The 1,029,052-nt window shown below is 42.9% G+C and overlaps 7 protein-coding genes, 1 long non-coding RNA gene and 1 pseudogene across 19 annotated transcripts in view; 3 read left to right on the forward strand and 6 right to left on the reverse strand.

The window, feature by feature from the left end:
* Positions 1-16,004: 16,004 nt before the first annotated feature.
* LOC125117327 (translation initiation factor IF-2-like) lies at positions 16,005-30,317 on the reverse strand. The gene is made up of 2 exons (XM_047763125.1): positions 29,240-30,317; positions 16,005-16,243 (listed from the first exon to the last, which is right to left on the reverse strand). Exons 1-2 carry the CDS (start codon positions 30,315-30,317, stop codon positions 16,005-16,007), a joined length of 1,317 nt encoding a protein of 438 aa, XP_047619081.1.
* On the forward strand, positions 29,823-60,771 carry KBTBD2 (kelch repeat and BTB domain containing 2). 2 transcript variants are annotated; one of them, XM_047763746.1, is made up of 4 exons: positions 29,823-29,962; positions 41,074-41,588; positions 54,248-54,413; positions 57,797-60,771. In XM_047763746.1, the coding sequence occupies exons 2-4, from the start codon at positions 41,419-41,421 to the stop codon at positions 59,330-59,332; spliced, it is 1,872 nt and encodes a 623-aa protein (XP_047619702.1). In that variant the 5' UTR covers positions 29,823-29,962; positions 41,074-41,418; the 3' UTR covers positions 59,333-60,771. The 2 variants fall into 2 exon arrangements, with proteins under 2 accessions (XP_047619702.1, XP_047619703.1); XM_047763747.1 differs by lacking the exon at positions 29,823-29,962 and adding an exon at positions 38,533-38,591.
* Positions 60,772-60,840: 69 nt separating this feature from the next.
* Positions 60,841-164,629, reverse strand: AVL9 (AVL9 cell migration associated). 2 transcript variants are annotated; one of them, XR_007132692.1, is made up of 17 exons: positions 164,321-164,629; positions 135,550-135,670; positions 132,998-133,083; positions 129,930-130,001; positions 128,219-128,308; positions 127,496-127,562; positions 126,478-126,518; positions 125,013-125,051; positions 121,032-121,101; positions 119,802-120,340; positions 110,515-110,649; positions 108,910-109,129; positions 104,489-104,606; positions 99,833-99,886; positions 99,249-99,337; positions 80,765-80,874; positions 60,841-62,685 (listed from the first exon to the last, which is right to left on the reverse strand). XR_007132692.1 is itself a non-coding variant. In XM_047763745.1 (16 exons), the coding sequence occupies exons 1-16, from the start codon at positions 164,411-164,413 to the stop codon at positions 92,651-92,653; spliced, it is 1,950 nt and encodes a 649-aa protein (XP_047619701.1). In that variant the 5' UTR covers positions 164,414-164,629; the 3' UTR covers positions 91,636-92,650. The 2 variants fall into 2 exon arrangements, 1 of the variants encoding a protein (XP_047619701.1); XM_047763745.1 differs by lacking the exons at positions 60,841-62,685; positions 80,765-80,874 and adding an exon at positions 91,636-92,766.
* Positions 164,630-177,818: 13,189 nt separating this feature from the next.
* Positions 177,819-181,289, forward strand: LSM5 (LSM5 homolog, U6 small nuclear RNA and mRNA degradation associated). Of its 2 annotated transcripts, XM_047763674.1 has the most exons (5): positions 177,819-177,909; positions 178,916-179,011; positions 179,846-179,873; positions 180,578-180,650; positions 181,030-181,289. In XM_047763674.1, the coding sequence occupies exons 1-5, from the start codon at positions 177,864-177,866 to the stop codon at positions 181,060-181,062; spliced, it is 276 nt and encodes a 91-aa protein (XP_047619630.1). In that variant the 5' UTR covers positions 177,819-177,863; the 3' UTR covers positions 181,063-181,289. The 2 variants fall into 2 exon arrangements, with proteins under 2 accessions (XP_047619630.1, XP_047619631.1); XM_047763675.1 differs by lacking the exon at positions 180,578-180,650.
* A 67,963-nt stretch (positions 181,290-249,252) lies between these two features.
* LOC125117807 (non-histone chromosomal protein HMG-14-like) lies at positions 249,253-249,560 on the reverse strand (annotated as a pseudogene).
* A 109,990-nt stretch (positions 249,561-359,550) lies between these two features.
* PDE1C (phosphodiesterase 1C) lies at positions 359,551-855,777 on the forward strand. 5 transcript variants are annotated; one of them, XM_047763086.1, is made up of 19 exons: positions 359,551-359,700; positions 445,139-445,189; positions 475,313-475,484; positions 741,629-741,742; positions 743,561-743,743; positions 744,716-744,782; positions 749,587-749,703; positions 751,899-752,039; positions 758,741-758,841; positions 761,580-761,708; positions 770,143-770,244; positions 770,810-770,930; positions 780,610-780,691; positions 783,989-784,109; positions 786,134-786,309; positions 794,810-795,043; positions 802,107-802,184; positions 838,322-838,390; positions 854,980-855,777. In XM_047763086.1, exons 1-19 carry the CDS (start codon positions 359,616-359,618, stop codon positions 855,147-855,149), a joined length of 2,313 nt encoding a protein of 770 aa, XP_047619042.1. In that variant the 5' UTR covers positions 359,551-359,615; the 3' UTR covers positions 855,150-855,777. The 5 variants fall into 5 exon arrangements, with proteins under 5 accessions (XP_047619042.1, XP_047619047.1, XP_047619043.1 ...); XM_047763087.1 differs by lacking the exon at positions 854,980-855,777 and adding an exon at positions 845,559-846,042 and having other exon boundaries at positions 359,554-359,700; XM_047763091.1 differs by lacking the exons at positions 838,322-838,390; positions 854,980-855,777 and adding an exon at positions 824,277-824,333 and having other exon boundaries at positions 359,553-359,700.
* Positions 855,778-860,213: 4,436 nt separating this feature from the next.
* LOC125117725 (uncharacterized) lies at positions 860,214-897,394 on the reverse strand. Of its 2 annotated transcripts, none has more exons than XR_007132701.1 (5): positions 895,764-897,394; positions 893,213-893,378; positions 892,448-892,560; positions 890,843-890,927; positions 860,214-860,340 (listed from the first exon to the last, which is right to left on the reverse strand). It is a non-coding gene; the product is annotated as an uncharacterized LOC125117725 (long non-coding RNA). The 2 variants fall into 2 exon arrangements; XR_007132702.1 differs by lacking the exon at positions 860,214-860,340 and adding an exon at positions 875,143-875,448.
* Positions 897,395-902,701: 5,307 nt separating this feature from the next.
* PPP1R17 (protein phosphatase 1 regulatory subunit 17) lies at positions 902,702-920,444 on the reverse strand. Of its 2 annotated transcripts, none has more exons than XM_047763845.1 (5): positions 919,702-920,444; positions 914,457-914,583; positions 911,520-911,672; positions 909,943-910,095; positions 902,702-903,460 (listed from the first exon to the last, which is right to left on the reverse strand). In XM_047763845.1, the coding sequence occupies exons 2-5, from the start codon at positions 914,536-914,538 to the stop codon at positions 903,381-903,383; spliced, it is 468 nt and encodes a 155-aa protein (XP_047619801.1). In that variant the 5' UTR covers positions 914,539-914,583; positions 919,702-920,444; the 3' UTR covers positions 902,702-903,380. The 2 variants fall into 2 exon arrangements, with proteins under 2 accessions (XP_047619801.1, XP_047619800.1); XM_047763844.1 differs by lacking the exon at positions 919,702-920,444 and adding an exon at positions 915,017-916,197.
* A 33,390-nt stretch (positions 920,445-953,834) lies between these two features.
* ITPRID1 (ITPR interacting domain containing 1) overlaps positions 953,835-1,029,052 on the reverse strand; it is a 106,307-nt gene continuing 31,089 nt past the window's right edge. For 2 of the 3 annotated variants that reach the window (XM_047763683.1, XM_047763682.1), the window contains exons 5-14: positions 1,020,024-1,020,075; positions 1,017,444-1,017,530; positions 1,015,246-1,015,448; positions 1,011,523-1,012,097; positions 1,006,430-1,006,487; positions 965,081-965,163; positions 963,090-964,400; positions 956,351-956,478; positions 955,477-955,588; positions 953,835-954,750 (exon numbers count right to left, since the gene is read on the reverse strand). In XM_047763683.1, coding sequence (XP_047619639.1) covers positions 954,463-954,750; positions 955,477-955,588; positions 956,351-956,478; positions 963,090-964,400; positions 965,081-965,163; positions 1,006,430-1,006,487; positions 1,011,523-1,012,097; positions 1,015,246-1,015,448; positions 1,017,444-1,017,530; positions 1,020,024-1,020,075 — 2,897 coding nt within the window. In that variant the 3' untranslated portion in view covers positions 953,835-954,462. The remainder of the gene's footprint in view (positions 954,751-955,476; positions 955,589-956,350; positions 956,479-963,089; positions 964,401-965,080; positions 965,164-1,006,429; positions 1,006,488-1,011,522; positions 1,012,098-1,015,245; positions 1,015,449-1,017,443; positions 1,017,531-1,020,023; positions 1,020,076-1,029,052) is intronic. The other variant, XM_047763684.1, reaches the window with a different exon arrangement.

A 1,029,052-nucleotide genomic window follows, 5' to 3' on the forward strand; every position in this document is an offset into this window, starting at 1 on the left:
CTCATCTCCATTTCCTTGCCTATATCTAAAAGAACAAGAAAAAGAACAAACTACCAAAGTGAGTAGAAGGAAATAAGTCCTAAAGATCAGCGCAGAAATAAATGAAATAGAGACTAAAAATAGAATCCTATAATAACAACAAAAAATCCTGTGTTTAACTCCCTTAGCACTTATTCTCATTGTCCCATATTTATTATTATTCTTAGAATAATTGGTTCAGGGAGTTCCTGTCGTGGCGCAGTGGTTAACGAATCTGACTAGGGACCATGAGGTTGTGGGTTCGATCCCTGGCCTTGCTCAGTGGGTTAAGGATCTGGCATTGCTGTGAGCTCTGGTGTAGGTTGTGGAGGCGGCTCGGATCCCTCATTGCTGTGGCTCTGGTGTAGGCCGGTGGCTACAACTTTGATTAAACCCCTAGCCTGGGAATCTCCATATGCCATAGGAGCGGCCCAAGAAATGGCAAAAGGACAAAAAAAAAAAAAAAGAAGAAGAATTGGTTCAGAAAAAATTGTAAGGATATAGGGATTACTGGGTCAGCTACCCACATCCCCAAATATATTCTCCACCTGTTGGCTAAGCACAGCCTACTTGAGAATTTCTGGCTTTGTCCTCCAGCTGAGGCAGCTCAGCAGGTTGGGATGGTGCCTGCAGCTGGGAGGGGGGTCTGTTCTCTGGTGAGCCAAAGTGCAGCCAGATGTTACTCACGAGCAAGAGTCCTTCCCTCTCCCCTAGGGCTTATTGCTGCTTTCGTCGTCGTCACTCAGGGCCCCAGAAACTCACTGTTCCCACTTCCCGCCTTTTTCCCTGGGGATTGGATTCCCCCCTCTTTGAAAAATAACCCATGTAGGAGTTCCTGCTGTGGCACGACAAGGTCTGGGGGGTCTTGGGAGCACTGGGATGCAGGTTCGGTTCCCAGCCCAGCACAGCAGGTTAAGGATCCCGGTGTTGCCACAGTTGTGGCTTAGGTCGAAACTGCAGCTCAGATCTGATCCCTGGCCAGGGAACTCCTGGCCGAGGGATGGCCAAAGAAAAAAAAAAAAAAAAAAAAAGGAATCACTCACGCAGGTCAGGCTGACTCCTTCTCCAACTCCTCTTTAGTAACTGCTAGTATTGGCTTTGGGAAATTTACCTCAATAACACAATTGGCTGGAGTAGTCCAGGACTTGTTCTTTCTGAAAACTCTAAGGCCAGTTAATTCAGCAATGCCTTTTACCCTTGGCTAGCTCAGCATGTAGCAAAAAATTCTCCTTACAGGAATTTTCCTATTCCTGTTGGTGTCCCATTCCTGATAAACATATTCTGTTACACAATGGAGGAATAGTATCAGTGATTCTGAAGTTTCTAGGGCATCAAGATCACCTGGAGTACTTGTTAAAACATTCCTGTGCCCTACTCCTGGTTTCAGAATTTCTGATTTACCAAATCTGGGATGGACAGAGGAATTTGCATTTCAAACAAGTTCCCAAATGATGCTGATGCTGTTGGTTTGGGGATCTGATTTGAAGAACTGTGGATTTAACTAATCTCTTGCTGAAGCCTTCCTCCACTTTCGGCTTTAACTGGAATCTCTCCATCCAGTGCAGCCCCTGCAAGCTAATTCCTGCCTGTTCTCCTTCGCTCCAGGCTTCTTTGTCTTCTCTTTCTGGCCTGTCATTTTGTGATCCATCATTTTAGTCTGTTATCTTCCTTGATCTGCCCAGCTTACCCCAAAGAACCTCAAACCAAACTCTTCCTCCTCTGTTCTAACTCCCAGACTGCTGAACCCATAAAGCTGATGGATGAAAAAAAAAAAATTTTTTTTGGTCTTTTTGGGGCCACACCCTCAGCATATGGAGGTTCCCAGGCTAGGGGTCTAATCAGAGCTGTAGCTGCCAACCTGCACCACAGCTCACCGCAGCGCCTGATCCTTAACCCACTGAGTGAGGCCAGGGATCAAACCCGCAACCTCATGGTTCCTAGTCAGATTCATTAACCACTAAGCCATGACGGGAACTCTGAATGAAAATTTTTTATCCTGGGAGTTCCCGTCATGGTGCAGTGGTTAACGAATCTGACTAGGAACCATGAGGTTGCGGGTTCGGTCCCTGCCCTTGCTCAGTGGGTTAACGATCCGGCGTTGCCGTGAGCTGTGGTGCAGGTTGCAGACACGGCTCGGATCCTGCGTTGCTGTGGCTCTGGCGTAGGCTGGTGGCTACAGCTCCGATTCGACCCCTAGCCTGGGGACCTCCATATGCCGCAGAAGCAGCCCAAAGAAATAGGAAAAAAAGACAAAAAAAAGAAAATTTTTTATCCTAAAATCTCTCCCCTCAGATTCAATACTCTCCACTGCTGTTCAGGAAGGCAAACAAGCCACCAGACTTCCCTTTACCAAGGTATCTTACCAGCCAGTCATCACAGTTGTGGTCAGCACATTTGTAAAACGGCCCCAAGCTTTTTTGCCCAAACTGGTCCTAACTGTTATTTTAAGAGATTTTTCTCCCATGATTACATTATAAGACAATTTGGTCCTTTCGAAGGGTGACTATTTGGGTGATTAGAACCAAATCAATGCATATTTTAAAACCAGAGGTTTTTCTGTTTGTTTGGTTGGTTTTTGTTGTTATTTTTGTTTTTTCCTGGTAGGTAGCAAAGAGGAAGTCAGATTCCAAGCTTAAGAAGGACTTACTGGGAGGTCCCATCTTGGCACAGTGGTTAATGAATCCAACTAGGAACCATGAGGTTGTGGGTTGGATCCCTGGCCTTGCTCAGTGGGTTAAGGATCTGGCATTTCCGTGAGCTGTGGTGTAGGTTGCAGACGCGGCTCGGATCCCACGTTTCTGTGGCTCTGGCGTAGGCTGGCAGCTACAGCTCCAATTAGACCCCTAGCCTGGGAACCTCCATATGCCGTGGGAGTGGCCCAAGAAATGGCAAAAAGACAAAAAAAAAAGGACTTGGACTTGGTGTGCTGCTGATGGCCTTAATTTAAAATGAAGGGGCCAGATGGCAAGGAATACGGCAGCTTCCACAAGGTGAAAGCCGTCACTCGCTGACAGCCAGGAAGGAAACGGGCACCTCAATCCTACACTCACTAGAAACTCAATTCTGCTAACATTTGCAATGACTCTGGACACGTATTCTTCTCCAGAGCCTGCGGGTAACAGCCTTGCCCTGCCCACACCGTATTTTGGTGTTATGAGGTGCTAAGCAGAGAACCCAGTCTTGATTACACAGGTTTCTGAGATAATAAATGTGTTTTTTATTTTTAATTAAAATCATCAACATTTTTTTAATCCCAGTTTTCAGTTTCCAGCAGAATTGAGCTGAAAATACAGATATTTGCCATATATTCTCTGTTATCCCTCTTCGCCACCATCAGTATCACAATGGTATGCTTATTACAATCAGTATCCTACCCTGGAAGTTCCCATCGTGGCTCAGCGGGTTAAGAACCCAACGTGGTGTCTGTGAGGATGCGGATTCAATCCCTGGCCTCGCTCAGTGGGTTACAAATCCAGCATTGCTGAAAGCTGTGGTGTGTGTTGATATGGCTCCGATGTGGCGTTGCTGTGGCTGTGGTGTAAACCAGCAGCTGCAGCTCCAATCTGACCCCCAGCCTGGGAACTTCCACGTGCCGCAGGTGCAGCTGTAAAAAGAAAAGAAAAGAAAAGAAATTTTTTTTTTTTTGTCATTTCTTGGGCCATTTCCGTGGCATATGGAGGTTCCCAGGCTAGGGGTCGAATCAGAGCTGTAGCCACCGGCCTACACCAGAGCCACAGCAACGCGGGATCTGAGCACGTCTGCAACCTGCACCACAGCTCACAGCAATGCTGGATCCTTAACCCACTGAGCAAGGCCAGGGATCAAACCCACAACCTCATGGTTCCTAGTCGGATTCGTTAACCACTGTGCCACGACAGGAACTCCCAGAGAAAAGAAATCTTACCCTGGTACTGGTTCCCACAGAAGTTTCTGCTCCAGTTAAGTTGTGACTCTGTATCTGTCCATCTGTCCAGTTTTCGAGTCAGTGGTTTGCCCTGTAACCTCAGTTCTCTGACCAATTTAAGATTTGATGATTAGTTTGTTCAGGTTTTTACTTGTTAGGTCAGGGTGAAGACTTCTAACCTCTTTACATGCCAGGCCAGAAACCAGAAGTTGATGGATATTGTTTGTTTGTTTGTTTGTTTTGCTTTTTAGGGCTGCACTGGTGACATATGGAGTTTCCCAGGCTAGGGGTCCAAGCTGAGTTACAGCTGCTGGCCACCACCACAGCCACAGCAACGTGGGATCCAAGCCATGTCTGCAGCCTACACCACAGCTCACAGCAACACCGGATCCTTAACCCACTGAGCAAGGCCAGGGATCAAATCTGCAACCTCATGGTTCCTAGTCGGATTCGCTTCAGCTGCGCCATGAGGGGAACTCTGATGGATACAGTTTAAGCCACTCTATTTGTGGTAATTAGCAACTGCCCTAATATCCGGAAGATTCTTGAGGACAGAGACCATTGTATTGTGTTTTCACCTTCTAATGCAATGCGTCATGCAGAGTGGTGTTCAGTAGGAACTTATTAGAAGTGTGGTCACATTTCAGTTAGAACATGATTTGGAAGTTGTGGTGGATGTGTGTTGTGCCCTTGTAAACTCCTAACCCCCATCCCTCAGCCAGGACCAAAGTATTTCCTCTCCCAACTGCTGGTTAACAGCCGATGGTTGCAAATAACTTCCCCTTTCCAGGGATTGTTCTTTCCTGCCTTCCTTCCTTCCTTCATGGCCTCACTCACGGCGTATGGAAGTTCTGAGGTCAGGGATTGAACCTGTGCCTCGGCAGCGACCCAAACCACTGCAGTCAGATTCTCAATCCATTGCACCACAGCAGAAACTCCAGATTGTTCTTTCTTTTTTTTTTTAAGGCCACACTCACGGCATATGGAGATTCCCAGGCTAGGGGTCTGAATGGAACTGTAGCTGCTGGTCTATACCACAGACACAGCAATGCTGGATCTGAGCCACATCTGCGACCTATACCACAGCTCATGGCAATACCAGATCCTTAACCCACTGAGCGAGGCCAGGGATCGAACCCATAACCTCATGGATGCTAGTCAAATTCATTTCTGCTGAGTCACGATGGGAACTCCACAGATTGTTCTTTCCTGAAGAATAGCTACCCTATCCAAGTCCATGCCTTGTTTCTAGGGACATCTTGCATCACAGTGACTGGTCCATGCAGGAGTATAAGTTGTGGCCTCTTGCCCCAGTTGGGACAGTTCTGCAGGGTTGTTACAGCTCATGAGCTCTCAGTGGGATTGGCCAGCACTTTGTTTTGATGACATCACAGCCAAAACTCCTCTCTCTGCTTCATCGTGCTTTCTTTGCCCCTTACAGATGCTGTTCCCTGAAGCACTCCCCATTAAATTACCTGCACCTAAAACGTCATCTTAGAGTCTGGTCCTAAGAAACTCAACCTGCCACAGAGGTACGATAGCCACTTGGGAGGGTGAAGGGTGGGTGTGGTCAGGAGCGTTCCTTCATTTTAGATTCCAATTTCCAAATTTATCCTTGACTTTCATTGATCCTTGAGGATAAAGGCAAGACTTGGGGAAGGATTACAGGACGGGAAAGTGTCATTGGTACTCTCTTCTTCCTGTCTTTGTGCTTCCTCTTCCATATATTGGCATTACCATCTTCCCACCTTCTAGGGTCGAACCCACAAGGCCGAATTTGTTAATCTAGCATGCTAACACTAAGCCATTCATTCACAAATACTTGGGTACATGTGATGGGCCAGGCTCTATACTCTTTCATGGGGATACAGCATCAGCTTCAATAATCATGGCCCTAAGGAATATACGACCTCCTTTGATGAGGGTAGGAACGTTACAGGTCTCATGTGTCACACAATGAAGTGGGCTATGAAAGTGGAAACACAAGTGGTACTGGAGCACATTATAAGTGTCACATAATCCAGTCTTGGTTGGGGATGGTGAAAGGTGTTTTCCTGGAATATCTAAACGACATCTTTAAGCAGGGGTTAGATAAAGCCTCAGGCCTCCTAAGACCAGCCTTGCTTCTCATCTGAAAAAATATAGTGCTTAAATCACTTTTTATTGTCTTCTTAATACATCTTGAGGGGCACTTGGTTAATATAGAGGAAGTTAAAGGACATTTTTCGATAGGACATTTTCATCACAGGGTAATGTAGTAGCAACACTGAGTGGACCCATCTGTGTGTATCAATATACTGTCCACAGAGCTTCCATCGTGGCTCAGTGGTAATGAGCTGGACTAGTATCCATGGAGACGCAGGTCTGATCCCTGGCCTGGCTCGGTGGGTTAAGGATCTGGCATTGCCGTGAGCTGCGGTGCAGGTCACAGACGACTTGGCTCAGATCTGGTGTTGCTGTAGCTGTGGCATAGGCTGGCAGCTACAGCTCTGATTCAACCCCTAGCCTGGGAGCTTCCATATGCCTCAAGTGCAGCCCTAAAAAGCAAAAAAAAAAAAAAAAAAAACAAAACCCCAAACCAAAACCAAAACAACTGTCCATACCATCACCCAGAGAGCCTTTCCTGGAGACACCCTGAACCTCTCACAACTTCCTTGCTCTTTCAAATAACCTTAGGAAAGCCTCCAGCCACATAAAAATCTTTTTGGCACATGGTCATAGACTTAACCAGTAATTACTTAACCAGTAATTCTGAGACGATTCATTCCGCAAATTGACTGTCTAGATCTTTGGTTCTGAGTATAAAGACCTTTGTTTGCCTAAAGCAAAGAACATAGGATTCCACAGCCTCCCCCACCCCACTGACACATGCATCAGTGGACCTGCTGCGTGCCTGGCCTCCGTTAATAAGCAGTGCGTCAGCACGCTCTCTATCTGCAGGGTAGTTCCTCTTTACGGGGAATGCTTAATCTTTTCACTCTGTCCTCAACTCCTCCATCCTTTTCTCCTTCTCTGAGGGCCCTAGAGATGCCAAGACAGAGTTATTCATGAACAACCCAATGCTACTAGTGCTAGGAGTGATGTGGCCATTTTGAGAGGGCAGAAGAATGTTTGAGAATCATACACTTTTGCAATTCAATTTATTTGCTGTTTTACAACTTATAATTCCCAAGGCTTTACAGTGTCACATTTTTCTTGTTTTCTTGGTATAATGCTTTAGTCAGTCAATCAAGAGAGATCATGTATGAGGATGCAATATTTAGCACTTCACTGTCACTGGAACTCAGCAGTTTTCTATAACAATGGAATACCGTCCCTTAAATCGATTGTGTAACAGATGCAAGATGTTATACAGAGAATCATTACCAATATCTTTAGTTTTATTTTTTATAATGATTTTTATTTTTTGCATTATAGCTGGTTTACAGTGTTCTGTCAATTTTCTACTGCGCAGTAAGGTAACCCAGTCACACATACATGTTTACATTCTTTTTTAAAATTTATTTTTATTATTTTTTATAAAAATGTCAATCGTTTTCATTTTTAGGATAAAGCCAAAGGTCTTGACATTTTGTACACTTTTTTTTTTTCTGCACCCATCACTTGCAGAAGTTCAGGGGTCAGGGATCGAAACCCATGACACAGTAGTAACAATACCAGATCCTTTACCTGCTGAGACAAGAGGGAACTCCTAAAAGTCTTAGGAATTCCTAAAGGTCTTGACACTTTGCCTCAGCTTAGTTATTGTTCTTCTCTTTTTGACCTTTGCAGGGCAGAAATGACTTTTAAGGGACAGTCAAGCCACTGCTCCAGGACTAGGGGTTGAAGTGATGCAGGGTTCCCCAATGCCAGGATTCGGTGTGAAAGGTAGCCCGTCATACTTCTGCCTCTTAAGGGGGACACTAAGCTTCCAATACCCAGGTCTAAGTTACACACTAAGAGTAAAACAACCAGGATAACTTTAAAAATCCCATATAACCCACAATATACTATCATTAACAGCATCAGGAATTAAGTGTGAAAACCAGCATCAAAATGATATACCACCAAACTGACTCTGATCTTGTAAGCTAGGGTCTTAGGTCTGTTACCCAGTTAGAATGTGCTGCCATTTGTCATCGCCCATAACCAGTGCTAGTTTTGGGGGGCAGAAGAGATGCTGAGTAGAAAGCCCCAAACAGGAGTTCGCATTGTGGCTCAGTGGTTAACGACTCCGACTAGGAACCATGAGGTTGCGGGCCAATCCCTGGCCTTGCTCAGTGGGTTAACGATCTGGCGTTGCCGTGAGCTGTGGTGTATGTTGCAGACGTGGCTCGGATCCTGCGTTGCTGTGGCTCTGGTGTAGGCCGGCGGCTATGGCTCCGATTCAACCCCTAGTCTGGGAACCTTCATATGCCACGAAAGCAGCCCAAGAAATGGCAAAAAGGCAAAAAAAAAAAAAAAACCCAAAGTCCAAAAAACAAATCAGAACACATCAAATCAGACACAGAGAGATACCAGCCTCTAAAGTTGCTGAGTATTTCCTGAACTTTGTAACATCTGCCTTGAATCTCTATTACTTTGAAAAGGACTTCGGTTTTTTTGGGTTTTTTTTTAGGGCTGCACTTACGACAAATGGAAGTTCCCAGGCTAGAGGATGAATTGGAGCAGCAGCTGCCGGGCTATGCCACAGCCACAGAAACACCAGATTCAAGCCACATCTGCAATCTACACTGCAGTTCCTGGCAATGCCAGATCCTTAACCCACTTAGCAAGGCCAGGGATTGAACCCACATCCTCATGGTTACTAGTTGGGCTCATTACCACTGAGCCAGGATGGGAACTCTGGACTTTGGTTTTCGATCTTTCACAGTTACCTGAGGGAAAAGGAGATTCATACATCAAATAATCCGAGTTGCACTAGAAGAGAACATAGGCAAAACATTCTTTGACATCAACCATACAAATGTTTTCTTAGGTCAGACTTCCGGCGACAGAAATAAAAGCAAAAATAAATCATGGGGACCTAATCAAACTAACAAGCTTTTGCACAGCAAAGGAAACCATTACAAAAACCCGAAAGACAACCTACAGAATGGGAGAAAATAGTTTCAAATGATGCAACTGACAAGGGCTTAATCTCTAAAATATACAAACAACTTCTATAACTCAATGGCAAAAAAAAAACCAACAACCCAAATGAAAAATGGGCAAAAGACCTGAATAAATATTTTTTCCAAAGAAAATGTACAGATGGCCAACAGGCACATGAAAAGATGCTCAACATCACTAATTATTAGAGAAATGCAAATCAAAAGTACTATGAGATACCACCCCACACCAGTCAGAATGGCCATCATTAATAAGTCCACAAATAGCAAGTGCTGGAGGGGGTGTGGAGAAAAGGATACCCTCCTGCATTGTTGGTGGGAATGTAAATTGGTACAACTGCTATGGTATGAAGGTACCTCAGAAAACCAAATCTAGAACTACCATATGATCCAGCAATCCCACTTTTGGGCATATCTGGACAAAACTTACTTGAAAAAGATACATGCACCTACGTGTTCATTGCAGCACTATTCACAATAGTCAAGACATGAAAACAACCTAAATGTCCATCGACAGATGAGTGGGTTAAGAAGATGTGGTATGTATACACAATGGAATACTACTCAGCCATAAAAAAGAACAAAATACCATTCGCAGCAACACGAATGGAACTAGACACTCATACCAAGTGAAGTAAGGAAGAGAACGACAAATACTACATGATATCATTTATAATTGGAATCTAATATATGGCACAAATGAACCTTTCCACAGAAAAGAAACTCATGCATTTGGAGAACAGACTTGTATTGCCAAGAGAGAGGAGGAGGGAGTGGGATGGACTGGGAGTCTAAATAGATGCAATAGATGCAAACTATTGCATTTGGAGTGGTAAGCAATGAGATCCTGCTGTATAGCACTGGGAACTATATCTAGTCACTTATGATGGAACATGATGGAGGATAATGTGAGAAAAAGAATGTATATAGATGTGAGACTTTTGCTGTACAGAAGAAACTGACAGAAAGAACACTGTAAACCAACTATAATGGAAAAAAAATCATTTAAAAATAATCCAAGTTGCTTTAAAAAAAAAAGGAAAAAAAAAATTAAAAACAGGTCTTTCAAGGAGTTCCCATCATGGCTTGGGAGTAACAAACCTGACTAGTATCCAGGAGACCTTGGGTTTGATCCCTGGCCCCACATCAGTGAGTTAAGGATCCGGTGTTGCCATGTGCTGTGGTGTAGGCCACAGACACAGCTCAGGTCTGGCATTGCTGTGGCTGTAGTGTAGGCCAGCCGCCACAGCTCCAATTTGACCCCTAGCCCGGGAACTTCCATATGCTGTGGGTGCGGGGGAAAAAAAAAATGACAGTACCTCAACCTTTAAGCAGAAGGGGTAGGCTTAAATATTTCTTCAGTCTAAAGCTTTGGGAGTTCCTGCTGTGGCGCAATGAGTTAAGGATCCAACGTTGTCTCTGTGACAACACAGGTTCAACCCCTGGCACAGCACAGTAGGTTAAGGATCTTCCGTTGCTGCAGCTGTGGCTCGAATTTGATCCTTGGCCCAGGAATTTCCATATGCTGTGGGCACAGCTGAAAAAGAAAAAAAAAAAAAAAAAAGGTTCTGGGGCTAAGACTGGAACTTATTTAAACTTCCCTGGGGCTCTTCTGCATCCATTCTTCACTTCACCCAGATGTAGAGCCCTCCCCACTGGTGTCAGCTGTGCCCCTAAGTCATAGCCTGGTCTAAACTCAAGCTTCAACCAGGTGTGAGTGGATGAGCCACTTGCACTCCTCCCACCCACAACCCACACAGAAAATCAAACAACTTCTCTTCCCAAGTTAACTCTTCTTAACTCATGTTACCATTTTTTTAAATGAACACAATTTCAAACTCTAGCTCCCCCCGCCCCCCGCTTTCTTTCTTTTTACAGTCGCACCTGCAGAGTATGGAAATTCCGGGCTTAGGGGCTGAATCGGACCTGCAGCTACTAGCCTACACCATAGCAACACTGGATTCTAGTAGCATCTTCAGCCTGTGCTGCAGCTTGCAGAAACCCCGGATACTTACCCACGGAGTGAGGGCAGGGATCTAACCAGCATCCTCATGGAAACAACATCAGGTCCTTAACCTGTTTTATAACCTCTGTTACAAAACAGAGGGATGATAGGTCTTTGGTTAAAAGCAGTGGGCCTGGAGTTCCCGTCGTGGCGCAGTGGTTAATGAATCCGACTAGGAATCATGAAGTTGCGGGTTCGGTCCCTGCCCTTGCTCAGTGGGTTAACGATCCGGCGTTGCCGTGAGCTGTGGTGTAGGTTGCAGACGTGGCTCAGATCCCGCGTTGCTGTGGCTCTGGTGTAGGCCGGTGGCTACAGCTCCGATTCAACCCCTAGCCTGGGAACCTCCATATGCCGTGGGAGCGGCCCAAAGAAATAGCAAAAAGACAAAAAATAATAATAATAATAAAATAAAATAAAAGCAGTGGGCCACAGGAACTGAGGAACAAGGAAGCCAGGGTACTCGTTGAGCACCACAGATATGGAAAATACAGACTTCCATTTGTGAAACCTAACAAGACAAGATGATAGTTAGCCACTGTGTCTCCTGGGGCCAGTCACACCTGTACAGCCACACTAGTTGTTAAAATATTGGGTTTTCTCCATGTCAGTTGATAACAGCCTTCAGGTCCTCCCTGGACATCTGCAGGAGTCAATCAGTGAAGGAGAAACGACTGGAACAGTGGGGCCTCCAGAACCCTTCTTCACACTTGAGCGGCACGAGAGTAAGCATCTGCTCACACTGGTTGGTTCCCAGGCCATCAGTTAGGAAGCGTAAGAATAGCACCCTCTTGGAGTTCTCACCCTGGCACAATGGCATCAGTGGCATCTCAGGAGCTCTGGGAGGCAGATTCAATCCCTGGCCTGGCACAGAGGGCTGAAGATTCAGCATTGCCACAGTCGTGGCTTAGGTCATAACTGCAGCTTGGATCTAATCCCTGGCCCTGAACTCCATGTTCCATGGGGCGGCCAAAAATGAAAAGGAAAAAAAAAAGAATAGCATCCCTACTTTGTAGCCTTTTAAAAGAGACCAAGCACATACCAGGCATAACTCAGGCTTGTCATGGCTACAAAAAGAATAATTAATTTCAGGCCTTGCAGAGCAAAATGAAAGCTCTTTGGATTTCAAATCCTTTCTAAACCTATGTATTCAGCACTATTCATTCACAACCACACACATACACACTCCTTCCCCTATTTCCACACTTTAGGGGTAATCACTGCAGAGTCGTCAATAATATCAGGTATGTTTCTCCCATATAAATATATTTTGGGGAAAGGCATTTGATTTTGTGAGACAGATTTGTACCACTGACAAAGGAAACTAAGACAAAAGTTTTACTAACTTTTAAGCAATAGTTACATTCAAATCAGTGTACACGAAGCAGTTTACCCAGTGTTGTGAGGTGGGTCTTATGAACTCAGTGTCACTGTTGAGGAATGTGTCAGTGTGCCTCTTATACCTGGCTTGATATCTCTGTATAAGCACATGCATGCAGGTATTTTCCTTTATGGAAAGAAAGGAAAGTGTCACCTTGCTTTTCAACAGGTTAGAAGCCAAAAGAAGGAAGTTCATGTAAATACAGAGACAGGTAATCTCAAAGCCAATCATGGAGCGTCAGCTTTGGAACTCTCGTTGAAACTATTGGAGAGTGGGCTCTTCTCTTGGATCATTAGCCAGAGAGTCATGACAGACCCTGTGCTGCTTTGAAATATTTGGTGACAGGCCAACGCAGGGGAAGTCAAGACCTAGAAATAGAGATAGACTGAAAAATGGATTACGTCCTTTGAGTCCTCATCTCGCCAGCCAGAGTGGCTTCATCTTGGAATTTCAGGTTACACAAAGCAATAAATCCTATAAATTTCTTTTTTCACTAAAGTCTGTGTTTTGTTGCAGCTGAACAACAACAAAAATACAAATTTTATTTCTACTCCCAGGACTCATTACTTTAACTATTCTCCTAAACCACAACTCTAAAGGACAAATCCTTAAGAGGAATGGTGTATGTAGGAAAACCACAAAGTTATAGCATTTCAACCTGTTAATTCAAAGAATGTTTCAGATATAGGATGAATTTCTTTCTTTCTTTCTTTCTTTCTTTTTTTTTTTAGGGCCACACCTGCAGCGTATGGAAGTTCCCAGGCTAGGGGTCAAGTCAGAGCTGTAGTGCTGGCCTATGCTATAGCCACAGCAAAGCCAGATCCGAGTCGTGTCTGTGACCTACACCACAGCTCACGGCAACGCTGGATCGTTAACCCATTGAGTGAGGCCAGGGATCGAACCTACGTCCTCATGGGTACTAGTCAGATTCGTTACCTCTGAACTCCCAGGCACAAGATGAATTTCTCTCAGAACTTCCCACTTTTTAAACTAAAGACTTTTCCTCACACAGTTTCTTTCTCTGCAGTATAGCATTTCAACATCTGTACTAATTAGGGGTCTGCAGGAAAATAGAGCCAATAAAACATTTATTTAATTAATTTAGTTAGTTAGTCTTTTTGTCTTTTGAGGGCTACACCCACAGCATATGGAGGTTCCCAGGCTAGGGGTCTAAGGAGCTACAGCTGCCAGCCTACACCACAGCCACAGCAACACCGGATCCGAGCCACATCTGTAACCTACACCACAGCTCACTGCAACACTGGATCCTCAACCCACTGAGCAAGGCCAGGGATCGAACCCACAACCTCGTGTTTCCCAGTCAGATTCATTTCCGCTGTGCCACAATGGGAACTCCCAACAAAGCATTTATATAGAGAGATTTCTTGAAGGAATTGGCTCACATGAAGATGCTAATCCATCATCTGCCAGGTAGAGACACAGTGAAGAATTGTAGGTCACAGGCCATAAGCTGGTACAACTCCCTCTTGCTCAGACGGACCACTACTGACCTGGGAACAGGGGCAGAAAAGCTCTCCTGATCACACCTAGTCTTCCTTGGGGGGGCACACTTGCAGCATGAGAAAATTCCTGGGCCAGGGATTAAACCCACACCGCAGCAGCAACCCAAGCCACTGCAGGGACACCATCAGGTCTTTAACCTGCAGTGTCAGAGAACTCTCACACCTAGTATTCTACTTGGGAAAGCTTCATAATATAAACAACATGCTTTGCCTACAGCAGGATACACAAAAGAGCAAGTTGAACATTATCTTTCCTACTGGGAGGTGTGAGAGGGGAGAATCACCCCATGGAGCCCCCTGCCTACCTAAGGCCCCTGCACCACCCCGCCCAAAGCCTCTGCCCACCATGGACTGAATGAAATAAATCCCAGATGTCTACCCGCCAAACGCCAAACATTTTCAAGTCTCACTTGTCAGTCTTCCTCCAAAGGACTTTTCTGATCTCACCGTAAGAGTTTGAACCTTAGGCCTGGAATTCCCTTGTAGTGCAGTGGGTTGAGGATCTGGTGGTGTCACTACAGCAACCCACGTTGCTGCTGTGGTGTGGGTTTGATCCCTGGCCCAGGAGCTTCCACACGCCGCAGGTGCAGCCAAAACAAAAACCAAAAGGAGCCTTTAGGACTTGTTGGAAAAATTATAGGGATGAGGAGCTCTAAGTTACCTCTGCCAAGAAGACTGCTCTCAGAGCATGAGGAGACTCTGGTTGGACTGCTGTGTGACCCTGGGCCAGTCACTGACTGGGAGCCTCAGTTCCCTCATATGGAAGCAAGGACAGCAACGCTGCCTCGCCCATGGCTTGTCAAATGCGAGAACCCATGTGTAGTATTCAGCAGAGTCACTGGCTTGAAGCTAGAATTCAAGTGTTTCCTGCGACCCTGGACTACAAACACTGCCCCACGGTGCTGCCACCATCTCTTTGGTGTCAGCACAGGGCGAGGAAGGGAGGCGTGGAAAAGGGGGTCAGAAAACCTTCAGGCTTTGGTTGACAGGGAGGGTCCCTAATCCCATTGAACCTCTGAGGATTCAGATTCCTTACCTGCCCCTGGAATGGAGAGTGGATTATAGGTGGCATTCTGGTACCAGGGACCCAGGAGAGGCTGCTGGGTCATGGGGGTCATGGGGGGGCACATGAAAGAAAGGTCTGGAGTTACTGCCCTCAAAAGTTTCGTTGTTTCCTGCAAAGTTCATTGTCCAGGCTGAAAAACAGGTAGGTGTTAGTAGTTAGGGAGGGACAGCCGCCCTCTGCCCTGTAAAGTTCTGTGAAGGAAGAAAGCCATGCTCAACCCCCATCAGAACTGTGAGCCTGGGTGGCAGGTCCCTGACCTCCTTCAGCTCATCCAGGGTGGGGATGCAGGATGCTGCCCTGTGTTACCACCAGGGCAGCAGTGCCCAGAGGCTGCTAGTGCAGAGCAAGTCTAGATGCCCCAGGCAGCAACATCTTGGGGACATGAGGCCTTGGAGGTGGAGGGGGGACCCAGTGCAGGAGGCCAAACTGGAAGGAGAACTTGAAACCGGGGCTGTACCGCCCTTCTCTGAAGGCTTCTCCATCCTGACCCTGCCTTCGCCCTGGGCTCGACCCTTTCTAATCCCAGAGTCCAGGCCCGGCGCTCCGCATCTCCTCACGCCCAGCTGTTCCTGCAACCCCCACTCCTGGCGCCCCACCCCACACAACCCACATTCCCATTCAGGACATGGACCTGCTCTAGCTTGACGTCTGAGCCTGGGAGGCCTCTGAGGTGGCGCACACCACCCTGGTAACATGTGAGCCAAATATGCAGGTGGCAAAGGCTGCGACTTTATTGTCATGCTGGGCCAGCCTGTGCTGCTTTTTCACCAGAAGCTGCTGAGGCCTGGTGGAGACAAGCAGTCCTCTGCACCCTCTTCTGGGTGAACCTGAGACCCCCCTTCTGCACATCCCTGTTGCATGGAGGCGCCCTGGCCTTCGCTTTTCTGGAGGACAGAGCCCTTCCTGTCCCCCTCAGCCTCCCGGACCGTCCCCTCCTCTGAGTGTGCAGTTGGGACAGGTCGTGGCTGCTCCTCTGAGCTCCTGGTCTCTTTCCATCCTCGGGCCTAGAGCCGCTGACGCTTAAGGAAGAGGAGAAGCAGAGAGGAAGGAGGCCAGCCTGGGCGGAGGACAGACAGCCCTGAGAGGAGGAAGGGGCACAGAGGTGGGATGAACACGTTTGCTGAAAGCTGGGGAGAGCAGCCTCTCGGGGGAAGGGGCTCCTGCAGGTGGGACGCCACTGGTGGGGAAGTGGAGGGACAGAAAGGCGCTGGCGTGTGTGCGTGGGTGATGGATGGGCATCTCGGAAGGGCCGCTGGCGCCTACAGAGGCGTGAGAGGAAGGAAAGCCACAGGACAGTGAATGGGAAGTAGTGAAGGGGCGTCCTGGCGTTGTAAGGAGGAGTTTGGCGTTTGAAAGGCAGGGATTGAGTTCTCTGTGTCTCGGGGATGGAGAGAATGGAAGATGTTCCTGGCAGTGGAGAGAGAGGGGTGTTATGTTGATCAGAGAGCAGCCAAGCCTGGGTCCGGTGCTTGGCCTTGGACAGAAGGAAGGCTTTGAGGGGGGAGGGAAATGGAGACCTGAAGGCAGAAATTTAAAAGCGTTAGCATCTGATGACCTTGTTATTACTATTTATTTCAAAGAGAGGCAGGAATAGGACTAACACTGTCTGCCATCCTGCCCCATGGAACGGGGAGAGCAGTCATCCTCAGACCTGCAGAGGGGCTCCTGGTAGAGCTGGCGCTGAGCTGGAGAGGGATTCAGTAACTTGTCCTGGCCCATCTGCAGCGCTTCATCAGCTGTTCAGTAATTTTCAGTCACTTGGGCGACACGATGGTTGGATGGATTGAGGACGGGTTTTGCCCGGCTGGTGGAAAGAGAAGTCTAGTGTTCAAGAAAGTTCAGCGTAATGGTGAGTAATTAAAGTAATACACCATGGCACATAATGTACACCTTGCATTTGTGTTACCCTGCATGTGAGTGCCTTCTTAAATTGTGTTCCCTGAGAGCCTCTCCTCACCCTAACTAGTAGCCTAGCATATAGTCAGGAAGAGAAAGTAGTGCCAGAGAGGGCTGATCAAATCGAAGCAAAAGTAATGGAGGTTTTGGAGTTCCCATTGTGGCTCAGCAGGTTAAGAACCCGACTAGTATCCATGAGGATGCAGGTTCGATTCCTGGCCTCTGCTCAGTGGGTTAAGGATCCAACATTGCTGCAAGCTGTGGCAAAGGTTGTGGATGTGACTTGGATCTGGCATTGCTGTGGCTGTGGCGTAGGTCCACAGCTGTAGCTCTGATTCGACCCCCTAGCCTGGAAACTTCCATATGCCACAGGTATGGCCCTAAAAAGACAAAAAAATAAAATAATTTTTTTTAAAAAAAAGTAACAGAGGTCTTTCATGAGAATAAAAGAGCTCGAGGAGGGCATTTGTGATCAGAATGGAAATCTGAAGTTTAGGATTTCAGAACTGGAGCAGTTCTAAGTTATACCAAGGTCCACAGGGTGGCTCTTGGCAGTGGTTTGCTGAAGTCCTGTGGTGTGAAAGGCATTGCTGCTGAGGAAAGAAAGAATCTGAGAGGATGGGGTTTGGGGTGCGTCACCCCCTCCTCTAGTTGTCAAACCCACGTTTGTGTGCCTGATGCACAGTGAGGCCAAACAAACAGAAACATCGGAATTTGAAGCAAAGAAAGATTTTTTTAGTGGGGAAGGCATCAATCTGGAAGATGGGAGGGAGACCTAGATTTGTCTCACATCCACCTTGCTGGCTGCCAGAGCACGAGGTTTTTAAAGGCAGCAAAGGTAGAGAGTCTTAGTGATTTCAGCTTCCTGATAAGACCTCACTTGTAGATTTCCTGGGTTGCTGTAACTGGGTTGCTGTCTTTGATCTGTATGTTCCCGCAGAGCAAACGAGTCAACGTGGTCTTGTGAACCCTTACTTCCTTCTCGTAGGGAGCAAAAGCGATTGATGGTTGTGGCATTTGATTATTAGAGCTTTTGTGATGGTTCTGGAGCTTCCGTTCTTAATTGACTCTCCTGGTGTCATCAACTTTAAGTCCATTTGTGGCCAGCTGGTTGAAATTACTGGACATTATGTCGATAGTTTGGGGTCAGAAACCAAAGCATTCGTTTAAGTTAACAATCCTGAGAAAAGATTATGTTGGAAAAGATTTTGCTTTTCTTCTGTGTTCCTTAACTTCCCTGGTTGGTATCTGTGTGAATCTGCTCTTTGGAATTCAGAGAAGATCTAGGAGACTCCAGCTTTTTTCTGCAAACAAGACATGGAGGGGACAGAGAGCTTTTGTACTTGGGAGGCCCCCACTGTGTCCTGCTTCATGTCACCTCCTTCACAATGTAGTCATTTAGAGGTTCCTTGTCTCAATGAATGAGGCAGAATGGTCAGCAAGGCGAGAGGTAGAAAATTGCAACATGTTTGTATCCATATTTGATGTTTTTCTTAAACAGAGTCTGGCCAATTATATAATATGCCGTCTCCCAAAGACTTGGATCTGCCACATGCTCGTGGCCATGTCTCAGTGCTGAGTGCCTGGAGAATGGGAGAGTGAAGAACCCGCTTATGAGGGCAGCTCAGGACAGGAGTGTTCTTGGGAGGGAACAAGCTCAGTGACTATTCAGTAAACAGGGTGAAGGATAGGGTGGCTTGTGTTTAGTCAAACAGAGCTTCCAGTTTGCATAGGTGAGAGGATTGGTAGGTAGGTGAGCAAGGAGAAGGACTGGAATGAAAATGTCCCAGAAATGCCAGCCAACTGGGAACTATGAGTTTGAGGCACTCCTGGAAGACACCAGAGGTGAAGCATAGAGTGGCACTATCCGATCCATAGATTCCAACTAGACCTCTGATGGAAGACTGTTTTTGTGCCAACTGAGGCATTTTGTGTTGGGTGGGGTGTCTGAGGTTAGATGATGGTTTGCTATTTTTGCTTTAGGGTTTAGCTAGTGGGAGTTCTCCCTGTGAGGCAATGTGTTAAGAATCTGACTGCAGTGGCTCTTGTCCCTACAGTGAAGGCTCGGGTTGATCCCCAGCCTGGCACAGTGGGTTAAATGATCCGACATTGCCATAGCTGCAGCATAGGTTACAGCTGCGGCTCAGATTCAGTCCCTGGTCTGGGAACTTCCAGTGCCCCCAGTGCAGTCTTTAAAAATAAATAAATAAGGGTTCCCTTTGTGGCTCAGTGGTTAATGAACCTGACTGGAATCCACGAGGACACAGGTTCAGTCCCTGGCCTGGTGTTGCCGTGAGCTGTGGTGCAGGCTGCAGATAAGGCTCAGATCTGGCATTGCTGTGGCTGTGGTGTAGGCCAGCAGCTATAGCTCTGATTCAACCCCTAGCCTGGGAACGTCTGTAAGCTGCAGGTGCAGCCCTAAAAAGCCCTATATATAAATAAATAAATAGAATTTTTAAAAAGCTCTAACTAGTGAACTATGTGTTCTCTGTTCAGGATTCCAAAAGAGTGTTATTATCATCATCTCTGCTTTAAGATGAGGACAGCTGAGACTCGGGGAGCTTGAAAAATTTGTCCATAATATTCAGTTGCAATCCTACCAGTTGGAAGGGGAATGGGGTAAGGCGTTTGGACTCCCAGATCCAGTGCCTTTTCTAAGTGTTTGAGTGGTCAGTGTCGCCCTCATTTTGACAGTTTGACAGACTTTGTCTCTCATTAAAGCAGTGGTTTCTGTTTTCCCCTCAATTGACATGCTGATTTCAGATAGATATTTAAACACAAGTGTAGGGATAGTCTTGCTTCCCACACCTAAAGAGCCTTGCTCGGCCTCACTGGTGATCCTTCATTCACTCATTCCATCCGCAAAATTGGAGTCTCTAGGATGGTACCAGTGCAGTTCTAGTCCTGAGGAAATAGCAGGGAAGAGAAGCAAAATTATAATTCTTAATTAGGAGTCTACATTTTTGTGATATTTGCAATGAGATGCCATTCATAACTATCACATCAGGGGAAAAAAATGTAATGAGTCTGATAAAACCAAGGGTTAAGGAGGAAGTGGAATGACAGGAATATGTATACATTGCTCATAAGAGTGTAAATTGGTAAAATCGCTTTGGAGAGAAATTTGAGAGTATCTGACAAAGTTGAAAAAGTATCATACTGCATGAACCAGCAATTCTACCTCTAGAAATACCCTAGAAAAAAAATCTTGCATCTACACACAAGGAGCCATATATTTAAAATGTTTGTTGTGGCGTTCCCATTGTGGCTCAGTGGTAATGAACCTGACTAATATCCATGAGGACACGGGTTCAATCCCTGGTTTCGCTCAGTGGGTTAAGGATCTGGCATTTCCATGAGCTGTGGTGTAAGTTGAAGATGAGGCTTGGATCCCACGTTGCTGTGGTTGTGGTGTAGGCTGGCAGTTGTAGCTCCCATTCGACCCCTGGCCTGGGAACTTCCATATGCCACGGGTGCAGCCCTAAAAAAAAAAAAAAGCGAAAAATAAATACAATGTTTGTTTCATTAGCATGATTCATAATATAAAAATAATTAAAAATCACCCAAATGTCCATGAAACAAGAGAATAGATAAATAAATTATAGTATAGATAGACTGTGGGGTACCACAGAGTAGTTAAATGAATGAACTAGAATCACTTCTGTGTCCATGATAAATCTTAAATATAAGGTTCTAATTTTTAATTTGTTTTAGGAATGTATTTTAGAGTTAACAGTTTTTCTTGCCATTGAGAATTATTCCTTTTATTTAAGTTACATTTTCTCATTGTGTTGGAGGTACATAGGAATACTGTTTATATTTACGTATTGATTTTATATTCCAGCAACTTTGCTGAACTATCTTTAGTTTCAATTTTTTGTGGACCTGACTATATTTTCTATGTGAACACTCAAATCATCTACAAATAATAGTAGTTTTATTTCATCCTTTTCATTGAATAGCTTCTCATTTCTCTTATTTGTCTTAATCTTCCAAAACCTTCAACACAGTATTCAATTTAGTGGATAGCACTGTCTTATACTTAATTTGTAATGATTCACCATAAAGAATTATTGTAAGTTATTTTTGAGATACTCTTTAGCAAGTTAGTAGGGTCTCTTTTATTCCAAATTAGCTGTAAAGTTTTAAAATTTTAGCAAATGGTCTTCCTGCATCTATTGAAATAATATTTTTTCTTCTTAATAAAGCAGATTCCTTAATAGATTTTTCTCTCCTTAAACAATCCTTGTGATCCTAGGATACACCCACCTAGGTCTTGATATATTTTAAAATACATTGCAGAATTCCATTTGCTGGTATTTTATTTAGAATTTTGGAATCTAAGATTATAAAGGGAATTGTTTTATCATTTTCAATTCTTTTTTTTTTTTTTTGTCTTTTTTGCTATTTCTTTGGGCCGCTCCTGCGGCATATGGAGGTTCCCAGGCTAGGGGTCCATTCGGAGCTGTAGACACCGGCCTACACCAGAGCCACAGCAACGCGGGATCCGAACCGAGTCTGCAACCTACACCACAGCTCACAGCAACGCCGGATCGTTAACCCACTGAGCAAGGGCAGGGACCGAACCCGCAACCTCATGGTTCCTAGTCGGATTCATTAACCACTGTGCCATGACGAGAACTCCTCATTTTCAATTCTTATATTGTCTTTTCTTGATTTCAAGATATCCTAGCCTCATAAAGTAAGCTAGATAACTTGCCATCATTTTCTGTTCTCTAGAGCAGTTTGCCATAAGACAAGAGTTATCTATTTTTTCCCTGCAGGTTTAGCAGACCTGCTTGGAAAGAGCATGTTGTTTATTTTGTTTGTATGTAGACTTGGCTACTGATGCAGTTAGAAAACATTAGAAAATGTTTCTAAGTCTGGCTTTTCCATTTCTTAATTTAGTTACAATGACTTGAATTTTTCCAGGAAATTTCCCTTTTTGTCTAAGTTTCCCAATTCATAGGTATAAAAATTTTCATAATTTTTTATTTTTTAAAGTGCTGGTTGAGGAATTCCCATCGTGGCTCAGTGGTTAACGAATTTGACTAGGGACCATGAGGTTATGGGTTCAATCCCTGGCCTCGCACAGAGGGTTAAGGATCCGGCGTTGCCATGGGCTGTGGTATAGGTCACAGATCTGGCTCGGATCCTGAGTTGCTGTGGCTGTGGCATAGGCCAGAGGCTACAGCTCCATTTAGACCCCTAGCCTGGGAAACTCCATGTGCCATGGAGAAAAGACAAAATAAAATAAAATAAAAAATAAAGTGCTGGTTGAGTTCCCACGTGGCTCAATGGGTTAAGAACCCAAGGTTGTGTCTGTGAGGATTCAGGTTTGATACCTGGCATCACTCAGTGGCCTAAGGATCCAACATGACAGTAAGCTGAAGCATAGATCACAGATGCACCTCAGATCCAGTGTTGCCGTGGCTGTGGGGTAGGCCTCAGCTGCAGCTCAGATTCATCCCCTAGCCTGGGAACTTCCAAATGCCATGGGTGAGGCCTTAAAAAAAAAGTTCTTGTGATATCTGTAAGTATATCCTCGTTTTGATTCTTTGTGTTCTTCATGTTCTATATTTTTTTATTTTTTATTCTTTTGTTTTTAGGGCAGCACTTTGACTCCTAGCCTGAGAACTTCCATATGCCACAGGTGCAGCCCTAAAAAGAAAAAAAGAAAAAGAAAATAATAAATTAGAAGTCTTCAGGGAGTTAACAATCTGGCATTGTCTGCAACAGCTCAGGTTGCTGCTGAGGCATGGGTTCAACCCCAAGCCCAGTGCAGTGGTTTAAGGATCCATCGTCACAGCTGTGATGTTGGTCAGATTTGATCCCTGGTCTGGGATCTTCCATATGCTGTGAATGTGGCCCAAATAAATAAATTAGAAAACTTCAAAAATTGAAAAGCAAAGAGGAAAAAAGGTTGAAAAACGCAGAACAAAATATTCAAAAACTGGGAACACTATAAAAGATGTTACATACACACAGTGGGAATACCAGCAGAGGAAGAAAGAGAAAAGAACAGAAGCAGTGCATGAAGCAACAATGACAAAATTTACCCCCCAATTAATGTCAAGCACCAAACCACAGATCCAGGAAGCTCAGAAAACACCAAGCATGATAAATACAAAACAGTGACAAAAAACAACAACAACAAAAACAAAACAAAACAAAACAAAAAAAAAACTACACCTAGGCATATCATTTTCTAACTACAGAAAATGCAAGCTAAAGAAAAAATTGCTGAAAAGAAGCCAAAGGAGAACACTTTTACCTGTAGGTGAGCAAAGCTAAGACTAACATCTGACTTTTTCTCAGAAACCATGCAAGCAAGAAGACAGTGGAATGAAATATTTAAAGTGTTGAGAGGTAAAAATACAACCCACCAACCTAGAAATCTGTAGCCTGTATAATTATCTTTCAAATGTGAAGGAGAAATAGACTTTCTCAAACAAAAATTGAGGGAATTTGTTGCCAGTAGAACTGCCTTGCAAAAAATGTGAAAAGACATTTTTAGAAGGAAAATTGTGTTGGTCAGAAACTCAGATCTATGTAAAGATCATTATAGAAGGACATGTGAAGGTAAAATAAAAACTTTATTTTTCTTAATTGATCTAACAAATAAAATTTACTCAAAATAATAATAGCACCAAGGTATTCACTTACGTATGCTATGTGTGTGTGTGTGTGTACATACACATATATATGCTTATGTGTGCTTAACTATAATTTAAGTGAATGATAGTAATGATAAGAGGAATGGGAAGTAGGAATTAGGAATATTTTGTTATTATAAGGTACACATAGTACTGGTGGAGTAGTATCCTGTTATTTTAAAGTGGACTTGGATTTGTTGTACATTGTACATAGCAATCTCTAGGGCAGCCACCGAAAAGGGTAAAAGCATATTTATAGCTGATATGCTAAGAAAAAGTAGAAAATATAATCATGTGAAATGGTCAGTGAGGGAGTTCCCATGTGGCTCAGCAGAAATGAACTCGACCAGTATCCCTGAGGATGCAGGTTTGATCCCTGGCCTCGCTAGTAGGTTAAGGATCCAGTGTTGCCATGAGCCATGGTGTAGGTTGCAGATGTAGCTCAGATCCCGTGTTGCTGTGGCTGTGGTGTAGGCCAGCAGCTGTAGCTCTGATTCAACCCCCAGCCTGGTAACTTCCATATGCCACACCGGTGGCCCTAAGAAGCAAAAAAAAAGTCATTGAAAACCACAAGAGGCAGAAAAGACTGGAAGACAAAAATAGGGACAAAAAACAAGGGCAGAAATAGAAAATAATAACATATATGTTAGATGTTAATTCAACTATATTGGAAATAAGTTTGACTCTCAAAGGTCTCAATGCACAAATTAAAAGCCATAGATTGAAAAAAATGGATCAAAAAATAAGACTATGTGTTGTCTACAAGAAACTGACTTTTTTTTTTCGCTGCACCAGCAGCATACAGAAGTCCCCAGAGCAAAGATCAAACCAGAGCAGTGACCCAAGCTGCTGAAGTGACAATGCCAGATCCTTAACTCACTGTGACACAAGGGAACTCCCAAGAAATTGACTTTAAATATAAAGACTAATAGGGGCTGAAAGTAAAAGCATGAAGAAAGATGTACTACAATAACACAGATCAAAAGAAAGTAGGAATAGCCATATTTATTTTAGACAGAGCAAATTTCAGAGCAAGAAAAGGGACCAGGGATAAAGAGGGGAATTTCATAATAATAAAAAAGGGTCAATTCTCCAAGAAGATATAATAATCCTTAACATGAATATGTGGAACAACAAAGTGTCAAATTAGATGAGGTAAAAACTGATAGAACTGCAAGGAGAAATAGATGAATCCACTATTGTAACTGGAGATTTCAACACCCCTCTATCAAAAATGAGCAAATCCAACAGATTTGTAGGGACACAGATGAATTGAACAACACCATAAAACACCTGGATAAAATGGACATCTATAGATTACCTTATCCAACAATAGCAGAATACACATGGAACAGTTACACTTAATAGTGAGAAACTTGAATCTTTCCCACTAATAACTGCTATAAGGCAAGAATTTTCCCTCTCACCACTGCTTTTCAACAGCATACTAGCAGGCTAACCAGTGAAATAAGAAAATAAATTAAAGCTATACTAATTGGAAAGGAGGAAATTGTCTAATGTTTGCAGAATACATGCTCTTCCATGTAGAAAGTCTGAAAGAATGGATATGAAAACTCATTGAGGGGTTCTTGCTGTGGCTCAGAGTATTAAGGACATTATGTTATCTCTGAGAGGATGCGGGTTTGATCCCTGGCCTCGCTCAGTGGGTTAAGCATCTGGCGTTGCCAAAAGCTGGAGTATAAGCCTCAGAAGGGGCTCAGATCTGGGCGTTGCCATGGCTGTGACGAAGGCCGATGGCTATGGCTCCAATTTGACCCCTGGCTTGGGAACTTCCATATGCCTCGGGTGAAGCCCTAAAAAGACAAAAAAATAAATTTAAAAAACTAAAATTTTTATGGAGAAGTTTAACTTAGAATAGTCCACTGAGGAGTTCCCATCATGGCTCAGTGGTTAACGAATCTGACTAGTATCCAAGAGGACGCAGGTTCGATCCCTGGCCTTGCTCATTTGGTTAAGGATCCGACATGGCCATGAGCTGTGGTGTAGGTGACAGAAGTGGCTCAGATCCTGCATTGCTATGGCTGTGGCGTAGGCCGGCAGCTAAAGCTCTGATTGGACCCCTAGCCTGGGAACCGCCATATGCTGTGGGTATGGCCCTAAAAAGGAAAAACAAAAACATAAAGAATAGTCCGCTGAGCAATGAAGGAGAACAATAAACAAAGTTAGAGAACTGATACTACCCAACTTAAAGATTTACTATAAAGGAGTTCCATCATGGCTCAGCAGTAACACTCCCAACTAGTATCCATAAAGGACTCCCTTACGCTGCCCTGTAATATCGAGGTTCATTTAAACTAGATTTTCTCCGTATTACTACAGGGAACCAAGATGGGGAGGATATGCAGCTAACCCTTGAACTACATGGGGGTTAAGGCTGCTGACCCTCCTCATATAACTTTACCGTGGGTCCTCCAGTGGGGTTCTGCATCTGCAAATTCAAACAACTGTGGATAGTGTATTGTCCTCCCTAAGAGGTGGCCTGGTAACGTCCTCCCCCAAATCCAAGATTTTTAAATAGGTTAAAATTAACATTAAGAATAGTTTGAGTTCCTGTCAAGACTTATGGGGTTAAGAACCTGACATATGGTCTGTGGATTTGGGTTCCATCCCTGGCCTTGCTCAGTGAGTTAAGGATCCGGCATTGCCGAAAGCTGTGCTATAGGTCTGCAGCTGAAGCTCCAATGTAACCCCTAGCCTAGAAATTTCCATATGCCACAGGTGCAACCATAAAAAGAGAAAAATTTTTAAAAAGTAGTTATTTTAATATCATAAAGGATTATGATTTATAGCATTTAAAAATGATTAAGCAAAGAGGACTCAACTTTACAAAATTTGTAGTTGCATCTTTATTTTCCTAGGAAATCATTGTTTTCTAGAATTGTGTTTAAAATGTAGTCGTAGAGTTCCCTGGCGGCCTAGTGGTTAAGGATCCAGCATTGTCACTGCTTAAATGCAATCCCTGACCGAGGAACTTCTGCATGCCACAGGAGTGGCCAAAAAAAAAAAAAAATGCTATCTGAGGAGGATACTTTTTCATGGTCATTAGCACTAATTGAAAGAAAATACCTTGTTACCTAAAATGGAATTTTTTTTTTGTCTTTTGAGGGCTGCACCCACAGCATATGGAAGTTCCCAGGCTAGGGATTAAATCAGAGCTGCAGCCGCTGGCCTACACCACAGCCACAGCAACTTGGGATCCAAGCTACGTCTGCAACCTACACCACAGCTCGTGGTAATCCACTGAGCAAGGCCAGGGATCAAACCCACATCATCATGGATACTCGTTGCGTTCGTTAACCTCTGAGCCACGATGGGAACTCCTAAAAGGGAATGTTTTAAACAGTATCATGTCCCCAGGTTGGGATATAGATCACATGGAAGCTACTATACATTGCAAAAAAGTTAGTGTAATTGCTAGAAAATACCAATTTATGATCTCTCTAAACTGGAAACTCTAATTGGCTGTGATTATTCCGCTTCCATGCTAAGAGGCAAAATCTGTAAAGAAGTCAAGGTGGCATTGATGTTCATAATGCCAAATACCCTACAGTTGTTCTACCACAGCAGCTGCAAGGAGTCAGCCTTCTCTGACCACAGCAGCCCCTGTTTTCTGATTGTTCCAATCCCCTCTGAGGCTTTATTTAAGGGATGGCAACTTTGAGAAAGGAAGGAATGGCAAACAAGTACAAATAATTGAGGATAAACTGTTCTTTCTCTGTTACGTAAAAACATCAAAAAAAAAAAAAGTCTTCTTTGAAACTCTAGAAACTTCAGCCTGACAGTCCTCAGTGTTTTAAATGTTAAAAAGGGATGCTTTCAGCATTAGCTAGCAGACTGCTATTTGACCCAATATCCATTCTGCATGCTTTACTTCTTTACCACCTTTCCTTAGAGCTTGGAAAAACTAAGTCCTTTCAGCTTTAGTTTGTCAAATTACAGTCCTAGAAAATGAGATATGTGAAAGTCTGGTGAGCTGAGGGTATGGGGTATTATCCTGGAAAAGCTTTTACTTTCCTGGGGAGGGGGGAAAAAAAAGTGGCTGAAGCCACTCCTTTTCCTATCTTCCTGCCTCGAACAACAGTGTAAAGGCTGAAATTGCTGCAACCATCTTGTAACCATGAGAGGAATGTCAAGAATCACAGAAATTGTGGCTCTGCTGTTCTTGAGTTGTTGAACCAAGGATAACTAACCGTCTGCAGAGAGATGACCAAAGAGACCACTGCAATAGAATCTTTTTTATTTGCAGCCAAATGTATTCCTAACTGGACAACTAGTAAAATGACAACTTTTAGTACTCTCTTTCATCCTTAAATTAGCTACTCTCTGTATAGTTACTGATACTACTATCTAATTACCCTAACTGGAAAACTGGGTCGTCCTTCACTTCTTATTTTCCCTCATTCTCTTAATCAAGTATTGTTTATTATATGTAGCTAGTTTCAAATCCATCTCTGCTTCACTATCCCTACTGCCACTACATTAGTTTGGACTCTTGGTCCATCTGTCTGGACTATTTGTTACAGCTTCCTAAAAGTATCCCCGCACTCAGTCCAGTATCTACCACACTTCACAGTCATTTTTCTAAAATCTTATCAAAATTCTAAATAGCTCTCAGTCCTCTACAGAACAAAACACAAGCTCTTACTATATTATTTGTTTCTGCCTTCTTTGTTTAGGCTTTGCATCTCCAGGATCCACTCTGGCACAGAGTAGGTGCTCAAGTGTTTGTTAAATGGATGACTGAATCTCCTGCATGGCTTCTTTGTTGTTAAATATCAAAAGACTTAAACATTTAATCAGACGAAGCAGAGTAAAAGCATACTGGACACTCAATAAAGATTTGTTAAATTGAGCTGGTTTCTAGACTCTACTGTAAAATCCTTTATCAGTAGTCCCAGATACACACATTTTGGTGTGTATTCAGTTGATTTAGTCTAGCTTAAAGAATCTCTTCAGTAACACATATGCACTTAGTTTATAATTAGTCATGGACATTCACCAGATTGGGCTTGTGCCAAGAATGGAAGTTAGGAGGGAGGATGAAGCCTATGCGGCCATTTCTGACAACTTTGATCCACGAATAACTTTTATCAAAAGAGAGAGTAAATCTACAACTTTCTGCCTGCTAGCAAGCAGTACCAAGTGGGGACCACAGCGTTCGGCTACTGCAAAGATCTCACATGTGAAGCTGAAGGCTCGGGTTTGGAGAGCAGGTAGCCACTGCATTGCAGCACAAACTCTCTGAAAGCTTTGCGTTCAGAGTCTCCCCTCCGCAGGCCAACGGTTCCCTCCCCAGGACTGCAGGCCCTTTGGGGTGTTGTTTTGCTTTTCCTTGGCCTTGAAACCAGGACGTGAAGCCTCTCTTGCTTCGATCAGGAAAACGGAACATGCTCTGCAAAGTGGAGGGCCTGTTTTGGAGATTAGGGGCTTAGGAGACAAAGCCTACTTAGCCAGCCGCCCAATTTCTCTTTCTTTCATGGTCTGATGTTTTTCAGTGCTCCTCATTCTCACTCTCTCACCCAGCCTGCAAATTTCTATATTTCAAGGGGGAAAAACAGGCATAAAGCTGTCTGTAGTTCCTAGCACTCAATTTATCGGGCCTCTCTGCGCCAGCGTAGCACCCCTGAACCCTCCACCGCCCGAACCCCCGCCCCCCTTGCGCCCCAGGCCGGCGGGTCTCACAGGCGACCCCTCGGCCGCGCACGCGCTCTCCGCGGGCTCTCCGCTGACCTTCCCCGGGAAACCCCTTCAAAAGCATTTCCCCGTCATTTCGCGCCTCCCCCGCCCTTCCTGCTCTTTCCGCTTCCTTCTCGCGCCTGCGCGGACCCAATTGTTTTGGCTTTCCGGTGGGATTCAGCAAAGGAAAAGGGCGGGGCGGCGTTGGGGGGGCGGGGGGCGTCTCCAGAACCCGGGAAACTGCAAAACTGACGTTTGTGCTGCTAGGCGCGCGCGGGCGGCGGAAAAGGAGACTTGGCAAAGGCTGGCCCACAGTCCGCTGTCCGCGCGTTCCCGGGCCTCGGAAGGGGCCCGCCGAGGGGAGCGAGAGCGCGCCGCAGGGGCGGGGCCGGAGCGGCGAGCCGGGCGTCTCGCGGCCCCGGGGCTGACGAGGCGGTGCGGGCGGCGCGGCTCCCGGGGGAGGAGTTTGGCGGTGGTCGGGCCCTTGGGAGCGTGCGGCGGCGCCTAGAGAGGACGCTGCTTTCCGCTCGGGACGGACCTGCCGAGGGAGGGCACGAGGGAAACCGGAAGGAAGAGAAGGCGGCGGCGCCAGCCTTCCTAGGCGGGAGGCGAGACCCCGGCCCTGGACGCCGCGGGAGGGCCACGCCCCCGCCGCCGCGCCCCAGGGGCCCAGTGTCTTCGGGGCCGCCAGCCGCACCGGATCCTTAACCTCGGGAGAGAGGGACTCGGGTGAGCAGGCGTCGTCAGTGCTGGGCCGGGGGGGAGCCCGGGACGACCTGTGGAGGAACTGGGGGAGGAGGGCCGCAGCGGGAGGGGGCTCGGCTCTTTGTGGCTCGCCGGGCGGGGGGCGGCGGCGGCGGCGGCATCTTTCAAACCCGAGACGCTTCCGCCACGGGCGGGGGAGGGGCGCGGGCGGCCGGCGCCTTGCTCCCCACCCCGCGGCGGCCCCTCTGCGGCCCGGCGTCCGGCCGGTGCGCCGCTCGCGGGGGCGTTTCCGGCCGCGGGTCTCCCGGGCGGCGCCCTGGCCCCGGCTGGCGCCCGCGCTGGCCCAAACCAAGCTGTTTCCCTTAACGACTCGCGACATGTTCGCGAGACGGTGGGCAGAAGGAGGGCAAGCCCTTCGCTCGCATGTTTTTCTTTCCCGGTACATCTGAAGTAACCAGGAGATGTTTAGATTAACAGAGGTCCCATTGTGATCTGCTCGTGATTTTTAAAAGACGGCAGAATCTGCCCTTTGAAACGGAAAATTGTGTGCGTGTTTACTTTAGACTGTGAAATCACTAACTTATTTGAACTCGACCACCCTGTCTCCCTATGAATTGAGAAACCTTGGAGTAGAAGAGTATCCGTTAGTTTGATGTAGTTATTTCGAGTTAACAGGTTTTGGTTTTTTTTTGTTTTTTTTTTTCCCCCCCTGGTTTATTAACCTAAGCTCTCTCTTGGGTACCTCAAAGGGAAAGGAATGTACAGTCTGCAGATTTCTAGAATTGTCCGATGCCACGATGGCCCCCACAAGTGAAACTAGAAAAACAGTTTAAAGTGGAAAATTAACTCTGAAAGTGTATGTGTGTGTGAAGTATCTGTCTTCCATATCAGCCTTAGAAAAACGTAGGGTACGGTACTGCTCTGGTCACGTGTTGTTGATACATGAATCTGTACGTCTGGCTCCCTGAGCGTTCTGGCGTTCGCAGACAACCTATCGGCAGTGTGGCCTGGTTAAAATTATATTTCCTTCTTTTGAAGCAATTAATTAACAGTGGGGTGTTTTTGTTTTTGTTTTTCCTCCTTCTTCTTTCTCTCCGTGTTGTGAATTTTTGCCTGTGTTTTAGTGGTATGGACTTCAACTATCGCAACTGTGTGTGACTTATTTTGGTTAAGCTTTGGTAACGGCTTTCTTCCTAACCTTTTTTTCAGAAGGGCTATTTGTGACGGAAAGAAAATCGAAAAAGTCAAACCAGTCAGTTGTTTGCTAGTCTTGATGATGTGAAATTTTGCTGATGTTCAGCTTAGTTCACTTTAATCTTTTGTTGGTCTAGTGCTCATTGAAGCCCCTTTAGTTTGGGCCCTGAAATTCTCTAGAGGTGGTTGTCCTCAGTAAACACTGCAGGACAATGGCACTTCGGTTGAGCATGCTTTATAGTTTATGCTTTTCCACATAGTGCTCTTTTCTCTACAGCCAGTTTTGTAGGATGCTATCACTGTTTTCTCTTTTTTGCTCTGGCAATAAGCATTACCATAAATGCGGTTGACTTTGGTTATTCACATAGCCTTTAAGGAGATGGGTGAGAATAATTCATAAAATGCAAACATTGTAAATAGGTTTAACGTGGATGGTAAATCCATGGAAGCTTGAATGCAGTCTTAAAAGCCAAAAGGTATTCTCAAAGATTTTACTTATTTATTTAGAAAATAATTGTTTTTCTCCTTGCCCACATTCCTACAACCAGGAAAAAGGATTGGTTTTGCTGTCATAAAAAATATGAATGAAAACGTCAAAATCCTTCATTATATGTTAGTCTTATTTTCAATTTTGTGGAGTTTGAATAGAGCAGATGATATTTAAATAACTCAGTATTATAAGTAACTAATTCAAGTAACTTTTTAAATATATGAAGATTACTCCTGGTTCTCTTGCCAAGAATTGTCAGTATCTGGATTCCTCTGTGTGAGAAGAAGGGATTATTGTAGGAGATTTGGAGAAAATATAACCATTTAATGAAATACGCTTTTTTAAATTCTCTTTTTTTCCTCAGCTCCACACCCATACCTCTAACAAGTGGTGATAACGTAGTGAGTTCCCTCATAGGCAACAGATTCTAAGTATTCCTCAGTTTACCTTTTTTTTTAAAGAAATTTCCGTTATCAATCATTAAGTGGCTAAGCTCTTAATGACCTCATGAGTATGTTTAATATCTGTGAAATATTTTCTTCTGCAGTGGTATTTGAAAAAAATCATTGATTTGGTGGTAAAGAAAATCCCATTGGAAAACTTTTGCTTCAGTCTGTATTTCTCCAGCTTTCTTAAGTCTGTTCAGAGCTGAGAGGAAAAAAGAAAAGTGATATCCAAAATAAAAGGACATACTACTCTCATGTAATTATTCTGTCACAGATGGTGTCTCCTTTATGGTCTTGTTTAATTTTTTAAAAGTGAGATAACTTATTAATCATAATGTACTACAGATGCTTGTTCTTGTGACCTGAATTTACTTAGGGTACTGAGCATAATTAACTTGATGGAACCGTGTTGTCTTTTCAGTATGATTAGGAAGGGAGAGCACAGGGGAATAGACCTAAGCCCTGAATTTGATTAGAGGAAGCTAAACTGAAGTTTATCAAACTTGATACATTCTTCAAAAGGCAAGATATTTGCTTTTTCATTGATGTTTGTCCCAACTCCAAAAAATTCTATTTGTGTAGTGGTTGACAATCAATCTGAAGATTAAGTGGTCTTCCAGACATTCTCAACTGTCAAAGGTTGTTTTGATAACTTGAAAGCTAACTATTTCTGGCACCAGTATTTTGTCCTCCATAAGGAGAAACCTGTCTTCTCATTGAAATGAAGAAAGGCTTGTTTTATGACTGGTGCCTTCCTGGCTATCATTTAGTTTTTCTGTGCAGACATCAGTCTTCTCAAGATTGGTCTCTGTTGAACTAGTTTGGTTCATGATTTGTACCATCAAAATCCTCCCTAAAATCTTTGAATAAATTTTTTTTAAATCTAAAATACCACTTAGCCACTCACCTAGGGTGAAAAGAGAACTGTTTTTCAGTGCTGAAACCTTGTAATTGGGACCCTTAGACCTATATAGGTGTGACGATTCAAAAAGTTCAGAAAGTGTTGCAAAAAGCTTGACCGGTGAGTGGGGTAAAAAAAAATTGCAAATATTTATGTAGTGCTATGTGTCAGTTACTGTTCCAAGTTCTTCATAGAACTCATTTAGTCCTAGAGTTCCCTGGTGGCTCAGCAGGTTAAGGAGCTGGCATTGTCACTGCTATAGCTTGGGTTCAATCCCTAGCCCGGGGATTTCCTTATGCCATGGGTGCAGCTAAAAAACAGCAACCACAAATCTTGTTTAATCCTAATCTATTGAGAAGAGTTGTATTTTTGTCCCCCATTTCACAGATAAGCATCCTACAACACAGAAAGTAAATAACTTATGAAAAAAAAATCACTAAGTTGCAAAATTGGGCATTCGATCCAAGTAATTTGGCTCCACAGTTCATGCTCTTAATTTTTTGGCAATACTTGACATTCAAAATGCCTTGAATTCATTCCAACAAAAGTTGTCTATCTTCTGTATTGACATTTTTAGCACTGGAAGATGCAGCATCACCTCAGTTAATAAGGTATAACTTGTGGAGTTCCTGTTGTGGCTCAGTGGGTTGAAGACCTGACGTTGTCTCTGTGAGGATATATACACGTTTGAGCCCTGGCCTCACTCAGTGGGTTAAGGATCTGGGATTGCAGGCTGAAGTATGGGTCGAAGATGAGGCTTGGATTTGGTGTTGCAGTGGTTGTGACATGGGCTGGCACTTGCAGCTCTGATTCGATGCCTAGCCTGGGAACTTCCACATGCCTCAGGTATGGCCATAAAAAGAGAAAACAATGATTTTTTTCTTTTGCTTTTTAGGGCCGCACCTGAGGCATATGAGGGTTCCCAGGCTAGGGGTCAAATCGGAGCTGTAGGTGTCAGCCTATGATACAGCCAAAGCAATGCCAGATCCAAGCCGCATCTGAACCTACACCACAGCCACACCAGATCCCAAGCCATGTCTGTGGCCTATAGCACAACTCACGGCAAGGCCAGACCCTTGACACACTGAGTGAGGCCAGGGATCAAACCCGAGTCCTCATGGATACTAGTCAGGTTTATTAACCGCTAAGCCACGACAGGAACTTGAATACTGCTATTTTACAGGAAAGAAAAGTGAGGTTTTCAGACAACCAGCTTCTGCAATATAGCTCACCCTTGGACAACGAAGGTGTTGGGGCACCAACCCTCCCAAGGCTAGAAAATCTGCGTGTATCTTATAGTCCTCTAAATTTGCACTGCCTCCATATCCACAGTTCCTCATCCATGGATTCAGCCAACTGCAGATCATATAGTACTATGGTATTTATCATCGAAAATATTGGACCTGTCTAGTTCAAACTCATGTTGTCAAGGGTCAACTGTACAAGTAATTCGAAAGTTGAATTTTTCTACATTTTTTATTTTATGATGAAAATGAAAAGCAGGTTAGCTCTGTGAAAATTTATAGTTGAGCATTGACTATTCAAACAAAGAAAAACTATTGAAATAGTTTTCCATAAGAGGTACTTCATATTTTTAGGTAGAATTGTATATATTGTTGAATTGCTGACTGATTTAATCCTCATGATCTTTTTCTTTCCTTTTTTTTTTTGGCTGCACCCATGGCATGTGGAAGTTCCCAGTCCAGGGATCAAGCCCTGGCCACAGCAGCGACCTGAGCTGCTGCAGTGACACGTAGGATCCTCAACCTGCTGTGCCACCAGAGAATTCCCTCGTGATCTTTTTTTTTTTTTTTTTGGTCTTTTTAGGGCCACACCTGTGGCATATAGTGGTTCCCAGGCTAGAAGTTGAATTGGAGCCGCAGCCAATGGCCTACACCACAGCCACAGCAAGGCCAGACAGATCCAAGCTCCATCTGCAACTTATGCTGCAGCTTATGGCAACTTCAGATCCTTAACCCACTGAGCAAGGCCAGGGATGGAATCCACGACCTCATGGATATTGATTGGGTCATTACTGCTGAGCCACCATGGGAACTTCAAGAATTATATTTAACTCAACTTGATTTCTTTCTTTCTTTATTTTTGTCTTTTCTAAGCCACACCCTCGGCATATGGAGGTTCCTAGGCTAGGAGGTGAATCAGAGCTGTAGCCGCCGGCCTACACCACAGCCACAGCCACGCCAGATCCGAGCTACGTCTGCAACCTACACCACAGCTCATGGCAATGGTGAGCTCTGCCCAGGGATCGAACCTGCAACCTCATGGTTCCTAGTCGGATTTGTTAACCACTGAGCCACTACAGGAACTCCTAACTCAACTTTAAAGCATAAAAATTTTTACTTCCTTTGCAACTGTTAGCATTGGGGACAAGCATCAACTGCCTTTTTTTGCTCAATTTACTTGTGCTGCACTTGTTCTTATAGTAAAGAGTGAAGTTCCTTGTGTTATGCTTCTGTCAAAAGTTTGGAAGTGAAAGATCAAAACATATTTCACTCATGTGCCTCTTTTTGCTTTTGAATTTGTTTAGAATAATTGGTTTTAAAAATACCATTTTTAGGAGTTCCTGTCGTGGTGCAGTGGTTAACAAATCCAACTAGGAACCGTTCGATCCCTGGCCTTGCTCAGTGGGTTAAAGGATCCGTCGTTGCTGTGAGCTGTGGTGTAGGTTGCAGCCTCATCTCGGATCCTGCATAGTTGTGGCTCTGGCACAGGCCAGTGGCTACAGCTCCGATTAGACCCCTAGCCTGGGAATCTCCATATGCCGAGGGAGTGGCCCTAGAAAAGGCAAAAAGACAAAAAATAAAATAAAAATAAAAATACCGTTTTTAAATGACAATTATGCTTTTGGTTGTAGTCTATAGTAAGAGTAAATGCACTTGGTGTACTGGAGCTCTAGTGCTTGGCAACACTCAGTCTGAGCACTTAGAGTACAATGACCAGCACGTAGTAAATATTCAAATATTTGTTGAATTAAATTTAAGTAGCCGTTAATTTTTAATAGAAAATTAAGTAAACAGTGCCATTGATACCTGAGAATTATTAAGTCTGAGGATGTTAACTTCTACAGACATTAGGGAGTTTGACTTTTTGGAGCTAGTTTTATTATTATTTTTTCTTTTTTAGGGCCACACCTAAGGCATATGGAAATTCCCAGGCTAGGGTCTAATCAGAGATACACCTGCCAGCCATAGCCACAGCCACCTGGGATGCGAGCTGTGTCTGCAACCTACGCCACAGGTCACGGCAACGCTGGATCCTTAACCCACTGAGCAGAGCCAGGGATCATGGATACTAGTCAGGTTGTTACCACTGAGCCCCAAGGGGGAACTCCTGGAGCTAATTTTAGATGTAATACAGGATAATACATGATACAATATATTAATTAAAAAGGGAAAATTTATAAAATGTGTCAAATTATTGGTTATTAAGTAATACAGTACAGGCTTTGTGGAATGTTTCAGTATTAGGATATTGATTTCAAAATTTGTTTTTAGGAGAGAAAGAATGTTGTTAAAGAAAATGTGTTGCAGGCATTGGTTGATCATTTTAAATTTTGCCACCTTTCACATTTTGAGCTAGTACATTTTGAAGTCTTATCTTCCCAGAGAAACAACGCTGAATTTTATTTTGAATTGTACTAGATACAGATCTGTTTAAATTAATAATACATTTTGAAGTCTTATCTTCCTAGAGAAACAACACTGAATTTTATTTTGCATTGTACTAGATACAGACCTGTTTAAGTGTACTTAAGATATCTGAATGACTTACTTTTTCTGCCTATTTTAATATTAAGATAGCTGAAATAAAAATTAACTTTATCAGGAAGAAAATGTATCCCAGATTACAAAGGAACAGGTGGGAATAGCAGTGTATAAAACAGAGACAATGAAGATTACATGAAGGTGGCTCACTGTGTAATTTTGTAAAAGCAGACCAGATTGGTTTTTTGTTTGTTTGCTTTTTAGGGCTGCACTCACAGAATATGGAAGTTCCCAGGTTAGGGGCCAAATTGGAGCTGCAGCTGCCTACACCACAGCTCACGGCAACACCAGATCCTTAATCCACTGAGCAAGGGCAGGGATCGAACCTGTGTCTTGATGAATACTAATTGGGTTTGTAACCCACTGAGCCACAATGGGAACTCCCAGACTAGATTGTTTTAATACAGTTTCGTGCATATAATACAAAGAAATCAAATCTAGTAGAACTTAGACATAACCCCCCAAAAGAGCTCAAAAAAGTCACTGCAGAAAAATCAGGGAGTTCCCGTCGTGGCGCAGTGGTTAATGAATCCGACTAGGAACCATGAGGTTGCGGGTTCGGTCCCTGCCCTTGCTCAGTGGGTTAACGATCCGGCGTTGCCGTGAGCTGTGGTGTAGGTTGCAGATGTGGCTCGGATCCTACGTTGCTGTGGTTCTGGTGTAGGCTGGGGGCTACAGCTCCGATAAGACCCCTAGCCTGAGACCCTCCATATGCCGTGGGAGCAGCCCAAAGAAATAGCAAAAAGACAAAAAAAAAAAAAAAGAAAAATCAGGTCATAGTATGAGGTTAAGTAAGTGACCAGAGTGAGCCTGTACAGTTAGCCTGCGAGGAATTCTGGAGTCTAGCAGTGTGATCTAAATCTATCCTGGCCCTGGCTGCTCGTTCCTGTCACCTGGTTTAAATATGGATGGGGATGATTTTGGGTCTACAGCCGGGGGTAGGACTTTCAGTCTATTAATACATGCGTTTCTGTAAAATAATTTAGAGGTAGAATTGATAGAATGAGATATTAAGCATTTACAGTATCAAATAATACATCGTCTATATACTTCACCTAAAATTCTGAAATTGAGAAAGTTCTTAAAATCAAGTAAAAAAATTTTTTTTTTTTTTTTTTGCGAATCTGACCTGAAGTAACATGAGACTATACATAGTATTGTTTTTCCTTTTTTTTTTTTTTAATATCCACACCTGAAGCATATGGAAGTTCCCAGACTAGGGGTCAAATCAGAGCTGCAGCTGAGGCCTATGCCTTGACCCCGACAACTCTACATCCCAGCCGCATCTGTGACTTATACTGTAGCTTGCAACAGGGCCAGAGATTCAACCCACAGTCACCAACACTATGTTGGTTCTTAACTTGCCGAGCCATGAGAGGAACTTTATACATAGTTCATATTTTTTTCACACTGTTCATAGTTCCCTCAGCGAATTCAATTATGGGGTCCTGCCCCAGACTTTTTGAAGAGTTTTGTAATTTATGACATGTACCACATTACCTCTTTAGAAAAATTCTAAATTCCAGAACATAGCCGGCTCTAAGAGTTTTGATTAAAGCTCTTGGGAGTTCCCGTCGTGGCGCAGTGGTTAACGAATCCGACTAGGAACCATGAGGTTGCGGGTTTGGTCCCTGCCCCTGCTCAGTGGGTTAACGATCCGGCGTTGCCGTGAGCTGTGGTGTAGGCTCGGATCCCGCGTTGCTGTGGCTCTGGCGTAGGCCGGTGGTTACAGCTCCGATTCAACCCCTAGCCTGGGAACCTCCATATGCCGCGGGAGCGGCCCAAGAAATAGCAACAACAACAACAACAACAAAAAGCTCTTGATTAAAGCTCGTAGGTATGTATTGACTTATCCTGCTATGTAAGAATGCTCCTTTTCCCACACCCTCACTAACACCGGGCTTTGCCACCTTGTTAATATGTGATAATAGCCAGTGATTTTAGATATTATTAGCCTTGGAGATTATAGTGGTAAATATAGATTTATAGTGTAACTTTCAGATCTGGAGGAGCAGAGTCACTTTAAATGACCCAAAGTCTCCTCCTTTGCACCTGTTAGCTACTTCCTTTTAGTTATTTGGCTGGAGATTTGACGGTCTGTATCAAGTTAGCAGTTCATGTAATAGTATAGTATGGCAGGAAGTTCAATGTGACTTTCTTTTTGATATATGGATGATGTTTTTGTGAGAAAAAGTGTTGGTGGTTCTTGTGATGGTCAAATATATTTATAGGTTTCATGTTGACAACACTTGACTTTCTAATTATGGAACTGAGAGTCATCGAATTAGAAAATAGGTGATAGTTTTTAACTAACAATTACTAGCATTCTGTATTCTCCCCACCCCTCACTGATTTATAATTCCTTTGTTACATGTTGTAAATACTGATTTCCAAATAACATTTTAAACTTAAACTAGCTGGAATTTCTTTTGATGAATGGTATGCAGTATCACTGAAGTCTAGGTGTTTTTTTTTTTCTTTCAAGTGGGTAGCAGTTATACCAACATTATTTATTGAAATAAACCAGTCTTTTGTGATAATCTGGGAAAAGAATCTGAAAGAGAATGGATGTGTACACATGTATAACTGAGTCACTTTGCTGTGCAGCAGAAATCACAACATTGTAAATCAACTATATTTCAATAAAACTTTAAAAAGTGAAAAAAAAAGCCATTCTTCTAATTTAAAATGCCTTGTTTATCACATCTAATGTCTTATTTTTTTCACTTGAGTGTATTGTATTTACTTATTTATTGCATTTACTTATTTTTGTTTACTTGAGTTTATTGTAAATTTGTAATACATTTTAATATTTGATAAGAATCTGGGAGGAAACTTCCCCTTCCTTTCCCTCAAATATCTTGGCAGTTGTTGTGAATTCTTTGAGATGAATCTTCTGCAGATTGGATTTGTATTATTAAATGTAAACATTTTGAGGACATTCATATTTGTATAATATGAAATCTTCCATGTAGGAATACATCTATTTTATTCATGTTTTATGTTTATGTTTTTTCAGTAAAATTGTATGTTCTTATAAAGATTTCTAGGAAGGAACCATTGTACAAAAAGATATATTTCTTTTTTTTTTTTGTCTTTTTGCCTTTTTCTAGGGCCGCTTCCGCAGCATGTGGAGATTCCCAGGCTAGGGGTCTAATCGGAGCCGTAGCCACCAGCCTACACCAGAGCCACAGCAACGCAGGATCCGAGCCGTGTCTGCAACCTACACCACAGCTCACCGCGACGCTGGATCCTTAACCCACTGAGCAAGGCCAGGGATTGAACCCGCACCTCATGGTTCCTAGTCGGATTCATTAACCACTGAGCCGCTGCAGAAACTCCAAAAAATATATATATATTTCATTTACTTCCTTTGAACTGCAAATTTTAAAAATATGGTTTAGGAGTTCCCATCGTGGCTCAGCGGAAACGAATCTGACTAGTATCCATGAGGACGCAGGTTCCATCCCTGGCCTCGCTCAGTGGGTTAACGATCTAGTGTTACTGTGGCTGTGGTATAGGCCAATTTGACCCCCAGCCTGGGAACCTCCATGTGCCACAGGTGCAGCCCGTAAAAATACACACACACACATTTTATATATACCTTAAAAAGATAAATATATGTAGTTTAGGGAGTTCCCTGGTGGCACAGTGGATTAAGGATCCAGCATTGTCACTGCTGTGGCTTGGGTTGTAGCTGTGGTGTGGTTCAGTCCCTGGCCCTGAAACTTCTGTATGCTGCGGGCACAGCCTCCCCCCCAAATATATATAGTTTGTACTTTGGAAATAAAAAAGTTGAATTTGTTTATCAATATAGGTTAAGTAATTTAAATATAAGACCTGTGTGACTAAATTTAAATTACATTCCCAAAATGACCATCTCTTTCCAAAAGAGTTTTCTCCTCTTAAATTACAGCCATGTCTTGCCACAGCAAGTTATGTAGGAGATGCAGCTTTGGTAGTAAATTATTTAAGTTATTTTTTTTTATTTTATAAATTTTATAAAATTTATAAATGTGTGCTTATTTATAAATAAGCTTCTTATTTATAAATGTGCTCCCTACTTTCTAGAATGTTTATATTTTGCATAAAAGGCAAAGGCTAACTTAAAACTACTAATGTTAATTTCTTCAGTCTGTTTTTTATTTTAAATCTAATAGATTTTTAAAATGTCCTTTTTCTCATGTTTCATTTTTATAATAATGTCTGAAGTTGAACTCCAAGTAAATATAATTCATATTTAAGACTGTCATTTTAAATGTTGCATTCTAAAAATGTTCTGGCCTAAATACTCTAACTTAACTTTCTTTTCTTTTCAGTTACTCCAGAGGATCTACAGAATGTAGGATGTTACCACAAAATCTACCTCATGTGTTATTCTCTTTTACTCATGAGCTGCACAGCAATTGCAAATTTGAGCAAGATATCTGCAGACTGTGTTGAAAAATTCTGAAGAACCTAATTAACACAGGATGACCTAGTCGTGATTCTAAGCCTATAACAAGATACTACTCATTAGTGAATGTGCCAGTCTTGGTTCTGAATGCTGCAGATAACAGCAAGCAGAGTTGTTCCTTTCTTTATTTCTGAAGCATTCACTTGACCTTTCATCAGTGAAACTGACTTTTCTAATCTGTTTGGGGAGATATTAATGGAATGCAGTCATGTCCACTCAAGACGAGAAGCAGATCAATACTGAATATGCTGTGTCTTTGTTGGAACAGTTAAAACTGTTTTATGAACAGCAGTTGTTTACTGACATAGTGTTAATTGTTGAGGGCACTGAATTCCCTTGTCATAAGATGGTTCTTGCAACATGTAGTTCTTATTTTAGGTAAGTACTTTAATCTTGATTAGGTTGTAATTTCAAGTGCAGGATGTTATCTTGTTTTAATCTTTTAATATGAATTCTTTTTAAACATTTAACTATTTGAAAAATTAGATGTCTTAATGTTTTGCTTAAATTTTCTATGTGGGTGATACTGTGCTTGCCAGATCACCACCTTGCATTTATCTGTAAGTAAGAGACAGGCAAAAGTTTTTTGCAAAAATTTAAATACAAGAAATTTGTTGAAATTAAGCTGTAGTTTTAATGATGGGGAGACAAAAAGATTCAGAATACTGTTTTTTCGTTAAAAGAAAAAGGAAAATGGGATAATTTTCATTTGCTCTTAAGATTTTAAAATATTAAATTTAGGAAACAGTCTTTATAAATTTAAGGGTTACAGTAGGTTTAATAATAACTTTTAGAGGATAACTGGTACTGTTAAAACATGTTAAGAACTTTCATTTTCTTGGCAAAAAATGAATTACTTTTCTCACTCTTGGTTATTATTACTATTTATGATATCCTTTTAGCCTTACCGTACCCCTTACCAGATATAAATAGTTAATAATTAATAACGTTGTTTTCTATGCCTCAGAATTTAGAAGCTGATTTAGTTGTTTGCTAATTACAAATGAATAAAGGAGTTCCCATAGTGGCTCAGAGGAAACAAATCTGGTTAGTAACCATGAGGTTGTGAGATCGATCCCTGACCTTGCTCAATGGGTTAAGGATCTGGTGTTGCTGTGAGCTGTGGTGTAGGTTGCACCTGTGGCTCGGATCTTGTGTGGCTGTGGCGTAGGCCAGTAGCTGTAGTTCCAATTTTGATCCCTAGGCTGGGAACTTCCATATGCAACAGGTGCTGCCCTAAAAAGCAAAAAAAAAAGATTACAAATAAATAAAGCTTAACTTATTTTTGTGATCTTTCGCAACCTTTCATCTTTTTAAGGTAGGTTTCTCTTTTGGGAGGAATAGAATTGAGGTGTAGAAATCCCTGTATTTGGTCTCTGCCTTAGGTTGAATTTTTACTTAATATTTGAAAGGGAGAGGGTGAATACAGATGAAATAAATGTGAACCAGTATATTCCTGGTCCGACTCTTGGCATAATTGTAGATCAGCAATGAAAGTTAATTTTGCTGTTCTTCAGTGGCAGCTGTAGATAGAACTTGACTTTTCAAGGCTAAGTTACATGAAGGTGTAGAAACTGCACATTCCTCAGTGTCACACATGTGGTGGTGATTATAGAAGCTAAGGCCCAAATGTCATTTGCCTTGCTGTGCAGATTTAGCTGTGGATTTTTCATGCAGTTTCAGACACTGATTTTCTTCTCTTGGAAAGCTTAGCATGTTTACAAACCTAGAGATTCTTAGATTTCAGACCTAGAAATTATGACTCAGTGGGTATGAGTTAGAGTTTTATTTGAGGGGGTGTTTTTTGTTTGCTTGGTTTGGTTTTGGTGGTGGTTGTTTGTTTTGGCTACACTTGTGGCATATGGAAGTTCTGATACCAGGGATCAGATGTGAGCTACAGAATTGGCAATGCCAGATCCTTAACCCGATGAGCCACCAGGGAACTCCCAGGGTTTGTATATTTAAAAGTGTCCCAGGGAGTTCCCACTGTGGCACAGCAGGTTAAGGATCTGGCCTTGTCTCTGAGGCAGCTCAGGGTGCTGCTGAAGCACTGGTTCAGTTCCTAGCCCAGGAACTTTCATATGCTGTGAGTGTGGCCAAAAAAAGAACTTCCTGTGATTGTGATGGTCAGGCTTTTTCTTTTTTTTTTCCTCTTGGATCTGTTGGCTTAATATATGGTGTTAGAAATTCAGGATTGTAGATTCAGTCAAAGCTGGGCCCATTAGTTCTCCTTTTTTACTGACTATTAATTATAAATTGATTATTATTGGCAAGAGCTTTATTCTTTAGTTGTGGATATTCAGATTGATAGTTGTAATCATAGAGTAGAAACTTTTCTGGTAATAACCTTAGCAGTCATCTTGCGTAACTTTTAAACTCAAGCAGAATTTTTTTCTACGTATTTTCTGAATTGTCTTTTTTTTTTTTTTTGAATTGTCATCTTTTTTTTTCACTTTTTTTAACTTAATGAATTTTATTATATTTATCGTTGTACAACCATAATCACAACACAATTTTGCTACATTTCCATCCCAAACCCCCAGCCCATCCCACTCCCCAGAACCTATCTCCTTTGGTAACCATAAGTTTTTCAAAGTCTGTGAGTCAGTTTCTGATCAGCAAAGAAGTTCATTGTATCCTTTTTTTAGATTGCACGTGTAAATGATAGCATATGATGCTTGTGTCTGTCTGATTAACTGTACTTAGCATGATAATTTCTAGATCCATCCATGTTGCTACAAATGCCATTATTTCATTCCTTTTTATGGCTGAGTAATATCCCATTGTGTATATGTACCACATCTTCTTTATCCACTCCTCTGTCAGTGGACATTTAGGTTGCTTCCGTGTCTTGGCTATTGTATATAGTGCTGCATTGAACATTGGGGTACATGTATCTTTTCAAGTCATGATTTTCTCTGGATAGATGCCCAGGAATGGGATTGCTGGATCAAATGGCAATTCTATTTTTAATTTTTTTGAGGAATCTGCATACTGTTTTCCATAGTGGTTGCACCAGAGTACATTCCCAGCTAGTCTAAGAGGGTTCCCTTTTTTCCACACCCTCTCCAACATATATTGTTAGCAGATTTTTCTGGCTGATGTAAGGTGGTACCTCATAGTAGTTTTGGTTTGCATTTCTCTAATGAGTGATGTTGAACATCTTTTCATGTGTTTTTTGGCCCTCTGTATGTCTTCTTTGGAGAATTGTCTGTTTAGATCTTCTGCCCATTTTTGATGGGGTTGTTGATTTTTTTGGTATTGAGCTGCAGGAGGTGTTTATGTATTTTGGAGGTGAATCCCTTGTCAGTTGCTTCATTTGCAAATATTTTCTCCCATTGTGTGCATTCTCGTTTTGTTTAGGGTTTCCTTTGCTGTGCAGAAACTTTAATTCCCATTTGTTTATTTTTGTTTTTATTGTCATTACTCTAGGAGGTGAATCTGAGAAGATATTTCTGTGGTTTATGTTAGAGAGTGTTTGGCCTCTGTTTTCCTTTAGGAGTTTTATAGTATCTGGTCTTATATGTTTAGGTCTTTTTAATCCATTTTGAGTTTATTTTTGTGTATGGTGTTAGGGAGTGTTCTAATTTTATTTTTTTACATGTAGCTGTCTAGTTTGCCCAGGGAAGGGACTGTCTTCTCCATTGTATATTCTTGCCTCCTTTGTCATGGATTAGTTGACTGTAGGTCTGTGGATTTAATTCTGGGCTTTCTATCCTATTCCACTGATCTATTTTTCTGTTTTTGTGCCAGTACCATACTGTTTTGGTGACTAGCTTTGTAGTATAGTCTGAAGTCAGGAACCCTGATTCCTCCAGCTCTGTTTTTCTTTCTTGGGATGGCTTTGGCTATTCTGGGTCTTTTGTGCTTCCAAACAAACTTTAAAATATTTTGTTCTAGTTCTGTGAAAAATGTCTTTGGTAATTTGATAGGGATTGCATTGAATCTGTAGATGGCCTTGGGCAGTATAGTCATTTTGATAATATTGATTCTTCCAAACTAAGAGCATGGTGTATCTTTCCATCTGTGTCATTTTTTCTTTCTTTCATCAGTTTTCAGAGTACAGGTCTTTTGTCTCTTTAGGTAAGTTTATTCCTAGGTATTTTATTCTTTTTGATACAATGGTAAATGGGATTGTTTCTCTAATTTCTCTTTCTGATCTTTCATTGTTAGTGTATAGAAATGTGGTCAATTTCTGTGTGTTAGTTTTGTATCCGGCAGCTTTACCAAATTTATCAATAAGCTCTAATAGTTTTCTGGTAGTGTCTTTAGGATTTTCTAGGTATAGTGTCATGTCATCTGCAAACAGTGGTAGTTTTACTTCTATACAATTTATATTCCTTTTATTTCTCTTTCTTTGATTGCCGTGGCTAGGATTTCAAAACTACGTTGAATGGTAGTGGTGAGAGTGGACATCCTTGTCTTGTTTCTCATCTTAGCAGGAATTCTTTCAGCTTTTCACCATTGAGAATGATGTTAGCTGTGGGTTTGTCATATATGGCCTTTATTATATTGAGGTAGGTTCCCTCTATGCCCACTTTCTGGAGAGTTTTTATGGGGTTTTGTTTTTGTTTTTTTTTATCAGAAATGAGTGTTGGATTTTTGTCAAAAGCTTTTTCTGCATCTATTGAGAGGATCATATGGTTTTTATTCTTCTGTTTGTTAATGTGGTGTATCACACTGATTGATTTGTGGATATTGAAAATTCCATGCATCCCTCAGATAAATCCCACTTGATCATAATGTGTGATTCCTTTAATGATTGCTGGATTCAGGTTGCTAGTATTTTGCTGAGGATTTTTGCATCTATGTTCATCAGTGATAATTGGCCTGTAATTTTCCTTTTTTTTTGTGGTAACTTTGGTTTTGCTGTCAGGGTGATGGTGGCCTCATAGAATGAGTTTAGGAGTGTTCCTTCCTCTGCAATTTTTTGGAATAGTTTCAGAAGGATAGATGTTAGCTCTTCTCTAAATGTTTGATAGAATTCTCCTGTGAAGCCATTTGGTCCAGGATTTTTGTTTCTTGGAAGTTTTCTAATCAGTTTCAATTTCAGTACTTGTGATTGGTCTGTTCATCTTTTCTTGTCTTCTTTATTTGTGGGGGGGGGTGGTCTTTTAGGGCCACACCCACGGCACACAGAGGTTCCCAGGCTAGGGGTTGAATTGGAGCTACAGCTGCTGGCCTACGCCACAGCCACAGCAATGCCAGATCTGAGCCACATCTGCAACCCACACCACAGCTCACAGCAACACCGGATCCTTAACCTACTGAACAAGGCCGGGAATTGAACCTTTGTCCACATGGATACTAGTCCGATTTCATTTCCACTGAGCCACAGTGGGAACTGTTCATCTTTTCTATTTGGTCTTGGTTTAGTTTTGGAAGGTTGTACTTTTCTAAGAATTTGTCCATTTCTTCTTGGTTGTCCATTTTATTGGCATGTAGTTGATTGTAGTAGTCCCTTATGATCCTTTGTATTTCTGTGATATCCATTATAACTTCCCCCTTTTCATTTCTAATTTTATTAATTTTCTTGATGAGTGTGGCTAAGGGTTTATCAACTTTGTTGATCATTTCAAAGAACCAGCTCTTAGTTTCATTGATCTTTTCAGTGGTTTTGTTTGTTTCTATTTCATTTATTTCTGCTGATGTTTATGATTTCTTTCCTTCTGCTAACTTTGGGTTTTGTCTCTTATCTCTAATTATTTTAGGTGTAAAGTTAGGTAGTTTATTTGAACTTTCTCTTGTTTCCTGAGGTAGACTTGTATTGCTATAAACATCCCTCTAAGAACTGTTTTTGCTGCATCCTGTAGGTTTTGGATTGTTGTGTCTTTATCATTTGCTTATACTTTTTTTTTGTCTTTTTTGCTATTTCTTGGGCCGCACCCACGACATATGGAGGCTCCCAGGCTAGGGGTCCAATCGGAGCTGTATCCCCCAGCCTACGCCAGAGCCATAGCAACTTGGGATCCGAGCCGCGTCTGCAACCTACACCACAGCTCACGGCAACGCCGGATCCTTAACCCACTCAGCAAGGGCAGGGACCGAACCCGCAACCTCATGGTTCCTAGTCGGATTCGTTAACCACTGCGCCACGATGGGAACTCCTGCTTATACTTATTTTTCAATTTCCTCTTTGATATCTTCAGTGATCCATTGGTTGTTTAGTTTCCATGTGTTTGTTTTTTGCAGGTTTTTTTCTTGTTGATTTCTGGTCGTATAGCATTGTCAAGAAGATACTTGATGTGATTTCATTTTTTCTTAAATTTATACCAAGGCTTGATTTGTGACCCAGAATGTGGTCTATCCTTGAGAATGTTCTGTGTTCACTTTGGAAGAATGTGTGTTCTGCTGCTTTGGGATGGAATGTTTTATAAATATCTATTAAGTCCATCTGGTCTAATGCATCATTTAAAGCCCGTGTTTCCTTGTTGATTTTTTGTTTGGGTATCTGTCCATTGCTGTAAGTGGGGTGTTAAAGTCCCCCACTATTATTGTGTTATTGTCAATTTCTCCTTTTAAGGTTGTTAGCAGTTTCCTTATATATTGAAGTGATCCTTTGTTGGGTTGGTGTATATTTACAATTGTATCTTCTTCTTGGGTTGATCCTTTGATCATTATGTAATATCTTTTGTCTCTTATAATATTCTTTATTTTAAGGCCTATTTTGTCTGATAGGAGTATTGCTACTCCAGGTTTTCTTTTGATTTCTGTTTGCATGGAATATTTTCTTCCATCCTCTTGCTTTCAATTTGTATGTGTCCCTAGAAGTGAAGTGGGTCTCTTGAAGACAACATATATATGAGTCTTGCTTTTGTATCCATTCAGCCCCTCTTTGTCTTTGGGTTGGGTCAGTTTAGTCCACCTACATTTAAGGTAATTATTGATATGTATATATTGTTGCCAATTTATTAACTGTTTTGGATTTTTGTTAGTCTCTTTTGTTCCCCAGTGGTTTGATGACTTTCTTTAGTGTTGTGTTTGAATTACTTTTTCTTGTATGTGTGTATCTATTGTAGATATTTGGTTTGCAGTTACCATGAAGTTTTGATGGTAGTAGTCTGTGTACATGAAGATTGTTTCAGGTTGTTGCTCTCTTAATTACAAGTGCATCTCCAGTGTCTTGCATTTGTATCCTCCTCTTCTCATGATTTCTGGTTTTGGTAGCATATTTGTGTGTGGATGATTTCCTACCTTTACTGTATGTACGCCTTTGCTGGTGAGCCTTGTCATTTGTAATATTTTTATTTCTAGTTGTGGCCTTTTCTTTTCCACCTAGAGAAGTTTCTTTAGTATTTGTTGTAAAGCTGGTTTAGTGGTGCTGAATTCTCTTAGCTCTTGCTTATCTGTAAAGCTCTTGATTTCTCCTTCAAATCTGAATGAGAGCCTTGCTGGGTAGAGTAATCTTGGTTGGAGGTGTTTTCCTTTCATTTCTTTAAGTATATCATGCCACTCCCTTCTGGCCTGCAGAGTTTTTGCTAAAAAAAATCTGCCGATAACCTTGTCAGTGTTCCCTTGTATGTTATTAGCTTATTTTCCCTCGTAGCTTTCAGTGTTTTCTCTTTGTCTTTAATTTTGATCATTTTGATTAATATGTGTCTCTGGGTGTTCCTCCTTGGGTTTATTTTATATGGTGCTCATTGTGCTTCCTGGATTTGAGTGAGTGATTCCTTCTCCAGTGTTAGGGAGGATTTTGGCTGTTATCTCTTCAAATATTTTCTATGGTGCTTTCTCTCGTCTTGTTCTGGCACCCACGTAATACAGATGTTGGTGGGTTTAACGTTGTCCCAGAGGTCTCTTAGACTGTCTTCATTACTTTTCAGTCTTTTTTCTCTTTTCTGTTCTGTCTCAGTGATTTCTGCTAGTCTGTCTTCCACCTCATTTATTTGTTCTTGTGCCTCCTGTACTCTTGCTTTTGGTTGCTTATAGTGAATTTTTTATTTCAGTTACTGTATTTTACATCTCTGCTTGCTTAATCCTTAAATCTTCTATTTGTTTGCTCAGTGTTTCTTATAATTTATCAATCTTTGCCTCCAGTTTATTTCCAAGATCTTGAGTCATCTTTACTATCAATCATTAGTCTAGTCTTTTTCATGGAGGTTGGTAATCTCCAGATCACTTACCTGTTTTTCTGGGGGTTTTTTTTGTTCCCTTATCTGAGTCATAATTTTTTGCCTTTCCATTTTGTATAGATTTTTGGTGTGGTCTCCTTTTTGCAGACTATAGGGTTGAAGCCTCTCTTGCTTCTGATGTCTGCCCCCCTTGTGGCCGAAGTTGGTATGGGGGCTTGCTGCAGACTTGCTGATGGGAAGGACTGCTGCCTGCCCACTGCTAAGTGGAGCTGATTCTTATCCCTGTGGTGGGTGGGGCTTTGTCACTGGGTGTGATTAGAGGGGGCTGTGTGCCTTGGGGGGGGGGGGCTTTAAGCAGCCAGTTTGCTGATGGGTGGGGCTGTGTTCCCACCCAGGTTATTGTTTGGCCTGGGGCTTCTCAGCCCTAATGGGCCAGATGGGTCCGATTTTTCCAAAACGGCCACCTCTAGAGGAGCTCATGCTGATGATTATTCCCAAGACCTTTGCTTCCATTGGTCCCCCACAATGAGCCAGTCACCCCGTTTTCCTGGGAGATCCTCCAAGAACTGTAGGCAGGTCTGACCCAGATTCCTATGCAGTCTCTGCTTTGCGTAGGGAGCCAGTGCACATGAAAGCCTGTGTGCACCTTTCAAGAGTAGAGTCTCCATTTTCCCCAGTCCTGTTGAGCTCTTACACACAAGCCCTGCTAGCCCTGAATGCCAAAGGCTCTGAGGGCTTCCCCTCCCAATGCCAGATCTCCAGGCGTGGGAACCTGATGTGGGGCTCAGAACTCTTACTCCCATGGGTGAGCCTCTGCAATATAGTTACTTTCCAGCCTGTGGGATGCCTACTGGGCATGTCTCTCAGCATGGCCTCCTTTTTGTCTTCTGGAATAGGATACCTTTTTTGACAGTTTGCAATCTATTTTGTTGAAGGTTGTTTCCCATTTGGTTGTAATTTTTGTTGCTTTTATTAGAGAAGGTGAGCTCTAGTCCTTCTGCTCCCCATCTTCTTTATCAGGAAGTAACACATGGGTTTATGGGTTAGCTGTCTTACCTTTTTTACTTCCACATTAAGTATTGTATTTTCCTTGTATAGATAATTTTCTAAACATGAGGTTATTATTTTATCTTTAACTGATTGGGTTGAAGTTGGTTCTCCCGAAGAGTAGTACATTTAAATACTTCATTAATGTTACAATCTTGAAAACAATACAGTCTTCTTTAGGCTGCTTATTATTTATCAGTAGCTAGTTCCTCTCTTTAGCATCCTTGGTCTTCTGTGAGGATATACTGTCCCTAAAGCAAATCAAATAATAAGAAGTAGAAATAATAGTAAGTAGAAAGAATAGTCCAATGCATGTTTGGGGCTAAATCTTCCCATCTTTTTTTTTTTTTTTTAAAGAGCCACACCCACAGTATATGGAGGTTTCCAGGCTAGGGGTCTAATCAGAGCTATTGCTGCTGAACTACACCAGAGCCACAGCAATGCCAAATCCAAGCCACGTCTGTGACCTACACCACAGCTCACAGCAGTGCTGGATCCTTAGCCCACTGAGCGAGGCCAGGGATCGAACTCACAACCCCATGGTTCCTAGTCAGATTCATTTCTGCTGCACCACAAAGGAAACTCCAAAAGTTTCCCATCTTTAAAATCCTGTATCTGGGCCAGTTTCATAATCCACAACACAAAAACACTTGTATGTCAATTCCCCCAATATATAAATTTTCTCTGGACTGGGTAGATGGTTGTTATTATATATTCCCATTATAATAACTTGAAATTTTTTCAAGTGTTCTTCAGCTGAATCCTTTCAGATTTGTAGATCTCAGTATCTTACATATAATGCTACTATCAGTCTTTACCATTAGAAATTTATTGTTAGAAATTTTTCCTTTTGAACTAGACACATTCTTCCTTTGTAGTGTGAGTTACCAATTCCATCCCACTAAGAGTCAACAGAACTTCTAAAATCAAAAGAGCCTCTGAAATAGTTTCTACGTCTTCGTTGTAACATATAGTTGATTTTAGACCTCAAATGAGAGGATTACTTGAGAATTACTCAACACCTCTTCCACAGTGGTAATTCAGCCTTTTAATCAGGATGGCTAAATTTTCCTAATCAGGTTCTTCAGGAAGCCTAGAGTTCCTTCATAGAAGTCTGTCATTCTGATGTCATAAACCATAGTCTAGAGTAAGTCATCTCAGGGTCATCTTTTCGTCTGTATAGTCAGCTGTTTCCTTACCCTGTTAACTCTTCCAGAGTTAATTACCTTCTGCTGAAGTAAACATAAAACCACATGACTCCTGAATCTTCCATTTTTACTCAGAGTTCTTGTAGTTCTTTGGCAGGTTGCTTTTGCTTATCTCCCACTCCTCCATGTCAAACAGGGGAATCCAGAAGCAATAGGTCTTTTTATTAGAGTTTCTTGTCATGTCTTGGATATTTTTCAAGAACACGTCCCATTCCATTACTTGGCTGGGATTATTTATTTTATGGCCATTCTGTATTCTTTGGGAGGACGTCATCAACCGACACGATTGATGTTGTTTTTGTCACTCTTCCACTCCCTAACTGCCTGAAGGTTTAGCCTCCGTTCCTAACCGCTCATCCTGAGCTACATGAGAAATTACGGGTGACTTTCTAATTGTTTTTGCAGTGTTTGTTACCCTCGTCTATACAGTGTCTGACACCCCACCTCTCTTGCTCTGAGCACTATTGTACTGGCCTGGTTGTTCTTGTTACTCTGATGAATCTTTCTCAATTTTCTGTCATTCTTTTTTCTTTTTTGTTCTAATTGAACTCTACCTTAGGTTGGTCATTGGGATTCTGGGTAGCTTTTTCTTTTAGATCTTTAGTCTCTCTCGGATAACTTGCTTGGCTTCAACACATGTCACTTTGTAGGTAAGTCACCATCTGCTGCATTAATGCCTGACCTTTACTGATCGTTGTATTATTTCCATTTGACACAGCTGTCCTTGCCTCAAATTAAATATATCCAAAATTTAGCTCACCTTTTTCACAGGATGAACTTTCTTCCTTGACCTTACAATTTTGTCTCAATGGTTAACAGTATTATTTCAGGCACTTACTTGAAAATAAACAGATAACTTTGATTCTTTCCTATCTGCTTTTCTATTTTAATTTCTTATGTTCAGAAAATCACCAGATTTTGTTTGTTCCTTGTAAAAGCTTTGTATCCATTTCTGCCACCCTGTCTCAGGTGGATCTTACTTCTGATGTAGATTATTGCAGTTTTCCTTTCTCCAGCCATTGGCCCTTGAGATAGGTCAGTACAGAGTGTTCATTTCAGAATACATTTTATTATGCAAATAAATCCATGCTCAGAACCCTTCCCCATTCTCCATTACATACAAGAAAACACTCAGACTCCTATGTTTGATTTTTTTTTTTTTTCCCTAGCCACACCCATGGCATATGGAAGTTCCTGGGCTAGGGGTCGAATTGGAGCTGCAGCTGAGGCCTCTAGCATAGCCATGGCAACACCACATCTGAGCCACATCTGCAAACTACACTGAAGCTTGTGGCACAACCAGATCCTTAACCCACTGAGTGAGGCCAGGGATTGAACCTACAGTCTCACAGAAACAACCTCAGGTCCTTAACCCACTGAACCATGATGGGAACGCCTGTGTCTGATTTAATTTAAAAGCCCCCTGTGATCTGACTGCCACGCATCTTTCCAGTGTCCTGCATGGGCCCTTATGTTCACCATTACCCTGGAAAAAAATAGTTCTTAGGTTCTATCCTGACTCACTGTTTTATCCATTTTAAAGCTGTCCTCATCTTCTTGACCTTGAGGTGCCCAGGCTAGTGAGTATTGTGATTCCGCCTTTTGTGATCACTACAGGGGTTTTCCCTCCTGTGCATGCAGTAATATTTTTTGCGTTTTTTATCTCTCCCATATATATAGGTATTTTACCTTGTATTCTCCACGGCTCTTATTGCCTTCCCAGTGTAGTTTCTTGTATATAATTTTTAGGAAACTGCCCTGCATATTTTTAGGAAATCATTCGAGTAAATAAAATTTTTTGGCTGTGCCCACAGCATGTGGAGGTTCCCAGGACAGGTATCAAACCCACACTCACACCACAGCAGTGACCCAAGCTGCTGCAGTGACAATGCCTGATCCTTAACCCTCTGCAACACAAGAGAATTCCAACATTTTTAGCAGCTTTTTTAAGCTCTAATTTGTATACCGTACAAGTAAATGAATTTTAGTTACTTAAAGAGCTGTACAACCATCTCTACAGTCTAACTTGACACATTTCTATCATCCGGTGCCCATTGATAGTCATTCACCTTCTTAACCACAGCCCTAAGTAACGTAACTGTTGATCTCCCTCTGTCTATATATTTGCTTTTTGGGGACATTTCATATTAATCAAACAGTATGTGGTCTTTTGTATCTGTTTTCTTTCACTGAGCATAAATATTTTTGAGGTTTGTGTTGTATATATCAATAGTTATAGAGTCATAGAGTCCCCTTTTTTTGTTGGGTTTTTTTTTTTTCCTCTCTTTTTTTTTCCTTTTTAGGGCCGTACCCACAGCATATGGAGGTTCCCAGGCTAGGGGTCGAATCGGAGCTGTAGCTGCTGGCCTGTCAACCCACAGAGCAAGGCCAGGGATTGAACCCACAACCTCATGGTTCCTAGTCAGATTCATTTCCACTGTGCCACAATGGGAACTCCAATAGAGAGTCCCTTTTTATTGCTGAATGGTGTTCCATTGTATGACCGTAAGGAGTAAATGGATTTTGAAGTTTTTCTCTCAGATGGCAGAGTGGAATAGTTTGGTAAATCTTTGTCATTGGATTACACTTTTCTGTTGTCTCCCTCAAAAACATTCCCTGTAGGTTGTCTTATCAGCAAATACCCTAAATAAATACCCCGTGTTGTCTGGGTTTTTTTAGCTCTACATTTGTTTCCCCTTTGCTGCTGTAGGGCCATGTTCATGAGTGGACTAAGTGAAAGCAAGCAGACACACGTGCACCTGAGGAATGTGGATGCGGCCACCTTACAGATAATAATAACGTACGCGTACACGGGTAACTTGGCAGTAAGTGACGGCACTGTAGAACAGCTCTATGAAACAGCTTGCTTCCTACAGGTAAGCAGGGTTTTCCTCTGTTAAATGCATTAACCGTGGTTTGATTTTTATTTTATTTTTCACCTCGCCTGCTTGTAAGCACAAGTGCCTGGGCCAGAGATCAAACCTATGCCACAGCTGTAACCAGAGCCACAGCATTGACAGCAAGGGGAAATCTGTGGTTTATTTTTTAAGAAACATTGTTTCGGAGTTCCTGTGGTGGTGGCACAGCAGAAATGAACCCAGCTAGGAACCATGAGGTTCCATCCTTCGCCTCACTCAGTGGGTTAAGGATCCAGCATTGCCGTGAGCTGTGGTGTAGGTTGCACACGTGGCTCAGATCCTGTGTTGCTGTGGCTCTGGTGCAGGCTGGCAGCTGCAGCTCTGATTGGACCCCAAGCCTGGGAACGTCCATATGCTGCGAGTGCAGCCGTAGAAAGCATTAAAAAAAAGAATACATTATACATTATATCTGTGTAATTTTATTGCATTTTTTATTTTTTTATTGCATACATTTTCCCTTTTTAAAACATGTAAGGGAGGAATTCCTGCTGTGGTGCCGCAGGTTAAGGATCTGATGTCACTGTAGTGGCTCAGGTTATTGCTGTGGCACAGGTTTGATCCCTGACCCAGGAACTTCTGAATGCCAAAAGCACAGCAAAAAAAAAAAAAAAAGAATATAATAATATTTTCTTCATTTTTTCCCCATTTTGGAATAACATGTGTTTCAGAAACAGGTTCTCCAAAGGGGAGAACCTTCAAACTAAAAGTTAAATTTTGGGAGCACAGTTCATGATGTATAGTAGGTACTTGATAAAAAGTGTGAATAAATATGAATGACACTGGTCAAACCAGTATCTGTATAAGTCTGGGAACCAGAGCGCGGTGTGTCCGTGTTGCAGTAGCTTTCTGACCCTTCCCCCGACCCCTGAAACTGCAGTGTCCCACTGTACCATAGTAGCTTCCTGGTATTTCAGAATCAAAGACATTCATATCCTAAATCCAAACTTGAGAGGGGAAATGCTTATTATAAGCACTGTCTTTCTATAGCTTACATGTTTTCATTACCTTTTTTAAAGCCAGGAACTAAAAGCAGACTTTTGGAATTGCCAAAAAAAAAACTACTGAGGAATTACAAGAAATCTGGATTCCAGAACACTGTTAAATAGTGACAGCTTTCTTAAAATTTTTCCTATCATGTTAGTGAAACCCAGGCTTGCCCAAATGTGGAAGGAGGATTCGGCTGCCCTGGCAAGCTTGGGAATGGGCCATTTAATGGCTTTCACTATTTACCACATGAAATGATGTTTTTATTTGTCAGATACTGTAAATACTTTATATAGGTTCTCATCAACTCTTTAAAGTAGTCATTTGTAAGGACGTCCCCATTTTACATAAGAGCAAGCTGTTTGTCTCATATTGTGCAAGTGCTGCCTGATCAATCCAGGTTTTGAATCTGAACATCCTGACTTTTTAACCACAAACTGCTTTTAGTTAATCACTTTGGCATTGAATTAATAGGTAGCACTTCCAGCTCAACTGAGATGTACTTTTCCTTCTTAAGAAAGAAAAAACAAGAGTTCCATTGGGGCTCAGCAGGTTAAGAACCGAACATAGTATCCATGAGGATGCAGGTTTGATCCCTGACCTTGCTCAGTGGGTTAAGGATCCATTGTTTCTGCAAGCTGTGGCATGGATTGTAGATGCAGCCTGGATCCTTCGCTGCTGTTGCCACCAGCTCCAATTCGACCCCTAGCCCAGGAACTTCCATATGCCACATTGGGTGCGGCTCTAAAAAAAAGGAAAAAAAAAATCTAGGAAACATAACTGCATGTGAATGTATTTATTGTTATTTTGATTGCCTTTCTTGCCTGTAGCAGTAAGATAACGAAGTAAGTATTGTTAGGCATGGTGTATGATTTTCTGGTTTTATGTGACTATCTTGTCTCTGTTGAGAAAACTAGATTCCAGCTTCTCAACAATAATCATTTCCTGTACTGATTTATTTACATTGTTTTTATTTGGTTCTCTCAGTTACACATTTTCTTGTTCTCCATTTTTTGATTGCCCCACGACATATGAAGTTCCTGGGCCAGGGATCAAAGCCAAGCTGCAGTTGTGACCTACACTGCAGCAGGTGTAGCAATGCCTTTAACCCACTGAGCCGGGCTGGGGATTGAACCTGCGTCCTGGTGCTATGGAGATGCCACTTGATCCCGTTGTCCCACAGTGGGAACTCCAGTTATACATTTTTTAAAGCCTAGAAAAGTACGTTAATGTGTATATTATGAATTTCATCTTACTTTTCCCTTAAGGCAATTTAGTTGGTTGGTTGGGTTTTTTTGCCTCACCCTTGAGGCACACAGAAGTTCCAGGGCCAGGGATCAAACCTATGCCACAGCAGTGACAATACCAGATTCTTAACTGGCTAAGCTACCAGGGAACTTGTGTTTAATTTTTGTTTTGCACTGGGCCAGGGATTGAACCCTCGCCTCCAAAACAACCCAAGACGCTACAGTCCGATTCTTTCTTTTTTCTTTTTTCTTTTTTCTTTTTTTAGCCACCCTGGGACATAATGGAGTTCCTAGGCTAGGGATCAGATCTGATCCACAGTTGCGACCTACACTGCAGCTGCTGCAACAACACTGGATCCTTTAACCCACTGTGCCTGGCCAGGGATGGAACCTGCATCCTGGCACTGCAGAGATGCCACCAGTTCTGTTGTGCCACGGTGGGAACTCCCTGTTTAGATTTTTAAGAGCTTATTTAATGTTATATTTTTGACTCCTAAATAGGGCAGTTAAATAGGCCACTTGATAGGAAAAAAAAATGCAAAAGTTTTATAATGTTATCATCACTGGAAGATGTTACCTCTTAGCTTAAACATGTTTATCTAAAAATAAAAACTACAGGGAGTTCTCACTATGGTGCAACAGGATTGGTGGCATCTTTGCAGCACCAGGACGCAGGTTCAGTCCCCGGCCTGGCACAGTAGGTTAAAGGATCCATTGTTGCATAGGTTGCAACTTGGGTTCGGATCTGATCCCTGTCCTGGGAACTCCATGTGCCATTGGGCAGCCAAAAGAAAGAAAAGAGGTAATAATTAAAAAATTCTAAAACTAGGGAGTTCCCGCTATAGCACAGCAGGTTAAGGATCCAGTATTGTCTGCCATGGTGCAGGTTTGATCCCCAAGTCCAGTGCAATGGGTTAAGGATCTGGCATTGCTGCAGCTGTGGAATAGATTCCATCTGTGGCTCAGATTCAGTCCCTGGCCCAGGAACTTCCATATGCCACAGCCTTAAAAAATTTTTTTTAAAAACTATAGTGTTTGTATTTTTATGTAACTTACAGTTATACTATTTGTCTGTCCTGCCTTTATCAGCCTTTTCTGTTTCCATTTTAGGTAGAAGATGTGTTACAACGTTGTCGAGAATATTTAATTAAAAAAATTAATGCAGAGAATTGTGTGCGATTGTTGAGTTTTGCTGATCTGTTCAGTTGTGAGGAATTAAAACAAAGTGCTAAAAGGATGGTGGAACACAAGTTCACTGCTGTGTATCACCAGGAAGCTTTCATGCAGCTGTCGCATGATTTACTGATAGACATTCTCAGTAGTGACAATTTAAATGTGGAAAAGGAGGAGACCGTTCGTGAAGCTGCTATGCTGTGGCTAGAGTACAACACGGAGTCCCGATCCCAGTATTTGTCTTCAGTTCTTAGCCAAATCAGAATTGATGCACTTTCAGAAGTAACGCAGAGAGCTTGGTTTCAAGGCCTGCCACCCAATGATAAGTCTGTAGTTGTTCAAGGTCTGTATAAGTCCATGCCCAAGTTTTTCAAACCAAGACTCGGAATGACTAAAGAGGAGATGATGATTTTCATTGAAGCATCTTCAGAAAATCCTTGTAGTCTTTACTCTTCTGTCTGTTACAGCCCTCAAGCAGAAAAAGTTTACAAGCTCTGCAGCCCACCAGCTGATTTACATAAGGTTGGGACCGTTGTAACGCCTGATAATGACATCTATATAGCAGGTGGTCAAGTTCCTCTGAAAAACACAAAAACAAATCACAGTAAAACAAGCAAACTTCAGACTGCCTTCAGAACTGTGAATTGCTTTTATTGGTTTGATGCACAGCAAAATACCTGGTTTCCAAAGACCCCAATGCTTTTTGTCCGCATAAAGCCATCTTTGGTTTGCTGCGAAGGCTATATCTATGCAATTGGAGGCGATAGCGTGGGTGGAGAACTTAACCGGAGGACTGTAGAAAGATACGACACGGAGAAGGATGAGTGGACAATGGTGAGCCCTTTGCCTTGTGCTTGGCAGTGGAGTGCAGCAGTTGTGGTTCATGACTGCATTTATGTGATGACACTGAACCTCATGTACTGTTATTTTCCAAGGTCTGATTCATGGGTAGAAATGGCCATGAGACAGACTAGCAGGTCTTTTGCTTCAGCTGCAGCTTTTGGTGATAAAATTTTCTATATTGGAGGGTTGCACATTGCTACCAATTCTGGCATAAGACTCCCCTCTGGTACTGTAGATGGGTCTTCAGTAACTGTGGAAATTTATGATGTGAATAAAAATGAGTGGAAAATGGCAGCCAACATCCCTGCTAAGAGGTACTCAGACCCTTGTGTTAGAGCTGTTGTGATCTCAAATTCTCTCTGTGTGTTTATGCGAGAAACCCACTTAAATGAGAGAGCTAAGTACGTCACTTACCAGTATGATCTGGAACTTGACCAGTGGTCACTGCGGCAGCATATATCCGAACGTGTACTGTGGGACTTAGGGAGAGATTTTCGATGCACTGTGGGGAAACTTTATCCATCCTGCCTTGAAGAATCTCCATGGAAACCACCAACTTACCTTTTTTCACCCGATGGAACAGAGGAGTTTGAACTGGATGGAGAAATGGTTGCACTGCCGCCTGTATAGTTAGGAGGCATTGAGGGAGTGCACACCTGATCTATTTGCTTTGTCATTTTCTTTGCTAAATAAGAGGCTATGAAAGGACTGAATATGAGTACATAAAAATCTATCTTTGATAAATTTTATTTTTATGCCCTACTTAATATTTGCATCAGTATAATATATATCAGTGAGTCTTACAGAAAAGATATGCTTCCATAATATGAAATAGATTATCCAATAATTGAGAAACTTTTATGTGTATCATGAGAGCATAAGAATCTGAATTATCTAACATTGTTAGCCCTGTGTATGTACAGTTCCAGAAGTTCACTTATTAAAGTAGTTTCCTGTTCCTAGTGTGGTATATCACAAATTGTGCTGAGGTTATTTTAGTATATGTATTTCATTCCCGTGCTTCTGTTCTGAAGTCCAGGAATACAGTTTTTCCAGTGTAGTTAATTGAGCTGCACTTAACACTAATGTCCATGTTGGTATAGATACGTTGTCTAAATCAGAGTTCCCATTGTGGTGCAGCAGAAACGAACCTGACTGGTATCCATGAGGATGCAGGTTCAATCCCTGGCCTCGATCAGTGGGTCAAGGATCTGGCGTTGCCGTGAGCTGTGGTGTAGGTCACAGACGTGGCTCAGATCCCTTGTTGCTGTGGCTGTGGTGTGGGCTGGCAGTTGTAGCTCCGATTCAACCCCTAGCCTGGGAATCTCCATATGCCGCAGGTGCGGCCCTAAAAAGCAAAAGAAATGTTGTCTAAATACTATACTATAGTTGAGGAAGATCTTCCACTTTATTGTTTTGCACAGGGAAAGTATGACTGCAGGATCAGTCTAACTATACTATTAGGTGCATGTATTCTCTTCTCACTAACTTATACTTGTCTATCTAGAATACAGGTCTTCCAACCAGCTGGTTATTTACCAGATGTGGAGTTAAGTTGCTGGGCTTGCAATAAGAATTGCTAGTCCCTCATTTTGCGGGTCTGTGTGGAGCTTTAATCAGTAAATGCCTCCACTTTCTGTATTACATTAACATTGGCTCATGCATATACCTACCTGCTGCTGTTGTATTTCTCCATCTTAAAAGATTTAGAGTGGGTTAACCAGGTCATTACATCTTAATTTAATAACAAGCATTACTGTAGAGTGATTGTGTATAGATACCTGTTAGCTGTCAGGGTGTGTTTTTTTTAACCTGTTGTGTGTGTGAGTGGGAGGTAGGATTAGAAAGGTGAACTGTTCAGGAATTCTCTGCACTAGCTGTGCAGGAGAGCAGATAACTAGTGCTGCTCTGGCATTAATCCCAGGAACCACTAGCAGTAGCGGGGCGCCGCCAACCTAACATGAGCACAGGTGCTTCATGACAAACATTACTCGCATGTTCAACTGCATAATGTTTTGGCACTGTATTTTGAATGACATTAATTTATTAAATAAATTGTATATATTCAATATCTGTTTTTCTTTTGTGATGGGAATGGTCAAATGTTGTGCTTTTAATTTTTCTGGGCCAGCTTAGTTTTTAAAGGTGATTTCTTCAAAATGTATGTATATTTGTCTGATTTGAGCCTTACCGTGTGAACATAAACTAACAGATCAGTGACAGTGCCTTTCAGCCCCAGTTGCATGTGACAGTCCTCTTGGTGCACTTTGGAAAGCTTGGGAAGATGCCCGAGCTTGATTCCAAAGTAAACCATAATCTCTGCTTTCTTCAAAGTACTACAGGCTATTCGTTTGTCCAGTCCCATTGAGAACCATTGGTTTAGACCTTCTTCTAAATACAAGGATTTGATTTTAGATGACCAGTCTTCCTAGAGCATTTTGTTGATCATGTTTACAAACCTTAACTGCCTCCTACTGCTTATTGAATGCAGTCCAAATTATACCTAGGCATGTTATTTTCAAATTATAGAAAATCAGAGATTAAAAAAAAATCTTGAAGCAAGGGAAAAAAATACTTACATAGGGAAGGTATACAGGAATTAAGATAAATATATCCAACTTCTCTTCAGAAACCAGACAAGAGTGGAATAAAATAAAAGTGTTTGAGTAAAAGTCTTACCACTGTAGAATTCTATGCCCTGGAAAACCATCCTTCTAAAGTAAAAGAGAAATAAAGACGTTCTTGGCAATATCCTAAACTCCTTTGCCTTGTTATCAGTTATTTTATAACTGTGTGGCAAAACCCGAATCTTAGATGAGTTCAGTTCCCTCTGCCTTTTCTAATTACAGTTGGGTTGCTGGCAACTGCTACGGAAAACTGCGTAATGCACAGGTTGATGCCCTTAGATAACTTGAGGTCACCATCCTCAACCAGTTTCTCAACACTAGCAACCTGTCCTTCATTCTTCAAAACAATTTGAAGCCTCCAGTCCTATAAACTCATCCATTCCCCAGTTGCTGTGAGCAGATTACTTCTGAACTATCCATTATCACATCTGTCTGCACCTGTATCCATTATAAGTTTTTCCTCTCCTGCTTAGAGAATCAAAGCATGAAAGATCTGTGTTAGAGATACTAGCCCTTCCAACCTTTCTACAATGTTTTCTCTGTGATTCTCCCAGCTCCCAAACTTGCTTGAGCACCAAGAGTCACATGGGGAACTTACAGATTCCTGGACCCTACCCGAACCTTAAATCTTAAGCAGTCCTCCCCAGCAGATTCTTACGTAGCCTTCTCATTCCTCCACTATCTCAGCTTCTCTAATTGGATCCATGCCTTTCTTTAAACATGACCAAACCTGTGCCACAGTGGTGACAACATGGAACCTTAACCTGCTGAGCCACCAGGAAACTCCTTCCAAAACAAAATTCTTAAAAATCTTTCCCGCAACCCCTTCTTCACAAACCCAGTTCCTTGTCTGAATTGTTTCTTGATGAACCACATCTCACTTTTACCACTGAACTCAAGTGAGACTAGTTTCTGCCACTATTCACCAAATTTGAACTTTGTTGTTTTTTTTTTTAAGCACAGAAGATGCTCTGTCTTATTTGACAATAATAGTATTGTATATTGCTAAACACTTTATTTGGAAGACTCCAAACGGGACTTGTGACACGCTCCTCTGGTTTTCGTTCTATATCTAGAACCTTAAGAGTCGCTGATTTTACCTCTAACCATCTCTGAAATCTTGGTCTTTTATTCACATGTTCCCTCAACAATACTGTTCACACCTTCACCTGAGAACCAGATGTGGATACTGTCTTAGCACAGGCTGCTGTGATAAAGTACCCATAGGTTGCTTAGAAACAGCAGAAATGTCTCACGGTTCTGGAGGCTGGAAGTTCAAGATCAGGGTGCCAACATGGTCAGGTTCTGATGCGGGCCCTCTTCTGGGTTGCAGAGTGCCAACTTTGTTTTATCCTCCTGTGGCAGAAAAAGACGTGGTAAGTTCTCTGGCCTGTCACGAGGTCATGAGCATCCCACCTCATGACCTCACCCAATACCATCATGTTGGGATTGGATTTCAACTTAGGAATTTGAGGGGAACACCAATAGTTTATAACGTCAATGTCTCAAGTTTATCACAAATTCACCACGTATTAAGATTCCCCCTACCCCTAGCTGACATCTGCTTCTGGTTCTCGTTCTATCAGTAATGGCACCGCCGTCCATCTTGTTGCTTAAGCCAGATTATGCAAGTTGGACTCTTCCCTCTACCTCAGCTCATAGTCTGTCAGCCTCCAGGCCTTGAGGCTCTCACATACCCCTTGAACCAGCACATGAATCTAGAGCCCCGATCATCTCTCACCTGGAGAATTTAATTTCCTGAACCTCTTTATACAAAAGCTTTATTGACCTTTAAGTCACACACCGTACAATTCAATGCTCTTTGTGTCACACAATTGCAGAACATTACATGACCCCCCAAACCCACACCCATTCTCATTTCCCCCCAAATGCTCTCTCTTGCAATCCTTTGCTCACACTTTCTCCACAATGCCATTGACTTAGCTTTTTAAAACAAATTTAATTTTATGCCTTGGTTTAGAACTTTTATTGTGCTTAGAATAAAATCCAAGTTCCTTTCCGATTTACAAGGCCTTTCGATTCTGGTCTCTGCTTACTTTACTGGCCTAAATTATACACTTCATGTAACTTCCTCCAAGAGGCTTTTAAAAAAACATTCTACTACCTTGAGATCCTTTTATTTACATTTCAATTGTATTCCATGTTGCCTAACGGTCAATTACCTTATACGTATTGTCTCCACTGCTGTGAGGGCAAGGGCTTTTGTCTATTTCTGTACCCGCTACATCTAATAATGCCTGGCACATAGAAGGAACACAGTGAAACCCATATAAAGGTGTTCATGGGTCACAAGGGGAATTTTAATTACAATAGAATCATTCAGACCACACCACTATTTTGGAATTGAAGTCATTCACATGGAGTATTTATGACACTATGGAAAAAGGAGATATATATATATATATATATATATACACACACACACATATATATATGTATTTTTTTTTGTATTTTTTGCTTTTCACTGCTGCACCCGCAGCATATGGAGGTTCCCAGGCTAGGAGTTGAATCTGAGCTACAGCTGCTGGCCTACACCACAGCCAAAGCAATGCAGGATCCAAGCCTTGTCTGCAACCTACACCACAGCTCACAGCAATGCCAGATCCTTAACCCACTGAGCAAGGCCAGGGATTGAACCCACAACCTCATGGTTCCTAGTTGGATTTGTTTCCGATGCACAACTACGGGAACTCCTGGAAGAAGGATGTGTCGGCAAATTAACATCAAATGGGCTGGCATTAAAAACACAAACTTTCCTTCCTGTCGTGGCTCAGCAGAAACGAAACTGACTAGTATCATGAGGATATAGGTTCGCTCCCTGGCCCCGCTCAGTGGGTTAAGCATCCGATGTTTCTGTGAGCTTGGTGTAGGTCCCAGACTCAGCTCATATCTGGTATTGCTGTGGCTGTGGTATAGACCAGCAGCTGTAGCTCCGATTCACCCCCTAGCCAGGGAACCTCCATATGCTGTGGGTGTGGTCCTAAAAAGACAGAAAAAAAAAAGAAAAAACCTATCCAACAATATAAAAGGATTTGACCAAATGGGCTTTTTTTTGTTTTTGTTATTTGCTTTTTAAGGCTGCACATGCAGCATATGAAAATTCCCAGGCTAAGGGTCAAATCGGAGCTGCAGCTGCCAGCTTAAACCACAGCCACAGCAACACCAGATCCGAGCCACATCTGCGACCTACACCACAGCTCACAGCAACACCAGATCCTTAACCCACTGAACAAGGCCAGGAATCGAACCCGCATCCTCAGGGATACCAGTTGGGTTTGTAACCCACTGAGCCACAATGGAAAGCCTGTGGGTTTAACATAATACACCATATTAACCGAATAAAGGAGGAAAATAACATGATCATTTCAATAGACACAGAAAAATGATTTGACAAAAATTCAAGGACCATTTGTGATAAAAGCTGCAAATCAAGAAGGAAATTTCCTCAACCTAATATAGAACATCTATGAAAAACCCACAGCTAATATATTAATGGTGAAAGACTGAAAACTTTCCCCCTACAATCAGGAGTTAGACAAGGTTGCCTGCTTTCATCACTTCTATTTGAAATTGTACTACTCAGGGCAAATAAGGCAACAAAAAGAAAATATATCTATATTAGAGTTTTAAAAGATAAAAAATCTCTTAGAACCTGATAACTTAGCAAGGTCATAGGACATAAGAGAAATATATAAAAATACAGTAATTGTATTTTTGGTATTATCAACCATAAAAATTCATTAACAACAAAAATATTTAGGAAGAAATTTAACAAAAGATGTGCAGGACCTGTAATCTGATAACTAAATATACAATGTTACTGAGAGAGAATGAAAAAGCCCTAAAGAGGAGTTACCGTCGTGGCTCAGTGGTTAAGGAATCCGACTAGGAACCATGAGGGCAGTTCAATCCCTGGCCTTGCTCAGTGGGTTAAGGATCCAGTGTTGCCATGAGCTGTGGTGTAGGTTGCAGACTCGGCTCGGATCCTGCGTTGCTGTGGCTCTGGTGTAGACCGGCAGCTGCAGCTCCGATTAGACCCCTAGCCTGGGAAACTCCATAGGCCACAGGAGTGGCCTTAGAAAAGGCAAAAAGACAAAAAACAAAACAAATAAACAAAAAAACCTAAAGAAATGGAGATAATAGATCGTGTTTAAAGGTTTGGAAAAATAAATTTTTGTCAAGATGACAATTCTCCCCGAATTGATCCATATAGTCCATGCAACCTCTATCAAAATGCTAATATCTTTTTTCATAGAAATTGATGCATTGAATTTAAATTTTACATAGAAAAGCGAAGGAAGATTTCCTGCTATGGCACAGTGGGTTAATGATCTGGTTTGTCTCTGTGGAGGTGCCAGTACAACGCAGTAGTTAAGGACCTGGCGTTGCTGCAGCTGTGGTGTAGGTCACATCTCTGGCTCAGTTTCCATCCCTGGCCTGGGAACTTCCATGTGCCGCAGGACCCACCAGAGACAAAACCGTTTTTATAAAATGAACAAAGTTGGGAGATTTACATCAATAAATTTCACATGTCTTTCTCGCTTTTTTTTTTTTTTTCCTCTTATTTGGATGCCCTATGGCATATGGAAGTTCCTGGGCCAGGGATCAGATCTGAGCCAGCAAACTGCACCAGATCCTTTAACCCACTGTGCTGGGCCAGGGATCAAACCTGCATCATGGTGCTGCAGAAATGCCACGGATGCCAGATTGCACCATAGGGCAAACCCCTCTAATTTTTACTCTGATAATGTGGTACTGCATAAGCCTATAGGTAAGTGCTTTACAATAGAATCCAGAAACAGATTCTCATGTCTACATGGTCTTTTTTTTTTTCTTTTCTTTTTTTGACAAAAATGCCTAGTGGTTCAACAGGGAAAGATAGTCTTTTCAACAAATGGTGCTTGAATAATTTTTCATACAAAAAATATACATATTTATAGAAGCACTAGAAGAAACATAGATTAATTTCTCTATAATTAGGGAATAGGGAACACTTTCCTGATAGTAGCTCAAATTCCAGAAGCAATAAAACAAAATACAAAAAAAAAAAAACTTGGAGTTCCCATTGTGGCACAGCAGAAATAAATCCCACTAGGAACCATGAGATTGCGGGTTCAATCCCTGGCCTCGCTCAGTGGGTTAAGGATCTGGTGTTGCCATGAGCTGTGGTGTAGGTCGCAGACATGGCTCAGATCTGGCGTGGCTGTGGCTGTGGCGTAGGCTGGCAGCTGTAGCTCTGCTTAGACCCCTAGCCTGGGAAACTCTGTATATCATGGGTGTGGCCCTAAAAAGCAAAAAATAAAATAAAATAAAATACAAAAACAAAAAACAAAAAAACCCAAAAAACAAAAAAACAAAACTTTTATAGAGCAAGACACCATGGGCAATAAAAAGACAAGTGACAAACAGGAAAAAAAAATTCCAAGTATTAGTATCTCTAATATTTTTAAAGAGATTTTCCAAATAAAAAGATCAAAAACTCTAAGAAATTGAGCTAGTAAGGTGAACAATAAACCCATATAAAAACATGCTTATCTAATTCATACTAAGAGAAACAGTAAAACCAACACTGAGATACTATATCTCATGTATTAAATTGGCAAAAATTCAAAAATTGGACATACCGTTGGAGAAACAGTCTGCTCGTGCATTGCTGATAGTCCTGCAAATTATTATGGTAGTTGTTGGAGATTTGTCCAATACTGGTTAAAGTACTAATCCTTTTGACCAGCAATCCTATACTAGGGGTCCTCTCCCAAAGATAAACTGGCAAAAATATATATATTTTTTGGCTCCACTTGCAGCATGTGGAAGTCCCAGGCTAGTTATCGATCCTGAGCCACTGCAGTGGCAAGGCCAGATACTTAACTTGCTGAGCCACAGTGGGAACGCCAAAAATACTTTTTAGGAGTTCCCACTGTGACTCAGAGGTAACAAACCCGACTAGTATCTATGAGGTTTTGAGTTCAATCCCTGGCCTCGCTCAACAGAATCTGCTGTTGCTGTGAGCTGTGGTGTAGGTTGCAGACACAGCTTGGATCCCGCCTTGCTGTGGCTGTGGTGTAGGCCGGCAGCTGCAGCTCTGATTTGACCCCTAGCCTAGGAACTTCCGTGTGCCAGGGGTGTAACCTTGAAAAGACCAAAAACAACAACAAAAAAAATTGTTTTAATTTAAAAAAAAATTTTTTAATGTATGAACAAGGCTTTCATCTCTTATCATAGTATTTGTACTAGCAAAAAGACCAGAAAACAATCCAAATGTCCATCAGTCCTTGGTTAAATCAGGATTGGTTAAATAATATCAGACCCATTTAGTAGATCTCCGGAATATTTCATTAAAGGGCAAAGTGGAGAAAAGTGTGTGTGTACAGTAAAATATATGTTTATAATATTTGCTTATGTATTTAAAGTAGAAAGAAATTATAAACATTTTTATTTTTATTTTTTAAAAATTAACTATTTATTCTGTCCGCACCCATGGCATACGTTAGTTCCTAGGCCAGGGGTGGAACCTGAGCCACAGCAGCAATGGTGAGCCACAGCAATGCCCTGAGCCAGATACTTAAGCAGCTGAGCCACCCAAAACTCCAATTATTAACATTTTTCAATGCTTAACTAGAGAGAGAGAAAGGAACCGAATGGTGGAGAATAATAAAATCTCCTTTGAATGTACCTTGTTTTTTAAATCTGACTTTGAAACTATGTAAATATTTTACATAATTATAAAGCAAAATTCAGGGAGTTCCTGTTGTGGCACAGAGGAAATGAATCTGACTAGTGTCCATGAGGATTCGGGTTCGATCCCTGGCCTCGCTCAGTGGGCTAAAGGATCTGGCATTGCCGTGAGCTGTGATGTAGGTTGCAAATAGAGCTCAGATCCCGCATTGCTGTGGCTGTGGCTGGCAGTTGTAGCTCTGATTCAGCCACTATCCTGGGAACTTCCTTGTGCTGCAGGTGCAGCCCTAAAAAGAAAAAAAAAAAAATTCAATTGTAAAATTTTAGGATGAATCTGGAGAATCTAAATTAGTATACAGGGGATGGCATAACCCAACAAAAAGGGACTTTTCATCAACTTAAAACAGTAATTTGTGTATCCCTGTCCCCTTAGTGGAAAAAAAACTCTAAGGAAGAAAGAAAAAAACTTTGTTTTAGTGGTAGTATTGGTATTAGCATTCTGAGACTGTTGTGTATATACTGTGTGTGGGTTAAAGCAAGTGAATAAATAATCTAAACTTTTATTACTAGAATCTTGTTAGAACTGGGATTGCCTTTCCAGGAGAAAGGAAAAATAGAAGAGGAGGAATTCCCGTTGTGGGTCAGGGGTAACAAATCCAACTAGTATCCAGAGGATGCAGGTTCAATCCCTGGCTTCGCTCACTGAGTTAAGGATATGACATTGCCTTGAGCTGTGGTGTAAGTTGCTGATGAGGCTTGGACCTGGTGTTGCTCTGGCTGTGGCTGTGGCTGGGAGCTACAGCTTTGATTCGACCCCTAGCCTGGGAACTTCCCTATGCCAATGGTGGGGCCCTAAAAAGACAAAAAAGAAAAAAAAAAAGGTGTTCTCGTTGTGGCTCAGCGGAAATGAATCTGACTAGCATCCATGAGGATGCAGGTTTGATCCCTGGCCTCACTAAGTGGGTTAAGGACCCATATGCTGTGGGTGAGGCGCTCAAGACAACATATTTATATATAGTAATTTGTGTGTATATATATGTGTGTGTATATGCACACACACACAGAAGAGGATAAATAAAACTCTGGGTTTGCAGCGAGTCTCTAAATAAACCTGCAATACATTTTATCTTTTTTTTTTTTTTTTGGCTTTTTAGGGCTGTGACATACGGAGGTTCCCAGGCTAGGGGTCAAATCAGAGCTACAGCTGCCAGCCACAGCCACAGCCACAAAGGATCCAGGCCGTGTCTGGGACCTACACCACAGCTCATGGCAACTCCAGATCCTCAACCCACTGAGCAAGGCCAGGATCAAACCTCATCCTCCTGGATGCTAGTCAGGTTTGTTACTGCTGAGCCGCCAGGGGAAGTCCAATACATTTTATCTTAAAAAACATATTTCCTCCTTCTTTGTATTGAATAGGCCTGGAAACAGTTACCACTCCTATGACAGTGAGCATCCTAGCCTCTGGATGGTAGTCTTAAAGTAGCATTTCCAGGAGTTCCCGTTGTGGCTCAGCATGTTATGAACCCAACTAGTATTCACGAGGATGCAGGTTTGATCCCTGTCCTCCCTCAGTGGGTTAAGGGTCTGGCGTTGCCAAGAGGTGTGGTGTACGTTGCAGATGCAGCTCAGATCTGGCGTTGCGGTGGCTGTGACATAGGCTGGTGGCTATGTCTCCAATTTGACTGCTAGTGTGTGAATTTCCATATGCTGGGGGTTTGGCCCTTAAAAAAAAAAAAAAAAAGGAAATTTAAATACTGACCTGACCTGCTACTTGATAATATGATCAGTTTGTTACATGAAAATTATTTTTTAGGAGTTCCTTGGTGGCTCAGTGTGTTAAGGATATGGTGGTGTCACTGCTGTGGCTCTGGTTACTTCTATGGCATGGGTTTGAAATTTCGGGAAATCTTGCATGCCTCGGGTGCAGCAAAAAAAAAATTTTGCAGGTGAAATATGATGCTGAAATTTGCTTTAAAAATAATACAGGAGTTCCCATCGTGGCTCAGTGGTTAACGATCCCGACTAGGATCCATGATGACGCAGGTTTGATCCCTGGCCTCGGTCAGTGGGTTAAGGATCCAGCATTGCCATGAGCTGTGGTGTAGCCTGGAGATGCATCTCGGATCCAGTGTGCCTGTGGCCGTGGTGTAGGCTGGCAGATGTAGCTCTTCAACCCCTAGCCTGGGAACCTCCATATGCTGTGGGTTTGGCCCTAAAAAGACAAAATAATAATAATAATACAGGATAGTTGGGAAATCATTATTTTGACTAAGGATTAAGTCAGGCAAGAATCATCAAGGGATGCTGTGATGATCTTAACACATGTCCACAAATTCTTTGCTTAGTCTCCCTTCAGAGCTGGAGCTTTAGGAGTTCCTGTGTGGCTCAGCAGAAACGAATCTGACTAGTATTCATGAGAACATAGGTTCAATCCCTGGCCTCACTCAGTGGATTAAGGACCCGATGTTGGGAGTTCCCATTGTCCCACAGTGGAAATGAATCTGACTAGTGTCCATGAGGATTTGAGTTCGATCCCTGGCCTTGCTCAGTGCGTTAAGAATCCAGCATTGCCGTGAGCTGTGGTGTAGGTCACATATGCGGCTCGGATCTGGCATTGCTATGACTGTGGTGTAGGCTGACAGCCATAGCTCTGACTGGACCCCTAGCCTGGGAACTTCCATATGCCACAGGTGCAGCCATAAAAAAAGACAAAAAAAAAAGTTTTGGAGATTTAAGGAGTTCCGGTTGTGGCTCAGGAGGTTAAAATTGGACTAGTATCCATGAGAAAGCAGGCTCAATCCCCAACCTCGATCAGTGGGTTAAGGATTCAGCATTGCTGCAAGCTGAGATGTAGGTCAAAGAGGCAGCTTGGATTTGGCGTTGCTGTTGCTGTGGTGTAGGCTGGCAACTACAGCTCTGATTTGACTCCTAGCCTGGGAGATTCCAAATGCCGCAGATGTGACCCTAAAAGAAAAAAAAGAAAAAGAATTTATTTTCCCCAAATGTCAATGTTATAAAAGAAAAAAGTTCTGGAAATGTTCCTGATCAAAAAAGACTGTCAACTAAATGCAACTGGAGCCTGTACCAGAGGGAAAAGAAACATGCTAAAGAACACAACTGACAAAACTGGAATACGAATGTTAGAGTGGATAAAGTTATTGAGTCAATATTCAACTGACTGAGGTTCATAATTTTACTATGGTATGTAAGAAAACATCCTTTTCTTTGCTTTTTTAGAGCTGCACCCATGGCATATGGAGGTTCCCAGACTAGGGGTCTAATCAGAGCTACAGCTGCTGGCCTATACCGAAGCCACAGCAACACCAGATCCGAGCCGCATCTGCAACCTACACCACAGCTCACAGCAAGGCCAGATCCTTATCCCACTGAGCAAAGCCAGGGATCGAACCAACAACCTCAGGATTCCTAGTCAGATTCGTTTCCGCTGTGCCACGATGGGAACTCCAGAAAACATCCTTATTCTCAGGAAATACACAATGAAGTATTTAAGCATAAAGGGCCACGATGTATTTAAGTTACCCTCGAATGGTTCAGAAAAAAAAGTGTTGGGGGAAAGGGAGGTTGAGAGAAAGAGAACCTACAAATAAAACAAATGGGATAAATACTTGTTTTTTTTTTTTTGGTCTTTTTTCTTTCTTTTTTTTTTTTTTGTCTTTTTGCCTTCTCTAGGGCTGCTCCTGCAGCATATGGAGGTTCCCAGGCTAGGGGTCAAACTGGAGCTGCAGCCACCAGCCTACACCAGAGCCACAGCAACGTGGGATCCGAGCCGCATCTGCAACCTACACCACAGCTCACAGCAACGCCAGATCCTTAACCCACTGAGAAAGGCCAGGGATCGAACCCGCAACCTCATGGTTCCTAGTCGGATTTGTTAACCACTGCGCCACGATGGGAACTCCAACACTTGCTTTTTTAGGGTTGTACCCATGGCATATGGAAGTTCCCAGGCTAGGAGTCGAAACAGAGCTACAGGTGCAGGTCTATGTCACAGCCATAGCAACACAGGATCTGAGCCACACCTGCGAACTACACCAGAGCTCACCGCAACGCCGGATCCTTAACCCACTGATCAAGGCCAGGGATTAAACCTGCATCTTCATGGTTACTAGTTGGATTTGTTCTCACTGTGCCACAATGGGAACCCCAAATGGAATAAATATTAATAATAGATAAAGGTAAAGGGTAATGTGTTTTTGTTTTTTTATTTTTTTTTACTATTTTCATTTTTGTAATTTATATGTATACTTGAAATTATTTCCAAATAAAAACTTTAACAAATAATAGTGCAAAAATATTGTATGGAGTGGAGGAAAATAAGTGAGGGTAAAGATGAGACAAGATTGACTGTAGGTTGGAGTTCCTGTCAGGGCGCAGTGGAAACGAATCTGACTAGCATCCATGAGGATGCGGGTACAATCCCTGGCCTTGCTCAGTGGGCTAAGGATCTAGCTTTGCCGTGAGCTGTGGTGTAGGTCACAGACACAGCCCGGACCTGGCATTGCTGTGGCTGCGGTGTAGGCCGGTGGCTGCAGCTCCGATTAGATCCCTAGCCTGGGAACCTCTGTACACCATGGGTGTGGCCCTAAAAAGCAACAACAACAACAATAAAACATTGACAAAGTTGATGATTACTGAAGCTGAGTAGTTTATTATACTCTTCCAAGTACTTTTATATATATTTGAAAATTTACATAATAAAGGACAGTAAACAACAAGGGGATTGAACTTGAGGATCCCCAATGCCTTTTCCAGCTGCATCGTTCAATGGTCTTTTTGAGTGTGGTAGGTTATACAGGATGCGAATTTGAGTTTTACCTTGGTTCAGGTATTTCCTCCAAAAACTGGGGATGATAATTTCTGCTAAGAGGATTATTAACTTTACCTTACCCATGTTAAAGTTGTTCAGCACATTTTCCAGCACATACCACTTGTTCAATATGGCAGTAACAACTGTTACTATTGGATGAACAAGTGGAATAGAAACGAACTTGCACTTGATGGCTGAGGGGTGGTAAGGAGCTAGACCTGCAAGCCCTGATCATTCCAGGCATGAGGACTAGGTTCACTCTGGGTGCTTCAGCAAGAACAACGTTCTTATGATTAATCAGGGGGACTCCTATGCGTTAAGAAGTACATATTTCTTTTTTCTTTTAACAGGATGTAACAGAGTCCTCTATTTACCAAAAACATCTTGTATAGAGCCCCCAGGAAAAATAGAAGACCAAAAATTAGGAAGTTTTTTTCCATTCTTAAGCAAAGGCTCTGTGGAATCAAGCCTGCATTTATTTATTTATTTATTTTGTCTTTTTGTCCTTTTTAGGGCCACACCCATGGCATGTGGAGGTTCCCAGGCCAGGGGTCTAATCGGAGCCACCACTGCCGGCCTACGCCAGAGCCACAGCAACACCAGATCTGAGCCGCATCTGCAATCTACACCATGGCTCATGGCAATGCCAGATCTTTAACTCACTGAGCGAGGCCAGGCATCGAACCCGCAACCTCATGGTTCCTAGTCGGATTTGTTTCTGCTGTACCACGATGGGAACTCTCCTGCATTTAAGTAAATTGTGGTGAAATACAGATAAAGTGTACCATCTCAAGTTCAGTGGCAAGAAGTACATTCAAATTGTTATGCAGCCATCACCACCAGCCATCCCCAGACCTCCTTTTATCTTGCAAATCTGAAACTGTATACCCACTGAACACTGACTCCCCATTCCTCCCTCCCCCTGCCTCCGCAGCCACCCTTCTAATGTCAGTCTCTCTAAGTCTGATTACTCTAGCTACCTCACACAAGGGCAATCACTGAGCTGTGCTTTTTGACTGGCATTTTTTGGCCACACCCGTGGCATGCGGAAGTTCCCAGGCCAGGGATCGAACCCACACCACAGCGGTGACAACAGCTGATCATAACAGCTAAGCTTTCGTTTCATTTCAAACCAGTTCCTTCATAGGCAATGCTACCCACATCTCTACTTGAAAGTTATTTCTTTTTTTGTTTTGTTTTGTTTTTGTCTTTTTAGGGCCACACCTTCGGCATACATAAGTTCCCAGGCTAGGGGTCCAGTTGGAGCCACATCTGCAACCTACACCTCAGCTCACGGCAATGCTGGATCCTTAATCATCGAACCCATGTCCTCGTGGATCCTAGTTGGGCTCGTTACCACGGAGCCACGACTGGAAGGAACCCTTTGAAAGTTATTTCTATTGGAGGGATTTGATCACAGACTTTGTTTTGGGCTTCGGATGCTGGGTGAGCATAGAGAACACGGAGTTTGGTCGAGTTCATGGGAAGGGCCAGTTTCTCTTCCGGAACGAAGTCTTCTTTGGCTTGAGAAGAGTCGTTTGCTCACGTGTGGCCCTGCCCATGCACCCCCACGCGATGGCACATCTTCCCTCTTTCCTAAAAGGTTACATAATTCTGCAGATCAGCATCGTGGGCTTTTGTCCCCGGACAGCCCTTTCTGGCACTGCTAGATTTCCAGATGAGAACTGTTTATTCTGGATCAGACTTCATCTGGTCAGCTTTAGTCTCTGGAGTATGGCGAGTTTTCCTTACCCTTGGCCTACTTTTCGTGGTATTAAAGATCCTTCTACAGTTTCGCCAAGCACTTTATAAGACAGAAATAGTTGAAAGCACGGCTCTCTTTTGCTCTCTCAGTTCCTGTGGCTGTTTCAGGGCGTCACATGGTGTTGTCTTGATAAGGGACACCCACAGAGGCAGGAGAGGAAGGTTTTGTTCACGTCATAATATAAATCAAGGGCCTACCATGTGCCAGCCTCCCTGTCCTCAGGGTTCATTACCAAACCAGAGAGTTACCCCCTCGCAGGAAGGATGGTGATGGAAACGAGTTCAGAGCCCAATGGGGGAGAAGAGGCCCTTAGTCCCAGGAGTCCCACGCAGTGTGCGCTCTCCCTCCCAGAGCCTGGATTCTGTGCCCTCTCCCAAGCCAGTCCATGGCTCAGAAGCAGAAAATGACCGGAGGGTTTTGAACCCATAAATCAACTCACTTTTCCATCTTATCACACACAGCTACAGGGGCAAACCTGAGAGAAGACACAGGAAGGAGGAAGAGGCAGCACAGGGAAGCAAGCTGGCCTCCTCCCTCCTCCGGCTGCGCCCCTATTCTGCATTTTCCTCTTTTCCACGTCACCAGGTTTCCACAGTGATGGTTCTCGTCGCTGTCATATGTGACAGCGAGCATCGTACTTGTTAATATGACCCTGAAAACATGGTAATCCAATCCTTCTCTGTCGGTTGTTCATTATAATGAAAAACACCGTGGCAAAGAACTCCCCATACATGGATTTTTTTTTCCTTTCTTTTGGATGATTTGCTTGATGGTAACTCTTAGGAGTGGAAAGCCCATCAGGCTTCATCAGGCTTGGGGGGATTAGGTCCATTTACGTTGAGTTAGATGCTCTCCTGATGAAGGTACAGGCTCATAACAATATTCATGCCTGTGTTTTGACCGTGCTGCCTTTTTTTTTTCTTTTCTTTTTTTTTTTTTTGGTCTTTTTGCCTTTTCTAGGGCCGCTCCCGCGGCATTTGGAGGTTCACAGGCTAGGGGTCTAATCGGAGCTGTAGCCACTGGCCTACACCAGAGCCACAGCAACGCAGGATCCAAGCTGCGTCTGCAAACTACACCATAGCTCATGGCAACGCCGGATCCTTAACCCACTGAGCAAGGCCAGGGATCGACCCACAACCTCACGGTTGCTAGTCGGATTTGTTAACCACTGTGCCACAATGGGAACTCCAGGTCTTTTTATCTTTTTAGGGCCGCCATGACAGGATCCGAGCCTTGTCTGCCACCTATGCCACAGCTCACGGCAACGCCGGATCCTTAACCCACTGAGCAAGGCCAGGGATCGAACCTGAAACTTCATGGTTTCTAGTGGGATTTCCACTGCGCCACGACGGGAAGTCCCAAGATGCACTTTTAAGAAGCATGGTCAAGGAGTTCCCGTCATGGCTCAGCAGTTAGGGAACCCGACTAGCATCCATGAGGTTGAGGGTTTGATCCTTGGCATGGATGTGGCTGTGGTGTAGGCTGGCGGCTACAGCTCTGATTGGACCCTTAGCCTGGGACCCTCCATATGCTGTGGGTGCAGCCCCAAAAGGACAAAAAATAAAATAAAGTGCATCTTGTTTAAAGCAGTGAAATAAGTGTTAGCTTAACATTCAAACACACTCAAAAAAAAAAAAAAAAAAAAAGGAATTCCACTGGAATGTGGGAACCCCACACAGAGCAGGAAGTGCGGTATCGTGGGGACCTGAGCAAGGAGGGAATAAAGGTCACGTGCAGAGGGAGGAGGCGTCCTCTTAGGTCTGAGCAGCCTCACGGCTTCTTTATCCAGAAGTTTGTTGGAGCAGTTTCCCCTCTAAGAGAAGATTTGAAAACCACCAATCCACCTCCTTGATTCAAAACAGAGGCCCAGAGACGGCTTTAACTCGCAGAAGGTGGCTCAGCACTCCAGGACTGCATTCTGCCTTCAGGCTTTGGGGTTCTCTGCACAGAAATCCTCTCCTAGGAAAGGAGGGAAACCGAGGAAGCCACTGGGAGCCTGAGGGAGGAGCCCTGAGGAGCCCCCGTGCCTCTCCAGCGTCTCCTCGCTCCTTCCCGTCTCCCCGCAACAGAGAGGGATGAGAAACTGGGTGGCAGAGGGTTCATTTTATGGTTATCCTGCGTACCTGACACATTGGATAACAATTCCTTTGAATCTTTTCAGTTGTTAATTTATAAAGAATTAAAAATGGTAGGAGTTCCTATTGTGGTCCAACAGGATCAGTGGTGTCTCTGGAGCGCTGGGACGCAGGATCGATCCCCAGCCTTGGCACAGAGGGTTGAGGAGCTGGCGTTGCTGCAGGGTAGGTCACAATTGTGGCCTGGATCGGATCCCTGGCCCGGGAACATTATATGCCATGGGGCAGCAAAAAAAAAGGTAAAAGCAAGCATGTCTTCAAAGCTAACTGAGGGGCAGACAGATCGAGAGTGAGCGCGCATAGAAATGTCACACTTTCCTTTTATACCCAATTCTGCTGTTCGTTTCTGTCAGCCCCTCCCTAGACCTGGAGAATCCACACCGCTTGCTTTATCCTCCTTTGATCAGCCCACGGATTGTGACCCTTCCCCTTCCAGTTACATAAACCTTCTTCCTTGTCCCCAAGTCACAAAACAGAAAACCGCACGTCTGTGCATGCATCCTGTTTACTGAGAAGTTGCAATGTCCCAGGCACTGTTCTAGTCTCTGACCACACAGCAGGGAATACATCAGAAAGAAATCCCTCCTCACGTTCCATGGCAGAAGGTGGACAATAAGCAAAAATGCATCATAACATGTTGTTCTGGGTTTTGTTTTTGTTTTTTGTTTTGGGCCCCTCCCCTGCCCTGCGGCATATGGAGTTCCTGGGCCAGGGATCAGATTCAAGCTGCAGTTGCGACCTGACCTCTGCCGCAGCTGTGGCAATACTGGATCCTTAAAAAATGTATTTTACGTGGACAATGTGATTTTAACTATGTATATGCCTATGTAACCATCTAGATCAAGTGACATAGTCATTTGGGTTTTTTTTTGCCATACCTGAGGCATGTGGAAATCCCGGGGCCCAAGAATGGAACCTGTGCTTCTGCAGTGATCTGAGCCGTCTTAGTAGCAATGCCAGATCCCACTGCACCACAAGACAACTCCTGAAATAGTTGATTTTAATCAATACTACGCTTGAAAGTGGATAAAGCAACTTTAGTCCCACAAGAAAACAACTTGATGTTTCTTCTCAAAATGATTTGTTCTGGAGTTCCCGTCGTGGCGCAGTGGTTAATGAATCCGACTAGGAACCATGAAGTTGCGGGTTCGGTCCCTGCCCTTGCTCAGTGGGTTAACGATCTGGCGTTGCCGTGAGCTGTGGTGTAGGTTGCAGACGCGGCTCGGATCCCGCATTGCTGTGGCTCTGGCGTAGGCTGGTGGCTGCAGCTCCAATTAGACCCCTAGCCTGGGAACTTCCATATGCCGCGGGAGCGGCCCAAGAAATAGCAACAACAACAACAACAACAAAGACAAAAAAAAAAAAAAAAGATTTGTTCTGTGAAGCTGCTATAAAGCATGCACTTGCCAACACTTCCCAGCTTACTCGGAGCAAAGATTTCATACTCGTACTGCTGGAGAGACAGCCACGTCCTCCAACATAAGATAACCCCTTACAGCTACTTCTTTTCCTTCCTATTCCTGCCACTAGGGATTCTCCCCCTCCTCACTCTCTTTTCCTTAATCCTTGTGTTCTCAGAAAGAGCCATCTCCTGTGGCTTGTATACTTCTCAGGTTCCTCTGGCTTAAGCATCCCCAGGGACTGTTCCCTCCCCTCTTCCCCCTGTATCATCGCTCCGCCCCTCTTGCTGGGCCTGGATTCACTGACCTGTTCCTCTCTTGTATCACAGACCCTAGGCACCCCTAGGGCAGACTGAAAAAAATCTGCTCTTTACTGCCTCTACTCATAATCTAACCGGTTTCACTGAAGGAGTCATGTGAATGCTGCCTCCTCCAGGAAGTCTTCTCTGATTGCCCCAGCTGAAATGACTCTCATGGCACTTTACTGGACCTCTCAAGACACTCATCATTTTCTTTATATCAAATTCTTTTTTTCTTTTTTGGCTGCCGCATGGCATATGGAGTTCCCAGGCCAGGGATCAAATCCCAGCCGGAGTTACGACCTATGCCATAGCTGTGGCAGGGCCAGGCCAGGGATCAAACCTGCATCCTGATGCTGCAGAGACACGGTCGATGCCATTGTGCCAGAATGGGAACTTCTCTTTATGTCAAATTTTAAAGTAGGTTCCCTCTTGTCTCCTGAACCCCGACCAGCGCCTTACCCACAGTTAGTGGTTTTGTGATAGAATTTTCACTTGCTCTTGCTGGGGCTGCACAGAGGGGAGCTATGTTTTTATTTTTTATTTTTGTCTTTTATTTTTTAGGGCTGAATCTGCTGCATGTGGACGTTCCCAGGCTAGGGGTCAAATTGAAGCTGCAGCCACAGCAACACTGGATCCGAGCTGCATCTTCGACCTATGCTGTAGCTTGTGGCAGTGCCAGAGCAAGGCCAGGGATCAAACCCGAATCCTCAGGGACACTGTGTTGGGTTCTTAACCCTCTAAGCCACAGCAGGAATTCCCATGGAGCTATGTTTTTAGCTGTCAGGTTGTTAGTTACCGCATTTTTCCGTGTGTTGTGAAGAGCATTTCTGTTCTCTAGTACCTTCTACCACACTTCGGTGCTTACCCTGGCTGGCTCTCCGACATGCAGGCTTTTATGAACTGAGACATGGCTCCCAGAACCATTCCGCATGTGCCCTAAGAATGATAGCAACATTGAAAACACAACCTGGTCTTCAAGGAGAAGAGTCACAGAATTTAACCTGCTAACTTAAAGTGAAACAAAAACCATGTTTTCCACCCAGAGGAGTAGTGACCAGTATCCTTCATTTCCAACGAGGGCTGAGAACAAACAGTTCTAAGCATCCGTTAAGCCCAGATGCTCCAAGGAGCGACATTAATGGCACACAGAATAAAGGCGTTTTTACACGTTTGAGTCTCAAAATGCAGGATCTATCATTACGGGAAAAACACACTTTTAAAGTTATAGCCTCTGTTAAGATTTTAAAATTTCAGTCCTGCTGGCCTTGTGGCTTTTAAAAAAGATGACCATAGGAGTTCCTGTATTGGCTCAGAAGTTAACAAACCCAACTAGCTTCCATGAGGACACGGTTCAATCTCTGGCCTCGCTCAGTTAAGGATCCAGTGTTGCTGTGAGTAGGTGTGGTGTGGTGTAGGTCGCAGACACGGTTTGGATCCTGCGTTGCTGTGGCTGTGATGTAGCTCCAATTACACATCCTGGGCTGGGAACCTCCATATGCCTCGGTGCAGCCCTAAAAAGACAAAGGACCATAAAGTGGGTGGTGACATGCAAAAAATACTCATTTATCTTCATCTGTTAAAACTTCACCTGGGGAGTTCCCGTCGTGGCTCAGTGGCTAACTAATACGACTAGGAACCATGAGGTTGTGGGTTCGATCCCTGGCCTTGCTCAGTAGGTTAAGGATCTGGCGTTGCCGTGAGCTGTGGTGTAGGTTGCAGACGCAGCTGGGATCCTGTGTTGCTGTGGCTGTGGCGTGGGCTGGCAGCTACAGCTCCGATTAGACCCCTAGCCTGGGAGCCTCCATATGCCGCAGGAGCAGCCCTAGAAAAGGCAAAAGACCAAAAAAAACAAAACAAACAAAAAAAACACTTCACCTGGGAATTTCCATTTCGAAGGCAGTTAGTGGGAGTGAATGATCTATTGAGGGCACTGAGGCTCTGGTGTCTAATGGATGATCTTGCACAAAGAACCGATTCAGGATTGCTACAGCCAAGGACGGTGCAGAGTTACTTCTGCCTCTGTGGCTTCTAGGAAGTGCCGCTGAGGGACTGTTTTCTGGGGCAGAGCCAGGGGACAGGTGGATTTTTTTTTTACTGTCCTACTTCAGGCTAACCATTCCTCAGAGCACATGGTTCATCTGGTAAAATTTATCAGAATAAAAACTGAATGGATTGACTATAAATTAAAGTCCAGATGTTAACTGCAGACAGACTTTTGAAGACACCAAGTACTTCCTGCTTGTAAACGACACGAAAGTTTAAGCATATCAACACGGTGGTGGTGGCACAGGTCTCTTGGGTCTTACCTTTGCCGAAATGATTAAGGCAGATGCTGCAGTGTCCTCCATGCTCTCTTGGCACCGCCCATGGTCACTTTAGAGCTGCTCTTGATTTGCAAGCCCTGCTAGGCTAACTGCTGGGGAAATCAAAGGAAAACACCACATTCTCAGCGTGACTGGTTTTGACCAAGGGGCTGGGTCATTTTTTTGCTCTGGGGCCTATTGTTTGGGGCGAATGGGATTTAAAGTAGGTAGAGAGCTGAGGGATTGGGCCATTGAGGAAAGGGAGGGGGGTGGTTGTTGAGTTCAGGGAAATGTCACTGATTTTATAGCTAAGGGCTTTGCAAATTCAGTGGTGCCAACCCAAGAGGAACTTTCCTTTTTTTTTTTTTTTTTGGTCTTTTTAGGGTCATACCTGAGGCATATGGAGGTTCCCAGACTAGGGGTCAAATTGGAGCTGTATCCACCGGCCTACGCCACAGCCACAGTCACTCAGGATCCAAGTTGCATCTGTGACCTATCCCACAGCTCATAGCAATGCCGGATCCTTAACCCACTGAGCAAGGCCAGGGATCAAACCTGCGCCCTCATGGGTCCAGATTTGTTTCCGCTGTGCCACGACAGGATCTCCCCTGAACTTTCTTAAATGCAACACCCAACCTGCCTCTTGCCCTTGGGGAGTCTTGCAAGGTTTTCCCCTGGCCTTTGAAATTGAGTCCACCCCCTGCCCCCACGCCAGGCTGGGAAGGGCTCTCTCTTCCTGGCCTGCCTTAACCACCAGCCTCCCCTCCCACCCATCTCTCTTGCCGTTTAGGTTCCGGCCACACCCAAGAACAGGTGCTACTTCCGAGTCTTTGCCTATGCTGTTCCCCTAGGTCCTGAAGCCCTGTCTATCTTACAGCCCCTTCCCCTAACCCCACCGTGCTCCTAAAACTATCACTCAGCCTTCATAGGAAGAGACATTTACTCATCTCTATTAGAAAATGGCTGGCTCAATTACAATTATTGAATATTATTTTAAAAAGACAAAAAAAAAATTGTTGGAGTTCCCATCATGGCACAGTGGACACGAATCTGACCAGGAACCATGAGGTTGTGGGTTCGATCCCTGGCCTCGCTCAGTGGGTTGGGGATCTGGCGTTGCCATGAGCCGTGGTGTAGGTCGCAGATGCAGCTCGGATCCCCAGTTGCTGTGGCTGTGGTGTGGGTGGCAGATGCGGCTCAGATCTGGCGTTGCTGTGGCTCTGGCATAGGCCAGCAGCTACAGCTCCAATTAGACCCCTAGTCTGGGAACCTCTGTATGCCGCAGGAGCAGCCCTAGAAAAGGCAAAAACAAACAAACAAACAAAAAAAACGCAGAAAGTGGCTGGCCACCATGCTGTACTCAAACACACCAGGACTGACCCTTCACTTGGCCTCTTAACCCTCTGTGGTAACTGCCCAGCAAGGGAAGCCTTGCTGTATATGTGGCATGTACTGTGTGTGTACACAGTAGGCACTCAAATACTTGACAGGAAAAAGGTGAGGTTTAAAATGCAGCATGAGGGACTTGGGTTAGTTGTAAGAGTGACTTCCCAGTGCAAGTAGCCAAAAATGGGCAAATCTGGGGTCTCTGAGGCCAGTGTGAGTCTCTGTTGCAGTGTTAAAAGTCCTCGGGGTTGGAGTTCCCGTCGTGGCGCAGTGGTTAACGAATCCAACTAGAAACCATGAGGTTGTGGGTTCGATACCTGCCCTTGCTCAGTGGGTTAACGATCCGGCGTTGCGGTGAGCTATGGTGTAGTTTGCAGACGCGGCTCGGATCCTGAGTTGCTGTGGCTCTGGCGTAGGCTGGCAGCTACAGCTCCGATTCGACCCCTAGCCTGGGAACCTCCATATGCCACGGGAGCGGCCCAAGAAATGGCAAAAAGACAAAAAAAAAAAAAAAAAGGGGAATGTCCTTGGGGCTTGGGGCTGCACAACACACTTCTGGACACACTGGACATTTATGCGATTGTTAGACTTGGAGAACATCAGCCCTTCAAAGTAGAAAAAAAACCAAAGGGTTCCTTCAACCATCTCCATAAATACACGCCGAGGCAGAGCTTTGCATAGGACTTACAACAAACTGAGAAAATATGGACAAATTAAATGAGTACAACTCAAAGGGTTATTTGATTTAAAAGAGTCTCCTTTACTCTGACTATATGCTCTTCCCATGTTTTGGTAGTAAAATGTCTTTGGGAGTTCCTGTTGTGGCTCAGCTCTGAGGATGCAGGTTCCACCCTTGGCCTCGTTCAGTGGGTTAAGGATCTGGTGTTGCAGCAAGCTGTGGTGTAGGTTGCGGATGTGGCTCAGGATCTGGTAATGCTGTGGCTGTGGCGGAGGCCTCAGCCGTAGCTCCGAGTCAATCCCTAGCTGGGGAACTTCCATATGCCATAGGTGTGGCTGTAAATAGGAAAAAAAAAAAAAAAAGACTTTGTATGAAGTGATAGTAATAAAGAGAAGGTAGTTTAGGCATTCCCATCGTGGCACAGTGGTTAACAACTCCAACTAGGAACCCTGAGGTTGCAGGTTCGATCCCTGGCCTTGCTCAGTGGGTTAAGGATCTGGTGTTGCCATGAGCTATGGTGTAGGTTGCAGATGTGGCTCGGATCCCGCATTGCTGTGGCTCTGGTGTAGGCCAGTGGCTAAAGCTCCGATCAGACGTCTAGCCTGGGAACCTCTATATGCCGCAGGAGCAGCCCTAGAAAAGGCAAAAAGACAAAAAAAAAAAAAAAAGAAGTGCCAAAACTTCCTAGCCATCCTGGGTGGAGGAAGGGGGTGGGGGTGGGGACAGGGGAAGAAAATTCAGGTGGATAAAGTCCTAAATGTGAAAGGCAAAACTGAGAAACTTCTGGATACCTACAGAGAATTTATGACCTTGCAGCAGAGAAGTTTCTCAAAAAAAAAAAACAAAAAAACAAAACAAACAAACAAAAAAACACACGGAAAGATAAATTTGACTATACTAAGAACTCTATTCATCAAAAGACCATAAAGGGAGCTGTCTTGTGGTGCAGTGGGTTAAAGATCCAGCCTTGTCACTGCACTGGCTTGGGTGACTGCTGCGGCTGGGCTCAATCCCTGGCCAAGCAACTTCCATGTGCCTTGGGTATGGCCAAAAACAAACAATCCAAAGAGACCATGAAAAATGAAGGCGGTGAGTTCCCCCTGTACTGCAGTGGGTTAACGATCCAGCTTGTCTCTGTGGCATTGCCATTTCAATCCCTGGCACAGTGGGTTTGGGGGTCTGGCAGTGCCACAGCTATGATATAGGCTGCATATGTGGCTCAGATTTGATCCCTGGCCCAGGAACTTCCATATGCTTTGGGTGTGGCCAACAAAAAAGAATAAAATAAGTCAGAATGAGATATTTGCAACACACATAGTTGATAAAGAAATAGTATCTAGAATATACTTCTCCCTCTCTATAGATAGATGTATACACACGCACACATACTCATAAAACTAAAATTCAAGCAAATAAATAGACAATTTAATGGAAAAACAGGTAAAAGACAAAGAGGCATTTCATAAAAGTGGAAATCTGAAGAGATTATTCAATAAATAAATTAAAAAGGACTCAATTTTAGGAGTTCCCTGGTGGCCTAGCAATTAAGGTTCTGGTGTTGTCACTGCTAAGGTGGGGGTTCGATCCCTGGTCTGGGAACTTCTGTAAGCCGCAAGGCAGGCCCTTCCCCCCCAAAAGTACTCAATTTTATTGGTACACAGGAAAATGCAAATTAAGACCCACAGTGAGATACCATTTCACACCCATCAAATCAGCAGAAATTTTTTTGTCTTGTTAGGGCCACACCCATAGCATACGGAAGTTCCTAGGCTTGGTTGCAAACCTCGTCTGCGACCTATGTCACAGCTCACAGCAATGCCAGATCCTTAACCCACTGAGCAAGGTTGGGGATGGAACCTTAGTCCTCGTGGGAAATATTCAGGTTCATTACCACCGAGCCACAAGGGGAACCCCCAGCAGAAATTTGATTTTCTGTGATCCTAGAGCACTGGAGACAGTGGGGAAGGATGCCCTGCTTGTAGGGAGTAAAATGGTATCACCCCTTTGAAAAACAAGTTGGCATTAACTAAAAAGATTGAAGATCTATGTGTTTCCGTGATTTCAATTTCACCCCCACATTTAAACCTTAGAGAAAACCTGCACAGGTGCACTAGGAGATGCATTCTAGAAGGGTCAGAGCAGCCTTGCTGTTCATATTAGCCTCAAACTGGGAGCAGCCAATGTTCACCCAGAGCAGTCTGGATGAACCATGGTGTAGGCATGCAGTGGAAGAGAAGGATCTCCTAAAACCAAAATTAAGCAGAAAAAGGCATGATAACAAACGGTGTGATTCCATTTATACAAGTCAAAAAACAGACCAAAAAAACAACTATGCTGTTTGGGATATGCACAATTAGAGGTAGAATTATAAAGAAATGATTATCTCATTTAAAAATGAGGTAAAGCATGATAATGCGAGAAAAAAGAATCTATACGTGTATGCGTGACTGGGTCACCTTGCTGTAGAGTAGAAAATTGACAGAACACTGTAAACCAGCTAGAATGGAAAAAATAAAAATCGTTATTAAAAAAATAAGTAAAATAAAAATGAGGTAAAGATCAGTGTACCAAATAGCTCTGTCTGGAGGAGCAAGGCCAGAGGCCAAACCTGCAACCTCATGGTTCCTAGTCGGATTCGCTTCCGCTATGCCACAATGGGAACTCCGTTATAGGTCTTTAAAGTTTATGTTGTGATGCAGCAGAAATGAATCGGACTAGTATCCATGAGGATGCCAGTTCAAAATAAAATAAAATAAAATAAACCATACACACACTCAAGACCCCGGTAAGGAATATTACCAGCACCTAAAAAGGTGCAGCCCAAGTCCCTCCCAGATCATAACTCTTCCTCCTCCAGAGCTGTTCGGTACTCTATTTTTACCTCATTTTTATTTATTTATTTTGAATAATTATTTTTATTGTTTCCATTATAGCTGGTTTACAGTGATCTGTCAATTTTCTACTGCACAGCCGAAGTTCTTAAACATACATGAAACCAGAATAGTCTACTGAACCCATGTCCTCATCTCCTGGTTTCAAGAGTGATCAATATTTTTTTTGGCTTTTAAATTTTTTTTTACTTTAGGGCCACACCCATGGTATATGGAAATTCCTAGGTTAGAGGTCAAATCAGAGCTACAGTTGCCGGCCCACACCACAGCCACGGCAACACAAGATCTGAGCCACGTCTGTGACCTATAGCACAGCCCAAGGCAATGCTGGATACTTTGAGTGGAGCTGGGGACCGAATGAACCTCCATCCTCAGGGTTAGTAGTTGGGTTCATAACTGCTGAGCCACAATAGGAACTCCAACAATGATCAGTATTTTATTAAGTGGTTTTTGTCATTTTCCCAGTCCCCATCAATAGCTATGTGCTCCAGGAATACAGCCAGGTCTGGTGAAGGATAAAAGATAATTTTTAAAAATACTTGAATCTGGAGTTCCCGTTGTGGCTCAGTGGTTAACGAATCCAACTAGGAACCATGAGGTTGGGAGGTCGATCCCTGGCCTTGCTCAGTGGGTTAAGGATCTGGCATTGCCGTGAGCTGTGGTGTAGGTTGCAGATGTGGCTCAGATCTGGCATTGTTGTGGCTACAGCTCCAATTAGACCCCTAGCCTGGGAACCTCCATATGCCACTGGCGAGGCCCTAGAAAAGACAAAAAACAAAAAACAAAAAAACCTGAATCTGAGTTTTGTATTCATGATCAAGAGCAAAGGGCACAACTGTCCGGCTCTCCTGCCCCAGACTCTCCCTGGCTTCTGACTCCACGGTCATGAGAAACATTATTACATGTGCTGGATGCCTAGACCTTAGACATCTCACTGGAGTGAGCGGGTCAGTCGTGTGACTGGAAGGTTGGCTGGGGATCTGTGACTGTGAACGTGGACAGTCCTGCACAGAGCACTTCCTAGCCCGGGATGAGCACAGGCAGAGGTGAGCCCTTCACAGCTGGCTCCATCCTCCTCCCCCTTCCAGATGTCGTCAGATACCGTACCTGCAACTCCCATCCCACCAGAATGAAGAGCAGGAAGCTGACCTGGGAGATCATCACCTCACCATGCAGAGCCTGAGGTGCAGCTGGAACAGGTCCTCAGAAAAAGGGAGATGTGGGTGGTGTCCTGAGTCTCCTTATCAGCTCCAGGTGGCAACGGTCCACGTTGTAAGAACACTGGTACCTTAAACTTAACCCTGCATTCAAGGAAGCACACTTTCACAGAGGCAAAGAAATCTGTCTCCTTCTGTGAAGCTGTTTTGCAAAACAGATGTCAGGAAACCACGGTACATGGAAATAGACATGAAAATGCTCTAGGAGGCCTCAGTGGAAACGTCAAGGCTATTTTGATGCTTACCAGTCCAGATGGGACAATGGGTTGCTGGGGACAATGTCCCATTCCCCTGGGGATTTCCATCAGTGAGCATGTAACAAGAGCTTATGACACAACCCACCTCTGTTTGGCTGTACTTTGTGCAGCCCTGGGCACTCAGCCTTCCAGAGAAAATAAGGGGCTCTTGCTGCAATTCCTTAGAAACTGAAGCAGCACCATAAGCAATTTCAAAACCAGAGTAAAATGAGCAGGGCATCCTCTAGCTTTGCTGGTTTCTTAATAAATGAAGCCGGCCCTCTTTCAGGGAAGGAAGGCCAGAAACCACACTCACAAGAAGGCTACCTCTAGAAAGACAGGCCAAGTACACTGTATGCAGGACAAACAGGATAATTTTATTTTATTTTCCCTAAAAATAAAGATACAGTACAAGTTTTACAATTCAGTATGATTAGACGTGATTTATAATTTTAACATTTTTAAAAAAACAAATGACAACAGAAATGAAGACCTCGTACAAATTATAAAACTACTAGAGCAAAGAGAAACTATCTTTCTGATCAAAACATATACCACAGCTAAGCATCCTTAGAAAACTTTCTAAGATTTCTAAGCTCAGTTTTCTTAGATAGCGTTTGTGGAAAGTTTTAACCTCAAGTATTTAAACTATTTCTGTAACTACTAAATGCCTTCACCAACTTGTTAATCAAATGCTTCCTAAACTTAGGAACCAGTGACCAAGTGGTCAGAAACACTTAAGTCTTGATCCTATTTTTCCAGCTATAAATTATTCATATTTCAAGAGAACAAAATACTTCCTAAGCACTTAAGTTTTCTAAAAACTTCAATTACCTTTTCTGGCTCAGTACCTCACTGAAATGTTCATATGTTCATATTGCACACACAAAAGAATTTGAGCAGCATACTATGTGAGTGGGAGACGCTGATGAAAAGTAAGTTTGAAGAAAGAAACCCCTAGGTTGTGTCCCATTTCCATGATTTAAATATATACTTTCTATATCTTTAATTAATATAAGTAAAAAGGTAATCTTTAGAACAGCACAGAAATACAAACGCATTAGAGTTTTACAAAATATATTCAACCCCTTAAACGTGCACAATCTTCTGATTCTGGAGCTGCCATACGAGGGAGCTAGTTTCTTCTCCTTCATATATGAAAGCATGAAGTCCTGTGTACAAAGTTATTTATATGAGGAGAATAAAGATCCACATTCCTGGTCTTTGTCCTTGACAAATACTTAGGGAAGGTTGGGAATTATGAAAAGACAATTCCAATGCTGTAAGTCCAAAGACTTGGAATGGAAAAAGTTCCTAGTGGCACCCTGCGCTACATGGAATGACGATCATCTTCCAGAAACTAAGGCTGCATCCTCCATCGTGTTTACAGGCTACCACAGAACTGCGTGCAAAGGCCACGAATGCCGTGCCACCTCTGCTCAAATGGTCAGAGCCTGCAACAGCTCCCTGATAAAATCACAGGCAACATTTACGGCTACCATCCTAACAGGCTACTCTCCCAAACTGCTGAAGCAGATAAAAGTTCCAGGGGTTCAGGATCAGTCCTCTGGCCCCTTACAGGGCTGGGTGCTCCTGAACTCATCACCAGGCCTCAGAGAAAAGGACTACTGGCTGTAACTTCCACAAAACAAACCTGCCTGCCAGGGAGATAAAGTTACAGCATTATCTGAAAACCAGCAGATGAAAAAAGCCTAACTTCTTGGTAAAAGAATTCTGGTTTTTTGGGCCTTTTTAGGGCTGCACCTGCAGCATATCGAAGTTTCCAGGCTATGGGCTGAATTGGAGTTCCAGTTGCCAGCCTACGCCATAGCCACAGCCAACATGGGATGCGAGCTGCATCTGTGACCTACACTGCAGCTCATGGCAATGCCAGATCCTCAACCCACTGAGCAAGGCCAGGGATCGAAGCTGCATCCTCATGGATACTAGTCGGGTTCATTACTGCTGAGTCACAACGGGAACTCCTGTAAAAGGATTCTTATAACCTGTATCGTATTAAATACTGCTCTCAAAACACTTTCATTTAGATTTTCAAAACCTTGTTTCTCAGCTTTGCAACTTTTCTTTCTTCCTAATTTGTTTTCTCATCACCTTTCTAGGTAGATTATTCAATGCTTAGTAAACAGGACTTGGAGAGCAAGGTGAGGTTGAGGAAATCATGTCATACGCTCTGATTTGCTGCCCAAGGATATTGCTGCTGTGCGTCTTAAAGCAAAAAGTAAAGAGGAATTGCTTCAGGGCCTGGGGGCTAGTACATCACTAATGCATTTACTTGGGGACAGACTATTCACAGCGCAAATGCAGAAGCAGAGTGACTCGGAGCCGCACTTTGACATGCACCTTTTTCTAGCCACCTCTTCCCGTCGGACACCCGGGCTAGCTCTAACCCTTTTTCTCTTACCTACGTCATCGTCATTGCAGTGCCCAGGAGGAATTAAAAGATGCCAGGGACTTCCCCAAACACTGTTTTTAAGTTGCCTGGGCAGGAGCGAGGTCTCCACCAAGCTCCCTAAGGCCTACTCACACACACAAGGTATCAGACAAAAGCTCTGAAGCTAGTGTGGGCAACCAAAGCCAACCTTTCCCAGGGTGGGTCCAAAGACAGCCAAACGGCTCACAGAGCCAGTGACCCGAGGGAAGCTGCTGCTTCAGGACTAGAACCCGGAATCCAAACCTGAAACACGTAGGCTCCCAGGACCAGGTGCCAGGCCTTCCACTGTGCCAGCTGCCTGGGGCCCCACCAACAACATCAGAGCCCACGCTCCCTGAAGATGCACACACCTCCCAGAACCTGAAGGAGATGTTATTACAGTTTTTGACCATTTCTTTGACAAAAGATTGATCTTCTGAGATACTCATTTTACGCTGAAAGCCCACTCTAAGTGTTGAGCTCTTAACTAGAAACATGAATAGAAAGATCAATTAAAGGTACGTATATATTGATATGGAGAGTAGGTGATATGAAAGCAAAGTTAAATCTCATGCAATTGTTTTTATTTCAGTGGGATTTCCAAACTGGACTGGTCTGCTTTGAACAGTGAGCAATGAAGGTTCACCCCAATCATACCAACTATACAAACTAAAGGATGAACCAGCAGCATGGCTGAACCCTCCCAGTGCTCTTAGCACCAACGCCCAGCGGTCGGAAGGTGACAACTGCACACCAATACACTATCACACTCTATCCCATAATGATGTGGCCTCACAAACAATGGGATATTAGAAGCAGTGCAACACTGATTAAAGTACCTTTTAAATTTTGTTTGGTACTACTTTTTTCTCTTCAAATAATATTTCCTGAGAAAGTTAACTTTCCTAGCAGAAGTGGAATTAATGGAATTCTCCCAATAAGCCCCTGAATTTATCAATGAATTCTTATTATACTCGAACAGAAGTATACTACTTTTAGATTTACAGGACTTGTGTTAAAACACAAATTGGGAAATTTATGGATATTTATGTCCGTGTTTCATTTCACATGCCATAGTAGTGCTTCCTATACAAACATTTCTTAGAGGATCAAATATAATCAAGCATCCTCCCTAATTAAGCTTCTTTTCTCAATACTCCTTATATCACCTGTAACTATATCTTCCAAGTAACCTTTATTACTAAAAAGTAGTCAGTCCCCTGTAACTAGTCCCTGAGAACACTCATCTAAAGTCCCCTCCAAAATCAAATGAGAGCCGAGCCTGTGTAAAAACGTGAGCATCAAAAATGAACCCAAGTGTGCTTCATGAAACATGACCGAAGTCAGGGCTGTAGTTTTTCCCCTTGCTTTTCTAAAAGTGAGCAGGGATGAGATTTCTATTTAATATTTACAGATCTTCTTGCTTTTCTCTCACAAATACTTTTAGAAGGGGGCAGAGACTGCTAACACGAGGCCTTTCCATCACAGGAAACAGGAAGGCCGGGTGCTTTGAAAAACTTTATGAAGAGTAAGATGAAGAAAAACCTGTAGGTCTGTAAACATCCAATGGAAAACCATTCAAAAGAAGAAATTGAAGGCACAAACTCTGGGTTAAAAAATGTGTGAAAAGACTGCAACGTGGAGCTCCTGCTATAGCACAACGGGATCGGTGGTATCTTGGGAGCACTAGGACATGGGTCTGTTCCCCAGCCCAGCACAGTGGGCTAAGGATCCGGGGTTGCCACAGCTGCAGCTTAGATCTCGACTGCGGCTTGGATCTGATCCCTGGCCAGGAGCTCCATGTGCTGTGGGATAGCCAAAAATGAACAAAACGAAACAAAAACAAAAAAATCCCTAAAGATTGCAATGTGACTAGAGTTGACAGAACTAACATCTAAGTCTTCCCCCCAACCTTCTTTTAGAGCCATACATGTGACATATGGAAGATCCCAGGCTAGGGGTCCAACCGGAGCTGCAGCTGCTGGCCTATGCCACAGCAACACGCGATCTGAGCCGAGCCTGCAACCTACACCAGAGCTCACAGCAATGTTGGATCCTTAACCCACTGAGCGAGGCAGGAATGGAACTCACATCCTCATGGATACTAGCTGGGTCCATAAACCACTGAGCCACAAAAGGAACTCCCAACCTAGGTCTTGCCCTAAATACACACTCTCGCTAAACTGCTAGAATAACCGCTGTAACCATCACTGAGTTATTTCTTTGCACGTCTACTCGAACAACTAGGAAGAAGAAAGCACAGGCACACTCCCGGACACCTCAAGACAAGTGCTTAGGATTGGGAAAGAAAAAACTAAAAACATGAAACAAAACAATCCAACCTCACTCCCTGCTGGCTCAGTGGGTTAGATCCAGTGCTGTCACTGCTGTGGTGTCGGTTTGATTCCCAGCTGCAGGCAAGGCCAAATAAAATCCAAAGAACCCTCCATCCACAGAACTACCACCTCTGACGTGCACATTTCCAGGAGGAAGTGAAGTGAAAAATGTGTTTTGTGGGTAGAAAACCCACATACAAAAGAGATCATCATATAACTCAGCAAAATATTAACAAAGGGGTGGATAAGATGGCCCATTAACTTTATACGCACATTATAGGGCCCACCTCAAAGAAATTAAAATAGTCATATAACTTATTTTTAGCACATATAAATTACAGTGACCATCTGGATATTCAAACAGCAACAATAGAACAAATTTTACACTGAGTAAAAAAACTTTTAAACAAAGGTATAACATCAGAACTCAAAATTCATTAGAAGGTCCACTGTGTTTTAATCAGGCTCAGACTGAAATAAAAGTAGTCAATATAAACCCCAACCTGGGAAGCCATCCCTGCTACGGCTGTGATTTCATCTTTTCCGCATCCCGAGACATTCATTTAGACAGAGGGCAACCGTTCATGTAAACAGTTTGACGTGTCGGTCCCCTGCTGTGGACCTGCGGCTGATGAAGAGGAAGAGGCTGGAACAGCAGACAGACAGGGAGCGCTCAAACCTAAGGAAGTGACAGCAGCTTCTGGGCAGCATGCTCAGGGCTTCCCATCGGGCAGTTCAGTGAGACTCTGCGGGGTAGAATTGGTAAAAGCAGAAAGCCACGAAGACATAGCTGTCTTTGCACTGGAAAAAGCTCCACCAACCGACTGGCCTGAATGGAAAGGAGGGAAAAAACAAAAGGAAAAATGTCTTCACTTCTGTTAAGATATGGTGAAAAACCAATGTTAATAATTTTTTTTCTTCCTTTTTAGGGCCACACCTGCAGCGTATGGAAGTTCCCAGGCTAGGGGTCGAAACAGAGCTACAGCTGCTGGCCTACGCCACAGCCCCAGCAATTCAGGATCCAAGCCACATCTGTGACCTACACCACAGCCCACAGCAACGCCGGATCCTTAACCCACTGAGTGAGGTCAGGGATCGAACCTGCAATTTCATGGTTACTAGTCGGATTCGCTTCCACGGCACCACGACGGGAACTCCAAAAAATAAATGTTAATGAACTGTAATACATCATGTTAATAGTTACCTTAACACCGTTTACCCACCTAGTTGTAAATAATCCTTAGTGTGGGGATGTACATAACAGGAACCTGGATAGCGTCTGGGTGTAGGAGCTTGCTCTCTTAAGTATTTTCAAACTCTATACCAAACTCCTTAATACCCACTGGGCCAGGCCCCTGGTTCTCAGCACTGGCTGTGCAGGAGAATGATGTGGAGAACTCAGTAAGTCTAATGTGCCCTCTGTAACCAAAATCCAGGTTGATAATTGAAAACCACCTACAGATGGAGGGAAGAGCAACTTTAGGGAAACTTGCTTTTGTCATCTAAAATGGCGTAGCATCAAATGAAGACACAGAAAGCTTTATGTGCCTGAGGTCTGTTTTGTTTTAAACAGTATTATCTCAAAAGCTGATGTTGGGAGTTCCTGCTGTGGTGCAGTGGGTTAAGAATCTGACTGACTTGCAGCAGCTTGGATTCCTGCAGAAATGCAAGTTTCATCCCTGGCCCAGCACAGTAAAGATCCGGCATTGCCACAGCTGCAGTGTAGGTCACAGCTGAGGCTCGGAATCAATCCCTGGCCCAGGAACTTCCATATGCCACGAGTGTGACCATTAAAAAAAAAAAAAAAGGTATGTATACATTTTTTGGTAAGTCTTTTTTTTTTGCTTTTTAGGGCCACACCTGAGGCATATGGAGGTTCCCAGGCTAGGGGTCAAACTGGAACTGTAGCTGCTGGCCTACACCACAGCCACAACAACACAGGATCCAGGCCACCTCTGCGACCTACACCACAGCTCACGGCAATGCCGGATCCCTAACCCATTGAGCAAGGCCAGGGATTGAACCCACATCCTCATGGATACCAGTTGGAATTGTTAACCACTGAGCTGCAACAGGAGTTCCCATTTTTTGGTAATTCTTGATGTTAAAGTGAAATTACTTGGGTCGAATCATATACTCCCATTATTTTTGGAGAGGGGAGTATAGGAGAAGAGAACAGGCCTTAGAATTTAGATCAATGACACTGCTAAACATTAACAACTGACATCATATGCCTATGATGAAGTGAATTTTTCCATCAAAAAATAAGAATTCAAAATGCAAAAGATGCATAATACTGGATGGAGATAAATGCTTATATAACAAACTCCATTCCCTTATAATAAGATGAGCCTGGTGACAGGGCTGTGTGCCCTGTGTCTGTTTTCCAACACGAATCTGTAGAGTAGTTCTCTCACCCTGTGTACTTCTGGGTGTACAGGACTTCAGAGCTTCGAGGACCCCGCATAGCAATCACCTACTTCCAGGGCTTCTGAATTATGTTCACTAAGAGTTGGTCAACCTCTCTCTGGAGCTAAGGAAGGTGATGGGTCCCATTTTTTTTTTTTTCCCCAATGGCCATGTCCATTAAAAGGGAAGTTCCAGGAGTTCCGATTGTGGCTCAGTGGAAACGAATATGACTAGCATCCATGAGGACACAGGTTTGATACCTGGCCTCACTCAATGGGTTAAAGATCTGGTGATGCTGTGGCTGTGGTGTAGGCCAGCAGCTGTAGCTCTGATTTGACCCCTAGCCTGGGAACCTCCATATGCCATGGGTGTGGTTCTAAAAAGACAAAAAAAGAGGAGGTTCCAACCAGGGATGGAATCCAAGCTGCAGCTGGGACCTATGCCACAGCAGCAGCAATGCTGGATCTTTTAACCCACTGTGCCAGGCTGGGGATCAAATCTGCACCTCCGCAGGAAATGGAGTTACAGAAGTTGGATGCTTTTTTGTTGCTGTTGCTGGATTTTTAAGGTTTTATTTGAAGTACAGTTGATTTACAGAGTTCCTGTTGTGGCTCAGTGGTTAACAAATCCGAATAGGAACCATGAGGTTGCAGGTTCGATCCCTGGCCTCACTCAGTGGGTTAGGGATCCAGTGTTGCCATGAGTTGTGGTGTAGGTTGCAGACACTGCTCGGATTCTGTATTGCTGTAACTGTGGTGTAGGCCAGCAGCTGTAGCTCTGATTTGACCCCTAGCCTGGGAAGCTCCATGTGCCACAAGTGCAGCCTTAGAAAAAACAAAAAGACAAAACAAAACAAAACAAAAACCCCAAAAAGAAGTACAGTTGATTTACAAGGTGGGATAACTTCTGTTGCACCACAAAGTGATTCAGTCCTACACATACACATACCCATCTCTTTCAGATTCTTCTTCCATACAGAGTACCACAGAATACTGGGTAGAGTTGGATTCTTAACCCACTGCACCACAGCAGGAACTCCTCCCATTTTAAATACTGCCACGATGAAGCAAATGTGGCAAAGCATAAATAACTGGTGAATCTGAGATAACTGGGAGTTCCGTGTACAGTGTTGTACAATTTCTTTTAAGTTTCAAATAATATAAAACTAAAAAAGTTAAACGTACAGAAAAAAGTAATGAGAAATTTCTTAAGAAAGGACATGGAATAATCTTCAAAATGTTTTAAGTGAGAAAAGCTAGGTATAGAAGGGTATACACAACAGCATGCTACCATTTGTCTGGCTTTGGTCTCAGGGAATACTGGGCTCCTTACATGAGCTGAGGAGTATTATCTCCTCCACTGCTTTCTTTTTTTTTTTTTTTGTCTTTGTGCCATAATTCTTGGGCCACTCCCGTGGCATATGGAGGTTCCCAGGGTCAAATCGGAGTTGTAGCCACTGGCCTACGCCACAGCCACAGCAACGTGGGGATCCGAGGTGCGTCTGCAACCTACACCACAGCTCAGGGCAACGCCGGATCGTTAACCCACTGAGCAAGGCCAGGGATCAAACCCGCAACCTCATGGGTTCCTAGTCAGATTCATTAACCACTGAGCCAGGACGGGAACTCCTCCTCCACTGCTTTCTGAAAGAGCATAATTAGTATAATTCCTTAAATGTTTAATAAATTCATAAGTGAAATCATCTGGGCCTGGATTAAATTAAAAACCCCGTAGCAATTTTAAATTTTTTAATTGAATTTATTTAATAGATATATGACTATTCAGATTTTCTTTTTCTTTGCTGTATCATTTTGGTAATTTGAGTCAAATGGTGTATGTAAAAAAGAATGTGCTTGGCAAGTAGGAAGAAGTTTAATCAATATTATCACTTACTCAGCTGTATCCAATAGAAACACAATGTGAGCTGCAATGAAAGTTGTACATATGATTTAGAATTTTCTACTAGCTACACTAAAAAAGATGAAAAAAGGAGTTCCTATTGTGGCTCACTGGGTTATAAACCTAATATCCATGAGGATGTGGGTTTGATCCCTGGCCTCCCTCAGTGAGTTAAAGGATCCAGTGTTGCCACAAACTATGGCGCAGGTCACAGATGTGGCTTGGATCTGGCATTCCTGTGGCTGTGGTGTAGGCCGATGGCTATGGCTCCAATTTGACCCATAACCTTGAAACCTCCATATGCTGCAGGTGTGGCCCTAAAAAAATAAAAAAATAGTTAAAAAAATTAAAAAGATAAAGAGAAGTAGAATTAATTTTTCGTTTTTGACCACCCAGAGACATACTGAAGTTCCTAGGCCAGAGATAGAATCTGAGCTGCAACCTACACCACAGGTGCAGCAACGCTGGATCCTAAACCCACTGTGCTGGGCCAGGGATTGAACTGGCACCTCCACAGAGACAGGCCTGATCACTAACCCACTGAGTCACAGAAGGAACGCCTGATCTTTATCACATGATACTACCTTCAAAGACAGCAGCTTCTAATGCCTGCTTTATTATTATATTATGGTTCTCAACATATAGACCAATGGAACAGAACAGAGAACCCAGATATAAACCCAGACACCTACAGTCAATTAATCTTCAACAAAGGAGGCAAGAATATAAAATGGGATACAGAGTCTTTTCAGCAAGTGGTCCTGGGAAAACTGGACAGCCACAGGTAAATCAATGAAACTGGAACACACCCTCACATCATGCACAAAAATAAACTCAAAATGGCTTAAAGACTTAAATATAAGACACAAACCATCAAACTCCAGAAGAGAACACAGGCAAAACATTCTCTTACATCAACCATACAAATGTTTTCTCAGGTCAATCTCCCAAGGCAACAGAAGTAAAAGCAAAAATAAACCAATGGGATCTAATCAAACTGACGAGCTTTTGCACAGCAAAGGAAACCATAACAAAAACAAAAAGACAACTTAGAGAATGGGAAGAAATAGTTTCAAATGATGCAACTGATGAGGGTTCAATCTCTAAAATAATGCACACAACTTATGCAATTCAACATCAAAAAAGCCAACAACCCAACTGAAAAATGGGGCAAAAGACCTGAATAGATATTTCTCCAAAGAAGATACAGACAGTCAACAAGCACATGAAAAAATGCTCAACATCTGTGATTTTTTTTTTTTTTTGGCTTTTTGCCATTTCTAGGGCCGCTTCCTGAGGCATATGGAGGTTCCCAGGCTAGGGGTCTAATTGGAGCTGTCATCGCTGGCCTATGCCAGAGCCACAGCAATGCAGGATCCAAGCCACGTCTGCGACCTACACCACAGCTCATGGCAACACTGGATCCTTAACCCACTGAGCAAGAGCAGGGACTGAACCTGCAACCTCATGGTTCCTAGTCAGATTCGTTAACCACTGCGCCATGACGGGAACTCTGTCAACATCCCTGATTATTAGAGAAATGCAAACCAAAACTAATATGAGGTACCACTCCAAGCCAGTCATAATGGCCATCATTAATAAGTCCACAAATAACAATTGCTGGAGAGGGTGTGGAGAAAAGGGAACCCTCCTTCACTGTTGGTGGGAATGTAAATTGGTACAACCACTATGGAAAACAGTAAGGAGATACCTTAGAAAACTATACACAGAACTACCATATGACCCAGCAATCCCACTCTTGGGATACAGCCAGACAAAACTTTTCTTGAAAAAGACACATACGCCCATAAGTTCACTGTAGCACTATTCACAATAGCCAAGACATGGAAATAACCTAAATGTCCATTGACAGATGAGTGGATTAAGATGATGTGGTATATACACACACACAAACACATATACACACAACAGAATACTATCCAGCCATAAAAAAGAACAAAATAGTGCCATTTGCAGCAACATGGATGGAACTAGAGATGCTCATACTAAGTGAAGTAAGAAAGAGAAAGACGAATACCACATGATATCACTTATATCTGAAATCTAATATACAACACAAATGCACCTTTCTACAGAAAAGAAACTCATGGACTTGGAGAATAGACTTGTGGTTGCCGAGGGGGAGGGGGGTGAGATGAATTTCAAATCTGGGATTAATAGATGCAAACAAACTTGCCTTTGAAATGGATAAGCAATGAGATCCCGCTGTATAGCACAGGGAATTGTATCTAGTCACTTATGATGGAATATGATGGAGGGTAATGTGAGAAAAAGAATGTATATGTGTATGTGTGACTGGGTCACTTTGCTGTTCAGCAGGAAATTGACAGAACACTGTAAACCAGCTATAATGAAAAAAATAAAAATCACTCCATGGGAGGTCCCTTCATGGTTCAGCAGTTAATGAACCCCACCAGGATCCAAGAGGGTGCAGGTTCAATCCCTAGCCTCGCTCAGCGGGTTAAGGATTCGGCAATGCCATGAGCTGTGGTGTAGGTCACAGACGCAGCCTGGATCTGGAGTTGCTGTGGCTGTGGCGTAGGCTGGCAGCTGTAGCTCTGATTTGACCCCTAGCCTGAGAACTTCCATATGCCGCAAGTGTAGCCCTAAAAAAAAGCAAAAAAAAAAAATCCACATAAAGTAAAAAAAAAAATATTATGGCTCTCAACTATTTATAAAGCACTGTGGGCAGCTCAGGGAATGGAGGGAAAACTCCAGAAGTTTGAATCCTGGTAAATAAACAGATATGACAAAAATTGCTCAATTCTGATATTATCTTGTGCTACAAGTTTTTTGTTTTGTTTTGTTTTTTTAATGAGTAAGACCAAAATTTAAACCAAAACTAAAAACCCTTATATTTGACCATCTTGCATTCTTATGGGATACACAGTTCTCTGCAAATCTGGTTTTATCAATGACATACTGAGAACAGAGAAGTGATGTGTTATGATTCAATTGGTTCCTGACTGAAACATGCCTTACCAACAGCTTTTCCTGTCTGTACGACATTCCGGCTTGTTGTGACCATGACGTTTCCAATTTTTTTGCCACGTTCACTGTTCTGAACAGAACTGAGTAAAGAAAATAAATGTTAAATACAATCAAAAAAACTCTGACACATGTATTAACTACCCTATAATCATGCTCCCCATCAGAATTATTGAGAAAACTTAAATTATTCATTGTTATGTATCAATTAATTTACTAACACTTTAAACATGTGAATTTTTAGACAATATTAAAAGAATATAGAGATAAGCCAAAAAGTGCAAGGACATCGGGATGGTATGTTTAATTCACCTGCGGTCATAATCTGCTAAAACTACTTCACTAGAATAAAAAGGGCAGAGCCTGTCTTATTAGTTCATACCATTCTCCATGAAACAGCAGTGTTTTCACTCTGAAACATACACACTGCTGAGCTAGAGAATGTTCTGCACATATTTGGTTACTATTTGAAGCACACAAATCTATGATGTGGAGAAAAACAAATCCCAATTAGCAATGAAACACATGGCACAAATTCAGACATGAGAATGTTCCTGGTATTTTCTCCAAATACTCACTGTGAGAATCTTAACTTCATGTCTGACACCGAATACTGGCCTTGGAAAGGGTGGCTGTAAAACAAAGTTTGAGTTTAGATTATGAGTACTGCACCAACGGAGCTGCAACACAGTTATCACAAGTATCAGGAAACGTCACAGCGATGACTCCGAACATGACTCAGGAAATGGGGCTTTGAGCACAGGTCTCAGTTACAGGAGCCTCTCTGACCTTATTTCCTGGCTTGTAAAACAGGTGTGATTTTTTCCTGGGTGGGGTTGGTTTGTGTTAGTGCTACCCTAATGTTCTGATTTATCTGGTCTTGGGTGGGGCCCAAGCACCCTCATCTTTTAAAAGCTCCTGGAATAGTCAGGATTAGAGTCATTGACTTAGGCCTGTGGTGGACTGTACCTAGATTCTGGCCATCTTATAAATGTGTACAATTAGTTATAGGAAGATTTGTGGACAGATCAGTAAAATCTGTACTTTCTATTTAGAAAAGTAACTCAAATGCAGGACTTAAAATTATACAAAAGAGAAAATAAATCAGGCAACTTGATCAAAGTTACACTATAAAACAAGGAGTCAATAAATATTCAAATTCTTTAGCTCTTACTCAGGGGTCTCTCTGTCAATGTCTAGCAAAGAAAGCGATCCTAGTGAAATTATAGCCAGCTTTAAAATATCAAAATATCAGAGTTCCCTTCGTGGCACAGTGGTTAACGAATCCAACTAGGAACCAGGAGGTTGCGGGTTCAATCCCTGGCCTTGCTCAGTGGGTTAAGGATCCGGTGTTGCCCTAAGCTGTGGTGTAGGTTGCAGACGCGGCTCAGATCCTGCATTTCTGTGGCTCTGGTGAAGGCTGGCGGCTACAGCTCCGATTTGACTCCTAGCCTGGGAACCTCCATATGCCACGGGAGTGGCCCAAGAAATGGCAAAAAGACAAATAAATAAATAAGTAAAATATCAAAATGTCCTTTATGGCTTTTCAAATGACAACAAAATTTCTTTATTGGCCATATTAAGTATAGGTAATAACCTCTCTTTTTCTGGATTCCTGAAGCACCAGTTTAAAGAAACGAGAAGATCAGTTAATCACTCTATTCCTGTAAAGGCCGTGTTCAAAGGAGGAAATGTGCCTGCTGCTTGTTAAGACAGAGGATGTGAGAAATAAATGTCTGTTATTCATAAGGCAAAACAACACAACAAACAAACAAGAAAGACAGGGGACTGCCTTCTCTGATCTCTAGGAGTTGAGGGAAGGGTATCGCAGATCTCAAATCCTGCATTTAGTTTTAAATATTTCTAGCTTATACCCCTGATGACAACTGAAGCTCATCATTTCTCATTTTTAATTTGATGAAAATACTGAAAACCTGCTGACTACCATATCTGCATAATTTCTCTACCTATTTTGTCTTGTCTTTCTCTTCAGTCTAAATACCTCAACTTATTTAGATCTTTTTTAAAGCACTGTTTTAAAATCCTTTGAAACACATTCCGGCTAATCCTCGCATGGACCTGCATTAAAATCTGCAGAACTGATTCAAATGAAAGGCGCTACAGCAGATAGAGAAACTGGGTAAGGATCTGACCAGGTCATCAGTCAGAGCACTGGGAGTGGGGGGACAGTGAGATGGGGTGGTCACCAGAGCAGAGGCCACCTCCGGGACCACCGCAGGGAAACAAACTCACATCCGCTTCTCTTTATCACTCTTTAGGACACAGACCTTGTGGTTAATGAGGGAGAAGAGTTTTGAACCCTTAGCCCTTTAAGACCATTAAAATGTTTCCCCCCTTTAATTCACTATATTTTAACCACATCCAAAGTGCAATATAAGTTTTTGCTACAGCCCAACATGAGGATTAAATTTGCTCAAACTGGTACTGAACCTAGCTATTTTTCTTTTTGTTTTTGTTTTTTCGGCTGCCCTGCAACATACGGAGTTTTCAGGCCAGGGATCAGATCTGAGCTGCAGTCAGGACCTAAGCCACAGCTGTGGCAACATCAGATTCTTAACCCACTGTGCCAGGCCAGGGATCGAACTAGTGTTCCAGTGCTCCCAAGATGCCATCCATCCTGTTGCACCACAGCAGGAACTCCTGTTTTTCTTTTTCTTGTCTTTTTGCCATTTTTAGGGCCGCTTCCTGTGGCATATAAAGGTTCCCAGGCCAGGGGTTGAATCGGAGCCGTAGCTGCTGGCCTACACCAAAGCCACAGCAACTTGGGATTCGAGCTGCGTCTGCAACCTACACCACAGCTCAAGGCAGCGCCAGATCCTTAACCCACTGAGCAAGGACAAGGATCGAACCTGGGACGTCATGGTTCCTAGTCAGATTCGTTAACCACTGAGCCACGACAGGAACTCCCTATTTTTCTTGATATATACGAAGTTTAGCAGACATGTTCTCCCAAATTCTGCTACACCACCACCCATCCTTACAGATGCTTCCAGAAATTACTGTGACATAAATTCCTGGATTTCGTGTGTTAGCATCACTTAAATCTCATTGTCCCCAGCTGAGTTAACTCTAGTTCCCAAATATTATGTTAGTACAAAGTCGATTTCCATTGGACTCTCATCAGAAGTTGAAAATACAAATGAAAACAAATGTTCAGGGAGTTTCCGTTGTAGCTCAGCAGTAAGGAGCCTGACTGGTATCCATGAGGATGAGGGTTTGATTCCTGGCCTCGCTCAGTGGGTTAAAGATCCAGCTGTAGTGTAGGCCAGCAACTACAGCTCCTATTTGACCCCTAGCCTGGGAACTTCCATATGCCATAGGTGTGGCCCTAAAAAGACAAAAAAAGAAAAAGAAAACAAATGTTCAGCGTACACCTGTATCATAAAAAAAAAAAAAAACAAAACAAAACTGTTTGGAGTTCCTGTTTTGGCTCTACAGGTTAAGAACTGGACTAGTATCCATGAGGATGTGGGTTCAATCCCTGGCCTCACTCAGTGGGTTAAGGATCCCGTACTGCTGCAAGCTGTGGCACAGGCTGCAAATGCAGCTTGGATATGGTATTGCTGTGGTATAGGTCTGCAGCTCCGATTTGATCCCTAGCCTGGGAACTTCCATATACCACAGCTATGACCCTAAAAAGACCCCCAACACACACATAAAATTGTTTTAAGGAGTCCTCTTGTGGCACGGTGGGTTAAGGATCTGGTGTTGTCACTGCAGCGGCTCAGGTTGCTACTGTCACGTGGGTTCAATTCCTGGCTAGGAAACTTCCACATGCCCAAGTGTGACCCCCACCCTGCACCTCCTAAAAAAAACATTTATTTATTTATTTATTTTGCTTTTTATGGCTGCACCCTTGGCATATGGAGGTTCCAAGGCTAGGGGTCAAATCGGAGCTACAGCTGCTGGCCTGCACCACAGCTCACAGCAACGCTGGATCCTTAACCCACTGAGCGAAGCCAGGGATCGAACTTGCAGAACCTGCCAAGCTTATGGTTCCTAGTAGGATTTGTTTCTTCTGTGCTATGATGGAAACGCCAAAAATCTTTTAATCTTTTAATTTAGAAATCAGCTCCTAGGATTTACACATTCTATAAACTGATCCCCTTGGACTCTCCCCCCTATTCACAAGAAGATGGTATTACTTCCTCCTCTTTTTTTTTGCTTTTTAGGGCCACATATGGGCATACGGAGCTTCCAAGGCTAGGGATCCAATCAGAGATACAGCTGCCAGCCTACGCCACAGCCACGCAGGATCACAGACACATCTGCGACCTACACCACAGCTCAGAGCAACGCCAGATATTAACCCACTGAGCGAGGTCAGGGATCGAACCCACAACCTCATGGCTACTAGCTGGATTGTTTCTGCTGTGCCATGATGGGAATTCCAAAGATAGTATTATTTCTTAATGGCCCTACTCCCCAGCACACTTAACTGCCTTTTACGTGGGATAAAGTCGTTGTCCAGTCAACAGCTGGTATTGCGATAGGTATTAAATTTTGCTGGATCTTAAGAATCTGATGTGCAAATTGCATTAGATTTAACTGCATTTCTAAGAGCTGAAATATTAACTTTAGTTGTTCACACTTTATGTTTTAAAATAACCTCTTAGAGTTCCCGTTGTGGTGCAGTGGTTAATGAATCCGACTAGGAACCATGAGGTTGCGGGTTCGGTCCCTGCCCTTGCTCAGTGGGTTAAGCGTTGCCGTGAGCTGTGGTGTAGGTCGCAGACGCGGCTCGGATCCCTTGTTGCTGTGGCTGTGGCGTAGGCCGGTGGCTACAGCTCCGATTCGACCCCTAGCCGCAGGAGTGGCCCAAGAAATGGCAAAAAGACAAATAATAATAATAATAAAACAAAATAACCTCTCCGTTTTAAGCAGTGGTGTTCTCTCAAGGCTCCTCCTTTGTTGACATGCCGCTGAGGCTGAGACCCGGGAAAAGGGAGCAAAGAGGTCACATCTCAACGATGGTGAAAGCTGGGAGAAATGCTAGTGCTTCCAAAATGCTTGTGCTTTGTGGGGAAGAAGTGTGAATAGGGAAGCAGTTTTCAGCTGCTTCTCTATACTTGGGAGCCTTTTATGAAAATCTACTTAAGATTCTTGAAGATATTCACAGTATCATCAGAATTAAAATAAGGGTTTCTGTATGTTGGAAAACAAAGGGGCAACAACCTTTACGCATTATATCAGCCTTCAGAGGACGTGCTTACTTTGGATTTATTTCTGCAAGTGCTGGATGCTTGTTGCTGTTCCAGACCCTGTAGTTGTGAGTGTTCTTCCAGGCCGTAACAAAGGTCGTCCCATAGTCCGATAACATCTTTTCATTATCTGTCAAGTAAATACGTGAAAGTTGAGTTGCACTGTAGCCAGTCAGGGAGTGAAGATTCACAACCAAAAAGGGTAAAGGAACGGCTTTATTCTCCCTGTCCCCCTGCTGTTTTAGGGAGACAGAATACGAGAGATCAGCGAACTTGGATCTATTTCCAGAAATCCTGTTAAGAAGCTATGTGACCTTTGGTAAGTCAATCACTTAGAATTTCATTTTTCTTACGGAAAAACAAGAAGGCTGAGCCAGACATTTTCTAAGGTTCCTTACAACCCCAAAATATTTCCACATTCTCCTTACCAAGGTAAAGAAGCACTTTATTTATTAAAAATTAACAGGATGGACAGTGGGTAAACATACTGATGTACACATATGGATGAAGTAGGCGATTAGGGTATCTTTTAGAGTATCTTTTAATCTTTTCACAAACATCATTTTTCTAAGAAAAGAGATTAGAAATAATATATTAGTTGTTTCTTTTTCTCTTTGTCTCACTATTTGATGAAACTCACGCTTAAGTTTCCATGCATTTCACTGTCAAAACATTTAAAATAACAAGGAGAATTTTCATATATTTAATGCTTAAAACTTTTTCGCTATATCGCTATCATGGGAAAGCTTCAAAATAGAGCATTTCTACTACTGGGTCGAATCGAAAAGGTCTGGAGAGGGAGTTCCCGTCGTAGCCCAGCGGTTAACGAATCCGACTAGGAACCATGAGGTTGCGGGTTTGGTCCCTGGCCTTGCTCAGTGGGTTAACGATCCGGCGTTGCCGTGAGCTGTGGTGTAGGTTGCAGACGCAGCTCGGATCCCGAGTTGCTGTGGCTCTGGCGTAGGCTGGGGGCTACAGCTCCGATTCGACCCCTAGCCTGGGAACCTCCATATGCCGAGGGAGCGGCCCAAGAAATGGCAAAAAGACCAAAAAAAAAAAAAAAAAAAGAAAAGGTCTGGAGAAACCTTTATTATTCCTATTATTTATTACTGCGATTGCTTCATACAGTAATTGCAAATTGCTTGCTTCGAAGGTGAAACATGTGACTTTTGTTGCTCTGAGAGGAAGAGAAGGACATACACAGTTCCATATGCAGCATGGGAAGTTCTTTTAAGACTTATTCTTCAATTGCCCCCTCTCACTTCCTCTATTTAGCATAGTTTTGGAAGTCCTAGCCACAGCAATCAGACAAGAGAGAAATAAAAGTTATCCAAATTGGAAGGGAAGAGTTAAAACTGTCATGTACAGGTGACATGATACTATATATAGAAAACACTAAAGACTCCACAGAAAATTACTAGAACTGATCAAACTGCACCCCCTCAAAATAAAATACTTAGGAATATTTCACAAGGAGGTGAAAGACATATGGTGAGAACAATAAAACATTAATAAAGGAAACTGAAGATGACTTAAGTAAATGGAAAGATACTCCACGCTTTTGGATTGGAAGAATTAATACTGTTAAAATGGTCATGCTACCCAAAACAATCTACAGATTTAATGCAATCCCCATCAAATTACCCATGACATTTTTCACAGAACTAAAACAATCCTAAAATGTATATGGAACCATAGAAGATACAAAAAGGCCAATGCAATCCTGAAGAAAAAGAACAAAGCCAGAAGGCATAACCCTCCCAGACTTTGGACAATATTACAAAGTTACAGTAACCAAAACAGCATGGTACTGGCACAGATATATGGATCAATGGAGAAGAGAGCCCAGAAATAAACTCAAAACACCTAAAGTCAACAAATCTTTGACAAATCAGGCAAGAATATAAATTGGGAAAAAGTCTCTTTAACAAGTGGTTTGAAAAGTTGGAGAGCCTCATGTAAATCAATGAAGACAGAATACACCCTCTCACCATGCACAAAAATAAACTCAAAATGGCTTTAAGACTTAAACACAAGACAGGACACCATAAAACTCTGAGAAGAGATCACAGGCAAAACATTCTCTGACACCAACTGTACAAATATTTACTTAGCTCAGTCTCCCAAGGCAATAGAAATAAAAACAAAACAAAACAAAAAAACCCAAATGGGACCTAATCAGACTGACAAGCTTTTGCACAGTAAAGGAAACCATAAATGGAACAAAAAACAACCTATAGGAAGGGAGAAAATATTTGCAAATGAAGTGAACTAACAAGAGCTTAGTTTCCAAAATATACGAAGAGCTCACACAACTCAACCCAAAAACCACCACAATCAAAAAATGGGCAGAAGACCTAAATAGACATTTCTTCAAAGAAGAAATACAAATAGCCAAAAGGCACACGAAAAACTGTTCAACATCTCTAATTATTACAGAAATGCAAATCAAAAGCACAATGAGGAGTCTCCCACAGCAAGAGAAATAAGAAAAAGTAAACAAATGGGACCTACCTAAACAAACTGACAAGCTTTTGCACAGCAAAGGAAACCATTAAAAAAAAAAAAAAAAAAAAAAAAAAAGGCAACCTACTGAATGGGAGAAAATAGTTGCAAATGATGCTGCATACAAGGGCCTCATCTCCAAAATATACAAGTAACTCATACAACTCAACAACAAAAAACCAAACAACCCAATTAAAAAATGGGTGGAAGACCCAAATAGACATTTCTTCAAAGAAGACATACAGATGACCAGGAGGCACATGAAAAAATGCTCAACATCACTATCATTAGAGAAACGCAAATCAAAACTACAATGAGGTACCACTGCACATAGGTCCGAATGGCCATCATTAATAAGTCTACAAAGGGAGTTCCCATTGTGACTCAGTGGTAATGACTACGACTAGTATTCACGAGGATGCCTTGCTCAGTGGATTAAAGATCCAGCACTACCGCGAGCTGTGGTGAAGGTCATAGACACAGCTTAGATCCCAGGTTGTTTGTCTATGGTGTAGGCTGGCAGTTGCAGCTCTGATTTCACCCCTAGCCTGGGAACTTCCATATGCCACATGAGCAGTCCTTCAAAGGAAAAAATACATACAAACAAACAAACAAAATAAGTCTACAAACAACAAATTCAGAAGAGGGTATGGTGAAAGGGAACTCTCTTACACTGGGGTTGGTGGGAATACATTGGTACAACCACTATGGAGAACAGTATAGAGGTTCCTCAGAAAACTAAGGCTAGAATTACCCTATGATCTAGCAATCCCACTTCAGACCATATATCCATACAAAACTGTAATTCAAAAAGACATATGCACCTGCTTGTTCTGAGCAGCACTAATCATAATAGCCAAGACATGGAAACAACCTAAATGTCCACTGAGAGAGGAATGAATTAATATGTGGTACATAAACACGATGGACTACTACTCAGCCATAAAAAAGAATGAAAAATGCCATTTGCAGCAACAGGGATATAAATTGAGATTATCCTACTATGAGAAGTAAATCAGAAAGACAAACATGATATCACTTGTATGTGGAATCTAAAATATGGCTCACTGCAGAGCTTCAGTTTTTCCTTGTGTATATTTTTTCTATGGGGAATGAGATAATTTTAATACAAGAGAGATTCTGTTTGCCTGATCCATTTTAACCGTTTAACAGGGAGAGTAGTTCTTAGAATGGGGAAATCTGAAGGTTTAATCATTCCAAATGTGATTTCCAATGATTTCTTTTCTTTCTTTTTTAATTTTTAGTGCTGTACCAGCAGCATATGCAAGTTCCCAGGCTAGGGGTCGAATTGGAGCTGTAGCTGCCAGCCAATACCACAGCCACAGCAACACCAGATCCGAGCCACACCTGCAACCTACACCACAGCTCAGAGCCACGCCCAATCCTTAACCTACTGAATGAACCAGGGGTCAAACCCTCGTCATGGATACTAGTCAGGTTCGTTACTGCTGAGCCAGGACAGGAACTCCAATGATTTCTATTTCTTTTTTTAATTTCTCTTTTCTCCCTTTACGTATCTTAAAAACATGTAAGCTGTATTTATAAATAGCACCATTATATACTTCCATATGGTGCAACACCAAGCAGCCACTTAAAAGTGACAAAGATCTGCATTTACTCTCTAGATACATGTTTCTGTTTCTCTTATAAAGAAAAGCTAAGTTTCAAAAAATAGGAAAAATGGGATCCATGTTTATGAAAGGACTACCAAAATACCACACAATTAAAATCCAAGACACCGGCATAGAAAAAGTCTAGAAGGATACAAAGGATTCAAAATGCTAACAGTAACTATTTCTGTATGTGAGAGTGACAGGTCATTTTTCTACAATAAAAGCTTATTTCTTATGCAACTCAAAACATCATGTAAGTGTTACAAAATGAGAAAGCAGCCTCAAGCTCCTTACCTAACTGCAGTGTGGCAGCCAGCAGCGCGTGGATGTAGACTGCAAACTGGGCTCGGATCCATTCGTCACCTCCCTCCCAGCCCGTGCCGTCGAGGAAGACATCATCCCGGTTCTCAGTCACATGTCGCACTAGGTAATCTGCGAACCTGAGGTCCGCAGTGGTGGGGTTCAGCAGCTTCCTGAGTTCTGGATCATGGATCTGGATCAGAGCTTCTTCTACCTAGAGGGTACCCAGGTATAAGTCAGAGTCTGGGCATTCACGCAGATATCCATGCCACACTTTAAAGAGTAACTACTGGGAACTTGAAGCTGGAAATAAAAAATATGAATAATAGCATTCTCAAATGGTGAGTCTATGAAAGAGACAAGTTTTTATACTGCAGTATTCTTTTACTATTGAAAAAATGCTCATTTTTCTTTTAAAAAATTTTTTATTATTAGGAGTTCCCGTCGTGGCACAGTGGTTAACGAATCCGACTAGAACTATGAGGTTGCGGGTTCGGTCCCTGCCCTTGCTCAGTGGGTTAACGATCCGGCGTTGCTGTGAGCTGTGGTGTAGGTTGCAGACGCGGCTCGGATCCTGCGTTCCTGTGGCTCTGGCGTAGGCCGGTGGCTACAGCTCCGATTCAACCCCTAGCCTGGGAACCTCCATATGCCAGGGGAGCGGCCCAGTTTAAAAAAAAAAAAAAGGTAGTTCGTGTTGATTATAAATATTTTGAAAAATATAGAAATGTACAGTAAAAATCACCTTTATCATATAATCAGGAATTAAAACAATCAATGTAATTCCTAAAAAATGTTCCTTTAATTACAGATACTTTGGAATATTTTTATTATGTAATACTTGATATATAAAGAAATATATGTAATTTATAGGTTAGTTTGGAAGTATAATAATAAAACAAATGCCCATGAACTCACCAACCAACTTCAGAACCAGAAAGGAACCAATAAGGCTGAGAAAACTATGATCCTCCCAATCTGTATCCTCCTGCCTTGGAAGGTATTTACGTATTTTTCTTCCTCAAAACTGGGATCTTAATACATATAGTTTTGAATTCCAGAATTTCCATTTATTATATTACAAACATTTCCCCAGGAAGCACACTGCGGTACTTTCTGTTAGGAACCATGAAAATCTTATGGTGGCTGAAATCAGCCCTCCACAATTGTAAAACTGAACAAATTATTTAAATTTCTTACACACTGATGAGATGGCAAGTACTTACCTCTAGCTCCTTTCTACTATGAGGAGCACATTAAACAGGCTAGAAGTATTTAAATTATTTAAACAATAAACACATTTTGATTGTGAGACTGTAGTAGGAACAGACTGCCTGGGTAGGAATCCTGGCTTATCCACTTGGCAGCTGTCTGACCTCTCTGTTCTTCAGCTTCTGCAGGTGTAATATGGACACTAACGACTCCTATCTCACCGGTTGTTATGAAAAGTAGATTGTTCGTATGCCTAAGGTGCTTAGGATGCCTGGCAAAGGAAGCAATTACTACTGCCACTAGTGTTACTACTATGCCCAAATTCTGTTTACTAAGAAAGGAAAACAGGGACGAGCCGTGTCAAGAACATGCACTTGTATGTAAACCTACTTCCACGATGGCATCACTGAGGTGCTTCTGTTGTCGAAAAAGGATGTTAGTAGCTCCAGCAACAAATCCCCGAACGGTGACATCAGAGAGAAGATGATGCTGCTGCAATGCCATATAAGGCAAACACAGATATCCCTACAAATTGTAAGAATAACACAACACATTAGAAAAGTAACGGACTAGCTCTCTAGGCTTGAAGAAAGACATGGCTAACAGTAGGAAAAGAAACTCCCAATCTTCCCCCACCCCTATGCCATCCCTAACACAGCTATCTTTGACTCACAATAATATTCCAATCATCACCACCATCATCATCGAAGGTTGTGACTGTATTATGTCCAGTTAATTGCCAACCTTCTCCATGAATGGTCAGATCTTGGCAAGGTGGTCTAACATAGTTGTCTTACCTGATCACTTTGTTCTCAGTTCAACCTAAAAGCCTCTACAGTGAACTAACAAACCGGATTTTTTTCATCTAGGAAACTAAGTATTAAGCCCATTAAAAAGTATGTTGTTCAGTAGGAAGCTGTGAGTTCTTCCAGTAAAATTTTAAAACACATGCATTTACACATAACCACCAAAGTACTATTGTGAGAATACCAAGGCACTACATAACAGCTGTTTTATTCTATTGTTAAAAATTATACAACAATATATTTGCTATTAAATGTTTAAAGCAAAAATGACACTGGCAGGAGGTGTGTATTTAATTTTCATTTAAATTGCACTGGAAAACACCACTACCCTGAAAGTTATGCTTTAACTGCCAAACCATTGCAGGGAATTAAGTTTATGAAAAGCAGCATATTTCCTAAAAATAAAGGTGATGACATCGGAACTATGATAAACTGAAGCAGGAAATGCAATTTCTGCTGAAAGATTCTAAATCAAAATAGATTTATAACAAGTGACACAATTTGTGTGTGAAGTCAGGAGGGCAGATTTACTGAACTCTTGAATTTGTTTTTAATCAAGTCTGATGACAGTTTCATTTATTTTTTTCGTCTTATTACCATAAAAACAAACATACACTGAACGATAGTTATCTGGACGACATCTTGTTCACATCATAAGATGAATTTCTCTGGGAGCAAGAGACGCCCCTTCTGCTACTTCATTTTCTTCACTGCATCTAGGATGCGCTTTGTACCCAACAGCTGGTTGTTAAATACTTAATACTTAGACTTCCAGTTCTAAGAGGGAAATTACACTGATACAATCTTGCCTCAGGAAAAAAAAATCTCCTTACACTTAAAGCAATTAGAGAAAGAATAAACAAAAACCAAATTTAGTAGAAGGAAGGTCAGAGTAGAAATAAATGAATTAAAGAAAAAGAAGACAACAGAGAAAAAAAATCAATGAAACTACAAGCTGGTTCTTCGAAAAGATAAAATTGATAAATCTTTAGCCAGACTCATCAAAAAAAAAAAAAAAAAAAGGAAGAAGTCTCAAACGAACAAAATTAGAAATGAAAAAGAAGTTACAACTAACACCATAGAAATACAAAGGAACGTAAGAGACTACTACCAACAACCATAAGCCACTAAAATGGAAACCTCGAAGAAATTCTTAGAAAGGTACAACCTTTCAAGACTGAACCAGGAAAAAATAGAACATATTAGCAAACCAGTCACAAGTACTGAAATTGAAAGTGTGATTTAAAAAAAAAAAAGAAAGACAGTGGGTTAAAGATCCGGCGTTGCCACGAGCTGTGGTGTGGGTCGAAAACGTGGCTCGGATCACGCGTTGCTGTGGCTCTGGCATAGGCTGGCGGCTACAGCTCTGATTGGCCCCCTAGCCTGGGAAACTCCATATGTCATGGGAGTGGCTCAAGAAAAGGCAAAAAGACAAATAAATAAAATGAAAGAAAGAAAGAAAGAATGAGAAACGAAACTGTGATTTTATTTTATTTTATTGTTTGTCTTTTTTCCCCCAGAGCTGCACCCATGACATATGGAGGTTCCCTGGCTAGGGGTCTAATTGGAGCTGTAGCCACCGGCCTACGCCACAGCCACAGCAACATGGGATCCGAGCCGCGTCTGCAACCCACATCATAGCTCATGGCAATGCTGGATCATTAACCCACTGAGCAAGGCCAGGGATTGAACCCGAAACCTCATGGTTCCTAGTCAGATTCATTAACCACTGAGCCACAATGGGAAGTCCCAAGAAACTGTGATTTAAAAACTGGAGTTCCTTGGTGGCTCAGTGGGTTAAGGATCTAGCATTATTACTGCTATGCCACGGGCTTGGCCAAAAATCAAAACCGAAAAAACCCTTCCAACAAACAAAAGTCCAGGACAAGACAGTTTCACAGGTGAATTCTTTCAAACAGAGAAGAGGTGACACCTCTCTTTCTGAAAATATTCCAAAGGAACACTCCCAAAGTCATCCTATGAGGCCACCATCACTCTGATACCAAAACCAGCCATCAAAGTTACCACAAACAAACAAACAAACAAATAAGAAAATTACAGCAAAAAAAATCACTGATAAGAGAAGACTTTCAAAAGTTGAAATATAGGTCTAGTAACCTGGTTTTTATCCTTCTGGACAATGTTTTCCTCCTTTTTTTTTCCCCACCTTTTTTTTTGGCCACACCCTTGGCACACGGACTTTCCCGGGCCAGGGATCAAACCCATTCCACAGCAGTGACCTAAGCCCCTGCACTGACACTGTCAGATCTTTATTTAACCTGCTGAACCACAAGAGAACTCCTCTCTTCTTTAAAAGGCCAACTATAGAAGCACCAAAAACAAATCCATGTCTAAGTATTAAGAAATACTTAGTACACAGTGCTTCTCAACCCACTCCCTCTTGTGACTAAAGGCAGAAAAAAAACCCTGCTCCTCATCCAGAATCACTTAAAAAGCTGGTTCAAGGCTCACATTCACACTTCACTTTGTGTGCTATGGGTTAAAAAAACAACAGACTCCCCTCTCCCCAACTCCCTGTTTCTAAACATAAGTAACACGGAGTTTCCGGTGGTCAAGAGGTTAGGATTTGGCACTTTCACCGCTGAGGCCTAGGCTCAATCCCCAGTCTGGGAACTGAGACCCCATGCGGAGCCACTGTAGGCCACACCCCCCAAAAGAAGTAAACATAAATAGCACAATATTGAAAGCTCTTTCAAACTTGATAGGGACCCCAGAATGCCATACCGTCCCAACTAGGGCTGAGAGTTCTTCATTTTTTAATTTTTTGCTTTTTAGGGCTACACCTGCAGCATAATGAAGTTCCCAGGCTAGGGGATGAATCAGAGCTGCGGCTGCTGGCCTAGCCAAGCCATAGCAACAGCAGATCCGAGCAGCATCTGCAACCTACACCACAGTTTGCAGCAATGCTGGATCCTTAAACCACTGAAGGCCAGGGATCCAACCTGTGTCCTCATGGTTGTAAGTCAGATTGTTTCCACTGAGCCATGACAGGAACTCCCAAGAGAGACTTTCTAATATAAATACTTTGGAATTTTTGGATAGTGAACCATGTAAAAGTATTACATATTTCAATTCTTAAAATTACTTCAAACAGTAGTTCAAAATAGCTTTAAAAACTTGCTATCGGGAGTTCCCGTGGTGGCTCAGTGGTTAACATATTCAACTAGGAACCACAAGGTTGCAGGTTCGATCCCTGACCTCCCTCATTGGGTTTAGGATCTGGTGTTGCCATGAGCTGTGGTGTAGGTCACAGACACAGCTCGGTTCCTGTGTTGCTGTGGTTGTGGTGTAGGCCAGCGGTTATAGCTCAAATTCAACCCCTAGCCTGGAAACCTCCATATGCTGCAGGTGCGGCCTTAGAAAAGACAAAAAGACACACACACAAAAACTTGCTACCATTACTTTCTTGAGAGTCCGTGCCCATGTGTGTGGAAGTTCCTGGGCCAGGGATCAAACCCAAGCCACAGGGGTAACAATACCAGATCCTCAATTGCTTAGCCTCAGGGAACTCCACTTCATTACTTTTTTCTTTTTTCTATTTTTTGCTTTTTTTAGGGCTGCAACTGCAGCATAAGGAAGTTGCAGGCTAGGGGTTGAATCAGAGCTGCAGCTGCCAGCTCATGGCAAGGCCGCATCTTTAACCCACTGAGCAAGGTCAGGGATCGAACCCACATCCCCATGGATACTAGTCTGATTTGCAATCCACTGAGCCACAACCGGAACTCCCCACATCATTACTTTTAAAGTGATCAATTTAGCCTAAGTATCTTTTTTTTTTTTTTTTTTTTTGCTTTTTAGGGTTGCACAGGAGGCATATGGAGATTCCCAGACTAGGGGCTGAATTGGAGCTACAGCTGCCGGCTTACACCAGAGCCACAGCAATGCAGGATCTGAGCCGCATCTGCAACCTACATCACAGCTCATGGCAAAGCCAGATCTTTAACCCACTGAGTGAGGCCAGGGATTGAACCTGAAACCTCATGGTTCCTAGTCGGATTGTTTCCGCTGCGCCACAACGGGAACTCCAATTTAGCCTAAATCTTTTAAAGGCCTTCAGTGTATGATGGCAGTAAGAGTCTGGGTCTCTGCACATAGAGCAGCCTCCAACCCCAAGCCCATTCATGGCTTTCCACTTTTCTAGAGTGCTTTAACTTCCATTATTTGCAGTTGCAGTATATAATGGTTAAAAAAAAGAAAAAAAATGATTCTGCACGCCTATGTTTATAGCAGCACCACTCATAATAGCCAGAATGTAGGAGCAACCCAGATGTCCACTGATGGTTAAACAGATAAACAAAATGTGGTATTTGTACATATAATGGAACTGTATTCGTCCTTAAGGAAATCCTGTCTTATGCTACAACATGGTTGAAACTTGACGACATTATATAATATAAAATAAACCAGTCACAAAAAGATACATAATTCCACTAATGTAGGTATCTTCAAGAAGTCAAGTTCATAGGAACAGAAAGAATGATGGGTGTCAAGGGCCACCGTAAAAGGAGAAGGGGAGTTGCGATTTAATGGGTACAAAGTTTCAGTCTTATGAGAAAGTTCTAGAGGTTTGTATGCCCCAGGGACAGACAGATACACCAATGAACCAACAACAAAGGGTCCCAAGATAGACTCTGTTCCTCAACCATACACAAAAATTAATTCCGGGTAGATAAAAACAAAAATGTGAAAGTCAAAACTACGAAGCTTTAAGTCCCACACACCAGTGACAACAAGGGAGACAACCAGAAGCTTTAACACAACTACTACACAAACGGAAATCCAAATGATTATCAAGAATATGAAACATCACTCAACCTCAATCGTGACTAATGAAAAAAAATGCAAACGAACAATGACAGGATATCACCAGGATGGCTACATATTAGGAAATCTGACAATAACAATTGCTGGCAAGAATGTGGAGCAATGGAAACTCTTATCCACTGCTGTGGAAATGGAAATCATTACAACCTTTTTAGAAAACAGTTTGGAATTGTTCTAGTAAAGCTAAAGATATCCATTCTCTATGTTCCAGTATTCTCACTTCTAGGACTGAATTCTTAAGAAACTCTTGCATGTACACAGACAAGATTCCTGAAAAAGAATTTATTATTCTTTTCGGGAATTATAAAGAAGCATTATTCATACGTAGTAGTCAGAAATTGGAAACAAAGATGTTCATCCACAGAAGTGACAAACTGAAGAATAGCCGCGACCAGAAAATACAGAGGAATGATGGTATGTAACTTCATATGAAATCGTGGATGAAACTAAAAGCAACTGACAGAACACTGTAAATCAACTACAATAAAAAAAATAAAAACAATGTTGAGAGAAAAAAAACCTGGTGCCACTTAAACAAAATTCATAAACATGCATCCATTACTTTTTTAGCTGTCCATCAAGTTATACGTAGGGTCCCTCACTCTGAATATGATAATCTGTAAGCAAGCAAACCACATATAAACTCAGAAGCACTTTAACACACGTGACAGAAAGAAATTTTGGTTTTCAACTACATATACTTTTAACTCTTTCATAAATTTATTGTTTCACTAAAAGTTAACAAGTTGAAATAAGAGGATTCCTTTTTTTTTTTTAGGGCCGCACCCGCAGCATATGGAGGTTCCCAGGCTAGGGGTCTAATAGGAGCTGTTGCCACCAGCCTACACACAGCCACAGCAATGCCAGATCCAAGCCGCATCTGTGACCTACACCACAGCTCTCAGCAACGCCGGATCCTTAACCCACTGAGTGAGGCCAGGGATCGAACCTGCAACTTCATGGTTCCTCACAAACCTCATGGTTCGTGGCTCAGTGGTTAACGAATCTGACTAGGAACCATGACGTTGTGGGTTCGATCCCTGACCTCACTCAGTGGGTTGGGGTCCGGTGTTGCCGTGAGCTGTGGTGTAGGTCGCAGAGTGGCCCAGATCCCGTATTGCTGTGGCTGTGGTGTAGGCCAGCAGCTACAGCTCTGATTAGACCCCTAGCCTGGGAACCTCCATATGCCGTGGATGCGGGCCTAGAAAAGATAAATAAATAAATAAAGTGGTCCAGTCAGCAGAGCATACGTATTACACAGGTACATTTTCTAATTTTCCTTTCTCCTTTGGTTCCTGGTTCCCTTCCCTCACCTCATGGTCCCCTCTCCTCTCCCTCAGCATCCTAGTTTCTTCCCTACATCCCTAAATCAGCTCTCGGGAGAAGTTCAGGCATAATTTTAGAATCTGGTGTCTATAGTTTTTATTTAATATGCCTCATCTCTAAGATTGACAAGAAATGCATTATCAATTTCAAGAACCAGAGAGAAGACTGGAACTCAATACCTGGGGAATCTTTCCAAACATAACTATTCATTAGGAAGAAATGTTTCCATTTATTCCCCTGCTGAGTCAGGGGACCACTCAGCTTAGTATTCTCTTCAAAGCTTGCCATCCCACTTCTGCAATATTGTCCAGGCATGCAAGTTTCTCTCCGGCATTTTTGTTTGTTTGTTTTTTGTTTAGGGCTGCACCTGCAGCATACGGAAGTTTCTAGGCGAGGGGTTGAATCGGGGCTGCAGATGTTGGCCTACACCACAGACACAGCAATGCTAGATCCAAGCTGTGTCTGCAACCTCCACTGTAGCTCATGGCAATACTGGATCCTTAATCCAATGAGTGGGGCCAGGGATCAAACCTGCAACCTCATGGATACTAGTCGGGTTCATTACCTGCTAAGTTACAACAGGAACTCCCTCTCTAGCTATTTTTGAAGTAATTTTCCAAGATTTTTTGCTAACCCCTTCCTCTGTACAAGCAGTTTAAGATCTTCAAGAGGAAAAAAAAAAAGCCTAAAGGCAGCTCTCCTATTTCATATTCCAAACTTACTGACATGAAAGAATCAGCAACTGCATTTGAAAGTGTGATTAAATGAGTTAGGTTTTAATCATTACATAATAAAACATAATACCCGAAAGAACAATGTTAAATTTATCATAATGGTGGTGGATAAGCCCATCATACATTCAGTACTGGCATAATGCACACTAAGAGAAGATTCTGCCCAACATAGTTTATTAACAGCACCACAAAACACATTTACACTGCTTTATTTAATTCAGCGATCTCACAAACAAAAACAAAAATCCCTCCCAAGTTCATCTCCCTCTTGATATCTCCACAATGATAAAAACTGGAGTGGGTGAGTAAGAGCTCCCAAAAGCATAGGTGGTCGGTTCACCCAAACGTGAGCTCGGAAGAGCCACAGTCTGTGGTTACCGACAACACTCAGTTGCTCTCCAGGCTCTTAAACCCCAGTTTTAAGACTGCATTTAAGATTGCATTTAGTTCAATCATGAAACCAATTAAGATAATTTCAGCATCCCCCAACAGGCCACAAAATGAACTAAGACAGCACTTCTGTTAACTATTCAGCAGTACTGACTTGGGGCAAGTAAAAGTGGATAAACCTAAAAATAATTTATTATATAGTGGCAAAGAAATACATGTTCCAGTCAATACTGCACATTTTCTTTTCCACATAAAGTTTTATTTCAGGCATAAAGCAAAGTATTTAGAGAAAAACATAAAACTTTTCTCTAGTTACTGGAAACATTTATCTGCCTTTCATGGCAAACTTCAAGACCACAGCACAGAGGTAAGAATTTAGAAATTAGTACAGGGCCTGGCACATAGGAAGGCAGTAATACATACTGACTGAAAATGAAATAGGATTTCTTTTCTTCTTCTCCATTTTGAAAAATATTTCATGAATGGCAATAAAGTATTTTTTCCTGAATAGGATAAAAAAAAAAAAATCCAGGAGTTCCCGTCTTGGCACAGTGGAAACGAATCTGACTAGGAACCATGAGGTTGCAGGTTCAATCCCTGGCCTCGCTCAATGGGTTGGGGATCCGGCGTTGCCGTGGCTGTGGTGTAGGCTGGTGGCTACAGCTCCGACTGGACCCCTAGCCTGCAAACCTCCATGTGCTGTAGGTGTGGCTGTAAAAATACAAAAAAAAAAAAAAAAAGATATCCTATAACATAAGAAACTCAATCAGGGAGTTCCCATTGTGGCTCAGTGGTAATGGACCCGACTAGTATCCATGAGGACAAGGGCTCAATCTCTGGCCTCAGTCAGTGGGTTACAAATCCAGCATTGCTGTGAACTGTGGGTTAGGTCGCAGATGTAAGCTCAGATCTAGCATTGCTGTGGCTGTGGCATAGGCTGGCAGCTGCAGCTCTGATTTGACCCTTAGCCTGGGAATTTCCATATGCTATGGGTACAGCCCTAAAAAAGACAAAAATAAAAAAAGATACTGAATCAAAGGTTCAATTGGACTGACTACGTTGTGTTTGTGACTTTAAAAAAATTATGGTGGGGGGATGAAAAAATTTACACATATGTTTTGAATGTGTTTTCATAAAAAGATTAAATAATAGTTTCTAGGGCAAGTTTACCAAACACTACACTGCATCTATGAGGGTACTAATACTTAAGTTAGCAATCCAGGCAACTTTTCTTATAATATTGTAACCTTTGGAATTGCAATAGTTTAGTATACATTCATTAAATACAATCAAGACTCTTATTTTTTCAAAGATAAACCTGGATAATTAAAAACAGACCAAATACAGTGATGGCTGAGTTCATAGTTTCCAAACTCTTTCCAATCAAAATCCCCTGAATTAATTCCCTTTAGCCTTACACTATGGTTATAGATGCCAGGGTACTACACATTTGGTATGTATTTTACAGTTTTCAAAAAAAATTTTCAGACTGAACATGTCTTCAAAGCCAAAAGTTAAATTCTACAAAGAGTCTGTCAGATCCTTAAGGGCCTTAACAAACGACACTAAGCCTTACCTTTGTGAAGATGGCCAAGGGCATGCCATACTGGTCCTCTTCCAAACCGGAAATTAGCCCTGGTATCAGGACCACTTGGCCTGTGTTAGCTTGAGGTTGTACAGTAATTGGAGGACTGTCTGAGGGCAAAGAGTCCTTTGGAAATGAGTTTGTCTGTTCTGACCCTGCTTGTTCTCTTTCTTTCAAGGAGGAATCCTCTAGGATGCTAGGATCCAAGGTCTCCCAGTCACTTTCTGAAGACTCTGGAGAGGGGCGAGAAGGAGGTTTCAAATACTGATTGGAATCACTGAGTTCCTGTCCTTCGCTGATGTCATCTTCTGCCCGGACCAAACATTCTTCAGTCTTGAAGGCAATGTCTCCTCCATGATTTCCAGTCACGATTTTCTTGAATGTTCCCAAGTTGGTGTTTGAAATGTCCGAAGCAGGCATGGAAACGAAATCGTCTGCAGGGGGATTATTTTCCTGAAGCCCAACATCTTCAGACATACTCTTTCGGGGTCTGTACTGAGAACAGTCCCTGAGGCCATGTTCAATCATGCCTAAAACATACAATATTGGAGAAGAGCTTGGCTTATGTCAAGAAGAGATGTATAGTCTGCTCTAAATAGTGGAACTGTTCTATAAAAATTTTAGTAAGCAATGCTTGCACAAACTTTAATTAAAAAAAAAAATCTCAGAAAAAAAGAGAAATTTATTGCTAAAGTGGATATGTCATTAAAATAGAACGGTAATCCTACACAGCTTGTTTCTGAAAATTTTTATCATTCAAAGGTCCAGTACAAGATTAAAAAGAGTAGAGCCCTTCTCTGTCTTCCCCCTCCCTGCGAGCCTGCCCATGCTTTCTTTGCACGTATTTTCCCTCTTAATAAATACTTCATTTGCCTCAGAGAGATAGACAGAGGAAGAAAGAAAAAAAAAAATCAAGCAAGAAAGAAATCAGAGTTCCCGTCGTGGCGCAGTGGAAATGAATCCAACTAGGAACCATAAGGTTGCAGGTTCGATCCCTGGCCTCGCTCAGTGGGTTAAGGATCCCATGTTGCCCTAAGCTGTGGTGTATGCTGCAGACACGGCTTGGATCCTCTGTTGCTGTGGCTCTGGCGTAGGCTAGCAGCAACAGCTCCGATTAGACCCCTAGCCTGGGAACCTCCATATGCCACAGGTGAGGCCCTAAAAGGACAAAAGACAGAAAGAAAGAAATCAAGAAAGAAAAAGAAACTGCTACCCTCTTACCTGGAAAAAGGGATAACACAGTCATCAGGGCACCCACCAGTTTATTCACTGGAGAAATATAAAAAAGAACCTGAAATGGATTCAATCAAAATTAAATTAGAAAATTCTGTAGTCCACAATGATTATTTATTTATTTATTTACTCTAATTTTTTTTTTTTTAATCTTTTTAGAGCCACACTCAAGGCATATGGCAGTTTACAGGCTAGGGGGCTGAATGTGAGCAGCAGCTGCTGGCCTATGCTACAGCCACAGCAAAATGGGATCTGAGCCACAGCTCACAGCAACACGGGATCCTTAACCTACTGACCAGGGCCAGGGATCGAACCCACATCCTCATGGATACTAGTCAGGTTCATTACCACTAAGCCACAAGGGGAACTCCACACAAAGATACCTTAAAAAAAGAAAAAAGGAGAGGATAAAACTCTTTTTTATGAAAGCATAACAGCTGACAAATAGAGAATTTATGATGGAAGCAGAAAGCCACTGAGCATCCACCACAGTTCAGGTAAAAATTACCAGAACGTGCTAAAACTATTGTGAAAGGTTGCTGGGTAACAGGATACTCGTGTAGCTTCAAATTTATCATCCCACAATTTACCTACCAGCTGCAAAGAGAAAACAAGTACCTAATGTGAAGAAACCTGGCAACCACCACCTTAATCAAAAGATCACACCTCACGTCACCAATACTAGTACAGTTATGGGCCTCCTGATGTGATTCCCAGAGGACACATCACCACCTGTAGAGTATTCTTGCCAAAAAAGTTTATTTATTTTTTTATTTTTGGTTGTGTCCATGGCATGCAGAAGTTCCCAGGCCAGCAACTGAGCCTGTGCCACAGCAGCAACCCAAGCTAGAGCAGTGACAAAGCTGGATTCTTAACCAACTGAGCCACCAGGGAACTCCTCAAAAAAGTTTAATCTGAAAAAAAAAAAAAAAAAAAAGGAGTTCCTGTCATGGCGCAGTGGTTAATAAATTTGACTAGGAACCATGAGGTTGCAGGTTTGATCCCTGGCCTCGCTCAATGGGTTAAGGATCCAGCGTTGCCATGAGCTGTGGTGTAGGTTGCAGACTCGGCTCGGATCCTGCGTTGCTGTGGCTGTGGCTGTGCCTGTGGCTGTGGCGTAGGCAGGCGGCGACAGCTCCTATTCGACCCCTAGCCTGGGAACTTCCATATGCAGCGGGAGCAGCCCTAGAAAAGGCGAAAAAAAAAGTTTAATCTGAAACTAGGCACAAGGAAACAATCACACAAATCAAATATTATAATGAAACTAATCTGGATTCTTAAAAAAAAGGAGGAAAGTCAATGTCATGAAAAACAAAGAAACAAAAAGAAAATGAGATCATGGAATTGTTTGAGATTAAAGGAAGCAGGGATGGCTCCTGATTAGTCTAAACCTGAGGTCAGCAAACTCTTCTATAGGTGGTAAGCAGATTGGGCCCTGGGTCCGAGTGGGCAGACCCTTGCTCTAAAATCCCTTATCGGAGGTCCCGTCGTGGCGCAGTGGTTAACGAATCCGACTAGGAACCGTGAGGTTTCGGGTTCGGTCCCTGGCCTTACTCAGTGGGTTAAAGATCTGGGGTTGCCGTGAGCGAGGCTCGGATCCTGCGTTGCTGTGGCTCTGGCGAAGGCCGGCGGCTACAGCTCTGATTCAACCCCTGGCCTGGGAACCTCCATATGCCACGGGAGCAGCCCAAGAAATGGCAAAAAGACAAAAAGTAAAGTAAAGTAGTAAAGTAAAGTACTCTGTACTCCAGAGAGTGGTCTGGAACCCAGGTTTTAAGTCAACTAGCACAGGCCATTTCTTTGGCAACAATTACTGGTTTAGGGTAGGTACGAGGCCTCATAGGCCCAAAAGAACTAAAGGCAAGAATTCTTCCTCGTCTTCACTTTTTTTTTTTTTTTTTTTTTTTTTGCTTTTTAGGGCCACACCCGCAGCATATGGAAGTTCCCAGGCTAGGGGTTGAATCAGAGCTGTAGCTGCTGGCCTACGCCACAGCCACAGCAACATTAGATCTGAGCTGCATCTGTGATCTAAACTACAGCTCAAGGCAACGGTGGAACTTTAACCCACTGAGCAACGCCAGGGATCGAACTTGCAATCTCATGGTTACGAGTCAGATTCATTTCTGCTGCACCGCAATGGGAACTCCAAGAACTATATTAAATGGTTTGGGAAGAAGTATTATCTGTCACCAGGTATAACTGAGGACGCTTACAGCCCAATTATTGCTGAGAGTCATCCTACACTACAAGGGAAATTAGGCTCAAGTTATAAAGTTAGCCCTATGGACAGCAGAGCAGAGGTGGGAAAAAAATCTATGTACTTAACTGTATTGTTGAACTAGTCAGTCAACCCACTCTAAAGTCTGAAGTGAGCCAATATGTTTCCTTTATTATTATTATTATTATTATTATTTTTGCCTGCACAGTGGCAGATGAAGTTCCTGGCCCGGGGACTGAATCTGAGCCGCAGCTGTGACCTACACCACAGCTACAGTAACACTGGATCCTTATCCCACTGTGCTGGGCCAGGGATTAAATCTCCCCCTCCATAGCAACCTAAGCCACTGCAGTTGGATTCTTACCCCACTGCACTAGAGAGGGAACCCCCTACATTTCCTTATTATTTAAGTCAGTTTACACTGAGTTTTCTATAATCCAATTATTCTATTCATAGGTCTATAAACAAAAGAAATGAAAGCAGGTACTCAAACAGATACTTGTGCACCAATGTTCCTAGCAGTGTTATTTACAATAGCCAAAAGGTGGACACAACCTGTGTCAATCAATAGATGAACAGGTAGATTCTGACTGATAATATCTGTTGAATGTGGCAGGTTTCCTGCTAAATTTGCTCATTGTTTGTTGCCTCTTTAATCACATAGTGAAATCCTGGATTGAGCTCGCAGGAGACATTCAAGAAATTCCAACATTAAACTAAAATAAAGAATATGTGTCTTTGCAAATGAATCGACTGACAAAGGATTAATCTCCAAAATTTATAAACACCTTCTGCATCTCCATACCAAAAAAACAAAAAACCCCATCAAAAAATGGGCAGAAGATCTAAACAGACAGTTCTCCAAAGAAGACATAGAGATGGCCGAGAAACACATGAAAAGATGTTCAACATCACTCATCATTAGAGAAATGCAAATCAAAACCATGATGAGGTACCACCTTACACCAGCCAGAATGGCCATCATCCAAAAGTCTACAAACAATAAGTGCTGGAGAGGGTGTGGAGAAAAAGGAACCCTAGTACACTGTTGGTGGGATTGTAAATTGGTGCAACCACGGTGGAAAACAGTGTGGAGATTCCTCAGAAAACTAAAAATAGAACTACCATTTGACCCAGCAATCCCACTCCTGGGCATCTATCCAGAGAAAACCACAACTCGCAAAGACACATGTACTCTGATGTTCAATAGCCAAGACATGGGAGCAACCTAAATGTCCATCGACAGAGGAATGGATCAAGAAGACGTGGTACATATACACAATGGAATATTACTCAGCCATTAAAAGGAATGAAATACCGGCATTTTTAGCAACATGGATGGACCTAGAAATTATCATGCTGAGTGAAGTCAGTCAGACAATGAGACATCAACATCAAATGCTTTCACTGACATGTGGAATCTGAAAAAGGATAGAGGGAACTTCTTTGTAGAACAGATACTGACTCACAGACTTTGAAAAACTTATGGTTTCCAAAGGAGACAGTTTGGGGGGTGGGGGGATGCGCTGGGTTTGTGGGATGGAAATCCTATAAAATCGGATTGTGACGATCGCTGTACAACTATAAATGTAACAAATTCACTGAATAATAATAAAAAAGAATATGTGCTAATTTAGCTGACTGCAATTTTGATAACCAAAAAGTCTTCATTTATACTTTGTCGTTAGTTTTTTATTTAGTACTTAAGAAATATCAATAAATATTAAATATTCTATCCATTCCAATCTCACCTTTTTTTCAAGAAGAATTAGTTTAAATAGGATTAAGACCTGAAGAAAGACAAAAAATATATTGTATTAAAATAAGAAACTCAAGCCATTTATTCCTTTGCCTCTCCCCCTCCTCTAAGGTAACCATGTTTCACTGAATGAATATTAAATAGTTATAATGCCTTTAAAAATACACTGAAATATTATCTGTGTCCTCTAAAAAACGTTGAGAACCACTTAAATTGCTAACAAATTGCACATTTTGGAAGAAGCTGTGCCACTTTTGCTTGAAATATGTGAAAGCTCCTTAAAGGGTATATACTCTTCATTTCTGGATGTCCAAGGGACATTCATAGAGCAGATACTGTATCTGTTAAGTGAACGATCAACACATGCTTTCTTTAGGAATAAAGATCAGAAGACATAAGTATAGGTATTTTACTGGAAAATGTTTCACTCGACATACAAAATACTCCGCAAGATTTAAAATAGGTTTCTTTCAAATGTGAGACACACACACACACACACACACACACACACACACACACACACACCCATGGAATACTACTCAGCCATAAAAAAGAATGGAATAATGCCATTTGAAGCAACACGGATGGATCTAGAGATTATCATACTAAGTGGAAGTCAGAAAGAGAAAGGCAAATATGTCACATACCATATACCATATGATATACGTAGAATCTAAAATACCAATGGGGAGTTTCCACTGTGGCTCCATAAGGAATCAGGTTCGATTCCTGGCCTCATTCAGTGGGTTAAGGATCTGGCATTGCCCTGAGCTGTGGTGTAGGTTGCAGACAAGGCTCGGATCCAGATCCATTGCTGTGGCCGTGGCACAGGCTGGCAGCTGCAGCTCCAATTCACCCTAGCCTGGGAACTTCCATATGCCATAGGCGTGGCCCTAAAAAGCAAAAAAATAAAATAAAATAACATATAACACAAATGAATTTGTCAGAAACAGACTCACAGATATAGAGAACAGACTTGTGGTTGCGGGGGAGTGATTTTTTTGTGGTGTGAGAGGGATGGATTAGGAGTTTGGGATTGGCAGACACAACCTATTATGTACAGAATTATACATAGGATGGATTAACAACGAGGTCCTACTGTATATCACAGGGAACAATATTCAATATCCAGTAATAAACCATAATGGAAAAGAAAAAATAAAATAAAACATGTTCCTTTCCACTGTAATCTCATGAGATGCGAAATTATAAAGACCATAGGAAAAAAGTATCCTATCCTACACAGAAATAAACAGACACTATTTGTACATTTTTAGAAATTTCTATCATGTAAGTACCACCAACACTTTCAACTTGGTATCATTATGACAGCTGTCTTTAGGAAAAACTAAAACGTGGCTATGCCACAATCTACATCACTCCACACAGTTCATGGAACTTGTCCAGTTAAATGAACGTAATCTTAGTACATTGTAAATTAAAAAAGGGTATCATACCTTGTGTCGAAAATGAAGCACAAGATCTCGAGGAGACAGACCTACAATGGTGAAAGAAAAAAAAGGTAATCTGTGACTACAACCTTCTGTTCTTGTCAGAGAAAGTTTGACCTCTTCAAAAGAAAGGCAGGTAAAAAGTAGGCACATGCAAATATTTAAGTATTTATGTAATTTTTGATTATGTACACATATAACCAGCATTTATTAGATACTGTTAATAGTTAAACCACACCATCTGATAAAACTTTCTATAATAATAGAAATGTTCTCAATTTGCACTGTTCAACGGAGTAGCCATATGTGGCCACTGAGCACCTGAAATATGGCAATTGTGACCAACAAACTGACCTGTAAATTTTATTTAATTTCTCTGAAAACTAATCTAGCTGTAGTCACACGTGGCTAGTGGCTACTGTTATGCAGCTCTAAAACTTCGTTTCTACAACCATCTTACAAATCACACAAGTTTAGAAATTATGAAGCTTGTACCGCAGTGGCAGTATGAGCTTGGTTTTTGGTCACCATCTCCACAGGATGTTATTTCTGAATCACACACAGTCTTCTCTGATCATTTGCCACAGAACAAGATAAATTAATTTAGAGAAAAGCATATTGGAGAATTTAGATCCCATATAGAAATGTAATTCTGATCATTAAGTTTTTTTTGTTTTGTTTTGTTTTTGTCTTTTTGCTATTTCTTGGGCCGCGCCCACAACATATGGAGGTTCCCAGGCTAGGGGTCGAATCGGAGCTGTGGCTGCCAGCCTACGCCAGAGCCACAGCAACGCAGGATCCGAGCCACGTCTGCGACCTACACCACAGCTCACGGCAACGCCGGATCATTAACCCACTGAGCAAGGGCAGGGATCGAACCCGCAACCTCATGGTTCCTAGTCGGATTCGTTAACCACTGCGCCACGACAGGAACTCCTGATCATGAAGTTTTAAGTGCAACTCAGCATGCCAAACAAAAAAAAAAATGAAAGCATTTCTTCTGACTCATAAAAAAGCTGCTTACCAAGATATACCTGGGATCCTTCTAAGGAAGTTCCTCCCAACGAACTATTCATATGTTCATAGAGCTCCTATAAGATATAGATTCAGTTTGGAACACTTTATTATCACTTTAGACACTGAATTAGAAATAAGATAATTGGGGGAAAATCGATTCTTTGAGTTTTGCCAGGCCGTAAATTCAGAAACAAGCAAAGTCTCTCTGAAACTCGGTCAGTTTCCAACTCCTTCCTCCTCCTCTTCTACCTTTTTTCCCTTTTCTTTTGGCTACAGTGTGCAACAGCTTGATTTGAGATCTTAGTTCGCAGACCAGGGATTATTGAATCTGGGCTGCAACAGGGAAAGCACCAAGTCCTAACCACTAGATCACCAAGGAACTCTTTTTTTTTTTTTTTCTTTTTAGGGCCGCAGGTGTGGCATATGCAAGTTCCCAGGCGAGGGTTGAATCGGAGCTACAGCTGCCACCTTGCAGCCACAGCCACGCGGGAAGTGAGCCGCATCTGTAACCTACAACACAGCTCACAGCAACACCAGATCCTTTAACCCACTGGGCAAGGCTAGGGATTGAACCCACATCCTCATGGACATTAACCCACTGAGCCACAATGGGAATTCCAAAGAGAAATGTCTTTCTTAAGATAATAAATGATTATCTCTCACAATATGAAAGATTTACTTGATTTAAGAATCTGTCTTTCAACACATCTATAAAGGGGTATAAAGTTACCTTTAGAATGGAAATTTGGGAAAAATCTTTCTCTTCAAAATATGCATGTGTAATGAGTTGAAGTTTCGCTTGAAGTAAGCCATAGAGAGGCTTCAAGAAAAAGAAAAATTACCATTAGTTTGATAGTAAAAAACAAACACCTACAACTTCACGTAACTCTGGGCACTTAACCATTTAAGTATAAACTCATTTTATTTTTATGTATATACTAAAATGCACTATGAACGACCAAACGTTTTTGTGTGAGCTAGCTCTCTCCACCCCCATGCCTGTTTTATCTGTCTGATCAATAATTCATTGATGTATATATATATATATTTTTTTGTCTTTTTGTCTTTTTTTGTTGTTGTTGTTGTTGCTATTTCTTGGGCTGCTCCCGCGGCATATGGAGGTTCCCAGGCTAGGGGTTGAATCGGAGCTGTAGCCACCGGCCTACGCCAGAGCCACCCACAGTAACGCGAGATCCCAGCCTCGTCTGCAACCTACACCACAGCTCACGGCAACGCCGGATTGTTAACCCACTGAGCAAGGGCAGGGACCGAACCCGCAACCTCATGGTTCCTAGTCGGATTCGTTAACCATTGCGCCACGACGGGAACTCCTGATGTATATTTTTTCAGGCTTCCTGTCTAGATACAGTGTATACAGAAATCAGATTAGCAATCTACCAATATTCTGATATTGGGGTCTTTTATAACCATTCCTTTTCTGAGATATTCTTGCCCTGTATTTAAAACTACTATCTTGGAAGAAGTATACTGATCTTCAAAAACTTACTGGTAAGGCCCACGGTATTAAGTTATTAATACTCAAGGCATTTTTATTTTATTTTATTTTATTTTATTTCAATTTTTTTTGCCTTTTTGCCTTTTCTAGGGCCGCTTGCGCAGCACATGGAGGCTAGGGGTCGAATCGGAGCTATAGATGCCGGCCTACACCACAGCCACAGCAATGCCAGATCTGAGCTGTGTCTGCAAACTACACCACAGCTCACGGCAGTGCCGGATCCTTAACGCACTGACTGAGGCCAGGGATCGAACCTGAAACCCCATGGTTCCTAGTCAGATTCGTTTCCACGGCGCCACGATGGGAACTCCAGTACAATTCTTGATGTCCTTTCCTTTCCTCAAACATTTAAGTTTTTAAAGAGCAAGTTACAGATATAATTTTTCACTGTAAAAGAGCCATGCACTTCTACAATAAAATAAAAACTGAGTACTTGTGATATTTTGAATTTTAGCAAAATATTATTTTGGTTTTGGCCACACCACAGCATGCACAAGTTCTAGGCCCAGGGATGGAACCCATACCTCAGCAGTAACCAGAGCCACAGCATTGACAATGGTGGATGTTTAACCTGCGGGCTGCCAGGGAACTCTGAATTTTAGTAAAATATCATTTATCCAGTGTTGACAACAAAACTAGATAAATGAAATATCTCATCACCTGCCTCATTTTAGTCAATTGTCAACCTCTTTCCCCAAAATTGATCTATTAGATCTCTCCCTCTTACACAATTTTGGGCAGAGGGGAAACGAGAGTAAACCTGCAGAGAGCAAGTAAAGAGCAAGAGGAGATGTAACATTAGTGGGAAGCCCCTAATTTTAACATATCATTGTTTTCATAAATCTCTCATTTTAATAATGCTTTATTCTCAAAAAGCTGTCAAGAGTATTTAACGAACATATTAACAGGTTATTTGGCCCCTTACCAGCTTGCTTAGAACACAGACACTTTTCTGAACAGTCTCTCTGGTGATATCTGCTTGCCGTACTTTCAATGCCTATTATAAACAAATACTGTTAGAAATATTTCATGGAAATATTAAAAATAATTTTTCCCCAACATAAATGCAATCAAACAGAAAAAATGTCTTGCATTTAGTTAATTTTTTTTTCTTTTTAGGGCTGCACCTGCAGCATATGGAAGTCCCCAGGCTAGGGCTCTAATAGGAGCTGCGACTACCAGACTATGCCACATCCACAGCCACACAGGATCCGAGCCATGTCTGTGACCTACACCACAGCTCACAGCAACCCTGGATCCTTAACCCACTGAGTGAGGACAGGGATCCAACCTGCAGCCTCCTGGATACTAGTTGGGTTCATTACCACTGAGCCACAATGGGAACTCCGCATTAATTAAAAGTTTATTGAGAATCTCAGAAGGTATTTATTGAAAAAGTGTCAGCCAGAGCATTTTGTGCCAGAATCTGGCAGGCAATGGGAATATAAGAATGAGAGGCGATCTCTATTCTCAAGGAGATTAATCTGGTGGCGGGTAATTATATGAAAATTGCCATATCTATAATGCAAATCAGTCATCCATGGCTCTGTTTTTTTGTTGTTGTTGCTTTTTTCTTTTTTCTTTTTTGGTCTTTTTAGGGCTGCACCCAAGGCATAAAGAAGTTCCCAGGCTAGGGGTCAAATCCAAGCTGTAACTGCCAGCCTAAACCACGCCCACAGCAATGCCAGGTCTGAGCCACATCTGTGACCTACACCACAGCTGACAGCAATGCTGGATCCCTAACCCAATGAGTGAGGCCAGGGATCGAACCTGCATCCTCATGGATACTAGTCAGATTCGTTTCCCCTGAGCCACAACAGCAACTCTGCTCTGGTTTTAAAATGGACACTCTTTTTAGAGACTATTTCTGGTTAGAAGGGAACAGTTTAACAGCTTGTTTCTCCAGAGACAGAAATATTGTCAGCAGTTTTTATTCAGCTGGTTATTTTATGCTGCTGGAGGCTATCCTGACCTGTATTGCAGCCCATCCTCTAGCCATAGCTTAAGATTCTGAGGGTGACCACATGAGATTTCTGCAGCTCTCCACTAGCAGAAAAGAAGACTTGACTTGATCAACTTTGGCTAAGGCTGTGAGGAAAGAACAACTCTTTCCCCTCTAGTGCCTGACATCTCCTTGGATCTGTCCTGACGACCATGGGGTTTCAGTGACTTTAACTAAGGACTGATGATTCGTTGGTAAATTAAGTGTAGAGCCTTTCCTCAATCTTTACCTTGACTGGATTCACCCAGCAGGCCCCACCTCTGTTCAAAGGGAATCAAAGGCTTTCTTCTAGGCCCTCTGATTTCTAATTTATCTGTCTGGTTATCAGATGAGGTGAGAAAAACTTGGAGAAATGGGCAATCCCATTATACTCTGGAGTGGGTCAGGCTCAGGAGGTAGGGAGAGGCCGTGTAAAATGCCACTTAAAGGCTATCTAGGAGTTCCTGTTGTGACTCAGCGGTTGTTGTTTTGCACCGCAACTGTGGCATATGAAAGTTCCCCAGCCAGGGGTTGAATCTGAGCCACAGCTGCAGCAATGCTAGATCCTTAACTGGCTGTGCCACAGCACGTATATGTTTTTAAAAAGAAAGAGAAAAAAAGGTCTCTAGGTAGTTCTGGTTAAAACCGTTGTTTTACCATAACAGACTCAAAAGTTTCTGTTCTGATCTCAAATTTACGATTACCAAAGGAAGACATGTTGGGGGCAGGGATAAATAGGAGGTTGGGATTAACATACACGATTATATAAAAAGAGATAAGTAACATGGACCACTGTATAGCACAGGAAAATCTACTCAATACTGTGTAACAACCTACACGAGGAAAGATCTGAAAAGGAATGGATATGTGTATACGTAACTAATGCACTTTGCTGTATACCTAAAACTAACATTGTAAGTCAATTATACTCCAATAAAATTAAGAAACACCACCAAAAAAACACATTGTTTCAGAGCAGTGGTTCAGTCTTGCCCACATATGAGAGTCACCTGGGGAGCTTTTACTACTCCTGATGCCCAGAACAATAAATCAGAGTCGGGTTGGGACCCAGTCACCCCTAGTATTTCAAGCTCCCCAGGTGATTCCAATGTGCAAATGAGGTTGAGAAGCTCTTACTACGGAGCATTAATGATTTAAGAGGAAAGATACTTTTACTCAGAAAAAGAGCAATCCCATCATGAAAAATTAAAGGAAGAAAAAAGCATCAGCAGCAAACTAGGAAAGGGGAAGTTACTCATCTTGGTTTACTTGAATTTATTAATTAGAGCTATTATAGTAAGTTAGGCATTAAGTAGGTAATTTAAGAATGATTAAAATCGTAGTTATAATTTTTTTTCTTTTTTGTCTTTTTAGGGCCACACTTGGTTCCCATGCTAGGGGTCAAATCAGATCTGTAGCTGCCAGCCTACACCATAGCCACAGTAACATGGGATCCTTAACCCACTGAAGTGAGGCCACGGATGGAACCTGCGTCCTCATAGATACTAGTCAGATTTATTTCCACTGAGCCATGACACAAAATCCTTAGTTACAGGTAATCAGGATAACTTGCATGTAGTTTGCAGCTACTGTAAATACTTTCCACTACTTTTAGAATGCTTCTTAAAAACAAACAAACAAAAATACAACACATTACCATTCCATTTTTCTAAGTTACATACCAAACATTAGAAAAAGAAAATCAAGGACACCATGAAATTTAAACACAGTATTTTGAAGACAATGGATAATTTAGGTGTCACTATCTAAAAACAATCCACAACACATAACACAACACAAATATAGTCAGTCACCAATATTAACTTAGAAAAACATTTATGTGAATAAGCCGGTACTACAGAAAACAGCTACATGGTTTATAAAAGTTTAAAACAACATCACAGGTATCACATGAAAAATAAAGACCATGCATTTTCCCAAATTGTACATCTTAAGTGGCCAACACTTAAAAGAATTTTTGAGTGTTTTGTTGTTCATTTTAACTGTCCTACCTTGGCTTCGATTTGTCGATAGCAAGAGATGCCATACACAGTGGCTCCATTTCCACTTCTGGGTGGCAAGTGAAAAAACACAGTATCTAAGAGATACACAGAAAAATGTAAATACCAAAGTGAATTACTTGTATTAAGAATAAACTCTGAGGAGTTCCCGTCGTGGCGCAGTGGTTAACAAATCTGACTAGGAACCATGAGGTTGCAGGTTTGGTCCCTGGCCTTGCTCAGTGGGTTAAGGATCCGGCGTTGCCGTGAGCTGTGGTGTAGGTTGCAGGCGCGGCTCGGATCCCGCGTTGCTGTGGCTCTGGCGTAGGCTGGTGGCTACAGCTCAACCCCTAGCCTGGGAACCTCCATATGCCGCGGGAGTGGCCCAAGAAATTGCAACAACAACAACAAAAGACAAAAAAAGAATAAACTCTGAAATTATCATAATGCAATCATTAAAACAAAAACAAAGATGCAACAGGGAATCCAGGTCACACATTTCTAGCGTCACAACGACTGTTTTCTTTTAGGGCCACATCATGACACATGGAAGTTTCTGGGCTAGGGGTCAAATCAGAGCTATAGCTGCTGGCCTATAGCACAGCCACAGCAACGCCAGATCCAAGCCGAGTCTGTGACCCACACCACAGCTCACAGCAACACCAGATCTTTAACACACTGAGCGAGGCCAGGGATCGAACCTGCCTTCTCATGGATACTTGTCAGGTTCATTTCCGCTGGGCCACAATGGGAACTCCACAACTACTGTTTTCTTAGAATTCCTCTCACCACCTTCCAGTTGTACGCTCATCACAAAAAGCCCAAGAGACTGAATTACAAGTCAAACTGAGACTATGGTAACTTTTTCTTCAGAAAACACTTTATTATACAGGATTATTCCAGATTAAAAGTAAGTAGAGAATCACACAAACCAAAGGCAACCCATAGATTTATATTAAATATATATATATATATATATATATTTGGCCATGCCCAAGGCAAGTAGAAGTTCCCGGGCCAGGGGATAGAACCCATGCCACAGCAACCACCTGAGCCGCTGCAATGACAATGCCAGGTATTTAACCTGCTATGTCACAAGAGAATGCCTTGAAAGACAACACATAAATTTTGCATAGATCTGAGAAATTCTTGGGACAACTGGGGAAATCTGAACAGAGATTAGATATTAGATGATATGGAATTACTGTTATATCTCTTAGCTGTGGTAACAGCCAGGCAGAGGTCATCCCGGGGAATGATCTTATTCTTAAGAGATACATGCTGAAGTATTTAAAGAGAAAGTGTCATGATGTTTGCAACTGACTTTCAAACAGTATAGGCAAAATTGTACACACACAAAGAAAATTTGTGGACTATTTGCAATACTATTCTTCCAAATTTTGTCTTTTTAAAAGCTTTCATGATAAAAAGTTTAAAGAAAGATTTATGAAGTTAAAAATACTGCATTTAGGGAGTTGTCTGGTCATGCAGTGAGTTAAGGATCCAGTATTATCACTGCAGCAGCTCAGGTCCCTGCTGTGGCTTAGGTTCAATCCCTGGCCCAGAAACTTCCCTATACTGTTGGCACAGCCAAAAACAAGACAAAACAAAAAACTGCAATTAAATTTTGTGTTAAACTGCACAGTAACACTGGCTTCATTTCATATGAAAATTAATGAATACTAAAAAACCAGGTAACTGAACCAAGGTCAACCTGGTGTTTTGGTAGAGCCTTTCATACCATGATAAAACATATTTCTTCATTAAGCCACTTAAACCACTCATTTACAGGGTGAGAGGAGACTCGGTACTAACATCACAGGATTGCTTTCCGAGGCTGTTAACATGCGCCCCACACAGGCAAGAACACTTTTAAGCAGAAAACCAGGGAGATGGCAATGCTCGGGGTGGAAAGGCAATCCGGCTGTTTCCAGGCGGGCGCTGGAGGACTAAGCTGGTAAAGTGTGTAGCTAGAGCCCCAGTCAATCTGCAGCTGACGAAGGTGAGCTCTTTTGTTGGTCTCTGAGTCCGAGGTTTAAATGCGAAAAGTGCTACCAGCTGCAGATGTCCTAACCTGGGTAATCACTTAGTTGACCAGGGCTCCTGGCAAAGGAGTGGCCAACGTTCACCAACCATTAGCAATAAAAGCCTGGCACTCCTCTGGAGAGCCTCCAGTGTATGACTAATTAGTCATCTCTAAACAAGCATTTACGTATTTAATGAATAACCACAAGGGGCCAAAGGTCGTTCATTACCAAAGTACTCAGAATCTTAAGATGTCTTGGCAAATTAAAAAAAAACTGGGAGTTCCCGCTGTAGCTCAGCCGTAACGAACCGAACTAGTATCTATGAGGATGTGGGTTCAAACCATAGCCTTGCTCAGTGGGTTAAAGATTCGGTGTTGCCGTGAGCTGTGGTGTAGGTCACAGACACAGCTCAGATCCCACGTGGCTGTGGCTGTGGCACAGGCCAGCAGCTGCAGCTCCAATTTGACCCCTAGGCCGGGGACTTCCTTATGCCACAGGTGCGGCCCTAAAAAACCCACTGTCTGTTTGTTTACCTACCTTCCTGGTAGTTGTGTGCGCCATCTGGCAAGGCAAGGAAGGGTAAATACTTCCATTCTTCAGGTAGAGTGTGACTGTCGTGTCCATCTCCTGGAATCAGGGGCGGGTAGGAGAATTCAACCTAAAAGGGTAAGGAATGTTAGACAAAAGGGTGTTGGTCAATGGCAGCATGACAGCCCGACAGGCGAAAGTGCTCTGAAACTCTGACAGACACAAATAAGGGTAAGCCACACTTGTTGATGCCGTGTGAATTATCAGCCAACCTATGGTATGTAAGAGGAAAAAGGAGGAAAAACTTGTAAGCCTTTTCCCTTTCTAGAGGTACTTCACGTCGATGTGCACATGAGGGTAGGGACAGAGGTGGTGGTGACTGAAGATGTACATGTGACAAGTATTATCAGATAGACGGTAACTGAAGACATGGAGCCCTGAGAAAAACCAACATTCCACTGAACTGAGGAGAGCCCAACAGTTGAGTCAAGGTCTAGATTTGCTTCCTATGAGCTGGGTCCCTTTCTTCCAATACTTGAAGCTTTGAGCTTCTGGTTTTGATAGGTTGTTGGGGGGTGAGTGGATATTAACTACCACTTTAGGTTATTTTTTCCCCAAGATTCAGAGTTGATCAATGAAAATTCAATGAAGTTTCTCCAATACTATGTCTTGCAGAAATAACTCTGGATAAGCCCCCAGTTTCTAACATTCCTCTTATCAATTAGTATTTTCCCTGTGCTTCTGTTTCTTATTTCAATGAGTGTTTTAGAGAGGAAGGCAGAATTAAATATTCAGGACTTGGGCGAACATAATGACTTAGAAGTTCTAGGTATCTTACATTTGTTTAATTTTCTTTCAAAGTATGTTAAAGCAGGAATCTGCACTGTATCAGTAATATATACATTAAAGTTGGAACAACATAAGAATAAGAATCACTTGGAGTTCCCATTGTGGTGCAGTGGTTAACGAATCCAACTAGGAACCATGAGGTTGTGGGTTCAATCCCTGGCCTCGCTCAGTGGGTTAAAGATCTGGCAATGCTGTAAGCTGTGGTGTAGGTCGCAGATGCGGCTCAGATCTGACGTTGCTGTGGCGCTGACGTAGGCTGGCAGCTGTAGCTCTGTTTGGACCCCTGGGCTGGGAACCTCCATATGCCACAGGTGCAGCCCTAAAAGGACAAAAGACAAAAAAAAAAAAAAAAAAAGGGATAAGAATCACTTTTAGGGAGTCCCACTGTGGCAAAGCAGAAATGAATCTGACTAGTATCCATGAGGACACGGGTTTGATCCCGGCCTCTCTCCGTGGGTGGGAGATCCAATGTTGCCACAAGCTGTGGTGTAGGCTGCATATGAGGCTCGGATTCCCAGTTGCTGTGGCTGTGGTATAGGCTGGCAGCTGCAGCTCCAATTTGACCTCTAGCCTGGGAACTTCCATATGCCAAGGGTGCAGCCCTAAAAAAAAAAAAAGCAAAAAAAATGATCAATTTTAGATTCCATCTTAAATGTGGAAAGAGATGGCTCATTTTCCCATATCTCAAGGGAATTCAAGATGCCACTAGTCACACAAGCACCAATTATAAAATGGCTTTTAAAATGATTATTTTTAGGAGTTCCTGTTGTGGTGCAGCAGAAACAAATCTGACTAGAATCCATGAGAATACAGGTTTGATCCCTGACCTCACTCAGTGGGTCGGGCAACGTGGGTCACCAGTGTTGTCATGAGCTATGATGCAGGTTAAAAACACAGCTCAGATCCCACATTGCTGTGGCTGTGGTGTAGACCAGCAGCTGTAGCTCCAATTCAATCCCTAGCCTGGGAACTTCCATATGCCACGGGTACAGCCCTGAGAGAAAAGAAAAAACAAAAAAAAAAGATTATTTTTAATAGGTGGTCTAGTTCCATATTGAAAATGTTTAAATTTCTCTGCTCAACTCCAAAGCAATCCACTTTTCAGTTTTAAAGAATTTTCAAAAGGTTTGGATAATGGAGTAAAACTTTTCTCCAAGAGATCAATTATTTAACATCGACTAACTGAAGGCGGGGTATAAATAATCTTAAGTCACATTTCACATTCCACTACGTATCTCTGATACAGGTTTATACACTAGTAATTCTTCAAAGAGCAAGGAAGGCAGTATGTGCCAAAGAAGGAGAGGCATAAACTCAAAGTCGCTGATATGAAGCTGGTAGTTACAGAGTTAAAAAAAATGCCCAACTCAGAATACTTGCTTTAATAGAAAAAAATTAATATTTATTAATATATTTATTAGTATTACTGTATATATTTTATTTTGCAAATACCAAAGACCAATACATACTACCTATAATCAGAAGTCTTGGTAATTATCACAAAATAATTTCTTTTGGGCAATCTCTAATTCTTATGCATAGATGTTTGTTTAAAAAGCACTTAGTGGAGTTCCCATCATGGCTCAGCAGTTAATGAATCTGACTAGTATCCATGAGGACACAGGTTCGATCCCTGGCCTTGCTCAGTGGGTTAAAGATCCGGTGTTGCCCTAAGCTGTGGCATAGGTTGCAGACGTGGCTTGAATCCCGCATTGCTGTGGCTGAGGTGGAGGCCGGTGGCGGCAGCGGCAGCTCCTATTTGACCACTTGCCTGGTAATCTCCATATGCTGTGGGTTTGGCCCTAAATAATGCAAAAAAAAAAAAAAAGAAGCACAGTATATAATAAACATGCTTTTATTTTTTTTTGGTCTTTTTGTCTTTTCTAGGGTTGCACCCGTGGCATACGGAGGTTCCCAGGCTAGGGGTCTAACTGGAGCTGTAGCTGCTGGTCTACGCCACAGCAATATGGGATCCGAGCCGCGTCTGTGATCTATACCACAGATCACGGCAAGGCCAGATCCTTAACCCACTGAACAAGGCCAGGGATTGAACCCGCAACCTCATGGTTCCTAGTTGGATTCATTAACCACTGAGCCACAACAGCAACTCCAAAACATGCTTTTAAATAAACATCAACATCATGGACTCAAATTCTCACAAGTACATCATGAAGTATGTTGTTCTACAGGATTCAAAAAGTTTGGAGTTCCCATCATGGCACAACGGAAACAAATTCAACTAGGAACCATGAGGTTGCGGGTTTGATCCCTGGCCTCACTCAGTGGGTTAAGGATCCGGCATTACCATGGGTTGTAGCATATGCAGGCCGGCAGCTGTAGCTCTGACTGGACCCCTAGCCTGGAAACCTCCATAAATTGTGGGTGCAGCCCTAAAAAACAAACAAAAAAAGCAACAAAAAAGTTTGCCAACTGAAAACCGTCACTTGCCAGAGATCCCCTGTGGAATGGCTGGTTACGGATCTGGTGTTGTCACTGCAGTGGCCTGGGTGGCTGCTGCGGCACATGTTTGATCCCTGGCCCACATGCCACAGGTGCAGCCAAAAAAAAAACCCCAAACCAAGCAAAACAAACAAAAAAAACTGTCACTTGCCATCTGCCTCTACGAAGGCACTAACCACAGCAGACCTTCGGGACACATTGAAAGAAGTTCAGGGCAGAGACTGGGAATGAGGCATTCCGTGCACTGGGAAAAACTGGCAGAACAGGCCTTCAGCTAAGTATTTTCAGATGATTCTATGAGCCCAATTTCTTGCATCTTCTCATATCTGGAAAAGCACTAAATCATTAATGGAGACATTTACTCCTCATGACCAGCATCAACCAACCTTCTGCCAAAATGCCTGCCTGGCTGTATATACACCTTTTCCATCAAAATCGTATATGTACCGACCGACCCCCCCAGCCCCACCTCTCTGGAGCAGTTCCTCAGAGATACCTGCGAGGCTGTCTCCAGGGCGAGAGTCCACATTTTGCCACCAATAAAACTTTAACTCACAACTCTCATGTTGTATTTTATTTTATTTTTTTTAGTCGACAGTTTTGGCAACCAACAAAAGGGATCTACAACAGATTCTTTTCCTTCGCCTCAACTCTACCAGGAGTTGGAACCTTGGTACCAGTAGAGGCCTCTTGTACCCGGCTGCCTCCCTGCAGAGTCCAGACGAATTCAGATGAGTCGCTCCCGGTTCTCAGATCTCCTGTATTGGTTAATAATCCTCAGTTGTATTTGCAGTGTATAACAAGTACCTGCCCCCCACCCCAGTTGAAACATATACTGGGGGGTGCCCACCCAGCTGAAAGGTATGAGGGCCTGACTGAAAGACACTGCAAAAGTAGGCTGAGTGTTGAGGTAAGAGGCTGATCTGATAACTTTCCCCAATCTGGCTGCCTTAATAAGACTTTGTTGGAAGCAAAGTGAAGATAGTACATAGGAGCTTTGCTCTGAAGAAGAGAGGCCAAGACTCCTCCCCAGTCAGTTGGGGTTTTCTCAGGCAAAAAAAAGGGAGTGATGGAGGCAGAGTCTTCATCCCATGCAGCATTTGTATAGGGAAACCCACCCATTCATTAAAAGACTGCTCATCCAAGGGTCGCATATAAGAACTGGCCATCCAGTGATCCGTGCACCCACCATGGTCTTAGACCACCAAAGGGAGAAACCGAGAGATGTAAGAGAGCTGAAGTGATACTAGGGTGATGCCCAGAGCAGTTAAGCTCACAAGTAGCACACTAGCCCACCACACAATTTTATCAGGAAAATTTATCTTTGACAAATTCAGCTTTAAAATGGGAAACAGGGAGTTCCCGTCGTGGTGCAGTGGTTAACGAATCCAACTAGGAACCATGAGGTTGCGGGTTCGGTCCCTGCCCTCGCTCAGTGGGTTAACGATCCGGCGTTGCCGTGAGCTGTGGTGTAGGTTGCAGACGCGGCTCGGATCCTGCGTTGCTGTGGCTCTGGCGTAGGCCGGTGGCTACAGCTCCGATTCGACCCCTAGCCTGGGAACCTCCATATGCCGAGGGAGCGGCCCAAGAAATAGCAAAAAGACAAAAAAAATAAATAAATAAATAAAAAATAAATAAAATGGGAAACAGGAGTTCCCACAGTGGCTCAGTGGAAACGAACCCAACTAGTATCCATGAATATGCAGGTCTGATCCCTGGCCTCCATCAGTAGGTTAAGGATCTGGCTTTGCGGTGGCTGTGGTGTAGGTCAGCAGCTGCAGCTCCAATTTGACCCCTAGCCGGGAACTTCCATATGCCAGGGGTGTGGCCCTAAAATTTAAAAATTAAAAACAAACAAACAAACAGGGTCTTTCAAACAGAAACCAGGACATCAGAAAGCCAGCGTCGAGTTCCCACTGTGGCACAGTGGGTTAAGAATACAACTGAAAAAGCTCCAGTTGCTGCAGAGATATAGGTTTGAGCCCTAACATAGTGGATTAAAGGATCCAGTGTTGCCACAGCTGCATCTGCAGCAAAGGTGGAAGCTGTGGCTTGGATTCAGTCCCTGGCCTGGAAACTTCCATGTGCCACAAGTGCAGCCATTTAAAAAAAAAAAAAAAAAAAAAAAAGCAAGCCAGCCTCCAACTAACACTCCAGTTAGGCTTCTGTACATACAAAACTTATGCTTATGAGTACTTAATTGGGAATTCAAGGCAATTTTGGCCCTGAAATGGATCTTACATTGCATATGCAGTTGTTGGTGAAAGCTGGCTTGATAAAACATCTTTTCAGAATTCTGACCCTGAGGGAACAAGTCCTTCTAGGAGTACCTGCTTTTCTTTCTCTGTGCCTTGAGGCCAGAGTTCTCAGAAATACTTCTCTTATCTAGACCATTTCAAATTCCTAAGACTGAGACTGAGACTGAGGGAGAAAATATGGAAAGAGGCCTTTTTTTTTTTTTTTAAGGGCAACCTGAGGCATACGAAGTTCACAGGCCAGGGGCCCAATCTGAGTTACACATGCAGGCCTGCTTCACAGCCACACCAATGGAGGTTCAAAGCCAAGTCTGAAACCTACACCACAGCTCACAGCAATGCCGGATCCTTAACCCACTGAGCAAGGCCAGAGATTGGACCCACAACCTCATGGTTACCACTCAGATTCATTTCCACTGTGCCACAATGGGAGCTACGGAAAGAGGCCTTTTTAAATGTAACTCAATTCAACTGTTATAAACTAGTGAGCCTTTTTTTTTTTTTTAATTGTAATACCTGATTCACGAATAAGATTAGAAAATGAAGCTATATGATCTCTGGCTGTGTCTTTAGGACTATGGGTGCATGTATGTCTTTGCCTTTGGATAGTAAAACAAAACAAAACAAAAAATTAATTTGTAAATGAGATCTACCTAATTAGCTTAAAGGAAATTAAGCACTTACATAAATATAAAGGAAACTGGGCAAAATGAAATATTCAGTGTTAAATTAATACCTGGTATTAAAGTTTGTTGATTTAATTAATATAGACTTTAAAGGTTTCTACAGGTCTTTAAAGTCATTAAGTATAATACCTTTGTTGTCCGTAGGTTTAACAGAATCAAAGATCTATCCACTTTAAATTTGTCAGCAAGAAAAATAACTTGGTATGATGAAATTTTTATAAAGTAAATTAAATATAAATGAGATAGGATCTTTTGGGCAAACTCTTTAGGAAATAATTGTTTTAGGAATGTCTATTTAAAAATAATCTCTCCTGGGAGTTCCCGTCGTGGCGCAGTGGTTAACGAATCCGACTAGGAACCATGAAGTTGCAGGTTCGATCCCTGCCCTTGCTCAGTGGGTTAACGATCCGGCGTTGCCATGAGCTGTGGTGTAGGTTGCAGACGCGGCTCGGATCCCGAGTTGCTGTGGCTCTGGCGTAGGCTGGCAGCTACAGCTCCGTTTAGACCCCTAGCCTGGGAAACTCCACATGCTGCGGGAGCGGCCCAAGAAATAGCAAAAAGACAAAAAAAAAAATCTCTCCTGTAGTTCCCATCATGGCTCAGGGGTTAAAGAACCTGACCAGCATCCATGAGGACTCGGGTTCGATCCTTGGCCTCACTCAGTGGGTTAAAGGATCCAGTGTTGTCATGAGCTGTGGTGTAGGTTGCAGATGTGGCTTGGATCCCGTGTTGCTGTGATTCTGGCGTAGGCCAGAGACTACAGCTCCGACTGGACCCCTAGCCTGGGAACCTTCCATATGGCACAGGCACAGCCCTAAAAAAAAGACAAAGGACAAAAAATAAATTTAAAAAAAGTTAAGAGTTGTGCTAAATTAAGGTAAATGATAGAAGTTTATTGAATAGCTAGGTCATCGCCAAATAAGATACTGAAAGTTTTTGTGGGGCTGTGGCATGTGCAAGTTCCCAGGCCAGGGACTGAACCCCCACCATGGCAGCAACCCAAGCCATTGCAGTGACAACAGATCCTTATTCCACTGCACCACAAGGAAACTCCTAAAGGATTAATTATTGAACATTGGTGTCCTTTTACAGAAAAACTAAAAATATTTAGGACAATTAATAAATGTTTGGTACCACACAGATATTTTTTATGAGAAAGTACATGCTTTTTAGAAGTTCTTTATTGGTATTTATGTTTGACAATCTACAGAATTCTAATGTAAAAGTTCACAATTGCTTGCTTACTGTTAGTTTTCACTAGCAGTTAAGGTTTTAAGAGTTTAGGATTTTAATTTAAATATGTCATTAAAGCTACTAGAAATAAGAAAACATTTCAGTCTATGTAGGAAAGCAGGATGTGTGTGTTCAGTAAAAGAAGATATGAGAAATGGAATTGCATTTTGTTAAGGGAAAAGAAAGTAGTTTTGTCCTAGAGCTAGTTGTTTCTAGATTGGGTTAAAAAGGGGGGGGGATAAACTAATATGGATACAGAAAATGATGAAACATTTTCTAATGTGGAACATGAACTCTGAGAAAGGAATTTTGTAGAAGTTCAGGACTGGCTAAGTTAGGAATAAATTTAGTTGACTAGATGAATTTTAAAAGTAAGCTAGTGCAGGAGTTCCTATTGTGTCTCAGCGGAAATGAATCAGACTATTGTTCATGAGGACACAGGCCTGGTCCCCAGCCTCACTCAGTGGGTTAAGGATCCAGCGTTGCTGTGAGCTGTGGTGTAGGTTGCAGACACAGCTTGGATCCCTTGTGGCTGTGACTGTGGTGTAGGCTGGCAGCTACAGCTCCAACTTGACCCCTAGCCTGGGAACCTCCATATGCCAAGGGTGCAGCCCTAAAAAGCAAAAAATAAAAAATAAGAAGTAAACTGATGCAAAACCTGAATTTGGTTTTTCTCTCTGTTAAGAAGTTAAGTTTTTTTAAAATGTTGAGATGCCTTCGGGAGTTCCTGTTGTGGCGCGGAGGAAACAAATCCGACTAGTATCCATTAGGATGTGGGTTCAATCCCTGGCCTTGCTCAGTGGGTCGGGGATCTGGCGTTGCCATGAGCTGTGGTGTAGGTCACAGACTTGGCTCAGATCCCCTTGCTGTGGCTGAGGTGTAAGCCAGCAGCTGGAGCTCCAATATGAGCCCTATCCTGGGAACTTCCATATGCCGTGGGTGCAGCCCTGAAAAGCGGGAAAAAAAAAAAAGTTGAGCTGCCTTTGATAATAAATTTTAAGTTTCTTCACCTTTTATTTTAATTTTTTTGTCTTTTTAGGGCTGTACCCACTGCATATGGAGGTTCCCAGGCTAGGGGTCCAATCGGAGCTGTAGCTGCTGGTCTACGCTACAGCTGAGGCAACACCAGAACCCGAGCCACATTTGCAACCCACACCACAGTTCATGGCAACGCTGGATCCTTAACCCATTGAGCAAGGCCAGGGATCGAACCCACAACCTCATGGTTCCCAGTCGGATTTGTTAACCAGTGAGCCACGATGGGAACTCCTCCTTTACCTTTTAAATGACCTGTTCTGTATTTGCCCTTGAAATCTTTTATTGTCACTTTGGTCACAGTAGCCTATGACTCTATCTGCCAAGTGTTTAAAAACCTTTTTGACATTTTTTTTGGACAAACTTTCCAAATCAAATTGTAATGACGTTTCTTTGACCTCTATTTAACTTTGGGCCCTTGAAACATCCTAAAGAAAGATATTAAACTAGGTTTATTTGGTATGTTAAATTACATGGGAAGTTTTGAATCTTAGTAAATCTTATATGGGTATATGTTATTAATATAGATATTCTAGAAATTACAGGGAATCTCTAAAACTCTGGTATGTGCTAGTAAAATCTTATTGGTCGTAATTCTAGCTATTGTCTTAAAATGTTGTATGTCACCGTACTGACCAACTTTCTTGTCGACTGCACTGCAATCAGGTTTTTTGTTTGTTTGTTTGTTTTTTTAATGGCCACACTCGTGGCATGTGGAAGTTCCTGGGCCAGGGGTCAAAACCGAAATGCTGCAGAGACAACCCTAGATCCTTAAACTACTGTGTCATAGCAGGAACTCCTAGAACCAGATCTTCTTAACTGTGTCTTCTTAAGTGTTGTGTTATTCATAGACGGTTACTGTTTTACTCTGATGCTCTTTGCAAAAATGCTTCCTCTTTAACAAAAGTCACAACAAGGACTTTTTAACAAGCAAGCATAGGTTTCTGATAACTTTCAGACCACCGTGCTAAAGTGGGAAAGAAATAAGAATTTTAGTGGAGGAGTTCCCGTCGTGGCTCAGTGGTTATCGAATCCAACTAGGAATCATGAGGTTGTGGGTTTGATTCCTGGCTTTGCTCAGTGGGTTACGGATCCAGCGTTGCCATGAGCTGTGGTGTAGGTCGCAGATGCAACTTGGATCTGGCGTTGCTGTGGCTCTGGCTCAGGCCAGCAGCAACAGCTCCGATTAGACCCCTAGCCTGGGAACCTCCATGTGCTGCAGGTGTGGCCCTTGAAAAGACCAAAAAAAAAAAAAAAAAGAATTTTAGTGGAAAACCTGATGGCTTCATAAAATTAATTAAAAGGTTTAGTTATACAGGACTGAGTGAACTAGTGAATATGGTTATAATTTTTATGGTTTGTCTGAAATATTACTGGCTTTTAATCTGTGTTTTCCAGATATAAGGTAAACCTTCCCCTCAAGCTAATTATGACTTATGACAGTTTGGTAAATTATACCTTTATAAGCAGAATTGAAATATCTTTTCTATCTAATCCCTCCAGATAGAGGTTCCCAACAGCTTTATCAGGCCACTTCCTAACAGGTGCAGGAATCTTAAGGTATTTTGGGGACCACCCAAAGCTATAGATATCAAAGGTAAAATCTATGACAAGGAATTGGTATGGCTTTCTTGGTCTTTTAAAAATTTAATCTGAGGCGTTACCATTGTGGCTCAGTGGTAACAAACCAAACTAGTATCCATGAGGAAGAACATGGGTTCAATCCCCAGCATTGCTGTGAGCTGTGGTGTAGGCCAGCAGTTACAGTTCCAATTCGACCCCTAGCCTGGGAACTTCCATATACCAAGGGTACAACCCTAAAAAGAAAATAATAATAATAATCTGAGATTCCTTATAAAATATACCACCAAAGTTGTTTTTTTTTTTTTTAATGGCCTCACTGCAGCATATTGAAGTTCCCAGGCCAGGGACTGAATCTGAGCCACAGTTGCAACCTATGCAGCTGTGGTAATACCAGATCCTTTAACCCACTGTGCTAGGCCAGGGATCAAATCCCAACTCTGCAGCGACCCTAGCCACTGCAGTCAGATTCTTAACCCACCGTACCAAGTGAGAACTCCCAAAGCCAATTTTTTTTTAAAAGAAGCCTATATGGTCAGTTCTCTTGTGGCACAGTGAAGAACTCTGGCATTGTCACTGCAGCAGCCTGGGTCTCTGCTGTGGTGTGGGTTTGATGCCTGGCCCAGGAATTTCCACTGCCAAAAAAATAAATAAATTCTAGTTTTGTTAATTGAGATCTATATTTACTGCCTAACTCACTTCCCAGACAGCTCCTTGCTTTTACATTATTGTAAAGTTTAAGTGAATTATTAAAAGGTCACTCTAAGCTTGTTTCTGAAACTTATCTCAGTAATCCATCTTTGGATAAAGATCAGATGCCCCATGACCTACAACCAGAAGGTTATGCACAGTGGAGAAGACATCATTTAAAGGACTATCTCTAACCCAGATGGAAGGACTTTTATTAGGTACTCTTAACTAGGTCAAAAGAGAACTGGCTCTTGGATTAATAGTTCAACTTCAAAAGGGCCCCTGCAGTGGACTGATCTATGGGGAAGAATGCCAACTTCAAAAATCACCTTAGAATAATGCTCAAACTACCAGACAAGGATGACAAGAAGATCCCCTCACCTGGACAATTAATACCTGGTATGACCCTTGCCATAAATACAAATTGTCTTATAGGGTCACTCAAGCTCAATCAGAAAAACAAGCAAAATTTGAGCCAAAGACTGTAACCTCCCTCATTTGTGGGCTGAAATCATATGGCTAACACCAAGCTATGATCATTTAATTTATTTTGGGAACAGTTAAAGCAAACTAAGGATAACCAGGCTAATACTACTGGAAATAGGGCTGGGTGCCTTATGAACAATACCAAGACAAGGATTGGTACAGCAGAGACTGAGTCAGACGGCCTGGGGATACACTGGGCCACAGTAACGGAAGTTCTTGGCTTATACTCTTACTTAGGACCTTACTAATATTACCAGCTATATTACTTATACTCTGTCTTTTACAAGACTGTTGTTTCTTATATTACCGAATGTGTGACTGGGCCCCTAATAAAATGATGATTAGGCGACCTGAAGCAGTTGACCAGATATCTAATTCTTTATGAGATCACTGATTGTAAAAGTGTAACTCTAGATATTGGAATAAGCAACAAGAGGGAATATTTTCTTGGACCATACAGACTAATTTAGTAAGACAGGTGGTCCTTGGAGTTCCTGTCATGGCTCAGTGGTTAACCAATCTGACTAGGAACCAAGAGGTTGCAGGTTAGATCCCTGGCCTTGCTCAGTGGGTTAAGGATCCGGCGTTGCCATGAGCTGTGGTGTAGGTCACAGACACGGCTCGGATCCTGAGCTGCTGTGGCCCTGGCATAGGCTGGCGGCTACAGCTCCAATTCGACCCCTGGCCTGGGAACCTCCATGTGCTGTGGGAGTGGCCCAAGGAAATGGCAAAAAGACCAAAAAAAAAAAAAAAAAAAGACAGGTGGTCCAGAGACTTTTGGCTACTGCTAATAAGGCCTAGTCCAATAACAGCACACTGAGTGGCCTATCAATGAAATCCTTGCCTGACCTAGGAATAAGCATTCCTAGCACCACAGGACAAAATGGTCATGAAATACTTCCCAAACCATGGTTAAATTTGAAGCTCTGCCAACTAAAAACTGTACTTACTATTTGCCTCTTCAAGGATTAGGTCACTAACCACTGCAGTTGCTGACCTTCAACACACACTGAAAGGAGTCCAGGGCAGAGATGAGGAATGAGGCACTCTCATTCCTGTCAAAAAAAAAATCCAACAAACAAAAAACTTGCAGAGGAGTCAACAGAGGAGAGCTGTGACACAGTGGGTTAATGATCTGGCTTGTCTCTGTGGGGGCCCTGGTCTGAACCCTGGCCCGGCGCAGTGGGTTAAGGATCTGCTGCAGCTGTGGTCAAAGCTCTGGCCAGATTTGACCCCTGGTGCAGGAACTTCCACATGCTGCAGGTGCAGCTGAAGAAGAAAACAACAACAACAACAACAAAAAACCCTGGCAGAACAGGCCTTCAGATAGTTAAACAACTTTTTCAGGAGATTTTATAAGCCGAGTAATTTCTTACATTTTCTCATATCTAGAAAAGCATTAAAATCATTAATGGAGACATCTACTCTTTGTGACCAGCAGCAACCCTCTGCCAAAATATGTGCTTGATTACATCACAAAATCACATAAACACAGTCCTCCTCTGCTCCTTCTCTGGAGCGGTTCCTCAGACAGAGCTGGCGAGGAGGCTGTCTCCTGGGCTACAGTCCTCATTTTGCCCCAAATAAAACAACTCACAAGCGCACGCTGTGTGTGTTTTTATTTGTTTGCCAAGTTTAATCTAGAAAATTCCAAAAAGATAGTACAATGCACAACCTCTTATTTAAACATGGAAATACAATTTGAAATAATGAAATTTTTACTCACATATTGAAAAACATGAAAAAGATGATCAATATGCTGTATTGATAACAGTACGGGGCTTGCCTGTGGGGCTGTAAATTGATATAACCGTTTGGATATTAGAGTTACCATGTGACCCAGCAATCTCACTCCAGGGCATATATCCAGACAAAACTCTAATTCAAAAAGATATTTTAGGGAAAAAAATAAAAATTATTAAAAATAATTTAAAAATTAAAAAAGGACACAGTGAACTTCTTTGCAGAATAGATAGTGACTCACAGACTGAAAATCATATGGTTTCCAAAGGAGACAAGTTGGGGGGTGGGGGAATGGGCTGGGGGTTTGGGATGGAAATGCTATAAAACTGGGTTGTGATGGTCATCGCACAACTATAAATGTAATAAAATTTATTGAGTAATTTAAAAAAAGATATATGCATTCCTATGTTCACAGCAGCACTATTTAAAATAGTCAAGACATGGAAGCCACCTAAATGTCCATCAAAAGAGGAATGGATAAAGAAGATGTACATATATACAATGGAATCTTACTCAGACATAAAAACAAATGAACTAACGCTATGCGCAGCAACATGTTTGGACCTAGAGATTACTGAAGTGAAGTTAGAAAATGACAAACATCATATGATATGACTTCTATATAGAATCTTCAAAAAGGATACAAATGAACTTATTTGCATAACAGAAAAAGACTTACAGACTTTGAAAACAAACTTATGGTTACCAAAGTGGACAACTAGGGGTGGGGATGGGGGCTGCGGGGTGGACTGGGGGTTTGGTATTGGCATATGCACACCGAGTTACAATGACTGGCCAACAGGGACCTGCTGTTTAGCACGGAGAACTCTACCCAATATTCTGTGATAATCCACGTGGGAAAAGAATCTAAAAGAGAACAGATTGCGTATATGCGCAACTGACTCACTTTGTTGTACAGCAGAAATTACCACAACTCTTTAAATCAACTATACTTCAACAAAACTTTAAAAAATGGAAAAAAAATAAAAAAACAAGGAAATGCAATTTGAAATAATAAAATTTCTACTCACATATTGAAAAACATGAAAAAGATAATTAATATTTTGTACTGATAAGAGTACTGGGCTTGCGTATAGGGCTGTAAATTGGTATAACAGTTTGGATGTTTATTTGGCAGTATTACCAAATCAATAATATATTTACTCTTTGACTCAGCAATTTCAGTTTTAGTAATTTAGCCCATGAATACATACAGATAGGTACAAAAATGTTCACATCCACGTGACTTATTGAAGTATAAAAATTGGAAAGCTAAATATTCATCAGAAGAGTGGTCAAATAAATTTTACTTCTATCCTGCTGTTAAAAAGAATGGTAGATGAAAAAAAAAAGGAAAAGAAAAACCCTCAAAAATGGTAGATTCACCGATAGACAGATGTAGATATAGATAAAGCAAGATGAATATGACATACTGAATACTAGGTAAAATAAGAGCCCTCCAGACTTGCCCATATCTCTTCTAATCCCTAGAATCTGTCAATTACCTTATAATGCAAAAGGGACATCATAGATAAGATTATCTCCAGATGGGGCTTATCTAAGAAGTCCCAATATAATCCCAGGGGTCTTTATGAGAGAAAGTCAAATAATTGAAGATGCTATGCTTCAAGACACAGTGAAGATGGAAGAAGGGTCCATGAGCTAAGGAATGTAGGAGAGCTCTAGAAGCTGGAAAAGGCAAGAAAATTCATTCTCCCCTAGAGCATCCTAAATAGATGGAGAGCTGCCAAAACCTGATTTTTAGCCCCCTGAAACCTATTTCAGATTTCTAACCTCCAGAACTCTAAAAAAATTTTTTTTTTTAATTTTGTGACCACACTCGGTTGGCATACAGAAATTCCCAGACCAGGGACTGAATCCAAGCTGCAGCTGTGACTAACAGATCTTTTAACCCACTACATTGGGCTGGGGGATCAAACCCACACCTCCAAAGTGACCTGAGCCACTGCAGTTGGATTCTTAACCCACTGTGCTACAGTGGAAACTCTCAGTTTGCGTTGCTTTAAGTAACTAAATTTGTTGTTACGGAAGCAATAGAAAAATTAATACATACTTTAAGTTTAAAAAGCTATCCTTTAACAGGTTTTTATCTCTGGAAAGGTGAATAGGGTTGGATATTGGAGATCAAAGAATATTCTTGTTAATTTGTATCCCCATTTTTTAAAAATTTTAAACTTATAGAAAAGTTGAAAGAATCTGAACAATCCTGTAACTTTCATCTATACTCACAAACTGCTAATTTTTTGGCTAGGTGTGCTTTATTTGTGTTGCCTATATATACAAACACATACACTTTTTCTAAACCACTTCACAGTAATTGAGGATGATATCATTTACTTTTAAGTAAACTGGTATTTATTTTTAAATGATTTTTTTTTAGAATTAACAAAGCCAAGAGAATCACAAGTAGGTCTTATCTTCTGAAGGAAATGCTATTTACATTCTGTCTTCTTGGAGGCAAAGGGAGATGGAGAAATCTACTTCCTTTTCTGATGATTTAGTTAACAAATTACCAATGGTCAGAATCTAATTAATATCTAATGCTATGTTGTTCAATATATCCTCCAAACTCCTGATCCTACTGAAGGAAGATCTGTTTTGGGTGACTCTAGTTAGAACTTAAAATGCAGTCAACTCATAAAATTGTTATAAATTTAAGTGTAGATACCACATATGCTCGAAGAATCCCATGGATAAAAATAAGGCGGCTTTAGACTAACTTGCGCCCATAGTATTTATAGCATCGCTTTTTTGGGAAAATGTATTCAAAATGTATTCACATTTCAAACAGCTAACTTTGGAGACAAAACTTTTTCGTAAATTGGACACTGCTGGAAACCTTCTAGAATTCTTTTCTTCTCCTGGTTTATTTGCTACCACAAATCTTTGCATTTGGAGACAGCTGAACTTGCTAATCAAGTCTGCAACAGTTTGCACAAACTCCTTTCTATGTCTAGACATATACAACAATTTTCAACAGCGTATACAGTGGTTTCATTATTTAATAAATCCTCCATTGTTAAACATTTTTACAGATTTTTTACATAATTATATTCTATTCAGTACACTTAAGTGTGGTGTAATATAAATTATATATTTATATTTGGTTTTTGTCCCGGGTCCTGATCCAAAGCTCCTAAAATCCTTGTAATTTCTGGAGTGATAGGAGCATCTTTTGTTGTTCCTAACAAAATGCTTTCAACCACATCTGGGTAACAACGCTAACAAAATGACTCCTGGTGGGGCTAACCGGCTCCAGGAAGGGGCCTGGTCAGCAGAAAGATCAAACCTTGAGGCTAGGAACTTTCAGCGCCATCCCTCAACCTCCAGGGCAGGGAGAAGGGCTGGAGACAGAGTCCAGTCATCAATGGCTAATGATTTAATCCATCATCATGCCTAAGTAATGAAATCTCCATAAAACCCCCAAAGGCTGGGATTCAGGGAGCTTGCTAGCAGTGAAGACACTGAGATGCCAGAAGGATGGCGTGCCTGGAGAGGGCATGAAAGTTCCACACCCCATCTTGCATATTTTGTCCTATGCATCTCTTCCACTTGGTTGTTCCAGAGTAGTATCCTTTAATAAACCAGTAAAGGTAAGCAGTGTTTTCCTAAACTTTGCAAGTTATTCCAGGAAATTTTAGAACTTGAATGGGAGGCACAGGAAGGGCCGAATTTGTAGCTAAGCTGGATAAAAATGCAGATAGCCTGGGGACCTGGGACTGGTTGGTGTCTAAAGTGAAGGCATCTTCTGGGACTGAACCCTTCAACTTGTGGAGTATGATGCTATCTCTGGGTAGTTAGCATAGATTAGGACTGAATTAAAGGACACCCAGTTGGTGATGGGGGGGGGGATGAAAACAACAAATTTCCCAATTAATGGGATTTATAAATCTTAAATTGTATATTCTTCATATTGAATACTGACTTAATATTCCACATGACCCCTTTTGAAATGTCCAAAATAATCCAAACCGACACACAATTCATGGCAGAGAAGCTTAAGAGGAATTCTCTTGGAGGTCACCTGAGACTCTTGAATGATACTCCATTGAATCAAAATGCAATTTAAATGATGCCAACAAAACTAAGCGGTACCACAGAAAGTTAGGACAGTCACAGTAGGTAGACTCACTGCAAAACTCCAGGGGGAGCCACTGCATTGCGGTCTCCATGAAGCACTCTCCCTGGAGCTGTGCTCTGCAGGGTCTATACACTGTACACCGCAGCCCTAAGCACACGTGAGAAATCACTGAGAAAAACCAAGGTAAATCCCCAGACATTAAAAAAGTTAGAATGACTTTCATCCAGTAGGGTTACTGTTTAGTAGTGAAAGTTCCCAGCCCAAAATCTAAGTTAAATCTGAGGATCAAAGATGGTACCTGGTAGGGCATTAACACAATGTGTGATAGATATACCAAATGCTTCCCAAAGGATAATAGTAAATCATGCACATTTCAAGAAGCATTTTTTTTTTTTTTTGTCTTTTTAGGGCCATACCCTCCGCATATGGAAGCTCCCAGGCTACGGGTCAAACTAGAGCTGTAGCTGCTGGCCTACACCACAGCCACAGCAACACATTGTCTGCAGTGTACACCACAGCTCACGGCAATGCCGGATCCTGAACCCACAGAGTCAAGCCAGGGACTGAACCCACATCCCTCATGGATACTAGTTGGGTTCCTTACTGCTGAACCACAACGGGAATTGCCTCCAGTAGCTCTTTTTTATTTCAACCAATATTCAAGTAGAAAGCTCTATTTTGATCTCAACTAGTAGAAATAATTTTCATACTTAAATAACTACAAAAGGGAAAAAGATGACAATGGCTGATTTCTAGTAAGTGAAAGTTGAATGAAGATGCTCTAATCACAAGCAATAAAAAGGTAAGTTTTCTAAATGCTAAATGAACTATGTAAGAAATGATATATGTTTCTCCTCCAGGAATGATAAAAATTACCACCCCTTTCCATAATTTAGGAGTCTAAATGGTGTCCTCTGGTCAGATTCCATTTACTACATCTCCAGAGGCAAAAGACTGAAAAAACAGCAATGAAAAACTACAAAAACAAAACAATAAACAGAGTGTCCTGGTATGAATTTGATGAACAAAGTACCCTTTGTTCATTTTCTAACCAGGCAATGTCCACTCCACTGAGAACCAAAGAAGCCACAATGCTAAACAGCACACAAATTAAACACATCCATGGCCCACAGATATTGCTACAATGGGGCTTCCCGGAAATTCTAAACCAGCTGCTGCACCTATTCGCTCCCTTTCTAGGTACCTAAGGGATTTTACTCCATTCACTCAGAAGCACAGCACATCTGTTTTCCTTCTCTTTTTTTTGGGGGGGGGGGGTTAACAGTCAAAAACACATTAGGCACCAAGGCTGTCATGACGTTTTTCACTTTAAAGGAAACCCTGGACCTAGAAGACATGTCTTCTCTAAGTTAATGTTCCCTCCCAAATTTCTTCAAGATTCATTAGAAAACAATGGCACTCCTGCTTATTGTTCTCTTACAAAGGTGGCAGAGTTGAAAGTATAAAGGGATATTAGGAATACTGTAAAGTTCCTCTAATGCAGGGGAGATAGGAAGAGGATTTATAAAAAACACACAGTGGAATGATGAAGACTGGTCTTTTGGATGAATGATATACGATATACGAAGATGATTATCAAAAATTATTTTCTTGCTGGAAAAAAATTAGGAACTTCCTAACAAATGATTTAAATCGATACAGTTTAGTGAATTCTACTCTAGCCATCTTTTTACACATCACTTTCTTTTTAATATTTCAATACCGAACTTGTATATGGCAAAAAAGATTCCTATTTCTGGCTGTGTACCATTTCCGCCAACCAGAGTCTAACAAATTACTAATATCACCCGTGAAATCTATGGGGACAGGAACAGTTTTCATGAACAGCCCTGAAGTGATTTCCTCATATATGAATACATAGTTAGCATACCTTGTGACAATGAGTTGAAGATAATACAAGTGCAGAGGGCCATATTTCAAACCTACCTGGACACCCAAACACAGTTTATTCAGAAGTCAGACTTCTGACAATTTAATTACCTAAAACACTGTGGACCAGGAATGAGTGAGAAAAACATCTACTGACCTAACCAACTATCATGAAGAAATCTTTAGATCTTCTTTCAAAACTCATGACCAAGTCATCTTATTTCATACACATTTCGTAAATGTACCCTCCCAGTCCTCGGATGACAAGAAGCAACATGTGACAAAGCAGAGAAGGGAAGCTGAAAACTACAATGTTATGTTTCTGGTGAAGACTGAGAAGTAACTGCCAACTGCTCCATCATCTCTGGCTCTCTGACTGGCCATCAAAAGTCCAGCTCAGTCAAAGTCATGTGAGAATCACTCTACGCTAAAATAAACCAAGAATGCCATAGGACAACAGGTGACGTGTATTATGAAAGCAGAATCATCCAGACTAACTTGTGTTCAGTATAAGAATATAAAAATCTATTTTAACAAGATTTACACACACACAAAAAAAAATGGCTTAAAATAAAGTCTCCACACTTAGAAAAATGGTGCAAAGTCACAAGGAAGTTCTTTGCAAAAAAAAAAAAAAAAAAAAAAAATCGGAATTCTACCTAAGTGTCTGAAAAGGAGACCAGTTAAATAAAGATTTCTACAAAGTATTATTTAGCTATTTTAAAATGCTATAATTCAATGCTTATCAAAGTTGAAGATATTAGTGTTACATAAAAAAGTCAGGTCAATGGAGTTCCCGTTGTGGAGTAGTGGTTAACAAATCTGACTAGGAACCATGAGGTTGTAGGTTCGATCCCTGGCCTTGCTCAGTGGGTTAAGGATCCGGCATTGCCATGAGCTTTGACGTTGCTATGGCTGTAGTGTAGGCCAGTGGCTACAGCTCCAATGTGACCCTAGCTTGGGAACCTTCATGTGCTGCGGGTGCGGCCCTAAAAAAGAAAAAAAAAAAAAAAAAGAACTGGAGGAATATTCATCAAGGTGTTAAGAGCAGATTTCTCTGAGATACAGGATTTTAATTTTTTTTTTAAATTTTACTGAAGTGTAGTTAATTTACAAGGTTGTGATAATTTCTGCTGTACAACAAAGTGACCAAACATACATATACACAATATCCACTCTCTCTCAGATGCTTTTCCCACACAGATTATCAAAGAATACTGAAGAGTTCTTAGGATATGGGATTTTAACTGCTAGTTGTCTTCTTTGCTACCTTTTCTCACTTTACTACAGTGAGTACCTATCACTTCTGAAAAGAAATGTCATTTTTAAAAATAGCTAAGATAAAATGTTTTTAAATTGTCAAAAATACATATTTAAATAACATCCTCTAAAAATATCCTAGAGACCCAGACACCTATGGTCAATTAAGCTTTGACAAAGGAGGCAAGAATATAAAACAGGATACAGTCTTTTTAGCAAGTGGTCCTGGGAAAACTGGACACCCACATGTAAATCAATGAAACTGGAACACACCCTCACACCATGCACAAAAATACACTCAAAATGGCTTAAAGACTTAAATGTAAGACACAAACCATCAAACTCCAAGAAGAGAAGATAGGCAAAACATTCTCTGACATCAACCTTACAAATATTTTCTCAGGTCAGTTTCCCAAGGTAATAGAAGTAAAAGCAAAAATAAACCAATGGGACCTAGTCAAATTGACAAGCTTTTGCACAGCAAAGGAAACCATAAAAAAAACCCCAAAAGACAACTTACGGAATGGGAGAACATAGTTTCTTTCTTTCTTTCTTTCTTTTTTTTTTTTTTGCCTTTTTGCCTTTTCTAGGGCTGTTCCCAAGGCATATGGAGGTTCCCAGGCTAGGGGTCAAATTGGAGCTGTAGCCGCTGTCCTACGCCAGAGCCACAACTCGGGATCCGAGCTGCGTCTGCGACCTACACCACAGCTCACGGCAATGCCAGATTGAACCTGCAACCTCATGGTTCCTAGTCAGATTAGTTAACCACTGTGCCAGGACAGGAACTCCTCGAGAACATAGTTTCAAACAATGCAACTGACAAGGGCTTGATCTCTAAAATATACAAACAACTTCTACAACTCAACAGCAAAAAAGCCAACAATCCAACTGAAAAAGGAGCAAAAGACCTGAAAGACATTTCTCCAAAGATAAACAGATGGCCAACAAGCACATGAAAAAATGCTCAACATCCCTGATTATTAGAGAAATGCAAATCGAAACTACCATGAGATACCACCTCATACCAGCCAGAATGGCCATCATTAGTAAGTCCACAAATAACAAATGTTGGAGAGGGTGAGGCAAAAAGTGAACCCTCCTGCACTGTTGATGGGAATGTAAATTGGTATAAACACTATGGAAAACAGTACAGAGGTACCTTAAAAAACCATACATAGAACTACCATATGACCCAGCAATCCCACTCTTGGGCATGTATCCGGACAAAACTTTCCTTGAAAAAGACACATGCCCCCACATGTTCACTGCACACTGTTCACAATAGCCAAGGCATGGAAACAACCTCAATGTCCATCAACAGATGATTGGATTAAGAAGATGTGGTATATATACACAATGGAATACTACACTCAGCCATAAAACAGAACAAAATAATGCCATTTGCAGCAACATGGATGGAACTAGAGACTCTCATACTAAGTGAAGTAATTCAGAAAAAGACAAATACCATATGATTTCACTTATATCTGGAATCAAATATATGGCACAAATGAACCTTTCCACAGAAAAGAAAATCATGGACATGGAGAACAGACTTGTGGTTGCCAAGAGGGAGGGGGAGGGGGGTGGGATTAACAGATGCAAACTATTGTCTTTGGAATGGATAAACAATAGGATCCTGCTATGGAGCACTGGGAACTATGTCTGGTCACTTGTGATGGAGCATGATAATGTGAGAAAAAAGAATGTATACATGTATGTGTGACTGGGTCACCTTACTATGCAGTAGAAAATTGACAGAAACTATAAATCAGCTGTAATGGAAAAAATAAAAATCATCATTAAAAAAATCCAAGAGAAAACAAGTTTTTTAATTTGATGGCATCTCAACCAAATATTATAATAGAATAGTCTTTCTCAAAATTAACAGGTAAGTAAAGACTCCTCTCCCTACATCTTCTATGTCTTCGCCTTCCCCTTGTATTGTCCATTCCCCACAGCTCAGGGCCATTCCACAGGCTCCCTTATCTGGCAATATCTGTGCTCAGCAAAAGATGGAAAACACCACTAAGAAGGAGATGGTTACCCATGACATGTAAACATTTTACTAGGGATCAAAGACTTAAAAGCCAAAGAATTTCGGCACTTACTGGCTACCTGGGGAGAATTATAAGAGGACAAGAGAATCTTCCTGATATTTCTACATTATTTCCATTACACAGGTTGATGCCCCCACCCTGCTTAGCTGTGATGTCAAGGCCTAAACTATTCCATTGCCATTAAGTATTAAATGTTACAGCCCTGGAAAGGTAGGGATTTTCATCATTTCAGCACAGAAAAAAAGCATGGCTAAAATCAGGAAAAACTTCCACCAAAATATTAAAGTTGAAGAAATTTAAAAAAAAAAAAAAAAGGTGAGTTTCCGTCGTGGCTCAGCGGAAACGAACCTGACTAGTATCCATGAGGATGTGGGTTCGATCCCTGGCTTCGCTCAGTGGGTTAAGGATCCAGCGTTGCCATGAGCTGTGGCATAGGTTGCAAACCCAGCTCAGGCACCACGCTGCTGTGGCTGTGGCTCTGGAGTAGGCCGGCCTGACCCCTAGCCTGGGTATGCCGAGAGTGCAGCCCTGAAAAGATGAAAAAAGAAAAAGAAAAAGAGAGAAAGAAAAGTGCTAGCTAGGGAGGGCCAGAAAAAGCAATCTTTGGAGCTTCCACTGTGGCGCAACGGGATGATTCCATTCCCAAATCTCCGGGCCAGCACAGTGGGTTAATGATCAGGCGTTGCCGGAGCTGCTCTGATCGGATCTCTCGCTTGGGAGCTCCACATGCAGCAAGGTGGCAAAAACGAAAAAATCTTCTTTCAGCAGTTTCTCTGAATAGCTTAAAACAAGCAAACAAAACGTTTATATATTATTCTTCCCTAACCTCTAACTCTCCAAAAATTTTGGTTTTTTCTGTTCCAAAGACCTACTTAGTCCAAGAATCACAAAAAAACACCTCCCCGATGTTTCTTCATTGTCACCACAGGATTCCATCAATAGCAGGTGCCAAAATGCATGCCTGTCAGCCAGCCTTCGTGACCAAAAACCTGAATGGGTCAGAGCTTGACACTACCACCCTAATATAAAGCTAAACCTTCCCTCTGCCATCATCCCCCAATCTCAATCCATCCCTCAATTTTCACTGCAGCATCCTGCTATTCACAGAGATTTTCCCATGATCAGTCGGCTCAGACCAACAGGAAAATACTGTTTTCTTCATTGCTTCTTGTTGCTGTTGGAACGAGTGTAAACATGCGTTCTAGTTCTTTCATAATTCTACTTTTTAAAGACATACAGTCTGGTAAAAAGAGTTTATTCAAGAAGTAAAACTACTAGCTATGTATGTAAAACCATGAACTCTATCAGAATGATCAAAATTCAAGCAATAATTCCAACTTTTTATGACAGCACTTTGGAAAGTAACAATTCCCTATTAATTGGAGTGTTTAAAAAAGTTCCAATCTGCCTACAAAAGAACAAAAAAGTTTATTTGATGTATATAAAATTATATTATTTTGCAAAAAATTTTGCTAATCTGACAAATATAGTTTATATATTTACTTCCACAAAGCAAAGAAGGAACAAACAAAACTCCAGAACACACAATCTGTAACATGCAAACTACTATAGACTACTACCTTGTGTCAGTGAATGCAGGTGAGTTTTTAAGGAAGAGTTCTTTGCTAAATGCTCAGTTTTTTAAGATTTCAGGGAAAGAGTTGGAATGCATAAATATTTCAAAACCATTTGAAATGTCACGGTACTACTTTAGCTCACTTAAAATGTTTTAAATATTAAGTATACCAATAAACTAGACTAATGACCACTAGAAACTAACATGGCATCTATAGAAGAATTCATTCTCAAATAAAAGTAAAAAAGCAATCAAGTGATAAAGTTAAGAGATGTTCATTTTAAGTCAAAGAATTTTTCATTTAAAATACATCCGAAATTGACAGAACATTGTAAATCAACTATAATAAAAAATTAAATTAAAATAAAATACATCTGAAGCCCTCAAAGATGCAAAACTGTAGGAAATACGATGAAGGAATGAACATCTACATGCTTGGTTTGAAGCTCTTCAACACAGATGGCTTTCACCTGACTCCTTTATCATAGCACTACAGAGCACCTTTTTAACAGAAGAGTCTACAAAGATTGAGTACATTCCCTGAGGTAATGTTATCACCTTCAAGCCAGCAACTGCTGAAAGGAGTTTTTTCTCAACAAAGGTTTTACTTCTGCTTACTTGCATCTAAGTATGATATTACAACCAAGTATGGGAATTTTCTCTATGAATAATCTCAGTGCGTGGAAAGAACGTGTGACCAAAATGACCTGCAGCATGGATGAGCAGTCTAAAAAGCACCCCCGAACAACCTGGAACAACCTGAAGTCACAGCCACAATTCAATGAGCCATGCACTTTTAATCCTTTACACCTGGACGTAAAATCTGAACATGGAGAAGGTGGCTGATTGATCCGCCCTGAAGAAATCTTACATAATTAGAAAATCTCAAACAGCAGTCTTTAGGAGTTCCCTCATGGCTCAGCGTGGTTAAAAAAACAAAAACAGGAGTTCCCGTCGTGGCGCAGTGGTTAGCGAATCCGACTAGGACCCATGAGGTTGCGGGTTCAGTCCCTGCCCTTGCTCAGTGGGTTAACGATCCGGCGTTGCTGTGAGCTGTGGTGTAGGTCGCAGACGCGGCTCGGATCCCGTGTTGCTGTGGCCCTGGTGTAGGCCGGTGGCTACAGCTCCAATTCGACCCCTAGCCTGGGAACCTCCATACGCCGAGGGAGCGGCCCTAGAAATAGCAAAAAGACAAAAAAAAAAAACAAAAACCCAAAAAACCGAAACAGCAGTCTGTAGAACAGACTTTTTGCCTAAGACTTAATGCATGTAATACCCGTACTTTATAAAACGTCAAATGTATTTGGATTTTGAAGGGTTAGGAAAGCAGAGCTGAAGGCAATCTAAAATCACTTGCAGAAGTGAAGAACATCTTTTAAGAACTAATGAAACACATATTGGAACTTTCAGTACACTTTCTTGATATTTTATGAAAGCTAAGACACAAAAAAGGAGAAAGTAGGGCAACCAATAATGAGAAATGCAGCTGAACAAACTATTTTCCCATCTTTTCCAACACTATTATACATCAATTGAATCCTATTCCAGCTAGATGAACCACCACGAGTTTACACAAATTATGTCTCCAGCAGAAGCTTATTTTTTTTTGAGGGCCACAGGTGCGGCATATGGAAGTTCCCAGGCTAGGGGTCGAATTGGAGCTACAGCTGCCCGCCTACACCACAGCCACAGCAACGAGGGATCCGAGCTGTGACCTACACCACAGCTCATGGCAACACTGGATCCTTGACCCAATGAGCGAAGCAAGGGATTAAACCCACATCTTCATGGGTACTAGTCAGGTTTGTTTCCACTGCGCCACAACAGGAACTCCTGAAAGGTTGTTTTTGACTGCACTAACCTGGCAACTTCGCATCAACCAGCTCTGTATGAGAGCCCTTTCATTCATTTGCTCTGTTGTCTGAGTGGAGTGGCCATGTCAGCAGCCCCTGGACACAATCTGTCAACCACACAGAAGGTGTCAAAGGTTTTTCAGATTATCAACTAGCCCAACCTTAACTGTCCTCTGAGTCCAGAGAAATTACAACCTGTCATCTCTCCAACTTCCATTAGAGGAGAAACAAAAAATAACGCAAAATTACTAGTAAACCAAAATTCTTCTCTGAGAAATGGTAATAGCTGTATTAAAATTTAAGTGTTTGACTCCTACAAAAGCCACAGAATACACACTAGTTCAATCTAAAAAATCACCTTTTTGCTCACGGCATTTTGACTTTGACAAGCTATAACAGATTTGTTAAAACCAGGTTCTTAGCTGCCATTTTCTGCTTTGAGAGGTAAGTATAATTTTAAAAAGCTGCTTTCAGTTAGCAAAAATAACCCATCCTAGGTTTCTCATCTTTCATTGCATTATGGCAGAATCTTCTGCGTTCTCTTCCATTCTATCAGTAACCCAGAGGTGAGCAGATACTCGACAGGTGCATATATTAAAAAATAATTGCCTGTCTCTGTGAATCACCTTGTGGATTTATATCCCTGAATACCTCCCACCCCATCAGACATTGCTGCAGCTGTGGGCGTGTGCAGCTATGTCTGTCCAGTTCTATACTGAGGTCTCTTTTCCAATGTCACAACAGCTTTTCCGAATAAAATCTGTTTTACCACTAACTACCTAAGTATGCTTAAGTCACTTAACCTTTCTGGGTTTCAGCTTATTCACCTGTATGCAAATGTAAGGAAAGAGGAGTAGGTGATCTCCAGGAATCCTTGCCAAGTCTAAAATTCTCATAAGAAATCTGGTAGAGGAAAAGGAGGTAGAGAAAAAAATTAAGCAATTTGGACTTCACGGAGCTGTGAAGCCAAGATGTTATCTAGATCTCCCGACTCCCACCCAGCTCAATGTTCATTTGACAAAACCAGTCACCTTTACCTCAGAAACCAAAAGCCAGACTAATGAAGAGAAAGGGAAAGGCACCCAGGGTGCTACTTCACCCCAGAGCATGTTGTTCGGTGTTCTTCAATCCCTAAGCAGCATTACATTTTGTTTCATAAAATAAATCATTTTTCCTGGGAACATAATTATATTACATTCACCAATAAAACAAGTAGAATACATAATAATTAATCTTGACTTCACATGATAGCAAAAATTAAAAGTTTTATTCTATTTCCTACTAGTATTTCCTCTTTTTTTTGTCATTGAATGTTCCATCCAGTTTGGTTGCGAAGTGGGCCTCACCTTTTACTTTATCCTCAGGCTCCTAAATGCCACGTGGCTCAGCGAAATGAACACACATGGTGCCAAGGCAATTCTAAGTCTGACTAGCAGCGTGACCTCAGTAAGATCATTTTACTTCCTCCAAGTTTCAGTTACTTCACCCATGTCCAAGGTAAGTTATAAAGTGACAACATCAGAGATGTGAAGTTTTGAAGTATTAAAAATCTAATGATGATGAACACTGTGTTAACATGCTGTGCTACAATAATCTCAAATACCTATTTTCTTACCTCTAAGTATAAGGCCACATTTAAAAAATTTAAATTCTACTGCTGCTGCTTGAACTTTTTTTTAAAAACCACACTGTATAATGCCACTTCCTCCTGGGTATCTTTCTATGCCACTTTTACCTGAGAGACAAGGAATACGATATATTTTGTTGTTGTTGTTGTTATTGTTGTTGCTATTTCTTGGGCCGCTCCCGAGGCATATGGAGGTTCCCAGGCTAGGGGTCGAATCGGAGCTGCAGCTGCCGGCCTACGCCAAAGCCACAGCAACGCGGGATCCGAGCCGCGTCTGCAACCTACACCACAGCTCACGGCAACGCCGGATCGTTAACCCACTGAGCAAGGGCAGGGACCGAACCCGCAACCTCATGGTTCCTAGTCGGATTCGTTAACCACTGCGCCACGACGGGAACTCCGGAATACGGAATATTTTAAAGTTAAGCAGTCTTTAAAATACACACAAACACAACTATCTTTTCACTCCTTTCATGACTCTTCTGTTATCCTCTAAGGAACTTAAATTTTGCCAGTAAAAGTCTTCTAAAATGCTCCTTTTCTGTGAAATGCAAGAAGCAAAATGCTACATTACCTAGTGGTAGCAATTAGTATTTTTAATACTTTAAGCCTTTCCAGGTACCGTTCACTAGCACATTATGACATCATTGCCTTCCAGTGTTTACTCTGATTAAATAATCCTGTTACTATCTTTGTTCTCTTGCCTTCAATATCTAGATTGCAAATGTCCTATTGTTCCGGTTCACCATTTCACTGAAAAAGCTTAAAAATGACCACGTTTTCACGTTTCTTTACTCAGCAAATACACTTTCACTGCAACTGAGCCGGAGAGTTCAATCTCTCACCCAAAGGCAAGATCTGGACACGATCAAGTAGCAAAATCCAGGCCCAAAGGGAAGGGGGGGCGGAGTCTACACCACCTTAACACGACGGGTTCTAGGGCTTCCACGGATAAACAAAGGAAGTTGATTTTCCCACGGCGACGTGTGTGCTTCAACCAACCTGAGGCACTCGTAGGGAAGCCCAGAGCTCATTACCTTGAAAGCGCAGCCCAAGTGCTCAATTTTTCTCAAGGATTCCACCACAGGTGGAGACCGATGAATGGGGAAGAGTGGGCCAACCTTCGATTCCTTCCTCCCTCCCACTCCACCCAAGAACTAAAGACCTACCAGCCACAACGTATCGACACACGGCTCCTGAGTTTTTCAGGGGCAGGAGAACGAAGTGGGGGTGGGGGTGGGCTTCAAGGTCGGGTGAGGAGTTGAAGAGGAGTCAAGTGCAGGGGCGAAGGGCCGAGGGGAACGCAGGGAGCTCTAAGCAGAGCGGAGGGAAGTGGGTGCAGGCGGCGCGCGAACGTCGGAACGGCCGGGGGCGGGCTCGAGCCCCTTCCTCACCTGGCAGCCCTTCTTGTGGTGAAAGCCGACCACCACGATGTGCAGTACGGGCCCCCGGGGGACGCCATCGCCCCCCCACCCGGCCTTCTCCATGGGCGGCCGCCGCAAGCCCGCAAGGCGACTTCAACCGCCGAGGGCGGCCAGCGGAGCGTCCCTGTGATTCCCCAGGAGGACGGCGAGCGGCAGGGCTCGGGTGTCAGCGCGGGCGCCGCATTAGAGCCGCGCAGGGGCTGAGGGGAGGCCGAGGCTCCCGCAGCTCCGCACCGCCCCCTCGGCCCCCGCCGCGCTTCCTTCATCCGCTTCCGCTGCTTCCGGGCTGTCACCTGATGCGGCGGCCGCCGCCGGCGAGGCGGGACTGAGCCGGGCCGGGGCGGGGCCTGGGGGCGGCGCTGGGGCTCCAGGAGGAGGTGCCGGGCGAGGGGCGGGGCCTGGCGGGGTTGCCCCGCACACCTGCCCCGGCCCTTCGTGCGCAGGTGCGACCTCTGCCCGCTTCCTCCTCCTCCTCCTCTGCCCTCGCTTTTTCCTCCTTGAAATCTCCGCCCCTCCCCACTTCTTTGCTCAGCTTTGCTTCTCTTTTTTGTTCTTTTCAGGGTATCTAATTCCTTCGCTTGCTTTCCTTCACCTCTCTGGCCTAGAGTCCCTCTACCTTTTAAATTTCGATAACACAGGCATATTTGTGCGGCTCTTTATCTGTGTATTCAAGCTTTAAGTTATTTGCTAATCCGGGGTTTCTCTTTTGCTTTGTTCTTGTTTTTTGGTTTTTGTTTTTTCCTTATTTAAATATTATGTATAGGAGTTTGAAAGCGATTTAAGGCCTGAAGCAAAATATCCTTAAAAATAAAAGAAATTTACAGGGAGAGCTATAAAATGATTATTCTAGTCCTGCTATTTTCAAAAACTCTATTTTCAGAGTTCCCATTGTGGATCAGTGGTAATGAACCCGACTAGTATCCATGAAGATGCGCGTTCACTTGCTCAGTGGGTTAAGGCTTTGCAGTGAGATGCGGTGTAGTTCGCAGATGCCAGTGGGATCCTGCCTATGCTGGCAGCTGCAGCTTGGATTTGACCCTAGCCTGGGAACTTTCATATGCCGTATGTACTGCAGTCCTACAAAATAAAAAATTAAAAATAAAAAAACACATTGTTTTCATTTTGTCTTTTTCTGGGTTTAGTACCCTAAACCCAGTTAACCCAAAATATATGGAGTCTTTTGGCACTAGGGTTTTTTATTTCCTTACTGACTGTACTAGTTCAATTTTCACTGGAAATACTAACAGATTGAACAAGGCAGTTTGGGAATTAGGTACCTGCTTCAAATAGAATTCACAATTTATTACAATAACTGGCTGGGATTACAAGTTGCACATCCCTTAGTTTAGACAACCCTAAAAACTGATATCTTCCATTTCTGGCCTTGAGACCTGCATTCTACTCTAAGTACAGATGAGAAAGACGGTACAGTCTTCTTATACTTTCTAAGATTCAGGAAAAGTGTTTAAATGCTAATAAAAATATCGAAGAAAATTTTCAAGATGTTGTACTATTTCTTTTAGGTATTACAAAATTCATGGCATTGGCTCAACTGCGTGTGAAACTATAATATTCCCTGTATACAGAATATGTTACTGTTTTCTTCCATCTGCCTTGACATTTTCTACAATTAGCCTAGCTAAAGTTAAAGTGAAATTGAACATCTTTTTAAGATATAAAGGCAGGGCATCTTAAGACTCTGTAGCTATAGTGAATGCCAATTGTTTAATTCATTGTACAGGAGACCCCAGTCATAGCTTTATAAAAAATCTGTGTCATATTGCATCCTGGTGCCTCCAAGATTAAATCATTTGTTCATAACCATTATGTTGCTTAAATGCTTAAAAATATGTCATTTAAAATAATGCTATAGGAGTCCTGCTATGGCGCCATCAGTGACATCTCTGCAGTGCTGGGACTCAGGTTAGATCCCCAGCTGAGCATAATGGGTTAAGGATCTGGCATCACCTCAGCTGTGGCTCAGATCTGACCACTGACCTGGAAACTCCACATGCCATGGGGTAGCCAAAAAAGAAAAAAAAATGCCGTAAACAAAGAAGATGTTACTGGGGAAATTGATAGATAAAGTAATCAGGGGGGTTTCCAGAATTTTTCCCATCTGTAATTACAGACTGGTCCTTTTAACAGTTTAGAATAGTACATTTTATATATTTTTTTTAATGGCCACACTCTTGCTATATGGAAGTTCCAAGGCCAGGGATTAAATGAGTCACAGCTGTGGCAGCACTAGCTCTTTTAATCCATTGTGCTGGGCTGGGAATCAAGCCCGTGCCTCCCCAGCAACTGGATTCTTAAACCACTGTGCCACAGTGGGCACCCCTACAATTGTTTTTAATGAGTTGTATTAATATAAAATAAATTTGATAGGGATGGAGTAGGATAGTTACACAGGTAATTGTGAAAGTCCCAATAGGGGACCGTAAATATAGAGGGAAGCCTAGGGAACTGTGGGAGGTCACTGTAAGTTAATAATCACTCAAGAAACCCATCAGAATGAAGCAGCCTTAACTATAAAACCAGAAATGAAAGCATGAGATAGGCCTCAGGTCTATTAAGTGAAAAGATAAAATGAGGCCTGCGTTCAAGTTCAGCAAGATAATGATCCTTAGGACCAAGGAGAGGAATTTAAGGGAAAGATGGCATTCCAAAGTAGGAGACCCTCATTATACAGAAACCTGAGATGACTGAACACGTTTTAGCATATATTACCATCCTTCTGCTGATCTGAATAATCGCCAGTCCTAGTTTGACCTCATAGGGTCAAATACTCTTCTTACTCATTGGGAAGAGGAACTAATGATGTAATCTGAAGTCTACTCAAAGGAAAAGAGGAAGGTGGTCTGGGAGTTCCTGTGGTAACTCAGTGGTAACAAACCCAACTAGTATCCAGGAGGATGCAGGTTCAATCCCTGGCCTTGCTCAGTGGGTTAAGGATCTATCGTTGCCGGGAGCTGTGATGTAGGTCCCATGTGTTGCTGTGGCTGTGGCGGACACCAGCAGCTACAGCTCTGGTTCGACCCCTAACCTGGTAATTTATATATGCTGCAGGTGCAGTCCTAAAGAGGAAAAAAAAAAAAAAAAACAGAAGAAGGCTGTCTTTCCCCTTTCCACTTGCTTGGATTATAAAAAACGTATCCCACCTAATCCTCGGGGCAGTTCTTCTTTGCCTGCCTGCTTGTATCTCTCACAAGCACCCTATTTTTTTTTTTTTTTTGGTCTTTTTAGGGCCGCACTCGCAGCATATGGTGGTTTCCAGGCTAGGGGTCAAATCGGAGCTGTAGCCACTGACCTACACCACGGTCACAGCATCACGAGATCCAAGCCATGTCTGCGACCTACACAACTCATGGCAATGCTGGATCCTTAACCCACGGAGCGAGGCCAGGGATTGAAACTGCAACCTCATGGATGCTAGTCAGATTTGTTTCCACTAAGCCACGATGGGAACTCTACAAGTGTCCCATCTTAATAAATCTTTCTTGCTCATCATCACTCTGTCTCTCGCTGAATTCCTTCTGTGCCAAGACACAAAAACGTGAACTTCAGTAAATCCAGACACCAGGTGATTGATTCTAATTAGAAAACTGTGGGTTCAAGTCCCAATCTGGCTTCTGGCTATATTCAAGTCCTAGCCAGTGGGTTCAAGTACCTGGATTTTGGCTAGGTTCAAGTCATAAGTGCTGCCAGTTTCAAATTCATTGACAACATATTGTCCTTAAGGACAAATATCTATTGAGAGAAAAATAGAAATTTCTCCCTTATTTGGAAGATTTTCTGGCATTTTTATGATGATATTCATAATCCAGGGAAAGAATTAAAAATGCTTTTTGCAGAGTTCCTGTTGTGGCACAGTGGAAACAATCTGACTAATATCCGTGAGGGTGCAGGTTCGATCCCTGGCCTCGCTACATGGGTCAGGGATCTGGCATTGCCATGAGCTGCGGTGTAGTTTGGCAGATGTGGCTTGGATCTGGCGTTGCTGTGACTGTGGCATAGGCCGGCAGCTGTAACTCTAATTTGACCCCTAGCCTGGGAACTTCCATATGCTGCTACATTGAAGAGTCTCTTTTAATTACATATAATTTATGATGAATTATATATTCTATGTTCTATCTGCTCTGTAATAAGACCTAATGGGAGAAAAACCCTTTAGACCTAGAGGTATGACATGTTTTCAAATTCATTAAAAATGAATTCTTATTCTGGAACTGGTCTGTTGTTTCTTTTTATGTCATGCTTTAGGAAAGAATTCAATAAAATAAAACCACCCCCTTCCTGCAATCCCCATTAACTGTGCTGTGTAAATGAATTATATCTCCTTTTCCAGAGTATAAAGAGACTTTCTTTACTCTTCATCAATAGTATTGAAGATTGCTAATGTAATTTTGCTCTTGTAATGGAAAACAAAGTATTGACTTTCTTAAAGCATATTTTTTCTGAATTTTAAACTCTATCAGATAGCAACAATGCCTTGAATTTGGTCCCTACTCATATCAGGATATGCTGAAAATAAAACAAGAATAGAAATCCAAAAAAAAGAAAAAAAACAGGAAAAGAAAAGGGTTTCACAAACAAATTTAGCATTACTTTGTCTTTAGAACATGTCAATATTAGGAGGTTGTTGATGGATATGAATGAAATAAAATGTGAATCAATTTAGAAAACATTATACCCTACAGTACACTTGGGACTGTGGTAGGCATACCACATTCAAAAAATTGCAAGCATGTGGGGGGGACAGTCCCCAGATGGAAAGAAACAGATAATAACTTTTGACATAAAAGAAACCACTTTAGGCCTAAGCCACTTTATGATCTAAGCCTGCCCATAAGGCTTGCCCTCAACAGGTCTCAGTAATAATGATTTTAGAAAAAAACAACAAAGGACTGTTATCAGACAAGAGAAGTAACAATAGCAAAGATAATAAATCAGTTTTAAAGACTCATAATTGTTTCAATAATAAAGATTAGCTAGAAGCACTTCCTTGAGCTGCTTTGCAGAATTTAAATCCTTCTCAAGCACCACATCACCGGGAACATAAGGGTTGATGATATTAACCTTTTCTGACCTTCATGCCTTCAATCAATTAAAGCTTTAACTCCATGGACCTTTGACCCAGTTCTACGCTGAATTTTCTGCTCACATCTCTTTTTCTTTTTTTTGTCTTTTCTAGGGCCGCACCCGCGGCATATGGAGGTTCCTGGGCTAGGGGTCTAATCAGAGCTGTAGCCGCCAGCCTACGCCAGAGCCACAGCAACACAGGATTGGAGCTGCGTCTGGGACCTGCACCACAGCTTGCAACAATGCTGGATCCTTAACCCACTGGGCGGGGCCGGGGATGGAACCCACAACCTCATGGTTCCTCGTCAGATTCCTTAACCGCTGAGCCACAACAGGAACTCCATCTGCTCACAACTCTTTATGAATATGCATGTACCCTTAACTTAAGACCTCCCCAATTTTGCTGTTTGGGGACGTACTCTTTTGGGAATGGTCCCAGATGTTACCCTTACTAACTGCGAGTATAAGTCCTTTCATCTCTAGATCTTTGGCTTGGTTGTGTCTTTTGTCTAGACACACACCAAGAGATAAACCCAGTTTTCCAGTAGCAAAACTGCTGCCTTAAAATAGCTTATGTTTTTATTATTTATTTATTTATATATTTTTTAGGGCCGCAGTTACGACATATGAAAATTCCCAGGCTAGGGGTCGAATTGGAGCTACACCTGCTGGCCTACACCACAGCTTGCAGCAATGCCAGATCCTAAACCTACTGAGCAGGGCCAGGGATCAAACCAACATCTTCATGGTAGTCAGGTTCGTTTCTTCTGAGCCACAACGGGAACTTCAGGTGGCTTATATTTTTAAAAGTAAAAATGTGGGAGTTCCAGCTGTGGTGTGGGGGTAGGTCACAGCAGTGGCTTGGATTCAATCCCTGGCCTGGGAAGTTTCATATGCCATGGGTGTGGCATAAAAGAAAAAACTAAAAAATACATAAATAAAAGTAAGATTGATGTGAAACCAGCTAGATGGCAATGCTAGCTTTTGTAGCACACACTTTACACCAAACATCATGTTAAATATTAGAAAACAAAAATAAGTTTCCGTTGTGGCTCGGTGGAAACGAACCCAACTAGTATCTATGAGGATGTAGGTTTAATCTCTAGCCTTGCTCGGTGGGTTAAGGATTTGGCATTGCCATGAGTGTGGTGTAGGTCACAGACACAGCTTGGATCCCGTGATGCTGTGACTGTGGTGTAGGCTGGCAGCTGCAGCTATGATCTGACCCCTAGCCGAGAACTTCCATATGCCTCAGGTGTGGCCCTAAAAAGAAAAAAAAAGAAACCCTAGTAGCTCATTTAATGAGAAAGTACTATGTGCCAGTCCTCTGCTAACTGCTTTTCATGGATTATATCATCTAATTTTCACATCAATTTTAATAGATACTATTATTCTTGTTCTTTCCAATGGGTAAATTGAGACCTACATTGAATAGCTTGCCCAAGGTCAAATACTAGAAAGAATTGTGATGGAGATGAGATTTGAATCACAGTGTTTTAACTTCAGCACTCGACTGTTTTCCAAAATTCTTGACTTTGAGGAACCCACAGTCTTTTACAGGAGTAGGGTGGGATGGGGTGGGATGCATATTAATTACCCCCTGGGTAGATAACCCTAAGAGAATGTTGCCAGGTACAAGTTTATGTGCTCTGATGCACAGTGAGGCCAAACAAACCTAAATGTCTCAGTTTGGAGAAGAGAAATGTTTATAGCAGGGCCAAGCAAGGAGAAAGGGTAGTTTGTGCCCCACCTCCCCCCCAAAAAAACCCTGACCTCTCTGATAGTCTTGGGGGAGAAGTTTTCTTTAGGCCACACCCATGGAATGTGGAAGTTCCTGGGCCAGGGATCCAACCCAGTGGCCTCAGACACACCAGTGACAATGCCAGGTCCTTAAGCAGCAGCTGAGCCACCAGGGAACTCTCTTAATTGTTTCTCAACCACTCCTCCCTTGTTTCTGCATCCCCTCCCTTCCCTGATTACAACTGTTTGAATCTGTCCTTTGGAACTCAGGGAAGGTTAAGGAAGTTAAATGACGCCTAATTCCAACCAACAAGAAACAAGACAGGGAAAGGCTATTATACACAGGAGGGCCCCACAGGGTCCCACTTAGTTTCAAGAACATATTGAGAGCTTTCTGAGAGCTATTTACATTGATGCAGGATAATAAGAAAGCCCAAGTTTGCAAGTCAGAGAAGCGTCATGGAAGTGGTCACATTTGAACTGGGTCTTGAAGGATGAATGGGACTTATCAGAACTCAGGGGCAGTATCCTAAATGCTGTAGTAAAATCATATAATCTCTATGTGTTAGAGGTAGAGTGGAATAGTTACACAGCAGGGAACCGTAGATGGAAAGGGAAAACTAGGGAACTTTGGGGAACCACTGTAAGTTAATAAACCAAAAGAACATCTTAGAATGAAACAGGCTTCCTTAACTATAAACCATAAATAAAAGCAAGAGATATGCCTCAGGTCATTAAGTGAAAGATAAAATGAGGCCTGCATTCATGTTCAGGAAGACAATGATTCTTAGCACCAAGGAGAGGAATTTAAGGGAAAGATGGCATTCCAAAGTAGGAGACCCTCAGAGTTCCCATTGTGGCTCAGTGGTTAATGAATCCGACTAGGAACCACGAGGTTGCAGGTTCGATCCCTGGCCTTGCTCAGTGGGTTAAAGATCCAGTGTTGCCGTGAGCTGTGGTGTGGGTTGCAGACTTGGCTTGGATCCCGCATTGCTGTGGCTGTGGTGTAGGCCAGTGGCTACAGCTCCAATTAGACCCCTAGCCTGGGAACCTCCATATGCTGTGGGAGTGGCCCTAGAAAAGGCAAAAAGACCAAAAAAAAAAAACCCAGAAAAACAAACAGAAAACAAAGTAGGAGACCCTCATTATGAGGCAGAATATTAACTCAGGTAGTCAGAGTAGGAGCATGGGCTTCATGCATTCTTTGATATGGCCATTGATGAACATTTGTGGCTTCAGGGCTCCAGGGAGTAACATCCCCACAGGCCTTGTTTACTGTAGGGAGTGTACCTTTGCTCAGATGGACATTAATCCCTAATCCCCTGTGACTCAGTTTAGGGGAAGAAAAGGGCAAAGAAACTATGAGACTTAAGGGACATTTCCACCCCTAGGACCCTATTAGACAAGGACTGATATAGGTAACTGAGCAAGGCCAATGGGAGAAGATCAGATCTCTCTGGACCCCACGTTGGTACCCCCCCAACTTTAAGGAATAAAAATCCCTATAGGACAATAAAGAAAGGGGGCTGTTCTCCAGCCTCCCAGCAATACCAGGAGCTATCTGCTTTCCTTTAACAAAAACTGCTTGCTTGCTGCCTGTGTGTTCGCGGAGTTCATTCTTCAGCTGTTATGAACAAGAACCCAGATTCTGGTAGGTATCATCTTTCCGGTATCAATTATATAGAAACCTGAGATGATTCAACATATTTTAGCATATATTACCATCCTTCTGCTGATTTGAATAAGTGCCATGACAGTCCTAGTTTGATCCAATAGGGTCAAATATTCTCTTACCTCATATTTGAAGGAAGAGCTAATGATATAAACCTGATGTTTACTCAAAGAATGAGGAAGAAGGCAGTCTTTTTACCCTTCCCCACTTTCCTTGAATTGTAAAACTATAGCACACCTAATCCTCAGGGCAGAGCCTTCTCACCCCCCTGCTTCTATCCCTCACAAGGCCTATCTTAATAAATCTATTTCTTGTCTATTTGTCTCTTGCTGAATTCCTTCCAAGCTGAGACACAAAGATCCTGAGCCTCAATAAGTCCAGACAAGCAATCAAGTGAGTGATTCTAATTAAAAAACCCCGTGGGTTCAAGTCCCAAACCGGATTTAGGCTGGGTTCGAGTCAGAGGTGTGTGGATTTCATAAGGACTGGCGTTGTTAAAGGAAAGCATTTAGAAAGGGGAGGGTCCTAGGCCAAACTCAGAGGAAGTATTTAAGATTTAAATTACCAGGATCCTTTGGGGCCTTCTGGGGCAGGACCTTCCAGACATCCTCTGCTTTAGCTCCTATCTGAAGTACCTAGATAACAGTATCTGCTGAACATTTCCCGAGTTGTTTTACTGTTTAGGAAACCCTGCCTCACCCCTCACTACCACTGAAAGGAATAGGTCAACTACTTGATGACCAGGAACACATAGCCATGCCTGGAGGCTAAGGACTTATGGAGCAAAAGGACTGACATTAACCCTTGTGACACTGCCCTGTTATCTCACTGTTAGCCAATTGGAGAATTGAACAGGAGCTGATCTCCTATCCTGTGACTCCATTCCCATACCTGGCCTTTAAAAATCCTTTGCTGGAGATCCCATGTGGCTCAGCTGGTTAAGGACCCGATGTAGTGGATGTAGTGTCCATGAGGATGCGGATTTGATTACTGGCCTCCCTTGTGTGTTAAGCATCCAATGTGGCTGGCCGGCTGCGGTGCAGGTTGCAGATGCAGTTCAGAGCTTTCGGCTTGGATCCTGTGTTGCTGTGGCTGTGGCATGGACCTCAGCTGCAGCTCTGATTCAACCTCTAGCCTGGGAACTTTCATATGATGCAGGTGAGTGAAGCCGTTAAAAAAAATAAATAAAAAAATCTTTGCTAAGGAGTTCCCTGGTGGCTCATGGCTCAGCTGATTAAGGATTCAGCATTGACACTGCTAGGGCTCAGGTCACTGCTGTGGTGCAGCAGGGTTTGATCCCTGGCCCAGGAACTTAACACATGCCACTGGTGTGGCCTAAATAAATACATAAGTAAAAATAAAAAATAAAAATGCTTTGGAGTTCCTGTCATGGCACAGAAGAAACGAATCCGACTAGGAACCATGAGTTTGCAGGTTTGATCCCTGGCCTCGCTCAGGGGGTTAAGGATCCGGTGTTGCTGTGAGCTGTGGTGTGGGCTGGCAGCTGCAGCTCCAATTTGGTCCCTAGCCTGAGAACTTCCATATGCCTTGGGTGCAGCCCTAAAAAGCAAAAAATAAAAAATAAAAAAAATTTTTTAAATGCTTTGCTGAAACCCTTGGGGGAGTTTGGGGTTTCAGGGGGGAGGGTGGCACACCGGTCTTGCAATAAGCCTTTCTCTGCTCCAAAATGTTTCTGTTTGTTTGTCCTCACTGTGTGTAGGGATCTCTAACAGCAAGAGATGTTCAGAGGAGAGTACATGCCAATTGCAAACAGTATTTCCTCTGCTTGGAATGCTGCTCCTGTCCCTGCCTTTTTTTTTTTTTGTCTTTTCCAGGGCCACACCAGTGGCATATGAAGGTTCCCAGGCTACGGTCTAATCAGTGCTGTATCTGCCGGGCCTACACCAGAGCCACAGCAGCACGGGACCCCAGCCATGTCTGCGACCTACACCACAGCTCAGGGCAACACCGGATCCTTAACCCACTTAGCGAGGCCAGGGATTGAACCCGCAACCTCATGGTTCCTAGTTGGATTCGTTAACCACTGTGCCATGACAGGAACTCCTACCCCCTTCTGATGGTCCAATATTTATTCATCTTCCAAGACTAGATTCCAATCAATTCCTTTGTGAAGCTTTACAAACTATGTAGCCAATGAGCAAATTATTTAACCTCTCTGAATATAAGGAACTTTATCTGAACACCTGTCTCAAAGGATAGTCATAAAGATTGGAAGTAAAGGAGTTCCCGTCGTGGCGCAGTGGTTAACGAATCCGACTAGCAACCACGAGGGTGTGGGTTCAATCCCTGGCCTTGCTCAGTGGGTTGAGGATCTGGCTTTGCCATGTGAGCTGTGGTGGAGTTTGCAGACACAGCTCAGATCCCGGGTTGCTGTGGCTGTGGCGTAGGCCAGTGGCTACAGCTCCGATTCGACCCCTAGCCTGGGAACCTCCATATGCTGTGAGAGCATCCCAAGAAATGGCAAAAAGACAAAAAGACAAAAAAAAAAGATTGGAAATAAGTTTGTTTTTTTTTTTCCTAGTACATTGTAGGTACTCAATATTTATGGAATGCAAAAAAAAAAAAAAAAAAAGAAAAAAAAGCCAGAATTGGCTTAGTATTTATTTAGAAGGAGGCAGAACCCTAGGGGGCCTCGAACCCCTAGGGGGCCTCAATCTAAAGGGCCCACTTATATTGGATTCTGAACCCTCTCACTGGTATTTGCCTTAAATCATACCCCCTTCTCTAGGATCCCTAAAGCTAAAAGAGGTCTTTTTGCTTTACACATTAAATTCTATGTACCTTGTATTTCTTTGGGGGGGCCACACCCTCGGACTATGGAGGTTCCCAGGCTAGGGGTCCAATCAAAGCTGTAGCCTCTGGCCTACCCCACAGCTCACAGCAACTTGGGATCCTTAACCCACCGGGCAAGGCTAGGGACAAAACTTACATCCTGGTAGATACTGGTCAGATTTGTTTCCGCTGAGCCACAATGGGAACTCCTGTCTTGCATTGTTTGAAAGTTGTCCATTTATCCTTTAGCTCCTGTAAGGACAGAAAATTTCATGGTTCTGTTCTTTATATTGTTTTATATTCAGCAAAATGCCAGAGACTGTGCAACTAAAAGTATTCAATGAATGAATGATGGGAGCTTTACAACCATTTGTTGTATGAATGAATGTTTTTCCTGGTTTCTCCTGCTTAGAGTCTTTAGCTTTAAGTTCCTCTGTTACAAACATAAAATAGACTAAGGCAGAGAATTTGTTTGCTTTCTCTTTTCAAAATAGAAGTGTAAAAAGTTCTTCCAGCGATATCATTGACATAGAGTGACATCTGGTGGTTGCCTGTCAGACAATGTGTTTGTGGAAGAAAGTGAATACAAAACGTCTGAAAGACACCTAGATACAAGATTAAGAGCAATGCATTTTAAAAAGTAGTAGAAAATAAAACATATTTTAAATCCCTCCTATCACAGAAAAGTTTCTTTCTTTTTTTTTTTTCTTTAAGGGCCGAACCCACAGCATAGAGAAGTTCCCAGGCTAGGGGTTGAATTGGAGCTGTAGCTGTGGCCTACCTACAGCCACAGCTACACAGTATCAGAGCCACCTGTGCGACCCACACCAGAGCTCAGAGCAAAGCCAGGTCCTTAATCCACTTATCAAGGCCAGGGATTGAACCCTTGTCCTCAAGGATACTAATCCAGTTCCTTACCTTTGAGCCACGAGGGGAACCCCCAGAAAAGTATTTCTTTAAAGCTAGCTATGGGTTTGCAAACTTTTTTTTCCTTTGGTCTTTTTAGGGCCGCACTCTGCAGTTTATGGAGGTTCCCAGGCTAGGGGATCAAATTGTAGCTGTAGCTTCTGGCCTAGGCCACAGCAAAGCAGATCCCAGCCACGTCTGAGACCTACAATCCCAGTTCATGACAACACCGGATCCTTAGCCCATTGTGAGGGGCCAGGGATCCAATCCCCTGTCCCCAGGTACTGGTAGGGTTCCTTACCACTGAGCCACAAAGGAAACTCCTACACTGAACCTTTAAAAGAAGGTAGGGGAGTTCCCGTGGTGGCTCAGTTGTTAAGGAATCCGACTAGGAACCATGAGGTTGCCTGTTCGATCCCTGGCCTCACTCAGTGGGTTAAGGATCTGGCGTTGCCTGAGCTGTGGTGTAGGTCACAGATGCGGCTTGGATCTGGCAGTTGCTGTGGCTCTGGCGTAGTCTGACAGCAACAGCTCCGATTAGACCCCTAGCCTGGGAACCTCCATATGCTGCAGGTGCAGCCCTAGAAAAGAAAAGAAAAAAAAAAAAAGGTAGGGAGTTCTCCTTTGTGGCTTAGAGGATTAAGAATCCAACTAGTATACCTGAGCATGTGTTGGATTCCTGGAGTCGTTCAGTGGATTAAGGATCCCCTTGTTGCTGCGAGCTGCGGCTCAAACCCACATTGCTGTGGCTGTGGCTAGGCCGGCAGCTGCAGCTCGATTTAACTCCTAGCTTGGGAACTTCCATGTATCTGCTTTGTGGCCTTAAAAAGAAAAAAAAAAGAAAAAAAAAAGCGGTAGATTCCTGTAAAAAAAAAGTTTTTGCTTTTGTTTTTTAACAAAAATTGCAACACAATAAAATCAGTGGCGGAAAAAGAAATATTTATGTTGGTCTTCAGAAGATCCTTGGTTGAAATGAAATATAACCCGGGGAAAATCAAACGACTCAAACGTTTCTATTTTGCAGTCTTCCAGGTTGAGGAATATTTTATTTATAAGGCAAGATATCTTTAATTTGTCTTGGAAACTTGGAGGGCAAAGTATCTGCTGAGACCGCAGAATGTTCAACGGACTGATGCATTCCCCCGGATCTCGCTGCGGAGGAAAGAAGTGACTCCGAGCGATTCACGTAGGACTGGCCCGATCGCACGCTCGGCCTCAGATTGGTCGAGCCTGGCCGGGCTAGGGGGAAAAAAGCGGAAGCGCGCTCTTTCAAACTCGCCTTCCCAACGTCGGTAGAGGCTGGCCACTTCCGGCGTAGCCATGGCGGCTAACGCTACGACTAACCCGTCGCAGCTGCTACCTCTAGGTAATCGTTGTCCTGTGGGGAGCTGGGGAGGGGAGCTGAAGGGTTGCGGGCCGAGGGCCAGCGCAGTCCTTGACTGAGTGTTAGAGAAATGTATCTGCCCAATTGTTTTCTTTATCCGCGGCTCTTTGGGCTCTAAGGCTCTGAGGCCTCAGGCCGCCCGCGTCTTTTCGGCGTGGAAGGGTTTTCTTGAGCCAGGACTTTCTGAGTTCTCACACCAAACCGTCACTGGAAAAGGTTCACACTTACTGAATGCGTCGTCGGCCTTTTTTGTTGTGAGTTCGCCTTTATAGTAGTGGATAGCAGTCCCATTCTTCTACTTGGCATTTAAAATCCCTAGGTTAGACCCTGTTGTCTGTCTGGCCCGTTATTGAGAGAGGTAGCGGGGTCTGGAATGAGCTTTAAAAGGGGACACTGGAAATTAGCTCTGGTTGTCATTCATTTATTCCACAAACAGTTTTTGCGCATCTGTAGACTAGACATCGTAACTTAGCTTCAGGTAGCATTCATGCCAGCGCAGGAGACAGGATGCCAGACAATTAAACATCATACCAAGTAACAATAATTCTGCTGAAGAGATATTCAAGCTGCTCTCAGAGAACAGAGGATAGCCTTCTTGGGGCTGGGGAAGACAGTTATGTCTTTTTCTAATATTTTGTATCTGAAGGGTAATTAAGTTAGTGGACGTGGCGGTAATTGGAAAGTTTTTTCCTTCATTGAACAAAAAAAAGTTTCTTTTTAGGCCCGCACCCGAGGCACATGGAGGTTCTCAGGCTAGGGGTCCATTTGGAACTGTAGCTGCTGGCCTTCGTTTCTGCTGCGCCACAACGGGAACTCCCGAGACCTGAAGTTTTTGAGTGAATCCTTTTCTTGGTTTATCTTTCACCATATGTAAGTAATAAGTGCCAGTAAGCACTCACATATTTCTTGAAGTAATGAATGGGCAAAATAATCTTTTTTTTCACCCCTCCCTCCACTTATTTTTCTTTTAAAAAACCTGTCTCTATAGAGCTTGTAGACAAGTGTATAGGATCAAGAATTCACATTGTGATGAAGAGTGATAAAGAGATTGTTGGCACGCTTCTCGGATTTGATGACTTTGTCAGTATCCTTTTAAAAAGTGGGGGTATGGGTTTTTCTTTGTTTTTTAATTAAAAAAAATTTTTTTATTATTATTTTTTATGTCTTTTCTAGGGCCGCTCCCACAGCATATGGAGGTTCCCAGGCTAGGGGTCGAATTGGAGCTGTAGCCACCGGCCTACACCAGAGTCACAGCAAAGCGAGATCCGAGCTGCATCTGAAACCTACACCACAGCTCAGGGGAACGCTGGATCCTTAACCCACTGAGCAAGGGCAGGGACTGAACCCGCAACGTCATGGTTCCTAGTCGGATTCGTTAACCACTGCGCCACGACGGGAACTCCATCTTCGGTTTTTTTTTTAAAAAGTAAGAGCTATAGTCAGTGCTTACTGATTATTATAATAAAAATTAATTTATTCTCATGGAATTCGTGGTAGTGTTTTAAGGGGTGTGTGTACCCCTACCAATCGCAAGCAATTTGAATTTGAGTCATTATGTTAAATGTTATTTTTTTATTTTTATTTTTTGCCCTTTTGCCTTTTCTAAGGCCGCACCTGTGGCATATGGAGGTTCTCAGACTAGGGGTCTGATCAGAGCTGTAGCTGCTGGGCTATGCCAGAGCTACAGCAATGATGTATCCAAGCCACATCTTCGACCTACACTGCAGCTCATGGCAACGCCAGATCCTTAACCCACTGAGCAAGGCCAGGGATTGAACCCGCAACCTCATGGTTCCTAGTTGGATTTGTTAACCACTGAGCCATGATGGGAACTCCCAATATTATAATTAAAACTGAACAAAGACAGAAGCCAGAGTAAATTTAACATGGTATATATTTTCTTAACACCAAATTTCAGATATGGTACTGGAAGATGTCACTGAATTGTGAGTAGTGTTAAAAATTAAAGAATTGGGCAGGGGGAATCTCTCTTTAAGGCAGTTGTAGCACTGTTGAGTCAGTAAAATGATGTATGAGAAAACATTGCCTGTTTGAATCACTGTAACATAGAAATTTTATGACTGAGGTTAGTAAAATTGGATTGTAGGATTATTACCTTAATTGTTAGGAAATTAGTGGAAACAAAGCTTTAAGGTAAAAGACACTAAAAGCAGTGAGGGATCTTAGGGCTCAGATCAAGAGTATTTAATACTTTGAATTGAATATAGAAAATGTAAATGATGGCTCAATTATATTAATTATAAAGATTGTGACCAGTAGCAGATCTGCTTTCAGAATTGAATTGATTACAGAATGGTATAATGGATAGGAAGCAGAAGCAAATGAATGGTTAAAAAAATGAGGATAGTAAACATTTTATTTCATATTTGATCTCCTAGGCAAGTTTTAGCTTTTTAAGTGAAGATCAGCCCTAGTGGATGTGGATCTTAGATGAGCCCGTCAACTCTATTCCCTGTGGGGAAGAATCACCCAATGGATAACTTTTGTCTCATGTGTTCATTTATATATAATAATTAGCCTTTTGGGGGAATCAAAATGTTGGCTTTGACAATCACTGTTTATCCTGACTTTTTGTTTTGTTTTAATTTTTTCTTTATTTTTATCCTGACTTTTTAAAAAATCTGTTTAGTGAAATCACACCAGAAGGAAGAAGAATTACTAAGTTAGATCAAATTTTGCTAAATGGAAATAATATAACAATGGTAAGATACAGTAAAGCTATTTTATTTAGATGTTAAGCCATTTTTATGGGGCAGGGATTACAGAACTAACTTGTCTAAATGCTTGTGGCCCAGTGGTACTTAAAATGGGAAAGGGATGCTGGTGGTCAGGGCTCTAAAGCTGTTAAAGATGACATTAGGCCTAAGATTAGTTTGTGATTATTAATCATTTATTTTACCAAGAGTCATTGTGGAGACATTAAGTATTGAGGGTGGTGGCATTGTAAAATAGCAGTGACTTGGAGAAAATGGGAATATGGAGGAGGAGCAAAGCGGTGTGGCTTTAGTCAATGGGGAGCTCTCAGTAGGGGTTTTTATATTGTGTAGTAGCGATGGTTTTAAGCTTTTTCCTTTTTTGCAGCTGGTTCCTGGAGGAGAAGGACCTGAAGTATGAATGGATTTCTTCACTTATGCTAGATTCTGTTTTGTCTTATGACAACAAAATGTAACTTTTTTTTAAACTTTTAATGAACATTTGGATTCTGTGAAGCCAAGTTTCCCGTTAAAGGGAAATGCTTTGAAGAGGCATTGTTAATGTCATTTTTTGTAAATTAATCATGATTATCTTGGGAAAAGAATAGTTTGTTCTTTGAAGACAAAAATAAAGGTGTTTTTGGTAAACTGTCATTTTATTCATTATACTGTAGTAGCTAGCGGAACAAAACTTGTTATTTTGTCAACTTGCTTTCCTATCATCTTATGTTTATTTGCTTCCTCACTTACACGACCATTTGATTTTTCAAACAAAAATTGTTCTAAACAAAGTGATGAGCTTTGATTTTGAACAGGTGTGTTTTAAAAAACCAGAAATGATTACTTACAAAATTCAGTTCAAACTTTGATGCCTTGAAATGAGGATTTTTCTACTGAACTCAAGTTGCATTAACTCCTATTAAAAACAGACAAAATATGGAGTTCCTGTTGTGACACAGCGGAAATGAATCCTACTGGGAACCATGAGGTTGTGGGTTCGATCCTTGGCCTTGCTCAGTGGGTTAAGGATCCGGTGTTGCTGTGAGCTGTGGTCTATGTTGCAGACACGGCTCAGATCCCGAGTTGCTGGGTCTATGGCATAGGCCGGCAGCTGTAACTCTGATTCCGCCCTTAACCTGGGAACCTCCATATGCCCCGGGTTTGGCCCTAAAAAAGCAAAAAAAACCACACAAAATACATGGATAATATATATACATTGTAGAAAAGTAATTAAAGTAAAAAGGAAAATATTAATCATACCTTTTAGACTTTCTCAGTATCCTCTCAGTACACATTTTACTTCTACAAAAATTTGCTCTTCCTGAATGCAGTTTTGTAGCCTCCACTTAAGACTTTTATTTTTTTAAGGGGTCAAATTGAAGTTGCAGCTGCCAGCCTACCACAGCAACGCCAGATCTGAGCCTTGTCAGCGATGTACACTGCAGCTCCAGGCAGTGTCAAATCCTTAACCCACTGAGTAAGGACAGGAATTGAAACCGAGTCCTCATGGATATTAGTTGGTTTGTCTACCACTAAGCTACAATGGGAACTCCCATTTAAAACTTTTTTTTGTCTTTTTAGGGCCTCACCTACAGCATATGGGGGTTCCCAGGTTAGGCAACGCTGGATCCAAGCCCCGTCTTCCACCTATACCACAGCTCATAGCAGCGATGGGTCCTTAATCCACTGAGGGAGGCGAGGGATCCAACCTGCGTCCTCATGCATACTAGTCAGATTCACGAGCCACGACGGGGACTCCCAAGACTTTTTTAACTTAAATTCTATGTCAAATATTTTGACATGAATATGTGCATAGTACTTCATTAAAAGGGTTTACCGTGACTTATTTAGCCTATTCTTTATGAATGGCCACAGTAGTCTAACTAAATCTTTATGCATTTTTGTTTTTCTTAGAATAAATCATAAATATATAAAGTCAAAAGGTAAGTTATTATCATGTTGCCAAGAAAAAGTTTGTGCCAGCCTACATATAGTTGTAGTTTTTCATAGTATGCATCACATATTTACCAGCATTGTCTCTGTTCTATCTTTTCTCTTTGCCATTGTGATAGGCAAAACCTGGTATGTTTAAATTTTTCTATTTTTATTTTTTGTCTTTTTGCCTTTTCTAGGGCTGCTCCCTTGGCATAGAGAGGTTCCCAGGCTAGGGGTCTAATCAGAGCTGTAGCTGCCTGCCTATGCCAGAACCACAGCCACGTGGGAATCCGAGCCGTGACAGGAACTCCTAAATTTTTAAAAATTAATTTGGGAGTTCTTGTTGTGGCGCAGCAGAAACAGATCCAACTAGGAACCATGAGGTTGTGGGTTCGATCCCTGACCTTGCTCAGTGGGTTAAGGATCTGGCATTACCGTGAGCTGTGCTGTGGGTTGCAGATGCGGCTCAGATCTGACGTGGCTATGGCATAGGGCAGCAGCTGTAGCTCCAATTCAACCCTTAGCCTCGGAATCTTCATATGTCTAGGGCGTGGCCCTAGAAAGCAAAAAGTAATAATAATAATAGTAATTTTGAACTCATTTGTATTTTGTGAATAAGGCTTTTGCTATTGAGATACTTCTCTTATTAATCTGTAGAAATTCTTTATAGGTTACATTTTTTTTTTGGCTATACCTGTAGTATGTGGAAGTTCCCAGGCCAGGGACTGAACTCATGCAACAGCTGTAACTAGAGCCACAGCAGTGACAGTACCAGATGCCTAACATGCTGAGTTGCTAGGGAACTCCCTTAATTATCTGACCATTCTCAGAGGCTTTGGGGACAAAATCTAAATTGTTTCCAGTGATCCCAAGAAAATAACCAAAGGAACAGTGGTTGGTTTTTGAGATGACTTCACTATGGCCTGTGCTCTGGTTTTTCAGAGTTAATGGTTAAGCCCAGTGGGTGAAAAGAACAAAAAGATGGGGGGAGTTCCCGTGTGGCTCTGTGGAAATGAAACTGATTAGCATCCATGAAGATACAGGTTCAATCCCCAGCCTTGCTCAGTGGGTTAAGGATCCAGTGTTGCCATGAGCTGTGGCGTAGGTCGCAGACTTGGCTTGGATCTGGCGTATCTGTGGCTGTGGCATAGGTCAGTGGCCACAGCTCTGATTCGACCCTTAGCCTGGGAACCTCCATGTGCCATGGGTGAGGCCCTAAAAAGTTAAAAAAAAAAAAAAAAAAGGAACAAAAAGATGGGGAATGTAAGGGCAGAATGCTTCTTTTCCACTTCTGGTGTTGTGTTTGTTTTTTTTTTCCTACGTGGAGTAAGATTAATTAGCATCATGCACCTGGCCTCTATCATTTTCCTTCTATTCCAGGAGACATTGAGTGAGTATCTAATAAAATATCAGAAGAGGGAAACTGGGCATGCTTACCTCAACTCCTTTTTCCTCTTTGGGTTGAGCTGCCTTCAGGGAACAGACGTTCTCTGCTCTTAACTGTAAGTTTTAGGAAGGTCTGCACGAGGACACGAAGTGGTGTGAGATTATCCAGCAGTTCCTGTAGTTTGATGGGTAAATCTGAATAATTCAGGAGTTCCATACTAAGAAGGTTACAACTACAGCCCACAGATACAAGCTACATCATCCACCTAACATCTGTCAATAATAAAAATATTTTTATCCCTGTCTGTTTGCCATTTCACCTTTTTTCTCCATTGGTTCACAACTCAGTCATGGGGGAGGCATGCTAATTGCTGGTTCCCTCAAAGACTCCAACCGCTCTCAAACTTTGCTGTACTCACACAACCTCCTTTGTGCTTGTCTCCATCAAATCTGTCCTCCACAGCCATTAGAACATTTGAGTGATTTATTAAATGCAGCATACTGTCATGTGACACTTTGGCTTTTAAATCCTTCAGCAGCTTAACCTCTATACAACAGAAACCCAAGTTCCTTAACAGGCTGCCATGAGGAAAACCTATTGAACTTGTCAACCACATCTAGGTCTTGGCTTAGTAACATAGAATTTGTGACACTGTTCCTTCCTGTTAAAAAAATTAATCAGTGGTCAATCTAAGGAAGAAATGGAAAAAACTTAATTGACCAACCTGAGAATTGTAACCCAGAAACGTTTCAGAAAGCTCTGGGGACTGTTTTGCCCATTAGATGTCAAAGGATCATTATACACATTTTTGAGACAAAAGTTACACATTAGATGACACTGACACTTTACACAATCCAGATGCACATACAAAGCAAGTATTGGGTCACCTGGACCTTTTACAAGATTAAGAAGGAAGGCTATCTCCTAGGGAGGTCTGGTTAGTGCAGAAGCATAATACACACTGAAAGGACAGAGAAAGCCCAGATGGGCAGAGAAAAAAATTTTTATCTAGGAGTTCCCGTTGTGGCCCAGCAGGTTTTGAACCTGATGTGGGTTCAATCCCTGACCTCAGTGGTTTAAGGATCTGGTGTTGGGGCAAGCTGCAGCACAGATTATGGATGCATTTGGATCTGGTGTTGCTATGGCTGTAGGCCTGCAGCTGTAGCATGGGAACTTCCATATGCTGTAGGTGTGGCAATAAAAAGGAAAAAAAAAGTATATTTAAAATTTTCTTTTCCTGCCATAAAATATGAATTTTAATCAATTTCCCCCTTTTGATTATTAACCTTTTGATAGAAAGCATTCGGATCAAATAATTGGTTTCTCAATGCCATAATAGTAGCTTACCTGCCCCACAGCTCACAGAAATGCCAGATCCTTAACCCACTGATCAAAGCCAGGAATCGAACCCACATCCTCATGGATACTAGTTGGGTTTGTTACCTCTGAGCCACAACAGGAACTCTGGTAATTCAGTTTTATGGGAACTCAAACAACATGATTAGGTAAAAGATTAGGGATTTCCTTATAATGCTGGCAGGTCTTATCTAGGGTAAGCTAGGCTAAGCTAGGTAAGGCCGGCTGGAGGATAGTGATTGCTGTGTATGTATCTTAGATTCCCTTGACACGGAGGCGTTTCCCATCGGTGCAGGCTAACTTAGTTTCTATTTGAGGCATCAGCTGGGTCACTGCTGAGGCCTCCATTTTGTGGGTGCCACTATGGGAAGTACTTTTGTCAAGAGTTACATAGGGATTTTTGAGAGCAGGATTTTTTTTTTTTTTTTTTAAATATGGAAGTTCCCAGGCTAGGGGTTGAATTGGAGCTTCAGCTATCATCCTACGCCACAGTCACAGAAACAAGGGATTGGGATCCAAGACACATCTGTGACCTATGGCACAGCTTGCCGAAATGCTAGATCCTTAACCCACTGAGTGAAGCCAGGGATTGAACCCTTATCCTCATGGATACTAGTCAGGTTCTTAACCTGCTAAGCCACGAAGGAACTCCCCCGAGAGCAGTTTTAACTTTATGCCTTTCTAGATTTCATTAGGTGTACCCTTATGCTCGTAGTTCTCCCTTCTAGTACTTAGCCCTGTGCCTGGCATAGTAACTATTGACTGGTTACTTCTATAAGAAGTAAGATTTTAAGTTGAATATTCCATATAACCTGAAAATAGTCTAGTTTCTCTTAAGACACATGCTCTTTTTTGGTGGGAGGAAATAGCAAGTTGGTTAGTAGTAGATAGAATGGAGATTTAACAACTCCTGAAGCAATTAGAGAAATAGCATTGAAATTTTCAAAGAAAAATGCAGTCTCTAACTATATAGCTTGTGTAGCAGAAATGAGCTCCTAACAGAAACAATTAATAAAAGGGCCCAAAATTATGCAAAGTACCGCATTATCTTTGGCTTTTCTCTTAAGAGATATATTAACCTGGTCTGACACCAACATGGGTGTTAAGGAAGATAACATTAATTTCATTTTTCTTTTGCAATTAAAAACAATTATACCTAAGTAAATTTAAGTGAAGAAAAAAGCTCCCTCCCTCAGGTATCCTTCCAGAGGTATCCTATTCTATAAAGCCATGTCTGTGTGTATAGAAATGTGTAAACACATGCACACAATCTCTTTTTCCCCATATACACAGTACAAGCACATAGAACGCACTATCTCATACTATACTGCACCTCTTTTTTTCTTGGAGAGTGTCACAAATCAGTCTTGGGATAATCAATGTATTTGACTGTTAGATAAATGATTTAACATTTCAACATTTATTAATATCTTTCTGATGCTAAAAGTGAGACACTTTAACTACACAAATTGAGAAAATTAAGCTGGGCCCAAGGAGAAAAAAACAAAATCCAGAAAATGAATAATCTGAACCCACCTTCTGTGTGTAGCATTTGGGGACTTCCCATTTCCAAGTTTTGGAGTTAAAGAATTTTATTTTTAGTTTTTTTTAGGGCTGCATCCATGGCATACGGAAGTTCTCAGGCTAGGGGGGTCAAATCAGAGTTACAGTTGCCGACCTAGGCCACAGCCATAGCAACGCAGGATCTGAGCCACATCTGCAACCTACACCTCAGCTCACAGCAACACCGGATCCCTGACCCACTGAGTGAGGCCAAGGATCAAACCTGCATCCTCAGGGATACTGGAGGATTCATTTCCATTGCACCATAATGGGAACTCCCACGATGGGAATTCCCAAGATAGAATTTTTAAACGAGCCACCATGCCTGATGCTTTCTTTCAGTAAAATTTCCTTAGGGAGACACTGTTAGAGGCACTGAAACACCTGAGATGTCCAGTCCTCCTGCTTCTTTTGCCACTACATTTTTTTAGGGCTGCACCTGTGGCATATAGAGGTTCCCAGGCTAGGGGTCAAATCAGAGCTGCACCTATTGGCCTACAGCACAGCCACAGCAATGCCAGATCCGAGCTGCATCTGTGACCTATGCTGTAACTCACTGAGCAAGGACCAGGGACTGAACCCACATCCTCATGGATGCTAGTTGGGTTCTTAACCTGCTAGGCCACAACAGGAACTCCTGCTACTACTTTTTAAAAAGAGGGTTGTGCCCATGATGCACTCACATTTAAAAGCCAGACCCATGCCATGTGTTGTATAGTCTGAAATGTGTCAGTCCTTGAAACTGAACATAATTACACCTAAAAGTAATGCGTTATATGTCAATTATATCTCAATTTGAAAATTTAAAATAAAAAAATTTGTAATCAGCATAAACATTCGGTGCTACTTTTCTACATTTGGTACCTGCAAGCCTTGTCCAAAAGTTCTGGCAGAGGGCTGCAAAGTGGAACTGAGTTGGGAGCACAGACAGGACTTGTATCCTCAGGGCCCTGGGGTCGAGAGCTCTGTTGGTGGAAGGGCAAGTGTGTTCCCACAGTCAGTCCTCTGCCGCTCCAGCAGCACTTCTTTACTGAGGGCCGCCTGGCCTCCAGGCACCGAGCAGGAGGCCTGCATCCCTGAGTCCAGCGAGGTCAGTGGGGTATAGAGGGCGGTCAGAGAGCTGAGGAGCAGGAGGCAGCCAGCCCGGCAGCCCACGCTGCTGGCAGCACGGGCCTGTGGGGAGGCTCCTGAATCAGAAGCTGCAGGGCACACGGGAGGGGGAGCCTCTGGGACAGAGCACCGTCAGCTCCCTCCTCTGCACCAGGCCCTGACCTCTGGCTTTGCCGCCCCAACCCCAGGCCCCTCTGCAGCCCCCATCCTTGTTAGATCACTCACCCCCATAGGCCTCTCAATATTGGGAGTTACTGTAGGTAAATTATCCACAACTGTAATGACAGTTTGGACCCATAATTAACTCATGGCTCCTCTTCCCTCACATTTTCTCTACACTCTTTTGCTTTCCCTTCTTTCAAAAAAAAAAAAAAAAATTTGGCCCAAGAAACCAAGTTGGCTTTTTTTTTTTTGGTGAATTTCAGTTCTACAACCCAGCATGCTGTGGTACAGCAATGTAGCATCAGTTTATTTATACAGCAACTCTGACTGCTGGCCACACTTATTAACTGTTTTACTTATATGACATGTTTGAGATTACAAAACACGACAGTGGCTCTCAAGGTATAATTTAGTGTGCTTTTATTATTCCAGGAAAACGTATTTAATTCTATGCCTTGCCTTACTCCCGAAAGCTTTTAAGTTAGCAGAAAACTTTCTGCCATCTTAGGATCTAATTTTTATAATCTAGGATTGGAATTTGGAGCTCAGATCAATTTAAACACTAGTAACTTTTCTCTAAGAACAGCTACCTTGTTTGGGAGGCATAGTTCTTCTAGTATAGTTACTGCTTTTTCTGTCAGTTATAATTTGTCCTTCTAGCTCGTCAGAGGTTAATTTATGATGACCTAGGGGTCTCCAGCCCATGAGAAAGCCAGGTGGTGCTGTGTTCTCTGACAGGTGGGAGGGAATTCCAGTGCTTTGCTGTAGAGCTTCCTTTTCTAGGAAGATGAGGCTAAGCCACAAGACGATACCAGATGTCCCAGGCAATGAACATGTCAGGGAATTTCTGGCCCACGCACCAACCAAAGGACTTTGCATGCCACTGGGGAAAGAAGTCAAAGTCATGCAGTGTGAGTGCAGACAAATTTCAAGCAACACCCCTTAACACACAGACACACACACAGACACACACAGACACACACACACACACACACACACACACACACACACACACACACACACACACACACACACACGATACAGAACACTGTTTACAAATGAGTTCACTTCTTTTAATTAACTTGTTCTCACCACAGCACTGTTAAAGTAAAGGCATGACCCCTATTCTGTAGATGAGGAAGTCGCCTTGCATATGCCAGTAAGTGTCCTCCGAGGTAAGAGGCAGAGCGGTGCTCTGACTCCAGGCTTCTTGCTTGGGGCAGTGGTCTTGCACAGGACCGTAGCTGCCTGGGAGAAGATGCTTCGGTGATATTCCTGTAACAGAAAGGATATTCCCTGTAGAAATGCCATGGGGAACAAGGGATGCATTGGAGGGCTGTCCCTTTGGGTCCTGACTCAGTCATGTCATGGTGGGAAGGTTTTATCCAGGTGACCTGAGAGGAGCTCCAGGCCACAGAGGGTGGGTCTGGAACAGGTAGAGCTCTGTGCAGACCCTCCACTGCACCAGAGCAGCAGCACCTCCAAGCCACATAAAGTGGCATTGGAGGAAGGGGTGCTGCTGCCTTTAAAGACATTTGTTTGGGAGTTCCCGTCGTGGAGCAGCAGAAAGGAATCCAACTAAGAACCATGAGGTTGCTGGTTCAATCCCTGGCCTTGCTCAGTGTGTTAAGGATCTGGCGTTGCCGTGAGCTGTGGTGTAGGTCGCAGACAGGCTTGGATCTGGGGTTGCTGTGGCTGTGGCATAGGCCAGCAGCTGTAGTTCCAATTAGACCCCTAGACTGGGAAATCTCCACATGCCCGAGACTGCAGCCCTAAAAAGACAAAGGACAAAAAAAATTTTTTCACAAAAAAGTTTGGTGGAGGAGTTCCGTAGTGGCTCAGTGATTAATGAACCGACTAGCATCCAAGAGGACATGAGGGCAATCCCTGCCCTTGCTCAGTGGGGTAAGGATCCAGCAATTCGTGAGCTGTGGTGTAGGCTGGCAGCTGTAGCTCTGATTCACCCCCTAGCCTGGGAACTTCCATGTGCTGTGGCTGCGGCCCTAAAAAGCAACAACAACTTCCAAATCAGTAAGCATTAATCAAATTCATGACAATAGCAGATTTAAGATATGACAATACCAAAACCTTTAAGTAGAAGGGGTAGGCTTATTTAATATGTCTACAGTCAAAAGGTCTTAGGGCTAAGAATGGAACTAATAATGAAGAAATCCTACAAATCCATGGATGCTTTTGCATCCAGGACCCAGTAGAGAATGGTCACAGACAACCAAATGGTCACTTACATTCCAATCATTTGTGGGAGGCTCTCCTGGACTCCAGGCCTTTCAGCCTGGCCATGGTGTGCTTGCTTCGGAGCCTGTCACCGCTGCTCTCACAGCCATCCTGTTGTTCCGACTGATACACCTCAGGGATGCGCTCATATCCACCATGAACTTGCAGCAGCTTGTACTTCTTTCTCGTGGGCCAGGCAATAAGCTGGGGAGGGAGAGCGCTCTCAGGGGGCACCCTGAGCATCCTCCCAGCCTTCTGATAAGACCTTCCTTTGGAAGCTGTCAGAGGGCTCTGCAGACTCACTTCTTCAAGGAGGCATTCGACCTCCTCCATTTCATCTTCACCTTCCTCTCCCAGCTCAGAGTCTCCTGAATCCTCAGGAATCACCATGTTCAAGGCAGCACTTTTCTTCAACAAACAGACTGTCTTAACATTTGAGAAGCTGCCCTGGTCTTCCAGCTTCCTGCCTCTCACAGTCTTTTTAATCTTTTCTCTTTAGACGCCTCCCCAGTCTCATCTTTCATGCGCTCTTCATCTGGACCTAATTTCCTATTCACGACTGGTTTTCTCCGTGATCTCTTGGTCTGGCAGCCTGGCAATGTCTCTTTCCCTCTGGAGGGCATCTGGTGGGGATACGTCTCTAGCTGTGACTCAAACCAACTCACACCATCCTGGATGCCCTCATCCGCTTCATTGAATTGGACCTCCCAGGTAGGGGAGACACTGTGCTCCTCAGAGTTATTCTCTTCCTCATCTTCATCTTCATCCTGGTTCCCACTCTCCATCTGCTCTGCATCCTTATTCATGTCGCACTGGATGCCCTCATCAACTGTGCTGAGCTGGGCCGACCAGGGAGGGGAGAAACCGTGGTCCTCATAGTTATTCTCTACCTCCTCTTCATACTCATCTTCATCCTGGTTCCCACTCTCCATCTGCTCAGCATCCTTATTCATGTCGCACTGGATGCCCTCATCAACTGTGCTGAGCTGGGCTGACCAGGGAGGGGAGAAACCGTGGTCCTCATAGTTATTCTCTACCTCCTCTTCATACTCATCTTCATCCTGGTTCCCACTCTCCATCTGCTCAGCATCCTTATTCATGTCGCACTGGATGCCCTCATCAACTGTGCTGAGCTGGGCCGACCAGGGAGGGGAGAAACCAAGCTCCTCATAGTTATTCTCTACCTCCTCTTCATACTCATCTTCATCCTGGTTCCCACTCTCCATCTGCTCAGCATCCTTATTCATGTCGCACTGGATGCCCTCATCAACTGTGCTGAGCTGGGCTGACCAGGGAGGGGAGAAACCGTGGTCCTCATAGTTATTCTTTACCTCCTCTTCATACTCATCTTCATCCTGGTTCCCACTCTCCTTCTGCTCTGCATCCTTTCTAATGTCGCACTGGATGCCCTCACTGACTCTGTACACAGTGGACGGAGGGGAGGAATGACATCTCTCACAGAGGCTATGAGATTCACCTCCAGAGGGCATTTGCTGGGGCTCTTCCTGGAGTTGTACACCCTCACCTACTTCACTTGGCAAGGGGGCAGGGGCAGACATTACAGGGGAATGAAAATAATACTCCTCAGAGCTATCAGAATAATTATCATCATCATCAGATTCAAAGGAGTCACTGTATCTCCACCATGGTCCCTTACTGCTTTCTGATGCAGACTCAGGGGATTGGCCAGATTGTGCAACACAGCACTGCTCCGTGTCACCCTGAGTGGTCCCATCTACTTTGTCGACCTGGGCCAACCAGGTAGGGGAGGGAACATGCCCCTCAGGGTAGCTACTGCTCTCTACCTCTTTCTTTTCACCTACATTCTCATGGGGGAATGTATCCGTAGGGTTACTGGTCACCCTTCCTATGTCATGGCTGTCCCCTTCTGAGGGCATGTCTTCATTTTCATTCAAGTTTTCATCCTGTTGAGGTTCAGTTTCTGTTTGTGTGTCTTTTGTTTTCATTCTTTCGCAGTGGCCACCGTATTGTGGTGCCATGCTATAAAACAGAGGGGCTATGGGTCTTTGGTTAAGAGCACTGGGCAATGGGGACTGAGGGACGAGGAAGCCAGGATACTCAATGAACACCATGGGACATGGGAAATACAGACTTCCATTTGTGAAACCTAGAAAGAGAAAGGGATGGTTAGCCATTTTGTCTCCTGCAGCCAGTCACAACATTCAGCCAGTGCACACCTGCAGAGACACAACTGTTCCAATCCACCAAAAGGACTATCACCTAGTCTTCTGTTACTTCTTCAGTTACCAAAGCAAGTGGCTTAAAAGTCTTCCCATTTTTAAATGAATAACTGCTAACTTTCTTAATCTGTCTCTCACATATCTCACAGGTCTATAGTCCATTTTGCTCCCAAAACAATCTTTCTGAATAATCCCCTGATTCTCACTTCAGTTGCACCATTTGAATGGTTTACCATTGGTTCATCAATATCCTGATGTTTATCAGGATAATGAAGAACAATGACCACACATTCATATCTATTTTCTCTGCATCATCTCATTAAGATGTAAGTGATAAAATAAGGACCTAGACATAGGTGGAGTCTTCCCTTTTCTGAAACATCCTCCTTTCCCTGCTACCAAACTGCTACCAGAGCCTAATCCTTTAAAAAAAGAGAATCCTGGGGTTCCGGCTGTGGCACAGTGAGTTAATGAGCCAGCTTGTCTCTGTGAAGGTGCTGGTTCAATCCCTGGCCTGGTACAGTGGATTAAGGATCAGAGTTGCTGCTGATGTGGCATAGGTCACATCTCCAGGGCTTGGATTTGATTCTTGGCCTGGGAACTTCTATATGCTGCTGAGGCAGCTGAAAAAATAGAGAATCTTGCCAACAGATAGATGGAACTTGAGGCATTTTGCTAAGAAAAATCAGTTGGAGAAAGGCAAATGCTGAACAATCTCTTAGGTAAAATCTGGAAAAAATAAAATCACAGAAACAGTAGTAGAATGGCAGTTAACAGGCACAGGGTGTGGAGAAATGGGGAAATGTTGGCCAATTCCAAAAAAAACCCTCAAAATCATCTTATATAGAAAACAAAGCTGGAGTTCTCATTGTGGCGCAGTGGTTAATGAATCCGACCAGGAACCATGAGGTTGCGGGTTCGGTCCCTGCCCTTGCTCAGTGGGTTAACGATCCGGCGTTGCCATGAGCTGTGGTGTAGGTTGCAGACGCGGCTCGGATCCTGCGTTGCTGTGGCTCTGGCGTAGGCCGGTGGCTACAGCTCCGATTAGACCCCTAGCCTGGGAACCTCCATATGCCGTGGGAGCGGCCCAAAGAAATAGAAAAAAAAAAAAAAAAGACAAAAAAAGAAAACAAAGCTGATGCAAAGATAAGTTAAGCAGTTACTGAAATCAGCCCCATTTATAAGAACATAATTAATCCCTTTATTTCAATCCTATAGCACTGTGTGTTGCATGTCAATATTTTACGGTGGTAGCTTTTCAGATTCTGGATATGTAAAATGCCTGGAAGTCACCTACTCCTAAAACAGTAAAAAGCTCTTGTACTGAACTCGTAGATCATTCACAGCAATGAAGTTACAGGGAAAAACTGCTACCTCCAATTCTGGAACAATCACAATTTACAAGAACACAAAACCTGCGGGGGATCAATCTGCACACAGCCAATCCAAAGTGCCTTCAATTCTGAAATTCCAGGTTTCAGAAGACAATTAATCCTATAATTTTTTTTCTCTGTAAAATCTTGTCAAATCTTATTCCTTCTCCCAGAATTGAGCCCTTTAATTCTCCTAAACCCCAACTGGAAGGGATAAATAATGTAAACCTTAAGGGTGTGGAAGAACCTGTTTTAAGACAGAATGTGAGTTTCTTCCTCTCAGAAACTTCCCAATCATTGTACTCAGACTCTTCCTCACATAATTTCAAAACAGCATTTCAAAATCAGTACTAATTAGGGAAACTCCAGAGACAGAACCAACATTCATAGAAAAGATTTCTTGAAGGAATTGGCCATGTGGAGGTGCTAGTCCTCCATCTACCAGATAGAGACACAGTGAAGAATTAATGGTAGGTCACAGGCCTTAAGCTGGTGCAGCTCCCTCTTGTTCAGCCTATGACTACTATTCAGCTGAACACAGTGATTAACAAATTCAAAAGCCTTCCTTATTACACCTAGTTTTCAAATAGGAGAAGTTGCATAATATAAACAACATGCTTCGCCTACAGCAGGATACGCAAAAGAGCAAGTTGAACATTATCTTTCTTACTGGGAGGTGTGAGAGGGGAGAATCACCCCATAGAGCCCCCTGCCTGCCTAAGGCCCCTGCACCACCCCGCCTAAAGCCTCTGCCCACCATGGACTGAATGAAATAAATCCCAGACATCTACCCACCAAACATTTTCTTTTTTCTTTCTTTTTTTTGGGGGGGGGTGTCTTTTTGTCTTTTTTACGGCTGAACCCATGGCATATATAGGTTCCCAGGCCAGGGGTCGAATCGGAGCTGTTGCTGCCGGCCTACGCCAGAACCACAGCAACGCGGGATCCGAGCCGCATCTGTGACCTACACCACAGCTCACGGCAACGCCAGATTCTTAACCCACTGAGCAAGGCCAGGGATCGAACCCACAACCTCATGGTTCCTAGTCAGATTCCACTGGGCCATGACAGGAACTCCCTCCAAACATTTTCAAGTCTCACTTGTCAGTCTTCCTCCAAAGGACTTTTCAGACCTCCCCATAAGAGCTTTTAGAACCTTTAGGCCTTGTAGAAGAAATTACAGGGACGAGGAGCTCTAAGGTACCTCTGCCAAGCAGCCTGCTCTCAGAGCATGAGGAGACTCTGGTTGGACTGCTGTGTGACCCTGGGCCAGTCACTGACTGGCAGCCTCAGTTCCCTCAATGCTACCTCGCCCATGGCTTGTTGTGGTCAAATGCGAGAACCCATGTGTAGTATTCAGCAGAGTCACTGGCATGAAGCTAGAATTCAAGTGTTTCCTGCGACCCTGGACTACAAACACTGCCCCACGGTGCTGCCACCACCTCTTTGGTGTCAGCACAGGGCGAGGAAGGGAGGCATGGAAAAAGGGGTCAGAAAACCTTCAGGCTTTGGTTGGCAGGGAGGGTCCCTAATCCCATTGAACCTCTTTGAGGATTCAGATTCCTTACCTGCCCCTGGAATGGAGAGTGGATTATAGGTGGGATTCTGGTGCCAGGGACCCAGGAGAGGCTGCTGGGTCACGGGGGGCACAGGAAAGAAAGGTCCGATGTTCCTGCCCTCACAAGTCTGGTTGTTTCCTGAAGAGTCCATCTTCCAGGCTGAAAAACAAAGGTTCGGAGTTAGGGAAGGGCAGCTGGACTCAACCCTGCAAAGTGCTGTGGAGGAAGAAAGCCATCCTGGTCCCCCAACACAACTGAAAAGCCTGGGTGGCAGGTCCCTTATCTTTTCTTTCAGCCACCCTGGGATGGGGACACGAGGTGCTGCCCTGTGTTCCGACCCAGGGAGCAGAGGCCCGGGCCCCCGTCGTGCTGAGCAAGTCTAGGCTCCCCAGGCAGCAGCACCTTGGGGATATGAGGCCCTGCAGGTGCGGGGCGACCCAGTGCCGGGCGCCAAGCACCAGGGGCCGCACTGCCGAGGGGGCTGAGGCCCAGGCTGCACCCGCTTCTCTGAGGCCTCTCCAGCCTACCCCTCAGCCTCTGTCCCAGGCCCAACCCCTCCTCAGACAGCGAATCCAGGCCCCGGGGTCTGTGCTTCTTCACGCCCCTCTCCCCTCAGGCCAGTCTGTTCTGAGCCACCCATCACCGCAACTCCCGTTCTCGACACCCACCTGCTCTACCTCGAAGTCGGGGACTGGGAGCCTCTGCGTGCAGCACTGGACGCCCTGCGCGGGACACCACCTCTCCACCTCGGAGACAAGAGAGCCTGTGGGTGGGGAGGCAGAGGCTCCAGCTTTTATCTGCTCCACGCGGAGGAAGCACCGCCTTTCTAGCAGGCCCCGCCCCGCCCCACCCTGCCACCCTGCGCAGGCGCCTTAGCCCATAGGTCAGGGGCGCCCAACAAAGGCTCTGGAAGAAACTGGTCCTTGACTTTTGGAGGGAAGCAGTCCTCTGCATCCTGCTCCCAGGTGAACCCTGAAGCACCCTGGCCTTGGCTCCTCTGAAGGACAGAGCCCTTCCTGGCCATCTCACTCTCCCGGACCGTTCCCTCCTCTGAGTGTGCAGTTGGGGCAGGTCGTGGCTGCTCCTCTGAGCTCCTGGTCTCTTTCCATCCTCGGGCCTAAAGCCGCTGACGCTTAAGGAAGAGGAGAAGCAGAGAGGAAGGAGGCCAGCCTGGGCGGAGGACAGACAGCCCTGAGAGGAGGAAGGGGCACAGAGGTGGGATGAACACGTTTGCTGAAAGCTGGGGAGAGCAGCCTCTCGGGGGAAGGGGCTCCTGCAGGTGGGACGCCACTGGCGGGGAAGTGGAGGGACAGAAAGGCGCTGGCGTGTGTGTGTGGGTGACGGATGGGCATCTCGGAAGGGCCGCTGGCGCCTACAGAGTGCTCTGTGCGTGAGAGGAAGGAAAGCCATAGGACAGTGAATGGGAGGTAGTGAAGGGGCGTCCTGGGGTTGTAAGGAGGAGTTTGGCTTTTGAAAGACAGGGATTGAGTTCTGTGTGTCTCTGGGATGGAGAGACAGGGAGACACGACTGATGTGGAGGGAGAGGGATGTCAGGACGACGGGAGAGAGGAGCCCAGCCTGGGTCCAGTGCTGGGCCTTGGACAGAAGGTCTGTGAGGTGGGAGGGAATTTAAGGTGGGAGGAGTGAAGGCAGGAGTTAAAGGGTACTAGCGTCTGATGACCTTGTTGTTACTATTTTCTCAGCCAAGAGAGGCAGGAATAGGAGTTCCTGTTGTGGCTCCGCAGTAACGAATCCGGACTGGTATCCATGAGGTTGTGGATCCACTCAGTAGGTTAAGGATCCGCCATTGCCCAGCTGCAGCTGAGGTGGAGACTGCAGCTAGACTCTGATCCCTGGCCAGGAAGTGAGAGCCTGGGTGGCAGGTCGCTTACCTTCTCTTCCAGCTCCTTGGGGGTGGGAACACAGGGTGCTGCCCTGTGTCACGGAGCAGGGGAGCAGAGGTCCAGGCCCCTGTTGTGCTGAGCAAGTCAAGGCTCCCCAGGCAGCAGCCCCTTGGGGATATGAGGCCTTGGAGACACGGGGCAACCCAGTGCCTGGCACCAAACACCAGGGGCCTCTTCTGGAGGCTGCACTGATGAGGGGACTGAGGCCCAGGCGGCATGCCCCTTCTCTGAGGCCTCTCCAGCCTGCCTCGCAACCTCTGCGCCAGGCCCAACCCCTCCTCGGTTTGGGAATCCAGGCCCAGGTCTCTGGGTCTCCTCACACCCCCCTCCCCACAAGCCAGTCTGTTCCCGAGCCCCACACTACACACAGGACCCGCATAACCTGCACGACCCGTACTCCCATTCTAGACCCGTACTTGCTCTACCTCGAAGTCTCTGGAGCCTCTGTGGTTGTGTACCAGGTGCGCTGGAAGAGTCTAAGAGACGGGAGAACAAATGGTTTCGGGAAAGGCTCCGGCCTTTATATAAGAGCTTTGGGGGCGGGGACAGGCCCTTGCTGTCTCTCATGCAGGCCCCGCCACCGCCCCGCCCTGCCACTCCCTGCCCCGCCCTGCCACTCCCTGCCCCGCCCTGCCACTCCCTGCCCCGCCCTGCCACTCCCTGCCCCGCCCTGCCACTCCCTGCCCCGCCCTGCCACTGCCTGCCCCGCCCTGCCACTGCCTGCCCCGCCCACCCACTCCCTGCCCCGCCCCGCCACTCCCTGCCCCGTCCTGCCCCGCCCACCGCACCCGCGCACGCGCCCTGTAGGAGCCCTCTGGCCAGGCACTCCCGCCAAAGGCCCTGGGAGAAGCTGGTCCTGAGATGGGTGGAGGGAAGCAGTCCTTTGCACCCTGCTCTAGGGTGAACCCTGGGGCGCCCTGGCTTAGGGTCTGACATCTCAGGGGAATGGGCTCCTGCAGGTGGGACGCCATTGGTGGGGAAAGTGGGGGGACAGACAGGCGCGGGAGTGTGTGTGTGGGTGACGGATGGGCAGCTAGGATGGGCAACTAGGAAGGGACGCTGGCACCTGCAGAGTGCTCTGCGTGTGAGAGGAAGGAAAGCCATAGGACAGTCGTGAAGGGGCGTCCTGGGGTTGTAAGGAGGAGTTTGGCTTTTGAAAAACAGGGATTGAGTTCTCTGAGTCTCCGGGATGGAGAGACAGGGAGACACAACTGATGTGGAGGGAGAGGGATGTCAGGACGACGGGAGAGAGGAGCCCAGCCTGGGTCCAGTGCTGGGCCTTGGACAGAAGGTCTGTGAGGTGGGAGGGAATTTAAGGTGGGAGGAGTGAAGGCAGGAGTTAAAGGGTACTAGCGTCTGATGACCTTGTTGTTACTATTTTCTCAGCCAAGAGAGGCAGGAATAGGAAGTTCTCTTGTGGCGCAGTGGGTTAAGGATCTAGCATTGTCACTGCAGTGGCTTGGGTCCCTGACGTGGCCCCGTTTCAGTCCCTGGCCTGGGACCTTTCATATGCTGGGGTGGCCGCCAAAAAAGCAAGCAAACAAAACTTCTTGGAAGCACAGAAAGCTTGAAATGATTGCATTACCAGGTAGAAATTGTGTGTGGCCAGCAATGGCAGTTGGTGGAACAGAATAAAGGGTTTTTTTTTTCCGCCCTAATGGACTGCCCGAGAGCTGGCCTGGTGACTTCTTGGCCTCACAACGGACCCCGTCTACTTCACTCTTTACCCCACCATCCTTAGCACTGGCTTCCTCCTTCAACCTGCCACGTTGTCCAAATGCTTGGTCCAAGCAGAAAGCAAAAGGAAGTCAAGGGAAACGGTGAGGAGGTGAAAGGGGGATTTGGGGAGCAGCCGGAAGGGAGCACAGCAGCTGCCCAGTCATCAGGGTTGTTCTTAGGACGTTGTACTAGACGGCAAACTGCAGCTTTGGATTCTATCTCCTTGGTTACCCCCCGGTGACAGGCAGTGTGGGAGCCCTTGCCTGTGAGCTGGGCGTGTTGCCACTTGGAATAAACTGGGATGCTGTGACTGAGAGTGGAGAATAGATGTTGATTGGGCAGGTCAGTAGCAGTGTCTGCTGTGATGCTTCAGCCATCGAAAGAGGCGGTATTCTCCCACTCCCTTTGCTCTGTATTGTCCCCAGTCATGCTCCTCCCTTCCCATCACAGGCAAGTTTCTTTACATAGGGCCGTAACCACTCAGCCTTGTCTGCTTTCTAGTCCTTCACTCAGTGCAAATTCAGATGTTGTTGCCATTAGACTCAGTCATCTCCCCTCACCGAGGAGCCTTGTGCATCACTTGTTGCTAACTGGCATGGGAACTTTTCAGTTCATATCACTAAACCTCATCTCCCAGGTACCAGGTATTTTGAGCAAAAAAAAAAAAAAAGCTTCAGCCTGTAAATTATTAAACAAATACAAATTTTCAATAGCAGTGATATAGAACTAAACTCTTTTATTTTTTATTTATTTATTTTTTTGTCTTTTTGTGTTTTCTTGAGCCGCTCCCACGGCATATGGAGGTTCCCAGGCTAGGGGTCTAATTGGAGCTGTAGCCGCCGGCCTATGCCAGAGCCACAGCAACATGGGACCCCAGCCGCGTCTGTCACCCACACCACAGCTCACGGCAATGCCAGATCCTTAACCCACTGAGCGAGGCCAGGGATCGAACCCGCAGCCTCATGGTTCCTAGTCGGAATCGTTAACCACTCTGCCACGATCGTTAACCTCCAAGAACTAAACTCTTTTAAAGATGAATAAAAAAATACACAACTGCGAGAGTGTTATGATCGAATTGTGTCCTTTTCAAATTCTTCTGTTGAAGTTCCCTGGTGGCCTAGTGGTTAAGGATTTGGCATTGTCACTGCTGTGGCCTGGGTTTGAGCTCTGGCCGGGGGAACCCCCCCCCTTAATCTTCCCCCATATACCCCCCCCAAAAAAGAGGGGGCTAATAAAAAGCTAAATTTGTAGGGAAAAAAAACCCTTCTATTAATTTCAAACCCCCAGGACCTCAGCCAGGGACTATATATGGAATTAGGGCTTTTAATGAGGAAATTAAGGTAAAACGAGATCATATGGTTGGCCTAATCCAGCATAACTTGTGGTTCTTTAAGAAAATGAGATTAAGGACACAGACATATGTAAGTACCAAGAAAGATCATGTATTGGAGATCTGCAAATCCTGGAGAAGCCTCAAGAAGGAACTAAACCTGCTGACACCTTGTAGGAGTTTCCATGGTGGCTCAGTGGTTAACAAACCCGACTAGCATCCATGAGGACTCAGGTTCCATCCCTGGCCTCCCTCAGTGGGTTAAGGATCCTGAGTTGCTGTGAGCTGTGGTGTAGGTCGCAGACGTGACTTGAGTCTGGCACTGCTGTGGCTGTGGTGTAGGCCAGCAGCTGCGGCTCCAATTCGACCATCAGCCTGGGAACCTCCATATGCTGTTGGTGCAGCCCTAAAAAAAAAAAAAAAAAAAAAAAAAAGACGAAAACAAACAAAAACATCCTAAACCTGCGGATGCCTTGAGCTTTTACTTGTAGACCAGAACTCTGAGAAAATAAAGTACTGTCATTTACCCACCTAATCTGTAGTATTTGGTGTGGCAGTTTTAGCAAACTAATGCAGAGGCAATGAAGAAAGAACAGGATGGTTTGCTGTTTTGAGTACCACAATAGGAAAAAGGAAACAACTTTTCTAACAACCAAATAAAGGCAGCATAATTTTTGCATTCTGGTATGAATGGCTTTCCTTTCCAATAAAAAGGAATATAATTGTCTCTTACATGATTTCTAAACATAAAATTTCTTCCTAATTCAAAATATATTTACTAGATCTCTTCCCCACTAAACCTGTTTTTCAATAAATGAAGCAATACCTCAAAATATATTTTTGTCAATTCCAGTGAATCAGTGTGTCAGAAGCATCAAAAACTTATACACTTCTTAAGAGAAGCAAGGCCTACAGTAGCCTGTTTTCTAAATATTTCTTTTTTTTCTTTCTTTCTTCTTCTTTTTTTTTTTTTTTTTTTGCCTTTTAGGGCCACACCTGTGGCATATGGAAGTTCCCAGGCTAGGGGTCTAATCGGAGCTACAGCTGCCGGCCTATGCCACAGCCACAGCAACAGCAGATCCAAGCTGCATCTGTGACCTACACCTGGGCTCATGTCAATGCTGGATCCTTAACCCACTGAGAGAGGCCAGGGATTGAACACGCAACCTCATGGTTCCTAGTCGGATTCATTTCTGCTGTGCCACAACAGTACCTCCTGCACTATACCTTTTAAAAGGGTGGATTTTAGGGTACATGAATTATATCTCAGTTCTTTAAGTGAAACCTATTTAATATCTGATTTAATCATGTCTAATGTAACCCTATAAGAAACACAAACTTTTCCATGAGCGACAGTCCAAGCTGTGGCTGCTGAAGTACCCTATCTTCACCCATGTATCAAATCCCTCTGTGATTAAGACTGAGCAGAAGAATTGGGGGAAGACTGGTGGACCTTTCATTTAAAAATGCTGAACTGGAGTTCCTGCCGTGGCGCAGTGGTTAACAAATCCGACTAGGAACCATGAGGTTGCGGGTTCGATCCCTGGCCTTGCTGGTTAAGGATCCAGCATTGCTGTGAGCTGTGGTGTAGGTCGCAGACTCAGCTTGGATCTGGCGTTGCTGTTGCTGTGGCGTAGGCCAGAGACTAAAGCTCCAATTAGTCCCCTAGCCTGGGAACCTCCATGTGCCATGGGTGCAGCCCTAGAAAAGGCAAAAAGACCAAAAAAAAAAAAAAAGCTGAACTTTGGTCTTTTAACTCACAAAGACAAGGGATATTAATTTTGGTTCTCAACTGTAATGGACTTTTAATATTTTTGGATTTTGATTTGCAAAGAGATTGAATTTTTGTACTTTGATGTCTCCTTGTAAACTTGGTAGTAGGAGAGGATAATATTTAAGTTTGGGCATCTCTCAAGTGGTTGGCATTTTTGCTTGGGGTCATAGTGCTCTGACACAGGGTAGACCATGGGCTGGGTATATGTTGAGGTGGGAAGTAAAATAAATTTTCACACTTGGAAATATAAAGTTTTTTTTTTTTTGTCTTTTTGCCTTTTCTAGGGCCGCTCCCGTGGCATATGGAGGTTCCCAGGCTAGGGGTCCAATCGGAGCTGTAGCCGCCGGCCTACACCACAGCTCACGGCAATGCCAGATCCTTAACCCACTGAGCAAGGCCAGGGATCGAACCCGCAACTTCATGGTTCCTAGTCGGATTTGTTAACCACTGAGCCACAACGGGAACTCCTGGAAATATAAAAGTCTTAAAATTGCCCTAGGAGTTCCCATTGTGGCTCAGCGTTTAACGAACTGGGCTAGTACCCATGAGGACTTAGGTTTGATCTCTGGCCTTGCTCAGTGGGTTAAAGATCTGGCATTGCCATGAGCTGTGGTCACAAATGTGGCTTGGATCCTACATTGTCGTGGCTGTGGTGTAGGCTGGCAGCTACAGCTCCAATTTGACCGCTAGCCTGGGAACCTCCATGTGCCCCGGATTCAGCCCTAAAAAGACCAAAAAAAAAAGAAAAAAAAATTGCCTTAATGTTTTTATTTTTTGGTCAGTGCTGGTGGCATGTGGGAAATTCACAGGGCAGGAATTGAACCCATGCCATAGCAGTGACAATGCTGGACCCTCAACCCGCTAAGCCACCAGGGAACTCCCTTAATTCATGTACCATTCTGACCATTCTCAGAGCCTGTTGGGGCAAAACTTAAACTGCTTCCAATGATCAAGAAAATACCCAAAGGAACAATGGTTGGATTTTGAGATGACTTAGACATAATTTCATGACAGGCTATGCTCTGGTTCTCCAGAGCTAATGGTTAAGTCCAGTGGGTGAAAAGAAAAGATGGGGAATGTAAGGGACAAATATATCTGAGGCAGGACAATCACCACTTTGTTCTGTTGAATTACAGTACTTTTTATTAAATAAAACTGAATTTATACAGAATTTTCGCCATCTAGTCACTCTCCACTCTAATTCCTGTTATAAAATTCTATAGGTTCAAGATTTCTACAGCACATTTGTCTCATTTCTCTACTTAGCCTGGATTAACCCCTTATCGCCTACGGGATACAAATCTGTAAGTGAAGAGAAACACGACCCGACTTCACCCCTTTCTTAGCCTTTCTCAGTTCCTCACAAGTCTCCCTTTGGCAGGATGGTCTCAACCTGAACCCTGCCCTGGCCGTCCACTTGAGCTCGTGCTACTGTCTCCACTCCCACTCCAAACTTCCTCCTATTTCTTCAAACCACAGATCCCAATTCTGTTAAAATTCTGTGCCCTCACATGGACCGTCCATTCCTAGCAATCGAGCTAGATCTACCTCCTCCTGACTGTCCCAGTCCAACTCCCCTTAGTGCCACCACCCAGCTCATCCAGCTCATCTTCTGCTAGAGCGCTCTTTCAGATTACACTGCAATTTCCTAGAACGAAAGAAGTCTAGAGCGGGGTTCTCTTCGCAAATCCCATGAATGTGGGCACCTACAACTTAAGTGAAAATACACTTTCAAAATGGAGAAATAGTGATTTATGACTTTGTATCCAGGACCCAGTAGAGAATGGTCACAGACAACCAAATAGGATATGAGCCCACTAGTCTCATTCCAATCATTTGTGGGAGGCTCTCCTGGACTCCAGGCCTTTCAGCCTGGCCATGGTGTGCTTGCTTCGGAGCCTGTCACCGCTGCTCTCACAGCCATCCTGTTGTTCCGACTGATACACCTCAGGGATGCGCTCATATCCACCATGAACTTGCAGCAGCTTGTACTTCTTTCTCGTGGGCCAGGCAATAAGCTGGGGAGGGAGAGCGCTCTCAGGGGGCACCCTGAGCATCCTCCCAGCCTTCTGATAAGACCTTCCTTTGGAAGCTGTCAGAGGGCTCTGCAGACTCACTTCTTCAAGGAGGCATTCGACCTCCTCCATTTCATCTTCACCTTCCTCTCCCAGCTCAGAGTCTCCTGAATCCTCAGGAATCACCATGTTCAAGGCAGCACTTTTCTTCAACAAACAGACTGTCTTAACATTTGAGAAGCTGCCCTGGTCTTCCAGCTTCCTGCCTCTCACAGTCTTTTTAATCTTTTCACTCCTTTTGAAGTTCTCTTTAGACGCCTCCCCAGTCTCATCTTTCATGCGCTCTTCATCTGGACCTAATTTCCTATTCACGACTGGTTTTCTCCGTGATCTCTTGGTCTGGCAGCCTGGCAATGTCTCTTTCCCTCTGGAGGGCATCTGGTGGGGATACGTCTCTAGCTGTGACTCAAACCAACTCACACCATCCTGGATGCCCTCATCCGCTTCATTGAATTGGACCTCCCAGGTAGGGGAGACACTGTGCTCCTCAGAGTTATTCTCTTCCTCATCTTCATCTTCATCCTGGTTCCCATTCTCCATCTGCTCTGCATCCTTATTCATGTCGCACTGGATGCCCTCATCAACTGTGCTGAGCTGGGCCGACCAGGGAGGGGAGAAACCGTGGTCCTCATAGTTATTCTCTACCTCCTCGTCATACTCATCTTCATCCTGGTTCCCACTCTCCATCTGCTCAGCATCCTTATTCATGTCGCACTGGATGCCCTCATCAACTGTGCTGAGCTGGGCCGACCAGGGAGGGGAGAAACCAAGCTCCTCATAGTTATTCTCTACCTCCTCTTCATACTCATCTTCATCCTGGTTCCCACTCTCCTTCTGCTCTGCATCCTTTCTAATGTCGCACTGGATGCCCTCACTGACTCTGTACACAGTGGACGGAGGGGAGGAATGACATCTCTCACAGAGGCTATGAGATTCACCTCCAGAGGGCATTTGCTGGGGCTCTTCCTGGAGTTGTACACCCTCACCTACTTCACTTGGCAAGGGGGCAGGGGCAGACATTACAGGGGAATGAAAATAATACTCCTCAGAGCTATCAGAATAATTATCATCATCATCAGATTCAAAGGAGTCACTGTATCTCCACCATGGTCCCTTACTGCTTTCTGATGCAGACTCAGGGGATTGGCCAGATTGTGCAACACAGCACTGCTCCGTGTCACCCTGAGTGGTCCCATCTACTTTGTCGACCTGGGCCAACCAGGTAGGGGAGGGAACATGCCCCTCAGGGTAGCTACTGCTCTCTACCTCTTTCTTTTCACCTACATTCTCATGGGGGAATGTATCCGTAGGGTTACTGGTCACCCTTCCTATGTCATGGCTGTCCCCTTCTGAGGGCATGTCTTCATTTTCATTCAAGTTTTCATCCTGTTGAGGTTCAGTTTCTGTTTGTGTGTCTTTTGTTTTCATTCTTTCGCAGTGGCCACCGTATTGTGGTGCCATGCTATAAAACAGAGGGGCTATGGGTCTTTGGTTAAGAGCACTGGGCAATGGGGACTGAGGGACGAGGAAGCCAGGATACTCAATGAACACCATGGGACATGGGAAATACAGACTTCCATTTGTGAAACCTAGAAAGAGAAAGGGATGGTTAGCCATTTTGTCTCCTGCAGCCAGTCACAACATTCAGCCAGTGCACACCTGCAGAGACACAACTGTTCCAATCCACCAAAAGGACTATCACCTAGTCTTCTGTTACTTCTTCAGTTACCAAAGCAAGTGGCTTAAAAGTCTTCCCATTTTTAAATGAATAACTGCTAACTTTCTTAATCTGTCTCTCACATATCTCACAGGTCTATAGTCCATTTTGCTCCCAAAACAATCTTTCTGAATAATCCCCTGATTCTCACTTCAGTTGCACCATTTGAATGGTTTACCATTGGTTCATCAATATCCTGATGTTTATCAGGATAATGAAGAACAATGACCACACATTCATATCTATTTTCTCTGCATCATCTCATTAAGATGTAAGTGATAAAATAAGGACCTAGACATAGGTGGAGTCTTCCCTTTTCTGAAACATCCTCCTTTCCCTGCTACCAAACTGCTACCAGAGCCTAATCCTTTAAAAAAAGAGAATCCTGGGGTTCCGGCTGTGGCACAGTGAGTTAATGAGCCAGCTTGTCTCTGTGAAGGTGCTGGTTCAATCCCTGGCCTGGTACAGTGGATTAAGGATCAGAGTTGCTGCTGATGTGGCATAGGTCACATCTCCAGGGCTTGGATTTGATTCTTGGCCTGGGAACTTCTATATGCTGCTGAGGCAGCTGAAAAAATAGAGAATCTTGCCAACAGATAGATGGAACTTGAGGCATTTTGCTAAGAAAAATCAGTTGGAGAAAGGCAAATGCTGAACAATCTCTTAGGTAAAATCTGGAAAAAATAAAATCACAGAAACAGTAGTAGAATGGCAGTTAACAGGCACAGGGTGTGGAGAAATGGGGAAATGTTGGCCAATTCCAAAAAAACCCTCAAAATCATCTTATATAGAAAACAAAGCTGGAGTTCTCATTGTGGCGCAGTGGTTAATGAATCCGACCAGGAACCATGAGGTTGCGGGTTCGGTCCCTGCCCTTGCTCAGTGGGTTAACGATCCGGCGTTGCCATGAGCTGTGGTGTAGGTTGCAGACGCGGCTCGGATCCTGCGTTGCTGTGGCTCTGGCGTAGGCCGGTGGCTACAGCTCCGATTAGACCCCTAGCCTGGGAACCTCCATATGCCGTGGGAGCGGCCCAAAGAAATAGAAAAAAAAAAAAAAAAGACAAAAAAAAGAAAACAAAGCTGATGCAAAGATAAGTTAAGCAGTTACTGAAATCAGCCCCATTTATAAGAACATAATTAATCCCTTTATTTCAATCCTATAGCACTGTGTGTTGCATGTCAATATTTTACGGTGGTAGCTTTTCAGATTCTGGATATGTAAAATGCCTGGAAGTCACCTACTCCTAAAACAGTAAAAAGCTCTTGTACTGAACTCGTAGATCATTCACAGCAATGAAGTTACAGGGAAAAACTGCTACCTCCAATTCTGGAACAATCACAATTTACAAGAACACAAAACCTGCGGGGGATCAATCTGCACACAGCCAATCCAAAGTGCCTTCAATTCTGAAATTCCAGGTTTCAGAAGACAATTAATCCTATAATTTTTTTTCTCTGTAAAATCTTGTCAAATCTTATTCCTTCTCCCAGAATTGAGCCCTTTAATTCTCCTAAACCCCAACTGGAAGGGATAAATAATGTAAACCTTAAGGGTGTGGAAGAACCTGTTTTAAGACAGAATGTGAGTTTCTTCCTCTCAGAAACTTCCCAATCATTGTACTCAGACTCTTCCTCACATAATTTCAAAACAGCATTTCAAAATCAGTACTAATTAGGGAAACTCCAGAGACAGAACCAACATTCATAGAAAAGATTTCTTGAAGGAATTGGCCATGTGGAGGTGCTAGTCCTCCATCTACCAGATAGAGACACAGTGAAGAATTAATGGTAGGTCACAGGCCTTAAGCTGGTGCAGCTCCCTCTTGTTCAGCCTATGACTACTATTCAGCTGAACACAGTGATTAACAAATTCAAAAGCCTTCCTTATTACACCTAGTTTTCAAATAGGAGAAGTTGCATAATATAAACAACATGCTTCGCCTACAGCAGGATACGCAAAAGAGCAAGTTGAACATTATCTTTCTTACTGGGAGGTGTGAGAGGGGAGAATCACCCCATAGAGCCCCCTGCCTGCCTAAGGCCCCTGCACCACCCCGCCTAAAGCCTCTGCCCACCATGGACTGAATGAAATAAATCCCAGACATCTACCCACCAAACATTTTCTTTTTTTCTTTCTTTTTTTTGGGGGGGGGTGTCTTTTTGTCTTTTTTACGGCTGAACCCATGGCATATATAGGTTCCCAGGCCAGGGGTCGAATCGGAGCTGTTGCTGCCGGCCTACGCCAGAACCACAGCAACGCGGGATCCGAGCCGCATCTGTGACCTACACCACAGCTCACGGCAACGCCAGATTCTTAACCCACTGAGCAAGGCCAGGGATCGAACCCACAACCTCATGGTTCCTAGTCAGATTCCACTGGGCCATGACAGGAACTCCCTCCAAACATTTTCAAGTCTCACTTGTCAGTCTTCCTCCAAAGGACTTTTCAGACCTCCCCATAAGAGCTTTTAGAACCTTTAGGCCTTGTAGAAGAAATTACAGGGACGAGGAGCTCTAAGGTACCTCTGCCAAGCAGCCTGCTCTCAGAGCATGAGGAGACTCTGGTTGGACTGCTGTGTGACCCTGGGCCAGTCACTGACTGGCAGCCTCAGTTCCCTCAATGCTACCTCGCCCATGGCTTGTTGTGGTCAAATGCGAGAACCCATGTGTAGTATTCAGCAGAGTCACTGGCATGAAGCTAGAATTCAAGTGTTTCCTGCGACCCTGGACTACAAACACTGCCCCACGGTGCTGCCACCACCTCTTTGGTGTCAGCACAGGGCGAGGAAGGGAGGCATGGAAAAAGGGGTCAGAAAACCTTCAGGCTTTGGTTGGCAGGGAGGGTCCCTAATCCCATTGAACCTCTTTGAGGATTCAGATTCCTTACCTGCCCCTGGAATGGAGAGTGGATTATAGGTGGGATTCTGGTGCCAGGGACCCAGGAGAGGCTGCTGGGTCACGGGGGGCACAGGAAAGAAAGGTCCGATGTTCCTGCCCTCACAAGTCTGGTTGTTTCCTGAAGAGTCCATCTTCCAGGCTGAAAAACAAAGGTTCGGAGTTAGGGAAGGGCAGCTGGACTCAACCCTGCAAAGTGCTGTGGAGGAAGAAAGCCATCCTGGTCCCCCAACACAACTGAAAAGCCTGGGTGGCAGGTCCCTTATCTTTTCTTTCAGCCACCCTGGGATGGGGACACGAGGTGCTGCCCTGTGTTCCGACCCAGGGAGCAGAGGCCCGGGCCCCCGTCGTGCTGAGCAAGTCTAGGCTCCCCAGGCAGCAGCACCTTGGGGATATGAGGCCCTGCAGGTGCGGGGCGACCCAGTGCCGGGCGCCAAGCACCAGGGGCCGCACTGCCGAGGGGGCTGAGGCCCAGGCTGCACCCGCTTCTCTGAGGCCTCTCCAGCCTACCCCTCAGCCTCTGTCCCAGGCCCAACCCCTCCTCAGACAGCGAATCCAGGCCCCGGGGTCTGTGCTTCTTCACGCCCCTCTCCCCTCAGGCCAGTCTGTTCTGAGCCACCCATCACCGCAACTCCCGTTCTCGACACCCACCTGCTCTACCTCGAAGTCGGGGACTGGGAGCCTCTGCGTGCAGCACTGGACGCCCTGCGCGGGACACCACCTCTCCACCTCGGAGACAAGAGAGCCTGTGGGTGGGGAGGCAGAGGCTCCAGCTTTTATCTGCTCCACGCGGAGGAAGCACCGCCTTTCTAGCAGGCCCCGCCCCGCCCCACCCTGCCACCCTGCGCAGGCGCCTTAGCCCATAGGTCAGGGGCGCCCAACAAAGGCTCTGGAAGAAACTGGTCCTTGACTTTTGGAGGGAAGCAGTCCTCTGCATCCTGCTCCCAGGTGAACCCTGAAGCACCCTGGCCTTGGCTCCTCTGAAGGACAGAGCCCTTCCTGGCCATCTCACTCTCCCGGACCGTTCCCTCCTCTGAGTGTGCAGTTGGGGCAGGTCGTGGCTGCTCCTCTGAGCTCCCTGGTCTCTTTCCATCCTCGGGCCTAAAGCCGCTGACGCTTAAGGAAGAGGAGAAGCAGAGAGGAAGGAGGCCAGCCTGGGCGGAGGACAGACAGCCCTGAGAGGAGGAAGGGGCACAGAGGTGGGATGAACACGTTTGCTGAAAGCTGGGGAGAGCAGCCTCTCGGGGAAGGGGCTCCTGCAGGTGGGACGCCACTGGCGGGGAAGTGGAGGGACAGAAAGGCGCTGGCGTGTGTGTGTGGGTGACGGATGGGCATCTCGGAAGGGCCGCTGGCGCCTACAGAGTGCTCTGTGCGTGAGAGGAAGGAAGGCCACAGGACAGTGAATGGGAGGTAGTGAAGGGGCGTCCTGGGGTTGTAAGGAGGAGTTTGGCTTTTGAAAGACAGGGATTGAGTTCTGTGTGTCTCTGGGATGGAGAGACAGGGAGACACGACTGATGTGGAGGGAGAGGGATGTCAGGACGACGGGAGAGAGGAGCCCAGCCTGGGTCCAGTGCTGGGCCTTGGACAGAAGGTCTGTGAGGTGGGAGGGAATTTAAGGTGGGAGGAGTGAAGGCAGGAGTTAAAGGGTACTAGCGTCTGATGACCTTGTTGTTACTATTTTCTCAGCCAAGAGAGGCAGGAATAGGAGTTCCTGTTGTGGCTCCGCAGTAACGAATCCGGACTGGTATCCATGAGGTTGTGGATCCACTCAGTAGGTTAAGGATCCGCCATTGCCCAGCTGCAGCTGAGGTGGAGACTGCAGCTAGACTCTGATCCCTGGCCAGGAAGTGAGAGCCTGGGTGGCAGGTCGCTTACCTTCTCTTCCAGCTCCTTGGGGGTGGGAACACAGGGTGCTGCCCTGTGTCACGGAGCAGGGGAGCAGAGGTCCAGGCCCCTGTTGTGCTGAGCAAGTCAAGGCTCCCCAGGCAGCAGCCCCTTGGGGATATGAGGCCTTGGAGACACGGGGCAACCCAGTGCCTGGCACCAAACACCAGGGGCCTCTTCTGGAGGCTGCACTGATGAGGGGACTGAGGCCCAGGCGGCATGCCCCTTCTCTGAGGCCTCTCCAGCCTGCCTCGCAACCTCTGCGCCAGGCCCAACCCCTCCTCGGTTTGGGAATCCAGGCCCAGGTCTCTGGGTCTCCTCACAACCCCCCTCCCCACAAGCCAGTCTGTTCCCGAGCCCCACACTACACACAGGACCCGCATAACCTGCACGACCCGTACTCCCATTCTAGACCCGTACTTGCTCTACCTCGAAGTCTCTGGAGCCTCTGTGGTTGTGTACCAGGTGCGCTGGAAGAGTCTAAGAGACGGGAGAACAAATGGTTTCGGGAAAGGCTCCGGCCTTTATATAAGAGCTTTGGGGGCGGGGACAGGCCCTTGCTGTCTCTCATGCAGGCCCCGCCACCGCCGCCGCCCTGCCACTCCTGCCCCGCCTGCCACTCCCTGCCCGCCCTGCCACTCCCTGCCCCGCCCTGCCACTCCCTGCCCCGCCCTGCCACTGCCTGCCCCGCCCTGCCACTGCCTGCCCGCCCACCCACTCCCTGCCCCGCCCCGCCACTCCCTGCCCCGTCCTGCCCCGCCCACCGCACCCGCGCACGCGCCCTGTAGGAGCCCTCTGGCCAGGCACTCCCGCCAAAGGCCCTGGGAGAAGCTGGTCCTGAGATGGGTGGAGGGAAGCAGTCCTTTGCACCCTGCTCTAGGGTGAAACCCTGGGGCGCCCTGGCTTAGGGTCTGACATCTCAGGGGAATGGGCTCCTGCAGGTGGGACGCCATTGGTGGGGAAAGTGGGGGGACAGACAGGCGCGGGAGTGTGTGTGTGGGTGACGGATGGGCAGCTAGGATGGGCAACTAGGAAGGGACGCTGGCACCTGCAGAGTGCTCTGCGTGTGAGAGGAAGGAAAGCCATAGACAGTCGGTGAAGGGGCGTCCTGGGGTTGTAAGGAGGAGTTTGGCTTTTGAAAAACAGGGATTGAGTTCTCTGAGTCTCCGGGATGGAGAGACAGGGAGACACAACTGATGTGGAGGGAGAGGGATGTCAGGACGACGGGAGAGAGGAGCCCAGCCTGGGTCCAGTGCTGGGCCTTGGACAGAAGGTCTGTGAGGTGGGAGGGAATTTAAGGTGGGAGGAGTGAAGGCAGGAGTTAAAGGGTACTAGCGTCTGATGACCTTGTTGTTACTATTTTCTCAGCCAAGAGAGGCAGGAATAGGAAGTTCTCTTGTGGCGCAGTGGGTTAAGGATCTAGCATTGTCACTGCAGTGGCTTGGGTCCCTGACGTGGCCCCGTTTCAGTCCCTGGCCTGGGACCTTTCATATGCTGGGGTGGCCGCCAAAAAAGCAAGCAAACAAAACTTCTTGGAAGCACAGAAAGCTTGAAATGATTGCATTACCAGGTAGAAATTGTGTGTGGCCAGCAATGGCAGTTGGTGGAACAGAATAAAGGGTTTTTTTTTTTCCGCCCTAATGGACTGCCCGAGAGCTGGCCTGGTGACTTCTTGGCCTCACAACGGACCCCGTCTACTTCACTCTTTACCCCACCATCCTTAGCACTGGCTTCCTCCTTCAACCTGCCACGTTGTCCAAATGCTTGGTCCAAGCAGAAAGCAAAGGAAGTCAAGGGAAACGGTGAGGAGGTGAAAGGGGGATTTGGGGAGCAGCCGGAAGGGAGCACAGCAGCTGCCCAGTCATCAGGGTTGTTCTTAGGACGTTGTACTAGACGGCAAACTGCAGCTTTGGATTCTATCTCCTTGGTTACCCCCCGGTGACAGGCAGTGTGGGAGCCCTTGCCTGTGAGCTGGGCGTGTTGCCACTTGGAATAAACTGGGATGCTGTGACTGAGAGTGGAGAATAGATGTTGATTGGGCAGGTCAGTAGCAGTGTCTGCTGTGATGCTTCAGCCATCGAAAGAGGCGGTATTCTCCCACTCCCTTTGCTCTGTATTGTCCCCAGTCATGCTCCTCCCTTCCCATCACAGGCAAGTTTCTTTACATAGGGCCGTAACCACTCAGCCTTGTCTGCTTTCTAGTCCTTCACTCAGTGCAAATTCAGATGTTGTTGCCATTAGACTCAGTCATCTCCCCTCACCGAGGAGCCTTGTGCATCACTTGTTGCTAACTGGCATGGGAACTTTTCAGTTCATATCACTACAACCTCATCTCCCAGGTACCAGGTATTTTGAGCAAAAAAAAAAAAAAGCTTCAGCCTGTAAATTATTAAACAAATACAAATTTTCAATAGCAGTGATATAGAACTAAACTCTTTTATTTTTTATTTATTTATTTTTTGTCTTTTGTGTTTTCTTGAGCCGCTCCCACGGCATATGGAGGTTCCCAGGCTAGGGGTCTAATTGGAGCTGTAGCCGCCGGCCTATGCCAGAGCCACAGCAACATGGGACCCCAGCCGCGTCTGTCACCCACACCACAGCTCACGGCAATGCCAGATCCTTAACCCACTGAGCGAGGCCAGGGATCGAACCCGCAGCCTCATGTTCCTAGTCGGAATCGTTAACCACTCTGCCACGATCGTTAACCTCCAAGAACTAAACTCTTTTAAAGATGAATAAAAAAATACACAACTGCGAGAGTGTTATGATCGAATTGTGTCCTTTTCAAATTCTTCTGTTGAAGTTCCCTGGTGGCCTAGTGGTTAGGATTTGGCATTGTCACTGCTGTGGCCTGGGTTTGAGCTCTGGCCGGGGGAACCCCCCCCCTTAATCTCCCCCCATATACCCCCCCAAAAAGAGGGGGCTAATAAAAAGCTAAATTTGTAGGGAAAAAAAACCCTTCTATTAATTTCAAACCCCCAGGACCTCAGCCAGGGACTATATATGGAATTAGGGCTTTTAATGAGGAAATTAAGGTAAAACGAGATCATATGGTTGGCCTAATCCAGCATAACTTGTGGTTCTTTAAGAAAATGAGATTAAGGACACAGACATATGTAAGTACCAAGAAAGATCATGTATTGGAGATCTGCAAATCCTGGAGAAGCCTCAAGAAGGAACTAAACCTGCTGACACCTTGTAGGAGTTTCCATGGTGGCTCAGTGGTTAACAAACCCGACTAGCATCCATGAGGACTCAGGTTCCATCCCTGGCCTCCCTCAGTGGGTTAAGGATCCTGAGTTGCTGTGAGCTGTGGTGTAGGTCGCAGACGTGACTTGAGTCTGGCACTGCTGTGGCTGTGGTGTAGGCCAGCAGCTGCGGCTCCAATTCGACCATCAGCCTGGGAACCTCCATATGCTGTTGGTGCAGCCCTAAAAAAAAAAAAAAAAAAAAAAAAAAAGACGAAAACAAACAAAAACATCCTAAACCTGCGGATGCCTTGAGCTTTTACTTGTAGACCAGAACTCTGAGAAAATAAAGTACTGTCATTTACCCACCTAATCTGTAGTATTTGGTGTGGCAGTTTTAGCAAACTAATGCAGAGGCAATGAAGAAAGAACAGGATGGTTTGCTGTTTTGAGTACCACAATAGGAAAAGGAAACAACTTTTCTAACAACCAAATAAAGGCAGCATAATTTTTGCATTCTGGTATGAATGGCTTTCCTTTCCAATAAAAAGGAATATAATTGTCTCTTACATGATTTCTAAACATAAAATTTCTTCCTAATTCAAAATATATTTACTAGATCTCTTCCCCACTAAACCTGTTTTTCAATAAATGAAGCAATACCTCAAAATATATTTTTGTCAATTCCAGTGAATCAGTGTGTCAGAAGCATCAAAAACTTATACACTTCTTAAGAGAAGCAAGGCCTACAGTAGCCTGTTTTCTAAATATTTCTTTTTTTTCTTTCTTTCTTCTTCTTCTTTTTTTTTTTTTTTTTTTTGCCTTTTAGGGCCACACCTGTGGCATATGGAAGTTCCCAGGCTAGGGGTCTAATCGGAGCTACAGCTGCCGGCCTATGCCACAGCCACAGCAACAGCAGATCCAAGCTGCATCTGTGACCTACACCTGGGCTCATGTCAATGCTGGATCCTTAACCCACTGAGAGAGGCCAGGGATTGAACACGCAACCTCATGGTTCCTAGTCGGATTCATTTCTGCTGTGCCACAACAGTACCTCCTGCACTATACCTTTTAAAAGGGTGGATTTTAGGGTACATGAATTATATCTCAGTTCTTTAAGTGAAACCTATTTAATATCTGATTTAATCATGTCTAATGTAACCCTATAAGAAACACAAACTTTTCCATGAGCGACAGTCCAAGCTGTGGCTGCTGAAGTACCCTATCTTCACCCATGTATCAAATCCCTCTGTGATTAAGACTGAGCAGAAGAATTGGGGGAAGACTGGTGGACCTTTCATTTAAAAATGCTGAACTGGAGTTCCTGCCGTGGCGCAGTGGTTAACAAATCCGACTAGGAACCATGAGGTTGCGGGTTCGATCCCTGGCCTTGCTGGTTAAGGATCCAGCATTGCTGTGAGCTGTGGTGTAGGTCGCAGACTCAGCTTGGATCTGGCGTTGCTGTTGCTGTGGCGTAGGCCAGAGACTAAAGCTCCAATTAGTCCCCTAGCCTGGGAACCTCCATGTGCCATGGGTGCAGCCCTAGAAAAGGCAAAAAGACCAAAAAAAAAAAAAAAGCTGAACTTTGGTCTTTTAACTCACAAAGACAAGGGATATTAATTTTGGTTCTCAACTGTAATGGACTTTTAATATTTTGGATTTTGATTTGCAAAGAGATTGAATTTTTGTACTTTGATGTCTCCTTGTAAACTTGGTAGTAGGAGAGGATAATATTTAAGTTTGGGCATCTCTCAAGTGGTTGGCATTTTTGCTTGGGGTCATAGTGCTCTGACACAGGGTAGACCATGGGCTGGGTATATGTTGAGGTGGGAAGTAAAATAAATTTTCACACTTGGAAATATAAAGTTTTTTTTTTTTTGTCTTTTTGCCTTTTCTAGGGCCGCTCCCATGGCATATGGAGGTTCCCAGGCTAGGGGTCCAATCGGAGCTGTAGCCGCCGGCCTACACCACAGCTCACGGCAATGCCAGATCCTTAACCCACTGAGCAAGGCCAGGGATCGAACCCGCAACTTCATGGTTCCTAGTCGGATTTGTTAACCACTGAGCCACAACGGGAACTCCTGGAAATATAAAAGTCTTAAAATTGCCCTAGGAGTTCCCATTGTGGCTCAGCGTTTAACGAACTGGGCTAGTACCCATGAGGACTTAGGTTTGATCTCTGGCCTTGCTCAGTGGGTTAAAGATCTGGCATTGCCATGAGCTGTGGTCACAAATGTGGCTTGGATCCTACATTGTCGTGGCTGTGGTGTAGGCTGGCAGCTACAGCTCCAATTTGACCGCTAGCCTGGGAACCTCCATGTGCCCCGGATTCAGCCCTAAAAAGACCAAAAAAAAAAAAAAAGAAAAAAAAAATTGCCTTAATGTTTTTATTTTTTGGTCAGTGCTGGTGGCATGTGGGAAATTCACAGGGCAGGAATTGAACCCATGCCATAGCAGTGACAATGCTGGACCCTCAACCCGCTAAGCCACCAGGGAACTCCCTTAATTCATGTACCATTCTGACCATTCTCAGAGCCTGTTGGGGCAAAACTTAAACTGCTTCCAATGATCAAGAAAATACCCAAAGGAACAATGGTTGGATTTTGAGATGACTTAGACATAATTTCATGACAGGCTATGCTCTGGTTCTCCAGAGCTAATGGTTAAGTCCAGTGGGTGAAAAGAAAAGATGGGGAATGTAAGGGACAAATATATCTGAGGCAGGACAATCACCACTTTGTTCTGTTGAATTACAGTACTTTTTATTAAATAAAACTGAATTTATACAGAATTTTCGCCATCTAGTCACTCTCCACTCTAATTCCTGTTATAAAATTCTATAGGTTCAAGATTTCTACAGCACATTTGTCTCATTTCTCTACTTAGCCTGGATTAACCCCTTATCGCCTACGGGATACAAATCTGTAAGTGAAGAGAAAACACGACCCGACTTCACCCCTTTCTTAGCCTTTCTCAGTTCCTCACAAGTCTCCCTTTGGCAGGATGGTCTCAACCTGAACCCTGCCCTGGCCGTCCACTTGAGCTCGTGCTACTGTCTCCACTCCCACTCCAAACTTCCTCCTATTTCTTCAAACCACAGATCCCAATTCTGTTAAAATTCTGTGCCCTCACATGGACCGTCCATTCCTAGCAATCGAGCTAGATCTACCTCCTCCTGACTGTCCCAGTCCAACTCCCCTTAGTGCCACCCCCCAGCTCATCCAGCTCATCTTCTGCTAGAGCGCTCTTTCAGATTACACTGCAATTTCCTAGAACGAAAGAAGTCTAGAGCGGGGTTCTCTTCGCAAATCCCATGAATGTGGGCACCTACAACTTAAGTGAAAATACACTTTCAAAATGGAGAAATAGTGATTTATGACTTTGTATCCAGGACCCAGTAGAGAATGGTCACAGACAACCAAATAGGATATGAGCCCACTAGTCTCATTCCAATCATTTGTGGGAGGCTCTCCTGGACTCCAGGCCTTTCAGCCTGGCCATGGTGTGCTTGCTTCGGAGCCTGTCACCGCTGCTCTCACAGCCATCCTGTTGTTCCGACTGATACACCTCAGGGATGCGCTCATATCCACCATGAACTTGCAGCAGCTTGTACTTCTTTCTCGTGGGCCAGGCAATAAGCTGGGGAGGGAGAGCGCTCTCAGGGGGCACCCTGAGCATCCTCCCAGCCTTCTGATAAGACCTTCCTTTGGAAGCTGTCAGAGGGCTCTGCAGACTCACTTCTTCAAGGAGGCATTCGACCTCCTCCATTTCATCTTCACCTTCCTCTCCCAGCTCAGAGTCTCCTGAATCCTCAGGAATCACCATGTTCAAGGCAGCACTTTTCTTCAACAAACAGACTGTCTTAACATTTGAGAAGCTGCCCTGGTCTTCCAGCTTCCTGCCTCTCACAGTCTTTTTAATCTTTTCACTCCTTTTGAAGTTCTCTTTAGACGCCTCCCCAGTCTCATCTTTCATGCGCTCTTCATCTGGACCTAATTTCCTATTCACGACTGGTTTTCTCCGTGATCTCTTGGTCTGGCAGCCTGGCAATGTCTCTTTCCCTCTGGAGGGCATCTGGTGGGGATACGTCTCTAGCTGTGACTCAAACCAACTCACACCATCCTGGATGCCCTCATCCGCTTCATTGAATTGGACCTCCCAGGTAGGGGAGACACTGTGCTCCTCAGAGTTATTCTCTTCCTCATCTTCATCTTCATCCTGGTTCCCACTCTCCATCTGCTCTGCATCCTTATTCATGTCGCACTGGATGCCCTCATCAACTGTGCTGAGCTGGGCCGACCAGGGAGGGGAGAAACCGTGGTCCTCATAGTTATTCTCTACCTCCTCTTCATACTCTTCATCCTGGTTCCCACTCTCCATCTGCTCTGCATCACACCGGATGCCCTCATTGACTTTATACAGCATGGGCGGTGGGAAGGAATAACGAGAACCCTTGGGGAGGCTATGAAGGTCACCTTCAGAGGGCATTTCCTGAGAGTATTGTTTGAGCTGTACACTCTCAGCTTCTTTGTTTAGCAGCGGGGAATGTGGGGACATTGTTGGGGAGGTAGAACCCCCCTCATAGAGGCTTTCATAATCATCATAATCATACTCATAGAGGTCCTCGTATTTCCACCACGGGCACACTGGTCCCTTTATACTGCTTTCTGATGCAGACTCAGGGGATTGGCCAGATTGTGCAACACAGCACTGCTCCGTGTCACCCTGAGTGGTCCCATCTACTTTGTCGACCTGGGCCAACCAGGTAGGTGAGGGAACATGCCCCTCAGGGTAGCTACTGCTCTCTACCTCTTTCTTTTCACCTACATTCTCATGGGAGAATGTATCCGTAGGGTTACTGGTCACCCTTCCTATGTCATGGCTGTCCCCTTCTGAGGGCATGTCTTCATTTTCATTCAAGTTTTCATCCTGTTGAGGTTCAGTTTCTGTTTGTGTGTCTTTTGTTTTCATTCTTTCGCAGTGGCCACCGTATTGTGGTGCCATGCTATAAAACAGAGGGGCTATGGGTCTTTGGTTAAGAGCACTGGGCAATGGGGACTGAGGGACGAGGAAGCCAGGATACTCAATGAACACCATGGGACATGGGAAATACAGACTTCCATTTGAGAAACCTAGAAAGAGAAAGGGATGGTTAGCCATTTTGTCTCCTGCAGCCAGTCACAACATTCAGCCAGTGCACACCTGCAGAGACACAACTGTTCCAATCCACCAAAAGGACTATCACCTAGTCTTTTTTTTTTTTTTTTTTTTAGTCTTTTTAGAGCCGTACCCATGGCACCCATGGCATATGGAGGTTCCCAGGCTAGGGGTCAAATCGAAGCTGTAGCTATTGGCTTACCCACCCACAGCAATGCCAGATCCTTAACCCACTGAGTGAGGCCAGGGATTGAACCTCTTTTCTCATGGATGCTAGTCAGATTCATTTCTGCTGAGCCACAATGGGAACTCCCCACCTAGTCTTCTGTTACCTCTTCAGCTACCAATGCAAACGACTTAAAAGTTTTCCCATTTTCTTGGTCTTTTTAGGGCTATACCCATGGCATATGGAGGTTCCCAGGCTAGGGGTCCAATTGGAGCTGTAGCCACCAGCCTACACCACAGCCACAGCTACACCAGATCCAAAGAGCCGTGTCTGTGACCTACACCACAGCTCATGGCAACACTGGATCCTTGGATGCTTAACTCACTGAGCGTGAGGCCAGGGATTGAACCTACATCCTCATGGATGCTAGTCAGATTCAATTCTGCTGAGCCATGATGGGAAGTCCCTTCCCCCTTCCCCCCTTTTATTTTATTTTATTTTATTTTATTTTGTCTCTTGTCCTCTTAGGACTGCACCTGGAGCATGCGGAGGTAGCCAGACTAGGGGTCTAATGGGAGCTGCAGCCAGAGCCACTGCAACACCAGATCTGAGCCGAGTCTGCGAACTACACCACAGCTCACAGCAGCAATGGATCCTTAACCCACTGAGCAAGGCCAGGGATTGAACCTGCAACCTCATGGTTCCTAGTTGGATTCATTTCTGCTGCGCCATGACAGGAACTTCCCCCATTTTTAAATGCAAACTACTAACAACTTTCTTAACCTGCCTCCCACACATCTCACAGGTCTATAATCCATTTTGCTCCCAGAACAATCTTTATTTTCTTTGTCTTTTTAGGGCCACACCCAGGGCACATGGAGGTTCCCAGGCTAGGGGTCAAATTGGAGCTGTAGCTGCTGGCCTACACTGCAGCCTCAGCAATGTCAGATCCAAGCCACATCTGCAACCTACACCACAGCTCACGGCAATAGATTCTTAATCCAATGGGCAACAGATTCTTAATCCAATGAGCGAGGTCAGGGATTTAACCTGTGTCCTCGAATCATAGATACTAGTCAGATTGTTTACAGGAACTCCAGAACATTCTTTCAGTACAATCCCCTGATCCTTACTCCAGTTGCAGTTGCGGGATTTAAATGGCTTATCATTGCCTGTCAGGATAATGAAGAACAACGACCACATTCCTAAGGATGGCAAAAAGCACCTCGGTTTTTAATCTATCTAGATTCTTCTATATCATCTTATTAAGATGTGGGTGATCCAATAAGGACCTGGCTGTAGGTGGGTTCCTCCACATAATGCAATGTCTTTTCCCTTTTCTGGAAGATCCATCCTTCTTCACAGCTACCAAAGCCTAATGAATTAAAAATGAGAATCCTGCCAACAGACCTTGGTATTTTGCTAAAAAAAAAACAGTTGGACAGAGAAAGGCAAATGCTGTACAGTATCTTATGTAAAAGCTAGAAAAAAATAAAATCGCAGAAACAGTAGAATGGCAGTTAACAGGCACAGGGTAAGGGGAAATTGGCAAATGTTGGCCAATTCCAAAAAACATCAAATCCAACTTATTGTGTAGAAGACAAAGCTGAGGCAAAGGGAAGTTAAAGAGTTACTGAAATCAGCTTATTTATAAGGACATAATTCATCCCTCTTTTTTTTTCCTTTTTTTTAGGGCTGCACCCACGGCATATGGAAGTTCCCAGGCGAGGGGTTGAATTGGCGCTGCAGCTGCTGGCCTCTGCAACATCCAGAGCAATGCCAGATCCTTAATCCCCTGATCAAGGCCAGGGATCGAACCTGCATCCTCATGGACACCAGTCAGATTGTTACCTCCGAGCTACGACGGGAACTCCCTTATCCCTCTATTTCATTCCTATAGTACTGTGTGCTGCCTGTCTTAATATTTTAAGGTGGCAGTCTTCCAGATACTGGATATATAAAATGCCTGGAAGTCACTCACTTCTAAAACAGTAAAAAGCTAATGTATCAGAACTCAGATCTTTCACAGTAGTGAGATTACAGGGAAAACTGCTACCCCCAATCCTGGTACAAACAAACACAACTTGTAAGAACACAAAACCTGTAGGGGACTGATCTGTATAGAGCCAAGCAGAAATTCCTTAAATCCTAAAATTACAGGTTTCTGAAGACAGTAAAGCCTATACATTTTTTTTCTGAGTAAAATTTGAGTCAGATCTTATCGAGAGGACAAATAATATAAACCTTAAAGGTATGGAAGAAATATAGCAACTCAGCCTGTGAATTCAAAGGTAGAAATTGTAGTTCACAGGCCATAAGCTGGCACAACTCCCTTTTGCTTAAGCTGTGTGTACTATTAGCTGAGAATATTGACTGATGATAAATTCAAAAGCTCTCCTTATTACACCTAGTTTTCTTTTTTTTTGTCTTTTGCCTTTTTTGTTGTTGTTGCTATTTCTTGGGCCGCTCCCACGGCATATGGAGGTTCCCAGGCTAGGGGCTGAATCGGAGCTGTAGCCACCGGCATACGCCAGAGCCACAGCAACGCAGGATCCGAGCCGCGTCTGCAACCTACACCACAGCTCACGGCAATGCTGGATCGTTAACCCACTGAGCAAGGGCAGGGATCGAACCCGCAACCTCATGGTTCCTAGTTGGATTCGTTAACCACTGCGCCACGACGGGAACTCCTACACCTAGTTTTCTACTTGGAAAGCATCATAATATAAACAACATGCTTCGCCTACAGCAGGATACACAAGGAGCAAGTTGAACATTATCTTCCTACTGGGAGGTGTGAGAGGGGGGAATCACCCCATAGAGCCCCCTGCCTGCCTAAGGCCCCTGCACCACCCCGCCTAAAGCCTCTGCCCACCATGGACTGAATGAAATAAATCCCAGACATCTACCCACCAAACATTTTCTTTTTTTCTTTTTCTTTTTTTTTGGGGGGGGTCTTTTTGTCTTTTTTACGGCTGAACCCATGGCATATATAGGTTCCCAGGCTAGGGGTCGAATCGGAGCTGTTGCTGCCGGCCTACGCCAGAACCACAGCAACGCGGGATCCGAGCCGCATCTGTGACCTACACCACAGCTCACGGCAACGCCAGATTCTTAACCCACTGAGCAAGGCCAGGGATCGAACCCACAACCTCATGGTTCCTAGTCAGATTCCACTGGGCCATGACAGGAACTCCCTCCAAACATTTTCAAGTCTCACTTGTCAGTCTTCCTCCAAAGGACTTTTCAGACCTCCCCATAAGAGCTTTTAGAACCTTTAGGCCTTGTAGAAGAAATTACAGGGACGAGGAGCTCTAAGGTACCTCTGCCAAGCAGCCTGCTCTCAGAGCATGAGGAGACTCTGGTTGGACTGCTGTGTGACCCTGGGCCAGTCACTGACTGGCAGCCTCAGTTCCCTCAATGCTACCTCGCCCATGGCTTGTTGTGGTCAAATGCGAGAACCCATGTGTAGTATTCAGCAGAGTCACTGGCATGAAGCTAGAATTCAAGTGTTTCCTGCGACCCTGGACTACAAACACTGCCCCACGGTGCTGCCACCATCTCTTTGGTGTCAGCACAGGGCGAGGAAGGGAGGCATGGAAAAAGGGGTCAGAAAACCTTCAGGCTTTGGTTGGCAGGGAGGGTCCCTAATCCCATTGAACCTCTTTGAGGATTCAGATTCCTTACCTGCCCCTGGAATGGAGAGTGGATTATAGGTGGGATTCTGGTGCCAGGGACCCAGGAGAGGCTGCTGGGTCACGGGGGGCACAGGAAAGAAAGGTCCGATGTTCCTGCCCTCACAAGTCTGGTTGTTTCCTGAAGAGTCCATCTTCCAGGCTGAAAAACAAAGGTTCGGAGTTAGGGAAGGGCAGCTGGACTCAACCCTGCAAAGTGCTGTGGAGGAAGAAAGCCATCCTGGTCCCCCATCACAACTGAAAAGCCTGGGTGGCAGGTCCCTTATCTTTTCTTTCAGCCACCCTGGGATGGGGACACGAGGTGCTGCCCTGTGTTCCGACCCAGGGAGCAGAGGCCCGGGCCCCCGTCGTGCTGAGCAAGTCTAGGCTCCCCAGGCAGCAGCACCTTGGGGATATGAGGCCCTGCAGGTGCGGGGCGACCCAGTGCCGGGCGCCAAGCACCAGGGGCCGCACTGCCGAGGGGGCTGAGGCCCAGGCTGCACCCGCTTCTCTGAGGCCTCTCCAGCCTGCCCCTCAGCCTCTGTCCCAGGCCCAACCCCTCCTCAGACAGCGAATCCAGGCCCCGGGGTCTGTGCTTCTTCACGCCCCTCTCCCCTCAGGCCAGTCTGTTCTGAGCCACCCATCACCGCAACTCCCGTTCTCGACACCCACCTGCTCTACCTCGAAGTCGGGGACTGGGAGCCTCTGCGTGCAGCACGACGCCCTGCGCGGACACCACCTCTCCACCTCGGAGACAAGAGAGCCTGTGGGTGGGGAGGCAGAGGCTCCAGCTTTTATCTGCTCCACGCGGAGGAAGCACCGCCTTTCTAGCAGGCCCCGCCCCGCCCCACCCTGCCACCCTGCGCAGGCGCCTTAGCCCATAGGTCAGGGGCGCCCAACAAAGGCTCTAGAAGAAACTGGTCCTTGACTTTTGGAGGGAAGCAGTCCTCTGCATCCTGCTCCCAGGTGAACCCTGAAGCACCCTGGCCTTGGCTCCTCTGAAGGACAGAGCCCTTCCTGGCCATCTCACTCTCCCGGACCGTTCCCTCCTCTGAGTGTGCAGTTGGGGCAGGTCGTGGCTGCTCCTCTGAGCTCCTGGTCTCTTTCCATCCTCGGGCCTAAAGCCGCTGACGCTTAAGGAAGAGGAGAAGCAGAGAGGAAGGAGGCCAGCCTGGGCGGAGGACAGACAGCCCTGAGAGGAGGAAGGGGCACAGAGGTGGGATGAACACGTTTGCTGAAAGCTGGGGAGAGCAGCCTCTCGGGGGAAGGGGCTCCTGCAGGTGGGACGCCACTGGCGGGGAAGTGGAGGGACAGAAAGGCGCTGGCGTGTGTGTGTGGGTGACGGATGGGCATCTCGGAAGGGCCGCTGGCGCCTACAGAGTGCTCTGTGCGTGAGAGGAAGGAAGGCCACAGGACAGTGAATGGGAGGTAGTGAAGGGGCGTCCTGGGGTTGTAAGGAGGAGTTTGGCTTTTGAAAGACAGGGATTGAGTTCTCTGAGTCTCGGGGATGGAGAGACAGGGAGACACGACTGATGTGGAGGGAGAGGGATGTCAGGACGACGGGAGAGAGGAGCCCAGCCTGGGTCCAGTGCTGGGCCTTGGACAGAAGGTCTGTGAGGTGGGAGGGAATTTAAGGTGGGAGGAGTGAAGGCAGGAGTTAAAGGGTACTAGCGTCTGATGACCTTGTTGTTACTATTTTCTCAGCCAAGAGAGGCAGGAATAGGAAGTTCTCTTGTGGCGCAGTGGGTTAAGGATCTAGCATTGTCACTGCAGTGGCTTGGGTCCCTGACGTGGCCCCGTTTCAGTCCCTGGCCTGGGACCTTTCATATGCTGGGGTGGCCGCCAAAAAAGCAAGCAAACAAAACTTCTTGGAAGCACAGAAAGCTTGAAATGATTGCATTACCAGGTAGAAATTGTGTGTGGCCAGCAATGGCAGTTGGTGGAACAGAATAAAGGGTTTTTTTTTTCCGCCCTAATGGACTGCCCGAGAGCTGGCCTGGTGACTTCTTGGCCTCACAACGGACCCCGTCTACTTCACTCTTTACCCCACCATCCTTAGCACTGGCTTCCTCCTTCAACCTGCCACGTTGTCCAAATGCTTGGTCCAAGCAGAAAGCAAAAGGAAGTCAAGGGAAACGGTGAGGAGGTGAAAGGGGGATTTGGGGAGCAGCCGGAAGGGAGCACAGCAGCTGCCCAGTCATCAGGGTTGTTCTTAGGACGTTGTACTAGACGGCAAACTGCAGCTTTGGATTCTATCTCCTTGGTTACCCCCCGGTGACAGGCAGTGTGGGAGCCCTTGCCTGTGAGCTGGGCGTGTTGCCACTTGGAATAAACTGGGATGCTGTGACTGAGAGTGGAGAATAGATGTTGATTGGGCAGGTCAGTAGCAGTGTCTGCTGTGATGCTTCAGCCATCGAAAGAGGCGGTATTCTCCCACTCCCTTTGCTCTGTATTGTCCCCAGTCATGCTCCTCCCTTCCCATTACAGGCAAGTTTCTTTCTTTCTTTCTTTTTTTTTTCAGTCTCTTTTGTCTTTTTAGGGCCATACCCATGGCATATGGAGGTTCCCAGGCTAGGGGTGTAATCGGAGCTGTAGCCGCCAGCCTACACCACAGCCACAGCAATGCCAGATCTGAGCTGCGTCTGTGACCTACACCAAAGCACACAGCATTGCCAAATCCTTGACCCATTGAGTGAGGCCAGGGATGGAACCAGCAACCTCGTGGTTCCTTGTTGGATTCTTTTCCACTGCGCCATAATGGGAACTCTGGCAAGTTTCTTTATAAAGGGCCATAACCACTCAGCCTTGTCTGCCTTCTATTCCTTTACTCAATGCAAATTCAGATGTTGTTGCCAATAGACTCAGTCATCTCCCCTCACCGAGGAGCCTTGTGCATCACTTGTTGCTAACTGGCATGGGAACTTTTCAGTTCATATCACTAAACCTCATCTCCCAGGTACCAGGTATTTTGAGCACTTTTCAAAAAAAGCTTAGACCTGTAAATTACTAAACAAATACAATTTTTATTTATTTATCCACCTGCAGCATATGGAAGTTCCCAGGCTAGGGGTTAAGTCAGAGCTGCAGCTGTGTACCTAAGCCACAGCACAACAATTCCAGGTCTGTCTGTGACCTCAGCATAGTTCATGGCAATTATGGATCCTTAACCCACAGGGATTGAACCCATGTCCTCATGAATTCTAGTTGGGTTGGTTACTGCTGAGCCACAATGGGACTCCAAACAAATATAAATTTTAAATAGCAATGATATAGAACTAAACTATTTTAAAGATGAATAAAAAAGTACAAAGCTGCAAAGAGTGTTATGGTTGAATTGTGTCCTTTAAAAATCCTTCTTTTGGGGTTCCCTGGTGGCCTACTGATTAAGGATCTGGCATTGTCACTGCTGTGGCTCAGATTTGACCCCTGCCCCTGGGAACCACTCCCCCGCCCAAAAAAAAGTGAAAAAAATTTGTGCTAATGAAAAGCTAAATTTGTTTAAAAAAAAATTCTGTTAATTTAAAACCCCCAGGACTTCAGACGGGGACTGTATTTGGAGTTTGGGCTTTTAATGAGGAAATTAAGGTAAAACAAGATCATCTCGTTTGTCTAATCCAGCATAACTAGTGGCCTTTCAAGAAAATGGGATTAAGGACCCAGACATGTGCAAGTACAAAGAAAAATCATGTATTGATGAACTGCAAACCTGGAGAAGCCACAAGAAGGAACTAAACTTACTGACACTTTGAACTTGGACTTGTAGACACCAGAACACTGAGAAAATAAATAACTACTGTTTACCCACCTAATCTATTTATAGTATTTGGTGTGGCAGTTTTAGCAAACTAATGCAGAGGACAATGAAGAAAGAGCAGGATAGTTTGTTGTTTTGTGTACCACAATAGGAAAAAGGAAATAACTTTTCTTTCTTTTTTCTTTTCTTTTTTTTTTTTTTTTTTGCTTTTTTAGGGCTGCACCCAAGGCATACGGAAGTTCCCAGTCTAGAGGTGGAATTGGAGCTACAGCTGCCGGACTAAACCACAGCCACAGCAACATCAGATCCAAGCCAAGTCTGAAACTACACCACAGCTCACAGCCATACTAGATTCTTAACCCACTGAGTGAGGCCAGGGATTGAACCCACATCCTTGTTGATACTACTCAGGTTCGTGACCACTGAGCCACAGGGGGAATTCCTGTACCTTATGTATTATTAATCTTTCATTAGCCTTCTACAACAAATCCTTCAATGAGGGCTTTTTGGAATTTTTAAAAAATAATATTGTAAAAATATGTTTTTATTTTTAAAGCCACACCCATAGCATGCAGAAGTTCCCAGGCCAGGGATCGAATATGTGCTACAGCAGTGAAAACAGCCAGTTCTTTAACCCACTGTGCCAGGGAATTCCTATTTTTGAATTTTGAGGTCTTTGGGGACTTTTGAACACCAACTAAGATGGTAAAATTGTTTAAGATGAGTGCCCTCTGAAATTTTAACAGTTTAGAAGTCTTTCCAAGTCAAAGGATCCATGGAGGTAGTTCCACCAGTATTTTGTCCTGGTAATGTAATTTTAGGGAAAAAAAATTTAAAACCTCTTACAACTCTTGTTTCCAGGGACCCAGGATGCTAACTGACATGGTTAGAACTCTTACCTTCTGGTGGCTTTCTCTAATTGCATGGGCAAAAATCAGTTTTGGAGTGCCAAAAGAACCCCCACTCTGGCTGTTTCAGAGCAGGATTTCCTTTAAATGCCAACTAAGTATTTGCAAGATCAGTTCTATAAGTGTTATTCATAAACCCAGCTGGTATCCCCATAGGTGGCTGTTGGACAGGAAGCTGTTTTGTTTGGCTTTTGCAGCACAATTTCCTGTAATCATAAGCATTTGGTAGTCTAAGTCAGATATGAGATATGATGTGAACAACTTCCTTTATTTTTTTCTTTTTCTTTTTTTGGGGGGTTTAGGGCCACAGGTGTGGCATATGGAAGTTCCCAGGCTAGGGGTCCTATTGAAGCTGCAGCTGTAGGTGTGCGCCACAGCTGCAGGAATGCCAAACCACATCTGTGACCTACACCACAGCTCAGGGCAATGCTGGATCCCCGACTCACTGAGCAAGGCCAGGGATTGAACTGGCATCCTCATGGATACTAGTTGGACTCATTTCCGCTGAGCCGCAGCGGGAGCTCCCTGATGTGAACAACTTTCTGAGGACAGTGTGGTGGATCACCTGCGTGCTGCTTCTGAGTATAGCTCCCCAAGGAGTTTCCCTTGGGTTGGTTTGACCCTTTTGCCTGTCTTGGTTTCTCCCTCTGAGAGTTTAAAACTAACTGCTGTGGGTGCTCTGAACACAAGATGAGCAGCGTCTGTCATGGTCCCCAGATGAGCAGTATTTACCAAATAGCCGTAGTGTGATTCCCTATGGGACCACTGTCTTTCATGAAGGTTGAGCCTCAGATGCTCCTACTAGGTGCTTGGTCACCTGAGGACACCTTGTGGCTGGAAGGAGCAAATACTCCCTGTTCTTAGGAGCGAAATAATTCAGTCTGTCATTTTATTAGTGAAAGGATTATTTAAAACATATAGCATCCTTCCCTCCCCCCCCTCAGTTTAAGCCAGATTGAACCAAAACCTGGCCACCAATATTTCCTTGGGCTCCTGCCCCGGTCCCCCTAGATCCCTGCCTAGGAAATGCACTGGTGCCCCTTCAGGCTCCAAGTCTCAAGTAAAAATTGCTCAAATAAAACCTAGGGTCATCACTTAAGAACAATGAAGGTCAGTTATCATGAGAACTCACCAGAACATCTGAGTAGTCCGAGAAGCTGGTGGGGCTCTTAGGGCCCCTACTGGCCCCAAACCCCAGTTCAGTGTAGACTCCAGGTGTCCTCTGCTGAGTGTCTGTGATACCCTGCTGGCCATGACATGCAAATGTCGACAACAGCAAAAATGCATCAATAGCCAATCTAAGAAAGAAGCAGAGGAAAATTTTACTCAAGACGACTTGAGGATTGGAGTTCCCATTGTGGCTCAGCAGGTTAAGAACCTAACACACGTGGGGCAATTACAACAGCCCAAGAAATCTCAAACAGTTCCAATACTAGTGAGTTTATAGTATACACTAAAAAATTTGTGGGTCATTTTATGTTACAGTCCTTGTCTTTGCTATTACTAATTCTACTCTGAATTAAAAAAATTTTTGAGGCATTCCTAGTTGTGGCTCAGCAGGTTATAAATCCGACTAGTATCCAAGAGGATATGGGTTTGATCCCTGGCCTTGCTCAGTGGATTACAGATCTGGCGTTGCCAGAAGCTGTGATGTAGGTTGCAGATGCGGCTTGGATCTGGTGTTGCCAAGGCTGTGATGTGGATGGCAGCTGCAGCTTCAATTCGACCCCTAGCCCGGGAATTTCCATATACTGTGACCATTAAAAAAAAAAGTGGATAAAGGTCTCACCTCTTCTTTGACTAAGACATAAAGATTCTAATAAGGAAGAGCGAATTTTATTGTTCTGGGTCAGTTTCAAGATTGAGAAATTACACCTAGTAAGAAAATAAAATCCGATTGGACTCCTAGCCTATGAACCTCCATATGCCTTGGGAGCAGCCCTAGGAAAGGCAGAAAGACAAAAAAAAAAAAAGAAAAGAAAAGAAAATATAATCCAATTCTAAATACTGAGTCCATGAAATATTGAAAGCAATGGTGATTAGGTGACTGACTATCTTAAGAGTTTGGCTGGATGGTCAATTGACCCTTAGAGCAGAGATGAATTTGTGCTCTGGCTGTTAAGGGGCAGAAGCTCAGGGTCCTGTGCCCTCTGAGTCCACTCACTGACATCTCTGGCACTTGATCTCAGATCAGCCTGATACTCAAATCCATGCTCTCTTTGCTCCAGTTAGATGGTCATTTGTCATGAAGCTGGAACAGAGAATGGCTGGAAAACAGACTGAATCTCCTTTATCCAAGTTTGACCCTGTCTAAATCTTTGGTTGGTAACTGTTTCATTCTTTTTTTTTTTTTTGTCTTTTTAGGGCCAAACTCACAGCATATGGAGGTTCCCAGGCTAGGGGTCTAATCAGAGCTACAGCTGCTGGCCTACACCACAGCCACAGCAACACAGGATCCGAGCCGAGTCTGTCACCTACACCACAGCTCGCAGCAACGCTGGATCCTTAACCGACTAAGCAAGGCCAGGGATTGAATCTGCAACCTCATGGTTCCTAGTTGGATTCCTTTCCACTGCGCCACAACAGGAACTCCAAACGTTTCGTTCTTGAACCTAGGAAGAAAAATCATTCATGGTATCCGTTGGTCACCAGAGGGCACTGTGGCCACTAAAGCCAAGGCAACTAGTGCTAAAGCCCAGGCTCTTTAGGGTGCTCACGCGGCACATGGAAGTTTCCCAGGCTAGGGGTGGAATGGGAGCTACAGCTGCCAGCCCACACCACAGCCACAGCAACGCTGGATCTGAACCTCAACTGCGACCTTCACCACAGATCATGGCCATGCTGGATCCCCGACCCACTGTGGGAGGCCAGGGATTGAACCCACATCCTTGTAGATACTAGTTGGATTCATTTCTGCTGCACTGTAAGGGGAACTCCCAGATCCTGCATTCCAATTCAGGTTCTGGTTTTCTGCTGTACCTACTTTGAGATCACAGCACAAGGGCAGATCAAGGGGTGAATCTATACTCTTTTACAATTATTTTTGAAAAGGAGGAATCTTTTTCTTCATATTTTCTACACAAGGTACTGTAAAAACTATTTCTAAATATATAATTTTGTGGCTAAAAACACGGGCTCTAGAATCAGATTCACCTGGACTCTAATTGCAATCAGTCCTTTATGGGTTGTGTGAGTTTAGCTGCCTACTTAATGTCTCTGGTTTCGATCCCTCATTTGTAAATTGGGAAAAATAAACTCCTTTTAGGGTTGTAAAAGCTAAGATAATATATGTAAAGCCTCCAGTATAGTAAATGCTCAATAAATGACACTTATTCTTACTACTATTTAAAGAGCCAACTTATTTTTAAAGATCAGCTTATTTTTATAGTTTTTCTGTCATAGCAATTCCATTTCAACAATTCAAGCTGTCACTTCGTCCACAACGTTTCCCTCCTAAATTGAGCCCTTAGCAGTTTTTGAATCTTTTACCACAAAGCTCAGTGCCTGGGCATAAGGGTTTAAGTGATTTGTTGAATTAAGTGGTATTGGGTAATAAGCTACCTTTTAAGATGAGCCTGTGAAAGTGGGCTTTATTGCTTGGAAAATGGCTGAACTTACAAAGCAATTAGCTTTAAGATTAGCAGAGGGAGTAAAACAAAGAGGCAGAGTGATTTCAAAATATGTTCATGGATAATGCAATTATTTATTGAGCAGCTGTTTTGTGCCTGCCCTCCGCAGGCTTACTACCTGGCTGGAAGACAGAGAGATCTCCCTCGCTGTGATACAGCCTGATGAATAGTTTGTTTTTGGAGCACGTGGAGAGAGAGGGGGTGGGAAGCTGGAATAGAGAGTGCTGCTGAAAACTGGACTTGTCTCAGAACTGAGCTCTGCCAACCGCTGGAGGGCTAAGGGATTCCCTTCTCTAAAGGATCTGTTTCTACTCTCTATTTACAATGAGGATGGGGAATCTCTTGGAGGCTGTAGGTTCTGACCTATTCATGCTTATCTGATGGCTTTGGAAGAGAGGGCCTACGTACAAAATCAGGTTGAAGGGAGGTCTTGGGATTTCATCACAGGGGAAGAAAGAGGCACAAATTGTGATGAACTGGCTTCAGAAAGAAGCATGAGGATCAGCAAGAAGTGAAGATCCCAGTAAAGCATGGTGACTGTGCTCAAACCAGTCCTAAGCCAGGCCCCAGGGGTGCATGTGCTTTGGAGGAAAGTGGTTGTCTAAGAGGATGCTAAGAGCCGTCTCCCCGAGCTGTGTATTCATTCAGGGCCTGACATTTTGCCTTGAGCACTTTGGTATCACTCGAATTAGCTCAGTCACACACAGGCAAAGCCAACTCAGAAAAAGGAATGAAAGAGACAATCAGGAAACCTGAGCTTGTCATCAAGTGGACGTGGTCGTGTAACCTTGAGCAAGTCACTCTTTTTTGGGGGACTTCAATTTTTTCATCCGTAAGACAGAAGTCGAATTGGATGTTTGGGTTCCCTTCCAGCACTCAGCTTTCCACATTTGGTTTTCTTCATCTCCATGGAAGAGAAAATCAGTCAAGGGCCTGAGGTCCAGATGGGAAAGAAGGGGGTGGTTGACCATAAGTGACAGGTCATGTCTTCAAAGCCCAGGCAGACTCATTCTTCCCTCCAACCATCAGCCACTCCATCACTGCCAGCTGTGGTGTGTCTGGAATCTATAGTATGTCGGTAGCCTTTGGGAACTTGGGGGCATGTTCCCACATCTGCAGATATTTCCCGTGACTTTTTGTCCTGTGGGAATCAAGTGGTTTTGGATACTGTGGCTTTGATGCTTCCTGTTCTCCATGCTGCCTCTTCCTTTTCTGTTCTGTTTCAATGAGAGTGAACTTGAACACCGTCACAGTGGAAACGACTGTTTTTTTTGGAGAGGAACCATGGTCTAGTGTAAAAGCTCTGTTACTTACAGGCTCAATGAGCTGAAGCAAGCCATGTATCCTCTTTAGGTCTTGATTTCCTTTTTTTTTTTTTTTGCTTATGGAAGCTCCTAGTCTAGGGATTGAATTGGGGCTGCAGCTGCTGGCCTATGCCATAGCCACAGCAAGGCAGAATCTGAAATTCGTCTATGACCTATACCACAGCTCAAGGTAACGCTGGATCCTTAACCCACTGAGGGAGGCCAGGGATTGAACCCTCATATTAATGGATACTAGTCGAGTTTATTACCATTGAGCCGTGATGGGAACTCTGGTTTCCTTATCTCTTAAACCAAGGCAAAAACTCATGCCTTTCCTGTTCCACATAGATATTCTGAAGATGCAGCAAACTCACAGATATGAAATTTAACTTGGCCAGCTTTCCATATTCCTGGGTCAGGGGTCAGACCTGTGTCACAGCAGGGACAATACCAGATTCCCAACCCACTGTGCCACAAGGGAACTCCCATGAGAGCCAATTCTGGATCCCTATTTGGGTTTTTGTTATTTGTGTTTTTTTTGGACCCCTATTCATTTATCATTGGATACCAGCTGCTAACATCCTGGTTGACTTTTGAATCTATACTCCACCACTTTCCAAAAAGGTCTGTGGCATCAACAAGAAGGCCTACAAAATAATTGATCACTGTGTTTCCTTAAAATAGAGAAATAACTAGAGTAGAAGTCATGACCATGGGGTGTGGTGAAGCAGAGATATGTGGGTCATGGGCTCACCTGTTCCCCCTAATCTCTGGGAAGGAGTCTCTTTACTTCCTTTTAAGTATTTCCCTTTGTCTTCTAATTGCTGCTTCTTGAGCCATGGGCCCCATTAACACTTCTTCATAGCAACCCTGTTATTTGTCATTGGGTTTAGCCAGTTTCATGGTCAACGTCTCATGGGGGTAGTAAGGAATGGGAAGGGCCTTCTTTTTCTCTCTGCTGAAGTGCCTGGAGAGCATCTCTCAGTGATTGCAGCTGGAAGTGTGATATTTCATTAGTGGAGAAAATTGAGTCAGACAGGAGGCAGTCTGTGCCAGCAAAAGGGTGAGAAAAGGCTGGGGGAAAGTGATATGCCTAGTGGGGCAATTTGGCCTAGGTTTTCTCCCAGATCCGGATTGGGTGTTCACATCACCACAGGTGGAGATGGCAGGAACTTCAGGAATTTTCCAAAGTGATTGAACCACAAATGAGCCCCCATGGACACCTGCTTTCTTCTATTCCACCCTTGCTTTATTTGGGAAAGTAAATGATGAGCCCCCTTGAGGTGAGGACCTCACCAATGAAGCCTCGACTCCTGTTGGCCTAGTGACTGGTACTGGGGGTGACACAAGCCTGCACTGAGACCTGTGGTCTCTCAGAGTGCACGATCCAGATGTGATGAGTTGGAAGGGAGCTTCAGTACCTCTGGGCCCAGTCCTGTACTTTTTGGAAGAGGAGATTGCCTTGACTTGCCTAAGGGGCTTAGGGGCTGAGCTGGAACCAGTGCTTCAGTCCTGGGCCCCTGGTTCAGAGCTCTTGGCTATGCCACTCTGTCTCCATGACTGGATGATGTCCTTTGGGTTACCCTGGATAAAACTACCCCCACTCTCCCAGAAGCTGGTCGAAATCGCTGGTGTCAGAGTGGCTCACTTCTCCATGGGTGTCTTAGAGGTGTGCATTCCCAGTTTATTCCAAAGTACTATTTCTTCCCTGAAGGTGCAGTATGCCGTGGAGTGATGGCTTATCTGCCTCCAGGATTCTGGTACCTTGGAAAAGGCTGACAACCAGCAGCAGGAGCCAAAGGGTGAACGGGGACCAAGAGAAGGGGCTTAGATGGGACAGGAGGCAGGAAGGAAAAGGGCCCAGAAAGGAATTTGAAGGAAATGTGGAGGTTCTAAGACTTGTTTGTTGTGTGACAAATTGGAAAAATTCCAAAATTCCATTTCTTTCTCAGGCCGCCTTTACCATTTCCCAATCTCTTTTCTTAGGCTAATTAAGATAAAACCAAAATATAATGCTAAAAACATCTTCATTCTTACAAAAAAAAAATCAACCTTGGGATTAAAATGTGCAAAAATCTCATACAGCTTTATATTAAAAAAAAAAAACAATCAAAAATGGGCAAAAGATCTAAACAGGAGTTCCTGTCATGGCTCAGTGGAAATGAATCTGACTAGGAACCATGAGGTTGCGGGTTCGATTCCTTGCCTTGTTCAGTGGGTTAAGGATCTGGCATTGCCATGAGCTGTGGTGTGGGCAGCTACAGCTCCGATTGGACCCCTACCCTGGGAACCTCCATATGCCGAGGGTGTGGCCCTAAAAAAAGACAAAAGACAACAACAAAAAAAATCTAAATATGCATTTCTCCAAAAAAGACAGACAGGTGGCCAAAAAGCACATGAAAATATGCTCAAACATCACTAATTATTAGAGAAATGCAAATCAAAATTACAATGAGGTATCAGCTCACACCAGGCAGAACGACCATTATCAAAAAGTCTATAAACAATAAATGTTGGAGAAGGTGTGTAAAAAAGGGAACCCTCCTACACTGTTACATTACACAGAGGAATGTAAATTGATGCAACCACTATGAAGAACAGTATGGAGGTTCCTTCAAAAACTAAAAATAGAACTATCATGTGATCCAGCAATCCCACTCCTGGGCATCTATCCCGAGAAAACCATAATTTGAAAAGACGCACGCATCCTATGTTCATTGCAGCACTATTTACAATAGCCAAGACATGGACGCAACCTAAATGTCCACAGAGGAATGGATAAAGAAGATGTATATTCCAATGCATATATATGTGCATTGGAATATTACTTAGCCATAAAAAGTATGAAATAATATCATCTGCAGCAACATAGAAGGACCTAGAGATTATCATACTGAGATCAGAGAAAGACAAATGTCATATGATATCAGTTATATGTAGAATCTAATAAAAATGATACAAAAGAACTTATTTATAAAATAGAAATAAACTCAGATTTTGAAATCAAACATGATTACATAGGGGAAACTGTGTGGGGGAGGGATAAATTAGGAGGATAGGAATAATACATACACACGACTCTATAAAATAGGTAACAAGAACCTGGGAGTTCCCGTTGTGGCTCAGTGGAAATGAACCTGACTGGTATCCATGAAGATGTGGGTTTGATCCCTGGTCCTGCTCAGTGGGTTAAGGATCCAGCGTTGCCATGAGCTGTGGTGTAGGTCACAGACACAGCTGGGATCCCTCGTTGCTGTGGCTGTGGTATAGCCCAGCAGCTGTAGCTCTGATCCCACCCCCCGCCTGGGAACTTCCATATGCTGCAGGCACAGCTTTGAAAAGGAAAAAAAAAAAAAAAAAAAGGAAACATCATTAATAACCCTGAAGCCCTTAGGGAAAAAGGAGAGGCAGATTCTGGTCAGGATCTCCACCACCCAAGCAGCCACTTGTGAATCAGCTGATAGAGCGGGTGGTTAGGAGATGTGTACTCCCCTCCAGCTCAAGTAGCCCTGCAGGGCGGGACAGGTGGGCACAGCTCTCCATGCATTGGCAGAGGATACAGGGGGTGTGGAGTAAACATCTTGCTCTTGGGGACTCGTCCTAGCCAAGTGATCTTGAGTAGGTGACATTTAGTGTGGTCCCTTTCTGCCCAAGCACGCTACTCCTCACAAAGACCCAGTGAGGTAGGATGTATTATTGTCGGCTGTATCAGTTATCATTCTCCAGAGAAACTGAACTAACATGAGATCTCTTTCCCTGTGTCTGTCTGTCTGTCTGTCTATCTCAAGGGATTGGCTTATGCAGCTGTTGAGGGCTGGCAAGTCTGTGGTCCATGGTGCAGGTCAGAAGGCTTGAGCAGGAGCCTGTGTTGCTGGAGGCAGAATTTCTCCTTCCTCTGAGAAACCTCAGTTTTGGCTGTCATGGCTATTCCCTTAACTGGATGTGACACACTTACAATATTGACTCTCCCTTGTTTTTTTTTTTTTTTTTGGCTTTTTGCTATTTCTTGGGCCGCTCCCGCGGCATATGGAGGTTCCCAGGCTAGGGGTCCAATTGGAGCCGTAGCCACCGGCCTACACCAGAGCCATAGCAACGCAGGATCCGAGCCGCGTCTGCAACCTACACCACAGCTCACGGCAACGCCGGATCGTTAACCCACTGAGCAAGGGCAGGGACTGAACCCTCAACCTCATGGTTCCTAGTCGGATTCGTTAACCACTGCGCCACGACGGGAACTCCTCTCCCTTGTTTAAAGTCAACTTCTGGAGTTCCCTTGTGGCACAGCGAGTTAAGGATCCGGCCTTGTCACTGCAGCAGCTTGATGTCACTGCTATGGCACAGGTTCGATTCTTGGCCCAGGAATCTCCGCATGCCATAGGTGCAACTGAAATTTTTTTTTTTAAAAGTCAGTTACTTGTAGCTGTTAATCACATCTACAAAAAATCGTCGTAGCAACACCTGGATTAGTGTTTGATTAAACAGGTGGGTGCTAAAGCCTAGCCGAGTTGACACAGAACTAACCAGCACCCCCCCTTTTACACATGAGCAAACCAAGGTGGAGAATTCATGCCCAAGGTCTGGGCTGGGATGGGACAGAGGTAGAATTTCAGTCCAGGCTCCTTAGCTGTGGCCTTCCCTGTTGTGCTGCTCCATGGCCTAACTGGTTGTAATTTCCTCAAGGGCCTGTGAGGCTAATACTGCCTGCCTCTTTCTACTCATAGGATTCCTGTACTTACTTATGTGCTTTAATTCAGTCTCATTCCAAATTGGATTCAAGAAAGTTCTGAGAAATCAACAAGTCAATTCCCGTAAAAGTATTTTGAAGAATAGGAAGGGAGGAGTTCCTGTCGTGGCTCAGTGGGTTAAGACTCTGACTAGTATCCATGAGGATTCGGTCTGATCCTTGGCCTAGTTCAGTGGGTTAAATATGCAGCGTTGCTGTGAGCTGCGGTGTAGGTTGCAGACATGGCTCAGATCTGGCGTTGCTGTAGCTGTGGCAAAGGCTGGCAGCTGTAGCTCCAATTCAACCCCTAGCCTGGGAACTTCCATATGCCACGGGTCCTGCCCTAAAACAAACAAACAAACAAAACAACAACAACAAAAAAAAGAAGGAAAAGAAAAAGGAAACCAATATTGTGCACCTGTGTATCCCAGACACAATGCTAGCATCTGCACCTTTGTAATCTAATACTCACAAAGTATGCAAATCCTCTATCCTTTGAGGTTCTTTGAGGGCCCTTGGTATCCTTGATACCTTTCACAGGGCTGGGAGTAGTGGAGACACCCATTAAATGCCTACGAATCAATGGAATTACTGCCCAGCAGTAAAACGTGAGACCAAGGTGATGGTGGCTAAGAGCTTCTTGAGGGGTGGGGGGTTGGCCAAGAATTTCCATGGGCTCCAATCTCTTCCAGGAGATGAAAGAATAATCCCAGCTCTTGTTGCCCTGGAGAGGGCAGGAGGAGTCCCCTCCAGACACTAGGGAAATCACCTGCCAGTGAACCTAATAAATGTATCCACTCCTTTGGTGCAACACACTTCCCAGGCTGGAAAATACTGCCACATACATCACCTGGACCCTTTAAAGTTTGCTCCTCCTGTAGGCAGCCTCTCCACCTAATAGGTACGGAATTCCTTTATTTTTTTTCCTCTCTCTCTTTTTTTTTTTTTTTTTTTTTTTTTGCTATTTCTTTGGGCCGCTCCCGCGGCATATGGAGGTTCCCAGGCTAGGGGTCGAATCGGAGCTTTAGCCACCGGCCTACGCCAGAGCCACAGCAACGCAGGATCCGAGCCGCGTCTGCGACCTACACCACAGCTCACGGCAACACCGGATCGTTAACCCACTGAGCAAGGGCAGGGACCGAACCCGCAACCTCATGGGTTCCTAGTCGGATTCGTTAACCACTGCGCCACGATGGGAACTCCCGGAATTCCTTTAATCCGCAGGCATGGAAACTTCCCTGGAGGGAGGTAACATGGATACGTTTCTGGTTTATTCTACATCAATCCCTCCTCATGGAAACCCAGAGCAGCAAAACAGCCCACATGCGAAGGGCATTGTGTTAAGTGGATGTATTTTAAGGAGTGGTTTAGCTGTAGGCAGTGCTTGGGTTCTATTTTAGTACTTGTAAAAGATATCCTAGCAAACAGTTTTATTTCACTCTTGGCTCTGGGACAACTGGGGCTTTCTGAAGTTCCCAAGAATTTAAACTTGGATCTTTTTTTTTTTTTTTAACTTAGATCTTTTGATCTAAGAGGAATGTTCTGAGAGGTGAAGAGGCACTGGCCTCTCTTCATGGGTTGGGAGGAAGGGTGTGAGGTTTTGGAGTCAACCATATTTGCTTTGAGCCTTGGCTGTGTGAATTATTAGACATTTGCGATGGAGTACATTACTTCCCTTTCCAGGTTTTAGTTTTCATTTATATGTATACATATATGTATGTGTACGTGTATGTGTGTGTGTGTGTGTGTATATATACACAGCATTGTATATGTATACACACAATTATGTACATAGTAGGGTTGCTGTGAGCATTATACGTATGGAATATGTATGGAACTTGGCCTATAGTAAGTACTTAGTATGTGTTGCGTCTTGTCTTTTCCAGAATCACTGCTGGGGGCTGGCCCAAGCCACCCCTCCTCGCTGCTGATTGATTCTAGAGGAAAGCTGCATAGAATGGACACCAGGAACATCTGAGAAGGGAGACTGTGTTTGAGGTGTGGGAGTTGAAGGGTCTGCTTGCAGACTGGTTTCTGGGAACTGTGGTGGATGCTGTCACACCCCCTGTAATATCCCCTTGGCCCACCCTGGAGGTCCCTTATGCCCTGGGCGGAGTTTCCATATCACATCAGTGACCTCCTACCTCAGGTACCTGATTCCTTCGGTTTAAAGGTGTCCTCTGGCCTAGTGAGCGTGCTGTGCTTCTCTTCCTCTGGACTTTATTGTGTGTGATAGGAGGCTGGCATCTGCTGTAGCGATCTCTTTGCCAGTCTGAAGATGAAGCCAAGACATGGAGGGGGTCAAAGAAATGGAGAGTCACCCTGTTTCTGATCTTCAAGTTTAATGGACCAATGCATTTCCTTATAATAGTTTAAGCTAATTTGGGTTGGAATTTTCTATTTTATTGTTTTTTTTTTTTTGCTGCTGGAAGTGTGCCAATGAATATAGAACTCTCATCCAATGAACCACAGGAATCATCTTGTTCAGATCAAGTCTCTGTATCCAGAATCTGCCATTCCTCTTCCATTTGGCCTATGTTTTCTTCTTTCTATTGGGATTAATCCCAGTAGATGGTATTCTTTTTTTTTTTTTTTTTGGTCTTTTTAGGGCTGCACCCCTGGCATATGGAAGTTCCCGGCTAGAGGTCAAATCAGAGCTACAACTGCCGACCTACACCACAGCCACAGCAAGGCAGGATCCAAGCCTCGTCTGTGACCTATACCATAGCTGATACATAACCTGCTGAGTGAGGCCAGGGATCGAACCTGCATCCTCATGGATCCTAGTCGAGTTTGTCACTGCTGAGCCACAATAGGAACTCCTAGATGGTATTCTTGTATCAATGCTTCTGACTCCACTTTTGCATGTGTTTGCAAAAAGTTCATGTTTACTCCAATTTTCATCAATAGAGTTCTATTACATCTTGTTTCCTCCAATATGTTTTGCAAATTGCTGAGGTCATTCTGTTTTTTGCTTTTCTGGGGGTGGCTCTTTTTTGCTTGGCTAAGAAGCACTCTCCATCTGATGCTTTGTCTGGTGCCTGTTCTCAACCTGAATAAACTTTCTCTGCTTTGCTGCTGTACTCTTTGGGACAAGAAAAGATGCTTTCTGATAGGGGTCTTGGCTGGGCACAGAATGGCATCCTACCCCATTGCATAACACTGACAATTCCTATAATGTGGTCTACATCCTCTCTGGCAGGTGTAGAACAAGCATGTCCCTGAACTCCAGGGCTCCTAGCACAGGGGCCACACGAACACACAGGCCTTTTCCATTTTAAAGGTTTGCCTGGTCATCGTAGGGAAGGAGCAGCCAAAGTAACACACGTGGGGAAATTACGATGGCCCAAGAAATCTCAAACAGTTCCAATACTAGAGAGTTTATAGTATACACTAAAATATTCGTGGGTCATTTTATGTTATGGTCCTTATCTTTGCTATTACTAATTCTACTCTGAATTAAAGTTGTTTTTTTTTTTTTTTTTTGAGGAGTTCCTGTTGTGGCTCAGCAGGTTATGAACCCGACTAGCATCCATGAGGATGTGGATTTGATCCCTGGTGTGGGTTAAGGATCCGGCCTTGTTACAAGCTGCAGTGTAGGCTGCAGAGACCCGGCTCGAATCCTGATTTGCTGTGGCTATGGTGTAGGCCGGCAGCTGCAGCTGTATGATTGTACCTCTAGCCTGGGAATTTCCATATGCCGCATGTGTGGCCCTAAAAAGTAAAAATAAATAAATTAATAAAATAAAAAAAGAAAGAAACATTTTTTGGACATTAGAACTCAGTAAAACATAGAAAAATGAGTATTAAAGCATTCACGCTCTGTTTTAAACCTTGAAACACATCTTTATGGTTTTAGAAGACAATGGACAGGGATAGAGGACCATTTGTTTTGTTTTTAACTGAACTCGTTTTGAATGATAAATGTCTGTGTTATTTTGTCCTGTGACAGGTAATTTTCACCTTTGTTCTTATGGTATTTTGAGGCCACAGTCATATAATGTAATTGTATATAATTTCCTTATGAAATATAGTCTCCTTTTGGAAATTCATAGTTTACATATTTCTGAGGTTTTCAAAGATAACTTCCTATTAAAACACTTTGAGGAGTTCCCTGGTGGTGCAGCAGGTTAAGAATTTAACCTGTCACTGCTGTGGCATGGGTTTGATCCCTGGTCCGGGAACTTCCACATGCCATGTGTATGGCCAAGAAAAAAAAAAGCACTTTGGGTACAAGCTTACATATTATAATAGTATTATGAACATTTGCGTAATTAACCCCCCACATTTTTTCTCCTTTAGGGCTGCACCAGCAGCGTTTGGAAGTTCCCAGGCGAGGGGTCAAATAGGAGCTGTAGCTGCCAGGATACACTACAGCCACAGCAATGCAGGATCCAAGCTGAGCTTGAGACCTACACCACAGCTCATGGTAATGCCGGCTCCTTAACCCACTGAACAAGGCCAGGGATGAAACCCATATCCTCATGGATACTAGCCAGGTTTCTAACCCGCTGAGACACACCAGGAACTCCCCCCTTTCTTCTTCTTCTTCCTTTTTTTTTGTCTTTTGCCCTTTTAGGGCTGCACCTGCAGCATATGGAGGTTCCCAGGCTAGGGGTCTAATCGGAGCTGCAGCCACTGGCCTACGCCAGAGCCACAGCAACGCGGGATCTGAGATGAGTCTGCAACATACACCACAGCTCACGGCAACACCGGATCGTTAACCCACTGAGCAAGGGCAGGGACTGAACCCTCAACCTCATGGTTCCTAGTTGGATTCATTAACCACTGCGCCACGACAGGAACTCCCGAATTGGAGCATCTTTGATGTACACCACAGCTCACTGCAACGCCAGATCCTTAACTCACTGAGCAAGGCCAGGGATTGAACCCACAACCTCATGGTTCTTAGCTGGATTTGTTTCTCCTGCTCCATGACGGGAACTCCACCCTCCCCTTCTTCTTAAGAATATCTTACTCCTTCTTTTTGGGGATTTCTTGGGAGTTTTTCTAATCAAGTGATCTCTGAGCTGAAGGAGCAAAGAGGCAGAGCAAAAAAAGCTGGGATCCACAGATTTTTTTTTTTTTTTTTTGCCTTCTAGGGTCGCTTCCTGCGGCATATGGAGTTTCCCAGGCTAAGGGACTAATCAGAGCTGTAGCCCCTGGCCTACGCCACAGCCACAGCCACAGCCACAGCAATGTGGGATCCAAGCCGTGTCTACGACCACCACAGCTCACGGCAATGCCGGATCCTTAACCCACTGAGCAAGGCCAGGTATTGAACCCTCAACCTCATGGTTCCTAGTCAGATTCGTTAACCACTTCTCCATGACGGGAACTCCAGGATCCACAGGAATTTATACAAGAATGTTCATAACAGCATTATCCATTATCCATAATTACCAAAAGATTGGAATAACGCAGATGTCCATCAATAGATGAACAGAAAAATACTGGTATATCCATACAATGGGATATTATTCATTAGAAGGAATGAAGTGCAGATATAGGCTACAGCATGGATGAACCTTGAAAACCTTATATGAATGAAAAGAAGCCAGGCACAAAAGGCAAACAATGCATGGTTTCTTTTGTGTGGTATATCCAGAATAGGCAAATCCATAGATTTGGAAAAACCCATAGAGACAGAGACATAAGCAGATTAGAGGTTATCAGGAATGAGGGTGGGGGAATGAGGAGTGCCTACTTAATGGGTATAAGGTATTTTTATGGGGTGATGAAAATGTTTTGATGCTAGAGAGCTGGTGGTTGCACAATGTGGTGAATATATTAAATACCACTGAACCGTGTACTTTAAAATGGTTAATTTATGCTGTATGGATCTCACCTTAAAAAAAACCCAAAAAAACCCAGCAGGGAAAGTTGAAAAAAAAATCTGAGTTCCTAGTTTTCCCAGTCCCATATTTTGAGTTGCCTCCTGGGAAGCATGTTGACCTGCAAGCTCACATTGTAAGGGATGTGGGGTGACTACCTGGCTTCGGGTGACTCATCTCCATTTATTAAGCAAATGGAAGCTTGAGAGCAGTGCATTTTGGGCAATTTGATGATTCCTTTAGGCAGTCTTAATGCTGAGCCCTGTGGGAAGAAAGAACTAGCAAGTGATTAGAGCAGAAGCAATTACTCTTGGAAAAGCATCATTAATTTCAAAAGTTCTCGTCCTGACTTATGTGGCTAAATGGAGACAAATTAGGATGCTGTCTAGAGGAGAGAAAGTGAAGTTGTTTCCCCCTCTTTAGGACAGGAGAGAACTTAAAAGTCATCTGTTCCAAGTAGTTAATTCTTCCTCTGGGTGGTGGTAGCAGAGAGTTTGGGGTGGATAGAAGATAGTCATATGAGGCTTGGGGTTGGTATCAATTCTGCTGCAAGCTGCTTCAGTTCTTTGTTCTTTGTTGTGTTGTCTCCTTGGTGATACAAAGAAGCTGTTCATATTTCCCACTCATGTCCGTTAAAGAATCTTTCTGGGGTCTAATTCGTAAGGTGGAAAGGGCAGGGGCCCATTCTCAGGAGACCTAGTTTCTAGGTCTGCTCTGGGATGTCTTTTGGGGGGCCTTCTGTTCAGTAAGGTAAATCAAAACAAAGCCAAGCAAGAGCATCTCCCAGGTCCTTGTATAGAAAGAGATCCCGAGCCACAGAGTCTTACTAACAAAGAGTTCCAGAGGTCCTGCTGTGGTGCAAAGGGTTCGACAATGTCTCCGGAGCAGCAGGGACTCTGGTTCTATCCCCTGCCTGCTGCAGTGGGTTAAGGATCTGGTATTGGTGCAGCTGTGGCATAGGTCACAACTCTGGCTCAGATTCAATTCCCTGCTCAGGAACTTTCATGTGCTGTGCAGCGGCCAAAAAAGAAACAACAACAACAACAAACTGAAACCCCACTCAGGATATAGAAACAAACCAAAACCAAAACCTCAAGGAATGCGATGAGAATTTGTCAAGATTACTGACCTGATTACCAGGACAGTAGTTGCTGTCTCTTTGAGGCTTAAAATAACACACATTGGGCAGATAGTATATACTAGGCTTTATACTATGTTCTTTTATAAAGATTGTTATCACTGAATGATAATTTAAGGTATTACCATCCCCACTTTACTAACGTCTACAGATATTGCAAAACAAGCCGCAAATCTTGTAACTAGCATTCAAATGTAGGTTTCGCCTCCAAATCCAGTGCTCTTTCCACGTCACGATATTGCTGATTTTCTTTGGGCGTTGACTTAGCAGCTGCACCTACGCTTTCTCTTCCCATGCCTCTTCCTTTCTAGCTCTAGAATAGGATCTTTATTCTTTCAAAGGAAAAAAACACACTCGGTCTCTAAAATTCTATGCCCCAATTTCATTTTATAGCCCCGAGTGATATGACTTCTGCCTCCATCTTTCCATCGAAACACTGTGCAGTTTTTAGAACATATGGGTATATGTAATGATTTTCTTACTGGAACTCTCCATGGCAGTTGCACTGTTGACCCCTAGCCTGCTTCCTCTGGTTGCCTGTCCTGGTCTTTCTGGATCCTCCTCCTTCTCTGAATGTTCACCCCTCAAGTCTCCGTTGAGGGTTCCTCTTGACTTGGAGTGTTGAACAGTGGAAATGTCTGTGCCCTGCAAGGAAAGCCCCCTCATCACGCACAGTGACTCAGTGGTTGGACATCCGTGTATGTCCCCAGATCTGGGTAGTTCACGATAAACGGTGCCACCCAAAGTACAATTCCCAGTCTAGACTGGGACCTTGTCTGTTTCTGGAATTCTCACTGCTTAGCCTATTCTTGGTGTAGAAAGAAGTATATGCTAAACAGATGGAAAGAATGATGGCTAGATTTCCAAAGAGAGAGTCCACACCACGCACAAGGCGAAGATGGTGCCCCGGAATGCGGTCAGAAGTGTTTGGGGCTTTTGTGGGTAATTATGAGGAACGCAGTATGGCTACAGCGTAGAGTGGAGGGCTGGAGGAGCTGCTGCTGCTGAGGCTGGAGAGTGTACAAACAATTGTCTAAGACTTTGAAATAGAAAAGGAGAACAAAGGAAAGAAAAGATTACTGCGTGCCTTATAGAATGCTGGGCATTGACTCACGCCCTCTTTGTTATTAGCTTGCTCTATAGCGGGTGCGCCTTTCCGTGCCTTTGACCTTTTCTACAACCGACAGCAGTGCACGATTCTTGCCTGCAGAAATGAAAATGAGCTTTGTCAGGTGGAGTTACAATTGATTCCCTGTTTCGGCCACCCCTCCCCACCCCCACCACATACACACACTGAAAGCATCCACTTTTGCATCTGTTAACACATTTGTTTCAGCATTCCTGAGTGCCTGCGTATGTGTCTGCTCTGTGGACACTTCTCTGAGGTGACTATTCACACCTTGTCACTTCCTCCTTCATGAGTGGGCTAAATAAAATCTTTGACATATGCTAACTTTATATTTGTATGAGTCATGATTTTAACTTTTATGAAAAATCATCTTTTAACAGAAAGTGGATGAGAGTTCTGTCCTGAAGGACCTTGAAACACTTTAGAGAGTTTAGGTTTTATACAATGTCAGAGGTTTTTGAAGCTGAAACAAGATGGGTTTAGATTTGTGGGGTTTTTGGAGATTCTCTTGTGGCTCAGCGGTAACAAACTCTGCTAGTATCCATGAGGGCTGGGATTCCATCCCTGGCCTCACTCAGTGGGATAAGGATACGGCATTGCCGTGAGCTGTGGTGTAGGTCTCAGGCTCAGCTTGGATCCTGCATTGCTGTGGCTGTGGTGAATGCTGGTAGCTACAGTTCCTATTTGACCCCTAGCCTGGAAACTTCCATATGCCACAGGTGTGGCCCTAAAGAGACAATTTAAAAATTTTGTGTTTTTTTAATTTCATTTTTAAAATTTTTTATGAAAAAAATCTTTTTTCGGAAGTTCCCGTTGTGGCGCAGCGGAAACGAATCTGCCTAGGAACCATGAGGTTGCAGGTTCAATCCCTGGCCTTGCTCAGTGGATTAAGGATCCGGTGTTGCCGTGAGCTGTAGTATAGGTCACAGATGCAGCTTGGATCTGGCATTGGTATGGCTGTGGTGTAGGCTGGCAGCTGTAGCTCCGAGTTGACCCCTGGCCTAGGAACTTCCACATGCCGCAGGTGCGGCCCTGAAAAGCAAAAAAAAAGTTTTTCTTTTTTGGTTGCCCTGAGGCACATGGAGTTCCCAGGCCAAAGAACCCATGCCACAGCTATGGCAGCACCGGATCCTTTAGCCCACTGTGCCAGGCCAGGGATCAAACCTATGCCTCTGTAGTGACCTGAGTTGCTGTAGCTGGATTCTTAACCTGCTGTACCACAGCAGGAACTCCCCAAGTCTTCTTAGTACATGTTCTAAAATCCCCTTTAACTCAGTTCTATCTGGTTATAGCACTGTTTCTGTTAACTCAGAATATTTAGCCCACAGGGTCTCTCATTGTCCTCTCTGGAAAGACAATTATGCTTCTCAGAGAGCTAAGTACAAAAACTGGTGCTTTAAGTGTGATAGACAATTTCTATGGGGCCCTGGTGAACCACTTGTGGAGTCTCCTTCCACACCAGCCCTGTGATGCTTTTGGCCAACGGGACACCAGCAGGCATGAGACAAGCAAAGGCTGGATACATGGTTGTATATTGGGGCTTGTCTTCTGGAACATTCTCATTGGAACCCAACTACCACAATTTATTTATTTATTTATCTTTTTTCTCCTACAATTTATTAAAGTCTAGGTTACCCAGTTGGAGAGAGGCCACATGGGAGGAGCTGGAGTTGGAGAGAGTACACATGAAAGAAGTCCAGGTAAAGGAGAACTGGGGTCCCTACCAGTTCCCAGGGGAATGAAAGCTGCATGAGTGACCCCAGACACAGTCTCCCACAGACCTTAAGAGAAATGATAAATTGTCATTGTTTTAAGCTGCTATGTTTTGTTGCATATGTGTGTGTGTATGCGTGTTCTTTCACAGAGCAATAGAAAATTGAAACAGGATGAGATGGCTTGCCTAGAGGGTAACCAGAAATGGAACATCTGAGCCCAGTTCACTCTTTGAAAAATTCTCAATCAGTGACCCCAGTGATTCTGTGCAACCACAATTTTTTAGTAAGATAGCGAGTATGTCCCCTTTGTGAGCTGTCTTAGCCTAAGCTCTCAGCTGACTAAAGTCAATTGTTCTTTGAAAGACGCATTTACTTTTTCTCCTGGTCTTCTGCCTGAATCTCATTGGAGGGAAAGTTCACACAGCGAGTCCTCGGGCACAGTTGGGATTCTAGAGGGATCCCAGTAATTGGCTGTCTCTGTAAGACAGATGCCTGTAAAACTGGTTTCACCATAGCAAGCTCTTGAGAGGTTTGGGAAATTGGGTCCATTTGTCTAATTATTCTTTATGTTTAACACACACACACACACAGAGAAGTTTGAACATGAAATTGGGGCTAATGAAAATAAGGTATGACAACTTGAAGTGACTTTGTTCTTGCTTTGGGTATATTTTTCATCTCACAGAGACAAGAATTTAAATGTAGAATGTAGCCACTCTTGGGTGACCTAAAAAACAACTACCTGTCTGAAAATATAACAATCAACATTCTCCTTGCAATGTCACCTATCAGAAATTACTCAGCTTAAAGTCCACCCTTTAACTCTTACTCTCCTACTCATCCTACTTATCAATATCTATAATATTCATTTTTTTGCTTTTTAGGGCTGCACCGTGGCATGTGGAGGTTATGCCTCCTCTCTTGTTTCTTCTGTCAGCAGGACAAATGGATTTGATTAATCAGGTATCGGGTTCTCGGGGGGGTATCGTGGGAGTGGGTAGGTTGGGAGTAGGAGATGGAGGCACTGCTGCTTGCCTAATCTTGTTAAGCCCAATTTTGGAGTTCCCCTCGTGGCTCAGTGGTCAACGAACCCGACTAGTGTCCATGAGGACGCAGGTTTGATCACTAGCCTCACTCAGTGGGTTAAGGATTCAACATTGCCCTGAGCTGTGGTGCAGGTCTCAGGCTCATCTTGGATCCTGAGATGCTATGACTGTGGTGCATGGTGGTGGCTACAGCTCAGATTTGACCCCTAGCCTGGGAACTGCCATATGCCTCAGCTATGACCCTACAAAGATGAAAAAAATACCCTGTTTTTTTTCTTTCATAACTGAGATTTTATTGGTTGTTTTGAGGATCAGTACACAGACATTTCAATTTACAAACAATTCTTAGCATACGTACTAAAAATCTAAAAAAAATCATATAGTTGTGATTCTTTTCTCAACAGTTATTCCAGTGACTTTACAGCTTAAAATTTGGAGGCATATTTTCCTTAACAGGATATCAAGTACCAATATCTTCAAATGTTGATATGCTGTTATATCATAACAGTTCAATATCATATACCCTACGTACTCAAATTTCAGTCTTTCACAGCACATTAACAAAATTACTAGGAAAACTGGACTACCACGACCAAAGGTGTTGCAGAGTGCACAAAATTCTGACAAGGAGAACCAAGGTCAAGGTCGGTCTGCTTTAGCAAACAGTTCTACCAAAAACAACACGGGAAGAGACGTAATTTCAAGTGTTCAAGACGTTAAATGCACAACTGATTCCAAATTGCCATTTAGTATGCTTTGTATTATAGGATATAAAAGCTCCCCCATCTATGAATGTTAAGCTGACACCCAAGACAATCAAAGCCTCCCACATTCAATATCCCACTACTTTCTGGTTATACCAAAAAATAAACAACCAGCAAATGACTTCACCGCTTAAAGAAAAAGCATTTACACTTAAAAAATTGGATGAGGTGGGATTCCCTCCTTCTTAAAAATGTTTCTAGAGCTACTAAAAAAGTTGCATTTACAAAATAGTTGATAAAACTGTTCCTCTGGATTGTACAAGGAGGGACGCAGGGACCACTGACAGGACTGGGCGTGTGGTGTTACTCAGACTTGGCTTCCTTCTCTCCTGCTTCATCAGAGGCTGGGCTCTCCTCGCTTTTGGTTTCTCCGTTTTCTGCAGGCGGATCGTCTTTCGTCTCTTGCTTGGTCCCTTCGGCCTGTTTTCCCTTTGCTCCCCTTTTTACTTTTGTTTGTGCTTTTTTGTCTGAAGCTTTATCCTTTCCTGCCGCCTTTTTTGGCTTCGTTTCCACTTTTGCTGGAGCCGGTGTAGCTGACAACCTCGCCGCCGATCTCCTCTTGGCTCCTTCTTCGCCGCCCGCTTGGCGGAGCTGACCTTCGTCTTGGGCATCGCGGCGGCGGGGCCGGCGCGTGCTGGTGCCTGCGGTCCGCGGTGCGCCCAGAGCCTTCGCGAAGCTGGGCTGCCTGGCTGCTGCCGCTCCTCCCGCCGCCGGAGCTGCTGGGACCCGCTAAAAAATATATTGTTTAAAAACAAACAAACAAAAAGGAGCCCGATTTTGTTTGGTTTGGGTGGCAGTTCTGCTGTGACTGTGAAGTAGGCTGGTGGCTACAGCTCTGATTCCACGCCTAGCCTAGGAATTTCCATGTGCCTCAGGTGTGGCCCTAAAAAGACAAAACAAACAAACAAACAAACAAAAAAACCAAACTGCTAAATTTGTTTGTTTGTTTGGGAGGCAATTCCCATCCTCTGGTGAGGAATCAGAATTGGCTCAAGCTAATCATGGGATTTCATTTCTCTTTGCTAGTGGTTTAGGGAACTGGGTATATGACCTGGTTCTGGCCAGTGAGCTGTAGGAAGTGACATTTGTCTGATGATTTCTGGGGCTATTTCTTCCCTAATCAAAGAGAAGTCTATCTTAGGAGAAGGCCCTTTCCCACCAGTTCTCTTCCTTTCTACTTGTGTGGTTATTGCGTGAAGAGGCGATGTTTGGAGCTTTGACAGCCAACCTGTGATCCTGAGAAGGCCAACACAGGTGCAGAAAAGCTGAACAAACTTGGAACCACCTATCTCCGGGTATTTTGTTAGGTGAGATAAACAAATACATTTGTCCTTACCTGCCCTGTAGCACAGGGAACTCGACCCAATATTCTGTGATAATCTGAAAAAGAATGGATGTGTGTATATGTATAACTGAATCACTCTGTTGTGCAGCAGAGATTATCACAGCATTGTAAATGAACTATAGTATAACTTTAAAAAATGAAAAAAACATGTGGCCAGGCAAGCCGCTGTTGGCCAGGTTTTCCTGTTACGTGCAGCTGATATAGTAACCCAAGTTTTTTCCTGACTTGTTCGCGGGGTAGATGAAGTTGGATGCTTCACTGACCTCACCTTGTGTGCAGAGTTGTACTTTCCAAGGTGCATCCCGAAGCAGCTGCAGAACTGAGGTAGTGCTCTGGGGTCATGCAGGGTTTGCTCTGGTTGCTAGGCAGCACTCCAGGGTCTAGTCCCCATAGAGCCTGCTCTCTCTCTCTCTCTCTCTCCTTCCTTTGCCCTTGTCTACACTCCCTCTCTCCCTCCTTCCTCCAAGAACTACCTTTGCTGGCTAGGGAAACAGCCCCCAGCTTGAACCCTAGAAGCAGCTCATGTTCCAATTGGACTTGGGTGTGTTCCACTTTGGCGTCTTCCTTTCAACCTAGACAAGGCTGCCGGAGCTCCCCAGAGCTCATGGGTATAGAGGCAGTGCTCCAGCTGCAGCCAGCTTGGTCATCTCTGAGGCTTGCTCTGTTGTTGTGTGACCTGCTTCTTCCTTTCTTCCACTTCATGCCCCACACTGTAAACTCTAGTACAAGTCCTGCTATAGCATTTACTAAAAGGGCAAGTCATTTTCCCTTTCTATAACACGGTTTCTATGTTACTGGATAATATATATATATATATATATATATATATATATATATTTTTTTTTTTTTTTGTCCTTTTTAGGGCTGCACCCAAGGCATATGGAGGTTCCCAGGCTAGGGGTCTCATTGGAGCTACAGCTGCCAGCCTATGCCAGAGCCACAGCAACGCGGGATCCAAGCCTCGTCTGTGACCTACACCACAGGTCATAGCAACGCCAGATCTTAACCCCCTGAGCGAGGTCAGGGATTGAACCCGAAACCTCATGGTTCCCAGTCGGATTCGTTAACCACTGAGCCACGACGGGAACTCCTGGATAATTATATTTGAATTTAACTGTTACTGTGGGGAGTGGAGGAAATGGAAATGGCCTGGTCTCAGTTGGGCATTGCTGCTTCTCCTGCTCTGACTTCCTGTTCTGGTCCGGCTGGGCACCTCTTGGCTGCTGGCACCCAGCCCCCTCTTCGTACAGCAGAACTGGTGACTCGTCCTTTGGTCGTCAGGCAGTGGTTTCATAGTCTGTTGTGACCCTAGTTCCATTCTGAATAAATAATCCTTTAGACAAACTGGCAAAAAAAGTTCTTCAAGAGTTTTCTGGTGGCTCAGCAGGTTAAGGATCCGGCATTGTCACTGCTGTGGCGCTCACCACTGCTGTGGTGCTGGTTGGATCTCTGGCCTGGGAACTTGCACTTGCTGTGGGTGTGGTAAAAAAAAAAAATCTTCGAGTATTAAAAAATAGACAAAAAAAGTAAATGTACACAGATCTAAAACAATTCTGTCATTTTCAAAATGCTGGGGATTTGATAAATGGTGGGAGTTTGACATAGCACAGTGGTTAAGAACATGCGTGGGTCTGAGTCAGAAAGACCTAGGTTTGAACCTGCATAAACTTGGACTGGTAGCTTAACCTTCCTGGACCTGTTTCCTTGTCCATAACATAGGATTAATCCTAACTTGACCTCTCTGTGTTATATATAGTTTGGGCATGACTATATAGTGACACTGTGCTAACAAGGGCTGATATTTACCATGGCTGGCATTTTATATAGAAAGTTCAATGGCAAATTTCTTATTATCTTCACTCATTTCACAGATGAAGTACGTGAAAAATAGATGAGAAAACCTCCCGACATCAGCCGGCTACTAATTGTGGAGTTGGGCATTGAATCTAGGATATTACCAGAAGCCCTGCTCTAAAGAATCTGCTTAAGTGCTGCTTTTAATATATCCACTGGCATATAGAAAATGCTTAAGAAAGGCTATTATTAATTATTAAGCACATTGTCTCAAGAATCATTAGATAAGTTTATTTAGAATTCCTAAAAATGCTCCAAAAAAGGTAAAGTAAGATTAATGCAAGTTAACAGATGCAAAGACACTGCAGAGTGTTAAAAATCAGTGTTAGTTCGTAACATAACTTGTAATCATATAGATTATTTTATTATCTATCTGTCTATTTTTATGGCTGCACCTGAGGAATATGGAAGTTCCCGGGCTAGAGGTTGAACTGGAGCTGGCCTACACCACAGCCATAGCAACACTGGATCTGAGCCGCATAAGACCTATGCCGCAGCTGAGTGAGGCCAGGGATTGAACCCACATCCTCATGGATACTAGTCAGGTTCTTCACCCACTGAGCCACAACGGGAACCTCATATAGATAATTTTAGAAGAGCCCCAATGTCCTGTGATCAGATATGACCTGCCAGCTTGTCCTTGTGTGTATCAGCTTGTTATAGCCTGTCGATCACCGTTTTTGCCTTCCTGCTGGGCCCCATTCATGTCCTTGATGAAGACTCCTGGACAGGCCCTGGGGACTCAGCTTCTCTGCCTGGTTTTTCTCTCTTCCAGGGTTGGGCACTGGGCCTGCCCCACAGTGGCCACATGTAATGTCCCTCCTAATTTTGTTCCACTTCTGAGTTTCTGATATAATGTGCATATGCACAAATCTTAGTTTGAGATTTTGAGAGGCAGTCTGGAATAAGTGATTTTATTATGTGTAATTCTTAACTACTTCCCAGGCATTAGCTCATTTGATTTTCACAATGAGACAGGTACTATTCTTAATTCTAATCTTTTTTTTTTTTTGCCTTTTCTACGGCCACTCCCGCGGCGTATGGAGATTCCCAGGCTAGGGGTCTAAATGGAGCGGGATCCGAGCCGTGTCTGCAACCTACACCACAGCTCACAGCAATGCCAGATCCTTAACCCCTGAGCAAGACCAGGGATCAAAACCGCAACCTCATGGTTCCTAGTTGGATTTGTTAACCACTGAGCCACGATGGGAACTCCCTTAATTCTAATCTTATTACAGATGTTAAAACTCTTTATTGAAATAGAAAAATCTAGCCAGAGTCATAGGTTTGATTCTAGCTTGTGCATGTGGTAGAAAAGGAAAGTGCCATCAATCTTTCCCTAGCTTAAAGAAAATTTACAAATATTTTTACTTTCCAGAAAACAGGTATTAATTTAAATATCATTATAAGGGCAACACATTATTAAAAAAGAAGATCAGATTTTAAGAGGTGAGAGTAAAATTACAGACTTTAAGAGGTGAAAATTTAGAAGACTTCTGGGTGATTTAGAAGACTTCTTTGTTAGAAAAACCATCTGCAAAAACAATTTGGTGACAGAGAGTCCTGGATGCTTTTCTGTAGATGCAGGAGAGACCTATCTCCTGGAGATTGTTCTCATCCGCAGGTAGGAAGACATTTCTTTTTCACCGCCAAGCCTGGCATTTTTCACTAGTTAGTACTTACAGAAACAAAGTCTGGCCTGAGAAACTCAGAACCAACAAGGACGAAAGGAAATCAGTTGAACAGGATTATTAACAAAAAGCATATGGGCAATGTGCTGAAAAATTTCATTCCCCCCTCCCCTCATCTAGCTCTATTTTTTTTTTTTTTGGCTTTTGTCTTTTTTGTCTTTTTGTCTGTTGTTGTTGTTGTTGCTATTTCTTGGGCTGCTCCCGCGGCATATGGAGATTCCCAGGCTAGGGGTTGAATCGGAGCTGTAGCCACCGGCCTACGCCAGAGCCACAGCAACACAGGATCCGAGTCGCATCTGCAACCTACACCACAGCTCACGGCAACGCCGGATCGTTAACCCACTGAGCAAGGGCAGGGACCGAACCCGCAACCTCATGGTTCCTAGTCGGATTCGTTAACCACTGCGCCACGACGGGAAGTCCTATTTTTTTTTTTTTTACCTTTTACTTATTAAAACATTTGTAAAGTGTTTAATTTTATTTTGTTTTATTATTTATTTACTTTTTTTTTTTTTTTAAAAGAGAGTCCCAGGCTAGGGGTTTAATCGGAGCTGTAGTGCTGGCCTATGCCAGAGTCATGCAGGATCCCCAACCCACTGAGGGAGGCCAGGGATCAAACCTGCGTCCCCATGGATGCTAGTCAAATTTGCTTCTGCTGAGCCACGAACTCCTATTTATTTTACTTTTTATTTTATTTTATTTTTTATTTTTGCGACTTTGCTTTTGGCCTGTCGTCTCTCAGCAGGCGGCAAGAGTCAGGGCCCAGGCTGGGGCTGCCCAGCTCAGCCAGCAGATCTATACAGTGTGTGCAGGGGTGCCCTTCGCACCTCCAGGGAAATAGGCTTTTGGGAATGTCTTCAAGTCAAGGACAAGGGTAGGCCCTGGTCCTGGGGGATTTGGGTGGGGCGGGGTCACGCCGCAGGGCTGGTGGGTTTCCTCTGTCAGGCATCGGCAGCAGTCAGAGGTCGAGAGACCAAGTGGGGGACAGGGGTCGGTTTCTGCAAGGGGGTCTCACCCCCAGGACCAGCACTCTCCATTGGAAGATCCTGGCTTTCTTGCCGCCCAGCGAGGCGGAGTTGAGTCGGAGACGAGATGAATTGTCGTGAGTGGACCGGACGCCGGTCACGTGGCTGCCGTGATGCCCGTACACCAGGGTAGGCGCCTTGGCGCCTGCGCACCGGCGCTGGAACACGTGCACGTCGCAGAAGTCGGTGGCCACCGCCACCGTGCTCTTTGTGGGAGCAGCGCAGGGAGTTGATGTCAAGTCCATAGGAGCCATCTGGCCACACGCCCTAGACAGTGGAAGCCAGCATGCAGGTGTAAATGGCCCACTCCTGGTCTCGGCTTTCACAGCACTTCCTCAGCAGCTTCCAGCTTCCAGTCAGGTCCCACTAAAGGATGTCATAGCCCCCGGAGTTGGACGTAAAGAAGCGCCCATCTTGGGACCAGTTAAGGTGAGTGATGTAGCTGCACACAGCAGACAAAGCGGCTGGACTCGGCAACATCTCTGGAACCTCCACTCTTCTTTTTCCTGCTCTGTGCCCCAGGATGTAGATGAAATACAGGAGACGCAGTTAAAGTTGAATTTGATTTTTACCAAACAAGCACTTTTATTTTTTTATTTTTATTTTTTTTCTGTTGTTGTTGTTGTTGTTGCTATTTCTTGGGCCGCTCCCGCGGCATATGGAGGTTCCCAGGCTAGGGGTTGAATCGGAGCTGCAGCCACCGGCCTACGCCAGAGCCACTGCAACGCGGGATCCGAGCCGCGTCTGCAACCTACACCACAGCTCACGGCAACGCCGGATCGTTAACCCACTGAGCAAGGGCAGGGACCGAACCCGCAACCTCATGGGTTCCTAGTCGGATTCGTTAACCACTGCGCCACGACGGGAACTCCGAAACAAGCACTTTTAAATTTTATTATTATTATTTAGGCCGCCCCTGCAGCACGTGGAATTCTTGGGCCATGGATTGAATCCTCCACACAGCAACCACCAGAGTTGCTGCAGTGATAATGCTGGATCCTTAGCCCACTGTGCCACAAGGGAACTCCCACAAATACCTTTTTAGTATATATTATGCAGTATTTGGGACATATTTATATTAGAAAGTTATTTGTCGTTTATTTGAAATTTAAATGTATCTGGGCTCCTGTATTTTTATTAAACTGGCGGCCCTATGTTGGGAGGTCGTCCTGTGTTTGCTGCATCAGTAGGCTTTTGTCCTCTGGCTTCCATTTGGGTTTGATCAGCGGGCGGCTCTGGTGGGAGGGGCCGAAAGAGGAGGAAGTGGAGTGTATTCTTCCCAGGCACACTGCAGATTGACTATGTCACCTAGACCACAGCTCTGGGGTTGGGTAGCTCCTTCCTCTTACTCTTTTAGGCCTTGGATTCGTACCAGTCCCCTGCCCTTGCTGATCCTGGCATACTTTGCTATCCCTTCTTGGTTTTTCTGTATTTTGTGCACACCTTTATAGATGAGACTCTTTATTCAACTTTTGTCAAACTATCCAGTTGGTGGGTGCCACCTGCTTCTTGTTGTACCCTAACTGATAAAAAAATGTCATGTTTCACAGCTAAGGAAGACAGTGTTATTATCTCTATGTTGCAGGTGAAAGCAGTCAGGGTCAGAGAAAGGTTAAGTACTTGCACAAGGTTTCAATGGTGTAAATGGTGAGAACTAGGTTGAAACCCAAATCTGTCTATTCCCAGATTGCTCCTGTGTTGTGCTTTCTTAATGAGTTTGAGGAAGCTTGAGGATAGATGTGCAGGACGGGTTGCATGAGCTTTACTGCTCATGCTTTTACACCAGCGTGCAGAGGCAGAGACAGAGTTCCTGGCGTGTATTTGGTGGTTCCATAAATGTCTGTGAGATTGAAGTGAATTTTAGTCTTTTGCATTTCAGAGACTAATATGCAAACAGACCGCATATGAAAATATACCTCTAACTTTATTTATTTTTTATTTTTATTTTTTTGTTGTTGCTATTTCTTGGGCCTCTCCCGCGGCATATGGAGGTTCCCAGGCTAGGGGTTGAATCGGAGCTGTAGCCACCGGCCTACGCCAGAGCCACAGCAACGCGGGATCCGAGCCGCGTCTGCAACCTACACCACAGCTCACGGCAACGCCAGATCGTTAACCCACTGAGCAAGGGCAGGGACGGAACCCGAAACCTCATGGTTCCTAGTCGGATTCGTTAACCACTGCGCCACGACGGGAACTCCTATACCTCTAACTTTAAATCGTTAGCAACCTGTCCAGAAAGCCAAACAACTTCTGTAGCCGTTGGCCCCAAATGGTCAAGACTTGATTGATAACTGACAGCTTCCTTAATTTTTGCCCCTACTTCCAACTTCAGACCAACTGGAGAAAGCAAAATATGCACCTTACCTAATTACTTTCTTTCTTTTTTTTTTTAATGATTTTTATTTTTTCATTATAGTTTTTCTTTTTTTAAAAAAATGTCTAATCACTTTCTAGTTAGCCCACCTGCAGCTTCCTATGCCAATAGCCTTCAGTCAGGGCACACTGAAGTCTTCCCTATTTTTTACTATAAAGTTTTTCCACTCCTCTGCCTGATTTTGCGTCTCTGCCAAAAAGTAAAGTGATGGTGTCTGACTCCTTTGCTAGATCGAGCTCTGAAAATAATAGCCTTTGGAGTAACTGCTTTGTTTAAAGAATTGAAATAGGAAGATTTGAATTATTTAATTAAATGCAGCAAACATTTGGTGCAAGTATGCCCAGTATATGCCAGGTGTTAGGCCATTCTCTGTTTCCTACTTAAAAAGAAAATGGTTGTTGTGACAATATTTACTTTAATACTTTTTTAAAAATTTTTTTAGGTCTTTTTTGCCTTTGCTAGGGCCGTTCCCACGGCATATGGAGGTTCCCAGGCTAGGGGTCAAATTGGAGCTGTAGCCGCCGGTCTATGCCAGAGCCACAGCTATGCAGGATCCGAGCCGCGTCTGCGACCTACACCATAGCTCAGGGCAACGCCGGATCCTTAACCCACTGAGCAAGGCCAGGGATCAAACCTGCAACCTCGTTGTTCCTAGTCGGATTCATTAACCACTGCTCCACGACGGGAACTCCCAGTTTAATACTTTTTAAAATTAAAATTTAATATTTTAATTAATAAATTTTACTATTTAATAATTTTATTACAATAACATTTGTATTTTTATATTTTATTGAGACATTCACACTGAGCTATTATTTATTAAATTGTTTTATAGTAAGATTTATCCTAATAAAATTATATGGGTAAGTACAAACCCCAAGTTGCTTGAAATCTTACCTACTTCTGGGTCTACAATAGAGGTCTCAATGCTAAATTTGTAAAAGAAACTAAATCCTAGAGATGATCATGGCCACTTTGTCTCAGAACATTTTTTTTTATAGTGATTTCTATTTTTTACATTTTAGCCGATTTACAGTGTTCTGACCATTTTCTGCTGCACAGCAAGGTGACCCAGTCACACATACATGTATACATTGTTTTTTCTCACATTATCATTCTCCATCACAAGTGACCAGACATAGTTTCCAGTGCTCTGCAGCAGGATCCCATTGCTTATCCATTCCAAAGGCTATAATTTGCATCTATTAACCCCAAATTCCCAGTCCCTCCTACTCCCTCTCCCTCCCTCTCGGCAACCACAAGTCTAGAACATTTTTTTTTATAAAGGGTCAGATAGTGAATATTTTGGCTTTGTGGGCCATTCAGTCACTGTCAAAGTAACTCAGATCTATAGAGTCGCAGAGCAAAAGCAACAATAGATAGTATGAGTGTTGGTCTGTTCCAGTACTAAAATTTTAATTATGAATCCCCAAAATTGAATTTCGTATACTTGTCAGCTGTCATGAACTATTCTTCTTTTTATTTTTTCCCAACAATTTAGAACATATAAAGACAGTCTCAGCTCACAGGCTGCATGAAAACAAACAACAGAGCAGATTTGGCTTGGAGGCCATTGTTTGCCTCATAACGTATAAATACATTGCATATCTTACTATGTAACAGCTGGGAATACAGAAGATATTAAGATTAGTCTTTGCTTTTCCTATGCATTTCTGCAATGATTTTATATGTCCTTGTATATGGTATATAGGATAAGGTATATGTCTTTTTATCTTGGCGAGGACAGTTTCCTACACACACACATCCCACATACAAATTTCATGTAAAAATGAAAGAATATTTTCACAAACATACATTTTATGTTATCTATAATTAAAAAATAACATCATAATGTTTTCTCTATCTTTGGCTTCCTTTAGAATTTTATTTCCTGTTTCTGTTTTAGACTCTGGCTCAGAACTGGGTGGGAGGGGACGAAATAGAATAATCAGCCGAGTCCATGCAGATGTCCTTTAAAGTCAGAGGGAATTACAGACATTAGGTTTCCTTTTCTAGCTTTATTTCCGACTACAGGGTAACAGCAATTGAGAGCAATTGAAGCACTCTTGCTAATAGCCTTTAGATTTCAATCATGGGATCTTTGGCAGAAATTCAACCACAGTAAAACCCATGGGGCCTTGCTGGGAAGTCAGTGGCATACCTCCCTCTCTCTCTCTCCTCTGTCTTTGACAGACACCCTAAATCTATCCCTGCACTCTTCCCTGCTCTGCCTTTGCATGGCTTCAGATTCCTGCTAATTAAACGCAGTGTGGCAGGCAGCCACGACCAATCAAACGCAGGCGCACTGAAAGAAACTAATTTGTCATGTGTGCAGTATTTCTGTCTCAGTCTTCACCTAATAAAGCTCCATTGTTGACATTTATCCCGTGAAGAATAGGTGAAGAAGCTGCTAAGGGAGATTCATGTGACTTTCAGATTTGGTCTTTTTACTTAGACCATGAACTCTCATGGGTTTTCTTTTTTTTTTTTTCCCCATTCTTCTTGCAAGTGGCTCAGTTTAATTTAACACCGCTGAGGCAAAACATGAAGTTACATAGCATAGAAATATATTAAAAAGTTCTTTATTTAGGCTCAAAGGTCTGAACCAAATGGAGAAAGTAGCTTCCACAAAACGAGTCCAAGGTTTTAGCAGATGACCTTCTCAGAACACACGGATGAAGTCCAGGGTCTCCTGGATTATAGGAAGGAATAGTTCCTAAGTATTTTATCCTGATTAGACCGCACTTGGATCGTGGTCCTAGGTCTTGGAATTCAACTTTAGGAAAAACATTGAACAACAAGTGGAGAGTATTAAACAGAGCACGCTGGAGGGGGATGAAGGGTCTGAGCAGCCTGTCATAAAGGGATGAGCTGACGAAGTGAACATTTGGCTTGAAAAAGAGAAGGTTGGTGGGAGCACAATAGCTGTCTTCATTAACTTACAATTTTGTCACCTAGAAGGAGGCACAAGTTGATTCTCTATTGGTCTGGGGAATTTGTTTGTTTCTTCCTTTAAATTATTGGATTGGAGTTCCCGTCATGGCGCAGTGGTTAACGAATCCAACTAGGAACCATGAGGTTTCGGGTTCGATCCCTGGCCTTGCTCAGTGGGTTAAGGATCCAGCGTGGTCATGAGCTGTGGTGTAGGTTGCAGACGCGGCTCGGATCCCATGTTGCTGTGGTCCTGGTGTAGGCCAGTGGTTACAGCTCCGATTAGACCCCTAGCCTGGGAACCTCCATATGCCGCGGGAGTGGCCCCAGAAAAGGCAAAAAGACCAAAAAAATAAAATAAAATAAAATAAAAAAATAAATTATTGTACTTAGGAGTTTCCTGGTGGCCTAGCAGGTTAAAGATCCTGTGTTGTTACTGCTGTGGTGCGGGTCTGATGCCTGGCCTGAGAACTTCCACATGCCATGGGCAGGGCTAAAGAAACTGGATTAAAAAATAGCGGTTAAATACACACAGCATAAAATTTACCATCTTAATCATTTATAAGTGTACGATTCAGTGGTGTTATATATATTCATTTTTTTGTGCAACCAATCTCCAGAACTTTTTTTAACCTTGTAAAACTGAAACTGTTCCCGCTAAACAATGCCCCATCTTTCCTTCCCTCACCTCCTGGCAACTACCATTCCACTTCCTGTTTCTATCAGTTTGACTACTCTCGGTATCTCATAAAAGTGAAATTATACAGCATTTGCCTTTTGTGACTGACTTGCTTCATTAGCATAATGTCCTCAAGATTCATCCATATGATAGCATGTGACAGAATTTCCTTCTTTTTAAAGACTGAATAATATTCTTCTGTCTGTGTTTGACATATTTTCTTTGTCCAGTCATCTGTTAATGTACCTTCGGGTTGCTTCTGCCTTTTGGTTATTGTGAATAATGCTGCTAGGAACATGGATGTACAAATATCTCTTTGAGGTACTGTCAGTTCCTTTGGGTACATATTCAGAAATTGTATAGCTGGATCACATAATAATTCTATGTTTAATTTTTTGAGGAATTGTCATACTCTTTTCAGGAACAGCTGTGTCATTTTACGTTCCTATCCACAGTGTGCAGGGTTCTAATTTTTCCACATCCTTGTCAATACATGGATGTATTTTAAAATACAATATTTTATTTTTTTGCTTTTTAGGGCCTTACCTGCTGCATATGGAGGTTCCCAGGCTAGGGGTCGAATCGGAGCTGCAGCTGTAGCCTGCACCATAGCCACAACAATGCGGGATCTGAGCTGAGTCTGTGACCTACACCACAGCTCACAGCAAAACTGGATCCTTAACCCAATGAGCAAGACCAGGGATCGAACCCGAAACCTCATGGATACTAGTTGGATTCGTTTTCACTGCACCATAACGGGAACTCCTATTTTTTTTTTTTTTTTGATAGCACCCATCCTAATGGGTGTGAGGTGACTATGGTGAGGAGCATTTCTTAACCTATAGGGAGCCCATGCTCTTTTTGAAAGCAAAGAAAAATCTCAAGCCCTTTAAAAATGTTATTTGAAATTTCAAAAGAAATTGAATATCTTTCCCCCAAGCAAACCTCAGAAATGGTAAACTTACTTTGCTTTCCTGATCACACAGATCCTAAAACTTCAGCAGGGAGACCTTCTTCCTCCCCACAATAAACTTTTCCACTAGAATATCTAGAGCAGGGGTTGGCAAGTGATAGTTCACGGGTCAAGTCTAGCCTGCTGCCTGCTTTTGTTCAGTCCTAAGCTAAAAAAGAGTTTTACATTCTTTTAAATGGTTGGGAAAAAAAAAACTAAGAGAAGAACAATATTTTGTGGCACGTGAAAATTTTATGACATTCAGACGTTAGTGTTGAATTCAGTTCTCAGGAGGGGCCGTGTGCTGGCTCAGGCTGAGTTGGGCCAAAGTTTGGAGGCCTGGAGGAAGGAAGAAAGCTTCGTCATGGTTTGGTTAATAAGCATTTTGTACAATTGATCACTGAGGACGAAACAGTTCAACTAATCATTGATGAGGCCAAGAATGAGAATTTGTAGCCCAGTGTCTATCTAGCCTTGTCATAGGAAAGCAGAGATACAGCCTTGATTGTTATCCCGATTGTTTGGGGAAGGTTTGTTTGTTTGTTTTTTGTTATAAGCTGCTTTCTAGGACACAAAAGGGATTTCTCTGCCTGCACTGTTTTCCAGGAGAACACAGGGCTCAGATAATAGTCAACATTGTCAGTGATCAACTTTTCAGGATCCAAAGTCCCTCAGTTGGTGACATTCTTGAAGGATGTTGATGGGTGACTGGATCTTTCCATTGGCCCTCAGTGCACACTCTGATGAGCACCCACTGGTGCTCCTGCCCTTGATGGAAGAGGTCAGAGGTCTGAAGGGGAAAAGCAGGGCATGAGAAGGAGCTCACCTACAGCTGGCACGTTCTCTAACGGCTTCTCTTACCAAGCTCTAGCTGACAATACTTGGCCTGTTTTTGTTGTTGTTGTTGTTTGTTTTTTAAAGAAATGAAAGTAGGAAAAGAAGACAGGGAAGATTATTTCTGTTTTCTAGGCTCATTTCTTCCCACTGACAGGAGAACTGGGAGAATCTGATTATCAACCAAACTCTTAGTCAACAACAAAACTCTTAGTTGAGCTGAGCCTCCCTCCTGGAGGAGGGTGTGTGTGTGTGTGTGTGTGTCCTGGGGAAAGGCTTGGGTCAGCCAGTGTGGCAGGGGGACTCTGAGGGCTTAGGGTAGCATCTCCTTTCCATCCTGTTCAGCAGTATTATGTTTATGTAGTTTCCCAGCCGGTACAGTCAGGTGGAGTCTGTCGCTCCTAAGTAGATCAGAACACCTCCTTTCTCACCTCCTTCCATTCCATGCCCACCTTTCCATTATTGCTAACAATGCCTAGGTCAGGTGTGCAGGAAAATCAAGACATGGTACATAGGAATAGGAAACGTCCGTCCAGGGAGCTCCCTTTCTAAAATGTCCTTTGCTCAGAGTGAGTATTTCCACTTGTCCATCAGGTGAGCAAGGGAAAAATGAAAAGCGCTTAAATATTATAAAGTTTAAACACTTTTCAATCCCAGGCTGTTCTCCCTGCTTCTAGATTCACATTAGGCATCACCACCTTCTCACTACAGTAGAGAAGGGATGGGGCCCACAGGGCTATGAATACGGTCCCTGGCTGCTCTGGCTTCCCTTCATGCTCCCGGCTCCAGGGCTGGCTGGCACCTGTCTCCCTGCTTTCCTGAGGAGAACTAGCAGTGTTTTCTCTCCTTGCACCTTACCTGCTGTCTCTGGCCTCAACTGCCTCAACTCCTCCCTCAGCAGGAAGCGTGGGAAGTGGAGGCACCCAGGGTGTGGATCGAGGGAAGAGGCAGGCTGGGGAAGGGTATTGCCAAGCCTTCCTTAGGGACAGCCAGGATGCAGGCAGGCCTCCCTGAGAAAGCACAGCCTGAAGAGTGGTGATGTAGGCCCTAGGAATAGGGAGAGGAAAACAAATGTAGGCTCCTCCTCCACCTCCTCCTGGAAACTCTCCATCCTCCCTGAAGATGGAAATGTGTAGGATGGAACAGGAAGGACGCCGCAGCCCTTTGGCCCCAGAGGAACCAAGTGCAGAAAGTAGAGCCCAAAGTGTGCCTCACTGAATGCCACGCCCCTTCCTCCCCCCATCCTCCAGGAAAGTCTCCTGACAGCCTCTGCACACCGACCCCTCCAGGTGTCCTCATCCACCCTAACTGTCAGACAGGCGCGGACACCGCCGAGTTCTCCTCGGTCTCCCCGGGGTGGGCACGCAGCCCTCCCTGTAGCTTCCTCCTCTACGGAGGAGCGGCTACAGCCGCGTCAGAGGCGGATCAGAGGTTGGGGGCGCTCCGGTGGCGCAAGGAGAGAGTAAACCTTTGGCAGCCAAGGGGTGTGGGTCCCACCGGGAGCTGTGGCCGCTCACCTGGGCCCAACCGACCGGGTCCTCTGAGATGGGCTCCGTCTCTTCGGCGCTGTCGCGGTCCCGCAGCACCGTGGTGCAGTTGGGCTCGTCGCCGCCGCCGCAGCCCGAGGCGCCACCGGCTGCTCCCGCAGCTCGCAAGGACCTATTCGCGCTCCCCAAGACCCAGAGGCTTGGACCAGGGCGTGGAGAGGCCGCCGCCCCGCCCGAAGCCTGGGAGGATCGTCGGGTAGCTCAGAGCCGGGCAGGGCGCGCTGCGTTAGGGAGTCCGGAGCTGTCCCCGGTGCTGAAGCTTGCGGGGAGTATGTCCCAGCCCCACTGGTCCGGAAGCCCCAGCGCCGGTAAGTCTCCTCTTTCGTAAGGATCGCGGGGAGCTGCTCCGTGGAGACTTCTGGGGCTCCTCTTTACCTTCACGGGGAGAAATGAAGGCTCTGTCTGCTAATAGGATTGCGCTTTTCTTGTCCTCTTACCCACAACTTGCCCATAATCTCTTGCCCATAAAACTTGTTTATTAGCTTTCAGAAGTTAAGACTCATTTCTGACTCATTTTAGTAAAGAGTTATTTCAGAAGGATCATCTTTCACAAGGGTTTAAACCGTAATTGGCAAGGCACTTTACACCGTAAGAACCCCTTTCCCAGTTTTGTACTGGTGTCGTTGGCACCACGGGGAGATGTCTTCCTGTTTTGGAAAGATGAGGAAAAAGGAGGTGCCCCTTTCTCCCAGGGGAGTTGGAAAAAGGCAGGAGATGCCTGCTTGTCCAAGACTTTATCCATGTGCGAAGAAAGAAACCAGTGTTTGAACTAGTCTCTGCTGAAGGGATTTTGGGGTGTGTGGTCGGAGGAAGACATTTTAAGGGTAGACAGTAGGGGAGAAGTGAAAAGAGCACAGATGATTTAGAGTCAGTGGTGGATCTGAGTTTCCATCTGCTGCTTTCATTGTGATCTTGGGCAGGATACTCTCCTTGTCCCTCAGTTTTAACATCTCTGCCACAGGGATGATGACTATATTTCTCACTGGTAACTGGAAAATCTAACCAGACACAGTGCATGCAGAAGTACTTTGAAACTGTCAAGTGCTGTGCAAATATTGAGTATTATGCCTGAACCAGATCTCTAAAACTCTTCAGTTGAAACTGAAGGGAACTGTGAAACTGTTCACTTTTTAATTTGAGATATTTAAAGGCTTCATTTCATAGGGTAGGTCCTGTTTTGTGTAAGTGCAAGGAAAAATCCTTACTTGGTACATGTAATTAAAAAAAAATCTCACTAGAAAAGATACTAAATACATCTAGCTGGCCTTTTGATCTCACATAAATCCCCGCTTCATCCCAAGTAAGGTTGTGATGCTCATAACTATTGTCTGTTGAGTTTTCAAGAAGGATTCAGTAGATTCAGTGGGCAATATTAGTTCTCCTAAAGAGAAAAAGCTGAGATTAGTGAAGAGGGGAATTGGCTCACACATTGACTCATGAGAAGGAAGGATACATATAACCGTATTCCCTTGAGAATTTTCTTTTAAAGTAGTGTGAGTTTATTACCTTTTATTTGTTCTGTTTCACTCAGACAACCTTTTAAAACAAAAATTAAAGATAGATGCACATTGTTTTTGCAAGGAGCGATTTATCATTATAAAATATGTTCATTTTTTCTATTCATAGGACATGTCTTTGTAGTATTAATGGAAACAGAACCAGATTTGGAGTCAGGATGCCTGGGTCCTGCTAAGTTCTGCCTCTCAGGGCAGGAGATCCATATTTCTTAAGCTTGTACTATTGGTTTTTTGTTTGTTTGCTTTCTTTTTTTTTAGGGCTGCACCTGCAGCATATGGAAGTTCCCAGGCTAGGGGTTGAATTGGAGCTGCAGCTGCTGGACTACACCACAGCCACAGCAACTGGGGAACCGAGCCGTGTCTACGACCTACACCACAGCTCAGGGCAATGCCGGACCCTTAACCCACTGAATGAGGCCAGGGGTCAAACCCGTATCCTCATGGATACTAGTCAGGTTTATAACCTGCTGAGCCACAATGGAAACTCCCCATCTGCTTTTTAAAAATGAGTACAAACTGAGAAGTGCCATCTCCTATACCATGAAACTTAAAGGAAATTATGGAGATAAAAATGGTTTGTAAACTATACGTAGTGTACAAATGTAAGATGTTATTAAAGTATCTGGAGGCTTGATATTTTCTAATGTGTAGGAAGCAAATTTTGTTTTTATGTAATCTTATAGTTCATCATAGTTACATTAGATGAAACATGGACTTCATTTGTGAAACTTATCAATATTAAGTTGTATGTATATCAGTTGAATTACAAACATATGTATCTATGGAAGAATATCACCCTATTTTTTTCTCATGCTTTTGATGATGTGGACAGAAGATTTGTATACTGCAGTTAATTCACACATTTATAAGTCCTGGAAATTAATTTCTAGGAATTTTCTTGAACTAATTTCTGTTCTGAGTTTGATGAATATACCTTGGAAATACTATTAACTTTAACTTTTTAATTGTGTGATGATTCTTTTTCCATTCCTTCCATTTTATGTCACAAAGAATATTTCAAATTAAAAATAACATTCTGAGCTTTATATCACCTAGGATACTTACACAAAGTCATTCAGTTTCTAGATTTTGTTCTTTAAAAAAGAGAATGGTGTTTGAGCTTAAATCTTTGAAATGTGTGGGTTTAGATAGCTGGAATTACAGATGAGGCTCAGTTATTATCATCTTTAAAAATGAGGTGAGTTGCCTTTATCTGGGAATCTGGGCGGTCTTTTGTTGAATTAGGTTGGATTTCTCCAGATATTGCATTAGAACAGCCCAGAACTTGTGAATCCAGGAGTGAAGTAGCTATGCTGCAAACTAAAACTTGTTCTCTGCAAACTAAAATGAATGTATACATATGTGCTATGTGCCAGATTTTATTTCATGAGATGGTGGGATATATCCTTTACTTATCATTTTATAGGTGAAGATATTAAAGCACAAAGGAGAAAGAAAGAAACTGGTCAACTAGTAAATGACAGCCAGGAGTTCCTGTCGTGGCACAGTGGTTAACGAATCCGACTAGGAACCATGAGGTTGTGGGTTTGATCCCTGGCCTTGCTCAGTGGCTTAAGGATCTGGCATTGCCGTGAGCTGTGGTGTAGGTTGCAGACGTGGCTCGGATCCCGAGCTGCTGTGTCTCTCGTGTAGGCCAGCAGCTACAGCTCCAATTAGATCCCTAGCCTGGGAACCTCCATATGCCGTGGGAGTGGCCCAAGAAATGGCAAAAAGACAAAAAAAAAAAAAAAGACAGCCAGAATTTAAGCCCAGGTAGTCTAGTTCTGGAACTACATTCTTTTTTTTTTTTTGGCTACGCCCATGGGCACGTGGAAGTTCCTGGGCCAGGGATCAAACTTGCACCACAGCAGCAACGTGAGCTGCTGCAGCAACAATGCCACATCCTTAACCCACTGCACCATGAGGAAACTCCTTGGAACTCTATTCTTCTCTACTGTTCTATACTACTTGTCTTAAGTGCTGTGGATTTATTTCCCATTTTTTAGTTCTTTAGTTTACTGGTATTTAGTAATATCCTTTGTTTATTTATTTATTTATTTATTTTTGTCTTTTTGTCTTTTTAGGGCTGCACCTACGGTATGGGGAGGTTCCCAGGCTAGGGTCTAATCAGAGCTGTAGCTGCTGGCCTATGCTACAGCCACAGCAATGCCAGATCCAAGCCGTGTCTGTGACCTACACCACAACTCACGGCAACGCCAAATCCTTAACCCACTGAGCAAGGCCAGGGATCGAACCCGCAACCTCATGGTTCCTAGTTGGATTCCTAGTTGGATTTGTTTCCGCTGAGCCATGATGGGAACTCCTTTGAAAGCTTTGGCTTGTCTAAGCTGTGGTCAGGGGAACCAAGGGAAAGGGCATTGGTCCTATTTCTCATCTACATTAGCGTCTCTGAGATTCATCTTCGTAAGGACAATGATGGTTTCCTACTCCTGTCTCATCGGACTGAGAGACAGTATGTTGGGAAGAGATGGTATCAAGATCTAGGGGGGCTTACCACGAGTGTTTTGTATGTGTGTTTATTTGGTTTTTAGAGCTTTAGGGCCCTACTCACTGGTAGAAAAGGAAGGAGCAGGTTGATTTATTTTCAATAAAGAGGTATCTCAGAGTAAACAAATACCCAAATAAAACAAACAGAAAATCTTCCACAGTTATCTATTGTGTAATAATCTATAGTAGATTATTTGAGGCTCCCAGCTTTTGTTAGAAATTCCTCTAGATGGGGAGACTTGATATTACTGGTTAGGGTGATTTTTGCTTAATAATGTGTGTATTAAAATTATTGTGGCTCTTTCAGTTTTCAATTGTTATCTCTCCTTTTCTTTCTTTCTTTCGTCCTGCTGTTTTCACATTTGGAAAAGGTGTATCCTGTAATAGCTGGATTCAAAGTGCAGCCAATATTTGTCAAATGGTCTTCTTGGAACATTGACTTGCTGAATTTCAGTGCCCCTTGGTTTCCATATAAGGCTTCTGTGACTCCTGATAAAGTTACCACTGTTGGGTGGAAAACTTTTTCTCCTATTCACAGTCTTGGGGGGCTGCAAATTAACCGACTCTGGCTTAATGGGAGAAAAGATAACGTATTAATAGTCACCTGAGGGAGTACTTAGTAATGAGTAACTAACTTGTCCAATAGCTAGAGGTAAAGATTTGTATACCATTTGAACAAAAAAGGAGGGGCTGTTTAGGGCCGATGGTATGGAAGGTTCTCTTGGGCCTTTTGATGCTAACGGATGGTTGAATTTTTGCACTTCCCAGCCCTAAGGGTCCATCTTTTCCTAATTTGGAAACTCCTTCAGAGGAGGAGGGCGGTCAGGGTCAAGGGCAGCTGTATTTTCAGGAGGCTCTGCTTGAGTTTAGATAATATTTCTTGCTCATCACGTTTTCAGTTTAAAGCAAACGTCATACCACTTTGGTGGGCTGATAATCCCTTTGCTACTGCTTTCCTCTAACTCAGTCCTCTCGGGTGTTAAGAACAGCAGTTTTCAAATTTTGGTGTTTATCTCAGTCACTTGGGGAGCTAATTTCAGAAGCCCGGGCTTGTGGGTATGGGATTGGGAGTGTTAGTTTCCCAGGTGGTTCTGTTACCATTAGTTTATGTATCACAGTCATCTGGAAGCTTTGCTGAAACAGACTCCAGGGCCCCATCTCCAGAGTTTCTGATGAGTAAGTCTGGCAGGCAACCTGAGAATCTGCATTTCTAGCAAGTTCCCAAATGCTGTTGATGCTGCTGGTCAAGGGATCACACTTTGAACACGACTGGTTCATGCATAGAACCACATAGAAGGAACACCACTCTTAGATGTGTTGTGTTAGCTATCATCGAGTTCTTGATTTGGGATCTTGACAGATGCTGTGGAGGAGAGACCCTGCATCCTAGGCAGCTTCACTGGCTCTGCTTCTCCGCTTCACCCGACCAGCCCCTTAGCAACCAGTATTGCCAATTTCTGAAATGACAGGATAGGAGTTCCTGTGTGGCTCAGTGGGTTAAGGATTCGGCATTGTCACTGTAGTGGCCCGGGGTTTGATCCCCGGCATGGGAACTTCCACATGTCGTGGGCATGGCCAAAAACAGACAAAACAGATAAAACGACAGGATAATTATGATTCCTTACCATTGATGCTTTTAATTGGGATGAAGTTTTTGGGAAATTTTTAGCTGAACTAAAAGGACTGACTAATGTAAAAGTAAAAGCAAGCTTCCATCATTTTCAAGGATCAGATGGTGGATAGTGATGCCATTATTGCTTCTAAGGTATGTCTCTGTTCTGAGTTAATTTAAACAGACACAAACAGCCTTCTAAAAGCTTAGATTAGTGACAGGTGATACTGATGAGAATGGATGTGTGATGGGTGAGCGCGGGACCACTGTGGATCTGGCATTACCCCAAATGCCCCCCATGCTCTTTCCCCCTGGGGAGACAAGCTGGGGTCCTAGTGCTCTATCGAGGCTGAAAATTCTCCGAACCATTTTCCTTTGATTCTCTTTCCTGGCAGTTACTTCAGTCATTGCTCCCAAAGCCAGTCTCAGCCTAGGGCAGAGTCGAGTAACCTGTTCAGCCCTGAGCCACCAGTGGTGTATTGGCTCCTGTTGGGTGGAGACCCTTGGGAAGGATGCTTCATATCCTCTGTATACAGCACATTGAAGCTTAGAAAACCCCTGTAGAGTCTTTTCATTATTTGATCTTCAGAATAATTTTCTGAGGTAGATGAGACAGGTGGCCTTACTGTTCCCCTTTAGGAAAGGAAGGAAATTTAAATCAATTTTTATTCATTATTGATGACGTGCTTTATCCTAGAGTACTTGCAGTTAGTTAGACTTTCAGGTGGCCCATTATTCATTCTTCCAGGAAGTGGGTGGCAGGAAAAGAGGCTCTGGAATCCTAATCCTCACCTCTGATACTTTCTGGCTACAGGAACTTACCTTCTCTGAGCCCATTTCCTCATTTGGGAAATGGAAATGGAGCTGGAAATGGTTGTGGACCTACCTAAACTAGCTAATTTATGTAAGGAACTTAGTTACGTGCCTTGGGACACGATAATCATTTAGGAGATAGCAGTTTTCTTTACAGATAAATAAACAGATCAGAGGGGTAGACTCTACCTGCATGGATGATGTATCTCTTTCCTGGAGTCCCACAGCCCATGGACTGGCCGAGCTCAGATAGAGATCTTTTGATTCCTAGTCCAGTTCTCCTTCTATGATATCATTTCTGTGGAAATAAAACAATAAGTGTAGTGAGAAAGGTAGGGAAGAGAAGGGTGTCAATCCAAAGAAAGATTGAAGGCAGAGGGGAGGAAAGCAAGAAAACACAAGTCAGTTCATTTGATGTTCGCGAGTTGAGGCCCTAGATCACCTGCTTCTGGGGTAAGGACGTAGATGCCAGATGCATATGTTACCCTTGGTGTTATGTTGCCTGTAATTTACTCACCCTGTTCAACCTAGACAGCGATGTATGTGTGTGTGTATGTGAGTTTTAAGCTGCCTTCTAGGGGTGGGTAGTCAACATGACACCCTATTCAGAAATACTTGATGAGAAGTGTAGTCCTACATTCTTCACCTGTTCCTCCAGCTGCTCCAACTATGTGATGTCTAATTGTGTTAAAGGCTTTTAAAATCCGCATAAAGGTAATTGGAAATATTTTTTTCATTGGTCACATCGAGTGATGTTTAAGATGTGCCAGTTGGCTTGAAATCTTGTTAGGAACTTCTGCCCTTGCATGAGCGAGGACTAGGAATCTGGTGACTCCAGTGATTGGTACCTGCCCGCCTGATGCCTTATGTCTACGTCTCTGATTTGCCTGGGAGATGAAGGATGACACTAGCTGATTAAATTGTGCTTATTGCTTAATAACAAGTTTTAAAAGGCAGTTCTTACATCAAAACAGCCATGTCAAAATGGTCGTCAGTACCACTGTCAAAATGTCAGAGTTAGCTTCACGGCGCAGCGGAGACAAATCTGATTAGAATCAGTGAGAATGCAGGTTCAATCCCCGGCCTTGCTCAGTGGGTTGGGAACCAGCGTTGCTGTGAGCTGTGGTGTAGTTCGAAGATGTGGCTTGGATCCTGCATTACTGTGGCAGTGGTGTAGGCTGGCAGCTACAGCTTGGATTTGACCCCAAGCCTGGGAACTTCCATATGCCGAGGGTGTGGCCCTAAAAAAAAAAAAAAAAAAAGTGCTGTCAAAATGTCACTGTTTCTAATGAACAGTTTGGTCTGTTTCTTTTCTTTTCTTTCTTTCTTTTTTTTTGGTCTTTTTAGGGCCGAACCTGTGGCATATGGAAGTTCCCAGGCTAAGGGGCTGAAATGAAACTCTAGCTGCCAGCCTACACCAGAGACACAACAATGCCAGATCCGAGCTGTGTCTGCAACCTACACCACAGCTCACAGCAACGCTGGATCCTTAACCCACTGTGTCCTCGTGGATCCTGGTCGGGTTCATTAGCACTGAGCCACAAGGGGAACTCCTGGTCTGTTTCTTAGGAGAGAGTAAAACACTTGGCCAAATCCCTCCAAGGTTACATTTTGAATTTCCTCATGGAGCTGGGCAGGGGATGGCCCCACATCTCTTTCCCTCCCAGACCACACACCGAGGGCAGGGACTTCCCAGGGGCCCTTCTCACCCTGCCCCAGAATAAATATCCAGGTCATTCCCAAGCATGCTCTGAGCCTCTGTATCCCAGAGGGAGGTCGGTCGGGAGGAGGGTTCTGGGAGGATCCTCTGATCTTAGATCAAAGAAACTCAGTATGTCCTCCCAGCTCGGCCCAGGCCCCTGTTTGCTATCAGCACCCATCAGCCCTGAGCGCCCTGATGGACTCCAGGGCTCCAGTGACAGGTACATTGGGTCTCATCTAAAGGCTTCGTGTGGAGAGGGGGTCCCACACCACATCCAGGCCCTCTGCCCTGCCGGGGGAGGGGCGGAGGCAAGCTCTCTGCCTACTGCCTGCCCACCCAGAATTTTCAGAATTCTCAGGTCCCTCCCCTAGGAAGCAGCCGTGGCCCAACCTGGGGAAAACTGTTCTCCTGCAGGGATTTCCACTCGCCATGTGGCCTTGGCGATGACGAGCCTGTAAGTCAGCCAGCAAGAGTTTTTGCTTTCCACTTTGTCACTTTTTCCACAGCCATACTAATTGTGGGCTCCCCAGGGAGGAGAAAAGGAGGCATCTGCTCTGTGCCCCAGCCCCTCTCCAGCCTCCAGCCTTTTGCTTTGTTATGATCAGTCCTGAGAGTCTGGCTCCACTGGGTTGGGAAAGGGGGAGATGGTGAGAGTGCCAGGTAAGCAGGGCTCCCAGACCACTTCCTGCACCCCACGTTGCTTGTCAAGCTGTTTCATAATAAAATGGCCCCCAATACAAGGTGAATCCTCCTTTTCCCCTTTGAGAAGATTCTTCCAAAAAGATTTTTTTTAGGAGTTTCCATCGTGGCTCAGTGGAAATGAATCTGACTAATATTCATGAGGACATAGGTTCGACCCTGGCCTTGCTCAGTAGGTTAAGGATCTGGCATTGCTGTGAGCTGTGGTGTAGGTCAAAGATGCAGCTCGGATCCCATGTTGCTGTGGCTGTGGTGTAGGCCATTGGCTACAGCTCCGATTAAACCTCTAGCCTGGGAACCTCCATATGCCATGGGTGTGGCCCTAAAAATACAAAAACAATTTAAAAAATAGTATACTTGAGGAGTTCCCTGGTGGCACAGTAGGTTAAGGACCTGGCATTGTCACTGCTATGTATTGGGTTCCTGCTCTGGCATGGATTTGATCCCTGTCTGCATACCATGGGTGTGGCCAAAAAAATTGCTTTTACTTGATCATACATACTTTGAGGGGACTAAGAAAAAAAAAATCACATTGGGATTTCCTGCTGTGGTGCAGTGGGGTCAGTGGTGTCTCTGCAGTGCTGGGACGCCTGTCCCTGGCTCGTCACAGTGCCTTAAGGATCTGGCATTACTGCAGCTGCAGCATAGGTTGCAACTATGGCTAAGATCTGATCCCTGACCTGGGAACTCCATGTGCTGCTGGGCGGCTGAAAAAGAAAAAAAAAAGTGCTTACTTTCAATATTTTGTTACTTTGTTATACCGATTTAAAAATCTCAGGTTGCAGAAAATACATTCCTTTTTCCACTCTTACATTTCATAAAACACTTATTTGTTTTCCTGAGGCCTGACTTCTTCAACAATGTAACAAAATACCTACATATTCGTTATGTGCCCAAACCACATTTGTTATTTAATCTTAGATGCGTTTTTATCTCTACTGTCATTGTCTTCACTAAAGCCCTTTCAGAGTCATCTGACAGTTTTCCAGAACACATCATCTTTGCCCGTGTCTAAGCTGTTCGTATGACAGCACTTTTGGAGTCTGTGAGTAATGCTGTCCCTGGAACTTTCAGAAGGAAGGCAGGGACTGATCAAAGTTTAGCTTTCAGCTGTTCACATTCACCTCACCTCCTCCTCCTTTTTTTTTTTTTTTCCCCCATCTTTTTAGGGCCACACTCATGGTGTATGGAAGTTCCTAGGCTAGGGGTCGAATCGGAGCTATAGCTGCTGGCCTACGCCACAGCCACAGCAACTCAGGAACCAAGCTGTGTCTGCACCCTACACCCCAGTTCACTGCAACGCCGGATCCTTAACCCACTGAGAGAGCCCAGGGGTCGAACTCGCGTCCTCATGGATACTAGTTGGATTCATTTCCACTGAGTCACAGTGGGAACTCCCTCCCACTCCTTTTTGAAGTCTGACTCCCAACCTGCTGTAAAAGAGAGACTTGAGAGCTCAAGTACGAGTGAGTCCTTTCTTGAAGCAGAACTTGGTGCAAAAGTGCATGTGCGCGCGCGTGCACACACACACACACACACACACACACTCTCTCTCTCCTTGTTCATCCTTTGGGTGTACATAGCATTGGTGAATCTTTACAGCTGGAAGGGACTAGATCATCTGGTAGCAGATGCTGACTTTTAGTATTTAATATGAGTTGAAAATGTCTTTATTATTTTTATAAAAAGAATACAAGCTTATTGAAAAGTGTCAAGCAATGTAGGATAGTGCAAGAATAAAGCAGTAACAGACTACCAGCCAAAGATAACCGCTGCTAAAATGTTAGGGGACATCCTTCCAAGTGTGTCTTTATGTGTTGTAATGTGCTGTTGCATTCTGTTGATTAATATTTTATTTAGGATTTTTGTATTGATATTCTTTTTTTTTTTTTGTCTTTTTACTATTTCTTTGGGCCGCTCCCGAGGCATATGGAGGTTCCCAGGCTAGGGGTCGAATTGGAGCTGTAGCCACCGGCCTACGCCAGAGCCACAGCAACGCAGGATCCGAGCCGAGTCTGCAACCTACACCACAGCTCACGGCAACGCCAGATCGTTAACCCACTGAGCAAGGGCAGGGATCGAACCCGCAACCTCATGGTTCCTAGTCGGATTCGTTAACCACTGCACCACGATGGGAACTCCTTGTATTGATATTCTTAAGTGAGAGTTGTCTTTAGTTTTTAGTGTATGTGAAATACCTATTAGGTTTTGATATCAATGTATATATATTCTCTTTATAAAAATAACTTAGTTTCGGAGTTCCCGTCGTGGCGCAGTGGTTAACGAATCCGACTAGGAACCATGAGGTTGCGGGTTCGGTCCCTGGCCTTGCTCAGTGGGTTAACGATCCGGCGTTGCCGTGAGCTGTGGTGTAGGTTGCAGACGCGGCTCGGATCCCGCGTTGCTGTGGCTCTGGCGTAGGCCGGTGGCTACAGCTCCGATTCGACCCCTAGCCTGGGAACCTCCATATGCCGCGGGAGCGGCCCAAGAAATAGCAACAACAACAACAACAACAACAACAACAACAACAAAAGACAAAAAACAAAACAAAACAAAACAAAAAAAATAACTTAGTTTCTTTTTCTGTCTAAACTCTAGATGGGTTTCAGATACTGCTCTTTGAAAGTGTATATAATTCTGATGGAAATCTTAGAGCTGGTGCTTTTTTTGAGGGGCAGTCTTTTGATAACTTCTCTTTCTTCTCCGGAAACTGGACCACTTAGATATTTTTGCTTTCTTCTGAGGAATCTTTGGGCAAATTGTATTGTTTTAAAAAAATTATCTATTCCATTTAGATTTTAATTAATTAATTAATTTTTTGCTTTTTAGGGCCTCATTCGCAGCATATAGAGATTCCCAGGCTAGGGGTCAAACTGGAGCTACAGTTGCCAGCCTACATCACAGCCACAGCAACACCAGATCCAAGCCGCATCTGTGACCTACACCACAGTTCACAGCAACACCGGATCCTTGCATCCTTAACCCACTGAACGAGGCCAGGGATCCAACCGGAAACCTCTTGATTCCTAGTCTGGCTTGTTTCCGCTGAGCCACGATGGGAACTCCCCATTTAGATTGTAAAATGTATGTATTTAGGGTTGAGTAGAGTTTTTATACATCTTTGAATTTTATTTAATGTTTGAGCAGGGCGGGCTCAGAATTCCCTCCCAATTAGTGGGCCGTGTACATGCCTCCATCACCCCAAGTTTCTGAATTCTAGATTCTTCAAGTTGTCCATTTCTTTCCTCCTCACGTTGTCACCTGCACATCACCCCATTAGATACTGCTCTGATTCCATCCTTTCCTAAAGTACCACCGACCCAGGACTGTGGGGTAGCTGTTTATGCAAGTTTTAGGTACAGAGGAGCTAGGTGACACTTGAGCTCAGCACAGCAAACCGCTTCAAATCGTACATTAACCGCCTCTGTTCTTTTCTTCCCATCATCTCTTGGCCTACCTCTTGCTGCTTGGCTCTTTCCTCCTTCCAGCCTCCTACCATCTTCCCATCCCTCAGAATTCTTCTTACCTATTTTGGAGAGTTTCCTAGTTCTCTTAGTCTTACTTCTCTGGTTGATGTGCTGGAGCTTATGTTTTTACAAGTAAATGCAATAAAATCCAGCAGTAATGGCCCCCTGGGATGATGAAATTCAGGTATATCACAACTGACAATTTCTCCCTCCCTCTGCCTGGCTAGATTTTATTTTATTTTTTATTTTTTATTATTTTTTGTCTCTTTTTTGCCTTTTCTTGGGCCGCTCCCGCAGCATATGGAGGTTCCCAGGCTAGGGGTCGAATCGGAGCTGTAGCTGCCGGCCTATGCCAGAGCCACAGCAATGTGGGATCCAAGCTGCATCTGCAAGCTACACCACAGCTCACAGCAATGCCGGATCCTTAACCCACTGAGCAAGGCCAGGGACCGAACCTGCAACCTCATGGTTCCTAGTCAGATTTGTTAACCATTGCGCCACGACGGGAACTCCTGGCTAGATTTTTAAATTCCAGTCTCTTATGGGGATGGGAGAGTGTCGTGGGATGCAGAAGTGACTCCCCTGTGATCTTGTGGATTTTCCTCAGTTAGTGGAAAGCATTCCTAACTCCTTGTCTAAGCCAAGAAATGTCCTCATCAAGATACCGTCTATCTTCCAGGGAGAAGGAGGCCACCGCCCTACCTTCTCTCGCTGGTCAGGTGCAGAGTCTGAGCCCTGTGTGATCCTGGCTTTCCCTCTCCTTCCCACCTGCACAGGGTTTTAGCTGGAAGTGTGTCCCCCTGCCTCCCTGTCTCAGCCAAGAAAAAAAACCAAGCAGCTTCAAGGAGCACCCCCACAGTCCCACACGCATACACATTTATACGGTAACTGGAAACTCTTCTGAAAAATACTGCTTTTCATTAACCTTGCAAAAATGCAACTTAAGCATTTCATGCAATTGAATTTTCTGGATTCCATTTTTTGCACATGGAGGGGTTTTATTGTAAACATCAATATGTTTTGCTGAACAAGAGAGAATCTACAGCCAGCTTTGAGTAGCAATATTTTCTTCATCATGTACAGAAATAGAGGCATCAGTGGCATCTTGAGCAAATTTGATATTCTCCTCCTTACTGTTCTCTCTACAGTCTGTGCCTGTGTGTAGTGTACTTGAGGATTTTACTTTTTTTTCCCCTCCCAACCAAGGAGCCTCTAGGAAGGTCTTTTTTCCTTCTCTTTCTTTTTTTTAGCCATGCCCATGGATGTGTAAGTTGCTGGGCAGGGATCAAACCCAGAGCCATAGCAGTCACCTGCACCACTGCAGTGACAATGCCAGATCCTTAACTGCTAGGCTATCAGGGAACTCCCCAGCAAACATCTTTGTATTTTTTATTTATTTATTTTTTAGTTTTTTTTTTGTCTTTTTGCCTTTTCTAGGACCGCTCCTGTGGCATATGGAGGTTCCCAGGCTAGGGTTCTAATCAGAGCTGTAGCCGCCGGCCTACACCAGAGCAACAGCAACGCGGGATCCAAGCCATGTCTGCGACCTACACCACAGCTCATGGCAATGCCGGATCCTTAACCCACTGGGCGAGGCCAGGGATCGAACTGGCAACCTCATGGTTCCTAGTCGGATTTGTTAACCACTGAGCCACGATGGAACTCCCAAACATCATTTTAGATGCAGAGCTGAGCTTGTGGGAAGTTCAGGGAATCTCTTGGAGGCTAAAGAAGTGGGCCTGCAGACCTCAGTAACCAGGGTTTAACCGCTGGTTAAACAAGGCCTGGACAGGAGACAAGGCCTCAGGCCTGAACTAATTAGTGTATTGGAACTGAAACCCCTGCATAAAGCTAGGGCCCTTGTGGAGGAATGTGCGAAAAGAAATTTTGCCTACTAGCAATAAGAAAAAAAATAATATGTTGTTTATTTTATCCTGGGTTTGAGCGAAGGGAAAAAAGTCCCTTTTAAGCCTTTATTTCTGCAGGTTTGCTGTTGCTTATGTTTGGGTTCCTGATTCACACTCCATGTATGCTCTGGGACATTATAAAAGAGACTGTATTAGCCAATATGTATGAAACACAAATATATACATTTGTATAACATACAGTAGCATACCAACTACTTGGGTTGGTAGTTCCTGAGTTCCACACAAAGAAAATTTAACACTTGCTGGTGAGCTATATCCCTAACTCAAGCCCCACAGTACTCCCAGAGATAAAGTCTTGCTGAAGTAAAGGCTCCAGTTGAAATTCTGAGTACAAACATACAAAGAAACAAGTCACCTTCAGCTGAGGTATCTTAAATAAGAAGCAATTTGCATGGAAATGTATTATAGTATGATCCCTTTTTTCTTTTTTCTTTTTACAGCTGCACCTGCGGCATATGGAAATTCCTAGGCCAGGGATCCAATCAAAGCTGCAGCTGCCAGCCTATGCCACAGCCATGGGAACATGGGATTTGAGCCCCATCTGTGACCTACGCTACAGTTTGCAGCAATGATAGATCCTTAATCCACTGAGCAAGACCAGGGATTCGAACCTGCATTCTCCTGAAGACTACATCCGGTTCTTAACTGGCTAAGCCACAATGGGGACTCCATATGATCCTATTTTTAAGAGAACAAACACTCTCATCTCTCACAGACACCTAGTCACATACCCCGCTTTCTTATATATAACTTTGCATATGATTAGATGAGCGGTAAGTACAAGATATGCATTGGTTGAAAACCGCAGGGATCTGGGATGTCTCCCTGTGTCCCTGTTTCAGCCAAGAAAAAACAAACAGCTCCAAGGAGCATCCCCGCCCCCTTGTTTATGGAGCACACGGGCACAAAGAATAGGTAGAATCATCAGTGCCAGTGGACAGAGAAATAACAGCTATTGAAAATTAAGTTAAACACTAATGTGAATGCCATAATTAACAGCCCCGTGTATTTATTCATGGCTATGCAGCAGGCACTTTCTAAATGCTTTACTTCTATAACAACCCTATGAGGTAGGGACCATCATGGCAATTCCCATTTTACCCATGAGAAAAGTGAAGCACGGAGAGTCCAGGAAACTTGCCCAAGGTCTCAGGTTCACGGCCCCCACTGGCGGAGACATGGTGGCGAGCCAGCAGTTCACTCCCCAGCCCAGGCACTTAATCATTGGGCTAATACATAGGTATGTATATGGAGGATTTGGTGTGATAGTGATGATTTTTGTGTTGGGGAAGGTAGCTTAAGTATTGAATTATTTTTATTGCAATTTCACTTTTCCTTCAATTTGCTACCTTTAAAATTAAAAAAAACCCAAAACCAACAAATGGGAAAAAGGGCATCTAGTGTCTCCCTCACCCCTAGTACCTAACATCATAACCGGTCCTAAATAAAAATGGTTACTGCATATGCTGTTGAATCTGGCAATGTAAATTGTTTTTTTTTTTTAAATTGCTCAATGAATTTATTACATTTATAGTTGTACAATGATCATCACAATCCAATTTTACAGGATTTCCATCGCACAACCCCAGCCCATCCCCCCACCCCCCAAACTGTCTCCTTTGGAAACCATAAGTTTTTCAAAGTCTGTGAGTCAGTATCTGTTCTGCAAAGAAGTTCATTGTGTCCTTTTTTCAGATTCCACATGTCAGTGAAAGCATTTGATGTTGATGTCTCATTGTCTGACTGACTTCACTTAGCGTGATAATTTCTAGGTCCATCCATGTTGCTAAAAATGCTGGTATTTTATTCCTTTTAATGGCTGAGTAATATTCCATTGTGTATATGTACCACATCTTCTTGATCCATTCCTCTGTCGTGTCAACATAAATTGTGATTTAGGGAGCTCCCTGCCAAAGTATAGAGGTATAAGAAGTGTTTATTGAATGGAGTCAAATTGAATCATGGAGTGCTTTCACGTCGATTGCAAATTGAAGAATGTCGAGCTGAGAAGGGCAAACTGAGCCAATGTTTATACAGATTTAGAGAGGACAGGGTGCCATTGTTGAAACCTTTATATTTCCTCACCTCGGGTTGCCTCTAATGATTAAAGTGAGGAGTGATTTTAGGGCTAGATTGCATTTATGATATGGCTTCTTTTTTTCTGAGTGTCTTCAAGCCTTAGAATACACTTCTCTGTGCCGGGCGGGAGCCAGTGTTGATTAATTCATAAGAGAGAAAGTGGTGAAGCAGGGGATTTAAATGCTGCAAGTTTAGAAATCAGGGAAAGGGCAAAGGGACATTAGAAATTTTGGGAAGTGGAAATCTGCATTGGAGAGAGGTGGGAAAAATGATGCCTTAAAGTCACACAGCTGTTCAGGAAGCATGGGACCCATCCAGGTCTTTAGGCTTATGGTCTTTCTTCCATACTTTGGAGTTTAAAAGATGTCAGTTTATTTTTTTATTATTATTTTTAAAAATTTTTTTATTTTCCCACTGTACAGCAAGGGGGTCAGGTTATCCTTACATGTATACATTACAATTACATTTTTTCCCCCCACCCTTTGTTCTGTTGCAACATGAGTATCTAAACAAAGTTCTCAATGCTATTCAGCAGGATCTCCTTGTATATCTATTCTAAGTTGTGTCTGATTAAGTCCAAGCTCCCGATCCCGCCCACTCCCTCTCCCTCCCATCAGGCGGCCACAAGTCTTTTCTCCAAGTCCATGATTTTCTTTTCTGAGGAGATGTTCATTTGTGCTGGATATTAGATTCCAGTTATAAGAGATATCATATGGTATTTGTCTTTGTCTTTCTGGCTCATTTCACTCAGTATGAGATTCTCTAGTTCCATCCATGTTGCTGCAAATGGCATTATGTCATTCTTTTTTATGGCTGAGTAGTATTCCATTGTGTATATATACCACCTCTTCCAAATCCAATCCTCTGTCGATGGACATTTGGGTTGTTTCCATGTCCTGGCTATTGTGAATAGTGCTGCAATGAACATGCGGGTGCATGTGTCTCTAGATGTCAGTTTATTAATTTAGTTGCTCTGGTACAGAATATTCATGCTCAGTGAATTCTCTCTTCCATGGAGAACTGAAATGCTTTCAGAAATTTGCACGATGGCCATGGCGTATGAGTAGAAGGAGCTGATGATCTTAAAGCCAGGAGTCATGAAGCTGGGATAGTCCCAGGCTTCTGCCTCCTTTCACGCGGGTCTCCAGGCCACAGGGATAAGGCAGGGCAGGGCGCATGTGCACACATTCTTGCCCACCCCACTCTAGCACTTTTTCCCTCAGACAGGGCCTGAAATGGTTAACTTTCTTTATACCCTTCTCCTTGTAACTCACCATGGCATCTTTCTGGGGACTCATCTGGGGGTTCAAAAATAACTGGTAACATTTATTGAGCTCAGGTGCTGGGTTCACACTTTACAAGTACTGTTTGTTTCTCTCTGTTTTGGTTGTAAAACAACAGAGGCTCGGAGAAGGTGTGTGTGGGAGGCAGTGGAGTGTGGTGGTCTGTCTTTTCTTTCTTTCTTTTTTTTTTTTGTCTTTTTAGGGCCGCGCCTGCAGCACATGGAGGTTCCCAGGCTAGGGGTCCAATCAGAGCTGTAGCCACTGGCCTACACCACATCCAGAGCCACACCAGATCCGAGCCATGTCTGCAATCTACACCACAGCTCACGGCAATGCCCTTAACCCCCTGAGCGAGGCCAGGCATCGAACCTTCTTCCTCGTGGATGCTATTCAGATTCATTTCTGCGGAGCCACGATGGGAAATCTGAGTGTGGTGGTCTGGAGTCAGAAATTTGGAGTCAGATAGGCATGGGTCTCGCTTGAGGCAGATGGCATCACTTTCCAATGTCTTGGTTTCCTGAGTTATTAAGTGGGGATAATAGTATCCTCATTGCATGACAAACATTAGGATAAATAGAAAATGTGTCAAAGTGCTTCGCAGACTGCCTGACACCTGGTAAAGCCCTGATAAATGAACGATGCTATTAGTACTTAAGCGTATGTGCTCAGAGTCACACACCAGCAAGTTGTTACTATCAGAATTTGAATGCAGGCCTGGTTCAAGCTGAAGCCTGCACTGGCCCCCACTCCTTTGAAACACTGCTGACTCCCTGACAAAGGCTAGTCACCTCTCTCAGAAGTGAGAAGGGCCACTTTAGCGGAGCTTGTCTGCTCAGCCTGGGAGCCTGAGGTAGCCTCTACTTCTGCTTCCGTAGACCAGATAGCCTGTGGGAGGGCTTGGCTTTGAACTCACAGTTCTTCCAAGTGAGGGGCATACACACCAGGGGAGCCCAAAGCAATCTGCTGGGTGCCATGTGAATACATTAGTGTCTTTTACTTCTGTTTGTTTCCTTATCTGATTTACATTTCTCCTGTATGAGTTTTATAGAGGCCATATTCTGTTAGGACAGTAGGGCACACCCATTATTTTTATAAATAAAATAAAATATATTGGGAGTGCATATCAGACTATTTTTATTGGTTTGCATGTACAGTCAAAACACTTCGGAGGTCACTAGATTCGGTAATGGTGCATCAGTTAGGTCCGATCTATGGCGATTTACCAAGAGTGCGCAAATGGGAAGCCATGCCTGCTGAGAGCTTGGATGGATGGAAAGTGGATACACTTTCCTCAAGAAACCACTTAGGCAAAGTGAAGGTGGTTTCTCAGAGTCTGGTTCAGGAGAGCGCAGGTCATCTGGGTGATTTTGGCTTTGGGAAGCCCGTGTGAAGGTGGGAGCTTACTCAGCAGTGACTGTTTCAGGGACGTGGAAGGGGACCTTCTGTACTGCGGCCCTGCAGATACAGATGCTGTCTGGCAGTGTGTTCATGGTCTCACTGTCTCAACATTTGTGGTTTCATTTCCACCCTCCAGCTGGAGTAATTTTCACATTCACTTGGAGCTATTCTGGGACAAACCTGTAGAATGTCAGAGCTTTATCACGTCTTATCTATCCGTCCCTCTGCTCATTCATCAAACCATCTTATTTTTTTAGTGCATTTTCAAGCAAGTTGCAGACATTGTAACACTTCCCCCAACTTCAATATACATATGAATTTTAATTATAGAGCCTTAGTGGTCTGTTTTGCTATCTGGCAGAACTAGACCCCCTCATGCATTTTTTTTAGATTTTCCCAGCTATTGCAAGGTTTTTTCTCCATATGACTATTAGTACCAATTTATTTAGCTTTATTTTTTTGTCTCCCTCCTCTCCCTCCCCCCCTTTTTTAGGGCCACATCCAGAGCCTACTGAAGTTCCCAGGCTAGGGGTCGAATTGAGCTGTAGCCACTGGCCTGCGTCACAGCCACAGCAACACGGGATCCCAGCTGTGCCTTTGATCTACACCACAGCAACGCCGGATTCTCAACCCCCTGAGTGAGGTCAGGGATCAAACCTGTGTCCTCATGGTATGATACCAGTCAGATTTGTTTCCACTGAGCCATGACAGGAACTCCCTATAGCTTTATTTTTAAAAAAGCCCGTTAGTTATTTTTATTGTGATTGCACTAATTTTTAAAATTAGAGAGTCATGAAAGTTATAACTTTTATAATTAATGTTTTAAATGATGTTTTGTTGTTCTACCTAAGGAGAAAGAGTGAAATTCCCATACATTGCACCTCCTTTGGTGCCTCTGTGCATCTCTCTGCTCATGCCTTTGCCTGTGGTTCCTTGTCCCTTCATCTTTCTAGGAAACTTGCATTTCTCTCTGTAAACTCGCCTTCTCTCAGAAGCCTTCCCTGAGTTTCCATAGCACATTGGCTCTCATAGCGCACTCTTCCCTATACCTGTTTTGATTGCTTTGCTTTTGACGTGGTGAGGTGAGGTGTATTACCTGTCTCTTCCTCCTTGAGGACTCTTTCCCCCATTGTATCACTAGCGTCTAGTACAGTTCCTGATACATAGGATGCACTAAAATATTTGTTGAATAAATGGTTGCAGGCCAATTTGCCACCTTTTTCATAGAGCAACCCTTCAGGTAGTTGGAGATTCCTATCACGGCTGCTTTTCAGCCTCCTTTTAATTAATTAATTTATTTTAAAGCTCTTTCTTTCCCCTGTGATATTCTTTCCAGATAATCCCTTACCATTTGAAGAAACTGTAACCAGAGAGTCATTTCACCGTTTTCCACAACCTTTGCATCACCAGCAGACCATGCACCTTAATTACCAACCCCAGGGGTCCCAATGGATGGCCAGACAACCCAGAAGCTTTTTGTGTACTTACTTCTCAACAATTAAATTTTCCACAGACGGCTTTGTACAATGACAGCTCTACATGATGTCATTTCTGAGTCATTAGTAACTTGCATTGTTTTTTTCTTATGGCAGCACCCATGGCATATGGAAATTCCCAGGCCAGGGATTGAATCCGAGCTGTGTTGCAGCTGTGGCAACGTGGGATCCTTCAACCCACTGCACTGAGCTGGGGATCAATCCTGTGTCCCTGCAGCGACCTGAGCTGCTGTAGTCAGATTCTTAACCCACTTTGCCACAGTGGGGACTTCTGAATTTTTTTCATCATTCTTTTTTCTTTTCTTTTTACGCCCAGGCTAGGGGTCGAACAGGAGCTGCCTCTGCCGGCCTTTGCCACAGCAATGTGGGATCCAAGCCTCATCTGTGACCTACACTGTAGCTTAGGGCAATGCTGGATCCTTACCCCACTGAGTGAGGCCAGGGATTGAACCTGCATCCTCACAGATATTAGTTGAGTTTGTAACCCTGAGCCATAATGGGAACTCCTCTTTTGTCATTCTTAAGCAAAGCATAACAGGTATGCATTTCCCATAAATATTGAACTGTTTGTAGTATTGGGAAAATATTTCATAAAACATGATTAGAGGAAGACATGAAAAGGTGTGAGTGTTAATGATCTGGTAACAGGAAGACAAAATATAGGATGTAAGTGCTGGCACCAATTCAGGCGAAATACTTGGCAGGAAATCTGAAGAGGCCTCCAAATTCAAGTGGCATAAGGTTATGTTTTTAAATTATGTGAAGGCCGGGCCTATACTTTCTAAAATGCTGGTATTTCAGGCTCCTAGTGGCTGACAGGCGTTTCCTGGGATTATTCAGGGAATAACTATTTAAGAGAATGCTTGATCCATCCTAGGAAAATGGCAGTAATTTACGATTGAAATAAAGGGCAATATTGTCCCTTTAAGTCATAGTTTTGTGGATTAATTTAAACAATGAAAACAATGAAATGATGGACCACAGAATTTTTTTTTAGATCTGTGAGCCTTAAATAAGGGAGTTCCCGTCGTGGCTCAGTGGTTAACGAATCCGACTAGGAACCATGAGGTTGCAGGTTCGGTCCCTGGCCTTGCTCAGTGGGTTAAGGATCTGGCGTTGCTGTGAACTGCGGTGTAGGTCACAGACGAGGCTTGGATCTGGCATTGCTGTGGCTCTGGTGTAGGCCGGTGGCTACAGCTCCGATTGGACCCCTAGCCTAGGAACCTCCGTGTGCCGGGTGCAGTCCTAGAAAAGGCAAAAAGACAAAAAAAAAAGATAGTAAATAAGTTAGAAGGAGAAGAAATCTGTAACATATTTTAGATACTTCTTCAGATTTTTTCAGATTTTCTATTTCTGCTTGAGTCAATTACAGTTACATTATATCTTTTTGGGAATTTGTTCACATCAGCTAACTTGCCTAATTTGTTGCCATAAAGTCGTTTATAGTAGTTCTTATAATTCTTTTTAATTATGTGAGATTGATAGTGATGACTTCTGTGTTATTCCCAATTTTAGTAATTTGAGTGATCCTTATTTTTTTCTTCTTCAGTCTAAATAAAGTTTTGCTAATTTTGTCGTTCTTTTGAAAGAACTGACTTTTGGTTTTATAGATTTTTTTCTCTTCTTTTTATATTTCATTGATTTCCCCCCCTCCCCCCCTTATCCATATTATTTCCCTCCTCTGCTTGCTTTGGACCTAGTTTATTTTTTTCTAGTTTTTTTAAGGCAGAAGCTTAGGTTATTGATTTAAGACCTTTCTTTTTTTCTAATATGTCCATTTGAAGTGATAAATTTCCCTCTAAGTGCTGCTTTGTCTTTATCCCCACAATTTTGATATGCTGTGTTTTTATTGATATTCAGCTTAAAAATATTTTCTTATTCTCCTTTTGATTTTGTCTTTGGTGTTTAGTTGTTTAGCTGTTTGGCTCTTTGTGTGGTGTTTAATTTCCAACTATTTGTGGATTTCCTATTGTTGATTTCGTATATAATTTCATGATGGTCAGAGAGTATACTTTATATATTTTAAATTATTTTACATTTATTGAGATTTGTTTATGCTCTAATGTATAGTGTATCCTGGAGAATATTCCAAGTGCACTCGAAGGAAGGCATCTCTGCTGTTGTCTGATGGAATTTGTTCTACAGATGTTGTTTAAGTCAAGTTGATTCAGAGTGTTGTTCAAATCTACTTGTTTTCTGATTTTATGTCGAGGTGGTCTAACCATCGTTGAGAGTGTTATTGAGTTCTCCTGCTACTATTGTTGAATTGTTGGTTTTTCCCTTGAAATCTGTTATTTTTTGCTTCCTGTGTATTGGGGATTCTTTTTTGTGCAATCTGACAATCTCTGTGTTGATTAGTGTACCTAACTGATTCACATTTAACATTATTATATGTATGGTTGGATTTATGTTTGATAGTTTGCTATTTGGTTTATAGATTTCTCATTTGTTTCTATATTTGTTTTTATGTTTACTATTTTATTTTATACTAAAGAGATTTTTTGAATGATCATTTTAATTCCTTTGGTTTTTTTTTTGTCTTTTTGCCATTTCTTGGGCCGCTCCCACAGCATATGGAGGTTCCCAGGCTAGGAGTCTAATCAGAGCTGTAGCCACCAGCCTACGCCAGTGCCACAGGAACGAGGGATCCGAGCTGCGTCTGCGACCTACACCACAACTCACGGCAATGCTGGATCGTTAACCCACTGAGCAAGGGCAGGGACTGAACCCGCAACCTCATGGTTCCTAGTCAGATTCGTTAACCACTGTGCCACGACAGGAACTCCTGACTTTTTTTTCTCTATAACTTTTTGAGTTATTTGTCAGTGGTTGCTCTAGGGCAGTATTTCTCAGCTTCTGCAGTATTGGCATTTTTGTTGTTGGAAGCTATCCTGTGCGCTGTAGGATGTTTAGCAGCACTTCTGGCTTCTTCCTGTCAGATGCTCCTAAGTTGTGACAACCAAAAATGTCTCCATCCATTGCTAAATGTCCTCTCGGGGGCAAAATCATTCCCAGTTGTGAACCATTACTCTAGATATTACACTATGCATCTTAATTTGTCATAGTGTACTTGATATTAGTATTAATTTAATTCCAGTATATATAAAAACTTAGCTCTGATATAGGTCCATTTCCTACCCCCACTTTGTCTTATATATGTTCAAAATCCAACAATATACAGTGTTATAATTCTTGGTTCATAGTATGTCTTTTACAAAAGTAAAGAGAAAAATATATTTATAGAATCTTTTGTTTTAACCTATATATTTAGCACTTCTGGACTCTTTATTTCTTCCTAAGGATTTGAGTTTCATTTTGAGTTGCAGCCTTGCTCCAATATAGCCAATTCATTAGGCTCAGAGACAGGATGACGAAAAAGTATTTTAAGAAAAACTTTGTGTTAGTTGGACCTGAACTGTAATCCTGTTTCATTGATGAGCCATGGAAACTTGGACAAGTTTTCTAACTTTTTTTTTTTTTGGTCTTTTTGTCTTTTAGGGCCATACCTGTGGCATATGGAGGCTCCCAGGCTAGGGGTCGAATTGGAGCTGTAGCTGCTGGCCTACACCACAGACACAGCAACGCCAGTTCCAAGCTGCGTCTGCAACCTACACCACAGGTCATGGCAACGCCAGATCCTTAACCCACTGAGCGAGACCAGGGATCAAACCGACATCCTCACTGATGCTAGTTGGGTTCGTTAACCACCAAGCCACAGCGGGAACTCCTTTCTAACATTTTTGAGGCTCATTTTGCTCATCCCTAAAAAGGAGATATTTTCATGATAATTTTAAAGATTAAATGGAAGGTGTTTTAGATGCTTAATTAATACGTTGTACTTAATGAATGTTAGTGTTGGTATCAGTTATTGACAGATACCCTCAAGGTGAGATGGATTAAGGGCTCGGAAAAATGGCAGAACAGTGTTTTCATTGTCAAAGCATTGTCTCTTAGGAGTGACATTACTTTGCCCGGGGCTTATGGGCTATGGTGGGAGTGGCAGTCAGGGAAGTTTTCACATAAGATATTAAGGCTTTGTAAGCTGGGGTTTGAGGCATGTTGGATCTTAATGACGGGTCAGTTTGGAATGGCAAAGAGCCAGGAACAGGTGGAACCAGGTCCAGATGACTGTTCTATAAAGTACGTCCTTGCCTCCAAACTACAGATTCCAATATTTGAGTGACTGGATCCATGCTTTTACTCATATCTAAGAAGCTCTGACCAGATAGGTGGTCTCTAGCTATAAGGAATTTCTGACAGTAATCTGATTCTCTGAGTCCCTCTGGTTTGGAATAGACACTGAGAGGCTAGGAGGAGTCCAGCAGAGGGTCTAGGCCCTGGCTGTATAGGCTACAGTTCAAAGCAAGGCTGCAGCCATTGGTTAAACTTAGAAACCACAAGCAGAAGCCTGAACACATGGACCAGGTGAATTCGATGTGGCTAATGAAGGCCAAGAGATCACATCAGCCTGAGCAGTGAGACTAATTCTAGTTTCAAATCAGAAGTGGAGATAGGATGCCAATGTACTGTCAGACTCGGTCAGGATGAGCTTATGAAGCAGGGGCTGACTGAGGAGGACACCTGTGATGGGCCTTGAGGATGAGAACGGGTGTTAAAAGGTGAGGGCGCATGTGGGAAGGGACTGTTGGCTAGAGACAAGAAATGTTCAGTATGTGTGAAGAACAGTAAGCAGGAGACTAGAAGACACATTGAGGGACACTGAGGACACTACTTGGGTAGTAAGATTTGAAAGTTCCCTTAAAACCCAGTGGTGAAAGACCTTGAATAGGGTGCTTAGATACTGGGAAGCCAGAGGAATTACTGAGGGGAAGAATGGACAACCTTTTATGTGTTTTAAGATTAACTAAGGAATAATTTGGTTATACTACTATTAGTCTAAGGATCCAATCATGCATATATACATAAATATATATTATATGTAGTGAATACAGTTTTGTTATAGTATTTATGAGAGTTTTTGAAAAATTAGAGACATCCAATTCCCCTTTCTAAGGATACGGTGGACTGGGTTAATTCCACCAGACTTTCCCCTTAAAACAACTAGAAATACTAGGCACAAAAATAATGATATGGCCAGGACTTTAAGACAGGAGTCAAGGAGAGATGGGCCCAACTATAGGCAGCTGACTGAGGTCTTCTCAGAAAACCCACTTTGAGAGAACAGCAGTGATGTCTGTGGACACCTCCAAGGTTGGGATTAGAGATGGATGGGGAAGGAGAAAAGGTGTAATCTGGGCTTCAAACGGAGGGAAAAAGAATGGGGGTGGGAGAAGGAAGTAACAATTATTGGCTAACTACTAAATATCAGGCACTATGCCAGTGTTTTACAAACATGGATCTTGTTTAATCATCGTAAACATACTGTGAGAAAGGTGTGATTATCTCCGTTGTACAGATGCCTAGAGCAGAACTGACCTGTTAAAGGTTGTGCATCCTGCTTTAGGAATGGCACATGTATGGTGGAGCCAGGAGTTGAGTGGAAGCTGTCTAATTTAGGGGCTTGTGCCTTTAAAAAAATACAGAGATCTTCTATTCTGATGTATAAGACAGCTGTGCTTTACTTATCTGGGTTGTTCCCAATTTAAAACATTTTGTCTTTTGGTCATCATAAGTATCCTCATACTTGATATACTCATATGCCCTGATTTTTAAAAATAGAATTGCGTGGGGGTCCACTCTTCTTGTTTACTCCTTGTTCCAGAATTATGACTGGAAGTTCATAATCTTATCTGCTAATGATAGATTTTTTTTCCATGGAATGACATCCATAGTGGTTATTTTTTATTTTTTGTCTTAAAAAGATGTGTGTCTGTTGCCCCTTCACAGAACAAACTGAACTGTGATAGGCTTTGTAATTTATATAGCTGATTTCATGTTACTGTCAAGCTTATGGTTCTGCTATACTTTGGACAGTTACAATTTTCTCTTCCTCTGAGGGCATTGGAACCTTATAGTCTCCTTTGAAAGAGACATGGTGATGTTCTCGCCCTGTTGCCATATTTCTGAGGGAATGCATCCAGTAAAAGCCAAATGCAAGCTAAAGGCACAGACAGAAGTATAAATGAAGATTTCAGACCTGTAAAGGACCTCAGAGCTCATCAAAATAACTCCATTTTTTTTTTAAATGAAGGCTTAGGGAGGAGAAGGTGCTTACACAAAATCATAAAGCTAATAAATAGTGGTACCAAAACAATGTTCCTGTAATTTCAATATAATGCTTTTCCCACCCTAGCCCAGAATAAAATGTGGTGGGAATAATTGGGCCTTTACTCTGCAGATATGACAGCCAGATTAGGAATAACAATTCCTAATTGTCATTTCTTAGATTCCAATTGACATTTCTTAGATTTTCTTTCTTCTTTTATTTTTATTTTTTGTCTTTTCTGGGGCCACACCCACAGCATATGGAGGTTCCCAGGCTAGGGGTCTAATTGGAGCTGTAGACGCTGGCCTATGCCACAGCCACAATGACGCAGGATCTGAGCCATGTCTGCAACCTACACCACAGCTCATAGCAGCACTGGATCCTTAACCCACTGAGCAAGGCCAGGGATAGAACCCGCAACCTCATGGTTCCTAGTCAGATTTGTTAACCACTGAGCCATGATGGGAACTCCTAGATTTTCTTTCATGCTAAATAAAATAATATTGGGAGAAAAAGGAAGATAGAACCCATAGAGCAAGAGAGAAGAGATGGCTCAAAGAAGGTGTTTCCCTGCTCTTTTCCAGGAGGAGGTTTATGCCACACGAAAGGGAGGTGATTATACAAATCACCTGGTGGGCCTAAATGGACCTGAAATTCACACATTCCATTCAGTTCCATCATTTTCAACTTCCATTGTTATGAGAGAAGTCAGCTGTCAGTCTAATGGTTGTTTGACTACAGATATTCTGCCTTTCATTTGTTTCCTTTTAAAGATTTTCTTTCTGTATTTAATGATTTGTCGTTTGAATGTGCAGTGTATTTGGTATGTTAAATTTTTTTTTATTCTGCTTGGAATTTATTGGTCATCCTGGGATCATTTTAAACTATTTTTTTTAAACTAAAGTTTGACTTGGGATTCTATTATCCCCACAGGTAGTGTAGATTCCAGCTCTGAATCCACGTGAGTAAAGCCTTGTGATGAAGAAATCTTTAGGGAGATTCCCCTCTTTTTTTCAGACTCTAACCAGAGTCAAGATCAAAACACTCAAGATTTCCACTGCTTACCTATACTGTGGGAAAGATCTTTTTTTTTTTTAAAAAAAAATTAGTTCATACCATTAAGGATGGTGCTTTTTGAGAGGTCCAGTCTTTTGGTGAGAGCTCTAACTCACCCTTTCACCCATTTTGGTCTGGGCTTTATTTCCTGTCCTCTCATGTGCATGAGGCCCATTAAAATCAGTCCCTAAGCCATTAGGGATTGACAGATTTCTCCAGAGAGAATGCCAGTTTTAGTACTTGCTCATCCCTCTGGATTTATGGTTTCTCATTGTTCCTAACCTCTGAGCATTTCTTTCACTTTCATGCCAGCTCAGCCATGTAAATGAAATGAGATTTAAAAAATGTTTTACTAACGTTTTAGTGTATCCTCTGCCAGGAGTCTTTTTTACCTTGGCTTCCAAGTCTGTCATATTGCTGAAAATGAAAGTCAAATTGCATGGTTGGTAATTGCTTTTATTGCTGTGCTTTAGGTGTCATATCCAAAAAATAATTGCCATGACCAATATCAGCAAGTTTCTTCCTTAATTTTCTTTTAGGAATTTTATGTATCAAGTCTTATGTTTAAGTCTTTAATTAATTTGAAGTTAATTTTGTGAGTATAAGCTAAGATCCAATTTAATTTTTCTGCTTGTGGTTATCCAGTTTCCCTATGCCATTTGTTGTTGAGACTGTTCTTTCCCCATGGAGTATTTGTGCACTCCTTGTCAAATATTAGTTGACCATATATTTGGGGCTTTCTCCTGTATTTCATGTTTCCCACACCTGCTCCTGTATGGGCTAACCTGACCTTCTGGGATTTTAAGTCCTGCCAAGGTTTTGTTGGTCCCCCGGGCGTATTACTGCATGTGACTTCAGCCTAGCTCCCTCTCTTCATTACCTGCCAGGCATTGTGCCAGACACCCTTCATAATCATCTATTTTATTTTTTCAAATACTCTATGAAGAAGATTGAGTTTGGATTTCAGTGGGCAGAAGCAAAGTCCCACGACTAGCGTCCCATGAGCCCCTGTGAGGGAGTGCTCTTCTTCCTGGAAGATCCTAACCATGCTTGCTTGTAGAGAGCCAAGAAGGGGAGTGCTACCAGCTGCCCACTTCCCACCCCATCACATTGGAAATACTTCAGAAACTGCCAGAAGGAAGGAAATTGCAGCTTTAGCCTCTTTGTTATTTCAGAGAGGAGAAAAAAATATATACCTGCTGATGGATCCCACTTATATGTCTGTGTTCTCAAACACTCTTCTGAACTATATATCTGTATATTCAACTGCTTACTTAATAGCTCTGCTTAGAGAATTTTTAAAGGAACCTCAGAAGAACAGTGTGTACAAAGATGGATTCATCTTCTCTCCCAAACTTGACTTCTCCTTCTAGGTTCCTATCTTGATGAATACCAGCTTGATTCACTCAGATGCTGCCAGGAACTGGAGCAATATCCCTGCCTTATTCTTCCCCAACAAATCCTGTAATATTCCATCTCTGCTCAGCTGTTTCTGTTCTATTCGCCACTTCCTCAGCCTGTTTCCTCACTATCACTTATCCAGCTGTTGTCCCTGCCTCCTTGGTCCTGCTCTCTTCCACTCTATTTATCAAAACTAGCTAGAGTGACTACTCTTAAACCTTGGTACTCAAAGTGTGGTCCATGGGCCAGCATCATTAAGCATCACCTGGAAGCTCATTAGAAATGCAGACTCTTAGGCCCCACCCCAGATCTGCTGAATCAGAATTTGTGTTTATAAAACCCCCAGATAATACCTAAGTACATTAGGATTTGAGAAGCATAGCTCTAAGATAAATATCTAATGATATCTCTGCCTTTTAAAAGCCCTTAAAGGCTTTCCACTGACCTCAAGAAAATCCACCCTTCTTAAGTGAGCCCATAATGCCCTTTAAGATATAGTCCCCATGGACCCAGGCAGGTTTGTCTCTTTTCTTGCTGCTGGTGACCTCTGGGCATCAATCACAGCTCTGCTCTCAGGTCTCTGACAGGGTGAACTCCGTGTCTTTTCTCCAGGATTTGCATGTGCTTTTCCCTCTGCCTGGAATATTCTTTGTCTACATCATTTCTTCCGCAAGGAAGCCTTTGTGACTTCCCCCATCTGATTTTGGTTTCCCTTCTCTGTGTTCCTGTAGCACTCTGTATTTCCCTTATCTTGCTAATTAATTCTTTTTCTAAAACTTCGTTGAATAGTATGTGTGCAGCACCTGTGTGCTGGTATGCAAGCTGCTGAGAGTACCCTGGATCGAAGATTCCGTTCTCACGTCCTTCTCCCCCTCTAGACTTGAAGCTCATTGTGGATGGAAACCATGTTTACTTATTCGCTTGTGATCCCGAGACCTAGCATGACACTTCGAACAAAGTGACACTCAATAAAAACTTGTTAAATGGATGGGAAGCCCCAAGTATACCGATGATGAGTATGGGATACAAAGACCTGTTTGGTGAATTAAGTGGGGGGTGTGTGACAAATTCCCCTTGCTCCCTTTAATCTGAGTGTGCTCAGGTCCAATCTCAGTCTTCTGGAGACTGGAAAACGGAGGCATTGGAACCGATGATCTCGTTTTAAAGATGCAGAAACCGAGGTTCAGAGAGGTTACAACTTGCCAAGGGTTACATTGATTATAAGAGTTGGAGCCAGGACTCAAAAGCTGGGAACTTTTTCCAGAGCCAGGACCTGTGTGAAGGTCAAGTTGGCCACTTCTGTCCTGAATGAATGAATGAGTGAATGAGTGCCAGCAGGCATCATTCTGATGATTATTTTAGTATATCAGGCGCTTCGTATTCAAAAAGCTAGCCATCTTGGAGTTCCTGCTGTGGTGCAGTGGGTTAATGATCTGACTTGTCTCTGTGGTATTGCCAGTTTGATCCCTGGCCTGGCACCATAGGTGAAGGATCTGGCATTGCCAAAGCTGTGGCATAGGTTGCAGGTGCACCTCAGATCTGGTCCCGGGCCCGGGAGCTTCTATATACCGTAGGTGCAGCCAAAAAGGGGAAAAAAAAAATAAAAGCCAACCATCTTTAACATAGATCAGTCCTTCCTAGTCTTTTCCATGGACAGCAGACTCCCCAAAGAGCCCTTCCTTTGGGCCCTGCTGTGTGGGATCTGAAGTCTCTTTGCCTCTCCATAGAATGCCAGATATATAAGAGATCTCATTAGAAGCTGGTTGGTTCCATTTTCTTTTCCTCAAGGCTCAGAGACACAGAATGACTGTTATCAAGGTAACACAGCAAATAAGGGGCAGAGCTGGGGCCCGGGCCTCGACTTTTGAGTAGTCAGTTCAGAGCTCTATCCACTGGACTTTGCTGCCTCATATGCAGTAGGTATTCAGGAAGTGCTTATTGATGGTCTTGCGATTGTTGCTCTCTGCTGGGAGCCTTTACAGGGTATGGAATGACTCAGCCTCAGTCAGGGACGAGTCCCCTGTGACTTTTAGTAAGCAAAAGAGAAGTTCACGTCTTGAGCTATGATTATCTGCTCAAATTCCTGCAATTAATGTCAAAGATAATAACTTGATTGTTATTATTAAATGTAAATGGGGATAGTCCTGAGATGCCCCAATGCAGCTGCCTGTTAATTTTGAACAGAGACATCCGCTGACTGAAGCCTTGCCTCATGACGTGTGTGTGTGTGTGTGTGTGTGTGTGTGTGTAAGAGAGAGAGAGGGAATGTAACACTCAGACAGCCAAGACAATATGTTTCAGAATTTTCTACCTGCTGTTGTCTTTGAGATGCACGAGTTGCAAGCAGCCATGCGCACAAGCTGGGAGAGGTTTCCTGGTGACAGCGAGGAGGTGTAGGGACAGCACAGGTGCTGGACTCAGACTGGGTTCATGTTCCCATCCTGGCCTTTGGCAAATTTTTTAAACTTTATAGATTTGTGAAGTGGTTGAATGCTGCCTATCTCACAGGATTACGTAAGGTGACATGTGGGAAGTGCTGTACGCAGTGCCGGGCACATTGCATGTGCCTTAGGCCTGGTTAGTGAACTGTGGCCTGGGGGCTGGTAAGGTTAGCTGGTAGGGGCTTGTGCACAGGCTTCTCCCCATGGACCAGTTTTGGACGCAGTTACTACTGGACCGCCTGCCGTGTTCCCGGAGGAGCGACTGCAGAGCAGCATGATGCTCCTGGGACGTGCCCTGTCCAGACAGCCAGATGGTCAGTGCCTGAAGGTCTCCTGACCTGTGGAGAACCAGAAGCCTTCTTGTCTCAGGACGGGGCCCTGCCAGGATCCTCTTCTGGAGGTGGGAATTCTGGACGTGTAAGCCAAGACAGAGATTTGAGACTCTTTTACCAAAAGGTAGGACAGAGATGAAGCTACCAGAATTGGGACCCAGCTGTCAGCAGCGTGGATCCCTGTGAGCAGAGCTGAGGCCAAGGTCAAGGCCAAGGCGGTGGATGGTAGGCGCAGGTAGGATGGAGCCTCATAAATTCCTCCAAGCTATACACTGAGCTCCTTAAGGGAAGTGCATTGTGTTTTATTTTATTTTTATTTTTAATTTTTTTTTTTGCTTTTTAGTGCTGCACCCATGACATCTGGAGGTTCCCAAGCTAGGAGTCGAATCCGGGTTACAGCCACCAGCTTACACCACAGCCACAGTCACATCAGATCTGAGCCGCGTCTACGACCTACACCACAGCTCATGGCAATGTTGGATCCTTAACCCACTGAGCGAGGCCAGGGATCGAACCTGGAACCTCATGGTTACTAGTGGGATTTGTATCTGCTTAGCCATGACGGGAACTCCTTTTTTTTTTTTTTTTTTTTTAGAAGGAGGGTGCTGGCCCCAGAGTGCCTGGTTTTCGAATCCTGTCATCTACTAGCTCTGTGATTTCGGGCGAGATAGACCATCTCTCTGTGCTTTAACTTCTGCTGTGGAATGGGAATGAGAATCATGTCCCTTGCTTTGTAGTCACTTTGGAGGATTAAATGAACTCATTTATGTAAAGCCTTCACGTCAGTGCTTGACATATAGCAGCACTTGATAGAGATGTAGAGGGTCGGAGTTCCTGTCGTGGCTCAGTGGTTAACGAATCCGACTAGGAACCATGAGGTTGCGGGTTCGATCCCTGGCCTTGCTCAGTGGGTTAAGGATCTGGCATTGCCGTGAGCTGTGGTGTAGGTTGCAGACGCAGCTCGGATCCTGCATTGCTGTGGCTGTGGTGTAGGCCGGTGGCTACAGCTCCAATTCGACCCCTAGCCTGGGAACCTCCATATGCCGTGGGAGCGGCCCAAGAAATGGCAAAAAGACAAAAAGACAAAAAAAAAGATGTAGAGGGTCTTCTAAACTGTGCCAGGCACTGTTGCCAGCTCCAGGAGGGTGGTGGGTGACCAAACAAATTCCTTCTTTTGTGGAGCTGGCGTTATTGCGGGGCGAGGCAGACAGAGAATCAACAGATACACAGGTATGTCTCTCCTGCTATGGGGTAACGGGCAAGGCAGGCTGAGCAGGACAGAAGGGAGGAGCTCTTTCGGAACAGTGGTCAGGGAAAGCCTCTCTGACTAGGAGGCTCGAAAAGAGGCCTGGGTAATTGAGAGAATTGTGAGGCTATCAGAGGAGAGGCGCTTTCCAGGCTGAAGAGAGAGGAGCGGGGGAGGCCTGAGGTGGAGCCATGCTTGGGCGTTCAGAGGCTGGTCAGGAGGCCAGAGGAAGTAGAGGGAGCCGGCTGGACAGTGGGGAGTGAGGTTGGAGAGATAATTGGGGCAGATGCACATAGACCCAGGGGAAGCCGCAGTGTCGATACTGGGTTTATCATAAGGGAGCTGGCAGGCCAGGGAGGGCAGGCAGAGGAGCAGTTCAGCTCTTTGTTTCCCCCGGGGGCTCATTGATAAACATCCTCTCTAGTTGCTGAGCGGAGAAAAGACTGGTGGGGTGGGGGAGTGGGGCAACCTTTGAAGCTATGGCCATAGTACAGGCCAGACAGAGAGGCGGCTTCGCCTAGAGAAAAAGCGGTGGGGTGTTAAGGCGTAGGCCCACTCTGTGTGTGTTTGGAAGGCCAAGTGGATGTGGAGTAAGAAAGAGCAGAACCAAGGAGGAGTCAACACCTTAGGTCCAAGCGAATGGAAAAATAGGGTTGCTCTTTCCTGTCCCCCTGGATGGGAAGAAGCCGGGGGAGGAGAAGGTGTTGAGGGGAAAACAGTCCTGCTCTGGATGCACCAAGCTTGAGGATACTATTGTAGGAGAAAATGTCCCGATAAAAAGGTAAAAAGGAGAGAGCCTGGCTGTGATGACTGAGCAAAGTCCAGCCAACTGCCCCTCCCCACCCCGCCCCCGTGCACCTGCTTCTGTAAACTTGCTTCCGCATCTGCTACCCTGCCTGACCTCACTCCGGTCCGCCCCGCGCAGACCCGGAAGAGCCAGCCCACAAAAGCCTTGTGAAACCCTTCCTCGGGGCTTAGACTCTGGAGAGCGATCTCCTCTGAGTCCACCGGCGTCATAAACCTGAGTTCTCCACCTCTCTGAGGGCTCGCTTGGTTTCTAGCCGGGGTAAAAGAGCTGGTACACTGCTGGGGCATGGTTAGCATGTATGTGGGCAGGTCCTCTGGGGAGTGAGACTAAATAGAGAACTCAGCCCTGGAGCACCCCAGAGCTGGAGGTCATTCCTCAAAGGAGGCAGGCAAGACGTGGCCAGTGAGGGGAAGGTACCAGCAGTGGGTGTCCGGAAGCCAGTGAGGCACGTGTTTCCAGACAAGGGTAGTGATCACAGGTGTCACAGGCTGCCAGAGGCTTAGTGAGGTGACGCTTGTGGTTGACTATGGATTTGGGACACAGAGTCATTGTTGAGGTTGATAAGGGCAGCGCCAGTGGAGTGGTAGGGATGAAAGCCCAACTGGGGCAGGTTCAAGAGAGGCTGGGAGGAGAGAAGAGGAGGCATTAATTATAGACACATTCTATGAGGAGTTTTATTATACAAGGGAGCAGAGAACTGGAGCAGTATCTGGAAGAGCGTGCAGTCAAGTGAGGGAGGGTTTTCTTTTATGATGGAAGAAATAACAGATTTGTATGCCGATGAGAATGATTCAGTAAAGAGAGGGACACTGATAATACAGGGGGCTGGAGCCACATCCTTGAGTAGACAACAGGGGGTGGGCCTTTGTGCTCTGGGGAGGGGCTGGCTTTAGACGATGCTCACACCCCAGTGGAGCCCTAGGTGCTGCTGGGTGTTTCTAGGGGGAGGGGCAGCAGTGGCATTGGGAGTCTTGCAGAGAATATTGGAAGGTTCATTCCAGGGGCCAATGTTAAGTTGTTTTTATAGCTTCAGATTTCTGATCGTAGGCATATAGTGAATTTGATGAACTTGTAACCAGAAAGCAGACAGGGCAGCCACTAATAGCAGCTGTAGGAAATTCTTGGCTTCTGAATTATGCAGTTGTCCATCAACAGCTCAGTTTAGGGTCTCAGGCAGCAGCGATTTGTCAGCTGTGTTTGCATTAAAATGGGTCAAAGAAAAACCCTCAGGAAAATTAATGAGATGCAGGTCCACCCTTGGGCTTATTTTTAGATATTCTATGCAACTCTTGTAAGGGTGGGATCTTGGGCTGCTGGATTTCAGTTATCACTGGGGATTGACAATCTAAGAAGATGGCCGTTCCAATAACAGCTCTCTGAAACTCATGGACAAACGTCTTTTTTTTTTATCCGAAGGCACAACTTTTTTTTTTCCCCCCCGGGGACTCTTGAGTTTCTATTTTCCAGCCTTAATTATGGCTTATAACCTTGCTGATGGACTGAGATAGGCTGTGGCATTGTCCTCAAACAGGGCATTTGGGGATTTTGCTGTGGCTGAGAGTCTCTCTCTCTCTATTGCCAACATCATTTCCATTTTTCTTTGTTATCGAGAAAGCCCAACTTTCCCTCTTTGTCTCTTTGCCTTGTCAAGTGCTTGCCTTGGTTGGTGCCTTGGATCCTTTGGTCCTTGGCTCAAGGGGTCTCCACTTGTGCTGTCCTAGGCTGTGCCCTGTTGTCTGGACTTGGGCTCTGTTTGTCCTACCTGCAGGTCTTCCCCTGTCTGGCTGCTGAGTTTCTGGCTGCCAGCCGCAAGCTCTGACTGGCAGAGGAATGGTGCCCCAGGCCCTACCTGAGCCCCGAGGAGGTCCACCTGGCTGTTTGAACCAGCCTCATTCTCATACTGATACCTGTCTGCTGGGTCAGGGCTATGGGACATGCCCTCCAGGGGCTGACATTACAGTGGGGAGACCAAACACAGGGAAGGGTCACCATCCTCCTCTCGGGGAACTGCAAGTCCTTCAGTGGAGCTGGAGCCGAAATGTGATGGCGCTGGAGCTGAAATGCGATGGCGCTGGAGTTGGGGAGGGAGGCTGGCCAGAGTTGGGACTTCATTCTGAGGACAGTGGGGAGCCATTGAAGTTGTAAGAGGTCAGTGACATGTCCGATTTGCATTTGAGATTTGCTTGTCTCCCTGGCTTCTGTTCTGCTGTTGCTGCTGCTTCAAGGAGAAGGAGGAGGAGCAGTAGCAGCAGCCCCAGCAGCATGGGTTGGGAGGGAGGCACAGGAAGGCTGGTGAGAGGCTTTGTTCATCTCTGCACCTGCCTGAGCCTGGGAGGTGGTGGAGGGGACGTGGGGGCAGGCATCAAAGAGGGTAAATGCACTAAGTTGGCAGGACTCCCAGCTCAGCTTTAGAACATGATGCCGCTAAAGTGACTCGCACAGATCTGATTCTTTTCCGCCCTCACACGAACCCCTTATTCTCCCAAACACAGGGGATTAGCAGTGGTGTGATTTTAAATGCTACTTCCCACTCCCAGAAATATTCTCTTTGTAGTGATTGGAGGAAGGGATTATCTTTCTTTGTGAACTCTTGTGTACCAGAAATTACAATCCCAGCCTAGGGGCCATTGAGACAAAAGCAAAGAGGAAACTTGTGGGTTTTTTTTCAGCTTTCCTTCCTCTGTTATTTTGTTTTGGTTGATGAGAGGCAGTAGAATATAGTTGGAGAGCACACATTTTATAACTAAATTGCCATTTATTGGTGACTCTGGTCAAGTGACTGAGCCTCCCCGTGCCTCAATTTCCCCAACTCTAAAACAAAGATGACAATAATAAACCTATATCATAATGTTACTGTGAAGGTTATATGAAATAATTCCTGTAAAGTATCTAGACTAGAGGTGGCCCATGGTAGGACTTAATAATCTAAGCTATTACTATTGGTGATTTGGAACATTTGAAGACCAGAGGGCGAGGATGAAATGCTTCTCAATGGCAAAGTGACTATAAACAGACTCACCCAAATAGTTCTTCCCCGTTGGGGTACCAAAGAGGCAGTGATGGGGGCCCATAAACTATTTTAAAATAGCTAATAGAAAGTGCACGTTGAAGTTCCCTGGTGGCCTAGCAGGATCTAGATGTCACTGCTGTGCCTTGGGTCACTGCTATGGTGTAGCTTGGGCCGCTGACCTGGGGAACTTCTGCATGCTGCCGGTTTGGCTGAAAAGAAAGAAAAGAAAGAAAGGAAGAAAGAAAGAAAGGAAGGAAGGAAGAAAGAAAGAAAAAGGAAGAAAGAGAAAGAAAAGAAAAAAAAAGAGAAAGTGCCCATTAATCCAAGGCAAGTATCACAGGCAAGCCAGCTGCTGTGCTCTGTGGTTATAATGGTGGTATGAACGGAGTGCTTGGAAACAGAGGGAGGGTGGAGGTGAGAAGGGAGGTTATCAGGCTCCCCAGCTCCTCCCCAGAGACTCAGCCTCGCACACTGTGACTCTTTGGACCATCTCTGGGCAGCTTCTACTTTGCTCAGCTATTGACTGTCCTGGGGTCATTGTCTAATCCTTTCCTGTTCATTTTTAGATTGATGGAGAGTAGAAAGGTAGAGGGAAAGGTGACTGCATCAAAGAACACAGTGAGGGAGTTCCCGAGGTGGCTCAGTGGTTAACAAATCTGACTAGGAACCATGAAGTTGCATGTTCAATCCCTGGCCTTGCTCAGTGGGTTACGGATCTGGTGTTGCTGTGAGCTGTGTGTAGGTTGCAGACGCGGCTCAGATCTGGTGTGGCTGTGGCTGTGGCGTAGGCCGGTGGCTACAGCTCCAATTTGACCCCTAGCCTGGGAACCTCCATATGCCCTAGGAGTGGCCCAAGAAATGGCAAAAAAACAAACAAAAAAAACAACAAAGAACACAGTGAGGGAGTTCCCTGGTGGTCTGGTGGTTAGGACTTGGTGCTTTCACTGTTGTGGCCTGGGTACAATCCCTGGTCTGGGAGCTGAGATCCCACATCAAGCCGCTGCATGCTGCAGTAAAAATACCACCCCCCCCAAAAAAAAAACAAAAAACAAAAAACCTCAAACCACAGTGATTCTTACCTGGGCCCATGAAGGGGTCCCCACACTAGGTGAATGGCCATAGGAGGATCTTTGAAAAGGGGAAGTCATATTTTTATGTTTATATAAGACACACGGGCTTAGGAGGTATGAGCAAAAGTTCGTTAGATGAGCTGCCGTAGAGGATGCCCCACAGAAAGAGATGGCCTGAAGGTTAGGGAGAGAGAAAGAACAGAGACCTCCCTGGCATGATGGAGCTACCAAAAGCAACAGCCTTCTCTTCTAGGGGTGCAGGGCTCTGTGGCTAAGATCGCCCCTGGCCCTCCCCCAAACACCAGCAGACAGGGGAGGGCAGATGCAAAGGTGTTGCATTTTATGAGAACTTGAAAAAACGTGATATAAAATATCAATAAAATTTTACTTTATGCATGGATTTAATATGAATCTCTCAAGTGTAAAAATCTATCAGGAATCACATAATATCAAAGCTGGCTGGCAGATGGAATCACCAGTAGTGTTTATGCTAAAACCACATGGCTGCATGAGTTTGGAGGTAAACAGAACTATCTGCCACTGTTTGTAAAGATTGGTTTTTAATTATTCAAGGTTTAAATTATATTGTCTTCAAAAATGCATTCATTACATAAAAAGCAATTGTTCTGTATTATCATGGTCTTTTTTCTTTCTTCTTTTTTTTTAATGTCTGCACTTGCAGCATATGGAATTTCCGTGACCTATGATATGACAATATTGGATCCTTAATCCACTGTGCCTGGCTGGGGATCAAACCCGCACCTCCGCAGTGACCAGAGCTGCTGCAGTTGCCACAGCAGAAACTCCTGTATTATCCTGGCCTTAATCTGATGGGAAAGAGGCTCAGGAAGTTGTGGCCCTGACCCAGGTCATAAAGCTGTAGCAGCAGCATAGGAGCTAGAATCTAAGCTGTGAGACTCTGATAGTAGGGCTTTTTGGAGAACATGCTACAGTTTTTCATCCTGGACACCATTGATGTTTTGGACTGGATTTTTTTTTTTTTAATTAAAAAAAATTTTTTTTGGGTCTTTTCTGGGGCCGCACCTGTGGCATATGGAGTGTCCCAGGCTAGGGGTCTAATCAGAGCAACACAGCAACACCATATCCGAGCCGCGTCTGTGACCTTCATCACAGCTCATGGCAATGCTGGATCCTTAACCCACTGAGTGAGGCCAGGGATGGAACCTGCAACCTCATGGTTCCCAGTCAGATTCGTTAACCACCGAGCCACGATGGGAACTCCTGGACTGGATTCTTTGTTGTAGGAGCTGTCCTGGGCATTGCAGGATGTTCAGCCGTATTTCTGGCATATATACCTGCTAGAAATACTGGTAGTACCCTCCCTCCCTACCCTGAGTCCCTTCAAGCCCTCCTCAAATTATCCTTTTTATTTCCTCTTTCCTGGCAAGACTCAGGAGGTACGAGAAATCTAGGCAGCCTGGTTCCTGGGCACTCAGTGGTTCTTGTCCAGTATCAGAAAAAACTCAGTTTTGCCTGGGCTTGCACAGAGCTGGGCACCATGTTTGGGAGATTGGCTGAGAGCCGGGATAAAACTGAGTTCCTGTAGTTTCAGGGATTCACAGCCTTTAAATACTCTCCTCAAAACCTTAGACAAAGTTTATCTTTTGAGCATCTGTTCTGATGACCATGGCTTCATACCAGAGCACTCCCAAAATTTGCAGTTTAGAATAACAGGCAGTCAGTAGGTCAGGAATTGGGGCAAAGACGTCAGGCATGATTTGTCTCTGCTGCACGACGTCCAAGGCCTCGGCTTAGAAGATGTGGAATCATCTGGAGGCTGGAATTATCTGGAAGCTCATTCACTCACATGTCTGAGACTTGGGTGGGGATGCCTGGAAGACTCAGGCAGCTTCTCCATGTGGCTTGGGCTTTCAGCGTGGCCGTGGCTCAGGATACCGAGTGTGACTGCCTCAGCAAACAATTGCCTTTTATCTAGTCCCGGAAGTTCAGGCCACGTCGTGGAGTAGAGGCAAATACCAAACTAAATTTATCTGTAACTGCAGGAGAATTTGGAGGAGGGATGGATGTGTGTAGGCTGGCTGATTGGAGATGACTTCCTGGAGGAGGTGGGGTATGAGCTGACTTTGCAGGATGGATAGGATTTGGATGGGCGCTGGGGAGGAAGGCAGGCATTCATGTAGAGGACACCGTGAGCAAAAGCTCTGCAATGGGAATGACATGGTTATGCTGGGACAGTGAGGAAATGGAGCTGAATGGAAAACAGAAGCAGTGATATGGGTTAAAAAAAAAATAATAACATTTGATAACAATCCCTTACATTTATACAAACAAAAACTTGTTTGGGGCTTGTAGAAGGAAAGACGACACTGTGTTTGGTGAGTTTGTTCTGGAGGGCGAGGGCAGCCCCTCCACCTGGTGTGGGGGTGTTTGTCAGGCTGTGGACTGTCATGGGCAGACTTTAACGGTGGACAGAGTAGGGCAGGGAGGAAGGAGAAAGACAATATAAGACAGGGGTTGTGCCAGGCACGTTCTCCTAGGAAGATAATGTGGCTCTCTGGTCACGAGTGCAAAGCCTGCTGTCGCCTGCTAGTGCCACTGCCTGTTCCATGGAAGCACCTTTGTGCAACTTAGAAAACTTGAAGATTTCTCTGGTGGCTCAGTGGGTTAATGGTGCGGCATTGTCACTGCTGGGGCTCGGGTTTGATCTCTGGCCTGAAAACTTCTGTATGCTGTGGGCGTGGCTAAAAAAAAAAAAAGAAAAAGAAAAATGAAAACTTTAGAATTGCCAATTAGACACAAAACACAATCTCAGGAGCACTGGAACTTGGGTCTGAAGATGCATGTCCTTCCCAATGAGCAGGATCAAAAGCCTCTGCAGACACATGCCAGCCTTACTTCCATCTTTTATCAGGAGTTCTTGCTGTGGCTCAGCAGGTTAAGAACCGCGCACAGTGTCTTGAAGATGCAGGTTTGATCCCTAGCCTCGCTCAGTGGGTTAAGGGATCTGGCCTTGCCCCAAGGTGTGGCGTAAGTCGCAGGTGTGGCTCGGCTCCCCTGTTGCTGTGGCTGTGGCATAAGCTGGCAGCTGCAGCTCCGACTCCACCCTTAGCCCTGGAACTTCCATATACCACAGGTGTGGCTCTAAAAAGAAAAAAAAATGCTGGTATGAGAGTTTCTAGAAGCGCTGACCAGGTAGAGAATCCGAAGTCCTGTTACTGTGACTTTGAAGTGTTTACTGATCTTAGAAGTTGCCTCCTAAGCTGGACACCCAGTATGGTCCACCTTATTCTCTTTGACTGCCTGTTTCCCAAGCCCTTCCCAGCATTTTCATCCCCCCAAGTCTACTACATCGAGTTTCCTCTTAAAATGTTTCTATTCTGAACTCAGTTCCCAAAGCAAACGACAGAAAGAAGGGAACGCATGTCCTGAAAGGTAGGTCAGCTCTCCATTCAGGCTTGTGTTTCATTTTACATTTTCTCAGGATTCCACATCGTTGAACCACATCACCGTCACCTCAAGATTTTGTGCGCAGATGATATGCTTAAAGGTAAAGATGGGTGTTTCTCAGACTAGGGTGTGTGTTTTGATCACTTCCTGTGAGTATGGCTGGCTTTCCCTTTTTCAGTCCGTAGAGGAATTGTCTCCTCTCTGAGGTATGGAAACGAGCCTGGAAACCATCATTCATTTGTAAAGAAAATGAGTTTCATATGTGAAAAAAAGATGTAATTAATTCAGTATAAATCTGAAAAATCAAGGCTGGAGTAGCTGAAGTCGTTCCTGGGTAGCCAGGGCATAGTAAATAACTAACAAGCCATCAGCTACTTCATAGGGTGAGGAAGGTGATTTGTCCCTTCAAAGGGATGCTCAACAAACTGTACATGGTACTTCTGTTGTGGAAAGAGGAGCTGGGATGGATCGTTACAGTATCTATGATGACGAAAGGACACTCCTGGATATGCCCATCCAAATTAGATTTAGGATACTTCAAAACATGTAGGGCTTCAATTCATGCGTGGCTGTGTATTCTAGCATTGTGGCTGCTGTTTTTGAAAATTTATTTTATTATTGCCTAAATAATAATATTAGGGGATCTCTCACCCAGAGCTCCCCCTCACTCTCTTGACTCAGAGCTCCCTCTCCCTTCCTCACCCTCACCCGGAGCTCCCCCACCCTCCTCACCCAGAGCTCTCTGGTCTGCTTTGAACAGCCCTTAGTCACTAAGGTTTTATTTCACTGAGTGAGCACTTGTCTCTTAATGTCTTCAATCTAAGGTCTTTGTCATTAACCAAATACAGAACTTTTTTTCTCTTTGCAATCCTAGTCAATGGGAAACAGTATGTTTCTAAGGAGCCGTTTTGGGGTTTTCACCAGTGGGCCAATGACTTGGGTGAGGATACCTCTGAGTTCCTGTAGTTCTAAGGCCTGAAGCTTGCCTGGAGCCTCGGGGATCCCCTGTTCCAGCATTCCATCCCTGCCCCCTGACAGACATCTATTCATTCTCTGATGGAACAGAATTTTTTCCATCGGAAATATTCTCTGTTTGCTTATTGTCTCTTCTGTACATGGGTCAGATCCTACGGTACAGTCATCTTTCAAGATGTTATCAATAGGTTTCTCCTCATTGAGAAACACCTCCCAGTGAAATGACAACTGATGGCCAAGTGATTATACTTTACACTCAAGCATATGGTGGCGGGGGACTTTGGAAAAAGTTGTGTCTTAGCTTAGATAGGGCCTTTGAGGAAAGCTATCTCCAATTTTGATAAAACCTCGAGGCTTCTTTGGAAGTCTGTTCCTCCCTCCCTCCCTTCTCCTCTCCCTTCCGTTCTTTCTTTCTCTCCGAAGCATGTGGATGTTCCTGGCCAGGGAGGAACCCGCCACAGCAGTGGCAACCCCGGACCCTTAACCCCTGGGCCAGCAGGAACTCCAGGAGATATCTTAGAAATAGGAGCAAGCTGCTAAAGGAACTCAGATGAGGGACCATTCATTCACTTAGGTGTGGAGAGGCAGGGAGAGCTAAGACAGGTAGTACTGTTTATCACAGAACTTGCTAGATGTTGAAACCTGGGGAGCAGTTGACTGGATTTGGTGGAGAAGCTGAAGCAAGGGAAGGCAACCGATGGGTGCAGATGCAAGGAGGGAAAGGGGACAGTACTGTGACATTCTAAGGAGTGAGGGCCATGATGCCTTCTCTTCATTTCAGTAGAAATCCTTTCACCTAGCGCGGTGCTGCAGTGCATGCCTGGGGCCTAACTTGCTCCTCCTGGGCGAGGTGGTGTGTTTCCTACTTAGCTTAAGTACGGGGTGAGGAATAAGGGAGGCTTGGCTTGCTTCAGGACTGAGATGACCCCAGTAATCTTGCCTCTTCAAAATGATACCAGCCCTGCCTTTCCCCCACCCCTCCTCACTCATCTGTGTCTTTATTTATTTATTTATTATTATTATTATTATTTTTGGTCTTTTTGCCATTTCTTGGGCCGCTCCCACAGCATATGGAGATTCCCAGGCTAAGGGTCGAATCGGAGCTGTAGCCACCGGCCTACGCCAGAGCCACAGCAACGCGGGATCCGAGCCGCGTCTTCGACCTATGCCATAGCTCACCGCAATGCCAGATCCTTAACCCACTGAGCAAGGCCAGGGATTGAACCCTCAACCTCATGGTTCTTAGTCGGATTCGTTAATCACTGCGCCACGAAGGGAACTCCTCATCTGTGTCTGTAAAGATCAAGCATTATTTGTCCTGTGCCATGGTCTGCCCCACTGTCCCGAGTTCCTCGGGGACAGGGACCTGCCCCATCCCACTCTGTGTCCTCAGCCACGGCCCAGGGCCTGGAGCACCACGGGGCTCAATAGAGGTAAACTGAACTGAGTAACATCGGATTCAGTCTGGGAACTTTCTGCCATGGCTAGAGAACCCCCAGGAGGTCACAGGTCACCGAAGGCTACCTTTGTGGAGGGACTTGGAAAGGGTCCTGGACCTTTGAGAGTGAATTTGAAGGGATCCCTGTCTGACCAGCTGGTTCATTGTTTCTTTGATTGTGTGACCCCCCCTGGTGGTTTTCTGTTGGAATAGCTTCTTCAAGGAGCTGTCATTGGCAGCTTTGTGTGGGAGAAAAGGATTGAGAATCCTGCCCCCCCCTTTTTTTTGGCTGCTCTCCTGGAATGCGGAAGTTCTCAGGCCAGGGACAACACTGGATCTATAAGGCCACCAGGGAACTCCCTGAGGATCCTTCTTTGGCATAAATTTAAACTGCAACTGGCAGGTCTTGGTCTTTTACTGCTCTTTCATGTAGGAGTGGCCAGTATGGGTGAGCTCACCTGCGTGTGCTGGGGCCATTGGATGGTGCAGCTGGGGTGGCCACGTACAGCTCCGTAGTAAGAACTTCACAGGTCACTGTTTTTTGTTTTTTTTTTAAGTCTACACATATTAGCAATTTTTATTTTTAATTAAGATTGAGATGACAGTAAGGAAAAGGAGTGATTAAGGAGTTTGTTCCTTCTTTCTTTGTGTTGTAAGGGGATGGAGAGAGTTAGCGATACTAGAAATGCCTCCTGGATCAGTCAGTTGGTGTTTGTTTTTCTCTGGCATAGGCATGACCTGTGGGAAGTTCGTTTTCGGTAGAAGTCAGACCATCAAGACCAGTTCATATTCGTAACCCATTTTGAAATGGAGAGGGGTGGTTTCCCCATTATAGGATTTCATAGCAACTTGTCTTTCCAGAATGCACCGATATTACTTATGACTTATTTTTTTTTCATAAAATGTATGCTGATTCAATGCCTGAGATTTATATTAAGGGAAAGAGCTGAAGACAGACCTGTTAGCTGACTTGCCTAGAAAATCACCCAGAAAAGAAAATTCTAGAGCCTTTCCCAGGGACAATTTTCACTTAGGTTCAGGATTCTTTTTTTTTTTTTTTTTGTCTTTTTGCTATTTCTTGGGCCGCTCCTGCGGCATATGGAGGTTCCCAGGCTAGAGGCTGAATCAGAGCTGTAGCCACCAGCCTACGCCAGAGCCACAGCAACGTGGGATCCGAGCCGCGTCTGCAACCTACACCACAGCTCACGGCAACGCCGGATCGTTAACCCACTGAGCAAGGGCAGGGACTGAACCCGCAACCTCATGGTTCCTAGTCGGATTCATTAACCACTGCGCCACGAGGGGAACTCCAGGTTCAGGATTCTAATAAAAAAAGGGACTATGAAAAACAGCTACCCTGAGTGCGATTAGTAAAAACAGAGCAAGAACCATCCTGAAATGTCAGGCATTAGTGATGGCCTTAAATAGCTTTTTTCATAATAGAGTTATATTTTTGACATGACATTTGCAAATGAGCTCTCAGCCCAGGATGGCTGCTTAAATCTCTTCCTCTGAACTATGATTTTTCTAATAGCAGACACTGACATACTGGGGATCCTTGTTGCCTGGCTTCCGACACAGTGACATATTTAGTATATTTTAGCCCTGGGATAAATCTTCTCTTTCCACTTGCCTGGACCCACTGCTCGTGTTCCTTGGCTCTCTGTGACCCATGGGCTCACAATGCATGGAACAGTGAAACATTTTCCTTCAGCAATCAGCACAATTTTAAAGATTTTAACAAGTTCTGATGAAGTTTCTATAAAAGGGGTTGCATGCCTCCCTGCTCTCCCAAATAGACTATGTGGAACAGAATTGGAACATTTGCTGGAATCCTTGGAAACCCGGTCACTGTGGGGGATGTATGCCTGGGATGGTCTTAGGGTTTAGTGACTGGCCCAGGCTGCATGCCCGTGACGTAATTGGCCCCACTTCATGAACTTTTGTTGCCTTTGTCTTTCTGTTCCTTCTGCTACTGTTTCACTAACATATTATTTATCTTTGTTATTGGTAGGACTCTTGACAGCAGTTTCTCTCTTTTGGTTTTCTCCCTTTAATCATCTGTGGGCCTGGATACAAGATAAGTGAACATTTAACAATGGTACATAAAATACGGAAAAGTGTGCACACAGGTTGGAGGATATGAGCTCTCCTATGTGCAAAATGCTTGAGTTTCCCTGTTCAGGAATTAGGGTATATCTTTTGACCATGATATGTTTTCTTCTTTTTTTTTTTCTTTCTTATTCCTTTTTTTTTTTTTTTTTTGTCTTTTTAGGGCTGCACCCACGCATATGGAAGTTCCCAGGCTAGGGGTCGAATCGGAGCTACAGCCGCTGGCCCACACCACAGCCACAGCAATGCAGGATCCGAGCCACGTCGGCAACCTACCCCACAGCTCATGGCAACGCTGGATCCTTAACCCACTGAGCAAGGCCAGGGATCAAACCCGAAACCTCATGGTTCCTAGTTGGATACGTTTCCACTTTGCCACGATGGGAACTCTCTTCCTTGTTCTTGTCTGTGTTCAGAATACTAGGTAGCTGTCACTGTCTTGATACATCATTTGCTGGCCTCCTAAGGAGTCCTCTTACCCCAGATGAGAAAATGAAGCCAGATCTATTGTCTCTAGAAGGTCACTGTTAAGATGCACACTGATGTTTGGGTTTAGGCAGAGAGGGGAGTCTTCACATGGGTAAAGTAACACTTATCGTGTGCCTGTTGTGTACCAGATAGTGTTGTAATCCTTTTCACAGCCTTCCCATTCTAAGCTATGGCAACCACCCCTTCTGATGTTCACTGGATAAAATTGATTTTGTTTGTTGTTGTTGTCTTTTTGCCATTTCTAGGGCTGCTCCCGTGGCATATGGAGGTTCCCAGGCTAGAGGTTGAATTGGAGCTGTAGCCGCTGGCCTACACCACAGCTCACGGCAATGCCAGATCCTTAACCCACTGAGCAAGGCCAGGGATCAAACCTGCAACCTCATGGTTCCTAGTCGGAGTCGTTAACCACTGCGCCATGACGGGAACTCCTAAAACTGATTTTGGACACAGTCCATTTCCCCTATAAAGTCGTTTGTAGTCATCAGACTCTGGATACTGATTTTCAGTTCAGTAACTGGTTGCCGCACATAGTCTACTCCCATGAGCACAGCAGCTCAGATGTTTTGATAAGATGTAACAGTCTGCCTTAGGGTTGGTCGGAATTAAGGATGCCCCTTTTGTGTGGGCAAGTGCATGTTTTTCTCTTGTTGCGTAATGAATTATCATAAACACAGCAGTTGAAAACAGCACACAGTTATTATTGCCTAGTTTTACTGCGTTGGGGGGCGAGGTTAGTCTAGCTCAGCTGGGTCCTCTGCTGGTGGTCTTGTGAGGCTGCAGTTAAGGTGTTGGCTGGACTGAGTGCATTTTCACCTGGAGAAGTATCTCCCTCTAAACTCATCCAGGGTAGGGGCAGAATTTGTATCCTCACACTGCTCTGTAGCTGAGGGCTCCAGCTTTTTGCTGGCTTTCAGCGGAAGACTGCCTTCAGATCCTAGAGGCCGCCCGCAGCTCCCTGCCATGTGAGTTTCCTCAACAGGGTGTCTTTCTTCATCAAGCCATCAGGGAGAATCCCTGGCACAGGGAGGGCCCGCTCCTGATTCAGACAGGCCCACCCTGGATAATCTCTCTTTTGAGGAACTCCTAAGCAACTGATCTGGAGCCTTAATAACATATGCAAAATAGCTTCACCTTTGTGATATTCTGTTGCCTAGAAGCAAGTCACAGAGCCCACCCACACTCAAGGGAAAGAGATTATACAGGGCAAAACCATGAAGGGGCAGGGAGCCCTATTAGCATTCTACGTACCACAATAAGATTGTTCTTGATTCTTTCTTATCCCAATATCACAGAAAGTGCAGGTTCCATAAAGACAGACTGACCAATAGCGTTCCACTCTTCCTTGGTTCCTTAAAAAAAAAAAAAAATCAATACATCAATACCATGTATTAGCTATACTGTTCTACCTCTTAGAAGGTCCAGGCATCATCAGTTCCCTGGGTGTGCACAGCCACAGGGCTAATAGTGTTTCCTTGGCCTTGGACTGAGGGGTCCTTATGCTGTGCAGCTGAGTCTGCTGGCCTGACCAGACCGCCTTACAAAAATCTGTGGGTCAGTTGTGGGAAATAGAAACGTGGACTTCAGATTCTTTTTTAAGCAACTTTATGGAGATATAATTTGCATATCATAAAATTCACCTATCTTAAGTGTACAGTTCAGAGAGCTTTAGCATGTTTATACATTAAATGAGCATCGCTATCCAATTTTGTTGGGTTTTTTTTGCCTTTTGTCTTCTTAGGGCCACACTCGCGGCAGAAGGAGGTTCCCAGGCTAGGGGTCAAGTCAGAGCTGCAGCTGCCGGCCTACACCACAGACACAGAAACGCGGGATCCAAGCTGCATCTGTGACCTTTACCACAGCTCACAGCAATGCCGGATCCCCAACTCACTGGGCCTGAGTGAGGGCCGGGATCAAACCTGAAACCTCATGGTTCCTAGTCGGATTTGTTTCCCTGCCCATGACGGGAACTCCCTCACAATCCAATTTTAAAGTGCTTTCATTATCCTGAAAGTTCCCTTGGGCCTTTTGAACTCAGTCTTTGCTCCCCCCCAACTCCGCCTCAGCCTCTGATAACCACGATCTACTCTCTGTCTCTATTGTTTTATCTTTTTGTTCCTAGAAATATTATATACATAGAATCACGTGGTTTTTGCTGTCAGCCCATTTTATCAAGTAGAATGGTGGCGAGGTTCGCCTGTTTTGCTACAGGTATCCCTACTTCATTCTTCTTTACTCTGACTTTCAGGTCTGGCTACATAGTTTATAGCCCGATGCAAAATGCAAATGCAAGGCCCCTTGTTCAAAAAGCAGGAAAAAGTGCCATTCATGGTGTGAAAGTATAAAGCTTTTCCTTTTCTTCAGAAGTCTCTTTTTCCACCTGCCATGGCGTTTTTTCATTTGCTCTTTGGTGTTGTGTTTAGCGTGGGGATACTTCCCATGGCGCACCATCTGAGCAAGGTTCTCCACGGCAGGGTGTCCTTTCCAACCAGCCGCTGGACCAGTGTGCTGTTCTTGGCTGGCGAGCAGATGTTGAGCCAGGCATCTGTCAACCACATGGGCCTATTTCTCCAACCTATGGTGACAGGTGACCCCCAAAGGTAGTGCAGCCTCTATGCTGGGATGCACTAGAAACCTAGATTTGGTGCATGTCCCATTGGAATTCACTTACCAAACACACATTCAAAGATAAACTTATTAAGAATTTCACGATGATGGAGTTCCCATCGTGGCTCAGCGGAAACGAATCTGACTCGTATCCATGAGGATGCAGGTTTGATCCCTGGCCTTGCTCATTGGGTTAAAGATCTGGCATTGCCGTGAGCTGTTGTGTAGGCCACAGATGTGGCACAGATCTGGCGTTGCTTCGGCTCTGGTGTGGGCTGGTGGCTACAGCTCCGATTTGACCTCTAGCCTGAGAACCTCCATATGCCACAGGGGCAGGCCTAAAAAGACAAAAAAAAAAAAAAAAGAAAGAAAAAGGAATTTCAAGATGATGACCATAGAGCATTAAACCCTATGTGTGGGGCCCTCTGAGTGTGGTCTGTGTAGTTCCACACTGGCTGCTTGCCCATGAAACTGGCCCACATTCCCTTATTTGATGAATCATGATGTTTATCCATTTGCAAAATGATGGACATTTAAGTTGTTTCTAGTTTTTTCTTTTAATTTAAAACTATTTATTTATTTATTTTTGGTCTTTTTGCCTTTTCTAGGGCCGCTCCCATGGCATATGGAGGTTCTAATTGGAGCTGTAGCCACCGGCCTATGCCAGAGTCACAGCAACGCGGGATCCAAGCCGAGTCTGCGACCTACACCACAGCTCACCGCAACGCCGGATCCTTAACCTACTTAGCGAGGCCAGGGACTGAACCTGAAACTTCATGGTTCCTAGTTGGATTCATTAACCAACGTGCCACGACAGGAACTCCTGTTTCTAGTTTTTGGTCATGGTGAACATTCATTCAGGAGAGTCTTCCTGTGGACATGTTCTCCTTCGTCTTGAGTGGATACCTAAGAGTGTAATCGCTGGGTCATATGGGAAGTGTGTGTTCAGCTTTTTGAGAAACTGTCAGATTGTTTTCCAAAGTGGCTGTGCCATTTTGTATCTCCCCTAGCAGTGTATGAGGGTTTCTTCAGATCCTCCCCAACTCCTACCATCTGTCTTTTTGAGTATTAGCCTTTCTGCTGGGGGGAGGGTTGTGATCGTATCTCATTATGGTTTGATTTGCATTTTTGCAATGACCAGTGATACTGAACATCTTTTCATGTATTTATTTGCTATCTATATATTTTCTTTGGTGAAGTATCTATTTAAATCCCCCCCCTTTTTTTTTTTTGCTTTTTAGGGCTGTAGGCGTGGCATATGGAGGTTCCCAGGCTAGGAGTCTAATCGGAGCTACAGTTGCCGGCCTATGCCAGAGCCACAGTGACGCCAGATCCAAGTGCGTCTGCAACCTATGCCACAGCTCAGGGCAACACTGGATCCTTGATCCCCTGAGTGAGGTTAGGGATTGTAGCTGCATCCTCACGGTTACTAGTCGGGTTCGTTTCTGCTGTGCCACAGTGGGATCTCCTGGCCAGTTTGTTTTAAAATTGGGTTGTTTGTTCTGTTATTAAATCGTAAGACTCAAAAAATGTTCTGGATACAAGTTGTTCTAGTTATGTGATTTTAAAATATTTTTTTTCCTGGGCTGTGACTTATCCTTTCATTTTCTTAATGGTATCTTTTGAACAGAAAACTTAAATTTTAGCGAAATCCAATTAATCAGAATTTTTTTTCTTTTATAGTCCATACTTTTAGTGACATTTGATTCTTTTTATTACCCTCTTTGGGGGAGAAGTTGGGGTCTGTAGTGAGACAATCACCACCTTTTTACTTGTTTTGAGGCATTGAGGGGTTGATTTATTTTGATTATGTTATAGAAATACACAGAGGAAAAAAAATGAACTTGACTTTTTATTTTTATTTTTTGTCTTTTTTAGGGCCACACCCACAGCACATGGAGGTTCCCAGACTAGGGGTCAAATTGGAGCTACACCTGCTGGCCTGCACCACAGCCAAAGCCATGTTGGATCCTTAACCCACTGAGCAAGGCTGGGGATCGAACCTGCAACCTCATGGTTCCTAGTCACATTCGTTTTGGCTGCGCCATGACGGGAACTCCTGAACAGGACTTTTTAGATGCACAGGCCTTTGTGGCCCACCTCCCCCACCCCCCACCCCACCCCTGTCCTCCTCCCCACTGCAGACGTGCTGCACGTGTCTGGGGAGAGGCTCATGGGGCAGCCTAGGAATGATGGAGAAGAGTCAGAGCCTGACAGCTCCACTCTCCGAATAAAAAGGGCAAACATCACATGGAAATTTCAGGGATCGTGGGATCCTTTGGCCTGTATGAGAGATTTTTCCAGAAGACCTGACCTCGTGATTATACTAGAAGGGGAGTGATTTGAGGCTGAAGCTCTAGTTCTTCTTTTTTTCTAAAGCTAAGCACACTCAAAGTGAATGATGAGCAGCAAACTTAGTTTTAGCTAAAACTGCACATGGGATGATAGAAGCAATAGTTGTAATATAAATGGTAGAGGCATTTGATGACTCAGGATGTTTTTATATAATTAATATCTTTCTGTTTGTTCAAAAAATATTTATCGAACACCTATTATGGTCCAGGCAGTGTTCTAGGCCCCATGGGCACCTAAAAAGGACAAAGCAGACAAAAATCCTTGCTGTGTGGAGTTTGCATTTCCAGGAGGGGGAGACAGACTTACATAAACAGTAAGGAAAATGATAAGGGTGTGACAGAAGTGACATGTTGTGGGAAAAAGTAGCAGAGGGTGGAGGACGCGGATGGAGATGTTGCCGATCACATCGGGTGGTTGGGGGAGACGTCCCTGGAGGGGTGCTCTTTGCGGTGAGAAAGTGATATCTGGGGAAAGAGCAAAGAAGGAGGCCCCAGGCAGTGCAGAGGCTGCTCCAAGACGATGGTGTGCCTGGCACGTCCAGTGCTGGGGTGGAGGTCAAGGTAGAAAAAGCGGGGAAGAGTGAAGCAGGAGACAAGTCAGAGAGGAGATGGGGCCAGATGATGACGACCTCAAAACCCATGAAGACGAGAGCTCTTACACAGCGAGGAGGACTAGAACACTTTGTTCGACTGTGACATCTAAGTTTCTCTTCCATTCATGTGTGTAACAGTTACATTTTCCTCCGATAAGTTCCCGAACAGCCCAAGGAATTTGGCATGTGATCGGATAGTAGTTAACTTTTAAAAATTGCAAATGATGCTGTGTGCATAATAAAAGATAGCCAGTGGATCTCAAATGTTATTACAGAGCCACCAGAAAGATGAAAACACTGGCCTATGTACAAACGAATGAAAGTTAAATATATAAATGCATCTTTTTTCTTTGAAATAGGTTTTTTTTTTTTTTTTTTGGTCTTTTTGCCATTTCTTGGGCCGCTCCTGTGGCACGTGGAGGTTCCCAGGCTAGGGGTCGAATCGGATCTGTAGCCGCCAGCCTACGCCAGAGCCACAGCAACTCGGGATCCGAGCCTCGTCTGCGACCTACACCACAGCTCACAGCAACACCGGATCCTTAACCCACTGAGCAAGGCCAGGGATCAAACTGGCAACCTCATGGTTCCTAGTCGGATTCGTTAACCACTGCGCCACGACAGGAACTCCTGAAATAGGTTTTAAATGGATTAATTAAAAATAGAGACTGTGGGAAATTACAAAAGCCAATTTAGTACAAAGCAGGCTATCAATGGGGAACTACAGTGTGATAACAGAGATTTAAAGAGGGACTCACCAGAATATGTAATTTATTGGATTTAAGTGTAAGATGCACATGAGATATTTTTACATATACCTGCGTAATAAGGAGGAATATGGACAGTGATTGAAACAGAATATCTCCTTGAGGCCTGGGGGAGAGAAGCACAGCACGGACATACTGGCTCCTTAGGGACTGGGCTGGGCCCACCACTGGTGGTTTGTGAATCCACTCACCATCTGTGAGAAAGTCGGTCTTTAAAAAAATTTTTTTGTTGTTGTTTTATTTTTATTTTTTTGTCTTTTTAGGGCTGAACCTGCGGCATGTGGAAGGTCCCGGGCTAGGGGTCAAATCAGAGCTGCAGCTGCTGGTCTATACCACGGGTCACGGCTACACCAGATGCTTAACCCACTGAGCAAGGTTAGGGATTGAACCCACATCCTCATGGACAATAGTTGGGTTCTTAACCTGTTGAGCCACCACAGGAAGTCTGGGAATCAGAGTCTTGCAGCCAGCTTTACAAGTCAGTTGGCTACATGACTCGTAGAAAATGTATGATCTCTGTGGCTTAGAACTCAAAAAAATAATCATTTAAATCGGAATGTTTCTCCACTGTGCTGTATATCCAAAGCTGACACAACATGGGGAATCAACTATACTTCAATTAAAAAAAAAGAAAGTTCTCCAATCTGAAACCAGACTTTTAAATATAAAGAAAATATCCTGTCTCAGTGGGAGTGGAGTAGACCCAGAAGTCGTCCTGGTGTAAACTGACCTGTTTCTGCCTTTCCTGGTGTGATTTTTGCACAGCTGCGGCAGAAACCCATTGTGGGTGCCCTCTGGTGGCAGGTTCAAGTTGCCGACGAGTGACTGGCATCCTGCAGTTAACCTACCAACTCCCTTCATGAGAAAGGCCTGTACCAACGCATCTTGTGTAAAACCTAGCATTTCCCTCTGTTGATGGTGCATATTCCAGAATTTAATAAAATTACTTGAATTCTAAGTTGGGCCTATAAATAAAAAAGCCATGGAACATTTCTGAACATTTGTGAATGTTAGTAAGAGCTAATCCTTTTGAGGTTCTAACTGTTCTAAGTGGTTCATGTTTATTAACTCATTTAAGCTGCACAATTAAGCTGCACAATTCTTGTTGTATGAGATGCTATTATAGTCCCACTTTACAGAAGGGGAAACGGGGCATAAAGAGGCCTCATTTGCACAAGGTCACATCACTAGGAAGTGGGAAAGCTGGGATCTACTCTCGGAAAGTCTTGTTCCAGATTCTGTGCTTTCAACTGCTGCAGCATGCTGTCACTTATGTACCTGGGTACACAGTTGATTTTGTACAGTGTCTTGTTCTCTGGCATTGACTATCCTTCTTCAAATATATTGCTTTTTAAAAGCAAAACAAGGTGAAATATTTTTATGTATTTGCATGCACACACATATATAAGATATATATTAAGTAAAATGTATCATTTAAAGACAGGTGGGGAAAAAGGAAGAATTATATATATGAGGCAAGATGAATACATGGCTTTGACTTTAAAAGTACTTGTGGTGTTTTTCTTTGTGTGTGGTGATACTGCCATTTATGAATTTAGGTTATTCTTTAGATTGGAATTGAAAATGTAAAGTTCCTTAGGTCTTAATCTCTGTTCGTCTAAACTTCTTGAGAACAGAATTAGGGTACATTTATCTCTGACTGCCAGGGGTGGGGACTCTGTCAATACTTACTGAATGATGAACAGTGAAATGAGTGAATAGATGTATCAACTAAGGAGTTCCTGCTGTGGTGCAGTGGGTTAAGAATCTGACTGCAGGGGCTTGCGTTGCCACGGAGGTGCAGGTTCAGTCCCAGGCTGGTGCAGCGGGTTAAAGGATCCCATGTTGCCAAAGCATAGGTTGCAGCTGTGGTTTGGCTATAGTCCTTGGCCTGGGAACCTCCATATGCTGCAGGTGTGGCCATAAAAAGAAAAAAAATTGGCTAAACTTGATTCAAAGTAATGAATATTCCTAATATTGACAGCAAAGGCTCATATGCTATTTATGATTCATCCCTTTCCTGACAACTTCATATACACTAACTCCATCCGTAGCAACCTTAGGGGCAGATGCTGTTATTACTCACCATTCTGTAGGTAAGGAAACTGAGGCACAAAGGTTAAATAAATTGTTCAAGCTGGTAAGTAGCAGAGCTAAGATTCAAACCAGAAAATTTGGCTCTGGAATCCATGAGCTCAAGCACCAGGCTGCAGTGGCTTCATGCAAACAGGCCTGAGCTGGCCTTGGCTATGAGTGTGTTTACAGAGTGGCAGGGGTACACACTGGGGGGCTTTTCCTGTGCTTAGTGCTTATATGGAAAACATATTAAGTATGGGCTCCCTTCAGCTTGGGGAACCTCAGACTTCACATGCCCTCCACCCCCAAACTGAACTCACCATGCCCTTCCCCAACCCCTAAACTCATCCCTGTTCTCTGTTCCCTGTCTCAGCAAGTGCAACAGTAGTTTGTTGTCTGGGCTTCCTTTCTCTAGGGCTGCCCCGTGCCATCCTTGCTCCAAAGAGCATGCCAGAGTAGTTAAAAAATAGACAATTTTTTTCTAGCAGTTTTAGGTTCACAGCAAAATTGAATATGACGTACAGAATGGGAATTCCCAGATACCCACATACCCAGCCTCCTGCATGCTCATCATCCCTCGCCAGAGGAGTGCGTTTGTTATAGCTGACAAAGCTATGTTGACATATTATTGCCCCAAATCCGTAGTTTACATTAGGGTTCACTCTTGGTGTTATACATCCTACAGGTTTGGACAAATCTATAATGACACATATATAGTTTCATGTCATCGCAGTAGCAAACAGAATAGTTTCATTGCCCTAAACACCCCCCCCCTCCCGTGCTCTGTTTATTATTCATCCCTCTTTCTCCTCTAACCCATAGCAGCTTTTTTTTTTTTAAACTGTGTCCACAGTTTTGCCTTTTCCAGAACATCATATAGTTGGAGTCGTATAGTATGTAGCCTTTTCAGATTGACTTCTTTCATTTTTTTTTTCGGCTTTTTAGGGCTGCCCCCATGGCAGATGGAGGTTCCCAGGCTAGGGGTCTAATCGGAGCTGCAGCTGCCAGCCTACAGCACAGCCACAGCCAAGTCAGATCTGAGCTGCATCTGTGACCTACACTGCAGCTCATGGCAATGCCGGATCCTTAACCCACTGAGTGAGGCCAGGAATCAAACCTTCGTCCTCATGGATGCTAGTCAGATTCATTTTTGCTGAGCCACGACGGGAACTCCCCTCATTTCTTTTGAGCACTAATACTCCAGTGTCTGATGGATCAGTTCATTTATCTGAGTGGTCTTTCAAGAACGCAAATCTGACTGTAGTTCTCTCTACTTGAAATCCTTTAATAGCTTCCCTGAGGATAAAAAATATACTCATTTGTATGTGTTCCAAAGTCTTCACAAAGATAGACTTGCATCCCACTCCAGTACCCCCTCCCCATGGTACTCTGTTCTCTGTCTCTAATGAACTTCTTTCTTTTCCTCATAGTGACATGTTTTCACTTACTTCAGGGCTTTGGCACATCTGTCCTCCCCTTGTTTCATACCCTCCCCCTCCCCGAGCTCTCTGTTCTCCTGTCCTGTCCATCTTCAGGGGGACGTCAGCATCCATGTAGGTGGTCCATTCAATATTCAGGACTGTCTGTCTTGACCTTATTTGGCCGCCCATTCTCAAAGTCATGGTCGATAACTGCCCACTTCCTAAATCTGGATCCAGCATCCTGCTCTCTGGTTCTTCCCTCCTTTGTCTCTAACTCACCCAGGCAAGTCCCAGACCGCAATGCAGACTTTATGTCTCACCCTGCCCACCTCCTCATACCCTCCTGTCCCTCTCTGTGCCACGTAGATGCCATGGCCTGGCATCGTAATCCTTCCCTTGGCAAAGTCCTACATGTAAGCCTCTTGCCTCGCTCCTTCCTCCATTGTCCTTGCCCAGAAAAAGGACACAACCTGCTTAAAGCTACGTTAAAGTCACTAACTCCGCACCTGCCCCCAAGCAGCTGTGCTCTGCTGGAGAAAAGACCATAACCATTGGTTTCCTGCATAAGACTGCAGATCCCAAATGGTGGCCCCATGGTTCCCCATGAACAGTTTTAATCCTGTGCATCTTCATCCTGCCAGCCTTGACCCTGCCTCCTCCTCCAGCTGTGGCTTCGTCTCTGTGTTTCTGTTCAAAGCTAAGAAGCTTGAGAAGTTGTGTCCTCCTTTGCTCTGCTTTCTCGCCTCCCCGTCTCTCTCTTCCCTATGCTTCCATCAGGCTCTGTAATTCTGTCAGTGAAAGGCCTTTAACAAATGACAGTGCCATATCTTGTCACATACAGTTCTGTCCTCATCTTATTCAACCTGTCAGTAAAATGGTCTACTTACTCTTTTTTTATTCTTCAAAACACATTAAAATTGTGGTAAAATACATAAAGCACAATTTACTGTCTTAACCTTGTGTCAGTGTCCAGTTCAGCAGCACTAAGTGCAGTCACAGTGTCGGGCAGCCAATCTCCAGGAATGTTTTCCTCTCGCAAAACTGAAACCCTGTGTGCATTAAACAACAACACCCCACTTCCCTCTCCCTCCAGCCGCTGGCAACCACCATTCTACTTTCTGTCTCTGTGATTTTGATTGTTTTAGGGACCAGTGTAAGTGGAGTCAGACAGTGTTTGTCCTTTTGTGACTGACGTATTTCACTTGGCATAATGTTCTCAAAGTTCATCCATGTGGTAGCATGGGACAGGATTTCCTTCCTTTTTTTTTTTTTTTTTTTTTTCTTTTCAGGGCTGCACACTTGGCATATGGAAGTTCCCAGGCTAGGGGTCAAATCGAAGCTACAGCTGCCGGTCTACACCACAGCCTCAGCAATGCCAGATCTGAGCTGCGTCTGTGACCTACACCATAGCTCATGGCAAGGCTGGATCCTTAACCCACGAGGGAGGCCGGGGATTAAACCCTCATCCTCATGGATACTTGTCGGGTTGTTTCCCATGAGCCACAGCGGGAACTCCCTCTTCCTTTGTAAGGCTATAAAAGAGTCCACTGTATGTAGATAGCATACATTATGCTATTATGAACATTATGCCAAGTGGAATACATCAGTCACAAAAGGACTATCTGTTGATGGTCACATAGATTGCCTCCAACTTTTGGCTGTTGTCAGTGAGGCTGCTGTGAACACGGATGTACACGTATCTGTCTCTGCTTTCAGTTCTTTGGAATATGTACCCAGAGGAGGAATTGATGAATCATATGGTAATTCTACATTTAATTTTTTTTTTCTGCCACAGCCTGCAGTGGATTGACATGGGATCTCAGTTCTCAGACCAGGGATTGAACCTGGGCTGCTGTGGTGAAGTGTTGAGTCCTAACCACTGAACCACCAGGGAACTCCCTATATTTAATCTTTTGATGAACCTCCAAAACCATTTTCCTTAGTGACTGCATCACTTTACATTCCCACCAATAGTGTACAGGAGTTCCAACTTCTCCACGTCCTCATACACACTTGTTATTTTCTTTCTTTCTTTTTTTAATAATTGCTGTCTTAATGAGTGTGAGTTGTTATCTTACAGTGGTTTTGATATTCATTTTTCTAATGATTAGTGATGTTGAGTATCTTTTCCTATGCTTGTTGGCCATCTGCGTATCTTTCTTGGAGAAATGTTTATTCTGGTCCTTTGCCTATTTTTTAATTGGGTTGATGGTTTTTGTTGTTGTCGTTGAGCTGTATGAGAGTTCATTATATATTCAGGGTCTTAACTCCTGTCAGATATATGATTTGCAGATATTTTCTCCTACTCTTTAGGTTGCCTCTCCATTCCTTTCATAGTGTCCTTTGACACACAGAAGTTTTAAATTTGGATATAGTTCAATTTATCTTTTTTTTTGTTGTTGCCCATGCTTTTGTTGTCATAGTTAAGAAATCATTGCCAAATCCAGTGTTAGGAAGCTTTCCCTCTATGTTTTCTTCTAGAGTTTATAGTTTTAGCCCATATGTCTATATTTTGGACCCACTTTAAGTTGATTTTGATACATGGTATAAAGATCCAAAATCTTTTTTTTTTTTTTTTTTGCATGTGGACATCCAGTTTTCCCAGCACCATCTGTTGGAAAGACTCCACTCCTTTGCTTCTGAAACACATTTTTTTTCTTAGTGCTCTGTGATTCTGCATGTTCCTGTTTTGCCTCTTATCTCAATGACTGTTCCTTCTCCAACTATTTGCTGGCTCCTCTTCTTGCTGACCTCCAAACATTGGATCTGTATAAGCTTAGTACTTGTCTCTTTCCCCTCTCTTCCCTCCCTCCCGCCCAGGTGACCTCATTCAATTCTGTGGCTTAAAATAGTGGCAACCCCCAGTTCTCTGTCTCCATCCCAGATCCTGTACTCCAGGCTCACATCCATTCAGATGTCTAACGTCACTCCATCAAAATCTGCTCATTCCTTGTTTCCAGCATCTCCCACTTTGCTGATCCTCCCCAAGAAAAAATAGGTATAGCAGTTATCATTTTTCAATATTATTTAAAGAATAAAGACATTTTATTAAAATGTAGTTGATTTTCAATGTGCCAATTTCTGCTGTACAGCAGTGACTCAGTCATACATACATTCACACACACATGTACATTCTTCTTTTTTTTTTTTTTTTTTGCCATTTCTAGGACTGCTCCCACGGCATATGGAGTTTCCCAGGCTAGGGGTCTAATTGGAGCTGTAGCCACCGACCTACGCTAGAGCCACAGAAACGTGGGATCCGAGCCGTGTCTGTGACCTACACCACAGCTCACGGCAACGCCGGATCCTTAACCCACTGAGCAAGGCCAGGGATTGAACCCGCAACCTCATGGTTCCTAGTCGGATTTGTTAACCACTGCGCCATGACAGGAATTCCATATGTATACATTCTTTTTAAAAAAATATTCCATCATAGTCTATCCTAGTAATCCAATAATCTTTTTTTTTTTTTTTAAATGCACAACTTTCCTTTTTTTTTCTTTCTTCTTTTTCTTTTTTACAAGCATACCTGTTTTTGTTTGTTTGTTTTTTAACGGCTGTACCTGTGGCATATAGAAGTTCCTGGGCCAGGGGTCGAATCACAGCTGTAGCTGCGGCCTGTGCCATAGCCATGGCAACACCGAATCCTTAAGCCACTGAGTCAGGCCAGGGGTGGAACCTGCATCTTCATAGAGAACAATGTCAGGTCCTTAAACTCTTGAGGCACAGTGGAACTTCTGCAGTAGTCATTTTTCAATAGCAACCTTTTTTTTTTTTTTTCAATTTTACTGCACTAGTTTGGATCTCCCAATTACCTGCTCTCATAGCACATACTCTTATCTACCAAAGCACTCATGGTATTAGTTTACTGCAATTATTTGTTTCTAGCAATTGACTGAATCCTGCGCTAGACTATCACCTCTAGGGGTGTGCCTGCTTTGTTTAAGATTGGACCCCCAGTGCTCAGCATATTGTCTGGCACACAGGAGGGGCTCAATAAATACCTTTTGATCAGACAAATGAATTACCTGGCAGTGGAGTATAAAGGGTTTATATGAGGAGTGAGTGAGGAGCCTGGAGTCAGGGGCTCTATTTAAGAATCTCTCTAAGTAAGAGGTAATACATATCCGAACTAAGAAGGTGGGGGTGGAAAGGAAGACATATATTTAAGAAACATGAAAGCTGAATTCATGGAACATAAACGCCTGGGCTTGGGGACGGATGGGTACCACAGGACTTGTGCAGAAATTATGCTTCAATGATATGGCTAGGGATTTGATAAACCATGCTCACCAGAGTTGTTTGTTGGAAATAATTTACTGAAACGCCATCAGCAAAAACTTTATTAGATAGTTTCCTACTTTCCTGTAGAGAATTTCTTCTTTTCTTTCTTTCTTTTTTTTTTTTTCTTTTTTTGGTCTTTTAAGGGCTGCACCTATGGCATATGGAGGTTCCCAGGCTAGGAGTCAGATCAGACTTGTAGCTGCTGGCCCACACCACAGCCACAGCAATGAGGGATCCGAGCCACATCTGCGACCTACACCGCAGCTCATGGCAACACCGGATCCTTAACCTGTTGAGTGAGGCCAGGGATTGAACTGCATCCTCACGGACACTAGTCAGATTCGTTTCTGCTGAGCCATGGCAGGAACTCCGAATCTCTTCTTTTCTACAGGCAGGTCCTGTATGAAGGCTGTATGAGAGATTTGGATGTTACAAGGGAAACTCCGTTTCCAAGAGCTAAGACACACTCCCCAAGTTACAGCCTATCTTCTAGGCCCAATCTTTGATCATCTGGTTTTAGAAGCTAGTCTGTGTTCTTTAGCTTTTTTTCTTTTTCTGTCACAGATGTGCACATTATCAGTTTAAGTTCAGACAACTCCCTGTTGAGAGAGTCCCTGATTCAAGCTTACATGGCAGTTCTCATTTTTGTGTCAACTGTAGTGAGGTTATGAGACTTACGTTTCTAATCACTATAGTGGCAGCCTGTCATTTCCCCATTTTCTACAGACTTATTTGACATAATAAGGGCAAGTGCAGTAAAATATTCAAATAAGCGCATAAACACTCTCTAATGGATACAAGTGGGGGTGCTGCTAAAATTGAACTATGAGCTGTGAGCTGGCATGATAGCTTAGACAGGTTGCTTGTTAAAAGAGACCCCCCCCCCATGCTGAGGGCACTTGTGTTAAGAAGGGCCCTGCTATAAAGGGGTTGTGAAGAAAATGGAACTCTACTTATATTTGGGGGAATTTGCAGGTAGTTCTAGACAATATCTTTAATGGGACTCTCCTGCTTCTATAAGAATCATTCCCTTTACTCGCTATGCTCATTTCTTTGATAGGAACTTGTTATGGGCCGAATTGTGCCCCTCCTAGAATTCATATGTTGAAGTCCTAACCCCCAGTTCTTTAGCATGTGACTGTGTTTGGAGATGAGGCATTTAAAGAAGTAATTAAGGGAGTTCCCATCGTGGCTCAGTGGTTAACAAATCCGAATCCGACTAGGAACCATGAGGTTGCGTATTCCATCCCTGGCCTCGCTCAATGGGTTAAGGATCCGGCGTTGCCGTGAGCTGTGGTGTAGGTCGCAGATGAGGCTCGGATCCTGTGTGGCTGTGGCTCTGGCGTAGGCCGGCAGCTACAGCTCCAATTAGACCCCTAGCCTGGGAACCTCCATATGCCGTGGGAGTGGCCCTAGAAAAGGCAAAAAGACAAAAAAAAAGAAGTAATTAAGGTAAAAGGAAGTCAGATGGGTGGGCCCCAATCCAATATGCTTCATAGGGAAGAGGAGACTGGGACACAGACACACAGAGGGGAAAACCATGTGAAGACACGGGGAGGAGACGGCTGTCTGTAAGCCAGAGAGAGAGGCCTCGGAAGACACCCATCCTGCCAACACCTTGACCTAGGACTTGCAGCCTCCAGAGCTGTTTGACAATTAATTTCTGCTGTTTAAGCCTCCTGGTCTGAGGGACTTGGTCATTGCTGCCCCAGCACACTCATACCGAGCTTTTGGACCAAATGCCACCAGCCTGGCTGAGCCCTCTTAGACACCCTCTTAGCTTCACTGGGTCCTCTGGGCCTTAGAGGGGGAGAAGCATCCCCGTAGGGTCCAAGCAGAAACGTGTGGTTGGATGACTCATCCGGGGTCACACACCCAGGTAGAGGCCAGATTGCAGACTAGAGCTCACTGTTCACCGCATAGCCCCCTTAAGAGATGTGGACATGTCAGTTCTTCAGTCTGTTTGATAAAATGCTGGATGAGGCATCACACCTTGAATATGTCCATGTAATCACTTGCAAACAGGTGCTGTCCTTCTTCAGATGACATGGTAGTTTTCATAAGTGTTTCACACGAATGGCCCCAAGGAAAGAAGTTGTGAGAGAGAGAGCAGTGGGAGGGGAGGGGAGAGGAGATTTTACAGACCTACGCATAGATCTCTGCCAAGACGTGAAAAATACCGAAAAAGTAAACATCAATTGCCATTTTTTAAAAGAAGAATATTTTCTTATGTCATTATAAAAGTAATAAATATTTATGGTGTAACATTTGCAAAAGACCAAAGCTTAAGGAAAGAAACATAGATCTCTCACAATCTGACTGTTCAAAGATAACTCCTGTGAACATTTGAATAGCTGTCTTTCCAAAATTTATTCTATGCCTACGTAAACATATGTATATATCATACAAATGAAATTACAGTGTATATGTACTACTTCATAGTCTCTGTTGTTTGTGTTTGGAAATATTTTATGGACATTCTCCCAGATCATCAAATATTATTCTTTGAAAATGCAACTTTTATTATGATTACTTTTTTTTTGCCTTTTTTTAGGGCCACACCCACGGCATATGGAAGTCCCCAGGCTAGGGTTGAATCAGAGCTGTAGCCACTGGCCTATGCCACAGCCACAGCAACATGGAATCTGAGCCGTGTCTGCGACCTACACCACAGCTCACGGCAACTCTGGATCTCTGCTCCATTGAGCAAGGCCAGGGATCGAACCCGCATCTTCATGGATTTTAGCCTGTTTCATTTCTGTTACACCACAATGGAAACTCCTGTCATTACATTTTTAATGTTCATTATACAAATGTGCCCTACTTTATTTCATTAATATCCTAGTATTCAATTAAAATAAGTTCATTTTATAATCAGAAATGTAGTCAAAATGTTAGTGGAATTATGTTAAAAAATAAAGGTCAGGAAAAATTTTTTTCTTTGTCTGTGCTCATGGCAGGGGTCAAATCTTTCCCACAGCAGTAACCAGAGCCATAGCAGTGACAATGCCAGATCCTTTACCTGCTGAGACACTAGAGAACTCCCAGAAAATTTTTTTTTAGTTTTTTATTTTTTCTATTATAGTTGATTTACATTGTTCTTTCAATTTCTGCTGTACAGCAAAGTGACCCAGTCATACACATATATACACATTCTTTTTCTCACGTTATCCTCCATCATGTTCTGAAAAAAATTCTTTTAAAGGACATATTATATATTTAGTTACCCCCAAATTAAGGACTTTTATTTAGATAGCTGCAGTTGTAGTTATTCTTTCTCAGTAATTGTGTATTGTCGCTGGAGGTAGTTTAGTTTTACTGGAAGAAATTTGCTTAAAATATGAAACTTGAGTGAATTTATTCTTATGACTCTTATTTTTGACCATCTTTTCATTGAATTATTAATTGGTGGCGTATTTTATTTTTAGGTTTTTTGTGTGTGTACCTGAAAACATGTCTGTTCCATGAACTCAAATTTAAGGTTCCAGTACTCTTCCTCCTTGTCTTTGCTTTTTTCTTTCTGACATGACAGGGCCTGGCATATTTTGAAACATTCTTTGGAAATGTCTATGAAGCAAGTTCAAAAGACATGAACTTTTGTCTTCGTTAAATTATGGAGAAAATAGAGAATTTTAATGTGTTTACTTTAAAATGAATAGAATTGCAAGAGAAACTCTCTGCTATGTTATTGCAACTGTCTAGCATTTGTTAAAGGGCTTAGTATGTGGCAGCCACTTTCCTGTAAATTATTTCATTTAATTCTCACTCTAGCCTCACAATTTTGGTAGTTTTTCCTCCATTTTATATGAGCAGAAACTGAGTCAAAGGGGTTGCATCACTGGTCCAGGGGCACACCGATACATGGTGGGCTCCAAAGCATGGGTTTTCTTTTTCATTACACGGTACAGTTTTTGGATGACCAGCACAGCTCCTCAGATCGCTTTTGGATTCTTTAATGGGCAGTCAGAGGCAAGGAGCAGGCACACACAGACTGGTTGTGATGGTTGAATAATCAGACTCATTTTGTGTGTGGTTATGGGACTCATTCCCACTGTTTGTCATCACACACCTACATTATGTACAGTAAGGGCCTTGTGGGTAGATGGGCATGTACCTATATGTACATGTACAAAAGCCTTCCCTGAAAGGGATGCACTGATGCCTTTGGAAACCTCCAAAATACAGCCCAGTCCTATAGCCAGAACACGAGTCGGCAGCCAAATGCTGTAATAACAGTACATCAAGGCCAAAAACTTGAGAAATGTTCAGAAAATTAATACCCCAAAATAAAATATTTTACTATTTATTACAATTTTAAAAAAATCCTCATTCTTTTAACGTGGTACTTGGCACTAATTGGCTATGACTTTGATTTACCTTGACTGTGCTTTTGGTTATTTATTGCAGCGTATCGCCTTTGCCTGTCATTGGCAAACCCTCTTCCTAGATGCTTTGAAGAGTACGTTTTTATTGATGTGTAACACAAATATGTTTCAACAGAGACAAATCACAAGGTATATAGGTTGAGTGATTTTTGTGAAATGGACTTGCCCGGGTAGCTGACACTCAGATTAAGAAAAGGAATATTAAAAAGAAACAGAAAAAGAAAAAGAATATTTTCAGCATCAGAGAAACCTCCTCATACCCAGTCTTAATTATCATCATGCCTCCCTCCCTGAAGGTTTCCACTGTCCTGACTTTTATCACCAGCTTTCTCTGTTTTTGAACTTCATATAAGTTAAATCATAGAAAATATACCGTACGTATTTGGTTTCATTTTTCAGCATTATTTTGTGAGATTCATCCAGGTTATTGCAACACTTGTTTATTCACTTTGATTTCTACACAGCATTCCTTTGTCTGAATGTGTCACAATTGATTTTAGCCATTTTCTCACAGTAGACTTTTGATTTCTGCTGAGTTTTTGGCTATTAGGAATAGTGCCCCTAAAAACATTCTCATACCTTATCTTCTGACACAAAGATATATTTCGTTGGATATGTGCCTAGGAGTAGATCGCTGGGTTATAGAGACATGTTTCAACTTTTGTAGATAACTGCCGAACGCTTTTTTCCAAAGTCGTCGTACTAATTTAAGTTCTCTTAATAATATATGCGAGATTTAGCTGCTCTGGATCTTTGCCAGCAATTGGTATTAGTCCTTTTCATTTTAGCCAGTAGGTGGGTAGGCTCATTAAGGTTTTATTCTGTGTTTCTCTAATAACCGAGGAAGTTGAGCACCGTTTCATATGTTTGTTGGCAATTGGGATATCCTTTTTTGTGAAATACCTGTTCAGATCTCTTGCCCATTTTCTTTCTTTTTTTTTTTCCTGTCTTTTTGTCTTTTCTAGGGCCGCACTTGCAGCATATGGAGGTTCCCAGGCTAGAGGTCCAATCAGAGCTGTAGCCTCCAGCCTATGCCACAGCCACAGCAACGCTGGATCCTTAACCCACTGAGCGAGGCCAGGGATTGAACACGCAACCTCATGGTTCCTAGTCGGATTCGTTAACCACTGTGCCACAACGGGAACTCCTCTTGCCCATTTTCTATTCGTTTAGTGTGTTTTTCTTACTGATTGTAGGAATTCTTTATATGTCTATCTCCCAGGTGGTGTAGTGGCTGGAGGCAGTGTGTAAGTCCTGGCATCCTGGAGGGTGTGGTATAGACGGAGGGGTGGGCTGTGGAGGTGGTGGGGCAGGAAGAACAGAAAGGGAAGTTGGGGCACTCGACTAAAACCCTGTTTGCCTCTCCTTTCAGCCCTGACATGGGAAAGGTATCTTAGGTAGTAGTACCTTTAGACCTTGGTAGCTCTGTGCTTCAGCAGGGGGGTAGGCTGGCGCCACCTCTTGGCCTATGAATCTGGGTGTTGAAGCCCTGTTGCCCGGGAATCCATACAGGATTCTAAACTCACAATGTCAGATGATCTTGTCCAGTCCCAAATTTGGGTGTTGCTTCCTCACCTCTTCTCCAAGTCCTCGCCTCTCCACTCCCATCAAGTACTGGCAATTCTACGTCCAAAATATGCATCCAGTCGAATCCCTCCACTTGTACCACCAGCATCTGGGTCAAGGCACATCACCCTTCCCCTAGGCCAATGAGAGGGCTTCCAGACGGACCTCCAGCTGCCACTGGGAACTGTTTTAAAACAGAAGTTGAACCCGTCCTTGGAGTTCTTTATTCTCCTGCTCTCATCCCTTATACCCTCTATTCCTTCCCTCATAGCTCTATCACAATTGGGAATTACATCTTTCTTTCTGCCTTTGTTTTCATACCTGTCTTTTCCATTGCCCTATTAATTCCATGAAGGGATCAGGCTTACTTTGTATGCCAGTGCGCCTTAATAGTTGTGGCACTCGAACGTGAGAGATTGAATTAACACCTCACGTCACATCTGAATCAAGTCCCCAGTGCCGCTTTCAGGTGGGCATCCGGCCTCTTCTGGATACTTCAAGGGATGGGAACTCTCACTACCTCTGAGGCCTCCTGTCCTTATTTGAAAGGAAAGCAACATACCTATCTTCAGTGTTTAAAGAGGAGGCAAAGTGTGGAAAGGGAAGGAAGGCTGAGGTCTTGGCAAGACCGGAAATGGGAAAATCATCCCAAGGCACCAATGTCCTTGCTTAATTGTTTAAGTTGGAAAACTCCTCTTAATTAGCAGATGAAGTTTTGGCTCTTGGCTCAAATTTCCCTCCCACCCATAATGTTACTAGCGAACATAGTACGCTTCTGTTCTTGGGGCAAAACAAGCTTGGGACAGGGGTTGATCCTGTCCCCGTGTCCTGCCTCTGACGTCTCCCCCTGGAACTGAGGGCCAGAGTGGAGCACATTTGGAGCCCCCTGGGGGCCCCACTCTTCTCTCGGTGGCCCAAGGTCATGGCAGGGAGATAGACATCCAGATGCATCCCCAGAAAGAGACCAGACTGCAGTTTGAAATTCCAGCTGTATTGAGGCTGTGTCCCCAGTGTTTAGCTAGTCTATTAAGTAGGAATCTAACCCTGTCATGATCTCAATTAATTTGACGCTTTCCCCAATTCCCTTTAGATGGCCTGCACTCAGTAGGGTGGGTTCATGAGCAATTTTAAATCCAACACAGGAACGGTCCTCCCTTGTATTCCCACAATTCACAGCCATGGTGAAATCTCTCTGTGTAGCTGAACAAGGCCTTGGACTCAGAAAGAGCTGGGTTCTAGCTTGATCCAGTCCCTTACCAAGTGGGGGCCCGGACATTCACTTACCTCCCTGAGCCTCAACATCATCTGTCAGATGGAGCTAATTCTTACCCTCGAGGCCATTGTGAAGATCAAGTAAGTTGTGGAAAGTATCCAGCACTGCGGCTAGTACAGGGCAGATGTCCTGCATGAGATCATTCTTTTTCTAAACAAAGTCCCTTGTCTTCTGGGAAAGATGGTCATGTATGGCTTCTGAATCTATTTGGTTTCCCTGGGAGCTACTGCCTTTAGTCTTTTTATTTTATTTTATTTTTTGGACTTTTTGCCTTTTTGCCATTTCTTGGGCTGCTCCTGTGGCACATGGAGGTTCCCAGGCTAGGGGTCGAATCAGAGCTATAGCTGCCAGCCTACACCACAGCCACAGCAATGCGGGATCTGAGCCGAATTTGCAACCTACAACACAGCTCAGGGCAACACCGGATCCTTCACCCACTGAGCAAGGCCAGGGATCGAACCCGAAACTTCATGGTTCCTAGTCAGATTCATTAACCACTGAGCCACGACGGGAACTCCTTTTTTTTTTTTTTTTTTTTTTAGGGCCACACCCAAAGCATATGGAGGTTCCCAGACTAGGAGACTAATCGGAGCTGTAGCCACCGGCCTACGCCAGAGCCACAGCAACGCCAGATCCAAGCCACACCTTCGACCTACACCACAGCTCACAGCAATGCAGGATCCTTAACCCACTGAGTGAGGCCAGGAATTGGACCCACAACCTCATGGTTCCTAGTTGAATCCATTTCTGCTGTGCCACGACGGGAACTCTACTACTACCTTTAGTCTTGATTCCAGAGCAGTATGTACAGAATTGCTGTACTGTGAGGTTACTGCCAGGCTCCTTTGTATCTGTGATGGGGAGACAAGGGCAGGGTGTGGAAGCCGATTGGAGCGAATGAGCTGGAAGGAGGCCCAAAGCCTGAAGCTTTTAATAATCTGTTTCCAGGTGATCCCTTCGTGGCGCACCGGAAACGAATCCCACAAGGAACCATGAGGTTGTGGGTTTCATCCCTGGCCTCGATCAGTGGGTTAAGGATCCGGCATTGCTGTGAGCTGTGGTGTAGGTCGCAGACGCAGCTCGGATCTGGTGTTGCTGTGGCTGTGGTGTAGGCTGGCAGCTACAGCTCTGATTTGACCCCTAGCCTGGGAACCTCCATAGGCCGCGGGTGTGGCCCTAAAAGGACAAAAGCCAAAAAAAAAAAAAAAAACCCAAAAAAACCCACAATCTATCTCCAGGTCATTCCCACCAGTTATGGGCATAGCGAACTTTAATCCCTTTCCACTCCCAGTGCTGGCCTGGGTCATTAGAATCCCCCCAATGGCTTACTTTATTCAGTTGTTCTAGACCTGGGCTCAGTGAGCCCTTTGAACAACACCGACAATAAAGGAAAAAAGAAAGAGCAAAGATTTGGAGGAGACCCACTGGCTCTTCCTGGGTAGCAGAAGTATGAATGCTTATTGTTTTTCTCATCCATTGCCTGCATTTTGTAAGTGATAATTTATTAGCATTATTATCAGAACCCCCACTTTTCTGAATTAAAATACTGGGCAAATTAAGTTAAATGCTGCTCTACCTCTGACGTAAGGGTGAACCTATGTAAAGTGGTCAGAACACAGAGCAGGAGGCCCAAGGCATCTCACAGTCGTCCATACTCCTCCGCTGAGAGGGAACACAAATGTCATTTCTGTTGCCGAGTATAAGGGACGTAGTCCATTGATAGTAGTTCCTCAGTGAACAGTGGCTAAGGTGATGGATGAATAGTGCTTCTCCTTTGATGATCTCAGGACATTTTGCTATATTTTCCTATAAGAATTGTCTGCTTAGCTTAGATCCCCCCACATAGGGATACTATTTTTTACATTAACCAGTTGATAGCAATTTATTGAGTTCCTATTATGCACCAGGTACTGGGTATGCAATAGTGACCAAGAGAGTCATGTCCTTGCTGCCATGGATCTCATAAGCTAGTGGAGAAGATAAGATGTGGTCAAGGAAATAAAGAAATAAGATATAGGAGTTCCCTGGTGGCCTAGTGGTTAAGGATCTGGCCTTGTCACTGCTGTGGCTTGGGTTGCTGCTGTGGCATGGGTTTGATCCCAGGTCTATAAATTTCCACATGCAGTGGGCACGGCCAAAAAAAGAGAAATAAGCTGTACAGATGTGTAGGTGCCGCAGGGGAAGTAAACCCATGATGGGGAAGTCAGGTAGGAGTTCCCACCTGGGGAAGTGACGTGTACCTTGAGATCTGAAGGATTAAAGCAAGAAGTTGGGGTGGGGGATGGGAGCAGGGTTGTGCTCCAGGCAGAGATGCTCAGGTGGGAGAGAGCTTGGCCTCTGCAAGGCTGGTGTGCCTGGAGCACAGTGAAAGACAGGGAGTGTGGTTGGGATGAGGAGTCAGACTGGTGGGTAGAAGCCAGAGCATGCAGGGACTTGGAGGCTGTGCTTATGCATTTGGATTTCTTCTGAGCATAGTGGGACCTTGCACTTTTTCTCGAAAACCAATTTTACCTGTATTTTTTTTTCCTTCTCTGTTTTTGGCAATTCTATCTTTCCAGTTGCTCAGGCCAAAAACTTTGGAGTTATTCTTGACTCCCTTTTTTCCCCCTCAGACCACACTGTCCCCACTGGAAAATCCAGCTGCCTCCTCCTGTAAATTATAGTAGAACCTCACCACTCCTCCCCATCTCTCCTCCTCCACCCTAACCCAAGCCACCTTCATCTGTAGTCCAAGGCTGCAGCCACTTCCCAGCAGTCTGGGTTAAGAATGCTGTCGGATTGTTTTCCTCTGTGGTCAAAACCTTCCAGTGTTTCCCCATCTCAGAATGAAAGCACACTGTCTTACCATCGTGCAGTCTGGTCCTTCCCTTGTTACCTCTCTGATCCTGAGTACAAAGCCCGTGGCTGAAATCCTGGAAGGGGAATCAGTGGCTCTAACCATTTTCTCATTCAGTCATTTCATCCACAAAGAGTTACTAAGAGCCTGCTATGTGCCAGACACTTTTCTGGGTGCTTGGGACATGCTGGTGACAAATCACACAAAAAGCCTCTGCTTCCTGGAACTTACATAGCAAATCAGTAAGTTCCATACTTTGTTAGAAGGAAATAAGTGTTGGGGAAAGAGTAGTCAGAGGAAGGAAAAATCTGGAGTCTTGGCTGGGGGGAGATGGTGGTTTTAAAGAAGGTGGCCTTGTTGAGAAGGTGGTATCTGAGCAAAGCCTTGTAGGAGCAGAGGGAATTAGCACTGCAGATGAGAGAGGTGACGGGGTCTTCGGGCAGCGGCCATACTGTAAGTGGAGCAATGGCTGCTCCCTCCAGGGTGATGCTGCCTGCAGCTGCCATGTTGTTTATGCTCCCCACTGCCAAGGGGTGGTCGTGGTGGTCCTGGTTAAGCCAAATAACTTGGGTCAGAACAATGAGCTCTCCATGTAGCTTGGATGACAGTATGCTTATCAGATCTGTACTTCCTTTAGAATCAGATTCCCAAGGTGGATTCTGAGCAGTAGTTCTCAAGAAAAAGATTCTGTGGGCAAAAGATTCTGTGTTCCACATTTATTAAGCTTATTTATTTGTGGAATCCTTTTTTAATGGAACTTGTAGCCAAATTCCATAGAACTACAATCTGTCGATGGAATTCCAAGATTCTATAGGCATACTGGAACCAACCAATCTGGAAAATTTGATTGGGTTCACACTGGGAGCAAAGTACTTGGAGGAGCTGAAAAACAAGGCCAGTTGGTAGGGTGACTGGGGTCTTTCAACCAGGAAAGTCTGGATAGTTATGAGATTAAAATGCTTGGAGATGGGGAGTTCTCTTGTGGTACAGAGAGCTAAGGATCTGGCATTGTCACTGCAGTAGCTTGGATTGCTGCTGTGGCGCGGGTTTGATCCCTGGCCCGGGAACTTCCACATGCCATGGCTTAAAAAAAAAAAAAAAAGGTTGGGGGTAGATCTAGGGTAAATAATCATTAATCAAACATTTATTCAGTGTTTCCCTTCTTATGGCGTGGTACGTGCTGAGAGATGGCACACTTTCTGTAAAGGACCAGATAGTAAGCATTTTAGGTTCTGTGGGCCATATGGTAGTGTGAAAGAAGCCATAGACATACGTTAATGAAGGAGTAGGGCTGTGTTACAATGAAACTTTGTTTATGGATACTGAGATTTGAATTTCATGTAATTTACACGTATCATAAAATATTATTTTTCTTTTGATATTTTTCCAGCTTTCAAAAGCTGTGAACACCATTCTTGGCTTGCATAGCCTGTAAAAGCAGGTGGTGGGCCAGATTTGGCCCGCTGGTTTGCCAACATCATATGCTACGTGTCTGCAGGAGCCCCCAGCCTAGTGGGAGACATCTGCATGCATAATTACAGTGTGTTGTGAAACGGGCTGTGGTAGAGCTCAGCGAGGATGCTCTGAGAGCCCAGAGGAGGAGCTGGGAGGGACTTGGATGGGTTAGGAGGCACTCTGAATTTTCCCCTTTATCTTCAAGACTTGGTTGGATGGTTCCTGACCAAACTCAAGTGTTTCCTATTCTGACAGGGCATCTCTTTCCCTCAGGTCCAGGTCCTGACTCTCAGTGCTCACCTTGAGTCTTCTTTCTGGTGCTCCTATTTCCTCCTGGTTCCCTGACTTGTTTCTGCAGCTTGTATCCCCATATTCCCCAGTTTACTTTGGGGACCTTATCTTTTGAGTCCTGTCCTGGCTGCTGCAGCCTTCTAGAGATTGAGCAGGCACTTGCTCCCTCCTGAGTACCCTCGGCCCCTCTCCCTCGGGGTGGTATTTCCCTCCCATCTCTGACATCCCCTGCAGGAGCTTGATACAGTGATGCCCTGGTGCCAGCTCCAGTCAGCTCATGAGACCCCAAGGTACATATCTCCTTCCAAATGAGCTCAGTGATGCCTGATTGGTAGCTTGAAACCTGCTATGGTGGAAATATTTACACCATAGAAATTGGCAAAGGACATCTACACATCAGAGCCATTACCGCCCTGGAGAACTGGTTTACCTCACAGCACTCTTCATACACCCAGGCAAAATTATTTTTTTTGAATATTACACAACTCTATTCATTGACTTATAGAATGATAAAGCTAGGAAAAATTTGGACTTAGCTATAATGTTAATTATTAAGCTGTTGAAAATGCCTGGAATACTTCCTGCCTTCTGTACCTTCCTGACACATTCCTATGGGGCTCTCCTGGTCTTCGTTGGTCCTCCTTCCTCCATGTGCTCAATCATATCACATTTTTTTTGTCTTTTTGCCTTTTCTAGGGTCGCTTCTGGCAGCATATGGAGGTTCCCAGGCTAGGGGTCAAATCAGAGCTTTAGCTGCCGGCCTACACCACAGCCACAGCAACGCCGGATCCGAGCCAAGTCTGCGACCTACACTACAGCTCACGGCAATGCTGAATCCTTAACCCACTGAGCAAGGCGAGGGATCGAACCTGCAACCTCATGGTTCCTAGTCGGGATTCGTTAAACACTGCACCACGATTGGAACTCCCATATCACACTTTTGTGTCATCTTCTGATTCCAGGTGTGTCTTTCATTCAACTGTGTGGAATGTGGGTCTGGAGATGCAGCTATAGAGTAATGATTAATCACCTGAGCTCGGCATTCCTGTGTGGCTCAGTGGTTAACAAACCTGACTAGTATCCATTAGGACGTGGGTTCAATCCCTGGCCTCCTTCAGTGGGTTAAGGATCCTGTGTTGCTGTGGCTGTGGTGTAGGCTGGCAGCTGCAGCTCCTATTTGACCCCTAGCTTGGAAACTTCCATATGTCGTGAGTGCAGCCCTAAAAAAAAAAAAAAAAAAAAAATCAAAATCACCTGAGCTCTAGAGCCAGGCTCCCTGGGTCCAAATTCTGGCTCTATTACTTATAATCTGAGTAACCCTGAGCAAGTTAATAAGTAACTCAGTTTATTTCATCTGTAGAATTGGGATAATATAGGACCTTCCTCCTAGAAGGCAAGGATTACATAATTTCATATCCACAAAAGCACTTAGAACCACATCTGCCTTTGGTAAGCATTGGTAATTCAGCTATTATTAATAATCATTTTGCTTTCAATTCCCATCTATTATCTGGCACATGTTGTGTGGCACATACTTAATACCTTTAATATATATGTTAAATGCTAAATCTATGAGCAAAAGTGCAAATTGAGGTGGAGAAGGGAGTGAGCCTCGTAGGCTGAAGGAAGGGGATCTGAACAACTGATTGAGGTTTGCACTAGGGCTCGAAGGGTTGCTTGAATGTGGATAGATGGGAGAGTTAATGGTTAATGCAGCTGACACTGCAAAAGGTAGGCCATTTGGTAAATATAGAAACTGAATGTGAAAAATAATTAGCATTAAGCTGATTTCATCTCAAGTTAGTAGCAGACCTGCTATCAAAATTCCATTTCTCTCCTCCCTAGTGTCTGCTGAGGTGTTACTAAGTGTTTTGCTTTAGGAATATAATAGGTTTTAATTATTGAATGATGCGCTTGAAGAGAAAGCAGGAAGAAGTCAGGAGGGCTCTGTCACCCTGCGGGGGGGGGGGGCATTGATTTTATGCATTCCGGAGAAATTAACATAATATGGTGACATTTCCACAGCATCCAAAGGTAATTTTTATAACGACCGAGAGCCTGTGACCCCTTGATTATTCCTGCTCTCGAATCCATTGTCACTTCACCTTTCGTGGATTGTTTTTCCTTTCAGAACTCTCCTGTGCTGTCTTCTGGCAAATCAAAGCCAAGCAAATAATGCCTGGCTCTGTCCCCTGATTGTGCTAGAAGAAAGGCTGGTTCCTCAAAGAAAGGAGTGGGATTAATTTTCTTAGGACTGGCGCAGTGATCGAGATTGACGTAATTCTTTTTGAGGTTTTTATTCCTTTGTCATTGAGCAGTTGTTCTTCAGCTGATAAGTAGATCAGAGCAAGGAGATGAGGCCGGCTGTAGATAAAGAATCAGGAGTGTTGTGAAACTGATCCTCAGCCCCCCTGCCCCTCCAAAATTCACAGCCTCTGCGGCAAGTCAGCTCTGGTTTGAATCAGGACTCTGTCATTTTGCAGGGAGCGATCTAGGGTCTGGGAGGCATCTTTTATTTTGAGCCTCACTCTTCTCTTCTCTAAGCAGGGATCATGACACCTGCCTGGCGTCAATGTAGGTTTCAGTGAGATGGAGCTCTGTGGTGACACCATGAGGCGGAGCCGGGGACTTAGTAGATGCTCAAGAAATGCTTCTTCCGTCACATTCCAAAGTTTCTTTCTTGAAGAAAGTGTTATACGAATGATGGGATTTTCCTTAGACATATGTATTCTTTTTTTTGTCTTTTGTCCTTTTAGGGCTGCACCCGCGGCATATGGAGGTTCCCAGTCTAGGGGTCTAATTAGAGATACACATGCCGGCCTACGCCAGAGCCACGGCAGTGCCAGATCCGAGCCACGTCTGCAACCTACATCACAGCTCACAGCAGTGCTGCATCCTTAACCCACTGAGCAAGGCCGGGAATCGAACCCGCAACCTCGTCATTCCTAGTCAGATTCGTTTCTGCCGCGCCACGACGGGAACTCCCCTTAGACATATTTAAATTGATAGGGATGTATGAAAATTAACATCCAGATGAAACATCTATTGTGTGAATGTGTACAGGACTATGGATGTACCTGTTTATGTGTGTTTGCTCTTGGAGGGCAGGCACGTACAAGTATGACACTATTTCTAGAATAGTTCCTTGCAGGCTACCTTCAGCACCACCTCTTTCTTCTCTTCCATTAAGAAAGCGAATCCAGGAGTTCCTGTTGTGGATCAGCAGGTTAAGAACCCGACACATTGTCTGCGAGGATGTGAGTTTGATCCCTGACGTCGCTCAGTGGGTTAAGGCTTCGGCATTGCTGCAGGCTGTGGTGTAGGTCGTAGATATAGCTCAGATCTGATATTGCTGTGGCTGTGGCATAGGCCTGCAGCTGCAGCTCCTATTTGACCCCTAGCCCAGGAACTTCCATATGCTGCAGGTGTGGCTGTAAAAAGAAAAAAAAAAAAAGAAAGAAAAGAAAAGAAAAGAAAAGAAAGCAAATCCATTAACCATGAGGAAATAGAAAGAAGTAACTGGTTGGAAAATGCATTGGACAAGAAAAACCCATTCAGTTCTTACAAAATTTGCTATTTGCGACATACATGATACCTGAAATTCATGACACAGAAACAATTGTCATTTTCAAAACATACTATACATTAGGTGGTGTCAGTGAAACTCAAACTTTTGTGAATTTTATAAAATGTCATTATAGACAAAGGTTTGGTGAGTCAATGATCTGTCAGCAGGCTGAAGATTCACTCTTTGTGCAATTATCATTTATTGAATTCACTTAAAATCACAAGCCGGTTGAATTTTGGACAGGACTCTGTGTCCAAGGCCATGGCATTCTGGATGGTCTTTTACCTACCCTGTTCATTTGGATCTGGGGATAATACAGTGTACAGTTGCGCTTTATTTATCTATGTTCAGGAAGCACAAAACTATACAAAACAGAGGAAATACCTTGTCATTATAAGATATGTGCAATTAAACCCATCCTAAGAAAAATTTCTCTAGGAGTATTTTCGCTTTAGAATGGGCGTCTTAACTTTTCAACCTTCATACCCAGAGGGGCGGCCGTGGGGAGGAAGAAAGTTCTCCAGACTATGTTCAGATCCTGACTTTGTCTCTTAATGAACCCCGTGAACTTGGGCATTTTACTCAGCCTCTCTGAGTTTGTTTTTCCACTTGAGAAATGGGAGTCATGCTTACTCACAGAGTTGTGGCACAGGACATTCTGTAGTGAAGTTTGTCCGAATTTTCTATTCCTGCCTCCTTTGGACCAGTGCTCTCAGGATGCAGGAATATTTGCCTCCTACAAAATGAGTTGTGGGGGATCATTCCAAAGGTCTGGAGGAGGCTCCTCTCACTTTCCCAACTGGTCCTTTTGCAGGGTTGGTTTGCCCATTGCCCAGATGGCTCCATCCCCCTTCACATGCTGGCTGGAGAGCTAGGAGTCAACAGCACTCAAGGGGGCAGATGCCATCACCTGGAGAGTGAGAAAAGAAAAGGGGCCCGTGACAGAGCAGCAGTGTTAACAGAGCAGAGGAAAGTTGGAAGGTCAGCCAGGAGGGAGCTGCGCATGGGAGTGCTGGAGGACCCAAAGTCGAGAGTGGAGGCAGCGGGACCTGTCGGCTGCATCAGACACCCCAGAGAGGTCCCTGAGGATGCGCCCCTCTGGCTGTCCTCAGGTGCCTGATAGGACATGTTTCTTTTCTTTGCTGATAGAGGCAGGAGCCAGGAGGACAGTGGTGGAAGAGGCATGGCCCAGCCCAGGGGAAACCGTGGAGAAACTTGAAGACGCAGGAGAGCAAGGTAAGCCCCACTGGACGCAACTGACTGGGCTCAGAATCCTTTAAACACTCTTCTGTCCTCTCCTCTTGCAGCAGCTTAAGGGAACACAGGAGTGACGAGTACTATCAGTTCCAGTGAAAAGATGGAAAAAACGGGACTTAGTGCTAATGCTTTGCTCAGCCATGGTGGAGCTGGGGTTTGAATCCAGCTCTCCTGAATCTCAGCCCTGAGCCATTCACACTGAACCGGCCGCATCTTTTGGGAGTTTCCTAAGCATTTCCCAGAGCAGCAGCGCAGCGCTTCGTGCAGAGATCTTGGCCGCACAGTAGGAAGAAGTCCTGCATCCTGGAGGATCTTGGCCATGCTCCAGGATGCAGGACTCCGCCAGTTTCTCTCTGCAGGAAAATATCTAAGCGAATGCGATCTGTCTTAACGCCCTCATGGTTAATCATTTCATGATTTCTAGCCATCACCACTGTGCCTGTGCTCACTCCCCTTCGCCCTGGTCCCTTCTGCCAGATTAGAGGGGGTCCCTTTGTCCTGGTGAGAAGAGATCACCCGGCAGCCCTTAAAAGGTGCTTGGAGTCCCGTCAACGCAAGGCGCTGCCTTGCGTTGTGGGGACAGCGGCCTGCCAGGCGAGAGCCTGTGTTTTCCAGAGGGAGGTTGTGTTTTCCAGGGGGAGGTTCCCGGTGCTGTGGGCTGCGGCAGTCTGGGGGATGTTGCACAGAGGGCTCCCAAGAGACTCGGGAAGGACTTTGTATCATACTCAGAAGGGCATTTGATTGGGATTCCTAGTGTTCCCACACTAGCGCTAGGCATGGGGTCCTCCAGTCTGTTGGATGTTGACAGTCATGGGGTCTCCTAGTGCCATTTTCCCTGCTATGCATGTGAAAATCAAGGTTTTTAAAGGAACTTAGAAGCGTTCAGCGTTTTTAAACAACTTTAGAAACTGTTGTGAAGCGTTGGAAATAACATGGGCTGTCAGAAGTTCTGGTGCCAGGACTGTGCCAAGTTGTGAAGGCAGCCTGTCGCTAGGAATGTCTGTAGTTACGCCGTCTCTGACACTGTCCCTTTATCTCTGACTTCTCGCCCTTCCGGGTTTACTACTGTGCAGAAGGGCCCTGATATGCATAAGGTGTGAAAACAGAGTAGCAGTGACACGATAGCAGCCGCTGCTATTTGTCAAGTGGTTACAGTGTGCTAGATGCGGCTCTGAGCACCTTTCTGTGCGAAGCCATTTAGTCCTCACGGTGGTCCTATGAGGAAACCGAGGGAGAGCCTAAGGGCGTACAGCCAGTTAGAGCAGCGCCAGGATTTGACCTTGGCAGGTCAGCCGCGGAACTTGTGCTGTTCATTGGGATGTTTTCTTGCATTAACATGAGTTGTGGATAGGATAAAAATGACATGAATATGGTTAGGGTGAAAATAACACCAACAGAGTTTACAAAAACCAAACCAAACCAAAACCCTATCACTTTTGCTCATGCCTTTTTATCACTCTTATCTCAAAAAAAAAAAAAAAAAAGAACTGGTGTCAATGTTACCTCCTCCAGGAAATTGTAGGCTGGACTAATGGCCTCCATGCTGGCTCCCCCCACCTCCTGGACTTCCCTCTGTCTGTACATCATGTTAGATGATTGTCTGTTCACTTGTGGGTTGGCCCATCTAGATGGGGAGCTGCCTGAAGGCAGGGATGATGAGCCAGAGTCTGGCAGGTAGATTTCGGAGCTTGGGTGCTGGGCCTCTGGGTACTCCTGACCTTTGTCCCCTTCCTCTCTTCCCTCCTACTCCTCTGAGGCAGCTGGCTCTCCCTCCCATCTTCCCAGGAGAGTCCTTGTTGAATGGTTTCTAGGGTCCATCTGGGTGTCCGGGAGGCAGTTCTCGAAGGGGCCGCTGACTTTGGGTGAGTCATCTTCATGATGCTTGGGGTTTTCTCACTTGCTTTTGTATAACAGGAAGCTGAATGTGGTCACTGCTGGGGGCCTGGCCAGTGTTGTGGATGGGAACCGGGACCACATGAGATGCTTGGGGGATGGGCTGGGGAAGAAGCCTCCTCTCCCAGGGATAGAAACCTCAAGGGCGGCTCAAGGGCACAGTTCTGTATTCCAGGTGGAGCACTGGAAAGAATAGGGCCTATGCTGTGGGCTCTAACTAGCAGCTGTCTCCTCCCTGTTTGTTTATTTCTTTGGACTTGATTAAAAGAGGAAGGTTGAAAAAGTCAGAGTGGGTGGAAAGGCCACTGAGTGGGAGTGTCTGGAACTGTATACCATCTGAGAAGATGGAGACAAGCAGCCGAGTTTCATAGACGGAGGCCTGGGGAGGAGTCAGATTGGTCCCCATTTAGATCTTTTATCCACCTTGCTGCAGCTGACTTCAGTTTCTTTCTTCCTTTCTCTCTTTCTCTCTTCCTTCCTTTCTCTCTTTCCTTCCATTTCCTTCTTTTTCTTCTTTCTTTCTTTTTCTTTTCTTTCTTTTCTTTCTTCTCTTCTTCTTTCCTTTCCTTTCTTTATTTCTCTTCTTTCTTTCTTTCTTTCTTCTTTCTTTCTCTCTCTCTCTCTCTCTCTCTCTCCCCCCCCCTCCTCTCATCTCCTCTCCTCTCTCTCTCTCTCCCTCTCCCTCTCCCTCTCTCTCTCTCCTGCACCTATGGCACATGGAAGTTCCCCTAATAGCCTACACCACAGCCACAGCAACAGGAGATCTGAGCCATTTCTGTGACCTACAACGCACCTCATGGCAACGCCAGGTCCTTAACCCACTGAGCAGGGCCAGGGATCGAACCTGCATCCTCATGGATACTATTCGGATTCGTTTCCGCTGAGCCACAACAGGAATTCCCTGACCTCGGTTTCTTAATCCCTGAAATGGGAATTGTTATGAGGGCTCTGATTCTGTAGGTGAAAGGGTCCAGCACAGCAGTTGAACTACAGAAGGGAACCTCAACAAATATGAGTTGAAAATGAGGATCCCTTGGCTCTTCTTACTTCTTTCACTATAATCACTGAATTAACACCTCATTTTTTACCCCCTTTCCCTTCTTATTATTTCGAGCATGTGGTCTTGATTTCAACAGTTCAGTTTTCTTTGTGATTTCCTTCAGTTGTCACACATTCTGAGTCAATCCCATAAATGTTTGCTGCGAGCAGGCTCTGTGTCAGTGACAATGCTTTGTGGCTTGGAGGATAGCTTCAGAATCAGGAGAATCAACTAAGTCAAGAGGCCATGCATGAAAAGAGGAAACCAAGTAGCTTCCATTCTCCCAAGTGCCTTTCGTTGGCTTGAGAAGCATTTTGTTAAAAATTCAGTTGCCAAATGTACGTGTGAGAATTTATCACAATGAAAAAAATACCTTTTGGTAACTTAAATACCTGACAAAAGCATCCCAGCATTAAATCATTAATACTCCCACCTGCTGCCAACTATAGCTGCTTTCTTTTATCATGATAATACAGACTGTCTGATTCTCCGGTAGAGTTTTTGGGCAGCAGCGTAATCAACATCTGGAGAAATCTACTTGTGATTTCAGTCATCTTGTCAATGTAGAGACTTTGTGCTTTCCCCACCTGTGAAGGTTGTTGTATTTCACGATCATAACTTAGAATTGCCATCACACTAGTCTGTAATCTATTTCTTTTGGTACCAACTTGCCTTATATTGTGAACATGCTAGTATTTTTTTTTTTTTAAGTACCAGTAAATACAGCGTCACATTACTGATGATGTGGTATCAGGACTTTTCCGTTAGATCCTGGTATGATGGAAGGATGAAATCCCTTCTGAGAAGAGGAGCCAAGGGTTTTTAGGCCATGAATATGAACGCTTTTTTACTCATTCAGTGGTCAAGATGGACTGTCTTATTTGTATCATGGAGACTGATAAGAACACTTCCTTGATTTAGAAGGTTAACATGTTAATTTCCATATTTCTTCCTCTTTTTTTTTTTTTTTTAGGGCTGCATGTGTGGCATATGGAAGTTCCCAGGCTAGGGGTTGAACTGGAGCTACAGCTGCCTGCCTACTCCACAGCCACAGCAATGCCAGATCTGAGCCATGCCTGAGACCTACACCACAGTTGCAGCAATGCTCAAACTCAATCCTTAACCCATTGAGTAAGGCCAGGGATCGAACCTGCGTCCTCACAGAGATGACGTTGAGTCCTTAACCTAACTGAGCCACGATGGGAACTCTGTACTTTAATATATTTTAAAATCATCACTTTTTTTTTGTCTTTTGTCTTTTTGTTGTTGTTGTTGTTGTTGCTGTTGCTATTTCTTGGGCCACTCCTGCAGCATATGGAGGTTCCCAGGCTAGGGGTCGAATCGGAGCTGTAGCCACCGGCCTACGCCAGAGCCACAGCAATGTGGGATCCGAGCCGCGTCTGCAACCTACACCACAGCTCACGGCAACGCTGGATCGTTAACCCACTGAGCAAGGGCAGGGACCGAACCCGCAACCTCATGGTTCCTAGTCGGATTCGTTAACCACTGCGCCACGACGGAAACTCCAATCATCACATTTTTAAAATATGAAAAATATAGGAAATAATATAGAGATCCATGTTTGTGTTGACAACTGACTTTTAAAATGTTTTTCTTCAAAAAAAAAAAAAAATGGAGTTCCCATGGTGGCGCAGTGGTTAACGAATCTGACTAGGAACCATGAGGTTGCAGGTTCAATCCCTGGCCTTGCTCAGTGGGTTAAGGGTCCGGCGTTGCCGTGAGATGTTGTGTAGGTCGCAGACACGGCTTGGATCCTGCGCTGCTGTGGCTCTGGCGTAGGCCAGCGGCTATAGCTGCGATTCGACCCCTAGTCTGGGAACCTCCATATGCCACAGGAGCGGCCCAAGGAATGGCAAAAAGACCAAAAAAAAAATAAAATAAAAATAAAATAAAATAAAAAAATAAATAAAATAAAATGTTTTTCTTGGAGTTCCCGTCGTGACTCAGTGGAAACGAATCTGACTAGCATCCATGAGGATGCAGGTTTAATCCCTGGCCTTGCTGAGTGGTTTAAAGATCCGGCATTGCTGTGAGCGGTGGTGTCGTTCGCAGACATGGCTCCGATCTGGCGTGGCTGTGGCTGTGGTGTAGATGGGCAGCTACAGCTCCGATTTGACCCTTAAAAAGACAAAAAAAAAATGTTTCTTTTTATTTCTAATTATGGGCATAGTAAAAAATTTGCAGGACACATAAAAGAAGAAACAAAATTCCACCAGGGTTCCTGGGTAGGAGGATAAGTCTGGGCTTGCTGCCTCTGGGAAGCCAAGTTACCTGTAATTCCAGCACCGGAATATAGTCAGTGTGCCCATTTTGGTGTGTTTCCTCCCTGGCTTTCTGAAGTGCATTTTTTCTATAGTTGTGGCTATATCGTATCATCATGGATCCTAGTCAGGTTCATGAAGCGCTGAGCCATGAAGGGAACTCCGGCTGCTCTTTTTTCTTAGTTTATCTTTTTTTTTTTTTTTTTTTTTTTGTCTTTTTGCCATTTCTAGGGCTGCTCCCACGGTATATGGAGGTTCCCAGGCTAGGGGTCTAATCGGAGCTGTAGCCGCCGGCCTACCACCAGAGCCACAGCAACATGGGATCCGAGCCGCGTCGTCGTGCAACCTACACCACGGCTCAGGGCAACGCCGGATCCTTAACCCACTGAGCAAGGCCAGGGATTGAACCTGCAACCTCATGGTTCCTAGTCGGATTCGTTAACCACTGAGCCACGACGGGAACTCCTCTTAGTTTATCTTTACTCTCACTAACTGTGATGTGACATTTTCTCCAAAACGCCAGCATCCTTATCATTATCATCAGCAGCAGGGGTCACATCTAGGGCACAAGGTGTGGGGTGTGTGTGTGTGTGTGTGTGTGTGTGTGTGTGTGTGTGTAGCCAGCTGTGTGTATCTGTGTGGGTGTGTGTTTGCTGGTAACAAGGGACATGTTTGATGTCCTGTTTGAAGTGGATCACAAGCTGGAACAAAGTCCTAGATGAGTTTAGCTGACAGTGAACAACAGATGGGGAGAGCATCTCTCTATTACAAGTCATTTCAGCACATCGTTGGACCCACTCTGCTGTCAGAAATCCCTTTCGAGCTGCCTGTCTGTTCTCTTTGGTTCCAGGGTTCTTGGTGCTCTGATGATTCTGTTGCCAAGGTTGCCACTGAGAGGAGTTACCTTCTCCAGGGATTTCAGAACCACAGTAGGAAGATTTTCTAACTAAATCTATCTCCATAATTCCATTCTTTGCCATTGGAGGGATTGAAATGAGATGCATGTGTGAAATACTTAGCATGGAGCCTGGCACATGGTGGCCGGACCCACGTTAGACCCCTAAGACATCATGCTCCTTTCCCTACGTCCAAGTGCAGACGTGTGCTTATTAACAGTTATCCGTGTGGGACCAGCTCCTGTGCAGGTTGTAACCTTGGCAGCTCTGTATTTACTCGAATCCCTTTTCCCCAGAGTCTCATCAAGCATCTTTGATATGACTAATTTTGCTGGTCTACTAAAGATTACTCACCAAATTTCTCCCTGTTATGCCCCTTGCCTCATAACATACTGACATTTTTGTATTTCTACATATTTATGTTTTCTAGTTACAGAAAGGAAAAAAAATCCTGTTATAGATGATGCAGTTTTTGACTACTAAATGAATTACACTTTCAGCTTGCTTTCTTGACTTTTTTTTTGTTTCCTTTATGTGCAAAATCTTTTACGTTTCATTAGATCCCTTTTTTTTTAAAATTTTCATTACTCTAGGAGGTGTCTCCAACAAGATATTGCTGCAATTTGTGTCTATTCTGCCTTTGTGTTCCTCTGAGTTTTATAGTAACTAGCCTTATGTTTAGGTCTTTAATCCATTTTGAGTTTAATTTTGTGTATGGTGTAAGAGAATGTTATAATTTCATTCTTTTACATGTAGTTGTCCAGTTTTTTGAGCACCATTTATTGAAGAGACTGTTGCATAGTCTTGCTTCCTTTTTTTTTAGAGCTGCACCCATGGCATATGGAGGTTCCCAGGCTAGGGGTTGAATTGGAGCTGCAGCTGCCAGCCTACGCCACAGCCACAGCAATGTCAGATCTGAGCTGTGTCTGTGACCTACACCACAGCTCATGGCAATGCTGTGTCCTTAACCCACTGAGTGAGGCCAGGGATCCAACCTGCAACCTTATGGGCCATGATGGGAACTCCTAATCTTGCCTCCTTTGTCGTAAATTAATTGACCATAAGTGTGTGGTTTATTTCCGGGCTTTCTATCCTGTTTCACTGATCTACATTTCTGTTTTTGTGCCATACCATACTGTTTTGATGACTGTAGTTTCGTAGTATAGGCTAAAGTCAGGGAGCCTGATTCCTCCAGCTTTGTTTTTCTTTTTCAAGATTTTGGCTTGCTTTCTAATGCCAGAGCTATGATGTACTACTAAAACTGTTTATACTCTTAAATCTTCTGTAAGTGATAATACTAACGTCAGACTGCGTGAAAAATAGGCTTTCTTTCTGGGGCAAAGCTTTAATTTACGTCATGGAGGAGAACTCAGGGGCTTTATTTGACTTAAGGTGGAAAGGTTACAGTTCTGATTTGGGGGCAGAATTTTCCCTCAGCCCTTGGCACGCAGGTATTCATTCTGTCTGCACCTGGTGAACTGGAATTTTGGTCAAAACAGTGGAGGAGATAGGGTTTCAAAGAACACATGTTTACCAAACTCACTTTTCTTTCCGGATTTCATTTCCTAGAACCCCTCTTGCAGTTTGGTGAGGCCATATGACTAATTTCTGGCTAATGGAATGTAGGAAGAGGGATGTGCTTTCTTCCAGGCTGTTGGAGGAGGTCATCAAGGAGCCGTGACCGCTGGTTGACCTGTGGCTGGACGCAGCAATTGGAGGCTCCTGATCCTTGGCTGCTTGCCTTCCCCGTGTTCAGAGCTTCTCCAAGGATACAGCCTTAAGATAGAAATGTAGTGTTGAGGCTCTCTGGATAGTATATGTGACTGAACCCTGTTAAGTCCTGTATCTAAATTTCTAAGAGGTAGCAGGTGTGTGCAGAAACTTACTCATCTCGCGGCCGCCCAAGACAAGTCTGGTAAGAAAATTCCCTTGTTTATTAAACTTGCTGCCCACCAGTCTGGAGTGGTCTGCCTCTTTCTTCAGTCTCTCCCTGTCCTCTGCATTTTGGGCTTTGTAATAAGCAAGAAGTAAGCCTTTATTGTGGCATCAGGCCACTGAGACTTTGGGTTTTTATTATAGAAATTAGCTCCACCAACTAATACAGGATACAGATAAATAATACAGATAAATATTAGTTCAATAAATATTAGTGCTTTTTTTTCTCTTGGTCCCCAGGAAGCACAGGATGTCAGAACCTTCTCAAGGTGGTCCGAACTGAGACGAGTTGATAGGGTATGTCTCAGGAAAGTCCTTGAGGAAAAGGAATCAGGCAGGAAAACCAAATACAGTGCCCGTGGCACATTGTGTGGTTTGCAGGGAAGACACAGCCTTGGAACATCATAGTGGAAACAGTTTGGAAATAGATCAGGAATGTTGGGATGAATGCTGCAAACTGGTTCTCGTCCTTGGCTTCTCACTAGAATAATCGGACCAATGCTTAGCCCCCAGTCCCATTCAAGACCAGTGAATCAGAATCTGTTCTGGCGATCCTTGATATCTGTATGATGGGCTGGTTCCACACACGAGTTCAGCATGCTGTTGTTGTTGAGAACCACTGCTGGCAACAGTATTGAAGCATCTGTGCCTCATCTTTCCTGGGCAGTAGGTCCTAATGTGAGGCATACTCGGATGACCCAAAGGGACCGAGATAATATGGCCTGCTAAATAAAAGCCAGAGATCAATGCAGCCAGAACAAATTATGGCTCAAATACCCCATTCCCCAAGACATCTGTAACTTTTTTTTTCCTGTACCAACACGGAAGGTCAGCCTGTGGGATTGCCATGGTGCTTTCGAGTTCCATTCCATATGTTCTTGGTGCTCTGATTGGGGGAATTTCCCTGAGTTCTGGAGCCCACAGTCCCCCTTCCATAGTTGTCATGAGTTGTGTTCATGCTCTCTTGCGGAACGCTGGAGCTTCATGTTTAGGAGGCTGGCTCGTATAGAGATGAAGGGGAAGGGGGTTAGTGGCCACTGTGGATAACCGAGCATAATGATAGCGATTGATAGCAGCGTATTATGCCTTTGAGGCTGTGGGCAAATTGAACAAAAGTCGGAGTTAAACTGAGCTTACATACCTGCTATGGTTTCAGGAAACCTTATCAAATCCAGTGTCATCTTATTAAAATAGCCCAAAGTATTAGTCTAAAGAAGAAGATTGAAAGGCTTTGCTGTAGGCAGAGGAAGTGCCAGCTCTAATTTGACTTTTCTTCTTTGGGAAACACTTTGTACTTTTGGAGGTCCATTTGGTGCTGTGACCAGTGTGCACCATTCATTCATTCAGTAACTTCTAATGGTGATTTATTTATTTATTTATTTATTTTTTGTCTTTTTGCCTTTTCTAGGGCCGCACCCATGGTATGTGGAGGTTCCCAGGCCAGGGGTCTAATTGGAGCTGTAGCCACCAGCCTACACCACAGTCACAGCAACATGGGATCTGAACCGTATCTGCGACCTGCACCACAATTCACGGCAACGCCGGATCCTTAACCCACTGAGCAAGGCCAGGGATTGAACTCGCAACCTCATGGTTCCTAGTCGGATTCGTTAACCACTGCGCCACGGTGGGAACTCCTCTAATGGTGATTTATATGTCAGGCATCATGCAAGGTGTCAAACAAGTGAATAAACATGGTCCCTGCTTTCAAAGGTCTTTTTGAAGGCACTTCCATTTATAACTTGTGCATTTATAAGGCCCTTCAAGGGAGGCCTGATTATGCCTGTTTTACAAGAGGAGAAAGTGAGACTCAGGACAATTAAGCCACTTGTCTGCAGTCACATATCTGGCAGCCCCTGTATTGTCACCCAGAGCTTCTGACTCAGGTTTAAGGGTCTCCCCAGGGAGAACAGCCAGTGGCTGCAGGAAGGTGGAGGGGAGAAAGCTGCTGGTCAAGGCTCACCTTTCCTTTCAGACTTACCAGGGAGGGAGTATTGAAAATTTCACTTCTTGAAATGTGAATTCAGGACGATTCTCATCATTCCATTATGGGGAGAAGTATATGAACTGAAAGGCAGATGAGGAAACTGAGGCAGCCAAGAGGGGTCCTCTGGAGTTGTCCAGTGCCCCAGGGTTGCTTGGGCCAGAACTGAAAGGCAGATGAGGAAACTGAGGCAGCCAAGAGGGGTCCTCTGGAGTTGTCCAGTGCCCCAGGGTTGCTTGGGCCAAGAAGCACCATCACATCCATGGAGAGAAACACCTTTGTGAGCCAAGAGCCAGCTCACCATGGACTGTCATCCTGGGCTGAGGGCTTCTTGAGCTCACGCCACTTTTCTCAAACTGTCCTTGGCATTCAGACCTTCCTTGTCGTGTCGAATATGGCCCCTACAGGGTCTCTTCTTTTGGGTCCTCTTAAGCTACGTCATGGCCACTAGGGTCCATTTCCCATCTTCTCCAGCTTCTTGTATTAGTCAGGGTTCCGCAGAGAAACAGAACCAATAGTTTGTCTGTCTGTCTGTCTGTCTATCTATGTATCTCTCTATCTCTCTATCTAACCTACCTATTTTATTTATCTCTCTTTCTTTCCAGAGAGTGCTAAGTTTAAGGATTTAGCTCATTTGGCAAGTCCAAAAATCTGCAGGGTGTGTTGACAGGCTGGAGACCCCGACAGCTGCAGTTTGAGGGCAGAGACTGTCTGTTGGGAGAATTCCTTCTTGCCAGGGGGCCTCGTCAGTCTTTTTTGCAGCGAGATCTTCAACTGATTGGATGAAGCTCACCCACAGTATGGAGGATAATCCGCTTTCCTCACAGTCCACTGATTGGAATGTTAATCTCATCCCGTGGAAAAAAATCCTCACCGAAACACCCAGAATATCTGACCATATAGCTGGGTACCCCGTGGCTTTGCCAAATCGACCCATAAAACGAGCCATCGACTCCCCCTGTTCCTCACATGCGCTCTCTAACCTGTCAAAGTGTGCATGAAAAATGAAACATCCATATGCCTGTTCTCTGGCTTGTTCGCTGCATCTGTAGTTAGAGGCTTCTTAATAAGAAGCCAGTCTGATTATATCAGGGTGACAGGTTCTGTCAAGACCCTGGCCCCATCCCGTGCTCTTACTCCTCCTGCTCTTACTTCAGGAGCTTCGTCTGGCCATCACATCTTGCTCTGCTACTGTTTCAGCAGCCGGAGATACAACAGGTGCCCCCGCATCTGCGGGTTCCACTTCCATGGGTCCCACCAACCATGGATTGAAAATATTTGAAAAAAAATGCCAGAAAGTTCCCCAAATCAGAATTTGAATTTGCCATACTCTAGCAACTATTTACATAACATTTGTATTGTATTCGGTATGATAGTATTTGAGAGATGATTTAGAGTATATGGGACCGTATGTCAGTTACATGCAAATGCGATGACATTTTATATAAGGGAATTCAGCACCTGAGGATTTGGGTATCTGAAGGGGTCCTGGAGCCAACTCCCATAGATGATTTATGCTAAAAATTTACCTCAAACTCTGGAGTTCCAGTTGTGGCTCTGTGGCTAACAAACCCAACTAGTATCCACGAGGGGGGTTCGATCCCTGGCCTTGCTCAGTGGGTTAAGGATCTCGCATTGCTGTGAGCTGTGGCGTAGGTCGCAGATGTGGCTTGGATCCTGCAATGCTGTGGCATAGGTCGCAGATGTGGCTTGGATCCTGCAATGCTGTGGCTGTGGTGTAGGCCAGCAGTTACAGCTCCGATTCGACCCCTCGCCTGGGAACCTCCATATGCTGTGCATGCAGCCCTCAAAAGACCAAAAAAAAAAAACCCAAAAAAACAAAAAACAAAAATTTACCTTAAGCTCATGTTCAAGGTAAATTTTTAACATACATTATCTCATTATAACTCACATATTCCCTGTCAGATAGGTATCTCCATCTTACAGAAGAAAAACAGATTCAGAGAGGCTGAGCAACTTGCTCAAAGTCACATGGATAGTGAATAGAGGAGCTTTTCATTTATTAGTTTTTGTTTTTTTGGCCACACCAGTGGCACGTGGAAGTTCCTGGGCCAGGGATTGAACCCACATCACAACAGTGACCTGAGCTGCTTCAGTGACACTGCCAGATCCTTAACCTACTGTGCCACAAGGGAACTCCTCATTTATTAGTTTTAAATGTTGTTAACTTATTTATTATGAGCTGGCTCCAGAGATAGAGGGTGAGTGGAGAGAGAGAACGACTGAGAAGTGACTGTCCTGCCCTGATCACATCCATTACCTCCTGGCTGTGCAGGGTTGTACGCACATCTGTGTTCACTCTTTAATTAATCAATTGTTCCGGCAAGAGCCCGCTCTGTGCCGGGTACTGTGTTGGGGCTGGGAGGGAAGACCTATCCTTGCTACCAGCAGCTCCATTCTTGTGGGATGACCAGCATGCAAACAAGCAGGGTGAGTCCAGTGTGATGGTTCAAGGGTGGAAATGAGGAATGGGGTCCAGGGAAGGCTTGCAGTGGAGTGTCCATCTCCCTCTAGAAAGAACAGGCAGGAAATGCTTCTGGAGGGACCTGGGACATCAGTGGAGACTTGAAGACTAAGAAGGAGGTCTCTAGGCAAACCAAGTGGGCTGAGAGGGAAGAATATTCTGGATTATAAAAAATAAATTTAAGACTGTCATTTTGGTCTCCCCACTCCTGCTGGAGAGTATCTGCAGTTCTCAAAATCTCCTCACTGCAAAGGCTATTGGAAAAGTCTCCCTAAATTCTTAGTGCAAGAAAGAAATTTAATTTACTTTAATTTTCTCCTGATGTTATGGGGAAAGCATTGGTCTGGGAGTCCCTCAGCTAATATTTTTTGAGACACAGTAGGAATTTTTGAGACACTGAAGGCGGGCACAAAAAAAAATAGTCACTTTCACAGACACTAATAATATGTAAACTTAGAAAAGAAGTTGAAAAATTGATGGAGGCCGTCCCTATTACAAAGAAAAATCACCTTACTGTGCACATAGAAGTCTGTAATTTCCACTAGGGCCTTCGAGGCATTTTTCTGGGAACTTTCTCTGACCCTCAAGTGTGTAGGCACTTTGCTTTTTATTCTCTCTGTTTATTTAGATGGTAGCTGCCATCCCTGGGCCTAATTAAATGAGAAAAAAAGAAAGAAAGAACAGGCTCTAGGGAAGCAATAAGATAGAAGCAAAATGAAACACAGAAGGGTGTCAGTGACAGCTGAAGAGTTGCTTACACAGATGTAGACTTTCTTTTTTTCTTTTTCTTTTTGTCTTTTGTCTTTTTTTTGAGGGCCACACCCATGGCATATGGAGGTTCCCAGGCTAGGGGTCTAATCGGAGCTGTAGCTGCCGGCCTACGCCACAGCCACAGCAACGCGGGATCCGAGCCGCGTCTGCAACCTACCTCACAGCTCACGGCAACGCTGGATCCTTAACCCACTGAGCAAGGCCAGGGATCAAACCCGCAACCTCATGGTTCCTAGTCGGGTTCGTTCCGCTGTGCCACCACGGGAACTCCATGATATAGACTTTCTAAGACTGCTCTCTTATTTGGAACCCCTGAATCCAGAGATTGTTTTGCAACTTTCTCTTCTTGTAAAGTCCTCAAAGGCAGGGATTGTTTTTTTAGTTAGCACAATGCCTAAATTGTGGCATGCAGTAATGTTAGTTTAATTTCTGTTTCTCTGTTTATTTTTTCTTTCTCTCTATCTCTTCTTGAAGGGAGCATGTTTGATGGTTTAGGTCAGACTCATGGTTGCAAGCAACAGAAGGATGGTTCCCAGGCTAGTATAAGGTCCTAGGGCATCTCATAAAATTTGGGAGAGCTGATTTTTAGGTACAGGCTGGAACTGGGCCTGGAATGTACTTCAGCTCTTACAATCCCTATTCCCAGCGAATGGACTCATTAGCCCTACTTGGATTATACCATATGCAGCCGGAAGAGCAAGGTTGCAGTTCAAAAACTTCATTGCCTGTCACCATTTCTGTGATTATGTGAATGCAGGGGGGTCCTCCCTAAAATTTGAAGTGGTTGTCAGTCCAGTGTGTGTCCCCAAGGGGGTATGAATAGTGCTTTCACTGGGGGGGCAATTTGGGTTTACAATTCTCGGGCTGCTGACTCTCGGGAGAATTCCAAGTAGTAGACAGTTTCCAATCTGAGAATGGCTGAAATGCATCAAGGTAGTGCTGAGGAGCGATCTTCCCTTTAGTATGATCAATAAAAAGTTATTTTCTTAGGAGTTCCTGTTGTGCCACAGTGGTTAACGAATCTGACTAGGAACCATGAGGTTGCGGGTTCCACCCCCGGCCTTGCTCAGTGGGTTAAGGATCGGGTGTGGCCCTGAGCTGTGAGGTAGGTTGCAGACGCGGCTCGGATCCCACGTTGCTGTGGCTGTGGCGTAGGCTGGTGGCAACAGCTCTAATTAGACCCCTAGCCTGGGAACCTCCATATGCCGTGGGAGTGGCCCTAGAAAAGGCAAAAAGACCAAAAAAAAAAAAAGAAAAAGAAAAATTATTTTCTTAGCTGACTTTTTGATAACATATGCTACCTACAGTTTCATCTTACTCTAAAGGTGTCAAAATCAATCAACAATAAGTATTTGCCATTTACACTCTTTCTCTTATATAGAATCAGTTATCAGTGCCTTCACAGGGAGTATCAAAGGACATGATATTAGCACCGAAGTCAGAGGATTATCCCGCCAGGTTTTTATTTTTCCTTATATATTTGTTCTATTTTGAAGGACATTATTTGATCCATAGCTATGAACTGATTTAGATACCAAGTTCAGTTCCTATTCTGCTTTCTTGGGATGAAATCAGGGGCATGCATTTTCTTGGGAGAAGTTAATTTTAACTTGGCTGATCACTTGGATCAAGCTATTATTATGTTTATTGTTTCTTTCCCTTTTTCTTTCATTCATTGCTGTACTTTCCTTGTTAGAATCCATTCCAGTAATTAAATACTGGGATTTTTTTTCAAACTTATTTTAAAGTAAGAACAATAAAACTAGGAAGTTATTCAAGCCTGGACAAGTAAAAGATATTTACTATAATCTAGGAGTTAACACACATTTTCTGTATTAGATAGCAAATATTTTTGTCTTTGCAGGCCATGGTCTCCGACACAACTACTCAACTTTGCCTTTGAAAGCAGCCATACACAATATGTAAATAAATGAGTATAGCTATGTTCCAGTAAAACTTTATTTGTAGACACTGAAATTTGAATTTCATATAGTTTTAACATGTCACAGGACATGTTCTTCTTTTGATTTTTTTTTTAATCACTTAAAAGTGTTAAAGCCATTCTTTGATTATTTATTTATTTATTTATTTTGTCTTTTTGTCTTTTTAGGGCCAAACCCGTGACATATGGAGGTTCCTAGGCTAGGGGTCTCATTGGAGCTGTAGCCGCTGGCCTACACCACAGCCATAGCAACACCAGATCTGAGCCGCGTCTGCGACCTACACCACAGCTCATGGCAATGCCAGATAGTTAAGCCACTGAGCAAGGCTGGGGATGGAACCACAACCTCATGGTTCCTAGTTGGATTTGTTAACCACTGCACCCCGACGGGAACTCCCCTGCAGGCATTCTTAAAGGAGCATTTCTGAAAGAGTAATAAGCAAAAACAATGCTTCTTTTGATCTTAGTCTTGAACTCATTCTTCCTTGCTTATGTAATGTCAGCATTGACTTCACTTGGTTTGGTGTAAGAGCCCCACACTGAGAAGGCTGCTTTAAGACTCTGCACTTGAAGCAGTGCATTCAGTGGTTCTGTAGGTGTGCAATCTCTAAAATCAGGGAGAGAGAATGATTCTGGGGAGAAGCAGTTTAAAAACAGTTCTAATTGTTCAGGCAAGTTATTTTTACCAGTCTTTGGGGGACATATAAATGATCACATTGTTATTATTTTTATAGATTATATTTCAAAAAGCTTTTCTGCTAAGAGCGATTAAATACCAAGTTTTAATTTCACTCCCTCAAGGAAAATTTTCTATTGCATTAGGATTTTTTTCTTGATAACTTGCCATAGGAGACTATTACTGACACAAAAGAAGGTATATGCTTCTGCTAAAGGTGGGACAAGCAAGGAAGTGAGAATAAGAAACTTTGGGGGGTTTATATTAAAAATAAGTTCTATATATTAAATATAAACATTTTACATATAAAGTAATGATAATAATAGCAAAAATGTATTATTGTTATGAAGAAGAATTTTCCACCATGTCCTCATAATGAAACTTGGGATTCGCCTGGTGATTGCAGTAACTAAATACCTGCTGCATGCCTAAGCTTTACTCTCACTTAATCCTCACTGTAAGATGAGGAAAGCAAGACTCAGGGAGGTCTAGCATCTTGTTCAAGGTCATTTAGCTCTGAAGGGGTGAAGCCAGATTTCAGACCCAAGTCTGTCTGTCTCTAGAGCCTTTTTTCACGCTTTCATGTTGTAACTGGTTCCAGGCTCAAGGAATGTCTCAGGGTTTGAAGCACCCCCTAATTCCCAAGCCTTAAGATGTGCCATTCTGTGTAACATGTGGTCTGTGACACCCGTTGCCTTTTGGATCAGGTAATCTTGCCATTGACCTGAGCAAAGTCTCAATGTGAGTGTGATTCTGGTCTTCTCAGAGAAAGTTCCAACTACATCTGACATTAAAAAAAATCCATTTCTCTAAAAACATACAGTAAATTGAAAAGGGGTCAGTTTCTGAGACATCATTAGTCTGGGTTCCACTGGGCTTGAAGGTTTTATGGGTTCATTGAAATTGCATGTAGAATACTGCACATGTGTGTATGTACACCCTTTTTTTGGGGAGAAGGGTTCTAATTTTATAGTCTGAAGTCATGTGAATCCAGTGCTCTCTAAACTCAGAACAAATTAGGAATATACCTGATTGACTCTGTTAACATTGACACGTGTTTGGTAATTGTGTCAAATTCCATCACAACAAATGAGGTTAAATTAAGCATAGTCCCCTAAGCATAGCACTGTCATTTCACATGTTACACTGGGTAGACTCCACCCAGGGACTCAAGCTCTGGTCTCCTTACATGAGCTCCGTGACCCGATTTGGAACAGTGCAACTGCAAATGCTTAGCAATGACTTGCTGGTTGGAGGGGATGATTTTCCCTACTCCAAACCTCACCTAACTCAGTCGTTTCAGGTACTGGAGTGGTTTGGTGTCATAAAGTTTTGAAACTCCTGTGTCCAAACGCTGTCACTCTATCTGTAGGATCTTAGTCAAACCCCTTTCGACCTCAGTTTCCTCTTTTATAAGGTTTGCTGTCAGATTGGTTAAATTATCTCCCACTTCCACAAATCCCAGGAATCTCTACTTGGCAACACACCTCCTAGGGTCTCTGTTGGGCAAAACCAAATTGGAAAGGAGCTCAGACAAGCCGTTGGAATGGATTAGAACTTGAACATCTTAGAGCCTCTGTGCGAAAGCCCTTAGCCACAAATGTGGGTTACTTTGATAAATATCTTCTGGTCAGACCCTGCTGAGAAGTAATCTTATCGGGGCTCCAGGCTAGTTAAGGGGACAGCTGCAGGGAGGAAGTGGGCGTGGCGATTTTCCCCGACTTCCTTGTTTGGAGCAAACTTTTGGCAGCATCTAAGCGGTTTAGATGTTTGCTTTTCCATCTGTTGATGTGCTTTTTGGAAGCTCTCCTGCCTGCCAGAGAAAACATCTAGAATAAGCACGACGCCAAATCTTAACCGTTCCCTTGGGTCCCCAAACCCCACCAGCCTCCAGAGAGAGGAGGGCGAAGCTGAGAGAGAAAACAGACGTGCCTGGAGCGCGCTGGCTTCAGAGGCTCCCAGGGAGTAGGGTGGCAAAGACAGGGATTTCAGCACCCACCTACCTACCCACCAGCCCGCGCGCACACACACACACACACACACACACACACGCACGCACGGGTGCGCGTCTCCTCCCTTTCTGAGCATTCTTCTTGTCGTATCTGGAACCTGGCCCTGGAGATGGGGCAGCTGCGAGGCTCGCTGGCTCCGCCGTGTGCCTAGCGCGTTCGTCGACTTCGCGGTCGCGGCGCTTGCAGCCGGCGCGCTCCGCTTTGCAGCGAGCGGCCGACCAGCGGGGACAGCGCGCGGCGCGCCGGGGGAGGGGACGCAGCCGAGCGCGGGGCTGTGCGCTCCGCCGCGGGGACCCCGGGACGCCGCCGGCCGAGCCATGACGGACGCCAGCAGCAGGAAAGAGGGCTTCAAAAAATGCCGGAGCGCCACTTTCAGCATCGATGGCTACAGCTTCACCATCGGTGAGAACTTTGCATCCTCTGTCCGACTCCTGGCTTGGGCAAACTCCGATTCTGGTGGCGGCGAGGGTCTTTTCTAGGCGAGGGGCGGGGGCGGCCAGGGTCAGGCTGGGCCGCGAGGCGCTCGCCAGGAGGGGAAACCCAGGGAGCTGCGACAGGGGCGGGAAAGTGGCAAGTGTGGCCGGGCCGCCGTGCCCAGCGCTCTCCCCGCGGCGCCCCTCCCGCCGCTGTAACCCAGCATCCCCCTGAAGCCAATTTTTAGGGTCACAGCTTTGTGAACTGTTCCATTTCCTCTCTGCGATTTTAGTCATGTAAGCCAGGAGAGGCGGGAGAGAGACAGGGATGGAGACAGAGAGATAGAGAGAGAGAGATGGAGGCAGAAATACCGGGAGAGGGATGTCAGAAAGCGACAAAGGCATGACAGACGCTAAGACAGAGACACAGAGAGAGAATGACAGAGCGACAGACATCCAGACAGAGACATTAATGGAAACATCTAGACACCAGCTCAGAAATACAAAGAAGGAGATACCAAGACAGAGACTAATTGAGAGACATGGGAGTGACAGTCATAGAGACAGTGACAGAAACAGGAGAGATGCAGAGGCTGAGAGAGACAGACACAGAGACAGATTCAGAGAGAGAGCGAAGGCTAGTTTCTACAAAAGTTGAAACAAGGAGGAAGGGACACTAGGAGAGAGAGAAAGAGGGGAAGGAGGAGGGAGGGAAAGAGAGGAAAGATAAAGCAGAAAAAGAGGGGGAGAGAGAGAGAAAAAGAAGAAGGGGGGGAGGAGGAAGAAGAAGAAGAAAGAAGAAGAAGATGATCCAGAGAGGGCTGTATCACATTACTAAAATATTCGAGAAAAATCTGTCTCCTGTCCTGGCCTCTGGGCTCCCAGTGGCTTTTGGTTGTCTTTGCTCCCCAAACCCTTTACCAAGAGGGGTATCAGAGAGGGCCGGGGTAGTATCTTCATGGCTATTAGAGGGAGAAGGACCGCAGGGCTGTCCTCTAGAAGTTGAATTTGAAGAGATCTGTTCTTGGGGCTCTTACTACTGGTTTCATGCTGTGTACTGTTTCAAATCGACTGGTCCATGATTGCCTCCTTCCTCATCTTTCCAGGAGATAGGCAAGGTCAGGGGGGCTCCTCTCTGGAATATCAGAGTTTGGAGAAGGGCAGGGAAGAGCCAGGTGCCAAGGGGGTGCTCCAATATTTCTGCTTCTGTGTGCTCAGGTCACTATGGCATTAAATCTGAACTTCACCCCAGAGCCTTTGAAAATGAGGGCTATGTTAATGTGCTTTTTGGAGGTGTAGCAGGAATTTGCCAGAGGCAAGCAGGGGCTGATGGAGAAGTCATCTCTGGACTACTTTTTTTTTTTTCTTTTGCCTTTTTAGAGCCACATCCGCAGCATAGGGAAGTTCCCAGGCTAGGGGTTGAATTGGAGCTATAGCTGCCTGCCTACACCACAGCCACAGCAATGCCAGATCTGACCCGAGTTGATGACCTACACTGAAGCTCATGGCCACGCTGGATCCTTAACCTACTGAATGAGGCCAGGGATTGAACCCCTGTCCTCCTGGATACTGGTCAGTTTGTTACCCCTGAGCCACAGCAGGAACTCCTGGACCGCTTTTGCTCCTTCTAGTGAGCAGAAATCTTGGGCCATGGACTGAATAAGTCACTTCCAGAATTAAGTCTAAACTCCTTTGCTGTTTCCCAAGGTTCTCCATTCTGGCTTGAACTTGACTTTCTTGCCTCAACTGTCACTTCAAACCTGTTTCTTTCACACACTCACGATCGCTTGCGTCTGCCCACATCCCACCTCTCAGAGCCTTTGTTCAGGCTGTTCCCTCAGCCAGGAGTGCCATTCCCCCAACTGTGCAATGAGAAATCTTGTCTATCCTAGCTCTCACTGGTCATCCTCTGCTCTCCTTCCCCATCAGAGAGCATTTCTCCCCCTGCATTCCTCTTAGCCTCCTAGTCCTCTGTGAGAGCTCACACCCAGCCTTGAATCACTGTTTTCTCAGCACCTTTTCGTTGTCTTCTTTGCATTACACACTTCTTAAGGCTGAGACTATGTCTAATTTGTCTTCCCCTCTAATGGTGATGGTAGGTGCTTGGGAATTTTTGTAGGGATGGATTGAATGTCGTCATGGTCAAAAGTGATTCATTAAAAGGTCATTGCCATGTTAATATTCGTTTTCTTGATTTTGGTGAGAAAGCTTCCAAAGGATTTTTAAGTTTTACTGGGCAGTTCCCTGTGAAATCTTAGCTTCCAAAATGTGTGGCGTCTAAAACCGACGTTTATAGTGTGGCCCACCCCACCTAACGCCTTCTCTCTTTTTGCTCGCATCCTCGCTAGAGGAAATTGTCTGGCCCATCGGTGTGGTTGGCTGGTCAGAAGGGACCTCAGAAGTGAGTGGGTGACTTCCGGGTGTGAGCGCTGCCAGCTTGTTTCTGATCTTTGGGTGTTTATTCATTCTCTCCTTTCCATCTGCCTCATCCTTCAATGAAAGCTTATTGAATTTTACTGTATTAAATGATACAATTTAGTACAATGCCTGCCACATGGCAAACATTCAATAAATGGTAATTGTTGTAATTATTCAGCGCCCTAAGCTAATATCATGGGGAGTTTATGAAGATAAATCAGACTTAGAACCTGGTATTCAAGGAATTTGTACTCTTGGGGTGATGTAATGTGTTCATACATAACATTTTACAAAGCAGAAACTCTGAAGTGCCGTAAGAGACATTTTAGAAATCTTTGGCCAATATAGACATTTTAGCAACACAAATAACTAAAAAGAAAGACGAAAATCATTTGTAATTTTATCACCCAATGCTAAACATTATTAATATTTCCTGTACATACTTCTAGTACTTTTTTGTATATACATAATTTTTAAAAAGAAAATATTTGGTAATGTTATTTAATATCATAGTAGCCTTGATTCATGTTATAGATAAAGTTTTTACTTAAAAAAATCTTCTATTGTTGGCTATTTGGGTTGCTTTTAATTTTCACTGTAATAGACAGTGAAAAAAATACTAGATCTTTGAGTACACTGTTAATACTTTTGAGAATATATTTCTCAAAGTACAATTGCTTGGTCCAAGACTAGCATGTTTTTAGGGATTTTAAAATACACTGTTTAACTCCTCTCTGGAAATACCAACTCCCGCTCCCACTAGCAACGTATCAGGTGCCCACACACTCTTATGAATACGGACACTATAATTTTTAAAGAGTTGTTAGTTCGCGAGGTGGAAGGTAGTATCTTAATTCCACATGCGATTTCATTTCTTTTGTGAAATTGCTTTTTTTTTTGTCTTTTTACCTTTTCTAGGGCCGCTCCCATGGTGTAAGGAGGTTCCCAGGCTAGGGGTCGAATCGGAGCTGTAGCCACCCGCCTACACCAGGACCATAGCAACGCTGGATCCGAGCCGCGTCTGCAACCTACACCACAGCTCACAGCAACGCCGGATCCTTAGCCCACTGGTCAAGGCCGGGGGACTGAACCCGCAACCTCATGGTTCCTAGTCGGATTTGTTAACCACTGCGCCACGACGGGACCTCCCTGAAATTGCCTTTTTATGCCCTTTGCCTGTATGTTTTTCCATTGGGGGATTTCATAATTTTTATTTACTTATTTTTCTCCACCCCCTCCCACCCCCCTGCCTGCTTTTAGGGCCACACCCATGGCATATGGAGGTTCCCAGACCAGGGGTGGAATTGGAGCTACAGCTGCCGGCCTACACCACAGCCACACCACACAGGATCCCAGCCACATCTGTGACCTACACCACAGCTCATGGCAACACCAGATCCTTGATCCACTGAGCAAGGCCAGGGATCCAACCCTCATCCTCACGGATATTAGTTGGGTTCATAACCTGCTGAGCCACGGTGGGAACGCTCCCATCATTTATTTTTAATTTGCAAGTACGGTTGACCCTTGAACAACATGGTTTGAACTGCACAGGTCCACCTATACACACATTTTTTTTCAACAGTAAATACTACAGTATTACACAGTCCACAGCTGGTTGAATCCATGGACGAGGAATTCGGGATTCGGAGGAATCACATATAGGAAGGGCTGACAGTTGGTTATGATGCAGCTTTTCAACTAATCTTAACCCCTGAATTGTTCAGGAGTCAACTGTACTCTTAATGTACATAACATATGTTAATTATACACACAGTCAATATATTAATTATACATAATATATAATTATAGTCATTGTATAATAATTACACAGCATACTATATATGAATCATGTAATAATTATATAATTAACACGTATCAATAATATACAGTATGTACACACATGGACATGTATGTCTCTGTGTGGCGTATGTATGATTTGCAAAAGTGCCGTCTATCATGCGTCTTATATGGCATTTTCTTCTAAGTAGGGGGCCTTCTTTTCCTACAGTGTCACTGCGTGGCAGTTAGGACTTGCTTTGAGGACATGCACTTGGTTGCCGGCTGGTCCCATGGTTTCAGCGGGGTGGCGCGGGTGGACAGTCCTCCTCTTACCGTGTGAGCGAAGACTCCTGAAGAGATCCCGGTGCCCAGGTCGCTCCTTTTCCAGGTGTCTGACATTCTGTCATCAGGAATCACCTTCTCTTCCAGTCTGTTCATTATGCAGAATTTCCAGGTCAAAGAACTTTACTAAAGGAATTTATGTTACAGTCCTGGTGATTCCAGATTCTTACCAGAGGAGGCTTCTGAGGACAGTGGAGGTCTGAGGGGTTCTGCAGAGGGAGAGGCATGACCCACCCCTGTGGCAAGGTCATGTTTCCTTGGAGGGCTCCTGGCAGAACTTCTGTCTAATGAATGGACATTTCGGGGCTCAGGGAAGGCGTCCACTTCTGGTTCAGACTGGCAGGAGGTTTCAGCTATGGTTCTCCACTGGGGTGATGCTCCCCAGACGTTTGGGCATATGTGGTGCACGTGTAGTAGCTGAGTTCTGAGGGGCTGGGGGCAGGCTCTACAGACAGTGAGCAGACATCAGAGGAGTTAAGTGTTTTGCAGCGTGAGGGACAGTCTTGCACGGGGAGGCGTTGCTCTAAAAGCCCATGACATTCCCATGGAGAAACCCCATGAAGGTCCCCTTTGACATGGAAGCCTGGGGCTCCTGACCTCCCTACGCCCTGGCTGCAGAGACTCTGGGACACTGACAGTCAAGTCTGCACTGAGAACAGACCCTGCCATTTTCCATGCATGGCTGTCGGGTGTGGGCCAGGCACTGAGTTGGGTGCCTTACTCAGCTTCTTTGATCACTTCTCACAACAACTCTGAAAAATATCAGTCCTAGTGCCCATTTTAGGAGAAGAAACTCCTGAGACTCCAAGAGGAAGTAATCTGCTGGAAGTCACAAGCTAGGAAGTGGCAGAGTTGGGTTCAGACCACATCTGCCCTGACTCTGTGGGCCAGGGTTTGTCCCAGCCATGCCGTGTCCTCTAGGGGACTTTATTTCTACCCAAGCCTTGGGACCAGCCTGTCATCTCGATGAGGACAGATCAGGGGGGTTGCCAGGTAGGCTGGGGCAAAACCTGAAAAAGATGGACTGTTGTCACAGGTGGGGGCAACTGCTCCTGGGAGGAAGATCAGGTTGATGAAACAAGGCTCGTTAGGAGTTCCCGTCATGGCTCAGTGGTTAACGAATCCGACTAGGAACCATGAGGTTGCGGGTTTGATCTTTGGCCTTACTTAGTGGGTTAAGGATTCAGCATTGCCATGAACTGTGGTGTAGGTCGCAGACGCGGCTCCAATCCGGAGTTGCTGTGGCTGTGGCGTAGGCGGCAGCTACAGCTCTGATTCAACCCCTAGCCTGCGAACCTCCATATGCCGCAGCAGCGACCCAAGAAACGGCAAAACAAACAAACAAACAAACAAAAAAAACAACTCGTTAATCCACCTCCCATCAGGGCCGCCTGTTTGGTCTTCAGTCTTGTGCTCTCCCTTGCCCCAGGACAAATGGGTTTTGTGTCCCCCTTGTATAATTTTCTCAGGTCATGAAATCAGGTATGTAGTCAAGAGGTCTTAGAACCAAGACCATGGGGTTGAACTTGCACCCCATCCAGAAAGCACCGTCATCAGCCTTCAGGATCTGAGGGTTCCATCTCTAGGAAGCCATTGAGTTTATGATTGTAGCTGTTGGTTACAATGATTAGCATTAATCGAAGGCCATATATACCAGTTCAAGTGTAATTTAACTGGGCTGAGGTCCTTGGACGCAGCATTTGATTATGCAGTGAGTGGTTGTGGTGGGGCGTTGCTATATCATTGTTTTCCAGAAGAACTTTCCTTGTCTTCTGGGGTTTGCTTATCTTTTTGGGGTTGTATTAAGTGGCTTCGCAGACCCTGACTTTCTCCACGAGGCTGTGTGAAGTACAGCACCCACCTTTCCCCCAAAGTGAAGTATGTCTGCCGAAAACGAAGGCACTTTTTTCTCTGAACCACTTGGGGGGCTTCCCTCGCGCTATCTGGGTGCTCCTCATCCCTCATTTTATAGATGAGAACATGGCGCGGGGCCCCGTCCCCCCTTCTGTTGGTGATGACTGCTAGGGTGTCAGAAGGAAGAGGGTGACGCTGTGGGCTTGGAGGGTGTGGAGTTGGCGGAGTGTATGGAAAAGAAGCTGTTTCCTTCCAAAATGAACCTGGTGCTGTTGTGGAAAATTCTAGGCCTGTAACTGAAGAGGTGTTGCTAACAGAGGGATGTGTTTCTTGTAGCAACTGCCACTGGCTCCCTTGCCCCCGTGTTTCTCTCTGTGGGGTTGTCTCAGAGGAGGAAAAACAAAGGGCCCCTAGACGCCAATCAGAGGCCCAAGGGCCTGGGAGCGAGGGTTCCCTGTTCCACCCTGGGACTCCCCAGCCCTGGGAACCCTTGCTAAGTGGGGAGCTCTGCTGGCAGATGCGCCTCTCATAGGGGTTCTGGGATGGGCAGGGCTCTGTGGGTGGCCGAGGCCCGGGGCTGCCCACACTGGGGGTGTGACCCCCCCTCCAGCCCAGGCATAGAGGCTCCCGGGCTCTCTTGGTACATATGGCTGAGGACTTCCTCTGTCCACATGGGCTTAGGGCTCCCGGCCCAGTGTCTAGTCTGCCTGCTAGTTTGTCCAGGGCAAGGCAAGACCTTTGGGTATTGTCTGCTTGGATGCGGGTGATGGTGCAAGAAATGAGGAAAGATCCGAGGGGAACTATTCTGCAGCCTCCTCCCAGTGCCTGTTGCCCTCCTTCCGCTCCTCCTCCTCCCCCTCCTCACATCTCTGGGAAGGCCGGAGCAGAGTGAGCTGAGGTGGCCTGTGACCTGAGGGGTCACATAAATTGGGACTTGGGGGCTCTACTCTGACCTCCCCCATCACCCTCCCCGCTTCTGCATCCGAGCTTCCGTTTCTCATAGGTAGGATGGGGTGTGTGATCCTTAGCTACCGGGCTGTGGTGAGGCTCCAGTTAAGTTATGCATGAAAAAAATTGTTTGCCCTTAAAATGCCTTTGTTATTAGGGAAGACTTAATAGTGGTTACAAGTCGTGCTCCCCCCTTCACAGTATTTGCACTTCAACAAGGGGAAGCTTGAGGAACGAGGCTGTCACGACAGGGTTCTGGTTGTCAACCAGCAATTGGAGTGCATGGTTTTAGGGGTGTTTGTCAGCTGAGAGGCGGCATATGTAGTGGGAACCCCTGGGAGAGCCTTTGGGGTCACACAAAGGCTTCCTGTGCTGGCCAAGTGAGTTGGCGTCTCTGGGCCTCAATTTCCTTCTCAGGATAGATGTGGCTAATGACACTTCCTTATGGGTGGACCTGGCCAGGGAAGTGAAGTTCTGTGCCCGGTGCCTGGCTGTCCACTGTGAATGTTTGCTCAGCACCTCTTCCCTTTGCCTGAAATTATACTCCGATTATGGCAGGCTCTGGCTGGGAGTGGGTGGGGGTCGGTCGTGTGATCCTGAGGGTTTGCGGGTGTGCTCGGGGCAGGTGCAGAGGTGGGTCAGCACTGGCCTGTGCAGGTGCAGAAGTGGCCACCAGGAAACCCTGTACAACTGTGCTGCATCCTGTCCCCTGACACCAGATGGGAACAAGAGCAGGGTGGGCACTGGGCACCCTCCTGTCCTCCCATTGGACTGATGCACCCCCCTGCCCAGGGCCCTGGGTGGTGGCCCTGGCATGTCTGCCAAGCCTCCACAGACCTAGTAGAGCAATGGGCAGAGTCCACTTGGGGCCGTGGGGAAGTTGGGGGTGGTGGGGAGAACAACACTGCAGGAATGAGCTTCTGAACTTGGCTTAGGGGTCGGGCCTGGGACACAGAAGGAAAAGGGGGCCAGGATGGTTAAATTGGAACTGGGAGAGTCCAGAATTTAACAAGCTCTGGTGTTAGACACTCACAGATTCTGAACCTCATCTCTCGTTTGTCGTGATCCGCAGAGGTGGCATCTCATGGCCAAGTTTAGTGTCCTAAGCTGTAACATGGACATAATAAATAGTATCTACCTTGCTGAGTTGGACAATTAAGTGAGACGATGCAAGGAGAGCTCCTAGGCATTCTCTTAGTCCGTCAGGCTCCTGTAACACGATACCAGGTAATAGATTGGGTGGCTTAACGGACGTGGATTTCTCACCGCTCTGGAGGCTGGAAAGACACCAGCAGGTGTGGTGTCTGGTGAGGGCCTGCTTCCTGGTTCATCGAAGGCTGTCTTCTGACTGTATCCTCACGTGGCCGCAGGGGTGAAGGAGCTTTGTGGGGTTTCTTTTGTGGGGCTCCATCCTCATGACCTAATTACCTTTCAAAGTCCCCACCATCTAATACCATCACAGTTGGGGATTGGGTTCAACGTATGAACTTCGAGGAGACACAGTCAGTCTACAGCACTGTTGTTACTGGGAGTTAATAAACATTTTCTGAATGTAGCACTGAAGTGGGCGCTGTAGAAGGGCCAGAGGACCACAGCGGGAAAAATGCACAGTGTAATGAAACACACATACCAGACTCAGGACTGAAAGTTAGAGTTAGTTCCTTGGAGGACCTGTCATGGCTCAGTGGTTAACGAATCCGACTAGGAACCATGAGGTTGCGGGTTCAATCCCTGGCCTTGCTCAGTGGGTTAAGGATCCGGTGTTGCTGTGAGCTGTGGTGTAGGTCGCAGACGCGGCTTGGATCCCCTGTTGCTGTGGCTCTGGCATAGGCTGGCGGCTACAGCTCCGATTCAACCCTTGGCCTGGAAAACTCTATATGCCGTGGGAGCGGCCTAAGACATGACAAAAAGACAAAAAAAAAAAAAAAGTTCCTTACTCACTTTCTCTTTAATCCTGGGCAGGTCACTTACCACGGGTGACAGTTTCTCTGTACATGAGCTGGTTGGGTACAGAAATCTCTGTGGTTCCTGCCCCTCTGGACAGGTGGTGAGCCTTGGGGTCCCGAAGGCCACCGTAGCTTTCTCAGAGCTGGGAGGTGCGGGGGGCTGGCTCAGTGAGGCCCTCCAGGGATTCCTGGTGAAAGAAATTTGCAGAGTGCCGAGCAACACAGAGGCACATTGGATACCAGACCAGCAAAGAGCTGAAATTATGCTTGAAGCAAGTCAACTCGCTATTGTGTATACAACTTTGTATGATAATTGGCTGTACTCACAGTGCAGTTTGGTGGCCCCTGAGCTGTAGCCAAAGATGAAGTCAATGTGAGGCTAAATCCTCCAGCCAGTTTACCTTTTGATATCAATTCCCAGTGGGAAACGGGGGGAGGGGAACTGGGTGGGGGTTTCCAGTGGTTTCTGCTTGCCTGCAGGATTGGCTCCATTCTGATGGGACAGGAAGCCTTTAAGGCTTCAGTTCATATGACTAGATTTGTTTGTGATGAACAATACATATGAAAATAGATAATAGTGGAAGCACCCAGCATGGGTTGCGTTTAATAAAAATGCTTACTGTATTCTGGAGGCAACATGAATAGAGGTTAAGAGCGTGTATTCCGGAGTTTGACCACCTTGTTTGAATTTCGGCTTTGCAGTTTCGTAGCTGGGTGGTCATTGTGATCTTGGACAAGTTGCTTGACTGTTCTGTATCTCGATGTGTTCATTCGTTAAATGCAGATAATTGGATTACCTGTCTCCTAGGGTGTTGGAGGATTAAAGGAGTTACTGTATTTTTTTTTTTTTTTTTTGCTTTTTAGGGCTACACTCGCGGCATATGGAGGTTCCCAGGCTGGGGGTCGAATCGGAGCTACAGCTGCCAGCCAACGCCACAGCCACAGCCACGCCAGATCCGAGCTGCGTCTGTGACCTGCACCACAGCTCACAGCAACGCCAGATCCTTCACCCACTGAGCAAGGCCAGAGATCGAACCCGCAACCTCATGGTTCCTAGTCAGATTCGTTTCCGCGGCACCACGACGGGAACTCCTAAGGGAGTTAATGTACATTAAACACTCTGAACAGCGCCTGGTGCATAATAAGTCCTATGTAAATGTTTGTTATAATATACTTCCATATTATTATAATATTCATAATACATACCCGTAATAATATTACTAGTAACGAAGTTAATAATAACCACCTCTGAGTCCTGTTTGATCAATCCTGTTTGCTATTCCTTGAAGAGCTGTAAGGCTAACCTTGGCCGTCTGCTTTCTGTTGTTCAAAATTGGCACTTCCTGCCAAAAGGCATTCACTTTTGTGTGTTCCTGGGCATGGAATCCTAATGCTGTACCGTTGCTCTTGATGAATCCATGGTGGACCTACACATTTTCCCATCTTCTTAACCGGTTTATTATCTTGGAGGGCTTACTGTGTCACTTGTGATGGCTTTGCAGAGTCCCTAAGTGCCAGGCCCTTTTTGGGTGGTTAGCTCTCCTAGCCAGGTTGTTACCTGGGGTGGAAAGTGGTGCAGAAGACTGGGTTCGAGACCCAGCCCTGTCACTTCCGGTCCCAGCGATTGTGGGAAAGATCGTTAATCTCTTTGAGCCTCAGGGCTCTCGTTTGTCAATGGGGATGACTGTTCCTTTCCTGTGGCGTTGGGAGAGTCCTAGAGGATGAGGAATGTAAGAACCCAGCACGCACTGGGTGCCCAGTAACTGGTAGCTGTTGGTTGTGATGATGGAGAAGCTCTGAAATCAGGGAGCGGGCAAGGCTCCCAGACCCGCAGCTGCTTCCCCGGCTGGCGCTCACCAGCCTGCCCCCTGGCTGCCTCCCACGGCTCCTGCCTGACCAGCCTCTCCTGTCGCAGCCGCTGGGCTGGCAGGCCTGCAAGGCTGTCTTTGTTTTAGTGTAGGATTTCCGATCAGGCTGGGGATCTGGAGCACCCGCCTCACCCCAGCTGAGTATTTCCAGCTGGGTCTGGGTAAGTGGTGCCAGCTGCTGTGGGGAGCGCTGGATGGCACTTCCGGTGCTGTTTGGCAGGCAGACCCTGGCGTGTGGAGGGAGCTTAGCCTGAGAACCAGGCCTTCCCCACGGGGCTGTGAGGGGGCTTTGGAAGCATTGTTCCTGGAAGTTGGTTTTTACTTCTTGGAGGGCGGTATCTCTCCAAAGCACTCAGGACTCCGTGAATATTAGTTCACAAACACCGCTGCCAGGCTTTGTTTCTCTGAGAGGACTCGGTGTAAACTGATGTGCCAGTTCCAGCCTCTTCTCTCTGCTTCTCCAGACGGGTGTGCTTTCTCTTGATCACAGCATAGAGTAGCTCCGGTGTGAGTCCCTGGGCTTAGAGAAAAAAGTAAGAGAAGGATGAGCTATGCTGCCCTTGCATCACTAGTTACAACCAGCATTTGCTTAGCCTTTAAGGTGGTCTAATTCAGCTTTTATTATTATTGTTTTTTAAATTTAGGGCCGCTCCTACCGCATATTGGAAGTTCCAAGGCTAGGGGTCAAATTGGAGTGGCAGCTGCCAGTCGACACCACCGCCACAGCAACAAGGGATCCGAGCCGCGTCTGCGACCTACACCACAGCTCACGGCAACGCCAGATCTTTTAACCCACTGAGTGAGTCCAGGAATTGAACCTGCGTCCTCATGGATACTAGTTGGGCTCCTAACCCACTGAGCCATAATGGGAACTCCTAATTCATTTTTTGGAAGTGAGGTTACAGGTAGAGTAGTTACTGGTGAGTGAGATTTCAGTGCAGGTCTTCAGGGTTCAGGTCCAGTGCTCTTCCAGATTTTTTTTTTTTAACTTTAAAACAATTTTTTTTGGGTTGGTATATTATGTTGGACCTGCTGAATTACATATTACATATTTTATTCATCAGACACCTTGCTTATCGGAGTCATCTCAAAGAATTATTGTAGTGTATAAAGTGGAACGATACTCCTTCTTTACTTTTGGACAGACCGGCAGTTAAATTGCTGAGCTCTGATGTTCACCATTGGTGAGATCTCTGACTACATTCTTCACTGTTCTCAATCTTGTTATGTGGGAACAATAATATCTGTATTTGATTATGCCATTTATTTTTATTTTCTATTTTTTTGTCTTTTTAGGGCCACACTCGTAGCATAAGGAGGTTCCCTGGCTAGGGGTTGAATCGGAGCTACACCTGTCAGCCTACGTCACAGCCGCAGCAATGCAGGATCTGAGCTGTGTCTGCAACCTACACCACAGCTCACGGTAACGCCGGATCCTTGACCCACTGAGTGAGGCCAGCGATCGAACCTGCAACCTCATGCTTCCTAGTCAGATTCGTTTCTGCTGCGCCACGATGGGAACCCCTAGATTAGATGTTCACCTGTGATACAAAGTATGGGAACCCTGCAGCCCTCTGGAAACTTCATCTCTCTGAGAGGCCCCAGGAGAAAGTTGGCATTGATTGACTCTGACTTCTGGGGGCAGGGATCCCAAATTAACACAGTGGGGTTTAGGCAGCCAGTGGGAAAATGGATAGGTTTCTATTTTAAAGTCATTAGTTTACAATTTTCCAGAAAGGCTCATTGTGTCTAGTGAGTCATCTTTTAAGAATTAGAAGTTACTTTTGATTTTCGAATTTTGTCTAGTGAGTAAGTATTGAAGGGGAATCCAGCATCTCTTAAAGAGGGAACCAGCAGGACGCTGAGCCAAACCAGATCCCAACCATCTGCCAGGCCTCAGGGCAACCCAGTTTTCCAACAAGATGCTTTTTCTTCCTTTCTCATCTGGGTCATTCATGAGGCTAACTATTTAAGACAGTGAATACTGTTTAAAAGATGCAGAAATTGGGCCAGTTGTGTAAGACTGTAAGCTAGTCCTGGCGACTTTTCCAAGGAGGCTGGTTTCTGGGGGTGATCATGCAGTCGTTATGCAAGCTGTGGCCCCCATGTTGATGATGATAATAATGAGGCTTCACGATTCGTGGAGCGCTTTCCTAAATATCACTTCATTTGATTCTACCAGTAACCCTGCAAGCAAACTCTGAGCAGCTTCGTTTTACAGGTGGAGAAACTGGGGCCTCAAGAAGTCAAAATAACTTGTTGCAGAACAATGACCCCAATCCAGTTTCCGTGTTTTGGAAAACTCAGGCACCTGAAGCTGAAACCTGGGAACCATTTGAGATTTCTTTTCCTGTGTCCTCACATCTAATTTGTCATCAATTCCTGCAGATTTTCTTCTCTAAGCTCTTTGCTATTCCTACTTTCCCTACCATTTCCTCTGCCTTAGTTCAGAACCCCTCTCTCACCGAGTCTGTTGCAATATTTCCAAGTGGTATCTCTACCTCCCCGACTTGCCTCCCCGACTTGCCTCCCCTCCAAACTCCCCCCCCTCCAAACTCCCCTTGACACGACAGCCAGAATGTTCTGTTGGAGCATACACCTGATCCTGCTGCCCTGCAGTGAGGAACCGTCCAGTAGCTCCCCATCGTTTGCAGGATCAAGCCCGCATTCCCAAGTAAGGCTCACAGGCTTCCATAATCCAGGCTTTGCTTTTCTCTAGGCTCATACTTCCCAGTGTCCCTGCCTGCCCATGTGGTTGTCATTCCCTTGGCTTTTCTTTATGGGGGATCCCCTTCCCTCGCCCATGCCAGCTATGGGTGCACTTGGGATACAATGGGAGTCAAACCAACTAGCCCAGCGGAACCCACAAATATTAGTGGTAAACTGTGCTCTGATGGAACCACCAGGGAGCTGTGCAAGTGCCCCAAAATGGCCTGGAACCTCGTCTGGGGAATGGCGGTGGGAGGACGAGTTGGGGAAGCATCCAGCATCCAGATGGAGCGGACAGCCCTTGAAGCCTTGCGCCTGGAGGGTGGGTAGAGGTGGAGTATGGATTAAGAAGAGGCTGGAGAGGTGGACGGAGGTTTTTGGGGGCCAACTAAAGGGTTTGGTCTTTTTCCCAAGAGCAGTGGAAGGCAGCTAAGTGTTTTGAGCAGAAGTGATGCAGTCATGTTTGTGTTCACAGAAGCATGTGCTGGCTGTACTGGGGTGAGCTGGTGTTTGTTGACTGTCCTGCTGTTGAGTCATAAGGCGTGACTACTGTGTGTGCGCCCTTCCTCCTCTGCATCTGCGCTTTCCTGTATCCTTCGGAGTAGCCATTCTCTCTTTAGAACAAACCAGACAGACTTTTAGGCTGCCAGAGAGGCAGGTGGTCTGTGGGGGCTGGAGGCTCTCTTCATTTTCCTAATAATTTCATTCATTTTTTTAACAAAATGAAGATGATTATTAATTTAATTTGCCTATAAAAATGATTCATTTTCATTTTAGGAGCTCAGGAGAGAAAAACTCATTATCCAGAGATGACCTCTGTTCATGTTTAGGTGAATCTGCTTCCGTATTTTCTTTATCTTAAATACACATAATATTCTGTTGCAGTTTTATAGCTAAATGGGATCATCCATGTTGCTCTGTTATCTGCATTTTAAAACTTAATTTTATTCATGGGCATTTAAAATTACTCAGCTCCCTCCCTCTCTAACTTAGTGTCTAGGCCCTCTCTCCTGCTCTTCTCAGTGTCCCCAATCCGAATACCCAACGAGCCAGGTGAAACTTATCTGAGCATCTCAACAGCATGGCCTCTTTGGGCAGTGCTGTCTCACTAATTCTACACTCACACATCTCTCTCTCTCTCTCACACATGCACACCCAGCCCCATGTACGCTTATTCTCTCTCTCTCTCTCTCTAGTTGAGCATTTGCCATTTGCCAGGCATTGTTCTGAGGGCTTTGAAAGCACTAGCTCATTTAATTCCCCATTTGCTGCTGAGGAAACAGACTCTTGTGCTGGGAAGTAAAGAGCCCAGGACTTGAATCCGGGCATCTGAAGCTAAAATGGTTGTGTGTGAGCCTGACGGTGCATGGGAGAAGTCAGAGGAAGGGCCTTCTTTCACCTATGGCACATGTCTTGGTTAAAAATTCAAAGCACTTTTGGGACCTCCACGATCTCCTCTTAGCCTTGCAATAAGAGGATTCATGACCTTGAATGTGGGGGCTGGGAGGGCAATGGCATATGAAGGTTTTAGGACCAGGATATTTCTTAGAATTTGTTTCAATGGAGAGAAAGCTCAATCCGTCATTCCTTCCTGCCTTCATTCTCTTTCAAACATTTGTGGGTGCCCTTTGACTACCCTGAAGATGTGAGGAGACATTAGATAATTATCTCATTCTTGAAAAGTGTATGGGCTTGTGGGGAGACTGATACTAACAATGTAACATCCCTGGGCCAAGTGTTGTTTGAGGGGTTTGTAAAGAATGAGGGTAACACCAGGGTGGGAAGGTCTCACTGCTTGCAGAAGTCAGCAAAGGCTTGGATTCAGTTTTTTCTTGCCTTGTCTTCCTAGTCCCTCCCCCTCCCCCCTTCCCATTCAGTTTTATTCAATTTACGTACCGTAAAATTCACCCATTTAAAAAGTACAATTCATGATTTTTAGTAAATGTATAGAGTTGTACAATCATGTTTCTGTTTTTTGACTAATATGAAAATGCTGCTTAAACATACACAGACACATCTTCATGTGAACGTGTGTTTTTTATTTTCTTGGGTAGATCCCTAGCAGTGGAATTGCTGGGTTGTATGATAAACTAATATTTAACTTTTGAGGAATTGCCAAACTGTTTTCCAAATTGGTTGCACCATTTAACCACCCCACCAGCCGTGTATGAGAGGCCTTGAACCAAGTTTTAAAGAAGTAGGAATTAGCTACCTCAGTGGTTTTGAAATACTGCAGGGGCAGGGCTGACAGTGTCCAAACCAAATGGGGAGCTTGTTAAAGGTTTCTGGGCCCATGCCTTGGCGATTCTGATTCGGTAGTTATGAAATGAAGCCTGAGCAGGTGCATTTTTAGAAAGTTCTCTAACTCTGATGTGTGACTTTGTTTGGGAATCACTAAGCTGGATGAGGTTGAGGATGGGATGGATGGGGAGAGATTTTGGGAATGTTCTAGTCAGTGAAGATGGATGTGTTAACAGCATAATATGTGTTTGTGATGAATGGTTTCAGTAGGAGTGGCTGGAGAGAGAGGCCAGTTAGGAGACGCATTTGGTCCAGTCAAGACCAATTAATTCATCAACCTATCCATTTAATTTTCTGTGAAAAATTTTCAGGAGCACTGACTTTTTTTGAGTACCAGGCACTAGGCTCAGAGTTTTACATTTAATTTTCAATGGCACTTTTTACTCATTATCATTCTCAGTTTACAGGTGGGGAAACTGAGGCTCAGGAGATTAAGTAATTGGGTTGGGACTTGAAACTGGGTCTGCCTAGCTCTTTCCATTATAGCAGTTGGCCCCTACTCTGTGCAGACCACTGTGTGAACAGGGTCTTGGGTTTTCATATTCATTGTATTCGGTTTTTTTTTTTTTTTTTCCGCTTTAGGGCTGCACCTGTGGCACATGGAAGTTCCCAGCCTAGGGCTCAAATTGGAGCGGCACCTCCTGGCCTAAACCACAGCCACGGCAACGCCAGATCCAAGCCATGTCTGTGACCTGCACCACAGCTCACGGCAACGCCGGATCTTTAACCCACTGAGTGAGGCCAGGGATCGAACCCTGGTTCGATACTGGTTGGGTTGGTTACTGCTGAGCCTTAATGGGAACTCCCATTGTTTCATTTTCATATTACAATTGATTCTCTGGCTTGTTGTATAATCACGGCTATTTGCTCTTCCTTTCTGTGGGTTAGAGGTGTATTAAATTTTCTCTAATGGAAATGACAATATTTAAACATTCTAGGGAGATGCAATGTAAGGTTCCTTAGTTAAGCACTGTGAAGCTCTATATCTTCTTCAGTGAAAATCCTCTGGCTGCTTCTTCTCTCCTGTTGATCAAGGCTGCATTTATTGACGTGCCAACACTTGACCTGGTGGCTGTCCGTCTGAGCCCTGCAGAAGAGGGAGATTAAGCCCTCTGTGAATCAGGAGTTGGTCGTTCTGCGGTAGGGCTGTTTTCAAGGTTGGACGCATGATGAGGGGAAACTTGCAGTAATTACTGAACAGATGCCTGTAATGAGGTCTCTGCTGGGTTTCCAGCTGGCAGTGAGAGCTCTGCATTGGGACAGGGACATCGCAGTCACTGGATCATTATGTGACATCACATCCTCCCCTTGTTGTCATAGCAGCTGTAGTCATCCCACTGAAAGTGTCCCTCAGGGTGATGACAAGCCACATCTTTCTCCATTAATGGGAATCTACGGTGCTTCTTCCATCATAATGAGAAAAAGCACCAGTATATTAATGCTCTTCAAAAGGAGAAAAGAGCTTAATGATTTTCAGCATATTACTAGTCTTGTTATTACTTTAACAATAATTATGCAAGTCATACATGGTGACTGTGGAAAAATTTATAAAATGAAGATTGGCAATGGGAACACAAAATCCTACTTGTAGTATCAACATGTACAGAGAACTACTGTTAACATTTTCTTTTTATGGCCACACCCACGGAGTAGCAGAGTCCCTGGGCTGGGGGTTGAATCCAAGCTGCAGCTGCAACCTGCATTGTAGCAACACTGGGTCCGTTAAGCCACTGCCCTGGGCTGGGGGTTGAACTTGCGCCTCTGCAGCAACCTGAGCTGCTGCAGTCGGATTCTTAACCCACTGTGCCATGGCAGGAACTCCTACTGTTAACATTTTGAGAAATGTTTTTTTCTGCTTGAATTTTAACACTTATGAATATTCGTTATTATTTTTGCAAATATGGGACCATTACTGTGTTGTTGTTTACTTTTCCCTTCCTACCTAACAATCCAGAGTTAATAGCATTTCACATCAACGGTTTTCCTCAACAGAGTTTTTAAGGTACTGTGGTTTACTTAGCTGGTCTCTATTGTTGGATGTTTTAAGTTCCTTCTGCTTTCTTGCTGTTACAAATGCCACTCAGTTACTGCCATCATTTTTACATCTTTATAAGTCCTTTTTGCCTTAGGATAAATTCTTAGACGTAGAGTCATTAAGTAGAAAGTGTTGAATATTTTTGAAGCATTTGAAACATGTATTCTACTCCCCCCCCCCACGTTGAACCAGTTTATAGTTTCACACATAAAGTATGGCTTTGCCTGTTGATGTTTATGTTGGCTCTCCGCTTCTAAAAAGTTGTAATTTGGTTGGTCAAAAAATAGCATATATCTTTTCTGTTAATTTGTTTGATGATTTCTGAATTTGAACCTTTATTTCTCATCTGTTATTCCTTTTATAAATAGCACCTTTGTATTTCTTTAAAATTTTTTTTCTTTTCTTTTTAGGGCTGCACCTGCGGCATATGGAAGTTTCTGGGCTAGTTTAGGAGTCAAATTGGAGCTGCAGTTGCCAGCCTGTGCCACAGCCACAGTAACGTGGAATCTGAGCTGCATCAGTGACCTAACACCACAGGCAACGCTGGATGCTTAACCCTCTGAGTGAGGCCCAGGACGGAACCGGTGTCTTCATGGATACTAGTTGGGTTCGTTAACCATTGAGTCACGATGGAAACTCCTGTATTTCTTTTATAAATAGCATACTCGTTTGTTTTATTTGGGAATTCTCTAATTTACTGAGGCTATTTAAACTTTTGATGATATTTGCTGCAAATAATTTTCACCATTTGTAAATATGCCTTTTAATCTTGTTTGATTTTCATACTCTAAAAAATAAACCAATGAGTATTTTTTTCGTCTCTGGTTCATGTTTAGAAAAACCTTGTGCATTGAAGAGATTATGAGAACATGCTTCACTGTTTTCTTCCTGTACTTTATACTTTTTATAGAATTTTTGATTGAAATCTTTGAATTCAGCTAAAATTTATTTTGTGGTGAGGTAGAGATTTACTTTTGTTTCCTCTCTAAACTTATCCATTTTCTCTGCACTGAATTAAAACATTAATTTTATAATATAATGTTATACTCACACACACATACACATTTGGGTGTTCTTTTAGAGTTTCTATTCCTTTCTTCTATCAGTCTGTTTTTTTCTATGCCAGTGTGATGCTCTTTAGTTATTGTAGCTTTGTGATACATTTTCATATCCAACATGGCAAGGCTGCACTTTTCAAAAAGTTCTTGGCTATTCTTGCTTATTTTTCTTCTGCTTTTTTTTGGGGGGGGTTGCTAGTTTGCATTTTTTTTTTGTCTTTTTGCTATTTCTTGGGCCGCTCCTGTGGCATGTGGAGGTTCCCAGGCTAGGGGTCGAATCGGAGCTGTAGCCACCAGCCTATGCCAGAGCCACAGCAACGCGGGATCCGAGCCACGTCTGCAACCTACACCACAGCTCACGGCAACGCTGGATCGTTAACCCACTGAGCAAGGGCAGGGACCGAAGCTGCAACCTCATGGTTCCTAGTCGGATTCGTTAACCACTGCGCCACGACGGGAACTCCGCTAGTTTGCATTTTAAAGTCCAGATGGTCTAATTCTAAACAAACTTTTAAAAATGTTCCATGGAAGTTCCTACTGTGATGCAACAGTATCAGTGATGTCTCTGCAGTGCCAGGACATAGGTTCAATCCCTGGCCCAGCACAGTGGGTTAAAGGATCTGGCATTGACGCAGCTGTGGATGTAGGCTTGGATATGATCCCTGGCCCAGAAACTCCATATGCCTCAGGGCGGGCTCCCCTCCAAAAAAAGTTGCATGGGTACTGAAAAATGGAACTTATTTTCTGTTTTCATGTATGTCATTCAATATATTTAATAAATTAATTCTATTGTAATTACATAATACAGACTAATACTCAAGATTAGTAATTATATCAATACTGTTATTCAGATCTTTCAGTTTTTTTTGGGGGGGGGGGGCTGCTTGATCTGAAGACTACTTGTTTTATAAAGCCTTCTCTCTTTTTTTTTTTTTTGGTTTTTTAGGGCCGAACCCATGGCATATGGAGGTTCCCAGGCTAGGGGTCTAATTGGAGCTGTAGCCACTGGCCTACGCCACAGCCACAGCCACAGCCACATCAGATCTGAGCCGCAGCTGCAACCTACACCATAGCTCACGGCACCGTTGGATCCTTAACCCACTGATCGAGGCCAGGGATCAAACCGGCAACCTCATCGTTCCTGGTTGGATTCATTTCCTCTGTGCCACGATGGGAACGCCTACAAAGCTTTTTCATTGTTATATTTTATTCTTACAAATTTCTCTTCATATTTCAGTTTTAGCGTCACGTATCTTTTGGTACACTTTGACTTGTTTTGTAGACTTTATGAGAATTATATATTCATTATCAATTTTGTTCTTTTTCAATATAAATAATTCTCTAGATACTTACCACTGAGTGGTGTTTAGCATTTTCTTTCTTCAGTTTACAGTATCCTTGTGTGTGTGAGAATATATTATTATTTTTTGTTAAAAATGCAAGTAAACAACTTCCCAAAGCATCATGCTCTCCCTAAACCTACTTCTGACAGCTTGGTGAACACGCTTTATTATTTTGTTGGATGTTTGTGCATGAGCACACATGTTCACCACTTGCCATGGGATTCTTCTGTATATGCTGGTATGTAAAACGCATTTTTTCCACTTAAAAATTTGTTATAGTCATCTTTCTGTTACAATAAACATAAATAACCATTTAAAATTAAGTTCTTGGAGTTCCCGTCATGGTGCAGTGGTTAATGAATCCGACTAGGAACCATGAGGTTGCGGGTTTGATCCCTGGCCTTGCTCAGTGGGTTAAGGATCCGGCGTTGCCGTGAGCTGTGGTGTAGGTCACAGACGTGGCTCAGATCTGGCGTTGCTGTGGCTGTGGCATAGGCCAGTGGCTACAGCTCCGATTAGACCCCTAGCCTGGGAACCTCCATATGCCGCAGGTGCGGCCCTAGAAAAGACAAAAAGACAAAAAAAAAATTAAGTTCTTCTTGGGTTGAAGTGTTTATATTTTTCATCAGATCAAGAAATTAGGCTTATCTTTTGTCTTGTTTTTTACTGTGCTTTATGTACAATATTTTGTTTTTGCTCCAATTTGATAGTTTTAATTTTAAATTGGGGAGGTTAATATAAATATCATTACAGTCATTATAGTTGCTCTTTTTTCTGTAGTATTAACAGTGTTTTCCACTGAAATAAATCCTACATTTTTTTTCCTTTTTTTGTTTTTTGAGATATGGACTGTATTCTCTTTGATCTTTTCGAGTGTTTGGCAGGCATTGTATTAGTAGTTAACTTCTTTTTTTTTTGCCTTTTAGGGCCGTGCCTGCAGCACACTGAGGTTCCCAGACTAGGGGTCTAATTGGAGCTACAGCTGCCAGCCTACACCACAGCCATAGCAATGCCAGATTCGAACCGCGTCTGCAGCCTACACCACAGCTCACGGCAATGCTGGATCTTTAACCTGCTCAGGGAGGCGGGGGATCTAACCCGCAACCTCATGGTTCCTAGTCAGATTCATTTCTGTTGTGCCACTACGGGAACTCCTCAAAAGTTTCTTTAATCAGCTTTTCAGATTGTCAGAATCAAGTGTGAAATGGCACCTTTGGTGGTAAGGTATTGGCACTTGTCTTTCCCAACTTCTTAGGCTATGTTGATAGAACCTTTGCTTTGAAAATCCAAATGGTTTTTATATTATTATTTTTAGCATTATAAATCTTCCTCTTTGCATACATTTTTATATTTGAATTTTTAAAACAATGTGATGGTTCATTTTATGTGTCAACTTGACTGGGCTAAGGGATGCCCAGAGAGCTAGAAAAAATATTATTTCCAGATGTGTCTGTGAGGGTATTTGTGGAAGAGATTAGCTTTTTGTTTCTTTTTAGGGCTGCACCTGTGGCATATGGAAGTTCCCAGGCTAGGGGTCAAGTGGGAGCTGCATCTGCGACCTATGCCACAGCTCGAGGCAACACCAGATCCTTTTATTTATTTGTTATTAATGATTTTTATTTTTCTCCATTGTAGCTGCTTTACAGTATTCTGTCAGTTTTCTACTGTACAGCAGGGTGACCCAGTCACACATACATGTATACATACCTTTTTCTCACACTGTCATGCTCCATCAGAAGTGACTAGGCATAGTTCCCAGTGCTACACAGTAGGATCGCATTGCTTATCCATTCCAAAGGCAATAGTTTGTATTTGTTAACCTCAAATTCCCAGTCCATCCCACTCCCTCCCTCTCCCCCTTGGCAACCACAAGTCTGTTCTCCATGTCCATGAGTTTCTTTTCTGTAACACCGGATCCTTAATTCACTGAGGGAGGCCAGAGATCGAACCTGCATCCTCATGGATACTAGTCGGGTTCTTAACCTGCTGAGCCACAGTGGGAACTCTGAAGATACTAGCTTTTAAATTGGCAGGCTAAGTAGAGACCACCCTCACCAGTGCTGGTGGGCGTCATCCAACTTGTTGCAGTCATGGACTTCTCCCCTCGGTAACTGTGGAAGCCAATTCGTACAATAAGTCTCTTGCTACCTATCTTCATGTTTCCTGTTGGTTCTGTTCCTATGGACAGCTCAGATTAATACAAACAGTTTTACTGAGGTGTTGTTTATCATAAACTTAACCTACTTTATGCAATTAAGTGATTTTTAGTACATTTACAGAATTATGCCACCGTCACCACCGTCCAATTTTAGAACGTTTCATCACCCCTAAACTGAACCCTTATGCCCATTTGTCGTCCTTGAATCTGGTTTCATAGCCAGTGTTCTGCCAATGGAGTCTCTCTCTCTCTCTCTTTTTTTTTTTGTCTTTTTGCCTTTTCTAGGGCCGCTCCCACGGCATATGGAGTTTCCCAGGCTAGGGGTCAAATCGGAGCTGTAGCCGCTGGCCTACGCCTGAGCCACAGCAACGCGGGATCCGAGCCATGTCTGCGACCCACACCACAGCTCACGGCAACGCCAGATCCTTAATCCACTGAGCAAGGCCAGGGATCGAACCCGCAACCTCATGGTTCCTAGTCGGATTCGTTAACCACTGCGCCATGACAGGAACTCCGGATTCTCTCTTTTAACTCATTTTACTTCTCACTACTGGTCACTTTTGTGCCTTTCTAGAACTTCTGTCTTAATATTCAGATTGTTGGATTACAAATTCAAGAAACTTTCTAGAAGCTCCTCTGTATCTTGAGAGCTCATGTATCTGAAAATCCCCCTTCCTAACATGGCAGATAAATTGATGACATAAAATTGCTGCATGGGAACTTTTTTCTTTTTCATATTTCTGTAAGCATTTGATTCAGTATCTCCTTGGATTTAGCCTAGCATAAGGGAAACCTGGGAGCTGACTTACTTTTCACACTTTGCAGGCAACTGGTTTATCTGCCTGAGATATATATATTATATAAATTAAAATTATTATTTAATTATTATATATTTAATTTATGTATTATATTTATATAAATTAAATTTATAATAAATATTATTATATATAATTAAAATTTTAATCTTTGTAATTAAATAGTTTTGCCAGCATGTGGGTAGGCGTAGGTTTCTTTTGGTTGACTTTTGAAGAAAGCCAAAGACTCATTGGATCTGCTTATGCAGTTTCTCTTCAGGTTAGGAATAATTTCTTCTGTTATGTCTTATATATATATTATAACCTTCATGAACATCCATTATACCTATGTTGACTTTCCAGTCTCTGCTTTTCACAGCAAAAATCACTTTAATTTATATGTTCTTTCTAATTTCCCTTTGAGTGGATCACTAAATGGATTTCCCACAGCATCAATTCATTTAACTATTTCCAATGCCTGCATTACTTCTGCCATTGCATTTTTATTTTCTTGGAATCATTTTTTCTCTCCTGCCTTTTTTGGGGCAACTTTAATTGCATTTTAATTTCCATCTGTCCATGTTTATACTTTTAAAATGCCATATCATCTAATTTCCTTATCATGCATGGGATGTGTTGGCGTGCACCACTCCCAGTCCATTTTCCTGTTTCCATTAGGCCATTACCTGATGTGTCCTGCATTGTGAAGTGGCGTCTTCTCTCCCCTCTCATTGTTTGATTCTGTGGCAGTCAGAGCATGAAGGAGCCACAGTTATCAGTATGCACTGCTATCAGGGCTCATCCTGATGGGACATTGCCTTTATCTAAGAGGAATGTACTGTGCTACCATTAAGTCTTTTTTCATCCACATCCACGTTGTACTTTATAGAATTTGTGGTTCCTGCTTAGATTTGGAAGAAGTAGAAGATGGAGGTGGGGATGAGAATAAGGAACAGATCGTCTCTCTCCCTCTCTCTGGTCTCATCGTCTGTTTGATTCATCAAATCCAGGCTGTGTCTGAGTGGAAGTCTCAGCAGCTGTTGTTTTAATCTGATGCCATCTATTCTGCAATCCTAATCAGTTGCTCCCAGGTACTGGTATTGGGCTGTGATCACTCTAGTTTGTTGTGACTTTTTTCTGTTAATGCAAACTCAGGAGCATCTGCATTAAGGGCTCGTGGCTTTCTACCATTTGGGGCCAGAAGCATCATATTTGATTTGTTAACACTAGTGTAAAACTTTAAAAATGCCTCTTGGAAATTTGTGAAGACTTTGTAAAAGTGAGGTTTATAGAGGATTGAAAAGGATGACTGTATCTGAGTAGTGTCATATGCTGTTATTGTGGGAAAATTTGGCATGGATGCAGTTTTTAAGTGATGTGGGGTGTAGGGATTATTTTTTTTTTGTAGTATTTCTTTAAGAATGAAATCAGGAGCAGAATAGTGAAGAACTGCTTTCTATAAAGCCAGGATTTTGTTTTTCTACACTAACCAAAGCCTCATTTTCCAATTCTTTCTTTCTCCAGGGGTGGTGATAGTGGTAACTGGTGTTGGTTGATTGGTTCCTGTGGGCCGGGTACCATGTTAAGGCTTCACATGTAGTAGCTCATTTAATCCACACAACAGTCCTGTGACATGGTTGTTATTATGATTATTCTTCCCACAGAAAGGTTAAACGATTTGCTTAAGATCCCAGAGCTTACAAATGGCAGAGGCTGGATTGGAATCCAGGCTGTTTGGCTCTGGGGCCCCAACTCCTAACTGTCACCTAGAACCATCTCTCAAAAGATCTGCCTTTCCTGAAGCTACCCAGCCCTCTTCCGAAAACCTCCTCCTCTGCAACTTCCCAAGGGTTCCATCTCACCCCGGACTATAATTTCACGTCCATTTGTTCTTGCATTAAAATGCCTCTCATTTGTGTTAACAGAAGAGCTGAAGATGATATTTGGGGTATTCAAGCTTTTTCTCTACCTTGTTTTTTTAAGTCATGGGTAGATACCAATTAATGTTTAGATAGGAAGAGACAAATGCTCATTTCAGTCCAGTTTATACTTGTTTTTGTCAGTTCTAACAATTCATTTCTTGTCTTTACCTAAATTTTCTTTGCTATCAAATAATGGCTGGTGAGAGTACCCATTTCTTAGGGTTATGGTGAAAATTAGGGAGATAATAAATGTAGAGTCCTTATACTTGCTCGGTACATGGTAAATGATCACTAAGTCTAGCTCTTATTGGCATTATTAGTGGTATTATTGTAACACAGTGTTCTGCTTTCATTATAGCCATTTATGCCCCAAGTAAATGAAAATGTATTTGCATTTTCACCAACTGGATATCTTGCAGCTCATAATTAAGGTTTGCCAACTTGACGATTGTTTGCCAGCAATTATGGGGTCTTACTAAGTGAACATGATTATGTATCATGTCATGTCAATGAATTCGCTGGATGTTTTTACCCAAATATACCAATTTTCTTGAACACATCAACACTCGTAAACATGGTAATTTTTGCTGCAAGATGAGATGTTTTTCTAGTGGAACTTGGAATAAAGCTTCTTTTATCATTTCAATTTATTTGAGATTGCACATCTCCTCCAGTTTGTTCCTCAGGAACCTACTTATAAGTACCAGTGAAAATTTTTTTGATCCTCTGTAACCAATACATGACAGAGAAATACTTTGGATGCTGAAGCAGATGTAAGGCACATCCATCATCCTTAATCCCCGTTTGAAAATTTCACATCCAGCAAAACAGCATCTAATTGATCTTATTTGCCTACTTGTCAATATATATAAAGGGTTTTCACTTTTTAAAATAAAATTGTTAGTGAATACCATTATATCCATATTGAGGTTCTGTGTCAAATTCCATTTGAAAAAATATTTCTTTCCAGAAGTGTTTGAAACGTGGTGCTAGATGCTTCTCAGGGTCCTTCTATTCTAAAACCCTCTTAGCACTTACCTTTAAGCCTTCCAGCTGTCCTTTAGTGTATGCTTGTCACCATGCAGGCCTCCATTCCCCTCCTCTGTCTTGAGGATGTGCCCCCCATCATGTTTGGAGATCTCTAGAAAAGAGGCAGCAGCATGAGTTGATATCTTGAGTAGGTTATTCTCCTCAGGAACCCAGTGTGATGGTGGTATAAGGATTCAGTGTTTTTAGATTTGGGGCACTTTCATGTTTGATTTCTGTGCCACCACAATTATGGTGATGACACAATTGATTTTGATAACAATTCATTTGGCTTCATGCTGGCTACAGACACAACTACGGCTGCAATGCTTTCAGGGATCAGTTGTACGAGTCCTTTGAAAGCAAATTTCAGACTTATTCACTCTCTGGTGCTCAGGGATGTCCTTCTCTGGCCATCACCATGCTCAGCTGTCTGTTGACTGAGCCTTTGATGTGAATTCTGTCTTACTGGCAAACAAATGGAAGGACCCCGTGGGTTTTAAAATTGAGTTCCAGTTCTCACTGTGATAACTCTGTGTCCACTCTGGCGAAGGAAATAGTTGTGGGATGACCTCTGTCCTTTGCTATAGCCCCGACATACTTTCAGAAGTACCGTAATTACAGGAAGTTCTTGGTTTATGTTTATACATTGACTCAAAGCACAGGATCAAAACTTTATCAATTAATTTTTTATGGACAGCTTTGTTTTCTTCTAATGTATTTTGCGACATACTGGCTGCCTACTTCCCTGGTAGGAAGTCTGGCAGGCTCTACATTATCAACCTCTGACTGGCACTCTTTGCCCTGTGTCTACCATTGCTGTTACTGTAACTACCGTTCTTTTTTGCAACTAATATTATTTGAGTGCTGGCTGGAAGAGTTACTTCCTGGGTGTGCACCAAGCTGAAGTAGATTTCTCCATTGCTAGGTGTTAGGGCATTTCCTGTTTAACAAGCTGAATCCCCCACCCCCACCCTAATCTCCATCTTTTATTTTTTATTTTTTATTTTTAGGACTGCTCTCACAGCTTGTGGAGATTCCCAGGCTAGGGGTCTAATCGGAACTATAGCCGCCGGCCTACACCACAGCCACAGCAATGTCAGATCCGAGCCGCATTAGCGACCTACACCACAGCTCAAGGCAACACCGGATCATTAACCCGTTAAGTGAGGCCAGCGATCGAACCCTCAGCCTGATCATTAACCCGTTAAGTGAGGCCAGCGATCGAACCCTAAGCCTCATGGTTCCTAGTTGGATTCATTTCCGCTGTGACCTAATCTCCATCTTGAGGCAGATGCTACAGAGGTTACTGATTAATTATTCTATATCTAATACTATAGAGTTAACTGAGCATATGGTAGATGCTTAATAGACACTTGTTAAAATCATAGCGGGCCTGTCTACTTTCACTGAATGCATTCTTTTACATTGTTGCATTGGACACACATGCCCAATAAGAATAGCTTTGCAATTCTCAGCTTTTGTCTTCCAGCTCACCCCTTAATGGTGGCTCCAGCAGGTATCCCCTTAAATCTCATTGGCTAGAGCTGGGTCACATGTTACCTGCCTAGACCAATCACTGGCTTAGTAGAGGAGGTTGTCATTGTTCACTTAGAACAGCCATGAATCATTCCATGATTCCATGGACTGGAATTATGGGTCCATTGCAACCAAACATCCACAGGATTCTGTTTGCTAGTCTTTGAAGGGAGAATGACTTTTGGTTGGACAGCCAAGAGTGTCTGACGCAGGCAGCCTAACTCTGAATATTTTGCTGGTTGAAAAGTCAAGGTGTTTGCTCTTTTGGTTTCCAGGGGCCTGACCAATATCCTTTTCTAAATGCCTTTTGTGGCACCTTGATGGGTGGTGTGACAACATTTGAAATGTTCCTGACTTCCTGAGAAGTCTTTCCTTTCTTTCTTTCTTTTTCTTTTTTTTGTCTTTTTGCCTTTTCTTGGGCTGCTCTCGTGGCATATGGAGGTTCCCAGGCTAGGGGTCCAATTGGAGCTGTAGCTGCCAGCCTACGCCAGAGCCACAGCAACGCGGGGTCTGAGCCGTGTCTGCAACCTACACCACAGCTCACGGCAACGCCAGATCCTTAACCCACTGAGCAAGGCCAGGGATTGAACCCGCAACCTCATGGTTCCTAGTCGGAGTCGGTTAACCACTGCGCCACAATGGGAACTCCAAGTCTCTCCTTTCTTAACCGTGCCTGTATATATATTCTTGCCTAATAATCCAGTGAGAAAGCCCTGGGCCGCAGAACTTCTTGCTGATTTCCTGCTTCCTCTCTTTGTCCCTCTTCCCTTCCTTCCCTCTTTCCTCCTTTCTTTTCTTCTCTCTCTCTCATTCAACTCAGATGCTACTTGATTATTGTAAAAAGAAAAAAACATGAGAAAATACAGTTGCACAAAAAGAAAAATTTAAAATAACTCTAAAGTCCACCACCTGGAAGTAAACACTGTTAGAGTTCGTAGTGTATTATTTTAGATATTTTTACATGCAAAATTTGCATATGAAACAGAATTATTTATCTATATACACATTTATGCTCGGCTTTTTTCATCTTTTTAATGGAATGGCCTACTTTTAGTGCCTAACAATACGTCCTAAATGCCCTTCTGTATGAATATATGGAGATCCGCATCATCATTCTTAACAGGTGCACATTATTCCTTTATGCATTTATTATCGTGTAGGGAAGGCCTTGCTACTCAAAGTGTGCTTTGTGGGTCAGCAGCATTGTGTCATCGGGAAGCTTGTTAGAAATGGGGACTTCTGCCCACAGCCAGACCTGCTGGTTTGGAATCTGCTGCTTAACATGACTCCCAGGAGATTCCTGTCACGTTAATGCCTGGGGAGCACTGGTTGGAGGCACTCTTCCTCGGTGAACATTTAGGTTGCATCCAGTGTTTGAACTCTAACCAACACTGTGATGAACGCACGTGTAGCAGACATTTTTCACGAGGTCTGTATATACTGCACTGTCACAGCTGTCATGACAACCTGAGTTCAGCAGTCTGGGCGACTTGTGTTTTATAGCTCACGGACTCTTTCAGGTCTCAGGGGAAAGAATTCATAAGATGTGAGAGGTTCTTGGCAAGTCAGAATAAGTAATAATTCATCATCGGGGGTGCTGGCTGGTTGGGCATCCTCTCTTGCCCCTCCCTGACCAGCATGCAGGAATCCTTTCATAGGAATGAGTTTGGGGGTGGGGGGAGGAGGTCTAGTTCAGTGCTATGAATTAGTGAAAAGCTGCATGTTATTTGAAATGTTACCTATTATCCTAACTGCATTTAAATACTAGACTCAGTTCTCCCCTTCCCAGTGAAAGGCTGGAATTCAAATCACTGATATTAAAAACAACCTAATGAATTTCACTGTAGGCATTTTTTCCTCATTTTCTCTTTGAGCCTCTCTGTGGGAGAGCAGGCTCATTAGTCTCTCTTTTACATTCACCCAGTCAACAAATATTTATTGTGCACCAGCTGCCTTAACTCTCTTTAGAACAAGGAAGGCGAGGTAGAAATAAATAAATGCAAGCCCCCCCCACCCCGCCCCTGCCTTTAAACTGTAGCATTTCTTGTAGCCTCCAAGTGCTATGCTTTATATATGTTGTTCAATCCTTCCATCATTCCAGAATGAGAGATGTTTTTTAGTAAAGGACCAGAGGTTAGAGAGGTTGGTGATTTGCCCATAGCCAGGGGTCAGTATGGGGGGCCAGGGTTTAAACCCAGACCTGTCTCAACTCCACCTTCCCGGACCCCCAGTCAATCTGTGGTCAGCAAGGCAGCCTCCTAAGCCTTTTGAGAAAATGGGATGAACCCTTCAGAAACTTCAAGTCTGAATTGAACTTAAATTCCTGAGGTCAGGTCTTCCTCTCATACCTCAGGGCCGGGTCCAGGAAGGACTGTCCACAGCTGGGGTTCCCGGTTGGCAGCCCTGCAGGAGCCTGTTACTTCCCCAGCTCCTTGTGACCACAGCTGGTGCACCTGCTGCATTCCTGGAGCACTGCTGGCCTCTTGCCTCTATGTGCTGTCGCTCTTAGGACAGTGGTCCTCACTAAGCCTCTCTTTCCACTTCTGTAAAGTGGGGAGAATAATCCTTAATTCCTAGGAGTGTTGGGATGACTAAAACTAATGATGCATGTAAAGCACCTGAATGCTCCACAGAGAGGAGGCCTCATGATTGCTGTTTGTGGGTGGCCCCTGGGCAGAGAGATGAGGCAGTGACCAGGAGAAAAAGAAATGATTTTGGAGGGGATTTCCTCCACTGTGACATTGATTTCCTTCCCCACCAGGGATGTGAGAAGAGACTCCACTTCAAGTGGTTTGGGGGGTGTTTTTTGCTGGGATGTTCAAGGGTGGGAGGAGAGGAGAGAGGGAGGGAGAGAGGGAGAGAGAAAAATGGACAGAGACAGAGATTTGATTTGAGCAAAACAAATGCAAAAAGATAATTTGGATTCAACTGGAAAATTGAGCACAGACTGGGTATTAAATATATTAAGGGGTTTTTCTTTTTGTTGGGTGTAATAATGGTTTTGTGATTATGTTAAAAAAGTCTTTTTCTGTTGTAAATGTTTTATTGGTGAAATTATGTCTGGAACTTGCTTAAAATGCTTCATGCTTTGGTTTCTCTTGTTCTTCTGGCTTGATACTGCCCCTTTTCTCTCTTACCATCTCCTTCACTCCTCCTTGGAGGAAAGGTTCCCCAGAGGTTCCTACAGGTCCCCAGAAACTTGCCTAACCATCGCTTCTTTCATGCAGCCTTCCCTGATTGCTCTTTTGGAAGTGACATCTTTTTCCTGTGAACACATATAACACCATGTGTTCATAATTTCTGAATTACAATTCTGACCCATTTTGCAGCTTTTTGGATATGTATCTATCTCTTTTAGTCAGGATTCCTTTGGTGTAAGTGACTCAACTCAGTTAACTTCAGTGAAAGACCTTACATATTGAGTCACAAGGCAGAAAATACCAAAGAATAACCTTGCTTTAGGCATAACTGGACTCAGTGGCTCAAATTATGCCCTCAGGCTTGGTCTCTTTCTTTCTCTATCTCTTGGCTCTCCCTTTCTCTGTGCTGGCTTCACTCTCAGGCAAGCTCTACCTGGATGGTGGCTTCCAGCTATATTATCCTCAAGACAAAAAAGAAAGAACATTCTTTTCTCTCTCTGTTATTTTGGCAAAAAGTCCTATGATAGAGTCTTGTTGGCCTGGATTGGGTCATGTGCCCTTTGCTGAATGAATCACTATGTCTAGGGGACCATTGGAGGTACCGACTGGCCAGGCTTATATCAGATGACCACCTCGAGAGCTGAAGGATGGGGCCAACTTCATCAAAACTCATCAGCTAAGAGGGGTTGAGTGTGTGTCCTGCCTAGATTTGCTCATTAGCCATTAGGAGCAATGTAATTCTTTGGGCTAAAGGGTAGTAAGATGGCTCAAAGTGCTGTGAAATAAATTCCCTTCTCTCTTTCTTCTTTCCTGCTAGTCTTGCCTTCTCTGAGTGGTTCACCTTTTTTTTTTCTTTTCTTTTCTTTTTTTTTTGTCATCTTTTTGCCTTTTCTTGAGCCGCTCCCATGGCATATGGAGGTTCCCAGGCTAGGGGTCAAATCAGAGCTGTAGCTGCTGGCCTACGCCACTGCCACAGAAATGCAGGATCCAAGCAGCATCTGCGACCCACACCACAGCTCACAGCAATGCCAGATCCTTAACCCACTGAGCAAGGCCAGGGATCAAACCTGCAACCTCATGGTTCCTAGCCAGATTCGTTAACCACTGTGCCACTATGGGAACTCCGTGTTTTCTTTTTCTTTCTTTTTTTTTTCTTAAACTTTCCTTTCAGTCATTCTTTTTTTTTAAATGATTTTTATTTTTTGCATTGTAGCCGGTTTACAGTGTTCTGTCAATTTTCTACTGTACAGCAAAGTGACCCAGTCCCACATACATATATACATTCTTTTTCTCACATTATCCTCCATCATATTCCATCATAAGTGACTAGATATAGTTCCTAGTGATGTACAGCAGGATCTCATTGCTTTTCCACTCCAAAAGCAATAGTTTGCATATATTAACCTGAGATTCCCAGTCCATCCCACTCTCTCCCCCTCCCCATTGGCAACCACAAGTCTGTTCTCTAAGTCCATGATTTTCTTTTCTGTGGAAAGTTTCATTTGTGCCGTATATTAGATTCCAGATATAAGTGATATCATCTGGTATTTGTCTTTTTCTTTCTGACTTAATTCACTTAGTATGAGCGTCTCTAGTTCCATCACCTTTTCTAACCGCATAAGCCCACTAATGCTCTTTTTTTTAAAAAAAAATTTTATTAAAATATTTAAAAAATTGAGGTATAATTGACATAACATCATATTAGTTTCAGATGGCTAACATTTATTGCTATTCTTAATTTTATAGATCTGAGTGAATTTCATTACACATTGGACCATTGCCCTTGCTTCTTGGTAAAGGCACCCTAGATTCCAAAGGGAAATGTAATTTGGATTAAAGAACAATAGGGGGCATTGTGTGAAACTAGGGGAACAAAAAAGCATCTGTTTGGGCATTTTGGAAAAGCCTGCTTGAAAAGGGAGAAATTCAAAAGGCTTCTAGGCAGGACCTTTGCTTCTGCTGGATGGTTGGTTGTTTTCTAGCTACATGATAGGCCCAGAGGACATAGGGCGGGGAACACTCTGGATCATCAGCGATAGGTCAGATAGGAAAAAAGATAGTCTCCATGTGGGCAGTGAATCCAGTTGATCCATTTGAATAATTCCTGATGGCCCTTGTTGGCCATTCCTTGAGCATCTGCACCCAGCCAGTGTCCTGGGTGGCATGGGGTGTTGCTGCCTGAGGTCTCACACCTGAGTGGACACAGTGTGATGAGACCCAACAGCTTGGATCCGTTTCAGAGGGAGTCAGAAACCGGTCATGAAAGCAGTAGTGTATCAGAGGCTTTTGAATCAGATGGACCTACTTTAAAATCTCACTGCAGTCACTTGGTAGCTGTTTGACTCTGGGCATGTTAGCTAATCCCTCTGAGCGTCAGTGTGTTAATCTGTGAAAGAATAAAAACACCTGCCTCTTAGGGTGGTTGTGAAGGGTCATGGATAATGTATATAAAGGGCTTAATAGTGGGTGCTTGATAAATATTGGCTTTTATTCCTTCGGGTGTTATCTTTTTTTTTTTGTCCTACCCACAGCATATGGAGCTCCTGGGCTAGGGATCAGAGCCATAGTCACGATCTAAGCTGCAGCTGTGGCAATACTGGATCCCTAACCTGCTGTGCTGGGCTGGAGATTAAACCCACATCTCAGCGGCTCCCAAGAGGCTGCCAATCCTGTTGCACCACAGCGGGGGCTCCATCCTTTGAGTGCTATCTTTTATGATCCCTGCAGTTTGCATATTAAATATTCAACAGCTGCCAGTGTTTTCAGGATTCTCTACCAAGTGGTTCTCAATTATTTGGAGTATAGAGGTACCCCCTCCCCAGAGACCTCTCTATGGGAAATGAGGGCATTTAATCATCATTTTGCAAACATCATATTAAAGATTGGATCAGGCGGGAATCAGCAATGGATATGTACTAAACCTAGGGGGTGCGTAGGGTTTTTTATGGAGGTCAGGATATTTGCATGGTTCTAAACCATCTTGCAGGGGAGGAAATAAAACAGGGATAATGGGAAAAAAATCTGCTATCCTCTTTGATCAGGTGATCAAAATTATAATGATTTATGAAGGACGGATAGACATTGTGTGCCTCCGAATATGAGAGCCTGAGGGGGAAAAGTCTACGCAGGGTTCTGGCTGAGAATGCAGATCTCAATCTAATGACAAGGAAACCCCAGACACACAAAAGGAGGGACATTTTCATATGATAAAGAACAAGTGTGTGTGGGTGGGGCTGTATTCTTTAAAAATGTCAGAGTCGTAAAAGATAAGCAAAAGCTGTTAGAAATGTTCCAGATTCAAGAACGCTGAGGCGGCATGGCAGTTAAAAGTGAAGCCTGACCCTAGACTGGATCCTTTCTGGATGGGAATTGCTATGACGGATTGTTATTAGGTCAGCCGAAAAGACTGGAATATGGAAGGTTACTTAGACATAAATGCTGTCAGTGTAAATTTATGAAGTGGAAAACTATTTTCTTAGGAAATACACCCTTATGTATTTAGGAGTTAAAGGCCATAATGTATATAACTGACTGCGAAGTGGTTCGGAAAAATAAATTTATGCATACATCCACAGCTACACCCACAGCCATAGACACATTACCTGTATGTTAACATGTACACATACATGTGGGGCGGGTGGGGGGAGAGGAGAAGGCAAATGAGGTAAAATGGTAACAGTAGATGAATCTGGGTAAAGTGTTTACGGGCGTTCCTTGTGCCATTTTTTGCAACGTTTTGTAAAATTTCTCAAAAGTTAAAAACAATAACTCATGCTTTTCCCACCTTCCCTGCCTCCAGCGACCTGGGCTACTAAGGATGTTGGGGTGGCGGGGATGAACGGATGTGCGTTAGAGAAACTTTCAGGGTGATTCTGACATCCTCCCAACCAGGCCTGATTGAAAAGTGGAAACTGGACTCTGTGGGAGGAATCCCGCTTGACATCTTTGTTCTTTAATCACAACTCAAAGGTGGCCAAATGAGAAATCATCATTTTGCAGACTGTCCCCCCCCCAACCTTTTTTGGCTGCTCTGAAGCATGTGGAATTCCCAGGCCAGGGATTAGTTTTGCCACCTATGCCACAGCTGTGGCAGCACTGACCCTTAACCCTCTGTGCCGGCCTGGGGATGGAACCTGCGTCCTGTGCAGCAGAGACACCACTGACCCTGTTGCCACAGCAGGAACTCCCAGAGTCTTGGATAAAACGATATTTGAGACTGAGGATTAAACAATCCAGGAAGGAAAGAGGGAACTGAGGTCTTAGGGGACAAGGAGAGCCTTTGAGTAGAAATTTTCACCCACACACCTAGGTGTGTAAGACATCTTATCTTTCTAAACATCAGTTTAAGCTTCATTCCAAGATCCTATCCCAACGGGTTGGCAGGAAGTTCAGAATCATTACAGGGGTGCCCCCTTCCCAGGTCCTAGGAATGAGAACATCACTGGTCCACCCTGGGGACCATGGAGCTGCCTGGTCCCAGCCTGGTTCCCTGTAGTCCCACCCTGTTGGAGGCTTGGCTGGCCGATTCTCCACCATGTTCCCACACAGGGAATCTTTGGCCAGTCTGGACACCTGTGTGCCAGGGGTGCTGCCATACTGCGGGCCTCTTGCAGTCACCCCTGTGAGGTCCTACCATCGCTGCTCTGGTGCACTGCACATAGCAGGATGTGGGCCACTGCTCCTCATGCGACCCCATCCCCAGTCTGGATCTCTCACCATCCAGAGGATCAAATCCCGTTCCTTCTCAGAACCTTCAGAGCGACGTAGCACCCTCTCTGCCATCCTCCAGGGCCACCTGCTTACCCATCAGCATGACTTTCTCAGTGAGTTCAGGATTTTACGAAAGACAAGAGGGGACCATAGACTTAGTCATCTAGTCACTTGCTTGGAATTGGGTGGGTGTGAGGTGGAGATGAGAACCAAATAAAATACAAATGAGTGGCAAAGATTATCCTTACCCATAACGTTTACTCTCCTACATCCAATTTAGAATTTAAAAAATGAAAAAACCCCCTCCCATCCACGTGGGCACAACAAGGGCAGTTCTACCTGGTCTTTGGTGGCTGTTTTTTCTCCAGCCACTAGATGTCACATCTGAAAATCTCAGAGCAGCCCCAGTTATGAGCTGCGCATCTCGGGGTCAGCACACAATTTCTATAAACAGTTTGGTGTTCAGAATGGAATGCTCAGGATAGCTTTAGTCCATCAAGCCTTTTTTCCCCCCACTTAAGGACAGTCTTTAAGGACTGGTGGCATGTCAAAAGAAGAATCTTCAAAGTAGTGATGTTGAACAGAGGCTGAGAGAATGAGAGATTTTAGACGTGAATGACTTAGACGCGCCGAGCTACCTGCCTAGCTTTTCTGATATCCAGTGTTTTTGCTGTCACATGAGTAGACATTTATTGGCAGGTTCAGTGTAAAAATCAAAGTTGGGCTAATTCCTGGCTTCTGATCCGAGAGGCCAACAGTGAGCTCCAGGAGCAGTGATGGGAACTTCCTGGCTTTTCTCATCCCCAGGGGTGAGGAAGATGAGACCTCTCCACAGACACAATCGACGGCGGGGCCGGGGCCGCCCTCCACGGACTGAGCATTCTCCTCAAGGAATAAAGAATGGGGGGCGGGGGGGAGTGAAATTTGAGGGAAAAGTGACTCATGTTTCCTGGGGACCTTCTCTGTGCCAGATGTTTTTCCACGAGCATCGTCCCATGATGCTTACGGCAGTCCCGAAAAGTAGAGATAATGACACGTCCCCTTCTTGCACATGGGGACACGGAGGTCTAGAAGGATTGCATGACTTTTCCAGGGTCGTGTCGCCTTCTGCAGGGTGGAGCCAGGCTGCCCCACCTCTGCCCTGCTGACTGGCCAGTCCACTGACTTTCAGTCAGACTGCGTTCTGATACTGCGCTTCCCGTCCTTGCCTCCCTCCCTGAACTTGACTCTGATGTTCACCGACTTCCTGCTTGGGGTCAAAAACTTGAAGCCAAAGTCCTAACCACTCAAGTCTCCTCTGGAGACTGGTCAGGGAGCCTGGACACAGGAAGAGCCACGTAGCAGCTCTCTGGAGACTGGTTGGGTTTGGTCCCTGAGCACAGTTCTTGGGGAACAGCCCAAAGCTTAGGTGGGACAGAGAATTTCTGGGCGCCCGTCCATGGCTGGGGGCAAGAAAGGACACGCTCTGGGGGTTTGTGCTGTGTGTTTGTGCAGTGACTCCGACAGATGCGTGGAGCGGAAGTGCTGAGGAGTCAGCCTGCAGAATAAATTGACTCATCCTCCGCTTAGAGGCTGGAGGAGCGTGTTTCGGGTGACAGGTGGCCTCTGTTGACAGTGTTCTCTTTCTCTTGATTAATTGAGGCCACTTCGGCTACCGTAGCAATAGCACAGGGTGGAAACGTGACGGTGTTTGCTCAAGGAGTTTCCCTGGGAGCAGATGAGAGAACAGGTAGGGTCCCTCCTGAGGAGCAGTGTTTCTGCTTGTTTGTCTCTTTTGCTTCAGCCCAGTGTAGTGAGGAAGCCGTGAGATTTTGAGTGAGATCAAGATTCAAGTCCCAGGAATGCCTCATCCTCCCTTCGAGGATATGGGGACACAGAGGTTTGGGAACTTGCCCAAGTCCCCCAGCTGCTCAGAGGTGGAGCCTGAATTGAATGCATTTGTCCTGACTCCAAGGCCGTGTCCTCTAGAGCACAGACTTGTCCTGGCCCCGCACACATGAGGCATTTGTCCTGTCCCTTTGGGGCACTTGTCCAGCCATGCCTTCCTTTGCTAGCACATGGCTGGAATTAAAGGACACGCTGATGAAGGGAGCAAGAAGGAAGAAAAAGGCAGGAGAGGGAAATTCTCAAGCTGGCGTCTCTGTGCTGTCCTCACCCCGGCTTTGGCCCTGTCTTCCTCCTTGTTTGGCCTATGGGACAGCAGTTTATCAGAACTTCTTTTGGGCCAGATACAAATGCTGGCAGCATCTGTGAGTCTGGGGCGTCGGGACACACACCATATAAGATGTTTAAAAATCAGGACTGTAAAAATGTCTTTTGCTTTGTGGCAAACTTTTGCTGATTGCCTACCACGTGCAACCCTCCATCGAGATCCAAACTATGGGGCGAGGTGGGGGACCGGTGGAGGACCACCGTGCTGGGCCCGCCACGCCTGTCACCTCCTTCATTCACCTCCATCGTTGCTCCGAGAGGTAGAACCTGTTGTTTCCAATTCACAGAGGAGTAGACCGAGGCTCCGGGAGGGTCCCTGACTTGGCTCTTGCAGACCTTTTGAGAGCAAGAGCTGCTCCTGGAAGGAGCTGAGCCTTTTGAAGGATCATTTTGGGGAATGAGGAAAGAAAAAAAGAAAAAAATCAGAGAAGGCTGCAAGCTTGGCCAGAATAAAGTGGCAGGAAGCTGGCTACCTTGCCCACTGGCTTTCCTGGAGGTTTCACGTCTGAGCCAGTCCCTAAATTGAGTCACTTGCATTCAGTGGCCTGGCCGGAGTTTGGTACATGCTGTTTCCTCGGGGACCCCGAAGTCTTGAATTCCCTTGGTTGGCACAGGGTGTGCTGGGCTCCAGAAGCTCATTAGTTGAGAATTCGCTAGGGGCATGCCCTTGCCTGGTCCTTCTGCGCACCAGTCATCCCCTTGCGCCTCACCCAGGGACCCAGTTCTCGTGAGTGAGAAAAGTACATGAGCGAAGTTTTGGTGAGAGAGTCATTGTCAGCCTTTTGTGTTTTTGAACCGGCAGGTTAATGGTCATGTTAATACAGATTCCACTTCCTCTCACAGTTTACTTTTATTTACTTTTTTTTTTTTTTTGCTCCTTTAGGGCCACACCCGTGGCATTTGGAGGTTCTTAGGCTAGGGATCCAGTCCGAGCTGTAGCTGCTGGTCTACACCAGAGCTGCAGCAACTCGGGATCTGAGCCGCATCTGCAACCTACACCGCAGCTCACGGCAGCACCAGATCCTCAACCCACTGAGCAAGGGCAGGGAGCGAACCTGCAACCTCATGGTTCCTAGTCAGATTCGTTTCCTCTGCACCACGACAGGAACTCCCACTTTCTCTCACAGTTTAGAATGTCTGATATGCTGGGCCTTGGGCTAGGATATGATTTAATTTTGAGAAGTAAGGTTTTTTTAATTCTCATTATATGGAGGAGGACACATGGATTCTAAGAGATTGGGGAACTTGCCCAACGTCCCCAACTGGTAGGAGGCAGAAAACAAATTCGAATTCCGAGGCATTCGTCCTGTACCTCTAGGGCACTTTTTCATTCATCTGCCGCCCCTGGAAACTCTTCAGAGGAGCTTGGTGGCTTTGAGTCTGTCCATCTGGCTCCTTGGAGGTGATCCAACTTGCTGAGGACGTGGATGGGATGGCCAGCACGTAACCTGCTGAATCTGTTTCCTTGGCTGAAGAACAGCCCTGTTTAGGGCTGGTCTCTGCCTGTTTCATGCAGATGCATTGTCAGGATGCAATAAAAATATTTTCTTTTGCTCCCAGAGACAGAATGTGGCCAAGCAAAGTCAGAGAGTGCCAGGCAGAGCTGTTCTGGTGTCTGGTGGGCTGGTGAGGCTAGATCTGCTGGCGCAGGGCTCGGGCAAGGGACGTTCATGTGAACTTGAGTGCATTGTCTGTCTTGCTGCCCAGGAGACAGTCACCACCTCTTCTATTTCATGATTGCTTAAGAGTTGATAATAATGGTTATAATAATAACGATAGCAGTGGTACTAATAGTAATACCAATAAAAACGATTATGTTGCCAAGCACTGTTCTGAGCGTTTTATAAATATTAGCTCACTTTAACCTTCACAACACGTTAAAGTAGGTGCGATCATCCTCCATCTTTTTCGTAAATGAGGATACCGAGGCACAGAGAAGTCACATAATTTGCCCATGGTCACACAGTAAATGACGGACCTGGGATTTAAGTTTAGGGAGTTGGTTTCTGAAACATCATTTAAGTATAAATAAGTCTTCATGGAGCCTTTCGCTTTCAGGCACGTGCTCAGGCCTGGAGCAGAGGTGAAGCCGACACAGGCCGCCCAGGAGCTGGTGGGAGCGCTGACCCCTGACAAGTTCCCTTTCCTCTTTCTCCTTTGTTTTCGCCATTCTCTGTTTTCTCTAACGTCTCAAAGAATCTTACATTCCCGTTTCCATCATCCTCCCTCTTTCCTCATTTCTTTACTGGTCTGTGGTCGCTGGTCCTCAGACTCTGGCTGAGAGGCTTCTCTCTGAGTTCCTGGAGGTCAGGAACCGTGTGCCCAGGCATCTCAGCAGCTGCACAAATCCTGATGCAGAATCTACGCTCGGTACGTGTTTGTAGCACAGAGGGCTGGAGGGATGGAGGGGCCGATGAAGTCAGCCATGCCCATGTCATACCCAGTGATCCACTTCAAAATGACCTTCCCTGGGTGAGCATGGAGTTGGGGGCTGGCCAAAGGCGTAGAGACAAAGCAAGAAGCTGAAACTAGGAGACTGGGTTGGAAGTTGAAAGAATGGACCATTTACCGATGCACAGTTCATGACATGTTTTTATTTTTATTTTTAATTTTTTTTGTCTTTTTGTCTTTTCTAGGGCCGTTCCTGCGGCATATGGAGGTTCCCAGGCTAGGGGTCTAATCGGAGCTGTAGCCGCTGGACTATACCACAGCCACAGCAACGCGGGATCCGAGCCGCGTCTGTGACCTACACCACAGCTCACGGCAATGCCAGATCCTTAATCCACTGAGCGAGACCAGGGAGTGAACCGGAAACCTCATGGTTCCTAGTCGGATTTGTTTCTGCTGCACCACGATGGGAACTCCATAACATGCTTTTAAATACCTTGTCTTTTTTATGGGCCAGCCCATGGCATATGGAGCTCCCAGGCCAGGGAGCAGATCGAGTCGCAGTTGCAAATGAAGCCCCCGCCATGGCAACACTGGATCCCCAACCCACTGTGCCAGGCTAGGGATGGAACCAGCGTCCCAGCACTCCCAAGATGCTGCCGATCCCATTGTGCCACAGTGGGAGCTCCTATACCCTGTCTTATTTAATCCTCACAATAGCCCATGTTAGGGGGGGAAGCAGATGCTGTTGCCTTGCTTTTAGGGATGAGGAAACTGAGGCCAGGAGAAGTGACTTGTCCAAGGTCACATTACTGTGTGTCCAGTGGTTCTCCCACTGCTCAATGGGACTGGCCAGACCCAGAGTAGGGCAGGGGAGCCAGGTGAGCAGCGGAGCACTCCTGTAGCCAGGTGAGGCTGAGTGGGCAACACGAATCCCTTGGCTAGACATGTCGGCAGAGGGAATTGACTGCTTGTGACAGACACAAGGCCCCTGGTGAGTTGGCTGCCATTCAGCCCTGGTGCTCATGCTTTGGAGGAAGAGGAGCTAGGACGTGGATGCCCAGGGCCTTGTCACCAGACAGCTTGGCACGCACTCTCTTGGGCCTTCCTCTCTTGTCACCTGGCAGGAATTTGGGAGCCCCATATCTGTAACTCCAAATAGCAGGTCCATACGAAGCTTCTGGAATACTTCATTAAACAAGCTGCTTATACCTGGAACTCACGAGGGTGACACCTTCTGGGAGATTCCATTTGTTAAAGTTCAGATGCTTGGGTCTCTGAGGATTAATTCCTTATGCCTTATGTGAACTAGTAAAACACATAGGAAGCAGTGTGGGCAATGCATGTGAAATAGCTTTTGGTTTCCTTCCCCATGTAATCACTCTGCCTCAGACTTTTGCCATCTCTTGTCTCCTAAAAGATTTCCCTACTTCTAATCTTGGTCCTCCAGCCCACCTCCACAGTGGGCGCAGCGCTCAATCCAAAACATAGGGACCTGCTGTAGAGCACCGGGAAACCAACTCAGTTCTGTGATAAGCTGTATGGAAATGGATGTGTGTTTATGTATGGCTGAATCACTTTGCTGTGTAGCAGAAATTAATGCAACATTGTAAATCAACTGTCCTTCAATAAAATTAAATTTAGGAGTTCCTGTTGTGGCTCAGCAGGTTGAGGACCTCACATGCTATCTGTGAGGATGCAGGTTCGATCCCTGGCCTGGCTCAGTGTGTTAAGGATCTGGCATGGCCATAAGCTGTGGTGAAGGTTGCAGATGTGGCTTAAATCCAGTAACGTGGAGGCTGTGGCACAGGCTTCAGCTGCAGCTCCAATTTGACCCCTAGGGTGGGAATTTCCATATGCCGCAGGTGCAGCCCTAAAAAGAAAAAGAAAAAGAAAAAAAGAATACAGGGCCATAAACAAACAAACAACCCCCCTCTCCCAACCACAAAAAATGCTCAGTGTGTCTTTATTCTTTTCATGAGGGATTTCTCACCATAGTCTCCCAGGCCCTTCCTGTATCTGGACTGACCTCTGGCCCTCTTGTCCACACATACTTGTCTGTCTGGACACTCAGCAGTACAAGCCACTTCACTCCTAGGCTTGCCATCTCTTGTCCTGTCTGTGCTTTTTGCTTGGGGTGTCTTTTCCCTTCTCCCTGTATATCCATCAGACCTCTTGCAATGCACTGTCCTTGGTGAAGCTTTTCAAATCCTGTGCTTCCTTGCAGGCAGGACGAATATCCTCTCCTCCTAGGTTTCCATGTTGTGCTCACAAGAATACATTTTAGTCATCTGCTTGTGTTTGGCTCCCATGTTCTTCTCAGGGGCAGGAGAGGGGGCCTGTTCGGCTCAGTCCCCCGTGCCCAGACTGCGGCTGCATCTAATGAATATTTCACTAAGTGACGGTGAAGCCAGAGGCCAGCAGGGCTGTCTTCTGAGGCTGTGTTCTTTCTTCTCAAGAGCAGAGAGACCTTCAGGAACCCAGACGTGATAATATTTTAATAGATGATGGTGCGTGTGGGTGCGTATACGTGCAATACTTTCTTCCTGGGATTTGAGCTTCAGGGCCCAAGGATTCCACTTGTGTGACCGTCTTGGGAGCTTGGGGCTCTCGGTGTAAAATTCTAGATTCCATTTAAAACTCTAGATTCCATTTATCAAATGCCTCTTACATGCTGGTCCCCGAAAGACGGGTTCTCCTGTGTGATGGCTGTGGGCCCTCCAAGTGACAGGTACTGTTATGCTCATTCAGAAGAAACTGAGGCCCTGGGAAGTTAGGTAACTTGGAAAAGACTCCAGAGGTAGTAAGTGGTTGCCCAGCGCTGCTCGTAATGTGGTCTGTAGCCTGCTGCTTTGGCTTCACCTGGGAGCTTGGGAAAAATACAAATTCTCAGGCCTACACCAGCCTCACTGAGTCAGAAACTCTGGAGGGGAGGCCCAGGAACCTGAGTTTTAATGGCCTTTCCAAAGTAGCTCTGATGACACTCGTGTTTAAGCATTTCAAGTGTGGCCTGGCCATGTTCAAATTGAGGTCTACGTGTCTCCAAAGCCTGTGCATGTCCTCCTTCCCGCCCTGCATCTGCTCTCTCAGCAAGAAGGGGGAAGGATGTGGGGTAGCACCCCTGGCATCGAAATAAATCTGGGCAGTGTATGTTGGTGCCTCCCCTCTGAGTGGCCTTGATTCCCATGGACTCATTAATGCTCTAAACAGCTTTGCAGGGTGACATCAGCCACCCTGGGTTCACGCTCTGGGCTCTCACCAGCCTCTGGGACCTCTTGTTATCAGTGCGGGTGATTTCCAAAACAGAATCATGGGTTTCATAGCTCTTCTGGGAACAGGTTGGCAATGGGGAAAACTTGAGTGTTTCAGTTACTTTCGAATGGCAGCTTTTGACAGATTTCTAAGAGAAAGGAAAGAGGATTCTCCAAGTCAGATGTAAGAATGTATATTGGCCTTTCTGGGGGCGTCTTTATCTTCTGAGGGAATTTCGTCGGCAGGAAAGGCTGTGTTGGAAGCACAGAGCTGGCTGTAGGGTCCTAGACCCCTTTCCAGGACAGTCCTTCCTCGGAGTGGACAACTCCTCCCAGCAGAGGTCTCTGACATCCCCTCTGCCTTCCCCTCACGCACCTGCTCAGAAGGGGAAGCACGTGCGTGCACAGACACTCAGATGCACACACACACCTTCACATGGGCACGACACACACGCGAGTGTCCAGAGACACATGGTGCACGTGCACAAGTGTACACAGCCATTCACCCACTCTGGGTGGATTTCCCCAAGCTGATGCTGTCTCTGATGACTAGTAGAAGAAAAAGTCAGGATCTTTCTCATCTGCCTAAAAAATAGCATGTATTGATTGCTTTTGGGATCTGGTGATATCACTGAAAGGAAGCCGTTGGGCTTTTGGGCTACAGTTCGAAGTTAGGAGGAAGGGAAAGCCTTTTTTCTCTTCTCTCTCAGGAGGCCTGGTTGAGAAGAGTTGTCCTCCCCCGCCCCCGCCCCGGGACCACCCAGAGTTTTGTACCATCTCGCACATGTGCAGAGAACCCGAGTGTCCTGAATCTGACCTTACAAGTGAGGTCACATTAGCAAGTCAGATGTCGCTGGCTTTTGTCCCCACCTTCAATATTGTAGGACTTCCAACCTGCCCCCTCCAAGTCTCATTGTTGTTTCCGGAGGTATCCATGAAGGAGTGTCTTGTGTACACAACCACTTTTTGGTTCTCTTTGAGTCAAATAATAACAAGCGATAATGTTACTCAACAAAAATTCAACAATATTCAATAATATCAAAGAGTGTTATTCAGCATAGTTGTTAACCACAATAATGCCAAAAAAAACCCCCACTCAGATGTGGAGTCTGTGCAGCCCAGATCCTCAGGCGTGCTCTGTGTTGTCTCATTTCCTTCTCTCATCCATGCACAAGGCTCTCTGTGAAACCCCATCCTTATCCTGCCTATTCCCTTTCCATTATTCCTGTGCATTTTCTCAGCAGTGAGCTTCCTGTGGTTTCCAAATGCATCAGGCCGATCCTTCTCCCTAGGATGATGTTCTTAAGCTTGTCTGCTTGAGAAATTCCTTTCCCTGCTTGAAAAGACCAGCCACCACCTCTTCTAGGAAGCTGTGCCTGACCCGCCGTCCCCATATCCTCAGACTGGACCCGCCTCTTTCCACGTGTGTGTCTGTGTAGTGCATTCACCTGGCAGCATTGCCCTTTATTGTGGGACTTCAAAGCTTCTCCCAGGAAATAAACCTCAAAAAGCCTCCAGCGAGATAAGAAGTGCCAGACCCTTATCATCCCACCTGTCTCACTGTAATTGTTACAATGTTCCCAAGGACCTCCCCACCCCAGCAACTTGGCCTACTCCTTCCTACCCCCCACTACGAAAAGCTGTGTTGCCCACTCCTTACCCCACCCCTATTGTGGCAATACATGCTCCCAACCAACCAGCAAGTGTATCCAAAGACCTCATCCTTCCCCAGCCAACCAGCAGGTCAACAGGTGTATGGCAAGACTGCTGCCTGCAACTCCTTTGTCTTTGGGCTATAAAAACAGACACGACCATACGCCCAGAGTCGACACTCCCTGGTTATCAGGAAGTCGGCCCACTGTGTTAACAGTGTCTCTTACCTCAATAAACTTGTCTTTTCTAAGCCTTGCTTTAAATCTGGAAAATTCTTTTTCCACCCGCTTGCAGAGACCACAACATTTATTATTTACACATTGTTGCCTCATGTCTGTAAGCTCAGCGTCCAGCTCAATGCCTGGCATATTGCTCGTGCCACAGACATGTTTGTTTGAATGAAATTGAAACCATCTTTCCCTGAGCCCTGTGAGTGAGCCAGAGCAGAGATCACTGCTCCATTTGGTAGATGAGGAAACTGAGGCTCAGAAAGGCTGAGTGCTAGGTGCTGGGTCATGCAGCAGATACACGAGGGAGGCAGGTCTCAGGTGCCTCCCTCTTGGCCTGTAAAGGCCGAGTCCTCTGCTCTTGCGCCAGAGCTGAGTGTCCTCGTCGCCTCCCTGAACGCTTCCCTTCCCCAGCTGCATAAACTCAATTGTCTCCTTTTAAAAGTCATCAGGACCTTTTTGGAAATTCATCAGTTTAAGAAAGATGAGAAAATGGTGAAGAGCACAGCCCGTTATAAGCAGATTCTCTTTTCTACCTCTGGGGTTTCATTCACTGCAGGCCATTTGCATGAAGAATGGCAGCTGTATTCTCTGAAAGGCTGGGTAATGATGCTGGATCATCGTGGGGTTTCATTAAAGGCCAGTTCGGCTGTAGATGGCACAGAAAGGCTATTTACAGAAGCAGCAATACGGATCTTGTTATAAGGTCACCAATAAGGTGGCCCTAAAGACTGTGTTTAAATAAGGCTTCAGAGAGCCTGGATTTACTAGGTTTTGGGAAATGTGAATTCTACTTCTGGAGATGACCTTAAATCCCATTTAATAAAGAATGTTGAAGACTACTTTGTAGATTATCGCAAGCATTAAATACCATTCCCTCTGAGGTACATCGTTTCTCACCAAGATACCCGCAGTAGCACCAATTACCCTTCCTGCCCCAGACCCATTCCCCACACACCAGCCAGAGTGAGCTTTGAAGCAAGCACACGGTTCTGAGTTTGCCTTACCGTTGCTTAAAGCCCTTTGATGGCTTCCCCACTGTGCCTCTCCAAGTGTGGTCCGTGGACACGTGCCTTCTTGTTATCAGTAAGCCCTGCAAAAGGACGCACATTGAGAACAAGCATTTAGAAACTTCTGCTGTGGCAGAATCATTTTATATCTGTTCAATCTAATAGTAAAAAAATCAGGGGCTTGTATTTTCCATATCTTTTAATTTTCATTTTTTGTTTTGTTTTGCTTTTTTGAGGCCCACACCCGCGGCATATGGAGGTTCCCAGACTAGGGGTCGAATGGGAGCTGGAGCTGCTGGCCCACAACACAGCTCACGGCAACACCAGATCCTTAACCCACTGAGTGAGGCCAGGGATCAAACTGTGTCCTCATGGATGCTAGTCAGATTCGTTTCCGCTGCGCCACGATGGGAACTCCCAATTTTCATTTTCTAGTAGTCCATTTTCATCATATTTTATAAATTATCTATCAGGGTCACCTTGGAACTAAATGGTTTGAGCAGTGCTGGCCTGCAAGCCTGAAGTTTCTGGCCCTGGCTGCCTCCCTAGAGGCCCTCTCACATGCTCCTTTGTGCCCCAGCCATGCCAGCCTCCTCGTTTCCATCCTCGCTTCCACGGCGGAGCTTTGCAGACACTGTTGCTTTGCCTGGAATTCTTCCTTCCTGCCCGGCCTCACCACGGATTTAATTCCCACTTAGCTTTCAGGTCTCAGTTCACACATCAGCTTCCTGAAGTAGTCTTCTTCTTCTTTTTCCCCTCCAGACTGGCTGATTAAACGCTCTCCTGGCACCTGGTTCTTCACCTTTATAATGCTTTATAAAATCATCATCAAATAATTCATTGTGTAACTTGTTTAAAGCCTATTGTCCGACTAGGATATATATTTCATGAGGGAAGAGGCTACCCCTGCTTTGTGGTTCGCCCTGTAATCCTGAGATAGTGCATAGTGCTAGGCACAGAGTTGTTGCTCAATAAAGTTGCTGAATGAGTGAATGCAGAATTGAAACTGCCAGCGCTAATGGCCCGAAGCCAGCAAGAACCCAGGTGGGGACTTGAACCCCTATGCTGGGACTCGAACCCAGCCTAAAACCAGTTTGGGACTTGAGCCCAGTTTTAAATTAGAATCACTACCCGGTGTCTGGACTCACTGAGGTTCAGGTTCTTTATGCCTCCATGCAGAAGGAATTCAGCGAGAGGCAAAGTGATAGGCAAGAAATAGATTTATTAAGATAGGACGCTTGGGAGAGATGCAAGCAGGCAGGCAAGGAGGCTCTGCCCCCCAGATCCAGTGGGCTACAGTTTTATCATCCAAGGGGAGTGGGGGTTGGGAAAGACCATCTCTCTTTCTCTTTCTTCTGGCAGTATCTCCTCCTTAGCATCCCAGAAGGTGTGTATTTTAATCAGTGGAAGGGTGGTCCTCAAATGCCTGCCTTTGGTCTGAATCTGAAGGCAGGCCTCATCCCATCTCCCCACCCAACGACCTGAGGCAATTCTCGCACTTCCCCTAGTCAAGCAGCCTGCCTTGTTCTGATGGCTTTCTGGAGCAGTTATTAGCTTACAGTGATTTCCCAATGTCCCCTAGGTTTCCCTCTCTATCCATGGCCCTTTATTGGGACCTCTGCAGCTACCTGTGCCTACTCTGTCCCTCTCAGAATCAGCGGGAAAGTGTGCTTGGTACACATTGTTTATATGATTAAATTAGCTATACTTTTATGTATTTATTTATTCAGTACATTTTTGTTTATTTGTTTATTTTCAGCTATAATTTTAAAACAAGAGAGCAGTTGCCTAAGAGTAGGCACGTAAGAGAAGAGGGAGCGTACGTGGTCTCTGTAACACACGCTTAGATCATCACCCCTGAATACTGGAATTTGCCTAAAATATTCATGATCCCCAAGCAGCATGAGAAGTACAAAATGGACTCCTTTCTAGACACATTAGCCATCAACTGGGTTTCTTTACAACCCTGGGATGAGATGTGATTGATACAGTCATGCAGATGAGATCTCAGTTAAAAGGACTTCACTTTGGCTGGAGGGCAGTGTGGGATGAGGGAAGTAGCACATGACATACCTGGAGAGGTGACTGTGACCAACCTTTGTAAGCTTGGATTTTATTTTTCTGTTTTTCTTTTTTAAATTTGAAGCGTAGTTGATTACAGCAAAGTGGTTCCATTATACATAATATGCACGTATGCATATACTCTTTTCCACATTCTTTCCCCTTACACATTATTACAAGATTTTGCATATAGTTCCCTATGCTATCCAGTAGGTCCTTGTTGGTTATCTATTTCATATGTAGTTTTGTGTATATGTTAATCCAAAGCTCCTAATTTATCTGGCCCCTTTTGCCCTTTGGTAACCATAAATTTGTTTTCTATGTCTGTGAGGCTTTTTCTGTTTTTAAATAAGTTCATTTGTGTCATTTTATGATTCCACAAATAAGAACTATCATGATATTTGTTTTTCTCTGTATGACTCACTTCACTTAATGTGATAATCTCTATGTCCATCCATGTTGCTGCAAATGGTATTATTTCATTCTTTTTTATGGCTGAGTAGTATTCCAGTGTATGTATATGCCACATACTATTTATCCATTCATCTATTGATGGACATTTATGTTGCTTTCATGTCTTGGCCATTGTAATAGTGCTGCAGTGAACATTGGGGTGCATGTATCTTTTCAAGTTATAGTTTTCTCTGGATATATGCCCAGGAGTGGGATTGCTGGATCACTCTATTTTTAGTTTTTTAAGGAACCTCATAATGTTCTCCACAGTGGGCTACACCAATTTACATTCCCACCAACACTTTAGGAGGGTTCCTTTTTCTCCACATCTTCTCCAGCATTTATTGTTTGTAGACTTTTTGATAATACCCGTTCTGACCAGAGTGAGGTGGTACCTCATTGTGGTTTTGGTTTGCATTTTTCTAATAATTAGCAACGTTGAGCATTTTTTCATGCTTTTTGAAAGAAATGTCTATTTAGATCTTCTGCCCTTTTTTTTTTTGATTGGGTTGTTGGTTTTTTTGATATTGGGCTGTATGAGCTATTTGTGTATTTTGGAAATTAATCCCTTGCTGAACTGTATATTAATAGCACGAGGGAGCTATGGAACTTTCAGGGGTTTAGGGTAGAGAATAGAGAATGGAGGAAGTGCAAGAGATTATGAATATTTTAAGTCTTTCTTGTTCATGGATATATGGTTTTATGTGCATATTGCCCTCCTCTGAGCCAGGTACCTCCTTTGTGCAGGTGCCAGGGAGAGAGCAATCCACAAGGCGCAGAAGGATCTTGAGTCCAAAGAGAGGTTGGGAGACTCTTAAGTCATCCTGAGAGCGAGAATGGTGGCCTGTACAGGAAACGGATCATTCCGGCAGTGGTGAGATGGAGAGAGACAGACAGACTAGAGGTAGAACTGGCAAGAGTTGGTGGTGGATTGGATGTAGACATTGCGGGAAAAGGCGTGAAGGATGATGGGTAACTAGGTGCTCGGTCTGGAAAACTGGGTCACTGATGGTGTCTTTCCTTGAGTTGAAGCTTCAGGCTGCTCATGCGATGCTTAGACTGGGCCAACCCAGCTTCAAATGCGTGCGCAGAGGTGGGCAGGAAGAGGGCCTCGAGGGCTTAGCCTTGGGGGCTTAGCCTGGGCTGTCTGCTTCAGGCCTAGGTCTGCCGGGTCTGGGGACATACCAGCTGCAGCTGGGTGGGTGCAGAAGTATATCCAGCTGTGAGAGGCTGGGAACTGCAGAAGCCAGGGAACAGAAATAGGCTGATGCGGAATCTGCTGCCTCAGTTGAGAGCACTTAGCATTAGCTGTGTATGTGTGTCTGTGTGTGTGTAATCCATCCTTTTCTTTATCTGCATCATGCTTCACTAAAGCTCTTGACTTAATCTGGCTTGACTTGTGCAAATGTCACCATCTGGCACTAGATCATGTGCCTTTTCAATCAAAAGGAGTGGAACGATTCCATTCAGAAAGGCAAGTCCATGACTGAATGCCTTTGTGGTGTGTTACAGCCGAAGTCAAACTTGCAATCAGCCTGAGAGATATTTTTTAAGTAAAAAGCTTGTTTGGATTAACCATGAAACAGATTTCCTGCAGGAAAAGTTCTCACAGTTTCAGGGCCTTTACTCTGCCCCGAATCATTAAGACAGATCCGAGGCGGCTGGGTGTGCTTATGGCAGGACTAGCAGCACGTTGCCTCTGCGCTGAGTGGTAAGAGGATGTGGCTGTAGTATTATCAGTCATTATCATCAAGGTTTGATTAATAGCCCTCGCAGCACCGGGCTGACAGCACACTGACATGTGCTTTAGTAGAAAGTGTATGAAGCAGGGAGCTACAGCCTGCAGAGGGGGTTCTCAAAGTGCAGTCTGTGGTCTCTCCACATCAGAATCCACTGGCAAGGGAGCCAAGATTCTGACTCCACTGGTCCAAGAGGGACCTGGGAAACTCCATTTTTTTTTTTCTTTTTAGGGGCTGCACCTGCGACCTATGGAAGTTCCCTGGGTGAGGGGTCGAATCGGAGCTATAGCTGCCAGCCTACACCACAGCCACAGACAGCAGCACCAGATCCCAGCTGCACCTGCGACCTACACCGAAGCTTGTAATAATGCTGGATCCTTAACCCACTGAGTAAGGCCGAGCATTGAACCCGCATTCTCACAGACACTACGTCTAGTTCTTAACCCACTGAGCACAACGGGAACTCCCGAAAGCTCCATTTTTAACAGGCTTGTTCCCCAGGTGAATCTGAGGCACACCTGATTTGAGAGTCACTCCTGTAAGCCCATGTTTTTGAGTCAGACAGACCTCTGGCTCCAGCTCTGCTACTTCCTGGCTGTGTGTGTGACCCAGGGTTACTGTTCCCTTTCAGCCTCAAATGTGTCATCTGTAAAATGAGGATAGTAGGGGATGGTTGAGAGGCTAGATGGTTGAGGGGCTTCAATGAAATGCTCAACACAGAGCTCATCAGGCGGTCAGTGCCAGTAAATGGGAGCCTCATGTCATTCTTCAGCTTCTGTGGGGCCAGCCGACCTAGGGCAGCTCGTCTATCTTAATATGAAGCTATAGAGTTTAACGTGCTGCATTTATGGTGCCATGGTAGCATGGGCACCCTTGATTAATAAAAACTTAACTGTACCTCTTCGTTGTCTTCTCTTTTATGTAATCTAAGATTCTTCAAATTTATACTTTGCATGTTTTTTTTTTTTTTTGGCTTACCCACTGCATGTGGAAGTTCCTGTGCCAGGGATTGAACCTGAGTCACAACAGTGACAACGCCAAATCCTTAACTGCGAGGCCACCAAGGAACTCTCTAGTTTGTATGTATGTTCTTTGTTTTTAATTTTAGTTTTTATTAGGGTATAGTTGATTTACAGTGTTGAGTCAATTTCTGCTGTACAGCATAGTGACCCAGTCATACACATATTCTTTATTAAACACTCTGCCTTACTGTGCACGTTTCTCTTGTGCAGTGCTTAGGACTGTATATATTAGAGCCAAAGAGACTCTACACTTGATGTAAGGGATTCAAAGGCAATCCTTGAGCACATGTGATTTTTGCCTTCCGAGCTAACTTTAGAACCTCACCCCCACAGAAGGTGTGACTCCACTATACTTAAGACACAATGATTGACTTATTTTTGTGCCTTGATTTTTTTTTTAATCTGCAAAATTGAAATCATCTCATGGGCTGTTGAGTGGAAGCATGAGATAGCGGTTGTGAAAGGCACTTAGTTCTTAAGAAAAAGTTTTAAATGAGTCCGAAATAGAATTAACAAAAAGAGTCACCTGTGTGGTAGGATGGCCCTTGAAGATCAGCTCCCAGAAACTGGTCTGGGGTGTCTTTTGTCCTCTTCTCACAGCTGAGAACAGCCTTTTTTTTAAAATCAGGCTGGTGTTTAAGAGGCCTCTCTCCTTCTCCCCAGCATCCCATGGAGCCACGGAGGGGACACCCTTGCTTATAGCACTAGCGGCATTTCCCACAATCCAAGTAAGGCTTGGACTTTATTGTTGACCAGATCCTCTCATGTGCAGTTGAGTGTCTGCTTCTGTGGGCCTGCATTTACCCACCATAAGGAAGGAGAGCACCACCAGTGGTTCTCCCAGCCATATTTTTGAAACAATTGGAAGCACCACCATCAGTGAAATGATCTAGATTCTTTGAGTCTTAGAAGGGATTTTCTGTGCCATGTCTGAATCTGCTCCATTGCATCCCTGATAAGAGGTTGTCCAGACTCAGCTTGGACAGTTCCAGTGATGAAGGGGTCCCCCAAGGCAGCCCGCTTTCTTCTGGGTGTATTTGACCTTCTTCATCATGTTTCATGGAACATTTGACTCCCAAGAGCTTCTGTCCATTGGCACCTTAGAACCTGTGTCCAGTCTCCCTCCTGTGCAACAGTCTTTCATACATTTGAGGACTATAGATACTTCTCTTCTTCTTCTTTTTTTTTTTTTTGGTGCTTTTTAGGGCATATGGAAATTCCCAGGCTAGGGGTCGAATCGGAGCTGTAGCTGCCAGCCTATGCCTCAGCCACAGCAATTCGGGATTTGAGCCCCATCTGCGACCTACACCACAGAGCAATGCTGGATCCTTAACCCACTGAGCGAGGCCAGGGATCGAACCCACATCCTTATGGATCCTAGTCGGGTTTGTTAACCGCTGAGCCACAAAGGGACCTCCCACTTCTCTTCTTTACCATGAACTAGCTCTGCCGCTGCTCCCACCGGTGTCTCCTGCCTGATTTTCACATATGCAGTAACATTTATGTACAGTGCACAAAACAAAAGGAAGCTTTTCACAACATTTCTCTCTCCACGTTGTTTTGTTTTCCCCGTGTTGGTGACATTTTTGCCCGTTGGTATGTTTAGAAGTAAATTACTTGGCAACATCTGGGTCGGAGAGTATTTGCTGTAGCAGTGGGGCCTGGCCTGTCTATTTAATCAGAGGTAGTAATGCTTATGTGCTAGGTTGTATTTTTTTTTTTTTTTTCGGTAGTACATCTTACCTGTCCTTCTAGGTCTCTGCTGAGCTCACCTCCTCTGGAGGTCTCCTGTCATTCCGTCAGGTTGTCTGGCTTTGTATCTGTGTAATTCACTGGGTAGACTTCTTCCAGGTCCTGGGAAATCCCTTCTGGGGCTGAATCAAGCTATCATTTCAATTTTACATACCGTTTTCACTTTCCATACATTTCTCGCTTGACTCTCCTGCTAGATTATAAGCTCATGTGAGGCCAGCATGCTGGCTAGTACATATGAGTATTTCTAGTCCATCGAATTTTACATTCTTGCTGTCCAATGACTACGATATTGATTTGAAGCGGATTTGATCTTCCCTTCCATACGAAATTTTCTCCCTTGGGGACTTCACTCATTGCAGTGGTTTCTGTGTGGAGTGCATTGTCTCTATCAACCGCAGACCCCGTAAGTCTCCTTGTCACCTGGATCTACTTTACATCCTCCAGGGACCTCAAGTGCAACATGTACCGTATTAACTGAATACCTTTTAAGCCCTCGCCTGGGCTGCCCAAGCCTGTTCTGCATGGGCAACGTGTCTTACTTCAACTAATAGCCAGCCCTTGACTGCACCCACATAGTATATTAAGTTATTTATGGAGTCGAGGCAATTCAACTTCAGAAATGTCTGGGAAATCCATTCTCTCCTCTCCATCTCCACCATCGTGCCTCTCTGGAGGCCCTCCCTGCTCCCATAGTTTCCTCATGTTCACTGTGTCACTCAGCCTTCTTTCTCTAGGTCGGCTTTCACCCCGGTGCCTTAGTGGACTGACTAGGTGATGTAGCACCTGCAGGATAAAGTTCATTCATTGACTTAACAAGTGGTTCTTGAGAGCTTGCCTCAGAGCCCGTGTCCTTTAAATAGGTGCCGCCCTGCGTCTTGCAGTAGATATTTCTTGATTTGTCAGTGAAAGGGTTTCCTAGAAGTTTCTGATTTCCATGTTCCTATACTGCTGGGCAAACTCACTTTTGCCAAGTGCTGCTACTCTGTGTTCTGAGATTCCAAATGCATCAACACGGAAGAGTATGGCCAAGAGCGAATCAGGGTTGTGTTCCCTGAGGGGCATCTGAATACTCAGGTTTTCTTGGCATTATCTAGTTGGCCTCAGGAGCAGGGAGAGTCCACACCCCACCCCCTGCTCCTGCCTCTGATCTGCCCCCAAGGGGGCAAAGCCCTTCTTTCATCATGAATATGAGTTTATGCCTGATACACTTGGAAGAGAACCCAGGAGCACAGAAATGCTCAGTGGGCTGTTTTTGGCTGGGGCTTGGCCCTCTCCAGGGAGCAGAGGCCAGATGGGAGGGAGGAGTGGGGGTAAAAGCGGGGGAGTGGAATGGGCTGGGCTGGACTAGGGACAGAAAATGGCATTAAACAGCAGAGCTCACAGAAATGAATTCTGCTTTCTTCATAAGTGGACTTAGGGTTAGCTTTGGGCAACCAAGGAGCTTATTATATTGTATAATTATTTTATTTTATTTTATTTTATTTTATTTTATTTTGTCTTTTCCAGGGCCACACCCACAGCTTATGGAGGTTCCCAGGCTAGGGGTCGAATTGGAGCTATAGCCACTGGCCTACACCAGAGCCACAGCAACTGGGATCCGAGCCACATCTGAGACCTACACCACAGCTCACGACAACACCAGATCCATAACCCACTGAGCAAGGGCAGGAATCGAACCCGCAACCTCATGGTTCCTAGTCGGATTTGTTAACCACTGAGCCACAACAGGAACTGCCAGTGAACCCTTTTTTAAAAATGATTTCTTAGGTGTTCCCTTCATGACTCAGTGGTTAATGAACCCAACTAGGATCCATGAGGATGTGGGTTTGATCCCTGGCCTAGCTCAGTGGCTTAAGGACCTGGCGTTGCCATGACCTGTGGTGTGGGTCGCACATGCAGCTTGGATCCAGCACTTGCTGTGGCTGTGGTGTAGGTCGGCAGCTGTAGCTCCTATTCGACCCCTAGCCTGGGAACTTTTATATGCCGTGAGTGCAGCTCTAAAAAAAAAAAGAGATTTTTAAAAAATGGACGTATAGTTGATTTGCAGTGCTGTGTTGTGAACTCGTAAAAGTTTTGGAAATCCCAGGTTCAGTGATTTTCAGACAGAAGAATGGGTCATCATCGTGTGGGAAGCCGGTTTGAAATGCAGATTCCTAGGCCACCCCCCTACAATTCTGATCCAGAAGGTCTGAGGGGGGATGTGCATTTTATCAACCTTCTTGAGTGATTCCAACAAAAGGAGGTAGGACGGTGACACACAGAGAAATGTTTGCCTATTCCCATGAAAAACATTTTAATCCACAAAGTCTTGTCATTCCTGTGATTTTTCTGAATCCATGGATTTGTGAGAAAAATGGTAGTTTTAAAAATTGTTTTTATTAAAGTATAGTTGGTTTACAAGGTTGTGCCCGTTTCTGCTGTTTGCAGACGACACGATTCTATACCTAGAAAATCCTGAAGTCGCTACCAGAAAACTGTTAGATCTCATCAGTGGATTTGGTAAAGTGGCAGGATGCAAAATTAATACACAGAAATCACTTGCATTTTTGTATACTCACAACGATAGAGCAGAAAGAGAAATTAAGGAAACAATCCCACGTACCATCACGTCAAAAAAACAAAATACCTAGGAATAAATCTGCCTAAAGAGACGAAAGACCTGTACTCTGAAAAGTATAAGACCCTGATGAAAAATGGTCGGTTTGAGGTATAAAGTACCTGTCGTCACCGTGAGGTTGGTGAATGGCCCTAGATGCTCATGTGACCGCCAAAGAAGCACCTTAGACTTGAGATGGTCTCCTCCATGCCTCCTTCTAAGAATATTCTCAGTTCAGCAAAATTGTCAACCTTCTGTCTGTTCCTCTTTCCTAATGCCGACATCTTCTAAAGCATCTTTGCATTCTTCATGTTTATTTGTGGGACAAAGGACTACAGTCTTCTCATTTTGCAGAGTCCAAGCCTTTAGCTCAGGTCTGTTTAGAGGGAAGGCGCCCTTCCTGGACAGACTGCCTCTCAGTGTTGATATTGCACAGAACGCTCATTGGAAAACAGCCCCCCCAAGCTGAGGGAGCCGGTGGAAACAGCGAACACCCCCAAAGGAAAAATAACTAAAGTGGATTTTTCCATGGGGTGGTTTTCCGTGTTCACTGTCAGGCTCACAGACACCCGCTGTCAGAATGCTGCTTCAGTGCAGCACCCACACCCAGGCGGGGCTGTAGGTTCTGGAATAGTGAATGTGCTTGGGAGGCCAGCTGCCCACATGTGACTTTGGCTGCGCAGCTGCACGGCCTTCGAGTGCCTCGAAAGCTCTCAGAACCAGTCTGGGCTCTTGCCTTGTTTCTTGTTACGTAGCCTCACGACTTGTCTCCACTGCCTCTGTGCTCCTGCCCTGGGCCCCGTGTGGCCACTTTGACATGTCCCTCTCCTTTCTCTTCTCCCATCTCTGCGTGAAGGAAAAACAGAGCATTCATTCATTCATTCCTCAGATTGGGTGTGGGGTGCTGCCTTCGTATCCTGCATTTAGGCCTCCTACACCCCCATCATTTGTCAGCGTGTAGAAGGAGTTCTCAGAGAGCAGGAGCGGGATGCTGTCTTGTTTTTGTAGAGGAAGCAAGTCTCATAGTAGCTTTTGTAAAATCTATCTCCTTGGAAACCCACTGACACAGAAATTCTCATCTTGAAGGCTTTTGAGATAGGCTTCATTCTGCAGCCAGTTCAGAAACTCTTGTGTCTAAGTGTCCTTCCTGGTCAGGAATACCAGTATTTCCTTTTCCGCTCACTCCAGTATGTCCCAGATTTCAGTGGTTTTTTTGGGGGGGGAAAGAAGGTGATAAAGAAAACTGGTGCTAATTTAGTCCTAAAAGCTCAATAGACTTTGCTCTTCATAACTACTCTCAAATGTAGACATCACTCACTCCCACTTTTACATGCAGAGGAGCTAAAACTTGGAGAAATGATTTCCCCCAGGAAGGAGGCAGGATTTGAACCCAGGCCTGCTGACTCTTACCTCCAGCTACTATTTGTTGTTAGGAGGACTCTTCCAGGCCCTGTTATCACCAGCTCTCACCCCAGCCACAGTGTTCTTGAAAACCCGACTTGCATCCTGATTTGTGACGGAGGAGAACTTTGTTTTGCTATTTCTGACGTCCAGTTTGAACCATTTTCGGTCCACCCAGAGCCAGTTTCCATGGCAGGTGGCTCAAGGAAAGTGTGACTCATTGAAAACCACAGAGCATTTCCACATTCCGCTTTGAACCCATGCCATCCGCTTCCTTCCACTGAAAACCATCACCCCTGCTGATCTCCAAGGGCTCAGAGGACCAATCTGAGTGTTCCTCATTCTCTGTGTCTCATGCGCAGTCTGTGCATATCAACCCAGGAAGACAGGCACTGCCTGTGTGTGGAGCCGCCTGTTACAATGTTCATTTGTAGGAAGCTATTTGTCTTGGAGCCGTGTCTCTAAAAAAACGGCATCAGGCATGTGTTTGTCGTGCAGGAGTGTGTAGTGCCCATGTGATCCAGGCAAGCCCCACCTTCCCGCCTCCTGACTGTCCTCCCTTCCCACCCCCATCTTCCCAAGAGGCCATCTCTCCCTCGTTGTCCCTCGGGGATACCTCATTTGTGTCAGGCACCCAAAGAAGTCAAGACCCTAAGGCATCCATCGCCATCTCCCAGACACGCGTCTCCACGTGGCTCTTGTGTTATTTAATCAGGCTCAATCTCTCATCTCTGGAAGGTTTAACTCCCACAGGGCCCCACAGAACCCTCCTCATCAGTAACCCCCCCTGAGTCCTCAACTTCTTCTCTGAATGGCCATTTAACTCTTTTTTTGCTCCAGCTTAACCTGGGCTGTCTTCAGAGGACGCTGCTTCCACTGGCAGTTTTACCCTCCCCTGTCACCAAACTCAGAGGCACGTACGTGAATTTCTCACTCCTCGGGTCCACTTTGGGCCATGGTTCTCGCCTCCTCCTGAGAAGCCCCTCAGGCTTTTGAAGCTCCAGCCTCAGGGTGTACCACCGACCCTTTCTCCTTGTGAGCATCATCTATAAAGCATCTCTGTCAACCCTTGAAGACTTTTACACCTGATCTACTACTCATCGCAATTTTTGGTGGTTTTGATAGTTCCAGTAGGCGGTCCTCCCTTCCTGTGAATTTCACTGTCCCCCCCTCCATAATTTCATTAATGGTATCCCACTCATTGACTAATCTTTTCCTTCCTTCCAGATCCTTCCTTCTAGAACAACTGTTCAACCCCTCACAACTCCAAATTTACTTTCTTTTCACTGGCCGTCAGCCTTTCAAGTCCTCAGTTTCTTTCTCACCCATCTCGTTTCCATGGGCCACTGTTATAATTACTCCTTTTTATTCACCCTTTATTTTACTTGCCTGGCCAAACCTGGAGCCAAGTAAAGCACCAACTCTCTTTCTACTCTCTGACAGCTGAATTGGGCCGAGAAAAACATATAACCAGGCTGAATGTCTTATTTAAAAGTTCATGACCATGAGATGGACTTGGAGGGTATTAGGCTAAATAAGTCAGACAGGGAAAGACACGTGATGTGTGATATGACCTGTATAAGGAATCCAAAGAATAAACCAAACGAGTGAATATAACAAAAAGGAAAAAGCCTCACAGATATAGAGAACAAAGGAATAGTTATTAGTGGGGGGAGGGAAGGAGGAGGGGCAAGAAGGAGTAGGGGATTAAGAGTACAGACTACTCTGTATAAAATAAGGAAACACAAGGATATAAAGTACAACACAGTGACTCTAAATGGAGCATAACCTTTAAAAATTGTGACTCACTATGTTGTACACCTGAAACTTATGTGATAGTCTCTGTCAGTCATATCTCAATAAAATAATTCATGGCTGTGAATCTCATGCTGGACCATTGTCTTGGCACGTCGTAACACCTTCTCCCACGTTGAGAGATGACTATTTTGTATACTCTGTATACCCTCTTCTTTCCTCAAACTGTTCACTCTATCTCCGTCTCTTTCTCTGCTGAAGACCTTGCTTCTTTTTTCCCCTGAGGAAACAGAGGCAGTCAGAAGAGAACTTCCATGTGCTCCCACCGCCACCCCTTCCACCCTCCCTGCGTCTGGACGCAGACTCTGCGTTTGTGTTCTGTTTCTCCCCACCTACCCTGTCCTGGTACAGCGCAGAGACTGGGTCTAAACCCAGCATCTCTGCCTGTGCCGTGGACCCCTTGTCCTCTCATCTTCTCAGGAGCTTTGCTCACAGCTATTCACCTCTATTTCTTCACCAATTTTTCTTTTTCTACTGGATCATCCTCACCAGCATGCAAACATGCTGTAATAGCCTCTATCTTAAAAAGAATGAAGCAGGGAGATCCTGTGTGGACACAACATTCTTCTGCAGTGATTGTCCCATTTCTCGGATCTCCTTGGTAGAAAAATTCCTCAACATATTTTTATTTTTTGTCTTTTTAGGGCCAAACCCACAGCATATGGAGGTTCCCAGGCTAGGGGTCGAATCAGAGCTGTAGCCACCAGCCTACACCACAGCCACAGCCACGCCAGATCTGAGCCATGTCTGTGACCTACACCACAGCTCATGGCCACACCGGATCCTTAGCCCACTGAGCGAGGCCACGGATCAAACCTGCGTCCTCATGGATGCTAGTCAAATTCGTTTCTGCTGAGCCACGAGGGGAACTCCTCAACATAATTTTTATACAGGCTGACTCAGTTTTTTTTTTTTTTTTTCAATTGAAATGTAGTTGACGCACAATATTATGTTTGCTTCAGGTGCCCCTCGTAGTGATTTGACATTTGCATTCATTATGAAATGATAACCATGGTGCGTCTGGTAACCATCTGTCTCCATACAGAGTTATCACAGTGTTATTGACCATATTTCTTACACTGTACATTACATCCTTGTGGCTTATTTATTTTCTAACTGAAGGTTTATACCTCCTAATCCCCCTCATCTGATTGCCATCATTCCTGACCTCCCTTCCTTCTGGGAATCTCACGTTTGTTCTCTGTATCTGTAGACTGTTTTCATTTTGTCCTATTTGTTTGTTTGCTTTGTTTTTTAGATTCCACAAATGGTGAAATCATATGATATTTGTCTTTCTCTGTCTGACTTATTTCACTTAGCACCATACACTCTAGATTCTTCCATGCTGTCGAAAATGGCAAGATTTCATTATAATTATTATTTTTTTTTGGCCGTGCCCACAGCATGTGGAAGTTCTCAGGCCAGGGATCAAAATCTGCACCACAGCAGTGACCTGAGCCACTTCAGTGACAACATCGCATCCTTTACTTGCTGCACCACAAGGGAACTCCAAGATTTCACTTTTTTAATAATATAATATTCTGTTGTAGATATATATGTGCCACATTTTCTTTATCCATTCATCTGTTGATTCATCTATGGACACTGAAGGTGCTTCCATATCTTGGCTGTTGTACATAATGCTGCAGTGAACATTGGGATGCATATACCTTTTCAAATTAGTGTTTTTGTTTCCTTTGAGTAAGTACCTGGAGGTGAAATCGCTGGATCATGTGGTAGTTCTACTTGTAATTTTTGTAGCAACCTCCTTACTGTTTTCTGTAGGGCCTGTACCAATTACTTTCTGATTGCCATCATTCCTGACCTCCCTTCCTTCTGGGAATCTCACGTTTGTTCTCTGTATCTGTAGAGTATATGAGTGGTTCCTTTTTTTTCCTTGTCCTTGCCGGTACTTGTTATTTCTTGCCTTTTTGATGATAGCCATTCTGACAGGTGCGAGGTGGTATCTCATTGTGGTTTTGATTTACGTTTCCCTGCTGGTTGGTAGTGCTGAGCATCTTTTCATGTGCCTTTTGGCCTGTTGGCCCTGTGGTCTTCTTTGGGAAAATATCTATTCATGTTCCCTACTCATTTGGATTAACTCTTTATTGGTTATATCATTTGTAAATACACTTAAGTTTTTAATCCATTTTGAGTTTATTTTTGAATATGGAGTGATAAAGTATTCCAATATGATTCTTTTGCATGTAGCTGTCCTATTTCTTCAACACCTCCTATTAGAGAAGCTGTCTTTCCTACCATATGTTCTTGCTTCCTTTTTCATAGATTAATTGACCCTATAAGCATAAGTTTATTTCTGGGCAGTCTTTTCTGCTCCATTGATCTATGTATCTGTTTTTGCACCAACATCGTACTGTTTTGATTAGTATAGCTTTGTAGCATGGTTTGAAGTCAGGTAGCATGAGGTCAGGGCGCTAGTTTATGCTGCTAAAACAGACAGCTCTCAAATTCAAGTGGCTTAAAACGAGCAAACAAACATAGAGTCATGCTGCATGTCCATTCATGGATGACAGGAGCTCCATCCAGGGTCCAGGCTGAGAGCATTGATGTCAGTCATGAATGCAATGGGAAAAAGAGGGAAAAAGACACGATATATTGTATACTGACTCAAAGGTTTCTACGTGAAAGTGACGCTTCTGCATACATTTGCTTGGCAGAAGGAAATCATACATACTTGCCTAGTTTAATGGGTTGGGGAAGTGCAATCTTATGGTGTACCTAGAAGAGGGGAACTCAAACGTGTATGAATAGGTCTAATGACTGTCATGGTTACGCATGTTGATATAACTCTCTGTCAACTCCTTCCTGGCCTCATTTTTTCCCATCTCTGGAGACTAAACCTATACTTAATTTGGTGATATTTCATTGTGTTAATTTTTATTTCCCTGATTATTAGGTTAAATATCTTTTTTATATCTATTACCTATTTTGATTTCTTCTTTTGTGAGTTACTGATTTCTATAAATTTAATTTTTAAAATTATTGTTTTTGCTCTTGTATTGATTTATTGGCGTTCTTCATGTATCTTGGATACTAGCACTTTGTTGCTTATATGTGATTATAAATATATTCTTCTACTTGATATCTTTTATTGCCCTTTATCTAGGGAATCTTTTGAAGCAGAAGTTTTAAAACATTTCATTGTTTTTTTTTTTTTTTATCTTTTATGGTTTGTGCTTTTTGCATCTCACTTAAGAAATCCTTTCTCACCCTAAGGAAATAATACTTTCTTTTAAAAGTTTTGTCTTTCATATATAGGTCTTTATTGTGCCTTCAGTTGAGAGTTGTATATGGTGTGCATCAGAACTTTATTTCTTCTGCAGCCAGGGTAATGGACAGTTCTAGTATCCACACGCTTGTAATGCTTATTCTTTTGTATATCAAGTTTCCATATGGCAAATAATCCAAGACTCTTTTTTTCTTTTCCGTTAGTCTGTGTGTCTACTCCTGGGCTAATAAAAACATTCTTAATGGTTTCATAATTAACTGAGAATTACCCTTCTTCCCACTTCTGTTCTTCAAGATTGCTCTGGCTATTTTCGTACCATTGTTCTGCCATAAAAATTTTTAGAATAAGCTTTTCAAGTTCCATGAAAAACCTTGTTGAAATTTTGATGTATTTGTTCAACAACAGGTCTATATCACTTATTATGTGCCAGGCACTGTTCTAAATGCTTTACAGATACTTACTCAGTTCACATGTATACTTTTATTTGGAGAGACTTGACATCTTTATGCTTCGTCTTCCCATTGATGAGCATGGAAAAGATCTGGCCTCTTTTATATATTTTTAAAAAAATTTTATGATTTTCTCTAATGGTCTTGATGGTTCAGCTAGATTTATCCCTTGGCACCTTGTAAAGTTTTATGGCTGTTGTAGAAGATGGCATTTGAAAAATGACACTTCCTAATTGTACATCACTGGTGTAAAGGAATTCAGTATGTACAGATTCTTTCTGTTAACCTTAAACCCAGCAGCTTTAATTAGCTTTCTTGTTATTTCTAATTTTTCATCTGTGAATTCTCTTGTATTTCCTAGGTGAAAATTATAACCCCTGCTGCTTAGGACTCCTGGTTGAGCAGAAGTGGTGATAGTGGGTCTCCTCCATTCCTAATTTTAAAGGCAATCTTTATTTTTCACCAAGAATGTTTGCTGTTACTGTCTGGTAGATTCTCTTTATTAGATTAAGGAAGTGTCCTTCTACTTTTAGTTTGCTCGGATCTGGCATTACTGTGGCTCTGGCGTAGGCTGGCCGCAACAGCTCCGATTAGACCTATAGCCTGGGAACCTTCATATGCTGCAGATGAGATCCTAAAAAGACAAAAGACAAAAAAAAATTGGTTTCAGAATCTTTGAGTCTGTTTCTGCTTTGTAAGTTCTTGTGTGTTATTTTTTTGGTTAGATTCCACGTATTAGTGATCTCATATGATATTTGTCTTTGTCTGACTCACTTCACTTAGTATGATAATTTCTAGGTCCATCCATGTTGCTGCCAATGGCGTTATTTTGTTTTTATGGCTGAGTAGTATTCCATTGTGTATATGTACCCCACGTCTTCTTTATCCTATCCTTTCATTTTTTTTGCTTTTTAGGGTCACACCTGTGGCATGAGGAGGTTCCCAGGCGAGGGGTTGAATCAGAGCTACAGCTGCTGGCCTACACCACAGCCATAGCAACGCAGGATCCTAGCCACGTCTGCAACCTACACCACCGCTCACAGCAATACCAGATCCTTAACCCACTGAGTGAGGCCACGGATCGAACCCGAAACCTCATGGTTCCTAGTTGGATTTGTTTCTGCTGCACCACGACGGGAACTCCCAAGTCCTTTATTGATGGACATTTAGGTTGCTTCCATGTCTTGGCTATTGTAAGTTGTGCTGCAGTGTACATTGGGGTGCATGTATCTTTTTGAATTATGGTTTTCTCCAGATATATGGCCAGGAGTGGGACTGCTGGATCGTATGGTAGATCTGTATTTAGTTTTGAAAGGCACCTCCATGCTCTTCTCCATAATGGTTGCACCACATGCTGTTCTTTTATAGTTAAACTCTCTCTCCACCTCTAACCTCTCTGGCAACCACTCATCTCATCTCTGAGACTATCCTTTTATTCTTTTCAAGAATGATATGTGATTGGAATCAGACAGTGTATAATCTTTTGTGACTGGCTTTTTTCTCTTGGCCTAATCACCTATGAGTTTCATCCAGGTTGCCTCTGCCTGTAGCGTGCTTCTTCGTATGGCTGAGTAGTGTCCCTTTGCATGGATATCCCATGGCCTGCTTATTCATTTACTCATTGAAGGAGATTTGGGTTGTTTCCAGTTTTGGATGATTATGAATAGAGCTTCCATAAACATTTATGTACAGGTTTTTGTGTAACCTAAATTTTCATGTCTTTAGATAAATACCTAAGGGTATATATAACTTTGTAAGGAAGTGCCAAGGTATTTTCCAGAGTGGCTGTACTGTTTCTCACCATTAATGTTTGAGAGTTTCAGTTGCTCTGCATCTTCAGTAGCACTTCATATTGTCAAACTTTTAGATTTTAGCTATCTTGTTTGTCCTGAGAGGTGTGTCTCATAGTGGTGTTAATTGTATTTCTTTAATAGCTAATAGATGATCAGTAGTATTGATTATCTTTTCATGTGCTTTTAAACCCTACTTTATATATATGTATATATATTTGGTAAAGTGGCCATGTTTTTGCCCAGTTTTTAATTGTTTTTTTTCTCTTTTCCTATTACTGGGCTTTAAAAATTGTGGTAAAACTTATGTAACATAAAATTTACCATTTTAACCATTTTTAAGTTTACCACTTGGTGACATTTAGTCCATTCACAATGTTTTACAACAGTCACCACTGTCTATTTCCAGAACTCTTTCATCATCCCAAACAGTAAGTGGACCCGTTAGACAGTAATTCCCCATTCCTTGTTCCTTTTGCTCTCTGGTAACCTCTATTCTGCTCTCTATGGATTTGCCCATTCTGGATACCTTATATAAGTAGAATCATGCATTTGTCCTTTTGTGTTTGGCTTATTTTTACTTAGCATGATGCTTTCAAGGTATATACATGTTGTAGCATGTGTCAGAATTCCATTCTTTTTTTATGAATGAAACGTATTTCACTATATGGATATACTGTATTTTGTTTTTTCATTCATCTGCTGATGGATCCTTGGGTTGTTTCAGTTTTTCGGCTGTTGTAAATAATGCTGCTATCAACATTGGTGTACGAGTATCTGTTTGAATCCCTGCTTTCAAGTCTTTTGGGTATATATCTGGGGTGGAATTGCTGGTTCATCCTTTTGTTTTGTTTTTGTGTTCTTTTATTCATGAATAAGTATTCTTTGATTTTTTTCCAAGACTCTCCCTACACCTATGGACATGATGTTTTGCTTTCTTATTTAATTTCTTAGTATGCTAAATTATATTATAAGATTCATAGATTCTCTAATATTCTTACAGTTCTGTGATAAGCATAATTTGTTTAAGCTGTATCATAAAAAACATTTTTTGCTTTCGGCTTACTAACTAGTGTTGGCCCTGGTGTTTTTTTTTTTTTGTTTTTTGTTTACTGTTATTTCACCTATGTTCATGTTCATATTAGTAACATCATGAAAACATTAAATTTTCCCATATTCTTTTTTTTTTTGGTCTTTTTGTCTTTTTAGGGCCACTCCTGTGGCATATAGCGGTTCCCAGGCTAGGGATCAAATTGGAGCTCTAGCCTCTGGCCTATGCCAGAGCAACAGCAATGAGAGATCCGAGTCGGGTCTGCGACCTACACCACAGCTCACGGCAACACCGGATCTTTGACCTACGGAGCAAGACCAGGGATCAAACCCACAACCTCACGGTTCCTAGTCAGATTCATTTCCTCTGCGCCACGATGGGAACTCCAATTTTCCCATGTTATTTCAATGTGTTTCTCTTTTATTTTATTTTATTTTTTATTGTTATAATCACTTAATTAAATTGATTGAAGTTTACATAGCTGGGAGGAGAAAAAGCCAAAAATTAATTAGAATTACAAAAGTGCTGGTAATATCAAGGTATTAGTTGTCCCTTGATTGTAGAAACATTATTTTCTATTGTGTGCAAACATTTTTTAATTAACAATATTTTACACCACGTTTTAATTAATAAATTCTTTTGAACTTCTAGATCTTCAGTTTCATATATAAACTCTTTGAAGTAATCTGTGGCTTGACAAATGACAGACATGTGGCCTCTGATATTTATCAAATACCTCCTTTTGGTTGTTCTTTGCCTGTGCTGTTGGAATTAGCCAAACCTATGATTTTATAAATTTTAATACAAGTGACCTAAATGCACAATTTTTTTTTTTTCAGACAGCAGACTCTTGGAAATTTACTTCTGCTCTTAAAAAAGTTGTGACCAATAGATTCTATTATAGATGTGCTATTATAAAGAAAGCAGGTAGAAATTTACAGTATGTTCTAGAAAATGATTAAATACAAAGAATAGCGCCTCTGTTGGTCAGTGAGAAAGCCATGTTTGAGATCCCCTGTTAGTCATAAATGGCAAAAATACAGCAAAAAATGTACATTTACGTATTTATATTCTTTTTTTTTTGTCTTTTTGCTATTTCTTTGGGCCGCTCCCGCAGCATATGGAGGTTCCCAGGCTAGGGGTCTAATCGGAGCTGTAGCTGCCAGCCTACGCCAGAGCCACAGCAACGCGGGATCCGAGCCGCGTCTGCAACCTACACCACAGCTCACAGCAACGCCGGATCCTTAATCCACTGAGCAAGGCCAGGGATCGAACCCGCAACATCATGGTTCCTAGTCGGATTCGTTAACCACTGCACCATGATGGGAAGTGCACTATTTATATTCTTTTGTTTCTCTTTAACATAATTATGCACATGTGCCGGCTTTGAGATTTACTCTGTGCCTGTGAAGAGATAAGTCTTCCTGCTTTATAAAAACTGGACCCTAAGTCTAATGGAAGAGCGCTAAACTAGAAGATAGCTATGCAGAGAGGACCGTTAGTGGTCACTGGACCCTTCTTCCAGCATCAACTCGCAGGTAGCTCAGTAGTCTCTTCTCTCCGGGACTGTGCAAGGCATGGAACCTGAGAGTCTGGAGTCCTGCGTCCTCTGGCTGTCCTAACTGGCTGTGCTCAGGGTTCGTGTCAATGACTCAGGCAGAAGGTGGATGGCCCGGGTTCACGTAAGGTGGGAGCAGCCATGTTCAGTGATGTCTAAAATGCCATCTCATGAATGCTGTTGCGCCAGGAAGGACCAGCTGAATGGTCGCGAGCAGATCATGCTGCCTCCCTGAACTTCAGTGTCCAGTGGCATCCCTGGGGTTCTAGAGGTCTTTAAGGCCAATGTGTCTTTTAGCCAAACTTGGGGGTGCGTGGGCTCCATTGTCTGGGAAGGAAGCTGGTGGGCCTTGGCAGGGCATCTGATAGGGGCTGTTAATGAGGTGCCCAGCAGGAGCAGGGCTGAAGGGCAGCCTCAGAAGGATGAAGCATTTTAATTGGCATCTTCCACAGAATAGCAAATTAAGTGCTCGGATTTCCTCCCTGAGTTCTTTCTCCCTTGGGTCCTGTCACCGAGGCTGGAGCCCAGACAGAATTAAGTTGCTGCCTGGGGGCCGTCACCATGGTTTTCAGGGGCTCCCAGGGAGGCCTGTGCAGAATCTGAGTCCTCGCTTCAAGGTGGATGCCAAAGGCCTTGAGAGTCATTGGGGAGGGCCTAGAAGCTTCCTCTTAGCAACGGTTTTCCTCCCAGGACCTGACAGGCCTGCAGAGGGACATACTTCTTGCCTATCCTGGAAAGGCTTCTCAGCTGTGGCCCTTTCATCTCCCTCTTCCCGCCAACCTTCTTTGTCCTTAAACTTGGACTTGAGAAAGTTGTCTGGTAAGGGATACTCCCGAAGACCCTCCACTCACTGCCTGCCCCTACCGCTGAAAAAGTGCTTCTGATGTAAAAGGAAGTTGAGACTCTGGCCTATACAATCTCGCTCTGATCCTCTATGACTGTGCTTTGACCAACGTTTATATCAGAGCTAGATCTGCTTTTAGATGCACAAGAGGCAAGTCCCAGCTCTGCCACACCTAGCTGTGTGATCTTGGGCAGCTCACGTCCCCTCTCTGGGCCTTGTATTCTGTCAGTGGAGAGGGTAAGTTTTGAGATAAAGTATTGATGGCTAACATCTGTTCCAGCTGAGACGGTCTAGGGACCTGTGACTCCATCTCTGCCAATTGAACTGTGATGTCATGATAAGGACATGCTTGAAGTTGTCCCAAGGAAGAAATGGAGCTTTAGGGAAAGAGCAAGAGCTTTGGAGTCAGACAGACGTAGGATCAAATCCCCACCCTACCAGCAGGGTGGGGGTTAGTTAGGAGAACCGTTGCTGACCTGTCTGTGCCTTTGTGCAAATTAGAAACATATGCCCCCTCTGAGGTCACTTCTGCTGGAAATTTTTCATGACAAGTATGTAAATCTACAGTGACTCTGATGTGACTTGTGCCCCCTAGAGTTGTGCAGTGCACAACGACCTGGCCAGCGGTACACAACAGCTGTCTGTGTCCTTGGGCAAGTTCCTCCACCTCTTTGGATCTCTGCTCATCTGGAAAAACAGGATATGGTGCCCACCCTACAGGGTAGTGATGAGGATAGGATTATGTGTCAGAAGCCCAGGGTAGTTGCTTTGGAAGTTTCCCTTTTCTTTTCCAGGAATTGTCTTCCTGGGATGTAGTTTTCGGGGCCCGAAGCACCTGCCCCTCCCCAAAGAACAGCAGGTGGTGCCCTGGTGTTTCTCAGGTGGGTTTGGAGCTTGGAATCACATTCTGTCAGCTTGCCTCTGCTTCTGATGCTATCTTGGGAGGTCATTCCAAGATGCTTTGGAATGCTGCCTTGCGTTTGCCCGGCAGGAGGGAAGGGGAGCCCCCAGCGGCAGGGTGATTACCTGGGGCATAGAATGGCGTCACTGTTGCGAGGCAGTGGGGAGGCTCAGGAGAGCCCGGGCCGGAAAGGAAGAGCAGTGCACACTTCGAGGAGTTCTCTCCCGGCCTGGGGATTCCCTGGAGAGCCCTCCACGTGGGTGGGGTGAGCAGAGACACACAGGCTGTTCAGGTCCTGCTCTACTCAGCAGGCAGAGCAGAAACACTGCGTCTCCCACTGAGTCAGGGGAGCTGGATGAGGCTGCTGTGGCCCTTGGTTGAAGTCATGGCGCTCTCCTGACACAGAGGTGTTGAAAAGAGCCCTGGCTCTGGTGTTGATTCCTCCTGCATTTGAATTTCTGGACTGTCACTTTTGTGTGCCCCCCCTGCCCCCCACCCAATTCATATGAATCAATGAATATGAGGGTATTTGGATGTGGGGCCTTTGAGAGATAATTGGGCGGTAGAGTATAGCCCTCTTGATGGAATTAGTGTCCTTATAAGAAGAGAAAGAGGAAGAGGCATTCCTGTCGTGGCTCAGCAGTTAATGAACCTGACTAGTATCCAGGAGGGCACAGGTTTGATCCCTGGCCTTGCCCAGTGGATTAAGGATCCAGCGTTGCTGTGAGCTGTGGATGTTGTGTAGGCCAGTGACTATAGCTCTGATTGGACCCCTAGCCTGGGAACCTCCATATGTCTCGGGCGTGGCCCTAAAAAGACAAGGAAAAAAAAAAAAAAACACAGAAGTGGAAGAAAGCCCTCCTCCCCCCACCCCGCTCTCATCCATGCCAGGATACAAAAAGAAGGCAAGTGCCCTGGACACATTCCTTAACCTTTCTCAGCTACAGTTGCTTCACTTATAAGATGGAAATTATTACTCACCTCCAAAGAGTTCAGTCCCGTTAGCATCCTGTTCAAGGGCTGTCGGGACCCAGCCCCACCCTCCCTTTTCAGTATCATTCCTGGTACCCTGCACTCTGGCCATCGGAGATGCTCTCCCATTTCCCAGACACAACCCTCATGCCCTTTCTGAGCTCTGCTTGCGTTTTCCCTCGGCAGGAAATACAGTGGTTGCCTCTTCTGGGCCTCGGGAAATCCTGCTTGTTCTTAAAATTCTGCTCCTTAAAGGTCCTCTGGTCCTTTCAGGTTATCTCTGGCTGAGCAACACATTACCCCGCAGCTTAGCTGCTGAAAGCAATGACAGAGATCGTCGCACACTGTGTCTCTGGGTCAAGAAACTAGAATGAGATCAGCTAGTGGATTTCGGCTCAAAAATACCAGCAGATCCGGTTCTTGGTGAGGGCCCACTTCCTGGCCAGGAGACAGCTACCTTCTTGTGGTACCTTCACATGGGGGTGGGGAGGGTGGAGAGAAGGAAGAGGGGAGAGGGTGGGAGCAAGCGAGCGAGCTCTCTTCCTCGTCTAAGGACCCTGATCTCATCATGGGGGCTCTACTCTCATGATCTAATTACCTCCCAAAGCTCCCCCCACCAAATACCATCACATTAGGGCTTCAGCTGTGAATTTTGGGGAGACACAAACATTCAGTCCACAGCACCAGAAGATAAATAAAGGGGTCCAGTATTAGTCTCGAGGAGTAAAACATTAAAATTCTCTGTATTAGTTGAGATGTAAGGTTTCACAGGGAGACCACAAATCGTGTTGATGTCCTCGTGCCCTGTAATTTACAGAATGTCTTCTTAGGAGGTCGCTCATCTAGCCCTTTCTTGAAACAATACTCTGAGGAAGGCAGGACAGGTATCCCGTCGTTTAAAAGCCATTTTCTTGGAGGAGCATCTCAGGCCCAGAGAGGCTGACAGAGGGAGTCGGGGCAGGCAGAGAGAGGCCGGGGAATTCAAACCAGGCCCTGGAATTCTAAAGGCAGCCCTCCGTCGCTGCCCATTGTCATAAGCGATAAGCTGCAGTGGACAGAAGGGTCTGCAGTCACGTGACCGTCACTCTCCTAACACAGCTTTGCTAACACCCAGTTGCCCTAAGTAGCAAAGCCTGTCTCACTGGCTGTGCATGTCCTTGGCCTGTCACGCGAGGTTCCTTTCTGCAGGGCTCTGTGCAAGGGCCAGCTGAGGGAATGTTGGTGACTCCAAGGCGATGTATTTTTTTCAGATCTTGTTGTGAGGCTAAATGTAATTTTCTCAGACAGCCCTGTTATCCCTGATCTAAAATACACATCCCAGAGTTCCCATTGTGGCTTAGCAGTTAACAAATCCAACTAGCATCCGTGAAGACGCGGGTTCGATCCCTGGCCTTGCTCTGTGGGTTAAGGATCCAGTGTTGCCGTGAGCTGTGGTGAAGGTCCAGATGTGGTTTGGATCCTGCGTTGCTGTGGCTGTGCCGTAGGCTGGTGGCTACAGCTCCAACTCGACCCCTAGCCTGGGAACCTCCATATGCTGTGGGTGTGGCCCTAAAAAGACAAAAGAAATACAGAAAAAAAAAAAAACCCCACATCCCTACACCCTTACTCTCTCTGAGATCTCTCTGGACTCCTCTGTCACAGCACTCATTACAATCCTTGGCCTTTAGACTCCAAGCTCATTTGCAGAAGAACCTGTGAGAGAGAAAATGAAACCTGCTCTGATCCTCCCGGCCGTCAGGGGGCGTGAGTGTGTGTACCAAAGGCTTAGAAAAAAAAGATGGGCTTGCGTAGAAACTACAAAGGGAAACAAAGAGAAAAAAAGGCATCGGGCATGTCCGTGAAGGTTTGTAAAGTGCCTTCCAGAAGCGCAGAGGCTGCCTTGCCTCCCCTTCATGTTATTGGAATTTGCGCTCTTAGTGGAGAGGCCATGGAGGGGTGACAAATCCAGCCACGATGACGAATGGCATTCTTTGAAAACGGATACAAATCAGTTTGCTCGTGTTGCCTTATGTCCTCTGGTTCCCCCGTCGAGGGTGGAGTACCAGAGTTTTTTCCTGAAATAGTAGCATTGGCCACGGATGCCCAGGTCCGTGGGAGCGCTGGGTCTCCCCCTCGCCGCCCCCAGCTTGTCCTCTTCCACCTCCTCCCCGAGACCAGGGAGAGTCCCCCCCATGCACACACTTTTTTTCGAAGTCGCTTTTTCTAACATAAGTTCAGATGTGTGGACACACCGTTTGGTCCATCTCTCCATTTCCCCCTTGTTAGTAAAACACAAGCGAGGTTTTGAGTTCCTGCGCTCCCAGAGGTGTCGGACGCCAGAATCCAAGGACACCGTTGCCCTGTTTCTGCGGTGGACGGTCACTGAGGTTCATGTGTCCTGCGTGTGCTAAGCAGCGAGGATGCAGAAAAGCTGTCCCTGTTCCCTGCAACACACACGTTGTTGGAAGAACAGACCCGAAAGAAATCATAATAACACCATGGTCTCGCTTTCATTGAGCATCTCATCAGACCATGTGCTGCGATGGTGCCGAGTATCTACACATTTTATCTCCTGTCCTGACAGTCCTGAGAGGGAGGTATTGTGACTTAATTGTGCACGTGAGAGAAGTGACTCAGGGAGGCTCGGCAACACAGCAGCAGAGCCAGGAATCCAAGTTAGGTCTGTCTGACTCGAAAGCCTCAGTCTTTCCACCGGCTGTGATGTAGCCCTGGCATCAAGAGAACAGAACAGGATTCCAGAGGGACTGGTTCTTTGAGGGCAGTTGCACTTGGGTCCTGATGCACACGTGGGCATTTGTTAGTTTGAAAAAGTGGGGAAGGACAGGAACGTCAAGGGAAGGGCCTGAATAAAGGCTCTGGTAGGAGAGTGCCCAAGTGGACCAGACGGTAGAGAGCTCAGGACGGCTAGTAGGCAGGGATGTGGAGTGGGGTGAGGAGGTCGAGCTGGAGGGATGGTGAGGGCTCGGCATTGCAGTGGTCTCTCCTGTAGAGCAGGCTATGGGGAGACCCCAGATAATCTATATGATGGGACAGGATGGAGGATTAAAGGCTCAGGTGCCTTCAGGGGCCAGGAAGTAACATGAGGTCGTAGGTTGGTTAATATTTGTTGAGGGGACTTTGCGCAGGCACCCTCCTTGAGTGCTGGGGGCACAGAGGATAAGACTGCTGGGAGCTGCCTTCAGGGAGCTCGTGTCCTCTTGTGTTGCATGTTTGTGGTGGAGAAGCGGGTTAATTCCAGATACGAGGTGCTCGAGATGTGAAGGCTGTGGTCAGGGGAGGCCTCTGGGGCCTTTGGTCATCGGGTTGAGCCGGATGAGGTTTGCGGGGCAGGGCAGTGATTAAGAGCAAGGCCGTGGAGTGTGACTCCCGCTCGGCCATTTACCGGCTCTATGAACCTGGGCAGGTTGCCTGATCTCTCTGTGCCTCGGTTACTCACCTGTAAAGTGGGGATAACAATACCACGACCTCCCCAGGTGGTTGAGAGGATTGGATGAGTTAGCACAGGCGAAGTGCTTAGCTTGGCATCTGGACGGCATGTAGGCCCCTGTAGGGTAGCCGCTACTGCTGGAATCTTCGTCACCAGTCACAAAGCATTCTGAGCAGGAGAAGCAAGGGAGCGGATGCTGACAGGGGGATTCGTTTGGCAGGTTTGAGGGAGAGGAAGGTGGCCAGTGTAGCTGGAGCTGTTAGCTGGCAGACAGGAGAGGAGCCGAGGTCAGATCAGGAAGGGCTTTGTAGGCAGCAACTGACACCCAGTGAGAGTCCCCGGAGGGTTTTAAGCAGGGGAAGTGCTGCGTCCAGATGGCCTGGCCACTGAGCGGAGAAGGCGCAAGAGTGGAGCAGGAGACCCTGGGTGGCTGTTGGGTCCTCTCGGTGAGGGACTCTGGATGCTCAGGCCAGAGTTTTTGGACAGGAGCTAGGAGTTAGTGTGTATTTTAGAGGTAGGCATGTAGGATTTATTGATGGGAGGGCTAAGTGAATGAGGGAAAGAGTGGAATAAGGGTGACTTTCTGTTCTCGTCCTGAGTGACTGCTTAGAAGAGAGAAAGGTAGGGGCAGGTGGTGCCCTTCGCTGAGATGGGAGAGCCTGGGGGAGAGCAGATTTCTGGAAGGAACGGTTCTGCTTTGCCGTGTCCAGTTTGCGAGTCCCAGCACTGGCCTGTGTCTCAGGCAGGCAGCTGGATCGTAGCACGCCTGGGGAGCAGCAGCGTTTCATGAACTGTGGTGGGCTGTTCCCAAGGGAATTGGCATCATTTACTTAATTTTTTTTTTTTTTTTAAATAGGGCCACACCTGCAGCATATGGAGGTTCCCAGGCTAGGGGTCGAATTGGAGCTGCAGCTGCCAGCCTGCACCGTGGCCACAGCAACGCCAGATCCTTAACCCACTGAGCGAGGCCAGGGATCAAACCTGGGTCCTCATGGATACCAGTCAGATTCGTTTCCGCTGAGCCACGATGGGAACTCCCATTCCCTTTCTTATATTATCCTCCATCCTGTTCTATCCCAAGAGGTTGAATGTAGTTCCCTGTGCTGTAGGACCTCATTGCTTATCCATTCGAAATGTAATAGTTTGCACGTAGTAACCCCAAACTCCCAGTCCGTCGTATCATTTACTTTTAAACACTGCTTCCCAAGCCAAATACTTGCCTCCAGTCTGTGGCCCCCAATGGTCCCCAAACTTCCATCCATTTTAGAAGATGACTATAAATTGCCAGCTTTGACTGGTCGGTAGCAAGGCTCTTAGGTTCTGCAGGGGAGGAGCATCCCTGGCCACTTGGCCTGTGTCCATCCCAGGGCCTCTGTGACTTCGTGGCCCGGCTCCCTCCACTTGTCCATCAGCCCTTCCCTTAGCACCCATGTGTGCCAGGCCGCATTCTAGGCTGGAAGAAAATGTCTGAGATGTGGGCTCTGCTGTGAGGGTGCGAGTTCCTTGCCCAGAGAGACGATGTCCTGTGCTGGTTTTATGTATCTAATGCACTTGATCTGTTCAGCCCGCAGGCGGCTGGTAACGAAGAAGTGATTTATGGTGCTGGTTGTAATTGTGCTGGCAGCTTTAGGGGTGAGTCACGTCTAGGGGTGAGTCACGTTTAGGGCTGCGCCCGCATGTGTGCACACATGCCAGCTCTTATGAGCCCAATTGCTGCAAGCCCTTGGAGAACAAAGGAGCAGGACTTTGATCAGTCCTGGGTGTGCAGCTCCCTGGGACCCTGGGTCTGAGGACCTTCTCGTTTGCTTTGGGCTTTGCGCCTGCTGGCCGCTTGGCCGGGGTGGGGAGTGGTTTGCTGGGTCGTCGCTTCTATTTAATGGCAGTGGGGCGGGGTGAGTTTCCCTTGCCCTCTCTGCTTTGGGCCTCCTCACCTTGTCAGGATTGTCCTCAGGGTTTCAAAGTCGTGCTGGTAGCTGTTCTTTCTCACAGAATGGCTGAGAGGAAGAGGCAATTGGACATTCAGTTCAATAGTGTGCATTTCCACAACCAGCCAGGGGCTTTCCAGCGAGCTCTTAGAAAGTGTGCTTGGCTGTTCCAAGTGGGTTATGTCTCTTAACACCTCGCTGCTCAGAGGGTGGCTCCTGGACCCGCCCCATCAGCAACCGCCTGGGAGCTTGTTTGAAATGCAGAGTCCCAGGCCCCACCCTGGACCCACCAAGACCAAGTCTGCAGTTTAACAAGATCCTCCAGTGATTCTCATGCACGGGGACACCTGAGATGCAGTGCTTCAGCCTTCTGGAAAATTCAGTCTCTCGGGGTGGGGACTGAATGGACAACACAGAAGAAGGTTCCCGGGCACCCTGGGTGTCTCCTGAGAATCAAGCAAAGAGAAGAACTTGGCTGAGAAGATGGAGAGTTGGCTTTGCCTGGAGATGGCTGTGGAAGTGAATGTTGACCAGAGGGCGGCTGAGGCTTCTTTAAAAACATCTTCCCTCTTCCTCTTCCTTTCTTGCAGTGATTTCTGTGATTTTTTCTCCTGTGGGTAAAGGCCTTGGGATAGTTTTGTCAAATGAAGAGGGATGGGCCCTGTTGTCTGGAGAAGAGAGGGCGCTCAGGGCTGAGGCCATGATCATTGTCATCACACAACAACCAGAAGGGCCCTCAGGAGGAAAGGGAATCAGGCCTGTTCCGTGAGGGCAGAAGGAAGACTTTCTGGAAGCTTCCATCATTGTGAAGAAGAGCTTCCCGAGGCTGCAGCGCTGATTAGAGGTGACGGAGCCTATCACCGGGGGGAGTTCCCCCTCCCCCCTAGGGTAATCCAGGCCTCAGCTGGCCGTGCCCTCGCTCGGGATGTTGCATCGGGCCCAAGCAGGACGCTTGGAGTCAGACCAGACCAAAGTCCCGTGAACTGTTGAGAAAAGAGAAGGGCTTGCAGAACTGGGTCCAGGCCCAGCTTTCCCATTTACTAGACCTGATTGGGGCAAGTTACTTAACTTTTCTAAGCCTTAGTTTCCTTATCTGCCGATAGGGACAATAATACTCGCCTCTTGGGATGGCGTGAAAATTAGATCAAAATTATGCGCCTGAAAAAATAATATGGGTGTAAAGTTCTTGCCAGTGTCTGGCGTCAAGCAGGGGCTTCACACACTGCAGTGTTTTTCTTCCCTCCTCCATGTACTTATTTCCTTTCCCTTGTTTGAGTTGGGTTTAATTAGTTAACAGTTTGAGCAGCTGGCTTGTATTGGATTTTAATCTTCTGATTCGTATTAACTGTTAATGATTGGTCTTGGCCTGGTTTGCTCAACTGGGGTGTTTTAATGAGGTCAGAATAGTAGGGGGCCCTGTAGGGCACTGCTTTGGGGGCACCCCTGATGTGGGCCAGCAGTCTCGGGGACCGAGGTCTATGGTGGTCAGCAGGGCACCTGCCAGGAGACCTGGCCAGAGCTGCACAGGCTGTCACCTTCCGGAAGCACTCTGGTCCCTGTTGAGCAGCGATGCTTTGGAGTGACTGCTACCTCTGGGCCAGTGTACCCGCACCTGAATTTAGGCATATCTGCTGTTGGCTAAGTGCACACATCCAGCTGCAGATGCAACATGTTTATAGATGGGACCAGGAAAGAAGGCAGGGCTGCAGCAAGAGGCCTTCTCTAATGTCTCAAGATGGGAGGCCCTCCTTTCTCTGCTTTTTTCTACCCCCTCCCTTAGTGGATTTTTTTTCTTTTCAGGGCACACTTGTGGCATATGGAAGTTTCTGGGCTAGGGGTTGAATTGGAGCTGCAGCTGCCAGCCTACACCACAGCCACAGCCACAATGGATCCTTAACCCACTAAGCGAGGCCAGGGATCGAACTTGCATCCTCATGGATACTTGTTGGGTTCATAACCTGCTGAGCTACAACGGGAACTCCCCCATCCCCTCATGAAAAGCTTTTCTTGCCTGAGAAAGGGAGAGATTCAAGGTATATAATTGATCCATCTCAGTCTGCTCCCAGATGCATTCTAGGACCTGGGACACCTCTTCCTTTCCCCAGAACAGATTCTATCATCCTCTCTGCCTCCCTGACTCTCCCCTGCCCTGAATCTCCTAGAAGCCCTCTGCACTCCTCGCTCTAGGCCACCACACTTTCTCCCTCTGTGAACAAAGGACCCTATATTTGGCTTTCAGCTGAGTATAGATCATGTCACATAGTAATATTATGTTTTCCTAACTCAGCCTCAAGAGCTGGTGGCTTGGCCAGGTGGTTTCCATAGAAATATCAGGTACCATGATACGTTGGTATTATAATAACTCCAGTAACCTGTGTCAGGACGCTCAGCGCCGGGCCTCCAGGCTCAGCTGGACTCCTGCCCACCCAGGTTATATCCATCCTTGAGTCCAGCAAGAGATGGGGAGGAGGGGGCTCAGGGAGCACTCAGTAAAGTGCACTCAGTAAAGTAATAGATTATTTGATCTATGTGTCTTGAAGCCTTGGCAAGTCAGTCTGAAACCTGGCAACGTGGAAAGAGAGACTCAGGAAAGGGAGCCAGGAAGTGATTGAAAAAAAAGTAAATTTCACTTTTATTACCATCTCCCTTTGTTCCATAAAGGGTTAATGTATAGAGCAAAATAGAAATTAAATATAAGAACGAGCTTAGATGTAGGTAAATAAGCAAATGTATAAAGTTAGGACCAGCAAAGAAAGAAGTATATAAACTGACCCGACCTCCTCCAAATTAAAAAAAAGTAAAGGAAATCTGTTTCCCAAGCTGTCTTCTCAGATTGGCAAAGGCTTATTTGATTTTCTCTCTGTGTTTCCTTGCACCCTGGGCTGAGTAGGCTGGCGAGTGACTCTGTCCTCTGGCAGGCAAGCCTTGCCCTAGGAGAGAAGGGCCTGGAAGGGGCACCATCCCTGCCACTTTCAAATGATCAGCCCTGATGAGTCATCATTGCAAACTGGTTTTATTTTCTTTTGTGCAAGAGCCTGATTCAGAGTCGCTCTGACAGCCAAATTGGACCAAAAGGTATAATGAGGCAATGCCAAGCATTTCTGAATAAAGGAGTGGAGAAAGGAAGAGGCCGAGGGGGGGCGATGGCTTTTATGTCGCTGGGGCACACCGTCCAGCTGGACTGCCGAGCTCTGTTCTGCTGACGGAAGAGGAGCACAGACTGCCTTCCTTTGCGGCGCTTCTGACCCGAGGCTACTGACGATCTCGTGGTCTTGTGCCAGGCGTGAAGTCCCAGGCAGGCTGATCTCTCCCATTCTCTGCAGGCTCTCCGTGGGGCCAGAGGCATGCAGTAGAGGGTCAGGCCTTAGCATGATTTTTCTCCAGGGGTCGCCCTCTCTGCAACACAGCTCTTATCTGCCTACATTTCTTGGAAGGCAAAGAGGCTAAATGGAAGGGACCTCGGCTTTGGAGCCAGGCACACTTGGTTTGGGGTTGTGCCATGCAACAGTGTGGTCTTGGAAAAGTTCCTGGACCTTTCTGAGCTCCAGTGCCCCATCGAGTGGGAATGACAGTCTTTCTCAGAGTGACGGCAGAGCCCATGACTGGTTATTCAGGGCCTTATCTGCAACTGAGTCAGGGCTTGATATGTATTCCTGAAGGACAGAATGGATACTTCTAGCATATTTAAATGCTCAGGGGGTGCCAGTATCCTTGTGCCTTCCTCTTCCAGGTCTCCTTCCAATTCTTGGCCCCCATGGCCTTGTCCATGGTAGGTTGATAAGAGGTTGCTCATTGATTGAGCAGGCATTTAGGCACTAGGGCTGTAGTAGTTTCCTCATTGGAAGAGAGTCTCTGCTTGTGCGGGGATTACATTGTAGTGGAAGGAGAATGCAGTAAACCTGGTGAATGACGTATGGAGCATATGGGAAGGTGAGAAGGGCTTCTGGAGGAATCGAGCCAGGAAGGGGAATGAGGCAGAGGAGACGGGGAGTTGGGAGCTGCCATCTTTATATAAGGTGACCATGGAGCACCTTATTCAGAAGGTGACAGCCAAGCAAAGATAGTTAATGATCTGGGACCAGATCTTTCCCCCCCAGGCATCCCATCCTGTTTTCCTTGCTTGGGTGTTTGCAAGTGGAAGTCAAGGTGAGGTGAGACCAAGCACCTGTGAGCAAATCCAGGCTTTACCTTCCACGCAGCTAGGAAGGTGCCTGGAACCTCGTTCCAGCACTTTCTTCTCTGAGGTCCCGTGTGCCTGACTCTCCAGCACCAGGCTTCCCAAAGGACCTCATGTGGAGAGGGTCCCTGGCAAGCCCCAGAGCTTGTGGTAGAGCAGCAGCCAACCAGTGCGTTGGGCAGGTTTCCTTGCAGGAAGCAGGGCTCGTCTGTGGAACTGCTTTCTCATTGTGTTTGCCCTGGCACCCAGCACCCCAGCTGCGTTTACGCTCACCCAGATGCCAGGGTTTTCAAAACAAGAGTGGCAGTGTTTTTGGTGCTAGCTTTGGTTACAAAGCAGCGTGCACCTGCCCAGGCCACCACCACAACTGTCTGGACCACCCTCGTGTCCTGTTCTGATGGCCTGCATTGTTTGTGGCTCCGCTGGGCACCTTGCTCCGAGTTAACTTCCTTTCTCTCCATCCCGTCTCACCTGCCTCTCACCACTGGTCTCCCTGGCGAATCCTTACTTTAAGATTTGTTTCTGGCCAGTTTTATTTGGGGGAAACATAAAGCAAACACCCAGGAGCACACTTCATTTAGAATATTGTTTCTCAAGCATTAGTATCCCCAAGTAGATTTTGAGGCAGTTGTTTAAAATCTAGAATCTTGTCTTCCCTTGTAGGGATTCTGATTCAGTGAGTCTGAGATGGGACCAAGGAATCTGCGTCATACCATCCTTCTTCTTATCATGATCATTACGTTGTTTTTTTGTTTTGTTTTGTTTGGTTTTGTTTTTTTCTTTTGTCTTTTTAGGGCTGCACCCATGGCATTTGGAGGTTCCGAGGCTAGGAGTCCAATAGGAGCTGAAGCTGCCGGCCTTTGCCACAGCAGCTTGGGATCTGAGCTGCATCTGTGACCTACACCACAGCTCACGGCACTGCTGGATCCTTAACCCACTGAGCAAGCACCGGGATCAAACCCTCAACCTCATGGATGCTAGTCAGGTTCGCTAACTGCTGAGCCGTGGCAGGAACTCCCCATGATTGTTATCTTAAAGTCAGTTCCCTGGCTGCAGACACTTGCATAAACCCAGACTGAGAGGTGTAGCTTGCCTCCCTAACTTGCTTGTGTGTCAGAGCCGAGTGAAATCTATTGCTGCAGTCCTCCCAGGGTCTAGCCCAGCGCGGAGCCCCCAGGTAGCACTCAGTCCACCTGTGCTGAGGGTTAGAGGCAAGGGAAGGCAAATCCTTTGATAAAGAACCCTTCACGACGTGAAGAGTTGCCCACCAATTAATCCCTGTAGTTATGTTTGCAGTCTTAACTGTTGAGTTTTTCTTGAAGCAGAGGCGTGTCTCTGTTCGGGATTTTAATGACAAAACAATGGCACCCTGAAAAGAAGAACTGAATAGGGGTAATTAGTTTTGAAGGAATCTGAGCCATGCCTTCTTCCCTGAATGTTGCTTGGATAAAGGTGTCTAAAGTTACACTCTATTAGTGCTTCTCAGTCTTAGCTGCTCTATGGAATCATCTGGGACTTTGAAAAGTGTGGGTGCTGGGGTCCCACCCCCTGAGGCCCCGTTTAATTGGTCTGGGCCTCAGAATTTTTTTAAAGTTTCCTAGTGATTCTTTTTTTTTTTTTTGTCTTTTCTAGGGCCGCTCCCGCGGCATATGCAGGTTCCCAGGATAGGGGTCTAATCAGAGCTGTAGCCACTGGCCTACGCCAGAGCCACAGCAACATGGGATCTGAGCCATGTCTGCAACCTACACCACAGCTCAGGGCAACTCCGGATCCTTAACCCACTGAGCAAGGGCAGGGATCGAACCCGCAACCTCACGGTTCCTAGTCGGATTCGTTAACCACTAAGCCACGATGGAACTCCTCCCTAGTGATTCTTATGTGTGGCCAGGGCTGCCAACCACTGACCTAGAAAGTATGGACCCTCCTGGAGAGGAGTGTGGGCGATTCATTTCTTGACTCTTACAGGGAGTCTTCTTGGACTAGAGATGGAAGGTGCCCAGGATTCTGTGATCCGAGACTGCTCTGAAATCTGAGTCTAAAATATATTTTATGTGAATGCATTTATGTACATATATGATGTAAATTATATTTAATAGTTAATTGTTTTCTACCTCTTTAATAAAAGCATCTTTCCTGATTGTAAATATGGAACGTGCTTATCACACTGTTGGGTTTATGTAGAGACATATACAGAAGGCTAATGCGCTCCACCAAGGCCAGCACACGCCAGAACAACTGTCCATGTGTCTGGCGCCCACCCTTCCATTCATTTCTCTGTGGCTAACCACCTGCGCGGCCTCGACACACATTCCGCATCAGTGGAATCAACGATTCCCACTGGTCTGTGCGTTGTGCCCAACAGGACTTTCTTCTGACCCACATGGCTTTCCTTAAGTGGTTAACTTTCCTGCACTCCACATCATCATTTTTAGGAGCTCTTGCCAAATTCAGTCTCTCACTGCACCTGATGAATGGAACATCTCCTTCACCGTGACTACTTGCTGGATTTTTAAAAAAATACAAGGCCGATGACAGTGTGGGAGGGCTCCTCTGCTCGTCAAGACGCCCTCGAGTGTCTGCGCTGGCCGGCACTGTGCTGCCGGGCTGTCGAAAGGTCTGGGCCGTTTGTGGGCTGGGGACAGAGGGGCTTATTAGCACGCTGGGCCACAACCCCTCTTTATCGTGCTGGTCTCCGTTGAGTCCTAGTGGCATTCTCTAGGCCCTTTAAGAAGTCCTGTTTTCACTTGTCTTTTGGAGCCAGGCTGAGAGGATGGAAAACCCAGCGCCAGTCAGCAAAGAGCCGCTTCCTGAACATGCAGGACCTGGAACCACCCATCGGGGGCGTCTCAGTGGTGATCCGTTACTGGCCAGTGGGGTCTGGACAGTTACTCAGTTATTGAGAAAAGCTGACAATCTGTGTTTATATTTGAAACCTCTTGATTTTTAAATGCAGACAACTAGTTGTTCAAAAATTAAAGACATTGTAGGGGCCAAGCAAAACACATCTGGGCTTTTTTCAGTCCTCTGGAAACCAGTCTGAGGGCTCCGTCTCCTAAGCCACCAGTGGCAGTTGGTATCCATTGCAGTGTATTTCATTCAGTTCTAAAAATATTGACTGAATGCATTATTCTGCATGCCAGCCAGTCACTGCTTGAAAGATTGCAAAGATGAAAAGTTATGATACTTGTCTTGAGGCGGGGGGTAGTTTATAGTTTAGAGCAGCTGTTCTCAAAATATGGTCCTCAGACGAGCATGCTCAGTATTACCTGGGAACTTGTTAGAAATGCACATTCTCAGGCCCCATCCCAGACCCACCGCATCAGAACCTGTATTGAAACAAACCCCACAGTCTCTTTTAACAGACCGTCCTGGGAGTCCCGGTGCCTGTCGAGGTTTGAGGACCACTGGTCTGGGAGGGGAGGGAGGTGCATGGGCGGAGATCTGTGGAATGCAGAAGCTGTGCTGGGAGTCAGGGATGCTTTTCAGAAATGAACGGCTCCCCCTGAGTCTTAAAGGAGGAGCAGGAGTTGGCCAGGTGAAGCAGTGGGGAGGGGTGCCTTGGGGGAGGGGGCAGAGGAGCGGGAGCAGGGCCGCAGCGAGCCTGCAGGGCGTGTTTGGGATTTGTCCGTTTAGAGCCTGTGGCTGGGCCCTGAAGGAAGCTCAGGGAAATACTGTGAGCTGGTAGCTGGGGCCAGGTGAGCTGGGTGTATCTTGGTGGTGCTGGGACATTGCAGGAGATCCTGTGGCGCTGGGTTTACGTCTGGGGAAACAGTGCTGGTAGCAGGGTTCAGATTCTTTCTGAGTCAAGACACCTCTCCTGGCACACCACTGGCCTAGATCTTGATTCCCGCTTCTCCTGGCATGACTTGGATCTGGGTCAGCAATTCCCATCCTTGGATAGGTGGGGGGGAGGGGAGGAAAAAGCCTGGAGTGAGGAAGCAGCTATGGCTGCGTGTGAAATTGTGGCAGTGCTGGGACTGCTCCTCTTTCTTCCCTCAGGGAAAATGTGCACTCTCCAAGCTGAACATTTTTGTGGTTGCTGGTATTTTCAGCCATGGCAATAATAGTCTTTATTATTTATTTATTCTTTTCGCCACACCCATGGCATATCGAGCTTCCGGGCCAGGAATCGAACCTGGGCCATAGCAACGACATGAGTCACAGCGGTGTCAATGCTGGATCCTTAACCCGCAGAGCACCAGGGAACTCCTTTGTAATCCTACGTTGAAAGCAACCCATCAATTTCTGCAGCAAATATTTTGGAATATAACCTTGCTCTCTTTAGAAATCTGTGGTGTCCAAAGAGGGAATGATTTGAACTCAAGGCCAGAGAAACTCATGTCTATAGCTAATTAGGTCTTAACTTCTTTCTCCCTCTTTCCCTCTCTCTCTTCCCATCTCCGTTTCTCTCTCTCTGAAACGCTGGGGTGTTAGAGATAATGGGAGCAGGATGCAATGTTACCTCCCCCTGCTGGTCGTTTCGTATAAGGTCTTGTTTGTCATGTGTATAAGGAATGGAGACAAAGGGGCACTGCAAATGACAAATGCAAAGTAGATGGAGATCGAATCTACTACTTTTTATAAAATGGGGTAAATTTTAAAATTTTCATCCTTTTGAAAGCGTGAAAGGAATTTTTGGACTCCTTCCATTCTTCGAAAAATGATGTAATACTTTTGGGAAGCAGTTATTTCTTTTGTCCTGTACTGCACATTCTCGTATTTAATGTTTGCATTAGCAATCTCTTTGATGATGCCTGTGCACTGGATGTTCTTTTTTAAACTAACATGGACAGGTTTTTCCAGCTGACTGCTTTGGGTGTTCATTCAAGTTGATCACATATACCTACAAAACGCCCAAGGCATAGTCTTTATGGGCATTAAAAATGATGTTTAAAGTGAGTGAAACGTGTGTTTCAGTTTAATAATTGATCTCCTTTTTTTTTTATCCATGAAGATGGTGTTCATAAATATAGGGTTATTAGTTATGACCCTGTTGAGATGATAAATTGTAGAGAAGCTTTTCAGAGGAGAGGGACATCCCTGCTGAGAAGTGTTAGGGATAAGTTTTTCTAGGGCATCTGTCTGAACAATTTCTTTGATTCTCCTATTTGTTAGCATCCAAATCTAACAACCCCCCACGTTACTATCCCCTGAAATCCCTGCCTTGCTTCGCCCCATGGATTGAGAAAACCAGGCTGATGTCAGGTGGTTGGGGTGCATTTGTGTGTTGAAGGACATCGGACGAGAGGAAGCTTGAAGCAGAAGGATGTGCACTGGCTTGGAAGCCAGGCGTGCTTGTCTCTTACTAAATGGATGCAAGCCAGTTAACTCCTCTAAGCCCAGTAAACTGGTAGCGTTTAGATTGTCTCCAGCTTAATTCACTGTTCTGATCAAAATGATGAAGACATTTGACCTCATTCAGGCATTGAGAGCAGCACTGGAAATGCAGAAGGAGAGGGAGTAAATTTGCTTTTATCCTCTTACAAAGACTCTCCAACACAGCCTCATGTCGAATCATCCAGAGGATTAGCTGTAGGTTGGGCATAGTCTGTGAATGCATATGCCTTGTTCTTAATTGCATCTTCTGTTTTTTTTTTTCTTTTTCCAGTTGCAAACGAAGCCGGGGATAAGACTGCCAGACCACTTGCTCGCTTCTCCCGTGAGTAAATCTTGTTTCATGTCTTTCCTGGCTCCTTCAGAGGCTGTTATGCCTGCGTGGTTCACCCCTCTAGTCCTGCCAGGTGTCAGTAAAACACAGGCAGTAAAAGAGTGATAGGGGAAGTGTCTTCAGTGGGTTACCCCTCCACGTGAGCCCCATGGGCAGTGAGGGATGCTACTGCTGCTGGCTTTTCAGTCCTTAGAACTGTGGCTTAGCCAACAGTGCTCTAGGGGTTTGCTGTTCCAAGTGTGGTCCTGGGAGCCACAGGATCTTAGAAATGCAGACCCCCAGGCTCACTTCAGACCTACTGAATCAGAATCTGCATTTCAGCAAACCCCCAGATTCCTAAGCATATCCGAGTCTGAGAAGCGCTGCACTGGACAGCCCCCTCGGGTGCCCTGCCACGGGGTGGGCCTCTTCTGAAGAATGAGTGTGGAAAAGCCTGTGAAATGCTTGTTATTGTCAAGGTCCGTGCACATGGAAAAGCATCATCACCCCCCCCCACCCCCACCAATGTGGACTTAATGGCCCAGCTCCACTGCTTTACCTCAGTTTGGTGACGTTTGGAAGCTCAGATGAGTCAGTGAGTGGCTCTCCGTTGGCACTGGGATGTTCCTCGGGGCCTGGAGCTCCCCGTCAGTTTCACTTGACTCTTCTGGCTCCAGGTCTTGGTCCTTGTGGGCGAGCAAGAGTCAAAAGCCTCTTGATGTTTTCTGTGCCAGAGTGATCTGCAAATTATACAGCAAGTTAATGCACTTCCTGGGGTGGAAACCCAGATCCCAATGAGGCAGGGGTGGTGGTGGGGGGACACACCAAGGGAGAGTGAGGAGGTTGGGTGGAGGTGCTCCCCAGATGGACTGAGCGAGTGCTCGGTGGAGAAACGGCGGCGGAACGGTCAACCACATCAGGTGGATTTTTCTTCCCAGTACCATCCCTACTCACTGGCTTTCACTTATAATTTCTGGGCCTCAGTTTTCCCATCTGAAAAATAGGAAAGTCATACCCATCTTCTCTCCTTTATAAAAACAGTCACCACCCTTTGAAGTGATGGCCTGAGAGGGGCTGCACAAATTCCAGGTCGCTGCTTTGTTCAGTAAGTTTGACCGAATCTTGAAGACGGCTTCTGCCATAGTTAAGTCTTAATATGTGAGGTGGAAGCATCCTTTCTCTATTTGTAGGGCTTCCTTCTGGCTCTTTTTTGGGGGTTCTTCAAAATTTGGGGATTGATTCCTAAAAACGGTTTTTATAGAATGGTAACAGCACATGATAACGAAAGAGCTTTAAGTGCTCACAGTCTAGAAATTGTGTAATAAAACACTCGCTTCTCGCAGGCCCCATTTTCCACTGCCCTCCCACCTGGAACCATTATTTCCAAAATAAGTATTTCATCCCACAGCTCAGTGAGGATGATGGATATGTTTTTAGTCCTTTTCTTTCTTCGTCTCCTAAGCCGTAGTTGGGCAAATTAATAAACTGGAATGGTAACCCGACCACGCTGTGCACGCCCGCACCTCCACGGGAGTTCCTGCTATTCTTTTGCTCATTGGGAGGTCTAGGAAGGGGGTTCGGTGAAGGCAGAGTGAAGCCTGGAGCAGCGAGGCCCTTCCCAGAGAGAAGAGGGACCTTCCCTGCAAATGGCTTCCAGAGCTTCCGCACTGTGTGACTGGGTCAGGGGCTGGGGTGTCCCTTGCAAGCTGATGGGTAGGAGCTACGTGAGGAGGTGAGGGAAAATAATGCCTATACAGCAAAAAAGTAGTTAGTGGCAAAAACCAATTCAGTTGGGCTGATTCTGGAAAAAAAAAAAAAAAAAGGAAGAAAGGAAAAGAAAATCTCCTGACTTTTGCAGGGCAGCGCAGTGCAAAGAAGCCAGGTGGCACATTAGCTACTACATCTTTCTGTGGCAAATACCAGAGGGGAAAAGTTGGATGGCTTTTAGGAAGGAGGAGAAATTCTTGCTGTAGCATCGTCTGATTGGCACCGACTGCACTACATTGAAAATGACCTTCTTCATATGGATGAAGTCTTCAGTTTAGGAAACTGGAAGGGTTTGGATGATAAACTTCCCTTTGGAGAGGGGAAGACGAAGCAGCATTTTCCAGTTTTTTTTTTTTTTTTTGCACCTAACAAGGCATGTGAAAGCCCTGACTGTGTGCTCGGCCCAGCACGGGCTTAGGAGGAATTCAGAGCAGGAGGCGAGAATATGGGCTGGTAATGCTGTGAAACCTGGACCCGCAGGGGAAGGGGCTCAGCGGAAAAGAGCTCGGGTCGGTAGGAAGGGGCCGGCTCAGTGCCCCCCACCCCCCAAGTTGTCCCCCAATTTTCTTTCCCTCTGCGGCTCTCCCATCCTGATTCCCGATGCCTCTGACATATGTTCTTTTCTCTGTACGTTTTAGCCCTGCTTGAATCCATACATTTTTCTTGGCTTCTCCGTATTGCAGTGGAGATGCGCTGTAATGACTGTCGGAGGAAATCCTAAAGGGCAACCGGAGGGAAGCAGTGTAGGAATCATGAAAACATCTGGCTTCATGATGGGCTTATCGGCCTCGCGGGCTCGTTCTAGTCCACTTCCGAAGGGGATCATCTCCACACGACAACCCCGTGCCTGGCTTTCGTTTCTGTGTGACTGACACCACTGCCCAGAACCCCGCACTTTCCTCAAAGCAGTCGATTCTAAAGCCTGTGGCTCAAGCTTAGTTCCTGTGACATTTAGGCAGGAGACACTCGCTGTGCCATCAAACAGCAGTGCTGCGGTGGTAGGTGCTGTGGAGTCAGTCCTGTGAGACTCTGGGTCCAATCAGGACCCTTCGCCACCTTTTTCCTCATCATTTTAGTCTTAATTGTGGCTTTTTTTTTTTTTTTCTTTTTAGGGCCGAGCTTGAGGCATGTGGAAGTTCCCAGGCTAGGCGTCAAAATTGGGGCTAGAGCTGCCGGCCTACACCACAGCCACAGCAACATGGGATCTGAGCTGTCTGTGACTATACCACAGCTCAGGACAATGTCTGATCCCCGACCCACTGAGCAAGGCCAGGGATCGAACCCGCATCCTCATGGATACTGGTCGGATTTGTTTCCTCTGTGCCACAACGGGAACTCCTTAGTAGTGGCTTTTGATCAACCTGACCTTGGTCAGAGCATCTGTGTAACAAGCAAAGGCACAGAGAGTATCAGGGGAGTCATCCTCCTGGGACTGGGATGGGGAAGAAGCAGGGGGAAGGGCGTGGCATTCGAAGGAAGTGGAAAATATTATCTTCCCCTCAGAAGCCTTCGGAAGAATGACAGTGTCCAGGAGAATGAGCATGTTGGCTTTGGATCAACTGAAGGTTTAGAATGGCTCGCATCATGAGGGCAGTGCTTACATTAGCTATGCAGTGTCTCTAAATTGTTTTTACAAATGAGGACAATGAGGCTGGGAGAAAACAGTGAGAGTCGCTCACTGTTGGAATTCTAGGGCTCCTAACTCCAAATCCTGGCTGTTCCCAGTGCACTTTACTTCCTCCCTGGTCTTAGGGGTTAGAGCATCCTGATTCTGGGCCTTGGGGGTGGGGGGTCTTCCAGCTCCTTCGTGGAGGTGCTCGGGCTTCACCACAGGGCAGGGTTCAGGGAGCCACGGGGCTGTGACCTCCAATACAGTTGGTACCATCTGGGGCAGGAAGGCTTTTCCTCAGACTTCCCCTTCCACCAGCTTACTTATATCAGAAATTGCCTAAAATAAGGGAAACTTGAAATACAAGTCCCCTCAGGGGTGGGGACCTAGAGATCCATTCTTACTATGGTGAAAATGATTGATAGCGGACCCAGACTTCTGAAAGTGTATCTCAGTGGGTCAAGAGAGGACACTAAAGGGTTACCTCGTTTAACTGTTCACGTGCTCCTTCCTTTACTTACGGAACACTGCCACGGGCCTGGCTCTGTGCTGTATGCTGAGGATACAAATCGCCATTAAAGCAAGATCCCCGGCATCAAGAAATGTAAGGCTTGATGTGAGAATAGTCAGCAGCCCGGAGAGCTCATCAGAGGGGGTCCGGAAGTGGGGGCAGAGGTCACTCAGGGCAGGGCCTCTCAAGGGGCTTGATCACGTTTCCCTGGGCAGGGGTCGCTTGCATCGCATGGTGAAGGGTGCTGGGAACTCCCCAGGTGAGGAAGGTGTGTGGAGCACAGCCCAGGCAGAGAGCGCCCCCGGGCACACAGGAGCCTCGCGTGTTCTGGAAACTGGCTGGAGAGGCAGCCCAGGGTCAGGCCGAGAGGGGTCTCTGTGCTCGCCCATGGAGCGGACCGTGATTCCGGGGAAGCCTCTGAGCATGTCATGCTCGAACAGCATCATACTCTCCTTCTGGAGCTGGAGGTGGCCTCTGGGGACCAGGGCTGTGCCGTGAAGAACTGGACCTGCCCTGCCTGCTCCAGGTGTCAGTCAGGGGAGGTGCTCCTGGAGCCCCCTGAGCCTGGGCTTCTGACATCCAGGCTGCTGGGGTGGAGGCAGCGGGCCCTGGGGCCGGGTGCCCAGCTGGTCCAGATGTCTGAGATGCCAGGAGGCTGCCCTCCCGTGCCAGCCCCGGAGAGCGCCCCTCCCTGGAGACATCGTTTTGTGTGTATGTCTGTCTCGCATTAGACAGTAGGCTCCTGCAGGCCAAGGGGCTCCTGGTTGAACGCGTACTGACCGCGCCTGTTGTAGGATCCCCTGCTTGTTGAATGAAGACTGAGGAAACTCCTTCTGCAGTCGTTCCCACTCCTCTCCCTCGTCCTAACGTCATCAGCAGGGGCAGGTTCTCCCACTGCCAGCAGCACACTCCCAGATATGGGTCCCTCCTGTATATGTCCTCCAGGGCTGCCCACATAGTCATGTGAGGGTCCTCAGAAGCCATGAGGGACACAGGCTCCAGTGTTAGACCTGGGTTTGGGTTCTGAGTCTAGGAGCTCTGACTTCTGCATGAACTTGGGCAGTGACAGGTAATTTAACCCCTCTAAGCCACACTTCTACGTCTGGTTCTAAGATGGGACTGTAGGAGTTCCCTTCGTGGCTCAGTGGTTAATGAACCACTGAGGATTTGGGTTTGATCCCTGGCCTTGCTCAGTGGGTTAAGGATCCTACGTTGCCATGAACAGTGGTGTAGGTCGCAGATGTGGCTCGGATCCGGCATTGCTGTGGCTGTGGCGTAAGCTGGCAGCTGTAGCTCCAATGAGACCCCTAGCCTGGGAACCTCTATATGCCACAGGTGTGGCCCTAAAATAGCCAAAAGAAAAAAAAAAAGACGGACTGTAACTTTCTTCCAGAGTTGTCGGGGATGATCCCCTGCAGGGATGAGTACAGAAAATGCTTAGAAATGTGACTTGGTCGCCAACCAATCAGAGCAGATGTTGACCGTGAGCGATGCGAAGGACCAGGATGCAGGAGGCCCTGATAGGCCAGGCACTGGATGGGGCTGGGGTCGCTGAGGTGGATGCTGACCCTGATTACCTGGAAAAACTAAAGTGTAGTGTCTGCACGCTGTAAGTGCCCAGTAAGGGTGAGTGATTGACCTCACATACCTTATTACTCTGAGTGTCTCCCTCCCTCCCTCCCTCTCTTCCTTCCTTCCTTTCACATGTTATTTATTGAAGACTTTTCTCCTCTGGGCCCTGGGGACACACAGATTGATAAATTTGCCTTCAAGGAGCTCATGGTCTAACCATGGAGAAATGAGTGGCTCCAGGGCAGCGTGTGGAAGGAAATGCTGGGGATTGGTACAGAAGCTATGGGAGCCAGACAGGGCAGACTTTATCTGCCTGTGGATTGGATTCGGGGGATGGATGTGGGGTAGATTCAGGGGAGTCCTTCTGGAGGAGACAAGCGTTAGCTGAAGCCTGGGGGGATGCATGGGGGTTAATAAGTAGAGAAGGTACCTTCCATTCCTTCAAAAAGGAATGGAAGACAACTTCTAGTCTGCCACCTTTCAGGGAATAAAGGCTAGGTGTAGTGTTCAGATGTGGCCACAGTGTGGCGGGAAAAGCCCAGAATTTGGTGTACATCTCTTCTCCAGGACACCCGAAGGAGGCTGCATTCAGTGCAATGAACAGAGCAGTCTTTGAGGAGGGAGTCCATGGCATTGACCGTGTGGAAGGAGGGGTTGGCCCCAGAGCTTCTGTAGATGGGCAGCCCCATCCTGGAACTGCCATTGTTTCCCTGATAGGAGAATAATTTCTCCCCTGAGATGAGCAATGGCTGAAAAGAAAAGAGTGCTGTCAAAAGCAGTAGGAAAATGGAGTCTAGTTAGTAATTAGTAATTTGGCCTCTTTTGCCTTGGGAGGTAAAAGTCCAGATAATGTTGAAAATGGATTATCCTATAGAAGAGCTAGTGTAGCTTTGGTGGATGGATAATAAAGAGAAGGGAGGTCACCTAGTACTTTTCTACTGGGTGTGTGACTGGGTGAATGGTCCCCTTTCCTGGACAGAGATGGGCGGGGGCAGGCAGGGATGCACAGTGAGGGTAGGCGCTGGTCTGGGGTAGAGGGCGAGCTAGAGCTATTACATGGTGATGTCCATCGTGGAGCCTCAGGGCAAACTCCAATCATGTCTGACACAATGTGAAGATCTAAATTGATTGTCACGACGAGGAGGGTTTGTTGCAAGCATCAAGACCTTGAGTTGGGGGTGGACGGGTGATGGAACCAGTGTGACGAGAACAAGGAGAAGAAACGGTGGGAGCAGTGGTGGGCTATGGCTGTTGGCTGGGCATTCAGTGTTCTCAGGGATGTGTACTATGGATGAGCTAGAGCCGTATAAAGAGCCAGGACAGGGCAGGAACTGGATCTGGGGAGATCCTATGTGGAACTCAAGGGCCCACCTCAACAGTGTTCACAGATTGAGCCTCTTCATTTCCCACTGGCTCCTGTAGAAAGTTCTCCCAGCAATGGCAATTCTAGGGCTTAGGGGCAGTAATACAGCTCAGTGGCCTTCAAAATGGGGTCCTTGGGAACTTGGTAGAAGTATGAGTATTTGGGCCCCTTACCAGATCTGCTGAATCAGAAACTCTTGGGGTGCAGCTCAGCAATCCGTGTTTTAACAAACTCTAGTGGTGATTCCAGCGCACACTAAAGTTTGAGAACCCCTACTCTAGTTGGAGGGACTATGTTGTGGTGGTAGAGGTCGAGGCGGAAGCCAGCACACGGAGCAGTACAGTGGTTTTATTTAGTTTCCATATTACAGAATAATACATTTAGCAGTTTTCAATAGCCACTTGTAACATGTAATTATATACACACCTAAGACAGAGCAAATGTTAATTGTTCTTGTCAAAAAATAGTGTAGTCTTCTTATTTTATTTTATTTTTATTGGAGGAGTTTGTGGGGGCTGATGGAAGCTATATGAAGAGTGTCTAAAGATCCCCCTTATCAGCCCTTGTGACTGCCACTGCTCTGCATCATCTCTTGACTCGAATCCTTTCTTTTCTTTCTTTCTTTCTTCCTCCCTCCCTCCCTTCCCTTTTTTTTTCTTTGTTTTTTTTTAGGGCTGCACCTGTAGCATATGGAGGTTCTCAGGCTAGGGGTTGAATCCAAGCCATAGCTGCTGGCCTGTGCCACAGCCACAGCAATGCCAGATCTGAGCTGCATCCGCGACCTACACAACAGCTTGTGGCTGGATCCTTTAACCCACTGAGCAAGGCTAGAGATTGAACTGCATCCTCATGGATACTAGTCAGGTTCATAATCCACTGAGCCACAGCAGGAACTCCTAATCCTCTCTTTTCTGAGGTCATCTCCTACCTAGTCCTGGCCTTTCCCCTCCACTACAAGGTCATTATAAGAGCTGCTTGGCTGCCCCCTAGCTTCTTGCTTATAGGTTCAAATCACCCTCCACAGAGTAACCTGTACCATCACTCCAAACTCTAGCTTTTGTCATGACATATATGTGTTTCAGAACCACAGGCCATGGCTCCCCAACTTGTGTCCATCCAAGGTTTATCTGCCAGGCCATGAGGGGTCCCACTGCTTTATCTTTTCCCCTTTCTTCATCCCTTTTATCAAATACAGTCCTTATCAGCCAAGCAAATCTGCTTGGCTTAGTAAGCAGATATATCAACTCATCATCTTAGGTTTGGAAAATTTCAAACCTAATTTCAAGTTAGACGAGAACTTGAAAATGACCTAGTCCCAAGCGCACCACATCATGTAAAACTCATCCTCTTGGTGACATCCCTGTCAGGGGTGATGGAAAACACCTTGTCTTAGAAAAGGTCGATGATGCTGGTTGTTGAGATGGACTCGAGTGTGTCTGTGTGTTTGGGGAACTTTGTGGGAAGCTGTTTGATCAAGTCTTTGAATATGTCCCCTGTGTCACTTGGTCCCCCATAGGTTAGCCATTGATCCACCAGTGGATGGCTGACTGTCCTATGAGTAGCTTCTAGGAGCTTGTGGACAACACATAACGGAGATGTTAGCTGGAGGCTCTTGGTCCTCTGAGCTCTAGGTAAACGGGCTCAAATCGCTACTGCCCTTTGGAAGTTGAGAGCCATTCTCAATATTTCCGCAAATACCTGGGATGACTTAGTGTTCATCTGGCTCTGATTTCCTATATCTTAATTGCGTTCCTCCATATGCTTCTGGCTCTTTTCATATCTTCTCTGACAAATGTAGACAAAGGCCCTTCTTCTTCCTCTTGTCCTGTGCAACCAAAGGCGACTGGTTAAAACGAAACTTGACTGTAGATTGTGGAAAGAGAGATCACAACATGCAGTTGCCTGCAGACAGCTTAAAGTCACAGTTCTCTTCTCAGCAGTCCTTGCCTCCATCCCACCACCAGTTGCCCACACAGCTCCTGGCCTAGCACCCCTTGATCCTCCTCTGCCCACCCTCCTCTGTTCTTTGCCCTTTATTTCCATCTCTCTTAGGAATAAAAAACATCTTCCCAGTATCTCATTCAGAGCAGCATGACTGTCGCATTAGTTGCTTTGGTGTCTGCTGACACCATGGCCCATATCATCTCATCTCCATGCCTTTCAACTTTCTTTTCCTACATGCAGGCCAGTTTCTTCTTCCTTAATAGGAATTATGGTCCAACCTGTTGAGATACAAACAGATATTTCCTCCTTGCCATATGTTTACAAGCTTACACAATGAAAAAATCGGACTGAGAATTTTTTTGGGGGGAGTTCCTATTGTGGCTCTTGCTCAGTGGGTTAAGACCCCCTGGCCTTGCTCAGTGGGTTAAGAACCCATCATAGTCTCCGTGGGGATGCAGGCTCGAACCCTGGCCTCACTCACTGGGTTAAGGATCCGGTGTTGCTGCAAAGCTGTGGCGTAGGTTGTAGGTGTGGCTTGGATCTGGCATTGCTGTGGCTATGACCTAGGCTCCAGCTGCAGCTCTGATTCAACCCCTAGCCTGGGAACTTCCATATGCTGTAGGTGTGGCTGTAAAAAGAAAAAAATTTTTTTTTGTGTGTGTGTAACGTGACCCCAGGGAGGGCAATGAAAACATGACGTGACTATTGCATGCCAAGCACATGCCCTCCCCTCCATGCATACTCTTTGAATTAAGTTTCTGGTTCCAATGAGAAGGGGACTAAGTAAACCCAGAAATCCTTCAATTTTTATAAGCACATAGTAAAGTGCTGAGTAATATTTATTTAAAAAATGCCTTTAAATGCATAGTTAAACTTGCGGTAAAGAAAGGGAACTCTGCAGGTGGTAGAAATGAAAGAGGAATTTAATATCAGCACAGCAAGCTGTAAATACGCCTGCTGATTCTGCAGCTATGCCGCACAGGCGTGGTGCTCCTGATGCCACGAGATCTAGTAACACGTGTTTTAACATCCACCTGGAAAAGGAGTGAAGGCCTTGGGGAGTCTGGGGAGTTGGAGCTGAGACGTCTGCCTGGACTTGGACTCTTTAAACATATGGCAAGTCATGTTTTCCAAAAATATTTGCAACTCTATCTCCCTTTCCACATGTTCTTTTTTCAGTGGGATGTCAACAAGCCTCCCACTGAGATGTGTGTTCCCTTCCCTTGTATCTGGGTGGCCTCTAACTGTGGCAGAAATGTCGCTACGTGACTTGCAAAGTTAGATTGTCAAAAGTGATACAGCTTCCACCTGGGGCCCATTGGGACACTTGTTCTTGGAACAGTGTCATCATTCTGGGAGGAAACAGAGAGACCATATGGTGAGCCCAGCGATGGGCCCCTCCCAAAGTGTGAGCAAAATAGATGGTTGCTGTTGTATGAAGCCACTAAGTTTGGGGGATTTGTTAGGCAGCAGTAGATAACGGGGACAAAGGTCAGTGAAAGAGATATCTGGAAGACAAAATACATCCATTAGCATAGGGAGATAACAAGGAAACCCATTTTCTTCCTCTGGACTCTTGAAGAAAAATCTTCCCTGGGCAGTTGAAACTACCTGCCTCGTCCATGTACCCTTTATTTTCTTTTTCTTTCTTTCTTTCTTTTTTCTTTTGCTTTTTAGGGCCTCACCCAATGCATATGGCGTTCCGAGACTAGGGGTGACATCAGAGCTATAGCGGCTGGCACAGCGACGGCAACGCAAGATCTGAGCCACATCTGTGACCTACACCACAGCTCGTGGCAACACTGGATGCTTAACCCACTGAGCAAGGCTGGGAATCGAAACTGTGTCCTAATCGATATTAGCCAAATTTGTTTCCACTGCACCACAATGGGAACTTCCCAGGTACCCTTTCAAACTAAGAAATTAATAAAAATTGGTTCTTTGGGCTAGTAATGGCAGATCAAATGGAAACATCTAGCAGAATCAAATGCAGAAATCTTCTGAAGTGCAACCCAAGTCATAAAGTATTTTCATAAAGAAAGTAAGACCTGCTAAATAGTTGAAATTAAAAAAAATTCATGGAGGCAGCGATCTGCCGTGATGAGCAGGAAGTAGTGAGCCCAATAAATAGAGAATTAAAACCCTAGAACCTCAAGGTAATATGATGATAAATGGAAGGAAAACATAAACTGAACATATTTACGTATAAATATATACAAAAGTTGAAACTCTAAGCAAGGAGCAAGACATTTTGAAGGAAAAAAGGAAGATTTTAAAGAAAACTTATAGAACTTTAAGAAATGGGAGCAGGAGTTCCCGTCATGGCGCAGTGGTTAACGAATCCGACTAGGAACCATGAGGTTGCGGGTTCGATCCCTGCCCTTGCTCAGTGGGTTAATGATCCGGCGTTGCCGTGAGCTGTGGTGTAGGTTGCAGACGCGGCTCGGATCCTGCGTTGCTGTGGCTCTGGCGTAGGCCGGTGGCTGCAGCTCCGATTCAACCCCTAGCCTGGGAACCTCCATATGCCACGGGAGAGGCCCAAGAAATAGCAACAACAACAACAACAACAATAACAACAACAAAAGACAAAAAAAAAAAAAAAGAAATGGGAGCAATAATATTAAAAAAAAACTAAACACAGTTTATCCAACTGTGTTGAGTAGGACTGAAAAGGGAAATAATGAACTGGAAGATGTATCGGAGAAGATTATCCAGAATGCAGCACAGGCAAACATGAAAGCATGATTAAGCAACATAGACGATAGAATGAGAAGGTCCATTGTACATCACATAGGAATTCTAGAATGAAGGACTTAGAGAGAATGTGGGAAAAGCTAATAACTGAAAACTTAATAGCTGAGAGTCTTCCAGAATTGATTAGTGAAATGAATCATCAGCTTGAAGAATCATACCAGGTTTTGAGCAGGAAAATAAGAATTAACCCATTGCTAGACATGTAATAATTAGACTGCGTACTTCTCAATGGCATATTTAGAAGTCAGAACTCAAGTTGTGTATTTGTGAAATACCGAGGGAAAAGAACTGCCAACCTGGATTCTGTCCTGAGAGAGAGATAATTCAAGAGCGAGGCCAAGATACATTTTTTTCAAACAAACACATTCTGAGAGAATTTAGTATACATGTATATTTTCTAAGAGAACTACTAAGGGATATATCTGAGGAAGAAGACAGTTGAACCCAGAGATAAGAACGAACACAGGAAAAAGTGATGGCCCATTATTTTATATGTTCAACAATTAAAAATTGAAAACATGGGGATGATTACTGCTGCTTTTTTTTTTTTTTTAAAAGACGTCTTTACTGAGATATAATTCATATGCCATAAGGAATACTGGTTAAAAGCAGAGTTCAGTGGTTTTTAGTGTATCTGTGGAATTATGGAACCATTGCCATGATCTAATATTAGAAAAATCTTGTGCCCACTAGCAGTCCCTTTTCATTGAGATCCAGACCCCTAGTCCTAGGATATCATGGATCTATTTGGTGTCTCTATAAATTTGCCTATTCTGGCCATTTTCTATATGTAGATTCACATAATGTGTGGTCTCTTTTATTAGCTTTTTTGACTTGGAATAATGTTTTCAAGGTTCATGCACGCTGTAGCTGTATCAGAATGTCTTTGCTTTTTATTGCTGAATGACATTCCATAGTATGGATAGACTACATTTTATTTTTCCTTTAATTCGAGTTGATTCCACTTTTTGGCCATTATAAGTAATGTTGCTATGAGTATTTGTGTACAAGTTTTGTGTGAATGTATGTTTTTATTCAGCTTGGGTGTATGCTTAGGAGTGGAATTGTTGGATCATTTGGTAACACTAAATTCAACATTTTGAGAAACTGCCCAGCTCTTTTTCAAAGTGGGTAGACCATTTTCTATTCCCGTTAACAATGTTTGAGGGTTCCCGTTTCTTTAAATCATCTTCTATACTTGGTATGGTTGTTCTTTAAAATTTTAAACCTAATAGGTGGGGAGTGGTATCACATGGTGACTTTGATTTGCATTTACCTCATTATTAATAATGTTAAGCATCTCTTCATATGCTTTTCGGCCAATTGTTTATCTTCTTTGGAGAGCTAGTCAGTGTTTAAGAGAGAGGGCAGTATCCCATCCTCTTATTTTCTAATTGAAGGAAGTACAATAAGGTGAAAAACAGTCATCACATGGAAGCTGCCAAACTTATTTATGAATCAAAGGTGGAAGAAAACAGAGACCTCAAAAGCAGCAGTTCCTAAACTGGACTCATCAACTCTATACAAGTTTCTGTTCTCTAACTGAATTGGTACAATTTTCTTCACTAGGTAACAGCAACCAGAAATCTAGAAATCATATGTGTATCCCTCTCCTCCTTCACCAGTTGCCAGATTGTACTGGATCTCTCTCCTGAATTCCGTTTCCTTCAGGTCCTTTTACTCCATTTTCACTGCCACAGCGTTATTTTAGCCCCTTGCTGTCTGTTACCTAATAGATTCCACTGAGCCTCCATCCTCTTCTGTGAAGTCAATTCTCTTCCCTGCTAGAACAATCTTCTGAAAGATGAAGCTTACCATGTCCATCCTCTCCTTCAAAGCTTTCAGATGTCTGCTTCTGGGAAGATGGAGTAGACATAGTCTTTTATCTATTACTCCTATTAAGTACAACTAAAGACTCTGGTCATTGCATATGAAACACACACACACAAGACTGTGAAAGATGGAGAGAAGAAGCCAGACCAGCTAGAGATCATGGGACCTGAGGAATGAAACAGTGGTGAATTCTCTGGGATACCACTACACACCAATAAGAATGGCTAAAATAAAAAAATAGTGACCACATCAAATCCTAGTGAGGATACGCAGAAACCATATCATTCATACATTGCTGGTGGTACAACCACTCTGGAAAAGTTTGTTATTTAAAAAAAAACTAACATGCAAACAAACGAACGAACAAAAACAACTGACATGCAGCTACCATATAACCCCAAAATTGCATTCCTTGGAATTTATCTCAGAGAAATGAAGGCTTATATGCACACAAAAATCTGTACATGTGACCTGACACCTATTAGGATGGTTAGTATAACAGAAAAAACAAAAGACATAGGTGCTGGTGAGGATGTGAACAAATTAGAACCCTCGTACCTGTTGGTAGGAGTGTAAGATGGTGTAGCCACTGTGGAAAACAGTTTGGTGGAGCCTCAAAAAATTAAAAATGGAATTACCATATGATCCAGCAATTCAACTTCTGGGTGTGTACACAGAAGAATTTAAAGCAAGGACTTGAACAGGTATTTGTACACTCTTGTTCGTAGCAGCGTTATTCACAGTAGCCAAGCAACCCAGAAGCAACCCAGTTGTCCACTGATGGATGAATGGATAAACAAAATATAGTGAATAAATACGGTGGGATGTTATTCATTCGTGAAAGGGAAGGAGAGTCTGACACATACTGCAGCACGAGTGAACCTTGAGGGCTTTAATGTTAAAGGACACTAGCTAGTCACAACAAGGCAAATGCTGGATCATTCTAGCTGTATCAAGTATTTAGAGTAGTCAAATTCATAGAGACAGAAAGTAGAATCAAGGAGGCCAGGGACTCCGAGGAGGCAGAAATATTGTTGAATGGGTACACAGCTTCAGCTCTGCAAGATGAAACGATTTCTGGAGGTGGATGGTGATGGTTGCACAGCAACGAGAATGGACTTAATGCCGCTGACCTGTAGGCTTAAATATGGTTAAGATGGTAAATTTTATGTCGTGTGTATTTTACCACAATTGAAGAGCCGTGTACATGAGTATTTATAAAAGCTTTACTCATAATAACCTTCAATGGGAAAGAACCCAGATGTATTTATTCAGTGAATGGGTAAATAGACTGTGGATGCGTTCATACCATGGACTACAACTCGGCAGTAAAAAGAACCAGACCATTGATACCTGCAACAACCTGGATGAATCTCCAGAGAATTATGCTGAATGAAAAAGCCAACCCCAAATATATTTCATGTATATTGCATTCTCTCTTTTTTGCTTTTTAGGGCCATGCTCGCAGCATATGGAAGTTCCCAGGCTAGAAGTCAAATCAGAGCCACAGCTGCCAGCCTACACCACAGCCACAGCAACGTTGGATCTGAGCCGCGCCTCCAACCTATACCACAACTCATGGCAACACTGGATCCCTGACCCACTGAGTGAGGCCAGGGATCCAACCTGCATCCTCATGGATACTAGTCCGATTCATTTCTGCTGCCCCACAATGGGAACTCTGTTTATTGCATTCTCTTTTTTATTACTCAATGCATTTTATTATATTTATAGTTGTACAATGATCATCACAACCAAATTTTATAGCATTTCCATCCAAAACCCCCAGTGCATCCCTCCATCCCCCCAAACTGTCTCCTTTGGAAACCATACGTTTTTCAAAGTCTGTGAGTCAGTATCTGTTCTGTAAAGAAGTTCGTTGTGTCCTTTTTTTAGATTCCACATGTAAGTGATAGCATGTGATGTTGGTGTCTCACTGTCTGATTGACTTCACTTAGCATGATAATTCTAGGTCCCTCCATGTTGCTGCAAATGCCATAATTTCTTTCCTTTTAATGGCTGAGTAATATTCCATTGGGTATATGTACCACATCTTCTTTATCCACTCCTCTGTTGATGGACATTTAGGTTGTTTCCATGTCTTGGCTGTTGTATAGAGTGCTGCAGTGAACATGGGAGTACATGTGTCTTTTCGAGTCATGGTTTTCTCTGGAGAGATGCCCAGAAGTGGGATTGCTGGATCAAATGTATACTGCATTCTTGAAATGACAAAATTATAGAAACAGAGAACAGTTTAGTGGTTGCAGGGAGTTAAGGAGGGAGTGAGGTGGGAGGGAAGTGGGTGTGACTATACATGGGCCACATGAGGTATTCTTGTGATGGTGAGGGCAGTGTTTTGCATCTGTGTCAGCATCTCGGCTGTGATGTTGTACTGTAGGGTTACCGAATGTTACCCCTGGGGGAAACTTGATAAAGGGTAGAAGGGAATCTTTGCATTACCTGTTACAAAGTTCTTGGCACCCTGTGCAAGGCTCTTCAAGGCTCTTCCCAGCTGACCTCTTCTCTCACCTTAATTCATCATTTAAGCCTCAGAAAAATGAAACTAGTTTCCCTCTCATGCTGTTTCACTCCTCCATGGCTTTGCACATGTGTTTCCCTCTGAAATGTTCTCTCCGTCTGCTGATCACCTAGTGAGCCCATTCATCTTTCACCCCTGGTCACAGGCCACCTTTTCTGTATAGCCTTGTCTGACCTCCTGGACAGAATGGTCACTCCCTCCTTTGTTTGGCATCCGTATATTTCTGCACAAAGTTATATTATTACTTGCTTCATACTGTATAAATATCTCTTTATTGACTGTCTCCCTAATAGATTTTTTATTACTTAAAGGCAGAAACTATGCCTTGCCAGTCAGTGTATAATAGGTGTTTAATAAATGTTCAGATGGGTTGAAGGCACAGTGAATGGGAGTGTTCTAGGTCTGTAACAATTCCAAACAAGGGGAGGAATCCCACTCATTGCCTGGACAGCTCCTAGAGATTCATACTCAGTTACCTAACTAGAAGGAAGTCCGATGCATTTTAACTTGTAGGATGCTCATGATTTACCAGTCACAACTTCCTGTGATGTTTTATCTTCCACAGATACTCATGGAGCACCTATAGTGTGTCGAGTATGCTCTCTACCCCTCCTTGGAGTAGCAGGTAGACCAAGGTAGTGCAGTGGTTCCTGCCATGGTGTGCATTAGGTCCTGGCTAAGTCTTGGGTTGAAGCCCAGGGTGTGCACCTGGGGTCTTGTAGGCTGTGAAATGCACAACTCCAGGGACATCCTGCAAAACTAAGGCATGAGCAATGCTCCTTGCAACTGTACAGTCTTAGGAGCTCTTGTGAAATTCTTCATGTTTGAAGCTCCAATTCTTGGAACTTATGAAAGAATTGCCTGGGTTCCAAGGAAGTAAATTTTTTGAAGCTGGGTTACCAAACCCAATAGGGCAAGATAGGAAGGGAGGTCAAGATGTGAAACCAGGGAGTTCCCGTTGTGGCTCAGCAGTAATGAACCTGACTAGTATCCGTGAGGATGCCCGTTCAATCCCTGGCCTCACTCAGTGAGTTAAGGATCCAGGGTTTTTATGAGCTGTGGTGTAGGTTGCAGACATGGCTGGGATCCCATGCTGCTGTGGCTGTGGCTTAGGCTGGCAGCTGCAGTTTCAATTCGACCCCTAGCCTGGGGACTTCTATATGTTGCAAGTGCAGCACTAAAAAGCAAAAAAAAAAAAAAAAAAAAAAAAGCAAAAAAAAAGAAAAAAATAAACTGAAGCAAACTCACGGTACAATTGAAATACGTGAAAGAGGACTGATGAGAGATTCATTCATGTTTTTAATACAGTTTTACAGCCGCAGAAGCAGATATCTTAAAAGCAGATAAAAAGTTAACCCTGAAGGAATTTGGGGCGCAGGAGTATAAAAATAAACAAACCACAGTTCTTTCCCTAAGGGAGCTTACCACCAGCAGATGATCCATTGTCCTTATTTTATTACTGGCAGTGGCTAGTTTGGGCCAAAATTAGAAAGGGTTCTTCTCTGTGACTAATATATTACCACCAAAGCCTCTGTTTTTCTGGAACTCGATTAAAACTCCACGTCTCCAAGCAATTACTTTCAAACACTTGTATTTTGGATCACAGTGTACATACCATTTAAACATGTCTAGGATGAATGTGACGCCTTCTTCCAAGTGCTCAGAGCACTTTCATAATGCTATGTTACCAAATTCATTCCCACCAAGTTTTTATAATGAGGTTAAAAATCAATCCTGGAACTTCCCAAAGGAATACTAGGCAGTTTGACAAATGAATCATCCAGCAGATGGTAAGACTTGGATTTTTCGCATGCTTTGCAGACATTAGCATGCTTCAAGGTAGTTATGCATTGAACATTTTCCCCTTAGTTATGGGAGAGGTGGTTTCTGAATTAGTGATAGTCTAAATTTATAGAAAACTTAAAAAAATACTCTCTTCTAACTCTCAGGTACCCACCTTACACTAACTATTAACAAAATGTTTATCAGGTAGATTTCCCTCGTAATAGACAAGCTTTCCCTTTCGTTAGTATACTAAATGAATGCTGTCAAAGGTCTTGAAAAGAGTCCCCCTCTAATTTTGTCTACATCGTTACTCTGATGAACAGACGCATTCTTTTGATGTGTGACAAAGAGTAATTGAGACCTTTCCTCTGGGAATTGATGGTCTCCCTGTATAGTGATCCACTGCGTCAAATGCATTTCTAAACAGACTTTGAAAATTATGTAGGCGCTGTGCTCATCAATTGATTAAAGACAGATGCAAGGCTTTGCTTCAAAGTAGGTTGGGTGCTGTTCTTACTCTTCCCTTTAGGCTTGGGTTATGCCTTACTTATTGTGATAACTAGCTGTTTGAGTGTCTTACTCTTGGTTCTTTCTGCTGAATTTATCTGGTAGCCCGAGTAGATAGTGAGTGAAACCTAAGTGACTATATATCTTACCTTTTAGAAAACAGCAAGCTCTGTATCAATCTGTTTGTGTTACAGAATGATTAAACTAGAGTTAAATCCAAAATAAAACTCCAAACAGAATATAAAGAACTAGGGAAATGAAGCACCATCTTAAAGACTTTGGGAAAAGGTAAATTTCTGGAAAATGACCTAATATGGAAGCCAAAAGAAAAAATGTAAATGCTACTTTGTGTTCTCCATGAGTAAGAAGACATAGTCCCAATGAGATGGGAGCTAAAAGCCTTAAGAAGAAAAGCAGGTTGATTTTGAATTAAGATAATAAAAAGAAACAATGCAAAGAAAGTAAATATGAAACATAGGAATTAAAATCCACACTGAAATATAGAAATAACAGATTAATATATATTTTAATCTAAAATATAGATTTTAATCAGTGATTGGAAGTCAAACTTGAGAAACAGTGTGTTAACCTATAGATGAGGGTGATGATGAATTGAAAATGATGAGGAAAGATAATAGGTCATTGAAGAGAGAACCAGCATAAATAAATGTATGGATATGCTGATACTAACGCCAAACAATTGGAAGAGAAGCAGCCATCAGAGAGGAAGTTGAAGGCAGCTTGCCTGAACAGAAAAAAGTAAGGCCCAAGTTTGCATTTGAAAAGGATCATTGTATTCCAGAAAAAAATAAAAATCGGTAAAAACTCATGATTGCATGTAGACTAGCAAAAATTTTCAAATGCAAAGATAAATTACCTCTGCCTACAAAAGAAAAAAACACTATCAGACTTGTTTGCTAGGTTTTTTTTCTACATGACATAAATAGCAGAAGATAATTGAGAAATATGTTCAGAGTCTAATGTAAATTCAATAAATCTGTACCTAAGTTGTTGCTTATGTGTATCTCATTAACCACCACGCCACTCTTGGAAAGAATTATTCAAGGGTATGCTTAAGTCAATGAAACATGAATCAAAATAAATTCTGTAGAGCTGTTCTGTCTCATAAAATGTGGCTGTCGAGGACTTGAAAGGTGGCTAGTCCTGAGTTCTTTAAGTGTAAAATACACATTGGGTTTTGAACAAAAATAATAATATAAAAGGCTTATTAATAATGTTTATATTGATTACTTGTTTAAATGGTAGTATTTTGGATTTATTGGTTCAAAGAACGTTATTTATTAAAATTGATTATGGTTGTTTATCTTTAATAAATATAGCTACTGGAAAATTTAAGATTATACAATGTGGCTTGTATCTGTTCTATTGGACAGTGATGCTGTAGATGATAAATTATTATGTTAGAAAACTGATGACCACCAAAATGAGGTAAATGTATCCTTAAGATCACATAGCTACTGGACATAAAGTTAGAAAACAAATTAGTATATTGAAAATAATAGAACAGCACCTAGCACCTCTTCTGATGCTGTTCCAGTGCTTTAACTGATTTAAAGATATTCAAAACATTATTGATACTTTATTTTTTGTACTGTCATCATTATTTTATTTTAGTGGGCATAAAACTCTTCAGCAGGGCTTTATTAGGTTCATTTCTGACCTTAGTACCCAAGCCCCAATCTTCCTACCCTGTAGGAATTTTAGGAGCCTTATTCCCCCAAAAGGAGAGGATGCCTACAAACTCAAGTCGTAGGTATTTTGAGAACCACTGAAGGTTTCCAAGGTTTTATTTTTATTTTTATTTTTTAAACCTTTTTGGAGAATTAAACCTCTTCTCTTCGTGCTTTGCAGGACTCAACTTCTCAGCCTTCTGCCAGCATAACATTTGCGTATTTTTTTCTTTATCAGGAACCCAGTTGATAAGTCACTTGTCAGATTTAAATGGGATTACCACATCACCTTGGGCTCCTCCTGCCAGCAGTTTATCAGGCTGCCACCATTAGATACACTTCAAAATGAATCTCTAGTTATTTTGGATTTAGATTCTTCATCTCATTTTCTTGCCTTCTTGTCTTTTCTTAACCCATTAAATTCATCTTGCATTATTCATTTCTCCCTGCAGCCTGAACCTCCTTCCTTAAAGGAAGCTGCCAACTGCCTCATGCAAGAGACTACACAACATCAAGCCTCTGTCTAGTTGCAGATGGGGTGTATCTTATTTATTGTGTGAAAGGATGTCTTTTTCATAGTAAAAAATGCAGACGTTCTGCTTGATCTACACCATGTGTATGTTTGTTTACTCATAAATAAAGTACAGTGTGCTGTATCACCCTGAACCCTGGATTAGGAGAATGAGCATTTGGGGTCAAAGCAATAGGTGTTTTCTAACTCCATGGGTGGTGTGATCTCTTGGATCAATAGTGTTTAATCGTGTTTCAGTAATACTTACTTTGAAGGGTTGATCTGATGATTAAATGAGGTAATGCAGCTGAAGGCATCATGAGAATGCCCAGCGCATAGCAAGTACTGAACAAATGTTGGTTACATTTGAATCTGAGCACTTGTTCTCTTGATAAGCTCAGTGCTATGGATGCTGCTGCTGAGTTAATGCTCTGGAAGATTTATACTCAATCTGGGTGTTCATGGGACAGGTGGGAGGACTTAGGATTATTTTGTTCTTAGAAGGTACTCTTAGTACCCGTGAGCTGGTAGGCTGTTATTTAAAAGTGGACCTGGATTCGTTGTAAATGTATGTTTTAAACTCTAGGGAAACCACTAAATAAAAAGTTAAAAAAAAAAACAAAACCCAGCTATTGGAGTGTCCGTCGTGGTGCAGCGGAAACGAATCTGACCAGGAACCATGAGGTTTCAGGTTCGATCCCTGGCCTCGCTCAGTGGGTTAAAGATCCAGCGTTGCTGTGAGCTGTGGTGTAGGTCGCAGACACAGCTCGGATCTGGTGTTGCTGTGGCTGTGTTGTAGGCCAGCAGCTGTAGCTTGGATTGGACCCCTAGCTTGGGAACCTCCATATGCTGTAAGTGCAACCCTAAAAAACAAACAAACAAACAAAAAAACCCAGCTATAATCAATATGCTAAGTAAGAGAGAAGGTGGAATCCTATAAGATGCTCAGTTAAAAACCACAAAAGGCCAAAAACCAGTGGAAGACAAAAATAAGTGCAAAAAACAAGGGCGACAAATAGAAAACAGTGATAAATATGGTAGATATTCATCCAGTTACATCAATAATCATTTGAATGTCAGCAGTCCAAATGTACCAATGTCAACAGTCCAAATATACCAATTAAGACCTGGTTAGGTGGGGGAAAAAATGTAATTGTAATGTATACATGTAAGAATAACCTGACCCCCTTGCTGCACAGTGGGAAAATAAAAAAAATTATTAAAAAAAAAAAAAGACCTGGTAAATAACATCCGTGTGGCTGCTCAGTATTGCCTCCGTGTGCTGGCTTTCCCTTATCGTTCCCTGATTCACCCCTCTCTGCCCTCCACGCCTGCCTCCTGAAATCACTTCCAAGGAAACCACTTGCCACGAGCCTTGTCTCAGCGTCTACTTTCTAAGTAAACTAGGCCAAGCATCAGAAGCCATTCGGGATGGGCTAAGAAAGGCCCCTTTCTCTGGACATCATGGTATTCTTTGTTTCAGTCTTAGTATAGTTGCTGTGATATATTTTTTACCTAAAATTGACAGAACTATGCTCGTTCACTTTTCACTTAAGTGTTTATTTTTTTTTGAAAAACAGTCCATTATGTATTAATTAGTTTATTCAACAAACATCTCTTCAAGTCCTGTTGAAAACAGTCAGGCGTTTACACTGATAGTTCTAATCCAGATCCAAAGCCACAAGATTCTTCTTCACATGCTCTCATTACCCACTTATATTTTCCTTCTCCGGAGTCGAGACCTCTGGATCCCTGCATCCTTGTGATAATGGTTCATTCGCTCTTTCCTGAGTTCTTCGTGACATAGTTTAGATGACTACTTTATGACTGCTACTGACTAGAAACCTACTACGGGAAGTTCAGGATTTCTTTGCAGTGTGTGTTTATGTGTGTGCCCTTGGAGTTGGCCTCTGAGGATATACAGTTAGAGTACTGTACTCAAAATGGGTTTAAATTAGCTCTTGTTTTCCATGATGGTTATGTTACCAATTTGATATATGGATAGACTTGTTTGTTCCTGTTGGTATTGAGATTTTTTTTTTTGTACCTTTGCCTTTTCTAGGGCCACTCCCTTGGCATATGGAGGTTCCCAGGCTAGGGGTCTAATTGGAGCTGTAGCTGCCAACCTACACCACAGCCACAGCAACACGGGAGTATTAAGATTTTTTATTCCTTGTTTATTTTATTTTATTTTTGAATATTAAAACATGGCATAGTCTGAAAGTGAAAACTGTCCACAAATATGAAGTCTTTCATCTCTAGTGTGTTCTGCCTATTCTCAACCCACCCCCTACAGGTAACCATTTTCATGTTTTCTAGTCTGTGATTCTTATTTGTTTTTTGCGAAGACATGCAAATACATTTCCTCTGTTTTTTACCCAAGAGAGCATAATACAATATCAAATACTAGAGAGAATAATAAATAACTCATGCATGTTGCTTTTTCCCCACCTAGGATACATATTGGAAATCACTCCTTATCCGTTTACAGAGATCTTTCTCTTTGGGATAGTAGTGGCACAGTGGTTAACGAATCTGACTAGGAACCATGAGGTTTCGGGTTCGATCCCTGGCCTTGCTCCGTGGGTTAAGGATTCGGCATTGCCATGAGCTGTGGTGTAGGTTGCTGACTCGGCTCAGATCCCTTGTTGCTGTGGCTGTGGCATAGGCCGGTGGCTACATCTCCGATTAGACCCCTAGCCTGGGAACCTCCATATGCCGAGGGAGTAGCCCTAGAAAAGGCAAAAATACCAAAAAAAACAAAAACAAAAACAAAAACAAAAACAAACATACAAATCCAGAGTGAATCTGTGTTAAAGGTCTTATTTAACTCATTAATTGGTGAAGAAACCAGTAAGATGTTACAGCTGCTTTGATGCCGAGTCCAAAGAGCAGACAAATACACAAGCCCATCAGGACTGCTGAGATGAATTGCTTGTTGGATGTAAAACTGGCAAAACACATCAGTATCTACAGTCATTGCATTCCATAGGACACCCTTGACATTTCTAAACAGAAGTCATTTGCTTTCCTATCAGTTTTCTCCAATTTACAGAACTGTGAAGTAGCTGCAAGATAATGGAAAACGGAGATAACAGAGAGAGGGGAGCTGGCCAGGATACCCAGCAGACTTTTCATCCATTCCCTTTTCAAAGTCTTTAACCATTTTTTCTCAACACTGTTTATGGAGGGGGTGGGGACACAGGGTAGGGAAAACTGTTTCATTTTTACAAAGACTGCCTCTAGTCTGAACCCCTCAGTAGCTGCCTTGCACTTTGATGCCTCTCCAAAGCTTCTTGAAGGCAGGGATGGTGTAATAAAGGCTTCTGTATGGCTTGAAGCATTTAGCACAGAGCTCTGAGGTCCTCAGCACTGTCCTAGAGTACTGGAGGCACAGACACAAATCCCCTTCTGTTGATGGTTGGCGTGTATCCGTGGACTCATGCCTCAGGCCTATCTGCCATTCCTAAGTCTTCCCAAGTTGTGCTGTGTTGTTCATCAAAGCCGACGGTTGTCAATCATTTGCCTTCTGAAAGAGATTAAAACAGAAATAGCAAAAATTCTCCTTATAAGGCTTCATGTTATGCCAGCTTCCTGGATCTCTCTGGGGTTTGTGCCTTAGGGCCAGGTTATAGGTGAGACAGCGCTAATGAGCTGTTATAATTAGATCCTTGTGGCTGGAGCCCAAGTTTTACTTAATTACAGTGTTTATCAAGTCAGAGAATGGCTGCAACACTCCAGGACAGGGCAGGGGCTCTGATATTGCCCTTCTTTAAAACGTTTATTATTATTTTAGTTTCTTATTATTGTTTGTGTTCAGTGAGAAGGGTCATTTTTCACCCGCTTTCTCATGCTATGGAAACTTTTCTTCTCTGTCCTGATAGAGGTGTTCGCTGAAATAGAGTATTCTCATTTGAACTGTGTATTCATCACCTGCATGCTTCCTCTTCATGAATACGGAGGGCATCTTTGCTTATGTTTTCTATCTTGAAATGTAACTTTTCAGAACACAGTTCAACTCTAGGCCCAGAAGCTGCTTCACTCCCAGCATTTTCTAAGGGCATCAGCGTCTGCCTAGATGCTCAAACAGAAACCTTGGTCCATTTTGCCATCTCTTCCTTCATCCTCTACACCCAATCAGTTACCAGATCTTACGAGTTCCACTTGCTTATTTCCTAAGCCCACCCATCCTTCTCTGTCTTCGTTATCACTGGGCATTCCAGACCCCTCGTTTGCGCATGACCAGTTTCCCTCCAGGCTGATCGCTTAGTTCTAGGTTCCTACGTACTCACAACTGGGAAACCTGCTGTGTTGCTGGTTCCCAACATTTTCTTGAGCAAAGATCCCCCCCCCACCCTTAAGTTAAAAAGTAACAAAACCAGTCAAAGGCTATGCCATGAGAATAATTGTTCTCTGGGCTCTCAAAGGTCAAGAGAAACAGGCCGATTCTATTTTCATAGTTTCCCAGAATATTAAAAACTGTGAGGAAATGCCTCAATAAGTTATAAAAATTGTGTTACTGACAGTTTGCATTTAACACATTAATAATTTTAACATGAGAAAACTGTGCAACATAGTTATGCTTTTCAGAAGAAAATTGCAGGATTTATTAAAATATCAATTCCTAATGCTTTATGGATGGTAGTGTTTGGGTATGGGGAACACCTTTATGGTAATGTGATAAGCGTATATATATATATATATATATATATATATATATATATATATACTGAGGAATACATTTGAATGTAAGCAGCTGACAATCTAAGAATGTAATGAGGATGTTTTCATATGTCTCACATCTAGAAACCTGGAGATGAGGGAGACCAGGGAAGCCATTCAACTGTGTTGTCAGGGACGCAGGTTCTTTCCACCTTTCTACTCTCCGTAGGCGAGATGTTGGCTTTTGTCACCTCATGGTTACAAGACGGCTGCTGGAGCTCTGACACATATCTACCTTCCAGTAGGAAGAAGAGAAAAGGGCAAAGGGGATAAAAGGGAAAGGCCAAATTTAAAGGGACGAAAGTGTTTTTCACCTGCTGAGACTTTACTTTTTAATTTGGAAAGAGACACTAGTCCTAGGAATTACCGCCTATGTTTTATTGGCCTGAATTATAGCATATGGTTAGCCATAGCAGTAAGGGCGGCTGGGAAATAGAGTATATTGTTTTCTGGCCTCCTCAAAAGAGGAAGGCAAGTAAAAAGGGAGTTGGGAATGAGTGTGGAGTGGATCCCGTTTATAGCTTCTGCCACAGTGTCCTTTCAACTCGTCAGTGTATCTTTGCAGCTGTAGGGACAACTTCTGCCTGGGACCCCTCATGGGGAGGTTGCTTGGATCACATGACCTTCAAATTCACTGACTGAGAAAATGATGAAAACGCTGTTAGGAATTCATTGGTGCCTTTACATACATTCATAGTTTACTAATCACATCCATTTATACTTAAAAATGAGTCATGTATGTAGACTTTGTCTTGCCTACGGATGCAGTGGATTCACAGAGCTCTTCCTCCAGCCCTGCTATCCCCCCAGGTTCACGGCTCTACAGCAGTCTAGTTTCCTCTTGGGAACACAGAAGCGGTCCTGTCACCTAACCTTGGTTAAAAATCTTTAGTTCTTTTTTTGCCTACAGAGGAATTCTAAAATGCTTAGCGTTTTATTCAAGGCCCTGTACAACCAATCGTTGGCCTTATCCCTGGTCGCCGCCCTCTCACTTTGCTTCAGCCTTAATGAACTGCTTTGTGGAGTTCCCATCATGGCTCAGTGGTGAATGCATCTGACTAGGAACCATGAGGTTGTGGGTTCCATCCCTGGCCTTGCTCCGTGGGTTAAGGATCTGGCGTTGCCATGAGCTGTGGTGTAGGTCCCAGACGCGGCTCGGGTCTGGCATTGCTGTGGCTGTGGTGTAGGCCTGTGGCTGCAGCGCCAATCAGACCCCTAGCCTGGGAACCTCCATATGCAGTGGGTGCTGCACTAGAAAAGGCAAAAAACAGCAACAACAACAACAACAACAACAACAACAACTGCTTTGTTATGCCCCTGAGCCTTTGCACTTGCTGTTTGCACCCAACGCTCTTTTCTCTCTTCCCTCCTGCGTTAACCCCATATCAGGTGTCATGTTCTCTGTGGAACTTGCCCTGGGCCCTGAGGCAGGCAGGTGAGCCCTCTGCCTCCTGTGGCGCTTTCTTTGCTCCTTAGGTTTGGTGTGTTGCCCATTTATTGTGACTGCTTATGGGCTGACGCATCCCAAGGGAACCTGTCTCATTCATCTTTCTATTTCTAGAGCCCGGAATGAAACCTGTCATATTGAGGGAATTCAAATGTGTATACTGAATGAATAAATGAAAGGATGAAGGGGAGTTCCCATTGTGGCTTAGTGGTAATGAACCCGACTAGGATCCACGAGGACACGGGTTCGATCCCTGACCTGGCTCAGGGGGTTAAGGGTCCGGTGTTGCCATGAGCTGTGGTGTAGGATGGCATCTGCAGCTCCAATTCGACCCCTATTCTGGAAACCTCCACACGCCATGGGTGTAGCCCTAAAAAGACACACACACACACACACACACACACACACACACACACACACACACACACACACACACATACACACACATACGAAGAAAGAAAAGAAAGGAGGAAGGGAAATGGGCAGGGAATTTACAGTAAGGCCTCCACTGAGATCAAATTTAAGAAAACAGGCTGCTGCTTTGTCTTCTTCCTCAAACCAGACCTTCGTTAACACAGAACCAGACCTTCACTCATAGGAACAAATCTTATTAAAATATGTGTTTAGGGCTTTGAAAAAGCTGTCTTGCATTTCAGGAGTTGGAGGGGGGCTGTTTCCTGCCCCTCATGTGCTTTAGTTTTCTCCTGATTGACACAAAGGCAGTTAGGATGTGGGACACCCCAAAAAGCTCAGTCATGGCCATGGTCATTAAGAGTTGTTTTCAGACCCATAGGTGTCCTTGATGAAGCTTCAGGGATCCGCGTGAGCTGCTCCCTTTTGTGTGTGAAGTTCTTTTGATCTTAGCTGCAGAGACAGGCTTCAGGCACAACAAACTGCGGCGATTTCTTCTGTTGTGCCTGCGGATGGCTGGTCGGGGGCATCCCATGCGCGTAAACATCTGTTCTCGCCACACCTGTCGCGTGCTGTGCCTTAGCAGTCACTGCTCCTCACCCCTCCGTCCACCCCTTCCTGTGCCCACAGAGAGTCTCTGAATTAGGAAGATACTCCTTCTGCCTGGATGGGGTAGAAAAAGCCTCCTCCCCCCACCCCCCCCCCCGCCCCGCCGCCGGAGGGATACAGCTCCATGGACATGACTAGGAGACCTGACAGTATATCTGAGCAAAGATAAAGGCTTTCTTTCTTTTCTGGGAAGAGCATAACCAGAGTTGGCCAGAGCGCATTGGGTAATGGTAACAGTCATGCCCTTAGGCTCTATTTTAAATAAAAACTTGCTCATAGGCTTTTGAAATAACTATATATTTTATTATCATTTATTTTAATATCTCTTTGTTTGTATTTTTAATTTTTTAAAATGGCCATACCCATGGCATGTGGAAGTCCTGGGCCAGGGATTGAATCTGAGCCACAGCTGTGACCTATACTGTAGCTGTGGCAATGCCGGATTCTTTTTTTAATTTTTATTATTATTATTTTTATATTAAAGTATAGTTGATTTACGGTGTTGTGCCAGTTTACATCGGATCCTGTGGTCCGCAGTGCTTGGCTAGGGATTGAATTCGCATCTCCACAGTGACCTGAGCCACAGTCAGGTTCTTTTTTTTAAATTTTTTTTTTTTCCCACTGTACAGCAAGGGGGTCAGGTTATCCTTACATGTATACATTACAATTACATTTTCCCCCAGCCTTTCTTCTTTGCAACATGAGTATCTAGACAAAGTTCTCAATGCAATTCAGCAGGATCTCCTTGTAAATCTATTCTATACAGTCAGGTTCTTAGTCTACTGTGCCACAGCAGGAACTCCTAGTAACTTTTAATTTTAGAGCATTTTTAGATTTGTAGGAAATTTGCAAAGATAGTACGAAGAGTTCCTCTACATCCCCTTCTCCATTTCTCCAATTACTGAGCTCTTATCGTAGTGCAGTGCATTGACCACAGTTAATGAAACAATGTTAATAACATCATTATTAATAAAAGCACATCCTTTATTCAGATCTCTTTAGTTTTTACCTAGTGTACTTCTTGAGTTTCAGGACCCCATCAGGATACCACATTTAGTCACCATGTCTTCCTAGGCCCCTCTAGGCTGGGACCGTTTTTCAGACTTTCCTTGTTTTTGTAATAACCTTGACAGTTTGGAAGAGGGCTGGTCAGGTGTTTTGCAGAATGTCTCTCAGTTGGGATTTGTCTGATGTTTTCCCTATGACTGAATGTTTTAATAAGTTTTATTATTCTTTATAATAAAATAAATGGTAACAGATCAGGGGATGACTGCTATTGAGATAGTTTGTTGATACTCACGGATCCAGAAAGAGAGGGCACCTGTCCCACCGTGGAGGCCATGCTGAGAAGCACGGGTTGTTATGAGACAGGGGGGGTGGGAGCACATGTGGACAAGTGCCTTCACTGTGGTTTCTGTGGGAAGGAATGGCCCACACAGGGTAAGCAGGCTTAGGACTGGCTAGTTTGAATAATTTCAGTGTGCTCTGGGGCACAGAGGCTGTACCCAGTTGTCTAGTACCTGCCTGAGGTCACTGGGGAGGGTGCCTCGAGGCTCAGAATGTCAAAGCTTGGTAAGGGAGGTGTTGGGGTGTGGACTCTGGTTTGGTTGCTTTGTATCTGAAAAGCATGCCCCTGGGATGGGGACTCTTCCCAGAGGATTGAGGGGGGAGATGAGGAGGGCAGGAGGCCAAGGCACAGTGACTCAGGTGTATTATCTGATCGTCCGGAACAAGGCCTGTCTGGGATATGCATGCAGGGCAGATGTTAAAACACCAAAGTTACAGAAGCTGGAAACATGCTTAATACACTGGAGTTTGGTGTTTTGGGGGGAAAGACTAGGACAGTCACATGCTGCTTTCCTCACGTCATGTCGAGGGTACCCGACATCATTGTGGATGTTGACCTTGATCTCCTGGCTGATCAGACCCTGTTTTGTGGCATCGGATCCACTGCAGGTTTGCCTGTAATGTTCATCTCCCATGTTTGAAGTGTTTGAAGGGTAGGATGTTAGTAAACATTCAGTGTCATTTTCCTTGAATCTTGTTCTTCCAGAAGAATAAACCTGCCTGTAGTGGGTTCTAGTTCTTTTTTTTTTTTTTTTTTTTTTTTTTTGCTTTTTAGGGCCGCACCTGTGGCATAGGGAGGCTCCCAGGCTAGGGGTCGAATCGGAGCTACAGCTGCCAGCCTATGCCACAGCCACAGCAACACCGGATCTGAGCTGCATCTGCGACCTACACCACAGCTCACGGCAACACCAGATCCTTAACCCACTGAGCAAGACCAGGGATCGAACCCAAAACCTCCTGGTTCCTAGTCAGATTCGTTTCTGCTGCGCCACAACGGAACTCCAAGCCTATTTTTGTATGTAAACTTAAAAAAATCCTAGGTGCCCCCCAAGTTGCTGACCAGTATCTTTTGGAATCCTCTGATGCTGGTGGAGATCATGGCAATTAAGTAATGAGGGTTCCTGCCCTGCTTTTGAAAATCCTGAGTTGGACAAGGCAGGACATGGAGCTGGTGGTAATTCACATACACACCTTTTTTCCCCTCATGCCTCAGGGTCGAAGTCACAGAACTGTCTGTGGAACTCCCTCATCGATGGGCTCACAGGCAATGTCAAGGAGAAGCCACGGCCAACCATCGTCCACGACCCCCGACCACCGGAGGAAATCCTAGCGGATGAATTGCCTCAGCTCGACAGCCCAGAAGCCTTGGTGAAAACATCCTTCAGGTTTGGTGGATTGCAACTGTTTGTTCCTTCTTACTTGCTTGTGGAGTTATTTCAGTCCAGTTCGATGCATCATCAGCGTGGCCAGTCAACTACCTCATTTCTTTGCACTGAGTTAATTAGAATTGATGAAGTTGTGTTGGAATTAATGTTCGCTGGACTCCTGGCTGGATTTCCCGAATGTAGCGAAAACCATCTCTGTAGTTAAGTTGCTGTGGGTGTTTAAGCGGTATTGGCGTTTAAATGCTGAGGCAAAGGATTTCCTGATGTTGGCAATTTGAATTGGATTAATGAGTCTTTTGCTTCAAAGGAGGATGACACACGGAGATAAGTGCACAGGGAAAAAGCACGTGGTGGGAATGCATTCAGCCCTATGCCTTTCGAGTCCCTTGCTGGGGGAAGGTTTCTAGTTGTAAGAGACGTGAGAGCTGCTGCCTCCTGAAATGAAGCGAGGTTCTTCTTGGGTGGTTTCTGAGGGGTTCTTGACTCTGTTCTTCGTTTAGCCTTGCCTCTTTCTGCAAAGGTCTCTTGTGTTTTCTTTTTGTTTCTCGTACTCACTTTCATCACGACACCACTGCTTCACCTTCTTATCCATATTAAATAGAAACCAGGCTGGGTATGGATGTAGGGTATAAGAGTGATTTTTTTTTTCCCGAGGGAGTTTTTCACATTTACTTTTGAAATACACAGTAGTCCTGTATTAGATTTAGTCATTTTTTTGCCAGCCTGCCTCCCTCCCCTCCTTTTCCCTCCTGTTATCCTAATCTTACTTCTTTCATTTTTCCTTCTGTTATATAGGGTTTCATACTCTCCACATGGCTAGTAGAACATATAAACTTCCCTTTTCTGGAGTTCCTGTCATGGCGCAGTGGTTAACGAATCCGACTAGGAACCATGAGGTTGTGGGTTCGATCCCTGGCCTTGCTCAGTGGGTTAAGGATCCGGTGTTGCTGTGAGCTGTGGTATAGGCTGCAGACGCGTGGATCCCACGTTGCTGTGGCTGTGGCGTAGGCCGGCGGCTACAGCTCCGATTAGACCCCTAGTCTCACCTCATTCACATGCCACAGGTGCGGCCCTAGAAAAGGCAAAAAGACAAAAAAACAAAACAAAGCACTTCCCTTTTCTTCCCTCATAAACAAATCAGACAACTCTTGGGGTCCCTGAAATGTCCTTGATTAATGTGCTTTCTTTTGGATCTAGGTGATGTGTATAGTTGCCCAGTAAAAGGCATTTCATTGTGTGAAGGTTCTTAGTATAGACTGGATTATAGATGAGGTCTGAAAAGGCGTGATGAATAGCGGCTTGGACTTCTTTATGTAATGTGGCGGGACAAGAACTGCAAGGCACATGCCTCTCATATTGCTAGTGAGGGCTTGGTTCCTGCATTGTGAGGTTTCAATGAAACCCACACAAGTAGAGAGAAGTACATTCTATGAACCTGCAATTTTTTTTTTCACAAGTGCCGTAAGAGAAGAGGAGAGGGCAAATAGCTCCCGTGGTCTGTGTGTTTACATTGCCGCGCAGCTCTGGTGGAATCAGCCCTTCATAGACTGTCTTCTGGTAGCTACGTCTCCACCCCAGACCAGGTTCCTGGTCTTCTCGATGAGCAGCTAACGAGCTGCATTCATGAAAAGAACATCTTATTTGCTAGCCCGACTTCATTTCCATCATCCCATTGCTTCAACAGAGAAAAATGTACTGATGGCCATGTGCTTCTTTTGATCTGCTAGTTGTATCATGTGCCAATGTCTCGCTTCCAGAAAGAGATTAAGTTATACGTTTGTAAAGGTCAGGACTTATTTCGATTCTTTATAGCACTTGGGGCAGAGGGAAAAACACAGCAGGTGTAAATATGCCAATCCTACAGCAGTGGAAGCCAGAACTATTTTGGCATGGGTTATTCATTTATTGATCTCCTTAATACAACTGTGTGCTATTCTGGAACCATCCTTTCTTCCAAAGAAGAAAGTTGATTTCAGTGGCAATACGAGAGGATGAATGTTCTCTAAGGCAGCTGTCCTCAACATGTGGCAGTCATGTCAGTTGTGAGATTTGTTGTGCATAAATATTATAAGCAAGAAATGGAACAGCTTACTGATGAAGAAATAAATTAGAGCAGCGTCAAGGTTGCCCTTATAATAATGTCGCTTGTTTTCGGTATGCCTTTTGGATTACAGAGAAGGAATGAGTTATAGCTGGATTTTAAAAAATGCTGATAGGAATCCATCACTGTGTGTTCCCTCACCTCCTTCTTCACTCCAGGAGTGAAAAAACCTGAGAATAGCTGACTCCAGCGTTAGTAACTTTGGAAATTGAGGAAGCCCGGTGTGTTATACTCCTGCACTTTTAAACTTCAGGGCTGCATCCGTGATCAGTGCTCTCAGGCCCTAAGAGAACTTCTTTAGCCAAGCAGTACAGTCATCTCTTGGCTGAGATTGAGCTATTGAGTTCTTTTTTCTGATTCTGAAATTCAGAGCCTCTCAGCCACTGTGCCCTGCGTGTGTGTGTGCCCTCACCCGTGGGCACACTTAAACACATCCTCCCACACAATTAAGGGATTTGAGCATGGACTTGTGAACATCCTGCCGTCTCGGTTCTGCAGAGTCAGGTTTGCTGAGGAGGAGCACGTGGGTTCTCATGAATTGGCATCGTCCTCACAGCTCCTTCCACAGGGTCGTTACCACAACACCGGATACGTGACAGCTTTGGATACTCCCTTCTCTCTCTCCTTGTTCACACTTAGAGGGCGTTTGGAATCTGGGGCCGTGAAATGTGGTCACCAGCTTTTATTGTCAGGTAAGACCCAAACTGCATGACATTAAAGCCCAAGGAGCCAAATTATCAGTAAGTCTGGTCTTTCCTAGGGGTTCTTCCCCCTAACTGTGCCCATGGACCCCAGGCTTACTGACGGGGTTTAAGAGTCAGCCCGCCAAAAAAAAAAAAAAAATGGAGTTCCCACTGTGGCTCAGCAGTTAACATATCCTGCTAGTATCCATGAGGACTTGGGTTCGATCCCTGGCCTTGCTCAGTGGGTTCAGGATCTGGCAGTGCCGTGAGCTGTGGTGTAAGTCAAAGATGTGGCTCCAATCCTGCTTTGCTGTGGCTGTGGCGTAGGCTGGCAGCTGTAGCTCCAATTGGACCCCTAGCCTGGGAACCTCCTTATGTCGCGGGTGCGGCCCTAAAAAGAGTCAGCCTGCATCCTGTTCTTGCTTCCTACTACCTGCCAGTGAGGGTCTCACATTGAAGGTGGACTTGCTGACCTCAGTTCTAAGTCTACACCAGGAGTCCAGATCACCTGTTTCTTATGATACCTCTGCCTCTGGCTTCCGGCCACTTTTCCTGACACCTGGCCTCAGACAGCACCACCACAGTTTAACAGCTTTGCCTAACAACGTTGTCCTCCAAGGGAAGGGGTCAGATGCTTCCTTTTATTTTCTCCAGAAATCTTTTCTATGTCTTTGCAGGTATGTGGAGACAATTACATACAAGCTATTTTCAGGACAAAGAGTGTATATTTATTTTATATTTGCATAGTATTTTCATATAAGTAGTTCTTTCTAGATGAAAGGGACAGTCTGCCCTAAATTAAATTTTAATCTCTATTCTCAAAGGAAAGGAAGTGTCTCTACATTTATAAATGGTGGCTGTTTTTCAAAAAAGTTTCAAAAGTTTGTATGTTTCAGTTTCTCCTGGGTCCCCTTTTACTACAATGACAATGATGGGTATTCTTATATTGCCAGGCATGGCCTTAGCAACCCAAAGATGATGTCCATTTTAGAGATGGAGAAACTGGCCCAGAAAGGTAGAGCTTATAGTTCTGATTGAGTTCAAACACAAACTAACAAGGACTATTACTTATAAATTGGTGGACACCAATGGCAGGAGTCAAGGTTAACCTCAGTAGACTTTAAGGCCCTACTTTTCATTCTTATCAGCCTCCCAGAATCCTTCCCCAAATAAATATATAATTTGCAAGCTAACACAAAAGGCATGCTTATGATGAACCTGCACTTTCAGATAACTCTTCTTCCAGCCAACTACCGCTGATGGACAAGTTTTTATGTTAGTTAGCACTAATGTCAGAGGGTGTAGAAGAAAGTGAGAATTCAATAAGCCAGAGTTCCTGTCGTGGTGCAGTGGTTAACGAACCCGAGTAGGAACCATGAGGTTGTGGGTTTGATCCCTGGCCTTGCTCAGTGGGTTAATGATCTGGCATTGCCGTGAGCTGTGGTGTAGGTTGCAGACGCGGCTCAGATCCTGCGTTGCTGTGGCTGTGGCATAGGCTGGCAGCTGTAGCTCCGATTAGACCTCTAGCCTGGGAACCTCCATATGCTGTGGGAGTGGCCCAAGAAATGGCAAAAAGCAAAAAAAAAAAAAATTCAATAAGCCAATTTTAAGATAAAGATTTTGGAAAATGAGAGGCATTGCCTCTTTTCCCCAAGGCTTGTAAGTTGATAGTTTATAGCATCTCAATGCTGAACACCCTCCCTGACTCTCTGCCCTGCAGTCCTTCGCTCTGCTGGGCAGTGGTGATGAGACAAATGCTCCATCTCTTGGGAGAAAGACACCAGGGCTTGAAGGGACGGGCCCCCTCACTGCAGTCCAGGTTCCCAATCCCAGCCAGTGTCTCTGGAAGGCATCTTGGTTTTGTGCTGTGTTGCACTCGGCTTTAGCCTTTACCCCCCATGAAAGGGACATTCTAAGCTACCCAGGTGGGAAAATGCAACTTCTGAAAGTGGCTCTACTTGGGCTTTAGCTTCAGTTCTGTTACTGCTGGCAAGTTGCTTCGTCTCTTGAGCCTCTGTTTTCCTGATGGCCCCATCTGAGGGTTGCACCTAACTAAGTTGCACCTTAGTTAGGTTCTCAAACTAAGGGTACTTCACAGTCACCTTGAGGGCTTGTTCAGACAGACTCTAGGGCTCGCCTCCAGGTCTGGGTGGGATCCTGGAACGTGCCTTCCTAATACGCTCAGGTGGTGCTGATGCTGCTGGTCCAGGGACCACACTTGGAGAGCCACTGGACGAGATGATATTTAATCTCCCTCTGAATGCTAAAATATTTTGCTCTGTTAATTTGAGCAGGGCATTTCTCTAATCTGGCCTCGGTTTCTTCGTATTTCAAATAGGAATAAAGACGCCTCCTTCTCAGGGTTCTCGAGGGGATATAAAGGAGATAACACACATGAAGGAGGCAGGCACAGTGTCAGCATCTCGCGTGTGCTCAGGAAGGACCACTTGTGTCTTCCCACTCTGCCTTGAGCATATACACACAGAGTGAATCAAAGCAGACGTGAGTTTGTGGTTCCAGGTGCAGACACAGTGGGCTCTGAAAGCTCACCAAGCCTCTGGCATGAAAAGTCTGTTTACAAAACCGGAGACTTTTGAAAAGACGAACGTGGAAACCATAACTCAATGCAAAGGTCTCAGTGTCCAGAAAGTAGACACTCCTGGGAGCTGCACCCCAGGTGCCTGTTTTCCTGTTCCTGTTTCCTCCCACCCCTTTGAACCTCTTGTGCTGCTCTGGTTTTTCTTAAAAGAGCTGAGAGAGTAAAGTGAACCTGGAGTTTAAGGAAGGCAGACCCGTCCCGCTCTGTTCAGGGATGGGAATCTACCTGCCTACCGCTAGAGGACCCAAGAGAACAGGAAAGAGCTGGCTGCTGAGAACGCTTTTCCTCCCCAGCTTCTAGTGTGTGCATGTGCAAAGGTGAGACCCAGCCCAGGTTGTACTGGAAGTCAAGGAAACCCGTATTTATTGAGCATTTGCTGTGTCCAGGAAGTGTGCATTCATTTGCTCATTTAATCTCCCCAAATCCTGGCAAGGTGAATATTGCTTTTCAGTTGTACAAGTCAGGAAGCGGAGACTCAGAGAGATCAAGCAACTTACTCAAAACCACCCAGCAGTGGAAATTTCAACCCAGTCCACCTGACTCCAGAGCCTTACCTCACCCCCATGCTCCTCTACCATCACATCACCTTGTTGGTGAAATAAAATAGTGTGATTGGTTTCAATTAACTTGGATGTGCAATTTGGATATATTGTTTGAGGCTTATCCTGTGAGACTGACCCTGTTATGTTGCATTAAATCCTTTTTCCAGTCCAAATTTATGTTTTTAATATACCTACCCCTTTTGCATAGGAGCCCCTTTAAGGTAAATTTTGTGTCCAAAAAATTCCTTGAGGGATTCTATTAAATGCAGATCCATATTCAGTAGGTCTGGGTTGAGCCTGTGAGTCTATGTTTCTAATAAGCTCTCAAGTGATGGGATGGTCCAGGGACCACTGCCTAAGGAGTGAGGCACAGGCTTTGGAATACCACACGAATAAATCTGCAGATGCTGTTCTAAATCCTGGGATTTGAATCATGGTTTTGAGTCTCAGTTTCCTCATTTTGCAAATGGAAGCAGTGAAACAATGCTGACCTTGGGTCCGGTTGCTTGGATTAAGTGGTCTGTGAATATGACACCTTTTCTCTCCGTTTTCAAAAACCTATTTAGGAGTGGATTGAGCCTCTATACCTTGGCCCCTTCTTCGTGACTGGATTGTGCAGTAAGCCCCAGGCTGGGAATGTGAGCTCAGTGGGTGCTTAGTGAGCAAGGCTGGCCACTGGCTTGACCTGCTTGGGCAGGAGTGGAAGTTCTGAAGCCGTCCAGTCATCGGCCGTCTCTGTTACTTACCTTGAACTGTGTGACTCAACGTGGGTTGAGTTGCCAGGTTTTGGTAATTTTGCTTTTGGAAGAAGAGCTTGCTCACTCCCTAGAGAATCACTGAGGGGCTTGATGAGCTTCCCTTCCCAACGCAGAATGGACTTATTTGGGCTTTGGCAAAAGGGTTTCTGATTCTATACATAGCTTACTAAGAATACGTTCCAGAGGGCAGAGCTGCATTGAGCCAACAGCCTCGGCCGTAGATGAGATTAAGGCGTTGTCAGATCCCATTTAATGGATTGCAGAATTAAACCGTTGAACTCATCCTCATTTTGTCTTTTGGCAGTCATTTTTCCACCAGGGGCTGTAGCCAAGAAGCTAGTTTCTGCTTTGATCACTTTCAGGAAATGTGCAATCTGGCTGATGATATGGCATGGTGTGGGGTAGTGTCCCCTGCAGCTCCGGACTCCACCCCAGGGTGAATCATGGGTTAAAATTCCCAATTAGCTCATATGCAGCTTTCTCTAGTGCCATATGTTGGTCACCCACCAGGAACTTTGGAGACCCGTACTGTCGTGACTTAGTGCTGCCTCCCTGGAGTTGACATTTTTCATCTCTAGTTTTTGCTATCCAAATTTGTGGAGTCTTGCTCAAGTCTGTGAAGGGGAAAAATGTGAAAGAATGAATTCTTTGTGTGTGTGTGTGTGTCTTTTGTCTTTTTAGGGCCCCACCCACGGCACATGGAGGTTCCCAGGCTAGGGACCTAATCAGAGCTACATCTGCCGTGCTACGCCAGAGCCACAGCAACGCCAGATCCGAGCCGCATCTGCGACCTACACCACAGCTCACAGCAATGCTAGATTCTTAACCCTCTGAGCGAGGCCAGGGATCGAACCTGCAACCTCATGGTTCCTAGACGGATTCATTTCCTCTGTGCCATGACGGGAACTCTGGATTCGTTTCCTCTGTGCCACGATGGGAACTCCCAAAAGAATGAATTCTGATTTTTTTTTTTTTAAAGCTCAGAAGAGTTGCTACTGCAGCTTTAGCTTCCCACAAGAGAAATATTTAGGCTTTTCTTTGTAAGTAAGTTTTTATAGACAGATTTTCCAGTGTTGGAAATCGACAAAGCGTATATCACGCAGATACCTTTCCTGTTGCGCTCTTCCTGGTCCTTCCGTGGTGTTTTGGATAAGGGGGAGTTTGTCTCTGTGGTCACCATGTCACTGCACCTCTCACTTCTCTGACCACTTGACCCATGGCCCCTGCCTCTGCATAAGAATATTTGTGCCTGTGATGGCTCAGCCTGTGTTTCTCAAGGGCACTTTCAGTCGGCGACTGAGAATGTCAGGGATACTAAGGGGTGGCCATTCCTGGAGACATGGGACTCCTCTGACACTTACATTGGTTCAAGGGCTCCCTGACAGCCTTGCCAAACTTTGCTGAGAATTGTGCTGTGATCTAAGATGCTGCCACCCAGGCTTCTTTCCTTCTCTCCTTCACTGGGAGTCAGGCCTGCGTCTCATCTGTCCCTGACTCCTTCCCTAAAGTCTTACAGATGTTCCTCCGATAAATTTCTTGCTTGTCTAATCCTGCCTTGGCACCTGCTTCCCAAGGACCTGGGCTAATGCAGTCTCCCCCCTCCCCATACTGTGATCCTTTGCTGGCCCACCGCGACCAGCTCTGTGCTGTGGGCACAGCTTCGAAGATACTAGCCTAGAAACCCTAGGCCAGCTTTCTCTACTTGATTTTATATTTTATATTTGAGGCTGCATCTTCCCCGTGGGCTCTAGTGGTGGGGTGAACATGGGGCAGGCCGCCGTTTATTTATTTTTTTAATCTCTTGTATTTTTATTGCCTACAAAAGACTTTGCTGAAACATTGGGATTAGCTAAAGAAATGACAATATAAGAAGGGAGCATTTGGACTCACACCCCAAACAGAATTGTTTCTTTTGTCCAAGGGAAATGCTAAAGAACATTGGACATAGTGCAGATGGTTTGCACACTTTGGGACCCAGCCAGTGGACCTGTCTCCAGGGCTGACTTCCCCTTGGGAGCGCATCCTTCAAACCAGACACATTCTCATCAGGCTGTTGGGGAATCCAGGTTCCCACCCTTTGGATGGTGCTCACCTGAGGTGCCCTCATCCTCTCAGCATGCGCTTAAAGCTGAACAGAATAACCCCTAGCAGCACATTTTGCAAAGTGTGAGTCATTCCAGGCTGATCCCACAGGGAGGAGTGGGAGCTGTAGTGCTCCCGGAGCCTCCATCCATCTCCCTGCCAGTGTGCAGCGTGGGTCCACCCCCAGGCCTCCCAGTGAGCAACAGGAACGTCTGTCATGGGTCCCACAGAGACCTGAAGTGTACAGGGAGGCCCTGGAGTTCCCTCTGAGTGAAGGATGGCTTCCTGCCCGCTCTGGCAGCACTTGGGATCCTGAGGTCTGGTCATAATTCTCATGTGGTTCTGGATCAGATGGTCTGGCCTTTAGCCCTTGGCTCCTTTGACCCCATGTCCTCTTCAGGGGCCAGCTCCCCAGTCACAATCCAAGGTAGTTTCTAAGGTTCGGCCACAGGAGCTTGTGGGGACCTCTGGGGCCTGTCCAACCCATGCAGAACCCAAAAGACAGTTTGGAAAAGCAAAAACTCAGCCTTCCTGTACCTAACTCACTACTGCACGGTGGACTTTCTGGCTATGGGTGGATGTGCATCGAGAAAGAGCTGAGAGGGTCTCACCCCTGCCTCCTGCGCCTTGGTTTCCTCCCTCTTCAGATCCAGCGCCACCCCCCTCACCCCCCACCGCCCCAGGTCAGAAGAGCTGGGTCTCTGGCTTCCTCCTTCTCCTGCATTATATCCTCTTCCTTCCCAGGCCTCAGGCGAAGTCTCGATGGTGGATGAGGTGAAAAGACAGATTGGCCTAACTGATACGGGGCCTCCACCGGGAAATACCTCAAAAGCACCAGATGTTGTGCCTTGTAAACTTTCAGTGATGAATGATCTCATCTCGTTTGTTTTTCTGCAGTAAAATTAAGGTTCCCCAAATAAAAATAAAGCAGAACCCTTTAAAACTGTGCCCCACAATCATACAAGTCTGGGTATCCGTTGCTCGGTCACTGGTCCCTGTCCTCAGCAGTGAGAGGCCTGGGTTGTGTACATTATTAACCTCACCATCAGGTGACCTTGTGTTTTGCTCTGTAGAAGTTTTCATTCTCACTTACTGCGTTAGGGCAGGGGTTCCGCCCTTGTTAACAGGAGAGGAGCAGTTTCCTTCTCGTTGAATCTTTCTAATGACAGAGGCTCTCTTCCCATTCAAGTGCCCCCTGCCTTTTCTGCTGTCACATCCCCTGCCTGGCACTGGAGCCTTATGAGCTGAACTAGACTGATGCTCACTTCCGTCCCCTGGGCCTCACATAGATCAGTGTTGAATGGCACTCGGTGTAACCATGAAACAGGCCACCGTGTCATGATCGAATAAAAGGGAAGCAAAAGAGACTGCGTGAGCCGGGGTCAGGAGGCAGGAAGACATGCCCTGTGTGGAAGGAGGTGTTGGATGTGTGTCTAAGGTGCGTGAAAGGGACGCAGCGTTGGAAAGGTGAAGTTGGGACCAAATAGAGCAGGACGCTGTTTACCACAAGAAGAAGGTTCCATTTTCTTCCATAGGCAGAGGTCTTTGGAGGTCTTGGACAACTTTGGGGAAGCAGAAAAAAGACTGCATATTTTAAAAAAAATTAAGTTGCAGAATCAGGAATTATATGTTTGCGCCTATGTCCTCTACATGCAGGAGCATCAGAATTAAGATTCCCTGGCCTGCAGCAGAGCTGGAATAATAGAGCTGGAGAACAGCATGGGATCTAAACACCTGTGGAGGAAGTGCATGGACAATCCGGGGAAGAAACTTGTGAAAAATGTGCTTTCCCACATGGATTGGAACGGGGGCCATTTTTTCCCTATTACTTCTAAATGCAGTGGTCGCTAATGGTTATTGAATAGACAGCCCCATAACTGTCGCCCAGCGGCTCCCCACTTATTGATGACTGTGGAGTACAGCCAGAGGTGAATTTGCTAAGATGAATTACCTCTAGACCCCAGAGGCTCGCTCGGTTGGGGAAGGATGGTTATTGGAACAAGAGCCGCAGACACGCTTGTCCTCCTTTGGAAGAGGTGAGGATTCTGGCTCAGGGATGGATGGAGTCCAGTACTTGGAGACAGGTACGCTGCAAACTGCGTGTCATTCGTGCACACTTTGCAAAGTCAGAAACAGGAAGATGGGGATCAAACCACAGATCTGGATTAAGGATCCCAAACCTTGATCTGTCCATCAGTTTCATTCTTTGAAAATGGTCCAGATTGAGAATTAGAAAGGGGTGTTTGAAGGGGGCCGAATTATATTTATTAAATTTTGTGTTTCTCCACTGAGGGTTTAATTATTTTATTTTTGGACCATGTCTGACCATGTCAGGGTTGAGGGTATTTTTTTTTGTTTTTTTTTTTTGTTTTTTTTTTTTGTCTTTTTGCCATTTCTTTGGGCCGCTCCCACGGCATATAGAGGTTCCCAGGCTAGGGGTCTAATCGGAGCTGTAGCTGCCAGCCTACGCCAGAGCCACAGCAACGCAGGATCCGAGCCGTGTCTGTGACCTACACCACAGCTCATGGCAACGCCGGATCGTTAACCCACTGAGCAAGGGCAGGGATCGAACCTGCAACCTCATGGTTCCTAGTCAGATTCGTTAACCACTGCGCCACAATGGGAACTCCTTTTTTTTTTTTTTTTTTTTTTTTAGGGTTGAGTTTTTTTGATCATTAAGTTTCCATGAGTAGCACTGAATCAGGCTTTTGTGTCTAGCTCTAAGCCAACTGGTAGGTACCTATATTGTTTTTCAAAAAACTATTTTGAGAAATTTTCCACCTTAAGAGACATTATAAGACGAGTAAAATGAACTACTATCTTCCACCTACAGTCACTTTTGCTTACTATCAAATCTGTATATCTATCATCTATTTATCTTTTTTTTTTTTCTTTCTGAACCATGAAAACCGTTCAGCTTTAGGTTGTGTCATTTAAGAATGAGACCATTTTCTTACATGGCCACACTGTAATTACCAAATTCAGGAAGCTTAACCTTGATACACTGTTACCTAGTATAGCCTACATTTAGATATCCATAGATGTTCCGATGTCTTCTATGGCAATGTTTTTTTCTCATCCAGGACAGGTTCTTGAAGTACATGTTACCCTTAGTTGCCATGTCTCTTTAGTTTCCTTAAACTTGAAGCCGTTTTTTAGTCTTTCTTTGTCTTTTGTGATGTTAACCTTTTAAAGCAAGCAGGTCACGTGTTTTGTGCTGCAGGATGTTCCTTGCGATTCGATTTAGGTTCTTAGCGTTGACAGAAAAACTGTGTAAGTGACATGGGTGTTGTGTCCTCAGTGCAGCAACAGGAAGAAGATTGTTGATTGTCCTGTTAACTTTGATTGCTGCGTTAAGGTTGTTTCCCCCGTGTGTCTACTGCACAGGTGCCACTCTCCCCTTTGTAGGTAATAAGCTCTCGGGGAGATAACTTTGAGATGATGTAGATGTCATCGTCCTCTTTCCTAACAAACACTTATGCAGTGGTTTTGGTGTCATTGATGATTCTTACCTGAATCAATTAATTTCTAATTTGCTATTCTCTGTTTATAAGACGGCATTTGACGGTTGATGTCAGAGAAATGTTTTGCCTATGTTCTCCTCCAGGAGTTTAATGCTGTCTCGTCTTACATTTAAGTCTTTAAGCCATTTTGAGTTTATTTTTGTGTATGGTGTGAGGGTGTGTTCTAGTTTCATTGCTTTGCATGCAGCTGTCCAGGTTTTCCAGCAGTACTTGCTGAAAAGACTGTCTTTTTTCCCATTTTATATTCTTGCCTCCTTTGTCAAAGATTAATTGACCATAGGTGTCTGGGTTTATTTCTGGGTTCTCTATTTCTTCCTGGTTTTGATAACATACTGTAGTTGTGTAAGATGTTATCACTGGTGGAAGCTGGGTGATGGGTACATGGGAGCTCTCTGTACTGTTTTTCATCTTATTGTGTTTTGACAATCATTTAAAAAAAAATATATATATATATATATTTGTCTTTTCTAGGGCTGCACCTGCGGCATATGGAAGTTCCCAGGCTAGGGGTCTAATAGGAGCTGTAGCCGCTGGCCTATGCCACAGCCACTGCAGTGCAGGATCCAAGCCGCGTCTTCGACCTATACCACAGCTCACAGCAATGCCGGATCCTTAACCCCCTGAGCAAGGCCAGGGATCGAACCCACAACCTCATGGTTCCTAGTCACATTCGTTAACCACTGAGCCACGATGGGAACTTCCCCAAAAAAGATTTAAAAATCATGTAGGAGTTCCCGTCGTGGCACAGTGGTTAACGAATCCGACTAGGAACCATGAGGTCGTGGGTTTGGTCCCTACCCTTGCTCAGTGGGTTAACGATCCGGCGTTGCTGTGAGCTGTGGTGTAGGTTGCAGATGTGGCTTGGATCCCGCGTTGCTGTGGCTCTGGCGTAGGCCAGCGGCTTCAGCTCCGATTAGACCCCTAGCCTGGGAACCTCCATATGCCGTGGGAGCAGCCCAAGAAATAGCAAAAAAAAGACAAAAAAAATTAAAAAAATAAAAATCATGTAGCTTAGTCCCAGATCTCTACTAATTGGAGTTTTTTTAAATTATAAAATATCACCAGGAATAACTTTATTTGACTAAAGTTCAGCATTTTGAGGAGTGTGTGTGGGTGTGAGAGAGAGACAAGGAGGGGCGGAGAGGAAGAGGGGAAAGAGAGAGGGAGGAGGAGGTGGAGAAGGGGGGGAGGGGGGAGAGAGAGGCCTAAGATAAAGCAGTAAAGCCCGACTGGCCAGATTCTAAAATTATTTCCCTTTTCTGTTGATCACCATCCGTAGCATCACCACGAACCACAGGTGAATTCCCTTCATGCTGATTCCATTTTCTCCCAGTTGAAACCCTTTCCTTTTACTACACTTAGCAATCTCTGTTCGCTTCAGACTTGTTATCTACCATCTATTTCAGTGGTTCTTAATCCAGGCTGCGCAGTATACTCATGAGCGATTAAACCAGCATCCCTGGGGCAGGGCCCAGAGAGCTGTATGATTTGAAAGCTTCGGCTTGGTGGAGCACTGCGGGCCTGAGAACTGCTCTTGTGGCTGCACTGCAGGCTCGGCTTTGGCCCTGTCTCCCTTCCCTCCCTCTCTCCCAGGTCCACATTGCCTCTGTGTGTGCTTCTTCCACGGGCCACCACTTTTCTAATGACCCTCAAGGCCTTTCCTCGCCATGGCTCCCAGGAACAGACTTTGCTCCCTTCTCTTCATTGCATTTATCCAGAAGGGACGTCTGGGTTTCGGAATGATCACAGAATAAGCTCTCCCACCCCCTGAGATGCCATATGTCCATGCCATTTTAGATAACTCAAGTGTCACCAAATGTCCCTTATGTTGTCTTTCCCCAAAAGCCAACTCAACAGAATGCAGGCGACCTGCACGTTTTCTTTGGGGAGTGTGATACGTGGAGGTTTTCCGAAGGCTGCTGGGCACTGACTGCTTTTGCTTATAGTTTCAGGGCTGACGTGTTTTCACCACCTTCCGGGTAAACTCACTTTGAGCCATTGCCTCAGTTTCTTAGTCACCAGTCCTCCTTTATTCATCTTTTACAAAGTGAAATTTTGCCATAAAAATAATATACTTGTAGAACATTTGATAAATGGTAAAGAAAAAAGTCCTGAATATATTCCCTGCTGTCATTTTGGCATCCTTCCTGAAGTCTTTATATCCATGCCTGATTCTTACAGTCGTAATTATAGTGTAGATGCAGTTTTGTATCCTAAATTTTTTCACTGAGTGTTTTATCTTAAGCGTTTTTCCAAGTTACTACATAATGTGTGTGTGTGTGTGTGTGTGTGTGTGTAAGAGAGCTAGAGAGAGAGAGTGAGGGAGAGAATATATGGTGGAGATTTAGGTTGTCCCCAGTTTTTCATTTTTTACAGGAATGCTGTATTGAAAATCCTCATGCATCTAGGATATTTCCCCATTTTAAGCTGTATTTCTAAGGGTAGAAAAATACAAGTGGAAACATTGGTTCCAAGGGCATCGAACCCCTTAAGTTGAGTGGGTTGGCGCGCATTTCTCACAACTTTGAATTGATTATTACAACGATATTTTCAAGATAGATTGTTGGGAGTTCCTGTCGTGGCTCAGTGGTTAACGACTCCGACTAGGAACCATGAGGTTGCGGGTTCGATCCCTGGCCTTGCTCAGTGGGTTAATGATCCGGCGTTGCCATGAGCTGTGGTGTAGGTCGCAGACGTGGCTCGGATCTGGCATGGCTGTGGCTGTGGAGCAGGCCGGTGGCTACAGCTCTGATTCGACCCCTAGCCTGGGAACCCCCATATGCTGCGAGTGTGGCCCTAGAAAAGACCGGAAAAAAAAAAAAAAGATAGCTTGCCCTTTCACTAAAGCTGTACAGCGCCAGTGCTGATGGTTTTTGTGTCTTTTGCTGACCTGTTACTCACAGGGGTGATACAGTCACTACTTTTTGATCTGCTCCTGGTAGGTGTCAGTGTCATTCCCCTCTTACATGCAAGCAAAGTTGGGATCGAAGGAATGAAGTGACTCGCCCCAGGACGCACGACTGAGAAAGAGCAGAGCCAGGTGTTAAACCTGCATCGTTTTGGCCCCAGAGCCTGTGTGCTTTCCACTCTCCTTCATCCCTGTCTGGAAACAGGAGCTCAGAGACTAGAGTCAGAAATTGGTCCTTGGGGCAAAGGAGAGGAGAACATATGTGCCAGGAACAATTCTTGCCCGCAAGGAACCTGAAGTTTAGTGGAAGAAATATGAAAGTAAATCAGTAATTACTGTATTGTGCAGTGGTGTTTATTTTTAAAAATATTAGTATTTTATGTAATTAATATTAAAATATCACTAAAATAAATACTATCATAGGCATAGACAGAGAACATTTTTAGGACGTTTTGTTAAAACTTAATTAACAGAAAAAGCTGCACGTATTCAAGTGGGTACATTCGACCTGTGTATATTCTCATGAAACTATCATTAGAATCAAGGTAATGAGCACATCCATCGCTCTCACAATTTCCTCGTGCCCTTTGTAAACGCCTCCTTTCAGTCCCCAGTCAACCACTGATGTGCTTTCTGTCACTACAGAGATTATATTGTGCTAGTTTGCTTTTTCTTGATTTTTATATAAAAGGAATCATACAGTATGTATTCATTTTCCTTTTTTTTTTTTGCATTTTATGGCCGCACTCACATGGCATATGGAAGTTCCCGGGCTAGGGGTCGAATAGGAGCTACAGCCACAGCCACGCCAGATCTGAGCCGCATCTGTGACCTACACCACTGCTCACGGCACCACTGGATCCTTAACCCCCTGAGAGAGGCCAGGGATCGAACCTGCAACCTCATGGTTACTAGTCTGACTTGTTTCCACTGCTCCACAACAGGAACTCAGGTGTGTATCCTTTAAAAAACAGGGTGTTTTTCACTAAGTCTGTTTTAAGAATCTTCCACGTTTCTGCGTGTATCAATAGATCCTTCCTATTTATTGCTGAGCAGCATACGGATGGGTGGCAATACTGTGCTTTATTTGTCCACTGACCTGTTTGATGGACGTTGGCATTTGCCAGTTGCTGTAGTGGAAATATCCCTCCTATGGCCAATTTCAGGTTACAAACATGAAGTCATGGAATATGGAGTTGGGAAGTGATGCAAGAGACTTCCTGCTACATATATTGCAGGAAATTTGTCATGAACAATAAATAGGTGTGGAGTGGAGGGAACTGGGACATCTCAAGGGACAGTTGGGGAGTGGGACACCTTCATCTTGGGGAGTTCTTTATCATCATGCTTGTGAGGATGGGGCTTGTTCCTGCTTGCGAATAGATGGTTTGGGGATTTTGCCCTCATGATTACGGAGAAACACTATTGCGTTTACAGAGACTATTTGGTTTAAAGGAAGATTTATTGCTTAGGCAATAACTGGTGACTATGGGTGAGAACTGTTTTAAGGATTTTTTTTGGGGGGGTCTTTTTTGTGGCCTCACTCACGGCATATGGAAGTTTCCAGGCTAGGGGTTGAATGGGAGCTGTAGCCGCCAGCCTACACCACAACCACAGCAACGCCAGATCCTTAATCCACTGAGTGAGGCCAGGGATCGAACCCGAGTCCTCATGGGTACTAGTCGGGTTAGTAACCGCTGAGCCAGGAACTCCTGTTTTAAGGATTTTATTCATTTATAATTATTTTAAAGGATGAGAGTAAATATATGAATCTTTTGGGTTGGGGAAAGGCTTTCTTTAAAACTCTTTACATTTCCTAGTTAGACGTATTGTTAAATTAACTTCATTTTAGATATTATGTGGAATGCAAAAGAGCTAATTTTCAAAGTTAATAGGAAAAATACAGAAAAAAACTGAGCCGCTCTACTTTGTCCTTTAATTTTTTTTAATACATTTTCCTCTCTCTGAATAATCATCCATGTTTATAGGGTAACAATTTACATTTATAGTAATATTTTTTTATTCCACACAATCCAAAAATGTTCCTCTCTGATCTCTTCATTCATCATTGAATAACAGCAGTTACCTGCCAGAAACAGCACGAAACCATGCCCACTGCACAGAGGAAGTCCAGTCAGGGAATGTGGTCAGATAAGCCATGAAGAGGAAGGTGGCTTGGAAAAGTAGGGGAATCAGGTCAGGCATGGACGTGGGAACTTCTTAGGGTTCATTCATTTATACTAACCATTTGTTGAGCTCCTACTGTGTGCCAGGCATTGTGGTAGGTCCTAGGTATAACATGGAGACAAAAGAGTCATGGCCTTGTTTATAGGAGTTTATAGCTCCAGGACATGGCAGGGAGCTAAGAACTTTCTCCAGCCTGGACTCAAGAGTCCTTCCAAAGTGACCATTTTTATCCTAAGCAAACATCAAAGAAACCATTGCACTTAAACTTAGCTATTTTGCCCTGAAAAATTTAGGCCCAATGGACCTTGGGTGTTCACCCCAGAAAGGCATTTCTTGCAGTTCCCAGGTATTCTTTGAAGGTTCAAGAGAATTCCTCACTTCCCTGCCCCACACCAAGGAGAAAACCCTTACTTAATAAGTAAACCTTAATAAGTAAGTATAATAGAGAAATATACTTATTTCTCCTAAATAAGTTTAATCTGAATATAAACCTCACCTGGAAAGACATTTCATATTTTAGGTCCCAAGAGACCTGATTTGAATGGGAACTCTGTTGTGTGGGACCCGAGCAGCTTGCTTAATCCCAGCCCCCACCGCAGTCTCCTGCCCCAGTGTTAGTTTCCTCGTGTGTAGAACAGAAATGCTCAGTAGTTACACTTTGTGCTTATTGTGAGGATTAAAAACAATACAGTATGTAAAGCACAGCACAGCACAGGGCTGGGCCCCTATTGGTGAACTACCAGTGGTTTGTCCCCTGGTACTAGGAGGTGGCCAACCAATATTGCAAGTCAAGGAAGCCTTGGCCTTTCATTGTTCCTACTAAGAGCTTGGGCCTATTGTAAATGCTCTTTTAACCCTTATAATAATCTTTTGAGATGGATACTACTGTCACACTCATTTTACAGGTGGGAATACTGAAATATAGTTAAATAACTTGTCCAAGATCACTTAGCTCTCAAGTGGTGGAGTTGGGTTTTGACCCCTAGTTCTCTCTGTGTCCCGAATCCAGGTGATTAATCACTGAATTGTGCTTAAGACCTCAGTTGAGTTTGAACGGTTCTGCCTCTCTGGATGCCCATCAGCAAGATGTGAGATCCTGTCGTCTTGGCAGAGATCCTTCAGCATTTTAACGCTTGCTTATCCTTGGGAAATCCTACCAGCCTTAGGAGAAGGGTGGTCTGTTTCGTAGGCAAAGCTGGAGGGGAGCCTGGGAGAGTCTTTGCCGGCTCCTGGCTTGCTGCAAGAGCACTTCCTATTCCAGGCTCTTTATCACTGAAAACTCGGTGTGGCTGATTCTCTCTCTCTCTTTTTAAATGACTTTTTTTTTTTTTTCCCCATTATAGTTGTTTTTCAGCGTTCTGTTAATTTTCTACTGTATGGCAAAGTGGCCCAGTCACACATACATACATACATTCTTTTTCTCATATTATCCTCCATCACGTGTCATCACAAGTGACTAGATATAGCTCCCAGTGCTATACAGCAGGATCTCATTGCTTATCCATTCCAAACGCAGTAGTTTGCATCCGTTAACCCCAGATTCCCAGTCCATCCCACTCCTTCCCCTTCTCCCTTGGCAACCACAAGTTTGTTCTTCAAGTCCATGAGTTTCTTTTCTCTGGAAAGTTTATTTGTGCTATATGTTAGATTCCAGATATAAGTCGTATAATATGGTATTTGTCTTTCTCTTTCTGGCTTACTTCACTCAGTATGAGAGTCTCTAATTCATCCATGTTAACATAGTGTGAATAGCAGAACTGGGAAGTGATCATCCAAGCGTGTAAGCCAACCCCACACTGATGCGACCCGGTGTGAACTGGGTCTGCTGGAAGCCACCCAGAGTACTCTGCGAGTATGAGCAGCTCTTCCTGGGACAGTTGAGCGTATCTGTTGCCTGGACTTAGTTTTGCAGAGCTGTGTGACCTAGGACAATGAGTTAGACTGCGGCCCAGCCATTGTCACATCCTTTCAAAGGGTGATGATAGCTCTTGACACACTGAGTAGCTTAGACCAACACCTCAGAGAAAAGGATTATCTCCTTGATTATGAGTAGAAGCTTATTTTCTAAGCAAAAAGTAGAAGAAAGTTTTTCTTTACTAGGGGTTCATTTATCCTCCATGGTGGAGGTGGGGGTGGGCGAGGGGAAATAGAGCTGTTTGCCTGTTTGTGTGTATGTGTATGTGTGTGTGTGTGTGTGTGGGTTTTGTTGTTGTTATTTTGTTTTGTTTGTTTGTTTGTTTTTAGGGCCACACCTGCAGCTTATGGAGGTTCCCAGTCTAGGAGTCAAATCAGAGAGGTACAGGTGCCGGCCTACACTACACCTCACAGCAATGCAGGGTTTGAGCTGCGTCTGCGACCTACACCACAGCTCTCGGCAACACCAGATCCTTAACCCACTGAGTGAGGCCAGGGATCGAACCTACAGCCTCATGGTTACTAGTTCGATTCTTTTCTGCTATGGCACAATGGGAACTCCTTTTTTTTTTTTTTTTTAATGTCTCTATTGTAAATGTGATACATGCTCTAGAAAAGGGAAAGGGGGAAAATGTTACCCATATATTACCCATTATTTTTTTTCAAATTGTTAAAATTTGATTTACTTTATGCATGTGTTTAACTTGTTTTTAATTATACAGTATCATGTTCTAAAATGTAACATTATAACACACCCAACGTTTCTCCATGTTTCAACTTTCACGAGCATCAAAAACTTTTAAATTTAATCACTTGGTGGATGTACCATACCTTAGTAAAGCATTTGTTGATATTTGAAGTTTTTGCAGTGTTTTGCAAATGTAATGTAAGCAATACTGTGAGGACCATTTGTGTGAAGAGATTGTTGTAGTTTGAGGGTAATTCACTTGGGTTAGGTTCTTATGCCCCAGGCAGATCTGAGCATCTTGCTCAGATGAACAGTGTGGTCCGAGATCAGAGGTGCTCTGGCTGTTACTGCCTTCGATGTTGTTCTTTAGATGCTGTTCCAGTCCTCCTCACGTGGCATTTTCTTATCAAACAGGTATTAACGGTAATCTCTTTGGTCTTAAAAATGTTTTGCCTTGACTCTTGCCAAGCAACCGTATCTCCCCCTAATTGGTGCACAGGATCTATGTAATTTTGTTATTCATGTGACCTGTTGATCCAGGGCACTGGGGAGAATCCTTTCTCAGCTGTCCTGAGCATTCTTTGTGCACTCTGCAGTGTTTAATTCAATACTACATATGTTTGTTGAGCACCAGAGAACAGCTGTTGGTCAGTTTGAAGGAGCTTTAATTGCGAGTCAGAAAATCTAGGTTCCAAATCTGGCTCTGCCTTTTACTGAGTGACCTTATACACAGAGGCTAAACTTTCTGAATCTTGTTTTAATTTTCTTTTCTGCCTGAAAAGTGGAAGTAATATCTTCCTCAGTGGGTATTTGTGAAGATGAATAGATGATGAGCTTAGTAAACTGTGCAGTGTTATATAAATAAAAGCTACAGTTATTGTCATAGGTGCAAAGCGTTCTGCTGGATACTCTGGGTGACACTGAGCAGAACCATTCATTCATTCACCTATTCAGCAAATATTTATTGGGTAGCTACTATATACAAGGCAGTGACCTGGGTACTGGGCATACGGTCGTGAATAAGGCCCTGTAAACCATTGAGGAGTTTATAATCTGGTAGTATAGACGGCTGTGCTGTGCTTTCCAATATGGTGGCCATTTGCTACAGGTGGCTAGTGTCACTGAGGAGCTGAATTTTTAATTTTACTTAATTTTAGTGAATTTTAATATACACTTGAAAAAACAGGTCATTCAGTAACTGAATTATTAAAAAACTCCTCATGTTTTCCATTGAGAATTATGTCTGGAACAACTTGAGTATGTGACTCTACTTTTTTTTTTGTCTTTTTAGGGTGGTACCTTCGGCATATGGAGGTTCCCAGGCTAGGGGTTGAATTGGAGCTGCAGCTGCTGGCCTATGCCACAGCCACGCCAGATCCGAGCTGTGTCTGTGACCTACACCACAGCTTATGGCAATGCCAGATTCTTTACCCACTGAGCGAGGCCGGGGATTGAACCTGCATCCTCATGGATACTAGTCAGATTTGTTTTGCTGAGCCATGACAGGAACTCCTCTGACTCCATATTTTATGAAATCTAAGTACAATCAAGTCTTTCCAATGAAAATTTAGTTTCCTAATTGAGATATGCTGTAAGGGTCATTAGCATATCTCTTAGAAATCAGATTTAACATATACAAAAAAGTGAAATATTTAATAATTTTAATAATGATTATATGGTAAATAATATTTTACATATATTAGGTTAAATAAAATATGTTATTAACTCACCTACTCCTTTTTACTTCCTTAAATGTGGCTACGGGAAAATTAAGCATGTGGCTTGCATTATGTTTCTGTTGGTGGCACCGATATATCTAGAAATGTGTGATTTATAGTGTAAAATCTAGTGCAGACTGCACTGAGGTACAGAATGCTCTGGGAACTTTGGAGTTGGAGAAGAGAGTCATTCCACTGGCAGGGGGTTCAGCAAAGCTTCTTGGAACATTGTCATTTGACTGAGTCTTGAAGGCAAGATAAATGACTATTTTTAAGACTAGGTTTTACTAAGGAAGAGCAAATTCCGGTAAGGGGGAAGCAGCTTTCACAAAAGCCTAGTGGTCAGGGAATTTGGGGACTAGTGTTAGGAAGTAGAATAGATTTTTATTTTATTTTATTTTATTTTTAAATACCGCCCACTTCATTTCTGCATTATTTGGAACCTCAGCATTTTAAAGTTGCCTTATGCTCGGGCTCTACCCAGGTGTTCTGCAATATCATCCTGATCCCCCAGGGGGTGATAGAAAAAATATATGGGAATCTTGGTTGTTGCAGTGCCTGGACGCTGGGAGTTGGGGGAGCCGAGGGAGGTTTGTTTGTTTGTTTGTTTGTTTTTAAACATCCTAAGATGCAAAGCACAGTTCATCACAGAGAGGAACTGTTTTGCCCCAAATGCCGATAGCAACCCCAGCGAGAACTTGGGATAACCAACTGAGTTGCTTTGGGAGCTTTTTTCACAATACCCATGTGTGATTACATAGCAGATCTGTAGGACCAGAATCTCCAGGGAAGGCATGGGCGTAAGTATTTTAACAGTTTTTTTTTTTTTTTTTAAAGCAGAATTAGTACATGTTTGTGATTTAAAGTTCAAATAGATTAGAAAGGTAGGGAGTTCCCGTCGTGGCGCAGTGGTTAACGAATCTGACTAGGAACCATGAGGTTGCGGGTTCGGTCCCTGCCCTTGCTCAGTGGGTTAACGATCCGGCGTTGCTGTGAGCTGTGGTGTAGGTTGCAGATGTGGCTTGGATCCAGCGTTGCTGTGGCCCTGGTGTAGGCCAGCGGCTTCAGCTCCGATTAGGGAACTTCCATATGCCGCAGGAGCGGCCCAAGAAATGGCAAAAAGACCAAAAAAAAAAAAAAAAGAAAGGTATAAAATGAAAAGTCTTCCTTTTTCTCCTGTGACCCCAGAGTCCTTCTCCCAAAGACAAAAATTTCTTGCAATATCAAATGTACCTGTAAATGCTTTTTATTTACCAAATGAGATCATGCTAAATAAGCTCTTTAATAGAACTCCAGTTCCTATACACTAGGACCTTATTATTTATCCATTCTGTATATAATAGTTTGCATCTGTTAGTCCCAAACTCCCAACCCATCCCTCCCCGCTCAGCAACCACAAGTCTGTTCTCAATGCCTGTGGGTCATTTCTGTTTTGTAGATAAGTTCATTTGTGTCATATTTTAGATTCCACATTAGGTTGTATCATATGGTATTTGTCTTTCTCATTCTGACCTACTTTACTTATGTGACGTGAAGTAGATCAGAATGAGACCTACTTCATGCACAGCAGGATGTTCATTCACAGTATGATACTCTCTAGGCCCATCATGTAGCTGCTAAGACATTATTTCATTATTTTTTACAGCCAAATAATATTCCATTGTGCATATATATATATATATATATATATATGCCACATCTTCTTTATGCATTCATCTGTGTTTTTTTTTTTTTTTTTCTTTTTATGACCACACCTGCAGCATATGGAAGTTCCAAGGCTAGGGGTCAAATTAGAGCTGCAGCTGCTGGCCTTCGCCACAGCCACAGCCACAGCATTGGACCTGAGCCGAATCTGAGTCCTGTCCCACATCTTGCAGCAACACTGGATCCTTAACCCATTGAGCGAGGCTAGGGATTGAACCCGCATCCTCACAGAGACAAGTCAGGTTCTTAACCCACGGAACCACAACCAGAACTCCCCATTCACCTGTTGATGGACATTGAAGTTGTTTCCATGTCTTGGCTGTTGTAAACAGTGTTGCTATGAACATAGGGGTGCAGGTATCTTTTTGAATTAGAGTTTTGTCCTGATATATGCCCAGGAGTGGGATTCTGGATTATATGGAAACACAAGTTTTTTGAGGAACCTCCATACTGTTTTCCATAGTGGTTGTACCAATTTACATTCCCACCAACAGTGTAGGAGGGTTTTGTTTTGTTTGTCTTGTTAGGGCCGCGCCCACAGCATATGGGGGTTCCCAGGCTAGAGGTCGAATCGGAGCTATAGCTGCCGGTCTACGCCACAGCTCCACCAGATCCAAGACACGTCTGCAACCTACACCACAGCTCACAGCAGTGCCAGATCCTCACCCACTGAGCGAGGCCAGGGATTGAACCTGCATCCTCATGGATGCTAGTCGGGCTCGTTAACCACTGAGCCACCATGGGGACTCCTCATTTTCCTGTATTTTAAAGAACAATTAATAAGCAGTTATGAAGAAACACTCTTATGAGCCTGAGAGGAAGAAATTCGTTTAGACAGGAATCTCTCTCCCTGCTCCCCATCACTTGCTTTTTTTCCACGTATAAGTTATAGTCCGCCGGCCAGGAGGAGCTCCTGGAGGAGGGGTGAGAAGGGATGATTTGGAAGCCATCAGCTGAGCTGGAAGCATCCTCTGTTGCTGTTGTCCATTCAGTAAGTAATTACTTCCTGTGCAAAACCTCAGTCATTAATTTCTCCTTTTCCATTCTTTTCAGCTCTTAGTTTGGCTCAAGTCCTTGACACCCCTCACCTTTTCACCAAAAGAGCCTCCCAGCTGGCCTCTTTGCTTTTAGAATCTCCTCCTCTCTGCGCCATCCTGCCTTTGATAACCTTCGGTGGCTCCCCATTGCCGACAACATCTGTGCTCGACTGAGGCACTGGGAGACGGTGTTGTATCAAAGTAATTTGTTACTACTAATAATTAGTGAGCAGGAGCCTGTGAATAATTTATTCTCTTTTTGTTTTACTCTTTAAAAGCCAATTAGAGCAAGGTTCACTGTATCGCTCTGTCTAGCATGAGAGAATCAGGGTGAAATTAGAGCTAATGCATGGAAAAATCACGAATAAACCATGGATATGCCTGCAGATGGTGTCGTTCATCACTTATGTTGTGGGAGAAAATAGTTGAGAAATGGTGGCCTGAAAAACAAAACCCGCTTTCCTTGCATTTCGTTAAAATGATCCCTGATCATCTTGATCCTTTCCCCACCCGACCTCGCATTCCTGCCGTCCCCGAACCCCTGTGCTTTTTCCCAGCTGTGCCAGTTACAGTGCCATTTGTTTCCTACCCAGCAGGTGTTCTTTCTCCTGTGGGAACAGCAGCCTTGTCCCCCTTGGGACTCTACTTTCCATCCACATAGCTTGGATGAAGCTGACCCCACTTCAGTCTCCTGGGTTGCCCCTGTATTCCATGCTTGCCTGGCTGCAGTACATGGGGATTGGCTGGAGATGGGCAGGTGCCTCTAACTGGGCCAATCAGAGCCAACTTCCGGTTTTGCAGGAATTATTGGGAAAGGGGTGTGAAGCTGGTAGGATGTGTTCTGGTCCTGCCATGGGGAGAAGACTCTCTGGGTACGAAGCTGACACATAAGAGAGGAACCTGGAAAGAGGGGTGGACACAGAGTCTTGTGGCATCCCTTGAGCCCCTGGGTCCACGTGAAGCTTGGTTTTATGAGCCACTCTAGTGTCTGTCTAGCTCGCTTGCTTAAGTCAGTTTGAGTTCAGTTTCTGTCACCTCAAACCAAGAGTCTTGACCAATATACTGGACTCCTCACCATTCCCAACTTTGGCAAGCCCTTTACCATGGCATGTTTTTTTTCCCTTTCCATTATGCTTTATTACAGAATATTGATAGTTCCCTGTGCTATACAGTTGGAGCTTATTGTTTATCCATTCTACATACAATTGTTTGTATCTACTAAGTCCAAACTCCCAGTTCTTCCCTCCTCCGTCCCCTTGGCAACTGCAAGTCTGTTCTCTGTATCTGAGTCTGTTTCTGTTTTATAGATAAGTTCATTTGTGTCGTATTTTAGATTCCACATACAAGTGATATGATATTTGTCTTTCTCTGTCTGACTTCATTTAGTTTGCTAATCTCTATGTTGCTGCAAATGGCATCATTTCATTCTTCTTTATGGCTGAGTAATATTCCAGTGTATATATGTGTAACATCTTCTTTGTCCATTCATCTGTTGCTGGACATTTATGTTGTTTCCATTGTACCATGACGTTTTCGCTTATGGCCTGGAATACTCCCCCTATCTCTCAGAAGGATTCTGTGTATCTGTCTCTGGCCAGGTCAGATATCCTCACTGCCTTTCCATCTTGCCTGGGCAGAATGAGTCTCCTCTGCATGTTCCTGTGGTCCAGGGTCACACATGCCATTGCGCTTTATCTTCCAATTGCTACGCATGCATCAGAATTTCTCACCCCTTATTTGTGAGATACTTATTAATTTCAGACACTTTTCTTATTTAAATTTATATCCCTAACACTTTGCACAGCTTCTGTGGATAGACAAATATTTGTTGTCTCAATATTTGTTGATGTGAATTTAGTGGAAAAAGAGAGATAGTAAAAGGAAGAAAGAAAGAAAAGGAAAGAGAAAAAGTGCACTTTGCCCTTTGAAAGGTCCAATGTCTTAGACTTGGACTGTGGATGAAGGAGGATGGGAACAACTTGTTGAATAACAAGTTAAACCTATTTAATCTCTTTCTGAGAACTGTTTGTACTTGACAGCTGCACATTGTATGTAGCTCCTAGCTGGGGAGAATTTAGCCAAGCACATGGGGATGGCAAGAAGGGAGGCTGAAGAGATGATTTTAAGTTATATAAAGTCATGGTCAGTGATACGATGTCCTGCTCAGCTGAATAACTCCTCCGGGCAGATGGGATGTCAGCTGTGGGAATGTCTCTCAGGACTCCTCCCTTCTCGCATTCCTTGGTTCAGGCCGTCTCCACAGGGCTACTGCATCAGACTTCTCATGGGGCTCCCTGCCTGCCGTCTTTCACACACAGTTCATCCTGTATGTTGGGCTAGAATGATCCTATAAATCTGTTCCTGTCACACCCTTACTTACAAGCCTTAAGTACCTAAGATATCTTTTTAAAGCATCATTTCAGACTTGCTATGGTAGGGCCTGAACTTTTTTTTACAGGCTCATTTTCCAGAACTCCCATTCCTCCCTGTAGTGTTCCAGCTAAAGTGAACCGTATGCCAATCTGGACTGTTGACCACACCCTAATATTTCCTATTTTGGTATTTCTCTTAGGGAGATCTCTCCACCTGGAATATTCAGTTCTTAGCTCTGCAAGACCAATAACTGCATCCTTTGCTGCCACAGACAAATGCTACCCTTTCCGCATTTGAAACTACACTAGAATGTTTTCGTCATTATGGCCATTTGAATATACATTCTGTATTAGGGTGGTCCAGCTGCTATAACAAATTTCAAATCTCAGTGGCTTAACACAATAAAATTTGAACATCTCTTATGTCTGGCCACTTCCAAGCAGAAACTCAGGAATCTAGGCATCTTCTATAACATGTGGTTTTATCATCTCAGAGGCCTTGGCTTCTGATGGGCTGCCTCGAGGGCAGGAGAGAAGGAGAGAGGATGGTGGATGTATGAGGTGTGTTAGAGGCTAGAATGGGAAGTGCTCATGTTGTTTCCATCTAGATGCCACTAGCCAGAACGGAGGCATATGGTGCCAGTCTAAAAGCAAGGATGTCTGGGAAATGCAGTTTCTTTGTGGGCTCTGGAAGAGGAAATGGAATCGGTGCACTTATGGCCAGTCATTTCCACCTCCCTTCTGGAGAGGTCTCATCATTTCCGCATCTTTTGGTGTTTCTGAACGAAGTACCCTGAACATCTAGGAGGCAGTGATACCCGTCAGGACCGGTATATGGGCAGCACTTCACACGCTATCTTTTGATGCTTTATTTTGCTTTCTTGTTCCTGAGAAGGGATAAAACCTTTAGTGCCTTCACCTTCATACCTTCTTCTCCCTACTATCCTCCCCCTCCTCCTCCTTGTCTCTACATTTTCTCGCCTTGTCGTCTAAACTTTTTTTATTCCCTTTGCCTTCTCTTAACCTACTTTCATTCTCACCCAAAAGCCAATTGCAAAAGGCCTAAGAGCACTCAGAGTCAAAAATGCGTATGTTGGAGTTCCCGTCGTGGCGAGGTGGTTAACGAATCCGACTAGGAGCCATGAGGTTGCGGGTTCGGTCCCTGCCCTTGCTCAGTGGGTTAACGATCCGGCGTTGCCGTGAGCTGTGGTGTAGGTTGCAGACGCGGCTCGGATCCTGCATTGCTGTGGCTCTGGCGTAGGCCGGTGGCTACAGCTCCGATTAGACCCCTAGCCTGGGAACCTCCATATGTCGTGGGAGCAGCCCAAGAAGTGGCAAAAAGCAAAAAAAAAAAAAAAAAAAAAAGAAAAAGAAAAAAAGCGTACGTGTGTGTTCTTGGGCAGAGAGAGAAGAGGGCAGCCATTCCAGTTCCTTCTGTTATTTTTTTTTTGGGGGGGGGGTCTTAAATAAACCTTTTATTTGGGAATAGTTTTAGATTTACAGAGAAGTTGGAAAGATGGTCGAGTGTCTCCATAAACCCCCTCTCCCAGGTTCCCCTAATGCTGACATCTTACATTTCTCGGGTACTTTTGTCAAAACTAAGACACTAGCATTAGTACAGTGCTATTAACTGAATTCCGATTTTATTTGGATTGTGCCAGTTTTTCCACCAGTGTCCTTTTCTGTTGCAAGATCCTATCCAGGGCATCACATTGCATTTGGTTTTTATGTCTTCTTAAGTCTCGTCTAGTCAGTAATAGTTTCTCAGTCTTTGTTTGTTTTGGATGACCTTGGATGACCTTTGGATGACCAGTTTTGAGGAGTACCAGTCACATATTATGTAGACTGTCCCCACTTAGGTTTGACTTTTTTTTCTTATGGTTCTGGGGTTATGGGTTCTTACGAGGAAGACCACAGAGGTGAAAGTTCTGTCCTCATCACATCATGTCAGGGGGTAAATATATCCACCTGATATCATTCATTATAAGAAGCTTGAGCACTTGATTAAGGTCATGTTTGCTAAATTCTCTATTATGAAGTTGCTATTTTTTCTCCTTTCCATATTCTTATTCGCTGGATACCACTCACTAAATCCAGCGCAGGGAGGGTGAAATTAAGTACCACTCCCTGGGAAGGATAATAGTTACTTAATATTATTTAGAGCATTCTTGGCGCTTCCCCACTTACATGGTGTCAAAGCCCCTAAATATATTTGTGCTTCAATGGCAGACATAAATCAGGACCTCCAAAGCTACCTCGCTGACATCTAGATGAAGAGCCTTGCAAATATTTATTCCACAGGAGAAAGAGAGGGTCCATCCTGAGGAGTTGAAACAAAGCAAGCAAATGAGCCAATTAGCATATAATCATTCTGTGAAGGCACACACCTTGGAGTTGGCTAATGACTGCAAATCGCGGCTTGAGTCCTCACTGCCTCCATTATTCATGAGTGCACAGCCTCACTCTTGGCTGAAACGGTGAGGTGCTTGAGTTTTTTGAAATTGTTCCCATTTTTGGTGGCAGGCCAAGGTGCTGAGGTGTTCTGTTGGTTGGTAAGGGAAGTGGGTAGGAGGGTGCCTTCAGCCGTTGTAACAGCCACAGTCATGCCCTACCTAGCCAGCTAAGAGCATCAGCGATGGCAGAGAGGAGCCTCAGAATGTCTGACGGGAGGTGGAGTTTCTTACCTCAAAGCCCGCTTTCTCAGCTGTCAAGAAAAGTGTGAAGGGAATGCTTTTGAAATAAAAATTGAAATGAATCATGACTCTAATTGTTTTCCATTTATAATCATAGTTGGGTGAAATCATCTAGACAGATCACTTTATTCTACATGTGAGAATACAGATAATGTGAAAAGTCTTGCAGCTGAGTGCAGGAACTGGGCCACCTTAAGACTTCTCTGCCATTTTGTGTGCTCTTTGGGACTCATGGTATGTGGGTTTGGCTCCGGGCACACCCGAGTTTCAATCTTGATACTGCCATTTATTAGTCAAGTGACGTTTGCAACTTTCTCTCTCTTGAACCTCAGACTTTCTCAGTTGCAAAGTGGAGTTACTGAAATTTTCTTTGGATGGTTGTTGCAAGGATTAAATGAGGAAATGCCTGTTAGGTACCTGCCGGGTATTTAATAGAAAGCGACTGCATCAGAATGGTTTTGGTGCAAAGAACAGGAAATCCAACCCAAAGTGGCTAAAAGAATCAAAACAATATTTTATGTTCTTTCACATAAATACAATAATAGTAGGATTACTTCAGGGTGGATTGGTTCAGAGGCTCAACATTGCTATCAAAAGTCCAGGTTCTTTCTATTTTTTCCACCCTGTCATCCTCCGCAGGAAGGGTTAGGCTTCAGAATAGCTCTCCTCGCAATCAAAACATGGCTGCTGAAATCCAGGCATCATATTATAGCTGGCAGGCCCAGAAGAAGATGAGGTATCACTCTACTGTCTTTATTTTTTTTTATTTTTTATATCATTTCCCCCCTTTTAAAAAATTTCCCCAATACATTATTTTTTTTCTGCTGTACAGCATGGTGACCCCATTACACATACATGAATATGTTCTTTTTTCTCACATTATCATGCTCCATCATAAGTGAACATAGTTCCCAGCGCTAAAAAGCAGGATCTCACTGCTAATCCATTCCAAAGGCAATAGTCTGCATTTATGAGCCCCAAGCTCCCAATCCATCCCACTCACTTCTTTAAAAGTGAGGAAATCATTTTCAAAAGCAAGCCACCCCCACTCTTCCTTTCCTAGTTGACCTGCTCTTCCCATCTCCTTGACGAGAATTATGTCACAGATTTTTGTCTACATCGTGGGTTGCCGTAATTGGTTTAGACCCATCAGGATCCATTTCTGGGCCACTATAATTGGTTAGACCAGCCAGGATCCATCTGAGGCAAATGCTGGTCCAGCCTCCCTAATATCCGAATAAAAAACATGTATATTGTTAAAAAGGAGGAGCATCTGAATGTGTCAGAACTTTTGCAGGTTCAGCAAACGAGGTTATTGACTTAAGTCATGAGGCTGGTCAGTGATTTGATAGATTAAAATGTAGATATTTTTTTCCTGCCCTTTAAGTTGGTCATTTGGTTCAGTCTTTAATATTGTAGAATCTCAGAGTTTGAAGGGATCATTTTAAAGCATGTTTAAAGAATGCTTACTTCCTCTTCTTGAATTCCTACCAGTATATAGGAGTCTGTCCCTGAAGCAGGGCTGAACGGCTTCTGATGAACCAGCCCTGGGGTTATATCTTTTTTTTTTTTTTTTTTTTGACTGCCCCCATGGCAAATGGGAGTTCCTGGGCTGTGGAGTGAACCCGAGCTGAAGCTGCGACCAACGCCATAGCTGCAGAAACACAGGATCCTTAACCCACTGCACCACAGCAGAAACTCCCAAGGGGGGGTGCTATATCTTGAGGTGATTGTTTACATCAAAATTAATTGAAATGAAGTAAAGTTACACATTCACTTCCCCAGTTGTGCTAGGCACATTTCAAGTGCTCGATAGCCACACCATGAATAGTAGGTACTGTATTAAACACTGCCAATTATGTAACGTTTCCATTGTTGCAGAACGTTCTTTTGGCCACCACTGCTCTAGGGTATCCTCCAGACCTTTTCAGTTTTAAAATTCTGAAGAAGTAAGAGACTCAGGTCTACTAGTGTCTATGTATGGAGTTAATAATTTAATGGGCATATTGATTGGTTGGAAAAAAACCAGAAATGATTCATGGGTCAACATTTAGAAGTTCTTACCAGTAGTTATTTGTCAGTGGATCCCGGTAAAGTAGAATGAATGATTCTCAATGTGCCTACATTTGCAATACGAGTTTTAATTCATTTGTATTTATTTTGTGCTTATTCATTCACACCTACAAACCTCAGTTCTTGGATATTCTTGGATATTTCTTTTTCTCTTGTCTTGGTCTGTCCAATATTCTGCATGTCCCAGCTGTTAACGTCTTCATCAACCAGAGGATGGGGACAAAGGAGTATATTACATTCAAAATAGTGAAAAATTAGAGCTTGTCAGTGTCTTGGGTAGAGATTTGGTGGGATAACGTTGGTTCAAATGAGGAGTTTGGGCCATCTGGTGATTTAACTATCTACTGGTATTATTACTAATAGTACCTTCTACAGAAATATCCCTTTCCTATTTCTATTTCATTTAATCTTCCTGTAAACTATTGTATTATCCTCATTTCGGACAAGAAAAGAGACTAAATTACTACTGTGTAATATGGCACATTAGTTGGGGTTAGTGTTTTTTAATTTTATTTCTTTTTTATTTGAATTTGGCTTAATAAAACTCGCACTGAATATGCACACCCATGTCCATAGCTGGTGTTTCAAGTAGTTATAAAGCTAGAATTTGAACACAGAACTTCTGATTCAAAATTTGGTGCTCTCCATATTTGTGGCTTCCTTTCTCTGTCCTTTTCTATATCTTGTACCTTTCCTCTTTGCCAGAGATAATTGACACATGGCCATGCTAAACTCTTATAAAAAGTTATGAAACATACAATAAAGGGACTCAGTTCATAAATAATCATGAAGGAGCTTGGGGATCTTGACATGAAGGGTATGCTAAATTATAATTGTATTCAGGTATGCAAATCACAATAGAATTTCCTTCTCCAGTCAGAGATGTAAACACTTACGGATTGATGCAAGCCTCTTATTCATCATTAGTAGCCATTTCTATGTACGTGCTGGGTTGCTGTCAAAGAGAATGGAGAGTAGGTGTAGGTGATGGTGAGCTGAATGGGGCTGACGTGTATTTTTTTCTCTCATGTGTTCTCTGCTAATATTGTTTCCAGAGAGGAAACACTCTTTCAACTGATGCAAACAAAACTTGAGTAATAGGTCGAGTGAATTGGATAACAAATATTGAAGTGGAAAATGATTATTGGATCTTTTCATTATTCAATCTGATGATGAACAGCCTTCGTCACCTCCCCTTCTGTTTCTTTTCCAGTGGACAGAGGAGATACAACAGCTGGCAACAAATCCGTCCCTCACCTGGTTGATTGTTCAGTTGTAGGGCATTTATTTAACTGGCGTTGTTAATCAGCACTTTTCCAGGCAGTCTCCACATGGCTGTTGAATAATGGTGACACCCAAGCAAAGCATATGACAGGGATTAATTTGATTATGTTGTCCAGAAAATGGAGCATGGGCTCAAAGGGTGCTGCAGTTGTAACAGCCCATGAGGAACCAGGTGGTGCTGACATTTTTCCTAATGAAAAGTGAAGATGGAAAGTGCTGGGTCTGGAGGTGGATCGTGGTCTATTTTGAGATTTCTGTGGATCACTTGCTGTGAATCTTTGCTTGCAGCATGAAAGCTGGTTTCTGTAAGCAAACTTCGCTTCACTGTATATATCGTGTTTTATATTTTTGCAAGGTCTTTACTAAACCAGACCCTTACTCTAGAAAAACACTGTGATATTCTTATGCCCCATTCTGGATTGCTATAAATAGGATAAATGAATGAATGAATGAACAAATGAATACATGACTCTGTGAGTAAGGGTGAACTACATAAAGAAAATGTACTGGGTTTAAAAAGAAAGCCTTTTGGGTGTAATTGCTTCCTTCTTTTTCTGTTAAAGATTACTAAATAAACAACACCAAACTACTTCCAATTAAACAAGTGAACTCTGCATATTGTTTCCCATGAAGGCAACTTTTTGGAAAAGGAGACAGACATTTGAGATTCTGTTAGGCTCAAACACTTCCTCTGTTTAATTACAATGCAGTATAGATTTTTTTTTATTGAGATATAATTGACAATAACATTATATTAGTTTCAAGTGTACAACATGATTTAATATTTGTATATATTGTGAATGATGCAGTATTGATTTATCCTGAGACAAAATAAGTGAGCTAAAGCTACCTTAAATGGATCAACATATCAGCGACTTTGGCTTGTCATTATTGATGCATGCTTGTTTTGCCCTCTCTCTCTTTGTAACTAAATATAATATATATATATATATATATATATATATATATATATATATATATATTTATCAGAAGGAGTCCTTTGATGAATTATAAAACCAAGAGAGGAGTAACATTGAGCATTTTGAACCAATTCTTTCAACAAAAAATTTTTTGGCATGTACTATGTGTTAGATTCTTCCAGGTGCAGAGGAAGCAAAAATGAATGAATGAGTTAGGGTAAAGTTAGCGAGGTTGCCCATCGAAGACTATCTTTGCTTCCTTCAAAGTTTACCTTAAGAGGTCTCACTTCTCACCATCATTGTCCCATGAGGTTTTTCAGTGTATTTCCAATAACCTGTAAGACTGGCTATGAGAGGCGTTCTGGCAATGCAGTTTTTTCCCTTGTATCACATTTCCCTTGATGTTTTGGTCTTCTATCTAGATTGGCATGTTGGGAAGCAATGCTCAAGACCCTTAATCTGCAGTGCACTCTCTTTTTTGAAGAGTTTACTTCTCTGTATTGAGGTCACGGAGAGTCTGCTGAGTGGTTTTACTTAGGAGTAAGGCATACTGAAGTTTGCAGTGTAGAAGTTCTCTGTCATCAGAGGAATGGAATGGGGGTCTCTCTTCTTTGCCCTCCTTTCTTTCCTCCACCTCTTCCTGTTGCGCGTTTTCTCTCTACCCCTTCTTTGGAACTGTTCTTATCTGGTTTCCACTGTTTCTCCTGTTGCCAAGTCTGATGTCCTGATAGCTATTAGATCTGATAGCTGATAGCTAACTGATCCGATCTGAAATACAAGTAACTTCCCCCAAGGCAGAGGATGAATGAAATAGGTTTAACCAGACCTTGACTGTAATGAGATGGCTTCATTAGGGCTCTTAAGAGTCACTAATTCCTGAATGAAGCCCAAGGCTCAGCTCTGATGTACAAATGACCAAGCACATAAGGATTTAAAATTTTCATTTCATCCATCCAATGAACCTGTCATCTAACTGACAAATTATTACCCATACTGACTGTGAACTGGGTCCTGGGTCAGATCCTGGAGGTATAGAGGTGGTTACATACCTCCCTTATGTTGTGAGATGGGTAGAGTCAGAAATTCAAAATACACAGTGCCATCCAGCATGATAAAATGCTCTAACCAGGGGGTGCCAGAGGCTCACTCTGAGAATGAGTAGAAAGGGTTCAGGGAGCATTTTGAAAGGAGAATCTGGAGATGTGACATTTGAAGAACAAGTACAACTCCTCAGATATTAAGGGAAAGACTTGTGTGCGGATCCATGCAGAGAAACCATTAAGGGGTCTGTAACCTGGGGGGAAATTCCATCACCCTAGGGCGGAATGTGGCAGTCTTGAGTCACATAGATTTATACTGACCTCCTCAACTTGAAGAAACAAAGAACATGAACCAGGGTTTAGAACACAAATGCCCAACAAAAGTTCGCAATAATAATGGCGCTTATAACTATTATTAGTATAATGGGGGCTGGGCGGAGCATGAGCCCAGGAAGTTCTCTTGTGCTTCTTCGCATCACTTGCCCAGCTGGGAGGTCTTAAGAGGAGAGAGGCTGTCATTTTTCAGGGTCTTTGCTTCTCTTCTTTTCCTCAACATACTGTTGACCATGATCCCTTTTAAGGACTTGGTTAACTCCTTCCCTAGAGTTGGTCAAGGAGGAGAGAGGGGCACAAGGGAGCATACTTGCCTGCTGGTTAAATTGTTGGTCAGTACTACAAGGACAGAGGGATTTGGCCAGAAGTAGTTAGGGAAGTAAAGGACTGTGATTATTTTGCAGTTGAAGAACAGGGGGTCTGATGAGGGACAGTTGTTACGCTAAAATTACAGGTATGAATAAAGGCTGTACTAGGGTAGTAATACCTGAGTATCCTAACTCTTACTCAGGTACTTTTCCCAGAGTACCATGGGGAAAGGAGGGAGAGAGAAAGAAGGGAAGAGAGGGGGCAATTCTTAATTAATTCATATCTTGAGCAAGTTTGCAGTGTATTTTCCTTGTCTTGGTTACTGAGCTCCTTTATTTTGCAATGGAGAAATGTTCTCATTTCTTTCAGGAAAAACACTATGGTTATGTTTCCCTTAGAAGGTAGATAGATAGCTTCTGTAGTGAGAGAGAGAGAAACAGAGTTGTTTTGGACATGAATGAGAAATTGTTCCTGTAGGTTCTGCCTTTCCTGTTTGCACATATTAGCACTGTTTTCTGAAGATAAAAACAACCAGAGAGAGAAATCTATGTTAAAAATAGCTAATCTAAGTAAGACGTCAGCTTGGGTTTTGGACTGGTGTATTGAAAATTGCTTTCATGGAGTTTCTGTTGTGGCTCTGTGGTAACAAACCTGACTGGTATCCACAAGGACTAGGGTTCGACCCCTGGCCCCTCTCAGTGGGTTAAGGGTCTGGTGTTGCCTGTGAGCTGTGGTGTAGGTCGAAGGCATGGCTGGGATCCCATGTTGCTGTGGTGTAGGCTCTATTGGACCCCCAGCCTGGAAACTTCTATATGCAGCAAGTGTGGCACTAAAGAAAAAAAAAAGGCTTTCATTATTATTGTGTGAGGTATGTTGTTTCCAAGTAACAGTGAAGAAAAAGCTTGGAAGCTTAGAATCACAATTTTATAATTCTCTAACTTTGTAAAGTACCACATAAAAGAACTTTAGCCTTAATTATATTGGAACAACGTGTGCTCTGCTTTAATCGTGAACCGTCATTGGAAAGATTATTTCTGTCTTAACTCAGGAGCAGAAGAAAAAATATAAGCCCATAAAAACAATTTAGAGTCTTTGAAGGAAGGCAGTAAAGAAGTTATACTATTACAAGACGGTTTTTGTGTTATTTCAACTTAATATGGAGTGACGACGAGAGTAAATGCAAAATCTTTGAATCTGAGGAAAACTAGTTAACAGAAAGGCAATTGAAAAAGCAAAAGTTAATTAGCATTGCTTTTTTCTTTTGATTAAAAAAACCCTACAAATGTAACACCTTGTTAGAGAGAAACTTAAGAGAAGCTACTACTGCGTCGTGGTGCAGTGGTTAACGAATCTGACTAGGAACCATGAGGTTGTGGGTTCGATCCCTAGCCTAACAGGATCCGGCGTGGCCGTGAGCTGTGGTGTAGGTCACAGTCTCGGTTGGGATCTGGCGTTGCTGTGGCTGTGGTCCGGCGGCTACAGTTCCTATTAGACCCCCAATTAGATCCCTAGTCTGGGAACCTTCATATGCTGCAGGTGCAGCCCTAAAAAGACAAAAAAAAAAAAAAAACGGGGGGGGGGTAGAGAGCTACTATCTATTTTAACAAATTAAAAATAATTTGTTTTCCTATTACAAATGTATTATGTTACATGTTCATTAATATACTGAATTTGTTAAGCAAATAAGTATATATTAGTATATTGAAATTACTGTAAAATTGAAAGAAGAAAAAATTTTAAATGTAATTTCAGTACTCGGAATTTTTTTTACTCAAGGACACCTGAGGGATTAAGCACAGTTTTGACAGTGGTATTCTATGTCAGCTCTTTTTTTAAGGGGCAAAGACATGGGGCAGAGAGGAGGGAGGAAGAAGTGTCAGTTTATTTTGAAAAAACTCCACGTGACAGATACCTATCTGCAACACACTTTTCTTTTTTGGCTGTGCCAGCGGCATGCGGAAGTTCCTGGACCAGGGATTGAACCCCTGCCACACAGTGACCCGAGCCACTGCAGTGACAATGCTGGATCCTTAACCCGCTGCACCACAAGGGAACTCCCCTAACATCACTTTTACGATTGTATACAGTATAATATTTTGAAAACAAACCCTTAATTGTTGGCCATTATTTTGAATTTTTAACCATAATGTGTAATATTGTGACAAACACTCCTCCCCACCCCATCTGATTATTTCCTTACAATAAATTTCTAGATGTAGAATTACTCTATCAAATAGCCTTTCCCTTACTAGTGGTACATTGATTTTAGACCATTGCCAAATTGTTCCCAAAAGTATCACACCAGCAGATACTGTTGCTAGTGGTTTATGAATTGTCCATGTTCTACCATCTAGGCCAAGATCATTGAAAAAAAATCGATGCCAATTTGATGCAGAAAAATGTTGTTGTTTTATTTACATTTTAGAACTGGATACTGAAGATGAACATTTTAATAATTGCATAGACCATTTGAATTTCTTCTTTTTATATGATAGCATAATATTCAATGTATTGGAAGAATTATGTCATTACTTAATTTTTATGTCATTAATTAACGTTATAATTTCTCTCATATATTGTTTACTTTTAATTTTATGTTGGTTGTTGACATGTAGGAATTCTTACAAAGTCAAATTTCTCAGCTCTTTATTTTTCATGCTTAGGAAAAATAATCTTTCTAAGTACAATTTTAACTTTTAAATCATATACACAGGTCCTTTAGCTAAAATTTGGTGTCTGTTTTGGTGTTTTGCATAAGATAGGCACTAAATTAACTTTCTTTAAATTAAATTGCTATTTAGGTAATACATTATTAACTCTTAAATTCTATCTCCACCAATGCTAAATGCCACCTTTTCATATTCTAAATTCCACAGTTTATGTCAATTCCTTCTTGACCTCCAATTCTAATTCATTAATCTGCCTTATTTTTCTTGCATTGGTATCACATTGTTTGATTTCCTTTAGATTTAGAAAACATATATTAATTTCTGGCTGGGTAAGTTTCCTTTCATTACTATTCTTTTCCCTTTTTTTTTCTGAAACATTTTAATCAATGTATATATTTAACCTTACAAGAAAAACTTAGGGTATTTTTAATATACATCTCAAAACCCACTTGAGATGGCATTAAATGCATAGAATTATTTGGGGGATAGTTTCCATCTGTACAGTGTTGAGTCTTTCAGTTCAGGAATTGGTATGCTCTCTACCTATTCTCATCCTCTTTTATGCTCATCAAGAAGGTTTTGTCATTTTTCGAATATAGTTTTTGTTATGCTTATTTCTAGGTATTTTTTATTTATTGTTGCTATTTTAAGACCCCCCCTGCCTTCCACATTATGTTATCTTGAGTATTGTTGATATATAGGAAAGCCATTATTTTTATATTATATTTTGGTACTTTTCTGTCATAGTTCTTATTGGTTCTTTTTTGAGTTTTCCTGGTAGACAATCATGACATTTGCAGATCAACCCAGAAAGCTTTCTTCTGCTACGTCTTTGATTATTTCTCTTGTTTCATTAGTTCTGCTCTTTCACTAGGCGCTCCTATTACATTAAAGTATAATGGTCCCTCAGCATCCATTGGTTTCAGGAGTCCCTGTGAATATCAAAATACATGGATGTTCAAGTTCTTGATATAAAATGATGCATATATCAGTACAATGAATATATATGGCCCTCCATGTCTGTAAGATCCAACTAAAGGATGAGAAACTCAAGGATATGGAAGGTTGACTGTACTTTCTCCGTGTTTTCCTTTGCATTCTGAAGCGCTCCTAAATTGGCCTTCCTCATTAATATCTGTATTAGTTGGGGTTCACTAGAGATACAGAACCAATAGGATGTAGGTATAGCTAGAAAGACGTTTATTGTAAGGAGTTGGTTTACATGATTATGGAGGCTACAAGTCCTAAGACCTGCAGTTGCCATGCCAGCGACTCCATGTTATGGTTCTGGTACAAATGCTGATAGGCTTGAGACCCAGTGAGAGCAGTTTGAGTTGGAAGGCAGAAAAGAACCAATGTCCTAGCTCAAGAAAGTCAGGCAAGAGTTGTTCCCTCTTACTCATCAGAGGGTCCGTTTCAGGTTGTTTAAAAAAACAGTGTATTTCCTATTAAGCTGTTGCTCTTCTGAGAGCCCTCTGTCAGCTCCCCTTAGGAGCCTTAAGTGAGGCAAGGCTAGACTTACATTTTTAAGGCTTTGGCTTAACCTGGGGCTTTTCAATGTCATCCTGTATGTTTCCAGCTGACAGTTTTGGCTTAGTAGCTCGAGTGTTTGCAGTCACCCTTCATTTCTTCCAGTTTCCTGAGAATCCTCTGGAGCATTTTGAGACTTGGAATTTTCATGTAAACAAAGGATGTCCAAGTGTATCTGTGGTCATTGTGAAAGGCGAGGATTCAGTCAGGGAGCGAGAGGAGCAAATAAAAACTGATGTTCAGTTTGCCAGCGAAGCAGGTGTTTTTCAGCTCCTCAGTCCCCATGTCTTGTATAGCCTCTCCCACATTGTTTGGCTTGGCATTGGTGCTACCCACCCCCGTCTTGGAGGAGTCCTTCCAGAAGGAATTCTGGGTCAGGTCGGAAGTCAGCCATATCAACAGAGTAGCATGAAGAATAGAGCAACTGCTTTATGACTTTGAGGTACAAGCACTCTCATGTTTTATTTTTTATTTTTCTAAATGAAATTAAACCTAGATTTTAAGCCCTAATAGCTATGGTTGGGGAAGGCGCTAATGTTCCTTTCCTCTCTACTGGATCATGCAAGGACCTCAGCAGTTATGTGTGCCTTGTGAAACAGAAAAAAGGACCTGGCCTTAAGTCCATGGTAGTCACCATTATCGGCATCCTTCCTTCTGCTCCAAGATACTCCAGTTGGCGTCTGGTCCTTCACGTCTGGCAGGCTTTGCTTCTCGACTTGCCCGTGAGGGTGCTCACAGGATCCCGCCCCACTGATTGTAGGCGTGACCTTGCAACTGGCTATGTGATCAGGGTGGCGCTGTTCCTTCTCCCTGCCCCTCACTTTCCAAAACCTATTCGCATGACTTCCCGGGCTCTGGGAATCCAACCCTTAGGGAAGAGACCAGTCTGCCCTCCTCTTGTTGCACCAGTGTCCATCCTGTCCTCCTACCTCCTTTAGCAAATCTCTTCTAAAGTATTGTGCTGTTAACGTTTCCCTGAGGGTAACAGAAATCGGTCTCTAAGGACCCGGCTCCCTCTTGAGTGGAGAATGGAAGTGTCGCTTTTGTTCTTTCAGCTAATGAGTTCACAGAAACATCCTGCCTCCCCAAATGAAAATCCCGATACCAACTTAATTTTTCAACAACTCATTCTACACCAGAATTTCTGTAGTCATTCGGGAAGAAAAGGGTGAGCAGGGGATTTTGAACTTTCTTGGCCACTAACCTGTAACAAGTAATAGACCTTGTTGGACTGATCAAGAAAATAAGAGAGAAGACAGACGGCCAACATCAGGAAGGAAGGAGAGCCCCTCGTAGATCCTGGGACATGTTCATGTGTATGTGCCATGTATCTGTCCACTTGTGTAGTGAACTGACCAGCTGTTGTAATAAGTTTGAAAGACTTGAAGACACAAAGAGATGAAATAGTGCTATACTGGAGTTAGAAGCCTCAAATTCCTGTTATAACTCTCATAAAAATTTTTAGCACGTCTCTCAACCACTGCGGGCCTCAGTTTTATTACCTGTAAAAGAGTATAATAAACCTCACCCATGGACTCTTAGACTCAAAAGGAATCATGTACATGGAATCACCATATGAACTGTGAAGTTTCATTTACACATGAGATAGTTTTCTTATAGTTGTTATTATTAGCAGAGTTTGTTCAAATAATTCTTGGTCAAATAGTTTGGAAAGCCTAGCTAGACAAACAGCTTGAGATCAATATTTTTCTCTTGACCTTTAAAACAAAATCTCTCTGAGGGGTTTGCCAGAAAGGAAAGTTGATCATGTCAAGGGAAGGAGAAATTTCAAGGCTGTTTTCCCTCTGATGGGCTTCCAGATGCATACCAAGTAAGGATTTTGATTTCTACATTTTGCATCTGCCTGCTCCCAGGAGCAGAGAAGCAGAGGTTTTCACTTGCATTGCTGAGTAATAACTTGCGCGTAAGAATGCTCTTTCCCATATGGTCCAGGAAGTCAAGTGAGATGAGAAGTGCAAGCACTCCATTTTAATGTTTAGTTTATTGCCATGAAATGGGCTGTAAGGTGCTGCTGATGAACTTGTCCAGAGATGTGACTGAAGCTCTGGGAAGAAATAACTATATAGTTTTAGGGGGCTCGAGTTTTATACTTCTATAGTTTTGTAGTCTAAAACTCTAGCAAAAGAGGACTCAAATCACCTAACCGGGTATGTGCTCTGAAAGGGCTGTCAGAGCCACCTCTTTTATTCTGGCTTCCTCTTACTCTCTAGCTCTCTGCTCCCTCAGCGCCCAGCTTTCCAAGGTTACTGCACCTTCTAGGTTTCCAATGGCTCCTCATCCCTCTCACCGCAGGTGGTGGAATCAGGAGAAGAAAGTGCAGGTGGCAGAAAAATTCTGGCACCTTCTCTTTTGCTATTTTACATATGTATGTGCCTATTATGAGCAGCCCTCCTGCCATTTGGGGAGGTCATTAAGGTGTTTCCTTGGAATAAATGTGACAGACCCCTGCCTGCTTCTTCATTATTATGATGCATCAGCTTTAATCAGAAGCAGCAAGGACACACTCCTCCCATCCCCTGAGAACAGCAGGTGTATTATCTCATGGGGTTTGCTGAGCACATTAGGAGTGTCCTTTGGCAATGAGGTAGGTACAGCTCGGTGCTAGGAAGAAGAGAAGTATGCCAAATCTTCTATTGCGTAGCATGTGAGCCCCCCATAGCGGGATGTATGCAGGGGTGAAAGGGGGAATGGGTTGACTAAAGTATTACTTCTAAAACATTCCCTGAAGTTCCAAAGCACTATGTAGTTTCATTCCAGGTAAATGTCACATTTAAGGACAAAAATTTCTTGAGTTACACATTTCCAATATTTTAAGAGTTTTAAAGGCTAGGTGTGAGGACACTCTTATCCCTCTTTCTCTTTTTATTTCTTTTTTTTCTTGAAAGTATATTTGATTTACAGTGTTATATTAATTTCAGGTGTAAGACACAGGGATTCAGTATTTTTACAGATGATATTCCGTTTCATTCTCTCTCTTTTTATCACCCCAATCTCCTGGAATTTTCTTACACCTTTACTTGAGCAGACCTCTTTCATTCCTGCCATTCTGTCCCCACCATCCTGGTCCCTTAGTTATATGTTGCTTTGCATGTTGGGCTTCTGAGAGATTACATCTTTCCATTGTGCAAAGCCTTCTAGGAGGTGTAGTTCTCTTCTCTGGTGGCTGTTGTCTTCAGAATCTGCCTGTGTAGTTTTCATCCTTTCCTTCCTTGGAGCTCTGGGGACAAGGATGAAGGTAAGAGAGCAAAGAAATTGAGGAAATAGAGTAAAATATCCTATGTTTATAATTATATTCTATAATGATAAGTTGTCATACTTGCTGACCAACTATTTGGCAGATTACCTATAGCCTTAGTGGCTTTTTTGGCTTATCTTTCCTCATTAGGACTATTTAGACTCATAGAGTAGAAATTAGAAGATTTATAGTGAGCTCACCTTTGCAAATCTTATGCAAAAATTAGATTTTTGCATAAGATTTTGATTTTTCTTAGAAATTATACCTAAGAGTCAACTGCTGGCCAGTCTCATTTCTGGATATAGATATAAAAAATTCTAAGAACATTATCAAATTGAGTCTAGTAGTATCATGACCAAGTGAAGTATGAGCCAGAAATGCAAGGATAATTCAGTATAGAAATTTATTACATTACTAGATAAATTGACTTCTTTTTTTCCCTTTTCCTTTTTCAGCTGCACTCGTGGCATATGGAAGTTCCCAGGCCAGGGATTGAATTCGAGCCACAGCTGTGACCTGCGCCATAGCTACAGCTAATGCTGGATCCTTAACCCACTGCACCAGGCCAGGGATCAAACCTTTGCTGCTGCAGAGACACTGCTACATCCTTAACCTGCTATGCCACAGCAGAAATGCCCAAGCTAAATTGACTTTATAAGGCAATATCCATTTCTTTTCTTTTTTTCCTGTTATTTTTTCAAATCATGGTAGGAACACTTAACATGAGGTCTATCCTCTTAACAGATTTTTAAGTGTAATGTTGGCAATATCCATTTCTAAATAAATCTCTTACAAAAGGAGAATAGAGGACAGTTATTCTTGGAACACAAAGAATAGTAACAGAGGAAGATTTTCACTATTAGAAATATGTATTCTAAAGCTATAATGATTAAAACACTGTGTACAGATTCCAGTATGGACAAATAGAGATGAAGAAAGCAGAGTAAAAAGTCCAAAAATGGACCCAAGTATATATGAGTTACAGATGTCACAAAGTTTTTTAATTGGTGGGCAAAGGATGGCTAAGTCAGTAAAATATGTTGGGCTCATTGGCAAAACATTTGCTAAGAATTAAGTCAGATCATTTATGTCATTCACACAATTAGCTTTAGAAGGAAAGACTGTGAAAAGAAGAGGAAGAGGAGAGAGAAGTTGGAGAAGCGTGGGGAGGAGGAGAAGGAAGAGGAAGACGAGGAAAAGAACCTGAGGCAGTGGGAGAAAGCATAGGAGACATCATTTTGGAGGTGAGGAAGGCCGACCGGGGGTTGGGGGTGGCTCTCCAGTAGCCTGGGGTGAGCACCCGAAATTATGGGAAAATCCGTGAGAGGACTCGTAGCCACCTTGAGGGGAACACTCTCTTTAAAGCAGAGATTCCCAGGAGTCCCCGTCTGTGCCTGAGTGGTTAACGAATCCGACCAGGAACCACGAGGTTGCGTGTTCGATCCCTGGCCTCACTCAGTGGGTTAAGGATCCGGCGTTGCCGTGAGCTGTGGTGTAGGTTGCAGACAAGGCTCGGATCCCGTGTTTTGGCTGTGGTGCAGGCCGGCAGCTGCAGCTCTGACTGGACCCCTGGCCTGGGAACCTCCGTGTGATGAGGGTGCGGCCCTAGAAAAGACAAACAAAACAAAACAAAACAAAGAGATTCCCATATGATTCCCAGGGTGCTTAGAAGGCTTAGGTTTCTGGTAACTCATCCTTTGGGAACAGAGAATAATAGTTTCATGATCGAAAGGTGATATTATACCCATGGATGCGTTCAAGCAGTATTGGAAGATGATACCAAGATGAGGTTTGGAGAACAGCAAGGAAAACCGGCTTTTTAAATTTTGCATCAGTGTTTTCTTATAAAGTGGGCTGGCAGGTAACTTGTAGGCGTTTATTACTGACTCTTGTACTGTCAGCCCTTCTGACCATTATGCTCTTCATGAGCTGACCCGTATAGGTGGGCTCCTAGCCCCCACAAAGTGGCAGTACACACAGCAGATCTGGTTCTCATCGCATCGCCTCAGCTCTGATCTTTCCCCCTGCAATTCTGGCTGCTGCCTGACTGTGGTCCAAAGGTCTCCTGGCTTGAACCTCAGTTTCCGAAACAGACTCTGCCTTGGTGGGCTTTGGGCTCCTACCACTTCTGTGGCTGCAGAAGAAACCAGCTCCCAGTGGTGGTTCCATGGTCTTGGCTAATTGGTAGGGACAAGCCTTCCTTGCCTGCTACCTCACTCCACCTCTACAGCCTTTCTCACCCTCAGGGAGGGGTTCCAACAAGTTATAAATAACCAGTAGGCTCTATAATCAAACATACCATCTTTAGTGTCTCAGAAACATCCTCATTGTTACTTTACACCTGCCCCTCTGCTCCAAGCTTGAAAATCTAGGGACTTGGGGAGTTCCCTTTGTGGCTCAGCAGAAATGAATCTGACTAGCGTCCATGAGGACACAGGTTTGATCCCTGGTCCCTCTCAGTGGGTTAAGGATCTGGCATTGAAGACTCAGCCTGGATCTGGCATTGCTGTGGCTGTGGTGCAGGCTGGCAGCCTGGGAACCTCCATATGCTGTAGGTGCAGCCCTAAAAAAAAAAAAAAAAAAAAAAAGGCAGTTGGAACTGGTCATTTGAAATTTTCTGATTTCACTTGTGTACTTTTTTTTTTTTTTCAGACTTTTAAGAGTTTGTGTCCTTTTGAGCCTGATTCAGAGAGTGCTCTTGAGTTTGCTACGGGACAGAAACAGCTCCTCATTCTCAGAAGCTTTGTTTTGCCATCTGGTTACAAACCCTTTTTCTTGCTCTAGTGTGTGCGAAAGGCCCCCACTCCCAGTGTAATTTGTGTCAGTTCACTGCCTCCCCTCGCATCTCCCAGCAGCACCCTCCAGCTTTGTTCCCGTAATGAGAGTATGTTTGAAGTGAGATATTTTATTTGGAGGAGGCGCTCTGGAGTTTTTGAAATTTCTCTGGGGAGTTTAAGGAGATTTTTAATTTCTTCTTAGGCTGTTAGAGTTGTCTCCTAATAAGCGAAGTTGTTACTTTCCCCACCTGTTTCTGAGATCTTAAAGGCAGTCGTTTGGAAAATACCAGCCATCTATGGGGTTTAATCAGATGGCGGGCTCTGAAAGGCTGCCGGGTTGGTGGCAGTGGCCCCATCTTGAGGGGCGATGACTCATCAGCACTGTCATTACAGTGGTGTGTGAAGTGAGGTTAGTCTTTCACTTTAAATTAGGCAGAGAGGGAGGGAAAGGGCCGGGAGGGACAGAGACGACCCAGAGAGGACCAGGCAGGGGGGACTTGGTGAAGCAAATGTGCAGCTACCGCCTTCTTTTGGTCCATGGAGGCAAAGACCCATTCTTCCTTAGTTGTCATTGTTTCTTCCTGAGATGCCTCAGGGCTTTGTAATGAGAATTATGCTGAATGAGGATTCTTAGTACGTAATAGGCGCTGTTGTAAGCTCTTGATGATAGATTTCATTTAGTGGAAAGTCCACAGGCCTGGAGGACAGACACACTCAGATCTTTGGCTTCTGTGCTTCGAGTGTGAGGGACTCTTTGAAGCCTCAGTTTTCTCATCTGCAACCTTCCTCTGCAGGGCGACAGGAGACCCTGCTGTAACACTGACCGGTGGCGGGTCCTCCATGGCGGTTTTGTTTCACGATTCCTCTTGACCTGGGTGGGGCGCACTGCATCTCGGCCCCGAACGTGTCCTCCTCCGTAAAAGAGACTCCGATCACTTTGTGCATCATCTAAACCTCTTCCTCCGCTTCCATGTTTAGTGACTCTGTTTGGCTGTCCATCCGTCTGTCTGTCCTGTGAACATTCACATGTCTTGAAATGCAGAGCCCTGCAGAGGGCAGTGGTGGGCTCTTTGCTGCTCCCTCTCTGCTGGGCCAGGTGGGGCCAAGGCAGAGCTGAGTAAATAAGGAATGTGCTGTGCCCATTATCTCAGTGCTTTACGGCGGTGAAGGGTGAGAAAGCACATGCACTTCCCCAGCCAGAATCCACTCACTGTCTGTCGCTTCAAGAAAGCTAATTCATGCACATATACAGGAGGAAAAAGAAAGTCAGGAGCAGGAAAACAAGTGTGTATGTGTGTGTGTGTGTGTGTGCATGTGTGTGTGTATTGGTGCATGCCAGTGTGTGGTCATCTCAGGTGTTGTTTCTGACACTGTTTGCTGTTTGGGGCTCACCTTTCTTATTCTAGCAAGTAGGTGAGTCATGGATGGATCTGTCTAGATTAAAGCGGAAGGTCACTGTCTAGCTCTGAAAGGCATCGAGTACCACTTTAGGCCAAGCTCACGTATTTATACAGCTTTCTGAAAAGTCCAAGTAAGGCATCTTTTGAACTTCCTCCTTAATTTACTAGAGATCAGCAGCTCAAACCATATGGCATGAGTGTGTAATTTAAGAGAAAGTAAATTAATATGCCACCAGGCAGGCGTTTAATTTATGGCATTAGATGACTAATGGGAGCAACCAGAACGATGTACTTATTGTCCTAGCAAACATAGCAGCATTTATACCACTTATTTCCTCACATAAGAAATTCTTCTTTAGGAATGTCATAGTAAAACAGCCTGAAATTTGATGGGATGTACGGAAATGTTGCCTGCCTCCCTCCCTTTCTTCCTTCTTTTTATTCTGTCCGCAAAAACTCAAGAGATGGCCACATGCCACCTGCTACGTTAGGGACCTGGGAGCGGAATGGAGCTCGAGGGGCTTTTCCCTGGAACAGATGCATCACCAAAGAAGTTGCACAACCATCACTCTGTCCATCTCCAGACAGATTTTCACCTGGATCTGATTTTTCATCATCTCAAACCGAAACTCTCCCCAAGCCCCTGGTACCCTCCATTAGTTGTTTTCTTTATGAGTTCCCGATATCTTTAGCGAAAAACTTCAAAGATTAGAGTGTAGGGCAATAGAATTTTACAGAGGGCATCATATATGTACCACCTCGACTGTACAGTTAACAGTTGCTGTATTCGCTTTCCTACGAATCTGTGCACCTCTCGATCTCTCTGTTGTTCATCAATTCATGTTATTCCCTTCTTGTGTTACTTTTGGATGCATTTCAGAGGAAGTTGCAGACATCAGTATGCTAACACTGCAGCAGTGCACATCTTTTGAGTTCCTCATTTGCTTATGACAGTAAATATATGCTTTTAATTTCAACGATAGGGGACTGACTTGTTCAGAAAAAGTGCTCTGAGCTCATTCAATAGGAGAGGTAAGAAGGGGATGATCTGAGAGGGAATTAGTCTATTGCAAGCCCAAGATACACAGATATACAGATCTAGAATCACCCTAGAAATTCCTGAAGGATGCATAAACAGAACAAAACAACACAAGAAAAACCTAATTGAACAATTATCTCCAGTGTAATGAAAGAAAAAGAGTAAACTCTTTGGAATCAGATAAGCCTGGGTCATGATCTCAGATGTCCGATAGTAATTCATCTTTGTGTCCATCCTTCTTCTACTCTGATTCATAAAGGATTTGATGTGGCTTATAAGAATGCGAGAAAAAAAATTGAAATTAATTAAATCCATAAGCAGGAATTATATTAAGATCATTTGAATTTGAGTTTCATGGCATCTTTAGCAAACGGACAAATACAATCATTTATATAATTCTCATTGTCCCTAAGGAGAAAGGCTCTCCAAGGCCATTTAACCTTGGGCAAGTCACTTAACTTCTCTGAATGTCAGTTCTCACATCTGTAAAATGGACAGATGCGTCCTCTACCAGGACACACACCAGAGTTTGGAATAGAACCATCACTTCTGTGTAGATGGAGCGTATGGGTTTGCACTAAGACATTATGGGATGTTTTCTAGATCATAGAAAAAGAATAATTTAAAGTCATGTTTCCTTTTTTGTTATGTGATAATGTCCATTATCTTATTGAATTCTCGCAACAGCCCTGCAAGGCAGATTTTGAGCGACTAAATAGGAGCAGAGCCCAGGTTTGAACGCAGATGTATCTAATTCCCAAGGCTGTGCTCATTTCACCATGATGAGAATTGATAAGATGTCGGGGGGAAGGCACAGTTTATTCTCTTGCCAGATTTGATGCTCACTGTGGCTCTCTAACTGAGGATTAAAATTTTTTTGTGTTGAAGCTCTGTTAACATTTTCTGTTTAACACTCTATTGTCTAAATTTACCCTGTATGCCTCTCTCACGAGGGCATTAAAGAATATCTTCCCAACCAACAATGCTTTCTTCTCCTGGCTTTGGTTCAAGTCCCTCACGTGCTCAGTGATGGAACGAGTTCATGGGGCTAGAACGGAATTCCCAAATTATGCTGGAGGAGCATCGAAGCCTCAAGATGATCCACCGAAGAAGGAGATGAGTGAGGGTTCCTGTGATCCATTAAATCTGGGAAGCACTGCTTATCGCACCCCATTTTGAAGGTTCATTATACTCCTTAGCATGTTAACTTTCTCAAATGTCCTCCAGCAAAGATACCCTCTTCATAGTTCATAACCCAGCATCTCCATAACTTATTTGACCAAAGGCCATTTTTATGATGCCAGTTGTTAGTTCCCTGAAACATAATATTGTGGGAAATGTTGGCCTAAGCATGGGATAGGGGATCGGACTGGTACCTGTTGAGGCTGGAGAAGGGCCAGGTGTAAGGGACCTTTTTGGTGCTATTCTGTAGGCACTTCACCTACAGCCTGGTGGTTTGCTTAGGTCCTATTGGGGGTGAAGGCCCGGAGGATATATCCACCTTTGCATAAGGATAGTCTGATGCATGCAATTTCTAAAGTTCAAAAAGCAGAAAGAAAGCTTCCCTAGAAGCAGTATCCTGATTCTGCAAACTGAGTTGATGAGGACCATCCGTGCTAGAAGCAGCATACGGGGACTCTTAGAAAGAGGCAGCAAAGCTGCACTTATGTTTGAGACACATGGTGGCCTGTAGAACCATGAGAATAGACACTCTTGTCCTCTTTGGGATTCCAGGTCAAGACCAGTGTGGATTCTGGCCACCCTGCATAACATAGCAGCAAAGGGCAGACCAGTCCAGCTGAGGAAGCTGCTGGGAGTGACACATCTCAGATGCTGTTGTTTGGAGGGAAGAAACCGCAGATGAAGGCGTCATTTCCTGTGCACCCATAAGGGGGCGCCAGACCCGCCCATCCTGGGAACACAGTCCTTGTTGTCTGACTTCAGCCTGAATGCCACCACTGTCAGATTTTCCTAAGGAAATTTTTAGTCTTCAGGCTGTCTGAGCACAAAGACTATTCTTAATGAAATAACAAGATCATTTAGCAAGGCTTTTTTATTTTTATTTATTTTTTTAGCAAGCCTTTATTAAATATTTCCTATTGGTTCCAGAGGACAAATGAGCCAGTCCTTGCCTTCAAAGAGTTTATTTAGAATAGAGAACTAAGGATAATAAATGAGTGAAAAGATGTGGACGAAGTGAGTGAGCAGTACTAGCAAATGGTACAACCCAGGCCCTGGAAAATGCTCCAAGGTCTAGGTTCTAAGCAGTTGAATCTTATCCCAAAGGGCTGAATTCACTGATGTCCTCTTAGCAAGATTTTGGGTCAGAGTCCTTGGGAAAATTAGTCAAGGGTATAAATTATAATTGCCAGAGCAAGAGATGCTTTGACATTTTGCAGCAAGCAGATACAAAGGGGAACTGGTTTTGGGGAACATTCACAACTGGCAGGCTTGCTTTGGGAGTCAGCTGGTGACATTGATCCTGGTGTGGCATAAAATGCATAGGAAACTGGGGATTAATGTTCTACAGCAAATCCTCACTGGGGACTCCACTCTTGTAGTTGCAGAAGACTGGCTTTTAACTGGGTGGGAAAGAAACCTGCTTTTCTTTTTTCTTTTTCTTTTTTTGTCTTTTTGCCATTTCTTGGGTGGCTCCCACGGCATATGGAGGTTCCCAGGCTAGGGGTCTAATCGGAGCTGTAGCTGCCAGCCTACGCCACAGCCACAGCAACACGGATCTGAGCCGCGTCTGCAACCTACACCACAGCTCATGGCAACGCTGGATCCTTAACCCACTGAGCAAGGCCAGGGATCGAACCCGCAACCTCATGGTTCCTAGTCGGATTCGTTAACCACTGAGCCACGACGTGAACTCCAAGAGACCTGCTTTTCTTTTTTTAATTATTGACTTTTTTTTTTCTTTTTTTGTCTTTTGTTGTTGTTGTTGTTGCTATTTCTTGGGCCGCTCCCGTGGCATATGGAGGTTTACAGGCTAGGGGTCGAATCGGAGCTGTAGCCACCGGCCTACGCCAGAGCCACAGCAACTCGGGATCCGAGCCGCGTCTGCAACCTATGCCACAGCTCACGGCAACGCCGGATCGTTAACCCACTGAGCAAGGGCAGGGGCCGAAGCCGCAACCTCATGGTTCCTAGTCGGATTCGTTAACCACTGCGCCACGACGGGAACTCCAGAGACCTGCTTTTCTTAAAGATGAACCTCATAGGAGCCCATATTTACCTTGAATAAGGGTGTGCATTTATAACTTTCTCAATGATGTTATTCTACTGAATCGTCTAGGTATTTGTGATAAGATTTCATTTTATAACGTGCATATTTTCATTTAAAGAGGCAGCTGGGGTGGCTAGCTGGTCATGGTTTGCCCGAGACCTTCCTGCACTTAAAACTGAAAGTCCAGCATCCCATGAACCCGCTCAGTCCCAGGTGCATGGAGACGGTTAGTCATCCTAGAGGAGGTTGTGGTGAAAGCTGTACTTTGAAGTCGGACAGCTGTACTGACTGGTTGGATCACTCTGGGCAAGTTGCTTAAGTTTTCTAAAAGTTCCTTTTGAGTAAAGTGGAGAAAATAATGCTTACTTCCCAGATCTTGTATAGATTCCGCAAGACAGTGCTTTTAAAAAACACTCAGCATAGTGCCAGGCACATAGTAGATTGCAATACATGTTTCCTTCCAAAAATACAGTGTATCTATCATCTTCACTTTTTCATTTTAGCATTTTTAAAAAGCACACCCTCAAAGGAAGTAAGTGGGAGATTGACCCGCTGCAAAGCCTTCAGCACTTTCTGCTTTAACCTCCTGTGGCCTGCCTCCTTGGCTGAGCCGTGTGATCGGAAGTAGGCTCCAGATTCGCTCTTGATTGTGTCCAGACCCAACAGCTCAACAGTTGCCTGGCAGCCTAGGCTAACCAGGAATGCCTGTGGGGGAGAGAGACAGCCCCGGCTTCTCACTCTTGGTGTCAGACTCAGGTCCCCTGCGAGCCAGCCTTTGTCTCGGGCTCCCAGTTTCAGAAAGCTGTTTGAAAGCACCAGCGTTTCGTGGCCAGCAGGGGTGTATCCAAGTCCTGACCCCGGGCCTGGCAGAGCAGGGCTGAAGACCATGCCGCTTCCACATGAGAGAGGATCATGCAGCCTCAGACAGGAAGGGGAGGGAGTAGGACAGAGGAAACACTTCTCAGAGCTTGCTTTCCAAAACTTCCATCAAAAACATGCGCTTTAAAAGGAATTCCCGCCTGCCTCTTGTCACAGGGCTGCACGGGAGTAACATCTCTCTTATGAAAGGAAAAAAAGAAACATCTTTGGAAACTGTAAACATCATGTTATTTCTCCCAGGATGATTTTGAGGCCTTGAGAATAAGACAGCAGGCTTTTAAGGCTCACCTTCTTTGAATGTAGGGCTGAGCCTAAACAGATGTCGGCTTTGTTCCTTGGGCCAAAAACCTCGGAGTCATCCTGCACACTTCTCTTCTCACACTTACCCCATCTCCGCTGCTACCACCAGGCCAAGCCGCCATCCTCTTTTGCCTGAACCCCTGGATGTGGTCTCCCCACTCCGGTCCTCACCCTGCCACGCTTTGTCCTCGTGTCCTCAGCCGAAGACGTCTTCGTAAGACGGAAGTCAGATTATGCCCCTGCCCTGCTCCTGATCTTGCAGCGGGTTCCCGTTTCACTCTGAGTCGAAGCCAAAGTCTTTGCAGTGACTGACACGCGGTCTCTGCACTGCACCCCGTGACCTCTCCATCCTCGCCTGTGACTCCCCTCTGCCGCGCCTGACCCCAGCCACACCAGCTCCTTGGTCCTTGAGCCACCAGGCACAGCATGGCATTGGCGCCTGACTTGAGCTGCTCCTCTCCAGGGCCTCCGCCTCTGCACAGCTCCTTCCTTCACCTTCTTTGGGGTTTTGCTCACCTCTCACCTTCTGGAGAGGCTGACACTGATCACCCCGGTCCGGCTGTACCCACTCCTCTGCCACACTCTTAATCCCCCTTCTTGACGTTTCCACTTTCCCATAACGCTTGCCACCAACATAGTATATAATTTATTTATTGTGTTCGAGTCTTTGCTTTCATCTCAGATGAAACATTTGACCATGTCAAATGTTTATCAAGGTGCAGGGGGAAGGGGGCAGGCAGATTGGAGTTCGAATTCCACCTCTACCGTTCATTCCCTCTTCGATTTGTGAGTTACCCTCTCAGAGGCTCTGTTTCCTTATCTACAAAATAATAGTAATTAACTTATTCAGCAAGTATTCAGTAAGCACCAGGACTGTGAAAGGCATTGCGGACGGAGAGGTGAACATGAAAGGCACTGTTGTTATACAGCTGTGAAAAGAATTAAATTGCAGAAATGTGCATCATATGCCTGATACACTGGCATATATTTGTTGCTCATTCGATATGGTTCCCTTTTTGAAGAACTTGAATATGCTTTTCATTTTCTTCCCCTTTTAGTTCATACTGTTTTCATTTGCTGAGAAGCGCAAACTAGATGAATCCACACATTCACACACACATGTTGTTCAGTCATAGCAGGGTTTTTAGGAACGGGGGCTGCGTGAGCTCTGGGAGGGTCAAAGAGCCTCCTAAAACTATACACAAATCATGATATACACACTTTATTTAAATAGGTAGAAACAGAGTCTGTAACTTTTATCAGAATCTCAAAGGATGCCTTTGATCCATAAAAATTTAAAACCTTTCCAGCACCCATGACGGGTCTGCCTTTCTGGGCTTCTCTAAACAAAGATTTGTAATGGAATTGCCAAGCTGATGATTAATTCCAGGATGGAAGATGGCTTTTTGTCTGGTATTGCTACTAAGCCCCCAGGTTCCTGGGTGGTGAGAGGAAAGCCTGGCTATGTCAAGGTCATTGCCCTTAGAATCCCTGGTACCACTGGAATTTAGAGGCTTGCTCCCACACAGATGAAACCACCCCCGAGATGGCTGGGGTGACAGTGCAGGAAGTGTAAGCATAGGTGTTATGAATGCTTCGTTAATCTAGATTGAGTACAGATCACAGAGGGCAGAGCTTCTCCGGCCCTCAGCAGAATTCTGGGCTCTGATTTTGGAGGTCTGAGAAAAGGACTGTCCCAAAGGGAGTTAAATGCAGAGGTGTCATTACTTTATTATGACCGGTATTTATTTTATTAACAACCAGGTTGCTGCTTACTTAGCCCCATGCATTATTTTTTTCAGCTCTGCAGCATTTAATCCCAGTTTTCATCATTCTGTCTTCATTTACATGTATCATCCCAGGAATACATTTTCTTTGGATTTCTTTCTTCTTGCAAGAGAAAAATTAGATGAAAGGAATGAGAGGCATTTAAAAGGCAAGAAAGTGGTACCAAGAAACTACTTTGCCCTGCCTTAATAAAGCAAGCAAGTAAAATTTTTTTCCTGTGGTCTCCTCTCTGCCTGGAGAGGAGGAAAAATGCTGCCAGGCAAAGCAAGAAAAAGGAGTAGGTGATGGAGGAGTTTCCTGGGTCTGTGATAGCAGAGCTTTTTTAGTGGGAGTCCCTAACTCTGCTTCCATTCCTCAGCATGCTTGCGTTGTCCTTTTTTGTCACTGGAAACCCTTGGGAAGAGAGCATGCCTCCTTGTGAAACGTGGGTGGAACACGGCCTTGAAGTGGGGCATGGCCATCAGTGGCTTTCCGAGGCTGTAGGTCTATTGTAGACCCTGGAGTGATTGAAGCAGTTCCTATAGTGAGAATTTCAGGCTCCTCCTCACTGCCTCCAGCCTTATTGAGGTATAATTGACACATTAAAATTATATATGTTTGAGGTGTGCAAAGTGATGTTTTGATGCATGTATACATGGTTACTTTTTTCTGTGTGGCAAGAACAGTTAAGATTTACTCCCTTAGCAGGCCAACTCATAAAAAAAAGAGGGGAGAATGGTGGTTTCCAAGGGGAAGGGGAAAGAGGAAGATGGGGAGATGATGGTCCAGGGGTACATAGTTTCAGCTATGCAGGCTAGCTTCTGCTGATCGAATGCACAGCACGCCGGCTCTAGTTGACCACACTGTATTGTGTCCCTGAGATGTGCTGAGAGTAGCCGTCTAGTGTTCTCATTGTAGGCTCCTTTTTATTTCAGCCCTGCCACTGTCTGCTAGACCTTGGGCTAGTAATCTCTTCTCTACTCTGCTCATTCTTGTTTGTACCGCTGCTTAACATGCCTCGAAGTGGTTGCTAACTGCAAAGTCTAGGTACCATCATCGGAAGGCCTTGGGTCAGAGTGCCAAGACACAGTGTTAGCCCCAAAACTTTTGTATACGTTTTGCCTTAGACAAAAAACCCCCTGTGTCTGAGAGCCCCATAGTGGGGCAGGTCAGTGACAGCTTCCAGTTCCAATCCGGTTCTGACCCTTGCAGCGGAAGCTTGGGCAAGTCAAGTGTCAGTGTGAGGCTTTCATGGGCTAACATGCTTGCAAAGGGGGTAGTACATATTTACATAGAATAGAGAATAGCCATTGTGGTTGTTATTATTATTACTGCTACTAATTGTACTACTACTGTTACTGTTACTACTCATGCTGGTAGCAAAATTTGTGTTTGCGCAAAGAAGGAGGGATTGGCTGTGTCCTCTGGCTACCACCCAGGGTTAAACCTGCCCTTTCAGTAACAGTGCCGGCTCTGTCCACGTGGCCTTTTAGAGTTGTATTTTGACAACTGCTCAATTCCCCAGATAGCTGAAAAATGTCAGCCATGGGTCCCCATGCATTATTGATGTTGGCTCTTTTCTTCCAGCTGCATTGCACGCTCCTGGTCTGCCGAGAACAGGAATGGTATTCTCTCTCTCCTGTGTCTCTTGGAGGCAGGCCAGAGTGGAATCCTGCTCCAAAATGCTACTTCCCTCCAAAAGTGAAAAGCGTGAGTCACATCTGGTCGTCCCTGTGGCTGATGTGCGCACAGCCTCTCCTCCGCACCGCTTCTCCCCCGCACCATTTCACGGCTGATTAAAGGCGGGCTAGCGCGCCCCGCTCGGCCACAGTGAGGTCAGAGCCGGTGGTGCGAAGAGGGATTTTCCTCGGCTTTGCCAATAACCGGCCACGTCACGGAGCCTCCGGGGCGCTATCCATTGTGGTGGTGAAAGCACTGGCTGACGGCGTATTGATTTGGCGCCAGGGTTAGCAGCAGCCGGGGACAAAGGCGGCCTCCGAGCCGCCCCGGGCTCCTGTGGACCCGCCGGACAAGAAAAGCGTGGCTGAGTGGTTGCAGATGCAGATGCCACGCGGACCGGCTCAGCCAGCGGCACAAAAGGACGCGGAGCCAGGCTGCTGCCAGGATGCCCAGAACCATGTGTTCATGTGTACTTTGGGAGAGCAAACTCTGATAAGCTCTCGAATGGGATCACCTGCTTAATTGGTTTCAAACAAGAGAGAAGGAAAAATTCCAGTCACTACATTTTCACCAGTCTCCTTGCCTTGAAATATCCCACAGCTTTTTTAGGAGTGGTGTTTGTTCCTGCCTTTGTTTCTCCTCCCCTTTGTGTTTGTAGTGGTTTATGAAGCTGCATGGGTTAGTTGAGGCTTCCAGGGCTAGATAGTGACCATGGGAGGTAGGCTATTACTGCAATTCCAATCAAAATTTATAATCAAATTGAATGGTGTAAGTCTCCCTGCCAGTATTCTGACATAAACACATTTTCATTTCGATGAGAATGTTGTTTCTCAAAGCCACAGTTATCAAATAAAGCTCCCGAGGTCACTGGTAGTAAAGGACCAGCCCTCTGTCAATAAATCCTTAACCAAGTTGGACTCTGCTATGGGAGATGGAGGGGTTTTGAAAAGGTCATGTGTTAAAATTTTCTCTCTGACCAGCTGGCTCTGGCACATGGTTAGAGACAGTTAAGCCCGGTAATAAATGGGAAAAGTGGTCCCCAGTGGTACCGAGGCAATGGTAGCATCTTTAGGAAATGCTTGGAATTGATCTGGTAGAAATGGTTGGTTTCTTTTTGTTGTTGTTGTTGTTGTTGTTGCTATTTCTTGGGCCGCTGCTGCGGCATATGGAGGTTCCCAGGCTAGGGGTCCAATCGGAGGTGCAGCCACCGGCCTACGCCAGAGCCACAGCAACACAGGATCCGAGCCGCGTCTGCAACCTACACCACAGGTCACGGCAACGCCGGATCGTTAACCCACTGAGCAAGTCCAGGGATCGAACCCGCAACCTCATGATTCCTAGTCGGATTCGTTAACCACTGCGCCACGACGAGAACTCCAGAAATGGTTGGTTTCTGATGGTTTGCATCCTGTGCTGTAGAGTGGGAGTACCTATGTGGGGAATTGTTGCTCTGATCATTAATATTCCAGCTTCTGCAGCAGTGGAAACATTTCTGCACAGGATGCAGAGGGCACTTCTGCTACATTGTTGTATGGATGGGTGAGGTGGGGATTGATTTTTCACACATGCTCTTTGTGCTTAGGTGGGGGAAGGGAAGTATTAAATGAACTCTTTCTTATTTAGAAACTGATTCAGAAGGTTCTGGTTGGTTGGCCCTAGTGAAAGCAGAATGGCCTCTAACAGGATCTTAAGTGACTAGATTGGAGCTATTTTCAAGGACTCAGCACTCTTTCCTTTCACCACTTTAGTTAAAATTCTCAAGTGCTTCCTAAATCCCACGGAGGAGAGTAATTTGTATTTCGTCATTTATATTAGCCTGGGCTTGGGGGAAGTCACCAAACTATGTGTGTGAGGGTCCCCCTGATTCCTCGGCAGGAGTGGAGGCAGCTCACACTTTGCGAGTCTTTTGCTCATTCGCTATGCATACTAATCACTTTTAAATGGGGTCTATAAGTTTCCATTCCTCTCCATAAATCAAGTTCCCTAGGAGTCTGTTTCTATCTCGGAAGCAGAAATATAAGCGTACATCATCTTCCGACGGGTCTGACAGTGTGTGCGTGTGAAGGATTATGGGCCAAATCAAGGTGCCTTCAGGGTCTTTTTTATTAGCGTGAATCTGTCAAATGTGTGTGGGTGGAGGGCATTCATGGAGACATTGTTCTTTTATTCTCCTGGGTTTTAAAAAAATCCTTTCACTTCTGAGAATCACAGGGACTAGAATGGACTATTTAATTGTCCCCAAGGACAATTTTGAAAATACTGTCAGGAGTAGTTAATATCCCCTGTTCCCCTGGTGTGCTGAATCACACAGAAAGTAGCATTTCAATTCTCTGGAGGTGCAGCTGCCAGATAACGGAACGTTAACATTTTATGCAGCAAGAAGTAATCTGGGCCGTGCCTCCTTGCCTTCCCCTGGATGACCCCACACTGGCTTCGGGTCTGGTCGAAGGTTCATTTGGTTCCATGTCTCGGGTTTGCTCTTTGAATATAGTTTATATGGCAGGAATCATCTTGGGCCGGTAAATGAAATACATTTTACAGTCCTTTTCTGAGAAGGCCATTTGGTCATGGGTCACCTGATCTGTTATGCACTCGAGGTGTGGCGAGTACCTGACATTCATGATCTCTGCCCTCTAGGAGAGCAGTCTAGGGAATCCTGCGGTAATCCTAGCAACAGGGAAACCAGCTCACCACCACTGATGAATTCGTTCAGTTTTGTTGCCTTGGATTTGGGATGCTGGAGCTCATGGGTCTACTCGGTTCAGGTCACTTCTTGAAATCATTTAGCATTTTTGATTAAGCCAGGGGACATTCTTGCTCCTTTCCAACCATGCTTCACATAGCAACCAGAGGGCTCTTTTTCAAACATACATCTCTTGGAATCCCTAATGATGTCCCATCTCACTTCAAGTGAAAGTGGGCCCTTAAATCTGCCCTCAGGGTTCTGCTTCGGTCCCACCCACCTGCCTCCTCCACCTAGTCCCAGGCCCTTCTTCCTTTTGCCGTATCCCTCCCATCACGGCTTGACTCCTTCCAACTCCCTATCAAGCTTGACCCTATCAAGCTTCTTCCTGCCTTCAAATCTTTACACATGTTCTTCCCTCTTGTCAGAAATGTTTTTCTCCTACTTAGTACCTAGATGACTCCTTTTCTTCCTACAGGTCTCGGCTCACATGACACCTGCTCATGGAGGCCATCCCTGACCACCTTCGTGGATTAAAGATGGCTGTAAAATCTGGGTCACTTCCACCCCTCCCCTCTGCCTTGGGAGGTGGAATGTATCTCTCCTGCCCTTGAATCAGAGCTCAGCGCTGCGGTTGCCTTAGCCAACCAAATGCCGCGAGAGTGATGCTGTGCCCGTTCTGAGCTCTGCCTTTAAGACAAGGGGCAGCTTCTGTCTCTTCCCTCTTTAAACACTTGCACTTGCAATGTAGTTGCTATCTAAAGAACTCTCAGCGAGCCATACAAAGGTATCATGTAGAAAGAGAGGGTGGTGTTGAAGGATGCGGGTGGTGGGGGGGGGAGATGCAGAGAGACCTATCCCTGCCAAGGCCCCAGCCATGTGAGTGAAACCATATCGGATATTCTAGCACCAGTTGCCATCTGACTGCAGCTGAATGAGAGACCCCAGACAAGCCCAGCAGAAGAACTGCGTGGTCAACCCACAGAATCATGAGAGGTAGAAGATGGTTGCTTTTGTTCTGAGCCACTAAATTTTAGAGAGTGGTTTGTTACGTAGCAATGGTTGGCTGATATGCCCATCCTACTTCTAAATAGGTCCCACCCCCATTGGTTTCTATACCCGAGAAAACAGTCTCTGTTTATTTTCTTTTCAGCACTTTTCACAATTTATGACGATGTATTTGTTGGTTTGTAATCTCTGTAGCATCTGTTACCCTAATTAGACTGGTGCTCCATGATGTAGGCACTGGAGTTTTTATTGACCCCTGCCCACGTACTATCTCAGAGTGCCTGGCACACAGTAAGCACTCAGAAAATGTTTGTTGAATGAATGAATGAATGCATGGTGAATGAATTGAGATGTTTCCAGCATTTATTGTTTTCCCCCGCCGATACAGAGACAGGAATCTGCACAGCTTCTCTGGTAGCAGTTCAAAAACAATTTTTGAAATTCTTTTTATCCTTCTTTATAAAATCATACTTGTTGGATCACCCTTCTACTTTGCATCTACTATTCCTCTGCTCGGCAGATTTTAATGAATCCCTATCAGCAAGAGCATAAAAAGATGAAGCTTTCCTATGGTAGTTAAGACCCACCTCAGTCTGCAGAGCCAACTCTCGTCCTTGTCCCTTTCTTGGCTCTCTTACACCCATGGCTCCGGGTTGCTTGTTATTACCTGAGCCACCACACACCTTTCACTTCCCTGGAATCTCTCTTCCTCTTCTTATCTATGGAAAAGCCACTGAGCCAAACGCTTAGGTGGATGCTGGAGCCGTTCTTGAGACCTGGGGAGGGAAGCTTAGAGAAAAAGGTGCGCTGGGCTGGGGGTCTGGGAACATGGTCCCTGGTCTCAGGTTTGCCGTCATCAACCGCTGGGCCTTGTGTAGTTAGCTAACCTGCCTGGGCTGCTCTTTTTCCTCAGTATAATTAGGAACTCAGATAAAGGGATGGCTTAGGTCCCTTTCAGCGCTGTTTTCCACATTCACGTTTGCTTTACAGTGATAGACGAACAACCCGCTGATTTATGTGCATTTGGGTCAGAATTTGGCTGACTGTAGCATCAGCAGTTTTACATGAACAAAATCTTCAATTTCATTAGTACAGCCAAGTTAATTCTGCTGGGTTGGCAGTGTGTTCTGAGAGGCAGAGTGGCCACTGGGGCCAGGAGTCAGGAAAGCCTCATGCTGTCACATGTCCCAGCCACTAGCTGAGGGGCAGACCAGCTGGAGGGCAGCCGAGAAACCTCTCAGAGCTCATCCACTTCATTTCTAAACTGGGGATAAAAATAATGTGTGTTCACTCAAGGGTTGTCAGAGAAGCTAATGTTGGTAACATGGCAATGCTTTGATAGGAGTTCCTGTCATGGTGCAGTGGAAACGAATCCGACTAGGAACCAGGAGGTTGTGGGTTTGATCCTTGGCTTCACTCAGTGCATTAAGGATCTGGCGTTGCTGTGGCTGTGGCAGCTGTATCCAATTGAACCCCTAGCCTGGGAACCTCCATATGCCATGGGTTCGGCCCTAAAAAGCAAAAAAAAAAAAAAAAAAAGTAATTGAAACACAATCTCTGCTGTATCTGTTTATTAGGATAATTAAGTTTCCTTATATTTACCTTGAGTGCACTCTACCCCAGGGTTCCTGTACTGTTTTCCAGCTTCCTTCATGTGCTATTGGGTGGTTGAGCTGGGGAGGAATTACTCTTTCATGAGAACCTTCAGTGTGTAAGGCACCAGTCATATATTTTTAAAGTTTCTTATAGCAATCCTCTAAGGGAGGAGTTATATTAATCATGATTCTTTTAGTTGTCAGTGACAAAGATCTGATTCAAGCTAGTTTAAGTTAAAAAAAAAAACATGAGGGGGAGGGGATATTTATTTGGTTCATATAACTTAAAAGTCCTGTGGGTAGTCTGGCTTCAGGCATAGCAGGATCAAGGGGCTCAAAAGATCCTTTCACATTTTTTTCTTTGTCTTTTTTTAAATCTTTTTTTGTCTTTTCAGGGCCACACCTATGGCATATGGAGGTTCCCAGGCTAGGGGGTCAAATTGGAGCTACAGCTGCCGGCCTACGCCAGAGCCATAGCAATGCCAGATCTGAGCTGTGTCTGCAACCTACACCACAGCTCATGGCAATACCAGATCCTTAACCCAGTGAGCGAGGCCAGGCATCGAACCCACAACCTCATGGTTCCTAGTTGGATTCATTTCCGCTGCACCACGATGGGAACTCCTCTTTGTCTTTTTAATTCTTCTCTCTGCTTTTCTCTGTGTTGGTGTCATTTTTCTGGTATATCTTCTCTACATGGTAAAAAGATAACCCCAGGGCCAAGATAATCTCAAGTCTTATAGCTTATTATCACAGAGAAAAGACATATAGACCTTCTCTCACTTTCCCAGAGGCCACATCAAATCTCCCATAAAGAAGTGGTGTTGGATCCGCTTTAGTTACATGTCACTCTTGGACCAATCACTTTGTTCAGAGATAGAAGGTGGGTGGCTCTGACTGGCCAACCTGGGCTATGTTTATTATAGTCAAACCTAGCCAGGGACCAGACTCCAGGTTTTCCTGCAGCTTTTTTTTTTTTTTTTTTTTTTCTTCCTGGTTAGTTCAGGCCAGGCTGTGGCTTTCAAATCAGGGTATATGAGACCTAGAAAAAAGATCCATAGGTCACTGAGTCCAACCCAACCATGGCCAGAGAAGAGAAAGTTCATATTCTAGTCCTATGTGATTCAGTATTACTCCCAGTCCTTTCTTTTGCCTGTGTCACCTCCACTGGAAGGATTACATGAACTTCTCTTGTCAGAGCAACTGAAGGATCCTTCCAGAGAGGGGGCCAAACCCAGGCTGCAAACAGGTTACCTTACACCACCCCTGAGCTGGGACTCCATCCTGTCTCCTCCCCATCTCATCCCTGGGCCACACTCTGGATAGTGAAGCTGTTGGCTACTCAGAGCCCATTTCATATCAGGCTGAAAATAGAGGTCATCCTGGCTTCATCAGTCCACTGTCTCTTTTTGTACCGCACCCCCCCTCTTTTTTTCTGGTAGAGGTGGTTCCTGGGATAGGGTCTGCCCCAAATTATGAAACCAAAAAGAGAAGATGAAAAGAGAAAAGCAGTGTGACTGTCACCGAAGAGGCCCCTCGCCAGAGAGAAAAGCCCGTGGGAGAGAAAAGCCTCTGTTGACAGTGTGTCATGGGGGGTGGCTCACATCTGGTGTGGGCGGGAAGTGGGGGCTGCTGTCCCTGGTGGTGCCATTTCCGACGTCCTAAGTGCGTCTCCAGAATTTCCCAGTCAACAGACTCTATCTAGATGACGCCATTGCCAAGTCATGAAAAATGTCTCAAGGGCACTGGCTTGCTTCGTGGAGGTCAAGCAAGCAATCATAGCTAGAAGATGGGTGCTCGGGGGGGCAATGCTGTGTTTTCCTGATTTTATCTTTTTTCTTTATTATTTGTGGTCTTTTTGGTGTTAGCCATTCTGACATTCTGATATGTTGTTGTGGTTTTGATTTGCATTTCTCTGATGATTAGTGATGCTGAGTATCTTTTCATGTGTCTGTTGGCTATCTGCACTTCTTTGGAAAAATGTCGATTCAGTTTTTCTGCCTTTTTTTTTAAAAAAATCAGGTTGTTTTTTTGACGTTGAGTTAGTTGTATGAGTTGTTTATATATGTTGGATATTAATCTCTTTTTGGCCATATTTGGAAATATTTTCTTCCATTTATTAGATTGTCTTTCCATTTTGTCATTGGTTTCCTTTGCTGTGAAAAAGCTTTTAAGTTTAATTAGGTCCCATTTGTTTATTTTTACTTTTATTTTCTTTAGGAGATGGATCAAAAAGATATTTCTATGGTTTATGTCAAAGAGTGTTCTGCCTATGTTTTCCTCTAGGAGTTTTATAGTAACTGGTCTTACATTTAGGTTTTTGATCCAATTTGAGTTTATTTTTGTATATGGTGTTAAAGAATGTTCTAATTTCATTCTTTTCTTTCCACTTTTCCCAGCACCACTTATTGAAGAGACTATCTTTTCTCCATTGTGTATATTTGTCTCCTTTGTTGTAGATTAATTGACCGTAAGTGGGTTTATTTCTCTGCTCTCTGTCTTGTCCCACTGATCTGTGTCTGTTTTTGTGCCAGTATCGAACTGTTTTGGTAACTGTAGCTTTATAATACTGAGTGTAGTCAAGGAGCATGATTCCTCCAGCTCTGTTCTTCTTTCTCAAGATTGTTTTGGTTATTTCAGGGACTTCTATGTTTCCATACAACTTTTAGAATTATTTGTTCTAGTTCTGTGAAAAATGTCACTGGTATTTTGATAGAGATTGCATTGGATATCTAGATTGCCTTGGATAGTATGGTCATTTTAACAGTATTGATTTTTCCAATCCAAGAACATGGTATGTCTTTCCGTCTGTTTGTGTCGTCTTTAATTTCTTTCATCAGTGTCTCATAGTTTTTCAGGTATAAGACTTTTCTTCGTTAGGTAGTTTTATTTGGGGCCCAATTTTAAATTGACAGTTACATATATGTATATATGGGTGTATGTATTATATATGTGTTATATTATTTATGTATATATGCATGTCTCTATATATTTCGTAATGTTCCACCATATAAGATATCCTACAAAGTCTTACTCAGTAAGCTGGGATAGGAAGTCACCATGGAAATTGACCCTCAAAGCAAGATTGTGAATGGCTTTGCATTATCCTAGATCTTTGGTTTATGGGTGGCTTGGTGTCTGTTTTTGTACTTGCTTCTGAGCAGAATGCCAGTAGAAATTGTGGCTTTTAAATGTTGCTATGACATATAAACATACCCTGTCTGTGACAGATAAAGAGAGAACAAAATCTGAGTGACACAATAACATGGTGTCTAAAAGTAGTAATATTTTGTTGGCAGAGAGAAGACAAACTTTTCATAGTATAGTTTAGAAAGAATGCTGGATGAGAAGCAAGGAATCCTGAGGTGTTTTATGGTACTTTGCCCTCAGTTTTCTCATCTGTGAGGTGGGCTCATTGGGCACTCAGAGATGGGATATGGAGAAAGCAGAGGATTCTGACCCTGAGAACTAAGTACTTTCCTTCCCCATTCAACCAGAGTAGCTTTTTCTTTACTTTTAAAACTGAGGTATGTATTAGAATCCCTTATAAGATGTTAATTTGTAATAAAAATGTTCTGTTACTTAAGAAATTTAAAAATGACTGGAGTTCCCATCGTGGCTCAGCAGTTAACGAATTTGACTGGCATCCGTGAGGATGTGGGTTTGATCCCTGGCCTTGCTCAGTGGCTTGGGGATCTGGAGTCGCTGTGAGCTGTGTTGTGGGTCGAAGATGCTGCTCAGATCTTGCGTTGCTGTGGCTGTGGTATAGGCTGGCAGCTACAGCTCCGATTCAACCCCTAGACTGGGAACCCTCATATGCCATGGGTATGGCTCTTTAAAAAAAAAAAAAGTCTAAGCTTGACTATCCTTAAGGTCCCTCTAGCTCCAAAAATTACTGTGGCTCTAAAATAAAGAACAGTTATATCCTTATTAATGCTCTCATACTTGTTTACTTTTTAAAAGTTTTCTAAAATGAAACAGAATCATGTTTTATAAACTTTTAAAGACTATTTTTGTCCTCCCTCTCTCATTAGCTTACTTAAAGGAAGGCTATTCCTTTCCTTTTTCCTCCAAAATTTGCCTTTCTCTGACCTGATCAAACCCCCACTAACAGGAGGAAAAAGTCACAGGTATGGGGGAGGGCAGGAGGAGGAGCATCAGCCTTCCCATTCCCTTCTATCCTTTGGCCCCAGGCCAGTCTGTGGAATCCACAACATGAAGTATGCACCTCTCCCTTTTCAGCATTTCCTTTCCCCAGGTCTCTCCAGATAACCTCATGGAATCATAAAGGTGGAACAGACATAAAAAACAAATTCTTGCCTAAATTATTTTCTTTAAAGATGTGGAAAATGGGACCCGTTTTGTGTGGGATAAGGTAATGACTCATACGTTACTCAAGCTCTAGTCTCTTCCAGTTCAGTTCCTTTTCTGCTAAGTCTAGATAACCTCCTGGTTTTTTCATTTTCTACTATAAAATGGAGATGATAATAATAGCATTTGCTTCACAACAGGGGTGCTAGTATTATGTGAGTGTAGAGCCCTTAGAACAATGCTGGACCATAGAAAATGTCAGATGTATATTAGCTCTTGTTATCGTTACTATGCTTCCATATTCTGACATGAGGCTGCCCAAGGTACACAATCTAATGGAAACCCCACTTGGGGACCACACTCCTGTCTTGCATCTCTAAAATAAGTCGTTAAAATAATCTCTTAACATCCAATTCCACCAGGTCACTGTTCCCGCTGGGTGACACTGGGTGGGTAAATTGGTTTCATTCAGATAAATGAATTTTATGTTAATATGTTGGCTTCTTAATGCTGTCTTTGCCTGGTAGTAATGCCTTAACTCAGTGGAAATGTGTGTGCTTCCAGAAAATCCTTAAGGGCTGACTTTAATGAGGTGACTTCAGATTGTGTGGTAGGTGAGTATTAAGTCCCTTTCAATCAAAAAGGGTCTGTCTTTGCACCTCGCATCAGGTACCTTCTCTACAAGAATGAATGAGCGTAGCCTCGCCGTGCCATGCTCATCACTCTCACCCCTCATTTCTGGAACATAAGTGCCTACTACCAAATGGATGAGCATTTAGGATTTAAACACCATTTTAAAATTTCTTTATCAAGATCCCATGAATGGAACTTTACTTGAGCAATGGAGAAAAACTAGTTCTCACCTTTAGGTTTATCTTAATTTTGGGAAGCAGGCACATAGCTGATGGATAGAAAAAGAATGCTGGGAGTGTGACGGAAAGAATCGTTAACTGTCAGTGAGGGAAAATACCAGTATAGGGCAAGCTGTGTCCTGAACCTTGGGAACCCTGAGTCTCAGGTTGGAAATGGCACCTGGGAAGTGGTGCTGGCCACGTTGAAGGGAGTTTGACCACCAGTTCTATGATGTTAAGGCTGCAATCACCTTGAGCCAGGATCTTACTGTCTTTGGTCTCTCTCTCTTAATCCGTCCTCTCTCCTGCCCTCTTAACTGCATACCTGGTCCCATTCTGTTGACATTGTGAGTGACCTAGGGGGACACAGTCACTGAGTCGTAGCTTCGCGGAGCGGAAACTCTTATCCAGCACCAGCCCAGCATCGCCCTGCAGGGACCCTCTGAGGAGTCCATCATTCATCATCGGAAACTCCTACCTCCTTACTTTTGTTTATATCTCCGCCCTCCTCCCCCCACCATTTTGGAGAGAGAGAGAAAGAGAAATGAAGACTCCCATTGGCAAGAACATATCAGGACTTTGCTAAGCGTGATGTGTGGTTCCTTTAGTCCTTGTCAATTGCTTTAATTGTTCAAAATGGAAGCGGCCCTCCGGCGGGCGTGGACGTGAGCGCTGTGAATGAAAGCTCCTGGCACAAACTCCGCGGAACCTCGCCGCTGCTCGTGGCCCCACCAGCCCCCTGGGAGGAGACGGACCTCGGTTCCCCGGCATTTCCGCGCGTGGTGCCGTGCTCTTCCTTTTGTGCGGGCTTCGGGAGTCATCGGCACGCGGGGGCTGGGGGCCCCGCGCGGCGTGGGGCCGCCCTGGCGCGCGCGGGTCTCGGGGTGCGGGGCTGGAGCCCGGCGAGCGGGAGCCGGGCAGACGCCGGTGCCCGGCGCGCCTCTCCCTCCGCGCCCGCGGGGGCCAGACCAGACGCCGGCCCGGGCGCGCTCGAAGACGACTCTTCTTCTCAGTTGTCAGTTTTCTCGCTTGTCAGCAGAGCTGCTGGTAAGTGACAGAAAACAGAGAGGGGGGCGCGAAGGCAGCGTGGCGAGGGTGGGAGGAGGCGGCAGGGGGAGCCGCGGGGCGCCCGGGGCAGGGGACGCGGGCGGAACCGGGGTGCGCGGCCTCCGGGTGGTACCGCCCCGCCCGGCGCCGGCTCCCCCTCGGCTCATCCCCCTCTTCCCTCGCCCCATCTCACTTTCTTCCTCCTCTCCCCTCCGTCCTCCTGTCTCCCCCCAAACCTGCAGCTGCCACACGGTTCGCTTCTGCGGCTTTGTTTAACAAAAAAAAAAAAAAAAAAAAAAGAATCCGAATAGGTCCGAGGTGCTTTCTCCTAGAGCTGGAGCACAGTTTCTACCCCAGGCATAGTCCGAGAGCATGCCTGCTTCCCGCAGCTGCCTCCGGGGGGCACCTGGGCCCGGGGGCCCCGGCGCTCCGAGCCCCCTGTAAGCCGGCGTTGGTGGGGCGCAGAAGGGGGAGCGCACGCAGAAAGTGACAGGCAGGGGCGCCCGGCTGGGGCTGCGGGCTGGACCGGGCGAGCAGGCGGGAGGGGACAGCCCAGACTCTCTCGGCCTCACGCCCTGTGATAACCTGCAGCTATGGAGTCGCCAACCAAGGAGATTGAAGAATTTGAGAGCAACTCTCTGAAATACCTGCAACCCGAACAGATCGAGAAAATCTGGCTTCGGCTCCGAGGGCTGTAAGTACATGTTTACTCCTCTTGCCCCATTTCCCTCTCTCATCAGTCGTTTACTACCCAGGCACCGTCACGAGGGCTCACTCCCATTCCTGCGTGGCCCTTTCCATCCAGCCCTGGAAGTTCCACAGCCGCTTCTCTCTTAATTACAGTCACTGCTACCTTCCTTTCAACGGAGAGACTTGTCTTTCCAAGTGCTTTAGAATGCCTTGCTGTTTCCAAGTCCTTAGAGTTCTGTTACAGTAGCTCAGTATTCGTGGAGATGTTTCTGGCTATTTTTGTCAGAGAAGAAAAGTTTGGGGGATTCAGGTCACAGACTTTTAATCAAAGGAAGTTATTTTCTAGCAAAATAGCAGACACCTTGGCAGGCAGGTGGTCCAAGAACTTACTAACAGTTCAAATTCAACATGCATTCTGGCTGTTAAATTTTCCTCTTCTTCTCCCCAGCCTACTTCAACTTCTGATATTTTCTTAGGATTCTTTCTAGCAGGAAAATAGTTACTGGAAGGAAGGGCTATTTTTGGAGAAAGTAGGGGTCAGAACCAATATTGGAGTTTCCTAGCAATATTTGAGCAGCGAAATAGGGCCTTTGCTTCCAGTGCAGGGGGCAGAATTTTAGTTGAACCTAGGGATCAAGATCTCTAAATTTCATTCACTTCATGGAGTTCTGTTTGGGGGGGTTCTGAGGAGAGGTGACCTGAAAATACGTGGCATTTTCCATGAAAAGATTTCATAAACAATGAGCTGCTGGTTATCCCAGTCAGGAAGCTGTAGTGAGAGCTGAATGGCTGCAGCTTGCTTCTCAATTGACCAGGCAGGTCCCAAAGATACCTTCCATAACCACCAGCTACTCATTTCTGCAGGTATTTGGCATCAGAGATCTAGAGCAGATAAAAAATAGTTTTTCTCCAAGTATATTCTCCAGACATTCTGTTCCTACCAAGGACAGTGATGGGAAAACCAGCTACTTCTCAGGTTGTTTTGCTGCAGTGACGGTTTTTGAAAACACACACGCACATGCGTGCGCCTCTACCCCCGCCCCTCCCCACATGAAACAAATCAAAAAGGCACTGATCTAAGTTGTCTTCATCTTAGAAGGGACCACACTGCAACCAGGATATTCAAAGTTTCTAAAGAGAAGCAATAAGGTAGGTAGTATGGGTTTCTTGCAAGGGAGCTCTATTTAAAGTGCATTTTATAAAAAGCCCTTTCATCAGTAATCCAGGTGAGTTTCATTGCCATTGATCTAAATGGGAAACCTTGCCAAATAACATCATTTTTGTATTGTCTGGTTGCTGCAAACAGAGGCTGTAAACTTACTTGGAAATCTTGGCATTCTGGCTGGCAGGCTCTTTCCACAGTCAAGAGATGCACGTAGCCCAGCATCTCTTTCAAAGAGGTGTTTACAGTAAGCTCATGTTACATGTAGTGAACGTTCCATCTGATCCTGTTGTGGTGCACACAGAAAGTTTGCTGCATCCACACGAGCTGGGTCTGAGGTATTCAGTGTCCAAGTGCTGTCAGGCTGGCCTCCTTGCCGTTCTGGCTGGAGGGACTCCTGTGCACTCACTGAGGAACTGCTTCTCTCAGGCTGCTTTACGATTCAAACCAACTCCACAGAGCAGCTTGGGCTGGAGAAGGGTGTTTGGGCAAATCAGCCAGGCTGAGGGGGGAAACTTGTGTGGAAAAAGCATTTAGAGGACACAAAGCACTGTCTTGTAGCTTCCTCTGTTTGATCTGTTAGTCTCCTTTTCCCAAATTGCTGGGGTGTGATGTATCTGCATTTTTGTTTTCAAGTCTCTCCTGTTTACACATCACCCCTGTACCTTTGAATATAAAGGTGTGGGGTGATTCTTTTTCAAAATGGGTGTTTGGATCCCTCTCTTTTTACCCTTCCTTCTGAAACACTCTGCCCAACAGCAATCTCAGGAGATCTGTAGCTTTACTTGCTAATTTGAAAAGGACATGTTACTATTGTTATGACTTTTTTTTTTAAACTGCTGTCGTGGTTCTTACCCCCTCACCCCATTAAGAAAAAAAAAAAAACCAAACCAAACAAACAAACAAGCAAAAAAAACAGTAGTGCTATAATAAGTTGCTAAAGACTCCAGAAACCAAAGCACATGCTTTTTTATACAACTTGGACTAACACTTTTTCAGTTAACAAGATAAACAGGAGATGCAAGGGTGTGTGTCTTTTTGTCCACACGGTGGATTAACAGTAAGAGAAAGGAAGCTGCTCTTCCAACATTTTAGATTCAAACCACAGTTGGATTTTCATATCAATTTATGACTCTGCCACTGTATAGAAAGGGCCTTAGAGGTGACCACAGCTGGTCAGGAATTTGGTTCAGCTTGTTTGGGAGCCATCTCAGTTAAGGACTTGATCATCTCATGCCTGGACTGTTCAATGGTATCTGTTCCCTTCTTGTCAGTATCTCTTCCATTTAATCTGTCCTTGAAATTTTCATCTCTAGTAGAATGTAAGTACCTTAGGGCAGCCACTTTGTGTATCCTGCTCACTACTGTACCTCCAGTGCCTAGAACAGGGGTTGGCACATCGTAGGTGCTCAATCAGTAGGTGCTGAAGGACGCATAAAGACCCACATGGGAACTTCTCAGTGTTGGAAATGAACATAAATGTGTATTTGGGTCAGCTTAGAGGCCATATGACCTCTCAACCCAATCTTCCATGAACTAAATGAGTTCATGGAATTCATTTAGTTCATTACCCAGGTTGGGCACAGGAGAAAACTGGGCGCAGGTGAAAACTGGGCAAGACGTGGCAGAGCCACACAACCCGGGGCTGAATCCCACTCTTGTGTTTACTCAGGTTCTCTCTTTTCCTCCTCTTATCTCTCCGCTTCTCTGTTCTGGCCAGGCGTGGTCTTACCAGCAGCAAGAGGATTGTTGCCAAGAATCTAGTGTAGAGAATACAGGGGATGACCCTCTATATGTTACCAGCCCCAAACATCTGCTTCTCATGCTTTGCTTTTTTCTCTAGCCTGTTTCACTATCATAACACCATAGACCTTATTTATTATGTTCATTGTCTGATTCCTCCACCTAAATATCAGCTCCATGAGGACAGTTTTTTTTTGGTCTGTTTTGGTTTCTGGAATATCCCCCATGCCTACAGTTCTACCCGACGTATAGGAAATGTTCAATAAGTGTTTGAAACCTAGGGCTGTTTCACGTATTACTCTGGGAAAGAACGAGGAAGACCTCTTAATCTAGCCTTGTAGCATCATCCACATACTCATGGTGCATTGAGTGTTGGAAATGCGAATGGTACACACTATCGACCACAGCTGAGGTTGCAGAACCCTGCGGGTCTGGGTGTTCATTATGATGGTGGCTCCCATTTCCCTTGAAGGAGATGCTGCCCTCCAGCGTGTAGAGCCACCTGTGAGTCAAGGGCGTGGTTTCCTTAGCCTCCCTTTGCAGCCCCGCCATGTGCCCATTTCTCTAAACTGAAAGGGAGCACATACGCTACACCTGAGCCTTCTTAATTATGTCTACCTGGGGATGCTGTCCTCTTATGTTTTTGAGAAGAGTCTCTTTTTTTTTTTTTCCTTTCATTTCCTTAGTTATCCTCAAGTGCTGTTGTCCTTACTCTTTCCTCTGTAGGAGTGGGTGGAATTGTTAGGAGCCCCTCCCAACGGCAGTTTTGTTCGAGAATCTTCTGATTAGGGAAAATACGATGACGGCCACTTGCTTCCTCTGAGGATGAGGGGGAACCTCACGGCTGTATGGGTTGGAGTCATGACTTGGACCTTGGGTCCTGACCAAGAGTTTTTTCTGTTATAGGATGACAAAAGGGCGCTTCTGTATACTTTTTTGGAAAATTGAGAGGAAGAGAACAGGGTTCACTGACTCCTTGGCATTAATTGTCACAATTGTACTTAAGCTATTACGTATTTATTTTGCCCAACTATGAGGTAGTCAGTATGATAAATTTTATGCTTATATAACACTCTATGAAGATGAGTTTTTTGGCATGATCTAAAATAGTATTATGAATATAAACAGAGGTATGGTTTGTTATGTTTATTTATTATTTTTTTGGTCTGTTTTGGTTACTGGAGTATCCCCAGATATGTGGTTACTAGGGTAACAGACTGGACTATTGTTTCTGTCTATTCAGCAAGTTTCCCATCCCCCTCTGCTCCCACCCTACTCCACCAAGGGTAAGATTAAGTATTGGCCAGTCATAGGTTTTCATCTTCCTGGCAAACAGTGGTCAGTCTCAAGTGTGGCCCAGAAGAACCCAAGCAGAAGCAGTGGGGTCTGTCACTGAGACTGCTCTGTCGGCTGGTGGGAAAGAGCTGCTTTGCTTTTCTTCTGGGTTTTCCTGGTAGTTGCTGTTGGTTCCATTTCTCACTTCATGGGGAGGAGGTTTCAGTGATCGGAGGTGGTCAACACTTAGAATCAGAGGGGAGAGGAGGGAGAGGAAATCCCTGGCTCTGCTCCCCAGGTGGCCGTTCCTGCAGTTCTTTCTGATTCTTTTGCTGCCCCAGCTGCACGAGTCCGTTGGGCTCTGTTTCTGCTTGGGCTGCTTTGAGTTTGGTGTCTCTGAGGGTCTTCACTAATATGGCACTGAAGTACAGAGAAGTTAAATGACTTTTTGAAACTATACAGCAGAAGTGCGGTGGGGCGGAATCCAGAGGCAAAGATGCTTGGCTCTTCTAAGGATATTTCTTATTTAGTTAAGCCCTCTCACTCTATTTTCTGTCTGCTCATCTGAAATTTTTACTAGTGTCATCAGTGTTCAGGCAACAGGAGTTGATTCCGTTAGCACTCACTGAGTGTCTGTTACGTGCTGGCACTTCGGTGAACTCTGGGTGTGCAAAAGTAGACAAGGTACCAGGCCTTCAACAATTCCCAGGCTGTAGCTAAAGAGATGAACACCCGGGAGTGTTGACTCTGGTACAGAGGGTGGCTGGGGAGCGGCCTCTGCCTGGGAGGGCCCGAGAAGCAGTGAGCAGTGAGCTGCAGACTTCATCTGAGCAGAGTCCTTAGATTCACAAGGAAGAAACTTATACACAGATTTCTTTCATTCGTGTCAGCCTTTTGCAAAGATGTGAGGAAAACAAGGAGTCATCCAATCAGCCCAGAATGCATCAGCTTGGAATTCTGAGCTGTTTTTATGGGCAGCTGGAAAGGCTGTGTCTGTTTACCAGGAATATAACCGAGTCCTGGTGCCTTTCCCTGTGCTCGCCTCTTACTAGTAATCCTGAAGGAGAGTGTACACTCGGTCAGTTATGGTCATTCATATGGAGCCATTGGACAGAAATCTCCCAGGTCGCTGCAGAAGCAGTTGGTCCCCACACTGGTCCTGGATCCATTGGTCCTTTCCTTAGAAGGTACCTACGTGATGATAGCCTTTTGCAGCTCGTAGTGCAATATTGATGAATAGAGAAAGCTAGTGCGTGGAGGTGCCAGAGTGTGTCAAGTACAGAGGCGTGGAAGATGTTGGCACATCGAGGAAGAGTGAGAGATCAAGTTGGAAAGGAAGGCATGGGCCAGGTAGTGAGACATGGAATTTTAAAAAATTTACCTTTTGTTTTATTCAGAACGATACGTGCTTACAGTGGAGGGTGGCAGCTATTTGAACACATTTTACTGTATAATACACCCCCCCCCCCATCCCCCGCCACAAATGTGTTCCAGACACTCATCATTTATCTTTCAGGGAATCTTTTATTCTTTATTCTTTTTTTTGGAATACATGTAATTTTAAGGAGTTTACAGTTTATCCCTTAACTTCTAAGGAATTGTTAAGACTTTCAAAGAGAATCACAAAATGAGATTTGAATTTTAGGCTGGCTGTTCTGGAAGAGGCATGGAAGGTAGATTGGAGATGAGACTTGGGGTCTGGAGAGGATCCTTCAACTGTGGTGATGCCATTGAGGGGGAAGGAGTCAGAGGCACGTTTGACATTAGGCTGGAGCAGCGAGAGAGAGAGAAAGAGAGAGAGAGAGAAGTTGTCTCCCAAATACCTTTTGTCTCCAATGTCTTAATGAGTTGGTACCTTGTTCCAGACCAAGAGAGGAGCGCAGGCTCGGATACAGCTGCATGGGAACTGGGTTTAGACGTGCGGAACTGGAGCAGCCCCTGGAAGGTCCAGGTAGCTGTCGATGAGCAGCCTGCAACTACGGAGAGACCTTAGGCCTGGAGCCTGGGGTCTGAGAGTCATGGCTCTGAGTTAAAGCCTTTAGAACAGATGACCCAGGGAAGGGGGGCTGAGTCACTAATAAAGCAATTTGAAAAAAATGGTTAAAAAATTATTATTCCTCCCGGAGTTCCTGTCGTGGCTCAGTGGTTAATGAATCCCACTAGGAACCAGGAGGTTGCGGGTTTGATCCCTGGCCTTGCTCAGTGGGTTAAGGATCCGGCATTGCCGTGAGCTGTGATGTAGGTTGCAGACGTGGCTTGGATCCCGCATTGCTGTGGCTCTGGCGTAGGCCAGCAGCTACAGCTCCGATTCGACCCCTAGCCTGGGAACCTCCATATGTTGCGGAAGCGGTCCAAGAAATGGCAAAAAAAAGAAAAAAAATTATTATTCCTCCCAACCCAGATTGCATATTTTACTGTATTAATTGGTCCTCCACTTTCCTATTTAATTGCAAATGTCAGGTGGTTCAGCATATTTTTATTAGGCTCCTGTTTTATACCACATACTAGGAGCTTCAGAAGAGTTATGACAATATCAGAAGAAAAGCCCTGTTTTCAGGAAACTCAGAGTCTGGTTAGGGAGACAAGATAATTCCTTTTTTTTTTTTTTTTGCTTTTTAGGGCTGCTCCCATGCCATATGGAGGTTCCCAGGCTAGGAGTTGAATCAGAGCTACAGCTGTCGGCCTACGTGAGGGCCACAGCAATGTGGGATCTGAGCTGCACCTGAGACCTACACCACAGTTCACAGCAAAGCCGGATCCTAAACCCACTCAGCGAGGCCAGGGATCAAACCCGCAACCTCATGGTTCCTAATCGGATTTGTTTCCGCTGTGCCACAACCTGGAACTCTTGGGATAATTCTTTTAGATGTGAAAAGTTAAAAAAACAATGTAAGTATGGGCAATAATTAGTGCTAGGTTAGTGATATTGGCACAGTGTCCTGGCATTTAGAGAAGGAAGATGTTTGTGTTTGAGGGATTGGTTTTTGAGTCTTTCTTTTCCCCAAAAAAGACCCATTAACTCTCCCTGAAATATGTCCTCACTGCATAGTGAAGGGGAGAAAGAAGTTAATATGAAAAGGGATTAAGTAGGGTCTTACGTTTAGAATGAAATGTTCTTCACTTGAATATAAATGCAGTATATTAGTACATCATCACTTGCTTCTCATAATTTGGTTGTGCTAACTTATTAGCTCATTACAAACTTGGTATTTAGCCGCTAAATGTTTATTATTTTGACCAAACTTTATAGCCTCCATCAGTTTGGAGACAGCCCGAAGCAGAGAGATTTCGGCATTTCTAGCTTGGTTTGCTGTCTTTAATTTTCTTTAGCTCGTGGAAAACTACGCTCCTTGCTTTCAGTTTCCCCACACGGAAGGGAAGTGCTTCCATGACCTACCTCCCAGCTTTTTGAGAGACAACTAAGAAAAAATAATGGTTACATATGAGGCACAGAAAGTGACAGCTTTGAGAATGACCATCGCAGTTTCCCGTTAGTAATAAAAATGAATTCTACAGCAAATGAAACACTCAATTTCTGGAGAAAGTATGCTGAATCCACTGCAAAGTGCTGGTATTCTTCAGTCTTATTGACGTGTACTCTCTATTTAGAGACATTTGACAGCCCTTATTAAACAAAATAAACAAGTCTTCTTGAGCATAAGAAACATCTAGATGTTTCCAGGTTGTGAAACTATGAAAAAGCTTAAGAGGATCATTCAATCAAGGAAGCATAATTTATGATTATAGGTAATGAGTTTTATGTATAAATTCGAATGAATACACACACACCTCTGTGTGCAGGAAGCTCATCCATCACTCATTCACTTGGTGAACGTTTCTCTCGCGCTTACCATGTGGCAGGCATGGTGCCAGGCACCAGGGATACGGGGGAAAGAAGACAAACATCCCCTCCCTTGGGGGGTATTCAGTCCACAGGTAGAGGCAAAGATTAAACATCCCATTCCACAAATGGTTATTTTCTGTGCTGAGCACCACAAAGTACAGGGTGCTGTGGGAACATGTAAGAGGGAGCCCAGACCTGGTCTAGGAATCAAGGAGGACTTCTCCGAAGAAGTGGGATTTAAGCTGAGATATGAGGAAGCAGTAGATGTGAGTTAAGAGATGAGGAAGAATGTTCTAAGGTCTCCAAAGTCTGGGGAATAGCATGTGCAAAAAGCCAAAGGGACATGACGCCTCTGGGAAAACAAAAGAAAGCCAAGTGGCTGCAGCACAAGCTGTGCAGAGACCAGAGGCCCAAGACACAGCTGGAGAGGAGTTCCCATCATGGCTCCGTGGTTAACGAATCTGATTAGGAACCTTGGGATCGCAGGTTCAATCCCTGACCTTGCTCAGTGGGTTAAGGATCTGGCGTTGCTGTGGCTGTGGCGTAGGCTGGCAGCCGTAAGCTCCCATTAGACCCCTAGCCTGGGAACCTCCATATGCTGTGGGTATGGCCCTAGAAAAGACAAATAAATAAAGTAAAATAAAAAAAGAGGCACAGCTGGAGGGGGGTCCGCTCTTGCCTTTTCTTTTCGATTGGGGGCGCTAGTGATGAGAAGCCACTATGGGTCTACAGGGCTGGATTTGAGAGATTTGCAGGGCATAGACTCTAAAGACTTGGACTTGGGAAATGAGGAAGAATGTGGAATTTAGAATAACTCCCAGGTGTTTTGCTTGAGTCCGCAGGTCGTATTTACTTAGGTCAGGATCGCTGAGAGGGGAGCAGGTTGGCAGGTTTCGTTGTCTATGGGAGCAGAGTGAACAGCGAGTATAAATCAGGAGTTCCGTTTTAGCCCTCCGGAGCTACCTGTAAGCTGCCCTGAGGAGGTGGGGTGAAGGCATGAGCGGTCGGATAAGCGAGTCTGGAGATTAAAGGAAAGGTCCGGATTGGAGACATAATGTACAGCCCACAAAGTAAGAAACATTTATGTATCCAGTGATAATAAAACACATACTGTGTAATGTATACCTATATGCGCATGTGAATAGGTGTATTCATGTATGTGTCTGAATAATGCTAAATTAATATTCCTATAAATTTTACAAGTAGAGAGGACACAATTTAGTGTGACTCCCCTAAACAGTCTGAAAAAAGGTGCCGGAAGACTGTGAGTTTAAATCTAATTTCTCATTGGCGTTTGCTTGCTCAATCTTTGGGGAAGGCCAGATGGCAATCACTTTCCATGGCTTTGCTTGGGACCCTTATGGTGACGACCTGGTGTCATGCCCACCACAACACGGCTTTGAGCAAAGACAGAAAGCTGGGAGCTAGGCAGGGTTATGTCTAGTGTTCCAAAGGCAGAAAGAGACTGTGTCCCAAAAAGCCAGACTGAATGAGGCCCTCATTACAGACTTGTGGGGACTGTAGGGCACAAGCCAGGTGGTGAGACTCAGAGCTTGGAGAAGGGTCTGGTGGAGCTTGGCTGGGTGGAGGTTCCCCAGAGCCTTCAGGAGGCCGTCCTGTTGTCTAGGCTTGTCCAGTGGGTGCAGCCTCGTGTGGATGCTCCAGAGGGCCCTGCGGAGCACACCCCAGGCCCGTGTCTCTGGGGGCATCCATGGTCCTGCTGTAGTGCTCACCCTCCAGGCCACCTCTGCCTCATGGCCTTTTTCTGGTTCTTTTTGGCCTTCCCCAGATGGTTCTTCCTTTCTTTTCCACTCTCCTCCAGAGGCCTATTACAGGGACCCATTATTCAATATTCTGCCAAAATAGAGCTTTCCTTTCCCTTAAGGCCACTTAAGTGAAAATCACCATGAGGATGCATTGAGTATTTTGGCTGAAAGTCACTATTGGACATCCAAAGAACATTAAATTCTGTTTATCCAGCTTCCAAACAACCAAAATGCTTAAATAACGAAAGCTTTTCCTACTCTAGAGACACTGAGTAAATCCAGTAGTCAAAGATTAGACCCTGAAAACGAATTCTCGGAGTGTTTTAGGAGTAGTTCAAACTCAGACTAATATCCTATTCCTGGTTTTCTGTACCTTCCGACTCTTGTCTGAGGATGATTCTAAGGGATCTTACAATACCTTTAAATTATCCCCATAAGGATTTTATGTTTAGGATCCTACTCTAGGTTGTTACTTGGAAACTTTGTCTGCCAATTACGAGAGACTATAAACAGTTTCATAAATAGGGTTCAGAGTAGCTCTTTTGTGAAATGTAAGGATGAATTATTATAAATCAGTCTACAAAAAAGTTGTTTAGAACTGCCATTCTGTCTATAAAACTACTGACTGTAGTTTAGTCATGGTTAAAAAATTAAAGAATTGTTCAAAGCACCCATTACTGGGAGTCTTGGATAGTTTCGGTGAGGGCAGCTGTAGCTGAGAATTTGGTTCAAATGCTCAACTAACTGATTCAGTTGACAGTAGAGCTCAAAATGGTCCCTAGGAGTGCGTTTGCTAGTTGAGTGGGGGTTTTTCCCTTGTATTTTGGATATTGACCTCATTTTGCCACATATAAATTGTTGAAATTTATAGTCTGTGTCCAGAGAGGAGTATTCTATAGATGATTGTATTTTTATTTATTTATTTTTTTGTCTTGTTAGGGTCCACACACATGGGATATGGAGATTCCCAGGCTAGAGGTCGAATCGGAGCTGTGCTGCCTACACCAGAGCCACAGCAACGCAGGATCCGAGCCATGTCTGCGACCTACACCACAGCTCCCAGCAACGCAGGATCTTCAACCCACTGAGCAAGGCCAGGGATCCAGGCTGCGTCCTCATGGATGCTAGTCAGACTCGTTTCTGCTGAGCCACAACGGGAACGCCAATGATTGTATCATGAGAGAGGATTTTAGAGGAAATAGGAAGGACTTTGAAGGAGCTGTTGTATTGACTTACATTCATCTGGAGTTTTAAATGGTCAGTAGCTGCGTTCTGCCAGGAGGAAGTTTGGACAGTGAGTTGGGAAGAAAGGCAGAGGAGAGGAGGAGAGAGTGCCACGGGAGTAGGTAGGAAAGGCTTACAAATTTTAGACTGGTGGCTGAAGCTAGCCTTAGCAGAAGATACAGTTTTTGTTCTGGCTAAATCTACGTGGGAACAACGGAGTAGAGAATCAAACATCTCTGTGGATAATTCAATGAAAAGCCCTCCCCCTCCCCTACTAACAGGGATATATCTGTGGAGAGTGGGATTTTTGGTCTCAATCCATTGGATTTATCTCCACTCTGACAGCATCGTCACAGATATTAAGAAATATTTCAGACTTTCTCATTCATGTTTATCTAAACAGGAGCCAGACTTCCAGGAAGGAGGTCACAAAAATCTCTTCTCTTCCCACCCACGCAGTTTTACTGTACTCATAGCACTGCAAGTGGCTGTAAATATGTGAATAGAGGGATAAATCATTTATGCAAAAGACTGTACTACTTGGACTTCTGCAAGCGCGGCATTTACTTTCTATGTTCTTCCTCGGGCACCCTTTCCATAGTTTTTCATTGGTGCCACTGATGAGCTCGCTGCCCAGCTGTAAGGTAGAGACTTTGCACTAGAGGGAAATAGTGCTTGGTTTGCTCAACAAGTCCTGCTTTTCAGAGGAAGATCTCAGCTTTCTTTGGGGAGGGGTCCCATTTGCGGGCCTGTTGGACAGTCATTTGAGTGTTGGAATTTTTAGGCCCAGGAGAGAAGCCGACATGAACAGGAGATTTAGATTTTTGTGTCTGGCCAGCTGTCTGCCGGCAGACAAGGGGGCTGGGGAGGAGGGGGCAGTGGAGACACAGGCCTTTAGGAATGCAGGCGCATCAGGCAGTGTGGTTGGCTGTGTGTGTTGGTGCCAGTCCGGGGGGGGGGGGGCTTCCTGTGGGGTTGTTTAGCTTGGATTAAGCCTCCTCCTCAAAGATTTCTCCTCTTTCCACTGCTCCTCTTTCCGTGGCACGAGAGAGAAGCACATGTGCTTCCAGGAGTGAGTGAAGCATTGACCTTCCTTACAGCTTTCTGTCGTTCTTTTGATTGACCATCCTCAGCTCCTACCCACTCTGTGGAAGGCTGCCTCTGTTTGAATTTGATCTCATCACTTCTGCTTAAACCTACTGGAATTTTGTACTTTGGGAGTTGCTGCCCCTAAACATGATCTTCCTTTTCCGAGAGGCCTAAATGAAAGGGTGTGACTCCGTTGGACAGTTTTCCTTGATAGAAAACCTGGCAGATGGAGTTTGGGTTTGGGAGAGGCAAACCATTGCATTTAGAATGGATAAACAATAAGGTCCTGCTGTACCGTACAAGGTACTATATCTACTGTCTTGGGATAGAACGTGGTGGAAGATAGCATGAGAAAAAGAATGTATATGTATGCATGACTGGGTCATTTTGCTGTACAGGGGAAACTGGCACAACATTGTCAATAAATTATACTTTAACTAATAAAAAAAAAAAGGAGTTCCTGTTGTGGCTCAGTAGTAATGAACCTGACTAGTATCCATGAAGACTTGGGTTTGATCCCTGGCCTCACTCAGTGGGTTAAGTATCTGGCATTGCCATGAGCTGAGGTGTAGGTTGCAGTGGAGGCTCAAATCTGGCATGGCTGTGGCTGTGGCTGTGGCTGGCAGCTTACAGCTCTGATTGGACCCCTAGCCTGGGAATTTCCATATGCCTTGAGTGGCCCTAAAAAGACAAAATTAAAACAGACAAACAAAAACAAAAAAAGAAAACCTGGCAGAAAAAATTTCTGGAAAATTTAATAAGCAAAACCAACTCTTTCCTAATTATTAGGTTATTCCAGGTGAAAGTGAGTTTATGTCATTTCATTATTTTAAATTTTTTGTCCTGACTTGGATCTTTGGCCAAGCAGGAAAACAGAATCATTTCCCACATGGATTTTCATTTTGTAGCTCATCAGTTAAGAAATATTTGAGCAAGTAAGAGAGTCTCTCATTTTCTCGAATATCTTCTCCCCAACCCCCGACTCCCCAAGTAGTCTGTTGGAAGGAGACCGCAATTTATATATATTTTTCTCCTTGGCATTTATTCGTTTAAAAAAAATGGGAAAGGCCATCAAACAATCAGTACATATAGCTCTGCCAATCTAGGTTTTAACATGGGTTATCATGGAAATGAGATGTACAAGAGCCTTCCATTCTCAGCAACATCTAAAGTACTTCAGACAAATGATTTAAGACAGGTTCAGTAGAAGTTTCTAAACATATCCAGTTCTGTCTAGTAGGCACCCCACGTACCAATAAAACACAAAACCAGAGGATCAGATGATCGTGGAGATTGCCGCTTGTTTCACGGGTCTTTGTGGCATGCTATCTCAGTTTACTTTCCCATGAGTGAGCCTCATGTGACCCGAATTCATGGGAACATGTACTTAACTCCTGAGTCTTTCTGTGCACTTTGTCCTTCTGAGTCTGTCCCCCAATCTCCTTTCCCCTGAGGGATCTGAGGGCTGAGAATCAAATTTTCTAACGCTGTCTGTGCATGGGCAGCAGTAGCGAGTTTAATAAGGGAAGGATGGAGATGGGATCTGCTGGGATTTGGAGCAGAGTGAGTCATTATTGCCCAGAAACCCTGGAGAACCCTGCAGGCAGAAGTGGAATTCTCACTGTGCCTGTGGAGTTGTTGCATATTCAACTTCCCAGACCAGAAATCCTTCCTGGGCTCAACTGGGAGGTATCTTGCTGTCAACTTAGAAACTGAGCACAAGTTTTGGTTTTTGTAAGCCAGCTTATTTGAATATTAAGCCTATTTATAAACCTCATTATTGCAGCAACCATATGGCTCTTAGTCAAGGATACTCACTTTAAAAAAAAAAAGGAAAGACTGCCAGGCGCTTCATGATTTAACCTCAATACTTAATTGACTCTCACTTGCCCAGGCTATTAGGAATGATTCCCAAGTCATCTGTTTGACTTTGGAGTATGTGAAACTTACATGTGATTGTGGATAAGCCCAGTACTTTGGAAACTCCAAGCCAGAAAAAAGCAGACAAAACTCCTTAAAAGCGTCTTCTCTCCCACCACTCTTGTTGTTTTCTTGCCGTTTCCTTGCTGTCTCTACTCTGCCCTTAGGTAGGTCCGGGTTTACTGTGAACAGAATCACCCTGTCTGCTTGCTTGGTTTCATCCCTCCTCTGCCTGACTGGGGCCAAGAGAGGTACAGTGAAGTTCAGGGTCTAGATGCCACAGCAGGGCGAGCTTTGGAGAACTCTTTTAAGCATCGGGGGTCAGAACTCTTTGCTCTTTGATGATGCTCCTGTCTTGTAGTCACTTGTCAGAGTGTGAGCAGCTGGGTGTAAATGGACTGAAACCTTTCAGAGGAGATTTTCAAGCCCATCACTTCTCCCGTTCCCTACCCATGCATGCACACGTAACAGGTACACACCATTAGATTCTTCTTGGGAAATCTGCGGTTCCATAGAAACATTCTAGACTTAAACAGACATTGATTTCCATTGAAGACCAGGAGTCTTTTAATTTGTCTAAGAGGGAAGTGGATATGGTCAATCAATAATTCTAGTTATAGCACCATTATCTCTGGGCTGAGTTACAACTTTGGGGAATGCTTAGGGACTCTGTGTAAGCAACTCACTGGGCTTCAGTTTTTAGGGAATGATGGATATAAAAGATTTTTCGTAAAAGACAATTTTATGTATTTCGAAAGATTATCATGGTGTCCTATTCCTAAATCGCTAGTTTTTCTTTCTTTTTTTCTTGCTTCCTGAGCAATGGCCTTGGCTTTGACATTAGAAGGAAGTGTGTGCATCTGCTAGGCTAACTGGGACCACTGCCAGGTGGGTGCCAGAGTGAACAGCCTGCAGGCTCCCCTGGGCATGGGGGCAGCGGGTAGAGCTGGGCAGGGTTTCAGCTCCTCCTCCTCATAGTGGGACTGAGATTAGCACCTGCTTTCTTTGTGGTTCATGTGTTCTAAGATGAGAATTGGGAGTTCAGTTTTTTTTACTGGAGAAAGCAATCTTCAACTCTTTTTTCCTTTTTTAATCAATGAAAGGCTTTTTTTTCCCTGCAAACAAAATTTGGAAACCCACAGCATTGTAATACCATTATTAATTACACAATACTGTTGTTCTGAATGCAGTAACTGATTCGTTCTTGATCACTTACCGGATGCCCGGCGCTGCGCTGAATGCTTCGTTATTACCTTCCACTCTCACATCGGCCTGTGAGATGTGGAGAAGGGATTTTAGCCTCAGCAAGTGACCTTGAGGATTATACTCTAATTCCTCTCCTTAAATAAGACACACACACACACAAGCAGTGCCGTGTATGTATGTGGGTGAAGGGTGGAGAGTATTCCGGGGAACAGCGTTTGCAAAGCCCTCTAGACCTTCATCAGTGTGGTTTCCTTAGCCTGGGCTCCTGAAGGGGGCCTGCCTGCTGCTCGAGTGTGGAGCTGTGCTCCCTCCATCGCCCAGGCCTCCAAGAGCCCAGATTGCAGCAGCTTCCTGTCATTCTCTGTGGTCTGAATTAGCTCCGTCGAGCTTCGTGAATCTTATCATCTGTCATGTGTTGTTTCAGGTTTCCAAAAATTGTAAATTTAAACCGAGTTTGAGAAACCCAAACAGAACATTTAAAAACATTCCCTGTGTCTTTCAGGTTATGAATCAGGGGCAGATTCTGTTGAAGTTCTTAAAAACAAAAGGCCAAGAATAAACTAGGTTCTTTTCCAGCTCATTTCCTGTATTTGGATGGAAAGAACCCAGTATGTTCTATTGTTGTTGGTTTTGTTTGTTCTTGTCAAGTGTCTAAGTTTCCTCTGGGCATCCTTTGACTTCTTTAACTAATTTCCTCAAGTTTCTGTGAGTCCTTCAGAGTTTACTTTCTGTCTCAACCACTTCAAGTTTCTATATTCTTAGTCAAGATACTTAATCTCTCTGAGCCTCATTTCCATCAAGTATGAAGTGAGGCGAACCTCCCAGGGTTTATAGGAGGTCAAAGTGAGTTAATTGATGTAACAGACATGGAACAGAGGAGATTCTCAACAATTGTGGGCACCCCCTGCCCCAGGCCTTCTCTCATTGCATTCCTCCTGTGTGTAGGAAGCATGACCCTGGTAGGTGTCTTCACTTCTTGTAGTAAATCATCACTAAGCAGAAAGAAGAAATGAGTAGAAAAGAAAGCATTTTGACCAGTGTCCTGATAAATTCACTCATTTACTCAACAGCAGTATAATGCACAGCTGTCATTTGTCATTTGTCAAACACCATGTTAGGCAGGGGAGAAACACTAGCTGATAGTGGACAAGCCCTTGATCTTGTAATGGTACCATTTGGAGTGATACATGCAATAGTGTGGGTCAGCTCTGGTCACCAGAGAACACACAAAAGGGGCACAGTCCAGTTTGGGAAGCCCTAGAGGGTTTTCAGGAGGAAGCGATGTCTCACCTGAGAGCTGAAGGATGAGTGGGACTCAGCAGGACCTCACTGTCTTGCCCAGTCACGATGATCTGGGAGTAGGACCTTGAGTAATTTCTGTGGATTTTCCAACTTTCTCTTATGTTTTAGGTACTGCCCTTCCAACTCCAGTGTAAGATGACACTATTTGGATTAAATCTCTTTTGATGTGGGGGCTGTCTGTCGAAATGGGACATGGGAAGGGAGAGCTTTAGAGCTTGTAGAGTCAGGAATGCAGCTATGAAGGGGGGTGAGTGTTGGGAAGGTGAGTTGGACTGAAAAATGGGATCTTCGGTGTCTCTTTCTTTGGGTCTACCAAAGGCATGACCCATATTTTGATAGGTGTGGGTGGCGCTGCAAATGACTTCATTTTGTCATCAGATACTTGCTGTGTGCCAGCCATGTGCCAGTTGATGTACAAGCCCTTGGGATAGGTCCAGAGATCCATATGGCAGGACCCCTGAGCTCAAGAAACTCAAAACAAGGTGCAAGGGGTTTAGAATGCCTTCTTACATGGCAGTACGGTACCTGGCAAAGTCAATGATTATGTCCTCTGAGATCTTTCCTCCCATTTAATATATGTGGAGGCTAACTAAAGCTTAAAATAGCATAGAATTGTCTCAGTCTCATACTTACAGAGGGAGAAGTTGGGTTTTGAACCAGGTTTATCATATTCCATAGCCCTGTCATCTTGTCACAAGGCTACCCAAGAGCTGACCCCTTCTCTCAGGTGTCATCTTTTTTTTTTTGAAAGGATACATTTCATTGCTATCCTTGATTAGCTTAATGTTCTCATCACTTTTTAGACTTAGAACCTGCTGTCTTCCTCCATATCTGGCTGGGCTGGGCAGGGCTGGTTTGCCCTCCTTACCTGTTTCCCATGTACTTACATATTTCTTTTTGTTGAACTCTTGCCCATCAATCAAGACTCTGACTTTCACAAAGCCTCCTGAGCCACCTCTGGTCTCGGTTGTTATAATAAAATAACATTTTTTGGCAACATGTCTTAATTTCCTTTTTTAGAATTCAAATTCTTTCAGAGAGTGGATCTTAGCAAAGTTATTCTGAAGATTAGCGATGTATGTTAAGTGCTTGTTACTAGTAGGTGCTAAAAGTGGAAACTATTCTTATTTTTGTTCATTTTATGCTCGCAGCATTCCCAGCAGTGCCTTTGTAGAGTCCTTGGCAAATGCTGGAAGCCAATAGCAAAGGTTGTCTTCCTCTGGCTTCTGAAGCCAGAATTTCTGTCTGTGGATGGAACTAGTTGAGCTTGGTGCCTTCGTCTGGTCCGACTGCCCCCTTACCTTTCAGTCCTTGCATATTCACAATGGGTTCTTTTCTAGTCTTCCCAGAGACTTCTTGGCCCAGTTTATCAGATGGCAGTCCTAACAAGGGCCAAGGGCATGGGGTCGCCCACAGCTCATAGTGCTCTGTGCCTATAGATGAAACCTCTGTCCTTGCTACTGCCTAGAGTGAGGGCTGTACTGTTGAGAGGGTCCAGTACGTATCTAGTTAAGATCACACTGTAAGTTGGGTGCTACACACGGCTTCTTTAACATCTCACACTGCCTGTTTTCATTTGAACACAGATTCACAGGTCATAGGGATTCCGAATTTGAAACGTCTGTGCCTTTTTGAAAAACCCGTGTGACATATATCTCTGATAGCAAAGCAGTGGCCTGGCTCCCTGGTGCAGTGACTGTAATGGGGACGTGGATGTGGAACCAAGGGCAACGGGGAAGCAGTATCTTTCCTGGAGATGCTACCAGGAGATGCATCTCCCTCTCCTAGCACATCCTTTCCTCTGACCCCCTCCAGTGAAGAGCCTTTTAGACCCTCTTTTGAGCGTCTTCAGAGTCGACAGAAGCTGCCACAAACATGAGAAACCTTGGGATACTGGAAAAAATAAACGTTTATGACTCTTTCCTCTCAAATGCCACTATGACCCAGGTGAGAAAGCCAGGGCGCACGTGACCTCCATCTGATAGATGAAGAAGCCAATAGATTTGCCCAAGGCTAAATGAGGACTGTGAACAGCAGAGGTGGCTCCAGCCACGGGAGCTTCCTGGGGAAGTGTTCTGCCAGGGGATTGGAGCCCACAGCTGAGCCATTAGCAAGTTGCTCATGCTGCTCCCACCACTTTTGCTTCTGGATTTCCTCATTTTCCCCTCCTCACTTCCTTGCCTGCAGACCTTATGTCTAAAATCATGGTTGAGTTGCATGATTACCCACTTATATTTTAAAAGGCAACTCTTTAAAAGGACTCTAGTGCTAGATGATGGGAGTGGTAGTAGCAATAATGACGGTACAAATAGCTAATAGTTATTGATCATTTATTATGTGCTAGATACAAGAAATGACGGTCTCTGCCCATTTACTTCTCAACAACTCCATGAACCTGGTGAGTTAAGGGCTGAAATTTAAGCCTAGATCTTGCTGTCTTTGAAGTCTGATCTCAGCCAAGATGCTGCAGTGCCCTCAGAGGAGGAAGGGCAGAACAAAGGGCGCCCAGCCATTGAGCTCCCGGGATGCTACGTGTAACTCTTAGGAGTGTGGTTCTGTGCATCTTACTATAATGTAACACAATAATCCAAAACTTATGTGGGCTTTGAGACCCACAAGCCTTTCAAGAGAACCCTCTACAAAAAGCTCACCTCCATATCCACCCCCACTGCAGCTGTCTTTTTCTAACCCACTGCCTGCTGCACACTTTTTTTTCTGATGTGTGTTTATGCTTCTTTTCCTACAGGAGGAAATATAAGAAAACATCCCAGAGGTAAGAGCATCTCTCTGAGAAAGGGGAGCTGTTTGGTTGAATCATTGGTGTCACAACTCTTTGTGAGTCTGGCTCATGGTGGACATTCTTTGTAATAAATAGTCTCTTCATTCCTTCCAAGCCTTTTGCCTGCTTTATCCTCGAGTCGCTCCTGTTGATGTAATTAAACATTGATTGCAGGCATTTAGTGTGGCACAGTAAGTGTATATCTTCATGTGAGAGTGGATCCGATGGCTTAAAAAGCCTGTTACTGCTAAGGTGTATGGCGCTTTTACTAACCTTGACCAGAGTGAGGCTGGGCGTGTGTAAGGTTTATGGATGGGAGCACAAAAGGGTCTTTAAATACACTCTTTTGCCTGATTCGCTGACAAAGTCTGTTGAGCTCAAAGCATAGATTTAACCATGGAGAAGGCAGTTTAAAGTAGAACATCATATATCATCACCCTCCATTAGTCTGTTTTATTGAGAAGAGTTTAGAAAGCACATTCCAAAGAAATAAAATGGCTTAGACCTTTTGTTCCCCAAGCATCAGAAGCCTACGTACAGCTCAGTCTAAAAGGCTACAGTCTAAAAGTCTACGTTTCATTGATTGACTTTGGTATTATGGCTTTAAGCAGATTACACTGAGATCAAAAATTACTGTTGCAATCAAAATCTTCTAGTAGGTTTCAACAGTGGTATTTTCAGGTGCCCACTTTCATCTGACCTTTTCTAGTGAAAATAAAGATAATTATCCGTAGTAGTGGTGCCGCCATTCTCTGTGCAGTGCAGAGGGGCACAAACCATTGAGAGAAGATGAACTAGAACTTACTAAAGCTTTAAAGCTTCCTAGAGGTCGCTATACCTTTCTAAATAGAATGAGCTTCTATGGCTGGCCAAGTAATTCTACCTTCAGGTTCATTGGGCTTATGATGGTAATTACATGTGAATCACTGAACGTGTAAATTAATCACTCAGATGAGAGAGCATATAGTCTTCAGTAGTAAAAGGTAATTTATCATTTTCACATGTAGTTAACTGGGGGTACGAGATGTTTCAGAGTTGCTGCAGTTTTAAGGAGATAAATAGACAGGTAAGAGGGAGTTTTACAAGAGAACTGCTCAAACTTGTCAGGTTTCAAATTACTATGTCAACTTTTTTTGAAAGCATATTTTTGCATATCTGATGTGAATACTGTTGCATTTTTATGTTGATGTTAAAAAAAGACTTTTGTATCAGCTTCATTGGAGTCTTGTAAAGTGCAGATTACTAGAGGCTTGGTTTGAGCTCTTCTATTTTGAATCACCTACATAGTCTCATGTGCAATAGATCCATGTCTACTAATCTGTCACTGAGTGACCAACCGTCCCCACACTTATGGCCTAGAACAAGCATTTTCCTTTGCTCATGGCTTTATAGGCCAGGTATTCAGGAAGGACTTGGCTGGGTGCCTTGGATCTGACCCACCTGATGTTAGCTGGGGCTGCTGGGGATAGAGGATCCCCACTCGCATGAGGGGAGCTTTGGTGTTCCTTGTTTTTCTCTCTCTCTTCCCCCCCCCCCCCCATGTTGCTTTCAACCTCCAGGATGTCTCCTTGGAGCTTGGGCTTCTACTGCATGGTGGATGCTGGGTAGTCACACTCTTAGCTGGCTTCCTAGGCCATATGTTCCAGGAGACAAGGAGTGGCAGATGCGAGTCACTTTATGGCCTGGACCCTGAAACTGGCTGAGGGTCAATTCTGCTGTATCTTATTTGTCAAGGTTTTGCAGAACCCACCCAGAGCCACGAGGAGAGGTCTTAAAGAATTTGAGGCTCTTTTCATGCATCAAACTTTCAACCTTTTGCAGAACGACCTTGCTTAAGACCTTTTCCCGGGATCTTTACATTGAGAATATGCAGGTACCTCATTTGTTGAATGGTAGATACTTTTAAATGTATCTTGATCGCCCTGTAAGATGCTAGACTGTTTGAATGTTTGCTTATCTGTTGAATGGTTCATTTGGTCCAGGAGTAGCTGTGATTCGTTTTTCATGTTAGGGACAGGCTCGTGGACTCATCTGGTTCCTTGAGCTTAAATGTAGTTATTTGGCTTCGGTTAATTAGTCAGATAAAGCTGGTGGCTTCTTGTAGGAAAATGAAATGACACAAATGTTACACTAAAAAGCCTTAGATCACTCAGGTTTGCTTTGGACATTAGGGGGAAGATAGCTCAGGATATAAAAATAATCTACCTTTGTTTCAACTTTTCTTGCTAAGTTTCTTTTCATTTTGTTTATATATTTACTTTCAAAAGCCATGTTCAAGAAAAAATCATTCACTAACTTTCAAAGTTGCCATCATCATACTACAGCTTAACCAAGGTAGATAGCTTTCTTTAAATGTTTCATCAAGTACCAAACATATCCTAGGCGCCCATAAGAGTATTTTGATGACAGTGATTCTACTGAATCTCACTTTTAGTGTTAAGGGACATGAACTCATCTCTTTCGAGACCAGAATTTCAACTGGAAGAGCAATGTGGTAAGTACTCTTTACTGGGTTAGCAAGGGCACCTGTAGGTAGGAGGCACGCTTCTCCCTGCACAGAAAACCTTATTGGATTGGGCTTTCAATCAACACAATTACAGGGAACCATCCTTTTGCTTTATGAATGGGTCTTGTCTGTAAGGGCCAGTCATTTCAAGAGATTTGCTGAAGTGGTGAAGCGGTAATTTGACAGCTAGAGAGGACCACACGGATGCCTGCTTCCCCATACAACTCTCATCAGGCTGTTTTCAGTACAGCTGCAGCTTTGCGTTAGCAGGTCTGGCTCTGAGACGTTTATATCTTTGAGAGAGCCCACCAGACCAGGTACGAAATAATCACACATCCCTAGAAATGATCTAATACTCTGGGCTGCCCAGGAAGAAAAGAGTTGCTATGAGAGATGATGTGATAAGCTGAATCTGTGCCCAAAGGGCTTCCAGTACACACACATGCACCCACTCACCCCTATTTCAGAGGGCTGTGACTGGTCAGCACAGGGAGAGGCAGAAGGCCAAGTAAAGACACCCCACAATCCTCAGGCACCTCCGCAGACACATGTCCTGTTTTCCTGTGTCTGGGCGGTGGAAATACTTTGGCCACGAGTGGCGTGGAGTTGGAGTTTTAAGGCCACCAGATAGCAAAACCCTCATTAGGATGCAGGTTTTTGTTGATTTGTGTGTTAGTAGTCCTAGTTCTGTGCAGGTCATTTACGTGCAAGTTCTGGTTCTCAGTGTATCCGATTTACTCATTTTATAACTCTAGATGTTTCTGTGAGCAATTACCTTTTTAGCCAAAGTTGTCTCTCTTCTTACTGATGATCATCTTAGGTCGGTAGTCACGTGCCTGGTAGTTTACAAAGTCTCCCATTTCAACAAAAGTTTACTTCATGCTATTGTCATACCTTTATTTATTTATTTTTTTGTCTTTTTGCCATTTCTTGGGCCGCTCTCGCGGCATATGGAGGTTCCCAGGCTAGGGGTCTAATCAGAGCCATAGCCACCAGCCCACGCCAGAGCCACAGCAACTCGGGATCCGAGCCGCGTCTGCGACCTACACCACAGTTCACGGCAACGCCGGATCTTTAACCCACTGAGCAAGGGCAGGGATCGAACCCGCAACCTCATGGTTCCTAGTCGGATTCGTTAACCATTGCGCCACCACGGGAACTCCCTATTGTCATACCTTTAAAAGAATGAGAAATAAAAAGATATTAAGGAACAGACTCTGTGAGGAGGTACACAGGCCTGTAGGTGTGACGCGTGGGAAGAATGGTAATAGAGTATGGTACGTGCTGTACTAGATGTAAATATTGAATATCATTGGGAACAATTAAATCTTTAGAGAGGATACTTATATTTTCATATACTCTTCTCTCCCTAAACCACCAAGAGAGCCTACGGTATTTTTTTATTATTCATAGTGCTTGAAAGTATGGGCAAATTAAAGTCTAATGGGATAGCTGAGGTTTTTTTTTTTTCTTCATGTTTTCAGTTATTTTAGTTTTAGTTTTAATTTTATTTTTGGCTATGCCCAGGGAATGTGGATGTTCCTAGGCTAGGAATCAAACCCATGCCACAGTAGTAACCGGAGCCACAGCCGTGATGCCAGATCCTTAAACCACTGAGCCACCAGGGAGCTCCTTCAGTTATTTTAAAAATGCATGTTTTGCTGATTGTCTAGGCTTTTTCTCAAAAGGGAAAATGGCACAAAAATATTTTGGTTATCAGAAAGAAACTGGCCAGGATACAAAGGTGTGGAGGTAATCCGTAGGGTAGGTCTCACATATGTAGATAACAGACTGGCCTTTATTTGTTGCAAGGCAAAACAAGGAGTTATTTTCCCCCCCAAGTGTCCAGTGCCTTCTTTCACTTGGATTTTTATGTGGTTCAGTAATCACATTTGATGGGCCCAATAATTGATTAACTCCAGCGAATGATTCCTTTCGTCAGGTCTGCCTATCAGCCTTCATGAATCAGCATACTTAATGAGTCATCAGCAGAACCTCCACCTTTGCTGTTAATAATAGACTGTCGTGTGTGGGCGGGAGGCGGGTAGGAAGGTGAGTGGGTATCACCCTGTGGGAAGACTGCCTTCCAAGCAGTTGGAGTCTCGGGTTAGCAGGTGCATCTTCTGCTGAACCATGCCCCGTTTCATTTTAGACGTGTTGAGACTCGGGTGGATTCTGAAACTCTTTCGGCATCGTTAACATAGACTCAGGGATGCTGTCCCCAACCTTTGCAGTAAAAAAGGTTGTTGGGAATTAACTCGGGAAAGTGAAAGGGGTGATAGGATACGTCAGTGCACATATTTTTGTATGCTTATGGAGAACCAGTCTTGCATACCACTACTTAGTAGCACTGACATTTAGAGCCCAAATATGAGTGCTGGCGTCAGGGACAACAGAATCTTCTAAGAATGGGTCCTTTAAGATGTTTTTCTATATGTATTGGTGATGACTGATAAAGTCTCAAAGTGGTAGGAATGTATGCAGCAGCTATGAGAATATGTCTAGCTTACATTCCAAGCTTGCCCACTGAGTCGGGGCAACTTTACAGTGCATGGTGGCAGGCAGAGCGGACCAGAGAAAGCAGCCAAGTGGTCTGGCTAGAGCACAGATCACAGATGGACACTGAGATTTAGCCACAGAATATAATGCCCGAGGCAGTTAACTTGGGAAATGGCCTACAAGTACTGTGATTTCAGGTGAAATAGCCAGGGGAGAAAGGAGGGTGATGGAGGGCCCACGTGGAAAGTTGCGTCAGAGTTCAGGGTGTCAGGCAGCAGCTGTTCGTTCGTCCCTTACCCACGCAGTCACCCTCCTAATGTGTCAGCAGGAGTCGGGAGCACAGGCACAGATCTAGACCCAGAGAGGCTGTGTAGCAGGAGTTGGGAACTGGGCCTGGTGAGAGGGTGCTGAGATAGAGTAAGTCTGGGAGGTAGAGCTAGACTAGTAGCAGGACAGACCTTGGCATTGAGCTGTCGCTTTCTGCGTCAAGAGGTTCGCCTACACAGGATTCAGTCTTCTTTTCTCTTCCATCTTTGTGTCTGTTCATCATTACCTTTCTCCCGCTCATCCGGGATCAATGCTTTTGAGTGGCTATATATAAGCTGCTGTTGTGTGTTTCTTCAACAGTTAGCTTTTTGTGCTCCCCTTCACCTGTGGTAAGTGGGTCTCCAACAGGTTCTGGGCTTTTCCCTCTCGCTGTTTTCGTCCTTGTGATCTTGGTCCAGTCTCACTGTCCATCTCTTAGAGTCTTGGATAGCCTCCTGCCACTCTCGTTACTCTGGTTTCTTCATCTCCATTCTGCACACCCATGTCTGATTCCATTTTCCACAGTACCCCTGAGTGTGTCACATCTGTTTAAAAATAACAACAATAGTACCTACAACAGCAACAAACCTCTACTGGCTTCCTTTTCATAAACGCTAATAAATACTCTCTTCTTGGCGTTCCCATTGTGGCTCAGCAGGTTAAGAACCTGACTAGTATCCATGAGGATGCAGGTCCGATCCCTGGCCTGATCACAGACGAGGCTTAGATCTGGCATTGCTGTGGCTGTGGCATAGCTGGTGGTTGTGGCTCCAATTTGACCCCTAGCCTGGGAACTTCCATATGTTTCGGGTGTGGCCCTAAAAATGGAAAAAAACAAAAACCAAAAAACAACTATCTTCTTGTCTGGGATTTTATATCTGCTTCCAACTCAACATTCCTGCTTGTCTCTGTTATTCCCTTCTGTTCACCCTAAGTTCCCATCAAGCTCAACTCCTCGCTGGTGGTCCTATTTGCCTTGTACTTTTTATCACTCTTCTTCATTTATAATCTTTCTCCTATTTTCAGTGTTCTCATTTTTACCTGTTGAAGTCCCACGTTTTTCTCCATATCCAATTCAAATACCATTTCTTTCCAAAAAGCCTTCTTAGATCTTTCCGTCTGAGAGCAAGCTTGTTTCCCCAGTTACCGCTGCTCTAGTCCTATGTACAAGAACTAGTTAGTTGGGTCTGTGTCATTCTTCTTGGCATTATTGGGATTTTTTTTTTTTTTTTGAGTAGGGGATAGGCTTCCCCAAAGCATGGTGACTTGGATATAATTGGTATTTATTTATTAAATGTGAGTTGAATTTATGAGCGAATCCAATAGGGATTCTTCATATATTTCTATCATGGGTCAGAACTAAAGCCAGAATTACCAGGTGGAAATGTAGGTAGATAAGTTCAGATTGATAAATGACTCATACTTGTGATCACCACATATTCACACATTCAAGCTCTGTTTGGCCTTCACACCTGCCCGGGTAGAGGCCTATGAGGTCAGCAAGCCAGATGGCATGCATGGGCAAGAACCAAAAAATATGCAATTGCTTGGATCATTGACTCTGCTTTTCTGTTTAAGTTCTTTTAATATGGAACTCTAGCTTTGGGGAGAAACTCTGAGAGTATTTTTGCTCTACAGTAGTGCTTGAATCTCTGTTATCTCCTCCATCAAACCATTAATCCTAGAGATGTTTAGTGCAGCATCAAATGTATTTGTTGGTGATGCTTTATTCTGAATACTTGATAACTATGTGGTGTGCGTCATTTGGCTGTTTTGTGGTGTTTGGCCAAAACAGCTTTGAGAATCATTTTCTTAGATTGCCTGATAAGACCTGAGTACCTCGTTAAGACTTTAGCAACACTCATGCTGGGCATATTACTCTGCTTCCGAAGTTAAGCCCAGACTTTCAGTTGCCTGAGTAGGCAAGTCTCTAAATCCCTCCTAATCCCAGTGGTCTTCAATACTAGAGAGGCAGAGTTGACTCGATCGATTCAGTCATTGGTGAGGGCTTCCAGCTTGGGGCTAGGTCCAAAGTCTAATAGCAGCAGCTGAAGAGGCAGCTTTTGAAGTGTCTGGGGACACTGGGTCCAATAGTATAGATCAGAGCTTCTTTTCTTTTCTTTCCTTTTTTTTAGGGCTACACCTGCGGCATTTGGAAGTTCCTGGGCTAGGGGTCGAATTGGAGCTGCAGCTGCTGGTCTACACCACAGCCACAGCAACATGGGGTCCGAGCCATGTCTGCGACCTAAACCACAGCTCATGGCAACACCGGATCCCCAACCCACTGAGAGACGCCAGGGATCAAACCCTAATCCTCACGGATACCAGTTGGAATTGTTTCCACTATGCCACAATGGGAACTCCTAGATCAAAGTTTCTTAACCTTGGTACTACTGATGGTTTTATTGTAGGGGCTTTCCTGTGCATTGTGGGATGTTTAGTACCATCCCCAGCGTCTACTCACTGGATACCAATAGTAAACCTCCTTTCCCTAGTTGTGACAACAAAAAATGTCCCTTGTGTGGAGGGGGACATAGTCACCTCTGGTTGAGAACCACTGGTTGTAGAACCACTGGTGTAGACATTTCAATTCTGTTACCAGTTTGTATTTGCAGTTTACTCCCTCCTCATCTCAGTGTCCTCATATGTAAAGAGAGGAGATTGAACATGAGACTTTCTATGGTTCCTTTTGGCTCAAAAATGGTATTCTCTAATTCTAATTACTGAGGGGTTCTACAAGGAAGCCCAGACCATCAAATGGCATTTGCAGTGATGACAACCACTCTTTGACCTGTAACTAAATCATTGGAGAAAAGGAACATTGCCAGTTAGCACAGAGGTCACTGGGCAGGTGACACAGTCTGACCCCATAGTGATGGTCCTTTGGCCATCAGCCAGATCACCTAGGATTTAGATACTTCTGATTTCGCCTGAATAGTAGTGTGAACTAATCATGAGAAGGACATTAAAGGGACAATTGCTAAAACATAAACTTTGACAAATATGTCTAAAGGGCACTCTGTTACATTTATTGTGGGTCCCTCATGTGGCAGGTGCTTCAGATGCATGATCTTATTTAATCGTCACAGTGACCAGAGTTTCTTTTTCTGATGAAGTTCTTTACAGATTAAGACCTTTGGGAATATTTGTAACTTGACTGACGTCACAAAGTAGGGAAATGTTGAGCCAGGGTTTAAAGGCAGACCCTTGAGATGCCAAAAACTTCCTGGGTTTTTTTTCCATCCTGGTGGTTTTACCATTTTTTTTTTACAACCGTGGAACCCCTCCCCACCTGTGCCCCTAAATGAAGCAGCTTAAAGCTGAATAAAATCAAAGCATCAGAAAAATATGCCTCTTGGAGTTCATTTCCCTACTCTGCCAGTTTTTCTTTTCTCATCAAAACATTAGACTTTGAAAATTTTCATATTTGGCTTCAACCTCAAAGTTGAAGTTCTCAGGAAAGCTCAATGAAGACAAAAAAACCAAAACAAACCAACCAAACAACCCCCCCCCCAAAAAAAACCCCAAACCCAACAAGCTATATTTAAATAATGTGATTGAAAGAGGAAAAATCTGGAGTTCCCGTCGTGGCGCAGTGGTTAACGAATCCGACTAGGAACCATGAGGTTGTGGGTTCGGTCCCTGCCCTTGCTCAGTGGGTTAAGGGTCCGGTGTTGCCGTGAGCTGTGGTGTAGGTCGCAGATGCGGCTCGGATCCCTCGTTGCTGTGGGTCTGGCGTAGGCTGGTGGCTACAACTCCGATTCGACCCCTAGCCTGGGAACCTCCATATGCCGCAAGAGCGGCCCAAGAAATGGCAAAAAGACAAAAAGACAAAAAAAAAAAGAAAGAGGAAAAATCCTTCACCTCTACCATCAGGTTTCTTTGTTTTTTCTTTTTTCTATTTTAGTACTTACCGCTTAAAGTGCTTTGAAGCGATATAATCAGTCATACATGAATACACAACTCTTTATGCATAAAAAGTAAATAACAAAGATAGGATCAGATAAAGGAAATCTTGCCCTGTATTTTCCTATCCTCTGATTGAATATGGTAATGCCTTTTTGAAGTTCATGAGGTCACTGCCTGACTTTTCCCCTTCGGCTCTGCACGAGTAGAACCACGCTCTGCTCTGTATTATTTATTCCCATAACTTGGGTGAGAGGGAACCTACGTGAACATTTCTAAGCAAGCTGGAGGGAGTAGATTGAGCCAAGAACATGCTTTGGAAGAGACACGTCTGTAGTCTTTGCTCATCCATGAAATGAAAAGGGCAGAGGGTTGGGTCAAGAGCAGGGGGTTCAGAGTCATCCATTCCTTGATTGAAATATGAGTCCTGGCACAGATCTTGTTGTCAGGCTTGGCTAAGTACCCTGCTTGCACGAACCTCTTCCTCTGGGTCAAATGGAAATAAAAATGCATACCTCCTTGGGTTCTTGGGAGCCCAGGATGAAATAGTATATGTGAACCACATAGGGAGTCTTTGGCACATGCAAAGTGTTTAGTCGCTGATGGCTCGAGGATCCCTCAGAGAAAAACCAGCATCCAGTGGTCACTATGCAAAGGGTTTGCACTTTGAGACAGAGCCGTGGCATGTAAGGGAATTGGTAGGAAGCCGTTGGCCCTGCTCTTTAGGGGCGGGGCCTGTGTCTTATTTACTGAAGAATGGAATCAGCCTTAACTAAGTGACTGGGGACCAGCTTTTAGAAAGAAAGTTGGAATAGGTGAGGTGGGGAGCCCTATGCAAGGTCAACAGCCACTGGGACATGGACCTTAATTAGGAAAAAAAAAAAAAAACTTGGAAGGGCCCAGCCTTGTGTGGTCATGGAAGATCTTTCCACAGGAAGACACTCATGGCTCATGTTTAGTTTTCTATTTTGAGGGAAAATTAATGTCCTCGGAACTGTCACAGAGTGAATAGCACTGTGTTTTATTGATTGAAGGTATACATTCTAGAATCAGCAGGCCTGGCTTCTAATCCCTGACCTACTAATTCTTAAGTGTACAACCTCTAGTAAATCCCTTAATTTCTCTAAGCCAGTGGTTTCGAAGTGAACGTTTGGCAGCATCTGCAGACTTTTTTTTTTTTTTCCCCACTTTTTTTTTTTTTTTTGTCTTTTTGCTATTTCTTGGGCCGCTCCCGCGGCATATGGAGGTTCCCAGGCTAGGGGTCGAATCGGAGCTGTAGCCACCGGCCTACACCAGAGCCACAGCAACTTGGGATCCGAGCCGCGTCTGCAACCTACACCACAGCTTACGGCAACGCCGGATCGTTAACCCACTGAGCAAGGGCAGGGACCGAAGCCGCAACCTCATGGTTCCTAGTCGGATTCGTTAACCACTGCGCCACGACGGGAACTCCTTTTTCCCCACTTTTTAGGGCTGCATTCGCTTCATATGGAAGGTCCCAGGATAAGGGTCAAATCAGAGCTACAGTCACCGGCTTACACCACAGTGACAGCAACGTGGGATCCGAGCCGCATTCACAACCCATACCACAGCTCATGGCAATGCCGGATCCATCATCCACTGAGTGAGGCCAGGGATCGAACCTGAAACCTCATGGTTACTGGTTGGATTTGTTTCTGCTGCACCACAACAGGAGCTCCCCTGCAGACATGTTTGGTTGTCACATCTGGGAGTGGGGTCTCCTCTGGCATCTGGTAGATAGCGGTGACGGATGTTGTTACCCACCTTACAACACACGGAGTGTCCTCACCGGAACGAAGAATATCTGGCCCAAGGGTCAGTAGGGCCAAGGCTGAGAAGCCTTTGCTCTAAGCCTTTATTTGTCTGTGCAGAGAAGATGATACTCGTTCTTCCCTTATAGGGATGTTGTAAGGGTTAAACAAGATAAAGAATGACCACGTTCAGTGCACTTTTTGGCTTTTAGTCAGTGTTAAGAGTATTTTTGCCATTATTATTAATGTTACTCTTTGGATCTATGTGTGATTCATTGTTTATGCAGCACATTTATGAATTGTATTTCACGGTTTATGTAGCTGACATATACAATTTTACAGCTGTTTCGATGCATTTACATTTTACAAGGAAAAAATTTTGAAGTACTTTAAATCATGCATTGAAAGAGATTTTGAAGTTGTCTCGAAGGGGTAATATTGTTTGGTTTATGTAAATACAGTATGCTCTATGCGGAAACAAGTCAGAAATCGTAAGTTCTCCATGCTGTTATACTCTGTTTGACTGAAAACGCATAAAATCAAAGATCTTAAAAGAAATAATTTGATGTTATCACATATTGTTATGTAGGAGGCAAAAAAAAAAAACCACGGAAAAACAAACCCCAAACAAATGTACTGAGAAATCAAATCCCATCTTTTATGTACCACGGTCAAGAAAGTAAATTATCACAGTAATTTCAGTGAAAACTGGTAACTACAAAGTGAGTCCCAATATAAATTGGGATAGATGCCTACTTAGTACACCAGACAACAAAAATGTCCCTTGAAATTGATACAAGTACAGGTTGAAAGCATAGCTCTGTCTGGAGTCACAGGCTGTGCTCTTCTCTGTAGTGGGTTTGTGAATTGCAGTGGCCAGCCTCTAGGGGATGGGGTTGCCACAGGTGTCTTGTTACCTCTGATATAAATACGAAGGAGGACTTGTGCATTGACTTTTGTATAATCAGTTTCTTAATCTTCAAGATATGTTTTATCATTTAGATCATCATCAAGAGCTTCTTAGAGTTAGCGCAACAATTAAATAGCTTAAGAAAAGCACCTTAGGAGCGCAGGGTGGATTGTGAGGTGCGTGATTGCCTCTGCCAGTATGTGAGTCCAGAATTCCCAGTAACGTTGCCATGATTTTGTGATAGTTTTATGTACTATGTTGTTAATGAAAGTAATACATTGACTAGTTACCCCTGTTCATTCATGACCCTTTATCAAGAAAGATAGAAAGTTAACCCTTTGGGTAATGCAAATAGTGCTTATTTGAGGGGTAAACAGAAGTTCATTCATTAGAGGTTGTAGTGCTCCCCTTTGAAAATGAAGTTGCTTTTTAATAGCAATACTGATGGTGATGATGGTGGCGTTGGCGTTGGTGGTGGTGTTGGTGATGGTGATGGCTGTGATTGTGGGGGTGGTGATGGTGGTGGCCCATGAGCACAGCCCTTCTTTTTTTTTTGTTGTTGTTGTTGTTGTTGCTATTTCTTGGGCCGCTCCCGCGGTATATGGAGGTTCCCAGGCCAGGGGTTGAATCGGAGCTGTAGCCACCGGCCTACGCCAGAGCCACAGCAACGCGGGATCCGAGCCATGTCTGCAACCTACACTACAGCTCACGGCAACGCCAGACCCTTAACCCACTGAGCAAGGGCAGGGACCGAACCCGCAACCTCATGGTTCCTAGTCGGATTCATTAACCACTGTGCCACGACGGGAACTCCCCTTCTTTAAGACTGTAGCTTATGCTCATTAGATCACAATAACTTCATACTTTCACCTGCTGGCTTTACACTGGTTTTTTTTTTTCACTACTAATTTCTCCGTATCGAGAAACGTGTTTTGGGAGCATGATTTGGGGATTTGACAGATGAGGTTCTGATGAAGCCATCGTAAAGCCAAAGAGCTTTTCATTTAGCACCATTATTTTGAATAGAAAGAAAAATTCCTTAAATTAGAGTCTTGTGTAAAAAATGGATCATGTTTAAAGATACTTTTGATCTTTAGATTGATGGGGTGGGTAGTTCCCCCCCCCCCACCTTGATATCAGTGACTTATTTCCGCCACTGGTTTGTATGGGACCTTGTAGGGGCGTGATTATACTGAAAGCCTGTAAACAATGCAATATAGCCTTGGCTCTCAGAGCGTGGGTTTTTTGTGGGGGGATCTGAGAGACCTAAATTTAAATGTCATTTCCACCCATGTTTAACTTTGTGATTTTTCAGCTAGTTAAGTATACATAACTTAGCCCACTATCAGTGGGCTAGTGATAGTACCTAACTCATGAGGTTGTTGATAAGAATTAAATGCGACAATGTATATATGGTATATGACCCAGTTTTAGGTGACTAGGACGTGCTTGATAAATATTAGCTGTTAATATAATGTCCTCCCTAATAAAAATTAATGGCCACAGAATGCCGCTTTTCATCATAATTAAAAGCGAGAACTTGCAGACTCTTTGCAAAACTTGCCCTTCCTCAAGAACTTATTCTGCTTGTACAGGAGATTAATTCTGCAGGATCTCATGTGACAGAGGAGTAGTTGGAACCTAGCTAGCAGGTTATGGGCAGGAGGGGAGAAACTGCCGCCTTTTGCTTCAGGTTAACCTACAAAGCTGTGACCATTAAGTGCAGCCCCATAGCAAGAGCCTAGAAGGAGGAATCTAGCCTAGCCAAAGATCATAGGTGGCATCTGTTCACTGCTAGTCTCTTTGTCCCTGTGTTCATTCTCAAAGAGGTCTTACACTGCACAGGTCAGTGGGCAGGGACCTCGCATACCCATCAGAGTTTTAAAAAAGGGAGGTCACGTGGTTTGCACTGACATTATTGAGAGTAAATGACAGGTAGTTTTAAAAATGAGTTCTATCGAAAGTGTTGGGTATAATCAAATTAAGCATATTTTACTTATGGATGTCGATTTTGGCTTGTCTGACTCCACTCGCAGACTCTTCATTTTCGACACACATTTCCTGAATATCGACTATGTGATGGTCAAGCATCGTAAGATATTCAAAAATAAATAAAAAAGAGTAAGATGTGGTTTCTACCCTGAAGGAGCTAATGGGATAATGGGAGAGAGATAGCAACCCAGGCAGGTTATTTCAACCTAATTTTGTGTTTTTGTTCCTGTTTTTGGCTGCACCTGTCGCATGTGAAAATTCCGGGGCCAGGGATGGAACCTACAACACAGCAGCGACTCAGGCTTCTGCCGTGACAAGACTAGATCCTTACCCCACTGCATCCCAAGAGAATTCCCGCAGCCTAAGTTTTTGATAGAGGTGCAGAGGCATAGAGGAGAGGGGTCCTGTGCTTGGTTTAGGGTTCGGAAAAGGCTTGCTGGAGGTGATGTCTGAGCCAAGACGTAAGGATGAATAAGCAAAAACAGGCAGATGTGGAAAGGTTGTTTGGATATGTCTTTAGAGGAAGTAACATAATCTGTTTGGTTATTGAAGCCCCAATCTCTGCTCTGAGTTGAGTGAGGTTTGGTGTGACAGCATAGGGCGGGGTCGCTGTGCTGTGAATATAGGAGAGAAGACAATTCATACTCCTCTACTTGGAGTTCCCGTCGTGGCACAGTGGTTAACGAATCTGACTAGGAACCATGAGGTTGCGGGTTCGATCCCTGCCCTTGCTCATTGGGTTAACGATCCGGCGTTGCCGTGAGCTGTGGTGTAGGTTGCAGATGCGGCTTGGATCCCTTGTTGCTGTGGCTCTGGTGTAGGCTGGCAGCTACAGCTCCGATTAGACTCCTAGCCTGGGAACCTCCATATGCCATGGGAGTGGCCCAAGAAATGGCAAAAAGACAAAAAAAAAAAAAAAAGACTCCTCTGCTTGAAGGCAGGCAGTGTGACCACCTGACACTGTAGACCACTTGTCAGTCAGAATGTTCCATCCCAAAGAAACTGGGAGTCACTTAAAAACAAGAATCAGAGTGCAGATTAAAAAGAATCTCCAGGAGTTCCCGTCGTGGCGCAGTGGTTAACGAATCCGACTAGGAACCATGAGGTTGCGGCTTCGGTCCCTGCCCTTGCTCAGTGGGTTAAGGGTCTGGCGTTGCCGTGAGCTGTGGTGTAGGTTGCAGACGCGGCTCGGATCCCGCGTTGCTGTGGCTCTGGCGTAGGCTGGCGGCCACAGCTCCGATTAGACCCCTAGCCTGGGAACCTCCATATGCCGCGGGAGCGGCCCAAGAAATAGCAACAGCAACAACAACAACAACTACAACAACAACAACAAAAAAGACAAAAAAAAAGAATCTCCATTTTTCATAAGGGAGTAGAGATTAAGAGTAATGATAAGTGTTCTATTTTTTCAGAGTGTTGTAAGGTGGTATTATTTCCTTCTTCTACGCCCAATAAAATGTATTAGTGAAACCCTTTGGGCGTGGGTTTTTTGTGGGAAGATGGCATTCAAGCAGTGCTCAAATGATACCCGAATCACCAGGAAGGCCTGTTAAAACACAACTTGCTGAGACTGCACCCCCCAAATCCTGATTCTGTAGGTCTGGAGTGGGGTCTGAGGATTTACATTTCATAAAGTTCCTAGGTGTATCTGATGCTGCCATTCTGGGGAACCACACTTGGATACACTGCCTTAATAGGTATAGAACTATTTGGATTTTATGTTTCTTCTATGTCATTCTTGATAAGTTGTGTTTGTCAAGAAATGTGTTCATTTCATCTGTGTTGTGATATTCATTGGAGTAATGTTGCTTACCATCTTTTTAAAATTTATTTATCCATTTGCTTCCTTTTTTCTATTTTCTTTTTTTCTTTGTCTAGTGATTTTTTTTTTTTTTTTGTTATAGCATGGACTTGGAGAATAGACTTGTGGTTGCCAAGGGGGAGGAGGAGGGAGTGGGATCGATTGGGGACTTGGGGTTAATAGATGCAGACTCTTGCCTTTGGAATGGATAAGCACTGAGATCCTGCTGTGTAGCCCTGGGAACTATATCTAGTCACTTATGATGGAGCATGATAATGTGAGAAAAAAGAACATGTACATGTATGTGTGACTGGGTCACCTTGCTGTATAGTAGAAAATTGACAGAACACTGTAAACCAGCTATTTATTTAAATTTTTTAACACAATGAATTTTTTTTTTGTCTTTGTTGTTGTTGTTGTTGCTATTTCTTGGGCCGCTCCCGCGGCATATGGAGGTTTACAGGCTAGGGGTTGAATCGGAGCTGTAGCCACTGGCCTACACCAGAGCCACAGCAACGCGGGATCCGAGCCGCGTCTGCAACCTACACCACAGCTCACGGCAACGCCGGATCGTTAACCCACTGAGCAAGGGCAGGGACCGAAGCCGCAACCTCATGGTTCCTAGTCGGATTCGTTAACCACTGCGCCACGACGGGAACTCCCACAATGAATTTTATTACATTTATAGTTGTACAATGATCATCACAACCCAATTTTGTAGCATTTCCATCCCAAATGCCCCATCCCCCCACCCCCCAAACTGTCTCCTTTGGAAACCATAAGTTTTTCGAAGTCTGTGAGTTAGTGTCTGTTCTGCAAAGAAGTTCGTTGTGTCCTTTTTTTAGATTCCACGTGTATGTGATAGTATTTGATATTGGTGTCTCACTGATGGACTAACTTCACTTAGTATGATAATTTCTAGGTCCATCCATATTGCTGCAAATGACATTATTTCTTTCCTTTTAATGGCTGAGTAGTATTCCATTGTGTATATATACCACATCTTCTTTATCCACTCCTTTGTTGATGGACATTTAGGTTGCTTCCATGTCATAGCTATTGTATATAGTGCTGCAGTGAACATTGGAGTACATGTGTCTTTTCGAGTCATGGTTTTCTGTGGATAGATGTCCAGGAGTGGGATTTCTGGATCAAATGGTAATTCTATTTCTAGTTTTCTGAGGAATCGCCCTACTGTTTTCCACAGTGGTTGCTCCAATTTATTTTGCCACCAGCAGTGTGATAGTGTTCCCCTTTCTCCACAGCTTACCATCTTTTTAATGTCTGTAAAATCTATAGTGATGTCCCTTCTTTCATTCCTGATATGGGCAATTTGTGCTTTTTCTCATTATTTCTTGATCAGTCTTGCTGCCTGTTTATTACTTTCATAAATGCCAAAAAAAATCCTAAGTTGTAAATAAACTTTTTCTATTGATTGTTCCATATTTCATTGTGTTCTGCTCTTATTTTGATTATTTCTTTTGTCTGTTTTGGGTTTGATATTCTAACTTCTTAAAATAAAACTTAGAGCACTGATTTTAAACTTTTCATCTTTTCTGCTAGAAGCACCTAAACTTTACAGTTCCTACTCAGTCCTGTTTCTCTTCTGTGCCTCCCTGCTGCCTCATCCATACCTGTAGTGTTACAGTTGACGTGCTGAATGCCTGCTTCTCTCCATAACCACCCCACAAGCTCCTTCATAGAAAAGACTCTCTTTTTCATTTTTGTTTCCCTAATAAATCCATGGGATGAGTATGTTGGAGCAGGTTCATGAGTGACTGTGGTTGACCAGGTGGCTTAGAAGCCTCCTCTTTTGTCCTTGTTTCTTGCATGTGTGGTTCTCAGGCAAAGGAATGCCAGTTATAGGGGGAAACGTCATTTCTGAAGCAAACTATGTGGGCGTGAAGACATCCTTGATTTGAAAAAGTGTTAGAATAGGTGGCAGTGAGGCTGGCCTGGCACTCAGAGAACACTTTTCTACTGTCTAAGGTGGGTACTGGTTGAATTTTATAGGAGCTGCTCCCTCTCTGGCATTTCCTTTGGAGGCCAGGCTGCCCTCTGTGCTCAATACCAAATGGAGTCAAGATGAAATTTCACTCCATTCAAGCTGGATTTCATAGTTGGCCAGGTGCATAATAGCTGAAAGGTAGGGGTGCTTTTCCCACTTCCTCAGCAGCAGCTGGTGTTTGTGGCTGTCAGAGGCGAGAATGGCCCTCTGCTAATGAACCCCTATCCTGGGATGGATATGGACTCACAATGTTAGAATTTCTAGCTCCTAGACCTTCAGAGATAAAAGCTTTCAAGTTCATGGATTTTTTGATGTTTGGCAACTCATTGAAAGGGAGAAGAATTAGGATGTTCGTTTCCCCAGAAGACATGGGGACTTCCCTAGCGAATTGAGTTGGGGGCCTATCCTTATGCAAATCATTTACGATAAACAATAACAAAATGTTTTTTTTATTCTCATACTTTAAAATCTATACCAGTGATCTCAAAACAAAATAAGCTAAGCTGCGGAGAAATCAAACTCTGATTTGAAGTGATCATGGCTGTGATGGTAATAAAATAATAATAATAGCCATAATAACACATGATAATGCATTTTAGTTATTATGTTCCTGGAATTGGGTTAAGTGCTTTCCACATTTATCTCATTTAATTTTTTCCTGTAGCCTCTGAGTGAGTAAATGGAGTCTTAGAAAATATTAACTTTCTCAAGGTCAGAAAATGGTAGAACTTGATTTCAAGTGAGGCTCATTTGGCTCTTGACTCCAAGCCTTAAGTCCTGTGTTGTCCTGCATCTCCATTTGATGTTGGGGATGTGGGAAATGGTGACACAAGTAGGGCTCTGACTTAGAGTTTGCATTAAAATTCATCTTCAGGGCTGATTAGTCTTTCTGGATGATTTGGACATCTTAATTCCTGTTCAGTGTTCCTGTGCATTTGAAGCTACTTGTGACCAGGGGCTGCCATGAACATGGCCCGGGAGAAAAAGAAAATAGTCTTTGTAGACCGGGGTGGGGCGGGGGGAATCTTAGTGAAAACTCTGCTGAGGAGAAGGATCCCCACATTGCTGAGGCTTTTCTTTCGCTGCTAAGGGAAGTCCACACGCCAGATGGGCACCTCTGTGTGAGGCCAAATCTGCGTTGACACAAATCAGCTTTTCTTCCGTTTTGTGAGCTTTCTGATGAGATGTGGCTTCTGATTGAGCTGTAACTGGGGGAGGGGACGGAGAAGAGAGGGGAGTATCTGGAAGCTCCAGTCCCATCTGTCCAGCCACAGGAGGACTTGACTTCTTCCTCTGTTTTTAGAAGCTTATGGAGGAAACTGGTTTTTCCTGTTCTCTCCTGGTGAGTCCTCCCTTCTCTTTCCAGCCAGGGGCTGATTTGCAGGTGCCCTAAGGCAGCAAGTAGCTCACCTGCTTACTGCGGCTCTCAGTAAGAAGCACCTTTTTCCCCTGTGACCTGGTATGTGTTCACACTGATACACACATACACTAACACACTCACACACACTCACACCGAAATAAAAGTTTTATCTTACTTCCAGTGATTAAGTCTGATATTTCCAATTCCGTCTGTTTTTTTTTTTTTAAACATAAACAAAACGTTGATTGTGACCCAGTAAACTGATGTTTAGTATTCACTGAAGTGGCGTTATTTTGTTCTTTTCCATGGCTGAGTGGTATTCCATTGTATATATGTATCACATCTCTTAATCTAGTCACCTCCTGATGGACATTTAGGTTGTTTTCATGGCTTGGCTATTGTGAATAGTGCCACAATGAACATAGGGGTGCATGTATCTTTTTGAATGAAAGTTTTGTCTGGATATATGCCCAGGAGTGGGATTGCTAGATCATATGGTAGTTTTATATGTAATTTTCTGAGGAACCTCCATACTAGTTTCCATAGTGGTTGTACCAATTCACATTTCTACTAAAGTGCGGGAGGGTTCCCTTTTCTCCATACCCCCTGCAGAATTTGTTATTTCTAGACTTATTAATGATAGCTGTTCTGACCAGTGTGAGGTGGTACCTCATTGTAGTTTTGATTAATAATTAGTGATGTTGAACATCTTTTCATGTGCCTACTGGCCATCTGGCCATTCTTTGGAGAAATGTCTCTTTAGGTTTTCTGCCCATTTTTCGATTGGGTTGTTTTTTTGTTGTTGAGTTGTATGACTTGTTTGTAAATTTCGAAGATTAAACCCTTGACAAGGTGCATTGTTTGCAACTGTTTTCTCCCATTCCATAGGTTGTCCTTTTCTTTTTTTTAATGTTTTCTTTTGCTGTGCAAAAGCTTCTAAGTTTGATTAGGTTCCCCCCCCCCCACTCTGCTTTTTTTTTTTTTTGTCTTTTGTCTTTTGTCTATTTATGGCCACACCTGAGGCATATGGAGGTTCCCAGGCTAGGGATTGAATCAGAGCTATAGCTCTGGCCTGTGCCACAGCCACAGCAACAAGGGATCCGAGCGGCATCTGTGACTTACACCACAGCTCACGGCAACGCTGGATCCTTAACCCACTGAGCAAGACCAGGGATTGAACCCGAGTCCTCATGGATACTGGTCAAGTTTGTTAACCACTGGGCCACAATGGGGACTCCATTAAAAGGTAAAAATTATAACTCATTCATATGGAAAATAAATGTGTGTTAGAGATTTTAGTTACCTCATTATTAATGAGGGAACTGGTAAGAAGTTACAAGCAGTTCAAATGACAATCCAAAGAATAGACACATTTGTAGATTAGAAATGTGCAAATGGCAAAACTCTTCAACCATGGAGGGGAGAAGTTGACTGATTCTCCACCAGACAAAATGTATTTGCATGTCTATAGTGCAATAGTTACAAGAATTATTTCGCATTGTTATCAGTTATCCGCAATTTACAGAGTTGTAAAATAGCTCAAAGGCTATGTGGGACTGCTTCTTGTGATGAGGACAGAAGCAAGAGAAGGACAAACTGCTTGGTCACCTTTAAAGCTTTTGCTTCATCGCAGAATATGCCATGACTTAAGGTCCTTTGGATAAAACACATCTTATGGCCAAATCCAACATCAGTGGGTGGAGTCGTGGTCCTTCCACTGGGGGAGAAGAGGTCTGTCCATATTGGCAAATGACAATAGCATCTACTGCAGTTAGCATTTATTTTATAAATTCTTCATCATATTTATTATAAATTCTATTCAAGTTTATTACAGAGTTGGCCAAAGACAATGAAGAGCTGTGAATCATAGTTGCAGTCTTGTAATCAAGCTCAGCACCTGGTTTATTTTGCCATTTTATTTTCATTTCATAGTATCACCAACATCCTGATTCATACACAGATAGGTAGAAGCATACCGATGTGTTTAGTTTTACATGAAAAGATTGCAGAGATCTGAATTTTTTAAAATAAGCCATTCAGAATAACTACTTCTCTATATTCAGGATCCACCCACGTGTTCAAATACACACACAGAGGGGGAGAATCTTTGTTCTTAGGTGAACACAAACACCTAAGCATGAGTTGGTGTTTTGATTTGGGATAAGCACATTTGGGGGTTTTCAATTCTTTTTTTTTTCCTATACAAGTAAAATATGAATATATTCTCTATAAAAAATTGAAAGTATTACAGTGAAGGCTAAAGTGTCCAGTCTCCTTTGACTCCCCCTCTGTCCCCTCAATCGTCTTTTCCCAGCCTCTCCTGAGATAGTATAACTTTGATCAACGTAGGATGTGTGTGTATTTTATATGATATGTGTTTTTCTGCAACTTGCTTTTTTTTTTAACTAAGTCATATCTTGGAAAGTTTTATATGTCAGATCATAAAAGTTTACTTCTTAAAAATGTCATAATATGGCTAAATCATAATTAATTAGGCTGTTCTAATGATAGGCATTAAGGTTGTTTCTGGTTCTTTGCCGTGATCAGTTATGCTGCAGTGAAATGAGAAAGCCCATTATGTGTTTATCAAGGGACAGTCTTTAAAATGCACAAATGCAGTGGCTAACCTCTGTGCTTTCTCGTGCTTTCAGATGTATTGGTGCATGTAATTAATGTTCGTTGCCCTGAAAATCCTTTTCATAACATTTGCACAGTTTTTAAAAACCCAGGTCCCTTTACCTGATTGGGTGAAAGTCACTCAATATGAAAATTCTGCCCTTAAACTCTTGATTCCTTGAGTTTATTTCTATGAAATGATGTGGTATCTGCCCTGCACCCCAGCTTTCTCTCTTCTGCTTCTTTCCTTTTCTCCCACCTCTCACTACACTTATGTCCACTTTTTTCTCTGCAGTTCCCAAATAGCATCGCACATAATATTTCTTGATTTATTCTGCCTCTTTAAAACCTGTAGATTATTGTTAAAACAGAACTATGTATGACATAACTTAGAATCACAAAAATAAACAAGATGAGAAATTTTTTTGCTTTTTCAAACAACATGGGAAGAAGATGAACTAGGCATCAAATTAATAATAATAATTGTAAAAACTGAAGTTGAACTGGTTTTCACATTAGCATAGATCTTAATCTTTTTTATAAAGGTATGTATAGATTGGAGAGGTAACTTTAGTCTGTTACTGCTTTCTCTGATGAAGTTCTAGTAGCAAGAATAATGACATATTTGAAGAGACTCAGTAAGTGAATTTGAACGAATAAATTAGTATTTGAGAGTGGGAAGCTTGAGACCTTTTAGATTTATACTAAAAGTCAGTATTTGTAGTGTTCACTCAGGCGACCACTAGCCATGTGTGGCTGTTGACCCCTTAAAATGTGGCTACTGCTGCCACATGTTAAAATGATAAACATTTGAATACATTGAGTTAAATAAAATATACCATGATTATTAATTTCATCTGTTTATTTTTTGACGTGTAGCTACTAAGATATTTAAAATATGGTATATGGCTCTCAGTATCTTTCTGTTGGTTAGTCCTGCTCTAGATGTGAATTGGAAAAAAGGCTGTCCCTGGCCGGCACTGTTCTTGCATCACCCTCTTTGTTAAGGACATACTTAAGATCTGATCCTACCTTTCCTCCCTAAAGGTGATTAAGTCAGAATCCCAAGAAGACTTGCCTATGCTTTTTTTCTGATTGGTTTTTGAAGATTTAATGCGGTTTCAGTGTATTGCATCATACTTTTGCTGCTCTGAAAATATGAGGAATTTGAGGAAATACTAATCACTACATTAGCCTAACAGATGAAAACAAATTTTTTTTTAAGTTTTTCTGTAATGCACTCCATAGCAGTGAGGCTCATTTTGATAGAGGGTCAGGTCATGATTGTTGATTGATGAAAATTCCTTCCTTTAGTCTCTACCGTTTTTGATGAGCTTTTTTTTCTTTTCTTTTTTTCTTTTCTTTTCCTTTTCTTTTTCTTTCTTTCTTTCTTTCTTTCTTTCTTTCTTCTTTCTTTCTTTCTTTCTTCTTTCTTCTTTCTTTTCTTTTCTTTTCTTTTCTTTTCTTTTCTTTTCTTTTCTTTTTTTTGCCTTTGCAAAGAAAATTGAAGCAGTTGCATTCACTTGAGACCTATTTGGAGTCTTATAGTTTCCCACATTGGTGAACACAGCATTCCTTTAGAATGCCCTAATAACTTGGTATCTATTCAGATACACACACAGCAGACAGCAGACACGTAAACACACAATATACCACTAATGTTGCATGTCAGTATTTTTGGTTTGTTTTGGCTTTGTCATTCTCTTTTCTTCATCAGTAAGCTTTATTGTTTCAGATCAGTTTTAGGTTCACAGCAAAACTGAGTGGAAGGTACAGGAGTACCCACGCACCCCTGCTCCTACACGTGTGCGGCCTCTCCGACTCTCAATCGGGGAATCTACACTGACAGACTAATATCCAAAGTCTGTTGTTTACATTAGGGTTCACTCTTGGCCTTGTGTTTTCTGTGTGTTTGGACAAACGCATAAGGGTATGTTTCCATTCGTTATGGTATCATATAGAGTAGTTTCACTGCCCTAAAAAAATCCTCTGTGCTCTGTTCGTCCCTTCCTCCCCCAACCTCTGGAGCCACTGATCCATTTTCTTTCTTTTTTTTTTTTTTTGTCTTTTTAAGTCCGCACACATGGCACATGGAAGTTCCCAGGCTAGGGGTCAAATTGGAGCTGTAGCTCCCAGTCTACACTACAGAACTGAGCCGTGTCTGCAAACCCGCGTCGCAGCTCATGGCAACACTGGATCCTTAACCCAGTGAGCAAGGCCAGGGATCCAACCTGCGTCTTCCCGGATACTAGTTGGATTCGTTAACTGCTGAGCCAGAACAGGAACTCCCACTGATCTCTTTACTGTCTTCATAGTTTTGTGTTTTCCGTAATGTCTTAGAGTGGGACTCATATAGTGTTTAGCCTTTTCAGATGGGTTTCTTTCACTTATTAATATGCATTTCAGAGTTCCCTTGTGGTGCAGCAGGTTAAGAATCTGGTATTGTCTCTTCAATGGACTCAGGTCCCTGCTGTGTTGTGGGTTTGATCCCTGGCCCAAGAACTTCCACATGCTGCAGGTGTGGCCAAAAAAAAACCCCTCCAAAACAAAATATGTATTTGAGTTTCCTCCATGTCCCTTCATGGCTTGCTAGCTCATTTCTTTTTAGTAATGAATGATATTCCATTGTAGGGATGTAGCAGAGTTTATTTATCCATTCACTTACTGAAGGGCATTTTGTTGCTTCCAAGTTTTGACAATTATGAGTAAAGCTGCTGTCAACATGTGTGTGCAGATTTTTGTGTAGACATGAGTTTTAAGTTCATTTGGATAAATACCAAGGAGTGGGATTGCTGAATTGGAAGATAAGAGTCTGAGAAAGCAATTGCCAAATTATCTGTACCATTTTGCATTTCCCCCGGCAATGAATGAGTGTTCCTGTCGTTCGCATCCTCTCCAGCATTTGGTGTCGTCAGCATTCTGGGTTTGGCTAATCTCATAGGTGTGTAGTGGTGACAGTTGCTTTAATATGACTGGATCAGTGAGTGATTCAATTGGAATTCGCTTGTCCCAGCAGAATGCGGTTCTTATAGAACCGAGGCACGTTCCTAATGTTCTGATATGGACAGTGAGTCTCTTCTGTGGTGGCTAATGAGGGATAAGGGGAATGACAGACCAGAAGATGAGGTACCAGCATTTCATTTAAAACCACAAACTGTGGCCAGCTCCGCTCTGTGGGTGAACTTAAGGAAAATGCAGGCTGTGGACTTGGCAGAGGAAAAAGTGGGAGTGCTGCGTCTAAGCTGGGGGCAGCCTCTGTTCCATTTGGTGCTGGATTCATCCTGACCGCAGTTTCTGAATTGTACCGTGTGTGTGCCTGTGCGTGTGCGTGTGCGTGTGCGTGCGTGGCGGGGGGTGTCGGTTACCTCAACATGCAGCTTTTGTTTTCTGAGAGCAGCTTGTGGAACCAGCTGTCAGTTGGAGGGGCCTCATTAGTGGAGCAAATTCCCGGGAAGTTATTACAAGGAAACAGAAGCTGCCAGGACTTGATTGGCCTGAAAAGATGCAGCCAGGTAAGTGTTGGGACCTTCTCCACTGTGATCACAAAGCGACTAAAAGAGAAAGGACCCCCTTGGGATCGGAGCGGTGGAGCGGGCCTGCCCCGTGTGGCCTTTGGCTGTAAGTGTGGATTGGGACCTGCATCCCTCACGTGGGCTCTGAATAAGTAATTAAGGACAAGGCGGTTGAGTCTGCCAGTAATGGACCGTGACCATCCTCTGCCCGCCGCGGTGACATCTCTCCCGCGGAGCACGTAGCCCATGGCTCTGCCTCTTTTCGGATGCGGTTAGGATTGGCTCACCCAGAGCAGCTGTTCCCATCCTCCTGGGCAGCGTCCACTTCCGCCAGCCTCCTCTGGTTGTCTGTCCCATCTTGGGAGCCTCAGCCAGTCCTGCTGGGATCTGCTCCTTGCGGTCTGAGTGGTAGCCGACCTCTGCCTCAGTGAGGTCTGACTGTGTTCGTGCCCATTGGTTTCTGCTGGGTGTCCCTCCCTCCCCTCCCTGCCCTTACGTCCCACCTCCACCTCCTCTCCACCCCTCCCTGGACCCTGGCCTTGGGTCTTAGCCTGTCCCTATGTCTGACCTCTCTCTTCTACTGTCTTTTTGGTGTCTGGCATAAAAATTAACATAAAGAAGTAGAGATGGGTGAGTGTTTTCTAAAAGGATGGTACCTGGATGTAAAGATGATTTTTCAACAGGCTGCTCATCTTCTGCCCTGTCTGCTTTGACCCTTGGGGTCAGCCAGGATCCAGTGCACTCTGGGATATTTGTCTCTTTGTCAGCTGATTCTGAGGCCACTTTCTGCTTTGCTGGTCCTTGTCCTGCTCAGCTGTTCCATTTTAGGCCCCCTGGGTGGATTTCCTCATCAGACTGGCCCTTGAAGACATCACTCTTCTCATGTTCTGTTTGCGGTCTGTCCAGGTTGTTACAGTTCACTAAAGGGAAAAGAAAGGGGGTGACAGTAGGATTAAAGCCCCCGAGAGAAGTGGGATCGCAGTTACCGTGGGAAGGAGACAGAGGTAAAGATCTTGGTGTTCAATGTTCAAAGCAGGGCTCTTGTTCAGGTGCTGTAACATTTCAGCCCTGTGGTTGAGCTATGCATGGGGCTCCGTGCTTCTGAGAGCTCATAGAACTGTGACTCTGTGGCTCGCTGATTGAATTGAGGCCTCCTTGCAGCAGATGTGCCTAGATGGAATGAGCTCTGATTTTATGTTTAATCTTTGCTGTCTCTGATGTTTGTTGAAGGATGAAGAAATAATTCTATTGAGAAAGAAGGTCATGCAGTAAGGGAGTAAGGGAAGGAGAATAAAATGAGAGGGAATTTTTCTTTCTCTTTCTTTCGTTCTTTCTTTCCTTTTTTTTTTCTTTTTTTTTGCTTATTGGAAGAGAATGAATACTTTTTGAATCCCAGCCTCTTCGTAAAAGACATGTATGTTTCTTTAATTTGCACAACTGCATTGTAAAGTTGGTGGTAGTGTCTGCATTGTGTAAAGGTATACTGAAAACTTAAGACAGTTTTGTAACTTGTTCCCCAAATCAGGTTTTCATCTGTTCCAAATCTCCTAGGGATGTTGGACATCTTCTCCCATTTCTCTCTCTCCCTTCTCTTCAAAAAAGCATTTGCAGTTGGTCCTGCGTATCTGCAGGTTCTGCATCCAAGGATTCAACCAACCATGGATTCACTCTGAAGATGCAGAACCTCCAGATACAGAGGACTAGCTCTTCTGCATCGTGGTATATGAGGGACGTGAGCGTTTGTGGATTTGGTATCTGTAGGGGGTCCTGGAATCTCCCATGGATCCTGAAGGACACTGTATTTTGTACCTTACTCTTCACTTACTGTATTTAGTACTGTTGGATTCAGTAGAAGTGAACCTCATGGCACGTTCTGATAGGAATTGACCATATATATTAAGACTTTTTTATTTTTAAATAGTAATAGATCGATAGATGATCATGAAAGAAACAAGGAGAGTCCTGTGCAACCATCCTCCAGCCTCTTATGTGACTATAACATGATATCAAAACTAAGAAATTATCGTACAATCCATAGAGTTTATTCAGAGTTTATCAATTGCGCATGTGCTCATTCACCTGTGTGTGCATGTGTGTGTGTGTGTGTGTGTGTGTAGCTCTATGCAATTTTGTCACATGTATAGCCTTGTGTAATGACCCCCACAATCAGAAGACTCTATGGTACCATCACTATGAGACTCCTTCATATTATTCCTTTATAGCCACAACCATCTCCTCTCCTCTATCCCTAATCCTTGGCAGCTACTAATATGTTCTTCATCTTTATACTTTTATTTCATGAAGGCTGCATACATACAGTATGTATCCTCGTATGCTTGGCTTTTTTACTCCTCTGCGCAATTTCCTTGTGGTTTATCCAAGTTATTGCGTATAACAGCACTTCGTTTTGATTGCTGAGTAGTAGCTCATGGTATGGATGAACCACAGTTTGTTTAACCACTCACTCTTTGAAAGATGTTTGGGTAGCTTCCAGTTTGGGACTATTACAAAATAAAGTGGTTGTGAACACTTGCGTACAAATTCCTACATAAAAACAAGATTAAATTGTTCTGATGAATGTTTAAAATTTCATTTGAGCTGAAGCATGAAAAAAATCATGTTGTATAGGAAGTTTGACAGCTGTAGAGTGAAAACTCAATTAGAACTTAATGATAGTGGCTGAAGTTGTTTTTTCAGCGAGTAATCTTTAACAAACATCATGGGTCAGAAGAGATTTCCACCATTGTAAGCTGTATGTTAAAGCTTTCACTAATCTCACTGGCTTTTCTACCGATTTTGTTTTATCCTTCTTACTCTAGAGTTCGCATTTCTGCCAGGACCAATTGTATGGCATTGTGTCTTATTTCTTAGTTCTTTAATAGAAATAACTCGGCCATAAAAGCCAGCAGGAGAGTACTTTGTTGACAAATTGGTTGGCTAGTTTTTAATGTGTGTGTGTAATAAATGGTGGGGAACAAATAGGCAATGGGGAGAATAAGAAGAGAGCCTGTTTTTGTTGGCTTTTAAGTGTTAGAAAATATTAGGAATTAAAAGAAAGGCATGAAAAGCAAAAACACTTGATTTTTGTACTGGTAATAGGAGAATTGTAATCTCTTTCCTATGGATTTCCCACATCTTTGGGATTAAAATAAAATAACATGTAAATACTGTGACATAATCATTCTTTTTATCATTGTATAGTTGATTTGAGATTTTGTTAGTTTCAGGTGTACAACATAGTGATTCAGTATTTTTATAGATTATACTCCATTCAAAGTGATTATAAAATAATGGCTTTATTTCCCTGTGCTATATGTCTGTTCTTGTTGCTTATTTATCTTATACATAGTAGTTTGTATCTCTAATTCCACACTCCTATCTTTCATCTCCCTCCTTTCCTCTCTGTACTGGTAACTATTTGTTCTCTCTTTCTGTGAATCTGTTTCTGTTTTGCTATATTCATTTGTTTGTTTTATTTTTTAGATTCCATATATAAATGATAACAGAGTATTTTTTTTTCTCCGTATAACTTATTTCACTTAGCGTAGTACCCTCTAGGTCCATCCACATTGTTGCAAATGGCAGAATTTCATTCTTTTTTGTGGCTGAGTAATATTCCATTGTATGCATATACCACATTTTCTGTATCCATTCATCTGTTTATGAACACTTAAGTTACTTCCATATCTTAGCTATTGTAAATAATGCTGCTGTGAACATTGGGAAGAATGTATCAGTGTTTTTGTTTTCCTGGGATATATATACACAGAAATGGAATTGCTGGGTTATATGGTAGTTCTGTTTTTAATTTTTTTGAGGAAACCCCATCTTGTTTTCCATAGTGGCTGCACCAATTCACATTCCCACCAATAGTGTACTAGGGTTCCCTTTTATCCACACTCTTGCCAACATTTGTTCTTTGTCCACTTTCTGATGATAGCCATGTTGACAGGTACAACATGATATCTCATTATGGTTTTGATTTGCATTTCTCTGATAATTAATGATGTTGAGCATTTTCTCATGTGCCTCTTGGCCATCTGTATATCTTCCTTGGAAAAATGTCTATTCAGGTCTTCTGCCAATTTTATTATTATTTTTTAAAATTTTTTATCATTTATTTATATTTATATTTTTTTATACCGTACAGCATGGTGACCCAGTTACACATACATGTATACATTCTTTTTTCTCACATTACGTGTTTCATCATAAATGACTAGACAGACCTCCCAGTGCTACACAGCAGGATCCCATTGCTAATCCATCCCAAAGGCAATGTTCTGCATGTCTTTACCCCAAGCTCCCAGTCCTTCCCACTCCCTCCCCTTCTTCCTTGGCAACCACAAGTCTATTCTCCAAGTCCATGATTTTCTTTTCTGTGGAAAGGTTCCTTTGTGCTGTATATTAGATTCCAGATATAAATGATGTCGTATGGTATTTGTCTTCCTCATTCTGACTTCCTTCACTCAGGATGAGAGTCCCTAGTTCCATCCATGTTGCTGCAAATTTCTGCCAATTTTTAAACTGGATTGTTTGTTTTTTGATATTGAGTTGTATTAACTGTTTATATATTTTGTATATAAACCACTTATCAGTCATATAATTTGCAAATATTTTCTCCCATTCAGTAAATTGTCTTTTCCTTTTGTCGATGGTTTTCTTTGTTGTGTAGAAGTTTTTAATTAGGTTCCACTTGTTTATTTTTGCTTTTGTTTCTTTTGCCTTAGGAGACAGATCCCCCCAAAAAATATTGCTATGATTTATGTCAAAGAGTGTTCTTCCTATCTTCTCTTCTCGAGTTTTATGGTTTCTGGTCTTAAATTTAGGTCTTTAATCCATTTTGAGGTCATTTTTACATACAGCGTGAGAAAATATTCTGAGAAAATTTCCTTCTTTTACATGGAGCTGTCCAGTTTTCCCAACACCAATTTTTTTCCATCTTTTAAAGTTTCATAAGTATAGTTGATTTACAATGTGATGATTTCTGCTATACAACAGTGATTCAGTTTTATATATATATATATCTACATCCACAGTTATATACATATATTATACACACACACACACACACATTCATTCTTTTTCAGATTCTTTACCCATAGAGATTATCACAGCATATTGGGTAGAGTTCCCTGTGCTATACAGCAGGCCCCTGTTAGCCCAGCATTTATTGAGACTATCTTTTCTTCATTGTACAGTCTTGTCTCCTGTGTTGTAGATCAATTGACCATAAGTGTGCAGATTTATTTCTGAGCATTCTATTCTCTTCCATTGATCTGTGTGTCTGTTTTTTTTGTGCCAGTACCATACTTTTTTGACTGTAGCTTTGTAATATAGTCTAAAGTCAAAGAGTGTGATAACTCTAGCTTTGCTATTTTTTCAAGATTGCCTTGGCATTCATTTTTAAAATTCAAGGAGTTCCCATCGTGGCTCAGTGGTTAATGAATCTGACTAAGAACCATGAGGTTGTGGGTTCGATTCCTGGCCTTGCTCAGTGGGTTAAGGATCTGGCATTGCTGTGAGCTATGGTGTAGGTTGCAGACGTGGCTCAGATCCCGCATTGCTGTGGCTCTGGTGAAGGCTGGTGGCTACAGCTCCGATTCAGCCTCTAGCCTGGGAACCTCCATATGCCATGCAAGTGGCCCAAGAGATGGCAAAAAGACAAAATAAATAAATAAATAAATAAATAAATAAGTAAAATAAAATAAAATTCAAGTGGACCCAATTTGATGGAAGAAGACTTTTGCACAAGATCTTTGCAAAGAGATAGAGGTGTAATTTGCATTTGACATCCATGGATGGATTGTAGAATCCATATTCATATTGCTATCTATCTTTAGAATGTCAAGTCTAACCTAATTTATTTATTTACTTATTCATTCATTTATTCACTTACTCAAATGGTATCCTAAATCCTAAATGGTATCCTGAATACTTCTGCTCTATCAATATAAGCTTGGATACTAAAGGGACCCCCTTTCCATATTCTATACTCCTTTTAAACCATTTTATTTCTCACTTTCATGACTTCTGCTTGGAATTACATTTGCCTCTTATGATTGCTTATCTGAATTCTACCTGTTCTTTAAGGCATCTCAAATATCTCCTCTATTGACTTGCTCCTGATTTCTTCTAGCTAGAAATTAAATAACTTTCTTCTAATTTTCCCCATTTTATCTCTGTTTTTACTATTTTATAATTAGTATTTTCTACTTTGTATTATATTATTTCTGTACACATCTTTGCTACCCTGTTTTTAATTGCTTGAGTGCTAAATTCATTTTTGATCTGTCTCTCTTTTCTTTCTTATTTTTTAGGGCCACAGGTGTAGCACATGGAAGTTCCCAGGGTAGAGGTCGAATTGGAGCTATAGCTGCTGGCCTATGGAATAGCCACAGCAATGCCAGATCTGCGCCATGTCTGTGACCTCCACCCAGCTCAACGCAATGCTGGATCCTTGACCCACTGAGTGGGGCCAGGAATCAAACCCGTATCCTCATTGCTACTAGTCAGATTCGTTTCCACTGAGCCACAATGGGAATTCCTGAGCCTTCTTAGTATTTGTTTGTTCTCTCCTCTCTCTCTTTCCTTTCTTCCTCCTTCTTGCTCTTTCTTCTCCCTTTTCTTCCCTGTCCACCTCTGTTCATTTTTTCCCTCTCTTCTGGGTATAGTCATTAAATATTTGTTTACCACCTACTATGTGCCAGACACTATAGTAGGGATTTAGGGTAGAGAGAATAAAAACAAATACTAGGTCCCTGGATTAACTTGATTATATACTTAAGTTACACATTAAGAATAAAAAACCATCTGATTGCTATATTGAGAGATCAAGGCCATCTTAAAAGAGAAAGTATTGAATATTCCTCTTCAGAAATTTTAAACAAAGGTAAACTGTTTTTTTTCCTGAGAGAGGGGTGTGTAAATGTAGTCTTTCTTAAATAGGACCATTTTCACTCCTATATTCAGGATTCTGTGAATTTAAGAAAAATTATTGTGTCTCTAAGTTTTGTTCACAGACATCAATGGAGTGGCAGCTGATAATACAAACTGCAAATGCCAAAGAAGACATGACTGGTATTCAAATGACGTGTTAAAATAATTTTTATTGATACACAGAATGCTTCAGCCAAGCATTTTGGAAGCTCTGAAAATGTAAAAAAGACGAGAGGAAGCAGAGAATAAGAATTTGTTCTGTTTATCACTTACCTGCGGGGTTTCTGATGTTGTATCTTGTCCTGTGGCTGATGTGCTTCATAAATGGTAAACAGGATTTGTGTCTATAAAAGGTAGGATGTGTTTTCCTCATGCCATCCTCAAACCCTTCTCTAAGAAGTAACCGTGGAAACATATCCCAACCTGGGAACTTTCACGGAGCATAATTTGTTTAAAGAGAAGTCAGAGAGGTAGGGATTTGTAGGGGAACTTACAAAGCTGTCAGAAGTTCAGTGCCCTGCATTTTATGAAAAAAAAAAAAAGTGTAAAGACACTGCGAAGTCCATTTCCAAACAACAAAGTCTTGGGGAAACATCCCTTTCAGTGATGCCTGAAAAGGGCCTGTTGAACTATGAATGTGGGAATCTTAAGGAGATGGGCTGAGAAGGTGCAGATTCAGGGCAGCCTTTGATGACTGGATTTATTGGGGATGAAATGGACAGTGATGGTGCCAGTATGACTTGATCACAAGGCAAGTTAGGAAAAACTAGAGAGGGATGAACTGAGGAGCTCATTCTAAGGTCCACTTCTATATCCTCCTCAGATGCTAGTTTTGTGGGGTTTTTCTCCTGTGGGCAGTTGGTTTCTGCCCAGAGCAAAGTGTTTGGTGGCAGAAAAATATAGCTGCCCCACCTGTCACTGGTCATAAGAGTTTTACTAGATTGAGGGTATAGAAATTACTGCAATGCAAAACATGGCTTTGAATTTTATGTTCCCGGCAGTCTCGATGAAAACAAACACTATAGGATCTGTACTTTGTCAGGAGGATTTTGACTTGCTCCCCAGAGTAAAATTTTAGATTTGTGTAAAATTTGTCTGACACAGACCGAACTCTTTTGGGTCTTGTTTGAATACAGTTTATCTTTGTGCAAATTGCCTGGATTTGAAGCTCTGGTGTGCTTTTCAGAAAATATAACTGCAATTTTACACTAAATGGTTTTACTCTGTAAAACCAGGAGTGTGGGGTTTTTTTTTTTTTTTCTTAATTTCCCTGTTTTGATTTTAAAGTATCTCCAAATTTCTGTGCTTTTAAGTCTATGAGATTTAGCCTAAGTGTTCAATTTTGAGAAAAGAATCTATTAAAATTTTGGTATTTTGAAAGACCTTGGATCATTTTATGTACTGTTTCAGAAAAACAGTACAATTTATAAAATTAAATTGCTTTTTTTGTTTTTTTTTTTTGTCCAAGAGAAAAAACCAAAAGGTGGTCTAGGTGTGGTGTTGTTATTGTTGTTGTTGTTAATTTTTTTTAGGTGTAATGAACAGATTCAAAAATTGTGAGTGCTTCGGTGGATAAGCTGCCTGGAAGATGTTGGTCCCCTTCTGGCTGGCATAGCTGGTCTTTCAGTTATTAGAATTTCTGTTGAGTGTAGTAGCTTATAACACAATGGTTGCAAACTAACATTTGTGTTGCACTTTGGAAAGGCACCCTAGTGAGCAGATTTTTCTTTTACTGTCTGCTTTTTAAAAACACAAACCTAGAGTTCCCGTTGTGGCGCAGCAGAAACGAATCTGACTGGGAACCGTGAGGTTGCGGGTTCGATCCCTGGCCTCGCTCAGTGGGTTAAGGATCCGGCGTTGCCGTGAGCTGTGGTGTAGGTTGCAGACGTGGTTCAGATCCCGCGTTGCTGTGGCTCTGGCATAGGCTGGCGGCTACAGCTCCAGTTAGACCCTAGCCTGGGAACCTCCATAGGCCACGGTGTGGCCCTAAAAAGACAAATAAATAAAAACACAAATCTTATCAAAGCACTATCCAACTCAATATCCTTCAGTATTTTCCACCTTTGTGAGATCAAAGGATTTCTTCACTTGCGCTTGAGCTACAACCATTCTGAAATCTTTGCATCCCCCAAGTGTTCTTGTGTGTGTTTCACTTCTGGGCATGTGCTTTGTCCCCTTCCTCTAAAATGCACACCCTGGAAGCCCGCTCTGCCGGGCCTGCCTGTGCTTTTGGCGTAGAAGTGCGCTCTCTCCGGGGTGTGACCCTCACTGGAGCCACTTGCCACATGGTTCTGATGTCCCTTGAATCATTTTTTTCTCCCAACCTGACTAGCCTTTCTTAGGACAGGGAGTTTGTCGGCTTCTTCATACCGGGGCACCTGTGAAAGTGCTTGGGATGACTTCCTTTTATATTCTTGGGATGCCTGCTCCCTGAAGGTGCCTGAAGGGGCTGGAATGTCCGGGGGCTGAGGAGGGAAGAGGAAATTCTTCAGTGGTCAGGCCTTGAGTGCCCAAGTTGACCACGCTCACCACTGTGGGTTTTGGTGTTTGGTTTCGTTCAGGTAGCATAATGTTTTCAAGACTCATCCATGTTGTAGCACCTGTCAGTGTTTTATTCCTTGTTATTGCCACATAACATTCCATCCTATGGATATACTAGACTTGATCCACTCATCAGTTGATAAACATTTGGGCTGTTTCCACACACTTGCTATTATGAATAATGTTGCTCTGAACATTCCTATATAAGGTTTGTATGGATTGTTTTCATTTTTTATTGTTTTGGATTGTTCTTAATGTTTTCATTTCTACTGAGTATATCCCTAGGTGTGGATTTGCTGAGTCATGTAGTAATCCTATGTTTAACTTTTTGAGAAATTGCTGGTTTTCTAGAGCAGCTGTATAATATTACATTTCCATCAACAAGGAATGTGGATTTCCATATCTCTTCAATGTCAACACTTGTTATTATCTGTTTTTTTTTTTAAGATAATTGCCATCCTAGAGGATGTGAAGTGGCATCTCATTGTGGTCTTGGTTTGCATTTTCTTAATGGATAATTTTGTTGAGCATTTTTTATGTGCTTATTGGCCATTTGTCAGGGTATTTTTGTCTTACTTGTTCTCAATGTTGTTATTATTTTTCATAGAAGTAATACATGGCAGAAGACATATTGACAGCTAGCATTAGTAAGTTTTTACTAGGTATCAGGCATGATTTGAGGAGATCTCCCATGTAGAGCTCACAATAACTCTGTGAGACAGGCACCGTTATCCTGATTTCACAGATATGGAAGCAGAGATACAGAGAGGTTAAAAAGTTGAAAAAGGGAGTTCCCGTTGTGGTGCAGCGGAAACGAATCTGACTAGGAACCTACTAGGAACCTTGAGGTTACGGGTTTGATCCCTGGCCTTGCTCAGTGGGTTAAGCATCTGGTGTTGCCCTGGGCTGTGGTGTAGGTCACAGATGCGGCTTCTATCCGGCGTTGCTGTGGCTCTGGTGTAGACTGGCGACTACAGCTCCAATGAGACCCCTAACATGGGAACCTCCATATGCTGCGGGTGCAGCCCTAAAAAGACAAAAGACAAAAAAACAGAAAACAAAAAAACAAACAACTTGAAAAAGGACACAGAGCTGGAAAATATCAGAGCCAGGATTTAGACACAGGCAGGGTGACTCTACAGCCTATATTCCTAACCGTTATGCTGTGCCTGACTCTGTCTTGTTCTTAGGAAATATAATAATTTTAAAACAGCCAAAATTCACTCTCCAGAGAACTAATGTTGACATTTCCATGTACATCCTTCCAAACATTTTCCAGTGTGAAAGATGTTATAACAATGAGTTTAGACTGCATGTCCATTATTGAATAGTCTACTACTTCATTGACGTATTACTGACTTACCTTGTCTGTAAATCTCATCTCAGACATTCTTAATGGCTGCATAGTATTTTACTGCAAGTGTGCACCATTGTGGATTTAGCCAATCCACTGTTGTTGGGCATTTAGGTTGCTTTCAATTTTTCACTTCATAAACAGTGTTCTGATGCATGTATTCTTTTATGACTTGTGCTTTTCTATCCTTTCTTCCTTAGGATAGGGAGAAATTCCTTTAATGGAAATTTAAGGAGTATGAAGTATCTGTAGAGATTTTCACATTGCGAAATTCTTTTCCAAGAAGTTTCTCTATGCTTCCATTGATAGTTTATATTTTATCTTTCATAGGTGACTCCAATCCTACACTGCTGTAGTGTACATGTTTTTTTTCTTCAAGGCCGCACTTACAGCATATGGCGGTTCCCAGGCTAGGGGTTGAATCGGAGCTACAGCTGCCAGCCTACACCACAGCCACAGCAACACGGGATCTGAGCCGTGTCTGTGACCTACACCACAGCTCATGGCAACGCCAGATCCTCAACCCTCTGAGAGAGGCCAGGGATCAAATCCACATCCTCATGGATCCTAGTTGGATTTGTTACCCACTTAGACATGAAGAGAACTCCCTTCTTTTTGTTTTATATCTTTTTTTTTTTTTTTTTTTAATAGTTGCACCTGTGGCACATGGCGGTTCCTGGGCCAGGGATCAAATCCAATTCACAACTGTTACCTATGCCACAGCTGTGGCAATGCTGGATCCTTTAACCCTCTGCTCCAGCCTGGGGATTGAAGCCACACCTCCTCAGTGACCTGAGCTGCTTTAACCCACTGCTGCAGTGGAAACTCCTGCTTTGGTGTCCATATTTTTGATTATCAGTGAGATTGAACAGGTATCAATAATGATTATAAATTTTCTTTTGTGAACCAGCTATTGATATTTTATTCTGATTTTCATCTAAGAGCTTTTATATATTAAAAATATTAACCCCGTGTCTTTTTTTTGCATTCCCCTTTAGTTTATCATTGTTTTAAAATTTTTTTCTCATGACTTTTTTGATGTATAGAAAATTAAATTTCTCAATAGGAAAATACATTAGCAAAAATACATTAATATTTTCCAGAATCTTTGTATTTAAAAATAAAAGCTCAAAATATTGTTTCCAGTGCTCGGCTTCCATGAGTTGGGGGAAGATATGAGAAATCGTAGTAATTTTCCTTTCTATTTCTCCACCTTGTTTCATTTTAAATATTAGTTATCTGTATTCTTTTAGCTTGTAGAAAATTATGCCACGAGTTTAGCCATTTGGCATTAAAAATGTTAGCGGTGAGATAGGCTAGGATTGATAATTTGGATCTCCTAGCTTTTAGACATGGTATCTTTTTTTTTTTTTTTTGTCTTTTTGCTATTTCTTGGGCCGCTCCCGCGGCACATGGAGGTTCCCAGGCTAGGGGTCTAATTGGAGCTGAGGCTGCCGGCCTACGCCAGAGCCACAGCGATGCGGGATCCGAGCCGCGTCTGCAACCTACACCACAGCTCACGGCAACGCCGGATCGTTAACCCACTGAGCAAGGGCAGGGACCGAACCCGCAACCTCCTGGTTCCTAGTTGGATTCGTTAACCACTGCACCACGACGGGAACTCCTAGACATGGTATCTTAAAACACAAACAATTTGTGTGAGATAGTGTAGATTTCCTTAGCAACATAGATTAGAAAGTTACATACTATTCAGTTGTAAACTGTTTTGCCATCTCAGGTAGCATAGCATGGAGATTCAGGATCTTCTTTCTGAGTCACCTGGTTATTCTTCAAGCAGTGGACCAATTTTTCTGGTCTTCTAATCTGATCTCTGGTTAAGATGATGGTGGAGCAGATCTAGTTCCCACAATTGATTTGGAAAATGCATTTTTTCATTTTAATCTGGTTTTCCCACATGTGTGAAATACATTTTTAACTTTGTCCCAGCTCCATTTCAGATATATTTCCTTTCAAAGGGTTTAGACAGAGGACTAGAAATGAGTCTGCCTTAATCAGAAACTAATATGAAGTACTTCTGTTGCAAGGAAATGACTGAACACTTTATCAGCTTTATTTCATTTAATCCTCACAATAAAATACACTATTGTTATGCTTGTTTTTCATAGGAGGAAACTGAGACTGAGTGAGAGTAAGTAGATTGCCCAAGATCAAAGATCTATGAAATAGTTCTGCAGGTTCAAACCTGGGTCTCAGACTCTAGGGCTGTGCTGTAGCACATAGGGGAAGGAGTTAGAGAACTTTATTGACTTTAAGTATTGTTGAAACTTACACATATGGGGATAAACCTTAGTGCCTGCACTTACTGGAAACTCATTATTATTATAGGTGTTATTACATTTGTACAAACCTACACACTAGAGGGTCACTCTTTTATACTGTCAACTAAGAATTTGATTCCTTCATTTTTGGTCATTTTTTTCAGTAGTGTCTGCTTTGTCTCTGAAAGCTATACATAGACACACCTAGAAAGCTAGGCGTTTAGCAGCATGCATATGATTGAGATTTCTGTGCAGCACTTCGGACCCTCTCTCTTTCTATGAACTTGAAAAATATGTACTAGGAATACACAAGTACTTTATAATCTCAGAGTCGAAAAAAGACATTAATGTGTTTCTTCAAGATTCAGTACATGAAAATTCTTGAAGGTGTTTACTCCTAAACAAACCACATCTGTAGGCACTAAAACGTCATCACTTTTTCAAGATCCATTGCTGTGGAAGTGTGATTATACCAGAGATTTTGTTTGTTTTGTTAACTCTATAGGTTTTAAATGTTTTGAAACTATCTTCTTACTGGCTTACCATTTAATATCTTTTGCATGTAAATTTTTGTTATTTCATTTCCCAAAGTCTCAGCACAGTACTTGTGTATCTTGCCTTTTTACTAAACTATTGCAGTGTGTAAGGATATCTTTCCAAGCTTGGGTCCTCCACGCAGGTATTATGAGGATGTTACCCAGACGTGTTCAATCCCACAAGCCCATTCACTGGTCTATGGGACAGGACAGCAACCGAGCCTGCTTGCTTTCTTGACGGTCTAAATCACACACATGGAAAAAAACATTATGTCCAACATTTTGATGTGTGGGTGTGTTTATTTGTGTGTGTGTGTGTGGTTAAAACTCAAAATGTGGTTTTGCCAATTGCAGTTGAGGAAGGATTACATATGTATAAAAGGGTGTCATTTTGCTGAGGCTGTATAACCATTTTATACCAAGGGAGGTCACCGCTTACATTTGAAAATATTATTATAAAGGATCCGAAAAACAGACTTTCAACTTTCTGCCAAATGCACCTTTTGATTTGGAAAAATTCGTGTTAGCACTATCTGAAACACTGAATAAGAAAGTGGAGAAGACTCAGCTTTCTGGGTTCTAAAACTGTGTGCTGTATATCATGTCTTCCAAGATAACATTTATAGGAAGTTAAAAAGTAAGAAGGGGTAACTTTATTATTGTTATTATTAGTAATAGCTGTATTGTTTTGGTCATTTTTGAGTTCCTCATGTTTCACTGAGTTATCAGCCAACATCCACAATAACTGTGGGAAATAAATGTTATGAAAGAGCACCTTTACACTTGGGCAGCAGGAGGATCAGTGATACCTTGCCTGAGGTAACGAAGCTAGAAGGGGATAGCACCAGGACTTGAAACAGGAGGCCATATGAATGTGAAACGCGTATTTAAAATCAGCTTTACTGAGTATAATTCACATGTAAAGAATTACACTTATTGAAAGTGCACGATATAGATATTGACCTATGCACATGCTCCTGAAACCATTACCACATTCAAGATCAGGAACGTATCCACCCCCTCCAGAATATTGCTCATGACCCCCCTTTTTTAAATAATGATTTTTATTTTTTCCATTATAGCTGGTTTACAGTGTTCTGTCAATTTTCTACTGTACAGCAAGTTGACCCAGTCACACACACATGTGCACATTCCTTTTTCTCACATTATCATGCTAGATATAGTTCCCTGTGCTGTACAGCCGGATCTCATTGCTTATCCATTCCAAAGGCAATAATTTGCATCTATTAACCCCAAATTCCCAGTCCATCCCACTCCCTCCCCCTTGGCAACCACAAGTCTGTTCTCCATGTCCATGATTTTCTTTCCTGTGGAAAGGTTCATTTGTGCTGTATATTAGATTCCAGATGTAAGTGATATCGTATGGTATTTATCTTCCTCTTTCTGACTTGCTTCACTTAGTATGAGAGTCTCTGGTTCCATCCATGTTGCTGCAAATGGCATTATTTTGTTCTTTTTTATGGCTGAGTAGTATTCCATTGTATAAATGTACCACATCTTAATCCACTCATCTGTCGATAGACATTTAGGTTGTTTTCGTGTCTTCGCTATTGTGAGTAGTGCTGCAGTGAACATGCAGGTGCGTGTGTCTTTTTCAAGGAAAGTTTTGCCTGGATATATGCCCAAGAATGGGATTGCTGTGCTCATGACCCTTTTTGATGCCTCCTCCAGTTCTACCCTGCCCGTCTCTCCCCATATGCCCATTCCCAGGCAGCCAGCTCTATAGATAATTATTTGCATTTTCTAGAATTTTATGTAAGTGGATTTATCTAGTGTGTAATTTAAAAACTGGCTTCTTTCCCTTGGTGTAATAGTTTTGAGAGACATCCATGTAATTGCATGTATCAGTGATTAAGTCCTTATATTGTGGAATATTATTCCATTATATGAACTATATGCCACAGTATTTTATTTATTCACTGTTGGGCATTTGAGTTGTTTGCAGCTTGGGGCTATTACAAATTATGTTGTAAGAATATTCATGGACAAATTTTTGTAGGTACATAGATTTTCACTTCTCTAGAGCAAATACCTAAAAGTAGAATGGCTAGATCATATGGTAGCCACATGTTTAAAGTTTTAAGAAACTGCCAAACTCTTTCCCAAACATGTGCCAGTTTACATTCCCACTAGCGGAGTGTGAGAGTCCCACTTGCTCTATATCCTTGACGTACTTGGTATGGTCAGTCATTTTTTTTTTTTTAGCCACTCATATATATTTATTTTATTTACAAATTTTTTTAATTATAGTTGATGGTGGGTCTTTTTAATTTTAACTGTCCTAATAGATGAACAGTGGTATCTCGTTGTGGTTTTAATTTTTATTTCTATAGTATCTAATGATGTTGAACATTTTTTCATGTGCTTATTTGCCACCTGAATGTCTTCTTTGGTAAAATATCTGTTCAACTCTTTTCTTGCTTTTAAAATTGTTAATTATTATTGCATTTTGAGAGTCTTTGTGTATTTTAGGCACATTTTTTTTTAATCAGACATGTGCTTTGAAAATATTTTCATGCAACCTGTGGCTTGCTTTTCAGTTTATTGACAGTCTTTTAAGAGTAGATGTTCTTTTTCATTCTGAAAAGTTTTACTGAAGTACAGTTGATTTACAATGCTGCGGTAATTTCTGTTGTACAACAAAATGATTCAGTTATGCATATACACGTATATATCCTTTTTCACATTCTTTTCAGTTTAGCAATTTGTTCTTTTTAGGGATTGTGATTTCAGCATTTGTTATAGGTTGAATTGTGTCACCCCCAAAAGAAGTATTGGGGTCCTAATCTTTTGTGTCTGAGCATTTGACCTTATTTATACTTACTGGAGATGGGGTCTTTACAGAGATGATCAAGTTAAGGTGAGTCACCAGGGTAGGTGCTGGTCTGACTGGTATCCTCATAAAATGGGAAAATGTGGATACAGAGACACACGTAGGGAAGAGGATGGAAAGAGACCCAAGGTAAAGATGGCCATCTGTAAGCCAAGGAGAGAGGCCTGCAGCAGATCTCTTTCTTGCAACCTTCAGAAGGAACCAGCCTGTCAACACCATGATCTCAGACTCCAGCCTTCAAAACTATGAGACAGGAAATTTCTGTCCTTTAAGCCACTTGGTTCGTGGTACTTCGTTATGCCATAGCTAACTAATACAGTATGACAGAGATTTTTCTCCTGTATTTTGTTTTGGAAGTTTTATAGTTTGTTGATTATGCCCTTTGTTCCATTTTGAGTGGATTTCGTATGTGGTGGGATGGATGGATGGAAGTTTAGTTTTTCGCACATGAATATCTAGGAGTTCCAGCCCCATTTGTAGAAGGCACTGTCCTTTCTCCACTGAACTGCTATTACATTGTTGATTAAAATCAGTTTTCTATGTATTTGTGTGTCTGTTTCAAGACTCGTACTCTGTTCCATTGCTTTGTCTATCTTAACACTGATACCAAACTAATTTTGTAATAAGACTTGAAATCAGATCACATTGTTCTTCCATCTTTGCTGTTTTTCAAAGGATGCTTTGACAATTTCAGGACCTCTACATTTCCATATGATTTTGAGAATCAGTTTGTCCATATCTTTGGAGCACGTGTCCAAAAAAACCCTCTGTAATTTTGACTTGGATTGTGTTGAATCCATACATAAACTTGAGGAAACTTGACATTTTAACAGTATTGAGTCTTTTGACCCATAAACACAGTCTATCTCATCATTATTTTAGCGTTTATCTAATTCCTCTCAGCAACATTTTGTAGTTTTCTGTATTCAGGTCATAATAACCTCTTAACAGACTTATTAGTATTTCATATTTTTGATTTTAATTATAACTGCAATTACTTTTAAATTTCACCTTCTGATCATTTTTTTATACTGTATAGAAATACAATTGATTATTGTATAATGGTCTGGTATCCTGCAAGCTTGAAAACTGATTAATTAGTTCTAGTAGCTTTTTTGTAGATTCCATCAGGTTTTCAATATAAAAGATCATGTTGTTGTACATGAAGACAGTGTTACTTCTTCCCTTCCCATCTGGATGCCTCTGGTCTCTTTCTCTTGCCTTAATGCACTGATACAGCCTCCAGAATAATGTTGAGCAGAAGTAGTGAGAGGGGACATCCTCGTCTTATTCCCAGTCTTAGGAGGGACATGTTCAGTCTTTTACTGTTAAATATGATGTTATTGGGAGTCGGAAGATTTTTTTTTTCTGTAAATAGCCAAATAGTACACTTTTGTCTTTGAGGGCCGTATGGTCTGTTGTAACTCCTCAATTCTGACATGGTAGTACAGGAGCAGCCGTACCTTCCTCATGCCTGTGTGCTGACCTCACTTACCTGTGTGCTGAGGTGGGATTCTCTGCAGATCTTTGTGCAGTTCTTCTTTCTTAGGTGGTGTTTCCTGCACATTCTAGCTGCCTTGGTCTGTCTGGAATTGCATATCCTTCTGAGAGTCCACTGGGCTCCAGCTGGGTCACCTCTCCCTGTGCTGAGCCCCGAAAACATTCTCAAGGTTGTAGGCTATGGCAGTCACAGAGCTCCCCTTGTTTGTTTGCAGCCACGTCTTGGCTGCAATGCTTCCTTGCCTGTACTTTGTTGCCTTGATGCCCATTGTTATATATATTTTGCCTGAGTTTAGGTTTCTTGTGAAAGGGTAAATCTGGTCACTGATACTCCAGCTTGGTCAGAAGTATAATTCCCCATGTTTTTTTCTCACAACCTTATGTTGTACTTCATCTTTATGAAAAGTCTATTCATCATTATCCAACTTTGAAGACTCTACAGCCATGAAATACAACAGCGAGGGATTGGCTGCTAAGCCAGTGGAATTGGCGATTGGGCCATTGATCCAAGTGGCACTAGGCTGTCCATAGTTGCCATTTTCTTATGCCTGACAGGCTGTATGTAAGTGGGTTGGGCCTGAATAGCCATATAGTTGTAGCACATATTTAAAAGAAGACTTTTCTTTTTTTTTTCCACTAAATATTTATTAAGGGATACTGGAAAACAAAATTAAAAGCCATATTTGAATGCTATCTGGAGATTTTATTTTATTTTTTTAAATTACTCAGTGAATTTTATTACATTTATAGTCGTACAGCAATCATCACAACCAAATTTTGTAGTATTTCCATCCCAAACCCCCAGGGCATTCCGCCTGTCCCCTAACCTGTCTCATTTGGAAACCATATGTTTTTCAGTCTGTGAGTCAGTATCTGTTCTACAAAGAAGTTCATTGTGTCCTTTTTTTAGATTTCACATATGAATGATAGCATTTGATGTTGGCGTCTCATTGTCTGACTGACTTCATTTAGGATGATAATTTCTGGGTCCATCCATATTGCTGCAAAATGCTGTTCTTTCTTTCCTTTTAATGGCTGAGTAGTATTCCATTGTGTATATGTACCACATCTTCTTTATCCACTCCTCTGTTGATGGACTTTTAGGTTGTTTCCATATCTTGACTATTGTATAGAGTGCTGCAGTGAACATCGGAGTACATGTGTCTTTTTGAGTCATGGTTTTCTCTGGACAGATGCCCAGGAGTGGGATTGTTGGATCAAATGGTAATTTTGGGAGTTCCCGTCGTGGCGTAGTGGTTAAAGAATCCGACTAGGAACTATGAGGTTGCAGGTTCGATCCCTGGCCTTGCTCAGTGGGTTGAGGATCCGGTGTTGCTTTGAGCTGTGGTGTAGGTTGCAGACGCCGCTCGGATCCTGCGTTGCTGTGGCTCTGGCGTAGGCCAGCAGCTACAGCTCCAATTAGACCCCTAGCCTGGGAACCTCCATATGCCACGGGAGCGACCCTAGAAAAGGCAAAAAGACAAAAAAGAAAATAAAGTAAAATAAAATGGTAATTCTATTTTTAGTTTGCTGAGGAATCCGCATACTGTTTTCCACAATTTACATTCCCACCAACAATGTAATAGAGTTCCTTTTCCTCCTACACCCTCTCCAGCACTTATTGTTTGTAGACTTTTTGATGATGGCCATTCTGGCCGGTGTAAAGTGGTACCTCATAGTGGTTTTGATTTGCATTTCTCTAATAATTAGTTATGTTGAACATCTTTTCATGTGTTTTTTGGCCATCTGTATGGTTTCTTTGGAGAGTTGTCTGTTTAGATAGAAGATGTTATTTTTTTAAAAAACATGCTTCTACCATTTTATTTTTGGAAGTTTCTCTGAAACCTCTTATTTAGTATTTTCATACTACATTAGCTTTTACTTTTTATGAAATTGTTTTTAGAGAGAAGATCTCAAAGAAATATTATATCTGACCATTCATTCAGTAGAAACATTTTTGAGTACCTCCTCTGTGCCAGGTAGTATTTTAGATGGGGTGGGTATAGAGGTGAAAACAGACAACTTGGTGATTTCTTTAAGCCCCCATTCTAATAGCGTGAGGTGTAAAATGAAGAAAGTAAATAAGTGGAATATATGGAACCATCAATGTTAAGGAGAAAAATAAGGCTAGTTGGGGACCGGCCATGATGATGGCAGTATTAGTGGTATCGGGGTGCAAATCAAAATCGTAAACGTCCACGATCTATTCCAAATAACAAGATCATTTTACAAGCTCAGTTCCTTGCAGTAGGCTCCTTTACTCATAGTCCTGACCCTGGCCAAGACAATTAGTGATACAACTGATCTGATTTACAATATTCTAAAAGCCAGAGGGCTGAGGCTTTGTTGGAAACAAAGCGTGTAACGTTAGGAGGCCAGTATGGCAGATGGACTGAAGTGGCTCTTTGGGGGAAAAGAATTAATGGAGCATATGTGAGAGTAAAGCTTGTTTATGAAGCCACAAGGCCTGGGTACAAACAGAAGTGTTGAATAGACAACAGCCTACGATTTAACTCTGACACAACTGGGTAAGTTCTATTTTGGAAACCTCTCTAGGCCCTGATAGAGTTAATTAGGTTAATTTAATGAAAAATATGTGGCTATGGGCTTTTAGAGTCTGCGTTCATTATTTTAGACATGGTATATGCACTGAAATATCACATCAACAATAAGGTAAACTGTGGAAGGTGTGGGCCTTTGATTACACCCAGGACCGACATAGAAAGGGAGCAGGGAGTGGGGAAAGGAAGACCACCAGTAAAGTGTTGATGGGCCAGGCACTGGATGCTTCATATTCTTGTCTTGCTATCTGATGGTGAAGCTGGCGCATGGCAGAGCTGTGATTTATTTACTTATTCATCTTTTTAGGGGCGCACCCATGGCATATGGAAGATTCCCGGGGTAGGCGTCGAATCAGAGCTACAGCCTCTGGCCTACACCATAGCCACTTCAATGCCAGATCCTACACAACAGCTCATGGCAATGCCGGATCCTTAACCCACTGAGCAAGGCCAGGGATTGAACCTGCATCTTTATGGATACTAATCAGATTTGTTTCCACTGGGCCACGATGGGAACTCCCAAGAGCTGGCATTTAGACCTTCCCTGGCTGACTCCGTGGATTGAGCACTTTGTGTCATGGCTGCCCCTTTTGTTCTGATTATATTTTGTGGCTCCAGGGCCCCCAGCATCATCCTCTTCCTCATGTCTCTTGGCCCTGAGTGCACCTCATTGCCAGTGTCAGTCATGTACCTCTTCCGTACCCTGTCTGCCCATTTATGGAATTGCATCATGTTTTGGTTTCCTGCTGTGCCTCTGGGTAGAAGGAAGACGTTCCAGCCTTGAGCTTTTGTCCTCCTCTGGAAGATGGGACCCATCTCCTGTACTGCCAGCAGCCACTGGAAGTGATGGGCCTGGCGGTGGAGCACAGGCCTCTGACCCAGGACACACACCTACGAGTGGTGTCTGAAGGATTTGGGGCCCAAGCCATGGTTTCTTACCCCTGTAAACATCCACTTCTGTAAAAACCTTTCTTTTCTTTTATTCATATCCTCCATCCCCTTGGGTTGTGTAGTGTGGGAGAGGATTTTGCATTTTAAGGTGCAGAAGACAATTTTTCTAAATCGATCAGCCAATGCAGAAAACGTTAATTCTTCTGAGAGCATTGTTCCTATAAAGTGAAACTGCTTCGCCAATTTAACGTGTCGGGAGAACAAGGGGAGAGTCATTTCAGGCTAAGAAATAGAAATCAATTACCTGTAAAAATGTAAAAATACTTTTTTTAGGTGAATGTATTTATAGATTAAATAGATGAAACTCCTTACCTTTTCTTACCTGATTGGTTTCAGTCAGAACCACTGGAACCAAGAAAGTAATAATAGACCTATTATTGATCTTCAGGAAGAAAATGCCCCCAGAGAACGGCTGTACTGACATTTTAAAGACGTGACTTTTGAAAAAAGTGTTTTCTTAATGAATACTTTAAGCTGTCTCCTGTGTTGAACTGGAAAAAAATCTGATTTGAGTCTGAATATTTCAGTGTGTCTGCAGATACCCACTGAATTTCTGCAAGAGCATTTTAAAATGACCACCTTCAAAGATGCCGAATAGGCAGTTTACTCAAAGCCATAACCCCATCAATTCTGGCTCTGTGCTTAGTGGTTACGTGTCTGTTCTGAACTACACACCTTTCAAATATGCCAGCCAGTTCAGTGTAGCTCCTTGCTGGTATGATTGGAGGAGCTCTTTTTAAATATTTATGCAACAGGCCGCCGATAAGGGGGAATGGGAAGGACACACTATTCTGGATCTGAAACTCACTAATTGTGAGGTTTGATAGACTTTTTCAGAATCTCGACAACCTTGTCCTTGTTCATGGTGGGGATGCTATGAGATGATAAGAGTAAGGGGTTGGTGGGGACCCCATAAAAAAAGGGCCAAGTGTGGGGCAGAGGTGAGAGTTCATAGACCAAGGATTCGGATGAATCTAGTTTGATTCTCTGCACCTGAAGTTCAGTGCTTTAGACGTGCTCTATAGCCTAGAAAGCTCTATGGATTAGTGAAGCATTAGTGATTGTGATAGACTGTAGGATATGTCCTTCAGGCCAGGGAAGCAATATCATATACATTTTCATCCTCTCTAGGAGCTGGCACCAATGTAGACACACGGTATGTGCCAGATAAAGAATTATTGATTCATGGAAATCAGAAGAAACCTCATTTTTCTATTGTAACACATGTCCTTTGGATATACTGAGAAGTGTTAAGTTCTCAATAATTTGATACTAAGGAGAATTTACTTACGACGTGTTTGGATGCTTTCTGTGACAGGTGTTAAATTATCTTTTGTTCTTATACTGGTTTATTTATGAACCAGTGATTTTGAGACTCTGAGAACATAGTGGATCTAGGTACGGCTTGATCCAGGTGCTCAGATGAAGGTATCAAGGCCCAGTGTCTCACTCCATCTTCCCACATCCTGCTCCACAGAGGCTCTGGCCTCTGTCAGGCTTGCCTGTTGCAGCGAGGCCTCCCATCCTTCCAGGTTCAGTGCGGCAGAAAAAAAGTTGCCTCTAGGAACTCTCACACAAATCCCAGGACTCCCAGGGACTGGAGGAGCCTGGGCCACATAACCCTTCCTTGCCAGTTCCTGTGGAAGGGAGGGGAGTCCGTGTGCCCACCGGCCAGGTCTGGCTGAGGCATCCCCCTCCCCTGGAGCTGGGAGTGGGGTCTTCTGAAAGCAGGTGATGAAAGAGTGTGCTACTCCCCCAAAAAGAAAAGTCCTGGGGAGACACGGTGGCCAGTCTGCTGCCAGTGTTCCCTCCCTCTGTGGACCCCTTGGTTGTCTTCTTCAGGCCTTTGTAACCTAGTCCTACTCAGATAAAGTTTAGAGGAGGGGGTTATTATCTTTAACGACGTAGTGACAGCTCAAAATACTCTATTTTGTTATACGATTCTTAGCTGTTTTCAGGTGTCCTGCGTGTCACTTAAATAACAGAGGTTTTCCCCAGATGCCTAAACTTCATTTAAGGGTCTGATAAGATCTCTCTAGGGATCTGGAAGTTTTGATACATGGAGTTGAGTTCGAGTTATAGTGATTCATCTTAGCTGTGCCTTTCTGGCAAACTGAGCAATATGATTCTTCCACAAAGCTCCATGGAAGTGTGAACGGAACAGACGTGAAATTCTGGGTAAGGGGCCGTTCTTTGCAGGGGTGCCCCTGCACTTCACCAGAAAGGCCTTCCTGATTCTTAACACATCCTTATCTGAAATCAGCTTTTGACATTATGTATTTTTTTCTCACTAATGTCAAACTCCATTTAGAGCAAAAAAATTTTGTTCTGTCTTGTTTTCTTCAGTAGCCACAGCACCTGGAACAGTGTATGGCGCATAGTAGGCACTCAACAAACACTAGGGTGTGGATGAATGGCTCCTACAACCATTCGTCTACTGCCTCGCTGGGTTGGTTGCAGCAATTACAGTAGCTGAATCCAGCCACAGCTATGTTGCAGTAATGGATGGACCATGAAACGTAATGAAGTTATGAACTCCCAAAGCGTGTCCTTTATCCAAAAGACATATTACTAGCTTTAGGCACAGAATGAGTCTGACCTCCTTGATGGATGGGGCTTACACTTAAAGACAATAAGCATTGTACTAGGGAGTGTTTTATCTTGAACCACATGATTGCATCTGAGGACAAGTGTGATTGCACTATGTAGAAATGGAATAAAGTTTGTTCTTAACACACCCTTGGAACTCACAGTCTCACAATCTACTTGGCAGAGATATCTAACGAGTTACCCAGTTGACAGAATTTTACCATAGTGCCTGGAAGTGAGTTAGAGTTTCCATTGTTAATTCCTTCCCCACATGCCTCCTTCCTCCCACCAAATCGTGAGAAAGAGAACTGATTCCAGTGACTGCCCTCATTAAAGGGGTCTGCACGTCCACCTCTAGAGAGAACCTGGAGGTTGGATCCATGAATAGGTCTGTGGCAGTCTGGGCTCCTTGACAGATTAGATTCATTTGGTCGAATGTGTCGGCTTAAACTTTGCAGAAATAAAGTTGAATGAACATCAAGAGAAGCTACAGGGCTGATAGTTTAGCCCATGAGTGGACCTCAGGGTACAAGTTAGCTTTATTTATAGATAGCGCTTTTATGGTGAACTAGCTAAAAAGACATCAACAAAATGAAAAGAAACTGAATTTCAGTTTTTGGAATATTACTTGCAGTCATCACTCTGTGGGTCTAAATGATTCAAAAATTTTCATTTCATTTTGACATTTTTAACAAACACGTACATGTACTTTCCAAGTACTAAGCATAGAGGATATAAAATTAAGATAAGCCTATTTTGGTTTCAGAAAACACTCAGTCTGGAAAGGAGAGACACATTAATTTAGAATCCGTGATAAGTGGTATGATAGGAGTCTGTGCCAAATATTATAAGAGGGTGGTAAGTAATTCTTTTTGGAGTGGTATGTTTGTGGGTGTGGGTATGTGTGTGTGCGCGTGCGCGCACGAGTTGTGTTTATGCTCTGGCTGTGGCTTTTTAATCTCTAAAATAATGGAAACAATAAACACATGACTAACATTTGTTGAGTGCTGTTTATGTCAGGCACTGTTCTAATTGCTTTATACCTATTATCTCATTTAATCCTTAGAGGAGATTCTATGGAGAAGGTATCTGGATCGTCCTCATTTTTAAGAGGGGAAACTGAGGCTCACAGAGGTTCAGTAACTTGTCCAGGTTCTTGTGGCTTCTACAGCCACCTATTCACTAGGTGACTCTTGGGAGCCGTGGCCTCCCAGCACCACTGGCCCCTTTGTTGGAGGTCCTCCCCCAACTTTTTGACTTGGGGCTCCATTGGACCTCAATTTCCACATCTGCAAAATGGACGTAAGGAGTCATTTGCTCCCTCATCCTGGGCAGTGAGCATTTATTCCTGCGTGTGTTGCTTCAGTCGGTTAGTCTGTGATGATGATCTCCTCTGTGGGAGATGCTGCTTGTGCTGGGTGGGTCAAGGCCAATCCAGGCAGGAGTGGACGTCGTGGAGCTCAGAGCGTCACTGGGGAGAGCTGATGCACAGAAATGAACTGGAGCATGTTATTACTATACACAGAGTCATCATACAAAAAATTAAACACTAATTTTAAATTATGCAGTAGTTTAATAATAGCAGTGCAATAGGCAGCTGCCATTTACCCACGCTTACTAGGTACCGGGAAAACGTAGTTTTATTTGGGCATTAGAATCAACTCCTGACATGAGATGTCTTACTTGTTTTTTTGTTTTTTTGAGATTTTATTTTTTTTTATTTTTTAATTTTAATTTTTATTATTATGAAAGTATAATTGATTTACAATTTTTGTCAAGCTCTGTTGTACAAAAAAGTGACCCAATTACACAATTTTATCTTACTTGTTTTTTAAAAGCACTTAAAAAATTTAAAATAGTACGCACGCGTGGTATAAAATTAAGACATAGAGAAGTTCATGAAATGAAGACAGTCTCTTTTTTGCTATAGATTTCTTAGTTCTACTCTCCAAAGAAAACTCATTGTAAACCTTTTTTTTGAACCTTTTAAGAATTCTTTTTTTTTGCCTTTTCTAGAGCTGCTCCTGTGGCATATGGAGGTTCTCAGGCTAGGGGTCTGATCAGAGCTGTAGCCACTGGCCTACACCACATCCAGAGCAACACCAGATCCGAGCCACATCTGCGACCTACACCACAGCTCATGGCAACGCCGGATCCTTAACCCCCTGAGCGAGGCCAGGGATTGAACCTGCAACCTCATGGTTCCTAGTCAGATTCGTCAACCACTGAGCCACAACGGGAACTCCAAACCCTCTAAGAATTCTTACTCATGTACTGGCAGTATATTCATAGCCATTCTTTCACACAGATGTGAACATATTATGTACAATTTTATACCTTCTTTTTCTGCTTAGTGCACTTTTTCTCTGCCTCTCTCTCTCCGTCGCTCTGTTTCTCTCTCTCTCTCCACACACACACCCCCCTGAGACAAAGAGGTCAATCTCCACCTTACTATTTTTGATAGCGGTTAGTACTCTTTCTCAGGGAATCAGTGGGTGAAAAAAAAAATCATATCACGTGAAAGTATTATGTAAAAATAAAAAAAAAATAAAAAAATAAACGTAACCTCTAAGAACTGGCCAGGGTTTTGGAGCCCAAGCTAAGGGGCATCATGAAAGGAGGCTGGTTCGGGGGCAGCGTCGCTGGGCAGTGTGTGTCCAGGGCTCATCTCAGGCACCTGCTCTGTGGTGACAGCAGGGACGGCTGAGGCTGGGGAGAGGTGCTGCGCTGGTCAGGACTGGCTTGGGAACTGAGGGGACAGTGCAGCTGATGACAGGGACCCAGGAAGGCAAGGGCTGTCATCTCGGGCCCCGGCCCCTCAGACCACTTTCCTGGTCTGTGTTTTATCTTGGCTACATTTCTGCTCCCCCCACGCCACCCAAACTCTCACCAGCCTTTTGTGGTGAAATCTTCCTTCAAAACCTTCCCTTGCACCTTCTCGGCTCCTTCCTTCCTTCCTTCCTTCCTTTCCTTTTTCTATCTTATTTATTTTTTATTGTTATTTCCCCCAACACACTTTTCTTTTTCCACTGTACATCATGGGGACCCAGTTACGCTACATGTATACATAATTTTTTTTCTCCCATTGTTGTGCTGCGTTGTAAGTATCTAGACATAGTTCTCAGTGCTACACAGCAGGATCTCATTGTAAATCCATTCCATGAGCAGTAGTTTGCATCTGTTGACCCCAAGCTCCCAATCCCTCCCACTCCGTCTCCCTCCCACCGGGCAACCACAGGTCTATTCTCCAAGTGCGGGATTTTCTTTTCTGTGGAAAGGTTTGTTTGTGCTGTATATTTGATACCAGATATGAGTGATAACATATGGTATTTGTCTTTCTCTTTCTGACTTACTTCACTCAGTATGAGAGTCTCTAGTTCCATCCATGTTGCTGCAAATGGCATTATTTTGTTCTTTTTTATGGCTGAGTAGTATTCCATTGTGTGTATATACCACATCTTCCTAATCCATTCGTCTGTTGATGGACATTTGGGTTGTTTCCATGTCTTGGCTATTGCGAATAGAGCTGCAGTGAGCATGCGGGTGCATGTGTCTTTTTTAAGGAAAGTTCTGTCCAGATATATGCCCAAGAGCGGGATTGATGGATCATATGGTAGTTCTATGTTTAGATTTCGAAGGTACCTTTATACTGTTCTCCACAGTGGCTGTACCAGCATGGGGAGCATAGCAGTGGTAACAGCTAAACTGTTTCAGGCTCTCACTGCATTCCAGATGCTGTTCTGAGTTCTGTACATGGATTTACCCATTGAATTTGATGAGACTATGATGATCCTCATATTACAGAAGAGGAAACCTGAGGCACAGAAAGGTCACACCTTTAATGAGGAGTGAAGTCCAGTTCCAAATTCTGGCAGTCTGATGAACTGGCTGACATAATAGCCATAATTGCTACCATTTAGTTCTCACAATGATCTGGAAGTAGGTGTGGTTATCTCCATTTTTACAGACGAGGAAATGGGAGCAAAGCAGTGTGGCAGAGGCATGCAGTGGGAAAAGGCAGAACTGGGTTTTCCCTCTGATTCTCAGGTTCTTTCCCCTCTAACTTGCTGCCTCTGCACGTACCCCTTTAATACTAGAGGTCCTTGTGCCCAGTCTACCCTGGGGCCACTACTGGGGTCTTCTTTTCTCCCCCAACAGCAGCCATGCATGGCACTGCTCTTGGCATACAGCTGGTGCTCAATAATTGTTTCATGACCAGTCCCTTTGGGCTGTGTGTGACGGTTCTTATCTTACCTAAACTTAAAGGCATGTCTCACTGCAATCGTTTTGGAATCATATGTGGAAAAGTATAAAAACTGTAATGGCTTAATTTTGTCACCTGGAATTCATCTGGGTTCTTGCCTCGAGGTGTTTCTCCATCCATGTGGGAATGCCTTTCCCTCCACATTCTTGACGTTGCATGAAAACAGCAGATGTAATAAGGTAGCAGGGGGTTGTCCTGAGCTGAGTGTGGGGTGGCTGCAGGGTGCAAGAGCTGGGGAACCACAGGGATTCCTGGTGCTTTTTCCAGGCTCTGCTGTGCTCCACTGTGTGGTTGACACAGATCCCCTGATCAAACACACACACACCTGCCTGTGCAGACCCTGAGATGGGCATTTGGATGGAGCTCTAAGAGAGTGTATGTCAGTTACTTTGGGTCAATTTCCCAAATGCAATTTGAGCATGTTTAACAGGTGATGTGTCCTTATGAAGAGCATATTTGCATATTAAGGTGCCTTCATTTCGATTGTAGGCCCTTTACTTCCTTGGGACTGTGCCCCCGAAATTTGAGCTTAGGTCTAAGAATGTCTGTAATTTCTACCAGAGCCGTGACAGCATCTGATGTCACTCTGTCCCCTGGCCCAGCATCTGGCACACCATGAGTTATCATAGCATAAATTTGAGTGAATGAATGAGTGGTTGTGTCTTTATGGAGGTGAGAATGGTTCTGGGTGGGAAAGAGTTTCTGCAAATGCTCCAAGTACATTAGTTCCTCTGTTACTGAACCCTGACATTTCCTTCATGTTTCTTTACTTGCAAATGATTTGTGGTGTTTCTGACCAGAGCCATTAGGGGTGGCACAGTAACCTTGCTGTAACCTTCTTGATTTCATTGGCTTTTGGACAAAGAGTTGCTAAAATGAAACTGTTGCCTTGACTGAGTGATGTTGACCTGCTTTCCTCACTTGAGAAAATGTGCAGATACTAGAAAATTTGCCAGGGGCCAGAATGTGGCTTTGGAAATGAATTTCGGTTAATCCTCCCGTTAGCTAAAGAATGTCTAGATTAGAATTTGCATGTTGATCAAATTGTTAATTATGCTCAAAGCAATGTATATAATGGCTAAATTGCCATAATTTTGCTACTCATGGTCATTTTCTGCGTCTGACTCTTCAGGTGTATTATGGACCACATACATGATTAGCATTCTTTAATTTAATAGTTCTTTCGCGAATCACTAATATAAGCTTGTAGTTGTGCTGAGATGTGTACAGTCGTTAATTGATGATGATAATGCAGTTTATTACCCTTGTTTTCCTGTTGCTGGAATTAATTGAAATAATATACCTGCAAAGGCCTAGCACAGAGTTAGACATACAGTAAAGGATTTCTAAGTGTTAAGTCATCTCTCTAATATGCCTACATCCATTTTCCCATCTGGTGATAGTGCTATTACAATATATTTTTTAGCAACCATATAGAGGCATTTCATTTTTTGTTGTTTTTTTTTTCAAGTAGGTGATATTTATTCTTAAATATTCCAAGTTCAAATTGTCGCTCCTGATCTCTATGATCCAGAGTTCTAGACTCCCAATTCATTCCTAACTGAGTTTGACAAGTTCCCTGTGTATTCTTTGAGACAAAGAATTAACTTCTCTCTCATCATGCCTAGAGGTAGCTCTCTGTGTGAAGGGGGGATGGCTCACCATCTGGGTGAGGTGGCGAAAAAGGTGGTAGTCCCGTCCCACCACTTGGCCTTGAGGCTTGTATGATTCCCTGATTGTGGTTGAGACCATTATCAATCTAAGAGATAGACCAGCCACCGTTTCTTCAGTGCTCTGTTGCATCTGGCTAGTACTTTATTAAGACCACTGTAATGTCTCCGTGTTCAGTGCAACACCTTCAAGGGCATTAGGTCTCTGACTTTTGTCCCAGCTGTACACAAACCTGGATGTTATTAACCCTGGTGCGTAGGGGGAAGAGATGGGAGATGGAACCCATGTTTTGTGCACCTGCTGGTTAGGTACTATGCGAGATCTTTTGCCTGTTATCTTATTTAATCCTCAGGATAGCTTTAAGAGGTAGCTACGATCATCTCCATTTATTTTTTTATTTTTGACTGCCCCATATGGAGTTCCCAGGCCAGGGATCAGATCCCACCCACAGATGCAACCCATGCCACAGCTGTGGCAGTGCCGGATTTTAACTCACTGTGCCCAACCGTGGATCAAACCTGTGCCTCCAATTTAGAGATGAGGAATCAGAAGTTTCAAGCACTTATATAGCTTGACCAATGTTCCAGTTACGGATTTGAACTCAGTTTGTCTCCTCGAAAATCCATACTCAAGACTCCTCTGCTGAAGTTTCTGTCATGGCTCAGTGGTAACGAACCCACTAGGACTAGGATCCCATGAGGACGAGGGTTTGATTCCTGGCCTCGCTCAGTGGGTTAAGGATCTGGCATTGCTGTGAGCTGTGATGTAGGTCTCAAACTTGGCTTGGATCCTGTTTTGCTGTGGTTGTGGTATAGGCCAGCAGCTACAGCTCCGATTCGACCCCTAGCCTGGGAACTTCCATATGCTGTGGGTGCAGCCCTAAAAAGACAAAAACAAAGAGAAAAACTGTGCTGACTTGCGTCATGCAGCACCATTTGTTATTTAATGTTTTTTTAATCTTTGCCAACCTATCAATTCATTCTCTACATTTTTCTATGATAAGTTTCTTGTAAACTCAGTGCTGGACATGCTGATCTTTCTGTAAGCTAATAATGATCCTTTTTATTAGATTGTGAGAATTATTTCACTTGTAATTTTTTTTTTTTTTTGCTTGACTGTCAAGCCAAATCAAGTGGTTACTTGCAACAATTCTCATCTCTGATTTCTGGTACTGTTGTCTTCCCCTTTCTATCTAGAAATTTCCATGGATCTATTTTCTCTTATTTTACTGCCTTTTAAGCTTCCAAATTATTTCTTAAAGTATAAATTATAAAATCATGATAATATTTTCCAAACATTTAAACAGCTTTACTAATCTTGGACATCAGCTTAAAAATGTGCAACAAATAGGGAGATGCTGGATCCATTTAAGCAGTGGCTTTATGTCTTGTCCTTTCACACATACACATGTGCACAAGTGTATCTGTGTGCGTGCACACAGAATATTAGTAGGTCATGCCCTCTGAATCTGCTGCCCATGGCTCGTCTCTGTCTGACTTGTGTGACATTAGTCCCAGTGCCTCTATTCTCTGATCACTGGATCTGACCAATTACACAGTGTAATCAAGGTCATCCATCCTGAGGACATACCTTCTCACTCCTCTAATTGTCCCATATTAAAACTGTTTTTATTTTTATTTTATTTTTTTTAAAATTTAGGACATTTTTATCATTTCCAAAAAGAAACCCTGTACCCATCAGACTTCCCATTATTTATCTCCAAGCCCAGACCAAGGTAACCACTAATCTACTCTCTGTCTCTATATATTTCCCTATTCTTTTTTTAAAATGATTTTATTTTTTTCCATTATAGCTGCTTTACAGTGTTCTGTCAATTTCTACTGTACAGCAGAGCGATCCAGTCACAGATACATATATATATATACACACACACATACATTCTTTTTTTTTTACATTATCCTCCATCATGTTCCATCATAAGTGACTAGATATAGTTCCCTGTGCTATACAGCAGGATCTTACTGCTTATCCACTCCAAATGCAATAGTTTGCATTTATTAACCCAAGACTCCCAGTCCATCTCTCCCCTCCCCCCTCCCCCCTTGGCAACCATAAGTCTGTTCTCCAAGACCATGAGTTTCTTTAATGTGCAAAGGTTCATTTGTGCCATATATTAGAGTCTAGATATAAGTGATATGGTATTTGTCTTTCTCTTTCTGACTTACTTCACTTAGATGGAACTAGAGATTCTTATACTATGTTGCTACAAATGGCATTATTTTGTTCCTTTTTATGGCTGAGTAGTATTCCACTGTGTATATATACCACATCTCCTTAATCCATTCATCTGTTGATGGACATTTAGGTTGTTTCCATGTCTTAGCTATTGTGAGTAGTGCTGAAACGAGCATATGGGTGCATGTATCTTTTTCAAGGAAAGTTTTGTCTGGATATATGCCTAAGAGGGGGATTGCTGGATCATATGGTAGTTCTGTATTTAGTTTTCTGAGGTACCGCCATAACATTTTCCACAGTGGTTGTACCAATTTGCATTCCCTTCAACAGTGTAGGAGGGTTCCCTTTTCTCCACACGCTCTCTAGCATTTGTTATTTGTTGATTTGTTAATGATGGCCATTCTGAATGGTGTAAAGTGGTACCTCATTTTGTTTTGATTTGCATTTCTCTAATAGTTAGTGATGGTGAGCATTTTTTCCTGTGCCTGCTGGCCACCTGTATATCTTCTTTGGAGAAATGTCTTTTTAGGTCTTTTGTCCACTTTTCAATTGGGTTGTTAATTTTTTTGCTGTTGAGTTGTATAAGTTGTTTGTATATTTTAGAGATTAAGCCTTTGTCAGTTGCATCGTTTGAAACTATTTTTCCCTTTCCGTAGGTTGTCTTTTTTGTTTTTTTTTAATGGTTTCCTTTGTTGTGCAAAAGCTTGTTAGTTTGATTAAGTCGCATTGGTTTACTTTTGATTCTATTTCTGTTGCTTTGGGGGTCTGACCTAAGAAAACGTTTGTATGGTTGATGTCAGAGAATGTTTAGCCTACGTTCTCTTTTAGGAGTTTGATGGTGTCTTGTCTTACATTTAAGTCTTTAAGCCATTTTGAGCTTAGTGTCCAGTTTTCCCAGCACCACTTGCTGGAAAGACTGTCGTCTTTTTCCGATTTTGTATTCTTGCCTCCTTTGTTGAAGATTAATTGACCATAGATGTCTGGCTTTATTTCTGGGTTCTCTATTCTGTTCCATTGATCCGCTAAAATCTGGAACAAGACAAGATCGCCCACTCTCGCCACTTTTATTCAACATAGTATTGAAAGTCCTAGCCACAGCAATCAGACAAACAAAAGAAATAAAAGATATCCAAATTGGAAGAGAAGAGGTAAAATTGTCACTATATGCAGATAACATGATACTATATATAGAAAACTGTAAGGACGCCACACGAAAACTACTCAAACTGATCAATGAATTCAGCAAAGTAGTCAGATGCAAGATTAACATTCAGAAATTGTTTGCACTTCTGTATACTAACAATGAAATATTAGAAATGGAATACAAAAGTGTAATACCTTTTACAATCACACCCTGAAAAATTGAATACCCAGGAATAAACCTTACCATGGAGGTGAAATACTTATATGCTGAACACTATAAAACATTAATCAAGGAAATTAAAGAGGATTCAAAGAGATGGAAAGATGTTCCATGCCCCTGGGTTGGAAAAATTAATATCATAAAAATGGCCATACTACCCAAAGCAATCTACAGATTCAGTGCAATCCCTATCAAATTACCCGTTTTTTACAGAACTAGAACAAACAATCCAAAAATTTATATGGAAACATGAAAGACCCAGAATTGCCAGAGCAATCCCGAGGAACAAAAACCAAGCAGGAGGCGTAACTCTCCCAGACTTCAGGCAATATTACAAAGCCACGGTAATCAAGACAGTGTGGCACTGGTATCAAAACAGACATAAAGCTATTTTAAAAGAGGCAATTTCTGCATCTTTGAAGACTTTACAGCATGTAATATGACCTTGAAATTTAGTTTTGGACAGTATCTTGGATGATCTATATTAATTGTTTCAGGCTATAAGTTACTGCTCTGGCCTGGGGGCTGGGGCTGCAGTGGGGCATGAGCGGGTGGAATCTCCTTTCCTCCCAGACAGGAACAAGTCCGTATTGCAGCCGCGATGGCTCCTTCAGCCTGTGCTGTGAGGTAGACATTTTATGTTGCCAACTTCTCTCTCTGATTTGGGTTTCATGCCCAGTCAGTGCATGGAGGAGTGTGTGTGTGTGTGTGTGTGTGTGTGTGTCCTGAAGCATAAAGAGGCAGATGGTTCTGAAGGTTGGCAGGGAGTGGGAGCTTCCAGATCTCCCTCTTGGGGGAATGCTGGTTGCCTAATAAACCTATGGTTTCTGGCACCTACACTCATTGCCAAGGGTTTTTCTGCCCTCTGAAGAGGCAGCCTGCATCTTAGATGATAGACAGCGGGAACATGAGCCAACCTGAAACCATCAGCAAGCACGAAGCATTTGTTTGGCCTGGATGCCGGTGACAATTCAGAATTGATGCTTTTTGTTTGTTTTGGTCCTGAAATTAGATGCTTTTTGCTAGGAGACCAGTTAACCTAATCATCTAGCTATAAGCAGCATTCCCTCTGAATAGATATAAACTCTGTGAGGTTCTTTGGGGGAATTTAAGAGTTGAATAGAAAATCTATTCTTGTTCACAAGAAGCTGGTGAGCCAATCAATTTTTCCAATGCCAACATCTAAGGGAATGAGGGAAAACTCCCCTTGGAGTGTAATATGATGATTATGTTATAATTTTAAGCATGATTTTTAAAACGGTTTACTGTTAATTAGACTTAGATGCAGAATTGGAACAATGGGAAAATGTTGGAGAAGTATTCTCTGCTGTAAGACGGGGTTTCTGGTCATTGGAGGTGTGGTGGAGAATGAGTGGCTGTGCATGGGTGTGTAAGTATGTATCTTGGGTCCTCAAAAATTGCAGAATGCACATCTTGTCCATCACGTATTTTACAAAATAGACCTCCAACCAGGAGGGACCTCACTGGGTCTCTTCCTTCCTCTTATCTTCTTCCTATGATTTTAGGAGAACCTTGCTCAAGAGCTATATCTGTAATTACAGGCATTGCCAGGGGGTTCTCGGGGGCGGGGGGGGGGGAGGGGGGAGAAAAAGCTTCTTTTTTGATTAAGAAAAAAAATATCCAAAATAGTATCTGGAAACAAGGGTACCCATGAAATAAGCAAACCTGGGATATTTTGGGCTTCTCTCCAGGATGGTCCCATTTAGGATACAGGATGGAAAGCATTTCTAGAAAGCATTATCATGGGCCTGTCACTCCGGACAGTGTGGGTTTTTGTTTCATGAGTGAAGACCCAAATCATTACAGACTAGCTCTCGCTACATTTTGAACGGCCCCGTGACTTGGCTGTAGTCATGAGTGAACAAGCATTTGCTAACACCATTGCTCCTGTTGTTTTACAAACCAGTTAAGAATGATGGTTAAGCAGATCCTGACAATGATCAATCACTCCTCCCAGATCTGCGTAAAGCTTGTGAACCTTAGGTTGAATTCACTTCTTTTGTCGATATTCTTTCACCTTCCTAGGATCCCGAAGTTCCCTGATGCCCAGGGATTGGACCTGTGAGACTTATGGCTAAAAAAATGGAGGGTGGGAAAATGCTCATTAGGTTCTTCTGATTGTGATGAGGCTGTCAAGAATTCACGTTTTATAGCCTGCTAGAGTTCAAGGAATGCCATGCATTTCATAATCTCATTTGAATTTGGCAATCTTGGGGTGGACAGAGAAGATTTTACAATTTGCCTTCATTAGATGAGAAACTGAGAGAGGGGTCAGGTCCCGCTCATAGACACCTGACTGTAACTCAGTTTTTTTGTTTGTTTTTAATTCCAAGCTTAGTGCTATTTCCATTAATCCCATGAGCTCTCAAAACTGGCTTTGAGAAATCCCATGAGCTTTCAAAACTGTGAAAGGCTTTGATTTTGAATACTTCTAAAATATTTATTCTTTTGGTGACAAAGTAGTTCAGGTAATACCAATTACGTATCTGGATGAGAAGACTTAAGGCATAAGGAAATATGGGGGCTTACTCAAGGTCGTAAAATAAAATTACAGGTGGAACCTCAAATAATTTGGCCTTTTCTACCTCCCATTGTGGTTGTCTGCCTTTGTATCTGGTTTCCTCTGGCATGAAGCACTTGTTGCTACTTGAGACACTAAAGAAATCCAGGAATTAGGAGCTTGGGTATCAGACACCAACAGTGATTCAGCAACATCATGGAATTTCCACTTTTTAGTTTCTCTTCCTTGGAGGTTTATGATTTATTTTGTCTTTTACACAGGGCAGTTGAGAAGTCGATTGTATACTTTTCAGCATAAATTTTGTCCCAAAAGGGAAACTTCGGGACTGTTATTACATTTGGCCAGTTACAAAAGGGTTTTTTAATTTTTTTTTAAGAGATCACTTTTGTCCATCATTTTCTTTTTTCCTGATAAGGAAAGAGACTAAGAGAGATGAAAAGACTTGTCACGGTTACAGGCTTTAGGAGTTCTAGTCCTATAGTGTTCTGTTCACCTCTTACCCTGATACATGTTTGCATGTTTTGGCATTTGAATTGCTTGCTATTTAATAATGTTTACTACTATTTTGTAAGATTTTTAAAAAAATTTTTTATTACTCAAATGAATTTATCACATCTGTAGTTGTATAATGATCGTAACAATCTGATTTCACAGGATTTCTATCCCACAGCTCAGGCACATCCCCCCACCCCCAAATTGTCTCCTCTGGAGACCATAAGTTTTTCAATGTCTGTGAGTCAGCATCTGTTCTGCAAAAAAGTTCAGTCTGTCCTTTTTTCAGATTCCACATGTCAGTGAAAGCATTGGATGTTGGTGTCTCATTGTATGGCTGACTTCACTTAGCATGATAGTTTCTAGGTCCATCCATGTTGCAAAAAATGCTGGTGTTTCATTCTTTTTAATGGATGAGTAATATTCCATTGTGTATATGTACCACATCTTCTTGATCCACTCCTCTGTTGATGGACATTTAGGTTGTTTCCATGTCTTGGCTATTGCAAAGAGTGCTGCAATGAACATTGGAGTACATGTGTCTTTGCGAGTCGTGGTTTTCTCTGGGTAGATGCCCAGGAGTGGGATTGCTGGATCAAATGGTAGTTCTATGTTTAGTTTTCTGAGGAATCTGCATACTGCTTTCCACAATGGTTGCACCAATTTACAATCCCACCAACAGTGTACTAGGGTTCCTTTTTCTCCACACCGTCTCCAGAACTTATTGTTTGTAGACTTTTGGATGATGGCCCTTCTGGCTGGTGTAAGGTGGTACCTCATCATGGTTTTGATTTGCATTTCTCTAATAATGAGTGATGTTGAACATCTTTTCATGTGTTTCTTGGCCATCTGTATGTCTTCTTTGGAGAACTGTCTGTTTAGATCTTCTGCCCATTTTTTGGGCAGAAGTCTTGTTTGTTTTTTTGGTATGGAGCTGCAGAAGGTGTTTATAAATTTTGGAGATTAATCCCTTGTCAGTCGATTCACTTGCAAACATTTTCTCCCATTCTATGGGTTGTCTTTTTAAACAAATGGGACCTACTCAAACTTCAAAGTTTCTGCACAGCAAAGGAAACCTTAAACATCACAAAAAGACAACCCATAGAATGGGAGAAAATATTTTCTAAGATTTTATGAGACGTCTCATTCCAGAATTTCTTCCTTCAATTTCCCACATCCAGAGCTTTTATATCTATAAACTATTATGTTGTGTAATAGGAAAAAATAGACTCGTGGAGGCTATCCATTTATTCTCCTGATTTCTGGTTGATCACTTAGAAGATTTGCAAATGTATGACCTATGCCCCTGTGTTTCTCTTTCTTGTTTTTCCCCAGTTACAGTTCTGAATGCCTGCCAACCAGGACCTCCTGTACGCCATGTTTTCTCTCTTTCTCTCATTCTAGTTCAAACTGTGATCCTTTGCATATCTTAGAATGCTTTGCATATCCCAGAATACCTTTAAGTTAACCAACTCAAGTATTAGCCTGGAAAACAGCAATTATTTTTTGGGTTAAGGATTCACATTGAAAGATCAGGAATGGGAGTTCCTGTAGTGGCTCAGCAAAAATGAATCTGACTAGCATCCATGAGTATGCAAGTTCGATCCCTGGCCTTACTCAGTGGGTTAAGGATCCAGTGTTGCCATGAGCTGTGGTGTAGGTTGTAGACTCAGCTCGGATCTGGCATGGCTGTGGCTGTGGTGTAGGCTGGTGGCTACAGCTCCAGTTCAACCCCTAGCCTGGAAACCTTTGTATGCCTCAAGTGCAGCCCAAAAAAGACAAAAGAAAGAAAGAAAGAAAGATGAGGAATTATCATGTTCCAATTCAGACAGAGAGTGAAGTCATAGTTATTCTATATCTCAGACATAGCTGAGACATATTCACAACATTGTGTCATCTTAGAGTGAAATCACTTAGATATTAACCAGTCTGTATTGGCAAATATTGGAAGATACCGAAACCATAATTACTGGAAAAGAAAAGCCCCTCTAAGAAATGTTCTCAGAGTAACCGGCATAAACTAATCAGAGTTCAACTGTTATTAAAAAAAATATGCTGCGTGGGTGCTGATTGTATGGGGTGAGGATTAGAGATCAAACCTTCATTATGTTACATACAAAATGCCACTATAGAATGGAAAACAATACAGCTTCAACTTGTTGTAATTGATATTTATAGAGCGCCTTCCCCCCAGGATCCTGACAAGAGCTCGCAAGACGTCGTTATCTGCCATCTCTGTGAGCAGTGGACAATAAGAATTCAGAACATGTTTGCTTAAAAAGGAGTCAGGCTTACTAATACTGATGCCATAATATGTAGAAATTGTGTGATTTATACAGCTCTAATGTAACCATTTATTCCATTTTGCTCTTAAGCCCATTTCAACCCGGCTTCCCCAGTGACTGTGGAGGGTTTTAGACGCCCCTGACTTAAGGTGCTGGACTTCCTCTTTGGATGCACCCTTCTCTCTGCACCCCTCTTCAGACCTTCCCAGCCTGTGGTGCTAAATGAATCACATGAAGGGCATTCAAGTTTTCCTGATTGGCATTGCCACTGACATCTCAGGATCACCTCCCTGCTCCTAATAGTCTTCCCCCAGTGGTTTGGGGGTTCCAAGGGCTGTCTCAGATGTGATCATGAAATAGTCCTTTCTGGGTTTTCCTCTCTGAACCCTTTCTTTCCCAATGGCCAAGGTGGTGGGAAGCACTATGGACTCGTGCCTCATTCGTCCTTGTGGCTGGTGTCCTCTGTAGAAGAGTGGCCTCCTTGGACTGGCGTAGATTCCTGCTTCTCCTAAGAGCACAAACTCTGCAACAGTCCCAGTGGTGTGGTGGTCCCTCGGGTCCCTGAGCTGAAGCCATATGTGTTCCATGCACATACCAGAAGGGTTTCTCTTCTGCATTTGCTCACACTCTGGATAGCCTTGTGAAAACACCCCCACAGCCCTCCTCCCATCCGGGCTCCAAACTGGTGTCTGGGGACCCCACTGGGGCACAGATACTCTTCCCAAGTCATTCTCTCTATGCTCACCTCTGACGCCAAGGCCCTTGTCAGGCCCCACACATCAGCTCATGGAAATAGATGTCTCCAGGCTGCCTCCATACCCCCTTTCTAGAATAACCCAGAGACCTGGGACCTACTAGTAACCCTATAACATATTACTAGCCATAAAGATGATGGCTTTGTGACTGTCTGAAGAGACACTGTAATTCACACTGCAGAGGCCCAAGGACAGGTGGTGAACAAGCATCTAAAGACTGGATCAGTGGAAAAGGAAGCAGGCCATTCGGTAGATTGCTTAAAGCTGGAGGAAAAATGAACCAGAATTTGCTGAATTCTTATTATTCATTGGACCATGTGCTTAGTGTTTACTGATTTTATACCCACAAGTACCTATGCATATACTCTATGCACACACACATATATGCACACAATTACATAGATACATACATTTTGCTTAATTTTCGTTTTCAATCCTGCAACGGAGGTCATTTCCTTCATACACTGGGAGAGATGACAGGTTCAGAAAGCAAAGGAGGAAAGGCAGGGAGCCTTATTTACTGAGCGCCAGCTCTAATGCCAGGCAGTGGGGGCGCATCGCATGTGTTATCTTCCTTAGTCCTCACAGCCAATCCCGTTTTGCAGGTATATATATAAAGACAGAGAATGTAATTTGTCAAGGTTAGTAACTGGTGAATCTGAGGTTCTGACCTGGTCAGAATCAAGACACATGCCCCGGAGACGTCATTTAACCCTGTTCCCACCACCCATTTCTAGTTTTGGCCTCTGAGGCCCTAACCTCATTTACCTTCTTCAGAGTCAGGGCTCGAGCCCTCTGAATTTGACCATTGCCCAAATTTTCTCTATGGAGATGTTTGATATGGTGGCCAGATACTATAGTGTAATATAAAGCTTTAAAAATAGAAGTGTACCTTTTCATTTACAATATTACATTATTTTCAGGTATACAGCATGGTGATTCAGTATTTTTACAGATTAGTGTAATAGACTTTTGAAGGCTAGCCTGGGAAGCTGAGCATTATTAAATATCATTACTATAGGAAGATGCATGTCACATACCAATTAAATGACTTACTAATAAATTTTGAATATATGTAAGACATACTCAAATACATATATATGTAATAAATAAACTTGGAAAATGTGTAAGTTGGTATGCATAGCATAAATAGAGCTCAATTTATTTAAAAAATAAAACTGTTTTCTTCAGTATCCATCACCATCTTCCTTGGTCATGGGAGGGGACTCTAGGAGCTGGGAGCCTTGCTTGCTCTCTGGAGGCAGCTCTGAGTTGCTGGTAAAAATCATGTAAGAGGCTCCCCGATATGAGAAGAAAATTATAGTGGCTTAAACATGAAATAAATATCATAGTAAGATCATGATGATGCATTGAATTTTTAAGTATAATTTTAATTTATTTTACTCCCCTACATCTTGCTGCTCTAAGTGAGACTCCAGCAGAGGAATAACTTAATTTTGAAGCTGAATTAAGTTCAATAGTCAGATTCAGCAAAGCAGACAATTTCTCTTTACACATGGTAGAGTTCAAGTTACATCGTATTAATTTCAGTTGTGGAAAGCATCTTTCCAGTCTTGCTACTATGGCTGATACTGTTTCTGTAGTTCTCAAAATCCACCAAATATTGAGAATGTTTCTTTATCTCCCTTCAGCTTGGGGACTTGGTTTAGTGGCCCCTTCTTCTGGAAAGTCCTCCTTCACCCCTTCCCACCAACCATCTGGAAGACACCTTCTTGGCACTCCCCCCCCCCCCCCCCCCCCGCCAACCCCAGCCCCAGCCCTGCACTAGCACAGTCACCTTCCCAGACTGCATGCACCCTCGTGGTCTTTCTCTTCCTCTGTGGCCCCCTCAGACTGCAGAATCCTTGGGGGGGGGGGTTGCTTTAGATCCATCCCTCCCCCACTGCCTTCCTGGGACCTTGCACAGTGTCTAACTCTTAATGAGTGGTTACTGAATGGTTAATTAATGAGTGGTTAATTGAATCAATGAAAGAGTTAATGATTCCCATTTTTCCTAGTTGAGGAAAGTGAAGCTCAGACAAGACAGAAAATTGAATGCGATTATATAAGTGAAAAGTGATGGAGTGGACAAGAGGAAGTGCCTGCCCAGAGAAGGCTAAAGACGGAGACACAGCTGGTTTCTGGAGTTACCATAGCCCAGGGAGACCAAAGACAGTCCACCCATCAGAGGCCAACTATGGCTATAATGAGTGACATGGTAGGGTCTCCTTAAGAGGAAAAGGGAATAAGGGAGAAAGGACATTTTCTCAGGGTTAGCAGAGACGCTCATGTATACGCATGTATAAAGGGTTTGGAAAAGTAATTGACTGAAGGTGAAAACTCACTTTAGATTTCTATCTCTGACCCTGTACCTCCATCTATATTTGTGTCTATATCTGTATATCAAAATCAAGAGAAAAAGGTGGTTTATCAAGAAAGTTTCAGTGTAGGGTGTGTATGTAGATATAGAAGATATAATGTATATAATGTAACGTATAAAAATGTGAAATGTATGTTTGTGGACGTGTTCCTGGTTTCATGGCGATTTATCACTGAGAATCCCTACCTGTCAGGAGCTCACAGCAGCACATACTTGTATGTCTGGCACTGAAGTAGTTACTGGGTAGGGAGGAGATAGATGTAAAAATGAATACCACCCCGTCATTGATTTTAAGTGAGTTATTAGCCAGAGAACCAGGATATAACCTGAATACAAATGAAAATAAAACAGAATGGTGAAAAAATACCATAAGTAGAGTCCAGAACAATACAATCACAAAATATAGAGGGGCCCAAATATGGGAGAAACTGTATTCAGTTAGAACATAGGTTCAGAAATGATTCTGATGGCTCCAACCACTTTAAAATTAAATTTGAGTCACTTAGTGAAAAAAAAAAAAAAGATGATTCTCGAATCACGGGCAGAAGAATCTCAACTGGTCAAGGTTGGAATGGAGAGAAGGCAGGTAAGGTGAAGTCGTTGTATGAGTTGTATTATTTATATGAAATACATGGAGGTATTTAAGAGAGACTTACAGATGTTGGCATTGCCACTTATCACTCCTGGTTCTGGCTCGAAACCAATGGAACAATGGAACGCAGGGCCATTCAATGAAGGTGATCTCTGCAGACATGTGGGCAGAGTTAACAGAGCCAGAAAAGAATGGGGAGGGACCCAGGGACTGGCAATAGCAGGAAGCCGCCACTGCCCGGGCCTGATGGGCAGGGGAGCGGTGGAGTAGTGGGCTGGAGAGCTAAGAGCTGTATGAAAGAAACTGCCTGCCTGTCACTGTTGGAGCAATAGTGATGCTGGGATAGGTCATGTTGTAAGTACTCCAGCTTCCTTCTCTTTCCACTCGCTGACCTTCCACTGGTGTCTTTAAACTCAGCAGGGAGTGGTGGGCCAGGGTGATGCACAGGCCATGGGGTCACCCCCGTGGGAGGCACATAGAGAAGGTCCACCCTTCTCTCTGGGATCCGAGTTGGCAGAGGATGATCAACACAGATACGTAATATTTTCTACGGGTTCCAGCTTGATCCTGGAAGTTCATTATAGAACTGTTCTCGTCAGAGAAGAACTCAGAAAATAGTTCCATACTGGATATCATTTGAAGAGATTTTATTAGTGAGGCTACCAGCAATAACCTCTTTTAGGTCCACTTTGTATGCTAATGAAGCTCTAACATGGTTCTTCAGGGGAAAAATGGTAATGATGCTTCAATAAGTTTTATTAGGAAAGGGGATATTTTATTATCCAAGACCCTGCCCCTTCATCTCATCCTGGTACTTTGGAGAGATGGGGCTCAAGAACAAACCCCTGCAGGCATCAAATTGCAGCTGGAGGTTTTTCTTTGTTTCTAAGCTCATTCTATTCCCTGTAGGCCTGGATGTGGTTTGCTCTTTAGACAGTGTGAGAAGTTCCAGATCTCTGTAGTATTTGCCACTGCTCCTGAGAAGAGGCTGAGGAAGGCTTTAGCTTAGAGGCATCTAGAAGAGTAGAGCTGGATGCAAGAGCTCACTGGGTGGACCCACCCTGTCCTGGTTCCTAAGCGCCCCTGGGAATAAATGCCCTGAATGGCACATTCCATTTGCATCCTTCTGTTTACTTTTCTTACTCTCCTCGAGAATCCTCAGTGTGTTAAGAGCTGGTTGTTTCTTTAGCAGGGATTTCCTGATAAACAAGTTAAAGGTCTGTTTTTTTTTAAAATCACTCTTCTAAATAAATAAATACTTGACTGAATGAATAAATAAAGGAAATATCTGCTATCTTAATCCTGGTCCATCCCTCAGCTGTTTAAGGCATAGATTCAATAAAATTTAAATCATTCTGACTCTTATATTCCTTTGACTGAATCAGTGTTGACATTAAATTATATGAGTTTTTGAGTTTTGTCTTGAAACAGATGCATTTCTCCTCCCTCCTGCCCTTCCTTCCCCCTTTCCTTCCTTTCTTTTCTCTTTTGGAAAATGGAAGCTCAAATAAGAGTTGCAATAATTAATCTTCATCAACTTTTTATCCCTCCAATCAGTTCCTATGGCTGCTGCAACAGATTACCACAAATTTGGTGGTTTGAAACCGTAGGAATTTACTCTCTCACGGTTCTGTTGGCTGGAAGTCCAGAACTCAAGGGTTGGTGGGCCATTCCCCCTCTGATGACCAGGGAGGAATCTCTCTTTGATTCTTCCAGCTTCTGGGGGCCCCACATGTCGCTCAGTTTGGGACCGTGTGGCTTCAATCTCTGTCTCAGTCTTCACTCTGTGTCCTCTCATCTTCTTATAAGTGCAACAGTCCTTAGATTTAGTAATCCTCTAATCCACTATGATCCCACCTTCATCCTTATTTCCAAATAAGATGATGGTAATGGGTTGAATAATACCCCTCTAAAATTCATGTCCACCTGGAACCTCAGGATGAGACTTTGGAAATAAAGTCTTTGGCGATGTAAGTAGTTAAATTAACAAGCTGCTGTACTGAATTAGCGTGGACCTAAATCCAATGGCTGGTGTCTTTACGGGAAGGGGGCGTGGACCCAGAGAGAAGAAGGCACGTGAAGCAGGAGGAAGAGATCAGAGTAACGCAGCCTCAAGTCAAGGAACTTGAAGGATTTTGGGGGAGAGGGGGTCACTAGAAGCTAGAAAGAGACAAGGAAGGATTCTTCCCAAGAGTCTGCAGAGAGAGCATGACCCTACGAACACCTTGATTTTGGATTTCTGGGGCCCAGAATTGTGAGAGAATAAGTTTCTGTTGTTTTAAACCACTGAATTTGTGGTCCTTTGTTTCGGTGGCCCTAGGAAACTAACAGTCACATTCTGGGTTTTCAGGTCAGCATGAATTTTGGGGGGACACTCTTGAATTCACCATACCTCCTTCCTCTGCTCCTCTTCTTTGCCATTTTTCAAACATTTATTGAACGTCTACTCTTGCCAGGCACTATGCCAAGTGAAAGGCTTTGCCCCGCCAAAAAAATAAAAAATAAACACAGGCCATGCCTTCAAGGAGTTCCCAATCTAGCGAGGGGGAGAAAGACATCTGAAGACAACTATTATGAAATATTGCAGCAAGTGCTGCGATAGGACTCAGGGGTATGGAAGAATGCAGGAATGCCTTTACATCAGGAATGGTGTGTGTGTCTGTGTGTGTGGGCGCATCAGGGAAGACTTCTTGGAAGAAGTGACGCTATAATGAATATCCAAATTGAAGTCAGAAGAATGAACCCTCATTTCAGGAGACCAAGAAGCCAGAGCAGCGTATGCATTGTAGGGCTTAGAGAGAGCCACTGGTAGAAAAAGCCACATGTTGGGACTTCGCTGGGGGTCTGGTGCAGGTGCCCTAATTCCAGAGCTGGCCTGCTGGTCAAGAGCATGATCCTGAGCAGCAGCTGTAGCCCAAGAGGCAGGGGCAGGCAGGGCATAGCAGGACAAGGGCTGGCAGACTTAGTGTGGGTGAGGAAAAGGAGTCTTAAGACATGCTGAGTTACAGTGAAGAAGGGAACTGTCCTGTGTAGTAATAGAACACTTTACATTAGTAGCTAATTCACCCAGCTTAAAAAACATCTTTAAGAGTTCCCATTGTGGCTCAGCAGGTTAAAAACCCAACATAGTGTCTGTGAGAATAAGGGTTCATTGCCTGGCCTTACTCAGTGGGTTAAGGGTGTGGCATTGCTGAAAGCAGTGGTTGCAGAGGCGGCTCACATCTGGTGTTGCTGTGGCTGTAGCATAGACTTGCAAGCTGCAGCTCTGATTTGACCCCTAGCCTGGGAACTTCTGTATGCCACGGGTGCCACCATTTAAAAAAAAAAAAGGAAGGAAAACTTTATATAGGTGAACTTTCATTTTTTGGCTGCAACCCTGGCATGCGGAAGATCCTGGGATGGTGATTGAACCCACACCACAGCAGTGACAATGCTGGATCCTTAACCCACTGAGCCACCAGGGAGCTCCCTACCTGAGCTTCTTATCTGGCCCCTGGGACTCCTCACCGTGAGGGAAGATGGTCAGTGTTGTTCTACCTGTTACATAAAGGAGGAGTGAGGCACTAAGGGAAGGCACAGAGCAGGGACTTGAGTTCATTTTATTTTAACTTATTTTGTTTTGTTTTGGAAATTGAACTTCAATACTCTTTTCTCTTGGAGATAAGAATTCTCAAAGTTTCTGAGAAACCATTTCTTTGGGTTCCATTGTAAATGTGATTTATCTGATCCTGTAAACAGCCTTGCTATTTAGAACATGTGACCTAAGACCCTATTGCACTTTGGTGGAGCAAAGAATCATGGGAAAGCTCATCCATTGCCTTCCCTGTGAGAAAGTGGTATTTTATTTCATGACCTTTATAGTACTGGTTGACTCGTTTGCTCTCAGCCCTTTTCCCAGAACTGGTAAGTTTTTCCTCGGAAGAGAAATTGTGCACTCAGGGCTTGGTGGTTCTCAACCGCAGCTTCCCGGTGGTTTTCCTTTAAGCGCTGATTCTTGATCCTCACTTCCCTGCATTTCTCCTCCAGTGTTTTGAAGTAAGGACCATCTTCCTTTCAGAGGAACCGAGGAATGAACTTGGGCTAAGAAGTTTAATGAATGGCTGCCCTGCAGGATGATGCCTTCACTTCCTGAGTTTCCTGTCTGAGGCTTCTGCATTGCAATTTGTTGACCTATTGGAATTTCTTTCTTTCTTTTTTTTTTTTTTTTTGTCTTTTGAGGGCTGCACCCCTGGCATATGGAGTTTCTCAGGCTAGGGCTCTAATTGGAGCTGTAGCTGCTGGCCTACACCACAGCCACAGCAACGTGGGATCCGAGCGACGTCTGCGACCAACACCACAGCTCGTGGCAACACCGGATCCTCAACCCACTGAGCGAGGCCAGGGATCGAACCCACAACCTCGTGGTTCCTAGCCGGATTCGTTAACCACTGAGCCACAAGGGGAACTCCTATTAGAATTTCTGAGAGAGAAAAAGAGTTTGTATTCTTCATGACAAGATCCATTTATGTCAACATTTAATTTCACAGACATTGGTTTTATAAATCGAGGTTATAGAGACTCCACGAACTGAATCCATTTTTAAAAGGTCATTGCACCAGAGGTGACCTTCTTCAGGAATTTTTCTTCCAGAACTCTCCATCTAGACTGGTGAATTTCTAAATCTTCTAGGCAAGACCAGCTACATAGTTTGTGGGACCCAGTGCCAAATGAAAACACGGGACCGCTTGTTAAAGTATTTCAAGAAGATAACCCTGGAGCGTTACATCAAATGTGGGGCTGCTGGATCTTGGTGGGCTTCCAGGATGATGAGCCAGGTTGAAAGAGCAGAGTGGAGGGTACTGGTAGGGTGGGTCAGTTAAAGGTACTGAAGACTGACTAGAAGGAACAAGCAAAGAATAAATGCCACCCCCCCCCCCCAAAAAAAAAGACCGGAAAATAAAGGGATGAGCAAAGAGAGTCAAAAGAGAAGGAGGAAGCAGAGTGATTAAAAGGAGGGACCAGAGGGAAGGAGGGGGAAAGGGCTAGATCGTCAGGAAGCAGGTTGTCCCCCACGTTGCCTCAAAATTGCTGCCCTTGTTTTCTTGTTCCCGAGAATCCTCATAGCATCTTTTTACCCGAGTATCAACTGCCCTTCCTTCAGAGCCAGTGCAGAGTCCCTGTCCTCATGGAAACCTTTCCTGAATTCCCTGGCCGAGTGTGGGAGAGCAAGATGCTTTGAAGACATGGCGGATAACTCCGCGTTTGCCATCTGACTTTCAATTTGGCTGGACCTCTCCTCTCTGCCACCCTCCCATTCTTGTACTGTGTTGCATCCTGAGCGTGTGTCTGCTGGAAGGCTTAGTGCTTCTCCAGCCTGGAAGGACAATTCTGGAAAAGAGTCTGGAGAGAGCTTATTCTTCTTTTTTATCCCCCCATAGCAACCAGAATTTGGTTCTTATCAAATCAATTGACTGGAAACTCCATGAGGTCAGGCTGTACATCGGTGCTTTTCATTGCTCTTCCTTCAGGGCCAAGTATTGGGCCAAGCACTTAGTAGACATTCAATTAAGTATGTTTAATGCATGGTAAACACTCGAGATGGTTACTGTTGGCTTGCTCATATATTTACACTCTAGACCTTGAGTTATTTCCTGTAGCAGTGACTATAGGCATACCTCATTCATTTATTGCAATTCCTGATAATGGTTATTTGTTTTGTTTTGTTTACAAACTGAAGGCTTGTGGCAACCATGCATCGAGCAAGTTTATCAGTGCCATTTTTCTTTTCTTTCTTTCTTTTTTCTTTTTCTTTTTCTTTTTTTTGTCTTTTTAGGGCTGCACTCGTGGCATATGGAGGTTCCCAGGCTAAGGGTCAGATCAGAGCTGCAGCCACTGGCCTACACCACAGGCACAGCAACGCCAGGTCTGAGTCATGTCTGTGACTACACTACAGCTCTTAGCAGCTCTTAGCCAGATCCTTAACCCACTGAGCGAGGCCAGGGATCGACTTGAACCTGTGTCCCTATGGATGCTTGTTAGATTCGTTTCCACTGAGCAACAGTGGGAACTCCCTACCAGTGCCATTTTTCCAACCGCATTTGCTTACTTTGTGTCTCTCTGACGCATTTTGGTAAATCTTGCTGTATTTCACACTTCATTATTTTTACATTTGTTGTGGTGATCTGAGATTGGCGACCTTTGATGTTATACTGCAACTCACTGAAAGCCAGATGCTGGTTAGCATTTTTTAGTAATAAACTATTTTTCAATATTAAGGTATGTGCATTTTTTAGACATATGCTATGGCACATTCAACAGACTACAGTATAGGGCAAACATATGCACAGGGAAACCAAAAAATTTATGTCACTTTGTTGTGGTATTTGCTTTACTGCAGTGATCTAGAACCAAACCCACAATACCTCAGGTATGTCTGTGCACCTTATCTTTCTTCAAATTCCCAGTGAATGAATGAATGATTGATTAATTCATTGAAAAGGACTGCCACGGTATGAGAAGGAAAAAGTCTGTGCGGAAGAAATACCTTTTCCTTGTTTCCGGTAAAAGTATTGCCCAACTTATCAGACACAACTTAGAATAGATTTACAAGGAGATCCTGCTGAGTAGCATTGAGAACTTTGTCTAGATACTCATGTTGCAACAGAACAAAAGGTGGGGGGAAAAATGTAATTGTAATGTATACATGTAAGGATAACTTGATCCCCTTGCTGTACAGTGGGGAAAAAAAAAAAAAAAGTATTGCCCAAGAGCTCTGGCAAGGCAGAAGGTGGCATGGAGGAAATGCTTCTGATACAGTGATCCTCGACCTTGGCTGTACACTGGGATCACCTAGGGAGCTTTTAAGATCCTCAGGGCCCAGGCCGCCCTCCAGATCCTCAGGCAGCAAGGTTGTTTAAAGTGATTCAGACATGAAGTCAAATTTGGGCACCACTTGTGTTGACAACGACTCTCATCTCTCTACGGAAGAAGGGGCTAAAACTTCTTCTCTTGTTGCAAAGGTTGGATGACAACATGTGCATAACACTTTCACAATGCCTGGTATGCACTAACCCACCTGCATATTATTATTTTTTAACCAAATGTATTCTACAGATTCTTTTATGGATGCTCATGTACTTTTGCCCTGTTTGATAGGATCATCTCCTTGCTACAGATCAAACAGCAAAGCTCAGAAGGGTTTAATAACTTGTCCAAGATTTCCCAGCTGGGTGGTGGCCCAGAGAGGTCTATTCCAAGGTCACTGGTCTTTCTATGACAAGTACTGCCTTTCAAAAGTTGGTCATCCTCAAGTAATGTTTTTATAGAGGATTTCAGATAACTTAATTTTTAAAACCTTGCATATGCCCCAAATACCTTCTTCACTAAACTTGGCTGGGTGAGCCATTTACTGGAGATTCTTCTGCTTGTTGAAGGTTTGCTTACAAAGGATAAGCAGGAGTCTTCTTGTTCTTTCTTTGCAATGTTCTGTACAGTTCAGTCACTCATTCTATATAGTTTGGTATAATTTCGTCAATAATTTCTTTCTTTTTTTTTTGTCTTTTAGGGCTGCACCCACATATGGAGGCTCCCAGGCAAGGGGTTGAATAGGAGCTGCCGCTGCCGGCCTACACCACAGCCACAGCAACGCCAGATTCAAGCCGCATCTGCGACCCACACCACAGCCCATGGCAACACTGGACCGACAACCCACTGAACAAGGCCAGGGATCGAACCCGTGTCCTCATGGGTACCAATCAGATTCCTTTCTCCTGAGCCACAATGGGAACTCCCTGGTCACTATTCCTAAAACGACTTTCTGTATGGTTTGGTCATTAATTCCTGCGAGTGTTATTTCTTTAGAAGTCACTATAGCCAGCGAGGATGGCCATGTGCTTGGGGCTGAAGGTTGCCTAAAAGGAGCAGACAAAATAGACGGAAGTGGAAAAGAAATGTTGAAATAGAGGGTTGTTGAAGCAGCCAGAAGGGGCAGTCGTGTACCTGAGACCTGGGGTGGGAGAGGAGGAAGCAGTCAGGACGTGAAGTGTGTGTGGAGGATGAAGTTTGCTGCCCAGAGTAATTCAGAGTTCTTGGCACCTTGGCCCAAGAGTCACTCTTTTTTTTTCCCCTCCCTGCTTCGTTGGGTTTACAAGCAAACATGCTGTGTTTTGGAATTATAAATCCCAGGGTTTTCTAGTGTTTACATTTACACATGTTCAGTGAAAGGAACAAAGAAGCATTTGCACCGCTCTTTGGAACACGAAAGTTTTATGTAGCAGTCGCCATGTCCTTCCATGTAAACCATGGTGCTTTTTGGCTCTCGTTTCACTTTTCCAGGAGCGCTCATTTCACTTTCTAATAATGACAAAGTGTTTGGGGTTATCAGCCATGATAGTAAGTGGAATTCATATTTCAGTGCATTTGCTTTTGTGCCAGATTTTCGGTGGTGTCTCAAGGAGTCATCCATCCCTGGTCTTCAGTAAAGCCTCTTTTTCTATCTCCCTCTTCCTGGGTTCTTCCCCCCCAACCACCACCCCGTATCATTTCTTTCTCTTCCTTAAAAGCGCCCATGAGACTCTTTTTTTTTTTTTTTTTTTTTGTCTTTTCTAGGGCCGCACCCAGGGCATATGGAGGTTCCCAGGCTAGGGGTCTAATCAGAGCTGTAGCCACCGGTCTGCACCAGAGCCACAGCAACACGGGATCGGAGCTGCATCTGTGACCTACACCACAGCTTACAGCAGCGTCAGATCCTTAATCCAGCTAGTGGGGCCAGAGACCAAACCTGCAACCTCAGTCGGATGAACCTAGTCGGATTCATTAACCACTGAGCCATGATGGGAACTCCTTTTTTTTTTTTAAGACATGGCATTAATTTATTTAATTTTCTTTGAGCCGAGCAGCAGACCACACTGTCACCATCATCCAAGTTATTCCCCACCAGGCTCTTCTAGAAAGGGTAACCTCTGGGTTTGATTTTTAAATTATAATTAGGAAAGTTAGAGCAAAATGGTAACTTATCTCTTATCCCACCCCCTCGTTTGACGGATGAGAAACCTGAAGGCCCATGAGGTGAGATGACACGTTCAAAGTCACCTTGTTTAGGTGGTACTGGAGACAGGGTCCCAGTCGTGTCCTGGTCACCTGTCAAGGTCTCACTAATACCATCTCTTCCACTCTTTTCCCAGTCCTTCCTCTTTCTAGTTGGAATAGTTGTGGTGGGGAGTAGAGTATATTTTCATTCCTTGCTTTTCTTTTTTTAATTTTTTTTTTAAATTGAAGTATAGTTGATTTACAATGTAATGATTTTTGCTGTACAACAAAGTGATTCAGTTATACATGTGTACACATCCATTCTCTTTCAGATTCTTTTCCCACACAGATTGTCACAGAATATTAGGTAGAGTTCTCTGTGCTGTACAGCAGAGAACTCTGCCCAATATTATGGGACTCTTTTTGATCATTTATCATTTGGGGAAATTTGAGTTCACTCAGGAGTGTGCAGGCACTAGAATGTTCATCACATCCCCCTCTGTTTAACTGGGAGCAATTGGGAGGTGTTTCTGTCATTGCTTAGCCCTGGGGCAATGCATACTCTGACTTAAAAGGTGTGACAAGGACAGTTACATGAAAAGGGGGGTGGGTTTAGAATATTGTGGAGTTCCCATTGTAGCTCCGCAGTAAGGAACCTGACTAGTATCCATGAGGACTTAGGTTCCATCCCTGGCCTTGCTCAGTGAGTCAAGGATCCACCGTTGCTGAGAGCTGTGGTGCAGGTTGCAGATGTGACTCGGATCCTGTGTTGCGGTGGCTGTGGCATAGGCTGGCAGCTGCAGCTCCAATTCGACCCCTAGCCTGGGAACTTCCATATGCCACGGTTGCAGCCCTAAAAAAGCAAAAAACAAAACAAAACAAAGAGATTACTGTAATTGCTCATCTAGTACATGCCGGTATTACCTGATCTACAAAAGGAGATTTCTCTAAAGAATTTAACTCTGTACCAGTCACCATGCATTCATTCAGAAGAGGTATGAAGCATTGTGGATTTCCATTTTCTCAGGTGGTAGATTTTACATACATTTTTTGGGTGCTGGGGCTACATATAGAGAGACGAAGTATCTAGTTTGTATAAATCTGCCTCAAATTTATGCAAACTCTTCAAAGTCCAAATATTTCAAAAACATCTAATGAATTGTTTCTTTTTCAATTTTACTTTTTATTTTCAAAATTTGATTTTCATTTTTTTTCAAATATAAAGTTGAAAGAGTAATATAATGAACATCCATATACCCACCACCTAGATTCTACCATTATCTTGGTGAGTTGCTTCTCGACTCCAATTAGGCATTCTTTATGTGTTATTCATGGTTCCCTCTCAAAATCTGTTGATTTTGGCTTGTCAGTAAGAATTTTCCTAAGTTGGAGCTATGGACTCCTTTTGTATTGCTTATACACAAGAAAAAAAGGAGCAGAGAGCCGTCTGTAAAACATCTTTGATGACAGGACATTGTTACACCTATTGGTTCCAATTAAGTATTCTTATTTTCCGTGCGTTTTATTTATCTTCATCTTTTCATCTATGTATAAGCAGCTGAGGGTGGATTATTATGTGTAGCTGAAAACAGAGCTTTGCCATTAAATTCACGGTGTGTAACTGACCATAGCTGCTCCCAGGGCAAAACAAACAGATGACTATCACGTGGAACTGTTGAATTCATACTGATGTGCTCACTGAGAGACAGAAATGTCTGAAAAGCAGGCATCTCCGTGAGACCTTTGCTGGCAGAGCCACCCACCCTGGGCACATCTCAATGGCTGCCCCATCTGGGGTCAGGTTGAGAGCCATGCCTTGGGTTGCCTTTGATTCCTTGATGGAGACACTCAACCTCCACGTAACTCTGTTTGGATGTTTGTAAAGAGAAAGAACAGGGCTCTCTTCTGCACCTCAGGTAGTACCACAGACAAGACAGTGAATGAACTGTGCTGTGCAGCTTCAAAGAGGGTTCTCCGAGGTGACATAATAGGCGATTTTTAAGGCACTGACAAGTGATATGATATCCTGAGAATGGTTGTTTGGTAGAGAACCTAGAACAAAGCCTCACACGTAAATGTGCTCGGAAAATGGTCTTTCCCCACTTCCAAGACACCAATTTCATCTGTAAGATATTAAAAGTTCTTTTTTCTGTCTCATATTTAACGTTCTGATATAGCACTCTAAATTGCTTTGCCACCGTGAAAAGATAAAATATATGCAGTTAACACTTTCCCTTTCTCTTTTCTCTTATGTGTATTGACACATACAGCCATACGTAGTGCTATGTAAGTGTCATCTCCTGAAGTTAAGAGAGTAACATGCATGTCTAGAAAAAGTGCTTGTAGGCAGACGTACTTTCAAAACTGAAGCAGTGATAACATTTTGTCATTGGATGTCGTGGGGTAAACTGTAGATCATAGTTTGGAAGGGCTTTATTCTTGAGTAAAAACGTTATCGATCAAAATCCAGAGAGAAAACTTGCTTTAGACTGATGAAGCTATTGGAGCATTTGAGCAGAGACTTTTTGTTAGCAAATATTTTTATAATTAAAATATACAGAGGAGACCAAAGACAAATGATGTGCCATATTCGCTTAGGACTTTACCAAATCTCATTTATCTATAAATCCGTAGATGCATAAATGCACAAAAGCAGAACTTACGGTTTAAATTTGTTATTGCTCTACTTTTATACGTATGCCGTTACACCCCAGAGATTTGGGCTGTAATGTGGCATAACTTATTATTACAAGGTTGAGTTACTAGATATGGACAAAGTGTATAGTTGCAAAAATAACTTAAAATTCAGTATTTTTGACATTGGATGGTTTTGTAGAGTAGGAGAAACGACTATAAGAATTAAGATCTGGGCATTCCCGTTGTGGCTCAGTGGAAATGAATCTGACTAGCATCCCTGAGGACGACGCAGTTTCTATCCCTGGCCTCTCTCAGTGGGTTAAGGATCTGGCGTAGCCATGAGCCGTGGTGTAGGTCGCAGATGCGGCTTGGATCTGGTGTTGTTGTGGCTGTAGGCCAGCAGCTGCAGCTCGGATTCTACCTCTAGCCTGGAAATCTCCATGTGCCAAGGGTGCGGCCCTAAAAAGACAAGGAAAAAAAAAAGAGAGAGAGAGAATTCAGTTCTTAAGGATCAAGTAGTGGGTAGGATAATGACCCTCCTGCTAAAGTTGGCCACAGGCCCTAAAATCTTTCAATATGGTAACTTTTGTAGCAAAAAGGACTTTGCAGATGGGATTAAGTGAAGGCTGTTGTGATGGAAGGATTATTCCGGATTATCCAGGTGGACCAGTGTAAGGCTGGACACAGTGTAAGGTCACTCACAAGAGGAGGCAGGAGTCAGAGATCAAGAGAGACTGAAGGTCCTGTGCCCGCTGGCTCTACAAGGGAGGAAGGGGCCGTAAGCCATGGGAGGCAGGCAGCCTCTAGAAAATGAAAAAGGCAGGGGACAAATTTCTCCACTAGAACCACCAGCAGGAACTCAGCACTGCTGATGTCTTGCTTTTAGTCCAGGGAAACATTTTAGACTTCGGACCTCCAGAGTTGCAAGGTAAGAACTTCATGAGGTATTAAGCCACTAGATTCAGTCAGGAAGCAGATTGGTTATAGGTTTAAATGTGTTTTTGATCAAGAAGGTGAAACATGCTTGTGGCGCATTTCCTAGAGTAGCAAACCAAAAATCTTACAAAATAGAGAAAAAAATCTGGTAATCTTGCTCCCCAGGATTCGCTGAATTCCAAGGGAGGTCTTAGGCAATCCAAGTATTTGTATCAAGATTAGTCCTTGGGATTATATTAGTCCATAGAAATGAAGCCAGAATTTAAATCATTTTGCACAGAATAAAGCCTTGATTTCCATATTTCTTAAAATTAAATATTATTTCTAAAAAATAATGACTTTCTGAAATCTTAATACCTGATTCTTAAGGACTCATTTTTTTTTTTTTTAATCTATGACTCATCTGAAACCTTGTGACGAAGTGGATCTACCCAGCTTTGTGCTGGGGCAGCAGCAGAACGCTAGATTGAAGTGCTGGAAGAAGCCAGCCTCTGGCTGAAAGGCTCATCATCTCAAGCAGAGGAGAGCTGACAGCCACGGGGTACCTCCCTCATAAAGTCTGAGCAAGTGTGAGGAAGGCTACTTTTTGCTAAAGGAGCTTTTTCCTGGAACGTTTACATTTCCCCATGGTGATTTATGTATTTTGTCTCCCCTACTGTGAGGATAAAATGAGTATTTTGAGATCTTATGATTGGAACTCCTTGGTCCTCTCTGTCACCTGTCAGGAAGATGCAGGCCTGCATGTGTCGTAGCTGTTGACCTGTAGTAAAATAACCTTACAGTATTGGGTTTAGACAGTCCTGCTGCTTTTTTTTTTTCTCCTTGTCTGGTGTTGGACTATTAAAGTAATTCTTTGTATTTTTCTAGTATTTTTTGTGGCAATCTCAAAACAAAGCCTGCAAATATTTTTACTCACTTTCCTGAAGCCCTAGTCAACCACTAAAGCAAGACGCTAATAAGCGAGGGAATTGTCTACTTCTTAATAGTGCAGTGCTTACTTACATGTGTAAACTCTGTACCAGACTGCCTCAGTTTGAATGCTGGCTCTGCCATTTACTGGCTGTGTGACCTTGAGCAAATTGCTCTCCTTCTCTGTGCCCATTTCCACAAAAAGGGGATAATGATACGTTCCATCTCATAGGATTGTTTGAGGAGTGGATGAGTTAATGTTTTTTATAAAATAGTGATTATATATTTATTTGAATTATTTAATCCTTATTACCTCTGTACAATGAGTTAGGGACTATTTTTATTCTATTTTAAAGATGGGAACCATGGTATGAATAACTTGTCCAACGTCACAAGGTTGGTAAGTGGAAAAAAACAAGATAGGAGCCTATGTCTGTCTCACTCCAGAGTGGAGTTCATAACGGCCAGTCTACACTGCTTCATATACCTTAATTCCATATAATGTTACTCATAGTAGGGGAGGCACCTTGTTTTTGAGTGCTAATTCTGATCGGTGCATTATGGAGGATTCTAAGTTTGGGATTTATTAATGATATCTGCCATGTGCCCTGGAGTTTGGAAGATGAATGCTCAACATATTATGCTACACAGAATAAAATGTCTTTCTCTGAGAGTTTATTATTCCCACTAGTCTTCCAAGCAGGTGTGACTGGGCATATAGCATAATTTGGAGACCAGTAAATACATTATAATTTTTTTGTGTGTGTGACTGAGGCTTCATATTGAGGCAATAACCCAATATTTCTACTATAATGAAACCAGTGAGTGAAAATAAAGGTATAGTTTTGGTTCAAAAAACCTCAGAGACCATTGCCTCCTCTGGAAACCCAAAGATGGGGGATACGAGCATGTCTGTTCGACGCAGGAACATATTCATTTCTTGTAGTGATTTGTCTTGAAAATGTTGACTTCCAGGATAGTATCAATATCCTCAGCATCAGATTAATGGTTAAGAAAACATCTCAGGAGCTCCCGCTGTGGTGCAACAAGGATAGTCAGCATCTTGGGTGCACTGGGACACGAGTTTGATCCCCGGCCCGGCACAGTGGGTTAAGGATCTGGCGTTGATGCAGCTGCAGTTTAGTATGTGGTTCAGCTTGGATCCAATCCCTGGACTGGTAGCTCCATATGCCATGGGCCGGCCAAAAAAAAAAAAAAAAATCTCATATTTTCTTTTTTAAGGCTGAATGATACTCCATTGTAGGTATATACCACATTTTCTCTATCCATTCATCCATGGATTGACATTTAGGTTGCTTCCACATCTGGGCTCCTGTGGATAATGCCACTATAAACATTCCCTTGTGAGTTTTTGTGTGGACATATGTTTAATTTTTCATTTTTTTGAGTATATACCTAGGTGTGGAATTTCTGGGTCACATGTTAACTCAATGGTTAACATTGTAAGGAATTGCCAAATAGTTTTCCGAAGCAGCTGTATCATATTGTATTCCTACCGCCATGAGTGAGGGTTTCAATTTCTTCACTTTGTCAGTGACACTTTTTGTTATCTGTCTTTGGATTATTGCCATTCTAGTGGATGTAAAGAGGGATCTCATTGTGGTTTTGATTTGCATTTCCTTATATCTTTTTCAGGATCCTGATATCAATTTTGGGTGGTATGTACCCACAAGTGGTATTGCTGGATCACATGGTAGTTCTACTTTTAATTTTCTGAAGACCCTTCATCTGTTTTCTTTTTTTTTTTCTTCTTCTTCTTTTTTTTTTTTTTTTCTTTTCTAGGGCCACACCTGTGGCATATGGAGTTCCCAGGCTAGGGGTCTAATCAGAGCTGCAGCCCCAGCCTACACCAGAGCCGCAGCAACGTGGGATCCAAGCCGAGTCTGCAACCTATACCACAGCTCACGGCAACGCTGGATCCTTAACCCACTGAGCAAGGCCAGGGATCGAACCCGAAAGCTCATGGTTCCTAGTCAGATTTATTAACCACTGAGCCACGACGAGAACTCCTCCTTCATGCTGTTTTCTGTAGCACTTGCACCATTCTACATTTCCAGCAGCAGTGCACAAAAGAACATTTTCCATGATGCAAGATGAAGGTCTGCATGTGCAACAGTGTGCTTATGGTTAATAATGTTCTGCATGCTGAAAAATTTAAGAGGGGTGTTCTCATGTTAGGTGTGCTTTTTTTTAAGCACAGTTAAAAAAAGAGAGAAAATGCTCCATTATTTGGCATTCTGGCACTGCATCCACAAGCTGCTAAAAAGTCTTAGTGGGAGAATCCACCTTCCTTCCACCTCATCTGAAAGCCTTTGGCTCAATCCTTCAGCGTCAGGGTTTAGGCCTCTTACTCTGGCTCATCCTCTGGCAAATCTAAGCTCCCATCACTGATTTCAGAGTTAGAGGACTACTCTGAATAACCTGGCCTACTTAGCAAGCACACACTTCTTTCATCCTGACCCAGCTTCCCAAAAAGACCAATTTGGTCTGCTTTAATGTCTGCTTAATGCTTCCTAATTTGACACTAATCTTCTAAACATCTGTACTCAATTTAGGAGTCTTCTGAAATGTGCATTCTCTAAGTACCCATCAGTTACCATTCTAATTTTGTGAGCCTTGGATGGCAGAGTTGGCTACTCATCTGCCCAGCTTCCATCTGTGGGTTTGACTTGGGAAGACTGCTTCCTCACTGGGGTATCCCTGGTGAGAGGTGCCTGAAACCCATGTTGAATATATCTGGGCAGGATAGGATGATGGTTGGGAGTGTGAACTTTGGAGTTGGATGGACTGGGTTTGAACCTTGGCTTGGTAAATACCAGCTCTGTGGTCTCGGGCAATCTAATTAACTTCTCTACATCTCAGAGTCTTCATCTCTAAAGTAGGGGTGATGGTGATTCTATCTCATTGAGTTCTAGGGAGATTTAAGAGAGAAAACAGTAGAAAAAATTAAGCCCAGGGACTTAAGGAGGAAGTATTCGTAGACATTGAATTACCAGGTGCTTTGGGATACACAAGAAGAAATGGTCTATTCTATTGAGAGGGTCAAGAAGGCTTCTTGAAATAGGGGTTAGATTGAGCAGTGTCTTTTATCCCCATTCAGTGTTTGTCAGCTGCAGTGAGGAAGACTCCAAGGCAGAGGGCAAAGGAGCGAGGCGAGCAGATTTTCTGAGAGCTGTGGTCAGCAGACAGAAGATGAGTGGTGGGTCAGAGGGTTGAGGAAACACAGGTGGTAAAAAAGATGTGAGATAAGTAGTTGCCTCATCATCAAGGATCTTGCATGCTTTCATGAACTTGGGCTTTATCCCAAATGTAATTTCCATATAATAAAGTTCACCTAAGTGTGCAATTCAGTAATTTTTAGTAACTTCGTGGAGTTGTGCAACTATCACCTGAAAGTTTTTGAAAATTTCTGTCACCTCCAAAAGATCTTTCATGCACATTTGTAGTCAATCCCCACTCTGCAGACTTTTTTTTTGTCTTTTTGTCTTTTTTGTTGTTGTTGTTATTGTTGTTGTTGTTGCTATTTCTTGGGCCGCTCCCGCGGCATATGGAGGTTCCCAGGCTAGGGGTCTAATCGGAGCTGTAGCCACCGGCCTACGCCAGAGCCACAGCAGCCACAGCAATGCAGTATCCGAGCCGCGTCTGCAACCTACACCAAAGCTCACGGCAACGCCGGATCGTTAACGCACTGAGCAAGGGCAGGGACCGAACCCGCAACCTCATGGTTCCTAGTCGGATTCGTTAACCACTGCGCCACGACGGGAACTCCCTGCAGACTTTTTAAGGCATGAATTGTGCATTAAGAACTCTAGGAGTAGGGTGGAGAAGAGATTTGAGGGAGGTAAACTCCCTCTCTTCCTTCCTCCCTTTTATCCATCAAGCTTGTATTTATTGAACACTTAGCATGTCCCCTTATGTCCAAGGGGCCTCCTCCAGCCCCAGATTAGATGTCATTCATAAACAGTGCTGACACCATGAACCTGAGTGTAGTTTAGTGTAAGAAAACACTTCACTTTCCTTTTAGTCCATAGGAAAGTGCATTTTTGGAAATGGTTACATAGTAGAATAAAAATATAATATTGGCCTGGCAGTCCTAAAAAGGACAGTTTAATCTTCAGATCTGTGACATTTTCAAATTTGACACAAGATTTTCATTGTTTAGTATGCCTATATTGTTTAGCTAATTGCTTTCTCTTCTTTTTTCAGTATTTTCCTTTTAATTAGTAGAATACTGAAGAAACCTGCTTTCCATGATTGAAAGTATATGTCTTAATAAAAAAATCATTTAGAAGGTTAGTATGTGGAAAAAGACATTAGCGTTGATGTTTGATGAAAGCATTAAGCCGAGAAGACCTACTGCTTAAATGCAACTTTAAAAAAAGTCATGGATTCTGGCAGAAAAATAACTGTTCGTATCAATATTTTCAGTTTAAACTCAATTCTGAATAATGAACGTTATTAATATTCAAGCCTACATAGGCTATAATGTCCAGTCCTAATATATTATAAAGGAAATCTTCAAAACGATAAAAAAAAACAAACCCTGGAAACAAGTCCTGCATTATGTTTTGTCTCATTATCTACTTTATATAGACATTGTCCTCTTTGGCTGTTGATTATAATACTACTTCCATGCATAGAGTTAAGAGTATAGACTCTAGAGCCAGATGGCCTGAGTTTGCATTCTGGGTTCTTCCACTCACTAGCTGTGTGATCCTGGCCAGGTTAATGAGGATGATACTATTTACTTAGTGGGATTATTTTGAAAATTGAATGAGTTAAGATTTGTCAGAGTGCTCATAAATACCTGACTTTGTAAATGTGTTATGTTTATATTTTTATCTGTCTATATCTGTGTATTTGCTGGAAATCTATTTGCATTCTCGGTGATTGTCTCACCAAATTTAGAAGGTTTTCAGTAATTATTTCTTTGAACGTGTTTTCAGCCTCTCTCTCTTTCTCTTCTCCTTTTAGAACTCTTATGACATGACTGTTAGAGCTTTTGTTTTTGTTTCATAGATGTCTCTTCCTGTCATTCTATCTTCAAGCTCACTCATTTTTTCTCTATTTTATTCATTCTTTTGTTGAGCCCTTCCAGTGCATTTTCAATTTTAGTTATTCATTTTTAGGTTTGACAATTTCCATTTGGTTCTTTCTGTATCTTTTATTTATTTATTTTTTTGGGTGATTTTCCTATTTTTCATCTGTTTCAAAGGCACTTATAGTTCCTTTATCAAATAAAATGAAGCATTTTTAAGATAATTGCTTTAAAATCCTTGTCAGGTAATTCTAACATTGGATCCATCTCAGTATTTGGCCTCTGTTGATTGACTTTTTTATTCAAGTTGTGATTTTTCCTGATTCTTGATATGATCTACAGTTTAAAAAAATTGCCTCTTGGGCATTTGGAGCTTGTGTTAGGAGACTCTGGATCCTCTCTTACCTTCTATTTTAGCAGACAGCTGCCCTGCTTAGATTTAGTGCACAGGTCGCAGCCTAATTTGGTGGGCTGTAGTCTCAATGATAATTTAGAGTTTTGCAGTGCTATTCTGGTCAGCTTTGTTAGCATAATGCTGCTGGGGCTTCTACTCAATCCCTACAGGTGTCATCTCTAAAGGTAGAAAGCACTTCCTGGAGTTCACCTGGGACGCTCTGGTTGGGGAAGGGAGATGCCAGGCCTACTGGAGTGGAAACCTCTCTCTTGAGCCTGGGCTGCCCAGAGCTGGCAGTGCTCTCACCCAGTACTTGCTCTTGCTGCCCATGAAGGCAGAAGGTGCTTCCCTGGGTCTTCCTGGTACTGCCAAATTGAGAAGGAGAAGATGCTAGACCTGTGGAGGAGGCAGAGGGCTTCCTCTGGCTGCCCAGTGCTGGTGGGATTCAGTTAGTCTTCGCTGGTACTTTCTGAAAGGGAGCATGGCACCCACTTGGGCTGTCTTCTGCCTCTGGGCTGGAGATGAGGAGATACTGGGCCATGGTGCTGTTCTTTAGGTCTTGTGGTCCCTAGCCAGCTGCCTTTTTCTTTCTATCACTTCGAGTCCCCTTATGATTGTCGTATTATTTATGGGGTTTTCAGTTGTACCTGGGGAGGAGCAGAAAATGGGGTTTATGTCCTCTTGTCTGGAACTAGGCAATCCCATTCCTTTTTTCCTAGATATCCTGAAACTAAGACTTCAGGATTACAGTTAGACTTCTGCATGTGACAATAACAATTAGAATTACTCTAATACCTCACATGTTTGTAGGACTTCCTTGCCACTGTCACTTGATTTGGTGCCCCAAACAGGTCTGTGAGATAGCAGAGGCTACTGCTGTCTACAGCATGCCCCTCATATCCAGAGGATGACACTGAACCCGAGGAGGGGAAAGGACTTTTGTTCGGTTACACAGCCTGCAGGAGGGGGCAGCAGGACTGGGGTTGGAGCTGAGATTTTGGTTGTAATCTTGTCCTGGTCCAGTAGGTTCATTTGGCATGCCTTCTTCTTCATCTCCACAGTTTGGTGACATTGGAGCTTTCTGAAGTGGAGGATCTAAGGATGTATCAGTCAGCTGAGGCTGCCATAACAAAATACCACACAGACTGGGTGGCTTACACAATAGAAAGTTATTTTCTCGCAGTTTGGGAGGCCAGAAGTGCAAGATCAAGATGCCAGTAAGTTTGGTTTCCTCTGAGGCTCCTCTCCTTGGCTCGCAGTTGGCTGTCCTTTTGCTGCCTTTTCTCTGGGCAAGGCACCCCTGGGGTGTCTCTCTGTGTCCTGATCTTCCCTTCCTGTAAGGACGCCAGTAAGATTGGATAAGGGCCTATCCTAACTGCCTCATTTTAACTTAATTGCTTCTTTAAAGATATCTCCAAACACAGTCAAAGTCTGAGACACTGAAGGTTGGGAAGTCAAGATATGAGTTTTGAGAGGACACAATTTAGCCCAGGCCAGATGCCAGAGGGATGTCACACACACGTTGACAGAGCCTCAGCGACATTCACTGAGTCCTCATCAGTGAGGGGCTGCTCTGCATAAGAACTGGTAGGAGGGGCCCATCAGTTTTAAAAGGGAGTTGCCTTTCCTTGAAGCAGGGAAAGGGGCATTGTCACTGCAGCAACTTGGATCACTGCTGTGGTGTGAATTTCATCTCATTCGACTCCAAAATATTCTGATGGCACATCTCTCTACTAGGAAGAAGTTTTATAAGCATCACTTAACCCACAGTGGAATGCCCTGGCATCTGGGGCAAAACCCAGCAGCTGTGTGGCCGTGTGGTGCAGTGTACAGGGTAGGAAATGGGTAAAAGTTCTGTATCCAGCTGACACTGCAGCTGGGAATTAAGATTGGCAGAATATAATTATTGAAAGTGGCAAGCCGCCAGGTTCTCAGAGCTCCTACTCTGTGCCTGCCTTGCCAGCTTGAAGCTTGTTGATGACCAGCAAATGTCAAGACCACTGTTTTTTATTGCTCCAATCCAAAATGGGAAATTTGCAATGATTCACAAATAATGTGGGGTCCCTTATAAAATTGCTTCAAATTATCAAAACTGATTACAGTCATGTGAAGCACTCTGGTGCATTACTTTGAATGTTTCATCTAATGTGGCTAAGCTTCACACAGCAAAACTGTGCACCAAAACAAAAGCTATAAAAAGATCTGCAGAAACAGCAAAAAGGAAACATTGAAGCAAACACAAATTTGAGTCTTTGAAAACATAGAGTATGCCTCTTTTGGATATTGCACCCAGTATCCCTTGAGTTTGGAGGGTGCAAATAAATGGCCATATAATTACTCTTTAACTGAGTAATTACAGACTTATTCATGCCCTGTGGATTGATTAGCAATTACACATGGAAAAAATGAGACCTGCTGAAGTGGCTTCTGACAAATGCTAACTGAACATGGTTGAAAATGATGGTTTGCAAAATAGCTCTGGTGGTATTTTAACAACGGTGATCTCGAGAACTTGAAGTTTGTGATAAACAGTTTTCAGAAGGACCTGAGAAAAACAGTGCTGGCTATATACCTGGGGAGTTTTCCTCAAGATTCTTCCAGCATCTTGGTCTTGCTTTTTCTCAGAAGAAAGTCGCACTTACATTTCTCAGAAAGAAAGCTGAGTTGTAGCCAGTGCAGTTTGTGAGATTGAGTTTGGACCAACCTGTATAATTGGGATGGGGCTTTTGGAATGAGGTAGAGAACATTTCCAAAACTGTCAAAATAAATCACCAAATGGGTGGTGGGGTGATTGCTAGCTATACTTTAACAGTGCTCCTCTCCCTCCCAAGATTGGTTATTTAATAAAACTTGGTCATAAATGTCTCCTCTAGTTTAAATGGCCATTGGTGAGTGAGTAGTTTGTCAAGTACCAGCAGTGGGTCCTAGTGGCTGGTGGGTCCTTCACTTACATATGATTTTTGAGTTTGGGGATCATTTAGGGTTTGGCAGGGAGAGGACTCCAACTTAGATGCTTCAAGAAATTGTAAGGAAGTGGCTACTTGCAAGCAGGAGCACAGGGTTAAGTGTGTTGGTGCTCCCAGCAACGAATAGCCATGGAAAGTTGTTACCCTGCTTAGTTCTGAAGGCACGAGGAGAAGAATTAGCATTACAGGAATCTAGTGAGAGCAGGAGCTATGGAAGAGGATTTTTCCTACAGGATCTGGAGTCACAGAACAACAGTATGTTGCCAGGAAATGTAACTCAGTGGAAGAAGAGGATTAAAAGAGCCATCTCACCTTCCTTCCTCCTGACCTCTGACCTCCAGTTAACGGCTCCCACTGGTCTTATCTAGCCCGAAGCCTGGGGGGTGCATCTTTAGGAGGAGATCTCAGGTCATAGAGCAGGGCAGAGAAGGCAGAGTGGAGAGGAGGCAGAGTGAAGAATCCATGCAGATCCCATGGTTGCCATCTGCTGTGTTCTTGCTCTATGCCAAACACTGTATCTGTAATCTTCATAGTGGCCCTCGGACCCTCCTAGTGCTCTATACATAATTCTAACTGTGACTCCGAGGCTTAGATTAGTTGTAGCACAAACAAGGGATGTACACACAGGCTTGGGAATATAAAACTAGGGTCTGAATACGAGCTCTGTTATTTACTACCAAAAAAAGGGGTTTCCTCCCTATTTTATTGATGAAGAAACTAAGCCTCAGCCTGATTAAATAATTCTCTCAATATCACACAACTAATAAGCAGCAGAGCTGGTCTTTGAACCATAGCCTTGTGTTCCCAAGCCTGTGTGTCTACACCTCATTTCTGCTTTAACTACTCCAGGCTTGGTTTTTAAGTTATAAAATAAGGGTAGTACACCTATTTCAGAAGGTCGTTGCCAGGGAGACCCTGTTAAGTGTTGAGCACAGTGCCAGGCATGTAGGAACAGCTCCACAGTGATTCACTCCCTTCTGATCCCCGCCTCGGTCATCTTTCCAGATCAACACGAGGGGAAAAGTGTGGTCTGCGCCCTCACATGGCTGGGATGCTTTCTCCCTGGTGGGAGTGGAGTGCTTTAGAAAGTCTTTCCCCCTCATCCCTTCAAGGCTTTTAATCAAGACATCCATATTAGATCTGGTGACATGTTGAGGGAAGTGACTAAACAGCAATTCAATTCAGGAAGCAAAGGTACTTAGTAAGTGTCAGTGAAAATGGATAGTTTTACAAGCCATTTATTCAACATTGCAATTTTCATTTCTTAAGAAAGGTGGAACTGCAATAAATTCTTAGCCAAAGAAGGGAGATTTGTGTCTACAACAGTTGAGTAAGTGAAGACTCAAGGAAGAAGGCAGCCCAGGCATTTTGACTTTGCCACATCTTAGCTACATGTTTCCACTTTGAGAAGCAATTCCCTAGGTATCTGATGTCTCTGGCCCTCTTTCTCCCCAAGATTTCCCAGGAAGAGTATGATTGACTGTTTTCATTGTTGGAGGAGTTACAGAGTTACAGTTTAGTGGATCATTGGGGCTCAGCATGAGGATGTTATTCTGGCTCTATAGTAAAAAAATAAAAATAAAAATCTGTGTTTATATTGGCTTCTTATCTGCCAGCTGTCCACTGACTCAGTGATAATACAAGCTTTTTTATTTGGTGGAATCTTTTTCCACAACCTCGGCTCTCTAGACACTTTTTTTTTTAACACTCAGCACAGATGAAGTCATATTCTACAATTTAGTATTTCCTGTCTCTAGAGATGCTACGAAATGTGTATGCCTTGACTTCCAAACCCCCAACCATTTTGTACGTTCTTACATGTCAAGGTCAATGATTATGAAATTCTTTTATAACCCTCTAGTGTCTCATTCAGCCAGACTGAGTCAATAAGTAGGTGGTGATTTATGTTTACTGTATTCTGCACTTATTTCTGCTCTCGCAAGGACACTAACTCAATTTAACTTCTAGTTGACCCCATCTCTGTCCGCCCTCATGTTTTAATTCCTATTAAAAAATCCCTTTTAGTCTTCTTCTCAAAAGTAAAGATTACGCTCAAGATTGCAGGGAATCTGAAATAAATAATATGAGGTGGTATTTTAGAATTGGGAGATAAAGATCCTAGTCATAATTGCGTCAAAACTGAAAAATAAGCTCAACAAGGTATAGACAGAACTTACACAAAGAACAAAACACTGTAATCCTTTACTGAGAGAAGCTCTGAATAAATTGGCAAATATTCTATGGTTTTGAATGGGACATCTCCAGATTGTAAGATGGACATCATTTCATCACTTAATACGTGCCTAAGTGCATAACAAATAAACAAACAAGCTGATATATGTTGAGCAGTATAACCTTGTGACTCAGCATGGCATTTGGGCTCAAATATCTATAAAATGGGCCGTACAACTTTTTTCTTTTTCTTTTTTTTTTTTTTAAGTTTTACCATGAGGATTAAATAAGATAATGTTTGTATGCTTAGTAGGGTATATGACCCTATACTACCCTATACTATATTAATCAATATAGTAATTGATGAATAGATATTAATCAATAAATATAGGCAGCTATTCTTATGTTTTCACTGTTACTCTTGCTGTATACCCGGAGGTTAATACTTATGTTTTCACTGTTACTCTTGCTGTATATCTGGAGGTTAATACTATTAATCTCCACGGTGAGTATCTGGCTTATTTTTTTCTCGTTTCTATTTTCTAATTTTTCTCAAGGATTGCTTTCATAGTAAGACATTAACAAAATGGAGTTCCTGTCATGGCTCAGTGGTAACAAACCTGACTAGGATCCATCAGGATGCGGGTTCAAGCCCTGGCCTCTCTCAGAGGGTCAGGGATCCGGTGTTGCTGTGAGCTGTGGTGTGGGTCATAGACGTGGCTGGGATCCCGCATTGCTGTGGCTCTGGCGAAGACCAGCAGCTGTAGCTTTGATTCGACCCCTAGCCTGGGAATTTCCATATGCTGTGGGTGTGGCCCTCAAAAGACCAAAGAAAGAAAGAAAGAAAGAGAGAGAGAGAGAGAGAGAGAGAGAGAAAGAAAGAAAGAGAAAGAAAGAAAGAAAGAAAGAAAGAAAGAAAGAAAGAAAGAAAGAAAGAAAGAAAGAAAGAAAGAAAACAAGGAAACAAAGAAAGAAAAAGTTAACAAAAGCTTGCTCTTAATCAGACACGAAAAGAAGAATCCAGTGGCACCATGAGTGAGATATTCTTTAAAGGGGCTGAAGCTGAATGAAGGAGTTGACAGGGATGGGCCTGGGTCATGGGCCTAGTAGACCTATCTCTTCAGAAGTCCCTTGATGTATTCATGTTCAGCTCGTGGCCAGTCTTGGTTTTCGAATTATTCCTGCTAACCTCTTATCTAGCCAGCTTCTGACCTGTATGTGCGAGTCTGACTGGAGTCAGGGTGCAGGGGCCTTAGGTGTCAAACTCAGATGCACAGGAACAGAATCACTGGACTGAGAAACCCAATCCCAGTTAGACACACAGGGTGTTTGAAACCCTCCTGCTGGTTTGCTGACCTCCTAAGCCCATTTCTTTTTTGTCAGTGTCTTCCCCTTTTGGGCTTCTTGGAAGTAACCATGTCATCTTCTCCTTCTTCTATCTCCCGAAACCTTCTAGAGAAGGTTTTCTGGCCAGAGACTTGTGAGAGGATGTTGTTTTAGTTCTAATTCTCTGCCTCCTCTATCTTTCCTCTGACTTTCTCCTGGCCAGTCCCACCCCCTCTCTGGCTCTTTAGGAAAAGCAGTTGAAGCAGAAGGGTGTCAGTTTTCTTTGAGTGGAAGATGTGGCCCGGAGCCTATCCATTGCAGGATTTATTTTCTTTGTCCACGGAACTGTCTCTAACTGGAAATGGTTGGTTTTCAACTGTTGCGAAAAATACCAAGGGACCGACTCTTCTGTGCAAACCCTCAGGGGTTGTTGGCATTTACCAGCCAAGGTGAGCTTGCTTTGAAAGATGTTTGCACTCAGGGGCTTCCGAAGTAAAGAGATTTTAGGAGTAGCAGTGCACTTTAAAAGTATTATCTAGGGGAGTTCCAGTTGTGGCCCAGCAGAAACGAATCTGACTAGGATCCATGAGGATGTGGGTTTGATCCCTGGCCTCGCTCAGTGGATTGGGGATCTGGCGTTGCTGTGAGCTGTGGTGTAGGTCACAGATGTGGCTCGGATCCCACATTGCTGTGGCTGTGGCTGTAGCCAGCAGCAGTAGCTCCAATTTGACCCCTAGCCTGGGAACTTCCATATGCCATGGGTGCGGCCCTAAAAAAAAGCAAAAAAAAAAGTATGTAATTTATATAACACACACACACACACACACACACACACACACACACACAATCTAGTCTCCTCTAGTTAGAATTGGTTTGCTTTCAATAAAAGCCTGAGAAGTCAGTGGGAACAAGATGCTCTTTATTTTGTGTTGTTTTGATGAAAAGGTGCTGGAAGGTTTTGGATATTTAGAAGCAAGAGTTTGAGTTCTAATTATGAAACTTTGGGTGTTGTACAGACAGACTGTATATCAGGAATTTTCCTTTGAAATTTATTCTAGATTTTACAGAGATTGCTGGCTGTAAGTTTTATCTCTAAGGCTTGAAATTTGAACTGTCTATGGCTTAAGGATCATCTCAACAACCTGAGGCAGGTTTTTTTGGTTTTTGTTTTCCCAAATATTTGCTTTCTTCTATTCATGTATTCATTAACTCCTTGTATTGAAGAGGGCAAAAAGAAAGAAAATGGTTTCTGGAGATATTTTTTTATTTGTGTTGGTTCTCGCCTTGGTGAAATGACATGCATGTATGATATAATCATGTATGTAAGTTCATGTATATGTGTATGTTATGTAACATATATGTATATGTAGACATGAGTGTATGGGGAATGGGAAAAGTCAGCAAATCCCAGCATGATCCACTATAGAACTACACATGGGCAACTCGGAGGCCTAATTTCTCACACTAATTGACCAGTCTCTCCAACAATTTTTTTTTTTGTCTTTTGTCTTTTTAGGGCTGCACCTGTGGCATATGTAGGTTCCCAGGCTAGGGGTCTAATCAGAGCTGTAGCTGCTGCCAGCCTATGTCACAGCAACGCCAGATCTGAGCCATGTCTGCAACCTACACCACAGCTTTTGGCAATGCCAGATCCTTAACCCACTGAGCAAGGCCAGGGATCAAACCTGAAACCTCATGATTCCTAGTTGGATTTGTTTCTGCTGTGCCACGATGGGAACTCCTCCAACAATGATTTTATATAGTACAAGTATCTTATCTTATTTTACCCCAGGCTTCTTATCTGTCAAATGTAATTTTACTCAGAAGAATGGAATGGGGGATACAGAAGAGTGTGTATCATACACATTCTGAGACCACATAGAAAACAAATTAGAAATACACATTTAGAGCCACTTCATTCATTTTAAAGAGAAGTTTTAATATTATGCTTTATGCATTTTACCAGGCATGTTCAGAGTAACTTTATCCATATACTCTCAGTTCAATTATATACATCTGTTATACATACAGATAGAAATGTAACATTTGAAACATTTCATATACAAATGTAATATTATGAAATGTCATATATAGAGGCTACAGATAAAAGAGATTTAATGGTAGCGAAGAGTTATGGATACATTTTGTTTTCCAGTGGGGGGCTTGTCTTTTTTCTATATGCTGACAATATACAGCCAGCTAGATTAATTGTAAGTCATTCAACTTTAAATTTAATTAATTTGTCGCTTCTCTAGGCAAAGCAGTTCATGATTATGGAAGAGAGAATGACACTTTCTTTACTCTTTCTTAGGAGGGTGGCAGACACAGAGTGTCAATTTGTTAGACAAAATTGAGAAAGGAGATGATAAAATTGAACATACAGATCTCTTTGCTGGGAAATGTGTGAACAGCAGGAGCTCAGGAGAGTAAGGATTTTATGACTGACAAGGATCCTAGAAAGAAAAAAAAGAAACAATCCAGAATTTGCAGCATTTTGCAACACTTGAACCAATACACCTGATAAGAGTTTGCAAAATTATGTAGTTTCTTTCATAATTTTGTTTGATATGTACATTTTATTTACTTTTAATTTTGAAATAATTGTAACTCACAGAGAATTGCAAGAACAGTACAGTGGACTCATATATCCTTCACCCCATTCATTAATTGTTAATGTTTTGCCAGTTTTCTTCATCACTCATTATGTCTACCTGTCTGCCTGCCTGTGTATGTGTGTCTGTGTGTCTGTATATATGTATGTATCTGTCTATCTACCTACCTACCTACCTGTCTGTCTAGTTTTGAGAGTACATCTCCCTTATCCTTATGTCCTTCAGTGTGCATCCCCTATGAATAGTGACATTTTCTAACATAATCACAAGAAAATTAGCACGATTGTGAAGTTTAACTATTAAAATACTGTTGTCTAATTCATAGTCACGTGTTTAAATTCCACCGTTTGTCTTGATACGTAGCATTTTCCTGCCAGTCAGGATCACCTATTGCCTGACTCCAAAACAGTCCCTTTGCTTTCCTTGGCTTTAATGACCTTGGCATGTTGAAGAGTCAGAGTCAGGACTGCTTGTTCTGGAGGATGCCCCGCAGTCGGGGTGTATCAGCAATTTCCTCGTGTTTGGATTCATGTAATGCATCTTTGGTGGGAATATCCCAGAAGGGGGGCTGTATCCTTCTCAGTGTGACTCATCAGGAGGCACAGGATGCTCTTACCATGTGCCCCATTACTGGTCTGTTAACTTTGATCACTCGGTTAAGTAGTATTCTCCAGATGTTCTCACTGTAATGTGACTATTTTAATTTTAGCATGTAGCACGTTATTTCTGGTGTATTGTCAATATTAATAATCAATCTCTTATACAACTCCCAAAAGTATTTGTAGCAGAATGTTCGATATGACTTGATCTGATACCCAGTATCATCCTTTAAAAAATAACAGGAACAAATTCTTCTTTAACAGATCGAAACTCTATTGTCATTCCATTCTCCCAGAGAATAGTATACTATATTTGAATATCTCTTCTTGATCATCTTATCATGACGTCCTGAAAAAATATGCATATTAGTCAAACTATATTTATTTTCAGTTTTCTGTGACCATACATCTTTAAGTGTTCACGTTTTCCCCTATTATTAGTTATCGTAAAGATAACTCATTCCAGAGGGGGAAACGTGAACACTTAAGATTGAGTTATCTTTACAATCATTGTTAATATAAAATTGATCAGAACTATGTGAATGAATTATAATGTTTTATAAATAATTGTTACATATAAATAGTAAAGCTAGCAATATATCACTTAGCAAAACAGATGGGAGTGGTGATGCTTTGATTAAACTAGGCATTGAGGACTCCTGCTTTGTATCGGTTTTTTTGTTTGTCACTCTTGAGGTTTTTATAGGGGGAGAAGGACAGTAGAAAGGAGAATTGGCAGGAAGCCTGGGTTGCAGGAAGATTAGTTGTGGGAAGAAATATACATAGAATTCGAAGATCCAGAAATTGATTTCCCAAGTGAATATTTCTCTGCTAGTTAACCCAATCCAAAGATTTCTTTGGATTTCAGAAATTCCATGGAGTCCTCTACTATCTGAAAGGGAATTAACATGCCCAAATTATTCCAGAGTCATAAACTTGCACATAGTTTTACAAAATGTGTCTGGATGCTCTATGATATGTGGTAGGTTGCTTTACGGATCTCCTGAAACTGCGTTAAATCATAATGTTTACTGAGTGACACTGTTTACCTGGTGCTCTGGTAGGCACTTTTTGGATATACTTGATATGTGACATTTGGGGGTTATACAACAGATAAATCAGGACTGGATGATCAGATTGCAACAGGGAACTTTGCAAAAGAATTAGTCATAGGCTTTCTGTAAATAACATGAACTCTCTGGTGCATGTTTAAATTGCTTAATTTATTTAAAAAAATCAGTTTACAGTTAGTTCCTTGGGAATATTTTGATCATCCATGTTAGATGCACCTCTGTGCCTGAGCAAGTGTTTACAGAAGCTAAAATATATCTAAATATGATTGTAAATTTTAAAGGAAGCAATTATCAATGTTGGTTGGAGGCTTATTAGGATAAACTGATGAGATCTGGAAAAATACGTGAGCCTGAATAGGGAAACTGAGGTCAAGCCCTTCTTGACTATGTCACATGGGTCGGCTGTAGCATGGACACAAGACCACTTGCCCTGCAGATGTCTGGATGAGAAAACACGGTACAACATGAGCTTTAAAACAGTCCGTAGACCAGAAAAGGCTTTTTATTTCATCACTGCAGTGTATTCAAGGTTTAGAGCTACTCATTGAGTGGAAACCCAACTCACTGGCTTATCCAGCATCCTATGTGAGGCAGACTGGAGAGCTGTGGCTAGAAACAGTGCTTTGAATAAAACCCAGTTGATTTCCAGTCACTTATCATGTACGTGGAAACTTGTTACAAAATATAAAGCACTTCATTCAGGTCCTGGTTGCTGTGCAGGGACTTGATGGAGACGGTGGTTTTCTCGGTCCCCTGTCCGCAACCCCCACCACTGCTGCCAGTAACCAGAGCCCACCTGGGAGGTAGACTGCTGGGAAAATGCATTTTTCCTAAGCTACTCAGGAAGGGAACACCAGTGTATGTAATGCTGTGTGAAAACTTTGCTAATGTGACCAGTGTTTCCCAGTTTTAAGAAATGGCAGTGCTAATAGGAAAAGGGAGAATTCTCTTCTTACATCTTACGGGCAACCAGTCTAAATGTGCCTGTGATGGCACAGCTCCTAGATGCTGAGTCACTTCCTGCCGTCCACTTGCTCGGTACCTTGATGGCGAGAACCCAGTGCATCAGTGAGGGTTTGGTGGTTTGTTCTGTCCCCACAAGAGATGGCTGCAGCTGTTTTCAAGGACTACATAGAAAGACACTTTTATTTTTTTAAATGTTTATTTATTTATTTTGTCTTTTTAGGGCCACACCCACTGCATGTGGAAGTTTCCAGGCTAGGGGTCGAATCAGAGCTGTAGCCGGCCTATACCATAGCCCCAGCAACACCAGATCTGAGCCACCTCTGCAACCTTACACGCACAGCTCCCGGCAACGACGGATCCTTAACCCACTGAGTGAGGCCAGGGATCGAACCCACGTCCTCATGGATACTAGTCAGGTTTGCTACTGCTGAGCTGCAGTGGGAACTCCTGAAAGACATTTTTCAATGGCAGAATTGGGGGATGCCAGGGTTACAGGAAGAAGTTTCTATTTTTGCCTGAACCACGAGGTAGCTAATCTCCACAGCAGAAGAACAAATGGAAAACTGACACGTTATCCTTAGGCTTGAAAAGCCAAATATTGGGTTCACGAATGTTCTTAATGTCATTATCAGAGGAGTTAAGTGACTTGGCTGTTTACTATGAAATATAAGCCTGGGGAAAATTATATATATTTTAAAACTCTATTTTAATGGCACTGTGATTTTAATGCAGAGCAATTTTTTTTTCCTTCTTTAAAGAGGATTATTAATGAGTTTTCCAATTTTTATTCCTTAGGTGAGCATATCGGCCCATTTTGCCTCTGGCCCTGGCAGATGTTTAGATTGTGATCTCCTTGAAGGGAAATGAGGTCGGCTTATTAGGTAGAATATTTGTACTCCGCCAGGAGAAAAATCTCTTCCGAATATTGGACATGCCAATTTTTAAAAGGGTAACAGAAATCTGTACAAATATGAATTTGTTTTTTTGTTTGTTTGTTTGTTTGTTTTTTTGTCTTTTTGCTATTTCTTGGGCCACTTCTGCGGCATATGGAGGTTCCCAGGCTAGGGGTCTAATCAGAGCCACAGCAATGCGGGATCCGAGCCGCGTCTGCAACCTACACCACAGCTCACGGCAACGCCGGATCGTTAACCCACTGAGCAAGGGCAGGGACCGAACCCGCAACCTCATGGTTCCTAGTCGGATTCGTTAACCACTGCGCCACGACGGGAACTCCCCTGAATTTGTTTATTTGTTTATCTGCCCATGATTTTGACTGATGAGTGTTCGGTTTTCTCTTTATACGAGTATTCTGAAAAACTCCTAAGAGTTGCGATAAAGTTTAGGAATTTTGGTTTAGTTTTTGATTCTTGGAAAACAAGCGAGTTTGATTTTATTTGAATTTTCACTTGATTAACTCCTTCTGAGTGTTCTTTGCTCTTGGTTGGGTGCAGGGGACATAGATCAGTAGGTTAAACAGAAGAAAATTTCAAGACAGGATTCCAAAAAGGGCAGGTTGAGGTGATTCGCACATTGACCCTGAGAGGGAGAGAAGCTTATTAATTACAAATTCCTTTAGTCCAAACCCCATTTAGCAAATTTTCACTTTGCTTAACTGGTCTCTTCCTGCTGAGCGATTTAAATAGCACCTTCTCCCTGACGAGAAGGTTCGTGCACATGTGTGAAAATTCATTTTATTTGTAAATCTGTTAGGGAGCATCCGATGAACATACGCTTAAACTCTGTTTTAAATATTAGAACATTGAGATAAAGCAGCGTAAATTAGATTCCTCGGTTCACTGTAAGATTCCTTAAACTCTGCTGTATCTTTGATATGTTCATGATGAAACGTTGGCAATAAAAAATAAATATTAGGACATCGAAAGTGTAAATACCAAAAGTTTAGAAATCTTTCGTCTTTCATGACTTACCCTCCACGTCACACGGATCATGTTCAGTGATCTGGTACCTTTGATCTGGCAAAGTACAAGCAAAGACGGGGGAGTGTTGAACTAATTCACATGTGGCACTTACGCCTTCAGAGTCACAGCAAAAGTATGAAGAAGGGTTTTCTTCCTCCTTGAGCGGGGCCCTGCTCCTCATTTGCATATGGGACCTTCCATATGTGCCTGAGTGGCAGCCTTTTTAAAATTAAAAAAATTTTTTTTAAATTTTTTAAAACCAGAATCCTCTCAGTGACGATCAAAGAAATAGATCTGTCAGAAGGGCTTCCTCTCCTGTTAGAGACTCTCTGACCGGATGTTCAGACAGACAGAAAAAAAAAAGGCAGACACTTACTGAAGCCACATTCGGTGCTGAGACAGAAGGTTCTATGGGTCCCCATGATGGCGCTCAGTGTAGGCACTCTTATTAATCCCAATTTACAGCGGAGGACGTGGATGGAACCTCAGAGAGGGTGAGTGACCGGGTCAAGGTCGCTCAGCTCACATCTGGTCGATAGGTCCCCAAAGCGCTCAGCATTGCTTGCATTGCCTCTAAAGGAAGACAGTGCAGGCAGAAGAGGAATTCTGCAGGGGGCTTCTGACACCAGAGTGCTGTGGAAGCAAGCAAGCCAGAGGCTTTTGGCTGTTATGTGGTGAATTAACACGTTCCTTCGGTGACCATACGCAAGTCATTTAATCTGCTGAGGCCTCAGTTTCTTACTTTTAAAAATGAGTCAGTCGGACAGGATAGCATCTGGACTTGGTTATGTACTTTGTGCCTAAATATGTACTTCATAGGGGAAGTGTCCAGTCTGCAGTACTGCAGTTACTTATTGAGAATGGGGGAGCTGTTTTAGCACAACAACGTGAGATCCGAGCCACCTCTGTGACCTCCACCACAGCTCACGGCAACACCAGATCCTTAACCCACTGAGCGAGGTCAGGGATCAAACCCACATCCTCATGGATACGAGTCAGGTTCATAACCCTCTGAGCCACAATGAGAACTCCTGGGGAGTTTTTGATTTTAGGACAATTGGTGTATTTTACACTCTGCCCCACTCTATTTTAGGCACAAGGACATTGTTTTGGAACCCGCTCGCTGGAAACCCAGCCTCCTAAAGGCCACATTTTTGACTTCTTTGTTGGACTAGCTCATAGTGAACTGATGGTTTCAGCATTTTGTTCCTATTTGAGAGTGAGTAGTTTTACCAATGAGGGTAAAACCTTAGCTCTATTTCCTTAACTGCCTTAATAGGGAGGAAGAAAACACTTGAAATGGGTATCCAGTGGTGGATTGTTGCAGCAGGAAGGATGTAATGAAACGGCATGGTTGATATCAGTTTGACAAATCAGTTATGTACAATGTGAGCAGCCACATCAAATTGTACATAATGTAATCCAAATGGGGGGGCAGGGAGGATTGTCTGGATAAACCACTCTGCATCTGCTCACACGTGGCTGCTTCCAGATGTGCCTCTTACCTGTTACGTAAAACAAGACTCCTTAGTATCAGAACCATTGCCAGGTGTGATGGGTGGTGACTCAACATTGTGGAGAAATATGTATGAAACTTTTTAAGACTAAGTGAGACGTTATCTCTTCATATTTTTTTTTGAAAAAAAAATTTTTTTTTTAGTCTTTTGTCTCAGGGCCACACCCATAGCATATGGAGGTTCCCAGGCCAGGGGTTAAATCGGAGCTGTAGCTGCCGGCCTACACCACAACCACAGCAACACTGGATGCTTAACCCACTGAGTGGTGCCAGGGATCGAACCCGAGTCCTCATGAATACTAGTTGGATTTGTTAACCACTGAGCCACAATGGGAACTCCTATCTCTTCACATTTTGAGAAAAGACAATGAAGTGTCAAAACAGAGGTAAAATGTGTTCTTATCCTTTTCTAAAGGAAGGAACGGAGCCTTGGTGAAAGTAAATAATTGGCTAAGGGTTAACCAGAATCAACTTTCAAACCTACATCCATACACTGCACTACAACTGTCTTTTAGTCACGTCCGTCAAATAGTAGTAGTGTGGTGTGATAAGTCAAGCTGCTACTGGGATGAATGGAGAAAAAGAATAGATAGAAAACTATTTCGGTAAGCCAGAGGGACAAAATCTTGACAATCCACAGTATATAAAAGCTAGGAATAGACCAGAGAATCAAATTGTTAGCGAGAAATAGACTCATTAAAAAGCACATCATAATGAAAAGCTGTCTAATAGAAAGAAAACTAAAATAGCAAATTGGACATTTAAGTTAAATCGAGCTGCATAGCAAACACTGAACTCTCCTTCTTGCTCTCATGTTCCTGGTCTAGTGGGTGCTCAACCTTCCAATCAGTGATCTGGGTACCCAGGCTCTTTTTCATCTTCGCACCGTCTGTGACATTTCAGCGTTCAGCCAGAGAGTGGGGAAAGAGGGTGATGGGGAGGCAATTGCTCCCTTACTGGTCCTAAAGTGACACACATCACTTCCACTCAAGAAGTAGTCCCGAAGCCTCCTTACCTCGGTGCAGGGGGGTTGGGTAGCCCCTGACTGTACAACTATTCGCAGAAACAACTGTACACCATGGAAGAGGGAGCGTGAGTCTTTCGGAGATCGTCAGCCCCTTGGCTACACGAATGAGTCTTCTGGACCTCTCTGTAATGAGTTTTACTTACTTGTCTTAGCAGAGGATTAAATTGGAGGATCTATTTGGGAAAGGAGCAACTTAACTTCAAAAGGCAAAGTTTCCAGTCATTACAGTTTAAAATATTCCCATCAAGATATTGTTCACCAAGGTCCTAAGATACCCTATTTCTTTTTTAAAAATTACTTACTTTTTTTTTTCTTTTTTTTCTTTTTTTGCCCCGAATGTGGCATGTGGAAGTTACTGGGCCAGAGATCAAACCTGCACCACAGCAGTGACAATGCCGGATCCTTAACCCAGGGAACTCCTAAGATAACCCACTTTCGGTAGCTCTACATCTTCTGTGTTGTTGATGATTTTTTCTTTTCTTTTTTTCTTTTTTTTTTTTTACTTAACATTTTACAGACTCAAAAGAATAGGACTCATTGCCTTATTTTTTTTTCCTTCCTTTTTGCTATTTCTTCTTGCCAGAGCTCATGAAACAGTTTCTGAGTTGTAGCTCTCTAAACACAGAGGCTTGCCAAGAGCCTTTTCAGTGGTGTCATCCGAGACAGTTTCTAGAGCTATTCTAATGAACTCCTGTGTCAAAGTACCTGGCAGGATGAATGAATATTTTCTCTGGAGAGCCTGGTTTGAAATGAAAGCAAAATCAGTGCTTGGAGAGGGGATCCAGTAAACAGTCTTCCTCGTGAAGGTGTTCTTATTTAGAGCTGTCAAGTACCCGGATGGTGCCCTGTTTCCAGTTTTGGCTTCTGTGCTGTCAGTCGTTTGTGCTGAGGATCTGTCCCTTTCAGACGTGCACAGTGGGGCACATTGTTTTGCATTTACTTGGAGACCAAAGAGTCAAAACCTCCCTCTTGGCTCCCAGGGTTCCCTCTCTATCTTCAGAACGGAGTATGGGTTCCCTTAGCTGTGGAAATAGAATGGAAGTGGTAGAATCCGAGAAGCCAGGTTATGGGTAGAGTTTGCTGTTGGTACTCACTGAACCGGCACAGCTGAAAATCTCTGTTCTTGTAGAGTTCAGGCATGTTGGTCAAAGATACAATTAGTAAACGTTTAGTTACTTTTGAAATAGCTTTAATCTCTTGTTTTATATGGCTGCCAGTTAATACCAGCTTTCTAGCTTTGACAGTAACATACATATTTATTATCAATGCAACCAAGATATATATGTATATAAAACTATCCATCATATGGAAAGTATGCAGGGCGTGCCATTGGAAATAGTAAGATAGTGAACAGTCTCCATAATCGAGGTATTTGTGGCTCATCCATGTTTCTAGATAGATGCCTATAAAATTGCTAATACTACCAGTTGTGACTTTTGTTAAAGGACCATGACAGTGAAACAAACTGTGAGTTCTTAGAAGACTTTGGAGGAGGGGGGAACTCGAATTGCTAAGATTGTTATATCAAGGGAGATACCACGAAAAACTATATATTCTTCCTTGAATTTTGATGAATATAAATAAGTTTATTTAACTTTTTGATTGATTATTTATTGACTTTCCTCAAAACTCATTCACACGCAGCTTCTCATTTGTACTTCTTCAGCTCTCTGTAATGTGAAGAGCAGGTATTATTGATCCATTTTTCAGATGTGGAACTTGAAGCTCAGAGATGCATGGCAGTAGCCTCACCAGAGATACAGAGTGTGTGAAATCCAGGACTGAAACAGAAGTAGTGCTTTTTTGCATGGACCTCTCTACCTCCCTACATTTTTTTTCTTTTTCTTTCTTTTTCTTTTCTTTTTTTTTTTTTTTTTGCTTTTTAGGGCCGCACCTGTGGCATAGAGAGATTCCCAGGCTAGCGGTCAAATTGGAGCTACAGCTGCTGGCCTACACCACAGCCACAGCAACATGGGATCCAAGCCACATCTGCGACCTACACCACAGCTCACAGCAACGCTGTATCCTTAACCCACTGAGTGAGGCCAGGGATCGAACCCGAAACCTCATGGTTCCTAGTTGGATTCGTTTCCACTGCGCCACGACAGAAACTCCCTGCATTTTCTTTTGCTGAGAATAAATAGCTCCCTAATAGAGAGGTGCATTCTCTTACCCAAGTTGGGTAGAAGACTTATGCTTGAGTCAGCAAGGAAAGATGGTAGATAAAGCTTGAGTGTTGGAAATAAAGGGGTTAGACTATTCACGCTGCCATTTACTAGTTGTGTGATCCCAGGGAGTCCCCTCACCACTCTAACTCTCAGTTCTCCCTTCTGTAAATACGTAGATTTGTTGAGAGGATTTGCAAAACAATATAAGGGAAACACTTAGCACAGTGCCTAGCACACAGTAAGCACTCGTTAACTCGCACTTATTATTTTATTTGTAAGGCAGTTTTTCCAGTTTTATCAAAATATAATTGACATACATCTCTGTGTAAGTTTAAGGTATACAATCTAATGGTTAGACCTATACATAGTGTGACGTGATCACTGCCATAAGTTTAGGTTGATCCATCATCTTATAAAGGTATAATAAAAGAAAAAGCAAAAGAGCAAAAAAAAATTTTTTTCTTGTGATGACAGCTTTTAGGATTTAATCCCTTAACAACTTCCACAGTTATTATGCAGCACTGTTAACTATAGCTATCATGTAGTACATTTTATTCCTAGTACTTATTTATCTTATGACTGGAAGTTTGTACCCTTTGACCACTTTCCTCCAATTTCCTTCCTCCCAACCCTCCCCCTCTTGGATAACCACAAATTTGATCTCTTTTTCTGTGAGTCGGTTGCTTTTTTAAAAAAGAAAAAAAGAAAAAAAAAGCTTCCACATATACGTTAGAACATACAGTCGTATAGCTGGCAATCAGGAAGTGCCATATATTCTAAATTGCGTATGGATTTCATAAAACTGGAAGGACAGGTGGAGCTCTAAGTGGGTCTCTCTTTGTGGAAGACCAAAGGGAAGGGAAGAATTGAAACCTTCCTGTACCAGCGTTTTCAAGGAAGGCACAGAGAGGGAGCCCACGACTTTGTGTCCCGTCGGGTGAGGACAGTCTAGCTCTCTCACACGTGGTTTGGCTTAGCTGTCATTGGGCTTGGGTGTTGGGACAAGGACAACAAGACTGTTCGCCACGGAGAAGACCCACAAGGGAATATGCTGGATAAGGGAAGGCCCTGCCAGCTTGGGGTTAGCCTGGCGGGGGAGGCTCCGCCTGCTGAGTGATGCTCTGTGGGGCAGAAAACCTGAGACGTGTGCAGCAGCAAGTGAAATAACTTAGTTTCATCATTTCTCTTTTGCCCCATTGCTTAGACTTACTGGATACCAATAACTGCTGGCAGCAACCTGTAGTGAGAATACACTTGGGGAGGCAGACACCTTATGAGGGCTGAAGAGAGGGTAGTGGCTGAACTACCACAGGTGCCTTGATAGGTTTGGAGTCTACTTTTCTTTGAGTCTATTCATGGAGAGGCTCTGACTCAGATGACTCTTATATTAGTAGGAATAATAGCTAAGCTGCTGGGAGGTCACCAGGCAGTCAGGGTACTCTGTACCTTGGGAAAGTTACTGAAATCTCTAAGCTCCTCTAATTCTATTTTTACTGAAATCTCTAAGCTCCTCTAATTCTATTTCATGTCGTCGTCGTTGTCTTTTTTTTTTTAATATGTAGAATTTAGAGTAGAGTCTCTGGGTGATGTCCACTGTGGATTGGTCTTGCAGGGTGCCCCAAATAGTTAAGCAATAACGTTTATGAATGATTCGCTTAAATGAATAAGTGGACTCCAGGCTATTCCCTGTAACTCTTTCTTTCAAATATACTTCTCATGAGTGAGAGAGAAAGAGTGGAGTGAGTGATAGCAGGAACATACACATATGTTTGTGTACATTTAAACTGACACCCACATGTACTGAAAGTCTCTGCCGAAGAGATCTCTTCTCTGATGTGTGGTTAGCAATTATGACAAGTATTTATGAGTTCCGTTCTACTTGGTATATTTTAGGGTGTTATGGAAATTGGAGTGAGCTATGAGAGCATGCTTCAGTTTGTTGCAATTGAGGTGGGTTATAGAAGCGTATTTCAGTTCATCAAAATTGGGATGGGCTGTGGGAGTGTTTCACATGATTTATATTGATTAATGATCAGCCCTTAATAAGACCTCTGTTTTTATGTCAACACTCTCTTGGGCCCCTTGGGAGCAGAACTTGCATCTTTATCCTTGCATGCAGGGCTGAGTCATCGAAGTGCCAGTCAGAGAGATTTGTAAATATTTAAATGGGACTTTCAATTTTTTTACCTTGTAGAAGGATAGCTTAAGGATTAAGTTAGTTCACTGTTACCAACATAAAGCAAGAGAAATGTCCAAGAAACACTGTCTGCTCAGGTATATGGCTTTTCTTTATTAAGTGAGAATAGAAAGATATGTACATTTTTAATATGGAAGCTGAAAAATCATACTTTCAAGCTTACAAAGCCTCTAGACTTCATGAGAATGGTCTTTGAAGACACCAGAAAGCCAAACACCAATTAATCATGGAAAAAGAAAGTAAACTAGCAAGTGTTTGTGATAACATTTGGCTGCTTTTTAGGGAGCTCTGTATGCCTAAGTATCTAGTTCATTTATCAGGCATATTTGGGGAGCAAAGTGTTCCATGTAACTTAATTTTCAAGGTCAACCCTTTCAGTCAAGTCAAGAGATAAAAAATCCTTTATTTGGGGTGAAAATTTCTATCAGATATTGAAAGTCCTCAATTCAGAGGATGATAGACCCAATTCAGCCTCTTTATGAATATTAGTGACTTCACTTATTCTCACCTAGATTGTAAGACAGATCATCACTGAATTTTATTAAAGAAACACAGTTATATTAGGAGTTCCCGTCGTGGCGGAGTGGTTAACGAATCCGACTGAGAACCATGAGGTTGGGGGTTCGGTCCCTGCCCTTGCTCAGTGGGTTAACGATCTGGCGTTGCCGTGAGCTGTGGTGTAGGTTGCAGACGCGGCTCGGATCCCGCGTTGCTGTGGCTCTGGCGTAGGCCAGTGGCTACAGCTCCGATTCGACCCCTAGCCTGGGAACCTCCATATGCCGCGGGAGCGGCCCAAGAAATAGCAAAAAAAAAAAAAAAAGACAAATAAAAAAAAAGAAAAAGAAACACAGTTATATTAAAGGAACACATCAATCCTAAGATTGATTTTGACTTCAGAAACATTAAAAAGCCAAAACATACAGGAAAATGATGGTCATGTTTTTTAGACATTTAATTTATTGAAGTATAGTTGATTTACAACGTTGTGTACGTTTCTGCTGTACAGAGACGTGAGTCAGTTATTCATGTATATGATAGTCATGTTTTAAGCCCAAACTGAATAGGGCCGTTGAGTAGAGTTCATCAGTCAGTCTAAAAGACCCCCGACTAAATCGTTTGAGCAATTTTGTCCACTCATTGCAGGTTTTCTGTGCCCGCTAAAGCCTCCCATGGAGACAGCACGTCAACCTCTTGCCTTTGCCCACACCTGAAAGTTTGCAATTTCTACTGTGCTCAGGAGTGGTGAACCAGGGTTTCACACAAAGTTAAGGTTTTCTGTAAAATTAGGAGCTTTCCAGCAAACTCTGCACATTTGAATGCATTGACTTTGGGGGCTCTCTTTTTGCTGTGCCCCAGTTTGGAGCCTGTCATCAATCTTGGTTGCCAGTTTTATACTATTAAATTGTGATCTTCAGCTTTAACAAAATATCCCTCACCTAGATGATCAGGAAAGAATACTAGGTGTTAGGATGATAATTAAAAACAAGCAAACATAAAAATGCTCCCCCTCCCCAAACAGTGATATCCCTTCCCCCAAAAGGAAAAGTAATACTGACACATCAAGGGCAGGGACAAGTAAGGAAAGAAAGTTGGGATATGTCAAGTAGTGGTAATTTTGAATATATTATTATTATTATTATTATTATTATTTTGTATTTTTGTCTTTTAGGGCTGCACCCGTGGCATATGGAGGTTCCCAGGCTAGGGGTCCATTCGGAGCTGTAGCTGCCAGCCTACACCACAGCCACCAACGTAGGATCTGAGCTGCATCTGTGACCTACCCCACAGCTCACGGCAACACCAGGTCCTTAACCCACTGAGTGAGGCCAGGGATCAAACCTATGTCCTCATGGATGCTAGTCGGGTTCGTAAACTGCTGAGCCACGATGGGAACTCCTGAATGTATTATTTTATGGTTCACATCACAAGAGTAATGATTGATTCACAACCTTCATAGAACTCAGTGACTATAAAGGAATGAATCATTTGCAAATGATATTAATAAAATGAAATTCAGGTACCACCTTCAATAATTAACTGTTTTTAAACTTTAGATGATATTTTTCCATCCAGTATCTAAACTGTCATATTAAAGGTAAACTGAACTATACTTGTGCAGAGTTTTTCATTTACAGCTCCTTTTCCTGGTCGCCAGTCGGCTAAGGTATCTATGTTTACCTAATCAGAGAGTTCCTATTAGTCAGGTCCAAAGCACACATAACTATATTGATAAGGGAGGAACTCTCAAAGGAGTCCCTGAAACGGACATCTCTAGGGAAGTTGGAATGTATTTTTATGTATTTGGAAAGATGTCAGCCAGTTGCCTGATCAGCTGAGTGGTTAAAAAGTCCCAGAGAGAAGTCACGGAAGAGGACTAGTAATGTTTCAGGAGCTGTACTAGTAGGTACTGCCTTGTGGTTAATCTGGTTGGTATAGGGTTTAGTCCTTCAGTCTTTGATATGGTCCTGAAAATGGAGGTAAATCTCTTAACATTGTCTGTCACATTTTACCACCATCATCTGTGCATCTGATTGCATTTTCTTTCGACTAGTAGCATAGCTAGAATGAACCTCCCCAGATAAACAGACCTATTATCTGGACTTGTCCTCTCCTTAAGTGTGTATGTTGAGCCGATGCTTTATATCGTATCTCTGCAACTACATTTTAAGCCCCTTGAGGTATTTATTGCCATGTAGCTCCTACAGGGACTTCATTACAAAAGAAGTTCAATCAATATTTTGAGTGAATGCTAGATTAATTTTCTAAAAGCTATTTAAGGACAGGGACTATGAGAACATTCATCATTGATGGCCCTGAATACATGAAGATCACTGACAGAGATCAGGAAAATGATATTTGGAGTCTGCTTAACAGCAGGGAATGACTAGGGGTCTCCTTGGGGTGAATGGAGTACTGTGAAGGCCCCCCTGACTTTGAAGGGGTACAGTCTTCATGCCTTTGGAAATAAAAAAGATGCCACCTAACTTCGCCTCAGGGGCCTGCCAGTTGTTAAAAGTTAATATTTTTAAAAATAGGTGTGAATCGTGGCCCGTCAAATATAACATGAATGTTTATTGTAATGGTTAATTTTATGTGCCAGCTTGGTGACAATGGGACCCAGATATTTGGTCAAACATTATTTACAGGTTTTTGTGAAGATACTTTTTTTTAGATGAGATTAACATTTAAATCAGTAGACTTTGAGTAAAACAGATTACCCTTCACTCTATGGGTGGGCCTTGCCTAATCAATATGTCCAGTCAGTTGAAGACCTTAAATGAAAAAATACTCACATCCTGGAGGAAGAGGGAATTCTGCCAGCATACTGCCTCTGGCCTCATGCTACAGCATTAACTTTTCCTGGGTCTCTGCTCTACCCTACAGGTTTTGGACTTGCCGGAGTCTACATGAGCCAGTTCCTTAAAATCAATCTCTCAATCCCTTTCGACTCTATATCAATCTGTAGATATGGATTATATATCTCTATATATATTCTCTCCATATATATCATATATAGTTTAGGCAATAGTTCATCCCCCCTTATCCGAAGTGTATATGTTCTAGTACCTCCAGTGGAGGCCTGAAACTGGAGGCGAATAGGACCAAATCCTATATTTACTATGCTTTTTCCTATCCTAATGGGCAGGTAGTATACACAAGTAATGGACAAAGGTATGATTTACGGCCTGTATGGGATGGATCAGGATAGCTCAAGATTTCATCATGCTACTCACAATGGTACACCATTTAAAACTTATGAATTGTTTATTTCTGGAATTTTCCATTTAATGTTTTGTTCCATTTAATGTTGGACTGTGGGCAACTAAAACTGCAGAAACTATGGCTAAAGGGGGGACTATTGTATATCTATATGTCTATATATATCTAATGATAATTTAAAAAATATATATATACTATTGCTTATGTTTCTTTGGAGAACCCTTACCTAATACACATGCCAAATCTTTTGTTTAACTCCCTTATTAATGAAGGAACTAGTGAGATATTACAACCAGTTCAAAGAAAAATTCAAAGTATCAACATTTTGATAAGCAAAGAATGTTTTAAGAAAAATTACATGATTATTTATGGATAATCTGGGCCCTGGAAATTGTTAACATTAGTCAACTAGCTTGAGAGATTTTATTTTTAAACAAATTCCATTTGTGAGAGTGAGTGTTAATGTATGTTGTTGAAGCAGATTTAGTGATTGAATAAAACTGTTTATTAAATTTCCTTAGCACCGTATCTCTTCAAACATTGCTGATACAACCCCCAAGGCTATCTTACTTGAAGGAATTTTGCTCAGAGCCTGAAATTTGATTTTTCCATGTTTAGGCAGCCAGATCTATTTGACATTACTAGAAGTTAGTATAATATTTATAGAGCTAAAGAATGCACCTGTTTAGATGGTTTGGGGATGGAGGATTATGGTTTTGCTGTTAAAATTGTTTCCTAATTATTTGATAAGATAATGGATTTCTATACCCAGTTATACATAAATGGCAAATCTTAATTTAAACTAAAAGCAATAAAATGGTAAAGTAATAAGCTGGTCACATTCTTGTGTTATAAAAATAGTTCGCAAAGAACCAGACAAAGGCCTGTACTAAATACTAAAGAAGAGAAGTGATTATAGCTATTAATACAGATAATGACCGCTCTATTAGTTTTCTATTGTTGCTGTCACAAATGGCCACAAATTTAGCGGCTTAAAGCAGCACAACCATTTGCTTGCTGGCTGTTGGCCATGGGTGGGTCTCAGCTTCTGCAGGTTGCCCACATTCCTTGGCTTGTGGTCTGTTTCCTATCTTCAAAGCCAGCAATGGTGAGTTGAGTCTCTCTCATGCTTCGAGTGTCCCCTGCCTATTCTTCTACCTCGTCTTTCTGACTGCAGCCAGGCAAGGGTCTCAGCTTTCAAAGGCCCGTTTGATTCTGTTTGATCCACCTGGATAAGCTAGGCCCCACTCTCCGTTCTGTGGTTCATAACCTTAATCCTATCTGCAAATCCTTTTTTGCCATGTGTTCAGAGGTCCTCGGGATTGACATGTGGTCATCTTTGGGAGGCACTGTTCTACAGGCTCCTCGTCATGTTGTGAATCACATGCCAGGCGCTTGTTGACCTTGAGGGAGGTGAACGCCCAAGCATGACAGAACGAGAACATCGACAAGGGCAGGATCAGATGAGGAAGTCTCAGAAGGGTTTGAAAGTGGTAAAGGATGTCTCGATGGGTCTTGCTCTGGTAATTTGACAAGTAGGGTTTGACCTAAGTGAAGTTTAAATACAAAGTAAGAAGGAAGTCATTGCAGTTGAGGTGAGGCCATTGGTCTGGGGACAGGAGGGCAGGGAACTGTGTGGAGAATGATGGGCAGCTTCAGCTGGAGAGCTCGGCTGGACCACAGGAGGATTGGGTGGGGGTCCCATGTGAAGATTGGGGAAGACTTCACAAATATGAATTTTGTCCTACTTGGTGTTTACTTGATGGGATTCTGAGATTCTTTGTATTTTAATCTACTCTTCATATGGTAGAAGAATTACTTCAAGTGGCAATTTAGAGGTTCGCCTGTAGTTTTTCTGAACTTCCTAGTCTTTCAGTGGCAGGGACTCAACAAAATCTTCAGGTCGTTTTGACCCCAGTGTCTGACATTCTGATCCTACTGCAATGAAATAGGTAGTTTCCCTTTCCTTGAGAGGAAAGCCTCATTACATGCCTCTGGAAAGAAGATCTCTGGGTGTATAGAAATTCTGGAGAGAATTGGTTAAGTACCTTGGAAGAACTAGTTATTATTTAGGGGTTTATACTAATGGTAATTGGTGTTTGTGAGGCTACTCTTGGTGGGCCTGCCCTCCCCTTAAGATCTGAGTACTAATTTTAGGTTGGCAGAAAATGAGGACTCTGACATCTGCAGGTGTTTGACTCTGAGTAAGGCAAATTCGTTTACTTAAATGATTTTTTTTTTAAAAAAAAAGCGAAATGAATCAACAATCAGTGTATCTCTTTATTGAACAAGACGTTCCTTGGAACAAATTCCTGAAAGTGGCTCTGACAGGCTCCTGACCCCGGATGTCTGGTGAGCAGTGACTACAAGGTAGAGATCAAACCTCATGTATTCTGAGCCTCACTGGGCTTAACTTCATAATAGACTTTTGCTGTTGGGAGAAAGATCCTAGGTATATATGGCTCTTAATTCTTACCTCACAGTTGTTCTGCATTTGTAGCTTTTCCGCATGCTTCCTGTACCCTGAAGCTCAAAGGCTTCCAAACTGCCAAAGGACAGGGTCTTTTTTAGAGGTAGCCTAACCAGGGGCACTCCTAGCATAGGAAATTTGCATGCTTTCAGGCATCAGAATTTCCTTTATACTATGGGCTCGTCTTGGGCCACCTCAGCTACTATAGCAATTCATTCCCCAGCAATCATGGCCATTTGTGTTTTTGAGCATTTTGGACACCTTGCTTCTAAAATCGCCCACATGGTACTAATTATTTTCTTTTCTACAAGTGTCTTTATTTTATTTTTAATTTTTTCTAACACCTTTACTGAGATATGCTTTCATGAGTTTATGCACATGTCCAGACTCACCAAATTGTATACATTAAAAATGTGTGGTTTTTGTATATCAAAGACAACAATAATATTTTTTAAAAAAAGAATCTGAGTGACAGAAACAAGATTGTTAGACTTAGGAGTAGAAAACAATTTCTTCAGTAAGTGAGGAAATCTTTTGTTATCACATGTGAGGATCAGCTCTTTGGGGTGAAATTTAAGTGAGGACAACATAGATTGTTTTGCTTTTCACATTCGAATGTATCCTAAGGAGAGCATTTGACAATAGATTTAATCCAGGCAAGGCTATGCTTTCTTATTACTGCCTCTAGACAGTAGCTATCACTTGCCTCTCAAAATAAGTGGCTTGCAAGAATGACCTCAAGTTACTATCTCAGATCCTTCTAACATTTTGCGTTGCTGCTTATTCGTACAGCATCATTTATTACCTATGGGACAAAGAGCAGCACACATCCATTTTAATACCCCTTGGATCGGTTTCAATCCATGTCATTTCTAGGGTGTATTTCTTCTGAGAATTCAAATGGCTTTGACATCATTCCGCCAGGTTCATAAATTATTGAGGGTCATCACTTTAAAAATGCACCCTTTTCAAGGGACGACACTGGCATCACTACGGAAGTGGGTTATGATAAAAGGCTAGTTTAAGGGCATAAGTTGGGAGCTAGCAATACTGAAACTGATAATGTTTCCAGAGAAATTTGGAAGGGGTCATGATTCAGAGTGACACAAAACACAGTGCCTAATACAAGTTATGATTTCCTTTCTGAGCGTCGAAATGACTCGTCTACAGACTCTTCCACTGGAGTCTGCATCTCCCCGGGCTTTTATTAGTTTCCTTAGGCTGCTCTTGAAGGAAAAAATGGGCTATTCTTCTCTCCGTTCTTAGGAAGATGTTGAGTTACTGTCTTTAGAGGTGAGTGTAAAAAAGAAAACCCAGAAATGTTATCTACCTCCTCTCTGTATATTCACACAGGTAGGTATCTATTTCACAGGTAGATATCTGATTCTCAACTGGAGGGATTATTCCTTTTTTGTTTTTTTAGTTGGCTGCACTACACTGCAGCAACGCTGGACCCTTTAACCCACTCAACTGGACTGGGGATTGAACCTGCTCCTCTATAGTAACCTGAGTCTCTGCAGTCAGATTCTTAACCCACTACCCCATAGCAGGAACTCCCAAAGAATTATTCTTTGTTTTGTGCATTTTTGCTTTTTCAATTTTAAATATCAACATCATTTTATCAAATAAAGTCACTCAGAGTACTACTGAATTGTGATTAACAGTTTTCAAAGCACTCTCACACATGATCTTATTTGACCAACATAGGAACCCTGAGAGGCTTAGGGTTGTAAGATCACATCATTGTAAGATCACAAATGACAAATTCCGTGGTGTAAGAAGAGAAGGGGGTATGCCCAGGCCACTGGGTTAAAGGACATAGAGATAAAATTTGAAGCCAGGTTCCCTGAAAACTTTAGTCCAATGCTCTTTTCTCGGAATGTCTGAAAGGTTTCAGTTAAGGATGACTAACAGGAGGATGTTGGGAGGACAACCACACACTTGATATTTACATATTAGTTTGGAGTGCAGGCATGATTTGGTACCTTATTCCTGGATCTTCCAAGATCTCAGGAGCAGGTGTTCCCACTGTGGCTGATCCGGTTATGAACCCGACAAGTATCCATGAGGATGTGGGTTCGATCCCCGGCCTCGCTCAGTGGGTTGGGAATCTGGCGTGGCCGTGAGCTGTGGTGTAGGTCGCAAGCGCGGCTCAGATCCTGTGTTGCCGTGGCTGTGGCCAGCAGCTGTAGCTCTGATTTAACCCCTAGTCGGGAAACTTCCATATGATACACATGCAGCCCTGAAAAGAACAAAAAAAGAAAGATCTCAGGAGCAGATATAACCTTTATTCAATTCTGGGAGCCAGGAGTGGGGCCATTGTTAAGAAAAGTAAAGGTTACTTGAACGTAAACACTTTGATACCATGACTATTCATCTAATAACCCAGACAGCTACTAAGTGACCAATGGGCAGCATATGCTGGACACAGCGGTGATTGACGTCCCGAGCTGGATGAAGTGGAGTGGCGTGAAAGTTCATCATGCTACTCAGAATGGCGCATAGTTTCTAACTTGCAAATTGTTTATTTCTGGAATTTTTCATTTAATATTTCAGATCACATTTGACTGCTGGTAACTGAAGCCATGGAAAGGGAAACTGCAAATAGGGGGAACTAGTGTATTCAGCTTTACAGCCCTTCCATTAGAGAGTGTGTTGGTTCAAAAATACACTTTTTGGAGAGGCTGATGGTCAGTTTTTTGAGAACGTGTAGGCAAACTTCTCATTACTCGACAGATGAAAAGCACAAGGATCAGAAAACACAGGTATAGATGTGAGAGAAGAACAGCGGTTTGCAGACTTATTTCTAAGCTCTCTTCCTGGAAACCAGTATTCAATCTCCCAGACAAACATTACCCCTGGGAGCAGTTGAATCCTGCCCAGGCAAGTGGGTCTGCCTGGTGCATTCTGGAATGAGCACTTGCCCAAAGGAAAGACATTGCTTGGAAAAGCCGGGCCTTCCACCTGAAGGACCATAGTCATGCCCTGAAGGATCTGTCCTTCTTTTCCTGGAAGAGCTGGTGGTCCTTGTACAGGATTTTTTTCTTCTTCCCACTCTGTTGGTTGTGTTCCATCTCTTCCTCTTTCTTAGATTCACCCTTTTTGTTAATCTTTAGTTAATTCCTTAAGAGATGGCCTGTGGAGGTACATTCTCTGGATTCTGGAATGTCTGAAAAAATTTTTTTTTTTTGCCTTTCTACTTGAACGTGAATTTGATGGGGTACCAGTTCAAAATAATATCATGTTCATATTCCAAGAGAGCAGTCCTTTCTCTCCTAGCACCCGGTGTTGACAATAAAAAATTTGATGTCAATCTGTACCTTTGCAGGCAGTCTGGTTTTGTTTTTTTTTTTTCTTTTGAAGCTCGTATTATTCCCTACCTTGCTAACTTTAATGTTCTGAAATTTCATGAAAATATACAAAGTGTAGTTTAATTCATCCTGCTTAGCACTTGGTGAGCCCTTTCAAACTGAGGCTTGTGTATTTAGCCCTGGGATTTTTTTTTTTTCCTCTTTGAAATTCCTTCTGAATACCTGTTATACATACATTGAAATATCTTGCTTGATCCTCCATGTCTCTTAATTTTTCTTTCATAGTCAGGAACTCTGTGTTTTTTGTTCTGTGTTCAGGGAGAGTTCCTTGACATGTTCTTTCAGTTTCCTAAGCTTCTTTTCAGTTGAATGATATCACTTGTCCTTCATTCCGTTTTCTTCCAATGATTAAAATTTTAGCTTAAAAGATCTCTAGTTGATCTTTTTTTTGTGGAAATATCAAATCCCATTTCTTGAAAATAGAAAATATGTTTATTCTAAATTTATCTTCTCTTTGCTCTGTTTCCTCCCAGGTATTACTTCTGTTGAGTTTGGTATGGGTTTTCCTAAAACATTTGGTGATTCTTGTTTATCTCTTTGGCGTTTGAAAATCCCAGTTTTCCCTACCGTACTGTATCTCCAGTTAATGTGGAGGGGATTAGGACATTCTCTGGGAGATGTTTGTTGGTAACTTGTCTTCTGGGTGTCAGGAAATTGCTGTCTTTCTAGTTTTCAGTAATTACTCTGCCTCTGTGAGCCTAGCTCCATATCCACTGCTTTAGCCAGTGGTCAATGTCCCTGCTGACGGTTGCTTAGCACAAGAGGGATAGTGATGAAGGGTTAAGTGGCAAGAAAATCCAAGTCTAGCTCGCTAATAAATCACTCTGAAGAATATGGAGAATTCCCCAGGGGCTTTTCCTATATTCTGCCTCAGTTGACCTTGAGTTTGGTTTTCCCCAAATATGTCTACTTTATAGGCAGTTTTTGCCCCTGTGGGTTTGGGGATGTGGTTTCCTTCTGGTTTTTCTTCTGAGTCAAGCTGATTCTATCTGTTTGTGATCTTTCCTCAAACTCTTTGTTTCATCATGGAACCCTTTCTTGGTTTGCAAGGATGTTTGACACATTAAAAAATACATTTTTAGTTATTTCATGGAATTTTAGGTGGGAGGTAGGGAAGATATAAGTGCTCAGTCATCAACCTCCTCCTCCCATTTTTGAAAAGGTATAATAAACAGACTAAAAAATTTCTCCTTGGAGTTCTTGTGGCGCAGCAGTAATGAACCTGACTAACATCCTTGAGGATGTAGGGTCGATCCCTGACCCTGTTCAGTGGGTTAAGGATATGTTATCGCTATAAGCTGCCGCATAGGTCGCAGATGCAGCTCAGATCCTGCATTGCTCTGTCTGGGGTGTAGGTCAGCATCTGCAGCTCTGATTTGACCCCTAGCCTGGGAACTTCCATATGCTGAGGGTGCAGCCATAAAAAACAAACAAAAAAATTTCTCCTTGGTTGGTTATATCACACATTGTAACTTTGGTGAGAAATCTCATTAGAGCTAGAGGCTTATCAGAGTCTAGGAGAGCGAACTCTTTTGGGGTAGGCAGTGGCACATTGCCCTCCAAGGTAGCAGGATAAGTATCTGATGGCAGTTCCTCCATCTCACCCCCTAGTATGGAGATCAGCAAACATTTTCTGTAAAGGGCTATATGGAAAATATTTTAAGCTTCAGAAGCCAAAATAGTCTTTGTTGCAGCTGTTCAACTCTACAGTTGTGGTGTGAAAGTGGCCGTAGACGGTATACAAATGAGGCAGTGTAGCTGTGTTCAAATAAAACTTCATTTTCAAAAACAGTCCTGTGGGTTCAACTTGACTCAAGCAATAGTTTGCCACCTCCTACTCTAGTGTGATCTTGCTGATTCAATTTGGGGTCTAGAGTATTATTTAGAATATAAAATGTTTCTTGGACCAGAATTTGATGAGAAAGTTGATCCATCAGGAAGACCCCATGTATACAATTTCAATATCAGCATAATATTAAAAATGTCACTTATAATTTTGTTTATGCCTCGAATTATCTTCAAAGTCAAACGTTATTGGAGAGCTTAAAAAAAGGTCGTGGTCTGGGTCATACCTGAAGATACTGTCTGTCACATTTATAGATTTATAGATGTGAGAAGAAGGCCTCTCATAAATACTCATTTATGAGTTTCTGAAATGAAGAAGGAAGAGCCTCCTTCATATCCCATGCGTAAACTCAGTGCAGAGAGAAGAGTGGGTATCGGCAGATGGTGCTGTGGAAGTGACAGTGGTGGGAATCTGCTGATAACGCAAAAGACTTTGAGAGCAGCAATGAAGAAGATGAGTAGCCACTTTGGAGGAAGCTGTACTTGAGCAAGAAAATAGCCTCTTTATACTGCAGAGGAATTTGTATAACTGCCTGGCGCTTCACTTTGTTTTTACAGAATGCAAAGCCATGCCTGAGTTGATATAGATGAATCAGGACTTGGAACACGGTCTCTGGTTTCCTGCTTTGTTGCCTCTTTCAAGACGTATGATATCAGTAAATGCCAAGAGATATCATTAGAGAAAAAAGGCAAAAATTATTGGAGAAGATGCATTTCAAACCCCCTTCGGCTGTGGTTTCTTTTCTACCGAATGATAGGAATGAAAATCATGGTTCTGACTATGTCAGAATCATCTGGACAGGGTTAAAATAATTTCTATATGTAGATGCAAGCTGAGTAATTGAATCAGTCTCTCCAGGTGGGCCTGGGCATTGGGGCTTTGTTTGTTTGTTGTTTGTTCCTCGGGTAATTCCTAGCTTCACGGATTCCGTTTTGCACGTCTCTCAGGGATGATGGATGATTCATCCTTTCTCCAGGCTGTGGACAGCTGAGCATGTTTCCTCTTTATGAATCTCAGTTGGGCCTGAATGGAGTCTTCTTTAGGGGTTCTTGATATTTTTTATTTTTCTAGATGACTTGTTTTCATTCTGCGTTAACCTTTGTCACATACCCTCTTGTGTCTTCTTCTCTCTTTTTCTATTATTTTGATCAATTTCTGTCTTTTTTTTTGTCTTTTTTTCCTATTTCTTGGGCCGCTCCCGCGGCACATGGAGGTTCCCAGGCTAGGGGTCGAATCAGAGCCACAGCCACTGGCCTACGCCAGAGCCACAGCAACTCGGGATCCGAGCCACGTCTACAATCTACACCACAGCTCACGGCATTGCCGGATCGTTAACCCACTGAGCAAGGGCAGGGACCGAACCCGCAACCTCATGGTTTCCAGTCAGATTTGTTAACCACTGCCCCACGACGGGAACTCCTTCTGTCTTATTTTGTGAGTCCATTTGGCAGAGAAGAGATAATACCATCTTCTTTCTTGAGCATGACCTGGTGAATCAAGCAGAGTGAGAACTGTTCTTGCACATTCAAAAGCTGCTCTTTGAAATCTTTATTTGCATTCCTCGTAACTCCCCCAACCAATTCTTTTCCCCCTTAAAAAGGCTTTGTTTTTATCAGCTCTCAGATGTCTTTCTTATTTGTCTCATATAGGATGCTTATCAGGTTCTCTTCTCTGTGTCTTGGTGTTATGGCAAAATAGTGATCCTATCACTAAATATTAAAGATTATATAAGTAAATATTAAAGTAAAGGTTTACCTTTATGACATATTTTCCTTTTTAACTCTTGTCAAACTCTGTCAACTTGATGAATATCAACCTTGACAACTCTGTGAAGTTGTCCACCCAAGTCAGTTACACGTAAGTTAATAACCATGTAACTTATTTAGCTATTTTCTTTACTCTGTGTATGTGTGTGACTTGGAAAAAAAAAAGTTGTCCAGAGTTCCTGTCGTGGCTCAGTGGTTAACGAATCCGACTAGGAACCATGAGGTTGCGGGTTCAATCCCTGGCCTTGCTCAGTGGGTTAAGGATCCGGCGTTGCCATGAGCTGTGGTGTAGGTCTCAGACGCGGCTCGGATCCTCTGTTGCTGTGGCTCTGGTGTAGGTCGGCGGCTACAGCTCTGATTCAACCCCTAACCTGGGAACCTCCATATGCCATGAGAACAGCCCAGGAAATGGCAAAAAGACAAAAAAAAAAAAAGTTGTCTGGCCACCTATATAGTTACACTGCTACACTGCTAAAGTAATAATTTTAAATTACACTGCTAAATTACAAGGTTTTTTTTTGGTATTTGGGCTTGTTTACTTTGGACTTTTCTAAAGCACTTGGATTATGCATCCAAATTTTTCTTTGCAATACCTAGACCATGCCACAAGGAGCTAAAAATACTTTGATGTTGGCGGTAGTGGTTTGGCTGAGGCCTTGACCATGATGCTGTATCCACAGTGCACTGTAACCATAATTAAGGTTAGAAAGAAACCTTTGCCAGGGTGTCGCTGGGACCTGTATGATAAACTACTCATTCAGTTATTCATTCAACAAAAAAATTGAAACTATTGTATACTGCTTACATGTGCTAGGAGCTAATCATGGTATATGAAGATGATCTGAAGTCGATTTTTATAATTCTTTACAGTAGCCTTTTGTCAGTGTTTTTGGCATTATTGAAGTAGAAGCAGATAATTATAGCATCTATAATGATACACAATTAAAAGGAAAGTATTCTAAAAGTAAATGTTATATAAGGTATAAAGGGCTTTTCATCAGTAAAACTAATTTTGGCTTTAAGCTATTTGGTCTCTTGATCTTCACTTTATCCAGTTGGCCTGCTCTTTTTTGAGGTAGTTTACAAGACAAACGCTACAAAGAAGTTATTTGGAATTACCAAATAATTTGGAATTGTGAATAGTTTTGGAAGTTACAAATTCGAAACCTCTACAAACCAATTTTAAATGTGTTAGCCACCTACTGACTTTTTACCAAGATTCTAGATTAATAACCATTGTTGGATCAAAAATGAATCCATCTTCCAAAATGACATTCTTGCAAGAATTTCACCATCACCCGCAAGACCTGTAATAGGTGTTAGATTGTATCTAAACAATATGAAATGTGTGGTAAGTAATTAGCCAGAGGGCTCAATCAATATAGATCTCCAGTGTGGATGATTAATGATAAAAAAAACAAGCCTTGGTAGTCTTCCTAAGGGGCTTTTTAAGAGTAAGTACAAAACTCCTTTATAAGTAAAGCAGTTTCTTCTTCCAACTTATTGAGATATCCTTGACATATGGACTGTATAAGTTTAAGGTGTACAACATAATGTTTTGACTTAACTACATCATGAAATTATTATCATAATAAGTTTAATGAACCCACATCACCCATATAGATACAAAATAAAGAAATAGAAAAAAATATTGTGATGAGAATTCTTAGGGTTTACTCTCTTAACAATTTAACACATATGATATATTGCACTGTTAATTATATTTATCATGTTGTCCATTATATCCATAGTACTTATTTGTCTTATAACTGGAAGTTTGTACCTTTTGACTGCCTGCATCCAGTGCCCTAGTAACCTCCCAACACTACCCCTACCTATCCCCTCATGTGTCTGGTAACCACAAATCTGAGTGTTTTTTTGAAACATAATTGACTTACAACACTATGTTGGCTACTATTACACAAGGTAGTAATTTGCTACTTCCAAGTATTTCAAAATGATCACTCCAGTAAGTCTAGTTACAATATGTCACCATATGAAGATGCTACATGGTTATTGACCACATTCCCCACACTGTACCTTTCTTACCATTACGCATTTATTTCACAGCTGGAGGTTTGTACCCCTAAATCTTCTTCATCTATTCTATCTTCCCCCTACCTCCTTCCCCTGTGGCAACCAGCTGTTTGTTCTTGGTCTCTGTAACTCTGTTTTGTTATGTGTATTCATTTGTTTTGTTTTTAGAGTCCATGTATAAGTGAGAGACACTTTGTCTTTCTCTGCCTGACTTACTTTACTTAGGCTAATACCCTCTAGGTCCGTACATATTGACAGAAATGGCAAAATTTCATTCTTTTTTATGGCTGAATAATCTTGCACGGTATGTATATACAATATCTTCTTTATAAATTCATCTACTATGGGCACTTGGGTTGCTTCCTTATCGTGATTATTGTAAATAATGCTTCAATGAACATAGGAGTGCATGTGTCTTTTCTAATTAGTGTTTTTGTTTTCTTTGGATAAATACTCAGCAGTAGAATTACTGGATCACATGGTAGTTATACTTTATATTTTTTGAGGAAACTTCATACTGTTTTCTGCAGGGGCTGTAGCAATTTATATTTCTACCAGCAGTGCGTGAGAGTTCTCTTTTCTCCATATTTTAGCTGACATTTTTATTTGTTGTCTTTTTGATAATAGTCTTATAGGTGTGAAGTGATATCTCATTGTGGTTTTGATTTGCATAATTAGCAATGTCGAGCACCTTTTCATTTGCCTGTTGGCTCTCTGTATGTCTTCTTTGGAAAGTCTAATCCTCCACCAATTTTAAAATTTAAGTTGTTTGAGTTTTCTTGATATAGAATTGTGTGACTTCTTTGTGTATTTTAGATATTGACGTCTCATTGGATATATGATTTGCAAATCTTGTCTTCTATCATTTACTAGGTGGCCTATTCCTTTTTTAATAATTCCCTTCACTGTGTAGAAGCTAAAGTCTGATGTATTTCTATTTGTTTATTGTTACTTTTTGTTTCCTTTACCTGAAGAGGCATATCCAAAAAATATTACTAAGACCAGTGTCCAAAGTGAGTAGTGCTTATATTTTCTTCTTGAAGTTTTATGGTTTCAGGTCTTGCATTTAGGTCTTAAATCCCCCCCCCCCGCCCCAGTTTCTGCCTTTTTTATTTAGGGCCATACCTGCAGCATATGGAGGTTCCCAGGCCAGGGGTTCAATCGGAGCCATAGCTGCTGGCCTACACCAGAGCCACAGCAATATCAGATCCAAGCCGTGTCTGTGACCTACACCACAGCTCATGACAACGCCAGATCTTCAACCCACTGAGCAAGGCCAAGGATCGAACCTGAAACCTCATGGTTCCTAGTCGTATTTGTTTCAGCTGTGCCATGATGGGAACTCACATTTTGAATTTATTTTCATGCATGGTATGAGAGAATAGTCCAGTTTGATTCTTTTGCATGTTGTAGTCCAATTTTTCTACCAGCATTTGTTGAAGAGACTGTTTTCTACCCATTGTACATTCTTGCCTCTGTTGTAGATTAATTGCCTGCATAAGTGTGGGTTCATTTCTTTTCTTTATTTTTTTTCAGCCACACCTGTACATGTGGAAGTTCTGGGCCAGGGATTAAACTCATGCCACAACCGTGACCTGTGCTGCTGCAGCAACAATGCCTTAACCTGCTGCACCACAAGAGAATTCCTATGAGTTAATATCTGATCTCTATATTCTGTTTCATTGATTTATATTCTGTTTTTGTGCCAGTACCATACTGCTTTGATAACTGTAGATTTGTAATATAGTTTTAAATCAGAAAATATGATGCTTCCAGCTTTATTCTTCTTTATCAAAGTTGTTTTGGCTCTTTGGGGTCTTTTGTGCTTCCATACAAAATTTAGAATTATTTGTTCTAGTTCCAAGAAAAATGCCATTGGTAATTTGGTATAGAATGCATCAAATTTTAGATTGTCTTTGGTAGTATGGTCATTTTAACAATATTAATTCTTCCACTCCATGAACACAGTATATTGTTCCATTTGTTTGTATCATCTTCAATTTCTTTCATCAATATCTTATAGCTTTCAGAATTCAGGCCTTTTGCCTCCTTAGTTAGATTTATTCCTAGGTATTTATTCTTTTGATGCAGTGGTAAATGGGATGGTTTTCTTCATTTCTTTTTCTGATAGTTCATCATTAGTGTATAGAAATGCCACAGATTTCTGTATGTTAAATTTTGTATCTTGTACCTGTAATAAATTCATTGATGGACTCAAGTAGGTTTTTGCGTGTGTCTTGAGGATTTTTTATGTATAGTACTATGTCCTCTACAAACCTTGACAGTTCTGCTTCTTCCTGTGTAATTTGGATTCCTTTCATTTTGTTTATTGTCTGATTAATGTGGCTAGAACTTCCAATACTATATTGAATAAAAGTGATGAGGAGTTCCTATTGTGGCTCAGTAGGTTAAGAACCCGACATAGTGTCCGTGAGGATGCAGGTTCAATCCCTGGCCTTGCTCAGTAGGTTAAGGGTCTGATATTCCTACAAGCTGCAGCATAGGTTGCAGATGCGGCTCAGATCCGGTGTTGCTGTGGTTTGGTGTAGGTTTACAACTACAACTCTGATTCGACCATTAGCTCAGGAATTTCCATAGGGCAGGTGTGGCTGTACAAAATAAATAAAGAAAAATTTATATATTCTCCTGCTTTTGGATGGAATGTTCTATATATGCCCATTAAGTTTATTTGGTCTAGTGTGTTATTTAAAGCTAGTGTTTTCATATTGATTTTCTGCCTGGATCTGTTCATTGATGTAAATGGGGTAAGTCCCCGTCAATTATTGTGTTACTGTCAGTTTCTCCCTTTAAGTTTGTTAATATTTGCTTTATTTATTTAGGTACTCCTATGTTGGGTGCATATATATTTATCATCTTTATATCTTTTTCTTGAATTAATCCCTTGATCATTATGTAATGTTGTTCTTTTGTCTTTTGTTAGAATCTTTGTCTTAAAATCTGTTTTGTCTGATAAAAGTATTGCTACCATGATTTCTTTTCATTTCCATTTAAATGAAATGCCTTTTCCCATACCCTTGCTTTCAGTGTGTGTGTATTTTTAGATCTGAAGTGGGTCTCTTGTAGGGAGCATAAATATCATTACTGGTTTTGTATCCGTTTTGCCACTCTTGTGTATTCAATTGGAGCATTTAGTCCATTTACATTTAAAGTAATTGTTGGTAGGTATGTGCTTATTGCTGTTTTGTTTATTGTTTTGTCATTTTTAACTTCTTTTTTGTTCATTTCTTCTTATTTTGTTCTCTTCTGTTATGATTTGCTGAGTATCTTTAGCGTTATGTTTGGATTCCTTTTTTCTTTTTTTTTTGTCTTTTTTTTGTCTTTTTGTTGTTGTTGTTGTTGTTATTGTTGTTGTTGTTGCTATTTCTTGGGCCGCTCCCGCGGCATATGGAGGTTCCCAGGCTAGGGGTTGAATCGGAGCTGTAGCCACCGGCCTACGCCAGAGCCACAGCAACGCGGGATCCGAGCCGCATCTGCAACCTACACCACAGCTCACGGCAACGCCGGATCGTTAACCCATTGAGCAAGGGCAGGGACCGAACCCGCAACCTCATGGTTCCTAGTCGGATTCGTTAACCACTGCGACGGGAACTCCTGGATTCCTTTTTTCTATGTGTGTATGTATTATAGATTTTTGGTATTCGGTGACCATAAGATTGATATACAGTGATATACTGTAAGATTTATATCTAGCAATCTGTGTGATTATTTTAAGTTGCTGATTTCTTAGTTCAAATACATTTTAACACCCCTGCATTTTTACCCCTTCCCATTTTTACTGATTTGACAAAATATTTTACATCTTTTTGTTTTAGATACCCCTTAACTACTTACTGCAAGTGTAGATGATTTTACTACATTTGTCTTTCAACATTCCTACTGGCTTTACTTTACTATATATTTATCTTTACCAGTGAGCTTTTTCCTTTCATAATTTTCTTACTTCATAATTTTCATGTTTCTTGTGGACTTTTCTTTTTTGCTTAGAAAAGTCTCTTTAACTTCTTTTTTGTAAAACTGATTTGATGTAAAGCTGGTTCTGTCTTGGGATGAATTTAGAAGATCATGGATGTGGTTTGTTAGAGCATGTTGTTGAGTTTCCTTTTTGTAGACTTTTTCTTTAAAATCTTTAGGAAGGAGAACTCAAACTTTTGTTAGAGTTGGCAGAAGCAGTTCTTTTAGGGTGTTTTTTGTAGCATCAGCATCAACATAATTTGGATGTGGTAAAACTCGTTACTCACTATCCCAACAAATGCAATGAGTTTTATGGGCCATTCCCTAATTAATAAAGGCTATTTGTCAAGTATATAGCAATCTGCTTTGGATCTTTCAAGCTGTTTATACAAATATACATAACTTTCAATTTGAAAAAACTTACTCTTTTTTGGGCCACATGTCTCAATTTTTGGTTTGCCCAACTGATCATTGTGGAAGTAGATAATAGGAAATAATTGGACAGAGTTTGCTGCCTATGTCAAGTAAGTGGTAGTGTCTCCTGTATTCCCATATAGGAAGTGGGGTGAATCCCTATCCCTCTATTGAAATGTGGAAGGTAAGCGTAATAAGCCTTATTAGCTGTACCTCTCCCCAAACCATATGAATGTAATGAGCATTGTAGAAATTGCTGTTACTGCTGTAATTGTCTTTCTTTCCTACTTGTTGTCCCTTGGAGGTGTTGTGCCCTGTTAAATAGGAGACTCCAGAACGAATGAGGCTTCAGGGCAAAGGATCCCAGAACCCTGTTCTAGGGACCACCATAGCATTTTATTTATGCTGCTCTTAACACATGTATTTTAACTTTAATTCATTTTATTAGTCCCTTACCAGATAACAAACACCTAGAGACAGAGACTGAGTCACACTTGTTATATTGTGTCTAAGGCTTAACACTGGGCCTGCCACAGAGTGGGTGCTTGTGAATGAATGAGTGAGGTGCCCTCATATCATGGGGACCTTTTTCTGACCTTGGCATTGCTGGTTTTTTATTTGTCCTGAGAGCTGATTTATAGGTTTTCCTTTCAGAAATATGAACTTCAGTGTGAAAAGCAAGAGCCAGAGGAGAATGAACTTGTGCCCTGAAATCAGTGAAAGGGAAGTTCTGTAATACAGAGGAGTATGGGCCAGGGGCAAGGGGCAGATCTGAAATAACTGGCTTGATTCATTAAGGAAATGTAGAAAGCCCAGGGCCCAGGCTAGTCAGCCAAACTTTTTTTTTAAAATATTGATTTCAATTAAATGAAAGAGTTTGTGTCCATATGTGACACTTTTTATTTCTTTCCATCTACTCAGGGTGCCGTCTCTTCACTATTTCAATTTCATAACATTTCAGAGTCTATAGACCCACATATATATGATAGCTTTATTGGCTCTTTTTTTTTTTTTTCTTTTTATGGTCACACTTTGGCATATGGAAGTTCCCAGGCTAGGGATCAAATCAGAGCTGCAGCTGCTGGCCTACATTGCAGCCATAGCAAGGTGGGATTTGAGCTGCATCTGCGACCTACACTGCAGCTTGCGGCAACACCACATCCTTAACCCATTGAATGAGGCCAGGGATCAAACCCACATCCTCAAGGATACTCATCGGGTTCTTAACCTGCTAAGCAACAACAGGAACTCCTCTATTGGCTCTTATTAAAGAAAGCATTTGAGCTTTTTCTGCCTTTGTCATAGGAAAGGTTACATGATAAGACAAATGCATTAACTTGACCATTTTATCCTTACATGTGTGGCCCAGAAATGAAATTTTAAAAAAAGGCAGTATTAGCATTGCATTTTAAAAATGAAATGGAACACAACCACTCACTTTCTTCAATTCCCCCCCCCCCGCCTGAAATCAAGTATTTGTATGCATCATTTGGGAACCTTGCTTCCTGTAAAATCAGACCTTCATGGTGTTCTAGCCCACAATGATCTTACAGAGAATGGAAGTCAAGCTTGTCTGTCAGTCACCCGAGAACAGCCCATGCTAACAATGACTTACAAAAAGTTCTGGTCAAAACTGGGCCCTTAAGAGAATGGTGGCATAAGAAAAAAATTACTCTTCCTCATTGTACTGCAGATTAAATAACTTTTGAGTATGGGTTAGTGAGTTCTTCCATATAAAACCGACTGGCATCAACTCACATAAGCTAGTGTGAATTTTTTTATTGGTTGTGCTAATTGAATTTGCTGAGGATTTTTACATCACAAGATTTTCTACTTCAGAGAGGTTGTGTGCTGTGAACCTAAACTAGTTACAATGCAAAGCATGTTACACAGAGAAAGCTGCTGTTGGAAGAGATGACAGAGATGATGTTAATTACTATGTTGGTATCTGATTTATAATACTCATCAACAGAAATACTGTTAATGAGCTAAGGCTAAGAATCTTAGAGATCTATACCATAAACTTTTGATTAGAGGAGATACATTTTTTAAAATTGAATTTTTTTTAAATTGGTATAATTCTTACAGGAGAGATGTGCATCAGATATAGAATCCTTTTTCATGGTCTGAAAAGCTGTTCTGAATTCAGAGGAGTCCTGCATTTGATGGTGTCTTAGTTTTGTCAAAAATCAGAAGATTTAAGATATGGCATTTCCTGGTAGAGACCTGAAAGGTAGCATTTCACCGTCTTGAGACAACTGTTTCTTCCTATACTGTGGAAAAGCATAAAATGCACGTTAAGTGCCTTAGTAAAGTAAAATTCATTCTTCGGGTGTTATTCATTTGTGTCATCGTCAAACTGTTATATGCTTTTTTTTTTTTTAAATGTAATGGGCCTTACTGGCTGTACTTGGCATAACCCTGCTTTTTAGATAGTAAGTTTCTTCTTATATGATAATTGCTGTTAGAAGGCAAAAGTTCCCTCCATTCTGAAAAATAAATTAGAAACTGTTCTTCAAGGTCAACATTTACTGCAGACCACAAAAAGTGTACTATTGGCATAAACCATAAGATAGTTGCAGTAGTCTAAAATTCTCTCATTTTTTGCTGATGGTCCTATGTTTGAACTTCACTCTTTTGGATCCTGAAATTATGTTAATAACAAGAACATATTGTCTCCTTAGGTGCCAGCATTTTCCCCCCTAGGGAAAGTGCAATGCTTTTACTTGCTAGTTGGTTCCAGCAGCAGAACAAAGCATGAACTTACTGCCCATTTCCTTGAATGGGAAAGGCATCAGTGTAAACACTGCAGCAGTGTCCTCCTTCTGAACTCTGTACATATATGAAAGCAGGGGTCTCCAAAAGGAAGGAGCAGCTGCTGGATCAGTGGAGGGAATGAAAAGGCTCTTTACATAAACCAGGTGCCTGTGGCTCTCATTGATTTGTTGATCAAAGCTGTCTGAAAAGCTGCAAGGCAGGGATTTATCAGTGCCAGTCATGTGCCTGCAGGCGACAAGAGAGTCCCTTCTGTTCCTTAGGTTGAATTCCAAAGCTTATTGTACAGGAGCAACAGGAAATGCTTGTCAGCTCAGGACTCTTCTATTTAGCTTTGCTGCAAATTAAAATGGGTGCTTTTCTTATTAGGGGGAGACCCCACATTATGCTCCTCTATTGAAAGTACCCCCTGAACAAATGGTGCTAGCCAAGATGATAGGAACCCTCATGCTTGGATTTTAAAACTCAGGTTTCTGTTGACTTAAAACCAGAGCTACATGGTAATAGGACCCTGTGTAATAGAAAAAAAATCACCTTAGGAAATTGGGACTGTTACACTTGCTAGTGGAGAATTCCATGATGTAAGCCCTGGACTTAGTGGACCTCACCCTGGCTTTGTTGTGACCAAATCCCACTTCTTCCTTTTTTTTTTTTTTTTTGGCTTTTTAGGGCTGCACCCATGGCATATGGAGATTCCCCAGCTAGGGGTCAAATTGGAGCTACAACTGCTGACCTACGCCACAGCCACAGCAACGCAGGGTCTGAGCCGTGTCTGCAACCTACACCACAGCTCACAGCAATGCCAGATCCTTAACCTACTGAGTGAGGCCAGGGATCAAACCCACATCCTCATGGATGCTAGTTGGGTTCATTAACTGCTGAGCCACCACAGGAACTCCCCAAATCCCACTTCTGATCTCTTGCATTTCTAACTTTTCAGTGTTTAAGCTTCTTGTAAGTATACGATGAGATCCAGACATATATAATTGACATAGACTGTTTTCATTTATTCATAGGCAATGGGTCATTTAAATTTTATAGACTACTTGAAGATGACATAAACAGATGGAAAGATATACTCTGTTCATGGATTGGTAAAATTAATATTGTAGAAATGACCATATTACTCACGGCCCTCTGCAAATTCAGTGCAATCCCTATCAAAATGCCAATGGCGTTTTTCACAGAACTAGAACAAGTAATTTTTAAATTCACATGGAATCACAGAAGACCTCAATTAACCAAAACAATTTCAAGAAAGAACAGAGCAGGGAGAATCACACTCCCTGACTTCAAACTATACTACAAAGCTACAATAATTAAAACAGTATGGTACTGGCACAAAAACAGACACATAGATCGACGGAAGAGAATAGAGAGCGAACTGTTGGTGGGAGTGTAATTTGTTGCAGCCACTATGGAAAACAGTATGGGGGTGTCTCAAAAATCTACAAACAGACCTACCATATGTTCCAACAAATCTACTCTTGGGTATATATCTGAAAAAACTGAAAACACTAATTTGAAAAGATAACATGCACCCCAGTGACCACAGCACAACCTTATTTGCCATAGCCAAGATATGGAAGCAACCTGAGTCCATCAACAGATGAATGGATAAAGAAGATGTGGTGTGTGGTATACACACACACACATAGTGGAATACTATTTGGCTATAAAAAGATGAAATGTCATTGCAGCAACATGAATGGACATCTGGAGTATATTGTGTTAAGTGTAATAAGTCAGATGATGAAAGGCAAATACTATATGATAGCACTTCTATATGAAATATAAAAAAGTACAACCAACTAGTGAATATAACAAAAAAGAAACAGACTCACAGATATAGAGAACAAACTAGTGATTACCAGTGGGGAGAGGGCCATGATAGGGGTAGGGGATTAAGAGGTACAAATTACTATGTATAAAATAAATACGCTACAAAGGTAGATTGTACAACATAGAGAATATTGTCAATAGTATATAATAACTATAAGTGGAATATAACCCTAAAAATTATAAAGAGCTGTGTCGTGTACCTCAAAGACACATTATTATACATCAACTGTACCTCAGTAAATTTTTAAATTAACAAAAAGAATTTTATAGAATACCAGCTAGCCTCTTTTAGAGACTCATTAACCATTATTAAGTACATCTTGGCTGCTAGTCACTCTGAACCAGTGGTTCTCAATTCTGGCTGCTCCTTAGAATATCTTCGGGAGCTTTTAAAAATGCTGGTGCCTTGGGGCCCCTAATTCACCTCACCCCACCATCAGTAGATTTCCTTTTGACTAATCTGATTAGGACCTGGGCGCCCATGGTTTTAAAAAGTCCTCCAAATGATGCTGATGTGCAGCCTCTGTGCCTGAGTCCTGCCGTGTGGCTCAGGTGAGAAACAGCTCAATCCAACATCAGGACAGTTCAGAGCATCTGGCGCTGGAATGATTGATTTGGGGGCTCACCTTGAACATCCCTGTAGGCTTTCTCTGCTAGAGCATCTTAATCATGCACATTGCTTGGATCGCCCCACTGTGCTTCAGCATCAGCTGCTCTGAGTATTGCCCCCCACCCCCCTGCCCAGGTTGATTCAATGTATGCCATTGGTCTATGTGCCAAATGTACACTCCAGATATGATGAAAATGCACCCAGGCTGACAGAAACGTCTTCATACAGAGAGAAATGAAAAAGAAAAAAAGGATAGAGGCTTTCAATTTTGGAACAGTGGACCTACTTTCCCAATTATCTATATATAATTTTTTTTTACATTCTTTCAAGGACTTCTTTTTTCCAAGGACTTTTGTAATAATTTTTTTTTATATAAATCTCACTCTGGACTGCATATTTGTATCTTGAAGATTATCATCCTTTTTTCCCTTTTGCTTATAAACCACTGAGTGAATAATCAAATAAAATTATTCTTCAACTGTTTCTCTAAGCATAGCTGTCAGCCTGTACAATTGTAAAATGTTCCATAAACAGGATGCAGTTCATACATTTTGTCCACCCAAATCACTTTGTTATATCCTCATTTTCCTCACATACCCAAATGTAATTTGTTTAACTGTAAGAGAAAGATATGCCAGGGAAGTTTTATGACAGCATGTGGTTAGATTAAAGCCTGTGGAATACATTTTACCTCTGAAATATGCTGCTTAAAGAAAATAAACATTTATACGCATTCAGAAAAATAGGCATACAGAAAAGTTAGTAGGATTACAGCCTCTAGATTGACACTTTTGGAATATAAATTCAGAATTAAAACTCTATAAAAGCTTTATCACTATGCAAATGATGGAGAAAAAAGACTATTAAATTATAAGCAAAATCTGGCTCTAATTTCAGAAAGCATTCTTGCTTGGGGCAATGAGATTTTATATTTTAAAAGCTCAATTCCATCGTTTTCAGAGCATTTCTGTAAGATCATTAAATAGAGTCTGCCCAAAATAATCTGAAATATTTATAAGAGAGGCAAAGGACATTATACAAGAAGCTATTTAAAGGAAACTTAAATATTATCAGTGCATACTCCCATTTCATTCTTCATGCCACACAATTTCATAGCATACTGACTGAGGTAGTATAATAATGAGGTGAAGAGGTGAACTTTGTAGGTTGACAGGGTTCTGACTGTAGCTCTACCAACTTGAGCCAATTATTTATTAGCCTTTCTTAATTCCCATTTTCTCACCTATGCAATTGGTATTAGTAATATGTATCTCATGTGGTTGTAAGGATTAAATGAGTTAATGTACATCGAACACTTGGCAAACAAAATTTCAAGAAATTTATTTAAATTATTAAATACTACAATTTTTAATCATAGAAGCAGTATTGATTCTTTTGATTCCATTGAGGAGTGAAGAATAACCTCTCCCTGGGAAAAAAATAAAAATCGGATCCAGAGCAAGATGGCACCATCAGAGGCCCCTGAAGTTCCCTCTTCCCATGGATGCACCAAATGTACAGCTACGTGTGGATTAAGCCCTGCTGAGAGAAATCCAGAAACTAGTTGTGTATTCTTTCGCAAGAGAAAACTGAGAAAATATGTATATCAAATCAGGTAGTAAAGGCTGAGACACGCTCTTGCCATAAACCCCACCTTCGGCACAGCACATAAAATCGGAAGGGAACCCCCAACCCCCAAAGGATTTGGACCACACATTTAGCACCCCAGTTTTTAAGTCTGCTACCAGAAGGACAGACCCTCAAATCACATGGCTTTGAAAGTCAGTGGGGCTTGCATTCGTGAGTCCCCCAGGACTATATAGCTAACAAAGAAGCAGTTTTAAATGGGCAGATAGCCTGTGGCTATACACCTGGGCTTGGTGCCGAGGGAGAAGGCAAGAATGCCCATCTCCCAGCTCCTCCCTGGAAGGCCTTTGACTGCCTTATTTCCAAGCTGCTGCCCAAGGGTTTGGCTTCTGATTAGCCTGCCTCTAGGTGCTGACCATAATCCTCTCCGTTGGGATGCTGATGAGTCTTGGCACACCTTCAACTACTGCAAGCCACTTGGAAGATCACAAAGGTTTGAGAGGCAAATAGGAGCTCAGGCTGTGCTGGTTAATGAGGTTTATCTCCTACCCAAGACGGTACAATCTGTCAATTCTGGGTGGTAGAAACCAACTCAGAGATTCAAGGAAAGTGAAGAAACGGGAATGAGTTAAAAACAAACAAACAAACAAAATGAGCCAAATCTCCAGAAACCTAGCTTAATGAGACAAAGCTAAGTGATTTATGGAATAAGGAATTCAAAATAATGATAATAAAGCTGCTTTACTGAGGTCAGGAAAGCAATGAATAAACAAAGGAAGAAATGCAACAGAGATAGAAAATATTGAAAAATACCAAACAGAAACCAAAGAGATGAAGAATACACTACTTGAACTGAAAAATCGAATAGAGAAGTTGAAGGGCAGTCAAGATCAAGGGGAAGAAAGGAAGTGTTCTCTTACGCAGTCTTTACTCCATCAACTTCACTGTTTTTACTCCACGTGTGGCCGTTCTGTATTTAGGGCTCTATGGGTTATGATCTGATACCATGACTCAAATCCTTCTCTTAAGCATTAGGCCCTATTTTATTTTAAAAATTCTTTTTTTATTTTTTATTTTATTTTATTTTTTTGCTTTTGAGGGCCACAGCCACAGCATATGGAAGTTCCCAGGCTAGGGGTCGAATCAGAGCTACAGCTGCTGGCCTACACCACAGCCACAGCAAAGTGGGATCCAAGGTGAGTCTTCCACCTACACCACAGCTCACGGCAACGCCAGATCCCCAACCCACCGAGTAAGGCCATGTATCGAACCCGCATCCTCATGGATACCATAGATTTGTTTCTACTGCGCCACAACAGGAACTCCTAGTCCCTATTTTAAATATCTTAATAAGATACTAATAATTAGTCAGATAATCAGATTTAAACTTTGGGATTTATCTGTAAGTCTCATCCTAATATGATTTATTCTTATTAGTTCTGATGCTGATTATTATTTTATCTTAGTCTATACACCTTAGAAGTTACCCATCTTGAGCCAAATAGTTTTAGATTGAAATGGTATATACTATATATAGTACAGTGGAAACTTCTGGCAAAATGTGGCGGATTAAATACATGTGTTTACCTCTGCTCCTTTATAAAACTCTTCCATGTGACAGAAAAGCCATGAAGAAGGCATAAATGGATACGGACAAAATGGGAGAGGAAATGGCAGAAGAAAAGCGATATTAACATAAGATTGAAAGCTGGAAATTGCATGAAAAATGTGAAGGCTAATGGTCACTGTGTTAGCAGACTAGACACAGCAGAAAAGCCTTCATAAAAGAAGGCAACAAGAGGCTAGTCCCTTTGTGCTGCAGAACAACCAAAAGACTCAGGATCTGGGGGTATGAGGAAGCTCAAAAGATGGTTCTCAGTCTTCACAGGGACAGTGAGACCCATAGGTCCCCTGTGTAACATGCCCAGCTAAGCAAATCTCCTCTCGTAAAGAGAAATCACTTGGGTTTTTATGGATCTGCAGAGCCAGCCTGGGCATACATGTATGATATGTACGCATACACAAATGAATAATATTTTGCCAGAGTTGGCAGTTTGGTACACATTTTGTTTGTTAGTCATGGAGTATTTATTCTGTTTCCCAAACTCTAAAGCCAGAGGGGGAGAAAATTGAGACACAAAATGTCCCTGTCTTGCTTAATTTGAGACTAGGACCCTGGAACTACAGGTGTGGTGGGGGAGTCTGAGGAATACTTAATTAATATCTGTCATTTAAATCGAAAATGAACACGTTAAAAAATGAGTAGCTACTTATGGGTCTGTTTGATATAATAAATCAATAAATGAATTTGCATTTTAATTAAGGAGGTCTAATCACCTTGACCCCTTGTAAATCTCCTGGGGCTTAGTATTGGAAAGACCTTCAGTACTAAATATCTTTGACGGTTTTTAATGTATGAAGTGTGGGCAGCACTCAATATTATTTACTGTCACACTATTATTTCCACAGGGTTTAAATCAGGGCAGTGATTTGAATCTAAACTCTTCAATATATCATTTCTTACAAAGGCTTTCCCACAGCAGAGCAGAAGTATAGCTATTTTTAACAGGTCATTTGGCAAGGCAAGTGGATTATCAAACATCATGATTAAAGTTTAGCATCCTACTGAGGAGTGTGGTTATTTGGAAGAAATACAGAGAGTTAATGATGGGTAGATCAATAGCAAGTAGATTGATAGCTTGACAGGTCCTTAATGTCGGTTTAATATTGGGAGGGAATAATATTATTGATTGATCTCTATGGTTTTTCATGTCTTTCTTGTTAGCTTTGGTGTTTTCATTCAATTGCTCTATGAAAAAGCAACTTACCCAAAACTAGTTTCAAGGCAATTAATGTCATTAAGCAAAATATTCCTTCAGCAGACTTATTCATAGAGCTGGAGAATTAAAACTACTCTACAAAGGCTTGGTTCTGGCCATGGAATGAACCATAATACTCAGGCACTCATTGGTCTGACTCGTTTATATTTGGGTTGACATTAATTTGCTTTAAAGAGCAATACCCATCTGTGAGTGTTGCATTGGTGAAAGGTCATAAAGTCTTAAAGGTGCCTCAAAAACCTTAAAGTGAAATTGATCACTATGAAAGTCTTCTTTTTCTTTAGAACAATCCCTGGAATCTTAAAGCAGATAATCTAACATATTTTCCACTTATAAAAAGAGAATTATCCCCACAAAAATAGATTCTTTCTTTATCTTGAGGTTGTGTTTGAGACGGAACATGAGTCAGGATTGGGCCAGTTACTTCTCCATGTGTGGCTGAATAGAAGGGAAGCCTTTCCTGTGCGGAGGAACTGCTGGGCCTTTCTAGGGCCACTTAAGTTTCTGCTCATAACCAGTCGTGGGATTCTTCTCCAAGTTGGCTATGAAGTATGGACTTTTGGTGCAGGGATTGGCAGCAAAATAGCAATATCGTACCCCTCTGTACATTTCCCTTCAATGACCGAGTGTTGGAGAAAACTGGTCTTGTGGTTTCCAGAAAGGGATATGATAAGTAAGCTAATGTCATTACAGGTGATAGAATGGAGCAGCTGCTCAGTATTATGCATCGCACTTACCACAATTTGATACAAAGTAATGTTGTGTTTGTCTAAATTTTAACTCTCCACCCCAAGTGTTATCTCCATGAGGCAGTGCTTTTTGTCTGCTTGGTTTACTGTAGCCTCCTAATACCTTATATAGAGTCTGACATAGGGCTGAACAATAATAAATGAATGAATGAGCATTGCCCAAGCTACCCTATGCCATGTCCTTGCCTCTGGAGAAGTAAATTTACATAAAACATAAGATTGGAGTAAATGCACTAGCTCTCATGTCATCAAAACAGTATGGTATGAAGATGGTGCATGGAACCATCTTCGAGTATGGCTTATGACTATCTTGGCTGTTTTAGTGACTTTATGACCTTAAGTAGGCAGCTGTGGTCATACTTTCTACAGCTATGTGAGATATAGTATTTCTAGGTATCTTTGCAAAATACTTGAAAAATCTATTTTATTTCATGACCACTTACTGCCTGAAATATGCAAGTCATCCATTAGATCTGAGGGGTTTTAAGAATGAAAGAGTCTGCATCTTGAGAGATCTTACAGCTTCCTATAATAATAATAGCAACACTGATAGTTATGGAGCATGTATTATCTTCCAGCCTCTGTTGTTAAGTTTCTAACTTTTATATACTTGTAAAATGTATGAAGTATCTATGTTTAATGTACTTATAAAATATATATAATTTAATCTTTATAGTATATTCCCCTTTTATTGATAAGGAAACCAAGACTTAGAGCAGTTAGTATAGACATTTAAGGCTAAGCAAGCCCAGAGAAAAATTCCATGGATCCAGTGAAATGTGAAGGATGTGATTAATCCCACAAAGTGCATAAGTAGCATCAGTCTAGGCCGATTTTGTCAGTATCAAAACTGGAGGTAAGGTAGGTTCTCATGGTGACATAATTTGGCAGCAGGCAGCAGGTGTTGGGGGCAGGCAGAGATTTGGGGGAAGATGTAGCAATATCCAGCCAAGACCTAGATGGAAGGACTGTAACTCAGCAGTTACCTAAAATATTGGAAACAGTAGGGAACAAGGCCAGGCCTGGGTCTGAGGACACTGGGGAGCATATGGGTTGGGCTACTATGACAGAGACTGGGACACCAATTAAAGCACAACTGTCGTTGGGCAAGTCAAGGTCTTATTAAAGGACACAAGCTCATTGCCTGCAGGTCAGAGTCTACACAGGAATAAGGCTGACTTTTGATTAGATTCTTGGGGAAACTTAAGTCCCATCCTGGCTACCAAATGGATTGGTTCTAGAGCGATCATGGAATGAATGGAATATTTGAATGAATGAATGATCAAACATCATCTTTGAGAGGCTAAGTAAATAGAGCTAAATGAACTGGAGGTATTTAGGGACAGACAGACAGACACATAAGTGGTTTTTCTGTGATAATGAATTTATTCTTGAGCAAACCTTCTCATAGATTCAGAGGAATGGTGACTGTCTTCCATAATTAAACTTGAATCTTGTGTTCCAAACTCCTTTCAAATGGACAGGAACCTTTGCTATTATAGGTGCATAAAAGCAGCATTTATAATAGGAGGAAAAACTTGAAGTAATCCTAAAGTTATATTTGTCTATGTAGTATGGGCATCTTTTACCGAAATTGTTCTTAAGATACTGTCTTTTAATGTATTTGATAGGTGAGGGTTGAACCTTTGTGATGATTAAAGATGACATCTAGTAGTGGCGGGAAAAAGCAGTGGATTTGCTTTATCCATGTATCTTTTCCTTGAAAACGTGTATTTAGAGTGAGTTGACCACAGTTAAAGTAAGGGATAGTATGTTAGGTCTGCTGTTTGCTTTCACTAGATTCGTTTTGTTATCATAGCCATGGTAAGCACCCCTATTTAACACAAAAGGAGAAAAAGCAAGGTGTGTATTGACACCTGGATGTAGATAGATCATGTTGGCTATAGAATTGCTAAATTCTTCCCTGAACTACTTGTCAAAAAGCTTTCTCTTTCAGCCTGTACTTATTTTTACATGTGTAATCCAAACTATTTCTTGATGTGATAGAGTTTTTCAATGATAATCTCTACATTCGCTAAAGTAAACTGTATTTTAATTAAGATCTTGGCCTTGGACTTCTCTTACCGTTGTTTGGAGATATTTGTGTAATTGATTTATACTTAGTATAGAACCAGCTTTGAATCTGACCTGTAAATCAGATTGGAGCTGCTTAAAATTTATCTTGAAATTTATTCTGAGACAATCTGTGTTATGTTTGTGTGAATTTGTTTTAGCTAGTATATGCTTTTTCTTGCCTTGGGTCAAAACCAGACTAACTGTATGGAGTGTCAGTGAGAAGAAATGAGGATAATTGCTGGTTTAAAAATATAGCTGTTGTAGATTTAACTGGCACACAATCCAGAGTTGTAGGTGGAAGGTAGCAAGCTGAAGGGAGATTTATGAAGTGGACTGTGCAGGTTCTTTGTGCTTGTGAACAGAGATGGCAAACCAGCACACACATACTTCTAAATAGCCACAGCCAAACTGGTTTTATGAGGCCAGCATCGGAGAACCCTGTGTTAAGGATCCCTACCAGTTTGCACTTGGTGACCAACTTCCAAAGGGGTGCCAATGTTATCTCTCAAAATTACTCCAGCCAGTTCTTATTTTGGTCCCAGACCACAAGTCCCAGACTTGATTTGATGACTTGGTTTGCCTTTAAATCTCAGATCACCCCACTGCTTTCCCTGTTCAGGTTTGGTTTCTTTTGTCTGCTATTCCTATGTTCATTCATAGTCGCATCCCTAATTTGACACCTGCTGCATCACTCCTGCCATTCTGACTCCAGGTTTTGACTTTGTCTCTCTGGCCCAATATTAATTGTTGCTGTTGGCTACCCTCCTTTTACATGACCCAAATTGGCCACCATGTACTCTTTAGGATGCTTTTTTTGCCAGTCCCCTTTCTTATAAAGTGGAGCTGGGCACAGCTGCTGTGAAGCATTGGCTTGTACCCTGGGGCTTGCTTTTCTTTGAAGCATTATTGAAATTTTATTGAAAATTTTTCATTGGACATTCATGTGATTGACTACCACATAAAGAGCTAAAGTGAAAGTGAAAACAGGGGTTAATGAATTGTAAATAGTGTGGGATAAAGTGTAGCCCCAGATGTGTGCATCCTTTAATTATGATGATAATAGTGAACCCTTTCCACCATCGCTTTTCAGGGAAGAAATTTGAGGTCCAGGATGTTTGTGTCCTCAGATTTACATGGTAAATCAGTAGAGCTGGGATAGATATCTCAGGTCCTAAGCCCTAATGCCTCTTGATCACAGGTTGAAATGTGAAACACCTGGTTTTACCAGTTACTTCGGATCACAAAGGAAAATCAAGTCCAACTGTGTCAGCAAACATTTGAATACTAATCTATGAAGCAAATCATCCTCAGTGATCACCTGTTAAACATATTTCTTTGTGCAAAAGTTAAGATATATTTTCCATATAAACTCTAGCCGGCTCACCCTGTTGTCTTTCTTAAAAACTAACTTCCTGTCTCAAAGGCCGAAATAATTTGTATTGTCTATGTTCTAATGTACCATGATATGGAAATAGTACTTCCTTTCCCCCAATAAATTTTATTTTAGAAATACGTGTTTACCCAAATGAAAAGACATCTGTGTACCCATCAAAATATTCTTGATATTTCTGATAGAAACAGTGTGGCCGTAAGACCATAAGATTAACTAGATTTGAGATAGAGTTCTTTCTCCTTGTCTGTAGTTTCAGGATTAATAAGTTTTACTGATTTTTATCCTCCTTCTGACCATGGTGACTTGTATAGATAACCTTTGATCTGTTAGTATCACTTCTACCTCTGTGGAGTAAGCCTTTACTTCCTGGAAGCCGATGGATTTAACATTTGACTAAAAGAAAAGTAACCCCTTGAATTTAACACCACCTGCCCACACAGGGGCAGCAGAAAAGATAAAAACCCCTGAGACATCTTGGGTAGAAGGATGTGGCGTGTCCTGTTGAGGAGGAGGACAGAGGAATGAAACCAGTTTTGCTCCTTCGGGGCGATATAGATAACGGGCCTTTATCTTTAAAGGAAGTGAACAAGGAATCTCAGCGACCAGACTGAGATACAGACAGCGTTTTCCTTGCAGGAAACCTACTGACCTTTTCTTAGCTTCAGTTTTCCCATTTGTAAAATGGACATAATAAAGGTATAGGTGGTTACGGATGCAAAGTTTTCTGTGACATGAGCACATCTGGCTCTTAGAAAGTGAAAGTGACTTATTATTGGCTCTTTGAGAGGGGCCCAAGGAGCGGCTTCCCTGGCTGCATGCCTCATGGGATGGGCGGGAGTGGAGCTGCAGGGGGTGGTGGGGAAGTTGATACAGAAACTGGGGGGGGGGGGGGTGATTAACAGCAGGTGCTGCTTTCTTCCAGCTCAAAGGATGAGGTTTGCTTTCTCGGTAATGGCAACTCATAAAATGCCGTAGTCAATGTGGACGTCTCTGAGAGCCAGCTTGGAGGTGACGTGATTATGTGGCCTCTTGAGATTGTCTTGTTTCTGGGGATTACACACCAGGCAGACGGGTCACAGGTAGTACCACAGATACATACAGTGTCCCAGTTTTCAAGGATTTGAAGGATTTTAAGTTTTCACTCTCAGTTTTCAAGGACTAAGTTTCTGTCAAGTATATTGATGTTAATACTGAGACATCCTGTTATTTAACTTTTGTGATTCAGAAGGCCCTTTATGATTTAAAGTCTTTGTTTTATATCTACCTCTATATAACTATATCTATTATGATAACAGGCATGTACCATTGTGTAGTATGCCAGATATTCAGAAGTGATTGTTCATTAAAAAAAAAACTGGTCATTTTTAGCATTACTAGAATTTTGCTAGTTTGGATGCATATGTGGATAAACTACATCTCAAATGGTAGCCTAATTCTGTTACCCTGCTCTGAATATATGTAAGCAATTTGCTTATATATTTTTGATGATTTTAGATTTAGTATTTCGGTGTAAGTATTCTATGAAAAAATTAGGCTGACAAATTGGAAACTCTCTTGCTCAGCAGAAAGCGCACCTCAGTTGTGTTTAGAATTGGGTCACTAATAATTATAGACACTTATCTAGTGTTTGCATGGGCATTTACTCTTCCAAATGTGTTACTCCTTTTTCACAACAACTGCATGAGATGGGGGCTGTTATTTTCCCCTTTAACAGAGGAGTAAACTGTAGATCAAGGAGCTCAAACTCATAGTTAGTGAGCAGCAGAGCTGGGATCAAAACCCAGGCCATGGACTCCAGGCACTCAGCCACCACAGGTGATGCCTCTCAGTTTACAGACTCCTGAGATGAGCTCTCTCGTCAGAACTTATCAAGATCAAATCATATTTATGTGCCTGGGTTTCACCACGCTCCCCACTCCAGGGAAGCCTCTGCTTGGTTTCCTCACTTGCCTGATGCTGGAGCAAGCATGGGGTTCTAAGCATCATCTTCCGGGATGAGGGGTGGAGGTGGTACAGGGCGGCACCAGGGGAGCAAATGCTTTCACCACTTCCAGAGCGGCCCTTCCAAAGAAAGTCGAAACTAAGTGGACAGAAATGGGACCTGATAAGAGGATGGGGGAAAAAAAAAAAACAAAAAAACAAAAAAACAACCCTACCTGTGCACTGTGCAGAGCTAAAAAAAGGGGAGAATGATAAGAGCACAGTAAAAATAACAGAAGAAATCAGAAAAAAGGACCATCTTAAAGGGGAAAGTTAAGCCAAGCAGTGTTCCTGATTTCTAGAGTGGACTCAACTTATTTCTGGCTATAGTGCAGGTCACCTTGGGTATATCTTTATTTTCGGGGAAGACTGTATATTGCATGATGATTAAATATACTCCAGAGCAGTGCTTCTTGAGAGGAGCCATTTTAACCCCAGGGGAATATTTGGAAATGTCTAGAGACATTTCTGTTTGTTACAAATTGGGGGTGGGTGCTACTGTCATCTAGTGGGTAGAGACCAGAGATAATGTTAAACATCTGACAGTGCACCGGCAGCCCTCTGCAACAAAGAACTACCTAGTCTAAAATGTTGGGGGTGCCAATTCTGAGAAATTCTACTCTGTAGTCAGACTGCCTGGGTTCAAGTACTGGCTCTGCCCCTTCCTATTTGTGTGACTTTGGGAAAAAGGTCTACTGCTGTGCCTCAGTTTCCTCATCTGTAAAATGGGTGATGCTAAGACCTATTTCATTTAAAATAAAGATACGCTTTTGTCTTATGGAAGATAAACCAGAGTCAAATAAGTCATGATGTTCTATGATTGTACAATGCATCTCTTTTTGAGAGATATTAAAATGTGAAAATAAATATGTCAGAGTTGATAATGCGTATGACAAGTTTAATAGATTTTTGGAAAGATTAAGTGGATGTGTTTTTTTGTTTGTTTTGTGTGGGTGTTTTTTTTGTTTTGTTTTTGCTTTTTAGGGCTGAACCCGAGGCATGTGGAGGTTCCCAGGCTAGGGGTCAAATCAGAGCTACAGCAGCTGGCCTATGCCAGAGCCACAGCAATGCCAGATCCGAGTCGCCTTTGCAACCTATACCACAGCTCATGGCAACGCCAGATCCTTAACCCACTGAGTGAGGCCAGGGATCAAACCCGAAGCCTCATGGTTACTAGCTGGATTCGTTTCTGCTGTGCACTAAATTTTATATTGCTTCCAGACCCTGTTTGTTCCTTGAGTAGAGGCTGATAAATTAACTGCAGTCACTACAACTCTGCCATGTAAGAATGTAAGAGTAATTGTATCAGTCAGAGTTCAACCAGAAAAGTGGAGGCAATAGGAAATGAATATTAAGAAAGTTATTGCAAGGAACAGGCTTACTCAGTTCTGGGACTGGCTATGTAAGTCCAAAATCTGCAAAGAGAGCAGCCTGGAATTCTCAGACAGTTGAAGCTCCTGTCCAAAGGCAGAATTCATTTTTCTTCTGGGAAGCCTCAGTTCTGCTTTTAAGGTTTTCCAGCTTGTCCATTCAAATTATCTAATGTAGTTTTCTTTATTTAAAGTCAACCGAGGAGTTCCTATTGTGGCTCAGTGGGTTAAGGACTCGACATTGTCTCTGTGAGGGTGGGGTTGGATCCCTGGCCTCGCTCAGTGGGTTAAGGATCCAGTGTTGCATCGAGCTGCCACACACGGTGGCATAGGTTGCAGATGCGGCTCAGGTGGGGTGTTGCTGTGGCTGTGACAGGGGCCTCAGCTGCATCTCCAGTTGCACCTCTACCTGGGTAACTTCCATATGCTTCAGGTGCTGCTGTAAAAGGAAAAAGAAAGAAGAAAAATAAAATAAAATCAGCTGATTATAGACTTTAACCATATTTATAAAATATCTAGAACAGTATTTGGTTGAATAATTAGGGACTAGCCTAGCCAAGTTGACACATCAAAAAGATCTTCGCAGTAATATTTGAAAGAAATGTGTTTTGTATATGTTAATGAACAAGTAATAGCCAGAGTATCTCTAGCCACTCTTAATTTTCTAGTGATACTTTGACATTATTACATTGTTTGGGCTGTATTTATAAAACAGCAGTTAATCGATAGAATCAGTGAAAAAAATAGACAGCTTTGTGCATCAGTTTGGTCAGTTTATAAATTAAGATTTAAAATGTGTCACTAGTGTCAGCATTTGGAGGACACAGTCTCTTGCTACTAATATTTGTCATCATCACTTTCGTTCATTCGTTGGATGGCAGGGTTCACAATACTAGGAATGGTCTTTGGGATCTAATTTTAACTTGGGAAATTTATAAATCAAAATTTAAGACTATTCTATCTCAAACTTGAGAGGCTGAATAGGAATATGATCATGGAGTTTAGTTTGTGTTAGAACATCTTATTCATTTGTTTTGCCACTTGTTAATTCACCCAATCTATATTATTTGTTGAATAACATGATTAAGAGCACAGGCTCTTGCGAGGTGTATGACCTTGGAAGAGTTAAATAAACTAAGCCGTTTCTTCTCATTGTGACATAGGAATAATGCCATTAACTACTTCATAGATTGTTTTGAGGACTAAACGAGGTTATCCTGAAAGTCAGAATATTTACTTCTTGAGGTCATGAACTTGATTTTCAGTCTTTGAATGTCTTGGCACAGCACAGAGATTGACAAAGGCGTACATACTGGCCATTGCAACGCACTCTGATGCACCTGCTAATGGTGGATGTCCAGATTGTGGTGGAAGCACACTGGAATGAGAATCCCTGCCTACTCTCCCTGCAGAGGGGCATGTTTGCCACCCACTGCCCACACAGAGAGTGAACCTTAGCACAGCCTTCAGAACTTGGCATTGAGATTAATGATTTGATGAAAGAGGAACTGTTTCATCAAGAAAGAGTAACTAAAGAAAATGATATTGAATCTTTGCATGGAAAGTCAGGTTCATGACCTCGAGAACTAAATTTAAAGCTCCTAAAGCAATTTCTAGGTTATAGAGCAATATTATGAAATGACTGGATGTCACTTTCTTAGAGATTTACCTACTGAGAGCTGTCAAGTGAAATCAAGATTATAGGTGTCCTATTATTAAATTATTGTGTGGTTAGTGGGTTCATTTTAACTTTGTCTTTAAGTTAAGGTTTTATATCTTTCTCCCTTCCCTGCCCCCCTTTTTCCATGCACTCGTCTGTTTTTTCCATAAGGTTTTATTTTGCTCTAGTTATTTGGCTGTATATACATACTTCTTACTTGTAGGAGTAATTTTCACCTGTTCCCCAGTGATTTCTGATACTGAAAGTAAATGACTCTGTCAAATATATTTTCAAAGAACTTCTGCACAGAGACATTAACTCACTTTATGAATGCCTTCATATAAGAGATATATTTTCCAGCTATGTATAATAAATCTGCTTGTATCTTTGGGATATTTTTTCACATTCACAGATTTTACTGGGTTTTTTATTAGATTACTTTTTTACCCTAAAATAAATTGCCTGCCAATGAGTTGCAATACATTAACTTTCAATGAAGAATGAAATGAAGGGGTGGAATATAAAATTATAAGTAGATGTATAAATGGCATTATCCTAACAACAGGAGACTTATCATAGTCTAGTTTGTGGGGCGTGTGATTGCATTCCCATCATTGTTCACTGGCAGAACAACCTCACAATAGTTCATATAACCCTTTTCGTTAGGCTCGTGTTCCATAAAATGGGACTCAAACACCTGCTTCCCATAAAGTTTTACACGTTCTAATTTATTAAATACCTTTTGTGCTTGCCAACTTCTCGGTACTAGTTTCTGCATAGAAGGAGTTATGAGTCAAAAGTCAACCCTATCTATGGAGGTCTCTGTATCTCAGGGAAGGAGTAGTCGTTCATAGGAATACAGATGAGGCTGGGTTTTCTACATAATGTGATTTTGATGCTACTTTTCTTGCTCTTTACTTCCTTGGACAAGGACAATTATCTTGCTCTTACCTGTAGGCTTGGAATTTCCCACCCACTGAGGATATTTTTGGCTCCACACACACATAGTCACGACATATCAGGCAGTGGTTGGCTCACTCTTAAAATCTATTCTTGTTCTTCGGTTTAACCTTCTCTTAAAAAAAAAAAAAAAGTCTGCCTTATAAAGTTATTTATATACTTAGCAGAGTACCTAGCACAAAGTATAAAAAAACATGCACACACACTTGTGCTCACATAGCAGCTACTGAAGGTTTAAGAACACTGTGCTGAATTCTCTACATTCTCTAAATTCTCTACATACGTTATTTAATGTAATTATCATCAAACCGATGACCTGTATACTCTTATCATCCCTATTTTACCAAAGAAGAAATGGAATCCATTTTGAGAGTTTGAAAAACTTTGTCCAAGGTTACACAACTAGTAAATGAAAAAGCTAGTAAGTATCGGAACAGAAAGCTTTGAACTCCAAAGGCCACATGCTGGGCTGCTGGGCTCTTCTTTCCTTGTTCACTCACTGGTGCATCAGTGAATGCTTGCCTTCCTTACTCAACTGGAAGCTTCTTATATCTTTTCTCTCTGTAGCCTACGTGGCACCTGCCATGGACTTGGCAGCAATAAATACTGCTGACTCAATGGTACACCTGGCCAAGGGCAAGGGGATTTCTAATCTACACATCTTCCTATATCAAGACCAACCAAAGAAAGTGTATTTCACTGTAGTTAATATATTTAAAGCAAAAGCAAATACAGGATTCACCAATTGATCACCATCCACGAATGAGCTTATACTGTAATATATAAAAACTTAACATGCTCTTAGGAATTATTGAGAAGTTGACATTTGAGAGCTAATTTATTAGAATATCATGATACTAACACTTTAAAAAGAGCCCGAAGAATCTGGAAGATCCCTGTGACAATGAGCGAGATGATTAAAGGTGTTAAGGTTGGTGTTTGTGAGGAAATGAATTGGGAATATTTAACAGAAAGAGAAGGTCATGGTTCGATAATGACTTTGAACATATGGAGATTTGGAAAGAAACTGATAGTGATCCATTTTGTATTCAATTTACATCCAAGAGGTTTAAGTACTTAAAGTAACATGTTTGGTTTGGCATTTATATTCATCCAGCTTATTTACTTAATGTCCATTATGATCAACCACAAAGGCTTTAAAAGAAGAAAAAAAATCTGTACACAGTAAGTTATATTGTTGCCACTGTTCAATTGAAGTGGCACATTGTTTTCTGGCTCTGAAATATAGAGGGACGTTATTTTACAGATTCTCCGTGTAGCATAATTTTGCAAGAAAAGGCATAACCTTTTCAAATAGACATTTTCATCTCTAAAATTTTTCTAAAAATAGATGGCATAACATTTTATCTTAATTCCCCTTTTTTCCCAGGCAGTCAAGAGAACAAAGTCTAGCATCTACTGATATCTGATTATATAATACATTATAGTGATTATACTTTGTTAATCTATAAGCATAGAGATGTTCTTCCTTATCTGTATGTCTGAAACCAAAGAGAACATTGTCAATTTGTGGTCTCTTTGCTTTTGTTTCCTTGGATCTAGAATAATGTGTAGCACATTAGCAATCTTCAAATGTTTGTTAAATTAAATGTCAGCAATCATTTGATATCTCTTTGTGAATTCACCGTTAGGCTGTGAGTTGTATGAGATCAAGGTCCATGCCAGATGCCTCTGTTGTTCTCCACAGTATCTAGCCTAATATCTAGCCTACAGTAAGTATGCCTATTAAATATATAAAAGAATATTTTTTTAAAATTCAGCATAGTTTTTTACCAGGTGTTTCAGTTGAATAATAATTAATACATTCAAGTCCTGGTTAAGATCCTCCTAGTTTTTGATGATAAAAATCATCTCATCAACAAATATGGTCAGTAGATAGAGCATCCAAACCATTTCCATAAGTCATATAAAGTTAGTTACAGGTATGAACCATGAAGGATGAAATGTACCATTTACTGTTAAAATATTAATTTTACCAACTTCAGTTAAGATAAGAGATCTTTACTGATTTGGTTCTTTCTCAGAAGAATGATGGGAAGTCAGTGAATTTTGGAAAAAATTCTCATTCTTAGCCATTTCTGTAGTGAGTGGAAGTAGTACTTAGTAGTGATCTGAGTATTACTTAGGTGAATAATTATACATAAACTCTGTTTGCTTCATATTTATGTGTCTGGACACACTGGATTTAGATTTTGTTGTTTTATATTAAGTGAGTGGAGATGTGATATCTCCATTCAGGAGAATCTATGAAATTAACAAGTGTCATGGGAACTTAAATTTAAGAAAAATGTCTTTTATCATATATAGATTTTTTTTTTTTTTGCTTTCAGTGATTTTGTTTGCAAATTTCATGTTGTAAGAGCAGTGTCTGGAAATCCAGATGCATTGTTACCCTCAATGAGAAATGTTAAAGTCTCCCATTGAGATCTCTTTTAATCCATTTTGCTTCTAAATTATCTTTAAAATAATTTGAACTAAAAACATCAATGCATGATTTCATCAAAATTTCCTTAGAAATATTAGTACACTAAAGTTTAAAGCTGTTTCTCTTCACTTCCCTTTGGTGCATATCAAACCAAGAGATGAAATGGTTTATTTCCTATTGCCTAGTCCTAGGTCAATCCAACATGAATTCAGCTTCTGTCCTGGGTTGATGTGGAGCTGAAAGGACAAGCATTTTCCAAAAGACTATACATAGAGCCCTCTATGTTCTTGTGTACTGAGAAGGTTGCTCATGAAGTTGAGAAAATTCTCCCTCTGTCTGAATTTTCTCATGAGCATAAATCCACTGCTCTATTTAAGTATAAGGAGGAAACCAAGACTGTGGGTGAAATAAGTGTAAGAGAGAAATGATCATTTTCTTTATTGTCTCAATTTTATTTTTCTCAAAGCTAGAAATAGCCAAAGGAGAATTGATTATTACATAAGCATTAATCCTGGCCCTTTGATTAAAATTGTAAGTGTAATTTCCTAGACATCCTGTGGACAGCTGTAAAACACAATTAGATTGTAATAATAAATGAGTTTGGCCAATTGTTTTCCCCTACTCAGGCTGCTATCTTTGGAGAAATCTTCCTTAAGGAAACAGTCTTCCCATTTCATCTTTCATTTTGAAGCTTTGGCAGAAGAATGGACTATCCTAATATTTAAATTCTTACACTTATGGCATAACATATAGACTGAACAGAGTGTATAGTGCTCAAAGATTGACAGGTTTGCAATGAATATTAATTCAGGAATTGATCTAAGAATCTAGCATTGTGGTTAAAAGTTGACTGGCTATTTTAAAAAGTCCATGCATGACAAGCCCACAACTAACATCATTCTCAATGGTGAAAAGCTGAAAGGATTCCCACTAAGATGAGGAACAAGACAAGGATGTCCACTCTTACCACTTTTATTCAGCATAGTTTTGGAAGTCCTAGCCACAGCAGTGAGAGAAGAAAAAGAAATAAAAGGAATCTAAATAGGAAAGGAAGAAGTAAAACTCTCACTGCAGATGATATACTATACATAGAAAATCCTAAAGATGCTACCAGAAAACTGTTAGACCTCATCAATGAATTCAATAAAGTTTCAGGATACAAAATTAATACACAGAAATCCATTGCATTTCTATATTATAATAATGAAAGATCAGAAAGAGAAATTAGGGAAACAAACATAAGTACCATTGCATCAAAAAAATTTAAAATACCTAGGAATAAACCTGCCTAAAGAGACCAAAGACCTGTACTCTGAAAACTATAAGAGTCTGATGAAATAAATCAAAGGTGACACAAACAGATGGAAAGATATACCATATTCTTGGGTTGGAAGACTCAATGTTGTCAAAATGAGTATACTACCCAAAGCAATCTGCAGATTCAGGGGAATCCCTATCAAATTACCAATGACATTTTTCACAGAACTAGATAAAAAAATTTAATTTGCATGGTAATATAAAAGACCCTGAATAGCCAAAGCAGTCCTGAGGAGGAAAAGTGGAGCTGGAGGAATCAGGCTCCCCACCTTCAGTCTATACTGCAAGGCTACGGTCATCAAAACAGGATATGGTATTGGCACAGCAACAGACATATAGATCAATGGAACAGAACAGAAAGCCCAGAAATAATCCCAAGCACCTATGATCAATTTATGACAAATGAGGCAAGAACATACAATGGAGAAAAGACAGTCTCTGCAATGAGTGGTGCTGGGAAAACGACAGCTACATGCAAAAGAATGAAATTAAAACATTCTCTAACACCACAAAATGGGTTAAAGACCTAAACATAAGACTGAACACTGGGAGTTCCTGTCATGGGGCAGTGGAAAGGAATCCAGCTAGGAACCATGAGGTTGTGGGTTTGATCCCTGGCCTAGCTCAGTGGGTTAAGGATCTGGCGTTGCCATGAGCTGTGGTGTAGGCAGACAGCCGTAGCTCCGATTGGACCCCTAGTCTGGGAACCTTCATATGCCATGGGGGCATCCCTAAAAAAAAAAACCAAAAACACACAAAAAAGGACCGAACACTATACTCTTAGAGGAAAACATAGGCCAAACACTCTCTGACATAAACTGCAGCAATATCTTCTCAGATTCGCCTCCTAGAATAGTGAAAATAAGACAAAAATAAATAAATGGAGCCTAATTAAACTTAAAATTTTTTGCACAGCAAAGGCAACCATGAACAAAACAAAAAGACAACCCACAAAAATGGGAGAAAATATTTGCAAATGAAGCAACTGACAAGGGATTAATCTCCAAAATATGCAAAAAACTCCTGCAGTTTATTATTATTAAAAAAAAAAACCCAACAACAAATAACCCAGTTTAAAAAAGTCGGCAGAAGATCTAAATAGACATTTCTCTGGTGACAATTGTTATGATCTTGTGTTTGGTGCTTAACCCTGTGTGCTGCTCTTTGGTGGCGTAAGAAGGGACTGGCCTTATTATTCTGCATATTGCAGTTCTTGTCGCTGACCTGGTACAGTCTCTCCTACATCCCATACGCACGGGATGATGAATGCTTAAAAGGAGACAGAGCAGAGCAGGGCCGACTGGCGGGAAGCAGGCTGGAGAAAGAGAGCAGAGAGACCTCGGCGTCTAGGACCTCAGCGGGGTCTCTGGGTCTTCTCAGCAAGGGGAGGAGGTGCCCTAGAAACGAGGGCCAGTCCGTGGAGCGCACAGCCTCGGCGGGGCTCTGGGAAGGGACCATCCTCCCCAGAAGCCTAGGGCCTGTACTGAGAATCTGCCCTGGGTCTCCCGCCTTCAACAGTCGTTCAAGCAAACTGTTTTGCAAGAAGCTCTGAGCGATGAATGAGGTCTAATCACGTGAATTTTAGGGGAGGATTCATAGGATCAGTTATAAACATTTTGCTCTTTAAAATCCAGTTCATGGGAGTTCTCGTGAGGCTCAGCAGCTTAAGGATCCGGCATTGTCGCTGCTCTGGCTTGGGTTCAACCCGTGGCCCCAGAACTTCTATGTGCTGTGGGCACAGCCAAGAGAAATAAATAAAATCCAGTTCTTAATTTCTCTTTAAATAGTCATTCCTTTGTTAGGTTATATTTTGTATTTAAATTTATTTCTTCACATTAAGATTAGCATGTGTTGGAGTTCCCATCGTGGCTCAGTGGTTAATGAATCCAACTAGGAACCATGAGGTTGCAGGTTCGATCCCTGGCCTTCCTCAGTGGGTTAAGGATCTGGCCTTGCCGTGAGCTGTGGTGTAGGTCGCAGATGTGGCTCGGATCTGGCGTGGCTGTGGCTGTGGCGTAAGCCAGCGGCTACAGCTCCAATTCCACCCCTGGCCTGGGAACCTCCATATGCCGTGGGTGTGGCCCCAGAAGAGACAAAAAAAGTCAAAAAAAAAAAACTGGTTAAGATTTCTAAATAAATAAATGCTATTTCAGAAACTAATAAATAAATAAATAGACATTTCTCCAAAGAAGACATTTTGATGGTCAAAAACAAATGAAAAGATGCTTAACATCACTGATTATTAGATAAATGCAAATTGAAACTACTCTGAGGTGCCACCCTACACTAGCCAGAATGACCATCATCAAAAAGTCTACAAATAATAAATGCTGGAAAGGATATGGAAAAAAGGGAACCCTCTTACACTGCTGGTGGGAATGGTACGTTGGTGCAGCTACTGTGGAAAACAGTATGGAGGTTCCTCCGAAAACTAAAAATAAAACTACCAGTAGATCCAGCAATTCATTGCAGCACTATTTACAGTAGCCAAGACATGGAGGCAACCTAAATATCCATCAATAGAGGAATGGATAAAGAAGATGTGCGGAATGTGTGTGTGTGTGTGTGTGTGTGTGTGTGTGTGTGTGTGTATTCCACATGTATATAATGGAATACTACTCAGCCATAAAAAGAATGAATAACACTATTTGCAGCAACATGGATGGACCTTGAAACAATCATACTAAGGGAAGTTAGAGAGTGAAAGATGAACATCATATGATATCACCTGTAGGTGGAATCTTAAAAAAAAAGCATACAAGTGAACTTATTTTCGGAACGGATACAGACTCACAGACTGAAAACCTTATGGTTACCAAAGTGGACAGGTGAGAGTGTGGGAGGAATGGACTGGAGGTTTGGGATTGGCATATGCACACTGAGGTATATGGAATGATTGGCCAACAGGGACCTGCTATATAGCACAGAGAACTCTGCCCAGTATTCTGCGATAATCTATGTGGGAAAAGAATCGAATAAGAATGGATATGTGCATATGTATGCCTGACTGAGTCACTTGGTTGTACATCAAAAATTATTACAACTTTGTAAATCAACTGTACTTTAATAAAACTTAAAAAATATTTAATCTTCTACTTTAATTTCAGAATAAGCTCTCAAATTCTAAAACAAATCAATAGTTTATATTGCAATTTGAGAAGAAATTTACATCTTTAAAATAGTAAGTCCTCCTATCCAGAAATATGACGTTTATTTCAATTTATTCAGTATTCATTTGGTATGCCTCAGAATTTTCGTAGTTTTCTTCATGTGGAACTAGGGTATCTCTTTCTATGTTTATTTCTAAATAATACATATTTTTAGTTTCTGTATTGAATTTGTTTTTAGTATTTATCAGAAAGATCTTGCAGATTTTTTTCTTCTGACTTCCTAATTTGGAACATCATATTAATAGGTTTTAAAATATTGAACCACCATTTTTTTTAAATTTGTGTTTTATTTATTTATTTATTGTTTAGGGTCTCACCTGTGGTTTATGGAAGTTCCCAGGCTAGGGGTCGAATCAGAGCTATAGCTGCTGGCCTATGCCACAGCCACAGCAATGCCAGATTCTTAACCTACTAAGTAAGGCCAGGGATTAAACCCGAATCCTCGTGGATACTAGTTGGGTTTGTAATCTGCTGAGCCACAACAGGAACTCCCTGAACCACCGTTTGTAATGTCAGTCTCAAGAACTTATTAATACAGCCACTGAAAAAGTTTAATTTTTACTTTTTTAAAGCTGTGAATTAGACTCTGAAACAGAACATTCGAATATACTCAGGATGTCAATATAGCTGCACAGGTTACATTGTGATAACCTATAGTGAAATATATCACCTATTTTGTTGTGATATATTTCACTATATGAATACATATGATATGTAATATATTAGATATATAGATATTTATATGTATATATGATATCAGTTTTGTCTTTTTCATATAAATCTTACATATAATTTTGAACACACAGTACATCCTCGACAGATGTTTTATTTACATAGTTATTAAATATGTGGTTTCTATGTATAGTAAATTTTTGCTTACCATGAATAACTTTATCTTTTGGTAGTATTTTCATGCTTCCAGTAATGATAGCATAGTGTAGTTAAGAAATAACCAGGAGAAGAAAGCTATGATTGCTATCCAATCCTTTTTCTTGTTGTCCAGAAGATGTAACCTTAAGAATGGCAATATTTTAGATAACAATGAAGAAGCACCTGATAAGAGAATTTTCTGCATAGTTGTGTGATTAATGCAACAGATGTTTAATACAGATGAGTTGATAACTAGTGTTATGACAAAAAAGGAAATAAAATTTGAAATCTCTTTATTGTTACTTTGGTATATAGTTTTATGTATAAATGAAGCAATTGTTCAATGGGCAGAAGGTTTCAGTTGTGCTAAATTAATAGGTTCTAGAAATCTGCTCGACAACATAGCACCTACAGTAAATATGGTGTTGTGACTTCAAAATCTGTTAGGGGGTAGATTTCACATTAATAGTTCTTACCACTTAACCCAAAGCAAAACAAGGAGATCCCATTGTGACTCAGTGGGCTAAGGACCTGACATTGTCTTTGTGAGGATGTGGGTTAGATCCCTGGTCCGGCTCAGTGGGCTGAGGATCTGGCATAGGTGTGGTGTAGGTCACAGATGCAGCGTGGATCTAGCATTGCTGTGGCTGTGGTGTAGACCCTACAGCTGGAGCTCAGATTTGACTCTTAGCCTGGGAACTTTCATATGCTGCAAGTGTGGCCATAAAAAAAACAAGCAAAACAAACAAATGAACCAAAAAACCCAAAGCAAAGCAATACAAAAAGAAAGGAAACCAAAGGGGACATAAGGAAACCGGGAGCTGTTGGGTCTGTTACCTGCTGAGGTGAGGGTATCTACGGTGTTTGCCTATGTTCAGACTCATCAAGTTATGCACATTAAATATGTGCAGTTCTTTGTATGCTAGTTATACATCAATAACGCTATTAAAAAGAAAATGAAAAACCCAATTAATTATGTAAGTAGAGATCATCTGTGATCTGCTGGAGAGTTTTCTTTTTCTGTTTTTTAGCTTATTTCATCTCGTGGGTTTGTTTTTTTAATCGAAGAGACATATAGACAATGGCATTGCTTTTCTCCAGTCATTACAGATAATTAAACTCTTTTGTCATGAAGCAAGTTTTTTTGGCCTTATTGACATGTCAGGCACTAGATAGGACTTGGTTGTTGGGGCTGTCCTGTGCCTTATGGGATGTTTAGCAGCATCCTTGGCTCTAATATCCTAGAGGCCAGTTACCACTCTCCTGTCATTACAGCCAGAATGTCTCCAGACACTACTCAGTTTTCCTGTGGGGACAAAATCACCCTGGCTTGAGAACCACAGGAAGCACCACTCCCTGAGGACCTGACTGTAACGATGAACGCATTTAAGAGTCAGTTTAATCTAACGCGAGCCTTTGGGCAGAATGAAATAGGCAATAGATTAATCCACTTTCTTTCACAAATGGAGGGAAACCCATACCTGCTCATCCCAAGAGTTTTCCTATTTTTTGTCTCCTTCCTCCTCTACCTCCATCCCTCTTTGAGCCCTCCTCTTCTTTCTCTCCTCATCTCCCTCTTTCAACCTGTCTCTTTTTCCTCTTTCATCGCAATATCTTTCTTACACATGAAATAAAATCTGTGATGCTTAAAAAAAAAAAAAAACACTTCTGTTACTAACTGGACATGTAGGGATCTTCTAGGGCTTTTAGGATCAGTGCAGTAACAGATGCACTGTTACTGATAGTCAGGCCTGACTGGTATAAATAGTCCATGCTCTTGGTAAGGACTAGAGCTGAAAGGAGTGCTAGGCCAAGGGCACTGTGGCAGGAGGTCAGACTGCGTAAACGATGGAAAGCTTCAGAGTTGCCAGGCAGAGAAACAGGAAGGATAGAAGAAGACTGCTGTTTTATATTAGAATCATAAATAGCGGCCTTCAGTTAAAATCTCGTGGGGATGGAGGGAGCCGCTCCAGTTAAAGATAGTCAGCTTAGCTCAAGTCTTTTGTTTTTCCCCTTTCTAAAATTGTCACTGAAAATCCAAAGAATACAAAACAATGAGGCAAAATATATATCTCTGTAAATATATTTCCATTGATTCAGTCTTAAGAGGATCTGGAGAGGTGGGCCTGCTCATGTTCTGCTGACGAGAAGGGGGATTGCTATCAATTTTTTAGTGAGGAGTTTTGCAACAAGCATCAAAAAATTTAGAAATATTTCTTCTCTTTGATCCTGATATTGGACTTCCAAATTTTGTCATGATAAAAAAGAAGTGCGCAAAATAAAGTTATAAAAATTTTATGTAAATATAGTTTGTAGTAACAAAAATTAGAAACAACCTAATGTCCTACATGAATGGGCTGATTGGATAAATTATGCTATCTATTTAGTGACAAATTATGTCGTTATTAAAGTTTTTTGTTATTTGGAGAAAAATACTTAATAACACAAAAAGAGATTTATAATATATTAAGTGTTAAAGCATTCTACCAAATAATTTGTGGAGGAAATGTTTAAAAATCATCATTAATAATCTATCCATGGATAATATGATAAGTTATTAATATTGCTATCTATAGGTAGGACAATTTGATATGATTTTTACTTTCTCTTATTTATTAGAAGAGAGATGTAAATTTTATAATGACCATGTAATCTTTTTTTTTTTTAGGAAAATCTTGTCATCTTTTTTATTTTTATTTATTTATTTTATTTTTGAAATTTTATTTTTATTTTTTCTACAGAATAAAATACATATATTTAAACACAATTACATTCACACAGATTATTATATCATGGATCTTAAGAAACAGATTAAGTGACTCCCTCTGGAGAAGTGGAATGGAAAATAATGCTGAGACAAATAGGAAATTTAGTCTATACTTTATTCCATTTTGTATGGCTTTCATCTTTACTATTTAGTGTTATCTATTACATTTCAATTTTTCTTTAAATATTACCATTATGTTAAAATTGTGTATATTATGCAACTAAAATTTATAAAGAAGAAAGCCTTATATACCATTAAATATTTTATATGGCATAATAAAAAGAATAATTGGTAAGAATAACAAAAATAATACACCCTCTGAAAATAAGAAAAATATAAAATGCATAAATTGGTTAAAAAACAGTGTAACTATATAAATATGTCCTCACAATTTGTTACATCTTATTGATTCTTCAATATAGGCATTACACCATTCTAGGCGATGTGATAAACAAGACCTTATAGACCTTACATTGTACCATGGAGAGAAATGGTTATTAATAATACTTGTAGAACTGTCTTATTGAATTGTACAGTTGCATTATTTAATTATAATTATCATAAATTCTTTGATGAAGAGGAAATCAGAATCAGATCCAAGAAGTCTTCAGCATTCCAAGAATGATGTCAAATGACCCCCTTCATGGTGGATTATGCACTTATTTACTATGAGATACCTTTCTTCTCCAGAGATTCCTTGTTTGTGTATCAATTGTAGATTTTCGGTTTGCAGTTATTCTGAAGTTTTGATATAAGAGTCTATACGTATATGAGATTGTTTTAAGTTGTTGTTCTCTTAATTGCAGGTTCATCTCCAGTGTCCTGCATTTGTACCCACCTCTTCTCATGATTTCTGATTTGGGTGGTATAATTGTGCATGGATGATTTCGGATCTTTACTGTATATATACCTTTACTGGTGAGCTTTGTCATTTGTGGGATTTTTGTTTCCTGTTGCTATGTTTTCTTTTCTGCCTAGAGAAGTTCCTTTAGTATTTGTTGTAAGGCTGGTTTAGTGTTGCTGAATTCTCTCAACTTTTGCTTATCTGTGAAGGTTTTGCTTTCTCCTTCAAATCTGAATGAGAGCCTTGCTGGGTAAAGTAATCTTGGTTGGAGGTTTTTTCCTTTAATCATGTTAAGTATATCATGCCACTCCCTTCTGGGATGCAGAGTTTCTGCTGAAAAATCTGCTGATAACCTTATTGGGATTCCCTTGCATGTTACTTGTTTCTTTTCCCTAGCTGCTTTCAGGATTTTCTCTTTGTCTTTAATTTTGGTTAGTTTGATTAATATGTGTCTCAGGGTATTCCTCCTTGGGTTTATTTTATATGGTACTCGTGCTTGCTGGATTTGAGCAAGCACGAGTACCATAGAATATTAGGCACGAGTACCTTAGAATATTAGGCATAGAATATAAGGCACGAGTACCTTAGAATATTTTTTCTGTCCCCTTCTCTCTCTCTTTTCCTTCTGGCACCCCTATAGTAGGGATGTTGGTGTATTTCACGTTGTCCCAGAGTTCTCTGAGATTCTCTTCATTTGTTTTCAATCTTTTTTCTCTTTTCTGTTCTGTATCTGTAATTTCCACTAATCTGTTCTCCACCTCACTTATTTGTTCTTCTGCCCCCTGTATTCTGCTGTTAGCTGCTTCTAGTGAATTTTTTATTTCAGTTATTGTATTTTGCATCTCTTCTTATCTAAGTTTTATATCTTGTATCTCTTTGGTCAGTGTTTCCTGTAAGTTATCCATCTTTGCCTCCAGTTTATTTCCAATATCTTGCATCATCTTCAGCACCAATAATCTAAAGTCTTTTTCCTAGAGGCTGAGAATTTCCTCATCGCTTAGCTGATTTTCTGGGGGTTTTCCTTTCTCCCTCATCTGAGTTATAGTTCTCTGTCTTTTCATTTTTATAGGTTTTTGGTGTGGTGACCTTTTTATAGATAGTAGAGTTGTAGCCTCTCTTACTTCTGGTGTCTGCCCCCCTTGTGGCTGAAGTCTGTATGGGAGCTTGCTGTAGGCCTCCTGATGGGAGGGGCTGATGCCTGCCCACTGGTAGGTGGAGCTGATTCTAATCCCTCTGGTGGGTGGGGCTTAGTCTCTGGATGAGATTAGAGGCTGCTGTGTGCCTGAGGGGTCTTTAGGTGGCCTGTTTACTGAGGGGTGGGGCTGCGATCCCACCTGGAATGTTGTTTGTCCTGGGGCTTCTCAGCAGCTGACTGATGGGTGGGGCCAGATTTTCCCAAAATGGCCACCTCCAGAGAAAGGCAGCTGCTGGATATTCCCAAGAGCTTTGCCTTCAATGTCCTTCCCTCACACCAAGCCACATTCACCCCTGTTTTCCCAGGATGTCCTCCAAGAACTGCAGTCAGGGTTGACCCCGATTCCTATGGAGACCTTGCTCTGCCCTGGGACCCATTGCACGTGAAAGTCCGTGTGTACCTTTTAAGAATGGGGTCTCAGTTTTCCCCAGTCCCGTGGAGCTCTTGCACACAAGCCCCACTGGCCTTCAATGCCAGATGCTCCAGGGGCTCTTTCTCCCAGTGCCAGATCCCCACACGTGCGGGTTTGATGTGGGGCTCAGAACTCTCACGCCTGTAGGTGAGTCTCTGGGAACCAATTAGTTTTCAGTCTGTGGATATCACGAAATCGCCCCTCCTACCTCTTGATGTGGCCTCCTCTTTTTCTTCTGAAGTAAGGGATCTTTTTTAAGGTTCCGGTCCATCTGGGTGGAGATTGCTTAGCTTTTAGTTGTGAATTTTGTTGTTTTTTAGGAGAGAAGTTGAGCTCCAGACCATGTAATCTTTTAAAATTGCAAATAAAACAGAGGTTTGTACAGTTGAGGAAAATATAGTGGGGGAAATATATATATACAGGAAAATACCAATGAAAAGTGATTATCATTTATAAAATACTTATTTCACTTGGAATCTTTTAAAAATATTTTTAAAATAAACACTAAAGGAAACTTTTTTACATGACATTTTTACACGTGTCATAGTAAAAGACAAAACCAAACAAAACAAATTCTCAGTTACTCAGAAGAATGTTAGGAAACATGTTAAATAAAACCTGAGAAAAATTACACACCAGCATTGTAGTTGAGAATGTTCTATCATGGGCAAATAACTTATTATTGGTTTTCTGGCTACAGGAAAGGAAAGAAGTAAAAAATTAATACATTCCAGTTATTTATAGCCTTGCCCAGAAATTCTTCTATCCCAGATCATTTGAATATGGAAGAATAAATAGGTTATGGTGGTTCTGTGCTTAATTTGGCATATTATTCAAAATACAGAGCAGTACACTTGAGAATTGGCAATAACGATTACATGCCCTTTGTCCTTGTGAATTATGTTAACTGGTCATCAGAGAGTGTCCTGCAAGAGAAAGAAAAATATTAGAGAAAAATCATATTCAGAGACAAAGGGAAAACATTTTTTAAAATATTCTTCTATCATTGCAGAGGTAAAAATGAAACACATCAAAACACCTGAGAGTACTGTCATTTAACTGGTGAGTCATTACTCAGTCATGTATTAATGCCACAAAACTTGTGTAAGAGAGAAAAGCAAATTGGGTGAAATGTTAGCAAAATAGAAAATTGGTTTCAGGGTTAGTCAAAAGGTGGTTTTCTATTTTGCTTCAATGAATGTCTAAGCTGGCATGTTTCCTATTTGTTGTCTTTTTATCTCAGCATATGACAAAGCTTTCAGTGGCTAACCTTGTTTTAAATTTACAATCATCATTTCATCCCGAGTTTTCCCATTTCAAGCCATTTCACTCCTACAGTCATTAAAGGTAACGTTAATGCACGTGCACATCCAGGGGAGTAGGGCTTATTGGCAGTGCCCCCTGAATCCCATGCAGTAGAGCGTTTGAATGCTGGGGGATTTACAAAGAAAAACATAAGACTCTTGTCAAATCCAGCAGGGAAATGCTGTGCACAGTAGCCTTCTCTTGGAGAGTCCTAGTGAGCATCAATGACAAAAGCCTTGAGAAAGCAAAGACCAAACAAATGTTATTTCACTTTGTTTCATCCAGATTTCCCAAACATTTGCAAGCAGAAAGCTTTTCGTTAGCAATGCCTCTTAACATCCCATGGGCCAAGTGTTCTATGCAATATGGTTTAGAAAGCACTGGTCAAGATTTCTCAAACCGTAACAAGACAGTTTAATTATTCAGATTATTTGCCTGAAAGTATTACCTCCCACCATGCAAGGTCAGAATTATCAGCATGATTATGTCATTTCACACTGGTCTAAAGTCTGGCCTGGGTTTCTATATTTTTAAAAAGCTCTCTGGGAAATTAGAATGCAGTGCTGGCTTTGGGAATCATTGCGCTAGAATGAGTTTAGAATAATGCTGGTATTATTACCAATAATTACTATTATTATTACTATGATAGTAATATTACTATTGCTTCTTTAGAACTCTTTTTTCCCCCTTCTTATCTCATTATAAATACCTGTTGACTCAATGCCATGGAGGCAAATATACCACAAAAATGCAAAGGAAAGCGTTTTGGAGAGTATATTCAACAAGGTCCAGCTAGGTGCTCTCATTGTTAATGACAGTGGTTGCAGTGCTGGAAACATTTTCTTACCAAGTAGGTCGCAAGAGCTAGTATGAAGCCCCTAAGAATAAGGAAATTAGTTTGATTAGTAATAAAATCAAATAGTTCGGTGATCCAACTTTCCCTTCCTTCCCCACTTGTGTCCATTCTCTGTGCATTTCCCAATTCCACCCCACCCCACCCTGCTTTCCTCCCTGAGGTCCAGGAGCAGACATTGTCCTGCCTTCCTGCAGAAGCCTCAGTATAAACGTGGTGCCCCAAACACCTGCTCATTTAGCATCTGGACATTTTGACTGGTCTTGGGCACCCAAGCAGCCTTTTTGAAGAAATCCCTAATAGATGGTGAACATTTTTGTGCTTTTGTATTCATCCCTATAAAATGGTCGCATAGCTTTGCCTCAGTGACCCATAAACTTTTGAGGTGACCAGTGGAGAGACTCACTCTCCAGAGTGGCATCGTTCTGCCCAACACTTGCTCTTTACTATTGAGGTTTGGGTAGGATAAAAAAAATCCTCCAAAACCATGTAAGAGCTGCCACATGTACTTCTGTTTCTATCCTTTTAGAGTTTCCTTTCTTATAGACCACACTTTAGCATGAAGGAAACAATCTTTTTAGAGTTTAAAATTTTTATTTATTTAAAAAACTTTTTATTTTATACAATTTTAAAGTATTTTTTAAGCTTTCTTTTTCTTTCCTCCCCTTATGATGTTTGAGGCAGTGACTGCTGCCCATAAGAAGCCATCTTGAGTGGGTGGTACCCTCCTTGCCTGCCTACCCCATCCCTGGAGTTGACGTTCATTGTTCTTCCGCCCCCTCTGGAAGATGAGCAGGGCTGTTGGCTGGCAGATGCCCCGTTGATGCTCTAAGGAGACATGAGGACTATACCTGACTCATGTCCTCCTTCAGTGGGACCAAAGCTATTACAGTCCCAAATCCAAAGGGAAGAGCTTCTGAAAATCCCTTGGGAATAATCTCCTATCTTCCCCCTCACATACACACCTTTTTTGGTAATATCTCTTTAAAAATACTCTTTATTCCTAAGTAAGGAGTAGACGATCCAGTGAACCTGGGCACCGATTGCTCTCAAGCTTGGGATTCTTGGTGCCCTTTAGAAATTGAAGTCCACACACTCAAACTTGTGAGTCTTCCGTGATGCCCACTGCCCAGTCTGTTTTAAGACAAACTACGTTACACGGAATGTACCTGTGTGCGTCCACCTCCCTTCCCAGACTGCATCCTCAAGATGCACAGACCCAGCACAGTAGCAGAGATACTGTGGGAACCCATGAAATATTTGTTAAACTTTGAATCCCACTTGCATGTCATAGCCCTGTCCTACCGTGATCAGGGGTAATTTTCCTCTTCTCGGTGCTGGAATAATATTTGGCTGCAGCTCTGCTGCCAATTTGCCGTAGAGGTTGACGGTTATTTGCATTTGCCTCACACCAGGTGTGCCTTCTAGGGAGCAGGCCCAGCACGTATCAGCTCTGCTTGCTGGGCACCCTGCCTGCCACTGAGGAGCTGCTCGATGTAGCAGGTCCAGTCATGTTTTCACAGTGCGCTCGAGATGTCCTTTACTTCCTGTGTGTGATCTGATCTTCCTGAGCCTCGCCTGCTGGGCCTGAGTCTAATGGGATGGCGTGTGTGTGTGTGTGTGTGTGTGTGTGTGTGTGTGTGTGAGAGAGAGAGAGAGAGAAGATAAGGGTGGAAACAGAGAAACTAATTAGAATCCAGTTCATGAAACACCAACCAATTTAATGATTTAAGCAATGTTTTAGATAACTCACTTTTTGAAACCTTCCAATACTTAAGACTTTCAGATTCCCTCATTCCTCTCCCTGCTGTTATCCAAGATGGCACAGACCTGTGTGCTCCCGTGTTGTCCCCTGGTGTTGCTCGTCTCCAGGGCAATGTCTCTTGTCCGTTGGGTCACTGAAGTCTTGACCTCTCCAGCCAAGGTCTGCGACCGTGTTCTTCCCCGCTCCCTTGGCCCTGCTCAGCTCCTGTGACACCGGGGTCGTGCTGAGGTCTGGCTGTAGTGCCCACTCAGTCCCTAGCTTGGGAGGACGATGCCAGCCAGCACTGTCTGCAGCTGCCCTCGTCCTGCTGCAGGGCACAGGCCACCTCTGACACCTCTTTCCCCCTGGTCGGGAGGGATCCAAACTGTGCCTTCTCTCTGTCTGAACAGCTTATAGTCACTGCTTCTCCTCTGATGGTGCCATCCTGCGTTGGCGTGAGGATGTCCTGGGGGTCACCTCCGGGGTCATCTCGATTTGTCTAAAATAGGAAGAGAGGCGGAATGCCTCAGTGCTCAGCTTTCTCTCATTCCACCTCTTTCCCTGGAATCCTCTTGTCACTGCTCCCCGGGTGCTCGTCATGGTCGTCCTACCCCAGAGCCAAGGGCACACACAGAAGGCGCCTGGGATGTTCCTTGAGCCATTATGTGTGCCTGTGAATTCTGAAGGCCAGTCCCAGCTCTAGTAAAAATGCCATGTTGCTCTTACTTCCTACTGCAGGGGACGGAGCACAGCATCTTCTCAGGCTCCTTGGAGAGACCTGCATTTTGGTGTCCCATCTCCTCTGGGTGGCCTTAGGCTCTGGCAGGTTGTGGGCAGAGCAGGCACTCCTCTTCTGCGATGCCAGGCCAGGGACATCACTGAGCCCCAGTTGTTTGTGTTTGTCGCCTGATGGGACGAAAGGAAAGCTCCGTCTCTAGAAGCAGTCGATAGAGGAAGTGTGAACACACCCCTCCTTCCTCGAGGTTTCACACGTCTCCTGCAGGCTTCTAAAGAGTCCCCAGCTAGGGTTGAACACTTTACGATTCCCTCGGTGTCTCTCTTCCCTTTACTAGAGAATCATTCAATGGAACGGTTTTTTCCTCCTCCTAGTCCCTGAGACAGAGTCTAAAGCTCATCACATCTCTTCTGGAAACAAACCGTTTTTACATTACATAAATGGCATGTATTATGCCACCACGTAGGTTCAAGTGTTGCTAAAAAACGTCTTACATAGATTGAGATTTAGGAGGTTTTAAAAATGCTGCATGAGGAAGTTCCAGTTCAGTGGAGGCTCACACTGCTTCTGAGGGGAGAACTCCAAAGCATTAGACCATATATATATATATATATTGCTTCTTAGGGCTGCACCTGAGGCACATGGAGGTTCCCAGGCTAGGGATCTAATAGGAGCTATAGCTGCCAGCCTACGCCACAGTCACAGCAACGTGGGATCCGAGCCACGTCTGCCACCCACACCACAGTTCATGGCAACACCAGATCCTTAACCCACTGAGCGAGGCCAGGGATCAAACCTGAATCCTCTTGAACATTAGTCGGATTCGTTTCCACTGCACCAAAATGAAAACTCCATAGACAATATTTTTAAACTGTAGGAATTGTCACCATGAACAATGAGGGCTAGTTTACTTGGGGCAAGTGCAGTGCTTTATCCATATTGATCCATCAGTATTTGCTGTGATTACTGCTAATTCCTTTGTAAATCAGCTCTTCTGGTAGATTTTGACAGAAAAAAAAAAGCTAACAGGGGACCAGATTTGTTCCTAAATAGTTATGGGCCTTGGGTCCTGTATTGTTAGCGTTTACCTCCTGTGGCTACTTGAGTTATGTCACACAGTGTGTTTCTAACCACAGAGAGAGGGGGCGTTATTTTAATAAAAGGGAAAGTGAAACAAGTCCTGCCTTCAAAGAGGGAGGCAGTGCTGGTGAGTGAGATGGTAATGCCTGAGTAAAATATTTCCCCAGCTCTTCCTTTTCGGTTAATGTGTAACAAAATAATGAAGTTTCAGCTTTGGACCTGTTCGGTTTTCAGAACTGGGTAGAGCAGACAGACAATGAATGATAATAACTACTAATAATGATAACAAACACTGCAGGTCCAGAACCCTTCCTGCTACCCATTCCAGAGCTGTTACAGAATTATATCTGTTGGCAAGAAATGGAATGATAATTCTGTTGAAAACAAATTTCAGACGTTAACAATATGCTGACTGTTTTCCTGTGCGATTGGAAGGGACCACACCCTGCAGCACAATCACCGTGACAGGTGACAGGTTCTTTCACACCCCCATCTACTTCCCTACCCCGCTCCATCAGCCTCATGCCTGGTTCTGAATTTCCTCCTTTACAAAGCCTTCATGGCCACCCTATGTGGTGAAATTAACTTCAAAATAAAACAGACTTGTGAGGATGAACTGAAAAGGGGAGGGGACCTCCTGTCTTGGAGGGCACAAGGGATCATGGCCAGTAGAGGTGGAATCGGTGACCCTTCAGTCGAGTCATTGGGGTTCTTCTTCTCTCATCTTGTTCACGTGCTGACCATTCACTGGCATCTCAGCTGATCCCGAGAACCTCCCCTAGGAAATTTTGAGTCTTCCTGTGGTTCGCACCAAGCTCCAAATGTCACCAGGGGTAAGCCCTCCTCGGATCCTCTCCAGAACCATCGGACGGGGTTACAGCTCACCCATAAACATTTCTCCTTCCTCAATTTTGCGACTGACGCCAAACAGGAGGATCTGGGAGACAGATACTCGGTGGGCCATCTGAACAGAGAAGCCCTTATGAAACCAGAGGCCCTATGTAAGGACAACTCAAGTCCAGCCTGTTATCATCAATATTCCATGAGCTGAAGGACTGTCTCTTTTTTTAAATTTAGCTTTTGATTTTGAGATAATTGGAGATGCCCACTATTATAAGAAATAATGCAGAGTGATTCCTATGTGCCTTTTCCCCAGTTTTCCCCAGTGGAAGCATCCCGCACAACCACAGCACATCAGGATATTGCCATTAGCACATGCCAATGATCTTTTTCATATTCCCAGTTTTATTGTACTCCTGTGCCTGTGTGTGTATGTGTGCTCAGTGTTACTCAATCTAATTATGTGTGTAGGCTCTTGCATCTGTCACCACAGTCAAGACAGAATTATGCCATCGTCACAAGACTTCCTTGTTTACACCCATCTTCATCCCCCTCTCCTTTCTCTCTAACCTCTGGAGACCACTAATCTGTCCTTCCTTTCATAATTCTGTCATTTCAAGAATGTTATAGAAATCGTATCATATAGTATTTAACCTTTGAGGATTGTCCTTTTTCATTCAGGATCTTTCCCTTGAGAACGATCTCATTTTTATTAGAATGCCTGGGAAGTTATCTCATCAACAGGATAATTATGTCTCTCTGGTTTAGTGGATTATAACATTAGCAAGCCACTTGAATATACAGTATTCCATTTGATCCTCTCAAGAGGGTAGAAACAAAAGACCTAGAAGAAAAACACAAGTATAGATGACAGGATTCCATCCTCTAGCTGTGGCAGAGATGGGTTGGTGCTCCACTAGACCTGACCCCTTATCCGTCAGGGCGTACAACCCGGCTACACCTTCCAGCTTCTCTCTTGGAAAGCGGTGGCCATCTCACTGGATTCTGGGCTGGGGAAGTGACCAGAGCTGGTGAGTTGCAATCCAGCCTCCCCCACGTGTCCTTCCGCAGTCTTTCTCCTGCGGCGGCTGTCTTGGAAACTTAGTGGAATTTAGTGGAACCACAGGTGGAACAAACAACCCTGATTTAACTCTCGGGGATCTCGTGACCTTTAGGGGGCTGAGTCACCAGAGGCGTGGGGGCAGTGTGGTGTATCTAGAGGCAGCGGAGGAGAGAGCAACAATAGTGGACCCTGACGCTTCCTCTCCTGTCATTTCCTCTCGAGTCCTAGACCAAGGACACACATGGCCCTGTCCTCACACATTCAAATTAATGCCCTTATGTCCCCTTTTCTCCCAATTGTCCTTTGATTTTTCTTTTTTTTATTATTTCTATAATTTTTCTAGAAATAATCTTAAGGAAGAAGGCCATTCTTTGCAGATTTTCATCTTTGAATTAATTTTAATTTTTTTCTGTTATTATAGAAGGAAAAAAGTGGGGGTAAAATCTTGGATTATCTTACTATGTCTCGTTTTGCTGGGTGAGTGAGCTCCTCTGGATAATTGTACCAATACAGTGAGATTCAGCCTGAATAAAGAACAGAATTCAGGGAAGGAAAATGAGGGCGCCATGGGGCTGGGTTGACTTTTTTTGGGGGGGGAGGGGCCAATCCCACGTTACAGCAGTGACCGCAGCCGCTGCAGTGACAGCATTGGTCCTTACTCCGCTGTGCCACCAGAGAATCCTGAGTTGACGCTTACAATGTAGAGGGACAGATCTCTGCGTGGTTTCAACCTTCTTAATACTTCCTGCAAAGTTTATTCTCACTTCTGCTCATCTTCCTTGTCTCATTACCACCATTCAAAGATGTTCCCAGTGCTCCTCATTCCCTTGGTCTATTGAAACAGATGTTTTTGAAGTGGTGTGTTTATCAGCAGAGAAAAGTGATGGTGATTCTTTTCACATGAATAGCTGCAAATGAAAAATGGCTTCTGAAACTTACCTTTTTGGCCGCGTGGCAGGATTTTATCTCCTTCTCCTTCCACAGTCCCCAGCATGGCCCGTGCCAGATTCTGAATAATACTCTGGCTTTTCTTTTTCATTCTTTTAATTTCTTTTTCCTGAAGAACAATGGCCAGAAGACTGGATTCTTATCTTAGTATCCTTTCCCAATACCCTCTGGCAACCTAGAGTTGTCCTTTAGAGAGTGTTTTCCTTCAGAAATAAAGATTTTCCTGCCATGCTTGTGAATCGTGCGCATTTTTCTTTTTTGCACTGTTTCCTTTTAACAAAATGTGTGACTTGAATAACAGTAAAAACAAGTAAGGAATAAACTGGTTTTTAAGAAATATTTCTTTATGAGGCCAATGACTGTGTTTTAGGGGGGGGGGAACCCCTTTCTAAATCACTGCATTGTGTTACTGCCAGAATCCAGAGGAACAGAGTCAATATCAGCAACTCTAAAGGAACTGAAATTTTAGCCCTGGGTTATAATACTTCCAGAATACCATAAAAATAAAAGGTTTCTCCTGAACCAACTGTGCTTTCTGTGTAGTGTTCACAGCTTGCGAGGCATGCGCACGCACGCGCGCACACACACACACACACTCTCTCTCTCTCTCTCTCTCACTCTCACACACCAAACATGCCTTCTGAAGTTGGATCTGCTCTGTCCAACAGAAACTAGGAGAAGCCAGGATATGTAGACTTCCTCTATGATGTAGCTTCATGGAAACAAAAGGAATGCAAATATTCATTATAAAATCCACAGCAGCCAAGAGAGTATGCCATGTAGCCTTGAGCAGACATCCAAAGAACGGGTCCGTGCTGATGGAATGGAAAAATCACTTGTAGAATAGGATCATCGGAAAGCAATTTATATTTAGCTTTTCCACTTTTTTCTTGAAGTAGATTTCTTGGCCTACTTATGTAGTGCTTATATTAATACAAAAGCACATGTGCAGATCCTTACATAGGCCAGCTGGGTGTTGAGAGGAGAGGGCTGCAATAGTGAGATGGTAGAGGGGTGCAGGCCCATAATTAAAGGCTTTATAATAAGTCTTGCTCTTTGGGAATATAAGTCCTTCTGGTTTGTTCTTTTTCATCAAAACCATCTTGGGTACAGTTGGTTTGCATTTACAAATAAAATTTAGAATCAGTCTGTCAGTTTAATGGGATTTCATTGAATCTATAGATAAATTTAGGCAGAATTCATACTTCTAAAACACTGGGTTTATAATTTATGAGTATAGATTATTCTTCCGTTGTATAGAGTTTTTTGTGTTGAGCACTTTTTGTCTGTTGTAAGATTTATTCTTAGATATTTTTTACTTTGATGCTTTTGCAGATAGTACCATGTTCTCATTGCTGCCATTTACCCAGTGACCCTGCTCGATTCACCTTTTGATTATAAGTTATTTGCAAATTATTTGATATCCTGTCTTAAGTATTATTTCATCTGTAGTGACTTTTGTTTTTTCTTTCCAGTCCTTGTATCTTTTGTTCCTTCTTTTTTTTTTTTTTTTTTTTCTCATCGAACTGGTGAAAATTCTTACACACTCTTGAAGAGAAGTAGTGGTAGTAGGTGTCCTCATGTTATTACTTCAGCAGGAAACCTTTCCATACTTCAGTATTTCAGTACACTGTTTGCTGCAGAATTTCTGTCTTAAAGGTTCACTCTCAGATTGAAGAAGTTCACTTTCTCTCCTTTGCGAAGATACTTATCATGGGTAGGTGATTTCTCAAATTATTTTTTCCCAGTCTTTAACGATGATTCTATGATTTTTCTCTTTTATTCTTGTTAAAATAGTGAATCACATTTATTCATTGATTTAAAATGTTAAACCAACCTTGGAGTCTCACAAGTTTGCTTTCTGGGTGCCTTCTTTTTTATTTATCACTGGGTTTAACTGGTTAAAATTTTGTTTGGGATGTTTGCGTCTATGTTGAAGGGAGAGACTGTTCTATCATTCTTTTCTTACAATGTCCTTGTTTGGTTTTGGAGTCAAGAGTATGTTGACCCCATAAAATGATTTGGAATGTGTTTCCTCCTTTTGCTTTTCTCTGGAAGACTGAGTGATTTCCTCTTTGAATGTTTAGATGAATTCAATGATTAAGTGATTTAGCGCTGTAGTTTTCTTTGTGAGAAAATAAACAACTATGGGAGTTCCCATCGTGGTGCATCGGAAACGAATCTGACTAGGAACCATGAGGTTGCGGGTTTGATCCCTGGCCTCTCTTGGTGGGTTAAGGATCTGGCCTTGACGTGAGATGTGGTGTAGTTCGCAGATGCTGCTTGGATCCTGCGTTGCTGGGGCTGTGGACGTAGGCCAGCAGCTGTAGCTCTGATTCGACCCCTAGCCTGGGAACTTCCATATGCCGCAGGTGTGGCCCTAAAAAGCAAAAAAAAAAAAAAAAAAAAAAAAAAAACCAAAACCAAAACCAAAACAAAACAAAACAAAAAACCCAACTATGGATTCAGTTTCTTCAGTAGATATGGAAGTATTCATATTTTATCTTTTTCTTATGTAAGTTTTGATAAATTAAGTCTTCATGAACATTTCCCATTTCATCTAATTTTTAAAATGTATCTGCACAAAGGTATTTATGATTCTCTTTTGTTATAAATCTGTGGTAATTTTTAAAAAAATTCTTAGTATTGTTTATCTATGCCTTTTCTCTTTTTTCTTGGTAAGTCTTGCTTGGCTTTTTAAGCTTTGCAAAGATACAGCTTTTGACTTTGTTGGTTATTTCTGTGGTTAAGTTTGTTTTCTACTTAATTTTTGTTCTTTTGTTTGTTTTTCACTGTCTTTTATCTTCCTTAGATTAAATTACTTATTTTTAGATTTTCTTCTTTTCTACTTTAAGAAATGTGTCCTTTTAAGGCCATGCGCTTCCCTCTAAGCACTACATTATTTGAATGCTACAAGTTTTGGTGAGTCATATTTCCATTAACATTTAAAATTATTATTATTATTATTTTGCCTTTTAGGGCCACACCTACAGTATGTGGAGGTTCCCAGGCTAGGGGTTGAATTGGAGCTACAGCTGCCAGCCTACACCAGAGCCACCGCAACATAGGATCCGAGCCACGTCTGTGACCTACACCACAGCTCACAGCAATGCTGGATCCTTAATCCACTGAGCGAGGCCCGGGGTTGAACCCTCAACCTCATGGTTACTAGTTGGATTCATTTCCGCTGTGCCACAATGGGAACTCCTAAAATTATTTTCTGATTTAATCTTTAACCTGTGGTCAATCAGATGTATATTCCTAAATTTCCAAAAATTTGAAATATTTCTAGGCATTTTTGGTTACTGATTTTAAGCTGAATTCCACTGTTGCCAGAGAATACCTGATATCTGTATGATTTCAATTATTTGAAATTTATTGAGGATTTTGCTGTTACCTAGCATAATGTCAGTTTTGATAACTGTTGCATGTGTACTGGAAGGAAATGTCTTATACCACAACTGGATGATGTGTTCACTACATGTTCAATTAGGACCAGTTCATTAATGATGTCATTTAAAATTTTTTAACCTCACTAATTTTTTTTACTAGTTAATAGCTTATTTAGAGAAATATGTATAAATACAGATATGCACCTTGATACCAATTTTTTTTTCTTGAGTGAAAAAGTAAATAGAGCCTAATAATTTCTTTAAATCTGTTTATGCATCTGCCTTAAGTATGTGGAATTGAGAAACATGAGCAAAAAGTTTTACTTACAGCATTGACAGGCAGTAACTGACAGCTACTTAACTGGGCTATTCTTGCCATCTTCATTTTTTGCTGGTGTTCTTATCTTTGGTTGGAGGTCACTAAATCAGGAAACCACATACCTATAGCAAGCCCTTTCCCAGAAATTAAAAGTAGTGATCCATCTTGCCACCAGGCTCCTGCCACATGCTATCCAAGTTCTGTCACATGAGAGATAATATCCATACTGCACTCTTCAGGGTACCAGACAAGCCTAATTACAACAAAAATATAATTTCCCCACTCATTAAGTACATGCACTTCTCTTCTCTGTTGCTAGACTGATCTTTCTGAAATGCCAGTCTTATCATGCCACCCCCTACCCCACTTAAAAATTCTTTAGGGGCTCCCCGTTAACTCCAGGAGAAAGTTAAATTCCTTTAGTTTAGCCTGCTAAACCCACGAGGGTCTGACTCTTGCCTTCCTCGGAAATTACATCTCTCCATGTCCCCTGAGTTCCAGCTACCATGGAACTTTCACAAACTTTCATGCCTTCTTTGAATGCATCACCATCTCAGAGGCTGTGCCCTAGGTCCCCAGTCCATCATTTCTCCATCCCATCTTGCTTGCCTGGCTGATGCCTATCTGGCCTCAATTTAGCTCTGATGTCACCTCCTCTTAGGGAGGACCTGGTTCCTTGGAGATTCCTCTCCTTTGTGCTTTCTTAGCTCCCTTGTCACGCCCCTGCCATCATGCTTGCTGTGCTTACACAGTCTGCCCTGATTAGCTGTCGTTACCCCTAATTGAGGGAAAGTGTTGCGTTTCTCCCCTTTGTGTTCCTGGAGCATATCACAGTCCCTACATCCAGAAAGCAGCCAGTCAGGGCTGAAGGAAAGTTTCAAGAACAGCAATGTTAATTAATTATAGAAACCAACAGATCTCCAGAAAAATATTCAGATGGCATCATCGGATGACATTAAAGCATAAGCCTCAAATCCCATTTGAAGGAGCTGTTTCAGTTTACTTTCTGTGGCATTTAGGTAAGTGGCAGGAATGGGAGTGACATAGAGGAAACAGGTGTGTGAAAAGTACACAGAGCTGCCTTTGCCTTACAAATACACGGATGTGATGAACTGAAGTGGTGATTTTTTTCTTTATTCAGATGAGTTTTTAAGACTCATGATTCACTGGGACATGTACAGGAAATGCTATAAAAGATCCAGTTCCCTTTGACATTCTTTCTAACTAAACAAAGCCTGTCTGATATGTCATCGGGCGTGCTGGCATTGTAGAAGCTGCTTGTCCATTCTCAGGTGGCAATAACCTTGGGCAGAATGGACATATAGAAGAAAGTGTGTTTCATGGCTTTTTATTACAGTTTGTTTTTGCTTATGCTTTTGTGATTTCATTTCAGCAGGGTCTAAAGCGCCACAAATATATGTGTGCTCAAGGCTTAATTTTGAAAGGTTTGGGGGACCTCACTTGGGTAGGGAACACTGCTGAGTCCATTGTTGGGGAGCTTTCTAAATTATTATTGTTATTATTATTCTTTTGTCTTTTTAGGGCTGCACCTGTGGCATATGGAGGATCTCAGGCTAGGGGTCTGAAGAGAGCCACAGCTACCAGCCTATGCCACAGCCACAGCAACACAGGATCTGAGCCACGCCTGCAATGTACACCACAGCTAACAGCAACGCCAGATCCTCAACCCACTGAGCAAAGCCAGGGATCGAACCCGCATCCTCATGGTTCCTAGTCAGATTCGCTTCCACCATGCCACGACGGGAACTCCGGGCACTTTCTAAATTACGAAGTCGATTCAAAAAGTTTCCTCCTAATAAAGTCAGCCCCATTGGTCCTAGAAATGATCTTCTGGAAAAAAAGAAAAAAAAAAAAGAAGAAGAAGAAGACATTGTCTCTTTCTTACAAAGCCTTTCAAGTTCCAAAATACAATGTGCGGGCCCTCCCTTGCTTAGTTTTTCTCTTCTGACACTTTTATGCTTCCCAGATAATGACCTGGTCTCAAGATAACTCAGCTTCCATCCAGGACTTGCTCTGAACCTGCAGATGCTGAGCACTAAAGGGATGCAGCGTTTCACCACATGCCTTGTAGCAAAGAAGCCTAAAGACAGCAAAGAGTTTACATGAAGAAGTGAAGGACTCACGTGGAGATGCACAGGCTCATCCCCAATGAAATTATACACTATCCTAACAGAAAGGCGTCTTGCCAGAGTTTCAAAGCATAAGCTCTTCCTAAAATGGTGTTGCACTTCTATACTGGAACTGTAATCTGGCAGCCACAGTGACAGAAATGAATGGAGTGCTGGAAACTATGAACATTCAGTCAGAAGAGAAATTACTATTATTGTTGTGAAGGTTTCCTGTCTCCCTCCCTCCCTGTGTTTTTAGGTGCCCAGACCCCAAATCTTTTTGCGTAGGATTGAAAAGCTAGATGTACAGCCTACAACTTACCATGTGACCTGTCCTTGAGGACATGGACCCTTTAGGCCAAGTGAATTCACATGGAAAAACATCCAGACAAACTTTGCTAGGAAAACAAAGGAAGGTATCTGAGCCTTTGTGCTTAGTTAGTCTTCTCCAAGTTGACCAAAAATACTTAACATATGGGTATGAAGGCTCCTGGCCATTTTTAGGCAACCCTTCTTAAGATGCATTGAGATCTGGGGCAAAGCTGTACTGTGATGAAAAGTAGGGAAGGGCGACTCCTTATTCCCAGAAATTTTAGGGAAGTTTTCAATTTTTGAGGCTAGTTGATGACCAGTGGTGAAGGAGCTAATGCATAAGTCTTCTGCCCACAAAGAAGCAATTTTAGCAAGAGATAGTGGTAGGTGCTGGGGTAGGGTGGGGGTCAAGCCAGGATGTTCCAAGAAGGATGAAGGATTGGAGAAGGGGGTGAATTGAAGGGCCAGTGGAGCAGCACCCATTTGAGTGCTAACCTAGAGCTCAAAAATATTTGAAAACAGAGACATCTGGAAATTCCTCGGGTTCGTGTGGCAGCCCCGTAACTCAGGAGGCCGGCTGCTACATGGACAGGGACAGCGGTAGCTTATATCTCTGATGGGTGCTGGTCCAAGTAGGAGATGGTTATATAGGAAGTTGGTCGCTATTTACTACTTTTTAAAATTTTATTTATTTTTATTTATTTATTTTTTATGGCCACACCCGCGGCATATGGAAGTTCCCGGGCTAGGGGTCAAATTGGAGCTGCAGCTGCCAGCCTACACAACAGTCACAGCAATACCAGATCTGAGGCGCAGCTGTGACTTCTGCCACACCTTGCGTCAAGGCCAGATCCTTAACCCACGGAGTAGGGTCCGGGATCGAACCGGCATCCTCACAGATACTAGGTCGGATTCTTAATCCATTGAGCCACAATAGGAACTCCTACTTCTTTTTTTTTTTAGTTCTTATTGTCTTTCTATTGTAATATTATGTTTCTTTCTAATTTCTTTTCCTCTCTCAATATATTCACTTTATTCCATTATGATTTCAGGTTTCACCTAGGTTTCACAAATCGGTTCTCTTGAATTTTATTGAATGCAAAGAAGATGTTCCCTAAAATTTACTTCTGTTTCCATTAGTGCATTTCTTCTTCCAAAGCGAGTCCTTTCTTTGCATCTTGAAGATGATTCTCCACTTTCTTTTTTGCTGAGTCTTTTTGTAGATTTTTTTTTTCCACTGTTTTGTCATCCTTGAATGAAAAAAGGAGAGGTGAAGGTCTCTGGGTGTTTTCTATAAACACTGCAGGGTTGGCTTTGTTGTATCTAGGTCATGAATTCAGAATCAATCTAATTGGATACCCATGAATCTATCCTTGCAAGACCACTGCCCCAGAGATTCACTTAAAGTGTTTTTGTTTTTATTTTCTGGAAAAGTGTATTAATGATGAAATTTTGAACTTATTCAGACTTGAGAGTGTATTTTTTGGCTTCACATAAACACAGCAATCCTACTAAATATAGGCATAAATACAGATATCTTGAATTACACCATATTATTCTCAAAAACTGATATTGTTGTTAAATTGCATTGTGATATTTGGCATGGTAGAAGTCTCTGGCCAGCTTGAATTTTTGTTCCTTTGTAAGAAGGTAGTTTATTTTCAACTATTGTCATATTCTTTTGTTGTTGTTATTCTTGGAGGTAAAAAATGACAACAGCATATGTGGAATGTTTCCTTTTTTTCAGGTTTTATTTGATCTTTTTCATCTTCTTGTAAAGGTTTTGCTTCAGTCTAGGAAAACTTATTTCATAAAAGCTACTTCTGTTTGTTTATTTCTTATGACTGCCCTTTTATAGGAAGATGGAATCATTGGGTTCTTCCTTCTATTAGGTCTTATATTTTCCCTCATCATTTTTTTATGGCTTGAGAATTGATATAGGTCTATGGGAGATTCATGTCTATTCCTGGTAGAATCTTTAAACCTCCAATGAAGGGAGACATTTTGTAGAAAGTTGAAATTTACTCTCATTTTACTCTGCCAGTGGAGAGTCCAAATAGTCTAGGGGGTAGTTGTGCTCCTGGAGGTGAGAGTCAGAATTAGAGCCTGGTGTAGCTAAGAATGTGTTTTGCTGAAGGGCTTCCATTCCTTATTTGGAGCAGCTCTCAGGCTTTGCCTCTGCAGCCTCCCCACTCTCTGGCAGGCTGGCTGTCCACCATGTGTGAGTGACTGATAAACCCTTCCATGCCAACTCCTGTCTTGGGCTGCCTTGGAGACCAGAAACACTTCCGAGTGCCGTCCGCGGGATCCACAGGCTGACTCTCCCCTCCAAGCCTGCAGAGGCCTCTGCTCCTTTCCTTTGCACATTTCCCTTTTGCGTGTTGGAAATGCGCAAGTCAGGTAGTGACCACCCTCAATCTCATTTCCTCTGTATCTTACATTATTGAAGTTTCTGGGGGTTTCTTTTATATGGCTGAACCTTTTGCCTACTTTTGAAGGTTGATCCTGGGATTTGATTTTCCTCCTTCGTTACTGTCGGTCATTTTCCTGTCGATCTGGAGAGGAGTAGTTTATGCCTTGCCGAGAAGTTGACGTGTGCTCTCTTAAGAGTGAGAGTCTGAGGATAGTTTGAGGTCAGGGAAGTGGGACCAGTCTTGGGAAGTGGAGACTTGATAATAATATCAAGGACCTTAATAGGCTGTTTCTCATCTGGTTACCTTTAATGATCAAGGTCACTACATAATAATGACCGTAATGGTAGCAAATGACTTTTTAAAAAACAATAGGGTGATGGGGGATGTTGGTCAAAGAAACAAGCTTCCAATTGTAAGTTCTGGGGATCTCAAGTACAGCATGGTGGTTCTGTTAGCAAGTATTAGTTTCAAGTATTATATACTTGAAAGTTAATAAGAGAGTACATCTTAAATGTTCTCACCAAAAAAAAAAAAAAAAAGAAAAAGAAAGAAAGAAGTTGATGAGGTGATGTTAACTAGCCTTATTGCAGTAGTCCTTTTGCATTATGTGTGTGTGCCTCAAATCATCATGTTGTATACCTTAGCCTTACTCAGTGTTATATGTCAGCTGTGTTCAATGAAGCTGGGAGAAAAAAATCATGGGTCACATGGTTGATGTGACTACATCAGTATCAGTTTGATTTAACCTCTGTATCATCCTAGGAAATTTGGTAGTTGCTTCTTCACTTTATAGCTGACACTCAGAGAAGCTAAATACCCTGCCTGGTATTGCCACAACTAATGCATCATGAAGTAAGATTCAAATACAAGGTTGTCCTCAGAGTTTCTGTTCTTCGCTGGCTGTCAAACAGCCTGCAGAGCTGTCATCTCCAAGTCTCTGTGATATTTACAGTGTTTCCAGTTGCAGGGCTTGGATAATCTGTTGGCATTTTGTTGCTCTCATATATGCTAAGTCCTTCTCTGTAGGGATTATGTTCCTATAAGGAAGAGGAGAGCATGTTTTATTGCTTCTCTTAAACTGCCTGGAACTGTTATCTAGCCATGGGTAAGATTCCTCTGAATCTTGGTTTATCATCCATCCTCCTTTAAAAAAGAAAAAAAAAAAAAAGACTAGGGTTTTTATCCGTTCTTAGAAGAATTCTTCCTGTCCAGTAAAAGAGTTTGCCTTCATGGATTCTTTATGTAGCCCTTTATGGTTATTTTGATGGTCTTCATCTCCTCACCTGTCTTGGAATACCCATTGGGCCATGGGACTGTTAGTCTCAATGGTCACAGGTGAACAAATACCTCAACATAGAAGAATCTCGAGTGGTGTTTGGTGATGTTGCTGGTGGTCACGCTTTGCTACATCCAGTTAGGACTGAAAAACATTAAAGCCAGAGAAGAAGCAAAATCATTGATAATTTAGGAAATGCTTAGGAAGATAAAAGGCAGTTACAAAATGTTGGGGGTGGTCACTGCCTTTATAGATGAGAACATTTTTGCTCTTGATTCCTAGTGGGATAAGGTGTGCCTTTATTTCATGACTTGCTTCTTTGAGAAATACTGGTCAATTCCGTCATTAGATTTTTATTTTCCATTCAGACCTATTGGAATAAATAAAGACACTTAAAGTACATTACTCTAATTGTAGGATTGTTCTTTATTTCCTCTGTTCTAATTGAATCATGTCTTTTTTTCCCCCAGGTTACGGTCTTTGGTCAAACAGTTAGAGAGAGGGGAGGCTTCAGTGGTAGATCTTAAGAAAAATTTGGAATATGCAGCCACAGTGCTTGAGTCTGTATACATTGATGAAACCAGGTAAGCTGAAATGACAAGAAGTGGGTGTGGTGATATGATTGTTCTTTCATATGGCTTTTCTGAAATGTCCCCCATCGCATGTAGAAGGTAGCATTCAAATGACTGAAACTTTAGTTTTCACAAACAAATGGGGTAGATTTGGACATGACATATCCTCTATGCATCCTCATTTATAAAAGGAGCCGATAGAACTTATCTCACATACCCATTATGACAATGAAGGTGAGATAATAGCAGAGGAGAAAAAGTAATTTTTAAAAATCTTACCAGATTTTTAATCAAATGCTTTGTCACACTGGAATTATTGCATATTATTCATTTCAATGAAATGGTAAATATGAAAGGCTTTTCTTCCTTTTTTCTAATTCAGACACTCTCCTCTGTTAGTTTTTGTGATGTCTTACTTTTCTATGCCAAATTTCACCTTGAAAGTTTTTCACAGTAATCTAATGTGTCTTAGTTTTTGGTGATATGCTTAATTCCTAATTTAAGGAAATTTGATGCTGTAGTTTTTCCCCAAATGTTAACATTTTTTCCCCTACTTCACAATTGATAGGTCTAAAGGAAAAAACAATTTTTCATTGATACCTGTTTTTACTGCATATTTTTAGTAGGGCTTAATACAAGTATAAGATACAACTTTCAAAGTTTTATTTTAATTTTTTGCTATTTATGTTCTCTTCTAGTCTAACCTATGAACATGTTTGAAAAACCTGCTAAGTACACCTGACAGATGACTTAAATCACTGTACTCAAATAAAGAATTGCATTATTTTGGAAAATTTGCTTAAATTTAGACATTTAAGCCTCTGTAATGTCTTATCAAACTAGAGAGAATATCAGTTGCTATCATTTGGCTTCATGACTTTATTACTGGGTTAATGTGATTTGGGCAATACTTTGCAAAGTCTTTCTTTTTTAAAATGTATTTTTATTGAGATGTGATTGACATGTAACACTGTATAAGTTGAAGGTGTACAATGTGTTGACCTGATATATTTATATGTTACAATATGGTTACCACCATAGAGTTAACTAACACCTCTGTTACGTCGCCTAATTATTTGTGTGTGTGTGTGTGTGTGTGTAGTGGGAACAATTAAGATCTAGCAATTACCAACCTTGAAGTTTATATAATACAGTATTGTTGTCTATAGTTTTTAAGTGTCATTATTTCTAAAACAAAATAATAGCATATGGCCATCTAGGAAATAAACCTCCCTGTGAATGCATTTTTAACATTTTCTTCTCTCTTCTCGTCTCATCTCATCTTGTCTCCTCTCCCCTCCTCTCCTCTCTCCTTCTCTCCTCTCTTCTCTTCTTTTGTTTTTGGCTACAGCAGCATATGGAAGTTCCCAGGCCAGGGATCAAATCTGAGATGCACCTGCGACTTATGCCACAGCTGTGACAATGGCAGATCCTTAACCCACTGTGCCACAGTGGAAACTCCTTAAATGCATTTTTAAGTGGGAGGTGTAGATTCCATTCAAAGTCCACCAGCCAACTAGGAATAAAGATACTGGGTGCTCCTGAATGTAAGGGGTCTGAGACCCATAGAGCCTGAGACGAAGTATTATTTGACTTTCTCTGATTCCTTTGTTCCTTTATCCAGTCTGGTAAAGGAAGCCATCCTGAAACACTTTTGGTGGGCTTTCACAAGCCTTGGCATAAATGTGTTGGATTTTTTGTGGCCAGCTTATTTTGGTTTCTTTGCATGTGTATATGCAGGTGGGGTGGAGGGAAGGAACAGCTGCTTTGAACAGATTGTTCTCACTTCAGGTTTAATCTCAGTGTCCTGCTTGTGTTTCTTGGGTGCAGGCGACTCCTGGACACAGAGGATGAGCTCAGTGACATTCAGTCAGATGCTGTGCCTTCCGAGGTCCGAGACTGGCTGGCCTCCACCTTCACGCGGCAGATGGGGATGATGCTCAGAAGGAGTGAGGAGAAGCCGAGGTTCAAGAGCATTGTCCACGCTGTGCAGGCTGGGATATTCGTGGAGAGGTAAAGACACCTGTCATTCAGTGACCAAAGCAGCGAAAGGCAAAACACCGGTTTCGAATAACTAAAGGCTTTGCTTTGATGTAGTTTGGATATTTTTACAAATACTGAAAATTCTGTGTGGAAACAGGCAGTCAAATGAGAGATGGCAAAAACATATCTGTTTTAATCTCGGCAGCATCATTAGACAAGCTCTGGCCTTTGCTCGGACTTCCTTTTGTTGACTAGAAAAGATTTCATTTTTGAGTTCAACCTCTAATTTTCAAAGGACATCATCTCATCCACCATCCTTTGACATATGTGCATGATTTGGACCAGGTCAAGAATGCTTTGAGGATACTGACCCAGGGAGGAGTTCATTGAAGGGATTTGAGTTTCCCATGGCAGTTTCCAATTTTGTTAGTCACTTTGCTCTTTGAAATTAAATTACACCCCTTCCTCAGAAATAGGTTCCAGAAATTGATTTATTCTTCTTACAATCCTTGTAACACAATTATACGTTTTAGAAATGCCACGGTCAGCGCAAAGGTCACCCGGGATAGTTTTCTTTCTCGTTTTTGACAGTTCTAAAGGACACGCTTTTCTAAATGGGTTACCCATAGGAGTTCTTCATTCAAGTTAAAATACTGCATTATATACCATCCATGCTATACTATAATTCACTTCCAGCAGAAAAGGAGACCCATTTTGATCATTTAATTTCCAATTTGGGGCACATAGACTTAATTTTTTTTTTTTTTGGCTCCAGCGGTTTACATGTTTGAGATTGCTTTCATTGCATTTGAGTTTACCCCTTAGGCCACTTGAGTGACCATGAAAAATTATAAAAGAAGTTTGAGGTTCCATGGGTCATCAGATGACATGACTTCTTGTTAATTGTCATACTTGGTATAAGTCTATGGCCTGCTAATTCTTTTTGTTTGTTTGTTTGTTTTGTAATATATAATATCATATGTTCCCTTCTGTTTTATCCAGAATGTATAGACGGACATCAAACATGGTTGGACTGAGCTACCCACCAGCCGTTATTGAAGCATTAAAGGTAACACCAATGAAAAGGTCTTACAGTGTACATGGTACCTTATGAAAAGTAGTTAAATTTGTTGTTAGAAAACAAGAGGTTTTCACATAGAGCTCATTTATAATTTTTTCAGTCATTCCTGCCTTTTTTCTTTCATCATCTTTTTCTTACCTTCTCCAACAATATCACTATCTTTTCAGCATTTGTACTGCCATTATTTTTAGTCAAAATCCGAATGGGTTTCATTTCTTTCTGTCTTGGAGTAGTTTAGTGATCTGTACAGTGATCTGGCATTACGAGACCCAGTCTGACTTTGGCCATGGAAGATCAGATTTGTTCCGACTATAAATATTCAACATTAAGAGGATCTTTGGTAATCATAATTCTACTATTATCTGCTGATCTGCTCTATGTCCATTTTGTAGATGAAGAAATTAAGACTTAGTGAGACCAAAAAAAAAAAAAAAAAGACCCAAAGACGGAACTGTGGTTTGATACTGGAGTTGTAGGCAGAGTAAGCGCTCATTAACATTTTACTGCATGAAAGTGTGTCTCCCCTGAGCCCTAGTCCTCTTCATATATCCTACTGTTTTCCCAAGACTCTCACTGAGCCCAGAACTTCCACGGAAAGTCACACAGACGAGTTAGAATTACTCCCAATCAGTCAAGCTCCTGGAATTGTATAGACTCTCTCTAAGAGCCCCCAACTGCATGTATTCCTGTAGGTGTGCATTGATTCAGACCCACTGGTCTGAGGGTATCCCGGCTGTGCTGAAGCTGATTTGGCTTCTGGATTTGAAGGAGGAGCTGTGCTGAGGCGCAGCATGGCTGAGCTGGTCAGCACTGTCTGGTGCCTGTAGGTGGAGTTGCGTCAACCGCTCAGGGACGTCCCACTGTCCTGCCTCTTGTTAAAGCTATTTCTTACCTTTCTCTGAGACCTGAAAAGTATATTCCTGATGCAATTTTCAGAAGATAGTTTAAATTCCCTATTCATAAAGTCAGGGGTGGGAGTGCTACTTGATCAATTTAATGTCAAGAAAGAGCCTTTTAGGGCCATTTTGGTTTTATATTTCACCGTCCCTTTCTCTTCTCTCAAAGCCATTCATGAACTGAATTTGTGAGACCCTATATGTTCAGATTCTCTATTACCCATTTTCTATCTCTTTTCAAGTCATCTTTGGGACAGGAAAGTGCCTCAAGAGGGATACAGCAAGAGGACACATGTTTTCACTCCTTCCTCTTCAACGCCCACTCTAGTGCCCAATAAATCATTGTGTAACTTATAGCAACATTTTCCATTTAATCTGTGAAATCATTTCATGAGATCTGATGTTTCATAACACCCACTATGAAATTGCATTGATTTTCATAATTGAACCTGAAACATTCAGTGAAAATCTTAGGAACATTAGAAGCGTCTTTTATCCTTAATTCCTTCATCGTGAACATAAATACAGGTGGTTATACTGGGACTGGTAAATTTATGAAAATATTTCTTCTGAATGGAAGCATCTTTTCTATGCAGAATAATGGAGGAAATGTGGAAAACCTGTGATGTGCATGAATTGTTATTTTTACCTTAGGGAAAAGTGACTCTCAGAGGCACACGTGTTGTCTTTTCTCAGGGAAATGTTACCTTGATGATTCAGACGAGGAATAAATACTTTCTGAATTGCTACCCTTTTCCACGCTGTTGCCGATATGTGCAGAAGGCTAAAACTGTTGTTTCTCTTGGTTGTGCTCCCTGTTTACTGGACAAATTCAAGACCTTTTTACAATGTAATATTTTTTCCGCCTCCCTAGACTCCGGTTTTATTTTCAGTGGATTGGAAGTGAATTGGAGAGATGGCACAGATTCTATTTTTACGTAGTGCCTGTTAGAAAAAGAAAAAAAAAAAAAGGTTATTTTCACTCCACTGCAGTAATTTATATGGAATCGTGATTGTTTTCTTCTTTTACAGAAAATTTCCCCAAAGACTGAAAGACAGTTCAGTAAAATAACCATCATGCCACTGCCATGTTTACCTTTGTGATTAATGTAAGAATATGGCATAAAATAACATTTAAGTAAGAGAATCGTTACCATCGCACATCTCTAAATGTGGAATATGTTGCATTTTTGTTCTTTTTTTCTTTTTCCACTTGAGTGAATCCTGGCTTCTAATCTGGATTTTATCTCTAATCTTCTAAGGTGGGGTTATTGGAAATGTAGAATGGCGCTGTTCTTTAGAAAGGCATCTGTTGTGTGACTCAGGAAGAGACACCCTGGACAGACTCCAGGTTTAAAGTGGGAGGAAATGAGATGGTTCAGGCTTCCTTCACATGAGACTAATAGGAAATTCATGCGGTGTCTCCATGGGAATGGTCTTTGGACCAAATTTGGTTAAAAAAAAAAAAAAAGAAAAAAGGAAGATTGGTTTAAGGCAGTTAAATTAGGTGCTTCTTAAAATGCAGATTCCGGGCCACAAGCCAGGATTCTACGGCGTTCTCCACTGGAGAATCAACATTTTTTTCTGAGCACCCCGGGCAGTTCTAAAGAACATTAAAATGTGAGAATCATGGCTGAGACCTCCCAAAAATGGGGACTGGAGAGCATATCCATCACACTATATTTTCTCATCCTTCCATTTCTCTGTGATCTAGTATTCAGAAAAACCTTGACTTTTCCTGTAATAATCTCTGTATTTCCAGTGATAGAGCTTTTATCCTTTAAAAAAAAAAATTCATACCGATGAAGAGGATTAAAAATCGTCAGATCTGACAGTGTTTTCCTACCTACTGAGTTGTCAGTGGACTTTTCTTTAGGACAAACGGCGAGACAGTGGCTGTCATGACAATGCCAATTATAGCAGCCAAGGTGAAGCTTTAGATCTTGGATTAATCGTAAATGGCTCCAGCTCCTAGGCCCTATTGGGGTATTTAGGTCACAGCATATATTCATTGAGTTTGCAGTGTCATGTCAGTACTGGTATCACTAGGGGCGTCAGTGGGGTGATTGCCTGGTTCTGCTACAGAATGGCATTGGACACTTCATCTCTCTGAGGTTGTCATCTGTGAAAGAGGGAAAGTGGTACCCATTTCTAGAGTTGTGAGGGTTTTCAAATGTGTATCAATACTTCGCTGTGTGCCTGGCACAGAAAATGTCCTTAATGCTTATAGCTATTTCTTTAGTTGTTATAATGGAGGAGAAATTATTGAAGGCTGAGGTGAGGTTACCACTAAGTGTGAATTGAAACAATCTATTTGAAACCCATTTGGAAAAGTTTGGGTTTCCTTTTACCCAGTTTGGCTTTCCTGTGCCCTGGCATCCATGAGAGAGACCCTCGTGGTTTCGGGGTGATCTTGTTGGTTGGGATGCTCGGAGAGGGGCAGGATTGGGATGGATAGATGTTGGAATGCAGTGAGGGATGATGTGGGAGTCACTGGATCTAGGAGTTCCTCAGAGCCAAGGTCTCTTGCAGGGGATCATCTGACACCTAGCTTGGACTCAGTGGGGTCTCACATGGGTCCTTATTGTCATGCTGACAGCAGTAAACTTCCCTTAACTGCTGAAAGTGGGACTGTTGACATGATGTGAAACCAAATGACCGGTGCTTTAATTATTGCCTAAATACACCTTTGTTTATAATACCCACAAGTAGCTTGTTGTAAATCAAAGACACATCAGACAATGTTTACATATATTTTAGAGTAGCTATTTATATACAAATAGAGCGTTGAACTTCAAGAGCACTGTGTGAGGAGGGTGTTCAGCTCAGCTTTTAGTTTTACTTTTTTCAGTATAGTGACTTACAGATTTGAGGACCCGGTCCCCAGATCCGCAACTCCAGAAGTGGTAACATTTTTCCGTTCTGTGAAAGGAAGCTTTTCTCTTTGCTTTCAGCTCCGCGGTTTGGGTTGTTGAAGTGGCACATTATTATTATTATTATTATTTTCTGCATCATGCATGTTTCTGAACACTTTTAAGTGGGTTTACATTCTCAACAGTGGACTAAGAGAAAGTCAGCAGATAGTACCACAGGGCTGGGGAGAAGTTTAGAGTAGGGAACCCCCTCGGTTTTTGTGAAGTCACTTGAAATTTTGGAATTCAGCAGAGTTAATGGAGGGTTAATGGAAAAAGCCAGAGCATAGGCGTCAATTGAATATGTGTTTTGGCCCCCATGTGTCCCTGGCACTTATTCACCATGGGTCTGAGGGAAATGAGGTAACTTCTCAGTTTCCTCATCTGTAAGATGTGACTGATAGTACTTACCTCTTAGAGGTGTCTTCAGAATAAATTACATATTTATCACTGATCATAATACCTATCATATGGTAGGCACCTGATAAATGTAGCTATTTTTCTTACTAATAGGACTATTTGATATTTTATCAGTAAGTGCTATGTAGGATTGCCATATTGGAAGAAGTTTTTTTTGTTTTTGTTTTTGGTTCTTTTTTTTTTTTTGTCTTTTGAGAGCCACACCCACAGCCTATGGAGATTCCCAGTCTAGGGGTCTAATCGGCAGCCTAAGCCATAGCCACAGCAACATGGGATCCGAGCCACATCTGCAACCTACACCACAGCTCACAGCAATGCCAAATCCTTAACCCACTGAGCGAGGCCAGGGATTGAACATGCGACCTCATGGTTCCTAGTCGGATTCATTTCCACTGCTCCAGGACGGGGACTCCTGGAAAAAGTTTAAGAGTGGAAGGGGAATTAGAGTCTTAGGCTGTGAATTCCCAGGTGAGGGCTGCAGGCTACCCCCGCAGTAGGGAGATTGGTAGCTGTGTAAGTGGCTGCTGCCAACTAATGAATCTTTCTCTCTGCCCTGCCCTGTAGGATGTGGACAAGTGGTCCTTCGATGTCTTTTCCCTCAATGAAGCCAGCGGGGATCATGCACTGAAATTCATTTTCTATGAATTACTCACACGCTATGATCTGATCAGCCGTTTCAAGGTCAGTGTCTCATTTTTAAAAAACTGCCCACGTGTCCATCCTTACATGACTTTTGGGCTAAGACCAAGAGAATCCTTTTAATATAAACTGAAAACTGCTCTGGGGTGATTTGGGAAGCATCATCCAGACAGCCGCAGCTGTGAACTCTGGTGTGGGAACTTCTCATTACTCCTTTGCCTGGTAGCCTCATCAGCAGGGAAGAAGCTGGAGCTGCCCATTTAGATCCCAGTCTTCTTAACAGTACAGCTGGAAGCCTGAACCAGCAGAGCTCCCTGCCCACAGATCTCATTTCACCTTGGCTTTGTGTACAAATGACCACCACCCACTGGCAAGGAGATAGCAGTGGAGTCAGAGCATGCAGCTCTTATCTCTGCAAACTTCACTTGACTCAGATTCAGACAAATACTCTCATTTATCGTCTGTGACAGATCACTGGTATTTCCCAGCCATTCATGCTTCAGATTAATTCTTCACCTTTTTAAGAGCAGAGCTCTACCTCCTCAGTTTCCTAATTCCACGGACTCTGGAGGGGGTGGGGGGCAGTTCGCCAGGGAACCTGAGCATCCTCTGCTGGCATCTTTTGTATCACACCACTCACATTTCTCCCATCATATGACCGAGTCTTTGGAAAATGCAGGTCTTCTTCTATATTACATTGATTCTCTGGACAGCATGATTCTTTTTCACTTTCCTAAGGACTGCACATAAGCATTTTGTGGCCATGATCCTTAATTTATTTCGCGTTAGAAACCTGCTTGAAGACCCCATGAATGCTCCAAACCTCAGAAGAAAGCTCCTATGCACATCGACACACCTTTTCCTTGCATTTCAGTGGCTCATCGGTCTCCAAAGAATAGCCCGAGTAACCCAAGATCATTGGATCTTCCCTTTTTAATGAATGATAATGATAGTGAATTAGTCCCTCACATCCAGAAGGCTATTTTTAAGAAGTTCCCTGGTGGCTCAGCAGGTTAAGGATCCAGCTTTGTTACTGCTGTGACACAGGTTCGATCCCTCGAGAACTTCCATAGGCTGCAGGTGTGGCCAAATAGAAATAAGTAAATAAATAAATAAAAGGGTGTATTTAAATTTTTTAAACCAGAAATAGTAAATACGGAACAATGTGCCCAAGGAATAACCATAGTATGGACTCCCTTAAAGCACTACAGCAGAATTTTCCTTCTTTTTTTCTAAATGTGATTTTTAGCCTCCTGGAACACACACTCCCTGTTTTACCCCCAGTCTTTAAAATTTTTTTTTAATTTTTATTATATTTGACTTTTAATGTTCTGTCACTTTTTTCTGTACAGTAAAGTGACCCTATAAATAAATAAATATATATATATATACATATATATACACACATACTCTTTTTCTCATATTATCTTCTATCATTCCTCCAATCTTATACTTGATAATTTACCCTAAATCAAGGAATTGATCCAGAAAACTAATACAATGAACATTTTCTGAGTCCCTTTGTTTTTGTACAGGCATTTTGCCGTTGTTCACTTTCTGCTAAATAGAAAAAGAAGGTATCTGTATTATAGATATTTGAGACAGAAAGTGACTAGGCTAACTGGAAATATTTTTCCAAATTACAAGGCACCAATAATAAATCGCCAAGTGGTAAGCACAAGAACACAGCTTATTTCTGTGATAGAACAGACTCTCACTTGCTTTTTTTGTTTTTTTTTCCTCACCTGTCCAGTGTACACAATCTCTCCTCCTAAAGGGTGTTGTTGTCAGAAGGAGGCAGCTTGTGTTTGTTTTGCTATCATTCTATTACTTGAGGTCTTTTTGAACTTGATGTTTTCCCACAATAAATGAGGTTCTGCATTGTATATGTTCATTTATTTCTCAAGAAGTAAAGATTTGAGGCTTTGCCTGAGAAATAAATGAATACCTCTCTTTTTTGCCCTAAGGGTCCTTGAGGTGATCCTGTGTCATTACCCTGGGGCTTTGAACTGGAAAACCAAGAACAATTTGCAAGGCAGACCAGGGGCTTCCTGTTAGATTTTCAGGTTATCTGATACTTTGTTCGGTCGGTGATTTTTACTAACTGGGAAAAATTCTGATTCCCTCCTGTGAGACGTCACCCCTCCAGCAAGAGGCAGCCAGAGTGCCTTAGACTTTTGCACCCTCGCTCAAAGCTACTAGGTCCCTAGGCAATTAAACTTGTCGCTCTCTTTCAGATCCCCATTTCTGCACTTGTCTCATTTGTGGAGGCTCTGGAAGTGGGATACAGCAAGCACAAAAATCCCTACCACAATTTAATGCATGCGGCTGACGTTACACAGACTGTGCATTACCTCCTCTATAAGACAGGAGTGGCAGTAAGTATGGACAAGAATGCTGAGACTGCACTAAAGATGGGATGATGATTTTTTCTTTTTTTAAACTGGAGTCTGTTTCTCTTCTGGTGAGGTCGAGCCCATAGGACGTGCACTGTTTTGTGGACTTCCGTTCCCCAAGAATTATCCACCCAACCATGCATTTTAGAGAGAATTTACAGATCGTAGACCGATGAAAAAGTAAATAAGAACATATCCGAGTGTTCTGCAGAGAATTAAAAATAGGCCACCTACAGAGGGAAACCTGGGTGTTTTATTAGATAGTCAGCAAAAGCGTCTCTCGGGAAGTAATATTTAATCTGAGATAGTTGTGATTTTAGGCTTGAGTCATGCCAAGAACTCACGAAGAGTCGCCAGTGGCATTAGTGCAGGATTAGTAAGTACATTGACCTCATGGCTGGAGAGAGTCAAAATGTACACACTTCCAGTTATAAAATAAATAAGCCATTGGGATGTAATGTGCAGCGTGGTGGCAATACATTGGTAATACTGTGTGTGTGTATTTGAAAGTTGCTAAGAGTAGATTTTAAGAGTCCTCATCACAAGAAAAATATCTGTAACTCTGTATAGTGATGGGTGTTAACTAGACTTACAGTGGTGATTGTTTCACAATATATACACACATCAAATCATTGTGTGTACACCTGAAACTAATGTAAAGCTGTATGTCTAATTCAACCTCAATTTAAAAAATGTCCCTCCTGAGGGAACAGCTTCGCTCCATTCAGGAGCAGCAATAAGGCCAGCATCTGAGGGGGACAGCGGTGCAAGATAACGCCTCTTAGGAGAGGTGAGCAGAAGTCTATTCAGAGAGACTGGTGGTTTGGACTGGGAAGCACATTGCTGGGACGGTAGAGACCGAAAGTTCTATTCTGCATTAGAGTTAAAATAACTAGGGGGTGAATAGGATTTGGAACCCTAAGGAGAGGAATCCAGAGGGCATCTTAGATTTTTGGTTTGATACATAGGGTTGATGAGAGCCTTGTAGCAAAGCAGGCTTTGCGGGAAGGGGAGTCAAGAGTTTTGATTCAGGCATGTTGGGCTTAAGATCCGTACTCAATGTCAGTGTGGCAATGCCAGGAAGAAAGAAAACCGAAGGAGTCTGGAGTTCTGGGTGAGGTCAGGGATGGCCATGGCGATTAGGCAGTCTTGGGCATGTCCATGTTATTTAAAGACATGCAACCAGATGAGGTGATCTGAAGAGAGGGTGTGAATGGAGATGTAGAGGGGCTCTGAGGGGAGCCCTGGAGTGGTCTCAAGTTTAAAATGAAGGTAATGAATTAGAGCCAACAATAGGAACTGAAAAAAAAAAAGTGGCCAGCAAGATTGGGACAAAACCCAAGAGAATGTGAGGTGTCCTGGAAGGCAAGGAAAAAAAGAGCTTCCAAAGAGAATCGTGACCTATGCAGGACTTGCCAAAAGGTAGAGTAGGATGAGGATAACGTGACCACTGCCTTTAGCATGGAAATCGTTGTGAACTTGTCACCAGTGTCCCAGTGGTTTGGTGGTGATGGAACACGGACTGGAGTATAACAGAGACTGAATGGCCGATGAAAAGATGAGGATAGGTCTATAGAAAACGATTACAGGGAAAATTACTCCATGCAAAAAATGTCTTGGGGACAGTTCATTCAGAAAAAAAAAAAACAACTTAATGTTTGTGTCCTACTTGAAATCATTCCCTAAATAATCAGACAGATGAATTCAAGATGTGAGCATAAAAATAAAAATTTGATTGTATTACAAGAAAATATGAGAGTATGTCTATAGCCTTGGAAAAGGAAATTCTTAAGTAAGCCTCAAAACACAAGAGTTATATAACAAAATATTGATTATTTTGAGAATGGTAAAATTAAAACCTTCTGTAGGATTAAAAAAAAAATCACCATAATGAAGTAAGGACTTGAGAGAAAAAAATAGAGAACAAGGATTAAGATCCAGATTATAGGAGTTCCCATCGTGGCTCAGCAGAAATGAATCTGACTAACATCCATGAGGATGCAGGGTCACTCCCTGACCTTGCTCAGTGGGTTAAGGATCCGGCTTTGCCATGAGCTGTGGTGTAGGTTGCAGACATGGCTTGGATCCCACGTGGCTGTGGCTGTGGTATAGGCTGGTGGCTACAGCTCGGATTCGACCCCTAGCTTGGGAACTTCCATATGCCTCGTGTGCAGCCCTAAAAAGATTTAAAAAAAAAATCCAGATTATATAAATAAATCAATAAAGTGTATCATAAAGTCTCTGTCATGGGCTGAATTTTGTGTCCCCCCCCCATTTTTTGTGAAGCCCTAACTCCCATGCTTCCGACTGAGGCTGTATTTGGAGACCAGGGCTTTAAAGACATAATTCAGGTAAAATAAGGTCAGCTCTGTGGGCCCTAAACCAGTAAGACTGGTGTCCTTAGAAGAAGAGGCGATGACACAGACGTGCAGATGCACTGAAGAAAGAACCCGTGAGGACACAGCGAGACGACGGCCATCTGCAAGCAGGAAAGTGAGCTGTCACTCCAAACCAAACCTCCTAAAACCTTGATCTTGAACCACGGGCCTCCAAAACTCTTCAATAGTAGATTTCTAATGTTCAGGCTGCCTAGCCTTTGGTGTTTTGTTGTGGCAGCTCTAGCACACTGGTACAGCAGCAGAGGCAGGATTTGGTCTCAAGTCTGACTTCTGGGATCATGACTTTAAACCTTCAGCCACGCTGCTGCAGTGCCAGGGGCAGGCAAAGAGCCCCTGGTATCTTACACCTTAGTATCTATCCTATGTAGTACCTCAGAGTATTGTGGTGAGGATCAAAATGGATGTGAAAATGTACTTTGAACTCATCTATCTGACATCTATTTAGCTGGTCCCTACTGTGTACAGCGCGTCCACACTCTGGGGATGTCAAGGTGAATCCTACACAGCCTTTGTAGCCCTCTAGAAAAACTCCTAAGCATTTATGCTAATGCACCTTGTCATTGACATAGATGTTAAATCATAGCAGCCATGGTGTGCTGCACACTATTCTTAAATGAGCTCGTTTGCCATTGAATTCTCATGATCAGTTCGGGCCATATTCAGAATAATTCTTAAATATAGAAACTACTTCCCACCCACTCCCTCTTGGAAATGCAGCTCCAAACAAACGTCTTCCATTGCAAAAAGCTTCCGAAAAACAGTGGGAAGCGGGCTGATGAATGGAGACCATATTGTTACTCTAACCTTTCATTACAAACCAAGCGGGGGAAAATGCGTGTAATCATTTCAGTTTTATAAACTGTAAGACACAGGGAATGAAAACATCCCATTGATAAAGTGATGTCTGGGCTTCAGCATCAGCAGTATTACTCATTGTAGTCTGTTTATAGTCCTCATTATTGCTTTACTTAGATGCCCAGAAGAGGCTTGAATTCTTTCATAATGATTTTGCTCACATCTAAGAGAAAATCCTTGCGTAGTATTAGATTGCAGAGTGGTTGATTGAATAGATCTGAGTCAGACTCCCAGCTCCAGTCAGCTTTCGTATTGGGTCAAAAATGGAACTCTAAAGCTATCCTTTGCCCTTTCATTGCTTTTGGCAGGCACAGTGCCATTAATTTTCCTTTGGCTTCTTTCTTTCTTTTTAAAAGAGAGAAGCTGCGCGTCTTGTTCTTTTGATTATGTATGACATCATCATATATGCAAGGGACACACTAAGATCATCCAAATGGCAACCCGATTAAAGACCACAAAGTAACTTCATGAGGGTTTGTGGCCAGGAGAGTTTCGGCCCCCGTGACCTTTGCCCTCTGATGTCACCCTTGTTAATATGTCACATTAGATGGCAAAAGAGACTCCGCAGATACAATGAAAGGTACTAACCAGAGGGCCTTAAAACAGGGAGATTATCTTGGGTTCTCCAGGTGGGCCCGTTGTAATCCCATGAGTCCTTAAAAGTCAAGAAGTGTGACAGAAGAAGTGTGAGCAAGACTCAACCAGCTGTTGCTAGATTGATGATGGAGGGTCAAGTGCACACATGAGGAGAAAGTGAATTCTGCCAGTGCCCTGAATGCACCTGGAAACAGATGTCCCACAGAACTTCAGGAAAGGAACGCAGCCTGCCAGCAGGTCGGTTTCACCCTTGTGAGGGCTTCACCAGAAAATCCAGCCAACGGTGCCGACTTCTGATCTACAGAACCACCTGCCAATAAATAGGAGTGTGTGCCTTGTTTGTGGTAATCTGTGAAGGGAGCAGTAAAAAACCAATAGAGGAGTTCCCATTGTGGCTCAGCGGTAACAAACCCCCCTAGTACCCTTGAGGACCAGGTTCGAATCCCTGGCCTCGCTTAGTGGGTTAAGGATCCAGCGTTGCTGCAGTGTAGGTTGCAGACGCTTCTTGGATCTGGTGTCACTGTGGCTGTGGTGTAGGCTGGGAGTTGCAGCTCCAAGTTGGACCTCTAGCCTGAGAATTTCTGTATCCCTCAGGGGCGGGAGTGACGGGGAGGGCTAAAAAGGCCAGAAAAAAAAAAAAAAAGATTATAAGTGACCACTCTGGGGTCCGAGTGTGTGGCTTGTCAAAGGACTGGCTGTGAGACCTTGGGTGACTTACTGATCCTCTCCCAACTTCCGTTTTGTCATCTATAAAATGGAGGTGACAAGAGTACCTCCCTCTATGGAGTTGTGTGTGCTGCACGAGTTTCTGTGTATAAATAGCCCAACACAGAGTGAGCTCCCCAAAATGTCAACCCTGATGAGAATGGCCTTTGCTGCTTTCAGGATAGTGTTGCAGTTTTATTGAAATTAGCACTTATTTACCCATCTCTTTTCATTTAATTCTGTTTATTTTTTCATTTTATTCTGTTTCTTTCCTTGTGTCTTTCTGTTCATAGTACATCAGTTTGTATTTTTGAAGCATGTTATCCGAATGCCAAAATGTTTCCTGACATTTTAGGCTGGATTCTGCTTTTAATCATTTTTTAAATGTAGGGTTTGTTTTTTTTTTTTCCTGAGGTATTTCTGTGCTCATTTCCCCCCCTATCTATGAAGTCTTTTGCCATAGGTTGTATGTGGTTAATTTATTTTTCCCTTAGCCATCTGCAAAGAAGGCAATAATTTCAGGAAGTTTCTTAAAGACCAAAATTAGTAGTTAAATGAAAAAAAAAAGCAGAAGGAGAATTGTTAAAAATTGGCCTGTGCATTTTAAAATCATTTTGTTTACTTAAACAACTAATTTTCTTATGAATCTTGAATCCAGAACTCAGGCTTCTTTCTGAATTCTGCCAGTTTAGGTTCTCACATTTGTCTGGCATTAACCCTGCCCTAAGACTAGGTTTCATTTCTTTAAAAGGAAATAGGAACTTACAGATTCTCATGAAAAAAACTGAGTGCAGATTCTTCCTAAATTTTTATAATTGTTTTCTACTGTTTCACAGTTATCACACCTCTTTTGACTCCAGTTTGCATAGTTGACCATGCGAAGCATTACATTTAGGTTCTGTAGACATAACTCCAGTTTTGTGTTCATAGTTTATTGGTTTAGGTTATATTTTACTACTTAATTATAATAATAAATACAGTTTGTCAAAAAACTGGGTTCGGTATAAACCATACTGAAATTTGTGATCATCAACTCAACTAGTACAAAGATAAGCAGAAAGTACCAAAGGGTGAGCTAACTGTCCCGGATGCTCCATCCTGTGGACCTTGGGCAGCATGGCTTATAGAAGGAAGGGGAGGTGTCAGCGAATCCATAAAGTCTGAAATGGAGATCAGTTAAGGGAACTTCAAACACAGCAGTGGTTTTCAAACTCCAGCATTCGTCAGCATTACCTGGATGGCTTGGTAAAACACCCATTGGTGGGCTGTAATCCAGAGGTTCTGATCCAGTGGGACTGGGGTAGGGGTTTACATTTCTAACGTGATGCTAACTCTGCAAGTCCAGAGAACACACCTTTGAGGACCACTGAACTACAGCCAGTTTTCATGATGTGGATGAGGACAGGTCTTTTCAAACATCAGTATGCAGAAGGCAAAATATTATCTCTCCATCTGTCCCTACCCATCCATTTTCTCTCTATTTCTTTTTTTGTCTTTTTAGGGCCGCACCCATGACGTATGGAAGTTCCCAGGCTCAGGGTCGAATTGGAGCTACAGCTGCTGGCCAATACCACAGCAACGCCAGATCCAAGCCATGTCTGCGACCTACACCACAGCTCATGGCAACACCGGATCCTTAACCCACTGAGCAAGGCCTGGGAGCGAACCCACGTCCTCATGGATACTAGTTGGGTTCATTACTCCTGAGCCACCATGGGAACTCCCCTATCTACTTTCTAATGGATTAGACATTAGGTTTTCTGTTACTCTTCTTGGTTTTGTGTTGAAACTTAATTTTTTCTTCTACGTCTACTTAGGAACTTTATTTGGAGTTTGGGAGAGGGTGCAATGAGGGCTGTTACGTGTTCATGTTTGTTGTTTTTTGTTTCTTTGAAAAAACACTATTAGGTAGCGCTTTCAACTGAGCTGGGCATGCTTTTTCAAATCACACATCCTCCAGTCTCCTCACAGGAGAAAAGAAATTCTGTCTCTCAGAAAGCGTGTGTTTGGCAATAGCTTGCCAGCTGCGGGGTGGAAAGGCAGCAGTGTGGGTGTGTTGTCAGCAAGCTGAAGACTTTATCTGAGAAGGAGACAGATTATCTGATTGCTCTGTAATATCCCTTTCAGAACTGGCTGACGGAGCTGGAGATCTTTGCTATAATCTTCTCAGCTGCCATCCACGACTATGAGCACACCGGAACCACCAACAATTTCCACATTCAGACCCGGTGAGGATGTTGTATTGTTTGGAGAAGAGGCAAGAGGGGGCAGGGATAGAGTGTGAGCAGTTTGAAAGGTGCCGCCACCTTTTTTTTTTTTTTTTGGCTTGGTGGCTCTATTTTGCATTTCTGAAAAAAATGAACTTATGAACAGGAGATCAGCTTGGTCAGCCTCAATCAAAAGAAGCCATTCGCTCCTAATTCTCCTATGTTATTCATGTTAAATGTGGATATCCTTTTCTTCTCTATTCTAATGCTAGCTGTTTATGTATGGACCACACATCTCTACCTGTTTCTAATAGGAAGGGTTTACATAAAGGTGCAGATACCATGTAGGCTGAATCAGTGAGGACAGGCAAGGGTTGGAATGATTCCATTGATGTAAACAATAGCAGAGCCATCTTACCCTCTGACCTCTGGATTCTGGTGATGCTCTTCTCATTCCCCCTGATTTCACTGCTGCCCTATTCAGTGTGTATGTCACTCCCTGGTACAGGGCTTAGGGAGCTAGGCTGTCCTCTAGGCCACTTTGCACCTTCTGTAAGGAACTGTACAGGGAGATGAAAAGCTCTGTGGGGGATGGTAAATACAGGTCCAAGTTCCTCCCTCCAAACCATTTGAACCTCTTGACTTTGGCAGACATCACTAATTGATTTTTTTTTCTTACCAAGCTGCAGATTTATCTTAAGTATTCCTCTTAGCATGGAACTCCAGTCAATTATCATTTCCATTTAGGATGAAGCCTTATCTGCCTTCTCCTTGTCTAAGAACTTAGCTTCCCTTAAGACCATGATGTGGAGCCAGAGAGACTCTGACAGTAAAATAATTGGGTCTTGACATAGGAATCAAAAGAAGCTAGAATTGGAAAAAGGTAGAAAGACACAGAGACAGAATATAGCAGTGAGGGTTGAGAGTTTAAGACTAAATAAATACTTTCTGATGTCCCTTGGAAAAGCAGGTGCATACTTCAGATAGATTTGTGTTCGTTAAGTCATTCTACCTGTACTTAATGAAGCCAACACTTAATTATGGGGTACACAAAGGAAGACAGTATCATCTGATCTCTGTTCAGAAAGGGATTTCAATAGAACGGGAGCAGACAAAAGAACTTAAGCTGTGGCTTCATTTTCTACCTCCTGCCTCTTCACAGAGGAGTCTTGGCTGCTGTAAAGCAGCCTTCTGTAGTTCAATTGCAAGGTCTCTGAGCACAGGTATTCCACAGAGCATCTCTGTTTAATGCCTATCTGCCACTGGAACCTTTGCTCAGAGGACAGAGATGACAGTGAATAGCACCTGCTGAAGAGAGGTGGGTGGAAGAGTCGTACATGGATCTTGGCTGGAGACCAGTGTCAAAAGCAGTCACAACTCAGAGGAAAATGGCTTTAATTACAGGAGTTGGAAAATTGCATCATGTCACAAAATACACATCAGTTGGTGTCTTACTTGCTCAACGGATACAAGATTAGATCTTTCATCTCAGAATTGGCTTGTTTTGTGTCATCTCCATTGGAGTGGGAAAATTCCAGTGGGCTCAGTTAAGTTGATTTGGAATGAAATTTAAACATTTGCCTTCTTTAACTGAATTTTATCCAAAATGTCTCTGTCTGTGAGATCCATCTTTAGGAAACTATATTTGTGACCGGGTTCTTTGCCCTTTGATGGATAGACTGTAAAGCCTAACATTTTAAACGTATGCTGGACATATCCCAAAGTTTGGCCCATGCCAGGTGGAAGTTACCTTGGGGAGAAATGGTTCAACTGTCAGATGTTGCCTTCATTCCAACCCTGCCACTTAACCACTGTGGGGCTCTGTGAACTCCCACTTTGCATTTCTGGGACTCAGCTTCCTTGATGAGACATGAATAAGCTCTAATAATCTAAAGTTTCATTAAAATAAATATACTAAGAACATAGGTGTTCCCATTGTGGCACAGCAGAAATGAATCCGACTAGTAACCATGAGGTTGTGGGTTCAATCCCTGCGCTCACTCAGTGCACTAAGGATCTGGCATTGCTGTGAGCTGTGGTGTAGGTCACAGACACGGCTCGGATCCTGCGTTGCTGTGGCTGTGGTGTAGGCTGACAGCTGTAGCTCCGATTCGACCACCAGCCTGGGAACTTCCATATGCTGCAAGCATGGCCCTAAAAAGCCAAAAAAAAAAAAAAAAAGTAGATCACCCTATGTTTGGTGTCATTCAGCTGTTAGAAAGCAACTAACAATTGTCACATAACCTTTATATTTTTTACTCTCCAATTTCCCACATGTGGCTTCTGCATGGCAAAATTTTAAGACCAAACTACTAATAGTGGACTGGGAAACTGTTCCCACCAGGTGGTATGTGTTCAGGGAATTTCAACTAAAATAAACACATTCTCTTATTGAATAAAATAAAAATAAAGTCATTCCAGAAAAAAAATAAGGAATTTTGACATCACCCACATTTTTAAAAAAAATCAGCTTTGCTACTCTTCTGGGTAATTGAGATCTGTTTATAAAGCAGTTTTCAAAGTTCTCAAGTTGGAGATCACATGTGAAATAACATTGACAAATTAACATTAAAATACCCTATGTTCATCTATTGATAGTTTGTAGTGTTAATTTAACCTTTTGGTTGATATAAAAGGCATGGGGGCAAAGTTAATTGCTAAAGTAGGGTAAAGAGATGGCGCATTCCGCCTTAGCAGAGTTATCTGAAAAATTGCAGCTGTTCAACATCCTAAATTATTTTGCTTGGCTTTCTATTCAGGTCTGACCCAGCTATTCTGTACAACGATAGGTCTGTATTGGAAAATCACCATTTAAGTGCAGCCTACCGTCTTCTGCAGGAGGATGAGGAAATGAATATTTTGATCAACCTCTCGAAAGATGACTGGAGGTAAGGATGGACCATGAGAGAGATTTGGAGGCCAGAAAAGGAGCTGGGAGGAGAGATGGAGTGTGCTTTTTTTTTTTGAAGAAATAATACTCTGAAATTTTTATTGCTGTTTCTTTCTTTCTTTTTTTCTTGACACAAATATTCAAATATATTGCAGGCATGTTGGAAGTATTTTCTGTTGGTTACCTTAGGAACCTTGTGTTGCTTTTATCTTACCTTCTTAAACCTGAATTTTGTCATTTAACGTTTTTTTTTTTTTCACCTTATATTTAATTGGACGTCTTAAAAAAAATCTTTCAAAATTTGCTAAGGAAATTGACACTTTAAAATAATCATAGGGGAGTTCCCGTCATGGCGCAGTGGTTAATGAATCCGACCAGGAACCATGAGGTTGCAGGTTCGATCCCTAGCCTTGCTCAGTGGGTTACCGATCCGGAGTTGCTGTGAGCTGTGGTGTAGGTCATGGCCGCAGCTCGGATCCCGCATTGCTGTGGCTCTGATTAGACCCCTAGCCTGGGAACCTCCATATGCCAAGGGAGCGGCCCTAGAAAAGGCAAAAAGACTAATAATAATAATAATCATAGGTACTTAATTCTGAATTCTGTTGCCTAAATGACACTATGTGTCTTTGAACTTGGGCAAACATGAGTTTGAATATGAACACAGTCATTTACTAGCTGTTTGACATTTAGGAAGTTACTCAGCCCCTTTACACCTTTTTTAAAATTTAATTTCTAGAAAATAGATAGTAATATTTGGTTAGGGTAATAATAAATGATATCTATTAAAAGTGCTTAGCACACTTTGCGACGTGTATAGCAAGCCTGCAAATTGTTGTAGCGGTAAATATAGGTCAAAGCATTTCAAAGCTTATAGGCCAAATCATTTAAATGCTTAAAACTTCTGAATCTACTGTGATGCAAATAATATTTATATTTTAATTAAATGACCAGCTGTTTATTGAGTATTTCTGTGCCTCTACGCAGGGATTCAGAGAAATAAATCATACTGAACAACAAATCTGAAACTGATTTTCTGAAAGAGTTGGCCATTAATTTCCATGCAGCGTTTAGTTCATTAAAACACAGAGAAATATTTGGCTTGAATTTTATTGGAAAAACTGTTAGATTTAGGCAACACGTAAAAAATGCAGAGCATTTCAGTTAATCAATGCAAATCCTCTAGAAAAAGGACTCCTCTATCCAATTTACATGTTTGTAAAAGTATAATGAAAGATTTGAATATGGGAGAGAACATCCTTTCAGATGCATGTATTCAGATACATCCTGGTTTTGAAGGATTGTGTGAGGGCTTGTTTAAATAGTGTATATTCCTGGCCTTACGACAGTCAAATGAAGTACTTCAAAGCTTGCATAATTGTCTCATTTCTTTTTCTTTTATTTTTATTTTTGACCCCAGAAGAAAGAGAGAGGAAAAGAAGCTTGGGTAGAAGCATTCTAGATCTCCATGCATCCCGGGGAAAGTTCAGCAATGTGGTTGGTCAAGAAATTCTTGAGCCAAAGCCTCAGAGGAGCCCCATGTCTCCTAGAAAGGGATGCCCTCAGTCATTGGCTTGGAGCTGCACATGGAAAACATGGCCTTGGGGCAAAAATGGGCAATAGTTTTCAGAATGTCCTAGATGAGGCCCATGGCCAGTTACATTCCTGTAGTTGAAGGTCTGTGTGGTATATTCTGTGGCCACTGTCCCATGGCAGTTAAAATATTATGCGAAGTGACTATACCATACTGCACCTATGGATGTCCCATAATCACTTTTATTTTGAGTATGTGACTGTGTGGGTGTTTGTGTGTTTTGGTTATGATAAAGAATCCTACAGTGAACATCTCTTTAATATATTGTTATGTGTAGAATTCATGGATCAAAGAATGTTTGTTGTTTTAAGGCTCTTGTTGAGCTTTGTCAAGTTGCTTTCAGGTAATACACTGGTATTGCTGGACTGTGGGATTTGTGGACACATGGGAATTATGGCTGGATGGCCGTGATTACATTCTAACCCATTTTCAAAGCATAGATATGCCACCTCTGTTATCTATATCTTTGTTAAGAATTTTCTATTTCTGCTTAACTCTACGTTTGTTAACATTTAGCCATGTTGTTTGGGTTCCCACTCTGCTCTGATGATACGCCTCCTTCATTGTTCTGTCCACCACTGCGCTTAGTGAGGCTGGTTTAGGTGGTATCTAAACCCAGAATCATTGCAGTAGACCAGAACGTTATCAGTTCATACTGGTACACACTGTTATCACCAGGGCAACCATCTGAATTGTTTATCATTAGCTCTGCATTCTTATTGGTGGGTATTTGTGAAGTACTAGTTGTGAATAATTTGAATACCGACTCTGATAAAAAACAAGTTATAAGATTGAGTGGTCCAGCAAACCATAAGTAAATTTAGTATAAAAAGATCAGGAGTTCCTGCTGGGGCTCAACAGGATCATGGGTGTCTGTGGAGCTCAGAGACCCAGGTTTGATCCCTGGCCCCCACAGTGGGTTAGGGATCTGGTATTGCAGCTGTGGCAAGGGTCGCAACTGTGGCTCAGATCTGATCCCTGGCTGGGGAACTCCACGTGCCATTGGACAGCAAAAAAAAAAAAAAAAAAAAAGAACGAAAGAAACAGGTCAAACTAGTCACTTGGGAATGTAGTTTAATGCAATTTGTTTATGTGCTAGCCTTATATGTTTGTGTGTTTTTTCAGCACTATCTTTATTCTCTCAGAGAGTGAAATATATTGGAATTAGAGTCATAAAGCATCTCAGGTATAGGAATATTCTGATTCAGGGGATTCTTCTTTACAATATTAGCCCATGGTGCCCACATGCTTTGTTACTACTCCTATTTGGGGGAGATTCTGTAAGTTAAGAAAATATTGCAGTTGATGATGTTTTAACTGAAGTCACATAGATTTAATGTTCTATTATATTTCCATTTAAGGACAGTTTTAAAAATATTTTTAAATTATTTTATTAATGTTGAACTACATTGCTCCAAGACAATGGTATTATCTCATGAATAAAATTATTTAGGGCTCTCAGTAAAGCCCTTAACTCAAAACCAACATACGTTTAGTATCCTGTATCTTTCTAAGAAAGCAATTTAATACATGATAGATTCTATTTGGATACCTAAACGCTTTAGAATTTTTAGGGCCTTTATAAATGAACATATGACCAGGTGTTTACTGCATTTCAAAGAAGAAAAATATGTAATCCCTCTTGGAGCAGACCAATCAGCTGCTGATAAAGCAATCCTCCTACAAATAACAACTATAAGCTATGAACAAAATACAAAGACACAAACACACACAACCTCCAGTGACTTGAGGGCTCTAGAGAGTGAATAAAATCAGACAAATTTTGAAGATGTGTTAATGTTTGGAGACTATGATAGAACTAGGAAGTGTGTTTTGTGCTGTTACTCCCAAGGCAAGTCTCAGTCAAGGCAACACTAAGTTACTAAAACTATGTTTAAGGAGTTCCCATCGTGGCTTCTATTCGCCCACTAGTATCCATGAGGATGTGGGTTCGATTCCTGGCCCCACTCAGTGGGTTAAGGATCGGGCGTTGCCGTGAGCTGTGGTGTAGGTTACAGATGCAGCTTGGATCCCACGTTGCTGTGGCTGTGGTGTAGGCCAGCAGCTACAGTTCTGATTTGACCCCTAGCCTGGGAACTTCCATTTGCCTCAGGTGAAACCCTAAAAAGACCAAAAAAAGAAAAAAGAAAGAAAGCTGTATTTATATACCAGTCTCCATTATGTTTCTGGCTAGAGAAACCAGTGTAGGAACTACGAGAGCTGCTTGCAAGTGAATTAGAAGCCCAGAAAAGAGATTGCCAAATATGGGGAAACAAATTCTGTGAAAGTCTCAATGCCAATACCATTTTCCCAGATCAGGAAAATGTGACTTGTTTGCAAGGGAAAAGACAATAGATGCAATCTCCAAGATGCACTATTATTGGAAGTATCAGACAAGAACTTTTAAAGCAGTTATTATATTTATGCTCGCTGAGGGGAAGGAAAGTATGCTTGTAATAAATAAAATAGTGTAAAATGTAACCAGTGAAATGAAACTATAAGCAAGAACACACAGAAATTTTGGAACTGAAGAATATAAAATATCTATCTTAAAAAATTCATTGCATTGACTTAGTAGAAAATTGCGGAGGACAAAAAATCAATGAACTTGAAAAGATCATTCCAAATTATCCAATTTGAAGAAGTAGGAGAAAAAAGAATTTTTTAAAATGAACAGTCTTGGGGACCTATAGGAACAATTAGAGTCTCAGAAAGAGGGGAGAGAGAGAGAATGAGGCACAAGAAATATTTGAATAAATAATGGCTGAAAACTTTCCAAATATGGTGAAAGCTATACATTTATAGATTCAAGAAATTCAACAAACCTAAAAGTGGGTAAATATAAATAAAAATATACCCGCATGTGTATTATAATCAAACTGCTAAGGGTCAAATATAAAATTAGAGAAAAATGGCACATTACATTTGGGGGAAGATTTTTAATTTACTTTAGACTTTTCATCAGAAACCATAGAGCCAGAAGACAAAGGAATAATGTCTTTAAAGTGTTAAAAGAAACAAAAAAGGAAATTCTTCTGTGGCTCAGCAAGTTAAGGAATCTGGGGTTGTCATTGCAGTGGCTCGGGTAACTGGTATAGCACAGGTTCAATCCATGGCCTGGAAATTTGCACATGCCACAGGTGCATCCAAAAACAAAAAACCAAACAAAAATAAACAAAAAAATGTTGACACAGAATGGTATATCCCGTGAATATATCCTTTAACAGTGAAAATGATGTCACATTATTTTTAGATGATGGAAAACTAAAGAAATTTATCACCAGCAGAGCTGTATTTTAAGAAATGATAAAGTTCTTTAGGTGGAAGGAAAATGGTACCTGATGGAAATCAGACTTTTAGGGACGAATAAAACTGTGATACTAAGTGAAGTAAATCAGAAAAAGAAAGATAAGAATAAAATGGTGAATATCAGGGTACATATGAGAGGCTAGTTTTCTTTTTCTTTTTCTTTTTCTTTTTTTTTTTTCTTTTTCTTTTTAGGGCCACACCCATGGCTAGGGGTCGAATCTGAGCTGCAGCTGCCAGAACAATGCTAAATCCAAGCCACGTCTATAACCTACGCCGTACCTCACCTCACCTTAATGCTGGATCTTTAACCCACTGAGCAAGGCCAGGGATCAAACCCACATCTTTGTGGGTACCAGTTGGGGTCTTAACCTGCTGAGTCATGATGGGAACTCCCTAAAAGGGTATTTTTCTGAATTTCTTTAGGTTAAGTCTTTATTATCATTAAAAAAAATACAAGATAGTCTTACGAGTTTATACTACAGGGAGGTATACTACATGTAAAAACTATAACATAGAGACTGTTTATAAGCAGATGGACCTATACCACTACAAGATTTTTACATTTTACATGTAGAAGTCTGTGAGCATTCAGACTGAAACTGCACCTTCAGTTCTGGTTCTCAGGCCTTCAGACGTGGATTGAAACCACACCATGGATTCTCCTGGGTCTCTAGCTTACTTGGCACCTTGCCTTGGGATTTGTCAGCCTCCATAATTATATAAGCCAATTCCTTAAATCTCTCTTTCTCTCTGTATAAATAAATATACACACAGAGAGAGAATATATATTCTATGTATATTGGTTCTCTTTCTCTGGAAAACTTTGACTTATAGGGTTTATTCCAGGAATGCAAGGTTAGTTCAGCATTTAAAAATCAATTAAAATTGTTCACCATATTAAAAAAAAGTATGTGGTTATTTCATTAGCTACAGGACATAGATTAGCAGCAAACCATTGGAAAATAAATAAAAACAACTTATTTGACAATAGCATAAATATAAAATAGAAGTAACTGTGAAAAAAACAAGTGTAACTCCTATGCGCTGAAAACCACAGAACATTGCTGGCTAGAGAGGTCCTAAATAAACTGAGAGGTATAATGTCATCATGTAGTCTCCACTACAAGACTCAGTATTATATAGATGTTAAGTCTATAGATTCAACACAACCTCAATCAAAATTCCAGCAGAATTATGCTAGAAACTGTGAGGCTATTCTATGACTCAAGCAGAAATGCAAAACAATTTTAAAGAAGAACAAGGTTAGGGGATCCACACTACCTGATTTCAGGAATCAAGACAGAGTTTTATTAGTGAAAAGGTAGGCATACAGATCCATGGAACAGAAGTGAGAGTTCAGAAATTGACTCATCACTGATGGATGACCAAGGTGCCAAGGCATTCAATGGGGAAAGGAAAAGCTTGTCAACAAATGGTGTTGGAAGAATTGGATACCAATATAGAAAAAAAGAAAAAGAAAAAGAAAAGAAAAAACCTTTTACCTTTACCTCACATCATACTCAGAAATTACCTTGAAATTGATCATAGACCTAAATGTATAAGATTAAAATGGTAAAACTTCTGGAGGAAAACAAAGTTCTTGGGGGTAGTGGGAGGTTTCTCAGACAGGATCCCCAAAGGCATGCAACATTTAAAAAGTTGTGTTAAACTTTAACATTGTTGATCTTTAAAAGACACTGTTAAAAAAAAAAAAGAAAGAAAGATAGGGAGTAGGAGAAATTATTCACAACGCGTATGTCTTACATAGGATTTGTATCCAGAATATATATTGCACTTTTACAATTCAGTAAGAACACGAACGACTCAAAGTGTGAAAATGGTAAAATCTGTGAATAGACGTTTTTCCAAAGAAGACATACAGATGGCCAACAGGCACATGAGAAGATGCTCAGCATCACTAATCAGGGAAATGAAATCAAAACCGCAGTGAGATATCACCTCACACCTGTTGGAATGGCTATCATGAAAAAGACCACAAATAACAAACGTTGGTGAGGATGTGGAGAAAAGGGAATGTCTATACACTGTGGGAATGTAAATTGGTGCAGCCACTGTGGAGAACAGTATGGAGGTTTCTCAAAAAACTAAACATATAACCCAGTGGTTCCGCTCCTGTGTATATACCCCAGGAAAATGAAAACACTAGTTAGAAAAGATACATTCTTTCCAGTGTTCATAGCAGCATTATTTATAATAGCCAAAATATGAAAGCAATCCAAGTGTCCATCAACAGATGAATGGTTAAAGAAGATGTGGTATATATACACAATGCAGTATTACTCAGCTGTAAAAAAAAGAATGAAATAATGCCATTTGCAGCAACCAAGAGGGACCTAGAGATTATCACAGTAAGTGGAGTAAGCCAGACAGAGAAAAGATAAATATCATGTGATATCGCTTATTATGTGGAATCTTTTAAAAAATGCAGATGAACTTATTTCCAAAACAGAAAGAGACTTCCAGACTTATAAAACAAATTTATGGGTATCAAAGGGGAGAAGGAGGTGTGGGGGGGGGGGAATAAACAGGACTTTTGAATTAACACATACACACTACTACATATATAGTAGATAGCCAGCAAGGAACTGCTGTATAACAAAGGGAACTATACTCAATATTTTGTAATAACCTATAAGGGGAGAGAAACTGAAGTGTATATATTCATATACGTAACTGAATTGCTGTGCAGTACACCTGTTCACACGAATTGCTGTGCGGGTCACATGTTGCTGAAACTAACATGATATTGTAAGTCAGTGATATTTTAATATTTTTTTTAAAAACAAACAAGTGTAAGAGGTTAGTAATGGGGGAAACTGTACAAGGACGAGAGGGTATTTTCTGTAAACCTAAAACTGCTCTAAAAAAATAAGGTCTCCTAAAAAAACAGTGGAATACCTATATCCAGTGTCCCCTCCTAGAACCCATTTCAAGTTAATTTTTTTAAAATTTGAATTCAGTTGAGAAAGGAATCCTTTACTACACTTTCAGTTGCACTGGCATTTTTCCTGCGAGTTCATTTTCCAAATTATATATGCATTCCACATACCATATTCCTAGTAAATGATTTTCTTAGTCTTTAACCCTCATTTATTCCTCATTCAAAAGTTTGCTTAAAAGATTCAAGTTAGGGAGTTCCCTTTGTGGTGAATCTGACTAGGAACCATGAGGTTGCGGGTTTGATCCCTGGCCCCGCTCAGTGGGTTAAGGATCCAGCATTGCCATGAGCTGTGGTGTAGGTCGAAGAAAAGGCTTGGTTCTGGCGTTGCTGTGGCTCTGGCGTAGGCCGGTGGCTATAGCTCCGATTAGACCCCTAGTCTGGGAACCTCCATATGCCAAGGGTGTCGCCCTAAAAAAAAAAAGGACAAAAGACAAAAAAAAAAGATTCAAGTTAGATTCAAAGTATCATGACTAATTAACTGATTTTGATTAGAACTAGCAAGGAATAAACTAACTTTTACTTTCCACTTTTTATTTCCATCTTTTTTTCTCTACGGGGCGTCCCTGAAAGGGAGTTTCGGACCTTGGTAATTGAGATGGTGATGGCCACGGATATGTCCTGTCATTTCCAACAAATCAAAGCCATGAAGACTGCTCTGCAGCAGCCAGAAGCGTGAGTGGGCCTGTGACATCATGTGTTTTTATAGGCGTTTGACCTTGTACTTGTCCATGTCACTGTACTTTTCAAGTTTATCCCCTTCAGGATAACTTTATCAAGTGGTCTCATAAAATAGTGATGCTTGGAGGAGAAAGCATGAAAAATCTACCTATCACAGATATGTTCTCATCAGGGTTCAAATAAATAATAGGGCCAATAACAATTTGCCCCAATTAGAATTTAATGTATTTCCCTGCTGGAAACTAAATTATCAAATATCCCCTCGATGCAGGGGGGCACTAAATAGAAGTCAGTATGTGATTCTTGGATTCTTGTTGTCTCTTTCATGATGGCAGTCATTCCAGAAATGGCTTTGCATCAGTTTTGGAGGTGTACAGTTCAATAAATGTGGAGACTATGCTGATCAGTAAGATGGAAATGATGCTTTTCCCCAGTTTGGCTGCAGTGGGGTCTGAGATGGGAGGATGGAAGGGATTTTTAAAAATAGCGATTTATTAGAAGCTCTTATTGAGGTTCTGTAAGTTTGGTCATCATGTGTTTGGGTCCTTTGGGTTCACAGAATTGAAAAGCCGAAAGCGTTATCTCTGATGTTGCACACAGCAGACATTAGCCATCCAGCAAAAGCCTGGGAACTCCACCATCGCTGGACGATGTCACTCCTGGAGGAGTTCTTCCGACAGGTACTTGCTGCTCTGCTACCCTTCCCCGCTGTCACCCCCATCAGTGGACAGCATTCCGATTTTTATATTTCAGCAACAGTGTGATAAGGACTATGCCATTCCAGTCATCCTCCTTTTGGAGGGAAGGTCCGCTGCTTTTTTTTCTCTTTGCCTTCTTGTCATGTGATGTTTGAATCTCACTTAAATTCTGATTCTCAGAACAGTGTGGTATTTCTATCCTATGCATTTCTATTTGGGGAAAAAATGCATTTCCTTGTGCTAATCTTTTGCCAAAATATCATCTGAAGAATGTTTTTCCCTTTATTTTTTTTTTAACATGGTGGCCAAATGGCAGTCACTTTGGCATTGCCCTGTGGGATTAAGATGTTAATCTTTAACCCCTTTCTCTGCTATATTTGGCTGTTTTTTTCCCTTTTTAGCAAACAAGGCCATGTTGTCAGATTCCAAAGCCAGGTGGGGCTATTTGGGGTCGGGAACTCACTAGAAGCTACTGGCCCAATTATGTTTAAACTTACTGCATCCTAAGACACGGGGATGTGTTTTCTATAAGAATAGTCAGGGCCTTTAATGAGTATACATTACTTTAAAATTTTTTTAAAGTGCATGGAAGAGAGAAATATTTAAAGGTAAATAAATATACAGGACCCAAGAATGCTGTCTTCTCAAATCCAGGCATGTGTACTAATAAGCTCATCTCAAGAAGAGCTGCTGTAATATAAGAAAGGGAATGTATATATATGTATGACTGGGTCACTTTGCTGTGCAGCAGAAGTTGGCACAACATTGTAAATCAACTATACTTTGATTTGAAAAATGGGGGGAAAAGATCTTTGGGGGACATAAACATTAAAAAGAATATCCATAAGTAATTACAAATAAAACAAAGATTTAACATTTCACACAACACACACACACACACACACACAAATGTGCTTTAAGACTTGCGATCCTGAGGTTGAAGGCAGATGACATGTAGATAGTGGCACCTGAATTACAGTTAATTGAAGTTAAACAGTTAATTCATTAATTCTTGATAATTTACTAAGGGGGGGTTACAGTACAGATTCAGAGACCTCTGAGATTCCATAAAACATTACTTATTAATTCCAGTCTCAACTTTGTCCCCTAAACTGGCAAGAGATACACTCTTTCACTGGTTGCTTGGATTTTTGAAAGTGATTTATTCTTTTTTTTTTTTTTTTTTTGTCTTTTTGCCTTTTCTGGGGCCGCTTCTGCGGACATATGGAGGTTCCCAGGCTAGGGGTCCAATCAGAGCTGTAGCCACCAGCCTACACCACAGCTATAGCAACATGGGATCCGAGCCGTGTCTGCAACCTACACCACAGCTCACGGCAACGCCGGATCCTTAACCCGCTGAGCAAGGCCAGGGACCGAACCTGCAACCTCATGGTTCCTAGTCGGATTTGTTAATCACTGCGCCACGACGGGAACTCCTGAAAGTGGTTTATTCTTATGATGACTCTTATTCTCATGATTCTAGTTTGAATGGAGAAATTAGAAAAGGCATTTCTGGGTTTTTTTTTTTCCTTCTGAAGCTGTACACAATATTCTGTTAGGGAGGACTAGAATTAACAACATACTAAACGAAGTTCAGAGGGCTCTTTATTGGAATCTTTATTCCAACTATTTTGTGACCTGGGATTAATACAGTCATTCCTCTGGTTCCCAGTGGTCTTAGCTGTGATTTTTTTTTTTTGGGGGGGGGAGGTAGGATGGGAGGATTTAAAGGAAGGTTGGACCAGATTTTTTCCTTGGGGTCCTTCCTGCAGTAACTGTTCTGCGTTTCCTCTATTCTGTCCAAGGGCGCACATCAACACTTGCACACACATGTACACCCCTAAGCTGTTCTGTGAATATACCAGCAGGTACCCTATTCTGCATATGATCGTTGCTTGGCCTCACAGAGTGGTTGTCAAAGGGAACCCAAGTGTGTGAGAGAAACCAGAGCTGTACAGGTGTGGCCAAGGTGTATATTCAAGAATGACTGCAAATTCATTCTTTTTGTTGTTGTCTTTTAAGGGCTGCACCCACAACATATGGAGGTTCTCAGGCTAGGGGTTGAATTGGAGCTACAGCTGCCGGCCTACACCACAGCCACAGCAATGCCGGATCCTTAACCCACTGAGCAAGATCAGGGATCGAACCTGTGTCCTCATGGATGCTAGTCAGATTCGTTTTCACTGAGCCATGACAGGAACTCCTGCACATTCATTCTTAATCAAGGGCTCATTTTGATCCATTTTTTTTTCAGAAGTTACTTTTCTAATATAAATGAAGGAATGTTCTCCAAAACATTGCTCCTCTTATCAAGCACTTTTTTTTGATCATTACTTTTGTAATAACACCCCCTATAACTAGAAATATTTAGTCTGTAGCCAGTGCTAAGGCATAGCTAACTTGTATAAGTTTGAGGTAGTGAAGTGATCCATTTTTTTAATTGTAGAGAGTGAATATGAGAAAGTAATTAAATATTTTAACCTTTTATTTTTCCTATTGAAAGAAACATTCGCACACACATATACACTTGAATTGAAAGGAGATGTACCAGAGGCAATGTTAAAATAACGATATTGAATTTCTTGACAATTGAGAATGGAATGTTCGCTCCCTGGACTGGAACTATTTTTTAGTAATTAGGATTCAGTAAATTATTTTTATTGACTTCATATTTTAACTCAGATGCCATAAGCCATGGTAAATAACCCATGTGGGAGAAATGTTGCCTTAGCTCCTAACTATAGATTTTAAGTTGGACAGTTCAAATGGGAAATCTCAATTGGACTGTAGAGTCTTTAAAAGAATTACGTTTAGAAGTTGGGTTATATTTCAATATAAGGATATAGCCTCAGTGCTTATAGACCAGACTTTCCTTGCTTTGCTAAAAAGAGTAAGTTACATCTTCAGTTTTATAGCCATATTTTACAAAATCCAAGCCACAGCCTTAGGTCCTTTTCAATGAAATATTGACTTTAAAGAAGCAAAGTTTTCCTCTTTGGTAAATACATCTTGTAAAACTCTTAAAGTTCATTTCCTTAGTATGGCTGTATATTTTTATATATTGCAAACATTTCCTATAATTCTTTTAATTTCCTCTGTGTTTGTGGTTATTTCCCCATTTTTTATTTCTTATTTCATATATCAGTGTTTTCTCCCTTGCTTATCTATGAAATCAACTAATCATTTGGTTATTTCCTGTATTACATTATTTATAATGTCTTAATTGTTTTCGTCTTTATTAATTCATCTCTTCTGCTTGAGTTTATTTTGTTCTTTTGCTAACTTCCTGATTTGAATGCTCTATTCATTTGTTTTCATTCAGCTTGTTAGATATTAGAAAATGCAAAGCGTGGAGTTCCCATCATGGCACAGCGGAAACGAATCCAACTAGGAACCATGAGGTTGTGGGTTCAATCCCTGGCCTTGATCAGTGGGTTAAGGATCTGGCGTTGCCTGTGAGCTGTGGTGTAGGTTGCAGATGAGGCTCAGATCTGGCATTGCTGTGGCTGTGGCGTAGGCCAGCAGCTATAGCTCTGATTCAGCCCCTAGCCTGAGAACCTCCATATGCCTTGGGTGCAGCCCTAAAAAGACAAATGAACAAAAAAAAAAAAAAAATACAAAGCAAGGAGTTGAGGAGCTTTGTCTTTTTATCATGAATCTCATAGGTTTTGATATGCAGTGTGTTCACAATCATTCTTTTCTAAATATTCTGTAATTTTGGTTTTGATTTCTTTTTTACCCAAGAGTTCCTTCAGATGGAGGTGTTTGTTTATGTAATTTTCCAGTGATGGTTTCCTTTGCTTTCTAGTTTTGTAATTAATCTGCAACTTATTGAAGTTTGATCAAAGAATTTTCTTCTTGTTTGGATTTTATTGTGAAATTCAGTTGTCACTGATTGTATAATCAAGTTTTGTGACTGTCCATAGCTCCTGAAAAGTAGATTTATTTTCTACATTATTTAAAAAAATGTGATCTATTGGGAGCTGAGAGGTGTTTCTATTACTGTCTCATTCTACATGGTATAGGTTTTGCTTCATGACTGTTGATTCTGTGTTATTTGGTCTTTGAATATCAATAACTGTTTGTTTATTGTATCCTTTATCATTATGAAGCCCTGCTTTGTTGTCTTACCTAATCCTAGATTTCAAATTCAGCTCATTTTAAGAATATGACCCTTGTCTTTTCACAACTTTTTACTCCAGCCTTTCAAAGACACTTTGGTTTAGGTGCGCCTCTTAAACACTGTATATAATTGAGGTTATTTATGAGCCAACCTAAAATTCTTTTATTATTTGAAATCAGTCATATTAACATTTATTGAAATGACAGGAATCTGTGCTCTTAGGTGCCATCATATTTTGTATCCTGATTTCTGTTTTTATGGCTTATTTTTAAACAGTTCACTGTATTGGCAGTGCCATCTGCTTTATTATATATGTATTTGTTCTGGTGACTTAGAAGTTTTATATTACATTTTCAGCTCTTCTGGTGACTTACTTGATAATGAAAACTTCACTGACTTTATTTATTTAGACAGTATCTATTGTCTCCTTGCTATGAAAATTAGCATACTTCCTCCCAACTCTTCCCATAACACCTGGTTTTATTTAATCGCTTAATTCTTGTAGTCTGTACCTTTGTTATTTAAACATAGCTTTATTCCTTATATGTCAGCTTTAAATTATAAATTTGCACCCCCGTTTATAACACATAAGACAGCCAGGGCTTATTCATTACCTCCCAACACCTTTCCCATTTTCCTTTCATAACCTAACTAATTCCTTGTTACTATTTGTTGGCTATATTATTTCTAAATTCTCCATATTTTCTAAGTGAGCATTCTATCTCATGTAGTATCTGCCGTTTACAAAAAACACTCCAAACAGTGTGACCCAGAAAGGTGGAAAATAAACAGATTGGGCAAAAGCATGGTTCTCCATTTGTTCTTGTCTTGGTTCTACTCAGTGCTAGCACTTTGGCCATGATTGATCCATTTATTTATTGGTTGATCAAAGTTGTGCCTAGAGTGGTTTCTTCTAAAAGTGCTAAAAACCACATTTTGTGCGTTTGCAAGTTTTTCTGCTGCTGTGGTACTCGGGTCACAGTTTGCTGGGGTAAGGCATTTGGGGGGATCAAACTTTCTTTCTCTGAGGTCCTCTTTAGATTTTGTTCATATCTCTTCCACCCGTATCGCTGTGGCAAGATTGGAGGCCATGCTAGAATTATTTCCATGTCTAGGTGATCTCTCTTTTTGCTTATGTACCCTTAGGATTATTTCTTTACCTTTGAATCCCAGGGACAGAACTAGAATATATTTCAATAATAATTGTTCTATAATAGCTTTTTTTGAGACCCGGCATGCTCTTTATCTGTGTCAATTCATGTCACATTGATTAAATCTTGAATGATTTTCTTGTTCACTTGGTTAGGTCTCTTCTTTAGGAAAGAGTTATTCATACGTTGCCTCTCTTTTGCTTTTCGTCTGTATCTGTTATCTTCCTTTAAATCTTCTTTAACTCTTTGATCTATAGTATTCTTTCATTCTTCAACTCCATGCCGCTGAACATATTTTTATCAAGAACAACTCTCCTTTGTGCTGTTTCCAGTACAACCTTCATTTATGCAGTGGTTCTGTTTTTCTTTTCCATGTATTCCCTGAGCTCTGCCAGCTCCTGTTGCTCTGAGCCCTTGGTCTTGATAATTTCAGGAATTTCTTTCTGACCATGATGCTACATTTGCTCATCACTTGGTGGCACTGGTTTTTCTGGCGAGTGGTCCCTGTCTGTTATTTTTATTTTTCTGATTCTGTATTCTTTTTTTTTCTTTTTCGTGTGAGGTATCTTCTCATAAATTTTCTTTTTCCTCCTGGTAGTGGTGGTAGTGCCACATCTGCTTCCCCCTCCTCCTCCTTCCTCTCTTCCTCTTTCTCCCTCCTCTTCATCCCCCTTTTTCCGCCAGCCCCTTCTCCTCCTCCTCCCCCTCCTCTCCTTCCTTCCCTCCTTCCTCCTCCCATTCCTCCCCCTCCTTCTCCCTCCTCCTCTAGAGATGCCATCCGCTCTGTGAACATCCCATGTGGACAGCTTTGTCTCTATTAAGTGGTTTGCTGCTTACAGATAGCTGCTGTAACAAACGAACCCTCAAATGGGTACCAGCACACAGAACATGGAATTTTAACCCTCATTCATGTAAAGTACAGACAAGCGTTTCTTTTTTTCATTTTTTTTATTACTCAGTGAATGTATTACATTTATAGTTGTACAATGATCATCACAATCCAATTGTATAGTGTTTCTTGACTGGCAGGTGGTTTACAGTAAGCAGTGATTTTAGATCTCGACTCCACCATCTACCTGGCCCCTCTGGTGCTTACATACATCAAGGCACCAAAAGAGGGGATGACAGAGAGAGAGAGGGTGGGCGTAGGAGATTTTGTGGGCCACAACTGTGGTGGGAATTCATCTTTTCTCTTCTTGTTTTTTAATCTAACGTAAACTGGCAGAGATTATGGCAAGCATACTCTAGTTGTGCAGACAGGAAATGGAAAGAAGGGGGGTGGTTTGTGAACAGCCAACTGCCTGATTGCTCCCCCAGCTTGCTTGTCAGAAACATCCAAGTAGCCAAAGGAACTTGATTGTTTCTAACCAGATTCACTTTGCATTCATTCAACAAACATTCATTGTGTTCCCTTTGCAGATCCATTACATGACTTTATCAGTAAGCAGCTTAACCCCTACCACAAGAATGATAAGTTCTTATTTTTCTCTCCTGTCCCGGAAGAAATAAAATGAGTTCGTTTTTTTAAAGAAATCCTTTGTGCCAGCTGAGCCTTTTGCCCTTTTTTGAAAATATTGATCTCTTTAATAAAGAGGAAAGTATATGAATAATTCCACAAGGGCCAGAGTTATAGAGCCATACAATATTTATCATTTAAGCTGGACTCACCTGGAGAAGTATATTCTTCCATATTACTTTCTGAATATTTTTTCCATTTTATAAATGTATCTGTCTTCCAGAAGGAATTCATTGACAACTTTTTAAAAACAGGCTCACGTTCCCATTGTGGCTCAGTGGGTTAAGAACCTGAAATAGTATCCAGGAGGATTTGGTTTCAATCTCTGGCCTCACTCAGTGTGTTAAGGGTCCAGCTTTGCTACGAGCTGTGGTGTAGGTCATAGATGTGGCTCGGATCTGGTGTTGCTGTGGTTGAGGTGTAGGCCAGCATCTGCAGCTCTGATTTGACCCCTAGCCTGGGAACTTCCATATGCTGCAGGTGTGGCTGCAAAAAGAAAAAAATATAACATAAAATGGGCTTTTAGTCATTAGCAGTAGTAACTAATTAAATCCAAAAGGTGTAAGTGATGTGTCAACGTGGGCATGGGCACGTCCGTGGGACAAGACGTTGCTTAATATCATGCACTTGTTCAGTAATAAAATCCAGATTAACGCATGTGTCTTAATAGTCAAATGGTTAGTCGTCATGATCTCTTTTTCTAAACCACCCCCATTAAAATGCACCCGCAAACAGCTTGCATCCGTACTTTACAGGGAGTAGGAGAGGGTTTTCTTTGTGTTCGCTGAGCTAGTCCATTATACCATTACACAACTACAATTTATGTTACAAATACTCTTCCTCGTCTTCATACTGCCCAGGTAGAAGTAGCTTGGGACTGAGTTATTTTTATCATGGCTCTTCAGAGAGAGCGAGCGAGCAGCCCTCAGCAAGGCATACTCGGAAGCAGAGGAGCCAGTGTGTCCCATGGGATTTCATGGAGAAAGGAGTACAGAGGGAACTAAGCCACTGCAGGTCTGTCCCTGAGCCCCTTGGAGGTCCCCAGTGCCCATTGTGACCCCCCACTTTTCAGCTTCCTCAGAAGCCCATTCCTTTTCCAATAGATCTTTTCTTTTTTTTTTTTTTGTCTTTTTAGGGCCGCACCCACAGCATATGGAGGTTCCCAGGCTAGGGGTCGAATGGGAGCTGAAGCTACCAGCCTACACCACAGCCACAGCAATGTGGGATTCGACATCTGCAACCTACACCACAGCTCATGGCAATGCTGGATCCTTAACCCATTGACCGAGACTAGGGATCAAACCCAAGTCCTCAGGAATGCTAGTTGGGTTTGTTAACCACTGAGCCATGATGGGAACTCCATCCAGTAGATCTTAAATGGGCGTGTAACCTAACATCCTTTCTCTTTGGTAACATGCCTTAGAAAGAAAAAGCATTCAGTTTTTGAAGTAGGCCTGGTTGTCAAATCAGGTTTTGATTATCCTTTGTTTACTGTTAGTTCATTGGTGACATTTATTAGAATCAGAGTGTGTTTGATGCAACGAATGTTTCTCAGATCTTCACTTAAATATTAGAAATATCTATTGGGAAACAGTAATTGTTATTTTTATCTATTAAATACATTTTCTCACTTAATCCTCATTGTTAACTCGAAAAGGTAGGGATTATTATCCCACATTTCGCAGATGATGCAGTTGAAATGTAGAGCAGGACAACAAACTTCCTGTGATTGCATAGGTGGTGGGAGCAAGGCCAGATTCAAACCCAAGTCTATAGCCATTAACCTGAGCAGGTACTTTTCTAGTAAAAAGAATCACACAACTTTGTGGCTCTAAGAAGGGTGACACACGTTCCTCTGGATGTGTGACTGACGTATTGAGCTCTGATTCAGAATGGTTTTTATTTTATTTATTTATTTATTTTTTGTCTTTTTTTGCCATTTCTAGGGCCGCTCCCATGGCGTATGGAGGTTCCCAGGCTAGGGGTCTAATCGGAGCCTTAGCCAGCCGGCCTACACCACAGCCATGGCAACACGGGATCCAAGCTGTGTCTGCAACCTGTACCACAGCTCACGGCAACACCGTATTCTTAACCCACTGAGCAAGGCCAGGGCTCGAACCCGAAACCTCGTGGTTCCTAGTCAGATTCCTTAACCACTGAGCCACGACAGGAACTCCCCAGAACAGTTTTTAAAAATCATCTCCATCATTATTTAGACTTTCCATAGCAGTTGCTTATTTTAGTGTTGCTTTTTGGTGGAATTGAGAATGTATTGGCCAGAGAATCATGTTTTATTATTGTCTAGCTTCATAACAAATAGCAATTATTTACTCTGCTTTTGTTTTGGTTCACTTTCCATTTATGGACTGAGCCCTGCCATGAAAACCCACAAAGCACTTACTCCAATGTGTGTGGCTTTAGATCGCACTTGGAGAACGATTCCAAATCAGTCCAGTGAGGATGTGTGTCTTGGACACTGCCCACAGCTGGGAGGGGGTGGCTGCTCAAGAAAGGCCGCAGGCCACATGGAACAACTTGAGAAACACACAGGAATTCTGACTACACTGCTGGTCTAGGCCGTGTGATGCATTGCTTTTCTTATTTTCCTCAGGGGACCTATTGCTGCCTGATGAGGCTTTCTGTACAACAGCATGCGCCTTTGCAGTTGGATGGAATGATTGGGCCCCAGAGGGCTTCAGCCTCTTGGTGTCTTTTATGCAGAGGAGCAGCGTCCAGTAAGGACTTGTTGCATAATATAATTGTAATAATTAAAATAAAGACCAGTGGTCTTTGTGGCAGCTGGAGTGGTGAAATAAAATCTGGTGGCTCAGCCTACTGTTCTTAATTTACAGTGACCTCTCTTTTTTCTAGGGTGATAGAGAAGCAGAGCTGGGGCTGCCTTTCTCTCCTCTGTGTGACCGAAAGTCGACCATGGTTGCCCAGTCGCAAGTAGGTACGTGCTTGCCAACCCTTTGGTTGGAAGGAGAAACCAGAGAGGAGTGTCTGGAAGTAAGCTCAAATGCTCGCAGTGATTCTTTGGCTGGGAACCTGGCTCTCGTCTGCTGGGCTCTGCTCATGGCTTTCGCTGGTTGGGTTGATGGAAGAGCTCTCCCATCCTTCTCACTGGAGTGTAGCTGGTTCTTGGGGAGATTAGACAGTGGCACCTGCTGTCTCCATCATTCCCTGCCAGAGGAAAATGGGACCTCAACACTAAGGCAACGACAAGAATTAGTGGCAGGAAGCCCATTCTATTGCAGCCTCTCCATTCTGTGTGCAGTACCGGAAGTGTCCTCAATGCTGCTTCCTCTGGCCCTGTTTCCAGGACAGCGGCATTTCCTGGATGACCCTACTTCTGGGATTGGCTCTGTTAAAATGTTTCCCTCCTTCCTCCCTTCTTCCCTTTAAAAAAACATTAGCAACCTATTTGTAAAGATAACTTTTTCTAATAATCATAATGTATATGCACTACAAAATTCCTCACGTGTGAGAGAGGGTACCAGTGCCCTACATAAATTAAATGTCATCAGTGATCTCCACCTTGGAAAAGTGTGAAATCATTCAAAAAATCGGTTTAACAAAGATTTATTCATTTTCTTTCTACTTGCATTTTATGTGCTTATTTTGCATAATGTATTGAGTTCCTATTAGGCGTAGAGCACTGCTAAGCACTATAACAGATGCTGTTTTTTAAAAAGGCAAATTATACTTGGTATCTGCTCCCAACGACATTGAACCAGTATGGGGTGGTAGGCAAGCTATTACGAAAACAAGACCTATTAGAGTGTTACAGTGCTGTGACAGAGATTGTACATGGTACAAACAGGGGACAGAACAGAGTGTGTGAACCATTAGACCAGGAAAGACTTGTTTAGAGGTAATATTTGAGCTGAGGCCTAGGAGACAGGTAGGCAGTGTCTAGGCAAATGGTGATACGTGTTAGAGTTGGATGGGGTAGGTGGAAGGACATTGCAGACAATGTCTGCATATGCTAAACAGAGAAATTCAGAACAGTAGAATATGGTCAGGGAATTAATTAAAAACAGTTTCATTTGGCTGGAGCAGTGGGTAGGGAGAAGAATGCAGTGAGGGACATGTTTGGAGACATGTATATTGTATTAAGAATAACATGTGCTCATCCTTTCCAGTAGGAAGTGAAGGCATATCTAAAGAATTTAAAATAAGGTGAACTGTATATGAATTGATGTTTTAGACTAAGAGCCAGCAAACTCTAGCCTATGGGTCAAATGTGACCCGTCGCTTGGTCTTGTGAATAAAGTTTTATTTACAACACAGCTAAGCTCATTCCTTTGTGTATTGTCTATGGCTGCCTCTGCAATACAGAGGAATTAAGGATATGATGTGGCTACAAAACCTAAAAGATTTATCATCTGGTCCTTTACAGAAAAATTATGTCAATCTGCTTTAGAAAGATTTCTATAGTAGTAGCATGGAAGATTAATTGGAAGGTTTGGAGTAAGACTGAAGACAAGGTGGTGCCTCCTGCAACATTGTAGGGAGGAGATGCTGAGTATTCGAACTATAGTACAGGGGCTTTCCAGGAGAGAGGTAGCGTATAGAACATTAAGGATTGGACTGAATGCAATGCAGAGGTAAAGCCAGCAACTTGAGTAAGTGGTTGGACCATGGTCTCATTTACAAGGGTTGAGGGAAAGTTGATGAGTGAGTTTGGTCTGGACGTGTTGAGTGAATTTAACTTGTGGGAAAATAAGGTGAAAATACTGTCATCAAACACTTCAGGTTCAGCTTAAAATTATAGTGCAATTAACTACAATTGAAATCTGGAGTTCAATGTTTCCTTATCAAGATGCTATTGGTATTTGTTTGGGAGGCTTCTTGTTTTGCCAGTGACGTTACAGGATTTTTAACATCCTTCACTGCTGGGCATTAAATGCCAGTATCATTTCCACCTCGGTCATTGTAAAAACCAAATAGGCATGCATATATTTCCAAATACCATATTCCCTTTGATTGGTGTTTTGTTTACTTGCAATTTTCATGTGTCTGTGTAATGCATTACCACCATTAGTTCCAGATCATGTATTTTCTCCTGATGTGTCACAGACAACTTGGGTATGTTTGAGCTGTGAGACATTCCCTCTAGTCTATTGTCAACTATTTCCCCAGCAAGGGATGTCTCAAGACACAGTTCCAGATCTGACCCCTCTCCCAGTTTCCAACCCTGTGCCTTCCCATCTGGGAAGGCACAGCAGCTCTAAGACGGATCCCACCGTCTTTCTCCCCAGCTACACTTTCCCCCATTGTCCCTGTTCTCTCTGCTTTCCTGTTGGAGCTCTCTGACACATCCCACCCAGAGGCAGGACCACCTCCTGCTGTACATTTTCTGCGCCTCCATCACATTCCCGCCTTAAAAGGGCATAGCCTTCCTTACCTTGCCTTTGAGCTGTTGCAACAGCTTCTGAAATGATTTTCCCAGCCTCAGCCCCTGTTGCTCTCTCCCTTCCCATCCATCTTGCCAGATCAATTTTCCCAAATAACATTTAAAAAATCTTAAAACAATGCTGCCCAAGCATTGCAAGAGAGTTCTAGTGCTTAGGACTAAATCCTAAACCTTTAGTCGGACACTTAGGAACCTCCCTCCGTGAGCTGATAATGACCTGCCTTCCCAGGCATTCCCTTTCTGATTCCAAAAGAATCCCTAAGCCCCAGTTATTCCCCAGACGCATCCCACACTTTTTTCCATCCTTGTCATTGTGCTGATTTCACCACCCTCCACCTAGAATGAATAGCCTTAGGGTCAGCTCCCATATCACAACCTCCGTAATGCTGTTTGGAGGGAAAATACCCTCCGTCCTGCGCCTTCCCAGAGACCTTTATTTGGGCTTCTCCTTTGGCCCTCTCCGCTTTGGTGCTCATGTAATTTCTCCCACAAACCTTGCAAGAGCAGGCAGGCTGTGTGACACATCTCAGTCTTTTATGTAATGCCTATGACAGCATTTTTTACGTAGTGGATCTTGAATTTGCATTTTTTTAAGCACTTTATTGAACTATCTACTTGAAAAAGTCATAGGAAAGTTATGGAGGAGAAATGGAACTGACTCCTGAGAGCAAAATGAGAGAGATGTTAAATGATCTCGACCAACTGATTCCGTCCTAATCTGATCTGGCGCTCTTGTGTAGAAGAAAGATACAGCTCATCAGTTTGCATGGGACAACACAGAAGGCCCACGTTCATATGTAGTTCCTCTGAAGCTTTGCTGTTTCTCTTCAGGTTTCATAGATTTCATCGTGGAACCCACCTTCACTGTGCTCACGGACATGACAGAAAAGATCGTGAGTCCACTCATTGATGAAACGTCTCAAACTGGTGGGACAGGACAGAGGCGTTCAAGGTCAGTGCTGATGCTTAAAGGCTGGGGATCAGGGTGGCTCGTCTGTGTGGATAGAATCCTTTTGGAAGGGATGGGGGTGGTGCTTCATAATGATGTTCACCCTCCCACGTCCTCCTAAGAGCTCTGTCTGCCTCCTCCTTCTTCCCAGAGGGGTGATGTCGGGCTCTCTGTACTTCCCAGGCTAGGCTGTAAGGGGGGACCAAGGTGCAGGTCATGACCAGCAGGTTCCCAGTGCGCCCCACCGCTCTTTCGGTACCTTTTCTCAGAACAGCACCAGTCACTGATGTTACCTGCTGTACCCTCAGAGTCCTTGCTCTGCATACACCAAAAAAAAAAAAAAAAAAGTACTACTGATCAGAGTTATCACAAGAAGTGAAGCTGACTTTCATTTCTAGGTTGCGGAAGAAAATGAAGTAGAAGGAGAAAAAAACGAATGTTAAATTGCCTTCTGCCACAACATCATTATCCTGCATGTTGATTAGCAGTTGAACAGTACAGCCTTTGGAATCCTTTGCCGGGTTAAACACCCTGACTCTCTTACGTGTTAGCTATGCCATCATCCCAGCAGTTACCTCACTTTCCCCATCTAAGGAAGTATGGGTTTTTTTATGGTCGCTGTCTTTTTTTAGGGATGCTCCCTCGGCATATGGAGGTTCCCAGGCTAGGGGTCGAATCGGAGCTGTAGCCAGCGGCCTACACCACAGCCACAGCAACTCGGGATCCGAGCTGTGTCTGCAACCTACACCACAGCTCACGGCAACGCCAGATCCTTAACCCTCTGAGCGAGGCCAGGGATCGGACCTGCAATCTCATGGTTCCTAGTCAGATTCGTTGACCACTGCACCACGACGGGGCCTCCAGGAAGTATGGATTATAATATTTGTAGGTTACAGGTTAAATGAATGATTTAATTACATTAAGTCCTTATAACAGGGTCCAGCACAGAGGCAGAGCAACTACAGTGAAGCTAGTGTGCAGTCTTTATTAGTAGTTTGTATTCCCACTAGTACTGCTCCTTTCCATGCAAAACTTGGACTTTGTCAGAAGGCAGAGAAAGGGAACGGAGAAGAAAAAGAGAAGAAGGGAGCAAGAGGAGGAGTAAAGAGGAGAAAGAAAGGCAGGAAGACTCTTAGGACAGTGGGATCCCAGGGATGCGGAAGGTGGACGGACACAGTCAAGACTGCCAGGCACACACCCCCTGCCCAATTCCCGCAGCCCTCGCTCTGCAGGCCCCGGCCAAAGCCCTGCGCTGCCTGTGCAGTCAGCCTTGGTTGTCATTTAGTGGGTTTGCATTTGTCAGTCACCGCTCTAGCCCCCCGGAAGAGTGTGATTCTTCAGCATTTTCCAGCAGGATGGCACTTTCTATATAATAATATGTACTTCCATATGTCTTAAAGTTGCCCATACTTAAAGCTTAAATTAATAGTGTATTTTTTATAAAAAGGTCTATGCATGACTGCTCTTCCAGAATCTCTAAGCTGCCTGTGCCTCTCCACCTTCCCCCAGGAACATAAGGAATCACCATGCTCTGGCCTTGGGGATCCTGAATCAGAGGTTCTTGAGTATGGGAGCCATGGAGCGGGGAGGGGGCTGGAGAATAAGAGGACCAAGTGGCCAGGTGGCTTGGAAAAGTGATCAGTATGGAGACAGGTGGAACTGTGGCTCCAGAGAAATGTCACGTTCAAATGAATTCATTTCGAAGCGTTAAAGACAGAGAATTCACATGTGGGGAATCTAGTCAGATGGAAAAATAAGATCTGAAATACAGGGATTGTGGGGTATATTAATCCTCAGAAGGCTAAAATCTTGATTTTTTTTTTTTTTCTGCCAAAGATGGAGAATGTCCTAGTTGTTGTATATGGAAACCAGGAATTATAAACCTCAGGCCCCAGGAATTTCACAACAGTAACTTGATGAGTATTAACCACTCCTCTCTTAGCTATGTACATTAGCACACATTTTCCAAACACTAACCCTCTCGTTTGGTGTGGTTTTTTTTGTTTTTTGTTTTTTTTGTCCTCCAGTTTAAACAACATCAGTTCGTCTGACGCCAAGCGATCAACCGTCAAGAGCTCTGGCTCAGAGGGAAGTGCCCCAATCAACAATTCCGTCATCCCTGTTGATTACAAGAGTTTTAAAGCCACATGGACCGAGGTGGTGCACATCAATCGGGAGAGGTGGAGGGCCAAGGTGCCCAAAGGTAAGCTGTCCACACCGTGCAGACCCACGCGCAAAGCAAGGCCTTGCCACTTTGGTGGATAGATGTTGCAAATGAAGCCCAAACTCGGGATGTGGACTCGCATTGCTGCATGTCAGGATCGACTGTCTTTTTCTCTTCATCGCATCTGACACTCCACGCAGGATAGAGGGAGGCCGACCGCCAAGCCTTCCAGCTGCATGACCTTGGTGCTCTGTGACCAAACTCCTCTCAAAATGAAGGCTCTGTAGAGGAGGGGGGCTGTATTTCTTGATTTCTCCTCGGCCCTCTTGTCATTCTCGTTTCATGTCAGGTGGCACAGCTCTAAGGCCTTTCTTCCTGCTTTTATGTTAGTGAAGCCTGGCCAGTGACCACCTCCATCAATGTCTTGGGATAGAAGAAGCTTTAATTTCCTTACGTGCATTTTTACCTTCCTTTTGTGTTCCCAGTTTCCGTTCCATCCTTACTCAGGCCGACCTTCTGAAATGAAGGTCCCTTGCAGGTAAACAGAAACTCAAAGACAGAAAAGTCATCACTCTTGGTACCATAAACAACAGCAACAACAACAAAAAACTGACATTGGTTTGTTCTTTGTGGTTCTTTTGTTTTGTTTTGTTTTGTTTTTGTCTTTTTTCCTTTTTTAGGGCCACTCCCTCGGCATATGGAGGTTCCCAGGCTAGGGGTCAACTCAGAGCTATAGCCGCCGGCCTTCGTACGCCAGAGCCACAGCAACTCGGGATCCGAGCTGCGTCTGTGACCTACACCACAGCTCATGGCAACGCCGGATCCTTAACCCGCTGAGTGAGGCCAGGGGTCGAACCCACAACCTCGTGGTTTCTAGTCGGATTCGTTAACCACTGAGCCACAACGGGAACTCCTGGTTTGTTCTTCGAAAGCTGGCATCCGTTTGCTTACATGTGTATTTGTGTTTATTGAGCACATGCATAAGAGTCGTACATAGCGCATTCTCACTCTGTAGTCTAGGTAGGAACACATACCTTGGGTAAGTGTTAGGAAGCTGTGATGCCAGATTCCAGAGAGGGACACAGATGTGGGTGGCCCTACAGCTCAGTGATGAGGCTCATCTCCGTGGGTCTTGTGGGAGGAGCTTCCGACAGTAGTCAGTTTTTGCCAGTATCTCTTGATTGCCTCCTGTATGCCAGGCCCTGTACTCAGTGTTACTCACAGGGGAATAATAGACATCCTTGTCCTCAAAGCTCACAGTGTCTTGGGTTGGGGGTGGAGAGGCGTTAACACAGGATTTCTTTCAAAGGAGGAATGGAAGGTCACCAGCACCCATCAGCCCTGAGCCCCAGATGCTCCTTGTAGACAAGAAACGTTTTATCCCCTGCCACAGCATCCCACACTTTTATCGACCCAGTGTCTGCAGAAGTGAGAAGAAGGGTGGGTGTGGCCAGGCACAGAACATTCTGGCAGTCTTGGTCCTCATACATGGGGTGGCAGCTTCTAGTGTGGGAGACGAGACCTCACTTTTGGAGTTATTCAGAGGCCACCACTGTGTTGTATCCACGTGGCTGCTCATTTCAAATGGGGCAAAGGGTTTATATTTATGGGCTCTTTTAAGACATACATGGGCCCTTGTCATCGGGGGCAGATGTTGCATCCTGAACTATGGAGGGAGTCGTGTCTCTCCCATATTCTAGGTGTAGCCTCTCTCAGTCTATGCAGATGCTTTAAACATCCAGTCCTCCCAGTTGGCTGGCGAGGCAAACAGCAATGGCAGCTATGCATCTTTTCAAAGAGGCACTTTCTTATGATCAGTTACACTCATTACACTTGAAAGTCCGATTCCTGACAGCACGCAATGTAAAGAGGTACTTCAAAATAATTCGTTTGCAATTATCGGGCTTACTCAAATTACCTTCCGCTTCCCCCCTTCTGGGGAAGCATTAGACCATTTATTTTTCAGAGGAAAACTGGCCCTTTAAAAAAGACAGATAAATAAGCTCTAGTAGTTTTTAAATATGCGAGCTATGCTGAGAGAGAGAGAGCTTTTTTTTTTCTTTTTTTTGGCTTTTTCGGGCAGCACCCATGGCATATGGATGTTCCCAAGCTAGGGATCACATTGGAGCTGTAGCCACTGGCCTACGCCAGAGCCACAGCAACGCTGGATCCGAGCCATATCTGCGACCTACACCACAGCTCATGGCGACGCCAGATCCTTAACCCACTGTGCGAGGCCAGGGATCGAACCCTTGTCCTCATGGACTAGTCTGGTTTGTTACTGCTATGCCATAATGGCAACTCCTTTTTATTTTTTGTTTTTTGTTTTTAGAGATAGGCTTAAGCTAACCTCTTCCTAAGCTTGTAGGGGTGCTTGGGAAGACATCTTTCAGCTAAAATTGAAGGGCTGCCTGAGGTTGTACCCCGAAGGAGGTGATGTATTTGGAGACGGGGAGCAAGGGGAGAGGGTGTAAACAAAGGGCCCAGCCCTTGGGTTTTGTCTCTTTTGGAGGAGGATAGATTAGCTATCCAAGCAGAAGTTCCTTGGGGAAAAGGAGAACTGAATCCCTACTCACCCTGTGTGCTTTGGCAAATTCAGGTAGATTCTTTGGGAAAATTCCCTCTGAAAATTCGCTATGATAATAGACATCACGGAGTTGATGCAAAGAACAGAAATTATATGTGTAAGACACTGAGAAGAGAGCCTGCACATGGTTAGTGCCTGATAAGTGGTAGGTGTTATTTTTTTTTCAAACATTGGAAAAGAAAGTTAGAGGTTTGTTTGAATGCAACGTTAAGAAGGTGGAGGTCAAAATGCCAACCTATAGTTAACGTCTTATAACACTGTCAGCCTCCCCGTAATGCTGTTGTTGGCTGGTTAACTGGTGTTAAGTCCACATCATTTTCCTGTCAGTGATTGGTTTGTACTAGACCATCCCAGGCTATTTTGCTCGTTATTCTTTTTTGCCAGAAAAACCCTGATTTCATCCAAGGCTGCCCTGTGTGGGGTACTTGGATATATGTTGTTATTAAATTGATCAGAAGTGGAATTGGATCTAAAAATCTTGGTTTTATTAACCGACTTGATTTACAAAGCTAGCTAGGCCAGAATGCATAGTTGTTTGAAAAGTTAAATCCATGTTTTTTACCGCTCTCAGAGCTGAAAATTATTATTCCCAAACAAAGATGTGTAGGTATAACATTGCCAGTCTAATCAGTATTGTTAAGTTTCCATTTGGTGTTTAATAATTTTAAACATTTTTTTTCCTGGTGTAAGAATAACAGGTGTTTACATTGCAATGCTGAAATATAAACAAAATATATAAAGAAGAAAATAAAAACCCTTATACATTTTCCAGCCAAGTATAACTATTGTTGAAATTCTGATGTAATTCTTTTTAACTTCATTTGCTGTGTGTATTTATATAGGTAAAAATTTGCCCTTAAATAGGGATCATATGTAATATGGTATTTTCTGTCTCTGTATCTATTTTGAAGATTTTATTTTTATATTGAATATTCTTAGGAAGTATGATTTAAATCGGCTACATTTTATTGCAGTTTCTGCCTTACTTTTGTCCAGTTAGTCAGTTTGTCTTATGCTTCTTAACTTTGTTTATGGTCTTTTAAAATACATCCTTGGAGTTTCTGTCGTGACGCAGTGGTTAATGAATCCGACTAGGAACCATGAGGTTGGGGGTTCGGTCCCTGCCCTTGCTCAGTGGGTTAACAATCCGGCGTTGCCGTGAGCTGTGGTGTAGGTTGCAGATGCGGCTCGGATCCCTAGTTGCTGTGGCTCTGGTGTAGGCCAATGGCTACAGCTCCGATTCGACCCCTAGCCTGGGAACCTCCATATGCCGCAGGAGTGGCCCAAGAAATAGCTAAAAAGACAAAAAAAAAAGACAAAAAAATAAAATAAAATACATCCTGTTTTTATTTTACTAGAGATTAGCTTTATCTTTTTTATTGAATTCCTTTCCTACATATATATATATAAATATGAAATAGTATATTATGATACTCCTTTTCAAATGCTGTGAAGTTTATTGAATTTTTAAAAATTTTTTCTATTGTCACTCAGTTTTTATTGAAATAGTATGAGATTTTCAACTTAGGTAGACTATAAGTAAATTGTTACTTTGCAGTTAACTTATCCTTTAATATTGTTTCTGACGTATACATCAAGTTTTATATTGACAATGGTTTTTATTTAACACTATGAATTTTGGGGATTTTGTTTTGGTATTTTTCGGTCATGCCTGCAGCATGGGATTGAACCCAAGCCATAGCAGTGTTAATGCCAGACCTTTAATGGCTAGGCCACCAGGGAACTCTATAATCTACTAATTTTACTGCACATCATTAATGCATTTTCCTCATTCTGAGTTTTTAACATTGATTGGATTTTTATGTCAGCTGAAGCACTTTGGCTAAAATTTGTAGAAAGGTCTGATGGGAACATCTGCTGAGTCCTTAACTATCTAGAAGTACCTTTCTGTGTTCTTGTATATAATCGAAAGTCAACTATACAAAATTCATATAGCGTTTTGGTTGTTTTGTTAATTTCTCTCCTTTTCTTTCTCTCTCTTTTTGTAGATGAAATAGTCATTTCAGAAAATCATACTAAGGAATAATTATCCCAATACCATTTTAAACCAAGAGCCTATAGCCTCGTTTATTCAGAAAGGCAAATTAAATGAAGAAATCAATGCATTTCTCTAAGACTGCACAGACATTCAGCGTAGGATAGAACCAGCTCTCAGGAGGAATGCAATTTATGGGCCATGAGGGTCTCTGCTCCGCCTTAACTCTTTAACTCCTTGCTTTAGGCCATTTTGGCTGTTTTTATAATGATCACATTGCCACAGACAGTCTGAAATGGAAAGCAGAAGGAAAAAGGATTAAACTAAAATGTTTGCTTTCTGCTAGTCTAGAGCCTAGGAGTGTCACAGATGCTAAATCTGAAACCTGAAAAGTTAATTCTTTGCATATATGTCATTTTTGGAACCTGTTATCATGTACAGATTAATTGTCCTACCTCCTGCTTTGTGTTAAAGTAGGAAAGATTTTATGTATATTAATAATTTCACCCTGAAAATACAAGGGGATTGGATTACAGTGGAACAGATGTACTTCCTATCAATGTATTTTTCGAATTTATGTGTTTGCTTGTTTTTATGTATTTATCGAGAGTAGGAGCACTGGTGCTGGGGGCTGATCACACTAATTTGAGATATTTCAGAGAGGTGAGAAAGAAACCGGAGTGGAGAAGACAGGTTGAAGGGCATTTCAGAACCATTCACTGGAACACAATTGCTGCAGGGAAAGGAATCATATTGGATCTGAATATGAAGTCCTAAGAGCTACCAGTCGTTGATTTAAACATTAATTGCCTGCTGTCAGTTGTCACTGAGCCCAAACACCTCCCAGGATTTTTTTTTTTTTTTTGCCAGATTTTTCCCTAGAAAATTGGTCTGACTCAGTTGTCAAATGAATTTTTCTTGCTCAGATAATATTTTGTGCTCCTGTCGCAAACCAGAATTTAACACCTTCAGCTTTCATCCAAATTGCTTTTAACTTGGGGATATTTTGAAGGTTGAATGTTTGCCATAGATTCAGTGGGAATCCTGTGAGGGGAGTATATACATTGGTTTACCTGATACCTGAGTGTGAATGAATTCTCTCCCCCACTCCTTGGCCCACTTTCCATCGCTGTGTAGTAAGTACAGTCATTCTTTTACGCACCTGCTTTAGTGGTTAAGGAAACTAACATTTGTCAAACGGCTGATTCTTTCAGGATAGGACTTTAGCGTGTGTGTACTTCCTGTCTTGTATTCCGGTCTGGGTTGCTGATGATGGAATAGGTCCAGGTCAGGTTCATTGGTAGATAAGGTGACTCACACCCATCGTATACATTTCATTTAGTGTACAAAGACCCCCCGAGCATCTGCTAGATGCCAGGTGCTGGATCAAGCACTGGAAATTCAGTGATAGAGATGACATTAGACCTTTGTCCTCAGTGCACTCATAGAAGGATGAGAGGAAGTCTGGACGAACGTTCTGGGGAGGATTCTGTGGGCCTGCAGCCTCCTGAGAATGCCATCTCACTGTCTTCTTCTGCAAGGGCATTCTTTTCCTCTTTAGTTGTACCCCTTAGTAGAAGTCGGAAGACATACTGTACTATATATGCACATAATTATGTGATTTTTGTCGAGATATTTCCTTACCTTTTTATCGTAAATTATAAATACATCCTGTTGGGAAGTAGAATGTCATGAAATATTGAATGGCAAATATTTAAAATTTAATCAGTGCTTGTCAATCCAGATTGCATGTTAGAATCATCTGGAGAGCATTAAAAATATCCTACTCTTGCCCTTCTCCCTCCAGAGTCTGATTTAACTTCTCTGGGGTGAGGCCAGGCCATTGGTTTGGTTGGGTGCATGGATGAATCAATGAAAGGATGAATGAAAACTTCCCAACATATTAAGGAGGACATCTGAGCCAGGCATGTGGAAGGGCAGGAAGAGTTAAATGAACCCAGAGATCACAGACATTCACAAAATGTAATGCCATAAAGCCCTGTGAACACAGGAACCTGGAACCAGGTCTGGGCTTTGTGCGACTTCGCAGCTGAAACACAGGGAACCATGATCACGTGCATAACTGCTCTGATGCCCATTTGATTAAAAACACACTTGTCATCTATGAAGGCCACCTGCTTTCAGGGCCAAAGCTCACTAAGGGACATAAAGAGCACCCCTGGTAATGAGGTGTGGGATATTTGTAACACAGCTAGAGGAAGAAGGCAATACTGCTTTTCATAGGGGAGGGTGGAAGGCCTTTTGAGTGAATTAGCTGCTAAACAAGTGAGCCTCCAGACCCCAGGGGAGGACTGGTCTCTGTTAGGTGCCTTCCATGTGTGGTACTTCCCACCGCCCGGCTCCACTTCATGGCCTCCACGGCTCTGCATGTTCCCACCCCTGCGTGTCCTTGGTCCTTTGACCATGTCATCTGTCACTAACCCCTCACTAAACTTGCTTTAGCTGTACTGGCCAACTCACTGTCCCTTGAACATACCAAGCCCATTCCAGTCTAACATTTTAAAATTTCTGCCTAGAGTGCTCTTTCTCTTGATTATTGCGTGGTCAGCAATTCATCATTCAGGACTGGTCAGATGTCACCTTCTTCACCTCCTTCCCTACGGCTCCCTCCTTCCCTCATGCGGACCATGCTCAGTCATGTTATTCTTCCCTACATTTTTTTTTTGAATAGCCCTTTTCACCATTTGAAATTATCTTAGTGATTTGTTTGCTTAATGGTGGTCTTTTTTACTCTATAAGTCTTCTTGCTTGCTGCTGTATGCTGCCCAGTGCCTGAAATGGTCCTTTACATTGTAGCTGTTCAATAAATATTAGTTGAATGATTGTATTAGTTTTTTTGGGTTCTCCCTCCCTTCATGGACATAGGCAGTTACACTATTTTTTTTTTTTTTGTCTTTTTAGGGTTGCAGCTGCTGCATAGGGAGGTTCCCAGGCTAGGGGTTGAATTGGAGCTCTAGTTGCCAGCCTACACCACAGCCACAGCAACACCAGATCCAAGGCACATCTGCGACCTACACCACAGCTCATGGCAACACCCAATCCTTAACCCACTGAGCGAGGCCAGGGATCGAACCTGCATCCTCATGGACGCTAGTCATTTCTGCTGAGCCACGATGGGAACTCCTATGCTATGGTTTTAATTAAACACAGAGACAGACCCTTTCACAGTCAACCAAACTGGTGATAAGGCTGACATCCTCTCATTCAAGGGAAAGACCCAGACCAGGGTTCCTGGCCAAACTAAAGGCCATCTCTCATCTTTTGGTCAGTTTGAAGACCATATTTTTTTTGTGAGGCTTAATTACCCTCCATACTTTTAAATGCATAGACAGTAGCCCGAAACTGGGTTATTCTAGTGGAGGTTATTTTCCCTCTATTTTGATTTTGTGATCAATTTTTTAATGCTTAAACTCCAGATCCTAAGCAAACGTAGATGAAACTTCAGTTTTTACTGAGGCTGTGGGAGAGTTTTGTAATGTCTCCGAACCTCAATTCCACATGTGTAAAATAGGGTTCCAATAAAAGCTACTATACGAGGTTGAGACTGAGAGGAAGTCACCCTTGAAAAGCACATAGTAGAATACCTGGCATAGAGAACACACTCAAGAGAACTTATTGATGATAATATTAGCAACACCAGTTCTTGCAGTGGTTTATTAAGTATTATTATCTGTATTCTTACTTTCTCCCTGCCCCTTTTTCCAACCCACTGTTTTCAGAAATGTCATTGCCGTGAATCGATTTTATTGGTTTCCTGAATCTATATCCGATCTGGCTTGAATGAACCACAATTATGCCCCAAACACTCAGTAAACACATTAGGTTATTTTTAGTGTATCAGTTCCCCATACCAATTCTTGTTTTTGTTCAAGGAGACAGTCCTCTTAATGGCATGACCTCTTTCTTTTTGGCTCCTTTCCTTGCCCTGGCTGCAGAGGAGAAGGCCAAGAAAGAAGCAGAAGAAAAGGCCCGCCTGGCCGCAGAGGAGAAGCAGAAGGAAATGGAAGCCAAGAGCCAGGCGGAAGATGGTGCAGCTGGCAAAGCTGAGAAAAAGGCTTCTGGGGAAGCGAAGACTCACCCCGTCAATGGAACCCGAACAAACAAAAGCGACAACCCTCGTGGGAAAAATCCCAAAGCTGAGAAGTCGGCAGGAGAAAAGCAACAGAATGGTGAGTAGAATCGAGCTGCCTAAAGGCTGTTTTCGGGTGTTAATGACGTGATGAATGGAAACTGGCAAAGAACTGCCCCTGTGAGGACAGCTCGCCAAGTAGGGCTGCCTTGACCATCCGGCTGCCGCCCATCACACTTCCCTGGGCTGTGAATGCCATTAGAATCCCATCTAAAGCAGCCAGAAGCTTGCCTGCCCTGTTCTCTCTGGGGATATTTATACCTTTGGGGCCTTTCCCAGCTGTTCTGGAGACTCTGGCCAGTGTCTGCCTACCCACTAGGGAAATGACCATTAGCCATCCCAGCACATTCCTGAGTGCTTAGCGCCAGGATGGATGAATGGAAAAGCAGTCTCCTGTACGTAACGTCCCCCTAGCAGCGCTAGAGCTCATGTGTGCCTAGGGTCTGCTTCTCTAGGATCGGTCCATACGTCTGTAGGTAAACAAGTGTGTACCTTAGGGTGACCAGTCATCCCAGTTTGCCTGGGACTGAAGGGTTTCCTGGGATTCAGGGCTTTCAATATTAAAACCAGAAAAGTTCCAGGCAAGCTGGGATGAGCTGGTCACCATCGTGTATGTATGTTTGATGACTTCTTATATTTAATGGCCTCAGGATTTATCCTGAACCAGTAACAGTAGTGGCTCAGAAATCCCCAACAGACATGTGCAGAAAAGAGACTGGTTTTGTTAGGTCTGGGGATTGCAGGATACAGTAAATATCAAAGAAATCTTCAAGAAGAGGTGATGCCTGAGCTGGGTTTTTTTTTCTTCTCTTTTCTTTTCTTTGCTACGACATGCAGTAGTAAAGAACAGGAATTGAACCTGGGCCACAACAGTGAAAATCCAAGTTTTAACCATGAGACCACCAGGGAACTCCCTGAGCTGGGTTTTAGTTGCTATAATTTGGGGGGATACAGGGACCTCTCAGCCAGAGAAAATAAGATGAGCCAAGGCACAGGGGCATGGAATTAGTTACCCTGTTTAGGGGAGAACAAGGAAATTCAGAGACACCAAACCTTTCAAGTGCCAGGTTGTGGCAAGGTAATTTGGCAGTCAAAGAGACCTGGAGTCAAGTCATAGCTGTGCTTCTCACTTCTTACTGGCCTCGTCAGGTCACTTGACCTTCCACTATCTCTGAAAAATGTGCATAATAATACTTGCTCATAGCATGAGCCACTTGTGAGCATCTGATAGTAATGATAACAAACAATAACGACGACAAGAAAACAGCTAGCCCCTGTACATTACACATCAGATGCCGTTTTAAATTCTCTCTTCACTTATTCACTCTCCTAACTGCCTTGTAGGTCCAGATGAGCTCCTCGGAGCCACGGTCTTCACTGTTATGCTACACGCCCAAGTAAATGAGAAATACGTAGAAAGTGCTGAGCGCCACACTCTCTGATTATCATTTTTTTTTTTGCAATTAACATATAGCACATGTAGAATCAGAAAACAGTGTTTTAATACACGCAATAATGATAATAGCTCCTATCTTTTAGCTCGTATTTGTTCCAAGGTCTTTGCATGATTTCCTCTAGGTTAAGCCCCACGAGCACCCAAGAGGCAAGGAAAGCCATCATCCAATTTGTCCAGCCCCCCAATAGCCAGGTTCTGGAGCCAGCTCATAACTAGTTTGCTTTGGATTCAAGTGCATCATAGTCCAGAAAATATGTTCAATTTAATAAGAATTTATAAACACCTGTTGGAGTTTCAGAGGACAGTGCAAAACCCTCCTCTATGTTCTTCCCGAGGGGAGAACCAACTGAGAGAAAGATACCAAAAGCAGAAAGTGATCAAAATATTAGCGCCACCGCAACTGGGACTGAACTGGAAATCACAGACTAGGTCTGCTGAGCCCAGGGGCTTCTTCACACACCTGCCCTGCCCTGAGCTGAGCCAGCCACACACCAACAGAGCAGGCGGGTTCAGGCCTCGCCCCCTCCCAGGCTACCTCTGGAGTAGCAGAAAAGGTGTGTGTCTCCTAGAACATACACATCAAAGGGGGCTGGAGAAGTGGGTGCCGGCGCTAAGCTGTGGGTGGCGGGGCTAAGCTGTGCCTACTCACCTCTTCCTCTGGTGAGTCTCTCCTTCCCAGGGGAGGAATATGTCAAGGGTTGTGAAAACAGCAAGATGTGTCTCTTTCCTACTTTTTTTTATTTCTTTTAAGAAATGAGTTTAAAATATCTTTCCCTGAATAAAAAACAGTCATTATGATGTTTATTGAAGGCTGAATATGTGCCAGAGGTTGTATGTGGGATCTTACATACATCAAGTCATTTAAAAATCCAGAGTTCCCAGCATGGCTTGGTGGTTAATGAATCCGAATAGGTACCATGAGGTTGCAGGTTTGATCCCTGGCCTCGCTCGGTGGGTTAAGGATCTGGCATTGCCGTGAGCTGTGGTGTAGGTCACAGACACGCCTCGGATCCTGTGTTGCTGTGGCTCTGGGGTAGGCCAGAGGCTATAGCTCCAATAACACCCCTAAGCCTGGGAACCTCCATATGCTGCAGGTGTGGCTCTAGAAAGGACCAAAAAAAAAAAAAATCCTAACAACTGCATGAGGCAGGTATAGTCATTTCCATTTTGCAGATGAGGAAACTGAGGCTCAGAGATTACATACTTGCTTAAGCTCAAGCAACCATTAAGTAGAGATTTCAGGTCAAATTCAGGAATATGTAAGTCCGAATTCTGTGTTCCATAACCAGCCCATCCCTGTTTGCAAGGTTGGGTACCAAGGGGGAGAGGAGGAATCCAGAGGACTGTTGAGACTCAGCTACTGCCTGCAAGAAGCTTATAATCTGTCTATTCCAGTGGTTGGCACACTTTCTCTGTAAAGGACCAGATAGTAAATATTTTAGTCATTGTGGCCATATAGGTTTCTGTTGCAACTACTTAACACTCCTTTTTCAGGCAAGAGCAGCCACGGATAACATGTGAACAAACAAGCATGGCTGTGTGGCAATAAAACTTTATTTATGAAAATTCGAACTTCCTTGTCATTAAATATGCTTCTCTTTTTTCAACCACTTAATACTATAAAAACCATTCTCAGTTTGTGGACCAGGTTTGGTCCATGGGCCAGAGTTTGCTAACCCCTGATCCGGTCAAGGAGATAAACCAGTGAATAGAACATGCCATTTACAAAGGAGGTTATACATTCTACAAGAGGGGTATAAAAAAATACCCAGACAGGGCAAAGGTGGCAGTAATTTATTCTGAAGATGATTAGGGAGAGCCTGAAAGAAACAAACAGGAGCCTGAGTCTTCAGCTAGGCTAGGCTGATTCACAACTGTGTTTCTTTCCCAACATAAGCAGTAGCCCCCCCATCTCCCCTAAAAATGAGGTATTAAATAAGAGGTGGGAAAAGAAATCAATTTTGAGCAATAGTAAGAAAGGCTAATGGTTCAGGACCGTGCCACCGCAGCCTAATTAAAATGATTTATAACTGCAGAAAGGCTCCTTTGTTTCCCCATTTATTGAATAACAGCTCACATCGCCGTTAATCCATATTCAACCCATGGGAAATTACCTAATGGATTCTGTTCAAGGAACATCATCAAAGAAACATGTGTCACTTTCCCGGCACCCTTCATTGTGGCCACCCAAGATAATTCCAGGATGAAGCTAAAGGACAGTGGCTAAGTGGAGTTCTAGAAGTTTGGTTCCTTATCAGGAGTCATGGGAACCCCTAAGCTTTGGTGTCCATCAAGGCACCTTCCCTCTCAGCCTCCGCAACCCTGATCAAGGAGAAGGCAGGCTGCCACGGGCTGCTGGCTAGCATCCGGCACATCTGACCGCTCCTGCTGACTTCTGGAAGACATCCCAGGCTTGCTGCAGCTGTGGGTAAAGCTCCAGTTCAGGGCAACCCGGAAAGCTTAAAGTATTGTGCATTAGGGGTGTGAAGGCTCATTTAGGAAAGAAAGACCACTTTTCTGCAGGGAATTAGTTTGACTCTAAGGCTCAAGGTAATTTCTGGCATCCAGAAATTTTAAACAAGGAAAAGCAAGCGTTTGGACTGTTCTATGGGATCTCCAAGGAATCCATCTCTTTTGGCCATGGGTGGTAGTAAAGTGTGATGACTGTGTGCTTTGGAGAGTTTATTGACTCCTAACTTAGCTTAAATTTGTCCAATTCCACTTTAACTTCTGTAGAATATATTGCAAACCAGAATGGTCTTGAATTAGGTACTATTTTCTTTAGAAATCTGGAGGCCAAAGGCATTTAAAAATGGCAGCCATAGGGAGTTCCCGTCATGGCTCAGTGGAAACGAATCTGACTAGTATCCATGAGGACGCAGGTTCGATCCCTGGCCTCACACCACGGGCTAAGGATCCCGTGTGGCTGTGAGCTGTGGGTAGGTTGCAGACGTGGCTTGGATCTGGCGTTGCTGTGGCTGTGGTGTAGGCCAGTGGGCTACAACTCCGATTTGACCCTCTTAGCCTGGGAACCTCCATATGCTGTGGGTATGGCTCTAAAAAGACAAAAATAATTTAAAAAAAATTTTTTTTAAAAGGCAGCAATAACGGGAAGCCTGGAATCTAAAACTTAAGCTTCTTAGGGAAGTTGCAAAACATAGTCGTTGAGAGCTTAGGCTCCGAGTCAGACCACCTGTGCATAGTGTGAGGCATTGTCTGTGTTCTAGGTTCTGTAGCCATAAAATGGGGATGATGATAGGAGTTCACATCAGTTCCCTGTAAGTCTATTTACTATTTAAGCAAAATCACATTGTAGAAAGATCAGTCTGTCATTTGTTCAAAAACTGTCAAATTAGTGGCTCAAACCAGATCTAAAGTAGCCAACAGAAGCAGTTTTGCCGCCAGAGGGAGATACTTGCAAAGTGTGGGGCAGGGATGGGGCCTGGGAGTGTGTCAAACACAGACAGGCAGTCAGCCCCCTGCTCTCAACACAGCAGGGCTGACCAGGGTGTGACAGAGTGTCTGCAGGGAAGTCAAGGAAAAACTCAAACTTGGAAAACATCCTCAATCATATGGTGACTTTGTTATTCAGCATACTGATCACTTAGTGTATTAATCTTTGATGAATTTGTCTGCTTTCAAAATAAAGCCTTCAAAACGGGATTGCTGTAAGAATTTAATGAGGAGTTCCTGCTGTGGTGCAGTGGGTTAAGGATCCGGCATTGCCACAGTTGTAGCATAAGTCACACTCGTGGCTCAGATTCAGTCCCTGGCCTGGGAACTTCCATATGCTGCAGGTGCAGCCAAAAAAAAAAAAGAATAAAAGAATTTAATGATGTAATCAAAGCAGTTAGCACACTGCCTGGCACAAAGAAAGAAGAAAGGATAAATGTACAAACGTACCCCTTCCTCCTTGGGCTCTGCTCCCCTGTTCCCGGTTGCAATTATTGTTAGTGTCTTTTTGCTTTAATGATATCATAATTTAGTAGTAATCCGTTCTTGATTTTATGCACACTAAAAAGAAAGCTGTCATCAGTAAGATTTGTAAGAAAAATATCCAAACCTTGAGAATAAATCTGTGAGAAGTGATGCCATGTCCTTTCAGTGTCACACTGGCATACTGTCTAACAGACCTGCCTAAAGATTATTATTACTACTATTATTATCATTTGGTTTTTAGGGCCGCACTTGCGGCATATGGAAGTTCCCAGGCTAGGGGTCAAATCAGAGCTACCGCTGCCAGCTTACGTGACAGACACAGCAACGTGGGATCCAAGCCATGTTTGCGACCTACACCACAGCTCACGGTGACGCCGGATCACTGATGCACTGAGCGAGGCCAAGAATTGAACCCCCATCCTCATGGATACTAGCTGAATTCATTTCCACTGAGCCACGACGGGAACTCCCCTAAAGATCGTGTAATTATCTTAGGCGATACATAAATGAATGAGTGGCTATATTCCAAGAAAACATTATTTCCAAAAATAGGAACAGGTCAGATTGGCTCCAGGACCATAATCTGCTGACCCCCTGCTTTAGAAGAACATGACCGTGTTTAACTTTGTCATTTGCTATTTGACCCAAGCCTAAGTACTGGGACATTATGTGCTAACTTGTAGATTTTTGGAGGAGGTAACACCAGCAGTTAGGGTTTTATTGCCCCTTGGAACACAACCAGTTTTGTCTCTAACCTAGCAATCTTGTTTTAACATATTTCTAAAATACCTTGAAATACCCATTTCCTCAAATGCTCTTGGAACCATCCTTCCTGTCTTCCTGGTTCCCTCATAAATGAATTAAATAACTTTTTGATATGTGTTCATTCTACATTTGTGTGCTGAGTGTTTTTTAACTTTTACATATTATATTTTGAAGAATTGATATTAAAGTACCATTTACAGGGAGTTCCCGTCGTGGCTCAGTGGTTAACGAATCTGACTAGGAACCATGAGGTTGCGGGTTCGATCCCTGGCCTTGCTCAGTGGGTTAAGGATCTGGCATTGCCGTGAGCTGTGGTTTAAGTCACAGACGCGTCTTGGATCCCGTGTTGCTGTGGCTCCGGTGTAGGCCAGAGGCTATAGATCCAATTCGACCCCTAGCCTGGGAACCTCCATGTGCCGCAGGAGCAGCCCTAGAAAAGGCAAAAAGTCAAAAAATAAAATAAAATTAAAGTACCATTTACAGCTCTCTTTGAGAATAGCAGCTATCACTGAGTGATGTACCAGATATCACATTGAATACCTTAAATGCATTTTTCCTCTTATTATGCCTATGAAGAATGCTATTATCTCCATTTTGCAAATAAGGAAAAACACATAGAAGTTACGTAGTAGCTCTTAGTTGATAGAATTTATATTAACCTAGGTTTTCCCTCACTCCATAGCAGAGCAATAAAGCTGAACTGCCTTCCTTGGAAAATAAACACCATTGACTTAAGCACAGTCCTGTTTAACATGAACTTTCAGTCTTAATTTCCGCATCATAATCCAATTTCCAGGACCTAATCCAATTTCCCGATATTTACACTAAAATTATCCTGTACTTTTTTTTTCTTTTTCTTTTTTCACCTGGACAGGTTTAAAGATATTTATAACTTCCTTCTTAGCTTTATACATACACCGTTTGTCATGTTTATTACTTTCAGGTGACTTGAAAGAAGGTAAAAATAAGACAGACAAGAAGGATCAATCCAATGTCGGAAGTGACTCCAAGAAAGCAGATGGTAAGAGCATAACTCGCATTATATTTTTCCGTAAAGTGTGCAGTTTAATGCAAGCTTGTTAGAATTACACCTGAAATTGAAATTGTGGTTGTTAATATCGGCTTATATTAGACCCTGAGAAAACATTCATTTAAAGAGCATATTACCCCTTCCTCAATAATTTACAAATCATCGTCATATCTCTTCCCTTCCACCACACTTTCTCCATCACAAATGCATTCTATACGCTTTCTTTTCCCCCTTGCCATTATTCATTTTAAACTTTATGAAAAGTTGATTCTGGGCGTGCTGATTATGATGGAATGGAATATAAGTCTTTGTGAATTATGCAGCATACATGGGCAATGTTTCATGGTTTCAGTTTTCACTATTTTTTTTTAACCTTTAATGAGTTACTGCTGTCAGTAAAAACAAGAAGAGAAATCTGGCAAGTGCTGTCCCTGTGTTGGGAGGCCCACATACTGGAGAACGTACAGAGCTGTGGAATGTCGTTGGGTCAGCAAAAGCAGGTGTTAAAGGCAAGCTTTGGATGACAATCCCAGATCAGCTAGAATGAACCTGTATTGTCATGGGTTCAAGAGCACTGCTTTTACTTTTGATAAATGGCATTCCATTCTTTCTAAAATCTGAAAGTTCAAATTCCATTACCTTCCAAACTTTGGACCGTCAGATTGAGAAAACTCCTTTCACCTTTTATAGAATCCTCCTGTTTCGGTTAAATTGTGGGCTTATTCCTAGTTATTCCCCATACATATGATATTAATATTAAACTGAAAATGAAAGTTTCTAGGGAGTGGTTTTTGTCGTGGCCCCAGACTCTTTGAACCATACCTCCCTGGAGACATTTTATTGGATGCTTAGCTATTCTTTAAATAGTTTGGTTATAATGCCCTTGAAGAACAAATGCTGGATAATCAGGTTGAAGACTAAGAAGAAATTTGAGAATAACTCCTCATACATCTATTAAAAAGAAAGAATCTCCTTTAGCTCTCATCTCTAAGCCATTGTATATGCTCTTTACCCATATGTGTGGAATCACTTCTTTCCTTGAAAATTATTCAAATGATTAATTCCAGGTGTCTTATCACATAATATCTGGGGAACAGACATGTTCAATTTTTTACCAAATTGTTTATGCACATGGAAACCACTTGCTTAATATATACCCTCCTTGAATGGTTGTGACAAGATGTGAAGTACATGGAGATAAAATGGAATTGAGAATGATGGTCTCTTAGACAGACTATGTTATGGGCAAGGTTTGTTCAAGTACTCGACATTATTAGACCCATGTCAGTGTAGCACAAACCAGAATATGTACAGTAGAGGACAAGGATGTCAGTTATAAATCCAGCCTCTGGCCACCTGACCCATGCTCCATCCAGGGACTGGCCCATCTGAATTCCTACAGCATCAAAGCCCAGAATAAACCAATTCCCAAATCTTTAACCTGAGGTCTTGACTCTCACGGCATTTTCATTTTGTGCTACAAATATCAGTTATAAAGCATTCGTATGGGCATTATGGATTAAGTTGTGTTACTTTCATTAAGCCCTTTTGTTTTATCCGTGTCCTTTCTAGCTGAGTTATTAACAGTATTTTAAATAATTAAACTGTGTGGGGTTTGGCAGGGAGAAGTGATATTAGAGTACAAATAAGTGTAAAGCTTGATTCTTTAATGACCAGAATTCTTGATCCCATGGGGCAGTGAACAGGATGTAATAAATAAAGAAGGGACATTTTCTGCCTATCCCCTTTTCCTCCGTAACTCCAACCTTCCACTGTTTCAAATGGGGTCTGGTGTGTCCATATACTTGCAAGTTTGGGCATGGACAACTTCGTATTTTAATTTCATTGATGGGCTAACATGACATCAGTCATTGTCATTGCTTCAGGATCTTCAGACCTTTTAGATCATTGGGCTTTAGTACTTTGTTTTATCTGAGCCCCAACTCATATCAAGACTAGAGTTATTTTTTAGTCGTCTGGAGTAGAAAATAATTTGATCAGTCTCACACACCTCTTCTCCTTTGTTCATTAAAACTCCTTGGAAAATATTTTAAGTGATACATAGATCAGTAGACATACTGAATTTTAGAAACGAGGAACAGATACATTTTGAACATTTCTTTTTAATGGGTCTTATTACCTCTGATGACCAGGGGGAGTCAGTTTAACTATTTTTAATGCTCCTCGCCTTAATCCAACCCTGGGGAGCAGCTCTCGTTTTTGAGAGGGCGTATCCAAGCACACCCTCTCAGTGCCCGGTGTGATCAAACCCACTGTGTTTTGAAGTTTCAACATTGTGTGCATTCTGAAAAAACCCCAGTGGAAACAGGACCAGTTGGTTATTCCCAAACTCCAGTGAGCTCAGGTACACACAGAGGGAAGGAGCACGTGCTGAAAGGGTAAATTACATCCTGGCATAATGAGCACCTTGCAGTCATCCATTATCTCTGCCAGGCTACTGAAGTACTCTTTGGTACCCTGCAGCCCTCATTTTCTAACTGACTTCAAAGAATGAATGCTCTTTGAAAATACCTTGCTTACTCTTAGGGAGAAATGTACTAACATAAAAAGACCTAGGTTTCCGAGCCAAGATTCTCTCAGGGCCTAAACTTTTACACTGTCAGATTGGAAGACTTATGGGGTACTACATGAATGAATTATTTTCAGTGTGTTTTCAGTCCTGTTGGACACCGCATAGCTATACTTTTTATAGTTGCCCAGAAATAGGAAGTTTCCCTTAACTTTCATTGACTCCATTAAACAGAGACATAAGAGATATAGCCACTGTTTGTGTCTCTCAAATGATTGATTATAATTAGGCCCCATAGGGTCATTTTCTAAGTCCCAGGGAGGGAACTGAGCAGGAATTTTTCCTTTATTGAATGTTCTAGGAATTAGAATGTTTAAAGATATTGGTTCATGAAATTTAAGTCAGTTGTGAAGAGTGTAAAGAGCGGAAAAAAGACAATCCATGGACATCTGCTTCTTCAAAGAAGACTGCTAATAATTAGATTTATCAGAGTTCCCAGTGTGGCTCAGCAGGTTAATACCCCCGCATAGTGTCTGTGAGGATGCCCTGGCCTTGCTCAGTGGGTTAAGGATCCTGCATTGCCACAAGCTGCGGCATAGGTCGCAGATGCAGCTTGGATCTGGTATTGCTGTGGCTGTGGTGTAGGCCAGCATCTGCAGCTCCAATTTGACCCCTATCCTAGGAAGTTCCTATGCTGCAGATGTGGCCTTAAGAAGAAACAAGAAAAATAATTATATTTACCCTTCCACCTGAAATAATTAGGAAGAAAAGACAGTGTATGTGGAAGAATCATTTTAGAGAAATGAAGACATCAAGAGATATTGGACATCAAGAAGTGAAGTCAGTACTCTCTAAGAGATAAGGAACAAAGGAAGCGAGCCGTGCAGTTGCCTTAGCTCACTGCATTGAGAGGGTTTCCAGGCGGACCCAATGGACTCTTTGCATTGAGGAGTTGACTCAGGATCCAAGGAGACCATGGTGGCTATTAATAACGGGATAGAATATGAGAGGTTAGAGCTACAGAGAGAGAACTCTAGAAATCTGAAGAGTATTCATCAGAGTACTGATTGACCCACACAGTGAGGAAACTACCTGAGACCAAGAAAGAACCATTCATGAAGTTTTGAGGGAACATTTCACATTGAACAGTAAAAGTGCCTATTCCCACTAGCCAGACGTGAATACCTCACAAGTTAAAGGGAATTGGATAGAATACTCATAATTGTTTTGCCTTAGCAGAGGAGTAATTAGTTGTAGGCTAAGTATTGCTTTTGTCTCACCTAACAAACCTTAAAATCAAGATATGAGTATCAAAGTGTTTCCAAATAGCTTGCATCCCCAAATAAAGTTCATGTATACTACATGCAGAATTATATAGTACCCAACAAGCTAAAATTCACAGTATCTGAGGACAAGATGGCGGAGGAGTAGGGGGACACGCTCGCCCTCTCCCACAAACACAACAAAAAAAAGCACATCTACAGAGTAAATGACTCGCACAGAACAGCAACCAATCGCTGGCAGAAGAACCTAAACTCCAGTAACGGCAAGAAGTTCGTGACATTACGGGGCAGAACGGGAGAAAAGAGGAGAGTGAGAGAAGGTGAATCTGAGCGGGACGGGCGCTCCCAAAAGGGAACTGCGGAGGAGAAAGGGATCCCGCACCCTGGAAAGTCACCTACACGGGGGAAAGATCAAACGAACCGGAGGAATCTCCAGATGCAGAGAAGAGTGTAGCAGTAAGTTGGAGTACGGAAAAGCCGATCAAGAACCGAATGGACCATCTGAACTACGGGCACAGTCACCAAAAATTGAGACTCCTGGGTGGGGGCTGGGCACGGAGACCTCGCCTCCGAAGGTTAGTCCCTGGGCTGGGGGGGCGGGGCGGAGCAGAAACTGCGTGGGAGGTCTAGAAACCATTTGACGGGGCAGAGACTGCCTGGGAGACTAGAAAACAAAGCTGTCGCAGAGGAAGGGAGCAATACTCTAGGGGCAGGGAAGTGGAAAGCCGCATCAGAGGGAACCTGGGAGAAGAGCCTGGTCTGCGCCTGTGCTGGGGAGGGGAGAGAAGAAGGGGTGGGTCCCCATAGAATACCCCCCATGCCACAGCAAGCTTACAGGCCCGCTAGCTAGCTGAAAGCCGTGCTTCCCAGTGCATCCCCTCCCCCAACCCCCGCCACCCCCTACGCTCTCGCCGAACCTGGGGCTGCCTGCCATCCAGGAGGGCTGGCCTCAACAATTGCCTGAAGCCTACCACCGCAGGGGCTGTCCCTGCACAGGCCTGCTTGCCCTTTGGAGGGGCTACACTTCTGCAGAGCAGCACCAAACACCACCAGCCCCCGAGAAAAGGCCTGCAGCCCAGAAAAGCTAGAACAAGCCTAGCCAGGCAGTGAATAGATCTGCCTAATTCCCGGATGGTTTTTCTGAGTCGGGCTGCCCCGGGGAGGAGCCTCTTCGGTTTCCAACGGCCCTGCTACCCGCCCAAGCCTCCAGGGGGTGCCCTAGTGGATCAGCTGCATAGGACTGCCAGCTCCAGGCAGGACCCCCTACAGCCGAGAAAAGCTGCAACAAGCTCGGCCGAGCCGGGAAAAGGTCTTTCTGAGTTGGGCTGCCCTGGGGAGGAGCCTCTTGGGCTTCCAGTGGTCCTGCTACCCGCCCAAGCCCCTAGGGGGTGCCCCACTCCCACAGAATAGCTGCTCAGCACCACCAGCCCCCTAGAAGAGCCTCTGCAGCCCAGAAAAGCTGCAACAAGCTCGGCCCGACTGTGAAAAGATCTGCCTACATTCTCAGGCCATCCTTCTGAGTTGGGCTGCCCTAGGGAAGAGCCTCTTAGGTTCTCAGTGACCCAGATAGCTGCTCCCGCCCCCAGGGGGTGCTGCACTCCTGAGGAACAGCTGCCCAACACCGCCAACCCCCTGCAAGAACCCCACAGCCTAAAAACACCAGAGCAAACTCTGCATGACCAAGTGAAATCTGCTACCATCGTGGTGTGGACCTCCCAGTCCTGTCTGCCCTCAGGAAGTCCTCCTTTGCTTCAAAGAAACACTGTTAGCCCCATCAACACTCCAGAAAAGCCACACTGCCTCAAAAAAGATTGACCACCAACGCCAGCCCTCAGGAAATATTCCACGGCAGTGACAAGGCAAACACTGCCCGATAACGGAGAGTACAACTCCCTCAGGAGAAAGAAAACAACAAGCAAGATGAAGAAGCTGAGAAACCACCCCCAGTCAAACCAACAAGAGAACTCACCTAAAACAGTCAACAATGAAACAGATCTCTGCAGTCTGACAGACCTGGAGTTCAAAAGAGAAATAGTGAAAATACTGAAGGAATTAAGAGAAGATATGAACAGTAATGCAGATACCCTCAGAAAGGAACTAGAAAATATAAGGAGGAGCCAAGAAAAACTAGACCATTCATTTGCAGAGATGCAAACTGAACTAAGGGCAGTAAAAACCAGAATGAATAATGCAGAAGAACGAATCAGTGATATGGAAGATAGAATAATGGAAATCACTCAATCCCGTCAACAGACAGAAAACCGAATCAAAAAACTGGAAAGCAATATAAGAGACCTATGGGATAATATAAAGCGGGCCAATCTACGCATAATAGGAATTCCAGAAGGAGTAGAAAAAGATAAGGGGATGGAAAATATATTTGAAGGAATTATCGCTGGAAACTTCCCAAATCTAAAGGATACTGGGTTCAAGATACAAGAAGCACAGAGGGCCCCAAACAAACTGAACCCAAACAGACCCACAGCAAGACACATCATAATAAAAATGGCAAAAGTTAGTGATAAAGAGAGGATCCTAAAGGCAGCAAGAGAAAAACAGAATGTTACCTACAAGGGAACCCCCATAAGAATATCAGCTGACTTCTCTACAGAAACACTACAGGCCAGGAGGGAATGTCAAGAGATAAAGTGCTAAAAGGAAAAAATATGCAACCTAGAATACTCTATCCAGCAAGAATATCATTTAAAATAGAAGGGGAAATAAAAATTTTTTCCAACAAACAAAAACTTAAAGAATACTGCCACACAAAACCCAGGTTAAAGGAAATATTGAAAGGGCTTCTCTAAACCAAAAAGAAAGGAAGGAAAGGGAAGAAAAAGGAAAAAAAAAAAAGAAGAAGAGGAAGAACTAGGACTGAGGAAACCGCAATCAGAGAGCAGTCACTCAAATAAGCCAGCATACAGATTTAATCATGAACAGGCCTCAAACAAAATAAAATTAAAAAGAAAAAAATAAAAAAGAGTCATCAAAACCATAAAATGTGGGCAAGGGATGTTAGGAAGTAAATAACCCTTTTTGTCTGTTTGTATGTTTCTCTTCTTAATTTTATTATAGTAATGAAGTGTTTGAACTTACAGGACCATCAGGCTAAAACACACAATTATGGGAAGGGGTTAGCATACTTAAAAAACAGGGCAACCACAAGCCAAAACCAAATATTGCATTTGCAAAAAATGAAAAAAAAAAATACACTCGAGCAGATAGTAACAGGAGACCATCCAACCAAAAAAAAAAAAAAAAAAGGAAGAATGGAGAACCATAGAATCAACTGGAACACGAGGTTCAAATGGCAATAAATAATCATCTATCAATTATCACCTTAAATGTCAATGGACTGAACGCCCCAATCAAAAGACACAGAGTGGCTGAGTGGATAAAAAGGCAAAAACCTTCAATATGCTGCCTACAAGAAACTCACCTTAGGACAAAAGATACATATACATTGAAAGTGAAAGGGTGGGGAAAAATATTTCACGCCAATAGACATGACAGAAAAGCAGGAGTCGCAACGCTCATATCGGACAAAATAGACTTTAAAACAAAAGACATAAAGAAAGACAAAGAAGGACACTACTTAGGAAGGAAATTATAAAGATGAAAGAAGAAATCAATAAAATAGAGACTCAAAAAACAATAGAGAAAATTAATAAAACCAAGAGCTGGTTCTTTGAAAAGGTCAACAGAATTGACAACCCCCTGGCCAGACTCACTAAAAAGAGGAGAGAAAGAACCCAAATAACCAAAATTAGAAATGAAAAAGGAGAAATCACAACGGATACAGCAGAAATACAAAAAACCATAAGAGAATACTATGAACAACTATATGGCAACAAGTTTGACAATCTGGAAGAAATGGACAATTTTCTAGAATCTTACAGCCTGCCAAAACTGAATCAAGTAGAAACAGACCAACTGAACAGACCGATCACTAGAAATGAAATTGAAGAGGTCATAAAATCACTCCCTACAAATAAAAGTCCAGGACCAGATGGCTTCACAGGTGAATTTTATCAAACATATAAAGAGGAATTGGTGCCCATCCTCCTGAAACTCTTTCAAAAGGTGGAAGAAGAAGGAATACTCCCAAAGACATTCTATGATGCCACCATCACCCTCATTCCAAAACCAGAGATACCACCAAAAAAGAAAACTATCGCCCAATATCATTGATGAATATAGATGCAAAAATTCTCAACAAAATCTTAGCCAACCGAATCCAACAACATATCAAAAAAATTATACACCATGACCAGGTTGGGTTCATCCCAGGTTCACAAGGATGGTTCAACATACACAAATCAATCAGCATCATATACCACATTAACAAAAAAAAGTCAAAAATCATATGATCATCTCAATAGACGCAGAAAAAGCATTTAACAAAGTCCAACATCCATTCATGATCAAGACCCTCGCCAAAGTGGGTATAGAGGGAACATTCCTGAATATAATCAAAGCCATTTATGATAAACCCACAGCAAATATAATCCTCAATGGGGAAAAACGGAAAGCCTTCTCACTCAAATCTGGAACAAGACAGGGATGCCCACTCTCACCACTGCTCTTCAACATAGTTTTGGAAGTCCTAGCCACAGCAATTAGACAAACCAAAGAAATCAAAGGCATCCATATAGGAAGAGAAGAGATCAAACTGTCACTGTATGCAGATGACATGATACTAAACATAGAAAACCCTAAGGACTCAACCCCAAAACTACTTGAACTGATTCATAAATTCAGCAAAGTAGCAGGATATAAGATTAACATTCAGAAGTCAGTTGCATTTCTGTATACCAGCAATGAAATATTAGAAAAGGAATACAAAAATATAATACCTTTTAAAATTGCACCTCACAAAATCAAATACCTCGGAATACACCTGACCAAGGAGGTAAAGGACCTATATGCCGAGAACTATAAAACTTTAATCAAAGAAATCAAAGAAGATGGAAAGAAATGGAAAGATATTCCATGTTCCTAGATTGGGAAAATCAATATTGTAAAAATGGCCATACTACCCAAAGCAATCTACAGATTCAATGCTAGCCCTATCAAATTACCCATGACATTTTTCACAGAACTAGAACAAACAATCCAAACATTTATATGGAACCACGAAAGACCCAGAATCGCCAAAGCAATCCTGAGAAACAAAAACCAAGCAGGAGGCATAACTCTCCCAGACTTCAAGAAATATACAAAGCCACAGTCATCAAAACAGTGTGGTACTGGTATCAAAACAGACAGACAGACCAATGGAACAGAATAGAGAATCCAGAAATAAACCCTGACACCTATGGTCAATTCATCTTTGACAAGGGAGGCAAGAACATAAAATGGGAAAAAGAAAGTCTATTCAGCAAGCATTGCTGGGAAACCTGGACAGCTGCAGGCAAAGCAATGAAACTAGAACACACCCTCACACCATGCACAAAAATGAACTCAAAATGGCTGAAAGACTTAAATAGACGACAGGACACCATCAAACTCCTAGAAGAAAACATAGGCAAAACACTCTCTGACATCAACCTCATGAATATTTTCTCAGGTCAGTCTCCCAAAGCAATAGAAATTAGAGCAAAAATAAACCCATGGGACCTCATCAAACTGAAAAGCTTTTGCACAGCAAAGGAAACCCAAAAGAAAACAAAAGGACAACTTTCAGAATGGGAGAAAATAGTTTCAAATGATGCAACTGACAAGGGCTTAATCTCTAGAATATATAAACAACTTATACAACCCAACAACAAAAAAGCCAATCAATCAATGGAAAAATGGGCAAAAGACCTGAATAGACATTTCTCCAAAGAAGATATACAGATGGCCAACAAACACATGAAAAAATGCTCAACATCTCTGGTTATAAGAGAAATGCAAATCAAAACTACCATGAAATATCACCTCACACCAGTCAGAATGGCCATCATTAATAAGTCCACAAATAACAAGTGCTGGAGGGGGTGTGGAGAAAAGGGAACCCTCCTACACTGTTGGTGGGAATGTAAACTGGTACAGCCACTATGGAGAACAGTTTGGAGATACCTTAGAAATCTAAACATAGAACTTCCATATGACCCCGCCATCCCACTCTTGGGCATCTATCCGGACAAAACTCTACTTAAAAGAGACACGTGCACCCGCATGTTCATTGCAGCAGTATTCACAACAGCCAAGACATGGAAAAAACCCAAATGTCCATCGACAGAGGATTGGATTCGGAAGGTGTGGTATATATACACAGTGGAATACTACTCAGCCATGAAAAAGAATGACATAATGCCATTTGCAGCAACATGGATGGAGCTAGAGAATCTCCTACTGAGTGAAATGAGCCAGAAAGACAAAGACAAATACCATATGATATCACTTATAACTGGAATCTAATATCCAGCACAAATGAACATCTCCTTAGAAAAGAAAATCATGGACTTGGAGAAGAGACTTGTGGCTGCCTGATGGGAGGGGGAGGGAGTGGGAGGGATCGGGAGCTTGGGCTTATCAGACACAACTTAGAATAGATTTACAAGGAGATCCTGCTGAATAGCATTGAGAACTTTGTGTAGATACTCATGTTGCAACAGAAGAAAGGCTGGGGGAAAAATGTAATTGTAATGTATACATGTAAGGATAACCTGACCCCCTTGCTGTACAGTGGGAAAAAAAAATTCACAGTATCTAACATCCAATCAAAAATTACTGGACATGCAAAGAATCAAGGAAACTCTAACTGTAATAAGAGCATAAAAATGGAAACCAACCCACAACTGAAACAGATTCTGGAATTACCACACAAGAACATTAAAGTAGTTCTTATAACTGTAGCCCATATGTTTGAAAGCTGAGACATGAAAGACATAAAAAAGATAAAATCAAATGTCTGGAGATGAAAACTAGAGTGTCTTTTTGAAAAATACACTGGAAGGTGTTAACTAAATCACATTGGATGGTTTAATGATAAATACACTGCATGTGATTAGACATTATGGAAAAAAGAGTGGTGAGAATTAACAAAAGAAAATGCCTGAATGAATAGGAAAACAAGAATAGGAATTGTAAAGAGCATCAGTGATTTGCAAAACAACTTCAAGCAGTCTAGTGTGTGTATAATTGGAGTCTCTAAAGTAAAAAAGAGAGGAAGGAGGAAAAGATATTTGAAAAAGTAACGGCTAAAATTTTGCCAGATGATGAAAACTATAAATCCATAGGTTAAGAAGTTCGATAAAACACAAGCACAAGGAATACAAAGAAAATCACACCAAAGCATGTCGAAATCAAGTTACTCCAAACCAGTAATGAAGAGAAAATTTCAAAAACAACTAGAGAAAAGAGGATACATGTGTAGAGATGAACAAAGATAAGGATAACATTAGATATCTTATCAGAAACAGTGCAATAAGAAAAAAAAGAGTGGAACATCTTTAAAGTACTAAGGAAAAAAATTCAACCAGGAATTCTATACCAGCAAAAATATCTTTCAGATATTAAAAACTGAAAGAACTCATTACTGGTAAATCTACACTACAAGAAATGTTAAAGAAAGGCAGCAGGATAGCTATGCCAGATGGAAATATGGACCCACACAGAGAAATAGAATATGAAAAATGGTGTCTAGATGGATAAATATACAATATTTTTTTATTATTTAAATGACTATGTAAATAATTGACTACTTGCAATAATCCTGTACATTTTAGCACCAAAATGCATGAAATGAAATGTAAAAAATTTCAATCCACAATTTAATTTTTCTCACTTTCACCATTCTTTATTGCGTATACATTTTTATTGAAGTCTAGTTGATTTACAGTGTCGTGCTGATTTCTGCTGTATGGCAAAGTGACCCACTCATAAGTATATATACATTCTTTTCCTTGTATCATTCCCCATCCCTGTATCCCAAGAGATTGGACACAGTTCCCTGTGCTATACAGCAGGACCCATTGCCCATCTATTCTAAATGTAATAGTTTGCATCTACTATCCCCAAATTCCCAGTTCATCCCACTCCCTACCCTCTCCCCCTTGGCAACCACAAATCTGTTTGCCATGTCTGCAAGTCTGTTTCTGTTCTGTAGATAGGTTCATTAGTGACATGTTTTAGATTCCACTTACAAGTGATTTCATATGGTATTTGTCTTTCTATGATTTAATTCACTTAGTATGAGAATCTCTAGTTGCATCCATGTTTCTGCAAATGGCATTGTTTCATTCTTTTTATGGCTGAGTGGTATTCCAGTGTTTGTATGTTCTTGATCTGTTCATTTGTTGGTGGATGTTTAGGTTGTTTCCATGTCTTGGCTATTGTGAATAGTGCTGCTATGAACATCTGGGTGCGTGTATCTTTTTGAATTGTAGTTTTGTCCAGATGTATGTCCAGGAGTGGGATTGCTGGGATTATATGGTAGTTCTATATTCAATTTTCTGAGGAACCTCCATCCTGTTTTCCATAGTGGTTGTACCAATTTACATTCCCACCAGCAGTGCAGGAGGATTCCCTTTTCTCTACACCTGTTCCAGTATCTGCTATTTGTAGGCTTATTAGTGATAGCCATTCTGACCAGTGTGAGGTGGGTACCGTATTGTAGTTTTGATTTGCATTTCTCTAACAATTAGTGATATTGAGCATTTTTTTCATGTGTCTGCTGGCCATTCGTATGTCTTCTTTGGAAGAATATCTATTTAGGTCTTTTGCCCATTTTTCATTAACCCACAATTTTATTCATAAATATTAACATCCTTCTCTCAATCATTGACAGACTAGGTAGATGGAAAGTCAGTAAGGAAAAGAAAACTTGAATGACACTAGCTTGACCTAATTAGCCTTCCCAGAACACCCACAGTATGAGACTACACGTTCTTTTCGAGCGCACATAGGACATTTATAAATGGTCAGATTTGGGGACATAAAATAAATTCCAGTACATTTAAAATGACTCAAGTCATACACAAATTGTTCAGAGGTCACAATGGAACTAACTTGGCATAGGATGTTCATATTGTTCTATTTTCTTTTTAATAGCTATAGAATTTTTAGTGATGTTATCTTTATCATTTTTTATATTGGTAATTTGTGTATTCTCTTTTTTTTTCCTGGTCATCTGTCTAGAGGTTAAATTTTATTAATTAATCACTATCATTTATATTTTCCATCTGTTTTTCTATTTCATTAAGTCTGATCTGATCTTTATTATTTCCTTTATTCTGCTTGCTTTTGAGTTTGGTTTGCCTTTCTTTTTCTCTTTTCTTAAAGTAGAAGTTAATATCATTGATTTGAGATATTTTTCCTTTTCTAATACAGGCCTTTATTGCTGTATATTTCCCTCTAAGTACTGCTTTGGTAACGTGCAACAAACTTTGATATGTTATATTTTAATTCACACTCAGTTCAAAATATTTTCTAATTTTTATTTTTATTTCTACATAGATCTAAGGATTATTTAGAAGTATATCATTTAGTTTCCAAATATTTGGGGATTTTCTACAGATAGTTGAAATTTAAGTTCTTTCTAAATTGATCTGTAAATTCCATGTAATCCCAATTAAATTCCTCACAGGATTTTTGGGTAGAAATTGACAAGGTGATTTTAAAATTTGTATGGGAAGGCAAAGCACTCAGAATAGACAAAGCAACTTTGGAAAAGTAGGAGAAAGAGGACTAAACAATGAGGCCTGATTTCAAGACTTATAAAGCTATAAAAATCAAGTATAGCACTGGCATCAAGAGAGATAAATGGATCAATGGAATAGAATGGAAGATCCGGAAATAGATCCACATGTACACGGAATCTTATTTTTGACATTGTCCGACAAAGGAATTCCATACTGACAGTAAATGAAGGGGAGATTATGCTGTAGAAGACTTGTTGGCAGTAAAATGAATACTCGTGACCCGTGTGTGGTTTTGATGGCCAGTTTCCTGTGAATTATATCCTCCTTGTACACTGGAATGCTCACATCTACTGGCCAGTGAGTGGTTTCTTTCTCCCGAAGGAAAACCTACTTGGAAAGTCAAATCATATCAGAAAGTTGTTTGGTAAACTGAGACTGTAGGGGGAGTTAGGTGATAAATTGGGACTTCAAGGTATAACATCATTTGGGTGGATCTGCCAAAAAGAGTGAATAGGAACCATGTTGTGTATCCTAGATCCTGACAGGGCAAGAGGCAGTCCTGTCTGGCACCCTTTTTACTTCTAGTCTCCTTTTGGATCCTATGTTCAGTATCAGGATATGTGGCTATCTTGGCATAGAGTCTCATTCTCGTTCATTTTCAGTCATCCTTGATTGGATGGACCTTGGACTCGGATTGGTTTGGATTGGACTTGTCTGGACCTTGATCTTGATAACCTTGTTTTTAAGAGTGATGCCCTCAAATTTTTTTCTTTCTTGTTTTCTTTGCCTAACATATTAGCCTACTATAGTATCATAAGTTCTGCATACCCCTGAAAATATGCCCAGATCATGAACTGTGGTGGGTAGGATATGTCAGAGACAGTGAACAGTTTTGGGAACACGAGCTGGTACCCTGTCCTTTCTTCTCATACCCAAGACGGTGCTACTATAACAATAATCTTGAATTCCTTCTAATTCACTTTTAAAATGAACCCTGTAAAGCTGTGGTGCTTAACTGTTTTTAGCAATGAATGATTTGCAATAGACCTCACTGTGGATTATGCCACTGATGTCAACATTTCTGCCTTGTGGTAGTTTCTACGAATAGTTAATCCTATCCTTTCAGTTTTTTACTTATTTCCCTCTCAGAGGATAACATTATTTCTTAGTTCTGGGACAATATCTCACTGTAGCTCTATGTATCCACAGAAGTAGGTCAGTTTCTTTAATGAAGGAATTGCCTTCAACATGAGAATTTAGCATCCTTGTGGGATTCCATGAGTGTTCAGGGACCAAACATCTGGAGTGCCCTGGGTCCCAATTAAGATAAGTCATCATAGCAACACATGCTCTGATTAATATCCCATTTCCCTTAGCTGTTTATCCATGAAAACTCCTGTGACCCATTTACTTAACAAATTTATATAAGTCAACACACAGAGCATCAACAGTTAGAAAATGCTGTGGTTTAGCAAGAAAGAGCCCTGAAATATGTGTTTTTCAAAACATTTTATACTGCATTTCCTCACATAGAGTAACAACCCACGTGTCTAAACCCTCCCCTGCAATGTCCCTGTCAAAGGACAATAGCCGAAAGTTAACAAATGGATGAGAGCTTCGCAATATTATCTTTAAATGCCTGTTATTCTTATACATCTAGATAAGATCCCATAATTAAATTCTAAAAAGCTTTTGTTGCTTATAATTTTTGATGGATACACTTCAGTAGCATATGCGTTTAGAGTTATCATCAGAGTTCCCATGTGGCTCAGCAGGTTCAGGATCTGGCATTGTCATGGCAGTGGCTTTGGTTGCTGCTGTATTGCAGATTTGATCCCTGGCCCAGAAAGTTCCACATGCTGTGGACACTGTCCAAAAAAAAAAAAAAAAAGATATTGTCAGTGCAACAATGTTGAAACACAACATAATTTTTTTGGATGGATTTTGGGGAAAGTTATTAACCAATCCATGATATATGGGTTGGAGGTGGTCAAATAGGGGAAACTCAAAAAATCTCCTTGGCCCTTTTTGCTACAGACTATACTCTTGAGAACCTGGAAATACAAACCCCTGGCATCCACGTGGTTCTAGCTTTGATGAGTCACTATGAGTCAGAACAGTTAGTTCTTTTGGTTAAAAGCATCCATTTCAAACCAGTGCATTATATATAGAGTTTTAGGTTCAGTGAATATCCTTGTGCTTTTCAAGGCAGATATATAATAAATATCCGTGTGGTAGATTATAAAGGAACAAAGTGATGTGCAGCTGTTATTATCCTGTAGGTTTTGTGTTGTTGAAATTCACATTTACAATGTCAAACCAACTGAAATTGTGTGTATACATATATATGTGTATTGTGTATATATATGTGTGTATCTATTGTGTGTGTGTGTATGTGCATATAAAATACAATGTAAGATTGGTGGGTTTAAAATAATTGAATTGTGTTATACTAAAGCAAACTTCTAAAGTCAATTCACAGTTTTCACATAGCCATTTAGATTCCAGTCTCTTACCAAATAACTACATAGTAAAACTGTCACATCGAAGTATATTATGTACTCTTTGCTAATGATGAAATTAATCTTTTTTAAACAACCTTTCCCTTGCAATTATTGGTATATAAGCTTTCATTGTTTCACTCTATCTTCTAGACATTTCGTTACACTCTTAATGTACCATTGTATTTTTAAAGGAACCCGGTTTGACAGAGAGGATTATAATTTTGGAACTACTGGGGAAATGTGATCTGTCTTTTTTTCTTCCTCAATACTGATGGTCAAGTTTAAAAATAACTTCTTAGTATTCATGAAATAAATATTTATCTGTTTTCTCCCTAGAAAAATTGTATTTTCTCAGATTCTTTGCAAGTGATTGGAGAAACACAAATACCAATTCATTTATCCAAAGAAACGCTATTAACATTATAAAAATTTTCTTTAAAATAACAGTTGCCTTTGAAATATGTGCCAAAGCCAATAGCTAGCGATGTCTCCGTTGTTAACGCCATTTCTTTTCTAGACACCCACAAGCTAGGAGAGCTGTGAAAAATGCAATGTCAAGCAAGTATCAGAGCTTCCTCTGTTTTTATTCTTAGCCTTCCTCACCAAAGGGCAGCCTACTCTCCAAATGACAATAGTTTGTATTTCATAAACATTAGCCCTCTCCAATATATGCCATTTTTATTCTATGCCCTGGAGCCACAGTGAAAACAGGAGAGTAAATGTTCATTTTTTTTTTCCTTCCATTCATTTGGAATCTTTTATTGTTATTCCTGAACTAATAAAATTGAGAAAAACATGAAGAACAATCAGAATGTTTTAGGTCTCAAATCCCAGCCACACTTAACTTTCACTGAAAGACTTCCTTGGTCTCTACACTCGCTGGTGTTTTGTTGGCTCAAAAAAATAGCAGATTCAGGAGTTCCTGTTGTGGCTCAGTGGAAATGAATGACTGGCATCCATGAGGTTGCAGGTTCGATTCCTGGCCTCGTTCAGTGCATTAAGGATCCAGCATTGTTGTGACCTTTGGTGTAGATTGCAGACGTGGCTTGGATCTGGCGTGGCTCTGGCTATGGGTGTAGGCCGGCAGCCACAGCTCTGATTGGACTCCTAGCCTGGGAACCTCCATATGCCGTGGGTGTGGCCCTAAAAAGACCAACAAAACAAAACAAAGCAAAACAAAAAAGTAGCAGATTCAAAGACAAACCAGAAACAAAACTCTTGTGTGCAGACAACTCTACCCTCACCTGATCCAGAGGCGGAGCGTGAGCTGCTGATGCCTGACATTTACTCACTTCTTAAGAGTGGCCTGGTCCTGGGGTATTTGGAGCATTGAGGGTTTTGTGTCCTTCTGTGTTGAAGTACTAGGCTCTTAATACAGAAGGGAGTGGTGGTAAAATACTCTGGGCGGTGTTAGACAGAAGAACTGGGACAGTTATTCACATAGTTTAAGTTTGGAAAGAAAGACTGTTCTATATAAGGGAAGAGAGAGGAGGCAAAGTTAAAGAATAAAAGTTAACACTGTCCTTATTCTCGGTGATAGCGCAAATGCCAAAGATCAAAAGAAAAGACAAAGAAAAATCACAAAGGTTGAACCTAAGAACCGCTGTCCTTTGTGCTTGTTCTTATTCTGTATATTTGGACCAAATGGGTAAATTTTAGATCATGGCATAGGCAAGGTTTCAGGAAGTTATTTTCCCATAAATTTACTCTATCATCTGTCTGTCTCTTCTGTCCACCCATCATCCATCCATTCATTCATCCAATCAGCCACCCATCTGAGTAGGGCTGTAGCATTGGTATTATATACAGTAAACTTAATTTGGAACAATCCTAATATACTCATATCCTCTTATCATTTGGGATAAGGAGAAAGCGTGCATCCGTGCTTTGGGGTGTTGGTGGTAACCATTTAAAATAGATGTCAGGCACTTAGCGCAGTGAAAACCATGCCTGGATAAATCCTAACATTTATCTCTAAAATAACATTTGTTCGTTTTTAGTATTTCCTCATTATTAAGAAACAAAACAAAACCAGGACCCACTTATAAGCCCCACAGAAACATTTCAAACTGGGTTTGGTTTTTACCATATTTATTCTTCCCCAGAAAGAGTTTTACAACTCTTTCTGTTGCTTGCAGTGCCACTTTATTGTTTTTGTTTGTTTTTTTTAATACAGTTGACTCCATAGAAGGGTGGCCTGAGAAGAGTTTCTGAGACTTGAGAATCCGGCTTGAATCCCATTTCTCTGCTCAGCCAAGTCAGCTTACTTTTGAGCTTGGATGGTAGTTGAATCAGGCTGTAAAGAAATCAAGCCTAAGAAAAACAAAAAAGTGTTTATAGATGTTTTTAAAACCCAATGCCGGATTCTTATGAGACCTGCCTCATAGATGCTCAGGTTGTGATAAGCATTGTGATTGCTGAACACATTTTTTGAATCCAGTCCTGCTAACTCAAACTCCAAGCCTCTTCTTAAAGCAATTATCTTTTTACCAAAGGGTTTTCTGCAGCATCTCCACCTACCTGCAAGAGCAGCGTGGGGAGTAAGGCCACCTTATTGTACCTCAGCATCTCCTATTGAGAATGCAGTTGCTCAAACATTCTTTGCTGTACCTTCCCTTAGAGTAAATACATTCCTTTGAATTAATACACCACACACTCTAGGCTTCGGAACCCCCATGGCTGCCCCTCCAGGAGCTGTAAGAAGTCTTTGGTTAAGGGGCAGGTGAGGCAGTGGCACTAATGTCTATATTTTCTTGAATTATCTCAAGTTGGGGGAAGCTATTTTTCCCAATCACTACTTGGGTGGTTGATATTTCAGTTTATCAGTCACTCTTAAAAGGTGAGTGAGTTTATTGTTTGTGGCCTCTAAAAAGCCAACATAGATTTAGAATCAATGCAAAGCAACCATAAACAAAGAGTCGTGTAAATCGGACCAATACAGACTGACTCCTCACACTTTGTTTTTAGACCCTCATTTTCACATACTTTGTAGTCTTCAGGTTTAGTTTCAAATGCGTATGCAGTTTTAGTTCACACTGAAAACAAATACTCAAAACCAAAAGACAACAAAACAAGTCTAGGACATTTGAAGTTCCGGAGCAGAAGTGTGGAGTGAGATTTACAGACCCTGTCGAAGCTGCATGGATAGCAGGTGCCCTTTCTCTGGGAGCTTAGTCCCAGAAAAAGCAATGCACAGTGGGGCTGCTTCTTCATGGGGAGCATCCATTTATGATGCATCGTACTTTGCTGTTGAATAAGTACAAAATCAATGTACGTATAATTTTCTGTTCATTTCACACTGTGAAAATCAAGATTAGAAAAAGGGTGGAGAGAGCCTTCCTACTCATCATTATACCCTTATCTGTCATCCATCTCAGGCTTATTCAGTTCACTTCTTTTCAATGAAAAACTAGCAATTTGTTGAGCGTGTCTCTTTGTCAGGCATGGCACTACCTTCAAGAAGAGTTAAAACGATACATATTTCCCCTGCCCTGGAGAAGTCTGCAGTCAGGGTGGAACGTCCTCCTGCAGAGAGCTGTGAGCCTTGACAGTGTAGGGATTTGTAAACAAGCCATTTAGAGGAGCATGTGTTTGGGTTGGTCACTCAGGTCACGGGCCCAGCTGGAGTATCTGCCTCTTGTTCTTTTACTGTTGGTTGTATTTAATGGCAGTGAACCCAGGCACAGCTTAAACACAGAGGCTGCCTTTATTTACCCCTTTTTGCCAGTCCTTGACCAACTCCATTCCTCCTTTTTTTCTTTTTTTTTCTTTCTTTTTTTTTTTTTTTTTTTTGCTTTTTAGGGCTGTGCCCGCAGCATATGAACATTCCCAGGCTAGAGGTTGAATTGGAGCTACACCCGCCAGCCTTCACCACAGTCACAGCAACACGGGATCTGAGCTGTGTCTGCGACCTACACCACAGCCCACGGCAACACCAGATCCGAGCTAAACACACTGAGCAAGGCCAGGGATTGAACCTGCAGCCTCATGGTTCCTAGTTGGATTTATTTCTGCTGCGCCACAACGAGAACTCCATTCTTCCATTCTTTGACCAGAAGGTTGAGGGAGGGAGGGTAGAGAGCCAAAGCCAGCTGTCTCCCCATCTCACTCATGAGCAGTGACTAGCAAAGGAGGAAGATCTCCTCTCAGGGGCCTTTGGGTTCCATTAACACCCTGGAGGGATCTCTTCCATCTCTGGAATGCAGCAGTCTGGACAGCCAGCCCCTGCTACGCCAGGCTGCATGACACAGGAGGTGCATCCCTGTCCTTGTTGGCTGCTTGGAGCTCACTGGGTGTAAGAGTGATCTATGTTGCCCACCTCCAGCTAGCTCTCCCTAGCTTCCTTCCAACCAATTTGTCATTTAGTAAAACAATTAAACCTAACCCTGTATCATCACAGCACAACTGGGTTTTATATTTGAGGGCCTGGGGCATCTTTTAAGGTGCTTAGTGCTGTCATGACCATCTAAAAGAAGTCTCATTATGGATGACCCCATGCGGATCATGACAGGGCCAGAGCACCAAGCTGTGCTCTCTTGCACTTCCCTTGTGGCCCGAGCTATGCAGAGATGATCAGAAACAATGGAAAATTTCGAATCTTTGATTCAGCTTTTGTTTCACCTCTTTCCCTCACTGGCAAATTCCAGTGAGGCAACTGTCAACTTTCCTGCTAGCATCAGAGTGAAGTAGTTAGAAGCTTTTCTTTTTTCTGTCTTTTCTCCCAAGTGGGTGAAGGTGCTAATGGAGAGTAAACACATACAGGATTAGAATGAAGAAAGAGGAACCACAGGAGGCCTGGATCAATGGCCCCTGAAAAATTGAGATTTGACCGTAATTACACTAGATTGGAAAGGGCTCTCTTATCTCCCAACTAGTTTGAGCCTAATTTCGACTAAGTCTTATTTAGGAGAGTATCTTAGTTTTTGAAGTTGAATGGGAAACTTTCCTTGTCCTCTAATGACTCCTAACATTTCTATAAATGATGGTGCTACCCTTCTTAAAATCTCGTATCCCTCTGGGACCCTGCACAGGAGGGAACCCTCTCACTGTGAGGCATGATGACTTGCAGTAGACAACACTTAGGGGAAGCAATACCATCATCATTTTTGTTTGTTTTTAAAAAATCCAGTCCAAGTCCACTGGGGTTTTATGTTGTAGAGCAGGCCAGGTGAAAAAAATCCAGTATTGTTTATTTCCATCAATTAGTCCTGTTCAATCTTGGTTTTCTTCCACCACCTCACTCTAGGCCCAGTAGAGCAGTCAGGTGATTTTATCCATTTGCACAGTGATTTCAGTTGGGACGCATCTTGCTTGAAATCTCTTGGGAAGCATTTGTTAAGCACATGGTATGTGGCAGACCTTGCACTACATGCAAGAAGAATTATAAAGATAAATAAGATATTTCCCTGCTCATGAGGAATCTGTAGTCTGGGGTGGAATGTCCTCCTCAGACAGCTGTGGATCCTGATGGAGCAGCATTGCTTATGGAAATGATTGGGCTTAGATGTATCTGATTACTTCCAAACCCACTGACCTCTGAGGCAAATTGACCAGATGTGGCAGTCACTGTCACCCTGATTGCAAAATAACAAGTCTTAATATCCATATTGCCGGAAATTCCCTTTGTGGCTCAGTGGTAATGAGCCCAATTGGTATCCATGAGGATGCAGGTTCCATCCCTGGCCTTGCTCAGTGGGTTAAGGATCCATCATTGCTGTGAGCTGGTGGTGTAGGTTGCAAACATGGCTCGGATCCCATGTTGCTGTGGCTGTGGCGTAGGCCGGCAGCTGTAGCTCTGATTCGACCCCTAACCTGGAAACTTCCACATGCCACAGGTGGGGCCCTAAAAAGCAAAAAATCTATATTGCATGAACAAAGCGTTTGATGATTTCGTTTAAAGCAACTATTAAGGCTTCCAGTGTAACCAGTGTTTAAAATTCTCCACTGAGATTTCCCCTTTATGAATAGAATGATTCTGTAACAAAGGAGACGGCAGTGACTAGTCTTGAAATGTTTAATTGATTCCCCCCTCTCTTTTTTCTTCCCTTAGATTCTCTTCTCAGACCTGGAGGGTGGAGACGGGGTGGGGGGGGGAAAGGCAGCATTGACACTTTTCTTTTTCTTTTTCTTTTTTTCAGATTCAGAAGAGTAAAACACATCTCATAGACAATAAGAGGGGCTGCCAATGTCTTGCATCATTTTAGCTGAGCTTCTTCATTCTCTTCTTCCACAAAGACCCCTATCTGGGGAAGGTGTACAACTTTCAAAAACAAGCCCCCCACACTTGGCCTTCTCTCATGTCATGTCCTTCCAGGAGATGACTTCCTGGGAGCTGGTTTGAGGTCTTAGAACCGTGGGGGAACACCCTCCACTCCAAGCAAACAACACAACGTCAGGTTTTTTGCACAAACAGAAACAAAACATGAAGGGACTTCCTCAAAATCCTTTGCTAATGCCCTGGCTTTCAAGGCACCTGTCTGGCCTGCTGGGAATGGACATCCTGGAGATGCTGAGAGAGGCCTGAAAAAGCCACACACGCAGGAATTGCCATTGTATTACTGTCAATGCCATTACCTGATATGGTGTTATTTTTGCACTGGTTGCCGATGGTGGACACAGCTCGGCTGGCCTTCAGCGCAGCTAAGATGATGATTTTGCTCTCTGGTTATTACTTTCCTAAGTCAGAAACATTCCTTTTCTCCAGTTTCCTTTCAGACTTGTTCATATGCTTTTTCTTTCCATTTATATAATATGAAATTTTCTTTGTTTTATAAAAAAAAAGGAGATTTTCCTATAGGACTCTTTATTCTATGGTTAATTTACCTGTGCATTCATTAATATAAACCTGAATGTTTCAACTCATTACCATATTGTTCAGGTGGGAAACCCAGTGTTTTCATTGGGTAACATCCATAACTGAGTGGTTACTGTAATTTTTACCACGGGCTGGTCCTCTTCTTTTGAATATGTATGGTTTGACTTCATTGCTCTTCTTTCTATTCAGGGAAGTACTACAGAATTAGTATCAGGGAGATATGTCCAGTATTTTTTTTTTTTTCATTTTTGTGAGCCTTTAGATATACCAGGTAAGAGATGATTAGTAGCACAAGTCAAAAATAAGGATAGTGGAGGTAGCCTGGAAAGAGAATAAAAATACAGCCCCCTGAAGCCAAGTCAACAGTGGGATCCAATGGAGTGCAAGTCAAGTAATTTTGTGGATCTGAATGGTGTGATTTGGGTAAAACCGATTCTTAAAATGTGGTGGTGGCTCAGAAAGGAATCTTTGAGTCTTTCCTAAGGGTAGATCACGTGAATATGTTGGTGATGGAGGAGAATGAGTAAGAGGAAGAGAAAGAGCTAGACAATAGTCTCAAGTGTGTTCCTTGTTGCAGATTGCATTTCCACATTAAACAAGCACAAAAACAAACATTTAAAAATATCCTCTCATCACGAAGGCAAAATGTTGGTGTTTCTTCAGACAGAAAGAAGGAGAATATGGTATGTGGTCTGCAAGGCCTTTTGTTCCCCGACAGAAAGCTCTGCAGAACTGCTGTGTAGAATGCACCATCACATACTGATATTAGATCAGGGTTCTTAAAGGAATCTAAATGTTACGTAAACCTAATAGTTAGCTTGTAAGAACATGGATTTTTCTGTTGCTCCTCCTGTTTTCCTAACAGTAACCGCAGTAAACCATGTGGTCACCCATTCAAAACAAGAGCCTAGCAAGTCAAGTAAATGAGTAAAGCAAGCATGATATTAGAATGATTGTGGTAAATGGCAGTTCATAGTGACCTGGGTATCGGTGAGGCAGTAAAGGGCTGTAGGGGCTGCGAGGAAGTGGGTGGGGAGGTGCTGCCAGTTGGGGCTGTTGCTAGGCAGCTCTGGGATTAGTGCTGTGTAGGAATGAGGGGCCCAAGATACCTAAGATTTTATATAAACACTCTCCAGTTTTTTTTACTATTGGCAACTCATTCAGAAACTTACAAACACTGTGCTGGCCAAAGAAAACATGCCTGTGAACTGCATTCAGTTCATGGGACATCAGTTTGCAAACGATGTTCTTTGGGGTGGTGTGGTTTCATATAGGAGTGAAATACAACCAGTGCATGTCAGATCTTGACCTTGGAGTCTGAACCTTTTACCTCGTTTCAGTTCTATATTTTTCTATGTAGAGCTTTGCAGCCAGTCAAAATGGAAAGCCTGCAGCTCCCCTTTTTATATACTGACAAGCAAGACTGCACACTATTTGAAACAGAAATAGGAATATAGCCATTTTTTTCTAGCACCAATAAAGATGGGAATGTTTTTCATTTGCTTTAAGTCATCCATTTAGCTGGAAAAGAATGGGAAGAGAATTTTATTCAGGTTAGCACTCTGCTTGGAACCCTCAGTGTGGAAAAACAAAAGCCCCATGTAACTCTTATTCTAAAATCCTTATTAAGTGTTTTGAAGGGACACTGATCAAAAAAGCAAAATTGTTTATTTTTTTAATAAAAAATAATGTACTACTGTGCTATAAATTGATGCTGGAGCTGGTAAGACAGCAGTATTGACTGAAAGCTCGGTATTTCCAGGGCTTTAGCTCACTCGCTAAAGGTCATTCAGTTCTCTTGAGAATTTCCTCCAAGTTGAGCAGTGATGTGGGACAGGCGTTCTTCCCTGGCATGGGTTACAGCATCTTCCTCTGCGTTCCACTGTTACATAGAAAACAAAGGCTGACACACCTGAGTTAACAATTCACCAGTATGTGGGGAAAGTACTAGGGTCATTCCCACCAGTGGCAACCGCAGGTTCTACGTGTTCCTGGGTAGAAAGTGACAAACGGAGTTAGCCCTTGAGTTTGGGTCCCCAGGTCACCAAATAGCTCTACAGCCCAGTTTTGGTGATACAGTGTGTTTTGGAGCCATAATGGTGGATCCATAGACAGGCCTTTGTTCCAACTTATACTCATGCCAACCAACCTTTCTTAGGTTATGAGCCCTAGTTGCTTATGGTAGCAGGCAAGAAACTCATTTCTAATTCATGAAATTCAAATAGGTTTTCTCCCTATGTCCATTTTATTCCTGGCGCTTTAAAAAAACTATTGACATGTGACAGGATCTCATTAAGGACCTGATACACTTAAATAGTAAACTGACAGCAGACATCTGAGAGCAAGAGAACAATCTAGGGTATCTGTTCATTACATTTGTAGAATTAAAGCCATTATATCCTATTTGCCACTTGAACTTATGCCTCTAGTAATTGTGAAAAATAAAAAGTCAAGAGCAATATTATCACAGGATGGGATACAGAGAGCGGATAAAAAGATGGAGACCAATTTTGTAATCCATATTTTAGGAGTAAGGATACTAGCTTTTCAGTATTTTTGTATCACTTCTGTCATGGATCACTTTTCTTTGGATAGATAGATGGATAAACAGATAGATAGGAAGAAGACAGATAGATAGATAATAGGTAGATAGGTAGGAAGAGATAATAATTTTCTTCTATTCTTAACCTTTGAGCAGAGACTTACATGATGGAAATGACTTCATAATATTCATTTCCCATGGAGTAAGGAGGAAACCAAAAGAAAGAAGGCACAAATCTTGTTCTCATAATGAGATAGAGAAGATTCTGAGACTGAAACCTGCATGTGTTGTAGTATGTCCCCAATAAATGGGATTTTAGGGAATCAACTTCATTCTGATTCTGAGATTCTCCCACATACCACAGGAGTTGCAGCCCTGGCCCACCACCGTGCCTGCATACACTTAGCATTCTGGAAACACATGCAGAATTGGCCAACTGAATTCCACTACTCTCCTGAGTACAAACGGAGTTCCAGTTTACCTGAAAATTTACTCAACAGCTTCTATATGTCAATCATATTGCTCAGGCTTATGCTCTAAGTATGTGCAGACACACCCTTGTGACACAAATAGCTTTTTATCAGGGATCGGAAACTGCAAGCAGCGCGGGGAAAATGATCAGAGCCAAGTTTATGACCATAATTAAAATTTCTCTATGGTCTTTGGGTTTCAGAAAAACAAAAAAATGAAAAAGCAAAACCAAAAGAGGATTTATATGAAAAGGCTCTTCCAAAAGGGATGTAACACTAATCCATACAGCATTACCAGTAGATTTATTTATAATCCAAGTTGTAACATTTAAAATCCAAGGGAGTTCCCATTGTGGCTCAGCAGAAATGAATCTGACTAGTATCCATGAGGACGTAGTATCCTGGAGGATGTGGGTCCGATCCCTGGCCGCCTCAGAGGGTTAAGGATCCTGCGTTGCTGTGAACTGTGGTGTAGGTTGCAGACATGGCTCAGAGCTGGCGTTGCTGTGGCTGTGGTGTAGGCTGGCAGCAAAAGCTCTGATTCGACCCCTAGCCGGGGAACCTCCATACGCCGTGGGTGCGATCCTAAAAAATTAAAAAAATAAAATAAAATCCAAAATAGACTTCCTTAAAACAAAATGGTTTTATATGTGCAGCATTTCCCAATTTTTCCTCTGCCAATACTGTGGTCAGTATAGTATAAAACCACCACAACACTAAATGTTATTTCTTTAACGTTGCAATAGTGATATTATATTGGATCTTCTGTGTGAATAAGTGGAAAGTAGTATTTGTAATTCATCAACAGTGATCCATGATTAAAGGCCTCATTATCACTTAGAAAATGCACTTAATGAAAAAAATTGTAACGAACAGCACAATATTTCTATAAAATATCCCTCTGAGAACCAAGAAACACATTACCTGCCAGAACCAGATTTCAGTCGTGAAGATTCCCTCTCATTAAAAGATGCTGGTGGGCACAGAAGCAATGGTGGAATTAGAATGGTCACAGAGCCTCTTGGACATTACACAGGGTTCATCCTATAAGTGAATTTGGGTCTGGGGAAGTTTAGAAAAATGGGAAGGAGTCCTCTGCATGTTCTCCCTGGACATTTGCAAAAGACTGGATGCTCCTCCAGGAATCGACAAGAATCGTTTCATCGAAAGAACATCTTGTTTTTACATTGAACAAGAGTCGGGTACGGCAGGAGCCTTGGACAGAAAGCGTCAGGAGAGTCAGTTGAAACATTATTAATTCCTGATTATTTTTAACGAATGCCCCTCCACCTCACCCATTTTTTTTTTCTTTAAAATGTCAGCAGACATATTTGAAATGAATTCACATTTTTTCTGGTTTATGTTCCCAAGTAGAAATGGATTGACACTGGCAATGGCTGGCCTGACTACATGAACTTGAACCCAGCCTAGATTGCCATCCACTGAACCAAGGGGCGAGGCAGGGGGTGGTGTGTGAGCCCTTCATCTCACTCAGGGCACACTTACTCAGTCTCCACTGGGGAAATCTCACCACCTCTGGGTTCAATGCTGGCTGGGGTAGACCAGTCAGTGGCTCTTGGCAGCCATGTTTCCTGAACCTCACGCATAATATCTTCATGGGAGCTGGCTTCTGAACCAACAGAGGCATTTCGCTGTCAGATGAGGTGCAGGAGAATTCATTTAAAATGATGCCCATTAAACCCCAGCAGCCATGGATTGGCTTTTAAGTAGATTGCCCGGGAGGCATTCCTTGTATAGATTTCGCTTCTCCGTTGTGATCTATCTTGGGGTAGGTGTTTGTGTGCCAGTGTCCTTGTCTTTAAGTGGGTATGTGTGTGATGGTACAGAGTAGAGTCACCCACCAGTCTACCTAGTATAAATCTTCAGCCATAGGGATTTTCTGGTAACTGAGTCTAGAGCTAGAACTGTAGAGTATACATTTTCCTTTTTTCTTGCTTTGATGATATTTTTATACAATTTTATATGCTGTAAAAAGTTTATAAAAATTTTTGCTATTTTCCTTTGTAGAGCTTGGTTAGGTTTTTAATCAGCTCTGGTGCCCACTGTACAGCCAGATTCCTCCTAGTTTAAGCGTTCTCTCCTTTTTTTCATACTCTTTCTTTCCCCTTTCCCTTATTTCCTTCTCTCATTTTTCTGTCTTTTGCAATTCCTTCTTTTGCCTCTGTCCAGGCAAGCCGTCCTGCTTGCAACATTGTTTTAGCACATGGAAACACAAAATAACGGAAAAAAACAAAATCATCTTGTTCCAGTGTGATCCATATGAGGAAATGCTGTGGGCCAGGCATGGGTGTGGGCAGGTGGGGAGGAGGAAATAGTTTGGGGAAAGGAAGCAAGAAAAAGGAAATCCTCATGGGAGATCAGTTACCTAAAGCAAGGTGACTTGCCGTGAGTCTAGTAGAATGCTCTTATTATCCTCCCTCAGTGTAGGGCACAGTTTGGGCACAAGATTTTTCTCCTTAGGATGCTGTGCCCTCCCCATGGCTCTATAGACCCTCTCCTTTCTCGGGCACTGGCCATGTGTGAACGGATGATTCAGCTCATCTCCTCAGCCTTAGATTTTCCTGCGCTTCAGCTGGATTTCAGGGAGATGTCTGGATTAAAATCAAGACTTCAAAGAGGGAGATAAGCAGAACCCAAACCCCAAACCCTAGCCCAAATGATGCCGAATACACAGTTCTTTAGGAGGAGTAAGGAAGGAATTTCCAGATAGGTCCTGAGAAAGCTCTTCCCAAAAGGAAGATGATAAAATAGACTTTGTATTTTCCGGCAGAGATGGAGTGTACTTCCATGATGTGAAATGTGTTTCTAGCAGATAAAATGAAGTTGCAGTTTGCATTTGTGTCTCATAAGGCAAGAGAGTGACCATCCATTCTCCAGAGTGTTTTGTTCTCTGTGATGCTGGTTTGTACTAAAAAAACAACTATTCAGATGACATAGCATCACATCTCTAAATGCAAAATAAATCATAGGGATTCATATAAAACAGAATATGCTAAACTACTCTCAATAAATTGTGTTTATTGTGAACCTTTACTGCACAGATGAGGCCGACACTCCTTCAATGTATAATTTTCCCCGGCATCTCGTAACAAATAAGTACTTGTATGTTCTTCTGATTACCAAATAAAAACAATGAGTTAACCTCCCTATTGGAATTTGAAAAATGAAAAGACTGTTTTTTCTTTATTTTAATGTTTTTCATTGTTTTCCGTGTTTTGTCCCAGATATGAGGCTGTCCAAACTCACTCCACCATCTGTCTTTTGTATTCCTCCAAATGCCACACAATGCCTTGGTACCAAGTGCTTCTGTCTGCACATTGAAGATATACACAGTATCATGTCTCATATAATATTTTTTGAAGGATGAAGTAGATGGGTTATCAGAAGCTCCTTGGAGGTATAAGAAATGTCAGTAATCAAGGAATTAGGCTGGTTTCCATATGTTGTTTTCTTGGTACCATAATATGCTTTTACATTTTCACAACACTAGTTTTCAAATTCCAAACATTTTTTCTTTCTCCTTCTCCTGAAAGGGATACCTGGCAATCTTTTCTTTCTTTCCAGCCACAAACATAAGGAGTCTGACGAGGCAATCGTCATTACCCCTGTTGGTGACCATATATATATGCGGTTTAATTAGTAAGTGGTGTCCATCCTGCCTTCTTCAAACGAGCCGCTGAGAGGGACGCCCCTAGTGGTGATGGTGCATATTACATAAATACCACCCCTTTATCTGGGCCGCCTCTGTGTTTTCTTCCTGTGTAGTAACTCCACCGGATTATTACTCTGACAAAAGGGATTGTGATGGTCTTTCCAGGTGGCTGTGTTTACCAGGCAGAGAAACTTTTTTTTTAATTTCTTTTTTTTTTTCTGAAAGCAAAAAACAACTTACTCATTTTGAAAAATATAGAGAAGTATAATACAATTAAAATCACTTGTAATACCCCATTCAGCAATTATTCACTGTCATTATTTGCTGTATTTCTTTATGGTCTCTTGGTATGTATTTTTACACAGTTGAGGCCATACTGAACAGTACAGTTAATTTTGTATTACGGTTTGTTCCCATAACATTGGATTGTAAGCATTATGCCATTTATATTAAAAAAAACTATTAATATTATTTCAGGTACAACAGAACTTTTCATCTTGTGGCTCTACTGCAGTTTACTTAACGGTCTCTCTGCTGTTGGACAATTAAGTTACATGCGTTCATTTTATTTTTCGCAGTTGTAAATAATAGCAGCTGGGTTCTTTGTGCATAAAGCTTTGTTGCCTTTCTGAATCTCTCTATTGGAAAAATTCTTAGATTCCTGGGTCAAAGCCTGTGGACCATTTTTTGGACTCCTTGTTCATATGGCCCAATTCCAAAGCATATTCAAATATTAAGACAGACACATTTAAGCATATCATGTTGCATGTCTCAATAGCTCTTGTGTTTTGATCATTGTTCTTTATGCTGAGCAGAGATCAAGTCACGCAAAAGCAAGCATGGTATTCACGGTTGTATTGTGGAGGGAGGATGCTATCAAACACTCTGACGGTGCCGCTCTAATTTACATCCTATTGGAAAGAAACTCTTACAAAAGTACAGGAGGTGGATTTGAAGGTGTTCAAATTTTCAGAGATTCCACAGCCCTAAGCAGAACATGGACTTCTCTTGATGCACTTTTGTCAAGGCTGCAAAGGGGCAAGGAGGAGGATTCCTTCCAGCTTGCTGATCTCTGACACTGGCCAGATGGAGCACAGAGAAAATGTTGGTATGTGTGCACAGCACTGGTGACCAGAGGCTGTGGGTATCATAAAATCAGACACTGTGGAGTTTCTGTTGTGGCACAGGGGAAACGAATCTGACTGGCATCCATGAGGATGCAGGTTCCATCCCTGGCCTTGCTCTGTGGGTTAAGGATCTGGTGTTGCCATGAGCTATGGTGTAGGTCACATATGAGGCTGGGATCCCATGTTGCTGTGGCTGTGGCGCAGGTGGGCAGCTGTAGTTCCTAACCGACCCCTAGCCTGGGAATCTCCATATATAGCGGGTGCAGCCCTAAAAAGACAAAACAATGCTATTACTACTAATAAAATAAAAGCAGACACTGCCCTAGGCTGAAAGAGAGTGAAGATGTGGCTGACAGACACTTTTCCTACTTCAGCCCTTCAGCCCCCTCCTCTGCCTTGGGACCTGCTTGTGCTATAACAGCATTGCTATTGCGGCACCATTATAATGATGGCGCTGGGTCTCAAGGGCTCTGAAATCACCCTTTGCCAGCAGGTGTGGGCCTGGCCAAGCTCACCCTACTTGCAGAAGGTCAAGCCGCCAGTCATTGGGTTAGTGCTAACCCCGCATCCCGATCTTAGGTGTATGCATTTGCCCCAAGGCGGGTAGCCTGGGACGTCACTGACGTCACTGTCCTCCTCTCCAGACTCCTAATGAATTGGAGTCATTGCCCCTTAGCTGAGCCAACCAAGGACAGTAATTTGAAATATCTGAAAGCTATTCCTTTGTCAAAAGATACTTCCAGTCACACGAGCTGCAGCAATGACATTTCTGCCCCGAGCTGACAAATCGGGTTGTTTCCTCTTTGGGCAGTCACATGCCGTGGGTCAAGGACAATGTAATGAGTGACCTTCAAATGCTTAAGATGGCAAACTAGCTACTTCTCACACACACACACACACACACACACACACCCTTCTTTTGGATATAAACTAATAACAAACACTCTATTGCGCTACAGTTTGCCAAGTGCTTTCACTTGATCCTCACAATGACACCCTGAAATGGATGTTTTTAAAAGGTTTATAGATGAGGAAAATGGTACTTGGCCATGTCAGCACTGATGGAGGCGTTTAGTCATGTTTTTCTTCTATTTGCCTCATCTACAAAATATTTCAGAAGTCTACAAGCACATACATTTAGCAATTTGTTTTGAAAAAAACAAAGACTGCAAAATAAAAAGCAGAAGCAGAAAGGAGAGCTGATGTAGATAGAGCCAAACAGGGCACGTGTTAGTGCACAGTCCTGTAGCCTGAATGGGCCTCCCCGGCTCCCAGCATCAGGTCTCGAATTGGATCAGAGTTTCCTGAAAACCTAAATAAACATGAGAAGAAACCATTTACAAGCTTCGCATCATCCCTGAGGATAAAGCACAGGCCAGCTGTTGCGAAGAAAGCACGCGTCCCCTGACAGCTGAAAGAAAGAGATTTCCCTCATGGGGGCAGGACAAGCTGACCCGGGGCCCACCCCAGATCAATTCAGCAGCACTTCTAAGGGGAGCGGGCCCAGGTACCGGCAAAACTCCCCAGACCATCCCAGTGTGGAGCCGGGATTGAAGAGCCCCGCTGGCAGAGGGACTTCCGAGTGACTCCCGGAGCAGCATCTCAGGTGGACCTCTGCAGTAGATCCCATGTGCCTGCGGGCCGGAAGAACAGGGCGCACTTTGCAAGCTCATCTGGGCATGGATCTTCCAGCTCAGTTTCTGACATTTTTCCTGGACATGGGAGCCAGGGAGGGGCACAGAGTTTGAGAAAATGAAAGGTGCATGAGCTATTATCCCCACAAATGGAACTGTGAGTAAAGGAATAGGTGATGTGGGGGCTGCAGAAGGGAAAATGATTTCAGGGAACCAACCTCACTTAACGGGGCACTCACAGGAGACTGACTCCCAGCCTAACCACCCCCCCCTTCTTCCCATCCCCCCCACCCCTGCCCCCCGGCCCAGGGGTCCCTGGTGCCACCTGCTGGTCAGGAGAAATTGCCAGCAAGTTTGTTTTATGCGTCTCTGCTTGCTGCCTGTTTCTGACTCCTGATTAGGAGAGGCGAGGGTGGTGTCTCCCTTTCCCTGATGTATTGGGCGCTTTGTCAAGCGTACAGAGAAAACAAGAGTGTTGCTTGAGGGCTCGCAGAGCTGCGTTTCCACGGACCAACAGTCCCCAGAGGTTCCTGTCTCATTCACTGTCTGCAGAGGAGAGGTGCAGGGGCTGAAAAGCTGCCCCAAGAAAAAGCCATGGAGCTTCAGGCTTTGGGAAGATCGGAGCAGGTGATTTTTATTTTTAAGTGCATGAAGCGTTTCTATGAACTCACCTGGCAGTGGCACCGCCATTAAAAGGTTGTCACCATCCAGTGCTCTGCAGGTTTTTAAGTGCCGAATGAGGTCACCTTGCCTTTGCTCTCTCAGCTTCATGAGAATAGCCGTGGGAAGCAGGGTGCCGCCTTTCCCAACGGTAGAGGAAAAGAAGGGAATGTCTATCACACAAGCTTTTCCAAGCCTCCCTGAAGCTCAGAATCCCCTGGGATGCTTGTCAAACACCCAGGCCCCTCCAGAAATGCTGGCTCACTAGTGCTAGGTTGGGCCTGGGAATCCGGTTTGGTTTTTCCTTTTCGTTAAAACAAAGGTCCCAGCTTGTTCTCGGGCTTATGCAAATTTTGGAAGACAGCATTTGAAGGAAACGTGAGTAATGGATGAGTCAAGAAAGAGCAAGTGTTGTTGGGACAAGTTTTTGTAGGCTCTGGGTTTAAATTTTGCCCTCCGGCTTTGTACATATTATTTCAGTAACTTTGTACAAATTACTTACATTCTGTTTGTCTCCAAATTCCATAAATTGGAAATCATTTTTTCCTCAGAGAGGTAGCATCAGAAAAGATAACTGACATACCTTTAATTGTCCCAAATTAATACAGTGCCTAGAAATGGTGCTTGTGTGGCAGTGACTCTTATTAATGACCAAGTGGCCAAATTGCGAATCACAGCTCTGAATGAAAAACCCTAAACCCCGCCTCCTTCCTAAAGCAGGTGTCCTCAACTGAGGGCAGCTCTGCTCCTCAGGAACATGTGTCAGTGCCTGGGAGATGTTTCGTGATTTTCACGACAGGGAAGGTGCTGCTGACACCTAGTGGGCAGCGGCCAGAGAGGCTGCTAAACCTCCTGCTCTGCACAGGACAGCCGGCCCGGCCAGGAATGATCTTTAGACCGTGAGAAACCCTATCCCAAAGGGACAGTGGGACAGACACATCAAGTGTCTCCTGAGTGGAGGGATAAACACCCTGAGTCTCTGGCTTCCCCACGGCGGAGGCTGATCCAGTGGGTCAGGAATGGTTCTGGACGAGGAGCCCAGCGGCGAGGATCTGCATCCTGGGAGCCCCGTTACTGGAGCCGACTTGTGACACACTCAGGTCCACCGTTCTTCCTGCCGGGAACAGTGCAAGCGGCACCCCTCGGAGCTGTGCAGTGATGAGGCCCTGGCCTGGACCCCAGCGTCTCACTTTGGGCAAACCTTTTTGCCTCGGGTGTCTGAGCACCCCATTTGATGGATGATCTTTAGCCTCACCTGGGGAATGGGGAAACGTGTTGACCTGCAAACCTGCGGCTCCATCCCCTGGACAGTCCCCTTCAGCAGGTCCAGGAGAGGACCCTGAAGCCATGTGTATCACAATCGCCTCCCACGCAGTTACAGCCCGTTCGGAACCCTCTAAGGTTCCCCCAACTCCGACATTCAGGGCACCTGCGAGACCCAGAAACTGAAGACCTAGCACTCTGCTAGACAGCTCCTCTCACCTCGGACAAATTAACAGTTCTTGGGAGTTCCTGTTGTGGCTCAGTGGTTAACGAATCCAACTAGGAACCATGAGGTTGCGGGTTCGATCCCTGGCCTTGCTCAGTGGGTTAAGGACCGGGCGTTGCCGTGAGCTGTGGTGTAGGTTGCAGACGCGGCTTGGATCTGGCATTGCTGTGGCACTGGTGTAGGCTGGTGGCTACAGCTCTGATTAGACCCCTAGCCTGGGAACCTCCATATGCCACGGGAGTGGCTCTAGAAAAGACAAAAAAAGGCAAACCAAACAAACAAACAAAAAAAAACAGTTTTTGTGGGTCTGAGGTGTTTGGGTTAATTTTGTGTTTTCTATTTTTACTATCACTACTATTAACAGTACTGTTGCTGTGACAGTAATAATAATAGTAATAATTAGCAGTGACACAGAATGTTAAGACTCACATGAAACCATCTCCAGCACCCTGCCTAGTGTATTTCTCCACATCTCAGAGTAGGAGGTGCTCGCCCGCAGCCCATCCCGAGTTCCCGCCTCCTCTGATGTGGAGACCAGTCGGTCACCCTCTCCTTCTCTTTACCCAGGACTGTGTTCAGACTCACACAGCCTCTGCTCACACCAGACCCCTGCATGCAAAGGAGACTTTACAAAAACGTTGGCATAGGTTCAGGGGACTTGTGACAGAAATAACGTGACATTGACTCCTGCACATCCTCTGCCTAAGGGTTCTCTCTGCGTTTCTGCCACCTCGGACTCCAGGCGTAGGTCGTGTTGCTAGACTCCAGCCTCCAGGCGTCGTTTGCCCCCATTCTGGGTGGCCAAATAAAGAAATGAGTGAACAAGTAATATCTGCATTTATGTATAAGATATATTTCTGTGTAGGTATAGGTGTGTGCATGTGCATTTTACATGTATATGTATATTTATACATACTCTCTATGCCGTTATGTGTATATATACACACACACGTATATGCAAACCTGTGAAGTTGTTTTGCAGAGCAATTCAGCCCTCCCTTCGTTTTGCTCTCTCCTTCCTGCCTTTGGAGTTCGTCGTAGCCAGAGCTGTAAACAGGAGCTTTCGCTAATCCCTTTCCTCAAAGGAACATCATCCCCGGCTGCAGGCACGCCCGGACCCCACCAGCCTAGCTTCGCGTGGTCTCCCACGGCTCCCGAGCACCCTCACACAGCTCAGTTCTTTTACTTCCCACCCGAACCCTATGATGTAGTTTGCGTTTTCCTCATCTTGCCGCCGAAGATTTCATCATGACAGCTCTTGGGAGACATCAAGTTGCCGCAGGTCCAACAGGGAGTAAAGGCGAAGGGGACAAGGCCTGACGCCTCACTGCTAAATCCACAACTTCCCCTTTCACAGCAGTGCTTCTTCACTCTGATGCATCTCAGAATCAGCTGGGGTGGACCTTGAAACCAGAGGCGTCAGCCCAGTACAAGGGACATGGAGTCTCTGGGGGTGGCGCCCAGGCAGCTGCCTGGTTAGAACACTTCCTTGGGGATCCTAGAGCACATTCCTGCTGAGAGGTGTGGGTCCGTAAAGACCAAATTTGCCGATCAGGAGACTGAGAACCATCACACAGAGGTAAAGACTGTGCGCCTGGCTTCTCTGGACCATGGACTATGCGCTGCTCCCTCAGCCTCTTCCAACCGCCTTCTAAATGTTGGTTTCAGAGCCAGACTTTTAGACCATTTGATAACATTGCAGATGCGCGTTCACTGGTTCAAAAACTCAGTCCACAATCCTACTCTTTCTTACCGTCCTTTTCCTCTTTCCAGGCACAAAGAAGCGTTCTCATGGCTCCCCAGCTCCAAGCACTAGCTCCACGAGTCGCCTTACCTTGCCAGGTGGGTAAATGGCATTGCGTCATCAACTTAGGGACCACAGGCCGCAGAAAGGACTGGTTTCTCAGGAATTGAGTTTAGCCGTTGATGAGGGGGGAATCTGGCCCCTTGTGTGTCCAGTCAACCCCATGTGGTCAGAGAACTTTGTCATCCACACCTGTAAGGTTCTTCCAGGAATGGGTACCATATTCCTAGTTGGTGCACAATCTCTCCTGCTCACTGATGGAAGGAATAGGCCCTTGATTGACTTTGCTGTTCCTCTGGACATGCTCTGCAGAGACAGATGGTGCAGGAGGGTGAGCCTTTGGTGAGAGCGAGAGAGACTTGGGTTCAGATCCCAACTGCGCCATGTTCAAACTGTGTAGGCTCACTGCACTTACGCAGCTTCTTGGACCTTCTGTTTTCTCGTCTGTCTGCGTGTTGATAAGAATTAGAAGGAATGCCTATCAGTTTAGCACTGTACTGACTCATAGCGGGTTCTTGTAAAGGGTAGCAAGTCTGTACGACTGAGACGTATGGAGAGCATGTGTGATCTGTACTGGATCCCATATGCCAGAAAATGTGAGGCATTCATGACTTAATATGAGAGCTATCTATGGGTTACTCTGTCTCCATGTAGAAACTTAAGTCTCTAGCCTAATTAAGTTCCAAGTAGAACTTGGAAGAAAGGAGAGATTGTAAAAGAGATAGAAAACTCTGAAAAATAACACATATTATAAGAAGGAAAGATGTCCCCAAAATGCTACCACTGAGCACTAATCCAGATGACCTCTCCTTCTAATCTTTATTACTTTTATTTTTCTAGAGTGAGATTATACTTTAGGTAGAGTTTTGTTTCCTCCCTCTTAAAATCTGCTATTATTGAGCTTTCTTCCATGTTACTACATGTTAAAAATATTTCTGTGATTGATTAACATTTCCTATGGTTATAACCGTAATTTATTTATATGCAGTCATCCCTCAGTATCCAAGGGGGAATCCCTTCCAGGACGCCCCCCCCCCGGATACCAAAATCCACGGTTCCTCGGGTCCCTTAGAGTCAGACCTCTGCATCTACAGTTCTGCATTTGTAGATACAAAGAGCTGACTGTATGCATTAATAATCTGGCATTTTATTATTAATACATTCTTGTACATAAGTCTTCCTCAGAGTCTGTAAATATGGATTTAGGACAGATTCCTGTAGGTAGAATTACTCGCTCAAAGACTGTGTGTACAGTTTAGGTTTTTGACCCATGATTGTCCAAGTGATTTCCAGGAAAGTAGTATTATTTTATACTTTTAGCAATGAGTTTGTCATTTCACTGTACTCTTCCTAATGCTAACATTAATACTGTACTTATTTGATGAGAAAAATTATATCCATTTTTTTGCATTTATTTTATTTTTTTAAAGAAATTTGTTTTCTAGCATTGATTTATCTTTTGCATTGCTTCTTTGGGGAATTGCCATATTTCATCCATGCTAAGCAGGACAGGACCTTGCATTCTAGCTCCTCTGAAATAGGAATGTTTGGCAATCCATGGTGTGTTATACTTTAATTGTAATCAGTGGTGTGTTATACATATTTTCTTGGTCATATGTGAAATAATAGTTCACTTTCCAATAAGTGGCATCTTAGACTAGATGATATATAATCTATGTCTGCTTTTCCAACTTCAACTTGCTCAGCCTCCCCAACCCAGGCCACATCAACTAGACTCAGTGTTCCCTGAGTAGCCCATGAACTTTCTTGACTCTGCTACTCTGCTTGTTAACACTCTTCACCCTTTTCTCCCCCCGGTTAATTTCTCTTTTGCAGTCTCTCCAAATCCTTGAGGTCGAATTAATGCTGACTTATAATGATTTGCTTATAAGTTCTTTAACCATTGCTAGGTGGCTTTTTCAAGGATGGGGGACTGTCTTAATCCTTTTTGTCGCAGTGCCTGCCAAGGTGACAAGCACATTTGTGTCCTTAATAATGCTTCTAAGACCGGGTGCACAGGTATGTGAGTGAGCTCTACCAATGTAATTTACGACTAGGTAGAAAGCAACCATCCTCAGAAAAATGCTCATCCTGGAGTTTGGATTTGTTTCAGCTATACAACTGTAGCTATACTACTACACTGACTGGTTTTTAGTATCATGTCGACCACGTTCTGTGGTCTCTGGAAGCCCATTTCATCTTGTCCCCACTTGTGGTTATTGTGCTCTTGTGATTATAGACATTAGGAGGAAAACAGCTCTAAACCCAACAACCTCAGGGTGCAGTGGTGGTATTTGCTATTGGTTGTAAGGTCATAACATTCCTGGGTTAAATGGAATCTCTGACATCATATCTGTAAGAATATGCAGAGCTGATCTGGTTCCTACCTGCTCTGCTGGGGACCTATTGGTGGCCTGCTGGGTTTCTAAGGCCTCTGAATCAGCATCTTGGCCACCTTGTCTTTGACCTTAGTTTGGCAGTCTGAAGTGTCCCAAATTGAATGTCAGGCTCTGAGTTCCGACCACTCCAAAGTCCAGAGGGGTGGAGTGCATAGTTTTCAAACCTCTCGATCTAGTTAACCTTAGCTGTGCTTTGTCTAGCAGACACCCTCCCCCTCAGTCATAACACAGCCAGCCCTGTTTCTCCCTCCTGCCTCACAAACATCACACAATGCAAATGCCTCTACCACAAGCTCTTGGTACAGGCTGTCCACCAACTTTAAATATCACATTTCAGGATACACCAAGAGCCAAAAGGAGGAATAAAAATCCTTGAAAAACAATAAAGTAAAATTGTGCAGAGAGAGTTCTCTTGTGGTGTAGTGGGTTAAGGATCTGGCATTGTCTTTGCAATGGCTTGGGTCACTGCTGTGGTGCAGGTTTGATTCCTGGCCTGAGTACTTCCACGTGCTGTGGAGACATGTTTTAAAACAAAAATGTTTTAAAAATTGTGCAAAAACCCAACAAGAACAGAAATATGCAAAGGAAGCAACTCAAGATTTGAAATTTTAAAAAGTAAACAAACATATAGTTGGAATATTTAAAAACAAAGAAAAATACAGTTGATGGTATAAGCTCAAGGTAGAACACAGCTGAAAAGAGAATTAAAAGATAACCTTAGGACTTTATACTAAATGGATTGAAGAGACAGAACCATTTTAAAAAAATGAAAGAGCCTGAACTATAAAACTCCTAGACGAAAACATAGGTGGAACTCTTTATGTTCTTGAATCAGGCACTGGTTTCTTAGATAAGAAGCTTAAGGCCCAAGCAACCAAAGAAAAATAAATAATACAATTTCATCAAAATTATAACTTTCCATTATCAAGAAAATGGGAAGAAAATCCACAGAATAAAAAAAAATCTGCAAATCATATATCTGATAAGGATTTAGTATCCAGAATATGTATAGAACTCTTACAACTCAGCAACGAGAAGATAGGAGTTCTTGTTGTGGCTCAGCAGTAACGAACCCAACTAGTCTCCATGAGGACACAAGTTTGATCCCTGGCCTTGCTCAGTGGATTAAGGATCCGGTATTGCTGTGAGCTATGGTGTAGGTCACAGATGCAGCTCAGATCTGGAGTTGCTACAAATGTGGCACAGGCCTGCAGCTGCAGCTCCAATTTGAACTAGCCTGAGAACTTCCATATGCTGAGGATGTGGCCCTAAAATGACAAAGAAAGAAAGAAAGGAAAGGAAAGGAAGGAAGGAAAGAAAGAAAGGAAGAAAGAAAGGAAGAAAGAAAAGAAATAATAAACAAGACAATTAAAAGTGGACAAAAGATTTGAAAAAACATTTCTCCAAAGAAGATATACAAAAGGAATGTGAAAAGATGCTCAATATCATTAGTCATTAGGGAAATGTAAATTAAAACCACAATGAGATACCACTTCACATGCATGAGAATGACAAGAATAAAAAAGATTGAACACTGGTTATATATAATAACCAGTGTTCACAGTGATGCAGAGAAATTAGTACCATCATACACTGCTGATGGGAATGTAGAATGATGCAACTACTTTTGAAAACAGTTTGGCAGCTCCTCAAAATGATAATCATAGAATGACCATAAGACCCAGGAATTCCACTCCTAGGTATGTTCCCAAGAAAATTGAAAACATGTGTTCACACAAAAACTTGTCCACAAATATTCACAGCAACATTATTCATAATAGACAAAAAGTGGAGACAACCTAAATGTCCATCAACTGGTGAATATATAAACAAAATGCGATATATCCGTACAATAGATTATTACTGGGCTATGCTAAAGGAAGAAAGTACTGATACATTCTACACAGATGAACCTTAAAAACATATTTGCTAGGTGAAAGAGACCAGACACAAATGGCCACTTATTGTATGATTCCATTTATGCGAAATACGTAGACTTGGTAAATCTATAGAGAAAGAAAGTAGATTAGTGGTTGCTAGAGGCTGGGGAGAGAGAAGAATGGTGTGAATTCTCATGGGTTTGGGATTTCTTTTATTGGTGATGAAAATGTTTTATAATTAAATATTGGTGATGACCCACAACCTTGTGACTATACTAAAAAGCGCCGAACTGTATGCTTCAAATTGTGAACTATATAGTAGGTGAGTTATATCTCATTTGTAAAATGAAAGAGCACAAAATATAGATAAACAGCTCTAAATGCTCAAATTCTTAAATGGTAAATGCACCTCAGTTGCCATACCTAAATAAAACTAAATACATGCCTAAATGCATTGTGTGAAATCGTTCCAAATTATATCAAGGGTGAGAAAATCTTAAATATAAGAAGCTCATTATGTTCAGGGGAACTGCAAGCAGGTTGCCTATAATAAAATGACAAGCAACTGATAGCAACATTTGCATTAGTAACAGTAGATGACAGAAGGCGATGAAATATCTTTTGTATGCTGAAAGAAAGCATTATAAAATAGCTTAAATAGTTATGAGTGAAGGCAAAGTAAAAACATTCTAGGTATACAATAACATAATTTACCACTCATAGACTTAATTAAAAGAAGTATTAAGGGGAGTTCCTGTTGTGGCTCAGCAGGTTAAGAACCCAACTAGTATCCATGAGGATGCAGGTTCGATCCCTGGCCTCGCTCAGTGGGTTAAAGGATCCAGCATTACTGCGAGCTGAAGCATAGGTTGTGGATGCAGCTAGGATCTGGCATTGCTGTGGCTGTGGTGTAGGCCTATGGCTGCCCCTAGCCTGGGAACCTCCATATGCCATGGGTGTGGCCCTAAAAAGGCCAAAAAAAGTAAAAAGAAAAAGAAGAAATATTAAAGTATATACTTCAAAAAAGTGAACCCAAAAGCAAAGTGTGAGAGAGGAATTAGTGGGGAGCTCATTTGTAAATAAAGCATGTTAGTAAATGTAACTTGTCCCTGTAAAAATATGCTCATTTTTTGTTAAAATAAGAAACAGAAGCTAAAGATGGAAGAAGGAATATTTAATGCAGAGCTAAGGAATGATCAGATCTTGTCTGTCTTTGGGCAGAGCTTTGTAATTTTGTAATTTTTTTTGTACAAAGGATCATCAGTAAGATAATAGAAATATAACCCATTGCATCTAAATCAGCAAATGAACAATAACAAAGAAAGGGAATATAGATGTATCTACTTAATAGAAGGCAGAAAAGGAAAAAAGAAGCAAAGAGTAAAGTGTGGTTATAAAATTAGTAGAATTGAGTCCAACAACATCAGTAATAACAATAATTGTAAATGGCTTAAACTCTGCTATTAAAATACAGAAGTGTGGATAAGAAAAATGAAATCCAGCTCTATCTTGCTTTTAAGAGACACATTTTTTTGAGAAAAACTCCAAGAAAGTTTGCTAATGTATTGCAAAAGAAAGTCCATACAAAATGAAAGCTAGTTCTTTGAAAAATGTTATCCACTTTAACATCTGTACAACATCTTATTATTACAAATGTTCCATAGTTCATTTCATCTTTCTTCTGTTGATGGTGCTTTTCAATTTTTTTTCTATTACAAACAATGCCCAACATAATGTTGGGCAGGAAAAGTAAGTTCCAATAAGATTTACACTAGCTAACACAATTTGTATTATATTTTAAAACAAGCAGAAAATAGACATTTTATGGATGCATATAAATGTAATCATTGAATGACTCAATGCACAGGAATAACTAACATTAAATTCTGGGAGTTCTTGCTGTGGCACAGTGGGTTAAGAATCCAACTGCAGTGGCTTGGGTCACTGTGGAGGCAGGGATTCGATCCTTGGCCCAGTGCAGTGGATTAAAGCATCTGACATCACCACAGCTGTGCAGCTGCAGCTCAGATTCAGTCCCTGGCCCAGGAACTTCCTTATGCTGTGGGTGTGGGAAAAAAATTCTGGATGATTTTGGGAGAAGAAAGAGAAACATTGGGATCATGGAGGGGTATATTAGATACTTAACTCTACCTTGATATTTAATCTCTTTAAATAAACTTTTGAACAAATATGCAAAATGTTAAGATTGGATTAAACTATATTGGTAGAATATTCTATTATCAACCATACTTTTATGTGTGCTCAAATATTATATATGAAAGAATTTTAAGTGAAACATCTGTGACTGTCTTCCAAGACAGTTGTGTTTGTCACATGCTTCAGTCATGAAGCCACCAGTCATTAAAGAACCACTTGTGAGGTGTTCCTGACATTATCAAAGCTTCCTCCTGAAACTCCAGCACTGCTCCAGGGACATCACATTGACTCCTAGCCCATCTATAGCAAAGTGACTCTTAGATGGTAAAATAATAGCACCTGCAGCCAATTTTTTTCTAGAGCCAACTTCAACTGTGCCCCCATGAGATTTGTGAACCCAGTCAAGCTCCGTGGGTCATAAATGATGGAGAGCTGAGGAAATGTTGGCTCTCGCTGGAGGAGTGGCCCAGAGCTTCACTTCCAGTCATGACTGCTAAGGATGGAGTCTAGTCCATGGCTTCTGAGCAGATGCCCTGAGGCACTTCGGTCACCTCTCTTTCCTGAAGTGATCCTTTAGATGGAAAGGTACGGTACCGTAGCCATTGCTGATGCAGATAGCTGATTGCTCCTGTTTGTGCAGCTGCTGGCGTGCACGTAGTGTCAGCAGTAGATGCAGCTCTGCTTCTAATCTCTGTTGCCTGATGTAGAAAGAGTTTGTGTGTTAAGATGCCAGCTGGCTTGCAATGACATTGTTGTGTGTCTTTTTCTAGGGGACTATGGATAAAACGTCCATCCAGAGGATTCCTCGGAAGAGAACTGACCAGCTCTGAGGTCTGAAGACATTTGAGGAAGCTTATGTTGTTTTACAAAAACAAAGTAGTGTGTGTATTGTAAGTTACTGAGTGATTAACTTCAAAAATGGCAACTTCTGATCTTCCTAACACAGGTTTTTAACAATAAATACTTTGATATGTCTTGCACATTTATCAAAAATCAGGGACAATGCTAGATTCTTAACATATATTATCTCACTCAATCCTCCCAACAACCCTCTAAGGAGGGTACTGTTATCTCCATTTCACATATCAGGAAACTGAGGCATACTCAAATAAATAATTTGCCCAAAGTTAGCAGATGGCAAGCCTGTGCTCCTTGCTCAAGTTTCATTGTTAGGCATAATGTCAAAGAGTCCACACTATAATGTACTCTGCCTGGGAATTAAATCAATTAAACACATATTGATTTCAAGCACAACTTTGGTGTGTGACAAAATCTTGCATTGTTTTCATTCTGAGTGAAGGTTCCCATAAGTACTTTCTCTGCAATCATCTTTTATCTTCAGTTCAGTTTGAGGGATGTCAGTTGTCGCTCTTACCATGGACCAGAGCAAAGCTCATCTGCAGTGATTTAACACTTCAGAGCTCTGAAGAACTAGATCTTTATAGGCTTCTTCTGGCACAGGTCATTGTGGGTATGAGCAAATGTCAGAGCTACTGATTTAGCCTGACATGTGGAAAAATGCACACATTGTTGAAAAAAATAAAGCAAAAGACTTAGCTTAGGGAGTTCTCATTGTGGCTCAGTGATAACAAACCCAAGTAGTATCCATGAGGATGCAGGTTTGATCCCTGGCCCCTCTCATTGGGTTAAGGATCCAGGATGGCTGTGGCTGTGGAGTAGATCGGCAATTGCAGTGCCAATTTGATCTCTAGCCTGGGAATTTCCATGTGCCCCTGGTGTAGCCCTAAAAAGACAGGAAAAAAAAAAGACTTAGCTCGCATTTTCTCCCAAATATTTTTCTCCTCTGAAAGTGCTTGCCTCGTGCATTTTGTGCTGTCCAGGGAAAACAAGATGAAAACAAAGAACTCAAATGGAAATGGTCATTGGGAGGACTTTTTTATTCTTTTTTTTTATTAGTTAAAGTCATATTTTTGTAGTTCCCTGGTGGTTAGGGGTCTAGTGTTGTTACTTCTGTGCCCATGGGTTCGATCCATGGCCCAGGAACTTCCATGTGCCACAGGTGCAGCTAAATAAATAAAATAATATTTTTATTGAATTAAAACATTAATCATTAAGTCATAAGGTCACAGGGCATTTAATAGCTAGCAGTTATTTGAATAAGGAATGAGCTTATTTTCCAGCCTTATTTATTGCTCCTCTTCTTTCACCTGTTTGTCAGAGGGGCTTGAAATGTGTGCCTCAGTGTCTCTCCAGACTATAGTAAGACCTGTAGAAATGAGCTGAGATTGTAGCATGGGTATAAAATGGAAGTGCTTGGGCCTCAAACTTGAAACTTCAAAGGAAAGGAACTTGCTGATATTCTTCTTTGAAAAAACACAGGCAGCAAGTCGAGGTATTAAGACATTGCTGATGCAAGGGAGAAACGTCAGGTTCTGTAGAGTCCAGGTTCTGCATCATACCCTGTCCCATCCTCATGAAGTTCATAGCCAGGATGAATGATCTATGAGGTGAAGCATAAGGAATCTCAAAGCCCAGGGAATCAGTGATTCAAGAACGGCTTCCAATAAAGGTGACTCTAAGAACGATTATGGGTCAGCATAATAAATGCAAAGAATCTTAAGAGTCAAAAGTGCCCTTGTCATTTTCCTAAAGACATCAAGATTAGAGTTCAGGGGCTGAAACTCCTTCCATCCTGGCAGGGTGTCTAGGCCACCCTTCCCGGCTGGGAGTTCCAGCACTCTTTATTCTTATGGTTACCAAAGGGATTGAATGAACCTCCATATTGGTACATTGTGTAAATAGTTTAGAGCGAGGACTAGGTGTTTCTGCTTTGCTTAAGATAGCACTTGGTTTCAGCAAAGTGTTTCCCTCACTTTTAATGGAAAAAGTATATTTTTCACAAATGCACATTTTGGATAATTAGCCTTTTGTGAACCACAGTGGTGTATTCTCTGCCAAATAGTCACAAATAAATTCATTAAGTTAATCTCTTCATTGTGTGCTGAGGTCTTTCATGTGGGTAAAATCCATTTGTATGGGGAATTACATGGCTTTTCTATACTGTAATAAGAAATGCACCAGGGAGGGCACCATTAAAAGGCTCCCATGATGACCTCTCGTCTCCTGTGCTGTGTAATAATGGTAGCCGTGTACCCTGTACCCATGACCTAACTGGCATCCTGCAAGGTTGCAAGGTACATTATCTCAGTGATGGGCCCTTTAAATTCCCCACAATGGCCATGCAAAGCAGTCACCATTTTTCCTGTTTTACAGAAATCAAAAACCAAAACCCTGAATCTCGCAACAGATTATCCCCAAAATAGATCTTCACAGATTCCATTCCTGTCACAGATCTTAGCTCATGGCCAAAGGCTGGCCACTCCTGTATGTGATAACCAGCTGCACCAGCTACCCCAAACATCCCTTGGAGCTTAACTAGAAGCCCAATTACTCGTAAAACAAACTCAGCATCTGAGCGAGTGGTTCTCAACCTGGCCATGCCTTAGAATTGCTGGGCATTACGAACATACTGATGCTTGGGCTCCACTTTAAAATAACGGCTTTCTTCTGAGACTCTTAGGGGTGGGGCTTAGGCATCAGCAGATTTAAAGCTCTCCAGGTCATCTGATGGGCATCTAGGGTTGAGAACTACAGATGGAAGCAAACAGCTTCTGGGTGCATGAAGTGGTTTCTCTTTTCTCTGTGGCTGTGTTCCTCCAGGGACGGAAATGCTGGCCGGGTCATCTTTCCACACAAGGGAGTGGTTTGGTTCAGGCAGTGTCACCTGGGTTTTTTCTCAGACAATGAGCTTCCTGTCTCCTGTGCTCTTTGCTGTGTGAGTTTCAGATATGTTAGTTTTGTTTTCTTTCTTTCTCTTCCTTCCTTTCCTTTCCTTCCTTCCTTCTTTTTACTCTTTAGGGCTGCACCTGCAGCATATGGAAGTTCCCAGGCTAAGGGTCGAAAGGGAGCTGCATCTGTCAGTCTACACCACAGCCACAGCTACACAGGATCCGAGCCACATCTTTACCCTACACCACAGCACACAGCAACGCCAGATCCTTAACCCAATGAGAAAGGCCAGGGATCGAGCTTGCATCCTCATGGATACTAGTCACATTCATTACAGCTGAGTGACAACAGGAACTCCCAATTAGTTGGTATTCTCATTTTCTTGAGGAAAAGAAGGAGAGCCAGTCTTTTCCAATGTAGATGCTGGATTTAATTATCCTAGTTTTAATATAAACTGCACCTTGAGGACTTTAAGGCTAGACCTTCACCTTAGACAACACTATATCGGATGTGCATGGTTGAAGAGTAATTTTCTGGCTGCGCTAACGTCGCTGGATTGTATTTCTACAAAAGGAAGACACAACGATTGGCGTGGTCCTCACTGATGCGTTTATGTCGAGGAGACAGATGAACTCCCCGGCTAGAAAGCATGCTGCTGCTGAGTTTCCCTGGCAGCTGCACATCTTCCAGATAATTCCTGAAATGTAGGATCTTCCTCTGCAGAAAGGGATGAAAACTAATGCTGGATGAGTGCCTACTATGTGTCAGCACTCTGCCAGCTGTTTGACCTGCCTTGTTTTGTTTTTTGTTTTTTTTGTTTTTTTTGTTTTTTTTTTTGGTCATTCTCATTCAGGCCTCTGCAGTAAGTGTTATTATCTCCGTTGTTTTTGTTGGTATTGCTGTTGATGGTGGTGGTGGTGTGGGAAACTGAAATTATGTGTCTCAGTCATATGAGGGCAGAGACGGAACTACCTCTGACCTCCTTCCAAGGATGAGGGGCGGCTGCAAAGGAGGCGATGGACCTGGAGACACTGAGTGATGCTGAGGAAAAGCCAGGCTACTGGGCTCCTTTAACAGCAAAGCCCCATGTTCACAAAACGTTGTTATGTGTCACTTTCATTTTTTAAAATGTCTGCCAGGAAGCCCAGAACAAGGAGCAAGTCTCTTGTTCCGGTGAAACACATTCGCATCTTCCACGTGCCACTTAAGGAAAAGAGCAGCTATGAAAACCAATTCAGCCAAACTGCTAGTTTCTAAGGGTGTGTTTCTGCCTCAGACTGGGATGCACCTGACTTGATTCCGCTCCACGTGGAGCTGATGTTCCCAGCGCCAGGACGCTTAGCTGATTGCGCATGTTCCAACGAGCTCATCTGCAGAACAGGTGATTCTCACCAAATGTGCTAATGCTGACTCCTTAAGAATCAGGAAGGCGGGCTGGGAATCCCAGATGCTCTGAGAAGACGTCCCAGAAAGAAGCTAGAAAGAATCCCGGGAGAAGACACACCCGGAGGGCGAAACTGACATCAGGACGATTCTCTCAAAGGGGCAGAAGGAGCGGCACCCTTTCCAGCAGCCCAGGGCGAGCACTGGAAGGACAGTGGTGCCCGTTCCACGTCTTCCCTGCGCTCCATTCGCTCAAGGTTTGGTCTCCTGTTATTCACCAGCGTTTCCCGACGCCATTGCTATCACTGTAGTAAAAATACAAGTTGCCCTTAACTGAAGGCCTTCTTTATGCCACCCCCGTGGTAAGTGCTGGACTTGCCCCACCCCGCTGAGCCCTCCCGAGGAGCCCTGCTAGGGGTGTGATGTTTTATTCAAGTTACAGAGGGGGGAAAGTGGTGCTTAGAGAAGTTAAGCGTTTGCCTAAAATTAAATAGCTGGGAGTGGTGGAAAGAGGCTGCAACATCTCTTGCTCTCGCATGTACCCCTTAGACACCAGGAACATCCCTTTTGGTCTGATTTGTGGCTTTTCCAAGGGTTCTATTTATTTAGAAGAGATCACGGACTCTCAGTGTTGGCTGTTCTTGCTGCCGATTTTCTCACAATTCTCAAGTGATAGCATTGGCATCGCTTTTTCCAACAAAATAGTGCATTTTCATTGCTCAGAGGTTTTGCCTTCACAGTACACCCAACAGGAAGAACAAACTGTGTAGGTAGGAGAGAAAAAAACACCTAATTCTGAAGACCACGGTAACTTTAATTGATGCATAAAGGACTCCTCCCTAGCCAGGCAGTTCGTTGTGATCAGACCAGAGCTAGAGCCCTGGCTGGCTCTTTAAGGAGCATCTGCAGCAGGTGCAAAGTGTTACCACTCTTGTTTCCTTTGCGATGATAAGGAGGGGGGAGGTTGGTGAGACTAAAACAGTAGTTTGTAAACTACTGCACTGTGGAATTATCTGAAGAGCTTTCAAAAACTCTTAAGGCCTCAGCTTAACCCCTCCCCAGATTCTGCTTTAGTTGCTCTGGGGTACCCAGGATTTTTTAAAGCCCCCCAGGTGGTTCCCATATGCAAGGAGGGGTGGGAACCACCAAGTTAAAAGTTTCTCCCAAGACCCTGTGGCTCCCCTGACTTGATTGTTTGTCTCCAGCCTTTAGACTTTGGGAGCACCTGCTAACATCTCAGCCTTGCCAGGTGAGGTGAGTAGACAAAAGCAGCTACTTAAGGAGTTCCTGCTGTGGCCGAGCAGTAATGAACCCAACTAGTATCTATGAGGACAAGGGTTTGATCCCTGGCCCCGCACAGTGGGTTAAGGAGCTGGCGTTGCTATGAGCTGTGCTATAGGTGGCAAACTTGGCTAAGATCTGGTATTGCTGTGGCGGTGGGGTAGGCCAGTGGCTATAGCTCTGATTTGATCCCTAGCCTGGGAACTTCCACATGCTGCAGGTGCAACCCTAAAAAAGCAAAGATGGGGGGGGGAACTACTTAAGAGACCTATTAGGAGCTCTCTTGTGGCACAGCAGGTTAAGGATCTGGTGTTGTCACTGCAGCAGCTGAGGTCGCTGCTGTGGTGCCAGTTCGATCTCTGGCCCCAGGAACTTCCACATGTCATGGGCGCCGCCAAAACAAAGAGAGAGCACTTGTTAGCCATGAGCTTTCTGCAATTCATTCCTGAACTGTTACTACATGCATTGTTTGAATGGGGACTGACTTTGCTTCGGGCAAAATATGATTGCAGAAACCAACAAAGATATTCAAGTTTCCCATTTATCATACATAAATACTCAAGAATTAATACTATACATGAGTCACTATTTAAACTTATTATGGTAGTTATTGAAACTTATCTGAACTTTGGTCCCAGGATATTTTAAACATGGGAGCTCTGAGGTCAGACGGCTTGGACGTGGATGCAGAATCCAGACTTCCCTCGTGCTGGCTGTGTACACTTTGAAAAATTACTTAAGTTCTTTAAGCCTTAGTTTCCTCCCTCAAAAAGGGGTGATAACAACACTTGCCTGTTGGATTGTAATGACGATTAAAGGCTAGTGCGCGTGAAAGTCTTAGCACTGTGCCTTGCAGGTGATGTATGTCAGGGATTACAATTATCTTGCCATCACAGATCCTGAAATGAAAATCACAGGCTCAGTTCTTATCACTCCACCCTCCACGGAATGGATGTTAACACGTCAGTCTTTTGCAATTCAAAGCTCCTGGATGATTTTTATGCATTTTCATGAGGACTTTGCATCAGATTCCCAACAGATGCCAATAGACACTGATTTTAAAAATGGCGTGTATGGCAGTGGGATTTTGCTCTTCATGTAAATCAACATTTAAGAGGCAATGGGAGTTCCTGCTGTGGCTCAGAGGGCTAAGAATTCGATTGGTATCCATGAGGATGTAAGTTCGATCCCTGGCCACGCTCAGTGGGTTAAGGATCCAGAATGCGAGCTATGGTGTGCACTGCAGATACAGCTTGGATCCTGTGTTGCTGTGGCTGCGGTGTAGGCGGAAAAGCTGCAGCTCCAGTTTGACCCATAGCCTGGGAACTTACATATGCCCCAAGTGAGGCCCTAAAAAGACCGAAAAAGAAAAAATACAGATCATGACTTTCCCAAGTTCAGGCTTTGAGCAGAAATATGTGCCTTTGTCAAATCTTCATTAGCTGATGAGAGCATTTTCTGCAAGGAAGTTGCTCTGGGAGAAGAGAGCAGAGTTTGTGAACATGTCCCCAAGAGAGAAAGGGTCCACCTTGCTGATGATCAAGCCTAGGAAGGAGGGGGCAGGTTGTTTCTAGCTTGGTTCTTCTCTGCCAAGATGGTGGAGGATTGCAGTACTACTGCTTGGGTTCATCTGCGGGAAGTGGCCAGTCATTGAAAGGGACAGAGTCAGCTCCCTTCCAGGACTATCTCAGGAATAAGCAGAAGGCGAGTGAAAGAGTCCTCAAGAGGCCACACTCGCACCCGGAAGAAAGGTTCCCCCCCCCTATTAAATTCAAAATGGTGCCCTCATCCCTGGCTCTGCTATTCTGCCCTGTCCTCAAGTCACGCTCCCCTGTGGAGGGGAAAGGCAATCAGTGCCTACAAACAGCACTGTATGAATTTGTCTTTTCCTCCTGCATTTTGAGTAAGGGTGACAGCAGGCGTGGAAGTATTGCCACAGTCTCAGTGGGGAGCCGATTTCAATCAGTGGGTGCAACTCTATTTGCAGCGACTCCAGTGGCAGGGAGAGTTTTTGTTCTGACGCTCAGAATTCTAGCAAACGGTAAATGTTTCTTCATGCTGAGAAGTGGGAAATTCAATAATACTTTGGCTGAGGGTTCATGCTGAGTTGTGAAAATAGAATGAATATGGAGAAGGCTTGTGACTTAAAGAGCAATAACTCAGCTAGCCCAGACATGCGCGCAACAGTCCACGTTTCTTCCGAAGCTCTCACCTGTTTCCACTCCATTCTCTAGCGTAACAGGACTGTTTTTATATTTGTTCCTAGAGTGTTTTGTGCTGCAATCCCTTGTTTTACACTAAGAAAGAATACTCTGAGATCTTAAAAAACAAAACAAAAACCTCTGTTCTGCATACCAAGTCACTACTGGACCTTTGTTGAAAATCTAAATTATGTTTGGCGGAGTTGGTGTGGGTGTGAACAAAGCTTGTAGCAAAAGCATCACTTATTATGACTGAATATTTTTTTATTCTGTAAGCAAGTCAGATTTCAGAGGGGGTTACTGGAATGGAAGCTCCATGCGGGCAGAGATTTTTGCCTGTTTTGTTCACTGTCGTCTCAGCAGGACAATCAGGAAGCGCTCAAGAAGTCAATGAATGGATATTGAGCTATAGGCTGTGAAAAATATACTCAGCTGTAAGAGCTCCGAGAGGTCTAGCATTAAAACTCAGCGAAAACTCAGGTTTATGGACTTTCTATCATGTATCAGTTTGTGGAATAGCTCTGATACTTGAATCTATGGAAGAAAGTTATCAGTTTTAAAAAGGTTACATCACTGGAGCTCCCTGGTGGCTCAGTGGGATATGGATGCAGCATTGCTAGTGCTGTGCTTTAGTAGCTGCTGTGGTGTGGGTTGGATCCCTGGCCTGGGAACTATTGTATGCCAGGGGCGCAGCCAAAAAAAAAGTGACATCACTAAACTTGATCATCATGGACAAAAATGGACAGGGTAAAGAACAAAGAAAAAATAAAGCCATGTTTATACTAGAGATAATCTCTGCTATGGTTTGTGTGTTCTCCCAGATTTTCCTATGCACAGATTGTTTTTATAATATGCAGATTGTTTTTATAATAAGATTAGATGTATATGCTTTTTTCACTTAACAGTATTACATTCTAATAAGTGTGTAGTATATATCATTGTTTTAATTTGCAATTCCCAAATGACAAAAATTGTTAAGCATCTTTTCCTATGCCTTGCAGCCCTGTGTATATCTACTTTGACAAGGAGTCTGTTCAGATCTTTGCTTATATTTAAATTGCTTTTGTTTTCCTTTTGTCGAATTTTACGAGTTTTTATATTTTGGAAACAAGACCTTTATACATGTGTTTTGCAAATATTTTCTCAGCGATGTACTTATTAGCACTCCAGGGTTGTATGCCACTTTGCAACCCTGAAAGCTTGCATCTGGGCCTGAATGCAGATGAATGATATGGCTCTGTGTTTGCTTTGCTTTTGCCCCAAGCGAAGCCACTGCTTCCCTTCACTGCCTTAACCCCATCCCTTCCTTCTCAAAGCAACTTTATATTCTGGGGTCATCACTGTCCAGCTCTAGGAATTCTGTTTTCCTAGGAAATTGTCTATTTTTAAGTGAACAAATAATGTGCTTATTTCATCTATTTGCAGTTAAGACTTGTGAGAGTTCAACTCTGTTTCCTGGTTTTAAAGAAAACAGGTCTCAGGGCCAGGAAGTTGCCGACAGGAGATAGGCGCACCCTGTCGTTGGTGAGGCTAACCGGCTAACCGTTTTGTCTGTCTTCCTTTGCACGGCCCCCAGTCATCAAGGCTCCTCTGCGTCATTTTAAACGCCCTGCTTATGCATCCAGCTCCTACGCACCGTCTGTCCCAAAGAAAACTGATGAGCATCCTGCGAGGTACAAGATGCTGGATCAGAGGATCAAAATGAAAAAGATTCAGAACATCTCACATAACTGGAACAGAAAATAGGTCCAGGGGAAGAGGGAGTGAAGGAGAGGCCTGCCCATCTGCCTCTGGCCGCTCACCAGCCACCGTGGGACACGCTTCCAGGACCCCTGGAGGCCTTTGGGGCTGGTGTGTTTTCTCATGGTTATGACTCCACTGAGGCACAGTGAAGGCTGGATGTGAGTTTCTTCTTTGTTGTTCTGGGACAGACCCTTCAGTCATTGGATTTGGGGGCCAATGCAGACTCTAGTGGCAAACCAGTAAGAGTGTGGTCCCATGTGGCTTCTATTGTTCTAGACCTTTCCAGACCAAAGTTCAAATGATGTAACCCATTCAGAAAAAAAAAATTCCTCCCCACTGACAGTTTTTTCATCCCTGGAAATTAACTTGACCCAAAGAGAATAGTGGTTTAATAATAATTATTGGATTTAAGGAATGCACTTCTAAAAACATCTTTTCTGATTTTCAATACACATCTTTAAAATTCAAGGAAGCATGGCACTTGCAAAGTAAATGCCTCCCACACAAAATTTGAGCTTCTGAATGGAACATGCTTACAGGGAAAGGAGGACTTTCTGATGGATTGTGTTCACAGGTTTTTTTTCTTTTTCAGCTACACCCACAGCATATGGAAGTTCCAGGACCAGGGATCGAATCCCAGTCAGAGCCGCGACCTATGCCAGAGCTGCAGCAATGGCAGATCCTTAATCCACCACACCACAGCAGGAACTCCCCATAGGTATTTCTGAATTGAGGCTTCACCAAGAAGATCCAAGTTAACAAGGAGAACCCTTGTCTTCATTTCGGTTTTCATTGCCTGCTTCATGCCCTATGCCTCATTGTACCTGTAAGGATGAGAATTTGCAGGAGACGCATTGTGGCCCTGCTGCTTCTGGTCCTCTACCATCACTCAGGTGGACAACACCTGAAGTCAATGGGATGACAGACTCCTGATTTAAGACTCACCCAGGTGTCCACTTAGTCTTAGGGTCCTGGTTCAGGAGAGTATACAATCCTGAACCTAATCCGAATTCCTTATTTGCGGATTTTTTTCCCATAAGGTCGGAGGTGACTTTAAGTTAGATTTCAGGTCATCTTTCCAGCAGACCATATATCTGAGTCCCTTTGGAAATCCAGTTTCGCTTGGAGCTGGTGGCAGGATAGAAGTCAGTAACTTACCTCTTTGGGGTGGCATTTGCTAGCCTTTCTGTATCTCTCTCTAGAGTCTTTACTTGGGCACTAAGTTCACAGAAATGGTAAGGAAAGGTTCAAGCTCAGAAATGGCTTTGGATCCCTTCAGAAAGGGCCTGGTGCGGTGGAAAGCTTTGGGTTTGTCAGGTAGGTCTGATCTCTCACCCTGTCCTGTCTGTAACTAGCTGCAGGTCCTTGGTCTAATGGCATAACCTTTCAAAACCTCAGTTTGCTAAACTAGAAAGTGGGCTTCATAACCCCACTCTGCCTTTGGTGGTGAAGGTTAGGGATAATGCAGGTTCTGGTTGCTATTGCCCAGCCTGGAAAGTCATAGGTGCACAGCAGGGGTAGCCGAGAGCCAGGAAAAAAGCTCAGGGATGGCCCACCCCTCCACTGCCCTCACCCTACAAAGAGGGAGCTGTGCCCTGAGCCACAGCTTTTGGGTCTGACTGCAAAGGGCTTGGTGTCCTCTCATTCTCCATAGTTCATTTCTGATAAATCGCAGTCATGGAAGTCAAGTCAGCACCAGAGTTTAGTGCTTATCGTGCTAGTGAGCAATTTATAATGTGCTTTACCATGGTATGTTAGGGAAATTTAGTTATTATACAGAAAGGAAAATCATTGCGACCTTTCTTGTCAAGGAAGCAATTGTAATTCTTCGCTCCCTGCTTGGTACCCGAACCAGAGGACCCTTCTGTAGGCTGGTAGAGTCTAATCCAGCTGAATGAGGTTAACTCAACAGGGAATTCCTACCTGTTTGAACACAGATGCCTCCGCACTTGCTGCACAGAGCTATCTGGCCACATATGTGTGAACCCGTCCATGGCAGAGTGGCTTCCGTGTACCAGCCCACAGGTGATGTGTCCATGACCCTTCCCTCTTGGGTATTAAGACTTCACTGTGGCTGTGCTTTCTTGGCTGTGCTCCTTGGTGTTGGTAGCCACGATCCTGGGGATGAAAGTTGGCTCCTCTGTCTTTTATCCCAAGATGTTACTTTTCAGCCTTTGCTAATTTAGTAGAGCAAATGTACAGATCTGGAGGTTCAGCGTTGCTTGTAAAAAATTTTTTTTTGCACAAGGGACTGTATAGACATGCCTGGTTATATTCTTACGGCAAATAAAAAGATGCTTTTAAAGGTCTTTCTTGTATGTGAGTCATGTTTTTCTTCTTCAGAATCCTGGGATTCATTGGCAAAGAGTTAGATTTCCCTTATGCTTGGCACACTATTCAGTCCTGAATATCTTGTCAAGAGCTAAGAATCTAACGTAGCCGTTTCAATTTGCTTCCTGATTGTATAGGCAATGGCAAAAACAAACAAAACCCTCTTCCTCCCTACAACACAACCCCCATAGATTGTTAATATGAGTAATAATAATAGCAGCTCGTTGATAGGTAAACATCTATGTTATAAACTGCATTGATATCATTTCAGACTAAGCTGTATAGCTAGTAAAGTACCAGGACTTTGAGGTTAAAAAAAAATTTAAATCTCGGCTCTTTTTGAAAATGATTTTTTTCTATTACAGCTGGTTTACAGTGTTCTGTCAATTTTCTACTGCACAGCATGGTGACCCAGTTCCACATACATGTATAGATTCACTACAAGTGATTAGCCATAGTTCCTAGTGCTATACCACAGGATCTCGGCTCTGTTGATTGCTCTCTGATCTTTACTAGGTTTTGTCACCTCTCTAAGCTTGAGTCTCAGCTGTAAAATGAGAAGAGTCGTCCGTGACCAAGCAGAGCACAGGCTGAACATATAGTGAGGATGCAATAAATATTAGCGATTATTTCTTGGAGAAAAAGTGGGACACACTAAGCGAGGGCTTGAATCCAAGATTGATGTCCCTTTCCAGTCCTGTGACATCAGGTAGGTTATGAGCATTCTTCTATATAAGGGGAAAAAAAAAGTTAATAATTTAATCATATGTCACCCACCCAGCCAGTCCCATAGGCACCAGCTTCTGCCTCGTGCTGCACTTGACTCTTTGGTATGTGTTTCCACATTTGCGTGGAAACTCGACATCCCCACCCTTGGCGCCTCCCCTCCCCCCACCATGTGTGACCCTGCACCTTGGAGTTCAAGGGGCTCCACCTTTATTCTTCCCAAGTTCCACCCACAAAAGTTCGCTAAGAACTCGATGTAGTCTCCGTGAGGCTGTGGGTTTGATCCCTGGTCTTGCTCAGTGGGTTAAGGATCTGGCGTTGCCGTGGCTGTGGTGTAGGCCAGCAGCTGTGGCTCGGATTTGATCCCTAGCCCAGGAACTTCCTGGGAAAAAAAAAAGACACAGAAGAGGCAACTACTTAAAAAGTCAACACCAATATCAGTTCGCCTCCTTTCGTGGGGGATTTCTCACTGGCCCTGTCTTCCCTGGACAGGAATTTGCCTCTATCTTCTTGGATTTCTCCTCCACCAAGAAATTCCTCCCTCTTGAATATCACACTCCTGTGAATTATGTTCAGCCCTCATTCCTGACACCACACATGTGCTAGACATTTTTAAAGCTTCTGAACTTACTCTGCCAAACAGAGGGCATTTACTCCGGGTCCCGCTCCTGCAAAAGAACTGATGGGAGCTTTGAAATATTTTTTTCCCTCTTTAATAGAATCCAGTTCTTAGGACCAGTCCCTGTAAGAAAAGAGCAATTAACACCTTCCTCACTCTTCCACCATCTCCCACTCCTGTCCAGAATAAGCCCCCCATGCCCCCCAGAAGTTCTGTTTTCCTGGTCTGGTTATAATACCAACCTGAGTTGGCTGAGGCAGTGATGTAACTACGAAGTACTCAGAGAATGCTAATTCTCCCTCTTCCCTCCTCTTCCTACCACAAGCCAGTTAAGCCTGACCTTGAGCACAACCATGGAGCTTCTGAAACAGGGAGTGCACTCCAATACATACCCCCATCGTTAGGATTTCTAACCTCCCGTGAAATTGAGGAAAAGAGGGTTGATAGCCACCATTTTTAAGTCTAGGATTTCCATCCAAATCTGTTCTTCAACCAGATGCAAGGCCACTTATTCATCTGCAAGGTCTGAATTCATCTTTCCATTGGTTGCCAACTTCATTTGATCAATTAGGTTCTCTGGATTCCATTTCCAATTAAAAAAATTCCTATTGGGCCAACATCTTGATTCACAGAAAATCTGTTGTTAGGTTAGAAGTGAGGAAGCCTTGGGGCTGGGTGAAGGGTTAATGACTTGGCTCCAGTCTTGGTCCCAGGTGTGTCCCCAGGTGCCCTCAGCAAGGTCAAGTGGTTCAAAAAAGCCTGCAGCCTCACAGACTGCACAGTATCTTTGCTGGTGGTAAGGTCTGTTTCTAAGACTAATGTCAGTGACTTGTGAGCCATCATTACACTTTCCTTATATTCAGAAAACATGAAACCCAGCTTTTTAGGAATCACAAGTCATAATATAGCCAAAATGCGTTCTCTATACACTGGCACCAATTAAGTGTTGGAGACAGTTTTGGGTGAAGCAGAAAGAACAGCTTTATTGCTTTACCCAGCAAAGGAGGCCACAGCAGGCTAAACCTCAAAACTGTGTCCTGCCTTGAGAGGGGATAGCAAGGGGCTTTATAGGTTTAGCTTGGAAGACAGGGTTACTGATTAAAATGTCTATATTATTCTCCCTTCATAGGTCAGTCTCGGTCCAGTGATGATTTCTGGTTGTCTTTGCGGTTATCATTCCTTGACCTTGCCTCTGGAAAGAAGATTGCTTACAGGGAAAGGGTGTTAGGGAGCATTTAAATTACAAAAGAAAATGCCAGGTGCAATAGAACTCTAAATAATAAACACTGAGAGGAGTTCCCTTCATGGCTCAATGGTAACGAACCTGACTAGGATCCATGAGGATGCAGGTTTGATCCTTGGCCTTGCTCGGGGGGTTAAGGATCCAGCGTTGCCAGAACCTGTGGTGTAGACCACAGATGCAGCTCAGATCGGGTGTTGATGTTGCTGCGGCGAAGCCAGCGGCTACAGCTCCAATCGGACGCTGAGCCTGGAAAACCTTGTGCAGTGGGTATGGTCCTAAAAAGAAAAAAAAAAAAAGTTAGCATTATTAAAAGAAAGTAATTAAGCAAGGAAGAAATCATTTGTGAAAGAAAAGCCAGTTAGAGTCATCGGGTCAAGGCGGGACATAACATAATGAAGACTGTTTTAACTAGTTTTTAGCTGTAACAGTATATTCTAATCATTAACTCTTGAGACAGCCTTTTGAGACGGAGGGGAGGGCTGGGAGGCTAAAGGAAAAGCCTTTTACTTCAAAACACAAGGACTCAGGGTCTTGTACATGGTTTCAATAATAACTCTGGAAGACTCTAGCAACTTGCGTAATCTTGATATTCAGCGTAGATGCTCTGTGAATATATGACATCATGCTTTGAACACCTGAGTGAGAGGCTCAGGAGACCCGGGCTTGTAGAAGCACAATACTTGGCAAGCAAAGCATCATGGAAACAATTCCATTTGTAATCATGACACTTTGAGCAGCATCACTTATGATTCACTGGGTAAAAGATGATTTGGAAGTCACAGAGCAAAAGACACTAAGTAAATTCAACCGAGATGAAGGTGTGCAATCACAGCTGCTGAAAGGTGAAGTTATAGAACTGCTCTAGTGCCACAGAGCTCACAATTTTTTAAGAACTTGGTCCCAAGCCTGTCGCGAGACATGTTTCTACAGTATTTTCTTAGCCTCTTTGCTGAAAACTCCATCTTGTCCTGCTTTACTTTACCCCATCTTCCTGCTTGGAAAACAGTCCCAGTGCTGGTGAATGACTTCAGCTTAAGCACAAAGACCTAAAGGCATAAGTTATTCATAGGGTCAGCTGAAGGAGGACTTAATGCCTTGGTCTAGGCACCCTGGACCTGTGCAGACTGGTACACTGTTTGCACAGCATGATAGGTCCTCTGAAGAATAAAAGAAAGAGGAGCCTCATGGCCCCAAGGGGTTCATGACCGGTCGTTAGCAGGAGATGCATTAGCAAGGAGAACCCAGGTGCAAACCTAGGCAATGCTGGGTTGCTGCAGACAGGCACCCTGTCTGTAGAAGCACAATGGTGATTCTCTAGATGCTCTGCACAGAGAGCTGGTGCCAAGCTTCCTCAAATGCTAAGGATTGTTAAATGCCTAAAGGTCAGAATAAAAGCTTCATCAGCACCTGGCTCTGTGACTTTTAAAGTAACTTAACAAAACCTCTATCCTGCACCTACAATCCCCTTCTCACTTGGCAGTCACCCTAAAGAGCGCAATAAAAGCAGTGTGGTTTCTGGAGGTGGTGCTCTTGGTCCCTGAGTCCTGAGTCCCCCAGTTCCCACCTGTGTCTTGTTTTCTGTTAACTTTTTTCCTCAAGTTTCACAGCACCCATTCTTCAGCCCCATCCTGCTGAGCTGGTCTTGGCAAGTAGCGCCCAACACGAGGCAGGCACAAGGAACGAAGGACCAAGAAGACAGCGGATTTTTATTCACTGAAGTGCTGTGGAGCCCTGAGAAGAAGGGAGGAATTTTCCATGGCCACGCTAAAAAAATCCTGCGGATACGTTCCCTCTCTCAGGTATTTATGGGGTAACATGGGAAATAAGGTAATTGCAGGAAACTGTAGTCCTTACATTTGTTTGTTAGGACAACTCCTTAAAAAAGGGGGTGCAAAAACAAGTGAAAGTAAGCTTTTGGAACTTTTTCAGACTATTGAGAAACACTGTGATTGGTTTCTTACATTAGAAACGTTATATTTAAAAATATGGGAAACGGTAGGAAAGGAACTTAGGATATTACATGATGAGGGCATTCCAATTCCTGTGTCCATTTGGAGTCCCTGGAGCTTAATTAAATCAGTTTTAGAACCTCTACAGACCACGGAGGACTTAGAGGAGGAGGAAGAAGGGGAGTTTACACCTTTGTTGGAGAAACCTAAATATGCAGTCCCTGAACAAAATTATCATAGAGAATATCTGGCTCCAATTGCTGATTCTGATATTCCTCTACTGCCTCCTATTAGGAGTGAGGTGACGAGGACTCATCAAGCCTCTACTTCTAGGGTTGCAAAGAAAATGAGCATTTTCCCTGAACACCATCTACCATCCATTCAACAGGGAATTTTACAGGCTCCAAGGGAAGGCGATTTGGACGCCATACATCGAGCCTTTCCAGCAACTGTCAGGGATACGGTGGCTCCAGGCATTGATCCCGCCAACCCTGACGGAGTCTATGAGTTCATTCATGAGCCCTTTCCTCTTAGAATTCTTAAAGAATTAAAACAGGCCGTTCAAAACTATGGTGTTCATTCTCCCTTTACAAAAGGAATCATGCAGGGAGTAGCTGAAGGAAATCTTATGATTCCTGCTGATTGGCATAACTCAACCTGTGCTGTGCTACTGCCTAGTGAATATTTGCAATTTAAGTCTTGCTGGCAAGATCATGCCCAAACTACTCCAAATTGTAATCAGGCTTGAAATCTTCTGATTACAAAGGAACAATTGTTAGGGATTGGTCCTTGGAGTGATCTTCAAGATCAAATGAGAATGAATCATTTGGCCATTGAACAGATTAGACGATGTTGCTTAACGGCATGGGGTAAAATTGAATCTAAGGGTCAAATAAATACTTCTTTTCAAAAGATCCTACAAGGCCCTAAGGAACCTTTTACTGAATTTCTAGCTCGTTTACAAGAGGCATTAAAATGACAAATTACTAACTCTGAGGTGTCTGATACTATTTTTCAATTGTTAGCATATGAGAATGCAAATACTGATTGCAAGAAGGCCATAGGATTTTAAGAGAAAGCTAACATAGCCGAATATATTAAAGCCTGTCAGGGAGTGGGGACGGAGTCCTTTAAGGCCTCAATGCTAGCCCAAGCAATGGCTAATTTAAAAGTTAAAGACAAATTTTCAGAAAAACGTTTTAATTATGGCAAGACAGGACATACTGAAAAACAATGTCGTGCTCCTCCACGAGCCCAACCTTCCTTTCACGGAGCTGTGGCACCTTCTAGGAACAATAATAAACAGCCCAGACTATGTCCAAGATGTAATAAAGGAAATCACTGGGCTAGTCCGGGCCGGTCCATCTTTCATAAAGATGGAACCCCCTTGTTGGGAAACTCTCCCTGGGGCAAGCTTCCAGCCCCGTCAACCAAGGAAGCTTTCCCATTCAGAACAAGAGCCAAACAAGAGCTGATGCAAGATTCCCTGGGACTACACTCTGCACGAGCATTCAACATCACAGTAGATCTCCCTAGCTTACAGGATTTAATTCTCCTTCCTAGTGAAACTCCTACTTCTTTTACAACTGAATGGAAACAACTGTTACCAACAGATACAGTAGGATTGATGATAGGAAGGGCAGGGCTAACAGAACAAGGAGTTCGAGTTCACATGGGGATATTAGATAACATAGGGGATGATAAAGTACACGTGATGGTTTCCACTGCGATTCCTTGGAAAATTAAAAAGCGGGATCGGATTGCCCAAATCTTAATTTTACCTAGAGTCCAGAAGAAAAAGTAGAGGAATAACTTTAGACAGAAAGGATTCAATACCACAGGAGGGGCAGGAGTGTTTTTATCAGAAAAGGTCCTAGAGGAACGACCCACTTGTCAAGTTATCATAAATGGGAAGTCTATTAGAGGAATGATTGATACTGGGGCTGTTTGAATCACTAGCCATTTACATTGGCCAGACACCTGGCCTCTTCAGCCAGCCGATATATTGAAGTCACTGGGTTAGGAAAAGCAGAGGGTCTCAGAAAGAGTGCCCAGTGGCTTAATTGTGAAGGACTGGATGGGCAGCCAGCTAGATTGAATTATGTTGCTCAGCTCCCTATCAATCTATGGGGGAGAGATTTATTACAGCAGTGGCATGCAGAAATTTACTTACCACCAGTAGATCAATATAGTCATCAAAGCCAAAAAATGTTACAGCAAGAGGGTTACATTCCCGGACGGGGGTTAGGGCGACATCATCAGGGGAGAGTGGAACCTGTAGCATCTGAGATTAAAATGGACAAATCTGGTTTGGGACATTGGCCTTTTCCTTAGTGGCCACTGCTTGTAAAAATAATTAAGCTTCTCCTGAACCTATTCGATTAAAATGGACTACAGAAAAACCAGTTTGGGTTGAGCAGTGGCCTCTTTCTTCAGAAGGATTAAAGGTTTTAAATGATCTTGTCCAAGAACAATTAGAGAAGGGCCATATAGAAGAATCCTGTAGTCCTTGGAATTTGCCAGTGTCTGTTATACGGAAAAAAATCAGGAAAATGGAGATTGTCAACAGATTTAAGAGGAGTAAATTACCCATAGGCTGTAATTCAGCCTATGGGTGCCCTTCAACCAGGCCTCCCATCTCCTAGCATGACACCAGCTGACTGGCTGCTAATTATCCTCGGCTTAAAAGACTGCTTTTTCACAATTCGTTTACACCCAGAAGACAGGGAAAAATTTGCTTTTTCAGTGCCAGCAATAAACAATATAGCCCCTAGAAAGCGTTATCAATGGAAGGTCCTGCCTCAACGCATGTTCAACAGCCCTACCTTGTGTCAGTATCATGTGGCTTCAGTTGTTGAGCCAGTCCAACAACAATTTCCTAAATGCTCTATTGTTCATTATATGGATGATATACTTTGTGCTGCACCCTCTCGGGAGTGGCTGACTGAGGTTTTTCAATGCTTGCAATCCTGTCTTAAGGGAGCAGGATTGATTATTGCTCCTGAAAAGATTCAAATGAAAAGTCCATCTCAATATCTGGGAACTGTGGTTGAATCTACCACTGGTCACCCTCAAAAGGTAGAATTAAGAAGAGATCAAATTTCTACATTAAATGATTTACAAAAACTCAGGAGATATTAATTGGCTCCGACCGTGTCTGGGGATTCCTACATATGAACTGCCAAGTCTTTTCTCCTTACTTAGGGGAGATTCTAAATTAAACAGCCCCCCGCTCTCCAACTGTGGAAGCGGAAGAGGAACTAAAGAAGGTTGAAAGTAAAATACAAAACTCCCAACTGGAGTTCCCGTCGTGGCGCAGTGGTTAACGAATCCGACTAGGAACCATGAGGTTGCAGGTTTGGTCCCTGCCCTTGCTCAGTGGGTTGACGATCCAGCATTGCCGTGAGCTGTGGTGTAGGTCGCAGACGCGGCTCGGATCCTGCAATTGCTGTGGCTCTGGCGTGGGCCGGTGGCTGCAGCTCTGATTAGACCCCTAGCCTGGGAACTTCCATATGCCGCGGGAGCGGCCCAAGAAATGGCAAAAAACAAAACAAAACAAAACTCCCAACTAAGTCGGGTCAATCTAAGACAGCCCATTCAGTGAGTAATTATATCTTCTCCTCATTCTCCCATGGGAATACTGATGCAATTAGAAAATATTCTTGAGTGGCTTTTTCTTCCCAATAATGTCACAAAATCTTTGTCTCTGTACCTGGACCTGATGGCACAACTTATTCTAAAAGGTTTTACTTGTGTGTACAAATGTCAGGAAAAGATTTGAATCATGTAATTGTTAGTTTAACTGTTAAGGAAATCCAAAATTGTTTTCAAAACCAATAGATGATCGTTATCCAAAAAACCCTATTTTACAATTTATAAAGCGAACTCAATGGATTCTTCCACAAAAAAGTGAAGGATACACCCATTATTGAAGCCCCCGTGATCTTTACTGATGGGACCAGTACAGGGAAGGCCGGATATGTGGCTAATCAATCTAAAATTACAGAAACGCCTGGCCTTTCTGCCCAACAGGCTGAACTGCTGTAATCCATGCCTTGAGGGACTGTCCTGAGCCAATCAATATTCTTTCTGATTCGACAGATGTAGTTCATGCTGCCAAAATGTTTGAAACCGCTACTATTAAACAGAATGTACCTATCTTGTTACTTGACTTGTTTACAGAATTACAAACTGTTGCAACGGAAAGAAGATAACCCATTTTATATTACTCATATCAGAGCACATACTAACTTACCTGGGTCTCTAGTTGGAGGAACTAAAGAAATTGACCGCTGGGTGACACCTGTGTTACAGGAAGCTCAACATTTTCATGATGTAACACATGTAAATGTTCGAGGCCTTAAAAAGAGATTTGGAATAACATGGGCTAGAGCTAAGACAATCGTCCATCAATGTCCTGCATGTCAAACTATTAACAATCCTTCTCAATCCGAGTCTGGAGTTAACCCTAGGCGACTTGTCCCAAATGCTCTCTGGCAAATGGATGTGACTCATTATTTATTCATCTTTTGGAAAACTGTCATTTATTCACGTTATGTATTGACAATTGCTCTAAATTTATTTGGGCTACTGCGCAATCTGGTGAATCTGCTAAATATGTTCTTCGTCATTTATATGCCTGTTTTGCAGTCACGGGCCTGCTGCAAGCAATTAAGACTGATGATGGTCCAGCTTATATCAGTTCTCAATTTAAACTATTCCTGGGTACAAGGCAAATTGCTCCCTGCACTGGTCTCCCTTACAAGCCCCAAGGACAGGCCATTGTGGAAGGAGCCAATTTATATGTAAAATAGGCTCTTCAAAAACAAAAAGGGAGACACAGAAATAGTTAAGTCACAACAAACAAAACCTTATTCACTTTAAATTTTTTATATTTGGCCTCTGATGAAAAAAAACGGCTGCAGAGAGACATTTTAATACAGAAGGAAATAAGATTAACTTTCCTCAGGCTGAACAGCCTTTGATTTGGTGGCAGGATCCATTAACAAACGTCTGGTCCCTGGGAAAACTTATCATATGGGGTAGGAAATATGCTTGTATTTCACCAGGTCCTGGATTACAACCTGTTTGGATTCCATCAAGAAGAGAAGGAAAGCCTCTCACTCCAGATAACTTGGTCCTAGCTGTCTTTGCTTTGGTTTCTATCGCAGTGAGTATTCCCTTAGCAGCATCGGGAGAAACTAATTATACCTACTGGGCCTATGTCCCCAATCCTCCTTTATTGAGACCTATGGAATGGGGCAAGGCGCCAGTGCATATATATTTATCTATTAATGATTTCTCCTGGGTCCCTGGGCTGGAGGATGACAAACTGCCCTATTGGGGAAAAAAAAAAAAAAAAAAAAAAGAGAGACATTTTAATCAAATTTTAGGGTTTAAAAATTGGCCGATTTGTATTGGAAAAGAAACCTTATGTTTAACTCCTGAACCTCAAATGAGGTTTTCAGGAAATTTAGAGATGCCCACTAATGAAGATGTACATTTAGTTACAGGCTGGAGTTTTGCTTACCATCAGGTGAAACCAGTTAATATGGGGCTGCCTGACAGGACTTTATGTCCCTCGAAAAGGACAGATACCTTGAAGATAATGAAAAATCAAATTTATTGGAATATATGCAGGGCAACAAGGGGGTCATACTGCTTAATGGTTCCTATGGAACTGTATGGGATTGGTCCCCTAAGGGGAAGCTGATTCCTGTCTATGGGCCATCAACCTCTGTGTTCTGTTAATGAATTACTCTCTGGGACAGTCTCCAGCCAATCAGGCCAACAAAAAATAATTAAAGCCAAAAGCCCCATAAGTTGGAAAGATTCAGGACTTGTACCTCCCTATCCTCAATTTGATAACAGCAAGCCTCAAATTGACTTGTGAAAAATTCCTCTTAACTTTAAAAATATTCAAATCTGGGATGGAAATTACACTTATGAAAAGTCAAAAAAGGAAAATTAATCTTTTACTTCTTATTGTGTTACTCCCTATGGGTACAATTCTAGTGAAACATCATGGGAACAAATTAAGAGGCATTTGCGAGGTCACTCCGCTAAATTGACTCTGGATATTAAAAAACAACAACAACAACAACAACTGCAGACTAGAGTCCTGAGTACTCAAAAGACCTCTCTACAAAATATACCTCATAGAGTTTCAGGGTAATATTCTAGAAGATTTAAAAATAATTAATCCTTTAGAATGGTTTAAAGATTTTGGTGGAGGAATAATCTGATCATTAATTGCATTTCTAGGATTCTTAATAATTTTCTATTTAGTCTATAGACGCAGGAAACAAGCACTCCAAGAAGTAATGAAAAAAGAAGTTGCAAGATCTACTTTTGTCCTCCTGCAAAAACAAAAAGGGGGAGATGTCGCGAGACATGTTTCTACAGTATTTTCTTAGCCTCTTTGCTGAAAACTCCATCTTGTCCTGCTTTACTTTACCCCATCTTCCTGCTTGGAAAACAGTCCCAGTGCTGGTGAATGACTTCAGCTTAAGCACAAAGACCTAAAGGCATAAGTTATTCATAGGGTCAGCTGAAGGAGGACTTAATGCCTTGGTCTAGGCACCCTGGACCTGTGCAGACTGGTACACCGTTTGCACAGCATGATAGGTCCTCTGAAGAATAAAAGAAAGAGGAGCCTCATGGCCCCAAGGGGTTCATGACCGGTCGTTAGCAGGAGATGCATTAGCAAGGAGAACCCAGGTGCAAACCTAGGCAATGCTGGGTTGCTGCAGACAGGCACCCTGTCTGTAGAAGCACAATGGTGATTCTCTAGGATGCTCTGCACAGATAGCTGGTGCCAAGCTTCCTCAAATGCTAAGGATTGTTAAATGCCTAAAGGTCAGAATAAAAGCTTCATCAGCACCTGGCTCTGTGACTTTTAAAGTAACTTAACAAAACCTCTATCCTGCACCTACAACCCCCTCCTCACTTGATGTCACCCTAAAGAGCGCAATAAAAGCAGTGTGGTTTCTGGAGGTGGTGCTCTTGGTCCCTGAGCCCTGAGTCCCCCAGTTCCCACCTGTGTCTTGTTTTCTGTTAACTTTTTTCCTCAAGTTTCACAGCACCCATTCTTCAGCCCCATCCTGCTGAGCTGGTCTTTTATAAACACTTGTATATTTACCTCTGCTAATAAATCGGTGTGGAGAATCATCTTTATTGCCAATCAGTAAGATGACACACAGGCTAAATTTCTGCAGAAAGTTTACCAAGTTCCTGGCTCCCTTGCACCCCAAGCAGACTCAGGACAAAGAGGTCAAATCGAATCCTTTGGCTTCAAGCATTCCCAGCCCTAAGGGCTTTGCAGCTATCACCAGGTGATTCTGTTTAAGGAATGAAGATGCCTTTACTGTGCCTTTTCCAGAGGCAAGGTCCCTCACCGCGTGACATCTATGGCCTTGAGCTGTTTTGTACCACCCACCTTCCCACGGAGCTGCTTCCTGTCACAACCAGCCCTATTCTCCTTTGTGTTCACATGTCACCCTGTTTCTATGAAATTCCTTCTACATCAAATGCCCCTGTGGACATCTTGGCTATGCTTCACCACCCAGAAGAAAATTTCATCTCTGGGACATAGGCTCTGACCTCTTCAACTGGGGTGATCTTCGCCCTGGTTCGCCTTCAGGATGCTCTAGTTTTACTTCTTTAGGAAAACGGGGATTCTGCCTTAAATAACATGGATTCTAGTTCTTCCCTACTGTAGCATCATCTCTGGGACAGCAGGGACAATCTCATTTTTTGTTTTCATATTTGTTTTCCCCCATAGCAACCTACACAGTGCTTTATATAAAACAGATGCTCAGAAATGTCATGGCTGGCGATGACATCAAACCAGAGTGAGAGAGAGACAGACAATGTGTGAGCAGGTGACAGAGACATTGCCAGGCCTCATCTTCACTATGACATCACTCAGCAGTCGGGCCATGTTTTCTCCCCCAGTCCAGACATAACCACAAAATCCTTCCCAGCCCAGAGCTCCATGCAATTGGTTCTATTCCACTGGAATTTCCATTCTGCTAAAATTAAGGTATCACCCGCAGATAGCGATAACCTACTTTTTCCTTTACCCTGAGCCCTGCTTATTCAACATATCTTTATGTGTCAAAACCTCAGTCAAGTGAGAGAAAGGAAAATTTGTCTGAAGATTAAAATGTCATGATACTTTTCTAAAAAAAAAAAAAAAAAGCTACTTTGATGTACATAGGTGTCTCTGTTTTATCTTTAGAGTCAAAATTCCTAGAGAAGACAAGAATACAGCTCTAGCCCTTAGAGCCTCACCCTTAAATGTAGGAAGTTTGCCTAAGCCATTCTGCCCCACAAACCTTTACCCATGGAGGTCCCACAGGACTCAGAATTATGGAAACAAATATCAAGGTGTGACCTCATCATTTCCTAAAGTAGGCTAAAAATGCCTTGGGTGATGTTGCATTAGACAACACAGCTGTGTTTTCAGTAAATACTCCTCCATCTGAAAAGAATTTGAATATAAATAAGCCAAATGTGTGTCACAGAAAGGGCACCATGCATGATTCATTTCCGGAAATGAGGTTGAAAGCATGATGAACTGGTGGCACAAGGATTTAGGCAGGGCACAGGCTTAAAAATTCTGTTTATTCCATGTTATGGACTCAAGTTGCAGATCCAATCTGAGATCAAGCTCACTTCTTATGCTGCACTGCCCCCTGGTGTCTCTTGGAGGCAGGAGCTGTTTGCTGAGCTCCCCAGGATCTTTAATGGTGATGATTTTTTTTCCTTCTCTTTTTTGGTTGCTCAACTATGGCTGAAAATTCCCCAGGCCAGGGATTGAACTTTCGTGCAACCTGTGCTATGGCTGCGGCAATGCCGGATCCTTAACCCACTGAGCCACACAGGAACTTCCAATGGCGATAATTTTGAGCTGGATGAATCTTAAGATTGTAAAAGGGCAGGCAGCTGTGGAGAAAACCCTTCTCATCTCATACAAGTGCTGCCCCTTTCTGAACAGGTTTACTCTGCTAGCAAACACAGGGCTTAGGTCCTCTAGGAGTCCTATTGTTGAAAAATAATACCACACATAAACGCACTAAGAGATCTTTATGGAAAAAAAAAAATAGAATTGGGGGACATATTGGGAGACAAATTGCAGAAGTCCTGGTACATGTAGTAAAGACAGAACTCTAAATGAAAGATAAAACCTGTGACATTTAAAATATGGAAATAAGTTATTTACTTCCGTGAATTCCCCTTTAATAAATTAATGACATGAATTCCCCTTTTGTGCTGACCCACCTCCGTTGCTACGCCCTGCCCTTTCCTCCTGCCTCTTTGAGAGACAGTGTAAAAGTTAACAGTCAACGGCCCAGTTTTCTCACTTGTAGGGGCAGCCATTGTGGGGAAAGAGAAGAAAACAGCTTAAGCGTAGTACTCCCTACCATTACGCAGGCCTGGTGGGATGCGGAGGCAGAATATTAAGTCTGAATATTAGTCAGAGTAGGGCATGGGCTTCATGCATTCTTTGATATGGCCATTGATGAACATTTGTGGCTTCGGGGAGTAACATCCCCACAAGCCTTGTTTACTGTAGGGAGGGTACCTACACCCAGATGGACAATAATCCCTAATCCCCCGTGACTCAGTTTACGGGAAGAAAAGGGTAAAGAAACTATGGGATTGAAGGGATATTTCCACCCCTAGGACCCTACTGGACAAGGACTGATATAGGTAACGATATAACGATTGATATAGGCCAATGGGAGAAGACCACATCTCTCTGGACCCCATGTTGGTGCCCCACCATCTTTACGGAATAAAAACCCCTATAGCAAAAAAAAAAGTTCCCGTCATGGCGCAGTGGTTAACGAATCCGACTAGGAACCATGAGGTTGCAGGTTCAATCCCTGCCCTTGCTCAGTGGGTTAAGGATCCGGCGTTGCTGTGAGCTGTGGTGTAGGTCGCAGACACGGCTTGGACCTGCGCTGTGGCTGTGGCATAGACTGGCGGCTAACAGCTCCCTCTTGACCCCTAGCCTGGGAACCTCCATAGGCCGAGGGAGCAGGCCTAGAAAAGACAAACAACAACAACAAAACCCTATAGGATAATAGAGAAAGGGAGCTCTTCTCCCCCCTCCCAGCTGTCCTGGGAGCTCTTTGCTTTCCTTCAATAAAGCTGCAGAGGTCATTCTTTGACTGCGGTGAACAAGAACCCGATTCTGCTATCAATGCCACCTATAGTTTAGAGGAGAGTAAGAGGCTTGCCGGGATGCTGTTAAGCCTCTTGCAGAGGATGCTCTGCTCGAGAGGATACAGATCCCTCCCTGCTTGCCTGGTTATCTCGGGCTGTGCGTTTATGACCTGCTTGAGTCTATCAGTTTAATCCCTTTAACCTGTATCTATTCCTGCTTGATTGTATGTTTAACGTTTAACTGGGAACAGGTTCATGGGTGGGCACGTGTTTCTTGGTCAGTAAAACATGGGCTAAAGGCCTATGCGGCACTTGAGCTTCTTGCCACGGAGCCCAAGTCTCCTTTCTTTAAGCTACGACCTACTCCACACAGGACGTGGAGAACAGCATTGCCGGGGACATACCCTGACAAGCCATGTGACAGAGTTTCAGCTAATGAGAGAGAAGCTGCCTCTTCTAGTTTTTCCTTCCTCCCTGGAACACAGACCTGAGTCTGGACGTGCAGCAGCCATGCTGGGTCTACGAAGTGACGGTGAACCTGAGAAAAAAGTCCCCTGTGCTTCCTGTCACACAGCAGGAAGGAAAGGCCCGTGTCCCGGATTATATCACCGAACAGACACTGACAGCACAAACGGCCCGAACATAGCCAGAACACAGATTGGGCCTTGAACCCAGGTGCCGGGACTTGAACCCAGCCTGAAGCCAGATTGGGACTTGAACCCACAGTTTTAAATTAGAGTCACTCACCCTGTGTCTGGACTCACTGAGGTTCAGGTCCTTCATGTCTCTGCGCAGAAAGAATTCAGCAAGAAATAGATTTATTAAGATGGGACACTTGAGAGAGATGCAAGCAAGCAGGAGAGGAGGCTCTGCCAGAGAGGCCGGTGGGCCACAGTTTTATCATCCCTGGGGGGCGTGGGGGTTGGAAAGGCCGCCTCTTCCTGTCCCGGAGTCGTAGCTCCTCCTTAGTTTCCGGTAAGATGTAGATTCAATGTATATTCAAATCAGCTGAAGGGTGATCCCCAAACACCTGCCCTTGATCTGAATCTGAATGCAGGCCTCCTCGCATCCCCCAGCCAACAACCTGAGACAGTTCTCACACCTCCACTCAAGGAGCAAGCCTGCTTTGTTCTGATGGCTTTCTGGAGCCAGTTATTAACTTACGGTGATTCCCCAATGTCCCCCAAGTTTCCCTCTTTAACTATGGTCCTTTACTGGGACTTCTACAACTACCTGCGCCTGCTGCATCCCTATCAGAACCACTCCACCATCCATGGGCTGACTCCTTGAGACTTACTGTTGTGAGAAAAATAAACATATTTGAGTAAGTGTTATTATTTCTCTTGCTACCTCTGAAGTCTGTTCCTAACTAAGCAAAAGACCTTGCTTTCTTAAAATTTCAGTAAGACACTGACACTTGTTTTTTGTTTAGAATGTGTTTGTGTGTGTGTGTGTGTGTGTGTGTGTGTGTGTGTGTGCGTGTGTGTATTTCCTACATTCTCTGGGCAATTACCCAGCACTGAGGTGATCTTACGACTTCATTCGTGACCCCACTGAAAGCACAAGCTACTGTTTCTTCTTACGCTCCTGTCTGCTTTGCTTTATCTTAATTGCTGTAGGAGGGAAGTCCTCAGGCATCTGAAGGATGGGTAGGAGCTAAGAAACTAAAAAATGAGTAGAAAAACATTCTAAGGAGGAAAAAAAGCGTGATCTAAAAGCCTACACCATGGAGTTCCTGCTGTGGCTTAGCAGTAACAAACCCAACTCATATCCATGAGGACTCAGGTTCCATCCCTGTTCTCTTTCAGTGGGTTAAGGATACAGCAGTGCTGTGAGCTGTGGTATAGGTCACAGATGCAGCCCGGATCTGGCATTGCTGTGGCTGTGGCATAGGCCAGCAGCTGTAGCTCTGATGGACCCCTAGCCTGGGAACCTCCATATGCTGCACCTGTGGCTCTAAAAAGGAAGAAAGGAAGGAAGAATGAAAGGAAAGAAAGGAAGGAAGGAAGAGAAAGAAAGAAAGAAAGAAAGAAAGAAAGAAAGAAAGAAAGAAAGCAAGCCAGCCAGCCAGCCAGCCAGCCTACACCTGAACTGAAAAAAGGTCCGTGTCATAGAAGCATCATGACCAGTCAGGAGGCCAGCACGAGACGAAGCTCTCTGGACAAGCAAGGGCTAAATCAGGCAGTGGTTGTAGAGGCACATGTGGGATCCTGGACTTGATCTGAAGTGTAAGCAGAAGGTTCCAAATAAGTTTAGCAAAGTCCCAGCAGGATGAAATTCAGACTTTAACGAGGATCACCATGGCTGCCCCAAGGAGAATGGGCTAGAAGGGGCACTCAGCGAAAACTACGAAGCCAGTAAGGAGACCACAGAGGTAGGAGGAGCTGAGGCTGATGAGGGCAGCACAGGAAACAGTGAGGGACGGAATTGCTAAGAACCTGGAAACTACAATCGGCAGAACTTCAGAACTTGGATGGGGGCTGAGGGAGGCTGTGCATTAGTGAGGGGAGATGAAGGCAGTGGATACAGAGACGGTGAGCCCGTCGAGGGGGGCAGGATGGAGGAGGAAGAGAGAGCCAGCCATTCTGCTTCGCACATGCACACTTTGTAAGGCACACAACCTGCCCTTGGCGTTGCTGGTTGGGAGCTCAGAAGAAGGTTCCAATTAGAGTCAGACATTTTAAGAGGACCACAGCCTGTCATTTCCACATGTTCACAGGCAATTCCCCCTCATCCCCACCTGCACTCAGCATCATTTTGGGTGGTATGAGAGGGTTCGGTGAAATCAAGCCTTGAGAATGTGGAAAGCCAAGCTCTCAGAGAGGACCAACACCATGTTTCGGGGAAGGAAGACTGGGGAGTGCGTCTTGCATTCAGTTCAATAATAACCCTAAAGCCCTGATGGGTAGGAAATGCAAGGCGCGCGGAGAAAAAGAGAACAAGCCAGGCGTTCAGGCAAAGAGAAGAAAATTTATTAGGGGGGAAAGGGAGAGGGTGACTGACCCTTGAGAAGAGCCAGCTCCCCACTCTTCTCGCAGGGCCTTCTTTATACCCCGCAGAAGGGAGATGGGATCCCCTGACCGGGGGGAGTTTAGTTTATCTTCCACCTGCAGCTGGACTCTGGTGGTCAGGTTGTCATGAGAAAGTCAGAGGGTCTCATGGCAGGGTGGTCTCGTAATCCCGAGAAAGCTGGAGGTGTGTGGTGTCCCACGGGGAAGGGGGAAGGGTCTTGGCTCGCCGTCTTGGGAAAGTAGGCACCTGCGGCGCAGACAGGACGAGCAAGGTGGTCAGGCTCACGGGTCAGCATGAGGAGCCACTGTGACAACGAGCCGCCATGTAGCCCCTACCAGGAAACTTGTGGTTATTGGAAGAACAGAAACTGCAGAGCCTAGAGAGCTGTCACTGAGAAGGACCTCAGGAAGGCGTCCGCTCACTCATTTATATTAAGAACCGACTGACAGCAGCAGAGAACAGAGCCTCTGCATTTTCTTCAGCAAAACAGAAGTCCTATGAGACCACAGTTCTTGGCTGTTTTCTTAGCTGAATGTACGCTCTCATTGGCCACAAACGCACGTACATGTCATGCCGTTACTTTCTCCTTCGTTCATGCTTCTGGTTCCTGGCTCTGAGGACCATTCATTCATCGTTTTATTGGTCATCATTGAATTGCTTTGTGGTGCTACTGAGCTGGGAACATGCAAGAGGGACTAAGGCAGCCTTGGTCTCAGGGAGCTCTCCTCTAGCGGGGAGGTGGCTTTATGAATAAGTAATTACTACACAACATGGTGAGGGCTGTGCCTGAGCTGTGAGGCCAGTGTTTCAAGAACAGCAAAGGTGGGAGTTCCCATCGTGGTGCAGCAGAAATGAATCCAACTAGGAACCATGAAGTTTCGGGTTGGATCCCTGGCCTTGTTCAGTGGGTTGAGGATCTGGCATTGCCGTGGCTGTGGGGTAGGCCGGCAGCTGTAGCTCCGATTAGACCCCTACCCTGGGAACCTCCATAAGCCGGGGTGCGGCTCTAAAAAGACAAAGGACAAGTAGCTAACAGCAAAGGAGGGAAGCGTGGCTAAGTCTAGGGATGCTCTAGGAAGAGGCTCAGAGCACGTATGGTCTGGCCTCTCTCTTCCTCTCCCCTGCTGCCTGAGGCTATTTTCCACCAGGTCCCTTCTGCTCCCAGTGGAACCCAATTTCCTGCTGTCCCCAACTTAGCTCACCCCTTCTTGGCCCCTGTGAGGAGCCACATATCAGGAGAATATATGATGGCTGAGAAGGAAGACGAAAATTCTGGCTACAGTCAGGTAGAATGCAAGCTGGTATAAAACCAGCCACCTGGTTAGAAGAATCTTAAAGGAGGTGAAAATAACTGAAGACAAGCTTGACGCTACTAATTAAAAATAAGATATGCAGTAGATGAAAACAGAGTAGAATACAATCTAGAGGAAAGGAAAATAAGAGCTTGGGAGAACTTACTAATAAAGGGACAAGGAAGCTAATAATAGGAAAAAAGGATACATTTGGTTTTAGAACAGGAAAGGGTAAAACTTAAAAAACATGAGATGTACATATGGTGAAGCACTGAAAAATGAGAGGTAAGATATATATTACGGAACTTAAAAGAGATGAAAAATAAGATCAGTTAATCTCGTTACCATCAGCTCAAGTAAATGCTCCAAATGTCTCATGGCACCACAAAATCCACGACTGAAAGATATTTAACCACAGCATCTAGTAGGACCAGTTTCTCCATCATAAGAATTATGTAGAATTAGGATTAGTTCCAAACAACATGATCCCATTATACTGATAAACAAATCATTGACCATTAAATGGACAATTTTGACAGAAATTCATTTCCTTTCTTTTTTTATTGGTATTTTTCAGGCTGCACTTGGGGCACATGGAAGTTCTCAGGCTAGGAGTCAAATCAGAGCTGTAGCTGCCAGCCTACCCCACAGCCCCAGCAAAACCGGATCCTTAACCCAGTGATGGAAGCCAGGGATCAAACGAACATATCCTCATGGATACTAGTCAGGTTCTTTTCCCCTGGGCCACCATGGGAACTCGAGATATGCATTTCTTAAAGTGTTAGGTTTTTTTTTTTCCCTCAATTAGTTCATGGATCCAAGGAAGGATATTATTTCCTGTTAGAATGATACGGTGTTTTATTTTTAGCATTGAAACTGAAAAATTTTTGAGAAAACTCCTTCCCACATATAAGGATATGGAAATGGGTGAAGCTTTAGCAATGTTCCTTAAGTCTTGCAACTCTATTGCGGATACCCACAACAAGCATGAGGTAATCCAGCATCACGCATTTATTCTGATAACTTGAATATGTTCTATTTCCATTTCTATGTAAGGGAAGAATTGGAAATAACCTGAATTGGAAAAGGATATATAATCTAGGCATCAGTCAACCCCTTTCTCAATTTTTTCAAATACTCCAAAATCTTTTACCTGGACTCACCAGCGATGAGCTGGCATGTCAGTTGTTGACCACTCGGAAAAGAGAAACCTGAATTATAGTGTATCTCTGTCAATATTAATCTTTACTTTCTTTTTTCTTTCTTTTCTTCCCCCTTTTTTTTTTTTTTTTGGTCTTTAATCTTTTTAGGGATGCAACTGCAGCATATAGAGGTTCCCAGGCCATGGGTTGAATAGGAGCTACAGCCGCCAGCCTACACCGCAGCCACAGCAATGCCAGATCTGAGCTGCATCTTCGACCTACACCACAGGTGATGGCCATGCCAGATCCTTAATCCACTGATCGAGGCCAGGGACCAAACCCGTGTCCTCAGGATACTAGTCAGGTTGGTTAACCACTGTGCCACGAGGGAAACTCCTTAATCTTTTCTTTTGGCACCTTAGACAGTGGGGTGGTGGGTGACTTCACTGTCTGCATCCTCTAAAGAAAGGGAGTTCCATGACAGCAAAACCAAACGATCGGCCCTAACTCTTCTGAGCAGAAGACAAAGCGCTGTGCTTGCTTAACTGGTGTTTCCTGCATGGTGGTGCCGTGCCTTCCCTTCGCAGAGTCAGAGCAGAAATGAAGCCCACACAAACATGCAGATCAGATCTCTGACAGCTCAGTTTTAGGAGAGAGACTCAAGTTAGAAGTCAGGAAATGGAGTCGTTTAACTTGTCCTATGTCCATGTGGCCCTTGAAAAGGCCTTGTGCTACACGCGGCTGGTGTTTGAGAGGCCCTTGGCTGGTGCCTGCCTGGGTGTTTTGGCGTGATGATAATAACATCGTGGCTCAGTGGTTAACGAACCCGACTAGCAACCGTGAGGATGCGGGTTCAATCCTTGGCCATGCTCAGTGGGTTAACCCTCCTCCAGAGCCACCAACCCACCTGCACTGTGGCATCATGGGAAGCTACCCTCTTGTGTAACAACCCACTGAGATGTAGGGCTGTTTATTTCCGAATGAGCTCGCCCTGCTGAACAATTTATTCTTTCAAACTTCTGCAAACTATGCAATCAAAACTATGCAAAGTTTTACTTTCACTTCTAGCTTAGGGACGCTGGTTGGTAGTAAATCAATGTACACATATTTTAAGTGTCCTTGTGTTTTAGGTAATGTATTTGGGGGTGGGGCAAGCCTGTAGGTCTTTAGATGGCTGAATCTGCTTATTTTTAAAGTATGTCTAGAAATATTTTTATGGTTTTGATATTTTATTTCCCATCATCAACTATATAAAGTTTTATTTACACAGAAAGAATTTGCAAAAGGAAGGCATATCACACACACTAGATTTGCAAATAGATATACATACATATTTTCTGCCCAAATGTTTGCGGATGCTATTGTAAATAATAAAACATACCTTCAATATAGTTGAATTCATAGTGATTATTTTCCCATTACTTTTTTTTTTAAACAATGTTTTACAAAAATCTAAATTTACTTACAAGAAGTTGGGATATTTTTAATACTAATACAGATGATCATTGACTTAGAAAATCTCTAATGTTTATCTCCATTTCTAAAATTCCATTATTTCAGCTAATTTTGTTAAATTACTTACAGGTATACTTATTACTGTCAACCCAGATGGAGAACCCACAGCACTTAACAAAGAGGAAAGCGTTTTTGTTTTTAAATCAGCTCATAAATTGAGTCCTATTTTCTTTTTATTCTTTTTTTTTTTTTTCCTTTAGGTCTTCACCCACCACATATGGAAGTTCCCAGTCTAGGGGTTGAATCAGAGCTGTAGCCACCAGCTTACACCACAGCCACAGCAACACAGGATCTACGCCACATCTGCGACCTACACCACAGCTCACAGCAACGCCGGATCCTTAACCCACTGAGGGAGACCAGGGATCGAACCTGCGTCCTCATGGATACTAGTTGGGTTCGTTACTCCTGAGCCACAACAAGAACCCTGAGTTCGATTTTCTAAGATGAATACCACTGGTAGTTTATCACACATTTGTTAAGCCCCTATGTTCACTTAAAAAAATATGTACAACCTAAAAGTTTAGAGCTATGTTTTATTTCCTGGAAAAAAACTGAGGACTTAAGCCCCAGGAGGCAGCGTCTCAAGTATCCCTGAGAAAACAGCTCGGAGGAGGTGAGGGGGAGCTAGGATATACAGGAGTTTTGTAACAAAGGGCAGGTAGTAGGAACAAAACTTCATTGTTAATACAAGAGAATCAGATATTTCCAAGGAATTTATACTTTTCTGTGCATGGAAGGATGCACGGGTCTGGGCTCACGGAAGTAATTCCTTTATCATGCACCTCAGCTACCTGGGGCCAGTATCCCGTGCTTTTTATAACCTGAGTTTCCTCAGGGCTCACCTTAGGGAATAGCTGCCACCTGACAGATTCTAGATGGCAAGGATTGGTTTCCTTCCTGAGTTCCCTCAGGGCTCACCAGCTCACCCTCGGAGGTGGCCACAAGGTGGTGTCACTAAAGACTGTGACATCTTTTGTCGCTTGATATGGCAGGCGATATTTTATTTCTCACCTGGAAACAGTCTACTGGATTGGGGAAGAAAAATACAGATTCACAGGTGAATCCAAAGTCAGCCACTAAAACCAGCAGAGTGATACTTTTCCTTACACAGTTGATCCAGTCACTTCCCCTGCTTCCTCTCAAGGCTTCCCCCTGTTTCAGGACCCAGTATGAGGGCCCAGGACAGTGTGAGGGCCTAGGGCTGGTCAGGTGCCCTCTGTGGTCTGTGCCTGCCTGCCTCCCACACATGCTCTATGAGCTCCAGCTGCTGGAGATGCCAGCAATTCCGGGGCTCACAGCCTTTGCACACCTCGTTCCCTCTGCGTGGTCTGGCTTGGCCTGGGAGCCAGGGCTGGGGTGAGGAAGAGGAGGGAGCAGTGGGGAGGGGCAGCCCCTGAGCCAGCTGAGCTGGCTGGGATCTCGCCTGGGCGGAGAATTGCAGTCACTATAAGTCAAGGTCATGATCTAAGAGGACCAGCAACACTGCTCATTGATAGGAGGGGGATGAGACAGGGTGGTTTGAGAGCCACCTGGTGCTGTGCACGTGTTCCCAGGTGCCCCTCAGGAGGACCCCTGCCAGTGCCCTGGGCTCCTTGCACACCACCAGTATCAGACCTTCTTCCCAGCTCCCAGCTCCCAGGCTTGTCAGCTGTATGACCTTGGACGAGTGATATAATCCTTCAAGCAACCACTTTCTTTAGAGAAGCTGGCTTGTGCATTTGTGTGCATGTGTGTGAGTGTGTGTCTATACCTTATTGCCGACTGCAGTCAGTGATATCTTCTCTCTTTTTTTTTTTAGGCCTGCACCTGCAGCATATGGAATTTCCCAGGTCAGGGGTCGCATTGGAGCTACACCTGCTGGCCTACACCACAGCCACAGCAACACCAGATCCCAGCCGTACCTGCAACCTACACCACAGCTCACAGCAGCAATGGATCTTTAACCCAATGAGCAAGGCCAGGGATCCAACCTGTTTCCTCATGGATGCCAGTCAGATTCATTTCGGCTGAGCCACAAAGGGAACTCCTTTCTCTCTCACACACACACACACACAGATGTTTTTTTGTGCACCCGTAAGCTTAACTCTATTATGTTTTTATCTCTGAGAAAAAACTTTATGAAGCAAAAAATAAACTGCAGTCTTGTCTAAAGGATTACAAAAATCTAAAGCCTCCAAGTCAACATTAGCTGCGTACCAAAGGCACCCACGTTAGCTGGGCAACTGCAATGTCACAATTTCTCCAGCAGGTAGCAGTGCTGTGTAAGAAGAAAAGCTACCCTCAGGCTAGAGAAGAATGGAGGCTGGCTGGGGACAATCCATCTAGGGCAGCAAACACACCCTGAGCCCTTCTAGTTTCCAGGCACCGCCCTAGATGTGCAGTGGATCCAGTAGGAGTGAGGGGGTGTTTCCCAGCTTGGGGAGCTCACAGTCTTAGGGAAGCATGTGTCTATCATGCAGGGTCATTCACTCAAACTGTTCCTGCAGCCTCTGTGGAAGAGAGTACAGTAGTTCCTCAAAAAAATAAAAATAAAATTAGAACTACCAGACTAGCCAGCAATTTCCCTTCAGGGCATATCTCTAAAAATGAAATGCAAGGTCTTGAAGAGATATTTGTGTTCATACAAGTGTTAAATTGTTAACATGTGGAAACAACCTGAGTGTCTCTAGAAGGAGGCGCAGATAAACAAAACGTGGTATCTTTTGTAAGTGGACTATTTATTTTTCCTTCTTAAAAAGGACGAGAATTCTGATCCACGCTATGACATGGATGAAGCTTGAGGGCGTTATGCTGAGTGAAATAAGCCATTCACAAAACGACACATTCCACTTGGATGAGGACTTGGACTAGTCGGATTCACAGAGACAGAAAGTTGAAGGGCGGTGGCCAGGGGCTGGGGGAGGGGGGTGAGTGTTTAGTTACAGAGTTTCAATTTGACAAGACGAAAAGCGGCAGGGGGATCACACGGTTACATTTAAAGCACTGGACTGTACACGGAAACACGGTGAATACGGTAGATCTCTGTTATGCGGTCCTTACCCCCCATACAGACCCCGCCACAGCAAGTTCTTCTCTGCCCACCAGCCTGCCTGCAGCGTTTGCCTTCATTGTAGGGACACGATGAAATCCCTAAGGCAAACCTATGCACATTTCCAGGCAGCGCCCCTTGGTTCAAGACCTGGAAAGCGAGTGGGTGTTTGTGTTTGCTTGGCTGTTGCAGTGGGCCAAGGGCTGACTATGAAACTAGATTTATCCTGCCTTTGTTTGTGTTTTGTTTCTTTGGCCATGTCCATGGTATATGGAAGTTCCTGGGCCAGGGATTGAACCTGCGCCATAGCAGTGACCTGAGCCGCTCGCTGCAGGGACAACACAGGATCCCTAACCTGCTGGACCCCAGGAGAACTCCTTTCCTGTATTTGTGACCTTTCAAAGGTGCGGAAAAAGAAGACAAATCACCTGTCCCAGAGCCACAGATCCAGGAAGCAAAAAGAATTGTTTATTTATCTACTTGAAGCCAAGCATTCTACTCTGAAAACATTACCGCCTTTAACCTTTATTTGATCACCCAAAAGAGACAGAATCTGCCATCATTCTCACCTGGCAAGAAGGAAACTGAGGCTCAGCATTCACAGTATTACCCTAAGATCCACAGCTAGGAAGCATCAGCTTATTAATTCTGAATTCTGACCCCATTTCTGTGTGGTCAGCTGAGCAGATGGCAGACCTGGGCCATTTGTTTGCTTCTGCTGCCCTTGTGATGCTTAACTGACGTGCTTTCCAAATGTGCATCAAGTGTGTAAAGATCACCTGATCCCTTGTGAAAAATGAAATTCTAACTTGGGTTTGGCAGAGGATTCTGCATTTCTTTCTTTCTTTTTTTTTTCTTTTTAGGGCCACACCTGTGGCATAGGTAAGCTCCCAGGCTAGGAGTCGAATGGGAGCCACAGCTACTGGCCACAGCAATACCAGCTCTGAGCCACGTCTGTGACCTATGCCACAGCTCTTGGCAACGCCAGATCCTTAACCCACTGAGCGGGGCCAGGGATCGAATCCTCATCTTCATGGATACTAGAGAGGTTCATTTCTGCTGAGCCACAAGGGGAACTCCAGATTCTGCATTTCTAATAAGCTCCCAGGCGATACTAAAGATGCTGGTGGGGGGGACCCCACTCTGAATAGCAAGACTTTAATCTGCAGGGGTTCCCCAACTTCCTCATTGTCTCAGAAGCTTCTTAGGACTTTAGGTCAAAAGAAATTCCTCTTCTACTTTTTAAGTTGTTAAGTCCAAATAACATACTAAGTTTTATCTTCCAATAGCTTAACAGCCATTAAACAATTATATCATATAAATTGAAAGAACCCTATGATGTTTTTATTCTCTTCTTAAATAAGCACAATTACTTACTAGTAGGTTATAGGCATAGCCCAGCCCTGCACAACTTCTCAGACTTTGGAATCCGTTTGGACACCACCAGCCTCATTTCCTGCTCCGTACTGATTTTTAGTGATACTTGCTCATAGCACAACGACCGTCAAAAACCTGGCTTCCAAAAGACATGACATCGTCAAAAGGAATTCAGAGCATGTTGAAATTGTGATCTACCTGGAACTCATATTTCACACAGAGGCCAACAGATATCAAATACTGCTGTATTTCCCTCTGGATCTTAAAATATCCTGAGGTACCCCACAGCTTCCAGTGCACAGTTTGGGAGCCATGGCTTTACCGCATGCTGCCTTGTGTGAGAGAACAGCGGGGTGGAGATGTGGGTTAGGAGCCAAGAGACTCTTACTAAATTACCTTGTACCTCAGCAGGTTGCCAAGGTCTTGAGGCCCTTTTCTGACCAGAGAGTGGACCACACGAACTGACCTTGAACCTTCAGATATAATATGCGTGATTCTAATGACTGAACACGTGTCTCAGCTCCCTCATAAGATTAAGCCCATAGCAGGTGAAGGCTGAGTCTCATTTAACGTCAAATATTGCAGTGCCTTCCTCATAGTAGTTGCTCAGTAAAGAGCTGTGCAATAAATTCCTTTTGAAAATATCTTAATTTCCTGGGGGTGCGGGTGGGATAGGGTGGGTGATTCTATTCTTTCTCTTTTTTTTTTTTTTGTCTTTTTAGGGCCGCACCAGTGGCATATGGAGGTTCCTAGACTAGGGGTCGAATCGGAGCTGTAGCTGCTGGCATATACCGTAGCCACAGCAAAGCCAGATTGAGCCGTGTCTGCAACCTACACCACAACGCCAGATCCCTAACCCATTGAGTGGGGCCAGAGATCGAACCCACAACCTCATAGTTCCTAGTCAGATTCGTTTCCACTGTGCCACGATGGGAACTCCTGTTCATTCTTTAACATTCAAAATATTTTGATGGATGATAAAGCATTTTAGTGGCCAGTGTTTGAACAGTAATTTTATTTATTTATTTATTTATTTATTTATTTATTTTGCTTTTTGGGGCCACATCTGTGGCACACAGAAGTTTCCAAGCCAGGGATGGAATCAGAGCTGCAGCTGCTGGCTTTCACTGCAGCCACAGCAAGGCCAAATCTGAGCCGTGTCTGTGACTTATACCACAGCTCTTGGCAATCCTGGATCCTTTAACCTACTGAGCAGGGCCAGGGATGGAACCTGCTTCCTCATGGGTATTAGTCAGATTCTTAGCCCACTGAGTCACAATGGGAACTCCCCGGGCAGTCATTTTCAAAGGATACATGCCTAGTAGAGACATTTGCGCCACGGGATTCCAAGAGGGCAGGGACAGAAATAGCAATGGGGAAGGACTGAAAGCCAAAGCTGGGGTTCTGGTTCTAGGTCAGCCACTTACTCACTCACTACCTGTGTGGATTTGGGCACGTCCCCTGATTCTCTGTACCTCAGTCTATCTCTTTGATAGGAATCCTATCAGCTCTTCTCTGCCCACGGGGTAATGCAGAATATTTTAAAAGGTGCCGGATGTGAGTGTGCTCTGTGAGTTTGGCATCCTCGTCATCCCAGCCTGGTCCTCCCAGCACCCCCTCCACAGAGGGGTGATGACAATTGTCCGCTATTGTCGGCAAATGACAGCAGCTTCCAAAACCCATAACCAGGAGCAGAGATCCCCGCCCAGTGTCACTTTTTTTTTTTTTTTGGTCTTTTTGCCTTTTCTTGAGCCGCTCCTATGGCATGTGGAGGTTCCCAGGCTAGGGGTCGAATCGGAGCTGTAGCTGCCAGCCTACACCACAGCCACAGCAATGCGGGATCCGAGCCATGTCTGTGACCCATACCACAGCTCACGGCAACGCTGGATCCTTAACCCACTGAGCAAGGCCAGGGATTGAACCCGCAACCTCATGGTTCCTAGTCGGATTCGTTAACCACTGCGCCATGACGGGAACTCCCAGTGTCACTATTTTAATCATGGGGCTCAGATATTATCCAGGTCATTGGAAAGGAGTCAGGAGGAGAAGGCCAAGAGACACTCAGTCTCAATCCATCGGAGGGCTAACAAATTCGGCATCATACATCAATTTATTTCGTAAATACCTATGTGTCCTTTAAGACAGAATCTTTCACCTTCATCTAAGGAGCAAAAGAAAATGGACATCAGGGAGTTCTGCGGTGCAGTGGGTTAAGGATCTGGTGTTGTCTCTGCAGAAGTTCAGGTCACTCCCATGGCATGGGCTTTATCCCTAGCCAGGGAACTTTCATATGCATGGCCAAAAGAAAAAAAAAAAAAAGGCTATCTGTAGTATGCCAATTACTCTTATTATTTCCTTGGGACAGATCAAGCTGTGAAATGTCTTTCCCTTAAAAATGGAAATTCTCTTCAGTGCCAGGATGTAGGTTCCAACCCCCACCCTGCATAGTGGGTTAAAGGATCCAGGGTTGCTGAGGTTGCCACAGCTGCTGTGTAGGTCACAATTGCTGCTCGGATCTGATCCCTGGCCCAGGAACTCCACAAGGCATGGGGCGAAAAAAAGATAGGAAGGAAGGAAAGAAAGAAAGGAAAAAAAGAGAGAAAGAAAGGAAGGAAGGAAGGAAGGAAGAAAAAAGAAAAGGAAAGGAAACTCCAAGCTCAAAGCCTGACACTTTTCCCTAAACCAATAGAATCACTTTCCAATCTCACCTCAGTATCAAGATGAATCACTTTGTCCACCCACCTAAGTCAGCAGTCCTCCTATCCCCTAATTGATGAGACCTCAGGGGTCTACTAATTCTCTCTTTTGAGAATTAGGTCCAAGAACATCTGCCAATTAATCTTCAAGTTGTCCCTTGGGTTTACAGTTCATTACTGTTTTTAGCTATCTGTATTAACTGTTAAATCGTAAATAGACCAAACATATTGTGGAAATGGAGAACTCTGTGTGTGTGGGTGTATTCATCAGAGTTACTCAGAGAAACAAAACAAATAGCATAGAGAGAGAGAGAGAGAGAGAGAGAGAGAGAGAGAGAGAGAGAGAGGGAGGGAGAAGGAGGGAGGGAGAGAGAGAAGAGGAAGACGTTGAGGAATTGGCTCATGCAATTGTGGCGTTTGGCAAGTTTGCAATCTGCAGGACAGGCTGGCAGGCTGGAAACTCAGACAGGGTTTCTATTTTGCAGTCTTGAGGCCAAATGTCTTCTTCTTTGGGACCCTTCAGTCTTTGTTTTCAAGGCCATCACCTGATTAGATAAAGCCCACCCAATATGTCACTCAAAGTCTACTGATTTAAATGTTAATCACATTTAAAAATTACCTCACAGCAACATGTAGACTGGTGTTTGACCAAACAACTGAACATGCTAGCCTATCCAAGTTGACACATAAAATCAAACATCACAGATAAGTGTCCAAAAATGACCGAGGCCCTCAGAAACAGCCTACAATCAGCTACTTATCTTAATTCAACTGGTACCACCATGAGAGGAGTAAAACCGAGTGGGAGAAAAGACTCAGGATGGAGGAGTTTTCCCAGGTAAGTGTCTTAGGAAAATGAAGAACCAAAGTTCCTCCTCCAACACCCCGTGCTGGGCTTTCCGGCCCCCCACGGTGAGTGGGAACATCTGGACGGGTGTGAGAACATCTGGGCGGGTGTGGGAACATCTGGATGGGTGTGCTCACCGCGAGGCAATCAGTCTTTGGGCTGATGTTCCCTTTATATCAATGCTGCCTCCTCCACTCGGGCGAGTCCCTTCTGAGAAACGCACTGCTCCTTCGGGGACAGAGGCAACGCGGACCTCTGGGGAAATAATGCTAAATCCTCGCTCAGGGGTGGCCCTGTCCTCCCTCCCACCTCTCCCCTCTCCCAGGACAGGGGTCAGGCCAGCCTGGTGCCAGGAGGTTAACCCGGCGGGAGGTTGGCACCATGCCTGGAGTAGTGTGAAAACGGCATTCCCGGAAATCCTCTGCCTGCTCGTTCAAAAGTGCCCTTCCCCTCTCCCCACCCCACCCCCAGATGCTGTGCTTAGTTTTGTTAGGAAGTGATTTCTAACCAGGGATCACTGGAGCTTCTGAGAAGCTCTCACTGACCCACCGGGTGATCCTCAGCTCCCTTCCTATCCTTAGGGTCCTGCCTGGTTCCTGATTCCCTCAGGGACTGATCCCCAACCCAGCCCCACCACGTGGCAAACGCAAACTACTCCATAGAGGGGACGGTGAAGGCCCATGACCTGTACCTGGGTGCAAGGACCCTCCCTCATCTGATTCCCTGTAATTTTCTCATTTTATTTTCTCTAATCACCTTGTATTCTCTCTCTATCTCTCTTTGAACTCGCCTGTGGCATGCAAAGTTCCCAGGCCAGGGATTGAACCCAAGCCATAGCAGTGACCCAGGCTGCAGCAGTGATAGCTCTGGATCCTTAAACTGCTGAGCCATCACATTTCTGATCTGGTCATTAGATGTTCTGATCTACCAGGACCTTTGAGGTCTCCTTTATTTGTTACTTCCTTCCTCCCTTGGCAGCGTCATGTTCTTTTCTGCCCTTCCTTCATGCTTTTTTTTTTGCCTGGTGAAGGGGCAGAGGAGGAAGTAGAGTGAAGAGGGCAAAAACTGAGCCTCAGATGGAGACTGGGGATCAGTGATCCTGAGTTGTTTTGAATGAGCTGAAAGAGTGACATCAGCGCGCGTCTGCATGTTTGTGTGTTGTGTGTGCCCTGTGTGCACTCAAACGTGTGAGTTTGTGCACACAGTATCTGTTGGTGAATCACCTAAATGATGCAAACAAAGTCTCAGACACCAAGAGGAAAGTGATGGGAACGAGAGGTGAACGGAGACTGAATCAATGTCTAGGGGAACCAGTGGCTTTAAATGCATGAGCTCCAGGACTTGTCGCATGAACCTGGAGAGGACAGGATGACACATTGTCTTTACAGATGAGGACAGGGAAGCTAAGAGAGCTTCTATAACTGAGTGGCACACTGTGGGGCCTTCCCCGCACAGCCCCTTCCCCTACACCCTCTGCTTGAGCTCCTTTCTGAAGTTCTAGAAAACAGTCTCCGGAGGCACCTTTCCTGAGTTGTTTCACACATGTGAACATCTCCCCATCAGATGGAAAATGTTAAGTACTTGACAACCATAAGCTCATAGGCCCTGGGCCTCCTGGACTGATCCTGTTAACCCCTGTGACACGGCCCTGTTACGTCACCATCAGCCAATCAGAGAACTGAGCACCAGCTGAACACCTGCCCCCCCCCCCGCCCCCACCGCCGCCCCGACCTCCCGACACCCCCCTCACTCCCCACGACCTGGCTTTTTTAAATGCTTTACAATTTACTTGGGGGAGTTTGGGGTTTTGAGGGGGGACGAGCCACCCGTCTCCTTGCCTGGTCCTGCAATAAACCTTTCTCTGCTCCAGACTCTGACGTTTCAGAACTCGCACTAACAGTTAAGTAAGTTGCCACAAGGTAGAGCTAGTCAATGCCCGAGAGCAGTCACAGCCCACGCGTCTGGGTCCAAAGCTCCCCGTTGTACCACTTGTCCTTCTCAGATGTATGTTTGTACTCTCTATACAGAAGGGTCCTGGGGATGGTTTAAAATATTTTGCTTCCCTACACTGACTCAATCAGAAAAACACGGATCCTGGATTAGAGGGAGAAGATTTCCTGAGATCCCTTTTTTTGAGCCTCAGCATCCCTCCCTTGCCAAATCCTGTTTTCCTTTCGGGACAGAGTTTACGATTTGGATCTGGCCTCCTGTCAACAGTCTGCGTGGGAATCATCTGGGTTGGAGCCCTGCCTTTCTCCAATACCCCTGGTGTGCGTAGTTTTTCCTTGCTGGGAAGTAGCTGAGTCACCTTATTGGGTAATTTAGATGCAAAATCTTCAGGTATCCCTGAAATTAAATTTAAAAAGTAAATTTAAAAAGTTCAATTTAAAAGGTATCAGGTAACCAGGCCAAATCTTAAAAAATGCAAAACAGTATACTCTTTTCTCTCACTGAGTCCTCACCAAGTGCCTACCCTGTGCAGCCTTGCGGTGCTCTAGCCGAGCAGGAGATGGGTGGGCTCCAGCATGTACCACTGCAACTAGCTTCTTGTTTACACTTCCCGAGGCAGGAGGTAGGTGGGCTCCAGGACAAACATTTACAACCAGACACCTATCTATACTTCGAGATAGAAATAACAACAGGCACAAGGCAGATAACTGGTACTTGTATTCTGTGCACTTGTTAAACTATGGTAATGACAGAATCAGAAGAGGGGCCGAGGAGCCCTGCTTGGAGGAAAGAACAAAGAGGTCACGTACTCCCCATTCTCCGGGTCAGGGAGACCCCCAACTACACATGCACAGAGACCCCCTGGGTCAGAAGGGGAGGGGGTGCCAAGCCATGAGAAGTCTAGACAACATGCTTTGCTCGGGAATCCATCTTGGCCAAAAGATGAGGATGTGGATGGGGGGAGGGCCCGGGTCTGGTCAGGTGTAAAGGATAAAACAAGAAAATTGGCCTCGAAGTTCCCGTCGTGGCGCAGTGGTTAACAAATCTGACTAGGAACCATGAGGTTGCGGGTTCGATCCCTGGTCTTGTTCAGTGGGTTAAGGATCTGGCATTGCCACGAGCTGTGGTATAGGTCGCAGATGCGGCTCTGATCCCGAGCTGCTGTGGCTGTGGTGTAGGCCGGTGGCTAACAGCTCCAATTCGACCCCTAGCCTGGTAACCTCCATATGCCGTGGGAAGCGGCCCTAGAAAAGGAAAAAAAAAAAAAAAAAAGACTGGGGAAAAAAAGAAAGAAAGAAAGAAAATTGGCCAAAGGAAGACAAAGACCCAGAGGAACTGTCCTGTATACGTGATTTAAATCACCTCTCTGCTGCGCTCCTCCTTCAGGGGACGCCGGAATCCTCACTTCTCCTTTGGGTGTGTCACTGCTTTGCTTCTGCCTTAGCCAAACAGACCCTTCTCCATGTCTTCTCCCATATGGTGTCCTGTGCTTCTAACAATAAACCTTGCACCTGTTTTTACAGTCTTTGCCTTTTTGAAACACTCCTGCTTTCAAAGGGGACAAGAATCAGGGCAATTCTGCTTCTAGCCTCTAGCTGGTCAAGAGCCTAGGATTCCTGGGTTTCACCCAGGCTGCCTAGGTTCAATTCCTGAGCAGAGAATTAAGATCTTGCTTCAAACCATCAGGCACTGCTGTCTCTCCAAAATCAAGAGGAGTTGAGTTTTTATGAAATCTGTCATTTCTTCCAGAGCAAAGCCTTCGAGAAGGAACAAATGGAATCCATTCCTACCTGAGCTAACCCCAGAGCAGGCCTGTCACCGTGGTTCTTGGGGCCGAGGCAGCCGTTTCTGAGAAAGGCCCACGTGGAAGATCACCTGTCCAGAAGAATGAAGAGAGAAAATAAACCTCATGCCAGGCCCAGGGCTGGAAACTTTCCCATATGTTTTCACATTTAACCCTCCCCCAAACCTAACAGAGTCTGCATTCATCATGTGTTTTTTCCAGGGAGGAAGTGGGACTCCAAGGAGGTAAAGACACAGGTCTAAGGTCAAATCCTAAGGGGGTGTGGAGCCGGAAACTGAACCAGGCTCATCAGATCCCAAGGTACAGGACCCGGCTCCGCCCTGGAAAGCCTGGTCCCCGTAGGAGGCAGAATAGATCTTTCCGCTTCCACCCCTCTTTGCTTTCATTCAGGGATCCTGGGTTCTGAAGTCCTCTGTCTCCTTTCTATTCTTTTTCAGAGCAAGCCCTGGTTTCACCTCCTCTGTGAACTCTCCTCAGACCCCCTGGCAGTGCGTAGCCTCCGCTGACCCCCAGCTCCCCCAGGCTCCAGGACTGACATTTGTTTATCGCGGAATGTACGAGGCCATCAGTATTTGCTGCTGGCTTGCTCTCCAAGGAGGGCGTGAGCTTGAGGAAGTCTGGGACTGTGTCTGACTCATCTCTGAACCCTCAGTGCTCAGAAAACAGTGAGATAAACACCTGAGATGAGGGAATCAATACACAAATGAAGCCATATAAATTCCAGAGCTTCAGAACAGAAAACTGACTGCAAGGACGTGACATAATTCCCAATATAACACAGTCAAAACCAGAATCAGATATGACCCATGCTGTATCTCTCATGCTCTGGGGACTTGATTGGCCTAGAATGACCGTTGTTAGCCAGTGGGAGAAACAGGCTAGTGGCCCTGTGGGCTGACGGCTTGTATCTTAGGAGATCTTACTGTCTTTACCCAAGAGAGAAGCGCTGGCTTATTTCCTTTCCCAGAGAACAGGTGGCAGCTCCAGGTTTCCCTGGGCCACTGGCTGCAGGATCAGTGCCTGAAGGGCCGTTGTGCCTCAAGCACTTAGAAAACATCTTTGGCCACAGTGGCCTGAGAGCCCGAAGCACCAGAATGTCCCCAAGAACCTCAGCCTGACTGAGGACAGTTTATGAACTGTCACTTAGTGCTGGCCCCTGCAATTTCAGTGGTTATGAAGCAGAAAAAACAGACAGCACATGAAATTTTAAATTGATTGATTGTAGGCACATATCTCTAATTGCAGTTTCTCTCTCTCTTTTTTTTTTGTCTTTTTGTGTTTTCTTGAGCTGCTCCAGCAGCATATGGAGGTTCTCAGGCTAGGGGTCTAATTGGAGCTATTGCTGCTGGCCTACGCCAGAGCCACAGCAACTCGGGATCCGAGTCACGTCTGTGACCTACACCACAGCTCATGGCAACACCGGATCCTTAACCCACTGAGCAAGACCAGGGATCAAACCTGCAACCTCATGGTTCCTAGTCGGATTTGATAACCACTGAGCCACGACAGGAACTCCTCTCTTTTTTCTTAAAGGGTGCATTTACAAGAAACCTGTGTCTTGAATCTGGTTGCATTTGAACAAGTCACTTACCATCTCTGTTCCTCAGTTTCCTCCTCTGTAAAATGAAGAGATGGACAAAATGCATCAGACTTTAAACACATCTACACAATTTGTCTCAGAAGTTCTACTTTGATGAGTCTTATCTGAGGAAATAAGCAGAAATATTTTTGTAAAGAAGTGCACATCGCAGTATTATTTACAATGTGGGGAACATGAAAAATAGTTAAGGGGCCATCGTTACAGTCAAATGAATTATGACATATTCATTGAATGGAATATGTACGGCTATTAAAAAGGAGAGTTGAAGGGCACGTGGGGAGTTCCTGTTGTGGTTCAGGGGGTTACGAACCCAACTAGTTTCCACGAGGGTGCAGGTTTGACCCCTGGCCTTGCTCAGAGGGCTAAAGATCTGGTGTTTCCGTGAACTGTGGTGTAGGTCACAAAAATTAAGAAATTTTAAAATAACTGGAGTTCCCATCGCAGCCCAGCAGTTAATGAATCTGACTGGCATCCATGAGGATGTGGGTTTGATCCCTGGCCTTGCTCAGGGGGTTGAGGATCTGGAGTTGCTGTGAGCTGTGGTGTGGGTCGCAGATGCTGCTCAGATCCTGCGTCGCTGTGGCTGTGGCATAGGCTGGCAGCTGCAGCTCCGATTCCACCCCTCGGCTGGGAACCTCCATATGCTGCAGCAAACAAACAAACAAAAACAAACCCCCGAGGCATGTGGGATAGCGTGACTAAATGCTGTAATATAGCGTTTCAATGCTCTCCCGTAAAAGACCACCAGATACACACCTGCGGTTGACCAAGTTCTGTTCATTACTACTTGATGTGAAGGAACATGCCCAGGAGGCTCGGGAACTGTGTGTAGAAAGGATTTAGAGGGTCTGGCTTGTGGCAGATGATCTGGTGCTGACTTTGGGAAGTAACGCTGAAGTAGCACTCGGCTCCAGACTGGATGCTGTCAGGAAGGAGAGAGAATTCTATGAATGGGCATCTTAATCAAACCTATTGCAAGGAGAGAAGCCTTAGAAGCTCCAGACTAAAGCTAATGCTGAAATTGGCAAAAAGCAAGAGTCACTCGTGTTTGCCAAGACGGGGAGTTTGTGTTTGACCATTTTGTGGGTCACATTTTGGTCTGTGTTCAGACATGACTGTAGGGGGGGGTCTTGTTTTGGTCTCAACCCATCATGGTCACAGAGTGGCTTTGCCTGATACTGATGTTTTGTCAAATGGTTTATGCTCAGCAAGGCAAATAGCAAGGCCCAGCTCTGAGTGTCAGGCCAGTGTCCCAATATCAGGGGCTGCTTTTATTTTTTCTCAGTTGTCCATTTTAAAAGCATAATACAACAAGGAATATGCAAAACACAGTATAAGGGGTACTATTTTTAACTTCGTAAAGGCCATATAAGAAATTCACCACCTGGGCACCATGAGCAAATTAATGAGGTGGGATTCAACATAATTTCTTCTAATTTTGTTTTACTTTTTAGGATTTCTTTCTCTTTCTTTGATAAATCGGAGGTAGCTTCTATAAGAAAAAAATGACCTATAATAAGCAGTTAGCTATAATTGTACACCTAGTAAAAAGAGACAAATGGAAAGTACTGAACTTGATCTCCAGTCCCTTTCATTAAACTTCTATTTCGAGATCATTCACATGCAGTTGTTAGAAGTGATACGGGAAGAGATTTCATAAAGTATTTTACCCGGTTTCCCGCAATGGGTGGTTAACATTTTGCATCGCTGCAGTGCATTACCATACCAGAATATCGACACTGAAACAATCCAGTCCCGACTTTCAACACTGAGAAGGGGGATGGAGAAAAGGAAGCGCATGTCGGACAGCAGAGGCAGGAGAATAAAAAGCTGTTTCTATCTGTGCCCATTGGGTTCAGGAAGTTCATCAAACCAGATAGACTTGGAAAAATAAATAGCAGTAAAGAGGTGTTTCCGCAGGGACACTGGCCCCTTCTTCTCAACCTGATGTTGAAGAGGCCACAGAACTGAGAAGGAGACAGAAGGACCTGAGAAAGTAATACAAACATGGGGACAACCGCTGAGAGAGACAGGGGACAGGCATGTGGTTAGCGTGCAGCTCTGTGCCTGTGTATGTGGAGTTTGGGAGTGGGCAGGAGCCGCTAGAGAGGCCAGGATGCTGTGGAGGCGAATAAGCTAGAGAAAAGCCTCTAAACTGTACCTGTTTTCTTTCAGTTCCCCCATTAGCCTACATAAATACTCCATGACCATTTTGTGGCAGAAAAAGAGCTAATGTGGAGGGAAAACAAGAGCTCCATGCTCAAGCCTGGCTGAGGTGAGGTACAGGTAACAACAGGTGTGGACTAACCTGCCGGCCCCGCTAGTCCTTCCCCAGCTGTGCCCACCCATCCCCAGAGTGGCTCACACACACGGGCCAGGCCCATAGCTCGTGGAGGTAAAGGGATTTCCCTAAGGTACAGAGTCCTTGGGGAAGGCTGGCCCACAGCAATCAACACCAGAAGAGACCCTCCAGTCCCCACATGGGTCCTCCCCATTCCCTAAATCATCAGGAGGGAACCAAACGAGGCTTAGGTTTAAGTTGTTCCGCAGGTACGAATTTTCGGCTACGGCAGCTGTTATATCCCATGGAATATAAGCTCGTACACACTGCAAGAGGAAGATACCAAACAAACAAACAGGCATCAGGCTGGGAAGCTTAAACAGATGAAGCATATCTAATAGACGAGGCAGAACACAATTTTAGAATAAGCACAATAAATATGCTCAAAAAGGAAAGAGAATATTAGTAGCATGAAGCAGGAGCAAGGAGTTACAGCGTGGGGGTGAGCATCTCAGCAGTTGTTCATAAATGGGATGGTATTTCCTGACTAGAGATTTTCCAAACTTTGCTGGAAATCTACAGAATTTCACTATTGTGGTTATTTAACCTCTAGCATTTACCATGAAGTCCCTCAACCCTGTTGTCTTTGTGACATGAGGATGCTAAGATCATCCAACTTAAAATTCTTCACCTCTATATGCTCCATTGGATGGCTGATTCTACTTCTGACCTCAGCCTCCTGAAATAGATACCTTAATACTCCAAACCCGCATTGCTCAATATGGGAGCCACCACCCACATGCGGCTATTTAAATTTATCAACACGAAGTAGAATGAAACATTGAGTTCCACAGTTTCACTAGCCACGTTTCAAGTGCTCAGTGGGCACAAGGTACCTACTATATTGGACCAAGAAGACTTCCACCATCACAGGGAGTTCTTTAGTCAGTGCCGGTGCAAATAATGGGAGTTACTTCCTCCTTTAAGCACCATGAGACCCGAGCCCTGTTGTGGAGAACCATTTACCTCTGAATGACAGACATAATCTTTGTTCTAGAATTCTCTTCCTGTTGACTTCTTCCACATCTCTCGATCAGGGTTGGGATTGAAACGAAATGGATCCCAGAATGTTCTGCCTCTCGCCCAGTCACTGTGTGCTTGGCTTTGGTTGGAAAGAACATTTGGGGTTAAGATTTGCATGCCTACAGTCACACACACATACGAGCATTTCTGCTGGGGACCTGGTGATGAAGCCCGCGTCTTTAAACCTCTTGGGTCAAATTAAGAATACTCTTTTCTCTCGAAAATTAATATCTGCAGTTGATAGGATTAGGATCTTTTTTTCTCTTTTCTTTTCCCTCCCTCCTTCTCTCTCTCTCTCTTGCCAAGGCAGCGTTTGGTAAAATCAGGCATTGATTCTCTGTAACTCCACTACATCTGAAATAAGGCTTTAAAGTACTGAAGAGTATAAATATTTGCACTGTTGGCAAATGCACATTGCTCTGTCACCCAATACCCAAATGGAGGGAAAAAAATAAAAGCTTCCTCTCTGCTTTGGGTCGTTAGAACGAAGCTCTAGGAGGGGATTTATAACTACACAGTTGCAAATTATGAATGTGCATTTGTTCAAGAACGACACCCTGTTGATTTGCTATTTAGTTTTTTTATTGTTGGCTTTTGCTTTGCTCTACAGGAGAGCGACTGCAGATTTGGCTGCTGCTCAGATGGAGGAATCGCCGGGGACGTTGTTCCTATTCAGAAATGCACGGGGTGTATCAAAGACGGAGCTTGCAAACATGTATATTAAAACCTATACATTACCCGCACAATGAAAACCCTCATCCCACTCGACACAGGAGGCTTGGAGCTGAGTGTGAACAGAGGCCTCGCATGCTGGAGGCAGCTGAAGGAATGCTTGGCCTCCCTAATGATCTAGTTCCAGTGCTTCTGCCCCTGCTTGGCCAAGTCCCTGCTAGGCTTTCCTTAAAGGCCATCAGAGGAGGGCATGGGGAGGAGGAGAGATGGAGGGGAGAGTCAAGGAGCTTCCCCTTGTAATCCTGCTCAGAACCTCGGAGTCTACGTGTTCTACACGTTAGTCTTCCCAGTACAGTTTCCCTTCAACAAAAGGATCTCCAAACACTGGATAATGGAAGCAAGAAGCTTTCCATTGGGATTGAGAGGCTCAGGGAGGAGTGGGATTGGCCTTCGTACTTGTTTTCTTTCTGAGCCGGAGCCTCAGGGCAACGAGCATTGGCTGGTGTGCCTCAAGCCTTTCCCATGTGTGATGGCTCATTTCCGTGAACATGTGCTATTCGTTCTCGTTCCAGCTACTGTCTGTCAGGTGGAACACAGAGCCACGTGGTCGTGCAAGGGGATGGGGAGGGAGGGCAACGTGTGGCCGGGGAGAGGATGGAGGGATCTTTCAAAGGGAAGAGCTACGTTTCCCGGGACACATGAAAACTTGGCAACAAGAAATTATGATAGCATTGCCCAGGGCAGTAAAGAGTGGTACCAGTCACTCAGCATTGAAGGACAACCCCACCAGCACTCCAAGAACTGTGGGAAGGAGTTCCCTTGTGGCTCAGAGGGTTAAGGACCCAGTGTTGTCACTGCTGTTGCTCTGGTTACAGCTGTGGCTTTGGTTTGATCCCTGGTCCGGGAACTTCTATATGCCACAGCCAAAAAAAAAAAAGAACCTTGGGAATACTTTTTTAAAAAATTTCCTGAAATGAGTACTCCTCTTATTAAAGTTCACCTTTTCTTTTTTAGGGCCACACCCATGGCATATGGAGGTTCCCAGGCTAGGGGTCGAATCAGAGCTGTAGCTCCCAGCCTGTGCCACAGCCACAGCAACTCAGGATCCAAGCCACGTCTGACTTACACCACAGTTCACGGCAATGCCAGATCCTTAACCCACTGAGTGAGGCCAGGGATTGAATCTGCGTCCTTATGGATATTAGTTGGGTTCGTTAACCACTGAGCCTGACAAGAACTCTAAATGTTCACCTTTTAATTGCATCAATCTTCCTGCTGAAAAAACTTGTTGGTGGAGAATGTATGATATTTGAGAACCACTGGAAAAAAGGGTGAAAGAAACAGGTGTCCAGACTTGCTCAGCCTCATCACAGCTCCCTTCCCCTCACAATGCAGGCAGACAGTTGTCTCTTGCCTCCTGGGGGTGGATTTATCAGGAAGTTAATGAAGCTTAAACTTCAGGGCCCCCAATAGCAGGTGGTTGCTTTATTGCTGGGGGTAGCTGGGAGCCACAGAGTGTTCAGGGAGGAAGGAAAGCCAGGTTGCCATCAGGAAGCATTACTGGTAAGTGGCTAACAGAATCACAGAAGAACAGGAAAAAGATATTTAAGATTCCAGACCTTGGATCTAGCACTGGACCCAACCTCTCCCCCATCCTGCATCTTCCCCACCCCATCTCCAGGTTTCACATGCTTCTTCCAAACTCCTGTCTCTCAACTTGACCTTGTCTGAGTCACTGCTGCCTTTTGGTGGCTCCAGCTGAGGGTCAGTTTGGCATAAAGGCTTTGGTTATAGAACCCCAGGAGGGCTCACAACCCTGAATCTCCTTATACCGGAGAGTGTTTCAGACACTTTCCCCCAAGGTGATTCCAGGACACAGGACAAGCCCATAGGTGCTCGCCTGGCTGCCTGGCAGCGAGGAGCTGGCAACGGTTGTATACAGTGGTCATCCCTCCACACGAAGCTGCCAGGATCACAGCACCCATGCATTCGGAGGGCTGAGTTCCCATCTTGGCTTCTCCTCCAAGTCTACTTCCTTGCCTCTTTAGTTTTCTGACAATTGCTTTCAAGGATCAGATGAGATGAGAGAGGAAAAAGATTGAACAAATACAAGGGCTCAGAACACACTGTTCTTTTCATGAAGGACATTATTTAAGAAGCGACTAAGTAATAGTATTTTTTTGGCCATGCCTACAGCAGGTGGGAGTTCCCAGGTCAGGGACTGAACCCGTGCCACAGCAGTGACCCAAGCCGCTGTAGTGCCAATGCCAGATCCGTAACCCACTATGCCACAGGGTAACCCCAGTAATATATTTTAAGTATAGTTGATATAGGATTTGATGGATAAATACTGTTTTTCTGGAGCTCTAATACATAATTGTAAGGACTTGAGGATGTGGGGTTCACTGTTTTCGTTCAAAGTTCACATTTGGCTCCAGACTGGAAGAGCAAGGCTGGTTAGGATGAGCGTGGTTATCTTCTGCTTTCTGCTGCTTCTCAGCAAGTCTCCTGAAGGATGAAGGATCTCATCTTACTGGAAGGACCTGGAACTGGGGGTCAGGAAATACCTGTCCTTTTCTGCTTGAGAAAGACAAGCTAATGTCTCGGATTTTTGAGGAAAGAGCTCATTTCAAATACGACATTGTTTTCCCCTTAAATACACTTCTGTGCAGAGTCTCCTGCCCTGGTTTTGGCAGTGGGGTGGGGAGGGGTCAGGAATTATGGTCTTTATCGTGTTCTGAGCTGCTGTAAAGATGATATTTTCAAACCAGTTCAAAGGCAGTCCTGTGTTCAGGAGACCAGGACAAGGAGATTTTCAGCCCGTCTGTTTCCTACGCATTCATTCACTGCCATCAGGAGTTTTCTGAGCAACATTTCCACACTTAAAAATTTCAAGTGGCAAAGGTGCCTCATTTATACCAGATGACAGGGCGTCTACACAATCCATCATATAGCTAGGGAAAATTACTGCCTGACTAATTTATTCTCACAACTGCCTGCCATCTCGGTCTAGCCTTGTTTTAAGAAAACAGCATGGATGGGGGTTCCCATTGTGGCTCAGCAGTAAGGAGCCCAACTAGTATTCATGAGGATGCAGGTTCAATCCCTGGCCTTGTTCAGTGGGTTAAGGATCTGGCGTTGCTGTGAGCTGTAGTGTAGTTTGCAGATGCAGTCTGGATCCCGAGTTGCTGTGGCTATGGTGTAGGCCAACATCTGCAGCTCTGATTCAGCCTGGGAACTACCGTTAAAAAAAAAATAAGGAAGGAAGGAAGGAAGAAAGAAAGAAAAGAAAAAGAAAGAAAGAAAGAGAGAGAAAGAAAGAAAAGAGAAAAAGAAAGAGAGAGAGAAAGAAAGAGAAAGAGAGAGAGAAAGAGAGAAAGAGAGAAAAGAAAGAAAGAAAGAAAGAAAGAAAGAAAGAAAGAAAGAAAGAAAGAAAGACAGAAAGAAAGAAAGAAAAAGAAAGGGAAAGAAAGAAAGAAAGAAAGGGGAAAAGAAAGAAAGAAAGGGAGAAAAACAAAGAAAGAAAGAAAGGGAGAAAAACAAAGAAAGAAAGGGAAAACAGCATGGACAACACAGGCTTGGGAGAGAAAATTCACTTAACTGCATTTACAAGGAAACCCTGCTTGAGTCCTTTAAGGTCCATCTCAATCCTTGGGAGCCTGATTCTGCCTCTCCGGGTGATAGCTAAACATTAGAAGTTGGCTGTGTGATCTCAGCAGAAGTTTTTAAAGAGGATCTGGATTTAAATGAAGGCACAAGTCCTGTGTGGGGCTTTTGAAAGAGAGCTAAGTGTTTCCGTCCAGTGCACCCTCCTCTCAGGCCTGGGCTCGGGGTAAATGCCTTCAGAATGACCAAAAGGCCAACTGATTTGCCAGTTCTGTTGGGATGCCGTTAATTGGGCCCTTCTTTTGGAGTGGGCTTCATGTAATGCTCTTAGTTTTTTAATATAATGGTTTTTTGGTTGGAGGGAAGTGATTCACAAATGTATTGAGAACTACTTTAATCTGAATGTAATCCTAACCATGAAACCTCTAATTCACCCGCCTAGAAAAGGGCCACATAGGTTAAGGAGAGTGGAGGGCCTTTGGCTTCACTCCGAATCCCCTGGTGAGGTCCGGGGTTGGTCAGACGTTTTGGTTGGCTTTTCCCCTCATCATTTCTGTAAGCCCTCCTTTGAGGCTGGGAGTACTACAAAGACTATTTTCCTGAACAGAGGCGGGTTGGTCTTTCTTTCAAAGCTTTGCAAGTGATGGGCTCTCCCTACTGGAAATACTTCTTCAGATGCTGTGACTAAAGTCCATATAATTGCTACTGATTTAATACCCAGGCAGCGGGTATTTGGCAATAGAAAAGGCACAGTCTATATTCTGAAAATGTCTTAAAATTATTCTGTGACAGATGAATAGGGCTTTTAAGCTCATTATGCCCTGTGTCATATGTTATGTCATTTAGTTCTCAGACTATGAAGGCAAAGTGGGGATTACTATCTTCATTTTTAAGATAATGAAACAGACTCAGAGAGTTCCAGGGACTTGCTCAGTGTTTCAAAAGAAACTAAGGCCTCTGTATCTTCAATAGCCAGTCTACTTCCCCGCTGCCCCTGCCCCAGGAAGTCAGAAAGGAGAACAGCTTGTCTGGGCACCTGTGAGTTTATTGAGCACGCCCTGTTGGCATGGCTACAGGTACATCATGCCTGTGCAACAAAGCTGATAGGATGAGAGTTCGTCTGTGCTTTCTTACTAGGAATCCCTTAGTGTGATGTCAGCCTGTCATCCACATACACGTAATTGCATTTGGTTTCTTCACAACTTGATGGTGGCCTGTTTCACCACTCATGCCTCAACAAGCAGCCTGGCCACAGGCGTATTCCCCTCCTCCCGAAGCTGTGACTAGGGCCACCAGTAGGGAAAGCAGAGCACTGGGATTGAAGAGAGATTATTAGAGACACAAAGTATGGGTCTACACCAAGGGCTCCTTAAAGGTGAAGGCTGGAGGGTGAAGTTCAGGGGTGAAATGTGCCAGGTGGCGTGGACAGCGAGCTGGAGAACTTATATTACTCCTAAGAGGGCACCCAGTGCTTAGTGCCTGCTGACACTTGCAGTGCTTCTAAATCAGGCTCAGGTTGCCAGATCTCGAGGTGGTTTTTCAAGAGAATCTGGCAATCTAGGATTTTTATGTAAATTCTCCTTGTTAAATAATAACAGTTGGTTTAAACATTTTTAAACCTCTGTGGGTCAAAAACAAACAAAACAATCCTGAGTTTCTTTTGCAACCACTTCACTTTATAAACGTAGGTAGATGGGATATTTTTAGGAGAAAGGCACCAGGACATAGAGATGCATCTTATCACTAGAGGCATCTTATTACCAACAGAGTCCTGCATCTTTTCCACATTTGTGAGGACAGGAAAACAGAAAGGATTAACAAACCATTGGAGTCAAGCTGTATCTACAGCTTCCAAATTTATCATTTTTAGGCAGGATCTATTTGAATATCTACCCTATACCTTCTTCTTCTTCTTCTTCTTTCTTTTTTTTTTTTTAGGGCTGCACCCACAGCACAGACACAGCAACACGGGATCCAAGCTGTGTCTGTGATACCATAGCTCATGTCAATGCCAGATCCCTGACCCACTGAGTGAGGCCAGGGATTGAACCTGCATCCTCATGGATACTAGTTGGATTCATTTCTTCTGAGCCACAATGGGAACTCCAACAGCCACCCTTAGACCTCTGAACAATAGCTTTGTCCTTCCTTACATCAGTCACCTGGTGGATGAGGCCCCGTGCAAAGCTTTTCCATGGCACACCCCCACCCCGCCACCCAGACTGCAGGCTGGGCAGAGGTCATAAAGCCTCCTGCTCATTACACCACATGTTTCCCTCTCATCCGAGAAAGCACCCTGGCGTCTAAATGAGTGGGGATGCTGAAAGTATAGCAGTGGACTGCCACTGATCTGAACTAAGTTTTTCAAAAGTAAATTCATCACCAACATTGGTATGATACCTACTGTTTGGAATGGTTCACTTGTGACACAACGCACAAAATCTCCAGACAACATGGTTAAGAAATGTTTTTTTAAAGTAAATAGGGTATATTACTGGAGTTTCCTGGTTGGCTCGGGGGTTAAGCATCCAGCTTTGTCACTGCGGCAGCTCAAGGTCGCTGGTGTAGTGCAGGTTTGATCTCTGGCCCCTGAACTTGCACATGCTGCGGGCACAGCCGAATAAATAAATAAATAAATAGCGTATATTTCTAAGCTTCCCAGGCAGACCAGCACTCTCTATCCGCGCTACTTTGGACCAATGCATGATTGGCTGGCTTGACTCCCGCAGCTCATATATTCACTTTTAGGGTAACAGTTACAAAGCTCTTAGGAATATCACCAGAGACCCTTGGACTCTTGAGGAAGGATAAAAGAGACAAAAGACCATGTTCTCCAAAGTAACCAGGGAGTTAGAACCCAAACATTCTCACTTTTCTAAGCGGCAGCAGAGAGCCCGCACTGGAACCGGCAGTTGGATGATGTGAGGTCAAGTCTGAAGGATTCCCGTGTTATCCTCATACTTTGCTCCATAAATTGATCCGGGAGATGAAGACACTGAGCACTAAAGCTTCCCTGTTAACCTCCTAAGTTAGGATGACCCACTTCCTTTCCACGACATCAGAAAATGAAAATTCAAGAGGTGAGAGTGGAAACCAGAGTCCAGAAAGAGCAGAGGGACAAAGAGGTGACTGGCAATTTGATACAGCATGCCTCCTGGGGAAAAGGTGTCTGGATCTTAAAGGCAGACGTGACAAAACGAGAGCAGAAATGAGCCTACTTTTTCTAGGTCGCCATAGGGAACCAATTTAACCTATTTGCGCGTGGTCTCAAGGGAAATCGCTTTAAATAGCTATCTTGTCACCGTCTTTTTCATCATCTTCCAGGATCACTTTGGGTCTCTCATCCCTGAGAAGGGTCACACCTGAAAAACACAAAGCAAGGTCTGCAATTAGGTCCTCTAATTAAAATATTAGATGACCTTACAGTGTAGACACAGTACACAGGAGCATAGCAACCCAGAAACCTTCCAGTGTCTGCGAGGCTACCTGCGAGCGGTGCCGACAGAGGGAGCTGGGTGGCCTTATTTGGCCTTCCCAGAGGCGCTGTGGCTCAGTGAGGACACCGCTCTGGTTGCCAGAGATGCTCAACATGGGAGTTAGAGGCAACCTACACCCACTTCTCTACATTCTGCCTTTAAGCCTGTGGCAGCAGAATGGTAAGCATACCAGTTTTGGAGTCTAACTGCTTTGGACTTCTCATTCTGCCACACATTTAATCTGGGTTGAGCCAGATAATACCTTTCAGACCTAAATTTTCTTGTATGGAAAATGAGGGCATTAATGCTTATATAAAAGGTTATTGTGACAATTAAATAATAAGCAGGTAAAAATGTTTAGCACAGTGCTCCGCCTGCAAGCAACTTAGTTTTTCCCCTCCTTTCACAAATTGGTAGTTTATTTCCCCTTTGCAGAGAACCTCTAAATCTCATGAAGTCAAGCTAAACACATTTTACTAACATCTGGGAAAAATACTGAGCTGAGATTCTGAACATGCCATTTCTAAATGTCAGTGCTGGTAAAGTTTGCATGGTTTAGAGCAAAAAGAGAAAATAAGGAAATTTTTCATACGGCTCTATGGCTACGGTTGTAAAAGTTGTCCTTTAGTTTAAGATGGTTCTTTTTCTAATTTGGGGGACTAATACATCCTTTTCTTTTTATCAGATTTCAGAGACGTTAGATGGTTGTTTTGTCAGCATCCTTACTAAGAAAAATCTGAAGGTGAAACCCCTGTGTTAGACCCCACAATATCTTGTTTTTAAAAGTTTACTGCTCTAGGGGGGAATTCGTAATCTTGAGTACCATTTTTTTGGACTGATCAGCCCAGAAAAGACCATCCAAGGGGGATCTGGGTGGTTCTGCGCCTCCTGTGAATTGTGAGAGGAGGTCGTTTTAATAAAAGGAAAGAGAGCTGTGATTCAAGGCCACTCTGCCGTGGTTTCTGTCATCCCTCCCCAGCCAGCCAATTTTGTTTTCCCACCACTGCTTTGCACTGCCTCCTTCTCATAGTTAGAGACCTTTCCGTTCATGAAGCGTTTCATAAAGATCTAAACTTGAGGGAGGAAAGCTGAGCACCACAAGAGCCCTTTCTACAACCCTGGACTCCATTCAGTGGCAAGTTAATGCAAACTGTGTGTTGATCTTAATGACTATTCATTTGCTTCAGTCCCTAGTTTGTTCATGTGGGTTCTTTACCAATTAGCTACTATTTATTGGAGGAGAAAAACAATTTCAAGAGTCTGGCTGAAACTAAGGCTTTTGCATACATCACTTATGAAACATCATAGGAGATATTTTCTCTTATACCAGCAGAATAGAGGTTTGGATTTTTATTTGGAATTGATGCCATCTTGGTAGAAGAACATAAAGTTAGCTAGGCTGAGCCTCAAGCATCCCAACCCCTCCTTCTCAAAAATTTTTTGTCTTTTTTTTTTTTTTAAGGGCTGCACCTGCAGCATATGGAGGTTCTCAGGCTAGGGGTTGAATTGGAGCAGTAGCCATTGGCCTATGCCACAGCAATGCCAGATCCAAGCTGAATCTGCAACCTACACCACAACTGATAGCAATGCCAGATCCTTAACCCACTGAGCGAGGCCAGGGATCGAACCTGCATCCTCATGGATGCTAGTCAAGAGTCATTTCTGCTGAGCCACGATGGGAACTCTGAATTTTTTTTTTACATTAAACTAAATTTAATGTGGATTCAAGGTGAACAGGAGCCTTTAAATTTCAGATTCCATTTAATTTTTGATTACTTTGGGAATTCTTGACACCTAGTTATACAAGTATCTGGGCCAAAAGAAAAAAAAAAAGTGCTAGTATTTCAGGGAAGGGAGGAAGCTGGTTTAATCATCAAGGTCAGCCCTTCCCAAAGTGGGCTAGGCTTCCCCCAGGGACTTGGGAGATTATTTCAAGTGGAAAGTGAACTGGTGTTTGTATTTAGTATAATTAAGCATTCATTTTAATGTCATTAATGAAAAGAATATGTGGCAGCTTATCAAAATCTTGTTTTTATGGATCTCATTGTTTAGGATGAGGCTTGAATCAGTAGCATCTATAGGTTGTCCCTGTATTCTTCTTCTTATTTTTTGTATTCGTATTCTTGATGCTTCATCTCATGGCACTGGTTATTTGGTGAATGAGGTTTGATGAACACCAGTCTGTCTGACTTAACCCAGTCCCGGCCCTCACAATTTCCTGTGGAAGCAGAGGTGTGTTATTGAAGGAAATGATCCAGAGCCAGAGAGCTTTGCCTTTTGTGTCCGACCAACTTGGAGGAGTCACTCAACCTGTTTGAGCCCCAGCCTATTCATCTATAAAACTGAAGGAAACATACTTTGCATGTCCCACAGGGGGTGATGCCAGCAGGACAGATTTAGGCCAACATTCTTTTATGCTTCAACCACACCTTACATGAACCTCCATTAAAGCACTTTTCACATTGTAGGAATCACTAGACAAGACATCCGTCTCCCCTGGACCAAACGATGAGATTTTCAAAGGCTGTTCTAACATCCAGCACAGGGCTTGGATGATTGCAGGGATTTAAAAAATGTCAGGTCTTTTCCTTCCATTCGCTATGTAGGAGAGGTTAGGGAACTTGGCTGCTTCTTAGAACTTGGTGTGTTTTTAAGGCCAAAATGGTCAGTCCAAGGACTCTCAAGGGTCAATTAACCCCTGCAACAAGCTGGTTTAGGCCATGACCCCAACCAGAGAACCATCTACAGCTGGTCACCTGCATTACAGTTGTGAGCAGATCTAAGGCACTCAGAACTGTGACACCACAGCTCCTGGGAAACCACACCAGAGTGATCTATTCCCAACAGGACAGAGGAGGTGTCACTTTCAAAGGACACATCTATATCCTTTCTGCAAGTATAACACTGAACTTCTAGCTCCAAGCCTTAATGGCTCATGGGCCAGTTTTCCAGGAGGCTTCTCTTCAGTGCTTCCAGCTTCATCATTCATTCTTTTCTCTGGTTCCTTTTGCCAGAGACCTCAACTAAAGACTTTTCCTCTTAAGCAGGTCTCAGCTACTTGGATCTGACCAATCCCAAACCAAAGCTCCTTGCAGTGCAGACACTTGGCCCTGGCAACTGTGGGCCATGTTGGAAGGAAACCCTGGGTTGCCAAGGAAGCCCGAGGTTACTCCTCATAGCTCAGAGGAGTTGTCTGGCAATTGGAACCCATCACAGAAGCTCATTAACCTCCGAGAATGAAGGTAGTTAGCAAGAGATTTAGAGGAGAGAGCCAATCCTTGTCCAGTCTTCACTTGCCAAGGGCTAATGAGAGGAGATGTCTCTGGTGTGCATTCTTCTGTGATTTCCTCTCTTACTAGAACCAATGTGAGTCTCTCTGAACATCTGCTGAAGGCTCTATCCTTATCAGCTTAACTAGCATTTCGATTACTGCCAAATCTTTAGATACTAAAAGGCTCTTCAAAAATAAAGTACTTCAGCTAATATGCTAATAAAAGCTGGAGTCATAGAACACTATCTATAACTGCAAATACTTGCAATACAGAGATTTGCTGACTCAAGGAATTCCATACTGTGTATAGAGTCTGTGAATATACAGTGCTGCTCCTCCAACTCTTGTGTACTTTGCACTCTTTGATAAACTTTTTTTATTTAATTGGGAGCTGCTTTCCTAGGATGCCGATACTGGGATGTAGGCAGCCTCTGCTGTCAGAGAAATAGGACTCAAGAATTTAGGAAGTTCCTTGAATCAGTAGGCTTCTATAGTGAGGTAAGACACTGTGGCTAGAAAAAGTCTCCTTTTGAAATGGTTTAACTTATGCCAAAGAATATCAGGTTGCAAAGAGAATGGGGGCAAACTCATATTTTTTGAAGACTTTCAACAAGCCAGGAATTGTACCTGGTACTTCATATACTTTATTTAGTTGTGATAACAACCTTAGGAGACAGATTTTATGGTCCTCTTTTCAGGGAAGGATGAAATGAAGGAGGCTCTTATAGTTTATGTTAGTTGCCCAAGGTCATGAAGCAAGAATGGAGCAGAACCAGAAATCAAACCTACACCTTTCTGACTCCAAAGCCCTTGTTCAAGGTAAGGTAACTCTCTGTCCATAAATATTTTTGTTCCTCTACCAAGTCTTCTGCTAGAAGGATTTTAATAAGAACAAATACAAGAATGAGCAGAAAAGAATCAGTCTCCTGATGAAGAACTTGAAAATGCCAAATCATGATTGACAAAGAGAATATCGAATCAGCAGATACTTATTGAGAGGTGCTACATAGGAGACACTGGGCCAGATATCAAGGTCAAGACCTGCAACATAGGGCAATCCCAGGCCAGTTCTCATGAATTCCCATCAAAAAACGTCTTTGATGTAAACCAGTTTAAATAACAGCTATAATAACAGCAACAAGAACTATAAAGACAATACCTAAAGAGATGGCAACGTTTTGGTCTTTGCATGCCCAGCTCTAATACAGAGTTAGTTCAGAATTGAAAAGATTCATTTTGGACTTGAAGGGCTCTGTTGGTAGGACTTTAAGCTGATGGAGTCTTTTTTCTTTTCTTTTTTAAATGGAAATCATTCTTCTCTATTTATTGAAGTAACTTCCCAACTCCTTATATTAACAATACATAGTTAACCTAACTTGAATTGCTTTATTTACTTGGAATTATAGACAGTGTTTCCTTTAAAAATTATTATTTTGTTAAGATTGACTCCTGTATTTGGTCTACATAGTGAAAATTAATAATCTGCTTTTAAAATGATTATCTTTTTTAAACTTACAATAATGGTCAATATAATATATATTTATATGAGGGTTGAGTATGTGGTACCTAGTTGTATGAACGCTTTTGCCTCATTCCCACTCTGGCTGACCTTTTTCTGAGTGGAAAAAGAGTCACTCTTTAGACAAGACAGAAAGTAAAGTGAGTTTCTTTTATATTCAGCATTTCATAAAAGGATCTGGCTAGGGAGAGTGAAGGTTGTCACGCTATCTGAAATGAAATAGGGCAGTTGATGGAGTCTTAAAAAGTGACTGGAACGTGGACAGAGGCAGAGCTTGGAGGATGATACCTGTTATGGGGAGAAGCATTGGTGCAGGTAGGAATGGATGTAACCCATGAGAAGCATGGCTGAGGCAGATTCAGACCCTCCAACCCCTCCTTGTTCCATTTCTTCAGACAAGTGCCTCCTTGCCTGGCTCATCTCTGAAATCAGCAACTCTGTATGTACCCCTGACTACTATTTCATGGTCTTCTGAGCTGTCTTTTGATTTTTTTTATTAAATGAAATAATGGGAAAATATAGTTTTATAATAACCAAATCGCATCTCCTCTCCAAAGTGTCCCTGCTGGATGGCTATTTTACTTCAAGTCCAAACCATAGCATGGTGAAAGGAAAAACTGCTCATAGATGAGACAGATGTGGCTTAGAGCCCCAGCTCTGTCACATAACAGTGCTTGATGTGAGCATAATTTGATCCATTCATCTATCCTTCTAATCATCCTCATCAATTAACCAATCAGCCATCCATCCATCCATTTCATCAACAGAAGACTTTAGAGTGGCTAAGTTACCTAAATTCTCTCCGTTTCTTTATCTGTAAAGGGAGATAATAGTCACTTTTCTGTGTTACTTGGTTAACTTTGGAAAATCCACGAGACACGCCAAACTCAGTACCTAACATTTAGTAGATTGTCAATTAAGTATACCTTCTCTTCTGCCACTCTCGCACCCCCGACTGTCTATGAAACACGCATGCATGCACTCTGTCTTAAACTCTAATCATAAATGTACATGTCTTCGTCCCCAACTTGTACATAAAATTTTTAGGGAAAGGACTATACTTCCCATGCTGGCTCCCTTATGGTGTGGGATTACACACATAATTCAGCAAGATTTTTTTGGCTCGATCTGACACATATCGAGAGAGCCAGCATTATTTTTGCAGCTCTCTTCCTCTCTCTTTCCCTCTCTCTTTATCTTCTGTTGGGGAGTTGGTCAGAATATCCAGGAGTCTTGAATCAGCCATCAGCATGATCCCTGGAAGACTGAAGATTAGGGTATTTAAACTCTTCTCAAGGACCACTGACTTTTCTATTTCATTGGCTCAGTGAATCTAACCAGTTCTGCGGAAGCATGAGTGATGCTCTGATCCTCAGCCATCTCCAAGTCAGCCCCAGGGGAGCTGCCAATGAAAGTAAACCTGAAAAGCAGCAGTCAATGCTGCTCTTCCCCTGGGAACTTCTTTGAGGCACAGACTGTGGGGCCAGGACAAAGGCCATGCCCGTGGCACCTCCAGGTGGTAAGACCCCTGACCTGTTCCCAGCATCCTCCGCAAATGTCCTGCACCAGCTCTTTTACCTGATGCAAAGGGGGACACGTGCAGGGCAGGCGTGTCTTTTCTCCTTGGCTTTTTCTGTTCCAGGTCCGTGTTATGAAGAGCTGGGTTCGTTTTGCCCTTTGGATGTCTCTCTTGGACATCGTATCTTTTAATTAAGTGTTCTGAAAGCACACCTGGATAGAAAGGGGAACAGAGGGAGAAACAGGGTCAAATACTTATCTCCTGATACACAAGGACTTTGCATCCACATTTGCACAAACAACTGGTGATGGCAGTCAATATATTTTTTCAAACTAATTTAACTTTATTTTTATTATTTTTTTGGCTGACTCATGGTATAAAGTTCCTGGGCCAGGGATCAAACCCATGCCACAGCAGCCACCTGAGTGAGCTGCTACAATGACAACACTGGATCCTTAACCCACTGCACCACAAGGGGACTCCTAAACTTTTAAAAAATGAAAGTGGTTTCTTTATAATAAGATTAGTATCTATTGAGGCTACACTAGAGAATATCCTCTATGCAAAGGGTTTTAAGTGTCTGATTTCATTTTAGCCTCACAAAACTCTGAGGAATTTAGTATCACTACCACAACCCCCTAGCTGAGGAAAGAGAGGCAAAGACATGAGCCCAAGGAATTGAGCCCAGGTTTGTCTGCCACCAAAGTCCATCCCTGTCAGAGCCACGGGGCAGTCCTTGCTCCACAAGCTACATGCTGTACTCTTCAAGGACTGATTTAGCTCCCTGCTTCCACGCATTTGTCTCCTCTCCTCTCTTCTACACATGAAGATTTTCCCCATCATTTACAAACTCTCTAAAAACAGCCTCCTCTCCAAAACTTTCCAAAGTCCACTGCCTAGACTGAAATCCCAGGGTCTTTATCTGAGAACCTCCTTATGACATTGCCTCTTACTGCATATTTCAGCTATTTCTGCGTTTCTCTTATTTCTTATAGAATGAAAAAAAGTTCCTTTCCAGAAAGCTCTGTGTTCTATTTGTTTATCCTTCCACGTGGGTTGTGAACAGAGAGGACATTAAACACATGGCTTGGAGGGAGGGGGGACAGGAATAAGAAAAAAACGAAACCTTGGGAAATAAGAGAGTGTCACATGTCACGTGCAAGGTTGTTTTAGAGACTCCTTGGCTGTTCACCAAACCATTTTGTTTTTCTCCTGGGCACACAGCTGGGCTATATGTCTCAGCCTCCCTAGCAGTCATGTGAGGGCTGCCACTGAAGGAAGTGATGGGCTACTTGCCTGCCAACCCTCCGTTCTGTCTGCTCCGGGCCTGCTGGAGTGATGTTTACGGTGACTTTACTCTGTCAGCTTGAGTCCCTGAGTCACTGTCTGGAGCACAACCTGCCTCCCCTGCCCACAACTTCCACTGCTGAGTGAAATGTAAACTTGTGTTATCCACCAATATTTTGGAATTTGTATGTTATAGAGGCTGGCATTATGGTAACTAAGTATATGCAGAGATTGTACCAATGATTTAAGAACATCCAAATATTTAAGGAGAAAAAATTGTAGGCTGATGTGATCCAGTGGCAAGCAGTTCCTTTTTACAGATAGGCAAATTGACCTCATTGTCTGGTACCTGGAATGAAAGGTGGGATGTGCAGGGCTGGTGTATCTTTTCTCCTTGGCTTTTTCTGGTCTGATTCAACATTCAGGGTGACTTGGACATTTTTCCCCTTTCTTGGCTTCTTCTTGAGATCACAGTCCTTAAAAAACTGGTCTGAAAGATCATCTGATTTTGACAAGATACAAAGAAAAAAAGAAAGTAACATGAGTAAGGGTCTGGTCACAGACTGGTTGGTTTCCAATTATACCTGATAGTAAGGGTAGAAGTCATTTTGTCTGAAAAATACAAGCATTTCTTTTTTGTGGCCTCTTTTATAGAAGACTTTACATTTTTTTTTGTCTTTTGTCTTTGTAGGTCCGCACTTGTGGCATATGGAGGTTCCAGGCTAGGGGTCAAATCAGTGCTATAGCTGCCAGCCTACACCACAGACACAGCCACAGCAACGCCAGATCCAAGCCGAGTCTGCGACCTATATCACGGCTCACGGCAACGCTGGATCCTTAACCCACTGAGCGAGGCCAGGGATCGAACCTGCAACCTCTTGGTTCCTCGTTGGATTCGTTTCCACTGTGCCACAACAGGAACTCCCAGAAGACTTTATATGCATGAACACGTGTCGTAAAAGGGAAAACTAGAATTCTAGACAACCCCAAATGAAGAGCCCTCAAATGGGGTGGATAATCAAGGAAAGAGGAAGTTTAAAATACAGTTCAGCAAGCCACAGGGAGGGTTTAAGTTACATTTCTGACGCCAGAACAGCTTCTGTCCCAAGTGCTCCTTCTCAATTTCCTTTGCTCCAGCCTTGCTCTCTTTGGAGAGCCCAACGGCCAGTATGGAGCCTCGTGCTCTCTCTGGTCTTGTGGTGATAATCCCAGTCTGGTCCCCACCGCCTTCACTCCCACAGCTGGCCAAGGCACACCAATGGTTGACACTCATCCTTCAGCAATGGCTTTGTCACTGACCCCCAGCTTTGCAGTGGTCCTATTTGCCCATCCTAACCCCGGATCGTCCTGTCTTATGAAGCTCTTTACTCTCCTAGTCCCCTGTAGGACCCCACTCAAGCTTCTGCAGCCTGGATTCTACATTGTGTCCATCAGATGTCATTGGACACAAAAATTCGACCTGATCATTCCTTGCCCATTAAATTATTTTCTCTGCTTTGTGTTACTCCCGTGTTTTGGTTTATCTTGCTGTCATTTGAGCTTCCCATCATTGTTCGAGCACTTGTTCTTTCTATAATGATTTATCATCTGCTCTAGATAGAGCTTCCTTAGAGATTTAAGATGATATAGCCTTCGAATAAGTTTATTCTTAATTGCCTCTCTCATTAGATTTTAATAGTTTCATCCAATCATTTCAATTTAATAAATATTTATCAAAATTGTACTATGTGTAGGGCATTGGACTATATGCTTTTAATTTATATGCACACAAGAAGAGAAGGTGAGGGGGACTTTATTTACTACGACTTAGGTACTAGGTGGTTCACATCAGTCCAGTGTGTAGGAAGGACCAACGCCTTTTCTGATTCTTCAATACCTATATTTTACTAGTTGCTAAATAGTCACACAATCCTGCATACATTATCTCATTTAGTTTTCACACAATGCCCACAGGAAAGGTACTATTACCCCTAATTTTCAAATAAAGAACCTGAGGTTTATAAAGCCAGCTAGGAGTTCCTGTCTTGGCTCAGCAGGTTAAGAACCCAACTAGTACATGAGGATGCAGGTTCGATCCCTGACCTCACTCAGTAGTTAAGGATCTGGTGTTGCTGTAAACTGTGGCACAGGTCCCAGATGCAGCTTGGATCCTGTGCTGCGGTGGCTGTGGTATACACCTGCAGCTGTAGATCCAATTTGACTCCTAGTCCAGGAATTTCCATATGCCACAGGTGCCACTGCTAAAAAAAAAATAAATAAATAAGGGGTGCCAGCTACAATTCTGAGATTCCACTGTTGGCAGGTTATGGCATCAGATTAAATCCAGGCTCTTGGGACTATGTATCTTAATGACTGGCTGAAAATGTAATTTAAAAAATGTATTACACAGAGCACAGTTAATCTCCTCTTATATTATTTACACTGTAGATATTTGCTGAATGAAGGAAAGTGGCTCAGAATGGGTGCTGGGTGCTATGCGCCAGTGGGGTCTCTGGAAATACAGCCTGGCTATGGACCTGTAGTGGGTCACCATTCAATTCCAGGATGTCACTCAGGGCGCTGCACAGACAACAAGACATTTCCTTCAATTTTAGCTTTTACTTCGATTGCACTTTTTCCCATTTTCGAAGAAGTCCTGAATATAAAATATCTTGATGGTAAATGGGGAGAGGGGAGAGGCAGGGATGGGAGGGCATCATAACCAAGCAAGGCATAAACAAAGGCTATGAATATGCAAAAGGCCCATCCATCAAAAGTCTGAGTGTCTCATTTTTAGAAATGGAGTAGAGGCAGAAATGTTCCTGGTATTTTCATTACAAAGGTTATGCAAAAAGTCAGTTCTGGAAAGGAAACAGATTGACAATAAAGCAGAAAAAGGCTATTTAAAATTCTGCCTTGATAGGCAAAGAGAGATATTTGAAATATTTTATTGGCACCGCACATGGGGTGTACGTGTGCTGGGACACACTGGAAACAAGCTATTCTGCTACGTTCCATTTATTGCCTCAAAAATGCTCTGCCTGGGACTCTGTCAGACCCAAAAAAGAGGACAATGCCTTTTGTCTCTCTTTTTAATTCTAATGAACTTCCCTCCAGTGCTTCAGCTAATATTTACATGGCAGACCCCACAGACCCATGGCTATCTGCCTGTCCATCTGGTGCTGGCTGTCACCAGAAGTCACAAACTATCAGGTTTCAGGACCTTCCCTCTGACTTGCTTGCAAACTGAATGGCAGAGACGCCCCTCTGTGACTTCCGCTATTGGCATCCACACTGGAGCCTTTACCTAAGTGGCCACAGCGAGGGTCGAGCTTGTCCAGTCGGTCTTCTGAGAGCTCCAGGGGCTGCACTTGCTCAGTGGACATCATCCAAGGCGGGTCAGTGTATGATTTCTTCTCCAGCCCTACAGAAGGCTAAGAAACAAGTCTATTAGTATGTCTTCTGTTTGTTCACTCACTTATTAAACAAGTATATTTACTGAGCACTTACTATTATGTTCTCCTATCTTAACTCTGCTTTTTCTACTTAGCCACTAGAAACTCTAAACTTAAGATGTAAGCCAAAATGAATGAATCTCTCTCACATACACACACACACTCACACACACACACACACACACACAGATTTATCAGTAATTGTCACTTATCAAATGTCCAATATTTGCCGTTTTACAGAAGTACTGTGGGAGTTTCAGACTGAAAATCTGCAATATCTGAATTAAAAATGAGTTAGCTAAGAGTTACAGAAAAACTTGATTAAATCTAGCCTATATGTTCTCTACTGAGTTCTGCAAAGTAGGATTATGCCTACCTCACAGGCGAGGAAAGCGAGGATCAGAAAACTTACTTTATTTAGTTGCATGTCTACTACATAACCAAGCTTGGATCCCAATTCAGTTCTGCATACTTCCACTAGACATCCAAGACGCTTAAAACAATGGTTCCTTTGGATCCAAACTGATCCAGGCTTCTGGTTTTCTACTATTACATGCTTATAACTATCGAGTAATGAGACTTCCTTCTCATCCATATTACAACGGTGGTAGATCTGCGGTAGGAAAACATCTCAGTCTTGAAATGGATCTTCATTATTTTCTCCCTAGAGATTTCTGACATTAGAGCTAATCTGTTCCCCTTCCCCCTCCTGCTATCACCCATCTTTTCTAAACCACAAATCCATTGAACTTTCGAGAGCTATTATTTGTAGCCATTGTCCAGGAGGCGTAGAAATTCAGAATGGACACGTGTCAGGTCTGAACGAGAAACACATTAGTTGAGATTTATAGGAAATCGTCATTAGCATCTGCCTATATTGTTTCTTTTAGATCACTTATTGCTCATGTCCTACCATAGTAAGAATGGTTGGAGAGGAATAAGATGAAAATGACCCAACTGGTCCTCTTTTCATGAGATTCCTGGGTCACTGGCATGCACAAGCTCATGGAATTAGTTTAAGTCAGTTGTCTTCTGAGGAATAAGCCCGTGTTCTCTGGGAAGGCTGAAGGACCTCTCCCCCTGCAAGCTGAGATCATTGCTTAGCAGATGGAGCCATTAACAGATTACTTGGGCCAGCTTTTAGTGTCATTCTAAGCAGACTGATGGTACTGAATGACTTCAGCAGAAATCAACTCAGACCACTGTTTTCAGTGTTTGTATAGAGACTGCCAACTCCCTGGGACCATGAGGAAGTGTGCTCTTAACTTGGGCGGCTGGCCGTCACCTACTTGCATGGAGAGGAAATTATGGGATCATCATTTAGGATGAATGGGCTCAGCGCTAAGGTCTGGAGGCCAAGTCACAGCCTCAGATGTGGGCTGTGTACCTACACAGTCTTCCCTCTCTTGGTGCAGAAAGTCTCGTCATAAACTTTGTGCTGAAGATCACCCCGTGGAGGATCTAGTCAAAACATTCATTCTCTAGAAGAAGGAGCTGAGACTCAAAGAGCTTAGTTACAGACTTAGGATCAGAATCATCATTTGAACTCAGGCCTCCTACTTTCGACTCTAGGTCCTGTCTGGCACGAGTACCCCTCTTCTCTCCAGCCTCAGGTCAGCTGTTCTTTGTACTTGGATCATAGGGCTGCTCCCGTGTACTTTAAGAGCTGCTTATTTAATTTGAATCCGAGCTTTCAAGTCAAATACATCTAGGTTACATCGCAGCCCTTTGACGAAAAGCCATGCGACTTTGATGAAATGGCTGTCTTCACAATTAAGTGAGGGGAGAGGAGCCCAAGTGCAATATAATCATTTGCCCTTTCTCCCAACAAGCTACAGCTGCCACGATAGAATCTGCCAAGGCGAGCATCCTGGTGGTGCCCCCACAGCCACCCAAGGAGACAGGTTGCTTTCTGCCCCCATTCTCGGCCTCAGTTTTCTTCTCTGTAAAGTTGACATAATAGTCCCAAACCTGTAGAGTTACCAGGGGGATTAAATAGGCTAGCTACATGCTGTGTATGTTGCAGGTCCCGAGTGAGCGGCAGTCATTGTCACGCAACGTCGCCTATACCTTACTAGAGAGTTGGCTGATGAAGACCAGCTGCTGAACTGAAAAATTCCAAGCATCACTGACTCCTTCCTTTCATCTAGATGCTGAGCCATGGGCTGGCCTGCAAATTGGCTCTCACAGTACTGGACTTGAGAGAGAGGAGGCTGCCCTTGGGAGATAAATTATTCAAGCGTCAGGAGTCCCTGGACTAGGGGAGAGTCCTTGGTGATCAGTCATAAAACTGACACGTTTCCTCCCAAGGACAGCATCTGGTGTCTGTGGGGGAAACAACACTATTTTAAATCAGTGGGAGTGAAAGAATGACTTTCTTTCAAGCCTCTGTTTGTTAGGGAGCTGAGAGGATTCTCGCGCTTGGGATTTTATCTAGAAAATGCCTCGGGCTGGGCAGGGATGTGTTTTACCCACGGGATTAGAAGACACTTTCATCGTGGATGATGTCACTGCCATCTTCTTGCAGAACCTCCACACAAAGGAACAACCACGTGGAGGAGTGAGATCTTTGGAGTTTACTGTCGCCTTATTCATAATCATTAATTTACCACGACCATTACTCATTAACCATTTTCCCTGCCTGCCGAATGTCAGTATAAGATGACCCCATCCCCTACCCTCTCTGCATTTCTATCCTCAGTGAGAAGGGTGCTCAGGGCAATTGAGCGGCTGGGAGTCAGGAGCTAGTCTGATTCTTGAACTGGGAAACGGAATATTTCTACGTCCTATTCCTGCTCTGCCCGTGCCTGCCTCTCTCTAATTCAGTCTCCACCCCAAGCACAACAAATGGATGCTGTGTTTGTCATGCCACCCAGGGAAGCTTTCATCATCTCCCTCGGAAGCTTGCTGTAATTTGGGAATTTCTGAAGCATCACCTCCTTCTTTCACACCTAAACTTACCTGGTCCCCTGGTCCTCAGATTCCTACTGAGGGGGCCTAGAGACCTAAAAGATGCTTTGGGATATTTTATAAACTGGTTTCCAATCAAAGGTTTGTGGCTCTTTAGCAGTCTCATGCCACTTATTGGTTTGGTGTGGTCTCTGAATTTTAATACTTGCACAGTGACACTCAGACTGCCACTGTGACTGTCAGTATCAGCCTGCCCACCCTCTCCTGAAAAGACTGGGGCCACATGTATGGTGGAAAAATAGGAAATTTTTACTATGTGACACCTTAGAGGGGTCTCAGGAAGCACCACAGTCACAGGCATTACTTCGGCAGCAAAAATACCAACATTTGCACTAAATTGTATAAATAAAGACTGCAAGATGATTCATCTCTTTCATGTCAGGTTTTGCTACCAAATGAATTTATGTTGAACTTAACAACAAAAACTGGGGATTTTCAGAATTTTTCAGATTTCTCCATTAGACAAGAAAGGGTTGTCGGTCTGAATTATCTTTCTCATTGTTGTTTGAGAGAATGTGGGTGGTTTGGTGTAGCATGTACAACAGACCAAGTAAGAGCATTTTGGGGGTTTGAGAAGGTTTTCAGGTTCCTGAGGCTAAACTCTTGCAACTTCCTCTTGCTAGTTCTTACATCCCTCTTCTCAGAGAGATATTTGTAAATGCAAATTACCACTGAGGGAGGAGATATTGATTCACGATACACAAAGGTTATGAACGACAAAGGTCTCTTTCTCTTTTGAGAACAGGAATTGAAAGGTCCAGGGAACTGGGTGTGAGGGAAGGAAGCCAGCTGAGTTGCAGGACAGGCATGCCACAGCAGCCTGCTGAAACCGGGACCCATGTGAAGGGCTTGTGTCTGCTAGCTCAGAGCTGGTACCTGTACTAGGAGGACAGTAGTGCTATTTCTGCAGCTAAAAAAGATTGGTCAGTTCAGTTTGAGATCCGAAGCTGATCTGGCCATCTTGTCCATTCTGTCAACACTGGGTAGATTTCGCAGTTGGGTGTTAGAAGGTCTGGATTAATTTATAGACAGTAAAAGGCTCAGGGACTGGAAGCATTTGGTGCTGTGAGGTAATATGAGGTAGAAACAAATGCTTGGTTGGTTGTCCCACTCTCTAGCTGGGTGAACCTGGGAAAGTTTTATGTCCTCTTGGAAACTTAGTTTCCACATCTGTGAAATGGGAACTGCAGTGGCTCTTCTCCAGCGTTGAGAGTATTAACAGTACTACATGTGTCAAGCTTTCAACCCAGATCCCAGCACATGCTACCATTTTAAGTATGTGAGTTGCTTTCTTTGCTCTTTGTCTTCCCCTTGTAATTACAACATGTATATCTAAATGGAATTATCTCCACCTTATCTCTGGCCTTTTCTGAAGCTAATGATGAGATGAGAATAATCCAATTTATAAACCAACTACAGAATACATGTTTCCAGACTTTGGGAACATAATACTGATCCTCAGAAGTGAGCTGACACTGAGCTCAGGCCTGTGGTATTCTAAAAAATATCCCCAAAGTAGCCAGGCCTGGATGTACTTGATGGAATAAGAAGTTAGAAGGTTATGGCCGCAGACCAATGTGGTGTCTGGTTAAAGGAGCCTCTGGTTATATAAAATCCACATCTTTTGCACATCTTTTTTTCAACCTGAGGACTGAATTCAGGTCAAAAAATACCATATTTTAAAATCAAATTTGTTCATTTAGAAGACCTAAATTTGCAATATTCCTTCAGGAATGACTCCTACTGGAAGTAGGACATAGAGAGGTTTTTTGGTAACAACACTCTCCCCGGCCTTGAAAGATAAGCCTCCTTACACTGCTTTGAATACTCAGATATATCTGTGTTCACTGTGAAATTTCACAATTTAATTTGCAAGCACTCAGGCTCTTACAGAACTCAGGACTCTACTCCTTGGAAAAATGACTTTCCCTGCTCCCCAGCAAGCCCCGGCTTAGCTTAGTTTTGCTCCAGAAAGTGCACCTGCCTCAACCAGAACCCCCAACCCCCATGCCCCACACCACCAGATGCAGCCTTCTTTGTTCCAGTAACCACAAAACAGCTGTAACTTAGTGGAAACTTGCTTTTCTTGCCATAAAAGTTCTCAGAGTAAAAAACCAAAGCACTTACCAATCGGTACAGGGGCTGAGATGAGAAGGCAAAGGATGGTGAGAGAGAGCTTCCTCCCTGAAGCTGGGCCGGCTCCTCAGTGGCAGTGGCTGATGCTGCCTGGCTCCAGAGCCTCTTATCAAGGGACCAGCTGCCGCTGTTGCCATGGGGATGCTCTGTTTCTCAGGCGCCAGGGCAAGGGGGATGGAGAGGGAAAGAGGACTCATTTTGCAGCCACCGCTCCCAACTATAATAATTGTCCATGACAAAAACAACACACAGAGTAGTGCTTTGAGGACCTAATGTGCAAAGCTAAAGAAGTCCAAACAAACCAACCAGGTCCTTTAATCCCCATGAAAACCCTATGCAGTGGGATTTTTTGGCTTGATGTTGCAAATATGGAAGCTGAGGCACAGAGAAAATAAAGGACTTGCCCCAAAGGTGCCACTACTAATTTCGACCCTCAAATCCACTTGAATTTAAGTTCAGAGTACTCTCCCTCACCGCTGTTGAGTCTTAGAGGAGAATCATGATGAGAAGAATTGCAGCAAACAGTGACATTTCCATAAGGCTTCCCACGCGCCAGGCACTCTTCTTCACAAGTATCAACTCTCACAACACCCTTGCAAGATAAGCCGTTTTCCTCATGCCCATCCCACTGGTGTGGAATCTGGGGCCCTAGTTCTCACTGCTAGTAAATGGTGAGGCTAGGGCTGGAGCTGGGTATTGAATGTTAGAACCCATGCTCTTAACCACTTTGCAGTCCTCCTCACCAGAGTGTTTTTTTAAAAAAACAAACACGGAGTTCCCATTGTGGCTCATCAGTAATGAACCTGACTAGTATCCATGAGGATGTGGGCTTGATCCCTGGCCTTGTTCAGTGGGTTAAGGATCCGGCATTGCCGTGAGTTGTGGTGTAGGATCCCCAGTTGCTGTGGCAGAGGTGGCTTGGATCCCAAGTCGCTGTGGCTGTGCCGGCAGCTACAGTTCCAATTTGACCCCTAGCCTGGGAACTTCCATATGCCGTGGGTGAGGGCCTAAAAAGACCAAAAAAAAAAAAAGTGTTTTAAAAAAATAAAACATAACAAAGAATGCAGCCCTCACCATATAGGTGGGGTATGGAAGGCAGGAAAAATTCGCTCCTCCAAAGGAATGAAATGAAATATTCTAATGTTAGGAATCCATATACACTCTAGGAAAGGCTTGGGGCCAAAGAATATTTAAGCAAGGGTGTGTGTGTGGTGTAGGTCACATGCAGTCAGAGGGAGGGGAAGGGTCTGTGTTTCCAGGGAGCTCACTGGAGGAAATGCCCTGTGCTGATCGGAGCAACAGAAGTTGGTAGTCACTGGTCTGGGCGTCGAGAGCAAGAAGGTGAGTCTGGGAGATCAGGTGGGGATCAGCACCTACTAGAAAGGCTTGAGACCCTTGAGGGCAGTCAAGAGGCCACCCACCACCGATGCTCAAGAGATGGGTTCTCACAGAAGAGGCTCGAATGTTTTCCATGCATGTTGTTTTCTTTCCTTCCTGAGGATGCAAGTTGGGCAGGTCCTGAGGAGTCCCGAGTTGGCCTCATGACCTGTTGGTTAGTTGACTTGGTGAATGTTTCCTTGACATTTGCCAGTATCCCAATAATAGAGCTAGAACCATAATAAACTCATCCTGAGGTTGACCCCTAGGGTTAGAATTTCTTCAAATGCAATGATAATGAATTAGTAGGAAGTAGGCTTCCCTATTTGATCCAGCTTGTCTTGGTCCTTATTGGAGCCTCTAGGACAGAGATAAAAACTCATTAGCAAAAGGTAATGCTCGCTAGGAAGGGAGACCCCCGTATGCTGACGGAAAGTCCCTAAAAGGAACTCTCAGTTCTAAACTGCTTGCTTTTTCCTCTTATCAACAGCCTTGTTAGCCAATGGGTTAGCAGCATCTTCATTTCCAAACTTGAGTGGAAAAAATATACTTTCTTCCTAGACTCAATTCTTTAAAAAAAAAAATTAAATTTTTTGTAGATTCACATGCAGTTGTAAGAAATAACACAAGGAAGTTCCCTATACTTTAAGTAGTTTCTTCAGTGCTACCATCTTGCAACACTGTAGGATCAGGTCTCAACCAGTGTGTTGATATGGATACAATTAAGATGCAGAAGAGCTCCATCTTCACAGGGAAGCCTCATGTTGGCCCTTCCTCCCTCTCCTCCCCTTCCTCACTCTTCCTGCCCTACCCACTCCTCAACCCCTGGCAACCACTAATCTGGTATTTCTATAACTTCTGTCGTTTCAAAATGTTATGTAGCTGGAATAGTACAGTAAGCAACTTTTTGAGTTTGGCTTTTTTTTTTTTTTTAAACTCAGTTTTATTCCTGGTGATTCATCCAAGTTATCTGTGCATCAATAATTTGTTCCTTTTTTTTACCACTGGGTATATTCCATGGTATGCACCAAAGTTTAACCATGTACCTGTTGTAGGACATCTCAGTTGTATCGCGTGTTTAGCTATTACAAATCAATGTTATGAATATTGATGTACAGGCTTTTGTATGAACATAAGTGTTCATTTATCTGGAATACAGCCCAGGAGTGCAATTCCTGGCTCATATAGCAATTACACGTTTAATTTTATATGAACAAACTGTGTTCCAGAGTGGCTACACCATTACTTATTTCCACCAGTCATTTATGAGTGATCCAGTTTCTCCACATACTTGCTAGCATTCAGTACTTTCTAAAAGTCATTCTCATAGGTGTCTTGGTATTATCTCATTATGGTTTTATTTGCATTCTCCTGTTGACTAATGATGCTGAGCATCTTTTCATGTGCTTGTTTGCTATCTGTACATTTCTTTGGTGAAATGTGTCTTCATGTCTTTCATCCATTTTCTTGTTAGATTGTTTACTTTTTTCAGTTGAATTTTAAAAATTCTTTATATATTCTAGATACTAATCCTTCTGCATCAGAGATAGATTTTCACAAATGTTACCTCCCAGTCTATAGTTTGTCTTTTCAAACTTGGTCTTTTGTAGAGCAAAAGTTTTAACTTATTATCCTCTCATGTATCATTAAATTAACTTAAAGCATAAGAAGTTGCGATTATTTCTGAGGGGGCCTTGTGAGAAGCTGAACAGTGTTAAGAATTTTAAAACACTCGTTTGCCACTCAATTTCCCAAGTTCAAAGGCAGTATTTTCAAAGAGAGAAGAGAGTCTGAATTCTTTATTTCCCCTTTGGATAGATAGACATGTACTTCCCCCAAGTTCAGACTGTTGTCAGTGGTGGTTTTTCCAGGGCTCTATACACTTTAATTGATGATGCCCAACCCCCCTTTTAAGGCAGATGTAAACAGCAACTGAGATGACAGATGGTAACATGAATTTATACCTTGGAGAGTTCTAAATAACAGCCACATATGTGCAATGTGGAAGTCACAGACTCCTGGCCTACAGTGTTCCCAGTGTAAGTGCTCGGAGCCATTGTGTCCATGACATGATTTGTAGGTCCAAGAGCCTTCTGACATGTGTCGGAATTGACTTCTGGCTTCATTTCTGATGGATGCCTAATGGTAACTAGCTTTAAAGGAATATATTTTCATTTTAGTCACAAATATTCAGTCTTTATGAATAAGAATGATCACAGTGATGGACATTTTCAGACAATTTATTTCAGTCAATGACCTATAAAATGTGCACTTGAAATATGTGCCTTCCAAAATCAATCAAAGGCAGTTTCTGTGTTGATGGGTGATGGGGCTCCTCCAGCTTTTCAATTAAGGGAGAGAGAGAGTGAGAGCACTGAATGTTTGTAGGCTGGTTTTATCCCAGAGATCCTGCTGGATCATTCTGGTTATCTCCTTCAACCCTCAGAGAGGAGAATTACGGTTTCAGATCAATATCTTCTGGTAAATAAGTGTCTATGCTTTGCCTTGGGAAGAATGGAAAATATTTTCTCTCTTTATAACAGAGGACTATTTGAGTTAATCTGTAAGAAATTCTGATGTCATTTATTCTCATCTGATTGAAATAAAAATACAGAATATATTTAACCTTCCAGAAATTGTCCAATACTGAGGAAGAGCTTATTGAAATAAGCAATAGTATTAATTCATTTGAGACAATAGCAGATTCATATGCAATTATAAGAAATGCTAAAGAGAAACAGATCTTTTCTATTTTGGGCACAGTTTCCCCCCGTGGTGACATTTTGTAAGACTATAGCACAATAACACAACTGGACATTGGTATCTACACTATCCATTTATCTTATTCTGATTCCCCCTGTTGTGTGTGTGTGTGTATTAGGTCTCATACAATTTTGCCACCTGTGTAGGTTCATGTATCTACCATCACTGTCAAGAACTGAACAGAAAGCTGCCATCAGGAAGATCCCACAGGTTGATCTTTCATAATGACACTCACGTCCCGAACTTCTACTCTTGTTCTCTTTGCCCCATCCTAACTTCTGGAAGCCACTGATCTCTTCTGCATTTCTATAATTTTGTCACCTTCAGAATGTTATATAAATGGAATCATATACTATGTAAATGTTGGTATAGGCTTTTTCCACTCAGCATAATTCTCTGGAAATTGTTGCCCATAACAATCATTTGCGTTTTTTTTTTTTTTTTAATTGCTGAAAAGTCTTCTGTGGAATGGATATACCCCACCTTGCTTTACCACTCACCTGTTAAAGGATATCTAGGCTAATTTCAGTTGTCATTTGTTACAAATAAAGTTGTTATGCACATTGATGTACAGGCTTTTGTGTGAGCCTAAGTTTTCACTTCCCTGGGATAGGCGCCAAGGGGTGCAATTGCTGTTCTGTATGGCAACTGAATGAGGTGCAATTGCTGTTCTGTGTGGCAATTGAATTTCTAATTTTTTTTTAATGTTTCTCAACTTCTTATTCCAATCACTTCTCAAAACAGGTTTCAATATAGTGACAACTAAGAGAACACATACACATGAGGACAAGGCAGTGCGTTGTTTGATTTTGTAGAAAATCACCCACCTATTATCTAGAGTGGTTGTATCAATTTGCATTCACACTAGCAATGTATGAGTGACCTAGTTTCTCTGCATCCTCACCGGCATTTGACGTTATCACTGTTTTTATTTTAGCCGTTCTAATAGGTGTGCAGTGATTGCTCACTGCAGTCTTAATTTGCATTTCATTGATGGCTAGGGCTGTTGAACATCTTTTCATGTACTTAATTTGCTATCTGGATATCCTCTTCAGTGAAGTGTCACTTCATGTCTTTTGCTGATTGTTGAATTAGATTGTTCAATTTTTACTGGTAGGTTTTGAGAGTTATTTATATATTCTAAGTATCAGTCTTTTGTTGGATATGTGGTTTGAAAAGATATTATCATAGCCTGTATCTGTAGCATATCTTTTCATCTTCTTCACATGGGTTTCACAGAATTTAATTTCATGAGTCTTATATAAATGTGTAGTGTATTCTCCATTGAAACCATCTGGGCCTAGACATTTCTTTTGAGAGCTTTCAAATGAAAACTTCATTTTTTTTTTTTTTTACAGGTTTTAGGGCTATACAGGTGACCTATTTCATCCTGTTTAAATTTTGTTGGTGGTTTTCAGGGATTGGTCCACTTATTCTAAGGTATTGAACTATGGGCACATGTTGTTGCCTTATTATAAGTGGCTGCAAGATATACAGTAATATCCCTTATTTCATTCTTGATATTGGTGATTTGTATCTTCTGTTTTTATCAGCCTTGCTAATGGTGTATCAGTTTTACTGAATTTTTTCCAAAAGGACCAGCTTTTTGTTTTATCGATTTTTCTCTATTGTTTTTCCTGTTTTCCATTTGGTTGATTTCTGTCCTTATCTGTATTACTTCCTTTTTTTCTTCTGCTTTCTTTGGATTTATTTCATCCTCCTTTTATTAGTTCCTTGAGGTAAGGACTTAGGTTATTGATTTGAGACCTTTCTTCATTTCTAATGTAAGCATTGATGATACATATTTCCCTCTCAGAACTGCTTTAGCTGCATCCCACATATTTTGATGTGTGGTATTTTCATTTTCATTTAATTCTAGGTATTTTCAAATTTCCTTTGAGAATTCCTTCTTGACACAACGTGTTAGGTATAGCAGATACAATGGTGAATAAAATAGAGTGTCACCACAATCTCAAAGTCCTTTGCATGGAATACGGCAGGGGCAGGTGGCCAAGGTCAGTCAAATTTTGAGAGCTGGAAGACTGCAGCAAGTATTTACCTACCCTTCTGAAAAAGAACAACAACAAAAAAATCACAATCTTTCTGGAGGGACAGTGTTATATCATTTCAAGAACTGTCAAATTTTAAATAAAAAATTAATTATTTCTGATATTTTGGCCTCAATGATAATATATCTCCCCAGGAAGGTGGGTGAATTGCCTTTATTTTTTTATAATGATTTTTATTTTTTCCATTGTAGATGGTTTAGTTTTCTGTCAAATTTCTACGGTAGAGCATACATGTATACATTCTTTTTTCTCACATTATCATGCTCCAGCGTAAGTGACCAGACATAGTTTCCAGTGCTATATAGCAGGATCTCATTGCTTATCCATTTCAAAGGCAATAGTTTGCATCTATTAACCCTAAATTCCCAGTCCATCCCACTCCCTCCCCCTCCCCCTTGGCAACCACAAGTCTGTTCTCCATGTCCATGATTTTCTTTTCTGTGGAAAGGTCCATTTGTGCTGTATATTAGATTCCAGATATAAGCGATACCATATGGTATTTGTCTTTCTCTTTCTGACTTGCTTCACTTAGTATGAGAATCTCTAGGTCCATCCATATTGCTGCAAATAGCATTATTTTGTTCTTTTATGTGACTTGCCTTTAAATTACAGGTTCTCCCTACTTTCTGATGTCAGCTGGCCAGCCTGAATGTCTCAGAGGGTGCGCCCCTCAACTGTCAGGACCCGGAATTGCAGCTTTCCGATGCTTGACTAGGTATCTGACGGGCGATACATCTAAGATTTCCATGCACACCCCATCTTTTATCTTACCTTCATCTCTGCCTTGATTTTCTCTCATCTCCTTCAGTTGATCCAATTCCAAGGCCTGCCCCAGCTACATGCATTTCTATCTAGTCCTCCAGGTCCTGGCTGATATTGGTGTGTCTTATCCAGTGGAGATTAGAGCCACGAAGTCCTTGAGCATCATTCTGGCAAAGGGGCTACAGTCCCATCGACTTCAAGTGCCGTTTTGACCCACAGAGTCACACTCCACTGACTGATCTTGAGCACCATTCTAATCCAAAAAGTCATAGTTACTCTGACCTAACTACCTTTTATTAAGTTCTCACTTCAATCTAACTATATCCTGGTGAATTCTCATCCCAACCCATCAGGTATGTAACTTGATGCTACAGATTTAAAAGCTGGTTTTCAGAGACCTTGGTCACTTGCCAATGCTGAATAGCAACTAAAGAGCAAGGGAGGGATCTGAAGCCAGATCTCTCTTCCCCAGAGTCAATGTTCTTCCTTCTACCTTGCTCTGCAATGTGTGTGTGTTCCCCAGTTGTCTCAGCATTGGTGGTCTGCCCATGCTTCAGGCTCTTCTATTCTCTTGTATCAGTGAAGCAGACAGATCTGACCCATCCTTTGTTCCCCCATGAAAACCAAGCTGATTTTATTCTTGTTCAGTAACATACTCTCAAAGCTGGACATCTGGCTACTGCATACAATGGTAATCACCACTCAGCAGAACAGCAAGGGAGCCATGTGGCTTTTCTTCGGTTACTAATCCAAAGCTTTGCTTGAATATAAATTCTATCACGGCTGCTCTGATGCTTGATTAAGTAAGTGTACTAAAGATGAAAAACATGCTGAAAATATGCTGACTAATGCAGCTCTAAGTCATTAAGGGCACCCAAACGCTCTCTGGTCACTGGTTACCTTTCTAGCACGTGAGAATAAATGGGCCTGTGGAGAATGAATTCACTGCCCTTCCCCATGCTTGCTTCCTTCTAGCTAAGCTAGTAGAATTTTGAAAATTCTGAGATTTGTCTGGATTCTGAGAAATCTCCACCAGAGAGGCAGCACAATGAGGGAACTGAGCCTAATCCCCACTGCGTCTCCAAATCCTATCAAATGTTACTGCAAGCATTCATATAAGGCTGCCTTGTTGGAGGAAACCAGCGAGGGAACTGATGTCAGCTACCAGATGGTAATAGCAGCAGACACAACACATTGTTTACGGGGGCTTCTAAACACAGAGGGAGCAAGCACATATATTTTCCCAGAGGGCACATAGAATTTTAAGGTATGTGCAATGTGGTTTAACACTTTTGTTGCTCAGAGAGAAGTAGTTAAATGAGGGGTTATCACATTTAAATTGTGCTACAAAAATATTAATAAGTAGGTTCATTAACTTTCTATGAGCATTAAAAAAAGTGTTGACTAAGCTTTTATGATATGGAAAAAATCTTTTAAAGTTTTAGGACTTTGCCTCTTTGGTTTCAACTGCATGAAAAATGACACACAATTTAGGAACATGTGAAAGCAAATTTTAAACCCAGCATGTATTTAAAATAGCGGCTATAACTTCTGCACTTGATTTCAAGGAAATTACATGCCTCATATTACTATACTCATAAAGCCCAGTGGGAAACTCTCTTGCCTTTTGCCAGTGAGAAGGTCAGCTACCCAGCTTCTGGCAAGGGCCTCTATGCAGAACTCTAGCTCCTCCTCCTGTCTGTCCAGTACCCCCTGGCCTGGCAGGGGCAGCTCTAGAATGCCTACATAGGAGCAGCCCTGGAGTGCACTCTAATTGGAAGAGAAGGTTAGAGGGTCTGTCTCAAAGCTTCATTTGCAAAGCGAGCACAGTTATTACCAGATTGTGTGTTCATTTGGGTTTGGATTGCTGGTACACACTATGGGAAGGCTAAGTCAACCAGCCCTTGTCTCCGCCAGTGCTTCCAGAAAAGTTTTTCTTACATTGCTATTACAAGCCAGGAAGTTGAAATAATACCAATTGCCTTTAAGGTCAGTTTTGAACAGCTACATCTAGAATCAAGGCTCATGTGATCAACCCCATCTTACCTCTCTAAACTGGTCTCACCCACGACTGCTTAGATGATGTCCTCCCTGTTCCCCATACATCCTTATCTCAGGAAACTAATAGATGGGAAAAGAAAGCACAAGGTTTGAAATCCTAGAGAACTGGGGTTAATCTCCATCACATCTAGTTATACTCTGGGTGACCACAGACAGCTCAGTCTCTGAGATCACTGACGCATCTGTAAATGGAGATGGGAATGCCTGTCTCATACAGTTGGGATAAGTATTAGGAAAGACAATACCATGAAAGTAAGAATCTGATACTGTGCCTTGGCTCATAGCAGTTACCTAAAAAAATTCATCCTCTTCCCTGTCCTTTGCCTCCTCTTTTATTCTCTCATTCCCATTAATGATAAAATTAAGTTTAATTTTGTCAAATAAGAATCTCCTGGATCAACTGAGACAAAAATCTATATTTGGAGGGTCAGTAGATCTTTGAAAATCATGTGTGAGAACATTTAGTTAAGAGTTTACAACTCCATGCCCATTAAAATTGTGTTCATTAAAATCAAAGCTAGGGAAGGAGTTCCCATCATGGCTCAGAGGGTTAAGTAAGGATCCAGCACCGCTGTGAGCTGTGGTGTACATCACAGACATGGCTCGGATCCCGTGTTGCTGCTGCTGTGGCTGTGGCGTAGGTGGGCAGCCACAGCTCCAAGTCGACCCTTAGCCTGGGAACTTCCATAGGCCACACCCGTGGCTATAAAAAGACAAAAATAAATAAATAAATAAATAAATAAATAAAATCAAAGCTAGGGAGAGACTTATGCCACCAGTTAGAACACAGAAAATGGCAAAATCCTAAAAATGAGAACAAGCAAGGTAAGCCACAAAAATCACAGTGTTTTTTTAAGAATCACTCAGAGATTGGAGGATACAAAGAGTTTTCATTGAGTACAAGAAGCTAGGTAGCATGCTGAGGCTGGAGCAAGGCAGGAGGCCTGCAGGGAGGCAGAGGTATCCTCTTCGAGACTCATAGTGCCTTCTCAAGTTAGATGCAGTGGTCCACTGCACTGAAAACTGCAAGCAGGGCAGGAGAACTAAGGGAAACTCCTCTTGAGGCATTTTAGGTCTTCACTGAGTGTAAGGCTCTAACCCACTGAATGCAAAGAGCAGAGAGGAAAAACAGTGGAAATCAGTCCAAGGAACCTAGGGCATCACTAAGTACATTTTTGTGATGGTCAAAGGCTAGAATCTTGGTAACAAGATTGAGAAAGATCTTTCAGAAATGTCCAGAACAGAAGAGGCATTAAAGGGCAAAGAGAAGACCCCAATAATTCAAAGCTGAAAGCTGGGCTGTTAAGCATAGAGAGACACCCTATGATTCAGAAGGTAGCAGGTGGGTCGTGAAATCTTAAAGAGATCTTGAAATCAATAATGCATAGAGCCCAAGCCTTGCTGAATGGAAAGTCCTTATCCCCTTCTGAAAATATTGGGAGCCAGTGGTGAAGTGAATCTAATGAAAACTGTAACAAAGTCCCAACCCAGCTTAACCTCAGATTAGATTTATTCAGACTCTCACGCTGGTGCTGGAGAGAAGAATCAAGATGCACTTTTGCAGGAGTAAATCTTATTTACCTCAGTCTCTACCGTTCTTTTATCCATGTCTGTATACAGTAAAAAACTGTGAAGAAAGGAGTTCCCTTGTGGCTCGATGGGTTAAGAATCTGCTGTTGTCACTGCTGTGGTTCTGGTTACAGCTGTGGTGAGGGTTTGATCCCTGTCCAGGAAACTTCCCCACGCCATAGATGTGGCCAAAAACTCTTCCCCAAACGCCCCCCAAAACTGTAAGACATGCAATGAAGCAAGAAAATACGATTTGTGGAAATGCTAAATGTGAATAAACATAGAGTACTTTTATTGTTCTCATTTCTTAATTTTTAATTGGATGCTGAAAGCAAAAATAATTTATTGTTAATATTATATTACATAGAGGTAAAAATGTATGCTACTAAGACAGCAAAGGTTGGAACGGAGGTTCCGGAAAGCATACCTCTGTAAAGTTTTTAAGTTATGTGTACAATGGCATAATATCACTTGACGCTAGACTATAATATGTTAAAGTTGCTTATCATAAATCATACATGGAGCAACAACTTAAAAAGAAAACAAATTAGTATGTCTAATAAATCAAGAGCAGTGATAATATGAATGCTAAGAAATACCTGATTAATTCAAAAGAGGGCAGGAATTGAGGAAAATGGAAAAAAGAAGATGTGGGATACACATAGAATATTAAGATTGTAGAATTAAAACAAACACTATTTGTGATTACAGTAAATGTAAATAGAATAAATATTAAAGTTAAAAGACAGAGACTGTCCAATTGCATAAAAAGTCAAACTATATACTATTAATGTGATATAGACTTTAAATATAAATATGCAAATAAGATAGATGCAAGAAAATGGGAAAATATGTCAAGCAAACTGTTAAAGAAAACTCAAGTTACAATATTAATATCAGACAAAGTAGACTTCAGGATGAGAAGGATTACCAGAGATAAAGAGGGGCATTTCATAATAACAAAAGGTCAATTAATAAGAATGCATATAAATCATCAGTGTATAGGTACCTAACAATAGAGTTTAATAAAACTGACAGAACTAAAGCAAGAAATAGAGAAGTTAACCATTATAGTTAATAATTTTGATTCCCCCTCTCAGTAATTGAAAGTACACACAGAAAAACAATCTGTAACAATATAGAAGATTTGAATAACAGTATCTGCCAATTCAAATTAACTGGTATTTTAGAACATTCCACTCAACAACACATCGTTTTCAGGGCATGTGGAATGTTACCAATATAGACCATATACTGGACCATATAAACACCACCCCTCCACACACACACACACACACACACACACACGCACACACTCAATTTTTAAGGACTGAAATAATACGGAGTATATTTCTAGCCTCAGTGGAATAAAATTAGACATAAAACACCAAAATGTTTGGAAATTCCTCTAACAGTTGATAATTAAGACACACTAGAAGCTCTATTGTGGTGCACTAGGTGAAGGATCCAGTGTCACTGCAATGGCTTGGATCACTGCTGTGGTTTGGGTCCATCCCTTGCCCAGTAACTTTCACATGCCATGGGTGTGGCTAAAAAAGGACATACTTCAAAATTTTCCATTAATCAATATATAAAAATCAAACAACTTATTTTAGAATGAATGATAATAAAAATACAACATATCAAAACTTGTGGAGTGTCATTAAAGCAAAGTTTAGAGGACAAAAATTCCCAAACTGGATGCAAGAAAAAGAAAACCTGAATAATCTTTATCTATAAGGAAATTGAATTCATAATTAAAATCTTGTGCAAAGAAAACTGCCAGCTCAGACAGCTTCCTCGCTAAAGTGACCAACATTCACCAGATGGAAGTAATGCCAAGTTTACATAAAATCTCTCAGAAAATACAAAGAACGGAACACTTCCTCCAACTTCTATAAGGCCAACACAATTTTCATAGCCAAACTAAGCAAGAATATTATAAGAAAATTACCAACCAATATCCTTCATGAATGTAAAACTCAAAAGAAAATCTAAGAATATGAGAAAATAAAATCCAGTAATATATAAAAGGGCTGATACATCATAAGTGACTGAATTTTATGTCAAGAATTAAAGTTTAACTTTATATTCAGAAATTGATAAGTGTAATACACTACCTTTTAAGAAGAAAAATATGTATTATCATCTCATTAGATAAATAGCATTTAACAAAATCCAAAATTCATTCACGGCAAAATTTATCATTAAGGTAGGAATTTCTACAACCAGATAAAGACTATCTAGGATAAAACCTACTGCTAACAAAAATGCTTATTAGTAAAAACCTAAACTATTTCTCCCCTAGGATCAGGAATAAGAAACTACTGGAAAGGACGACATAAAGATACATTTATTTGCAGATAAGAGGACTGTGGAGTTCTCGTCATGGCTCAGTGGTTAACCAATCTGACTAGGAACCATGAGGTTGCGGGTTTTATCCCTGGCCTTGCTCAGTGGGTTAAGGATCTGGCATTGCCGTGAGCTGTGGTGCAGGTTGCAGACGTGGCTCAGATCCCGCGTTGCTGTGGCTCTGGCGTAGGCCGGCGGCTGTAGCTCCGATTAGACCCCTAGCCTGGCAACCTCCATATGCTGCAGGTGCTGCCCTAGAAAAAGACAAAAAAAAAGGGATTGTATTCATATAAAAATCCTAAGGAATTTACAAAAATACTACGAATAATAAGTAAATTTAGCAAAGTTACAGGGTGCAAGGCCAATGCAATTGAGTTATATTTTTGTAATAGGAATGTACATTTGGGAAATAAAATTAAAAATACCATCTACGGGCACTCCCTGGTGGCTTAGTGGGTTAAGGATCTGGCATTATCACTGTTGTGCTGCAGGTTTGGTCCCTGGCCCAGGAAATTATGCATGCTGAGGGTGTGGCCAAAAATACCATTTACATAGAATCAAATAATGTGAAATAACTTGGGGTAAATGTAACAAAATATGTGCAAGCCTTCTATACTGAAACCTTCAAAGCACTGCTGAGAGTAAATGAAGAGTTCTAAACAAATGGAAGGTTTTGGCATGTTCATGGATTGGATGACAGTTTTGTTAAGAAGTCCCTTTTCTTTATTAATCCAAAGATTCAAGGCAATTCTTATCCAAAGTTTCAACATTTGAATAACCACAACAATCTTGAAAAAGAAGAACAAAGTTAGAGGATTTACACTACCTGATTTCCAGACTTACTATAAAGCTACCATAATCAAGGCAGTGTTATATTGACATAGAGTGGGCTTTCTCACCTTGACACTATGGATATTTGGGGCTAGATGATTCTTTGTTGTGAGGACTGTCCTGTACTCTGCAGAGTGTTGGGTAGCACTGGGGCTGCCAGCAGCAGCCCTCTCTAGGACTTGTGACCAAAAAAAAAAAAAAAAGAAAAAAGAAAAAAAATGTCTCCAATCATTGCCAAATATACTCTCTCCAGGAGTGGCACAAAACCACCCTGGTTGAGGACTACTGGCATAGAGATAGCAGAAATAGGTATTGAAAACAGACCAGAGAGACCCACACTTGTATCACTGGTTGATTTTCAACAAAGTTGCCAAAGTAATTCAATGGGGAAAGAAAAAGTCTTTTCCACAAATAATGCTGCTATCTATTCAGAAAAAAAATAAACTTTGATTCCTAGCTCACAAAACACAAAAACATTAATTAATGATGTATCACAGACGCAAACAAAAACGCTGAATCTCTAAAGGTTCTAGAAGAAAACAAATAGTGCATTCCATAAACTTAAAGCAAATAAATATTTTCTAGACAAAAGCTAAAGCATTCACCATAAAATCAGTATCTGATAAACCATACTTTATCAGAAGTAAAATCTTTTGCTCTTCAAAAGATAACATCAAGAAAATGAACAGGTAAACAACTAACTGGGAAAAATATACTCACAAAAATTACATATGATAAAGTACTCACATCCAGATAATAAAAAGACCTTCTATAAATCAATAAAATGACAAATAACCCAATAACATTGGGCAAAGGATCTGAGTACACCCTTTATACAAATACAGTAGGCAATGCTTCCAGAAACATTTTTAAATTTTTTAGGGCCTCACAGCATATGGAAGTTCCCAGGCTAGGGGTCGAATCAGAGCTACGGCTGCCAGCCTACACCACAGCCACAGCAATGAGGGATCCGTGCCATGTCTATGACCTACACCACAGCTCATGGCAATACCAGGTCCCCAACCCACTGAGCGAGGCCAGGGATCAAACCTGCATTCTCATGGATACTAGTTGGATTCATTTCCACTGTGGCACAACAGGAACTCCCTTAAATTCTTGAATTCATGCATATGTGCATATGTGCAAGATTTTCCCAAAGATATACTCCTGGAAGTAGAGTATCTGTGGTAGGGTCTGCCCATGTTGAATTATTCTAGATAATCCCAGACTCTTTTCCAAAGTGGCTATAGCAGGATATATTCTTATCAGTGGGGTTTTTTAAAAATTACTTTTTATTTTTTAATGGCCATACCTGTGGCCTATGGAAATTCCTGGGCCATGGACTGAATCTGAGATGCAGCTGTGACCTAAGCCACAGCTGCGGCCATGCCAGATCATTTAACTCACTTGCTGGGGCCGGGATCGAACAGACACCTCTGCAGTGACCAGAGCTGCTGAAGTTGGATTCTTAAACCACTGCACTGCAGCAGGAACTCCTAGCGGTGCTTTAGAATGCTGGTTTTTCCATATCTTAATATTACTTTGTACTATCTATCTTTTAAACATTTACCAATCTAATGGGTACAGAATTTTACCTTGTGGTTTTAATTTGTATTTTACTGATTACCATTGACATTAAATATAGTTTCATATGTTTATGGGATATTAACCCTTCCTCTTGTTCATGTATTTTGTCATATTAAAAAAAAAAATCCTCCTGGAGTTCCTGTCGTGGCACAGTGGTTAACGAATCCGACTAGGAACCATGAGGTTGTGGGTTTGGTCCCTGCCCTTGCTCAGTGGGTTAAGGATCCGCCGTTGCCATGAGCTGTGGTGTAGGTTGCAGACGCGGCTTGGATCCCACGTTGCTGTGGCTCTGGCGTAGGCCGGTGGCTATAGCTCCGATTGGACCCCTAACCTGGGAACCTCCATATGCTGCGGGAGCAGCCCAAGAAATAGAAAAAAGACAATAAATAAATAAATAAATAAATTTTAAAAAATCCTTTTTATTATTGATTCATGTTAATTTTAAAAAATTTTATTTAGGATTCTAGTCTATACCAAGTGATATGTGTAGCAAATATCATCAACCATCTTATGAGTTTTTTCCTCTATTTATGGTGTTTTCGTTAAACAGAAGTCAAATATGAATTATTTTGATTTATGGGTTGTTCAATATGTACTCTCTTTAAGAAATGCTTTCCTACAATTAGGCCATAAAGATATTTTCTAATGTGGTATTTTTTTTGCCAGTGAGAGTTGAATGCAGGCAACACAATCTTGGTGTTTCAACAGAGAGGAGTTCAAAGGCAGGTGCTAATAAAATATGGATCCAGGATCAAAATGAAATCTATGAACTAGGATCAAAAAGCCATAATCGCAAAGCTGCCCTGGCCACCAAATCAACCACATCTTGAGAGCTCTGAAGCTGGTGACTGAAGGCTGGAACAGAGGCCAGCTGCCATCACAACAGCCCCTCCCACCAGGAGGGCAGGCTGCCTGCTGGCACTCTCCATGGTCTTCCCTGAATTGGAAAACAGCCTCATGCAGCAGGTAGGTGGCCTTGGCCTCCTTGCCACCTTCTAAATCTCATGTGAGCACACCTATTTGGTAAGACCTAATTTGTATCCTGGGCCCTAGCTACTGGAAGTTTGAGAAATGTCTTTTTTTTTTTTTTTTTTTTCTTTAAGGCTCCTTGCAGTGTAGGCTACACATCAGAAGAAAGTAGAAATGGATTCTGAGCCTCAGTCAACTCCTCCACAACTTTTATAGTTTTGCCTTCCCACTTAAGTCCTGGATTCACCTGGCTTTATGCTGTCAGGAAGGAATCTTATTTTATTTTTCCACAGGGATAATGGACTGTCCAAGTACTATTCCTTGAAAAAGTTGTCCTCCCTCTATTGACCTGCAGTGCAGTACTGATCGTAGGGAAGTTTCTACATACTTATGGGTTTGTTTTTAGAGTCTCTGCTCTGTTTTGTTGGTCAGTTTTTACGTCTCTGTAATACCACACTGTATTGATTAATATATCTTTATGTGTTTCTTGATTATCTAGCAATATTTCCCTATCCTGACCTTCTGTACAAGTGTTTTAGCTCTTCTCTGGGTGTTTTTTTTTTTTTTAATTTCTAATGTTTTACTATGTAAATTTCCAAACATAAAACATTGAAAGCACTATAATGGAAGTAAACATATACCTACACCCCAGGTTTTATCATTAAAAAACCCAGGTTTTATTATACTTGCTTTATGACATAGCTATCCATTTACTCATCCCTCTCTCTCTCCATTAATGCGTATTATTTTTTTTTGTATTTCAAAGTGTGTTGTAGACAGGAAAGGACAAAACTGATGTATGACGGAAAAAAAGAACACAGTGACTGACTCTGTAGGATGGGACAGGGCTGACTGAGAAAGAATATGAGGGAACTTCTGAAATGACTGTGATGTTCATTATCTTGATAATATCTTGACAGTATCCTGAGTTGCACAGATGTACCCATTTGTCAGAAGTTGTTGAATGGTATATTTAAGATTTGTGCATTTCATTATATGCTTAAAGGAAAAAAAAATCGATAAATACATCATAAGCTCTTGTGAATGAGATGCACAGACCTACAACAATTAGCTCTGGGTTTTCTTTTAACTGCCCAGAATGGTGTTTACTCTCCCCTTCCCTCCCATTTGACTCTTACCGTCTGAAGCTCTGGGAGACATTTCATAAGCTTAGAGTTTAATTAAAAATTCACAGGCTGATTTTATAATTTAAATCAAAACCAAAATTATTGGTGGGAATCTATTGATGGGCAGTGAATAATTTAACTAATAAGTGAAGTTGAGGCAACCACCTATCAGTTTGGAGAAAAAGAAAACTAGTCTGCCACATACCTTACACCAATATAAATTCCAAATACATTAAAAGTTTAAAAAGTACAAACACTAGAAGAAAATGCAGGTGCATATTTTATAACATTTGAATGTGAGAAATCTTTTCACGCTAACTAAAGCAGAGGCCATAAAAATCAGTAGTTTATGTAAAATTTAAAAACTGATGGGAGTTCCTGCTGTGGCACAGGGGAAACAAATCTGACTAGGAACCATGACATTGTGGGTTTGATACCTGGCCTCGCTCAGTGGGTTAAGGATCCGGTGTTGCCATGAGCTGTGGTGTAGGTTGCAGACGGGGCTCGATCTGGCACTGCCGTGGCTGTGGTGTAGGCCAGCAGCTGTAGCTCTGATTAGACCCCTGGCCTGGGAACCTCCATATGCCATGGGTGCAGCCCTAAAAAACAAAAGAACAAAAAGCAAAAAAAAAAAAAGAAAAAAATACTGATGTAACATAAACACATTTAAACAAATTTATAACTCAAGATCCATCTGCCACATGTGTCAAAGATTGAATCTCCTTACCCTATGAAGAATTCTTACATATCAAAGAGAAAGAGGTATTTTCTCCTCCCCAGAGACTGAATATACAAACAAACAACTGCTAGACATATATGAAAAAAAGAATCCTGATCCACAGTCTCTGTATCAGTCAGCCCCAAATGGCCATAAATGCATAATTACTGCCGTTTTCCCTAATTTTTGCCCCAGGTCCAACTCAGGACCAACCAGAGAAAGTTAGCTATGCTCCCCAGACTGATAATATGAACTATCTCCCTTCCGGTTAGTCCATTTCCAGCTTCCCCATGCCAACAACTTTCAATCACAACATTCTTGAAGCCTTTGATTTATTTCACTGTAAAGCTTTCCCACTCTTCTGCTTTCACGAGTCACTGCCAAACACAAGTGCTGCTGGCTGACTCCATTGTTATAAGCAGGCTCTGAGGTGAAGAGTCCCTCTGTGTGTTCTCATTTGTGTGCTCTTCACTTATTTCTGTGCTCCCAAACATGTACAAAGAATACGAATAGGCAATGAAAACCAAAAAAGAAAAAGAAAGGATAAAAGAAAAATAAAAAAAAGGCAGTCAAAAGTATATGTAAATATCTTTGATCTCACTAATATTCAGGCAAATGCAAATCAAACTCACGTATCAGATTAGTAGAGTTAAAAGAATTATAATGATTTATGAAGAGTGTGAAGTAAGGGTCATTGTTAGTGAGTTTACCTTAATGTTGAGAAGGGGATAGTTTGGCGTAAGGACCCAAAGTTTAAAAATGTTCACATTTGACCCTGAATCTCACTTTTATTAATTTAATCTGCCAAAACTTACCTGTGTACAAAGATACCTATTTGGTAGTTAATAAGAAGGAAACACGAGAAACTATCTATGCCTCCACATGGGAAATTAGCAGAGTTGGAAAACAACTTACAATAGGCTGTGACGCAGCCATTCATGTTTGCAATTGTGTAATTTTTTGGAAGCTCATACAGTCTGTTTCCCTTCTTGGTAATGTTTACCACTGCCCCCGCCCCCAAGCCTTGCCAAGCAGGGTTTTTTTGACATAAACATTTGGCCCTGAGTCTGAGGCTTCTTGCCCCAGGAGGTGAGAGAACTGAGAATGCTTAGAACGTAGAAGTCAGAGCTCAGCTTTGAGCATTTGAAAGTCCCTATCAATGTAAAAAAGCATAAAAACAGGGCTTTAAGAAACAAAATCCCAAAACTGTTTTTTGGAATTTTTAGGAAATTCCAAAACTGTTTTTTTCACAAATCAAGAATCAATCCTCGGACCATGAAAGAATGGAGGTTATGGTAAAAGGAACATTCCTATCACACAAGCACAAAAGCCCTTGTGGCGTTAGGGACAGCAGAAGCTAAGAAAGATAAGAGAGGGGGAGTAACTTAGTTTCGTGCGGGTTTTGTGCCCTACTTCTGGCGTGCTTGGGTTGAGCTTGCTATATCCCTATGAGCTTGCTGGGATTCCCTGACAGAGGGAGGGGACCCTCAGAGCTAAGGGGCTTTATAGCATGCTTCCCCTCTGGGCTTCTGGGCGACCACCTTATGCATCTGTCCCATGGCTATGCATGGAAGGGGCACGACAGAAATGCCAGCATGGTGGACTTGGGCAGAGAGAGGGCCTGAGACAGGTCCCATGACTCCCCACGACCTGGGCATGCTGTCGAGGACAGCCAGACATTCCAGTGTGCCCAGTCTAGTGATGAGGGAGGCGGCGTGGAGTGGGGAATACACAGGAGAGAGCGGACCGCTGAGAACCACGGGACCTGTAAGGCTATCACCATGGCACAGGCAACGAGCGACCAGTAAGGAAAAATGAGACTTTGTCACAGAGGTGGTAAGAGAGTCTCATCGCAGTTTATAGACAAGGCTTGGACCTTGGACCTTGGACCTGCAGTTCTAAAGTTACGTGCATGTCTGCCTTAAAGCGTAGTTTAACGGGATAACAGATACCAGTTAGAGAGATTAGGAACAAAACTTTTGCAGGGAGATGAACAGGAGTATAAAGGAAAGAACCTGGAAGAAAACTGCACTGAAGCAGGGGCAGGTTTACAATTGATAAACAGGCTCTGAAATGATCCCCAGTGCACGGGTCTGGCTCAATTTTATGGAGAAGTGGGAGTGCGGTAGGTGACTGTAGCTGGAAGACACGGTATGGAATTACTTATACTTTCTAGGTTGATTGGCTCCTGATGTAGAAGTAACTGGGTCAAGTGGAAAGATAGCTGGGGACCTGCCAGGGGCCGGGAGGAGGGCTGGAGGAGTCCCAGATAAGAGTCACATATTCCGAGGCTGAGCGCAATATTCTGCTGAGCAAACCTCATCTGGGAGAAAAAACTGACAAACTCAAAAGGATGGAAGCTGGAGAAAAGAAGGGGCGTTTTGTATTCTTTTATTTTAAAATTGTATTTACTAATCAAACGTTTGTAGGCTGCAATTTAGCCCTGGGGAAAGTGCCCACTGAAAATTGTGTTGAATAGCAGACCTCAAATCTCATTATGTGAGTAACGGTCTAACAAAGCCTGCCTGTTCTTTGCCACCCACTTGAGCCTGCACAATGGAAATAACACTTTAGGCAAGAAGAGAAGTCCAACGCACATGCTGTTTTTCTACAGATGCCCTATTGTTCTTTTTCCAAATACAGCACTGAAGACTGCAGTTTGTTTGTGATGTAGGAAAACCATTTGGTTGCTGGGAGCTTGGAAATTGGTGTGGGAAGAGTTGTCATGAACAAATTAAGTGGCCTGTTGTACTCTGACATGCTATCTGGAGTGAAAAGGCAGGTTTTTAATATTAATTGGGATAATACTTTCTTTATAAGGGCTAATTAGATAAGAGTTTAAACTTTTCATTATGAATAGACTTGGGACCAGTGATGGATGTCTTGTTTGAGATGCTAAAGGTTAACAGTGGGTCACGTATTTTGGCTAGTTGTCTTTTTCTGGAACAACTCCTGAGAATTGTTTTGCTAAACATAAAGTGACCTTGCTGTCTGTTTGATAAAAAGAAGAGAAGAGAAGAAAACAGGAGAGGAGAGGAGAAGGGAGGAGAGGAAGGAGAGGGAGGGAAAGGATGGGAAAGGAAAAGAAAGGAATCTATGACACGTCTTGAGTGCTGCCCAAGCTACTGCAATAGACCCTGGCCGGTCTGCTTCCTCTCACTCCCCCTGAGTCAATTACCCACAAGATGGCCAGACTAATCTTATTAGCATGTATTACAACCTGTCACTATCCCACTTCTACTTCAAATCCTTCGATGGCCTCTCGTTACATTCAAATTAAAATTCCAACAGATCTGTCGTGGCTTGAGACCCTTCTGACCTGGTCCCTGCTTCTCCCTCAGCCGGCTGCAGCCTTCCTTTCTCCGTTCCTTGAACAGGGCAGATTCACTCCCCATTCAGGTGCTGTACTTGCTATTTACTTTCTGGAAACACTGCCTCAGGTGTTTGCATGGTTTTTTTTGTTTTGTTTTCGACGCTTCCTTGAAATATAATTCACCTATGATAACGATTAAAGTGAACAGTGTAATGGTTTTTAGTGTATTTACAGAACTGTGCAACCACCATCATAATCTAGTTTCAGAATGTTTTCATCACGCTGGCCGTCACTTCCACTCCCCTGCCTCATTCTCCAGCTTCGGACAACCACTAATCTGTACCCTGTCCCTACAGATTTGACAGTTCTGGACATTTTATATAAACGAGACCATTAAAATATACGGTCTTTTGTAGCTGTCTTCTTTCACTTAGTATGCTGCTTTTGCAGTTTATCCATGCTGCCCCAATATTCCACCTTTTGTCTATTCATTCATCAATTGATAGAAATTTGTGTTGTTTTCACTTTTTGGTTATTACGAAGATACTTCCATGAACATTCATGCACTAGTCTTTGTGTAACATTTTCATTTCTTGGGTAGACAGAAGTGAAACTGCTGGGCCAAATGGTAACTCTATGCCCAGCATTTTGAGCAACTGACATTTATTTTCAGAGTGGCTGCACCATTTGACTTTTCTCTTAGCAGTGTCAGAGGGTTCCGGCGTCTCCACATCCTCACACAAATGTATGTGGTTGGCTTTGTTCCTTTATTCTGGTCTGCACCCTGGTGACCGAACTGTTCTACCTTGATGACACAGGACAACATAACCTCTACAATCACTGTGACGTTATTTTATCGATGGCCTCAAAGCACTTATTATTACTTGACATTTCACTGCTTTTGCATATTTATTTACCTGTCCACTATTCTAAAGCGTATGAACTCCCACTCAAGAAGTGCTTTCATTTGATGTATATAGATAAACATATTCAGCAATCCCAGGGGATGGAGTAGGTGGAGAGATGGAAATTTGACAAATGATTTACCTCTCTGGAGGACTCAGGCAAATTTGAGGAGGCTCAGATGAGAATCCTTCCCCACCACCTCCACTATCGTATCTAGGGAAAAACCTGAAGGTTAGGGGAAAAAAAATAAACAATTGGGTAGGATGCTTCTTGTCTGTAGTTGTTAGGACCTGCTTTGTCATGCTGCGGTGTTGCTCACCCAACCTCTGTGAGGGTCACCTGACTGCTAAGAAGTACACGTGCTGAGCTTAAATTGATCAGGGCCAAGGAATTTAATAACTCTCTACCGTGAGACGTAAGTTTGTCAAAATGTGATAAAATACTAACGATATCCAATAACAAATTTGAATAATACTTATCCAGTAGAGAAGATAGCCCTTCCCAAATATGATTTATTGCCCTGTAGGACATTAAACAATCTTTTATTTAAAGTAGAAATTTTATCAAGTATTTGTCTTATACTCACTAAACAAACCCTTCTCGCATTGTCCTTTAACTCTCGTCACTTTACTGGTTCTCTCCTTAACAAGTTCAGCAAAACTTTGACAAATTCTTGTTATGCATTTGAATAGAATATGTCTTTTTTTCTATAATCATTTGGAAAATAACACCCTTCACACAATTAATTTAGGACTATAGTTTGTATAGAAAAGTTTGATTGCACTAAGAGAAAATTAAATTTGGCATATAGACCTGATTTGGTTTTTTTGGAAAGACATTAATTGCTTTTGAAAGTCAGGTTATTAAGGTTCAATTTATACACAGTATTTCACCTGTTTATAGTGTGCAAACCTATGACTTTTGACAAATAGATTTAGCAACATTCCATCACTACAAGTCAACAAACAGAACATTTCTATCACCCAAAAGTCACTTCATGCCCCATTTGTAGTCAGTGCCCAGCATTCCAGATAGCCCCTGACAATGGCTGCTTGGTTTTCTCACCTTATAATTTTGCCTTCTCTAGAATGTTATATGAATGGAGTAACAGAGGATGTAACTTTTCTAGTCTGGGGGGCTTCGTACAGAAGCAAAATGTATTTGACAGTCACCTCTGTTCCTTTTCCTTGCTGAGTGATATTCCATTACGTGTATGCATGAACATCACCAGTGTGTTCACTAATTGATGAACATTTGGATTTCTTCCTAGTTTTGAGAGATTATTTATACACTGCTATAAACATGAATATATGGGGTTTTTGTATATTTGTTTTCATTTCTCTTGGGTAATACCTGGAAGTGGTATTTCTAGGCTGTATCCTAAGGTGTATGCATAATGTTCAAAAATCAGCTACTCTGTTTTCAAAGTGGCTGTACCAGGTTGCATTCCAATTAGGAATGTATGAGAGTTCTAGTTTCCAGTTGCTCTGCCTCCTTTCCAGTAGTTGGTATTGTCAGTTTATTATCAGTAATACCACTATAATAGATGTGTTATGGTATGTTATTTTGTTTTTTTTTTTAATTGAAGTTTTGTCTTTCTTTTCTTTTTTTCTTTTTGGCAGTGCCTGCAGCATGTATAAGTTCCCATGCCAGGGATCAAACCTGCGCCATAGCAGTGACCTGAGCTGCTGCAGTGATGATGCTGGACCCTTAACCTGCTGTGCCATAAGGGATCTTCCTACTTCATCTTTCTTAATAGTCTTTTCTCATGTGCTCTTTATCTAACCACATTTTATTTCACTTGAGGTATCTGTTTAAATATTATGTCTTTTTAAAAGCTTAGATTGTTTGTTTTCTTATTATTGAGTCATGAGAGTGATTTATATATTTTGGATGCTGGTTATTTATCAGATATGTGTTTTCTAAGTATTTTTCTCCCAGTCTATGGCATGTTTTCTCACTTAACATTTTATTTTTCTTCTTCTTATTTATTCTTTAAAAAATTATTTTAGTTGACTGCTAGTATTACTCTCTCTCTTTTTAAAAGATAAACTTTAACTTTTAGAAACATCTTAGATTTATGGAAAAATTTTGAAGACAGTCCCGAATGTTCCAATATGTCCAAACCCAGCTCCCCCTATTGGCATGGTTTATTTCTTAAAATTAATGAACCAATGTTGATATGTTATTATTAACTGCAGTCCATACTTTACTCGGATTTCCTTAGTGTTTACGTGACATTCCTCTTCTGTTCCAGCACTCCATCCAGTACACCATGTTATGCTTAGTCACCCTATTTCCATAGGCTCCTCTTGGCTGTGACAGTTGCTGAGACTTCGTTTGGATGTTCTTGACAGTTTTGAGAAACACTGATGATACATTTTGTAGAATCTCCTTAAACTGGCATTCTTCTGATGTTCTCCTCATGATTAGATTTAGAGATACGGAAGACCATGGAAGGAAACTGTCATTTTCATCACATCATTTGAGGATATGCGATACCAACACAACTTGGTCACCTGGCTGAGACAGAGTTCGTCCAATTTTTCCATTGTAAAGTTATATCTTTCTCCTCCTTTCTGCACTGTGTTATATACAAAGATTTTACTATGCACAGTCCACACTTGGGCAGGGAGGAGTTACAGTCCACCCCTTTGAAGACACAGTATTCACATGCACCATTTGAAGCTCTTCTGCATGGCAGATTTGTCCCTTCTCCCCATTGAGCTATTCATTTTAATCATTTACTTATATCACTGCGGACTCATGGATATTTACTTCATACCTTCAATTGTAATCTAAAATAAACTTATTTTGCTGCTCAAATTGTCCCATCTTTTGCCATTGAGACCTCTTACACTTGGTTCCTGATCCACTTGGCAAACCCCTACAGGATTTTTTTTTTCTTTTTATGGCAGCATCTATGGTATATGGAAGGCCCTGGGCCATGGGTTGAATTGGAGCTGCAGCTGTGGCCTATGGCACACCCTTGGCAACACTGGATCTGAGCCACACTGGCAATCTATGCCACAGCTTACAGCAACACCAGATGCTTAATCCACTGAATGAGGCCAGGGATTAAATCTGTGTCATCACAGAGACAATGTTGGGTCCTTAACCCACTGAGCCACAATGGGAATTCCTGTTGGATTGTTTTTGAACATTTTCTTCCTTTCTGGCATTACAAGTTGCCTAGGCTAATCTTGTATATTTCCTATACAATAATCTTGTATATTTCCAGTCACAGAGCCATTTCTTAAGTAGTCCTGTTTTCTTTAATTAGAGAGTGATATTAGACACTCAGCTCTAAGTGCTAGATGGGATTGTTGCTATTGCAGTGTTCTTCTCCTCAGCTGACAGGGCAAGAAAATATTGTATATTTTCATCTACATTTGTGAGGGATACTGACTGGCAGTTTTTCTCTTGGAATGCCTCCTAGAAATTTTGATATCAGATTATAAAATCAATATAGAAAAAAATTAAAAACCTGTAATACATGTAAACAAAAATAATGTTTTCCCAAGCTCTGTCACAGGGAGACATTCCTGTCTCTCCTTGGGATCAAGCTGGAGGTTGTTTCTCCTTGAATGTCAAGTTTCTTGGTTGCCCTGTGATCTCAACTGTCTGATGGGTTTACAAAAATTATGGTTTTTATCTGGCTTTCCTTGTTAACTGAGAGTTATCCAGCTTTATACATTCTAGGAAGAAAAAGATCTCTCAAAGGTTAATCTCTAATGTAGCTAGCTATTTTTGAATTTAGACATTTCATGGGAAAATGAGTCACAATCCAGGGAATAAGTTCCTCCACATTCCAATTCTGTACTCCACCCACAAGACTACTGCAGAGGGCTGAAGGATTTAGGGTAACCCCAGGGTGCAGGTCAAGACTGAATAATGAAGACAGGGAGGAGGTGGTGGATCCTTGGGTGATAGCAACATCTGCAGGAAATGTATGTGATTTCCTGAAAAAAATTGGTGGAAATTCTCATAAAAAAGGTTTGAAGGCAGGTGAGCAAGGAGATCCCTGGAAAGCACCCAATGAAGGAACCACCTAAGAAGTGCCTAACTTGTGAGGTGCTTCTCCTTTGGACTAGAAGAAAACTCAAATTCAGCATGCATGTTATAATTATTTCCCTGCAAATATAATGCCTTATAGATTACTTACACCAGTAGTTCTCAACCCAGGGTACCTATTAAAATTGTTTGGAGCTCTTTTATAAAATGCCAATGCCCAAGCCCCATCCTAAACCAATTATATAAAATTTTCTATTTTTTTCATAGGCAATGGTAACTTCTTGAAAATTCTCAGATTAATTTTAATAGGCATTCAGATTTGAGACTCACTAACCTAGATACTTTATTACAATCTGAAAATTCATAAAAGCATGGGGTCCAAAGGTAAAGGAAACCTGTTTGTACAAAATCCTGATTTAAAGTCCTTGGGAGGAAGTCACTTTACAATAAGGTAGTGAATTCCATGTGCTGGTGAAGCAAGCAGGGGCCTAGAGTGAAGGAGAAATCTTTGAGATGGATAATGTAATTTGGAATCAGTTTTGTGGTGCTGTAACCAAGGGGAAACTCCTCTAATTTGAAAGGAGATGTGACTCTGAAGTAAGAAGAAGAACACTGTTATTTGGATTGGATTAACTTCATTAAAGACTTGCTGTGCTGTCCTAATATTTTTTTTCCCTCAATTTCCCCACTGTGTGATACAAATGATGATCTCAGGCCCAAAAATTCTGCTGTTAATTGGGAATTTTTGAAAAGCATAAACAAATAAGTGACACAGATTATTAGCTATAGGTGTTTTCCCCCCGAGACTAAAAATTCTTTGGACTGTGTCTAATTTTTGTTTACCCTATGTTTATTAGTGTTGATATACTGATTAGCTAATTAATTCTCTTGTCTATTCATTCATCAAATTCTTTTATGAACATGACAGGCAGTGTTTTAGACCTGGAGATATGATATGGAAAGATGACAGACAAGTCTCTTCCTCATAAAGCTAACATTCTAATAAGATAGACAGCTGCTCAACAAACAAAGTAATAAAAATCCAGATAATACATGCCATGGAGAAAACAGAGATGTAAGTGGATAAAGACTATATGGAGACGTGTGGGGGAAGAAGCTCTATTTTGGATATGGTTGTCATGGGAAGCCTTTCTGAAGAGGGTATATTTGAACAAAGTTTTAAATGAGAAGATACTAACCATAGGACTATCTAGGGAAAGTGGCACAGCAAAAGTAAAGATGGAACAGCCAGGGAAAGACCCCTGAAGTGAGAATGACCTTAGTATGCTGAGGAATTAGCAAAAAGATCCATGAAGTTGCATCATAGCGAAGGAGGAGAGAATGGTATGAAATGGGGTCATGGAGGTTGGCAGGACTGGGTCATGCAGAGCTTTATAGATCTTGGGGGGGAACTGGGATTTAATTATAAATGTGCTGAGAAGCCACTGGAGATACTTATGCAGAGAAGCAATCTATCTACTTTATGTTTTTAAAAGACCACTCTGGTTAGTGAGTAGAAAGTGGATTTTTTTTTTTTTTGTCTTTTCTAGGGACGCTCCTGCGGCATATGGAGGTTTCCAGGCGAGGGGCTGAATCGGAGCTGTAGCTGCTGGCCTACACCACAGCCACGGCAACTCGGGATCCGAGCCGCATCTGCAACCTACACCACAGCTCACAGCAACGCCGGATGCTGAACCCACTGAGCAAGGCCAGGGATCGAACCCACAACCTCATGGTTCCTAGTCGGATTCGTTAACCACTGCACCACGACGGGAACTCTGAAAGTGGATAACTTTAAGAAGAAATTAAATATTATGACACTCCATCATGAGCCTGAAGGTCTTGGTTAGGGGAGGTGGATTGAGTATTCCAAGACACAGAATGGAAAAATACTTCACTCATCCACAGCCCTTGGATACTACCATGATCTAAAAGGACTCAATTAATCTCTCTGAAGAGAAAGGTTCCTTTGAGAGACAATTCCGCAGTCCCATGTTGTTGGCAAGAGTTTACGAAACACCCTTCCTTCAAACCACCTCAGACATGGCCATCCAGGATTGAGGTACTGCATCTTAATTGCTGTCATCATAAACAGTTGCATCTGGTTGCTGGAGAGCCAGACACTGAGTCTGTATTCTATATCTATGGTAACTGGAACATCATTTCCTATGACGTTCTATTTTGTTCTGACAGACAAATGATTAATTAGCACAGTCAGCATCTCTCCTTGAAAATGGCCATGGATCAGTGTGTTCCCTTCCATCACGTAATTGAATCAGGGCCCATCCACCTGTTTCCACTTCCTTTAAACAAACCAACACAAAGCAATATTAAATCTCAACCTGCCTTGTGCATAAGTATATCTTTAAACTTGACCTAATCAATGCTGAAAGCCGGGAAAACATGGTTGCAGAGAAAACTGCTGCCTGATCCTCACATGTAATCAGAGTATCTGCAGCTGTGGCCCCACTCATGGCTGTATTGTAGAGTGATTCAGAGTTTGGTTTTAGAGACAGACCAGTCTACGATCATAACCTGATTTTCCAGCTGTGTGACACAGAGTGATTCACGTAACACCTGTTAAGTCTCTATTTCTCATCTCTAAAATGGGAATAATTATGTTTATCACAAATATTTCCTCTTTTTCTATATGTAAATCATGCATATAAAAAGCTTAGGACAGTATTTAGCACATAGTAAGAAAGTGCTAGCATTTTTTTTTTTTTTTTTTACTATGGTAAGATAATATTAAAAACAGTTAGTTTGGAAAATTTCAGTTCTGGTTAAGACAGGGTAAGTGCCTGCTACCCTCGCTTTTCCACAAATTACAACTAAAAGACCTGAATAGAATATATGAAGCAACTATCTGAGAACTCTGAAAAGTATGTAACAGCAGATTAACTGGGGAGAATAAAAACAAAGAACAAAACCTATAAAGATGAGTTCCTGCTTCTTTCCTCTCATATTTCCTGGCACAGATTCTAGGGAAGCCTAAATTGTACAACAGATACTAAGAGAAAATGCTGCAAGGAAAGTCCTCTCTCTTGGGCCAGAGGGCTGGGAGTGGGGCCCTTAGGAAAGAAAGATCTTTTACCTCTTTCAGCCCTACTTCAGTCATGCCCAAGTAATGAAGTGGTATTCCCAAGGCAGTGGCAATTACAACAGTAGTGGAGGTGGCATCATGGGTAGCAGCTATAGCAGCAGGGGCTCTGTAGGCTCTCTTCTTTTGCTACTTTGCCCTGAGGTGGTTCCAGTTTCAGGAAGTTCATTATCATACCTGGATGTTAAACCACGGTTTTCTAGGCAGAGCCATGAAAAGGAGCCCACTGGAGGCAGAGAATGTGTGGGGGGGATTCACAAAGAGGACATAGCTGGAGAAAGGGATCCTTTAAACCTGCGTATAAAGTATTGAGCTCATCATGAGTTGTGCATGCATAGAACTTGATCACAAGCAACAGAGCAAAGCCTTTGAGAACTGAACTACAATGTAGACCACCACCCAGATCTCAGACCAAGCCCTGGATGGCGTATTCATAAGTAGGCTGGATGGGACGGAAAGGTTACGAATGTTAAATTGACATTAGAGCCACAGCCCGCAGGTAAGACAGGACTGTGGTCTGAAAATATCCAGGATACAATCCAAAGTTACTTGACATACAAAAAACAAACAAACAACAACAACAAAAAACAACCAGGAAAATGTTAACAATCTTCACGGGAAAAGTAATCAACAAATGCAAGCTCCAAGATGACATAATTGGGGTGATTCACAGAGGAAGCATCTCATACGAAATTTCTGGTGTATTAATGTTTGAAAGTTAGACTACTAAAGACTAGGAGTTCCCATCGTGGCTCAGTGGTTAAGGAATCTGACTGGGAACCATGAGGTTTTGGGTTCAATCCCTGGCCTTGCTCAGGGGGTTAAGGATCCAGTGTTGCCGTGAGGTGCAGTGTAGGTCGCAGACGTGGCTTGGATCTGGTGTTGCTGTGGCTCTGGCGTAGGCTGGAGGCTACAGCTCCTATTACACCCCTAGCCTGGGAACCTCCATATGCTGTGGGTGTGGCCCTAGAAAAATATAAAAATTTAAAAAAAAAGACTGAATCTTGGGTTAGAGAAAGGTGCCACAAATATTTTGGCTTCTGTTCATGTTCTCTGATTTTCAAGAAAGGCAATTTGACATCATTTAAAATAATTCATAATCTCTGAAAATTATGGCTGTTCTCTGTTGTTCAAATTAAAATTTGAAATTAGGTATGCAACTCACCATCTCACAATAAAACACGTGAAAACTTTTCTTCTCAGAAAGAAAATTCTCTTATCCTTTAATCTATGCACACGTCTCCTATTTTATTTGACCACTGTTACACCACAGAAACTATTTCTCAACAAAGAATAAACAGCATATTAGATCAGATTTTCAAGTCATTGGAAAGTCTTCTGATTTTATTTTTTTCTACTTTAGCAGAATGATTTCCTTTTGAAGAAAAGAGAACTGTGGCCCTGCCGACAAAAATTCGCATACAAGGGAATATCTGCTAAATGAAATCCAATGGGATTTTGGGGGAATGTTTTTTCTGTGTACAGAAAGATGGAATTCCTTGTACAAGTCTACATAGCCTATGCACACGCTGTGGTCCGGAGCAACCGTCAAGGTTTTATTCTTTCGTCTCCATTGTACAACCTGGGTCTTTACTCATGCATAACGAAACCAAGGAAAATACGTGACTTGGGTTTCCAAGGATTGTTTTCAACTCAGTTTTCTCTACTCAAAGCTTTTCATTTGGAATACCGAAATGGAATCTGGATGGAATAAAATTAATACAAAAAGGGACCTCTTTTGAGGTAGAAGAGGTCAAACTGTTCCCTTGCCGATTTCTAAATCTGAAAATGATCACGTGGTTTGATTTTACTTTTTTCTTCTTTTCCACTGAAATGAAATGACTCCAACCCTGAGTTGGGTGTCACAATTAAAAGGTTTTCTATGTTATTAACTTTCTACAAATATTTACTGCAATGATCTTGATTTCAAATATGTGGTTGGGATTTTCCTGAATAAAGTCAACTTGGATAGGTAACCTTTTAAAGAGTTTGGAACTGGAAAACAGAACAACGAGATTCCCCAGAAAATCATTCAGGGGCTGCAAAGGAACTCTTGCCCTTCTTCATAGCTGTGGGACAAGCAGTCATACGCTAATAAGAATTGCGAGGATGGTAGGTCTCTGAGGAGTCTTTTTTTTTTTTTTTTTTTGCTTTTTAGGGCCACACTTGTGGCATATGGAAGTCCCCAGGCTAGGGGTCCAAGTGGAGCTATAGGTGCCAGCCTACACCACAGCCACAGCAATGGCAGATCTGAGTCGCGCCTGCGACCTACACCACAGCTCACGGCAACGCCGGTCCTTTACCCACTAAGTGAGGCCAGGGATGGAACCTGCAACCTCGTGGTTCCTAGTCGGACTGATTTCCGCTGCACCACAATGGGAACTCCCCTGAGGAGTCTTTGTGGAGAAAGCCATCTCTTTGTATGAAAGCAACTCCAGAACCTGTATTTGATTGCAGGAGTCACATATTAGCATAGTACAGCCCTTTTCAAAATGTTCTATAGGAACGAGATCTTTTTTAAAAAAGGAAAATCTCTGCTAAAGCTAAATAGATAATACAGACAGAAGCAGGGCTACTTTGGTTAATGTGGACAAGTCAGTGGGCTCCACATAAGCCCGAAGGCTTGGCAGAGCCACAGTGGAGAACCACTGGCAAAACAAGGAATCAAAGTCAATTCAATCCCTTACTAGTTGTCGGAACTTAGATGATTTACAGTCTTTTTGAGCATGTGTGTACACAGTCATGTGTGCATATGTGTATTAATTCCTGCCTCTCAGGATTGTTGTGAATATAAGTGATAATGCACACAAAGTGCTTAGGCAGTTACCTTGCATGTAAGTAGATACTCAAAAATTGCCTCTACTCTAATTACTATTAATTATCATCCTAATCATACTGAGCCATACTCACTGTGGACTCATACTACAACCATATTCCAGGCCTGCCTATAGGGCAGATGATGGCACTGAGGCTTACAGAGGTTAAGTAGTTTACTCAACACAAATAGTGGAGCTGGACTTAAGCTTTCAATCCTGGATTTTAAGAGATTTTAAACCAAGCCTGAGCCCTTTACCCCAGCGTGCAGTTGCTTCTCATTAATAAGTACTGGACTGAGTGTGAACCTGTGTAGGTCATTCTTTCCATGTATTAGTTTCCTCATCATTCACATAGGGAATATTTCTCTTAATATCAAGAGGCTCAAGTGAGGGCAAGTGTGTCATGGCACAAGCAAAAGATTCTATTTTTGTATAAGCAAATGGCAACTTGAATGGTCAGTCCCTTTCATGCAGTTTGATCACATGAACTAACCACCACCAAATCTTCCTTTCCATCTGCTTTGTTTGGAAGTGATTTGGGTCAAAAATATGTCTGAATCTGATCAAAACATCAGAACCCCAAAATGGAATCTGCTTTAGCATTAAGCTTGATTCTCAGAAAAAAAAAAAAAATTGTCCATGCCTAATGAGCACTTTTGCTGTGGGCTGCTTTTGAGAAAAAGAGATTGTCATATAAGTACCTGTTTGTGAATCGCACTGAAATGAAAAGATAGATACTGAGTGAGACCCTTCCAGGTGAAACTATCTTGTTGAGAGTAGAAAATTATGGATAGGGATTCTGGAGAGAGAGGGGAACCGGGCCTCTAGAGTGAGTGTGTACAGAACGATGGCACAGAGAGAGAAAAGAAGAGAATTAAGGACAGAAAGGGGATGTCCATACTCCAAGGAAGTACAGTCCGCAGAGGAAACTGCAGGATGGCTGAAGGGTAAGAGGGCTTTGCTGAAGCCGCAGGGTTTCTGAAAAGCAAGGAGGATGAAGCATGGAAACAGGCTGTGAGATGGGTTCTGGGAATGGGTAGTTTAAAAAGAAATAGCTCTTAGTTTCCTGGCTAGAGAGTGACCACCACCAGCCCATCTTACACAGATGGTAAACCTCCCTCAAGGCAGTGCTTCTCCACCAAGTTTTTCTGACTTCTCCATTCTTCATGCGTTTCTCCTCCCTTACAATTCCTGCAGGACTCAGAGACTGCCGGGGCACGCAGCCCAGGGACAACCTCCCTGCATTTCACTGGGAGGGGCTCTGCAAGCCCCCGGCTGGATGGAAGCCACCTGGGGGCTCTGCTTCTCCCTCAGGGATTACACCAGCTGCCTTCCAATGGGAGCTCTGCCCAGTGACAGAAGTCCCCAGTGATGCCTTCTCCACCAGGCAGTCGGCGTTGACGTTTTAAACAGATCATATGACAACTCTGCTTAAAACCTACGGTGCATTTCCATCACACCCGGGCCCTCAGACTCCAGCCCGCTGTCATCCTGAAGGCCCATTTCTCAAGACCTCCTCTCAGTTCACCCCCCATCACTCACCCACTCAGCGACGCTGGCTGTGTTTTTGGGCTCAGAGTCTAAACTTTCCATTCCTTCTGCTTCGGTGCGCTTTCCCCAGAATTTCACCCGGCTTCTTCTTCCTCGCCCTCCAGGTCTTACCCAAATAGCTTCCCTTTAGCAAGGCTGACCCCTCGGATGAATGTGGTATGTTCTTCCCCCCACATCACCCTCCACAGTGTTGTCACGCTGTTTGTGCCGTGGCAAAAAGTACAGGCTTGATCCTATTCGTTGTGGTTGTTTCTCAATCTTCATCCACCTCTTTTGGAGGAGAAGCTGTCTCCTTCACAGCTCTGTCTCCAGCACACGAGGAGTTCCTGGCACCTGGTAGGTGCTGTGTCCATGCATCTGGCTCACCGACTGAATCAAGGCTTTTGGAGAATCTAATGCCTCTGAGGCCTGGATCTTCTTTCCTCCTTCTGTTGTCACTTCCCCGGGCCCTCCTACTATGCTGATCTAAATCAGACTCCCTGTTAGATTCTCTTTCATAAAACTCTGTTATTTCCTCCAAAGCACTTTTACACTTTTCAAATTCATACCTATTTATGTGTTCACATTCTACCTCCTCCAGTGGCTGTAAGTTTCAGCCAAGCATATATACCATATATACCCTGAGATATATATATCTTGGCCAGCACACCCTACGCCAGGAACATAGTTGGCACTCACTTATTCTGTATTGAATGTGTATTAAAATATTCCTCCCAGGTTTAACCATAGGGTAGAATAGTAAAAAAAAAAAAAAAATAGCTGATGAAGGATTGATAGAAACTTCTCCTTGGGGAAAATTTAGATATTCTTGCTGTAGTTGGAAAGTGCTCTTACGTCTTACAGGAAGATCATCAAACTCACGCTGATTTAGAGGAAAACATTTGTATTCTTTTCTCCAACAGGACAACTTGACAGAGAGGACAGATCTAACCCTGACTGTGCTTCTGGAGGAGACATCCTGGGGCTTCTCCCCAAGGTGGGTGGAGGAAAGACAGCCAAAGGGGTCACACCTGAGCAAGGAGCCTGCTGGCCATCACTGGGAGGAAAGGCAGCCCCAGGCGCACATGAAGTCTGGCCATTCTTTTCTTCTGTCCAGCTATGTCGATGCAGATTTGTATGGCTTTCAGGTGGGTCTTCTGTAAGAAGCTCAAGCTGCTAAAAGGAAAACAAGAATGCTAAATGTGGATAACTTACCATATTTACACCAGGCAGGCAACTCAGACTTGTGGGATTGGCATAGATGGGTGGAGAATTCTCTAGAGTGGGCTCTGGGAGATGGCAACAGATTCTGACAGTGACTTAGCCCTTGTTAGGTCAAAAGCTGTGTTTCTTATTTGGAAAATGGGCTAATGATACTTACCTCTCTCTCTCTCTCTTTTTTTTGTTTTTTTGTTTTTGTTTTTTAGGGCCATACCTGCGGCATATGGAAGTTCCCAGACTAGGTAGGGGTCGAATGGGAGCTGTAGCCACTGGCGTGTACCACAGCAACGCAAGATCCGAACTGCGTCTGTCTCCTACACCACAGCTCACGGCAATGCCAGATCCTTAACCCACTGAGTGAGGACACTGATCAAACCGCATCCTCATGGATCCTAGTTGGGTTCATCACGGCTGCACCATGACTGGAACTCCTGATACTGACCTCTTACTTACAATGCAGAGGACAAGATCAGCATGGGGGTTAGGTGACCTGAATTCTAAGCCGAGATGACCATCAGCTAGCTGTGTGCCCCTCTGACGCTTCCATTTCTTTATACTTAAAATGAAGGTGCTGGCACCTAATCTTATCATCTGGAATGAATGCATACTCAGGTTTCTCATTTAATGCACCTCAGCTACGGGGGGCAGGATCTAGCGAAACCCCGTACCCCGTCTGCATACCAAGAGAATCCCTTCTCGGATTTGCTGAGCCCGGTCTCCCAACTGAAACTCCAGCTCCTCCACCTCCTGCCGCAAGGCCTCCCGTAATGTTTGCAGTTGCTCAGCCTCCTCCCTGCAGGTAAATAATAGGAAACAAATGTCACAGTCACCTCCAGGTGCAGTCTTCCATTGCCTCTTTCAAAATGTAGGTCGCTCCTTAGACATGTCTTAAAAAAGAATGTCCCCTCCCTTATTTTATCAGTTGCAGGCATAAGTGTATTACTAGGGCAGGTTTCTTTTTTTTTAAACATCTCTATTGCTGCATAATTTACGTACCGTCAAGTTTACCTCTTTTAAGAGTACAAGTCAATGATTTTTAGTAAATCTGCCAAGTGGGTAACTATCACACCCCCATTCAGTTTTGGAACACTTCCACCTCACCAGTAAGAAACCTCTTGCCCCTTCAGAGTTAATCCCTATTCCTACTCCCCACCCCAGGCAATGACTAATCTACTTTTGGGACACACACTTTTAATCCATGTGAAAATCGTGCAGATTTTCAAAACTCTTAACAACCGCCAATATTTGTATTTGCATGAGCCCTATTCATATTGATTAAAGATACCCTGCTGGCTTACCCTCCTCTTCCCAGCTGCTGCCCATTTTCTGACCTCAAATAGCTCTGGCCTCCTCGAAGAGGAAGTGTTGCTCTCTGGCAAATGGCTTTCACAGACTCCCACTGAGAAAGCAAGAATGAGAACCGCAAAGCAAAGCAAAGCTGGCCAATTTCTCATTAGCCCTGCTCCCTGGTGCTCATCTGTCCTGCCCTGATTACCTTTCCTTGCTCCAGGTGTGCAGGCTGGTACTTACTTTTATGGCTCCCTTAGAGAATTACCTTTCCTCCTCTGACATGTCCCTGGAAAAGAGCGCCTGTTGTCCTCTAAGGTGCTGCTCGATTTCTTCTAAATGCTCCCGGAAACTCTGGCAAACCATCTTCATTGTTTCCATCTCATGGACTGTGCACTGAGAACAATTAGAAAGAGCTGAGAAGGAAAGCCATTCTGAGTCACTGCAAGAGTGCGCCACAGTGGCACCTGCCTTCCCACCTGGGCTTACCTGTTTGCGTTGAAGCCCTGCTGCTACCCTGTGGGAAAGAGAATAGGGCAAGCCCAGACTTTGGCTTCTCCAAGCAACCAGAGGCAGTTCAGGCTAGGACAGGAGGCAGCCCTTGTTGGATGGCCCTTGCAGACATTACGTCCCAGAGACAGGAAGACAGTGTGGGAGACTAGGTGATGCACAGATGCAAGGATGGAGACAGGAGAGGAGGGGAAGGGTCTGACTAGTGCAGGCTTGTGCTTAGAAAAGCTGAGTGTTGCTTAATCTTGTTTAACTTTGGTGCTGAGCATTGCCTCACTTTGAAGCTCAATAACACTGAACACATCTGTTCCCATGGTATGTGTCTGATTAGAGTAAGTCTGCTTAGAATATTTTTTATGAGTCTTAGCTCTGCTGGATCAGCCCCGCCCAGCTAACAAGCCCATTCGGAGTGAGGCAAAGACTACACATTCCATCCTCCATGGACTGGAATCTAGAATTGAACTGTCTATCCTCCCAATCCTGTTCCCCACTGCTCCCGATGCGAATCGTTCTTTAAATCTTACTTTCTCCGTATGACAGTGTCGTTGCCTTGACTGCCTTATTTAAATACTTTCTTGCAGCCATGAGGTCCAGCCTATTTGTCAGGCACTCTGTTGATCTGCTGATTCTCACTAGCTATCCCCTGTGTTTTCCAGCCCAGGTTGGATTATGCTTTGAATAGATCCATGACCCAGAACCCCAGAATCTCTACCCATCTGACTTTCAGTAACACACACACACACACACACAATATATATATAATAATACACATATATCTTTGTTTTAATTTGGCTTTTTAGGGCCACACCTGTGGCATATGGAGGTTCCCAGGATAGAGGTTGAATCGGAGCTATATCTGCTGGCTTACACCACAGCCATAGCAACACAAGATCCGAGCCATGTCTGTGACCTACACCACAGCTCAGGGCAAAGCCAGATCCTTAACCCACTGAGCGAGGCCAGGGACTGAACCCTCATCCTCATGGATCCTAGTTGGGTTCGTTAACCGCTGAGCAACAAAGGGAACTCCTGACTTTGAGTAATATTAATGATAGTTGGACACTAATGCTATCTCTACTAGGCCCACCGGTTTGGGCCGCCGCTCTGGTTAGTGTGGCTATCTCGTCCCCCTTTATTCATATTAATGGGATTCTAATATCTTCGGGGCATCAAAGTGTCTAACCAAAAAACTGCATTTCAGTATCCTTTGCAGATAGGATAGCAATGAGATGGAAGTGAAGAGCCTGGAGTTGCGCTTCTGGGAAGCTCTTTAAAGGAAACTCATTTCAGGGGTAGACCTCTTTTAAGCTTTCTTCTTCTTCCTTTCACAGAGACTAATTTTACAGCCCTGTTTAATTCCTCCCCCTCTTATTTCTAGGAAGTCCCAGATTTTTACCCTTCTCTCCAAAACAACATGGCTGAGATCTTGCCAGCTTGAAGGCTATTTTTACTGGGATTGTCATAATATAGATCCTTCTGGAAGAGTGATATTTCATCATTTTGTTCTGAGTTTGGTTTTTGACTCTCTCCTGTCATTTTTATATCTCTGTAATTATTTTTGCTTCAATCGTGAAGTGTATTTAAACCAGGTAGAGGAATATTTATTTGAAGGTTATTGATGTTGGCGAGAGTGCTTAAAAGGTGACTACAGTCATGGCTCTTAAAACTAGAACAGATCTTAGAGACCACGGAGGACTTCCATTAATATGTAAGTGAACTTGTCTGAGATTAAAAAAAAAAAAGGTAGATTTCAAACCCAAGTCTCCTGCTTTCTTTCTTTTCTTCTCAAGATCTAGCTGAGGCACAGCAGAAACTACAGTGTAGCTGATCACATGAATATGTTATTTGTCCCTAAGGAGTGAGTCCACTGGTCTTAGTAGATGCTTGCAAAGTGACCAAGTTCTAGGGGCAGCCAGGCCAGAGCCATGGAAATATGGTGCTCAGGTAGGCTGAACACTATACACATTGAATTTTCTGCTTCATCTAGACATTTAGGGGTAACCCTTTCTCATTGAGGGTGTGGGGGCTGGGATTTAGGAGTAAACGAATGTTGTTTTTAAGGGAGTGATATAGAAGATTCCGAAATGCTGCCATCTTCTGGCCATTTGGAAACACTACAAGCACATTTCAGCTCCAGAAGGAAATCCAAAACAGACACAGAATAGTTTCAGAAAAAAGGAAACCTTAGGCAAAAAGAAGGGGGGGAAAGAGAGACTGTTTTGAACTGTTTTTTCTAATATAAGGGTTAGGTTGTAACTCAAATACAATGCAAGCTCTACTCTACTGACCCAAGCTGTTCATTAAAACAAACTTGAACTTCAACGATAAGGGCAATAACATTGACCCTTCACTTTTACAATTTTTTTATTTTTTTATTTTTAGGGCCGCCCCTGCAGCATATGGAGGTCCCCAGCCTAAGCATCAAATCAGAGCTGCAGCTGCCGGCCCATGCCACAGTCCCAGCAACACAGGATCCAAGCAGCGTCTGTGACCTACACCACAGCTCACGGCAACGCCAGATCCCCAACCCACTGAGCGAGGCTAGGGATCGAACCTACATCTTCATGGATACTAGTCAGATTTGTTTCCATTGTGCCATAACAGGAATTCCAACCCTTCATTTTTAAATTGGCTTGCATTACTATTTAAAATTTGTGTGATTTTTTTTCTTTAAATACAAGTTGTAAACACTATGGAATAATTTTCTAATAGCTAAAACTCTTATTTCAGAAACATCTGATTTTCTTTTCTGGGATTTTTTTTTTTTTTGAATCAACAAATGATTTCTAAGAATTCACTTCTATATAACAGTTTAGTCACATTAACAAACCATTATCTTAGGTAACCCACAAGACCACAAAAATAGCATTTTCTAATTAGCCAATGTTTCTCTGCCCTGTTACATACTTCTGCGTAAGGGGGTTAGATGGGGATTATTTTCTGAGTCCTTTTAACCTAAAACTGCTCTTAGTTTAAACACCTGCTTGGAACTCCACTGACATGTAAGAAATGCTATCTATCTCTGCCTGTGATCTTTGGTCTAAGACCTATTTTCTAGGTAATTTTTTCACAAATAATTATTCTAAGCGTAACTAGCACCTGGCATCTAATGCAGACCATTTTTCCTCCAGAGTATTTTTTAGGCCTTACAAACCCAGGCTCACTCACTGTAGATGCTTTTTCTCTTTGTTCTGTAGTGTAAGTTGCCTCCTCTTATGGATGAACGCCGTGCCTTATTTTTACTTTTCTGCACGTCTGTGTGTGTGTACACATGCATTAAGAGTACATATACACATGTGTGTGCACGTTTTAATTTCCTGTGAGTATGTCTGCGGCTCCTTAGATCTAAATAAAGAGAAATGCATCGTCATCTAGTAAAATCCTATATAGCATGTGTTTCAGGAGGAGTATAATGCCACATCAATTTGATATAAGCCACCATTTGGGGGGTATAATTCTAAATTTTAAGAGAGAAGGCTAGGGCGATATGAGACAAGGTATGAGAAGACATGAATGGGCGTGTGTACACTCATTGAAACTTCCAAAGCCTGCCACTGTGAAGACAGACATTATGCATAATGGGCCACAAACCCCTGTATTTTCTGCAGAAGTGCTGATGTGTCACAGAATGAAATCAAGAGTAACTTCTCTTTCCAGTTGCCAGATCTCTCCACACAGCTGGGGCTATTCGGGTCCAAGACCTTCTCTTGACACCAGTAGGCAGAGTGGGGAGAGCTCTGTTCTACATGCAGAGTTATTCATCCCTGGAGCCAGCTCAGGTTCATTCTTCTGTCCCTATTCTAAACAATGTCCTTCTGTAGCTCCTGACCCAGTCCTTGCCTTGTACCTGGCTCTGGTTCTAGCACCTGAGTTTCCCTAAGCACATCTCGTATCCTTTCCAGAATTCTAGCTTCCTCCTGGAAGCTGAAATCCTTCTACCTACTATGATGCTCCCAGGCGCTGGATGCCCACCTGCTCTTTCAGTCTCCAGAACCACGTTCCTATAAATTCATAAGGACACCTCCAATACATTACAACCCCTTATGCCTTCTCTTTCATACCTTTCATATTAATAGTTTTATTGGACTGTACTAGTTGGTCAACTGTGCTCTCCGGATGCCATGGTTTGCCTGATGCACTAGAAATCTTCCTGATAACTGTAGTCAGGTCCATCCTTTGTACGACTGAGCCACTCTAGAGCCCGGTGTCTCCTTTATCTGCATTGATTTGTCACAGTCTCCTCAACCATGCCAAATAACCTCATTAGCCAGGATTGCCTTGTTTGTGCCACAGAAGACTGATTTACCCCCCCCTTTTTTTTTTTCATTTGTGGTCATATAACTGAATAAATGTTAAGCTAATTGAGTATCAGTATACAGCTGTTGCCATAGATGCTTAATTTATAACATTAATACATTAAGTAACAGCACTTCCCCCCCCCCAAAATTTGATGGAATAGACTTCCAACTGCTTAGCTCATGGGTACATGTTATTTCTCCTCTCATCACAGTCAATAAGTGATTTATATTGCTTTTAAGAGTGGTGATATGAACAGAAAATAGAGAAAGTCTTATTATGGAACAAATATCTGCCATATTTACACTGAAAGAATGACGTCGGGTATGTCTAGAAGGACCTTTTCTTCTAAAGTTTTAAACACAGTTTTGATTTTTTATACTTTATTATTTTAAACAAAATAGAAAACCAAATATGGGTTAATTTATACATCCCTGTCAAATGCACCTTAAAAACGTAAATCAGAAAAATATTTTTTTTGATGATATGTCATCAATATCAACAATCTGGTTTTTATCATGGAAACTGGAGTACCTAACTGTAGGATTTAATATTTTCTCCCTGTAACCTCTTAAAATGTCACCTTCTCTAGCTGTGTTTTACCCCTAACATTTTCCTCCATGTACTACATGGTCAAGCAAATGTCTGTTCTCTGAGAGCTGAGTTTTTCAACCTTGACATTGTTGACATTTGGGGCCAGAAAATTCTTTGCTGTGAGGGGCTGTCCTGCGTATTGCAGGATATTTAGCATCATCCCTGATCTCTGTCCACTAAATGCCAGTAGCGCCCACCCTAGTTGTGACAACCAGAAATGCCTCCAAACATTGCCACGGGTCACTGGGGTGGGGGCGAGTTATCCCCACTTGAAAACCATTGCCTTGCAGCATTGAAAATCTCTCCGTTAGCATCAATGATGATGATGATGACAACGCCTACTATTCTCTTCATCTTTTTCTCCAAAAGACCCCAGCTGTACATTAGCCTTTGTTCTTTTCCCCAGTGAACTTACACCTAGGATTGACCTCAATGCCGTCTTTGACTAGTTCAATCCTCATTAACGATTCATTCCAAAATATTACAAATGCCTGGGAGTCTTGCAATTTGAAAAAAATGCAGTGAGTTATTTTGTCTTTCATACAATCACTTTGCATGTTTATATTACATTCATATAGATGTCTCTGTGTTGAAGGACCATGCAGAAATTTGCCTTTTCAAATACTCACTTTCTCATGTTACTATTACACTTACATAGATTTAGATATTTTAAAGTTGGACACATCTTTGAAGTGTATTGTCCAAGAATTTGGTGACAACTAAATTTGAATCTGAATCTCCACTTAGTACTTAATAGTTTCAGGAAGACGGACCATTCCTTAAACTCTCTCAGTTCTTGTTTCCTCATCTATAAAAGAGGAAGGACTTGACATGTATTAGGGACTCAATAAATATTTATGGCATGGGTGAAAATGAGGGTTATTTGACATAGCATAATTAAAGTGCTTAGCGTAGATGCTCAGTAAGTATTTGTGGAATTAAAAGGATGGAAAGTAACACAGAAGGCACCAAACAGTAAGCACTTAGTAAATTATAGTTCCCGTCCACTCTCCTTTGAAAGGATCTATATTTAAGATCTGAACAATAACAGCATAGTAACAAAAATTTATAATAAGAGTAAAAACCCACACAATTAGCATTTTCTAGGGTTTTCTATGTGCTGGGCAACTGTGCCGAGTGCCTTACAAGAGTTCTCTTGTTTAAATCCTAAAACAATCCTGTGTCACTGACATGAATAGTTTCCCTCTTACAGAACAGGAACTAGGATCAGAGAGATGACATGGCTTATGTTAGACTGCATGGCGAAGTGAATTTAACTTTCAGTTAGATGGAACTGAAGAGGCGGTAGAGATACATTTACGTGTCAGACCTCACATGTGAATGTACTGTTGTATATATTCCTCTGTAAAATGGGGGTTAACAATAAAATTTGCCTTTCCTCCCTTCACAAGATGATTGGAAGTATCAAATAAGAAGAAATTTGCAAGAATACACTGTAAACAGTAAAGCACCCTACAAATGTTACTCATGATTTGAAAAGGAAAGGTATGTCTCCAGAGCTGACATTTGGAAGAGAGGAAGGTGGAACATGCTCTGGATGTTGTTGCTACATCTGCTTTTGTATTTTTGCAGAGGTGAATACTTACAGAATACAGCTCCCTTGCTGTCGTGTCCTGAAGGACTTCCAACCGCCTCGTGAACTGGGCTTCCGGATGCTTGTGTGAGCATGAGCAATGCCTATAGGCTGAAGACACAGAGCTGGGGCTTTGCCTCTCTGGGTGGCAGTGCAGATGGTGATGGTAGCAGACACAACAGTGGGCAGGTACAGCAGGGCAGATGCCCACTGAGTAGAGACCCGGGAAGCCCGTGTCTAGAGAGACAGACTTGGTGAGGGGCTGAGCCTTCTTACTTGGAGCTGAACAGCAATGCCAGAGCCTAGACTCACATGTGTGAGTCTGAACAGAAACATCACTGAACTGTCTTGCTTCTGTCCCCAGTCCTGGTTCTGCGGCCGTGACGGGGTCACACTTAGTGCATTCTACGGTTGATCTTCTAGAATCCATTCCCGAGACCACAGCGTTGTGAGCAGCCGAGGCCAGACTGGAGGGCATTTGGACGGTCACAGACTTGGAGCTAACGGCGTTTAAGTTAGCATTTGGAGGAAGGCATCCCATCTCAGATTCTGCCCTAAGTGGTATTTGACCCAAAGCACGACACCTTGGCCTTGCCTGGGGAACATCTCCGACCACGTTACCCAGATGGGGAACGGACTCTTCCGATACGTGAACACGGCTGACTGCAGAGGGCATGACCTCCGGGTGCCTGGGCACAAGCTGTGGGACATCTTTGTGCATCAGTAAGGGGTTAGTGTCAGGAGAGAGTGTACTGCTTTCCACCCCTCTTGGGGCCTCAGAGTCAACACGAAGGGACTCGTCTTGAGGAGGAGAAATCCCAGGTGCTCTCTGAGACCCGCAGGGGTGAGTGTGCACACACACTTCCACGTCCCCAGCTCGCTCAGGCCTCAGAGGGTCAGCCTTCACTTCTGCGATGCGCGCCACGGTAAGACCCTGAGGACAATCACCTTTGGAGGGGTCTGTGCCTGCGACAGTCTCACACTCAGTTTGGGGCACAGGCGGGGGCTGCTGCTGCTGGCTGTCTTTCCGTGGGAGTTCTCCCCCAGGGGGGGTCTTGGCAAGAGCCAGATCTTGGGTCAACTGCCCTGGGGGCCCTTCCATGGCCTCAAACTGAGACCCTCTCTCCACCACAGAGGTTGAGGCTTTTTCTTCCAAAACGCTCCAGTCTTGACTTGAAAAAGACGTGCTCACCATACTACTCCTGGAATCCGACTCATCTGACTCTTGCTGGCAGTCCTGGGATGACCCTGAGCTGTGGCTCTGACCCCTTGGCTTTCTACATCCACTCTCCCCAGGACTATGGCTGCTTGACAAGGGAGGCATCTGCGGAGGAAACCCAAATACAGGGGAGTGTGTCAGGAAATTGGAGGAGGCACTAGGTTTAAGAAATTTTTTTTTTGCTTTACTTTTTTCCTTATCATTATCCTTGACTTAGGAATCAGAGGTAAGCGTTACAAACTCAGGTTTATGTGAGTTTACCACTTTACCTGGGACCTTCTTCCAATGAAGCTCAGCTTCCTTCTTTTATTCATTCAGTCGTTCCTTTATTATTTTATTTATTTTTTAAATTAAAAATTTTTTTCTTTTTCTGCTGCACCTGCGGGAAAGGCATATGGAAGTCTCCGGACCAGGGATCAAGTTCCCAGGCCAGGAATCAAATCCCAGATGGAGCTGCTGTGACCTACACCACAGCTGCAGCAACACTGGACCCTTAACCCACTGCGTGGGGCCGAGGATGGAACTGGCGCCTCTATAGAGACAAGCCAGATCATTAACCTGCTGTGCCACAAGTGGGAACTCCTCGGCTTCCTTCTTTAGAAAAATCCAAAGAATGTAAAAAGGAAAGAAACGCTGAACTAGGTGCACTTGTCCAGTGTGACCCCAAAGTCCCATCCCCTGTTCTTGGGTGACTGTGGCATGTGTCTTCTAAGCACTGGCTGCACTTTCCAACAGCAGTAACACATGCCTTCCTTCCTAGTTCCATTCTCAAGTGGCCCCTCTACCTGCAGGGGTGGTGGTTCTGGTGGCTCCTCCAGGAACCCACTGCTGTCAGACTGGCAGCTGTTTGCTCGGTTCACCATGGCACCTGCAGAAAGGAATAAAGAGTGAAAGCAGGCTGCCAGCAGGACTGGGGTTCCAATGCTCTCTGTGCCCGACACGGGATAGGTCCTCAATAGATGTCCACTGCCTGGAAGTATAAATGGATGAGGGAATGCCAAGGGCTTTTTAGAGGGTCTATGTAAAACTGTGTCACTGGTTTCCTGAAACAAGGAATAAAACACGAAACAAAGGAAAAGGAATGAATGGCTCTTAAGACTAAATAGCAATCTGACTGTGAGATGCATCTTTACTGAAGAGAAGACAATCCAGAAGGAAATGCATATGCCTTAAATGCCACACTAATGATAATAAACACCAAAATTTATATATCTGTGTATATATATTGCAGTCGACTGAATGTTATGCCTCCTTCCCATCAATTCATATGTTGGAATTGTAACCCCTAAAATCACGGTATCAGGAAGGGGAGCCTTAGGGAAGTGATCACGTGATAAGGGCAGAGGTCTCATTAAGGGGACTAGTGCCCTTATAAAAGAAACCCCAGAGGGCTCCCTTGCTCCTGCCCCCATGTGAGGACACAGGGAGAGGATGACCGTCTATGAATCAGGAAGCGGGTCCTCGGCAGACACCAAATCTGCCAGCGCCTTGATCTTGGGCTGCCAGCCTCCAGAACTGTGAGGAATAAGCTTCTGTTATCTATGAACCATTCAATCCATGGTATCTGTTATAGCAGCCCAAGCTGACAAAAACACATGCATTCTTTTTCTTTTGACTAAATGTTGGATAAGAACCCCTTCCTAGGTTCATCTGGACTGTAAGTACATGACTACAACTCTGCACTCTTGCTTCAGACTATTGCTGTCACTACTGCTGTGGTGAGAGGCTGGAAGGGGCAGAGAAAGAACAGTGATAAGTTTGGGCAGGTAATAACTCTGCAAACATTAGCATCTTGAAATTCTAAGTCTACCTGCAACTTCTTTTTTTTTGGTCTTTTTGCCTTTTCTAGGGCCACTCTCACAGCATATGGAGATTCCCAGGCTAGGGGTCTAATTGGAGCCGTAGCCAGGGGCCTACACCAGAGCCACAGCAACGCGGGATCCCAGCCGCATCAGCAACCTACACCACAGCTCACGGCAACACCGGATCCTTAACTCACTGAGCAAGGCCAGGGATTGAACCCAAAACCTCATGGTTCCTAGTCAGATTCGTTAACCACTGCGCCACGACGGGAACTCCTACCTGCAACTTCTTATGTAAATATTATATTAATGGGGCTGGGGAATGGGTGGTTACTAGAGGGTCATACCTGCTAAAGATTAAATTGTAGGATTTACACTGCTGTAATGAGGAGTGCTTCTGGCTACACCTTAGTGTAGCTAGAAAAAGCTAGAATAGGAAGCTTATTCTAAGTATAGGCTAGAATAGTACATCTTTTGTGAAGAGCATGGTTGGAATATAGCCTCCTTTTCGCACAAGCAGAAGTTCAACAAATCCCTAATATAAGAAATATGAAGAAAACTATACCAAAGCACATCAAGATGAAATTGTCCAACACCGAAGATAACGACAAAACTCTTAAACTTAGCCAGAGAAAAAAGACGCATTACACACAGAGGGAACGAAGATAAGGGAGGCAACAGAGTCCTCGCTGGAAATAATCCAAACAAGAAGAGGGTGAACGAACATCTTCAAAGCTGAAAATTAAAAAAACAAAACAAAACAAAACTGGGGGAAGTTTTAAATATTTTAAAAATTTCTAAATCTATTAAAAATATAATTGACCATTCAAACAAAATTAATAAGCCAAGAAAACCAAACACCTGTTATAAAATGGTGTGTAGAAGGAAATACCTGTGAGATTTTGTTTTAACTAAGACGTGTAATTTTTGTAGTCTTTAACTGGGTAATAGACTACTTGTTTCCTTGTTGTCAAAGAAATGGCATATACTCATTGTATGTTTATTATAAGAAATTTACCTGTGTAATATTTCATATACACAATATTGTGTAATATTTAATACTTCACTGCTTTGTTATAATTAACTTAGCCAATATTAAAACTCTTCAGATCCATTTAGAGGTTGGGGAAAGGAATCAGCTATTTTCCTCCTTATATCAACTATGGGTACAATATAAAGGATGATTATAGCAGAAACTTTTCAAAAGCTCAGTGCAGAATTTCAAGTATTTTTTCAGTGCTACACGAAGGGTTCTGTCCACTTTGGCGGGTGACTCTCCACTGCATAACCCTGCAGAGTGGGAAGCCCGTCCACAAGAACTTCCCACACAAACCTCCTGCTCCGAGTTCCCCTTCTGTCTTCAGATGCCCATCCACCACAGTGTGTTTCTACTCAGCCTCCACGTCCCTCTGCCGTAGACAGAGCCGTGGAGAGGAGAGAGCAAGCCAGGACTCACTTCCACCCTCAGTCCCCAGTCTCATGCTCCCTAAACATCAGGAAACCCAAAGATATTTCACAAGAGGCTTGATTCTTGTTGAAAGACAGACAGGACGGAATTTGCAACCTCTAGCTTTTTCTAATATGTTTTAGCGCAAGATTCATGCCGCAAGCTGTGAAGGACTCCTAGGCCTAGTACACCATCCTTCTTTAAACATTCCGGGTAATGTCTAAGCAATTACTATTACAGAATATAAGCTTCATATAAAACGGTTCCTATTCCATTTCCTTTTTTTTGGTAATTTAATGATTTTCATTTTTTTTTCCCATTATAGCTGGTTTACAGTGTTCTGTCAATTTTCTACTGTACAGCAAGGTGACCCAGTCACACACACATGTATACATTCTTTTTTCTCACATTATCATGCTCCATCATAAATGACTAGATATAGCTCCCATCGCTATACCAGCAGGATCTCATTGCTTATCCACTCCAAAGGTAAGAGTTTGCATCTATCAGCCCCAAATTCCCAGTCCATCCCACTCCCCCCCCCATTTGGCAACCACAAGTCTGTTCTCCATGTCCATGATTTTCTCTTCTGTGGAAAGGTCCACTGGGCTGTATATTAGATTCCAGATACGTTTCCTTTCTTCCAAATACTGGGATGAAATTACACATTAGAGCAGTAGAACAAATTGATAGGTTAGAGCCCATTTGTCCGTATCCTGGTTGGTTCATGTCAGTCTGGTCCAAATGAAAAAAAAAAAAAAAAAAAAAACAACCACAAACATAAAGGGTTCCTAAAAAGTAGAGAGAAATTTTCTCTACAAGGGATATATTTTTCAAGATGAAACATTCTCTACTAAGGTCAAAATTACACTCATATGGAAGGCACAAAATACATATTTTCTTTTAAAATTTTTATAGTCAAAATAAAGCAACTAAGCTGTCTAATTTTAAAAAATATATAAAAAGGATATATTTATATTATAACTGTTACTTTTAGTTGAATGTACTTGCATAAAGCACAAACCCCCAAAATTAACAAAAATAACTTCTGAAACTTATTTAAGTGAATTTGTGGAGAAACCAGATTTTGAGAGCTTCTATTTGAAGGCGAGACCAAATGGTGAAAATGGGCATACTTCTCTCAGGAGTAGAGGCTTATTTATCTTGTGTTTTAGAAGTCAAAGACATGCATTTGAATCATTTTGAGCAAGTCATCAAGAAAATGTGGTCCTATTTACAGATGGTTTAGTTTCTTCAGGAGGTTAAAAATCTTTCCTGGCTATAAATCACCTTTTGGCAACTAGGTGATAAACATCTCAAAATTGTCTTTGCAAATTCTAAATATTCTCTCAGGGTTGTAAGAATTAGATGATTTAAAAGATGGGAAATTGCCTAGTCCAGGATGGCTGTGACAGATGATTAAGCAAATAGACAATTACAATAGTGCCTGTTTATAACTCCTGAGCTGTCACACCTAATACGTAACTTGAGGAAGGGCATGGCCTAGGGGAAGATGATACGGCCTCTGGCAAGAGTAATGGATTAACACCCCCACCCCCAGGCCAACCCAACCCAGTTCCTGAAACCATGGCGGCCAAGACCGGGTAGAACTTTGGAAGCCTCATCACCTCCATTGGGATTTTCCCTAGACACTTAGTATGCCCGAGGGGCCACAGCTCTTTTTTTTTTTTTTTTAATTTATTTTATTTTATTTTATTTTATTTTCCCCACTGTATTGCAAGGGGGTCAGGTTATCCTTACATGAGCTCTTTCTTACTCCACTGGATTGGGGCCTTGATTTACCCCTACCAGTCCTTTTCCCTTTTATTATTCTAATCCTCCCCTACTGGGTGGAGCCTGCTCCAAACCACCACCAACCCCTTGTGAGTTTGTTGTGCCCCGTTAGGCTGTTGCTTCCCCCATTCTGCAATTCCACAGCTCCAGGGGGCTAATTTCTCTACAGTGCATCCTACTATGATCCAGTTTGGCCCAATAACTGAGTCATCTGGAAAATCTGGAGCCAGAGTTACTGGGTTAAGATTCTGACTCTCCTACTTACGAGCTGTGTGGTCTTGGGCATGCCACTTATACTTCCCGAGGCTGTTTCCTCATGGGGCAAAGAATAAATATGCTGATAAAAACTGCCTGTGGGGTTATACAAAGAGGCTAATATCCAAGAATATATGCATCAAGAATTTATGCACATGTAAAATATGATGTAATTATACATACATTTTTTTACTGCAGAATATCATCTCAGTATCATTATTTATCAGAACTCAATCATTATTAATATTATTACAGATCACTAATGAATATCATTATTAATATTAATGTTTTTTAGAAGTCACCTTTTCCAGCACAGGACTGTCCTCACAGAATTAAGATTTTTACCCTCCGAATTAGATAGACTCTGCCCTAGGCAGAAGAACAGCTTCGCCATCCCTTAAGTGTGAAATATTTCTGCCTGGGAGGAGACGGTGCCTCAGGCACTTTGTCCAAATGATCACCAGGTGGCAGCATTACACCAACCACAGCACAGGGGAGGCAGGGCTCTGCTGAGTCTCTGAAATGGCTTAAAGTAGTAAGAAAAGTCACCTAAGTGGAAAGTTTTACACTTAATGTAGTCTGAGTTGCTAGATGCTCAGGAAAAAAGTCTACAGGATTGAAACATCGATGGGGGTGGGGGGGGGGAGAAAAGGAGTCTTGAGGGGTGTGTGGCATGCTGGACCTGTGCAGAGCAAAAGAAATGGTTCAGCCTTAGGCTGTTTGGGGTTTCCATCTTTACTGATCTAGTCTACTTTACCTGTCTCTTTGCTGAGCTCTTCTCCCTTCCATCGCCCAGTGGTAGACAATTCGGTGACAGCTCCGTGAAGCAGCTGAGCCTCAGGGGAAAATTACCTTCGTTACTGGACTGGACGTTACAGATTAGGCAAACCTGAATGCCCTTAGGAGCTGGGCAGGCAGCACAGGCATGTGAAGCAGCAGGATTCAAGACAACAGGGGGTAGTGTGGATGGTCTGGACTCCAGGGTGTGTGTTCCCCTCAAAGGCATTTAAAAATTAATGTGCAGAACAAACAAAACCTCTCTGTGGCCCAGGAGGTCCCTGAGGTTGGAAACTAGGATGGTGCCACCCACCATCTAGTGCAGAAATCCCTACCAGGACATTCCTTACAGATGGTCATCTAGGTGGCGTTTGCCCACTTGGGGTGAGAGAGACCTAGTCCTGTGTAGTCAGCACATATCATGTCTTTTAGAAAATGCCTCTTTATATTGAGCAAAGTCTACTTTAGCACTTGCTATTTATTGGTCATAGTTTCCTCCGTGGAATAATCTAGAAAGTGTCTAACCCATTTTCCTCTGGACAGCTCTCTCATACGCTCCAGGTCTGTCTCCTCAGCTTAAAATCTCCCCAGCCCCCTTAAAGCAGCCCTCACAAAGGAGGGTCTCCAGGCCATTTTGAATAAGTACATATTAATAACATTTGCTGCAAAACTGGGCACCCAGGTCTCGATTCAGTGGTTGAGACAAGGTCTGACCAGCATGGAGCAGAGCATGTTTTGTAAAATAAAAATCATAACATCCACAATATATATTCTGCTTTTCACATAATATATTATGAATTTTTTATCAAAAATTCCTTATAATTTGCATGTGTTCACATGTGTGCATTTGTAAGCACATGAATTTCTTTTATAGATTTTGTTACCATCATTATGCTACTTGTATAAAAAATAACTTGATAGGTTTCTTTCTTTTTTTCTTTTCTGTGATCACAAGCAGCTTAGAAAGCTTAGGAAGTGTCACTTTCTTAAACCTTGAAAAGTGCTCAGCCATAAAACCACTGAGCATGGTGCATGTTAAAAGATGAAATTCTTTGACAGCTTTTAATTTCTTCAGTAGTTATTGATATTTTGGGATTCCTACTTTTTGAGGTAATGGAAGTATTTTTCTTATTTTCTAATCTTATTAGTCAAACAAATCATTTGTTTTCATTCTACAGTCTCTCAAAAGAAAAGACTATGTCTCTGCCTCTTGTTATAGCTTTGACCTTATTTCATATATTTTTTGTATGTACTTTTTTCTTTAATTCTGCTCTAATAATAATAATGTTGTAATTTGTTTTATTTTTATTTACATTAGCATACTTTTTGGTATATTTTTGCCCATCCATTTTAACTTTTCTGTGTTTCTTCATATTAAATGTGGTTAAAAATTTTTAATGACCTTTAGGTCTTTCCTTTTGTTAAACCAGTAGATATTGAGGGGCAGGAGAAAGAACTTTGAGCTCTTATTTACCCCCACCTCCTTCAGGGTACTATTCGAAAATGCCTCTACTCCTTTATGGTGAGAACTCCAGGTAAAGCATTTTCTTTCCGAGGTTTCCTCTTTTATCGGGCTTCAGTAACATGACTCTTCCCCACTGTTTTTTTCAGACCTAGGAGTGATCATGGCTTTCCTCTATGGCTAACCTAGGGGTGCTTCCTCAACTCTTATTGGTTCCTTGAATCCAGCCCACTTCAGTAAACAGTTCCTTTGCTTTCCTTTTTTTTTTTCTTTTTTGTCTTTTTAGGGATGTACCCACAACATATGGAGGTTCCCAGGCTAGAGGTTGAACCAGAGCTGTAGCTGCCAGCCTACACCACAGCCACAGCAATGAGGGATCCAAGCCATGTCTGTGACCTACACCATAGCTCATGGCAACACTGGATCCCCAAGCCACTGAGTAAAGCCAGGGATTGAACCCACATCCTCATGGATACTAGTCGGATTTGTTAACCACAGAGCCATGAGAGGAACTCCAACAGTTCCTTTTCAAACCTCTCTTCAGTGAAACTCTTTTGAATATACTATTGCTTTTCTGAGTGAAACATCCAGTTCAATCAACCAGGCAACTAAAAATGCCTTGACATGACTAATCTTGTATTTTCATAGTACTGAATCTTTGTATTTTAATTCTAATCAATCTCCTTTTTAATGAAAAGGAGACTTGGGTTTTTAGGGACCTCAATCCACCCAAGCTTGGAGGAAAGAAGGACAGAGAATTGAGACACTGCCATCCATATCTGTCATGTTTAATCCCTTTCATCTCTCTGTCCTGTTAATTTTGATGTTTCTCTAAAGAATGTCTTTCATGTCACTTTTTTTTTTTGCACTATCAATGTTATTTTTTTTACTGCTTGCAGATCATTTTAAATTCTGGTAAAAATTACTTTATATATTCTCATTCTTTATTTAACAACCATTTACTGATTGGCTACTTTATGCCAGGCACTGGATGAACAATGGAGGGAGTTGAAAAACACAATCCAACATCTGAGGAACTTGTCTAGTTGACAAGGCACAGATTATGGGTAAAATAGATGGTAACAAAAAATGCTAAAAATGTATTTTAATTTAATTTGATCACAATAAGAAATACCCCAGAACATCTTTTTTCAATATGTTTTAGAAACACATAATTCACCAGGCAAGCCTTCTAAGAAACAAAATAATCTTAAAGCCAGTGACTAGCCACCCTCTAGAAAAAAAGCTTGCTGTATTTATTTACTCATTTCACAAATATTTATCTATTGAGTGCTTACTGTGAGTTAGGCAATGTTCTAGATTCAGAGGATACAATGGTGAATAAGATTGTGGCTCTTCTCTGTATAAGTTCACAATCTAATATTCTAAGAATGAACTATGAGGATATCAATAGCCCTTGTAAAGAATAATCAGCCTTATAACAAGAGTCTTTGAACACATTTAAGTCCCTTTGGAGTTCCCACTGTGGCACAGTGGGTTAAGAATCTGACTGCAGTGGCTTGGGTTGCCGTGGAGGCATGGGTTTGATCCCTGGCCCAGTGCATTGTATTAAACTATCTGGCATTGGCATAGCTGCAGTGTAGGTTGCAGTTGTGGCTTAGATTCAATCCCTAGCCTAGAAACTTCCATATACAGTGGGTATGGCCATACCCTCCCCCCCAAAAAAAACCCCAAGTCCCTTTTTCCGAGACTCCAGCAGCCCTGAATTCCTCCTTTAAAGCATTGTTTCACTGACATATGTAAACTATTTGTATTCAAATGCTAAAAACTATTTAGAAGAAAAATCCCAAATACATAATACGGGGAGGGGGGGGAATCAAATGAAGCTCTTGTATATATCTTTGTGCTATTCATGACAGTAAAGGGAAACATGATAACAAAGGAAGAAGACAATCATGGATCTATAAACAGTAAAATGCAAACAGAAGTATATTACAAGAACTTATTTCTACCTGGTAGCACCAAATTACTCATGGCAAATGGATCAATGGTAGTGCTCAGACATGGTTACACGCTAAAAACTTAAAGCATGACTGTGGTCATATGGCAGCCTTATTAAATTGACTTTTCAAAAGGAGTTATATGGCTGGATTAATTTCAAACAAGCAGTTTTAATATCTTTTGTCTTGCAAAGTATACTTCATTGCTTTATGTGATATTATGATTCTTTTTTTCTGGACTTCGTTCTTACAAAAGGAAAAACCAGAAGATGCATGCACAGTAACAGATTTTGAGGCTGAATTCTTTTTTCTTGGTAGAATATGTTTTTGCCAAGTTTGCAACCCACTTGAACTTCTGTTTGTTCTTTGATTTTTAGAATAAACTTGGGTTCCTTTTAACATCAGAAAAATTACAGATTTTGCCACAGATAAGTCTTAACAAGGTTTACTCAAGATTTTTATCATCACCAAATATCTGTAAATAACGAACCTTCTTAATACATTCAGTGTAACTGAATTTGAAATAGTGTTTAAAGTGAGACCATTTTATTTTCATTAAGCATTTATCAAATAACTTTATAAAGGACATATTTTTAAAAAGACATTTTAAGAAAAGTATACTCTAATTTTTTAACTGTTTGAGGAAGAGCTTGCCTTGATCATTTGTTTCTCCAGTATACATATTTTTGAGTGTTTGTCCATGCTAAGCACTAAGGTAAATTCTGGGGATTGAAAAAAAATCAGACATTATTCCTGCCATCAAAATGCTATGGTGTAGTGGATTTACCTGCTTAACCTTGGCTTTGCACATATTGTATAAATAAAGACTACTTTAGAGACACGTTACACAGAGAACTGGTTAATCACAGAATAATGAGAATCGAAGATTTAGAACTGAGAGTCTTGGGTCTGGATTTGTCACTAACCATCACGGGCACTGGAACAAATTACTAACTTTGGAGGTCTTTCTTTCCTCATTTGTAAAGTATGAGGGTTAGCCTAGAAACGCAGTCATTAAGCTTTCCACTTATAATGACAAAAATTTGCCCGAAATAACCATAATTCCATGCCCACCCCTAAACATCTGATATGAGTATGCATTTTGGCTCAGCAGAGTCCACTAAAGCCTATCAAGACATGGAAGGGATACCTGCATGTATTTGCAGACAACGCAAAGGAGGGAGGACAAAATCTATGTTTAAAAATGAATAAATTATTATGGTTAATATATACAGATTAAAGGTAAACCTGGATATATTTTAGAAATTATAAGAAGACAAAGTGAACAGGGAGTCAAGAAGGAGAGCAGAGAAGATTTCCTCTTTCAGACATACTATAAGGTGGTGAGTAATCAGGTCTTAGAGAGTGAATCCTGAAATGCTTTGTGTCACACACTCCCTCAGGACACACATGATAAAACATTTCATCCACTTTGGCTTCTAACAAAATGCAATCTGCATCAGCAAAACTCATTTTATAATAAGGTTACATCCGTTCGGTTTTTTTGCAGCACAGAATTTGGGCAGGGCATGTCATTTGAGGTCAGAGAGATCTGGGTTTTGTCCTGATGCCAACATTTGCCAGCTGGGTGAACTTGAGCAAGTTACTTAATTTTTATGAGTCTTGGTTTCCTCATTCACAAACTAGAACTAACTGTAGGTATGTCTTTATACTCAACTGTAAGCATGAGGTTTTACATCGAAACCAAATTAAGGAAGGGAAGTTTCTAAAATCTGCGTTTGGCCCTTCTTGGCTCCCTACTGCTTTCTTGGCTCCAAGCCTTTTCTAACATCATCTCTACCTTCTCCCAGGAAAAGGGAAGACCCCCCACCCCCGAGGCATTCTGTCTTGGAACTGGGCTAGGGATCAGCAAAGAAACAAATATTTGGGCAACTTGTATACCGAGAGTGGGCAATACACAGATGCCTCTAGCAGTGCTGAGTATCGGAAGCAAACATGAGAGGGATTCCCCCACAGAATAATGCAGACTTGCCCTCTTTCCATTTTCTCATGAATAGCCTCAATTATTTATTACGGGATACTGGTCATGTAGGGGAGAGAGGCAAATTGGTTGGTGATTGAAGAGAGAGACATTAAATAGAAAAGTTAAGTTTGGAGAAATGATTACACCTTTAATCGATACAGACCTCAGAGTCCTTGCTCCCATAACACTAATGGGTACCAAAAGGGCATATGATCCATAAGGGTCTGTGAGCCAATGGTTTCTGTCTTCTCCAGGCTTCCTTAGGATCCCAGAGAGGCCGTCACTACCAGGAGTTGTCTGAAGAACAGGTTCAATTTCTCTAACAACAATCAATAAGAGTCTGAAATTATTTCCCTACCATTTCTCTTGCTACAAAGAAAAAAGGGACTTTATTTTCTTTTTCTGCAGTGATTTATGTTAGAAGCAAATTTAAATACTTTTCCTCTGAAGTCAAGTATTTTCTTCTGAAATTCAAATATTTTCTCTTCAGTCTCTCAACCAAATTTACTGAATTTATTTTAGGAAAACCAGTGTTCCTAAAGTACTGTTGGAGCAGGAATGAGGCATAAACATAAACCAGAACATTACAAGAGAAAATGATGGTTTTTTTTTTTCCCTTAGAAAATGGGACATTGAATTCTTTGTAAAGTAAGGGACTCTTCTAAAGAGGAACTGTAATGGAGGAGCCCAATCAGAATGTGTTTCCTGTGAAACATGTTTGTCTAGACTCTGTTATTTCCACTTACAGTGAAGTTTTCTTCACACAAAGCAAGATGATTTCTATGTTATACTCCTACACATTTTCTTTTAAGTAAACAATTAGAGATATTTGGTTAGTATCTCAGTACCCCTCGTTCTAAACATAGAAATGCTTAACACTAGAGACACGTGATCCCTTGGCATTCGAAAACTTAAGGTTAATGTTGTTACAGGCTATCAGTGAAGTACTTGATACTGAGAAACTCCTTTCCTTTAACCATCCTCTCTGCACTGGTCTATGCCACTTTTTAATTGTTGGTGTTACCTCCATTCTAATTAGAGCAGTGCTTCAAATCTACTGAGGTTATAGGAGTAATAATAGGATTTTCCCCTTCTCTGGGCTTTTATTCCTGAAGGATGCCAAGTGTTTTAAAAATTGAACAAGTTGAGAGACAAATTGTATTGGGATAGGCACACCTATCATCGATGCACAACCATCTCTGGAGTAGCTCCCTCCAGCTGTTTACCACCTCACAGTGGTGCCTGGGACCAGTTGGTTAAAAAGGAACGAAGAATGCCACTTGGCATATAAGCAACAGGGGATTTGAGGAAGAGAAGATATAATTATCTAGCTTGGCATGTGACCAGGACAACCACACCATATATGCAAACTACCAAGATTCAAATCATTCCTTTTATTAATGGAGTACTCCGATTTGGAAAAGCAAAAAGTGGACAGGAGAGGTTTGGGAGTCTGACAATTGTTTGAAAGACAAGCTAATGTTTTGATGTTGCCAACACATGCATTTTAGAAACGTTTTTGGTCCTGTGTTTTTTTGTGTCATTCACCTGTACTAATCCTCATGCTGTTTCTGGCTTTGGGCACAAAGGAAATCAGAAAGAGGCCATTGAAAACTGTTCTTCTAACTATCTAGGGAAGCTGGTGTGTTATATATAAGGTACTAGTTATTTTCAAAGCTACAATAACACAAAATGCCTGCGGAATCAGAGATGATGAAAAAATGAGATCTTTGTCAGTGTGTGAAAGGGTGTGCCCAAACTGTATTACCTCCTTCTCTTCATAGTCCCACTCTGCATTCCCTGTTTTTCCTGGGAGCATGTCCTGATAAATCACTTTAACACAAACCTTTTCTCAAGGTCTCTCTCTGAGCAACCCAATCTGAGACAAATGGTAGGGTTATTCATAAATGCACTCTAAAATCTATATTTAAAAAAATCTAATTATTGAAAGCAATAGGCCCAAATATGTAAATACTCATCACTAGGCCCAGAAGGGATAATCATAAATAGAATAAATGAAAAAAAATAAATTAACAATAATTTACATTTAAAAAATCAAGGAAAGGGTCACGATTGAAAACCCTGATCAATTCAAGATAACATTACTAACATACCAGAAAAAAAACTACGGTTCTTGAAAATTGTAAGAATTCCAACAATTTGCATGTTTTTACGTACAGTTAGGCACCTTGCAATGTCATAGCATTGTGTAGCCAGGCTGCTTTATAGAAAACTGAATTAGAAATCTCAGTAAACTCTAATGTACCACTCGTATGGGCTCTTCATTAGTCACTTGGTATACCAGTAACAATCTGGATTATATCTGAAAATGAGAGTACAGTGGTTACACATACTTTGCCTACAGTAATCAAAGAAAAGGCTTCCATTTTTCTAACCAGTTGATGTCTCATTTTGCTGAAGGACTAGATATGGATAATTATTTATCATGTCTTCATATCTTTGTCCATAGAAACGACAGAAGAGAATTTACAAATGACCTTCAAGATGAATCCACAGTAATAACAATACTACTAATACCCACCATTTACTGATCACCATTACTGTTTCTGATATTCTCTATACACTGTGTTCCTGACGCTTACACCTGCCAAGGTGGGTAGGTTTTATGAGGCCCATCATAAAAATGGAAACATTAGGGTGTGTGGGTCTGAAGTAACTTACCATGGATCACACAAACAGTGTGACTTGACCATATGTTCACACACTTTCCATTAAAGTACATATACCAAATCTTTGGTGTTTCACCAGTCAGTCCTGTATCCGTGTCCAAAGAAGAAAGGGGAATATATTGGTGATATGTATTTAAAGGATCTATATCACCTTATTTTCTAAGGGCTAAATTCTGGATTATGATAATGTCTGAAGTTTTACTAATCAATATACACTCTCTGGAAACCACTCTTATGCTCCTTAAGGAAATTGATATAAAATTAACCTGAACGAAGTAATAGTCTCAAACCCACTGCTTATAGTTGAAAAAGAAACGTCTACATAGTCCTTGGCTGATGGTGATGGAAAACCTTAGCAGTGGATCTGCAATGCGGTCTAGTGCTATTCCTGCCATTCTTCTCTAGGAATAAGAAACGCCATTCCAGGGTTCCTTGTGCTTTGAAAGTATCAATGGAATTTCTGAGTCAGAAATTTCTCAGTGGTTGTTTCTGAAATAGGATTAAAAAAGTGAGCAATGACTATTCTAAAAATCATACGATAAGGGTGCCCACTCTCTCTCCTCAGAAAATCTTTCCTAACTATCTAATACAATATAGCTCCCTGTGCCAGGACCCTATAATCCATTATTCCATTTTATTTTTTCATAACCTTTAAAAATATTTAAGATTATTTCATATGTTAATTAATTATATAAACATCTATTGATCACCCATTATGTATCAGGATCTGGACATGTCCTGAGGATCTGGGCACACAATATTGAACAAAACAGAAGTTACTTTAGTCATGAGATGTATACACTTCTTAATTGTATGTCATTGCTTCCTTTTGCAGAGACTTTGTATTATTTACAGCTCTGGACACATAACAGGTGCTTAATAAATTTTTGTTAAATTACTAGAAAAAATATAAATCTGTAAACTTGCAGGCAGAGTTATTTTTTAACAGGTTATTGAGCTAAAGTTGAGTCTTACTTTCCCTTCTACACCCTGCTCCCCACCCCCCCCAAAAAAAAAAAAAAAGGTAACTGGCTCTGATCTTCCTTAATAAAGCATTACTTTATTGGAAATATTTATGAACTGACCTCTTCATCCTCCTTATCCTAGGTGCTTAAGGAAATATTGGAGGTTATGTAAGTATTTTAAGCATTGGATAGTTTGGACTAAATGACAATCTGAAAGTTCATGGTACCTGGAGTTGAGGACGTTGGATGGTATAGTGAAGAAGTTTCTAAATTTCAATACATCACTCTGCTGTACAGCAGAAATTGACAGAACATCATAAATCAACTATAATAAAAATTGAAAAAATAAAATTTTAAGATAAATGACTGAATTCAACTTCCAGCCTTGGTGCATACTAATTGGTTGTTTTGTGGCCAGTCCCTTAATTCCTCGGAGCCAAAGTTTACCATCTGAAAAATATGGATAAGCCTGATTGCTCAAGCTAATGTACTCATAACCATAAGGAGAGAACTTATGAGCTAGAAAAATCTGAAGTTCTTATTAATGGCAAGAATAACACAAATGTAACTTAATGTCATCATACTGTACAAAAAGCAATAAAGAGTTCAAAACGATATCTGCATTGTTGAGAAGCTGTCTTTCAAATTCTGGGAGGTCCAGAATGCTGTTGGATATACAACATAAATATAAACATAACCACTGAATCTGGCTTTAGACTGAAGCAAAGCAGACTGCTGATCATATGGGGATTTAAAAGAAGGATGGCCTTAACCAAGAATATCTTTCCTTCTGGTGTGTCTTACTACCTGATATTCTACTACTAGAAATGTTTCAATCCACTGCTACTGAATAATGAAACAAATGTAGATTCTGGACTAAAGTGGTAGAATGAACACATACCATTTTTTTCTTTGCAAATTTCTCACTAAAACTATAGTAAAGAAATTTGTTTCATTACGAAGTCATAAAAGGAAAGAAAGCACTCCTGGAATAATGGGAAAATAGTCCCTCAAGCCCCATTTCTACATAAAAGCAACATGAACACTGGAAAAAATTATCAAAATTAACTTTTTCAGGACTCTAGAAATAAACCAAGGCTTGCAAAAACCTAAGGAGGATTTTTTTTTCCAGAAAAACAAAGCTGGATATAAATAAAAACACTGAAATTTGTGGCATTTTAACTTACCCTAATCCCATAATCCTTTCCCCAGCTCTATATTAGCCTTGAAAACCAGCAGCCTTGGAACAATGGCCATATAAACCAGAGGCCTTAAAAATTATTGAAGGAGGAAGAAAAAGGTAAAACTCCTAGAAAAATCCCATCCCTAGAGAACTGTCATTATTTGACCTGGCTGACAGCTCTCTGGCAAAGCTCCATTCAGTAAGCTTGTCTTTATTTTATCTGACTCATAGGTAAGGAAAGTCACATCATGTGTGTATTTGTCAAAAACAACCAGTGATAATTGTTTAACATTGCAGCTACCCCAAATAGTGATACAACATGGGGCAAACAAGCAGCTAACTAATATCCATATAATACTCTGAAAAGCTCTGATATATTCCTATGGATCTAGAAGGCTGTACACATACACGTACAGGGTTCTGTGCATGACCAGGAAAGGTCTGAGAAGATCCTAATTTCTCACCTCTGACTGACTCTGAGGCTCTGAACAAGCAGGAAGGAAAGACTAAAACAAATTGTACATAGTTGGAGCATTGAAGCCATGTGCCAACAATATGCACAGAAACCATCAGCAAAGGGTAAGAAATTTATTTATTCAAGGCACTTAAGTAAATATCTGTCCAATCATTAAGTGACCATTAATTTATCTGAGTTGAGACTTCAGTGGCTGCACATGACAAAGAAGACAAACTTCACAAAATTAATCCAGGAAGTCACTTTAAAACAAACAAACCAGAAACAACACCAACACCAACACCAGCAACAACCTATCATAACAGTAAATCATAGGGAAACTCAGTAAGCTAAATAGTTAACGTTTCATCAGATACCATGAAGATCAGGAGGCTGTGGGATGACACTGTCAAAGTACTGAAAGAGAAAAGAATAGCAACCAAGAAATTTTGTATTCAGCAAAACTGTCCTTCAAAAATAAAAGACAATTTAAGACATTGCCAGATAAACAAAATTGAGAAAATTTATCACTAGCACACCTGCCCTATGGGATAAATTAATGGAAATCCTTCAAGCTAAAGTGGAAAAAAACTAGAGAGTTGGTGATGCTAAGATAGCCTAAAGTAACAACTGTGCACCAGGCATTCAGAACCACCACCTAGTGGATTGGGAAGGAATACTGAAAACAAAGCTGTGTTTTCTGATTATGTATCTTTTTATCTAATGACATCATGGGATGAGCTTCTCTGAAGGAAAAAAAGAAAACAGTACCCAAAGAAAGAATCTGAAAAAGAATGGATATGTGTAGATGTATAAATGAATCACTTTGTTATACAGGAGAAATTAACACAACATTGTAACTCAACTATACTTTAACAAAACTTTAAAAAATGAACAAACAAAGAAAAAATGAGTTCTAGGAGAAAGATAATCTAACTTAGAAAGACGTAGGAAAGAAAAAGGTGAAGGAAAATCCCCAAGGATGACAGTTTCATAATAGGCTTAGAAATCATCCTATTCAGAGGAAAAAAAGAATAGGAATTACCACAAGGGTAGATGCCAAGAGTAAATTGAAATTATTGGAATTGCTAGTTTACCTGATGTAAAAATTTAATTTTAAAAGAAAATATATTGAGAAGGTAATGAAAAGTGTAGGAAGTGTTGGCAATATACACAAAGGAAAATAAACAGAAAAAACACCTTCCTGATAATATTTTGGTCTTTTTTAATTCAATATCTTTATGAAAACTTTCAATTTCTCTGAAGAAAGCCCCATTGATACATCATTTGATATTAATATTTGAAAATGATAGTCTGAGGGGCATAAAATATTTTTTTATTCTTTCAAATTCAAAGCTCTTTATCGAAGTCAGGTCAACAGACGTCTATGGTATTGCATTACTTCATCTTTGCAAAATTTTATCTATGTGGCTTTGGTTGTATTTAAGCCTATAGTGCCCGGCCATCATGAGTTTCTCTCTGTCTTTAGCTCTATTTCTCTCTCTCATATCATTGCACTATGAAGACATTTAGAAAGGCGCTTGATTTTGTCTTATATAGGCAGAAATTCAGTCCCAGTGAAACCTTTGTTGTCTCACTCACCAACTGAACAAACACTTTTTGAACTTCCAATAAGTGCCAGGTTCCAAGGGTACACACGTCAGGGTTTTTGGACTGCTAGGAAATCATAGTCTATTCACTTTACATCTAATATAGAGCAAATATGATCATCACAACCCAATTTTATAGTATTTATAACAATAAATGTAATAAAATTCATGAAGAAAATTTTAAAAAGAGCAAATAGGAGTTTCTGAAACAGTCATATTTTTCAGGAGGTAAGAATTTATACTAAATAATTTTATCTATCAATAAATCAGAACAATAATGATAGAAACAGAACTTCGAATCTCCCTGTGGATTCTGCCCATCTTTTAAAGAAAGGCATTTAATGAAAAGAGAAAACTTCCAAGTTTATACCATGTTATATTTTATAAAATAAATTTTAAGTCCTATTGGTTAATGCATCAGACCATGACCAAGGTTAGACCTGTGCGATTGCCATGCAGGTGGGCAAATTGCACATGCTGAAGGAAACGGACCATGTCAGCTATCATTGCTGAAGTCTGTGTGGGCACCAGAAGCAGACTAGACTTGGCAGCAGAAGAAACCAATCAAATTCTCAGCTGCTCTGGCTCTGAGCCGCTCTCTAACCTCTCTTCTCATGGAGAAGAACCAGCCTCACCTCTGGCTTCAACTTTCCCAGGGAAGGCTAAGAGGGGAAAATGCCAACTTTCTTTCCAGAGTGAGGAGAACAGCCAGAATAAGATCAGATATAGAAGGAAAAACCCTAATACTCAAAGCTTCTTCTAGTACCAGTGTCCTTTTCATTTGTTCAAACTTTTCTAGAGCCTTGTGCTCATCATAGGGATGATATTTGCTACATAAGACAAGCACTGGGATTTTCCTTCCAACAGATTCCTAAAAAGGAGGCAGGAAGCTATTATTTTCCCCTTGCTCACAGCAAGCCATGATCTTTACACTGATTTCATACTACCAGGGACTTGTGGCAAAACACAAACTCCATTATTAACAGCCTAGTTTCTTGATGCAATATTCACCTTGGCTGGTTTTATTTTAGCACTTGGCCAATAATTAAAGGCACCTAGAAAAAAGAGCGGAGGAAAAGTATTGTTGCCGAGCTACAGCAAGAATAGGGGAAAAACTGTAATAAAGAGCATTGAATCTTCTTTACCTCTCCTTTCTTCCTCTTTGGTGGCTTCTATTAACCACCTTGGCCACTCCCTCCATTCCTTCCATAATCACTTCTCCAGGCTCAAAAAGGCCTGTGAGAGACTGATCTCCTAATCCTCTTCCAAAACAACCTCTCAAGCTAAAACGAAATAAAAATAAAGGATTCTTGGTTTCATATCTGACATAAGCTATCCTTTGAAAAAACCCTGAAAATATCTCCTGTTAAACAAAAATTTAACCGATTTTTATAAAGGGTATAGAAGAGCATGCTCTTGTTTACTTTCATCTAGTAGAGTTTTGTTGTGGCCTAAATGTTATTAATAATAATAATTATTAAGCCTAAATTTCAATAAACTCGACCCCCTGATTAAATCATAAACTTTGGTTTGCTCCCTTTTTTGCAAAATGGATCATTTCAACCATATTATTATACTTTGATTTTAATATTCCCTTAGAAATACACTGGTGTTCTCTTTGTTGAATTATAAATCTAATTCTACCTACATTTTTCATATGAGTGGTATCTCAACTTTTCTAACGTATTTTAATTTTTTTTAATTACTCAATGAATTTTATTACATTTATAGCTGTACAACAATCATCGCAACTAAATTTTATAGCATTTCCAACCAAAACCCCCAGTGCATCCTCCCTGCCCCCCAACCTTTAGCATTTGGAAACCACAGGTTTTTCAAAGTCTATGAGTCAGTATCTGTTCTACAAAGAAGTTCGTTGGATCATTTTTTTATATTCCACATGTAAGTGATAGCATTTGATGTTGGTGTCTCACTGTCTGACTGACATCACCTAGCATGATGATTTCTAGGTCCACCATGTTGCTGCAAATGTTGCTGTTATTTCTTTCCTTTTAATGGCTGAGTAATATTCCATTGTGTATATGTACCACATCTTGATCCACTCCTCTGTCAATGGACATTTAGGTTGTTTCCATGTTCTGGCTATTGTATATAGTGCTGCAATGAACACTGGAGTACATGTATCTTTTTGAGTCATGTTTGTCTCTGGATAGATGCCTAGAAGTGGGATTGATGGATCAAATGGTAATTCTATTTTTATTTTTCTAAGGAATCTCCATACTGTTTGCAACAGTGGTTGCACCAATTTACATTCCCACCAACAGTGTACTAGGGTTCCCTTTTCTCCAAACCCTCTCCAGCATTTATTGTTTGTAGATTTTTTGATGATGGCCATTCTGGCCAGTGTAGGGTGGTACCTCATAGTGGTTTTGATTTGCACTTCTCTAATAATGAGTGATGTTGAACATCTTTTCACATGTTTTTTGGCCATCTGTATGTCTTCTTTGGAGAATTGTCTGTTTAGATCTTCTGCCCATTTTTTGATGGAGTTGTTTGTTTTTTTGGTATTGAGCTGCAGAAGGTGTTTATAAATTTTGGAGATTAATCCCTTGTCAGTCACTTCATTTGCAAATATTTTCTCCCATTCTGTGGGCTGTTTTTTTCATTTTGTTTAGGGCTTTCTTTGCTGTGCAGAAACTTTTAAGTTTAATTAAGTCCCATTTGTTTATTTTTATTTTTACTGTCATTATTCTAGGAGGTGGATCTGAGAAGATATTGCTTTGGTTTGTGGAGGAGAGTGTTTGGCAAGTTTTCCTCTAAGAGTTTTATTGTTTCTGGTCTTATATTTAGGTCTTTAATCCATTTTGGGTTTATTTTTGTGTATGGTGTTTGGGAGTATTCTAATTTCATTTTTTACATGTGGCTGTCAAGTTTCCCCAGCACCACTTATTGAAAGGGTTATCTTTTCTCCACTGTATATTCTTGCCTCCTTTGTCACAGATGACTTGACTGTAGGTGCATGGGTTTAATTCTGGGTTTTCTATCCTGTTCCACTGATCTATATGTCTGTCTTTGTGCCAGTACCATATGGTTTTGATGATTGTAGCTTTATAGTATAGTCTAAAGTCAGGGAGCCTGATTCCTCCAGCTCCATTTTTCTTCCTCAGGATGGTTCTGGTTATTTTGGGTCTTTTGTGCTTCCAAAAAAACTTTAAAATATTTTGTTCTAGTTCTGTGAAATATGTCGTTGGTAATTTGATAGGGATTGCACTGAATCTGTAGATTGCCTTGGGCAATACAGTCATTTTGATAATAATGATTCTTCCAATCCAAGAACATGGTATGTCTTTCCATCTGTTTGTGTCATCTTTAATTTCTTTCATCTTTAATTGTCTTACAGTTTTCAGAGTACACGTCTTTTGTCTCCTTAGGTAGGTTTATTCCTAAGTATTTTATTCTTTTTGATGTGATGGTAAATGGGGTTATTTCCCTAATTTTTCTTTCTGATCTTTTGTTGTTAGTATATGGAAATTCTATATACATCCAGACAGAAAATCAATAAGGAAACACAGGCCCTAAATGAAGAATTAGACCAGGTGGACTTAATAGATATTTACAAGACATTCCACCAAAAGCAGCAGAATAAACATTCTTCTCAAGTGCACATGGAACAGTCTCTAGGATTGATCACATCCTGGGCTACAAATCCAACCTCAGTAACTTTAAGAAAACTGAAATCATACCAAGCATCTTTTCTGACCACAATGCTATATAACTAGAAATCAACAACAAGAAAAAAATCTGCAAAAAAAAAAAAATACAAACAGGTGGATACTAAACAACCTGTTACCAAACAACCAATGGATCACGTAAGAAATCAAAGAGGAAATTAAACACCTAGAAGCAAATGCAACAAAGATACGACACTCCAAAACCTATGGGATGCAGCAAAAGCAGTTCTAAGAGGGAAGTTTATAGCAATACAAGCCTTTAGGAAACAAGAACAAGCTCAAATAAACAACCTAACTTTACATCTAAAGCAGCTAGAGAGAGAAGAACAGACAAGACCTAAAGTTAACAGAAGGAAAGAAATCATAACAACTGGAGCAGAAACCAATGAAAGAGAAATGAAGAAAATCATAGAAAAAAAATCAATGAAACGAAAAGCTGGTTCTTTGAAAAGCTCAACAAAATTGATAAACCCTTAGCCAGATTTATCAAGAAAAAAAGAGAGAGGACTCAAATCAATAAAATTAGAAATGAAAAAGGAGAAGTTACAACAGACATCACAGAAATACAAAGGATCATAAGAGACTACTACATGCAACTATATGTCAATAACATGGAAAACCTAGATGAATTGGACAAATTCTTAGAAAAGCATAATCTTCCAAGACTAAACCAAGACGAAATAGAAAAGATGAACAGATCAATCACAAGTACTGAAATTGAAACTGTGATTTAAAAACTTCCAACAAACAAAAGTCCAGGACCAGATGGCTTTACAGGTGAATTCCATCAAACATTTAGGGAAGAGTTGACACTTATCCCTCTGAAACTCTTCCAAAAAATTTCAGAGGACGGAACACTCCCAAACTCATTCTATGAGGCCACCATCACCCTGATACCAAAACCAGACAAAGATACCACTAAAAAAGAAAATTACAGGCCAATTTCACTGATGAACATAGATGCAAAAATCCTCAACAAAATACTAGCAAACAATCCAACAATACATTAAAAAGATTGTACATCATGATCAAGTGGGATTGATCCCAGAGATGCAAGGACTCTTCAATATCCACAAATCAATCAGTGTGATACACCACATTAAGAAAATGAAGAATAAAAACCATATGATCCTCTCGATAGATGCAAAAAAAAGCCTTTGACAAAATCCAACACCTATTTCTGATAAAAGCCCTTCAGAAAGTGGGCATAGAGGGAACCTACCTCAACATGATAAAGGCCATATATGACAAACTCAGAACTAACATCATTCTCAATGGTGAAAAACTGAAAGAATTTCCACTAAGATCAGGAACAAGACAAGGATGTCCGCTCTCGCCACTACTATTCAACATAATTTTGGAAGTCCTAGCCATGGCAATGAGAGAAGAAAAAGAAATAAAAGGAATCCAAATTGTAAAGGAAGAAGTAAAACTATCACTATTTGCAGATGACATGATACCATACCTATAAAATCCTAAAGATGCTGCCAAAAAACTCAGAGCTCATCAATGAATTTGGCAAAGTCACAGGATACAAAACAAATACACAGAAATCGATTACAAAATAAATGCACAGAAATCTAACATAAGATTGTTTGTTTTTTCACTAGTGAAATACAGGAATGTTTTGATAAGAATAAAGGCTCTGGAATCAGGGGTTCCTGTTACAGTGCAGTGGAATGAATCTGACTAGTATCCTTGAGGACGTGGATTTGATCCTGGCCTCAATCAGTGGGTCAGGGATCCAGCGTTGACATAAGCTGTGGTGTAGGTCACAAACCTGACTCAGATCTCGCACTGCTATGGCTGTGGTGTAGGCTGGCAGCCATTCGACCCCTACCCTGGGAACTTCCATGTGCCCTTAGGGTACAGCCCTAAAAAGCAAAAGCAAAAAAAAAAAAAAACACAAAAAACTTTGAGTCCTACCTCAGTCACTTAGTAGTTAGGTTACTTTGATCCAATTAATTCTCCTTTCTGAGCCTCAGTTCCCTCATCTGTAAAATGGGAGTAGAATCCATTTACTCCTAAGATTATTTTAAGGAATAGTTAATAATATAAAGTGCTTTGTGGGATGCTCGGCATACAGAATACTCAGTATAGGTTTATTCCCATTTCTCATGCTAACCCCTCTGTAGACGTGATGCCAACCGCTAGTCAAAACATGGCTGCAAAGATGTATGCAGAGAATACTTAAAAGATGTAACAATTTAGTAAGGCACATACGTTTTGGACCAGCTAATTGTAATGTAAGACAGACTGTGTTCAGGCCTATGATAAAGGCATGTCAAAATTTACGGGAGCACTGAAGAAGGAGCGTCTTGGGGAATAGTGTCCTTGGAGGAGATGCTAAAAGAGGTAAGGACTGAACTGAGAACTTGAAGAACAAATGACTTTTGGCATGTGGAAAAGGAAACTGTAAGTACAATTCATGAAAACGGAACAAGGCAACCACAAAGATGTAAAGGTGAGGAATGCCAGGGGATGCAGAGCAACCCAATACCTGCAGTTTGGGTTGGGGAAAGGAAATGAGACTGTCAGTGGCTGAGGCCAGACTAGGAAAGACCTTGAATGCAATCCTAAAGATATAAACATGTATAGACTATTAGGAGAAATGAAATTAAAAAAAAAATCATGAACAAATGGTACATCATGTATATGGAAGTAAAAGCTCCCAAACAAGTGTAGGGTTGTAGCGATAGAACTGAGCATCAAGCAACTGCCCCTTTCATTCGACAGAGGATACCAGGCTTCATGCTATTGGAACGTACTCTGTCAATTAAGAAAAGTACTGATTGCCGGCTGCAAAATATCCCCATGGTGCCAAAATGTCTGTGGAGTGGGTGGGGAGGGGGAGGGAAGGTGTGATAATTAAAAGAATTGTTACTTGTGATGTCACAGGAGCCAATGTGTTAACTCTGCATGCTGGGAAGCTAGAGTGCTCCCAGCTGCCACAGGGAGGGAGGATGTGTGGTTTGATCCCTGGCACCACTTGTTGGGACAAGATGAATCACAAATGTGTTAATAGTGAGGTTCCATGTCATAATGTGCCAGATGGAGGTGGTTACATCTCTGATTGATTGCCTCCTGGCCAAGACAGGGGTTTTCCAGAAGGCGAATGTCTCCAAATTGGCATTGGAGTTCTAGGGATCAGCAGGTCTTTATTTTGGTCAACGTGGACCTGACATTCTTAACTTTATGAAGTGTGGCTACCCCAAGACACAGGCAGCCAGGAACAGTATGTGGATGAGGAAAGATGTGATGAGGGTGTGATATATGGGAGAAATAGTTTTGTGCTGGACTAAGCGTGGCTGTGAATGAATCTACGAATGCACTGGAAATAAGAGGGTGGAAGGGGGTGGGGAGATGCACTAGACACCCTGCCTGTGAGCAAATGAAATAACCAGAGAGAGAAAAAGAAGGAAAAGAAGAGAAAGAGCAGGAAGGAAATGCTTCCCAGCTTCAGACACCAAAGCCCCACAGCAGCTGAGCCCGGATGCCAGGCTAAGGCCACCGGGCAGATCTACACAGCAGAGTAATGTGGGGTGACCTTCCTGCCTGTTCGTTCCCTTTCGTTCACCCCACTGTAATCACCCAGCCCTTTGTTGTTGCTGATTTTTTTCCCCCAATGCAAGCTTCCGACTATAAACAGCCAACTACAAGGGCAATAACTGTGGTGTCCTACTGGGAGCTAACGCAGCCTCACTGGGTCCTAATACAGGACAGTGAATAAAGCTTCATTACAGAACAATGGAGTTAGCTGCCAGAGCCTACAGATTTGAATAAACAACAAATAAGCAACATCTGCTCCAGCATATGTGTATGGTAAAAAAAAAAAGTCACAAAATAAAAGAATTTGTAAATGCCAAAAGCAACACGAAACTGGCAGTGCTACTGTAGAGTGAATTTTTAATTGCACATGCAAAGAGGCAGGCTGTGGGTATTAGTCTCACATATGTCTTGTTGCTGCCAACCTGGGAGTATAGATGAATTTAATTAAATAAGGATTATCCCTTCTCCCCAGTACAATTACTTATTTATAACAATGATAAAATTGCCTAATAAAAAAATTGTAATATTTCAAAAACGAGCCTAGAAAACACTCTGCTTTCTGTGTAAGTTGTTCAGGGCTGTTTGAGTTTGACTGTGTCTTTTAAAATTAAGTCTTTGCCTACTGCCAAGGAAGAAAAAAACAAACAGCAACCCTTATCATAAAGCCTGCTGCAGTTAAACAGCCAGAGATGGCATTATGGAGAAATATAAAGAAGACACAGAGCAGCATGGGGATTGGCTTTCATGGGGTGTGCAGAAAATTAAGCAATTGGATTCAAATAGAGGCCAGGCACTGGAGCCAAGGGACAAAGGCACCAAGACCTGTGCTCCACCAGTGTCCTAGTCGTAATCTGTCTTGTGAACAGGCAATCACCAGCCATCAGTTCCCTTCATTCTGGCTTATCCTCTTCTCCAGGCACTAATTCCCCTAACACAAGTCACACTACCCAGACCAAACAAACAACAAAAGAGGTGGGCACTCTGGCCTCTCTTCTCATTACCAACAGAATCCATTTTCACCTTCAAGTTAGCAAACCACATCATCGGGGAGGTTAGAGGTAATAATCCAGGCATGAAACTGTAGATAGCAAAGTAGATTCTTGTGTAGAAGGTTATTAGAGAATTCAGCATCTTCTGAGTCTCGTGATCTAAATTTGTTTTCTCTTTAAGCAATGTTGTTGCTTCAATAGCCTTTCTGCAGCAGGATTTAAGATGAGCTCTTAAGAGCTTTCACCAGAGGCATGCTGTCAAGGTCGGTTTAGAAGGCAACCAGAAACAAAAGGCAGTCAGAGGCTCTGAGATGTATGGCCATGGGCAGCCACTAATCTCTCTACCTCAGTTTCAGCATCTGTGCAATGGGACTAATAATGATAGACTCCACCTCCAAAGGAGGATGCAATGAATTAATAGATGGAAAGCACTTGGAAATGTGCTTGACACAGAATCAGCACTCAAATGTTGCCAAGAGGTTGAAGTGATGCTTTATCAAGGCATTCAAATCTGTACTTGGCTCTTTCCTGGATGTTGGCAGCTTTCAATTCATCTTTTGCTTTTTCTGCTTGACATTTATAACAATGGTATTTAATAATTAACTGGTTTCTCCTGAATCTTGTAAACTCCATGAGACTAGGTCCTTTTTGGCTTCCATTTGTATCCCCAGTACCTCGAACAGGTTCTTGTACATATGTAAGTGCTCACTGAATATTTGTTGAATGAATTAATTCAGTATGGAAGGAGGACTAGATTTGAATTCAAAAGATCCTGGATTGAATTTTGGTCCTTCCCTTTGCCAACTTAGATTACCAGTGAGGTTGAAAATTACTCCATTTACATTATTTGTTTAGTAAAATTCCCTCTGACATCTTTGGTTTTTGTTAAATCTCATTTTGGGAAACATTTCAAATACTAGAGAGTAAAGAAAAATAATACAACAAATATCTATTCCTTTTAACCACCCACCCTACTAAAATGTAACATTTTGCTATACTTACTTCAGATTTTTTTTAAAAAAGGAAACATCACAGATACAGTAGAATCACTGGGTTTATCCTGCCCTGATTCCATTTCCTCCCTCTTTTCCTTCCTTCCCAGTTAACCAGGATCCTGAATTTAATGTTTATGTACATTTTTTGGGCATATTTTTGTGCTTTTACCTCATATGCATTAATACAGAATATTTTACGTATTGCATATACTCAACTGTGACTTGTTTATCCCCACCTTACATTTGTGATATTTCCCTGTTAACTTCTTTTGATTAACGTTGCTGTGTATTATTCTACTATATGACTATATTACAACATCTTGGTCTTTCTCATTGATTTGATTGCCTTTAGATTGTTTTCAGCTTTTCATTATTTCAGTGTTGCAAGAAAATTCTTATAGCTCCATTTTTCTGCACATATGTGAGGATCTCTCTATAAATATACTAAAAATAGAACGGCAGAGTCAAAGAGTCTGTGCATCTTAAACTTTACTAGATATTACTAAACTGCTTTGAAAAATGTACGAATTTCACCAGTAGTGTAAGAGTTCTCCCCTCTACGTACAGGCTCACCAACTTTTGGCAGTACTGAAATTTGAAAATTTTGCCAATATTTGGGATCTAAAATGGTATCTTAGTTTTTCCTATTCCTGGTTATAATGGGATAAAACCTATTTTTATTCTTTATTGGCTGATATTTCTGTGAATTGTATATTTTTTGTCCATTTTTGTTTAATTTGCCTTTTTCTTATTGACTTAGAAATTATCTATTCATTCTGAAAATGAATACTTTGTTGTATAAAAATTACAAATATCTTCCTCATGACTGGTCTTTGAACTTTATACTATCTTTACTGAACCAACATTAATAATTATAATGAAGTCTTATCAATATCTCTCTTTATGGTATGTGCTTTTGGGGTATCTTGTTTAAGAATCTGTTTCCCACTCTGAGGTCATAAGTGTACCCTCTCTATTTCCTTCTCTAAGTACCAATACTTTGCCTTTCACATTCAGATCTTTGCTCTACTTGGAATTTATTTTTGTGTATGAGTCAAGCCAAGGGTTTAATTTTCTATCTTTCCCATATCGATTCTTTTCTTTCTTTCTTTTCTTTTCTTTTCTTTTTAGGGTCATACCTGTGGCATATGGAAGTTCCCAGGCTAGGGGTCAAATCGGAGCTGCAGCGGCCGGTTTACACCACAACCAAGGCAACGCTAGATCAGAGCCACATCTGCGACCCCCACCACGGCTCATGGCAACTCTGATCCTTTAACTCACTGAATGAGGCCAGGGATCGAACCTCATGGATACTGGTCGGCTTCATCACCCCTGAGCCACAACAGGAACTCTCTCACATTTTTCTTCTCATCCTTTCTCCATTGATTCTGAACTGCTCTCTCTGACGTTATTTCCACCTCTGTGGGGTCAGGTCTGTTCTGATGTCTCTATTTCACTGGCTCATCATTTTATTTTAGCAATGGCACAGAGACTTAATTACAATTACCATGTAATAAGCCTCTTGATTTCTAGGAGGCCAGTTCCTCCTTCATGATCCTCGTAATTGTCTTGGCTTTTCTTGGCCCTTTATTAGTACATATGAATTTTAGGACAATTTTGCAGGGCCCACGAAAAAAAGTATCAGAACTTTTATTGAAACTGTGTTGCATTTCTAGATTAATTGAAGATTTAATTTCCGATATTGAGTTTTCCCAGTCATGAACATGATATAGTTCTGCTTTTATTTGTATCTTCCTTATGAGATGTGGTAATATTTTTCAAAAAATTCAATAAATATCCTGAGTCTTCATTTAGATAAACTCTAGGGTCCTTTTGTAGGTTTATTTACTTATTTATTTTGAATTGTGACAGAAATCTTTTTTTTCTTTCTTTAATGTTTTCCTTTGGTTATTGCCAATGCATGGAAATAATACTGATTTTTGCATTTTGCTCTAGCATTCAACTAGCTTGTTAATCCTTATCATTCTACTAATATACAGGTCAATTCTCTTGGGATTTCTATGTAGGTAGTCATTTTGCCTACAAATGGGAAGAGGTTTTAAGTTTATATACTTTTTACTCTAGGGTGTTGCCATTCTGCTTTGCCCTTTGGTTTAATGTTGAATAGAAGCAGTGTTAGCAGGTTTTGTTCCCAGTTTAATGGAATTTTTTCTAAAGTTTCTTCATTAGGATTGATAATTGCTATCAAGATTTGATAGCTGCCCTTGATTAAGAAACTTCCCTTCCATTGCCAAAAGTTCTCATTTCTTTGTTTGGATACTTATTCATTAATTACTTTAACATTGTGTTATTTACTTTTCTGCATATTTTGAGATTATTACATGTTTTTTTGAGCTAGCAATGGAATATGCTTTAAGTGACTTTACTGATTGGGGTCCATCTTCAAATTCATGGAAAAACACTATTGTCCTTTTTAGATGTCTGATGTGTAATAAGTTTTATGTACTAAAAATCATAAAACCTTTCTTCTTTATGATGAAAATATACTTTCAGTTTGTCATTTACCTTTTCTTTCTTTTTTTTTTTTTCCTCACCCACAGCATGTGGAAATTCTGGGTCAGGGAATGATCCCATGCCATAGCATCTATACTCACACACATTAATATAGGTAATATAATACCAATATAAAATTTACTGACATAAGTGTATTTTTTTCTAAAATATCATCCATGTTAATTATCTCTAGTTTTAATCACACTGGTTATACTAGTGTCTTTTATAATGTAAAAATGGGGGCGTTCCCTTGTGATGCAGCAGGTTAAGGCTTCTGTATTCTCACTGCTGTGGCTCAGGTTGCTGCTGTGGTGCAGGTTCAGTCTCTGGCTTGGGAACTTCAACATGCTGGGGGTGCGCTCAAAAATGGGTTTGTATATTATACAATTTATGTTTTCTATCAGTGATCATGTGCCTTTCCTCTCATTTTTTTTTTTTCCTTTTTAGGGCCATAGCTGTGACCTATGGAAGTTGCCAGGCTAGAGGCTGAATTGGAGCTGCAGCTGCCAGCCTATGCCACAACCACAGCCATGCCAGATCCAAGCCACATCTGTGACCTATGCCACAGCTTGCAGCAATGCCAGATCCTTAAGCCACTGAGTGAGGACAAAGATCAAACTTGCATCCTCATGGATACTAGTTGGGTTCTTAACCTGCTGAACCACAATAGGAACTCCTCTTTCCTCTATTTTGATTATTTAATTTTGTTTGTATGTCTTTTTCTCTTTTATTTTTTGACAATGTTGTCTTTTTTTTTTCCCCCCAAAAAAGCCCAAAACTAGTGTTTGGATTTTACTTACATCTCTTGTTTTTGCTCCTTACATTATTAATTCCACTTTGCTATTAATCTATATCCTCTAATTATGTTTACTTTGTTTTTATGATGATTTCTTGAGATGAATGCTTTGTTTTAGTTTTTACTTGTTTAATTGTGAAAGCAATTAATGCTATGAATTTGTCTCAGATTAGCGTTTCTATTCCAATTTTATATGAAATGCTCTCCATTGTTATTCCAATGATCTGAATTAATACATAGCATTTTTTTTGCGCTTTACTTTAGGATGGAGGACTTGGTTCCCAAGTCATGACTTTAGCATTTTTTTTTTTTTGGAGGAGGAAAGCGTTGCTTATATTTTCATTACTGAATTCAAACATTACTGCATTTGTAGCTATGGCAAAATGGCCTACCTCATGTGTGAGTATGTGTGTATATGGGTATGTATATAAGATATAAATGAAATAATCTTTGCAAATTGTTAGCTATTTTAATAAGTATTCCAAGAATACTGGCAAAGAATACCTATTTTGATATTTTTATATTAAGAGAATATTATCAATTATCATATTAATATCTTTTCTATCACACTTTATCATTTAATGCTTAATCTGTAAAAAAAAATGAGGTGAATACTAAAATCTCCCAATTTGAGTGGAGATGTTGGTCAAAGGGTACAAAGTTACAATTACGTAGGATGAGTAGGTCTAGAGATCCAAGGTATAGTGGGGGTGATGACCATCCATAATCGACAGTACTGTATTGAATATTAGAAATTTGCTAAGAGACTTCAGGTTCATTCATCGCATACAAGAAAAAGTTAACTATGTGAAGAGATGATATATGCTCATTAGCTTGGCTATAGTAATATTTCACTGTGTGTATGTATGTACATCAAATTATGTTGTACACATTAATGTATATAATTTTTGTTAAAATCATTTTCATTGTGTCAATTTCCTATAGTATTGCAGAGTTTCTTTTGCTAAGTAGTGTTATGAAAATAACATATGCACATGGTAATGTAATAAAAGTAAAAGATGCCAATTAATTTAAAACATGTAGTTTCCCTTCTGTTCAGGTACTGCCATTAACAGTCCCTTATACATTCTTCCAGAAGCATTTTGCACATACTCTCTTCCCTCAATAGAACAGATATACTCTTTTAATACAAAGAGGTATTTATATAGACTATTTTGTACACATCTTTTTTCCCTTCCTTTAAAAACTGCGTATCGGGAGTTCCCGTCGTGGCTCAGTGGTTAACGAATCCAAATAGGAACCATGAGGTTGTGGGTTCAATCCCTGGCCTTGCTCAGTGGGTTAAGGATCTGGCATTGCCCTGAGCTGTGGTGTAGGTTGCAGACGCGGCTCAGATCCTGCATTGCTGTGGCTGTGGCGTAGCTCTGATTTTGTGTTGCTGTGGCTGTGGCGTAGCTCTGATTGGACCCCTAGCCTGGGAACCTCCATATGCCATGGATGCAGCCCTAGAAAATGCAAAAAGACAAAAAATAAATAAGTAAAAATAAAAACTGTGTATCTCAGAGAACTTTCTTAACTGCCTCATTAAAAAACATACTGTTTGAATAAATTTTAATGTAAGGATGTACAATAATTATTTAAACTAACATATTTTTGGCATTTAGGCTGCCTCTAGTTGTTTGTTATTATAAACATTTTTGTAGTAAAATTCAATCCTTGAGTATACATCTGAGTCTAGTGGTAGGTCAAGTTTCAGAAATAAAATAGCTGCACAAAAGTTGCATACATTTAAAATTGTACAACATCAACAGCTTATATTCCAAATAATTGTGACAATATAACTTCCAATCCACATTGGGTGCTTGTTTTAAATTTTTATTATCCCTGGGCATCAATAACCTTTAATTATTTGCTAAAGTGATAGGTGGAACATGTTACCATTAGTGCTTAAATTTGTATTTCTTTAGTTACAGGGAACACTGATCATGTTTTCCCATTTTGATGGAGCTTTATATTTTTTTCCCCTGGATTTCCTATGTATTTCCTTTTCTCATTAATCTAATAAGATTTTGTGTTTGTTATACTTGATTTGAGGGTTTTTTGTTTTTTTGTTTTTATAAACTGATAAAATCAGCCTTTGTATATTAGACATTATTTATTTGGTATGTAATGACTCAACTGTTAAATCTTAAATGAGGTTTATAATTTTGATTACCTTTTAAAAAAGTCTTTTTTTTTTTTTACTTCAAGTATACTTTATCAGAGTTCAGTATCAAAACCCTGATTAGTTTTTGTCTTCCTCTTTTATCCTATTTCCAACTTTTCTCAGTAGTTTGTTGTAATAAAATAGAATTCAAGCAAACCATTACTGTAAATTTTACTTTTATTCCAAGTTACTTTGCAATATTTTATTTATTTCAAAAATTTTAATGGTAATTAACTTTGTATGTTTAGTTGGTTTTCACTTGAGTTCACTTTTCCCATATCCTATTTGAATTCTACAGTACATTATTTTTTTTTTCTTTGTCTTTTTGCCATTTTCTTGGGCTGCTCCCGTGGCATATAGAGGTTCCCAGGCTAGGGGTCCAATCGGAGCTGTAGCCACCGGCTTACGCCACAGCCACAGCCATGCCAGATCCCAGCTGCATCTGTGACCTACACCACAGCTCACGGCAACGCCGGATCTTTAACCCAATGAGCAAGGCCAGGGATCGAACCCACAACCTCATGGTTCCTAATCGGATTCGTTAACCACTGAGCCATGACTGAAACTCCTAGAGTACATTATTTTCAGTAACATCTTAATTAGTTAGGACATTGTCCTGGAAGGGTAGTGAAGGAAATACTTCATGAGTCCTCCTTTGAAGATGACTTTATGCTGCCTTTGCATATATAAAAAAATAGGTATAAAATCATTGGTTCACATTTTTCCACTTCTAAATTATGTGTATATTAGTTTATTCCCATCTGCCATTTAGTGTAGCTAAGGAAATGCTGGAATTTTTTCACTTTGTAAGTAATCTGCATTTTTCTGTCTGGAAATTTGTGGATTACCCCTTACTTCATCTTATCTTTGAACTTTTTACCATGCTATTTAGGTGTTCTCATTTCATCCATGTACCTGGACTTAATAAAAACTATTTTTGTTGCAGTATTTATTAATTTATTTAAATCAAAGTACTAAAACACATTTAAAAAAAATCAGCTGGCACCAAAGACCATATAATGAAATTCCACAAAAGTAAGTGCTCTTAACCCTTTCTATGTATGATTCTTCTGGTTTATTTCTAAATAATATGCTTTCATCTCTATAATAATATGCTTACTTATTAACAACACACTCGAGTGCTGAACATTTTCCATCCCCTTACATAAATTAACTAATTCATTTGATTTTCACAACTCTATAAAATTATTTTGCTATTATTTTACTTTTGAGGAAAGTAAGGTATGGAGAAGTTGACTGACTTGCTCTAGGTTGGCTTTTTAAAGCAGTGAAACTAGACAGACTAGGAATCTAGGTCAGTCAAATTCCAGTATAAAAGATAAATTTTAGCAGACTTACACTGCTACACCATTCCCTTTGACCTTTATCTACCTATCTAAATTTTCCTCTCAGTCTATCAGTTTTGTTTTTTTCTTTTCTTTTCTTTTTACAACTGCACTTGTGGCATACGTAAGTTCCTAGGCTAGGGGTTGAATCAGAGCAGCAGCTAGCTGTCTACACCATAGCCACAGCAATATGGGATCTGAGCTGCACTTGCAACCTATAATGCAACTTATGGCAACACCAGATCCTTAACCCAATGAACGAGGGGGCTCAAACTTGCATCCTCATAGATACCAGTCAGGTTTTTAACCCGCTGAGCTACAATGGGAATTCCTTTAGTCTATCAGTTTTAATCAGCATCTTGCCAGTCTCATATCGAAGGTAAAGACATTAGAACACTGTGCTACTTTTTTTTAAATTTTATTAGAGTATGGTTGCTTTACAATGTTGTGTTAGTTTCAAGTGTATAGCAAAGTGAACCAGTTATACATATACCTATACCCATTTTTTTTTTCAGATTCTTTTCCCATAAAGGTTATTATAGAACACTGAGTAGATTTCCCTGTGCTAGGTCCATACTACTTTGCATGTAGTTGTATGTATATGTTAATTTAGTCCTCCCCCCATGTTTCTCCTTTGGTAACTGTAAGTTTGATTTTGATTTTTCTTTTTACAGCTGCCCCTGCATCATTTTGAAGTTCCCAGGTTAGGGGTTGATTCGGAGCTGCAGCTGCTAGCCTATGCCACAGCCACAGCAATGTGGGATCTGAGCTGCATCTGCAACCTATACCACAGCTCATGGCAATGCTGGATCCTTAACCCACTTAGCAAGGCCAGGGATTGAATCCATATCCTCATGGATCCTAGTCAGGTTCATATGCTGCTGGGCCACAATGGCAACTCCTGACTGAGTTTGAAATTTTTGACTCTGTTTCTGTTTTGTAAACAAATTCAATTGTCTCATTTTAAAATTAGATCCCACATATAAGTGATATCATATGATTCTGTCTTTGACTGACTTTAGTGTGATAATCTCTAGGTCCATCTAAGTTGCTGCAAATGGCATTACTTCATTCTTTTTTATGGCTGAGTAATATTCCATTATATATATATATATATATACACACACACACACACACACATATATATACACCATATCTTCTTTATTCATTCCTCTGCTGACGAATGTTTAGGTTGCTTCCATGTCCTGGCTATTGTAAATAGTGCTGCTATGACCATTGGGGTGCATATATTTTTTTGAATTATGTTTTTCTCTGGATATATGCCCAGGAGTGGGATTGCTGAATCATACGGTAGTTCTATTTTTAGTTTTTTTATGAATCTCTATACTGTTCTCCACAGTGGTTGTACCAATTTACATTCAGTGTAGGAGGGTCCCCTTTTCTCCACACCCTCTCCAACATTCTTTGTAAGTTTTTTGACAATGTCCATTTTGACTGGTATGAGGTGATACGTCATTGCGGTTTTTATTTGCATTTCTCTAATAATTAGTGATATTAAAGGTATTTTTATGTGCTTTTTGGCCATCTGACTGTCTTCTTTGGAAAAATGTCTACTTAGATCTTCTGCCCATTTTGGGGGGTTGTTTTTTTTTTTTTTAATATAGAGCTGCATGAGATGTTTGTATATTTTAGAGATTAATCCCTTGTCAGTCACTTCATCTGCAAATATTTCTCCCATTCTGTAGGTTGTCTTTTTGGTTTTGTTTATGGTTTCCCTTGCTGTGCAAAAGCTTTTAAGTGTGAGTTAGGCCCCATTTTTCTATTTGCTTCTCCAGATCTAGTCTCCTTTCTTCTCCACCCTACTCTGGGCGTCCCATATGGACTGTATCAATGCAGTTCCTTGATTTCTGGCATCATCTTGGGTTTGGCCATTGGAGATTGGAGGATAGCAAGACAGGGAGTTTGGAGTATTTATTTTCCCATCTGTCTCCCTGCTGGGTCATCCTCAGCTTGCTGCTTCCCTCTACAAAAAGCCACAGTTTCTGGACAGCTCTTTAATCCAGCTTCCTGTCACTACTCCTTCCCTTACCCCTGCAGTCCTAGGAAGAGTACTTTCTTCCTAGTATTTCTAAATCTATGATTTGGCACCATGCAATGTTGGTTCTGCTAAACTTGCTCATACTTTTATGGAAATCACTGGTGAGTCACTGAGGTTGAGTGCCATCTGTTTTGTTTTGTTTTGTTTTGTTTTTTTTGACGAAAGTCCCTAACCCTTCCTCCACCTTTTTTTCAGACTTTCCAGCTACCACTTCACAACAGCTGTAATTCTACCTTCAAAATGTTTGATTTGATATTTCTAATCTCTTATGTGACCAGAATTAAGTCTCCATGCTTGCCTATTTGTAGATTCTCAAAAGTGAAACCAATCAACAGCATTTACATTGTTATGGCCTTGTAAATATGATTCACTGCAGAGTCCTTAGTTTGGTCAGGTGGTATTTCCTTTTTATCCCACTGTCATTAAGTGGTATTAGATACCATTTATTTTAAGATTCCTATTACTTACGTATCACTAAAAAAGGAAAAAACCCTGTGCCAATTAACTTATGATTTGCCGTCTATTGTGAGATATGGCGAGATTTAAATTGTTCATCTTCTAATTGGTGAAATACAGCGGCCAACTCTTGCCTTGCATCTTGACCTACTCGTGAACAATTCTCAGCCCGGAGTCAGGACCCATTCCACGGCCTGAACTGTTATTCTCATGTATGAGCCAGGTGTCTTCCAACTGCAGAGGAGTCATTTCAAAGTTGTATTGCACAGCATTTAAGAGTACAGACTTTGGTGCTAGATGACCTGAATCTGAAACCTTAGAACCACTTTTTACTCTCTGTGAGGCCATGGAAAATTACTTAATCTCTCTGTGCTTCAGTTTCTTCATCTAATAATTAAAAATAATAAGTGTCTAACTCAATGGTTTATTGTGAGGATTAAACGATGTAATGCATGTGAAGGACTCAGAACAGTTCCTGTCACACTCTGACTCTACTTGGTAAATATAATGAAATTGCCCTGTGAGTGGTCTTCTTTAAAGACCTCTTACTGCTTGCTAGCACCCCTACATCCTCCTCCAAATGGTGCTCCTGTTCACCAATGAAATATCTTCATCAATCTTTTCTCTCTCTCTGCAACTTGTTTCCTCTTTATTAAAAAATTTTTTTTTAAATATTTTTTGCTTTTTAGGGCCACACCCGAGGCATATGGAAGTCCTCAGGCTAGGGGCTGAATTGGAGCTATAGCTGCTGGCCTACGCCACAGCCACAGCAACACAAGATCCGAGTCAAGCCTGTGACCTACGCCACAGCTCATGGCAAAGCTGGATCCTTAACCCACTGAACGAGGCCAGGGATCAAACCGCCACCTCATGGATCCAAGTCAGGTTGGTTAACCACTGAGCCACGGAGGGAACCCCTTGTCCCCTCTTTCAATATACAAGGGACTGAAAAGTTCAAGAGTTGTGGATCTGAGTCCTACAATTTCCTTAGAAAAGCTGCATACACAGATTTGTCACATGCTGACTTTGATATCTATTATCTTTTTTAGAATGTCCTTCAAAACTAAGACAGGCAGCGTCCAACTCTAACCACCTGCTGCATCTATGTAGCAGACTCCTTAGAACTGTCTTCCTTGACATTTTATTATATCCATTTGATTTTTCCACTTGATTCTTAAATCACATGTCTCCTACTTTAATTTTCCTCCAGCATTCAATCTGGCCCTTACTGTCTTCATTGTACTTTTGAATTACACTTAAATTTTTCTATTAGGATTTTGCTATAACTCTGGAATTTTTTAATGGTTCCTTTGTACCCTCAAATTTTCATTGTATACTTAAATTTAATACTGTACCATTTCATGTAAAATGTAAAAACCTTGAGCTGTAACAGTCCATTTACCAACCTCCCCATCCTCCATGCTAAAATTGTCATATGTTTTACATTAATGGATGGTATAAACATCACAGGCCACTGTCTATCTTTAGTCTGAAGAGCTTCCTTTAGCATTGGTCGCAGCACAGATATGCTAATAATGTTATTTTTGTTTTCTTTTATTTGAAAATACCTTTATTTTCACTCTTGAAAAACATTTTTGCTGCACACAGAATCTGGTTCTCAGTTACTGCTTATTGTTTTCCATTGTTTCTAGTGGTAAGTCTTGAGTCATTCAAATCTTTATTCCCTTACATGCACTATGTATTTTTTCTGTACCTGCTTTGAATATTTTCTATTTATGAGTTTGGCACTAGTTAAGTATAGTTTTCTGTGTATTTATCATAGTTGGGAATTACTTAGCTTCTTGAATCTATAAATGTAAATATTTTGAGTGAATTTCAGAAATTTTCCACCCTTACTTCTTCAAAAAATTTTTTTCTGCCCAATTCTCTCCATCCTTTCTTTCTTTGACTGCAAATGCATGTATATTTGGCTTTTTGATGTTGTTCCACAGGTTCCTGAAAGTCAGATAATTTTTTTTCATATAATTTAATATCTTTTTCCCCCTGTTCTTCAGCTTATTGGCTAATTTCTATTGGTTTAAAAGTTCCCAAGTCTTTATTTTCTCATTCTCTATCTGCTATTAAGCCTATCCAATAAGTTTTGTATTTCAGAAATTATAGTTTTCATTTATCCAATTTCCATGTAATTTTTTATTATAATTTGTTTTGATTTTGAGATTTTCATTCATTATGAGCATATTTTTCCCTTTTATCCTTCAGCATGATATTGTAAGCTCTTTGAAATACTTTTCTGCTGATTCCAACATCTTGGTTTTTTCATGGTTTGTCTCCACTAACTGCCTCTTTTTTGAGTATAGGTTGTATTTTATTTTTTCATGTGACCAGTAATGTTTTTATTGTATCTGGACATTGTAAATGGTATGTTATTTTAACAGGTAAGCTGGCTGGAATCAAACTCCAATTGGAAATGTCACCTCACTCTTTTAGCCTTAGCTGAGATTTTTAAAGTCTTCTTCATGCCTGTTTTGATCAGTAACTGGCTGGCTATTTGGGTAGATTTCATAGTCAGACTCTGATGATATTCCTTTCTGAGATTTTTCCCCTCACTTTTCAGCCGCTGTTATTGCCCCAAACTCTGTCTTCTGATTTTTCTAGCTAGTGAGACTTCTAATTTCTATAACATTTTTAGAGTGGTTTCATTTAGCTCTTACTTCAGTCTGCTTCAAACTTTTAAAAAACAAGAAATTCACCTGGTGACACCCTTTCTTTCCAAGTGTTGAAGCCTTCTTCACTGTCTGCCTGCTTTTGGGCATTCTCCAATGCCTTTAGGTAGGAGTTTTAAAACGATTTTGTTGAGAATTTACCTCTGGGAGGGTTGGCCTATTGAGGGCTACTTAACCATGATCAGAAGCAGAATCAGACATTGCACATTTTACCTGAGAGGAATGTTTGCTCACTGGAGACTGTTCTCTCAGTGGATGCAATGTCTCCTTACATCTCACTGAGAGTATTCGTTTCTGAGAACGCCTAATGATTCTTTATAGTCATTCTTTTATTGGTGGTCATTTCTTCTGAATAGCCTCTAATTGTGAACTGCTCGATATGGTGGCAATTTTGCTGTGTTTGCTCATATTATCATGTGACAAGAAAGGTATGCCTTGACTAATTTGAAAATTAAATTTTTTGTTAATTATGTTCTTAACATGTTAGTATACTACTTCAGTGCACTTATCTCTTTAGACCCTAGCTAAGCTCTTCCCATAAAATTGTCTACAACTTTACCCACAACATATCTCACTCAAATTCTTCAAGACTTCTAGAATACGAATGGGGGTCCTAAGCCACCAGCTTTTTTTTTTTTTTTTTTTTTTAATGGTTGTGCCCAGGGCATGCAGATGTTCCCAGCCCAGGGATCAGACCTGTGCCACAGCTGTAACCGGAGCCACAGCTGTGATAATGCCAGATCCTTAACCTGCTGAGCCATGAGGGAACTCTAGTCCTCAACTTTTTAATTGCACTGTTAAATGTTTCCTCCTTATATTTATATTCTTTTGTCATTGCACTGACAACCTTCTCATGGTTCCAAGGGTTGACTCAGCTCAGCAATGTGGCTGTTGCTTGGATCTTCTCATGCAGTTGCAGTCAGATGGCATCTGGGCTGGAGTCATTTGAAAGTGTGACCGGGCTGGATAACTAAAATGGTTTATTCACATGGGAGCTCATTCAAGACTGTCCCACCAGGGTGACCACACGGAGCATACCCATGTGTTGCACTTTTCACAGCATGAGGGCTGGGTTCCCAGAAGAAATGTTTCAAGAGCATATGCCTTTATCTTTTGAATAAAGTCCTATTTTCAACATTGTGTCAATGTTCATCCATTCATATATGTGTATATATTTAATGTGTACATACATAATTCATATATATAGAAACCCATTCATATATATCACTCGAAGTAATAATTTCCCCTTTTCCTACTAATTAAATCAGTTTTACTTATTTTTTCTCAGTCCTATTTTTTCTTGGATTAACAACACTGTTTTTGAAAGTAATAAAATCGCATTTGCTTTACTACAGTTCAGATTTTCTCCATTAGGCTAATCTTCACCCACCTTAATTTCCTCTCTGAATTTGAGATTACATGTACATTGGTGCTTTTGCCTAACTTCCCAAATCAGTTTTTGAAATGACTGAGGAGACTTACATGATACCAGCAAACCTCCTAATTGAATGTCAAAGAAGGTAGTTTCTGTTGGCAAGGGGACCTCCAGCCTCATTGAGAAGCATTCAATTAGATGGAAAACAGATGCTTATTTTTGTCTTATAAACCTCAATGCAGGTTAGATGGTAATTACTTTGAAGAGCAGGATAACAATTTATGTAATCAGCAGGACCCTATAATTACTAATGCATAATTTCCAAACAGCATTTAGCAAAATGAAGCCCATACATACACTTTGTAACGAAAAAGATGTGTTTGACACCACACTAAATTAAATTTAAAATCTGCATATTTTTTTTCCAGGAAACACACTAGCTTCATCTGCTGTATCTACTAACCCCTATCTACTTTTAGCTCTGTTATAGGATCACGGAAACGCTGAATCACAACGATGGCTGAATGGGAGCATAAGAACCAGGAGTAGAGGAAGACTTCTTTCTCTGTTGTCTAGGATACTGAAACATCGATCTAAGAGATGATCTGGAAAGTTACATCTAGGCAACTTGTTTCCACTGAGAGTTTAATATGATGGCCATACAATCACTTAATTTAGACTATAAGTGCCACCAGAGAATTTAAAAACTATCGGCACTTATCTCTTTATTACAAATGGGAAAACTGAGGCACAGTAAAATGATATGACTTGTGTAATAGCAAGTGAGTGGCAGTAGAGGTAAGAAAGCATTTGTTCACTCAGTCCCAGTTCTGTGTGAAATCCATTCTATTAGCCTATTCAGGTTATACAGAGTTATTATTAGACAAGCCACTAAACTACATTAGCCTCTGGAATATTGAACATTTCTGCAGGAAGTATTTTGAAATTTCCATCTACATTTGCACTGCCAGCAGGTGTTTAATAGTAGCAGGTAGAGGCAGTAGTAATAGCTATAGCGTCTCCTAAAGATAATTTAAGTTCTACATGGTAAGAAAGTTGGGTACTAGTTATTTTCATTTTCTTTCTCAAAGACCATTGATGAAATTGTACCCCTTGGTGAATTCTTACCTACAGTTCCTGAAGTCATGTCAAGAGGATTACTGGCCTCTTCTTCAAAGCTCTGGACCTAAGACACCAAAATGCATCAATCTCATTAGAAATGTTGTTATAATAAATTCACTTTATTTAATCAACACACAATGAATACCTACTGGCTACTGCAAAGAGGATTAAACATGATTTCTGAACTCAAAGAGCTGACAGTCTGCTGCAGGCAGGTGGAATATACAAGGCACTCCGAACAAAGATTCAAAGACCTAAGGGAGTTAAGAGGAAAGAACTGGAAAGATCACTGCTTGGGGAGGAGGAACAGAGGCCCTGCCTGGAAGATGTGGCATCTGAACTAATCTTAAGTGATACTATTACTATTAATCTAGATTTTTCTTTGCTTTCAAAGAGCTATAGCTATATTTGGAAAAAGCAAGTTGTTTCCCATATTTAATTTTAACTGTCTGAAGGATTTATTTACAACTTGGTAAATGTGTGGAGAGCAATTCAGAACATTCATAACTCAGTTGCTATATAAAGCTTAGAAAGCTCAAAGAAAACTTGATTTCCAAATTGAGAGAGCAGAATTTATGTTAAAAATTCTTTAAAGAGATTAATGAATACTACTCTCTTAATGAGAATAAAATTATTGTTAAAACAAAATAATAAATATTTCTTTAAAAACATAGCTTACTATGCAAACTTGATAAATATAAAAATTTAAAGATAAGAAAACACTTAAAGTTAATATTTTGGGGTGTGTTTTTGCAGGTTTTCTTTTAATACATTCATTCGGGATATAGTAATTAGTCATTTTTTTTCACTCAAAATTCAGAGGGATCTTTTTTTCCCCACATCATAAAATATCTTTGAAAACACCATCTTTAATGAGTATACAATTGGTCATATTTTGAAGGTACATTAATTTACTTAATGATTCTTCTAATGTTGTTTTTTAAATTTTGCAAATCGAAATAATGCAGAGATTAGTAACTTTGTACATAAGTCTATTTCTACATGTCATATTATTTATTTGGGACTGATATCTGAATATTGAAGGCTGAATCAAAGGATAGAAACACTTTAAACATTATGGTACATATGGCCAAAAATGACCTTTAACCTGGGAATAAACAGAGGGCCAAGACAATATACCTCAACAGTGTCAGAAGAAATATTTATTCTTTTTAATCCTTCATATCTCTTTTTCCAAAGAAGTTACTTTATACTTGCAATTAATTAGATACACTTAACATTATTTTTATTGGTTTTGTAACTCAAACCAGAGTGTACCATATAAACTTTTCAGTATAATAAGAATTTTTTTTTGCATGACCATTATCCTAGAGAAAAATCCATTTAGTGCAATGTAAAGTACCTATTTGTCTATTAAAAAGAGAATAAAACCAAGAAAAATCCCAGTAATTTAAAATGGAGATCAGGTATATTCTTGGGTTATTCCACCTAGGCTAAACTTAGTAATACATTAAAAAATTAAGGGAATAGTTATAACTTTTGAAACATTTCCCATCTAATCAAGATGCTGACTGGCATTATTTAATAACATGGGTAGCATTCTTACATATGAGTTCCAGAGAGCAGAGTCTCTGTACGTAACCAAGAAGGAAGGTTAAAGATGAGAAGCAACCTAAGAGAGTCCATAATTTCAAAAGGTTCATAAGTATTAAATTCTCTTAATACAGTTGGTAATAAAAAGGAAAAGAACAGACTCAGTTTAACTAAGTAAAATTAAACACAGAAATATGTTGATTCTTGCATTAAAAAATCTATGTACAACTTTGTCAGAATCATAATTTTGAGGAGTGAGCCAAATATTGCCATATTCAGCCTTTAATAGGATTTTAAGGAAAGCATCAAAGATTGATCTGGAAGCATAATTTGGCCAATCAGAGTTGAAATTCTGATAGGTATATATTTAAGTATATTGGCTCATGTTTTAAATGCCATGAAAATCTGCCAATTTCACACGTTTTTCATTTCTTATAATTAGATTTTTAATTTGCCATTGAAAAATGACTATTAAATCTGGCATTAGCTCCTGTTTAAGCTGCAACCTACTCAGGCTTCATTTACTCATCCATTGGGACTGAGGGAACACATATTTTTCTCCCAGTCTGTGTGATGAGGATGTAATATTTTAAATATATTTTTTAAGAAAACAAAATTCAAATAGCGAGTTCCTTTTATATCATTTTGAGGGCTCTTTTTGCCTTAAAAACACATACAGTCTCTTATACACACAAATTTGGGCAAATATCAAAGAAAGACCAGGGAGTTCCTGTCGTGGCTCAGCAGAAACAAATCTGACTAGTATCCATGAAGACGCAGGTTCAATCCCTGGCCTCACTCAGTGGGTTAAGGATCTGGTGTTGCCATGAGCTGTGGTGTAGTTCACAGACACGGCTTGGATCTGGCACTGCTGTGGCTGTGACATAGGCTAGCAGCTTCAGCTCTGATTTGACTCCTAGCCTGGTAACCTCCATAGGCCTTGGGCATGGCCCTAAAAAGACAAGAAAAAAAAAAAAAGAAAGAAAGAAAAAGAAAGAAAGACCATAAAGTTGGCTACAAAGTTCAATAGAATATTCTGTTTTTCTATGGAAGCCACTCAGGCTGAATTAATATTATCAAATACTTCTAATGTTAATTGACTCATTTATGAATATTTACCAAGTGCCTACTATGTGCCAAAAACATATGAGGATTATTTTAAGTTTTTGTTTTGCTTTGATTTTTGGTTTCTGAGTGTGTGCTCCCTTTCTATATATATGTACACATACACTAATATGTACAGCTTTTCCTTGAATAATTGCCACTTAAGAATATTTGAAAGTATGCCATGCAAGGACTGGCATTCTATTCTTAGTTCTTCATGTTGAACGTGATGATATGTATCTCTCCCTGTGGTCTCACAGATGACATACAGTGAACTTTGCTCCCTCTAATTCAGTCCAGTCTGAAGCAGCAAAAAGACTTAGTAAGAGGACAGTAGAGTCTAATGAGGCTTGTCAACAGGCTGAGTGAGTTTGGTGAAATGTCCCATTTGGATACTAAGAAACAGACAGCAGACTGATGAACTGCAGATTTTCTTGATAGCATTTATAGCAACATAACTCTTAGGTTGGTAATTAAATAATTTTAGCAAGATTAAATAAAACCCTCTTTTTAAAAGGCCATCTCAGTTTATAATCAAATCAGGACACTCGACCAAAGCTCTGCTGTTGTTTTTTTTTTTTTCCCTCCATTTACAATTGTTATTCATTTTTATGCAATTGTTTTAAAATCAGATTAATAGTTTAAGGTTCTTAAAATAATTTTTGACATGACATAAGCAAACAAAAACATATACACATAGATATTAGGATCATTAATAGCTATATATTTCAAGGCAATTTTTTTTATCTTTGTGGAATGGGGAGAGCTACCAAAAGGCATACTAACCTCTTAGTCTTCTTCTAAAATTATTGTTAAGCCTTAACATCCTACAATTTCCTTGACTGTCTCAACCCCTTGGCTGGTTAAGAACCCCTTTTCTCTCTCCCAGACACCCCAAACACATCTCTTTAGTGACATAAAGTTTATCAGTAGAGCTATCACAGTCCCCACAACGTTTTTGGTTTCTGTGCCCATTCCTGCAACTGAACCCTGGTTCCCTTGTAGGCAGTGTGTGCCCAGGTCCTATCAGAGTGTCTCACATTAGGGGGCTGGAAGGAGAATGGCCTGACCTTGGGATCTGCATATAGTTATCCTACCCCCACTTCTAAACAATTTAAATGAGAATGACAAGATAGTTTTGCTCTTCAATACTTTCTTTGTAATTCTATTAAAGAATAGGGAAATGAGTGACAACACATTTTTTTAAAAAAAGATTTTGGGTGCTCTCTAAATGATGGTGAAAATTAGCATGTGTCAATGAAAGTGGGATGAAAAGGCAAAGAATATGTGAAATGGGGTCAAGCTATGTGAGTATCGCTAAGTCCCAAAGCAAGCAAATAAAATAGCATTAAACACAGTCCCTACCTCTTTTGTCCAAGGCCCTGCATTAGGCATCCTGGGGGAAATATTTCCAAGGCATATTCCTTTGAGGATAAAATCTGGGCCTCAAGTTGCTGATAGTCTAGCAGGGAGATGTCATCAACACACACACACACACACACACACACACACACACACACACACACACACTCTCTCTCTCTCTCTCCCTCTCTCTCTCTCTCTCTCCTCTAATAAGCTCTCCCTGCCTAGGCTATGAGAATACAGAGGAGGGAGTGGTGGGCAAGCTTCACTGAGTGGGAAGTGGTTGAACTAACCCTCAATGAAGATGAAACATGGAAAGTTAGAGAGTAGATGGAAGCATACTGAGATGTGTAATAAAACACTGAAGTGAGAAATAAAATATTGCCTGTGATAGGAGTAAACAAAGGATGTCACAGTCATCAGTGCTTGCAGCACCTAGGAGTAGGTGAGCCCTGAAGGAACTCAGGAAGGAAACAAAGAATACCTGCCATCTAGCAGCCATCACACTGCATCCACTCAGGATGTGACAAGCACAGGATACTGTGAGGTGCATATCAAAGGAATGATTTCAGTGAGCCCAGACCCTTGCATCTTCCCGTCCATAGAAACACGCTTAATTCCTTAACCTGAGATAATCTGGTTTTCTTTTAGTAACAGTGATCTGCTACCTGCCCTTTGTTGCAAAACTCCCCTCCCCTCCTCGGAGTGGTTTCTCAGAGCTATTCTGAAATGCTGCCTCCCAGGCTATCGTCTTCATTTTGTCCCAAATAAAACTTAATTCACAACACTCATGCTGTGCATCTTTCAAGTCAATAGAGAAAAGGTAAAGTCAAAAATAACCTGTGGATTCAACTGTGAGCAAGAAAAGGAAAGAAATGGGAGAAAGCAAAGGCTGGTCTCACACTAGTTTAGTTCTGACTGAAGCAACCAGGATGACCTAAAATGTCCTTGACTGAACAGAAGTTTGGACTGATAAGATATAATGCTGAGGGGTTGCAAGATGAAGGGGTTAAATGAGGGCTGGAAAGCAAAAGATGCTTTGATGAGAGTTATTTCCCTTAGAAGCTGAGCACACTAACCTCTTCCATTTCGAAGGATTCTGGTGCTTTGCCCGCCAGACGAGGCAAACTCTTGAGCTTGCTGGTCTGAGATGAATTCTCCTTTCGCGTTCTGGTCTTAACTGATGCCTCAGACACACAGGAAAGAGGAACCTGCTTGGCTGGCATGGATGAGCGAGGCCACTGCTTGCTCGGAACAGCTTGGGGAGGATGACAAGGTGTCAAGTCATCACAGGCTTGAAGAGACCAATGCTCTGAGGACGGAGACACATGACTTGGGTCATGGTCGCTTGTCATGGCTGGCAACTCTGCTCTGCAGGCCCCCGCTTTTGCAGAGGTGACGGGAAATTCACCTCTCATCTTCAACGACTCCGATGCTTCCAAGCTGTAATCCTTCTTAATGTTCTGCTTTGAACCTCTCCTAAAAAGTTCAGCCATTCTCCTTTGATGCCCTTTGGCTTCACTCACGGAGGTTCCTGGCACAATTTTTCCTTCGTCTTCCTCTTCAGCTTTGTTCTGCAGGACGTTTACATCATTCAGCAAAGATGAGAAGGCACTGGCCACATGATCCAATATTTCCAGCTGTCGGAAACGGCCTGAACAATACAAGGAACACACCATTTTTCGTTTCAGTGAGATTGCATTAATGTAGTAAAAACTGACGAGATTTGGTAACACATAGGACTTTCAAGATGGGAAGGACTTTAAGTTCCTGAAATTCGAGTTTTTCCTTAGTACATACCCCAGGTTATCATGGAGGAGACTCCCCTAAGCAACAACATTATCACTGTATGATGGGGAGAGTGAAGACCTTTTCTATTTCGTTGAGTAGGCATGATTTTACATAGATTCACGTAGTTTTTAGGTGTTAATCTACGAACACTTCAGGCAAGGATGGGTTTTGAGATTAATCTCATGTGTTAAACTAAACGTCAGAGTGAATCCGGCTCTTTCACTGTGACGTAAGCTTGAGGCAGGAGACATTCCCATCATCATCTCTGCTATCTTCATCTACAGCCTTCGCCTGAGAGTGGACCGAACATGACATATGGAGTCAGAAGACCTAGATCCAAATCCAAGATGGACCAATCACTGGAAGTGTGACTGCAAAGTAAATGAATGAATAGACACATGGTGCTTAGCTCTGTCCTGGCACAGAGTAAATGGCCAGCTTCCTCCTCTGGAGAATGAGGTAATAATACCGGTCCTATGTACATAATCTCACATTTGTTTGAAAAGCACCATGCTATATAAATATCAGTTAAAATTATAAATGTGGATGACTCAGGAAAGGAATATATTATCTTCAGTCTCCCAAGAGAAGATAGTCATTAATGTGAAAACCCATTTGTCTTTCCAAACAAACCAGCTCCTCAACTTGTAAGTCTTTGTGGATGATCTGGTCTCGCTCATTTAGGAAATACACAATAATTGGCTTAGTCAATGTATGGGTACGATTGAAGGCAATAAGGACTAATTCGGGGACACACAGTCACTTTGAAAAAATTTGTGAAAAATATTTTGGTATCTCCAGGTAATAAAACCACCGTAATGTAAACAGAACATTTTGGTTTTTATTACACAGCCTTCTCAAAATCCCGGTGATAGCATGCAGGGTTGCATAGCTCAGCAACAGTCAAAGGCCCCATTGTGTGGAAGGATGGTGTTCTCTGTTCTGTTGTTTGCACCATCAGAGCAATGCTACAGACTCCTCCATGAGCAAGTCTTTGTGCCTTCCTGTTCCCTTCACCTAAAAGGGGAAGATATGGACTGCTCATCCTTTTACTCCAAAAACATGTGATGGGCTTCTAAGGGGAATGTGATATGCTTTCACGATCTAGAGGAACTCTTGGGTTCTGAATGTTTTCAGAGGCATTATGATTACACTTCCCCCTTAATTTAGCTTTAGCTATGAGTTCAAGAGCATGATTTAATCATAATTCCACTTTCATGACCATCTTAGGATCCATTCTATAGCAAATTTTTATACTTAAGACTAAGACAAAAACCTATCAATTTCATGGACTCTGTCAATTCAGAGAACATGGTAATGAGAAGTACTGGAAGAGGGGTTTTGTTTGTTTGCTTTACTTATGGGTACATCGAACAATGAACCAACTGATTCTCATCCCCTTGAGTTTGAACATTTTATACTGATTTTGAATGAGACATAATTTTCCATTCTGTCTTCGGGACAACCAACTAATTTTTTATTGCTTGTTTTACATTTGACTTTCTCAGGTATCTCAAGTTGAAAGTGTACTGGTAAGTGCTGAGTGAGAATAGTTACCAGGCACTATTAGCACAGTGTTAAGTGGTGGAAATAAGAGGGGCCAGCAGTCACAGACCAGAGGCCAACTCCATGTGCCCATTTCATTTGTGAGATATTTACTTCTTCACAGATCAGCTCAAACACTCCTCAAATATCGGTAAGTGTTATTATTCTCCTCAAATAAAGACCTGATCGAAGATTTTGCTTCTTTGGGGGCTTGAAGGAGGAGACAACAAAGAAGGATACTAATTTTTTTTTAAAGGTAAAGAAACATTACATTGCAATACGCTCAGTTTTGTGTACTCTTTTTAAAAAGATGTCACTGCTGAGATTTCTGAGACCCATTTCACCCATATGAAAACAGGGGAAACAGAAACTACAATGAAAAATCTGAGCAAAACCTCTGTTCTGAATATTTGTTTGAAAGAAACACTTTATCTTACTTAACTTTCTTTTCAGTGAATTTATTTATTTAATTAACAGAATTTGGGCATATTCTCCAGTCCAGAATTCTGCGAACTCTGTTCCACAGAGGAGATGTTTTTCAATGCTCCTCTAAGAGAGGTTCCCTGTTGAAATTACTTGGAAAACACTGCACTGCATCTCCTCTACTCCTAGAGTCCACCTCAGAATACTAAGCAGGGAGTCCACCTCAGAATACTAAGCAAATCCTGCACTAAATAAACCTGGTTAATGCAAGCCATCTTTCTCCCAAGTTACTTGAGCACAGTACACATACCCCAAGAATATCCTCAGTAGTGTCCTAGAAAAATACTCCATTGACCACTAGTTGGAGAAAAACCGCAGTGTGCGTGATAATTATAAATTTAAGCATAATTAATCCACAAATCTGAAGATACGACACATTAATAACTACCGCTTACAGCTCATGGCAGAGTAAGTAGTATTCTAAGCACTGTAGATGAGAAAATTAAGGTTTCACTTGGTGACTCACGATAAGCCTTTCCAGATCCTGGTTCCTCTGACCTCTGGGTCTGTGGCTATGGTAGATACCAGTGCTGTTCACCAGAAATGCCTTCCTTCCGGGCGTGTGGTAGGACTGTACATTCGTACCCCTTTGCAGTTAAGTGTGGTCACAGGATTTATTTTAGACAATGAAATCTGAGCATACTTGATATTTGTTAAGTTCTGAGCAGGATAAAGAGCCAAGTATGGTTCTCTATTTCTACCTTTTCCCTGACATTGCAACCAGTGATGTTCCAGATAGTGGATCCAAGTCCACGACTAAGGAAAACACCATGGAGCAGATCTCTCTTCCCCCCAAAATACACACGAATCCGTGGTGGACACAGAAGGTGATCAAGACATAACCGTTGCTTTCTGAAGCTACTGCAACATCAGGTTTGATTGCTATTGCACAGATCTCCTGACTTATCCCTTCAGATAACTGTGGCCCATCTGAATGGTCACTGTCATTACTGAGATGCTGATGCCATGTGGTCCTCACTTACTGTACAAGTTAGGGTTCTCAATGTCCATTCGCTGCTTCTGTGCTTCAAGAAAAACGCGGATGTTGATTCCTCTGGCTGCTGAGCTACCACCCAGGAATCTGGCTGGGATTTGTGTGCAGATGTCTGGCTCGTCAGCACCAAACCCCAGATCTAAGAGAATCTCCACTGGATCTTTTTCACAAAATTCCAGCCATTCAGGAATGCTGTGGTAAAAATAGAAATATCCATCCAGTAATAGTCCAAAAGCCATTTTGTTTTTCTAGTCACATCACCCACCCAATCTTCCAGAAACTGAGTAAAAGAGAAATCTGAGTAGACAAACAGACTGTGCATTTACTAGAGCTCACATATACCTCCTAAAAAGACAGCCCATCACCCCCACTCAGGGACTGCTTGTCTGTACTTTGCAATGAGTTTACTTAAAAGGCTTTTCCATTTCACAACAGGTAAATGTTAAATTAGATAGGGAAGGGGGACTGTGTCACAAAAGCCAGAGGCAGTGAGCTGATAACCACAGAGAAATGGTAGTTGATGACAATAAAAAAATAAAAAAAATTAAAAAAAACCCTGAAAATAGCAGACTGAAAAAAATAATATTTAAAAGGAGTATCAGGGCATCCCAGTCACACAATTTTTTTGAGGCTATCACTAAATGAAACTGTAAGACTGTTGTTCATAATGATGATTTTAAGTACCTGGATGTGCTTAAAATATGTTCTGTATATTTCTGAACTTGGCTGAGAAACAAGAAGTGTATATATATATATATATATATATATATATATATATATATTTTTTTTTTTTTTTTTTATTTATGTTGCTTTAGTTGGTGCTGGCACTTAAAATGATCCCTTCGGTTATCTGGGAATTACATTTATGAATACCAGCTCACTTCCCAATCACTGAACTTCGACTTCATGATGATGCTAATGACCCTTTCAAACTCAGTTTGACTCAGAACTTCCAATGAGGTTCTCCTGAGTTTGCTCAGTTCTTCTGCTAAAGTTTCTGTTTACCTGTACTTTACCTGCAACACGAGGGAGCTTATTTGAGATAGTGTGAACAATTTTCCTTTCATGATGCCATCATTTAAACTAAATGAATTACAATTCATTTATTTAGCCATTCACACATTCAACAACAGCCACCTAGAGTCCCACTGGGCAGGCCACCCAGCATCATGTTCTACCATCATGTTCACATCTTCTTATGTTATGTAGAGATTCGGTGCTTTGCCTCTAGATTCGACCCAGGAAGAAAAGATGAGCCAAGAACTATTACTGTAGAGACTAATTGGCTCAGTTTGGCTGCTACCTTGATCATTGGAAAGAACTGATGAACTGGGGGTGCCAATCATTTGATACCATAATATAAAAAGGACCGAGGGAGAAAAAAAATGTCTTGTGAAAAATCTAAATTGGGAATGAAAGATTTAATCTGTTATCTTGTTGACCTCAACTACAAATTTTTATCCCACCCATTTATATACAATTTTTTTTGAATATCTGTCATGTTCTAGGCTCTTTGATGGACACCCAAGCCACAAAAAGGAACAAAAACACAGCTCTGCTTTCCAAAGGCTCACATTATCATTGCCAAGATTATAATTATTGTCATTAAAATATTTTTAATATCATTAATTCTCTTTAAAATCTATATCCAACATGTAATAAATACATAAAATATATTCACCTTGTTAAAAATTATAATATCATACATAAGGGTCTCTTTCCCCTTGGCCATCACCCTATCAATCTTGACTCTCTTTCTACTGAATTTATGTATATTCTTCCGGACATTTTTCTATGTAGTTACATATATGCCTTATAGTTTCACATACTATTGGCTTTATAAATGGCAACATAGTCTAAGCATCTTTTTTCATCTTGCCTTTTTCCCCTTAAAATATGATTTAAAGATTATTCTAAGATAGTCAGGTTATCCCTCCTTATTCCTTTTATCCCTGCATAGAATTCCATAAAATGGGTGGATCAATGGTTTATCAGGCCCTTTCTCCATTGCCAGGTATTTAGTGACTCTTTTATACTGTTCTTGCAAGTGGGAGTTCCAAAAACCTTTATGCATTCCCTCATCCATCCATTCAACATGTATTTCTCAGGTGCCTATTTATAATTTCATGAAATCCACTGTTGCACAGAATGGTTTCTCTGGATAAAAAGCGCCTGGAAATCACATACCTTTGTGGTATACTTGCAGCAGAATAGCAAGAGTTGAAACTGGTCCCTCTGGATAGAGTGGGAGTTTCTGAAACCTGATGCAGAGATCTGCAGTCAGAGGAAACACCAATGAGGAGATGTGTTGATTTAGACAGTCCCCTGGGAGGTCACTGTGACTCTTTCCCTTCCAGAGCAAACATTTGCATTTCCTCTTCATTTCTAATAATCTCATAATGGCCACATCTTTGAATGCAGCAGGAACTGCTCCTCTCTCTTCAAGAGACTTGTGTTACAGAAGGTGTGAGAATTTAAGTGTTAGGTGCCCGCTAGTGCTCGTTATAAAGGTGACAGAATGTCTCACTTTTGACAGATGGCAAATCATTGGGGAACCTTTCGGGAATACAGCTTTGCTAGGCACTCACTTTCAGGAAGAAGTTAAAATTATGTGATGAAAGAGGTACAGCAAGCAGCCACTGAAGCGACTCTGCATTAATTCCCATAATGGTGGAGGATTTCATATTGCATGGTTAACACTCTCTAAGTGCTGTCTCCAGGGCTCCCCTGGCCATCCATATGCAACGGTAACAAACTCCTTTACCGATGGCAAAAACCAGGACTTCTCTATCCAAACAGGCCTTCAGTGCAAGTCATTTGACAGAACTTGCAAAGGGAATGGAACACTCTTATAATACAGTTCACTTTCATATAGCTCAGATATACCATAACACATCTAGCCTCACCATATATAACAGCATATTGGAACAGCACTGGAATTTATCAATGAATTCAATGTCGATATCAATTTTCCCAAGGAGACCAAGTAACTTATCTTTACACGGGCTCCTGAATTTGCTTTAGTCTTGTCCACATTTGGTAAGACTAGCTGGGCCCTGCCTCCTATTTGGTCAATTGCTTCTCTGTACTAAGGCTGAGAAAGTGCACATTTCTGAATGATAAAGACAGTTTCACCAGATGATTGAGCTTGCTGGGAGCCTTGAGAATACATTTCACTTACTGCCTCCCCTCAGTGTGTATTGGGCTGCCATAATTTTTGTTTCACTCTCTGTTTGAGATTTACACCTTATTTTGTAATGTTTAGCAGAGCTACCCAGAGAGAATCATGTATAGTCACTGCTCTAATCAAGCTGTAGGACTGGGTGAGTCACTCTTCTTGGCTCTCATCTTCCCCTTCAACAAAACAAGAGAGTTGCCTCAGAGATTTCCGTGGTCCCTATGGCTCTAATTCTGTGAGTAGAAAAACAACTAATCTAAAAGGGAAAAACCATGACAAAGTAGCATTTTAGCTGTGAATTAATTGGTAGGAGTCATACAGTATTGACTATTTGGTTTTCAACTAGTTTGAATTATTTGGAAAATGCAAGAGTGGCCAGAACACAGGAAGCAGAGTTCCCAGCCCCACAAAGCACAGCCTATTGTCAGAGCTAAAAACTAGTTAAAACAGTCTCCATTACGTTATGTTCTGCCTTGGCCCACTCATTCTTTTGGCAAATGCTTTCTTCCTTGTTTAATTGCTTTCTTTTACTACTGAGTACTTTCTGGTTAGAGTTATCTTGCACCTGGTGTTGCTTTTCCCTTGAAACACTTCCTAACACCCTCCTTCCCTTTGTAAGCCATCTCCATCCCAGAGTGAAAGTCAAGGTGCAGTAACTTCAAAGACCACCAGAAGCCATCACCGGACCACCAGACTCCAGCCTTGATGACTTTGAAAGATCTTTGGAGGGAGAAGAATGCAGACACCCTAATCCTTATCCATAGCCCTGTTTTTTGAGCTAAGCCTATAAGACCCCTTGAGGGAGGACACTGTTTTTGGGGGCATTAGCCTGCTGTGGCCTCCTTTGCCTGGCAAAGCAATAAAGCTGTTCTGTCTCACCTAAAACTCTGTCTCCAAGACTTAATTAGTGCCAGTGTACAGAGGCCAAGTTTCAGCTACACTATTCCAGTGGTTCTTAAACTAGAGTGTGCCTCAGAGTATCTGATGCAAAAACATAGATTTCTGATCCCTATGTCCAGACTTTCTGGTGCTGTGTGACTGGGGTGAGGTTTAGAAACTTGCAATTCTGCTAAGTGCCCAGGTGCTGCTGCTGCCGCTGCTGTTCGGAACCACGCTGAGACTGAATCCATCCTCACAGTAGGAGACTCAAACTGCTTTCTAACTAGCAGTGGGGACTATACGTATTATTATCCAGCAAGTAGCATGATACTTACTAACAATGGCAATATGAAAGTATGACTGTAACTGATGATACTTACTAACAATGGCAATATGAAACTATGAATGTAACTGTTTTAAGAGCAGGTCCTCAGGAATAGCTGAATTTTAGTAGAATTTATAAATGTATTTTAATTAAATTCCCCCTTCCAAGTCAACATTTGTTAATTTAATTTGCTCACTCCTTTATGACAATTAAAGAACCTCTATTTCTCTCAAGGCTGGTGAAAACAGTCCAAGCACCATGGCTAAACCAGCGACAAAATCCCAAGATCCATGGCATTACTAGGAGACCTTCTCACTTCCACTTCTTTTATGAAAGATGCGGATGCAAGACACTGGAAGGAAATAACAGTGATTCTGCCACCTACCTCATGTAGTCTTTCACAGTCATTTGAACCATTCCTTGTTCATGAAAAGAAACTGCAACAAAAAAAGAGGAGATGAACTTAATTTCCTTTTTTCTCATGGAAGATTTTCTCATCCTCAAACTAAACAACATGGGATTGATTTCCACATTCAAGACTCTATAGGCCTGAGATACAAGGCGTCTCTGTAGCAAACAAGACAGAATGTAATTAACAGCTAAATTGGGTGACAAGCACTTGAAGAAATGTTGTCAAGGCCAGCAGCAGGTTGTCCAGTGACCGTTTCTGGTGGTCTTTGGCGTTATTTGCACCTTGGCCTTTTCTCTGGAATGAAAAGCCAGAAAGAAGAGTTTATATGTGTGTGTCAGGATCTGGAAAACCATGAAAAGTTTTGGAGCAAACAAGTAAATGTGATGATGCTGAAGGTCATTTGATGGTTAGTGGTACTGAGGACAGGTCAGAGGCACTAAATACTGGACGTCAGAGAGGCCCATGTAGGGGCCGATGCGGTATTCAGAACCTGTGTCAGATGCTACAGCAGATGTCTGCTGAAGGAAAGGTTCAGAAGACAGGCAAGTTCCAGAGACGGTTTCCCTGTCTTCCCATTTCCTCTCACTGTGGCTCTTCTGGGTGCCCATGGGTGACATGCATCAGAAGTACCACCCAGCACTTCCGTAAGAATGTGAAGTTTCTCACCATAAGGACTATAATGCAGGTTGGGAGAAGTTTTGGAAAGGCAAATCTTAATGATTAAAATATATTTTTAAAAATTAAAAAAAAAATGGCTCTTCAGTATGGAGCCAGAATTCTTGCCTGGGTAGGGTGTCTATGAATAGATCTCCAGGTATCTGTGAACTTGTTTCCGAATGCCAAATTGTGGAGGCGGAGATGAGAATATGCATAGGTTTCAGCAGGTTTTTTATTTTTTTTTTAATTTTTTTTAAGGCTCAGTGACCTTGCTGAATGAAAAAGGACAACTGGTCTAGAAAGATAAAGACTAGAGGTATATTACTGATGTATGAGCAAACAGTGGCTTCTTAATTAAACCCAGAATACTCAACGACAATTCAAAAAGGTAGAGGAGTTCCCACTGGCTGGGGCATTTCCACATGCCATGGATGTAGCCATTTAAAAAAAAAAAAAAAGTGGTGAGAGAGAATAGATACAGTTAAGTTCCGGCCTACAAAAGAAATGCAGTTCTGGCACCATAAGAGTTATATATAAGGTGAAAAATATTACTCTATGATAAAGGTTTAAAGTAAAGTATGCATATAGATACGTCTACCTCTATGCAGCCATTCTCAGTCTCACTCCCACAGCCGACATCATTAATCAACGGCATCACTTTCTCACAGAGCCTAGATCGGCTGTCAAAATTGTGAGGAACTGAATGAGATGAAGCTTATTCGTCATCCTTTGTGTAGAGTAAACTTCATGGGTGGGTTTTTGAAAAAAACAAAGTAATTTCAGGGTACATTATCTAAACTTTAGAAATTGCTAGCTTGAAAAAAAAAAAACAAAAAACTGCTTCATAAAACATTATAGGAAGCCACTAACCAAGGAGGGAATATCAAAGTGAATGATCATTATTATGATACAAATGTGACATTTCTTAAATGTCCTATGTGATATCTGGTGGCACTTAGGTAAGGTAAAATATCTGACTTAAACTTATGCACCAAGATAGAAATGAACTTAAGAGTCCAAGTGTCAGTCTTTTTTCATCCATTACACCAGTAGTTTTACTTCATTTGTTTTATTTTATTTTTGTTTGTCTTTTTAAGGCCACACCCATGGCATAGGCTAGGGGTGGAATCAGAACCATAGCTGCTGGCCTACGCAGGGGATCTGAGATGCGTCTGTGACCTACACCACAGCTTGTGGCAACACCAGATCCTTTAATCCACTGGACTAGACCGGGGATTGAACCCACACCCTCATGGATACTAGTTGGGTTCTTAATCTGCTGAGCCACAAGAGGAACTCCACATCACTAGTTTTAAACCTATAGATTTTAGCAGAGGAATTCTTTTGCAAATTTCTAGTAATTTAAATAGATAAAAGGGGGAGCTGTTTTGGACAGAGTGGTCTCCCATTTAACTCTTCCTTCACCCGTGAGGCACCTCCAGGATCCCGAGTTTGAGAACATCATCTATTCAGCACCAAATCTCTCACCTGGGCAGGTACTGCTCATCCGCTGCAACACTCTAGCTCACTGAACTCAGTCTCAGAGCTTCTCTAATCATAAAGCCAATACCAATTGATTGAAGTTGTCACATGAGAGAAAACCTATTTGCCACTTTATTAATCATGTTACACATGCAAGCACAGTATCAATTTTTGGCAGTCATGTTGTAATGACTTGATGAATTAAATAATAGCTTGCCCCAAATGGAAGGTTAAAATAAATATTTACCATCTTATGCAGTATTTTTTCCCCTATTTCTCCCTGCCCCCACCACCTCTATCTATTGCTTTGCCTGCATCTCACAAAAGCAAGCTGCACTTGTGTCTGGCTAGATCATCCAGAGAATTCAGGAATTTTTGAGTAGTTCTTATATATAATATTCTGGGGTTCTAGGACATTTGGCTTCATATTCTGACAGTACCACCACTCTTGCCATACCCCAGTCTTTTCTGGCTGTCTACTATTGCTCTGGATTTCCTAGAACATGAGAATAAATGTGCACATCCACGCCGAGGGTCTGGCATTGTGGCCACGGTGAATTGCTCAAACTGTCAGAGAGGAAATGATCCATTCTCAGACACTAATGAAAAGAGTTAGCTCAGCCTTGTTGAGTTTCCAAAAACCCTAGCCCTGCAGAAAATCTAGTCATCCAGAAAATTCTACATCCCTTCACTGAGGGCTTCTTCATGGGATTCTAATGGCCACGCAGCTCCAGCAGCCACGTCCTCAGATCACACCCCACAGCCCTGACTTCCAGGTTCAGGTGTGATCTGGTTACCAGGAAACCAAGGACAGCCTGGAAAGGGGAAACATATTTTCTAGGGAATGTGCAAGGTGGACTCAGCTAGTTCACAGTGGGGGAGTTTTCTGGTCTGATGACACATGAAAGCCTTACAGAGTTTAAGCAACAGCTGGAGGAGGTGCCTTATCTCCTTCCACCTTACAGCTCCCTGTGTGGCCCAGCCATACCTAACAATTAGGGGCCAGGCAGGATGTTTGACCCCCTCTTACAGAATCCTACCCTCATTGACACACAGATACAGCTTTTACATCTTTTGTTAGATGTAAAATATAACAAAATTTTATAATTGAAATAATAAAAATTATAATATATAATTTAATATTAGATAAAATATTTTATATTTTATGTATATAAATATTATGTATATTTTATGTTATGTATTATACAATTTTATAGTATATATTATATTATAGAAAATATTTTATATTGTATGTTATAGAAAGTGTTTTATATTATATAAAGAGTATATGAGAATAAAGAGGATATAAGTATGAAGGAATATAAAGAGCTACTTTATATTCTCTCTTCTTGATCTTTAAATTCTTTATATTCTTTCTTCTTGATCTTTAAAATGACACAAATGTCTATCTCTAGCCAATATATTCAGACACACAGCCTTTCTGCTGCCAAGCTTAGATTCTGGAGAAAATGAAGCCAGGGAAAATCGATACAATTTTTAAACTCACAAGATATTCCTGATTTTTAAAATTTTAATTAAATTATCTAAAATTAATGAGCTTCTCTGCTTCATTTTCATTTTGCATTCCCTGGGGCTCGCTGAGTCCTGGGAGACCAAGGGACATTTCCAGTGTTACTATGTGTTCATTTCCTGATGACTGTGGAAGCAGCAAATGGCCTTTCCAGTCTTTGGACAGAGGAGTTAGAGAGTTTTGCACAGGACAGTGTGAAACTATTATGTCTTGCCTGTCCAACATTGTTGTGTTTTGTTTGTTTGTTTTGTTTTTCCTGCACTCTGTTACTTTGTAAGGTAAATTTCCTGATCTGAAGACCGGCTTGTCAGGATCAGGTCCACACTTCTTTGCCTGTTTTCAATAATGAACCTGAAGCTGGTAGCCTAGCTCTCAGCAGCATTGGGATTCTTAGACTTGCCTTAAAACCCAGAAGATCCAGCAACCCCAGCCCAGGCTGCTTCTGGGCAGCATCTGCTGGAGGCAACCCACCCTGCAATTTTCTATGGTCTCTACCCAAATGCCTTGCTCCCATACGCCTTTGAGTCTGCCTCCTCTGATCGGAGCAAGAATTTAACATCTAGGGAATGCCATCCTGGGACAAACACATTGCTCCTGTTATTCCAGATTTCCCCAAGCTTCTGCAGGTAGAAGGTGGGCCTGTGTTCATCACTTAAGCCCTGCCTGAAAGGCCTCCTCAGTTACACACTGGCTTCGCTAGTGGCTTGGCCTGGATATTTTATCCATCTCTTTGTCCTTCCAAGACAGTACTCTCAGAAGCTTTTTAAAACCAGATTTTACTCTCTCAAAGCACTGAGGGAATGAAGAGAGAAAGAAAAAAGACTGAAGGTCCTCCTATCCTCAAGTTTCCTAAGGGTGGTCTGAAGGAGAGTTAAAATGAGAAAAACATTTCCCTGCTCTCTACTCAATACATCCCACTGCATGGGTTAAAATGCCAGTTCTGATTCCCTTTTAGATACTTGAGTCTCCAGCCACCCTCCCTACTGTTAGGTGGACTTCTGCCATCTGAAGCAGCAGACACTGCACTTAACCCTGCAAAATGTATTACTGGAGAAGATGTAGTGAGATATGCAGAAGGCACTAATTAGCACCTTTATTGGCTTAGAAAGCATTTTTTATTTTGGTTTTCCTAAGCATTTCTGACTGATTCATGGAAGACATTTGGTTCTTTGGAATATCGTCCAATAGACTAATCAAATTACATTTTCACAGGGCTCTAAAATAATAGCATTCTGCAGTTTTCTGTATATTTAACTCCTGCATGACCAAGATACTTAGTAGAGGCAGTCATCAGGGTTTATTTTCAGTTGGCAATTTATTAAACTGTATTCTTACAAAAAAAGAGACTCTTACATTCTTCCTGGCTCTCATGCTCAGAACCTCAGAGCCAACTGTAATGCTTTGCTCTTGTTCACCGAGATAGCTATTTATTTTCCAGATGCTGTCAACTCTTCCTCTCCATTCCTCTGCTGACACCCAGCCCAAGGCCTCATCACCTTAAGCCTGGGGGGTGCACCTTCTTCCATTGCCAGGATAAACTCTGGAAGCTGTCAGTTTTCTCCTCAGAAACCATTCATAACTCATTACAATGGAGATGGCAAATATGAAATGCACCTGCTTCAACTCCTCGATGCTGCACTTATTACTCATTACCCTCTATTCAGGTGAATAAAGATATAGCTTCACAACTTACTCAACACAGACCCCAGGTGCAACCACCCATCCTTTGGCTGGGAATGGAGTTGACACTTCCTTGTCATCCCTACCTAAGACATCAAGTGTGGTTCATTCTTTCTGGATTTTAAGGCATTTATAATCTGACCACACCCTATTTAACAGAAAAATTTCCCATGTTGCTCCCTAGCATGAACCCATTTCTCTAGTCTTATTCCCTTCTCTATGCTTTCCTGCACACATTTAGTTTGCTTCTCATTCTGTGCCTTTCTTCAAGCCCCTATTGCTTCTAGGAAATGGCATTGTGTTGTCTCTCTCTTTCTCTTTTTGTAACTATATCTCTCTGATTGACTAGCTCAAATCTCACCTTTTCTTTGAAGATTTCCCAAGGCATCTTTATTATGAACTGGTTTTAGTAAGTTTTGTTTTGTTTTTTTGCTTTTTTAAGGGCTGTACCCACGGCATATGGAAGTTCCCAGACTAGGGGTTGAATCAGAGCTACAGCTGCCAGCCCTATGCCACAGGCACTGCAATGTGGGATCTGAGCCCTGGTTTGTGACCTACACCACAGCTCACGGCAATGCTGGATCCCTGACCTACTAAGCAAGGCCAGAGATCAAAACCCCATGCTCATGGATTCTAGTTGGATTTGTTTCTGCTGCGCCACAATGGTAACTCCCAGTAAGATCTTTTGGTTGACTAGCTTTGGGGAAATCTCATGTATTGGAGATGATTCCTACCTCAGCAGTCTTTACAGCTGTTAATGAGATGGATCATATCTTAATAATTTGAGGCAGCATACACAGACCAAGCAGCTTATGGGTACAACCCATAATGGATGTGACTGGTGTTTAGAAGAGATTGAGTCTCTTAGTGCAGGTGTCAGGAAGGTCCTTGCAGAGACTATGGGACTTGGATAAGGCCCCAGAAGAAGGGCGAGAGGCAGACAGAACAGGAAAGACTTTAGGACAGGAGGAACTGGATGAAAAAAGAGAAAGAACTTGGAATGTCCTGAGAGGAGATCAGACTAGACAGTAATATAGAAAATTGGTGTAGATTATATTCACAATAAAATGGTCCTAGAAAGTCAGAGTGATGTACATGAGAGCAGGAGTCCATAAATCTGTCTCCTCCACTTTGCAGAGCTGTCTGCTTTGAATGCTTTCGTTTGATAAACATTAAGGCAACATCTATTATGTTTCATTGGATTTACTTTAATCTGTTCTTATAATATAGACCACAAATTTAGAACTTGATTTTCTAAGTTCTTATCATTTAATAACTTCTTTTTGGAAAGGGATAAGTTTACTCTTCAGGGACCACTCTGAGAAGCAGAGAAAAAATGTCTAAATATTAAAAAGGACAAATGAATTAACTACCCATCGAGTAATTAATGGCATCAAGCAGGTCTTTGACAGAAACTCTATTTGCAGTAGGAGACGGTTCTAGCACAGCATCATGACAGTGTGCTCCACAGTCAGGCCTCCTTGCTATTCTTGGAAAACATAGGACACATTCCCACCCCAAAGCCTCTGCACGTGCTGTCTCATTTGCCTGGAACAGCTCATCCTACAGATAAGCAAATGTCCGACTCCTTTATCTCTTACAGGTAGCTGCTCAAAGGTGATCTTATCTCAGATGCCTTCCCTGACCACCTATACTCCTGGCATATTACATATTCATTTGTTCATTGCCTCTATCTCCACTGCATCTTTTTTTTCCTATAGAATCCCCAATCCTAAAGGGGTGTCTAGTTTGAAGGAGGCATTCTACACATATGTGTTAAATAACTGAAGAATGGAATAAAAGGGAATCTGTCAGAAGTTTTGTGTGCTTATAAGTAAGTAAGTGGAGTTGATATACATTTGTTCTCCAGGTTCCAGACTAAGTCTAAGGCTTCAGGAGAGACATGGGCTTCAGGGAGAAGCTGAAAGTTTATTTCCATCATGAGTTCTGTGTGACACATATCACTAATAATGCTTCCTAGATCCCCACATGTAGCACAATGGAAAAGAGTGTTTTCAAAAATTCTGCAAGAAGAGAGCACCATATGACTTAAAGGCAATGGTGGCAGTACCCAGAGAGCATAAGAAGACTGTTTGGGAAATGATGGCACGTGAATTATCTATATGATGACACCCAGGGGATTCTGTTGGATTGGGAGCAGTGACCATGGGAGTGAACTCATTCATGAAAACATGTGAGGCATCTTCTGATGATGCTCAGAAGTATTTATGGGAGACACTTTGCAGCAGACCCTCCGTCGCCAAGATTGAAACAAAAACCTATCAAAATTGGGGAACTGATTTCATTATAACTTAATTTTTACCCACAGACTCGTGAAACCTGAGGCAAATTTGAGTACAACTCAAATTTATTACAGAATAATTTCAGACTAGCTTTATACCTCTTCCTCTATAATTGTTTTTAACCAATAATTTAAGAATCTTAACTCAAGTTTAAATAAAATCAAGTTTTATCAACACACACGCACACACAAAAAAAAACCCTTAAATTGAGGAAGTGTCCATTTTTGCCATTCAAGTCTGGCTCAGAGAAATAAGGGAAAGCTAGAGATAAAATTAAAGGCCATGGATTTACACCAGTATGCTATATACTGGTTTCTGGTACACACAGGAGGAACTTTGAACTCAAACAGATGTGAATTCAAATCATGCCTCCACCTCTTCAGCTCTATGTGGTTTTAGGCAAATCTCTTAACTTTACTGAGTCTCTGTTTCTTCAATCTTTAATGAGGTTAATCAATCACCTTGTTTGTGAGTACTTCACAATAGTTTTAAAATATGTTATAGGTACTTCATATATAATTACTAATTTTAATCAGTATTATTATTATTACTTTTGAGACTAAAATATATGGACATCAGAAACCTGGTCAGTCTTAGGAAAAAAAAGAACAATAACCAAAGAATTTTCCAACTATTAAGCATTAGTTTCTCAGTCATGTCAATTTCTAAGAGTTTAGTATCTTACAGTTTAAAATTTCTGGGGTTAAAGTAGAATGGTTTCTTATGGCTTTATAGAAAAATTATTTGATGCATCTTTTTTATTTTAAGATCTAGATATGGTGATTTTCAGTTTCACAGATACCTGATTGACATTTAAAAATTGGCATTGTACCACTTCACAAAATTTAAATCCAAGAAGACTGAGTTGTGGCCCTGAAAGCTGGCCCTGAAAGTCAGAAGACCTGTGGGCAAAGTAGATGTGACTGACTCACCCACACTATTTATGCTTTGACTTTTTTAGAAGGGATGCTGCTGTAGAGCTTTCCTTCCAAGGTGTCCATGCATAACATGGAGAGTAAATTATACCATAGTTCTCTAGGGAGGCAATGTGCTTACAGAGTCAGACAGACCCACATTCAACCCCCTCACCTACTAAGTGAGCTATTTTGGGCAAGTTACTTAACCTTTCTGAGCCACATTCTACTCCTTGCAAAAGCTAATAACGACAATATCCACCTCAGAAGATGGTCCCGGTAAATGAGATATTATACGTACAAAGTACCGAGCCTGTATGCCCTTGACATGTACTCATTTCTTTCCCCTTGGAGTTTTACTGATGAAATGGCTGAAGTGCCAAGAGTTAGGAGGAGGCTTTACCTAGCATAATGGTGGCAAACAAGACAGGAAAT

Source organism: Phacochoerus africanus, chromosome 16, assembly GCF_016906955.1.
Source record: "Phacochoerus africanus isolate WHEZ1 chromosome 16, ROS_Pafr_v1, whole genome shotgun sequence".
Taxonomy (NCBI): domain Eukaryota; kingdom Metazoa; phylum Chordata; class Mammalia; order Artiodactyla; family Suidae; genus Phacochoerus; species Phacochoerus africanus.

Excerpts from the sequence above, each read along its gene's own strand:
- LOC125117327 (XM_047763125.1), bottom strand. The coding sequence starts at position 30,317 with ATGTCGCGAGTCGTTAAGGGAAACAGCTTGGTTTGGGCCAGCGCGGGC. Across the intron at positions 16,244-29,239 it reads GCGCGGCCGAGGGGTCGCCT|GCGCCAGCGGCCCTTCCGAG; the intron begins GTGAGACCCGCC and ends ACGCCTCTGTAG.
- KBTBD2 (XM_047763746.1), top strand. The coding sequence starts at position 41,419 with ATGTCCACTCAAGACGAGAAGCAGATCAATACTGAATATGCTGTGTCT. Across the intron at positions 41,589-54,247 it reads ACATGTAGTTCTTATTTTAG|GGCCATGTTCATGAGTGGAC; the intron begins GTAAGTACTTTA and ends TTGCTGCTGTAG. Across the intron at positions 54,414-57,796 it reads AAACAGCTTGCTTCCTACAG|GTAGAAGATGTGTTACAACG; the intron begins GTAAGCAGGGTT and ends TTTCCATTTTAG.
- AVL9 (XM_047763745.1), bottom strand. The coding sequence starts at position 164,413 with ATGGAGAAGGCCGGGTGGGGGGGCGATGGCGTCCCCCGGGGGCCCGTA. Across the intron at positions 126,519-127,495 it reads AGGATCCCAGGTATATCTTG|GTCTGTCTCCTCGAGATCTT; the intron begins GTAAGCAGCTTT and ends TCACCATTGTAG. Across the intron at positions 104,607-108,909 it reads GGCTGCCACACTGCAGTTAG|ATAATGAAAAGATGTTATCG; the intron begins GTAAGGAGCTTG and ends TTTACTTGACAG.
- LSM5 (XM_047763674.1), top strand. The coding sequence starts at position 177,864 with ATGGCGGCTAACGCTACGACTAACCCGTCGCAGCTGCTACCTCTAG. Across the intron at positions 177,910-178,915 it reads GTCGCAGCTGCTACCTCTAG|AGCTTGTAGACAAGTGTATA; the intron begins GTAATCGTTGTC and ends CTGTCTCTATAG. Across the intron at positions 179,874-180,577 it reads CTGGAAGATGTCACTGAATT|TGAAATCACACCAGAAGGAA; the intron begins GTGAGTAGTGTT and ends AAATCTGTTTAG.
- PDE1C (XM_047763086.1), top strand. The coding sequence starts at position 359,616 with ATGACGGACGCCAGCAGCAGGAAAGAGGGCTTCAAAAAATGCCGGAGC. Across the intron at positions 744,783-749,586 it reads CCGTTATTGAAGCATTAAAG|GATGTGGACAAGTGGTCCTT; the intron begins GTAACACCAATG and ends CCTGCCCTGTAG. Across the intron at positions 786,310-794,809 it reads GAGGGCCAAGGTGCCCAAAG|AGGAGAAGGCCAAGAAAGAA; the intron begins GTAAGCTGTCCA and ends CCCTGGCTGCAG.
- PPP1R17 (XM_047763844.1), bottom strand. The coding sequence starts at position 915,199 with ATGGATGAGAAGGAAGTCTCATTACTCGATAGTTATAAGCATGTAATA. Across the intron at positions 914,584-915,016 it reads TAGACATGCAACTAAATAAA|CCTTCTGTAGGGCTGGAGAA; the intron begins GTAAGTTTTCTG and ends CTTGTTTCTTAG. Across the intron at positions 910,096-911,519 it reads CATCCCACCTTTCATTCCAG|GTGTGCTTTCAGAACACTTA; the intron begins GTACCAGACAAT and ends CTTTCTATCCAG.